Raw genomic sequence first — 1,021,040 nt, 5'->3', positions numbered from 1 at the left:
GGGGGCAGAGGGAGAAGCCAGAGGGGCAGGAGAGGGAGTGGGAGAGCAGCTGCGCAACTGCTCAGTGGCTACGATCAGGCAGTCGAGGGCGGCTGTGTATGCCGCACACACGCTGCAGGCAGTGTTCCCTCTACGCTGCTTGGCAGCACAGCTTCACAGGTGATTCATCATCCCTACCCAGTCAGTCAGCTCCCTGAACAGAGCCCTGAGCCTCTGACTGGGCAGGGCTGATGAATCACCTGTGAAGCTGCTGCCACCCCGCTTAGAGGGAACACTGGCCTTGGGTCTCTTGTGTCAGTTCCCGCCAGGTGGTGAGGTACAGCTCCTGGTCTACTTCCCACAGCCGGTCCTGCCGCCCCAGAGACCGCTGGAGGCCATGCAGGCAGGCAACATGCTCCTGCTCCAGGCCCTCATGGGCTTATCTGCAGCAGGGACTCCCATGAGGTCAGGAGGCTGGTGCAGGAGGTGTTGCGGGTACCTCAGTCATAGCTGGTCCAGCTGTGAAGAACAAACAGATGGGCAGTCATCCCAGGAGACAGGGTGCATGAAGCCTAGCCCTCATCTCTGAGGTGGCACTGAAAAGTCTCGGGTCAGACGAAGATGATGTGCTTGGAGCAAGGCCATTTGTGGTCTACACAGTAGGCCCCTTCCTGCAGGGGCACAGATATCCCCAAGGAGGGGGGTGTGCCTCGCTACTCCCATATCCAGGGGACAAGCAGGCATGGGAAGGTGCTAGTGGAGCCAGGATGATGGGGCAGATCTGCTTCCCTGCATGCTGTGCACACACTAGGTCTGGCAGTGGCGGCATCCCGCAAGGAAATAACTACTAGCCTGCCCCTTGGAAGGGGGAAGGGAGGGTGTTGAGGGAGGTGTGTGTGAGCAGCAGATGCTGCTTGCCAGATGGGGTGCTACTTGGGTCCCCTCCACTTCCTTCTCATCCCAGAAGGCTCCCCTAGCAGGGGCTCTTGGTGTCCTCTGCCTCGCCATGCCCGTCTGCAAATGCAGGCTGCACTGAGAGAGTGGGCATGGCCATGTGCTATGCGTAGCACTGCTGTGTGTGTGTCCATGAGCCCGTCCTCCTTAGTGGTGGCGTCTGGTGGGAGGGCGTCCCACCACAGAGTTGGGAGGCCTCTCCAGAAAACCTGTGAGCAGGAGCACAAGGGTCCTCTGAGGCAGCCTCATTGGGCCTGTCTGCTCTGGATGGGCGCTCCACGTGCATCCACACACACAGGCTGCTGTACAATCTGCAGGCCGAGAAGGCCGAAATAGGAGCTTCACCCCACCCCCATGTGTGTCTAGGAAAAATAATGGAACTCAGTCTGATCCATGGGCGACATCGTGGGAGGGTGGTACCAGCTCCAGAAACTGGCTGAGTTCCTGGCCATTGGGCATTGTGGATTCACTGGTCTCCTCCTCCTCCTCCTTCTCATCTTTGGCCTGCAGAGCTGGTCTTAGGGGTGGGCAAGCCAGGCGGTTGCCCCGGGTTGCCATTTTCAAGGGGCTGTCGACAGAGCCAGTCTTAGGGGCGGGCTGTGACTGCATTTTGGTCCCTCCCCAGGTGTCCTTTTTTTGCTGTTGTTGCTCGACAAATCTTTGCCCGGTATTTTTTTTAAACCATCTGGCAACCCTACTGGAGAGCCGGGGCTACCAGTTGGTTAGGACTGGATCTGACGATGGACATCTCCCATCCAAAGTCCAAAACAAGGAGGGGGGACTGATACCCAACCCAGGATGCAGTGGAGCTGGTCTGGGGTGCCACCCGTGAGCAGGAGCTGAGCTAACTCAGGCAGGAGTTAGGCCTGCCTGAGCTCCTTGACTTTCAGGCACACCTGCTCCTGGGTGCACATGTGCCCCCTCTGGTCCAGGCTGTCAACCATCTGGCCAAAGATCTCGGCATTCCTGTGCCTGGTGCAGAGATCTTGGAGGTTTCCCTTTTCTCCCCAAATCCAGGATCTCCGCAAGAATCCAGAATGGGGCCCGCTGCCTCCGCCCCTGGCAGGGGCTTGGAAGCTGCCTGCAGCTGTGCCAGCAGCTGTGGGAGGCTCAGGTGACATGCTGGGGTCTGCCATAGCAGCAGGGAAGGCAGAGGTAGGCGCTGCTGTGTGGCATGGTACTAGTAGGGCTCGCGTCATGCCCCAACTATTTCCCCTGTGCCTGTGGCTTTAAGGGCTGCAGGGGAAGGAGAACTATATAGTCCTGATGAGTATGGACAGAGTGGCCACCAGGGCACCCGTGGGAAGCCCTGGAGGCCACTTATTTCAAAATGGGTGCTATTCCTCAAAAAATGAGGGTTACAGAATTCAGAATAAGATGAAATAAGAAATTATTTCAAAACAATGGGCTTGCTGTGTAAACCCTCACTTTGTTATTTTGAAATCATGCAAGTTGTTCTGAAATAATGCTGCTGTGTTGATGTGCCCACAGAGCCTACTGTCGTGAATGTGTTGCTACCCTCACTATCTTGACTCTGGACCTTCTTTGTCCCAATCCTGAGAGCTATCCTTGCCATCTGGGACAAAAGAGAGCGATCCCAAACAGATGAATCCCAAGCATGCCTCTGGAAGAAATTGAACTTTAACAGCAGCAGCAGCAGCAATGGCAACAGCTCCAGCCCCTTTCAACCAGCTAACTTCTTCTCTTTTCCCCAAAAGGAGAGCTATACCATCTTGAATCCCGTCTAAGAAAGCCTGTTTGACCCCCTTCCCACTAGGCACCCATGCCCTTGAAGAGGCTTGGCACGCTTCCCCACCCCCGGGCCAATCAGGGTCTGGGGGCTAGGGAGCGTGGGAAGCCTCCTCCCACCCTGTGAAGAGCACGTGGCACACCCTCCTGATTGGCCTGGGGGCGGGAGAGCGCACGAAGCCTCCTCTGCTCTGTCCCCTGCCCTGCGAGCAGCGCCCGGCGCTTCAAAGTGCCACCTGCTCCTGACAGGTCTGGAGGAGGCTTTGTGCACTCCCCCGCCCCCCAGGCCAATTAAGGCCTGGGGGCAGGGGAGCGTGCAAAGCCTTCTCCATTCTGCCCCGCTGCCTGCTGCTGCCCTAATTGCCCACCCCTGATATAGCCCATGGTGCACAACATTGAGACATCATTTAGAGACAGATTTATGCTCACTGAGCATTCCTGTTTCTTTTGGAGGTGCTCTGTGAGGAGCAAAGTGCTATGAAATATAAAGGGATCCAATTCTGTCCCTTAATGACAACTTCTACTTACACATGCAGTGAAGTTGTAGCCATTCCAGAAGAAGCCATGCTGAAGAAGAGCTCGGTGTGGCTCAAAAGCTTGTCTCTCACCAACAGATGTTGGTCCAGTAAAAGATGTCACCTGCTCCACTGTTTCTCTCTAAGGCTATGTCTAGACTGCATTGCTTTTCTGGGGTACCGGAGGTATGCCGGAAAAGCAATGCTGCATCCAACGCATCTGCTTTTCTGAATTTTTTTTTCAAAAAACGGACGTGCTCCTTCACCATCCCTGTAAACCTCGTTCTATGAGGCATAAGGGCTATGTCGAAAGAGCATTTTTTTCCTCAAAATTTGGCGCCATAGAGATTTGCCAAATTTCAGAGAAGCCTCTTTCAAGAGTAAATCGGAAGATTTGTGGTACGCAAATTGCGTATCTTTTGCCAATTTCACTCTGCGGTCTAGACATAGCCTAACACTTCTGCTCAATGTATTCAATACTCAAATTCTAACAACACAAACCAACTTGCTTTATATGAATTCCTTGCTCAGCCCCCAATTCTACCTCATCTACCCACCCACTGCCCATAAGCCACCTCCCCCAAATGCGAGCTCTCAGGCAGACCTAGATAGCTCCAGATCCTTGTGGACCAAAGAGGAGGAGATTAACATATTCCAAAGCCCTTGACCCTGCCAGCTGCCATCTGTTGTCTGAGTAGAGGAGCTCCATCTCAAGTGCTTCTGTTTATCTGAGAGGTTTAAATCTGTAAACAAAGCCAAGAATTTCTCTGAAGAGCATATTTCCTTGGATGACTATGAATACTTCTGCCTCTCATCCTGGTCACACTTGACTTCAAGAACACACTTACAAAGGATGCATAAAAGATTAATTAATGACTATAGACTGCAATAGAATGCTTATAACCACTGGTGACACTTGCTACTGTGTTATAAACCTCTATAACACACCCTGCTCCTAGGCCCAACTTGCACTTTTATATTAAGGGTACATTTGGGGTAATGGAAAACACTAGAAAGCAGCCTTCCTGGATCTATTGGGCACTGCAAGCAGAATAAGAGGGGCATGAAACATTTAATCAAACAATACCAATGCCAAGAAGCTCCAAAAAGTCTGGTTCTGAAAACTTGCAAAGGGATAAGGAGGCAGTTATTTTGCTCAAGCCATCTTTTGTTCAGATTAATATGCCAAACCATTTACTCAGCACTTAAGTAAATGCTGTAGCTCAAAGGTGCAGGCTGTGATCATTTTACTCTACTGAAACAGAAGGAGACATAAACTTTAATATTTATTCATTATTTTTAAATGGAAAAATACAAATAATTGTATTGTTTAATTAATAGGGCAATACTGCCCTCTGGTGTCTAATGCTAGCATTGTACTATCAGTACTAATGCTAGCTTCTATTAGTATTAGTACTAATTCTTTACCTTTCCAAAATACTTTACAACATTGAACTAATGTCTATGTATTTATTTTATAATGTGATTAACACTGTCTTTCAGTCATAACAGATCTTACAGAAGAGCATGCCAACTCCAGTTCAAGTGAGTAATAATATTATTTCCATATAGATGAACCTGTGAGAACCTGGCTTATTGTTCTATTAAAATAGCACATTTTTGATAGAATCAGGAGTCATAACTCTGGGAAATTATTTTAACACAAGCAGGTTACAAACTCTAAACAGTTTCTATAGGAGCAGGAATAGCTGAATTAGTTGGATAGCTAGTAGCGGTTGACCCTCTCTAGTCTGGTACTCTCTGGACGAGCAACATCTGTGGGCTGGCATGATTTTAGTTAGACACTTGAGTGCTTTTTTTGTGATGGTATGCACCGGCACCTTTTTTTGTGAGTACTCTTGCCATGCTACTTTCCCCGGCATAGCCCTTGGCCCTGGGAGCACTCCCGCCGCGGTGCATGGCTTAGCTGGGCCAGCAGGGGGGGCTGAAATGTAGCATGTGGCTCCACTGTTGGAGCTGGCGGGTGGGGGGGCAGAAAAGTGGTGGGCGGCTCAGCTGGGTGGGGGGATGGAAAAGTGGCCGGCCACTTACCTTAGCTGGGTGGGGTGGAAAAGCGGCAGGTGGCTCTGCTGGGTTGGGGAGGTGGAAAAGCAGCAGGTGGCTCAGCTGGGTTGGGGGGGGTGGAAAAGCAGAAGCTGGGTTGGGGGGGGAGGCGAAAAGCTGCAGGCAGCTCAGCTGTGCTGGGGAGGACTCAGTGAACCGACACTAGCGGCATAGTGAGGAGGAGGTAGTTGCCCCCAGGACCAGTACTAGTTGGGGTGAGACCGGAACACACACAGCACAGGCCCACATGACGCATAGAACAGTGAGCAGAGAGATGGGCCACGTGCTGCCTCCCTGTACATACTGTGAGCTGAGGCAGCCGGGCTGGCGGCAAGAGCAGCCACTTTAAAGGTAGGGTTACCTTACCCATCCCATCCCTCCGGTGCCTGGCTCTGCGGGAGGGGAATTTGGTGGGGGAGGGGGACGCTGGGGTGCCAGGCTCTGGTCAAGGGGTGGTTGCATTGGAATAGGGCGGGGTGAGGATGCCTCCCTCTGAGGGAGGAGTTGGTTTTGGTCCTGGCAGTGCTTTTTTTGTGACGGTACACCCCTATTTTCCCAGCATACCTATTTTCCCAATATGACATTCCCCTCAGGTGTACTGGTGCAGCCGGCATTTGGAAGGGGCTGTGACTGCATTTCAGTCCCCTGGCACGGCTTTGTTTTTTTTTTGTTTTCTTGCTCAACACCTTTCCCCTTTTTTACACCTTTTTTTACAAAAAAAAAAAAAACCCTGGTTAGACAGATGTCCACTTATGTGTGTGTGTGTGTCCAAGTTTCCTGCAGTACCATAAAGTATGTTTACAGCCACCAGTCTCAGTGGTCTGTGCTGTTATTTAACTCCAATATACCCTTACATGTTTTCTAAGAGTGCAGTAAGCAGTAGATGTGTTGGTAATGCTGCTAGACACTATTGACCTCTGGTACTTCAGCAAATTCTCTGGTTTTGCACCAGTCCTGAGGGTGCCAGACTAGAGAGGTTCCACCTGTGGCCACTTACTGTGTATATTGTAAGAATATGTCAAATACTTTATCAACTGCCTGTATTCCACCAAGACATTAAAGCAGCAAAGCCCATAATTATGGTGGTGTTTTTTTCCAAATTTCCATGGTAGAAAGAGGACAATAGAAGAAGAAGAAATATTTATATGAATCTAGTAGAAATACATTTTTTCCTGCTGAGCCAGTCTTATATATGGCTCTGAGTCATTGGTAAAATGATTTATCCAGGCAACTAATTCTTGTTCTAAATACTTAGAACAGTATTAAATCAGAATTTTATAAAAATATGGATTGTTTTTGTTAAGGAATCTTTGTGGGTGTGCTCTGAATCTTTGATGAGTATCTGCTGATCTTCTCCATCTGGTTTGGCTAACTTGCTACATTGACCAAACACCTACAAGCCAGGATCCAAGGAGGATGCAAAGCACTCAATTACTTTAGTTGAATCTTACATCCATTTTCCTGCAGGCCCCCAGAACAAGATGCATGTCAGATTTGGTCACAGCATATTGCACTTTCAGTCTAATTATTGGGGGATTCTGATAGCGGGAGTACACCAAACCATCAAAATAACAGTAATTTACGAGGTGGAACCATAACTTCCAGGCAAGTTGTTATGTTTTCTCAGCTTATTACCACCCACCAGTGCTAGTGCCTACAGAGCTAAGACTTAACACATGGTGAAGAGAAAGGGTAACTTACTAGGCTGTCAGGAAAAGGGGAGGTTACCAATACCAATACCAATATAGGCTTAACAATTACAGTTCAAAATGAGCAACTTTCTAGCATAGAAGTGGAGTCCCATCCAGTTGGCAGTCTGGCTGGTGAGATCAAACATGTTTTGGAGATTCTCAGTATATTCTGTGATCAAGACTAGATTGCCTGCATAGGTCACAAGAGGGCTCCATCAAACAGTAGAATTGCAGATTACTTTGAGTATGTCTAAACTGCATCCCTCTGTCGGCAGAGGGATGCAGATTAGGCAGGTCAACATTGCAAGTTAGGCAGGGATTTAAATATCCCGTGCCTAATTTGCATAAAAATGGCTGCTGTGTTTTGCCGACTTAGCACTTTGTCAGCAAAAAGCAGCAGTCTTGAGGGGGATCTGTCGAGAAAGAAAGCCTTTTTTGACAGATCCTATAAGCCTCCTTACAGAAGGCATAAGGGATCTAGATTGCCTCTTTTTGCTGACAAAGTGCTGAGTTGGCAAAACATGGCAGCCATTTTTATGCAAATTAGGCATGGGATATTTAAATCCCTGCCTCATTTGCAATGTCAACCTGCCTAATCTGCATCCCTCTCTGCCAACAGAGGGATGCAGTCTAGACATACCCTTTGTGCCAGGAACCTACATTTCAGTTTTAGGCTACACTGTGATCCATAAAATTCCCACTTGGCTGCTACCAAATCCTTAGGGTTCACTCTATCCCAAGTTTTGGGGATAAAAGTTCCCTAGGTACCTAAGTTTCTGCTTCTAAGTATGTGGAGCTTAAATAATATTTCATATACCAAGCTTTTCATCCAAAAATATCTTTGCAATCCAATATGTGTCTCCATACATCTTGAGGAATATTATACCCATTTTACAGTTGTAACATCAGACAGAGCTCAATAAAGCCATTTGCCTAGTATAATACATGAAGTCAAAGATGGAGAATAGAACACCAGATTCTTGACTTCCATTTGTGGTCAGGATGGCCTATCCTGGAATGTGCATATTTTACTCAGGCTATCATAGAATCATAGAACCATAGAGCTGGAAGAGACCTCAGAAGGTCATCAAGTCCAGCCCCCTGCTCTAGGCAGGACCAAGCCCAACTAAATCAACCCGGCCAGGGCTTTGTCAAGCCAAGACTTAAACACCTCTAGGGATAGAGACTCTACTACTTCCCTAGGTAACCCATTTCAGTGCTTCACTACCCTCCTAGTAAAATAGTTTTTCCTAATATCCAACCTGGGCCTCTCCCACCTCAACTTGAGACCACTGCTCCTTGTTCTGCCATCTGTCACTACTGAGAACAGCCTTTCTCCATCCTCTTTGGAACCTCCCTTCAGGAAGTTGAAGGCTGCTATCAAATCCCCCCTCACTCTTTGCTTCTGCAGACTAAACAGACCTAACTCCCTCAGCCTCTCCTCATAAGTCATATGCTCCAGCCCCCTAATCATTTTGGCTGTCCTCCGCTGGACCCTCTCCAATGCGTCCACATCCATTTTGTAGTGGGGGGCCCTGAACTGGACACAATACTCAAGATGTGGCCTCACCAGAGCCGAATAAAGGGGAATGATGACATCTCTGGATCTGCTGGCAATGCTCCTCATAATGCAACCTAATATGCCATTAGCCTTCTTGGCTACAAGGGCACACTGTTGACTCATATCCAGCTTCTCATCCACTGTAACCCGCAGGTCCTTTTCTTCAGAACTACTACTTAGCTGGTTGGTCCCCAGCCTGTAACAATGTTTGGGATTCTTCTGTCCCAAGTGCAGGACTCCGCACTTGTCCTTGTTGAAGCTCATCAGATTTCTTGTGGCCCAATCCTGCAATTTGTCTGAGTCATTCTGGACCCTATCTCTGCCCCCTAGCATATCTACCTCTCCCCCTATCTTAGTGTCATCCGCAAATTTGCTGAGGGTACGATCCATCCCCTCATCCAGGTCATTAATAAAGATATTGAACAAAACCAGTCCTAGAACTGAACCTTGGGGCACTCCGCTAGAAACCGACTGCCATCCTGACATCGAGCCGTTGATCACTACCCGCTGGGCCCAGCCTTCTAGCCATCTTTCTATCCATCTTACCATCAATTTATCCAATCCACATTCCCTTAACTTGCTGGCAAGAATATTGTGGGAGACCGTATCAAAAGCCATGCTAAAGTCAAGGTATATAACATCCACTGACTTTCCCATGTCCACAGAGTCAGTTACCTCATCATAGAAGCTAATCAGATTGGTCAGGCACGACTTTCCCTTTGTGAATCTATGCTGACTATTCCTAATCACTTTCCTCTCTTCCACTTTCCTCTCTGCCTCAAAATGGATTCCTTAAGGATCCCTTCCATGATTTTTCCCAGACCGAGGTAAGACTGATGGGCCTATAGTTCCCTGGATCGTCCTTCTTCCCTTTTTTGAAGATGGGCACTACATTTGCCTTTTTCCAATCATCCGGGATTTCTCCCGACCTCCACGACATTTCAAAGATAATGGCCAAAGGCTCCTCAATGACATTTGCCAATTCCCTCAGTACTCTCAGATGCATTAAGTCCGGACCCATGGATTTGTGTACGTTTAGCTTTTCAAAATATTCCTAACCTGTTCTTTACCCACCAAGGGCTGTCCATCTTCATCCCATCTTGCGTCACTTAACGCATTAGTCCGGGAGCCCACCTTGTCCATGAATACAGAGGCGAAGAAAGCATTGAGTACTTCAGCTTTCCCCACATTACCTGTCATTAGGTTATCTCCTTCATCCAATAGGGGCCGCACACCCTCTCTGATCACCTTCTTCTTGTTAACATGCCTGTAGAAACCTTTCTTGTTATCCTTCACATCCTTAGCCAGTTGCAATTCCATTTGCACTTTCGCCTTCCTGATAACCCCCCAGCATTCTCGAGCTATACATTTAAACCCCTCCCTGGTCATTTGTCCAAGTTTCCACTTTTTGCAAGCTTCCTTTTTGTGCTTAAGTTCACCAAGGATTTCCCCTGTAAGCCAATCCAGTCTCCTACCATGTTTGCTTCTGTTGCTACGCATCAGGTTAATATGTTTCTAGTAATTAGTTTCTGTGCTTTAAAGCAACAGAGCACAAATAAGTATTTAACTCTGATCTATAGCTAAATAGATAGATAAATGAATGGCTTTAGTGTTGACTACTCATGTTGCATTATGTCCTTTATGATTATGGGAATCATTCAGAGATTAGTCCAATTACAAAGCAAAACTGAACTTTTAAACAATTTAGGAATGAGACCTTCTCTGCCTTGTTGCTAATTTGGAAGATAGATGAGCCATCACCCTTCTGTAGTCTTTGCTTCATAACACAGTTCTAAAAGACTCACAAAGTAATCTGTTGAATTCCTTGTGCGAGGCTGGCAAGAGCTGTGCTGGGGCCACATTGAGAATAATTTTTTTAGCAGAAAGTATTAACACAATCTGTTAGCCGGCAACAGAGTCTTATTAAGCAGTCATTAAGAAAAATCCTACTGCATTGTTTTGGTGTTTTCATCTATGACCTAGGGGGCATGGCCAGTGTGCCCTAGATATTTTGGACTGAGATGAGCACTGTTGCTGCTAATAAGTGTTATGTCTTCTCTCATTACAAAACTAATTCCTATATGATTGCAGAACAGTGACAACAGCCTTACATTGTAAGAATTAACCACTCAATAGCAGAAGTGGCACACTATAGGTTTTCAATTACTGATGACTCTCTCATTAAAGACCTCTTAGGGTACGTCTAGACTACACGCCTTTTTTGAAAGAAGCTTTTTTGAAAGAATCTTTCGAAAAAGCCTCTTTTGAAAGAGAATGTCTAGTTTGCACTAAGTGGATCGAATAAGCAATCTGCTTTTTCAAAAAAGAGCATCCAGACTGCCTGGAAGCTCTGTTGAAAAAACGCACCCGGAACCGCTTCCGACAATGCACGGGGGCAGCCTTTACTTCTGGGTGCTGCTGCCTGCCCTTTGCAGTGATGCGTGTTTAAAGGGATCCCCCTTGACAGCTGTTTCTCTACTGCTGCTTCTGGCTTGCCTACCACTGAGAGGGACAGCAAAGCTGCTGCAGTGCTTGCTCTGGTTGCCCTGCTTTCTGGGATACCACAGCAGTTTGGTTTTTGGTTGTTTTTTCTGCTTTTCATCCTTTTTTTATATATATAAAGCCAGAACTGCCCCTGGGCAGCAATGGCCCCACACAGACATGCTGCAAATTCTGCTGCACCTCCATGATACCGTCATGATACTCATAGGCCATCTGGACTCAGAACCCAGCCTTGAGCCCCTCGTCCAGGTTGCAGCACCACTAGCCTTGCCACCGAACTTATTCCTGGATAGGCAATGTTGGAGGCTGGACACCAGTTCAGACTCCACGTGGGATGACCAGGCTTGGCTCCGAAACTTCCATATGCAGAAGTCCACGTTCTAGGAGCTGTGTGTCTGGCTTGACCCTGCCCTACAACGTCAGGACACCCACTTGCAGCCCGCCATCCCCCTGGAGAAGTGGGTCGCTATTTCCTTGTGGAAGCTGGCCACCCGTGACAGCTACCGCTCGATGGGACACCAGTTTGGCATGGGCAGGTCTACTGTTGGGGCCGTCTTGATGGAGGTAAGTCACTCTCAGGGGACAGTCCATGGGCGGGGGAGGGGACCATCATGAAAGGGCAGAGAGAGCTGGGGATGGGGTGGAAGTAGCTGGCGTGTCCATGTAGATGTCTGGGTGGTGGGACAGGTGTGGATCACCCCTCCTGGATGGCTGTCCCAGCTGTGGAGGACAAGAGGGAAAAGTAGTCAGTCATGCATGTTCACACTGTCCCTGAGGGCATGCCCTCCTTCACAGCACTGAGTACCTGTTCTAGGGACAGGGGATGCTGATGTTCTCTCAGCAAGGCCTGGTGTGGCCTGGCCAGCAGCCACGGCCTCACTGGAGCCCAGAGGTGTACAAGCCACCATCCTGCACCCCTCCACACACACACACACACACACACACACACACACACACACACACACACACACCATGGCCAAGCAGCACCGAGAAGTGTCAGGCCACAGCTGAGTTCCCACAGGTTGCAGAGGGGCCTGGAGCTGCCTGGCCCTCCCAACCCATACCTCTACCTGGCAGCACTATCTGCAGGAGCAGGTAACACCTCGCACCCATGTGGGGGAAGGATGGTGCTCCCTGGGGTTGGACATGTGTGGGGCCTCCCCAGACTGTGATTGGCATGACGTGTCACAATAGCGCTTCATCCCCTGTGCTCCCACCTCCCCTCCCCTGTGTGTGTTGCGACCTCACAGCACTTACCTATTGTTCCCTCCCTGGTGTCCGAAGATGTCTAGGAGGTCTCCTGCATCTGGGAGACCGGCTCCTGGGTGAGGGTCACTGTGCTTCTGGAATCTTCCTCCTCCTCGTCTTGGAGCTGCTGGTCTTCAAGGATGTCATCCTGGAGCTGTGGCTGCTGCTGCACAGGTCTCTCCATCCCAGACTCCACTACCTTCTCTGGAGACAGGGGTTCCCCTCCCCCCAGGATCCGGCCCAGGTCCTCAGAATATGCACAGTACTGTGGTGCTTCCCCAGAGTGGGAGCTGTGCTCATGGGCCCTGACATACCCCTGCCACAGCGCCTTGACCTTTGCTCTCACTTGGTCTAATGTGCAGGGGTGGCGGCCTTTCTTAGCAAGGCTATCGGCCATTCGGGCATAGATGTCCGCATTTCTCCTTCTGGATGCAGGGCCTGCAGAGACTCCTCCTCGGACCTGAGCTCCAAGAGGGTTTTGATCTCAGGGTCAGACCATGATGATGCCAGGCATTTGGTGCCCCCGGCTTGGTCCTGGGAGTCTTGTACCTGTGACATGGCTCTGAGTGGGCCTGCCAGAAAGAGCCCAGCGGTCAGGGTCCTATTTGGAGCTGGCTTCTTGCCACAATGCTACTCCTGGGTGCCTGTGCCTTTAAAAGATGGCAACAGATAGGAACAATAGAGGTGAAAGGTCTGGCAAGGAATGTCCACCAGGGCTTTTTCCTGGCGGCCTCTTTTTTCAACAACAACAACAACAAAAAAGCGCTCCCCCGCACCCACACATGCTTTTTTTTGAAAGATCTCTTTCGAGTCCATGGGAAATGAGGTTTACCACTGTCGAAAAAAATCACCGTATTCTTTCGATTTAATTTAGAAAGAACACAGCAGCAGTCTAGACGCGGGTGACGTTTTTTCGAAAAAAGCCTGTAGTCTAGTCACACCCTCAGTCTCCAATTCATTAAACTCCTCAATCCACACTCCTTCCATATCAACAGCTGAGACCTTTTTTCTATTCCACCCAAATCTTATAACCTTACAAATCTTGTCACTGATTCCAGGTTTCACCTGAGTCTAAAGCATTATGGGCTAGGGTCTCAGTTGCTGTAAATCTGTATAGCTCAATTGGCTTCAGTAGATCTATGCTGATTTCACTGTCTGAGGATTGGCCTCCCACGTGACCTCCCTTTCCTATGATTTGTCAGTATGTCAGCAAGAATTGTAGCTGCTGGAAAAATTGGGAATATGTTAATTGCACTTTTTGGAACTTCATAAATTATTTGATTTTTGTAGTATTGACTTGAAGGGAATTTACAATCCTAAGTTGCTTTTCTATGTGACAAAGCTAGTGTGCTAGGTGGAGAACTGCTTAAACTAGCCTAAGGGAGCTGCCAAAGAGAGGAATGTGTCCTAAGCCCCACCCCTTTCTCATAGGGAGCCACCTATGCCTTCTAACGATCCATGAACTGGAACAATGGAGTCATTATCAGTCTCTCTCTGGCACAATGAATGTTTAATTAAAATTAGAATTTCAACAGGAGAGTTAGGGTATGCCTCCAGGTCTTCCCAGTTTCCCCTGGTGGCCACACTGGGCCAAACCAGGAAAACTCTTCTCCTCTCCCCCAGCCCCGGAGCCCTTAAAGGGGTAGACTCTGGTCACACTGCACATGCCAGATCCAGGCCTGCCAGCAGTCGCTGCCCCTGTGGCCCCAGGATGAGCTGGGCAGCCAGAGCCAGCCAGCGGTCCTCTGCCCAGTCCCCCAACACCTAGCCAGGGGCTGTAGATGGCGGGCGCCCTCCTGGACTAGTGTGGATATCATGGATTTCATTGAGGTTTGGGGGCAGGCCCCCAATGTCCATGATCTCCTCACTAGACGGAGGACATGGCCATCTATGGCTGCATAGCTGCCACCATGGGCAAGAAAGGCCACAGGTGCACCCAGGAGCAGGTGCGACTCAAGATAAAAGAGCTACCGCAGGCATATGCCAGGGCCACTCGGGGCAGCTCCGCAGCAGGGGCAGACACTTGCTGCTACTTTATCACCTTGGATCACATCCTGGGGTGTGGTGCAGTCTGTGCCATCTCGGGGGGCAGCGAGCCGGGAACGGAGGGCTCTGACCAGGGTGAGGAGGAGGAGCCGCCACTCGAGCAGGACCCTCAAGCAGTCCCAGAAGAGGAGTCAGCAGGGTTGTCCGAGGAGGCCACACGGTGTAAGTGCCGTCACTCTCCCCTTTCCCAGGGGTGGGGAGGACAGGGGAAGGAGACCAAGGACCACGCGTGTGGCCTTTGCTTACTACACATCACGTGGCAACCTTTGCATGTGCAAGCACGTGCTGAGCCACCCCTGGGCAGGTGGCTCCAGCTGCGTGACATCCAGGGGCCATGGCCTGATAGCCACATGCGTGTGTGACGAGACCTGACATGCTCCTGACCCCGGGACAGGACACAGCAGGATGCCCTCCCTTCATAAGCCTCCTCTAACATCTTCCCCCACCTTGGCCACACTATACACAGCACAGGAGCCTGGGTGCCATCTTGGGGCAGTTCCCACTCCCAGGGATAGCTGGACATTCCAACCATGGCCTCTGTGCAAGCACAGCACTTCTGACGGTGCAGGGCACGGTCATCCTCACCTCACAGAGGGGGGCTGGGCTTCACTGTGTCCCCAGGGAGAACGGACCACTTCTCTTGTTTCTCAACAGCCGCACCAGCTTCACGTGCAGGGCGCACCACCCCGCCCGGGACATCCTCCCGCACCCGAGGGCTCAGCAGGTCCACTGCAACACTGCAGGGGTACCGAAACCAGCAACTGGGGCCCTGCGAGCCCTGCACTGCACCTTGGAGCAATGGGTGCAAGATGAACAGGAGTTCCGGTGGGAGCTGCTTGCCCAGGGTCATGCCATCTGCGCCCATCTGCAGACCCTGGTACAGAGCATGCTGCCTTGTGCCGCTCCAGTGCCTGCTGCCCCCCCAGCTCATGCTCCTCCTCCCATTCCTTCTCCCCCTCCCGCCTCTCCCTCCTCAACCTCCACACCCTCCTCCTCAATCTCCACACCCCCTATCTCAAGCTCCACACCCTCCTCCAGGGAACCGCCCAGGGACACCGAGGCCCCCACACCATCTATGCTGGAAGACAGTTGGCCTGGCGAGACCCCCCACCCCTGAGCCCTGAGCTTCCCCTCCCCCTTGTTCCCCTTGCTTCTCCCTTCCAGCTTCCTCCTCCCAGTTTTCCCCCTCCCCTCTCCCCCCTCTCATCTCCCCTCTCCCACCTCCTTTTCCCAGTCTCCCCAGAATTTCATCTCCCCCCAGTTTTGTTAAATAAAGAGAGTTTATATTTTTGAAAATACATGTATTTTATTTGACATCTGGAAGGAGAGTTAGGAAGGGGTACGTGGAAGGCAGGCAAGGAAGCAGGGACACCTGAGAACTGGCTGCCCGGGGGGCGGGGAGGTGTCCCTTTAAGCATAGGTCTCAGATAGCCTCAGGCAACAGCCACACAAAGACACTCCTAACCTGACGCCCTAACCCTGAACTGGTTACCACCGGAAAAAGCAGAGTGGCAGCGGGGGATGCGGAAGAGAGATCTTGGGTTGATCGGGCAGAAGCGGGACAAGCAGCTGTTGCTGCTGCTAGGTCCCTTGGTAAAGGCAGCATGTGTGTGTGTGTGGGGGGGGGGGGGGGGAGTACTATCAGTGAGTGGAACACCGGAACTCCTACTCACTGTGAGGATCGGAACAAATCCCCAAACACACTGAGGACACGTGGCTCCTGTGTGTGACTTTAAGTTTAAGAATTCAATCTAATATCAAAATTCCCCATGGATCGTTGGTTAAAAGAAGGAACAACAAAAAAATCAATCTCTGTGTGGGAACATCACAAAAATAACTTCACAAATACATTTCCTTGTAAGAAAGTGAACGACATTTTAAAATCACCTGTTTATGAAAAAGAACATTTCAGAGTGCTAGGCATATAAAGAAAAAGTGGGAAAGAAAGACATGCAATAATCAAAACACAAAGCATAATACAATGCTTATTAATTGAATACATTAAAAACAGTAAGGCTACGTCTATACTGGCATGATTTTCCGGAAATGCTTTTAATGAAAAGCATTTTTGGAACAGAGCGTCTAGATTGGCACCGACGCTTTTCTGCAAAAACACTTTTTGCGGAAAAGCGTCCGTGGCCAATCTAGATGCGCTTTTCCACAAAAAAGCCCCAATCGCCATTTTCGCTATCAGGGCTTTTTTGAGGAAAACAAATCTCAGCTGTCTACACTGGCCCTTTTGCACAAAAGTTTTGCGCAAAAGGGACTTTTGCCTGAACGGGAGCAGCATAGTATTTCCACAAAAAGCACTGATTTCTTACAGTAGGAAGTCAGTGCTTTTGCGGAAATTCAAGCGGCCAGTGTAGACAGCTGGCAAGTTTTTCCGGAAAAGCGGCTGATTTTCCGGAAAAACTGGCCAGTCTAGACATAGAATAACTGTTGTGTACCTAACTTCATATTATAAGTCAGTTACTATTTTCGCATTGTAAGGTAGAAAATCACTTAATCCCAGAGCACTGTGCTTTTTTGCACCCAATATTTTAAATTCAGTATTTGAAAGCTACTCTACAGGCTGTTATCCTACGGTCAAGTTCAAATGAATAAATAGTAAAGAAATCATTTGGTAAGGGAATCATCTCACGTGGAAGTGTTTCTTTCATTTTAACATTTTACATGTTATCTCTGTTTCTGCAATGTAGGTATCCAAAGATGTCCAGTGGCTAGAAGCTGAAAGAGACAACTTTGAGATGAGAAATAAGATGTAAATTAACCATTGAAACAATTTACCAACGGTCATGGCAGTTTTTAAATCTAGTTTTTAAATAAGCTATACTCTAGTTCAAATGGAATTATTTTGGGGTGGTGCCATCTTGCAGTCTATGAATTTCACTTTTCTCTGCTTTCATGAACAGGCAAACCACCAAAATCCTGCACTGTACTGCTTTCATTTCTGCTGTAAGCAAAACCTTCCCTTTGCTCTGTAACAAAAGGAAACCATGCGCCTCAGCAAGAGAAAGAAAATGAGAAAACCAGAAGTTCAAAGGAGAAATTCTTTCTGCTGACGTGCCTAGCTGAATGTACCCAAATGATCATCTTGACTCAGACTCACAGGGTGCAATTCACTCCTGTGCAGAGTTCTAGCCCAAAGCCTGTGCAACTTTGAGTTCCATGTATCCCTCTTAACAAAAGACTATTGTGGCTTATTGAACATTATTCCAGGCCTCTGCAAAGAGTTTCACCCATAAGCTAGTCATTACCTGGATCATGTGTTTGAAGTTGATTATTTACAACTTTTTTTTAATGTAAGTTCATCTAGAATGAATGTTATTTCATGACAGTGAAGTTTAACACCATGGATATATGGGGTGTTTGTAATCAGTGCAAAAGAAAAAACAAAAGGAAAATTTGAAAAATACTTAAAAGTGCCAGTGCCATATTGTGATTTGTCATGCAATGCCTATTATACATTTGAATTTAGAGTCCCAGTTGCTGGTTCTAAATTTGTGTGTGCACATTCAAACCCCCGTTTCCTGGCACTAAAGCACTTATGGTGGAATGCACAGAGGGATTTACATGTTGCAATACTTGGCTGTCATAGTGTCTGACTTTTTGGCTCCTAGAAAATCACAGGAACAACACTGCAATCCACAAGTCTGACTTAGACACCTGGCATCTATACAATCTATATAAATAAGGAGACATAGTCAGCTGAGAATGCAATCCATAAAAACCAGTACGCTAGGTTGCACCCTCCCAAAGCTAACCAATGGGAGATGACAATGTGCTAAGTCCTGCCTCTTTATCAAAGACAGGCACCTAGAGCTGTGAGTGATCCATGAATTGAAACCTCTCTCCTGGTATGGATGCCTGTGTCATTTCTTTTAAGTGGGGGAACTAAATCTGGGTTGAAGCGCAGAAGTAGCTTTGTTAATTCTACCTGTAAGCTAGTTATAGAAATTATACATACATGGTTCTTAAATCTAAAATGTAAATTGATATCAGAACTATACTAAGAAGTAAATCAAATCACTTTTAAGGAACATGGACATACAATTTTTCTAGATCTGATGGAATCTTTTTATGAGCTATTATAGTGAATTATTATAATAAAAGCAATTGCGGTCATTAAGCTTGCATAAAAATTAATGGTGAGTAAAAATCAATAAACATTTTAAAATAATGAAAACATTACATGTTCAGTATTTAAAGTATATGTTATTGTTATGTAAATTATATTTTGTTTTTCTTTTGAAAAATAAACATGATTACAATGAAATTTGAGTTTAAGACAACCTAAATTAAGGCCTAAACTTATTATGTCTTAAAACATTTAAATAAACAAAAATATACTGAATACATTAATAGCTAGCAAAAATTTTGAGATAATGGCTGCTTTTCTAAACAAAGAATCAAGGGGGAAAAATCTAACTTTTGAAGTCAAATTCATAAAGATAGCACACGAGGTCAGCCTAAGTACCTTAGGAAACCGTCTCATTGTCAAGAGTCTTAGACAATAGGAATTTAAGTTCCAGCCACTTTCAATTATTCATATATGACATTTTTCCAAGGCTGATCGCAAATAATCAGTTTAACTCATGGACTAGAGTTAATAGCTCTTTTTAATAAATCATTTCATTGTAAATGTGAAATGTTTTGTTATGAGAAGATTATGCATCAAAACATTTAATTTAAAATTGTTTTTGTTTAATAAAATAATTTGTATATGTTGTTTTGTGTATTTAATTTAATTTCAATTATCACCATAATTATCTAGTAAATAAGATATATATCATTCACTATTTTTAACACAATAAACTTTTACAATATAAAAAAATCTGAAAATATAAGCCATATAATTGCTTAAATACATATCTATAGTTATAGTGTTGTCTCCTAGGTAACAAAGATTTTGTTGTAAGTCAACAAACTTTAATGGTTATATCAACCAGTGTTAATGCACCTTTCTTTAGAATATAACTGACATAGAAATGGAAACGTTTGTTTAAACTGAGGCCTTCCACTTGGTGATTTAAATCATTTTTTAAACTGGTGATTTAAATTGATTTGATTTAAATCAATTCACCCTGCTAATCCCTAATACCTTTAGGATTCTTTTCATGAGGCACCAGAGCTAGTCAAGGAGAACAAGGATTTAAAAAGTCAGATCCTAAGTGAAAAGGAGCAGCAAAGGGAAGTTTTGTGAGCAAGTTTAGAGAGGGAGAACTAGATACACCTTGCATTCTCTAAATTTAGGCCAATAAACACTCCCCCTACTCCCTCCTATGAATAATTTCTTTAGATAACATATATGCCATGGAAACCTGCTCTTTTAGGAGATTGTTATAAGGTAGCAAACTTTAAGACTTGTATAGGAATGAATGCTACTAAGTATCCCTAGGGTAAGGATTTGAAATCCTTGATTAAGGTCCAGCAGTAATTCTTCCTAAATTATGCCAAAAAGTAAGTCCAGTTTGGTCCAAAACAAGCTGTAAATCCTGATCCCATGTTCACTCATTTCCATTAACTTCAATGGGTTTGGGATTAGAGTGGAAAATACATTATCTCTTTATGCTAGAGGGAACATGGAATCGAGAGAGGACGTCTTGGAGAGAGACTTTAGGAACAAACAAACTCAAGGAAGAAGTATAGGCTGAGATTTACATTTTAGCCAGTAAAGCCAACTGCTAGTTAAAAGGAGCAGGTAAGTTTAGGTGAATAATTCTGAGACTTTTTAAACATTTTTTAAATTTTGTTAACTTTTTTTTGGCTTTGACTACTTAGTATTTATTATTCCTAGTGTATTACCGGATGCATAAGTCACATGGTTTTCTGTTCCTGCACTGGATAATTATAACATTTTAAACTGAAAAATAACAAAGAGTAAATAATGAAGAAAGTAGTTATGGTATAAATAATAATTTGTACTAATATTTGTAAAATGTTTGTGTTTTGCAGCCCAGCTTTTTCAAGATTCCTACCAGCTGTGCCAATATTAATGAATAACAAATAATATGCCTCTTGGAATCATAACGAACCATGCCTCACATTTATCCATACAAAAATGTTTGTGAACCAAGAGTGCTTTTGGAACTATTCATTCAGTGCTATAAAATATATTAGAATTCCCCCCCCTCCAAATAAGTGCGTACCTTCTGGTTGACTGCCTAAGTATGGCATGAGACAACAAAACTAGCTTCAGTTATGTGAGCATTCAAAATGTTCACACAAGTAAAGGGATGAATCTGGCTCACGCTGAGAAACATAGACACAACTCCCATCAAGTTAATTTTTTTTTAAAACAAGCCATGGTAGCCATAGTTTGTATATCATCAGTTATTGATAATTACATCCTATTAATCACATTGAGTGTAACTATTTGCTAATAAAAGAGCAGGTACCTAGAATGTGTCATGAACTTTTTTCTAACATGTCTGTGTTTCACTAGCTGTATCATTACAAAATATGACAGTACATATGTTTTCCCCTCCAACTTGCTAGCAGGGCTAACTTGAAGTGTTAACAGATTATCAGGAACTGCCTAGTGGAGATGAAGCTACTGTTATGTTTTCTGTTGTTTCTTATGTAACCCTCCTTCCCCCCCCCCCCCCCGGGTTACTGGGGAGCAGGTCACACTCACAGGTGTGCTTGGGCGCCTGATGTTTTAACCCAAAAGAGATCCTGAGCACACCAGTGGTGATGGTGTTTAGTTGGGGAAAGCCCTATCCACCCCCTTGCTGCAGTCCCTTGCTTGTAATGAATGTAAAATGGTGGTGCCTCCACCTGTCTGGCATTGTACACACTCACTGGTGTGCATTGAGAGCCTCCAGGAACATACTCATTCCAACATAAATCTGGATCTAATTCCAGAACAACTACAAATCATATACAGGCAGTCCCCGGGTTACGTACAAGATAGGGACTGTAGGTTTGTTCTTAAGTTGAATCTGTATGTAAGTCGGAACTGGCATCCAGATTCAGCCACTGCTGAAACTGATCAGTTTCAACAGCGGCTGAATCTGGACGCCAGTTCTGATTTACATACAGATTCAACTTAAGAACCCCAGGCATCCCCAAGTCAGCTGCTGCTGAAACTGATCAGCAGCTGATTCCAGGAAGCCCGGGGCAGGGGCTTCCTGTAGTCAGCCACTGGTCAGTTTCAGCAGCGGCTGACTTGGGGACGCCTGGGGCAGAGCAGCTGGGGTGCTGCTGGGTTGGTCCAGTAGCGCCGAGGAGCGGTGCTGCGGGACCAACCAGCAGCACCCCACCTGCTCTACCACAGGCCCGGGGCTTTGCTCCACATCTCCCTGGTCTGCTGGGGGGGGGGGGACACTAGCTATGCCCCCCCCCCAGCAGACCAGGGACACGGGGAGCAAAGCTGAAGCGGCGGCGGAGTCCCGCGCCTCTGAGGCTTTGCTCTGGCAAAGCCTCAGAGGCGCGGGACCCCTCCGCCTCCCAGCTTTGCTCCAGGTGTCCCTGGTCTGCTGGAGACAGTCCCCAGCAGACCAGAGGCACCAGGAGCAAAGCGGCGGCGGCTGCGGGGTGCAGCACCTCTGAGGCTTTGCTCTGGCAAAGCCTCAGAGGTGCGGGACTCGCCGCCGCTGCCGCTTTGCTCCCAGTGCCTCTGGTCTGCTGGGGACCGTCTCCAGCAGACCAGGGACACCGGGAGCAAAGCCGCAGCAGCAGCGGAGTCCCGCGCCTCCCCGGCTTTGCTCCAGGTTTCCCTGGTCTGCTGGAGACGGTCCCCAGCAGACCAGGGGCACCTGGAGCAGCTTTTCTCGCCCCGGAGGTCGAGGTGGCAGGACCGCTGTGCTTTGGGCGGTCCCGCTGCCTGTGAGCTCCGGGGCGAGAAAGCCCCGTTCGTAAGTGCGGATCCGACATAAGTCGGATCCGCGTAACTCGGGAACTGCCTGTACATCTAATAGAATACTTTAAAATAAACAATATTTACTTAACTTAAATAAACAGGGATGAACAGAATTAGCAATGAATAGCATTAACAAAACACATAACAATAATTGAAGCTTATATAGCTAACATTTGTACAAACAGTGACCCTACTCCAGAGGTGCACACACCTGGACTCACAGTCCCAGACACTTGCTTGCGTGGGCGCGCTGATGTTGCAGCTGTAGTGGAGATTTGGTCCAGGCTAGACAGCAGCTCTGTCCCAGACAGCACTTTTTCAACAAAGCCCAGAAACTTACCGTTTCATTCTGTGCCTATCGGAAGCAGCCTGCTAAATCCCAGTTCCAATAGGCATCTAGTCCCGGTCTGTAGCTGCACTCCAAGAGCCCCTGGACTGGATCAATCTCTTTGGCAGCAGCCTGGCTCCCCCTTCGGTTCCAAACTCCAAGGCAGAGTCCCAGACTGCTAGGCCTCTTTTCTTCAAGCACATGGAGAGAGCAGTCCTCTCCCACACAAGAGTCCTTCCTTCCTGTTTTTCCCAAGGGCTCATGGGAATTGTAGTCTGGATTGTAGCACACAGGGTCTTTTTTTAGAATGAAACAGAGGCCCCTTTAGTAAGGGAACTACACTTAGAAGAAAGCTCTCCTGGGATTCAACATCTTAGACATTGTACAAACACTCTTCAGAAATTAAGTATTTCCAGCACAAGTACTCTCAAGCCTGAACTCTGCAAATAGATTTTGTGGAATGATTTTTGCTGCTACTTATGTTCAAAGAAAAGGCTCCAGGACAAAGGGGGCTGAACAAACCACTTTGCTACAGATTGACGCAGCTGCTGCCTTTGCCAAACGAGTGACCTTAGATAATGTAGTATGGATGGATGACCCAGAATCTCTTCTGTTGAGTGTCGAAGCTCTAACCTGGAATCTCCATGCTGAGTTATATAAATAAATATTATCAGGATAGCCTCTGAATCAATTTAGTTACCTTTCATTTTAGGGCCTGGTTCAAAAAAACACAAGTCAATAAAAAGACTCAAAAGCCTTTTTAGGGACTAGGAATTACTTAATATGAATGCCACATAGCGGGAGGGAGGAGATTAAGGCTTTAACTTGTAAAGTGACTTTTGATAAAGAACTCTTTGGGTACATCTACATTAGCCCCCTAGTTCGATCTAGGGAGTCTAATGAGGATAACCGAAATTGCTAATGAAGCACAAGATTTAAATATCCCACGCTTCATTAGCATGTTCCCGGGCGGTCGCCATTTTAGAAATTGACTAGCCCAAAGTAACTGCTCGCATCTACACGCAGCAGTGAAACGAGATTCCAAATTAAAGCCCTAACTCAAATTAGCTGTTAAACCTCATTCCAGGAGGAATACCAGCTAATTTGAGTTAGGGCTTTAATTCCGAATCCCGTTTCACTGCCGCGTGTAGACACAGGCAGTTACTTCAGGCTAGTCAATTTCTAAAATGGTGACTGCCCATGAACATGCTAATGAATCGTGGGATATTTAAATCCCGCACTTCATTAGCAATTTCAGTCACCCCCATGAGCCTCCCTAGATCGAACTAGGGGGCTAGTGTAGATGTACCCTTCTAGTTGCATTCCAGGTTAGATTCAACAGAAACTAAAATAAACCCTGAGCAGGCTGAGGTAGAGAACTAGGGGAGCCTGAGAGCAGCTTGTGAGTCTCTGAATCCATGGTGCTGCATGACTCATTGTCTTGTGACAGATTCTGAAATACCCAGTCAAGGTTGTGCAGTACTTTTTCTTTCTGTCCAGTATTAAAAATATGCAGAATCTATGTGGACAGTGTGGGGTACCAAATAAACATATATACTAAATATAAACATATAAGCTTAGCCACATACATTTCTGCCCTCTGAGACTCAGGTGGATGTCTACTATAGAAGACAGGAAGGCAAAGAGTAAATATCTACAAACCGTTCAATATTATACAACCTGAAAACAACCATGTTTTGCTTCAGTAACCTACAAGGCATTCATCCTACGTAGAAGTAGCAAGGCCTGTTCCCAGGAGCTCAATAGCAGATACACTCACTTAAGGGCATGGAGAGATTGTAGCTATTTGTACAGAGACAAAAGATATCATGGTGACAGAAAGGCCATGCACCGCAAGAGTGCAACCCAGTAAATCCAAACATTTTCTTATTTAAAAAGAGAAGTTCAAGAAAATTACTTTCATGCAATAGAGAAATCAAACCTAGTGGGCTTGATTCTGTCCTCATACAAATCAGAAGTAAATCCATTTTACTAGTGTAAAATTAGTGTAAGAGCAGCACCATGACCAGTGCCTCTAAATACCTTCTGCTCTTTATACCAATAAAACTAGTTTTAGTCTTTGATCGATTCCATTACAAAAAATTGCTAGCAGTTTCGGGACATGTATTTGAGAAGCAGTCAGGCAGTAACAATGGCTTCTCTGAGCTGAAAGGGTTTAAAGGAAAACTATAGTTATGTATCATTAGCATCTATCCTGGATGAGAATTTTGCAGTGCATCATGGCTTGATCTGGCAATCTAAAGATCAGTATCAGACTGTGCCAAGAAAAAAACTCTAGGGTAAACTAGCACTTGGCCCCTGAACAGCTAATACTAAGATGCTCTGACCCAGCAAATAAAATCTAGACCAACTTTAGTCCAACAAGCTGTATGTTTCATTTACCTCATCTGTGCATCTCAAATTAATTAAAAGTGAGTTTTGAACTTCTGGGCTATGTGGCCCTCTAGTGACCATGATAAACATGCTTAATACTCAGTTTTATTAGGAGAATTAAAATTAACAGTGTTACATCTTCATGGAAGATACATCTAATAACAAATTAGAAATGCATCTAATAACAAATAAACAAATTAATAATCTAAATAGAACAAGGCCTATCCTAATTATACAGAAGCTAGCACAACCCTTTGTTAAATGATCTGCTTTCAAAACTAACATTTCAACAGTTAGTAATAGCAATGTATTTCAGTATCTCTCCTTATGCTACACTAAATAACTTGCTTTAAATTGTCTGTTCTCCTTTGATAATTGCCTCTTTCTATGCAAAGTGATGGGCAATTTCCGATTTAGTCACCACCCCTAATTTAACTTCCTCCCAGCTGCCAAACTTCATTGCTGTCAATGTCCAGAATGAACTATCCACTGCTATCACCCAGACACCTATCTTCCTCCTGTGGCACTCCATCAAACAAGCTCCTGACACAACTGACATACCTGGTAACCCCCAACCTAATTTCCTCCAGATCAATACTCTTAGCAGGGCCCAATCCTTCTCCCAGCTGTCAAACTATCCCATAAACACTTCCTGTCTTGATCAGCGGCTCGATACTACATCCTCTGTGCAATGCCAACGCATGCTCTAGCTCAAAGTAATATATACACCTCCTAAAACACACATCATTCTACTACTCCTACATTTTAAATCCCAAAACTTTCTAGATTTGATCCAGTTTGACAGTTTGTTTGGTCCACATAAATTCAACCTTCTTCATAACACAATGTGTTTTATTATTAATTAATTAATTTATTATTATTATTATTATTATTTATTTGTTTCATGGTAAGACCCAAATGCACCAGTCAGAATGAGGATATGTACCCACATTAACATAGTGGTCCTTGTCCTTAGTAGCTTACAATCTAGTTAAAGGTAAAATTTAGTGAGAATAACAAACTGTCTGCAAAAGATGGGGAAGGAGGTTTAGGACAATGAAGAAATTGGCACCTCAATCTGGAACTGTTCATCAAATTTGTCATCTAAAACGAATGGCTCCAATGTGTAAATCTTCCTCACATGCTCTGCAGTGAAGACTGATGTAAATAATTCTGAAGTGGGTTGTGCCCACAAAAGCTCATGATACCATGTTGGGTTTTATTAGTCTTTAAGGTGCTGCTAGACTATTTGTTGCAAATAATTCAGTTAGCGTCTCTGCAATGGCCTTGTCTTTCTTGACTACTTGGTTAGCACCTTGATTGTCCAATGCTCAACCTGATTGTTTGGCAGGCTTCCTGCTTTCTGATGTACTAAAAAAAAACCCCAAAAACCCTGTCATTTGCAGTTTCTGGCCTGCCAAATTATACTTTCACAATAGACTTTGAGAGTTTAAGTTATTTTTTGTTTTCATCGGCAGACTTTGACTTTAAGTCTGAAAAAAATAAGTTTAGATCAAGGGAAAAACAACAAGAAGGTAGCAAAAGTAATATCTCCATGAAAGAGAACAATATATGTATATTGGGTACAGGCTTTAAAAACTCTGAGAACAAAATGGCGTCTAAATTCTCAGAAATGTAAAGGTGCCAAACATAGAATCCCCATATCATCACTACAGCTTTTCCTGATTGCAGGCCCGAGCCTTGACTGTTTGCTGCTTAACAGACGAGTGAACACACCTTTCAGCCCAAAAGGTTCAATTTGGGCAACAATGTCATTTTCCATCTCGGTGGATTTTGGAGGTCCCTCCTGCTTTGTTGTCTCCTGAACTGCTGCTATTACAAGACAGTCTGATGTAAGATGACAATAGAAATATTCACATCCTTTAGTAGAGGTGTGATACCTCCTGTCTGCTCTTTTTGGCTATTCTGCATCTTTAAATCAGCCTGTTATTTCCACAGGAGTTTAGGGATGTTTCAGAATAGCACTTTATTTTTAAATGACCTCAAAATACACTACACAACTTGTGTAGTGCAAATTGAGTAGCTTATTTCGAGGACAGGGTGTGGTGTCGACACGCCTTTTGATGTGACGAAGATAGTAGCATGTGTATGCTGGATGGATCTAGTAGGCTCCAGGAGACTGACATTAGCTAGCATGGCTTGTCTTCCTGTTGTGGATGAATCTAAGATCTTCCAACGTTTGCATTGTTCTTCCTGGACAATTTCCAGGGGACTATCCTAGGTTTTTACTGTGTAGTCTATCAAGTCTTGGATGACTTTAAAAATTCACCCACTGAGTCTGGGGTAAAAGTACTGCATTGTCAAGCACATTGTATGATGCCAGGTGGGGTGTCCCCAAGAAGCACAGACTTTTTTGTACTCCTCCTCATAGACTCCCTTTTACCATTTATCTCTGACTCCCAGTGAGCTATATAGGCAGGTGCTGTAGGAGCAATTATTCTTACCAGAAGAGGAGAAAAAGAAGCATATCTTCTCTAAGAAAGGAGCAATCCTTTTGGTGCACCTTGTCCGTGAATGGGGGAAGTCGGTACAGGGGATGCTTAGCTAGCCTGGCATATCACTCATACCAAGGTTGGAGGTTTCAAGATGAGGTGACTCTGGTGGCCCACTCATAAGTCATTCTGTCCTGTTTAGGGGCTGTGTTCCAAATACGGAGGCATGTGGTGCCAAGGCCAGCATCAAGGGGCATGGGACATTGATTTAGTAGGTCCTGATTCTGCAGCCTAAAATTTGGGGATTGATCTTCTAAATCTTATGATCCTCAGAGATGTAAACCAAAGATAATTCATGCTGACTTGTCTCTCGCAAAGCCTTAGGCACCTGTGCTCATGTCATGGTTATGAGGGATGGCCAGCAGCCTGGGGACTAAGAGGTTAACTGTACCTAGTCAGGAAGCAGTCAACCAATAGAAATGCAATAGGGATTTCAAAACTGAGATAAAGGAATTTTGGGGTTTTCCCTCTTTTGTCTCTGAGCCAGTTGACTCTCCAGATACTGAAGGGGACAGACAACACGTCCCTCTTCAAGAAAAGACTCTTCACCATCTGTAAGTAGGGCAAAGTCTAGATAAATCCATTAGGTTTTATTGTTTAATGGTTTGGGAATGGGAATCTGATGTCTGTGTATTTAGAAATGGATTTTCCTCTCTTTTTTAACTAAGTTTGTTCCCATGGGAAAATTCCCCATGAGTTTATTAATTGGTGGCTCTTACCATCTAGCTAATCCAACTATGCTTGTAACAGGGGTATTGTTTTGATAATAAAAGTTATTTCTTTTTTATTAACATAGTATTGGTTCAGTTCTGTGTCCTAGAAAATCTGTCTGTGGATATCTGCGTGCCTTTGACTAAGGGACAGGAGCCACGGGCTGCAGTTTATATTTTCTCTTTTCTTTTTCTAGCTCTTTGGGGAAAAGAGCTTGGAGTGCCATGGGGCTGGTTTCACGTGTCCATCCCTTTTGGACACTTGAAACATGCATCTGACGAAGTGGGTCTTTGCCTACGAAAGCTTATGCTCCAAATCATCTATTAGTTTATAAGGTGCTACAAGACTCCTTGTCACTTTTGCAGCTCCAGACTAACACGGCTATCCCTCTGATACTTGACACTCCTGTTTGGGGGTTGTAGCCAGACAGGAACTCCCCCCTCCCGTAACAACCATTTTTGCTTGCCTGGAGCACACAGGACACGCAGAGCAGTAAAATGAACATAGTCTTTGAAGTCTTGGCAGAAGGCCCGGATATGCTGGCTGCTGTAACCCTGGATGACTGTAAACAGAGATACGCCAATTGTTGACCTCGAGGCTGCGAGAACTGCCTTGACTAAAACCCATATTGATATGAACACACACTCGTTCGGGGGGAGAAATCTCTTGCCCAGTAATTTAGTTCTCTCTCTTACAAATGTAAATTAAGTTGAAACTCCCTTGTAAGAACTGGCGTCACAAAGACGAACCAATACAATTTGGCATCTTAGATAAGAAAGAGGATACGGGCCCCTATGGGTATAAAGATGGGTCCAGCAGCACACTTACTCTGAGCGTCAATCTACCATCTATCTGCTGGTCGGGTTAGGTGATTGGCCTCCCGAGGTTCCACGGGGACGCCCACCTCGTATTCATCTTTCCTAGGAATTGAGGGATCGGCCCTGGCCTGATACGCTGGAGTCGAGAGGCACGGAAGGGGGTAAAAATTGTACCTGGATGTGGTCCTTTGTTTTAAGTGTACACATAGACTTAGAGCTCTTTAAAGATTAAGCTGTCACTTGGTACCATTATTTCTATTTTGTATCTTTATTTTCTTTGTAACCATTTTTAAAAACTATATTTGCTAGCAGTTAAGAAATAGAGCAATAGCCATTGTAACCATATGATTTATAAGCTTCTTTAATAAACCTGTAACTGTTTAAGCTTTAACCTGACTCCTTCAGTTGCTGTAACAGAACCAAGCACAATTTAAAAGAACTCCAGTCGGTCATAAGGGACAGGTATAGGGAGAGCTGGGGCGTTTGGTTCGTGTCGCTTCCAGAGGATAGATCCGTGGGGCATCTCTCAGCCTTCCCTAGGCTGCCTACTGCGAAGGGATCATGTATCCTAGCAGTCAAAATCTGAGGTGTAATAAGCTCTCCCTATAACCTCTGGGGCGTCTGTCAGCCTGTTGGCTGCCTGCCATGACGGGACCCCGGTCCTAGCGGTTAAAGACACGGACGTTAAACTTTGGGGCATCTGTCAGCCTGTTGGCTGCCCACTGCGAAGGGACCTGGTCCTAGCAGTCAAAGACACGGATGTTAAACTTCTCCGGGCGCCCGTCAGCCTTTCCTAGGCTGCTCGCTGCGACAGGACCTTGCATCCCAGCAGTTGAAGACTCGGGTGTAACACACACACACACACACACACACACACTGCCCTGACTATCGGCTGACAGGGGTTCAAAAGCACTTGATGGTGGCAGTGGATTTTTATCCCCAAAATCTAGGTTTTTAGGATTTTGGGGGGAAGTTTTATACCAAAGCATGGAAAGATAAAGTTTTGGGGTACTTTTGTGGGTCCCCACTTCTACATTCATCATTCCAGAGTGAAGAATCAGCCTTGACAGCTCATCTTTGGAACTAAGATATAATTAGCACTGATATGGATAGAAAATAATGGCAGGATTTTGCCACCTTTACACAAATTGCTTTTTAAATTACTCTTGCTCCCTGATATTCTGGTTTGGAGCCTCAAGTCTTAATTCTTCCTCTTGTTTACACACAGTCCCATAGTCTTTTTCTTAATAATCAGACTTTAAATTCAGGTTGTTGTCAGAGACAGCCAAGTAACAGCACCAATATTGATGGTAGTGCATTTTATGGCTGTTTTAGTTTGGGTTCTACAAAATGAATTTTGTCTCCCACCAACTCCAACCACAGTATGGAGCCATTTGAGAAATAGGAATGAAAGACAATTGGAAAAAGACACTCCATGCCATCAGAAACCAGTAATTCATACTTTAATTACCATTGGCTGTGCCAATAGTGGAAACACACTGCATGAGTGGCAAAGTGGGATTTAAATCTAACAACAGGCTTTTAGGGATATACAATTTCCATTTGTACCCTAGTGGGCTAAACACACATTTTTCTGATATTGATGAAAAACTCATGGCTCAGACGCTGCCTATTCACCTAAATTCACAGCAACAGCATATAAGTTATTTTAAAGAGTCATGCCATATTATGTGGGTATTTTTTAGTTAGAGCCATTCAGAAAACAGGAATTTTCACAGGAAATATTCCTATTTAATATTTTCCAATCAGGAAAGAACACTCTCCAGTGGAAAGAAGTGTGGAAGAACTGACTTTTCTCCTTTTTCTTAGAATTTTCTAACTTTTTCTGGTTGGAAAAGAGTAAAAAAGTATGAAAAGTGCTTTCCCCTCCAAAAACTCTCCGACACCTTCTCAGTTAAGGGAGAGTATCATAGTGTTGCTTGATATAACTATTTTACTCGAAAAGCAAATGAAAAGTGAGATACAATGGCTATGTCTATATTGGCAAGATTTTGCACAAATACTCTTTAACGCAAGAGTTTTTGCGTTAGAGTATTTGAGTTAGAGAGTGTCTACACTGGCATGTGCCTTTGCACAAAAGATGTGCCCGTGCCAGTGTAGACTCTCTCTTGTGCAAGAAAGCTCCAATGGCCATTTTAAACATCGGGCTTTCTTGCGTAAGAAATTGATGTTGCCTGTCTACATTGACCTCTTGCGCAAGAACCGTTGCGCAACAGGGCTTATCCCTGAGCAGGAGTGTCAGAGTATTTGTGCAAGAAGCACTGATTTTATACATTAGAACGTCAGTGTTCTTGCGCAAGTACTCGTGGCCAGTGTAGACAGGTGGCAAGATTTTGCGGCCACTTTTGTGCAAAATCTTGCCAATGTAGACGTAGACCATGTTATTATTAAAAGTGAAAGTAGTACTTACTACCTGAAGTCATTAGTAGTAAGTGTTGAATTTACATTTATAATTGAAAGTTTTAGTTTTAAAAGTAATACATTTCAGATGAAATTATTACTTTCATTCTCTTTTTTGTTTTTTTTGTTTGTTAATTATTATTATTTTCTTTCCAATTTTCTAGGGGAGAAAAGTGAAGTAAAAAAAAAACAGACAGAAGGTGGAATGTTCCCACAGTTCTGCAGCAAAGAAAGCAAAGCAAAGCAAACCAAACCAAACCTAAATAAATATAAAGATTTTAAAATACAAAAAACAATTTCATGAAAAACTTACCAAAAAATTGTTTTCAGTTTTTTTGAAACAAGGGAAAAAAGTCAGAAATGAGATTTTTTTTCCCCCAGAGAAATCCCATTTTTTATAAAAACATATTTTAGCAAAAAAATTTGTCAGATACATTGTCAATATATCCAGTTACAGACTAGTCTAAGATCCTAAAATTTACCTCATTTGTCAAATAAGCTGGCATTTGAACCCACGTATCAAAAATGAAAGGCCATCGCACTTGTGCATTGTGACACCCGGTGCCTCAGCTTTCCGGTTCAATGCAAATTGGAGTTGTAATCACAAACACTTCAGTAATTTTCTTTATTCCTGAAAGTGCTGACAACATTTTTTAAAGCAAAACCAGCTCTTTAAAAGTAGATGCACAAATGTAGTGAATTAGTTTTGCTATAAGGTACAAACACCTAACTTGGGCTGTGTCCAAATCGCAGAACATTTACAGTGGATTTTCCAAGACTACAATTCATTACTCAGTCAAACACAACTGTATGTATTAATTCTATTAGTTTGCCTGTTATCCATGCTAATGTAACCACAAAAAGTATATTTCATATACTTTTCTACAGAATTACTTTAGACTTATCACATAAAGTGGTCTAGAAATGTAACCATCTTCTTGAAGCCCTGCCTATAACATGCTATGACACATGAGCATGTTGAATATCAACTGCTATCTCATAAGTCGAAGTATAGATCTACAGAGAAGAAGAACTGGCATCAGTACACAGTATTTCTCTTCCGTTCCCATTTTTTTTCTCACAGTTGCTTGGGTCCTTCCAGGCAGGAAGCTGGAGGTTTGGATGGTGCAATTGTCAGGGGTGAGGTGGACTCAGAGCAGAGGACATGGGGGTGAAGGAATTAGGGTTCGGGGTGATACACACACTTACACAGCCATATACTAATGCCAAAGAGAGTGGTACATTAGGATTTAGGGTAGTGCCATTTCTTTAAAGTTATCAGGTATTTCATTCCATTGGCAAATTTATGTTTTGGTGAACAAGAGGGAAGTCTGTGGTGCATCATGGGAGTTGTGGTCCCACCAAGGAGCCTTGCTTATACAAAAGAACAGAGGTATAGGGTATCTGAACTATAACTCGACACAGCTAAGGTAGACACAGATTAATATCAGGCTGAATTTAAATGCTTTAATTTGGTTCAATGAACTAAAACGTTTAAGCTGACATACATTTTACTTTAATTTTCCTGACAGAAAATTGACATATTAATTTTCCACTGATAAAAAATATTAACAGAAAATACCTGAGCTGCTCTAATTATCATGCATTTTCTGCTCCAAATTCAGTGCTCGAAAGGGTTTCGTTGCGGTTTTGGATCTGAGTTGATTTTGCAATTGTATGGAACCACCAAAATCTAACACATGGAAGCTAAAGTTCCTAATCCTCCCAATTTCAAGATGAAATGGTGTTCTTGTGCATTCCTATCTACACAAAACAGAGATAAAGAGGGTTTATAGCAGTGGGGGACAGGGAAGGACAAGATGGAGAAAACCTTCAGCACCAGCTGGGAGAGGGGGAGCGGCAGTATGCCAAGCCGCTTCCTCCCCCCTCCAGGCAGAGCCAGTGGGTCAGATCCAGCTCTGGCTTGACTGACTCCAGCCCATGAGGGTAGGGGCTCCTCCTCCTATAGTGGGGAGCCAGTGCTGGCACTCCAGCCCCATGGGGGAAGCTGCAGGCGGGGGACATGGAGCTAGAGCAGCAACATGGGCTCCTCACTGCTTCGAGGGAGCCCCATGCCTCAGGGACCGGATCCACACAAGCCAGGGCCTGGAACTGGGGAACCCTGGGACCAGATCTGGCCCACAGGCCTTAGGTTCCCCACCCCTGCTCTAACCTTTCAGCATTTAAAAGGTTTAGGCACTGGGACTGAAACAACTGGCTTGTAAACTACGTGTGTTATTAACACGCTCAGGGAGGACAGAAGAAAGTTTAGGTGTATGGCTGAAAATTGCTGGTTTACAGGATAACACAAGATATCACTATATGTTAGATCATACACAATTTTAAAAACTCAAAGTATGGGGAGCACCTACCAAACTACTGATAGTTTCATCTGAAGAAGTGGGTTGTGCCCACAAAAGCTCACGATACTATCTTCATTTTTGATTAATCTTTAAGGGTATGTCTACACTTGCACCGTAGTTCGAACAAGGGATGCGAATGCAGGCATTAGAAATTGCTAATGAAACGGGGATTTAAATATCCCATGCTTCATTAGCATGATCTTGCCGGCATGGTAGTCCAAATCACAGCTGATTTGAACAGGAAGTGTGTTCTGGGACACGTTAGTTCGAACCAATCCCCTTGGTTCGAACTAACGTTACTCCTCAAAAAATGAAGAACTGTGATTCGAACTAGCGTGCCGGTGAGATCATGTTAATGAAGTGCGGGATATTTAAATTCCCGCTTCATTAGCAACTTCGAATGCCTGCATTTGCATCCCTCATTCAAACTAGGGTGTAAGTGTAGACATACCCTAAGGTGCTGCAAGACTATTCTTTTTTTTTTTAAAGTTTTTACTGGCAGAGCAGGATTTTAAAATTCATTTGATGGGTACTTTGACACTGATGTCAGCCAATGTGATAATTCCATCATCATGCCTACATGTCATTCCCCTTCCACTAGAAGATGGGCCCTCACCCTCTCAGGATTGACCATACGGAGTCTGGGGCTTTCAGTCTGGAGGAAGTAAGCTATTATGATATTGTCATTTCTTTTTATATAATGTCAACAGTGATAAACACATTCACCTGAAAGACAAATGTTATCAACTAATAATAGTTTTTAGATTGATGCTCAAAGTTCAGCTCTAGGCACACACTCCTCCATAGCTCACAGATGTTACATACATAGTAGGCACAAGGGCTAGTTGTGATGATCAGATCTACGTTAATATTTCCCCAAAACGTTAATTTGCTGTTTATCTTCAGACCCACCTCTACTTAGGAGCAATATTTTTATTTATTCATTTCTATAGAGCATATCACCATGCCAGCTAGTTGCTTTGCGTTTAAAAAAAATTACTGGCCTGTCACACACTGTGGGTGGCATGAATAAGTCTAGAACTATTGTAATTGTCACTTTCAAGCACTGGCAAACAATCACAGACAACTAAAGACTAGTTAAAATCACTAGGATGTGCCAGAAACACTTTCAGCTCCAATGAAAGGAGTAATTATGCCCCCTTTTGAGACAAGACAGCTACAAATAATGGAGGGCCTGCCTGGTGGAGATGGCAGGTCAGAATTAATGGGCTGAAAGGTTTCTGGCCCAATTGCCTAGTTCCTGATTGCAAATGCAGGGTCTTGGGAACTGGTTTTGCACCTTATATATGTTAAAGGCAATGTTAAAGCACATCTCTGAGAGACATCTACTTGGGGACAGAGATCACTTGACTTGTCTGTTTCCTCCCTTATACACTTGTGGCTTTTTTCCTGCTCCAGCACCACCTGGATGATGGCACTGGTATAGATCACCTGCCCTGTGTTTCGCCTCCCTCTGGTACTTTCAGTGCTCCCACCCTCTTCTTCTCTTAAGAAAATCCCTTCCCTTTCTCTAGAATGGTCAGAACAAGGCTTCAGTGCACTTTAATCTTAATCTATTGCCAAAAAAAGATTCAGGCAGTTTTGGCAATAGCAAAGTGAATGTTCCAATTCATTTTAACTTTTCTTTACTTCGGAAGTACCTGCATTGTTGCATGAAGCCATCAACATCTCTGTTTCAAAATTCATGTGGTGGAACCTATTGCAGGAAGGAAACTACATCAGTCAATTATTTATCTGAAGACCCTGCATTGATAATGAAACAAGGAGTTGGCTTCCGTGTGAGCAAGATCAGTACCCTGGCATTTTCCCTACAATACTTCCATCACTCAAGCTGGGAGTGTAATGACAAGCACAAACTAGGCTTCCTATTCTGAACTACCTAGTTTGAGCCCCGTGTAGCCGTGCTGCACGGGGTTCGAACCAGCGGGGTTTTAAAAATGGCGGCTCCCCGCTTATGCAAATGATGCCCGGGAAATTCAAATCCCGGGCTTCATTTGCAAGTGCGGTATGCCTACATTACCCCGCTAGTTCGAACTAGGAGGGTAGTGTAGACATACCCTCAGGGTCTACTGTGGGTTCTGGTGTGGGCTGGTAGCAGAGGCCGACCCCACCCACACTCACCACTGTGGAAGGAGCTGCGTCTGGAAGTGGAGTGTGTCAGCCCCAGTGTGGACTTGCTTGGGAGATGGCAGTGGAGCAGAGCAGGCTGCTGCATAGCTCTGCTTTCCAGCCCCCATTGGGGTTCCTTGTACTAAGAGATCCTGAGGAGCAGAACGTGCAAGTGCTGCAACTGTGACTCATCAGTGCAAAGAAGTAAAATAGGCTTCTTGTGCCCTCCCCCACACACAATTCTGGACCTTCACAAGGGCCAGCCATGATATGAATGTAGTCAGAGTTATTTTGCTGACTACAATCAGCTGGTACTATTATTAACACAGCAGAAAAAATACAGCAAAATGAGAGGGAGCTGGATTCTGGTCTGCCCATGCACCAACAACTGAACTGTTAGCTAAGTCTTGACTGTAGACAACAAAGATCCCAGTTTGACTTTCAGATTTCTAGGTGAGTTCACAGGGTTTGCAGTTGGGAAGGAAGGAAAGGAAGAAAGATTTGCACCAAACATCACTGAGGTACTGGAAATATGGGAACCCACAATGTCATTTTAAAATGAATAAGCACTTTACAAGTCTTTTAAAAATTAACTGAAGATGTTTCTCAGAAAAAAAATCCGCCAAGAATGAGACACTAGGAATTTGATTATACAAAGCATTGTCCATCCAAGGAAGTAAAAGTTATTTATGAACATTTATTATTTTAACCTCCTATCACACCTGTGAAGTAAACAAATATAGTTTTCATTTTACATATGAACAAATTAAGGCACAGGGAAGTTATGTGTGTTGGACACAGTCACACTGTGGTACTGCCAAAGCCAAGAATAGAATGCAGAAATTTATTAAGGCTTCCTTGATCTTTTCATCTCCCTCAATTACTTCATGCTTTAAGCTGATATCTCCCTTCCCCCCCCCCCCCCCACCACCACCATTTTTTGGATTTGGTTGGTTGGTTTCATGTTGTTGTTGTTGAAGTTGTAGTTGGATTTTGTATGTGAAGTAGAGTAAGCAGAGCTGCCTTCTCACTTCTTCTGGTACTACTCTGTATTCCTCTCATCCAAAAGGAAGAATGAAACCATGCTGTTTGTTCAGCACAGCTAAAGGTTAGAGATATTGTTACCTTTAAATTAATATTTCCAACTGTTCAGTTATTGTATGTCAACCTTCTAACCTCCTACCAAAGAGTTTGAGTAATGATTTTCTTAGCATCGCAGCCAAAAGTTACTGGAGTAATGAGAAAAAACTCTGATCTCCACAGATTAATGCAGCCTGAAGTAATATTTTACAAGCAATGCAAAATATCCCAGAAACAGGACTGATACAGATGGTGGGGAGAGAAGTAGAGTCTGTGTGTGGGGTGAACTGTACAGTTTGAAAGAAAGTTCTCAGCCCAGTAACAGTAGATAAAGTCAAATTCATGAAGGTCAATTTCTTGCCACCCGCTTTTGTAAAGTCAAAGGAGCATTTCCCTTATGCACAAAAATGTCATGCCATTTGAGGTCGTGCATCCCCAATAGAGTGGCTATTGTCAACTTTGAGAGTGATGCACTGTGGGTAGCTATCCCAAAGTTCTTATGCTCATTTCATATTGGGTTATGCTCCCAGGTCATGCTGAGAACAAAACTGTGTTTCTGGGTGCTTGTCATCAACATCCCATCATGTACTCATCTCATCCCTCTCCCACTCTGCTTGAAAGCAACAGCAAATAGTATTTTTTCCCTGCTCATCCACACAGATGCCATAGCAGCATAAGTACATAACCCATTGTGGGATCCCTTTGAGCATCAACCCATTACGGCAGTCATATGAACCATGGTGAGGCTTATGCTGGAGTTTAAGCAGAGCATATCCAGGGTCTGCCAGACAGAGGAAGAATCTCGGGAGGCCATGAACATACACTTTTGTGAAGCACTTGAGTTGAGTGACTGGCAAATGCCGCAGTGGAATGCCCATTGTGGAGCCATGAGACAAGCACCAACTGGTGGGACCACATAGTGGTGCATCTAGGGGATGATAAGCAGTAGCTGAAAAACTTTCACATGCTTAAGGCCATTTTCATGGAAGTTTACAAATTGCTTTTCCCTGGCCCGAAGAGCAAAATACCAGAGTGAGACCTGCTCTGACAGTGGAGAAGTGAATGGCAATTGCCCTGTCGAAGCTTATGGCTCCAGACAGCTACCCATCAGTTGGGAATCATTTCAGAGGGCAAATCTATGTTGTGATCCAAGTAGCCAAGGCAATCAATAACCATTTGCTACAGAGGGTAGTGATTCTGGAAAATGTGGAGGACATACTGGACGGCTTTGCCACAATGGGGTTCCCTAACTGTGGTGGGATGATAGATGGAAAGCACATCCCTATCTTGGCACCCAACCACCTTTCCAAGGAGTACATAAACAGTAAGAGGTCCTTCTCAATGGTATGGCAGGCACTGGTCAATCACAAGAACCGTTTCACTGACATCAACGTGGGATGGTCAGGAAAGGTGCATGACGCACGCATCTTTATGAATTCCTGTCTCGTCAGAAGGCTGCAAACTCTGGAATTTTCTTCCCAGACTGGAAAATTAATATTGGAAGCATTGAAATGCCAATAATGATCCTTGGTGACCCAGCCTACCTCTTGCTCCTATGGTTCATGAAGCTGTACGTGAGCAGCCTGTAACACAATAAGAAGCAATTCAACTACAGACTGAGCAAGTGCAGAATGGTGGTAAAATGTGCTTTTGTGCATTAAACCTCCTGACTAGGTTAGAACTCAGTGAAAGCAACATTCCCACTGTAGTGTTAGCCTGCTGTGTACTCCATAATATTTGTGAGAGCAGTAGGAAAGTTATATGGCACAGTGAAGGGTCAAGACACAGTTCCTAGCTAATAATTATGAGCAGTCAGACACCAGGGCAAGAAGGAGAACACAATGAGGGGCAAATCAGAGAGGCTTTGAAAGACAGTTATATGAATGGCCAGATTCCAGATTCATACATGTTGCTCTTAATGAGGTGCCCCTGCATTCAGCGTGCTTTCCTGCAAACCACCCCCACCCTCCACACTTCAACACAAGCAATAAAGAGACTGGTTTTTAGAAATCATGCATTTTTATGTAGGGAGCCCATCAGGAACAGAAAACAAGTTCATAGCGGGGCCTTTGAGGGGTGATCGCAATTGTGAGGACAGCCTTTTGCTTTGGGACACATCCCTGGAGCCTAAGTATTAGGGCTCATCTAGATGTCACTGAAGTTTCGAAAGAGGATATGCAAATTCCATGGGCTGTGCTTTTTTCGCCCTCCCCCCTTTTTGAACAGCCATGTAAACCTCATTTTTTTGAGGAAGACTGGCTTTTTGAAAAAAGGGGGGGTTGCCAAAAAAACCCACATCCTGACTACTTTCATTTTCGATCAGAAGAAGATTTGCAAATTCCCACAGAATTTGCATATCCTCTTTCAAAACTTCAAGACATAGCTTTAGATTGCCCTTGACTCTCCCCCTTCCCCCTGCATTCAGGACCCTTGGGAGAGGAAGCTATGGGACTCTGTGGGGAGGACATGTGGTTCTGCAAGGGCTAGAGTGGATGCCTCTATAGGTAGCTGTCCTGGAAGTCTGCCATGTTTTTAGATCACATCCACCATGGCCATCAAGATTCTCTCCTGATTCTTCTCTTCCAGCTCCCTGCATACTGTCCTGTACCCATACTCCACTCACATTCTTCCACTTGCGTAAGTGTGCCATGTCCAGATAGGTGGACTGTATTTGCTCCTGGAACATGTCCATTTTTGCCTACGGATTTGTGCCAGTCAGAGAGCTGGCAGACCTGGGGGAGTGTATAGTATGCTTGCTGCTGTTTCCACTGTAATGAAAAATGAAGGGCAGACTGCACAGGAGATACATTGTAGAGCGTAAACCCCTAATCAGTTAGCCTAAAAGGAAGGCCTGACTAGAGACAACAGGGATGTGTTATGTACAAGCCCACTGATATGCTTTAAGTGGTCATTTTGCAGCAGAATTGACAGAGTTCCTAGGGGAGCAGTTGTATTTGGTTTGGTGGCAGTATGGTAAGGGACAAGCGAGGACTTGAGACTGTAGAGCAGAAGGGGTCCAGGTGTGGTGTCAGGACTGGGGATCACGCAGTGCTTATGTGTTCGGCACTCTTCACTTGGCAGGTGAGTGTAACCTTCCCTTCCCACGGGAGCATACAGGCAGGCGGGGAGAGGAGTTCTAGGCAGGGCAGGCTCACATGATGCCCATGTGTTTGGCATCCCCCATTTTCTGGGAGAGTGTAACTTTCCCTTGCCACAGGAGCATGAGGGTGGGAGGGGGAGAGGGTTCGGGCATGGTGACAGTACAGGGCAAGTGCTCAAGCCATGCTTCATTGGGGGTGAGAAAACAGGCATACTGCAGGGGCATCAGCTAATAGCTTCCCCTGATTCATCCAGGTTGTCATGCAAGATACCAGTCTTCTCCAAATCACACACAGTTGTAGGGAGCAGATGCTGATGGATTGTCACCAGAAACCTGGACATTGCAATGCTTTGTGCTGCAAGGACACCAGACCACTTACTGCTGGCTTAGCATTGGAAGGTTCCTACCATAGGGGATGGAATAAGCCTCCCTGGAAACCTTGTGAGAAGGATTAAAGAGTTCCTCTATCAGCGCTTTATAGAGATGTGCAGAGAGGATTCCTGCTGCATCTCCAGACGTGTTAAGAAGCTGTTCTAAGGAGCCCTCACTCGGTGTAGGCAAAGAGGCCGCCACAGATCATATCAGATTGCCTTAACCCACTTGTAGCATATAAAAAATATGAACTCTCCAGAAGTGCCTGACTATGGGACATCCTGGCAAGAGGGGATTGTCTCCAAAGTTATAAAGAGGTCTTGACTTTTGGTGCTGACCACTCCTCTTCCCCATCCATGATGTCTTCCACATTGCTGCCTGAGGCTGCCAGAAAAGTGTCTTGAGAGGAACTGACATTATCTAGGGAAGCCGGTTGGGTCCCTCTGAGGATCACATTCAGGTGCTCATAGAAGTGTCACATTAGTGGCGATGATCCAGACCATTCATTTGCCTCCTTTGTCTTCTGATTCAACTGCCTCAGCTCCTTTATTTTCACGTGACACTGCTGGGAGTCCCTGGTGTATCCTTTCTCCTCCATGCCCTTAGCGATTTTGCTGGTTTGTAGTTCTACAAGAACAAATTCCTCTTCCTGCACAGCAATGAGGTCCTTTAACCTCACTATGCCTCATATTTCCTCTGTAAAATGGGAATAATAGTAATAGTACTTGCCTACTGCACTTCTGTTGTTGGGAGACTTTATTAAGTTTTGGGAGGCACTTTGCGAATTATAGATAGGAGGCCCAATGTGTGACTATTGCCAAGCAAGTCCTGACTTTAGGATGCTTCAGCTCTACTGCATGTTAAAAGCTGTAGCATGGATTGGTGGAGCTGGGCACTGTCCGCTGAAAGGATCCAACTCTCCGATTTGACAGATCACTGGGTTATTTTACCTACCTAAAATCCCTTTGCAGTTCAGCCAGAGAAATGATCATCCAGCATGTTCCCTACTTCCAATATTTTCAGAATCCCTGGATAGCCAGGTGGTGTGGTGATGAGTGTGTGTGTGTGTGTGTGGTGGGCGGGGGGCCAGAGTGGCTGAGCAGACATGGTTCAGCAGAGAGCAGTGAGATGAGTCCACCTAAGCTCCATGCTGATTTGAGGGAGATAATTTAGAGGGAGGGAATGGTTCTGTGGCATGTAGAGGGGCAGTTGATGGGGAAGTGGCCAGAGAGTCAGTGGGGAACTGGGAGAAGTGTGGTGATAGGAGCTAGTTTGCAGGTGTGATTTGCTAGAGCCTTAGATCCTAGTTGATGAAGTACCTACAGCACTTGCCTGACTGTATTACATGCAGCCCACTGAGGATATGTAACTAACATTATTCTGAAATAACATAGTCAACGTCTACACAGCAAGCAGTTATTTCAACTCCTGTAACCCTCATTTTACAAGAAGTAAAGGCAGTCTGAGGAAGTGTGCTCTAACTAGCACTTCATGCTGATTAGTCAGCGATAAAAGCCAAAATAAGCTATTTTGGCTTAAGCTACACAATTGATGTAGCTCAAGTTGCGTAGCTTATTTCAGCTTCAGCCCTGCTGTGTAAATGTGCCCTAAGACTGTTTGGGTACAAAGATGGTTGGACCAAAGAACACCCCTCCTAGGCCCCTCCAAAAACCCCTTACCAACTATAGGGAATAGGACACAGACTAGGACACAGCTAGAAACTATGTAGTCATGCTGTGCAGCATAATTGTGTTCCTTAGCCTGTGTAAAAAGAGAACCAAGGAGCAACCTTGTATAAGAATGCCTAGAATCCTGAACAAAGAAACCCCCTGTTCACTCCAGTTGGGCCCTATCTCTCCCCTGCCATGAAGCACATGTCTGTTAACCAAGAAGCAATAAGATGAAGGTGAAAAGGGGACAGGCAGACAATTCATCTAGCAAAGTGAGTCTGGAAATATTCCCAGCTGAGGTTAGGTAAGGTTATGGCAAGTATAATTCAAGGCCCTGCCAGCTTCACTTTCATTCAAGAGCTAATAAGAACAGCCACATCCATGCCACACACTAAACAGAATAATATAACTGACTTCATGGGCCAGATCCCTCAGCTTGTGTATATTGACATAGCTCTACTGAAGTCAGTGTGAACACTATGTCACACTGTATGGGAAGCTCCTTGCAATGAGACTAACCTGAGACACGCTATGTCTTCATACACTACATCCTTTTTTATTAGGATTCACTTTCCTGGAAACCTCCTGACTGCTCATTCTAATATTATGTCCTGCTATGCAAAGCCTACTACTCAAAGCACCAAATTCTGATCTAAACTACATCCTTGCAATCCCTGGTGCAACTCCATTATTTATTAGAGCTGTTCCCAGGCTTGGCCAAAGAGTTTATGGGCCCAAGGTGGCATGCCAACAACGGAGCCCCACTGGTTGCAAAAAACCCTTAACTCGAATTAACTGGTACTCTCCATACAATGAGGAGTACTAGTTAATTCGACTTAAGGGTTTTTTCTCGGAGTACCGCATCTATACACAGCAAGTTAAATCAGGCTAGTCAATTTACAAAATGGCGACCAGCCGCGACTATGCTAATCAAGCGCGGGCTATTTAAATCCCGTGCTTCATTGGCAACTTCGGTCACCTTCATTTGCCTCCCTAGTTCGAACTAGGGGGCAAGTATAGACCTACCCCTAGCTATTAGATTCCACCACTACCTATCATTTTGTTCCTGTACAATCATGCAAATCCTTGATTTTCTAACTGCATAGAAAAACCATCTGAGCAATAGCAAGTTCTAGCAACAATGCATCTGCACAATCCTACTCATTCCCTTCCATCTCCTCCCACCTTGTGTCTATCTAGTCACCATATTCATTGCTGCTATTTCCAGTATACAGTGGTGCTATTATAAATGGAATTGTGTCAAATTAAAAAGACTAATAATTTGGCCCTTTCCAAAGATGGGAGGATCTGGAATTTCTATGAGCCTATCTTCTAAAGTATTCCAATAATCAATGATTACGATGGAGAAGAAGTCAAAAGGTTAGAATGAGAAATCTCTATGAAGTTGGTCATCTCTTTACAAAGACCATTATTCTACAAGCCCTTAATTATGCTTACTATAATTTATTGGAGTTAAGGATTGCATAAAACATTCTGGTTTTGAGCCAAATTTATTAGCACCTATGTATTATTAATCTCTTTCTGTGCCAGCATTTATTTTAATTCATGTTTATGATCTGTTAATTATTATTGGTCTTCTGGACATGCCTTTATCATAAAAAGGTAGCTTCTGTCTTCTACAGAGTGAAATATTTTATACAAACGTATTTTGACAAATTCTGGCCCAAGGAAGTCCTGGCTGGCCTTTGAGATTGCTGAATGTTCTCAGCTGCTCATTTTCCATGTGGTTTAAAAGACTAAAGGGACTGAATTCTCCACTAATCCACATGCAGATAAAGTACTGTACACATCCTGGGTAGATTCAGATCTGGGAGTTTAAACAAAATTAAAGGCATTTTTTATATTCAAACATTATTCTATAGGAAAATTATTATTTTGATGATCAAGAATGAAGAGAGAAAGTCATAGATTTTTAAGGGAACCTATGAGCCTATAGTGAGTCTGATCTCGTGCATAACACTGGGCAGAGATTTTTGCCCAGTAATTCCTACATCAAGCCCACAACTTAATAACTCTGGTTAAGCAAGAATATGTATTAGAGAAAGCCATCCAACCTCATTTTAAAGTCTTCAAGTGATGGGGAATCTACATCACTTAATAACTGTGTCCATAGTTAATTACTATCAGTGTAAAAAAAAGGGCACCTTATTTCCATCATGTCCAACTTTAGCTTCCATGTTTTTTAGGTTTTTTATCCCCTTGCTTGCTAAATTAAAGAACCCCTTACTGACAAATCATGTAACCGCAGCAGGAATAGAAAATCCTTCAAAGGAACCCAGCAGTGATCAAGACAACAAAAAGTGCTGTTTAGTTACCAGAAAGGGATAGATTTTCAAGAGCTCAGCATGTTTGATTTGGGGTTTTTTTTAAAAGCATCAGACTGTGTCACACTTACTAATGCTCAGTGAGAAATCCTCTTGATTTTGATAGATTCCTTCAAATTAGCATTAAGATCTGTGTGTAGAGGAGCAGGACATGGATTTGGTTAGATCACATAGTCCTTCCCTTTTTTTTTGACACAGGAGATGAAGCTGAATGGATAGGAACCATGCGACAGCATGTTGCCCATATATTATTATCAGGAAACATAGCATGCAGATTCTAGAAGCTATCTTGTTGAAAATCAAAGGCACGTAGTCATCTTAATTTGAGAGCAAAACAGAGTCCCCGATTGTACCGGCAAATGAACGGCTTAACACTGCCTAAAGGTTTAATTATCCCTTATATAGAATGAAAAGTAAGACCATGCCTATGCTAGACACCTTACAGTGGCACAGCTGTACCAGTCCTGCTGCCCTTCTGTAAGAGTCCTAGTGTAGCCACTCTGCCAACAGCAGCAAGTTCTCCCATTAACATCATTAAACCACACCCAACAAGTGGCGGTAGCTATGTTGGTGGGAGAAGCTTTCCTGCTGTCAGAGGGTACGTCTAGACTACCGGGTTTTGTCGACAGAAGTTTTGCCGACAGTATCTGTCGACAAAACTTCTGTCAACATAGAGCGTCCAGACACATTGAGTTCTGTCGACAAAGCAAGTTGCTTTGTCGACAGAACCCTGTAGTCTAGACGCAACCCTACAGGCAATAACACCTTCTGCCAATAGAACTCTGTCGACAGAAGGTGTTATGCCTCGTAAAATGAGGTATACCAGCGTCGACAAAACTGCTGAGTTCTGTCGACGTTATGTCGACAGAACTCAGCGGTAGTGTAGACGCTGGTATAGTTTTGTTGACAAAAGTCCACTTTTGTCGACAAAACTCAGTAGTCTAGACACACCCAGAGGGTTGTGCACATTACCACTTATTTGGGTAAAACTTATGGCACTTAGGGATGTGTTTTTTCGCACCCGTAAATGACTTACATTTTGATGACATTAGTGGTAACATGGACATGGCCTAAGTCAGGCTGTGTGTAATTGTGTGGGCATCTTCAAATCTTTTAGTCTGCATGGTACCCCATGGTTTAAAATCAAAGAAATGGAAATATGGGCCTCCATGTTCTGGGGAGACCACTGATTTTGATTGTCTCAGTTTTAAAGTTGTCACAAGTTGAGGTACCAAAAAAAGGAGGGACACAGACCTAAAGACATTTTTGAAAATCATCCTTTAGTGTTTATAATCTATTTCACAGTGCTGTTGTAGCTATGTCAGTCCCAGATTATTAGAGACACAAGGCGGCTGAGGTCATATCTTTTATTGGACCAACTTCTGTTCATGAAAGAAACATGTTTTCCAGCTCACACTGAGCTCCTCTACAGGTCTAGTTAACACTTCTTCAGTCACCGGGTAGGAAAGGAAAGAAAAGATGGAGATGGAAGAATAGTGGATTATAAATTGTTACAATAAATATAATAAATATAATATAATAATATAATAAATATTATAAATCCAGCATCTCTATTCAGTCACTGTTTTTTTGTGTGGAGCAAAGATCTGAATTTAAGCTCGAAGGCACATCTTTAGAAAGTGTTATGCAGGTTTCCTTTGCGCATTAGGACTGAGAGATCAGCTATGGAGTTAGCTCTTTCTGAAGCATGTTCACCCAGGGCCTCTATAGTATTTTTGTCTTTGATCATTTTTCTAATGTGCGAGCTCATTAGGGAACCTAGTGACTGTCTGGTTTCACCCACATCATTGTGAATGCCACAATAATAACTATGTGGGTGAAGCAGAGCTGATGACAGATTTTACCCAGCCTTGGCCAATGTGGGATGGGCTTGACTCTAAGCCCCCTAGAAGGGGCAGGGTCTCAGGATCCCAGGGCAGAGATAGGGGCAGTCAGCCCTCAGCACTGTCTATCAGCACCACACAATGCTTCCTCCAGCCAGTGATTAGTGGCCCCTAGACCGTGCCCCATGGAGCTCTATTACCAATTTAAATGGCCCAAGGCTCCATACATTGCTGCCCTCTTTACCCCCCCCCCTCCCGCCCATCAACAGTTCTGGAGTGAAGTGTGCACTTACATAGTATAATACATTTGCAAAGCACTTTTTAAACACTAAGTAGCTGAGCCTGACAATGCCTATGTAAGATAGACAAGTATTATTGACATGTTATCCAGGGGGAAAGAGACAGACGTGCCCTGCCCAAAGGGATGGAGCAGAGCCAGAGGCAAGTACAGAGCTGGGAATATTCTGACATCAGGAGTCGTAAGCACATGATCCACTCAACTGATCACATAGGCAAAGAGGACATAATAAAGATGATCTCACACTACAGAATAATCAAATACCATCAATGTAACTATTGGTATTATGAGTTGTGTTACAGTTGTATTTAACTGGGATCGGTGTCTAAACTTTTGTGAGCTTATACAAAAGAAAATCAAATGGACCCTTTGGAGGTCCTGCCCATCACTTACTGTGGGGTATTTTGTTACCCACTTCATCTCCACTTCATCTCTTGATAGGAGAAGGTGGCCAGATATTTGCAGCAGACAGAACTTTTGCAAGACAAGTTAACCTGCCTGGCAAACATTTACTCTCAAACTAGACAGACCCAAACTATAGCACAGGGTTGGGGAACCTCAGGCCCGAGGGCCAGATATGGCCCCTGGCTTGCCTGGATCTGGCCCCTGAGGCTCTAAGCACCCCTGTGCTGGCGCTCCAGTCCTCCCGTTGCCCTACCATGGGGCTGAAACACACAAAATACAGTAGGCTGGCCCCCCTAGGCTTTGGTGCACTACAGGAATGTGGGAAGTGTCTTTCTCCTTCTCAGTTGGGCACCACATCAGTGAGGGGTTTTTGTGTGCAGCCCCCAACTGATTTTTCTGTGGCTCAGTGGCCCCCAACCCTAAAAAGGTTTTATGCCCCTCCTGTCGCATAAAACAAACAGAAATGTTCATATTGATACTGGAAACAAGGTGAAGAGTTACACCTCTGCATGAGGCAGATCCTCTTCCCTGTGCTCATGCTGAGTACAACAGGTTCATACAAGGGTGTTTTAAGGTGGATTGAGTGTCAGATCAGCAGCTGCCTCAGTAGCAGATGCTCATGCACCACACAGGTTGGCGGTGCAAATAATTTTTTGTATTAAAGCAGAATAAGTCCCTTGAAAATTATTTCAATATTTTTTGCCTGGTCACTCTGCTCTACCTGCTCCAAGACTGTAAGACAAAATTATTTGTTCTGCACATACTGTAAAAATGCACCATGCTTTACACTTGGAAGACGATGTTCCTGCTGGGTCTAACAGAGATATTGTGTGTGGCACAACAGGTAAGTTCAAATGAAAATACATGATAGATGGATAAACTGCTTTTGACAGCCTGAACAATATAGGGGTAAAGTACCAGGTGGTTTTCCCTCAGCCCAAAGTTTGTACATAGGACTATGGAATGCAAGTTTGGGCATATGGCTAATTTATTACTAAGCAGATTCCCAACATTAAGATGTATGAGAGATGGAGTGGATCAAAACAAGAAAGCAACCAGCTTTGGTTTGTATTTATTTGAAAAAATAATACTTATTATAAAACACATTGGCCATTACGTTACCACTAGATGGTGCTGCTGGGTCATTTTCAAGTTGGTCCTGTTACATTTGGAGACAAAGCCTGAGACTCTCATTCTGTTTTGCCAAAATGATCATTAGTGTTGCAATAGTATGTTTTCTTCTTTTCACTCTCTTATGGAATTTTCTGAGTCACTGACACATCTCTTCTTGCAGGGTCCCACTCCTCTACTGGACTTCTCATCCCCATGACATGTCACTTTGCCGACTGTTAAAATGCCATATGTTACTGGTAGAATAGATTCCAGGCACAGATCCTTTTCATCTAGAAGGAATAAGGATCCAGCATTCATGTTTCTCATTAACCTTCCTGTATAGGGTATTTATATTGAATATACAGAAAAATGTATTCTGCAAACCAGCAATATCAGATAATGTCCATAGTTTGACTGGTTATCTTGGAAGGAGGCAGAGGGAAGAGGGAAAGCTGATAGATCTTCCTCATGTTCAACATTGAAATCTTTGACAGTTGTTTCCCTGAGATCAGCATTGTCTACATAAGAATAAAGGGGAGATGTACAAAGAAATAGTGCATTTTTATCACTTTCCCCCCTAGATCAGGGGTGGGCTATAAGTGTTGATGGGGGTGCAAGATTTTCCATGGAGGGACTCCAGGGGCTGGGATGGAGGTTGGGTGTGAAAGGGAGCTTGGGGTAGGGAACTGGGGTTCAGGAGAGAGTTATGGGGTCTGAGAGAGTGTTTAGGTAAAAGAGAGGGTTGTGATCTGGGGCAAGGGCTTAGGGTGTAGAGTCCAGGAGGTGATATGAGTGCAGGAAAGGATTCTGGATAGGGGAAGGGTGTTAGAGGGGGTGCAGGGTCTGGGAGAGAGTTGTGACCTGGGGGAGAAGAGGAGGGTGGGTGCAGAGAGTTTGGATGGTGACCTGGGGCAGGGAATTGTGGGGTGGGAGGGGCTGGGGCATCAAAAGCAGGCTGTGACCAGGAGATGCTTACATAGGTGGTCCCAGCCAGCTGTCCAGAAGTTCCAAGCTGCCCAAAATGACTGGATGCTCCCTGTAGCTCTCATCACTGGGGACAGGAAGAGGCTTTGCACGGTGCCCCCACCCCCTGCAAATCTCTCCGCTTCCATTGGCCAATTTCTGAGAAGCCTTCCCCTCCCTGCAGATCCTGGAGCAGAGAGCCACTGGGAGCAGCCAACCACTTAAAATGGCATGGGCCCACTTTGAAGCAGCTGGCTGTTCTGTGCCTGAGGGTACCAGTTGGCTGCCCAGATCTGGCCTGTGAGCTGTATCTTGCTCACCCTGCCCTAAATTCTAGTGGCAAGTTCTGCAAATATATATACACACTTTCCTGCTCTGGGCTGAATATTATCCACTATGGTGTAAACAGTGTTGCAATGCTTGCAGTTTGATTGCTCATCTCATGATAGTTGGTGTTTTTCTTAAAGTCCTGCTCCTGGAGTCATGTGAACATGTGAGGATCTACACTTTCAGTTTGTTATAAAAATATAATCTACCAGCTCTTGTGCTATGGCAAGAAAGCACGCCTTGGCTTATTTGCCCATTTATTGCTTTTTTTTAAATGCTTTTGCAGGCCTATGCCTGTTCAGGTGTTATGTAGGCTTTTTATCAAAAACATATTCAGTACCTATGGCTAAGATTTCAGCTGGCAGATCCATTGTATTTATTTTGTGCTTCCTGTTCAGTAGTCTCCTCATGATGGCCTCAGATTGTCAGTTTTCCATGAAGCTCTTTTGATCTTTAAGGATGAGATATGATAGGCACTGCAGACATTCTTTCAAGTGCTTTACTATCCTGATGAAAAGCAGAATAAAACTGACAGGGACCTGATTTCCTCTAGAACCTGGCTGTTTGGTCCTGCTCTAGTGGTGCAAAGCAACCAAAAAGAGGGTTTAAGCCAGACCCCAGAAAAGGGTGCCTGCCTGGAAAACCACCTTAATGTCACTCTGAATTGTGCCAGATGTCAAAGTGATACAAGCATTTGGAGACTCAAAGCCCCACACATAACCCCCTCCCCATGCTGAGCACAGCTTGAACCGTGAGTTGACTGTGGGGTTCAGTATTTTCATCACTGATTTGTGTCCTGTTTCTAGTGAAGGGAAGCTAAAGCCAAGCGAGCTTGCAGAAAAACAAGTATCCAAGCAGGAAAGGTCAATATGATCTGTTTCTTTATGCTATTGAGGTACTCAGGCTGTCAGGGTCTGAGCCTCCCTTCTTAGTGGCGAGGCTGAGATCAGCATTTGGCATTTTCTCTCTGCACATGGATTGAGTGACACAATCTGACCGTAACCATGGGTAGGCTAGTACAATACCCAAGTCAGTGCTGAGGACATTCTTTCCATCTTCCTCTGGTGCAGTCTGGGGAGCCAGCCAGGGGCATTTGGGATTTAGGAGATCTGGGCTCTATCTCCAATGCTGGCACTTATCAGCTGTGTGACCTTGGCCAAGTCCTTTGTCTCCTGCTCGTTGGCTGGGGCAGTGATTGTCCTCTGCTATGTATTTGTACAATGCCTCACGTAAGAGTCTTTTTCTCAGTTAGGGTCTCCAGGAGCTATTGTAAGTCAAGTACTAATCATTCCATAATGCTATACTCTCTCAGAAAACACTCTATGTCATGTTCTAGTCCATGGGCAACATGCATTGTTTTTATTTGTTCTTTATATTAAGGTTGTACCTGGGAACCACAGCAAGGATCATGATGAGACAGTCCCTGGCATAACTTGCAGTCTAGATGTCAGACAGGATGCAAAATTGATGCCGGAGTGGGGAGGCTCAGACTGGAATAAACCAGAGCATAATGGCTCAGGTATTCCTAATACTAAAGTCCTGTGATATCCAGAATGTCTTATATTATGATGAGACTTCACTAAGATATAGCAGTTAGGTAGTCTCAGTCATTCTTCCACAAGCCAGCTGAACTGTATTATTTATCAAAATCAGTTCAGTAATGTTGCTCAATAATTCATGCAAAAACATGATACACACATAACACAGCACTATAATCACCACAAATCTCTGCACTTCCTTGTCCAGTAAGGGGGGTATTTCCTGTTTCCTCCATTCTTCTCCCCTCCCCCAAATAAAGAAATATATGTCAATTCACTGGTGCACTTTGTTCCAACTCTTTGCATTAGCATGCAAAGCACCATCAGCATCTATACATCATAGTGTTTATAACCTCCATTTAACTCCATCTTCATTTAACTAGGCACTTGAAATAATTTCAACATACTATTTGTCATTAATTTGAAGGACCCCAAAAGAACTGGTTCCTGGATAAGAGCCAAAAGGAGTTAGGATTTTTGTTACTGTTTTTGTGTGTATGCCTACCTGTGTGTGTCTATAGACAGATATTGCTATACATAGTAGTCAAAAAATATAAATGGAAAAGCAGGTTTATATTACCATGGGCATCTGCCATACTCAGTCTATTGTCTCCTCCAAGAATGCTGGCTGCTTTAGTTCCAGAAGCTACATGCAGTTTTAACTCTTTAATATTGTATGTATTTTGACATACTAAAAATACAAAGTTGTCTAGGCACAAATGCTAGGCACCCTGCCTTTTCTTCTATTCGTACACAATTTATTTGGACTGCTCAACAGAGCCACACCTCTAACAGGATACAGCTGTCATCCAATCAACTGGAAAAGCAAAACCTTATTATCTATCAGAACTTACCTTCTGTACCTTCATCTTCACAGCGTGCTCCAGAAGAACTTACATGAGCCTTGAACTGAGCCATGAAAGTCAGCAGATTTGGGCTCTCTCAGGCTGGGAGAGGTAATGCCAAAAATCAATGGTCTCTCCTAAGTAAGGCCCTGTCATCTGTCTTGTCCATCTTATATCAAGAGGATTCCAGGCTGACCACATCCACTGACAACAGCAGGGGCAGAATGGCTGTGGGAACGAGGCAATACCACAGGTAAGCAAGTCCCAAACCATTTCAGACTTTATAGATTAGAACCAAAACTTTAAATGCTATTGAGACGGTAAGGCTAATTAACACTCTTCTGGGTAATAGGACCAGCATGTATTTCTTGTCTTAAGTAGAATGACTATGTAATGTAACATTATTATTGAACATATTTTTCTTTGTAGAAATATGGGTAATTATTGATTATGATATTCCCATCTCTTTCTCTTCCTTCCCACATAGCTATGAAATTTTATTTCTTCAGTTCTTTTCACCCAGGCTCTTTTTATGGGTCTTGACCACTTTTCCTGATCACCAAGAGCCCATCCTGAGCCCGGATAACCATACTCTGCATCATGCAGGATGGAGTCTGATAAAAAGCTTTATCAAAAGCCCCAATAAATTGTTCACACCAAAATTATAGGAAACTGGTTACAATTCAGGAGCTAAGAAAAACCAAACCAGTGACCAAACCAGTCCATAGTGGGAATGATATCATGAGCTTTCATGGGCACAACCCACTTCTTTCATCTGAAGAAGTGGGTTGTGCCCACAAAAGCTCACGATACCCTCCTCATTTTTTGTTAGTCTCTGAGGGTATGTCTATACTTGCACCCTTGTTTGAACTAGGAATGCAAATGTAGGTATTCGAAATAGTCAATGAAGCTGGGATTTAAATATCCCGGGCTTCATTAGCATAATCTTGGCTGCGCGCTACTCCAAATGCCAGCTGATTTGAAAGTGAAAGTGTGCTCCGGGCCGTGTTAGTTCGAATCAAACACTTTGGTTCGAACTAACGTTACTCCTCATTTTTTGACTTTTCCTGACACAGGCCTTACCTCTCCAGTGGGTCCCAGAGCCCAGGGGCAGAGACCTGAAATGTCTCAGTCACCTCTTCCCATTGAACTGGACCATCATCCCCAGGCTTGGAGAGGCCACAGCCTTCCCCACAGGAGCAACTCCTAAAAAGTCTTAGCAACTCAGTCAGTCAAGTGAATATTTACCAGCTCTCTTCCAAGCATCTAGTTAGTCCCTCAGCAGAGAGAGAAGGGAAGGAAAAGGGGTCAGCTCCTGCCCTCTCAAATGGGTATGACCCACAGTCCAGGGCCTCTCCTGGAAGTCACTTTATCCCCACAACTTGCCAACTAGCTATACTGTTTGTGGAGAATCTGTGCTGTGATCTCTACTAGTCATTTAGACTACCGAGTATTGCAGCCTATTAGTCCATCTTAGTCCATTCCAGGTTTTGCTTTTGGCTCAAGTGCTTTTGGCTACACATAGAGAGCTATATTATGCTCTGTGAGCTGCAGAATTAAGCCAATGAGTCTGTACAATCTTACTTTAAAACTACATACAGTATGTGCATGATTCTTTCCGGAAGCTCCTCATTAGGTAGGACACATCACGGATGATGAAGACCAACAGGAACCAGAAACTGAAACAAATAAAAAAAGCTGACCAATTAAAAAGGTATAAACCCTTTCTAGATGCTGAATTTTTATACTGTACAATGTCACTCATAGGAACAATAGTCCCCCTACCTGCCGGTGCAGAAGCCGATCTCCTGCCATGCTTTTTTTCAGTACTTTGCAGCTATTGTGCCTAGCTTTGTCAGACCTGAAGCCTGGTTGGAGCCATTTAGAGGATGGCATGTCCTGTGGATTGCATCAGAAAGTCTGATCGTGCCAGTCTTAAGTAAAAAAAAACACTCATCAAGGTTATGTGACAATAGATCTATCAAAGCCTATCTCACCTCCCACAGCCACACAGTACACTTTGCTATAATGCAGTTTTAACTTTTTAAAAATGTTCCCAAAATTCCCTGAGTTTCCTGTTCATGATTCTTATTCCACTCTCTGGGCTCATCTAAACTATGCAGAACAGTTGAAAGAGGATATGCAAATTCCACGGGAATTTGCATATCCTCTTCTGATCACACTTTCAAAAGCAGAGCTTTCAAAAGTGAAAGTAGTTTAGACATTTTTTTTATCTGCAAACCTCCCCCTTTGTCGAAAAGCCACTCTTCCCCAAAGAATGAAGTTTACGCAGTTTTTTGACAAAGGGGGGGAGGTTTGCTGAAAAAGCCACGTCTAAACTACTTTCATTTTCGAAAGCTCTGCTTCGAAAGCGCAATCGGAAGAAGAATATGCACATCCACAGGAATTTTCATATCCTTTTTTGACTGTTCCACGTAGTGTAGATGAGCCCGGGACCCAGATGGGAACACTGGCTTGAAAGATTAGAAAACCTATTTCTTGCAATAAAGGAAGATGATTACCACAAAATGTGCAATCAAAACGTGCACAAAACTTTGCAGGAAGTGAGGTGCACCATTTTGTTAAAACATTGTCCAATACTGGGGGATGGTAAGAAAACTAAACCAGCACTCACGAAATACTTTAAACCATACAAAAACATTGCCCATAAACAATATACATTCCAGCAAGCATGCCCTTTAGAAGGGGAAAGCATGGATGAATATCGTGCCTGTGCACATTGCCTTGTGAACTCCTAGGAGTTCATAAATGTGGATCACAGCATAAAAAAGCAGATGATATAGAATCATAGAATACTAGAACTGGAAGGGAACCTCGATAGGTCATCACGTCCAGTCCCCTGCCTTCATGGCAGGACCAAGCACTGTCTTGCGCATCCCTGATAGATGTTTAACCAGCCTATATAAGAATGTCTGTTAGCTAAGCTGAGGAGAGAAATGCTCTGAGAACCTCAGATGGCTCTCATCAGAATGCTGGAAACTGTTCAACTGAACAAGATGTTGGAAACATACTCTCAACAATCAGGGCAAGTAAACCCAGTAACCAGTGCAGAGACAGTACATGCACTCCATACTAAGTACACAATCAGGAATCGAATATGCTGTTCTCAAGACAGTAACCAACCCCAGAAAACTCAGGCTTCACCCACAAAGATGACACATGTAAAATGCTACAACCGTGGAGGCTCACACCAACACGAAGTTGATTGCCCATTGAAAAGGGTTCTCTTTCATAGCCATGAAAAGGAAACCATTGTGCAACTGTCTGTAGATCTTTTATTCCCTCACAGGTCAAGACAAATTTCCAAAAAGACATCAAGATCAAGAAGTTGACAGCTCTTATGTCTTTGTAGTGTTCTCTGAAATAACAACGTCATCCAACCACAACGCTACCTCATCACACACGGATTAAAGATTGATGTTTTAATTGACACCTGCACATCAACAAATATATTAGATCAGTATTTTTATGATGCCAACCAAAGGAAGCAAAAGTTAACAATTAACAAAACTATCCAAAGCCCAAGATTTGGTGGTGATGGGGGACTTCAACTATCCAGACATTTGTTGGGAAACTAACACAGCGAGGCACAGGCTATCCAATAAGTTTCTGGACTGCATTGGAGACAACTTTCTGTTTCAGAAGGTTGAAAAATCTACCAGAGGAGAAGCTGTTCTAGATTTGGTTTTAACAAATAGGGAGGAACTAGTTGAGAACTTGAAAGTGGAAGACAGTATAGGGGACAGTGATCACGAAATAATAGAGTTCATGATCTTAAGGAAAGGTAGAAGGGAGACCAGCACAATTGAGGTAATGGATTTCAGGAAGGCAGATTTTGATAAGCTCAGAGAACTTGTAGGTAAGGTCCCATGGGAAGCAAGACTGAAGGGAAAAACAACTGAGGAGAGTTGGAAGTATTTCAAAGGGACGTTGTTAAGGGCCCAAAAGCAAACAATTCCGCTGTGTAGGAAAGATAGAAAATATGGCAAAAGACCAGCTTGGCTTAACAAGGAGATCTTGCACGATCTCAAAATAAAAAAGGAGTCATATAAAAAATGGAAACTAGGACAACTAACAAAGGATGAATATAGGCAAGCAACACGGGAATGCAGGGGCAAGATTAGAAAGGCAAAGGCACAAAATGAGATCAAACTAGCTACAGGCATAAAGGGAAACAAGAAGACTTTTTATAAATACATTAAAAGCAAGAGGAAGACCAAGGACAGGGTAGGCCCACTGCTTAGTGAGGAGGGAGAAGCAGTAACAGGAAACTTGCAAATGGCGGAGATGCTCAATGACTTCTTTGTTTCGGTCTTCACCGAGAAGTCTGGAGGTGTGCCTAACGTAGTGAATACAAGCAGAGAGAGGGTAGGTTTAGAAGATAGGATTCACAAAGAACAAGTTAAAAGTCACTTAGGAAAGTTAGATGTCAGCAAGTCACCAGGTCCTGATGAAATGCATCCCAGGATACTCAAGGAGCTGATAGAGGAGGTATCTGAGCCTTTATCTATGATCTTTGAAAAATCATGGCAGACAGGGGAGATTCCAGAAGACTGGAAAAGGGCAAATATTGTGCCCATCTATAAAAAGGGGAATAAGAACAACCCAGGAAACTATAGACCGGTCAATTTAACGTCTGTCCCAGGGAAGATAATGGAGCAGGTAATTAAGGAAATCCTATGCAAACACTTGGAAGGTAATAAAGTGATAGGGAATAGCCAGCATGGGTTTGTGAAGAACAAGTCATGCCAAACTAATCTGATAGCTTTCTTTGATAAGATAACGAGCCTTGTGGATAAGGGAGAAGCGGTGGATGTCTTATACCTAGACTTTAGTAAGGCATTTGATACGGTCTCGCATGATATTCTTATTGATAAACTAGGCAAATATAACTTAGATAGGGCCACGATAAGGTGGGTGCATAATTGGCTGGATAACCGTAGTCAGAGAGTTGTTGTTAACGGTTCTAAATCCTGCTGGAAAGGGATAACAAGTGGAGTTCCTCAAGGGTCTGTTTTGGGACCCGTACTGTTCAATATCTTCATCAATGATGTAGATATTGGGATAGAGAGTACGCTTATTAAGTTTGCGGATGATACCAAACTGGGTGGGGTTGCGACTTCTTTGGAGGATAGGGACATAATTCAAAATGACCTTAGCAAGTTAGAGAAATGGTCAGAGGTAAACAGGATGAGGTTTAATAAAGAGAAATGCAAAGTGCTCCACTTAGGAAGGAACAATCAGTTCCATACATACAAGATGGGAAGCGACTGTCTAGGAAGGAGCATGGCAGAAAGAGATCTAGGGGTCATAGTGGACCACAAGTTGAATATGAGTCAACAGTGTGATGCTGTTGCCAAAAAAGCAAATATGATTCTAGGTTGTATCAACAGGTGTGTTGTAAGCAAAACTCGTGAAGTCATTCTGCCGCTCTACTCTGCACTAGTTAGGCCTCAGCTGGAGTACTGTGTCCAGTTCTGGGCGCCACATTTCAAGAAAGATGTGGAGAAATTGGAAAGGGTACAGAGAAGAGCGACAAGAATGATTAAAGGGCTAGAGAACATGACCTATGAAGCCAGGCTTCATGAACTGGGCTTGTTTAGTTTGGAAAAAAGAAGATTAAGGGGGGACATGATAGCGGTTTTCAAATATCTAAAAGGGTGTCACAAGGAGGAAGGAGAAAATTTGTTCCTCTTGGTTTCTGAGGAGAGGACAAGGAGTAATGGGCTTAAAGTGCAGCAGGGGAGGTTTAGATTGGACATTAGGAAAAAATTCCTAACTGTCAGGGTGGTCAAATATTGGAATAAATTGCCAAGGGAGGTGGTGGAATCTCCCTCTCTGGAGATATTTAAGAACAGGTTAGATAGACATCTGTCAGGGATGGTGTAGGTGGAGCTTGGTCCTGCCTTGAGGGCGGGGGGCTGGACTCGATGACCTCTTGAGGTCCCTTCCAGTCCTATTATTCTATGATTCTATGATATGCCTGGGGAAATCCAGATGCACTGACAATGTGTTGGGTATTCTCAGGAAATGTTATATTTAAGGACAGTATTGTTATCAGTCATAAGTACATGGTGACTAGTAGCACAGACACACTGATTAGCTATTCCGCAGCAGGTGCACCATGACTGATAGACGGTCAAACTGATACAAGCCTAACAAGCTAACTCCATACTTCTAGTCTCATGAGGACTTGTTCAAAGGGACAGGAGTTGAAGGGACAGTAAATAAAATTGCACACTGATTTACATTCCTTTCTACATCAGAAAACCAGTGGAAAGTGAATCAGTACACCTATGAGAGGCCGACCTCGTCAAGTGAGTGGAAGCCCCACTCCCTGGGTCTCCCCAAAATAGTGGCCTAGAAACCAAAGCAACCAAATAAAATTAAAATCTGCATGATATTCCTTTACCCAATTAGACCATTAAGATGAGTGACTCATCACCCTCTCTGCAGATGATATGGCTGACTGAATGGAGCAAAGTTCTCCTGCAAACTTGACTTCACAGCAGGATTCCAACAACTTGAGCTCTACCCTAGGTGAATGTACACCACAACCTTCATGACACATGTGGTCTATGCCACTGTAAATGACTTAATTCTGGCATTTCTTCAGATGCAGAATATTTCAAAACATTATACATGAGGTAATAGCTGAAATCCCTGGTGTTTGTAATATGAATGATGCCATACTACTGTTTGGCACAACATCTAAAGAGCATTTCACTTGACTTGCAGCTATTTTTCACTGTTTGCAGAAGCAGACTCTCATGTTAAACCTAGACAAATGTGAATACAGTAAACCCACACTTGAACTTTTTGGTAACATATTCTGCAAAGATGGTGACTCACTGCAGTGTAAGAAAGTAAAGACAGTCACAATGCCACTGTGCCCATGAACCCCACTGAAGTTTGTAGCCTATTAGGGCTTGCAAATTACAGTGATAGATTCATTTGGGGTACGTCTAGACTACATGGCTCCTATAACGGAGCCATGTAAAATAGCTTATTTGGCATAGTCAAAGAAGCAGGGATTTAAATAATCCCCGCTTCATTAAAATAAAAATGGCCACCGTGCTGTGCCGATGATCAGCTGATCCGGCACAGCGTGGTAGTCTAGACGCGGTGTGGTTAACAAGGGAAGCCTTTGTTGACCACTCCGGTAAACCTCGTTTAACCCCTCTTGGCCCAGTGGAGCTCCTTCATTCTCTTCGGGTATGTCTATTCTACCCCGCTAGTTCGAACTAGCGGGGTAATGTATGCATACCGAACTTGCTAATGAAGCCCGGGATTTGAATTTCCTGGGCTTCATTAGCATAAAGCCGGCGCCGCCATTTTTAAAAGCCGGCTAGTGCGAACCCCGTGCCACGAGGAGTACAGAGAGTTCGGAATGGCTACGTAGTTCGAACTATCTAGCCCATGCCGCGTGTAGCCGCGCGGCACGGGGTTCGCACTAGCCGGCTTTTAAAAATGGCGGCACCGGCTTTATGCTAATGAAGCCCGGGAAATTCAAATCCCGGGCTTCATTAGCAAGTTCGGTATGCATACATTACCCCGCTAGTTCGAACTAGTGGGGTAGTGTAGACATACCCTTCGTCTCTCTGTATGGTCTATAAACTCCCATCACAGCATACCAAATATAATGGTATCTTATATAACTAACAGCATACAGCCAATTCAGAAGAGAACCCCATACATTTTAGTGCTCTTTAAAGATGTCACATAGACATGAAGTCAAGAAAGTGAAGTCCTCTGTTTAATTACAGAACACATGCACAATGGGAACTGGCAATGCAAACATCTCTTCAGTGCCTCACTCATATGACATGGCCTAGGCTTGGAGGGACTCCTCTGTGGGCATGAGAGGGTAATACAGCCTCCAGATCTGCTCAGTCCAGGTCCTCAGCTATTCATAAATCAGAGTAGTCCAATTGGTCTTCTAACAGGATGACCAGATGTCCAAATATTATCAGGACCATGCTGATATTAGGAACTTTGTCTTATATAGGCAACCTATTATAACCCAACCTGATTTTTCACACTACCTATCTGCTCATCCTATCTTCTAATGAGACTATCAATGATGTTTCTAATTAGTGCCATTTGTGAGGTACATATCTGCCCACAAGACTACACTTACTAACCATTTCACAGAAGCCTGTAAACAGATAGCACTTGGCAAAATATTACAGTACCTCCTGAGTTGGGCTGGTTTTGAACTGGCAAAATAAAGTGAAGGACCCATTACCAACCTGCCTGCTTCATCCTCACCCCAACTCATCCAGCTTGCAAAGCCATTCAGTGTGCGGAATTTAAAAAAATTCCAAGATAAGTTAACTCTGGATTACACTCCAGAATATTTTAAATCTTTATGTTTTCAGTAAATAAAAACGTGTGTGTATGCTTCCCTAAATAAATACAAATGTTTTCAATTTTAATTTGAATAATATTGTATAGCTCTTATCACCAACTGGAGGAAATTAAAATTCAGGTTTTGTTACTGACTCCTCAATTATTTGGGCTTTTGAAGTTGTCATCAGGCTTTTCATTATTTTTTAGTTTCTACCTAATTTTCCACACCGATTGCTTTACTGATGCTAAGATTTGCCACTGTAATAGAAAATGCCCCAAGTCTCTTATGATGCTGTGGATTGGAAGTGACAATGTGAATAAAATGTGCTAGTTTCTCATACCATTATCCACTATCAATATACTTCTTTTCTACAATTGACATGCTATTTAATCATTTACTTTTGGTTCCAATAAACACATCCATTTAAACTGAATAAATAGGATATTAAGCTCTTGTGTGTATGCATACACTGAAAGATTGGTCATTTTAATATCCTAAAGAAATGGGAAACCTCTCCAAGTGTGGACGACAAATTTGAGATATCAAAACTACATTAAGTTTATTTTGTTCATGTTGAAGCACTTTGAGCCCAACCTGTCATTCTATGTGCAACAAAGCTCCCATTAGTGCCCGGGGGATATATCTGTGTGGCGTGACTACGTAATTGGATAGAATGCAAGGTCCTATGTGTGATAAAGATTACCTATGGATACAGAGCCGCAAATGTATTTAGGCACCAAACTCCCATCAGTTATGACCCAATCTTTTAAGCTTGTCAAAACCAGAAAATTAAAGGATTATTCTATCACAGATTATAACTGCTTACATGGTGAACAAATACTTAATAATGGACCCGTTGTCTAACAGACAAAGGTATAACAAAATTCAGCAGCTGGACATTGAATCTAGACTAATTCAGATAGGAAATAAATTGTTTAGTAGCTGTCTGAAACAGCCTCTCTCATATTGACTGCCAGGTATCACTTAATTAGTTCCTGTTTTTCAGAAAGGCATTCTCTATGCAGACAAAACAAGCCAGCCATTCACTCCTTGCTCAGAATTCAGAGCAAGTGAAGACACATCTTAAGGGGCAATACACTCATCTTGAGACACACAAAATCTCATTGATGTTAGGTGAACTGAGTGTTCCAGATGGCACAAACTGGTTTTAGGTTTCCACGACTTGCTCTTTGCAAGTCATTTTTTAAACTTGGACTGGCAATGTCATAAGCCAGAAGCAATTAGTGAGCCCTGGCATTTCATTAGTACAGTTCTTCTATCAATTCACACTCCAAGCAAAGTTCAACATCAAGTGGTCACAGCCAGGGTCAAGAGTCAATTGCATGGAGATCAATGGCAGGATGTGGCATGTAATGTGGTCACTCTGCACTATGGACACTTGCCATACATGGTCTCTGGGTCTTCAGTGTAGGTGAATGACAAGGAGCCTTAGGCCAATGAACTGAGAGAGCTTTCTTTGATTACTAATGATGTAAACAAAAGGAGTGCAATCTGACTCCATTGAAAATCAATAGAAGTTCTTCCATTGGGTTTGAATGGAGCCAGGATTTCAGTCGGGGAGTATAGGAATGCAGCACTGTACATTTGTTACAATAAAAGTAAATGCCATTTCTTATAATGAAGCAAGTGACACCAGCAGAGATTGTGTCATGCCATTGAACGTCCCTCTCCCATCCTTCAACTAGTGAGCGCCAGCATCCCTGGCAGCAGCCCCTGCCCCATGCTGAAGAACGCTTTTGTTTGCTGTGTCAAAGATACAGAAGCCTGTCACTTCAGCTAAGGGAAGCTTGCTTGCCACAAGTGCTGAACGGTGGAGACGCAGGTGCACACACACATTAGGTAGAGTTGTTTGTCAACATCACATTATCTTTCTCATGGGGAGGTGCAGGGCTTGGCAGGAATATCAACCCTCTTCCCAGTGGGAAACTGACTCTGAAAGCCTGCCCCACTGGTAACAAAATCTTTCATTAGAGTAATTGGGGCTAAAAGATCATGCCTGCTGGTCTAGAGGGAAGGCAGCAGCAGAAGAGGAATCCTCTGGGAGCCAGAAGGGGGTAATATTGCTTAACTGCTGACAGAACTCTTTTTCTCTCCTAAATATTTTTAAATGACTAAACAATTCTCCTGGCATCTCAGTACTGCCTGAAGGTGAAAGGTAGCAGCATGGTAATAGTACTGCCATTTTACAGATGTGGAAAGTGAGGAAAGGAAACAGAGACTTATCCATGGCTACCAAGTGAGTGGTAAAACCAGGACGAGATCTCAGGGAAGCAGAGAGAGTTAGGTGCCACCAGGGCTCACAAGGGGAGGTCAAGGTAGGAACTGGAGGGACACAAAGTATAAAGCATTGGGAGCAAAAACAGTAGTGGGAATATACAGGAATGCTGGAAGGCTCCTATGCAATGGACCAATTGAGGGGTGGACAAAACTCCCCCTCCCCCAAGGTTTTTGCATTTACTCAAAGTTCTATTTTCCACAGGGCCAGGCATGCCATGGCCCAACCTGCACTGGCACTGAACCATTGGCTCACTATAGGGGTAAAGGAGTGAAATATGATGGCCTGCAATATACAGGAGGTCAGACCAGATACACTCTGTGATTTTAAGTTCTCTGGATACCTGGTGCACCATTCATGGATATTTTGCTGAGGCCACTCAAGTGGTGATATATAGTGAAGAGGACTTTGGCTGAGTCACCTCACTCTCTGCATATATGTGCTAGAAGAGCACTCCGAAGCAGAATACAGAGATGTTGTGAGACCCTTAAGAGACACAGCCATAATGTGAATAACCCTGGCTCTTGGTCTTATAGCCTTTAGTGGTCAGCACTAAAGAATCAGCAAGTGCCAAGAGAGGCGCCATAGTTACCATAAAAAATTCTTATTCCAAATGCTAGAAAAAACTGAGATAGCTCAGATCTGACTGTATGGCACTCCCCTTCGAATGTCTTGACACTTTTTTTGTGCATCTGCTGTTCTCCTGACAGAATGGCTTTACATTGTATACTCCTACTCCTCTTTTGGCAAAATTAAAGAAGAGCAAATTTTGGTAATGATATTGCCCCTTTAACTCCACTTGCATTTCTAACCTGCAATATGATTTACATATAGGCTGAGTCTAGACTGGCAAGTTTTTCCACAAAAACAGCTGCTTTTGCGGAAAAACTTGCCAGCTGTCTACACTAGCCGCTTGAATTCCCGCAAGAACACTGACTTCCTACTGTCTGAAATCAGTGCTTCTTGCGGAAATACTATGCTGCTCCCATTCGGGCAAAAGTCCCTTTTGCGCAAAGCTTTTGCGTAAAAGGGCCAGAGTAGACAGCTCAAATTTGTTTTGCGCAAAAAAGCCCCAATCACGAAAATGGCGATTGGGGCTTTTTTGCGCAAAAGCACGTCTAGATTGGCACGGACGCTTTTCCGCAAAAAGTGCTTTTGCGGAAAAGCGTCCATGCCAATCTAGACGCTCTTTTCCGCAAATGCTTTTAACGGAAAACTTTTCCGTTAAAAGCATTTGCGGAAAATCATGTCAGTATAGACATAGCCATATAGTCCAGATGTCTGACACCTGTATCCTTGCTGTTATTAATAGGAAGGACCAATGGCTAGGAAGTGAAGTTTTCCAATTAATTGCCTAAATATTTAAAGCCTATGTGTATTTTATACATTTTCCCTTCCTGCACATTGGTCTGCAGCCACTGTTTTAGTTGTAAGTCTCTCTCACACCAAAAGGGAATGTGGTGGTAGAAAGACTTTTACGTGCCAATGAAGATATGTCTGACAAGATGACTCAAGACCAACTTGTGGAGAGACAGTCATGCCATGCATATACAAATGATTACTGACTGAGCCAGAACTAACTGCAGAAAATTGAATTTATTGCTAGGCAAATTGAGTTCGCTATGGCAGAGGCTAAAATAATTGCTTAGTAGACTATAGGCTCTATCCAGCAGCTAATTCATTATTTTGTAATCTCTAACTCAGCAGAGACACCTCTGACAAGATGGTGGCAAATAGATTACAATCCATACACTTAGGAAGCTCTGAGTATTCAGGATTCATTGGATCAGAAGAGACCTCCTGCTGTTGCTCAGATAGCTAGACACAAAATAGCTCTGCAAATGATGACAATTGCTCTACTGTAGAAAAAAACAGCAAGGTATTTCACTTTAGCCCCCATTCCCAAAATCAGCCATGTGAATTCTTTGTTTCTGAGCTACAATCCTAAGAGCAGATAAAGATATTTCACTCCATCTTGTTCATAAACTGCTTTAGTACATTGAAATTTGTATCCTGTAGGTAGGTGTCTCCCACAGAGTAATCATGTCTCTAGATTTTGATGATGAAGGGGGAGAAGGGAAATCTTGTTTTGGTAGTGGAAATAATCTAACAGAGAGTTCCAAAGTCTCCTTCTTCATGCTGAAGTTCTTCAGACACTGATGCTCATATCAAATCTCCAGAAAACCTTCTTTCCAATAGTCTCTGTGTGTGGTCTTTACTCCATCACATGCCCTCCATCCACCCCTGCAGCACATATACATAGACTCAGGTGAGTACTTAACCATTGCCTGATGGGTTCTGTCAGCTGCTTGACTTGGGCACTGTCTTGCTGCAGATATTCTGAACATTCTTCATCCCCTGGGCATCCCCCCCCCCCCCATACCTCCCAATGGCTTTTCAAAGGTTCCAACAGAACCCTTTCTTCCTGAGCAGTACCATAAAATAGTTTGGAAATGGTACCTATTGGACTTATGGTGTTCCCCAAGGGAATGATGGAAGCTTTCCAGTGGATTATGACACACTGACTTTTCCCACTATTTCTCTGGGCTCCGTTATGTATCCTGTAAGATGGTGCAAATTACCCCAGAAAGAACTGCTTCTGCTGACTTTGCAATTCATACCCAAAGAGCAATGCAATGTGATGGTGTAGATCAGTGCAAGGATGGAGGTGAGGCAAAACTGTACCCATTCTTAATCTCAGACAGTTATGGTATGTCTAGACTGCATCCGTCTGTCAGCAGAGGGATGCAGATTAGGCAGGTCGATTTAAATATCCTGCGCCTAATTTCCATAAAAATGGCTGCCGTGTTTTGCTGACTCAGCACTTTGTCGACAAAAAGTGGCAGTCTAGAGGGGTATCTGTGGAGAAAGAAAGCCTTTTTCGACAGATCTTGTACAGGCTTTCTTTTTTGCCAGAACCCTCTCTGACTTCTGAGCTTAAAAAAAAAGCAACAAAAATAAAGGCAGAATCTCAGCCTCAGCAACCTCAGCTCTCTCAGATGATACCTGGAGACACTTATGTACTTGCAGATTATATACGGTGACTCTGAACACACCTGGTTTTGGAATGAACCTTCTTGCTGCTTTCAACATGTGGATTTTTCACATATGTGGGGGAAGATTTTCTACACCTACACAGGCTGACCTTACTTCAACCTCAGTCTTCATTGTGACATAGCGTACTGAGTCTGACATAGAGCTGTGCAATTGCATTTGTGCATACAATTCTAATGGGATGCTCTTTTCCCACAATACTTGAATCAGCTGTTTGCATCTGCGAAGTTGGGTTCTAGGAGCCATAAAAACCTAAGTGTGATAAAAAGGCAAAACACAGCTCACCACATGGAATGTACAAACTGTAATTTGATGAAGACAAGCAGCAGCAAATAATGTAGAGATACGCCTTTATATCAGGAATCCAGAATTCCATGAGATCTTCTACTGGGATTTGTAGACCCCGATTTTTAAATATAAACAAAGACAATTTAGACTTCAGACATCTACATCCCACGTAGAAAAATACGGCATAGTATACACCTTGTACCTTTTCATAACACCTGCTAGAAGGTGACATTCTCGCCCATTGCAAGCAAAAGCAAAAAGCCTTTAAATTTGAATGGCGATAGAATAGTTGTCTTGATAAATTATCATATGATACTTTCTTACTGAGTATGGGAGTGCCCCTGGCACTTTAGCACTGGCATATCTGCATAACGCACACATTTTATGAGTTGACATATTACAATGGCATATGAATGGCTGCTTTGTTCAGCTATATCCATGTTGCTTTGCTGCGTCATTCTATTTTCATACTAGAAAGTGTTATTTTGGATACCATTTATAGCTTTCATTCTTTACCATCGTCAAAATTATAGCATTTGCTCTATGCTAAATGAAATACATATGGGCTGTGACTAGACTGGCCACTTTTTCCGGAAAAGAAGCTGCTTTTCCGGAAAAACTTACCAGCTGTCTACACTGGCCGCTTGAATTTCCACAAAAGCACTGACGATCTCATGTAAGCTTGTCAGTGCTTTTGCAGAAATACTATGCTGCTCCCGTTCGGGCAAAAGTCTTTTTCCGAAAAACTTTTGCGCAAAAGGGCCAGTGTAGACAGCAGATATTTGTTTTCTGCAAAAAAGCCCCGATCGCGTCTAGATTGGCCACGGACGCTTTGCCACAAAAAGTGCTTTCGCGGAAAAAAGTCCTGCCAATCTAGACGCACTTTTCTGAAAATGCTTTTAACGGAAAACTTTTCCGTTAAAAGCATTTCCGGAAAATCATGCCAGTGTAGACGTAGCCATGTGGTAGTGGGAGTGATACCATTAATAGGGAAGTGAGCCATCGTGGATGCCAAAACACATTTAAGTATAGCTGCTAGAGATTGTCTGAAGCTGTAACGCTATGCTTTGCATCCACACTCAGAGCTGTTTACATATGAAGGTCTGGCTGCAGAGACAGGGCTGAGTCAAAAAATTCGGCATAGGCTACTGAGCTGACCTCCAACTTCCCCAAAATTTGAGAACAAGGAATCAGTTCAGGTTCAGACTTTGCTCTTGTAGTAAGTTGAGGGTCAGTAACATGGAGTCAGCAGGCCAGAATAGAGGCCTGTAACATGAAAATAGCAACAGGCCCACAATCTAGTGAGCAAGACTTTGGTTCAGTAACAGAAGAGCCAAGAAAGAGGCCCTATTGATAACTATGTAATTCTGTAAGTTAGGTGAAGCATGGAAGGACACAAGGAAGCACCAAGTACAAACTGTAAGCTAAAGGGGAGTAATGGAACATCTTAATAAGAAATGTCTTGGTACAAAGGCTCCCCAAAAACTAATGTACATACCAACCTAGGTTCAGGACTGGGTCGGACTTGGCAGCACTAAGGATAGTAAGTAAGCCCCCCTTCCATAAGATGAGGGGTGGTAACTAGGCAACAGAGGGTGGCAACCTGGTATGTAAAGAAATGATGTAAGTTGTTTGTACCTGTCTATACCGCAAAAGGTGCTCTCTGGCCAACCTTGGGACGCGCATAGTAGGTGCCTGAATGGCAGGTGTCATTGCCTAAACTTACAGAGTGCACAGTCGCTTAACTCTGACTAACTGCTGTTAATATCTGATATATGGCCTGCCCGGTGTTGGTACTTTGTCAACGCAGGCCATAGTGCCCAGTGGTGTAACATTGTACTGATCTCTTTTACCAACTGGTAGAGCTTCGCATTTGACAATAAACCTGCTTGATTGATTTCAAACCTTGCCTGCATCTGTCGTTTCCGGGGCCTCTCAGAGATCTCGTGTTGACCCAAGTGCACGGGGTCTAAGATTCTAGATAAAGGGAGTACCGATTGTTACGCACGCAGCTGAAAGTTTATCATCACCGATGGAGTAAAGGTCCTGTCAGGAACGCGCCAGGACGATCCAGACCAGACGACGCTGACACTGACAGTTCAGATCACTGAAGGTACCTAGGTACGAGGACACCAAGATACGACAGCTCCAGGCTCATCTTTACCTCCCATTATTAATATGATTGGCATATTTTCCTTGGCAAGTGCAATTTGTTTTTTTTTTATTTGATTTATTTCAGTTTATAAAATTCAATAACCAAAATAATCTCTAGTCGATTGATGCTGTTCACTCCATGTTAATTATGTTGTGCAAGTAATTTATCTTTTACATTAAACTAACAGGTGACAATTCTGCTGCCTGTTGGGTCTAAACACCTTTATAGTCATGTATATTCCAGACATGACTATCCTTCTATTCACAAACAATAAATATGCCAACACAAAATAGCAATCATCCATAAAGCTGGTATGTTTGACCAAATAAAGGTTACAGTGGTTTGCCTTATGTCATATTAATAGAAAAGTTTTACCTTCAGTTGTTTTTATGCTGTCAGATGCTAATACAAACAAATGGAACTTGAATTCATGGGATAACCCCGTCAACCTCAAAAGATAAAATGCACAAGAGGCATCAATACAATCTGCTTGAAACTTTAAAAGAAAAAACATGAACATTTCTTTCATTACAGATTTCAGCACAAAAAGGCCATGCCTGACATTGGCTGTTCATAAGATTACTCTCTTAAAAGAATAGAAGCATCTTTAATCATTCTACTACCATTGTGCTTACAAGGTTATGACAGGGAGCTCAAACTAAAAGATAAAAGTGTGTCCATGAGTGGGGTGATTGGGTCAATAGAGATAGACATAGATTTCATAGATTCCAAGGCCTGAAGGGACTAGAACTTATCTTTTAGGAAAAAGAATCCAATCTCGATTTAAAAATTGTCAATGATGGAGAATCCATGGCGACCATCAGCAAGTTTTTCCAAAGGTTAATTTATCCCTTTTTCCAACTCTGACTTTATCTACTTTCAAGTTCCAGCCAGCTTATACCTTTCTCTCCTAGATTAAAGATCCCATGATTAAATATTTGTTCCCCATGTAGGAACTTACAAACTGTGGCCCAGTCACTCCTTAGGCTTCTTCTCATTAAACTAAATGGATTGAACTGGTTGAATGTGTCTTTATAAGGCAGGCTGTCCAATGCAGTAATCCGTCCTTTAATCAGTCACATGGTGCTCTTCTGAATCCTCTCCAATTGATCAATATGAATTCTGAGCACCAGAAGTGGATGCAGGATGCCAGCAGAGGCACACCAGTGCTGTTCAAAGGATATTCTGGCCTGCTTTGCATTCTATATAGGCCCGCCTACAGGGGAGAGGAAAGGGGCAGTTGCCCCAGGACCCAGTGATTCTAAAGGACCCAGGGCTCCCGTCTGCTGCTGCTGCTACTGCAGAAGTGGTGGCAGGCCAAGCCCTGGGCCCTTTAAATCACCACTGGAGCACCACATTGCATGCTCTCAGGGTTGGCTGCAAGGTGAAGGGGCCAGCACAGCATGCTCCCTGCAGTGCTGAAGGGTGGCTGCCACCCAGACCCACTCGTTCACCTGAGATCCCACCTCTTCCGGGAGCACTGCATTGTGCCCCACACCTTGCCCCGGGGCCAGAAAATCTGTTGGCCCCTCTGATTCCGTAGCAGAAAGGAAAACTTTTTGAACTGCATGGTGCCATTTCAGATTCTTAACTGATCAAACACATCCATATAAAGTTGCTACTGCACATGTTCAAAAGGCTGGGCTGGTGGATGCCAATCCATTACAGGATTTATGCTCACACTAAACATTACACATTAGTAGGTGCATTAATGTCAAGGGGACTATTCCTATGCATGAAGCACAGGTGTAAGTTTTGGCAGCATCAGTGCCTTAGACTGTGATTTTAAAACACTGAAATGGATTTGTCTCTATTTTATATGCTATCACAGTTTTGACAGTTAACCTATGAAGTTCAAGAGGGGAGGGGAAGAAAAACAAGGAGAACTTTTCAATGGAAAAGCTTTATCTACCATAGAACAATACAGGCAGAACCTCAGCTGTCCCTAAAAAAATTGATTATACACAGCTCAATAGGTGGTACTGTGAATCAGGAGTGCTAATACAAAATGCATTAGTGCTAAAATAGACAGCTGCCAACTTGCCCATTGAAACGGGATTAAATACCTACATCCAACTTTTAAAATGTGTGTGAATAAGTAATGAGAGTGCCTGTTATTTCCCGTTGGGGATGATTCTTTAGTATTTATGGGTCAGGTTGCACAAATTCAAAATTGCAGCATGATGCAGTAAGAGGCATATTTTTGATGTTGGAGGAAAAATATCGTCTGAAAAAGCAAATATAGAATATAGTGGAAAAAGCAGCTTTTAAAGACCTTTACCTCTTATGCAATTAGCAAATGTGAATTCCAGTGCTTTGGATTCTTCATAATATTAAGTGTGGCTTTCTGACAGTGTATGATGTCTCTTTCTCGGTTGGATGAAGTGCTGCTAAGAGAAGTAAGATTTGCCCAGAGGGATTATGGAAGTCTGCAGTGACAGCTCTAAGTGAGAAGAATGACTGACCATATTAAAGATTAGGGAAGGTAACACTTCCAGGATTGTCCTTCTGTGTGAGACTGAGAAAGGAATCATTTTCACTACTTCCTAAGATTCCTTTAAAAGTAAGGTGGCAGAAAAAAATTGTCTTCTTTTTAGTGATTTTAAAAATCACATCAACTGATTATTTTCTTGCTTGCTTTTTTTTCTTTCTTTTCTTTTCTATAAAGTGGGAGCCAACAATATCTACTATATATTTGAAAGAGTTTGTCTGTCTGTGTGTCTATCTGGATATGTCTACACTACAGCAATAAATCGAACTAACTTAATTTGAATTAGTTAATTCGAAATAAGCTAATTTGAATTAGTGCATCTAGACCCAAAAACTAATTCGAATTAGCATTTTGCTAATTCGAAATAGCGCATCCACACTGATTGGACGCTGAGTCGCATTTAAGGGCAGCTGAAACCGGTTCTGGCAGGGCATCAGATCAGTAGTTGCTTTGTGTGGCTGCTGTCTGAAGCTATCTGAGGCTCGTGCTTAAAGGGACCCCCTTGGAAAGTCGGTGCTCAGCTTTTCCGCTTGCTTGCCTACCTCGCGGAGGGACAGCAAAGCGTTTTCCTCTCCACCTGCCTGTGTCGGTGGTTCCCATTGGGGACACCACCACAGTTGGTACCATAGAGCCAGAGCTCGCCCTGGGCATGCTGCTTCTGTTTTTGGACTTGCTGCTGCAAGCCTGCCAGCAATGGGTGGAGGCTGCCTTGCATCATCTGGTGCACATCAGCTCCCCCTGCCCTCCCTGGGGGTCATGGAAGAGCAGCAGCAAAGCCCAGACACTAGCATGCCCTGCCACATCTGGCGTCTGGACACCAGCAGCGACTGGTGGGACCGCATCATCCTGGAGCGCTGGAGAGACCAACAGTGGACCCAGAACTTCAGGATGAAGAAGGTCACCTTCCTGTAGGTCTGTGAGTGGCTTGCCCCTGCTCTGCAGTGACGGGACACTCGCATGAGGCCCGCCATCCCCCTCCAGAAGTGTGTGGCCATCGCCCTGTGGAAGCTCACCAGGGCCCACATTGTGGTCGAGGGGGCCTTCAGTCGACTGAAAAGACACTTTGGGTGCCTCCTCACCTGCCTCGCCCTCGCCGAGCACAACATCCCTCCCGTGGTGGCAGCATGTTGTGTGTTGCACAATTTATGCGAATGGAAGGGGAAGGCTTTCCTGCCAGCCTGGATAGTTGAGGCTGACTGCATGGCTGGCCAGTACGCACAGCCCCATACTGCCGCTGTCCAGGAGGCCCAGCGGGGGGCCGTCCGGATCTGGGAAGCCCTGAGGGAGAGTTTCCATGTGGAGGAGGACTGAACTCTCCCTGCATGCCCCACTGGGGCCTTCTTCCACCCTCCCCTCCTTCCCCTTTCCCCTCTCTACCCCCCTTCCTAATGTCAAATAAAGAAACCTGTTTTGCCAAAAAAAATCTCTTTTTATTTTACATAACTAGGGTGGAGGGAGGGAGGATTGAGGGTGGGAGAAAGGAGGGGGAAACCTGGGAGGAGGGAGCTGGAAGGGGGAGAAAGGGGAGGAAGGGAAGGGAAAGCTCAGGGTTGAGGGTCCTGCTGGCTCTCCCATCTCGCAGCACTGCAGGTGCGGGGGCATCGGTGGGGAGTGGGTGTTGAGGGTGGAGCAGGAGGGATGGGGGTACGGAGGAAGCAGATGGGGGAGCAGGGGTGGGAGGAGGAGTGGGAGCTGGGGTGGCCGCAGGGGCTGAAGCAGGAGAAGGCAGGAACCTGTCCACCAAGGTCTGGAGGTGACCTCTGAGGGCATGGGTCTGCTCCTCCAGCACCTCCAAGCTCTACTGCCGCAGCCCCTCCCAGACCCAGTGGTCCTGGGTGCGGAGCTGGTGCTCCAGTAGCCGCAGGTGCCACCGGTGGTAGTCCTCCAGATTGCGGGTGTGCCTGCTGGCTTGGGTGCAGGTGGCTGTTGCAGGCGGGCTGTTGCAGGTGTGCCCTGAAGTTCCAGGTGCTGCGGCTGTGGTGAAACAAGAGCAGTGGTCAGTTCTCCCTGAGGACACAGTGGGTGAAACCCAGACTCTCTGCAAGGCGAGGTCAGCGTGTGCGGAACGGGCCAGGGCCCCTGCATGACACCCAGCTGCTGCTCCACGGTGGGCAATGCCCAGGCACATGGTCCCTGGGCTCCCTCTCCCCCCACACACATAAGGGGAGCATGATGGCACTCACATGTGGAACGCTCCCCGGCCTTGGATGACATAGCCGATGTGCTCTGTGGGATGCCTTGGGAGTCCTGGGCAGGCCCCCTGCAGGCTCCTGGCTCTCGGCATCCTCCTCCTCCTCCTCGGTGTCAGGGACGGGGCCCTCTGCCGCGGGGTCGATCACCACCCACAGGGCATGGACTGCTTGAGACTTCAGGATGCGGTCCAGGGCCTCGTAAGGAGGGCATGCCTCCGGGTCAGCCCCTGACTGGAAGGCCCTGAAGTAGACTTGCCAGAGGTCCTTGATCTTGCAGCGGACCTGCTCCTGGGTCCGCATGTGGCCTCTGGTGGCCAAGCTGTCAGCCATGCGGCTGTAGACGGCCGCGTTCCTGTGGGTAGTGCGGAGATCGTGGACGTTGGAGGCCTCATCCCAAACCTCGATGAGGTCCACGATCTCTGCAATAGACCAGGCAGGCACCCGCCTCTTGCGGCCCCGGACAGGCTCCTGGGAGCCGCCAGGCTGATCATGGGAAGAGGTAGAGGGCTGGGTGGCAGCGGGTGGCTGGCTCATGCTGTGCCAAGTGCATGGTCTGCTGGCTGGGTGCTGGCATGCTTGCAACTGGCACAAGCACTGTAGCCAGACCATGCCTCTTGATGGGTTCCGGTGCCGGGAGGGGGGCAGAAGAGTTTCCCTGATTTGGCCCAGAGTGGCCACCAGGGCAATCTGGGAAGGGCTAGCCTCCAACTAGTTCGAATTAAGTGGCTACACAGCCCTTAATTCGAACTACTTAATTTGAACTAGGCTTTACTCCTCGTAGAATGAGGTTTACCTAGTTCGAATTAAGCGCTCCGCTAGTTCGATTTAAATTCGAACTAGCGGTTTGTATGTGTAGCCGCTATTAAAGTTAATTCCAACTAATGGCTGTTAGTTCGAATGAACTTTGTAGTGTAGACATACCCTCCGTGTGTTTGTCTGTTTGATCAAGAACTCCCTCTAAATGGTAAGAGCTAGGACTACCAAATTTGACATGCAGCTTTCTCTTATCATAACTTAAAGCTAGGTAAGGGGCTTGGTTGTGCCAGGAAAATGGGGTATGTCCGGAATGTGATTGCTTCTCATAAAACCATATAGAAAAGAGGCAGGTGAAAGGGGTTGGTTGGGGGCACAATTTAAAAAGTCAAAATGAAAACAAAATGTTTGTATCACCCCAAAATTATTTTTTTTCAAATATATTATCATGGGAAAGTTCATATTTTATTTGGAACAAAATACAGGACTATGTAGCACTTTAAAGACTAACAAGATGGTTTATTAGATGATGAGCTTTCATGGGCCAGACCCACTTCCTCAGATCTGAGGAAGTGGGTCTGGCCCATGAAAGCTCATCATCTAATAAACCATCTTGTTAGTCTTTAAAGTGCTACATAGTCCTGTATTTTGTTTCAGCTACACCAGACTAACACGGCTACATTTCTATCAATATTTTATTTGGGATTTTTTGTTCTGTTTCTGAATGGAAAAAGAAATTAAACTCACAGGATCCTCCAGGCCATGGATAATGGAGATTCTACACAGGTCTCTTTAGAGAAGCCTCATTGTTGCTCAGACTCTGCAGTGAGTAATGGGGCCTTGAAACTATTTTGCTAATTGAGGATAAGGAGAGGACAAAGTCATCCCTAGCTATGTCTCCTGTTGTTCCCTATGCCAGGAGGCCAAGAGCAGGTAGCATAGAACTGTCTGCAGGAGCTTTCTGCCTCTTTGGAGTTCCTCTATACCAGGCAAATCTCTGGCTGTCCTACTATGGCAGCTTGATGGATGTTGTATAGTGCAAAATAGCCAAAGGGGGTGGGAGGAATGATCCGGCCCTATATTTCCACACAAGCACTTTGAGACTTGATATTCCAATCATCAGACACTATATTTCAAAAAGCAACTAAGTCATTCAGCAACAGGTATCCCATCCGCACGCTACTCACCAGGTTCCCTTCCATCATTCACAAGCAAGAGTCCCCACCTGCATCTTGAACAATGAGCAGGCACTAACAGTGACAGACTTTGTGCCATCTTCCATCCACATTGAAACTTCCCTTCTGCCCTCCTGCAGATCAGCTCTTAGGGTATGTCTACGCTACAGTGTTATTTTGAAATATCTTCACTCCTCTGTTCTTTCCTCTCATGTGAACATTTGTGTCTATGTATCTCAGGAGAGCTCCTTCCTGCTTAGATAGAAAAGCTTCCTTTGCTTTCTTTCTTTTTCTGAGCGTTTTCTTCTTTCACTCATGACTGCAGTTCTGTGCCAGCTGTAGTGGCTCTCAACACTCAATTGAAGGGGACAAATAAGCCGGCTGGTAGCAGAGCCTGAGTGAGGGAAGATATCAGCATCTTAAGGGCCTAACTGGCTCCTCCTACTTCAGTTGACTGGCTGTTCTCCTCGAGTGGGTTCAGGGAAGTGGCAAGAAACAGGAAGCTCCCTGAGAAACTGGTGTTAATCAGTCCAGGCTCCTGGGGTGCTAGAGAAGTACATAAGAGGTTCCTCCTCCTCTCTCTCCCTGCAGCTCCTGCTGCTTTCTGTTATTCCCTCTCACCTTTTCTCCTGCCTGCCAGTTATGTCTCGTGCCCTCCTTCCTCCAGCACAGCACTCCACCCTCTCCGTGCATCTAGAGCAGAGAGAATACATATGCACCAGCAGCAGACACAATTTTCTACACCCTGGGTCCTAGTGGAGCCTCCCCCCTTCCTCAGTTTGCCTCATGGTAAAGCCAGCCCTGGAGAAACAAAATCAAATTTCAACATTATAGAATGTTTACTTTTAAAAAAAAAGAGAGAGAGAGACACGTAGCAAATGCACAGTTGTCCACCGAAACATTATTGGGTAAAATTTGAACATCACATTCATCCATTGAATTGTGAATCAGATGAATTTTTGGCTCTGTTTTAAGTGAAAATTTCAACACAACCTTAACTTGGAATTTTCTGCTGATGCCTCCATACCAATCTTTCTTTTTTCTTGTGATACCTAATGCAGAGTACCTGGGGATCTGATTCCTGCTCTCACTGGCACCAATGCCAAGGACAAAGTATTAGCTCTGGCTCTTTTACAAATGAGCTTTTGTCCCCTCTTTTATCATAGTAACAAACCTCATACTTGGCCAGATTCTGCCATGTTTACTCAGACTTGTCCTTTGCATTCAAGCTATCCATGGGAGTAAGTGAGTAACTAAATTTAGTTCCTTATTTTCACACAAGCTTTGTTTCAAGGTGAGAGGGGCAGGGACTCCTGAAGATTGCAGGAAACACTGTTTGATAAGATGCGCTTTTCTGTAGGTCTATATTGTGAGGTTGGTGATTTGATAAGTTAATGCAATAACATGGTCCTGCCTACACTCACAGTTTAACACATCCCTGACATTTCAGTTTTCTTCTCTATGTGTTGTATAAAATGGAGTTGTCAGAGCATCTCATTTCATTCTCACTCAAGCACCTACTTAATATTCATCATGTTGTTGGGTGACATTTTTATGCCTGGAGCAACACAAGTCTCCATAAAATGACTATGGGGCAATAAAGCATAAATTGTCTTTAAAACTATACAAAGGATTTTGAAGTCACAAACAAGTCATAAAACAACATGTAGTTAGAAAATGCTCTCTCCTCTCTGGGTTTATCAAAGTAAAACTGATCTGTCAAGCTTGTTTTATTAAGCAAACACATGTGGAAAAAGCCACTGGCAATTGTGTTATGTATTAATTTAGCATCAGAATTGGAACTCAGCAAGAGAGGGGAAAAAAGGCCGGATGAAGAGGATCACTTTAGTATTTTTTTGTTTTGAAAAGCTGATTGCAAGCTTATGGAGAACAAAGACACAAAAAATATATGAATATGACAGGAGCAAAGAAAATAGGACAAATGATAAGACAACTTCTAAAAAGAAAGGACAGAACATACTTGATTCTATTGTGCACTGTGCGAAGGCTTCAGGCATTAAAGTCAATGGACCTACGCTGTTTTACATCAGTCAGATAACTTTTCTTTCCCCTTTAAAATCAGCATTAAAGGTTAAAAGTTGCATTAAAGATGGATCCTTCACTCTGTTGCTAATAGAACTTCAGGTTATACAAGTAAAAGCATTTGAGGGTGGCATTTTCCAAAGCTCTCAACAACGGCGTAACTGCTGCTATCAAAGCCAATGGCTAATTTAAATCAACAATAAGACTCCCATTGATTTCAATGGCAACACATTTAAGCCAAAACTGACAGCTTTTGAAAACACCAAGCTACAACTCTTTCATCACTCACTTTTCATCATTTTATGCCTTTTCCAAATATCTGAGCCTTTCTCTGTCCAGCGTTGGTACTTACATGTCTCCCATTGATGTACTTTCTGAATGGCTCTCATTCCTTAACAACATGCCTGTGAGGTAGGGCAGGGTTATTACCACCATTTCATAGTGGGTGAAATGAGGCACTGGGTGATTAAAGTCCCAAGGTCACACAGGATGTCTGAGGCACAACAGTGAATTGACCAGGTTTTCAGTGTCTGAAACTAATGGCCTAACCCCAGACCACCCTTCCTTCTCCTGTCCTTCTCCTGCCCTTTCAGCGTGCTTTCCATTGCACAAAGCTGAACTTTGTTTAAAATTGTTTAATGTTGGCTAGTTTCAGGTTCATGTTAACACCCTTGATTTTTGGGCCACTTATGCCATTGGAATTCATATGACAAAAGTGTAACTTGGTGCTGACAATCCCTTTTGTAAGGACCCACCCAACCCATCAGAAGCTCTTCTAGTCCTGCAGTGGTCACCTTCTTCTTGAGACTCAGCCATACAGCTGGGTCAAGTCCAGTCCCGTCCCTTCTAGGATGCACCTGGCTCAGCACAACAGTGGAGGGAGCACAACCCCTGGAGGACTTTGCACGGTGGTGCAAATAGAATGCATTTCTTACCAGGGTGGGAGTGTAGGGAAGGAAGGGCAAGGTTCTCTCTAAGCAGCATGGCCCTGCAACTGCTTAATGAGCCCTGCCCAGAGGCTCAGGGCTCTGTGCATGGAATTGCCTGGCTGGGGGAGGGGCACTTCTCCAGCTACAGTGGCAGCTCCCTGCTGAGGACAGAACAGTGAGACTATCCAAGCCCATAGGGACAACCTGTGCGTTTACACTGGAGGGAGGCGTTGGCATCCTTCAATCTTAAGATAGCCTCTGGCTCTAACCCAGCCTTTATACAAGAAGTCACTAGCTTTTCTTTTACCCCCTGCAAGAAACTAATGTGAAAACACGGCTCCTTCTTCCCTGGGCTTTTTCTTTATAACTTCTCCCTTCCAGTTTGGCATCTCTCACAAGAGTAGCAGGATGGGCCTGATTTTGTGCACAGGTTCTTGTTAACCCCTTCCTCACCACTGTGGGCTCTATACCCCCACCACATTCCTAAAGACTTGGTTTGTGTATATATGAATCTCAACTTGCCTTTTATTTTAAAGCTAGTTAGTTTTTAGCCCTCAGATTTTTGCAGAACAAGCACTCCAAAAGCACCAACCCAAAAGGCAAATTAGGATGTTTTTAAAATCACATAATTTTTGCAACCGGTCTCATGATTTTGGGAGCCTCAGTCATACTTTTGGAATGCTTGGGGCTGGAAGTTGTGGGAATCCTCCAATGGTAGTAAGTTTGCAATGTGGTGCTAGAACTGAGACCTCTCCCGAACTAATAGCACATAGAGGTCACCATTCATATTTGCATGATATTATCTTAGCACTTTAAAATACTATGCAGCATAGTAAAGACAGAGATCAGGGATTATCTTGTTACAAGCACATAGTCATGCATTTTGTGCATATGATTAAAGAATAAATCAGAGAAATTCTACTTCATGGCCTGATCTGAAGCTGGTTAAAGTCAATGAATAGACTCCCAATAATCACACTGGACCTCAGTTCTGGTCACTAGAGCACACCATGCTAGTTATTGAAAGCAAAATTTGACAAAGGTTGTGAACAGTTGCATGACCAAATTCCTGTGGAAAAGTGTAATTTATGGTGACACTATGTAAACATAGTCTGTTCTCTCAAAAGCGGGTAATAGTTTTCTTTCGTGAGAACTCTGATTAAAAATCATTCAGCATGAAACAAATACATTAGTAGATATTTTAATGCACAGCTCTATGCTACTCTATATTACGGTGAGAAATAAGTGTTGCGAATCAGCATTGCTTCAAAATGAGATAAATAGACAAAGCAAATTGCGTGTGACACTTACTACTAATGTCTTCATTAGAGCCTTTTATCTCAATTCTACCTGTCATTGGCTTCATCAGCTGATTGCGTTAACTACCAGAGCCTGACATTTTCTGTCATGCAATATAGTAGCTTTACTATACAGGAAATAATTTGCAAACATGCAACACTCTTTATTTTACCATTGGAAAAGAAATGACAATACCCCATAGTACTTCAAAACAAGGATAAACAAGACATAACTTCATTCTTATAGCCAAAGATAGAAAAGTCAGTCAAGAGATAATCAGTCTAGAGAGGCTCACGACTGTGAGTGCCTACCTCAGGGCAAACTGACAAAAACAGGGCAGGCACCTGAAATTGGTGGAATGTTCCATAATTGGATTTCACCAAACCAGTAACAAATGTGAGTATCTAGATCAATGTAATAGTCTTAGGAAGGGAGTCACAGTCTCCTTAGACTCCCCCATCTATCTTGCCATGCAGGCAAGCTGGATTTAGTCATAAATGGTCCCTTATATCAAAAAGCACAACAAAGATTGCTTCCAATCCCAAGAGACCAGTCACATGCCCCCAGATCAGCTGGTATGTTTGATCAATGTTTCAAAGACAATGCCTGTAGCCAATTCTGTAAAAAAGTATCAAAAGGTTTACTAACTAAGAAAAAGAAATAGGAAAAAAAGTTTAAGCAAGCAAACATATACATACACAAGTTGCAATGAAACCCGGAAAGTGACAGGAGTGTGGTGACCTGTCAATTCAAAATGTCTTTCATGGCAGATGCAGGGCTAATCCCTGGGGATCTCTGCCTTAGTTTAATATCTCTGGTTCTGGGCAAGTTTAAACAGCAAAGAGATGAAAAATTCTTCATGTCAATAACTATTTTTATTTTACTTTTCCAGCATTTAATCCAATGACTATCTTTGGGCACTTGTTGCATGCTCTTTAAGTTCTTAAGTCCCATATGTTTTCTTTCTCTGACTCTGACTAGTGATCAATGGAAGGTTTCTTTCAGTTAGCCCTGTGAGTTTGATCCTCCAACTGCACAATTGCATGAGTACCAGGCTTTATTCTTAACCAATAAGAATTGGCTTGCCAATAGTGATTCTGGGCCTTGTGGTCTGACAGTCAACGGGCCTTGATGGACACAGTCCACCTGACATTTAGGTGGTGTTGCGCCTGTGTTGGCTGGTGCCCAGCAAACTACCGCTGTACTACCGAGCATGCTCTTCCGGCATGGCCAGGGCTTCCGCGTGTCCACATTCCCAGTACTACATGGTAAGTTTCCTGTTTAATCATGCAAATCCAAAGACCTTTGCCCTGTGTCTTCCCAGAGGCCACACCCCTGTCACCCTTCTCCAAGGTTCTGACCCCAATCACTTCATCCCCCCTTTTTTCATTCATTTTCACCAGGCTAGAGAATGGGTTGGGATGCAGGGTGCATGCAGGCTTTGAGAGGGAGTTTGGATGCACCAACCAACAATACCTGCAATTTACTAGAGGAATAGCCACACTAGGGAACCAATTAACGGGAGTGTTGTGAGCAAGACATGGGAAGTCATTCTTCTGCTCTACTCTGCACTGATTAGGCCTCAACTGAAGTATTGTGTCCAGTTCTGGGTACCACATTTCAAGAAAGATGTGGAGAAATTGGAGAGGGTCCAGAGAAAAGCAACAAGAATGATTAAAGATCTAGAGAACATGACCTATGAAGGAAGACTAAAGAATTGGGTGTGTTTAGTTTAGAAAGGAAAAGACTGAGAGGGGACATGATAGCTGTTTTCAAGTATCTAAAAGGGTGTCATAAGGAGGAGGGACAAGAAGCAGTGAGCTTAAACTGCAGAAAGGGAGAGTTAGGTTGGACATTAGGAAAAACTTCCCAACTGTTAGGGTGGTTAAACACTGGAATAAATTGCATAGGAAGGTTGTGGAATCTCTATCTCTGGAGATATTTAAGAGCAGGTTAGATAGACATCTATCAGGGTATGGTCTAGATGGTGCTTGGTCCTGCCATGAGGGCAGGGGACTGGACTCAATGACCTCTTAAGGTCCCTTCTAGTTCTAGTATTCTATGATTCTTATGCTAGAGTGTATCCATTGCTTGTAGGAAAGCCAGTTGAAATCTAATTTCTTAGGCTTTCTGCAATGATTGAATTGCAGTAGCTTTTCAATTCCTACTTTCCTCCACCTGAACAATTAATACTTTGTGTTTCAATTAATTTGCTTGCTGCTGAAAGAGTTGTTTTTGCAGATTTTTTTCAACATATGAGCTTTCATGAAGTAAAAAACAATGTTAACATTTCTTTAGAGAAGGAAATTGAATCTTGATTTCTATTTTTGTTCTGTCACAGCATTGCTTCAAAATCAAGCAAAGTTAAATTGCTTTAACTCACATCTGCCGACAGTCCAGTTTGCATTCTATTTTGACCAACCATGGTAATCAAAGCAAATGAGTGCAATTACTGAGGGCCAGAGGTTGGAATCAAATACCTTTGTAATTTTTTCCTGAGACAATTATTACATGACAAATAAGGGTTACATACACTTTAAAATAAGTATAAACTATATTAGATTGTAAGAAAAAATGGTACGCATTAAAATCTACATAGCAGACACAAAGTAATTGTAATTTTCATTACAATTATTAATTTTTTTCTGAAGTATAAATAAAACTTGTATCCAGAATTCAAAATACAAGAGACTATAGATTATCCCCAAAGTAATACTATAGCACATACATATAAAATATAGTTTAAATCTCTCTAGTACAGCATCTTCGGGACCTGACTGGTGCTGAACCACAGAATTTGCTGAACCACAGAAGGTCAATATTGTCTAACAATATTACCAACACATCCACTGCTTAGTGGGCTTTTAGAAGATATTTAGGGCTAAATTAGAGCTAAGTAACAGCACAGAACACTGAGAGCCAGGACTGGTGGCTCTAAACAAACTGTATAGCCACACCTAAGATAACTAGATAACTAGACAAACTAAAATCAGACCACAGATGTTGCGAGACCAAAGAGTGCTGGACTAGAGAGGTTCAACCTATATGACTTTTTTTTTTGACTTACTTAATACAAGAAAAGGAAATTAGACAATTTAAAAGGAAATTAGACAATTTTTCCTTTATAAAAACTAATCAAATCCTTCTATGCCTGACTTATAAGTGTAGTCCAGGCAACAAATTCATACACATGATACTGTAAGGCCTTTTTAAAGTGTTACCATTTTATCTATAGTTAAAGCACCCCAGCATGGATGCAGTTATACCAGTTTGACTCTGCTGATACTCATATAGCTGCTTCTGTATAGGAAGAAGCATTAGCTGTATTGGTAAAAGACACCTTCATATTAGTATAAGTGCATCTACTAGGGGCCATTCTGGAATAACTATATCAGCAAAATATCACAACCCCAACCAAAAATAACTGTACTGGTGCAAAAACGGAGTGTAAACCAGGCATTCATTTTGGGCTCATATATGGGACAAGAGATGAATAGCAGCCACTTAGCACAGTTCATAGTCTGAGAGTGGGTGAGGGAGAGTGACTACTTTGAGCCACCGAAGGGGAGAATGCACTTTAGCTCAGGATGAGTTAGTAGTCAAAAAGAGCAGTGCATATTGTGAGGCTTACTTTAGGTTTCATGATTGACTATAGTCCGGGCTACACTAGACTATTGCTCACACACCCCTATTAATCAGGGGTATGAAGAGGTGTGATCGATGTCCAACACACCTGCGCCAGAGGAAGGCCCTAGAGTTTGTTCTGGGGAGTGGTTTTACTAGCCTTAGCTGCAGCCACACCAGGAGCATGTTGCTGGCATAGTTTACTAGTATTTTTAGATCTGTAAAGTATTCCTATGATAGGCACAACCTGAGTCTGGTGACACAACCTACTAAAGTATTTCAAATTACATTATCTTTATTGGCATTGCTAGCTGTACAAGCAATGCCAACATGTAAATGGAAATAACTAAGTATCTGTTATCAGGTAGCTCAGTGCATCAAATAATATCAAGCACATTGTTGGCACTTAAATAAATTATGTTATCCAGAAGACAGCTTTGTAAAACTAGATATAAATCAAGTATCTGCCCAGGATAGGCTCTTGCAGCTATGGATGGGATTTTGTCACTTGCGCCATTATAGTATATGATTGTTAATTGCTGATTTTATGATAGCTGCATAGCACGATGCTACTTCTGCTGTCTTTGCCCTCTAGAAGCACCTACACTGCCCCCATAGTTCAAAATAAGCTACACAATTTGAGCTATGCAAATTGCTAAGCTTATTTCGAGTGTACTTCAAAATAGCTTATTTCATAATTTGGCGCTTTGTACACAGTGCCAAATTTAGAAATTAACCACTATTCCAAAACGTCCCTTAATCCTCATGGAATGAAGTTTACAGGGATGTCGGAATAGCATGCCCATTATTTCAAAACATATTCCGAAATAACGGGTATGCTGTCAAATACGGCAGAGTTATTTCGGGATACCTGAAGTATCCTGAAATTGCACCGCTGTGTAGCTGTACCCATTGGAATGACTGAGTGTAACTTAGAAAGAAAAGTCATTAACTCTGCAACTTTGAGGAAGGATCTTGTCTGTGCGCCTTGGAGTTTCGAGTAGGAAACGTCTCTCAATTTCAGTTTGAGGTTAAAGAACAAGCATCATCTGATTTAGAATCAGGCCAGCTGTGCTAAACATAACTCTGCTTTAAACTGGACAATTCCACTGAAATCACTGATCAGGCTCCTACTTATACCAAGGCTGTGTTTGCTCTACTGTTGTATAGCTGCTCTGATTTTCAAAAAAATTTCACCACGTTTAGCTGCTATTGAATTCTATGGGTATGAGGTTCATTATGAAACTCTGGAATATAGACCCTGAATGTTTAATTTAAAAGTACAATGTAAAATATTTTATTTATATCATTACACCAGGTTTATATTTAGAAGACTTACACTGGAATGGCCTAGAGCTTTGTTTTCTCATAATTGAAAATCCTCTAAGCCAACATCCAATTTAAACATAGCAAATTAACAAAAAGCAGACATTTATAAGGATTGGGTGAAATCCTATTCAGATTGAAATAAATGAAAGTTTTCACTCATACCACTTACATGTAGCTTCAGGGGGTAGCTGAGTTAGTCTGTACAGGATAAACTTAAAAAACAAAGACTGGTCTGGTAGCACTTTATAGACTAACAAAACATATAGATGGTATCATGAGCTTTCATGGCTCATGATACCATCTATATGTTTTGTTAGTCTATAAAGTGCTACCACTTACATGTAAACAGCCATAACTGGACTTCACAATTAACAGCCTATTGAGATGAAAGATGGCCTCTCATCTGTGTTTCAGATCTATGTTTATTGTATTGCACTGAGTTACATGTGAAATGTAATTTTTATAGTCAGAAGGCTAGAAATGTTATTGTTTTAAATGAAGTCTACCCAGGTGGAAGAAGTGGATGAGGCTTCTTTTAAACAACTAACAATATCATCCAAAGCCCAAGATTTGGTGGTGATGGGGGACTTCAACTATCCAGATATATGTTGGGAAAATAACACAGTGGGGCATAGACTATCCAATAAGTTCTTGTACTGCATTAGAGACAACTTTTTATTTCAGAGAGTTGAAAAAGCTACCAGGGAAGAAGCTCTTTTAGATTTGATTTGATCCTAACAAATAGGGAGGAACTGGTTGAGAATTTGAAAGTGGAAGGCAGCTTGGGTGAAAGTGATCATGAAATCATAGAGTTCACAATTCTAAGGAAGGGTAGAAGGGAGAACAGAAAAATAGAGACAATGGATTTCAGGAAGGTGGATTTTGGTAAGCTCAGAGAGCTGACAGGTAAGGTTCCATGGGAATCAAGACTGAGGGGAAAAACAGCTGAGGAGAGTTGGCAGTTTTTCAAAGGGACATTGTTAAGGGCCCAAAAGCAAGCTATTCCGCTGTGTCGGAAAGATAGAAAATATGGCAAAAGACCGCCTTGGCTTAACCACGAGATCTTGCATGATCTAAAAATAAAAAAGGAGTCCTATAAAAAATGGAAAGTGGGACAAATTACAAAGGATGAATATAGGCAAACAACACAGGAATGCAGGGGCAAGATTAGAAAGGCAATGGCACAAAATGAGCTCAAACTAGATACAGGAATAAAGGGAAACAAGAATACTTTTTATGAATACATTAGAAGCAATAGGAAGACCAAGGACAGGGTAGGCCCACTGCTCAGTGAGGAGGGAGAAAGAGTAATAGGAAACTTGGAAATGGCAGAGATGCTTAATGACTTCTTTGTTTCGGTCTTCACCAAGAATTCTGAAGGAATGCCTAACAGGGAATGGTAGTGGGAAGGTGGTAGGTTTAAAAGATAAAATAAAAAAAGAACAAGTTAAAAATCACCTAGAAAAGTTAGATGCCTGCAAGTCACCAGGGCCTCCCAAAATGCATCCTAGAATACTCAAGGAGCTGATAGAGGAGGTATATGAACCTCTAGCTATCATCATTGGAAAATCATGGGAGACAGGAGAGATTCCAGAAGACTGGAAAAGGGCAAATATAGTGCCCATTTATAAAAAGGGAAATAAGAACAACCCAGGAAACTACAGACCAGTTAGTTTAACTTCTGTGCCAAGGAAGATAATGGAGCAGATAATTAAGGAAATCATCTGTAAACACTTGGAAGGTGGCAATGTGATAGGGAACAGCCAGCATGGATTTGTAAAGAACAAATCATGTCAAACCAATCTGATAGCTTTCTTTGATAGGATACGAGTCTTGTGGATAAGGGAGAAGTGCTGGATGTGTTATACCTAGACTTAGTAAGGCATTTGATATGGTCTCAAATGATATTCTTATCAATAAACTAGGCCAGGGGTCTCCAAACTTTTCAGCCCAAGGGCCGCATTAACTATCAAACAGCAGTTCGGGGGCCGACTACACACTTGAGGTCCAAATAAAAAACAATCAAAACATGGATGTTGTTTTTAATTATTTATTTAATATTATTTTATTCAGTTATTATTTAATAACACATTGATACACTACACATGAACACCTGTATTAGTGTGAATGGTGAAATTGTTTCCTGGATGCCAAAATAGCAGACATTTCTGGCTTTAGATTTGTTGTCCCTAACATCAACAGTGACCTGAGACAAAAAGGTCTCCACGGGCCGGATGAGAGGGCCTCGCGGGCCGCATCCGGCCCGCGGGCCGTAGTTTGGAGACCCCTGAACTAGGCAAATACAACTTAGATGGGGCTATTATAAGGTGGGTGCATAACTGGCTGGATTACCGTACTCAGAGAGTAGTTCTTATAATGGTTCACAATCCTGCTGGAAAGGTATAACAAGTGGGGTTCTGCAGGCGTCTGTTTTGGGAACAGCTCTCTTCAATATCTTCATCAACTATTTAGATATTGGCATAGAAAGTACGCTTATTAAGTTTGCTGGGAAGGGTTGCAACTAATCTGGAGGATAGGGTCATAATTCAAAATGATCTGGACAAACTGGAGAAATGGTCTGAGGTAAACAGGATGAAGTTTAATAAAGACTAATGCAAAGTGCTCCACTTAGGAAGGAACCATAAGTTTCACACATACACAATGGAAAGCAACTGTCTAGGAATGAGTATGGCAGAAAGGGATCTAGGGGTTATAGTGGACCACAAGCTGAATATGAGTGAGCAGTGTGATGCTGTTGCAAAAAAAGCAATCATGATTCTGGGATGCACTAACAGGTGTGTTGTGAGCAAGACATGAGAAGTCATTCTTCTGCTCTACTCTGCGCTAGTTAGGCCTCAGCTGGAGTATTGCGTCCAGTTCTGGGCACCACATTTCAAGAAAGATGTGGAGAAATTGGAGAGGGTCCAGAGAAGAGCAACGAGAATGATTAAAGGTTTAGAGAACATGACCTATGAAGGAAGACTGAAAGAACTGGGTTTGTTTAGTTTAGAAAAGAGAAGATTGAGGGGGGACACGATAGCAGTTTTCAGGTATCTAAAAGGGTGTCATAAGGAGGAGGGAGAAAACTTGTTCATCTTGGCCTCTGAGGATAGAACAAGAAGCAATGGGCTTAAACTGCAGCAAGGGAGGTTTAGGTTGGACATTAGGAAAAAGTTCCTAGCTGTCAGGGTAGTCAAACACTGGAATAAATTGCCCATGGAGGCTGTGAAATCTCCATTTGTGGAGATATTTAAGAGTAGGTTAGATAAATGTCTATCAGGGATGGTCTAGATAGTATTTGGTCCTGCCATGAGGGTAGGGGACTGGACTCGATGACCTCTCGAGGTCCCTTCCAGTCCTAGTATTCTATGATTCTATGAAGTCTTAATCTGTATATAACCATAATTTTTATAGGGGTCAGATTAATACATGAAGCAGTCAGGAATCAGACAATATTCAAAAGGATCTGAATTACATTACTTCCTTCCTGAATTGTTGCTTCAAAATTGAGAAGTAGTTAAACTTAGATGAAAAATATCTCTCTCCTTTACTTCCATTCATATATGTACCTAAAGTATACACTAAGCACCGTTAAATGCACAAACGGAGGCACTTGTGCATTCAAACACCCTATTAATGAGCACAACTAAAGTAATTCTGTGTGTACATATGACCCACAGTTCTTGGCAATCTGAGTTCTGATTCTTGGCCAGGTTCTTGACAATCTGTTTTTTGTATTCTATTGCATGTTGTGGGATTCACTTTGCCTCTTTTGTCTTCTTTGAAAGGAATATGGATATAGCTGAGAAAATGTGACTCTAAAACACTTTTAGCATGAGGTCTACAGCATGTATAACAGCTATAAAATGGACGGAGATGCATCAACCCAAATGATCCAGTGTTGGAAGCTGAAGTCAACAATGTTTAAACTGGAAATATGACACAGTAAAGTCAAAATCAATTTCTAACCATCAGTGCAACTAACTGCTGGAGTAAATTAACAAGGGATACAATAAAGTCTCTCTCATTTGGAATCTTTAAGTCAAAATTAGATACATTTCCTAGAGATTTGGTCTAGTCATGAATATGGGAACTGCCAGACTGCAATTAGAGCTTAGATTCATCTAGTTCAATATCCTGTCTCTGACAGTGGAGAGCAACCAGGTGTTTCAGAGAAAGGAACAATGTGTGGTAATTTGCCACACCAGTAAGCTGATGTAAACCCTAAAGCATGAGGTTTAGTATCCATTTCAAAATCCTTTTTGAATCTTAAATCCTTGGCCACAGTGACTTCATGCAATGAGTTCTGCAATCTAATGCCACAGTCTAGGTCAGCCACAAACTGTTAGATTAGCTTTAATTTTCCCTTAAAATTGTTGTGCAGGAGATCAGACTAGATCATTGATAGGCAGCTAGGCTAGTGAGTAGGCTGCATGAGTGGTGCTCCTTCATCTCAGTGGCCCGCAAGCATGTCTTAAGATGGTCTCCTGGGAGAGGGGCATTTTGCAGATGCGTTCCTAGAATTTGAGAGGTGTGTTTCTGACGGAACCCTAGCAGCACTTAGACTGAATGCAGAGGGAGCGCATAGCTCTCAGTCCATGCTGTGTGCAATCAGCACACACCTCACTTCACCTGCCCTTGCTTTAAGTGTGTACTAGTACAGATTGAACCTCTCTCAACCGGGACTCATTGATCCGGCAACATCTGTGGTCTGGCAGGTGTTCCGGATGTTGCTGGACCAGAGAGACCCGGTGGAGGACCAAAGGCAGGAGCCTCGGGGGGACCGGGAACCCAGCCAGGCTGGCTGCAGAGAGGCCAGTGGCTGGGAGTCATGCCACAGGAGTCCGGCTGAGCCTGTGGCAGGGCAGCTGGAATGCCAGTGGGCTTTGGCAGGGCAGCGGTCTGCTGTGGTGAGGCCAGGAGCCCCGGTAGTGGGACCACAGGGCTGCCACAGCATGGCTGGCAGATCCAGGAGCCCCAGCAGTGCTGCCCTGATAGGCTGGCTGGGTTGGGAACCTCAGCTGAGCAGCAGTCTGACATGAGGTGGGAGGACAGGAATCCCGGTGGCGGGACTGTTGGCAGTTGAGGCTGGTGCTGCTGTGGCGGGGCTGGCAGCACTGGGGGAGGAGCAGTGGTTTGCTGTGTCGAGGATGAGCACCCCAGAGGTGGGACTGTGGGCTCCCATGGCAGGGCAGCAGGGCTGGTTGCATGAGGGGAGCCTGCCGGGAGGTCAGGCAAGGAGAGTAGCCGGGCTGGGGGCCAGTGGGAGAGAGGCAGAAATGACCTCCTCTGGTCTGGCAAAATCCCTCCCTCAGGACCACTCAGGTCCTGAGGGTGCCAGATCAAGGAGGTCTAAACTGTAGGGAAAAAACTATGTGGATGAAAACCAAAGGAATCTTGCAATCCTGCATGTGGGCAACAGTAAACAAAATGTGTCCCAGGCCACACACAGACCCCCCTTGGGCCAAAGGTTGCTCACCGTTGAACTAGATTATCATAATGGTCTTTCTGGTCTTAACATTTCAGAATCTAGGAAATATGAGCAATAATTGCTGGTTAAAGTGGAAATGATTTGTTTCATTATTACGTGCCTTTGAAAGCTATGACCTTAACTGCAGTGGTGCAGCACAGAAGCTCAAGGACTTAATTGGTTATAAACCTCCTGACTATATATTGTGACATTGTAAATAAGGAAAGCTCATTCTAAAAAGCAGTTCTCTCTACTGATCTGTTTATTATACCGCAGAATAATAATCTTCCAAGCCACAGGTTGCCTATGAATTGATATAACACCAGCTCTCAGAGTATTTGTGAACTCAAGACAAACCAACAATGACAAGCAACTGATTTCTTATTTAGACCTTTCCTTTTGGGTGTAAAAGCTCATAGTTGAACAATATACATAGTAGAACAATAAAATACACTGATCGTTTACAGCAGATGCTACCTATTGTGATTGAAAAACCAGGGCTTGTAATTGAAAAATATCTATATTCATTGGAGAGTAATGACCATGGAGAGAATGAATCATGAGATTGGCTTGTAATTCAAAGTGTGCTACAGCATTCATACTGAGAGCAGCAATCATGATCTGCTGTTGTTTTTTACTTACATTGACTTTCCCTCTCCATTGTTTTTTCTCATCAGTTTGTTTAATTAGGTTTGTTCCTTCACCCTCCTGTATAAACCATTCTGCCCACACCTTTTCTCACAGAAAATTATAACATCTTGGCATTTTACTTCCTTCACTTGTATCATATTACTCTATATATCCAATTCAAAGTTTTATATAAGGTCATATTGTCACAAAAGTCTTAGACCACCCACCATTACCAAGGAAGCGGGTCTGTTTTCAACACCATGAATAGCCATAGACTAGATAATTTATTCTTCAACAGGAACTGACTTTTCACCTAAATACATTATTTTGCTTAAATTATCTGCTTTCTGCTGAGAATTAGATTTGTTTTTCCCCCATCAACAACACAATACATTTCTATCAGGAAATGTCACTGCAGTATCTCTTTGGGAACTCTGGTTTGCAGCTCTTCTTCCATAATTCTCCTCTGTGGGTCAGGCTGCCCAGCCAAATGACACATCCAACGAAGCACCATGACACTTGACTCCCTTGAATCACTGTGACCTTTCAGTGAGATAGAAGCCTGGGCTGCATCATGGGAAATGTACTCAGAGTGTCTGAGGGGACATGAGATTCCTGAAGGACAACTGCCAAGAGGCTTCACAGCATCATTTCTGAATCGAATTTCTAAATCTGAATCATTTCTAACCTTTGGTTTCTGTCTGAAAATTTTTGGTTTCCAATTTTCACTGAAAATTTACATCAATTTTTTTCTTGTTGTTTCTATCACCATTTTCCACAGGAGAAAAACTCTATTTTCGGACCTGCCCTAATAGATAGGATGGGACGACATTCAGATATTCAGATGAAAACTCTGCACTATCCAGGGTTTTCATCTGGTAAAGAGTGCAATTTGAGGCAAAATGAAAGTATTTAATATACATTTAATTCAATATACTGGGAACAAAATGATCACTTCTTTAACATTTTATTTGCTTATAAATACACATCAATACCACAAGATGGCACTTTCTTACTTGCAACACATACTATTACAAACACTTTTCTTCAAATGTTCCCAGGATGTTTACAATAACTTTTCAGTAATTTTCAAACATTTAAAAAAGCAAGACTTTCTACAAACAGTAGTTGTGCTAGATGTATATTAAATGTGGTCAGATAATTAAATTCAAAAAAGAATTTATAAATATTTCAGATACGAAAATTTAAATTACAAAAGCAGAGTTTGTAGTAATTAAACTGAATTATAATTTAAAATGGCCAAAATGTAGCTACATGGTTTGATCTAATTTAAAATACATTTTCAAACAATCAGATTCCCTACCCATTCATCAAAACGTCTATTTACTCATTTCTTTAAAAACATATTCAGTAAGAAACCACCTATGTCACTTCTTGTGCTGTAAATTGAAACAATCCTTATTCTGCTCTATTGATGGAAATGCAGCAAAATCATATTCCAGGCTAGAAAACAGCATAAGAAAGTGCTAACTTTAAAAAACCCAGAGAATTCCAGTTATTTAAACACATTCATTTTTGCATTTCTCAAAATACTCAATCCAGCTTTAAAGTCTTTCAAACTAAATGTAAACACCAGAAAAATCATTGCTGAAATATGTGCAGAATAAAGAAATCTGCACTAATATAGTGCATAATGATGAAGTGTCAAACTTGTCATTTACATTGAATGTCACATCTTCCGTTGGATTGTCATGCTTTCTTTAAAGTAAATCTTATTTTTTAAAAAAAATCTTAATTTTGTATTCCTATTGTCAAACAGGAAGAGATGCATTTTCACAAGAAAAAAATGGAAAGATTTTCACAAGAGCTAAAGGTCTTTGACTCCATTTTTAAATAAATCAGAGACAAAATGATACATTTGTAATATTTATCTTCTGTCCGGTGTATTACTTGTCAAGAGATTCCTCAAAAAAACTGAGGAGTCTAAAAGTTATAAAAGAGTAAGCAGTTAAGGCAGTTGAAGTATACATTTGGATTTCTTTTATGTTACATGTCCATGTCTCCATCATATGCTAAGGTCAGAGGTTTCTGTTGTGGAGGAGTACTTTGATGTGGTTTTGGTTTTTTGCTGAAAAAAAAGTCCAGATTTTAAGAAATAAAAAATGTGAATTAAGATACCATTTTTAACCTAAAATATGTAAAACTTTATGCTTTAGCTATTTCCATAGGGAAATTTTATGACACATAAAATACAATGAAACAAAACAAGTTATAAGGCTTTTTCTGAACTTATTCAAAGATAAGATTCCCACAAAGTCCAATGGAATTATCACCTGAATAAAGAATGCAGCCTAAAGTAGTATTTGAAATATATAAAATCTTTATTCTTTATCTGTACATAAGGTAAAAACAATAAAGAGCATAAAGCTGAAACATGTCAATTTAAGAAACAGTACTGCCTTTATCTCAGATGTCTTCATTTTGCTTTTCCCTTTATACTGCATAAACAGATAAATATTTACTTTTACAAAAATATTTACTTTTTCATAAATTCCTCTTTATTTCTCAAGGAATGTCATCAAATTATATTTGTGATGTCATGCTCTTAAGCATTTCTATAAACTCAACCTGTGAGGTCACAAAAAATGGGTAGCTCTGACTTTGATAAAAAAACTGGCTAGAACAGAAATTCCTACCAAACACACAGATCCTTTATTAATAGATACAGAGTTTTTAAAAAAGATAAAACAAGAAAAATATATATGGGCCAGGTATCTGACCACAGCTAAATGGTCTAGCTGTCAAGGAGAAGACAGTTATGCTGCCTGATTCTCTACCCCATTGTGACACAGCTTAGATCAGCTTTTTGAAAAATTTGTATGGTGGATAGTTCTAAATTACTCTAATACCTGGGCCAAAGTATTTTAATACAATGGACCAAGTAAGTATCCACTTTATTTCAGGTACATCATCTTGACTCTGATACATTTGACTGTCATGCATTTCAAATGACTCAAATAAAAGCAAACAGGGTACTTACCAAACAAGATATGATGTACAAATCAGGAAAAGTATGATGAGAAAACCACCAGCTGATACTCCATACACCCAAATCTTAAGTCTACCATCTATTTTAAATTACATAGGGGTGAGGGGAGAGGATGAGAGACAGAATACAAATCACATTTATTAATCTTTATTTTATTTATACCTCTAATTCTTACTAGTCTACATATAAAGCGATGACTGCATCACGTCTTAACACATAAGCATAATATTGATCAGGAAACTGGTGTTAGATGCTAATTAGAATTGGCTGGAACATTTCTGGGAAACTGTTTTTTGGTTTAAAAATGTGGTTTTGGGAAGATCTAAATTTTTTGAAAGAAAAAATAATTGTGCTGATTTCTTTTCAAGTTTTTTTAATAGAAAAGTAAAAATTATATTTTTTATTTCAGGTCGTCTCATGTAGAAACATTGTCTCTCATCTTCCTTGCCTGCTGGGCTGTACAACAAGGCTACATCTACACTGCAGCCTTTGTCAGCAGAGACAATGCAAATGAAGCGCTCATTAGCATTTCTTGCACTCTCATTTGAATAGTCTCTTCTGATCTGTTTTGTGGAAGAGATTTTTGCAAAAAAAAAAACCCACAATGTAGATGGGGAAAAAATCCTTTTTCACAAGATCCTGTATACCTGCTTTTTTGAGGAACAAGAGTTCTTGCGCAAAAGGGTTTTTTGTGCAAAATGGCCCCATCTACACTGTGGTTTTTTGCGCAAAAACCTCTTCCGAAAAATGGATCAGAAGAGACTATGCAAATGAGAATGTGAGAAATGCTAATGAGTGCTTCATTTGCATTGTCTCTGCCGACAAAGGCTGCAGTGTAGACATAGCCCAGAAGTCTGATGATCCTAGTCATAGTACACCCTGGAAAAATTAGTCAATATGGGGAATCCAAGGCCATAGAAGATTATGGGGCGAACAGGCAATCTAACTACAGCTTTTATAAGGTACAATAGCAATTCAGCAGGTCACAGTTTGAAACTGAGCTGATCTAAAGAGGCACATTTTAAATTGAAAATTCTGAAACATCTCCTTTTGATTGAAATTGTCAAAATAAAAAACTGACAATTCTGAGCTGAAATATTTTGTTCTGGAAAAACATTTCAAGATTTTGCTGTTTGATGCAAATTCCAGATGATTTCAATGAACGTCAATGTTTTGAATTTTCTCATTACAATAGTCATTCTGATTTACATTAAACTCTAGCTAGGCTGCGTCTAGACTGGCAAGTTTTTCCACAAAATCATCTGCTTTGCGAAAAAACTTGCCAGCTGTCTACACTGGCCGCTTGAATTTCCGGGAAAGCACTGACGATCTCATGTAAGATCGTCAGTGCTTTTCCGGAAATACTATGCTGCTCCCATTTGGGCAAAAGTCTTTTTGCACAAAAGGGCCAGTGTAAACAGCACAGTACTGTTTTCCACAAAAAAGCCCCGATCGTGAAAATGGCGATTGGGGCTTTTTTTGCGGAAAACTGCGTCTAGATTGGCTACGGACGCTTTTCCGCAAAAAGTGCTTTTGCGGAAAAGCATCCTGCCAATCTAGACTTGCTTTTCCGAAAATGCTTTTAACGGAAAACTTTTCCGTTAAAAGCATTTTCAGAAAATCATGCCAGCGTAGATGTAGCCTAGAGGCAATGTATAGCTTGCAAGATGTCCAGAGACTATGACAACAGCTGATTCATGACACCCGCTCAACCTCCTTGCCCCCCTTTCCAGCTTTTTTATTCTATTTTTGAAACCCAGTCTATGCAACAGGCATACTTTCCTTGTCGTAGGTTCTGCACTGATTCTCATGAACTGAATTGCAAACACACATGAGGCTAATGCACATGACACAGTGGGAACAACAGAAAAGAGACTGTACAGACTCAATCTAATGTAAGAGGTGAACCCTTGCACAGGTTGTCACGGAGTGAGGGGGTATCCGGGCTGTTCCCCACTCTGACACTTCAAGTGCAGAAGGTGGGGGCCCACAAGAGAGTTTCAAGCCTTGCCTCTACAGGCACTGGTTATAAACATTTCCCCCAGAATCATAATACACAGATTTTGGGGAACTGCTGCCACATCAAGTGCTTTTTCCCTGAAACCTGGGGTGAACCCTTGAAACCACGCCCAGAGCTACCCCAAACTCTTTTGCCCCAAAAGAGCTTGCAAAAAAGAAAAGAGAAAAACAAGCTGGAGTCTCTGGTAGTTGACCCCTCAGTCTGAGGCATGCAGATACACACAGACAGACCTTTCAGGACACAAGAATCAAATCATCACCTTAAAAGAAGTGATTTTTATTACAAAACAAAAGATAAACTTGATAAAGCATACTCGGTTGCTGTATGTTACAGAGCAACTGAGGAACTGAGGGGGGAAAAAAACCCTCTGGCACAATGCTTAGATGGTAAAGAGGGAAGGGAGGCATAGAATCACACAGAGCAGTTCAAATCAAACCACAAAATAAAGAAAAATTACCCTGAATGCAACTGGATTCACATTTCCCTGGTACTCACTTCTAATTTTCTCTTTGTTCAGTCCTCTCCCATGCCCTGAATTCCGTGGGGGGCATGGTAGTCCTGCCTGGGTTTAAATCATACTATGTGTCTCAACTCCTGGTTTAACTCCCCACACAAAGAAAGCAGGCAGGAAACCTGTATCCAATTCAAATTTCAACCCTCTATCTGGATTGGTTCTCCCAGCTGCCTGGCCAACACCTTTGCTAGGTACCTGAGTTTACCCCTTAGTCACCGGGTGCTGGTCAGCCCTCCTCCTGTTCATGACAAGGGGAGTCACCTGGCCCTGCACTCCCATCCACAGCCAGATGTGACTCTCAGCCAGCAAGTAAAACAGAAGATTTGTTGGTTTACAAGAACACAGCGTAGCACAGACTTGTTACAGGAACCAGGAGCCTTCAGTACAATCCATCTTGGAGATAGGGGGGCCCAGAGCCCAGAGCCCTGCCGAGCCCCCCAAGCTAGCTAGACTCACTTCTCCCTAAGCCAGGTGAAAAACTAACACACACACACCCAGCAACTGGTCCCAGCCCTCTAGGTTGGCCCACCCCCCTCCTTTGTTCAGATTCCCAGGCAAGGTGTTATCTGTAGTCACCTGGTGATAGACTGAATATACTTCCGCAGTGAGTCATGCCCAGCCTTCCCCTCCTCATCCAGATAGCGTTACAGTGCCTGGGGAAACTGAGGTGCGCGCGCGCACACACACACACACACACACACACACACACACACACACACAGAGTTACTACAGAACAAGACAGGACGATATAATCACATACAACACAACAAAGCAAACAGAATGAATATAAAAACAGAGTGAATATAGTGACAACAAGTGTGAAAACAATCCCCACTACATCACACAGGTACACATAATCATTGCCTTTTATATACAAATGACAAGGTTTTTCAACAATTTTTAAAATTAGTTTCTTCAGGGAAGTCAGTTTGCCTGGTAATTTACTTTCCAATACTATCAACACCTGGTTGGCTTGAGTTTTCAGTGGCGGTACAGATTCAGCTTGGGGGCTCCTGACTGTGAGATTTCGGTACACCCTTGGTATCAGAGATGTTCTCAGAGGGAGCTTTGGGGAGTTACAAGAGGGAAAGGTGTGCAGCATCCAAAATCCATAAAACACCAAGAAAAGAGGCTGTGATCTAGTAGGAAAACTGACCCTCTGTGCTACACTTGGGGGTATCTCTTCCCTGCATCAGTATTCCTTAGTCAGTTCTATCTCCTTTTATGGAAGTGATCTTCATGGAGTGTCTGCTGGCTTTGTTGCTGATACTTCTAATGAGGCAGGAGAGAAGTTTGCTGCACTTCTCAGCTGAGCACTGATAGCTAAAAAACACTCAGGTGGTCACACAAAAAGTTGTCCTGGCCTGATTTGTTTCTTTCTGCTCTCCTTTGCCAGTATAAGTGCAGGGGAACATCCAGTCTGACATTTTAAACAATGTTGACTTGAGGAATGTCTCTACCTGCACGCTAGCTTCACATCATATAGTTTAATAGTAATTAGATAGATAATGATTGTTTGGTCCAAAACTAGTTCTGCATCTTAGGGGACAAAATGACAGACTCACCAAGGTATCATATAATCACATTTAATATGTACTTATAGAGGTAAGAAGCGCGTAAACGAAAAATCAATTATCAAACTTTAGAGAAAGGCATACACGCAACTTTCATTGGCTCTCAGTGTTCTGTTCTGTTATTTAGATTTAATTTACCCCTAAATGTCCTCTAACAGCCTAGGAAAGCAGAGGAAGTAATGTTGGTAGACAATATTGACCTCCCCTGATTTGGCAAATTCTCTGGTTCAGCAACAGCACCAGTCTTTCTGGACCATGCTCAGTTCTAAAAACACTGACTGTACTATTAACTCAGACAAAGTGAATACAGATAGCAATTACTGTATGCAAATTAAATAAGTTAATGTAACATTAAAGATGATCTGAAATAATACAGTTTGAGACACTCAGTCTTGACTCTGTCTCATGTAATATAATAGGATCTTTATTATGTTTCCCAGTATCGTGTGATCATCCCAGACTAATTAGCAAACACAAGAAATACAATACAATCATTTTGTGTATTATAGAGTTAATCTGCTTGTGGGAAACTTAACTTGTAAGCCTGAGATTTCAGTCTATGATAACGTCCATCTTGATGTTTCCTCACTATTTCTGTTTTTGTTTATTTGGGGGAGGGGAGGTTGCATATAGTTACCCTTGTGAATATTATTTCAAAATGAGGAAAAAGTAAAATAAAAGTAAAAAAAATTAAAAATTTTGGCCGGGAGAAGAGAAGATGAAGCAAAACTAGAAGAGCAACCCAGTCAGATGTTGGTTGAACCTCTCTAGTCCGACTCTCTCTGGTCTGGCAATATTCATGATTTTAGTTAGATGGATGTCCACTTACCATGGGTGTTGCCAAGTTTCCCATAAAGTTTATTTACAGCCCCCAGTCCTCTGTGATGTTATTTAATTCTAATTTACTTCTACACGTAACCGCCCAATAAGCAGTGGAAGTGTTGGTAATTCTGCTAGACAATATTGACCTCCCGTGATTTGGCAAATTCTCTGGTTCAGCACCAGTCAGGTCCCGAGGGTGCCAGACTATAGAGGTTCAATCCGTACTATAACCATGGGCCTAATCCAACTCCTATTGAAGTAAACAGTAAGTCTGTCATTAATTTAAACAGGTAAGGGCTAACTCAAGACATCATGTCAGTGCTCAACTGCTAACTTTTGGGCAGACTGTGATACTCTAATTCACAACTGTGTAACACCTTAATTTCACAATGGGATTACTCTGGGAGCAATCTGCTACTCACTCTAAAGGTATCACAACCCAATGCATAATCTCCCATGGTTAAAGCCTTTTTAACTAAATCCAGTTTGGCTGTGTATTCATTAGCCTTTTTTTTTACATCCTTTCAAAACATGACAACACATGATTAATCAAACCTGTCTCCAGTCATGAAACCTGTAAGAAATCTTCTGCTTAAAGAGCCTTTGAAATGCTAATGATGCAAAGTTTCTTTCCCTGCACCAGAACAACATTTGTAGAACACCGCTATTGAGTAGCTAGATGGGATTCTAAGAAACTCCAAGAATTCCCTTTAGTGGTGCTCTTGCCAAATATTAGTGCTTCATTCAGCCTCTATTGTCTCTCAGCATAATAAATTATGATTATACAAGATATGACAGTGACAGAATAAAAGAACAGATAGTAACTAGCATCCCAGTTTCACAAATAAACTTTCCTGAAAATAAACTTTTTGATTTTTAAGGTTTACAAGGTTTTTTTTTTTTACCTGGATTAAACGGCTGAATAGACCATCCTTTGAAAATGTCATGCATTTTTGAGTTGACAGGTTTATTTTTTCCAGTTTTAACATCAGCTTTCTTATCGTCCAAACCTGGTACCTTCATGCAGTAATCCAGGAAACCATTTGATCTCATTATTTCTGTATATCCTCTCTCACAACTGCAGACTCCACTCTAAGCAATAAATATTTATTTAGTGTTAAACCAAATAGTACATTCTACTAAGGATGTCAAGAAAATGTGTGATATTTCTCTTGTTCCCACCTGCGCCTCCCCAAAAAAACTATTCTGTGACTTGCTTATATTTATAGTCTCAGAAACATTTAACACTATGCACACAGACAGCAACAGGCCCAAGTACACAGTATATTTTCCAAATCACATTAAGTAAAATATTTTAATATTAATTTCAACAGCAGCCAAACTGGACTATCAGAACTTGATAAAAGGAAATCCTATAGTGACAGGGCTTACAAAATACAACTGATGAGACCAGAGATGACAGGTGAAATCCTGGTCCCCCTGAAATCAATGGAAGGTTTGCTATAGACTTCACTAAGCCCAGGATGTCACCCATCGTCTTGCTAACAGGACTGCTGAAACAACACTAACTACACACTCTGAAACAAAGAGAGAAATTGTACATATGTGGTTAAGGCTGAAAACCAATCACCAACTTAAAGAAAAACAACAAGATGGGACATTTTCAAAGTGTGGTCTTTAAAGCTAGGCACCTAGGACCTGTTTCAGAGTCCACTGCCGTAGGCTTTGGATCAGCTCCCCACAAAGTGGTGTGATTTCAGAGATGCTCAATACCTACTGCTGCCATTGACACTGGTAGGTGTTACAGAGACCCAGCATCTTTGTAAATCGCACCACTAGTCTGATTAAGACACTCAAGTTTTGCTGCTTTTTGTTGATTAGAGACAAGGTGGATGAGTTAGTCTGTTACAGAAAAAAACAACAAATGGTCTGGTAGCACTTTATAGTATAAGTTGTTGGTCAGAGAAAAATATTACCTCACTCACCTTATCTCACTAACATCCTGGGACACAGCTCTTGGTTTATGTGAGACTAGGTCCCCGCCACTAGGCATATCCCAGAGTGAGAGATGGCATGGAGTCAGAGCTCCCCAAACATCCAACCTCAGGATGCCTTGTGGAGCTGCCAGTGGGTAAGAGGATGTACCTATTATACCACCTCTCTAGTGTTATATGCTTCCCTGTGACCTTTAAAGCTTAGGGGGTGCCTTCTCCTGACTCTCTCTGTCACCACTCAAGGAGTAGAAAGGGAGCAGTCTCTGGGCTCCCATTTTAAAGAAGTTCTAGTCCTCCCACATCCATAGTTTGCCTATGTCTGCAAGTCAGAGAGCAAAGACAGCTCATAAAAACTAAAATCTACAAAGGCAATTTCTAAGAGTTCTTAATTAAAAAGCAAACAAAAATGTGACACGATCAATCCAGTTCAGATTTGCGTATCCTTTTCCTCTTGTGATCTAAATATTAAACATAAATTCCCAGAACCATCTCTAGGTGTTGTCATGTACACACCAACTATTGTTATAGGGACTAGAAAGCTTCTAAAATGTTGATGATAATACCCTTGAACCTCTCATCTGGCAACCCTGGGCAATAGAGTATGCCAAATTAAAGATTTTACCCTGACAGGGAGGGCACTGTAGGGTCTGAGCATGAGAGGACTTGGGGTGGGGCACTTACCTGATTCCCTGCTTCTAAGGCCACATGTGACTCCTCACCCATGTGGCTCCTGGGCACTGCCCTCTGCTGCTATGGGAATGGCAGGGAAAAGCAGCAGAGGAAGCGCGTTGTTGCGCTGCCATTCCCCCAGCTGAGGACAGAGGGAGCAGCAGTGCACAGAGCCACTTCCTCCTGCGTATCACTGGTGTTCCCAGATTTGGGACACCTGGAGTATGGAGGGTCAAGTATATTTAATAGACTCATAGTTTTTAATTCCTAAAATGTCTCTTCCAGCAACCGTTTACCTGGGTGCAGTAGGAAAATGGTTTTTTGCATTCCGGATTGCAGTGTCGGATTTCAGCCGGCTGGGTCTGAACAGGACAACCTCCTGCAAAAGACACTCTCATCACCAAGTACTTCCAAAAATACATTTTATGATGTGCTGACAAAGATTAATGCTTAACTTGCTGTGGTTGAAAAGCATTTTTCTGCTTAACTTTTACTTTATTTATATGCTTTTCTACGGAGCTTCATCATCAGCGTAGCTCTGTAGCACTCATTATTTAAGTTAGCTTCACAAGACAGGGAATTTGTACCCATTTTACTGGTGGAGAAAAGAGGCAGAGAGAGATTAAATGCCTTTCCAAAGGCCACAGGGGAAGTCTGGCCAAGCCAGAAATTGAACCCAGATTTCCTGCATCCCACATTGTGGCCAGGTCATTTCTCCTTGTGCTGCTGTAAGCATTCATGCTCCTTTCACTACCAGCTTTTCACTACCAGCTCCTTTCACTACTTTACTCCCCTTACAGCTAATGTTTGTTATAACACTTTAAAAAAAAGCATCATATGCAGGAGTGAGGTAGGAAGGGTTCTATTTTTATACATACTTATTTCTCATTTATATAATCAGAAAGAGATTTTAGGGATTTGCAAACTATGTGGACCCATTGGTGGCCAAGGCCCTGGAAGTGCTGACCATATAGTATGTTTTTCTTTGGACAGAGGTAGAACTTCCTGGTACACAGCAGGGAAGAATGGCAGAATCTGCCATCACCCATGTGATTTTTTCCTCCGTACTCTAAAATTATATAACCCTCACATGGGTTATAATTGATATGAAAAATGGCCCACTCATGCCTTTTTAGTGAGTTCATACTTGTGTTTGACTCACCAAGAAAAGACAGGCATAAACTGGCCAATCATCCTATTTACATCTTCAATGAGAAAAAGTTTTGATACAAAGTTGGTGCATTCATATCTGTGTGCCCTAGTTAAATGCAAACACACATATGCCATGACCTAGTCAGGCAATCCAAACTGAATTTGGGGCAAGCTATATGCAAAATTGTATAACAATGGTTCTTATGTCTTACAAACTTTCATATATTTTTACAATTTCTTTACATTTCTCTCCTATGCTAAACCTAATAATGCTCAGCTAAGCTTTCACATTGTATCCCTGCCTTTGTGGACGTACCTGTGACATTTACCCCATCTGAACGCTGACACCACACTGTGCGTTCATTCTCTCTCCAAAGGCTGGTTTTCCATGCATAGTTATAACATTTCCCTCCTACAATTAAAACAGGACAAAGCAATTAATCTTCACATTGCTACAAAAAACACCCACCCTGGAGTGGAATAAAGCCGAAGCTTGTGACTTCAATACCTGAGCAAGGTCGTGTCTCCAGAACTTGCTCAGGACAGCTGTCTTGGTTTTCAAAAGACTGAATGATAAATGTTCTTGATCGAGACTGGCGACCAGTGGTCTCAAAGCTCCTGCCATCAATACATGTTAGCTCACACGAGCTCCATTCTGACCATCCTGTCAAATGGCAATCCCCTACATGTCAAAAGAATAAAACACTGTTAGCTGAAGGAAACAGCCTCAAAAGACAGTTTAATCGTACAGCAAGTCTTTTGGAAATATTGCCAATTATAACCCACGAGCCTGGCTTCTTCTGTTACTTTTGTATTATGTTGGATCAGTATCTGCAAAAACAAAGGAAAACCTCTTTCAAAATATCTAAAACCATCAGGCTGAACACAGAGCCAAACTGCAGAGCCACATATTCTTATTACTGTCAGCTTCATTTCCTTGCTTCCCATATCCTTCCAACTGCTTAGCAGAAGTTTGCTGTGTCTTAAATTAGAAGGCAGCTGTGGGCTGTAGCTGCTTGTGTACTTGTATTAGAAAAAGAGAGTCCTAATCCTGACTGAAGACATCTGCATGTTATCACAATGCAAATAACAAATAGCAATTTGATTTATTATACTTACAGGTTGAACCTCTCTTGTCCGGGACTCTCTGATCCGGCAACATCTGTGGTCCACAAGTACCACAGATGTTGCTGGACCAGAGAGCCCCTAAACCAGAGAACTGGGTGGCCATGGGGTTGGCCTCAGCAGTCCTGGGACAGCGGTGCCACAGTGGAGTAAGAGAGCACCAACACCCCAGAGCAACAGAGCTGCATCAGCCTTGGCAGCCCTGGGGAGTGGAGACCTGGTGGCTCCAGGGCAGTGGAGCTATGGCAGCCCCTGCTGCCCTGGAACTGCAGAGCCCTGGTGGCCCTGGGGAGCAAAGCCCCAGCTTTCATAGCAGCCCAGATGCTCTGAGCCCTGGACGTCCTGGAGCCAGGAAGATCTGTGAGGCCCTAAGACAATGGAGCCCAGCAGCCCTGGCAGGCTTGGGGAGCAGAGCCCTGGCAGCTCCAGAGCTGCAGCAACTCTGACACGCTGGAGCTGTGACAGTCCTCGTGCCGAGTAGTCCCAGGGCACTGGAGCTCTGGCAGCCCTGGCACCCTGGGAAGTGGAGCCCTATTGCCCCGGAGCAGCAGAGCTGTGGTAGTGGGGACTGGCCAGTAGAGTTGGGAGCCAGTGGCCTTGGAGCAAGGGAGCACAGCTAGGTCTGCTGAGGGAACCCCGGAGAGCCCAGAGTTCCATCAGCAGAGGGATGGAATTGACCTCTCCTGGTCCAGAAAACTCCTTCATTTGGGACCAGTCAGGTCCTGAGGGTGCCAGAGCAGAGAGGTCCAACCTGTAGTGATTGTTCAAATTAGAGAGGGATGCTGCTCCCAAGAGCTCACCACACAATCTCAGAAGAATTCACCTGGGCAAGGCACAGAACATGGTAGTTGCAGTGCATTGTCTTTCGATGGCAGCTCTCCACACAACGCATTTTCAACTTGCTTGGTTGGAACAGACATAGAGGCATCATGAACCACACATGTGAGGTTACGGATTTGGACTCCTTCACCGCACTGTCCACCCTACGACAGATCACAGAGATATATGTTGCTAACAAACAATAATCAAATAAGAAGTGAATTTATATAAAACCTGCACCTGGAAGGATATCAAAGTGCTTTTCAGACTCTTGTCCCAATCCACAAAGGTTTGTAGGTGCCTAAATCTCAGACATAAGCACCCAAGCCTGGGGTTTAGGCACATAAATCTCAGTTTTGTCTTCATTGTGATCCATAAAACTCTCACCAACCCCTATAGATCCCTAAACTCACTTAGCACCCAAGTTTTCAAGGTAAAAGGTCCCTCAGTGATTAAGTTTCTGTGCATTGCTGCCTCACTCTAGACCATCTCCCAGATCAGCTCCCTTTCCAAACCTAAACAGTGGTGGTGGTGGTACCCCTGCCTACCTGATACTTTTCAGCTGAGCAGTTACCTGAAATGTTGGAGACCTAGGTTCAATTCCCACCTCAGGCAAAGGGAGGGGAAGGATTTAAAACAGGCATCTCCTACCTCTCAGAAGAGTGAGCGCTATGGAATATTCTGATATAGGGATCCTTCAGGTTCTCCTGTTGATGTTGTTACACAGTAAATGCATAATGATTTGAGCTGGGGTACTGGATCCCGGATTGTCCTCTCTTTAAATATGTTGGTTTGTAATGATGTTACATTTATTGTATTACATATGCACAACTGGAGCTTTATGGAAATGATCATTGTATAAAACTGTGCTTTTGCTGCAATGTGGGTAGTGCTATTTGTATCACTTGGCAGTAGTTTCTTTGAAAATTCTGGACTTCATTCACAGCCCTAAAGGGCTACCTGGTATTATTTACTCAGAGCTGGATTAAGAATGTCAAGACCTGCTCTCCCATAATTCTCTGCTCCTCCTCGCTGACAGGCAATGCAATATAAGTGGGAGTATAACTAGTTGGATTTAAGGCAGTGGATAATCAAGTGTCTAAGTGAAGCATTAGTGCAGATTTACTGTATTCAGCTAGACATTAAGTTTTCAACACTGTTTCAATCTAGTCTGTATGTAACTTATTATTCTAAATTACTATTTCACCGCAGAAGCCTCTGTTGCAGACTTGGATTAATGGTGCATGAATAGCTCATCCAGGTGCCAAACAGGGCTGGATTTCTTGGAAATTACTGGTGGAGACAGATTATGATATGGAAGGAGCTCTCTGGGAAGACAGTGTCTAATCAAACTACAGTATATTTCAAACTTAAAGGAATAGCTAAGGAAATGACTAATCTCTATTGTAGAGGACTAAAATGATATAAAAAGACACTTATTCTAGTTGACAATAATACCTACCTCTAATACAATGCTGTCCACTATAAAGTCAACATTTATCAACACATGATATCTTTGGATTTCCCTACACATGGAATAGGAATAGTTACTGTAGCTCAGATATGATGCTGAGGTAAATGTTTATCCTTTAATGGTTACTTCTGTTTATTATTTAAGACTGGCCATTAGTTTTACAAGCACCCAAACCTAACATCATCCTTGTAAGGCAGGGATCTTCATCCTTTTTTTGAAAATAGAGTCATAATGCCATTTACAGTGGAAAGTGGAAACCTGCTTTTTACTATATATGGTGCATAAATAATGCAGGAGAAATATACTGGTCTCTATTCGCATCCTAAAATTATATAGGACCCATGCCTGAAGTTCCAACCATCCCGCAGAACTCAGTAGAAATTTGCTAGAGCAATGGTTTTCAAACAATGGTTCGTAATGCAGCACTAGCTTGCAGAATATCAGTCACTGGGTTACCTTGCTATAGGGCAATCAGGTGACCAGTGGGGATGCTAAGGCAGGCTCCTTGTCCTGGCATCACAGACTGAGCTGAGCCCCAAAAGAGACCAGCAGCAAGTCTGACTCCTATGCAGGGTGGCCACAGAGCTTCATGCACTGTTCCTGCACTGAGCACCAGCTCTGCATTTCCACTAGCCAGTTTCTGGCCAATGGAAGAAGGCGAGGATGCTTCCTACAAGCAAGAACAGTGAACAGAGCAGCTTCAACCTAGGAGCCAGACCTTCTGAGGTACAGCACAGTCCATGCTTCCAGGACAGGCAGGGAGTCTACCTTAGCAAACCCACTGTGTCACTGACCAGGAGCTGCCAGAGGTAAACCCAGGTCCAAACCTGAAGCACCAATCCCCTGCCCCAGACCTGATTCCCGCAAGCCCCTCATCACAATCCCCACTCCAAAGCCTGCACTCTACACAGAAGATATAATTATGTTGGGTTGTGGGCATCAACAACTTTTCAACTGAGAGAAAAAAAAGTTTGAAAACCATTCTGCTGGAGTAAGGATATCAGTAATGGGCCAACAAGGAATAACAGGTGATAAATCAAAGGAAACTTCTTGAAGAGGGTATTGGACATACAAAACTCCCAAGATTAAGGTCTGCAGGATAAACGTTCTTTCATTGGGCAACACTTTCCTTCATTAAAGAGAATTTATTGAAGTATGATTTTTTTATGAGAAAGGGCTGCATGGTCAGACTCTGAGGGCCATATTTTGGATGGCATTAGGCACCAGATGATGCAAATAGGTTCTTAGTTGGATTTTCAAAAATGTCTAGGCACCCAACTCCTAATTCATGGAATTTAGGATACATTTATGCAGCAACAGTATTTCAAAATAACTAGCACTATTCCGAAATAGCTTAGGGTATGTCTACACTAGCCCCCTACTTCGAACTAGGGAGACTACTGTAGGCATTTGAAGTTGCAAATCAAGCCCGGGATTTAAATAGCCCACGTTTGATTTGCATCTTCCTGGCTGGTCGCCATTTTTTGAAATGTACAAGTCCAGACTAACTGCCCGTGTCTACATGTGGCAGGGACCCGGTAGTTTGAATTAAAGCCCTAGTTCGAAGTACCTATTATTCCTCCAGGAATGAGGCTTAACAGGTAGTTTGAACTAGGGCTTTATTTTGAACTACCAGGTCCCTGACGTGTGTAGACGCGGGCAGTTAGTCCGGACTTGTAAATTTCAAAAATAGCAACCATCTGGGAAGATGCAAATCAAGCGCGGGATATTTAAATCCCAGGCTTGATTTGCAAGTTTGAATGCCTACATTAGCCTCCCTAGTTTAAAGTAGGGGGCTAGTGTAGACATACCCTTAGTCCGCATCTAGACAGTAGGCAGTTATTTAGAAATAGTGTCAAAATACTGTCAACCTGGAGGACTACTTACTCTGACTCCTGCAATCCTCATTGTATGAGGAGTTAGGGAAGCTGGAGGAAGAGTGCTCTATTTCGAATTAAGTGCTGTGTAGATGCTCCCTATTTAAAAATAAGCTATTTTGAAATAAGCCATGCAATGGACGTAGCTCAATTTGTGTTGCTTATTTCAAGTTAAGCCCTACTGTGTAGACGCACCTTAGGCATTTGGGATTTTGAAAAACCTGTTAAGAACCCACCTTTAGGCCCACTTTTAGGAGCCTAAAGACGTTTGGAAATTTGGAGTTAAATGCATACAATTTGAAATGATATTGAAAGTCTGGATACATGTTTTGTTATCATCTGACTATGTGGCTCATGTTCCTTTAGTAACCAAATAACACAAACGAGCACTACTTCATGTTGTTTATGCTTTTTATCCATGTTATGATAGGCTGCCATGGAAGGGAACATTCAGACTCAGTTTAATTTCCTTCCATTTATGTCCCTTATGGCTTTAGGACTGGAAACATTCACTGCTTCTACAAGGTTTTCCATTTCTTGGAGGACTGCCGGTTTGCTCCTTGCACAACTGGAAATGGCCCTTGATGCATGAAGGGTCATGGACAATGGTATCAAGGTTTTGGTTGCACTGCAACACTCTGCACTGCCATTCCAGACTTATCTTTGGGAGTTGGAAGGGCATTCTGGTACGATCACTACGAGAAACACCTATCAGCATCTCTTTTTTAGGATGCAAGGGCTGACAGTAATACCACTTTCTGACTTAAATAATGTGAAAATCTGTTATGCAGCAGGTCTCCTACTTCTAAGAATGCAAACATCTCTAATCCTTCCCACCAAAGCAATGAATTTAGGATAACGGTTACTATTCTATTCCAGCTATCCTATAATACAGAAAAGATACATATTGCAGTCTACTCATAATTCAGAATTCTGTGTATTTAACTAGGTCAAGCTACTTTCACAATAGATTTTGCTAATGTCATGTTAGTCAACATCAATTCAATAGGACAACTGTGAAAAACAAGATTGTTTTAGATACTTTTGGAAAAAGTGAATTTAGGATTTATTCCATGAAAAAACTTGGAAGTCACTTGCATTTAAATAGCATGGTTCATCCTTAAGAGCTTTTCTAAAATACAATGTAACAGAACAACTCCTCCTTCCCTCCCACTGAAATGCAGCCACCTCTGACAGCCTCTTAATAGAGCATAAAAAGACTACACAATAGTTTAGGAAGAAATAAGAATACTGTATCCTACCAAAAGTGCAGGGTGAAGCCTGGGGTAGACAAGATGTAATTATTTTATCTAAGCTGAATTTAACTAGGCTCCAGATTTAACATGCTTCTATTCTTCAAAAAGTGCAGTCAGCTCAATAATCTTAGCAATATGTCAGGGTGAAGATTCAGTGAATAGGTCAGAGAGAAGTGTCCACTATTAGCATCATCAATATTTCCTGCAATTAAAGGTCTTTCATTTAGTACTCATGAGAGCTAATCCTGTTTACTGGGACAAGATCAGAGCCCACAGTGTTAGGGCTACATAAATATTACATTTATATGAATGTGTCACATTCTCAGTTGCACCTAGTTTGCACTTAGCAGAACTGAAAGGAATAGGAGGAAAATCCTATTTCTGCCTCCCTGGTTGTGGCCTGGCCAATGGTCAAAACAGTTTCAGTTACAATTTATAGGAGCTAGGGGCTGCTCTACATTATACCAGCTGCTGCAATCATTGCACACACACTCTCTGGAGAAGTATCCGAGCAGAAGGTGGCACAAAGCCTGCTACATCATGAAAAGGGTAGAGGAGAGGAGAGATCGGCTCTGCACATATGCACATATATACTGCCCCAACACTTTGCCACATATTGTGGAATAGCAGCCAGGGTGAGATCTTCAGAGGTCATGAGCCCTTGGTGAAGGGAGTAGATTTCCTCTCTGCATTTCACTCATACCTCTCCCTCAGAGAGGGCAGTTAGTATGGGTTAATGGAGGTGAATCACATTTCACCGTGTAGGAGTAACTTTTCTGTAAAAAATTCATACCACTCAGTGTAAGTTAACTTGAGTTTGTGACTAACAAGAATGCTTTAACATATGAAGCAGGATTGGCCAGGTTTCTAAGGGGGTGAAGAAGGGTTGTAAGATAAATCAATGCAAGCACAAAGCAACATGATGATAGTGAGAAAATCACAGACACCCATTACTAACCAAGCAGAGGGTATATGTGTGCTACCCATTGCAATTTAAGAGTCTATTACATTTTCAGGCCACTTTGATAACTCCACTAAGAAGACTATGGTAATCAACACTCCATGTAATATCTTCAAATTATAGTGTTTAAGACATTCCAAGATGTCTAGGGACATCAGTTATTCTCAGGGTAAGCGTTCTTACTGCTTCCAAAATAAATACTTCCAAAACTCACTAGATACATTTTCTTGGTAGCACTGCTGTAAATAATTAAATAATGGTTCACTAGAGTGGCACTCCAGTAAGAGTTGGCAGAACTCACTACAGTACTGCACAATATTATGAATTGCACTGTTACATTCAGGGCCTAAGGATGTGACTTTATTGCAGCCTGTAAGTACCCTTGTGGGGAACACTTGGCTCTTCAATCCAGCAGAGAAAGGTATAATTAGTCCAATGGCGGAAAGATGAAGCTGGATAAATTTAGCAAGGAAATCAGGTGCAAGTTGGTAACAGTGAGGGTAATTAACCATTGGAACAATTTACCAAGAGTCCTCATGGATTCTCCATCACTGGCGATTTTTCATACAGATTGGATATTTTTCTAAAATACATGGTTAAGGAGATATTTTGGGGGAGTTCTCTGGCCTGTGCTTTGCAGGAGGCCAGCCTGGATGATCCCAGTGGTCCCGACAGGACATGGAATCAATTAATCAAATGACAGGATCATATCACAACAGTTGTACACACGATGAACTTACTTTGTTTTAAAGTGGATTTTAGGTTGATATTAATAGCAACGAAATTACTGTAGATCTTGGAAGAGCTGCATAAATTACTTCTGTCGCATAATTGTGCCATTTGTTGTTGATGAAATGCATTTCTACAAGTTTTCCCTGAGAAATCCCTGAAAAGCGTAACAACAAGACATACCTCAAGTCTGCACAGTGACCATTCCCCAAGAATCCAAGTGTAGCAGGGCTTTACAGGACAGTTTCTATACTGGGTGAGCTGTGTGGGGCACAGCCTTCCTTCTCCTTGCACCTGCATAATTATGGACCGAGAACGTATCATCTGACCTACACAAATAGAAAATATATCAGTTCATAGTATTTGCACTAGGAGCTTTGAATTTCCTGTCAATGGAAAGGTTTCCAGTATTATAGCAATGTTCTAGTGGGTGGCGAATAACGAAGCAGACCACAATGCCTGGTCGGAGAGATACGTTGAGTAATGTAATAAAAAGAGAAAATGTCAGTAAACTCTGCTGTTCAAGTCACGTGTAGCTTCTTTCATGTGATTCCTGCAGCGTACTTGTGTTTGACTGCTGTTCCACTCATTCTGCTAGGCTACCAGGCCACTACCTTAGAAGAGAACCATTTTACAGCATTATGAGTGGACTAGAGAAGATCGGGAATAAACTCACTGCATGATAATTGCTGCATCTATAGGTAAGAACACTGCACCAAAATACAATATCATCACATGCCAATGCATTAGTGCGTTCTACAGGAAGCAGTACAGCCTAGTGAAAGAAGACCTGAACTGGGTTCTATTCCTGGCTCTGCTATTGATCTTGCATTAATCTCTGAGGGTATGTCTACACTGTAGGGTTTTTTTCAAAAAAGGTATGCAAATTGTGCTCACATTTACATATCTTCTTCCGATATTTTTTCTGGAAGAGGATTTTCTGATATTTGGCCCATCTACATGGGGCCAAATGTCGGAAACCCTCCCTCTTTTGGAAGCCCCTTGTACACCTCATTTTACAAGGAATGGGGGGGCTTCTGAAAGAGGGTTTTTTTCTGATATTTGGCCCTGTGTAGATGGGCCAAATATCAGAAAATCCTCCCCTGGGAAAAAAAGTCAGAAGATGATATGGAAATGCAAGCGCAATTTGCATACCTTGTTCGAAAAAAAACACCACAGTGTACCCTGATTCACTTTCCTCATTGTGAAACAAAAATATTGATGTTGACCTCAGGGCTGGATTATGACAATCTGAGGCCCTAAGGTAGGTCAAGTGTAAGAAAGCCCATATAATTAAAAGAAAATGTATTATTTTGACAGAAAGTTCATTGAATATGCATACAAGTAAACTAGAAGTAAACAATAAAATATAAAAAATACAGTGTCCCCACCCCATACAATGAGTAATACAATTCACTAGAAAATTTCTCATAACATTTTTCTTCCCCGTTGAAGCATCTGAATTATAGAATTCCTTCTTTGAATATGTAATGAGACTATTGGAGAATGTAAGATGGCAATAGGAATTACCAGAAGCAATAAAGCAGGGGTGGGGGAAAATAATTTTATATTATAAATATTGAGATTTTATATATTAACAAATTATATTTTTATTAAAATATATATGCAAAAACCTGTGATATTTTAGCAGATTTCTGTGAAAGTTAATGTTATTGTATCTATGTCTATCAACAGGAAAACAAAAGGGGTTATATCATTTTTTTTTACACCATGAATAAGGAAAATTATCCTTCTCATATGATAAATGAAAATACAAAATGTATCCAGATTTTACAAAATATATTCACAAATGTTTATTTCAATTTAATTTTCACTGAGAAACAATGAATTGTTGGGATTTTTCTTTTGTCATTCTATAAAATAAAGTGAAGTTACCCAAAACTGATGCAGGGAAGCAAACATAAACTTATCTTTCTCAAGATCCACTTGACTCATGCCCCTAAGATGATCACCTGCGAACTCAATCATGTGAGGCATGGATAGTGCATAAAGCAGAAAGTGGCTCGCACACTAAAAATACACAATTGTACTTCTGTACAGATGAAAAGAAAGAAAGAGCATGCTGACACTTATGACAACGGGAATGAAGGCACTATATGACTGATCATGCTAGACCTTAAAGAAAAGATAGCAGCCTTCTGCGCTACTTCCAGCCAAAGAGAGATGCTATTCATGGGAGTGCTCGGATGAGTCCCATATCCATATAAGGTTGGAAGGATTGATTCATGACATTGCTGACTCTGACCTCAGATATCTTCCAATTTTATTAGCAGTGAGATTATTTAATTAAATACATTACGAAAGCAGAGTCAGAAGTTTACCAGTAGTGCCAGTCCAACAAAATGCTCCCTCTGGAGACTGGTAGCAGACTTACTTGTGGGCAATACTAATTTTTCCAAGGGCAATTATGTTTTTCTCAGCCCTGGCCTCCCACCTGCCAATAATAAACATATTAGTGAAGAGTAAGGGTCGTATAAAAGTGTTTATGTAGCCAGACAGGCATATCTTGTCATATTTCAACAAAAATGTCTATTGTATAGAGAAAAAAACTTAAACTAGTGGCCCTGTAGCACCTTAGAGATGAATGAAAAATACAGATCATATCATGAGCTTTTGTGGGTACAACCCAGTTCATTCGTCCCATGTCTGTTTTATTTATCAATCAATTTTGATAAAATTTGAAATGGAGTCTTTTTTTCTTTTGTAGAGGCGTCTCTCATATTGCAAGGCCCAAAGATATAGGTTAGCATATGCCTTAATCAGGCACTGGCCAACCTCCTTTGTAAAGCACTATGAATCTTTTGATGTAATATGCTATAAGAGAGGTAGGCATTATTATATAATTATTACTATACCTCATGATTTCTTTGCGGTTCTCAGGGAACTGACAGAGCAGCTTATTGGTTAGTATTTCTTATCTTTTGCATCTCTTTATCCTCTCAATGTAATCTCTCTCCTCTCCAGTGTCGTTCCCTCTCTCTTACCCAGCACTTGTCTCTCTCTCTCCTGTAAGTCTCTCCCTGTACTCCTTTCTCCTTCACCCCTTTCTCCTCATCTAAGTCACAGTAATTTCCTCTTTTCCACATCGTCCCTTCCTTAGAATTGTTCTTTTTTCTGTGCCTGTGAAGGCCAAGGAAGCTGAAAAATCTATATAGCTTAAGGTCCTGATCCAGCATCAGGCTCAGCTTGTCCTCTGAAGGCAATGGGCTCTGTACAGGTGCAGGGATTCTGTTGTACCCTAGAACCTCAGAGTCACAAATGCCAGAGTTACAAACTGACCAGTTGACCAACTGCATACATCATTTGGAATCAGAACACCACAATCAGGTAAAATATAATAAAAAAATAGCAAGCAAATAAAGTACAATCATAAGTATTGTGTTATATTAAAGCATTTTCCTTCTGCATAGTAAAGTTTAAAAGCTGTATTTAATTAAATGGTCATTTGTGAACTTTTGAAGGAACAGCTATAAAGTTATGTTCTGAGTTAGAACATTGCAGACTTACAAACATACTTCATTCCTGAGGTGTTTGTATCTCTGAGATTCTTCTGTACTTGAATAAGAAATTTAATTCTTCATCACCGTATAGCTAAGGGTCATTCCCTTCTGTGTTTGTTTTGAATGCTGTTTTACACAGAGATATTTTATGGACAAAAGCCCATCATCTACTCCGTGTGACCTAACAACTGCTTATAGACATGTAGGGTAGTGGAAATTATTTTGTGTTTTCTTTAATTAAACCCATCCAGAGGTGAAAGTAAGCTGGTGTGCTGCTCAGGCAAGAAGTTGCTGGCTGGCTGCAGTGGCTTGGCTGCAGAAGGAGGCGGTGTGCTCCAATAGCTTCTTGCAGGCGGCCATGCTAAGCAGCAGACAGGTTAAAGGGGCTGTCTGAGGGCACACTCTCCCATCAGTCTGGGGCTGCCCTAGCCCCCTCCCCTCCAGTGTGCCAATAAAGGATGCAGCTTGCTGTTCCCCTTCCCATCAGGGAGTGAGAGGAAAGCACACAGTGTGCCTACATTCCTTTGCCTCCTGCTAGGAGGGGAGAGGGCAGTGGAGTGAGTGACCCATGCTGTGAGCTTTCCTTTCAGTCCCTAAGAGTGATGAAGGGGAACAGCAAGCAGTGTCTGAAACAAATGGGGGGGGCTTCAGCCCCTCCCCCCACCCCCGTCCTGTCTAAATAGCTCCCTTGCCCCCTCCATTTCTCCTATCCACACATACCTCAGCCCCCAGCCCTGAGCCCCTCCTTCCCCCCTCCCTCCACCCTGAGCCCCTGCCAAATTAATTTAAAAACTTAATTTTCAGGTTTTCCAATTATATTCCCTGTGCATGTGAAACATATAATGAAACACATGACTAAATCCTGAAGTATTAAATATTACCAGCTACATAACTCTTATGGCAGCATCATTTTAAATATTAAATATTCCAGTATGTTTTCACTGCTTTTTTTAACAAAGGAGATTCTATTTTTATGATGGAATTACATGCATCTTGCTAAAAAACTGCAAGCACTCTAATAGCCATTACTGTCCATAACCACTTTTACAATGTCCATTAAGATTCTATTTATTTTCAGTGAAAACTCCCTAATCCACTGAATGAAAAAAAAGAAAAATTAGGTTACCGTGTCAGAAATAATAGAATTGAATACTACTCATTAAATTAACAGCAATTCCATTTCTTATTCCTTTACTTTCCACACAAAAGTCATAGACTCGGAGAAAACTGTTCTCTCACAAAATGTTCCATTAGAACTCTGGTTGCCCTGTGGAAAACTACTTGCCATGTGACTAAGTGATATTTAAAAACATATTACAGAAGAATTTCTGCCTTAGCTTTGAAGGAACTGTGAGAATCAGTAAAGAAGGGTTTTCTTAAATGATGGTTATGAACACCTGAAATGGACATAAACAAGGCTTGTTCAATACTAACAGGGCCAGTGAAAGAAACACTTATGGTAAGATTCTCCCATTAATATTACAGTACTTTAGATGTGATATTAAACAGAGATGGACCAGCCCAAATGCATGACTCAAATGCTCCTGACATCTGTGGAAGCTGGGGAAATGCAGCTGGCTCTTTGTTATAGTTACTGCCTACGTCTAGACTGGCATGATTTTCCGCAAATGCTTTTAACGGAAAAGTTTTCCGTTAAAAGCATTTGTGGAAAAGAGCATTTAGATTGGCACGGACGCTTTCCCGCAAAAGCACTTTTTGTGGAAAAGCATCCATGCCAATCTAGATGCGCTTTTGCGCAAAAAAGCCCCGATCGCCATTTTCGCAATCGGGGCTTTTTTTGCTCAAAACAAATCTGAGCTATCTACACTGGCACTTTAGTGCAATAGCTTTGCGCAAAAGGACTTTTGCCCGAACGGGAGCAGCATAGTATTTCCGCAAGAAGCACTGATTTCAGACAGTAGGAAGTCAGTGTTCTTGCGGAAATTCAAGTGGCCAGTGTAGACAGCTGGCAAGTTTTTCCGCAAAAGCAGCTGCTTTTACTGAAAAACTTGCCAGTCTAGACGCAGCTACTATGTATACAGAGTGTTCAATTCTTAACTATTTTTCTTACAGCCATGATTCAAAATACAAAAAGAAGTCAACCATTGCTAAGAACTGAAGTAATAAATGTATAATAAGTGTGATTTCCAAAAAGATTAATTTGTTTTAATTTGCTGGTAAAAAACAAATATTTTTAAGAGCTGCCAGTGGACAACTTTACATAGTTATGGTCTATATGTTCACAATGCATATCCTTATGTGTCATTTTTAGACCCATTTTAAAAGACTATTTTTGACTGAATTGTTTTTCCTGGAACTAGAGGTTTGTAACAGAATTCCTGGAAAAGCTTTCACCAACATGACAGTGTATTCCAATATCAAAGACTCAGATTTCATGGAGTAAGCCAACCCCACAAGTCCTTGTGGTTGAAAAGTAACTGAATTTTAGAGGGTTGCAGCAAGGAGGCTTGAAAATAATGACCATAATATAATTCAAGATCCCTGTGATAGACTCAACTTAAATTATATTCCAAATTTAAAAAGATAAAAGATAAAAAGGCATTGCTTAAAAATCCTAGTGAGGAAAATAGAAAGGATCATAAACTCTGTCGTATGAAGTGTAAAAAAATTAGGAAGTCTGTGATGGGGTGTTTGCCCTGCACTAGTCCTTTAAGGGTTAAAACCCAGGCCTGGGAGAGGGCTAGGAGGGTTGAGCGCACAGCTGAGGCAGAGACAACCAATCAGGGCCCAGTTGGGGCTATATAAATAAAGTCTCCTGGAGGGAAGGAGGATAGACACACTCTTGCTGTAGCTGGGGAGCAGAAGGGACCAGGCTGTCAGGGAAGCTGGAGGCTTCCTGAGACAGAGCTGTGCTGGGAAAAGGCAGGCAGAGCTGGGGAGCTCCAGCCTGACTTCACTCCCAGGCTATAGGGTCTGAGGCAAGGCCAGAGTGTATGAAGGCTGCAGGGAAACAGCCAGGATAGGCAAAGGGCATCAAGCCCACACCCCCTTGGCAATGATGAGTGGCCATGTCAGACTGCAGTTTGCCCCTGAGGTAAGGGGCTAGATGACGACTGGAAGCGGGTCACTGAGGCAAGGGGGTTTAGGGACATTGGGGATTCTCTGGGAGGGGAGGACCCTAAAGTGCAGGGGCACTGACCTATGATGGTACCAGAAGGTCTGACACCAGATGAAAAAAGGCGCTCCAGGGCTGAAGAGCTAATTTCCGAAGTGACTAGCAGGAGGTGCCTTGGGGGCGAGTGTTCACACCGTGACACAGGCCAAAAAAAGAATCTGAGGAACAGCTCGCCAAAAATTCACAATTTTTTTGTTTTTAAAGTGTATCAGAAGCAGGACACCAGCTAAATAACCAGTGGGGCAATTGGACAATCAAGATGACAAAGGACACTCGAAGATGACAAGGTAATTGTAGAGAAACTAAATACATTTTTTGCGTCGGACTTCACAGTTGAGGATGTGAGAGGGATTCCCAAACCTGAGACATTCTTTTTAGGTTACAAGATTGAGGAGTCATTAGAGGAGGTTCTGGAACAAATCGATAAACTAACCAGTAACAAGTCTCCAGGACCAAATGGTATTCACCCAAGAGTTCTGAAAGAACTCCAATGTGAAAGTGAGGAACTGTTAACTGTAGTTTGTAACCTATCCTTTAAATCATCTTCTATACCAATGGCTGGAGAATAAATCACGTGACACCAATTTTCAGAAAGGGCTCTAGAGTGACCCTGGCAATTACAGACTGATAAGTCTATTTTCTGTACCAGGCAAATTGGTTGAAACTACAGAAAAGGACAAAATTGTCAGACACATAGATGAACATAATTTGTTGGGAAAAAATCAACATAGCTTCTGTAAAGGGAAATCAAGCCTCACTAGTCTACTAGTATTCTTTGAGAGGGTTAACAAGCAGGTGGGCAAGGGGGATTCAGTGAATATAGTATGCTTAGTTTTCCAGAAGCTCCCTCACAAAAGGTTCTGAAACATAGTAAGCTTTTATGGGATAAGAGGGAAGATCCTCTCATGGACTGATAACTGGTAAAAGATAGGAAACAAAAGGTAAAAATAAACTGTCAGTTTTCAGAATGGAGAGGGATAACTAGTGGTGTCCAACAGTGGTCCGTACTGGGATTAATCCTATTCAACATATTCATAAATGATCTGGAAAAGGGGTAAACAATGAGATGGCAAAATTTGCAGTTGATATAAAACTCCTCAAGACAGTTAAGTCCAAAGCAAACTGTGAAGAGCTTCAAAAGGATTGCGCAAAACTAGTAACAAATTGACTGAGTAACAAAATAGCAAATGAATTTTAATGTTGATAAATGCAAAGTACAGGCAGTCCCCGGGTTACGTACAAGATAGGGACTGTAGGTTTGTTCTTAAGTTGAATTTGTATGTAAGTCGGAACTGGTACATATTGTAGGGGAAACTCTAGCCAAACATTTCTCCAGAGCTCAGTTTTATTATCCCACACCTCACTTCCCTCAGTCCTTTATTCTCAAGCTGAGGTGTCTGCTGAGAAAAGCCGCTCCGCGTCTCCCTAGTCTGCTGGGGGGAAGCAGCTAGTGCGGGGTTGCCTCACCCTGTTTGTAAGTAAGGATCCAATGTAAGTCGGATCCATGTAACCCGGGGACTGCCTGTAGTGCATATTGGAGAACATAATCCCAACTATACATACAAAATGATGGGGACTAAATTAGCTATTACCATGAGAGAGACAGAGAGAGAGAGTGTGAGAGAGATCTTGGAGTCACTGTGCATAATTGTCTGAAAATATCCACTCAATATGCAGCAGCAGTTTAAAAAGCAAACAGAATGTTAGTCATTTTAAAAAAGGAGAGAGAATAAGACAGAATATATCTTATTGCAGCTATATAAATCAATAGCATGCCCATATCTTAAATACCTCATGCAGATGTGGTCACCTCATCTTGGCATTGGAAAAAGTTCAGAAAAGGGCAACAAAAATAATTAGAAGTTTGGAATAGCCACCATATGGAGAGTGATTAACAAGACTGGGACAAGAGGAGACTCAAGGTGGGATACGATAGAGGTCTATAAAGTCATGATAGGTATGGAGAAAGTGAATAAGGAAAGGTTATTTACTTGTTCTCATAAGAACTAAATTCATTAATACATAGCAGGTTTGAAAAAAACAAAAGGAAGTATTTTTTCACACAATACCCAATCAACCTGTGAAATTATTTCCCTGAGTATATTGCAAAGTCTAGGATTTAACAGGGTTAAAGAAAGAACTAGACAGATTCATGAAGAAGAGCTCCATCAATGGCTATTAGGCAGGATAGGCAGGAATGGTGTCCCTAGCCTCTATTTGTCAGAAGCTGGAATGGGTGACAGGAGAGGGATCTCTTGATGATTCCCTGTTCTGTTCACTCTCTCTGGGACAGCTGGCATTGGCCACTGTTGGCAAACAGGATACTGAGCTAGATGGACATTTGGTCTGACCCAGTATAGCCACCCTTATGTTCTTAATAAACTGCATGAAGTTTTGGAGTCCTGACTGGAAAATGGCTGAGAATAACTGACCAACTCTATCCACACACCACTGCAGGATTATTCCCACCAGTACGTCCTCTGTCCTCTCTAGTTTTGAAAGTATCAGGAAAGAGAGTTGCCCCTTGCCACCACTTCTCTTGTAACTGAACATGAATTCAGGTGTGTAAAGACAAAGTGTTTTTTAGCTTAAGCATTTTTCATCAAAAATTTGTAAATCCCTGAAAAGTACTTGTAAAGCTACTGAAATTAATGAAGTAATTTATTTTATCAGTGCTGAGATTGTCATATTTTTGGCAAAGTTAAAATTGATTGGTAATTGAAAATGTTAATTTTTGAGAACAAAAATGTCAGATATCCTAGTCATCTCATGACATGAAATATTTTCCTGATAATTGCTTATACGAGATATTTTGCTCACCAATAAACTACAAAAATCACAGGATTCATGCGAGCTTGACTCATCTTTGCTATCTCCTCTCTCATGATGCTGTAAATAAATCATTACAAAATGTAAGGAGTAGTTCAGTACTGAAAGGGCATTTTCCCCTGGGACTATGCACTGAAGTAGATTCCTTAAAACTCTGATTTTCTGTCAATCTCTTTCTCCATACACAACTCAGGTGGTCAGTCGGAACTCAAGTGGAAGAAACACTCAAAAAAACCCTTCTTTACTTTGTAGATATCTCATTGATAGAGGCTGCTATCTTCATAGGTTTGAAATTAACTTTCTCCCTCCACAATCTGAGGCCAGACGTCGCAGTATTAAATCTAAGTTGGTTCTTGTATCTCTCAGGGAACAAACTGAATTTCTCTTTTAGTTTGCAACGCACTATTAAACAATCTCAAAATGCAGAGAGAAAAGCTGCTGAAAACTGAAAGCATGAAGGGCTTTCCCCCTAATCTGTCAGAAGTTCTGCTGGGTTTACTGCTGCTTATCTCTCTATATATTACAAAAGGTTTTCCCTGCAGGATGACCGAGTGATGTCATCACATTGCTCTGCGTCCCACTTGCCTCCCTCCCTCTCTCTCTCCCCTCTTCCCTCCCAGCTCGAACCTGACCTCTCTGCTTCCCCTCGCCACTTGGAATTGCTATTTTAAACCAAGTCCTTACTCCCCTTCCACCACCCCTGGCCCATAGGGCTTTCAACACCAAGAAACATGACACAGTAGCTGGCAGCCCCCACATCATAGCTGTGACAGTCCGGGGGGGGGGGGGGGGGGGAGGAGGGAAAAGAGTACAGTGCTCAGCTCAGCAGCCCAGGGATAGGTGCTAGGAGTGACGCTCCCAGACAAGCTTATATGCCAGCAGTGGGCTCTTGGGGGCTCCCTTACTGCCAAGCTTGTGGGGGCAGTAAGAGCATGGTGCCCGACTGCCTGGAGTCCAGCTACCTCCGTGGAGACTTACCCACCCCTCAGCAGCTGCACTTACTGTGGCTGCCAGAGCACCACTGAGCTGCTCAGGGTAGGGTTTCCAGATGGTCTCCCAAAAAATACCGACTACACGGGCTAATAATTTGTTGAGCAAAAGACAAAACAAAAACCCAAAAAACCCACCCACACTGAACACACATCCTGTATGGCTACTACCCTAGAGCCACCAAACTGGGAACACAGGGGGAAGCAGCAGAGCCTGCTCTGCAAAGCAGCCGCCTGCTACCCAAAGCAGAGAGAGGCAGACCTGGGGGCAACACAATGGCAGGGCAGGGAGGGGGCGACTATGGGTAGGAAGGTGACTCCCCATAGCCAGGTCTTTGGGTGTCCCACTGAGAAGAAGAAAAAATTCCACCCCAGTAAGTTTTGGCTGAGAGCCCATGGAAGGCACCTAAACACAACTACAAAGCACCTGTGGGCTTGTCTCCTGGACTACGGCGCCACAATGCACTTGACCAGCGCTCAGGAGCAGGGACAGGGCTTCTCCTCCTCCCCAAGGCATCACTCCTCCTCCGACGCAATCAGCTGAGGGATCCCAGCGTCGATTGCACCCTGCCTCCCAGCCACTCCCCCCACCCGACTTCCACACACAACTAGAGGCTCCCAGCACCGATCGTGGCCCCACCTCCCAGCCTGTGACTCCCTCTGGTTGTGTGCAGAAGCCTGGCGGAGGCGGGGGGAGTGGCTGGGACTCCAAGCCACTCCTCCCACCACCGCCAGGCTTTTGCATGCTACCACAGGCTCCCAGCGCTGACTGTGGCCCCGCCTCCCAGCCACTCCCCCCACTCCCGCCAGGTTTCCATCCGTTGCACATGTCCAGTATTTTCTGAATTTTTTTACCGGACAGAGGCGCAAAAACCAGACTGTCCAGTAGAATACCGGACACCTGGCAACCCAAGTCCAGGAGAGCTACTGCGCTGAACTGTCTGCTCCTTCCCTTTAGCTCCTGGTGGGCAGACAGGTGACCCTGGCTCTGCAGGGAGGGCTGGGGCAGTGAGCAGCACAGGTGGGACTGCACTGGGGAGAGGTCAGGACAGTGGCTCCCCACGCTGCTGCTTTCCCCACCTCAGCAGGTTGCAGTGCTCCAGAGTGCCATGTGCACATGGCACTATCTGCACCTCATATGGGGTGGGCAGGCACCCCTGCTCTCCCCGGCTGCTGGGATTAGAGCCAGGCCTGGTGTGTACCATGGCTGGGAAAGGGGGCAGTTAGGATTGCGGGGGGAGAAATGGCCTGGGCTAGTGGGTGTGGGACGGAAGGGAGAAGGGACCCTGGCTGGCACGACAGGGGAGGGGAGGGTGAGAGAGAAGGGGATCGGGTTGGCGAGGCAAGGGGAGAAGGAGAATGGATCCGGGCTGGCGCGGTTGCAGCCCAGCCCTTCATGGTGGCTGTGGGGGAGAGCTGGGGTTGCCTAGCCCCCACAAGCGGGGGGCGGGGTGGGGAGTGCAATGAGCAGAGGGCACAGCCCTCTAGTTATTGCAAATACTCTTTTGGAATGGTGACTATGTTTTCACCACAGGGGAGCACTTTGACAATCCAAATGCCTCCTCCCTTTCCTTGTCTTGTAACCCTACAGGGTAACATGTGACAGCAGTGGAAAACAAGAGGTCTAAAATAATTCCAGACAACTTTGCCAGAAATGCTGATGTCAGTTTACTGAAGTCCCGTGCTGTTGCAGACTTCTGCACTTCCTATTAAGCAAGTAAAGCAGAGCAGCATCTCATCAGTTAAGATGCAGGTGAAACAGGATTGTGGGGACCAGGCTAAGCATGATTGAAGAGAAGCAGGAGAATAAACCCACAAAGCCTTTGGGCCACTTGGCAGTTGCAATACCTATGAGCCAACAGTTTAAATAGCGTTGCTTAGACAAATGGCAAGGTCCCCACAGCCCCATCTCAGAAAAGGTTGTTTTTAGTGTGTTCTTTTTCAGCACTGATCTGTCAAGCCAGGCCCTGGAAGGTTTTCTGCCCAGGTGAGAAAACAGTCCTTTTTGTAACCTTATGAAAGGTTTGAGGCAAAAATCACAAAGGGTTTATCACATATTCATTTCCTTACCAAAGAGAATTGTATTTGCTGGAGTTTCCCCTCAATAAGAGACTTTCCAATGCCTTCTTCAGGCTTTGGGTCAGGACACTTAGAGCACTATCCATTACAGTTCTGCAATAAGTAGGAGGACTTTCAGCATATAAAAGAAAGTCAGCCTACAGCACAGAATGGCATCCATAACTGAAACAGTTAAAAGCTATAGCTGTAACAGGCAAATATAATTTATTTCCATGTCTCTCTAGGCTTGGCCAAGGCAGGAAAGAGAGATATACTGTATTGATCATCAGTTATAAAAATCAATATGCTCTCCTTTTGCTTCTATACACCACAGCCTCACTAGAAGTGACACACGTCTTATACATTAAAAATATGATTTGGTGCCACTGTGTATCGTTTCATAACATCAAACCTGAACAGAATACACTAGGGCACTCCTATAGCCCATTAAAATATATCACCACAGAATAATTTACTGCAAGAGATGGGCAGAATACAAGTGTTATCATTATTGCGGAGTTCAGGGAACATTAAACCATAAATGCATCAGCAGTAAACTTGGATCTCATCAACAGTATTTCTGTTTTTCCCTTTTACAGTATCTGTTTCCTGAGCAGGCACTTCAAAACTCTGAGAAAAGTTAGTGAAACAGGCTCTTGTTTTGACCCTCAATAAATAGGATTGAGAGAGCAGTTGTAGCAGTAATATATGCACTTTATTTGCCACTGGTTATTTTTGAGAAGCATGCCACTTATTAAATGAGACTCAAGACAATGGTAACAATAGTTTCCTTTGTGTATTGTTATCCTTCACTGTTTCAAGTCTCATTTATGGCTCAGTCCTGGTCCCACTAAATTCAGTATAAAAATTCCATTATTTTTGAAGAAACAAGATCAGATTTCTCTATTGTAAGTCTCTTGGATACTCACTTGTCATTTTATTTGTCTGAGAAATGTAATAAACAACTATGAAGCTATATATTGATCATTATTCTAATTAATTATATCAGATAAAGTAACTAAAATTGAAAAGCCTCAAATGATGCTGCAGAATTATACAGGGAGAATTGGATAAGTGCAGGATCAGTTGACCTTCAACAATATACCAAGTTACCTAAGATGATGATTGCCTTAGTTTTTAATCAAGATCTCAGACTGAATTTCATTTTGATAAATCTTTGCCATCCCAAAGTCTAACTGTCCCTGCATCACTAAAATGCAAGTGGGAAAGGGAAACCAACAAAGAGCACAACCCTTTGAAAATGTGCTCCACTTCTCAGGGTGTAAAACAAACTGATGTGTACCTGCCCTACTTTTCTGTACCTGCAGTGGACGTTCTACTACAATGGGCCTGCTCTAGTGGAATCTTGTGCAGGATTGGGACTTAAAAGTTTAATTACTATACTATACTTCTACCCTGAATCTTTGCAAGCCTCCTCCTCCTACTCACAGGACAGTTGCTATAAACAAGACGACCATACAGACCAGGTTGATAAACTCCACCCAGAAACCATATTTATCAGTGTAATTTGGCCCACTTTGCAGAGTGGATTTGAGACTCCTGCTGTAAGCTGAGCAGTTATACCAATGCATAAGGCATTCCTATTTTTAGGATCAGATTTAGCTCTTGCACAGAGCCCTGTTCCAACACTGAAGGTTAAATCGTTTATATGATCCTAAATCCATGATAGATACAAATGTAATGATAGCTATCATGCATTCTTATTGGGCATTGCATCAAGGATCTCCAGTAAAACGCATGAATTGCTACAGCTTGAGCTAAAGATGTTAAAACAAATTACTTGCTGTGCAGTAACTGTTGTTTTTTGAGAGGTGTTGTACCCAGATATATTTCACTACAGATGTGTGTACACCCATTACACCCATGGCAGAGACTTTTGCCAGCAGCACATGTGTACCATCTCTCCTTTTTCTTTCAGGCTAACACATAAAAGGGGTGTATCTACTATCTCTTTCTCTGATCCTTTGTAGTACTGTAATGCAGTCGGAGCTATCCAGGGAGGTGGAAGGGTAATGTGTTGTGCATATATACATTCCATCTCAAAAAAGAACAGTCCTTACAAGGTAAGCAGCCATTTTTCTGCAAGTGATATGTGAATATTTACATTACACCATAGAGGACTTTCCTATAATCCTTTTACTGGTGGAGTGAGTTCAAATCATCTAGAGAGAGCCTGGAACATCAGCTAGGCCAAAGTTAGCATTATCACCAGAGTGATGCCATAATGAGTACAGAAAGTACCATTTTGCTACCTTGAATGTACTGATGTTTGGCACTTTACTCAGGAATTCCAAGATAGAAGATTGAGCCCTGGTGGAAGAAGCAATTATGCTGGAAGGAGGAGAGACTTTAGCAAGGTCATAACAGACCTTGATACAGTCAGAGATTCACTGTGAGATTTGCTGAGATGACATTGATTGACCCTCAAATCTACAAAAAGCCATGTAGTATGCAAGGATCTACAGTAAAACTCCAATAGTCCGGCATCCAATAGTCTGACACTCCTGATAGTCCGGCATCAAAATGGCAAGAGCCTAGTGAGTGAGCTTCGGCAAAAAATGAGTCACAAGGTAACAGCGGCAGAAGCTGAACTGAGCAAAAAGGGTAAAAAAGGCTTAAAAAAACTAAAACATTACAGTATACTGTATACAGTATGTACAATAAAAAGGGTTTAGAACACTTTATATACAGTATATAATGTATACAGTATATATATAACCATCTTATAGTATCTCCTGATAGTCCGGCATATCTGATAATCCGGCACCACCTAGGTCCCATAGGTTCCGGATTATCGGAAGTCTACTGTACTGCAGTTCAAGAAGAGCTATCCTTGAACAAGAATAGAAGTATGAAGAACTTCAACCTTAGATGAACTGGGTTTCAGGAAAGACAAGTAAAGATTGTCTGATTTAAGTGGAAAGCTGACAAGACATTCTGCATTAACTGAGGATGTGGCCTAATAAAAAGGTGCTAAAAGAAGGGTCAGCTAAAGAAGCTTCAAGCTCCAAAACCCTCCTACCAGAAGAACTTTCCAGCAAAAACAATATTTACACCATTAATAAAGATAACCAAATTGTGCTCAGAGGTTCACAGGAAGTTCCTGTCAGTTTGTAGAGAACTAAATTCAAATCCCATGCAAGCACTGAATCAGACTTAGAGGGTAAACATTGACCATTCCCATTAAAAACAGAAACAGGAAGATAAGAAAACATGGCAAAAGTATATATTGGCAGAAACTTTAATAAGACTTGGAATGAACAATATCTTATGTATATAAGATATACCAGGTGTATATACATTATTGGCTCATATCAATGGCTCAATTTCTAGTCTTTAGATTACACTAGGTACTTCAGAGGGAGTGAGCAGAACAGGGCAATTTATTAAGTGATTTAGTAATATTAAGGAATTAACAATATTCATCGCCCAATGCCAGCTTCTGGCAGACAGATGTTTAGAGATACCCAGAGAATGGGTTGAATTCTTGAGCATCTTGTCTAATAGCCAGAGATGGACAAATCTGCCATGAACGTGTCTAATTCATCCTTCACAACAACCACAGCAACAAGTTCCACAGGATGACAGTGCATTCTCTGAAGTACCTCTTTCTGTTTGTTTTAAACATACTGCTTGCCTATTCATTTCATTGGGTGACCTCTTCCAGTTTAGGGTGAAAAGGTAAATAACACAACATTCAGAATTTTATATCTCTCTTTAGTCACTTCTTTTCCAACTTGAAAAGTCCTATCCTATTTAATCTCTCCTCTTTCAATAGCTGTTCCATATCTCTAATTATTTCTGCTGCTTTTCTTTAGTCTCAAAGAGGTTTTTTTTTAAATAGAGCTTGGAATTTAATAATATTCATAGCATGTTGGCTGTTAAATAATATTTATGAATTATTCATTTATGTTAAGGGATACTATTTTACTGAACTGATGAAAACTCAAAAGACAAAGAATGTGATTAATCTAAATATTAATCTCTTTGATAATTTCTGTTACATGCTTTGATTTTTGAAATGCATCTAAAAAGATCCCTCCACTGAAGCTATCAATCTATTTTTTCCTTTCCCCTCAAATAAATACGATTCAGACAAACAATGGACAATTAGAAACTAATTGCCAGTAGCATGGAAAATTATGAGGAGTTCTGTGGCACTTTAAAGTTGAATAAATGTATCTAAGCATAATATTTCAAGGGCTGGAACCCACTTTATCTGATACATCTCATGAAATGGGCACAACCAGGAAAACTTACTTCTCCTCTCCCCCAGCCCTGGAGCCATTATAGGAGTAGACCCTGGCCACAGCGCCTGTGCCAGCTCCAAGCCTGCCAACCCAGAGCCAGCAGTGACCACTAGGGCCCCTGACCCAGGGCCTAAAAACATGAGCCAGCAAGCCACTGGCAGCCAGTCCTCCACCGCTCCCCAGGCGCAGTCTGCCAGCTCCCAGGAGCCTGCCAGGGGCTGGAGAAGGCGGGCGTCTTCCTGGTCCAGGGTGGAGATCATGGACCTTATTCAGGTTTGGGGGAGATGCCCCCAACGTCCATGATCTCCACACTAGACAGAGGAATGTGGCTGTATATGGAAGGATAGCTGCCAGCCTGGCCACTAAAGGCCACATGCAAACCCAGGAGCAGGTTTGCATGAAAGTCAAGTTGGTCCGGCGAGACCCCCAACCCTGGGCCCTGAGCTTCCCCTCCCCTTCTTCCCCTTGCTTCCCCCTTCCAGCTCCCTTCTCACAGGTTTCCCCTTCCCCTCTCCGCTCTATCTTCCCTTCTCCCACTTCCTTTTCCCAGTCTCCCCAGAGGTTCAACCCCCCCAGTTTTGTTCAATAAACCCAGTTTCTATTTTTGAAAATACGTGTATTTTATTTGACATCAGGAAGGGCGGCTAGGGAGAGGTAAGTGAAAGGACATGAGGGAGGAATGGGGCACAGGCCCCCCGGTGGGGAGGACCGGGGTGACTCTGAGGCCTCCTTGAGGTGGATGCTCTCCCTCAGGGCCTTCTAGACCCTGACAGCCCCCAAATGGACCCCCTGGATGGCAGCTTGCAGCAAGTGCATCTGGGCTGATGGCAACGACCCCACAAGAAGCACCGGTGTGCCCAGGGGAAGCTCTGGCTCCATGTGGCCGAGTGCTGTGGTGTCCCGCGTTCGGGCACTCAGGGCACTCCAAGACAGGACTGCTTTGCTTTCCCTCATTGAGGTAGACAAGAAACCGGGGACCCCTGAGAACTGTCTGTCCGGGGTGGGGGTAGGGTCTCTTTAAGCATGAAGCTCAGTTAGCCTCAGGCAGAAGCCCCACACACTAAGTCCTAATATGATGCCCTGCTGGCACTGGTTCCGGCCAGCCTTAACTTCGGTTCAGGGTCCACTCAGTGTGGATGTGCTATTTTGAAATAGCAAAATGCTATTTCAAAATAGTTTTTGTGTATAGATGTGTTATTTTGAATTAGCTTAATTTGAATTAACTATTTTGAATTAAGTTAATTCAAAATAGCGCTGTAGGGTAGACATACCCTTAGGCTATGTCTAGACTGGCATGATTTTCTGCAAATGCTTTTAACGGAAAAGTTTTTCCGTTAAAAGCATTTGCGGAAAAGAGCATCTAGATTGGCACGGACGCTTTTCCGCAAAAGCACTTTTTGCGGAAAAGCGTCCATGCCAATCTAGATGTGGTTTTGCGCAAGAAAGCCCTGATAGCCATTTTCGCCATCGGGGCTTTTTTGCGCAAAACAGTTTTTAGCTGTCTAAACTGGCCCTCTTGCGCAAAAACATTTCTGGAAAAGGGCTTTTGCCCGAACGGGAACATCAAAGCATTTGCGCAAGAAGCACTGATTTCGGACTGTAGAACGTTAGTGCTTTTGTGCAAAATCAAGCGGCCAGTGTAGACAGCTGGCAAGTTTTTGTGCAAAAGCGACTGCTTTTGTGGAAAAACTTACCAGTCTAGACGCAGCCTTAGACTTTAAGGTGTCTAGACTCCTCATTGGTTTTGCTGGAACAGACTAACATAGCTACCCTTCGGAAACTTGGAAACGATATTGCAGATTTATTTTAAATATAACCTACAGTACTTCTCTTCAAATGACATTTGCCAGAAATTGAAGAACTATACAAGAAGAGATAAGCCCTAATCTTGTCACTTGTTATATGTGGGTCAATATCTGTACCTGAAGTCATTGGCGCTCTACACAAATACAGAGACCTGTGCTCACATACCAAGTTACAGAACTAGGCCCCCAAAATTTGCTATTTCAAGTTTTTAGTTCTGAAGAAGATAAATAATTATAAATAATTATTTTAATCATACTAAGGTTATCTGTGCTGAAATTTTGAATCCCAAAATACACGAGAGGTACTAAAATAAAATAAAAAATCCTGAAAGCTCACTAGCTTCCCTTTTGCAAATCACTCTATGCAAAAGAGTTTATTTTCAACTCTGACTGAATTTTCAGAGTTTTGAATTAATTAGTATAACATCCTTTGTACAAAAGTCTGCGTTATACATTACATTTTTCATGGATGGGTAATTCAAATACCGTTCGATGGATTTTTACCAAAATGTAACAAAACAAAGAAAATTCTCTTACATCTATTAAGAAACTTGCATAAAATATTAGCAGATCATGTTATAATGTTTTACTAGCTGTTAAAGTAATTATCATGGTTTTATAATTTACACAGAAATATGTTGTTTTTCCTTATTTATATTATTGTCTTTATATGTTTTATAGTATTACATAAACTTCTGCGGAATGGGGTATGTGTTTGAGTTCTTAAGTGTATTTTACCATTCCAAGAAATGAGGACAAAAAGCGATGATAGTCTCAGAAACAGACTTACCTCCAATACCACAAGTATTTGAACATTCTGACCAGGCTGACCACTTGGATAGCTGACAGTTCACAGCACATTCCACAAGACAATGAAGACTCAATTGTTCTAGCTTTTCCAAATTTAACTGTATAGACAGAGAAATGTCATTTTGTCATTGCTGGTCATAAAATTAGAAAACTGAAACTTCATAGTGACTAAAGTGATTCTCTCAATGTCATTTACAGGGAGATATTCAGCAGTAATTCCAGCTTGCATTTTTATGGCATTTTACATCTGAAAGACTGACAGACCCTGAAAACTTTTGGCCCCATTCTGCATATTCTTATTCAGATGACTTCAGTAGGACATAATCTCTTACCCATTGACTTGATTGGGCCTGACTATGTATAGCGGCTGTAAGACTGAGTCCTATAAACATACAGACATTACTCCATCATTGAAATCCTCCTTTAGGGTACAAAGAAGAAGACAGATAACCAATCAATAGACATTATTATTCTGATAGTCTTATATTTTGGTTCCAGAATACCTCTGACACTGGTTAAATCCATGATTAATGATAGCAACTTATCTATGACACATAAATGGTAACAGCAAAGCACCAGGGGTACAGCACGAGCATTCTGTAATTTCAAAAACAGCTGAGGTGTGTCTTAGACTTTAAGACATTTTTCTAGTGTATATCTAAACTTCACCTGCTCGCAGTAGTTCATATTCACTGATTTTCCATCACTGCGAATACAGTTCAAAAGGCGTCTCTGAATCCCTTGTCCACAGGTTGCATTTTCACTTAGCTGACATGTACTCCAATCTAAATACACAATATAACTGCATTTAGTACAGCAAACCATCATTATACTTCATTTTTATCTCGAATTACAAGTTAGTTAGTTATCTTCATTTAACTACTGTATAGGATTTTGAAATGTGAGCACATATCATGCTAAGAACAAAGCAGATTAAAAGGAAGTTATTCTTAAAGAAAATAAGCAAGTCTGAATTGGAAAATTCACTGTCATATCTCCAATGTGCCTTAAAAAACCATACATCAGAGTATGTGAAAAACCATTTAATGCTGATATAGTGTATCGTTTGAAAACAGATGGCACATGCAGAAAGCTACATTATTTGTCTGAAATAAAATTTCAATTTAACAGAGTAGCTATGAAAGTTTCTGAAGTACTACTATATTTTAATCTGTTGTCTCAAAGCAAAGCCCATCATCAAATGCATCTTTGTCTTCAAAAAGTCATTCTAGAAAAAAAAAACCTCTTCCTTTTTTTAGCTGTCATATATCCCTGTGTTAAGCTCTTACAATGAGTCTTGATTATCACTTCACCCTTCCAAGATTTTATTAAAGAGGAAGTCAAAGAAAAGTGAGCCTTAAAAAAAAATCAGGATGAAAAAAAAAATAATGTCCTATGCCTTACACCAATGAAAATAATGAACAAAGAAAAGCATGATTCTGCTCTGAAAAGTGACCCTCAGAAAAAGGGTATTATGATTTTCCATCTTTGTCTCTCAAAGACTTTCAGTTCAAACGTTGGGATTATATATACAAATGTGACTTTTTCTAACTGCTAACCCTACAAACTTAATCTAGAATCTGAAAGTTAAGATGTGTTCTATCCTTGTGTATCAGAACTAACTTAACAGGCACAAAAGAAGAAAACAGTCATCTGTAATTTTGTTTTCCAAACAGTTATAATCAATGGTAATTAAGCTTCTGAACAACAAATTTTACTCTTAAGTACCCCTGTATTGCCTATATTGCCTTCAAAGGTGTCATCAGCGTATAACTGACTTCAATAATATTGATCATGTATAACAAATAGACTCCGTCTCATTCTTGCTTATTTAGGATGTTTTTTTCAGTCATAATACAAGTAATAAATGCTGATCCTATCCAAATATGCAAAGATTTATACACGTGTCTAGCTTTAATGAATTCAGTGGAACTGGTACCACATTTAAAGTTGAGATCCTGTAGGACTGGGATGTTAAATTGTTACAGTAAAGAGATATAATTAAATATAAACAAAGAGCAGATCTGCTAAATAATAAGGCGCTTTGTACATAACTATTTTTTAAAAGCAGCTCTATCCTTTATTATGAGGCTTTACATTGTTGTGTCATTTTCCTAACTTAGTAGCAAAGAATGTATTGAGAAACATAACACCCTCTATTTCTCTTGTGAATTATAGTTTGGCTTACCTGTTAGATTGTACTGATATTGAAAGCAATTTTGATTGAGAACACAGGGTTGCATTTGTGTCTCTTTAGGACAGGTATTTATATTTAAAGGAGATCTTAACATATTTCGTGTCCGTGTTTGCATAATATTGGGATCACATACCTAGATAAAACATTGGATAGTAAAAAAGATCTTAGTATATTACACATATGCATCAGCTATAGTTGTTGCATTTATATTGTTATTCTGGCATCAGACCATAATTTATGTTACTTTTTCCTTTGTGTTTAAAACATTTTAAAGGTTTTCAATGATGGACCTGTTTTGAAGGCAGGATCAATAGTTAACAAATCCTTAACCCCGTCCTCCTAAGCCCTGGCATCTACTGTGCTCCTTTATGAGATTAATGAAACATTTATCCAAATATCAATTGTATCTTTACATAGGAGTCCATTCATGGTAAGGGGTTAAGGTAGGTGGCCAAGAAATAATTTTACAAGTTTTCTGCTTCACCCCCATGAGATCCCCACACAAAATTCTGTCACAAGAAATATAGAGAAATATGAGTTAGTACAAGAATTTTTGTTTCCCTAGTTGTTAGATCTGAGCTAAAATGTGCTTTGCATCTGAGAGAGATGGAAGAGGTGCCTACTCGAGACACAAGACTTCACTGGAGTGACACGTCAGATGATTAATGTTTAAGCACTCCTTTCTCATGACACTCACAAAAATCATTAACAATCTGCCAGTCATGTTATTTGTAACTTAAAGATACAACTTACAAAGAGAGCATCATCTGGTAGTAATCTTTAATACTAGGATTGCATGAAACATTATCAAGGAATAATAAGACGACTGTTACCAAGTTGCAAGATTTAAAGCATATATTTTCTGCTAGAATGCAACAGTAGAAATTACAGTAGAGCATTCATTTATTGTATATTACTTTTTGCACAAGCTGTGATTGACATTGTAGAGAAAATGAGTCACATTTTCAAACATATGTGCTGCATTATGTAAGCATTTGTGTGCACATGCAGACTTAAATGCAAAAGAGCAAATCCTCCTCTTCTGTGGATACAAATCAGACCTGGCATCTGTAAATTTCAGTTTCCCAGTGCACCCAAAACAGTATGTACAATTTAGCAGCCATGTTTTTGAAAAAATGCTATGTTAATATTTTCAGCCTTGAAACGTATGAGGGGGAGGGGTTACCATGGAGCTGAATGTAGCCACGCCTGCTGGTTATGTTTCAGACAGATCAAGTCAAGGTGAGGTCCCTCTCATTTCCTCTATCTCCTTTTCCAAAGGCCAAAATTCCTGTTTTACCAAAGCATCATGGAGAGTATAAGAGAGCATACTCCTAACAACTCACTTGGGGCATCAGCCCCTGCTGACTACATGGTTCCAAGAAAAGGAGGGGAATGTATGGCCTATGGCAAAGTATGTGCCCTGTTTTGTGTGGCTGTGACTACACTGGGCCACTTATTCCAGAAAAGCAGCTGCTTTTCCGGAATAACTTGCCAGCTGTCTACACTGGCTGCTTGCTTTTCCGGAAAAGCAATGACGATCTACTGTAAAATTGTCAGTGTTTTTCTGGAAAAACTATGCTGCTCCCGTTCGGGCAAAAGTCCTTTTCTGGAAAAACTGTTCCGGAAAAGGGCCAGTGTAGACAGCACAGTAGTCTTTTCCGCAAAAAAGCCCCGATCGCGAAAATGACGATCGGGGCTTTTCTCCGGAAAAGCACATCTACATTGGCCATGGACGCTTTTCCGGAAAAAGTGCTTTTCCAGAAAAGCATCCTGCCTATGTAGACGCACTTTTTCCGCAAATACTTATAACGGAAAACTGTTCCATTTTAAGCATTTCCAGAAAAGGGTGCCAGTGTAGACGTAGCCCGTGTGTGTGTACTCAATACTCAAAGCCAGAGTAATACTTTCTTTTGCTTATGCACCTGCTAACTTTTTTTTAATGGGACAACTGAGTATCAATTAGGCCAGGAAAAGTCTGGCCCCTCTTAGGACAACAGTGTAAACATACTGAGCATACTTAGAGTTTCCCCTACTATTAGCCAAATTGTCACAAACTCCCTCATTCCTGTTCAGCTGCTTGGGCTCTTGTGTGTTGCTACCAAGAGGAAATGATCTTAGTGGTCTAATTTCAATGACTAGAGAGCCTGAGAGATTTGCGGAAGCTAATTAGGGGTTCACAGAGCTTGAGTTGTAAGAGTCCTCTACTACAGTTCAGACTCATAAACTAATGGGATTATTTAAATGAATACGAATTATGCACAGGAAAAATGACTACAGGATTGGGCCATAAAATATACCCCCTATGACCAGAAGTTTTGCCATTGTCAATTACAGCAAGACTGGACATACAGATAAGAGGGGCCAGTAGAGCATGCTATTAAATGTTGGGATAGCACTGAAAGCACTAAACATCAAGGCCCCAAAACAGAAGTACCTCAAAATTCATAAGAGAAAACAAACACTGACAACATTTGGCAATATACAAATGTAAGGCTTTGGACTCTGATTAATAAAAATTCCCAGCCAAACCTATATTTGCAAAAAAGATAATGAAACATTGAAGGATTTCAGCATGCTCTGTCACAATGATCACAGAGCATTCTGCAGCCTCCCATCTAACAGATGATGGGGTAGCATATACTGACTTATAACACTGAAATATAACATGAAGGATTGATAAATGGTGACATTAAAAGCTTAGTTAGTTATATTTTAATGAATAATAATTATGGACAGGGAATAAGTATAAGGGAGAAGGTAACACTAAGGCCAACTTTTTTCTTGCATAAATGTGGTTTTGCTAGTTCTTGACAGAATCACTAACTGGCCTGCTTAAAATTAGGCTATTGCTGACAGAACTACAGGACTAGGTTTTGCTGGAAGTTTTGAGATGAAATTATATATATATTTGTAAAAACCAAAAAACCTTTTATTGGAAAAACCCATGACATAAAAGCTACATAAATGGCAAAAAACCAACCAACCAACCAACCAAATAAAACAAACAACAACAACAACAACAACAACCCTGCAGAAATTGTGTAAAGCAAATTTTTATATATAAATGTACATAATACCCAAAGAGGTGATGTACTAAAAATCAATTGGATAAAGATTAAGTAACCTGAAATGTATAAAAACCCAAGTAAACAAGGCCCAAAGTGGAGAACAGTCGACCAGAAACTGAAAGGTTAGACTGAAGAGCCAGATCCACAGAACAGAAGAGGCAATCACCATAGAAGTTGGAAAGACTTCCCACTGCACAGAATGTGGTAACTTGGGCTCTTACCAATTCAATCTTGTCTGTTCTTATTGTTAGATAAATGTGAAAGCAGATGTTATGAGTGATAATTCTATTTTAAATGGATTAAGCCTAAATTAGGTGGATCTATCACTCCATTTCCCCACTTTAAACACCAACATAAATACTTGACAAAAGCTTATATTAAAAGTATATAGTGGAAGAAGTTGAAAAAAATGGTTCACAAATAATACTTAATTCATGACAATATGTCATATGTTCTAAAAACTGCTCAAAAGAACAATAAAGATACCAAGACAGCACTGATAGCAAAAGGTAAAGAACCTCTATTTTCACAAAAACAGGAGTTTCAAATACCATTCTTCAATAAATCAGACTGAATTCTATTTTCAAATTTAAAAACTCTTTCTAGTTTTAAGTTCGAACTAGCGGAGCGCTTGTGTAGCGCCTATCAAAGTTAATTCAAACTAACGTCCGTTAGTTCGAATTAACTTTGTAGTGTAGACATACCCTTAGAAACTTTTGAAGGAAAGGTTTGAAGAAAAAAATATTTACAATCTGGTTAATCAGCTAGGCTGGGTGCAAGTAATTAAGGATTATAAATATAGGTTGGACCTCTATGGTCTGGACTTCCCTAATCCAGAAATATCTGTGCTCTGGCATCCCTGTGGGTGCTCCCAGGCTGAAGTACTCATGCATTCACGCCCCCTCCCTCAGCAATTCCTCTCCTACCCCGAGCTTCTGGAACACTACAAATAGCTCATTTGTGGTACTCAAGATCAGGTAGGGAGGGAGTAGAGCAGGGATGGTTCGGGGGGCACAGGAGGTCAGGGGGAAGAGGCAGGATGGCTGTGGAGCTCTGCTGGGCTGTACTCCTGGCTCCAGCCACAAGGCTCCACAGCTACCCTGCCAATTCCTCCGATCACAAGGACTCTTGCTTGGTCAATGACGTCCCCCCGGCTCCATAGATAGTGGCAGCAGAGGGGCTGACATTGATCTGGCCCAACAGATTTCTTGATTTGGGACTGGTCAAATCCAAAAGGTGCCAGATGAGAGAGGTGCACAGGAACAGGGATCCTGAAGGTAATATTATTAATATCATAATCACTGTTTTGATCACTATGTTCTGCATTGGGATATGCTAGTGCAGAGTCCTGTACCTGTTAGTAGAGTCACAGTGATGTCTCTCAGACTTCGCACATGGGTGCAGAGAGCACATGAGTTAAACGTCAAGGCTATGTCTACACTACAGGCTTCTTGCGCAAGAAATGTTTTGCGCACGAGTTCTTGTGCAAAGGGTCTTGCGTAAGAGCACATCCACACTGCCATGTGCTTTTGCACAAGAGATGTGCTTTTGCACAAGGATGGCGGCGTGGATGCTGTCTTGTGCAAGAAAGATCTGATGGCCATTTTAGCCATAGGGCTTTGTTGTGCAAGAAATCCCCGTTGCCCATCCACACTGCCTTCTTGAGCAAGAGGACTTATTCCTCGTAGGGAGAGGAATAGCTCTTGTGCAAGAAGCCCTCTGTTCTGAGACTTTACTGCCATGGTCCCCAATCCGGTGCCCGCGGGCGCCATGGCGCCCGCCGGGCTCTTTACACGCGCCCGCGGAGCAATCTGGGCTGGCCCTGCCCTTGGGCGTGCGGCAGGTGCCAGCCCTGGGCGCATGGCCGGTCCCGGCCCCGGGTGTGCCGCGCTTGCCGGTGCCGACCCTGACCCCCGCCCCCGGGTGCGCCGCGCCACGCGTGCCCTTGCCGGCTCCGGCCCCGGCCCCGCCCCCGGGTGCGCGGCGCTTACGGGGGGGGGCGCCAGCCCCGGGCGCGCAGCGCTTACCGGGGGGCGCCGGCCCCGGGCGCGTGGCTATGGGGAGGGGCCCGGCCCCGTGGCTATGGGAGGGGCCCTGCCCCCGGGCATGCGGCTGGGGGGGGCCACCCCCAGGCGGGCAAGTGTCCCCGCCCCCTGGCGCCCGGCGGGCGAACGGCCACGCCCCCTGGTGCCCGACAACCTGAAAAGGTTGGGGACCACTGCTTTACTGTAAATTTACTTGCGCAAGAATGTGTGTGCAGTGTAGAAATCCCGGGCTTCATTTGCAACTTTGGTTGCCTGATTTGCCTACCTAGCTCAAATTGATGAGCTAGTGTAGCCATACCCTGAGAGACAAAGGAGGGGAAAAGCAAACATTCCTTTGTCCTAGTTTGAAATTCATACCTACATTCCTATTGGCAGAATGTACCTGGTTAGGTAAGGTTAACCCCTTAGTCCCCAGACTGCTGGCTAATCCTCATGATCATGACAAAGAGTTTGAGTTTGTTCTCATAAAATAAATCAAGGAAATCATTCAGTGTTGATTGGAGGTGACACGGTTGAAAGGGTTGAGCCAGAAGATGAGTTCAGTAGCTTTTCAGTTTGACTAGAGATAAGAGGGGAGGATCAGGCAGGAGTTGGTTACTATGATTAAAGTGAGTGATGCCTACGGCATGGGAAGAGATTTGGATAGTGTAGGAAGAGGGGAAGAAATAAGATATGATATAATGAGAGCTTTGCTATGAAATACTGCTCTGTGAGAAATATTAGAGTCCTCATACTCTGAAACATCTGCAGCTAGAATGGAGAAAACAAGAGGAAATATACCAAGAGGAAAACTGTTTTAGAAGGGGAAGGATGAGACCTAACAACTCTTTCATTGCTAACATATATGAATCTATATTTTTCATACAAAATAATTAATGAGATGCATCAGTAACTTATAAAGTTTCTTCACTTCTGACCAATTGTAAGCCATTAAATAGATGTCATACCTGAATGTGTTTTCAAAGAGCATTTTTTCTCTCCTAGAGTTCTACTATAATAACTATTCTGCTGTTTTAAAATAATAATTATTTTCTTTGATTAAAGATTAAGTTCCTTTTTTTAAATTAGTCAAGTGATTGTCTCTTGATAAGCTAGTCCTAGTTGGTTCATGCTCATGTTTCTTGTAGAGGAATAGAATTGTCACTTGCATCTACACTGTAATTTGTATTATATTGGTAGTGACAAACATTGGTTTCTCTCCACATAATTGGCAACTGTTGGCTATAATGCTGAAAAGCGAGGAGGGAAGAAAAGGGATGCAACCAAAAGACTTCAGATTCAGCATCTGAAAACAAGATATGGGTTAGTAAAGGACTTATGAGAGTTGAATGCCTAACTCTAGTACATGCTTTTAAAAACCCTGTAGTTACATATCCCATGTAGCTGAAACATTTAGCCAACAATAATGGAGGCAGAGCTGGTTTAATTGAAAACTTGACAAGGTCTCTGCCTATGCTACTTATTCCCAGCTGTCCAATCCTGCTTTCAGTAAAACCCATCATAATTTTTGTCGTAACTTTAATGGTAATAGGCTCAGGCTCTAAATTAACATCAGAGGTTAAAGTCAGTAACACTTTCACTTGCAGAAGAATGTCAGACTCAGCTGCAAGGAGTTTCTGTAGCTACATAACTTTTCTATACCAATTTAACTTTACTGGTAGGAGTGCCTTCCAGTTCCTATCTCCATAGGACATGCATGGTGTGGAACTGAAGTCAGAATTTACTCTATACAAACTACCAAAATATAAAAATATAAGAGAAACAACCCATTTCAAAACCATACAGTATGAGCATATGCTCCAAAAGCACAGTCACTTCATAAGACATCATCTTAATTACAATAGAGCAAGTTGTGATAAATATAACTACAGTAAAACTCCAGTTGTCCAGCATCTAATGGTCCGGCACTCCTGATGGTCCAGCACCATCTGGAACCCGGAAGTGCTCCGGGCAGCCGGACAATTGAAGCTGCTTTGCCCCCGGCTTCCCTGATTCAGATGCTGCTGAAACTGACCAGCGGCTGACTTGGGGAAGTCTGGGGTAGAGCAGCTGGGGTGCTGTTGGGTTGGTCCTGCAGTGCCCAGGGGCGCATCCCACCCCACCCCATCCCAGACCCCTCATAGCCCCCCTTCCGATAGTCCAGCATATTTGATAATCCGGCACCCCCTGGGTCCTAAAGGTGCTGTATTATCGGAAGTTTGCTGTACTGTATTTCCTGTAGGCTGCTCTGACTACTTGGCCTCACTATACACTAACACGAAAGGAAGCACAGGTTATAGTCAAGCACAGAGAATCCACCTTTGTTAACACAAAGAGGCTGCATTTGTATAACACAAGAAAAGTTTGCTGTGAAAGAGGACAGTAAAAGACAAGGAATACAATTATAAGGCTATAGAATGTTGGGTTGCCATGTATGAGTTTTACAGTGTTCCTAACATATATCCAACAGTTCCTAGACATTATAAGCCAGTTGTAAATTGTGGCATGATTCACAAATGAGTTTTCTACCCATATACCTAGGTTTCCATGTGGTTCTTACTACCTTTGTACTACATGGCTATTACACATTAGCCAATGCATGTAATTTATTGAAATGCTTATGGATTGCACTATCCATGGCTAGCAACATTATGTTTAGCTAAGACATGCAACTCTTAAACTACAGCACATGCCAATGTAATAAGTGGTTTTGACAAGTTTTAACTTTTTATGAACCATTCATCATAATCTTCATGAAGTTATAAATGTCCTGTACAATAACAGAACCAGTCCTTCATAAAGTAAATTTATTCACCTATGCTGTTCATATGGAGCTTTCTGAATTCTGTAATTATCTAGAAGATACTGATAGGTTCATTCATCCTATACAGATTTAAATAGATATTTCTTCCTCACTGATTTCCAGGCAAAAATTAAAATAAAGCAAGAAATTTGGACTGCATTGCACAGTTATAGAATCATAGAATACTGGAACGAAAAGGGAAGCAGCCTTAGGAAATATATTTTGGAATAATAATTTTATGTGGTGCTTTATACAAACATTAATTATTTAAATACCCATAGCATCACTTTAGGGATTATTTTCCTCCTTTAACAGGTGGGAAAACAGTGAGAGCAAAACTTCTAAATTATTTATATATTTCATTGATTGCAATAGGGTGGCATGTGTGTAAACAAGGTCAGAGTTTGGCACAGACAGGTTAAGTGATTTGCTCCAAGCATAGATATTTAGTGGCAGACCTAAGATCAGAAATCCAGTGTTTCTAATTCTATTACTTAAACTGCAGAAGTTTGCACTCATTTCTCTATTGGTACAGCACCAACAGAAGTAGTGTAAATTTTCCTCATAGTGCCCCCTGTCTAGAATATTTCCCCTCCTGGACTAGCTCAATTCCTAGTTTTGGAAATATACTTCCAAGTCTGTTTAGTTTTTTACTCTAGTTGCTGTGCTGAGTATTGAAGCCTCTAAAAGGACTACTGATAATGGAATCAGTTGTGATGAAAACTGTAGTAATGTGTGCAGTTGTCTCTCAGCGCCTCTGTAGGGAAAGCATTTCCAGTCACCACCAATTCACACCTGTCATCTAAAATTAAAGCTCCTGCCAAGTCTTCAAACCAAGCATATTGCTTGGTCCCACTTTTAAAATTAGTTAGCTTATATACTGACTGATACAGTATTTAAGCACTATAGAGTAAAGGGACTAATACCTTAGGCTACGTCTAGACTGCAAGTCTCTTTCGAAAAAGAGCGTCTAGACTGCAAGCAGTACTTTCAAAAAAGCAAGCCGCTTTTTCGAAAGAGAGCACCCAGGCACTCTGGATGCTCTCCTTCGAAAAAGCCCTGTTTGCATTCAAGAACGCCTTTTTTCGAAAGAGCACTTTTGAAAAAAGGCGTTCTTCCTCGTGAAATGAGGTTTCCCGCTATCGAAAGAAAAGCTGCATTCTTTCGATTTAATTTTGAAAGAACACGGCTGTAGTCTAGACGCAGGTGAAGTTTTTTCGAAAAAAGGCTACTTTTTTCGAAAAAACCCTCGAGTCTGGACACAGCCTTAGGGTACGTCTACATTACAGCACTATTTCCAATTAATTTAATCCGAATTAGTTAATTTGAACTAAGCTAATTTGAACTAGTGCATCTAGACCTAAAAACTAATTTGAATGAGCGTTTTGCTAATTCGAAATAGCATGTCCACACTGAGTGGACCCTGAACTGAAGTTAAGGCTGGCCGGAAGCAGTGCCAGCAGGGCATCAGGTTAGGACTTAGAGTGTGGAGCTGCTGTCTCAGGCTAGCCGAGGGCTGTTCTTAAAGGGACCCGACCCCCAGCCTGGACAGACAGTTCTCAGGGTTCCCTGCTTGCTTGTCTAACTCGATGAGGTACAGCAAAGCAGTCCTGTCTTGGAGTGCCCTGAGTGCCCACACTCGGCACATCACAGCACTCGGTCATCAGCCCGGCTGCACTTGCCGCAGGCTGCCATCCAGGAGGGTCAATCGGGGGGCTGTCAGGATCCAGAAGACCCTACAGGAGAGCTTCCACCCCAAGGAGCCTGCAGAGCCACCCCAGTCCTCCCCATCGGGGGCTTGTGCCCCATTCCTCCCTCACCTCCTTCCACTTACCCCTCCCTAACCCCCCTTCCTGATGTAAAAAATAAAGGACACGTGTTCAAAAATAGAAACTCTCTTTATTTAACAAAACTGGGGATGGTGGAGGGGATTAACCTCTGGGGAGACTGGGAAAAGGAGGTTGGAGAGGGGAAGAGAGAGGGTGGGAGAGGGGAGGGGGAAACCTGGGAGGAGGGAGCTGGCAGGGGGAAGCCAGGGGAAGAAGGAGGAGGGGAAGTATAAAACTATTGTACGCTCACATCTTCAGTACTGTGTACAGATGTGGTCTCCTCTCCCCAGAAAAGATATTTCGGCCATGGAAAGGGTTCCGAAAAGGGCAACTAAAATGATCAGGGGTTTGGAACAGGTCCCATATGAGGAGAGGCTAAAGTAACTGGTACTTTTCAGTTTGGAAAAGAGGACACTGAGGGGGGATATGATAGAGGATATAAAATCATGACTAGTGTGGAGAGGGTGCATAAAGAAAAGTTCTTCATTAGTTCCCATAATAGAAGGACTAGAGGACACCAAATGAAATGAATGGGTAGCAGGCTTCAAACTAATAACAGAAAGTTCTTCTTCACAAAGCAAATAGTCAACCTGTGGAACTCCTTGCCACAGGAAGCTGTGAAGGCTAGAACTATAACAGAGTTTAAAGAGAAGTTAGATAAAGTCATGGATGTTGGGTCCATGGAGTGCTATTAGCCAGGGGGTAGGAGTGGTGTCCCTGGCCTCTGTTTGTGGAAGGCTGGAGATGGATGTCACGAGACAAATGGCTTGGTCATTGTTTTTGGTCCATCCCCTCCAGGGTAGCTGGTGTTGGCCGCTGTCGGCAGACAGGCTACTGGGCTAGATGGACCTTTGGTCTGACCCAGTATGGCATTCTTATGTTCTAAGCTCAGGGCTCAGGGTTGGGGGTCTCACTGGACCACCTTGATTTTCATGCAAACCTGCTCCTGGGTTCGCATATGGCCTTTGGTAGCTAGGCTGGCAGCTATCCTGCCCTAGACAGCCACTTTCCTATGCCTAGTGTGGAGGTCGTGGACGTTGGAGGCCTCCCTCCAAACCTGGATGAGGTCCACAATCTCCGCACTAGACAAGGTGGGCGCCCGCCTCTTGCGGCCCCAGGCAGGCTCCTGGGAGCCGCCAGACTGATTCCGGGAAGAGGCGGAGGGCTGGGTAGCAGCGGGTGGCTGGCTCATGCCGTGCCAGGTGCAGGGTCTGCTGACTGGGTGCTGGCAGGCTTGCACCCAGCACGGGCAGCGTAGCCAGACTGTGCCCCTTTAAGGGCTCCAGGGCTGGGAGGAGAGCAGAAGAGTTTCCCTGGTTGTGCCCAGAGTGGCCACCAGGGAAAGCTGGGGAGGTCTAGCCTCCCACTAGTTCGAATTAAGTGGCTACACAGCCCTTAATTCGAACTACTTAATTTGAACTAGGCGTTAGTCCTCGTAGAATGAGGTTTACCTAGTTCGAATTAAGTGCTCCGCTAGTTCGAATTAAGTTCGAACTAGCGGTTTGCATGTGTAGTGCCTATTAAAGTTAATTCGAACTAACCTCTGTTAGTTCGAATTAACTTTGTAGTGTAGACATACCCTTACTTGTTACATATATAGTGTCATACATTGCTATTGATCCATATGGCAAGTAACCCTCCCTCATTCCCCCCCAGCCTAAACATCTGCTCTCACTAAATAGATATGTAACCTTGTATAATTCACTAATTCCAGACTCTTTACTGCAAATGCCAACAGCTGAGAAACAAGGAGGCCACTCAGATCTGATATGGGAGCTTTGACTGTTATCAATTCGATAGCAGAAAGCTAACAAAACAAAGTTGAGATAATTATTCCATGGAATTGCAGCACAACTTGCATATTAACTCATTTTAAGAATGCTTTGATAAATTCCATTGAAGTCAATTAATTACATTTCCAAGTCAGATGAATACACAGTCAGGTACTGCTTATTATTTGATCACTGAATATTTAACAGAGATGGCAGAGTTTCAGTTTCTGGATTGTTTAGCTGGTTCTTTGAGCAATCAAATGATGTCTGAACACATTATTATAACTGGAACTAATATGAAATCTCTAAAGCCAAATGTAAGTCAATCTAATTTCCTAATGATTTTTCAAAACATGGAAGCTTCAGCCTGTTTATAATTTGAACTGAATTAAAGCCTCTGTGTTGAAGCTACATGGATGTTACTTAGTTACAAAGAAGAAAATTTTGAGCCAAGTCTCCAACCATTGAAAGAACCATGTTGGATTTACTCTTTATTGCTACAGAATGTTGGGAAAATAGGGAAGCTTAGAATAAGTAACCTTCAGCTTACCAAGTCAGCAAAGAAAGGAATGGAATCACAGAAAGAAACATTCAGGTATTAGATTTCAGAAAGGCATATTTTGGGTCATTTAAAATGGTAGCGTACAATGGAAGGAAGTCTTAAAATCCATCACTGAGCAGAATGTGGGAAATCCTAAGAGGCACTATAATCAACGTACAAGAAGCTGCAGTTCAACTGGGAAGGAAAAAAAAGAATGCAAGATGCAGCCGCAGAAAAAACAGAAATAAATCATAATAAATGTGCAGTCCTCTAATTTAAATGTGTTGTAGTAGCAGGAAAGTACCTGAAGCATGGGCCTGATGTAAGGCCTGAGACCTGAACCAGAGTTTTACCATGAGGCCCTGCCAAAAGCAGATGTTTGCTTGTAAGTCAGGGTCCAGGACACGGACTTGGTATCTGCTTCCCTAGCACTGGCAAAACACATAGAACATGTGATGGACCGCCCCATGGGGGCCCCCGCACCGCCCGCACCCATGGTTTATGAAATGGACTCATAGACATGAATATACATGACTCAAAGCTGGTTTGAGCAAATTATTTCATGTAACCCATCGATCTTCATGTCACGATCTACTGGTTCTGTTTATCTAACTCTGTTGTATGTATCATTTGTATGTGTAAAATTAGACACAGGGAGTGGGGAATAATTTCTGAGTTTCCAGTGTGTGAATGGGAGACATGGAGGGTGTTACCTGCAACTTCTAGATGAGCCATTGTTAATCTTTTGTCCTGAAGTCTGAGCAGTGGTTGGTAGGGAGTGACCTCAACTCCTTAACAAAAGGAATAGGAAAGCAGATGCCTAGGTCTTTTTGGCTGGGCTGCACCTGAAGGAAGGAGCCAGGGACCCTCGAAGGGAGAGAGGGGTCTGGGGTTTCACAAATTATTCCCCACTCCCTGTGTCTAATTTTACACATACAAATGATACATACAACAGAGTAAGTTAAACAGAACCAGCACATCATGACATGAAGATCGATGGGTTACATGAAATAATTCGCTCAAGCCACCTTTGAGTTATGTCCATGAATGCAGTTCATAAACCATGGGGGGGGGGGGGAGTTCCATTACAGAACATATAAACACATTTCAGCAGGACTGTACAAGGACACCCCAGTCTAGTACATGATGAAATGGTTTGATAAAAAACATCAGGAATAAAAGAACAATGACAGGTGTTGAGGAGGAATATTTCATCTGGAATATCAGGGGGAAAGTACAAGAGGAGGTAACAAATATGTACAATAATACATAGTGGCTACATCTAGACTGGCCCCTTCTTCAGAAGAGGCATGCTAATTTCGAACTTTGGAATAGGGAAATCCGCGGGGGATTTAAATATCCCCTGCGGGATTTAAATAAACATGGCCGCCGCTTTTTTTCCGGCTTGGGGAAAAGCTGGAAAAGAGCATCCAGACTGGCGCGATCCTCTGGAATAAAGCCCTTTTCCGGAGGATCTCTTATTCCTACTTGCAAGGAATGTTTGAGTGTTTGTAGGGTTGCTCCGCGTCTCCCTGGTCTGCTGAAGGGGGGGGGGGGGCGGCGCAGTTGCTCTGCCCCCGGCTTCCTGGAATCAGCCGCTGATCAGTTTCAGCAGCAGCTGACTTGGGGACGCCTGGGGTTCTTAAGTTGAATCTGTATGTAAGTCAGAACTGGCATCCAGATTCAGCCGCTGTTGAAACTGATCAGTTTCAACAGCGGCTGAATCTGGATGCCAGTTCCGACTTACATACAGATTCAACTTAAGAACAAACCTACAGTCCCTATCTTGTACGTAACCCGGGGACTGCCTGTATTCCAGAAATGTGTAAAAAGCATAGTGATTTGCTATTCACTCTTGATAGAGACCTGTTCACTCATTATTGTCCAAACATTTTGGACTGCTGCTATACAAAATGGTGCTGCTATAAAAAAACGTTAGATCCTAAATTTGTATGTCAGCTAGTGCTGTTAATAATTTGCATCCCATATAGCCACTTTCTTTAAAGGAGACCAGTGCATTTTACAATCACCATTTAATTAAACTCCAAGCAACTTGCGAAGGTATTTATTATTATACCCATTTTAGAAATGATTAAATTGAAATACAAAGAGGTTAACTGATTTTCCCAAGATCAAAGTACATCAATGCACAGAAATGAGAATTGAGGCATCCAGATTCCCAGTTCTCTACTCAAATCATCACAATCCTTATCTTCCTATAGAATGTGCCTTCGCTGAAGCATAGGGTTCATCCGGGAGACAGACCAAGATATTCCATTTCCACTCAGGAGCTTGATCTCCTCAAAGTCTCCAAAGTGGTCTTATAGCTCTGTCTTGACTGGTGAGACCTGGAGTACTTTCTGCATGGCACAAAGGGTTTTGAACTCCCACTGGGACAATTTCATTTGACTCTGGGGCAAGTGACAAATTCTGAACTCTCATTTCAGCTCTCTCTCAGTGTGAAACTTTGGAAGATGAGGACATTTAGCATCTCATAAGTTGATCCTGCATCACCTAAAATGCCTGTCATTTTGCTAAATGACATGTAATGGTCGGATATGCAAATGCGCCCAGTTGGCCTACCTCTGTTCTCCCTCAGGTTCTCACGGACTTGTGCGGCAGCTGCGTTAGTTCAATAGTGAACAATTCTGAAAATTTTTACACAAGGAGACTAATATCCTCTTTGCTGTTAAGAAAGAGGGCTGTTTAATTATCTGTGTTACTCAAAACAGCACAGGACTTTAATGTCCTGGTGGCTCGCAAAACTCTTGATGAAAATGGTTACCTTCATTTCACAATTTACTTCAAGTATTCAGAGTCCTCTATACACAGATTTCAGTCTGAGTGAAGTCCTCAGAATATACGTCCTACTTGAATAAGAGATCCTCTGGAAAAGGGCTTTATTCCGGAGGATCGCGCCAGTCTAGACGCTTTTTTTCCGGCTTTTCCCCAAGCCGGAAAAAAAGCGGCGGACATGTTTATTTAAATCCGCGGGGGATATTTAAATCCCCCGCGGATTTCCCTATGCTGACTTACCTGATTTGCATCCCTTTTCCGGAATTTGTGGCCAGTCTAGACGTAGCCCAGTAGTATATAAAGAGAGCATAAAGTGACTCAATAAGAGGAAACTGAAAAGCAAGCATGAAAACATTCCCTTAAGAGATACTGTAAAACCCATTTACCTGCGGACACTGGCTCCACTGTCCCCAGTCAGACATCACACACTCATTAGGACAGTAAAGATTACATGTTTGGGTTTCCTTGGGGATTTCAGACTGATCACACAGTGTAATGGGTACAGACTCATCTTCACCACCTTCAGAAGTATTTACACATCTACAGGGAGAAAATTAGTAATCTATTACATCTAGTAGATAATATCTTATTGAATAGAAGAATAAAGATGCTTATTAACAGATCTGTATGATTCCAAATGAGCCATTATATAAACATCATACGTCAGTACACTAAAGCTGATCAAACTATTTGTTACAAATAATATTAATGGTGAATTTAGAGAATTGTTTTCAAACCTGTGCTAACTCAATGCATACTTCCTGTATGCATCTATTATTTGTAAATATTTAATAACTGAATACATTTAAACTAGGAGGAGAGAGAAAAATTGTCCTTGGCTTCTGAGGATAGGACAAGAAGCCATGGGCTTAAAATGCAGCAAGGGAGGTTTAGGCTGGACATTAGGAAAAACTTCCTAACCATGAGGATGGTTCAACACCGGAATAAGTTGCCTAGGGAGGTTGTGGAATCTCCATCTCTGGAGATATTTAAGAGCAGGTTAGATAGACATCTATCAGGGATGGTCTAGACTAGTGGTCCCCAACGCGATGCCTGCAGGCGCCATGGTGCCCGCCGGGGCATTTATGTGCGCCCGCCTAGCACCACCCCTGGGACCATGGCGCATGTGCGGCCCCCCCCTTGGGTACGCGGTGCATGCACAGCCCCGCCCCCAGGCGGCCCGGCAGCCCCGCACGGCGCCCACCACCCAAAAAGGTTGGGGACCACTGGTCTAGACAGTACTGGGTCCTGCCATGAGGGCAGAGGACTAGACTCGATGACTTCTCGAGGTCCCTTCCAGTAGTGTTCTATGATATGCAAGCTTTTACATTTTGATTTCTTCTTGTGTGGTTATAATGTGAATATGAATACATATTTGGTCACCTATATCACCTGATATTGTTTCTGCTCACTTACTGTAAGACAGTGTTTTAAAGAAGAGACTACCAAAAATAAACACAGTTCCAGAAAAAATTTTTAGAGGAATAATCACTAATAATCTATACTATTATAAAAGGAGAGGTGTCCATCATGCTGTCTGTCGCAAAGAACATTTGAGAATACACTGGAAGACTTGAGGAATCTGGATCTTCTGGTAGCCTAATGGATAAGGAGTCATCTGGGTAGCTGCCTCCAGCTTCCCCAGGGATAGAGCTGACACCATCTGAGGGTAGGGAGGTGGGTTACCAGGACTGGATCTGGCAGTGGTGAGCAGCTGGGTCTGTGTGAGCAAAGGGAGCTACCCCAGCTCAGGCATGTGCAGAGCATCCCTGGGCCTGCCCTACTGGAGGAGGGTGGGAGGATGCTGATGCGCGCGCGCATGTGTGTGCGTGCGTGTGTGTGTGTGAGAGAGAGAGAGAATGCTGGTACAGGGGGGGCTCACAATCCCATTGGCAGAGTGGAAGCATGGTGTGCCTCACCTGCAGGACAACACCTGGTTCCCTGCCCTCCCAGCCAGGCAAGCTCCTCCTAGCACCCCTCTCCCTAGTTCCTGTTGCCTCCCAGAACCCTCCTTTCCCCCCGCCCCAGGGCAGTTCCCTGTCCCCCAGCCACACTTTCCCCTGCAGCTGGCTCAAGTTTGCACAAGCCATGAGGGACAGAAGAGCATCCCCCCCGCAGGCTGATCCCACTGGGGCAGGGCTCTGAACGCCAACCCCAGTGTTTGTAACAGGGTTTATTTATTGTAACAGTCGCTCCCAGACACTGCTCCAAAGAGGGAATGAGTTAGCAGCCCAAAGGCCGAGTATAGAATGGAGGCCACTCCTCACCAGGAGCGCAAGGAGTCTGGCCAGCTGGCAGGTCTGGGTAGGCAGGCCAGGATCCAGCCTGCCAGCACCTGGATGATGGACACCAGCGGCCCCATGGTGCTCTCTGGCGGGCACAAGTGCATGGCAGGCGCGGATAGCGTGATGTGGGGGTGGAGCACCAGGGACACAGTGAAGGCAGCAGCAGGTCCTTCAGAGGCAAGATGGAGTCCAGGTCTGTTTTTGTCCCCCATGGTAGGCCAACCTGAGTTTTTGTCTACCATCACAGGACGGCTAATGCTAGTCTTCATAGAAAATGGGAGATAAGGAAGTATTTTCCTGAAAAACTAGTGATTATGTAAATACTTGCAAGTTAATATTACTCCATAAATCACAGTGAATTTAATGTGATGGTTTTATCTAAAAAAAAATTAGTGAATCTATTTTTTCCTTATTGTTTTGTTGTTTAGCCAGTTCCACTAAGGAAGCGTTTCAATTTAGACATTGTATGACTCCAAAGCAGTCATGATCATAACATTGGTTGGGTGCTTGACTGGCTGATTCTTGTTCACATGCTCATGATCTAACTAATATGTGGGAACAGAAAGGATTTTTCCCCAAAACAATTTGGCAGTGACTTTGATGAATTTTGATTTCCTCTGCAGCATGTGGATTCGTGACACTTGCCGGGATTACCTGGGTATCTCTCACCTCATCATTTTTCAGCCATTGCAAAGGACTCAGGTACTGATGAACCTTGGTCCTTCTTATTCTGTCCATGGCTCATAAAAGCCCAGTCTCCTGTGGGTTGTAATACTTTGGTCTCCTTTCAATTGGGTTAGTGAGCAGATTCTAGGTGGCATTCTAGGTGCAGATTCTAGTGAGATTCTAGTGAGCAGATTCTAGTGAGCAGATTCTAGGTGCAGATTCTAGTGAGCAGATTCTAGGTGACCCATGTTGTGCAGGTGATCAGACTAGATCTAGTATTCTCTTCTGATTTTACTCTAGGACAATGAATAAAACTGCATCCCAGAGTGATTTTTGTCAATGCTCATTTCTTTTCTATCTGAGAGATGTTCGATGTTCACTTTTGTAAGTCCAGTTATTTTTGCCTTATGGAGGAAAAAAGTTTTAGCTTCTTTATATTTAAAATAATTATGCCTTTCCTTTCACGCACCTGATTTTTCTAGTTTGTATTCCTTCTCCACAGTGCAGGGAATTTTGTTCGCTGTTGATTTTGCATGGAGACCATGGTTCAACTACCCAGGAATACTGATTGCATTCAGTGTAACATGGGACTGCCTCATACACCTGCCAGGAAAAAGAATCAAAATTATTCATTTGAACCACTGAGTATCGCCATAGAAATGCCTTAGGAAAACAACAATAAAAAGGACACTACTGAAAAATACCCTGGATTATGTTTGTTATGCTAAAAAGTAGTGAATTGTTTAAATTCATTGATTCATTATTGACTTGCTGAATGATGTGCAAAATATGTAATGAATTATAGGGCTGTAGCATCTGTAGAAAAAAGAATAAAGAGCTATTTTCTAAAGCCTGAACAAGAGTTCCATTATAATATCATTTGCTCAGACTCCTCACAAAACATCTGTCAGGTGTCCCTTCCCACAATTATATAGTGTATCATATCATTAGAAGTCCTTTAAGACTAACTGAAATATAGGAAGCATTTAGTGTGTCCTTATAAATAGTTCACTGAATAGAAATGGCATTTTATGCATTCTAAGCATTCTTTAAACATAAAACTTGTAAATAAGTTTTTCCCCAAGAACCACTTAACTTCCATACATCTTTTAGGCAAACACTATTGTGTATTCATGTGAACTCTGTTTTCTTCACGTAAAGAATACATCTGAAAGCATGAAAAATGTTTAACACAGCCATTCAAGCAACCAGTAATACTGTACTGAGAAACACTATGTAAAAAAGTACTTTATTTTTAGATTAATAAATGTATTAACACAGTTTTCATGAAATACCTTAATGGGCAGCTCCCTGTACATTTATTTTGTATGTATTTTGCTGAACTTGGCTAATAAATCCAGCCTGCCTGCATAATTAAAGTTGAATTTAAGACATAATGCTCTCCATTGCTCATTATGAAACATAATTCACCATATTGGAAAAAAATGACTGCATGTAAGATATTGCTCTCCAGCCCACCAAAATCTTTGCCTTTGCTGCTGGAGAACAGCTCTTTTCTGACAATTATAATGACTGTAACTCCTATCTTCTCTTACAAAAGGAGAAACTTTTACCACACTATTGTTATAGTTCACAGTTTCATTAAAAATGACAGATGATGTCCATGCATGTTCTGGACTTAACAATAAGGAATATCTTTTTTGGGGGGTGGGAGACTAGAGATAAAGTACTGTGTAATAGAAAACAATATTGCTGCAGTGTCTGCATGTTGGTTGCAAATCAAATGAAAAGAAGAATTATTTCTTGTTCCTAAGGTGCTCTTTAACAATGTCAGAAACTAATTTTAACAGTAGGCCCGTCTCCAGCTCTGTGTATACAATGTACAGGTTTAGCTGAAAGGGGGAAAATGGGGAGATAAACTGAAAAGTAAAAAAAATGTGAGGACAAAATGAAAGAAGACTGAGGAATGGAAGCAAGAATTGGTGAAGGAAAGGCATTAAGGAGTAAAAGAATCATATTTCATTCTGTGAAAGCTGAAGTAAAGGAGAATGGGGGGTCAGAAGCCAATTGCTGTTAGAACAACGAGGTGATAACTGCAACAAAGAAGTCAGCTTAGAAGGCAATGATAAGAGGGGAGAGATAAGAAGCATATCTATTTAAAAAAATAATGGAAATAAATAAAAATAGAAGGAAAAGCAACAAATCTCAGATTATTGAGCCTGTGGATCAACGATGACAGAATGTAACAAAAGCCCTATTTCAGGGACAATAAAAGTTTGTTCCTGTGTGGGGTGTATTCTTCCTGCAAATTTTTACAGCAGAGTCATATTTCAAGGTCTGTGTGCACAGAACAATGGGCCAAATTCAGTCATGCTAATATCCAGGGCTGAAAAATACACTTCTATGTAATAACTTACATACCAATACAGAGCCACCATCCCCCATAAATAATGACAAGTGGCATTACCTGGTACCCTCATCACAGTGTTTCTGGGGATGGGGGGAGAAAATTGTATGTTTCCAGCTTCCCCACCAGAGTGACTGAGGCTTGCACCAAGTTCAATAGCAGCTCACATTGCGCAGCAACCAGTGACTTAGGGCTCATCAGGTCTTCACTATGAGCCACGGCATTGATACATAAATCTGAGACTATGGATATATTTTAGAGAGTTTGTAAGTCTGTCTGTGAATCCATCCATCTGTGAGTCTGTTTGTTCAAATGCTCCTCCTAAATGGTAAGGACAAGGTTTGGTCATGCAAGAAAAGTGCTTGGAATGGGATTGTTTTCCATAACATGGAAGGGGAGGGGGCTGATTGGAGGGAGAGCCACATGCAGAATGACTACTGGGGGCAGCAAGCTCCAGGGACAGCTGTACTGCAGAATGAACACTGGGAGTCAACAGCACCAGCAGGAGAGTGTCCATGCCCCCTCCCAAAGAAGCTGGTGCCCAGGAACTACAGCTGTCCCCCTCCACCAAGAAACACCAGGAATCCAAGGTGAGCTACCACCTCCCACAAGGAAGCTACGTCTACACTACAAGTTTTCTCAGCAAAATATGCTAATGAGGGACTCATCTGAATGAGTCGCAATCTCATTTACATATTTTCTGCCAATCCATTTTTGCCCTGGGGTTTTGGCACAGAAGCAAGCAGTGTAGATGTTTTCTTTTTGCACAAAAAACCCTTTTTCTGCAAGATCCTTATGCCCAAATAAAAGGAGGTTTACCGATCTTGTGGAAAAAGGGGAGTTTGTGCAAAAAGAAAATGCCCACACTGCTTGTTTTTGTGCAAAAACCCCAGTGCAAAAATGGATCATCAGAAAATATTCAAATGAGATCACGACTCATGCAGATGAGTCCCTCATTAGCACATTTTTGCTGAGAAAACTCGTAGTATAGACATAGCAGAAGAGATCAGGACCAGGAACTGCTAGCCCTGAACCAGCTGCAGACCCCTCCTTTGAGCAACTGCGGGGTGAAGGGGAAGGGGCAGGCCAGGGTTGGCCCTCAGAACCCCACTGCCCTAGACCAATTGCACACCAAGAGGGGGCAGTTGGAGGCTGAGGTTAGCCCCCCCAAAACCAGCCCCTGGATGGAGCCACCAGCCAGGAAGTGCAGCCTACAAGTATACATCAATATTTCTTTACATGTCTAGAAAGGAGAATGGATCTGGATTCTAGATTCTAAATTGTGTTCTGTACCTCTGGAAAAAGAACAGCCAGTAGTGGGGCAAGTGAGAAGAGGAACAATGGAGTCTTGATGTTCCCTTTGTGCCCTCTGAATTTTGGGCTGATATTCAGCCCATGACTCATGTTAATGGCAGCCTTCCCAAGTCAGTATACAGGCAGTGCAGCAGCTCAGTATCCCCACAGTGTAATACAAGGGCTTATGGAGAAAAGGAACATATGGCCACTTAAGTAGGCCTTAGTTTTCTCTTGAGGAGAATTCTTCCCTGGAGCCTTGCAGATCCCACAAGGCCCTTATGCACTGCTACCAGAGTGGGGGTTTGGAATAAGTCCCGGAAGTTGTACTTAGGGAATGGGCAAAGAGAAAGAATGGTTTTCCTATTCTAATAAAGTTTCTTGTTCAGTATTAGAGAAAAGTGGGTGTGTATCATTACTTGTGTCATTTGGCATCCACTTAATGTCTGCTGGGATGCCACCAATGGGGTCATCACCTTTTAGCTCTGTAAGGATTTCTGCTGTGAACAAACCAAAGCACGTCCCATTTCCCCTGCAGACCTTAGCTAGCATCCAAACTTCTTCACACAACACTCCAGAGATTTAGCTCACTGGTAACGCTATCCTCAAGAGCGCTTTTTGCTGCAACCTTGGGTCATCAGTCCTCTTACTAGTCTCCACAATGGCTTCTTTGCCTAACTGACTATCCCTCAGAGGTAGGATGCAGCCACAGCCTTGTTTCTCTCTCTGATATCTCTGTTTCTAAGTGTTCCTCCACCTGCTGCCTAGCCTTCATCAGCATCAAAGGCTGATGTTGGCACACCCAAATCTGCACTTCTAGTGTTTAGAACTTTAGACATTAGGCTAAAGGCCATGGTTAGCCCAATCCGTCAAGAATCAGGCAAAAGTACACAGCCATATCATCAGGGGAAAGGATTCCCTTCTAAACGTGTTCCATCTCCCTTGTATGTTGTGCACCTGTCACAACAATGAGTTAGGAGAACTTCTGTGGATTTATGCACACTCCTAGTGTCTGCTATATGGGGCCCTGTAAATAGATGCAACATTGACCTCTGTGTGATTCTGAATAGGTCTACATTCATACATTTTTAATAGGATGGCAATTGCTGTTGGTAACTTTGATTCTAGGCCCACAAATGATGAAATGCACATTAGTAACAAGCCGTACTCCATGTCACAATGGAATAGCATCCTTTTCTAATTCCTCTCTCCTTGCTAGCAATGCTATATTTTAATCAATGCTGATTTTTTTCTTCTTTGCATCAGCAGGAAGGTCTCCAGTTCACATCTTCTGTTCATGGCTATATTGTTTAAGAAGAATGAAATCCTGATTCTGGGTTGCCCCGAGACCATGACTCAGCTTTATTACTCTGTTAATCTACTGGTCTTCACAGAGTTTGTTTAATTACATGTTCTCTGAACACTATAAAGCAGGTAATAGTCACTCTTTGACAACACCAGCCACACTCACTATAAGAAGTACAACTAAAACATTAGAAGAGTTTACTTACATTATTTTTCTAATTTCCCAGAGTTCCCTGAATTTATGCAACCAAAGCACAAAGATAATATATTCACAAAACCCAGAGGTATAGAAATACATTATACTGTGTTAGCAGCACAACCCAACTACTCAGGGAAAGGATAAAAAAATAAAAGACTTAATGAATAGTTGCATGTCTCCTATCACCTAGGGTGTGTCTAGACTACATGCCTCCGTCGACGGAGGCATGTAGATTAGCCAGATCTGCAGAGGGAAATGAAGCCGCAATTAAAATAATCGCGGCTTCATTTAAATTTAAATGGCTGCCACGCTCTGCCGATCAGCTGTTTGTCGGCAGATTGGGGCAGTCTGGACGCGCCGCGCCGACAAAGAAGCCTTTCTTGATCAGCACAGGTAAACCTGGTTTCACGAGGCATACCTGTGCCGATCAAGAAAGGCTTCTTTGTTGGCGCGGCGCGTCCAGACTGCCCCGATCTGCCGACAAACAGCTGATCGGCAGAGCGGGGCAGCCATTTAAATTTAAATGAAGCCGCAATTATTTTAATCACGGCTTCATTTCCCGCTGCCGATCTGGCTAATCTACATGCCTCTGTCGACGGAGGCATGTAGTTTAGACGTACCCCTAGTGTAGAAAGGGAGTAGAAGCCCTACTAGGGCTTAGGTTTTGTTTTGTTTTTTGTAACTTCCAATTTTTTTCTTTACTTTTAGCTCATAGACCTGATTCACGGGTCTGTTGTGGGACTTTTGCCCCATGCTCTTTATAGAGAAGTGATAAATCATTCATAGCTGAACTAAGGAATTCCAGATGGAGTAAAACTACAAGAATGACCATATGCTGTTCCCTCTTGTAGGAATTTGCACGCCCATATTTGTTGGCATGTGTAATGGTTAAATGAGGAGTCTGGGTAACTGCGACTATGGTAGGGGCATGGTATGGGCAGACATTGTTTCTACTGATTTATAACCTTGCTTTGAGTCCTCTTTTCCTGCTTGCTTGGGATAGATAGAATGCAACTGTACCCAAGACTTTACTGTAACTTTTTAATGAATGGCCTGAATGTTAGAAATGCTATCTTCCTTGCTCCTTATCAATTGTGAATTATACATTCAGGATCACAAATCCAGTACCTCTTGTAAGTTGCTGATGCCAGGAGTTTTGTGATGGAGGAATAATTATATTCACCACATGCTTATGATTATGCATTATATGAGTGTTCGCACTACTAAATTAGGGTCTAAAGAGTGATGTAATTGATAAGCATATTTACATACTAGCTAAGATAAAAAGGAGTACCTGGGTAAATTCATTGCTCACTTGCATCCCAGGTAGATGGGATCTAAGACAAGACAAGTATCATCAATAAAGGTGCCCTATTACCCCATCCACCTCTGGGTGAGCGTGTTCTTTTCTAACAATATTTGCTCCCTTCTAGAAATGAATCCAATCTAAACTTCTTGAAGTTTCTAAAATATTTGCTTAACTAGTTGTCTTAATTATTATTCATGTGTTTTGAACTGAATTGCAAAGATACACAAAAAAATGTGTTTTCATGGGATGAGGAGTCAAAATTTGATTTATGATCTTTATGGAAGAATTAGAAGCAGGAAGCACCATAAATCTTGTGAAAAGTCATACACATTTGAGATCCTAATCACATTTTGCAGGCTGTAGAGAATACTACAGATTGATTAAGGACAAAGAAGAAGAATATATGGTGACTTTATGATCAAACTTAAACTTTCCGAGGCTCGCCTATAATAACTAAAATAAATTTTGACTCTTTACCCTCATGTAGGTAAATGATACCTGAAGAGGACATCCATGAGTGAATAAAAGGATATAAAGACAAAAGCTGCCTTGATTTGTACAGAATGAGACTACTACACTAGAGGCACTCTTTTGCCTAAGAAAAGGGATCCCAAATCCCATGGATCCAGTTTTTAAAGTGTTAACTATTAAGCATTTTATTAGAAAGCACAGAAGCATTATTGATCATTTTATTTCCTCTTGAATAAATAGTGCTGGTAATACCCTAGTCCATGAATGTCTGAAAATAATATGTGATGAGTTGGTCAGATTCTCTTGTCTAACTTCCGCAGAAGATGGGACAGAGCAATGTTAACGTACCTTCCAGAGCATGTATAGAGACAGGTGTGCTTGCAGAGGTGATCTGAATGATTAAAAGGAATAATGTCTATAATTGAGAGACCAAGAGCCTGGAGCTTCAGAGGTTCAGTACTTCTGGAAATCATAGCGACTTCATATTTCAGTGAACATCAAGATTTAGTATCTGTCAAGATAAATACTAGGGCTCTGCCTTAGTCAATATTTTAGCTCTCCAGTCAGTAAATCATGACATTCACCTCACCAGAAGTCAATATCTGCTTATTATATTAGAACAACCAAACTGATCTTGTAGCAGACGACTGGAACCCTCAGGGCATCCTGTGTGCTATTCATTAGATCAAAATGAGACAAATTCATCCCTGGTGTAAACTCACATCATGTCAGAGATCTTGCACCGGGGATACACTGTACCAAATATGTTTAAATAGCCAGAACCTAAGAAATAAAAATGTAACTTTAAACTGTGGGGACCACCAAGAATAAAACAAAAAAGCTGTATGTGCTACATAACCTAGTTCTACCAGAGAGTGAGATGATTTGCTCTTATTTCCAAAGGCACTGGTGGCAAGGAAGTTTGATCTTAGATATTAAATGCCCCCTACTGAGACTTTCCAGGCAAGGTTTTCACATTTTTTTACCCACTTTACTCCTTTTTCCCCAGTGCCCCGAGTTCAAGAAGAGGCAGCGGTTAGACTGAATTGTGCTGTAATGACTCTTCTTTTGATACAGAAAAAGTCCATGTAGAGCCCAAATGACTTTAAGATCTGAACAGTGGTCAATATGGCTTTCAGAGACAACTTGACATGACGTGGACTACAGTAAATTGGGAGCTACAATTGCTGTAATTTTTTGTAACCCGAGCAAGCACAGTCTGCTTGTCACAGAAGCAGGGGCATCACAAAGAACAATGTGAACACAACCACACCGTGGTTACTTGAAGATCTGATTTAGGTGCTAACCTTGAACAACCTCAGTTCATCCAAATTTAATGAGATTTTCTTTTTTTTTTTTTAGCTGCTGTTTCTATCACTATGAGAAATATTTTTTGTCTTGGTTAATAACTGGAACTAAATTTTTATCTTTATTCAACTTCAGACACATCTATTTAAATTTCTAAGGCTAAGTTTATTACAAACCCAAATTAGCAAAACACCTTTAGGTGCTACAGTAATATTAATTATTAATAAACAACATTCAGTTACTGAGATAAATTGTTTTCCTAAATCAGGGTATATTTAAGCATGTCCCAAAGTGCTTGTCTAAATTAGGGCTTAACTAAGCTATATATTTGAAGGGAGAATATTACCTTTTAAACAAATATATATCCTATAAACCTGAATGACATCACTCAAAGCAGCAAACTTAAAATACATTTAAAACCTACATGTTTTGTTAGTCTAAAGTGCTACCAGACTATTTATTGTTTTTTCAGTTTACCTGTACAGACTAACTCGGCTATGCCCTGAAGCTTAAAATTCATTAACATCTAAAAATAGCGATGTGATGTGTGTATGGATTCTCTTGGGGTACGTCTACACTACAACGTTAATTCGAACTAACTTAGTTCGAATTAGTTAATTCGAACTAAGCTAATTCGAACTAACGCGTCTAGAACTAAAAACTAGTTCGAATTAGCGTTTTGCTAATTCGAACTAGCAAGTCCACATTGAGTGGACCCTGAACAGGGCTTAAGGATGGCGGGAAGCAGTGCCGGCAGGGCATCAGAGGAGGACTTAGAGCGTGGAGATGCTGTCTCAGGCTAGCCGAGGGCTGTGCTTAGAGGGTCCCGACCCCCACCCCGGACAGACAGTTCTCAGGGGTACCCCGCTTGAAAACCAGTCCTGGCTTGGAGTGCCCGGAGTGCCCACACTGGGCACATCACACTACTCGGCCATCAGCCCGGCTGCACTTGCCGCAGGCTGCCATCTGGGGAGAGGGGGCAATCGGGGGGCTGCAGGAGAGCTTCCACCCCCAGAAGCCCGCAGAGCCAGCCCAGTCCTCCCCATCGGGGGCTCGTACCCCATTCCTCCCTCACCTCCTTCCACTTACCCTTCCCTAGCCCCACTTCTTATTGATGTACAAAATAAAGATAACGTTTCTTCCAACATTGACTCTGTCTTTATTGAACAAAACTGGGGGAGACTGGGAAAAGGAGGTGGGAGAGGGGAAGAGAAAGGCTGGGAGAAGGGAGGGCAACTAACATGATCAGGGGTTGGGAACAGGTCCCAGATGAAGAAAGGCTACAGAGACTGGGACTGTTCAGCTTAGAAAAGAGGAGATGGAGCGGGGACAGGATAGAAGTCTCTAAAAGCAGGGGTTGGGTGGAGAGGGTGCATCCAGAAAAGTTCTTCCTGAGTTCCCCTAAAGAAGGACTAGAGGACACCAAAGGAAAGGAATGGGTAGCAGGCTTGAAACTAGTAAGAGAAAGTTGTTCTTCTTCTTCACAAAGCAAATAGTTAACCTGTGGAACTCCTTGCTGCAGGAGGCTGTGAAGGCTAGAACTAGAACAGAGTTTAAAGGGAAGTGAGATCAAGTCATGGAGGTTGGGTCCATGGAGTAGTCTTAGCCAGGGGGTAGGAGTGGTGTCCCTGCCCAAAGTTTGTGGAAGGCTGGAGAGGGATGGCACGAGACAAATGGCTTGGTCACTGTCTTCGGTCCATCCCCTCCAGGGTCCCTAGGGTTGGCCACTGTCGGCAGACAGGCTACTGGGCTAGATGGACCTTTGGTCTGACCCGGGACGGCCATTGTAAGCTCAGGGCTCAGGGTTGGGGGTCTCAGTGGACCCCCTTGATTTTCATGCACACCTGCTCCTGGGTGGCCAGGCTGGCAGCTCTCCTGCCCTAGACGGCCACTTTCCTGAGCCTAGTGCGTAGATCGTGGACGAGGTCCACGATGTCCGCACTAGCCCAGGAAGGTGCCCGCCTCTTGCGGTCCAGGGCAAGCTCCCGGGAGCCACCAGCCTGGTCCCAGGAAGAGGGGGTGGGCTGGGGGACATCGGGTGGGTGGCTCTGTGCCGTGCCAGGTGCAGGGTCTGCTGGCTGGGTGCTGGCAGGCTTGCACCTAGCACGGGCACCGTAGCCAGCCCGTGCCCCTTTAAGGGGTCCGGGGCCGGGAGGGGGGCATAGAGTTTCCCTGGTGTTGGCCAGAGTGGCCACCAGGGAAACCTGGGGAGGGCTAGCCTCCCACTAGTTCGAATTAAGGGGCTACACACCCCTTAATTCGAACTAGTAAGTTCGAACTAGGCTTAATCCTCGTAAAATGAGGTTTTCCTAGTTTGAACTAAGCGCTCCGCTAGTTCGATTCAAATTCGAACTAGCGGAGCGCTAGTGTAGCGCCTATGAATGTTAGTTCGAACTAACGTCCGTTAGTTCGAACTAACATTGTAGTGTAGACATACCCTTGTTTACTTACTCAGAAGTTAGTGCAGAGCAATGTTAACTTTGAACTAGTAAGGATAGTTTACATACTGACCAGGACTTCTGCAAATACATTATCTGTTCATATGTTTTCAAACTCTTTGAACAAAGCCTTTTTAGGCTATGGGTTATATGCAAACTACTACTTCAACTATTTGCTCTTTGTAAGTCAATATCTGGTTGTATAGTGGGTCACCTCAATCAAATGGTATTGTTTCTGCTCCCTATTGGAATCAGAATAAGAATAAACTAAAAATAACAAACAACTCACGGGATAGGATTTTGGGCAAATAAAATTTGTAATTACTAAGATTCATGACCTTTTTCCTATAAATGCTAGTGATTTGTCCCAATAATCCTTCATAACAGGTAATATTATGGCACATCAGAGCCAAAAAAAAAAAGCCTATTTATTCATTACTATACACTTGAAGCATTACCTGACCAGGCACTCAAACTTGATGAAGGATGCTAAAACCTCAGCTAGTGCCCAGCTAAGTTTTCTCTAAACTCACAAAAGCACTGAAATGATCTGACAGGTTTCAAAAATGTTAGGGTGGATGATAAGGAAATTGATGATACCCTAATGTCTATGTACCATCATACAAAAAACCAAGACCAAAGGCCGGTCTGATGCCTGTTTTTAGTGTATATATAACTACAGTGTGAGTGATCAGGTTAATTCCCAGTTCCATTCTCTGGTTCCCCTTGCTGACAGGGAGCTCAACAGTACATTGCTCAGCCTTGCCAAAGGAGGGGCATTTCAGGTTGGTCTGAGGCAACTTTTGCTGTCAAGTGCATAGCATGGTCTTCAAAGGGATTCCCAGAGCAAGGAATGTCATGGGACAGGAGAAGGAAGCTCCTAGAATAATTCCCAGTTCACAGATGAAGAAACTGAGGCTAATCATTTTTGTTGCCCTTTTCTGAACTTTTTCCAATGCCGATATATCTTTTTTGAGATGAGGCGACTACATCTGTATGCAGTATTCAAGATGTGGGCATAGCATGGTTTTACGTTAAGATATTTTCTGTCTTATTCTCTATCCCTTTTTTAATGATTCCTAACATTCTGTTTGCTTTTTTGACTGCTGCTGCACACTCATTGGATGTTTTCAGAGAACTATCCACAATGACTCCAAGATGAAGAGACAATCTCTGCCTGAAGAGCTTCCAACTTAGATACATAAGACAAGATCATTTGACACATGGAAAACTGAGATGCTGAAAAAGTCCATGACTTGCTCAAAGTCACACTGCTGATTCATATTCAATTTGTGATCCACTATAAGCCCTAGATCCCTTTCTGCTGTACTCCTTCCTAGACAGTCGCTTCCCACTCTGTATGTGTGAAACTGATTGTTCCTTCCTAAGTGGAGCACTTTGCATTTGTCTTTATTAAACTTCATCCTATTTACCTCAGACCATTTCTCCAATTTGTCCAGGTCATTTTGAATTATGACCCTATCCTCCAGATTAGTCGCAACCCTTATGAGGAGTAGAAATTAAGAAAGAGACAGTAGAGAATGCTGTTAAAAAGGACATTTGAATCCCCAGTATTCCTTTAGCTTATTCTTTAGGTGTTCCCCCTCCCTCCCCCCCCATTCAATCCTTTTGCCTAACTTTAAAAGCCCTGGTCTGTTAGTCAGTCTCTCATTTTCTTTTAATAGATCATTAAATATGCCAAGACAGTAGCCTTGTAATTAGAATAGAAAGTGTCTTGTTTAAAGAGTTAATTGAAGTGAGAGCCTCTAAACCACAATTATTATGGACGGTACTTACAGAAGAAATATCTCACTGACCAAGGTTTATTAATTCATGCTTAGCAATGCTAAATGTTTTTATTTTCTGTAAAGCTGGTGCACACACTAAAAATGTCAAGCTGTATTATGCTAGCATGTAAGCATTCTTTACTGGAAATTAAAATAAGAAATTGGTGTAATTAAATGTGAAAATATGGGACAAAATATTCTCTAAGTGATTGTTCATTTCAGTAAATTCCATCTCTCTAATTAGCAGCAGCAGGAGTTATGAGACCCTAAAGCTCTGTCAGCGCTCCTATGAACAGGCTCCCAGCCAATATTCCACACTGCCTCCCACAGTAGATGTAGCTGCAGAATTACAGCAGTTGGCACCTTTCCTGCTGTGCTTGAAGCAGAGTGCATGACCTTCTCAACACACCCACACTCTGCTTTCCAAAGACCTGATATGTTAAAAAGTAGAATTCCCTTGGGGCAGTGCAACACGCTTTAACTACACTTATTGGCTAATCCCCAAGAGCGAATATGAATTGCTTATTAGAGTACTGATAGGTCTGAAAACACTAATGATTTTTGTATTTAGCATATGACCAATAATGCTTCAAGAAGACAAGACAGGAATAGCATTAGAGGTTTGTTATAACTATGAGCCTTATCCTACCAGCTGCTGAGCAGAGTGCTCAACACCTGGCTTTTCTGAGAGTAGGTACAGCAGTTACTGCTCATTGCAACCCCAACAGGGTGCTATTTAACCTTAAAATATTCTGAAGAAATTGAGATGACAATATGTTACACATACTTTCACATACACACAATTCACCTATCTGGAAACTATTTCCTAGAAAGTGGTGGTTCTGGACTTCAGAAATGCATCATGCAATGGGATACCCAATTTTCACCAGCATGTTCAGTGCTCTAATGCAATTTTACTGTGTCACTATATACAAGGGCCAAAATTAAGGTACAAATGCATTCATGAGAATTTGTTGAACGTTGTATATTTGTTGATTCTAGAGTCACCAAACACAGTAGCTTTTGCTTTTTCCTTATCACAAAACAAGGCAAGCATAGCAAATTTCAGGAGATGTGAATAAATTAACGCTCTGTGCTTTGAAACAAATTTTGCTGAAGCAGAAGAATACATTCAGCAATAACAAATCAATGTGGCACCTTCCTGGATCATTCTTAGTTATGCAATAATAATGCCTGATTTGACCTTAAAGAGAGGAGGTGGAAAAGTTGACTAATGGAGAACATCAGTCCTTTTTTTACTAAATGAGAACAATAAAGATCAAGACAGATTGCAACACCAACCTGAGCCTTTGTAGATGTCCATGTTAGCAGGGCATGACAAGCAGAAAGGAGAGAAAATTGTATATTAATTAGTTCAGCTATTGAAAAAAAGCAGAAACCCTGCTTATAAATAAAATCGCTCTAATGTAAGATTGTATCAAAATTCCTAGCTTTTCCCATCTTTAGGGGGAAAATAACCCACTATGTTAGAATCAAACATATATTTGTGGGTGAATGAAAAGCATAGCTGTGCTGAAGAATGAAACAGATTTCACTCAAGTATCTTCTAGTTAGCACAGTAGATACTCAAGCTTAAGACTTTAGGGGAAAAAAACCTATGAAACTTAACTGAAAACGTGCTAAGAAACCCCACAACTGCAGCATACCAGTCACAATTAAAGACTTGTGGACATGTAAATCTTAATTAGGTGGTGTGTTTTTGAAGTATATAAATTAAGATAGAGTATATATCAGGCAGAACACAGCCAGCTGTGCTTTATCAGATGGGGCTGCATCCCTATGAATATTAATCAATGACTACAAAATGGATGCCATTCTGGAAAAAAAACTGAACAATAAAAATTCAGCAACATGGACGTAGTGTAGATCAACACTCAAAAGGCATACAATCATGTAGGGAGAGTTAACACCGCCACTTGCAAGGAACACATTGGCAATGAAGTTGCAGAACTACTTCAGTGTCCATGAAAGTTATTTTGTAGCCTGGAGAAAAATCTCACTGTAACAATATGCCACAGTGAACAGCACATAATCAACTCCTGTTAATACAATCTGGACAGCACAAAGTCCCCACTGCAATTACTTTAATGAAGCTTCAACAGGAATTCACATGTTGAAGTGCCCCAGAAGCCCAAAGCGCCTTGGAAATTTCTCAACAACACTGCAGCAGTTCAGAGAGCACCCATGCGAGCACAGTGTTGTTCCACATAGCAAATCATTTCTTTAAAACCAAATAAGTGCCTTTACATTGGGGGCCAATCCTGCCCATGCTGGGATAGGAGCCAAAGATCACTAGATCTGATAACCAAATCCTCTCTTCCATGAACTAAAATTAAAAGACAGTGAGCAGCAGTAGCGCCAGAAGAGCATCTTCTTTGTGCCTCACAATGCACTAGGGGATAAGATTATCACAGGGAACCACAGGACTGAAATTCATATCCCTGTGGTACACTTTTAGCTTCTCTTCTGTTTGAGAAATATTTTGAACTAGAGGTTTTACCCGGCATTGCTTGGGTCCTTGTGGGGGCTTAGGGCATGGGGTGGAGAGTGCAGGAGTCAGGGCAAGAGGCTGGGAGGCCTAGAAGAGCAAACAGCAGAGGGGTGCAGTAGTCAGGATGGGGGTGGGGGAACTCAGAGCAGGAGGTGGGGGTGCAGGAGTCAGAGCAGGAAGCTAGTGGACAGAAAGCAGAGGGTGTGGAACACAACTCAAGATGGGGATGTGGGAGATGTGTGTGGGGGTGGGACAGCCAGGGGGCATAGGATTAAGAGCAGGAGGTGGAGAGCTCAGGCCAGGGGCTGGGAAGTCTGGAGGAGAAGTCCCTCACCAGGGCTGCCAGCAATGGCAGGGGGTTTGAGATGGGGGGGCCACTTACCTTGGCCAGTAGCCAGCAAAATGGAAAGCTCTAGACTGGCTGCTCTCTTCCTGATGTAGATGCCCCCCTCTCTGCCCCTCATGGTCACGCTGCAGTATAGCTGTCTCCCACGCTCACTTCCACTAGCGGTCACTTCGCAGTATAACTGTCCCTCCAATCACCTCTCTCTCTTTCCATGTGATGGAAAACAATCAGAGTATGTCTACACTGCAGAGCTATTTCAGGATACCAGAAGTATCCTGAAATAGCTATTCTGTGTTTATTGAAGCAGCCCATTATTTCAAAATTGATTTTGAAATAACAGGACGCTTATTCTGATGTCCCGGTTACCCTCGTTCCACAAGGTTAAAGGGCAATTCAGAATAGCGAGTTATTTCTAAATTTGGTGATGTCTAATCACGAAATAAGCTATTTTGAAATAACATCTAAATAAGCTACGCATTTGCATAGTGCAAAATGCATAGCTTATTTAGAGCTAAGGGTGCTGTGTAGATTCACCCTCAGATTCCAGGCCAATCCCATTGCCAAAGGAAACCCAAACCCTGACCTTGCTTTAAGTTAGTATAAGAGGAAGCTACATATCAAATTTGGTGGCCCTAACTCTTACTGTTTAGGAGGAGTTCTTGAACAAGTGGACTCACAGACAAGGATGGACTCACAGACAGAAAGACAAACTCTCTAAAATAAATTAAGTTTCCATAGCAATCTAGAAGTCTTGGCACTGGGAGATGCAGTACTTCGCTGCCATATACTATTCACAACATAATCGCAGCAGTACCAAAGAAAACTCACAACTGTGCTACAGCATTAAGAAAGCATTGGTTTGGGGATGCAATTGCAGTCTTTTGGTCACATAGTAATTTGCTTCATTTTGACTCTCCCACTGCGCTCTGCCCCCCCCCCCCCTTTTAGCTGAGGTCTGGGAGATAAAGCTGGGGTTTGTTGGACTGATAATATTCCAGCCAAGTGTTTAGTCATAGGCTCATTTCATTTCTCAAATACATACCCAGGTGACTGTCAGAACAAACACCTGACTGGCCATAAGCAGAAACAGCACAAATGAGGTCTCATGCACGCTAGCCAACAAAAAGTCTGATTCCTCCTCTCCAGCAGCGGGAGCAGAAATGGGGTCAAACTCAGCATTATTCCATCTTCAGTCAGAGATCAGGAAAGGGTGGCTCTCAGGGCCTCATTCTCTCCCATTATTCACTTAGCAATAGGGGCCAAGAATGGAGGCAACATAACATCTGAGCCCTGCTCACTAGCATTGAAATGCAGATGGCAGACAACTTGCAACAACTTCACTAGCATTGGCACCAAATCAAGTGGGCCTACTATCCCCAGTTCCTTCTGGCCTGAAAGTCTATGAGTCTAATGCACCCACTCTAGCCACAGGGCTAGAAAGGGAATATAGCATACTGCCTTATTCTTGCTTGCAATCAGGAAATCTGAGAAAAGCACATATCTCTAGATACTTGGGTATTTGATAGTCTGTAAGGCATTATAGCAAACATACCCGACTTACTTCCAAATTTGGCAGATGTCAGCACTGCCTCTAGAGATGCTATTAACAGAAGCAGTTTCTTCTATGTAATTATAAGTAATCCAGACCTTTTTGTGTTAGTCATTTGAGGGCACATTCATGGTATACTAGCTGAATGAAGGTTTTTGCATAGATTTGAAAGTACCATTGCAAAGTCAGACTGTTTAAAAATTTTTACAGTCTGACAAATAATAGTGATCCTTGGATAGGTCTATTATTATATAAGTGACTGCAGCTGAATAGATGGTAAGCATGAAAGAGCTTAATTTTATTCACCAAAATCATGAGCTATAGAAGGCTGATGTGCTACAAAGAGAAACACTATTCGTATTTGAACCTGCTCTCCAGCAAATAAATGCAATTAGTAAAATGAGCCAAGAAATAAAACTTCTTGTCTGACAGGGCAAAGCCCATATTTATTTCTCCTGATACATTGGATAATAGTAAACTGTCTCTGTTACCCAACATTCTGTTGAGGGACACTTACAGATGGGGAAGTATGAATCATTTGGATCTTTGCTCAGAACTTCCTCCTCTTCCTATTGGATCATGGAACATTTTGTTGTTGTTAGAAGTCAACCTGCTTTACAAGGGTTGACGTTGAGTAGGTAAAAACTCTGACTCCCTAAGTGCCCTACCATGCTCTGACTGTCAAGGTTGGTAGACATCCTCCTGGATGTCCTTCTTTAGAAGCCTGATCCACATCCACTGGAGTCAATGGAAAGACTCCAATTAACTTCAACAAGCTCTGGGACTGAGTGCAATGAGGCTAAGTAGTGAAACTGTAGCCCTCTTTGCCCAAGAGAACCACTCTTGTGTTCAAGGCATTTCACTGAGGAAGACTAAAGGCCAAATGTTTATTTAATCAGCAAAGACAGAGTTGCAATTAGCAGGAAGTCATTAGAGTCTTAAAAGATATGGGCAGCTGAGGATCATCAGTTTTAAAGTGATAGTTAAAGTTAATGAGTAAAGCTAAGAGATTAAAGAGACTTGAGGATCAGAATCTGTTGGTTCATTTATTCTCCCTGAAAGCCAATAGATGGCCCATATTCAAAGATAGCTGCAATTTTATTGCTGTCCAAAACAAAAAGGAGGAAAGGCTGATATGTATGCAACTATTGAAGAATTAAAAGTACAGCAGCATAATTAATAGCAATCAACATTATTTTATGGGAAATTGGTCTTGTCAAAGAAAGCTTGATATCATTGTACCATGAGATTACAGTTTAATAAAGGTAACTACTTCGACATAATACACTGAGATTTCTGTGATGCATTTGTCTTAGTACTGCGATCCTGTACATTTTTAATTGATTAAAACTGGGTAACTGGCAAATGAACAAAAATAATTGTAAATGTGAAATCATCGCCAACAGGGAGGTTTCGAGGGAGATGCCACAAGGATCTGTTTGGGACCCAGTGCTTTCCGATATTTTTACCAATGATCAGGAAGAAAATCTGAAAGTATCATTATTATTGCATATAAAACAAAAATTGGTGCAGTGATAAATAGTTATATGGACAGGTCATGTCTATAGAGTGATCTGGATTGCTTGGAAAACAGGGATCTCTTGTACCGCTTGTATTTTTTAATATAGCGAAGATCATACATCAAGGAACAAAGAGAGAGGAATTTATTTTGGAAACCAATGATTGTGAAAGGGGTTTCCGGGTCATGATGCATTACTACCTGAAAAGGAGCACAGTGCATAATGCAGTGGCTAAGAGAGATAACACACAACCCTGGATTTATAAGCAGGGGAATAATAACTAAAAGTAGGGAAGTGTAACCATCACCATATAAGGAATGAATAACACAATTACACAATTACTATGCACATCTCTGGTACCTGTACCTTTAAAAATTATGTTGATTTTTTAAAGGATTCAGAACAATGCAACAAGATTGATTCAAGATCTGGAAAACAAGTCTCACAGTAAAAGAGTAAAGAAGCTCTATCTTTCTAGTTTATCCAAGAGAAGGTTAACAAATGACTTGGGGATGATCTGTACATGTCTACATGGGGAGAAGATGTCTGCAAGTAGAGTGGAGGGCACTTTAATCTAGCAGATGAAGACATAAGATCGTATGACTGGAAGCTGAAGCCAGACAAATTCAGCTTAGAAATAAGGAAAACATTTTCACAGAAAGGATAAGTAACCATTAGCCTAAGTTTCCTTCATCTACATCAAAATGGGGTGTCTTACTAAAAGATATGTTGTACTTGAGCCAAAAATTATTGGCTTGGTGCAGAAATTACTGAGTACAATTTTATGGCCACTGTCATCCAAATCAAAAGAGATTATTATAATGGTCCCTTCTGTGACACCATAAATCAATTTTTCTATTGCAGAATTTAAAAATTATCTACTAAACACTAATTGGGAAACAAATGTATTGAGCCACACTAAAGTTACTGAAAATGTGAATGTTGTGATAAACAGTGTCATTGATGGAATTATTTTACATGCAAGGATTGTATGAGGTCATCAGTGAAATATCTGGACAACCTAGACTTGTGATTTAGAAACTCATCAAGATTCCACAGAAAAAGACAACACTCTCTTCTTCTATGTTAACTGAATAGGTACTACATAACTATAGCCCTGAAGCAGTGGCAGAGAAAGCATTTGAAACAAGCAGTGATGACCATATCTTATTACCTTGCCAGTACAGACCTGAAGAGGACAACATAAAAAAATCATTTAAGGCTTCCCAACAATTTCTATCCCACTTCAAGGATGAATAGAATGGAATGGACTGTCATGTTTTAATCTGCATCACATCTGTCAGCACCAACAACTCCTGCTTCTCTTCTGTTTTGTGATATTGATTCTACCCCTGGCTCAAGACCACACCCCATTTGTCCTGACTCTCTCCTTGGTGTGCCTCTGATATGTCTATACTGCAAATAAAACCGTGCAGCCAGCTCAGCCTAGCTGTCTTTGGTCTCAGGAGTTCAAGTTGACGGGATGTTTCATTACAGCGTAGACTTCTAGGCTACAGTCTGAGCTCTGGGACCCTCGCACCTCACAATGTTCTACAGACACATCTCCAACCCAAGTCTGAACATCTACACTGCAATGAAACAGTCCCTTAGCCCAAGACCTGCGAGCCCAAATCAAGTGGAACAGGCCAACTGTGGTTGTCTAATTGCAGCATAGGCATACCGGGAGCTACCAAGTCCTCCTTCTGCACCTGTGCAGAGAAAGAGAAGAGAGTCTTTGTACTACCATTGTAAGCACACAAGTGTGTGTGTGTCTGTCCATCCGTCCACAGGGAAAAAGGAAACCGGGAGAGATAATAAGTGAGATGAGAGAACACAGGAGACATGAGGTCCCACAGGTCTAGTTTAGGGAAAATGAACACATCCCTGAAGGTGGGGAAAGGCTGAGGGAATGGCTATGCATAGAGGCAATGACAAAGTTTTGAGGGCATCTGGAGTGGCAAAAAAAAGACAGAGGTGGGCGGGGAAGAGAAAAACTAAAAACAATGTGCAGGGGAAAGAGTGTGACTGAGAGTGAGAGGAAAGATGGGGAAATATTTACCAGACCGAAATGAGCTTGAAGAAAAAAAACAAGGAAGAAAAAAATTTAAACCAAAAAAAACCATCAGTGGGCAAGGAAAAAGGAAAAGGGGAAGAGAAGGAAAAACAGTCACAAAGACGACACAGTCAGATATAAAACAATGATTTAATAGAAAGTATAACACCTAAATGTTAAACAATGCAAAGCCAAACATGGGCTAAGATTGGACAGGTTCTGAGGGCACCAATAGTGAAGTTAGCCTAGAGCAGCAAGGTGCCTGGGGCTGCATCTAGCACCAGCCAGTGCTCTGTTTTGAGCCCAGTTTATCAGTGACTCTCTAGGGAGGTCATATAACCTCTCTGGTTTCTAATTTCCCTGACTGTAAAATAGGGAAAACTACCTTCCTCATCTGAGTGTGGGAAGGATTAATTCTACTTTCAGAGAACACTGGAAATGAAAACAACTGAGTAATTTAATTATTAATAATAATTATATTGAGCTTCAGTCAGATGGCTATTCAGATTATGGTTTCTTTGGCTTTTTTAAATTGTTAAGAAAACTAACAATATTCCTAGTTACACTGCACCTGCTTCACTAATTATTTTTGGACAGTCAGGCTTTGCAAGGGCACCAATTAGGAGCACTAGGGGGGCAGTAGCCCTCTCTCCAGAGTTTGAACCCCTGGATTTTGTGCTTGAAGTCTACTAAAAGTCATGCCCTGACTCCAGAGGCAGTTCTTAATTGAAACAATTAAGCTTGCAGCTTTGCCTTTGGGGCAGGGAGTTTGTTATAAAAAGAGGGAGGGGCAGGGTGATTAAGAACAACAAAAGGCTAGTTAAAACTTAATAAAAACATTCGGGTATTGAAGGATTGTTAGATCATCATGAAAATAGTGCTGGGTACTCCAATTAAAAGATAGATGGGGAAAGTGTTGTGCTGCAGGGATCTACATTTGGATCACTGCTGTTAAACTTCTCATAAATGTTCTTGAAAAAGAGGTAAACAGTGAGTAATCCAGAGCTGACTGCAAAGAGTTACAAAGAGGTCTAAAAAACTAGGTGACTGGGCAACACAAAGGCAGATAGAATTCAGTGTTGATAAGTGCAAAGTGATGCACATGGAAACATATAATACTAACTATAGACACAAAAATGATGGGGTCTAAAGTAGTTTTTACCACTCAAAAAAGATATCCTTGTGGATAGTTCCTTGAAAACATCTGTTCAATGTGCAGTGGCAGTCTAAAAACTAACAAACTCACCGAATACTGGGAATCATTATGAAAAGGAATAGATAATAAGACAAAATACCATAATGCCTCTATATAAAATCATTGTATCCCCACATCTTGAATACTGTATGCAGACCTGGTAACCCCATCTAAAAAGAGATATATTGGATTTGGGAAAGGTACTGGAAGGGCAACGGAAATGATTAGGGGTAAGGAACATTTTCCATATAAGGAGAGATTAACAAGACTGGGATTTTTCAGCTTGGAAATAAAATGATTAAAGGCTGGGGGAAATGTTAACATGATTCTAAAAATATCATGAAAGGTGTGGAAAAATAGAATACAGAAATATTATTCATTCCTTCACTAACATAACACAAGAAGATGACCCAATTCAGTTTATAGGCAGCAGATTTAAAATAAACAAAATAGGTGACAAGGGATGGATCATAATGATTGCCTCTTCTGTTTATTCTTTCTGAAGCCCCTGGCATTGGCCATTGTGCAGAAGACAGGATACAGGGCTAAAAGGATCATTAGGGATATGTTAGAAGCCTAGAAAATCGTGAATGGAATGGAAAAATAAAATAAGGAAATGTTATTCATTTGTTCACTAACATATCACAAGAAGATGACCCAATTAAATTTATAGGCAGCAGATATAAAACAAACAAAATCAATTATTTTTTTCCACAGTCAACTTGTGGAACTCTTTGCCAGGGGATGGTGGAAAGGCCCAAACTATAACAGGGTTCCAATAAGAACAAAATAAGTTCAAGGAGGATAGGTCCATCAATAGCTACTAGCCAGAATGGGCAAGGATGGTGTTATAGATTCTGTTTGCTAGAAGCTGGAAATAAGAGACAGGGGATGGATCATTTGATGATTGATTCTTCTGTTTATTCCTTCTGACATACCTGGCGTTGGCCACTGTCAGAAGACAGGATACTGGGCCAGAAAGACCTTTGGTCTGACACAGTAGGGCCATTCTGATTTTCTCATATAGAGCTGAAATGTATCTTTCCCCTGCTGTAACCCATTAGACCCCACTTCCCTTCCAGAGCTGAGAGAGAACCCAGGAGTCTTGACAGGGTGTCTCTCTCTTTCCCCAGAGTTAGTAACAAAGTAAGACTACACATTAACATTTTAAGGCTAACTAGTGTCCCTTAAGTGATTTGCCACAAGACATCAGAATATATTAAATTTAGAACTGAGTGGGGCTAACATGTATTTAATTTTCCTTATTTTATATAGGAATTAGATGCAGTGCTCCTGCTACCTGCTAAATTGTCTTCCAAAAAAAGAGCAGAGTTTTCCAGTGCCTTAGTAGATCTGGGATAGAGACGATGTGGAGATGGGATGGGGGGAGAGAGAAGGAATTGGGTTCCCCCCGCCATTTGGTGCTTGGCTTGTACTGAGCCTGCCCAATAACACTGCTGAAGCTGCTGTTCTCAGTCTGCCTCCCCATGCTCCTCCTCTCTCTCCCCCACATCACGACAGGCCCAGGTCAGCCCCCCCCCCCCACCAAAATCTGAAATGGCACTCCTGAGGCTTTGATAAACCAGGCAGGAGGTAGAGTTAAGTTTCATCAGTTTTACATCAAAGAATCTTACCCTGAAGCTGAACAGCACTGTGTTTTTTCCAGAAACATGCACAGTTCTAGTTACTTTTAGACTGAAAGTGTAATTCATTGCAAATAAGCCTTTTGCTTTAATATTCACTGAAACAGGGAATGATCAACCGCGTTTCATTCTCTTTTCATTTAGACTTGGTAAGTAACCAACACTAAACATTGGCAAGAAATGTGATAGGTTACTTAGGGCTTCGTTCTTAAAAAAAAAAAAACCCACATTATTTAAATGGTGGCACGGAATTCTTTTCAACATTTCTCCTACAGGCATCAAACACATTCTGTAAATATAATTTTTCCAACCGTACACATTGATTTGGAGAGGATGTAAATAGTGACAGGTTTTTACAACAAAATGTAAACTACATATGGAAAAATATCCCTGTTAGATCCCAGACAGATTGAGCACATTTAGTAACAGCTATTGTACATTTTTTTTTACTTATTTTCAGTTAGGAAAATAGAATAAATCAGGCTACCTTCTGTTGACTTTCACTATACCAACAAACATTGTCAGAGAGGAAAAATGCCAAGTGCTACCAACTGGGGGAGAAAAAAAGAACCAACAATCATAGGAGGAAAAATGATATTTGCAGCTATGTTCAAATATTGAAGTATAACTCCTAATATAAATACAAAATATTACAACTAGAAAGAAAATGCTAGTGTGTTGTAATGTGATTTCTTTAAATACAGTAAATTAGTCAAGGATAAGGCCTGATTCAAATTTCCCTGCAGATATTTGATCCTGTTGAAACTCCATTGGCTGCAATGAAATTTCTTCTGATCTACACCAGTGCAAGCACAATCAGAATCAGACCCTGAGCTACATGCTCAGGCAAAGTCACAGTGGGTGCCCATAGTAATCCAAATGCATGGTTATCTATGTGAGACAAAGATTTCTTTTCCAAAACCTTGTCATTTCGGGAATTTGCTCTGATTTCTGCAGTCAAAGAAAACATTTCTTCTTACCTCCTTAAGAAACCCATGCACAGCACAGAGACTTTTCTACAGAATTTATAAAAAAATAAATATAAGTCCTGATTCTGATCTCTCTTTTCAACATGAATCTGAAATAGGTCCATGGAAGTCACCCCAGAGCATAACTGGGTTCAAAATCTCAGAACCAGGCCCAATATGTTTATAATAGCATAATTATTGCAAAATATTAGATTTAGCCGTTTCTCTTTGTTCATAATTCCTCTGTGCAACTGGATGGAGGTTCTGAATATAGCATAAATTATTAAACCAAAAGAGCATCAAAAGTATGTTGCCATCTCGAAAGGCCTCAGTGAAAGCATCAACATATAAATTTTCCTTCTCTGAACCACACACAGAGTACACCTGAACTCTGCAGAGCAGAACCAAAGCAATCAAACATACCCCTTTATCACACAGTGCAATGTGCAGAAACAACAACAGATGTATCACTAAGGTGGGCAGCTGACTCCTGAAAAAAACTGGAACACATACTCAGAAATGTTTGCTATCATCACCTCAATAGTGTATTGATGCTAACCTCTTTAACATGGTTCCCTGATGCCTCCATTGCTTCTGCTAGGCTGAAATCTGCTGCTGGAGAAATCCTTGATCAGTTCCTGCCACTCTAGCCTAATCACGGAGAATGGAGCAGGATGGGGTGAACAGTGCTATGTTTTCTTGGTGACTGCACCTGCCAGCCTCAATAGCAGGGGCTATATGGGAGTGAAGATGGGGCGGGTGGCAGAGACCAAGGCCGTGTCCAGACTCAGGGGTTTTTTCGGGAAAAGTAGCCTTTTCCCGAAAAAACTTCCCCTGCATCCAGACTCAAGCCGCGTTCTTTTGAAATTATTTTGAAAGAACGCGGCTTTTCTTTCGATGGCGGTAAACCTCGTTTCACGAGGAAGAACGCCTTCCTTCGAAAGTTCCTCTTTCGAAGGAAGGCATTCTTCAATGTAAAGAGGCCGTCTTCGAAAGAGAGCATCCAGACTCGCCGGGTGCTCTCTTTCGAAAAAGCGGATTTTTCTTTCGAAAGATCTGCCTGCAGTCTAGACGCGATCTTTCGAAAGATGCTCTTTCGAAAGATGCTTTCGAAAGAGCATCTTTCGAAAGAAGCCTGCAGTCTAGACATAGCCCAAGAGAGGAAGCTCAGGTAGAGCTAGGAACCTCCTATGTTGTTTCTGGCAAAGCCTGTGGTAGGCCAAGAAGTTGTAAAGCTTGTTTTTAGTTGGAAACTGGTGATGGGAAAGTGATGATGAATAAGGAGCATAGGTGTTGCACAAGATTGAATTGGCCCTGATTCACTGTGGAGAGGGGCCAAGAGGCTGAATCTGGAGAGGCATGAGCCCTATCACAATCCCAAATAGGGAAGTGTCAGGAAAGAAGAGGCTAGAGTAGATACTGAGAGGAGGCCACTATACTATGGCAATAGCGTATTTAATGGGAATCTAAACAGATACTTGGGAACAAATCTGTACTCCAGACCCTAAAAGACAATCAGACATGTACAGTATGGAATTAAATGTACAGATGGCCATTACTTGCATGGCAACAATATAGTAACTGAAAAAAGGACAGACATTTGCTGGATATTGAAGGAAATAATGGGACTGATCTTGCAGATTTCTCCCATTGTGTGCATTTTCCACCATGTCATCACATTAAATTCAACTGAACTATATACAGGCAGTCCCCTGGTTACGTACAAGATAGGGGCTGTAGGTTTGTTCTTAAGTTGAATCTGTATGTAAGTCGGAACTGGCGTCCAGATTCAGCCGCTGCTGAAACTGACCACCAGTTCTGACTTACATACAGAATCAACTTAAGAACCCCAAGCGTCCCCAAGTCAGCTGCTGCTGAAACTGATCAGCAGCTGATTCCAGGAAGCCCGGGGCAGAGCAACTCTGCCTCAGGCTTCCTGTAGTCAGCGCTGGTCAGTTTCAGCAGTGGCTAAATCAGGACACCTGGGGCAGAGCAGCTGGGGTGCTGCTGGGTTGCTCCAGTAGCGCCGCTCCTCGGCACTACTGGACCAACCCAGCAGCACCCCATCTGCTCTGCCCCAGGTGTCCTGATTCAGCCGCTGCTGAAACTGACCAGCAGCGGCTGAATCAGGACCAGAGCAGCTGGGGTGCTGCTGGGTTGGACCAGTAGCGCCCAGAGCGGCGCTGCGGGACCAACCGGCAGCACCCCAGATGCTCTGCCACAGGCGTCCGGAGAAAAGCCTAGTCTGCTGGGGGGGAGGGGCATACTAGCTGCGCCCCCCCCCCCCCCCCCCCCAGCAGACCAGGAAGACACAGGCGGCGGACCGAGATGCACCGCGGTCCCGCCGCCTGGGTCCTCCGTGGCTTTGCTCCCCGTCTCCCTGGTCTGCTGGAGACCAGCAGACCAGGGAGACGGGGAGCAAAGCCTCTGAGGACGCCGGCAGCGGGACAGCCGCGGGGCGTCTGGGCTGTCCCGCTGCCGGCTTCCCCCGCGGCTTTGCAAAGCCTCGGGGAAGCCGGCAGCGGAGCAGTCCAGGCGCGCCTGGGCTGCCTCGCTGCCCGAGCCCCCCCGGAGCTTTGCAAAGCCTCGGGGAAGCCGGCAGCGGAGCAGTCCAGGCGCGCCTGGGCTGCCTCGCTGCCCGAGCCCCCCCGCGGCTTTGCAAAGCCGCGGGGGGGAGCGGGTGGGGGGGCTCGGGCAGCCCAGGCGCCCCTGGGCTGCCCGAGCTCCTCCGCAGCTTTGCTCTGCGTCTTCCTGGTCTGCAGACCAGGGAGACGCAGAGAAAGCCCCAGAGTACACGGGCAGCAGGACCGCGAGGTCCCACAGTCCATGTACTCTGGGGCAGCCCCGTTCGTAATTGCGGATCCGACGTAAGTCTGATCCACGTAAGTCAGGGACTGCCTGTGCAGCAATGATTTAAGGATCAGGATCCAAGATGCTACCTAATGAAGTTGAGAAGTCACTTCAGGAATAGCTCATCCTTGTTTAATTACTAGCCCTTTTAGTTTACACTAAACTAAATATTTTTGTATTTTTGTGTGAGCCTACTGGCTAGGAAGGATTTTTCTCCCATATACTCTGCGGCTGTGTTTAGACTTGCCAGTTTTTCCGGAAAATAAGCTGCTTATCTGGAAAAACTTGTCACCTGTCTACACTGGCCGCTTGAATTTCCGCAAAAGCACTGACGATCTCATGTAAGATTGTCAGCGTTCTTGCAGAAATACTATGCTGCTCCCGTTTGGGCAAAAGTTCTTTTGCGCAAAACTTTTGCACAAAAGGGCCAGTGTAGACTGATCAGATTTGTTTTCCGCAAAAATGCCCCGATTGCAGAAAAGCATCCGTGCCAATCTAGACACTCTGTTCCAGAAATGCTTTTAACAGAAAACTTTTCCGTTAAAAGCATTTCCAGAAAATCATGCCAGTCTAGACGTAGCCTGCCTGTATTTCTCATTTTAATTCCACACCATTAGTCCTAGTTATGCCCCCATCCTAAGTTATCTTAGTGCCTTACACATTTTTACCCTTGTCTTCTTACATTTCTGTCTCAGGGAAGTCAATTAGCTGTTGGGTATTTTATACTTGTTCCAGGTTTGTGACTTTGTAGGTGCAAGGAAGTTCAAATGAGAGGTCTTGTGGGGGCAAATGTATGAATGAGTTGTCTTTTACTTCAGTGGCAGGTGGTTTCTGAATGATGATATATTAATGGGAGCTGGGGGGGTTATGGATGACAAGTAAAATCCAATTATACAGATTTCTGGGTTCAACCTGGGGCAATGCCAACCCTTTTCACAAGGGTACAATTCTTGTCAGCTATGGATTCAAGACCTGGGAAAGTTGAATGACCAAGTTAGTTCAAGATACACACGGATATAAGGGCCTCCTGATTATTTATTTGCTCCAAGTAGTCTACAATCATTACTCAGGCAGTTGCTACCCCTTGCCTCAACAACTATTTTTCTTGTTAGGATTGTGTTCTCTTTGATCTCGTCTTTACAGTCAGAGTGTGGGTGCTTTCCATTCTTTGTGTCTGTGCAAATGGTCACATTGTGAACCTTGCAGGGTATGCGCATTGTCAATGGGTGATACACATTTCTATTAGTCCCAACATTAGAAACTCAATACAATCAAGGAAGAAATAAATATGTCTGGTTTAGAATTATAGCTATTAGAGATGAACAATCTCCAGGAACTTATCTTGTCCAATCTTTTCCCACTCCAATGTGCAATACCATATAATTTCAGAGGCTTTGTACAGTTTTCAAAACTAGGGTACTATTCCAGCGTGCAATGGATCTCACTACTGGGTGTGTTTGCTCCTATATTGAATCTAAAATGTCTTTGAAATCCTGCAGAACTATTGGCTTAATTGCTACTGTAGCTGCCACCACAAGTACCAAACAAAGCAAAATAAACACAGACTGAAAGAACCATTCCACTCTATACCAGAACTTTCACTACCTCATAGGTTTCTTCAAATGTTCCTTTGAGGATGACATTTTCCAGGCTTTGTCTCAGCCCAAAAGTGAATTGTTTTCACTTTTATTTTCTATAGTAAATTTAAGTTGGTTGGGAGTTATATGGGAGATAGGGAAAAGCAGGAGGAACCTTTTAAAATTAACATACTTTGCTCAAATAAATGACTTAGGAAGCTTCAAGCATACTATAGAGTTATCAATCAGTTTAATTAAGGACCTTTGTTATGTTTAAAGAACTTTGGCTCAAAAATCAAAATCTTATGAGCAACTGGAAACTTTAAAAGTGACTGATATGGTGGGTTGTGAACAGTACCTCATTATTGTGCTGCAGGCTATGCCACTTCAGAGAGAGAGAAGGAAAACAAGTGTTTTTTGTTTGTTTGTTTATTTGTTTGCTTGCTTGCTTCTTTTTTTAAAAAAGTCTGGCTAAAAGAACAAAATCCGTTTCCTCTAAATGGTCACTGTATGAATGTGAAATTAGGGAGTAATCTATATTGAGCAATCTGAGACTGTGGTTTGTAATTGTAAACAAACCATCTTAAGCAGAATGGACTTCCTATGCAATGCTAAAGGAGCCAGTCTTTTCACTGGCATCCTGTGTAAGCTCTGCCAAATTGACCAAACATAAATAATGCTGTCAAAAATTGCTTAGTGAGCATCTTTACCTAGCATCTATCAAGAACGCCAGCTTCCGTTACAGCCTGCAGAGATTTTTAAAATGTGAAAGCAGTTAATGTTTCTGACAGGTTTTTACTGTAAAAGTTAAGAATATATATCATGATCTGAGAAAGATGCCTGAACAGCTGATTATTGCAAAATCCACACAATTATGTTTGGGCTAGAAGGGGAGGAAGGACCCATCAGTGACTCTCACTAACATTTTGTAGAGAACAATGGTAAGTCACTGATTTCATAGCCACAACACTGAATATTTTTTTTAACCTGGTGAAAGATTTTTTTTTTTTTGGTGAAAGATTTATAAGAATTCTTTCTAAATTCGGGGTTTTCCTATAGAATTTAGATTGCGAGATCTTCAGAAATGGACTGAATTTACTGGCACAAGTGTTTAGTTATATGTTCTGAGAACTATATCTATATGTACAAATCTTTTCCCCACACTCATCCATTTTTGCCCTATCCTACTCCCCATTAAAGTCAATAGTTATGTGGCCATGGAACACAAAGGAAGCAGTATCAGGTACACAGGAGCGGCCCGTGATTACATCACGGCCATTGACGGCCGTGCAGGCAGGGGCGCCGATCGTGCCTTCTGTCTGGGGCGCCCGCTGCCACAGCCAGCCTTGGGCCGCTCCTGCAGGTACAACGTTTGCATATGGGTGTCAACAGTGGCTCAGTGAAAATGTGTTTTGCCACCACCATGATGCAACCCTTCATCTAGCAAACGCTTCATCTTATCAGTAAGGGTGCATCTACACAGACGGGCTTAACTCAAAATAAGCTATGCAAATTGAGCTACGCAAATTGAGCTACACAAAATAGCTTATTTCGAAAATGGGAGCATCTACACAGCACTTATTTAGAAATAGAGCACTCTTCCTCTGACTTCCCTTACTCCTCATACAATAAGGGTTAGAGGAGTTGGAGTAAGAAGTCCTCCAGCTTGACAATATTTCGACTTTCAAAATGACTGCATGCTGTGTAGATGTGGACAAAGCTATTTCAAAATAATGTTGCTGTGTAGATGTATTCTTACTGTCCTTTTGTGAATTACCATTCATTTACCTATTTCTTAATTTCTTAATCAAGGATCTTCTTCCTGAGCAAACAATCTTTACTTCACAAAACCTTCCTTCTATCAGAAGTTTGTTTATTGTCCAGGCAATCAAATACCATGTTGAGGAGTATGATATAGGAACCTAAACTGATGCAGTGAGCTAGATTCCCAGTCACTATTACAATGATCATACCAATCTGTGACAAATTCTTAATTTCTAGATTTTTCTATTGCCAATGCATCTCCGTTGAACAAAATCTTACATAACTCTTTACACATCAAACATCCTGCTTGTTGGAAGAGCACACAATTTGAGACATGTCCATTATGCCCTTGGATTACCAAGGTACTCTGAGTCTGTATGTTGTAAACTCGTGAAAATGACCAACACTGGCACATCACCAAATATTAGCTGTTTATTGTGAAGTCTGGAACGGCCACTAGTCCCCTTGAAAGCCTTATTCTGAACCACAAAGGTTTTATTTTATTGTTTTGCCATCTTCAGGGTAAATATTGTATAATCCTCTCTGAGGGTACGTCTACACTACAGCGCTAGTTCGAACTAACTTAGTTCGAATTAGTTAATTCGAACTAAGCTAGTTCGAACTAACGCATCTAGAACTAAAAACTAGTTCGAACTAGCGTTTTGCTAGTTCGAACTAGTAAGTCCACATTGAGTGGACTCTGAACAGGGCTTAATGATGGCCGGAAGCAGTGCCGGCAGGGCATAAAAGGAGGACTTAGAGCATGGAGATACTGTCTCAGGCTAGCCGAGGGCTGCGCTTAAAGGGTCCCGACCCCCACCCCGGACACACAGTTCTAAGGGGTGCCCCGCTTGCAAAGAAGTTCTGGCTTGGAGTGCCCTGAGTGCCCACACTGGGCACATCACACCACTCGGCCATCAGCCCGGCTGCACTTGCCGCAGGCTGCCATCTGGGGAGAGGGAGTAATTGGGGGGCTGCAGGAGAGCTTCCACCCCCAGAAGCCCGCAGAGCCAGCCCAGTCCTCCCCATCGGGGGCTCGTACCCCATTCCTCCCTCACCTCCTTCCACTTGCCCTTCCCTAGCCCCCCTTCTTATTGATGTACAAAATAAAGATAACGTTTCTTCCAAAATTGACTCTGTCTTTATTGAAAAAAACTGGGGGAGACTGGGAAAAGGAGGTGGGAGAGGGGAAGAGAAAGGCTGGGAGAGGGGAGGGCAACTAACATGATCAGGGGTTGGGAACAGGTCCCAGATGAAGAGAGGCTACAGAGACTGGGACTGTTCAGCTTAGAAAAGAGGAGACGGAGGGGGGACAGGATAGAGGTCTCTAAAAGCAGGGGTTGGGTGGAGAGGGTGCATTCAGAAAAGTTCTTCCTGAGTTCCCATAAAGAAGGACTAGAGGACACCAAAGGAAAGGAATGGGTAGCAGGCTTGAAACTAGTAAGAGAAAGTTGTTCTTGACAAAGCAAATAGTTAACCTGTGGAACTCCTTGCTGCAGGAGGCTGTGAAGGCTACAACTAGAACAGAGTTTAAAGGGAAGTGAGATCAAGTCATGGAGGTTGGGTCCATGGAGTGGTATTAGCCAGGGGGTAGGAGTGGTGTCCCTGCCCAAGGTTTGTGGAAGGCTGGAGAGGGATGGCACGAGACAAATGGCTTGGTCACTGTCTTCGGTCCATCCCCTCCAGGGTCCCTAGTGTTGGCTGCTGTCGGCAGACAGGCTACTGGGATAGATGGACCTTTGGTCTGACCCAGGACGGCCATTGTAAGCTCAGGGCTCAGGGTCGAGGGTCTCAGTGGACCCCCTTGATTTTCATGCACACCTGCTCCTGGGTGGCCAGGCTGGCATCTCTCCTGCCCTAGACGGCCACTTTCCTGTGCCTAGTGCGGAGATTGTGGACGAGGTCCACGATGTCCGCACTAGCCCAGGTGGGTGCCCGCTTCTTGCGGTCCCGGGCAAGCTCCCGGGAGCCGCCAGCCTGGTCCCGGGAAGCGGGGGAGGGCTGGGGGGGCATCGGGTGGCTGGCTCGATCTGTGCCAGGTGCAGGGTCTGTTGGCTGGGTGCTGGCAGGCTTGCACCTGGCACGGGCACCGTAGCCAGCCCGTGCCCCTTTAAGGGGTCCGGGGCCGGGAGGGGGGCATAGAGTTTCCCTGGTGTTGGCCAGAGTGGCCACCAGGGATACCTGGGGAGGGCTAGCCTCCCACTAGTTCGAACTAAAGGGCTACACAGCCCTTAGTTCGAACTAGCTAGTTCGAACTAGGCGTTAGTCCTCGTAAAATGAGGTTTACCTAGTTCGAACTAAGCGCTCCGCTAGTTCGATTCAAATTCGAACTAGCGGAGCGCTAGTGTAGCGCATAGGAAAGTTAGTTCGAACTAACGTCCGTTAGTTCGAACTAACTTTCTAGTGTAGACATACCCTGACTCTTTGGCATTGTCAGTTCAGTCTTTTCAGAATCTGGGACACTGCATGTGGCACATTGTCTTTTTTACTAATATGTTCATTAAATTTCAAATGACTAACAAACAAAGATTCATGCAAAAGATTGCAGTGAAGAGATCACTCCACCTCTGAAAGAAAAGGCGGATGCAGCTAAAGTGTTTTCAAAAGTCACTTTTCTATTCAATTATAATTTAATCTGCAGTGGGGAAAAATGAAAGAGAAGAGAAAAATAGAAGAAAATTACAATTAGGAACAGCAAGGGACAGCATATGCCTGAAGTGGTGTACTCCTACACCTATTTAGGTGATGTCTACCACTTCTTTCCATTGTAAAACTGCATTCAAGCATGATAACAGCAATACATCTGCCTTTATACTTACACTCCTGTAACTTCCATTGATCTTTCCCCCCTCTCAATGTACAACATGACTTATCACAAATGGATCAGTCCTTACCTATGTAGAAAGGATAGGATGTCAAATGCCTCGTCAGCACCTGTCCCCATATTTGGACCCGATAGATGTCCTTCCATGTTGTTAGAGATTTATGTGGGTAAGGAGGAGACTCAAAAAGATGGGGAAGTGGGAACAGAAGGGCAAAATGTTTATTATCCCTCCAACTAGCCCTGTGTAGAGTTCACATTACAACAATGAACCACATGGAACCCGGGATCAGCTGGGGACTCCCCCGCTGACCCCTTGAAACGCTGTGGGGAGCCCAGCATCAGGCTCCATGCGATATTTCAAAGCAGCAGCATTGCACGGTGCCCAGGGTTAATGGGGGAGTCCCCAGCTGATCCCAGGCTCCACTCAGCAGTGCCACTTTGAAATGCCATGTGCAGCCTAGGGACACTCCAGCTGGCCCCAGGCTCCACATGGTGCTGTTGCTTTTTCTCTTCCCTCCCCTTGCTGCCTCTATCAGAAATAGGGGTGAGTGACTGGTCAACAATCTTGTTGACTATTCAATAAGCATTTGCTTATTGGTTAGTCGACTAGTCCTTCACATCCCTTCTCCACACCGCCAGCCAGGAATCCTCAAAAAATCTAATTCAGCATGAGTCTTCATTGCCCTTTCCAGATTACCCCTTCTGTGCTGTGGAACCTCCTGCAAGAATTTGTCTATGAAAGGAGCTGTCTTGTAGTAGCCGTGGCCCCTAGTATTGAGGCACAGGGAATGCTCACATGCTTTCTTTGAGCCTAGAAGCACATTCCCAAGGAGAGGGCCTGTACCCATTGCTGCTGCTTCATGGAGAAGACACCCAGTCCCCCAACAGAACAACCTGTGGGAAATGAGAAGGGAACCTCAAGGAACCTCTATCCTTAACCTGTCTCTATCATGCTCTGCTCTTATAGGAACAAAAAATCTAGCCCTATATTACTATTATTACAGTAAGTACTTGGTTTCTGCTTAATTGATAAAACAAAAATTCACTGAAATAAGAAAGCAACTGACATGCAAGGAAGTTGATGAAGGCTCTCTCCTCAGACCCTATGCTCCCAGAACTCTTTGCTGCTTTTGAGACACCACTGACTTCTTGAGGAAACTACAGAACATAAGTGATCTTCCTGCAAACACTGTCCTGGCCACCATGGATGTAGAAGCTCTTTACACCAACATGCCACATAATGATGATGGATTATTATCTGTCAGGAACACTATTCCTGATACTGCCACAGCACACCAGGTGGCTAAGCTATGTGACTTTGTCCTCAAGCACAAGAGTTTCCAATCTGGGGACAATTTATATCCTCAAGTCAACAGCAAAACTTTGGGCATCCGCTTGGCCTCACAATATGCCATCTTCACAGCTGACCTCGAACATTTCCTCAGCTCTTGTCCCCTAGCATCCTTACTCTACTAACACTACATTGACATCATCTTAATCATATGGACACATGGGAGACCCTTGAAGAATTCCACAGGGATTTCAACAACTTCCACCCCACCATCAACCTTAGCTTGGACCAGTCCACACAAGAGATCTACTGCCTTGACACTACAGTACAACTAAATAATGGCCACATTTCCACCACCTTATACCGAAAACCTTCTGACTGTTATACTTATCTATCTGCCACTAGCTTCCATCCAGGACACATCACACGATTAATTGTTTACAATCAGGCCCTAAGATACAACTGGATTTGCTCTAATCCTACAGACAAATACTGACAGGATATCTGTCTGGCATTCTTAATACTTAAATACCCATTTTAGGAAGTAAAAACAAAACAAAACCAAAAAAAACAGCTTCCACAATACAGAGCCAACAAACAAAGTAACAAAACACTGCTAGTCATCACTTGTAGCCCCCAACTTAAACCCCATCCAGCGCATCATTAACAATCTGTAACCTATCCTGGAAAATGATCCCTGACTCTCACAGGCCTTGGAGGACAGGCCAATCCTTGCCTACAGACAACCCCCTAACTTGAAGCAAATTCTTTCCAGCAACCACGCAGCACACTTCAAACATACTTGCCCAGGAACCTATCCCTGCAATAAATTCTGGTGCCAACTCTGTCAACACATCTATATAAGCGACACCATCACAGGACCTAGCCACATGAGCCATCACATCAGAAGCTCACACAACTGCACATCCACTAATGTGATATCTGTGATCAAGTGCCAACAATGTGTCTCTGCCATGTATATTGGCCAAACTGGACAGTCTCTACAACAAAGGATTGATGGACACAAGTCAAATATTCAAAATGGTAACACACAGAAATATGTTGGGCAACATTTTAACCTGCCTGGGCACTCACTAAGGGATTTAAAAGTAGCCATCTTTTTGCAAAGTAATTTCAGGAACAAACTAGAGAGAAAAACTGCAGAACTGGCTTTCATATGCACATTTGACACCTTCACCCAGGGACTGAACAAAGACATGAAATGGATGGGACATTATATTTAACTCCCAAATGACATCAAAAGCTAAGTATTGGATACTTCCAGCCCACTCCATTAGCCTCATTTAGCACAGACGCTCTAATTGCCAAGATTTTTTCCCCTTCTCTTTCCCTCCCCATTCCCTTTTTCTGCTACTTATTTATACCTCCCGATTCCTTGCTCCATTCAGCTGAAGAAGTGGGTTGTGCCCATGAAAGCTCATGATACTATCTATATTTTTTCTTAGTCTCTAAGGTACTGGAGGACCACTTATTGTTAATTTTTTTTTAATTACTAACACGGCTACCCCCCTCTGAGACTTTTATTTGGGTTTATTTAAAGTAAAAGATGGTTGTCAGAGAACCCAGCTAATGGAACTGTAAGGAAGAATACTGTTCAGTTCAGTGATTTCTGTGGGATATCAGAGAATAGCGTGAAGCAGCAAACCCCAAAAAAAGGTGATACTGGAAGGAAAAGACAATAGTTAACTGCTTCTGAAACAGCTACAGGCTGACAGACAAGAAGAGATCCAAAAGGATCATCACTGGAATCCTTTCCAGTGGCATATTTGTTATATGAGAGAGCTTGTCTGTCTGTCTGCTCAAGAACGCCTCCTAAATGGTAAGAGCTAAGACCACCAAATTCAGTGGACAACCTCCTTTTATCATAAGGGTATGATTGTGCCAGGAATATGGAATATGCTTGGAATGAGATTGCTTCTCATAAAACCATGCAGAAAAGAGGCAGAATCGCCAGGCCAGTGAAAGGGACTGGCTGGGGACACCCTCCTCATCTGGGGAATGCCACAACTCCAGCCCACTTCCCTGGTGACCTTTAGGGATGGGGGAGATGAAGTTCACCCTGCTCCCCCTACAATTCATACAGGGACATTGTTGGCTCTTCCCTTTTGTCAGGGAGTGAGAAGAAAGGGTATAGTTTCCTGCTTTCCTGGCTGGGGAGTGCAGGGGGCAGACAAACCTGGACCTGCCCCAGCTGAGGGACATGAACCCCTCCTCCGCCTGTTCCTGTTGGTGCTGCAGTGGCCACGGGGAGGCACTTCTCACTTGGTTCCAAGATGCTGCGGTGAGAGTGAGCTGATCTAGTCCTTTTCTCCTTGGGACAGCATGCATACTGAACTCCTCATTCTCAGCTCCGCCCCAGAGCAATGATTTAAATGAAGCAGACACATTTAGATTTCATTTTTTTTAAAGTGAAATCTTCTAGTTTTTTATATCATAGTTGTACCTAAGACACTCAATGAAAAATCAGGGCCCCTCATACTACTAACTGTAACACATGCAACAAAATTGACAGTCTGTCCCAGAGTGCTTACAATTCGAGGTGTCACACAAGACACTTGAAGGGGCAAGCCTGCCAGTGAAGGATGGGTGAGGAAGTTGGAATAAAAAGACAAAAATAAAATGGTCAGTTTAGCATAAAACCAGGCATCTCCATACGTGACTTGTCTCAAAAATGTCAGTGGCAGCAAACATAGCAATGGTATGGTTTCAGAAAGGGTAAGACGATCCTTTTAGGAATTTTGCTGGGAAGTTCCTTTCACTGGCCCCTGCATGCATGGGAGAAGTAACACCATGCTTGACTGTCCATGGGATCTTGGCTTACAAGGCCCTTCTGAAAACAGGACAAGCTCCTAAATTTGTTAGGGCTGCAACACAGAGCACAGCAATGCTTTCATATTTTAAAAAACTTGGCCCTCAAGCTTAGGTTTGGCGTGGGAGGAAGAGGGGCTGCCATCAGTGGAGAGATACAAAGAGGAAGTGACCCTGCAGTAACATTTAAAAAGAAAAAAAACATGAAAAATTCTCTTGGATGAACTGCAAGGTTGCTTACACAGGGAATCTCACCATTCAAATGGCACAGATGTTTTTCTATGCCTTACAAAAAAGAGCCGGTTAGTATCTAGGGGATTTCTCCTTTTCAAAACAAGGATTTAGTGCAAAATCTTTTGACACGTTAACAGTTTACAAAATCTCAGTGGACTATTATTTTCCCTGATACAATGAATGCATCACTGACAGTGCTACAGCTTAAAACAAACTGAGCTGAATGAAAATTACACACTGAATATTAGGCTGTCTAAACTTAAAGCACTTCAGTGTAGACACTCATTACAGCAACATGAGTGGTTCTCCCATTGCTGTAGGTAATCCACCTCTCTGCGAGGTGGAGGCTAGGCTGATGGAAATATTCGGTTATCAGCCTAGCATTGCCTATATTGGGAGTTAGGTTGGTTAAAATACATTGCTCGGGGGAGGGGAATTTTTCACACCTTTGAGCAACATAGCTAGGTTGACCTAACATTTCAGCATAGACCAGACTTAGCTACTCTGTGATAGTTCATTTGCTCATCCATTTATTATTGTGCTCTTCAGTGTTGTGGTCAAGTCATATGCTACTTCATTATATAACTGATGTATACTAAATAGATTTAAGTAGTAGTATTATAGAAGATGAACATGGGTCCACAGATGGGGGGGAGGGAGAAGGAGAAGGGCAGTTGCCCCAAGGCCTGGTGATTCAAATGGGCCTGGTACTCCAGGTTTCTGCCTCTGCTATGGTGGTAGCAGTCACAGCCGAAACCCTGGTCCTTTAAATCTCTGCCAGAGCACCTCTTCCACCCAAGGCTCTGGCCTTCTGGGAGCATGAATCCAGACTCCCCCACATCTTGCACAGGGGCCTGCAGAGGCTGCTGGCTCCCTTGGATGGATAAGTATTTATGAATGATGAGTGTATATTAGTATGTACGGACAGAGTTGTCGATTGATGTATCTCATCTTCAATGAAGCTCTTGGCAAGTGGCTAACCTAATTCTCAATTAGCAAATCCAATTATAGATGTCACATACAAATCTGCTCTCTGTGGGTGTTGTACACTCTTTTGGATTCTACATTTTTCTTGTAATGTCTGGATACATTGACTATCAAAGTGTTTGAAAGACCGTACAATAGTTTGCCACTGGAACAATCTGTCCTGAACTATGATTTCCAGGTCACAGGAGATATGCCACATTACTTCACATTGACTTTTGAGATACTTTTATAATGCTTATACTGACCACCTCTTGCATACTTTCCACAAACAAGCTGGCCATAAAAGACCATCTTTGGTATGCGTGTATCATCCATCTTCATAACACAACCAATCGAGTGAAATTGTTTGTTCTTAAGCATGGTTTCTATGCCCATCATATCACAAAGGTTCACATGAGCAATTCACATGGGCAAGCCTCCTGAGGCAGTGCAACTGGAATTGATAGAGTTTCAAAACATTACATTGATATATGGTCCATGACTGAGGTATTCAACAGGATATTCAGGACAACTGCCTGATAAACTGTTACCTTTGTATGAAGTTTAACAGCATTCTCATTCCATGAGTGCTTGGTCAATCTTCCAAAGGCAGTGCTGGCTTTGGTTAGTCGAGCAGATACATTGTCATCCGTGTTTATGCTGGAGAACAATATGCTTCCAAGAGAGCGAAACTTATCAATGACTTATCAACTTAAGAACAGTATCAGCAATAGTGATCACTGGAGTGGTAAGCTCTTTCTGAACAGACTGGGACATAGCCTATTTTCTTGAGGCTCACAGTAAGTCTAATATGGTGAGCAGAAGTAGCAACATGATCAAAAAAACTCCTGCGCATCCTTGACTGAATGAGCCAACAGGAGGTTTTGCATAGTGGTAGTGAACACTTTGGTGCAAGCCTGAAGTCTTCAAAGATTGAAAATGTTACCGTCAGTTCAGAGCTGAATAGGTATGCCCAATTTGCAGCCCTTGGAAGCAACTAAAAGCATCATCAAATATTAGATACTGAACAGGAGAGGAGAAAGGATACATCCTTGCTGTGTACCATTTGATATTTCAGAAGGTCCTGATGTCTCTCCATTGTTAAAGATACAACCTAGAATACCATCATGAAAGGACCAAAATATACATTTTTCAGGACAGTCAATTCGTTCAAGTACCTTGCAAAGCCCATTCTGTTTTCCGTGTCAAACGCCGTGGTCAGATCAATGAAAATCACGTAAAGAACCTGTATCAGAGGGGTAGCCACTTTAGTCTGAATCTGAATAAACAACGAGAAGTTGTGTGGCACCTTATAGACTAACAGATTTATTGGAGAATAAGCTTTCATGGGCAAAGACCGCATCTGATGAAGTGGGTCTTTGCCCATGAAAGCTTATGCTTCAATAAATCTGTTAGTCTATAAGGTGCCACATGAATTCTCGTTGTTTGTACAGAACCTTGGATATACCTGGCTGTGCATATCATATCATGTCGGCGGTGCCTCAACAAGCACAAAATCCACACTAACTTTCAGGAATGATGCCATTTGCAAACACATGTAATGTCAGCCAGTTGTAGAGGATTCAAGTCAGGATCTTACCAGCAATAAACAGCAGTGAGATGCCCTGGTGGTTATGACAGCATGCTCGGTCACCTTTTCTTGTGTATGTGTGTACCATCAGGGCACCTTTGAAGTCCTGGAGGACTTGCTCTTTCTCCCAAATGGTGATAAACAAACAGGTGAGACAGCACATCAGCTGGCCACCACCAGCTTTCTAAATCTCTGATGGGATCATGTCACTGCCAGGTACCTTTCCACATTTCATCTGCTTGACAGCTTTTTGTATCTCATCAAGAGTTGGTGGGACAACCAACTGTGAATTATTAGCCCACTGAGGAATCTCTTCAAGAACGCTGCTGTCAAAAGTTGATGTTTGGTTTAATACATTGCAAAAATGTTCAGCCCAATGGTCAAGGTTTACAGCACTATCTGTCATCAGAGACCTGCCATCAGCAGAGTGCACTCGTGTAGAACCTGCAACTGGGCTGTCCTAGATTGCTTTCAGCCCATCAGAGAATGCTTTAAAATCATGTCTATTGGCGGTGACTTAAGTTTGACCTTTTTACATTTCCACCAGTGCTCTTTTATTTGCAGTAATTTGAATTGTACCTTCTGCTTAGCTTCAATGAATGCTAATTTCCTGGAGGTATTCTCTTTATTGTCGATCCAGGCCAGCTGAGTCATATATATCTTATCAAGGGGAGCTCGGGCATCTTTGTCTTTGTCATCAAACCAGAACTTGTGTTTGCATTTTTGGAAACCTAGTATTTTGACAGCAGTTTTGTAGGTTGCTTCCTGGATATTAATCCACTCCTCCTCAATAGTGGATAGCTGCTCTGGACCTTCATTGTTGATGACTAAGGAAGCTCTAAGTTTAAGTTGAAACCATGCTTGTGTCTCAGGCATTTCAAGTTTACCCCATGCCGTATCAATTGTTTTATGAATACAAATATGCCTAATTCAAAGATGCAGTGGACAAAATACCTCATCTAACCTACCAATTTTAACATCACAATCTGTTGGATCTGAATATCTTATTTTGGTGTATGTAACATTCTTGTATGTAAAATTAGAAATATCGGATATGGAATGGTTTATGTTTTTAAATGTGTAAATGAAAGCCATCAAGGGTGTTTCCAATGCTTGGCCACCTTCATAACTGGATGATCAACTTAACAACTTAAGAACAGCCTTCTTTGTCCTTTAAATCTAAGCAGTGGTTGGTCTTAGTAAGACATGTAACCACCCCATGGTAGGTTCTGACTAGGTAATTTTCTATGGAAGGGGAGAGAGAGAACTCAAAGTGGAATCTATAAAACAATGGGAAGCTATCTGTTCCTTTGTATTTGGCTGGCATGGCACACCCAAAAGAATTCATCAGACCCTAGAATATCTTTGAGGACATTAGTGTAATAACAGAAGTAGTCATATATGGCTTTATAGGGTCTCAATGCCTGGGAATTTAAATTGTATTTATTGCTTTAAATAAAGCTTGTAGCACAGCTAAGACTTTGTTCTTGTGCCAGTGGTCACTATCCATGTGTTCCTGGAGCCTCCAAACTTGAGAAAAGCACCATAAGCAATTTTTGCTCCATTGAGCTTGAAACTGTAGTGCCAGGAGTTGAACCCATGGTAGTTTAATACAGAAAATCACTACATTCATTTCCAATAAAAAAGGCTCCAGTAAGGCAGAAAAAAATGCTAAAATATGCAACTATATTTAGATGGTGCTATTTGTCTGCCAAATATTTGCCTACTCCTGCTCTCACTTATATTGTTTTCCTACCACTGTAACACCATTAGTTTGCATGGAAACACTATATTCACTGGTGCCAGGCAGTAAAGAACCAGATCTTTAAGTTTAACCCTTAAAACAAATATCCAGAGGGTGCCATACATGCCACTGTTGTGCTCCTCTGATTATGAATTGCTGATTATTCATTTTATTTTCTGATAGATAAGATTTTTATTTGTTTCCTGGTACATATTTTTATTATATTTTTACTGCATTTGTTGATGTGCTACTTTAATGCTGAACTCTAAATTATTTACAGGAAACTTTTTTTAAAATTAAAGTTCCTGAAGCTTACTTACTAAAAACTTTAAAATGTCCAAGGGCTAATAAGTCAGTTACCCACAGGAAGTTTAAAACACTATTTAATTCAATGAACATGTCAGAGGTCCGGGTTTCTTCTTTTCAAACAGAAATGTGTAGTTATATATGCAATATATCCATAGCAATAATACTATTTATTTAACAGAAACTACTTTTATGGGACATTAAGTATCAGAACATTAGACACCCAAAGACACTAATAATTAATTTGGCATATGAAAATATCACAAATAGTTCTGCAGTAGTTAGATTACAATGATTTAATATTATTTACTGTATTGAATGTTAGAGAGATTTGAACATAAGTAAGTATGTTTAGGGTTCAATTCTTGTTAATTGATATTAAAAATAACTTTTGCCCAAAATATCTCTTTGGTTCATGTCTTTGAATAGTTCCATTTCATCGAAAGAGGCAGACAGCTGCTGAAGTATGACTTGATATATCATTTTTCTTGAAGCAAATAGTCTAACAGTAGTGGCTGCTTGTCTACAACAAACAACTGGTTTATATGACAGTACTAGAATTTCTAGCTAAGAATCGCTGTGTATACCCTCAGGGTCGAGCTGGAGCTTGAGCTCTGTGACTCTCTACTATCACACAGCTACACACTTTTTAGCCTCAGGGAGTAACCCCGTGAACCCAAGCCAGCTGACCAGGGCCAGCTATGTGTTTTTCACCTCGCAGATATATCCAGCTGATATATCCAGCTAGGCAAAGAACAATGCTACCTGAGAACTTCTAAGTGTTTGATTTAAGGCTATGTACTTTGAGTATTTTGACATATGATGTTGACAATTTGTGTTTAAAGTTATAACTCTCTGATTTTTTTTTTTTTTTTTTTACTTTCCGTGTCTACTGCTATTAAATAATTACTGTCTGACACCCTCCCAGAATTTCAAGGAGCAGTGAAAATTTAAATTGACCTTGTTTAAAAATATTTAAAATAAACATTAATATTATCCATCAATAATTATAAAAAGGAACAAAAACAAATTCAGCCATGCCTATTTATAGGAGAGAATTTTAAAGGCACTTTTTGTGATTATGCACCTTCCTATATGAGATTGATGAGCCTCTGTACTAGATTCTAGCACCATGCAGCTGTCCACTCTTCAATTATTTGCATATGAACTAATCCATGCAAATCACTCAGCCTGTTTGGTCTAGAACTGTCGCTGATTCAGCAAATGATGCTTAGAAACTTTATTAAATGGCACAAATATTAAATCTATACAACAGTCTGGAATGGTGTTATTTTTTTAGTACTTATGAAATTTAGTAGCAAGAGATATTTAAAGACACCAGGTGGGTGTGAGTAAATCATGTGTGTCTGTATGTGTACCTTCCCAGTATAATCATATTAATGTATTCTTTCCATAACACAAGAAGTAGCGTGAAATGAAATTAAACCAAATTAAATTAATAGGCAGCAGGTTTAAAAAAAAACAAAAGGAAGCTTTTCTTCATATAATGCACAGTCAAACTATTGAATTCCCTGCCACAGGATGTCATGAAGGCTAAGATTTAAACAGGATTCAAAAAAGAACTAAATCAATTAATGGAGGATAGATCTATCAATGTTTATTAGCCAGAATGGGCCGGGATGGTGTCTCTAGACTCTGTCAAGGCTGAAATGGGGTGGCAGGGGATGGATCGATCACTTGATGATTACCTGTTCTCTTCATTCCCTCTGGGACATCTGACATTGGCCTCTATTGGAAAACAAGATACTGGGCTACATAAAGCTTTGGTCTGACCCAATATCACTGTTCTTATCTGTATTAGCATAGCATCAAAAGTCCTAGTTAGGATCAGGACAGCATTGTATTAGGCATTCTACAGAACAAAAAGATGATTCCTGCACCAAAGAACATGCATTCCATACTTGTACTGCACCAATGAAACATATAAAAGCACATCCTTAGTTTGTTAGCCAGTCCCTTAGCATCTCTTTCAAGGGGTCCCCTTCCTTTCTTATCATTTCTCCATGAAGTTTCCATGGGGCCTATCATGGATTCTCTTTCCTGATTTGCCCCTTTCTCTGGTTCAATTGCAGCTTGCATATAGCTTCAATTAACAGCTTTATGCCGATGACTAGCAAATCTCTCATTCTGGAACTGATTATTTCAGCCACTTTATTTCTAACATCTCCTCTGTCCTCTTCATTCTGCCAATGATGACTACCTTGAACACTCATTTCTCCACTTCTCTCCAAATACCACAAGAACTAGGAATCACCAAATGAAATTAATAGGTAGCAGGTTTAAAGCAAACAATAGGAAGTATTTCTTCACACAACACACAGTCAATCTGTGGAACTCTTTGCCATAGGATGTTGTGAAGACCAAGACTTTAACAGGGTTCAAAAAAGAACTAGATAAATTCATGGCAGACAGGTCCATGAATGGCTATTAGTCAGAATAGGCAGGAATGGTGTCCAAAGCGTATGTTTGTCAGAAGCTGGGAATGGGCAACAGGGGATAGATCACTTCGTGATTACCTATTCTTTCATTCCTTCTGGAGCACCTGGCATTGGCCACAGGATACTGGGCTAGATGGACTTTGGTCTGACCCAGTATGGCCATTCTTATATTATGTCCCAACTTTTTTTTCATACACATTGAACATCTTTCCGGAAATAATATGTAAGGCTACTGCCTTGTCCAGCTTTTGATGCTTTCTCAAGATTCATTTCAGCTGTAATACCACTCAAAAAAAATAGTTGGTATTTTTTTTTATTCAATAAAGCAAATGCTGAATGATTTGTAACCATCATGTCATGCACATTGTAAGCCTACATGACTATGTGATCTTATTACTGTTGCCATTGTTTGCTCTTCTCAACTTGTTCCTATTATGTGTTACATTCCTTCTTTTTTTAGTATAGGCAGGAAATCTTTTTGGGGTAGAAAATGTGTCTCATCTATTTCCATGGAGCATCTAGCATAATGTAAGTTTTGGGGTATTACTGTAGTGCCAGTAAGAATAATTTAAAAAGCTACTCTGCTTTTCTTCAAAAGCTATTTATCCTACTTCGCATTCCAGTGCTCAGATTGATGATGTGTTTGTGGGGCAATCAAAAACAATCAAAAATTAAATTTTCAAATCAAAATAAAGCATAAAATAACTGCATATGCAATTGTTTAAAGATAGGTTAGCCTATTATCTTGTTCTGTATTATTCTGTCATTGAGTGGCAAGTAAAACATGACTAGATAATCTACTGAATATCTGGTAGCAGTGCCTGTGAAAAAGAAAATGTGTTCAGAAAACAGTCATAAAGAAAAAAAAACCAGGAGTCCTGTGGCATAATAAAAACGGATTTATTTGGGCATAAGCTTTCATTGGTAAAGACTACTTCATCAGATGCATGGGCTATGTCTACACTGCACATTTATTTTGAAATAACAGCGTGCATCTACACAGCAAGCCTGTAATTTCAAAATAATGGTCTTCTTACTCTGACTTCTATAACCCTCATTTCACGAGGAGTAAGGGAAGTCGAAGGAAGAGTGTTCTTCCTTCGACTTTTTGCTGTCTAGACAGCACCAAAAGCCGAGTTAAGTTGCTTTGACTTCAGCTACACAATTAATGAAGCTGAAGTTGCATATCTTAACTTGACTTTAGCCCACAATGTAGATGTACCCCATGGAGTGGAAATCACAGAGGTAGGAATATCTGTATATTTATTTTACCCACAAAAGCTTATGCCCAAATAAGTCTTTAAGGTGTCACAGGACTCCTCATTGTTTCTGCAGATACCTACTGACACGGCTACCCCTCTGAGACATGAAGAATTTAAGTAACCACAAATTAAAAAGAAAAACAGAACACAGCTGTTCAAGGGATTTGGACATTTAAAATCTTTATACTGAGCCGAAGAATTGTCTCTTTTAGTAACAACTAGCTGGACTTACCCAGCGTTGCCCAGGAAACCGGAGGAACAAAATTTAGAAAAACAGAAGCTGGTCCTGACAGCCTCCAGCCACATCACAACTGCCAGTGCCTGACATCTGGCCATTATGGCAGACCCCCATGTTTTTCTACTGCTGCATAGAGTAAAATCTCTGACTCAAATAAGAGGCATTTCAACGTTGAGAATCAGAGCTATGTGATTGGCAAACTTAGATACAAAAGTCACAATGGAAAGTATGTCTCTGTTTTCTTCCCATGTCATGACACTTGGAGCCATTAAAAGCTCCAGTGGAAGGGAGAGCCCCCAAATCACGATGGCTTGTTCACCACCATTGCTGGAAGCATATGGGGCCCCCTGTTCAATAGTGCAATGTTTTGCTTCCTATCAGATGGTATTTTTGCTAACTATCCTTGTAGAAGCTAATGGTTTTTGGTAGGGAAGTAGGGGTATTTTCATCCAAGAGCTGAGCATGTGTCAATCAATGGGGCTGGCCCTACTGAATCTGAGAGATTTCAAGGTGACACCTTAAACTCTTCTCCCATCTTTTTTGATGAAACTATGAGTCAACTACCTGAGCCTGCTGGCACCTCTATAGTCCCTCCTCCAGCACCACCCCCTTGACCAGCTGCCCCTCACATGGACTGCATCTCTTCCTCCCAGGATCATCCAGTATCAAACCCAGGACCAGTGCCCAGAGTTGAGGGATCCCCACCTCCACCTTGGATTAATTTCTCACCCACCCAGCATCATCCAGTGCTTCCCGTTGAGCCAGTGCCCCTCAAAGGAGACCCTCCCCCCGCCATGGGCTTCATTTCTCACTCTCTCCCTGAAGGATTGTCGAACCCCACTTCCTTCATCCCTCGACAATCCTGCCCTCCCCCCACTCACCTCCAATGGTCCAGCCCCACCACCATACAATCCTGCCCTATCCCCCACTCATCCCCAACGGTCCAAAAAATGAGAAGTAACGTTAGTTCGAACCAAGGGGTTTGATTCAAACTAACGCATCCCAGAGCGCACTTCCTGGTTCGAATCAGCTCTTGAGCGGAATAACATGCAGGTGAGATTATGCTAATGAAGCATGGGATATTTAAATCCCCACTTCATTAGCAATTTAGGTCCACTACATTTGCATCCCTACTTCGAACTAGGGAGCACGTGTAGATGTACCCCGTAGATAGGTTATGTGAAATAAGCTAAGGGTGGGAATCTGTGTGTCAGTTCTATTCTTAGAAAGGACTTCAGCAAACTAATCTTTTTGTTGGGAATCTTAGCAAGGAGGCCAAGCACTGACTGTGAGCATGATGTAGACTTACTACAGTACCAAATGTGGTAGCATCGGAACATTGGGGAGGCAGTGCAGAGAAGCTTGTGCTAATGCTGTCCACACTCAGCGAGGCCAACCACCACCATGGGCCCCGGAGCAAAGATTAGGGGGTGGCTCTGCAGCCATGGAAGGGATGGGGCCTCAGGTGAAAGGGGTGGGGCAGGAGCAGACAGACCTCAGCATTGCCTGGACTGTGGCTCTCCAGCAGCAATTCAAAAGGGCTCAGATATCCGGCTGCCACTGCTGCTACTGTAACTGCAGTAATGGCCAGGGACCTGGGCCTCTTTGAACCACTGGGCCCCAGGGCAAGTGCTCCCTTTGTCCTCCCTATCCTGCCCATGCTGTACTTATTCTGTAGACAGAGACAGTCACAGTTTTCCTAACCTTTGAGTAGGGATCATTTCATGGACAGGGAGAAGGTCAAAGGGACAGCACTTCCCTCCTCCTAAAGCATCTAAGCAAATGTCTGGCAACTATCCTTCAATTCTATTTTTCACTTCCATTAACTATTATATATATATTTTTTCCCCCAGGCTAGCTGAAGCTATCTTCCACAATGAGCTCTATTTACACATCAAGCTTCTGAGTTCAGCTCCTTTGGAGTTGTTTGAAAAATGTGTGGCAATAATATTTTCAGTGTTTCCAGACTTGCCAGAGTCATGAATGAGTAACTAGATTTTTGTATAAAGATTTTTAATTACTTTTGAACTGACTTCTAGCAGCCTCAATGGAGAAAGATATTAGTGAATAGTTTCTATAACTGCAACTGTTTCGTAATCTGATCTGTAGCATCAGCTTTCATTAAATACAGCCATTGCTCAATAACAATATCAAGGGTATTCTCTTGTAAACTTCATTTTCTGAACATTTTGTATAATAAAGCTGTTTTCTTTTCACCTTGCTCATGACCTTACAACAAGAACGACAAGTTCTTATGTACTTTTTCAACTGGATTCATCTTCAATTGCTTTATCTAATTACAAAGTGTGAAAAATCACTCCCCAAATATCAGTTGTTAATAGCTTTCCATCTACAGACCACGATAAATGCAATTGGATTCTGAAGCGTATAGTATATTTAAGGTTCAAGAATAATAAGACTTTATGCAATGACCATATTCTGTGTGAGTGCATGGGTAACATTTGGTATGTAATCTCCTGGCTTTTATTAAACTGGGAATTTGATACCTTGGTTTTTAAAAATACACACTAAAAAGAAAGACATACTTTACTTACCATGCCTCCACCCTGAAAAGCCTGAGAGGGAATACCAGGTTATATTACTCATGTTTGTGTTTGTCTCCCTCGGTCTCTCTTGTTGGAGATGTTTGTTGTTTGTATAAATAACTAAATATTTATCTAGCAATAGAGAGTACAAGATTGACTATATAACTAAGTTGTCAGGGCATTCACAGGGGATTGGGAGACTCAGGTTCCTGACCCTGCTCTAACAAATATTTAGTTATTTATACAAGCAAAGCAGTTTCAGCAGAAGAGATTGATGTAGACACCCATCCCAGAGTAGTCAATACTTTGCAATAGGAAACTGAGGTTCCTCCTGGGTCTCCCATATCCCAGGTGAGTGCCCTCAGTACCCGACAACTGTTTAGTTGGGGTGGGGGTTTCTCTTTTCTTTTAACCAGAAATTCTATTCTGGACCTGAGGAAATGCCCTTGATGAAAGTTGTGTTAAAAGGGCATTTTCACAGGAAATGTTGGTAGCATTTTCTCATGAAAAACCGATGAGCTGAAAATCACCCCAAAAACATCTTATTTCTGTCACACTGGAATAACTTTACTGAAGTTGTAGCAGTTCAGTGATGTGAAAAGAGAACCAGACTCCAGGTTTTGAAAATATCATAAATACCTTTCAGAAGAAAACCTAAGGTTACTTTAAGTAGAGCACAACATAATGCACACTTCTGTCCGGTGGGTGCTGAGATCTTCATTTTCTTGGAAACCCATAATTAAATGAGTGAATCACAGACAATTCTCTTGATGAAATCTTGAACTAAATGCAAATTAAATGAGCAACTACTGAAGGTGCAATCTTTGACTGAAAGGAAATAATGAACTATTTTTTTGCCTTTAGAAACTGCAATATGATTTGTGCTACTTCAGTTTTCTTGGTGAAAAGATAAGTAGATTTAAAACAATCTGAATAATGCAAAATGATTAAGATAATCTATAAAAAAACAAGTTATCATAAAATGGGAACAAAATGAGAAAAAAATGTAGGAATTGGTTTTTTGATCAAAAATGCCTTTTTCTTCATACAGAACACTGTTTATAAAGCTGCATGTGGATTACAGAGAACTGATACTGCAATAATTTTGATATGAAGAAGGAAAGGAACTGGTTACCTAGTGGAGAAGAAATATTAACATATTAGGCCATTCTGGCTCTCATAGAAGTTAGTGAAGAGGAGTTTTAATTAAATGAATTTATTTGGAGCAGCAGGAGGCCCATTAGTTAATCAGTTTTCCTTCACCTTCATTGCACATATTTAAATTTTTAAAAAGAAAAAAGCAGTAGGCAGGTAGTATATCAAAGAACTGTACTTTCAGAATCCTCATGTATTTGAAAAGTTACAGTAAAAATGAATATATCTTAAACTTATTATACTATTAAATGGAGCCCTTTCAGAAGTGAAATCTAGGTACTACATACTGTGTTCAAATACTGCAGTCATGGACGAGCTCAAAGATCTAAACAATCATTTCATATATCGAACTTAATGGAGGGAGATCACAATAACAGCAGTGATAATTTCCACAAGGCAGTGCAACACAATAAAAATTTGTAACTTTCTTCCTGGTTCACTCTTAATGGAATGCTATCTCAGAATTTTATTGTGGGCTGAGTTTGTTCCTCTGTAATTTCTTTCCTTACTTTCGTTTTAAATTTCTAAGATTCAAAAGGAATCTATCAAGCATGAAAATATACACTAAGCAACCAGCTGTGTTATCAGTGTATGTGTGTAACACCTGTAAATGATAATTCTGCTAAGTAAACTGATTTACTGATATGAGGTCTCAATTACAAAACACAGCATATACAATAATGTATGCCAGTTAAAACGACACAATTTTAGGCCCATGCATTTCTATGATGTGTAAATATACAAATTACATGTATTTCAACATTTTAAATGTATAATATTTGCAAAATATTATTAAGCAAGTTTTAGAACAGCCTGTGGAGATTTAGCTGTCTCTGACATTAAAATGAATGGGTGTTTATAAATTAAATTCCCACGTGTAATAGAGCCATCGCAGATCATATTAAATTATAATGTTCAAAACATATTTTATGCCAAAAATTATCTTCCAATTTCTAGACATAACTATTGAGAAATCTGTCATGTTATCTGAAAACAAGAACAACACTTATGAATATATGATACTTCTTTAACATATGGAAATAAATGACTAGTATAAGCACTAAAGTCCTCTTCTTGTATATAGTGTAAATTGTATAAAAAAAAAATCTCATGCTGCTCACAGTATAGACCAAAAAAAAGTACAGTATTAGTGTCAACCTACAAGCTTTCTACAAAGAAATGCCAGATCCTGATCTCTTCAAAGTCAGTTGGAATTTTCCTAATAACCATAAGGAAAGTTTGGACAGGCCAGATAATAATGATAATTTCAGTAGCCGCTCCTAGTTAAAACGATGTCTTTACAGAATACGTGTGCATCTTTGATTATCATATCATACATACTGATATACGCTAGGGCTTCAGATGGGCCATAGAAATCAATTTAACCAGTTAATTAAACTGGATTTATGACATCCAGAACAGTAAAAAACAACTGGAACATGGATATGAATCTTGTCTTATAACTGTATTTTAGAAGTCTGTTATTGTAGTTATCTATAAACAATTGTTTGCTCAAAGAGCTAATCTTAGTTTCAGATCTAAATGGCTTGTTGTTAGAGATAAAAAAGGAAATAGCTATGTAGTGCCCTGGCTACATACATGACATTTCCATGAATGAATTTTAACTACAGATCAAAGTTAGCATTTAGCCCTTTATCATAGACTGTTGTAAGAAGAAATATATATAAATCATACAAGTCCTGATTCCAATATCACTTGTCCTAGTGTAAATCAGAAGTAATTCCTTTAATATCAGTAAAACTACACCAGTATGAAAGACATTCAGGACTCCTGTTTTAAATGTTGCCTGATGATGATAAAAATAAAAGTGTATTCTATTGCCAGACACTGATTAGAGTTCTAGTTTTTATTTTATAGTCAAGGATATATTTTCAGAAAAATATGTACAAAACTCTTTATTAAAATTCCCAAAGCAGCAGGATGAAAATGTGCTCATTTGTGCCATCAGGTTTACAATAGCAACAAACAATTAGGCTGACTTATGCAGGGATTTAGGAGTCTATGTAACACAAAAACAGAGAGCTCTGTACATGTTCCAGCTTATGCTTATTAAGAACATAACCTATTAGGAAGCTGCTTTATTTACATATCTTGTAGAGAATCTACAATATATGGGAAATCATAGTCTTTCTGTCAAAAATTAGCATTTTAACTTTCCATAAAAGTAAAGTTCTTCATAACCCCTTAAAGACCTGCACAATTTGCCAAACTACTTGTACTTGCTAAAACCACTAATGAATTTGGTAACAGCAAAACATATGGAAGGAGGCAAAGACAGGCAGCAAAACTGGTCAAAACTGGTTCACTGTTTCCATATTTTGCTTTCTGTTACATGAGAAATCTGTGACTACGTCACAGCCATTTTGTACACTTAGCCACCATTAACTGGAACTAAGAACACCTAGTTAGAAATAATTTGAGCTTTGTATTAGCATACAAGATAGCTGCAGGTTTGCTGGTTAGAATGGAAAGTAAAAGTGGCAGAATCATGAGAATGAGCAGAAGTGTGGATGGTGAGCTTGGATGTAGGTGTTCCTGATTATGAGGTTTTGCTGATATAATGACTAGAAATGCTTGCTGGTGTTATGAAAATTGTTAGATTGCATGATGTTACTATTACTCAGTGACCTAAAAAAAGATAAGTCAGAATTTGGGGAAGTTCAAAGAGGCTTTCCTATGAAGTAGGAAGCACAGATCCAGCTCCGCAGTGGCCAGGAGGAAGGCTGGCCACCAGAAACCTGCTACTGGCCACTCACCACCTCTTCAGATTTTGGGTCATTATATCAGGGTTGCTTTAGACTATTGCTGTTTTAGGTACGTGCTTTAGACTTAATAAATAAGGATTTTAAAGTAACAGCACTCTCATTTGTACCAATCATTTATCTGACAGATACTGTATCCCCCATCACTTTATTTCCTGAAACCTCCTTGGGTATAGAGCATACCAATGATTTATACATTTTTGAAAGTGAAAATGTTACAGATTTCTTATGGACATTGTGGGAATACAAATTATGTAAAAACGAAGATACGAATTTTGATGAAAATCTTTGATAGGTAGAGGGTCCCAGAGTCAGGCTCCATTCCAAGCCTGAACAACTACACTATAATTAAATAGCCTATAGCCCGAGCCCCACGCATCTATTCAGCTGATATGAGCCAGTTACGGTTGTTTAATCGCAGTGCAGACATATCTGAATTGAACATGATAAATATATGCTATATGTAAGTATTTAGCTTCATTGTGTTTCATCATCATCTTCGTTAACTTGATGAGCAATGCATGAACTTTATACTACAGGGCACAATTTTCAGACTGCAGTGTAGGGAAATGCATTACTTCAAATGGATGCTATGGGAATATAATGACTATTTATTTTATTTTGCTCACCTGCAAGATTATCCATAAATTCTATGTTTTCTTTCCACTATGCTACTAATACCTAGTTTATACAGATAAGATATTTACATTCTCTCTCCACTAGACAAACTCAAATTATTGATTTTTCTGATAGATTTTCTAATTCATATCTATTGCTTCTCTAGCTAAAATACCTATTTACTGATGTTTGTTTTATCTATGAACAAATTCCCACAAATACAAATCCTTTTCATTTATTGTCTGGCACCAGCTCTTAGCTAAAGGAAAATGAGATACAGGAGACTCTCCCCCACCGGAGAATCATGTTTTTAGGAACTTTATATTCAAAACAAGAGCCTCATCGTACGAACACTGCAAGGTATATGGCTTACTTCTGACTTCAGTACAACTACTGAAGGCATCTGGCTGGCATGTGTTTGCAGGATCTAGTCCTTAATAAAAATAGCACAGCTAGATAGCCCTTTTACAGGATATTATATATGTACAACACTTTCTAAACATTATCTAATGAATTCTAGAATACTAAAGTAAGGAACTGTAAGTGCTATATTTAGCAGTTATTGTGGTGTTTTTAGATACAGGCAGTCCCCGGGTTACGTACAAGATAGGGACTGTAGGTTTGTTCTTAAGTTGAATTTGTATGTAAGTCGGAACTGGTACATATTGTAGGGGAAACTCTAGCCAAACATTTCTCCAGAGCTCAGTTTTATTCTCCCACACCTCACTTCCCTCAGTCCTTTATTCTCAAGCTGAGGTGTCTGCTGAGAAAAGCCGCTCTGCGTCTCCCTTGTCTGCTGGGGGGGGGGGGGAGGGCACTAGCTTCGCGTCTCCCTGGTCTGCTGGGGGGAAGCAGCTAGTGCGGGGTTGCCTCACCCTGTTTGTAAGTAGGGATCCGATGTAAGTCGGATCCATGTAACCCGGGGACTGCCTGTATGTACATTGTATTGATGAGAATTAAAACTCATTGGAAATATATCAGTAAATGTGGATCCAGCTCTGGATCAGGACTTAGTATTCCTGAGATTTGGAATTGGCTCATTTTAAAAGTGACAGACGAGAATTTAGCGTAAAAATGTGAATTCAAATCTTGATTTCATCAGTTGTATTTTGTTTGATGTCCATCTCTAATTCATTGAAAATTAACTGCAAATTTCCAAATTTTAGAAGTATTTTTGAAACTACCCTATAATGTTATTTTATACAAAGTTCTTTTAAAATGAGAAGTAACTATGTCTATGTCTAGACTACATAGAAGTTTCAAAGAGGATCTCACTTTGAAAAGCGGCTTTTCGAAAAAGGGGGGGGGTGCTGAAAAAACTGCTTCCCAACTACTTTCACTTTAAAAAGCTCCGGTTTCAAAAGTGAGATCGGAAGAAGATATGCAAATTCCCATGGAATTTGCATATCCTCTTTCAAAACTTCGAGAAGTCTAGATGAGCCCTAAGTGGTGTAAAATTAAAAATATTTTTGTCTGATATTTTACATGATTTGGTGCAGAGTTGTCAAAGTGTAGTTATCTGTGAAAGTGCTTGTTGTCTTCAGTCTCCTGTCTTTCTGCAATTATAGTTACAAAACCTTCTGGTCACATATCAATAGTATCACACTCTCTTTCTAACAGTCACAGAATTTGTTAGGGATATTGCTTATTTCAATATTCTATCATGGATTGATAAAAGGATCTGGTCCTCCACTACTGAATAGTTTTCCTCTGCCATGAATAGTAATAGACTCCATCTCCTGATAACACATTTGGCACCAGGTGGCCTTTTGCAAAGAGAAAGATAATAAGAGAACTGGATAATAATTGGACCAGTGGTAGCAAATATGTTTCTTAGATAGTGAAGGAATCATTTGCAGAGATATTCCCAGGCAGTTGCAGATGACTTTTTATGAGACTACTGATTGTACAGTAAAAAAGATATTGGATGTATTCCGCGACATTCTGAAATCTTCTATGGATTAAGGACCTGATTTTCAAAAGTTCTCAACATCCAACAGAGTCCACAGAAAACAGCAGGAGCTGCTGGACACTGAGCACTTATAGACATCTAGACACTTTATGTAGGTGCCTACACTATATACTGAGAATCCCTTGTTAGGTGCTGAGAACTGTAAACTCCCGTTCAAATCAAAAGAACTGAAGTAGGTTTGGGTCTCCATGATCATAAAAGTGATGATGTTCCTTAGAAATCTTTCAACAGCAATGTCCACTATAAATTAGGTAAGCATTCAGTATAGGGAATTAGAGAGTCTTTAAGGATATGTCTACACTACAGAGTTTTGTCAGAAAAACAACTGTGTTTCCAACAAAACTTGAGGAACGTCCACACTGCAATTTCATTCTTTCACAAGTAAATTGAAAGAACACAGGGGTTTTTGCAGTATTGGTAATCCTCATTCTACGAGGAAGAAGGCCTTTTTGTGAAAGAGTTCTTTCGCAAAAAGGTGAGTGTGGACGGGGAAGAGGGAGTTTTTTTGGAAGAGGGAAGAGGAAAAAGCACAGGTGGCCATTCTGTCCATAGCAATCAGCGGCGGATTTAGGGCAGGGCGAGCTAGGCGGCTGCTCCGGGCCCTAAACTTCCTGAGGCCCCGCGCATGCGCTGTATTAAAGGAGGGGCCCTGTGAAATTTCGCTGCCCAGGGCCCCGCGGCACTCTCATCCGCCCCTGATAGCAATCATAGCTTACATGCAAGATAGTGTCCAGGCAGTCTGGACACTATATTTTGAAAAAGCGCATTGTTTTTTTGATGAGCTTTTGCAGTCTGTATGCTCTCTTTCACAAGAAGTTTTTTCGGAAGATCTCTTCTGAAAAAAGCTTCTAGTGCAAGAAACCTGTAGTCTAGAAGTAGACTAAGATATACAGAACAAAAACAAATATGTGTTCATTAACTACTTCTCCACCAAATGCACAAATCAGAAACAGGGCAAATTTTTAAAAATAGCATATTGATTATGTTTTTATGTTTCTGAAAATCCATCTTCAAAAATATTCAGTGGCTAAATCTATATACAGTTGAATGTTATTATTTTTAATTAATTAACAAAACTCCATTTTAGCCTCTTAAAAAATTCATGAAAACATCAATTTGCACAATAATTGGCAATTTCTGGAAACACAATTTTATTTGAACAAAAATGAAAATTCAGTGATCCATAACAAACATAACTAATGAAAGTTTAGAATACATCTAAATTTAATAAAGTAATGTATTACTATGAGAAGACACATTTTTTGTTGAGAGAATTATTGAGATCCATGTAGGTGCCACAATAATTGATTTGCTCTTTGTCAATAGTTAGAAATGCATATAGTAAATCCTATTTATTAGATTCTATTTCCTGGGCTGATATTCAAATCCCTATAGGATATTAATTTTTTTTTCAGGAGTATCTGACAGATATCCATAATTGTTAAATAAAATAATGCTTGGGATATTTTATTCATGGTATGACAGAAATATATGTATTTTCATAGTTAATGGAAATACTTGTGTGCATTTTGGTAGCAAAACTCAAATGGTGGATTATAGGATCTTTAATGATGATTTTTAAGCCTTGTACTCAAATCGCAATGTTATAAACTCCAGAAACCAAACTCCCCCCCCCCCCGAAACCAGTTAAGGTTGCTTACCTATTACATGACTTACCTATTACATGATTTTAAAATTAAAAAACAAGTTCTTAAGGACATCAGAAACCTTATACTGCCTATATTCTAAATAAGTATATGTTGGTATCACTCCTCTGATTTAATTGAAACTACACTGGTCTAAAATGGGAGTTTTACAATGATAAAATAATGAGAAAAGTAATGCGTACTTCATCACAAAACAACAATTCTAGCCATCCAAGACAGGGCATCTTTTTCACACATACATGTTCATAAACGTCATTATTGTTCTTATTGAAGTCAATGTCAAAAAACCAAAACAAAAGAAACAAAGACCACTCTCAATGCTAGTGACATCAATGGAATCAGAATTGGTACCATAAATGCCTTTGAAAATAAGGAGAGCAGGACTAGGCCCCAAATAAATCCACAGCAAAGAAAAACACTACAAAGTTTGTTAAGCACAACCTATATTCTTCAGATAAAGCAGACATGTGAGTTTTCAATTATATTATCTCCTCAGAATTTCCATAAATATATTAAACTCCTTTGTGAGTTGCATGTCATTGACTATTACTCTGATATGAAAATGTTTGAACTAGATGGAGACAAATGTTATGCCACTGTCAATTCTCACATCAGTGTTTTAGTCAATGAGTGCAAATCACAAAGGAGTTTGATAAATTTTCTTCCACATGCTGAAATGTTCCATTTTGATATCAAAATAAAAACGGCAATTTTCATGCCGTACCAGTTCTCCCAACTTAAATTATATGTAGAAAAATAATTTTATAGTATGAAGAGGATACTTCCAATATGTACAGGTCAATATTAAGCATTAACCTCATTGCAGGAGGAGTAATGGTAGTTCGAATTAGGAGCTTTAATTTGAACTACCTAGCCCGTGCCGCGTGTAGCCGCTGGCAGGTAGTTTGAACTACGTGGCATTTTAAAATGGCGGTGCCCAGGAACATGCAAATAAATCCCAGGATATTTAAATCCCGGGCTTCATTTACAAGTTCGAATGACTATGGGTACGTCTAGACTACCGCGTTTTGACGACAGAAGTTTTGTCGACAAATACTGTCGACAAAACTTCCGTCGACAAAGAACGACCAGACACACTGAGTTCTGTCGACAAAGCAAGCTGCTTTGTCGACAGAACTCCGTAGTCTGGACGCAATGTTACAGGCAATAACACCTTCTGTCGACAGAGTTCTGTTGACAGAAGGTGTTATGCCTCGTAAAATGAGGTATACCAGCGTCGACAAAACTGCTGAGTTCTGTCGACGTTATGTCGACAGAACTCAGCGGTAGTGTAGACGCTGGTATAGTTTTGTCGACAAAAGTCTACTTTTGTCGACAAAACTAGGTAGTGTAGACGCACCCTATATTAGCCACTCTAGTTCGAACTAGGGTGGCAGTGTAGACATACTCTAAGACTCTCCGGACGATGATGAAATAAATCTCTGAATGACTTTCATCTGAAGAATGGTCACAATTCATTAGACTCAACTAGTCCTACTTGTGCGAGAAACTTCACAGATTTCTGGAGTTAAGGACCTGAAATGCAGAAAATAAATCATGTTCTTGTCATGTTCCATACAGCAATTTCCAACCTGTCTTATGTGAAAGGATTCAAGAAAGTACTGCCTAAATACAATGTGGTTAAGAAACAAACACTGGAAACAGCTGACTCAAATAACATGAATCACAGAATGATTAAAAGCCCTCATAACTTACTTTTAATTGAGCAATAAATCACAACAGACTATGCGAGAGTGCTGATTTATGTACACAGTGCATAAAATAAGACAAGGCAGAATACACTTCTCGTTATACAAAAAGATCTCTATTCATTCACATTTCATTAATGCATAAAAACCCACTTTAGTTTCTTGCCCTGTGATTACATCCTACAACATATTTATTTATAAGACAAACCAATATCCAGATGTCTGACAGTAAATTAGTGTGGATTAACCCAACCTGTCCTTTTCAAGCATGTGAATCCTTAAACTGTAACCTTTTATACTAATGACTCTTAGCCATGTAGGGATTGAACTCTGTTTGGCAGAACAGTAGCTGCCTATTACCAAGAAGTAAAAGCCAGAACAGGTTAATTTCACAACACATTTAAGCACTAAGATACAACAGGTAGTTTATGTTGGATGATGATGATTACCCAGCAGAATAGCCCAAATGAGGTTACAAGCCTACAGAATCACTGAGTCAAATTTTACCCTTGACTTCAGCCAAACTGCCTGGGAAGAAATGAGTGCAACTGATGCAGAGATGCTGTAACTGTTTTTTTAGCATAAATGCTGAAATGTTAACTGTGGGAGGGCTGCAATGTTCTTCATTCCACTACAGCTTACAGGTGGATTTTGTTTCCCTGCCTTCTCCAACTCCTACCCTCATAGAAGAAACCTACCCAGAATCTTCACAACCGGAGTGAATTTCATCTATAAAGAAGAATCTATGTATTTAAAGAACATCTTTAACGTTTTTCTGTCCCTCAAAAAAGTTGCAATTGGGCTTGCAGCTCCAATGCTGTACTCTGTCTAGCAGCCTCCTACGGCTGACGAACCTGATCCTGTCAGCTAAAAAGATGTCAGAGTTGAATATTCAGATGCTTACTTAAAAATGTGTGCTTAGTTGATGGCAAGTGAGGAATAGTCCATATAGTTACATGATGAAATACCAAGAGATGGAAAGAGTTCAGTTTCTCAATTTCACTTTATTTTATGCTGCAGTCGTGGGAAAGGAAACCAAAAAACAACACAGGAAGAGAATAATACTGTACCAAAATGATATGAGAAACCAAACTAAGCAAAGGATTAATGTTTGGATAAATCCATGTAAAAGAAAAGTATTAATTGGTACTTACTGAAGTACAGGGAATACTACGGCAACATTATCAACTTAAAATGGTAAAACTGTCCTTATTTTAATGTTGACAATGGAACTAATACAGGTGCTTTTTGTGGGTTTGCACTTGACTTTTAAATAAAAGTTCTAAGTTTTGAATTAACATAATTTACTTCTTCACAGGCACTATCATGATTTTGAATGTGCATAGCTCAAATTCCTATATATTTACAGATTGTTAACAAGCTGAGTATCAGAAAGTATTGTATCAGAGGGGTAGCCGTGTTAGTCTGAATCTGCAAAAGCGACGAGGAGTCCTGTGGCACCTTATAGACTAACTGAAGTGTAGGAGCATAAGCTTTCGTGGGCAAAGACCCACTTCGTCAGATGCATGTAGTGGAAATTTCCAGAGGCAGGAATAAATATGCAGGCCAGGATCAGGCTGGAGATGACCAGGTGGATCCAATCAAGGAGGATGAGGCCCACATCTAGCAGCTGATCTGGAGGTGTGAATTCCAAGAGAGCAGAAGCTGCTTTTGTAGTTAGCAAGCCATTCACAGTCTTTGTTTAATCCAGAGTTGATTGTGTCAAACTTAAAGATGAACTGTAGCTCAGCAGTTTCTCTTTGAAGTCTGGTCCTGAAGTTTTTTTGCTGCAGGATGGCTACTTTTAGATCTGCAATTGTGTGTCCAGGAAGATTGAAATGTTCCCCTACAGGTTTTTGTATGTTGCCATTCCTAATATCAGATTTGTGTCCATTGATTCTTTTACGTAGGGACTTTTACGTATGGCCAAACAGGACAGTCCCTACGTAAAAGAATCAATGGACACAAATCTGATATTAGGAATGGCAACATACAAAAACCTGTAGGGGAACATTTCAATCTTCCTGGACACACAATTGCAGATCTAAAAGTAGCCATCCTGCAGCAAAAAAACTTCAGGACCAGACTTCAAAGAGAAACTGCTGAGCTACAGTTCATCTTTAAGTTTGACACAATCAACTCTGGATTAAACAAAGACTGTGAATGGCTTGCTAACTACAAAAGCAGCTTCTGCTCTCTTGGAATTCACACCTCCAGATCAGCTGCTAGAAGTGGGCCTCATCCTCCTTGATTGGATCCACCTGGTCATCTCCAGCCTGATACTGGCCTGCATATTTATTCCTGCCTCTGGAAATTTCCACTACATGCATCTGACGAAGTGGGTCTTTGCCCACGAAAGCTTATGCTCCTACACTTCAGTTAGTCTATAAGGTGCCACAGGACTCCTCGTCGCTTTTGCAGAAAGTACTGAGTCACACTGTCAGGACACAGACAGGATGTCTCTGCTCTAAATGCTAAAGAAACTATCTCTGTTCACTGGGAGTAGAGATAATTTATAACAAACTCTCCAAACAAAAACCAACCAAAGGTAACTCTTTGGTCCTAAATGAAGACAGAAAAAAAATCTGTCAAGTGTTTAAGGTACATTTTTAAAAGAACTTCTGGCTTTTTTAATTGGTTTTCCTAACTTAATTTAAGTGCCTATAACAACAGAATTACCTACATTTCTATTTGCTCCCCCTTCCAGCTCCGAAATGCCTTTGTACAATTAACTACTGGTATGCTTGAATGGGTTCACCCTTTACCACCTGTTTTCCACTTCCATCTCTTGTTAATCCACCCCCTTCAACATTCTGATTACAGGTGAAACTTAACTTGCTTAAATCAGAGTCTAAACTCTGTTGATTCATGTTTAGCCCCTTAATTTGGAGGACTCGCCAATGTATACTATTTGGGAGAAATTCTGAAGAGAAAACATTTGAGTGTGTTTATGTGGATTAATACAGAAAATGGTAAAACAGTTTAGCTTTAAAACGGTTTTATCCATATATATAGACATGTGTGTGGGGGTGGGGGTGGGTGTATATGGAATATTTCATTGTTTTTGCTGCTATCAGTAAAGATAGCAAGAAGTACCACAGGACAGAACTTAAATTGGATATTTCAAAGCAATAAAAGGATCTTAGTCACATGTCTCCCATTAAAATCAGCTGTAAGGATGTAATTAAGTCCCTTGCACTGCTATAGAAAATCTCAGCCTGAGTAATAACATACATATCTACAATATAAGGATTGCAAACGTTAGTTTTATTTGCACGGAAAAAAGAAAATTTGGGCAGATCTTAATTGAGGTTTTCAATACAATAAAAGGTTGAATGAACACTTACCAGTTTCTCCTTGGATAAGAAGGGAACAGTTAGCAAATTGGGGATAAGTAAAAGGAAATACTAATATTACCATACACATGAGCCATTTTTAAAAGTCAGTCTTTTTCTACAATTTCCACATAGTGGCATGTGCTATCCCATAGTCTTCCTCTGTGCATAAGGTAAGTCTGGTAGCCTAGATACCTTTGTGTGTATATTGGGAATTTTCATTTGTGTTTCATGTTTAATAGTTCCCGCTATACAATTATTTAGAAGCAATCAATGCTACAGGACACAGTCGAAAACCTAGACTTTTTATAAAAAGGGTTAGATAGTTTCCTGACTTCTAGCAATAGTAGTAAGATTACTGCAACCACAAAAATTCTTCATGATATTACCTAATCACCTGCTGGGATCTACCTCCTAACACTTGTCTCTCTCTTGCTTACACACACACACACACACACACACAGAGCGCGCGCGCGCACACACACACACACATACACACACACACACACACACACACACAGAGAGAGAGCATTGTATTATCAGGAGCAGCACTAGACGAGCTGCCGGCAACTGGCTCCCTAGGCGAAAGGCGTGATCGGAGCGCAACTGGCGCCCCCGCCTCCAAAGTCCTCAATGGCCATTTATCTTGGCACCCTAGGCAACCGCCTAGTTCACCTGTATTGATAGGCTGCCACTGTGTATTATTAGCTATGTTCATCATGGGACAGATCCTTAGCTGGTGTAAATTATCATCCTCCACTGAAGTCCACAGAACTCTAAAAACTGATATCAGCTCACCGTTTGAGGATTTATCACATGGTAGTTTGTTATGTCTCTAAAGCACCTAGATATCAGCAGGGCCCAAGCATAATATTTGCAGGTCCAGTACAGCCTTGTAAGATGGGCCCCATCCCACACACATAGCACAATTTGCAGCCTGGAGTAGGCTCCCCCAGGGCCTCCAGGTCCCGGTAAATTATACCCTTCCCCTGACCCAGGTGGGATATCTGCATCTGGATATCAAAATATATTGTATAATAATTGAACCGGACAAGGTAAATTACACTCCATGTTCATATTCTATATATATTATATATACACATCATTCCTTAAGGGAGGTCATGTATTATATTTCAGTCTAACAGACTTCCCAAAAAATAAGATTCACGACAGGGTATTATAGACTACTAGACCTTTTAATTATACTAAGACTTCTTACACAGTAAAATCTCAAGTCACAGTAGGAGGATTATTCAGGCATCCTGTAATGTGGAAAAGTTTGTTGAGATCATTTTGTCCAAATTGTTTTATCCTTCCTGACATTATAAATGGCATTAGGTTTGAAAAGGTATATTGTTTAAGGTCAGTTGCCATTTCTGTTAAATGCCTGGCTTGTCAGAACTTTATGCATTAGACATTTTAATTTAAATTTCAGAGGAGTCAGTTATCTTGCTATACAGATGATCAGTTCTGATGTTTATTTCTCCTTTAAAATATTGCTCAGATTACCTTGTTGTGTAGCTATCAACTGGATAATAAAATAGATGTTTGTGGAGGGTTGATTAATATTTGATACTTTCTTGATCAACCATGTCATTTAAAAAAATAGAAAAAAAAATCTGCCCTAGCTACAATGGTCTTTCTGATACAGGCATGAGACAATCAGACAGTGGCCTATACATAAAATCAATATGTTATGGTATTATAGAGGAATTGAAACTACTTGTGTGAGCAGGGCTCAACAACTAATGTAATCTACTTGCCTGTGGTGAGTAGATTACAACCCGGAAGAGCCGGCGCAGAGTGATCTGTGCATGCACAGAGTGCAGAACCATGTGGCTGGCGAGCAGAGCTCACCACCGCTTGGCGAGCCCTGTGTGTGAGTAAGGACCAATTCTAATGTAGAAATTAGCATAGCCATGTTTTTTCAGTATTGAATAAGTGTCATTAATAGCTTTGTAATACAGAGGAATATTTACTTTAAATATAATTATGTTGTGGGTATTTATTTCTCACTGTAGATGGGTGCCTGTAAACGTGCTCCCCTCGGGGCGTGTTTGCTCTTGTCGTCTTTCCCCTGTTCCCCCGTGACCCTATCACTCCAAACTCACCTCCCGGCGTCTCAGTTAACTATTTCACCAGTTTCCCAGTTCTCCTCCGGGTTGGAGGTTGGTATGCCTCCCACGATCGGGAGGTTGGCACGCCCCCTCTCACGGACCCCAGCCCAGGGCCCTAAGGACATGGATGTCGCGGTTGTCCGGTCTGGCTGGCGGGCGTTTGCCGTAACGCGCCAGCCCGCAGGCTCCCTTTGCCCACCCTGGGCTGCTTCCTCTCCCCACCTGGGTCTGGCCCCCTGAGTCGGGGCTTACCTCCTCGGCTTTGGGCCCATCCGGCGTCTTCTCATGGGGGAGGATGCTCTCGGTGCTCCCCCCTTTCCTCTCCTCCAGCTGGGGTCTAAATCCCCATGCTGCAGCTCGTTGGCGGGGCCCCGCCCATTCCGGGATGGGTTCACTTCCAGCCTGGTGCCACGGCTGCGGGGTGACATCATGCGCCGCGTGACATCAGCGGGATTCCCTGGCTCGCCCGGGCACCTAACGGCCGCCGCGGCCCAGGAACAACCAGCTCGCCACCGCGCAGTTTGCGCTGGGGCCGCTCGGGCGTCTTGCTGGGGGCTGCCCGGCTCCGCGGCTCCCCGTTCCGTCCCGAGAGCCGCCAGGCATACGGCTCCCAGGCGGGTCGGAGTGCGGGGCGCTTCTGCCCTGTCACAGTGCCCTTAAGCGTTGTTCCAGGTCAGCCATAAAAATGTTGGCATATTGTGGGGCCATGTGGGTGCCCATAATGGTGCCACTGGTTTGGAGGTATAAATTGTCACTGAATATGAAATAGTTGTGTGTGAGGATAAAGTCCCAGAGCTCGGCCACCAGTTGTGCCATGAAATCGTCAGGCATACTGATCCTGACAGCTTGTATTCCATCTGGCTACGTCTACACTGGCCCCTTTTCCGGAAGGGGCATGTAAATTTCACTAGTCGTCGTAGGGAAATCCGCGGGGGATTTAAATATCCCCCGCGGCATTTAAATAAAAATGTCCGCCGCTTTTTTCCGGCTTTTAAAAAAGCCGGAAAAGAGCGTCTAGACTGGCCCCGATCCTCCGGAAAAAGTGCCCTTTTCCGGAGGCTCTTATTCTTACTTCAAAGTATAAGAATAAGAGCCTCCGGAAAAGGGCACTTTTTCCGGAGGATCGGGGCCAGTCTAGACGCTCTTTTCCGGCTTTTTTAAAAGCCGGAAAAAAGCGGCGGACATTTTTATTTAAATGCCGCGGGGGATATTTAAATCCCCCGCGGATTTCCCTACGACGACTAGTGAAATTTACATGCCCCTCCCGGAAAAGGGGCCAGTGTAGACGTAGCCTATATGTGTGGGACATTGGTGTAGAGAGCCTCTATATCCATGGTGGCTATGGGCAGCCACATAGCCCCACAATATGCCAACATTTTTATGGCCGACCTGAAACAATGCTTCCTCAGCTCTCGTCCACTAGCACTCCTCCTTTACTTATGATACATTGATGACATCTTCATTATCTGGACCCATGGGAAGGAGGCTCTGGAAAAATTTAACCATGATTTCAACAATTTCCACCCCACCATCAACCTCAGCCTGGACCAGTCTACACAAGAGATCCACTTCCTGGACACTACAGTGTGAATACGTGATGATCACCTAAATGCCATCCTATACCAAAAACCTACAGACTGCTATGCCTACCTACTTGCCTCCACCTTCCATCCCGGACACACCACATGATCCATCATTTACAGTCAAGCACTAAAGCACAATCGCATTTGCTCCAACCCTTCAGACAGAGACAAACACCTACAAGATCTACTCCAAGTATTCTTGAAACTACAATACCCACCTGAGGAAGTGAGGAAACACATCAACTGAGCCAGACGTATACCCAGAAGCCTCCTGCTACAAGACAGGCCCAACAAAGAAAATAACAGAACACCACTGGCCATCACGTACAGTCCCCAGCTAAAAACTCTCCAATGCATCATCAGCAATCTACAATCCATCCTGGACAATGATCCCCCACTCTCACAGACCTTGGGAGGTAGGCCAGTCCTCACCCACAGACAACCCACCAACCTGAAGCCAATTTTCACCAGCAACTATATACCACACCATAGTAACTCCCACTCTGTAACCAATCCCTGCAATAAACCTTGATGCCAACTCTGCCCACATATGTACACCAACGACACCATCACAGGACCTAACCACATCAGCCACACCATTAAGGGCTCATTCACCTGTATATCTACCAATGTAATATATGCAATCATGTGCCAGCAATGCCCCTCTGCCATATACATCGGCCAAACTGGACAGTCCCTACCTAAAAGAATAAATGGACACAAATCAGCTATCAGGAATAGTAACATACAAAAACCTGTAGGAGAACACGTCAATCTCCCTGGACACACAGTAGCAGATTTAAAAGTAGCCATCCAGCAACAAAAAAAGTCAAGAACAGACTTCAAAGAGAAACTGCAGAGCTAAAATTCATCTGCAAATTTGTTACTATCAGTTTAGGATTAAACAAAGCCTATGAATGGCTAGCCAACTACAAAAGCAGTTTCTCCGTCGATGGAGCCATGTAGATTAGGCAGGATGGCAAAGGGAAATAAAGCAGCAATTTAAATAATCGCCGCTTCATTTAAATCATTATGGCTGCCACGCTGTGCCGATCAGCTGTTTGTCGGCACAGTGAGGCAGTCTAGACAGGGATCTGCTGACCCCAGAACCCTTCGTCAGCAGATCCTTTCTCCATTTCCCTTTTTCGAGTAAACTAATCTACATGGCTCCGTACCCTTGGTGTTCACACATCCGCATCAGCTGCTAGAAGTGGGACTCATCCTCCCTGACTGAATTGACCTCGTTATCTCTAGCCTTACTCTTTTCTTATGCCTGTATATTTATACCTGCCTCTGGAATTTCCACTACATGCATTTGACAAAGTGGGCCATTGCCCATGAAACCTTTTGCTCCAATAAATCTGTTAGTGTATAAGGTGCCATAGGACTTATTGTTCTTAACCAAAATGGCACTATCCTCCTCACAGCTTGCATTCCTTCCTAGTAAAAAAAATCCTTTTGCATTTTGAATTCTGCAATACTTTTAAATGAGCAACATTCAGCTCTACATTGATATCTTATTGCCTCATTTGAATTGGTGCAGTTTGCACAGAAGCAAAGGAATAGAATGTGGATATGAATGTTAAATACCCTCTATGCTGTACTTTGTCTAAAGAAACAAAGAGAATGTGTCAAACTCTTACCTATGAACCAATGGTGAAATGTGTCCATGGGCAAAGATGACATAAATGTCCTGAATACAGCAGCACTCCAGCAGTTCTGCTGAATGAAAGGACAGCGTCATATTGTTATCACCAAGGGTATGTCTAGACTGCATCCCTCTGTTGGCAGAGAGATGCAGATTAGGTAGGTCGACATTACAAATGAGGCAGAGATTGAAATATCCCATGCCTAATTTGCATAAAAATGGCAGCCACGTTTTGCCGACTCAGTACTTGCAGGAGGCATAAGGGATCTGTTGAAAAAGGCTTTCTTTCTCAACAGATCCCCCTCTAGACTGCCACTTTTTGCTGACAAAGTCATGAGTTGGCAAAACGTGGCAGCCATTTTTATGCAAATTAGGCACAGGATATTTAAATCCCTGCCTCATTTGCAATTTCGACCTGCCTAATCTGCATCCCTCTGCCAACAGAGGGATGTAGTCTAGACATACTCCCAGAGAACATTCGTATCAGAGCTCCTGGTTTCCTCAACTGGATCAGTAATGGCAGTGACACATGTGGCTTCCACATGCCCTGATAACCCTCATGCTAATTTCTTGCTTCAGCAAGAATGTAGTCCTCCTGCTGGTTTCTGAAGTCAGCTTATGAGGAGCTGCTGGCTAGTGGGTAAAACTGCTCCACTGTTTCTGAACAGTAAGCATTTCACCCATGCTAGTTTATCTGCCAATGTGAATGGGAGCTCATGTCATACGCCCAATCATGGGTATCGAGATGTTTTCTTTCTGACATAACTTGCTCTCTTTGTTATGCATTCTCATGAGCAAAAGTCCAGTGAGAATACGTCTTGAAGTCAGAGAAACTTTCCCTACCAATCATACCCTCCCCAATATAATTTAGTGATAAAAAACCACTGAGGCCCTGATAAATATTAAAGCACAGATTTTTACCTAAATAAAAGAATGTAACAATATTTTTAAAAATGACAACGGAAAGGAAAGATGGTATAGTCAAAAAAGCAAAGAAATCAGGAGCCCTTGAGAATATTGCAGGCCATAGTTTCTTCACATATAAAATGGGGTTATATGTATCAGCCTTTTGTGAAGCTTATTTCATATATATGTGTAAAAAACGTGAATTCTTAGATGGAACGGGTAACAGGACTGCAAGACTTAATTTCTATTAGGCACTGGCTGACTTAGAATATCCTCCAAAGGAACTGTAGTCATTACAGCACAAGCAGAGTTCTATGGTAAGAGAATCTTCAGAATTTTTTTGCTCTTTTATGTATAACTACATGAGAAAGTAAGGGCAAAGATACAAACTCTGACAATAGTTATTTAAATTTACCAAAGCAAAGGCTTTCATACATTTTCTCTTCCTTCGGCTCACTTTTAAAGTTACAGAGACTATGTCTAAACTGCAGGCTTCTTTTGGAGAAGCTTTTCCAGAAGAGATCTTCCGAAAAATCTTCTGAAAGAGAGCATCCACACTGCCAAAGCACATTGAAAAAGCCATCTGCTTTTTTGAAAGATAGCATCCACACTGAATGGACACTATCTCGCATTTAAGCTGTGATTACTATGGACAGAGTGGCCACCAGGATACCTGTGCTTTTTCCTCTTTCCTCTTCTTTCGAAAGAACCCCCTCTTTCTGCTCCACACACGCCTTTTTCCAAAACAGCTCTTTCGGAAAAAGGCTTCTTCATAGAAAGAGGTTTACCAATATCAGAAAAAACCCTCATTTCCTTTTGATTTTTTTTCTAAAGAACGCAATTGCAGTGTGGTCGTAAGTGTAGGTTGGTTTCATTTTTTTTTCCAAAAAAACTCCGTAGTGTAAACAGAGCCTCAGGGCATGTCTAAACAGCAGGGCTAAAGCCAAAATAAGCTACGCCACCTGAGCTATGTCAATTGTGTAACACCAACCTAGAGTACAACAGGGTAAGTTCAGGACAAATTGGCATCTCTATGCATATCCTTGCTTTTGTCAAATTATAGCTGGATGAGCATGATTTCAACTATGCGCCATGATATTTACTTTTTAGAATAAGTGTGGCTGGCTGATCTTCAGAGAAAAGGGGTATTGAATATTATACTGTAAGGACTTTTCAAAAAGCACTAGGTAATTAGAAAGAACAGGAAAAAAACCAAACCCAAAACTAAATCTGTTGCCAAGAAATAACTGAGGTTTTAATCCTATTGTGTGCCTTTGCTCCTAATACAAAGACAAGCAAAAGTTCAAACTCAGTCTTAATCATTGTCACGCTGATTTATGGCACACAGTCTATGCTAGTCTTTCAACATGACATACTGTCCATTAGAGATTTGGCACATACCAAATGTCTTTCCTTAAGTATACTGCCCAAACTAATTTAGCTTCAGGGCCAGGGGTAAAATGATAAAACTTTGCCTATTAGGCAACTTGTACTTTTTTGGTTGCCTTTCCACGTAGTGGAATTACAGAATTAAACAGTCTCAGTATACTTCCTAGTCTATTACTGTATTTTCTAGTGCACTGCCACGAAATAGATGGGGTTTTTATTTCAAACCCCCTAAAACAGAATTTCAATCAGAAGATGCCATTACTGGCACATTTTCAGTCTAATATACATAAAATTAAATATGCAACTATTTTTACGATAACAAAAATTGTGGAATGCATACTTTAATTAAAACCTTTATAATGATTTTAATAGCTAGAAGAATGTGATCTTGGTAAGAGGGCAAGAGGTCATCAGTTAGTACCTTTAGGTTATATTTCCGGCACTTCTACTGGTTCCTTATGTAACACAGGCCAAACTATGTCTTCATCTAGCCCTTTGTAAGGTGTAGATCAGGGCTACTCAACTTTGGAAGCCCTGGGGGCCACAATGATACTCACAGCACATGCGGAGGGCCACAACTTAAGTGTGGTTGCATATACATGCAAATATATATGCAAATAGTGTCTTTCACACTGACTGGCATGAATACAAAGATAAAGGCAAGATTACACAATATGTAGGCCCCATTTAAAACAGTTCTGCTGACTTAATAAAATGCAATATTTATCCGATTTTCACCCGTACATCAGCACTTTTAATAAGCAATGACAATCCAGGAATTTAACTACTAAAATACATATCAACAGAAGACCATTATACTGACTCGCCATTGTGGAACGTATTCCCAGTGGAGGCCATGTTCAAAAGATCCCACCTGCAGGCTGCATGTTGACTAGCCCTGAGGTAGATAATAATTATTGTGAGGTTGATGAGTGTTATAAGTGACATAACAAAGCTTTGGTAAAGCCCCTTCAAGCTGCTTAGATAAAAGGCACTACACAGCATTAAAGTGTAATAGGTATTATTATAAAGAAGTGTGAGAAGTGTGAATATAGTATAGAGTGAAACAAGCATCCTTTCCAAGAAATTGCTAAGTTGAGCAATTTTTTCATGAAAATAAGTTCTCCTGAGTGAAAATGGTCAGATGCAATACACATATTGAAAAGAAAACTGTTAGACTCCCTGATTTGAGAAAATGAGAGCACAGACGTACACCAAAAACATGGCACCACCCTTTCAGACCCATTAGTTTCTAAGCAGTACTGCAGATATAGGAAAATGAAATCACAGGTAAAATGGAAACATCTTTGTTGGGAACTTTGACCTCCCTCAGAAGAATCTTTATGTTTTTGAATCCTTCCATTTGAAAATAACGTATTGAAGTTGAATGCAGGATTTGTGGCTGCTGGGAGTTATAGAGCCTTACACAGATCACTGTCCAGACTTATCCAATAGAGGATACATCTACAATCTTCTTGGACACTGGTGTGTCTGATGGGGTGGTACCAGGTTCTTGATGTAGGTTTGCTTTCATATTTTTTCAAGGCAGGGGGTCTAACAGGCAGCCTACGAAGGGCAGGCTTTCCTTTCTCTCTGCACTCAGGGAGTGTATGGTTACCCTGACTGAAAATATATTGTACTCACTTCAAAAACTTGTTTTAGTGTTAACAAAAAAGTCTGTATAGAACACGGGATTTTTCAGGGGCAGAGGGGTTGCTATCAAGATTTTTTCCCACAGAACTGAAGGAAAAAAACAAATAATTTTTCTATATTATCAAATTTGACTGAAGTTGGAAAAACATTATCTGTAATGTTCTCTCATTTTACTTTGGAAATAAGGAAAACAACTTTTTTTTTGTAGGAAAAGCTGAAGTTACAGGAAGGATTTAGGTGTCTGAAATGGAGTTTGGCATCAAGAAAATCAAGGAAAGTATAACAGCAGAGCCAGTGGGGTGGGATTGGGATGGGACCATAAGGTTTCTTCCCCTAGTTAAGTGAAGCCAGAATGTTCAGTTTTTATTTTTCCCATCTCAACAACATTCTCTTGGTAGCAATCATACAGTATCAAGGATGGCTCTATTACTTACTGGTAAGTAGTATACTACATCTAATGTATACTACATATAGTAGATGCATTTGCCAAAGTGGTTTTTACCTATGAAAGCTTATGCCCAAATAAACTGGTTAGTCTTTAAACTGCCACAGGTCTAGTCCCTAATTCCCCTCCCCCTTCCCCCCCGAGGAAAACAATAAGCCTGAAAATTGACCCTGATTTCATGGGCAGTCAAAATTAAGAGCATAAAAATGAAATCTATCCACCAGTCACAAACCACCTGTGGATAGGTAGATATATACAGGATGTTTTGACCCAGGTCCTGCAAATAAGGATTTGAATACAGGATGATGTCAAAAAAGAAAAAACAAATCCTTCATTGTGCATGAATGTCATTGTTCTCTGAGAATGCCTGATTATACTTAAGTATGCACCTTGTTCCATATGTTGACCTGAGATAAGATATAACATCTTGCTCCATTATAGTTATAGTTCTTACAACACCAGTTATATATTTTAGGGTATGTCTACACTAGCCCCTAGTTCGATCTAGGGAGGCTAATGAGGGTGACCGAAATTGCAAATGAAGCGTGGGATTTAAATATCCTGTGCTTCATTAGCATGTTCCCAGCCGGTCGCCATTTTAGAAATTAACTAGCCCGAAGTAACTGCCCGCGTCTACACGTGGCAGTGAAACAGGATTCCGAATTAAAGCCCTAGCTCCAATTAGCTGGTAAACCGCATTCCAGGAGGAATACCAGCTAATTTGAGTTAGGGCTTTAATTCGGAATCCGGTTTCACTGCCGCGTGTAGACGTGGGCAGTTACTTCGGGCTAGTCAATTTCTAAAATGGCGACTGGCCGGGAACATGATAATGAAGTGCGGGATATTTAAATCCCGCACTTCATTTGCAATTTCGGTCACCCTCATGAGTCTCCCTAGATCGAACTAGGGGGCTAGTGTAGATATACCCAAAGGGACTATTGCAGTGACTGCAGGATTGCAAACAATAGTACCTGGTAATGTCTATTATTTAGGATAATAGATTCATATAATTATAGGGTTGGAAGAAACCTTCAGGAGATCATTGAGTACAACGACCTGATATTTGTTGTTAGACCAAAACCATTTTTGAAGTCTGAGTAAAAACAGTTCTATCATTTTCTAGAATGACAAAATGATATAAAAATTCAAGCAGCCTTAACTTTGGCATATTCAAACTTCAGAGAGATCCACTTCAAAACTACAATACGTTCTTAATTTAGAGGTTTTCCAGGGGTGTGGAAAGGGTTTCATAGAACATATTTCAGAAGAAGCATTTCTGTCGTAAAGTAACTATACTTTTCATATTCTAATATAACTATTGTCCTTTCTGGAATTAACCTTTAAAAATGACAGCGAGGATAACATATTCATTTAAAATAAAAGGGAAAGCAGTAAATCTAAATTTCAACTACCACAATTTTCTCCAGCTATCTTTGGATCTAGTAGGACTACCAATCTTTGTAAAGACAATATAGTTAAATATACACAAGAAATATTAAGTAATGCAGGAAATAAAATATTTGCTATGTAGTTTATTCTCAACAAGAAAAATTAACCTGCCAACAATATATTTCAGAGCAAAGAGATAATTCTCATTTTTGTCGTTATCCTAAACATATATAAAATATTCAAGTTCAATACCCCTTCTAACTCATATTTAACTTTACATCATGTAATTCTACATACCTATGTACAGAATGGCTAGAACTACATATTAAACAGCTTAGCAACTGCACAGTGTTTATTTGCATTTAAATAAGGGCCAAAATTTGAAAAATATAAATGTTACACAACTTCTAACATATACAACATAGCAGAGAACATCTGCGAACTGACACCGTTTTCCAACTAGAGGTTTAGAAATAATGGATATTGAACTTTTAGATGCTGTGCCTAGTTAATACTGAAGGTATACATAGAAATTAGGGTTGTAAAACTAAAGTGATATAGTATGGGTTTACATGATTTTGTGTAAAAACACTGGCCACATACTTTTTTAAATGCCACAATTAATATACCGATTTTACAGGGAAATACGTAAAGCAATATAAGCGATAAGATGCATATATCAAGTGATTAGATTAGAGTACCTCACACATCCAGTCCAGGAGGATTTTGTTTTTTAATCTAATACGTATTAGAAAGTAACACAAAATTATTGCAGAAATCCAGGAGGATCTGATTCTTTCCAATGAATCTGTAATTCTCAGCTGGTTCCACGAATGAAAGGCAGAAATTTATCATAGCAGAATTAATTCTAGTAATTCTGACTTAGTTAATTATATGCACTGGAAAATTAGTTTATTATGAGAAAGAGCTCCACACAAACATATAAACAATTATGGAGAAGACAGATGGTTAGAAGTTATAGCAAAGACTAACGGCCAAAATCATGAATTGCTGAGTGCTTCTTGTAAGGTGCAGTGTCTCCTCAGGTCCTACAAGATTTAGTGGTAACAAATCAAAACATGTCACAGGATCAGGGTTTAAACTCCCTCCTTCTCCCCCAACTGGAAATCTTGAGCCTAGAGGCCTAGTCAAAATACTTTGAAATAAAATCAGGGGAATACCAAGAAGGAGTAAGAAGGTGATATCACCTCTGCAGAAAGTTCTGGTGACACTATAATTGGACTATTACATCAGTTCTGGTGTTTACACTTTAAAAATGAAGAAAAATTGGAAGACATCCAAGAAAGAGATACACGAACTTTGAATCTGGTATGGCATGAAAAACATTCCCTGTAATAAAAAAGAGTCAACCTATTTAGTTTATTGAAGAAAAAGTTAAGAGGGAACTTGATCAAAGTCTATCAGTAACCGAGAGATGTTATTAGATACTAGACTGCTCTTTAAACTAGAAGACAAAGTCATAACAGGATCTCAGGGCTGGAAGTAGAAGCTAGAATAACAGGTCTCTAAAAATAATTGTAAATGAGGAATTGTGAAGCAGTGGGAGTGTTGCCAGCGGGACTGATTAGGAAACTGTTCTCGGCACAATGCTATTCAATATCTTTATTAGTGTTCAGAAAAATCATATAAAATCAGTGCAGATAAAGTTCGATTTTGACAAAAAACTGACAGACTGGTAAATAATCATGTCAGGTTAATTCTATGTAGATTGGTTGGTTAACAGATCTCACTTGAGCAACATACATTTTAAAACCGTTAAAATCTAGGTACAAGAAAATGTAGATCTGAAGATTGTGTAGAGCAGACGGGGTAAGAGGGGGGATTATTGGTCAACATTTTCTGATGTCAATTTCAGTGAAATTATGATGGAAATCAAACAGGTTCCCTGACAATTTTCAGACCTAACTTCTTAACAACCTGTAGAATTATAGAACTGGAAGGAAACTCACGAGATCATCAAGTCCAGTCCTCTGCACCATATAGATTGTCCCTGATAGGTATCTGTCTAACCTCTCTAAAATCTCCATTGATAGAGATTCCATAGCCTTCCTAGGCAATTTATTCTAATGCTTAACCTCCCTCACAAGTTAGGAAGATTTTCTTAATGTCCAACCTAAACCTCCCTTGCTTCAATTTAAGCCCATTACTTCTTGTCCTATCCTTAGGTATTAAGGAGAACAATTTTTCTCCCTCTTCCTTGTAACAACTTTTTAGTGTCAGGTTGTTAGGAATCCTGCATTTCTAGGTGAGAGACTGTTTGGTAGCCTGCGCTCCCATTCCTGCCCACTACTGTTCCAGGCAGTACTGAGAACTGGGAAGGTGTTGCAATCTGGCAGGTGCTGAGGGCTTGCTGCTCCAGCCCCAGTCCTTTCTGCCTGAAGCCCCACCCCTTCCACAAGCATGGAACTGTCCCTTCCCCACCTTGCCAAGGGACCCAGCAAATCCGTTGGTCACCTTGCTCACAGCAAACTCTTTGACTTCATGCAGGAATTACTGGAATTACTGGGTAAAAGATCTACAGTGGGCATTATACAGTCAGACTAAATGATCCCAATGGTCCCTTCCATCCTTAAAATCTGTGAATGTATGAACTTCAAATGGCCCCCCATAATGCTCAGTTGGAAAACACAAATCCTATTTTGGGGCTCATTGTAGTTCTTACAGATAGAAACCAGACCTCAGGCCACCATGCAGGTGAACCTATTATCAAGTGAAAAGTAGAGGATTTGATTGTGCTTCTACTAACATCAGGACCTCCCATTTGTAGGCCTAATCCAAAGCACAAACAAGTCAGTGGGAGTCTTTCCAGTGAATCCAATAGGATTTAGATCATGTCTCATGTGCCTAGATAAAGATGCAAAAAACTCCACTCCATTTAAATCACTAGCAGTCATGATTTTTGACAAAGATTATACATCAGTGGATCCCCAAAAGTCAACAATTCTGAACTTTTAACCATTTATTTCTTTTAATATCTTCTAAAAGAGGTTTGAAATTAAATAATCTAGTGAGTAAAGGATAGGGAAAACTTTATAAAATTACATTTATTTTAATAATTATCATCTACTGAATCTGTGGGTGACAAGAGTTTGTATCCTTTCATTATAAAAGGAGCTTATTGTCACTCTGTGAATTACTGTAAGATACATTTTGCTTCTTTGGTGATCTGCTTGTTCTGTAAGAGTATGTCTACACTTGCTCCCTAGTTTGAGCTAGGGAGCAAGTGTAGACATACCCTAAGAGAAAGCACTGAGGTATGAATACAATGAACCTTTGCAGCATTCTCTTATTATATTTTCTGGGTCCCTACAGCTTCTGTTAGATTGCTGCTTTTGCAATTTAGTAAATAAAAAGTAATACAAATATTTAAAAGGTTGTCTATATGCAGATGATAAATTGTGAACAACATTAAGCCACTTCTGAATCCAGGTTTTCAAAACTGCCATATAGAATGCAGTTCCTGTATCCATAGTTGCAATTTAAATGACTGCTTCTGCTAGCTGTGGGTCCTGCAGGGTATTAGATATAGAACTAAACAAATAACATTATTGCAAAGTTCCATACAATATATATGTTTTTGTTCCTGTGCCAATTAATTTTGATAGACTGAACCTACCAAGATATGAAAGTAGGAAAAACTTTAAATAATGCTTAATCAATTTGATTTAGGGTACTAGTGTGTAAAATCAGTCAAAAAAGATAAGAAAACACTATTAGTCTTGTTTCTACATATAACAATATTTAAGTAGCTGTTTATAAAACATTGGACTTTTTAAGGTAATTATTCAGTGGTGGCATTTTTCCTATAATATCATTCTTGGACATTAAACATATGCAGATTAGTAGAAAGGGCATTTTCATACATTACAGCTTCAATCAATACTGTATTTATTTTAATAGCCCTCATACGACAGAATGAACTGAAGATCTCTGTGTCTCTTCCATTAACTTAGCTGGAGCTACTGAATGTAAATTTGGCCCAAAGGGAAGTTTATAGAGATAAATTTCAGAGGAAAAAATGAAGACAATAAAATTATATAAACCTCATTTACAAGTAAAATGAATTTAAACTCTAATATTTAAAAAGTAAATCTTGGTCTTACAACAAATGAGTAAACAGCAATTTGTTGGTGTATCCTATCCAGGCAGTCCCCGGGTTACATGGATCCGACTTACATCGGATCCCTACTTACAAACGGGGTGAGGCAACCCTGCACTAGCTGCTTCCCCCCAGCAGACCAGGGAGACGTGAAGCTAGCCCCCCCCCCCCCCCAGCAGACCAGGGAGACGTGAAGCTAGTGCCCTCTCCACCCCCCCAGCAGACCAGGGAGATGCGGAGCGGCTTTTCTCAGCAGACACCTCAGCTTGAGAATAAAGGACTGAGGAAAGTGAGGTGTGGGAGAATAAAACTGAGCTCTGGAGAAATGTTTGGCTAGAATTTCCCCTACAATATGTACCAGTTCCGACTTACATACAAATTCAACTTAAGAACAAACCTACAGTCCCTATCTTGTACGTAACCCGGGGACTGCCTGTATAGTGAGACTGACTATAAGCTGTTTGGGACAGGGACAGTCATTTTGTTCCATGTTTGTGTTTGTACAGCAGCCAGCACAATGGGATCCTGGGCACCAGCTTGGGTTCCTAGGAGTCCCAAGTACTGCTGTGATAGAAATAATAGACAACAGTGGCAGGTGAGGTAGAATTCTCAGTAACATGCAAATTGGGATACTTCAGACAGAGGGCCTGGAGATTCTAGGGCATGGATATGGACAGGAGTAATGAATGTGGTTTGTTGTTGTTCTCACCCATACAGGCTTATGATTCAGTACATGCACTCTATAGATCGGCCATACCTCTGCCAGTCACAGATTTAACCTCTATTCTAGGGCAGAGATGTGCCAGGATGCTCTATTTCCTGGAGGTTAGAGTTCAAATAATAGGATCTGAATTCATGGATCCTAATCGATCATTGACTAAACAGTGTAAAATTCCAGGGAATTATGTCAGGTATAGTATTTAACACTATAAATTATATTAAATTAAAGGACAGCAAAGGCATCTCTTGCAAGATATCTGTGTTAATTAAGCCTTCCTATTTAGATTGTGTCCTTCAGGAGTGAAACAGAATAAGAATGAAAATTTACAAATACCCTGACATGAAAATTAAGGGAGAATTATAGTGATGCCTAATGCTTTTGTTGTTGTTTTCTTTCAAAACAAAAAACAAACAAACCCAAGAGCTGTATTATTTATATAGTTGATGTCAGCTTTAACTGACAGTCTCTTTTTATTGTATTATATTATCATATTATCCAAATACATTCTTTCCACCTCATTTTTCCATCTGAAATAATTTAATGTTATATTCACATGCATTAGTGCTCATTTCTGAAAATTATTTTGTAATTATCTCAAAATATCTGTATAATACCTTTAAAAATAAATAGCAAAAGTTTGCACAACTCTAACAAGTAAGATTTAATAGCAAAAATGTTATATTTTGAATTACTTAAAAGGAATTAAAGAAAACCAATATTTAAAATCAGGAGTGGGAATCTTTTTTGGGCCAGGGGCTGCTGAGGCCCAGGCTAGTGGATTTTGTGCACTCCAGTCCCACAGGGGAAATGGGCGGGGAGGTTGGAGCTTCAGAATGGGTTTCCCAATTCTTTAGGGGAGCCCGAGCCTCAGGGGCTGCATTCATGTAAACTTTAGGTCCCGCACTCCTGTAATTTAAATTATCAATATTAAAAAATATTAAATTAAGATCAGTACTTACGGCATTGAAGATTTTTTTTATCATACTTTGGAGATTATCTTAGAAACATGTCAAAATGAAATCTGAGAAGTTACCTCAATAACTCCTTTATGGAAACCATAAGCTCTATTCATAAGCAGAGAACTTATGCAGAGAACAGTACTTATTTAATAGCTTCTTTGAGTACACTCATCAAAGCAAACATATGTGATAATATTTTATTGGCTACTAGATACACCTCACCTGATTCTTCAGATCCAGTGTTGGGCAAGGGCGACCTCCATCATAAGGCTTTTCTTTAAGCCACTTGGATCGAATTTTCATCCCTGTTCCACAAGAAGAACTGCAAGCAGTCCAACTAGACCAGTCACTTAATTTGCAATCAAATGGACAAGGAATTACACAACGTTCTTCAATGTATCCTAAAACAAAAATTCAGGAAAGACATCTTAATCAAATATATATGATATAAACTGTTAACTTTTCTTCACAAACTTCTCAGAGAAATGTAAGTAACAGTTGCAGAATAATCTAACTAGAAATACTCTGTTGGATTAAATAGAATTGTTCTATAGTACAGAAGAAAGTGAGAAGATATTATAAATGTGTTACAAATATTGAAGGGAGAATTACAAATAACTCCAGTTAACAATAATACTTGCTACAGTAGTATGAAGAGACAATGAAGAGCGTATGCTGAAAATACTTTTCTTGACACTTAATTGTGGAAGTGTCAACTAGTGCTAACAGTTGCTAGGAGTTATTTTTTAAATTAACAGTATGATAGAAGACATGATAAACTACAGTAGACTTCCGATAATCCGGAACCTATGGGACCTTGGGGGTGCCGGATTATCAAATATGCCGGACTATCAGGAGGTACTATAAACTGGTTATATATATACTGTATACATTATATACTGTATATAAAGTGTTCTTAACCCTTTTTTATTGTACATACTGTATCCAGTATACTGTAATGTTTTAGTTTTTTTAAGCCTTATTTCTCTTTTTACTCAGTTCAGCTGCTGCCCTTGTTACCTTGTGACTCGTTTTTTGCCGAAGCTCACTCACTAGGCTCTTGCCATTTTGATACCGGACTATCAGGAGTGCCAGACTATTGGATGCCGGACTATTGGAATTTTACTGTAAATAATACTAAAGAGAATGCAAGAGTCACACTGCACATAAGAACAGCCATACTGGGTAAGATCAAAAATCCATCTAGCACAGTATCCTGTCTTCCATCTGTGGCCAATGCCAGGAAGGAACAGAACAGGTAATCATCAAATGATCCATCCCATTCCCAGCTTGTGATAGAGAGGGAGTACCATTCCTACCCATCCTGGCTAATAGCCGTAGATGGACCTAACCTCCATGAATTTATCTAGCTCTTTTTTGAACCCTGTTAAATTTATCTAGCTCTTTTTTGAATCCTAGCTCTTTTTTGAACCTGAGGCAAGGAGTTCCTCAGGTTATATATTGTGCAAAGAAATGCTTCCTTTTGTTTGTTTTAAACTTGCTACCTATTAATTTTATTTGGTGACCCCTAGTTCTTGTGTTATGGGAACAAGTAAATAACTATTTCCTTATTTACTTTTGCCACACCAGTTATTATTTCATAAATCTCTATCATACACCCCCTTGGTCTCCTCTTTTTAAAGGTGAAAAATCCCAGTCTTATTAATCTCTCCTCATATGGAAACTGTTCTAAAGTCCTAATAATTTTTGTTGCCCCTTTCTGAACTTTTTGCAATGCCAAACTATCTTTTAGCATAAGACATTCTCTGTCTTATTTTTTATACCTTTTAAAATGTTTCCTAACATTTTGTTTACTTTTTTTACTGCTGCTGCATATTGAGTGGATGTTTTCTGAGAGCTACCTACAATGACTCCAAGATCTTTCTCTTGAATGGGAAGAGCTAATTTAGACCCCCATCATTTTTTATGTATACATGCAATTAAGTTTTCTGATATTCCTTACTTTGCATTTATCAACATTAAAATTGATCTGCCATTTTTTTGCCCAGTCACCTTTTGAAGCTCTTCATAGTACCAGAGCTTCAGGAGGTAGCCAAGTTAGTCTGTTACAGAAAAAAAAAAGGTCTGGTAGCACTTTATAGACTAACAAAACATGTAGATGGTATCATGAGCTTTCGTGGGCACAGACCACTTCTCCAGCAACAGATAATTAACTTTTTGAAGTAACCACTAGGTGGCAGTTGTGTGCCCTATAAGAACCTGTGCAAAAATGATCTGACTCTAGCGACTATGTACTCACCTTAGATCTAAACTTACAGGATGTTCTCTATCTTTGGTTACTGACATGGATCTAGCTGCCCCTGTGTCATCTTGCTTACTTTACTACAAATTCCTCTACTTTTATTGCCCTGTTTTCACGTCTGTGGATGCTATTTGGGGTTAGACATGAGATTTTTTGTGGTCCTTTTGGCAGGCATTCCTGGCCAACAAGAGAGACTAAGACAACCAAACAGCCATGGAAACAGCTAATTCAGGGACAAGTCCCTGTGCTCCAGTGAGGAATCATGACCTATAGTTGCAGAGGGATACAAGAAAGTCAGTTCCTTGCACCCTCCTTGTCTTTCCTATATCTGGAATAGCCAAGCACAGTCTGGAAATATTCATCTCCCCAAATAACTTTATTATTATGTACCAGAAAACAATCCTCTTTGCCAAATCTGAATCCGATGGAGCTAGCATGACACCAGTTGAAACACTCTCTACAGTGTGAGCCAAAAGGTACATGCCAGAATAAAAATCTGCCATTCCATAAATCTGGAGAAGATGGAAAAAAACACATGGGTCATCCTCAAGAGGTGCCTTTTAACCACTATCAGTAGCAAATGACAGCCAGTAACACACAACTGCACAAACTTTTGCACAGATGTAGGAAAACACAATTCCATATGGATATGTCTACACTACAGTGTTATTTTGAAATAGCTTATTTCAAAATAACGCGTCTACACACAAAATGCAGTTCGAAAGAGCATTTTGCTATTTCAAAATAGCGCGTCCACACTGAGTGGACTCTGAATTGCATTTAAGGCTGGCTGGAACCAGTTCCAGCAGGGCACCAGGTCAGGACTTCCTGTGTGGGGCTGCTGCCTGAGGCTGAGGTCTGTGCTTAAAGGCCCCCCCTTCCCCCCTCCAGACAGCCACTTCTCAGGTTTCCCTCCTCTCTCATCTACCTCGATGAGAGACAGCAAAGCATTTTTGTCTTGGTGTGCTCTGTTTGCCCTCAGTCGGGACATCACAACTCTGCAACATGGAGCCAGAGCTGCCGTTGGACACTCTGGTGCTTCTCTTGGACGCGTTGCTGTGAGCCTGGCTGCACTTGCTGCAGGCTGCCATCCATCGGGGGGCTGTCAGTATCCAGGAGGCCCTGGAGAAGAGCTTCCACCCTGAGGAGCACTAACAGTCTCCCTGTTGTGCCCCGCTGGGGGCTTGTGCTTCATTCCACCCTCCCGTCCTTCCACTTACCCCTCCCTAACCCCCTTCCTGGTGTAAAATAAAATACACGCATTTTCATGAACACAAATTCTCTTTATTTAACAAAACTGGGGGGGGGGGGGATGAAACTCTGGTGAGACTGGGGAAAAGAGATGGGAGAAGGAGGGGGGGAGGGGAGAGGGAAACCTGGGAGGAAGAAGCTGGAAGGGGGAAGTAAGGGGAAGAAGGGGGAGGGGAAGCTCAGGGCTCAGTGTTCGGGGTCTCGCCAGGCTAGCTGTCTCCCAGCACCACGTGCTGGAGGGTGCGGTGCAGGGCTTGTAGTGCCCCAAGTACTGCTGCTGGTACCCCTCCACTGAACAGGTAGTTCTGCGGAGCCCTCGGGTGCAGGAGCATGTCCCAGGTGGGGTGGTGCGCCCTGCACGCACAGCTGGTGCAGCTGTGGAGAAACAAGAGAAGTGGTCAGTTATCCCTGGAGACACAGTGGGTGAAGCCCAGCCTCCCTCTGCAAGGCGAGGATGTCCATGCCCCTGCACCATTAGAGCCGATGTGCTTGCACAGAGGCCATGTTCGGAATGTCCTGCTATCCCTGGGAATGGGAGCTACTCGAGACTGCAGCCATGCCCCTGTGCTATATATATAGTGTGTGTGGAGGCAGATGTCCCCTGCCTCTGTTCAGAGTGGCCTTGTGGCGGGAGGGCATCCTGCTGTGTCCCACCTCAGAGTCAGGAGAATGTCATGTCTCTTCACACATGCGTGTGGCTAACAGGGTAAGGCCCCTGTGTGGCAGCCAGCTGGAGCCACATGACCAGGGGTGGCGTGGCATATGCTCGCACATGTACGGGTTGCTGCATGATCCGTGGACAGCAAGGCCCACATGCGCAGTCCCTGGTTTCCATTCCCCACCCTCCCCCCCATAATGGGACAGTGATGGCACTCACCTGTTGTTGCCTCCCTGGCCTCAGATCACACCAGCGACAGGCCTGCTGGAGTGGCTCCGGGGACCTGGTTGCTCAGCCCCCTCCATCTGGTCTGCTGCGGCTCCTGGCTTTCCTCCTCCTCCTTGATGCCCTGGTCAGGGCTCTCCACTGCAGGGTTGACAATCACCTGGGGGGCACGGCCCGTCCCGCCCCCAAGGATGCGGTCCAGGGCATCAAAATAGGGGCAGGTGTCTGGGTGAGCCCCTGGTTGGGAGCTGCCCCTGTGGCCCTGGCATAGATCTGCTGCAGCACCTTGATTTTCATCCGTACCTGCTCCTGGGTGTGGATGTAGCCCTTGGTGGCCAGGCTGGCGGCCATCCAGCTGTAGATGGTCGTGTTCCTCCATCTAGTGAGGAGATCATGGACATTGGAGGATTCCCCCCAAACCTCAAAGAGATCCATGATCTCCGCACTAGACCACGTAGGTGCCTGCCTTTTGTGACCCCTGGCAGGCTCCTGGAAGCTGGGGAACTGCTCCTGGGGAGCGGTGGAGGGCTGGCTCCCAGTGACTTGCTGTCTCTTGTTTTGGGGCCACTGGGTCAGGACAGGAAAGACTGTTTCCTGGGCTGGCAGGCTTGGAGCTGGCACAGGCACCGTGGCCAGAGTCTACCCCTTTAAGGGCTCCGGGGAGGTGGGGGGAGGAGAGGAGTGCTTATGGTTGCAGCAAGAGTGGCCAGCAGGGCACCCTGGGAAGGGCTGGAGGCCCCCTATTTTGAAATAAGTGTCTACACAGCTCTTATTTCGAAAGAGTAATTTTGAAATTGGCATTATTCCTCGTGGAATGAGGTTTACCAATTTCGAAATATGCGCTCCACTATTTCAATTTAATTTTGAAATAGCAGTTTGGCCGTGTAGATGCTATTATTTCAAAATAACGTTGATGTGTAGACATACCCTATGAGAACACAACAGTGTCAACTTTAACTTTCTTGGCTTTTAATAGCATTCATTTTGAAGATGAAAAGCAAATTTTTTGTTTTGGAATGGAAAAAAAAGTTGTGGATGCTCAGATAGTAAAGGCCAAGGGCACCTCTTCCCAGTTCACCAGTCTCTTAGTTCTTGTTTCTGAAGGAACTAGGCTGACGGCTTTTCTGAGATCTATTTGAATGTATTTTGAAAACTAGAGAAAGGACTTGTGTGAGAACAGTGGGTGAATGATTTATTAGGTAATTAATTATTTTTATGGACTGTTGAAGCCAGCAGCAGCTGCTGAAGCGATTTGATAAAAGTTGGCTATTAATTCCAGAGGTGTAGATAGGACACCTGTTTAATGTTTGTGATGCCCATATCACCTGTGGTTACAGCACTAGACACTTAAAGGAAAGTACTGGTTAAAGAGTAATTTTCCAAGATAAATACAGGTCAGAATTTCATGAGTTTGAGGAGACTGGATCAGGTTGCCAGGGTCAGAGATGTGTTTTCTGCCTAATTTGTTCAGGGATGTCTCATGGGAGGTCAAAATGAATGGAGAAGGCTGTATGCTCTCTCTTTGGAGTTTGCTAGCTTCTGAGCACAGAACTGAGCCTGTGGGGGTCCTCCCCCAGAACTATAGCAACCCTGGCTCCAGAAGATCCAGATATAATTTCAGCAAGCTTAGGGTTTGTGCTGGGGACAGAATAGACTGGAAACTCCTAGAAAAGCCAATAAGGAGCTTTGAATGAAGTGATTTACATAGAACCTTTGTAGGCCAATGAAGAGCCAAGACTGCTCAGTCTCGGGATGAGGCAGGCTTCCTCAAAAACAAGCGGAATTGTTTTGGTTTCATTTTTGGATTGAGTTTGGAGCTGGGAGAGGAGCCGCACAGCCCAGGCTCTGACAGTGTTACATCTCTAGTGTGAGTAGTAGCTATTTAAATGGTTAACCAATAAGCATGAGCTTTTTGGTTACCTGAAGAATTACACACTGGCTCCTGGCCCCAGTCCAGAGGAGCCGGCTGCCACCCTATGCTTCTGCCTCTGTATCAGAGCCTGCAAGGAGGGATGGCAGCCAGCTCTTTGAAAGTGAGGCCAGCAGCTGGTAGCAGGGCTGGGGGCCAGCTTAAAAGCCAGCTCCTGGGGAGCCAGCTATTGCCCCGCACTGCTGCCTCTATCAAGAATGGCAGGCAGGAGCCAACTACCATCCCATGCTGCTGCCTCTGATACTAAGGCAATAGCACAGGGTAGCAGATGGTTCCCCAGGAGTGGGATGACAGGTGTGAGCCAATGTGAACCTATTTCCAGCCCCATTCCCAGGAGCTGGCTGCGCTGCGGGCTCTGCAATATAAGCTTTATACTGCTGAGCCCTCAGCATTAACCATGTAACTGCTAAGATTTTAATGGTTACACAACTACCTAATTAACTACTTGTTATTATCCCTAACCCACACAATGGAGGATTCTGGACTATTTGGGGATCTAGCATGTGATTGGAAAGTGCCAGACCTGCACAGTCCAGTGATCAAGAGTGGCAGAGAATCAATCCAGTTCCAGCTACCTACAGCTGCTTCAGACCTTCAAATGGCATAGTTTGTGATTATCTAGTTCTTCCTGAGAGGTTTTTCACAATTCTATAGAGCTGCTTGAAGTCTCCAAATTATGCTGCTGCCAAAGCAGCTATCTCCTTGAACTTGAGGATTTCTATCTTGCCTGCATCTCTTCTGCATTTCTTTGTGCTATTCTCTGTATCTTATATCTGCCTCTGAAAGTGTTGCCTGTGTCTTGACTGTTCCTTTTTGTTTTCTGCCTTAAAATCTTTCCTTTCATCACTTGCTGCCCCTGGTCCACATGTAATCCATATGTCTTTCTTCTGCTCTCTTTGGTGGCCCACTACTTCCTCTGCTAAAGCAAACAGACTCTTCTTCCAGGTTTTCACCAGCCTGGTCCTTTTCTTTGTCCCTGGACTGCTCCACTGTTACAGCACTCCTTTTGTTTGTTTTCAGGACATTTTAAAATCTGAGTTGTAAACTAAAGGATGATGATCTGAGCCACCATCCAGTTCATTACTGACTCTGGGATCTCTCACAGGAGATGCCACATTAGATATGCTCACTTAGGGTATGTCTACACTACCCCGCTAGTTCGAACTAGGAGGGTAATGTAGGCATACCGCACTTGCAAATGAAGCCCGGGATTTGAATTTCCCGGGCTTCATTTGCATAAGCAGGGAGCCGCCATTTTTAAAACCCCGCTGGTTCGAACCCCGTGCAGCGTGGCTACATGGGGCTCGAAACTAGGTACTTCGGACTAGGCTTCCTAGGTGGAACGAGGTGTACCGGTAGTTCGGAATAGGAAGCCTAGTCCGAACTACCTAGTTCGAGCCCCGTGTAGCCGCGCTGCACGGGGTTCGAACCAGCGAGGTTTTAAAAATGGTGGCTCCCCGCTTATGCAAATGAAGCCCGGGAAATTCAAGTCCCGGGCTTCATTTGCAAGTGCGGTATGCCTACATTACCCTCCTAGTTCGAACTAGCGGGGTAGTGTAGACATACTCTTAATCTTTCTGGTTGATCGTTATACCAGATGAGCTTGAGAATCCTCTTGGGCTGAAAGATTTAGCAACCTTCATAGGTTCCCTTTATTTCTCATACTGACCATGCCTCCTCAGCCATTCTCTTCATATCCTGTGAGTTACCAACAACATTTTCCCTGACTTCTAAGTTTTCACCTACTCTTACATAATGAGTTTTCATTCATCTCAGATTCTGCTTTCCTTAGAAGGAAGCCTTTCAGAATTAGAATTCTTGATTCTGATTTTTGCTTGGTATAAAGCAATTATGTCATTAACATCAGAAAGAGAGATGGTATCTCTATGGTAATTATACAGCCTTCATGGAGCCCATCTTTAATGTAGTCATCTTCACAGCAATCCTGTCAGGCAACGCACTGCTGTAATTCCCATTGTACAGATGAGAAACTGAGGCACAGAGAAACTGAGTTGCTTGAAGTGACATGACAAATCTTTTGTGGGTCTCCCATGTCCTAGGCTAGGATTCTAACCGCTGGTGCATCCTCTCTTTCCTGGTCAGAAAATGGAAAACAGTTCCAAAAACAGTTTTGTGGATTTTCTTCTTTTTTTTAATAAATCTTTTCTTTCCACCGATAATATTCCACTCAAATCTAGGAGTACAAAGCCAATACATGCAGAAAATATCGTATTCAAAGGATCTCACCCTAGATTTGATTATGTCTGAGTGTTTAACAAGAAGGATGTTCCCATTCAACATGAGGGTGACAGTCAACAGTTGAAGACTTAAAGGTAGCCTTTCTCCAAAAGTTCTGTATCACACCTTAGTTGGACCCTGTGAATAGATCAAGCCCCAACCAGAACAGGTGAGCTTAACCTGGCAACTGGAGGGAGAGACTAAAACAAGCTGAGCTCTGGAAAGGGAAAATCAGACTGGAATGGAGTGAACCCCTCGGGTGGGTCCATGGCACAACGGGCCAGAGGCTCAGGGAAGTAGCGCCAGGGCTACTGCTCTAGGAAGCAAGCAGAGCTGATTTCCAGAGACCTCTGAGAGGGGTGGCCATAAAGCCTTGGGCCAAGGATAAAATTCAGACTATCTCCTGCATATTTGTTTGCCTCTGGTAGGAGAATATTATCCCTTGCTTGACACTGGGGGTATGTTTAGACTAAATGGCCCTTGTCGACCTCCCTGTTATGCCTCGTGGAATGAGGTCGGTGCTTCCCTTGTCGACTGCGGAGCGTCCAGACTACCACGCTGTGCCACCAAACAGCTGATCAGCACAGCGCGGCAGACATTTTGATGTAAATGAAGAGGCGATTATTTAAATCACCGCTTCATTTTCCTATGTCTAGAAACCTAATCTACATGACTCCGTTGACGGAGCCATGTAGTCTAGACATACCCTGGGTGTGGCAGCACATGCTTTGGAGCCAGCATAGCCCTATGATACCAAACACAACTTCTGAAATACTCCTGATGTTCGGTTGTTCAACTATGCAGGGTGCCTCTCCCCAAAGGCTGAACCTACTTTTTCTGCAGTGTGGCACTCCCCCTGCTGACTTAGAACAAGGGACAGGGTTGAGTCTTAACCTTTGATCCCAACACAGCTCTATGGGAGCTGCTTCACAGGAATTAGCACCAAAGTCATTTCTCAAGAAAGACCAGTTTTTAACACTGGGTCTATTTTGCATTCAGGGAAATGTCCTTCCTGTGCACAAATCACCAACACTGAAGTTAGTTTCATAAATAGTCTAAAAAATACTGGAAATAATAGTACCACCACTTCCTTCAATTGAAGTATCCCTCTTTATTTTCGTCTCCTCTGCGGGCAGACAATAAGAGTGACAGCTGCAGTATTTTTTCTGCAGTATCTCCTACTGTAAGTCTTTCCTAAACTTGCATGATTGTTCCACTTTAAGCTTAAACTATTTTAGTATGCTACACTCTGATATATAGTTTTATATTTGGGATTTTTTCATTTATTATTCCAAAGCCATTTGAATTAAATGTCGTTTTTCATCATTTGTTATGTGCTACACTTTCCTTTTAGGTGTTGTTAGCAGATTTTGAGATCTTTGGATTGCGCATGCCCCTTTTTATTATATTATACAAACAAGAACAAAGAGAGGCCAAAAATAGACCCCTGGGATATCTATTTACTATTATTGTACTAACTAAAGAAACTGCCATTCAAATCAATTTACAATATATTGTGAAAAGAAACTTTGCCAGTGATAGATTTTTGTAAATTACATTTTAGACAAAACTGCAGTTTTGTTAAAATGATGTAAAAATATCAATTTTATTGGCTGTGTGACAGCCAAGGTAATTAATTATCAATAGAAACAAAGAAAGTGCTTTGTTTCAAAGTAGGATTAACCAAAAAGGTTATCAACTGATCTGTGGAGGCAAAATGGGTTAAGACTTTAAACAATATTTACAAGTGTGAGGTTTAGAGAAAGACAAATATTTATAACAGAATGTGCTATCATGCCATTAACGAGGAACAGGGAATATGAATAATATTTTTAAAAAATCCTTCACCAGATCACAGAACTGGAAAAAGTTCCTAGTGTTGAAAGTCTTAATTTATTTTAGTATTTGCTTTCAGTGATAAATTGATAATCCCTCCCCACTGATACTATATAAAAATACTGATGGAAGTACTAGAAGAATAATGCTGAAATAGAGCTAGTTTTCAAGACTGAACAATATTTAACCATCAAATGAAACAGAATGACAATTTTGTTTTCCTGCTGTTGTCCTTGGAGACAGTCACTATTTGGTAAAATAACCACTTGGGATTATATATGCTGAGGTCCCTATGTTGAGAGATTCCAGTGGATATATATTTCTCTGCTAAAATCTATACAATAAGCAGTTGCAGCAAACATAAAAGTATAAAAGACTTATTTATGGATGTCCCTTTATTGGAACTCAGTGAATAAACTGTTACAAGCCAGAAGGCTTCCCAAATGTCTCCAGTCCCAAATGAACAAACCAGTTTTTGCTGGCCTGATTGGTCACTACACCAGTTTCACTGTGGTGGGAGAATTGTGGAAGCGAGTCATTTTGGCTATCTGTACACAGCAGCATTATTTCAGGATAAAGTCAGTCAAGTGTCTACACAGAACGCCTGTTATTTCAAAATAAATTTGAAATAACTGACTTCTTACTCTGACTCCTATAACCTTAATTGTATAAGGAGTAAGGGAAGTCAGGGAAAAGTGCTCTATTTTGAAATAACTGCTGTGTAGACAGTGCCAAAATGTGAAATAAGCTATTTTGACTTAAACTACGCTATTAGCATATCTCAGGTTGAGTAGTTTATTTAGAGTTTAACCCTGCTGTGTAGATTGCCCTTTGTCTCCCCGGTGGGAAATTTCAGGGGAGGTGTTTGATATTTTTCCCTTTCAGGAGCCAGGAATCCTTCTCTGGTTGAAGACTTGAGTAGCTGGCCTCTGCATCGGCCAGCGGGTTGAAGGGGAAATCTGCTCAGACATGCATGATAATGTCAGGCACTGACTTCCAGCGATGGCAATTTAGGAAGTAACATATATACTAACTATACCAAAACAAATTTGCATTCCCCCTACCAAAACAACAAACAAAATTTTAATATTGAATTTTATATTTCACATAGGAGATTTTCCAAACATCAAAAGTTGCATTATTGCCCATAACAAACTGCGAGTGAAGAAAATAGTCTAATTTCATCCCGGGAGTCATACAGGTCTCTTACTAATATTACCATTCTTCCTTTGCTTTGGGATTATTTGTTGTTGAGATTTTAATATTGCCTTTATATTAAATTATTACCAACTATTACAAGACATAGATATTACGAACATAAAAACATTAGTCAGACCAAAGCTTCATCTAGCCCAGTATAATGTCTTCCAACAGTGACCAAAGCCAGATTCCCCAAGGGACTGAATAGAACAGGTAATCATCACATGATCCCTGTCCTATTATTCATTTCTAGCCTCTTACACACAGAGGCTAGGAACACCATTCCAACCCATCCTGGCTAATAGCCATTGGTGGACCTAACCTCTATAAATTTATCTAGCTCTTTTTTGAACCCTGTTAAAATCCTAGTCTTCACAAAATACTCTGGCAAGGAATTCCACAGGTTGACCGTGTGCTGCGTGAAGAAAAACTTCCTTGTGTTGGTTTTAAATCTGCTACCTATTAATTTCATTTGGTGACCCCTACTTCTTATTCTATGGGAACAAGTAAATAACTTTTCCTTAGTCACTTTTTCCATACCAGTCTTGATTTATAGACCTTTATCATATCCCTCTCCCTCAGTCTCCTCTATTCTAAACTGAAAAGTCCCAAATCTTTTTAATCTCTCTCATACACGACCCATTCCAAATCCCCAATCATTTTTGTTACCTTTTTCTGAACCTTTTACAATGCCAATATATATTTCTGAGATGAGGCAACCACATCTGTACTCAGTATTCAAGATGTGGGCATGGTTTTATATAGAGGCAATAAAATATTCCCTGTCTTATTCTTTATCCCCTTTTTAATGATTCATAACATTATATTTGCTTTTTTGACTGCCACTGCACACTGAGTGGATGTTTTAAAAGAACTATACACATGACTCCAACATCTCTCTTTCTTGAGTTATTATAACTAAATTAGTCCCCGCAATCTTGAATGTATACTTGGAATTATTTTTTTCCCAATGTGCATTACTTTACATTTATCAACATTACATTTCGTTTGCCGTTTTCTTCCCCAATCACTTAATTTGGTGAGATCTTTTTGAAGCTCTTCATAGTCTGTTTTGGTCTTAGCTATCTTGAGCAGTTTAGTACCATCTGCAAATTTTAGTAAGGCATGATTTCCCTTTACAGAAACCATGTTGACTTTTCCCCCAACAAATTATGTTCATCTATGTGTCTGACAATTTTATACAGAAACTGATTTAAAAAATAGGTTGCAAACCACAGTTGTTAGTTACTCAACTTCACACTGGAGTTCTTTCAGAGCTCTTGGGTGAATGTCATCTGATCCCAGTGACTCGTTACTGTTAAGCTTATCAATTTGTTCCAAAACCTCATCTAATTACACCTCAGTCAGGGACAGTTCCTCAGATTTGTCACCTAAAAAGAATGGCTCAAGTTTGAGAAACTTCCTAACATCCTCAGCCATGAAGACTGAAGAAAAGAATTAATTTATTTTCTCCGCAACTACTTCATTATCTTGGAGTGCTCATCTAACATCTTGATCAAGGGCCCCAAGCCTCTGATGTACTTAAACATTTTGCTATTACTTTTTGAGTTTGTGGCTAGCTACTCTTCAAACTCCCTTTTGGCTTTTCTTATTATAGTTTTACACTGAATTTGACAGAGTTTATGTTCCTTTCTATTTTCCTCACTAGGATTTAACTTCCACTTTTTAAATTATGCCTTTTAATCTCTCGCTGCTTCTTTTACTTGGTTGTTAAGCCATAGTGGCGTGTTTTTTTTAATTCTCCTACTGAGTTTTTTTTAAATTTGGGGTATATATTTAAGTTGGGCCTCTATTTTGGTGTCTTTGAAAAGTTTCCATGCAGCTTGCAGAGATTTTACTTTTGTCACTATACTTTTAAATTTCTGTTTAACTAACCTCCTCATTTTTGTGTAGTTCCCTTTGTGAAATTAAATGCCACAATGTTGGGCTTTTTCCTAACACAGAGATGTTAAATTTTATTACATTTTGGTCACTATTTCCAAGGGGTCCAATTATATTTATCTCTTGGATTAGATTCTGTTCTCGAGTTAGGACTAAATCAAGAATTGCCTCTTCCTTTGTGGATTCCAGAACTAGCTGCTCCAAAAAGCAGTCATTTAAGGTATCAAGAAATTTTATCTCTAAATCTCACACTGAAGTGATGTGTACCAAGTCAATTTGTTGAAATTCCCCACTATTATTGAGGGTTTTTTTTATTTTTATAGCATCGCTAACATTTTTCTCTCTAATATTTTTTGAAACAACAGGCACGCTATTTCAGCATCCCTGTAACCCTTGTTCCATGAGGGTTCATGGATATCTTGAAATAGTGCATTCATTCAAAATTTGGCACTGTGTAGACATGCCAAATTTCAAAATAAGCTATTTTGAAATAGATTTGAAGTAAGATACTCAATTTGTATAGTGCAAATTGCATATCTTATTTCAAGTTTACGGTGCTGTGTAGATGCACCCTAACCTCCCTTAGCATTTCATAGTCACTATCACTATCCTGGTCAGATTGTTGACAATATATCCCTACTACTATATACTTATTATTAGAGCATGGAATTACTACCAATAGATATTATATGGAACCTTTTGGTTACGATTTTTACTTCATTTGATTCTACTTTTTCTTTAATGTATAGTGCCATTCCCCCACCAGAATGACCTGTTCTGTCCTTCTGATATATTTTGTACCCTGATATGACTGTGTTCCATTGACAGTCCTCATTCCACCAAGTTTCTGCGATGCCTACTTTATCAACATCCTCCTTTAATATGAGGAATCCTAGTTCACCCATCTTATTGTTTAGACTTCTAGTTTTTGGGTGCATCTAGACTGGAAAGATTTTGGGCAAAATCTTGCCACCTGTCTACACTGGCCGCAAGTATTTGCGCAAGAATACTGACTTTGTACTGTACAAAATCAGTGGTTCTTGCGCAAATACTCTAATGCTCCTCCTCAGGGATAAGCCCTCTTACACAAGTATTCTTGCGCAAGAGGGCCAGTGTAGACATCCAAGTTAATTTCTTGCACAAGAAAGCCCGATGCCTAAAATGGCCATCGGAGCTTTTTTGCGCAAGAAAGCATCTACACTGGCATTGATGCTTTTGAACAAAAGATGTCTTGCGCAAAAGCATCCATGCCAGTGTAGATGCTCTCTTGCGCAAATACTTTTAACGGGAAAACTTTTCTGTTAAAAGTATTTGCGCAAAATCTTGCCAGTCTAGACGCAGCCTTTTGTATGAGCACTTTAAAAAAATTGTCACTATTTATTTGTCTGCCATTTCCTGATGTGTTAGACTCTTTTTCATTTGATTGTAACGTAATCTAATCTGACCCGTACGTAATCTAATCTGACATCATCTTCCATCCTCTTCTCCTGACTAGAACATAGAGAAGCTGTATTAATAGACCATTTCCTAAGAGATGTCTCTGTCATCAGCATCCATCCACCTCAGTACCCATCGGCTTTCATCCAGGCCTTAGTTGAAAAACTACTCTACAACCTTTTTAATGTTAAGTGCCAAAAATCTGGTTCAATTTGGTTTAGGCAGAGCCCACCCAAACCTAGTTGCTTGCTTCACCCAAGAAACCTGGTTGTACTTACCTTGTTGTTCTTCCACCGGTGTTAATTTTTTAACACTATGTTAAACAGCTGCTTTTGGTACTTTTGATGAGGCTGATTGTAAAGTGATTAGAAAACCCTTTCTTAAGCAGCTTTAGAAAAGGATCCACTTTTTTAATTGGCTTTCAACTTATTTGTATCCACACTAGTTTATTTCATTGTTTAAATTAACAAACTTATAACAGTTCTGCCCTTGTTAGGAAACCTCAAAGTGTAGCAGCTGGGTATAGATGAGAAAAGGCAGGCTGTGGCCACCAGAGGGAAGAAAACCAGGAGGAATTCTCAGAACTAAAAGTTTCCAATCAATACTAGGTCTTCAGTATGGAAACTTCTCAAGATCCAACTCATCAAAGGGAATAGAAACAGATCCGGGACATGATATTATGGCAACCTGACTCAATTCATAAATAAATCAAACCTGTCCACAATGAGTTCTTCAACCATCCTAGAATGATATATGATTTTTCTTGGGGTATGTCTACACTACCCCGCTAGTTCGAACTAGCGGGGTAATGTAGGCATACCGCACTTGCAAATGAAGCCCGGGATTTGAATTTCCCGGGCTTCATTTGCATAAGCCGTCCGGTGCCATTTTTAAATGCCGGCTTGTTCAAACCCTGTGCCGCGCGGCTACATGCGGCACGGGCTAGATAGTTCGAACTAGCAAGCCATTCCGAACTATCTGTACACCTCGTTCCACAGATAGTTCGGAATGGCTTGGTAGTTCGAACTATCTAGCCCGTGCCGCGTGGCTACACGCGGCACGGGGTTCGAACAAGCCGGCATTTAAAAATGGCGCCGGCCGGCTTATGCAAATGAAGCCCGGGAAATTCAAATCCATTTGCAAGTGCAGTATGCCTACATTACCACCCTAGTTCGAACTAGGGTGGTAGTGTAGACATACCCTTGGAGATCCAATATTCAGAAGAATTGAAATAGCATTCTGCCAGGGATAGTCAAACAACAGAATAACGTTCTGTCTTTCTGGAGCCAAAAAAGGAGACATGACTAAGGCTGGATTTTTTTGTCAGCAGGAAACAATCCATTAGCGATGGTTCATATAATCACTAATGACATTGCATCATAGAATATATCACAAGTAATAGATCATTTCAAAGAAGACTGTCCAAGCAGTCTTCTCTGAGATCCTTCTTATCCTGCAACAAAAGGATAACAGAAGGCAAAAGTTCCTGGAAGTGAACTGCTAGCAAGGTATGTGGTATAGACTAGAAGGTGTAGGTTTTATGGAGCACTAACCCATTTTCTATGGAGCAAGAGAGAAGGAGGTATACTTTGTATACATTATTTTTAACATCTGCAGCAGAGGAACTAATCTCCTCAGGATGATATAAAACTAATAACTGAAGAGGAAGTTAAAGAAGAAGGAAGATAACAGCACTCAACACAAAATTAGGAAAATGAGCACAAAATTAATCAAGAAACCAAAGGACGTGAAGAGGAGGTATTCTTTAATTGCCTCTCTACCAATGTTTAGAGCTTGGATAACAAACAAGAGCAACTGGAATTGTTCACTTATGTGCATAAATTTGATTTAGTTAGTATTACTGAAACCTGTGGGAGATGTTTCATACAACTGGAATTTTAAAAAATGGTTATGACCTAATTAGGAAGGATCAAGTGGGCAAAAGAGGAGGGGGAGTTGCAAGTCTAGGTAAAAATGGCATTACCTATTTCTGAGTCACTGATAACTTACAAGGAAATGATCTTGAATGCTTATTTATGCTAAAACACAAAATGGGATATTAGTTGATATCCGCTACAAACCACCAAATTGCCCAAGGGAACAGGATGCCTGGCTCCTTACTTTGTAGGGAGGAAAAGCTGTATAATAAAAGCAGAGTTCATTCTGAGTGCATATGATGGAAGTTAGGGAGTCCAGATAAAAGATCATTGGAATTCTTAAATATTATAACTTAAAAATCCTTACCTCAAACAGTATTGCATCCAACATGGAGAAATTATATATTAGCCCTAGTCTTGACAGATAAAGACAAACTGACTAAAACACACTAACAAATAATAGTAGTTTGAGTACACATGATTATCACTTGACCATATTTATAATATGAAAGCAAAATAAAGTCTAGACCAGTGGCATAAAGTTGATGCTTTAAAAGGACAAATGTCACAAAGCTAAAAATAATTGTGACACAAATGAACTGGGATGAATAATTTCTTTTGAAAATTGTGAATGATAATTGGGAATGATTTAAGAATACTTTGTTCCATGCCCCAAAAGTTACAATTCTAGAATGGAGTAAGAAGATTGTATTGGTTAGTAAACTGACCTGGTTTGGAGGAGAAGGGAGCTTTAAGAAATAAAACAACATATTACAAATAGAAAAAAGGAGAGTAGATGATAATGATTATAAATAAAAAGTTTGGAAGTATAGAAAATTGATAAGGAAAGCAAAGAAACAAAGGATATCTCTATAACCAGCAGATTTAAGGACAGTAAGAAGTTGTCTTTTAAATATAATAGAACGAAAACATAGATATTGGGAGAGTGATAAATATAAAACGGCCACTGCCACAAATTGATCTGAATTGTTTGGCACAAGCAAGCCATATACATTTAAATACAGCTTAATGAAAATATATCCATTTAAGAACAACAAACGTAGGACAAACAGGATGGGGGACTCTATGCTGAGAAGTAATGACTTTGAAAAAGATTTGTAGATTATGGTGGATATTCAATGGTTTATAACCTTCCAGTGGCTAAACAGGCAATGCAATCCTTAAATTTATAAAAACTTGAAAAACAACAAATAGTCAAGAAGCTGCTTAAAGACTAACAAAACATGCAGATTATATCATGAGCTTTCATGGGTACAACCCCTTCTTCAGGTAATTGGAATATTAAAAGTCCAGATCCAAGAATAAATAAGGAAAGGCGGGAGAGGAGGTAAGGAGGAGGGGGAAAAGAAAAAAAATAGTGAATTGGATTGTTCAAGTTACGAGAAGCTGATAAGAACAAATTGCACTTAAATTTATAAACAGAGTAATCTTTACCAGTAGCGGGAAAGTTATTTTATTTCTGTATTTTGCACTAATGTAACCCCTGCTGGACTACTCTGTTAGTTCTGGTGTCCACAATTCAAGAAAGATGTTGATAAATTGGAGGGTCTTTAAAGAAGAGCCATGAGAATGATTAATAGTGACACAAGAAGCTCAAAAAGAGAAGAGGTGATTCAATTATAGACTACAGGTAAAATCCTGTACATCACTACAAGAAACACTGCTAACTCCACCACTAAATTTCCTTTGAACTATATGGAACAAAATAACTCAGGTTAAATAAGCAAGCAGCTCAGGGGACACCCAAATGGAGGAATTGTTTCTTATTACACAGACTGAATTTAGAAAAAACAAAGGTTAGGCTTATTTATGTAATTAATATGTATGGTAGTTGGCAGTTGAATGCAAACATATTTGAAATAAATCTATATGATTCCACAAATATAACAGCAATAATTTTAGTGACAAGTCCTGAGGGAACACTCAATGCAAATCAACAGGCCACTTACTCCATTAGACTAGTTAAACTCCATTGAATCTATTTGGGTAGTGTAACAACCCTTAGCAGAAGGGTTTTGCTCAGGGCCTTCAGCATCAAGCACAAACTTCTACCACTTCTTGAGCTAAGAGATTAGCTCTATACTCTGACAGTAACAGCAGGCTTCATCCTTGATGAAAAGTAATCATTAGGGGAAACTGAGAGCCACAGTTTTTACTACTGCACGAGTGTATTTTATACTGCTGAACAAATAGAGCAAACTGTAATAGCTTAGTGTCGTTAAACTCATAACAATGTAGGTTAACGCAAAGGAATCTGTTATGGATATGACATTACAATCAAATAAATGTTGATATCCTTTGCAGCATGTAATGATTTTAGGTATGCTCTGCATCATTACTTTGCTAGTAAGGAGATTTAAGAGATATTATAATACCCAAACTTTCGGGGAAAAATCTTTTACAATGAATATTTCACTCTGCTCAATTATTGAATCATCTTGGCTAATTTACTTTCAAGGTGTATTCCTTCATTATCAGTAGCTCACAGATTATAGATTCAAACAGACAAGAGTATATTTAATTTGTCTATAGTAAGTTAAACTCATCATTATAGTTATTGAAATTTATCCAATATTTGTTTTGATTGTTCAATTTTAGAGCCTTTAAAAGCCCTGAAGCAGCAATTTTCTTCATGTTGATTTTGCATTATGTTTTTTTCTTCTTAAATAAAAAAAAAAAACCAAGCTGACATCCATTATTGGCTGAAATGTTAATATTAATAGGTTCTACCTGAATTTTCTCCTTTAATACTGATCTTCCTCATTTACTAAATCAAAGCATATATTTTAAAGTAAAACTTTACAAAACATGCATGAAACCTGAAGTCTGGACATTCTGAACTCTTGCTGTGTTGGTCTGATAATGCAGCATAAATGGAACAGGATGGTCTATCAAACAATGATCTAAAATCCTGACATGTTCCAAGAACAACACAATGCATTCAGAGAGCAGTGTCAAGTTTTATATATTTTGTATCTTTTGCAGATATGACTAATGAGGCACATCCTTAAAGTCAAACTATATTGGTGTGTACACAAATACTTGTATTTGTATGAAATTCAGATAAGTCAAGATCCCCACTCAAAAACCAGTTCCCTAAGATTCTTTCTTGTCACAATCAGTGGTGCAAATAAACAGGCCCTTGCACTGCAAGTCCTCCATGTATGGAACTTCCAAGGACACATGTACACATGATTTAAAAAACATTGGCACCAAGTCTCTGAGCCCAGGTCAACTGACTCAGACTTGCAGGACTCAGGCTTCAAGGGCTAAAAATTGCAGTATAGATGTTCAGGCTTGGGAAGGTGTCTGAGAATTTTTCATGGGATTTCAAAGTCCAGGCTCCAGCCCAAGCCTGAACATCTGCACTGAAATTTTTAGCCCTGTACCCCAAGTTCTGCCAGCCCAAGTGAGCTGATTTGGGCCAGCTGTGGACATGCTGTGGGTTGTTTATTGCAGTGTGGGCATACCCCAGGAGTTCAGTGGGAGATTCAGGTCTGGCAGCATTGCAGCACTGGATCCCTGCTTTGTATAAATTAGAAATCTGCTTTTTCATGCCAACACAGTAAATATTCTTTCAGGCATTTATTGTGTACTATGTTCAAGCAGTTTTTATATCTTCATACAAAAGGCTCAACCGTGCACGTTGCTGTGTAGTTGCATAAAGGAATGAGGTGGGGATTCATAAGAAGTCCTTTTACACCAAGGCACAGGCTACTCCATCTCTAGAGCCTGTCCCTCCATCCAGGTGGGAAACTCCCATAACCATAATGGCCAATGCTGGGAGAAGCACAAGTGCTTGTTCAAAGGTATTGTGGTTTCTAAACAAGTGTGCTCCCATTCTCACCCCTTAGTAACCTTAGAGGAATTCTGCTTCTGGCCTCAGCTTCTCTGATATTACACATCTGGTCCTTTGCCACCACAATACAAATCTTGCTCTCAGAATCATAATGCAAGGACACATATTGAATGAATGTTCTCAGTTTTACTCCTCTCTCTCTAATTATGGAATCCGCCCTCCCCCATCCCCGTAGTATCCTAAGATGGAGCTGGTCCATACACCAAAGCTGCTGCCAAAGGAAGAGAGATATGTCCAAGGAATAGGCTGACACATGTGACTTCTGCCTTTGAGCAAGAGGAAAGAGGGAACCAGATTCTGACTCCAAGTTACAACCCGGTTCCTTCTGCCCCTTAATTCAGATTATATTGTAGAGTCACAATCGCACCCATAGGCTTTAATTAGTCATTATAGGAAAACATACTTCCTTTGCTTACTATACCCTTTCATCTGCTCATAGAAGATAAAAATAAGGTGATGTTACGGCAGTCCAGCAGCCATAGTGCCAACCAAAAAATTCAACCAGCAAGTGTCAAAAAATCAGTTAGGGCGAGGGATCAATCTATTTTGTTCAGTGTTCTATAACTCAGGAAATCAATCTATTGTGACTGCACACACCTCAAAACTAAGGTACAGGTTGTACCTCCCTACACTGGGACTCTCTGGTCCAGCAACATCGGTGGTCCGGCAGGACCATAGATATTCTTGCACTCCGGAGCCCACGAGCAGGGAGGTCTGGCAGATGATCAGGAATGTGATGGGAGGTGGAGGGAGGAAGCGGCAACTTAGCTGGGAGAGCCCTGTGTTTGCACTTCCACAAAACAGAAAAACAAAATTGGGTCATCCACTAAAAAGCAAATTCCCCCTCCATCCAGCTGTATATTGTATGTCTGTCAAAGGCCCCCAAATCTGCTGTAGCTTTGTAAATAGATGCACCTTGCAGCCTATTCCAAAGATCAATAGACTTGGCATGTTTGGATGTTACAGAGTCAAAGGCCTCTCCCTAAGAGGCCTCTACCACTAAATGGCAATACAAAAAAAATCACATTCAGGAGATTCTGGCTATATTGGCATAAGCAGGGGAAGTACATTCCAGAGTTCAGGACTCTCCACTGAGAATATGTTGCTGCCAGCTTCCAAATGCACTATGCTAGGCATTGTGAACCAATACACCAGCTAATTTCAGCTGCCAATTTATGACCAGAAGACACAGGCAACTCTTATTCAAAGTGCTCAACCCGGACAATAATTCCATGATTTCTATTTTATGGAAACATGAGAGTGAATGTATATTTTGTTATGTTCTCAAAGTCAATGAGGATATTAACAATTCAGGATTTGGTACCTAGTCACTGTTTGGCATTTCAGGAAAAATATGTGAACTGCTGCAAGATGGGCAATAGAACATTAATTTATGAAATCAGATCAATACTCAGTAGATCTAATCAAGGGAGGACATGATAGCATGAAGTTAGATGTTTGTTTCAATTTCCATCCAGTGTGTTTAAACTCTTTGAAACAGTTGTAAAATTAATAATTTGTTACACAGCATCAAAGAACTTCATATTTGTTGGATAAGTATTTATGCAGAATTTCTACTTTTTCATTACCTCATTCTGTAAATCAGTATACATGAACAGCTAAACAGAGACTGTCATTTTATACTCTGGTTAAACCTAAACACAAACCATTCCACTCTTCATTGGAATGACTAGAAAAGCAAAAACATTTCAATTGTAGAAGGTAAATTTGTTTTTTTTTTAAATTACCTGGGCGAAATGGCTTTTAGATTGATTGGCTGTGGAGCCATACAATGGTCTCTGAGCAAACATTACAATATTCATTAAATAAAGAGCTAGGAGAAATTATTCACTAACAAAAAGGAACAATAAATAGATAAGGATCTGGCCCTTTGTTTTTGAACAAATAATACAAGACAAAGATGTTAGCAGAGCTAAAACAGTTTCCGAAATGAAAGGGAATGTTGCAGTTGTGTGTGTTATCATGAGCAAGATATCATTAGCTTATAAAAGATCTCGGCTTTGCAATAACTTATTGTCAAATAGGTTATGTGACTCTTACATAAAGCACAGATTTTAAACCAACCAGTTATTTCTGAAAATTTAGTTTTCTTCCAATATGAAAGATTTGTCACTGTTTCCTGGTTGGAAAATTCTGGATACATGGGTCAGAATTAATCTAATTATACACATTTTCAATTTGAAAAAGGGATAAAACCTGACAGATTGGAATTCCTAAACTGCTTCCTCAAACACACTTAGCAGACGGATTTAAATAGAAACTGACTTTACTCGCCTATGTTAAAAAGGATCAATTACTTTTTAAAAAATAAAAAAAATCACACTTCAGTGTTTCACAGAAAACAAACACTGAGCTAAGAACCAGATTCCACCCCTGCCCCCATGTGTGAGAAAATAAACTTCTGAATAACTATCTTCTTGGTCAGATGCAGCAATCAGATTGCAAAGTTCGTGAGGACTGGGAGTGGGAGCTGAGCGTCTTGGGCTATGTCTACACTACGAGTTTTCTCGGCAAAAAATATGCTAATGAAGGACTCATTTGCATGAGTCATGATCTCATTTGCATATTTTCTGCCAGTCTGTTTTGCGCTGGGTTTTTTGCACAAAAACAAGCAATGTGGATGTTTTCTTTTTGAGCAAAAAACTTTTTTCTGCAGGATCCTTATGCCCCCAAAAAGGAGGTGTACTGATCTTGCAGGAAAAGGTTTTTTTGCGCAAAAAGAATACATCCAAACTGCTTGTTTTTGCGCAAAAAACCCAGTGCAAAATTGGATTGGCAGAAAATATGCAAATGAGATCACGACTCATGCAAATGAGTCCCCTATTAGCATATTTTTTGCCAAGAAAACTCATAGTATAGACGTAGCCTGGTTGTCTACATGGACACTTAGGGAATGCCTGCACTGCAATTAAAATCCTGCCACTGACTTTTGCCAGCTGACTCAGATTTACTGGGCAGTCAGTCTACAAAGCTGTATAACTGCCTCTGCTCTAAGACCCCAAGAGGTGGAAAGGTCCCAAAGCTTAAGCTGTAGCCCATACTCAAACCTCTGCACAACAATTAAACAACTCCTTAGCCCAAGTATCTGAGTCAGCTGACATAAACCAGCCTAATTGAAGAGCACAAGCAAGCTCAGGTGTAAATGCATGGAGGGCACACTAAATGGCCATGTAGAACTACCTACTGTGTTTTGTTGTACTATGGAAATGTTTCAAATGGCAGTAGGATAAAACACACTATGGAACTTTTAGTGCAAAGTGTCAAGAGTCCACCTGCTCATTTAATGCACAACAGGCTAGAGGGTTATTAATCCAAACCCTGAGCCACACGCAAGTCTTCATGCACAGAAGCTCTATGATACACATTAGTCTTTTATTTTACTACTTTACCTCATTGCCAAAGAAAAACACTCCAGTCTTTATTGTATCTTTTTATTTTGTTACAGTTAAAAAAATCATTTTGTTACAGAAGCGGCGGCAGGGTTGGAAGGGGGGAATATGTCAGAATTCAGCTGAAAGAATCTCTCTCAATACATTTCTCTCTCCATACTAGTCCTGTAGGTCATCTCCAGATTTCTAGAGACTTTTATTTGAATGCTTTGGGGATGTTTTTACTAACTTCAACTGCCCACCTTTCAGAAATATCATCATAACTACTGACAACAGATACTCAAACTTCTGAGCTAGGACATACCTTTGAGACAAGCATTTCCTGCATTCAGGGGAAAAAGTACCTTCAAAATCTAGATCCTGTGACAAGGTAACCGCTAATAGCAGCAATTAAAATCAATGCTTTTAAATCAATATGCTGCCTAAATTCCTCTGCGTCCCATCATCAGTACTGAATGAATAACCAACAAACATTTTAATTACCCTCAAACTAATCTCATATGCCACCAAGGGCACATCAATATAGGAAAATATGTAGTTTTCAGAACTACCACACTGGCTACCAACCATTAAAGCTACTTTGTAGACTGGATGGAGGTGTTTTTACTATCATGTCCTCTAACTAGCTGAGTTAACTACTGTTACTAGAGGTTACCTTGTCACAACACTGTGAATATAAAGACGTAACCACCTGCATTCTGCTACAAAGACCTTTTACATCTGCACTTGAAAGGGAATCCTCTGAGCTTGAGATCCTGCTGCTTGGGCAAATTCCTGACAATTTGCTGATAAAGCAGGAGAGTCCTTAGTCACTCTGGCAGCCATCCTTTTTGGTAACCTCTTATCTCAACTATTGCTGGTCAACTTATTTACCTCAGCTGGGGAGGTAGCTACTCTCTCTGTTGACCACATAGTGGCTGTGGCAGGGTGGGGTTTATATAGCTCATCACAACTGCATGGGTATGTCTAGACTACATGGCTCTGTCAACAGAGACATGTAAACTAGTTTACCTGGCATAGGCAAAGAAGTGGGGATTTAAATAATCCCTACTTCATTAAAATAAACATGGCCGCTGCTCTGTTCCGACGATCAGCTGATCCGGCACAGCGCGGTAGTCTAGATGCAGATCGGTCGGCTGGGGAAGCTTTTGCTGACGGATCCTGTAAGCCTCGTTTCACAAGGCATAAGGAATCGGTTGGCAAAGGCTTCCCCAGCCAACCGATCCTCGTCTAGACTGCCGCGCTGTGCTGGATCAGCTGATCATTGGCACAGCGCGGCGGCCATTTTTATTTTAATGAAGCGGGGATTATTTAAATCCCCGCTTCTTTGCCTATGCCGGGTAAACTAGTTTACATGGCTCCATCGACGGAGCCATGTAGTCTAGACATACCCCATATGGCTAAGCACACTGATAATAGGGTTGCCAGATGGTTTAACCAAACTACCGAACACCCGACTCCTCCCCAAAAAAACCCACCGGAAAAAAAAATATGTTGGGGGGGAGGGAAGTGGGAAAGTTGTTGAGGAAAAAAAAAGGACACACAGAGTTATTAAGCAAAATAATAATAATAATAATAATAATAAAACAGCATTAAAACAGCATGGCCCCTTTCAGAGTGCCTGCAGAGTCAGAATAGGGATAGGAATAGGGAAGAGGTTGAGCACTAAGACCCAGGGATGGCATTGCTTCCCCTTGATCTTTAGGCTTTTTGCCGATGGCCATTTTGTTTTATTGATCAAGCCAAAACGCAGCTTCCCTGCGGAACCAGGTAAGCAGAAGATCCGGGGGTGGGGCTCTGGGGCTGCCGGAGGCCGGGGGCTGGGCCCAGTTGCCAAGTATGTTGTAGGGTTGTCAGGTGTCTGGTATTTTCACCTCCTGTCCAGGAAAAAAAATCAGAAAATACTGGACATTTTAGGTGTCCAGTATTTTCTGATTTTTTTTACTGGACAGGAGATGAAAATACCAGATTGTCCGGGTCAATACCAGACACCTGGCAACCCTGACTGATAAGGGTGGAAAGTCAGCGAATCATAGAACCATAGAATATGAGAACTTGAAGGAACCTTGAGAGGTCATCAAGTCCATCCCTCTCTTCTGTTCAAGCACAGAAAACAAAATTATCAAGCAAGCAAAACAGCATCCATTTTCACAGCTGCCAATGTATTCTTAGGAATGTAGCAAAAAGTATATAACAACAACAAAGGAGATAACCCTGAAATGGTTTACATTAAGAGAAAGAAACAACAACCTGCAGAACTGAGGCTGAATGTAGCACGAAGCAGCTCTTGCTGCTTCTTCACATATTTTTCATAAGATGATTTATAAGATACAGTTCAAGAAGAACACGCATACATGTGTATTAATACATCTCAGAGGGTGACTTACCTTGTTTTAAATAAGTTTCATAAAATCACAGACTACTAGAAACTGGAAGGGACCCTGAGAGGTCATCAAGTCCAGGACAAAACACTGTCTGAATCATCCCTTATAGACAACTATCTAACCTGCACTTAAATATCTCCAGTTTCTTTGAAGCTACTGTGACCCATTTAGAGAATTTTGAACCTTTTTTATTCTCTTGACAAAACAACCATACAGAACAGCAGAGCATCTAAAGAATGTTTGTGTTCTGATCAAATGACATTTGATTATCCTTGTAACAGGAAGGGAACAGAGTATTAGTATTAGATTCTCTTACAGACAGATTTTAAACAAAAAGGAAGGTAAATATTTATATTAAAAACAAACTCAGCACAATTTCAAAGGCTAGGAAGGAGGAAAAGTTCTTTAACTAACATGGTTCCAATTACACAAATTCAATGGCAGACATAACTGTAATTAAGAATGTCACTTTGCACTCAAAGAAACGCACAGAAATATCTTAGAGAGGATGAAAAAGAAGAGGGTCCAGTTGGGATTTCAGAGCTAAATTTAGAGTCCATTTAGCTACAAGATCATCCGTGACAACAGCACTGAAGGATCTGCATCATGCAAGGATGTTAGATTAGAACAGATTGTTCTTGTACCCGAATATGGCATTTCAGTATACATCATCCAAATTTAATCAGGCAAATCAACTGCAGAAAATGGCCCCAAAGGTACATAAGGTGAATCCATAATTACATCCTTTCCCCTAGAAAGTTTTTATTTGAAAGGCTTCTTTTCCCTGGCAAATACATGTATATTGAATATGCAAGTTAATTCTGTATATTCAGGGTAAACTGATAGCGATAGTATTTTTAAACACACACATACCCCTGCTATTACTACACACAATAAAATAAAAAAATACTTGCAGGAACACTGCAATATGTAAGCAAACAGAAAGACAGCATATTCAAGACAAGAGAAAGTTCAACTTGAACATGATGGGAAATTGGTCTGAAATAGCACGACCGAGTTTGACCTTTAAGAAACACTGCAAAGACCATCTATTTTTATGTTCTTTCAGGGAAGGAGAGATGTGTTGAGGGCTAGTACATGCAGGTAGACATTTGGGGCAAAGTACTTTGGGGGGCTCATGGCTGGTTGGTTATTTCCTGATTTACCAGGGGAGGAGGAAGAGCAGAAACTGAAAGTTTCATTTCTGTTGGTATGATTCCATTTGTAATACATTTGAAGATCAATTAGATCCTTGAATACACATTTCTTTCTTTTCCTGTCATTATACATTAGGAGAAAAACAGATAGTTTTCTCCAATTGTGAATGCTGGTGTGTTCTGGGGAGCATGGGAAATAATGCTCCTTCCGTGTAACCACACCAGAGAGCAAAGGGGACTCCAAATTAGGTGGAGAGGTAATGGACATCAGTTATCTGTAGATGACCAACCTCACAAGCTCCAGAGGACACATGGCTTTTCTGAGGCAAAATGCCTCCCTGTGGTCCCTCTACACTGTTCCTTTTTATGGCAAGACCTTTTTGATCATCCATTTTGAATCTGGTTCTTTGGTTTGTTAAGGCCTCTTGATACCACATAAGTAGCACAGAGTGGTCTGGCCAGAGAACGTTGGTAGAGAACTGTCCTTGCACAGGTGACATCTCATTTGCTCAAAGCTAAAGCAATCAACTTCATTGCCTCCTTTGCCAGCTGCCCTCCCACCATCAAAGGAGGGATTAAGGTGGATTACAGGCATTCTGGAGATAGGACGTGGGAAGGGGCATGGTGGAATGGAGTTCTAGACTCTCCACTACTATACGGAGCTTGATCCTGCCACGGAGCTTGATCCTGCCTTGAGGGCGGGGGGCTGGACTCGATGACCTCTCGAGGTCCCTTCCAGTCCTATTATTCTATGATTCTATGATTCTATGATAATGCGTGTGATTGATCTTAAGCCAGCGCCAGAAGTGAGAGCCGATCCCCTGCTGCTCTAATTTCTGCTGATGCCAGAGGCTGAGGATCAAGAAACTACAAACAGTTCCCTAGATACACAGTAGCAGATTTGAAGGTAGCTATCCTGCAGCAAAAAAACTTCAAGACCAGACTTCAAAGAGAAACTGCTGAGCTACAGTTCATCTGCAAATTTGACACCATCAGTTTAGGATTAAACAAAGACTGTGAATGGCTAGCCAAGTACAAAAGCAGTTTCCCCTCTCTTGGACTGTGTCTGGACTGGCAAGTTTTTCTGCAAAAGCAGGTGCTTTTGCGGAAAAACTTACCAGATGTCTACACTGGCCACTTGAATTTGTGCAAGAACACTGACGATCTAATGTACAATTGTCAGTGTTCTTCCGCAAATACTATGCTGCTCCTGCTCGGGAAAAAGCCCTCTTGCGCAAATGCTTTTGCACAAGAGGGCCAGTGTAGACAGCTAAAAATTGTTTTGTGCAATAAAAGCCCCGATAGTGAAAATGGCGATTGGGGCTTTCTTGCGCAAAACCGTGTCTAGATTGGCACGGACGCTTTTCTGCAAAAAGTGCTTTTGCGCAAAAGTGTCCGTGCCAATCTAGACATTCTTTTCTGCAAATATCCTTGTCTTTATCCCGCAGGGCCCTCCACAGTGTAGTCCCAGGTACCTCTTTGGTCATATTTCCTCTGTATCATTCAATGGTTTATTGATTGACTCAATTACCACCCCATTTGCACTTCTCAGCTTCAGTCGCTGTTTCATACTAAGTGGTGCTTTTTTTCTTGTCTTCCCTTTCCTTGTGTCCCCTCACCAAGAATCACTCTACACTTTCCTTTATTTAAATTGTGCTGTCTCCCGTCTCCAACCCTGTAAACCATTCCATTCTGCACAAGCAATGTTATTGATTTCAATGGGGCTCAATGCAGGTGCAAGAGTTGCCTACGTAGAGCTCATTGTGAGATCAAGGCCTTAGACTGGGAACCTCTTCAGAAAAGTGATTATTGTTCATTCTACATCTGTGAAGATCAGTTTAAACAACAGTACTATAAAATACATGGTTATACCACATCAAAATAAAGGTAGGAGAAAGAAAAGCTTCTTTAATGTCAACTCTGTAGTTCCTGGCTTACTACATGCTTTTATAAGATTTCTAAACAAGTGGGAAAGAAATCTATCCCTAGACTGTGACTCTGAGCTTAACTTCAATTGCAACATGTTTCCATTTAATTTCAATTACAAATTCCTGTAGAGAAGGTCCCTTGTACAAAATAGTAACACAAGACACTGGACTAAGGGCATGAGATATTAAGACAGTAGAATCACATTCAGAGGGATTATAAGAGAGTTGCTCACCCCCATGAGTAAAAAGCTACATATGCCCTGGAAGACACAGAGGGTACGTCTAGACTACAGGCTTTTGTCGACAGAAGTTTTATCGACAGATACTGTCGACAAAGCTTCTGTCGACAAAGAGCGTCTACACTACATTCAGTTCTGTCGACAAAGCAAGTTGCTTTGTCGACATGGTAGTGTAGACGCAAAGGACAGTTTACATGCAATAACACCTTCTGTCGACAGAACTCTGTTGACAGAAGGCGTTATGCCTCGTAAAATGAGGTTTACCAGCGTCGACAAAACTGCTGAGTTCTGTCGACATTATGTCGACAGAACTCAGCGGTAGTGTAGACGCAGGTATAGTTTTGTCGACAAAAGTGGACTTTTGTCAACAAAACCCTGTAGTCTAGACACACCCAGAATGACCAGCCTTCTAAATAAGCACTCAATGTCTGGGTTGTTTACTTTAATTGAACACTATTTTTTCTCCTTACCAGAACTGCTACAGTAGGATGGGTCCACAAGTTTGCCAGTCTTATCATAACAGGCAATAGCTCGGAGTCGCACACCTTCTCCACAGTGTTTGGTTTCTCCTTGGACTCTTGATCCTAATTTCAGCTCTGTTTTTCCTTCTGCAATAATGCAATCTGACCAATTTCCATGGTGCTGTGTGATGAATGTTTCACAGGGACACTCTTCTGTTTCAACTTGAGGATACACTACTGTATTCTGGCATTTGTCTCGTTTCCTGCTTCTCCCTGTTCCAACCAAAGAAATCTGCTTGTTAGCTTAACATCTGCTCTCTTTGATAACAATGTGTCATTATTTATACTTGCAGGAGTTTAATACATTAAAACGAAGACAATCTGAAATGTTAATATAAAGAAATACTTCAAAAACATCTATTACTTATTGCCAGTGCTTTAAAGTGCCAAGGCAAGGTAGTTATCTCTCGAGGCAACCAGGGAATTTAGAAGAACTTAGACATATTTTGTTCTGTTGGTTAGGGCATTGAGTACTAAGAAAAAAACTTACCATAGTAATTGTATGACTAGAAATTTCTTTGTAATTTTAGGTAATATCATTTTCCCTAATTATCAGATGAAAACAAATTGATTATTTTGTCTCTATTCTCCCTGCAATCAATGGTTGCTAGGGAAACCTGCACAGGAGTCTAAGTAAGCTGCAACTCTTTCTTTGAGGCTACTTTACAAATTAGTTAAACATGCACCCTGCACACTGACTGTACTTTGAAGAAAATAGAAAAGATAATCCTAGGTAAATTACTGAGTCTGGAACACATTTCAGCAGTATACATTTTTCCCCTCTCTCTCCATGCTTCTGATATATTTTAAGAGAAGATTACTTAAGCATCTTTTCTCCTCAGTATCATAAGGAATACAGCCCTTCTTTTTATCTTAAACTACAGCCCCACCTTGAAGAATGGTGTGGCATTTCCCTACCTGGTCCTCCCAGAGATACTTTGTTTGAAGGATATGCCTCACTCCACCCTGGCTGGCTATGAGCTGGTCCCCACATAGGGAAAGCAGATCTGATTCACCTTTTCCAGGGCACAACAGAATCTCTGCTCCTCAGAATTTTGGGATTGCCTGCTCAACATCTAGAGAGCAAGGGGTTGTTAATACCCTCGGAAAGAGCAAACTATCTGCTTCTCTTACAACAGGCTGACTCTGGTGGACTGTGTGGAATGGAGCAGTCTTTGTGCTGCCTTGGACATGGGACTGAGATTGTGTCTGGCCTCTTTGAAGTGAGAAGAACTGGAAAAAAGAATGATTGGATTCTCTCTCATAATGTGTGTATATATTTATCATTTATCACAGGCATTAATGGCTGTCTACTGGATTGCTGAGCAGGGAATCCATAACCTCTGCTGCTCTTGATCTCTGACTGTCAGGCCCCGGGAGGTAGAACAGCATCAAGCCACTACCCACATCTCAGGGTCCCTGGCACATTTTAAGGGTACAAACCCCTCTATCTGGCACCCCACTCTGAATGTTGGCATTCGCTGCCCAGCCCCTCCCCAACTCTTCTGCATGTAGTACTGAACTTTCAGACTCCCCAGTACTTAAATACATCCCCAAAGTGTGAAACTTCTGGTTACAATTTAATTCTGTCAGAGGCCCACTGTACCTGTCAAGCAATCAACACTGTTGGCACAGACTTACGTCTTCATGCTCTTTTATGCACATTCATGTAAAGCATAGCGAGTACAAATCCTGCAGAAAAACATCTGAAAGCACAATGTGTCTCACTAGCTCACCCTTCTCTTGGGAGTCCTGGGGAAACCATCTGGATGCAGGCAGGAAGGGTGTTCCTGCTGCATGGTGAGTGGTCTCTCCGTTGTGGATTTGAGAAAATGGCCCCTGAGCAGGCCAGCTTCTGCCATTTAAAATCATCAGCATTTTGTGTCAAGTGACCAGTCGGTCACCTTCTTCCCATCAACACAGACTCCTTCTAGGTGACTCCACTGCCAAGGCATCCTACTTCCTATTCAGACTGTTTTAGGCAAGACCAGCTATGCCCAAATTAGGGAGCATCTTGGGAACTGAAAGGAGTTGGGCCCCTCACTACTTTCAGGAGCTTCCTCATTTGAGACTTATTCAAAGACCCTTAGCCCTCTCACCCTTAGCCCTTTCACTTCTCCCTGCAGGGCCATAAGCAGGGCTGGAAGCTGCAGGCATAGCAGCAGTGAGGGCAGCAAGGGCATAGCAAGAGAACAGGCCCTGAAGATGGTGGAGGCAGGATCCTTGATGCTGCTGCTCTAAGTGGCACCCTACTCCAGGATTATAGCATATCACTATCACTGATGACTCCCAGGCTCCAAAAGATGATGAGCATCTGAAGATGCTCCTCCATCCCAGCAGGAAGTGAGAGGCACTGCCTGGAACCTCGGTCAACTGCTCTGCAGAGAACAACTCAAGCCTGCCACATCCCATTCCACCAGTCCTCCTCTAGCAACAAGCTAGAGAGACACAGACAGACCGGAAAAGGGACAAACTGAGGCAGGTGGATAGGGGAGACTGAGTCAAGGACTGGGGAACTGGGAGGGAAGGGGTCTCAGAGATATGCGAGTAGGGGTGAGGTTGGAGGATCTAAAAGGGGGAAACAGGGTGGAGAAGAGGGGCTTTTACCATAAAGGACCTGGGAGATGAGTGGGGCAAAGCATGGGGGACAGAAATCAAGGCAGAACTAATGGAGGCAGAAGGAGTATTAGCAGCAGTGGGAGGCAAGCGTGGAGAAGGACAGCATTGGGTAAGAACAGAATGCCGACAGGGAGGTGGCAGGTAAGGGCAGGTGGCAGGTTAGAGGTGAGGTAGGGGCAAAAGGCAGATGGAATGGAAGGTGTAGTGGTGGGTAGGACAGATGCTATGTAGGGTACAGAAGGTGGAGTGATGAATGGGGGAAGAGATAGGCAGGAAGGGGCAAATGGAGTAGAGGAGAATATGCAGAATGAGAGGAAAGCTGGGGAGGGTCAAAGGTTAGGAAGGAGAGGACAGTTAGGAATAAGGAAGGAAGCAGGGCAAGGCAGGAGGTCACAGGTAAGGAAGGAAGACATAGTTAATGGTAGGGGAGGAAACTTGGAAGAAGGCAGAGATAAGGAGTCGGGGAGGAGGGTGCAATTAGAAGTTGGGCAGGGCAGTGGGGGGGGGGGGGAAGTAAGGGCAGACTATTGCTGCAGATGGGCTTGGCAGCACAGAAAATGCCAGCACAGGAGTGTGCTAAGACATGCCCTGGCACCTCACTGCACAATGTTTTCAACACCATTTGCATTTGTAAGGATGCTCCAACCCCCCAATTTGAAGTCTAGGAGCTAGTCTTTTCCCTAGAGTGAATAGATTTCCAATTATCAGAGTCAGATCTCTTTTGCCACCAGCCTGTGGAATTTTCAATCCCATTTGGAGGCAAACAGTGTAGAAGAAAAAAGGCTGCACATTCAGAATTGGGTTCCAGCCTGACAGGGGAGCAGAGAGTCACAATGGGCCCCTGGGCAAGATGTGTATGTGGGGGCGGGGGAGCAGGGCTGACCTAGATCTGTCCCCCCAGAAGGGGTGGGCCCTCAGGTGGAAAGTGCTGGGCCAGGAGCAGCCATCACTCAACACTGCTTGGAGCATGGTATACCGCCTCCCTCAAGCATTAGAGCTGCCTGGAGTGTGCTGTTCAGTGAGCTCCAGCAGTGATTTAAAGGGCCCAGGACTCTAAGTGCTGCTGCTGCAACAGTAATGCCAGCTGGGAACCCCAAACCCTTTAGAATTGCTGGACCCCGGGGCACTTACTCCCTCATGGTGTTCATACTCTCATGTAGCATTAATTAAGTGTACAGACATATTCAACATTTTTCTTAATAGTGTGCCCCAAAGATGCCAATTCAAGACCTCTGCAGCACTCTTCAACAAAATGGGGTTTGGTAAGTAATTATGTAACTACAAAGCCAATAGATGTGTTTTCTCTCCTGATATTGAACACACAGAAAGAAAATAGAGAACAGATGCAGACAGTCTACTTGCCAAAATGTCTAGCTTTCTAGTCCTTCACCCATGAAACCCATGGGAACTTTGCCACCAGTTTCAGTGGGAACAAGACTAGGACTGAAGAGAGTGCATCTACACAGCAGGGCTTAACTTGAAATAAGCTGTGCAAATTCAGCTACATCTATTGCGTAGCTTATTTCGAAATTGGGAACATCTACACAGAACTTATTTCAAAATAGAAATAAGTAGCACTCTTCCTCCGACTTCCATTACTCCTCGTACAACTTCTGTAACCCTCACTGGAGTAAGAAATCCTCTAGCTTGATAGTATTTTGATATTATTTCGAAATAACTGCCAGCTGTGTAGATGCAGATTAAATCATTTTGAAATAATGTTGCTGTGTAGATGTACTCTGGGTGTCCTCTTTATGCACTTAATTCCTCAGTTATATATTTCCAAAGAGAAATGTAGAGGTAGCAAGGTCTTAATTTTATTAGTCTCTAAAAGCTAATTCTTTCAAAATTATATGTTTTAGAGTTCTAAGAATAATTTTACTCACAAAGAGGAAACTTTGCAAACAAAGGGAAAAAAAGAAAAACGGAATTCTTTTCCACATTTTTAGACACAAATTCAATGATGTACAAACTATATTTTTACATTTAGATCAGATTCAGATGACAAACCAATTATTAAAGTACACTGCCCTTTGAGACAGAGAAGTCTGAGTGTTTGTGAAAATAAGCGACCTTGAAATATTCAAAGGGGGAAGGGGAAATCAAATTATTAATTGTCAACAATTCATGGTATAAACAAATATCCAAAGACAAATTCAGATCTGGGGTAAGAAGGCACAACTCAGCTAACTTCAGAGAAGTTCTGCAGTATACAGGAATATGCTTATATGCTTTTGAATAGTTTTAGAGAGTGGTATTATGGTCTGTGCTTTGCTAGCCAATTCATAGCTCAAGAAGCTAATGCCTGTCATCCAAAGGCAGCCAGGATGGACAAGTTGACTCATTAGTGAATCAAGAGGCAGAACACTATCAGATAGTAGAGCAGGTATTCTTCATGAACACCCACTCACATGGAACTGAATGACACTCTGGACAAAGAATAACTCCAGGTACTTAGATGCTATTGTGATAGACACTATGCTTTTGTGCCGAGATAGATGCGTTTATAGAAATCAGAGATGGTGCACTGACAATCTAGGAACGTACAGACAGTAAAATGTTTTGTGTAAGCCATCACTGAGTATAAATGTGCTTATATTTCAAGAGTAGTAAACTTAAAAGAACAGGAAAATTGATGTTTGTATTTCATTTAAATAAAGGTATCTAAACTTAATTCTCTACACACACACTGTTGTGACAATTGAAAAATCTGTCCAACATATTAATTGTATGTAAGATTATGAACTCTCTGCATGTATCTTAATCATTGTACGACGTCCATTTTGAATATGCAGCTTTTCTGTGGTCTCGTTATCTGCATGGCAAACTGAAATTCCTGCTGGAGTAGTGGCAAAGTCCTAACAAAAAGAATGTGGTTAAACTTTGACGACTGGCTACCTAAATAAATAGAGGACTATTGCCCAGGGAAAGCCCGTTTTTCAAATATAAACTCCGGTAGAAGGTCAAACTGACAACGAAGTCACCTGGTAGGAGTCTGATCACCTGAGGAAGCACAGAAGGACTTCACCTTACAAAAATGGATGAAAGTTATGAGACGGCAGAAGCTGATCTATAGAGGGGGCATTTTTCTGTAGCTCACAATGAGAGAGAAGCAGTACTGCTTGCAGGGGCCTAATAAGGCAAAGAACCTGTCTGCTGTCCAGAGCATAGATAGCCCTTCAAGGACTCCCATAGGAAAGATGAGGGAGTGAGGAGCATTGCTTTTAGGATGTTTATTATTTTTTCCAAATGTACTTTCTTATGCCTTTTCTGTTGGGTGAAAGAGCAATAATGTGTTAGACTTTGTGCAACGTGCCCGTGTGTTACGTCTTTCGCAACTACCATATAGCAGCTGAGAACCCAGAAGACTCACACCTTTCCTGGGAGTCTGGAAGAGGCAGTCTCTACTAGACATGAGGACATAGGCAAATGGTTGAGGAGCATCACTTTCATAAAGGGATAATAGACAGAGTTAGTGCCCATGAAATGTGCCAGAAAAGCCAAGGGAGGCACAGGGAAGCGTAAAACACTGGGGAATCCAGAGCCTTGGATGACTGGCAGGGAGATGCTGACCAGATCTGTGATGGTTCAGTAAGGCAGCTTAAATAAATATGCCATGCTTCAGTACCCTTAGCAGAGCCAATTCATTGCAATAAAAATTCCTGTCACATATGTCACTGTTATGGGATCAAAGCAACTGTGTTAAGCAACTTTAGGAGAATATGAGTTTTATACCTACTTAGGACAATTTTCTTGGATTTACCTACTCCTGATCTTTACTGAGAAAGAAGTAAGAGAAAATTTTAGGCCTATGGTACAGTATAGCATAACAAACAGATGTCAACATAAAATACAGGTCTAAACATGCCACACAATGGCCATTCACTTAATTCCTTCTAATAATTTCTTACCTATATTTTTAGGCATAGTAGTCAGAGATGGATAGAGAATTTTATTTCTCTATAAGTGCAGACATCACTGTGGAGGGCATTATACTATAATCTTTTGCCAGAAACAACTGAAAATCCTTTAATTTATTTAAAAGGGTTCCTTTATTCTTTAACGAGCTGTACTCATGAATAAAACACTTTGATTCCATTACATCTGTATAAAGAATTATGTTAATGAAAACCTCAATCATTCCAAACAATAATAAAATGATCTTGTCATTGATTACAAGTTATTCCAGAAGAAAAGCAAAGTGATAGCCACCATACTTACACTACTATTCCATTCCTAAACATTATTATGCTGGATATGTTTACTAAAGCTGTCATGTCTAATTTTTCACTTTGCTGTAAAAGCCTTTGATGTATCACCCTCTACTAATGGAATAACAAAAAGTAACTAAACTATGGAGCTTTTAAATGCAAAATAGAAAATATGAAATGCTTTAAATGCAAAACATTACAGTAAGCAGTATACCTATTGTAAGTCTTAACACTCCCCTCTTCCCCATTTTGTTCAATTTGGTTTAACAAAATGCAGCAGAAGAAAAGACTTATTAAAACAAATGTTGGAACTATTAGTGTTCTGCAATTTTAGAGCTTCTCAGTTTGTTCTTGTTGAAATAACACATAATATTTTTTCGGTAGTTACTGTAGAATGGGCTGAACCAGGATGTTTTACTAATATTTGGAAATGATCAACTAAAACTGGTATAAAGCTGCTAATGGCAATTCCATAAGCCCAACATGAACTGTATTATAAAAATAATATGACCTCCCGCAACTTAGATTTCCAAACAGATTTGAGCCCAACAGTTACTGGTAAATAACCTTCTTTTCTTCTTCATGTGCTGGCCTCTATGGGCACGCTTACACAGCAAGGCTAAACTCAAAATTAGCTACGTAACTTGAGCTACACTAATTGTGTAGCTTTAGCCAAAATAGCTTATTTTGACTTTGGCACGATCTGCCCAGCAGTTATTTCAAGATAAAGCACTTTTCCCCCCAACTTCCCTTACTCCTCGTACAATGATGGTTACAGGAGTCAGAGTAAGCCGTTCTCCAGCTCAACATTATTTGGACATTATGTCAAAATAATTGCTTGTATGTAGATGCAGACTATGTTATTTTGGAATAATGTCAGTTATTCCGAAATAATGCTGCTGTGTAGACATAGCTTAAGTGTATACCACACATGGGTGACATATTGGGACCAGAAAGGGGTGCACAGATGCCTGCAAAAAAAGATGCCTAAAGAACTGTAGTTGCCACCACTGTATTCTCCATGGAGACCTGAAGTATCACATACTGTTGTGTAATTGCGTGAATCAAACTTCAGGCCACTCTTCATATTTCCACTATTGATACTTCCTTGAAAAGTAACTTGAGCTCAAAGTCTATCTGGGGGAGGGATATACGCCAATTAGTAGCATGTGATGATTCAGCCAGAAATCCATTTTGGAGATTTTACAAGAATATACTGCTCGACCTTGCAACCTTTCTGCTATAACAAGGAATAGTCTTGGTGAGAAGAGAAAAGGTACATGGACAGATTGGTTGACATGGAATTCAGAAATAACTTTAGGGAAGATTTTGGGATAAAAGGAATAGGAAAATGGTATATGGTGGATTGATCAAGAGAGCTTCTATTTTATTGACCATTCAAGCCAAAATAATGGCAACTAAAAATGCAAATTTCATGGAAATGTGGGATATAAGACATGTTGCCAGGGGTTCAAGTAGCAGGCTGATGAAAAGTTCCTGACCAAGTTTTTCAGGAATTTAACTGGTTTAAGTGAATGCTACAAGATGGACAAACAGCGGCTGTGTCTAGACTGGCCACTTTTTCCGGAAAAGCAGTCGCTTTTCCGGAAAAACTTGCCAGCTGTCTACACTGGCCGCTTGAATTTCCGCAAAAGCACTGACGATCTCATGTAAGATTGTCAGTGCTTTTGCGGAAATACTATGCTGCTCCCGTTCGGGCAAAAGTCTTTTTCCGAAAAACTTTTGCGCAAAAGGGCCAGTGTAGACAGCAGAGATTTGTTTTCCGCAAAAAAGCCCCGATCGCGAAAAGGGTGATTGGGGCTTTTTTGAGGAAAAGCGCGTCTAGATTGGCCACGGATGCTTTTCCGCAAAATTGCTCTTGCGGAAAAGCGTCCTGCAAATTTAGACGCGCTTTTCCGAAAATGCTTTTAACGGAAAACTTTTCCGTTAAAAGCATTTCCGGAAAATCATGCCAGTGTAGATGTAGCCGCTAAGTATAGACTATGGGGCTTTATTGGAAAAAGCTATGGAAATTACGCTCCACAATTTGTGTAGCTTTTTCCAATCGCGTTTGCGGAAGAGGCTTTTCTGCCATTTGGCCCAGTCTAGATGGGGCCAAATGGTGGAAAAGCCTCCTCTTTCAGTGGTGGCCTTATGTCTCCCCAAAAGAACGCAAAAAAAGCAGAAGAACAAACACGTTCCTTGGATGCGGCAGGTTAACCCTGTAGTCTAGACGTAGCCACAGTGAGCTAATGGAAAGATCCAAGTTATTGAACAACAGAAAATGATCAAAAATTACTAGGAAATCTACAGTATATCTGAAGAAGACTCATTGGCCATGCCCTGAAATATCTCCATCTAGCTAAGAAACAAATCCTAGTTGAATCTTTCCTATTTTGAATAAAAATGCCTTAGACAGCAAACAAACACGAGCATTCTAGATCTGATGCCCATCCAAACACCTGGTCATGAAGTGAAGTAGGTCTGGACCAAGGTGTCTGAGTTGGCCATCCTCCTCAATTGGAAAATCTGGAAATGCACATATCCTAATAGGCCAAGTTGACATTCTCAAAAGTTCTAGGAACCACAACTTTCTCGGCTAGGTGAATGCTATGAGAATGTGCTGGATCTTTCTCAAGACACTGAGTAGCAGGGGAATGGGTGAAAGTGATATCTGACTTAGTCTGTGCATGATAGCAGAAAAGTATCACTCAGGGTATGTCTAGACAGAAGCGCTATTTCAGGATACTTCCGGTATCCTGAAATAGCTATTCTGTGTCTTTTAAGCAAACCCATTATTTCAAAATATAATATGCTCGCTATTCTGATGTCCCTGTAAACCTTGTTCCACGAGGATTAAGAGACATTTCAGAACAGCGGTTTATTTCGAGCTAAGGGTGCACTGTAGATGCACCCTCAGTGAGCTGCATTCCATAGATGCTCTGGAGTAGCATAGGGGAAGTTTATTGCTTATTTGGAGTGTTATCAGATCCCACTGAGGTGCTCTCCACTGAGTGAATATTCTGTTCAGGACACAGCTGTGTATTTCCACTAGTGGTCTGCAGAGAAGTGCCTGCTCAGGTTGTCCACTAAAAATTATGAATATTTGGGAAGTATGTGGCTTGGATTGTAATGTGGTTTTCAATGCACCAGTTCCAAAACTGTCTGCTTCCTGGAAGTGGAGAAAGGATCTTGCTCCAACCTGCTTGTTTATATAAAATACCGTGGCAATATTGTATTTACAGTGCATGTATGATCTGGAGGCAATTAATTGACCTTTCACTATAAGTGGTAAATAGGCAAATGGTGGGAAGATAGGAGTTGCTATAGAGAACTTTTTTCTGTGTGTCCAGCTCATGAGTCTTGCCCACATGCTCAGGGTTCAGCTGATCAACATATTTGGGGTCGGGAAGGAATTTTCCTCCAGGGTAGATTGGCAGAGGCCCTGGAGGTTTTCCGCCTTCCTCTGTAGCATGGGGCTACAGAGGAAGGACTTCAAAATCTAAGTATCCAGCACTTACAGTCCACTCTATTAGCCCCATTCCAGCATGGACACTCTAATTGATATGATTTCCCCCCCTTCTCATTCCTTCTTCATCCCCTCTTTTTCTGCTATTTATTTGTACCTCTGGACTCCTTGCTCCAGTCATCTGAAAAAGTGGGTTGTGCCCACGAAAGCTGACGATGCTATCTACATTTTTGTTAGTCTCTAAGGTGCTGCAGGACCATTCAATGGCTTTTAAAGTTTTTACTAGGAATCATTCATCCAAATGCGGGAAAATTGTTACAGTGCTGTCTCTTTTAGCCGGCCACCACAGAGGAAAGCTTTGTGAATACCCTGGGACCAGTTGCTAGTCCAAAGGGAAGAACTCTGAAAAGTAGTGTTCCTAACCTTCTTGGAACCAAAATTTCTGTGGAATAGGTAAATATGTCCATGAAAATGGGCACACTTCACAAAGATCCATAAAGATCAACAATGTGTCTCTATCCTCTGTCTTCTTTGTGGACTAAGAATTATAGGCAAAAGAACCCTCTACCTTGATACTGAAGTGTTACTCATTCTATTGCCACTCATTGGAGAAGAGAATCCGCCTTCTGGCAAAAAATATCTCCCTGGAGAATGTTCTATGAAGAGGAACCAGGAAAGGGATTTATGGAGAGGAAAGGAAAGAAATTAGTGGATCATTTCAAGAACCCAAATGCCAAATTGTAGGCCAAAAGTGAGAGATGATCCCCAAAGATGAGGGGGTAAGTAGGTAGAAGTGATTCGCCTCAATAACGATGGCCAGCTCTTGATTGAGGCATCAGAAGCAGTCCTGAATGGGAATGGATAGAGATCGTGATAATAAAGGATTCTGAAAATTGAAGTATATGAACTCCCTGCCACTTGCATAGAGGTATGACTGGACACTGATGATAGAATCTTTGTGGAGTAGGTGGTCTTGGCCTATATATTGCCTGCTGTGTTTTCTCTTCAGAGTCAGAGTGTAGGAAGTGGAAGATCAATCCAAAATCTTTCAAAGAAAGTAGACTTATACCAGTGTTCTCATTTAAAAAATCTGACTCATTAAATAGTAAAGCCTTTACGATGTTCTGGACTTTCTTGTGGAACCCTGATGAGCCAAGAATCACACCTCACACTATATTAGGAGTTAACCCTCTAAATGCCATGTCCACAGCAATCACTGCAGTGATGTTTTTGCCACCACTCTGCCTTCCTCAATCAAGGGCTGAAATCGGGCTCTGTCCTCAAGGTGCAGCTTGAAATACAGAACTTCAGGCTCATAGAGGACAACACCTCCAACCTCTTGGAACCTGTAACAGCTGAGGTGGTCTGAGGGTGTTATGCTCTTGCTCCCTCTATGACTACATGCACCATTAGCAAGCTGGGCACTGGGTGGGTGGATGAGTTGGTGGGTGAAAAGACACTTAGCTCCTTTAGTTGGGACAATATAGAATCTCTCAATTCTTTTAGGTGTGGGGGTGCAATGGGCTAAGTATGCCAGATCATTGTGGCTGGTTCCATGATGGCCTCTTTGACTAGGAGTGTCTCTTTGCTTGGACCTGTTGGCTGCAGAATATCCTTGGACCCGTACATTTCATAATGTCAAAGAGCCAGTGTTGGGAATTATGGGCCTTCTCCAGCGCTATGAAGATCACTTGCTTTCCTCTGAAGTAGCTTTTGAGGCTGCCTCTGGTCACCGGATGGAAAAAGTGAGGACATACTCATGGCTTCATATGGAAATTAGCATGAGATCCCTGTCAGTACCTGTGGATCCAGGTAAATTTCCTTCTCGTAATGATGGATCTGGTAGATACAAAGTGGGAGAAGTGTGCTAGGACTCATGGGCGGATCTAGGATATCTGTCAGCTGGTCCCACAGGCCCCAGTATGAGGATCCCATAACTTCAAGTACAAGGAGACCCTGGCAAATTCTTATCTCGGAGGAGGGCATTTGGCTCTCCTTCAGTGCCTATCGGGATTTATCTCCCTTTGAGGAGATTCAGAACTGGCTTGAGCATCTGACTCATTTGAGTTCAACAACTGCTCTCATCTACCGGTGGGGAAGATGGTACTGGAGTGAGAACACTCCTACCCAAGCACTGGAGTAGAGATGGTTCCAGTATTACTGAAGTGATTTCATCTTCTAGTGCGGCAATGTGCCTCAGGAGAACTGGGCCCAAGAGGAGAGGGGACTGAAGGTGAAGGAGGGAGATACTCTCTGGCAAGATGTAAGAATCCATACATCCTAGTGTTTGGGGCATTCCTGCGGTTAGGACTCACAGTTCCTATATAGCCCAAGATATTGTAGGTAGCCAGACCTTTAATGCAGTCATGTCAGTGCTCTTAGATGGAGCTGGTAGATGACATTCTGTATGTTTAGGATCAAAGTCACCAACAGAAGTGACTGACTCTTTCTTTAGCACTTTAACCTACTGGGGGGGGGGGGGGGAGGGAGGAAGGGTGATCTTAAGCAATTCTAAGCCCTTAGGATGTGCCTACAAAGGCTGACCTGACCTTGATAGGGTGAGGAAGGATCTCTTCTCTTCCAAACAGACTTGGACAGGATTCTGTCCTTGTAACTTGGGGAGTGTGAAGACCTTGACCAGCTTTAGGTTCCTTTCCCAAGCTCATTCTCAAAGGGGTGCTGCTTGTGAGTTGGTATCAATGCCTGACCCAGATCTGAGTGAGCATTCATAGCCTCCAAAAACTGTTTCTTCACCTGAAGCTCCTGACTGTTGCATGCTCACTGAGGGTTTACAAGCATCAAATGGTGCAGTATCTTACCCAAACAGCAGAGTTAGCATTGGGGGTCATCATTCACAGAGAAAGAGGAAGAGAAACAATTCTTAAACAAACCAGGGAGGTGACCAGGTAACAATCATACCAGAGGATAGAATACATACCCCAGTAAGCCTTCCTGGTTTTTGAAGCAGAGACAGTGGATTTTGAGCATTATAAGGGATACAATAAAATCTTATAATTATCCATCACTATGGAAACATAGGATATAACACTATTTTAGCCTGTGCAAGTAAGACACCCTAGTGCAGGGGGCAAGGGATGCTGCTAACTTGAGGCAAGAAAGAAAAACACGTCTGTAAAAATTGTAATTTGCTATCATTAAATGTTAGTCAATAGGAAACATGTTTTGTTTTGTGTTTGTATAAAAATACCAGTCTCACTCTTGCTTAATATCATTTAAAGCTCTGATTTTTGTTAGTTATTTTGTTCTTGTTTTATTACAAAACTACCTCAGTGCTGCGTACTGAAATTAACTATGAAGCATCAACTAACCTAAAAGACTGATTTATGTTCTGTCTCTTTAGAGGCAACACATTGCATGATTTCTGAGACTGCCCAGTGATGGGGACTGGGCACTGCAGGGAGATATGTATGGGGAACTCAGGAACTGGGATTCCACTGCTTCTTATTTGCAGGGCATGGTTTAGACTGTCACTCTTGAAGAGTCTGCAAGCAAGGTAGACAGGCTGGGAACTGATACACAGCTTAGCAGCTGCAAAGCTCTCACTCTTGCTAACACCGAATAGTAACACAACAGGGCTCGGAGTACTGGGTGTCCTAGCATGTCATAGAGAAAGTATCACTTTGCATCCATCTGCTGCTCATGTTGAACTAGTTTAGGCAAACTCCTGCTGCTTTCCCCCCACGTGAGACATACATACATATATATATAGGGCTCAAAAAATAATGGCGAGTAGATTACAACCCGGAAGAGCCGGCGCATACTCAGAATGCAGAACCGCGCAAAACCGTGTGGCTGGTGAGTGGGGCTCGCTGCTGCTTGGCGAGCCCTATATATATATATATATATACACAGAGAGAGAGAGAGAGAGATTCTATCTGTAATCACACAGAAGTTCAAAGTCAATACAGCAACATCTGAAAAACTGTTCGCAACTCTTGTCCATAAACCATAACACATAAAAGATTGATGGTACCTGTGAGTGATCGTCTTCTACTCTTTGTTGATTCACAATCTGAAGAGCAAGCTGTAAATTTAGACCAAAGGGTGAATGTGCAATCCTCTTTGCAGGGAATTACACACTCCTGTACCAGGGAAGGCATAGGTTCTGTCCATTTCATGCATTCAGTGACATCTGCAGCATGGTTATTGTTGGAAAGGCACACAACAGCTAAAGAGAAAAAGAAAACACTTTGTTAATGTTGTATATACCTACATAAGAACATAAGAATGGCCGTACTGGGTCAGACCAAAGGTCCATCTAGCCCAGTAGCCCGTCTGCTGACAGTGGCCAATGACAGGTGCCCCACAGGGGGTGGACCGAAGACAATGATCAAGCGATTTGTCTCGTGCCATTCGTCTCCAGCCTCTGACAAACAGAGGGCAGAGATACCATTCCTATCCCATGGCTAATAGCCTTTTATGGACCTAACCTCCATGAATTTATCTAGCATCTCTTTAAACTGTTATAGTTCTAGCCTTCACAGCTGCCTCTGGCAAGGAGTTCCACAGGTTGACTATGCGCTGTGTGAAGAAGAATTTTCTTTTATTAGTTTTAAACTTGTTACCCATTAATTTCATTTGGTGTCCTCTAGTCCTTATATTATGCGAACTAATTAATAACTTTTCTTTATTCACCCTCTCCACACCACTCATGATTTTATATACCCCTATCATATCCCCCCCTCAGTCTCCTCTTTTCCAAACTGAAAAGTCCCAGTCGCTTTAGCCTCTCCTCATATGGGACCTGTTCGAAACCCTTGATCATTTTAGTTGCCCTTTTCTGAACCTTTTCCAAGGCCAAAATATCTTTTTGAGGTGAGGAGACCACATCTGTACACAGTATTCAAGACGTGGGCGTATCATAGTTTTATACAGGGGCAGTAAGATATTCTGTGTCTTATTTTCTATCCCTTTCTTAATAATTCCTAACATTCTATTTGCTTTCTGACCGCCGCAGCACACTGTGTGGACATTTTCAGAGAACTATCCATGATAACTCCAAGATCTCTTTCCTGATTTGTCGTAGCCAAATTAACCCCCATCATATTATATGTATAGTTGGGGTTATTTTTTCCAACATGTATTATTTTACACCTATCCACATTAAACTTCATTTGCCATTTTCTTGCCCAATCACTCAGTTTTGTGAGATCTTTGTGAAGTTCTTCACAGTCTGCTTCTGTCTTGACTATCTTAAACAGTTTAGTATCATCTGCAAACTTTACTACCTCACTGCTTGCCCCTTTTTCTAGATCATTTATGAATAAGTTGAATAGGATTGGTCCCAGGACTGATCCTTGGGGGACACCACTAGTTACCCCTCTCCATTCTGAAAATTTACCATTTATTCCTACCCTTTGTTTCCTGTCTTTTAACCAGTTCTCAATCCATGAAAGGACCTTCCCTCTTATTCCATGACAATGTAATTTACACAAGAGCCTTTGGTGAGGGACTTTGTCAAAGGCTTTCTGAAAATCTAAGTATACTATCTACTGGATTCCCCTTGTCCACATGGTTGTTAACCCCTTCAAAGAACTCTAATAGATTATTAAGACATGATTTCCCTTCACAGAAACCATGTTGACTTTTGCCCAACAAATTATGTTCTTCTATGTGCCCAACAATTTTATTCTGAACTATTGTTTTGACTAATTTGCCCGGTACCGACATTAGACTTACCAGTCTGTAATTGCCGGGATCACCTCTACCTGGTTTCTACTACCTATATACAGATGATTTCCTGTTCTACGCCAATAGCAAAGAAAATCTATATTTAGTTATGTTTGTACTGCATTTAAAGTTGTGCTCAGTGCTTCACGGACATGGAAAAAATATATCTTTGCTTCAAAAAGCTTATGACCTAAATCAGATTCTAAAATATTCTCAAAGAGTCTAGTGTTTTACATTTTGCGGGCAACGTTTTAACCAATTGTATAGCATAGAACAGGGGTAGGTAAACAATAATGTCAGCCTTCAGGATTAGTCCTTAGCAGGCCACCGCTGCTATGTTTACCTGCACCTCTGCATGTATCAGAGGATCATGGCCAGTGCAAGTAGTGGGAGTATCGCAGACTGGAACACTGCTTCCTGCCACTCGCATTGGCCGCAAATGGTGATTAGCAGCCAACAAGAACTGTGATCCTCTGATACCTGTGGCAGTGCAGGTAAACATGGAGCTGGAGTCCCACCAGGGGCTAAACCTATGGACTGGATTTGGCCCACGGGCCAGAATTTCCTGTCCCCTGGCATAGAACCATCCACAAACTGTTTACTGCTACAACTGGACAACCCACAAAAAAAAATTTGATGTAGGCCATGATGTCTATCTTGCTTCAGAAATTAGAATATAACCCTTTGGTCATAGTGACAGTATTTGAAAAGAAAAAGTATACAATCTTTGGATGTACTCATAAAGAATGACTACTTATCTTACAGTTAATTTCTGTTTCATATCATTTAAATCATCCAGTGTGATTTTCTACATACAACAGGCCATTAAATGTCTCCCTAATTCTCCTTTAACAAACTCAAAGACTTTATTTGTACTTAAGCATTTCAGTCCTCAGGAGACCCAATCGTACGCCACAGTCCAAATGGGAGTGACTGAAGTGTCACCAGTGTCCAAATCCCTGACAATGGCAGGGAATGGATTAGGTTTTGTAAGCAAGATCTGAATCAATGCTTCCATTACAGCCAGCTGGAATGGGAAAGAAATCCTGGGTGTGTTTATGTAAATACAGTTTGCCCCTGCTTCACTTAGATGTGTTAGATATTCAGCTGTTACAATGGTGTTTTGCTCATTGTAATCAGCTTGGCTGGTGTTGGGTCACAAATTGCATTAATACTAATTCTGATGGCTATAATTATTGGGGAAATACAAAAGAAGAAAGTATGTACTTAACCTGGCACAACCTCTCAATTTAAAGAATGAGATTCTGGGCATGTGCATGTAAGTACAGTTCACTCAGTTTGCTTAGACATGCTGATATTCAACTGCTCAAATGGTGTTTTGTCCATTGTAACCAATTTGGCTGCTGTGGGGGTCACAAATTGTGTTAACACTTAATGCAGGGATTGTGAGATATGATTGCCAATGCTTGCAGTTATTGTGGGAATGGAGAAAAGTCAGACTGTGTTTAACTCAGTTGAAAAGAGAGAGAGACCCTGTCAGTGTAAATACTCTTGGATGGGTGTGTCCGAGACAGAACATCAGAAATGACTGCCCGTCGCAGGGAGCCATAGCCTGTAATACCTCTGAGGCTGGTATAGGGGGCTCTGTCTGTGAGGTGGAGTGTTTTCCATATAAGGGCATGTAAATTAATAATCTTCCCCTGCTCGCTCCACCCATTGCAGTAACAGATCAGCCAGTGGGCTGACTGGTGCTCAGGCCTGCTACTCCACCCACTGCAGCAAAAACCAACCTATGGGGTGATAAGTTCACAGGCAATAAAACAGGCAGGCAGCCCCTCTCTCACTGGGGATTCGCATTGAGTGAACGCCTGGCCTGATCACCCAGACGCCTTGCACCCCCCGCTCTTGAGTCTTACTGAGCGTACTCCGAGTTGGTCGACCCGAGTGGAGACAGTTTATGAGCGTGTGACCGGTACTTGTGTTCCTGCTGTCTCCAGAACTGGTATAACACCCCCCCCTCCCCACCATCATCCCTATCCTAATTGATTTTTTAGTTGTCCTTATTGCTTGCCAAGTGACAGTGGCTAAAAAGTTACTAAGTTAGTTTATAAATAGTTGTGGTTTAGGTTTTTACTGTTTCCTTGTATAAAGTTGTGTAAATAGTCAGCCCTATGGATAATACCAGTGTTAATTCAACTGTTCCTAACCCCTGGGCAGTTATTGGGAATTATTGTGATTTAGAAAAGCCTCAGGGAATTGTTTTGTGTTGTCTGGCAATCTGTTTAATTTTTGTTCTGATGATTGTCTGGCGCCATCAAAATAAAATCAGTTTGTTCTTTTTGAAACCCCCAGTTGTGGTCTCATCCTTTCCGGCATCCCTTCGAACCTCGTGTATTACGGGGACTGACATGGCGTCACGAACAGGATGCCGGAACCCCGGAGACCATGACAACTCTGATAGTTGCCCCTGGGCTAAAACTGAGACCCCAGGTTCTGAGGAGGATCAGTTTAATCATTTGCAATACCACCTCCTCTGTACTCGACAGCGCGAAGGGGCCCCTAACACTTTTGACTGGGTCTGTGTCATAGGACACGGCCATGATTGTGGGACCTACACCATTCCTTTGGGGTTGAGTGATGTGGGCTGCTTGCTAACTTGCCATCCCACCTTCAGGGCCACCCCGGCCGATAATAGCCTTCAACCGCGTCTCACTCAAGTGGGTGAGACAGCCCCTAATTCAAACCCTCTTAGCCTCTGGAAAGAGGTGAACAGAGTAATTAAACTCTGTGGGGTAGCCCCCTCCATCTTGGCCCCCGAGCCAAGAGCCCCACATGGATCACCTGCACACCACCTGTTAATAGGATTGGTCCAAAGGTTAGATGGGATAAAAAAGGTTAAAAAACTACGCCCCGATTCTTATAAATCAGAGGATGTTCTGGCTGCCATCTGCAATACCCTAGCAGCAGCCCTTGATAAAGTTACTGTCTACCATGGGGCCGTTACAAATTGTGCACGTGGGGTGGCGCACTCACAGTCAGAGGGAGAACCGGAGTTTTCCCCTCAGGCGCCAAAGACGCCTCCTTTAGAGACACAACTTCCTCCCCCATACCAAGGCTCTCATGACCCACCAAACATTTACCCTGGCTTGACTACCCTGAGTTCAACCATACCCACAGCTCCCGACCTGATTGTACCGGAGGCCCTCCCTGTGACTGTAACCCGATTAAAAATGGATGGTCAGGGGAATACCTCTCAGGTAACTGAGACCCGCCCCCGAACCAAGGCGGAAATGAAGGAGTTCATCACAGATACTGCCCGACGTCCAGATGAGCCTCCTATAATCTGGGTAGGGAGATTAGCCTTGGAACAGGGGAGTGACTGGGTTGACCGGGAGGAAGCCTTAACGTTAACCCGTACCGGGAGTTGGTCGCGGGGCCTTATGGGGGGAGTATTGGCAACGAATAATCATTGGCCTGTAACGGCCGCAGCTGCCGCGCACCTCCAAATACAAGGGGGATTTCGCGCAGTACAGATGCCACCTGATTGTGTGAATAACTCCACTACCCTTATGTACGCAATCGCTGGGAGTTCTATTCTGCTCTGGGATCCCACTGCACACCCCCTCAACTTAACTAACGTTCAGACGGTAGCACAAAACCCATTTCGTTTTGTTGATGATCCCACTCAGATTCCCATAGAAGATGCGGCTGTTACCCTAGCCGTGGACAACAGCCCTAATCTCGACACAGGGGCTCTTCTGTGGCTAAGGGGATACACAGGACAACCTATTGGCCGACTATACGACGCTGTAGAGAGGGTGAAGTGGGCAACACTAAAGGCCGCCCTACTTGCAACCCCCTCTACTCTGGTGAAAGGGTCCAAAATGGCGCCCAAACCCAAATACCCCGAGCGTTCGTTCATCGAGCGTAAGATTTTTGGATTTTTATTGGGTAAGGGACTCACCAAGGAAGCTATTAGGAAAATGAATAGTGATCAACAGAAAGACTTGGCTGTGAAATTGGGGTGGGAAGATCGCCCTATTCCCCCGCAGCCAAAAAACGGGGAGAGGCCGAGTGCCTAGCGGTCACTCGGCCCGATTTAAATGACCCTCGACCCTATCAAAACCTGACTACCGAAAACGAGACAATTATCCCCTTTTTGTTAGACACGGGGGCACAGGTATCCATCATCCCCCCCGATATGCCCCACACCCCCACTGGAAAGATAGTCTTTGTACAGGGATTAAATAGCATTGAAGCAACCTACGTTAGTCCATCACAATTGGCTTTCTCTTCGATCTTAATTAGCCCCCCTTGAGGGCGTTGTTTGTCCCCTTTTTGTTTTTCAGGTACCAACCCATTCGAGCCCCCCACCGGCTGTTTGACTTCCGGAGCCGACGAGAACCATCAAGATGGAAAAAATTTAAGTCTGCCACTGAATCTTTCGTTTGGGGATATGTTACCAAATGTCCCGCAATCTCGAAGCCCTCACTAATTTGACCGCTGAAGGGTTTCGACAAGTCGATTTGGCTCTCACTGTACTAGCTCATTATGCCGAAAAGAATCGTCTAATGATACAGGTTATATTGCAGAGGGACTTTTGTATGGCACTCGAGGACCTTGACCCCAGGTTTAAGGACCAATACCGTTTGTGTTTCAAGCCCAGGTGGAACAACGTTTCAGCCATCACCCAACAGCTGACCTCACTTGCAGTTCGGATTCACGAACAGCGGGAAGAATGGGACTGGTGGCAAACAAAACTTTCCTCTTGAGGACTGAGTACTTGGGCATCCACCATTAAGCAGTGGTTGATTGTATGTGCTCTTGTGTTACTAGCCTTTTTAGTGGGCACTGCTGTTGCAAAAGCTCTTATCCACAGAGTTGTTTCCGCTTTCCCTGTTACTGTTGCTTACTTTTCCCTTTCTCCCCTTTCTGAAGACAGCAGCTCACCAGAACCTCAATTTACCCAATTGGCTTCTTGCTGATTACCCTTACGTGCGCTCTCACCTTAGGCAACCCCCTTACCGCTTGCTCCGGACAGCCACGGGGGCATGTCCGAGACAGAACATCAGAAATGACTGCCCGTCGCAGGGAGCCATAGCCTGTAATACCTCTGAGGCTGGTATAGGGGGCTCTGTCTGTGAGGTGGAGTGTTTTCCATATAAGGGCATGTAAATTAATAATCTTCCCCTGCTCGCTCCACCCATTGCAGTAACAGATCAGCCAGTGGGCTGACTGGTGCTCAGGCCTGCTACTCCACCCACTGCAGCAAAAACCAACCTATGGGGTGATAAGTTCACAGGCAATAAAACAGGCAGGCAGCCCCTCTCTCACTGGGGATTCGCATTGAGTGAACGCCTGGCCTGATCACCCAGACGCCTTGCACCCCCCGCTCTTGAGTCTTACTGAGCGTACTCCGAGTTGGTCGACCCGAGTGGAGACAGTTTATGAGCGTGTGACCGGTACTTGTGTTCCTGCTGTCTCCAGAACTGGTATAACACCCCCCCCTCCCCACCATCATCCCTATCCTAATTGATTTTTTAGTTGTCCTTATTGCTTGCCAAGTGACAGTGGCTAAAAAGTTACTAAGTTAGTTTATAAATAGTTGTGGTTTAGGTTTTTACTGTTTCCTTGTATAAAGTTGTGTAAATAGTCAGCCCTATGGATAATACCAGTGTTAATTCAACTGTTCCTAACCCCTGGGCAGTTATTGGGAATTATTGTGATTTAGAAAAGCCTCAGGGAATTGTTTTGTGTTGTCTGGCAATCTGTTTAATTTTTGTTCTGATGATTGTCTGGCGCCATCAAAATAAAATCAGTTTGTTCTTTTTGAAACCCCCAGTTGTGGTCTCATCCTTTCCGGCATCCCTTCGAACCTCGTGTATTACGGGGACTGACAGGGTGGAGGCTCAGCTTCCAGAGCCCTATGAGATTATGCTGGGGAGGGAAGACTCTGAGACAGCAGGCTGCATGTCCTCCAAGTGTGAGCAAGAGGCTGGTCCAACCTGTTTCTCTGCACTGTTTCAATGATAGAGCTAAAGAAAAGCTTCATAAGGAGTTTCTGAGTATTTAAATTTACTCCAGCGGATGCTGGAATCCCTTGTGGCAAGATTGTGCTTTGGGCTAAAAGATGAAATCACTAGATTTGGGCCAGAGCCAAATCCACCACAAGCCAGCAGAAAATGTGACGAGCATCATGATGAGCAGTCAGCAGCGGCAGCAAATGGCCAGCAAAGCGGCGCCAGAGAGCAGTGAGCAGGTGGATGGCAAGTGACCAGCAGAGTGAGTAAGATGTCACCTACCTCCCTCCTCATTCAGGATAGGAGGTGAACTCTGTGGATAGACCTCTGAACTCTGGGACTGCCCTGACCAAAGACAGCATCTGTGGGTGTGGTGCAGAGAAGGGTTGGGCATGTGAAGGGGACATTTACACTGCTGGACTTAAGAACCTGAGCAGAAAAGGACATTGCCTAACCTACTTGGGCTGGTATATTTACTCATGAGTTTAGTTATGAAGTTTGTTTGTAGTGTTTTCCCAAATTAATGGCATGTTACTTCCCTTCCCTTTTATGAAAGGTTTCTTTTCTACACTCTGACTCTGTGCTTGTGAGTGGGAAAGCATTGCTTCTCAGAGACAGTCATACGGTTGCCAGATACTTTCACAAAAAATACCTAACATGGTGGGGAAAAAATTGGTTGAGCAAAAAAAAAAAAAAAAACCAACAGCACAGGGACCAAAGTTGTTGAGGAAAAAAAACCGCACAAAAAAAGAATCATGGCCCCTTTAAAAACCTGCCCCACCAGACGCAGCAGGGGGAAAATGTCCAAAGTGGCCTTCCATATGAAAAAAACAGAAAATACCAGACAATTTACATGTCCGGTTTTTCTGGTTTTTTTTTTTACTGGACAGAAGCCACAAATAGACTGTCCAAACCACTAGCAGACACCTGGCAACCCTACGCACTCAGGGGTGTTGTGTGAATTTCCCAGGTTACTGGGTTACTGGGTGGGGACTCGAGGTAGTTCAGTGTTGGATGGATGGAGAGGACCCCTAGATATTGAACCTGGCCCTGGCTGCTTCCAGTGTTATCTGGCAGAAGGGTTACAGTTAGATATAACCAGGGCTTGCCAAGTGGCAGCGAGCCCCAGTCGCAAGCTGCGCGGTTTTGTGCCGTTCTGCGTTCTGCGCATGCGCAGATCATTCTGCGCCGGCTCCTCCAGGTCATAATCTACTTCCCACAGGCAATTAGATTACATTATTTGTCGAGCCCTGGATATAACGTAAATGACCCTATCTAGTGACTCACACCCCATGCTCCAGATGAAACTGAAAATCCCCAAAGGTCCTGTAGTGAGACTAAGCCAGTAGCATGGTTCCTCTGACCCAGAAGGGGAAGGGCTCGCTAAGGCCCCTTGATGTGTGGGGCCAGACTCACCCAGCCCCACCCACAGGAAGCAGGAAGGTGGGGCTGGAAGTATAAGAACCAGAGCTCAGAGCTCAGCTGTAGCCTGGCCATTGAGCAGGCCAGAGGCTCAGCCCAAGCTCCCAAGGAAGAAGGCCCAACCATACTGCCCTCGAAGGGAAGACTGGAATGGGCTGCCAGGCCCACTGCCAGGCTCAGAATACTGGCCAAGGCCTCCGAGACTGCTGTTGGGCCCTGAAGATTGGCTGGGACCCACAGGACCCCACTGGGCCCTGAAAACTGGGCCAGGACACCTGGATCCCTGCCTGATCCTGACCCAGAGCCCATGGACACACTGCCAGCACCTTCATCCCTGGCAGACCCTGTTGAACAGAAGTGGAGCCAGGTAGGCTCCTGGGGGAAGCAGGAAGCAGCCCAGGGGTAGCTGATCTAAGGCTGCTTGAGCAGATGGAGGTCAACTGGGCAGTGTGTTATGGCCCAGATCCCTGCTAACCCCTTGACCTGGTTGGCATATTGCAGCAGGGATCTCCGCTGACCCAGAGGCAGCCTGCGCTGCTATTGTTAGGGCCCTGGGTTTGGACACACTGAAGTGGATGGGCCTGCATCCCAACTCCCCAGCCACTCCTCTCCTTGGGTGGCAGGTTCCTTCTGGGTACGGCTACACTACGGCGCTAATTCGAACTAACTTAGTTCAAATTAGTTAATTAGAACTAAGCTAATTCGAACTAACGCGTCTAGAACTAAAAACTAGTTCGAATTAGCGTTTTGCTAATTCGAACTAGCATGTCCACATTAAGTGGACCCTGAACCGGGGTTAAGGATGGCCGGAAGCAGTGCCGGCAGGGCATCACAGGAGGACTTAGAGCGTGGAGATGCTGTCTCAGGCTAGCCGAGGGCTGTGCTTAAAGGGACCCGACTCCCACCCCGGACAGACAGTTCTCAGGGGTGCCCCGCTTGCAAAGCAGTCCTGGCTTGGAGTGCCCGGAGTGCCCACACTGGGCACATCACAGCACTCGGCCATCAGACCGGCTGCACTTGCCGCAGGCTACCATCTGGGGAGAGGGAGCAATTTGGGGGCTGCAGGAGAGCTTCCACCCCCAGAAGCCCGCAGAGCCAGCCCAGTCCTCCCCATCGGGGGCTCGTACCCCATTCCTCCCTCACCTCCTTCCACTTACCCTTCCCTAGCCCCTTTTCTTGATGTACAAAATAAAGGACAATTGTGTTCAAAAATGGAATCTGTTTTTATTGAACAAAACTGGGGGAGACTGGGAAAAGGAGGTGGGAGAGGGGAAGAGAGAGGGTGGGGCAACTAAAATGATCAGGGGTTGGGAACAGGTCCCATATGAAGAGAGGCTAAAGAGACCGGGACTTTTCAGTTTAGAAAAGAGGAGACGGAGGGGGGGACAGGATAGAGGTCTCTAAAAGCAGGAGTTGGGTGGACAGGGTGCATGCAGAAAAGTTCTTCATTAGTTCCCATAAAGAAGGACTAGAGGACACCAAAGGAAAGGAATGGGTAGCAGGCTTCAAACTAGTAACAGAAAGTTATTCTTCACAAAGCAAAGAGTCAACCTGTGGAACTCCTTGCTGCAGGAGGCTGTGAAGGCTACAACTAGAACAGAGTTTAAAGGGACGTGAGATCAAGTGATGGAGGTTGGGTCCATGGAGTCCTATTAGCCAGAGGGTAGGAGTGGTGTCCCTGGCCAAAGTTTGTGGAAGGCTGGAGAGGGATGGCACGAGACAAATGGCTTGGTCACTGTCTTCGGTCCATCCCCTCCAGGGTCCCTAGGGTTGGCTGCTGTCGGCAGACAGGCTACTGGGTTAGATGGACCTTTGGTCTGACCCAGGACGGCCATTGTAAGCTCAGGGCTCAGGGTCGGGGGTCTCAGTGGACCCCCTTGATTTTCATGCACACCTGCTCCTGGGTGGCCAGGCGGGCAGCTCTCCTGCCCTAGACGGCCACTTTCCTGTGCCTAGTGCGGAGATCGTGGACGAGGTCCACGATGTCCGCACTAGCCCAGGCGGGTGCCCGCCTCTTGCGGTCCCGGGCAAGCTCCCGGGAGCCGCCAGCCTGGTCCCGGGAAGAGGGGGAGGGCTGGGGGGCATCGGGTGGCTGGCTCGAGCCGTGCCAGGTGCAGGGTCTGCTGGCTGGGTGCTGGCAGGCTTGCACCTGGCACGGGCACCGTAGCCAGCCCGTGCCCCTGTAAGGGGTCCAGGGCCGGGAGGGGGGCAATAGAGTTTCCCTGGTGTTGGCCAGAGTGGCCACCAGGGAAACCTGGGGAGGGCTAGACTCCCACTAGTTCGAATTAAGGGGCTACACACCCCTTAATTCGAACTAGCTAGTTCGATCTAGGCTTAATTCTCGTAAAATGAGGTTTTCCTAGTTCGAACTAAGCGCTCCGCTAGTTCGAATTAAGTTCGAACTAGCGGAGAGCTAGTGTAGCGCCTATGAAAGTTAGTTCGAACTAACTCTGTAGTGTAGACATACCCTCTGATAGGGGTAAAAACCTCTACGCTTGTCAACTCTCTGCCGGCGAGGAGATCCGACCCCTGCTTAGCCTGTAGACAGGCCTGAGTTTTAAACTGTGTAAGTATTTGTACTGTTTGTTTGCTGGTCCTGTCCTGACTGTTGCTGAGCCCTTACATGGCTGTTCATGTGTGTGTGCCCTGCCCTGGGCCAGGGCTTGGGCTGGTATAAAGACTGCTGAATTGCTTTTGGGTACCTGCTCAGCCCTGTACTCTGGGCCCAGGCTTAAAGGAGACCTTTCACTGTTTATTTTTGGAGCTGAATACAGGTCTGAGGCCCAGGACTAAGCCAGCTGGGCCGACAGGCCCCCATCGATGTGAGAAGGGGAGGTAATTTTTTACCCCAAATCAGTGTGACCCTGAGCATGAAAGCAAGATGCACCAGACTGACATCTTAAGACGATTTTTTCTACTGCCTCTGAGACTGGGACTACTATGCCCAGTGTCTAGTCTTCAGCTATGATCAATCTGATGCTTCAGAGGAAGGCAGGAAAAGAAAACAGAATACATCTTGCCAATGATGCATGATGCGGAAAATGTTCATTCCTGACATTCTGGGATCCACTCAGACCATTAAGGGATTCTGTCACTGCCTATCCTGTAAGCTTGGATCCCTTTGTGATATGAAGTTTGGGTTCAGAATGATCCCTGACACTACTAGACAGCCACACACATAAATGTCCACTCTGGCTTCCTCCAGCTCATTTACTCCTTGCAGGGTAATACCAACAGCCCTTCCAGTCCTGAGTCTTCCCAACACTTCCTCCCTGAGTTCTTAATTACCAGTCCCTTGGAGACCATTTCCTTCTGGTTACTCACTCACTCCCTCTCCCAGCGGTTTGAAACCAGTCTCCTACCTATCAGCTCACTGTGGCATACACACAGTTTGCACACCATGAAAATAAACAGAAAGCTGATGAAGTAGGAAAACCACAGATTCTAAAATGAAATAGTAAGAGAAAAGCAAACATACACAGGTTTTGCAGAAAAGAAACAAGCACCCTCATCCTTTGTACTTTCATATAAAGGAATTTTTATATAATAAGAGATACCTACTGCCTTCAAAGAGATTTCCAGCTACCATGGACAGCCTCTCACCTCAAAGACTATCCCCCAGGTTTGAATGCTCTTCACTTCAAACCCCTTCCATTTGAAAAAGGATTTGCACTTTTGTTCTCCTTCAGCCGGGATAGTTATTCAAAGCAGGGAAAACTCACTCCTCCCTTTGTTTCCAAAGACTGGAATTTTCTTTTCAGTTTCAAGCTTTTTCCCTTTGCTTTGATGGTTCGTCCTTGTTCTTTTCTGAGATGGACAATGGCAATGTGCTTGTAAACAGTCTCCTCTGGTGGAGGAAGTAGCTCCTCCTCTCCTGGTTGCTACACTGCCCTGTTGTGAAGGGAAGCTGAAGCCTCAGGACAATTACAGGATTTGTTTGGTGCATTGCAAGCTTCCACAGAAGCCCTTAGAGGCAAATAACATCGTGCACAAACAGTTAACTGCTTATTCTGGGGTGTGGAAAACAGTTTGACAACCTCCCTAAGGAGAAAACAGTCTCCTCCAGGCTGAAGTCCTGAAGCATGGGATTTATTATAATCAGTCTTAATTCAGAGCTCTCAAGTGTTATGAACATACTGAGGACGATGAAGGTAATCCTGTTCTTCCTGTGGCCAGGAAGAAAAGATAAAGAAGGAAAATGAGATTCCAAAGCAGAAAAAGCCTGTATGACCATCCAGCCCAACTTGCCATGTACACAGGCTGGATTAAAATGGATTTTTTAAAGATGCCAAGCAATGGTGTATTTGCCACATGCCTTCATAAACTGGTCCAAGCTTTAATTACCCTCACAGGTAAAAAAATGCATCTTATGTCAAGGCTAACTATAATTTGAACAGTTTGCAGCTCTTAAACCTGCCAAAAGATAAAGGGCTGCTGGCCTCAAATTGTCTATTAATTCAGCAGACAGTCTGCTGTCCAACAGGATCATTTTTCAGCCCAATCTTTGGGGACCATGTATAGAGCATCAGAGAGCTGAAGATTTCAATATAATGCTACTTCTTCCCCTTCTGTTTCCCAGTGCACCACTAATGCTGATTTACTGCTGTAGATTAAAATTTACACTACACTGCTATGGCAGAAATGTTACATTTTATTTTATTTCAATCTTAAACCCAGTTCTGAGCTTTCTCGGACTTTTAACTAGTGTGATGCTTAGAGCAATGACAAAAGAGTGTCTCTGCACATAGCTGCTTTGGCATGAGCTCCCATTCTCCTACAATGCCTTCACTATGCTGGTCATAGATGAGTGTAAGAATGTAGATGGAAGATTATCTTGGGGCAGACTCTCTCTCTAGGACTAGGTTCAGAGGACCTCATCCATCTGACCTGCTTCTGTGGATATGGAGCATTTCACCTCCATTGGACTAATCCACAATCCTTATGAAGAAGTCTTCACCAGTTCAGGTGGAATGAAGAACCTTAGGGACATAGGAAATGGCTTGCATAAAGCATCACACACACCCACACCTCTTAAACCTAAAAACGAATGAAAAATCTATTGCATGCTTAATTCAGACTGTATTTTGTATTTATTTTTGCATTAATTCTTCTATGCCTTGGATCCACCCTCCTTAGGTTGTATTGCAGGTGGGAAGGGGTATTTGGGGGCACATTGTGAGTTGCATGGACAGATCAGAGAGATCTGTAAGCTCCAGGGGCTGGATCCGTGCCCTGTTCTGCAAGGGATGCCCAGCATCATTCCTCAGACCCCCTGGAACAATCGGGGGGCAGTTTCCATAAGGAGAACCTCACAGAAATTTCAGTCCCTTGTTTGGGTGGGGTTCTTCATATACAGGAATAATCTGCGCCCCTTGTTCTCAAAGTCTGGCAATACTCTTAATGATAATGCTTAACACGGAACCTGGAAATGCCTCTTAGATGAATCCTGCCTGCCAGTATCTGAAGACACAATTCTGTTCCAAGGCCTTTAGCTATGTGAGTACCAGTCAGCTCCAAATAGTGCCATCTGGGGATAATGCTAGCGTCGGTTGGCATATAAAAGTTTCCGTCATTAGTGAATCGCAGATGTGGGTCACCTCATCTAAGCCTGCACAGGAGTGAGACACATCTTCATGTAATGATGTTGTTTGGGAATGAGGACCAAGGGTAGCTAAAGGCTAAGTATGAACTCTGCAGAATAAAAGATAAAAAGCTCAATAGCAGCCAAACTCCATAAACTCATGGAGGCTCTGCTGCCAGAACTGTGGATATCACAGACGGATGATCTAAGCCCTTAGCTATCAACTTAGAGTCACGGAGGATGCTTCGCACAAAAGAAAAGGTAAAGTGAATTGTTCCTTGTGGAAATATTGTGCTTAATAGTTCAAAGCAAGCACACTATTTCAAGTCTCCAATCAGAAGCAAATGGACCAAATTCATTTGTAATGTAACTTCAGTGACAGCAATCGAGTTGGATCAGGGGGAATGTGGCTCAATATGCCTTGTCATTTGATTCCAAGGGTAGCAGTTTTAAGAGTGTATTGTATGTAGACTGTGACCTTTTTCCTGGAAAATGATTTTTTTTTAAGTAAGAAAACTTATAGCTGTTTTAAAAAATGTTTTTCTCAACTGCTCTGTCTAGAAGATGAATGTTAATATTATTCTGATTCTGAAAGGCTAATAATTTCTGGACTGCTGACATGAATGGCTGATATATCAAAATATGGAAATATCCAGTGACAGAAAGGACAGTTTTGTGGTTTTGATGCAGCAGCCAGATTTGGAAGAACTAGATACAAATTCTGTGTGACCTTGGGAAAGTAACAATCAATAATGCCGCCATGAGGAGACGACGGTGGCCTACTTCACAGTGATTTTGGGAAGATGCATTTATAAGGAGCAGTATAAGAGGCCTGGACAGAGATTCAGCCTATTGATGACAAATAATCACAACAAACAATAACATCTTTCGCTACTATAGCGTCTTTCATTTTAGAATCTAAAAGCTTCCATAATAATACTCATAATACCTCCAAAATTACTAAATATACACTACATACAAGTTTAGTCAAGTCACAACCATTTTAGTTAAGCAATCAATTGGGGCAGAATCAGGAGTAAAACCCTTGCCAAAACACTAGATTAACTTCTTTTAAGACCAGCTGTGCTCTCAGTTATACTACAATTTCGCCCCAAGAAACCAGGTAAGACAAGTGCTCTGACTTCATGTAAATCTATATACTATTCTAGAAAGCTGCAAAGCATAAAATTATTGAATTCAGATTTTATGTCTTAATTTTAAAAATTTGCTTTATTATTTTATGGAGGTTCTAAATGAATCAGTACTTTAATGGCTATGCACAATTCTTTTCTTCTATCACCTAAAGTAGCTGTGCACCAGAGGAAAGGAAAGGAAATTATTTTTCTTATATCAATTGTTCATTAAAGATGCATAGCAAAGCTATGCCAAAATAAAATCACAGGATTGTTTTTTAATTTTTTTAAAATAAGATGAGATTTTTTTTACGTAATTAGATTTATCAGAAAAAATCAGTATTTTTTTAAAAAATGTAAAAATTGAGTGAAAGTTTCTTTAGACTAAAGTGATAACAAATCAGCACATTAATAATTATCTCCAAATTGTGGATTCCTTCCTTTCACTTTCAATCACTTTGACCCTTACCATCTCTCAACACTGGCAGTCAAAAATGATGCTGAGAGATTAGAAAAGCAAAGGGGCAAAAGTTGTTTTCCTCTCTGATAAGGCATGATAATTGTCTTCTCCTGGGAAGATTAAGCAAGAAATAGATGCTGATGTCTGAGTTTTATAAAGCATCTTCATCAAGGACACCAAAAATTACTTGCATAAAATTGCCAAACTGTCCCATCTTAAGTAAAATTGAAACAAAGTAAATACTTAAAACTTCTCTATCAGAATATTAAGACTGCTGGCATCCCCAGGAGATGAACAACATTCTATGCTACAGGAACTATGGTCCAGCATTTACAATTGTGTGATGAAAGTCACTATTAATATTAATTAACACTGACATATGATTTTCAAATAGAGACAGCCATGTTAATATTCTAGGTCCCAATATCATTAGGCTATGTCTACACTGTAGGCTTTTTGCACAAGAAAGGCTGTTCTTGCGCAAAAACTTGCAGAGTGTTTACTCTGCATGTGTGTTCTTGCGCAAATAAATTTACAGTAAAGCTTCGGAACAGAGGGCTTCTTGAACAAGAGTTATTCCTCTCCCCATGAGGAACAGGCCCTCTTGCACAAGAGCTCTTCCACAAGGAGGCAGTGTGGACAGGCAACAGAGGTTTCTTGTACAAGAAACCCCTATGGCTAAAATGGCCATCAGAGCTTTCTTACGCAAGAGAGCATCCACACTGCCATGGACGCTCTTACGCAAAAGCACATCTCTTCCACAAAAGCACATGGCAGTGTGGACATGCTCTTGTGCAAGAATTTTTGCACAAGAACTCTTGCACAAAACAGTTCTTGTGCAAGAAGCCTGCAGTGTAGACACAGACTTACAGTCTAACTCCCTCATCCTACAGACACTCAATTTTAAGTACACAATTAGTCCACTGAACTAAATGTCACTATTTATATGCTTAACTTTATCTAAGGGTATGTCTACACTACAGGACAAAGTCAAATTAAGATCTGAATCTTCAGCTACCTTAATTGCGTAGCTGAAGTCGAAGGAGCTTAACTTGGCTTTTGGTGCTGTCTAAACTGCAGGAAGTCAAAGGAAGAATATACTTCCTTTGACTTCCCTTACTCCTCATGAAAACAGAGTTACCATCATCTATCAGAGTACCCCCCTCACTTCGAATCAGCTGTCTTAACTATATCACTAATTCGTGGAAAATTGACAGCAGCAGCTTCGATCTTCCTCTGTAGTGTAGATGAACCCTAAGTATCCGCAGGATAAGGCCTATATTAGACATAGAACACAGAGCTCAGAGAACTTGATGATAAAGGTGAAGGGTGGCAAAGAAAAGTAAGGTAGTAAAATAAATAAAATGAAAATCAAACTACATATCTAATGCTAATGCTCTCTAATAAATTATATTTTAAAGAGAGCCAAATGGCACAGGAGATGAGAAGTACAAAGCACAAGAGAAAGCTGGGTGAAAAAAGTGGGTTTTATTAGACCTGAAGGAGATAGTTGTAAGGGGACTGTTACCCCTTACTAAAACTCTGTGGGAGTTTTTTGGTTTACCAGCTTCAGAAGGGGAAGGGTTCATGAGACTGACAGACCCCAGAGACAATGGAAAGCAGTCAACACTCCAGCTCAGCCTGACTGACAGGTTGTAAGTGGGGATTGTTCTGGCTCTGTCTCTGAACAAACAAGCTGTGTGCAGAAGAGGTCCTGCAAAGACAGAGAGCTGAAAGAGGAGTACAAGAAGAAGCCCTGCAGTGACAGAACCAGACACAGACAGGCCAAGCAGTGCAGACCCTGTGTTGAGCAGCAGACTGGCAGTGCTCAGAAAGCCAAAAGGAACAGAGAAACAACACAAGGAGCTGGAACTGGCCAAGCAGCACAGCCTGCAGCTGGATGTGGTGAGCTACTGGGACCTGCAAAGTGTGGGGAAAGGCTCTGGACTGGGAGAGGGGTCTGGCCACTTAGAGACTGAGGCTGTGTGGTCACTGCCAGTGCAAGCGTGTCCAGCCTGCAGCCCCTTGCAGCACATCCAGGGCTTCTAAGGAAGAGACTGTGAACTGTCCTTACACTCTGCAGACTGCTGTGTTGATGTCCCTGTGCTACAGAGCAGGGCTGTGTGTTCTCATTTAACCATTCTCATTGTTTCTTATTCTATTCTCTTTAATCAGTTGATGTTTAATAAATTGTATTTGCTTTGAACCTTATGAAGTGATCACTGGGCCAAGAAGGCCTGCAGTGTAAAGAGAGCACCTCGGAGTGGGGACACCCTAACTCCTGCCCCTAGTGACTACAAGGTCAGGGATTAAGCCCCAGGAAACCTGGGCCCAGCCTTGTTGGGGTTTCAAGGGCTCTGCTACTCAGGAGAGTGGAGGGGGAGCCCTCAGGATCAGGGAGCCGTGGGGTAAAGGAAGTGGGAGCGGGGACTCAGATCCTTTCGCTGGTTCATTTCACCGGGGTGTATAGAAGCCAGGAAAGTTCCCCACAATAGCGGGACCATACCCCCGCTTACATAGTGAACACTTGAGCACAAGAAGAGTAATGTCAGGCCATGTATAAGGAGCAGAATGGGGAAAAATACCTTGGCAAGAGTGAAAGAAATGAAAGGGAACAAATGAGGTGGCCCATCTATAAGAGATAACTTAGAAATGGGCCATGGAATGAGAGGCAAAATAAAAGGAAGAGAATGTCAAGGCTGTTATTTGAAGAGCAGAGAAAACAATAGGAGACTAAGACAGCATGGCTGCAGGAATCCAATCAAAGTAACTTATGGAAGTATCCAACTCATTTTTGCACATTGCAAACATATTCTCTAGTTAAATTACCGATACCTTATAAAGTTAAAAAATACTTCCACATGCAGATCAAGCATGATGAATATAGAGCCTTAAAAGCTAGATCAAGGCATTTTAAATTGATATACAGGCCAATGGGGAACAAGTAAAAAATTAAAAGAACAACGGGGTGTTATGGTCTGTATAGTAGATGTGAGAGATTTTATAACAGTAATTATGGCTAGACTAATATGGGATCATATGGATCTCATGACCACCACAGAGAAACAGGATGTGTGAGATTATTAGTGCAAAAACAAACAATTTATAGACTCAGCTCCCTTTCTGAGCTTTATTTATCATGGGAAGATAACTGGTCAGGAGGGTTCTATGGTGGAAAGATAAACACTGTCTGGAAATCTATAAGAGGGGGAGGGCAGAGAGCTGAAGAAGGGTAGAGAAGTGTAAATTCAAGTATAATGTTTTGATAGCATTATTTAGAACCCACCCCCAGACATTTCATTTGGATGAACAATTCCCTACCCTTCTGCAACTTCCTGTCGCTTTTATAGATTCCCAGACACTCTGTTTTTCTAACAGAGTTTAAATAATATTTAAATACTTCCCTTAAAGACCAAATCTTCAGCTAACTTAAAGCTGTTCCTGAAATTTGTACATATCAATCCTGAGTAAGATGCAGAGACTGCAGCCTCACAGTTACCTGTGGGAAGAGGTGAGTGATGTAATGGGGACATTCAAAAGGCATCCTCACTAATTTGAGAATGCATAATGAAAGGACACTTCTGAAAAACTGGCCCCCAAAAATTCCATTTGTATCTAGAAATCAAATTTTGTCCAAATGTTTGATTTAAGCAGAGTCTACCGGAATTCAAACAATCTCAGGAGATAACTCATTTTCACTCAATGTTTTTTATTTTCAAAAGCCACTATGGCTATGTCTACACTGGCCCCTTTTCCGGAAGGGGCATGTTAATTTCAGCGATCGCAATAGGGAAATCCGCGGGGGATTTAAATATCCCCCGCGGCATTTAAATAAAAATGTCCGCCGCTTTTTTCCGGCTTTTAGAAAAGCCGGAAAAGAGCGTCTACACTGGCCCCGATCCTCCGGAAAAAGCGCCCTTTTCCGGAGGATCTTATTCCTACTTTGAAGTAGGAATAAGATCCTCCGCCCTTTTCTTATTCCTTCAAAGTAGGAATAAGATCCTCCGGAAAAGGGCGCTTTTTCCGGAGGATCGGGGCCAGCGTAGACGCTCTTTTCCGGCTTTTCTAAAAGCCGGAAAAAAGCGGCGGACATTTTTATTTAAATGCCGCGGGGGATATTTAAATCTCCCGCGGATTTCCCTATTGCGATCGCTGAAATTAACATGCCCCTTCCGGAAAAGGGGCCAGTGTAGACGTAGCCTATCAGTTTGTGTCATGCCATAAATACACATGACTTTTTCTTAAATTTTATTTGAATTCTCTTCAAAAACATGAATTGGGTTATCTGATATTCCAAAGGCCTGTTTTCAGCTCTTCTGTCACAGGCAACAATATGATTTGTGCTACACGCTGACATATATATATGCAACTTTCAAGCAGAACAGCATGAACTGCTAAAATAAATTAAACAATAAACCAGTAATTGCTTGTTAGGGCACTTTAATTGACTCATAAGTACCATATGTGAAGCAGAAAGACTGCAGGAACCCAATTATATGTTAGCTTATGGAAATAAGCAAGTCATTTTGGCACATTGCAAACATACTCCCTAGTTAAGTTATTGGTGTCCTTTAAAGGAAAAGGATTTTCAAATTCAAACACATCTTAGACATCTTTAATAAACACAATGGATCAAATTTATCCCTAGTACAATTCCAGTGAGATTGCTTAATAAAAGCATGTTTCTTCAATAGTTCTAAATTAGGATATATTTGGCCCAAGTGTGCTTTCCATTCGGTAAGAGAAATACTTTTCCACATAATCCTCAATTCTGTCATTAAACTTCTAAACAAAATGTTGAGACAAAGCTATTTCTGCGATGTCAACATTCTACTTTTTATATGTGGCAACTGTAGTCTGTTAGTAACTTCATGAATTGAGAAAATACAAACAAAATATATATTTCACCCAACAGTAATATATAATTCTGTACTACATAGGATTTATAAATTGATATGAAAATGTGAACATGTGAACATAACACTGCTAATATTAAGCCACTTCCAAACAAAGTGTGATAAACTATCATCTTGATTTCTATCTCTAGCTACGTTGATGGCTCGTATGCCCTGATTGAACTACCATGCAGGAGTCAAGTAAATCCTTCACATGAATTATAAATCAACCTGCTTTCTTTCAGAATCACTATCAGATCTCATAGTGCAGTCCTACACACAGTAAAAACTGTTATCCAGCCCTGTACAAACCAGAAATCTCTATAAATTGGAATGTCTAATCTTCATAGAAAGTCCGGTTTATAGTCTGGTTGGCTGAAAGGCTTCTTACCTGGCTCTGCATGGCTTCCTATAAGCGGTGACATGTCTCCTGCTACTCCTACACAGAGGAATGACCATGAGGAGTTGAGAGTGTAAGAAGACATGCATGTCTGGGAACTGGGACATGAGCTCTGGGGACGAGGGCATGAGCTCTGAGTATGGGAGTGGTTCAGGATGCCAGATCCAGCTGGCACTCACCTCAGGTGGATCCCCACAAGCGGCAACCTGTCCCTAGTTGTTCCTAGCTGGAGGCATGGCTGACAATATTTTGCACTGCCTCACCTGGAGGGGCCATGCCTCAGCGTCCATTGGCTGTATTTCCCAGCCAATGGGAGATGTAGCACTCTCTCCCGAACCCAAACTCCTACGCCGAGCCCACATCCTGCCTCCCTCCCCCAATGCTCTCCAGCTCTGCACTGCCTCTATACCCTAACTCCCTCCTTCTTAATTAACCAGAAATTTTCGCTTACCAGCATCCTCAATGCTGGATAAAAAAGTTTTTACTGGATATGAATATTATCTGTTACCAAAGCATAAATTGTACCAACATGCTCACTGTGTGGTTATCGAAGGGTAGGTCTGACCTAGGAGAGAAGGACTTAAAAGCCAGAGACTAAGAAACCAGGAGGAGCTAGCAAATAGGGGTATGTCTACACTACAGCGCTAATTCGAACTAACTTAGTTCGAATTAGTTAATTCGAACTAAGCTAATTCGAACTAACGGATCCAGACTAAAAAACTAGTTCGAATTAGCGTTTTGCTAATTCGAACTAGCATGTCCACACAGAGTGGACCCTGAACCGGGGTTAAGGATGGCTGGAAGCAGTGCCGGCAGGGCATCAGAGGAGGACTTAGAGCGTGGAGCTGCTGCCTCAGGCTAGCCGAGGGCTGTGCTTAAAGGGACCCGACCCCCACCCCGGACAGACAGTTCTCAGGGGTTCCCCGCTTGCAAAGCAGTCCTGGCTTGGAGTGCCCTGAGTGCCCACACTGGGCACATCACAGCACTCGGCCATCAGACCGGCTGCACTTGCCGCAGGCTGCCATCTGGGGAGAGGGGGCAATTGGGGGGCTACAGGAGAGGTTCCACCCCCAGAAGCCCACAGAGTCAGCCCAGTCCTCCCCATCGGGGGCTCGTACCCCATTCCTCCCTCACCTCCTTCCACTTACCCCTCCCTAGCCCCTCTTCCTGATGTAAAAAATAAAGGACAATTGTGTTCAAAAATAGAATCTCTCTTTATTGAACAAAACTGGGGGAGACTGGGAAAAGGAGGTGGGAGAGGGGAGGGCAACTAAAATGATCAGGGGTTTGGAACAGGTCCCATATGAAGAGAGGCTAAAGAGACTGGGACTTTTCAGCTCAGAAAAGAGGAGACGGGGGGGGGGGGATATGATAGAGGTCTATAAAAGCATGAGTGGGGTGGAGAGGATGCATAAAGAAAAGTTCTTCATTAGTTCCCATAATAGAAGGACTAGAGGACACCAAAGGAAAGGAATGGGTAGCAGGCTTCAAACTAATAACAGAAAGTTCTTCTTCACAAAGCAAAGAGTCAACCTGTGGAACTCCTTGCTGCAGGAGGCTGTGAAGGCTACAACTAGAACAGAGTTTAAAGAGAAGTGAGATCAAGTCATGGAGGTTGGGTCCATGGAGTGGCATTAGCCAGGGAGTAGGAGTGGTGTCCCTGCCCGAAGTTTGTGGAAGGCTGGAAAGGGATGGCACGAGACAAATGGCTTGGTCACTGTCTTTGTTCCATCCCCTCCAGGGTTCCTAGGGTTGGCCACTGTCGGCAGACAGGCTACTGGGCTAGATGGACCTTTGGTCTGACCCAGTACGGCCATTCTAAGCTCAGGGCTCAGGGTCGGGGGTCTCAGTGGACCACCTTGATTTTCATGCAAACCTGCTCCTCGGTGGCCAGGCCGCTTTCCTGTGCCTAGTGCGGAGGTCGTGGACGAGGTCCACGATGTCTGCACTGGACCAGGCGGGTGCCCGCCTCTTGCGGTCCTGGGCAAGCTCCCGGGAGCCACCAGCCTGGTCCCGGGAAGAGGGGGAGAGCTGCGGGGCATCGGGTGTCTGGCTCGAGCCATGCCAGGTGCAGGGTCTGCTGGCTGGGTGCTGGCAGGCTTGCACCTGGCACGGGCACCATAGCCAGCCCGTGCTCCTTTAAGGGCTCCGGGGCCGGGAGGGGGGCAGACGAGTTTCCCTGGTGTGGCCACCAGGGAAAGCTGGGGAGGGCTAGCCTCCCACTAGTTCGAATTAAGGGGCTACACACTTCGAATTAAGGGGCTAAGTGAATAGGGCTTTTGCGGCGGGGGCTTTAGTGCGGGGTTGCGGGGCCCCGTCACAGGGAGGTTTAGGTTGGACATTAGGAAAAAGTTCCTAACTGTCAGGATAGTCAAATACTGGAATAAATTGCCCATGGAGGTTGTGGAATCTCCATCTCTGGTGATATTTAAGAGTAGGTTAGATAAATGTCTATCAGGGATGGTCTAGACAGTACTTGGTCCTGCCATGAGGGCAGGGGACTGGACTCGATGACCTCTCAAGGTCCCTTCCAGTCTTAGTATTCTATGATTTTATGATTCTTTTTCTTTGAGGTTATTTCAGCTATTTCAATTGGGATAATGTGTCTGGGAAGTGTTTGAATTTTGTTCCTTTGAGCACCCTCGATCATTTTTGATCAGCCTTCTGATCACCCTCCTTCCATGTGGTTAATGAGGGGGTAGGGAATGACCTAGGCCAGAAGGCTTTAAAAGCTAGAGGCTAAGTGACCAGAGGAAGGTAGCAAACAGAAGCTAGCAAACAGGGGACAACAAACAGGGGAATCTAAACAGGAGTTTGTAGGAGGGAGTCATAATATTGTTAGGAAGGACTGCATCACCTGTGCCAACACTTCTCCTATCTCCTCCACTTGCACCTGTATTAAGACAGACAATCTGACTATGGGTATCTGTATCCAGATCCAAGTGTAGTTTTGTAAAGATTGTGGCCTGCATTTCCCACTTACAGAAAACTAGGTGTGGGGAGGGGAGAGGGGAGTATCATCCCACATGAAAGATGCCTGCTTGTGAAAAATTTCCAGAAACAGGTGGGAGAACTACACGAGGCAGTGACTAGGCCCAAGGAGCATCCGGGCCCATGAGGAATTCCTTTTGAGTACTCATCTGAAGGCATCCCAGGCTGAGGAAGGTATCCAGCTACATAGGACTGCTGGCACACCACTCGTGCAGCAGAAGATGGCTCTCTCACAGGGAGGACACTGGCAACTGGTTCCTCTTGGCAGTTGCAGTGCTTCATCCCTGCTCCCTGCTCCCAGCGCAAGAGGGCCAATGTAGACAATGCGGTATTGTTTTGCGCAAAAAAGCCCCAATCGCAAAAATGGCAATCGGGGCTTTCTTGCGCAAAACCATGTCTAGATTGGCACGGACGCTTTTCCGCAAAAAGTGCTTTTGCGGAAAAGCATCCAGGCCAATCTAGACGCGCTTTTCCGCAAATGCTTTTAATGGAAAAACTTTTCCGTTAAAAGCATTTGCGGAAAATCATGCCAGTCTAGACGTAGCCACTGTCTTTTTTTCTTCCTCTCCTTCAATTTTCTTTCCTTCTCCCCCCTTCCCTTATTTATCCTTGGATCCGGACTTCCAACACCCCAAACATCTGACGAAGTGGGTTGTACCCACAAAAACTCATGAAACCATTTACATGTTAGTCCTTAAAGTGCTAACAGACTATTTGTTGTTTTTTAAGTTTTTCCTGTTACAGACTAACTCAGCTTCCCCTCAGAAGAACAGACTGTTCACTATACAGGAAAGATAGAAGTATAGCAAGAGATCATCCTGGTTTAACCAGAAGATCTTGAATGATCTATAAATTAAAAGGAGTCCTACAGAAAGAGGAAACAAGGTCAAGTTACAAAGAATGAATACAAACAAATAAAAATGTAGGGTCAAAATTAGAAAAGCCAAGCACAAAACAAGCTCAGATTAGCTGGAGACATCAAGGATATCAAGAAAATATTTTACAGATCTCTTAGAAGAAACAGGAAGACCAAATACAGGGTAGGCCCATTACTCAATGAAGAGAAGAAAATATTAACAGAAAATGTCGAAATTGCAGAGGTGATTAATGACTTTGTTTAAATAATGGCATAGAAGTACTCTTATAAAGTTTGCTGCTGACACCAAGGTGAGAGGGGTCATAATTCAAAATAATCTGGACAAACTGGAGAAATCGTCTGAGGTAAGTAGGATGTAGTTTAATAAAAACAAATACAAGGTACTCCACTTATGAAAGAACAATCAGTTTCTCACATACAAAATGGGAAATGACTGTCTAGGAAGGAGTACTGCAGAAAGAGATTTGGGGTCATAGTGAACCATCAGCTAATACAAGTCAACAGTGTGACACTGTTGCAAAAAAAGCAAACATCATTCTAGGATGTATTCACAGGAGTGCTGTTGGCAAGACACGAGAAGTCATTCTTCCACTTTACTCTGTACTGATCAGGCCTCATCTGGAGTACTGTGTCCAGTTCTAGGTGCTACATTTCAGGACACAATGGAAAAGGTCCAAGGAAGAATAGAAATGATTAAATGTCTAGAAAAATGTGAGGGAAGATTGAAATAATTAGGCTTATTTAGTCTGGAAAAAAAAAAAGACTGAGAGCTTTCAGATACTTAAAAGGTTGTTAGAAGGAAGAGGCAGAAAAATTATTCTTCTGAACCTATGATGAAGGATAAGAAGCAATGGGCTTAACTTGCAGCAAATTAAGAGTTTAGGTTGGACATCAGGAAAAACTTCGTAAATGTGAGGGTGATTAAGCATGGGAATAAATTCATCAGGCAAGCTGTGGAATCCCCATTATTGGAGATTTTTAAGAGGAGGTTAGGGATAGCCTAGATGGTGTCTGGTCCTTCCACTAATGCAGGGGACCAGATTTAATGACCTCTTGAGTCTACCATTCTATATCCATCTCTCATATTTTTAAAGTAAATACCACAGCAAAAGACAGGTACCTTTATATTTAAACTTCTACTTAAAACTAAATTTGCAGGCTGTTTAGATGCTCCCAATTTACATTTTGAAGTAAAGTTCAAAGCAGCCAAGATGCTTTTAAATTATTGTTTAATGAAGAGCTATTGCTAGCCGAGAAGGAAAGCATTTCCTTTTGTATTCTGGCTAGTCATTCTCATTACTGACATTAATCAAGACTGAATTGGAAAAAGGATGAGTTCAACATTGTGGAACAACTTCTATGCTGTCATAATTTAATGTAACTCTATCAACTTCAGTATAAAACACAGTGACTAGTACAGAAAAGGTAAACCAGGAACTCATATATTTCTCCTCTCAACTTAAAAACAAGTTGATGCTCAAATAAACTAACAGGAAATGAAGCTAAAATTGATACAAAAATACTTTTCATAAAAGAAATAACTGTCCATGGAATTTATTGTTATATATTATAGAATCATAGAACACTACTGGAAGGGCCCTCAAGAGGTTATACAGTCCAGTCCCCTATCCCCACAGAAGGACTGGCAGTGGTCAAGAAAATATTAAGATTCCAAGAAATTCCAAAATTATACATTTACAGGTGTAATAAGAGTATCCACATTACAATTACCTGAAACAGAATATTAGACATTTGCTTCAGCATATACATCAACCACTAGCTAACTAATATTAGAGAAAAAAATCCCTTATGCACAGATTATTCCATGATAGAGGGCCTTGCGCCTTCCAAACAGGAAAAGGCCAGTGTCAAGATACCAAGCCACAACAACTAATGGTTTGATTTAGTATGATAGTTCCCATGTTCCTGTGTTTTATTTACACATATAACTAAAATGCATGCAATATTTTAGACTTGTAGCATCTGGAAGCAATGTTCTTTAAATCGCAATGATCTCTAGTTAAATGAGAGTTTCAGAAATTCCTTCTATAAACTTTTATATAATGGAATCAAGGGTTTATGTATTCAATATACAGAGATGCTAAACACATTTTTACAGGAACATCACTGTTTTATATGGCTACCGAAAAAACAGATATTTTTCATAATTCATATGTTGGGCTCAATCCGGGGCTCAAAAACAATCTGCACACTGAAGCTCCATTAATGTCACAGTTACAGATTTAAGTCCATTGGCCCCAATTGAGGAAAGGAGCAATTCAATTTTTTTTAAAGCAATATATAACCGAACAGAAGAGAAGGGAAATGGCTATCAATTTAAATTAGAAGTTATAAAGTATAGAAAATTGATCAGGGAATTTACTTAAAGACAGCAGAGAAAAATCCATTCCTGGTAGGGCAAAGGACAACAAGGAACTTGTTTTTTTTGTTTTTTTTTTTTTTTTTTAAAGCAAAAATGTAATCCTAGCAGTAATATAGACGCTTATTAGATGGAGAGAGTTAATGATGCAGAAAAAAAAGACATGTTGAGTAAATATTTCTGTTCTGTATTTGGAAATAAGGATGATGTATTTACAACACACAAGGATGAAGAAGTACTTTCCAGTCCATGAGAAGCTAAAGAGAATGTTAAACGTTATCTACTAGGGATATGTTTTTTAAAGTCTCCAAACCTAAATAACTCATACCTAAGAATCCTAAGAGAATTGACTGAAGAGAGCTCTGGCCCACTTTTTTTTTAATAAATCTTGAAATAGTGACGAAATTCCAGAAAGCATTAAGAGTAATATATTCAAAAAGGGCAAATGGGAAGACACGGAACTAAACCAGTTATTTATATCGATCCCAGACAAAAAAATAGAAAACCTGATATGAGATTTAATTGATAAAGAATTAAAGGATAGGAACAGAAATAATGTCAGCCAATAGGGTTTTATTGAAAGATAGGTCTTGTCAAATAAACCTGATTTTATTCTTTGATGAAATTACAAGTTTGATTGATAGAGGTAACTGCATAGATGTTATATTGCTAAATTTGTATAAGGGTTTTGAGTTAGTACCAAATAACATTCTGATTTAAAAATTAGCACTATACAATATCAAGAAAGCAGATATTAAATAGATTAAGAACTGGCTAACTGACAGATCTTAAAACATAGTTGTCCACAGGGAATCATCATTCAGGGGGCTGTCAATTCCAAATGGACTAGTATTAGACCTTAATCTACTCAACATTTTCATCATTCCTTGCTCATAAAATTTGCATGTAACAAGGATTGGTAAAGTAGTACTTTTTGATGAGGTCATGGCAGTCATGCTGAAAGATCTGGCTAACTTGGTAACTTGGATCTGTTGAACCAAACACCATTTTAATTCAGTCAAATGCAGAGCTGTTTATCTAGGAACCAGAAATGTAGGCCTTATCTACAGAAGGGGCACCTTACTCTGGAAAGCAGTAACTGTGAAAAGGATTTAGAGGTCATCATCGAGAAACAACTCAAGAGAGATGCTGTGGCAATAAGGGCTAACGCAAGCCTTGAATCTATTTACGGGAGAGCAGTCAATAAGAGTATGAGGGGATTTTACTATCCACGAAACTAATATGGCATCCCACATTCAGTTCTACAGTTGAAAAAGCATTTTGAAAAATATGAGAGAGTGCAGAAAAGACCCATAGATACAAGTCGAGGGCTGGGGAAAATGTTTTTTCAGTGAGAGATTTAAAGAGCTCAGACTGTTAAATGTATCAAAAAAGGCAGATTGAGATGTGACTTGATTATAGTGGACAAATACTTCCATGGGGAGAAAATACTAAAAGGCTCTTTAATATAGAGAAGAAAAGCTTAACAAGAAGCAATGGCTGGCAGCTGAAGCAAGACAAATTCAAATTAGAAATAAGACACATTTTTTTTTAAAACAGGGTGATTAAGCATTAGAACAAACTATCAAGGGAAGTGGTAAGTTCTCCATCTTTTGATGTGTTCAGCTCAAGACAGGAAGCTTTTCTGGAAGATGTGCATTAGTCAACATATGTGATGATTTAGAAAAATACAAGTTATGGGACTCGACACAGGGATAAAAGGGGGATTTTAATAGCCTGTGATATACAAATCAGATTAGATGATCTAATATCCCTTCTGGCCTTAATTTCTATTAATCTGTGAAAAATTAGAGCCAGCACATAAAGAGAATTGAACTATTTTTAACATGACTGCTTACTTTATTATTGTTCGGAAAAAATCTATACCCCATGTTACATAATTATTCTCATTATCTCTCAATGGAGCAGTAACTAGGTAACAAATGAGATGTGAAACCAGGATTTAGTGATAATTTGGCTTTTTAAAATTGAAAATAACTTTAAAGATTCACAATATTGACCTTCTCTAAGAATAGGCTCATAAATCATCATGATGATCTCATTTATTTTCCATTCTGAATTGCTTCATATTCTAGGTGTATTTCTTCCAGATTATCAAGGTGGTAACATTTATTCTACTCCATTAGCTTAATATCAAGGTACACAGTATTCTCAGGGTGCCATGCAACCTAAAATCATGGAAAGCTTATTTATAGTCCATCGCTACAGGCAGACAAGGTGTCTAAATTTCCCACTGAATCTGTTGCATTCTAACCTTATCGGCATCTAAAGTTCCCATAGCATCTACATTTCATCTAGCAAAACCCCATGGTGCATAAATTTCTGTCATGGGGCATGCACACAGCTGCCAACCTCCCAATGCCCAAATGTCCAGTTCTCCCCTTAGCCCTAGTGAAAATTCTCAAACTATCTTGCCTGCAGGACCCAAGCCAATTGTTCTGATGACCTAATTGGGTCTCTCACGAAATGTCACAAAGTGGTATTAGCTCCCTTATTTTTAGAAGACCTCGGTTCAAATCCCTCCTCTGTGTGGTCTGGACAAATAATTGGAACTCTACTCTCCCTCTTCTCAACTGAGGACCCAAGATAGGAGGTATTTTGGGAGGGGTTGTTCTCAGTCTCACCCATTGGAGAGAGAAATATATAAATAACTTTATAATCTTTCAGATAGGGCTATGAATTTGGGTAGGTGCTGGAGCCACTGTGGGAGAGCCATTTTCATCCTCTCTCGATCAATAACTGTTTTATACAAAGTGGAACAGCAAAAAGGTGAGCTTGAGAGACCCACCCCAGAATATCCTTCTGGGTAACTCAATCTGTGGATGCTGTCTGATTCACCCACCTTTCATTTCCCACCCTTATTTGCACTCTATATTAAAAGTAAAAATCAATACAATATGTAAGATGCTTAATACCAGAAATCATAGTACAGTCCTATTATAAAATGAATCAACACACAAAAGTGTGTTTCTTGTTTTCTCTTTCTCTCATCTACATTTGGCTAAGAACATTAGGGTTCAAATGACTACTAGAAACAACCATAACATTAAATATATATTTGGGATAGATAATTTATTGTGATACTTGAACATAAACAAAGACATCCTCTTACACACACTGATTGCATATGAGATTAAGATGATTCAGTATATCAAGTAACATGAGAGAAATTAAGCACTCATTCAGCCAATTCAGAAAATCAGTTTGGACTTTTGAAGAAATTGTTCTGACTGAGGAAAGTGGGTGTTTTGCTACGTAGGTGAAGAAAGAACTTGGCCTAAAAATATTACAGGCCTAATCCAGGTTCAGTTAAAATCAGTGAGAGAAGTCCCATTAATTTCCGTGTGAATGGAATTGGGGGTTGATGAATGGCACCCTTCCTCATAAATAGACCTAATTAAATAACTGAGGAGGGATATTTGGCAGCAAGTGAGAAGTGCACAGCACAACAAAGGAAAGATTGGGGTTACCACCCCGTCATTGCATTTACACTAATCTGGAGCCTCTATGCACTTGTCTGAGCTCCTGTCTGGATAGATTGTTTAAATCCTAAGGATCCTTTACAACAGCTACATATAGCCAGGGTACAGAGGAGGTTTGGACACAGCCCCCCAGACTGGCCACAGAAAATAAGGTAAAAAAACATATGAGCTGATGCACCAGCTCTACAACCTCCTAAGGATTCTCGTGTACTACAGAGAACCTTGTGTTTTGACAAGTTAAGTACCATGATACTTGTATCAATCACTTTTACAGCTGTTTGAAATATTCACAACAAATCCCCAAACCACATGAAAAATTTATTTATACCCTAAACTAGGGTTACCAACTTTCTGCTTGCAGAAAACCAAGCTCCCTTACCCCACCTCTCCTCCCAGGCCCTGGCCAGGCCCTCTGGAAGTAAAGTGGACATACACCAGAATATTCTGCCAGAGCAGCATAAATGGTCCCAAGCATAATAAGAACCACCAAATTTCTGGCATTTTGACCTGAATCTCTGTCTGTGGCATCATTAGAGTACAGACAAGATTGCAGATGCTGGCTAAATAAATTAACTTCTCTAAGCCAAAATGTTCAAAAATACCCTGGAAAAGAGCATGTTCTTCCTGAAGTATGAATTCCAAAACAATTATGAAAAATATTAGGTTATGATCAAGGCCTGTAACTTGCAATCCCGAGCAGAAGACAGAGATGTTTCATCTAAGCACAGATGTAAACAGACCTGTTTGATAATCTTCCATGAAGATATAAAGGCACTGAAAAGCTTATTAGTGCAGAAGAAATGGCAACTCCAAGTTTTAGGGAAGTCTCAGGGGATATCCAAAACCTTGGTAAAATTGTAATTTTCAAAAAAAAAATGTTTTAATACAAATTTTGGCTATATGACCAGATAAACATTTCTGATAACATCAAATTTCATACTTCAGAAAATAGCAAGGTTTATAGGTATCACTGTGACATATAGCCAGTGGACTGAAATCTTCCATTAGAAAGAGACTGCTAGCCCTCTTAGCTGTGCAATATCTACACAACCCATCACTCTGGCTATTTAAATACAGCTATTAAAAAAAAAGAGGACCACAATACTCATCTATATATTTAACCCCTGAAGCCCTGGTATGGAACAAGCTTAGCACAGATGCAATCTTTGGATAATTTAGCTGTCAAACTCATGAGAACTGAGATATTTCACACAGATATAACTTGGACCAGTTTTCACAGGAACAGCAAAAGACACATCCCTGACACAAAAGCAACAATTCCGCCAGGCAAATTTCAAGCCCTTACTCCAAGGTGGAGCACTGTGGGAAACATACAGAATGGGAAGAGATTGTCTAGGAAGGAGTACTCCTGAAAGGGATTTAGGAGGTTATACTGGACCATAAGCTAAATATGAGTCAACAGTGTGACACTGCTACAAAAAAAGTAAACATGATTCTGGGATGCATTAACACACTGTTGTGAGAAAGACGTGAGAGAGAAGTCATTCTTCTGCTCTACTCTGTGCTAATTAGGCCTCAACTGGAGTTTTGTGTCCAGTTCTGGACACCACATTTCAAGAAAGATGTGAAGAAATTGGAGAAGGTCCAGAGAAGAGGAACAAAAATGATTACAGGACTAGAAAACATGACCTATGAGGGAAGACTGAAAGTATTGTCCATGTTTAGTTTAGAAAAGAGAAGACTGAGAGGGGACGAGATAGCAGTTTTCAAGTATCTAATAAGGTGTTATAAGGAGGAGGAAGAAAAATTGTTCTTCTTGGCCTCTGATGATAGGACAAGAAGCAATGGACTTAAATTACAGCAAGGGAGGTTTAGGTGGACATTAGAAAATACTTCCTAAATGTCAGGATGGTTAAATACTGGAATAAATTGCCTAGTGAGGTTGTGGAATCTCCATCACTGGTGATACTTAAGAGCAGGTTGGATAGACATCTCTCAGGGATGATCTAAATTGTGCTTGGTCCTGCTGTGAGGGCAGAGAACTGGACTCAATGACCACTTGAGGTTCCCTTCCAGTTCTAGAATTCTATGGGTATGTCTACACTGCACCCTAGTTTGAACTTGGGTTGCAAATGTAGGCGACCGAAATTGCTAATGAAGAAGGGATTTAAATATCCCGCGCTTCATTAGCATGATCTCGCCAGCGCATTACTCCACTCAACAGCTGCTCCGAAAGTGAAAGTGCATGCCAGGACACGTTAGTTCGAACCAAACCCCTTGGTTCAAACTAAAGTTACTCCTCATTTTTTGAGGATTAACGTTAGTTCAAACCAAGGGATTTGGTTCAAACTAACGCATCCCAGTGCACACTTTCACTTTTGAAACAGCTGTTGAGTGGAGTAATGCACTGGCGAGATCATGCTAATGAAGCGCGGGATAGTTAAATCCCCGCTTCATTAGCGATTTCGGTCACCTACATTTGCATCCCTAGTTGAACTAGAGCGCAGTGTAGACGTACCCTATGACTCTATGATACAATATAAAACAGCTGAAATAAAACATTGCAAAAACTTGGAAAATAAAAATGTGACCCAAAAAGGTCAACATAATAAGTTTTGACATTCTTGGAATTCACTATGCAGTTTGTTTTCCTTAAATAAAATCTCATTGACATATTGCCAGGAAATGTTTTACCTTTGATATATTAGCATTTTCTTACAAAAATAATTCAATAAAAAAAAGTCTGACCAATTCTACTTGACTGTTTTCATTGGGAGGGGAAAATAGGCACAAGAACTACTTAACAACATGCCTGTACATCATATTTTAAGGACTAAAGAAAGGATTATAAGCAAATAAGAATAAGAAGGGAACTCTTAGGGTCACAGGCAGTTCTAATGATTTGTCTGAAATCTCAAGGAAATTTTTATATATTTATTTGCTACCTATAGGGATGGATTCATTCCATTTACTCCAACCTCCACATTTACTTGTCTTCTGGCCTGGAAACTAGGGATGTTAAATATTGAGTAATCAACTAATCAAATAGTCAATACATTTTGCATTAACTATTCAATTAGTTGATTGGGCGCCTCCACCTTTGAAGTGTAGCCACAGCCTTATGGCTGTGGCTACACTTCAACGGCAAAAGCACCACATGGAGCCTGGGATCAGTGGCTGATCTTGGGCTCCATGCAGTGCTGCTGCTGTGAAACACAACAGGGAACCCAGCCTCAAGCTCCTTGCAGCATTTCAAAGCGGCAGCACCTCGTGGAGCCAAGGACCAGCTGGGGACTCCCCTGCTGACCCTGGGTTCCCTGCGGCACTGCTGCTTTTAAATGCCACAAGGAGCCTGACACCGGGCTCCCCGCGGCATTTCAAAGAGGCAACAACACAGCAGGTGAACTCCCAGATGATACCAGGCTCTACACAGTACTGCTGCTTTGAAGTACCACCCCTTCCCACTTGCTGCCTTTTTCTGACACAGACATCAAGGGGGGGAAGCAACTAGTTGACGAGCCTGTTGACTATCTGATATACATTTGCTTATTGGATAGTCAACTAATTGTTCACATCCCTACTGGAAACTTGATATTGGGGGATGATATGGGGAATTGGTCTGAAATTGATTAAATTCATCCTGCATTACTGAGGGTGAATTCTCCTATAAGTTCTATTCTTTCCACCAGCTGGCTTCAAAGGACTTACTCTGGATTTGGGTTGCTCTAACTAAGAGCAGAATTCTTCCCTTTTTTTTTAATCAGACAAGTTTCTCCCAAATTATGACAACTTTTTCCAGCAATGGGGCTTGTCATATTTACCTTTGATAATAAAGAATGTTTGAATGCTTTACCATCTGAAAATTCCAGTGCAAAACTTATAAACAAGTAAATCTATTCTGACTACCTGTAATAAAAATGCACTTTCAAATAATCTATAACATCTAAATTAAATGCCTTTCGCAGTCATTCCAGAATATTGTCCACTTTATATAAGCTGAAACAGAGATATTGCTATTTGAGACTGGAAGGTCATGGTGTACTTTGAAACAGATTTAAAAAATGAGAGAGATTGTGAAAAGGTTCTCAGGCAGAACTTGAGAAATAAAGAGTGTTGTGCCTTTTAGCCAATGGGAAACTTAACTACGCAGCTTTGAATTCCATTAAGAACAAAGTCTGACAGATCCAAAAATAAAATAAAAAATGTTTACACATCTTCTTGAACATTCTTGGGTATTGTAGGGGGGAAATGTTTTACAGAAGCTGCACCTCAGGGCACAATCGCTCTGTTAAATCCAAAAACAATACATAACATAAAGAATGGACTAACAGTCAAAGATGCCAAAGGATGAATGTATAAATATTTTCTTGGTGATCTTCTCTAAGAATAGGAACCAGTATATTTCCTGGGTCATGTAAAATATTCAGTTAATACCAACAAAGAATTTGAAATACGTTTCTCATCTAAAGAGAAATGAGCACACAATTATTTTATTGTTCTTACAGTGATGTTTGTTTCTAAGGTCATTATCACTAACACCACATTTATTTTTATTAGATGATTAAATTAACTATTTTCCTATCCTTTTAGTTTAGTTAAGGTGGGAATGATGGAGTAAAGAAAAAACAATGAAAAAATGTAAAGGGCAGTATGCCTCCTGTAACGTGCTGCTCTCCTTCCCACTGCCTGTGCTTCTCTCCTTTCTCTTAACAGTAAGAAAGAACATCTTAATTAGTAACTGTAACTGAAGTGATCTTGCTACTGTATTATATTGAATAGAGATTATGGGATTAATTGGCAACTTCCATGATTGCAGTGGGAAAAAGAAGAGGCCTTGGCAGACCTTACTTTAATGTAAATTTATAGGGAGCCTAATCCCGCAACTCTTGAATATACCAAACCCCAATTGATTTCAATGGGACTTATGAATGCATAAAAGCAACAGTATTGGATCATAAAAGTCCTCCATTAATGATTGCTCTCCTAACAGTTTTAACCAGATTATCATAATTATTTTCATCAGTGGGAACTTCACAGTGATAAATAGATCCACAACTTGCTGGTTTATGTAAAAAATTAAATGCAGCAAAAAACAATTAGTCAACAAAAATAAGTTATATTAGAAAGTGCCTTATTGAACCTACTGTTGGAAGATCATTAATACTTTTAGGTCTTCTCTATAGCTATGTCTAGACTGCAAGCCTCTTTCGAAAAAAGCCTCTTTTGGAAAAGAGAGTCTAGACTACAACCAGTACTTTCGAAAAAGCAAGCTGGTTTTTTGAAAGAGAGCTCCCAGGCAGTCTGGATGCTCTCTTTCGAAAAAGTACTGTTTGCATTACTTAGTGCCTTTTTTCAAAAGAGCACTTTTGAAAAAAGGCGTTCTTCCTCGTAAAAAAAGGTTTTCTATGGTCAAAAAAACTGCTGTGTCCTTTCAGTTTACTATCGAAAGAACATGGCAGCTGTCTAGATGCAGGGGAAGGTTTTCTTTGAAAAAAAGCCACTATTTTCGAAGAAATGCTGTAGTCTAGACACACCCTATGTGTTCCATTCCATCTATTGCGAGGGTCTGACTGTGTTACCACTATAAGTTTTCTTATATGATAGTCCTTCCAGTACAAACCATTAATCTTTACAATAATAAATTGTCAGTCTGATTCTTATCTTCTTTCCTCTTTTTACCTGTGTAATTTTGTTCATCTTTGCTAAAAACTTTCATCAGTTTTTGCTATGAAATTGCTAACTGCATGCTTCCAACTTGATGCTAAATGTTATTGCCAGCTGTCTCTTATAGCACTATTGGGGCATTTCAGACCTGTAACGAGGAGAGTATGAAGCAGGGGGAAGTTGTGTGGATGAGTAAAGTGGAATAAGAATAAGTTCTCTTTTTTTGGTTCATGGTGTGAACTATTTTTTAAACAAAAAAAGTGTCTGCATTCTGAAATGCATCTTAGGTCTGAAAAATATGACTCATCAAAACTAAAGTAAAATATGTAGGCACCAGAACAGGTCAACAGTAAGACAAGTGCCATCTAGCAATGGCAGCTCAGTCACAGGCTACCAGTAGTGTTGGTAGTGACATAGCAGTCAACCCCAATGTCCATTTCAGTATCATTCCACATGCCTTCACTGGAACTGGCCCAATTCTGCATGGTGTTGTGAGTGAAAGATGCTGAGCATTCTCAACTTCTACTCACTTTAAAGAATATTTGTGATGGGGATCTATATACCCCCCCCCCCCCCCCCCCACAAACACACAAAATAGGAAGGGGCTAAAAATCCTCCCTACCTATAGATAGAAATATCAGTGATGGAGAAAAATACCCTTAGTTTCTTCAGAGAAAGTATAAGAGGTAGAAACAGGAAAAGTTTGGGATATCAAGAGAAGAGTGAGAGAGGAGCTAGCATCAGGTTGTCTTTGAGAGCCTGGGAACCCTCTGAGATACATCTACACTGCATCTGAGAGCAAGCCTCCCAGCCCAGGTCCACAGATTTGTGGTAGCAGGCTTGCGCTAGCACTCGAAGAACAGCCATGTAGACTTTATAGCTCCGACAAGTTCTCTCAAGGCCAATAACTTTCCCCAATGTAATGTGGCTTCAGAGCCCCAAGCTCCAGCCTATCAAGCTACTTTCAGAGAGCTAGTGCAAGTCTCATTCCCAGATGCAGTGTAGTGCTGCCCCTGGCATTCAGGAAAGGGAACTGAAAACAGAAACCCAGAACTTTTTTAATCGTTTTTATTTCTGGACTTTAATTTCTGTTGATTTGATTTAAGCAGCCATTTCCCAGGTCAAGGGCTGATCTACACTACTCAAACTAAGACAATCCACAAAGTGGTATCAATTTCCACTGATGGGATTAAAGAGCTGAGTACCTCTGATAAGTGCTCGACACCACCTTGCAGAATTGGCCATATCAGCCAAGTAGAAGTCATCATGGGACACATTCTTAACTGACTTACATCCAATCCAACCACAGTGAAGTCAGTCTAGAGCAGTGGTGCACAACCTGTGGGCCACGACGGGGGTCACGGATGTCTTCCTGGGGGTCTCAGCACTTAGATTCCGCCGGCCGATGACTGGGTGCAGCCGCATGGCACAGAGGTTAGATCTAGCTGGCCGGGGACTGGGCCAGGCAGTTTGGCGGTCCCTGTGGCGCAGCGCCTAGATCTAGCCAGCTGGGGGCAGTGGCTAGCAGTTGCTGGTCCCTGCAGCATGGGGGTCGCAGATCAAAAAAGGTTGAGCACCACTGGTCAAGAGCAAGATTCGGCCCTACAAACAGTGCTGGTAATTTTTGTTCAGAAAAAAAAATGTATGCAGCTAAGTGGTGGGGAAAGGGAACAAAGATTAAGAACAATTATGTTGATACTGCTGTTATGCTTAAAACCAAGCAAACATAAAAAGGGAGAATCCAACATTTCCTGCGGTGATAATTATCTCTTCCATTTTAAGATAAGTTATTTAGAAAATAAAATTTAATGAGAAAACAATTCAGTGCTTGGAACACCCATTAAGATTCTGCTCACATATCACTTTTCTGAGAGAGCACTGATGTTTGGGAAAAAAACCATAGAACTTTCTAAGGCTTTCTTTCTCTTTTTTTTCTTAATAAGACTAAATCAGCTGTTATTTACTTTATGCCAGAAAGACAGAAAGACAGAAAAAAATATAGACTGACATAAAGGTTATGTCTAGACTACATCCGTCTTTCTAAAGAGGGATGAAAATTAGACAGATCGAAATTGCAAATGAAGCCGGGATTTTAATTTCCCCCACTTCCTTTAAATAATGACATCTGCGTGTTATTTCGAAAATGGGTATTTCAAAAGTGAAACCTCTGTCTAGATGCAGTTCTTTAAAAAAAACCCTCCTTTTTCAAAAGATCCTGCAAACCTCATTTTTGAGGAGTACAGGAGCTTTCAAAAAATGTTTTTTTCCAAAATAACCATGTCTAGACAGCAGTTTCACTTTCGAAATAACCCATTTTTGAAAGAACGCATGGCTGCCATTATGCAAACGAAGCATGGGAAATTCAAATCCTGGCTTCATTTGCAATTTTGATCTGTCTAATTTACATCCCTCTTTTGAAAGAGGGATGTAGTTTAGACATGCCCAAAGACTTAGGAAGTTCTAAATATTGTCGGTACTAATTTCCTTCAAAATGAAAACATACCATAAAGTATACTATGAAGCTTCTCTCATGTGTATGGTATTCACTGCTGAGCAATGCAGCTCTTGATCAGAATGTGTTTCAAAAAGCCTCTCATTCAGACTGGCAAAATGCACACTCAACACAACAGTATCAGACTATCTAGTCTAACAGTAACTTGTAAAGTATCTCATGAAAATTGGTGACACGCTGGTCACAATTATTGTGTGTCATGCAAGCAGGGCCTGAATGAATGTTTCCCTGACAGGGGGAGAGATTTGGATGGAATATGGAAGTACAGTTTGCTTACATGTTCAACAAATGCCATGGTGTCAAAGTGTGGCTTTGGCTGGTGTTGGGTACAAAATCACCTCAGTACTCAATGCAGTTGTAGTGAAATGTGATCATCAGTGTTGTAATTATTGTGGGATAACAGAGAAGCAGGACTATGCTTAAGTTGTCCCAAATGAGTGGGGCCATCCTCAGTTGAAAGAACCTCATTAAGTCAGGGGCTCAAATGTCATTGCCCTAAGAAAGTAAGAGTGGAAATAGGTATCTTAGCCAGGAGGCTGAAGAAAGAAAGAAAGAAAGAAAGAAAGAAAGAAAGAAAGAAAGAAAGAAAGAAAGAAAGAAAGAAAGAAAGAAAGAAAGAAAGAAAGAAAGAAAGAAAGAAAGAAAGAAAGAAAGAAAGAAAGAAAGAAAGAAAGAAAGAAAGAAAGACGTAGGAAGTTCTTTTTACTCTTGATTTGTCTTTATGAACCCTGTTTGAAGTGTTTTCCAAAATTACCTCCCTCCTTTTATTAAGCTTTTTTTCCCCCTACACTCAGAGTCTGTGCTTGTGAGAGGGGAAGTGTTGTTTCAATGGAAAGGAACCCCTGGATATTGAACCTGGCCAAGGTTGCTACTGGCTTCACATGGCAGAAGGTTATATTTTAGTTATATTAGGCTTACAGGAATGTTATTTTACCTGTTTCTTTGTGTCTCCAATGCAAACTGAACAAGGTGAAGCTGAAAACAACAGAGGTACCTTTAAAGCTCATGTAAACAAAGTGATCCAGAGAAGCAAATTAATCAGAGTGAGAGGGCATGGCACCTACACAAGCAACAGTAGAGAAAATATCCAAGGATACACTTCAAAGGCATACATTTCAAAGGGTCACTAGACTATAAAAGAAGGGAAGCAAACCCATCAGTTATCCATTGCTTAGATAACACAGGTTACAAACCCCTCTGAGCCTGTGATTGGTGGATCTTCTTGTCTTGAGGAGCAAAGTGCTGCCAATTGTTTGAGAAAAGTGAAAAATTGTTTTAGGTAAAGATATTGCTTGTTAGAATTAAGTTTTAGGAACTGGAAAGCAAGTCATCATAGTCTGGTTTCCATTGCTTTTCTCTCTCATACTTGCTTGGTATCACTAAAATCTATATTCTTTATTAAGAAACGTTCTTATTTTATTACAAAATGATCTCAGTGCTGTTATTATATAAGTGAGTCCTCGGTTAAGCCAGTTGACTGGTGTGTGCTGTGCTCTTTGGAGGTAAAGCAATGGAGTTTGCTGAGTGTCTGGGGACTCACACTGCAGAGAGATCTCTCTAGGGAACTCAGGGTTCACTGGCTGTTACATGCACAGCAAGGTTCAGACTGACAGAGCCTTGAAGAGTCTGGTGGCAAGGCAGACAGAATGCAGTGTCAGGCAGTGGGCATACAGTTCAGCTGCAGCAAAGCTCACACTGCTGAGACAGACGGGTAACAGAGTGGCTTACAGTTCTGGGTTCCCAGAGGAGAGCAACATGCCTAGTCTGAGAGGTATGGATTTTAGCTTTTGTTTGAAATAAAGTTTCATGCTGGGGTTGTAATTTCAGGGTGCAGATAGAGAGAGGATCCAGCAACAGCACACTTGTTTAAACATGAGAAATCCTGGTTTCACTGAAATCAATGATAATTTTGGCATTGATTTCAATGGAGCCAGGATTTCATCCATTATTTTTACTGCATTAATGTTACCCTGTGTAATTCAATGCTTATGTCAACATAGCTATAATAACCAGGAGTAAACTCCTTTCCAATGAGACAAAGCAGGAACTGATAAGGAGAGGATTACATCCTTAGCTAATAGCCCACCACTGTACAACTACATATCAAAGATCAAAGAAAATCAACTTTTTCACCTAAGCTCTGCCTGGCTAATGAAAACAGAGAAGGAAGAAGAAAGAAGAACTAAAAAAACCTTGTAAACCAATTAAACCTTTGATTTAAGAAATGTGTTAATTCTGTGCCAGAACCTGGAGATTGAGGGGATCACAGAAGAAATGCAGGTGGAGATCAACTGCAAAGCAGTTTATAATTTGCTTCACCTGAACAGAAATTACATCTAAGGTTCACAATGGCAATGAAATGTCCGAGAGAGAGAAAGAAGAGAAAATGGCAAAGCATAATGGAAGGAGCAAGGGAAAATTATACAAATCCTTCTTCAGAAATTGTCCTGGGGAGATTAGATTGGTGGGGTTCAAACAGAAAAAAACATCTTGGATTCACTGCTCAAGAATCTGTTCTAAGAAACACCAGTGTGAATCTAGAATAACTACTGCTCTTTGAGATCAGGATCTGCTCCCCTCATTTCTTGCTCCTATTGCAAGGTTTGAATCTGTTTAAATCTACACTGAGATCAATAGGATAAGAGAGAGGGATGTGTGATCAGAGGCAAGGTGGGGTTACTAACTACCCAGGGAAGGGCAGCAGCAGCGAGGCCAATAGTATTGCTGCTTCCTGGGCAAGGGGGAGGGGCTACTCCGTGCCTCCAGAAGGGGCAGGGCTGGGGCTCAGCACCCCTCAGTGCTGCCTCCCAGAGAGCATCACAGTGCCTACCCCCGGCAGCCCTCAGTGCTGCCTAGAGCATGCAGCGTGACTCTCCAGCAGTGATTTAAAGGGCTTGGGGTTCTGGCTACTGCTGCTGCCATAGCAGTGGTAGCCATGAGCTCCAGGCCTTTTTGTATCGCTGGGCCCCAGGACAGTTACCCCCATTGCCATCGGTGGGCCTGTAGGGCAGTGTTGGTACTATGTAAGCAAAGCAGTGATGGTTTGGCTGGGATCAGTGCTCAGAGACCTAGGAGAAGAGCATTTCTCTAAAAGCTTGCTGAGGAACTGAGTTTGAAACTGATGGCAGTAAGGGAGTGCAGGTCAAGTGAGGTTTTTATTTTACATCCCCCCCCCCTTTTTTTTTCCCAGACAGGAGCAATTTTGAGAATAAGGCAGGGAAAAATCTGTATGTGTCATCTAAATACCACACCACTTGTTCTTTTTACAGGGCTCAATAAAGGATAATGTGTCCTACGGGCAAAATATTTTACAAAGGCTTTTTCCAGGCTAAATTTATGAACCATGCTAATTAGCAGGGAGACGTTAGAAGCATATAGACAACAGAGGCAGAAGATACAGACCCAAACATGGCTCTTTCTGAACAAAGCCACTGGAGACTCAAATGTGATCAGAAAAAAATTCATGACCCTACCGCTAGAGTTCTTAGAGCATCCTGGGTTCAGTGAGGAGGAAGAAGTTTGGGCAATGGCAAACGTAACAGAGTCTACCTAATCCTCAGATATCCTGAGATCTGTGCATAAATCCTGTGAATGTAAAAGTTTCCTTGGAAGCCCATGGCTAATGCACGTAAATCCAGTCTCCATCTGGCTAGCATTTCTGAAACCTCTCTATCCTTGCATGGCAGCACACCTCCCTGAAGAGACTTGAGATACTTCTATATGACAATTCAAGGTGCGACTGCCACTTCGACCTACCTACATGAAACAAGAATAGCAGTGAAACCACAGTACCAGGGGGACTGGCTCAGGTATGTCTCTATTTGCTGTAGTCACAATTCTGATTGCAGTGTAAACATACCCTTGGGCTCCCCACTCCAAACCCTGTCCTCAGAGGGACTTGATCACAGGTAGTGGGGGTATGTCTACACTACCCCGCTAGTTCGAACTAGCGGGGTAATGTATGCATACCGCACTTGCTAATGAAGCCCGGGATTTGAATTTCCCGGGCTTCATTAGCATAAGCGGGGAGCCGCCATTTTTAAATCCCCGCTGCTTCGAACCCCGTGTAGCGCGGCTACACGGGGCTCGAACTAGGTAGTTCGGACTAGGGTGCCTATTCCGAACTACCGTTACTCCTCGTTTCACGAGGAGTAACGGTAGTTCGGAATAGGCACCCTAGTCCGAACTACCTAGTTCGAGCCCCGTGTAGCCGCGCTACACGGGGTTCGAAGCAGCGGGGATTTAAAAATGGCGGCTCCCCGCTTATGCTAATGAAGCCCGGGAAATTCAAATCCCGGGCTTCATTAGCAAGTGCGGTATGCATACATTACCCTCCTAGTTCGAACTAGGAGGGTAGTGTAGACATACCCTGGGCTTTCAGGTAAGTTAATCAATTTATATGTTACTTGCACTCAATGCCTGCCACCTAAGGCTCTCAAAACATTGTACTGAGGTGTATGCACCCCATTTTACAGAAACAGAGAGGAATAAAATTAATTGGACTAAGTTAAACAGGGAGTCAACGAGAGCACGTGTGACAGAACTCGGTGTTCTGACTCCTAGCCTGAAGCATATACAAGCTTGGATGATTACTAGAGGAGGTGGGAGAGACTTTGCCATTTGGCTTCTTTTATTGCCTGTGGGATATATGGGAGTAGATGATTCAGTTCATGGAGATGAAAATGTAAATATGCTATTAGAAAGCAAAAGCACGTTTGTCAGATTTTTGCACTTTAAATCAAAAGCTTTTCAAGGATCAAGAACAAAGAGTGTGTTACCATGCTGAACATTTGCTCCCTCTGTAGCTAAGAGAAACTGTTCATCAACATGCTATAAAGCAAACATTCTTTTTCAGGGCTGGATTTCCTACACAAATACTGTAACTATATAATTCATGAAATTGGATTTCCTCTAAGTGTATGTCTACATAGCAGGGCTAACAGTCGAATTAAGCTACACAACTTCAGCTACGTCAATTGCACAACTTAAGTTGCAATAGCTTAATCCGGACTTCCTGCTGTGTACACAGCGCCAAAAGCAGAGAAAGAGCAGTCTGAGGGTATGTCTACACTACCCTCCTAATTCGAACTAGGAGGGTAATGTAGGCATACCGCACTTGCAAATGAAGCCCGGGATTTGAATTTCCCGGGCTTCATTTGCATGAAGCCGGCCGGTGCCATTTTTAAATGCCGGCAGTTCGAACCCCGTGCCGCGCGGCTACACGCTGCACGGAGTAGCTAGTTCGGATTATGGTTCCTAATCCGAACTAGCTGTACTCCTTGTGGAATGAGAAGTACAGCTAGTTCGGATTAGGAAGCCTAATCCAAACTAGCTACTCCGTGCCGCGTGTAGCCGCGCGGAACGGGGTTCGAACTGCCGGCATTTAAAAATGGCGCCTGCCGGCTTCATTTGCAAGTGCGGTATGCCTACATTACCCTCCTAGTTTGAATTAGGAGGGTAGTGTAGACATACCCTCACTTCCCTTACTCCTCGTACAATGAGGATTACAGGAGTCAAAGTAAGAAGCCCTCCAGTTCAACAGTATTTCAACATTATGTCAAAATAAATGCTTGTACTGTAGACACAGACTATGTTATTTCAGAATAATGTTAGTTATTGCAAAATAATGCTGATACGTAGACATAGCCTAAATGCTTATGGTACAGTATGTGGATGTGTAACAAACGTGTAAATAATCATACTACCTGTTAGAAATAATCTTTGAAATTGGAAATAAAAAGCAAAGAAAGCGTCCAGCAACTCCCTTCAGTCCCCAAACAGATATTAATCACTTTAGGACAAAACTCTTTCTTTAAAGCACCTAAAAATTCATAGGGTGGTTAGTGACAACATTAGAATAGAGGCATATTGAAAATGGAAATATAGAATTTACAGAAAACATTAACAGGTCATATAGTTGCCAGAAGGCAAAACCTCTTTACAAAGCAATTAAAAAACTCATTAATTTAATATTTATTTTCATTACCTATTAGAAAAGTATCTAGACATAGCAAACCAAATTATTACATAAACTGAAATGGATTTTTAGAAAATGTAGTTTTGGGCACATTCACATCAGTTCTTATAAACAGCAGAGCAGATCTGTTTTCCAGACTCTTTTGTTCTGATGAAACAAAATTTAATCAGTTTCATAAATAAAGATATTTCCTTTCATGAATATTTTGTTCGATGAGAAAATTATAAATTGGTGGGGAAAGAGGAGCCTTGCTGATTAAAAGCCCCCCAAAGACTGGTGCCCTAGGAAATGCATTCCAGTTTGATTTGAAGAGGTCTGGAATTGGTTGTACATAAATATTTTCACTCCAGCAACAAAAAGAATGCTAAAGCGTGGAGTCATTCTTTTGACAATCACAATTTTTCTTAAAACTATGGAATTAAAGCTATAAAACAGGCTTAACCCAATCAGTTGAAAACTGTCTGACGAAAGTCTCACTAAGGGGGACGGAGTTTTAAAAAGCCAGTAAAACTTATTATACCTTAGTTCAAATAACTTGCAAGCCAACATACTATAGATTTAGATTCCATCTCAGTACATTTGATTTACTTATGTTTTCAACAGGAAGACAAGTAATACCAGCATAAAACTTTATTCCAAAGCTGTGACCTTGACTTTTACCAAAAGTTCAACTGCAGGAATATTGTGTTGGAGAAGAAATGAAGAAAGAAGGGAGTTCTCAAAGATAATGAACTGCCAAATATAGCTTGTGAAATACTGCTGCTGTTTCAAATAGACAGTCTGATCTAATATGCGACAGGCAATTCAAAAACTATGATGAGGTCCATATGTGGCATACAGAGACTACAAAGCTTGAATTACTCATTTATTTATCTCATAAAGCAGAAGGCTTATGTAACAAAGACATCCCTAGTGCATTCCATGCAGAAATCATCTGTAGCAGGTAAAATGATAAAAGGCCAGGACTATAAATTAAATACCATATGTTGAAGGTACATGAGTATTCATGTATTTAAAACTGAAATTTAGATAAAGGTGAGGAAAAGAAAGTGCAAAAAGCAGAGCATCCATTTGGATAATGTTATCAAGTGCTCATGGGTGGCTACATTATTTTAAAATAATACACTGTGCTAAATATGCACATCAATATAAATATCTACAGGTGTTTTTTTTTTCTTTCAAACACAGCCAAGGCAAATTGCACATCATTTAGTACTTCTCTTCTCTGGACATATGTTGACATTTCAACTTAAAGCTATTTCTTGCCTGGCCAGATGAGAACATTGCCCATGAACAGATGGCCTTAAAACTATTACTACAATCTTCACAATTTCTGGACATTTTTGAAAGATTCAGAGCACATTTGGGATGACTTAGAAGAAAAGAAAAAATCCGGGGTCTGATTTTGCTCTTACTTGCACTTGTGTCATCACTTACACAGTGGGTATAAAATGCCATCGTTCTGACCTGTTATCATTTTATATCCACTTGTATGGGCGCAAGTGATGACTCAAGGTTCAAGTCAGTTGAGAACCAAGCCATCAGTTTTCATCCTTAAAAGACCTGTGGCTGTGAGATTAGGTGCTGGCAGGGGATGCTTTATGGAACTAGAATCTGACAAAGGAATTTAAAAACACAATGGGTGCATCTAAACTGGCAAGATTTTGCACAAAAGCCCCTGATTTTGTGCAAAAACTTGCCAGCTGTCTACACTGGCCACTGGCTGTCTACACTGGTCACTCTACACTGGCCACTTGTAATGTACAAAATCAGTGTTTCTTGCGCAAATACTTTCACGCTCCTGCTTGGGAAAAAGCCCTCTTACGCAAGAAGTGTAGACAGGGAAGAACTGTTTTGCGCAAAAAAGCCCCAATGGCTAAAATGGCGATCGGGGCTTTCTTGCGCAAAATCACATCTAGTCTGGCCACGGATGCTTTTGCGCAAAAGCAAATCTTTTGCACAAAGGCACTTGCCAATCTAGATGTGCTTTTGTGGAAATACTTTTAATGGAAAAACTTTTCCGTTAAAAGTATTTCCGCAAAATCATGCCAGTCTAGACGCAGCCAATAAGTATGTGCTTAGGGAAGAATCATGGAAAGCATCACTTAAAACCCTGAGATACACTAAAATAAACATACAAGAACACTACTAAGAAGAATGTTTTTCTTCATTTATTTATCTTATGAGTAGAGCAAGAGGAAGATGGCCTAACTGAATTTGCACTATCTTCTAATAAATCAGCATTCATGACTGGATCATCCAAGAGCCACTGTAATGCAGTAAACAAAACTACAGGCATACATATGATGGATTAGGCAGAGGCTGACACTATAAATTGTCCAATGTAACAAAAATCCAGCTCAATTTACTATATAAAGCTGTTTATAAAATGAGAAAAATTAGATACAGAAACACTGGTTGTATTTAAGTCAAACAAAAAACATAATAAAGGTTCTTCAATACTCTTAAAAAAGTCAAGTTGGCATAATAACAAGCTGAAAGTTTATCGAGTAATTTATATACTGAAAATACTGAAATCTGTCTGGTTTCAATCATTTCAGGTGGCTGCCCCATTCCTTTTTGTGGGATGTATGTGTGTGTGTGTGTGTGTGTGTGTGTGTGTGTGTGTGTGTGTGTGTGTGTGTGTGTGTGTGTGTTTAAACTTTTTTCTTTGTAGGAGGAAGAGATGACTGAAAAAAAAGCTCAAGAGAAACAGATGGCAGAGTAGCAGAGTAGACTAGAAGGAACAAACTTCACCATTCTGTTTGTAGCTGCTCTCACCATCTTTTGAGACTTCAGGATCATTATGATGCAACAGGGTGGTCAACATCTACATCTGGAAGATTTTCAGGGCAAACCAAAGCACAGAAAGATAACTAGATGCCATCTTCACTAATTTTGGCTAGATCTTGAAAAGATAAAACACAAACCTGAGGTTCCTACCATCGTCCTCTATTTCATATATACGCTTTCCTCACTATATTATTTCTCCTTTTCTGCCTTTCTGTTTTTCTTTTTGCCTAAAGAGAGTCTGGTTAATTTAGCCACAACAACAATACTTTTTGCAACACTGCTTTGAGCCTGTAACCAGCGAGGCAAGGTAAAGACCACAACCTAACGCTGTTAAAAGTTTCCTAAGTCTTAGAGTAGCTGAAAAAAAAATGCATGTCTGTAGTTTCCCAGCAGTTTTGCTTTAGGTGATCAGCATCAGAGACAGAAATTTCTATTTTTTGCTACCATCATGACTCCCTATGTGTGATTTTGCTTGTTTTCTCTACAAGGAAAGAGGATCTGACTTCTTCAACATAAACAGCAGCTCAAATCCATAGAAAGTAACTTCTTCTCATGTCCAGCCACCCCAACCAAAAGGTGAGATAATAACATATTTCACCACTTGCTAAAACAGATTGTCAAACAAGGATTTCATCCATAAAATAATTTGTATAGCTAAAGGGAAATGGAATAATTATTCCCTTGGAAATTGTTAAAATGAAAGCCTTACTAAACTCTTTTCATTTCAAATGCTATTTCCCTTCTTTTTATATGTGCTTAATAAAGAGTTGTAATTATGTTATGACTCTGAAGCAATTATTAGACAGAGACTTCAAACCCCACATAACTGTTTAGTGTTGTAACAAAAAGAAGTTACTCAACATGTTCAGGGTTTTGAACACTGGGTTCCCCAATAAGAAGCAACAAGACAATAAGGCCATGTCTACACTAGGAAACTTTCAAAATAATGAATTTGACTTAACTCCTGATTTTACAATATTGAAATAGTGTGTCCCCAATATGGGGAAGCCTTGAAATTTGCCCCAGGCAGGCTCCATTTATGAGAATGTGCTATCTCAACTTAGAATCCTAGGAAGCACTGGGGAGTAATTACTTCAAATTACTCCGGGGAGTCATTATTTTGAAAGAGAGGCACCAGAGCATCCATACTACTGCTATTTGGAAATAACTATTTCAAAATTAGCATTATTCTCCAAGAAAAGTGGGAGTACAGATTTTGAAATAAGCAGCCCATCATTTTGTATCCCTTTTAGGAGTCTGATTTGTCTCACATATCCTCAAGTTATACTTTACTTACTTGCTTACAAAATCAGACATAAAAATACAAACATGTCACAGGTTACAGCACGTAATTTCTGAGAAATGGCTTATTCTCTCTTTTTACCATATTACAAAACAAATCAATTGGAATATAAATATTGTACTTACCCTTCAGTATGTAGGACAGAGAAGTATAAACAACTCACTGTAAGAAATTTTAGTTTGTACTGAGTTCACTAGTGCTTTTAATGTAGCCTTTTATAAAACTAGGCTAATATCTAGCTGTGTTTATGTAACCTCTGGAATATCCTTGCACACTCCTCTGGGTACTTGTAGTAGTAGTTGAGAACTACTGGTCTAATCTGTCTCTGATAACTGAATAGATCTTTTCAAGCCAGTCTTGGAAGCACCAAAAGTGTAATCTTGCATGAACAACAAAGGTAAAAGCAGACATTTGATCCAGGATTGTTAGACAATTTCTTCCTGAGGTACAAGAGCTATCTTGAATGGTCCTGACCAGATTTCAATCTGTTATGAATCTGTCTGAGGTGAAGTAGGCCCTGGCTATCAACAAATCTAAGGATACTCTGACGAACGGTATTTTCTCTTCAAGACATTAATTGATATGCTGCATAGCGTTACACTGATCTGAAGAACCAATTTCAGGAAAAGAGAAAGGATTATCTGAGAGGTTCAAGCACCTTTGGTCCTTATCATTTTGGATAATCTTGGAGTAGTGTTGCTTACCCTGTTTGTTCATTGAATCCATCCTAGAAAATTATGTACGGGTGGGGCAAAGAGAAAAACAATTTGGAGTCTGGAAGAGACATATTTTTATCCACCTATTTGCAAGTTGGAAGAACTGTGGTAAGTGTTTGCTGAACAGTCCTTGCTGAGTCCAGAAGCACTTCATTAATAGAGAACACAACATTATATAGTGCTGCTGATTGTAAAATGTCAAGCAGCTTGTGTTGCAAATCTCTGACCTTTTGAAGAAACCTGCCACCCATTTTGTGAGATCCTGAAATAGTCAGAAATTGTGGGACATGATGATACAGACAGTGTCTGAGGGGGCAGCTTCCTTATCACCCCAAAATTTGTGGTCCTGAAACATCTCCTTATGGTGGGATCTCAGCTGAGGAGGGGATTGAATGTCTCTATCTTCCCACTATGTCGTAGTAAATAGTCTGGCAAATTATTGTCTGTACATAGCCCAGGGATCCCAATATGGCCATTGGCAGAGAGGGTAGAGTTCATACAGCAGGGAAGGTGGTGTCCAGGGTAAGTTGCAATACCCATGATGCAGATCACAAGAGTTTTCTTTGTAGGAATTGAAGTGTTCCTGTAAATATGAGTAGGAACACCCTGCCTGGAGATTGGTGGCCGGGGGGAGAGGGGCAGGGGAAAGGCAAGGAGAGCATTAGCAGAAAATGACAATAATAGTACCCAACAGATTGGCTATCCATTTCCAAGAAGTTCAGCACTCACAAATAAAGGAGATTCCATTCCATCTGAAACTAGGCTCCTGTGGCACCATATCAATGACTGGTACTCATGTACCAGTGTGCTTTGTTCTCAACACAAATGGTACCATAAATTTAAAGTTTACCAAAGTAGGTGCTGATGTTGTCTGATGCTTTGGTTTGCATGGTGACAAGACTCACTAGGGAGGTACCAATAATAGAGCTGTGCTTGACGGAAACAATCTGGAGGAGTTTTTATCCATACCCTACTTGTTGTGTGTAAATGGTACGAGGGTTGGCCAGAGCTGTGTTTGTCTTTAGAGCTCCAGAACATTCCAGCCCTGCCAGTACTGGAGCAGTCTTTTGCCTCTATGGAACTGAGCTCAGAGGTTCAGCCTTCTGAGACTGTCATTCAAGTGGCGAAATGAGGCCTTTTGGAAATAGGCTCCTTATGACTAGAGTTTATTGATAATGAAAAAATCTCAAATTCAGGATTCAAGATGCACAAGCACCTGAAGTGGAGCATCCCCAGAGGTACTACTTAAAGAAGAATTAAAATTTTTATTGACATCTTGTCCTTTACTGAGCTCTCAATACCACACATGTTTTGCAGGGTCTAAGTTCTGCACAACCATTAACCAATTAATAAACTATGCTGAAAAATGATTATTGTTATAGTTATGTTTCCATGCAACTTACATGACATTTTTAATTCTGCAAAGTATAAATCATTTAGAATTTAGATATAGAACCTGAACTTTCTGTTGCCTGAAGAGATGCCTAATGTACCTTATCCTAGTGTTGCCACAGACATTTTTCTATATGGCACTGACATTCCTGTCTGTATTCATGGCTGACTGCTGATTTATATATTTAGTTCTTTCACATACTCTGCTAGACTTCTTTCCAGAAACCCAGCAAGATGGAAGAGAAAAGGGCATTACTACTCAGTTTCCTGTTCGCATTACATGAGACTGCTCTTGATGTGCAAACCAACTAAACATTTATTATCTTAAATTAGTTCAGCATGACTGTGCCCTCTATAACACATAATATTGCTACAGGACACACTCTGGTAAAAAGTTAGAATAAGAAATAAGGTCTTCTAGATTGCCTTTAAACACATTTATTCACCCAAGAATCATTTTGTTGCAGTTCGGATTCCCCTCCCCCTCAATCAATTTAAAATCCATTGGAGATGGTAATATGAATTATCTCATATTTCACCAAAGTTAGTTTGCTATCATTTCAGAATAAAGTGTACTTGCACAGTCAGGCAAAAAATAGAATAACTGTGGTGGTATTGTATATGGTATAAAGTAAATGAAGACATGTCAAACTGCCACAAAAGAGCCCTTAAAAATAATTTGGAGATGTTTACACAACTATCACATAGCAATCACACCTATTTTTTGAATGAAACTTCCCATTTTCCTGCTCACTATCAATTAACAGTAGCAAATTTAAAGAAATTTAGCAAAGTCATTTTAACATCATAGCATACTCCTATCAATAATGAATGAATGTTGTAATGAGTAAGTATCAGTTTATACCAATATAACTCTATTGACAAGAGTGTGGTTAAAGTGGTAGAGAGAGTTTGCGGAGTAAAGAATCAGACCTTCTATTCCCAGTTCAATCCAAAACTTCACTCTTATTCATAAAAAGAATTTTGAAAAGTCAGGAATTTTAAAAATGCCCCCGATGTGTAGCTAATCTAAGGGTTTGCATCAACATACTGACATTTATCTTTGTATTTGAATGCAATTTTATTCCATGAGATCTTAAATATTGTCTCTACAAATATTTCATACAATGTTAGCTTTTATCTAAAATATACATATTTCTGTATTATATATCTGTTCATTTATACCGTTTGCAATAGTTTAAATTGAAATTAAATTCTTTGTTGATTTTAGTTTTTCTACTGAGAAAATCCCCACACTTTGAATTTTTAATAAGAAGCATTGCTACGAAACAAAGCAAAAATATCTGATTATGTAAGTAGAAAAGAGGTTTCTCCACATAGTGTTGCTGTGAGAAGTGATTTCAGACTAGGAATGTCAAACCATCTCAAAATTATAGTGATATCTTATGGGGAGTATTTTGTTATGATTAACTTGCCATTTTTTAGCAACAGTTGGCAGCACATATTTAGGTTCCAATAAAACATATGCTGGTTCCTGGAATTTCTAATTTCTAATCCCAAATTCTGTGGAAACTAAATTTACAGCCAGTACTCGTCTATGAGATAGCAAAAAGTTATGCAGCAAGGATATTCTCTTGAGGTAAAATGTTTAAAATAAACCCAGAATAAATAAATCAATGCATCACTTTCTTCACCTGTTCTGTACTTAGTGGGCTAAATTCTGCTCAGTCACAACACAACCTTACTACCTACATTACCCAACCCTTGACTCATGGAGAGTTAACACTTCCATCATCATATGAGAAGTTTATTGCTTGAGTTCACCAGCAATGAAGACTTCCAGTTGATCAGCCTTTATTGTCCTCTTCATATGGAGAGGAGGATGAAGGACCTATTTTAGAGCTCCTTCGAATTTGTGACCCTGTGCACTATGGAAATTGACCCCATCTTCATTCAAATATAGCCTGCCTGCCCACCCACCATGACAAAGGCTTGGCTGATTCAAATTTGGGTGATGCTGCAACCCAGCTTTGGGTTTCCTCCAGATGACAGTTCTGTGCCTCATGAAAAGGGTCTGTTCTGCAAAGCATCCCCATCTCATGCGTACCTTACTCAGACTCCCTGAATGGCCCTTCCACCCCACAAATATCTGACCAGCCCATCACTTATCCTGACAGCTGACACCAGTGTTCCAGCACCACTGATATATATTCCACACACTTGAGTTTCCAACATCCCCCCACTGCCCATCCCACTGCCTCTTTCAGTCCCTCCCCACTCCCAGAACTTACATAGCATGGGTCAAATCTGAGTAAGAGCTAGAGCCAGACTTCATTGCCACTCATTCAAATTTGACCTAAAAACTCCTCCACCAACATAGTAGAGAGGGGAGCAGCTGAACCAACTTTGAGTGACTGGCACTATTGAATGGCTGGCAACATCATTCAGGTTTGCTTTGTTGCAACATCATCCATCCAGATCCATTGGTCACAGGACCCCTTGATATGGGGACCTTGTGCAAGTGCAAATCGGTTACTCAGGGCCCGACCAAAGTTATTGTAAGGCAATGCCATTTTTTTAAACTTCTGAGTGAAAAGAAACTAGGGAAAAGAAAATGCTTGAATGGCTGATTTGGCAGATCCAATAAAGAAATGGAAGGAAGCAGGGCTCAAAATGCATAATGGAGGATCCAAAACAGGGATATTCTAAATACTAAACTATCTACTGGTTTTCCTAACTGGGCTTAGAAGATTACTGAACTGGCAGGAAGGAAAATAGGGTCATTTGACTTCAATAATGACAATAGTCTAAACTCTACTTAATGGACATTATAGTACAACCTGACACCTTTTCTACCACCGCAAGTTGGAAAGAAATTCCACAAGCTATGCTCAAATTTTACTAAACTAAAGCCTGAGAAATCAAGTACATTTAATTGCTGGAATAATATCAGGTTATTACCAGTTTTATATTAAACCTTTAATGCTTGCAGCAACTCAAATCCAACCATAAACTGATAATGTGTTTCATTACTATTATTATAGTTGTTGTCAGAAATATTGACTCCCAGGGTCAAACAGAATTTCACACATCCTCCTAATTTTTGTCTATAGCTACTTTAATGCTTATGTTCATCTGTGAAGTTCAGAAAAGAAGAAAAGAGTAGACATCTTTCAAAGTCTTATGATAATACCTTGTTGGCAAGGTGTGCTTATAGAAATTCTTTGTTAGGTTTCTCATCAAATAATTTAAACTTGGTAAATTTATTCTTTCATTCTGAATTTGCAAAGCATTTAGATTTGAATAAGTTAATGAATAAGACAAAAGCAGGCATGACACATAATCTAAAAACAAAAGTGATTTAAAGGCTCTTTCACATAAAGGCTACAATTAATCATTATGATGAGCAAATATGAAACAATATATCTATTTGTACCACAGATCAGACAGAAGTTAATTATTATGAACAGATGTGCTTAGATTGTATTAAAATTTATATTCCATGAAACTAAGTACAGAATAAAGTCATATATTTTAATGAACAACTACATTTCCTAGCTGTCTGGGTTTTTGTTGATGAGTAAAGTTCATCAGCAATCTAGACTGTTCAACACCAACCCATTCATTTCCAATTCTGCTGCCTTCATCTTCCTACAGACAGTGATTTTTATGCTGCTCTATTAACTAATTGTTTCAAAGGTATATTGACAACGCATCTATTCATCAGGAAAAACTTTCCTCCTCTACTCCCCACCCCAATTTATGGCATGCCTGATTTTCAAGATCCAGGGAAACAAATGCCTCAAGGATGCTCTTGCATATCTGAGTTCTCTCTATGGCTGATAGCTAGCAAGAGCAGCCTGTCAGAGGACAAAGAATTAAAATATCCCTTAGGTGTCTGTCTTCCTGAAAATGCAGGATTGTTCTCAACAGATTTTTTTTCTAAGCATTTCTTACATCCTTTTGAAATTAAAAAAAAAATGTATACAGGAAAGGAGTGGCTATAGACCCTACCCAGAGAAAGACATATCTGTCCAGGTCCAATATTCCATTTGATTTTCCACAACCATTTATAACCTAACAATAATACACTTTCACTAATAGTAGAAAAGAGAAAAAAATAAATGAAATCTGAAGATTTATCCAAATGATGAGCAGCAAGCGCAGCAACTAAAAAGATCTTACTATACAACAATGGCTTGAAATTCTGCCCTCACCAATTTTCCTTGAGTTTCCATCAGTTTGCTCCACCCTACATTAAACAAGTGGCAAAATAGATGCCCTTTAAAAAACCATTGGGCTGAAAGGATTCCTTTATATTGCTTATCTTTAATAAAGAAGTTTGCTTTGCTAGCAAAGGCTAGATAGCCAGAAAAGAAAACAAATTGAGTATCCAAGAAACACAGCTAGGAAGAAGATTCAGCAGCTTACCGCTAGAGTACTATCAAATCAAATAAATACTGGTCTGTAGAACTTAGACCCTTGGGCAAGAACGTACAGATAGTGGGATTTCCCAAAGAAGTGGAGGCTAAGAAGTATCCAAGACTCAAAACAGAGAAAACCCTATGTATTTTGGGAAGTTCCTGTATTATTACCAGAAATATTTTTTCCAAAAACTTTTCAACATGCCCTGAAGCTAATAGTTAGAAGAGTAATCATTTGACAAGTAGTGCCTGACAAAGAGGCAGAGGTAGTGGCAGTCAGCTATCAAGAATCTTTTCTGTAAAATGGACAAATAAAGTTCTTCCTATCACTGCCTTTTGCCATTGAAAATTCTGGGCAAGATTCTCCTCTCAGATCAGCTTCACCATGGGGTAACTCTATTTTCTTGGAGGGTGTTTACCCTGCTTTACAATAGCAGAATCAGAATAATAATCTTTTGGGGGAAGTAACTGAAACCAAGCAGTGTTAGTGAACCTGGAAAGGGTGCCACACTCACACAAAGAGAGTCAAAATATTACTGAATAATAATTAGGTAGTGCAGGTTGAACCTCTGAAATCCAGCACTCTCTGGTCTGGCAACATCCATGGTCCACAGATATTGCTGGATCAGAAAGCCCAGATCAGAACAGAGGCTGGCCAGAGTCAGAAGTGAAACCCCAGCTGGCAGGAACCCATGCATGGCTGGTGGCTAGGAGCACAGCCCAGGCCAGCTCAGTTGGGAGTGCAGGCATGGCTATGGCTGATGGTAGCAAGGGACAGTGCAGCATGGAGTGGAGCCCCAGCCAGGGCTGGCACAGCAGAGAGCTGATCCCAGTAGCCCATTGGGATCTGCTCAGTGGTTGGGGCTGGTACTCTGGAGAAAGCCTGACTCCTGGGAGGGAAGCCTTGAGTTCCCCTGGTCCAGCAAACTCTCTGGTGAGTGATCCCAAAGGTGCTAGACCAGGGAGATTCTACCTGTTTGAAAACAGTCCTTGATGATCAAACACCTTTAAATATTTCTGAACATAGAGGATAACTTACCTGCCATTGCAAAGTAAAATATTTTAATTATACAACTTTCAAGTCTTATGTGTCTTGAACTTTAATCCAGTTCTCCACCCAGCAACTGAGAGACTGCAGGTGGACTGGAGTCCATGTAGTCCAACTTTGGCACAAGCCCTGCCATGACCCTGATCAGAAGAGCTCCAAGTCTGCTGACTAGGCTGAAGCTCTTATTTAAGCCAAAGAAGTAAACAGGAAGTTGTCTGTACAATTGGACTTCACCTGCCATAGGCATAATCTATTCCAGACTCCTGATACTGATTTCCTGTTGATTTGATGCTAGGTAACTGGAACCAGAGGGCATCCTGGAACCAGAAGGCATTGCCCAAATCTTGCCTTCTGGTTCCAGCCCTCTGATTCCATTGCCTAAACCTGACCTTTTGGTATCCTCATTTGGCCTGACTCTTGATCCATACCTTCTCTTTTGATTCTTATCTATTGGTATTCCACCCCATCCTGAATCCTGACAATTAGCCCTAAACACTCGCCCCAGGTCTGACACTGACCTATAGTCCAGGCCACCCATACCCTATCCTTCATAACAACCTACCTCTCAGATACTACAGTGGTACTATTTCTTCATCTCTCTCAAATACAACATGCTAAAAAAGGTATTTTTAATTACTTGTATTGTGAGGCCAGACATGACAATCCTCTCTCATTGTACAAGTGGCACTTCCAAAAGTGGGATAACTAAAAAGAGTATCCTTGGATGCATACAGCAATTTCTGGTGTTGCTGCCTGCTTTGGTGGCATCACTGAGTGTCTTGTAAGATAAGGTCCCCATAACCATTCCAGTCATCTCTTGTCATGGTACAGTAGCTCTAAAATGCCCATTTTACAATAAACTCTCAGCATTTCCAAATGGCAGATTGGATTGTGGGTTGTTCATTTATTCTGAAATTGAAAACAATCTTCTAAAACCTTAGCTTCAAACATACTGCTGATGGAAACACGAAAAATGCTATTTCAAGAACATAAACATACAATTTCATACTTTATGAAGATGGCATCTAGATACATTTAGTGACTTTGTGAGGGATTACATGAAATAAATATTGTGGCTGAAGAAACCCTGTTAATATCACTAGAGTGATGCAGCCTATTATATATGTAATGTAATGTAATGTAAGAATAGCAGTATGTGTAAGAGTAATGTAAGAGTAGCAGTATGTGCTTATCTGAAGAAAGCAAATTCAATAATTTGCTACCAAAAAACTGATTTGGCATTTAATGAACCGATTAACAGCTTAAAAATATGTCTATGCATTAAATTTAGTTTAGTAATATCAGCTTATGTTATCACTAAAACACTATTATACAAAAATAGAAAAGCCATATAAATAAGTATATTACTTGCAAAGAAAGCATCCATGTAATTTCCACCTTAGTCACCTTTATAAGGGAATTAGAAATGCAGCACAAAGAATACAATTTAAGAAGATAAAGGCAGTAATGGCTAAGTACCCTCTCTCAAGAAATTGATCTTAACAGATGTCCTCTGATAAATATTGCAAAAGCAGAAGAAATATATAAACAACCCCAAATCTTTGCAGAGCTCCCTGATGGAAAATCTCTCCTGAAACCTTAGGTATGGCAGTGTACAGTGAAAAAAATGTTGTGTAGTGTTAAGAATCTAATCCCGTATATCAATAACAGTTTCTGTTTATTTACTCGGTAAGTTAAAAGAATTCTAGGGTCGGATTTCACCCTAGGTTTCTACCCTAATTTTGGTACTTCCACACTGCCAGGATAAACCACCTGTGGCTTTTTGCTCTGCAGGTGAATAAATGCTCGTTCTTCAATCTTTTCAGATAGCTAAAATCTTCCATATTTACTATTAGCATCTCTGGAATCCTGTATATCCTGTTTAAGTAAGATCATTACGAAAAGCGAAAGGAAAATTATTCTGGAACCTTATTGGAACAAAAATCTCTAGATTCTCTATACAGGCAGTCCCCGGGTTACGTACAAGATAGGGACTGTAGGTTTGTTCTTAAGTTGAATCTGTATGTAAGTTGGAAATGGCATCCAGATTCAGCCGCTGCTGAAACTGACCAGCGGCTGACTACAGGAAGCCCGAGGCAGAGTTGCTCTGCCCTGGGCTTCCTAGAATCAGCCGCTGATCAGTTTCAACAAGCTGAATCTGGACGCCAGTTCTTACATACAGATTCAACTTAAGAACCCCAGGTGTCCCCAAGTCAGCTGCTGCTGAAACTGATCAGCGGCTGATTCCAGGAAGCTGGGGCAGAGCAACTCTGCCTGGGGCTTTCTGTAGACAGCGCTGGTCAGTTTCAGCAGCGGCTGACTTGGGGACGCCTGGGGCAGAGCAGCTTGGGTGCTGCTGGGTTGCTCCAGTAACGCCGCTCCTCAGCGCTACTGGACCAACCCAGCAGCACCCAAGCTGCTCTGCCCCAGGCGTCCTGATTCAGCCGCTGCTGAAACTGACCAGAAGTGGCTGAATCAGGACACCTGGGGCAGAGCAGCTGGGGTGCTGCCGGGTTGGTCCAGTAGCACCCAGAGCGGCGCTACGGGACCAACCGGCAGCACCCCAGCTGCTGTACCACAGGCGTCCGGAGCAAAGCCGTGGAGCACGGGGGCAGCGGGACAGCCCAAATGCGCCGCGGCTGTCCTGCTGCCCGCGTGCTCTGCGGCTTTGCTCCCCGTCTCCCTGGTCTGCTGGTCTCCAGCAGACCAGGGAGATGGGGAGCAAAGCAGAGCAAAGCCGCGGGGCACGCCGGCAGCGGGACAGCCGCGGCACGTCTGGGCTGTCCGCTGCCCACGTGCTCCGCGGCTTTGCTCCACTTTGCTCCCCGTCTCCCTGGTCTGCTGGTCTCCAGCAGACCAGGGAGACAGGGAGCAAAGCCGCGGAACACACCAGCAGCGGGACAGTCGGATCCGCGTAACTCGGGGACTGCCTGTAGTCTGGACTTCTATCATCCGGCAACATCTGTGGTCTGGTATCCCCATGGGAGCACTCATTTTGGCCAAGTTTACAACCTCCTGTTCTTAGACACCATTTTGAGGCACAGTTTTGATTAAAGCCATGTTTCTAAGAAATTTGTTAATGTACATTGAAAACTAAAACATAAATGTATGACAAATTCTGTGATCAGTTTGAATTATTATGACATCAATGACTTCTGCTTTGAAAATATTAAAGTTCTAAAAAAGCAAAATAAATGAATGACCGCAGTACACTACAATGGTTGGAACAGTTTAGAGAAGAGATGAATAAGACAAGATAAGACAATGACATATGAAACACTGAATAGTGGAGAAAGCAATTTGGACTCAATTTCTCACGGCAAAGGAATATTCAATTAAATTGAAATTCAGCAAAAATTTAAAACAGACACAAAATACTTGTTTACACAATGCATAATTAACCTATGGAACTAACTCCTACCAAATGTAATAGAGGCCAAGCACTTGGTTAAAAAAAAAAGGACCAGACAACATTCTTACAGATAATATCTCATGTACCTGTCAGACGTTCTAGTTAGGATTTATACACTTTCACAATTCAATTCATACGCCAACCAAAAACAGAAGAAAACAGAAGAAACATCTTGTTTGTATAGGTTATTGCACCACTGTCCCTAATAAGGTGTCTTCCACCCTCTGAAGCATTTCATATTAAGCCATTGTCAGAGACAAGATATTGTCCTACAGGTTGTATTTCCATTAACCATGACTCTTTGGTCCGGCAACATCCATAGTCTGACAGGACCATGGATGTTCCTGGACCACAGAATCCAGGTATAAGGAGGTAGGGTCGCAGAGCAGGAACAGGGGTAGGGGGGTGAAACTCAGCCAGGAGCCCTGTGTTGAGGGGCTGGGGCACAGGAGGGAGTTCTGGCCTCTGCTGCCAAGTGGTAGCGGGGGGCTGGCAGTGGTCCCAGAATCCCATTATCTGCAGAGCCTCAGTTCTGACAGCCACTGCAGCCCCCAAAGTCTCAGCAGTCACAGGGCTCCGGCAGTCCCAGAAGCTGTGGCAGCTGCAGAAGCCACAGCAACCACAGAGTCCCAGCAGCTGCGGAGCCCCAGCAGCCCCAGAAGCCATGGCAGCTGCAGAGCCACAGAGCTCCCGACAGCCACAGGGCTCTGGCATGGGGAGCCACATCCAGGCAGGCAGCAGTGGGGCTCAGCTGGAGTCTTAGCCCAGGGCAGCACAGGCCATGTTAGGGTGGACCTTCCCTCATTCGGCAATTCCTCTTGTTCGGGATCAGTCAGGTCCTGAGGGTGCTCGTCAAGGGAAGGCCAACCTGTAGTAGAATCATTGTTCTGACTTAGCACAGCAATTCCTCTTACCTTATACCAATACGGTCTACAGAATTTAGAGGTGAGACCTGAAGCGTCCACAGAGTGGAAAACAGCCCAAGTAATATTCCTTTAAAGTGTCTAAATATGTAAAACCCACATTATAAACATAAAATTCTGCATTAAAATGGAACCAATTCTCTAAGTTTTCTATGTGACAGACTGGAACATGCCTGTGTCAAATTATGGACAGGACTTTTAATGATGTATTGAACATGTCTAAACTTGCCTGTCTCACCACATTCCAAACAAGTGCCTTGAGCAGCAAGGATGTGTGATGCCTCTTTCAAGGGTTATTAGGGAAGCCCTCCAGACTAACTTCTGGAGCCATCAGCTTGGATTGCATCTCAGCTGTTGACTCAGCCTATGGAACCATGGGTTCTGTACACAGCAGCCTGGAGGGGTCAGCACAGCTGGTGAGGCAGGAGCATCTCAGTCTGAGTAAATGGCACAGAGGCAGCAATTCTATTTAAGAGCATGATTCTGCTGTGTGCCAAGCATCAGCATATCTGTGAAGGACATGCAAGAGTCAGGAGGGACTTAGCCCAGCCTGAAGGGTGGATCACCTTCAGACTCCACAGGGATAAGCTCAGTCTAGGGTAGAATGTGTCTTGGGACTTATGTTGTTTTCAAAGATTGTAACTCTCCAGTATTTTTAAGAGTAAAATTTCTGTAGGTATGACATTCCTTTTCTGAATTTATGTTCCTTTGCCTCATTGGGGTTAAACTGCAAGTCCAAAGGGCCCCAGTCTACATGGAGCTCTGCAAGAGCATGATTAAGTGGCTGTGGGTGGTCAGGAGTCACAGACCCTAAGTTTGGAATCTAGGGCAGCTGAATGGAGGCCTTCCAGTCCCAAGGAAGAATTTAAACAAGAAAACTGAACATGGCAGTGTATCCTAGAAATCCAGCACTAAAAATTGGTTAATAGACTCTACTTACACCCCAATGGTTTGGCAGGACATAGGTCCCAGGGACTGGATCCACTCATAACTGACTGGCATCCATACAGTAAGGCATTTGACCCACTTATAAAACTCTGCTCACAGAATTCAAACATCAACTGCCAGAGAAGCTCCAGTGTGGAGAGTGCTCATAGAACTGGTCCCAGACATTGCTTTATGTAAGATTTTAACTCTCTATGGTATGTCTACATGTGCAGCCTAATTCGAAATAGGGCTGTACATGTAGGCATTCGAAATTGCAAATCAGGCCTGGGATTTAAATATCCTGCGCTTGATTTGCATCTTCCTGGCTGGGTGCCATTTTTTGAAATTGACAAGACTCGACTAATTGCCCGCGTCTACACACGGCTGTGAAACGGCCGTTCTAAATAAAGCCCTATTTCGAACTACCTGTTAAACCTCATTACAGGAGGAATAACAGGTAATTCAAAATAGGGCTTTATTTTGAACGGCCATTTCACTTCTGCGTGAAGATGCGGGCAGTTAGTCCGGTCTTGTCAATTTCAAAAATGGCTCCCGGCCGGGAAGATGCAAATCAAGCGTGGGATATTTAAATCCCGGGCTTGATTTGCAATTTTGAATGCCTACATTTACAGCCCTACTTCGAATTAGGCTGCAAGTGTAGACATACCCTAAGATCCAAAAGTATATGACTCTGATCTTTTAATCTCTGGCAGACAATGTGTCTCAAAACTGTAAAGAAAGTCAGACCTAGAAGGACCAGCCTGCAGACTGGTGGGGAGACATTACTCTTTGTCACATTTCACATTCTCCCGAGTTTGGTCCCCACCTCAGACTTCTTTTATTGTTCTCTTACATACCATTTAATGACACTCCATCATTTTAAAAAGGACAAAAAACTGCATTCACTATGGATAGTTGCTTAGTACACATGCACTACCAGTCACATTAAAGAAAAACAGGGAGCCCTAAAGAGAGCTGGATTTAATCAGGAGGATGAAAGACAAAATGAAAATCTATCTCCCTTTACATTTAAAGAGGAGCTTCCTTAAGCTAAGATGATCTTTACTCTTTCTTCATCCTTGTTAAATACAAACTGTGCACTGTCAGACCATATTGGGTTTTTATGATTGAGATGCGGTAGTGGGTTTTGTAAATTGTGCATATATGGATAGCAAAGCTCTATTTACTGAAATGATTGGGCCATTTTCTACTGATCTAGCACCTTCCTCTCTTTTCCTCTTCCTAATCAAGGCAGAATGACATAGCCTGAAAAGCTTTGATCTTCCATTGCTCTGCTCTTCATTTTTTTGATCTTTTATCAATCCCTATACTAGTACATATCTGGAAAATATATTTTCTGTGTTTATGCCTTCTGGTTTCCGAAGGCATAAACTTGATCAAGACTTTTCGCATAGAAAATAAATGCTGTATATAGTACTAAGTTTAGTACTTTTGTTTTGTTTTCCAGATACAAGTAGTACATTGAAAAACATTATGTCGGGAAACCAGCTTGTTTGCTTGTCTGAGAGGAATAAATTGCCTGTTACTGCAGGAAATCAAATATGTATAATTTTATCTGACATGGCCTTTATCATCTTTATTTTACAGAAAACCCCTTCAGATTGCCAAATTGCCTTTGGATAAAATGTAGCACTGCACAGATTACTGTCAGGATAAATTCTTATAAAAAGAGTCTACTCGGTTGATGTGGACTCAGAAGTGAAAGCAGAAGAGGACAATGATTGAAAAGAGCTGGATTCTCTCTTAATATTGTTTAGTACCTGTAAAAGAGGGATACACCAGTTCTTTGACTGCCTCTGAATTACTGACACCATCATAATTACTTGAAATGGAAGCTGGACTAAACATGGAAAAGGAAGGGAATTGTGATTGCACTACTAAATATCTTGCTTCTAAGAAAGAGCTCTTTTCTCAACAATGTGTCATGAGACATCACAATCAAGTTTTCTTCACTTTGACCCATCAACTAAAATCAAAGTGGAGAAAAAAAATGTTCTGCAAGAACACGTCACTAGGGGTATGTCTACACTACAGCGCTATTTCGAATTAACTTATTTCAAATTAGTTAATTCAAATTAAGCTAATTCAAAATAATGCATTTAGACACAAAACTAAATCGAAATAGCATTTTTCTAATTTGAAATAGCACATCCACATTGAGTGGACCCTGAATCAAAGGTAAGGCTAGCCAGAACCAGTGCCAGCAGGACATCAGGGTCGGACTTAGTGTGGGGGGCTGCTGCCTCAGGCTTATCCGAGGTCTGTGCTTAAAGGGACCCGACCCCCCATCCCGGACAGACAGTTCTCAGGTTTCTCTCCTTGCTGATCTACCTCGATGAGAGACAGCAAATCATTTGTGTCTCGGAGTGCTCTGCTTGCCCTCACTCAGGACACCACGGCACTCTACAACAAGGAACCAGATCTGCCCCTGGGGACTGTGCTGCATCTCGTGGACACATTGTCAGCAGCCTGGCTGCACTGTCTTCAGGCTGCCATCCGGGAGGACCATCGAGGGGCAATCAGGATCCAGGGGGACCTGCGGGAGAGCTTCCACCCTGAGGAGCACTAACAGTCTCCCCGGTCTGCCCCTCTGGGGGCTTGTGCCCCATTCCTCTCTCTCATCCTTCCACTTATCCTTCCCTAGACCCCCCCGTCCTTATGTCAAATAAAATACACATATTTTCAAAAATAGAAACTGTCTTTATTTAACACAACTGGGGGGGGGGGAATGAATCTCTGGGGAGACTAGGGAAAGGAGGCGGGAGAGGGCAGGAGAGAGGGTGGGAGAAGGGAGGGGGAAAACTTGGAGGAGGGAGTTGGAAAGGGGAAGCAAGGGGAAGAAGGGGGAGGGGAAGCTCAGCACTCAGGGGTGGGGGGTCTCACCAGGCCAACTGACTCCCAGCACGATGAGGGAGGGGGCCTCAGCATCCCCAGAGGGATGGGGAGGAGGATGTGGAGGTTGAGAAGAAAGAGGTGGGGGGGCAGGAGTGGGAGGAGGAACAGTAGCTGGGGGGGGGGCAGCAGGAGCAGGACTGGCACGGGGCAGCACACTCTGCACCAGGGCCTGCAGATGGTGACAGATGGCACGAGCCTGGGCAAGCAGCTCCCACTGGAACTCCTGGTCGTACTGCACCTGCTGCTCCATGATCCGGGTCTGGGGTCACAGGGCCTGCAGGTGATGTTCTCTGTACCCCTGCCACGTGGTGGTGTTCCTGCTGAGGCCGCGGGTGCAGGAGCATGTCCCGGGCGGGGTGGTGTGCACTGCATGTGCAGGTGGTGCAGCCGTGGAGAAAGAAGAGAAGTGGTCAGTTCTCCCTGGGGACGCAGTGGATGATGCCCAGCCCCCCCTGTGAGGCGAGGGCGACAGTGCCCTGCCCCTCCAGAGCTGATGTGTTTGCACAGAGGCCATGGTCGGCATATCTGGCTCTGCCCAGGAGTGGGAGTTGCCCCGAGACTGCACCTGTGCCCCTGTGCCCCTGTGCTGTGTATAGTGCAGCCGGGGTGGGAGGGAGATGTTCCCTGCCCCTGTGCAGCGAGGGCGTGTGAAGGGAGGGTGTCCTGCTGTGTCCCTCCCCGAGGTCGGGAGTGTGTCGGGTCTCTTCACACACATGTGTGGCTATTGGGCCACAGCCTCTGTGTGGCAGGCAGCTGGAGCCACCTGCCCAAGAGTGGCACGGCATGTGCCCGCACGTGCACAGGTGACTGCGTGATCCATGGGAGGCATGGCCCATGTGCTCAGTCCTGGTCTCCCTCCCCGCCTCCCCCCGGGTAGGGAACAGTGCTGGCACTTACCTGGTATGGCCTCCCCGGATGACCCTGACGACTCCAGTGCCAGGACAGCTGGTGGTGGCCCCTCTGCTACATCTGGGTCAGGGCCCTCAGCTCCTGGCTTGCTGCCCCCCTGGGCTGGCACGGACCGCCCCGCCCCTCAGGATTCGGTCGAGGGCATGGAAGTAGGGGCAGGTGGCAGCCCCTGCTATGGCGCCGCCCCTGGTGGCCTTGGCGTATGCCTCCCACAGCTCCCTAACTTTCAGGTGCACCTGATCCTGGGTGCGCCTGTGTTCCTTGAGGGCCATGGTGGCCATTATGTGGCCATAGATGGCGGCATTCCTCTGATTGGTGCAGAGAGCATGAACATTGGGGGCCTCCCCCCACACCTCAATGAGGTCCATGATCTCCACCCCAGTCCAGGTGGGCACGCTTCGCCTACGCCCCCTGACTGGCCCCTGGTTGCTGGAGGACTGGGTGGGGGACGGCTGGCTGCCACTGTCTGCCATTGTGCGGCCACTGGGTGAGGGTCTGTGGCTGCTGGCAGGCCTGGCTCTGGCACGTACCCAGTGGCCAGACTCTACCCCTTTAAGGGCCCTGGGGCTGGGAGAGAGGAGAGTTTTCCTGGTTGTGCCCAGAGCGGCCGCCAGAGGAAACTGGGAATGGCTGGAGGCCCCCTATTTCGAATTAAGTGTCTACACAGCACTTAATTTGAAATAGCTATTTCGAATTTGGCATTATTCCTCATAGAATGAGGTTTATCAAACTCGAAATAAGTGCTCCACCATTTCTAATTAAATTTGAAATAGCGGTTTGCAAGTGTAGACTCTATTGAAGTTATTGACTATATTGAAATACAGTAATCTTCTGATAATCCAGCACCCCAGCCCCTCATAGCCCCCCCTTCCGATAGTCCTGCTCTGCCCCAAGCATCCCTGATTCAGCTGCTGCTGAAACTGCTGAAACCCTTGGTGCGGCGAGACCAACCCGGCAGCACGCTAGCTGCTCTGCCCCAAGTGTCCCCAAGTCAGCTGCTGCTGATACTGATCAGCAGCTGACTCCAGGACGCCTGGGGCAGAGCAGCTGGGGGGCTACTGGGCTGGTCCCACATTGCTGAGGTGCGGCACTACTGGACCAACCCAGCAGCACCCCAGCTGCTCTCCCCCAGGTGTTCACAAGTCAGCCGCTGCTGAAACTGATCAGCAGCTGACTCCAGGAAGCCCGAGGCAGAGCTGCTCTGCCCCAGGCTTCCTGGAGTCAGCCGCTGGTCAGTTTCAACAGCAGCTGAATCGGGAACCTGGGACAGAGAAGCTGGAGCACCGCTGGGTTGGTCCCACAGCCCCGAAGGACAGTGCTATGGGACCTACCCAGCAGCACTCCAGCTGCTCTGCTCCCGGCTTTCCCGATTCAGCCGCTTGTCAGTTTTAACAGCGGCTGAATAGGGGAAGCTGGGGGCAGAGAAGCTCCAATGGTCCGGCTGCCCAGAGCACTTCTGGGTTCCTGATGGTGCCGGACCATCAGGAGTGCCGGACCATCAGATGCCGGACCATCGGAGTTTTACTGTAACTACTGTTATTTCAAATTAACTTTGTAATGTAGACATACCCTAGGACTACATCTACATTGGCAAGATCTTTTACCGCAAGACTTTTTGCGTTAAAGTATTTGCGCAAGAGAGCGTCTACACTGGCATGTGCTTTTGCGCAAGAACATCTGTGCCAGTGTAGACGCTCTCTTGCGCAAGAAAGCTCCGATAGCCGTTTTAGCCATCGGACTTTCTAGCGCAAGAAATTCATGTTGCCTGTCTACACTGGCCTCTTGCTCAAGAACCCTTGTACAAGAGGGCTTATTCCTGAGTGGGAACGTCATAGTTCTTGCACAAGAAGCACTGATTTCACACATTAGAACGTCAGTGTTCTTGCATAAGAACTCGTAGCCAGTGTAGACAGGCGGCAAGTTTTTGCATAAAAGTGGCTGCTTTTGCGCAAAATCTTGCCAATGTAGACGTAGCCTAGGAGATCAATAGGGAGCACCATAATGATGATTAATTTCCATATACAACTCCATAACTTAACCCCAAACTGCAAAATGTATAGACACACACATTCACATGCATGCACACACACATTACTGTGCTTTCTAGTATAGGGAAAGCAGGAGAGAAAAGTAAGCTAGGACTGGAGGAAAGCTGCATTTTTTGTGAAGGAATTGGAGGAGAACTGCATTATTTATGAAACATAAGCGAGTTATGCAAGTAATTTGCAACTAGAACTGATAAAACCCCTTTGCACCACAATAAGCTATTATGTATGCTACATGTAGCACGTGTGTTGCAGAAATGCTACGTCAAATATTTGGGTGAGTTTTGAGAAATTGCATTTGGACTGATTTTGTGTAGCCCTTCCCCTGCATAGCTCAGCATTTTAGCTGCCAAGAAACTTAAAGGCAGCTATAAAACTCTCAAAACTATTTCATCCATTGCACCATATATTAACTCATTTGCTTTCTACATGTTAATCTATATTCCCAGGATTGATTCTAACATTATAAAACCCCAAGGAGTTTTTAATAGACGTATTTACAGTATAATCTGTCTCAAAAATCTCTTTTCATCCCCCCTCAAATGTGGAATTCCTACAATTGAGGTTTCATATGAACAAAAGTATCAGACTTTCGAGCAAGACCTCCAGACTTCCAATACCCTCTCCTCTTGCTTCCTTGCTTTTTTTCTCCTTGTGAGATTTTATCTCAAGATTGTCAAAACTCAAGAGATTTTGGCTGATTGAATCCAAATGTAAAATTGATATCCTATAGTAAACTGTTCTAGATCTAAACACTGCCTCTTAACCCCATATAATAAAACAGAAAGAATTCTGTATCTGTAATCATGTCATTTTCAAATGTAAGATGTGTACACGCAAGTTGATATTTTGAAAGGACTTGACTATAAATACAGCATTATTTTCTATTTGAAAAATTTCCAAAGTATTTTCCATAAACAGATAATATAGACACTTACAGAAAGAGAAGATCGGCTTAGGGTAAAATTGTCAGTTGCATCTACGTGACTTGGGGGCCTAACTGATACAGGCAGTCCCCGGGTTACGCGGATCCGACTTATGTCGGATCCATACTCATGAACGGGGCTTTTCTCGTCCTGAAGGATGCGGGCGGTGGGACCGCCCAGACGGGCCGCGGTCCCACCGCCCACGTCCTCCGGGGCGAGAAAAGCTGCTCCGCGTCTCCCTGGTCTGCTGGAGGGAGGCCTCCCCCAGCAGACCAGGGAGATGTGAAGCAAAGCCGCGGAGGAGCAGGGCGGCGGGACCGCAGTGTGTCTGGAGGGTCCCGCCGCCCGGGTCCTCCGCGGCTTTGCTCCGCATCTCCATGGTCTGCTGGGCCCACCCCCCCACACTAGCAGACCAGGGAGACGTGGAGCAAAGCCGCAGAGGACCCGGGCAGGGGGCCCGTGGCGCATCTGGGTGGTCCCCCTGCCCAGGTCCTCCGCGGCTTTGCTCCGCATCTCCCTAGTCTGCTGGGGGGCGCAGCTAGTGCGCCCCCCAGCAGACCAGGCTTTTCTCGGAACGCCCGTGGTAGAGCAGCTGGGGCGCTGCCGGTTGGTCCCGCAGCGCCGCTCTCGGCACTACTGGACCAACCCAGCAGCACCCCAGCTGCTCTGCCCCAGGCGTCCCCAAGTCAGCCACTGCTGAAACTGACCAGCGGCTGACTACAGCACCCCAGCTGCTCTGTCCCAGGCGTCCAGATTCAGCTGCTGTTGAAACTGATCAGCGGCTGATTCCAGGAAGCCCGGGGCAGAGCAACTCTGCCTCGGGCTTCCTGTAGTCAGCCGCTGGTCAGTTTCAGCAGCGGCTGAATCTGGACGCCAGTTCCGACTTACATACAGATTCAACTTAAGAACAAACCTACAGTCCCTATCTTGTACATAACCCGGGGACTGCGTGTATTGAAAACTAAATATGATTAAGACTCTATAAGCAAATGTCACTTTTAAACTGAGATGTAGGTACTTTGAAAATTCTATCCCCACTATGTACAAAGAAATTTCACACTCTATGGGTGAAGAACAATGGGAAAAAAACTTTTATGGAAAGCATTTAAGGCTTCAGTTTGGTGTTTTTCATTGTTTAGAAGTAGTATTAAGTAGCTAGATAAAAATGTAGAGCATCATTGGATGGCAAGCAGGTTAATTACATACAATTAAACAATTAACTGATCTTCAGGAAATGAGAGCCAAAAAGGAAGAAGTAATGAAGAAGACGGCTTCCTTTTCTTTCTGTCACTCAATAGCTATCTATATACCTCCATTATGCTTTCACTGTAGTACTTGAATGACACTCAAATTGTCAACTTTATCCTCCCTGCATGATAAGAAGTAGTCAGAAAAATGAGAAAATAGAATGAATTGTAGAAATACCACTACTTGCACTTCGCTGGTAAGAATACATTAATATTTCTAGTCTCTCTCAACTGTAGAACTATATCTCAATTTCAAACTTGTTATAACAGAGCAATGCCATTTCAACTTTCTAATAATAGATGGAATTTATTTTAAGCATATTTTAAAGTAGTACTTCCGTAATTCAAACAGATGACTGTTTTGGGCTTTTCTGAATATGTATTAATGTCCTACAATACTATACAACATTAGTCCACTACTCTATCCTCCTATCAATGCTTCATCAAAACCAACTCTGCTCATCAGTCAGAGGTAGCTGATTTTTTGTAACTTACTAAATTGGAACCATCAGGAAACCTGTATAAACTACATGAGCTTATTGCACCACACTCCCTTCCCTGGTGTTTGTTATGCTCATTTGTTTCATATTGCATTGTCTTAAAGAGAATTTGGTTGCAGTCCTAGATTGGTGATTATTAATCATTTTGGATCAAAACATATGTACATAAATAAAAAAAATTCTTTATTTAACTATACTGTGGGAAAAGAAAGGTGAAATAAGAGAAACTAGAAGGAAGGGGAGGTCAATAAACTGTTCAAGCTGGGATAGCAGAGTTACTTGAGGCCTCATCTGGAAGAGCAAGTGAAAGGTACAGAATCACAAGACATTTCTACAAATAACAATGAAAGGCAGTTACCGTCTGCAAATGATAGGAGAGGAGCAATTAAGCGTGATATTATTAACAACAATCCTGCAAGAATACAGACTATCCAAGTCTCAGGAATGTACAACACATTTACAAGTGTAACTGTTTTAAAGTTCATTCAAATTTAATGTTAATGAACAATTTGATCATGACATAAAATATAATAATCCTTAACTTTCATGTGTGAGAGAATTCAGACAAATCAAGAAACTCAGGCTGAAAATTTCAGGGCTGCCCCCCAAAGTGAAGATGCAGATCCTGTATGGACTTTGTCTAATACCCTCATACTCTCCTCCTGGCCTCACCCTACAAACTTTTTTTTCTCCAGTTTGTTTTTCGGATCCTCATCACTGTGACGTCACACACCAGATCAGTGTTTATGCACTAGTTATCCTCTTCTGAAGGCAATATGTATAGCAGAATGCTACAACTTGATAATGCACTAGATAAACTTTAAATTGTATATGGAACGTGAGCACATTTCTGAATGCTACATTCATAGACCTAAACACAAATGCACACACATCTCCTTGAGAACCTTGACAGTCCTCTTTTCCTCCATTTTCCCATGGTTTGGAGGAATTTTGACTGCACCTTCCTATATTTCTCTTACCAGTGATTAGAGATGTTTCCGTGGCTCCAAAATATCACTGATTCATTGTGCTGAGTCCACAGATTTCTGCACTGCATCTCTCTCTCTCTCTCTCTTTCACACACACACACACACACACACACACACACACACACACACACACACACACAGAATTGCTGACAAGTTCAGATATTCAAGTTCACCATGCTGCGTACCCCAAATTTAGTGGTTCATAGAGTCTGATGCCTGAGACATGCTTGGAGACCTTAACCCTCACTAAAGATTATAGGCATTGTCTTAATGGCAAAACTCCTGCCAGAAACATGGTCAGACACAATGACGGTTGTGACACGCAAAGCACAGCTCAATATAAGATCCTTATTTAAACAGTAACAGAAGGAGCTAATAATTACAGGGAAGCCACTGACAACAGGAAAGAATTATGCACAGGATTGTATTACCAAATACCTATACTACCACTGTTGAATTTAATCATGAATCTGTACTTTTGCCAAATGTTATGTCAGAAACTCATTCAATATAAACTTAAAACGATCACATTGTCAACTGAAAGTATTCCAATGTTTGTATCTTGAAATCAATGGTTCTGTGAGAAAACAGTCTGCAGTATTTCACAGTGGAAGTATATAATTAATAAATCTTTCCATTCAGCTGAACAGCAATTACAATAACCACATACCTAACAGATAATAAGCAGTGTCTGATAATTGTTTTACAAGCAAAACAAAAATGACAACATTGAGGCATTGTGATGACATTTCATTATAACTGGGTTTCCACAAAATAATTATAATACAAACAATAGTAAATTATATTGCCTTTACTATGCTACAACTTGATAATGCACTAGATAAACTTTAAATTGTATATGGAATGTGAGCATATTTCTGAATGCTACATTCATAGACAACACAGTACATCTTTTTGTCTTATTTGGTTGCAGAATACTAATTTACCTCACTTTTTTGTTCCACAAACTGTATCTCTAGAGACAATTCTGTGAATATTTTTGATTATCAGATTTTCCTGAAAAAATCACCACATTTAAACACACAATCACTAGAACTGCAGATGAGATTGTTGGGGATTTTCCCACATAACGATCAGTTTTTAATCTGTGCATCATTCTAAAACTGCTATTTGTACAACATACTTGCACTGCCACAAAAGTTACAAGGCAGACCCCGAAACCTGCACTGAATGGCTATGTCTAGACAATAGAATTTTGTCGGAAAAATGGCCATTTTTCCAACAAAACTTGGGTTACATCTACATTGCAAGCGTGTTCTTTCAACAGAAAATCGAAAGAACAGAGGGCTTTTTGCGCAATTGGTAATCCTCATTCTAAGAGGAAGAAGCCTTTTTGCAAAAGAATTCTTTCGCAAAAAGGTATGTGTGGACTGGGAAGAGGGAGTTTTTCCAGAAGAAGAGAGAAGAGGAAAAACCACAGTTGCCCTGGTGGCCAATCTGTCCATAGCAATCACTGCTTACATACAAGATAGTACCCAGGCAGTCTGGACACTATCTTTCGAAAAAGCACATCACTTTTTCAATGCACTTTTGCAGTGTGGATGCTCTCTTGCCCAAGAGGATTTTTTTGGAAGATCTCTTCTGAAAAATGCTTCTTGTGCAAGAAGCCTGCAGTCTACACGTAGTCAAAGAGACAAAATATTCTTATATTCTCTGTAATGAGTCTGATATTTTTTTATTCAGATTTCTATATTACCCATTTAAACATTATCATTTTATTAAATGGCCTATATCTCACACTTAACATGCAAGGCATCTAAAGTACTGCCAAAGTAATTTGATTTGAAGAAAGCAAGAGGAGAGGTTCTAACTGAATTGTCATGGTCAAATAGTCTGCTGTAGTGTGTGGATAAGCAAACCATTGTCAACCACATACAAGATCACATTTTCTCTCTTGATCCATGAATGAAAAAGACTAGGAATGATGCAAGACTGACTGCTCAGCCCTTGAAGGAGAGGCACTAATTTGAATGTGTCTCAAACAACATCTTCTGCCTGGTGGCTACAGCAGAACCTATAACATATGGGCCCCCTACACTGGCCCCTTCTCCGGAAGAGGCATGCTAATTTACAACTTTGGAATAGGGAAATCCACGGGGGATTTAAATATCCCCCGCGGGATTTAAATAAACATGGCCGGAGGATCTCTTATTCCTACTTGCAAGGGCTTTATTACGGAGGATCGCGCCAGTCTGGACGCTCTTTTCCGGCTTTTCCCCAAGCCAGAAAAAAAGCAGCGGCCATGTTTATTTAAATCCCGTGGGGGATATTTAAATCCCCCGCGGATTTCCCTATTCCAAAGTTGTAAATTAGCATGCCTCTTCCGGAGAAGGGGCCAGTGTAGACGTAGCCATGCAGACTTGTTTGGCTTAGGGGGAGTGGGGATGGGTAGGACAGACCATTCAGAAACCCAACAGATGCCTTTCATGCCCCTCCCCCCACCCTTATTATCCTTAATAAAGAGAAGCAGCAGCAATTTAACCAATCAGGTAGGAGAGCTTCATATGCAGGGAAGCAAGTAATTCAGTTGAGTTGAGAGGTTACAAATGGGTCCCATTACAGCATGCTCCACTAATGACTGCAGGACTTCATTAATATTCAGGTCCAGCAGAGTCAGGGATATAAAAAAAGACAGTTTCTACTCTTTATTCGGCACTGGTGAAGCCACATCTGGAGTATTGCATCCCGTTCAGAGCCCCCCACTACAGAAAGGATACGGACACATTGGAGAGGGTCCAGTGGAGGGCAACCAAAATGATTAGTGGGCTGAAGAACATGACCTATGAGAAAAGGCTGAGAGATTTCAGCTTATTTAGTCTGCGGAAGAGAAGAGTGAGGGGGGATTTGATAGCAGCCTTCAATTTCCTGAAAGGAGGTTCCAAAGAGGATGGAGAGAGGCTGTTCTCAGTAGTGATGGATGGCAGAACAAGGTACAATGGCCTCAAGTTACAGTGGAGAAGGTCTAGGTTGGATATTAGGAAAAATTATTTCACTAGGAGGGTGGTAAAGTACTGTAATGGGTTACCTAGAGAGGGGGTGAAATCTCCATTCCTAAGTCCGGGCTTGACAAAGCCCTGGCTGGGAGGAATTAGTTTGGGTTGTTCCTTCTTTGGGCATGGGCTGGACTCAATTACCTCCTACTGTCTCTTCCAGTCCTAGGATTCTATGAACTGTTTCCACGAGATGTAACAGTTAACTCAAACTAATGACTTCGTTCGAGTTACCGTTTGACTGCCGCATGTAGCCGCGGGCAGTTAGTTTGGACTAAGGGGATTTAAAAATGGCGCCCGGATGGGAAGATGCAAATAAAGCCTGGGATATTTAAATCCCAGGCTTTATTTACAACTTCGAATGCCTACATTAGCCTCCCTAGTTCAAACTAGGGGGCTAGTGTAGACATACCCTAAGTCATTAAATGAGGCTTCTCTAGGGGGATGTTTTTGCTTTGCTTTAGAAGAACCTCTGGTAATTGGTGATGGAGGATCAGAATATATGGTCTTATCTCCAGAGGCTTTGCCAAGGTATGCTGAACAGAAGTAAGATTGGTAAACAAGGGAGAAAAGTAAGATGTTCCTAGAATATGACAGAGTATGAGGTACAATAATAAGGTATTAATTCCATGGAAGGAAAAATGTTTCTTTATTATTAAATTTGTTACCACTATATTTTCATGATTGTTTTAAAGTGAAGCCTCATTACAGTCTGTCATACATGAACATTTACTTTATCCAACGGCTTTTGAAAAAGACTTCAAATAAGCTTTCATAATATATGCTATGCAACCACTAATTAAACACTACCAATCCTTTATAATGAGCAATACTCCTCTGCCTGTCCCAATCTAAATTTCTAAGGATAGCTGATTATGTCAGAGTTAAGATAAGAGGTCATTTCTTGAGGATCTTCCATCACAGACATCAGAGAGCAGTAAAGTCATTGAAGGGCAGCGAAAGCAGCAGCAATTTTCTCAGTCTTGACACTTTCTAGTAAATTAGTCACTTGTCGAGCAAAGTGACAGTTATGCAGCCACACAAACTCTGGTAGAGCTCTTCATTTATTCTTGGAAATGTTATCAATGTCACTGACAAGTAACAGTAAAGTCCCTAACCTGTTTCCTTCTGAAATGCCCTATCTGAAGGGGCTTCTTGCAAATCATTTCTTAATGAGGTTTAAATGACAGGTATTATTTTTAACTTCAGGAATAGCAAACAGGAAAGTAGGGAAAACATTTTCTATTTTAACTAAATCACCCTATGGAGGTCGATGTATGGGATATGAATAAAAGATATATGTTATTTAACAAAACAATATCATATTATGGGTAGTTTAATGATACCTTATTATAATTGTTATAATTACTAAATAAGCAATCATTAAAAAGTGCAAATACATAGGACAATAAGAGATTGACAAATGTCTGCATATACTGTAAATTAATCAGAGTCAGATTCTGATATTTTTACTCGTGTGTAAGTGGCATCTGACTCCACCAGTGATTTCAGTGAGACCATTCATAAAGTAAGGTGCTATTCAACTTAGGTAAAATTATCAGAATCTGGTCCAGAAATGGGAATGGAAGTCTGAGTGCTGTAAAATACTGGTGGTAGGAGGAGTTAAGTATAAATATCTTTTTTAATGATTTTGCTTATTTTATTACACATAATTGATATGAATTTCATGTTCCTGTAATTTGCTAGGTGTGGCAGCCCCAAAGACTGAAATCCTCTTATCTAGACAGGAATGGAGAGCAGGGCAAATTCACATAAGCATTGTTTGGTGCATAAGTACATCTTGGAAATGTCATGCAAACTGCTTCAGCTTAAAAAAATATGGCCCCTCTGCTGCATCTGCTGTAAGGAAACTAATCAGTAGGAAGTGTGGTGCTGCTATTCTGTATGTGGACTTATGCCTGGGGAATCTGAGTGTAGCAGGTCAAGATGCACCTGTGCTCTGCAATCCCTTGATGATACGCCAGAGTTCAATATCCTCCATGATGAGGCTCTTGTTGACTGAAGTGAGACTGGGATCAGACATCTAAATATTTATTGTTCAAGTTCAACTGCAGGAGCTCCAAAACTCTTAACTACCTTGTTGTTCTAAGCAGTAAAGCAGGTGCAGTTACCACTGTCCCAGCTGCTGTGGAAGGCACCAGTCACAGGAAATGAAAGCAGCAGGACAGCAAGAGGAGGTTTCTCTTTAGTAGCTGAACTACAGGAGCAGTGACAAGCTGGTTCCTTCCCTTTTAGCAGCAGTGGGAGCAGAAGCCCAGAGAGGGGACTGGTGTGACAGAGCCTTGGATTGGATTCTGATATTTTAACAGCATCACAAATTATGCTTCACCCCATGTTATCAGGGTCCTTCCCTGTGATAAAGATTTTCCCCTCCTGACATGCATACCAAAAAGCTCATGTACCTATTAGAACAATAAAGATTATGTTCAGTTCCCACAAAGAATGGGAAATAAATATGGGGGTGACATTTCAATGTACTGAGCCCTCTTCAGAACCCTGCTGTGGAAGGTGATGTGGCAAAACCTTTCAGTCCATTATATGTTCAGTTTTCAACATCAGTTTAGAAAACACCAATTCTTCCTCCATTTCCAGCCCACACGCTAACAAGGATTCTCTTTCCTTTCCTTTGTTTCCAGATTATGCAACAAAAGGTGTTAATCTTTCAATAAGAGAATTCTAATCCTATTAAGGAGTAAATGGTTACATCAAGTTCATTGTAGTTTAAGATTCCCAAAGAATAAGGTTTTTCCCAATAAAAACAACATTTAGTTAAAAACCGTATTGAACTTCTTAGCAGACTGAGAACAGTCAAACCTCTTAGCGACTATGCAGGAATAACAACAGTTTTTTGCACTCTTACACTCAATAATGCAAGTTTTCTCAGCTTAATTGCCTATGTAATAGGATCTTCATACAGACGAAGCCTAGGCAGTGGATAATGGATGCTGAGGACAGCTAAGTTGGGGGAGATACTGGGGAGTAGATTGGGGGCAGGGAGAAGGCAGAATGTTGAAGGAGTTCTGGGCTCAGAGCTCCAACCAGAGTCGAGAGAGCTCTGCCATGGTCAATGCAGAGGTTGGCTAGGGTCATGGGGAGGAGGGAGGCTGAAAGCAGCAAGTGGGGGTGGGCCTTGACCAGAAGAAGAGAGGCAGAGACTAGCTTTCCCAAGGGCAAGCTTCACCCACTGCCCATGTTTCCAAGTGCTTAATTATTAAGGGCCAAAGTCTCATTTCTTCTCTCCCACACTGACCAGTACTTTACATCTCAAATAGACTCATTGAGAATCCAGCCCCATGTAAATTATTGATGATATAAATATAGCAAACATATAGAAGGATGAGATTTTTATCAATAAATGTCAGTAAAAGTTGATTTCACTATTCATGCACTAGGGACAAAAAGAATTTCTATGTATACTAATTAAAGCTAAGTATGTGTCATGGATATTTTTAGTAAAAGTCACAGAAATGTCGCAACTTTGATTAATTTTTCTGTGACTTCTATTAAAAATATTCAAGACAAAACGAGGATCCATGGGTCCCCACACAATGGGAAATGAGGCAGCTCCACAACTGCTAAGAGCTGCTGGGATCCCCACCAGAGATATTGGAGCTCCAGGATCCCCTCTCATCCACAGCTGGGAGCTACCATGGGTGAAAGGGAACCTGCAGCACCCAGGAACCACAGGGCTACCCCATTACCCACAGTTCTGGGGGGCCAAAATTGCAGGGTTTTCGCACCTGCCATTGTGCCTGGGACCTGTGGGGTTCCACCCACTGCCTGCTGCTCTAAGGGTCTCCACCACCTGGCAGCCAGAAGCTGGGGTTTCCCACCCCCATCCACAGCAGCTGGGAGCTAGAGGACATCCCCACCACTTACGGTGGGTTTTAGTTCTAGGGGGCTGCCAGAAGCAGCAAGGGTATCCTGCAGCCCCTGGCCCATGCAGAGAAGTCAAGGAGGGAGTTTTTATAGCTTCCCGCGTTCCATGTGGTCCAGATATTATTGCTATTGCAATGGAAGTGGCAGGGTGAGGTGCTGAAGATGAAGCAAATTGCACCATTTACCCAAAAGGTTACAGAGGAGCAACAATAAGCTGAAACGTCAATTCCCCTTTGAATCACATAGTATTGACTGGGAAGCAACACCGTGTCCATGTAGCCCAGGTAGGATTCCATTCATCTGTCCCAGGTCCTCTGAGCATAGAGCAAAGCTCTTTTCTGCAGACATTTTTCTTGCCTAAGATTTCATCCAACTGTATTTTAAATTCATCATCCCCCTAGTCTTAAATTAGTATTCCATGTGCAGCCTGTTTCTGCAAAGGCTCTCATGCCTGGAAAATGTTTTCTTGAAAAGCTGTTGTTCCTATAACCCATGTATATATTTTCTGAATGGTGTTTCACACCTGTTTCCTTTGTTGACTCCAGAGACCTGTACTGTTTCAAAATTTGTTTCAGGGTTATCTGGCCAAGAGACATTATTGTTGTATCAGTTTGCAATGTTCTTCATAATCTTTAAGCAAAAACTGGTGATTAGACAGCTGGCAATTTACACTCCTCATCAGCATCAGTAAAACAAAGTATTTTCTATGAAAATAAAGTGAATTGTCTGCATTACAATACACTTAGTTTTCAATCTATGAAAAGCACATACAATATACTACAGTCTAGAAATGGGAGAGAATTAATGTAAATTTTAGCTTAACCTTCATGGAGAGAAAAGAGGCTTACCTCTCGACTGCAAACCACGGCCACATGCTTCATTGATGCCCAATATGCCCTGTCTCACAGAATCTGGCACCAATACACAGTGACTCCATTTATGGGTCTTCCATCTATGAGAATAAACAAAGAGTTAAGGGGTGTGTACTGTTACAGTTATTTGGAGAAGACAAAAAATCATTTAGCTGGAGTGAAGGCAGAGGCTACATATCAGTAATTTATAGGTTATAAATAACCCTACAATAATGTTGTAATTTTCCCTCAAACAAGCTTTACCAACTTAAATTCAGATTTAAGATTTAAAACGTATAAGAAATCTACATCAGCCCCCAAAATTGTTCTTTTCTTGTTTACAGTCCTGGGCCTGATTCAAAATCTACTAAAATCAAAGGGACTTTAGTAACTTCTAGATTTGACTCCAATCTTACAAACCCTTATTCTTGAGGTTAATAAGTGTGCAAAAGCTGCCTTTTACATTATAATGGTGATATTTAAGAATGCAGGTGAGCATCTGCCCATATATTTTTGCAGTTGCTTACAGGCATGTATGCATGAATGTCTACTGTAATGGGTGGCTTTGTCTCTATATGCATTTTTAATCTTTTTCAGGTCCATGTTGTAATGTCATGATCTGGGATTCAGAAATGTTAACACAAAGATATAGATCTCTATTTACTAATACTTGTATAACAGATGGTCACAATATTTTACTGAAGAGTGGCAAATAGTTTCCATCATTGGGCTATTTTTCTACTCAGATACTAAAAAGTACATATTATCCCGCGTGCACCTGCAGAGAAGGTGGAGTTATCTGCAATAACCATGCAATTATCATTAAGGCAGTTTAGTGACTACCATTAGATTAAAATGATATTTAAAATACATTCAGGGTTTGTTTGTTTGTTTTCTCCTGGCATCGTCACACATTTTGAAAACCAAAGGTTGTCTTTTTAGGATTGTGTTTACATTGAGGCTCATTTTTGTGAAACTAGATACTACTTCTAGTAAAATGCATGGGTTTTTTTTATACAGAACTAATAATTATATATTATTTTATAATGTTTTATGAAAAATATCAAATGTATTTCTGGAGAACTAGAAACCCAATGTCAGAAATTCCTAGCTAATTTTTTTACACAACCTGTAAACTGGACAGACTGGAATATCTTCACATTCTCTTTCTTCATACAAGGTGTCTGGGCAGTCCTGCCCCCCATTGGCAGCATTCTGAATGATAATCCTATATCGGGACTGTTTAATTGCTGTAGCATTATCTGTAAGAAAGAAAAATGCAGCAAACATTTGTTTACCAGGTAAAGTTGGTATCATCAGCACATTACCTATCTGGGTTAAAATCCTGCCTGAGGTTACAACAAATAATACATTGAAAGCTTGTTCCTGCAAAGCAGGGAGGGGTGTTACTCAAAGATTATCTTTATCTGCTTTAAAGTATCAACACGTCAAGGACAACACTCAGAATGCATAGGGCTCAATGTTCTAAGGGATACATCACAAGCTAGGACACGGGATGAGTCTGTTACAAGTTGCCAAATCAGGAGAATAGATAGGTACTTCCCTAACCATCTAACTATAATGAGAGGGGGGAAATTGTGTTGTCATGGGGGTTTCAGGACATATACCAAAGGTTTTATGCCAGTAAAACACACTCAGACTTTCTAAAAACTATACCCAATAATCTTCTCACACGATAATTACTGCAACCAACCTTTGGTGATTCTACATCGGAACCTCATTCTAATACAAGATCATACCATCTATAAACAAAGAACATGTTTCAAACTTGCAAGATTGGAGGCAACATCCTGGAATGCACTGATACTGAAAAAGACTTAAAGAAATGGTAGTTTCTCCTGAAGCAAGAGCTCCAGTGCATTGCTGTAGCTAAGAGGACAAATGGGATCCTTAAATGTCATATCCTAAGGGGGATATGAAGTAGCAGTAGGGTGGTGGAAACTCTTTCTGGAAAACCAATTCCTGTTCTAGAATCCACACTAAAAAAGGAGGTTGAAAAACTGGAAAGGAATTTTTAAAAAAGAGCTGCGAGAATGATTTAAGGCCTGGAAAACATGTGTTATAATGAAAGAATGTAGGAAGTGCTATATAGTTAGTTTGTACAAAGAAAGGTTGACAGGTAACTTGATTATGGTCTACAAGTCCCTATATGTAAATAGGATTTCTGAGAGCTGAGGGCTCTTTAATCCAACAGAAAGAGGCATAACAGATTCAGTGGACAAATAGGCTGCGTCTAGACTGGCATGATTTTGCGCAAATACTTTTAACGGAAAAGTTTCTCCATTTAAAGTATTTGCTCAAGAGAGCATCTATACTGGCATGTGCCTTTGCGCAAAAGATTTGCTTTTGTGCAAAAGCATCCGTGCCAGTGTAGACGCTCTCTTGCGCAAGAAAGCTCCGATGGCCATTTTAGCCATTAGGCTTTCTTGCGCAATAAATTAACGTTGCTGTTTACACCGGCCCTCTTGCGCAAGAATACTTGTGCAAGAGGGCTTATCCCTGAGGGGGAGCGTCAGAGTATTTGCGCAAGAACCACTGATTTTGTACATTACAAAGTCAGTGTTCTTGCGCAAATACTCGCGGCCAGTATAGACATGCATCAAGATTTTGCGCAAAAGCAATTGCTTTTGCACAAAATCATGCCAGTCTGGATGCAGCCATAGAGAGGAGAAAAGGCATAACTTTTGTTAACAAGGGTAATTAACCATTGAACCAACTTGCCTGGGATGTGGTGGATTTTTCCATAACTTGAAGTCCTTAGATCAAGAGCATGGATGTCTTTCAAAAAGACATACTATAGCTTAAACAAAAGTTAAGCACTTGATGAACAAATCTATGGATGACATTTACACAAGTGATCACATGGGAACCTTATAGCCTTAAAATCTATCAGTCTCTGAGTAAGCATTTAACATATGTACTTCAATTCAAGATCACAAGTACTTCACATTGAAGTCAATAGGATTATTGACACATTTAGAGGAGTGTTTAATTGGATCACCCGGTAGGCTCATGACCTTGCTCATCTTTAATGCATAAACTTCAGAAAAAAAATTAGCATGCAGATGAGCCCAATTACAAATGGAGAGACTTTTTCCATGAAACACAACCAAACTGAAACTCAGCAGGAGTTTTCCTGGTCAGGACTGAGGTAAGTTACATTGGAAGGAATCTTCATATAGAATCTGGCTTTTAGGAGTCATGAGTATCCTCAGCAATGATTAAAGATCGCTTACATCCTTACTGGATCAGATCCACAAGACTTGATTCAGACCAGTGACACAGAACCATCTTACCCAAGAACACCACATTCATTCAGCTTTAATATATAACAGTTTATCTGTTTGTGTGTTTGTCTGTGAGTCTGTTTGTTCAAAAACTCCTCTTAAACAGTAAGAGTTTCAGCCACCAAATTTGATATGCAGCTTCCTCTTCTCCTAACATAAAGCAAGGTCAGGGTTTGGTTGAGCCGGGATAATTGGAAGCCCCAGGAAAAGGACAGTTTTCCATAAAATGCAGAGGAAGGGGTTGTTGTTCAGACAGATGCAATATGAGATTGACCACTGGGGGCAGTGAGCCTGCATGGAAGAGCTAGCCTACAGAGTGTCTACTGGAGACAGTTGCACCACCAACCAAGTGGTCAGCAGGGCTGGGGATCTACCATCTTACCTACCAGCTCACTGGTAAAACAGCCCCTGTGCCCCAAACTCTTCCCCCCTCCCCACCAGCCCTTGGCTGTAGCACTGGGGAGTATGTCTCTGGTAGCTGGGGAGGTCTGGTGGGTAAAGAACAGGCCCCTGGAAGACTGGAGGGGCCTCTAGGGGGCCATGGAGCTTCCTGTCTGAGTGGGGATGATTAAGCAGCTGCAGGGCTGTGCTGTTACACAGCTGAGAGGGAACCTTGCCTGGCGGACATGGGAGGAACCTGCAAGGGGGAGAAAGGGGGAGGCACAGGCCCCTGGTAGTGAAGGGGTGGGCCGGGGGGGAGAGGAGGAAAGAGATCAAGTCCCTCCCCCCCCACATCTGCAAGTCCCTGCCCTGAAGGACCTGGACAACCCTGGGTAAGTCCTCAAAAATATGTGTGTGAGAGCATGAGTGTGTATTTAATATTAAAAACTCTCTATAAAATATGTCTGCTTCATTAAAGATAATGACATCCTTAATGCTCTGATAATAAATATGTTTGACTCCAGAAGCCTATTTGATTTAATGATTTGCAAAAATCTTTCTTTAAATAGTGTGTAACTTGGAAAAGGCAGAGTTGCTCTGCCCCGGGCTTCCTGGAGTCAGCCTCTGGTAAGTTTCAACAGCAGCTGAATCCAGATGCCTGGGACAGAGCAGCTGGGGTGCTGCCGGGTTGGTCTGGTAGCGCCAACCCTTGGCGCTGCGAGACCAACCCGGCAGCACCCCAGCTGCTCTGTCCCAGGTGTACCCAAGTCAGCCGCTGCTGAAACTGATCAGGGGCTGATTCCAGGAAGCCTGGAGCAGAGCAGCTCTGTCAGACGCTGGTCAGTTTCAGCAGCGGCTGAATCGGGGACAGCTAGGGCGCTGCCGGGTTGGGTCCTGCAGCCCCGAGGGGCAGCACTATGGGACCAACACGGCAGCACCCCAGCTGCTCTGCCCTAGGCATCCCCGATTCAGCCGCTGGTCAGTTTTAGCAGCGGCTGAATCGGGGAAGCTGGGGACAGAGTAGCTCCAATGGTCCGGCTGCCGGGAGCACTTCTGGGTTCCTGATGGTGCCGGACTACCAGGAGTGCTGGACCATCAGACGCTGGACCACTGGAATTTTACTGTACAATGTTTTCTGGAAAAAAAGCATAAAATGTATCCTATCAGTAAACCCTTTGCCCAGAAGGGTAGCCAGATAACTTTGTGAAGGTGTTGAGAAAAAAAAAACCACACCCGCACACCACAAAAAAAAAAAGAGTAACTGTGCTTTTAAATTCCCACGCCTCCCACTTTCCCACCCCTGTCAGATGCAGCAGGGGAGGTGTATCCCAAGTGGCCTTCCATCCAAGAGAAACAGAAAATAAGCCATATTTTCAGGGGGGGTTTATTGGACAAAGGCCGCAAATACCGGACTGTCCGGTCCAATACAGGATACCTGGCAATCCTATTCCCCAGTATAATGAATGCCACCCTTAACAGAGCACAGAGTCAGCTGAAGGGGCAGGCCCCAATAAACTAAACATTCCTTTAAAGCCAAAGCCTGAAATCTTTACTCAAACTCCTACTGAAGCAGACAAGAGATTCTTCCCTGAAACAGTTGAGGAAGGATGTGGGCCTGCTATCATTTACATTAAAAACTAGGAGAAAACAAGAATACATATGATCAAAATGGATTTAACTTCAGAAATTACTTTGTTATTCAAATCTGCATATCATCATGCAGCTGCATCTCCACTATCATAGTGCTTTGCACATAATCTACATTACAAAAATATTATGGTTGCTAGATGTTAGGAAATGCCACAATTAAAGTTACTTGTGATGGTTAACTCAGTCTTCTTGTTCATATAGGGCATATTTACACTTGCACCCTTGTTCGAACAAGGGATGCAAATGTAGTTATTCGAAACAGTCAATGAAGCGGGGATTTAAATATCCCACGCTTCATTAGCATGATCTTGCCCGCACGTTACTCCGATCAACAGCTGTTTCGAAAGTAAAAGTGCGCGCCGGGACGCGTTAGTTCGAGCCAAACCCCTTGGTTCAAACTAACGTTACTCCTCAAAAAATGAACAAGAAGACTGAGTTAACAGTCACAAGTAACTTTAAATGCAGTATTTCCTAACATCTAGCAACCATAATATTTTTGTAATGTAGATTATGTGCAAAGCACTATGATAGTGGAGATGCTGCTGCATGATGATATGCATTCAAAAAATGAGGAGTAATGTTAGTTTGAACCAAGGGGTTTGGTTTGAACTAACGCATCCCGGTGCACACTTTTACTTTCGAAACAGCTGTTGATCAGAGTAACGCGCCGGCGAGATCATGCTAATGAAGCGTGGGATATTTAAATCCCCGCTTCATTGACTATTTCAAATGCCTATATTTGCATCCCTTGTTCAAACTAGGGTGCAAGTGTAAACATTATGTTGCAGACTTTCAGTTTATAATCACAAGCTATTTTTCCTACAGGAGACCTGCCTTGCTCAATTCACAGGTGGATCAGCACTAGAGATAATTCAGGATTGTGAGGTACAGCTTTGTGTGTGAGTTCCTACTTTTTTTTAAAGCAAACTGAGAAAACAGATATTCTATAGTTTGGCATCCTACTGACTCCCACTTGGTTCATCAACACAATAGAAATCTTCAGGCCCTTCAACCAGACCCCTGCATTGGAGGTAATGGAGAAACTTATAGTAGTATGTTGTCATCCTCCGTAAGGAAAAGCAGAGAAGGGGATTAGGCGTACATTTTACCAGTGAGTTTCAAAGATATTTGCTGACAGAAAAGAATGGTGAGACTGAGGAAATTTGGGTTCTGTTCCATCTCTGGTCAGGAGTTTTCTCTAGTGGGCCCAGAGAGTTCTGCCCATTCCCCCTGAACTGTCCACATCTCTTCCAACCTATCCTAGTCTTGTATCTTCCCCACCTCCTTGACTCTTTGCTCCAGTCCTATTCTTCTTGCCCTAGTCTTCCCCTAGGTGTCCAAGTCTCAATCTTCATCTACACTCCATTCTACTCCCCACCTCTCCCCATCCTCTCGTGTAATCCCAGTCTCCTTGCCTAGCCAGTCCCAGCTCCTCCCCGCCACTGATTACCAGTCTTAGTCTCTCTTTCTGAGACTGTCATCCAGTCTGAGACTACTCCTCCCTCCACCTCATTGCCCCAGTCTGCCCTTTCCATGGCTACTTGACCAGTTTCTTTGCCTCACCAGTCCCAGCTCTTCCCTCATACCTTTGCTTCTAGAAAGTTGTTTTCCCTCCATCTGTTCCTAAGTCTCCCCCCACAGCTCCTCATATAAATGCATTGATCACTTTCCAAGCCACCCAACCTGTTCTCCCCACGCATTTCCTACACCAGCTCTCAATCCTACTCTCCTTGCCCAAGTACTTCCAGGCTCCTCTCCCTCTGCTAACCCCACCTATAAGAAAATAAAACCTAGACATAGCATCTAAGAAGAAAAATGTTCTGACATTATCCAAGCTTTGTTCCAATTGGTTTTAAATCTGGTGTAAATTACTGTTGAAATAAATGTGATCAGCTACAGACTGAATCTCCCTGGTCTGACAGCTTCTGTGATCTGGCATGATTTCATTTTAGTTAACTGGATGTCCACTTATCATGGGTGTAGTTCCCGTGATCCCATAAAGTTTGTTTACAGCCACCAGTCCTGACTCTCAGTGTTCTGTGCTGTTATTTAGCTCTAATATACCCTTAAATATCTTCTAATAGCCCAGTAAGCAGTGAAAGTGTTGGCAATGCTGCTAGAAAATAATGACCTCCAGCGGTTCAGCAAATTCTCTGGTTCGGCACCAGTCAAGTCCCAAGGGTGCTGGGCTAGAAAAGTTCAACCTGTATTACCTAATCTTTTATGAACAATTGACTAAGTGATTGAACTACTGTGAAATTGCTCATCTTTACTTCTCACAGCCACAGATTGAAACAATGGGGGCATTGCAGACTTAAATTTAGTGACAAAACAACAAAGGGTAGTATGTATGCCCTGAACACACAAAGCCAGGCTGTACTGTGTGATAGCAGTCTTTACACAAGTAATAAAAATCACTAATGCAAAAACTCATGAAATAATCTTACTGTGTTTTCTTATTAATATTACTATTACAGGAGTGAAAATCTTCTTCAGTAAATTAGCCACCTGTAATATAATTTAGGATGTATATCATCATCTTTCATTATTAAAAGACAACTGACAAATATACTTGGTCATTCCTAGCTTTACATCATATCGATTAACACACATATTGTCAGAGTATTCTATATACTCAGGGATGATATCTTCTCAAGAGACAAAAAATGGAAGTCCACTACGAGGTTCAAGAAATGGTAAATAGATCCTGCACTACCAACAGCAACTTTTTTTTTAGGGATGTGACCTTCTCTTTCTAATACCCTCTCCCTTTTTAGGTTCCTGTTGACAGATCACTGAAGCACATCATCTGTGATAAAAGTAGCCATTTCCCAAGTACGAACACCATCCATGTTGAAGATTATGGAATAACTACGGAGGCTGTACATTTTGCAACCTACATTTTATCCCTTCTTGGTTATAATTTTCACTGTCATCATCAAAGACCAATTGCACCAATTATAGAGACAAAGGTGAACAGAAGTCACCTTGGAGTATTTGAAATGGCAGAGAATCAATACATTTACTTGTAACAAATTGCCTTCTTGACTCATCACAGGCATGAGATTCAATTACAATTTTTAAAATTATGTTGTCCATGTGTCTGTGGTTGCCCTAAGACTTATGGGCTGCATCTAGACTAGCAAGTTTTTCCACAAAAGCAGCCACTTTTGCGGAAAAACTTGCCAGCTGTCTACACTGGCCGCTTGAATTTGCGCAAGAACACTGACGACCTAATGTAAGATTGTCAGTGTTCTTGTGCAAATACTATGCTGCTCCTGCTCGGGAAAAAGCCCTCTTGCGCAAATGCGAAAATGCAAATTGCGAAAATGGCGATCGGGGCTTTTTTGCGCAAAACCGCGTCTAGATTGGCACGGACACTTTTCCGCAAAAAGTGCTTTTGCACAAAAGCGTCTGTGCCACTCTACACGCTTTTTTCTGTAAATGCTTTTAACGGAAAAACTTTTCCATTAAAAGCATTTGTGGAAAATCATGCCAGTCTAGATGCAGCCATGGTGTCTAACCAATTCTGAAGCAGTAGCCACTACAATGGCTAGTGCTATACCAAGCAAGCCACACTCAACTGGCCAAATAGCCCTATTGTTCAAGCCAATTAGACCACTCAAAGGGCCAAATAGCCACATGTGGCTAGTGGCTAGCATGTTGGACACCATGGCCTAAGTGCTGTCCATGTTTCTATCATGTCTGATAATCCTTTGCCAAGAGGCTACCTGATGTGTGATAATATTACAAATAGTGAAAATACCAGTTTTTAATATTAGATAGAAAAGCTGGATGCAATTTTACAAGATAAATCACAAACAGCTTAATAGGTAAAACTGAATTTTGCAAGTACAGATTCTCCTAATCTCTGCTACATGTTTCATTTTAAATCTGCAATGCAATACCTTGTCTTGCTTGATCTGTAGTTTAGTTGCTTGCTATCCGCATATTGTTTTCATTAAATAAAACTCTTCTAGGGAAAAAAAGCAAAAAATAAAAACCCTAAAAACTCATGTATGTATAATGGCTTCCAAACTTCAAATCATGTTTGTTTTAACTGCACACTGCAAAGGGGAAAAAATTACAATGCAGCCATATCAATAACAAATCTGCAGGCAACAAACTCCCACAACTGAGAAGTTTTAATTTAGAATTATATTAAAATAATACCAGCACCTAGTAAATTAAATAATTAATGTATTCTCTTTTAATTTTAAAGTATTATTTAATTGGCAATGTAATTTCTCAGGTAATAAACAAAACTAAAATAAACTGCTAATTAAAACAGGATTCTCTGTTATAAAAGCAACTCGTTTACCTATAAAATCTAGACTGGGTCTGGGATGTGGCATCCACTGACAATCTCTGAAGGGCAAGGAGGCTGACAGCAAACACTTCAATCCAAACTGATTCTAAAATACTGCATTGGTCTTAAAAACCACCAATGGATCTCTGAAAATATAGGAAACTGAAGACGCACAGTAACAAAGCTCATTCGCTAAATGAAACTGATAAATGGGGGCTTTATGAACAGTAAAGCCGAGCAGCTGTTTATGCAGGCCTCTGAAAGTTTGAGCCGCAGTCAAATAAATGTTTTCCAATGTACGGATTTAATAGATACCAGGATAGTAGCAATAAAGACTTTCGAAATTACAGACATAGAAATGCCACAGGTTTCAATTTGCAATTTCTCTACTAGGGCATCAGTGATCTATAGGCCTCTCTTAATCACACTGCTCCCTCCCCTCACTTCTCTGCAGGCCTCCCTTAATGCCACTGTCCCCTCTCCACTCTGCAAACCTTCCTCAACTACCTCAGCCCTTCCCCCCCACTAAAAAGCCTCTCTTAAACCACTCTGACCCTTCCCACCAAGCAAGCCTGCCTTGATCCCCATTGTTCTTGCCCCCTCGCCAAGCCGTCCTTAACCCCTACAGTCTTCTCCTCCCTTAACCCCACTACCCCAACAGGAAACAAACAAACCCCATAGTGGTCACTGCTGGCAACAGGCAGTAGTGCAGTTCAATGCCCACACCTCAGATTACCAACAGCAGCAGTCACCGACTGAAGCCAGAACTACTGGATCTGTTGTAGCTCAGCCAAAAACCATGAATAACCAGCATCTCCTCGTGAGATCACAAGCACCCTTGCTTCATCCATCACCTGGCTTCCTCTTACCACTCTGCCACTCTGCCCAATCCTTGTGGGAGCAAGAATTCATGATCTGCACTTGTGGTGGGGATATGCACTTGTGGGGGGATCTTGCTTCTTTCAGAGAGGTCATTCTGTCCCCCCGCACACACTCTGTTTAGTGCTGTCACCTGACCAGACACAGTAGCTATATTCCAGATCCCAAAGCACGTGCTAATTAGGAGTTGTGGTGCTGCACAGCACAACTTCCTGTGTACAAATCAGCCAGTGAAGTCCACTGCATATCACAGAGCCCAATGAGTATAGACAGTGAGAGTTTTAATTGGATACAAAATGTGGGATTGGGCTCATAACAGATAGACATGGAGGTAATTACTCAAATATCAATACAGAGGTAGATTCTCTGAAGTGCCTTCCCTTGGACTGGAGCCCCTAGACTCTTAGACACTTTTGAAAATCTCCCTCTGAAATAGACACATGCTATTTATTGGAAGATGTGAGGGATTATCTAAAACTTTCACATAAGCCTGATGGCAGGTGAAGAGGGGGTGCCTAAGAAAAAATCAAAGTCTACACTTCAGATCTCAGTTGTAATGTTATGAAGCAGTGCTGTCCAGCCAGGTTTGAAAAACTGGGGAATGTAACAGAGCTTTGTTTTAATTAGGGCTTTGATTAAATAGAGCTGACCTGGTTAGAATAAAATATAGGCTTCACTAAATGATTTTGTAATAATGAAGCCTTTTAAAAACATCAACAGGCTCCTTAAACAACAACTTGATTATTACAGAAAGGTTGCTGATCCCTGACCATTCTGCAATTTAATTTTAACCTTAATCCTAAAGTGGTATTGTTTATCTGATCATGTACAAAAGATGAAGACAAGACTTACCCATTTGCTTTTTCATGGATTCATCTAGTCAAGGTAACACATACTATAAATTACACAAATGCCTGTGAAATTTTTTTAGTCTTGAAAATCCATTGCCTGAGGAGGCTGAAGTGAACAGGTTATAGTTAAAATCTTATTCATTCTCATTTTCAGAAGCTTACCGTGTTGGCATGTCATAGGACAGCGTGTCCATTCACTGAAAGGGGTAACAACACAATCTTTTTTACACGGGAGAAGACATGGACGCACTGTTTCAGGTCGGAGGGAATCTGGACACCTATCAATACAATTGTAAATACAAGACATGAGAGTCTCTACAATGTATGTTATTCTCAATAATATGATCATTTTAGCAATCTGAATAATTAGTAGGCTTCACACGGTTGTGGCTGAACTCTACAATGCATATCCAAGAAGCACAGCTAATCAGGTTTACCATCTAGCTTGTTTCTAAACTGAGTTCTGTTCATACTAGGCTATTGTTAGATCCCAGAACACTCCTGGAGGTCTGTGCACAGTTAGTGCAACTGACAACTGGCCTTCAGGTTACTCTAAATTATACGTAGAATTTGGCCCAGCAACGTTCAGCAACCCCAGCTTTAGGAAAATACAGAAGTGACCTAAATCTTATTTGCAAAACCCCCTCCTGACCCACAGTGAGCACACTTCAGGGGGATCCCGGCCAATAGGTCTATGGGAATTTGTGTCTATAATTTTCTAAGCACAGCACTGTATAGTAAATAGATCCCTTTGATTTTGCTTTCAATTTCAGACTCCTAATTTAAAATGAAATCTATTTTCTAATGAAAAAAAAATGGAAACGAGAAGCTCCCTGTTTAACTCAGGAGCAGAAAGGGAAAAGGGCAGTTCTCTTTCTAAGTGAGCAAGTAAAAACAATTAGCCTTTCACAATCTTCATTATTCCCCAGGTAAAAAAATTGCTTGAGAAATAACCATCATCTACCTGAGCACATCCAACCAATAACTACAGGTATATTATTGTACAACTAAAGAAGAAACAAATATCAATCTTAAAATTAGAATTCAGCTAACTGAACTATTCATATATTTTTGTAATTCTTTTATGTTTCAAACAAGGTTTTTAAAAAATAATTACAATGAAAAGCATCAATTCAATAATCATGAATAGTCAAGAAGGGAGAAAGAATTCTCGGCATGCAATGCTTTTTTTCCTTTCATTACATATGTAAGTCACTGCAATCTTATTTTTTTTATACCCTGTTTTCAGTGGCTTTCAGTTTCTTAAAGATTGTGTGCAATGTTTCAGTCCCATTTCTTCAAATAACTGGAGGAGGGAGGAGAGGGATAAAAAATGCAGTTTGCTAACACATAAAGATTATTTATTTAGATAAATTAATCCTGTTCCTGAAGCTAGTTTACTACTGTTATAGCAGCTTTAAGTTAGGATTTTTCTTGTTAGGTTAATTTTAATAAACAACTATATTCTGAAAAATAAATTAAAAACTAGACATTATTCTGCCATATTGCTATCATTATGGTCTCAAAATTCACTGTATTAGTGCCATGAGCCCTAATTGTGTCAAGAACTTCCACATAGGTGAAGCAACCCAAACATGTGGCATTCACTACTGGATCAGGGCTCAAAATCACTATGTTTTACAGAATACTGTCCCTTTCCTTTCTAGAAACATCAGGCTAATATAATCTCCTATCACCTCTATTATACTACTATCATTTTTGGAGTGCCACTAGTTACTTCTTTACTTCTGACACAGTGACCATTCTTTCTTGAATTAAGAAATTGCTTTTTATGGTTCTCAGAGAGGTTTGGTTTTGCTTCTTTAATTTAATTTGGTTGAGACAGGGGCTTGCCATTGTAAATCACACTGAAGACCACAATAAAGAGGAACAGAATCATCCTAGTGGGATCCTCCTTCTTGGCTCAATGACTTCCAGATCCGTTCCATTACACTTCACAAATAGAATGTTAATGTAACAATAAAATTACATTTGAAAATGCAGGGGAGTGCTGAATTCTGACGATCCCAGGGCATGCAATAAATTTATAATTCTGTCATACTACAATCCAAGACATTTCTATATTAAAACTCCCTCTTTCCTCATCCGCTAGTTTCATCCTCCCATTGTAGCCAAGATTATGTTTTCTCATTTGTGCTCTATTTCCGCTTAGCTAGTATGCTCAGGATGGGGGAAAATAACTATTTTACACGTTGTACGGCACCACAAATGGTCCGACTTAATGGTGATAAACTTACAGTGGCTTAATAGGCATTAGACATTCTCTTCTTTGCTCAATTAATCTCAATAACCTCAAGAATTTTAATTAACTTTACTGAAGTGACCACAGTCTTCCCATATTTAGTAGGATTGCTTTGAGATATACAATAAGATTTAAAATGAGGCTGTAAGTAATAAACTATCACTTGATCTTTTTATACTGTAGAAAATACTTGTGTGTCTCATATCCAGATTAGTAAAACAAAGTAGAAGCTCAGGATATAAACAGTGCTAAATAAATGGCTCGAGTGTGTTTATTGAAATAGGAACACAAATCAACTGAATAATATATATTAAACATGCAGCCCCACCTATTCAAAATGCAAACATATGAACTGTTTTTTATTAACAAGAGTTTGTTAAAATTAGGTCAGTAACTTATGTTCAGTTCCAGATTGTATTTTCATCACAACTTCCTTGCAGCAAAGACATTTGCAAAAATTCAGAACAAAAAACATAGATGAGCCATTGTAAATTTTTTCAGCCACTGGGGGAAAAAAACCTGAATTGTGACCCACACACTATTATATTTACAAATAAAACTGGCTTATCCAGTTATCTAAAAGGATCCTCTCTCAGCATCTGGAAAATAAAGCCAGCAATAAAAACACTTTCATAGCTTTGGTTTTCCCAAAACACAAATTAATGTTTGCATTTTTAATATATTGTAACCACAAATAATGATTCCAGAAATGCAATCAAAGCTGCATCTTCAAGAACCTTTCTTGTAATACCTTTTATTTGTAACTTGGCCAAAATTATTCTTCATACAAAAGACTTTCCTTGTTTGTATGCCAACGCCACAAGTAGCTTCTCCGTTCCATGTAATGGTAGCATTGAGGGCAGTTACTAAAGTGTCTTCCGAACAAGAACCCCATGGGGATGTTTCCCAGTAGAGCTGTGTGCAAATATTCTCATTACATAAACGATATTCCTGTAGCGCCTGATGAGGAGGACAGGGTTTCCCTCCTGAAAGTAGTGAAAAGAATAATATATTTATACCTGTAAATTAATTAACTGGGAGAATATTGTGGAAATGATAAGTGAAAGAATGACAGACAGACAGAAAGATTTTTATGGCTATAGTAACAGCTATAATTCAGAAATGCTGCTTCCCCACTAAATTAGCCCTGCACAACATTGAATTCAGACAAACACACAATGGAAACAGAAATGTGTGAAGTAGATTTCCAATTTACTATGCCGCTGCTACCATTTGTAGGCTAATTGATACCATTTAAATGCCAGTATCACCTGGCTTTCAAACAACTTTATTTAAATAATTACCTTTTATAGAATGTTCATTCTGTAACAGATACAGCAATTTCCTGCCATATCGTTGGGAGACTGATAAAATACACCCTGGTGTTCACACCACCACACAATAGTATAACAGTATTTGAAGAAGGTTATGCCTTCTGAGATATAATTTAAAAACTCATAACTTTCTAATCCATAATATTACAGGGAAAATGAACATAGCAACTTTGCATCTAAAGCTATGAACATAAACTAAAATCATGACTGAAGTACGTTTCCCATATGAGGCTGGAGAATGGCTAAACCTATTCCTCAGAGACAAAGGGAAAGCTGATGCCACAGCCATATGTCAATAAGGCTGATGGTCCATTACCGGCTAAATGGCCATTTTTTAAAACAAGACACAGGCATCTACTTTTTAGCAAAGAAACAATATGTAGTTCTTCAAGAAAGTGTCTGTCATCTTCTCCCACTGGAAAAGCTTCTCCAAGGGGGAACAGGAGTATAAAATGAAGTGACAGACACCCCAAAACACCACCAAGGCTGGCTTTACCATAAGGCGAACTAAGGCGGCTGCCTCAGCTACCAGGACCCACTAGGCGCCACTAGAATCCAGGGTGTAGAAAATTGTGTTTGCATCTGGTGCATATGTATTCTCTCTGCTGCAGATGCACAGAGATGGTGGAGTGATGTGCTGGAGGAAGGAGGGCACGAGACATAACAGGCAGGCAGGAGAAAAGGTGAGAGGGAATAACAGAAAGCAACACGAGCTGCAGAGAGAGAGAGGAGGAGGAGCCTCTTATGTACTTCTCTAGCACCCCCAGGAGCCTGGACTGATTAACGCCAGCTTCTCAGGGAGCTTCCTTTTTCCTGCCGCTTCCCACTTGAGGAGAACAAGCAGTCAACTGAAGTAGTAGTAGCCAGTTAGGCCCTTAAGATGCTGATATCTTCCCTCACTCAGGCCCTGCTACCAGCCTGCTTATTTGTCCCCTTCAACTGAGCGTTGAGAGCCACTGCAGCTGGCACAGAACAGCAGTCATGAGTGAAAGAAGAAAACACCCCTCTGGGGCAGCATTCAGAAAAAGAAAGAAAGCAAAGGAAGCTTTTCTATCTAAGCAGGAAGGAGCTCTCCTGAGATACATAGACACAAATGTTCATGGTGAGCCTTCCGGCCCCAGTGAGGATGTGAGTGGTGAGGAGATGCCTGATCTTCCAGTTAGTCAGAGTGCAGGTGACCTGGCAGCTACTGCAGCATCTATATCTCCATCTCAAATAGATGTAACCATGCACATTCCCAAAGAAAAATGTAGATCAGAGAAAAGCATGGTGGAGAAGTAAAAAACAGCTGCTGCTGAGTTTAGTTCCTTAAGTCTAGGTGGTCCAGGACTGTGGACTCACTTGAGCAGTAGCCTGAGGGACTTACTTGCTGAGGGCCATACAGTACAAAGGGAAAACTTCGTGTTCCCCAAAGACAATGAAAATAGAATTTTCCATCCAATACATTACTGGCATGAAATCCCCAATGGTGTCAAAGTGGAGAGGCCACTGCTTATGTACTCATAAACCCAGAATGTTGCACTGTTTTTGTTGCAAACTCTTCCAATCTAATGTTCCAGCCACACTGGGTTCTACAGGAACAATGGACTGCAAAAATCTGTTGAGAAATCTGGCATGCCACGAGAAGGCAGCAGATCACCAAAGAGCATTCCATAGGTGGAAAGAACTTGAGATGAGACTGAGGTTAAAGGCCGCCATAGATGATCAACATCAAGAGAAGATTGCATCAGAGTCTCTTTACTGGCAAAATGTTCTGAAAAGGCTCATTGCCATTTTGAGAATGCTTGCTATCCAAAACCTAGCACTGCGTGGCACGTCAGATCTACTGTATGTGCCAAACAATGGAAACTTCCTTAAAATTGTGGAGCTGATGGCTGAGTTTTGTGCTGTACTCAAAGAGCATCTAAGAAGAGTCACCACCCAAGAAATGTAAATACCCCACTACCTTGGAAAAACAATTCAAAATGAGATCATACAGTTACTGGCAACAAAAGTCAAACAGAAGATTGTGGCAGATCTGAAGTCAGCAAGATATTACTCTGTTATTCTGGACTGCACACCTGACATCAGCCGTACAGAACAAATGACTTTAATGGTGCATTTTGTAACAAGAACAGAATCTAGTGAAAATGTCCCTGCAATGGTGACTGTCAGAGAGCATTTTCTAGAATTTATTGACACTGATGATACTACAAGAGCTGGTATGACAAACATGCTTCTTAAAAAGCTAGAAGATACAGGAATTGCTATAGCTGACATGAGAGGTCAGGGCTACGATAATGGTGCCAACATGAGAGGAAAGAACAGAGGAGTGCGGACATGGATCCGAGAGTTAAACCCTCAAGCTTTTTTTGTCCCATGCAGTTCTCATTCAATGAACTTGGTGATCAGTGATGCAGCATCAGCTTCTAGTGAGGCTGCTGAATTCTTTAATGTAATTCAAAGCATTTTTCTCTGCATCAACTCATCGATGGCAAATTTTGAAGCAACATGAGGGAACATCCTCTCTGACACTGAAACCACCGAGTGCCACACAATGGGAAAGTCGAGTGGCGGTGATAAAGCCTAACACGCACCAAACTGGGAAGATAGATGATGCCACAGTTGCCATTATGGAGGATAATGCTATGACAGGAACTGTTCTTGGGAGAACAGTGGCAGAGGGAAATGGAATCACCAGAAACATACATAACTTCAAATTTCTGTGTGGCTTAGTGTTGTGGCATGTCATACTGTTTGAAATAAATGTTGTAAGCAAGAGACTCCAAGGTGTTGACCATGATATATCTGGAGCAATGGAACAACTGGACTAAGCAAAGTCATACCTACAGTCTTACCGGCCAGATGAGGGATTTCAAAACATTCTGAAGAGTGTATAGAAGTTGGCAGAGGAACTTCACACTGAAGCTATTTTCCCACCCATTCAAGAATACAAGAGTCACCAAAGAAGAAGACATTTTGATTACAAGGCATGGCATAATCCCATAAGAGATTCCAAACAACAATTCAAAGTTGAATTCTTTAACCAGGTGCTAGATTGTGCAATACAGTCAGTTGAAGAATGTTTCATGCAGCTCAAGGAACACAGCAGTATATTTGGGATGTTTTATGATATTCCAAAACTCCTCACTATACCTAAAGAAGACCTACACCAGCAATGCAGGGCACTAGAGACAGTGTTGACACATGATGACATGCTGATATTGATGTGAATGATTTAACAACCTACACCCCATCATCAATCACAGCCTGGACCATTCTACATGACAGATCCATTTCCTGGATACCACAGTAGAAATCACCAATGGTAAATTAGACACCAGTCTCTACAGAAAACCCACCGACTCATACAGTTACCTTCATGCCTCCAGCTCCCATCCAGAACACACCATACGATCCATCATCTATAGCCACGCCCTTCGATACAATCGCATCTGCTCTAATCCCACTGACAGAGATCAGAAACTTCCGGATCTCTACCAAGCATTTATAAACCTCAACTACCCACCCGGAAAAATAAAAAAACAAATTGAAAGAGCCAGATGAATACCCAGAAACCATCTACTTCAAGATAGACCCAAGAAAACCAACAATAGAGCACCATTTGTCATTCCCTACAGCCCCCAACTTAAATCCGTCCAACACATTATCAATAAACTACAACCTATACTGGAACAAGATACTAAACTCCAAGAGGCTCTGGGAGACAGACCCAGAGTCTCCTATAGACAGCCACCTAACCTCAAGATGATTCTTACTAACAACCACAGGACATACCCCACTAACACCAACCCTGGAACTTTCCCTTGCAACAAACCCTGTTGCCAGCTTTGTCCACATGTTCACTCTGCTGATACCATTATTGGACCTAACCAATTGAGTTATAAGATCAAGAACACATATGCCTGCTCATCCAGAAATATAATTTATGCTATCGTGTGCCGACAATGTCCGTCTGCTATGTACATTGGACACACATCTCAGACACTTCGCCAAAGAATCAATTCACGCAAAATAGATATTAGACAGAATCACAAAGAAAAAAGTTTCTTGCCATTTCAACCAGAAAGAGCACTGTCTCAACAACCTGATTACCTGCATCCTGCTTCAAAGACCTTTTACACCAGACTTGAAAGAGAATCCTCTGAACTGTCATTCATGCTTAAATATGACACTTTACAGGTAGGTCTTAACAAAGACACTAATTACCTTACTCATTACAAAAATAGCTTCTCCAATTATCACCTCTAATATCATTAGCTCACAGACATTTATCTCCCCCCGACATTCCCCTTCTGTTCTGAAATTTGATTTGTCCTTTTCATATGTGTTCATTTTTTTGATTGTATCCTTTGGTATATATGGTTGTGCCAATTTTCTTCCACAATTTGATATGAGGAAGTAGGTCTGACCCACGAAAGCTCATCACCTAATAAACCATCTTGTTAGTCTTTAAAGGGATACATAGTCCTGTTTTTGTTTCAGTTACACCAGACTACAGCACTAATTCGAACTAACTTAATTTGAACTAGGCGTTAGTCCTCATAGAATGAGGTTTACCTAGTTCGAATTAAGCACTCTGCTAGTTCAAATTAAGTTCGAACTAGTGGTTTGCATGTATAGACGCTATGAAAGTTAATTCGAACTAACGGCTGTTAGTTTGAATTAACTTTGTAGTGCAGACATACTCTAACATGGCTACATATCTATTACTGGACCAAACCATGTAAGTTATATGATCAAGAACACATATTCCTGTTCATCGAGAAATATAATTTATGTCATCATGTGTTAACAGTGTCCTTCTGCCATGTATATTGGACAGACTTCTCAGACACTTCGTCATAGAATTAATGCCCACAAGTCAGACATCAGACATCTTCACAAGGAAAAACCAGTTGCTTTTCATTTCAGCCTACCTGGACATAGTCTTAATGACTTTACTACATGCATCTTACTTCAAAGAGACTTTAACACCAGATTACAGAGGAAAACTTCAGAATTTTCTTTCATCCTTAAATTTGACACTTTATGAACGGGCGTTAACAAAGATGCTAATTACCTTAACCATTACAAAGATAGCTTCCCACTTATCACCCCTGATTAGCCATTCATTGACTCAAATAGCTATTTCCTCCCTCGCTCCTCCTCACCCTACCTTCTGTACTATATCTGATTTGTCAGTTTAATAATGTTTTCACTTTTTTCATTGTGTTCCTTTGGTATATATGGTCATGCCAATTCTCTTCCAGAATATTATCTGAGGAAATGGGTCTGGCCCACAAAAGCTCATCACCTATTAAACCATCTTGTTAGTCTTTAAAGTTCTACATAGTTTTTCCTTTTGTTTTAGCAAGATCAGACTAACACGGGTACCTCTCTATTACTAAATAACAGACAATACATTCATCAAGATATTAAGCACCAGAATGTCCTATTGTATTCAAAGGTAATTGGGGGCAAGCAACATATCTCAAGAGATGCTGTCATGTTACTGGATTTTAATGTGAGCAGGCAGATTACTGTTGCACCCACTATTGTGTATTTACCCAAATTTGGTGCAAAGTGGGCCATGTAAGGTATCAAATGAAAGCTTATGCTATGCTTATTCTATCTATGCAACTCATATATGTGTATGATTTTAATATGTAAATTTATTAATATGGGCTCTGTACGTATATTTTAAATGTTCTGCGTCTAGGAGACAGCAATAGGCCTTGATAACCTATTGTGAGGAATGGTTATTTAGTAAATAGCATAGACAAAGGCTATCAAGATTGCCAATAATCACTTGAGGAATGCGTCTGGGAACTTGCAGACCAGCAAGTATATCATGGCTACTCGCATGAAGGACACGGATAGGTCATTTGATCATGTGATTAGCTCCTGTTTGGGAGGTACTCATGAGAACAATGAAATTCCCTCCACACGGGCAAGATTATAAAAGTATCTTGAGGGTGCCTCCATTTTGTCTTCACTTTTGCCTTTTGCTCCAGAAGCACCACTGGTTAGGACAGAGGCCCCAGAACGTTTTGTTGACCCATCCTGACACCAAATGCACTCCAGAGACTTTTAAGCTAGCAATTTGTTTGTACATCTCTGCTTAATGCCTGCATCAAGAACTTGGGGATTGATGTATGTAATATATTCTCTTTAACATCTTACTCTCAACCCTCTTCTTACTTTTAGTAATAAGCCATTAGATTTTAGACTCTAAAGGATTGGCACAGCATGCTCTTTTGGATAAGTTTTGAGGTATAAATTGTCCTGGGACTGTGGCTGGTCTTTTGGGACTGGGAGAACGTGTTCAGAATTGGTGAGATTTGTTTTTATAACCTCTTGCTTGTGTAATGTGTGGTGCGGGTTGTGCAGGGAACGCTGGTGCGTCTAAGGGGTTTTGCTTCTGAGACTTCCTGCTGGCAAGAGTGGCAGCTGAAGTGCTCTGTGTGACTCGTTTGGTGTTTTATATAGGAGAACTCCAGGCTTGGGCTGTAAGTAGCACTGGTTCTGAGCAATGCACCCTGATTTGACCCTTTCAGTAGTGCCCAGATCAACCTGGTATATTACAATGCTCAACATTTTGCAGATCTGAGCCTTTTCAGAATTGTGGTCCCAATCAATACCATAGAAAAAAGATCATTTGGAGTTCACTGACACATGCACCACTGCAGCTGAGCCACTGTAGCTCTTCAGTGAAGATGCTACCTACACTGATAAGAGCGATTCTCCCTTCACCATAGGTATTCAGCTATACCATGGAATCTCTATGGATAAAAATTTCATTCTTGATGAAAATTATAGTAGTAGAAATATATTGCAGAGAAAGCAAATGAAATGATAAATTAAACAGGAATAAGTCACCAGGACCGTATAGTAGTCACAAAAACCTTCTGGGGGAACTTAAATATGAAATTGAAGAACTTCTAATTATAATATGTAATCTATTGTTTAAAACACCTTCAGTAACAGATGACTAGAGAACAGCTAACTTGGTGCTAATGTTTTTAAATGGTTTCAGAGGCAGTCCTAGCAATTTCAGATTGGTAAGAATAACTTCAATACCAGGCAAACTGTTGTGAAGAACAGAATTATCAGACACATAGATCAACTTATAGGGAGAAGAACTTTTTGTAAATAGAAATCAGGTCTCACCAATCTATTAGTATTCTTTGAGGGAGCCATCAAGCATGTAGATGAGGGTGATCGAACGGCCATACTGGGTCAGAACAAAGATCTATCTAGCCCAGTATTCTGTCTTCTGACAGTAGCCAATGCCAAATGTCCAAGAGGGAGTGAACAGAACAGGGAATCTTCACATGATCCCTCTCATGTCATCTATTTCCAGCCCCTGACAAACAGAAGCTAGGGACACCATTCCTACCCATTCTTGCTAATAAGTATTGATGGACCTAACCTCCATGAACTTATCTAGTTCTTTTTTTGAATCCTGTTTAAGTCCTAGCCCTCATAATATCCTCTGGCAAGGATTTCCACAAGCTGACTTGTGTGCTGCATGAAGAAAAACTTTGTTGTAGTTTTAAACCTGCTACCTATTTCATTTGGTGACCTCTAGTTCTTATGTTATGGGAACAAGTAAATACTTTTTCCTTATTCACTTTCTCCATACCAGTCACAATTTTATAGACCTCTATCATACCCCCGTCCCTTGTCTCCTCTTTTCAAAGTTGAAAAGTCCCAGTCTTTTTAGTCTCTCTTCATATGGGACCCATTTCAAACCCTAATAATTTTTGTTGCTCTTTTGTGAATCTTTTTCAATGCCAATATATATATATTTGGAGATGAGACTACTGCATCTTTATGCAGTATTCAAGATGTGGACGTACCATTGATGTATATAGAGGCAATAAGATATTCTCTGTCTTATTCTCTATCCCTTTTTTTTCTAATGATTCCTAATATTCTGTTTGCTTTTTTAACCGCTGCTGCAAATACATGAAATACATGCTATCCCTGAAAGTACATGGCCAATTTTTGGAGAGAGATAAATAGCGAGGATCCAACAACACTCTGTACTGGGACAAGGGCAGTTTAGCATACTTATAAATGATCTGGAACAAAGGGTAGAAAAAGTGAGATAACAAAGTTTGTCACAGGACAGTTAATTCCAAAGCAGACCAGAGTGACTAGGCAACAAAATGGCAGATTAAATATAGTGAAACATCCTCACAGCCTGAGCTCCAGTATCCAAAGTCAGCTGGCATTCACCAGCCTTGGGTTTTTCTTTGCTGTGCAGACATATCCTCTGAGTAAATTTCTCAGACACGAAGGAAAAGCTCTGTGTAAGATTGAAAGCTTGTCTTTCTCATGTTGGTCCAATACAAAAATATTGCCTCACCCACTTTGTCTCTCTAAAATCACATTCTTGTCCTTCCCCCAAGTATTTATTTTTTCCAGTATTTTGATATTGTACAGTTTATTGTTTTAATAATTTTTGAGAATGTTCAGGAAGATGTGGCTTTTGATTGTTATTCATGTTTTATTTCTGTTTAAGAAATTCTGACTCTTCGGTTCTAAGCATTTCATTTCTATTTTGGGCTTTCAAACTATATATTCTTGAGATTATAAAGCTGGAGGAATGGCATGTGCATTTTCTTTCAAATTAACAATTCTGGTTTTTATTTTGCTTTTGAAATTTCACATCTATCTTGTTTACATTTCAGAACACATTGTAACCTTAATGAAAAATATGCAACTTTATTTTTTGTTATTGTAATGGCTGAGAAACAATAAAGGTAATTTTTAGAACATGGACGAGGCCTTACGGAGCTGAGTCAAAATGCTGAGCCAGCACTTTTTAAATCTGTGATATCTGATGGGATACTGACCATTTTTTTAAATGATTCTGGTATTTTCCAGATTTTCATTGTATAGAGAACAGCAGTGGCCTGATCCTCATCACTGATCTGCACATGCTAAAGCCAAGAAATTTGAATGAACTATGTGCTTGAGAAGAAGCCTTTGTACAAAACTGTAGCCAAACAGGAGTGTTACTGTGTCTAATGTATTTGTCAATATAGATCCAGAGGAAGGGCTGGAAAGCTATTTACATACTCTTGTCTAAAATTCAAGAACCTGGAGTACATTTCATAAGTCTAATGTATTACATGTTTTTGTTTTTATACTATGTGATTTTACACATCTTTCTGTTCTCTCCTGGACTGGAACTAATATACTTCTATATAATTAGCCAGGTATTGAGAGTTTGTGCCATATATTTATTTTGTATCTATCTCTACTCCTCTTTCAGTGAATCCCCAGATGGTGAATCCCCAGATGGTGCCCTTTTTAAATCAATAGAGTTATGACAATTTTCACTAGCTAAAAAATTGTCCTTTAAAAATCAGATAATCCACAGAATAAAATGTAATAAATAACTTCCATTAAAACATAGCTATATTGACAGTGGGTATGATCTATCAGCATAGAGGTTAATCTTTGCACAGAGCTTTGTAGGAACAAAGATTCATCTGAGTGCAAATTATTGGTTAGGACTATAATATTGGTGTTTGGGCCTTATCCAAATATGGTTCTACTCACCCTCCCCTGGAAGTGCCAAGGTAGATCTAGTTCTGCTTTGCTTCCCCTCTGCATTTTTACTGGAACATGAGTGGGAACAAGATGACCATTCTGACCAGTCACTAATGACACAGTCCATTGCACACGGTAGTTCACAAACCATTGTTTCAGGATGGGGAAACTCTGAGCAAAGGGTAGGTGACACCTCTTCACCTATAACAAAAAAAGACAAAATTAAGCATAGAAAAGTGGGGTGAGTTTGGGATCATTTTCAATATGTTCTAATTGCATATACAATGATAAACATCCACACAAGGAAATTAGGTCGGTATAATTACGTTCCTCAGGCATGTGAAATATCAACACCTCTCAGCAACATAGTTAAACCAACCTAAGCCTGGGTGCAGACAGCATTAGGTCAACAGGAGAATTGTCCCATTGACCTAGGTATTGCATCCAGAGGAAGAGTAGAGTACCTACATTGATAAAAGAACCCCTCCCTCAGTGTATGTAGCAACTCCACTGAAATGCTATAGCTGCACTGCTGCAGTGTTTGAAGTACAGACATGCCTAAAACAGTCTTAAAACATGTATACACTTATGGAACTGTATGCAAAAAACTGCTGAACAGGATTTCAGGCTTGATAAGAAAGCACTAAAAGCATTTGACATTATATAAAGCAAAACAAAAATGTATTTTAAGCCTGATATTTGATCTACAAACTTAGGCCAACTTCAGGGGAATTGAGAATACTACTAATAATGAAGCCTTTCAGATTTATAAAAATCGAGATGATAGCAATCATGAGGGAATGAAATGCACAACCTTTTGATAGAACAATACCAAATCAGTTATTACCAGAGCCCCATATTTACCAAATTTTTTTAGGTATAGAATCTGAATCCAGCAATGTAAATTAAACATGCTCCAATGATTATTTTCTTGCTCACACAAACTAGGGAGCTGATGTTTTGCAACCTCTGCAGGAGCCTAGGCATAATGAGTGTCATGCCAGTTCCTGGAGTACTTCTCACTCAGATCTTAGGAGAGATAGGCTATGCCTACACTATTAACCTTACAGCAGCACAGCTGCACTAATGCAGTAGTGGTCTCCCATACAGTCACTCGATGTCAATGGGAGAGAGCTCTGCCATTGGCATAATTAAACCACCTCCAAGTAATGGCAAGAGAATGTCTCCCAGGCCTGCACTTCTGTTGTTTCAGGAATGTGTTTTTTCACAACCCTGAATGACATGAGTTTTACCAACAAAAGTGCAAGTGCAGACATAGCTTAAACAAACAGAGCAGCTGGATTTCACACAGTCAAGGAGAAAGACTGTGCTAGGGACTCCAAGGGTGTGTCTAGACTACATGCCTCCTTCGACGGAGGCATGTAGATTAGCCAGATCGGAAGAGGGAAATGAAGCCGCGATTAAAATAATCGCGGCTTCATTTAAATTTAAATGGCTGCCCCGATCTGCCGATCAGCTGTTTGTCGGCAGATCGGGGCAGTCTGGACGCGACGCGCCGACAAAGAAGCCTTTCTTCATCGGCACAGGTAAGCCTCGTGAAACCAGGTTTACCTGTGTCGATCAAGAAAGGCTTCTTTGTCGGCGCGTCGCGTCCAGACTGCCCCGATCTGCCGACAAACAGCTGATCGGCAGATCGGGGCAGCCATTTAAATTTAAATGAAGCCGCGATTATTTTAATCGCGGCTTCATTTCCCTCTTCCGATCTGGCTAATCTACATGCCTCCGTCGAAGGAGGAATGTAGTCTAGACACACCCCAAGAGAACATGAACAAATGTGGGACCCTTTACAGTAATGCCAAGATTGTAATCCCTGTGACAGGAAATTGACAGAGCAATGTAAAGAAAACATGGGAGAAATGAGAGTGAAAAAGCATGGTTGAAAAAGCAGAAGTTTAAGACCAGAAATAGTAGGCAAGGGAAGTCTATGGAGATGTGTGAAAAACAGGAAGAAGAGGGCTGACAGAACTGAATTGTTAAAGCATAGAGTCAAATTGTGACCTCACTAAAGTCAGCAATAGTTTTGCCATTTTCTTCAGTGGGGCTAGGATTTCATTCAAAACGTAGAACGCTGGCTATGACAGTATGTGATGAAAACCCCAACAAAGCACACAAAGAAAAAATAATCAAGAAGGAAACATGTTTTATGTTCAGTTAATTTATTTCTTTTACAAAGATTTTCATAACCTCAGTGTCAAGCAACAGCATTTCATGATATAAAAAGTTACAACTTAGAACAAAATGAGATCATAACAAATCTCTAAGACAGAAGCAAATTTAGGGCAATGATGAGAGATTTTGCTGCAGGTAACAGAGAGGAGAGATAGATTATATGGTCCATTTAGGCTCAACGCAAATCAAGAGGGTGTATTTTTGCCTCCCACCCCAATCCTGGGGCTTTCCAGGGTCACTGATGCCCAGCTGCTCTTGGCATGACAGCTGAGGATAGCAGAAACATTGTGATACTCTTCTAGGCACACCTCATTTGTTTCCAGAACTTCCAGAATTTCTCATTTCCAGAATGCCTCTTACTTGAGAGAAATTGAGGGTGGAATGCAGCTGCTACATCAGTACTGTAAGGGGTAAATTGAGGCAGTCCGTGGTATTTTGCTAAGAACCCCTATTCAATCCTAAATTTGAGGCAGGCTTGGGAGCAACACAGCACAGGCCGCTAACATGACCCTGATTACCCTGGCAACCACATCCCAAGGGGCTGCATTCAGATAAGCCACTGGCTGGTAATAAACTTTGTTTAAATTAACGAGTGTAAGTTGTACTTACTGTCTTCCTTTAATCCTAGATAATGAACCTGGGACTACTCAAGGACCATGGTGATATCATCTCATAGTAGACACATCATAATTTTAATTTTCAAAGCTACCATTAAATGTCTTATGTTTATGTTAGCTTATTTAGCTTGTTAGGGATAACTACCTGTATTACTGATAAACTGTTAATTGGCGATGAGCGGAGATGCTATGTAATCTCTCGTAGTTTATTGGCTTACGTGCTCATTCCATTTTGCTGCCAGACCTAGCAAATCACTTCCCCTCCATCCACTGCTGCCTATATGATCTTTTGTAATGTTTTGATTAAGCAGTGTTCACCAGGCTAACCCCTGGGTGTCACTCCACCAGCGCTGAGTGTGTAATAAATCCTCTGACTTGTTTTCACCTGCACCCAGACTGTCCAAAATTATTCCCTACAGTTCTACCACAATGAGGGAATGACACAAAGGGGAGGATCCCCAGATAGCTAGTTAAGCTAGCTTTCCAGCCACTTTACACTTCTGGTATGATGCAAAGCAGCTGGATCATAAAAATCTATATTGAGACTACCACAAATCCCCTTTTCAATATGCATCTCCTTACCAATTGTTGCTTTTTTCCTAAAGCAAGGTAAAACAAATGAATAGCTTCAGCTGAAAAATAGTTGAGCAGAATTTCCTAACACATTTATTTATAAAACATTGCTATACAAAGCTTATAGGAATTGCCAACAGTCCATATGACACTGAAATATGCCTTCCTGCAGACATGATTTGTTGTTGATGGAACTTTTCTCACAAAATATAATCATAAGTGGATTTAAAATTAGTGTGGTTAGCTTTGCTGAATCATTCCCGTCAAATTTTTCCAGACCCTCCTGTATAATGGTATGAATGGATATGGGTGTGTATATAAAATACATAGGTAGGCAGGCATACAGACAAAATTTGAAAGCTTCAGGGAGGTAGCCGAGTTAGTCTGTACAGAATAAACTTAAAAAACAACAAAAAGTCTGGTAGCAGATGATATCATGATCTTTGGAGAGCACAGCCTACTTCTTCAGATGACCAAAGTGTTGGATATGCAGAATCAAAAATAAATAGGAATGGGGGGGGGGAGAGAATAATGGAAGGGGGGAGAGGAGGCAATGGGTATATAAATATCAAAGGAAAAGCTGAACAGTAACTGTTAAATCACTCCCATATCTGAATTTCTTAAAGCTCAACTCCAGCTCTTTATCAGTAACAATCTTACGCTGACTGTTACATCTTTCACCTTTAGGATAACTGCAAAGCTTTTCTTTTAGGTTTCCTCACCTCAAATGTATCTAGGAAAAACACAAAGGACTATCTATGCCTAATTAGAAGTAGGGAAAACATTAAAGTTTAGAATGCCCACTGCAGAAGAAAGCTGGCTTCTCCCCACTTCACATTGTATGGGAGTTGTGTCTATCACAAGGCAGCTGAGGATGCAATTATAACTAAGAGGGTAGAAATCTCTGTTGCTTTTGAAAGACAACATAAATATACCAGGGAGTAAATAAGTCTGGCAAGGCTACTAGTGAGGCTGCTTAAAGCTGTCAATAGCATCACTGTAGTATCTGCATTCATATCCCTCAATAAGGACAGACTCATTGCCCTTGAGGTAAAAATAAAATATTTCCAAGCATATTATGAGAAGTAATACAGAATTTAGCAGGCCATGAGACTGCAAGAGATGTATAAAAATATTTTATTTTTGTCCTCTCCCTCAGACTTGACATCTCTGATCACTCTATTATTATTCTAGCCTGCTAAATAATAAAATCAAATAAAAAAAAGCTCTCTAAAAGAAAGCCTCTGGGCCTGTTGAATATAGGACTATTTCTACATAGCATTTGGCAAGTTCCTTTTTCTCCACCTATAGGCAATGTTTAATCATTCCTTCAGGAGCATTTATTTTATCACCCTTGGTCTGGATGCCAATACCTATGGTGGAAAAAACAAACCTCAAATCACATTTCAAATATATATTATCTCCTTAAGTCATTTGGAGATCCACATAGTTGCTAACTCTTTGACAGCTTGCCTCTGCAGCAGTGAGTAACACACATCTATATCCAGGTCAGGCTGGATTTCAAGAGTTATTGGTGCTATAATGTGAGGGGGTTACTGCTCACCTCACCTAAATGTTGTACACATCTATCTTCTCTTAGGGTATGTCTACACAGCAACATTATTTCAAAATAACTAGCGTTATTTCAAAATAACTTAGTCTGCGTCTACACAGCAGGCAGTTATTTCAAAATAATGTCAAAATACTGTCACGCTAGAGGACTTCTCACTCCAACTCCTTTAACCCTTATTGTAGGAGGAGTACGAGAAGTTGGAAGAAGAGTGCTCCATTTCAAAATATATGCTGTGTAGATGCTCCCAATTTTGAAAGAAGCTATTTTGAAATAAGTTACACAATTGATGTAGGTCAATTTGCGTAGCTTATTTTGAATTAAGCCCTGATATGTAGATGCACCCTTAGTTATATTCCAAAGAAGAAAGCATTCCAATAGTCAACAGTAGGTTTATGAGCTGTAATGGATCGACTGGGTTTCAAGCAAGGTTCCCTCTCCCTTTTCTCCTCTCACAGGGCAGGAAGTTATCTGCATTACATAGCAGACTTGAGGCTTGTGAATGGACAGAGATGCTGGGCTTCATAAGAGCATAAGAATGGCCATACTGGGACAGATCAAAGATCTGTCCAGTCCAGTATCCTGTCATTGGACAGTGACTAATGCCAGGGGCCCTGTGGAAATGAAAAGAGCCAGGAATTATCAAGTGATCCCTCCCCTGTCACCCATTCCCAGCCTCTGACAAACAGAGACTAAAGACACCATTACTACCCATCCTGGCTAACAGACATTGATGGACCTAGTCTCCATGAATTTGTCTAGTTCTTTTTTGAACCCTGTGAAAGTCTTTGCAACATGTGTTCCATGGTTGACTGTGCATTGCATATTGACTGTGTTGAATGTTTGTTGACCAACTAAAACTTTTTGAACACACATTAATCCTCTTGATACAGAATGTAGTAGCAAAGGAGTGGCAAGGAGCAGATTGTGGCACAAGAGTTCAGGTGTCTTGCACAAGGGAGTATACAGCCTGATCCTAAGCCACAATGGTGGAGTAGCCACTGGACCAATGGCCCTGGCCAATAGGAGGCATGGAAAAATGGGCACCCTGCATCCTGCCCCATGCTCCTGCCGGGGGATAGAGTCAGTGTGCTGGGTCTTCTCCCACCCTAACCCTACCCCCCTCTGGCAGGAGTACCTGGTGGGTGGGGACAGACTCTGCACCCTGATCTCACTCTCAGACAGGAATGCTAGAGAGGGCTGCAGGTAGAAGAGGTGGAGAGGGGGCCCCACTAACTCTGGCCCATCGCCTCACAAAATGGTAATTCGCTCTGCTAAACCCATTGAAATCCATGGTGTTCTTTCTATTGACTTCAAGCCTGTTGTGAGCATGTGCAGCTCTCCTTAGATAATAGCATTGCTCTCATCAGGGATGAGTTATGGCAGGGTTCTGCTCCCAGGTAGGAGGCAGGCACTTTTACTCATTAATTTTGAATTCATGAGGGAGACAGCTATGATTTGCCACAGCTATCAAATGAGTCACAGAGCAAGGAAGACAACCACCTCTCCAGTTCTTTACCTTGACTACTGCTTCTGACTCTAGCCAAATGACAAAGACAGCAGCAGCAATTTGAGTGCAAATTCATGGCTCCCCTGCTTCAGCAGAAAGAGGCAGATTTGAATGGTTTGATAGAGGACTTTGCCACAAAATGCATATCTTTATATTTTAAAACATGTCCTTAATTGATTAGCTTTGAAGTCAGAGTCACTGAGTGCACTTTAAACTACTAAGAAATTCTGGGAAATATACCATATAAAAGAAAAAAAGATCTAATGGTAATTTTTAAAAATTTTCCATGAAAAACTACAATACGGTGCATCTGAAAAGGTGAATCCAAATTTCATGTTTTCCCTCTGATGCAGTAATTTCCCTGAGTTTACAGACTGCACCTATGTTTACTGTATGGAAGCTGCTGTGATGGTTGTATAAAGTTAGCGGTTATTAATAAACAGAGTCACAAAAACAAATATTGTTTTAAAAAATGGATGCTTATTCATCAGAATCAGATGGGGAAAAGAGTAAGGGACACATTCATGGGGGGAAACCGTTTGGTTAATTGGGGCCGATTAGTTGTGCTGGATTGGATCGAGGTGCCATTTAATCTAATAGTCTTATCATTCCTTTCATTTCCTCTCCTGAGAACTCAAATACTTGATCAATTCAACAAAAGGTCTCTCACATTTATTATACCTGGCAGACAGCCCAGAATTAGTCCCAAGAAATGATGTTTAAAATCTTTGATAAGGATTTTCTCTGCAATTTACAGCTATATAGTATATAGTTGGTAACATTTCGATTGGGCAATAATTTTTTCTTCCCAATTCTGAGGGCTTACATGTGATTTAAATGGTGTATAGGCCTCAGGCTGACCCACTGCAGAATGGTAAAATACTGCCTTACTCCATCTGTGGTTTAGATGTAGCTAGAAATCACAGAAAACAACGGCTAAAAAATTATGTTCAAAAGACAATAGCTGGCATATGAAGTGGGGGAAAAATTACCCATTCTAATAATTTTAAACAAGCTATTCATTAACCAAGCTCTGTGAATTAAAGGGCTTATACATACAAGTTACACTGGTAATGGTTACATTAGATCCAAAACCCAAACAATAACTTTAACACACTACTTTTCCGATTTATTTCATGTTGGCAAATATTAGCAATCCTGAAAAAGAGGATCATGTTTTGCATGTTATTACAGAAGGACAACACCAATATACTGTAATGCTTTGAACTACATAAACATGTTAATATCTTGATAGATTATATATCCTATATATCTAAAGACACACAAAGCAATTAGTCACAGTTTCTTAAATTCACAGTCCAATAATCTGAAATCAAATTTAAGAATCACCTAATGTCAAACCTAAATATGGTAACTGCATATTACAAAAGCATCTAGCCACTGCTTTCAGAGCTGAATGTCATTATAGAATTGAACACAAACACCTGAACTCTAGGCAAATCCAATTCTGGCTGTAAATTTTGCAGCTAGACCCATTTTCATTAACTGTAGGTGAAATTATTCCCATCATGGAAGTGAAGCACAGGAATAATGCATAGTCTTGGAGAGATATGATTTTTATTGTTAAATGTTGCTGATTTTACTGTATACACTCAAATCAGCAAAAAAGTATTTTCAATTATAATAATAAAAATATACAGATGGACAAAGATGATGCTGTTTTACAGCTATATGATTTAAGGACATTTACTTTGTAAATATTGATATGTGATCTGACAGTTTGTGCTTTAATCGTTATAAACTTTTTAAGTCTCAATGTCTAACTGTCATTAAATAATTATATGACCCTTCCCACATTGTCTGATTCTCCAATAATTTTCTGCAACTATGAAACAATGTTTTAAAATGCTTAAAATAAATATTGATATTATTATTAGTTAAAATTATTAAAAAATCAAATTCTGCCATGCTTAGCTCAGCACTTCTTGTGTACAGGTTGGACCTCCCTGGTCTGGTACCCTTGAAATTCATATTCTGCAGAAACTGCATTTTCCATAAAAAAAGTAATTATAATAGAAAATTTCTGACTATATCTTCTTAAAATAGGGTTCCAGTTGGACATAAATGGTGTAAACACTATAGTTGTCAAATATACAGGCAGTCCCCGAGTTACGCGGATCCGACTTATGTCGGATCCGCAGTTACGAACGGGGTTTTTCTCGCCCCCAAGGACGGAGCGGCAGGACGCCCAGATGCGGCGCGGTCCCACCGCCCGCATCCTCCGGGGCGAGAAAAGCTGCTCCGCGTCTCCCTGGTCTGCTGGGAGATGCTGAGCAAAGCCGCGGAGCACGCGGGCAGCGGGACAGCCCAGACCGAGGAGCGGCGCTACTGGAGCAACCCAGCAGCACCCCAGCTGCTCTGCCCCAGACGTCCCCAAGTCAGCCGCTGCTGAAACTGACCAGCACTGACTACAGGAAGCCCGAGGCAGAGTTGCTCTGCCCCTGGCTTCCTGGAATCAGCCGCTGATCAGTTTCAGCAGCAGCTGACCTGGGGACACCTGAGGTTCTTAAGTTGAATCTGTATGTAAGAACTGGTGTCCAGATTCAGCCTGTTGAAACTGATCAGCGGCTGATTCCAGGAAGCCCGGGGCAGAGCAACTCTGCCTCGGGCTTCCTGTAGTCAGCTGCTGGTCAGTTTCAGCAGCGGCTGAATCTGGATGCCATTTCCGACTTACATACTGATTCAACTGAAGAACAAACCTACAGTCCATATCTTGTACGTAAGCCGGGGACTGCCTGTACCTTGGAAATATATTAATAACAACTACAGTTTTTTTCCTGCCCCTTTAATCATCTGTAGAAACTACGACCATCCCCAGTTACCCCTATATGTAGTCTAAAACTTTAGCTTCCTCTCAGAACAAAAGAAAATGAGAATCAAAATGTACATTCCATCACTACAGATGTGACATCTTGTCTGGGCAGCATCAATTAAACTAAAGTTGAATTGCACAATTTTGATTGATAAGAAGTCTTCTTCAGCTATTGTTAGTCCATCAAACCAAAGACTCCCATAATTTACATGCATACAAAACTTCCATCTCTCAATCTAGCTAGAGAGACCCCCTACTGGGCAACCGACAAAAATAACTGCCTGTGCTAAGTGCTCTTTTGTCCCCTAGAAATTACCAAAGAGTCGAAAATGACTGTAAAACATTTAAGTTTAAACCATCTAGGAATAGTTTGCTGGTGACCCAGAAAACTCAGAGTTCCAGAGGTCAAAGTGCCTAATACCCAAGACAACCAATATAGATTTTTCATCCCAATTAGAAACTGTATATTTGTCTGCCTTATGAATCAGAAATACAATTCTCTATGTATGAATAATCTACTTTGTTCCTCCAAAGTAATGTCTCATATGCCAGAACAAGCCATGAAATATGTGAAGAAAAGGTACTGGATAGCTAATACCCCTAGTAAGATGAAAGAATGTGCAGACTAGGAACTATCACATGACATTTGGTTTTTCACGCTAGAAATGACATGACACCAAAAGTAGAAAGAATATTGAAACAAATAGATCCAACAAGTTTTGAGGAACAGCTCTCCCCTTCCCCAAGGTTAACATGACTAAGTAGCAGTACTTAGATAGTGTGTCAAATATGTTATTTTTCCTTATATTCTTTAAGACAAATAAATGAATGTTTTCTTATTGAGTTTATACCCTTTTTAATGAGTCCTCAACTAAGTACATTCTGGATTTTAGCTAACGCTCTAAGTACACTTATTTGCAAACTCAAGAAAATTTGCCTATGAGATCTAAATGATTTTAAGCAATTGCTTTTTATACCAAACCATTCAAACAGCAGGGACCAGGCTCCTCAAAATACCTTTAAGAACAAATCATGTCAAACCAACCTGATAGCTTTCTTTGATAGGATAACAAGCCCTGTGGACAAGGGGGAAGCAGTAGATGTGTTAAAGCTAGACTTTACTAGGGCATTTGAAACAGTCTTTTATGACCTTCTTGTTAATTAACTAGAAAAATACAACTAAAATGGAGCTACTATAAAGTGGGTGAATAATTGGTTGGATTACCATTCCCAGAAAGCAGTTATCAATACTTTACAGTCTCACTGGAAGGGCATAATGAGTAGGGTTCTACAGGGATCATTTTTGGGATAAGTTCAATATGATCATCAGTGATTTAGATGATGATATAGACAGTACACTTACAAAGTTTGTGGATGATACCAAGTGGAGAAGGGTAGCAAAAGCTTTGGAGGATAGAATTACAATTTCAAATGATCTAGATTAGCTGAGCAAATGGTCAGAGGTAAATAGGATGAAATTAAAGAAGGATAAATGCTAGAGGTTATAGGGGACCACAAGCTAAATATGCATGGTCTCCAACCTTTTTAACCACAAGATCACTTCTTCAATTTAAGTGCAATGTTAAGATCTACCTAAAACCCAAATACCCTTGCCCCACTTCCTTCCCTCTCCTTCGAGGCCCCACACCTGCTCCACCCCTTCTCCGAGGCCTCACTATACTTACTCCATCCTCATTCCTCCCCCATCTTCATTTACTTTCACCAGGCAGGGATACAAGCTCTGGGAAGGAGTTTGGGTGCAGGGGAACTCACATCTGGGGCAGGAGGTTGGGTGGAGGTGGAGGTTCAGGGCTGGCAAGGGATTCAGGAAGCAGGTTCTGGCTGGCCACCTTTTAACTGAGACACCTTCTGGGTGGTGGAGCAGTGGGAGTTAAGGCAGGCTCACTCCTGCTCAGGCCCTGCACCTCTCCTGAAAGCAGCTGGCACATACAGCAGTAGTTCCATGGCACCATGTGCTGCCCCCTCCCCCACCCCATCTACAGGCACTGAGCCCACAGCTTCTACTGACTACGGTTCCCCATTCCTGATCAATAGGAGCTGCTGGAGTGGTGTCTTCAGGCAAAGACAGCATGTGGAGACCCCTCTGCTCTGTTTTTCTCAGGGGCTGCAGGGACATGGCAGCCACTTCCAGGAATAGCAGTTACCACAGGGATAATGACTCCAGCCATGCTAGGCATTTTAGAACTCACTACTCAAAGGATTAAATTTAAGTGTAAGAGAAAAATGAAAATTGTGAAATGCATAGACCAGGCAAAAACCAAAAACAACACACTTCACAAGCAGTAAAAAAAGTAACAACCACCTCCTACGTATGTGTTGGGTCGGGAGATGAGTCTGAAGGACACTGTGTGTTTGTGAGAATAACAGACACACACTCAGGGTACGTCTAGACCTCATCCTTCTGTTTACAGAGGGATGCAGATTAGGCAGGTCGACATTGCAAATGAGGCAGAGATTTAAATATCCCATGCCTAATTTGTATAAAAATGGCCACCGTGTTTTGCCAAGTCAGCACTTTGTTGGTAAAAAGCAGCAGTCTAGAGGGGGATCTGTCGAGAAAGAAAGCCTTTTTCGACAGATCCTGTAAACCTCCTTGCAGGAGGCATAAGGGATCTGTCGAAAAAGGCTTTCTTTCTCAACAGATCCACTTCTAGACTGCCGATTTTTGCCAAAAAAGTGCTGAGTTCTCAAAATTCAGCAGCCATTTTTATGCAAATTAGGTACGGGATATTTAAATCCCTGCCTCATTTGCAGTGTCGACCTACCTAATCTGCATCCCTCTGCCGAGAGAAGGATGCAGTCTAGACATACCCTCAGTGAGTGAATGACAGAGATTTGCATTGCCAAGCTCTCTCCACCCTCTTCTCTGTGTGGAGATAGGGTACAGAAGTGTAGGGAAGAGGGATACCTTCACATACGTTCTTCTTCCTACACCTTACACAGCAATCAAGAGGTCCCCGGGGGGCAGCTCCAAGGAAAAGGGCAGGAGCAGCAAGTAGCATAAGAGTGGGCAGAAGAGCAAGTGAAGTGCCAGAATTTGATAGCTTTCTGGCCAAACCAGTCAGGATCACAGGCTCCAAGATCTACTGGTAGATATGCAAAAAAAAAAAAAGCACAAACGTAATTATGGATGTATAAACGGGGGTATCGTAAGCAAGATACAATAAGTAATTATTCTACCCAATTCTGAGCTGATTAAGCCTCAGACCAGGCAAACTATTGTGTCCAGTTCTGGGCACCACATTCCAGGAAAGATGTGAAGAAATTGGAAAAGAGAAGAGCTACAAAAATGATTAAAGTTCTAGAAACCATAACCTATGTGGGAAGATTGAAATAATTAGGTTTGTTTAGTCTGGAAAAGAGAAGACTGAGAGGGGACATGATAATAGCTTTCAAGTATCTAAAAGGCTGTTACAAGCAGGAGAGAGAAAATTGTTCTTAACTCCCTCTAGCAGGGTTGATTCACTGGCATGGCACCTCCTGCTGGTCTCCTCCTGAATTAGCTCTTCCAGCCCCAGAGTGTCCCCTGTTGACCAGTGTCTCCTCCTCAGTTATTGGTCTTCTGTGCAACTTCAGGCCCCAATGTACCTTCTTACCCATGATGCCCTTTTCTCACAGTACTGCCCCACAGCATTGCCCCTGCACTCTCGAGTCTTCCCCTCCCTGAGAATCCCAGGTCCTTATAGCCACCTTGCCTAAGTGGCCCACTGCCAATGGTCATCTAGCCCCTTATCTCATGTCCACTCATCATTGGCAAGAGGGTGAGGACCTGCTATCTTCTCCTGCTCTGACTGCAGTCCGAGCATCCCTCAGCCTTCTGTATCAGGTCTGCAATCTGGGAAATGGGTCAGGCCAGAGTTCCCCGGCACTGTTCTGTTTCAGGAATCTTCTGTAGTTTCCAAGGCAGCCAGATGCTGGGAAGAGTGAGCTCCTGTCAGCCCTTGCATCCTTTTATAGGGCCCATCCTGGTCCTAATTGGCCAGGGTTGGACAAGCCTCCTCTGGCTTGTCTGTAACCCTGTCCCTGCAGAAGTGGATTATAGCACCACTACACTCCTAATGATAGGGTAAAAAGCAATGGGCTTAAATTGCAGCAAGGAATGTTCAGGTTGGACATTAAGAAAAAAAATCCTATCAAGGCAGTTAAGCACTGGAATAAATTGCCTAGGGAAGCTGTGGAATCTTCTTCGTTGGAGATTTTTAAGAACAGGTTAGACAAACACCTGTTGGGGATGGTTTAGATGAGCTTGGTTCTGCTGTGAGGGCAGGAGACTGGACTTGACTTCTCGAGGTTCCTTCCAGTTCTAGTATTCTATGCTTCTATGAAATATGTCCTTACTCCTTGGAGAAGTACTGGAAATGTGCTAAATATATTGGAAGCGCTAAAGAATTGATAATTGGTGATGATACTGAAATGTAACAAGGAATGTTGCTGATTTGCATTTTTCCTTGGTATGTTTGCTGGGCCCCATCATCGGTTTTTGATAATTGCATGTGAATGTGTGTGGTTTTGTGTTCAGTAGATGCCTACAATGTTTGTTAGAACTACACTTGATTGAAGAACTGTTGTATGACCAGGTGGTTCTAGGTGAATTAAGAAACATTTTGACGAAGTAGGAGCACTAAGTGTCCTGGTTTGACACATACTGTCCAAGATAAAAGTTACACTAAGAAGATTCTAGCATTAAAAATAGTAAGCTGTACTCCCTGGATTCTATAAAAAGTGGTTATTTCCTAACTAAGTTCCATTCCAATCTTGGGTATAACCAGGGCTCGCCAGCCGCGCTGTCCGGTGATCTGCGTACGCGCAGATCGTCCGAACCCAGCTCTTCCGGGTTGCAATCTACTTGCCACGGGCAAGCAGACTGTATTATTTGTCGAGCCGTGGGTATAACACTTATCAATTTGGCAAATCTAATTTGTTTGATTTTGGCTTCAACATTTAACTGGCACCCTGGCAAAATCATAACATTGAAATCTATTCCTGCTGATAATGGTGTCCAACAGCATGCTGGCCCTCTTCATGAGAGGCAATGTCACCCTTTACAGTTTTTCAGTTGTGCCTGGAAAAAAAGAAACAATGTCTACAAAAACTGTTGCATATTTTAATAACAATTACTAGTTCTCCCTCAATAGTAATTCTTGTATCACTTCAAATTTTCCACTGAAAATAATGAAATCGTCTTCTAAAATACTCTACATATCATAAAATTTTATGTCCCATTTAATTCTCAGAAAAGAATGCCAATAAACTTTGATTAAATGCTTGCCTATTATAGAGGAAAATGTCAGCCGACAGTAGTAAATTCTGAAAAATTCATAGTGACTGTATGCCAGTTCACTAACAGCAATGGCCTATCTCCTTCAGGGAAAAGCAGTTTGCTGGCAAAATCTTGGCCTAGCCATTTATCAGCTAATAGAACTATTACATTTCAAAGCAATAACAATAAAAGTATAGCAATAAAAGATTGGACACAAGCAATTTTGGTAGACTTCAGCTCGTAATAATAATGCATTAATTTTTTCATGTAGCAACACCAAATTCAGACAAACACACTAGCTGATTTCTGAGCTAAGTTTCATTGCATACACTGCCTCTCAAACTGGAAGGTCAACACAGCATTTCACAGATATTCTTGCCTATTGGTTCACTTTTGCGAATGCCAGTCAACAGATAAGAACCTGTCTGAAAACTGTTGTCAGTTTGTCAGTGAAGGCAGCAATGTGTGGAATAAGGCTAATTCTAATGCTCCCTTACTATTATCAGAGACCAGTAATAGAAAAGAACAAAAAATCAAATAAGCAGATTAGGGGCAAAAATCTACACATAAAAACTAAATGAAAAATAAAAAAAATATTCTACAAAGAAGAGAGAAAAAGAAGGAAATCTACATAGATATGTTTAAGAAGACGCACAGAAAAAAATGTAATTAAGCAGGTGACATCACAATCACAGGTTTTTAAGAACAAAAGAAAAAAATAGTTAAAATGTGATTATTGAAAGAAAAAAGTGTGAATAAAAGTCCACATAAAAGACAGGAAAAGAACAGAAGGAGAGAATGTGATGGGCTAAAAGAATAGGGTGAAGAAATAGTGAAAGAAAAAAATATACTGGAATTGTACAGTTTGTACTGTAGAAAGAAGATGCCTAATAATGAAATAAAAAAGATGCCCAAGGAGCAAATTTATAAGGTTCCAAGTGTAGTCCTTTTCAATAGGATTAAGTTAGCTATAACTAGGTACATTTCTGTTTGCACTTGGAGGAGTTAGAGCACAGTACTTTGGTGTGCACTGCTATTCGCACCCCCATTGTTCAAAAGCCTAAGAGCAAGAAAGGGGGCGGGGAGTGTATCTAGAAACATATTAAAGATAATTACTGTAAAATAAGAAAAGCAGTCTCCTTAATACCTACCCCACTCTCCAGGGCCATGCCCCCTTTAACTATGCACAAGTGGGCTCCAATACAATGAGCTGCACTAGTGGCTATGTCCAAAAGTGCTTTGCAATGTAGGGCAATCTATTGAGGAAGCTGTTTTTCTTCTCAACTTAGGCCATTCATCCTTGACAACTGTGCTGGGTAATCAAAGAGAAGATTACAACCTGTAGTATTTAATTTAGGGCATCAGCTCAAGGTGACAGTAAATGAATCACTAAAATAAGTTTACAAGGCACCAGCTATGACCGAGAATGTTTATTCAGGGCAAACTGCAAGGAATAGGGCAGAAAATCCCCCAATCTGTTGATTTATTCAATAATTAAATTTACCAAATAATTATATTTACCACACTGTTTACCAAAAAGATAAAAGACCCTTTTAAACAATTCAGCCATTTACTCCCCGGATCTTCCACACAGCCAAGTCTAATATAGCGACGGGTTACTAAAAAACCTTATTCACTATATATAAAATTCTACCAATCCCAACTGGAGACATTACCCACCAGGTCAATGAATATTCCAAATACACACTTACAGCCAATCATTATGAAATACAGCTAAGATTTATCATATAAAATAAAGAATTGCTACGATTAGAGGATCAATATAATATTGTTTATTGTCCTCCACTCCCTATATATGGAATGTCCTTCCCAAACCATTTTGCTCCACATTTAAATCCCTAAATCCCATCTTTATAGTGCTGCCCAGAAGACATTAGTCAACAGGACATTTTCTCATAAATTCTTATTAAAATGAAGAGAGTAAAATAAATCTTGTTCCACCATGGTGTGCATGTGCCTTTGCTGAATCGTGATGTGATCTTCTTGATATAAACCCTCCTCTTCTCCCCTATTATATTACAAAATGACTACAAGTCTCAAGGTAAAAAAAAAAAAAGATTGAACATGATGAAACCACATTAGCTATGTTACCTGCAAAATGCTTATTTATTCATAGTTGGCCCTTATATATTTATTGTTAGACTCAAATGCAGCCAGGTGCTTAAAGAATTTGGTATTCATGTACATGCTGCTCTTGGGAGTGAAAACAAAGGAACTAATTCTGGCCTGCAGTATGCATATTCAACTCCTCTGGTGCATCTGAAAATAAAATTGAGCTCATTGTATTCTTGGAGAAAAGTATGTAAGCTTTGGTAATTGTCCCTAATAATTAGTCAACATTGCGTATCAATTTGAAAATATAAAGCACCCTGTAAGTACTAATATTATCCTTATTAGGTTCTATTTCTTTTTTCCTCTCTCTCTCTTTAGAGCTTTTCTTATTCTACAACTGCCTCCTGTTTGATATAAATTGTGGAATTTATGCAGGTGGGTTGATCAAATCTGATTATGATTAAGTTTTGTTGCTAAGAGTGGCACAGTAGTCGAACTGAAACAGGTGCAGCTCTATTTTCTTCTCTATATTGCTTTGTTAAAAATGTAAATCAACATGAAATAATGTAGGAACCTTTTATGTGGACAAGCTGGTTCCATTAACGTATTGTGTGCAGTGAAGAGGTATATTCCTGAATATCTGACAGAAAATAATTGTTGTGAGTGGGCTGCTTTATCCAACTAAAGGCATGATGCAGGCAAACTAAGTTTCCCAGGCACAGACCGAAGGAGACCCACTTTGGGCTGTGGCCTTTGAGCATTATTGCCGATAATAAATAATGATATTAGGCATTATCATCAGTGGACTGTATCTAAGTACTCCCCCTGTGTGCAGAGTTCAGATAACATCTGGGTCCTCACAGCTACAAAGTGTCAGAAAGGATCCTCATGCAGCACAAGATCTCTCACAGATCCTTTAATTTTGTTCGTTCGTCTTTAGTTGTTCTCAATAAAAAAGAATGAAAATCAGTAACTGAAAGCTCACAGATACTCTTTGTATGTAGAAAAGTATGACCATGCCACTCATAACCATCACCTGGCCCTGATTATCAGAATGGTTATTACATTACTTCAAGATGCTGTGCAATGACACAGGCTTAATGCAGTCATCTGAAGTAGTGGGTTGCACAGGAAAGCTCATGATACCATCTACATGTTTTGTTAGTCTTTAAGGTGCTGCAAGACTATTCATTGTTTTTCAAGTTTTTACAGACTTGATGGATAGCTTTGCACAGGGCCATTCTTCCCCCATATTTGCCAAAAAGAAGGTTTAGCAGTTTGGCATTTCTTTGCTGAAACATGAGCACCATAACCAACTGGGATTCCTCCTGTCTCTACCAAGGAAACTTAACATTTGCATGTACTATGCCTTTAGTTGGATACATCAGACCATACAAAACAACACGATAATAATAATGCTTTGAGTACAGATGACTGCTCTAGAAGATTTCTCAAGGTCCCTTCCAGTCCTATGATTCTACCGTTTTTACCTATAAATGAATGCCCCAAAGAGGAAGCTGTAATTAGTATCAGAAAATGACCCACACGTAAAGAACATTTTTGCACAGCTTTAATACATGTTGACAAAACTCTTTTTTTCAGTTATAGTGAATGCTAATGATGATAAATAATTATAAGTATCTGGACTCTTTGAAGTACATCCCACTCAAATCCTGCAATTGAGGGGTTTTGTTGTTGTTTTGTACAAAAAAATCAACTTCCAAGGAAATGAAAAAGGTAAATTAAAATGAGATTTATGCCACCTGCTCAAACCTGAGGGCTGATTTAGAAGCAACTAACACAAAATACATTATATTTTGTTGTCACCTTGGGGGCATAATCCTGCAACAAGATTCTGAGAGTTTCTTTCTAGGCATACAGCACCTGCCAGGAAATGTTCTGCACTTGAAGTATTGAATTCTGAGGCAGTTTATGTATTTGTTTTCTTCTTCCATCTTCTCTCTGTTCTACTGTGCAAAACTGATAAAATTGAAGGTGACATAAAGAATTAAGTAATAGTAAGGCAATGTAATTCATTGGCATTGCATTTATTTAGCTTCAGAACTGACTCAAAGAAAAAAGAAATGTAAGCATTAAGCCACAATGGCCACCAGTTCGGAGTCCAAACGAATTAATAAAATTCACTCCTGGAAAAAAGTGATACAAATATAAGTGTAATCTTGGGTTAATGAGTAAAATGTATGGGTAAGTTCAAGTTTTGCCAAGTATTAAAATATCAGTCCAGATGACTAGGCAGTTTTAAGTTGGTCTAAGTTACAGTTAGCTAACACACATTCACCTAACCTGAACTCATTTTTCTAACGAAGACATATCCACAATTTTAGAAGGATGAAATTGTTTAATTTCAATTATATTTGGTATAGATTACATATTAAACAAAGGGAGGGAATCAAACAAGTCATACAGTACCATATAAATATTATATTTTCAGTTTGCTTCCATTTTGCCTTTGAGGCTAGAAATTTAATTACATCATTAATAATTATGTCTACATGAATAGCCTGTAGTAACTGATTTCTTTGGAGGCATTTAAAGGCATTTAAATATCTAAGCTGCTCCATCTTCTATAATTTTCCCACTGGTCATTCTGTAACAGCAACCTAATCCTATTCACAACCCAGATACGATGGACTCTATAAAAAAAAAGTACAATTGAAAGGAATCATTTAGGTTAGTCTACAATGAAGAGTGTTCATTTAGAAAAGTTTCAAGTTATTTTTAGAATTTAAAGAGTTTAGAGTTTAAAAGGTTTAAGGTTTTTTTTTTCTTGCAGAAAATCTATCATTCTATCCTTCCTCTATTTAGAGACCAAGGGGTTCACAGACATAGAAATATAACACTTAGCCCCCAACTCCTATACTCCATACTCAAGCAAAATGCTCATTGGTTTCAACAGAAAACGTTACTGAAAAAGTGATGGAGGAGCAAGAACTAGTATGGATGGTGTAATCGTTAGATAAAGAATATCAGATGTACCAGAGAAAATGATAAGGATCATATCGTGCTCTTCATCCATGTATATAACTCTCATTATGCCCCACTTGTATCATAGATATCAATGGTAGGTGCAAACACCTCTCAGTTTATCTTATCAGCAGCAGCCATGAGATAAATCAAGAGATTGTGAGGTGACTATGTACAGTATTCCTCTTAAGTTCCTTCCTGGGCCAAGGAGGGGAGTATGCTGCTCTGTGTGCACACCTGACACAGTGTAGTTATGTTGATTTATCAGGGAGCATAAACTGCTGGGTTCTATGGAATGGATAAAATCAAGGCTCTGCCCAATCCCAACCACCTGCATGTGTCTGTGAAATCTATTTATCCTTGTCCCTTACTCCATCATGTACAAAGAGCCAGGATTTGGCCCTTTATAACCAAATCTATCACGGATCCATTCACATAACAGAAAGTCCATATAGGCTTGTCAATCACTGACAAATTTCCTGTCAACCAACAGGACTAAATCATGCAATCTAAATTGTGAAGGGAAGGGAGGCTCATCTCTTTCCAGTGCCACCCTACAAGATGAAGCTGTGCTCATACAGCAGCAACAGAGGGAGAAGCTGACAAAGTGTGCAGGAGTAAACAAGAAAGTGGGAGTTATCTATAATATCATAATTGCACCAACCTGCAATTATCTATCTTAGGCACAAGCTAAAGTAAGCAGTACACACTGATGTGTAAGTTGCTGAGTCTGAATGTCACACACCAGTAGATAACCTTCTTAAGTGAGACTTCTTGCCACAGTGGCCTTAAACTATATTTGTGTAGATTCCAAGTAAAAATTAAAAAATGTCTGAATTTCAAATGTTCAATTTACTAACTAGTCAGACTCTGTCCAGGGTTGTTGGGTTTTTTACATTCTTTTTGTGCTGTTGGTAAACTACCGCTCTAACTTTGCTACTAGATTAAAGGAAAACACAGAATTGGCCAACAGAATCAGATGAAAACCTCTTCTCTTCAAACTCTTAAAGTGTCAAACTTGTCAGGCAGTATTTGGATACACTTTTCAAAAATAAGAAGTAAAACAGTATAACTGGAAGATGTCTGATAAAATTTGGTTTCCTGCTACTAAAAATTTCACACAGGGAAAAAAGCAATAATCTCTCTGTAATTTAGAAAAAATTCCATTGTGATTATTCAGTTATTAAAATGGGGAAGTGTCATTTTATGACAACTGCTTTCGGCAGGAGATATTTCACACTTACACACTCAAGCAATAAGGAAGGAACAATATTAAAACCTTCAGTGTTAATCTATATTTTCAAAGCTAAGCATATTCTGACAAACTTTCTAATAGACAGTGTTCAAAATTCATACCATATATATGAGCATGATTACATTACTCTAATTTATTTTTTCTCCCTTCGTGCACAGCAATAAAATTTTACCTTCGAACTTTCATTTATTACAACTTTTACTCATTTAAGTGCATGCAGGCACAAAAATGTAATAAACCTTTACTAATCCAATAAATTAGTGAAATCCGGACACTGAAAACAGAATCTCTCTAGCTACATACATATTTAAAAATTGAATTGAAAAATCATTTTGTTTAAAGTTCTAGTTAAACAACAGGATTTGTTTGGGGTTTTTTAATATTAATGTTACAGAGTTACATTTTAGAGGTTTGTGAAAACTAGATAATATTTGAAGAGTCTAACTATATTGCTGGTTTACAAGCTGTAATAACTGAGACACAACACACACCACATAATTAAGGGCTGCTTAGCAGTGTCAAAGAACTGCACAGAATCAAAGTGTCAGAAGTGGATGCTCAGTGTTTGCGTAACACTTGTTCACAGACACTATCATAAAACTAGATCCATTCCTATGGTGATTAATGTCAGCTCTAAGTAGAACATGGCTGAGCACTGGTGAATGGTGGGTATAATGGAGGAGAGGGAGAGAGAGAAAATTTAGCCAGGTCATGGCTGTTGAAGTGAAGGGCCAAGTAAGCAGCTGAGGTAGGTAGAGGCCAGCATTAGGATTTTCAGGTATTCTTAGTGTCAGCTCGGAGTTGCAGCTAAGCATGTTTAAAAGTTGGCCTTAGATGAACCAAACTGCAAGGGCAATCATGAGGGTCAGAAACCAACCCCTGTAAGACCAAGCCCTAACACGGATAATACAGTATCTACTGATGATATTTGACCATTCAAAGTATCATAAGCAAGCATGAACATGTACCACAATCTGCAGGAATCACTAACTCAGCAGGTAGAATGGAAATAATGCAGCCAAATATATGATATACTGAAAGTGTTGCACCAAAGTGTAGGCATAATATTGGCACAACCTCGCTTTTCTAAAAGGTCACTTAGCACATTAGCTTCAGTTTCATTGATTAGATAACTGCAACTTTGATGGTTCTCAGAATAATTTAAATAAAAGAGATAATGGCATGACTTTCTGCATGCAAAGTTTTAATCAAACTTCGCTCAATAACTGTCTGAATAAAGGTAGCAGGGAAATAGGAGGAAAACCATTAGACCAGACTATGCTAATACTGTGACAACTAAGCACTATATACTTGGATTAATGGAGGAATAGATAGACTCTTGGAATTGCTGCACAAAGGAAGGATGGTTATGTCAATACAGCACAGGACAGGGATTCATAAGAATTGGGTTTAATTCCTCATCTTCACAAAAATTTCCTGTGATGAATGACCTTAGGAAAATCACTTATGGACAGTTTTTAAAAACTGAAAATGTGCACACCAAAAGTGCATAGGTAATATTGTAACTAGCACCTACATGGATGCATAGGAGGGGAGGAGTAGAGGAAAGCATGTGGGAAGTCTGTCTCAGTTGTAGTACCTCTCCAAAGTTCACATTGGTCCATAGGGGAAAATTTATGCAGTATGTCCAAAGCACAGTGAGGTCTCCCAGAGCTTCGTATCTTCACTGCAGAAATTAACTCAAGTTATAACTCTAGAGGTGCCTTCATATTAGAGTATTGCTCATGAACATAAGAACAGACATACTTGGTCAAACCAAAGGTCCATTTGGCCAGTATCCTGTCTTCCAACAGTGGCCAATGCTCAATGCCTCAGAGGGGGAGTGAACAGAACAGGTAATCATCATCTGTCACTCTCCTGTCATCCATTTCCAGCCTCTGGCAAACAGAGGCTAGGGACACCATTCCTACCCAACTTGGCTAGTAGCCATTGGTGGACTTAACCTCCATGAATTTATCTGGTTCTCTTTTGAACCCGATTAAATATCTGGTTTTCACAGCATCCTCTGGCAAGGAGTTCCACAGGTTGACTATGTGCTGTGTGAAGAAAAACTTCCTTTTGTTTGTTTTAAACTTGCTACCTATTAATTTCATTCCATGACCCCTAGTTCTTATGTTATAGGAACAAGTAAATAACTTTTCCTTATTCGCTTTTTCTACACCAGTCTTGATTTTATAGACCTCTATCATATCCCCCCTTAGTCTCCTCTTTTCTAAACTGCAAAGTCCCAGTCTTTTTAATCTCTCTTCATATGGGACCCGTTCCAAACCTCTAATAATTTTTGTTGCTCTTTTCTTAACTTTTTCCAATGCCAGTATATCTTTTTTCATATGAAGCAACCATATCTGCACGCAGTATTCAAGATATGGACATATCCTGGTATTATAGAGAAGCAATAACATATTCTCTGTCTTAGTCTCTATCCCTTTTTTAATGATTGCTAACATTCTGTTGGCTTTTTTGACTGCCGCTGTACATGAAGTGGATGTTTTCAGAGAACTATCCACAATGACTCCAAGATCTCTCTCGAGTAGTTAAAGCTAAATTAGTCCCCATCATATTGTATGTATAGGGATTAATTTTTCCAATGTGCATTACTTTACATTTATCAACATTAAATTTTATTTGCCGTTTTGTTGCCCAATCAGTTTTCTGAGATCTCTTTGAAATTTGTTTTGGTCTTAACTATCTTGAGCAGTTTAGTATTGTCTGAAAATTTTGCCACCTCATTGTTTACCCCTTTCTCCAGATCATTTATAAATAGGTTGAATAGGAATAGTCACAGTATGGGCTCCGGTGGGACACCACTAGCTACCTCCCTCCATTCTAAACATTGACCATTTATTCCTACCCTTTATTTCCTGTCTTTTAACTAGTTATCAGTCTATGAGAGGACCTTCCCTCTTATTCTATGACAGCTTACTTTAATTAAGAGCCTTTGGTGAGGGACCTTGCCAAAAGCTTTCTAGAATTCTAAGTACGCTACATCCACTGGATTCCCCCTTGTCCACATGTTTGTTGATTTCCTCAAAGAACTCTAGTAGGCATGATTTCCCTTTACAGAAACCATGTTGACTTTTCCCCCAACAAATTATGTTCATCTATGTGACTGATAATTTTATTCTTTACTATACAAGCAGTCCCCGGGTTATGTACAAGATAGGGACTGTAGGTTTGTTCTTAAGTTGAATCTGTATGTAAGTCGGAACTGGCGTCAGCCGCTGCTGAAACTGATCAGTTTCAACCGCGGCTGAATCTGGACGCCAGTTCTGACTTACATACAGATTCAACTTAAGAAACCCAGGCGTCCCCAAGTCAGCTGCTGCTGAAACTGATCAGCGGCTGATTCCAGGAAGCCTGGGGCAGAGCAACTCTGCCTCGGGCTTCCTGTAGTCAGCTGCTGGTCAGTTTCAGCAGCAGCTGACTTGGGGACGCCTGGGACAGAGCAGCTGGGGTACTGCTGGGTTGCTCCAGTAGCGCGGCTCCTCGGTGCTACTGGAGCAACCCAGCAGCACCCCAGCTGCTCTGTCCCAGGCGTCCTGATTCAGCCGCTGCTGAAACTGACCAGCAGCGGCTGAATCAGGACGCCTGGGGCAGAGCAGCTGGGGTGCTGCCGGGTTGGTCCGGAGCGGCGCTGCAGGACCAACCCAGCAGCCCCCAGGTGCTCTACCCCAGGGGTAGGCAAGAAAAGCCTGGTCTGCTGGGGGAGGCACTAGCTGCACCCTCCCCTCAGCAGACCAGGGAGACAGGGGTGGCAGGACCGCCCAAGTCCTCCACGGCTTTGCTCTGTCTCCCTGGTCTGCAGGGAGACGGGGAGCAAAGCCTTGGAGCACGCCCGCAGGGGGACAGCCCAAGCGCACCTGGGCTGTCCCACTGCGGGCGTGCTCTGCAGCTTTGCTCCCAGTCTCCCTGGTCTGCAGGGAGATGGGGAGCAAAGCCTTGGAGCACGCCCGCAGTGGGACAGCCCAGGCGCGCCGCGGCTGTCCCCCTGCGGGCATGCTTCGAGGCTTTGCTCCCCGTCTCCCTGCAGACCAGGGAGATGGGGAGCAGCTTTTCTCGCCCCGGAGGATGGGGGCGGCGGACCACGGCGCATCTGGGCGTCCCGCCGCTCCCGTCCTCCGGGGCGAGAAAAGCCCCCTTCGTAACTGCGGATCCGAAGGGGACTGCCTGTAGTTGCCTGATTCTGACGTTAGACTTACCGATCTGTAATTGCCAGGATAACCTCTAAAGCCCTTTTAAAATATTGGCGTCACATTAGCAATCTTCCAATCATTAGGTACAGAAGCTACTAACCCAGCTGCTTTGTGCACAACTCCAATCTCTGTACTGCTCTAATACTTCAGGACTGGAGAGGTGTTAAATAGATCATTTTATCATAAATATCCCTAGTGATAGATATTAACTACATGTGCTAAACAACCTTTTCCACCATGTATTTAGTTGTGACACTCTGAGGCCTAGTCTACACTAGGAAATTAGGACAGTTTTATTATGTTGGTCAGGAGCAGGATAGTTAAAGGCACCCAAATACCCATATAGGCAATACTACATCAATGGAAGATTATTTATATTGACCACCTCTCAGGGAGGTGGAATACCTATGACGATTGGAGAATCCCTCCCACTGGTATAGGCAATGTCTACATTGAAGTGCTATCGTGGTACAGCTATAATAGTGCAGTTGTGCTGGTGTAGCACCAACAAACCTGAGTATCTCCCAGGCCTGACAAAGAGCTCTTAGAAAGCTTGAAAGTTTGTGCCTCTCACCCAACAGAAGTTGATCCAATGAAAGCAATTACCACACTCATCTTGACTCTCTACCATGATCTCACACAACTGTAAACACTGCATTCATCAGGTGGACTAATGAACATGCAACCAGAACTTATTTAGACAATGTTACCAAACTTTCATCTGCGGGGGTCTCTGATTCCTGGAGACTCCCCAGAGACAAGCTGATATGCTAGCAGTATTGTAATACATTAGTAAGATACAAACATCAAGACAATTGTCATCCATGGAATTCCTTTGTTTTATAAAATAAATGTATATTCATTCACATATAAAGAGAAAGTTTATCAATGGAACTTTCAGCAAGAGACCTTGTTCTGTACACTTGAACTAAAGATAAACTCTTCTGCCAGAGGAAACTGAATAGGGCCTCAGACCAGCCACCAAAAGGAAACATGATCAAACGCAATATGCCGTGTATTAGACAGTGGTTACTGTTAATGCTCCTGTGGCAAATGGTATTAGAATGTCTAGAGTAAATGAGAAAGTGTTTCATACCAAGCCAGTTATGCGGGTATAGTGTGGCTGAAAATCCAACATAAGGCAGTTCTGGGGAATTTTCTCACTGAAAAAGTTGTCCCAGGCAGGCAATGAGCTGGCATATCATTTAAGGTAATTCAAGTTAGGCTGATGAATGGCATATGCCAAATAGGACAGGGCCAAATAGGGCAGGGCCAATGCCACTTTTGCACACACTCTTCGAAAGTGTAGTTACGTGCCAATCCCATCCCCTACACCAGGATGACTTTCCTGGAGCCAGTCACATCACCTGTTATTCCAAAAACTTCTACTGGCATTGTGCAAGAGAGCCAAGATCTAGATCTGTTTATTATAATTGTCAAGTGGCCACATGAGAGTATTTTCAGGCAGATATGGAAGGTTGAAGAGAGTTTTATGCTGATTCTGAATGTACACACTAAACTGAAGCTGTAAAAGAAAAGCCTTCTGTGAAGCAAGGGTAAGCCTTTGCTCAGCAAAGATTTAACCCTACCCTCAAATACTTTGTTCAAATGCTCCTCAGAAGGAAGACACTTCTAATCATCTCATGTGAAATTTGACAAGAGGTGTTAAATTAGTCAGAAAACTATAATGAGCACTCCTACCGCCACGAATGTTTAATTTCATTTAATACACATGGAGATTGTAGCCAATGCTATAGCACATTGTATGAACTTTGAGATATGGGAAGAACTAGTGTAAGTCTATGATGAAGCTGGAAACCGCAGATTAGCTTTGCAGAGGAAAGATACTCTGGAGCAAACAACCCATTACCAGATTGTAGTCACTATGTGGTCAGAGCAACAGGCAAGAAAGATGATCTCAACAGCTGTTTTGTAACCTAGTGAGCATGTTCAGGAAACAACATGAGTGTTAGTGAGGTCTACCTGTATGTTCAATGATCATGGGGTTACAATCAGATCATGGATAGCATATGCAGGTCCCAGTAATACCTTACATTTTGCCCTGTGTTATTGCTTACTTACTATATACATAGGGATGCAAACAAAATGAGATTTCAGAGAGCATATGATCCCTGTCTGACTGCACAAGATAAATTATTATATATCAACAGACTGCTGGGAAAAGGGACTTTTACTTACCTTCTGTGGTCTTGCCCATAAATCTCAATGTTCCAGACCATGACAAATGGTTGGATAACAACTTTCACTCCCTCTGTCATCATCCATCTTCTTACTATGCTTATTTCTGCAAATCCCAGTGAGGAGCCTCTGTAGTCACTTATCTGAACAGTCAAAAATGTATTGCCTCTAACAGGAAATGAAATTCTCCTCGAAGTGTAATGAAATGGACGCAAAGGGAAAAATTCAACAGTGGAGTAGGTGAATGTCTTCCATGGGAGTTGTTTACACTTACACCAGGTCTGAATTTGAACTAAGAAGTACAATGCATGTTTACCCAGACTTAAAATAACCACTAATTTCTACTAAGAATGGTATCTAGATTTTGGAGATCCCCCTCAGACAACTAAATTCACAGCCCCCAGAGTAATCCTGCTTTATCTTCACTGAACCAATTGGACTGACTTCCTTTGTATGTATCTTGTGTGTCCCAGTGGGAAATATGGAACATGAACTGGCTCTGGCTTTGGTAGATTCACAGGAAAGCTTGCTGGGAAATCAGCCAATCAGGGGCACCTAGTGGTCACAGGAGCTTCATAGCAGCACTATGGACACTGAATTGGGACTCAAGAAATTTGGTTCTATTCCTGGTTCAGCAACTGATCTGCTGTGTCACCCTGTGCAAGTTGTTTCTCCTTCCTCTAATCTGTAACTTCTTCTGGATGGGGACTGTCTCTTACAATATATTACATGTGCAGATCCTAGCGCAATGGTGAATGAGCTGACCTTGGCTGGGGCCTCAAGGCATTACTCTAATAAAATGAAATAAAATAAAATGATAATGTGGGGCCTTGTCAGTTTCTCCACATACTTCCTGGTTGCCCATAAGTGTGCTTAATAATCACTGCCCTTTCTGGGTCAGGGGTTGAAAGTTTTCATCTTGAAACCAAACTGTAAACAGGATTAGGCTGTTTCTGATTAGCCTCAGTCTATTCACGCCCATGCTGACCTTTGATGTATGCAAATACTTAAAAAAGTGACAGTGTAAATATTGGATGCTTATTTGCACCTGCATGTCTAATGCAGATGACTGTTACACCTAGTTAAGTGACACTTCCTGTATGGTTAGAGAACCATCACTCACACAGTACAAACTGAAATTTTAAATCAACAATAGTAAGATGTCTGAGTGTCTTCCTTATTACAATGAGCACACAGATGTAGTACATGGCTGCATCTTTTTTTTTTTCATTTCTGTGTCACGTATCTCTAGACAACAAGGTTTTTTCGGGGAAAAAAAACCTTCCCCTGTGTCTAGACTGCAGCCGTGTTCCTTTTAAAGTAAATCTAAAGAATGCGGCAGTTTTTTCTATCGCAGTAAACCTTATTATACGAGGAATAATGCTTTTTTTGAAAGTACTCTTTCAAAAAAAGGCACTATTGAATGCAAACTATGCTTTTTCGAAAGAGAGCATCTAGACTCTCTTTCAAAAAAGCGGCTCGCTTTTTCGAAAAATCTGCTGGTAGTCTAGACACTCTCTTTTGAAAGAGGCTTGTAGTCTAGATGTAGCCTTAATGTGCAAGTAGTTAATTAGCTCAAAACTCACATCCCAAACATGCCTTCTACAGAAAAAAACAATAAATGGTCTGGTAGCACTTGTTTTTTTCTGTAACAGACGAACTCGGCTGTCCCCTGAAGCTCTTGAACATGCCTTCTACAGAGTTTTTAATTTTCCCACTTGGCTGGGTTTTTTTCCTAATATCTCCCTGGTACTTTCTTGTACCTTCAATGTTGGTTTCAGATCAGACTGTGTGTTTAAAAGCACAAATTTCAGCAGTGCCAGGCCCACCATGCAGGGCACAGAGGACAGGATGACTCCTTAGACCCACCTGTCTGGGGTTTTAGATCATGCCTTTGGGCATATGATCAATGAGTGTCTTCCCAGCCCTCTTTCACACCTGAACACAGCACGATTCAGTCTAGCCCTCTGAGTTTTGAGGAGCTGAAGCCCATGTACTTTGTCACCACTGTGGCTGGAATGCAAATGAGGGGCACTTGGAGTTGCTTTGGATTTAATGATCAGCTATATCAGAGAGTTACCTAGCTTGGCTGGTATCCATTCTGAACGTGCTAAGAGACAGGAGTCTAGAGAGGCACAAAACATGATGGCATTTTCCACTGGCTTTACCGTAACCTTTCTATTTGTGCTGTCAAAGAAATGCCACGGATCCCTGGAACTGGAGTGGGTGTCTCTTCACCTTTACAGGTCTAAATAATTCAATAGACTAGCTGTACAAAAGCACTCTACAGTCACCAACTGACAATAATTCAAATGTCATTTCTTTGTATACTTTATGGCGAGAAATGGTAGAAGGGGAGTGATTGCCATGAATGAAGCTGGAGGCAGAGTTAACACTAAAGCTGTCCGGAAAGAATGGCAGTACTTGTGGAACCACAGCCATGTCAGCTAAAGGACCAAACTGGCTTCCTTTGCCAGATCCACTGATGTGCATGTGCTCTCATATATTTTCATTACAACCAAGTCCCAAGAGGGAGATTTCTCACCGTACCATTAAGACATTACTTAAAAAACTGTATCAGGTTGGACAGTTGGGCAACAAATAGGTTTTCATTGAACCCTCCACCATAAGTCAACTGAGATAAATGCATGTTTCTAGAGTGGCATCATGAATATTGATCCCAGTGCAGGCTCTAATTCATCGGTAATGAAGTGAACAATATTCCTCAGGGGGAGGAGAAGGAGGGGAAAACAGCTGAACCAATTATAATCAGATTGCTGCACTGAAATATAACCCCATCAGAATATCATCTTGAAAAAAGTTATACTTCTTTGTAGCCATGCCTATTTCAGCTCTTAAAAATGAATAGGTGATTCTAGACAGAAAGTCAAAACCTTAATCTGCCAATAAACGTCTTAACCTTCAGAACACATGACTGGCAATGCCATAGGTGAGAACATAATTGAAGAGGAATATTTAATGTTTTTTCAATCAACGTGACAGAAAATGAAGATATGAATCTCAAATGAAACTCTGTGTAGGGATGATTATTTTTCAAATAAGTCCAGCAGCTTCCCCAAATAGCAAAAGTTGAAGAACTAGTTCAAGATGACATAGGGAAGGCTCTTGTGTTTCAATAGCTAAATGTTATCTACTGAAATAAAACATTTTACTTAGTCCCCCCATTTACTTTAAACATAACCTCATTAAATGGCATTGTGTGAAAAAAACATCAAAAGCAGTAAGAGAAAAAAATAAAGACTTTCAGAAGAAATTAATGTTTATTGCTTCAGACTTTGATACTAGGCTCTTTTCTACTTAAATGCAGTTTAAATGTATTACTTGCCATGGCCTTTACATTAAACCCAATAAGTCTGGTAACAACTGATAAAATAACTTATCTCTTTCTTTCTGAACTTTCACGGCAATCCAAGGTTAATTTGCAGATATTATCTTATGAAATAAGTACCTTAGTCTCCAGTATTTTGAATACTTAAATTTGAAAAGGGATAATATAATAAAATTAAAGAGGATGCTGTCACTGTTACCGGGCTAGCTGCACCTCTGTCCCTGGTCTCTGAGTGCCTCCCATTTTGCCTTTACCAGTGTCAGTGTCGAACTTCTCAATTTCCTATTTTGTTTTAGTCCAGAGGTTTTCCAATTGTGGGACATGCCATTTTAGGTGGTCTGGAGGAACATCTGTGGGGGGGCAAGAAGCAATGCAAGGTTGCTCAGGGCAACCCCACATGGCAGGTCTTGGAGAGAGATTACCACCACAAGCCCCATCTCATGCCAATGGGCCTTGGTCCCTGTCTATGAGTCAGCATCAACATCTACCACCACTGTGCTGATTTCTGCTCCTGGCAGCCTCCATGCCTAAAACTGACTCTGCCATTCCTGGCCGTGAAAACCTGAAGGGGCAAGGACAATTATTGTATCTATTGGGGAGGTGTTTTATTTTGGAGGGGGAAGTACAACCAACAATTTTAATACAAAGCGGGAGAGGAGGAGATCAGTTCAATAAGTTTGAAAACTGCTGTATTAGGCCTGTGTATCAACTGCTCTTCCCCTGCAGGTCAAACTGGATTCTGGTGCCCTGCCTTTGGGAGTCTGATTAATGGTATACAGGGAGTAGAGCAGCCTCCTTAGCATCCAAAGTAATATTTATTGTAACAGCAGGAAAAAAAGCATTCCCGAACAAATGTTCATGTGCATGTCTACTTCATCTAAATGCTTATCCAACCTTGATGTTAACATAAGAATGCCTAACTTCTTCAGACACTCTCCCCGGAGGGGTGTCGCATCTTAGACTGGCTCCCCTGAATAATGACACCCCTCTCCTGAAACAGTGTTATTTTTTAAACCTAACAGAGTTCTTTCGTTCTTCTGTATTCCTGGACCTTTTTCATTCTTGTCATTGTCTCTTAGCTCTCAACTGTCTGCTGGAAAGCGGCTTAACCTGAGACAGTCTTTCCTTTACAGCTTGTTTTTGCCCCCACAGCCCTTTATTGAACTAAACCAATATATTCGTAGACTAAACACCCCAATAACCAGGTCAAGATACAGGATTCATAAATTATTACAGAGCAGTTCCCAATCCATCACATAAACAATTACAAATTGTAAAGCAGACAGTTGATTTAATCTTAATACTTGGCTCAAGGGCTGTGTCTAGACTGGCAAGCTTTTCCGCAAAATCATCTGCTTTTGCGGAAAAACTTGCCAGCTGTCTACACTGGCCACTTGAATTTCCGCAAAAGCACTGATGATCTCATGTAAGATTGTCAGTGCTTTTGCGGAAATACTATGCTGCTCCCATTTGGGCAAAAGTCTTTTTCCAAAAAACTTTTGCACAAAAGGGCCAGTGTAGACAGCAGAGAATTGTTTTCCTCAAAAAAGCTCCGATCGTGAACATGGCGATAGGGGCTTTTTTTACAGAAAAGCGCATCTAGATTGGCCACAGACGCTTTTCCGCAAAAAGTGCTTTTGCAGAAAAATGTCCTGCCAATCTAGATGCGCTTTTCCGAAAATGCTTTTAACAGAAAACTTTTCTGTTAAAAGCATTTCCGAAAAATCGCGCCAGTGTACACATAGCCAAGATGTTCAGCCATAGGATTTATTCATTTCCAAGTTTTGTATCTTTTGTTTCTCCCTTATTTGCATTGTAGTCTCACATGGTTTGATCTAGAAGCTTTTGGAAAATGTGAGTTCAGTTGTTTCTCCCTTTTCATTGAACTCAAAGGACATTACAAAATTGTTGCTCCAGCATTCTTTACCCAGGGAAAAAAAACTACCTGGGCTAGATATTCAAGATCGGACTCAAAATTAATTTCTGCCTCAGGAAAAGAAGATTAATAGATGAATATCCTGAACAATTAAAAAAATAGAAGGCTACGTGTAGAGAGGTGAAAGTAAAAGATTATGGGGATTTTGCAATGTTTTCTATGGAAAATGAGTTATTTTTAATCAGATTTATTTCAGTGCATTCAAGCATTTAACAGGGTCACATTTACTCTTGATTTACAAAATTATGCTTGGTCAACCATATGCAGTGCCACAAACACATTTTTAATGCAACAATAAATAATGTATTAAGAGACCATGTACATTGTGAATTAATGCAAACTAATATTTGCAGAGTTATATTCCCGGGAGTTAAGTTGCATATAACATTAAAGCAAAAACCATAAGATATTTATTAATTGATAGCCTAGAAATTTATCAACTTTACCTATGCATGACTAGAGATCTCTCTGCTAATGCTGCAGCTCAGTGAGTTTTCAAGATAATCACCAAATCAGTCAGCCTGCTCTATTTAGATTAATAAACCAAAAGGGAAAGAGACCCCAAGACTCCCCCCACTTTCAGGATCTAATTGCCTTTGATGTAATGCTAAATATATTACACAACAGTGTTAACTTCATAACATAACTTCAAGGTTGAAATCCTTGCTACATTAAAAACAATGGAGTTGTACCGTTGAGTTAGGCTGAAGTGCTGGTCCAATCTAAGCTTTCATTCTGGTTTGTACCATGCACTGTAGGTAGAAAATAATCCCATCTTCCATCTACTTCAACACTCATCTAGTGGCTTAAAAAGCATGGCAAGAAATGTTTCCCCACCACTGCATGAATTCTTTAACTAGTCTGCTTTGAACCTCAAGCTTTTTATTACGAAATGAAAATTTTATAACACATAAATTTATCCTCAAAATATGGAAATGACCATTCACTCTGAGCTAGACTGAGCTTTTAGACTTAGCTCTGATCAAGGGAAAGTACATAGCCACACATTCCCAGAAGAAGTTCTGGAAAAAAGAAAATGTACTAAAAAATCCTACTTCTCTCTTAGTCTTGAGGATGGTATAAGTTATTTCACCTTGATAGCGAAACAACTTACTTTCTGACCAGTTCTACTAGCCAGGATATTGGGAAACAGATCCATGACTCCACCCAATCCCTGCACCTCCCTCCTCTGCCTGCTTGTTGGGAACTAATATTATTCTCATTTCTGGATGCACGTATAGCAGCTTTTCCTATCCTCGTTCACTTAGCCCTTGCTCCATTTGAACTCAATAGAGAATTCCCACTAAATTCAGAGGAGCAGGATCAAGCCATGTCACTGACAATATGTGATTATTTTCCCCATCCTGGTGGTGTGAGAAGAGATGGGCCTGGTTTACGTTTAGTTGTTATTGGCCATGCACCGAAAGCTCCTTTAACTCATCTTCACATTTCTCATTTGTTATGGCTGTGGACTTGCAGCTACGGGGTCAATATGACAGAAATTTGAAGGTGCATGCAACAATTGAACTTTCACATAACTGGGTGGGAAAATACACATCACATCACAGTTTACAGAAAAGAACTGAGCAAATCAATGAGTACAGTCCAATTCCCACACTCAGTAAAAGCTTGATAAAAGAGTACCAGAACTAAAGAGTGTTGAAAAAAATTCATTAAAGCTGTACAATATAGGAGGACTTTGTTCAAACACTATTTCAACAAGTGGAAAAAACATCTCAGCAGTACAGGGATGAGTCAATTTATAATGAGACTTCTTCTGATATGTATGTTCTGTTACAAAAGTTTTGTATAGACATTTGACAGCTATCTAAAGATAGAAATTGAACTGGCTGCCTTTTTGAGAAAGAGCTGTGAAAAATCTTTTCTTTTTTTGCTTGTTTAACTCCTTTAAACATTGGGAATACCTAGTTTTAAACAATTACAGATTTGCTTTACACCAACAGAATGAAAGAAAAAAGCAGAACAACACATTTTAAAATTGTCTATAATCTTATCAAAAGGCTAAATGTTTCTCAGTTCACTCTGGCTACGTCTACACTGGCCCCTTTTCCGAAAGGGGCATGCTAATTTTAAACTTCGTAATAGGGAAATCCACGGGGGATTTAAATATCCCCCGCGGGATTTAAATAAAGATGTCTGCCGCTTTTTTCCAGCTTGTAGAAAAGCTGGAAAAGAGCGTCTAGACTGGCCCGATCCTCCAGAATAAAGCCCTATTCCGGAGGATCTCTTATTCCTTGAAAGTAGGAATAAGAGATCCTCCGGAAAAGGGCTTTATTCCGGAGGATCGCGCCAGTCTAGACGCTTTTTTTCCGGCTTTTCCCCAAGCCGGAAAAAAAGCGGCGGACATGTTTATTTAAATCCGCGGGGGATATTTAAATCCCCTGCGGATTTCCCTATGCTGACTTACCTGCTTTGCATCCCTTTTCCGGAATTTGGGGCCAGTCTAGACGTAGCCTAGGGGTATATCTACACTACCCCCCTTGTTCGAACTAGGGGGGGTAAAGTAGTCATACAGAGTTGCAAATGAAGCCCGGGATTTGAATTTCCCGGGCTTCATTTGCAATTCCATATGACTACATTACCCCCCCTAGTTCGAACTAGGGGGGTAGTGTAGACTTACCCTAGCTTCTCTATGGCAAAGTATGGACCCTATCAGTTCAGTGATGTTTTCATTAGCAATAGTCAATAGAGGGTGCATAATTCACCTGTATCTGCAGAACTCCAATGGAGATGGCTACAACCAATTATGAAGATGTGATGCCAGAGGATGATGAATGGATGATGAAAGCAGCTAATAGACGTCTCAGACTGTCAGTGGTATTCATGGAGCAAGTCTAAAGGGTGGACTTCTGAGTCCAAGAAACAAACACTGAGGAATGGCATCCCATCATAATGCATGTTTGGGATGAGGAGTAGTAGCTGCACTGCAAAACTTTCAGATGTGAAAGGCCATGTTCTTGGATCTTTGTGATGAGCTCACCCCAGCCCTCCAGCTCAGGGAAGTGGAAAATCATAGAAGGAGGGCAGCATTACAGTGGAAAAGCAAGTCTATATCAGTCTATAATGCTCAATTAATGTTAGGTGAGCGTGCAGTCAAATTGAAGCTGGGAAATCCACAACAGAGGCTGTTGCCACTGAGAGTACCTTGCTGCACAGAAGCAGGACTTCTCACAATGTAGATGGATGGAAATAGTAAATGGATTTGAAGCGCTGCACAGGACACATACCCCAGATGTTGCACCCCCTCTTCATGGCAATGCATACACATGCAGAAAAGGATACCTTTTCATGGTTACACAAGTGCTGGCAACACTTCACTGATATCCAGGTGAACTAGACAGGAAAGGTGCATAACAGTTGCCTCTTTAGGAGTCCATGACTTTTCCAAAAGCTGCGATCAAGACCATTCTTCCCTAACCAGTCCACTCATACTGATGATGTTGAAATGCCAATAGTGATTCCTGGGACTCAGCCTGCCCCTTCCTCATGAAACCATATATGGAACTGCTTGACAGCACCAAAGAAAGATTCAGCTACTGGCTAAACAGGTGAAGAATGACTGCTGAGTGTGCATTTGGTGGATTGAAAGCTTGTTGCTGATGTTTAATGACGATTGGACCTCAGTGATGCAAATGTTACAGTCATTATTGATTCATATTAAATGATATTGGTGAATTAAAGGGGAAATCCTACAGGTTGGACCTTGCTGTTCCCAAACAAGGGGATTTGCCAGACCAAGAAAGGTCCCTGCCCTCGTGGCTGTGCTGCCACCAAACGAGGGCTCCAGCCTGCCCCCACTGCTGCCTCCATGCCCCAGGGCTCTCCCTAGTCCTGCTACTACTGGGGCCTGGGCCCCCACCGAGCTCCTGGGCTGGGATTTTATGCTCCCAGCCCCACCCCATGGCCTCCAGGCAGTTAAAGGGGCAGGATCTGGCTCGGTCCATCCGGGCTCGGAGAGGGGTTCTTTCCTCAGGGTCAGTGAGCGGCCACCCCTGCTCACTACACCCAGTAAAAGTCAAAATTACATTGGTCCAACTAGAATTAATTTCCTGGCATACTTTGTGGAATCCCCTTCCCATGCCCAACAGGGCATAGTGTACAAGTGAAACCTGGCAGCAGTACTTTTGTAATGTTGACTGAGGATTGAAAGGAATAGAAGAGGATGCAGAGCTAAGCTGTGTGGCTATGCAGCTGCCTTAGAAGCCCTACACAAGGGCTCAGACTGCTATGCACAGAACAGATGCAACTGGGGGAGAGGTGCCTTTTCCTCACCCACAGCAGTTCCTTGCTAGAGGAGTGTGTCTCTTCCTTGGCCACAGCAGCCCCCTACTGAGGCCAGAAGAGAGGTATGCTTCTCCAACCCCAGCAGGGAGCTGCTATAGCCAGACAAGAGACATTTTTTCAAAGTTCTTCCACCATCATCCCTGCCTGGGCCTGCCAAAGATGTCAGAGAGGCACCTTTCACTTGGCCAAAAACTGCTACAGAGAGGACTGGAGGGAATTCTCTCTTCCCGGGAAGCTTGAAGCCCAAATCTATCATCCCAGACCCATCCCAGATGCTGCACTCCAAGCCAGAACCCTCATCGAACCCCTCAACACTAAACCGTCTGCCACACTCTAAATCCCTTATCTCCAGACCCGCTGCAGGTCATCCACGTGCAGAATTAATTTTTGGAGGTGACATGTCTGATGCAGAGAGTTTGTCTGTGTGGATAGACCAGTGCACTTGGATCCCAAACTCTTCCCTACCCTCTCCATGTCCCATATGACTTCCTTAACCTCTCCATATCCATGCCACTTCTGCATGGGTAGAGGGTGAGAGGAACACATCAACTCTGTATTCTCTTCCTGCAGAGCTTTCATATTTAACCCTGACCCTGTAAACATTTATGCTCAAAGTCAATGGGACTATTCCAGTGCTGAAAGATAAGCGCATGCAGAAACATTTATCCAGGATCAGGGCCTCAGTTTACTCTCTTCAATATCTTCTAGTGTAGGAAGCAGACTGCATGGGCCCTAAGCAATGCTATCACATGTAGAACTGAATTAACTCCCTCTGAAACTACTTGTATTTCTGAGAGCCATATTTCATCCTTAATATTCACATACACTCCCAATGCCATCAATAAGAGGCCATGCTTGGATCAAGGTCACGATACCACAGTTCATTTAGCTGCATGCACGTTCATTTAATTTGAATCCTTTTAAAACTGTTAAAAGACCAGTTCTATGGTGTGAAAAGCTCTCAGAAGCTTACTGTTTTCATTACTGATTCCATTCTGACATCAATATTAAACTAGTAATTTAACAATTTCCTAACACTGGTAACAGTAAAATTGCCTCATGCTACAGACTGACTTTTGATATTTTATTTTTCCATTACACTGTAAATAATACACTTCAAAAGATAAATAAATGCTCATTTATCTCCGAATCATCTCCGTACTACTATCACCAACCCCCTCATCTGAACAAATTAGAAAACCTTCCTAAAATGAAGATTATCCCAACGTGCTGTGTGTTCAACTTTCCATTCATGATGGGGTCCTCCAAAAAGGGAATACATAGTGGCACATTTGATATGCTATAATACCTACTTACAATGAGATGAGTTAAGAATGGAGGTGATTCTTAGCACTTATATAATATTATCTACATATATATCTGAAAGGACTTTATAAAAGTGGATGAGCATTGCCCTTTCCATTCCACAGATGGGAAAATGAAAGAGGGAAGCTGTGTAATTTCTTCCAGGTCACAACAGTATATACAGGCAATAAAAGACCCATATTTAGCCAAAGGAGGATTTTCCTTATACAGACAATATGAATGACAACCATAAGGGAAGTCTCAGAGGAGCCCCTTTCCAGTTCTGGTGAGTGTGGGGAGGAGGTGGTCTTGGGACACAAGGAGTGTGAGGGGGAGGGCTTGCACAATCTGGGGGCACAATCTGGAGATTGTGAACAGTGCTGCTGTCCATAGGGCAGTCAGCTGTAACTTAGCACCAAAGTAGCCTAGGATCTGGAGGGAGCCAAAGTGGTTTAATGCCACCATATCCCACCATCCTCTTGGGCTCGGAGTTCCATGCTGCAACACCAGGACACATCTACACTGTGTTTTAAATACCACATCAGTGAGTCTCAGCGCTTGGGCTGACAGGCTCAAACTCACAAGATTAGGACTACAGTACTAAAAATGGCAGTGAAGACCTTGCGCCTTCGGCTAGAGCTCAGGTTCAAACCCTCTCTAGGTTTCGGAGTCTGAGCTCAAATGTCTACACAGCTATTTTTAACCCTGCAGCCCAAGCTCCACAAGCCCAAATCTGCTGACCCAGATTCTAAGACTTTCTGCTGCAGGTTTTGCACAGCAGCACAGATATACTTTAAGAGACTCAGAAGGAAATCTCACCCTCAATGATCTACTGGACTACAAATGGAAAATACAATCCAGTCCTAATTGAATATTTTCTTAATTTTGAAGACCAGAAGATGAATTTCTTAACTAACCCTGAAACTTTAGTGCTGTCTAAATTGTATAAATAGCTCTGTGATGAGGTTCACTCAAGTTTCAATCCCTGGAGGGGGTTTTTCCTCTTGGTAACCTTTCCTTTCACCACCACCTCCCACACCTTAGTAATTAGATCTAGAGTTGCAGCTCCAGAAAAAATTTGCTCCTATAGCTTTTTTCCATATTAATCCATTCACTCTCCCATGAATTTTTTTTCCAAAAATCATTTTGGAACTTGTCATCTGGGCACAAAAAAGTATAAAGCATCCAGTTTTGCTAACTTACATAGCCTTCCTGTTTAATCAGTGTTTGTTGAGGAATAAAATCACTGAGAAAAAAATAAAAGCCTACTTTTATAAAATAAAAATGTGAAGTTGTATTTAGTTTAAAAACATCTGAAAGGGTATTTTATGTTGTATTCTTTGTTTCACAGAGTAAAACTCTATGATTGTCTGTCTTTGTAAAAGATATGCTCTAGTTCATCCAGAAACTATTTGAGTAAAATGGGTATTGCTATTGGCATTTGTACGTATTGTTTTTTAAGCTATGCATTAAAAGAATACATATAACAATGTATCTAGAATCCACTTAAAGGAGAGAACAAAAACTATTCTCAGCCTTTTCAAATGGAAAAATTAACTGCCCTGCTATCAGATACTTTAAGTGAAGATTTTTCTTTGTCTGGTAATTGAAAGAATAAAAATGTGGCTGACTTGAACAAAAATTCTTCTAACCAGCTGTAGGCACCTCTTGAACGAATAGCTAAAAATTATATATTTTGTACTAGACAGATATATGCATTTTAATCCTTCTCCTCAGTGGACTCTAACCTACAGCTCCAATTTAAAATACTTGCAGGTCACTCAGACTCATCATGCTCTTTAGATAACCTTTATCACAAACATAGATCAACATGTGTCTAACTCATTTCATAACATTTAAAATAAAAGGGCAGTACTGCACCTTGTCGTAACGTGCTGATGTTTGTGTTTAAAAAATTGCAGCAATTGACATATATTCAAAGGTGCATCACCAACTGTTTTAATTCTCCAAGTCCTAGTAGCTTTTATTTTTTTTAAGATGGACTGAAAAAAAGTGGCTACTGCCACTACCTTTCAACTGGAGTTGCTGGTGCTCAGTAGCTCCAAACATCTCTGTGGTTTGGAAAATGGCTGCAGAATAGACTGCCTTTCTCCATATGCACCACTGGAACATTTGAGATCATCTGAGGATCTAGAAACTGTCCTTGAGGGAGTAATTAACTACAGTAGACTAGCAGAAGATCCAAATTGTAACCTTGCTCTCTCTGAAGAGCTAAGGAAAGGAGGAACTATCACTCTCATATGACCGTGCTCTGAGACATTTTGCCTATGCAAAGTAGCACTAGGCAGAATACTTCAAGAGGCACTTGTCAGGAGCACCTCACGAGAGGCCCCGTGCCTACTGAGATAGGGCAAAGGGGACATGGGCCTTGGTCTTTTCCATAATCACCCTGCCTGTCCCTTTGGAATCAAAAGGACAACTACAACATCTGTCAGCCACATAGCCAAGTCCTAAAAATAAAGTTGGGTCTATATCCTGCCTGTCTTCTGTGTGGTTGCCATAAAGATGGGGGAAAGAGCCCCACCGTCCCACACTGAAAAAGCCACAACTACAGCCATGATTTAGCCTGAATCATGTCTGGCTTCCAGGTGCATATCTACCACCTGATTTGTATGTATGGAAGCATAATCAATGCATACATTATTTAGACTTTCTGAAAAGCTGTGTTCCCAAGCAAGTGACCCATGTTAGCCAGTCCTCTGATATGAGCAACGATTAGTAAAATGCTCATAAAGCAGAAGAGTTTGTGTTAAGATGTCACATCACTGCTTTTACTTTACAGCATCATGATTGTCCCTAAAAAGTTCTAAAATGGATTTGAGCTCTGTACAGAAGCATCAGTTTTAGTAATTATACTGTGCATTGTCAGGGCTATGAATTTATCCATTCATTGAATTAATGGTGGTTCTGTGCCCCCATCGAAAGTAGTACACAATCAGTAATCCTGCAAACCTGTAGTAAGAAGAGGGCCTGAAACATAAGCCCATGTATCACAGGCCTGGTGTGAGGCCTGAGACCTGGGCAAAAGTAGTCAAGGCTTTGCTAATATAAAGCAAAGTTGAGTTGTGAGCAAAAGGCATGTGCTGCTCACAGAATCTGGCAGGAACAGGGCTGGTATTGCAGAAATATACCCACCTGAGAGGTACTAGGTCTAAGTCATAGAAACTCATTCCAGAAAAGTGGTACCAGAACACCCCCTTAGGAAACATCTTGGTACCAACACACTCCCATAGATAACAAGAACATGCTGACCCATGCTCAGGATCAGGTCATAATGAAAGCATGAGGAATAGTGGAGTTTTGATGAAATCATCATGTGTGAGATAATGGGTGACACCGTGATGCATCCGGAATGATGCATAACTTGTTTATATAAGTGTCTAAAGATGGATCTCAAAGGGGCTGTCCTTTTTGACTTATACGGCCACGGCAAGTACCGCTACTGACTTAGCTGGTCCACTGTCAGGGGGCACGTATTCGCAGTGGTCCAGAGGAGTCTTCTGGCAACTTCTGGCAACTATTCTGGCAACTGTGCTTCATTTGGCAATAAACCTGGCTGGATGCCTTCATCCCTTATCTGGTTCTGTGGTTATAAGGGGGTTCTCTTTGAGTCTGCTGTGCTGGCTATCTGTGCACAGCTGGGGCAGCACATTGGGCTGTAATGTCCAATATGCTAGCTACTAGTCACATGTGGCTATTCATCTGGTTGAGTGTGGCTAATTCCCTATAATAGTAGCCACTATAGTTGGCTTCAGAATTGGTTGTACATTACAGACATGGAGGGAGCGCACACATGTAGCCTGACCACTGATAACAGCTAGCAGAACACTTCTCCAGTGGTGATGATTGATGACAACTATCAACAGCTATCAACAAGACCAATAATACCCACTAACTCAGAGCATTGCTATATCTAACAGGACAGCATGGTCAAAGGCAGGTCAGTCTGCCATGAATTCAAAAACAGCTCACCTGTCATGTACTCCAACTCCTTATTCTAGAAACATTCCGAGCCCTTGTTGCCACACTGCAATAGGTTACTCTGGTTATAATCTAGTATCCTACAAGGCCACAAATTAAAGAGGAGATTTCTCAGAGTTAGGACATGAGAAATGTATCAGAGAGTGGAGCAGGAACAAAGAGTTGTGTTTCCATACATTATTTTTTTGTTCGGTATTTAGTGCTTTGATGTTTACAGTTAGCTGTGATTTTATAATGAATATAGCAAAGTAAGCAGTTGTAATATAAATATTTAGAGTCCTAGTACCAGTTCATGGTTAACTGAAATTATTCAAAGTAATTCAGAAACATGTTCAGGGTGTGTTAACTGGGCTAACAGCATGAAGAATTTGTTAACTAAGTGGTTATATGCTATTTGCTATGTTTATTTGGGGGAAACTTGGTTCTCTCTACAAATTATTTGGAGAGTCCAACTGTACATACTTTTGGTAGGTAAAGAAACTTGATCAATCAGAATTAGGGATTCCATTTATTTACTGACAGACTCTAAAGTCTCTTTTTGGGGTTCTTTGTTTCCAGTGGTTTATAACAATAGTGAGTTCCAGGGAATGCACAGCTGCTACAATAGGTGGAGAAAATACATACTAACTGTGCAGGAACCTGTGCTCCTGAGAGGGCACAGGGATGCAGGGGGAGCTAATTTCAATGTGGATGCACCACTGTTCAGTGTAGAAGGCCTGTGTCTCTAGAGATGCTGAAGCAGAGAGGTCTGAAGATTTAGAATAATTTGTTCCTGCTTTCATTTACGGTGGAGTGCATGGAGAGAAAAAAGAAAACCTTTCCCCTCTCCCCAGGGAATAATCCAAATAATCTCCCATAGTTTAAATTTACAAGGTCTCTACTGCTCTACACTTGAATAGCCCACGAGACTCTCAGGATAGGTCTACTCTTTGACTTGGGGGTGTAATTCTCAGCTTGAAGGAACATACTCACACTAGCTCTAAATGAGAGAGTGCAAGATAAAGCATGGTGGTGGCGGCATAAGTGGTGGAAAGGGCTAGCCGCTTCAGTCCACATACCCTCGATTTCTCATCCATCTTCACTCAGACAATGAGTAGCTGCTGTTAATGCTTGTGTCATGCAAACAAGATCAATAAAGCATAGAGGGAGTCTCAAGGATTTATGGAGTTACTTTAGCCAGAAGACAACAGTTACTCATCTTTAGTCATATAATTTTTCATCTCTTAATTTTTCTCCCATTTATCCCTTATCATTAGTGGTACAGCTCTTTATCTTTCCTCATTAGTAAATCTGGTCCCCTCCCCCAGCTGCTTAATACATAGGTACACCTGGAAATCTGATTTGCCCCATTCCCAGTTTTAAGGTTAAATCCGTGTTCATTTCCATGTTGCACCAAAAAGAGGAACACATTCTATTAATTTTACAACAAAAATAATTTATTTTATGATTCATTTTCTAAGAAGAAGGCTGATCAAAATGTAAGATACTGTTGCTCTTATTTATATAACCAGCTGGAATGTGGGCATACCACTCTTTCATAGAATTACGAATTTACTTTGCCAGGAAGGCAACAAATTTAAAACTCATATGTAATGTGCTGAATGGAATAAATCAACTTCTCTGAGAAATTAAACAGAAACTGCAACTTAGTACACTATCAATAATCCTTTAGTGAAGAGAGAATTCAAATGAATTCTTCACATCATTAATAAGGCCTTGTGCTATGAAAAGACTCATCTTAAATCAGAACCCCTAGTAAAATTGTTACCTACCTGTACCAAAGAAGGAATAAATAAAATACTTTGTGCAAACAGCATCTTTTACCTGAGTATCTCAAAATAATTTTGAAAGGTTAAGTCTTAATTTCATATTTTTCCATTCACTGAAACACTTTTTGACTAAATTAATTATTTTAGATTAATCAGAGAGAAGGAGAAAGTATAAAATCTCCATGAGGTTGTACATTTTTCCGTGGAAATCTGTACTGAACTGAACACACATAGCTGGCTGCCTCTATGGGCAATCTTTCTAAGAGGCTGAAAGTTGCGGCATACAGGAAATAAACGTATATTATTATATAGCTAAGAACACGACAATTGCTATGCCACCTTAAAGAGTCCCTGGTTTAGATTACAGTAGGGTGACATTTTTTCAGACATTTTTCTGGAACCCAAACTACTTATGAATTCACATCAAATGCAACAAATACTATCAGCTAAAAAAAAAAAAACCCTACCTTTCCTCCTCCCCAAAACACCAGCATCAAACTAAAAATTATTTATTTACTAATTTGTAGTGAAGTGTATTTCTTTAAAGCCCTGGCAGATTACAATATTGGATCTTAAAATTACATCCTTTTAACTACCATGATTTCTTTAAGTGCACACATGTATTCAAACAAAATTTCAGTGGTTGAATTCTCAAGAACTGGTAGAGCTATTAGCAATTTGGAATCTCAGGTTTCAAATGGTATAGGCCTCAATTACCAGCAGTGACAGTGTATGAGTTTATCGGCTGCTAAAATCACCTCACAGTTAAAGTGAGAATGTACATGTGTGAGAAAGAGAACAAGAACAATAATTCAAGGCTGCAGTAGGGTGCAAGTTCTATTGGTCCAAACCTAGGGCCCATATCTCAAATTTACACCTTTTAAATTTAATCTTTCATTCTAAAAATAAAGTGTTTTTTAACCGTCATGATTGCAAGTAAAAGTGCTAACCCTAACCTGAGTGTAACTGATACAGTGATTGGCCTAAGTCAGTAGACAGACTGGGGAGCAAGGGGAAGCTCTAAGGGGAGCAAATTATCCCGATGCATGTCAACGAAGCGCTGACTTCCCAGCCCCACTGCACTGAGGGAGGGTGCACCAGCTTTACACCAGCTCTATCTAGAAGGAGAGGAAGAGTGCAGTAGGCCTGGGCCACCTTTTCTCAGAGCTACAGTAGTAAAGCCATGGGGCCTGTCACATGGTGTGCCTAGAACTTTGCATTGCTTTAAACCTGTGCTGGCGACAATAAAGTGGGGGAATGGTACAGAAATATCAAGACAGTAATCAGGATGGTGTGATCTTAGGTCTGAGAGCTCAAGACTCCAGGGGGAGCTGGAGTGATACAAATGCTTTCCTCTTCCAGGCATTGATTGTGTAAAGCCCCAAAGCTTTGTTTCAAAATGTACACATGGACAAATAAAAAGAAATGATCAGTTTTAACCTATGCGTGACTGGAGCCTTTAGAAGTACTAAATAGATTCCTTCTAAAAAGCAAACCTAACAATAGGATTAATACATTTTTAAATGGTCATTATGAAAAGCAGCATGGAATTTTTATCATGTAAACAAACTCTAAAGAATATTCCTGTTTGTATGCTTCCTGCATTCACCAGCCCCTGTAGACTCTAGAGTCTGCCTTTAAAATGCTAGTGATAGAAGCACAAAACACTTTAAATCAGCGCAAAGTAACACGGTTAAAATGATGATAATGATTCATTTTTCACACACCAAGAATTGATTTTCATAAATGCTCTTTCCTGTTGCTTGTGCAGGCCCATATCTATCACTGCTAAGGTTCCTTGTGTTGACATGAGGTATAATTACAGCTAGATCTACATCTGCTATCTCCCCTTGCTTAAGTTATTATTGTAACTTGCAGCCAATCAGTTTTCCTTTCCATTATCAGCCTCAATGAGAATACTTTAGTAAAGTGTTCTGCCACCAAGACAGCTCCACAATAAGGACAATAGAATATTCTATTTCTAGACTATATTTACAGAGTCCCACACAGTTTAAAGAACTCCCGTACCAGCAAGGGCTTCAACCTGCAATGTGAACCTGCAACCTGTTTCTGAGAGTGCTCAATACCGCATGTGAGCCCATCCTACATTTCTCATGTCCTCCATTCTCTTGTTTTACCACTAACTGGAAATAATACTTATTTGATTATTGCTTTGTATCTAGAAACATGGCATTACAAATATCAAACAGTGAAATCACAGAAAGATAGTATTTGCTTTCTAAAGAACTACTTCAGATTTGCCGATTTTTGCTAATTTATTTCAAAAGCTTTTTTTTCTGTTTGACCATGTAGACATTTTTCTGGGGTTCAGTATCCCAAAATAAGCTTGTGTTCTTAATCTGGTCTATGGCTAGGTATTGGAACAGCAAAAAGCAAATTAACAAATGACTATATGGGTATTACCATAAAGCAGATTGTTGATTAATAGAATATTCACTGATTGGCTTTAAAATAAAAAATATATAATCAATTTACAGACATGGTCAATAGCCAAGATTCAGTCCATAGGACTGTAAAAAACTAGAAGGAAGGGTAAATAAAAATATTTTAATTTACCCTTCTTTCTAAAATTCTATCATTTCTTAAATACTTGCAAATATTGACAGTTTTTGTTACATTCATGAGTCACACTTGTGATACTATGAATGCTTTCTTAAAATTTTATTTCATTACTTAAAATATGTAGGAGAAACCAGAATGCACGACCAACCACATCCCTTGTTTGTTCAACAGCCTATGTGCCACACAACATACATTCCTTAAAATCACATTCCAGCTCTCCTCTTTAGCATTTATATTGCTTCAATCTGTTTACAACTGCTTAAAAAACATCTTAATATGGATGGGGAATATACTAATAATTAAGACAGTTCCCACATCTTTCCATCTGAACTTTAGATAATAGTCTTTCAACATTGGTTCTTTTTCTTGGCATGTAAATTTTTAAAAAATTGGGAAATTGCCTACACAGACACGCAAATTTAATCTCTTGTTTGTACTGACCTTTACACATACAGATCTTGTTCTCAACTCTATTACACTCTTGAATTTCCTTCTAGATATTATATGGAATATTCATTCTTCCTATACAACCTTCAAGTTGTGCTACTACAGGACAATACCTGGAAAACCACTAAGAGCTATACGAATTCTGCAAAAATTATTGCTCCAATATTTATTTGTAGTTCTATTAAGAGTTGTTCATGTCTTTATATCCACTTTCCAAGAATGTTTAGGAAAGGCGGGAACAGGAACTGTTCATGAAAACAACTGGATTTTAGGCAAAGGGATCATATTTGGGCAAAGAAAAAATGAATGTGAACATGTCAAGAGATTCTCCCATCCAATCAGAGAACAGTGATTTACTCTGTAACCTTTGTGTCCAGTCAAAAGAGTTCAAATTTCAAATCTCAAAGACTGGCAACAAACTCCTCAGGCAATGACTGAGAATTAGTCACAAAATTATTTGCCAATAAATTTCAAACAACAAATGAGAGAAAACCATAATCACAGATAATTTGTGAACAGAGAAAAACTGGAGTTGTCAAAGAAACTATTTGTTTCAAATTATACACCCAGATCTGCTAAGGATACAATTAAATAATCTAATTTGTAATACTTTCACATGCATCTTTCCTCAGTTGGCTTTCCTCTGCCTATCATCTTGCACACTGATCTTTAAGTAATGTGTCGTACTAATTAAGTAACTGCTAAGTAATTAAATAAAAACCCACTATGGACACATTTTAGTTGGGTGAGGCATCTTATATAAATCCTTCTCCATTGCACAAATTATTTCTTTTCATCTTTTATATTATATTATTTGTATTGTGATATTGCTTCAGGGCATCAGTCAAGGTCCTCCCTATTATGCGAGGCACTGTTTACTCACACAGCAAAAAATGGTCTATCCCAAATAATTTATAAACTAATAATAAAATGAAAGTACTGTATGCAATAAATCGACAGGCAGAGCGCAAGGTAATTAAATGGTTATGAACAGAAATTATGAACTCTGTAATCCTCGTGCACTCTCCACAATTCTAACTATAACTGAGCCATGAAAATCTACAGAGCAAATTATAAAGATATGGGCTCTGGCTGCCAGTTGCAAAATCACCTTGGACATCCTGAGCTACAGGGCACTAACCTAGTATTACACTGCTGTCTGAAATAGCAGATTTAAGAAAGACACCCTAGAAGTCTGGTCTAATTACATAGAAGGTATAATTAAATGAAATGTGATCGAAATTGGTATATATCCCTTAAGAAAAGATACTGCTTTGGCAAAGAAGTCTTCTAATAAACACTGGGGGTATGTCTACACTACCCCGCTAGTTCGAACTAGCGAGGGTAATGTAGTCATCCACACTTGCAAATGAAGCCCGGGATTTGAATTTCCCAGGCTTCATTTGCATGAAGCCGGCCGGCGCCATTTTTAAATGCCGGCTAGTTCGGACTCCGTGCCGCGCGGCTACACGCGGCTCGGACTAGCTAGTTCGGATTAGGCTTCTAATCAGAACTAGCTGTACGCCCCTAGGAAAGGCATGGGAGAGGGGGGCTGGCTCCGTGCCCTAAAAGGGGTGGGGCCTCATGCAGAAGAGGGCGGGCTGGAGCTAGCCTCCCCCAGGCAGCCCTCTGGGCCATGTGCCCCCTTGCTCTCTCCATTTGTAGGCCTAATGGCCACTTAACACAGCCAATAAAATTCATGACTAAGCTTGATTATGCTACGCCCAAGTCCTTTGGAAGAGTCACAGAAAAAGATTTTTCTCTACCACTCCAAAAGAAAGAGCATTGCAAATTAATGTACATAATTTACAACTGTAGCTGAAATCAAAGTGAATTATTACTCTACTGTTTTGTCCATATTATAAAATTAAGAGATGCAAATGACCCATGGGGTTTAGTACGTAGACACATTTGGAACTCCAGAAAACATGAATGATCACTTTTGTGGATTCTTCAAAATTAGTCACCAACAGGGCAAGGACTGACAGAAAAGATTCCCTGGAATGTTACAAAAGATAAACGGGCATACAGTAATCAGAATAAAAAAGACTGTCATGGAGAAAAGGCTGGCCCCATTATCAAACAGAGGAAATCTGGTATGCAAGCACACGCAGAACCACCAAAGTATTCTAAATTCAGTGTACCTGTCACAATCTGAACTTTATTGTTAATAGGGTATTACATTCATCAAGGAAATGGGGGTTGCTTTTGTAACATTGCAGGGCCCAAATAATTTATTCTTAGTCCCTTTAGTAAGTCAGCAATCCTGAAGGTGTGTGCAGTGCTGAATACTGATGTGACTATTGGATCACTGGCATCAGCGGGCTAGACAAGTGACTGGATTTCAGAATGCAGTGGTAGACACCAAAAAGGCTGCTGAGCTTAATGAACATATCAGAATGTGAAGCAGCTACCCTAAGGGGTTATATCAAGGCAACAATTGATGCAGTGCTTTCAACATATATCAATTAAGTATTAGTACTGCTAGTACTGTTAGTTCTAAGTATTAGTACTGCTCTTATTCTAGTGTAGCCATACCTGGTGTGGCTAGTAATTTGTCACAACTTCCTCATAGAGGTCAATCCTAGCTCCATTTAGTCACCAACCCCACTGGTGACTCTGGATAGGTCTAGACTGCAACATTTTTGCAGAAAAAGCAATGCAAAATGCACCCCGCATTTTGCATAGCTTTTTCTGCTTTTTTTTTGGAAGAGGGTTTTCCACCATTTGGCCCCATCTAGACACCTCTTTCAGCAGAACTCTTATGCCTCATGAAATGAGATATACAGGGCTCCCCAAAAGAGTGCATTTGCTCTTCCGCGAAAAAAAGCAGAAGAGCAAATGCATTCCTTGGATGCGGCAGGGTTTTTGTGGGATACCTCTGGAATTCCACAAAAACCCTGTTGTCTAGATGTAGCCTCTGTGTAATTTTGATGCTAACTCCTGCAGTCCTTATTTAGATAAATATCCCCTTGATTTCAATGGCAATGTTGCCTAAGACAACACTATATAAGGACTGCAAAAACAATGAGGAGTCCTATGGCACCTTATAGACTAACAGATTTATTGGCGTATAAGCTTTCATGGGCAAAGACCCACTTCGTCACATGCATCTGACGAAGTGGGTCTTTGCTCACAAAAGCTTATGCTCCAATAAATCTGTTAGTCTATAAGGTGCCACAGGACTCCTCATCACTTTTGCAGATTCAGACTTAACACAGCTACCCCTCTGATATGTAAGAACTGAAAACAATAGTCAAAGCAATTAGTGGTATTAAACAGATCTGTAGAAGGATGAAAAATATAAACAACAGACCTTTTTTTCAACTTTGATTTCTATAACTCCATGGTTAGTAATGGAGATTGAGAAAGGTTTTAAAATAGCATCCATGAATGTTTCCAACCTGTCAAATGAGCTGCTATAGTATGATTTGTGAAATCTTCCCAGTTAGGATTGGACAACTGAAACAACCATTCAGTTATAGTAATAACAAAGAAAATGTCCAAAATCCCCAGCTGAAATTCAAAGGGACTTCTGTGTGACACTTGCAATGCTAAAAAAAAAAAGCTTCAGTTACTCTCTCACTTCTAGAAGGCATTTAGAATATCATCTGCTTTTCCAGTTAGTCTCCCGGAGACGAGAACTGCAAATCTGAAGGGAAAACTCACAGAACCATAAGCCTTCCTATATTGCTCATTATAAGCTGACTGGCTGAAAGTGAAAAAACTAATTGAAACTTTCAGTTTCATATTAGACAGACCAGCAGAGAGATGCACCAAAACTGGGATGTCTCAGTATAGATAGTTACTACGGAGCAACATGCAGCTATGATGAGAGGTCACCCAGAATTTGTGACTTTGCCATCTGGCATATTTTTTCTGAGTTGGAAACCAACACAAGTTTAAGACCTTAGTCTTGCCAAAAGATGCACAGAGATGAACCCTTACACTAGTGGGGAGCCTCAATGGCATTCCACACCAGTTCAAGGATCTACCTGAATCCCATGCTATAGCCTACATTATTGTCACTGATTCTGCCCAACCAGTTAATGTCTTTATTCAAGCCCAGGGTAACAGTATCAAATTTGTAGATGATGTCCAGTTCTGAAGACTCTTTCTGTAATTGGTTCATGAAATTCTCCTGCCTTTAACACCCATATTTCTACATCAAAAGCTATGAACAGGACACATCCAACCCATTTCATTAGCCTCATTAACGTGGGTCTGTGATGGGGCGGACAAGGCCTGGCTAGCAGCAGGAACAGTGGAGAGGTCCTCCGAGCAGGGTAGAGGGGCAGCCTTCACTGCAGCCAACCGGGATGTGGCAGGATGCTACATAAGGAGCTGCTAGCTACGGCCTGTCCATTCCAACCTGGAGCTCAACCCAGGCAGACTTCTGGGATAACTGGGAACACCAGCACCTTGGACAGCTCCGAGTGGGAGCTGGGCCAGTGTAGCTAGGCGGAGCTAGATCCTTTGGCAAAAGCCTAGCCAGCAGCAACTCTGAGGAACCCTGGACAAGGGGAATGCTGCAGCTAGGCCCTAGAGAAGGGTCAAATAAAACAGCATCCCAGAGAAGTATCAAAGGAGTAGCCGTGTTAGTCTGAATCTGCAAGAACAATGAGAAGTCCTGTGGCACTCTGAACGGGTGGTAGAGCCCCGCACTTGCAGCCCTTCCCTCCTTATGGGGGACAGTCAGCAGAGCAATGCGGGGCAGAATCCGTTGCCCCTCACAGCCGAGCCAGGGCAGCAGAATGGCTCAACACTGGTCCCACCAAACAGGGCTGGGGAGTCCCGGAAGGCCAGGCCCGGAGCATGCGCTGGCGGCGCCACACAAGGGGACAGCCTGCCTGGTGTTGCCGGGCAACCACATGCTGCCCCAGCTGACAGAGATGGCACACTTGGGGCCAACTGGGGAGGCGTGGCTGGGCGGTGTGGTACGGCCCCCACAGGCCTTGGGCGCTGTGACATCAGCTGGGATGCCAAAGGGCGAACCGGGGAAGAGGCCAGGGGAATAAAAGGGAGACTAGAGGAGACACGGGGGGACAAAGACGTGGGAGGAGGGGATGAGAATAGACAGAGAAAGGAAGGAGGAGTTGAAGAGGGACTAGGACAGGAAAGGTCCAGGGTGCGGGAAAAAGAGCGTGGTACATCCAGGACGCAAGGAGTGAACGCCCAGCAGACTCGGAGCCTGGTGAACCAAGAGGGGGAGGAAGAGGCCCAGGGCAGGAATAGAGAGGTAAGCCCGTGGACTGACAAGTTAAGGGGCAGCACCCCATCAGTCAGGTCGCAGGGGGAGGCATGGCTGTCCCTCGACCTTAGGGCCCTGGGTCAGGACTCAGAGAGAAGATGGGCCTGAGTCTCCCTACCCCTTCCCTACTGCCTACCACCCCAGCCAATTGGAGTAGCATCCACAGTAGCAGCCAGGGGAGTAGCCCTATGAGGCCCGACCGGGCCAGTAACTAGAGGACCAGACTAACGAGTCCTTTCACAGGCGCCTTATAGACTAACAGATTTATTAGAGCATAAGCTTTCGTGGGCAAAGACCCACTTGGTCAGATGCATTCTGGAATTCCACTACATGCATCTGACGAAGTGGGTCTTTGCCCATGAAAGCTTATGCTCCAGTAAATCTGTTAGGGTATGTCTACACTACCACCCTAGGTCAACCGGAGTTGCAAATTAAGCCCGGGATTTGAATTTCCCGGGCTTCATTTACATCTTGCCGGGCGCCGCCATTTTTAAATGTCCACTAGTTTGGACTCCGTGCCGCGCGGCTACACGCGGCATGAACAAGATAGTTCGGACTAGGCTTCCTATTCCGAACTACCGTTACTCCTCGTTCCACGTTCCACTCCTTGTTCTATCTAGTTCGTGCCGCGTGCAGCTGCGCGGCACGGAGTCCAAACTAGCAGACATTTAAAAATGGCGGTGCCCGGCAAGATGCAAATGAAGCCCGGGAAATTCAAATCCCGGGCTTCATTTGCAACTCCGGTTGACAACATTACCACCCTAGTTCGAACTAGGGTGGTAGTGTAGACATACCCTTAGTCTATAAGGTGCCACAGAACTTCTCATGGTTCATCCCGGGGAAGTGGCCCAGGGACACGACCAGAATTATGGACTCTGAAACCTGGCAGGTAACTGCTGCATATAGGGTCCCTGAGCTGGGACCCAGAGGAGTAGGTGGGCCTTGGTCCCTCCCACCCACCTACAAACTACACCTGAACGAGGGGATAAACGAGGCCTAAACCTCGGCTACGGATTGGATTGTGCCTCACCCACAAACAGGCAAGGTAATTATTGTGAGACCTCTTCAGCCACTAAGGGGTGCTCACAGACAGGACTGAACCTGTTACAGGGTCCTACAATTGACAGGTACTTTTTCTGCTGTTTACATGTGTGTGTGTGTATTGGCTTCTGTTATTGCCACTCCAATTCATCTGATGAAGTGGGGTTTACCCACAAAACCTCATGATTCTATATATTTTTGTTAGTCTCTCAGGCAGGGTTGGGGAACTCTTTCGGGTCAGGGTCCCATAGAAAAATCAGTCAGAGTCTGCACAAAAGTGAGGAGCAACCTCCCCTCCACCTCCCGCCCCACGCACAGACACACATGCTTCCCTTGCATGCCAGACACTGAGGGGCCTTGGCCAGTAGATTTGTGGGCCTCCCTACGCTCTAGGATGGAGCCAAAAATAAGGAGTTTGGTGTATGGGAGGGGGCTGCCAGGAAGTGGGTTTGGGGTGTGGGGCCTGGGTGGGAGGAAGGGTTCAGTAGTGGGTTGGTAGGTCTGGGAGGGTGGTAGGATGCAGGAGTGGGCTGGGGTGGGAGGCTGGGTGGGAGGTAGGATGCAGGACTGGAGTGGGGGTGCAGTGTTTGGGCAAGAGGGGGACTGCAGGCCTGGAGCACCAACTCCCCAGTGCTGGAGGGGATAGCCCTGAGGGCCCTCAGGCTACAGGTTTCCCACCCCTGCTCTAAGGTGCCATATGACTACTCGTTGCCTGTAATCAAGAATCATCAGATATTGTATTAAACTGGAAAGTTCCAAACTTTGCGTTTTGAAACAGCAGCACAACTCACTGTGATTAAGGGCTGCAAAATCATGCTTTACGTAATAACCTAGAGATCTGACAACATTGACCTTATCAAGAATGATGAAAGTTTTGGCTGCATTTCCAGTTGCATATGACAAATAAGGCCTAATTGCTTCTTTGTAAACTAGTATAAAAGAGGCAGTTGATGCATTAACAAGATGTAAAATGAACATAGGGTCGATCTCAAACTCCTGACAAATAAATACAGTATTACTCAGCACAAATCTTTTCATTTACATATCATCAAATTCTTGTAGCATAATTAATCTGGGCAGTACAACTAAGCTTTTCTCAGTATGTACTCTTAAATGTACTGGAAAAAGGACTCAAAATTTTGCTGTGGAAGAATTTAGTACTACATTATTAGAAATGCAAATAGCCTGATTTTGTTGCCCTTATTCTTATGCAAATATCCCAATAACCTCAATGAGAGTACAGGTTGGAACTCCCTGGTCTGGCACTTTTAGGACCCTGACTGATCCCAGATGAAGGATTTTTCTGGACCAGGGGAGGTCATTTCAAGCCCCCTGCTACTGTTCCCTCCTGTCCCTCCTTACTGGGCCTCATGGTTCCCCCTGCAGCCCTGCTGAGCTGGGTACAACTCCTGGGACCCATTCCTCCTCCCTGTCCCCGATCCCCTCTCTTCCCCTCCCCCACTCCGCAGCTAAGCTGAAATATGTGATGACTTCTGGTCCCCCACTACCCTGCAATGTGCCAGGACTCTCTGATTCTGGAACATCTGTGGTCATGTCGGACCACGGATTTTGCTGGATCAGAGAATCCTAGATTTTAGAGGTGCAATCTGTACTGCTATATGTATTATAACAAACGCAGTGAGTAAATTGTCAGAATCAGGCCATTCATATTATACTATTAATATATTAGGGAGTTTAGAGAGAAGTGAAGTATAAATCATCATTGCAATAAATGACTTGCAGCAGTGAATCATTTTGATTTAATCATATATCGACTCAAACCACAATCCCAGAAAATAGTTCTAGACTTTGAGGAAACTCAGATCCCATTCCAAAATCTGGTGTTTCAAGTTAAATTAAATATACTGTTTTTGTAAGTCTTTTTAAAAGGAACACACAAAACAATATGCACATTTAAAGGTGGACAATTTAAAAATTAGTTGCACCTACCTTTATTGTTCTTGCATATGGCTGTCAGTATGCGATTTCCATGCCCACACTTTCCTTGATCAGGTACACAGACTCCTTCAGAAATGACCCACTGATAACATAACTGGTCTTCACAAGGAATAGATTCTACTAAGTGTGGACAACTCTGAGAAGTACCAACAAGTTCCATGACAACATGCCTTTGTCTCATTCTAAAACCTAGAAAGAGAGAACAGAGAAACCATCAGCAAGATATGTTGCTTGCAAAAGTATATATATATAAGCAATGTTGAATTCCACAGCATTTCAAACTATATTCTTCATAAAACACTCTAGATTAATGTTCATATGGCCTTCCAAATATTTGCAATTTCTCTAGCCTTGAACAGGCAATCCTGTTGTCTCCAAAAAAGGACAGAATTTATCTCTATATATTTTTAGAGATTTGTTCCTGCAAACATAATGTTGGTTGCAGAATTCCAGAAGCCCTACTTCCCTACCCCCATTCCATAGCCATTTGATCCAACACTTTTCATTGAACTTGGATACAAAATGTATGTCCAAATACATAGACATAAAATAAAAGGTATGTATTGTAAATAAAAAATATGTATTGTAATCATTCCATATAATTAAGATAAAGACAAATAAACAACTCATTCAAAATCTAATCCACATTTTATCTCCTGGGAATGTGAGATTAAAAAGACATGTTCTAAGATGAAAAAAAAAGTTTACTGAGAAATAATTAATCTACCATAAGAAGATATTCAATTCAGATTGGACTCCCACAAAATAGCATCTTTTTAAAGTGGGAGATTCAAACTGAAGGTTGAACAAAAAAATGTAATAAACATAATTAAAGAATTGGGTATTTAATGGCATTTCAATAAAAACAAAGATCCATGACGCTATATTCAATAGTGGAGACAGTATGCAAGTGTCAAGTGTCTTTCAATATGGGTTTGTTTTGGATACGGTAGATGAGCTCTATCCATGGCTTGAGTTCATAGATTTAACATGGTGTTCAGCCATTCTGTATCGAGTGATGATCTCACTGGGTGTCACTGACTCAGCAGATTTAGATGAAGCAAGTTGGAAGGTAAATGAAAATCATCTAGAGAAAACATTAGGGGCTCGTCTACATTGGCCCCTTTTCCGGCAGGGGCATGGTAATTTTTGAGATTGTAATAGGGAAATCCGGGGGGGATTTAAATATCCCCCGCGGCATTTAAATAAAAATGTCCGCCGCTTTTTTCCGGCTTTTAGAAAAGCCGGAAAAGAGCGTCTACACTGGCCCCGATCCTCCGGAAAAAGCGCCCTTTTCCGGAGGATCTTATTCCTACTTTGAAGTGTAGACGTAGCCTAGGTGCTGCAGAAAGTGGGGCTGGTGATTCAGAAGAAAAGCATACTTCTCTGAGTCTCTATTACACAACATCCCAGACAGAGGCTATGGGACAGACCATGGCAAGTGGCCACACAACTCCATGGTCAAGAAACAAAATATGAGGAAAAAAAACACGGCAAAGAACTCAATTTGCTTCAATTGCAGCTTTCAACATTTTCCAGCAAGCAAAAAGAAATAGTTTTAAATGAAATGATTTTACCAATATTTCCATTTTTGAGAAAAGGCCATTTTGACCGGTTTTACTTTACTAGTTTGGACCAACTCTAACCATTTTCGAAAACTAACAATTGTAAAAATTCAACTTTCTGAAAAGACTGGGCAACCCTACAACATTTTCAAGTGAGGAGACTTGCCCGTTGGCATGTGCCCTGATTATGGCCATTTCATTAAATATTTGTCACAGAGAACACTTTTAGAAACTAGAAGGATGATTCTGTGCTGCACAGTGACACAGCACAGAGCTGTGGGAGCAAGTGGGGCTGAGGTGACTTTTAATCAGCTTACATGCTGCAACTCTGAGACTGATGCTCTTCTCCCGCCTTCCAGCTCCACGTGCTGCCCACCCCCCACACCAGGACTCTTGAGACAGCTCAGAAGACTTTTAAAGCCCCTTATGCCTCTCTAGCCATTTTGCCCAACGAAGAGGGGCTGGAGCAGGGTTGAAGAGCTCACCCGTATCATATATATAGTAGCCCAATATCTGTGACTCTGTAATGCTGAAATGCTGGCTGTTCCCTCTGGGCGGCGCTGTTGCCTCCCGCCATGGCGCTCGGCTGACTTCTGCACTGCTCATCTAGGCGCGGCATGGGAGCAAGCGGCGCAAGTGGCCATTTGGGGTCTGCGTTCCCCATGCAGCATGGGAATGCTGCATGGGGAGCACAGGGCCCAAATGGCTGCTTGCGCTGCTTGCTCCCACACAGCAGCCCCGCTGAGCAGTGCAGAAGTCAGCCGAGCACCACAGCGGGAGGCAACAGTGCCACCCAGAGTGAACAGCCAGGGGACAGGGCATAGACGAGCGTGCATCTCTGATGTCAGGAAAGGGCGCCAAATTCAAAAGGAGAAAAGCGGAGCGGACGCAGAGGAGACAGAGAGGAGAATGGAGGAAGGGGAGGACAGTGAGAGAGAGAGTGAGAGAGACACAGCAGGAGGAGGAGAAAAGAATCACAGACTGAGAGGCGGGAGGAGGAGAAGAGAAAGAGAGAGAGATGGAGAGAGAGGCAGGAGGTGGACGAGAGCTGAGTGAGAGAGAGGGCAAGGCAGTGAGAAGAGAGAGAGAGAGAGAGGCCGTTTGCGCCGCTTGCTCCCGCGCAGCAGCCCGGCTGAGTGGCACAGAAGTCAGCCGAGCACCATGGCAGGAGGTGAAGGGGGGTGAGGCGGTGACGTACAAGCCCCGGGGGTGGGGCCTGGATGAGCATGCATCCCCGTCGGAGGCAGAGGAGAGCGGAGAGAGAGCGATAGGCAGGAGGGGGAGAAGAGACAGAGAGAGAGGCAGAAGGTGGAGGAGAGCTGAGAGAGAGAGGGGGAGGCAGTAGGAGGAGAGAGAGAGAAAGAAAGAAACACAGAGTGGGAGACCGGAGGCTCAGGAGACAAGACCGACGTGGAGGAGAGACCAATCCCATCTTATGATGGGCTAATTGGCTAGTTTTTCAAGAATTGCCTACAACACCAAAGGCCACCTTTCACCCTGGGATCCACCAGTAAGTGCCAACATATTTCAAATAAATTCAACAGGATACCACATTTGGATCCAACTGCTTTTACATTCCTATCCCAATATGCTGAGGTTTAGTTTAATTGAGAACTAATTACAAACTGTAGCATGTGACAGAAACAGTGAGATGCACCTTTTTTCCCCTGGTGATCGTGGCAATTTTCATGAACACAGGGTCCCCATGCAGACCAGGAGGAAACCAGACAGTCAGAAGGACATGGAACATTGCACAGCTGGGAGGCAGAAGGAGCAGGACCAACACAAAACTTCTTGTCAATAGGCCTAGTGACTAAACAGAAAAAATGTTATGGATTGTTGTTTCATTCATACAAAATACACAGCACTTCTGAATTAGCATTTATTTCCTGAAACAAATCCAATCTGCTAGGTCCTAATTAAATAAAAAGAATCTACCCAAAGCATTTCCTGTTCCAAGGTAAAGTATAGATGCATTGCTTAAGTCCATCCCTATCCAGCAAAGCACTGAAAAGCAGGGTTAATGTTAAGCACATGCTTAATGGCTTTCCTGCTAGGACTGGACTGCTGAATCAGGGTACAAGCTGCATTTTCTCTCTGAAAAGTGATTGTGAAAATGAAACACCTTACTCAGCAGATCCACAACCTGTGAGCATTCAGGTAAGAACTGCTTGGTACAGAGAGGGGAGAAAAGTGTTTACTATTTTTTACTGAGATGAATATTGCAGAGCCCAGAGGTGATGATGCACTTTAATTAAATTCCTTCTGGCTCACCACACAACACTGGTTTAACTGAATTCCAACAGTAGAGCCAAACCATGCCCTCATTCACACCATCAATGATGTAAATGGCTGTGCATGATGAATAGACCACACCATTCCAGCAGCCACTCCATCATGGAAGCCAATATGGCCCGGCTCTGTCTATTTATATACAATACATTCAATGAGAGGGATAATGAGACAGACTGGAAAAGTGCTTTCAAAAACTACATGCTATCATTCCTTTGTTTCTTCCTGATCTTCTACCATTTTATGATAACCGCATGTCTTAAATTGCTTTCATGGAAGGCTTCGATACACAGTCCCGACAAACATGATTTTGTAGTGCAGACCTTGTGCACCAGGCAGTAGCTTAGATTCTAACTCATAGACTCATAAGTCATACACCTTTTGCTCCTCAGGTATTCTACAGTATAATTGCTATTAAAGGGCAATAGCTGAAACTTAATTCCAATCTATAGAAAGATAGTAAGTATGTAAAGAGACTGCTTTCTGAATAATATTTGAAAAACAATATTGCCTTTGACATATTCATTTAGGAACTACACCCAGCTGGCAGGAATCCAATTCACCTTATTGCTAAAGTAAATAGGTCTTTTCTACAGATTTCAAAAGTCAAATGATAGAGTAAGATAAATATTAGAATTTTAGCCATAAGGCTATAGTTTTTTATCAAGAGGCTTCCCACATTTGTCAATATCCCCTCAGCACTAGGTTTAGCAAAATAATTTATAATTTTTGTAACGCATTGGCAAAAATGAAAGCAAATCAGTTTTTAGGACACAAGATCAACTTTAAGAATTAAGTCACATCCCATTCTGTTATAACTATTCCATTTCAGCCATGTTGTGAATCCCTTGAAATTATTTTGAAATAAAAATGGTAGTAATTACGCACCTATTCAGAGTATGCATACATAATTTCTAAAAATAACTTGATGAATCAGAAAACCTGGGTATGTTCAATATCAAAAAGTCCTTCAAATTTCTGTCAGTAGTTACCATATATTGCAGGGACAAAGACTTTTAACCAAATGTTTCAGAAATAACAAAAAGAAATAGGCTGAATTAATAAACACATCTTACAATATTAAAGGAATTAACTCATTTCAACTTCAAGACATTCAGATGTAAAAATCACTGCTTCTGTTGCCACATATAGACAAAGTGAACTCTATGGCTATGTCTAGACTACAAGCCTCTTTTGAAAGAGGCTTTTTTGAAAGAGTCTTTTAAAAAAGCCTCTTTCGAAAAATAGCGTCTAGACTGCAACCACTTCTTTCGAAAAAGCGAGCTGCTTTTTCGAAAGAGAGCACCCAGGCAGTCTGGATGCTCTCTTTCGAAAAAGCCCTGTCTGCAGTCAAGAACACCTTTTTTCGAAAGAGCACTTTCTAAAAAAGTCATTCTTCCTTGTAAAATGAGGTTTACCACAGTTGAAAAAAATGTCGCGTTCTTTCATTTTAATTTCAAAAGAACATGGCGGCAGTCTAGACACGGGAATTTTTTTGAAAAAGGGGCACTTTTTTCAAAAAAATCCTGTAGTCTAGACACATCCTAATAGAGAAGTGACCATCTGCAAAAGAGTTCCATCATTTGTCTAGTCATCTAATTAATAGACAACCCAAACTCAGAGGTTGTTCCCATTAGATCTAGGATGAAGCCCATTCATTGGCCTTGCTCTGAATTCCAGCAGAATTTTATTTGCTATTATTCTTTTAATTATATACACAGTATATATTTTAAATTGTAGCAGGCTATCAGGTAGGATGGAGATGGGTAAAAGTTCTGCAGTAAAGCCGAGAGAAAAAGGCTTAATGCATTAATGGATAATGCTGTTTTCCTTATTCTAATAAAATTCTTTCTTTGGTGTTATAACAAGTGTCTCTTTTTGTGACTCTTTTTATTGCCAGATGGCAGAACTCAAACATCCAGCCTTCTAAAAGGCAGAAATAGTTGGTTCCAGATCAAAGATGCTCTGTCACACAAGGTCAATGGGGCAGATTTCAGTGTATTGCTGTTATATATGGACAGAGCTGCTAAACCTCCAAGTACAGGGTTTCTTTTGCCCTCTAACTTGTTTGATAATTGCACTCATATTGTAAATAAAGCATTTACTTTCGAGGTAAAATGTCATATTTTCAGCTTAATAACACCTGAGTTCCCTTTCAAATTTTTGGGTGTGGGAGGGTAATGCCCTTGAATCTATTAGATTAGATTAGATTAGATTAGATTAGATTAGATTAGATTAGATTCGATTCCTACATTCCCCCGAATACGTGGAATATGCCTGAAAAACTTAAGTAATTGCAAATCTCGTAGCTCTTTGAAACATTGCACAGTTCTATAGCAGTGACTTACGTAAATTAATTCTGGGTCAATAAATACAGTCACACTGAAACAGTGAGTTTCAACTATTTAATATATTTATTTATATATTTAATTATATATTCTGGGCTAATAAATACATGCTGAAGCAGTGAGTTTTAGCTATTTAAATATAACACCTATTATGCGTAAATCTAAAAAAAAGTGTAAAAATTAATAAAGTCATCCAACATCTTTCTCTTCAAACTGAATCATCAGCACAGGTTTATCACCAGGCTGTGAATGACTTTACCATATTTCAATGGCAAAAATGGTCCTAAAATATGAATAGGCACACTTGATTTTTTTTTAATTTCAAAGATAAGAAACTAAAATCTACAGTGCCATGCAAATTGCCTAGTGCAGAGACTAATTACTTAACATATAACAAACAGTCCTATAAACAAAAGCACCTCTAATAATGGAGTATATATTACGTCATGTCAAATACTTTCATGAGAAAAAAGTGACATTTAAATAAATAGGTATTTTACCTTCAAAAAGTTTTCTCTATAATCTGTTCTTTTCACTTTAGCTAATTCCCAGATATCTAAAAACTAAAAATATTATACCTCTATAATAAAGTCTGCTTTCCCCCATGAATGTAAACCCTTAAGCTCCTGAATTACAAATTTAAAGCATGCCAGCTTTACACCCAAAAGATTTGAGTAAAATCGTTTTAAATCTTGCTTCCAAAGGGTTTCTATTGAAGAAGCCAGCTGTTACATATTTATTATTATGTGACTTTAATCTTATAAATTCTGCTCACAGAATGTTAGATCAATAGCTCAACATCCCAACAATGCAAATCTGACACAGTCATGCTTGAATATATTTCACACGGTGGAAATACATTCTTCATCATTTTCTCAAGCCAGGCCATTTTGATAAGAAAGGGCTGGTTTCTAACCAGAGAAAAGGGTTACTCTGAACTGAATCCACTAATACAGGTGCTGGATTATCCAGCTTCAGCAGCACTATTCAGTCAGCAAACAAAGATCATTTAATGACACTACTGACCATCAGTTATCTTGTCCCCAGATGCCAGTCAAATTTTCCTATAGCCAATATATTCAGCCTATTCTTGCCAAATGCTTTCACAAACAAGAGAAGAAAATCAGGACTCAAAGATCTGAGTCTCCAAAATCTAATTTTATTTTAGTAGTTATAATCCATATTTTTCTTCCTGCAGCTTTACCGACATAGGTATGAATTTGAAGAGAAGTGAACATTAAATATAGGGCAGAGTTGCTGTTGCTAGAAATATAGTATAAGTCTTTTAAATGGGTTCCAGCTGGCTACAGAGTCCAACATGGTGGCTAATACCCTTCCTTGTTTACACAAATATGTATTTAACCTTTGGCACGACAACACTCTGGGTAACATTTTCTGTTTTTAAAGAGAGCTAGAACTATCTAAAAAGGAATATGATTAGGGTTGCCAGGTGTCTGGTTTTGAACTGGAGAGTCCAGTATTTGACACGGACTGTTCTTTCTGTTCGGGAAACAAATTGAGAAAATATAAATGAGAAAATATAAATGTCTGGTATTTTCTAAATAAGATGTAATATAGATTGTGATGTAATGTCAAGTGTGCCCAGTATTTTTGTTGAAACCATCTTCTAACCCTAGATGTGATCTCCCTAAAGGTTATGATGCTGCTCTGGAAAAATGTAAAGGCCCATATGATTTGTAGGATATATTCTGTTTTGAGTAAAGAAAAACTAAAAGGAAGCCAGAAACTGAAAATAAAAGCCTAACTCTTCTCTAACTAAGTTTGTGTAAATCAGGGATGGGGAACCTCAAGCCTAGGGGCCAGATGCGGCCCCCAGCTTCCTTGGATCCTGCACCCAAGGCTCAGGCCCCCTCCCCTGCATTGGGGAGCTTGCGCGGGCACTCCAGCTACCCCACTGCCCTCCCGTGGGACTGGAGCACTCAATATCCACTAGGCTGGACCCCTCTACACTCTTGTGTGGAAGGGGAATGTGAGGAGTATCTTTCTCCTCAGTCGGGGGCCAATCAGTGAGGGGCTTTTTGTTGTTGTTTTTGCTTCTCAATTGTGTGCAGTGCTTGGCTGATTTTTCTGTGGGTGCTGGCCCAACAAAGGTTCCCCATCACTGGTGTAAATTCAGAAAAACTCCACTGAACTCAATGTAATTAGTCTGGATTTATACTTATGTAACTTCAAACATAATATGGCACCAAAATTCCTATACTATGTATCATAACAGAAAATGAAGAACTTAAGCGAAATTTTTAAATATTATATTTCATATGCATTTGCATGACAGTTGTTTAAGAAGTACTGTAGATTCCAAAAAAATCTCAGGGGGTAGCCGTGTTGGGTTTTACCCACAAAAGTTCATGATCCTATATTTTTTTTGTTAGACTCTCAAGTGCCACAGGACCACTCATTGTTTTTATAGATGCCAAAGTCTAAAGGAACAAGAACTCGCAGTATTTTGGCAATGTAGTGCCGTAGCATTCCTCTCAAGAGGGCCTGGGGCAGGTGGGAGGAAGCGAGAGAGAATGGTCAGAAATAGAACTAGTCAAAATATCTTTGACAAAAGACTACTCAGTTGAAACAAATGTTTTTCAGAAACATATTGGTTTTGAACACATTTTTGTCAGGAAAGTTTCTCTGATCCAGGATGGTATTTCTGAGAGAACAGGGAATCACTCCTAGAAGAGACAACAGCTCGGTGATTAAGGCATTCAGCTGAGACGTGGAAGACCCCAGCAAGTACTTGAACCTGGCTCTCCCACATCCCAATTGTATGCCCTAAGCTATAAGCTATTGTGTAAGATAGTGTGCTCTGAATGTTTCCACTAACAGTTTCGAAAGGTCTCTGTTTTGTTCAACTTGGAAATAAAAACAAGTTTCAAAACCTGATTTTTTTTGGTTTGGTCAAATGCAATAGTCATTTTCCAGCCAACCCTTGAAATGAAATTTCATTCTGGTTAGAAGCTGAATAGAGATGTAGTGTTTAAACAAATATATTCACCTTTACATTTTCACTTTTTAAAAAACATGTTATATGATGGACACAAAGGTGAAAATAAGCTGGTGGTTCCAGTTCAGGCTGGCTGGGAGTATGGCTCTGGATGCTGCTGACACCCTAGGCCCTAGGCCTTTTGGGGCTGTCCGGTGCTTGGGGGCACACGCCACGTGGCCAGGGGCGGGGCCGCACATGCTCCGTGTGTCCAGGGTGGGGCTGCGCAAGCCCTGTGTGCAGGGCCAGATTAAAGGGGGGGCTAGCCAGGCAGCTGCCCGGGGCGCCAACCTATGGGGGGGGCGCCTGATGGCAGCTGTAAGAGGCGCTGCACACTCGACATCCCTTAGAGCTGCCATCCGGCACCATGCGCCTGGGGCCGGGGACCGCATGGCACCCTTTAGAGCTGCCATCAGGTGCTGCCTGCCCGGTGCCCGTGCGGCACCCCTTAGAGCTGCAATCAGCTGTAAGGTGCACAGTGCACCAGGGAGTGGAGCCATGCATGCATCGCACGCCCGCTGCCCAGTGTGCAGGAATGGCTCAAGTCGACCCTGGCCGCAAGCCCAGGGCTCAGGGTGCAAGAATGGCTTGGGCCAGTCCTGGTCACTTGGCGGGTGCACATAAATGCCCCGGCAGGCGCCATGGCACCCACAGGCACCACGTTGGGGACCACTGCCCTAGGCAGTGTAGCCACAGCATAACTAGGCTCCCCCAGTGCTCAGGCACCTGGGCAGCACAGTCCCCATCGCCCGGGCCAGTTCCAGAGATCTGGCAGCCAGGCAGTGAGGTTCCCACCACCCTGGGCTCCCTATACACCCCTCCCAATACTCTGCCCAGAGCCCTCCACACCTGCCAGCCCCTTACCCTGAATCCCCCCACACTCCACACTTAAATTTCTTATAGGTATTGTCCTATTGCAACCCCCCAGTCCTCTTCCCTGAGCCCCCTCCACACCCCCGTCTCCTGTCCTGAGCCCCCCCCACAATTCACATCCCTAATTCCTGCGCCCCCACCCACTGCCCTAAGCCCCCCGCCATGTACCTGTAAGAAATGTAAGTTACTTTCACCCCTGCCACACACAAAAAGCCACAATACATTTGACATAGTGTTTAATTAGGTCTTTCCTCAAAATCTGCATCAGTTGGTTATGGTGCCTGAGATAATGTTTTTCTCAGATAGATCTGAAAAGCTTCAGCCAACATTGGCTTCTTTCCACTACAGACACATAGCCACAAATGTAGCCACAGTCTCACAGAGCAGTTCATCACATCTGTCTGGACATTATGCAGTAAACATTGCTTTTAGTAACAAGGCTGAGCACTTTTGGGTAAAGGCCTTAGCATATCCCAATAGCAAGCTCCTAGAAGCAGGGATCAACCTTCCATTCTGTGTTTGTATAGCATCTATCACAATGCAGCCTAGGACTGGAGTGGAACTTTCAGGTGCTGCCACAATACAAATCAAAAAGTTCAAGCACAATCACAGTTTTGAGGCCCAAATGGTGGTCATATCAATGCAGGAAACAGTTGTGACAGCAAGAAAGAGAGCCCAAACATGTATTCACAAAAACAGTTTCCTCACTTGATGTGAAATATGCACTGCAAGATACTAAAGAACAAAGGAATCTTTGTGTGTTGGGAGAGCAAGGAAAACCCGGCTTCTTGGAACAGAAGAAAAAATAATTGTATAGACTGTTTTTCTGTAGTCTCAGGGTTTTTTTTTTCCAGGTAGCAAGGACATGTAATCTGCCATAAATAAAGATTTGTTTTGGCTTTGTAAGTAAATAAGTCTAAAATGCAAAGTTGTGTTCTTACTATCTCACCATCTCTGCTCAAAGCCATATTCTACAGGAGCAGTACACACCGCAGAGAAAATAAACGAGGATAAATTATTGATAAAACATCTGCATTCACTCATTACTCTTCCAAAAGGAAAATAACTCACTAACTCTAATACCCGTCTGCCCACTCAGAAGTTATGACATTATTATTTCGGCTTTCCTGTTCAAATCATAAGAAAGGGTGTATATTGGTCTTGAGTATAGGAATATGTCACATCAGGAATGGGCAGAAGCTCAAGAGTTTGTATGTCTACTCTTCCACCCTCTTTCAAGAGACGAATGCAAATGAAGACATTTGAAATTGCAGATGAAGCTGGGATTTAAATATCCCATGCTTCATTTGCATATTCACATTATGGCGCTATGTCAAAATAGCGCTATTTTGAAATAACAGACGCTGTTAAGATGCGGTTATTTCAAGAGAAAACCCTTGAAACAATTGGTAAACTTCATTGTATGAGGAATAAGGGTTATTTCGAGAGAAGGGTTTTCTCTCGAAATAACCGCGTCTTAACAGTGTCTGTTATTTCGAAATAGCGCTATTTCGACATAGCGCCATAACGTGAATATGCAAATGAAGCATGGGATATTTAAATCCCAGCTTCATTTGCAATTTCAAATGTCTTCATTTGCATCCCTCTCTCGAAAAAGGGTTAAAATGTAGACATACCCTTACAGACATATAGTGCCACAGGACTACTTGTTCTTTAAAAAGTGGTAAGGTGAGAAAATTATTTCTGTGTCTCATCCATTTTATTTTAAATGACAAAGCAGTATTTTTCTTCTGCATAGTAAAGTTTCAAATCTGTATTGCATCAATGTTCAGTTGTAAACATTTGAACGAACAACCCTAACATTTTGTTCAGAGTTATGAACCACCTCCATTCCCAAAGGCTACGTCTACACTGCACATTATTGCACAAGAAGATATGCACATTTTGCATACCTAATGAGCTGCCGTTTTGTGGAAGGGGCTTTTGTGCAAGAACGAGTTGTCTACACTGCTCCTTGTTGCGCAAAAAACCCCTCTTGCACAGGAGCCATTCTACCGCTTATTTCAGGAATAGGCATTTTAGGATGACCTTTAACAACATACCTTCCTTTAATTTGTGTGTCCCCGATTCTATCACACTTTGGACACAGTACACTTCCCGTACTTGTATCCCACCTCCGCAAAGGGCTGTGTGCTCATATTGCCGAGGGTCTTGTTGGTCAAGGAGGAGAGTAACGTGGCATGCTTTCCATTCAGAAGTCCTCCAGGAAAACCTATGAAAGAAAAATAGTGCACGTAAAACAAGGTTTATAGAAGACCATGAGGCAGTGCATGGCACTGCAACAGAAATGTGCTATTCTTGAATATGCAAACACTTTAATCTTTATCATATATCTTCCAGAGTCAAGCCCAATATACCAGTGCCAGGAAATATATAAATACTTATCTAGAATTTTTTACATCTCTCTATCAACAGAGATAAAGTGATTTGCTCCATATAGGAAGTAAGTTTGAAAGCTGGCTCTTAATCCTGACCTCAGACCACAAGGCCATAACTCTCTGTCAATAACTAAGGACTTAATTGTGAAATGTACTGAACACTTGTGCAATCAACACAGTACCAAGTGTTCAAGGACATCCTGAGATTTGGTCTATGAGTGATAGCTTCATAAAGTTGTAGGGTTTATTGGATACTACCAATTGCTTAGAGGTAGACTCCAAATAGATGAAGTTGTGATTTAGATAAAAGGTGTTTTCTCTGTACTGTTAATTCATAGATAACAAAGGCTATAAATACTTTGGAATTTTCTGCTCAGGAAAGGTTTAAATTCTTGGCACAAATATGTAAGGGTGTGTCTACACTGGGCCACTTATTCCGGAAAAGCAGTCGCTTTTCCGGAATAAGCTGCGAGCTGTCTACACTGGCCGCTTGAATTTCCGGAAAAGCATCGACGCTGTACTGTACAAAATCAGCCGCTTTTCCGGAAATGCTACGCTGCTCCCGCTCAGGCAAAAGTCCTTTTTCCGGAAAAGCTTTTCCGGAAAAGGACCAGTGTAGACAGCTTTTCCGGAAAAGCAGAAGAAACGGAAAAAAGCGGTTTGGACGGCGGGAGACCCCGTAGAAGCCGCGGACTTCCGGGTAAGCCGAGGTCTTAAAGAGCGTGGACGCTACTGGCCGCACGTCGCAGGAGCCCCCCGGAGACCACCCTTCCCAGCTCTGCCATGTGCCAATTGTGCTGCCCAGCCACCTCAGCGCAGGCATGACAGCTCCAGGTGGTCGTCAGCCACCGTAACCCGGGGCAGAGGAGGAAGCCCCCATGGGCCACAAATGCAGGGCCCCATCCTGGACCCCCAGAGAGCTGGAGACCCTCCTGGACTTGTGGGAGGAGGAGGAGGGTCTCCATGACCTGCAGTCCCGCCGCCGGAACGCTGACGTCTACACCTGTCTGGCACGGAACCTGGTCCAGCAAGGACACCCCAGCCGCAACAGCGAGCAGCTGCGGTCCAAGGTGAAGGAGCTGCGGCTGGGGTACGTGCGGGCCACGGAGGGGAGGGGAGCAGGACCCGATGCCTGCCCCTATTTCAAGAGGCTGCACTCTTTTCTGGGCGAGTCAGCCCCGCAAGCCCCAACTGTCCCTGTGGACACCTGCCAGCACCCCCCCATCAACCGTCCCACCGAGCCGGAGGGAGACGACAGTGGCGGCGCGTCAGGAGAGGAGGGCAGCATTGCAACCCAGCAGGCCCCCTCCAGCAGCTCCTCTGAGGCCGGGGAGGAACCCACTGGTGAGTCTTTGCAGGTTACACTCCCAAAGGGCGGGGGGTAGAGGGCAGGGAGAGCCAGGTGCCCGGAGGGGAGAGGGGAAGAGCATGTCACTCAGGCCACATGAGCTGCATGCTGCATAGCATGAGGCAGTTAGCAGCACGTGCAACCACGTGCAGCCTGGTGACCGAGCGGCAGGTGGTCGTGGCAGGCAACTGCAGGGCACGCCTGGGACTGTGCTCCTTGCACACATTCGGCGGGACCAGGGGGAAGGATGGATGCAGGCTGGAACTGGCCAGGACCCCAGGGACTCAGCCCAAAGCCCACAGCTCCACCAAGGGTGCAGTACAGGGAACGGCACACTGTCCCATGCCTGGCTGTGAGGCACAGCCAGCTGCTCCTGGGATAAGAGCAGCATCACAGTCCTGTGACCGTGGACCCCCACCGAGCCCCTCACCTTCTCCCAGTGCCTTGGCAGGTTCCCCGAGGGAAGTCCCCACTGTGGCCACACCTGTCCCTGGGCTACCAGGCTTGTGGGAGGGATAGTGGGAGGGAGACGGGCCCCTGAGTTTTGCTGAAAGGATGGGACATCCCCCCACCCAGTCACCCTTCTGGTTCTGTCCAGAAGATATCCCACGCGAGGGGATCTGAGAGCCCAGACCGCCACTGACAGGTGTGCTCCCAGGCACTGCATGGGGATGCATCTCACTCCCTGTCAAACACCAGTGATTAGCCCAAAGCTTTTCACAGGCTCCACCGGCAGGGAGTTCCACAGGTGAACGCAGCACAAGCACCCTCCCGCCCTGCACGGGGCCAGGATACAGACCGGTGCTTACAATACTGGAGGGAGGACCCTACTCCAGGGGAGGTCCTCCTTGCCAACATACAACACGGGAGCAGGAGGAGAACCGAGTGGGCCCAAGCCACACAACTGTGCAGTCACCTTGGCTCCAGGGTGGAGGGCATGCGGTGTGGGGACAGTGGAGGCCTGCCTGACTGACCCATCCTTTCTTCTCTTCCCTGCAGCGGGACCCAGCACCAGACCTGCGACTCCAGCAGCAGCGGGACCCCCAGCTGCCCAAGCCCGGAGGCCGAGGCTCCGAAACCGGGACCAGCTGCTCCGCCGTCATGTCACCGCGGTGGAGGGGATTCAGACGTCAATTGCGGAGTGTGTGCAGGGGGACCAGGACTGGCGGCAGGAGGGCTGGGCTGCATTCTTGGAGGAATGCCGAGAGATGCGCGCCACAATGGGCACGCTGACGGCACATTTAATACATGCCATCCACTACGGCATGGCCGGACCGCATGCCCCCGCCATCCCTTCCGGAGCACAGCCCATGCCCCCTCCTATCCCTGCTCCTCTCCCAGCTCCTGCTCCTCTCCCTGCCCCTGCCCCTGCTCCTGACAGTGCCCCTACTCATGCTCCTACTCATGCTCCTACTCGTGCTCCTACTCGTGGCCACTTCACCGTGCAGCCTGCCCCGACGCGGTCTGCCCAGTGTGGGCAGGTCCGCCCCCGGAGGGGCGCTCACAGGGGCCACCCATCGCAGTAACTGCCCCCCCTCCTTCTCCCAGTTAAAGGTCCCCCCCCCCCCTTTGTAAATAAAAAGTTCTGTTTTCACTTGAATCTTGTGTGGTTATTGTGTTCCTCTAGTAACTGTTCCTCTAGTAACTGTAAAGAAATTATGTGAGATGCCAATTAGCCACTTCAATTTAACAGGGTTACAAACTGTGGACAACAAATTCATGACTCTATCACCGGGGGGGGGAGGGGGGGGGCTTTTTCAGTGGTCATTGGTTTGCGGCGCATAAAGAAATACTGAGACTTTTCAGTAAAGATGTAAACTACAAACTATATTTACATAGCAACAAAAAAGCACAAATGGTTAAAAGATGCACAGTACAGATTCTAAAACATAGTCTAGGCGCAGGGAGGACGATTGTGGTGTTGCTGGCCACCTCAATCCTTTGGTCCTTCCGGGCCTCAGGAGAGGAAGAGCCAGGAGATCTCTCGACGGACGATGACAGCGAAGCTGGCCATGTCAATCCTTTGGGCCTTCCAGGTCTCAGGAGAGGAAGAGCCAGGAGATCCGTCGAAGATGGCACTGACGTGAGCCTTCCGCACAAGTCCCAAATCCTGTTGGCTGTTCTTCAGGACAGGCGATGGTGGCCTAAACCCTAGCCTAACTTAAAAGAAAAACCCTAACTACGCCCGACGCACCCGACGAACAGACACGATGACGGCCGATGTGCTGTGACCCGATGCTTTACTATTGGGGGGGGGGAGGTAAGGGGAGGAGGTGGGGAAGGGTAGGAGCTGGGACGGAGTAGTCTGGGGTGACCCATGCGACCCTGCTACGGGGCTTAGGCAAACATGTCCACCAGGGCCTCTCTAATGCGCACCGCCTCCTGGCGCACCTGGCGGATGGCAGCTGTGGCGGGCTGGTCCACGGTCTGTGCCTCAGCTGCCACCCATGCAGGGAGGAAGGCCTCCTCACTGCGCTCCACAATATTGTGGAGCACGCAGCACGCGGCCAGCACCTCTGTTGCATTCTGCTCACCCATGTCGAGACGGGTGAGCAAACAACGGAAGCAGGCTTTTAAGCGTCCAAAGGCCAGCTCCACTGGGTTTTGGGCCTGGTTGAGGCGGTCGTTGAAACGGGCCTGGTTCTGGTCCGGCTGCCCCGTGTAGGGCTGCATGAGCCAGGGCACCAGGGGGTAGGCTGCGTCCCCGACAATGCAGATGGGCATCGGCATATCCCCGACAGTCAAGTCCCGCCGGGGGAAGTAGGTGCCCGCCTCCAACCTGCGATACAGTCCAGAGTTCCAGAGGATGCGGGCGTCGTGTGCCCGGCCGGACCAGCCACCATAGATGTCCAGGAAGCGGCCCCGGTGATCCACGAGGGCCTGCAGGACGATGGAGCAGTACCCCTTTCGGTTCATAAAGTGGGCTGCTCGATGCTCCGGGGCCCTGATGGCGATGTGGATGGCGTCCAGGGCTCCCCCGGAGTTGGGGAACCCGAGGGCAGCGAAGCCGGCCATGGTGTCATCCACGTTGCGCAGGCGGATGATTCTCGGGAGCAGGGCATCATTGATGGCGTGGACAACCTGCAGAAGGGTGCAGAGAAACACAAGGGAACACATTACATACAGCCAGGGGTGAGTGTGCGCTCCCTTGGGTCCCCCCCCTTGATTCCCTCTGTCCTCACTCACACACACACACACCCAGGGCCCCCCTCGCCCCCCCCCACCAGCGGGCCTGCGCAAGGAAGGGACGGCTGAAACCCCTGGGCGACCCAGCCTGGAGTCTTGGGTGTCCCTGGGCCTGGAATGGAGCACCCTCCCCCCATCCCACTCCCCCTGGGACTTACCTGGATGACGATCACTCCAACGGTGGATCTTCCCACCCCGAACTGGTGTGCCACCGAGCAGTAGCTGTCCGGTGTGGCCAGCTTCCACAGCGCGATGGCAACCCTCTTGTTCACGGGGATGGGTGCCCGCAGCCGGGTGGTGGTTCTCTGCAGCGCGGGGGTGAGCCAGGTGCACAGCGTCATGAAGGTCCGTTTCCTCATCCGAAAATTCCGGATCCACTGGTGGTAGTCCCATTGTCCGAGGACCACACGGTCCCACCAGTCGGTGCTAGTCTCCAAAGTCCAGATGGGCCGGTCTATGGTCGGGTGCTGATGCCACGCGGTTGCCAGGACCTCCCTGGTGAGGGAGTCCAAGGCGATCTCTGCCTCCTGGTACATGAATGCCAGGGCACCAGCCTGCAGCACGAGCTCCAGGCACCTGTACAGCTCCAACAGGGGCCCGAGCAGGTACATGGCCACCCACGGCTCCATGGCAGATAGAGCAGGGCAGACAAAAGAAAACGCCAGGAAAAGCAGTTGGGGGCCAAAGGGTGGTGTCCCCAAAACTCACAGGGCAACCATCGACCCTGCGAAGGATGCCAGTCCCTAGCAGAGGCCCCAAGGCACGGGAGCACGAGACCAACGGCTGCCCGGCGAGACCCCTTTAACCACGCATCTGGACGGAGCTCCGGCCCCGCCCCCGGAAAGGTCTGGTGGCCTTTGCCCTCTTCAAAATGGTTCCAGGCTTTTGCTTTTCCGGAAAAGAGCACCGCCAACGTAGACGCGTTTTTCCGGAAAAGCGCATCGTTATCACAGAAATTCCGCGGCCAATGTAGACGCTCCTTTTCCGGAAAAGCTGAAAACGGAATAGTATTCCGTTTTAAGCATTTCCGGAAATTCATGCCAGCGTAGACATAACTTAAGTGTCATATAGACAAACACATAATTTTGAATTGGCTCTCTCAGAGAGTTTGTGCATTAGAATATGTGGTGCAATTGGAAGTTAAAAAATAGCTCATCTGCCAAAAAAAAACCTGATTAAAACTATGAAAGGAAAGAAATAAAAATCATGTGTTCCCATCTCATGTACAAATATAGGGAATCTTTCACAAGCACTGGCAATATAATCCAATGAAGAGGACACCAGACTGAGAAACAACAATATAATAGAAACAATACTTCCTCTCCTGCATGAAGAACTATAAGATCTACAGCTAAAAAGTACTATATAAATAACACGTATAGGTTTCTATTTACACATCTTGTGTTCTCTACTATTCTCCCTAGAGTCTGCTGAAATCTTTTCTATTACCTATCTTTCTCCTTATTCGCCCAATCCCCAAATAGTCTTAATTTCTTAAAATATGTCCAAAATAAGTTTCATTCCTTTCTTTGCCCCAGTCCTGCAAACAAATAGTCCTTTTATTTTAATTTCACTGATTGTTAAACCAGCATGGTGTGTTGGACTTGTCACATTAAACATACATGCACATGTCTTTGGATGTCTTTTGTGGAGAAAGATTTCCAACTTGAAATTCCATGTGTCGTCTTTTAGAAAATATTTGAAGGTATAGCACAGACATTAAAAGGAAAATTAAAATGCAAATTATTTGTTCAAAAAATAGTATCTGAATGCATTCTCTGACGATTATATCTGGTGAATATCAGAGTCATTTTTTACCTCAAAACACTTATGAATTCTGTGATGCATTCATGGAAGATGTTTGTGAATATTGCCAATTATTTCTAATTTACAGGTAGTTTTCAGATTAGCTGTCTTGCTCTCTCTTAAATAATATGCAGTAAATCTTGTGCACATTTGGATACATTCACAAGGTTTATTACCAGCAAAGATGAATACAGACTGTACATGACATGCATGAAATAACTGTACTACAACAATACATAAATTATAATGGAGAATTATTTTTTACGGAAGTTCCTTTTGAAAGTTACCATAGCTTTTCGAACATTCAGTATTAATGCATGTCTCCAGTTTTCACAACACATGAAAACAGAAAATCACACTTAACTGAACAAAGTAATCTACCGCATTTCTCCTGACAGCAGATTAAAATATCTTATCTTTAGAATATATTACACAGGACCAAATTTTCAAAACTGGATGCCTAAAGATAAATACACACACACATATATATATATATATATAAAACTCCTTATTTCATCATATAAGTACTTGTTTTAGGCACCTATGAGCTGATTAAAATCAGCCTTTAGGTGAAGAAAAGAGTTATTTTATAAGTATAATTTTAGGCACCAAGTGTGAAGATTGGACCCCCTTTTCCCAGGGACTGGCCTTCCGAAGTGAGAGTACCCACACTCCCAGTCAGTATGAGCTGTGGATATTTGGCACTTCTGAAAATCAGGCCATCCACATTTAAAATTACACAACATAACTAAATGTATCTTAGCCCAAACATAATTAAACCTCATTAGTTTATGAATTGAAAAATCCCTGTAGAACTGCAAGTAGATGGAATAAGGGGATATTTTACCGCTGAGCAATATTTAATTAACCGCAACCATATGCTGCAGTCAGTACGTATTTACCAAGGGGCCAAGAGAATTGCTGGACCCCTGGTCCAGGGGGAAGGGGTTACACAATCCTGGAAAGGATGGGGCCATAGATGGAAGGAGTGGAGCTCAGGGCAGCTAGCCTTCAAAGCTGCCCAGATCGCACTGCCCGAGGCTCTGGAGCAAGCCATGCAGGGCTTCAGCAGCAATTTAAAGGGCTCAGGGTCACTGCTGGACTAGCCCCTTTTGAAATGCCAGGACCCAGGCCCACTGTTACCTTTCCTCCCTATTGGCAGGCCTGCCTGCTAATCAACAGATAAACTTTAAAATAGCAAGTAAAATTTTATCAAGTTAGTGGTTTTGCTTTTTGTCAGTCAGACAGGCCCCATGAAGCAAGCACATTCTACTCATGTAGTAGCTGCTTTAAATATGCACATTGGCTGACACTTAAAAAAAACAGCTATACCAAAAAGATAATCATACATACTACAGTTATCATTTACCTTATCACAAACCTATTGCACAGCAGAAGTTCCCTGCACTTAGTGTAAGGAAGAGTCTTAATGAGCTTTTGCCTAACATTTAGCAATGAATGGTGGGATTTGAGGAGCAAACACATCTACTCTGCCTAAGTGTACAGCAGATAGAGCTCTTTTGTGAAAATAATGACATCACAGAAGAACCAGGAGTCACTCAATGAAACAAAAAAAAAAAAGGAAATACGTCACATGCACACACTCATTTTCACAGTCAACCTGTGGAACTCATTGCTGGGGTGTTATGAAGGTCAATTGTATATCAGAGTTCCAAAAAGTATTTGATAAGTTTGTGGAAGATTGGTCTATCAATAACTATTAGACAAGATGAACGAGGATGCAACCCTGAACTCTTCCTGTCCCCAGGGCCGGATTAAGGGGGGGGGGCTAGTTAGGCAGCTGCCCGGGGTGCCAACCTATGGGGGGGGTGCCTGATTGAAGTGCTAAGGGGTGCCGCATCATGCGCCCCCCAATAGGTTGCTGCCCAGAGCTGGAGCCATGCATGCACTGAGCGCCCGGGGCTGGGGCTGCACATGCGCGGCACTCCTGGAGGCGGGGCCACACATGCATCGTGCACCTGGGGGCATGGCGCCCCATACACGTCAACCAGGTGCCGTGTGCCCGTGCGCAAGAATGGCTTGGGCCGGTCCTGCCTCTCCCTAGCCTCTGACTGCCAGAAGTGGAAGTGGTGGCATGGGTAGATCATTCAAAGATTGCCCATCAGTGATTTCTAACAGTGTCCAGTGCTATGTGCTTGAGAGGGAATGTTCTGTTCATTCCCTCTGAAGCACACAGCATTGGCCACTATTAGTAAATACTGGATCAGAAGGACTAGTGATATGACCCAGTATGGCCATTCTGACATGGATTTCCACAGAAATAAAATACAAATAATGCAAATATTACATTTGAATATTTTGTGCAGTTCTATTAACACTTAGCATCTTGACTTTGGACATTTTTTAATTCTGAAAGAAAGGCTGAACTCTCTATCTCTGCAGAGTACCTTTTATCTAAGAGCTACACATATGGATGATTCTGGTTTTTAAGCTTATACAAGTTCTCTGTGTGATCTTCCATTGCAGCAGGTATTGTACGTACAAGATTTTGTGTTCTGAAAAATTTCAACTCAGGAGTACGGTTACCAGATGATTTCAAAAAAATACCGAACACACTTGATCTCAGATTGTGGGGGGAGCTGGTCGGGAGGAGAGTGGGGGTGGCCGGGAGGATGTTGGGGGGAGCAGGGCTGGCCAGGAGAGATTGGGGGGAAAGGACAGCTGGTGGGAAGCAGGGCTGGCCAGGAGGGGGTCAGGGGAAGGAACTGGCCGGCAGGAAGCAGGGCTGGTTGAGAGGGGGTTGGGAGAAGAAGAGCTGGCCGGGGGACATCGGGAGGTGGGGGGGACCAGCTGGCAGGAAGCAGGGCTGACTGGTAGGGAGTCGGAGGGATCCAGGCTGACTGGGAGAGATCAGAGGAAGGAAAGGGCTGGTGGGAAGCAGGTCTGGCTGGGAGGAGTTTGGGGGGAGCGGGCCTGGCCAGGGAGGAACTGGCCGGCAGGCAGTGGGGTTGGCCGGGAGGGGATCGGGAGGAGCGGGGCCTGCCGAGGGGAGAACGTGGGGGGAACCGGCCAGTGGGGCTGACCTGGGCGCTCGCAGATCCCGGGGTGCTGCCCATCCCATGCACACGGGCGAGTCCGGCCCCAGGGATTCCATTCCGCCCCGGCCTCACCCCCACCCCCTCCTCTCTTCTGTGTAGTTGCATATTGCCTGGCTGGTAGACATGCTCACACAGCCAGGCAGTACTCAACTACATACTGATACTCATGATAATAATGAAACTTACTTAATTAGAAAATACCAGACATTTATTTCTCAATTTGTTTCCCGGACATAAAGCTCAAATACCGGACTGTCTGATTCAAAACTGGACACCTGGCAACCCTATCCAAGAGAAGGTTTCCATAAAAAATGTGTATTTTGACATTACAGTAGATTGCGCCGAGTCAGATTTCTTCTGACAAGAAGTATCGCAACCAAAGTACCGGTACGGCTTCTCAGAACCTTGTGTTCCCAGTTCTTAATATCAGTCTTCGTTGTCCCTGTTGAGCAGATCAGTAGAAATAGAGAGATTTTTTGACTTCTAAATGTGTTACTGGTGTGAGCCCTGCTGGAATCCTGTGCACAGTTCTGGTGTTCCCAATGATGTTTTTAAATTGCAGAGGGTTCAGAGAAGAGCCACATGAATGATTAAAGGATTAGAAAAACCTTCTTTATATAGCAATAAGCTATACAGACTGAACTTTTTTAGTCTAACAGAAGGCCATGGGATATCTTGATTACAATCTGTAAAGATCTACATGGGAAACAAATATTTAATAATGTGCTCTTCAATCTATCACAGAAAAGCATTCTCTATACTTACAGTATGATCTAATTTATCCTTATAGGATCCACGAGCCAATGACTAGAAGTTGAAGCTAGACAAATTCCTAGTGGAAATAAAGCATACATTTTTAAAGGGGAGAACTGTTGGAATAACTTCCCAAGGAGTCCAAGACACAAAACTAGGAATTTTCCCAAGTTTTATGGCTTGTGTTAAATAAGGTCAACACAATGATCCCTTCTGACTTTGGACTTTATGCATTCTATGCATGCTGGGTAAAGTAATTCCAGAGGTAGATTGGTCTCCGTGCATTAAAAGTCTTATAGATTATGACCGGGAACTCTGCTCATGAGTCAATGAAGAGACAGTAGCTTTCAAGAAGCACAAGCATGTGTCAGCACTGGTCTTTGTTACTAATGAAGTGGATTGCTTTGTGCTCCATCTTCTTGACTTTCAAGCTGTTACACTGAAACCTAGTTAGAACAATGGTCCAATCTGGAGCTGAAAAATGGATGTTTCACCAAGTCTCAATCCTCATATGAGAGAAACTAATGAACCATTCATATCCAAAGTTTTTCTGTGCCCAAGGATATTGAGGACTTTGCCCTCTAGAGCTCTCTCGTAGGGTTGCCAGGTGACCCGTTTTGAACTGGATAGTCCAGTATTTGAGCTTTCTGTTCGGGAAACAAATTGTGAAAATATAAATGAGAAAATATAAATGTCCGGTATTTCCTAAATAAGATGCAAAGTAGATTGTGATGTAATGTCAAGTGTGTCCGGTATTTTTGTTGAAACCATCTGGCAACCCTACTCTCTTGACACTACCAATTCAAAGAACTGTTCAGTGATTATTACACTATTTTCACTTCATCAGAATAAAAGAGAACAGTTCTCTTTTACAAATGTTCACAAATGGTACACTTCCATGAAAGTAGTAACAACTCTAAAATGGGTTTTCTACCTTTAAATAAGACATGCTATGAGCCTAATTCATAATACCTTCACATTCAGATCTCAGCATTAACCTCTACCCTCTAAAACAAAAGCAGCTCTTAAATGTTCCTCATTATTTCCAAATACCTTTAAATTTTATAAAGCATTGACTTGCTGATAAGGCAAAGTATTTTCTCTCTTTATTAAGTTCTCATCTTCTTACACAGCAGCCATAAAAACTCTAGAGAATTCAAGATATAATTACAATTCTGGCAAAACAGTATATTCCCAATGAACATGAAAACATATTTGGGGTTCAAACAGTATTATAAAATAGTTAATAAAAAACAGCTGACTTTATAATGGCTATATTGCAAATAACTTATCTGATTCATAGCATTACAGAAATGTAGGACTATAAGGGACACCAAGAAGTTTTCTAGACTATTCCTGATAGCTATTTGTCCAAACTGTTCTTAAAAACCTCCAGTGACAGGGATTCCACAACCTCCCTAGGTACCCATGTTCCTGTAAGCTGAGTGCATGGGTGGCCACCAAGGAGAGATTCATATGCCATCTAGGAGAGAGTCAAATGCTGTAGCAGAGTACCCACAGTGCCCACAGCCAGCAGCATGTGTTTCTACTGGTGGTGCACATCCACATGTCTTGATGCACACAATAGAGGGAGTATTGCTAGATCCTGTGCTCCAGTGCTCAGCTATCCTTAAAAATCTCACATGCTGCAATCTTGTCCTACTATCAGTGAACCTGGAAAACAATTGTCACCATATGTTTTGTACAACTTTTTACATATTTGAAGATTTTTCTCTCCTTTAGTGTGGTCCTCTGTATACTAAACTTGCCCCCAATTCCTTCAATTTTTCTTCATAGGTCATATTTTCTAAATATCCTATAATTATTGTTGCTGTCCTCTGACTTCTCTTCAATTTGTCCACATCTTAAAGTGTGATGCCTAGAACTGGACACTCTATTCCAGCTGAGGCATCACCACTGCCAAGTATAGTGGACCAATAATTTCCCAATTCTTATGTATGATGCTGCTATTAATACACCCAGAAAGATATTAACCTTTTTGTAACAGCATCATATTGTTCAGTCATATTCAACTCATGATGTAATGTAACCCACAGAACCTTTTCAGAAGCTCTGCTGCCAAGTCCTGTTGTTCTCCCATTTAATATTTCTGCATTCGATTTTTTTCCCCAAAAAAGAACATTTACCTTTACTAAATTTCATCTTACTGATTTCAGACCAGGTCTCCAATTTGCCAAGATTATTTTTAATTCTAAGCCTATCCTCTAAAGTGCTATCAACTCTTCCCAGCTTGGTGTCATCTGTTAATTCTATAAAATGTACTTTCTAAATCATTATCTGACTTGTTAATGAAAATATTGAATAGCTTTGGACCTAGCACAGACCCCACTTGAAACAGTCTGACAGCAAACTATTGATAACTATGCTGGTTATGTCTTTTCCACATAGCTGTGCATGCATTTTATAATAATTTCATCTAGACCATGTTACCTTAGATAACTTAAGTGAATATAATACAATAACATATAAAAGCCTTATTAAAATCCAGATATATCATGCTTACTGCTTGCCCCCATCTACCAACAGGTTATCCGATCAAAAGAGGAAAATAGGTTGGTTTGCCATAATTTGTTTTTAACAAATCCATGTTGGCTAATACTTGTCACCTTATATTCCTCTTGGTCCTTAAAAACTGATAGTTAATCATTTGTTCCAGTAGTTCTCCAGTTATTGAAGTTAGGCTGACTGATCTATAATTCCCTCGATACTCTTTGTAACCTTTTTTAGAAATAGAAACTCTGTTTGCCCTTCTCTAGTCCTTTATTTCTAAAGATTTAGAAATTGCTTCAGCTAGCTCTTTAAGTACTTGAGGGTAATTTCATCAGGCTCTGCCAACCTCTTCATCTCCTTAGCCTATTAGATTGATTCTCTTTGTATGTACAACAGTTTTACGTTGCTGTATTCACTTTAATTTATTTATTCCTGATTTACACAAGATAAATGAAAGCAGAATCAGCTTACGTGATTAAGTTTACCAAGCATTTGAGAAAAACCTATGGTATGAATAACAGCTAAACAGAAAAGTACACACCAAGGCTACATCTGTACTGCAGCCTTCTTCTGCAAAAGCTTATGCAAATGAAGCATGGAGTAGAATATCGCTATGCTTCATTGGCATAATTAATTAGCCAGCCGTTTTTGCCCAAGAGGCTTTTGCGCAAAAAAACCCCTCTTGCACAAGAGCCATTCTTCTTCATTTTTTCGGGAAAAATGGCTCTTGTGCAACAGGGGGTTATTGTGCAAAAAGGAGCCATCTACACCGCTCCTCTTTGCGCAAAAGCCTCTTGCGCACAACGGCTACTAATTAATTATGCCAATGAAGTGCAGCAATATTCTACTCCATGTTTCATTTGCATAAGCTTTTGTGGAAGAAGGCTGCAGTATATACATAGCCCAAGGGTCATAGTGCTTATGCTGCATTAACATTTTCCTTTTTGTATTTAAACTATTGGTTTTAGGGAGTTATTTAAAATTTTAATTGCAAAGTGAAAAGCTCTTCATACTTCTGCATCCATAGACATATGTGAGAATTGGGACCTACACCTTATGATCATCTGACCAAAAAGTCTTCTTTAAAGGAAATAGTTTTCTGGAGCTGATAGCAGCTCCTTCCTCCAAGCTTTGCCATAATTAGTGATGGGATGTACTTAATATTACCACTGCCCTCTGCTGGATGGAATTCAATCAATTTAAGGCAGGTGTTTGCCTTATCCAATTGCTACAGGCTGCAGTTCATGTTTATCGTGCACACTCTTCTTTTGTTCCTTCCTCTTTAGGCACTGAGAGTTTCATAAGGAAATGGTTCCCCCGAGAAGCTTCCTGGGTCAATGGGCAGAGATTATGGGAAGACCTATATCTTAAACCAAACAAAACTGAAAGCAGTCAGATGGTATGTTTCCTAGGATTTATGGAAATAGAGGAAGAAATCACTGTACAGATAGTAAGACCAAAAAGTCCATGATCAAATTAAATTTATATTAGAAGGAATGCAATTAGACCTTTCAAATACAGGAGGGAGGCCTTAAGCTTACAATCCTGGACCTGCATGTCTCAGGCAATATCATTATTCTGCAACTGCAAGTGCCTGTTTCTATGAAGGACTCATATCCTGCCAAATTGGCCTTGTCCTTATCTGAGAATTTCCAGTAGTATCTATAAGAAGACAGCATCCAGATTAACAGGAGATACAGCATCCCTTACTGACTGCAAATGATGTACTTAGGCTTAATATTTAGACATTTCTGATCTTGAATTTCTCATATAGGATTTAATTTTAGCCTCAATAGTATTGAGCTAACCCGTCTGCAAAGTATACAGTATCACTGGATAGTTCTTTGCTTTCCAACTGTGTAGAGTTGCTTGCATCCAATATATGCCTCTGTCAAAGAGAGAGGCCAATGGAAAGAATTCTAGAAATGAATCCTCCTACAAGTTTTACCAAAACACAGACCAGCTGGTTTTCAGTCATTTCCTAGCCTAATTCCAGTCGTGGGGGACATCTAGTACCTGTAAATCATGGCTAACTAAACACTGTGGATTTTTTGCAGAACTTTTGCCCTGCTGGCTAAAACAACCTGAAATCCTATATTCATCACACTGGACCAGATCATGTGAGAACACTGTGCTAACAGAAAAGGTACCATGCACAACTGCTAGAGGGGGTGCTGCCAATAGCAATCCCTGTGTTCCAAAGTTCATAAGGACTATAGGAACTGAATGCCAAAAAGCAAGTGGGACTGGATAGGAAGAGACTTAGGATGTCCGGGGACATGAAAATTCCCCCATCCCTCCCCCCCACACACACCACACAATGACCCAGTACAGATCTGTCATACTGAAAGAAGAAACTGTTACATCTGAATAGGCAGAGCAGAGCACCTACTATCCTCTCCTTGTGCATAAAAGATAGCACAAGGAGAGTTGTATGAAGCACCAGCAAAGGCAGTCTCCAGTGAAGGGGTGGGCAATAATTTTAGAAAGGGGGACGATTCACAAACTTTTGAAGTGGCCCAAAGGCCGCCCCAGAAGGAGTGTGGCCTCAGGAGGAAGAGGCAGGGCCAGACCCTGATTGACCTGGGAGTGGGGGGGGGGAGCACGTGAAGTCTTTGCCCCAACACCCTAGAGCGAACCACAAGATCTAGGCTCCATGCACCCCTGGCAGTGGGAGGAGACTTTGCACACTTCCCCCACCCATGCCAATAAAGGCTGAGGGTAGGGGAGCACGTGAAGTCTCTCACTTCCCTGCCCATACCATGCCAGGGGCGTGCGACGCTTAGTGTGTTCAGGATATCTGGTGGTTCACATTAAGCACTGCATTCCCCCTGCAGGACAGGAGAAGACTTCATCCATTCCCCCACCCCCAGCCAATCAGGGCTTTGGGGCAAAGTTTCTCACCTCCTGTCCCCGCCCTGCAAGGGGCATGCAGTAGGGATGTGGGGGTATGTCTACACTATCACCCTAGTTCGAACTAGGGTGGTTAATGTAGGCAACCGAAGTTGCAAATGAAGCCCAGGATTTAAATATCCCGGGCTACACTTGCATCTTGCCGGGCGCCGCCATTTTTAAAGCCCCGGTAGTTCGGACTCCGTGCCAGCGGCTACACGCGGCACGGAGTAGGTAGTTCGGATTAGGCTATCTAATCCGAACTACCAGTACTCCTCGTGAAACTAGAGAGCCTAATCCGAACTACCTACTCCGTGCCGCGTGTAGCCGCGGGCACGGAGTCCGAACTACCGGGGCTTTAAAAATGGCGGCGCCCGGCAAGATGCAAATGAAGACCGGGATATTTAAATCCCGGGCTTCATTTGCAACTTTGGTTGCCTACATTAACCACCCTAGTTCGAACTAGGGTGGTAGTGTAGACATACCCTAATAGTGTAGTCGATTATCCAATAAACTGATAAGCAAAAACTTGCAGGTCAATGCTATAGACTACACACATTCTGCACGCACCCCATGCCAGTACGTTTTTTAGCAGCTGCCCAGCAACCTGGCTCAGTCCTGGCTTGCGCTGGGTTCAGGACCTACCCACGGTGGCTCAGCATTTAAAGTGTATTAGGAGCCAGTCAGGCAGGTAGCCCAGCTCGGTTCCAGCTTGCACCAGATCCAGGAGCTCAGATCCCTCCCAGACAGGGGCTACTGCCACCCTGTGCTGTTGCCTCTGTATCACAAGCAGCAGCACAGGGCGACAGGCAGCCAGTCTGTGAGAGTAGCTGGTTTTAAACAGGATGCCCTGGTAAACCAGCTCCTGCCTGGCACCCCACACTGATGCCTCTGGTACCAACAAGCTCTTGTTTACTGATTTTCACTCTTCCATCTAAATGCACGTCAATTTCAAAGATGAAAGAATGAGAAATTGTCCTGCTGATTTCATGCTCTGTATACAATTGTTTCAGTTGATACCTGATTGAAATGCACTAGCTTCTGGTTAATGAGAGAATGAAGAGAAGGGTGCATCAGAGGCAGCAGCGCGGAGTGGTAGAGGCCACCTCGGCAGTGGGGCCAGATCGCACTGGCTGCCAGCCCCACTCACAGGGACTATAGAATCATTGAGTAACTGACTAGAATTCATGAGGTTAATTGACTATTCAGTTAACCAATATTTAACATCCCTAGCAAGTGGCACCTAGAGTATACTGCCACACCCCAATGGCCCTCTCTCTCAAGTTGCTAAATATCCCAGGACATTTTGGGGAAGGGTCAAAGGTCTGAGTGTGGAGTGAATGAAGGATTCCTTTGCAGGTTGCGAGAGGCCAAAAAGGGGGAGAACGAAGAGCGCAGCAAACAGGTTAACTCCACACTTCTGCTAGGCCCAAAGATAAGACGCTGGCTCCAGCAAGCTTAAGGCCACAGCACACACTTGTCTCTCGGCTGCCGGCCAAGAAAGAGGGGGGCCTGGAATCCATCGATCAGCCGTAAGAAAGACATTCAAATGAATATATCTGCAAAGCCAGCCCATAACAAGCAAAACAAGTGAAGGCCAGCACAGAGAGAAGCAAAGGGAACAATAGAGTCTAGCTGGTGTGTTTTGGGCAAGTCAGGGAGACCACAGAAAGCCGGTTTAAACTGTAATAAAGAGTACCTGGAACAGAGGTCGCGGAATGGAACACCTCCAAAGGAGCCCAGGACTTAAAACTCTCCTGAGAGCTGGAGCAATTCGGAGAGATCACAGTGGACCCTGGATGACCTGTGCACACAGGACCGAACTTCCGTCCACCCTTCCCCCTCTTCTTCTTTCATTACACTCAGGCCTGGCCAGCCTCGAGTAGTGAGTGTGAAAGTGGGTTAGTGTTCGGGATGCTAACGCTTTCTTCCTTCCTCTGAGTGATGTGGGAAGCACCCATCACTCTCTGCTGTTATTTTATTATTTTAATACTAAAGCTTTAAAATTTAGACACTTGGTGTGTTCCGTCATCTCTTCCCCTAACGATCCTGAGGCCTCAGGCAGATTGGTAACAAAAATCTGCCATAATACCACCAGCTGTTCAAAACAGCTGGCTGGTCACTCTAGGCACCACACGCCCCTGGCGGGGGAAGGAGATTTTGCGCACTCCCCATCCCCAGGTCTCGACTGGCCTGGGGGCAGGGGAACAGCAGGGCGGACACAGGCCAGATCAACCTGCTTGGTGCACTGGATCTGGTCCTTGGAGGCTCTCTTGCCCATCCCTGCTCTAGTGCTCTTCCTGGTGCTCCATACCCCCATCTCACAGTGATGTGGTTTAACTTTCACAATCTCTCACTCTGATTCATCAGTGCTAAAAAAAAAATGGCAGGGAAGGGAAACCAGGCTACAGACACCCTTCTCTTCAGTCCCTCATTAACCAGAAGCTAGAGTATTTCAATCAGATATCAACTGAAACAATTGTATACAGAGCATAAAATCAGCAGGACAATCTCTTGTTCTTTCATCTTTGAAATTGACGTGCATTTAAGTAGAAGAGTGAAAATTAGTACACAAGAGCTTGTTTGTTGGATCCGATCAAGCAAGCAACTTTTTAAAAAAAATTGTCCTACCTCCTGCTACTGGAGGAAGTGGGAGGATGAGCAATTGGCTGACTTTGAAGAAACTCATTTGCAATCCCAGTAATGACACTTGGACAGGTTTCACCTTTCCAAGAGGATGTGCAGAGAGATTTTTCCCTCCTTCAAAGGCTTTTTGGCAATGAACAGTGAGGTTCCAGAAACTCATTACTTGGTACCATGAGTAACTCTGCTGTTAAATGCATTCCCTGACCCTGTCACACACAGAGAAGTAAGGAGTGTATTAGCTTCTTTCTGGAGCACACCAGGGCTGTGTCCAGACTCAGGGTTTTTTTCGGGAAAAGTAGCCTTTTTCCGAAAAAACTTCCCCTGCGTCCAGACTCAAGCCGCGTTCTTTCGAAATTAAATCTAAAGAACGTGGCTTTTCTTTCGATGGCGGTAAACCTCATTTCACGAGGAAGAACGCCTTCTTTCGAAAGTTCCTCTTTCGAAAGAAGGCATTCTTCAATGTAAATAGGGCTTCTTCAAAAGAGAGCATCCAGACTCACCGGATGCTTTCTTTCGAAAAAGCAAGCCGCTTTTTCGAAAGTTCAACGTGCAGTCTAGACGCTCTCTTTCGAAAGAGGCTCTTTCGAAAGTATCTTTCAAAAGCGCCTCTTTCGAAAGAGGCTTGCAGTCTAGACACAGCCCAGGAGCCCTCCCCTGTAGCCTGACCACAGATGGTGCAGAGGAGCACCATGAATAGGACCTTCAGAATGAGCTGGGAGTAAGCTCCATAATTAACCCTTCACAGAACCCAGAGCAACAATAAACCCATCAATATGGAGCCAGGAATAGTGGGAACAAAGTATCTCCGTGTGGGAGGGTTTTGGAAGTAGTTAAAGTCAAAGCCATGCTATTTGCTCCTATTGACCTTGAGGATGTTCTTTGTTATAGAGAGAGAAGAATAGTCATCCAAGATGAGCTTTCCATGCTTTACTGCTCTCTGTCTGATGTGGAACTTTTCAGATTTTCCAGAGACAATTAACAGAGAGCCATGGCCACCTGTCGACCCCCTCCTTCCCCCCCAGAAAGTCAGAGAGGTTCTGTGTGTGAACCTTTCCTCACCTGCAGACCCATGGTTTCTGCTCCGACCTCTGGCCCCCGTGCAGCTTTAACCCACACGCACTTCTGGGTGTGGTATACGGTCCCATTTAGCAGCACAGAGGCCATTTGAGTCAGGCCTCATAAGCGGCTCATGTTCTAAGCTCCCAGAGGTGTCAGGTTCGATTCCACCTGCAGACAACCAGGTTCTGCCGGCGTTACACAGTATCTAAGCAACAGTCCCTGAAAGAGGGCCATACTGTTGAACTTTCCATAGTCTAGCTGACATGGAGCATAGCAGTGTGAGGATTCTCTTCAGGAATCTATAGAAAAAGATTCCAGGATTTCCTTAATCTCTGTCACTCTGAAGCCTAAAATGACCAAGTCAGTGTGAAGCGATGGAAGTGGCTATAGGCATAGTTGAGTGCACTGTGTGTTCACAGTATCACCAGGGTGCAATCATCACTAGGATTCAGAATTTAGTACCATCATTTTTAAAAAAATTCTCCACCATTTTGACTTTATTTATTATAGCCACACAGCAGTAAGACACATATCCATGCCATTCCAAGAATCCTAGACTACTGTGATGTCAGAGGTAACTCAACCAATCACCACTCTGGCTCTCCAGCTAAGTTTCATGTAACAGTTTCAGATAGTGGATTACTTGGTCCAGCTGCTGCACCCATGTGCCCAGTGCCACCCACAAAAATCACACAGAACAACCCCCTTAGACATAAATCAACTGATCCACCAACGCAACATAACAGACAAAAATTATTCCAAAAAGTCTAGTCCCGCAACACATCATGTCTCCTTCTTTCACCAGCCACACAAAACCACACATTCCCACCACAACTCAACCTACACAACAACCCCAAATAAACTTAACTCTTCACTGCAGTGCACACCCCTTATTCACCACCTACACAAGTCCATACAACTCTCCAATCATACCACACCACACCCACAAATCAACATCATCGGCACACGCATAATAACTCTGACCATCACTCTGAAGCCTAGAATGTCCAAGTCAATGTGAAGCAATAGAAGCAACTACAAGCATGATTGAGATCTTTGTGTATGTGTGTGTGTGTGTGTTAACAGTATCATTGAGATTCAGTGTGTTACCTTTCTGTTTTTAAGCCATTTATGAATTAAACCCATGTTACAGCATGGATTTACATCTACTAATACAGGAAGAAAATTCACATTTATAATTTTTTAATAAAGAAACAGACTTCACATCACTAACCCTTTCGTTAAAATCAGGGGAAGGGGCACAGAGACACGTGAATAAATTTGACCTTCATTACCAAATGACATGCCTTGTTCACAATATATGTGCAAACAGGGCTTTGCACTCCATCTGAAAAGGTGCTGGCAAAACTCCGTAATATACCTGGGGCATGGATGCAGAAACTCTTTTCCTCCGATGTTGCAGGCCTCCTTCTCTTCTAGCTCAGGGCACTCCTTCCCGATGCCTACTGCAATGTATTTTATGCTCCTGTGTCTGCTTCGGAATCCTGGAGAAAGATCCCCTGAGTGACAAGTCTTTGAGCAGGTGCTCCACGCAGACCAAACCGATGTTTCACAGTCTTTAGGCATGACGCATGACTGAAAGGTCAGTGGGATGGTTTCTTGCATACAAAGGCTGTGACAAGAAAATGGTAAAAAAGCTGAGGAGTTCTTGTTTGTTGCTGGATTTTAATTTTTCTATCGTCCCCTCCGTCCTCAGTGCCCGGCCACCCACCTAAAAATTACATACTATAAACCAGGTTCTGATCTCACTCCTACCTGTGCAAATCCAGAGCAATTTCAGTTATGTTAATGGAGTTATATCAGGGCTCACATGGCAAAAGAGACAGGTGAATCAAGTGTGATAAAACAACTAATCTGGCAGGTTTTTAAAAGATTTTACATCATTCATACTAAAATATCTTGCACAATATACGTCCAGTTCATCCCCTGAGTTAGAATAGATTAAAAAAGCAGGACTGTGATGATATATTCTGCAAACTTCCTTCTATGAGCTGGATCAAGTCAGTATTTCAGTGTCTATCCAGAACAAACAAACACACACGCATACACACACACACACACACACACACACAGAAAACATTGCAGAACTGCTGTCACTATCAACAGTTCACATCACAACATTCTTTCTGTTGGATACACAAGAGCCCAGTTGAGTCAGATATTGAAATATTTCCTACTGAATGACTTCTTTGAGAGACTGGAGATATCTCAACATCTTTAGAATGAAGCAATAAAATGATATTTTGAATGATTCTGGGATCACACCAAAAATAGGACAGACATGGCAATCAAAAACATATTAGTTCTAACAGACTTTGCTTTTTCTTGGCTAGATTTAACACTAAATTAAATATTTCTCTATCCAAGTGTTTCCAAAGCCAGATTAAAGCAAATAGTGACTGGAATTAGAGCACTACTTGGATACATATGTCTGTCTATCCGCAGAAGGAATATCCACAGATAGACATTGGGATGCCCAGAGTTGTATTCCCAGAGTTGTTAACTCGAGTCCGACTTAAGTCGCTTGGGTGACTCTACTTGAGACTCGACTCGGGTTCATTGTTTGTGACTTGAGACTCGACTTGAGACTTGCTAATTATGTTAAATCGACTAGATGAAAAATTGTCAGAAAATGCCGATATTGATGGCTTGTACAAAAATGACTTGACATTTTTTAAATTAAGACTTGAGACTTGACTTGGGACTTGACTCGAAAGTGACTTTAGGGACTCAAGACTCGACTTGAGACTTGAACTATAGTGACTTGAGACCCAACTTGGACTTGACAATGATGACGTGAAGACAACACAGCGAACTCCCAAGACCCACCATGGCCAAGAGAGAGTAGCGTGGTCCTGTTGTACCTGGGAGCCTGCATCCTGCATTGGCAGCTTCTTCCAGCAGCACAGCTGCACTGCCTCCAGCCCTGCTGCCAGAAGAACTGTATGACCCCAAACAGGAGATGCAGTGGCTGGGGGCAGTATAGAGTGAAGTATAGCTGAACTACAGGTGCAAGGAACTGGCTCCCTGGAGTGACAGAACCACACTCCACTCTTTTGGCCACAGTGACTCTTGGGAGTAGAGCCTTGCAGATCTGCAGATCCCAATATCTATCCGTGAATATCCACATCCACAGATATACATTTCTGTCCACGCAGGGCTCTACCTGGAATTCTGCAGCTGGTTTCCGTAGATCTTGTTCTCCACTATTGGCTGGTTTTATCATTTATACATTTGTAAAATCATTGTAAAGTGTTTGCTCACTTTACACAAGTAAGCATCACTATCCCAGGTGAAAGTAGAGAAGCAGGCCTTAAGAGTTCATATCTATGAACATATTTATATTAGCATTACACAATCTAACGCAAATAATCACAGAAGTACGCCATTAAAACAGCTTTTCAATACAGAGCGTCTCCACTATAAAAGTCACCCTGGTATATATCCATTCCACACTAAAGTCATTGACGCTTGAGAACTGATGTGTTATAAGTCCTCCCATTCCCTGCTTCTAAGTCACGTAAAAAACCCCTCCAATATGAGCAAATGGAATACAGCCATGGGAAAAAAAAATCTGTGCTTTAAGTTGTTTTGCTATAAGTCCAAGTTTTTTGGAACATATCTTGGACTTACAGTGAGGATGGCCTGTACATAAGCTTGATTACTTTGGGTAAGACAAGCTCAAGCCAAGTGTCCATTTTTTCTCTGATTAAATATCCCAATGCTAACTACAGGGCCATACATATGCAGGCAAGCTTTTTTATTCAGCTTCTTAGTAGAGCTGCAAGAGAGAACTTGCAGAAAACCCCTCATTCTCTCCTCCTCCCCAGCCATCTGCAGTTCAGCCATAGAGACATCAATGGCTCTCCAGAGTAGAAGAAATGCCCCCCTTCTCCACCCTACAGTCCCAGAGCAATGGGCACAAAAGAAAGTTGGGAGGGGTAAAATTAAAGAGAATATAGTGACTTAGGTGTAGAGCATTCATCAGGGAGACACCAAAAAAGCAGAGAGGGAGGTGGAGAAAATGGATCGAACAGGGAAAGAACAAAAATTGTCCAGGATGGGGAATCCCAAGGAAAGAGAAAGGAAAGAGTTATATGCCCATACTTGCAAATGTCCGTACCAGGGTTGATATGAAACTACTCAAAAGTGGAGCTCAGTTAAGCACATACTTCTCTTTCCTTTGTAGTTTTATTTTTTTCCAGCTCCCAATTGCTCACAGTCGGGGTTTTACCAAATGCAAAGAGCAAAGCATGTAGGTCTTAAAGGTGGGAAACCCAGAGTCCTGGTGCCAAGGGATCTGTTATTAAATCTCTTAGGGTATGTCTACACTACAGAGTTATTTCGAAATAGTTAATTCAAAATAAATTATTTCAAAATAACGCGGATAGACACAAAATTCATTTCAAAATAGCATTTTGCTATTTAGAAAAAGCGCGTCCACACTGAGTGGACAATGAATCTCATTTAAGGCTGGACAGAATCAGGTCCAGCAGGGCATCAGCTCAGGAGTTACTTTGTGTGGCTACTGCCTGAGGCTATCTGAGGCCTGTGCTTAAAGGGACCCTCCCTGGACAGCCGGTTCTCAGCTTTCCCTGCTTGCTTGTCTACCTCGATGAGGGACAGCAAAGTATTTTGTCTCTGCATGCTCTGGTTGCCCTCACTCGGGCCACAACAGCACTCTTCAACATGCAGCCAGAACTGCCCCTGGGCACTCTGGTGCTTCTCATGGTTGCTGTGAGCCTGGCTGCACTTTCTTCAGGCTGCTGAGAGGTCCATCAGGGGGCTGTCAGTATCCAGGAGGCCCTGTGGGAGAGCTTCCAACCTGAGGAGCACTAAGAGCTCTGCCCCACTGGGGGCTTGTGCCTCATTCCTCCCACTGCCCCCTCCCTAACCCCCCTTCCTGATGTCAAATAAAATACACGTATTTTCATGAACACAAATTGTCTTTATTTAACAAAACTGGGATCGGGGAATGAAACTCTGGTCAGACTGGGGAAAGGAGGCAGGAGAGGGAAGAAGAGAGGGGGGGAAACCTGGGAGGAGGGAGCTGGAATGGGGAAGCAAGGGGAAGAAGGGGGAGGGGAAGCTCAGAGCTCAGAGTTAGGGATCTCACCAGACCAACTTGATTTTCATGCAAACCTGCTCCTGGGTTCGCATGTGGCCTTTGATGGCCAGGCTGGCAGCTATCCCGCCATAGACGGCCGCGTTCCTCCATCTAGTGTGAAGATCATGGACGTTGGGGGCAGAGTCAACCCCTTTAAGGCTTCAGAGAGGGGGGAGGGAGAGGAGTGGTCTTGGTTGAGGCTGGAGTGGCCACCAGGACACCCTGGGAAGGCTGGAGGCCCCTATTTCGATATAAGTGTCTACACAGCACTTATTTCAAAATAGCTATTTTAAATTTGGCATTTTTTCTCTTGGAATGAGGTTTACCAAATTTGAAATAAGTATTCCGCTACTTCGAATTAATTTCAAAATAGCAGTTTGGCTGTGTAGATGCTAATAAAGTTATTTCAAAATAACTTTGCTGTGTAGACATACCGTTTTAGACTGCACGGTGAAACGAACCAGGGCCTGGTGTACTGAAAATGCATCAGGACACATGCTTTCATTCAGAGTTCTTTGTTAGAAACTGCATTTATAAAACTAGTATAGAATTAATTCTATATGACCGAGGAGCCTGACAGTGCACAAGAAATATGACCTCTGTCCTGGAAACTTATAGGCCAATATCAGACATGTGACAACTAAGGGGAAATAAATCTAAAGGAAGGGCTTGTGAGAGAGAAAGAACAAGAGTTATATCAATAGCTACAGGTTATTTAGACTAAGGAACTTCTCATTGTTACATGTTTGTACAATGAGGTGGTAGCTTTTGGGTAGTATTATGCATGGTGGACAATTTTATTTAAAAAAATAAATCTCATAACTTGTGTGAGTCCCAGCAGAAGTAAGTTTTGAGGAGGAACTGAATAACAAAGTGTTGGTGGTTTGGTGGAACAGTTCAGGCCACAAAATAGAAGTAAAGTGGAAAAGAAAAAAGAAAAGATAGTTGTGGAAGAAATGGGCAAACCAGAAGGACAAGGGAAGTGTAGAGTCTGTGCTCTTTGGGGAGTGGTGCAGTGCTGAAGTTGGGGGTTAAGAGCTGTCTCTTTTTTAACGTACTTTGTGTCAACATGCCCAGTAAAAAGTAATGTGACCTGTGGAACATGGGACTGGTTAAAAAAGTGCCACTGTGGAGAACTAAGAGATCAGGAAATATTTTTGTTGTCTCCAAGATGCATCACACTGCTTTCTACTTTCTTACAAAATCTTTTTTCCTTTTAATTTAAACCCATATTCTGTCCCTCGTTAGCCCCAAAGAATGACTCGGTAGAATAAAATACATGAAAAAATACCTCTCTAGCCACAGGTAAACCTGTGCTACATACTAAGGACAGACAAACCCCTTTCTGCAAAGCTGGCACACACAGGAGCACTATTGTTATTAAAGGAAGAATCTATAATTCACAGTGTAACTATGATGGTCAAGTGATTGAAGCAGGGACTGGAAGCCACAGATTTATGAATTCTAATCCCAGGTCTGATCCTTATTCCCACAATCACAGAGGACAGGTCACTAACCATCTGGATCTCAGCCTTCCTATTTATAAAACAGGGATACTACTCTCTTCAATGAAGTGTTGGGGAGAGTAAACATATGGGCTACGTCTACACTGGCACCTTTTTCAGGAAAGGCTTAAAACGGAATACTATTCAGTTTTCAGTTTTTCCGGAAAAGGAGCGTCTACATTGGCCCCGGAGTTATCGTCGTAACGAAGCGCTTTTCCGGAAAAGCGCGTCTACATTGGCGGCACGCTTTTCCAGAAAAGCAGAAGCCAGGAGCCATTTTGAAGAGGGCAAAGGCCACCAGACCTTTCCGGGGGCGGGGCCAGAGCGCCGTTCAGACACGCGGTTAAAGGGGTCTCGCCGGGCAGCCGTTGGTCTCCTACTCCCATGCCTTGGGGCCTCTGCCAGGGACTGACACCCTTTGCAGGGTCTGTGGGTGCCCTCTGACTTTTGGGGACACCACCCTTTGGCCCCCAACTGCTTTTGCCTGCGGGGTTTTTTTTCTGCCCTGCTCTGTCTGCTATGGAGCCATGGGTGGCCATGTGCCTGGTCAGGCCCCTGTTGGGGCTGTACAGGTGGCTGCGGCTCGTGCTGCAGGCAGGTGCCATACTGTTCATGGACCATGAGGCAGAGACCGCCTTGGACTCCCTCACCAGGGAGGCCCTGGCAACTGTGTGGCATCAGCACCCGACTGTAGACCGGCCCGTCTGGAGTTTGGACATCAGCACCGAAGGGTGGGACCGGGTGGTCCTCGGACGATGGGACGACTACCAGTGGATCCAGAATTTCCGGATGAGAAAGCGGACCTTCTTGACGCTGTGCACCTGGCTCACCCCCGCGCTGCAGAGAACCGCCACCCGGCTGCAGCCACCCATCCCCGTGAAGAAGAAGGTCACCATCGTACTCTGGAAGCTGACCACACCGGACAGCTACCGCTCGGTGGCCCATCAGTTCGGGGTGGGAAGATCCACTGTTGGAGTGATCGTCATCGAGGTAAGTCCCAGGGAGAGTAGAATGGGGGGAGGGTGCTGCACTCCAGGCCCAGGGACAGCCAAGACTCCCGGCTGGGTCGCCCAGGGGTTTGTGCCGCCCCTCCCTTGCACAGGCCCGGTGGGGAGGGGCGTGCGGCGAGGGGGATCCTGGGGAGTGAGTGAGTGTGTGTGTGTGTGTGTGTGTGTGTGTGTGTGTGTGTGTGTGTGTGTGTGTGTGAGGACAGAGGGAATCAAGGGGGAGGCCTAAGGGAGTGCACACTCACCCCTGCCATATGTGATATGTTCCCTTCTGTTTCTCTGCACCCTTCTGCAGGTCGTCCACGCCATCAACGACGTCCTGCTCCCGTGAATCATCCGCCTGCGCGACGTGCATGACACCATGGCTGGCTTCGCTGCCCTCGGGTTCCCCAACTGCGGGGGAGCCCTGGACGCCACCCACATCCCCATCCGGGCCCCAGAGCATCAAGCGGCCCATTTCATGAACCGAAAGGGGTACTGCTCCATCGTCCTGCAGGCCCTCGTGGACTACCGGGGCTGCTTCCTGGACATTTACGGGGGCTGGTCCGGCCGGGCACACGACGCCCGCATCCTCCGGAACTCTGGACTGTATCGCAGGTTGGAGGCGGGCACCTACTTCCCCTGGTGGGACTTGACTGTCGGGGATGTGCCTATGCCCATCTGCGTCGTCGGGGATGCGGCCTACCCCCTGATGCCCTGGCTCATGCGGCCCTACACGGGGCAGCTGGACCAGAACCGGGCCTGGTTCAACGACCGCCTCAACCAGGCCCGAAACCCAGTGGAGCTGGCCTTCGGACGTTTAAAGGCCCGCTTCCGTTGCTTGCTCACCCATCTCGAGATGGGTGAGCAGAATGCAACAGAGGTCCTGGCCGCGTGCTGTGTGCTCCACAACATTGTGGAGCGCAGTGGGGAGGCCTTCCTCCCTGCATGGGTGGCAGCCAAGGCACAGACCTGGGAACAGCCCGACACAGCTGCCGTCCGCCAGGCGCGCCAGGATGCGGTGTGCATCAGAGAGGCCCTGGTGGACATGTTTGCCCAAGCCCCGTAGTAGGGTCACCTGGGTGTCCCCAGACTACTCCCGCCCGTCCCCTACCCTTCCCCACCCCCTCCCCTTAGCTCCCCCCCAAATTGTAAAGCGTCGGGTGAAAGCATGTCGGCCGTCATCGAGTCTGTTCGTCGGGTGCGTTGGGCTTAGTTAGGGTTTTTCTTTTTAGCTTAGGCTAGGGTTTAGGCCACCATCGCCTGTCCGAAGAACAGCCACGAGGATGCGGGGTTCATGTGGAAGGCTGAAGTCAGCGTACCTGATTCCAGTCATCTTCCGTCGAGGGATCTCCTGGCTGTTCCTCTCCTGAGGCCCAGAAGGACCAAAGGATTGAGGTGGCCAGCTTCACCGTCATCTTCCGTCGAGGGATCTCCTGGCTGTTCCTCTCCGGAGGCCCGGAAGGACGAAAGGATTGAGGTGGCCAGCAACACCACAATCGTCCTCCCTGCACCTAGACTATGTTTAATTATCTGTTGTGTGCATCGTGTAACCGTTCTTGCTAGTTTGTTATCTATGTAAATATAGTTTGTGGTTTACATTTTACTGAAAAGTGTCAGCATTTATTTCTGCGCCACAAACCACTGACCACTTACTAAGGACCCCCCCCCAGAGATAGAGTACAGATTTCGTTCTCCACAGTTTGCCACCATGTTAACTTTAAGTGGCTACTTGGCATCTCACATCATTTCGTACACTACCTAGAGTTACACAATACCCAACACAGGAATGAACAGCAAAATAGAGAACTGTTTACTTACAAGGGGGGGGGAAGAGACCTTCAACTGGGACAGGAAGGGGGGGGGAGACCTTCAACTGCGACAGAACGGGGGGGCAGTTACTGGGACGGGCGGCCCCTGCGAGCGCTCCTCCGGGGGCCAGCCTGCCCACGCTGGGCAGACCGCGTCGGGGCAGGCTGCATGTGGAGGTGGCTAGGGGCAGGAACAGGGGCAGGAACTGGGATAGGAGGAGGGGCAGGAACAGGGGCAGGAGCTGGGATGGGAGGGGGCATGAGCTGTGCTACGGGAGGGATGGCGAGGGCCTGGGCTCTGCCCATGCCATAGTGAATGGCATGCACAATATGTGCCGTCAGCGTGTCCATTGTGGTGCGCATCCCTCGGCATTCGTCCAGGAAGGCAGCCCAGCCGTCCTGCCGCCACTGCAGGTCCCCCTGCACCCGCTCCGTGATGGAGGCCTGGATTGCCTCCACGGCGTTGACATGCCGGCGAAGCAGTTGGTCCCTCTGTTGGAGCCTGTGCCTCCGGGGTTGGCCTGCTGGGAGTGCCGCTGCTGCCGCAGTGGAGGATCTGGTGCTGGGTCCCGCTGCAGGGAAGAGAAGAAAGGACGGGTCAGTCAGGCAGGCCTCCACTGTCCCCATACCACATGCCCTCCACCCCTGAGCCCAGGTGACCCCACAGTTGTGGGCTTGGGCCCACTCGGTTCCCCTCCTGTCCCCGGTGTTGTACGTTTGCATGGGGGACCGCCCCTGGAGTAGGGTCCCCCCTCCAGTACTGTAAGCACCGGTCTGTATCCTGGTCCCGTGGAGGGCGGGAGGGTGCTTGTGCTGCATTCACTTGCGGAACTCCCTGCCAGTGGAGACTGTGAAAAGCTTTGGGCTAATCACTGGTGTTAGACAGGGAGCGAGATGCATCCCCACGCAGTGCCTGGGAGCACATCTGGCAGAGGCGGTCTGGGCTCTCAGATCACCTCACGTGGGATATCTCCTGGACAGAACCAGAAGAGTGACTGGGTGGGGGGATGTTCCATCCTTGCAGCAACACTCAGGGGCCCTTCCCCCTCCCACTATCCCTCCCGCAAGCCCGGTAGCCCAGGGACATGTGTGGCCACAGTGGGGACTTCCCTCAGGGAGGCAGTCAAGGCACCGGGAGCAGGCGAGGGGCTCGGTGGGGGTCCAGGGTCACAGGACTGTGATGCTGCAGTGTACCCAATAGCAGTTGGCTGTGCCTCACAGCGAGGCATGGGACAGTGTTGCCGTTCTCCGTGCTGCACCCTTGGCGGAGCTGCGGGCTCTGAGCTGAGTCCCTGGGGCCCTGGCTGGTTCCAGCCGGCATCCACCCTTCCCCCTGGTCCTGCCGAATGTGCGTGAGCAGCACAGTCCCAGGCGTGCCCTGCAGCTGCCTGCCGCGGCCACGTGCCGCTCGGTCACCAGGCTGCACGTGGTTGCACGTGCTGCTTGCTGCCTCATGCCACGCAGCATGCAGCTCACGTGGCCTGAGTAACATGCTCTCCCCCTCCTCCCTCCGGGCACCTGGCCCTTCCCCCGCCCTCCGCCCCCCCGCCTGTTGGGAGTGCAAACTGCACAAACTCACCAGTGGGTTCCTCCCAGGCGTCGGCCTCGGAGGAGCTTCCGGAGGGAGCCTGCTGGGCGGTGGCTATGCTGGCCTCCTCACCGCCAGATGCGCTGGCGCTGTCTTCTCCCTCCCCAGGCTCGGTGGGACGGTTGATGGGGGGCACTGGCAGGTGTCCACAGGGACAGCTGGGGCTTCCGGGGCTGGCGGGCCCAGAAAAGCGTGGAGCTGGTCGTAATAGGGGCAGGCATCGGGTCCTGCCCCCCTTCCGTCGGTGGCCCGCACATATCCCAGCCGCAGCTCTTTTACTTTGCACCGGTACCTGCTCGCAGTTGCGTCCGGGGTGTCCCTGCTGTGCCAGGTTCTGCGCCAGCCGCGTGTACAAGTCTGCATTGCGGCGGCGGGACTGCAGGTCGTGGAGACCCTCCTCCTCCTGCCACAAGTCCAGGAGGGTCTCCAGCTCCCTGGGGGTCCAGGATGGGGCCCAGCATTTCCGGCCCCTGGGGGCTTCCTCCCCTGTGGGTGTAGGGAGCTCGGGTTACCAGGAGGTCCTACGGGGTCTCGCGGCGTCCAAAGCGCTTTTTCCCGTTTCTTCTGCTTTTCCGGAAAAGCTGTCTACACTGGCCCTTTTCCGGAAAAGCTTTTCCGGAATAAGGACTAATGCCCGAGTGGGAACAGCGTACGGTTTCCGGAATAGCGGCTGATTTTGTACAGTACAGCGTCGTTGCTTTTCCGGAAATTCAAGGGGCCAGTGTAGACAGCTCGCAGCTTATTCCGGAAAAGCGGCTGATTTTCCGGAATAAGTGGCCCAGTGCAGACACAGCCATTCAGAATGCCAATTAAAGAGATAGAACTCATCTTTATGAAGCCACGGGGCAACTGACAGACTTGCCAAGCCTATGGGCAAGATGGCAGGGGCCAGCTCTGTGCTCTGTGGAGCCTTGGAGGAAGGAACAGAGCTGAGGATGCCTGCCCTTAGCACCTCCCGGATTGTGCCACACCATCTCCCACCCCCGGCCAGCCCTCAGAACCACCCGAGTGCACCCCTCAGGGCTCTGGAGTGTGCTGCACATGTTTCCAGGGTTGATTTAAAAAGCCTGGTAGTGGCAGTGGCCAGGAGCTCTGCACCTTTTTAACTTGCCTGGCCTGGGGGCAGTTGTCCTCTTTGCCCCATCCACCTACCCCCTGCAGCTGGGAACACTATATTTCTGAGAACACTCTGAAAGTTGTATTAGTAATATTGCAACATTTTAAATAACTATAGCACTGGTTTATTCAGAGGTTTGTACATTCTTGTCTGCAACTTTTGCCTGCACCAAAAAACATATCTATTTCTAGCCATAGGGCACAGGTTGCCAGGTGTCCAGTATTGACCTGGACAGTCTATTCTTTTCGCCTCCTGTCCGGTAAAAAAAATTCTGAAAATACCAGACACCTAAAAATGTCCTGTATTTTCTGATTTCTTTCCCCTGCCAGGAGGCGAAAATACCGGACCCCTGGCAACCCTACACACACTCAGCAACCGGGCCCAGACCCCAGCCTCCCCTCCGGCCCCCCGAGTCTCCATACCTACTGCTTATCTGGTTCTGCAGGGAAGCTGCCTTCTGGCTCCAATCAAGAAAACAAGATGGCCACCAACAAAAAGCCTAAAAACTTTTCTTAAAGGGGCCATACTGTCTTAATGCTGGGGTTTTTTTTCTTAATAATAACTCTCGGGGTTTTTTTTGCTCAACAACTTTAGTCTCCCCCTTTTTTTTCCTCAACAGAATTTTTCCCCTGGTGTTTTTTTTGCGGGGGGTGGAGGAGTGGGAGGGTGTTTGGAATTTTTGGTTAAACCATTTGGCAACCCTATATAGTTATGCAGTTCTTGCACTACTACTGAGATCTAAACTAGTCACCAGGAGACAGTTTGATGGTATTTGACAGGAAACAGGCACAGGGGGAAAGATGGATATGTAGGCTGTCCATGAGAACTACCACTTATTTTACAGAGTACTGAATAATTTAAAAACATTGAAGAGCAGCTGGTTACTTTTACCCATAGTTGCCATCCTGAGGAGATGAAGTTTGGAAGTGTCCTGGCCACAACCCTGAAGTCAATTTGAGCAGTGTCATTGGGAGTGTACTGCATATTTAAAAATTAGGCCATTCTGAAGTGGACCCAACTGCCATACAGGCCATGAGGAAAATTTCCTATTGATTTCATTGAATTAGAGTGGATCTTTTTAGACTGCCCAAATACAGCTTATGGGACCTAATTTAAGCACCCACATTTTAAATTGTTTAACAGCAACCCTTCTGTGTCTCAGATTCCTCACCTAAAAATTTAGGAAACTACTTTCTTGTCTCCAGAGTGTTGCAAGGATGAATTAGTTAGTGCTTAGAAACACTACCAGTGCTTCATACTGTTATCCTAAGCACAGACAGTAAATGAGCTAACCATGCTCATATCAGGATGGTTGAAACATGAATGAAAAGCATCAACAACACTATGGGGTAGTTATTGGCTGTCCAATGGAGCCTAGAATGAGAACTCCGTAACAATGTTTAATTTTGTATGGAATAGGTACTGGGGTCAAAGTTATGTGCTTAGCCACTAATCCCTTCCATCATGACCTTTAATCATTACACAGGTATAAAGTGTTAATACATTTTAACAATGGATTGGAAAATCATATCTAAACAACTCTGGGTCTTATGCCCGCCCTAACCATCTTTAATCTTTCTCATTGTAATATTAGACTAGGCAAACTGCCTTATTTCCTTATTATTGTTTCATTTTTTTATTCCTCAGTACAAAAGTAAGACACTTCTTAATTTCTAATAGATAAGGAGCTAATGAAAATGAATTACTGACTACTCTGATTACAGTATACTAGAAATTTTAGTGGATCTCAACATTGCTAGGAGGCAACTCATATTAATATTTTAAAGAGAGAGTCAGCTGAAACTAGCCTTTAAAAACATCTGTGTATCTTGTGGGGGGCTGCATAAGTGCAACTGAAATTAGAATCTGTGGCAAATCCGAGATCTAATGAGGTATGCAAAGCAAGTAAACTGAATGTGTCAAAGATCTGGATTCTCTTTTCATTTATATATTGCTAGTGCGTAAAGGTATTGAAAAACAGATACATACATGTACACATACTCTGGCCAGTGTCACCTCATGACATCTGCTGCCCAGCAGGTTCCCACGTGCAACAACTCACATCAGTTTAGAGAGCTAAACTTAAAATGATGTGGCAGTGCCACCAAAAACCCAATGTAAAAGCATGTTTTTTCCACCTGGACAAATTTCAGACACAGTCTTTTATGTATTACAGATGTATCTGGGATGAGCTCACAGAAGGCATCAGTATCACCATTAAGTTTGCTGAGCCTGTGAGCCTAAGATGCAATTTCACTGCCCAAATGAAAAATGTGTTTGCTAGATCTAGGATCAAAATTCCAATCACTCAGGGATCCAAAATGGGAATGAGAAAATGGACTGGTAAAAGACTGAACATAAGGCTTTGTCTACGTTACGATTACCTCCTAAAATGTTCATTTATATTATTACAGCACAGGCATTAATCTGTTGGAATTTAAAATGTACCCACGATTCTATTTAATCTATACAGACAGTCATTTAGTGCATTAACTCACAAACATCCCACTCTCCCTACCTTTAATATCAGCAATTCACAGACACTTACCTTCCTTCCTCCCCCTTCCCACCCCCCCGCATCCCCCTTCTGTTCTGCAATGTGATTTGTCCTTTTCATATTTGTTCATTTTTTTTAATTGTATCCTTTGGTATATATGGTTGTGACTACTTTCTTCCACTATTTGATCTGAGGAAGTGGGTCTGGCCCACGAAAGCTCATCATCTAATAAATCGTCTTGTTAGTCTTTAAAGTGCTACATTATCCTGCATTTTGCTTCAACTACCCCAGACTAACACGGCTACATTTCTATCACTATGACTACTGTGGTAATTGTGATCAAGCTTTTCTAAGACAAGTGCCCAAAGCTGGGTTCTGAAATCCAGGTTTAGCCAAAAATTGTTTGGCCTGATTTTCAAAAGTGTTGATTACATTCAGTGGTAAATGAACATGTCCAGTCCTTCTGAAAATTAGACCAGATCTGTTCAACAACCTAAATATGGACATAGGAGCCTAACTTTAGGCATTCTTTAAAAAAAAAATCTTGACAAGATTCTAACGCAACAGAATGAGTAAATCTTTGCCCTCTCTCCTATAGGTTTGCCTAGATGTGGCAATGCTGAAACCACCAATATAACAAATGTCAACATACAAATTCCAGTGGATTATGCCGAGGCTTCTAAACACATAGCAAATTATGCAGACTCCTTGATAAGAAACAAAATGGAACTGCTCTTGAAATCAAAGAATGCATTATGTTTGATTTCCCAGTGATCCTTTTCAGGCCTTATGATAATTACTAGAATTGGTTCCATGAAATGTTGAGATCTGGCAACTGTTCCAACACCTTCAACTCTCCATGAAGTATTTCTAGTTTAAAGGTTTTCTTTTTTGCAAGGCTGGTGCATTTTGCTCATATAGTTGTGGATGGAACAGTCAAATGGATCCTTATAAGATGATTTTAACTAGGAGATTCACGCAGGATTTTAAATTAATTTTAATCACATAGAAGATTCTTCTCATACATAGTACTTCATGTTGGACAGAGGAAGTTCTTTTGGCCAGTTTCTGGCCAAAAACCATTAACTAAATGGTTAACAAAAATCAGTGGAAAAAATAAAAGCAGGTATGAGACAAGTAAGTTTCATACCATTGCTAGCCATCTCCAAAGGGCAGGCAGTTTCTAGTAACATGAACCTTAATGTAAGGGGACTGTTCGCCCCTTACTAAAACTCTGTGGGAGTTTTTGGTTCGCCAGCTCCCAATCTCAAAAGAGGAAGGGTCCATGAGAAATCAGGGCCCTGAAACTGACAGGCCCCATGGTCAATGGAAAGCAGCCAACACTCCAGCTTGGCATGATTGACAGGTTGGACAGGCCAGTGAGGAAAGTAAGAGGCCAGGCCCCGTCTTCTGTGTGACCTGGGATTTTCTGGGTCTCTCTGAGCAAGGAGAGAGCGATAAGAAGAGCAAGCTGTGTGGAGAGGCAGTCTTGCAGCAACAGAGCCAGGTACACACAGCCCTAGGAGTGCAAGCTGTGCTAAGGGGCAGTCCTGCAGCAACAGTGCCAGGCGCACACAGCCTAAGGAGCGCAGACCCCGTGTAGAGCAGCAGACTTGCAGTGATCAGAGAGCCAAAGGGGTCAGAGAAGCAACACAAGGAGCTGGAGATTGGCAAAGCAGCCTGCAGCTGGATGTGGTGAGCAGCTGGGACCAGCAAAGTGGGGGGAGAAGCTCTGGGCAGGGAGACACCACCAGCCAAGAGGCCCTGCAGGCCAGACTGGGAGGCGGGTCCTGCGATGTAGAGCATGAGGCAGTGTGGTCACTGCCAGAGCAAACGTATCCAGCCTGCTGCCCCCTGCAGCACACCCAGGGCTCTGAGAGAAAGCCCTGGGACCTATAAGGAAGAGACTGTGAACTGTCCTTACACTCTGCAGACTGCTATTTTGATGTCCCCATGCTACAGAGCAGCACTGCGTGTTCTCATTTAACCTTTCTCATTTTTTCTTATTCTTTTCTCTTTAATCAGTTGATGTTTAATAAATTGTATTTGCTTTGAACTATATGAAATGATCACTGGGCCAAGAAAGCATCCAGTGTGAGGAGAGCACCCCAGAGTGGGGACACTCTAGCCCCTGCCCCAAGTGACTACAAGGTCAGGGATGAAGCCCCAGGAAACCTGGGCCCAGCCTTGTTGGGGTTTCGAGGACTCTGCTATTCAGGAGAGTGGAAGGGGAGCCCTCAAGGTCAGGGAGGCCGTGGGGTAAAGGAAGTGGGAGTGGGGACTCAGATCCTTTCTTTGGTCCATTTCACCAGGGTGGTATAGAAGCCAGGAAAGTTCCCACAATAGCGGGACCATTCCCCCGCTTACATAACGTTTATTAGTTAAGAAGCCAAAATGAATTCCCCTCAGTAATCCTGCAGCTGCAAATGATGAATGCTATCTTCAACCTCATAACACATGAAAGCAGTTTGTGGCCTTATCAATTAAATACAATTTTTGGCCAGAAAAGAAGAGTTCTTTTCTAGTTACAGATACAGGAGAGGGATCCTGTGATGATTACCTGTTGTGTTCTGTTCCTCTGGGGCATCTGGCATTGGCCACTATCGGCATACAGGATACTGGGCTAGATGGACCATTATTATGTTCTTATGTTCATCTGAGGCATCTTTGCAAACATAGGACTGGATTGTGCAATCTCCACTCACATAAATATTTCCAATGAGTACTGCTCACAGGCATAAGTAATGGTTCCATTACTTCAGGAATAAGGAAGGAATCATGGCTAACACTATACAGTCATATGTATTGTAACGTTTTAAAAGTTGAGATCAGACTCTATTTTGATTATCTGGAATTTTTTTTATGCTTATGCAGCCATGAGTCTAATGAAAATGGTGGAATTCTTAGGAAATTCAGGAGCTTTAGGGGGTAGCCGTATTAGTCTGTTACAAAAAAAAAAAAAAAAAAAAAAAAACAGCAAGCAAATGGTCTGATAGCACTTTATAGACTAACAAAACATGTAAATGGTATCATGAGCTTTCGTGGGCACAGCCCATTTCTTCAGATGACCAGAGTTATGATTAGAGGATAAGGAAACTCGAAATAATCAGAAGGGAAGGGGGGAGAAAGATGTTCTGTCGCCCACCCCCCTACCTCTATGCATAAAGTATAAGGAGAAAGGGTGTTAAACCTGAATAGATAAAGATCAAAGGCAGTGGATGGATAAGGCAGGAAGGATATCATTCAGAAAGTAGTATCCCAGAAAGCTCATGATACCATATACATGTTTTGTTAGTCTATAAAGTGCTACCAGACCATTTGCTTGCTGTTTTTTTAGGAAATTCAGCACAGGAAATTCTTAAGAAATTCATGTGGTACTTTCCATTTGCTTCAGTTTTTCTCACCTATAAGATTAAATACACCAGTACCTATTCAATATCCCAAAGAAGAAATCTGGGCCAGGAAAAAGAAAAGGCGAATTTGCTCTTTCCCGTTGTACAACATCAGCTCTGCTTGGGGTAATGCAAATTTGTTTGCTCTTTTTTGTTCGTAAACAAAATCATCATTATTATTGTAAAGAAATGATTCACAGAACCTGTAAGATCTAGTCCATTCCTCAAAGGAAGCTAGAAAATGTCACACAATGAAATGGCATTACTGAATGACGGCTTGGGATATGCTGTAGGGGTGATGTTTTAGCTCTAGTATTATTTGCGCAATATGCTTTGGATTTATGGTTTCTAGTATCAATTTTCATAATTACCAGTAGCAACTGGGTTTAAAAAATACCCTTACTGTGAAATATGCAATAATTGGAGTACTATATTTTGATCTTAATCCCCCACCAAATCAATAAAGGTCTCTTTTTTGTGCAATAATTTTAAATTATGAGTTAGATTCAGGTTCTGATGTCATAAGAAAGTTTGCCAGAAGGAGGTTCCAGTGGTTATACCTGCCCTATAAGAAGGCACCAGGGAAAAATATGGCATGGCATCCCCCAAGCAACTAATATCTCCATTGGCCAGTGATGGGTCAGTAGGTGGGGAGTGCTCCAAGATTCTTTCCCAGGTGTCTGGTTGGCAGGTCTTGTCCACATGCCTAGGATCTAATTCAACACCATATTTGGGGTTGGAAAGGAATTTTCCCCTAGGTCAGATTGGCAAAGACCCTGGGGTAGGGGAGGCTGCCTATCTCTGCAGCATGGAGCCTGGGTTACTTGCAGATTTAAGCTAATGTAAACAACAGTGGATTTTCTGTAACTTGAAATCTTAAAATCATGACGTGAGGATTTCAGTAACTCAACAAAAGTTTAAGGGCCTATTTCAGGAGTGGGTGGGTCAAGTTCTATGACCTGCAGTACACAGGGGGTCAGACTAGATGACCAGGATCTTCTCTTCTGACCTCAAAGTGTATGAGTCTCTGACCATGAGGTTCTATGGCAACCCAGCTATAAACTAAACCTGCTCCCTCCCCCCACAACATGGAAGCCTGAATGGGGAATATAGTGTAAAAACTCTTTCTTCCTTTTCTTGCAGTGAATCTGCCAATGGATACTTAGTGGTATGCAGTGGTGTCATTTAACTCAGATGTTGTATGCATTGATCATAAAGCGTGGAAGTTAAACATCAAGTAGTCAGTTAACAGGGTCTGCGGGGTCTACACTTCACACTAAGCCCAAACTCTGATTCTGGTTTGAGTCCAACCCCTGTGATTTTGCACTGTGCATCTCAAGCTGCAGACCTGAGTCAGAAGCTCTGAGTACTAAAATACAGACATGTTAACTTGTCTCTCAGACTAGTGTCCTATAGCTATCAGCCCACATTTACAATATACCATGGATGCTGAAAAACAGTCCACAAGCTCACATCACACAGACCTGGGTTTACAATGAAGTGTAGACATACCCTGGAAGTCCACGAGCCAAGTTCTGATCTCACAGGGACACAAAAATCACAAGTAGCACCAATAAAGTTTATTAGGGTAAAATTGGTGTAAGCAAGATTAGACTCAGGCTACACAGAGTCACGCAAAGATGTTAGAAACTGCTGGAATAGTTTGCGCTGACTCTTATTCTAACCAATAAAAACATCTGTACTTTGCTCCAGGTATAATAAAAGCAGGTATGAAAAAGGCTACAGGTTATATTTCATCTCAGTATGTGTGCAAAACTGCTAGTGACATTAATAGAAGCAAAGCACTGAACAAAAAAGAACCCCTTATCTCTCCAATTTGAATGTGAGCGGGTGCCAGGACCTACAGATTACTGAGAAATATACAGAGAGCTAAAAAATTCAGGAGCAAGATTTTTGAAGAACATCTAACGTTACTGAAAAAAAGTATTTTTCAAACTTAAATTAAATGATAGTGTGAAGATATTTTAAATATAAATCTGAGGAGATATTGGAAAAATAAAGGTTTTCACTGCTTTCTGTTCTGTCAGCAGGGCCAACAGCCACCACAGGACCAGGGGCAACGTGGGGGAGGCTGGCTCCACAAGCCTGAGGCACAAGGGGTGGAGCTTCAGGCAGAAGTGGCGGAACCAAGAGCAGACAGCCCTTAGCACCACCCAGAATGTGGTGCCAAGCCTTCCTCCACAGCCCTCACATATTCACAAAGCAGTGCTTCCATGGCAATTCAAAGGGGTCTCGGGCTCCAGCTGCTGCTGCCACAGTAGCTCCAGGCCCCTTTGAAATTCCGGACCTCTGTGTAATGGCTCACTCCTCCCCGCCCCCAATCTGTAGGCCTGTGTACAGTATTACAACATTGACATTAAAATTATAGAAATCCATACCACATAGTCTAAAAACAGTTTAGATAACAAAAAAGCTAACAGAAGTCAACAACTGTGATCACAGAAATATAAGATTTCATTCTCTCCGATATACTCCCATATCATTGGTATCAATAAGAGTTGCCTATTCATATGGAGGCCCATAATTATGCTTAGATGAAAATGGAAGTATTGTATCACTGAACTTTCATTAGCGAAAGTTGCTGGAAATATCAATATCTCAATTGTTACTCTGCCAAAATTCTACACTGAGTTACACCGATGAAATTACCGAGAATACCAGACGTTTTGGTAGGAATGGATTTCGCACATTTGGTCTAACAAAAGTAATAAAAATTGTTCTTGTAGAATATGACATCTGTAGCAAAAAAATTAAATTGGAATTGTTATTACTGGAAAGAAAGCAATACACTTTTACATTTCATTTAACTTAAACAAAAATCAGTTGAGACTTAGCACACACAAAAACAATTAAAAATAAAATGCATGGAAACAAGCACAAAGCATAAAAAGTATGCAAAAAACAGTCCTCTTATGTTGGCTTTGCAAGGAGGGTAAATAAATCACAAAAACAAAGAAAATCCTTAAAATGTGGTTTTAAAACTCAAAATCCAAGTGCCTTTGTATCATGTTACTGGGTGGAACCTGCTTGTTTTCCAGCTTTATAAAAAACTAACCTATTTTGGTAAAATGAAAAGATGAATGTCAAGATATCCTTACCTGAGCATAGCATTTTTCCCATCACTCCTTGTACATCTAATCTGCCTTGTCTGATAACCTATCTCTACATCCCATGGCTTGGAATGATGGTGAGGTTTATAACTATGCAGTTTGAATGTGCTTCGCTCAGCAGAATCTGAACTGAAATCCAGCATAGTTCTTCCAATAACACTGACTTCCTTAAGGTGAGGCAACCTGCATTTACTCCAAGGTCCAACCTGAAGACTATAAGTGTATTCTTCTTCCCCAAAAGTGCAAGTGATAGGAACATCACAGGTTCTTGATTCAGTAAGGTTTGGGCAATTGGAACCACCATAGAGTGGAGGAGAGATAATAAAACGAGTTCTGTGTTGTAGTCTCTTCACACAGTCCTTGCTGCACTCCGACCATTTAGAGAATTCTGATACAACACAATCCCGTGGACATGGTATTAGACAAGCTTGTTCTACAGGTGGGTGAGGAGTGAAATACTCACATATTTCATTGGCAACTACAGTTCTATTCAGTTTCTGAATACAATGCACGCTTCTGTGTTGCAGCCCGTGCTGTGCAGTCACACAATCTGTAGTCCTTGGTTTGACTTCACCATGAGCAAAAGGAACAAGCACACATAGCTGCCATTCTGAAACTTCCCACTCAAAGAGTTCAAGGTGCCAGTCACATACTTTAAAGCAGCTCCTTTGGTTTTCAGGTTTGTCCCTCAGTTCACAATTTGAATGGTGGGTTGTCCAACCTTCTACATGGACACACCACACTGCTCGACTCCGAATACCACCTGACCCGCAGTCACCTATACATCGCCCCCAATGACCTAAGAAAGAAAGAAAATATTGAGCAGAAGGTTAAAATGCCCTTCTAAAGGAAAAGTAAGATATTTCATTTCAGAAAGACTAATTAGAATCAATTGCTGCCACTAATCCATACTAAGAATTCCCATTGACGTTGGTGAGAGTTCTGCAGTGGAATAATAGCAAGATTAAGCCCTACAATGGTATATATCAGTCAGTGTTCCCTATAAGCTGAGTGCTTGGGCGGCCATGTGGAAGAAATTCAAATGCCTCTCAGCTGATTAGCAGAATGCAGACAGTCACCCACAGCCAGCAGCATGTGTTTCTATTGGTGGTGCCTATTTACACATGTTTGGATTCACATAACAAAATTTATTCCACAAACAGATGGAAAATATTAGAGGCAACATGGATTACAGTCTCAGCATACCAATAAATAATTATCATCTTGAACCCACAGTATGCTGAATGCATTCTAAAAGTCAGATATTATTCTATGCCCATTGATATCACTGGGAGCTAAGATAGCCCTTTTCAGAGCTGTGAGGAAAGAAAATGATTAGACCTCCTTTTTCTAATTCTGATCAGTATGGGACACTTTCAATTTCTCATATCCATACAAATTCTCCTTACCATCCACAATTATAGGAAGACAATATCATTTCTGTAATAAAATACATTCTAAAGACTAAAGAAATACAGTAAACTTCCCATAATCTGGCACCTTTAGGACCCAGGGGGTGCCGGATTATCAAATATGCCAGACTATCGGAAGGGGGGGCTATTAGGGGTCTGCGGTGAGGTGGGGGAGGGGATGCCATCCAGACCCCTCATAGCCCCCCTTCCGATAGTCCGGCTCTGCCCCAGGCGTCCCTGATTCACCCGCTGCTGGTCAGTTTCAGCAGCGGCTGAATCGGGGACGCCTGGGGCACAGCAGCTGGGGTGCTGCCAGGTTGGTCCCGTAGCGCCACTCCTCGGGCTGACTCCAGGAAGCCCGGGGCAGAGCAGCTGGTCAGTTTCAGCAACAACTGAATCGGGGATGCCTGGGGCAGAGCAGCTGCGGTGCTGCCATGTTGGTCCCGTAGCGCCGCCCCTCGGTGCTGCGGGACCAACCCGGCACCACTCCAGCTGCTCTGCCCCAGGCGTCCCCAAGAGCAGCTGGGGTGCTTCCGGGTTGGTCCTGCAGCCCCGAGGGACAGCGCTACGGGACCAACACAGCAGCACCCCAGCTGCTCTGCCCCCTGCTTCCCCGATTCAGCTGCTGGTCAGTTTCAGCAGCAGCTGAATCAGGGAAGCCGGGTACAGTGCAGCTCCAATTGTCCAACTGCCCGGAGCACTTCCGGGTTCCCGATGGTGCCGGACCATCAGGAGTGCCGGAGCATTGGATGCTGGACCAATGGAGTTTTACTGTACAAGCATTTCATTTCAATTTTACGCAGAAAAAAATTAATCTATTAAACTGGTTAAAGAGACAGCTGCCTAAAAAGAAAAAAAATATCAGGCTAGACAAAGAAATAAACATTCTTAAAAGGGGCAATTAGTCAGTGGAATGAGCTACATGGTAAGGGAGCTGTATCATCAGTGCTGTCAAAAAGCAGGCTAGATTTTTGTAAAAAAAATCTATAAAAAAAAGATCCTGCTCTTTGCCAGAAGCTGAACTGGAGGATCTGACTTTTCTGACTTTATCTACTATTGAATGTATTATAGGCCAGGTTCTATGAGATGCTTCCTTTGGGAGAAGAGAATGTTCAGCATCTAACAGAAAATGATCCGCACCTCACAAGCATTGAACTTTAAATTACACTGAAGAGAATACACTTAATATGTACTGCATGCAACTGAAAACTACATTTACCATAGCTGGCAGACCAAGCACTGAGTCTATAAGTATATATGCAACTGCATATGCAAACATATCAGAATTGTTAAGTGCAGTTATATGCATCTTATTTAATGAGTTGCCAGTAATGGTGGTTGGTTTTCTAGAAAAAAAGACAAAATCTGCTGTTTCAGTTTTGTTTCATCAAACTTTTTTTTCCCACAGAATAATTGAAATCAAATTTATGCTGTATGAAATTGCTGTCAGCCGGCGGGGGAAAGAAACATGGACTGAATTTGCTATGTTAAAAAAAAAGAATATACCCAACCTGGCATGAGGACTTAGTTATTATTATCTTTCCCTACCTTAGAAAGTTTCCAATACCCAGCTAGTCACTACACTATTTAACTGGTTAGGATATTATGAATACAATATGTATTTGAAAATGCATTGCAACTGCCCTTCAGCTTTAACAGCCCTGGTTGGTAAGATCACTGGATTCATAATGTTAATTTTTAATAAAACTTGGTGCACTTTTTAAAGGGTAAATGGGATGAACCAGACAATTATAGGCCTTTGAGAATGATATCAATCCAGAGCAAGATGTTGAAGAGGCGGATACAGGTATAGCTAAATAGAGAATGAAAGCAGAATAATGTACTTAGTGCAAATTAGCAGGAGAGTATAGGAAAAGAGATCCTTCAAATGAGTGAAGATATTTCGATGTGATTACATTGATAATGTTTACATAGTATACTTAAGAGTTCTGGAAAGTATTTTGACTTGGTATTGCATGACATTTTGAAAGATATAAAAATAACGTGTCATGCCTGACTTTCTGGAGTGGCTCTCAACCATGAGTACTTACTTCATGGAAAGTTGTCAAAAGCACCCTAAACTGGTGATATATAACTAGATTTAACCAAGCCAGCAACCAGAATGAACACCAAGATCACTATAATGATAATCTTACTCACGTGATAGTCTTATCAATAAACTAGGCAAATACAACTTAGATGGGGCTACTATAAGGTGGGTGCATAACTGGCTGGATAACTGTACTCAGAGAGTAGTTATTAATGGTTCACAATCCTGCTGGAAAGGCATAACAAGTGGGGTTCCACAGGGGTCTGTTTAGGGACCGGCTCTGTTCAATATCTTCATCAACGATTTAGATATTGGCATAGAAAGTACGCTTATTAAGTTTGCAGATGATACCAAGCTGGCAGGGGTTGCGACTAATCTGGAGGATAGGGTCATAATTCAAAATGACCTGGACAAATTGGAGAAAAGGTCTGATGTAAATAGGATGATGTTTAATAAAGATAAATGCAAAGTGCTCCACTTAGGAAGGAACAATCATTTTCATATATACAGAATGAGAAGCGACTGTCTGGGAAGGAGTACGGCAGAAAGGGATCTAGGGGTTATAGTGGACCACAAGTTGAATATGAGTCAGCAGTGTGATGCTGTTGCAAAGAAAGCAAATATGATTCTGGGATGCATTAACAGGTGTGTTGTGAGCAAGACACGAGAAGTCATTCTTCCGCTCTACCCTGCCCTGGTTAGGCCTCAATTGGAGTACTGTGTCCAGTTCTGGGCACCGCATTTCAAGAAAGATGTGGAGAAATTGGAGAGGGTCCAGAGAAAAGCAACGAGAATGATTAAAGGTCTAGAGAACATAACCTATGAGGGAAGACTGAAGGAATTGGGTTCATAGAATCATAGAACTGGAAGAGACCTCAGAAGGTCATCAAGTCCATCCTCCTGCTCTAGGCAGGACTAATTCCAACTAAATCAACCCGGCCAGGGCTTTGTCAAGCTGAGACTTAAACACCTCTAGGGAATCCACTACTTCCCTAGGTAACCCATTCCATTGCTTTACCACCCTCCCAGTGAAATAGTTTTTCCTAATATCCAACCTGGACCTCTCCCACCACAACTTGAGACCATTGCTCCTTGTTCTACCATCTGTCACTACTGAGAACAGTCTCTCTCCATCCTCTTTGGAACCTCCCTTCAGGAAGTTGAAGGCTGCTATCAAATCCCTCCTCACTCTTCGCTTCTGCAGACTAAACAGACCCAAGTCCCTCAGTCTCTCCTCATAAGTCATATGCTCCAGCCCCCTAATCATTTTGGTTGCCCTCCGCTGGACCCTCTCCAATTCGTCCACATCCTTTTTGTAGTGGGAGGCCCAGAACTGGACACAATACTCCAGATGCGGCCTCACCAAAGCCGAATAAAGGGGAATAATGACATCTCTGGATCTGCTGGCAATGCTCCTCTTAATGCAACCTAATATGCCATTAGCCTTCTTGGCTACAAGGGCACACTGTTGACTCATATCCAGCTTCTTATCCACTGTAACCCCCAGGTCCCTTTCTGAAGAACTACTACTTAGTTTGTTTAGTTTAGAAAAGAAAAGATTGAGTGGGGACATGATAGCAGTTTTCAGATATCTAAAAGGGTGTCATAAGGAGGAGGGAGAAAACTTGTTCATCTTGGCCTCTGGGGATAGAACAAGAAGCAATGGGCTTAAACTGCAGCAAGGGAGGTTTAGGTTGGACATTAGGAAAAAGTTCCTAACTGTCATGGTAGTCAAACACTGGAATAAATTGCCCAGGGAGGTTGTGGAATCTCCATCTCTGGAGATATTTAAGTGTAGGTTAGATAAATGTCTATCGGGGATGATCTAGACAGAATCTGGTCCTGCCATGAAAGCAGGGGACTGAATTCGATGACCTCTTGAGGTCCCTTCCAGTTCAAGTATTCTATGATTCTATAATAGTCTTACCATAGAATAATAGATAGTCCACTTGGACTTTCCAGTCTATCTTGCGACCCAATGATGACAAAGGGTCAGTTACGACAAAAATTAAAACATAGGTTGCTTCCAGTCCCAAGAAACTATTCACTTACTTCAGATTAATTGGTGCCCTAGATCCTACACAAAAGACAATGTCTGTAGACAATCCTGTAATAAAACTATCTAAAGGTTTATTAACTTTCCTATTGCTTTTTCCTAGTTATTTACAGGTTAAAGCAAGCAAACATACAAATGAATGAAATGCAGTCTTAAAAGTGATAGAAATCTAGCCGTGTTAGTCTGGTGTAGCTGAAACAAAAAACAGGATTATGTAGCACTTTAAAGACTAACAAGATGGTTTATTAGGTGATGAGCTTTCGTGGGCCAGACCCACTTCCTCTGATCAAATAGTGGAAAAAATTGTCACAACCATATATACCAAAGGATACAATTTAAAAAAATGAACACACATGAAAAGGACAAATCAAATTTCAGAACAGAATGGGGATGGGGGGGAGGTAAATGTCTGTGAGCTAATGATATTAGAGGTGATAATTGGAAAGCTATCTTTGTAATGGGTAAGATAATTAGAGTCTTTATTCAAACTTAGGTGTAAAGTGTCGAATTTAATCATGAATGACATGTAGTCTTAAAAGTCTTTTGAAGCAGGATGCACGTAATCAAGTCGTTGAGAAAATGCCCTTTCTGGTTGAAATGGCAAGAAACTGTTTTTTCTTTGTGATCCTGTCTAATATCTGTTTTGTGGGCATTGATCCTTTGGCGAAGTATCTGAGACGTTTGTCCAATGTACATAGCAGACGGACACTTTCGGCACATGATAGTATAAATTATATTTCTGGATGCGCAGGAATATGTGTTCTTGATCTTATAACTCAATTGGTTAGGTCCAATAATGGTATCAGCAGAGTGAATATGTGGACAAAGCTGGCAATGGGGTTTGTACCAGGGTTGGTGTTAGTGGGGTATGTCCTGTGGTTGTTAGTAAGAATCATCTTGAGGTTAGGTGGCTGTCTATAGGAGACTCTGGGTCTGTCTCCCAGAGCCTCTTGGAGTTTAGTATCGTGTTCCAGTATAGGCTGTAGTTTATTGATAATGTGTTGGACAGATTTAAGTTGGGGGCTGTAGGTGATGACAAGTAGTGTTCTATTGTTGGTTTTCTTGGGTCTGTCTTGAAATAGATGGTTTCTGGGTATTCGTCTGGCTCTTTCAATTTGCTTTTTTATTTCTCCGGGTGGGTAGTTGAGGTTTATAAATGCTTGATAGAGATCCTGAAGTTTCTGGTCTCTGTCAGTGGGATTAGAGCAGATGCGGTTGTATCGAAGGGCTTGGCTATAGATGATGGATCGTATGGTGTGTTCTGGATGGGAGCTGGAAGCATGTAGGTAACTGTATGAGTCAGTGGGTTTTCTGTAGAGAGTGGTGTCTAATTTTCCATTGCTGATTTGTACTGTGGTGTCCAGGAAATGGATATCTCGTGTAGAATGGTCCAGGCTGAGATTGATGGTGGGGTGTAGGTTGTTAAAATCTCTGTGGAATGTTTCCAGTGTTTCTTGGCCATGCGTCCAGATCATAAAGATGTCATCGATGTAGCGTAAGTAGAGAAGGGATAAAAGGGGACGGGAGTTGAGAAAACGTTGTTCTAGGTCAGCCATAAAGATATTAGCATACTGTGGGGCCATGCGTGTACCCATGGCTGTGCCGCTGATCTAGAGATATAAGTTGTTCTCAAACTGGAAATAATTGTGGGTGAGAACAAAGTTACATAGGTCTGCTATCAGGTTGGCAGTGGTGTCCTCTGGGATAGTGTTTCTAATTGCTTGTAATCCGTCTTCATGTGTGATGTTGGTGTATAGCGCTTCTACATCCATGGTGGCAAGAATGGTGTTATCCGGGAGGTTATCGATGTTTTGTAGTTTCCTTAGGAAGTCAGTAGTATCTCGGAGATAGCTGGGGGTGTTGGTTGCGTAGGGTTTGAGAAGAGAGTCTACACAGCTGGATAAACCAGTAGTGAGCGTGCCGATACCAGAGATGATGGGACGTCCGGGGTGTCCAGGTTTATGGATTTTGGGAAGCAGATAGAACAATCCTAGTCAGGGGTCCGAAGGTGTTTCTGTGTGGATTTGTTCCCGAGTAGCTGTAGGGAGGCTGTTAAGGAGACAGTGTAGTTTCTTTTGGTATTCCGAGGTGGGATCAGAGGAGAGAGGTTTGTAAAATGTGGTGTTGGAGAATTGTCTGGTTGCCTCCTGGTTATAGTCGGCCTTATTCATAATGAGCACAGCACCCCTTGTCAGCTGGTTTGATTATAATGTCCAGGTTGTTTTTGAGACTCTGGATGGCATGGTGTTACCCATTACAAAGATAGCTTCCCCAATTATCACCTGTAATCATTAGCTCACAGACATTTACCTCTCCCCCCCAATCCCCTTCTGTTCTGAAATTTGATTTGTCCTTTTCATATGTGTTCATTTTTTTTAATTGTATCTTTTGGTATATATGGTTGTGACAATTTTCTTCCACTATTTGATCTGAGGAAGTGGGTCTGGCCCATGAAAGCTCATAACCTAATAAACCATCTTGTTAGTCTTTAAAGTGCTACATAGTCCTGTTTTTTGTTTCAGTAAAAGTGACAGACATGTAGTGAATCAAGTTAAAGTGCCTTTCAGGGTGGACACAGGAAGTAGCTTCAATCTCTGATTTCAGTTGGGCATCTCTGGCCCTCAGAGTTCAAATTGCAAAGAGATCGAATAATATCCCGTGTCTTTGTTTTATTTCCTGCATTAGATTTCCATGCCCATAGGATGAGCTTCCTTGCACACAGCAATTGTTAACAGACCAACTGCATCTTGGTAATACTTTGTATTGTGATATTCCTTGATAGACTATTTGATTTTGATAGTGTTTCTGGATGAAGTGGTGGGAGGGCATACTTTTCATCTGGATTCACAACTTTTGAGCAAATATTTCCAAAGTTATAAAACAAAACTTTAATATTTCCTTATAGCATGGAATTCAGAGAAAGATTAACGCATGCAGCAATTTACAAAAATTCTAAAGCCTAAACATAAAATACATTCTTATAAGATTAATACACTAATATCATTGAGTGGTCTGGTTTCCAGCTATGAATTTACCAGTTTTTGGCTAATGCCGCAGCCTTGGTAAGAGCTGACACCCGGCCTGCTGGCATCATAGCCCACATTAAACAGATTAAACATTTGCTAATTGATAGGTCTCAAAATGTAATTGTCAAGGGGGGAAACAGTCGTCTAGCAGGTGTGATTTCAGGAGGGATTAAATGTTTTATCTCCACACTATTTAGCATTATCTAAATTTCATTATCTGGAAAAAAACATAAAAACACTAGAAACTAGCAGATGAGGCCTGTCGTTGACTGGGCAAAGTAAAGAAATTAAATATATGTAATAGAATTTTTAATTTAAAAGGGAAGTAAAGGAACAGTTTTAAATTTGTATGAGATCAACTTCAAATATTATTTATTTTACTGAATAATTACCATACATAGTAAATTGGAATCAGAAACTCATAAAGTTTCCATTACTCTGTCTGTAAAGAATTTGAATGATTTTGTGATTTGTAACAGTAAAAATTTTCTTTGCACTAAAATGACAGTTGAAGAGGCAACTCAATTTTAATTTTGTTAGCAAATATTTTTATCAATTCTAATCACAATAGTCAGGGCTTGACGATCATGGTGAAAACCACTCATCAGCCCCGCACTGCGCATGCGCGAGACCCACACCGAGCATGCGTGAACCACTGGTGAATGGGGCGACCGGCTGAAATCTACTCGCCATCAGCGAGTAGGTAAGCGGATTTGTCGAGCCCTGATAATAGTCATGACTTTTTTCTGATGAAAAACAAAGATAATTATGTTAACCTTTCACCCAGCATTTTTCAGTGTAAAAAGTAGTGCATTCAGCTAATTTAAGTGGCAGGACCGTTTATGCAAAATTTGGTATCTGTAGCTAATCACAAAGTATTATTTTATTGTGCACAAACAAATCCACAATCAAACTCTTGGAAATGCCGTTGATTCCAGAAAATCTGGATACTTTGATAAACTATAAGTAAGCAAACAACATACATTTTGATACACCTAAATATAATTATAAACCTCTGGGAATAAATAATGTATGGATCATAATTACAGAATGAGAAACTCTACCCTGGGATGCAAAGACTTTGAAAAAGATTTGCATATTGCGGTGGATAACCTGGCAAACATCAACTCCCAATGTAACACTGTCCATAAAAGCTAACACAATCCTAGAAGGCTTAAAAAGGGGACTCTTAAGTAGGGGAGAGGCCATACTACCTCTGTTAGGCTGTGGTTTGCCTACTAATGGAATTCTTTATCAATTTTCATGGCCCACTATTTAAAAGAAAGGTAATGCTAAACTGGAAAGGGCCATGAAAGTGACTAAAGGATTAGAAAACATATATTAGAATGAAAGAATCAAGGAGCTCATTCTATTTAGCTTAAAGAAAACATTAAGGGGTAACTTAATTACAGTTTATTAAATATTTTTATCCATGTAAATATTTATAAAGGACTTTTCACTCTAATAATCTAATCTTTTCACACCCATCAGAAAAAAAGGTATGACTGGAAGCTAAAACTAGACAAATTCAGACTACAAATAAGACAAAGTTTTAAACAGTGATCGTAATTAACCTTAGGAACAATTTAGTAAGGTTTGTTATGGATTTTCCATCATTGGCAACTTTTAAATCAAGACTAGATATCTTTCTAAAAATATACTCTAGAAATTCTTTTGGTAGAAGTTCTATGGTCTGTGTATACAGGAAGTCAGACTAGACAACAGAATTGTCCCTTTTGGCCTTAGAATCTAGAAATCTATTCTAGGCTTTTTTAGAGCCAAAAGACAATTTACAATAATAGGTGGATTTATATTAAATGGAACTTCAGAATACTAGATTAATTTCTGTCTTATCAATTTTAAAATCTGTCATATGGTTACAAGTCTAAAAACATAACTTAATTGCAATTATATTATAATGTAGTTCAATCAAAAAAATCAAATGCACACTCAGGATAGCCTTGCAAAGTAGATTTTTTGTCAATGATTTTAATAGAGAGGATTAACAAATTGCAAAAGAGGAAGCATAATAAAATAGATTCAGGTGAAGGCAGTATTCCCTGAGCTAAGACCTGTCTTGTGATTAACCTTGTATTTCTGTTAATATCTTGAATATGCTTAACTCTGGCGACATAGTCCAGGTTCAGCTAGACATTCCTGACAAGTAGCCTAACACTGCAATTTATACTGAGAGCAAAATGCCCAATAAATTAATAATCATTTTGTATGAGCAAGGAGTGGAGAATTATATCTGATCTGGACAGAGTAGGATTAGGGGACAACACTATTCATTCCACATTCTGTTCCTAAACATTATTGCTACCTCTTCTCCTCCCGGAAGCATATTGCTTTCCTGAAAATCCTGCCAAGATTATCTTTGTTTCCTCTAATAGGTAAGCATTTTGGAGGGAAGGGAGAGATGGAACAATATGTTAATTTGCATATTTGCTATATTAAACTTGGTAGTGTTATCATTCAAACTACAGTACTTGTAGATATGAAAGTTAGAATGTTTCATAAACATAGTATTTAGCTTCTGTTTGTGCACTGGCTTTTGCATACAATTATTACAATACTAGTCTTAGCAAACCTCACAAGATATTTCTATTGCATTGTGAAAATACAGAGAACAAAGTATAATAATACATATAAGCATGTAATTTGTCACATCCTAGACCAAAAAGAAGGTTTTAGGGTTTGGAGTTCTTTGGATTCCCTGCAACCTCAGAATCCCCAGTGAGTCATCCTCTGAGCAAAGACTTCAATCCTTCTCCTTGCACCATGCATAACCTCTAAAAGTAGTTCACCCAACGTTTATCTCTGGCAAGAAAATTCAGATAATGATCTCTTAGAAAGCATGATATAGTACTTGTCCTCTGTAGTACTAAAAGCAGCCTTTGCCCACTACCAAGCTTTTAAAAGCCAGTTAGGGTGTGTCTAGATTACAGGGGTTTGGGTTTTTGTTTGGTTGGTTGGTTGGTTGTATTTCCGAAAAAGTGGCCTTTTTTCAATAAAAGACTTCCACTGCATCTAGACTGCTGCCTCATTCTTTCGAAAGTAAATCGAAAGAATGTGGCAGTTTTTTTGATCGTGGAAAACCTCATTTTATGAGGAAGAACACCTTTTTTCAAAAGTGCTCTTAGAAAAAAGGTGCTATATAATGCAAATTGTGCTTTTTCGAAAGAGAGCATCCAGACTGCCGGGGTGCTCTCTTTCGAAAAAGCAGCTTGCTTTTTTGAAAATACTGGTTGCAGTCTAGATGCTCTTTTTCAAAAGAGGCTTGCAGTCTAGACATAGCCTTAGACTTTTAAAAATGAGGCTACGTCTACACAATGGCAATTTTTCAGAAGAGGACATGCAAACTAAGTGCTCATTTGCAAATCTTGCACTCTCATTTGCATATTCTTTTTCGATCCTTTTGGCAGAAGAGGTTTTTGTGAAAAAAAACGTGATGTAGATGGCGCCATTTTTTGGAAAAAAAAAAAACCTTTTGCACAAGATACCTTCTTCCTCAAAAAATGAGGTTTACAGGATCTTGTGCAAAAGGGTTTTTTTCCAAAAAAATGGCCTCATCTATGCTGCGGGTTTTTTTCACAAAAATCTCTTATGCAAAAAGGATCGGAAGAGAATATGCAAATGAGAGCATGAGATTTGCAAATGAGCACTTCTTTTGCATTTCCTCTTCCGAAAAACTGTCATAATGTAGACATAGCCTGAATGAAATCCATGAGCTGAAGGTGCCTCCCAAGTATGTTGCTACATGCATATATATATGTCTGTAGAAAAGACCAGAGCAGCCAAGTTCATGAAGAAGTGCTATCATGTTTTCCAGCTAACCACAACAATTTTTTAAAATTTTCTTCAGGAAAAATTGTGTTTGAAACCATTTTAGTTGAAACATAGTGCAAACAGTGAACAATTTCAGCAAAGAAGGAAAAGAAGAATCAGACACAGGGACTCAACTACGTAGCCCCAGGGAAATGGGGACTTATTTAGTCTGCACAAGACAAGAAGGTATGTGTGTGGGGGAGTTGGGGAGGTGTTTGATAGCAGCCTTTAACTACCTGAAGTAGGGTTCCAAAGAGGATGGAGGCTACTCTCAGTGGTGGAATATGACAGCACAAGGAGCAATGATCTCAAGTTGCAGTGTGTGAGGTTTAGGTTGTATATTAGGAAAAATTACTTTACTACAACCATGGTGAAGCAATGGAATGGGTTGCCTAGGGAAGGAGGAGGGAGAGGAGTGTTCTTGGTTGAGGCTGGAGTGGCCACCAGGGCACCCTGGGGAGGCTGAAGACCCCTTATTTCGATATAAGTGTCTACACAGCACTTATTTTGAAATAGCTATTTTGAATTTGGCATTATTCCTCATGGAATGAGGTTTACCAAATTAGAAAAAAGTGCTCCGCTATTTAGAATTAATTCCAAAATAGTGGTTTGGCTGTGTAGATGCTCGTAAAGTTATTTCAAAATAACTTTACTATATAGACACACCCATATTGCTTGAGAATGAACACAAAAGAATAGTGCAAGCAACTCGGGACAAAATCAGAAATGTAGAGGTACAAAACGAGTTACACCTAGCAAGGAACCTAAAAGGCAATAAGGAAAGATTCTGCAAATGCTTTAGAAGCAAGAGAAAGACAAAGGAAAATGTTAAGTTCTCTACTCAGAGGGGAAGGACAGCTAATAACAGACAACATTAAGACGACTGAAGTTTTTTGCTTTTTTTGCTCCAGTCTTCACAAAAAAGGTAAATTGTGACCTGATTAGTATTGACCACACAGAGGAAAGAATGCAACCAGAATATGAAACGAACACATTAAAAATATTTAGATAATGTTCAGATGTATTCAAGTTGGCAGGGCCTCATGACATTCCCTATGGGGGCTTAAGGAGCTAGTTGACAATCTTAGAACTGATTGCTATTATCTCTGAACATTTATGTTGGATTGGTGAAGGGCAAACATTGTTCCTCCCTTTAAACAGGGAACAAGGAGGACCTTAAGAATTATAGGCAAGATATTCTCAAGATTATTATATATCTTTCCAGGTATCCAGCATAATTTAGATACCTGGAAAGATACTGGAACAAATGATTAAACAATCAATTTGTAACCACCTAGAGGATAATAGGGTAGTAAGTAATAGCCAACAAGGGTTTGTAAAGAAAAAAATCTTGCCAAACAAAATCTAATTTCCTTATATGACAGGATTATTGGCCTACTGATGGGGAGGAGGAGGACTGTAGACAAAGTTTTTATTTCAGTAAGGTTTCTGACATAGCACCATATGACATTCTCATAAACAAAACAGGGATTAAATTATTGTATGTTGGATGCATATTGGCTGAAAGACAGTACTTAAAGAATAGTTATCAATAACCTGCTGTCTAACTTGGGGGATGGGTCTAGTGGGATACTATAGGGACTGTCCTGGAGCCAGTACTACTCAATAATTTCATTAAAGGCTTGGGTAATGGAGTGAAGAGTATGCCTATAAAATGTGCAGATGACACCAAGTTGTAAAGGGATTTGTTTTTCAAGAGTGACAAATACTTCAGAGCCTAAGTCTCATTGACTTTCAGTGGCACGTAGGAGCCTAAATCTCTTTTGGAAAAGGGACTTGTCTTTTCTAAAAATTGTACCTCTGGGGCTTGTGTTTTCTGCAATCAGATTCAGTTGTAAAACAGAAGTACACAAATATTTTGAATGGAAAAAAGCTGCATTAAGCTACATGATAAAATTAATATATGACACATATTTCCAAAAGTACTATATACGCATTTATTTAAAGAGGGGTTTTAAATAAAATCACATATAATGATCCAGTGGCACTTTAATTATACATTCTTGACTTAACGAAACAAACAAATGAAATAGGGAACCATATAATTTAAGTATTAATGTACTGAATGGATTTATGACATATTGATCATTGGGTCTAATTACTATACAGAAGAAGAAGAATGAAGCTTTTCCATTAGTTTATTATTTGATCATATATTCATCCTAAGCATTTTTAATAGATTCTATAAGATGTGGTTTCTTTGATTCAGAAAAAGATGCATTTTTACTGTTTTATTTCTTAAACAGATGGTATTTTATTAGCTCAAGTATAATATTCAGGCTTCAACTTAGTTCATGCAAATACATTTTAATTAAATTATTCATTTCACTGGATTAGTTTAAATGATACTCTGCAGCATATCGCACCATCTCTGTAATATTTTTCTTCGGGATGAAAGATTTTCAGAGTTTAATTAGTGTGATATATACAGAAACGTTTACTGTTTTTAGAATTATACATCAAAGTAACCTATGTAAAACAGAAAGGAATGCACTTAGAGTGTAAAGGAGGTATGGCTAAGGTGCACTTGCCAAAACTCATTATTTTAATGAGTTTACACAATACTGCAGTAGAATTATTCTTCTCTCTAGTTTTTTGCTTAGCAGCTAATCCATAAAATAGTTGTAATATTAACAGTAAGCATCCTGAATGGGTAAAACAAGATGCAAAAGATGCCTGAATGCAAAGTTGAGATAGTACACTTTTATGTCAAATGTGACTTTATGATAAACAATTACTCCCACCCACTCAAAAAGAGAGTCAAGCAAGACAGCAGTAATGAGGCTGTCATTGACTGAAGCCTCCATTTGTAATGGTTCTGTGGCACACATGCCAGGAAATTTGTGGTCTGCCAAAGATGGGAGTTGGGAAGCTAAGTAAGTATAAGAAAATCAGATGCAGGACTCATTAATATGGATTTGTTGCACTTCTTGATAATCTCTTTTGGACACAAGAGTAAACTAATCCACAATGCTTCATTGCTCAGCCAAATTTCCTGCTGTATAACTTAACTGAGTGGAAGGATGTAGATATTTGCACTCAACAGTGTGCTCTCTAATTAGTAGTTAATTATTTTTAGGAGCTATCTTAAATTTACACTTCCCCATAAATAAATCTGAGATCAAATAGAAGTATCCGGCAGAATGTGAACAATAATATATCAGAATTCATTAGAATCCCCCTAAAATGCTGATATCAAAAGAGAAGCATTCTGGAATACTGGGCTAGTTGTCCTAGCCTTAGAGAGAAGGCCACTCATAATTAAAGCTAAAGAACAAATGAAGTGAACTTTAGGGGAGAGAATTCAGCCAACGAAAAGCAGGTGATCTCCATCCAGTGCTACATAATGAAAAAATATTTACTGCCAAAAATATAAGCAGAGAAATTATTATTTTCTTACAAAGCAATTTATACTAGCAATAAAGGATATTACAGTGGTCCTTTATACCAAAATTGAACATCCATGGATTATATTGGAAGGGCAGAATGGTGGGGAGAGAAGCTCAACTCAGATAATTAACCTTACTTATTAAGTTTTAGTTTGACTGTGGTTTTTTTTCAGATAAATAATTCAATATATTATCATAGTTGCAAAAGTAGTATAAGTCTCATCAACAACATAGAGATGCTATACTGGGATGGTGCATGTATATAAGATAATTTCCTAACAAGGATCAGCTTTAATATATAAATTGCTGAGTAAACAATATTACATATCCGGCCAGAAAGTGAATGGGCAGTAAAGCAATAAAGAAAGCAGCTGAGAACCAGAGAAAAAGAGATAACAAAAAATCCCCAAAGAGACATTTGAGAGTCAACAAATGATTTCTTTATATAAGGGAAATTCACAGAAATGAAACTAAGCAACAACAAGAAATGGTAAATGCTCCAGGGAAATATGTGATTGGTGTGAGTGTTACATTAGCTTAAATATATTCAGAAAGGCTATAGAAAGCCTCAGGGTCCAGAGACTTCAGTACTACCGGGCAGCTGACATCTCCAGACTGCCACACAGCAACAACTCTAACCAGAATCATAGAATCCTAGGGCTGGAAGAGACCTCAGGAGATCATTGAGTCCAGCCTCCCTGCCCAAAGTAGGAACAACCCAACTAAATCATCCCAGTCGGGACTTTGTTAAGCTGGGACTTAAAAACCTCTAGGGATGGAGATTCCATCACCTTCCTAGGTAACCCATTCCAGTGCTTCAACACCCTCCTAGTGAAATAGTTTTTCCTGATATCCAACCTAGACCTCCCCCACTGTAACTTGAGACCACTGATCCCTGTTCTGCCATCCATCACTTCTGAGAATGACACTCTCTCCATCCTCTTTGGAACCTTCCTTCAGGTAATTAAAGGCTACTATCAAATCCCCCCTCACTCTTCTGTAGACAAAACAAGCACAAATACCTCAGCCTCTCATCATAAGTCATGTGCTCGAGCTCCCAATCATTTTTGTTGCCCTCTAGTGGACCCTCTCCAATGCGTCCACATCCTTTCTATAATGAAGAGCCCAGAATTGGACCCAATGTGGCCAGATGTGGCCTCACCAGTGATGAATAAAAGGGAATAATCACTTATCTAGTTGTGCTGGCAATGCTCCTCCTAATGCACCACAACATGCCATTAGCCTTCTTGGCTACAAGGGCACACTATTGACTCATATTCAGTTTCTCATCCACTGTAATCCCTAGGTCCTTTTCTGCCAAACTACTGCTTAGCCAGTTGCTCCCCAGCCTGTAACAATGCTTGGGATTCTTCTGAAGCAAAATGCAGGACAATGTAGCACTTTAAAGACTAACAAGATGGTTTATTAGATGATGAGCTTTCGTGGGCCAGACCCACTTCCTTAGATCAAATAGTGGAAGAAAGTAGTCACAACCATATATACCAAAGGATACAATTAAAAAAATGAACAAATATGAAAAGGACAAATCACATTGCAGAACAGGAGGAGGATGCGGGGGGGAGGGGGAGGAAGGAAGATAAGTGTCTGTGAATTGATGATATTAGAGGTAGGGAGAGTGGGATGTTTGTGAGTTAATGGTATTAGAGGTGATAATTGGGGAAACTATCTTGGTAATGGGTGAGATAGTTCAAGTGTTTGTTGAGTCCTTTTTGGAAAGTGTCGAATTTTAACATGAATGACAGTTCAGAGGATTCCCTTTCAAGTGCAGATGTAAAAGGTCTTTGTAGCAGAATGCAGGTGGTTAAGTCATTGAGAGAGTGTCCTTTCTGGTTAAAATGGCAAGAAACTGTTTTTTCTTTGTGATCTTGTCTGATATCTGTTTTGTGGGCATTAATCCTTTGGCGAAGTGTCTGAGATGTTTGTCCAATGTACATAGCAGACGGACACTTTCGGCACATGATAGCATAGATTATATTTCTGGATGCGCAGGAATATGTGTTCTTGATCTTATAACTCACTTGGTTAGGTCCAATAATGGTATCAGCAGAATGAATATGTGGACAAAGCTGGCAACGGGGTTTGTTGCAAGGGAAGGTACCAGGGTTGGTATTAGTGTGGTATGTCCTGTGGTTGTTGGTAAGAATCATCTTGAGGTTAGGTGGTTGTCTATAGGAGACTATGGGTCTGTCTCCCAGAGCCTCTTTGAGTATGGTATCCTGTTCCAGTATAGGCTGTAGTTTATTGATAACGTGTTGGACAGGTTTAAGTTGGGGGTTGTAGGTGATGACAAGTGGTGTTCTATTGTTGGTTTTCTTGGGTCTGTCTTGAAGTAGATGGTTTCTAGGTATTCGTCTGGCTCTTTCAATTTGCTTTTTTATTTCTCTGGGTGGGATTCTTCTGTTTTCTAGGCCTTTAATCATTTTTGTTCCTCGTCTCTGGACATTCTCCAGTTTTTCAATATCTTTATTGAAATATGATGCTCAAAACTGGACACAATAGTCCAGTTGAGTCCTAATCAGTGAAGAGTAGAGCAGAAGAATGACTTCTCATGTCTTATTCACAACACTCCCATTAACGTACCCCAGAATCATGTTTGCTTTTTTTGCAAGTGTCACACTATTGACTCATATTTAGTTTGTCATCCAGTATGACCCCTAAATCCCATTCTGCAGTACTCCTTCCTAGACAATCACTTACCATTCTGTATGTGCAAAACTGATTGTTTCTTCCTAAGTGGAGTACTTTGCATTTGTCTTTATTAAAACTTCAACCTATTTACTTCTGACCATTTCTCTGGTTAGTCCAGATCATTTTTACCCTATCTTTCAAAGCACTTGCCACCCCTCCCAGATTGGTATCATCTGCAAACTTAATAATCATACAATCTATGCCATCATCTAAATCATTGATGAAGATATTGAACAGAACAGGTTCCAAAACAGACCTCTATGGAACTCCACTTATTATGACCTTTCAGCAGGATTGTGAATAATTAATAACTACTCTCTGAGAATGGTTATCAAGCAAGGTAGGCACCCACCTTATATTAACCCCAATTAGGTTGTTTTTCCCTAATTTATTGATAAGTAGGTCATGCAAGAATGTATCAAATGCTTTACTAAAGTCTAGGTATACCATACCCACTGCTTCTCTCTTAACCACAAGACTTGTTATCCTATCAAAGAAAGCTATCAGATTGGTTTGACATGATTTGTTCTTTACAAATGCATGCTGGCTGTTACCTATCACCTTATTATCTTATAGTTGTTTGCAGATGAATTCCTTAATTACTTGCTCCATTATCTTCCCTGACACAGAAGTTAAACTGATTGATCCGTTGCTTCCTGGGTTGTTCTTATTTCCCTTTTTATAGATGGGCACTATATTTGCCCTTTTCCAGTCTTTTGGAATCTCTCCTGACTTCCATAACTTTTCTAAGATGAAAACTAAAAGCTCAGATACCTCCTCTATCAGCTCCTTGAGTATTCTAGGATGCATTTCATCAGGCCTTGGTGACTTGAAGGCATCTGACTTTTCTAAGTAATTTTCACTTGTTATTTTTTTCATTTTATCTTTTAAACCGACCCGATTTCCACTAGCATTCACTATGTTAGGCATCCTGTCACTATCAATCTTCTTGACAAAAACCGAAACGAAGTCACTAAAGCACCTCTTCCATTTCCAAGTTTCCAATTACTGTTTCTCTCTCTTTACTAAGCAATGGGCCTACCCTGTCCTTGGTCTTCCTCTTGCTTCTAATAGATTTGTAGAATGTTTTCTTGTTACCCTTTATGTCTCTAGCTAGACTGAGCTTTTTCTGTGCCTTCATCTTTCTAATCTTGCCCCTGTGTGCCTGTATTGTTTGCTTATATTCATCCTTTGTAATTTGACCTAGTTTCCACTTTTTAAATGGCTCCTTTTTTATTTTTAGATCATGCCTTTTTCCAGAACATTTATATGTTTAACAGCACTGGTCTAAATTCAGATCGCAGCAGCACAACACTCATTTGCTACTCTTTTCCCCCCTATCTTTAAGTAACCAACAAGTACCTTTGCATGATGATCTAAAAATCCTTCAGTTATAACTGGCCTACTATTTTTTAGAAGTCATCTGCTTCAGAGATAAAATGTGCTATTTATTATGTATTCTGATGTGCTGAATTCAAATATGACAGTTAAAACAACTGATTGGCTACTGTTTCCAAGATATTTAAGTTTTTACATTTTACGTCTATGTATATTGTGTAGATAGTAGAGTTTTAATCATAAATTGTAAACCTAGGTCTTTTCATGTGTTTATGGTTGCTTTACATGATAATATTTCACCTGTCCTGTTTATGTAACCCTTTAAAAATCAGCAAAAGGGTTATATAAATAAAATTTATTATGAAACAAAAGGCAAAAAACTATTATGTACATAGTTTAGTCCTATTCAGTGTCTATTCGGCGCTTCTTGTCTTGTCTCTTGTATTCATTAAATGGAGCATCTCTTGTCACTGTCCAGCAATAGTCTGCAAGCACTAATGGGCTCCATTTGCCCTGATAGCATTTCTCCATTGTTGCAATGTCCTGGTGAAATCGCTCGCCGTGCTCATCGCTTACTGCTCTGCAGTTTGGTGGAAAAAAATCTAGATGAGAGTGCAAAAAATGTATCTTTAGTGACATGTTGCAACCAAGGCTTTTGAATGCCTTGAGGAGGTTTTCCACCAACAACCTGTAGTTGTCTGCCTTGTTGTTTCTGAGAAAATTTATTGCCACTAACTGGAAGGCTTTCCATGCTGTCTTTTCCTTGCCACACAGTGCATGGTCAAATGCATCATCTCGAAGAAGTTCACGAATCTGAGGACCAACAAAGACACCTTCCTTTATCTTAGCTTCACTTAACCTTGGAAATTTTCCACGGAGGTACTTGAAAGCTGCTTGTGTTTTGTCCATGGCCTTGACAAAGTTCTTCATCAGACCCAGCTTGATGTGTAACGGTGGTAACAAAATCTTCCTTGATTCAACAAGTGGTGGATGCTGAACACTTTTCCTCCCAGGCTCCAATGACTGTCGGAGTGGCCAATCTATCTTGATGTAGTAGGAATCTCTTGCACGACTATCCCATTCGCAGAGAAAACAGCAGTACTTTGTGTATCCAGTCTGCAGACCAAGCAAGAGAGCAACAACCTTCAAATCGCCACAAAGCTGCCACTGATGTTGGTCATAGTTTATGCACCTCAAAAGTTGTTTCATGTTGTCATAGGTTTCCTTCATATGGACTGCATGACCACCTGGAATTGATGGCAAAACATTGCCATTATGCAGCAAAACATCCATGACTTCTAGGAATAACATGATGCAATTCATATCATGTATGATGCAATACCAGCTTCAGATTGCATCATTCATTGTTTTGCCTAAAAAGCAAGTACTGTCCAAACCCAGTCATAGATTTATTCATAGATCCAGTCAAAGATGTATTTTAGTCATTTCTGGTTTAAATTGAGATTCCTTCCCTTTATAACTCACTTATCCTCTGCCATTCGCAAGTCAAGGGTCGTATATACTGACCCAATAGCATATCTTGAAAACTAGAACCAATCAACAATTTTAAGCATCATTTTCATTCTCAGTGACCCAGAATTAGTAAAGTTTGACTACATTTATTTCAGAAGCATTTTGGCTGTAGAGCAGTGTTACTTGAATGACCAGTCTTCTATTATTCTTAATCACCTGTCTCCCTCTTTTTATAACAAACTCTCTGCCCCTAGGCAAAGCTGCAAGCAGCTCAAACTCTATTGTAGTTAAGAGCTGCCTTTGGAGCCAGGGTATGCAGCTTCAAGGAGACCTCAAAATCCAGGGGTTCAAACTTTCAAGGAAAGGGCTACTGCTTCCTCCCCCCCACCCCCATAAATGGTGCCCATGATGAATGTCCAGTGCTAACTCCAGTTGCACCTTGGTGATGGCTTGTCTCACCACTGGCTGCTCCAAGCAATGCACCCAGGCTGCTGTGGAGGGGCGCTTGACTGCTCTCGAGGCTTCCCTTTGCTTCCCCATCAGAAGTTATTTTTTGCTACGGGAAAGCAAAGAAATCTGTGGAGACATGAATTCTGTGCACACTCAATGGCACAGAATTCCTCCAGGAGTACAATATGTATATTATATTTACATGTGCAGTTTCTATTCAGTAAATTAGGATATGTCTTCATTGCTGTTAACCTGGTTTTACAGCTCCACTACCATCCACACAGAAAAACCTCTGATCTAGGCTTGGAGGTGCTTTAAAGCCTTGCTAACTAACATGGCTGAATGTAGAGTTAGAACCTGGGCTCTAGCTTACTTCAGGCTGTCACTGTTATTAAAGGAATTAGCTTTAAACACTATCACTATTCCTTGGTCCTCTCAGGAATGCCCACCTCTAGCCTTTACTGTGTCCAAGGAGAGACCCATGTCCCACTGCCTCCTCAATGGGAGCTTTCTGGCTGCAGTTACCTTGCACTTCACAATGATAATCCCAAGGAAGTCTAGCAAATGCCCAGCACTCCAGAAATGCACCTTCATTTCTGTCCAAGACAATGCCAGGATTTTTACCAGTGACCACTCAGCTTTTACAAAGCAGGGTACTTTTATTTAGGAACAAAACCATACAAAGAAAAAAGTTTAAATTAATAAGAAGATCTCAAGGTGTGCTAAGAGGACCCTCATATGTTCCAGATCTTCCCAACTCTTCACCAAGGAGAAGTCTTCCATTGGACAAAAGTTCATGTCCATTTGTTAGATCAAAAGGAAGACCTGTGAGCCTATTTCCCAAAAGCTTTCGTTTTCCAGCCTCCTAAAAATAGATATAGACAATTACTGTTCCAATCCACAGGGTGTCGAAGCCTCAAAGGACAGGGTACCTGCATAACCAGCTTTGGACTTTTGTATTAATTGCCCCCAAGTGATTTTAATTCCAGAAGACGTTAACAACCCTCCCCAACCAGACAAAATGCCATTTGTGACTCACAGCGATCAGGGCCGGACTAAGGGGTGGGCGAGCTGGGCAGCTGCCTGGGGCGCCAACTGATAGGGGGTGCCTGATGGCAGCTATAAGGGGGCACGTGGAGCCCCTTATAGCTGCCATCAGGCACCATGCGCCTAGCTCCCGGTGGGCTGCAGTGGCTGCCCGGGGCAGGGTCCACATTAACCCCCACAGTGCCCTTCCCCCCGCGGCCACGGGGCCCTGCATGGCCAGGTGCAGCATGCCCGAGTGGCCCTGGGCTGCATGTCAGCGGCAATGGCTGGGTAGCGCATGCACCATGCACGCACCCCGGGGGCGGGCTCACGCATGCGCCATGTGCCCGGAGGCGGGCCCGCATGCCCTGAGGGCAGACTCACAGATGCCCCATGCGCCTGGCGGTGGGCCCATGCATCCCAGGGGGGCAGGCTCGCACGTGCGCCACACACTCAGGGGCGAGCCCACATGCCCTGGGGGTGGGCCTGCGCATGTGCCAGGCACCCGGGGCAGCACCGCCCGCCCTGGGCCCGAGGTGCCAAAATGGCCCAGGCCAGCCCTGACAGCGATAGGTAACTTTTATAAAGTTGAATATAATCATGTCAAGATACACCTGTATTCATCATATCAGTCTCAGAACCCACCCATTTTGTACAGAGAATACAAGCAAAATCATTCCCATTCTAAGAAACCTCCGTTACCCATCCTACATTTATCCCTAAAAAAGACAGACAAGTTTTCCCACAACTGACCAGAAAAGTATCTTAGGGTATGTCTACACTACCCCGCTAGTTCGAACTAGCGGGGTAATGTATGCATACCACACTTGCTTATGAAGCCTGGGATTTGAATTTCCCGGGCTTCATTAGCATAAGCGGGGAGCCGCCATTTTTAAATCCCCGCTGCTTCGAACCCCGTGCAGCGCGGCTACACGGGGCTCGAACTAGGTAGTTCGGACTAGGTTCCTATTCCGAACTACCGTTACTCCTCGTGAAACGAGGTGTACCGGTAGTTCGGAATAGGCACCTAGTCCGAACTACCTAGTTCGAGCCCCGTGTAGCCGCGCTGCACGGGGTTCGAAGCAGCGGGGATTTAAAAATGGCGGCTCCCCGCTTATGCTAATGAAGCCCGGGAAATTCAAATCCCGGGCTTCATTAGCAAGTGCGGTATGCATACATTACCCTCCTAGTTCGAACTAGGAGGGTAGTGTAGACATACCCATAGAGTGTCTCAGCACAAAGAACCATGGGAATATGGTTCTGGACACACATGGGCAAGTGCTAAAAAAGAGTGAGGGCACAATATTGTGGGTGGGACTTTGCTGTAAACATGTTCGTACCAGGGCTATTCGGGATACTCAGACACAATGCCAGCCATGCTGGTTACTGTTGCAGTGAAGACATATCCTTAAACTAGTTAGCAAATCATTAGATAGGCGTGAGTGTTCTAGGATTTATACATGTTGAAAAGGCTGAAAGAAGTTGGAGTGCAGACTTGTTAGATCTGCCAAGGGCGGGTGTTCCAAAAATCTATAACCAGGGCTCGACAAATAATACAATCTACTCGCCTGTGGCGAGTAGATTGTAACCCAGAAGAGCCAGGTTCGGGCGATCTGCACATGAGCAGAACGATCTGCGCATGCACAGATCGCCGGACAGCATGGCTGGCGAGCGAGGCTCGCCGTGGTTCGGTGAGCCCTGTCTATAACAATATGAAAAAAGTACTTCTTAGTTCTGTCAAATAGCCACAGAAGAGAAGGAACTCAACCAGTATCTCATTATAATTCACTAATAAGAAAATTAAAAGAACACTCTGGAGAATTGTAATATTACATAAACAAATAGATTTCACAGAATGTCTCAAACATACACCATACAGTAATAATGATAAGAGCAATTACTAAATTAAATCAATCCAATAAAAGCAATCTATAGATCATTTTATTTACCAGCATTTATCTGACAGCCCCCAAAGTCCATATTGCTTATCTAATTCAGTTACCACCAAGCAATATAACATATTAATTTTTAGTTTGTAATCTGAATTGCTTTTCATGCCTGCAGACTAAAAATTATGCAATACACTGTAATTATGCTTGCAAGGACACAATGACATTTGCTCTTACACTCTGACATGCAGGTCACATGAACATCAAGAAAAACAACCTATTTAGGTAATGAGTTTATATTAGGAATAAACTGTTTCAGTACTAAAATATCAACCCTGAAATGTGCACTTTAATAAGGGCAGCTTAATAAGCATGTTATTGCTTAATAAGGATGGTTATTATAATTATGATTTGTTTAGTGTGACATTTAGCTGAGTTGCTATCAGTTCACCATCTGAAAAATCATTCAATAGGAAATATCTCTCAATTTTTCTGTCCTCCTGGCTATGTACTCATTTATGATCTGAGGGACAAAATTAGTCATTAATTAAATATCTGTGTTAGTAATTTCAAACAGATATTATCCCAGTCACATTTGATAGATAAAATAGTAATAGAACCCCTAATAACATGAATGGGCCATTACTCTAGTGGTATTATTTTTGTTGTTTGTTTTAGATGTCTGTTGGCTTAGATTACAAAACCAGAGTTATATTTAGAAACCAAAAATATACTGAGGAGCGTTTGTACATGGCTGAAACTATGTTTCTTTAAAAATAATGCATTAATAATCACAATAGACAAAAGCCACCAAATACAGCAGAGGCAAATCATGATTGTATTGCTGCCAGGCTGAAGAATTACTTCAGACAGCTCCTATCATAACTCGTCAAGATCATCACAGTGCACTTGGACTGAATATTTGCAGCTGGCATAAATCCAGCATCTTTCCATGTGATCGTATTTGAGTCTGACAATAGAAGGCTACAAGTTATTTTTATTTGTCTTTGTGGACAGGTGCTGCTAACAAACAAAATGTCAGATTTGTTTACAATATTTTTTAAACAAATTATGAATTATTGGTCATTAGTCACAAGGAAAAGCAGTTAAAACTGGTTTCCTGGCAAACTCTAATAGAAATGTTCTCATAAAATCTTCTTTATGGAGTAGAAACCATGAGAGAAAGAGTGTGTAAATGAAACTCATATAAATTTCAATGGGAATTCAATATATGTTTTAAAATTGGCATTTTGGAACTGAGCCGAAGCCTCTGTGAGCTTTTGGAGTTGAGATAAAAAGAAAACGGAGCCACTGTGGGTTTATAGGACGCCAGTAATTATGTTTTGTAAAATTAAAATCCTCTTGCTTGTCCATTTCAAAGATGGGAGAAAGCAAAAGCCCTGTGTTCAAACACCCTGGATTTCAGTGCTCTTTACTTTTAATATGTATGGACTGTCATAAGTTTCCATGGACACTGAAAAAATAAGATGATACAGATCCTGCCTCTGAGAATACAGAACTAGATTCCCCTCCCTTGCCTCCTTCCCACACACAACTGCTTTGTGAAACTCCACCAAATTCTGGTAAACTCTGGAAAATTCTGTAGATCCAGGTATGCTAGCACAGAGGTTGTGTTCAGGGTATGTCTGAGGAAAAAGTGTGGGTGGAGAGTTATCAAAGAAGTATAAGGAGAAGGGGAAAATTTAAAAAGAGAAATTAAGTTTTAGATTAACTAAATGTGAAAAGTTAGCAGTAAATCCAGCACATGACATTCAAAAGACAAATCTCAGCAGAAATATTGCTTTTTCATCTTGGTTATACTTAATTGTTTAAATTCTTTTGCTATTTATTATTAAACAACAATTCACCAAAAGATCTTCAACTATAAAACTATAGTTTTATGAAAGATGCTATGAAAGATGCTATCAAATAAAAGTATATTGCATTTGTAGTGTCATACAGAGCAAATAACATTCCTCTGATTTTTCTAATGAATTTTAAATATGCACAGTGCTGTTTAAAATTTTCATGACATAGTAAAATAAGTAATTCAGAGTCTTAGTTATTCATCTTACTCTGAATAAGGATGAAGTTTAGTGATTTACAGCAGTGCAGTAGTTCCCCACACCCAATTTTACAGTTAAAGTCTTCATGTTATTATCCACATGGGGAAAGACCATAGACACACTCCGCCAAATAAGAGGCCCTGAAGTAATGGATTAAGAACAGTGCTCCTTATGAAGATCCAATGATTTATTAACCTCTTGGAATTGGAAGGCAGAATTTCTCAAAACTAAGTATTAATGTAAACTGCATTAGCTTAGCTGTTAGTTCACGTGCCCATGTCAAGGAGACAGCCTAGGAAAATATGCTCCCTCTCTACAATTCCTAGTTTTGAAAGCAGTAAAATGCCTCCCACACAATGCTGTTTCTATAACACTTGTACAGTGCTTTTGATAGAGAATTAAAAGAAGCTTTCAATCTTAATAACTCTGACAATTAGAAAGACAGGGCACACTATATAGTAAGGTTCAATTCCTAAATTTTTAAAATGGTTAATAAGTGATTAATAGATGTCAGACAAGAGTTGTGAGTGTTATAATTGATTAACACATCATTAGAAGGTGTTCTAGGTGGTTATAAGCAAACCTCTTACTTTCACTAATATCTATAAGAATTCATTAAAACATCTATTATTTCTTATAAGCTATTTACAAATGCAATGTTTATATGAAGTATGACTTAAAAAAACATTTGAGGACTTCACACTCTTGGAATCATCAAGTCCTCAGTGAAAAAGTCAAGGAGAACCCCAAAAGCCCTTTGGAGTACTGTATACAAATCCATGATTGTGACTGAGGCATTCTTACACTGGCTTGTCTATACTTACCCAGAGATTGACGCCTTGGAGATCAATCTTCTGGGGTTCAATTTAGCAGGTCTAGTAAGAATCTGCCAAATCAAACACTGATGGTGATACCAGTACTCCACGGGGTCATGAGAAGTAAGGGAAGTTGACAGGAGAGTTTTTCTCATCAACCTCCCACAGTGGGGCTGTTGAAGAAATTTGATTTAAGGTATGTCAATTCCAATCATGCTGTTCTTATAGCTGGAGTTGTGCATCTTAAATCAAATTTCTCCACCAGTGTATACCTGGCTTGACAAAGCTAAGTCCCTCCTCACATGATCTCAGGTGCATAACTGGACATATAGTCTGATGTTGCTACATTAGCACAAGCCTTCTACCTCCACCTCCTTTTTTTTTCCTTTCACAGACCTTATACCATCTTGAAGTTATGCCCATAAGAGAATTGTTCCAGTTTATTCTTCAGACGTGCATAAGGTTCAGATTTGATTTCTGGACCTGCCTTCTATCTAATCAGGACAGCAAAGGGTAAAATTGATGCACAGGCATTACACTTAACGAGAAAGAGAGCGACCCACACATCTCTCAGCAGTGAACTATGCCAAATGATTTATGGAGCAGCACTAATGGATTCCAAAGGGAGCCATAACAAGGCCATCTCCACCACAGGTTGATTGCCCCAATACAGGGCCACAGTAGGAAAGTTAAAGGGGAAGCCCTGGCAGGTAGAGCAACATCTATAGGGAATTCAAGCTGCAAAGCCTAATGAGAATTCTTACATTGATTCAGAAGCAATGAAATATGCTTGGCTTATTTCACAAAGAATGGCCACATGTTGTTTTAGGCCTCTGACTGAAACCTCAGGAATGAGGCTGATGTGTTTATAAAATGTAAATGCTTAGTGTTAAAGTCAAATCTTTGCAGCTCATTATGCAATCCTTTTCTTATGCAAAATCCTCATTAATTTCAGTGGGTGTTTCACAAGAGCAAGGGGTGCAGGACAAGACCTTATACCTGGCCATTGATAAGCAAGCACATCTCCTCACCCTATTTTAGAGACCCATCATTTGGATTTCCTTATCCTTTTGTGAAGCTAGAGTTAGAATATTTGCCCATCTTTATGTTTTCAATTGTCCGAGTTTTTTCAAAGCAATTTTGACAGGTAATAAATTGAGTTTGTCTGGCATTAAAAGAAAATGTGAAAATTGTACTCCTCTTCCTGACAGATGAGCTATGTGCCTGAGATAGAAAGCCCTTGGCACCTGGAGTAATAAGTCATTACTGACTGAGGGTATGTCTACACTGGTAGATGTAAAATACTGGTACTTACAGCACTGCCCACACAGTGCTGCAGGGAAACCACTGTTGTGTGTCCACACTTTGCTCCTTGTGACGGTGGAGCATGTCTCCATTAGCAGCTCTTGCAACACTACAGACATCAGTACATCGTAGTAGCTATCCCACTGAGGAACTGGCTGCAGGGTGCTTTGGAAAGTGTTGCATAAAAGCCTCTGCCCAAGCTATTACAGGCAGTCCCCGGGTTACGTACAAGATAGGGACTGTAGGTTTGTTCTTAAGTTGAATCTGTATGTAAGTCGGAACTGGTGTCCAGATTCAGCCGCTGCTGAAACTGATCAGTTTCAATAGCGGCTGAATCTGGATGCCAATTCTGACTTACATACAGATTCAACTTAAGAACCCCAGGTATCCCCAAGTCAGCTGCTGCTGAAACTGATCAGCGGCTGATTCCAGGAAGCCGGGGGCAGGGGCTTCCTGTAGTCAGCCACTGGTCAGTTTCAGCAGCGGCTGACTTGGGGACGCCTGGGGCAGAGCAGCTGAGGTGCTGCTGGGTTGGTCCAGTAGCGCCAAGGAGCAGTGCTGCGGGACCAACCGGCAGCGCCCCACCTGCTCTACCACAGGCCCGGGGCTTTGCTCCACATCTCCCTGGTCTGCTGGGGGGGGGGGGCGGGGCCACTAGCTGCGCCCTCCCCCCCAGCAGACCAGGGACACGGGGAGCAAAGCCACAGCGGCGGCGGGGTGCCGCGCCTCCCTGACTTTGCCAGAGCAAAGCCTCAGAGGCGTGGGACCCCTCCGCCTCCCTGGCTTTGCTCCGGGTGTCCCTGGTCTGCTGGAGACGGTCCCCAGCAGACCAGAGGCACCAGGAGCAAAGCGGCAGCGGTGGCATAAGTCAGATCCGCGTAACTCGGGGACTGCCTGTACTTTATTTTACACATTGATTTTCTGGAAATACACTAAACTGTAAGGTCCTGCCAACACGACTTTAGAGACCGATAAAAATCTCCTTCCTACTTGCTGCATTGTTGTGAGGGGGGCAGTTGTCTTCCAAATCACTTCACTACTGATGATTTGTAAATGATTCTCTGAAGCTTTGTACCATTAATTAGCGAATATAGCGCGCAGGTTGTCCAAGTTTTGTGCTACCACGCAACCCCCCATGGGGTATATAGGTGTGCGTGTTATGCAATTTGATTTTTACTCATATTACCAGTATCACATTGTAGTAATATTTTAAAAGACTCATTTCCACATGTTGACTATCTCTCTATGCACGAACCCACTTCACCAGGTTTTCTTCTAGATTTGGCCACTTAACGGGCTGCGTGATGTCGTAATTTTCAATATTTATAGCTGGCAAGTGGCAACCATATCAAAGACCACCAGGTTCTTTAATGAAGGCAGCAGAAGTCTTTTCAATACGATAGTGTTGACGACTTAGTTCTGTGATATGTTAATTGACTGGCAAAATTAAATTGGTTTTGCCTTTCATGCAAGCAATAACTGTACTGATGAATGCCGACAACTTCAAAGTTGGGACAATTATGGTACCGCAGACAGTTTAGGGTTTCAATGGTACTTTAAACAGAAAGAATGATTCACCATACCCTACTATTCTATACTATGTTTATACCTAATGAAAAGAAGCCAACACAGATTTTGGTCGTTTATTGTCCTTTACGAAAACCTGAGGGTTATGTATGTCCACGGGTATTCTAATATATTTTTTACATACAATAGAAAAACTGTGGGTAATACATGAGTGTGTGTTATACTTGGATGTGTGCTATATTCGCTAATTTAGAGTAAATGTTTCAGCTGCATTGCCTTTTAAACTCTGCAGCTCATAATTTTAAACCTTGCAACTCTGCATCTTTGTAAAACCTTGCACCTTTGTAACTCTCAGCAACTTTGCTTTATAAGTTCAGAAACTTATTGTCAGCTTGGTGATTGTTGACTCTTGCAACGATGTAAACTTTGTAACTCTCAGCCACCTTGCTTGTAACTTGCTCCCCTGAGATATGAATGTGTGTGTGTGAGTAAAAACTATTGTGTGCCCGGGATTAGAGATTGCAAGGCTGAGCACATGGAGCAAGGTGATGAGTCATCAGACCAATTAAAGAGATACTGTTGCTCTGCTGGATCAAGGGAAGTCTGGACATGCTCCCTGGTGATGAATGTGGATGAGTCACAGGACTTGTATAGAGGCAATGAAAGGAGAGAGCACGTGGCAGAAACCCACCTTCTGAGAAGCTCCTCTTTCTGCAGAGAGTTTCTTTTCTGACCAGCTCCCCAGCCATGATCAGCAGACAGATCCTCCACGGGCAACATACCTTGGCTCCTTCTACAACCCATATGCCTGTGTAAGTGTGTGAGTGCCTGAGAGCAGGAATGAATGTGTGTGAATGAATGAAGGTGTGTGTGTGTGTGTGTGTGTGTGTGTGTGTATTTGTGTGTTGGTGTGTATGAGTGTTAATTCCTCAATCAATAAATCCATAACAGTGTAACCTGGGTGGTCTCCAGTGGGAATTTTATGGGTAACATTAACAGTTTGCAATGCCACAGGGGACAGTCAGCATCACATGATGCAGATTTCCCAATCCCATTGCTCCATGGTCATCCTACTACATTGGCAGCTGCTTTCCAACAGAAGTCAGGGGAGGGGGAAAAATGTGACAGGAAGTGTGTGTGTGTGTGTGTGTGTGTGTGTGTGTGTGTGTGTGTGTGTGTGTGTGTGTGTGATGTGATGTGATGTGATGTGAAGTGAAGATGTGAGGGACAGGAGGAAGACAATTTGTGTTTCTGGGGATATCAGCATGCTGACTTTTAAGTTCAGACAGTGGCAGGAAACAACTCCTGAGGTGGGAGAGAGGGAAATCCCAACACCTCTGTGTTCAACAGCAGGAGCCGTCTACCATAATGGTTTGCTCTATGTCCTAGAGCAAATCAGCACAGCACAAAGGCTGTCTGAGGCTATGTCTACACTAGGAAGATTTGGTGACAAAAGTGTTGTTGACATGCAAACATCACTAAATGTGAAAAACAGTCAAACCAGTTTTTCTGCCTCCCATTGTCCACATTTCATATCCACATTGCTAGACCCTGCTGACAGATAGAGCAAAGCAATGTGGGTAAACATCTCAGAGTGCAGTGCTGTGGGAAGGCAGAGCTGGTCCCTGTGCTTCTTGGGATTCCCTCACAGCTCTATGAGCTCTCCGTGCTAAGGAATACCAAAGCAGCATAGCAGTGTCTCCAACCCTCCTGCTGCAGCAGCAGAACAGAAGCATTGCAATGATTTGTTTTTGTTTGTTCCCCAAACAGAGCAGCTCACTCAGCTGTCAGATACTTCCCAGAGCTTTGAAAGGGAAGGGGTACATGCCTGAAGGACAGCAGAGATCACAAAAACACTGGGCACAGCCATCAGGGCAGACATTGTGGGATACTGGTGGAAGCCAGTTCCTTTGATAAAACAATCAGCACAGTCCATATAGGTTCTTTGTTGACAATAAAGGGAGGGGAACAGACAAAAGTCTCTTGCAGGAGTGGAAGTTTTTTTCTGCCAAAACTGGGTGTTTTTCCCAAAAAAAGTGCCATTGTAATATAATGTTCTCACTGTTTTGTCAAACAAAATGCAGGATTTGGTGACAAAACATGCCAGTGTGGACAAGGCCTTTGAAACAGAACTCTGAAAAGGGATGTGCACATGCCTGCAGGGCAGACAGATGCGTTCCAAACAAAGAGCAGAGGGGACATGAGCGATTATGGGCCATTTCCAGAGGCCAGTCAGAAGACAGCAAACAATTTAAGTGCCCACTCCTATATTCAGAGTACAGCAAGATCTATGCTTCTCATTGAGGATGTTTACCTAGAGAGCTACATCTGCAGAGCTATTGCGCACTAAGTGCTTTGCCAGTGTGAACATCTCAGGAGTTACAGTGCTGGGAGCTGATTTACTGAACAGTAACTTGCTAGTGTAGATTTGGCCTGAGACTCTGAAGTTCAGTATTCCCAGAATTGAGATTTCTTCCCACACAATCATCCCAATACTCTGCGCTGTTTCTTAGCACTAGGGTTCTTCTGCCCGCCCATTGCTGTCACTTTCAGGGGAGACTATTAATGATTTTCAGTAACTAATCATTTAAAGTAGTTGATAGCATGTGGGCCAAAGTGTCAAATCCAGGATGCTTCAGAGCAAGTGCCACTCCAAAAAACATAAAAAAGATTCACTGAAAGATTCTGCTGGTTTCACCAAGCATTGAAAACAATGGGCTAGCCCAGGGGTTCTCAAACTTCATTGCACTGTGACCCACTTCTGATAAGAGAAATTACTAAACAATACCAGGAAGAGGGACCAACACCTAAGCCCGTAAGAGCCTCGCTGCCCTGGGGTGGAAGTGTGGGACAAACCTCCATGATGCCCTATCACCTCCCCCACATGTCACCAGCCCCTGAGAGTCCCTCCAGCAGCCCCCACATGGGTGGGTCGCTGCCAGAATTTAAACTGAACTGTGCAGCTCCTCTGCTGTTTGGGGCAGGGGAGGAGAGGTGAGTAGGAACCAGGGGTGTATGTGGAAGTTGTGGGAGTTCAAGTGCGGGAAGGGGGACACACAGCAGATATGTGACCTTTCGGGGGCTTGGGTGGGTGGAGATAGGCGTGCTGGAGCTGCAGAGGCTCTTGGGGAGGAGACACAGAGTCCACAGGGGTGGGGGGGCATGTGGGAGCCACACAACCTCTTGGTGGATCAGGTGAGGGGATGGAGAGGACATGGGAGCTGCGAGACCTCTCGAAGGCTTGAGAGGGGGTATGCGGAAGCCACACAGTCTTGCAGGGCTCGGGTGGGTGGAGGGCACACAGGAGCCACAGGGGCTCAGGTGAGAAAAAGTGGGAAGGCGGAGGAGCTGCGCAGTTTCGCATGGACTTGGGTGGGGGGAGGAAGGGGTGTGCAGGAGCCATGTGGGCTCAGGTGCAGGGAAGGAGGGGACGGAATCACAGGAGCCGAGTGGTCTTGCAGGGGCTAGGGCATGGGGTAAGCAGGAACTGCAGAGCCTCATGGGGGTTTGAGTGGGTGGAGGGGGAATGCAGGACATCTGCGGTGTCAACGGTGGTCCAGGAGGAGGGGTCACACTGGAGCAGGAGCCATATGGCCTCCCCCCTCATGGACAGAGGGAGTGGGCCAGGTGCTACAACCCTTTCCCCCTACTCCCTACCCTTCCCTGCCAGAGGCAAGAGAGCTAGCCAAGCCTCTGTCCAGCAGTCCAGCCCAACCCCTTGCCCCCTCCCAGCAGCAGGAGGAGGAGAGCCAGGCCAGCCGCAGCCTCGGTCTGACCCAACGTTCCCTCCCTCCCCACCCCCGGAAGCTGGAGTGGGGAGACCTAGTGCAGGCCTGCGCTGCTATGACTCAACCTGGCCCTCCCTGGTGGCCAGGAAGAGAGCTGGCGCTGCCTACCTCCAGAGAGGAGTGTTGGTGAGCATGGTGAGTGGAGGGCACCGCCCCTTAGGAGACAGAATTATTATTTTCCCCATGGCAAGACATCAGAGCGATACTTAAATACCTCCTGTATACATTAACAAACAACATCATGAACATGGTGGGAAAATTAGAGTCCACCCCTGGGGAAAACAGGTTTTAAAACCCAAAAATAAGCAACTGAGCCAAGTGATTGCAGTGTATTATTGTACTAGAAAAGAATATCAATTAAGGTCTTTTAGGGAAGCCTGTAGTGTTCTGAACTTGATGGTCATTATGAAATACATACATAGACTGTGGTTATGAATCGATGTATTTATGCAAATAAAAACTCTGCTCATAACCTGTACTACAACTTCAATAACACTTCAACAATAGAGAAGGGCACCTCTCCAGTGAGCTGTTCACAGGAAGCCAATTTCAGGTACTCATCCATTGTCCAAACTAGGAAAAGACAGTCATGGAGGGTTAATAGGAAGACAGTGAGATATCCTGGCTAGAATTTTTCCACCCTGAAGAACCATGAAAGAAAAAGAAAAGAAAAAAAAGTAAAAGATGCCTTTGAAACAAGCATGGAACTGATATTTATCATCCAGAAACTGAGGCAGCAGCAGATTAAGATTTTTTTTAGTTCCTTGGGCACCAAAAATAATTTTGGGCTCCTCTCACACTAGTGGCTCAGGGCACCAGAACCGGAGAGGCAGGGAGCTACTTCTACCCACTTGTTAACATGGGTGAAGAAGTCTCAGGCAGATGCAGCATGGCAAGGAGCGCCACACTCTGTCTGGGCTTGCTCAATGCCTTATGCTCAGCTCCTGCTCCCAGCCTGCTTCCACCAAGCCTCACTGCTGCTAATCTGCTTCCCTGGATTCTTCCTGCTCCCAGTAATAAGCTGTTCTTCCCGCTTGGCTTCTTCCTGAGGCAGCAAACCTTCCATGGCACCACTCTTGTGCCACTACATGGGTCTGCCCAAACACAAATCTATTCTTCTCTCAGTGTATGCGTACAATTGTCATTAACATTAACAGGAGGTATACAAGAACACTGAGTGGAGGAGATATACCATGATGTCAAAAAGGCTACTAATTAGTATTCGAGGCACTCACAAAGTGCATGAGAGCTAGCAAGTCTTTTTATTGTGCAAGTGTAAGAAATTAAGGTGGCAAGTAGACACTTTGAATATGTACACAATACATTAAAAATATGCTCACAAAGCATTTTAGATGAGACACTTCTTTAGATCTATATTGGGCAGATTTTCATTTTTCAGTTTGCAGTCCATGTCTATAAAGTAAGGTTAGATTTTCATGGTTCCAAGTTCCAGAAAAGGAAAACTCAGCTAAACAGATCTAGAGGAAAGTATACTGAACTACAGAACTTGGAAGCAGGCATGTACTGTAGAAGTAAACATTATAAATTGCTGTGCTATGGTTTTCTGAATGGAGAGTCTTAAGAATGAGGAGTCTTGAATGTTCTTCAGCAGTAAATCAACCTGCTAGTCTAAAAGATTCTTAGATGAAAGGCATACAAAATATAGATGAATTTTGGGTAGAGTCAAAATTATTAAACCAACATCCTAAACAATGTAATACTGGAATTGGGCTTTATGATCCTATTCAGGCCTGAATTACCCAATAGGCAGACTAAGCACATGCTTAGGGCACCAGCAAAGCAGGGGCACAAAAAAAAAAAAAAAAGATTGTACGGTATAGTACTGTTTTTATTTTGAATTACATATGGGAGGCACTGTAATCTTTTCAGTGCTTACGGCCTAAAGGTCTTAATCCAGCCCTACTCGTATCTGATCTTTTTATCAATATAAATGGGAGTGGAGTGAGACCAGCACATTGCTGGAACTAGTCTTGGCAGCAGGACACTTCAAGCCATTGGAAGTTAATATGGGTGCCTAATTGCACCCATCTCCTCCTACACTAGTACTTTATGCTTGTTCATTTTGGGTGAGCCTGGACATCATGTCACTGTAGCCAGATGCAGCCAATTCACAGAGGAAGAAATTCTGCCGTAGAAAGTATTTGCAAACACAGTTCCTCTATTAGAATAGAAAAGAAGGGGGAAAAACCCAGAAAGACTCAACTATGCTGGGATGTGGATAATTTCTGCATAATGAGCATTTTCTTCCTCTGGGTGTTTTCTTCTTTTCAGTTTGTTCCTGCAAGCAAAGCCCAGGAAAAATCTAAAGAAAAATGGAGAATACAGTCGTCTGACTGTCATAAATTCATTGTCAGTAAATCAGCAAGAGCACAGGTACCGTGACTGTTGCAGTGGGCAGAATATCAAATGACAGTTCTGAGCAATGGAAGAGAACAAATTTCTGTTTTTTATTTGCTGCATCATAGCATCTGAATGAAGAAAAAAGAAAATAAGATTTTCCTTTAGTTCCAATTTACAGATCAACTGTTTAAAGTGAATGGTGAAAGGAATCAACACTTCATGTAATTTCTTGATCCTAAGCCATCTCTTAAAAATAAACGGCAATACCATTTTATAGAATGTTTAATTTAAATTTCACAGGCTTTTTTTTCTGGTAATGCACATAGATGAACCCTAATATTAGCTATCCTAATATTGTAGCAGCCACACATTTCTGAATAAATAGTATTTGTTAGTTACTACTAAAGAACTGAACAATGGCTAAATTTTACACGTACATCCACAAACCACTTTTTCGCAACAGTTTTAAAAGCTTTATATTTATAGGCCCTAAAAATTCTGGTGGATGGCATTGTGACGGCGCATTGGGGGTCCCCCGTCTCCTGCACCCCGAAATGGCACAAACAGACTGCACCAGCCGGTGGAATAGAGGAAGTTTATTGCCTCTCCAGGATACAGCACAGCACAGATGTAATCTGGTCACAGAGCTGGGCTAGGATGCCTCAGGCCCCCTTGAGATGGGGGAGACTGGGCCCCTAAACTCCAGCCCCTTTCCCTAGGCTGTCTCCTCCATGCTCCCAGACAGCCAGCAACTAACTAACTCTCTTCCAGCCCTGCCCCCCAGCCAGGGCAGCATTCCACCTTCCTTTGTTCCTCTCCATGGGGGGTGTCTGGCCACTGGTTTGCATAGTGACTCATCCTGTTTTGCTGGGTCGTGGTACCCACGGCAGCCAGTGGGGGTTACCCCAGAGCCAGCAGCATAGAAACCAGCCAGGTACCCCCACTACGTCACAGGCATACTTTCATTTTACTTGATTTTCTATTATTTAGCACAGATCCATTTTTCCCAAGGCCATCACAGATAAAGCAGAATAAAGAAACATACCGTGTTAGTGTTTGTTGAACATATACACGGGCAAAATTTTCAAATGTTGGCGTTTAAACTGCATTTTGAAAAATGTGTGTGTGCACAAAAATCAGTTGTGTAAACAAGGGATACCATGTCTACCATTTTTTTAAAAACAGGAAAAACACAATTCCATGCACAAATGCAGAACCTGCATGCAGATATATCATGTGCATGTTGCACAGTGGAACTATAGTGGCATCTATAGTTGAAATTTTAGTGCACACTTCACACCTGAAGATTTGGGGAGTGAAATTTTCATTGGCATCAGTAATCATTTAATGAGATTCACTCTTCACACAGGCCTCTGAAATTGTAGCTCTTAATTGGTTAAATTGACAAGTTAACCATGTGTAATGCCTGCATGCAGCAGCGGATATAGGGCAGGGCGAGCGGGGCAGCTGCCCCAGACCCCGCGCTTCAATAGGCCCCGCGCCAGTGCCAGGGGCAGACTGCCCCAGCAGGATACCGGGAATTTCCCGATGGGCTGTCCGCCGAAGGGCCAGCTGGCAGCTGCAGGAGGAGGCGGGGGATTGTGGTGGGGCGCCGCAGCCCCACACTTTTGAAATTCCCCGGTGCCGGCCAGTACGGGCCACGTGGGGCCAAGGGAGCGCATGCGCGGCGTGCTGAAATGCCGCGCAACAGCTGAGAGGGGAGACACGCGGGCGTGGCGTGGCGTGACATCACTACCCGGGACGTCAAAACCGTGCAGCCTAGAGTTGCACCACATGGTTCGGCACGTGGCCTGGAGCCTAGGCCGGGGTCACAGCCACCCTGCACAATGGAAGGCATAAGGTGGATGGCAGAGGACGGGGCTTATGCTGAGGGGAGGAGGGGGCAGGTCAGGAGAAGAAAGGGGAGGAGAGACAAATGCCTGGGGGCCAAGTGGAGACAATGAGGAAAAGGGCAGGAGGGGAGGTATCAGTGGGAGGGGGGGACAGGGTGATGCTGGGAGGAGAGGGTAAGGGCACTGAGGGCTAAATGGGGAAGGGCGAGGTACTGGGAGAAGACTTGAAAGGAGGGGTGGGCATGAGGAAGGCGGGGATGGAGCAAGGCATGTGTGAAAGCATGGGGACAGACGGTGGTGAGGGGGTGGGCATCAGGGAAAAACAGGGCAAAGGGCGCAGGGGCAGTGAGGGAAGGGGGAGGCACCAGGAAGGTGCAGGTACCAGGGGATTCTGGGGGTGAAGCAGAAGGGCAGACACCTGCAGGGGAGGGACCATCACCAGAGGAGAGAGAGAGGGCAGGCGTGTAGAGGGAGGTGCTAGGAGAGGGGATGAGGAGGGGGTAGCTCACATGATCAGTGTGGGGCTACTGGAGGAGTGGGCATGGGGGGGACCCCTTTTTCTGTTTTTTCTCCAAAAGGGGGGCCCCGCGATATTGTGCTGCCCTGGGCCCCGCAAAACTCTCATCCGCCCCTGCCTGCATGTTCCCAAAAGCAGACTTTCACATTAACTCATTTCTAGTTCCTAGACGTACCTTCTTGAAACATATCTGTACTAATGCAATTAGAGGCCCACTACCTTTGTTGCCTCCAAATTGCAAAGATATTCACACACAGTATCATCAATTTACACAAAAGACTGAAAAACTGTTCTCGTATTTCACATTACAAATAGATATGTGCATGAAAATTTAATTTTAAAGAGCTTTTCTGTGTAACCTCATGTGGATTAAACTAAGCATGCATTGATTTCTAAACTACACTTTTTATAAAAGGGTCAAGTATAAATTATTAGATGGTTTTGAATTAAATGTCAGCACTGGTAATACTTCTGTAGCATCTTTGTTCCACTATGTCACCGACACAGCAAATCAAATGTTTTCAAATATCATTTGAGAAAGATATTCATTTATCATGTTCATTTTAACTGGGAAAATAACTAGATCTGAAAAATAGAAATCTCATTATCTTTACCAGTATTGTCAAGAAAATGTAGTGGTTATTAATTTAAATATGCTTCAAAGAACTATTACAACATTTAAAATATGATTTTTAAAACGTAAAAAGGCATACTTGTCACAAGCTGGCTTCAGCTCAAATAGGGTCATTTTTAGATTCATCATGATTGGACATGAAGTCCATCAACTTGCTAAATACTGACAGCAGAACAGTGTTACTGCAAATGTAATCAGACCACGGTAGGAATTCATATATACTGAAAGTATATAGCTTTCACAAAGTAACCTTTACGCACTTAATGATCAATCTTGAAATGGACTGCATACAAAGGTAAACCTAAATACACGTTCTTTTGATTAGCATTTTTAATGTATGCTTAGTCTACTAAAATAAATAAAAGCAGATTTACCAATTGTTAACACCACAGCTTTGTCTAGATTTCATTTATACAGCTGCTAAACATTAATCCGTTAAATTATCAGATTCCTAAGAGAGATCTGGTTCAATTATTTACTGTTACTCCTTTGGTACTGGCAGGGAATTGCGTGCAACTGTAAATACAATATTCTAATCCATACGCATATTCTGATTCACATTTAGAATGGGAAGTAAATGCATTAAAATTATATACAAAGTGCATCATTTAAAAATTACACTACTGTCATTCCACTGCTTTGGACATATTGTGTTTCCGTTTCTTTTCTACTTTTAGTGTAAGAATGATTGCAGTATTGCCAAGGCTATGCTATGGTAGCTGGGAATATATGCGAACTTTTGATGATGACCATCAGCAGATAGCAAGTTCCTTCCAATCTACGTATTTACTTCAATGCCAAGAATGTATAAAAAGGAAGAATCAATGTTGTGCTGATAATAATACTTAACACTTAGATCACACTTTTCATCCACAGACTTCTCAGCACTTTGATGTCACTAACCCTACATTAGTGGCCAACTAATTGACACATCTCTACTGGTTCATCAAACAGCACAAAAAATCAGTAGCACCATAATTAACAGTACACTGTATTCAGGAGAACATTTCAATTAGCCAACCAGATGGGCTATGTGAACTTGGGAAAACTTGCAGAAACCAAATTACTTCAATCTTTTTTTAAAGCTCCACTTGCAAGTCCAAACTGCACCAAACAGATGAATGTAGGGTATTGGAAGAACTACCCTGAAATAAGGCAACTTCAGTTGGCCCATGCAGGCTAACCCAGGCTCATAGGGCTTTAATTAGGGGGCTAGTTAATCGCGGTATAGACATTCCATCTGGTACTGAAGCCCAAAATCTGGGACTTTCCCATAGCACAAGGTCCAGCGCAATTAGAAACATCTAAACTGCAATTCACTAGCCCCGCAGCCCGAGCTCCATGAGACCAAATTAGCTGGCATGGTTAACTGTAGATTTTTAATTACAATTTTTGCTAGTTGCTAACTGTACATCTTCAAGGTAAGACAAAACTTTTGTGTCACCAAAACCATGCATACTTGGGTCAACCAAAGCATTTCGATGAATTTGCATCAAATTCACCAAATTCTGTTTTCCAGGCAAAATCTCGAATCTTTTCTTATTTTGATGTTTTCAAAAGTAAACATTTAGAATGAAAACAACTGATTTCATACTTTTACTTCCATTTGATGCAAAACACTTTTTCAGCCTTAATTTCACTGAAAATTTAATTTCGGAGTGATACAATGCTAGTTATTTTTAGTTCAACTAGGAAGCCAAAATAGTCAGTTATTTATTTATGCAGCTCTACAACCAAATGTGCAGCCACATCCAAACTGAAAAAGAAATTCTACTGCAGAGAAATTTGTTTTCTCTATCCAAGAGGCTGAAATAACTTTACCAACTGAGTTTTCATTCAATCAGGCACTCTTACACAGTTCATTGATCCCCTGGGAAACAATATTCTTGGAGACTCACTCCTTACTTTTGAACCCCAAAATAAACAAAAGTCTTTGTGCTTAGTAAAGTTTTAAATAAATAGAAATATCTCCTAATATAATAACAGCCCTCTTATTCTTTAATTAAACTACCAAGCAACAAATCATGATACAGGTGAGTTGTGCCAAAGGCTCTGAAGATAATACTACAGATTGAACCTTGAAAATACAGGACTCTCTGGTCCAACAACATCCATGGATGTTGCTGAACCAGAAAGCCCAGTCTAGCCAGGTTCAGAGGCTGGGCTGTGCTGGCAGTGGGGAACGCAGCCTCAGTGGCAGTTCACACATAATTCCTGTATGTTGTCATCACATAATGTGTGAATTAAAAGTTAAAGATTTCTCTAACATCACTTCCTCTGTGACTTCCCAAAATGAATTGCTGCTGCTTTGTATAAATTCCTCTTCCCAACCATTACAGACTATCTATCGTTTGTCTAACATTCTGATTTAAATCCATAAAATAATTTTGGCAACTAAAATTTGCAACTCAATGCTTTACAAGTACAAAAAAATAATAATTACTTAGGTGATCTTTTCATATGTCTAAATTTGTCTTGGTATAATAGTGGCTACCCAAAGAATCTCCCGCTGATGACAAATATGTTATTACAATACATTTTTATATGTCCTACACATGCACATTTCCAGCAGAATAAGACAGTATCACTCCCACTAAGACAAAGACTGAAGGGGGTCATATTTACCAATAAAGTTAAATCCCAGAAAAGGGGGAATCCAACCATAATTTCATAGAATATCAGTTCCCAGCTTTGCTTTCCCTCTCAACCTGGCTGTCCTCAGGATTTCCCTCTTCTACCACCAGATCTCTATGATCAGAATAACACCCACAAGCAATATGACCTGTGGAATTAAGTCAGACCTGTGACAATGAGTCATCAGAATTTACTTAGTTACTATATGCAGATGTTTAACTCCTGCTTACAGAGTGAGTCAAAAGAAGTCTCAAGCTGTTACAACCAGTTTTGTAATGAAACTGCAGATCCCAATGGCTTACCTGAAGAAAATTTGGTAGAATCTGCATTTCCATGAAGCATTTTCCAAAACAATCTGTATTTCCTATGGTGGGGGGGAGGGGAAAGTTGTTCACAAACACTGCAGTGAATTAGAAACTGAATTTATTTGTGCCATGTTTTCATTTGCTTTTTGCAAGTACTCAAATATAAGCTTTGTTCCTGGAAAATGAGTTTTTAAGCTCCTGGTTACATCCACATCATATCCAAAGGAAATTCATTTTGGATGGAGTATCATAGCAAACAAATTTTTGTTGATTAGATTGGTAGAGATGGAAGATAGGTAGCCATGCAGAAAATTAAGGGGAGGCAGAATGGGGTGCAAGAATAGGAGAGGTAGGGCTGGAAGGACCCACTCATCACCTGTATGGACCCTGAGGAAAGCAGGCAAACCAATAAGATAGACATTTTGATTCAGAGAGGAGTTGAAGTTCCTGACAGGTAAAGTAATATCACTTCAATGCACATGGAACCCGTGCTTAAGAGAGACAGCAACAACAAAAGGTAGAGCACCCAGTAGAACTCTACCGGAAAGATGCTATATCTACACAAGATCAGTTGGCTCTCCTTCCTTGAAGGACTTTCTCTGATGTGTGGTCCTCCACCTCCAGGCAGACTGTAGAGGAGAGAGCTGGGTCCTGGAGTAAGGAAAGGGAATTTGCATTGAGTCATTTCACTTTTGTGAAAGAGGTGAAAGCTCTCTTCTCTCAGACTGCCCCACCCCGCCTCAGTCAATATGCCTCCATGAGTTCAGTGTTGGCAAAACTCCAGGCAAAATCCAGCCACTAGCACAATTAAAAGACAGATAAATTTGGGACCACACCTCTAATAAAATGAATTGTGCAAAATTCCCTAGTGCAGAGCCAATTAATAAAACCAGCCAAGGGTCTGATGCTCTATTGCATGTAGGCGTCACACGCAAATACTTTATGAAACATAAAATTAATTCTAAATATGACCTCACCCAAAAATGTTATGTAATGTAAAGATAATAATTTAATCTTTATAATAGTGATTCTGGCCAGGGTGCACTCAAGCACCAAGGGAAAAGTTTAAGATATCCTAAAAAGAAAGTCAGTATGGACCAAGAGACAGGGCCAAGACTGGAATTTCGGAGATCTGGTTTCTATTCCCAGCCACTTCTACAAAACTGGTGCATGACCTCATGCAAAGTGCTTCCCCTCTTTGTTTCCTCCTATTATGTCTACGTAGGCTGTAGGATCTTCAAAGCAGAGACTGTATTTTACTATGCATCTGTACAGTTCCTAGCACAATAAGGTCCCAATCTGTGTGAGAACTAGAGTTGCCAACCATTCAAGATTGTCCTGGAATCTCCAGGATTTAAAGATTAAGTTTTTAATCTTTAATCGTTAATCTCTAAATATCATGTCATGTGATGAACCCACAGTATTATGTCCAATTGGCAACTTTAGTGGGAACCCCTCACATTTGCCTGAGTTTAAAAAAAAAGCACTCTTCCCATACCAATGACAAGAAAGAAAGATGATACCATGTGATTAATCACAAAGCATTAATAATGAATGTGTGTACAGTGAAAATAGTTTTCAGGCAATCCACAGGCTGATTTTTTTTTTCAGATAGTATGCAAAAAAAAATGCAAAAGGCAAATTTATAAAAATCGAAGTATGTTTGAAACAGATAAAGAGGCAGAATTCATTAATTAATCCATTTAATTCTACAGACATTGCCATTAACAATGTCTCTTCTAAATGTGCAAGAAGATGATGAGGTATTCCTAATGGCATTTTAACTTGGAAGTGAAGCAGTATCATAGGACCAGAATTTCAAAGTTAGGCACAAGCATACATAGCTAATTTGCATGCATAGATTAGGTGCTCTCAAACATAAGTGTGTTATTGTGTCCACCTAGCTATGAAAATCTGCCTATAAAATGTTGCCAAAAAAACTCCACTTTAATATTCTCACAACTATGATCTTATATAAGAAGCTATAACCTATTTTTCCCTTAGGAAACAAAAAAAAGACTATGCCTAGCCTAGCTTTTAAAGCTCAGAATCAGTGTACATCATAAAATATAACTATTGCAACATGGCTGATGTTAAGGACAAAATTGTTTCAAAGGATTTAATTTCAAATACAAGCACTATTTGATGTATGTTGCTTTACACTATGAAGATGATTACAGCAGTGTTTTCAAATTTTTTCAAAATACCAAAATTGATTAGACAGTTTTTGAAATGGTTGTTAAATTACATTTACATCAAAGCTCTCCGAGTTTTACAAGTACATGAAACCATTCAAACCAATGAACCCCTACATTTTTATTCATAACTTAAATATGAGCAAATGGGTTTTTTGTTTTGTTTTTTTCTGAAAAGTGTTTTTGAAAACTTTAGATAGCCAGGAAGTAAAATTTTATAGCCACCTTAAAACTCTCAAATCTTGTAATTATAATGCTGATAGAAGCTACTGTAAATTCTGCATTCAATACCAGGTATGTTTAAATGGTTGAGCGCAGAAACACCAACATATATAGTCTGACTCTTCAGGATTACAATGTTTAACAGCTGGGCAGTTGATACTAGAAGTCATCGGGTATCAGTCAAACAAGGTAAAAGATAAGTGCTTTCACTGATCAGTGCACATGTCTCATGCCCTAGGGAAGAACAACAGATGCCACTTCCTGTAGAGTCTGTGTATTTCCTTTCTTTAGGGAATTCAAGATCCAGTCAACTGAACTGCTTTGGCTGGCAAGTGACCCTTTTAATTTCTCCAGTACACTTTGTCCATAAACACTTGCTGATTCCAAAAGGAAAATATCTGAGCAGGGAGACCTAAATGTTTTATATATAAAATCCAAATGCTCAAATCAAGGGGTTAGTCATGTACCAAAACAATCTAGATCTACTACTCTCATATCCTAATGCTAACAGCTGAATTTCCAAAGCCAGAACAAAGATGCAGGGCCAGATTCTGTTCTCAGTGATACCAGTGTAGTTTCATTAATGTAAATAGAGTTAATCCAAAATTATATTTACAACACAGAGGGCAGAATTTAACTCAATATATCATGCATCTGGGTGCATTTCATTTCCAGTTGTACCAAGGCTATTCCTTTCCACATCAGTAGATATATTTAAATAAGACAAAACTCTCTTTCTAAAACAGTTTAAAAGGAAACAAAATTAGAACGTGAAAAAAATACCCTTTTTCATATAAAGCAATAGATTATTAGAATTTCCCTGCACAGGGATTGGCAGACTAGTTAAAGAAAGACAGAGAATAGTGTTGATGGAGAAGACTGAAGCATTCCAGATGACCATTCACACACAGCCTCATAAACAGACAAACATGCTGCTGTAGTATACAGGCAGTCTCCGGGTTACGTACAAGATAGGGACTGTAGGTTTGTTCTTACGTTGAATTTGTATGTAAGTCGGAACTGGTACATATTGTAGGGGAAACTCTAGCCAAACATTTCTCCAGAGCTCAATTTTATTCTCCCACACCTCACTTCCCTCAGTCCTTTATTCTCAAGCTGAGGTGTCTGCTGAGAAAAGCCGCTCCGCGTCTCCCTGGTCTGCTGGGGGGAAGCAGCTAGTGCGGGATTGCCTCACCCCATTTGTAAGTAGGGATCCGATGTAAGTCGGATCCATGTAACCCAGGGACTGCCTGTATTTAAAGTGCCATATGGTACCCTGAAATCCACCCTAGCTTGTTTACTTTCTCCCAATTTGCCCCTATTGTAGCTGTCTACATGACCAGTTCATGAGCATGGGACAGCAGCTCACACAGTTCCATACCAGCCAACCTTCTGAGCTCCATGACATTCAGTTCAGCCTGGGACGACAGCAAAGGGCACTCACAGCTCTAGCAGCGGTTAGCCATTTGATGAGTGGCGAAATGGAGGAAACGCCAGAGTTACTAGAGAGGAGAGAGAAGGCAGGGTGGGAGAATAATATGCATGAAATACACTTTTAAAAAATAAAATTGAAATGGAGAAAAGAGAATTGACAACCAAAAAAAGAGTGGGGGATGGGGAGGGAGAGGGTAGAAATAAAGCAACAGGCTATGCCAATTCATCTTGAGGAGGAGGACACTCCAACAAAAAAAACTTGGGAACTACTTATTTAGACAAACCAGGCCAAATTCATCCTTTATGTAAGCTTAATTGAGTTGAGTTGCATTGCCTCCGCCCTATAACAGGCTTCCTGCTGCAGTGGGGGAGGGGAGGAGCCCCGAGCCTCATGGGCCAGAGTCAGGAAAGCCAGGCCTGGATTTTACCCACAGGAAGGGACAGGAAGCCGCTCCCCACCCTTACTTCACTCCTGCACCTTACCTCTCACCTAAGCCTCCCACTCCCAGCCCGCTCCTACACTCTACAACCCTCCCAAAGCCACCAACCCCCAAACCACACCTGCACCTCCCTTCTTGCCCAAACCCCACATTGTAAGCCTGATTCCTGGCTCCTCCCCCTCTCGTATACTGAACTCTCCATTTTTGGCCCCACCTCAGAGCATAGGGAGCCCAAAAAATCTACTAGCCCAGGGCCTCCCAGGCTCTGTTGTATGAAGAAAATGTGGGTTGTGTCTTTCTGCTTCTCAGTCAGGGTTCACTTTTATGTGGCCCCTGACTGATTTTTCTATGGATCAACAGCCCCCAACCCAAAAGAGGTTCCCTACCCTTGGCCTACCACAGTGAGGTCCAGGGCTGCAACTGGAACTCCTACCCACAATACAGATAAAAGTTCCAAACTCGTGATGTCAAAACTCATGATTTATATAGCAGAAATCTGACACAAAATTATATAAAGTGTATGCCAAAATACCACACAATCACAAGTTGATTTTACAACATATGCAGTAATGTACATTGACATAATCGATACATTGCTGCAGCACCCGTATTACCTGTTCTGTTTCTCTCCCTCCCTGCTTCTCTGTGCCCCACTTAAGCATGTCCCAGTTGGTCCTTTTCTCCCTGAACACACTGCTGACCTACCACATTTCATCTCTCTGTCTTCTGATCCTCTCCCACTCATGGCTGGCAACTCCAGCTCCACTAGTACATTTAACTCCCGGGCATCCCTTTTCCTCCTCAGATGTAGCAGGAGCCCCTACATCACCTTCCTTATTTTCAGACACTTACCAGCCTCTTGACAAGAAGAGACTGCAGCATGTGGCCAGCCAGACTTCTATTCACCAGCAGTGGTCACTGGACCAGTTAGGGGCTCAATGGAATATGAAGGTCTTTGGAACTTCTAAAGGAAGTTAAGGTAATAAAGCATTATAAGGGAATGTTAGTATCCAGTAAGTCTTTTTAGCAGCTACTATTTATCCTGCATTGCACTACTAATGTAAATTACTCAAGGGAAAGAGGAACTGATTGCAGCAAGTTCACACTAAAGAACGTAGGATGGCAAAACTGATAAGCAAATTGAGAAGCAGAATGGTGAGTTTCCTGATTATGGAAATGTAGTGGTCTGAAGTTGAAAGTGTGGGTCTGTATTTCACAGATAAAGATGAATAAAATGGGAAGAGAAAATGTATAACCTAAGCAATTAAATTTAACTTTTTAACCAAGAAACTGAAAATGGGACCTAAATCCACTATACAATATTTGGGGATTAAACTTTTCTTGGCCTGTGAAGCCCAGTTAGCTAGACAGAGAACCGAGTGTGATGAAAATGTCAAATTCTATATCAGTCTACATTCCAGAGAAGCATTTAGCATTATAGGAAGATTATTTAGTGGTGATATCTCTGATCTTTAGATGACATTCATTCTTCGTAATTAAAGCTTTATTTGCAAGAACTATGATGGTTACAGCTGAGAAGAATGTAAGTAATGGTGAAGCTTTGGAGTGTACCTGGGGATGAATAATTTCTCTCTACAGATTGGACCATTCTGCATCGACTATTCTAAGTCCACAATTTGTTCCAGGGATTCCAGAAATGGGAATGCCTTTTTCCTCCATTTCAACTTAACAACATCTTGGGTTAGCAGGAGCTGGAATGGCATGAAGAAATATGCTAGATACAAGGACTCTGCTAAATATAGTGACATCAAGTCCACCAGATAATTTATAGTGTCTTGAAGGAGGAGGCAACCTAAGTTTGTTAGAAACAGATTGGTCCAACACGGAGCAAAAGATTTTTGCCTCCTCCGCCAAAATCCCCAAAGAATGGTTGAAATAGTATTCCACTGTAGACAATGTAGTAGGAGAAACTATTCTTAGACACAGTCAGATAGCCAGGCAAGCTGTAGTAGGAAGGAGACACTAAGCACACAGGATCAACAATAGGCATGGACTCTGGCCTCGCTCACCACAGGATTTGGGAAGCGAGAATCGTTTGAGAACCAGGGACCCATACATATTACCAGGAGAAAACAAAGGCTTCCTCATTCAAAAGAGAAAATAGAATATCTTACAGATCTTGTTGGGTTCCTGCACTCAGAGAGGCGACAGGAGAACAAGACAAGGCCATATGCCATATACACTGTACGTTATTGTACATGCAGCTACAATACCAAATTAGATTTCATCTAAACTCTTAGTGGGAAAGAGATTTCAATATGATATAAACACCTCTCTTAAAACTCTCATGCAAGCTTCATCTTCCAAAAATTGGGAACTGGGCTTTTAAGTGAAATTCCAGTGTCAGAAAAAAAAGCTAGCTAATGACAGGAGTTGCATACCACAACCAGAAAAGACAGGATTTTAGAAGTTTCCTCAGGCAGCTACTAATGCACAATCCGTTCTTTTTTCAGGAAACTCTTTAATGTAGGATAGAACATATATCTGTGCACCTGGTCAACATATCTGAGGGTATGTCTACACTAGCCCCCTAGTTCGAACTAGGGAGGCTAATGTAGGCATTCGAAGTTGCAAATGAAGCCTGGGATTTAAATATCCCAGGCTTCATTTGCATCGTCCCGGGTGCCGTCATTTTTAAATCCCCCTTAGTCCGAACTCCGTGCCCGCGGCTACATGCGGCATGGAGTAGGTAGTTTGCTTTAGAGATCCTAATTTGAACTACCTAATCCATGCCACATATAGCCGTGGGCAAGGAGTTCGGACTAAGGGGGATTTAAAAATGGCAGCACCCAGGAAGATGCAAATGAAGCCCGGAATATTTAAATCCCGGGCTTCATTTGCAACTTCGAATGCCTACATTAGCTTTCCAAGTTCGAACTAGGGGGCTAGTGTAGACATACCCTTAAAGCCTGGCTAAACCTGGTAACATGAAGACGTTACCAAATTAATCAAACCAGACAGTCCCTAAAGACAGAGCTCACTCAAATTCAGCTAATGGGAAATTCTAACATTTTGAAATTTGGGTGTGTGCCCATTTAGAATGCAGCCAAAGTGTTCAAACTTTCAGTCTAACCAGAAATTCTGTAATTTTAATTTATCTTTTTAAACCCTGACACATGATGCTTCCAAAAGAAAATAGGCTCCCTAAGATTCCAGCAGCTCCTGACAGAAATTAATTCTTGTTTCACTCTTGAACTGCCCAGGTTTCCTGGATCTGTGGCTCTGGGTCAGCCCCATTACTGCAGAGCAGTATAAGGGTATGTCTACACTACATATAAGGGTATGTCTACACTACAAAGTTAATTCAAACTAACGGATGTCAGTTCAAATTAACTTTGATAGGCGCTACACAAGCGCTCCGCTAGTTCGAACTTAATTCGAACTAGCGGAGCGCTTAGTTCGAACTAGGTAAACCTCATTCCACGAGGACTAAGCCTAGTTCGAACTTACTAGTTCGAATTAAGGGCTGTGTAGCCCCTTAATTCAAACTAGTGGGAGGCTAGCCCTCCCCAGCTTTCCCTGGTTGCCACTCTGGCCAACACCAGGGAAACTCTATTGCCCCCCTCCCGGCCCCAAACCCCTTAAAGGGGCACAGGCTGGCTACGGTGCCCGTGCCAGGTGCAAGCCTGCCAGCACCCAGCTAGCAGACCCTGCACCTGGCATGGCTCGAGCCAGCCACCCGATGCCCCCCAGCGCTCCCCCTCTTCCCGGGACCAGGCTGGCGGCTCCCGGGAACTTGCCCAGGACCGCAAGAGGGGGGCACCCGCCTGGTCTAGTGCAGACATCGGGGACCTTGTCCATGACCTCCGCACTAGGCACAGGAAAGTGGCCATCTAGGGCAGGAGGGCTGCCAGCCTGGCCACCGAGGAGCAGGTGTGCATGAAAATCAAGGTGATCCACTGAGACCCCCGACCCTGAGCTTAGAATGGCCGTACTGGGTCAGACCAAAGGTCCATCTAGCCCAGTAGCCTGTCTGCCGACAGCGGCCAACCCTAGGGACTCTGGAGGGGATGGTCCGAAGACAGTGACCAAGCCATTTGTCTCGTGCCATCCCTCTCCAGCCTGCCACAAACTTTGGACAGGGACACCACTCCTACCCCCTGGCTAATAGCACTCCATGGACCCAACCTCCATCACTATCTCACTTCTCTTTAAACTCTGTTCTAGTTCTAGCCTTCACAGCCTCCTGCAGCAAGGAGTTCCACAGGTTGACTCTTTGCTTTGTGAAGAACGAATTTCTGTTACTAGTTTGAAGCCTGCTACCCATTCCTTTCCTTTGGTGTCCTCTAGTCCTTCTATTATGGGAACTAATGAAGAACTTTTCTGTATGCACCCTCTCCACCCCACTCATGCTTTTATAGACCTCTATCATATCCCCCCCCCCCCCGTCTCCTCTTTTCTAAGCTGAAAAGTCCCAGTCTCTTTAGCCTCTCTTCATATGGGACCTGTTCCCAACCCCTGATCATTGTAGTTGCCCTCCCCTCTCCCACCCTCTCTCTTCCCCTCTCCCACCTCCTTTTCCCAGTCTCCCCCAGTTTTGTTCAATACAGAGAGATTCTATTTTTGAACACAATTGTCCTTTATTTAGTACATAAGGAAGGGGGGCTAGGGAAGGGTAAGTGGAAGGAGGTGAGGGAGGAATGGGGTACGAGCCCCCATGGGGAGGACTGGGCTGGCTCTGCGGGCTTCTGGGGGTGGAAGCTCTCCTGCAGCCCCCCAATTGCCCCCTCTCCCCAGATGGCAGCCTGTGGCAAGTGTAGCCGGTCTGATGGCCGAGTGCTGTGATGTGCCCAGTGTGGGTACTCCGGGCAATCCAAGCCAGGACTGCTTTGCAAGCGGGGCACTCCTGAGAACTGTCTGTCCTGGGTGGGGGTCGGGTCCCTTTAAGCACAGCCCTCGGCTAGCCTGAGACAGCAGCTCCACGCTAAGTCCTCAGCTGATGCCCTGCCGGCACTGCTTCCGGCCATCCTTAACCCCGGTTCAGGGTCCACTTAATGTGGACATACTAGTTCGAATTAGAAAAACGCTAATTCAAACTAGTTTTTTAGTCTGGATGCGTTAGTTCGAATTAGCTTAGTTCGAATTAACTAATTTGAACTAAGTTAGTTCGAATTAGCGCTGTAGTGTAGACATACCCTAAGGGTTGCCAACTTTCTAATCACACAAAACCAAACATCCCTGCTCCAAGAGCACTCACCCCCTCCCATTCCATGCCCTTTCCCTTTTCTGCTTGCTCTCTCCCATTCTCACTCTTTCACTGGGCTCAGGCAAGAGCTCTGGGCTGGGGGTGCAGGCTCTGGGGTGGGACCAAGTATAAGAGGTTTAGGGTACAGGACAGTGCTCATGGCTATGAGTTGGGAGTTTCCAGGCTTTAGGAGGTAGTTTGGGTGTGGGAGGAGACACTGGGGTGGAGCAAGAAGTTGGAGTGTGGGAGGAAGGTGTGGGGTCCTATGAGACTTACTGCGGCTCCCAGAAAGCAACCGCCAGCTCCCCAAGTCTCCTAAGCGCATTTGCGGCCAGGGAGGCTCCATGCATTGCCTAATTACTGCAGGTGCTACTCCCCAAACTCTCATTGTTTGCAGTTCCTGGCTGATAGGAGCTGTGCAGCCAAACCTCAGGGTGGGGGCATCGCGCAGAGCCTCCCTGTATCTAGGGATCACAGAGGCCTCGTGGCTACTTCCAAAGGCTGTGTGGAGCCTGGATAGATATGGAGCCTGCCTGACTTAGCCCTGAACCCCCGTGCACCACAGACTGGACTTTTAACGGACAGATTGGCAGTGCCAACCAGAGCCTCCAGGGTCCCTTTTCGACCCTGAGTTCTGGACACCTCATACTCAACTCCTGGGCCAACTGGCTCCCTAGGATGCCTGACTTCAGGGGCAAGCCAGAGGCTTTGAAGTGTGAAGACCCTGGGATCTCCAGCCCTGGGGCAGTCCATGAAGTGGGACCATGGGCTGTGATCCATTGGAGGACTTCCAGGTTCCTGGTATCATGGCAGGATGCTCTGATAGGCCATCGCATTCCCAGGCACCTTGCAGTAGAGTCAAGAGATAGAACAATAGTTAGAACCATAGGGGAAGCAACCAAGCTTACAGACACTTTGGGGAAGGACTGGCAGCCCAGAGCCTGTCTAACGAAGGAAAGCCCTAGAGAAGGAATAGGGAAAGGTATTCTCTTTCTGTGTTAGTAATTTTTTTCCCTTTGGTCTGGCTGAAGAGTGTTTCTTGGGCCTACACTGAGGCCACTCCTTGTAAAATATTACATAACATAAGAACATAAGAACAGCCGTACTGGGTCAGACTAAAGGTCCTTCTAGCCCAGTATCCTGTTTGCCGACAGTGGCTAGCACCAGGTGCCCCAGAGAGGGTGGACCAAAGACAATGATCAAGCAATTTGTCTCCTGCCATCCTTCTCCAGCCTTTGACAAACAGAGGCTGGGAGCACCATTCCTTACCCCCTGGCTAATAGCCTTTTATGGACCTAACCTCCATGAAATTATCTAGCTTCTCTTTAAACTCTATTATAGTCCTAGCCTTCACAGCCTCCTCTGGCAAGGAGTTCCACAGGTTGACTACACGCTGTGTGAAGAAGAACTTTCTTTTATTAGTTTTAAACCTACTACCCATTAACTTCATTTGGTGTCCTCTAGTTCTTATATTATGGAAACTAATAAATAACTTTTCTTTATCCACCCTCTCCACACCACTCATGATTTTTATATACCTCTGTCATATCCCCCCTCAGTCTCCTCTTTTCTAAACTGAAAAGTCCCAGTCGTTTTAACCTCTCCTTATATGGGATCCATTCCAAACCCCTAATCATTTTAGTTGCCCTTTTCTGAACCCTTTCCAAGGCCAAAATATCTTTGAGGTGAGGAGACCACATCTGTACACAGTATTCAAGATGTGGGCATACCATAGTTTTATACAGGGGCAGTAAGATATTCTGGGTCTTATTTTCTATCCCTTTCCTAATAATTCCTAGCATCCTATTTGCCTTTTTGACCGCCACTGCACACTGCGTGGAAGTTTTCAGAGAACTGTCCACGATAACTCCAAGATCTCTTTGCTGATTTGTCGTAGCCAAATTAGCCCCCATCATACTGTACGTATAGTTGGGGTTATATTTCCCGATGTGCATTACTTTACACTTATCCACATTAAATTTCATTTGCCATTTTGTTGCCCAATCACTCAGTTTGGTGAGATCTTCTTGGAGTCCCTCAGTCTGCTTCTGTCTTGACTATCCTAAACAGTTTGGTATCATCCGCAAACTTTACCACCTCACTGCTTACCCTTTTCTCCAGATCATTTATGAATAAGTTTAACAGGATTGGTCCCAGGACTGACCCTTGGGGGATACCACTAGTTACCCCTCTCCATTCTGAAAATTTACCATTTATTCCTACCCTGTGTTTCCTGTCTTTTAATCAGTTCTCAATCCAAGAAAGGACCTTCGCTCTTATCCCATGGCCATGTAATTTACACAAGAGCCTTTGGTGAGGGACCCTGTCAAAGGCTTTCTGAAAATCCAAGTATACTATATCTACTGGATTCCCCTTATCCGCATGTTTGTTAACCCCTTCAAAGAACTCGAATAGATTAGTAAGTCAGGATTTCCCTTTACAGAAACCATGTTGACTTTTGTCCAACAAATTATGTTCTTCTACATGCTTCACAATTTTATTCTTTACTATTGTTTCGACTAATTTGCCCGGTACTGAAGTCAAGACTTACCGGTCTGTAGTTGCCAGGATTGCCTCTAGAGCCCTTTTTAAATATTGGTGTCACGTTGGCTACCTTCCAGTCAGTAGGTACGGAAGCCGATTTAAAGGATAGGTTACAAACCACAGATAATAGCTCAGCAATTTCCCATTTGAGTTCTTTTAGAACCCTTGGATGTTTTATGTTTATATTGTTTTATGTTTATATTTTATGTTTATATTAAAACATAAAATCCACATAAGGAATAAAAACACTATGGAATGGGCTGATTTACGCCAGCTGCCACCTACGGCTAGAGGGGAAGGTGCTGAGCTCAGCAAGGTGAGGGAGTTGCCTTAGTATAAACCCCATCTTCCTATTTGTTTTGGAAATTACTATGTACAGTTAGAACCATATGAAAATAATCAGCATCATTTTCACAGCAGGTATTTTCATACTCAGAGGAAACAAACTCAGAATGTAAGTATCTGCAGCAGACAAGACACAGAATATAAATAGTCACAAGTGACAATTACTGCCAAAGCTCACATTTAAATATACCATAGCTGCTGTGATCAGATTTAATTCTGTCACGCTAAAATGACTAGAGTCTACATTGATGATAGTTCACTAATTAATGATCAGAAAAGTATTTGCTTCAAAATAATTGTATACTTGTATATGGAGATCTTATTTGATTATAATTATCACAGACTTCAGAAGTTAATTAGGGCTAATTATTTCTTAATGTGATTAAAATGCTAAGAGAACAATATAAACTATTTTATGTGTACTAGTGACTGAATAACGGCAAATATTCCTAACTAGAAGATAAAAATCACCGATATTTTACAGAAACTTCAGGGGGGTAGTCGAGTTAGTCTGTACAGGATAAACTTTAAAAACAACAAATAGTCTAGTAGCACTTTATAGACTAACAAAACATGTAGATGGTATAATGAACTTTTCGTGGGCACAGCCCACTTCTTCAGAGGACCAGAGTTTTGAGTTTAGACTGTCCAGACCCAAAATAAATAGGGGAGAAAGAAGAGAAGGAAAGGAATTGGGATTAGTTGGGATTGGTCCTGCCTAGGGCTGTGGGCTGGACTTGATGACCTTCTGAGGTCTCTTCCAGCTCTATGGTTCTATGATGCTATGAAAAAAATGGAAGGGGGTAGGAAACAAGAAGGAAACAAGAAGCAGAGGGTATGTAAATGTCAAAGGGTATGTCTACACTACAACGTTATTTCGAAATATCTTATTTCAAAATAGCTTATTTCAAAGTAACTCATCTAGACACAAAATGCATTTTGAAATAGCGTTTTGCTATTTCGAAATAGCACGTTCACACTGATAGGACGCTGAATCGCATTTAAGGCTGGCTGGAACCGGTTCTGGCAGGGCATCAGGTCAGGAATTACCTTGTGTGGCTGCTGCCTGAGGCTATCTGAGACCTCAGTTTAAAGGGACCCCCCAGGACAGCTGGTTCTAAGGTTTCCCTGCTTGCTTGCCTACCCCGCTGTGGGACAGAGTTAGACTCAGTACCTTACATGCCAGACAAAACTCTAGATGTAAATTAAAGAACAACTGGGCCCTCTGCCCAGAGAAATCAGCCATCCCTTCAAATAAAACTGAACCGATGAAAACAATTTATTTCTAAAGAACTAGTGAGGTATGGTGAAAAGACCAAAATTACCACAGTTAAACTGATCTACATTAAAAGGTGTCTCTACCTAGATAGACATTTATCCAAATTTGTCACTATGGTACCCAAATGTATAAAAATCAAAGGCCAAATAAAATTGTATTTCAACTAAAGATGCCCCTGCTCCAACCCCTGAAAGCAGCTAGATAGCTACATTTAGCCCTGATCCACACTAGGGAGTTATTTCAAAATAGCTCCCCTCACCCACACTACCAAGCCCATTATTTTGAAATAAGGGTCTGGTTATTTTGAAATAACTCCTGTTTTCCACGAGGAATAGCACTTATTTTGAAACAGTTATTTCAAAATAGTGATAGTGTGGACACTCCACTGCTGCTATTTCAAAATAACTACTCCTCAGAGTCAGTCAAAGTAATTACTCTCCAGTACTTCTTGGGGCTCTAAGTCAAGGTAGCGTGTCCACATTAAGGCTACATCTAGACAGCCGGGCTATTTCAGGATACCAGAAGTATCCCAAAATAGCAATTTCATGTCTTTAAATCCACCCGTTATTTCAAAATATATTTCAAAATAATGGGTGCACTACTTCGGTGTCCCTGTAATCCTTATTCCACGATTGTTAAGGGATTTGTCGGAATAGCACTTTATTTTGAAATTACCTTGAAATAAGTTACACAATTTGCATAGTGCAAATTGCGTAGCCTATTTCAAGGTAAGGGTGTTTTGTATATGTACCCTAAGGGAGCCTGCCTTTCAAGGCTTCCCTGTAGTATGAACACGCTATTTCGAAATTGTTATCTTGGGAGTTATTATTTTGAAATAAATAATTTCTTAGTGTAGGCATGCCCTTAGAGTCAAGATGACTCTGCCCTGGACACATTCAGATGGACAGAAAGCAACTTCCATTGCCAAAAAGGGACATCAATACAGGCAGGGCAAAGGAATCAATACAGGCAGCATTGCAGAAAGAGAAAAGAAAGAGGTTATGATTATTTCACATTCTGAGAGTTTAAGCGGAGGATCTTTCTCCCTAGTAAATGTGCTATTGCTAGTAAAATGTTCTGCTCTCTGTGCTTCAAACCACAGATGGCACCATTTGTTTTTGTGCGGATGTGCTACTATAGAGTCTTGCCTCCTGAGGCCTGTAAGATTCTTCCTCCTCTAATCCTGTGCCCTAGAGACATCTCAGCTGCTAATGTGGGCAATAAATAGATTTCTTGTCCCATTCTTGAAATGGGAAGAAGATTAATTTCTGTTATTCACCATTTTATTTGTCTAGCTAAATGGCACCCAGCACAGGCCCTGGAACAAAGGTCACTTCATGTTATCTTTGCAGTGCCCTGATACTGGGAATAGTAGGAACTAAATCAGCTGCTGATGCAACTTACACATCTTTAAGACTATTTTAAATTGTACCTGGCTACTCGCACCCCCAATGGGCCTGAGGTAGCTCTAGCCATGCTCCTTTTTCCTCAATTACATCCCTGTTCTGGGTTCAAACAGTGAAGGAGGAATAGAGACAGCCATGGCTCAAGGCAACCCAGAGTATCAGTCTGATATTGGGGGAATGCTTAGGAAGACATTTAAGATGGCTTCATAATCCCTTTCAGCTGATGAAAGATTTGCCCCCTGTCTTAAAACCTTATTAGTTCCTTTCCTGATGCACTCCTGCCTTTTTCTCAGAGTACACAATCATTTTGCAAAGGTTTTGAAAGAATCATGGGATTAAAAAGCACTGAGATCACCTAGATGCAGAAATTGTGTCTGAACTATTTTGGCAGATGGCTATCCAGCCTCCTTTTGAAGAACTCCAGTGAAGGAGCTTCCACAATCTCCCTAGGCAGTCTGTCCATTGTCCTACTGTTCTTGCCGTTAAGAAGTTGTTCCTGAGATTTAATTTAAATGCACTACATTGTAGTTTGAACCCTCGCCTCTAGTACTGTTCTCTTGGTCAAGAAAGAACAAACTTGACCATCATTTTATCACAGTGAAATGGATAGTAGGAGTGCTGGCTAGCACCCAGGGACTAAGGGGTTAAACTCAAGTAGCTAACAAGGGGGTTGGCAGGAAGCCAAGAGAACCAATAGGAATAAAGTGCTGAAATTTGAATTTTATAAAGGTATGTCTACACTGCAGAGTTTTTTTGGAAAAACAACCACTTTCAGAAAAAACTTCACTTATGTCCACACTGCAATCACATTCTTTTGAAACAAAATTGAAAGAAAAGACCGTTTTTTTCTGACATTAGTAAATCTTCAACGAGGAAGAAGCCTTAAAAAGGTGTGTGTGGACGGGAAAGAGGGAGATATTTCAAAAGAAGAGGAAACTGTACAGGTGCCCTGGTGGCCACTCCTTCCATAGCAATCACAGCTTAAATGCTATCTTTCGATAGTGTGGATGCTATCTTTCGAAAAAACAGATAGCACTTTTGCTGTGTAGACACTCTTTTGGAAAAAGTTTTTCTGGAAGATCTCTTCTAGAAAAGCTTCTTCCAAAATAAGCCTGCAATCTAGATAAGCCCAAGGTACCTTGTCTACTTTTTTAGGCTGTGCCTACACTATGGGGCTTTTTCGGGAAAAGGTACGCAAATTGTGCTCTGCAATTTGCGTACCTTTTTCCAATAGTTTTTCCGGAAAAGGCTTTTCCACAATTTGACCTGTCTACACGGGGCCAAATTTCAGAAGAAAACCTTCACTTGGAAAAGCCCTTCTTTCTTGTGGAAGGAGGAAGACAGGGCTTCCGAAAGAGCATGTCTGCTATTCCACAAAAAAAAGTGGAAGAGCAGACACGTTCCCTGGATATGGTGGAGTTTTTCCAGGATACCAGAGGTATCCTGGGAAAAAAACCTAGTCTAGACATAGCCCCAGTGTGGGAGAATTAAACCAGGAGTTGAGAGACACAGAATGATTTAAACCCAGGCAAGACTACCATGCCTCCAAGGAAGTTGGGGACAGAACAAAGAGAAGATCATGAGTAAGTACTGTAAAGGGAAAAAAGTTAATCTAGTCACAATCAGGATATTTTTCTTTATTTTGTGGTTTGGTTTGAACTGCTCTGTGTGAATCTATGCCTCTCCTCTCCAGTTACCATCTAAGCATTGTTCCCAGAGATTTTCTCTATGTTTTCATTTGTTTTCCTTAGTTGCTCTGTAACATCTACCAACCAAGTATTCATTATCAAGTGTATCTTTTGTTTTGTAATAAAAATCATTTTTAAGGTGATGATTTGATTATTGTGTCCTGGAAAGTACAGGAGGTCAGTCGGTCTGTCTGTGTGTCTGCATACCTCAGCCTGAGAGATCAGCTACCAGAGACTGCAGCTTGTTTTTTCTCTTTTCTTTTTTTAAAGATCCCTTGTGGCAGAGAAGCTTGGTGTCTCCTGAAGGAAAAAGTCCAAATGCTTTCTTCCAGGGTTCAAAAAGAATGGTGCTCGTTTCACTTGGTGGTGGCAGCTTTTTACTTTTATTTCTCAAAGTCAGTGTATCTGACTCAGAGTCAAGGGGGAGGGCGCGTTGTAACAGACCCTGAAGAGGCAAGGTTTTTAAAGTCTTTACAGGCCTACCTCTGGCCCCGCGCTCCCTGTGGCATGTGAGCCTTTGAAATGTGCTTTTTAGTTTATTTCTCAGAGCCAGTTTAACTGTGACGGTGTGTGTGGGGGACGGGTGTAAGTAGAGCCTGAAGAGGCAAGGTTGGTAAGCTCATTGCGAGCCCCCCGCTGGTCCCGCACTCCCTGCGGCACCTGAGATATACAGGAGCCCTGCTCCCTGCCCTTGCTGCCTCTGAGAGAGGCAGCAAGGGGGGGGGGGAAGCGACTAGTTACATCCCTAGTCTACTATCTGATAAGCTTATGCAAGGGGCTCTGGTACATTTCTAAAGCAGAATTGCAGCAGAAGTTGCGTGAGCAGAGATTGCTTCAGTTCCCACTCGTGCCATTTCCTGGTGTGCCTCTACCTTTGCACCCTCCCCCCCCCCCAGAGATGGTGCAGTGTGAACTGTCTTTAAGATAGAAGCAGCAAGGGGGGGGAAGCGACTAGTTACATCACTAGTCTACTATCCAATAAGCTTATGCTTAGTGATAGTCTGGTGAACATTTGGGGGTACTTCTTGAAGATTAAAAGAATAGGGAGAATAATTGGCATAGAAGTATGCAGCTGGCATGAAATTAAGTTTATAATTGTAGGCATTTTTCTAGCTGGCTCTGTATTCGATTTCACAAATGTTAAGTTCAAAGAAAATGGCTCCCTTAAGCATACATCTTGGCAAAGAATTTGATCCATATAAAATGGAAATCATCACTATTTCACTTCCAGTGGCTAGACTAGTGTCTAAGTGAACTAATATTTTCAAATACATAAGAAATCTTGGGTCTAAATTTACTGAAGTAATGAACAGAGTTTATGTCCAACTAATGACTTATAATTATACAATATTTCTTCCAGTGATGCTTTAACTACTTCTATGGGATCCTCAATCCAGGGCAGATAAATGGGGTGGGGAAAAACTACAAGGGGCCCTGAAGGCAGTACATAAGAACAGCCATCCTGGCATAGACCAAAGGTCCATATAGCCCAATATATCTTCTAACAGTGACCAATGCCAGGTGCCCCAGGGGGAGGGAACTAAACAGGTAATCATCAAGTGATTCCCCACCCCCGTACTCCATTCCCAACTTCTGACAAACAAGCTAGAGACACCATCCCTACCCAACCTGGATAATAGCCATTGATGGACTTACCCTCCATTAATTTATCTAGTTCTTTTTTGATCCCTGTTAAAGTCCTAGTCTTCAAAACATTCTCTGGCAAGAACTTCCACAGGTTGACCATGGAACATGCCCAGCCCTGAAGGCAGAGGTGCTGTGAGCAGAAGCACAGAAGTAAGAAGGGCATGATATAGTATTTCCACCCTTACTTTCTCTGGTGTGTTGACTGTGTATTCTAGGAAGTAATACTTCCTGTTTGTTTTAAACTTGTTTCCTTTCATTTGATGATCCCGTACTTCTTGTGTTATGGGGAGAAGTAAATAATTCTTCTGTAGTCACTTTTTCTACACCAGTCATGATTTTATAGCATATCCCTCCTTAGTTGTCTCTTTTCCAAGCTGAAAAGTTACAGTGTAATTAATCTCTTCTCATATGGCACCCATTCCATGTCCCTAATCATTTTATTGCCCTTTTTTGAATTTTTTCCAATTCCAATCTATCTTTTTTGAGATGAGGCGACTACTTCTGCACTCAGTATTCCAGATATGGCCTTTCCATAGATTTATATAGAGGCAATAAGAGATTCTCTGTCTTATCTTTCCTTTTCTTAATGATTCCTAACATTGTTTGCTTTTTTGATTGCTGCTGAACACTGAGTAGATGTTTTCAAAAGACTGTCCACAATGAGTCCAAGATTTCTCTTTTTATCCAATTTTGTCCCCATCATTTTAAATGTCTAGCTGGGATTATGTTTTCCAGTGTGCAGTACTTTGCATTTATCAGCATTGAATTTCAACTGCCATGTCGTTGCCTAGTCACCTCGTTTATGAAATCCCTCTGAAGTCCTTCACAGTCTGCTTTGGACTTAACTATTTTATGTAATTTTGTATCTGCAAATTTTGCCACCTCGCTTATCTTATTACTTTATAGCAATACATGATTTCTGCCTTTCTAATCAAAGGGGTGTAGTAATCTAAGGCCAATCTTATGCTAGAAACTTGTTAGTATAGCAGCTTCAGTTAGAGATGTAATTTGTATGACATTTCCATGCCAACAAAAGCCCTAATGCAGATGCACTCCTGCTTCTGCCAGTGTAACTATTTTGCTTGCCAAACCAGTACAAGGTTAAACATTTTACACAAAATTAAAGTAATTTTAGGAGGACTGCTTATTTACAAAGATATTTTTCTGGGCCCAATCACCTCTTTCAGCAGATAGCCACTAAAACTCTATCCGAAACTTTCTCTCAAGTTGCTAGTGTAAGGACAAACGAGCACACAGGTACATAAGGCAGAGGTGGGCAATCATTTCTGAATGGGAACCACTTCCACAAATTTTGAAGTGGTGGCGGGCCACCCCGGAAGGGAAGGGCCTTGGACAGAAGGGGTGGAGCCTCAGGTAGAAGGGGTGCAGCCTTTAAATAGTACGAGTTGAAAGGGCTCATGCCTCCCAGGCTTCACATTTGCAAGGGACGGGAACTGCGAGCCCTTTAAACAGCAGGAATTTAAAGGGCTCGCTGCTCCCAGCCTTGCTGCTAGCGCATTGCTTGAAAGCCAGGGATGCTAGAGCCCTTTCAACTGCTTCTATTTAAAGGGCTCATGCCTTCACTGGGGCTGTTGTCTGACAGCTACGGGGAAGGTACGAGTCCTTTAAATAGAAGCAGTTGAAAGTAGGGTTGCCAAATGGTTGAACCAAAAATGCCGAACACCCCTCCCCCGCAAAAAAAAATGGGGAAAAAATTCTGTTGAGGAAAATAAAAGAGCAAAGGGGAGACCAAAGTTGTTGAGCAAAAAAAAAGGGGGGGGGGACACTCCAAGAATTATTAAGCAATAAATAAATAAATAAATCAAACGTCATTAAAACAGCATGGCCCCTTTCAGAGTGTTTGTAGAGTTAGAACAGGGATAGGAACAAGGGAGTAGTTGAGCACTAAGACCCAGGGAAGGCAGTGCTTCCCCTTTGTCTTTAGGCTTTTTGCCGGTGGCCATTTGTGTTCTTGTTCAAGCCAGAACTTAGCTTCCCTGCAGAACCAGGTAAGCATAGGTTCCCAGAGTGGGGTGCTATGGGTGTCGGGGCCCGGGGGGGAAGCTGGAGGCTAGAGTTGCCAGGTATTTTTGCCTCCTGGCAGGGGGAAAAAAAACAGACGATACCAGACATTTTAGGTGTCCGGTATTTTCTGAATTTTTTTTTACTGGACAGGAGGCGAAAATACTGGACTGTCCAGGTCAATACCGGACACCTGGCAACCCTGGGCTCGCAAGTCCCTGGCTCCCAGGCAACAGGCTATTGTGGGGCCAGGATCTGTGAGCTGGTTCAATTGCTTCTATTCAAAGGGCTTGAGCCTGCTGGATGGCGCAAACCCTTTAAATAGAAGCATGTTAAAAGGGACATGTCTCAGGCTCCCAGGCAATGCGCTGGGGGGGCAGGGCCTGGAACTGCCATGCGGGCCGGATCCAAGCCATAGGCAGGCCAGATCTGGCCCACTGAGAGGCTTTTGTTCACCCCTGGCATAAGGTGAGAGACTTGGCTTAACAGCTGCAGAGAAGTTAAAAGAAATAGAGTTTGTACACTACTTTATTCATCCTTCCCCTATGAACTACTATCGAGGCTGGGCGTAATCCTGCTGGGTTGGATTTTACTTTTGCAGCCCCTGTACCAACTAGAACCTTAGTATTGTGGCTTTATGTGGAAGGAGTGCACTTCACACAGAGTCCTCTCCTTGTGATGATCTCAATTGCTCTTTGCCCACAATACAAAATTATCCTAGAAATTTACTTTTTTGATATGTTTAAAGCCTCTCTCCTCTTTCACAATAGAAATCAATAGAGTGGCACCAGATAACTAGGTGGGATTTGCTCCAAATGTATGAAGGCTCATGCTGATTCATTCCACGTAATGTGATCTTTAAAGCTGTACTAACCTTTCTGTATGCAGTTCCACATACATGCCACACTTAAACTATAGTACATAACTTATGTCTTCTTTGCCAAGAGGCACGCTGTAGTATGCATGATTTTCAGATATATTAAGGACCACAACTCCTAAGTGGAGTGCAAAGTGCTCAGCACTCTGGGTTACAGGGGAAGTAATCACGTGAGGATTACCTGTTGTGTTCCCCCCCTCTGGGGCATCTGGTATTGACCACTGTCAGTAGACAGGATACTGGGCTAGATGGACCATTGATCTGACCTAGTATGGCCATTCTTATGTTCTTGTGTTCATTTCTGAAACTATTGCCCAAGCAATCAAGATATCTTTCCACATTTTATGGCCAATTTTCTTTGGGGAAAAAAGGTACAACCCCATGCCTTCTGAATTCAATGTCTTTATTTCCTTCCTTCATGTAAACAAGTGAGTGTTCCCAGTTACTCCAAGAGATCAGCTATATTATAGAACCACAGGAGAGTTTGAAGTGAAACCTCAAACAAAAGACAGAACTATGTAGCACTTTAAAGACTAACAAGATGGTTTATTAGGTGATGAGTTTTCGTGGGCCAAGCCCACTTCCTCAGATCAATTTGTGGAAGAAAATTGGCACAACCATATATACCAAAGTGATACAATCAAAACAATGAGCTCATGTGAAATTGACAAATCAAATTTTAGAACAGAGTGGGGGTGAGGGGGGAAGGTTAGTATCTGTGAGATAATTATATGGTTAGACCCACACACATAGTTCTGTCTTTTGTTTCAGCTAGACCAGACTAACACTGCTGCATCTCTATCACTATTCTCAATCCTGAAGAGCTTTATTAATTTCAATAGGGTTTAGCATAAGCACAGAGCTACACACATGTGGATCTGACTGAAGACTTGGGGCACCATGTACCAGATTTCAGTATAAATGAAACATTAATGGGGCAAACATTTTCCCATGAACACAACTCCCATAGGACTGCAGGCAGTCCCCGGGTTACGTACAAGATAGGGACTGTAGGTTTGTTCTTAAGTTGAATCTGTATGTAAGTCGGAACTGGAGTCCAGATTCAGCCGCTGCTGAAACTGACCAGCGGCTGACTACAGGAAGCCCGAGGCGGAGTTGCACCTCTGCCTTGGGCTTCCTGTAGTCAGCCGCTGGTCAGTTTCAGCAGCGGCTGACTTGGGGACGCCTGGGGCAGAGCAGCTCGGGTGCTGCTGGGTTGCTGCATTAGCGCCGCTCCTCGGCACTACTGGAGCAACCCGGCAGCACCCAAGATGCTCTGCCCCAGGCGCCCTGATTCAGCCGCTGCTGAAACTGATCAGCAGCAGCTGAATCAGGACTCCTGGGCCAGAGCAGCTGGGGTGCTGCAGGGTTGGTCCAGTAGCGCCGAGAGCGGCGCTGCGGGACCAACCGGCAGCACCCCAGCTGCTCTACCACAGGTGTCCTGAGAAAAGCCTGGTCTGCTGAGGGGGGAGGGGGCGCACTGGCTGCGCCCCCTCCCCCAGCAGACCAGGGAGACGCAGGCAGCGGGACCAAGACGCGCCGCGGTCCCGCCGCCCGGGTCCTCTGCATCTCCCTGGTCTGCTGGGGGGACCCCCCAGCAGACCAGGGAGACGCGGAGCAAAGCCGCGGAGGACCCAGGCGGAGGACCGCCCAGACGCGCCGCGGTCCCACCGCCTGGGTCCTCCGCGGCTTTGCTCCGCATCTCCCTGGTCTGCTGGAGGGGGGGCCCCCAGCAGACCAGGGAGACACGGAGCAAAGCCGTGGAGGACCCGGACGGGGGATCGCCCAGACGCGCCGCGGTCCTGCCGCCCAGATCCTCCGTAGCTTTGCTCCGTTCCCTGGTCTGCTGGGCTCCCCCTCCCCCAGCAGACCAGGGAGACGCGGAGAAGCTTTTCTCGCCCCGGAGGACGCGGGCGGCGGGACCGCGGCGTGTCTGGGTGGTCCCGCCGCCCGCGTGCTCTGGGGCGAGAAAAGACCCATTTGTAACTATGGATCCGCGTAACCCGGGGACTGCCTGTAATAGAATTTGGTAAATTTTCTGTAACATGCATCAGATCCTAGCTTAAATTAAACAGTAATATCTTAGAAATATCCCTCTTGCAATTATGACAGAAATAACCACGTCAATTACCGAATTTACAATTGCAATGAATCAAGAGAATGGATGATAGTTAGTTTTTCTACTTTGCTAAATACCTTCTCAACCTATCACAAAAGTAAAAGCTGATGACTAAGGCAACCTTTAAAATTAAAATTGCAAAACAGTAACAAAATTAACATTACAAGCCAGTAAATGCATGTATCCAAAAGGAGATAATAAGCCTTTATGTTCAGAGTCTCTTGCCTTCACTTGATTCCAAATCTTTCACAATGAGTTGTGCTGCAGTATGAAATGGAATTTTTTTTTTAGTTGGCTGGTTCTGATACTGGAAATTATTTTAAATCTGTTGTGCATTTTGCCTGATAGCATATCTTATACTTTTGTCATTTAAGTCTTGTGAAGAAATATTATAGTCTTACAAAGACTGTTCACCAAAACTTTTATTTTGTTTGCTGTTAAAAGTCATTTTATTGCTATATCAAGTAAATGATTTTCAATGTCCGCAAAACTGTATATTGGTAGAGAGGGTAAGGGAAACCGTATATAAAGTTGTAATTTGTTTACATCTTAGGGCTTGAAAACTTATATTAAGGCATTTTTTTAAACTTTCATTATTGTAGTGATTGGAAGGCAGAGTAAAAATTTTAAAAAAAGAGAATCTAATAAGAAAATGAGATCCTGAATGTTTGGAAGACAAAATTTATATAGTGTGGGAAGAAGCTGATAAACCATGAGTCCCAGAGAACTGTTGGCATCTTTAGACATGGCAAAAAGATGGTTCAGAAAAAAAGTAAGAAAAGAGAAAGAAGTAAATGGGGAAAAATGAATGTGAGGTTAGGGGAAGTAAGATAAAGGAAGGATACAGGTAATGTGGATTTGATTTATTATATCAACCGCATGCTCTTGGTTTCGCTAAAATAGCAATGGGCAACATAGGCTAATGAGTGGCCCTGTATCCAAGATGGTCTCCCAAGATAGGGGAGTTTTGCTAGTTGCACTTGCATACTGAGAATCTGTGGAATGTGCTGATTGGACCTCAGCAGCATTTTGATTGGAAACAGAGAGAGCACAGGACTTTTACAAAAATGTTGTGTGCACTTCACTTCATGTGCCCTTGCTTCACATGTGTATCACTTTTGCAATATCAGTAGAGGGAAAAATCCTACGCAGATGGAAATCAGTGGAATCTTGCAACCCTTCATCAGCAGTGGTAAACAAAATGTCTTGTGGGTCTCACACAAAACCCCAAAGGGCTACAGGTTGCCCAACACTGCCTTAAACCACTGACTGCCACAAGCTGGGACTGAAGCATGGGAAGACAGTATACTGGGCTAGATGAAACATGGATCTGATCCAGTATGACCGTTCCTATACCATTGAATTACTGGATTTGCAGTTGCGTGACTGTGTACATTATTGTTCAGTCATATTGATTTGGATTCCCCCTACACGTCTACTAAATTAACTGAGGAGAATTGATAATTTTAAGCTATTCAACCCTGGTATATATCGTGTCCAAATTGTCCCAAGTCTGTACTTCTGAAGTCATTGAAGTCAATAGCAAAAGTTCCAAATAAGAACATGATGAGTCGCCCCCCCCCACACACACACACCGTAGCCCTCATGTTTTGACATGGTCGCTTTCTTTCCCAAAAGCCATATTACCAGCAAAAAGAATAAGGAGCTATTTGTCAAACACCATTTAACAATACTCACTCAATGAAACATTACAATTCAGAGAAATATTTTAAACACAGGAACTCAGGTGTATTTTAAAATGAACTTAATTATGCAAAACATTGATTTTACGAATGTGCTAAGAAAACAGCAATTTGAAACAGATGGGTCATAATGTATAACAGTTTGCTACAGATGGGCTGATAGTACAAACTATTTCCTGCATTAGGTTTTGATCAAAACATTGCATAAGAGGAGAAAGTACATTTTCCCTGGGGTGTACTGATTTTTGCAGCATATATTGGGAAAACTCTTGAATTTTACACCTGGGGGGGGGGGGATTCTTATATCAGTATAACCCTAAACTCCCACCAAATGTTTCTCTTTCCTTAAAGCTTCATGTTTCTTGGGCCTTTTTGCCAATGAAGGTTATCAAAATTTTCCCCTAGTATAGCAATTTTCTAACTGTTAATCAGGATCCTTAAGCAAGTCACAACCCTGTTTAATGGGGTCACCAGTGCTGGTGTTAAGTTGATAGGGATAGGCCCCAACTCCCACCACCCACAATCACGTTTTGACAATATTTTCTCTAAGTTTTAGCAAGCCTAAGATACAGCTGTAGCTTTGATTTAGATTTAGATTATGCAACTACAAGAGATTTTAGATTAGATTTTATGTGAAAAATGCTATAAAATTAATACATAAATTGCAGTTTTTATATATATAGAAGTTTTAATACTTAGCACTTTAATTATGGGAAAAATGAAAATACATAATTAGGGCAAGGTTACAGAAGAAATAAATCAATGTTTGAATTAGAATTGCAACTCTGAGCACCACACTCCTCTATCATTATGGCTTTGCTACTTTTCTTTAAATGACTCCATCTCAGACTCAGGCCTCTAAAATACTTTACCAGCAAGAGTGTGAATACAATATACACAAAATACAAAGGACAATCAGAATACAGAGGGTATTAAAAGTAACTTGAAACATTACACATTTAAATATTACACACACATTGCATTTAGCATATCAAATGGAAAAGATTTTCTATATTGCCATAATGGCAGATTTGTATTAGTCAATATTTAAAAAGTACAGTTACTTCATCTTTTCATCTATGACAGTTCACTTAAGGCATAATCTTTTTCTCAGTATTTTCAATGGGATATCCTTATTTCATATACCCTGTAGCAATATTAACAAGATTTAGACCTTTATAAATCAGAGTGAACAAAACATTACAAAGTGATTGACACCAACATCCATTATTAAACTATTTATTTTGGGCAGAAACCTAACCATGAAAGAGATAAAAAACCAAAAAGTCTCTGTCAAAGAGTTTAAAATTTAAGAAAAGACAAAACAAATAGATGAAGGAGGAAAGTGGTATAAGAAAAGTTGTCATTGTAGAGATTATTAAACATTGGAGTAACAAAAAGTTGGTTAACATAAAGTAGGATTTTGCACTTTTTACGTTATGTATATAATATAGAAGATATTCATAACTATAAGAACATCCTGGATCAGACCAAAGGTCCATCTAGTCCAGCATCCTTTCCAACAGTGGCCAATTCCAGATGCCCCAAAGGGAGTGAACAGAACAGGTAATCACCACATGATCCCTCCCCTGTCACCCATTTCCAGACAAACAGAGGCTAGGGACACCATTCCTACTCATCCTGGTTAATAGACATTGATGGACCTAATCCCCAACAGTTTCTTGTCTTTCAATCAGACTAGGCATTGTTTCAACAACCTCACTATATGTATCTTACTTCAAAGAGACTTTTACACCAGACTACAAAGAGAAACCTCAGAATTGTCATTCATGCTTAAATTTGACACTTTACAAATGGGCCTTAACAAAGATGCTAACTACCTCACACATTACAAAGATAGCTTCCCCAATTATCACCCCTAATATCATTATCTCATAGACACTAACCTCCCCCCCTGCATAGTCCTGTCTTTTGTTTCAGCTAATCCCCATGAGTTTATCTAGTTCTTTTTTGAACCTTGATAAATTCCTGGTCTTCACAACATATTCTGGCAAGGAGTTCCAAAAGCTAACTGTGCACTGTGTAAAAAAAAAGTCTTTGTTTGTTTTAAATCTGCTACTTATTAATTTCATTTTGGTGACCCCTATTTATGGTATGGGAACACATACATAAGTTTTCCTTAATCTCTTTTTCTACACCAGACCTCTATCATATCTCCCATTTAGTTTCCTCTTTTCTAAGCTGAAAAGTCCCAGTCTTTACAATCTCTCTTCATATGGGACCCTTTCCAAACCCCTAATGATTTTTACTGCCCTTCTCTGAACCTTTTCCAAGGCCAATACATCTTTTTTGAGATGAGGTGACCACATCTTCACACAGTATTCAAGATGTGGGCATACCATGGTTTTATATAAAGGCAATAAAATATTATCTGTCTTATTTTCTATCCCTTTTTTAATTATTCCTAATATTCTGTTTGCTTTTTTAACTACTACTGCACACTGAGGGGATGTTTTCAGAGAATTATCCACAGTGACTTCAAGATCTCTTTCTTGAGCAGTTATAGCTCAATCCCCATCATATTGTATGTATAGTTGGGATTATTTTTTCCAATATGCATTACTTTACGTTTATGAACATTAAATTTCATTTGCCATTTTGTTGCCCAATCACTTAGTTTGGTGAGATCTTTTTGAAGCTCTTCACAGTCTGCTTTGGTCTTAACTGTCTTGAGCAGTATAATATCATCTGCAAATTTTGCCACCTCACTGTTTACTTCACTGATATCAATCGGGTAGCCTCAGCTTTGCCAGTTTCAGTCAGTTTGTCCTGGGTACTATAGTAGAAATGGGCCTTCAAAATCCATTTGTATGTGAATAGGGCAGCAGCCTCACAGACAGCTTTGCATGTCTTAGAGGCAGGGAAGAAAACACAGATTTAGTCATGGGAGACGTGATAAGTTTGTCAAGGCTGACATGACTGGTGAAGCAAAGGACCACACAGAAAGACACGGGTAGACAAGCAGGATAGGGCAAGAATTATGCAGGAACTTGAAGACAAGGACAAACTGCTTGAAAGTGATGCAGTGGAGGAGGGAAGACAGTGAAAGAACTCAAACAGGTGCTAGAAATATAAAAGACATCAATCTGGTAGAATTATGGCATCAGAAAACCAGTGAATTCAGCCTTCTGAGGCTAGCTTCAGGTAGCTTTCAGTTCAGGGGACATGTCTGAAGTTAAGATTGGGCATCTTCAGGTGCTGAAGCAAATGAGTGCTAAAATAGGAAGTGAGGCAAGTCAGAGCGTCCCTACAACTGCTCTGAACTTATGTCCTGTGCTGCAGTAGTCCCGTGGACAGCTCAAAAACTGTATCAAAGTACTGTGACTTCATCTTTTGCCACTGCCACGCCCCTCTCTCCAAGATTCTAATGCTGGGTATGGCTTGCAGGATTCTAGACCTAATTTTCTAAACTAAGACTGTTTAGTTATTTTTCCTTGAGGATGAAATATATCCTGGTCATAGAAGAAAAGCAGCTTGTTAAATTATGCTCAGAAAAATAACTATTTTGTATGTCTCCAAATACATTTGGAAATAATTTGTTTATGAAGTGATAAAGCAGTAAAGATATTCATGTTTAAGTGTAAAACAATGGGAGACACAAATTTATCTTCACTGGAAATGAGAGTATGTTCCACTTTTCTGCACAACCCATTAGCAAACTATATCTAAACCAAGTCTTTATAATGTTATGTTTCTCATTTCATGAATTTTTATAGCTAATGTGTTTTCAGCCAAGAATAATGTGGTGATTAGGAAAAAAAGTCCAATAAGAATGTGACAATGTAATAAGTATAGGAGTTAATGAATTTCTCTGTGACTAAAAAACAATTATTGATCACCAAATTTTTCAAAGCTTTAGATCAACTATTATGTCATTTAATACAAAAGTTTCTAAAACGAATTAATGATAAGTTATAGATAAAAGGCTTTGAAAGTAACAACTTATTGATTTTTTGCAAACTTTCTGTGTAATTTAAGAATTTGATAGCACCTAATTTAATTAGACTAACACTTTTCTTTTTAAATGCTCTGAAATGACTTGAAAATTCCCTTTCATAATAGAGTCTGAATTCCTCATAGTTCCCAGAAAAAGGTAGTTAGGACAACTTATATTTTGACTGACCTGACTTACATAGCCTTGTTTAGTTACCAGATTATTATTTGAGCTATTCTAAAAGCCTCTTCTTTTAATCAGCTTGCAAAAAAATCAGCATTTTAAGTATTAATGTAGACACCCTACAAATAATAAAACAGTTGGTTTTGCTTTATTATTTTATTCTTTCTTGTTCCAGTAGTTACTTCAACTATTAATAAGTTTTGTGCAAAAGAAACATGCTATTTAAAAAAATTAAATATTCTAACCAATGACTTTTCAGATTGTCAATGAGCATGGTTTGGCAGTATTAACGTATTTACAGAAGAAGCTACAGAGATGGACTCCACACTTGCATAGGGATTTGAAAAAAAGAACACTTCCTGATGGAGGGCAGAGAGTGTTCTGCATCTAAATTAAATAAACTATAGAAACCATCTGTTTTACACACTTAAATGATTAATTTTTGGTAGACATTATAAAAATGGGTTATTTTTTGGCATAACATTTATTTGTAAGACACTATAACTGGCAATCCAGCATTCTTCATAGCAGGGTTATAACTACATTTTCCAGTTATCCATCTGGGCCTTTTTCAATTCAGTAGTTTAATTAAAACTCAATGGTATTATCAATCTGTTGCATTTTTCATTTTGATGGTTATTACATTTACAGTACAGCAGGAGAACAAATTAAAGTAGGATGATGAATCTCATCTTAAAATTTCATTTCTGGTTCTTTAGTAACTTACATTGTTGTAATATTTTCTATCTCATTCATGTTTATAAAACAGTTTTCATGATCTATTTCTTTATGATTACAATAAAAGAAAAGAAAAAAATACTTATAGAATAGCTTTTCACATCTCAAAAGGCTCATCATTTATTCCATCAATCTGGTCAATGGATCTGAGCTAGAATGTAAGGTTTTGTTCAAGATTTAGAATACTACTATTGATGGCATTTGCTTTTTCCTTCTTCAGCCTAAGATTTTCCACAATGAAGTTTACATCTAAGAAATAGACACATACAAAGAAAATACTAATAGACTCCTTGGCAAAGATTATTGTAAATTTCATTGATGTTTAAAGTTACATACTGGTAAGACATATGACAATTAGAAGTGAAGCAGAATTGTAAATGTTCCATTAATCCGGGGGGGGGGCAATACAACGGTAGCAGTTCATCAGAATTAGCCCCTGGTGGGCTGCTGCCACTATATTTACCCACGCCACCGCAGGCATGGGCGATTGCAGATCCCGTTGGCCACGGATCACCGTTGATGGCCAACGGGAGCTTTGGGAAGCGGTGCAGATCAAGACACCACTTAATACAGCTTCCATTGGCCAGGAATGATGATCCACAGCCAACAAAAGCTGCAATCGCCCATACCTGCAGAGGCACAGGTAAATATAGTTGTGGCAGCTCGTTCAGGGCTGATCTTGGGAACTGGATCTGGCCCATGTGCCAATATTTGCTCACCCTACATTAATCTATACTGGGGTGGCCAAAGTGCAAGTCACGAACTGTACACATCTCTTTTACTGTTAAAGTGCAACTTGCAGAGCCCCTCAACCCTCCTTCCTTCCATTCTCCACCTGCCAGACTGCGGGGACAGAGCTACAATTTCTGCCCTGTGTAGGAGTGTTGGGGTTAAGGGCTTCTGATGACTAGTGCCTGCTGAGAGTGTGTGTTGGGGGGAGGAGGCGTACAATTTGAAGTTTTAGCCCGAGCCCAAGTTCTTGAGGCATGCTCGCTAGGCACACATCCCCTTAATTCATTGGTTCCTCCCTGCAACACCCTGCAACTTAGCTCTGCATAGAGAGGCATCCGCAAACAGCTGAAAGCTGCAGGGAGGGGCTGCTGCTTTAGCTCTGCAAGAAGAGGCAGCAGGAAAAGCTGCCTCTGCAGCTCCCAGTTGTTTGCTGCTACTGCTGCCTCACTCCATGGCCACAGTTCCTGGCTTGCTGGCTCCCACAGCTGCCCTGCTGGCAGGAGGCCCTGCAGTGCCATGTGACCCAGTGAAGCCAACACTGGCAAAAATCAGAGGTGGAAGACACATGATTCCATGTTCCCCCTCACACACACACACCTGTTGCTTCAGCCCTGCAAAGCCTGTCTGCTAGGGTTGCCAGATGGTTTAACCAAAAATATCAAACACCCCCTTCCCCCCAAAAAAAACACTGGGGAAAAAAATTCTGTTGAGGAAAAAAAAGGGGGGGCAGACCAAGGTTGTTGAGCAAAAAAATAAAAAATAAAAAGGACCCCCGACAGCAATTATTAAGCAAAAATACCGGACATTTTAGGTGTCCGGTATTTTCTGAATATTTTTACCAGACAGGAGGCGAAAATACCAGACTGTCCGGGTCAATACAGGACACCTGGTAACCCTACTGTCTGCCATGGTTCAGAATTTCAGCAGGAGTGGGCCTTCAGCCCTGAGTCCTGCCAGGCACCTCCCACAAGACTGAAGCCCTCAAAACAGTTGAAGATCCAAGCCCTGGCAGACAGCTCTCAAACTTCTGAAGTTTGTCATATGCACCTTGCAGGGTCAGTAAGTTTGACCATTCAGGGCTAGCTACACAGTCTAATCTGTGCAGTGACACTGCTATGTTGGTGATCCCAGTTGGGGTCACAGGCTTATTCCTGACTTGTGAGTAGTCGATGGAATTTCCATCGATTACTCGATTAGTCGATAAGGGAGTTTGCTGCATCTCTACTTTTAAAATGTAGTAAGAGCCTCTGTGACCCAGCTCAAGCCAGGACAGCTTGAGCCATTTCCCCCACTGTACCTCTGCCTCCCCGTCCCACGTGGAAATGGTGGCGGAGGGAGTTGGCTTTTAAGTTGGCTCCCCTCAGCACCGGCTCCCTGCTCCCCCCCTTGCTGCGAGGCAGCAAGTAGGGGAATTGACTAGTCGAGTAATGACTTGACTATCCGATAAACCTAGGCTTATCATGTAGTTTACTAGTCATTTATATTCCTAGGCTGTGCATACTTACCTCTCTTACATGGCAGAGGTAAAAAACAAAAATCACCCAACCTTTCGTAACCCCCGTTAACAAGGACAAGCAATTACATTCAGCCTGTTTCCAGTGCCTCTGGCACTAGCTTTCCTTCCAAAATTGGACATTTTAAATATATTTGAGCAAATAACCATTTTGATATTTTATGCTATTTTATTGAAAAGACATTTAATTTTTTGCAACATGAATGAAATTTAAACTAGATGCTTTCCCTTTAATGATTGTTAATGCCAGATCACTACAAATGTTCAGCTAAATAAACGGAAATATCTTTTCAGATTTTTTTCTATATCTTTAGAAAATGAGTACTCTAGAGTTTATTATAAATTAGGAACTAATACTGTGCTATCTCATAAGCGCTTACCAGCACAGCATATTGTAAAATGGTGGTCTCCCAAAGAAGGAATCAAACAAAAATCAATAATGGTTATAAAATTGTTATTTCATGTTATAAAATGAGGACTCTAGGACTTGGGCTGGATGAAATGTAATAAACTCTTTTGGAAAGTACTAGTTTGGCTGCGATGGGAGTTGGTTTTAGTTTTGGGGAGGGAGGGTTCTGTTTTGGGTTTTTTTGGTTGGTTGGTTGGTTGGTTGGTTGGTTGGTGTTCTTTATTATTATTATTAGTGGGTATGAAGACAGAGGACAAGTCTACACTGAACCCGAAAGGTCAAATTATGGCACACAGCTCCAGCTACATAAATAATATAACTGAAGTTGGCATACCTTAAACAGAGCCTGGCCCCATCTTTCACAGTGGGAGTTTAATGGGAGCAAATGCTTGCATTGGCTTCCCTTATTCCTCGTGACAGCTAGGAGTACTGGCGTCGACCAGGGCTTAGTGTTCAATTTTCTGGGACTGGACCAGAAATAACAGGATATGATATATATTTCACTTACAACTTGAAAGTTAAGTAAGCTAGAGTAAACTTTGTGTAGACAACAGGAAAACAAAAATGTAAAAAACTAGCATTTCCCATGCATCATCAGTAAGACGGGAAACAAGAGCTTCTGTCATGCATTCAAATATTCTCCATTTTCTTATTACAAAGTAAATACATAACATATAGTTTCTCAGAATCCATAGATAGGATTCTCATTCTGATAACGAAATAGCTATGTTATATCACCATATCACACTGACATTTTATTGCCCTGCTCTAGGGAGTCCCATATAGAAAGCTCAAAAATGATCTGCAAAGCATAACATTGTTTAGAGTATTCCAAAAAAATGTTCACGACATTTTCTGTTTGTTCATTGCTTTGGCTTACCAGCCGTACTTTACCAGCAGAAAATGACCAGAGGGTAAAACTCTATGAAATTCTAAACCACATCAAAAAAAGATAAACTTGTAGAAGTTAGAAATGGAAAAGACCTATTAGGTCATCTAGTTATCCCCAGACAGTGCAGGGTTATTTCCTATAGCATATTGTACTTCTAGTGCTTTGTCCATTATCAGTCTAGTTTGAAAAGTCTCAAGCCTCCCTGAGGCACTCTGAGTTTCCTTTAAGAAATTATTCCAGAGTCAAACAGATCTGGCTATTATTCATCCTTTAATGCTGCCTCTCATAGTCTGGTTAGCTTTGAAGTTGGCAGGGCATTTGGGACAGAATCATTTAAGAACAGTAGATTTGGCTAAATTAGCCTTCCTTAAATGGTGCTACCCCAAATGAGTTTGTTTCCTGCTTGGTTTGCAACCTCAGTTAAACACAAGGCTAAAAAACTCCTTTTGGCCACAAAAAAAAGCATGGTAAAAGTGTCAGGATTTCAGGAACAAACACTTTTCAAATATTCCCTGTAGAAACCACAAAACAAGGTTATCTCCAGCAGATATTAACACAAGTCCAGAGAAACTTTATTTACTTTCATTTATTAAAGCAGGGGAGGGTAATAATCTTTGATGGGGAGCCACTCCAAGATTTTGGAAAGTGGTCAAGGGCCGCAGCTCTCTATGGAGTGGGAGTGGGGTTTGTGATGGAGGTTGGGTGCACAAGGGAGCTCGGGGTAGAGGGCTCAGGTATAGCAGAGGGTGTGGGAGTTTGGGTCAGAGAGAGTTTGGGTGAAGCAGGGGGTTGTAACCTGGGGCAAGAGCTTGAGGTGCAGCACTGGGAAGAGAGGAGGGGAGCAGGAGTGAATTTTCAGCTGGGTTTGGTAGAGGGTGCAGGGCCTGGGAAGGATGCTTGAGCAGAAAGATTTGAATGGTGACCTAGGGCAGGAGGGGGTGGTGACCTGTGGCAAGGAGTTGGGAGTGGGAGAGGCTGGGGTGCAAGAGGCAGGAGCTGGGATGCTGGCAGCAGGCTCTGGCCAAAAGTCACTTTAGGTGGCTCCCAGCCAGCAGCCCAACAGTGTCCCTGAGGCAGCCTCCCTCCTGCAACAGCCCCAGGTTGCTCAAGAAGTTCACTCCACATGCCACTCAGGGCCACGTGTCCCTAAGGGGCAAGAGACTTTGTGCGCTCTCCGGTCCCTAGGCCAATCGTCACAGCTGGGAGCAGAACCTGGAGGCGGGGAAGCACATGAACTATCTCACGGCCTCCCCCCATCTCTGACAGGGTCGCACAGCGCCTAAAGCTGGACAGCTGGCGGCTCCCTTTGTGTGCTTCATGCCCCTGGTGCAGAGGAGACTTCATGCCCTCCCCTGCCGTCAGGCCAATCATCGCAGCTGGGAGAGGGGCTGGGGAGAAGGGAGCATGTGAACTCTTGGGGGTAAGGAGAAACTTTCTGCACTCCCCTGCCCCCAGGCCAATCTCTCTTTTCTGAACGACAAATGCAAAGCCCATTAGTGTTAGTGGACTCTTCCATTGACTCCAGGGGCTTTGAATCAGTCTGTGGCTCCACAGAAGTGCAGGTAGTTGTCCTACTGAAGGAACAGAGAACTGTTCACCTACTCAGCCTAGCGATAGCCCACCAACTAACCAATTACAGCTTGTGGTCCTACAGCAGCAAGTATGAGCAGGAAAAGGTGCCTGGAGTGGGGAGGCACAAGGACAAATAAGTTAAGTTAGAAAAACCCTATTACCTTGTTGCCTTCCTAGTCCTTTTACTATTAGAAAAGGGTTCTTTGGGGTAAATAATAATTAGAATAGACCTGGATAAGAATATTTCTTTCTAGAGGACAGTTGAGCAATGCACAAGACTATGTATGTCAGTAGTATGAACAGCACACAGTCATGCTACATAAATCACTGCTATATAAACAATGTTTTTTAGGATTGTTCCATGCAGAAATTATGATAAGCTTAAGGCAACAAGAGGGTATATAAACAGTATTGTGTGTATCTAGGATCACTGTAAGACACCGGAAAAAATACTATATAATTATTTTTTTTCCAAAAATCTTCTATTAGGGTATGTCTACCCTTGCCCCTACTTCAAAGAAGGGAGGCAAATGAAGCATACCAAAGTTGCAAATCAACTTAAATATCCCACATTAAGTACACGATTTAAATATCCCACGCTTGATTTGCATGTTCCCGGCCGGTCACCATTTTAGAAATTCACTAGCCCGGAGTAACTGCCCGCGTCTACATGCAGCAGTGAAACCGGAGTCCGATTTAAAGCCCTAACTCGAATTAGCTGGTATTCCTCCTGCAATGAGGTTTACTAGCTAATTCGAATTAGGGGCTTTAAACTGGACTCCGGTTTCACTGCTGCGTGTAGACGCGGGCAGTTACTCCGGGCCAGTGAATTTCTAAAATGGCGACCTGCCGGGAACATGCAAATCAAGCATGGGATATTTAAATCCTGGACTTGATTTGCAATTTTGGTAATCTTCATTTGCCTCCCTACTTCTAAGTAGGAGGCAAGTGTAGACATACCCTTAGAAAGTATCTTCTTATCCCACAAAAACAAAACAAAAACAGGTCATACATTTGAGCTTGGGTTTTGTTTCCACAATTCATTCACGTTAGTGAATAAATAAAAGGAATGGAAATATAAAAGTGTAACTGGCTCTTGCACAGGGAAGAAAATAATTCTTATTTGCAAAAATATTATTAAGTATCAAAATAAAATACCACCTTCAAAGTATTAGAAATCTGGTCATAAGTACTTGTATATAATTCTTAACTGAATGCACCAATGCTTTGTTCCAATTTTGTTGGATTTTTAAAAATTGTTATTTAAAGCCCAATCTTCAACATTATTTTAATCAGAGTTCTTATTTTCTAAAGCTAATTACTTTGTTAGGATATTGATTTATTCAGTGTGTCATGATTTAGTAATTAATTAAGATTTTTTGAATGTTTATGTGGAGAACTTCAGGTACTTGCATCCTCACCAAAGAGAATGAAAGCAAGAGCACATCAATATTTGGACAGGCCCACGGGCAAGAATTAAAAATGGCCAATTTTTCAGTAACCAACTGCTTTTGGCATGAGTGACTTATTTCGCACTAAAAAATGGTACAAGAAAAAACAAAAATAAAGTTTTGCATAAAACAATAGTCTCTCTCTTGTCCTAAAAGGCTGCTTTAACTCTGCCTCATAAAATAGATGACAGAAACACTCCACAAAAATATAAAAAGGAGCCATACAAACAAAATTACAGTCATGTAGCTAACTACACAAAGTTCAAAGTGCTATTTGACTCAGGGTATATCTACACTGCAGAGATTTTCCAGAAAAATGGCCATTTTCCCAGAAAAACTAAACTTAGGTCCACACTGCAATTGTGTTCTTTCAACAGAAAGTCAAAAGAACGCAGGGATTTTTCCAACAGTGATAAAACCTCTTTCTATGAGGAGGAAGCCTTTTTCTAAAAGAGGTTTTTTGGAAAAAGGCGTGTATAGATGGGGAAAAGGGTTTTTTTTTCCCCGAAAGAAGAGGCCTCCAGGAAAAAGCACAGGTGCCCTGATGGCCACTCCAATCGCTTTTTCGATGTGCTTTTGCTGTGTGGACACTCTCTTTCAAAAGAAGGTTTTCTGGAAGATCACTTCCAGAAAAGCTTCTTCCAAAAGAAGCCTGCAGGCTACACACAGCCTCACATCCACCAAAACACCTTATGCACCAAAGTTATGTTGCTCCCATCATCCACTGATATGAGAAGGGAGGGAAGTAAAAATTTTCAAAAGCACCTAGGTGACTTTAGAAGCTTAAGTCCCGTTGACTTAAATTGAATTACCAAATTTTTCAGGTAATTCAACTGTCTGAACTACAAGGCCATCCCTTCTCTTCCTGTAATTACCTGCCTTATTTTCTACATGCCTTCCAACTTTTGCAATAAACAAAAGATGGAACCTACGACCTGATGTTCCATGTCTAGGCCAACTTGCTTTCTCTGATTGTTTGACATCTCTCAGTATGTCTCCATTTTTCTTGGGACAACTGGTGTCCCACCAACTCCTAGAATGTTTTGGCATCCTTGTGGCGGGGTATTTCTGTGTGCCAGAAATACTAACAGGAGGTCTGTACCCTAAGTAAAAGTCTAGTGTAGCAGTTGAATCCACCTTACAATTATTCAGGAGGTCCGATAGGGTGGAGAGAGTGGTAGTCAAACTCTCATTTGCATGCAAATTCCTTGAATGCTTCTGATGCAAGCTGAGGCCTGTTGTCAGTGAATAGTGTCCAGGATGCTTCATTTTCCAAAGTGTGTCTTCAGTCTGCCAATCACTGACTTGCTTCTTGTGTCAGGCAGGGCTCTGGCCTTCCAAAGATCTGAACAGTAATCTATGTTCAATTATTTCAAATTAACTTTACTAGGCTATGTCTAGACTGCAAGCCTCTTTCAAAAGAGGCTCTTTCGAAAGATACTTTCGAAAGAGCCTCTTTCGAAAGAGAGCGTCTAGACTGCATGCAGAATTTCGAAAAAGCAAGCCGCTTTTTCGAAAGAAAGCACCCAGTGAGTCTGGATGCTCTCTTTCTAAAAAGCCTGTTTGCTTTCAAGAACGCCTTCTTTCGAAAGAGCACTTTCGAAAGAAGGCGTTCTTCCTCGTGGAATTAGGTTTACCACCGTCGAAAGAAAAGCCGCGTTCTTTCGATTTAATTTCGAAAGAACGCGGCTGCAGTCTAGACGCAGGTGAAGTTTTTTCGGAAAAAGGCTACTTTTCCCGAAAAACCCCCTGAGTCTGGACACAGCCCTAGTGTCTACACAGCCAAACTGCTATTTCGAAATAAATTCAAAATAGTAGAGCACTTATTTTGAATTTGGTAAACCTCATTCTATGAGGAATAACGTCAAATTCAAAACAGCTAATTCAAAATAAGTGCTGTGTAGACACTTATTTCAAAATGGGGGGGCAGCCTTCCCAGAGTGCCCTGGTGACCACTCCAGCCTCAAACAAAAACTCTCCTCTCCCTCCCCAGCGTCCTTAAAGGGGTTGACTCTGGCCACAGTGCCTGTGCCATCTCGAAGCCTGCCGGCCCAGAGCCAGCAGTCACTGCCCTTGACCTAGTGGCCCCAAAACATGAGCCAGCAAGCCACTGGTAGCCAGCCCTCCACCACTCCCCAGGAGCAATCTGCCAGCTCCCAGGAGCCTGCCAGGGCCTGGAGAAGGCGGGCGCCTTCCTAGTCCAGGGTGAAGATCATGGACCTTATTCAGGTTTGGGGGGGATGCCCCCAAAGTCCATGATCTCCACACTAGACAGAGGAGTGCGGCCATCTATGGCAGGATAACTGCCAGCCTGGCCACCAAAGGTCACATGCGAACCCAGGAACAGGTTCCCATGAAAATCAAGTTGGTCCAGCAAGACCCCCAACCCTGAGCTTCCCCTCTCCATTCTTCCCCTTGCTTCCCCCTTCCAGCTGCCTCCTCCCAGGTTTCCCACTCCCCTCTCCCACCCTCTTTCTTCCCCTCTCCCACCTCCTTTCTCCAGTCTCACCAGTTTCATACTCCCCCCCCCCCCGCAGTTTTGTTAAATAAAGACAGTTCGTGTTCATGAAAATACGTGTATTTTATTTGACATCAGGAAGGGAGGTTGGGAGGGTAAGTGGAAGGATGTGGGGGAGGAATGAAGCACAAGCCCCCAGTGGGGCAGACCAGGGAGGCTCTTAGTGCTCCTCAGAGTGGAAGCTCTCCCGCAGGGCCTCCTGGATACTGACAGCCCCCCAATGAACCTCCTGGATGGCAGCCTGCAGAAAGTGCAACCAGGCTCACATCACCGCGTTCACGAGTGACCAGGGGCAGCTCCAGCTTCATGTAGCAGAGTGCTGTGGTGTCCCGAGTGAGGGCAATCAGAGCACACAGAGACACAATGCTTTGCTGTCCCTCGTTAAGGTAGGCAAGCAAGCAGGAAAAGCTGAGAACCAGCTGCCCAGAGTGGGGGTCCCTTTAAGCACAAGCCTCAGATAGCCTCAGGCAGCAGTCACACAAATAAACTCCTGACCTGATGCCCTGCTGTACCTGGTTCCGGCCGGCCTTCAATGCAATTCAGTGTCCACTCAGTGTGGACGCGCTATTTCGAAATAGCAAAACGCTATTTCAAAATGCATTTTGTGTGTAGATGTATTATTTTGAAATAAGCTATTTCGAATTAACTATTTCAAAATAACATTGTAGTGTACACATACCCTTACTGCTTTCATTTAAGGTAACTAAGGCAGCTCCCACCTTTTCCCATGGTCCAATGGGCAATACATGAGGTAAGAGTCTTTTTCTTTGCTGGCAAATACCATGTGATGAGCAAGTGTCACACCCAACCCTTCTATCCAGGAATGGAGTTGCATATTCAAGCTCAGCCAGTAGCCCATTTAAGGTAGCTGTTAATGCCCAGATGTGAGGCATGTCTCTTTTGCATAATGGAGTGGGAGAACAGCTCTCTCTCCTCTTGAAATGGGATTTTATCCTGCACACACAGCTTAACTTCATTTTGAAAAATATGGTTATGCTTCTACCTATCAGGGCTGGTCCAACCATACAGGTGAACTAAGCGGTTGCCTAGGGTGCCATCTTTAAGGGGCACTAAATTTGATAGAAGTGATTTTTCTCTATTTAAAAAAATATTAATATGAGATCTTTTATAAATAAAAGTATCCATATTGTACTTGTAAAACAGTGCATAATTGCTGAGTTATCTTATTTAGTTCATGATGTGAAACACGACTATATGTTAATACAGTTAAAATGTCTCATGGCATAGCTTCAGAAAGAGTGCTGCCTGGGTTTGCTGCCATGGGGGGAGGGCCTGGGGGTTCAGTCATTTTCAATAGCCCCATGTTGGCCAGTCATACAGCTGAGTCAGTATTGCTCCTTGCCTAGTGACGGCTGGTCAGTGACCTGCAACAGCTGTTCTGTTACAAGCCATGAACCCAAAGTCGCTGTGCCCACAAAGAATTTGTATTGTGTTGGACTTGAAAAATTTGATAAGAGGTTTTAACATGATTGTAAAAGGAGAATCAAAGGTATTTGTAAGATTAAGAGTGTGTATTAATGTAAACTATTACTATTAAAAGTAATAGTAAAGCCCTGATTTTCGAACACCAGACTGCTAGTGTTAACAAACAACACTTAACATATACATTCCTTTCTATTCTAATTAAAATGATGTTTGATAGTAATAGGAATTCTGGCCTGTTTAATTTTTCAAATAGTTCAAAGTGAATGTTGAAATAACATAAATGACAATTTACTAGAAAAAGCGAAGTTCTAAATGTTTACATAAATTGATGGCCCAGTGCAAAAGTATAATAATTCAAAAACAAACTTAATTCAGTATCATGAAATAAAGATTTTTTCATAGATCTCAAACATCAATTTCTTTGGAAGAAAGACATTTGCAACTTGAATTGCAACTGTTTATAGCACTCACCAGAAACACTGTGTAAAACTCAAAACATCTAAAACTTTATAAAGTGTCAGCTACTGGATGGGCAGTATCGACATGGAGTCCTGTGGCACCTTATAGACGAAGATGTATTGGAGCATAAGTTTTCGTGGGCAAAGACCCATTTCGTCAGATCTGATTAAGTGGGTCTTTGCCCACGAAAGTTTATGCTCCAATACATCTGTTAGTCTATAAGGTGCCACTGGACTCCTTGTCGCTTTCGCGGATCCAGCCTAACACGGCTACCCCTGTGATACTTATGCAGTATAATTGTGTTAGGATTAATGAAAGGTAGAAATTTGTTCATTCTGAATGCCATGTAAATAAAGGTAAAATTTCATTCTAAACTTCTCATTTTTCTCTATACTGAATATGGGCGAAGCTGCTAAATCATAGAAAAACTTAAAAAACAACAAATAGTCTAGTAGCACCTTAAAGACTAATAAAACACGAGATGGTATCGTGAGCTTTTGTGGGCACAACCCACTTCTTCAGATGACTGGAGTATTAAAAGTCTAGATCCAAGAATAAATAAGGGAAGGGGAGGAGGGGGGAAAAGGAGAAAAAAGGCAACAAATAGATGGTTCAAGTTACAATAGTCTGATAAGAACCACTAGCATCTCCATTGTTTGGTTGGTTGGTTAAGTCGTTAGGATTTGGAAGGTACTGTGTGAGCCAGCTGATATCCCTGTTCATACCATTCTGATAAGAATTAAACTTGTAAATGAAGTTAAGTTCCAACCATTCCCTTTGTATTTGGCTTGTGGAATTGGCCTGAAACAACACGGTGACTTAGAGATCCATTAATGGGTGCTCAGGCAGGTTAAAGTGTTCTCCAACAGGTTTCTGTGTTTTGCCTTTTCGGATATCTAATTTATGTCCATTAATTCTTTCCTGTAGAGACTGTCCAGTTTGGCCAATATACATGGTATTGGTGCACTGCTGGCATAGATCACATTAGTGGATGTGCAGTTAAATGATAGTTCGCCTAGGGCACCAAAACCCTTGGGCAGGCTCTGCTACCTATACTTGGCTTTTGTCTTCTGGAAACCCTGCCAGTATCACTTTCTTAACCAATTGTATTTGGATGTCCTTTCCTATAGCATCTTTGATTTCAATCTCCCAGTTTCAACAATGAAACTTTTAGAAATCGGTGCAGAGTGGTAATATGTCCTGATCCTCTTTACCCAACTCTCTGATGCTAGGTACATATTCTCTCGTAAGGATGTCACCTAACACGAGTAGTCATCCTAAACAACAACTGCTCTTCTCCTGATAGTACTGGAGTTCCAGGCAACAGGTGTTACAATCTCTTCAGAACACTAAGGATTTCTCAGGGGCAGGGAGAGAAGGGTTTTGGTCTGATTGCTCTACTTCTACTCAAAAGTTCTTTTTCTTATTAGCTGTACCTCTGTTCAGTCTGACAGGTTTCTGTTAGCATAAGTGACTGTCTGCTCCTGACATCCAGTCATTTTTCTGATGCATTATATTGGAGTGTAAGTGGCTCTTCTAGCTGGTGGTACTTCACGACAGAGGCATAACTTAATATTTGTTCTGCTGATAGTTGTTGGAAATCTACCCAGACCCACTCGACAAACTGCCTTGTGATTGGATATACGAGTTTCTCTCCTACAGCCAAGAGTGGACAGAATTTGGACAGTTTTCTATCTGATCCCTAAACCCACCTGCTATACATTGGGCATACCAATGTTTCATGACGCATACCAGAGCGGTTGACAAAGGCTTCCTTTGTCGACCGCACTGTGTCTAGACTGCCGTGCTGTGCCGGATCAGCTGATCGTCGGCACATCACGGTGGCCATTTTTATTTTAATGAAGTGGGGATTATTTAAATCTCTGCTTCTTTGACTATGGCAAATAAACTATTTTACATGGCTCCGTCGACTGAGCCATGTAGTCTAGACGTAGCCTGGGAGCAGAGATCAGTAGGTCATTGCAATCTCTGTTCTGTAGCAGAAATATACATAAAAAAGACCATAGTGAGTCAGACCAAGGTCCATCCAGTCCAGAATCCTATCTTCCAGGAGTGGCTAATACCAAAGGCCCCAGAGGGGGTGAACAGAAGAGGTAATAATCACATGGTTCCTGTCCTGTCATCCATTTCCAGCCTCTGACAATCAGAAGCTAGGGGCACCATTCCAACCAATCCTGGATAATAAATGTTGATGTACCCAAGCTCCATGAATTTATCTAGTTCTTTTTTGAACCCTGTTAAAGTCCTGGTCTTCACAACATCCTCTGGCAAGGAGTTCCACAGGTTGACTGTGCATTGTGTGAGGAAATACTTCCTTTAGTTTGTTTTTAACCTGCTACTTATTAATTTCATTTGGTGACCCCTAGTTCTTATGTTATGGGAACAAGTAAATAGCTTTTCCTTATTCACTTTCTCCATACTGTTATGATTTTATAGACCTCTATCATATCCCCTCTTAGTCTCCTCTTTTAAAAGCTGAAAAGTTCTAGACTTTTTAAATCTCTCTTCATAAGGCACCTGTTCCAAACCCCTAATCCAGTGGTCACCAACCACGTGATCTTGAAGCCTCTGACAGGTGATCCTGACTGGTTTGGCTAAGAGGCTAGCAAGTACCTGCACTTCAGCTGCCCTTCCCCCTATTGCTGTGCATTTCCTGCCCTTTGACTTGGAGCTGCCTTCCCACACCCCCGGGAGCCTCTTGCTTGCTGTGCAGCGCAGGGGAGGGAGAAAAGGAGCACTGATGTCAAGGTGCCCCCTCTCCCACTCTGTATCCTATCTCCACAGAGCAGGATGGTGGGCACAACAGGACTTGGGAGGGAGTATACTGGCTGCTTTTGGGAGTGGTGCAGGGCCATGGCAGGGTGAGCCTGCCACTGCACCACCACCCAGGAGCCACCTGAGGTAAGCAGTGCCCAGTCAGAGTCCATGTCCTGAACCCCCTCCTGTACCCCAAGTCTCTGTCCTTGCCCTGAGCTCCCTGGTGAAAGTTAAAGAAAAGGAGTGAGCAGGGGTGAGGCCTCAGAGAAGGAGCACAAAGGAGGCAAGGCAAGGGTATTTGGGTTTGAGGTAGATCTTGGGTTATACTTAAATTCAAAAAGTGATCTCATGCTTAAAAGAGGTAGGAGACCCCTGCCCTAATCATTTTTGTTGCCCTTTTCTGAACCTTTTCCGATGCTAATATCTCTTTTTTGAGAAGAGGCGACCACATCTGTACGTAGTATTTAAAATGTGGCTGTACCATGGATTTAGAGAGGCAATAATGTATTCTCTGTCTTATTCTCTCTCCCACTAGCTAGAGTTCCATTGGATCAGACCCCTAAATGGCTGCAGAGGGAAAGGTAAAACTAAGCCCTAAAAGACTGAATTACCTTATGTGCTCAGATATGGTGGTCAGACTTATTCCACTCTTGAGCAATTACACAAAAATAAAATAAAGCTGTTTGGTGAACACGGGAAATGTGTGTAGATTCACAGAAAAGTACCATGTTCTTGACTTTGCCCTTTCTCTCATTCACTTCAAAAGCTCTAAATTATATACCCTTCAAAACACAGCGTTAATATGATCACTAACAACTTTAGCTTTAGTGGTGCTGTCAGCTGACACTACATTAGTTATTAAAGTCTTTATTGTATTCTTCCAGAAAAAGAAGTGCTGGAATGCAGTATGTTGTTTTTAAATCTCTTCTTTTGTAACAGAAGAAGGTAAGAATAGAACCTATTAACTATACTTGACACAGTGATACAAGACATTTCAGTAGCTATTTAATTTTTTCACCCTGTCTACCATATTGTCAGATTTCCAACATAAGTGAAATCAGTCAAGCCTAAAAAGACATATACAAGGGTTTATACATTGAAGGATTGCAAGCGTACAAATAAGAGCAGAATTAAGATCTAAAACTTATTTTATTTTAGGGAATTAAACTGCAATTTTGCCAACATTATTTATCACAAGTGCTAAGAAACTGTGTTTTTTTCTTAACACCTCAGCTCCTCGAGTCATGTTCTTTTGTGTGCATCTCAGTTTCCATTTAAAACAAGTTTCTAGCCCTCATGATTGTGGAGAAAAACCTGTAAACGTGACAGAACAGCACACAAAAGGGTCTGGTGCAGGAAGAACAAAAAAACCAAACAACTTACTCAGGACTTTTGATTGCCTACGTTGGACAATGGTGAAATTAGTAATAAAAGTAAATACATCCTTATGGAATAAACAGGTAAAGTTTCAGGGGCCGATTCTTATTTCTCTTACATTACTACAGGATGAACCTCTATAGTCTGGGACTCTCTGGTCCATCAAGACAGCCCCAGAACAGAGGCTGCGGCAGCTGAGAACAGAACTAGCCGGTGGGGAGAGTGGGACAGTGGAGAGCACAGGGCACCAGATCCCACAGCCAGCGGGGCCAGGAAGCCGGCAGGGCTGCCACAGCCTGCAGCTGACAGGGCTCGCAGGGCTGGAAGGAATACCAGGGCCGCTGGAGCTCGCGGGGCTGCCAGAGCCAGGAAACTGGGGGCAGTGGTGCCAGGTGGCTGGGGAGAGGAGCCCATCAGGGAGCTTCCCCCACCCTCCCGACTTCTCCTGGTCCAGCAAATTCCCTTGTCTGTAACCAGTCAGGTTCTGAAGGTACCAGACCAGGGAGATCCAACCTTTATAGATCTGGAATAACTCCACTACCTTCAAGATTTACACCAATGTTCTCAGTAAAATTAGCCCTGATACCTGACTCTACAATGCTTCACACAGTAATAATACTACACAAATTAATAATAAGGCTTTTAGGCAAAATACTGACTTTAGCTACAGAAACAGGATAAAGTATGCACAGTACTTAGAAACAAAAGTTGCTTGTGATAGGGTTGCCAGATGGTTTCAACAAAAATACCGAACACACTTGACATTACATCACAATTTACATTAGATCTTATTTAGAAAATACCAGACATTTACATTTTCTCATTTATATTTTCTCAATTTGTTTCTTGAACAGAAAGCTCAAATACTGGACTGTCCTGTTCAAAACTGGACACCTGGCAAGCCTAGTCTTGCACCCAAAATTATTATATAGATATAAACATCAAAGAAGTCCAAATCTCTTAATGCAGGATTTCTCTGTAGAACAGGTACAGTCTAGTTTTAGTTGGTAACAAATCAATTGGTAGTACTGTATAACTCAACTGAAGTCAGTGTGGATCCACAAGGGATACACTTGGCCTATGATGTGGTTACAGTTAGGCCTTTCCACTAGAGTGAGGCAACAGTGTCAGGCCTATTTGAATTTTCTTGACTCTAATGATGTCAGCTAGCAAGACAATTTCCTTTGAAAATAAAGAGTCCTTAGGGGCAACAGAACAGATGGAGCTTTAACCTTTACTTTTGGCTCTGGTAACAGATACTGCACCTTAAATAATTTATAGGATGTGATCATATGGTAGCTTCAGCTGCAAGAACAAACCATTCTGAAACAAGATCTGTCCCAATCTGTGCAATAACCACTTTTCAAAGACGGGAAAAGTGCACAGGCTATTAGGCAGGCCAAGGCCTTCAGGAACTTGGAACCTTAAACACTGAACTAATGTTTATTACTGTTTAAAACATCTTCTACCATAGAGGTTTGGTTTATGATGAACTATATAGACTTCTTCAACTTTATTACTATTTTGCTATAAAACAAAGCAGTAAACTCCTCCAAATTACCAACAGATTCTTTGTGGATGTAAATAAGTTATACAATTGCTGTACGTGGTACAATACAAATATCAGATCAGCACAGGAATAGTTTACTTTTAAAATAAGATGCAGGAAAAATTCTTAAAGGCCAGTAACAGTATATCAGTATGACCAGAAATGGGTTAATTGGAAGATAAATTCAGAAACAGTACGTTCCAATCCTCTCCAGAGAACTGTTAAGACTCCTAGTCACTTGTTTGGTTAAGATAAAAAAATCCAAATAAAATACAGTATTGAACAAGATATGTGCTTACATTCACCATTCATTCATACTGCTATTCTCTGCATCCCAACATCTCATCTTCATTGTATGCTCTGTTTAGACTAATATCTTCAGACTAGGGAGCTTCATACTTGTCTATAAAGCACAGGTCATGTCATTGCTACTATGCAAATAATATGCATCTCAAAGGCATCACTTCATGACTGAAACAGAAGGGCACTTTACAGAATGCAGGCAGTAATAATTTCAACCCCAAACACCATGACACCCACAGAAAGGATCTAGGATTTAAATCTGTGATTATGTCCTGTCCTTGTAGGATACACAAACACAAACAGCAACAGCATTTTAAGCAGACTATGAGAAATATATTTGCTCTTGGCTGAGACTCTGCCAAGCTTCAGCTCGGAGTACATTTTACTTGGTCATTAAACTTTTCAAAAGAGGAGATTATAATGAAAACACTGACAGATCTGTCATCGCAAGCTACAGCTATAACAGTGCTAACAATGGGTAATAATTTTTAAAGAGATACAGAAATGAAAAGAGAAAGGCATATGGAAAGTAGATTCACAGTTACTAAAGATTTTTCTTTATCATACAGAAAAGAGACAGAATCACAAGGCAATTGAAAGGGGCAGGTTGGGGACATGTCCATCCCTCCCATTTGGAACTGCCCAAGTCCCGAGTCTCACACCCCCCAAGTGCCATTTAGGTCAGGTATGGAGGGACCCTGAAGCTTCCCTCACCACCTCCAATTAACATGAGGATGTTGCTAACTGTTCCCCTTCACTAAGCAGACAGGGGAAAGTGCACAGTTTGTTGCATTGCTCACTCTGGCTAGGGAGCACACACAAGATATGAGATCCACTGTCCACACAAGATTGTGAAAGGTTAGTGTGTGCCTAGCCAAGTTGAAAATTAGATTTGTATTGTGTGACGTTAAGGTCTGGATGGATACACAGACTTTGAGTGGATGCACAACAGGAATGTTGGGAAATGGATTCTAGTAGATACCACTGCCCACCAGAGCTGCAACTCTGGTATCATTACAGTAAAGTAGAGAAAATGGGATCTGGACAGTCCATTGCTGACAGACAATGAAAAAAAGCGAGGATATTAGTTCAGAAACTTTTCCCAGTTCTTGAACATCTGGATGATCAACTGTAATGAAAGTAGATTTACTTGAAAAAAATGGACTGTTTGGATCTTTTTCCTGAACACTAAAAATTCCAGCAAGTATTACATTTCTGTTTCCCAGACTAGATAGTAAGTCAATACATTCAAAACACTGGGAAGCATGTGCAAATATAGTAACTCCGCTTTCTGTTCATTATAAGATCTTCTATAGGCACTGAAAAGCAACTGAGTAAATCATGCTCAGAAAAGGCTTTAAACAGACTGGAGAAACAATACCTGGCAATACTGCAAGACACCATGCAGTGTTCAACATCTATCCTCTGCTCACATTCTGCGGTTCAATCCAGATCTGTGAAGAGCTGTGTTGTCACCTGCTCTGCAACCCTGGGTACTTCACAGTGCTTCACTGTTGTAGATCCTGAGCTGGCAGGTCACAAACAGCATATAGTCATACCAAAAGTGTCTTTGTGTAGCCACAGTCCTGGTCTAGCAACTCTGACCTCAGCAGCCTGTCAGCACACACAGTCAAACGCTTGCTTCCAGAAGCATTTTTTGCCACTTGCAAGGTGATTCCAGCACACTCAAACCTGAATTTTTCACGAAGTATGTGTTCTATATTATCAAGCGCACTCCTGGACAGTTCAGATATTATAGGTCCATTGCCCCATAAGCCTCATGTAGCAATCAATAACCTTCTACTTTAAATGGCATTACCAAACAGCTCATCTTAAACATTACAGTCAGAATTGGTTACAAGAGAAACAAAGATGAAAACATTCTAATACCTAGAGGCTTGGTTCAAGGTAAAATCCTTACCACACATTCCCAACAACAGGGCTGACTAAATTCTTAAGTCAGAAGGCCCCAAGCCTCCAGAATCAAAAGGCTGGTTCTTTTGTCTTCTTACTTGAAATAGGGGAGGGGGAAGAGATGCTGGGTTGTTTCTGGCCCTCACTTTTATAGTCCAGTCACCCTTTGAAATGCATTTTCCTGGGGCGCATCACTAGATAAAGTTCCTTTCTGCTGTGAACACAGAGAAATAGAGTCTTGTGATGACAGAAATCCCATGTTGTTGTAAGCTACACTGTAAGCTGTATTATTTCCAAAACATGACCATTTGACAATCAACTGCCAATCAACTTTGACAACTTGCTAATAGCATTGGCTTGTCCTCTATCTTTGCCCCTTTCACAGACTTGTCTCAAACATATTTCAGCCAAAATTTCAGCTTATGTTCATAACATCTAGCCTCACCACACACTTTTCGTGAAGATATTATTGACCAGTGAGTTATTAGTTTTCAAATGATATCTCACACGGCATATTTTGCACAAAGATTATTACAATGGCATATGGAATGTAAACACTAGGGGTGTGTCTAGACTACATGCCTCCTTCGACGGAGGCATGTAGATTAGCCAGATCGGAAGAGGGAAATGAAGCCGCGATTAAAATAATCGCGGCTTCATTTAAATTTAAATGGCTGCCCCGATCTGCCGATCAGCTGTTTGTCGGCAGATCGGGGGAGTCTGGACGCGATGCCCCGACAAAGAAGCCTTTCTTCATCGACACAGGTAAGCCTGGTTTCACGAGGCTTACCTGTGTCGATGAAGAAAGGCTTCTTTGTCGGGGCATCGCGTCCAGACTCCCCCGATCTGCCGACAAACAGCTGATCGGCAGATCGGGGCAGCCATTTAAATTTAAATTAAGCCGCGATTATTTTAATCGCGGCTTCATTTCCCTCTTCCGATCTGGCTAATCTACATGCCTCCGTCGAAGGAGGCATGTAGTCTAGACACACCCTAAGGGGCATTCAATCAGACCTCTGCAAATACCCTTTTTATTCATGCTTTTCTTGGTGTTTAGTAGTGTGTGTGTGTGTTCGTCTTCTTGAGGTGTTTTAGCAGGTTTTATATCCCCCCCTAAAATATTTCAAATAAATAAAATATAACTCATGGCCCTGGTCTGCCTGGATACATTTGCCCTGCAGCTTTTCATATGCTACAGACACCTTCAGCAGTGGCTGCAATAAAATTGGTATGCCAGGAATCTTATGACTAAACTAGAGGAGTGACCTATTGAACTTTTCACACTCTCAGTTAGGGAAAGTGCCAGTCTTCTACAAGATGGGGGAAATTTAACAATAAATTCCAAGATTGTGTTTACAGATGCTACTTGGCCTGACAAGACTCCAGTACATTAACGGAGCAATATTTAATACAGGATAGGCCCCAGCACCTGAATAACAATTGCTACACACAAAGGTCTGTTCATTGCTACCATCTTAAAATCTATGTCAGGATAAAATTGTATTTTGTCTCTTACATCTTTGAAATTGACTTTCTGGGAACATTCATACCAGTAAAACCAAACTGCTCCAACGTTTGTAGGAAGTGAAGCTGAAAGAAGTGCACATGACAGATCTGAACAAACACGTGTCATTATCCACCCTGACATCTTAACCTCCATCTCATACCTTTGCTCCATTTCAAACACTGCAGACCAGTACACGTTCAGCCCAATGAAGCAGTATTTTTCAAAGACAGCTCATATGCATAGATAATTCTGCTTCTTGCAAAAATGAGATATATGGAAGAAGGAGAGGAGAGGAGATAGAAAAGTGTATGCATGAATCCCAAAGAGTTGGTAAGGAAAGTGGGTGGGAATACTGCTGGTAAGATAGAGTAAAAGGCTGCCACGCTGCATGTAGGATTATGTTCATGCTTCAGAACAGCCGTATCAGTACTTCTCATTCCTAAGAAGACAGCAGAATAAAATGCTCAATGTCGGTTCGCTTTCCTTTCCATATGAAAAGAGTATGTCTAAACTCTCCTTCCTTCTTTAATGAAACTATTATTGATTTTTAATCCTTGTGAATCATTGCCTTGGAGCAATTTCTTTTAGCTGCAGATTCTCACATTTGATTTGTACACATGCTTAAGGAACAGTTTATCAGGGTCTCCACGGATTCATAACTTTCTAAAAAGCCCTTTCAATGTAACAGTACATATAGCATCTACCTTCTTGGTTAACCAAGAGACAAAAACAGAGAAATATTCATGAAGTCAATTACGTGTGATTATTTCCATGTAATATCTTGTGTCACATCAGGATTGCTGTCTGAGCAAAGCCAAAATAATCCACATGCAGAGGAAATCAGATCAAAAGAAATAAAACTAGAATCAGCAAATTGAAAGCCTTCATTTCACCACTCAACCAGTACTGTAGAGCCCATTAATATATGTGGACATTTCACATGCTGATAGACTATATTTAATAGGAACAGAATGCAGCACGTACGGGTGTCCACAGAGTTTGAGGATAGAGGCTCTGGAACACATCAACCACATCCACATAAATCGAGCGGGCTATCAGAAGTGACATAATTCAACGACATTGCTTTCACTGAGTACTATAACAATTACTATTAAAACAGTATTAATCAGTAATGCTTAATAAACAAAGCCACTATTTCATATGGTAGAAGTAATTCAAATTTACTGAGTAATTTCTTTTGAAAATTAAGCAATTCTAAGGATGACAGCAGAAATTTAGAAGCAATTTTATTTGCTTATAGTCTTTTTAGTTTTCTGAACAACTTTTGTTCATGAATTAGAATCTGGATGCAAACACTAACATAAGCAAACAAATGAATTATACATGCAAAAATGAAAAACATGTTTTTCTTAATGATTATTTACTTTGAGACTATAATTCATTCCTCTAGTCTAAGCTTGTATTTGGGGTTTTTTAATTACCCTTTGAACAAGAAAAGGGAGGTTACTCACCTAGTGCAGTAACTGGTGTTCTTCAAGAGAGGTGTCCCTGTTGCCCTCCACTGTAGATGTTTTGGCATTCCTGTGTTTGAAATTGGAAATTTTTAGCAGTAGTATCCCCCCAGGTGCTGGCATACACACGTGGCACCACCCACACCATAGTGAGTGTGCCGACATGCATACGCTGTCAATCATCCCTCAGTTCCTTCTCCACCGTGGAGAGATGTCACAGCTTCGAAGCAGAGGAGGAGGATGGAGTGTCATGGAGTGCTCACAGAGACTCCCATCTCGAAGAACACCAGTTACTGCGCAAGGTGAGTAACCTCCATTTTCTTCTTCAAAGAGTGTCCCTGTGGACATTCCACTGTAGATGACTACAGAGCAGTAACCTAGGCCTGTGGAAGGCAGGGTTTCAGACCTAACTGATGGACAGCATCAAGGACCACTGTCCCAAATGGGGTATACCATGAAGCGTAAGTGTCTATAGCATAATGCTTTGTAAATGTGTGTGCAGAGGCCCATGTTGTTGCTCTGCAAATGTCCCTGATGGGCACGTTATGTAGGAAAGCCACAGAGGTGGTCATTGCCATGGTTGAGTGTGCCTGCAAATGGCATCTTATTGATAATATAGCAGTCTTTAATACATGTGTTTCTTAATGATTATTTACTTTATAGCTATAATGCATTCTTCTAGTTCAGGGCTACTCAATACGTGGCCCATGCATTTGTTTTGTGGCCCACGGTGCGGTTTGGCTTTATGCAGGGCTCAACGTGTAGCCTACGGGTGGGATCTTTTAAACATGGCCTCCACTGGGAACACGCTTGATAATGGTGAGTCAATATAATGGTCTTCTGTTGATATGTGTTTTAGTAGTTAAATTCATGGACTGTCATCGCTCATTAAAAGTGCTGTCATATGGATGGAAATTGGTAAATATTGCATTTTTATTAATATCAGCAGAACTGACTTAAATGGGGCCTGCATGTTGTATAGTCTCGTCTTAATCTTTGTATTCATGCCCATCAATGTGAAAGAAGTTATTTGCATATATATTTGTGTATACACACACACACACACACACACACACACACACACACACACACACAACTGCACTTAAGTTGCAGCCCTCGACATGTGCCATAAGTATCATTATGGCCACCAGGGCTTCCAAAGTTGAATAGCTCTGCTTTAGTCTAAGCTTGTGTCTATGGTTTTTAAATTACCCTTTGAATGAGAAAAGGGAAGTTACTCACCGGCTGTGTCTACACTGGCATGAATTTCCGGAACTGCTTAAAACGGAATGCTATTCCGTTTTCAGTTTTTCCGGAAAAGGAGCATCTACATTGGCAGGCTGCTCTTCCAGAAAAGAGCCCCGATCGCCATTTTCGCAATCGGGGCTTTTTTCCGGAAAAGACTACTGGGCTGTCTACACTGGCCCTTTTCCGGAACAGTGTTCCGGAATAAGGACTTATGCCCGAGCGGGAGCAGAATAGTTTTTCCGGAATTGCGGCTGATTTTGTACAGTAGAGCGTCGTTGCTTTTCAGGAAATTCAAGGGCCAGTGTAGACAGCTCGCAGCTTATTCCGTAAAAGCGGCTGATTTTCCGGAATAAGTGGCCCAGTGTAGACACAGCCATCTTGTGCAGTAAACTGGTGTTCTTCAAGATGGGTGTCCCTGTGGGTACACCACTGTAGACGGGTGTTTCATTTTGCTATCCCTTTTGAAATCTGTTTTGAGATTGTGATCTTTGTAGCAATCTGCTACAGAAACGAATAATCTGGGAGAATGCCTGAACTGCTTTGTCCTCTCTAGGTAGAAAGCAATCGCCTGGCAAACATCGAAGGAGTGGAGAAGAGCCATATTGGCATCCGGATGAAGTTTTTGGTGAAAAACAGGTAAATATACAGGTTTGTTAAGGTGGAAGTGCGAGACTATCTTTGGGTGAAATTTTGGATGTGGCCTTAACACTACTTTGTCTTTGTAGATGATTGTGAAATGGCAGATCTGCCATGAGTGCTGATAATTTGCTGACCCTCCTTGCTGTTGTGATTGCTAGTAAAAAGCAACTTTTCTGGAAAGGTGGGTCAGGGAGCATGTTCCCATTGGCTCAAAAGGAGGGCAGGTCAAGGTGTTGAGGATAAGGTTGAGATTCCATGGTGGCACTGTCAGTTTTATTGGGGGAAAGATATTATTGAGACCTTTTAAAAATTTCTTTGTGGTTGGATGTGAGAGTACAGCATGGCCATCATGCTCACTCAAAATGGCTGCTAAGTGGACCTTTATTGATGAATTGGTGAGATTCTCTTTCTTTAATGAGATTAGATAGTCAAGGATGATCATCAGGTATGTAGAACGAGGTTGCAGTGTTCTGTGGTTTGCCCACTCAGAGAAGTGATTCCATTTTTGTAGGTAAGCTCTTCTTGTACTCTGTTTGTTACAGTTCAGGATTAAATTGCGAACTTCCCCCAAACAGACCTGGTCTTGCGTGTTCATCCCTGGAGGAACCATGCCTTGAGGTGAAGCGTGCGTATGTCAGGGATGGAGAAATCAGTCCTGGTCCTGAGATAGAATGTCCGACCATGGTGAAGGAAGAATCAGAGGAGTCACTGAAAGTTGCAACAGATCGAGGAACCAGGTCTGTCTGGGCCAGGAGGGAGCTATGATGATGACCCTGGCCCTGTCCTGTTTTATCTTTTGTATGACTTTGCCTATAATGGGAAGAGGTGGAAAGGCATATAGAATGTTGCAGGACAGGCTGATCATCATGGTGCCCCCCCATAGATTCTTTGCCCAACTCCATCCTTGAACAGTATTTGGGACATTTGTCATTGTGTGATGTGGTGAATAAGTCTATTTCCACAAAGCCCCACCTGAGGAATATGGTATGCAGGGCTTGGGGGTGTAGCTCCCATTCACACATGTGATGAAATATTCGGCTTGGAGGGTCTGAGGTGACACTTTGCGTCCCTGGAAGGTATACTGCTAATACAGTGATCTGGCGGTGAATACACCACTTCCACAGTTCTGTTGCATCTTTGCAGAGGAGGTATGACCTCCTACCTCTTCCTTGGTAATTTATGCAATACATTCAGATTGTGTTATCTGTGAGTATCCTCATAGACTTGCTCTGGATAAGGGGGAGAAGGTACTAGCATACCCCTAATTTTTTAGGGGGGGCACTCCAAGAATTGGGAAAGTGGTCAAGGGCCACACTCTTTCATGATATTAATGAAGGAGGTGCTAGGTCTGAAATGGAGGTTAGGTGCAAAAAGGAGCTAGGGGTAAGAGAGGAAATTTGGGTGAAGGAGGCAGTTGTGACTTGGGACACTGGACTGGGGCACAGAGGGTTGAATTGTGACCTAGGGGCTGTGGTCTGGGGCAAGGGGTTGGGGTGTCAGATCTAGGAGGAGGTATGGGTGTAGGAGGGGGCAGAGGATTTGGCTATGTGGAGTAGAGGGGCAGGAGTGTAGGATAGAGGGATGGGGAAGGGAAGGACTGGGATACCAGAAACAGGATCTGGCCAGGAGACTTACCAGACAGCAGCTGTCCTGAATCAGCCTCCCTGCCTACCCCACCCATGCACAGGCTACAGCCATATGCTCTGGAGCCCCTTGTGCTTTGTGGCTGCCTCTTATTGAAACAGGAAGGTCCTATTGGCCAGTTTCTGGCCAGAAGCCGGTCAATGGGATTGTGCTGGGAGTAGGATCAGCTCCTAAAGTTTCCCTAATCCCCTCCTGTATCAGTTTTAAAAGTGAAACCACATCGCAGCCGCATTTCTAGGCGGTGTGCAGGTGGAGCGAGGCAAGCAGGAGCCTATCTGGGATTCCCCACAGCATCTACGGGCCAGTTCCAGAGGCTCGGTAGGCCAGATTCAGCTCACAGGCCATATTTTGCCGAGTTCTGGCTTACACTGATGGGATAGTCTCTTCAATGGTCTTTCTGCCAAGGGTGAGGTATGCTTTCTCTTGGTCATTTTTCTGGCTAGAGCCACCCTCAGTGAAGATGGCCCTTGGTCGGAAGCTGCTACTGGTGAGGTCCAGGCTGTCTGTGGTGTTGGTTCTGAAGCTGGTCTCTTTTTTTTTTTACCACAGTAAGGAGCTTTAATTGTAGCTCCCTTGCCTTCAAGGATCTTGACAAGAGCTTCTTGCAATGGTGGCAAGTCTTCGGTAAGTGGTCCTGGCCCGGGCAGCGAATACACTGGGAAGCCCATTGGAGATGGGGATGGACAATCTGCATGTCAGGCACCATTTGAACCCTCATGAGCCTGGCATGCCTACTCTATGCTAACAACTATAAACAGAGACATTTTTTAACTAATTAAAAAACAATTAACTGCCAATTAATGAAGGGGAACCATGAAGGAAATAAGATTTAAACTATGAACACTAATACTGCTCTAAATATACTATTTAAGATCACAAAGTGCTATTGTGTTCTGACCAAACCAGAAGCGGTTGAGAAGGAACTGAGGGATGGTTGACGGCACATGCACGTTGGCACGTTCGCTACAGCACGGGCAGTGCTGCACATACATGCTGGCACCCCAAGGGATACTGCTGCTAAAAAAGTTCTGATTTCTGAGTTCTGATTTCAAGCGCAGGAGCACCAAGACACCTACAGCGGAATGCTCATAGGGACACTCCTTGAAGAAGAACCAAGTTTTCTGACCAGCTCTAAAAATAAAAAATGAAATTTGCAGTATTTTCATGAAGGATTTCAATTATTCATCAAAATTTCTGTTTAGACTAAACTTTCCTACTAGCTCTATCCTAAACATATTGCACTGGATACAATTTTATTTGGTGAAAATTAATAAATCAGTGATTCAGAACTCATCCTCTTCACCCACTTGGATATTGTAGTTGCTTAGTTTCCATCTAAGCTTTTCCCAGCCTTATCTTACCGCCTTGACTTTATGTAGTAAAACTTTCAACTTTAATAAAAATCTTACCCCTATGTTTCTCTTACACTAACACAGCTCATGAAGCACACTACAAAGCATCTGAGAGAACAAGATAAGGCATTCTCAATTAAGGTGATTAGACTGTGGAATATACTTCCAGAAGAAATTAAACTAAATAAACCAGCACAAGGAAAGACTACGTTCTAAAGTGTTCGAAAGAAAAGAACCTTAACCTGAACAGGAACAATCCCAAATCAAGCTGAATGAGATTAGTTATGGAGGGTACCTTCAGTGACAAAGAAAAGTGGAGATGATTGTACATATGGAAAGGAGACCATAGAGATTTGTTGGCAAATTCCCCCCAAGTTTGTCACAATTAAAACCTTCACTCCGACTGCTTCTTCATAAAGGATGACACTGGGAATATAGGCAAAAAAAGGAGCAACAATATTTGAATTTAAAAGAACCAGTGCTGAAATATTTTTAGATTAACAAAATCAAAAATCTGATGAGATACAAACTCACCAAACCTGGGGATTGGGCACCACTAGATTATGCTAAAAATATGTGCTTAACTTCCAAAGCAGTAACTAAAACATAACTGATTCCCAGACTGAAAGAGAAATCATTACAGCTAGTTTTTCTAGGACTGGGGAGCATACAAAGTTTCTCTCATGTCTGCCCCACCCAGCCAGAGGTGCAAGGTGCCTAGAGGGAACAGCCAGCGGTTTTGGCCAGATGACTGTTTCCTCTGGTGTGGTGCGAGAGAATGACACTGGGAATATTGGCCAAAAAAGGAGCAATTTGGTGGGGCGAGGAGTTAAAAAATGAGGTTTTGATAGTAGTGAAGACTGTACATGCATTTTAAATGCCTTGGGAAGGCGCTTATTCAGTTCACTTGGGGCTTGTAGTTTTAAGCATTATGCATGGATACATTTTACATTGGATACATTAGTAAATCAGAAAGAATTACTTCTTAGTGTTTTCTCACTATTTTATGACATTGTTGGGGTTGATTTATTTCATTTTAATCCAAAAATTTGGCCATAACTCTCTGGCTGACTGGGGCTAGTGATCAATGCTGTGAATATTGGAATAGCATTTGAATTTAAAACTCACTCTGTTGATCTAATTTTCTTGTGTAATATATTTAGTAAATTGTGAAATACCACAAGAGAGAAACTGAATCTGTTTTACAAGGCACAAATGTATTTATCCCAAAAGATAGCTAGTAAAGTGGGACAATTAAAGTCAAATCTCACCTATAAGGTTATAAGCCAAAATGGTGGTAGCCAGTATCAGCAACTTTTGCATCTGTTCACTGGTTTGTTCTGCACACTATCAATATACTGCAAATCTGATTTGATGCCTTGTGTATTGTAATTAAATCATTTTCAGGGCTTTGAAAGTCGGTTCATCTATTTCAAAACCCATCAAGGGCAAAAAAAAAAAAAAAAAGCAGAGTAATGAAGGTGAAGAAGCTATGGCAAAGTTTTACTTTTCTTTGTGCATTATACTTTTGCATCAGTTGATGAGATTAATTTATTTAAACCAGCAAAAATGATCCAACTTCAAATATGCTTTTAGCTATTTAGGTTTCCATACTTCATGTGCTAATGTACTAATATTTCAAGCACTTTTTTATATTCTTAAGAGTGCAAAGTCTTAAAGAAATCCACATATTTCTTCAAAATCAATGTTTAAAATTTAGCTATTATTATGAGGGGTTCTGAAAGCCCTGAAATTCCTTCCTTACCCAGTTTATTCCAATGACTTAGCTTTGTTATCCTCAACTGTCATTCATCCACACAGTTTGCCTTTTTGGAGGGTATTTTAGAAAAGGTCAGCAGTCAAATTGCCATCAATAAATACCAAATGTGAAAGTGCTCAGTACTAGAGCTGCCCAACTTGAAGTCCTATTTCTAAACCAAAACAGCATATTGAGGTTTTTTTTTTTTTTTTTTTTAAACCTACCTAAGGTGCACCTTCACAAACATGTTACAGCAATGTGTGTGAAACAATTAAAGGAGTAAGGCTATTTCTGCCATCTACTGTACACAGACATTTACTTTACTGAGAGATACAAATTCAAGTAAAAACAAAAATTGGTTCTGAGTAGTATATTCAGAAGATCAGTCAGACACAAAAATGTTACTGTAATCATTTCCTCCTCTTTCTCTGACTCTCATTCTCCCCACTTCAATCTAGCCAAAAGGTCATAGCTCAATACATTTCCTTTCCTGCAACTATGCCTATATCTTTCCCTGTTTGTGACCTAAAAGGCATGATTTAGTGCACTGGAAGTTAAGACAGGAATCATCACTTTTAATTTTGGTAAGGCATCATTTGAAGTCAACCCCATATAATAAATATATTTTTCTACTGCATTCAGATTCATAAAATTTAATTTAATTTAAAACAAAGTATTTTTGTTTGGGTTGGTTTATTTTTGGGAAAATTCTGGAGGCAATTGATTTTTATAATCTTTTCTTTTGGTCAGAACTGTAATGGTCATATTTGTTTAAGAGAAAAGTGTGATCTCTCCTGATTAAATGTTTTCACAGGGTACAACGTCACAGGGTGCATCACTCACAGCTGGGCTCATGCCTCCTCCTGCTCACTTTGGGGATTAGTTCAAGGCTAACACTCTCATCTGTGTTTTACACACCACAACTCTGATTCTTTATCTGGTCTGTGGTGCCTCTCTCAGCTTCAGGCTAGGTTGCTCTATGTTTCCCCGTTCTGGGAGGATGGAATAGTGGAGGTGTGACAGGGTGCCGAGACCCCGCACCCAACACCCGGGACTCTGCGCCCTTGCAGAAGGGCAGCAGAGCGGATACCGGCGGTAAGCCGGTTGTTCCCGCGCCACAGCTCAGCTGAACGGCGCCACAGCTAGGCAGAGTGGCACTGCGGCTCAGCTGATTAGCACCGCGGCTCAGCTGGAGGAACGCCGTGGCACAGCTGAGTCAGCCCCAGCCTCGCTAGTCAGACGAGGCAAAATGACGCGCCGTGGCAGATGTCAGGGGGCGGGGCGCATAAACCCCTCCCGGGTCGGCAGGAACTTTAAAAAGCCCGCCAGCCACCCGAGAAGGGGGGGGACACAGAGAGGACCAGAATTCCCCGGGGAGTGGAGAGACCTGGACGCACTCGGGATAATCTCCCGGGGAGAGGGGGGGGGGGGAAGCCGACCCTGTGAGTAAAAGACATCCCGAAGACAAAGTGGGGGAGGAAGGAAACAGCCCAGGGCAGGGTGGTGAAGTAGCCTGTGGGCTGGTGCGTTTAGGGGCACGACCCCGCCAGCCGGACCGAGACTGGAACGCAGTCTCTGTCCTTAAGGCCCTGGGCTGGAGCCCGTGAGTGAGGGCGGGCCCGGGCCCCCCCTTTGTTCCCCCAATCAAGGAAAAGGGAAACGTAGTCGGATTCGACACACAAAGATAAAATTAACTGGATTGGAGACGGCTGACCGCACCCCGGACCAGACCGAGGGAGGGGACATGGTCACAGGAGGGTATCATTGTCCAATAGTCCTGCGACTTCCCCAGTGGCTAATGAAGTGGAGAGGACCCAAGATCACACTATTCTCTCACCTCAGCTCTTGTTCACTTGCGTCCCTCCTCTACTTACGCTACACTGATGACATTGTCATCATCTGGACCCACAGGAAGGAGGCTCTAGAAGAATTCCACCATGATTTCAAGTTTCCACCCCACCATCAACCTCAGCCTGGACCAGTCTACACAAGAGATCCACTTCCTGGACACTACAGTGTGAATAAGTGATGGTCACATAAACACCACCCAATACCGAAAACCTAGTGACCTCTATGCCTACCTACATGTCTCCAGATTCCATCCCGGTCACACAACACGATCCATTGTCTACAGCCAAGCACTAAGGTACAACCGCATTTGTTCCATCCCCTCAGACATAAACAAACACCTACAAGATCTTCACCAAACATTCCTAAAACTACAATACCCCCGCAAGGAAGTGAGGATTGATGGCCAGATGTGTACCCAGAAGCCTCCTGCTACAAGACAGGACCAACAATGAAAATAATAGAACACCACTGGCCATCATATAGTCCCCAGCTAAAACCTCTCTAACACATCATCAGTGATCTACAACCCATCCTGGACAATGATTCCTCACTCTCACAGAGCTTGGGAGGCAGACCAGTCCTCGCCCACAGACAGCCCACCAACCTGAAGCAAATTCTCACCAACAACTATACATCACACCACAATAACTCTAACTCAGGAACCAATCCCTGCTACAAACCTCGGTGCCAATTCTGCCCACGTATCTACACCAATGACACCATCACAGGACCTATCTACATAAGCCACACCATCATGGGCTCATTCACCTGCACATCTACCAATGTAATATACGCCATCATGTGCCAGCAATGCCCCTCTGCCATATACATCAGGAATGATAACATACAAAAACCTGTAGGAGAACACTTCAATCTCCCTGGACACACAGGAGCAGATTTAAAAGTAGCCATCCTGCAACAAAAAAACTTCAAAAACAGACCTCAAAGAGAAACTACAAAGTTACAATTCATTTGCAAATTTGACACTAGTTTTAGGATTAAACAACTACTGTGAATGGCTAGCCAATTACAAAAGCAGTTTCTCCTCTCGTGGTGTTTACACCTCCGCATCAGCTGCTAGAAGTGGGCCTCATCCTCCCTGACTGAATTGACCTTGTTATCTCTAGCCTTACTCTTGATTGGTACCTTTTTCATATGGCTGTATATTTATACACGCCTCTAGAATTTCCACTGCATGCACCTGACGAAGCAGGTCTTTGCCCACGAAAGCTTATGCTCCAATAAATTTGTTAGTCTAGAAGGATATGTCTACACTGCCACCTTAGTTCAAACTAGGGTGGCTAATGTAGTCATTCGATCTGGCAAATGAAGCCCGGGCTTTAAATATCCCAGGCTTTATTTGCATGTTCCCGGGTGCCGCCATTTTTAAATCCCCCCATAGTTAGAACTACCTGCCCGCGGCTACACGCGGCACGGGATAGGTAGTTCGAATTAAAGCTTCTAATTCGAACTACCGTTACTCCTCATTGCCAGCCAGGAGTTCCCTCTTGCTCCCTGTCAGCAATTGCTCTGTCCAAGGTGCCATAGGTCTTAGCCTGCTAAAACTCAGTCCTCACATCTTGAGCTCCCAGCAACTAATTCTTCTCTCTACTGCAGCTCATCTTATATGGGCCTGCTGGACCTGGATTGGGTGCTCTCTGCAGCTCTTTTCAAATTGGCTGAGGTCTATGCAGCCTCTCTATGATGCTTGGAGCACTTGCCTCCAATGTTCCTTCCTGTGGATAGGCTATTGTAGAATACTGGCCTGCATTAGCCCTTAGCACTTTTGTGGGGGGGGAAGTACATCCCCTCTTAATAGCCAAGATCTGATTTTTAAGAAGATTTAACATTCATAGCTTTGAAAATAAGTACAGTTCCTTTACATTATGCACAATGTTCAGGCCCTAATCCCACGCTGTCGGGGAGTATGCCCCTAGCGTGGAGTACGCTCCCCCCTCCTAAGGTTTCTTTGCCCCCATTCAGGCCCCTCAACCCGGGCAGCTACGGTACCCGCAGTTCCAATACAAAGTCCAGGCCCCTCTATCGGGGTAAATATGGCTCTATCAGCCTGGTTCAGGAGTCAGAGCCCCTCTGTCAGGATAAATACGGCTCTTGAGGCCTAGCCACCCAGCAAAGCCTCTCCTGGACCAAGGGTTGATTGTCTAGGGTAGGGAAATAGGTGGTAGGGGGACCCGGGCCATCCCTCTCCACCAGGTCCCAGCCCAGGGCCCTTTAGGCAGGGACTATGGCTCTTGCCCGCTCGGCGGGGAATCCAGCTGATATACACCGAGCCGCACTTTTAGTCCTTTGCCCTGGGCTGCTTCCTACCATGCCCTGGCTCCCCTGCAGTCCATCTGCCTCAGAGTCAGTACCTGCTGGGGCTGCTGTTGGGGTTGCGGGTGCGGCCCTGCCTCCTCCGGGTTGGCGGCTGCTGGCTCTGCCTCCGGGTTGGGCATGGGCGACCACTCCAGTCTCAGCTGCTGCAGAAACACCAACATGGCCTGGGCTGCTCTTTCCCCCTGTGGCCTCTCCAGCTTCAGGGCTCTCTCTGCTTTTATACTCAGGCTCTGCTGGGAGCATGCCCAGCAGAGCTGGAGAGGCAGGGCCTTCTCAGCCAGCTGGGCCTGGGCTACCCCCTGCCCTCCAGTGTGGGGCCTGTCCGCCCCGTCACATGCACGTTCTTAAATTTACGCACTGAGTAATCCAACTCAGACTTTTCACGCACAACATGTCTGTGTCTACACTGGCCGCCTATTACGGAATAGGCATGCAAATATAGCACTTTGGAATAGGCAAATCCGCAGGGGATTTAAATATCCCCCACGGCATTTGCATTTTCATGGCCGCCACTTTTTTCCGGCTTGGAGATAAGCCGGAGAAAAGCATCCAGACTGGCGCGATCCTCCGGAATAAAGCCCTATTCCGGAGGATCTCTTAGTCCTACTTGCATCTGACGAAGTGGGTCTTTGCCCACGAAAGCTTATGCTCCTACACTTCAGTTAGTCTATAAGGTGCCACAGGACTCCTCGTAACTATTTTTAGAAACATTAAGTTATTTTTAAGAACACTGTGCCTGCAATGTAATTTGAACTTTCTATCATGAGCTCGCCTAGAAAATGTAAGCAACAGAAGAAATGTAATATTTAATATCCTCTGCTTTTCTATACATAAATGTGTAGACTGACAGGGATTAGAAGCAAGTACTCTGTAACATTACAAAGCATTTAAGAGGTATATATCACAATATCTAATGGTTCAAATGAGATCAAACCCTAAATCTGTTATGGATTAGTGAACAGAGGTCAAGTGGCATGTCATGCGGCTCTCCATTTTATCACTTGCCTATTACTTATTGCCACCATGAGTATTATACATTTTTGAATTGTATTTACACTACAGTCTCATGAGTCAAGAATTTTCTACAAAAGAATTAGTTCAAAATGTGAGCAAACTATTCAAATACAGGAATGTACATTATAGACGGAACTATGATTTACAGATGTAATACTTTCATATATGAAGCTTTTGTTCATAAATAATACATTAAGGGGAATCATTGCAAATTTAATTGGAGTACATTTCTTGAGTTGTTCGCCACTAATTTGTATTGTTTTATCTTTTCATTATTACCGTAGTATGTAAGTCCAAACTCAAAATATATTTACTATTAAAAAATTAAAAAGGAAACTTGTGCCGGTGTTGAAAGTCTCCAGTAGAGTGAAATGATGGTGTCTTACACAGCTTCTGAAAAGTAGCCAATGTGGAAGAAAATAGTCAAAAAATTCTGCAATGGATGGGCAGAACCAAATGTTTAATGTACTGACTAGATAAATTACATTGGTTTGTCAGTACTTTTCTCAGGAACAGTTGGGTACCAAGTCATGTAAGCCTTACTGCTGCAAGGATGTCAGATCCTCGTTCATGGTGTTCCGATTGGATTCTCTTTGAACATATGCCCTTTCAAGTGAAATTAATCAATCTCTTTATCACACGCGCAGCATCTGGAGCCATAATCATTACCCAACTGCTGAGAAAGAAATGAAACCACTAATCGCACAGGGAGTAGGGCTTAGTGTTCTGAGCAGGAAAGTTTTTATTAAGTTCTAATTTGAAAAGTGATTTTTCATGGCTAGCCTTCCAGGACACACCACACAAAAGGAAGCTGTACTTGTTCAACAGTCTACTACTTACACCCCACAGCACATAGAAACCAATATATTTGGAATGACAGTAATTAGTATTTGATCATGCTTTTCTAAATTTAATTCTAAATCACTGGAATGCTAAAATATGATACTTCCTTGGTGATTTCACTATTAACTTCACAGGCCTCTGAATGAAGGAATAGCCCCCACCACTCCAAAAAAATCTGCATCAGGAAAAATTGACAGACGTGGATTAAATATCATGTCATGAACATTAAGGACCATACAGTGCCTTAAGATAAAAGTACATCACTCCCTCTGATATCCATGGGAACGCTATGCAAACTGAGGACAAATTATTTAGCCCTAAAACATTAAGAAATTTTGAATATCAATAAGCTACTGGAATAATTTAAAATATGCAGTACAACCACTACAACCAAAAGGATAGACTGACACACCTTACGCTTTACAAATCCCACTTTCACATTCCAATTTTCAGCCTAGACCTGCTCAACGTGACACCAATAGCAACGTTTCAATGGATTTCAGAAGGAGTGAGACTGGGCCACAGATGTATTAGAAATCTAGAGAAATTCTAAAAATCAATGGAGGGTCTATTTAACAACTGCTGTCCCCTGGAAACCATCAGGAGCTGTGTCATGCCACTACTGAAAATATTCTTGCATATTTTTAGTATTTTGCAATTAGCGAGAGTGTCCTCACATTCATTTTCTGTTCTAAATTTCTACTAGTTGTATGAATATGCCATTGCCCCAATATACTGAATTAGTTTAGTGAAACTGTTGAGAGAAACCCTTACTGAAGCTAACCTTAGATATAAATTATTACAAAAATACTATGTAGTTCTGAAGTGCAGCAGAGTAATTAAGCCTCACATTCCATTGAAATGTGACCATCCATTTTTAATGTTGTGCTCTTACCTAGCAACAGAAATCTTTTCAACAGCTGCATTCAATTAAAAAAATATTAACCCTAAGGAAAAAAGTATAAAAACATTCTCATCTGTTTTTCTTACCACTCATTGTGCTTCTTTTGTGGGCGAAATATGCACAACAATGAAATCCAACAAAGTTGAATGAAAAGTACTACAATTCCAATAATAAGCTACCTTTTAAAAAAAATGAACAATTTAAAAGAAACCACATTTGCAGATTTTCTGGTGTGACCCACAGTTCTGTTCCCATAGTAACTATAAAGAAAAGAAAAAGGATACAATGGCTAGCTCATACTTTTCCCTGCACTAACAAAAAAGCAGTCCTATTTTCCAAACCTACTATTGAAAGAGAGGGAAGTGGGACATTAAAAGATTAGTGCAAGAATCTCCAATGTAATCTAGTTTAAAACACCACTTATTGTGCACTTAAAGTTTTCTAGAGAAACATACTGAAAGGTATATAGACTTTGGGGTAAAAGAACTACTGAAATATATTCCTGAACTCGTGAAACTATCAAAATTAAAGATATAACAAAACAACATTTTCATTCTGCAGCTAGTCTAGCAAGCTCTAGTCCAGAAGCTGTAGCAAAAGACTTAGAATTCGATTTCCTGGATTCTGCTCCATTCTCTGTATTTTGTACATTATCTTCAGATATAAAAGAAAATATTTTATAAGATTTCTACTCCCGCTCCCATAGTGGATATATTTTCTGTTCACAGTACCCATACACTTCCATGACTGATTGCTTGGCAACTTCTTTTTGAAGTTTTGGTTTTATTTGTTATCAGTAATGCCACCTCCATAATCACACATGGTAGGACAACCAATAAAGATCTGCTGCATGAGGGGAAGCATGCAGCAGGTGTATGCTTCCTATGCAGCATGGGATCCAGCTGGGCTGTTACTAGAAGGGCAGCATTTAGAGTACATCTAGACTACAGGCTTTTGTCAACAGAGGTTTTGTCAACAGATACTGTCAACAAAGTCTCTGTTGACAAAGACCGTCTACACTACAGCCAGTTCTGTCAACAAAGCAAGTTGCTTTGTCGACAGAAAGTCTAGACACTTTCTTTTGAAAAAGCAGTGTGGATGCAATAGTGCCTTTTGTTGACAGAACTCTGTCAACAAAAGGTGTTATTCCTCATAGAATGAGGTGTACCACCGTCGACAAAACTGCCGCATTATGTCGACTTATTGTTGACAGAACTCGGCGGTAGTGTAGACGCAGGTATAGTTTTGTCAACAAAAGTCCGCTTTTGTCAACAAAACCCTATAGTCTAGATACACCCTTACAGGGTAAATGGAAGCAGAGCTAGAATAGAACAAGGGCAGGCTAAAGCAGTGATTTTCAAAATATAGGTCACGACCGGCTTGTGGAATGTCAAACCCTGAGTTTCATTGCTGCAGGGCAATCAGATCAGTGGGGGTGCTAAGTCAGGCTCCCTGGCTGTCCTGGCAACTCAGACTGTGTTGTGCCCCAGAAGTGGCTGGCAACAGGCCTGGCTTCTAGGTGTGGGGAAGAGTGCACTGGGTCCACCCACTGCCCCTGCCCTGAGCACTAGCTCCACACTCCCGTTGGCTGGGAACCTGCTGCTGGCTGTTTCTGGGGTACAGCATAGTTTGCAGTGCTAAGAGAGGCAGGAAGCCTGCCTTAGCACTCCCATTGCCCCTATTGCACCAGCCCTGAATTCCTCCACGAAGCCAACCCCCACCCAACACCCCAAAGCTCTCATCCTCAGCCCACTCTGGAACCTACACTCTAGTCAAATTATGTTGGATCGCAGGCATCAACAATTTTCTTCAACTGGGTCATGAGAAAAGGAGATTTGAAAACCACTGAGCCACACTTTTGGTCCTCTTCCCTACAAGCAGGAGAGATACTGCACATCCACTCATTTTCAGAATGCCTTGATAACATAAAAATAAATCTCTGTACAAACTTTCTCTTTTTCATAGCACCCACAATCACACTAGATACTTCACATGTACTATAATATCATATGGTCTCTGTCACAAAGAACTTCCAGACTAAGCTTATACAAGAAGCAACAAAAAATAATAACAGATGATATGAAGAGAGGTATTAGGCATGGAGTCCAAGGGTCACAAAAGTAATGGAAGTTCCTTGATAATCCAAGATTTTTTAAAAATATTTGTTAATAAACTAGCATATTTGTGGGTCGAGAGAGTGTTAGATGAGCTGAATTTATAAGGATGAGATGACAGGAGGACTGGAGGTTAGCATCCCAGGGAGGTAGAATAGCGAAATAGAGAGAGGATGCAAAAAAGGGCCAGAAGCCACAGGGATGCAAACCAATTAGCAGCATGAGAGAAGGTACAATCCTGTAATTATGAAAATGTCTGCTATATTACCTTGAAATCTCCTTGCAGATAGGTGACTGATGTGGGAAGGGGGGGGAGGAGAAGAAAGATAAAATTAAGAAGTGAAGGGAATAGAGAAGGGACGTAAACAATGTGAGAAAGAGATAGGGAAAATAATAGATATGCCATCTGGAGATGGGGGATGGGAAAAGACAAGAAGATACAGAAAAGGATAAAAGTGATAGAAAGATGAAAGTGAGGACAGAAGAGAAATAAAAGTCAAAGAAAGAAAGAGAGTAAGAAACCTTGCACAACTCTGAGATCAGTAACAATTTTGTTTATCTATGTCCAACGTCAGAAATTCAACAACCAGCACCACAATCAAGCACTTTATTTCCCTATTGGAGCCTTAAATTCACCCTTGACTCGACTAACTCACCTTATATGGTGACTCTATGCATTCTCTCTGCCAATACATTCTAGTGTTCAACCCAGTGCACGCTTCAGAAAAAAATTAAGGGAACCTTTTTTTAAAAAAATCCTTTTTCTGATCAGTGTGCTGGATGATTGCTCCATTCAGTGCCTTATTCCCAGATCGATTTTTTTCTGTTTGCTTATTTGACACAACAGCATCAGTCATTAGCTGGCCCAAACATATCAACAGATTTTATCTACTGAAGGTGTATTTAAATTATATTAAATTCAGATTATTATGTTATTTCTATTTTTAATCAGTTTTTCAATTGGCTTTTTAAACTGGTTGTAAAAATAGAGATTGGAGGAAAATCAAATTTTCATTTGTTTAATCAACATTTTATTTTTATTGAAATTTTTCAGACAACTCTCTATCAGTGAGGCCTCATTCCTGAAAAAACATATAAATGAACAAGTCTTTAAATTGCAAAGATTCTTACAAAAAACATCGGTAATTTGTAGTTCCTTGTGTGTTCTCATTCCCAATTAGTTAATACAAATATAGAAACACAGCTATAAGGCAGCTGAACTACTTTTGGTCAAACCTTCAACTGGTTTTCTGTCACCTCTAGGATGACAGAAAAGCACAGAAACTTTCAGTCAAAAAAAATTTTTGGTGAAGATTATGAATGACCAAAAACAGGATTAAAAAGTCAAGGCTTAATTTCAACCTTAAATAGCAATAACATATAACATAATTTACTTCACACATCAAATAAGAAACATAGCTCTATTTTATTCCAATATGTGTTTGGATTATAGCATTAAAGTGGTGCCTACATTTTAAAAAAAGATACGGGTTAGATACATAGGAGAGGAGCAAGAATTTAGCAACTGCTTCAAATAATCCAGTGGTCAAAGTAGAAGTTGCTAAATAGAACACTGATTTAGTTGATTTTCAAGTGTTATGAAACTCGCATATAGCCTAAAGTAAGATTTTTGATCACCTTTGGCAATCAAATTTATGTCATACAAAAGGAGAGGTATAGAATCATAGAATACCAGGACTGGAAGGGACCTCGAGATGTCATCGAGTCCAGGCCCCTGCCCTCAAGGCAGGACCAAATACTGTCTAGATTGTCCCTGATGGACATTTATCTAACCTACTCTTAACACACCTGTTAATGCATCCCAGAATCATGTTTGCTTTTTTTTGCAACAGCATCACCCTGTTGACTCATTTAGCTTGTAGTCCACTATAACCCCTAGATCCCTTTTCTGCGGTACTCCTTCCTAGACAGTCATTTCCCATTCTGTAGGTGTGAAACTGATTGTTCCTTCCTAAGTGGAGCACTTTGCATTTATCTGTATTAAACTTCAGCCTGTTTACCTCAGACCATTTTTCCAATTTGTCCAGATCATTTTGAATTATGACCTTATCCTCCAAAGCAGTCACAACCCCTCCCAGCTTGATATCATCTGCAAACTTAATAAGTGTACTTTCTATGCCAATATCTAAATTGTTGATGAAGATATTGAACAAAGCCGGTCCCAAAACAGACACCTGTGGAACCCTACTTGTTATACCTTTCCAGCAGGATTAAGAACCATTAATAACTACTCTCTGAGTACCGTTATCCAGCCAGTTATGCACCCACCTTAAAGTATCCCCATCTAAGTTGTATTTGCCTAGTTTATTGATAAGGATATCATGCGAGACCGTATCAAATGCCTTACTAAAGTCTAGGTATAACACATCCACCACTTCTCCCTTATCCACAAGACTCGTTATTCTATCAAAGAAAGCTATCAGATTGGTTTGACATGATTTGTTCTTTATAAATCCATGCTGGCTGTTCCCTATCACCTTGCCGCCTTCCAAGGTTTACAGATTTCCTGAATTACTTTCTCTATTATCTTCCCTGGCACAGAAGTTAAACTAACTGGTCTGTAGTTTCCTGGGTTGTTCTTATTTCCCTTTTTATAAATGGGCACTATATTTGCCCTTTTCCAGTCTTCTGGAATCTCTCCTGTCTCCCATGATTTTCCAATGATGATAGCTAGAGGCTCAGATACCTCCTCTATCAGCTCCTTGAGTATTCTATGATGCATTTCATCAGGCCCTGGTGACTTGCAGGCATCTAACTTTTCTAGGTGATCTTTAACTTGTTCTTTTTTTATTTTTATCTTCTAAACCTACCCCCTTCCCACCAGCATTCACTATGTTAGGCATTCCTTCATACTTCTCGGTGAAGACTGAAACAAAGAAGTCATTAAGCATCTCTGCCATTTCCAAGTTTCCTGTTACTGTTTCTCCCTCACCACTGATCAGTGGGCCTACCCTTGCTTGTCTTCCTCTTGCTTCTAATGTATTTATAAAAAGTCTTCTTGTTTCCCTTTATTCCGTAGCTGGTTTGAGTTCATGCTGTGCCTTTGCCTTTCTAATCTTGCCCCTGCATTCCTAAGTAGTTTGCCTATATTCATCCTTTGTAATTTGTCTTGGTTTCCCTTTTTTTTATTTGACTCCTTTTTTATTTTTAGATCATGCAAGAACTCATGGTTAAGCCAAGATGGTCTTTTGCCGTATCTATCTTTCTGACTCAGCAGAATAGCTTCCTTTTGGGCCCTTAAGAAGTTGAAAAACTGCCAACTCTCCTCAGTCGTTACTCACCTCTGCAGTAACTGGAGTTCTTCGAGATGTTTGTCCCCGTGATTGCTTCACCTTAGGTGCTTCAGTGCCATTGAACCGAGGAAGGAGATCTTTTACAGCAGTACCACTGGCTGGCCATGCACGCAAGGAGCCAGTGTGTGTTGTATACAGGACACTGTGCATCTGTGACTGTGCCCCTCCTCAGCCCAGCTCCTCAGTTCCCTCTCTGCCCTGGAGATGCTGTATCTCGAAGCAGAGGGGAGGAAGGAGGGTAGTGGAGCACCCAAAGAGACAACTATTTCGAAGAACTCCTGTTACTGCTGAGGTGAATAACCTTCCCTTCTTCTTTGAGGACTGCCCCGTGGGTGCTCCACCTTAACTGATTATGAAGCATTGTTTGTATGAGGGAGTGGGAACTTCAGATGCTGAGATTGAGAGGCCATGAGGATTGTGTGGCCAAAGTTTGTGTCTGCAACTGCGAAAGTTTGCGGTGCATAATGTTGAGTGAAGGTATGTATTGACGCCCATGTTGCAGCTCTGCAAAGGTTTTCAATTGATACTCCTCGTAGGAATGCCATGGGGGCTGCCATTGCACGTGTCGAGTGTGTCCGTAAAGTTGGTGGTAACTCCAAAAGGAGTTATGGTAGAGCTATGGTAGAGGCTAGCTTGATGCAACCAGATATCCACTTTGATAGTCTCTGATTTGATATTGGCAGCCCCTGTGACCTCTCAGTCGAAGAGACAAAGAGCCACGGAGTTTTCCTAAAAGGCTTAATGCATTGTAAGTAAAAGGTTAGTGCCCTGCAGACATCCAAGGTATGGAAAGCTGCTTCCTTGTTGTCGCTGTGTGGTTCGGGGAAGAAGACAGGCAAGTGTATCAGTTCATTGCAGTGAAACTCAGTAAGTATTTTGGGGAGGAATATGGGGTGAGTTTCAAGCACAACCTTATCTTTGTGAAATATAGTGTAAGGTGGGTCTGCCATCAAAGCTGCTATTTCGCCTACCCATCTGGCAGAGGTGATTGCTACCAGGAATGCCACTTTCATAGAAAGATATAGGAGTGAGCAGGTGGCAAGTGGCTTGAAAGGTTTTCCTATGAGCACTTTCAGAACCAAATTCAGGACCCACACTGGGGTTGGGTTCTTGTGGGGGGAAATAGGTTATTTAGGCCCCCCATAAATCGTTTGATTGATGGATACGTGAAAACTGAATGTGCTTGGATTGGGGCATGCAAGGCAGAGATAGATGCCAAGTGCACTTTGATGGTACTGAGAGAGAGGCCCATGGTATGTAGTTCTAACAGGTATTGTAAAATGTGAGCTACATCAGTGTGAGGAGGTTCACATCCGTGAGCTGTCTGTATGAGTTGTTTGAGAGACAACCATCTGCTATGAGGTAGGAATGCCCTGGCTTTTGTACAGTCCAGGCACACCCCTATAAACGCCAAAGTCTGTGAGGGGGCAAATATGCACTTTGCTGCATTGAGCATCAGGCCCAGTTTGTCAAAGAGGGCTGTGGCAGTGGAGATAGCCTGCTGTGTTTCTTGTTGAGTGGACCCTGTTATGAAGCAGTCATTGAGGTAAGGAAATATTGTCACGTTGTTCTTGTGTAAGTGGGCAGCCACGACTGCTAGGACTTTTGAGAAGACTCTTGGAGCCATGGAAAGTCCAAAGGATAGTACTCTGTATTGGAAATGTCTGCATGCTATTGTGAAGCGAAGAAATCTTCTGTGTGATGTGTGAATTGCGATATGGAAATATGCATCATGGAGTTTGAGGGTAAACATCCATGCTCCTTTTTCTAGGGTAGGTATAATTGTAGCCAGGGTAACCATCTTGAAGCATTGGTATTGGATATATCGATTGAGTTTTCATAGGTCTAGTATCAGTCTCCATCCCCCTGATTTTTTGATCGTGAGAAAATAACGGGAGTAAGCCCCTTCCCTGGTGCTGTTTGGGGACCTCTTCTATGGCTCCTATTGCTGTGAGGCGTTCCGCCTCTTGTAAGAGTAAGATCTTGTGAAAGGGGTCCCTGAATACAACCTGAATACACCCTTCTCATGAATACAGCGGAAGCAAGGGATCTAGATGCGGTGTCCGAGGAGTCCAGCATGGCTTGTGGTGATGTGCGAGCTAAAAACATACCCTCTTTCATGTTTGCTTTAAATTGCTCTAATTGTATCTGGAATGTCCTCAATAAAAGCTTACATCTGATCAAAAATGTGATGAGTATATTTTGCTAATAGGGCTGTTTAGTTAGCGACTCTCATGTGCAGGCTTGCGGAGGAATAAGCCTTTTCCCCCATCACATCCAGTCTTTTCCAGTCTTGGTCACTGGGGGCTAGGCACAGGTTATGTTGTCTTTGAGTGACTGCCTCTACCAACAGCGAGCTTGGCACTGGATGGGAGAAAAGGAATTCTGCCCCTTTGGGAGCTACATGGTATTTTTTGTCTGTTCTCTTATACACCGGTGCGATTGTGGCTGAAGTGGTCCATATCACTTTTCCTGGGTCTATTAGTGCCTCATTCATTGGGATGGCAAGCTTTGAATATGGAGACGCTTGTAGGATATTCGTGAGCTTGTGCTGGGATTGAGGAGCATCTGAGAGAGTGATGTCTAATGGCTCGACCACCCTCTTGAATAGTTCCTGAAATGCTCTAGCATCATCACCACCTGTGGGTTTTGAGCCCATTAGTGTGTCCTCAGGACCCCTACCATTGGCTTGCTCTGGTGGAGAGGAGGGAAAATTTCCTTCCTCGTCCATGGCGAATCCTTCCTGATCGTCCGAATCCAAGATGTAATGTGAGGGATTTATAGGACGAGTCTGTGCTTGGGTTGTCACTAATTGAGGCTGTGGCTGCATGCCTTGTTGCGGTCTATAGAGAGCCCAGGGGTCCCAGTATGGCCAGTTAGGCATGGCTGGTTGTGGGATGCAGTAAAGAGGGTGCCCTTGTGGGATATCTGGTTGAGGTCTGCATTGTGAGTGAGTAGGTGTTGTAGTATATGCTCCCTGCTGCCCCTCACTAAAGGCACTGGTGGCTAAACTGATCGGGGTAGCCATAAATGTGCTCCATAGGCTGTGTGTGGTCCTGTCTGTGCCAAAGAGAGGCATACCCAGGACAGAGTGCACAGTCAGGTCTGCTGCCCTAGTGAATTGCGGTAGCGGGGGAGGGAAGGCAAACACTGGCATGTGTGAGGCTTGAGGCATTTGCATGTCAAAATGCCTCCTTTGCTCGGCTTTAAGTAACATCTGGCATGGAGCCAGCTGCAGGAGATTGCCACCGAGGGCTGAGGCCAGGGCCAGATTAAGACCTTTAGAGGCCCTAAGCACTGAAAAGATTATGGTGCCCCCCATATGTAATTCAAAATAAAAACAATACTATACCATAAACCTCCCCCCCCACCTTTTTTTTTTTTTTTTTTTTGGTTCCCCTGCTTTGCTGGTGCCCTAAGCATGAGGCAGCTTATTTCGCACCTCCCCTGTGAAGTCTGAGCGGGTGTTCAGTATGGACATGGAGGCTCTCTCGAGCCTCTGCTAAGGTAACTATTTACAGAGTAGATAAGTTAAGGCTGTGAGAGAGACTGCTGGAGCTGCGACTGAAGCCGGCGGCGGTAGAGAAGAAACTGAGGAGCAGGGGGGCCTGTATACAACACACACTGACTCCCTGCGTGCACGGCCAGCCAGGGGTACTGCTGTGAAAGTTCTCCGTCCTGGGCTCAGCAGCGCTGAAGCACCCAAGGTGGAGCACCCACGGGGACAGTACTCAAAGAAGAACATAGCTTCCTGCAGTCTACAAAGACTTGAAAGTGAATAGTATATTTTTCAGGTTTAAATCTGTTTTCTGAGATTATCTACGATGCAAATTATTCTTCCAGCATTGTGGCTCACTCTTAAAGGTCCTTCATTCAGAAAAGCAAGTGACTCTCTCTCTCTCTCTCTCTATCTGAATTTCCATTGGTTCCTAATGAAGGTTGCAATGTGACTAATTGCGTAAGGACTAAATGTATTAGAATTGCACTGCCTTGCACATCCCTCAAGTTTCCATCAGACCACTCTGACTCCCAGAATAGTTTGTTTTCAACTTTGGTCAATATTTCTGGTTTTAGTCACTGAAATGGGTTTCCCATCCAAAGAGCTTTGGCTCATTCATGATACTCTCACTTAAATTGTTAAAGAATTCTCCGGCTATATTAATTAGTCTCTTTCAGAGGCTATATTAATGTCAGTGCACTATTTTTAGCTGCCAAATATTTTTGTCCTGATCTTCCAGCAATAAGACTCCATGGGTGATATTCAGGTCTGTTGAACTCAATAGCAAAACTCCCATTGACTTTACCTCTTGATTCTGGAGAAGTAATTGTAACTGAGCAAATTGTCACTAGGCCAATAAGAAGGTCTTTACAAAAGAGGTTTAGGACTAGTGGGGTGTAATCTGTTCATACAAAAGACTTTAAATTCTGGATTAAATCTTACATAAAACCCTTCTTTGATTTTTAGTTGCTCTCTTTCCTTTTAAGCTAAACAGAAAATCATTCCAAAGTGCACTGAACATTTAACCAAAAAAGAGAGAACTCACTCCTGAAATTACTATTGATTCTACAATTCATTGTCAGAAGACATAACTTCTTCCAATGAGCCAGGCATCTTATTTCCATAAACACTTTTTGGCAGACAGATTACATGTTAGAAATACGTGGACTACACAGGGAACCAAAGACTTATTTCACGCCTCCCCTGTGAGGTCTGAACGGGTGTTCAGTATGGACATGGAGGCTCTCTCTCGAGCCTCTGCTAAGGTAACTATTTACAGAGTAGATAAGTTAAGGCTGTGAGAGAGACTGCTGGAGCTGCGACTGAAGCCGGCGGTGGTAGAGAAGAAACTGAGGAGCGGGGGGGGAGGCCTGTATACAACACACACTGACTCCCTGCAAGCACGGCCGGCCAGGGGTACTTCTGTAAAAGATCTCCATCCTGGGCTCAGCGGCGCTGAAGCACCTAAGGTGGAGCACCCACTAGAACAGTCCTCAAAGAAGAACCTTTAGTGATACCACTAGTGATATTTCTTGGAATGCATCCTGAATGGCTAGCAACACACAGTGATCCCCAGGAAATACAGAGGAGCATTCTGAACTAACACTGATCCCTGAATTTTGCCAGTCATTTTAAACGCATAATTGGCTATTCTCATTGGTTGAAAAATCACTAAAAAAATCTGCTTATTTTAACACTTTTAGACCAAGATCTTTCTACCACAGTCTCAAAAAACAAAAACTACACTGTAGATTCTTATTTAAACTTAATGTTTCATTTGTGACAGTTAAAACAACAGCCATATTTCCAATAAAGACATGCTATATACTTTAGGACTGTTCAAGAGATTAAGAAAGTTAACATGATAAAATATGGAAATGACTAATTAGATATAAAAGTGAACACTATTAATTTATAAGCATTTAAAGGCAATTAGATTTTCTCCAGATTGTATCACTAACTGTACTTTGTTAGTACTTGATAAAGCTTTTGGAAGTTATTCAACCTTTTAAAATTACAGAGTAGTTTAACTGGTATAATTATTGCTTTTGTGTGTAGGTGTGTGGTCAAAGTATGCTGACAAATAGCACCCAGAAACCAACAGATATCCATAGTGAAATGCTATTCTCTAGAAACTCTTATGGAAGTCATACTTTCAGGTTCCTAGATTTTAGAAATATGGGCCCAAATTTAATTGCAATTGTATTAATCTGAATCATACTAAGACTCAGTGTGGCCCACAGAGCCCAATTTTATAATGTGGGGTTATAATGGGTTTATTTCATGTAGGTTTTTGATGGTCTATAAGGAGCTCCTGTATACCTCCTCGACTTTTATATGGCACAAAAAATTCTCATTAGAGAAACAATTTTGCACTAAATAGTTGATATTTGAAAGAAAATAGCCAAAGTGATCAATATGCTTTACTTAAATTACAAACCATTACAGTTGGAAACAAGTTAAGATCTCTTTTAGTAAAACAATATTACATTTTTTATCAAGTAGACTACAGTTGGCATGCATGTAACACGCACATGAATGCATAATATTATTCAAGCGTATAAATAACTTGGTCTGAAGGTTGCATATGGGTGTCCACACTCCACAATGTCAAATAAGTTGAAGCAATATTGTAGTTGAAATTTTGGATTTACAACAGCAAAGAAAAACTCAAAGTTATGAGTCCACAAATACTTAAACTAAACAATACCACCTATATATAATGGGATCCTAATAACAGTTTGGGAACGAGAGATGAACGATGTAACTCCAGTAAAATTATTCCAGTCCCCCCGTCTTACAATTTCCTTATTTTTTGGCATTTGCAATTTCAGCAACATTGCATTAAGACAGGTTTTCTCCCTTCCCTACTCTTGCCAAATACTTCATTAAAGTTCCTTAAATTAGAAAATAAGAAAAAAATAAATGTGATTAATTTTATCTGTAAATAAATTCATGTAAATTAAATATACCTTTTAGAGATGCACACCAAGGACAGCCTTATGCACTTCTGTGAGGGCAGAATTTGGTTGTATTTATTCCAATTCCCTTTTTCCTATTTCTTTTTCAACCTCATTTTCATTTAATTTTAATGTTCAATGTTTTAAAACAATATCTTCTCAGCACAAAAATAGTCACCTTAAAATGTAATCAACGAACACAATAGTGATAGAAATGTTAGTCTTGTTAGTCTTTAAAGTGCTACATGGTCCTGTCTTTTGATTGAACACAATAGAGTATTTGTACATACTCTATTTTGTTTTTTTAATTTAACACCAGTTGGATTACTACTACAAAACATTTGAGCTAATAGGGCCAGATTCCCCCAGACCATGAATAATGAGTGAAGGTAGGCTGGGAAGAAAAGTCACCAACTCGGACTCCAAATCTGCCCCTTCTGATCAGGCACCACGCCTACCAGGGGCTTAAAATAGAGGCTTATAAACGTAAGTGCCTCTTTCTTAGTCATAAACACCACAGCGCATCACATCTTAAAGCAGGGGTGGACAATCATTGTTTGCCGGGGGCAACTTCAGAAATATTTGAATTTCACCAGAAGGGGTGGGACCTCAAGCTGAAGGGGTGGAGCTAGGATATTTCCTGCTTCCCCACTCCCAGATTGATCTGAGGGGTGGGGGAGCACTTCTTCCCTCCCCTCCCCCCCCACCTCCCGAGGTTCCCCCTAGGCACCCATGTCCCTGGCAGTAAGAGGAGACTTGGCATCCTCCCCTTCTACCCCCAGGCCAATCAGGGCTTTGGGGTGGGGGAGCATGCAAAGCCTCCTCCCTCCCTACCAGGAGCATGTGGCACTTCTAAGTGCCATGCAGTCCTCGCAGGGTGGGGGTAGGGAGGAGGAAACTTCACACGCTCCCCCCGCCCTAGGCTAATCAGGGCTTGGGGGTGGGGGGAGCACACGAAGTTTCCTCCCGCACTGCCAGGAGCAGTATGCTCCTGGCAGGGCAGAGGAAACTTCATGTGCTTCCCACCCACCCCCAAGCCCTAATCAGCCTGGGAGGAGAGAAGCAGGGCCTCCGCGTGCTGGATCAACCCACTTGGTGGACCGGATCCTGCCTGTGTAGGCTCTTTTGCCCATCCTTGTCTTAAAGAATAAATCTTATAGGAATGTTATTTCAACACTAAAGCTAAGAATTGACTGTATCAAACTTAACCTTAAGGTTTCAAATATTTGACTGCTTACAAAAATTACTTCTGCTTGGAAAGGGATATATTTATTATTAGTCACTAGAGCACACACACCTTGACAAAAACAGTTCTATTGTTTTTATTGGAGTTTAATCACAGAAGTTCGTGAAACCCACAGAACCATCCTTTTGCTGGTTCTATTACATATTTTCTAAGGTCCTTGAGGGTTTAATAATTCTTTGTCAATAAGAATAAAAGTTGGCATTTTATGTACACCTCTAAATACATACTATAGAATGCATTTTTTACCTGGACAGAAATACAATACAAATGTGGACTTCTTTTGTTCTTATGCAGCTTCTGAAGCATAATGGAGTGTTCTGTTCAGTCAACAGGCTTAGCTGTCAGGGCCAGTCTCTCTTTTGGACCACCAAAATGGAGTTTAGCTGGGTCAGTTACCTTATTGATAACCTCTTCATCCTATACATCTTAAGAGTAGGTGTAGGGGAATGTGGGACAGGTAGGGTACCTGAAGCCTTTTATTCTACTAACTCCCAGCCAAGAGCCCTGAAAATGTGTCATCATGGGATGATCTATGCCCATTCCACATCCTGCTCACTTTCCACAGGCCACTTCAAACTATACCCAATACCTCAGACTAACAGACTTGAAGGCCAGAAAGGACCACTGTGATCACCTACTCTGTTATCCTGCACATCGCAAACTATAGAACCTCACCCACCCACACCTCTATAACCAATTGCTGAATTACTGAGTGCCTCAAACAATAATTTAAAGACTTCTAGTTACAGCCAAACCATCATTTACTGGGGTTCATACCAGAAAATATTCCACACTACAAAACTTGAGACAGGATCTCTGCCAGTCTGACCTGGGGAAATACATTAACCTGACCAAATACGTTAATCAGTTAGACACTGAGCATGTCAACATGACCCACCAACCAGACATTTGGGAGAGAATTCACTGTAGTAAGAGCATTCCTCACCTAGCTGTTTCATCTCTGGCCACTTCATACCATACCTAATGACTCAGACTAACAAACTTGAAGGCCAGAGACATTTAGGGTATGTCTACACTACCACCCTAGTTCGAACTAGGGTAGTAATGTAGGCAACCGGAGTTGCAAATGAAGCCGGGGATTTGAATTTCCCGGGCTTCATTTGCATATTGCCGGGCGCCGCCATTTTTAAATGTCCGCTAGCGCGGACTCCGTGCCCCGCGGCTACACGCGGCACGGACTAGGTAGTTCGGATTAGGGTTCCTATTCCGAACTACCGTTACTCTTCGTGGAACTACCGAACTACCTAGTCTGTGCCGCATGTAGCCACGGGGCACGGAGTCCGCACTAGAGGACATTTAAAAATGGCGGCGCCCGGCAATATGCAAATTAAGCCCGGGAAATTCAAATCCCGGGCTTCATTTGCAACTCCGGTTGCCTACATTACCACCAGTTAGATGTTTTGCTCCCACTTCTCATCTTGGAAGACTGTTCCAGAATGAAATTAGATGAAGGTTTCTAACCATCAGAGGAGTGACAAGCTTAAACTTCTTGATGGCCAGTTTATGCCCATTTATTCTTGGGCCAAGGTTGGCCCTTCACTTAAATAATTCTTCCCCTCTTTTGTGTTTATTCCTCTGATGTATTCAGCGAGAGAAATCATATCTTCCCTCAGCCTTCATTTGCATAGTGAAAACAAGTGCTCCTTGAGTCCCCTCTTATTGGGTAGGCTCTCCATTTTTCTGATCATCCTTGTACACCTTCTCTGCATCAGTTTCAATCAGAATTCATCTTTCTTAAATATGAGAGACCAGAATTCTACAGTATATCACGGATGAGGTCTTACCAGTTCCTTGTTTAATAGTAGTAACACTTCTCCGTCTCTACTGGAAATATCTCACCTGATTGCATTAGCCTTTTTTGGGTTGCATCACACTGACAGCTCAGTCTTCCAGTGATTGTCATTTGACCCTAAGTGTATGATCTTGCACTTTGTGTTATTAAATTTCATCCAATTTCCATTACTTCAGTTTTCAAGGTCATTCAAACCTTTTTGTATGATATTATGATCCTTCTCTGTGTAACCCTTCTGCTGGGTAGGGCTGGCAGCAACCAGGGCCAGGTTCAATATCTAGGGGTCCATCTCACACAGAACTGGCTCGAGCCCCCACCCAGTAGCCTGAAAAATTCACACACCCCTGGGCGCCTCTAAGAGGCAATGCTTCCCCACTAGCAATCACAGAGTCTGAGTGTAGAAAATAAACTTTTAATGAAAGAGAGAGAGAGAGAGAGGGAGAAGTGACATGGCATTAACTTTGGAAAATACCATGAACAGAGTTCATAACTCCCCACGAGTAACCGTTCCAGCTCAAATGGATTGAGCAATGTATTTCGCCTCTCAGGCTCACTAGTCCAACAAGGTAAGGGTTCCATTCACTTACCCAAACTTTCCCCGTACCCCACTTCAAAAGCCCCACTTTCAGCTCTGTCCAGTCAGTGCAGACCCAGACACACCACCCTGATGACTTCCTTCATAAAGCCTGATGTGATACCACCTGTGTGCTGCCCCTGCTGCCCACCAGTTGTTCCCACCAGATGCTCCGCTGGCTGCCTGCCACTGCTCCTACTAGCCACCCGCCAGTTGTTTCCGCCGGTCGTTCCACTGGCCACCTGCGGCCACTCCTACTGGCTGCCCACTGGTTGTTCCCACCAGCTGAAATGGGTCAGCTGGTGGGAAATGGGAAACCAGTCACTTCAGCTTAGTGATTTCAACTCTTTAGCCATCACCTAGGCTGGCGAAATATTCCAGCTTCCACTGGAATAATAAAAGGAGTCCTGATGGAGTCTGCTTAAGTCTATCCTTAAAACAGGGTGAGGGGGGAAGGCAGATTGAACCAGTGTTACAGCTCACACCTGGCAGGCATGAGCTCAAGCCCTTCCCCTCAAGCTCAGTACACCCAACTCTGGAAGGGGGAGGCTTGTTCATCTGAGACCTCTTACAATGATGATGTCTCTCTGGCAAGCAGTGGTGTCATATTTTACAGTTCCCACATTTAGGGGCTGCATGATTTGTGACCCCCACAACAGCTTAAATTAGTTACAATACACTACATTCCATTCCAACACTGATCCTCCATCAGCCCTGGTTGAATTGGATTTACATAACTACACCTCAGATTCCTTTCCCACCCTGGCATGAGCTGTATTAACATATCAACAGTTAACAGTTAAGTATCTTTGCAGAGCTAAACAATTTGAGTGAGCACACCCACCTCCAGGGCAGCTCTCTCCTTTTAGCAGGCTGATAGCAAGCAGTAGTTTAGCCCCTGGTTACATCTGTATTGGCAATACCTCCCAAAAACAATCCCTAAGGAACTCCACTAGTAATCTCCCTGATTGTGAAATGTGATGGATCAGCTTCTTTCATATTCTTTGACTCAGATTATAAAGGGGCCGCTAATTTGGTCCCATTAAATTGCTTGAATTTGACTTCCATATTTGATGTGGAAATTTCTGCTTCCATATCCTCATTCCCATGAGCAATCTTGTCATAATCCTGAACCCCTTGTTACCCTTATTCAAAACTGGAGCAAAGTATTTATTTAGGTGTTGGGCCATGCCTAGGTCATCTTTAATATCTACCCTATCCTCAGTGCTTAATGGTTCAACTTTTTTCCTTTAATAAAATGTATGGCTAAACCCAAAGTAATTTTTTTTAATTTCCTTTTAATTATAGTCCCATTCTTCAACCCCCAGAGTCTCAGGGTTCAAGAGGACCTTCTGCTGCTCACAGTCAAGATCTCCCTACCTGTTGGTGGCAGAGCACTGCTCCTCCAGGAAAGTGGCTTCTCATCTCCCATTTTTTTCCTTTCCTCAAGGCCATGATCAGCTGTGCCTAAGGTGTGAAGTTTAGCAACCTTGCCTGGAATTTGCAAAGTCCATCTCACAAAGCGAATTCAAAAACCATTTGTACAACATTACATGGGAGCCAGAGGATTTTTGTTTTGTTTTTCAAATGTAGCACTTTTCAGATATTGTGAATCTCTCAGATTTTGAGAATCATTATTAAGGAACATAGGGTACTGGATTAGACCTGTCTGCAACCTAGTTCAATATCCTGCTTCTAGCAACGGCTAGAACCAGAATCTTCCAGGAAAAATGCAAGAAACCTTGCAACAGGTTCATGAAGGATATTCACCACCACCTCCATCCTGTCCCTCCAAAGAAGCGTGTCTCGTCCTAATCCTTAGTAGTTACAGATTGGTTTGAACCCTGAAGCATGAATTATTTTTCTCTATACCAAACATTGTTCACATTAGCCATAACAATGCTTGATATTATTATCCATAAATGTTCAATGTTTATGAACTGTCAATTTGTTGGCCTGAAAACCATACCACCTTACAGGAATGAATTCCCCAGTCCAATCAAATGTTTCATAATTTCCTTTTAGTAGTCTTTCAATTTGATTAAACATCCTTTTGTTCTTGTTCAAATGAAGAACACAAGCTTCTGATATATTTCTGATATCATTTGCTATTTTTATACTTTCATTATGTCACCTCTTAGTCAGCTCCTTACTAAGGGAAACAACTCCACTCTTTTCAGGCTCTCTTCATATTAGAATTCTTCCATTCCCTGACCTACAATTTCTTGTTCCTAAAATGTGAGGTAAATACTATTTTCCCAAAAGTAACCAACTCTTATCATTTTAGGATTCTGTCAAAATGGATTTTTAAGGCTCAGATACCTAGAGAATAGTGTCACTGATCAAGTCTTTACATCTTCTCATACTCCCATCAGAATGGGTTATGGAGATCTGCCTAGGAAACAGCTAAATATTGGCATATTTTGATTCACTAAAATTAGGTAGAATTGTGAATTATATGGAAAAACATTTGGTGAGTCATAAGTCAGCTGAAACATGTCAATAATATCTTCTATAGACCACCAAAACTAGCAAATGTGTTAAATATTCCATAGGAAGCAGCAAAGATGACAGTGATTTGTATCCAGTGAAATTAGAACCCTTCAACGATTTCAAGACCAGAATAAATTGTTGCGAATATCTAGTCTGTGTTCTTACATAAAGCAAGCCAAAGAACTCACCCTACAGAATTCCTAGAGCAAACATTTTAGAAAAATATACTGTCTTGATATAAAAATTCAAAGGGGTGACAATTGTTCAAACCTTGGTCAATTATTCCAGTGGTTAGCTACTCTCACTGTTAAAAATGTACATTTTATTTCGAGGATAATTTTTTTTAGCATCAATGTTAAACCATTAGATGATGATATATGTGATGAAGCATGGGAATGGGCTACTTAGGGAAGTGGTGGAATCTCCATCCTTTGAGGTTTTTAAAGTATAGCTTGACAAAGTCCTGGCTAGAATGATTTATTTGGGGTTGGTCTTTCTTCAAGCAGGAGATTGGACAAAATGACCTTTTGAGGTCTGTTCGAAACCTGATCTTCTACAATACTTTTCTCTACTCAACTGAAAAGCCCACTATAGACTAATCTTTAATTAATTTTAATTTAAGTAGCTCAATCTATTGCTGTAAGTCAGGTTTTTTTAATCTTTTAATTATTATACATGGCTCTCCCCTGAACCTTCTCAAACTTAACATCCTCATGAATTGTGGACACCAGAACTAGTCATACAGTATTCCAGCAGCAGTAGCACCAATGCCAAATATAGACATAACATAACTTCTCTGCTTCTCTTCCAGATTCCTGTACATGCCTATGAGGATCACATTAGCTGTTCCACCTTTTCTGCACAGCTGATTATCAACTGTAACCCCCAAATCTCTTTCAGAGGCTACCTTCCCAGACAGACTTCCCCAAGCACATAAGTATGGATGATATTTTTTCCTAGATTTATAAATGTACATTCAGTTATTTTAAAGTGTATATTGATCACTTGTACTCAGCTTACTAAACGTTACACTTCTGTCTGAATCAGTGACCTGTCCCCTCTTCTTTATTTCCCTTGCCACATTTTTTTTGTCATCTGCAAAAAGATTTGTGATTATTTCAGGTTTTTTCCAAGTCATTAAGCAACATAGGGCCCAGAACAGATTTCTGTAGGACCCCACTACAAACACGTATCTTAATTTCCAGTTTACAGTTACACTGACACCTATCAGTTAGCCAACCATATGCATTTAATGCACACAATGTTAATTTCATATTATTATAATTTTTCAAAGTGGCATGCAGTACCAAATCAAATGCCTTACAGAAATATAAGTATGTTATATCAACACTATTATTTTTTATCAACCACATTTGTTTAATCTCATAGCAAATTAGTTTGACAGAATCTATTTTCCATACACCCATGTTGATTAATACAAAATATAAAGGAAAGTAATCCAGTGCCAATCAAAAGTGACAATGACAATTTCCAGAACAAACCTTGTTGAATTAAGCTAAACTCAATTCAATAAACTGTACATATCTTTGTTGGACAGGGATTGTATCCAATTCCATGGGGGTTAGGGACAGCAGCCATCCAGGAACTAAGAACAGCGTAGTTGGCAGATTCCCTCATATGGTAACACCTCCAAAGCCAAACAACCATTTGCATATGCTGGTTCAAACTGGATTCTCTAGAGCCCAGCAGACACAGACAGGACTTTTGGATAAAGCAGGCTCTGAATCAGTTTAAACTCAGGGTATGAAACATAACATGAATAGGACCTTCTGTCCAAGGCAGGGCTCTAGTGTTGCCTGGGAAGGAATGGCTCTATTCATTGGGGTGCTTATTCTGAGCAAAGGTGTTATGAATGTGTAACCACAGAAAAACCTGTGTGGGGTCTGAAGAATTGTTCACTTGCCAGAGACCTCACTGGAGCGGAAGTGATCTCTGGAAATCTACTTTTGTTGATTTGAATATGTTTTCCCTGTAATGTTGTTAGCTCTATCTAAAAAAGCATGGGCATTCTTAAGGTAAGGGTAACTCAACTGTGGGCAATTACGCTATTTATAGCCACTGAGAAGAAGACAAAGCAGGCCTGTGTAGGCAGTCTGACTTGCTGGTCATCTGAAGAAGTGGGCTGTGCCCACAAAAGTTCATGATACCTTCTACACGTTTTGTTAGTCTTAAAGTGCTACAAGACTATTTGTTCTTTTTTAAGTTTATCCTGTACAAACTAACTCCGCTATCCCCTGAAGCTGGGAAATTCAGTCTGGGCAGGAAATCTGCAGCCTGAAAATACATTGGCCAGAAGGGAGGGAGACCTCTCTGCCCAAGAAACGTGACTGCTGGGAAGCTGAAAACCTAAGAGTGGGTGCCCTCACCAGACCACAAAGGAGAAATATAGATGAAGTTGAACAGAACTGTGACATTATTAATTATATTACCCTTCTTTAATTCCTTGTTAATCCAGTCATGTATCAGCTGCTCCATTATCTTGTCCAGATTTGATGTCAGGCTGACAGGACTATAATTACCCAGGTCATCCGATATACCCATTTTAAATATTGGTAATTAGCTTTCTTCCAGTCTTCTGGAAATTCCCAAGCATCACACAATTTACACACAATCAGTAGGTGTGATTAACATCTTTCTAAATTACCATTGGAATGGAAAGAGTGTTAAATATCCTATTATAAGACTATACCTATTTTTCTGCCAAATATACAACAGAGATAATATTTGTTGAATACTTCTACCATTTCTTCATTAGTACTGATAAGTCTACATCATTTCCATCTGGTAATGGACCAATATTGTTGTCAGGATTCTTTTTTGCTCCTAACATACTTAAACACTCCTCCTTATCTTTAATTATGCTGGCCAAAGATTTCTTCTTGTGTCTCTCTGCTTTCCTTATCAATTTTCTACAATGCCTAGCTTCAGATTAATATTCATTACTATCAACTGCCCTATTCCTCCACTTGTTATTTACAGTCCATGTTTGTAGCTGCCTTCATTTCCCTTCTAAACCAGGTCTTTAAAAAATAGAGCCTCCTTTCTCAATTGCTAAATTGTGCCTTTTCAGCATCTTTTAATGTGTCCTTAACAATTCCCAATTATTCACATTCTTCTGATTAAATTCTTCTCCCAGCTGACTTGATTCAATTGTTTTCAGCTTTGTGAAATAAGCCCTGTTTAAGCACCAAGTATATATATCATTGGTCTGGACTTTATTCTGTTTACACAATAGTGATTAGTCATGATCACTTACACCTAAGCTATCACTAATTTTTTGTTCTCTAATCAGTTCCTCTTGTAGCTAGCTAAGCTGCTATTGATATACAGGCTTATGCTAAAGATGGTATAGGTATGGATTAAAACAGTAATGCAAAAGCTTACAGGCCCCAAGACTTGACATAAGCAACTACCCAGTAAAATGATCCTATATCACAAGATAAAGTGCTGTTATAGGCAAGGATTGCTGAACTGCTAACCGGTAATCACAATATGCCAATTTATGCCACCTTGAGCCAGATTAAGTTAACATCAGCATTTGTCCAACTGTGAGAATGCCAAGGCAACTAACTAATTAATACTAATAAGTCTGAAGTAAAAGCCCTATTAACTGATGGGAGAATGCCTCCCCCCCCCAAAAAAATTAGTAGGATGAGGAAAACAGATAAGGAAAAGGGGCTAATACCTATAAAGAATATGCATTAGGCTTAGTTAGCACTAGCATAACTTCCTGGAGCACCAAAGTTCCACAAAACCAAATCCTATCCAGCTTACCTAACCAATGGTTCACTTCTGCCTCTCTTCACTCTCAAGAGAGGAAGATACCAGGGAAGATCAGCTAGACATTTATCTTCAGCATGCTTCTGAGTTCCCTGAAGTCATATTTATCTGTGATCTGTCTCATAATATAATGTCATTAGTGCCCAATTGATCGATCACCAATAGACCCTTTCCCATTAACTTCAGAAATCCATCCAGTCTAATGTGAGTGATATCTGATGTCTTGATCCTGGGAAGACAGTACACCATCCAGTTATCTGCTTATCCATTGCAAAATGTTCTTTCAATTCTTCTGAGTGTTCAACCTCCAACAAGAATTGGCAGATTACTTTGAAGAACCTCTTTGTGGGCAAAACTGATTTTCTTAGAGGTTGAGCTGAGTTATCATCAACAGGTATGTCTCATATATCTTTCTTGTCCCTGAGACTCCCTGGTTCTTGAGAGGTATATTTCACATTTTCCACATTGTGGGCCTGGTAGCAACTTGAAACTTTTAGCTGCATTGAATTCCTCCTGGTCCTCTACTCTCTAATAGCTACACTCTACCCATCCTTGTCTTCTCCAGCTATGAAAAATGCAGAGGTGACCTCTTGCCTGATAGTTATGAATGGCCAGGCCTCCTTTCTGACTCCTTATCTCCCCAAAAGCTTAGTTGCCAGCTTTCTTGAACTTGGTGTACTGTTTCCTGAACTGGCCTGTCTAGGAACTTCTCAGCTTCTCAGTAGTGTCTTCATTTGCCTGTCCAGTCCAAGAAGCTTCTCCAGCACCAGCTTTCAATACATGCATATTAAGAACCTTTTTCCTACAGGCAGGAAAGGAAACAAGGCATACCCATTGCAGGACAACCCCAGTTCTTCTACAAGCCATCTTGAAACCGCACATAAGCTTTGCTTCCAGACTCAGCTTTTTCATGCTTCCACTTTCAACAACCTCCAAAACTCGCCTATTAGCTGCTGTTTTGTGTCTCTCAAATGGACTCAGTGAGATGCTTTTTATACCGAGCCTCCCTTGTTAGCTCAGCTTCATCTCTCACCACTAGGAAACAATGGACCACTCACAGAGTTCAAATAGCGATCCAAATGTCAGTGCCTCCTGGCCTTTATCACAGCATCAAGAGATAAAGGTTTCAATTGCTTACCCAAGGCTTCGTGGTCCAGCTACAAAGTCTGTCCACAGAGAACCCACAGATGGGAACAAAAGCACCAAATCACCAAGGACAGAGTCCATAGCAATGCCCTCCCATTAGCTGCCTCTATTCAAATAACAGCATTATGAAAACTCAGACTATACCAAGTGTCAATACAGGTTACAGCATTTCAGTGAACAAGAAGATGGATTAAACTGACATAAGGGGGGAATATGTGTGTATATGCAAACATAAATAAATAAAACTACATGAAAACATTATTAGGACATTTTTCTTTGGGAATCTTACAGTGCTAAGTCAGAGTAGACATAGGAAACATCATAAGACCTCAAAAATGAATAAATAAGAATATGTTGGTTCCTACCTGTTTTCCAGACAAATTGAAGATCTTTCCTGGCTTCCAAATCAGTTGTTTGTAACATTGAGAGCGCAAGTACAAACAGGATATTCCTCATGCCCTGCCATGCCCAATGAGCAGAAACCCAGAGATCCCTCAGAAACATAATTCAGTCTCTTGTCTTCTCTAGTCCTAGATTTGAAAGAAAAAGCAAATTAGTTTGCTAAAAATATATGGGGACAAGGCAAAGCAATCAGTATCGGGGCAATGCTAGTCAGCATACACTGCACATCCCCTTCTGTGGTGCAGACTCTAAGGATATGTCTAGACTACAGAGTTTTGTCAACAAAAGTGGACTTTTGTCGACAAAACTATACCTGCGCCTACACTACCGTTGAGTTCTGTCGACATAACGTCGACAGAACTCAGCAGTTTTGTCGACGTTGGTAAACCTCATTTTACGAGGCATAACACCTTCTGTCGACAGAGTTTCTGTCGACAGAACATGTTATTGCATGTAAACTGTCCTTTGCATCTACACTACCATGTCGACAAAGCAGCTTGCTTTGTCGACAGAACTCAATGTAGTCTAGACGCTCTTTGTCAACAGACGTTTTGTCGACAGTATCTGTCGACAAAACTTCTGTCAACAGAAGCCTGTAGTCTAGACATACCCTAATAGAGGTACTTTAGCTCAACATGAACAGAGCTGTATTTTTAACTCTGAAGGTCCCTGTTCCAATTCTAGGTGTCAGCCAAAATGGTGACCATACCCAAGCCCTTAGTGAGTTCTCAAAGCAGCTTGCTGGTATCACAGCTTTAAAATTCAAGGCTTTCACAATAAAATGTCAGGTGACAGCCTCATGCAACGATTTTCTCTCTCTTCAATCTATTTATGTTTAGCAGGCCCATCAACATATCTGGTATTTTACAGTTCAATAAACCATGGATGGAGATAGATTGAAGCTGAAAAGTGGCCATTTTTATTTTAATGAAGCGGGGATTATTTAAATCCCCGCTTCATTGACTGTGCCAGGTAAACTAGTTTACATGGCTCTGTCAACAGAGCCATGTAGTCTGGACATACCCTTTGTGTCTACAGGTATGGCCCCCTGCAGCTCTCAATGGCCAAAGTTCACTGTTCCTGGCGAATGGGAGCTGTGGGAAGTGGTGCAAGCCATAGGGACTTGCTAGCTGCTGCTTCCTGCAGCTCCCACTGGGTGGAAATGATGACCTGCAGCCAATGGGAGCTGTGGACAGTCATATCTGCAGATGCAAGATCAAGATGCTGTCTGGCTTCCCTCCAGCAACTTACCCTGACATGACATGTGCAGCCCATGGGCTGAAGGTGGCCCACCACAGGTTTACACTCCATGCATTTCTCTTAGAAGCCTGTCTTTTGCATTGCTTTTTCCTGAATTTCTACATTTGTAACTGGTCATTAGTCTCACATTTCATACTCCAAGTTTCCCCTCTGGGATAGGGCTAGCTGAGTGATAGGATTCTTCTGCAATGTTATTGTCATCATTTATGTCACTGGTATCATTTGGTGCCTTTCATTAAAATTTATCAGATATTAGAAGTTTAGTTGTGAAATTCCATTACATTTCCAGCCTTATATAAAAGCAGCATTATTACTATACATAATACACAGTATAGTTCTTGACAATAAGGCAAAGATAAACCTGAAAATGGTGGATATACACTAAAACTTTTAATTTGGAGTTTTATTGAAATTACTCAAACAGCTTCTATCATGATAAACTCATGTAATTATAGTTAATCAGATACTGACTAACTGCTGTGGAGAATACAGTGTTATATCTATTTAGCTTAATTCATTATTATATTTTAGCAGCATTGCAAAACCTGAAGAGATATCAAATTGAACTTTTACACTAGCAAAGTAATGCCCACAAGAGGCTTATTGTAATTGTGAGCTTCTCCCCAATGTTTTGGGGTTAACTGTAGGGCCTAGATTTTTAAGTTCAAGAACAAACACTGTACCCTGAATTGAAGGAGGAAAAAAAGGGATTCCCAATCCCTTGGTGAGAGCTTACAGGGTCAAACAACGGACCATAAGTGACCTTGTGAGCAGTTTGCACTGTACTAATCAACCCAAGAATGTGGTCAGGCCTGGTACTCTTTGGAAGAAGGGTGTGGATCCAGTCAATGTAAAGGGATGGCTTAAAGAGAGTTAGTGACAGGTAGAGCTAGTAAAAATACATGTATACATACACACACAGCTCAATATCCATGCCAGTGGAAGCACCAAAAAGGTTGTTGTGATGAATGGTAGGTGTACTATTCTTTTCTGGACATTTCAGCCTTTCAGTTAATTAAATTGCCAATAAGGGTTAAAACCATAGAAAAAAAGTCCTAGAGAGTCTCTAGGAATGCTAGAGAAGCAGGAAGTGGGTTTTTTTTCTGGTCCCACACTAAAGGACCTCCCCTCAGCCTAATGATGCCAAGTGATTACAGGGGATAAATAAAGAGAAAACAGGGACGAGTGTGAAGGTCAACGGGCTAAAATGAGGGAGCCGCATAGGGACACCGAGCAGAGAATTCCAGACAGCACCCACTGCTCCTCAAAGGCCTTGAAAGAACCAGCGGACTCCACCCAGTGGAACTCTGCCCTGGTGCATGAACAGCTACAAGAGCGGAGATAGGCCCCACAGTTGCAGGTCCCTCCCTCAGTCAGCCTCTGCTCCCTGGTCTTGTAAATTGTCGTCTTGGCTGTAGTCAGGAGGAAGTTGACTAGGAGGTCTTGTGACTTTGTGATGCCATGGATGGGGTGCGCATAAATTAATAGGTGAGGGGAGAAATGCAGCCAGAACCTCAACAAGAGGTTCTAGAGAAGCTGAAAGAGGGGCTCTTACCTGACACAGTTGAGATAAATGTGGAGGAAGTGTTGGCAGGAAGCCTAGAGAGCCAATGAGCAGAGTGTGGGTTTTTGGATTGGAAGCAGTGACCTTCCTATTGCAGTCTGTGTGTGACCAGAGCAGAGCTGGGAAACATGAATTGAGCCAGGCATGAAAAATTCAACAACATCCTTGCCTAGGTGTGACAGGGTGCCTGCCCTGCACTGGCCTTTTAAGGCCAAGACTCAGGCCCTGGGCCGGGGCTGAGCCCAGAGAGGTCAGCTGAGGCCGTTAGGGTTAGTGAGAGCCCAGCTGGCAGCTATCTAGTGCAGCACAGTTTGCTTGAAGAGCCAGCTGAAGCCGTTAGGGCGAGTGAGGGCCCAGCCGGCAGCTATATAGAGAAGCGCACTTTGCTTAGAGAGGGAGGGCCTGTGAAGGGCTGACTGCAGAGAAAGCAGGGGCTCCCAGGAGGGAGAACAGCTGGGGACAGCCAGCTAGAGCTGGGAGAGGGCCAGCCAAGACTCTCCCTGGCTAGGGGCCGGAGGCAAGGCCCAGGGTTCGGAGGCAGATTACAATGCAGCCTAGGTAAGCGGGGAAGTAGAGATAACCCCAGTGCCAATGATGAGCAACCTGTTCAGACTGTAACTTGCCCTGAGAGGGGCTAGATGAGGACAGTCAGGGGGCACTGAGGCACGGTGGGGGGTGTGCACCCTGACACTAGGGAAGAACTAGACATTGGAACAATAGCTATGTCAACAGAACAGGGAATGTTTAGTCCGATGTGATCAGGTTATTTTCTTTTATTTTTGGATCTGTTGGACTTCTCTGTGCTGAACACATATACCAGACTGAATCCCAAGGGAGCAATTTTCTATAAGTTTTAATCATTTTTCAGTTACTCTGTAACACCTAGCTATGAAGTAATGTTTTACCAAGTATGTCGTCTTTGTTTCATTGATAAAAATTAGCTTTTTTAAGACCATGATCTGATTTCTGTGAACAGGAAGGCAAGGCAGTAGGTTCTGTGTGCACATGGGTAAGACTGAATGGTCAGCTATTAACAGAAGTACAAGGGGGAGGAGGAGTTAAGTTCAGCTCTTCCCAGAGGAAGGCTATATCTAGACTGCAGGCTTCTTTCGGAAGAAGCTTTTCCAGAAGAGATCTTCCAGAAAAAACTTCTTCCGAAAGAGAGCATCCATACCACCAAAGTGCATCGAAAAAGCCATCTGCTTTTTTGAAAGATAGTGTCCACAGTGAATGGACACTATCTCGCATTTCAGCTCTGATTACTATGGATGGAATGGTCACCATTTGTGCTTTTTCCTCTTTCCTCTTCTTTTGAAAGAATTCCTTCTTCCCCATCCACAGATAGGGTACCTGAAGCCTTTTATTCCCCATCCACACACGCCTTTTTCCGAAAGAGCTCTTTTGGAAAAAGGCTTCTTGATTGTAGAATGAGGATTACCCGATGTTGGAAAAACCCCTCAGTTCTTTCAATTTTCTTTCAAAAGCGAGCAATTGCGGTGTGGATGTAACTCAAGTTTTTTCGGAAAAATGGCTAATTTTCAAAAAAAAAAAAAAACACTCTGTAGTGTAGACATACCCAAAAGGATAAAGAGCTTGAGGGTACACCCACAAAAAAGAAATTCTCCAATGCATCTTCCTGGATTCTCAAAGGGATTTTTGCATTTGGGTAGTGGCAGGGGTTCCATCCAAGGTCAGGTAATCTATAACCTTGGGGAATTGTTAAACCAAAACGTTAGTGGCGGGATATTTTAAAGTCTCTTGAGGGCCCCCACCTTCTGCTCTTGAAGTGCCAGAGTGAGGAACATCCTTGACATTTGTATTTAATTTCAGAATGAAAACTGCAAGTTTCATTCAAAAGCAAACTTGAAGGGAAAAAAATAACAAACTAAGGGTGTGTCTAGACTACCTAGTTTTGTCGACAAAAGTGGACTTTTGTCGACAAAACAATACCAGCGTCTACACTACCGCGGAGTTCTGTCGACATAACGTCGACAGAACTCCGCGGTTTTGTCGACGCTGGTATACCTCATTTTACGAGGCAAAACACCTTCTGTCGACAGAGGTCTGTCGACAGAAGGTGTTATTGCCTGTAACATTGCGTCCAGACTACAGAGTTCTGTCGACAAAGCGGCTTGCTTTGTCGACAGAACTCCATGTGTCTGGACGCAAATTGTCGACAGAAGTCCGTCGACAAAACGCGGTAGTCTAGACGTACCCTAAGTGTGAGAAGTGGGTTTTTCAAGGTTTCCAGATTCCCTGCTGCCAAGTTGTGGGCCAAGCCTTGGTTCCCTAGGCTTTCAGGCTCCCAGCTCTGAGGCAGGGAGCCTAGAATTCCTGGCACAACTGAGTTGTCTCAGAGTTCTGAATGTTGGATCCCTGGTCCTGGAGCACTGCACACTAGGGCTGCCCCACAAACTTGGACCCTGGAAGTGTAGGGTCTCCTGCAGCTCACCATGCAGGTTTACAACATTAATTAAATGTAATTTATGTTGAACTAGAGTTCATCTGATCCAAGCTGTTCTTGTGAAACATTTCAGGTTTGGCAAATGAGCATTCTCTGGTGAAGTTGTGTTCCACTGGAACACTTTTGGTTTGGTCTAATGGCAGGCCATATTGTAATTAACTGTAAACTCATCAGGACTAACCCTCCTCATCCCACAATGAGTATTGAGGAGCACCACCTTCCTAACATCATTCCCACAATCACAACCACAATGTATGAGACTATGTATAACATATGCTGGGAGGTGGGGGGAGTTGGTAGGTGTGATGGGGTGGACTAGGGCCAATGCCACCTGCTGAAGACTGGAGGCCTTGCCACACCCTCCATCCCTTTGAAGGATGGGGAAAGGGAATCTCCATGAATTGCCCCCACCACAAGCAACAACTCTACTGCTCCCATTGGTTAGAACTGTGGGCAATGGGAGCTGCAGGGGCAGTTCCTGCAGGCAGGGACTACGCAACCTGGACCCATGCCTATGAGCTGCATGTTGGCTCCTTCCAGGGTTGGCATGGGGCCAATGCAGGCAGGGAGATGGTGGTGCAGCAGGGCTGAAACAAACAGGGACTTAGAGCTACGCAAGTTAAGCATCACCCAGACTCAATCTGCACCTGGACCCCCCTCCCATATCCCAACCCCCTGAGCCTCACACACATACACTCCCTCCCAGAGTGTGCATGCCTCACCTCCCCCTATATATACACACCAATCTCCTGCCCCAGGCCTGAACTCCCCCACAGAACCCATACCCCAACCCTCCGGCCACGTCCAATCTTTCCTTCAGAGCCTGCACCCCATCCACACCCTAACTCTTGCCTCAAGCTCAGCTAAGAGCTCCCTCCCACACACCATCCCAGGGACAGCAAGAGAGGATGGGAAAGAGTAATCAACAGAGAGGGCGGATGGAGTGAGCAGGAGCAGGACCTCAGAAAAGAGATGGGGCCTCAGGGAATGGTGTTTGGGTTTGAGTGATTAGACAATTAGTAACCTAGCTTCAGCTCAAGAATGCAAGACATCTCACTGAATGCAAAGGGACTGCTCACGAGCTTAAACTTAAGTTAATGCTAAGGTGCTTTACTGCATCAAGACCAGAGTGCTCAGCATTTTGCATGATCATGCCATGCGCAAGCAACAATGCTACTGACCTCATGAGATCTCTGTAGGTCCAAGTAGGGCTCCAAATACCTGGGACCCAACCAGCTTGCCACAACGTGGAGCTGAATAAGGACAGGCTAGGGACTTCGCTTTTATCCTAGAAGATATTTCACTAAAAAAAAAACTAATGAGCAGGTCAAAGGAAACCTCACACAACACTCACTGCCTTTTCTTAAACTGAAGCTCAGATAGCACTCATCAGCTGCTGTCTGAACATACTTTCTCCAGCTCAGAATAGGAAGGGTTAGTGAGAAACAGTAATTCCCCAGGGTAGGAAACTCCTGCCCTAGTCAGGAGGCTTGGCATCTGTTAGTTCCTTGAGAAAGACTACAAAAATAACAGCCTGCTGTCGTCTGAGGAGTACAGAGATTACACTGAGTCTGCAAAAAAAGGAATAAATTAAACACACTCTGAGCCTGATTCCCATCTTGCTTACACCAGTATAACTGACTGAGTTCACTGATTTACACCGCGGCAAGCAAAATCAGAATTTGTCCCCATATCTCAGTTTGTATAACACAATTTTAAAAACTAGCAGTTCTGTGCGGATATGATAAAAAGTTACCACATAGGCAACATATGCCATCCACAGCAGCATGAATAAATTACATTATGAAGGCCACCAAGATTTCACATCAAATTTAGTTACTGAATATCTCAAGCTTCCAAATGTGAAGGTATAGTTAACTGTGAATTGGAAAATACAGAGGGAAAATAATCTGTAGTTCATATTTTAGAAAAATAAATTTACAGATTATACAAACTATCCACTCTGATCTGCACTTCAGGCTCATACTATATTTTCCTCTTTCTTTATTGTTTCCCTTCCCAGCCCTCCCATGAGGAATTTAAACTTCAAATCACAACTGAAAATTTAAAACAGATTTTATGACATCCCTGTGACTGAGTAACCTATCCATACTGTATTTTCACACCAACATGACAACAATGGCATAGTCCCAGTTCTGCAAATACCCACATCAGTGTATTTCTCATGACATTAAAATCAGAACTTGTCCCAGTGCTACACTTGTATGTTTGAAGATTGAGACCCATAGTGTTTACATTGTATTTTGACCTGACGTGAAAGAAGATCAGAGGTGAATAAAAATGTTTGCATACACATGTGTGAAAGTAAAGGTTCAAAATTCCATTTCATTTGAAATACATTTGTTCTTATAATATTTCCATTTGTGGGAAGGTATCATAAAAATCAATTCCACCTTATTAGTGAGCTTGCATTTAAAAACATCACAGTAAAGATGGCTAACTCACCAAACTGATAGAAATGTAGCCGTGTTAGTCTGGTGTAGCTGAAACAAAAAACAGGACTACTGAGTGATTGGGCAACCAAATGGCAAATGAAATCTAATGTGGATAAGTGTAAAGTAATGCACATTGGAATAAATAATCCCAACTATACATACCATATGATTGGGGCTAATTTGGCTACAACTAATCAGGAAAGAGATCTTGGAGTTATCGTGCATAGCTCTCTGAAAACATCCACGCAGTGTGCAGCGGCAGTCAAAAAAGCAAACAGGATGCTAGGAATTATTTAAAAAGAGATAGAAAATAAGACAAAGAATATCTTGCTGCCCCTGTATAAAACTATGGTACATCCACATCTTGAATACAGTGTACAGATGTGGTCTCCTCACCTCAAAAAAGATATTTTGGCATTAGAAAAGAGCAAATAAAATGATGAAGGGTTTGGAACGGGTCCCATATGAGGACAGGCTACAGAGACTGGGACTTTTCAGCTTCGAAAAGAGGAGACTGAGGGGGGATATGATAGAGGTATATAAAATCATGAATGGTATGGAGAGGGTGAATAAAGAAAAGTTATTTACTTGTTCCCATAATACAAGAACTAGAGGACACCAAATGAAATTAATGGGTAGCAGGTTTAAAACTAATAAAAGAAAGTTCTTCTTCACACAGCGCACAGTCAACCTGTGGAACTCCTTGCCAGAGGAGGCTGTGAAGGCGAGGAGTATAACAGAGTTTAAAGAGAAGCTAGATAATTTCATGGAGGTTAGGTCCATAAAAGGCTATTAGCCGGGGGTAAGGAATGGTGCTCCCGGCCTCTGTTTGTCAAAGGCTGGAGAAGGATGGCAGGAGACAAATTGCTTGATCATTGTCTTTGTCCACCCCCTCTGGGGCACCTGGTTACTGCCCACTGTCAGCAGACGGGATACTGGGCTAGATGGACCTTTGGTCTCACCCAGTATAGCCGTTCTTATGTAGTTGGAAATGTATTTCTTTGGGTTTTAATTCTCTCCCGTCCCTATCCCCCTAGATGAAAAGACGAACTTTATCCAACAGAATGCAGGCTGCAGATGCCACCAACTACTACAAAATTACCACAGTCCCTTTAGAGATGAGTGGCTACAAAAGCACATCAGGGAAGAGACTGTCCTCTTTGTATGTTAAAAATCATCATTTGGTCATTAGACTTCTAGATTTTCTAGTACAGGTTGAATCTCTCTAGTTTGGTACCCTCAGGAGCTGACCAGGGCCAAACCAGAGAATTTGCTGCATCACGGGTGGTAAATATTGTCTAGCAACATTACCAACACTTCTACTGCTTAGTGGGCTCTTAGAAAACATTAGGTGAAATTAGAGCTAAATAAGAGCACAGAATACTGGCTGACTATAAGCAAATTTTATGGGACCGTGGGAAACTCGGCCACACCCATGATAAGCGGACATCTGGCTAACTAAAATCATGCCATACCATGGACACTGCTGGACCAGAGAGTGCTGGACTACAGAGGTTCAACTTGTTTTTCCTTGGATATGTGGATAGAGAGATGGAGAGGCTGTAATGAAATTTGCTTCCCACTCCCACTCAGAAGACCAGAATGCTAGTGCTTGCATACCCAAAGTACAAGAACAGGGTCCCAGCAATTTTTGCTAGACATTGAAAAAGCAGCAAGACTGTCAAGTCCAGGACTACTCAAGATGTGGCCTGTGGGCCGCATGTGGCCCATAGCCTGTTTGTTTGCAGCCCACGGTGCAGTTTGGGTTTACATGGGGCTCAACACGCAGCCTGCGGGTGGGAGCCAAAACAAAAAGGTAGTCAATATAATGGTCTTCTGTTGATACGCATTTTAGTAGTTAAATTCCTGGACTGTCATCACTCATTAAAAGTGCTGTCATATGGGTGGAAATGAGGTAAATACTGCATTTTATTAATATCAACAGAACTGACTAAAATGGGACTTGTGTGTTGTGTAGTCTTGCCTTAATCTTTGTATTCATGGCGGCCTGTGTGAAAGAAGCGTATATATTTGCATGTATACGTAACCATACTTAAGTTGCATCCCTCAGCAGGTGCTGAGAGAATCATTGAGGCACCCGGGGCTTCCAAAGTTGAGTAGTGCTGGTTAAGGCTATGCTTCTTCTGACTCCCTCAGGCAGCCAGCCATTACTAATCAACACTGGAGGAAATACACAATGTTCCCTATTATAATAGTGTAGTAATTGATGCTTCTGAATCACCCCAAAGAGAAAATAGCTGAGACTACTACCATTAGTGAAGTATCCTTTCACACTTCTTGCAGTGTCTTCTGAAGTCATAATCTAGTCCTGTTCTATATGAATTTGTGCAATACAGGCAGTCCCCGAGTTACGCGGATCCGACTTATGTCGGATCCGCAGTTACGAACGGGGCCGTTCCTCTCCCTGGTCTCCAGCAGACCAGGAAGAGGAAGCAAAGCGGCGGAACACGTGGGCAGCGGACAGGGCTGTCCGCTGCCCACGCGCTCCGAGGCTTGGCTCTCCTTTGCTCTGCTTTGCCCCCCGTCCCCCTGGTCTGCAGACCAGGGGGACGGGGGGGGGGGGCAAAGCAGAGCCAAGCCGCGGAGCGCCCGGCCAGCTAACAGCCCAGACGCGTCAGCTGGCCGCGTCCTCCGCGGCTTGGCTCTGCTTTGCCCCCCCCCCCATCCCCCTGGTCTGCAGACCAGGGGGGCAAAGCAGAGCAAAGCCACGGAGCACGCGGGCAGCGGACAGCCCAGACGCGTCTGGGCTGTCCGCTGCACGCGTGTTCTGCCGCTTTGCTCCCCGTCCCCCTGGTCTGCAGACCAGGGGGACGGGGAGCAAAGCAGAGCAAAGCCACAGAGCCCGAGGGCAGCAGGACAGCGACGGTGCGTCTGGGCTTTCCCGCTGCCCCCGTGCTCCGTGGCTTTGCTCCGGACACCTGTGGTACAGCAGCTGGGGCACTGCCAGTTGGTCCCGTAGCGCCGCTCTGGGCGCTACTGGACCAACCGGGCAGCACCCCAGCTGTTCTGCCCCAGGCGTCCTGATTCAGCCACTGCTGGTCAGATTCAGCAGCGGCTGAATCAGGACACCTGGGGCAGAGCAGCTTGGGTGCTGCTGGGTTGGTCCAGTAGCGCCGAGGAGCGGCGGCGCTACTGGACCAACCCAGCAGCACCCCAGCTGCTCTGCCCCAGGCATCCCCAAGTTAGCCGCTGCTGAAACTGACCAGTGGCTGACTACAGGAAGCCCCTGCCCCGGGCTTCCTGGAATCAGCCGCTGATCAGTTTCAGCAGCAGCTGACTTGGGGATGCCTGGGGTTCTTAAGTTGAATCTGTATGTAAGTCAGAACTGGCGTCCAGATTCAGCCACTGTTGAAACTGATCAGTTTCAGCAGCGGCTGAATCTGGACGCCAGTTCCGACTTACATACAGATTCAGCTTAAGAACAAACCTACAGTCCCTATCTTGTACGTAACCCGGGGACTGCCTGTATTTGTTACTGAACCTGAAAATAAACTGGCTGAAATCTGAAAACCCCACTCCAAGAACATAATTCACCCTTGTCATAAGGAAGTAAAAGTCCTTGTAGTATCCACTTAAGCCAAGGTTGAATTTGCCCTAGTATTTTTCTTTTACAATGAGAATACTTATGAAGCAAGTTGGTGAAACTATTAAATTTAAAACATTATGTAACTAAAAAAAAGCCAGCACAATTGTAATAAAAATAGAAAAAGCACTTGTAGGTTTTAGTGACCTGAAAATCATTTGGTAGTTGTCTAGCATACAACATTTTAAATGATTATTCAGTTCTCTTAATGGAAAAAAACTAAATTAAAACAATAACAACAGAGCAGAAACTCATCACTTACTTACCCCTAAGGTTTAATGATTCTCACTTGGCCTCTCTGATAAGTTAACACTAAACTCTGTCCTGCCATCTGTAAAAGGTATTATCTAAAGACTAATCCTATTTGATTCCTCATCAGCAGACCACAGCTTGAAATAGTACCTGTCAAACTACCTTTTATGTGTGCCACAGATAATTTGTGCTATTCAATGGTCCTCAGTTAAACTTTAAATTGTACATAGATTTACAAAGAATAAATGCTGAGCTAGAATTTACACCCATCCCTACGTAATCTCCATATAGCCATATCCACAAAGCCAGGAGTTAGTCGTTCAATGTTAGCTATTGTTTTGTATGCATGTTGCCCATGCACAATTTTTAATATAAAAAAATACCAAACTAAACCACAAACAGATTTTATTCACATATGATTTATAGACGCACTTCATCAATTCTAACACTGCTGACATATTTTAGATCCTGTGGTTGAAGTGCAGTGACCTAGATTCTATTTTCAACTTTGCCACACACTTCCTATGTGACCTAAGATAAGTCACTCCAGGCCAGATTCTGTCACTTGTGGAGAAAAAGTACAAGTAGTCCTACTGACTTCAATAGAACATCTCATCTAGAGTAAGAATGGTATTCTGGATCTTTGTGCCTCCCCCTTACCATTCGTACAATTCAGTTAAGCATATTTATCCTCCTTTGTGAAGCATTTAGAGATCCCTGGATTAAAAAGCACTGTGCAAAAGTGATAGATTTATAGATCTACAATATTAGTTGGCAATTACCTATAAATAACCAATTAAATAGGAACATTACATTGAAGAATACTTAATGCAGTTTGCTACAATAATTGTGAGGGTGGAATATTCTTAAAAGAATTCATAATACTTCAGGTTGAACCTCTCTAGTCTGACACCCTTGGGACCTGACTGGTTCCAACCAGAGAATTTTCTGGACCACGGGAAGTCAACATTGTCTAGTAACATTACCAACACTTCCATTGCTTACTGGGATGTTAGAGGGCAGTTAGGGATAAATTAGAGCTAAAAGCAGTACAGGACACTGAGAGCTAGGACTGGTGGCTGTAAACGAACGTGAGGAAACCACAGCTATGAAAAGTAGACATCCAGCTAACTAAAATAATTCTGGGTGACAGATGTTTCCGGACCAGAGAGTTCTGGACTGGAATGGTCAACCTGTAATAATATATCTGCATCTGGAAGAGAACTTTTGCAAACAGGAGACATACAGTCTGAGTCAGTCATCCCCAGGCTGTTTCCCAGAATAAGACATACCAGTGCAATGTGCCTATCCTAGAGTTTGCATCCATGCAATTACGGTGAAACGGCTATACCAGTAACTGGTAGCCCAATGTAGACAAATCCCAATATACACTAATACTTCTTTTTCCATTTTAAACATCAGTGATTCTCTTTTAAAAATAAAGTTAAGCTCTTGAAAAAAGCCACTATAGCATTTTTAACTCTCATTATTATTTCTAAATTAGATTTGTAAATTCAACGGTACATGCTTCTTGTTCCACAACTATGGAGGAGAGGGAGGATTACATAAAGTAATGCGGATGTATGGACAGTAAAGGCCATTGTAATACTTCTAAAATTATTTTGACCTAATTGGGAGAAACAAACACAAAGTCTTCGTGTTTTCTGTCATGAATTTTGCTTTCAGAGTGCATCCTGGAAACTTAATGAAGGTAGACTTTATAATTAAAATTAGATAAGTGGGTTATAATGAAAGATATCTGTAGCAAGGGAGCCCAAACAGATGCATTAGGAATACATTAAGCATCAGAGAATGAGCTTTCAATCAGCAGAATGGTTTTAATTAAAACAGTTATAGGATACAACTCTTCTGCAAAATGATATTGCTGTTACATCCACTTCATTGTAAGTACTGACAATGCATGCGATGAAAAAAAAATACTTGACTTTCAATAACAGAAAGCATGTGATTCTAAAAGTCTCTAAGACATCCAGATCAACAGGTCAGTTAGAGAAATGCAATGTAATTCAGCTATGTGCAAAATTATATTATAACAACAACAAAAAACCCTACTTTAAAAGAATATTACAGTTGCAAAGTCAAGAATTCAGAAGTGTTATTAAAATGTTGGCATTCTTTTCCACGGGAACCTTGCCATATTCAGTACACAGAATATTTAGTGCTCTCTGAATGGTTCACTATTAAGTATTTTTTATCCTCACCATTTAATGCATGACCACATTCATTATTTACTGCAAACCCTGCACTGAATACAGAATTCTTTATTTCCTCATGGACTTTTCCATGGTGTTATCATTGTTGTACATTTGTGCTTTACAAGTATTCATGTATTTATCTTTACAATAGCTTTGTGGTATTATCCTGTCACATTTTACATACAAGGGAAAAGAAATTAAGGCCAAAATTATTAAAAGTGTCAACATGTCCAGTTTGGAAAACATAGGGAATCATTTTTTTGACTAAAATTGAAAACAGTGTCTTTACAATGGAAAGTGCAAGGGAATACTACTTGCACTGCCTGTCCTTTGGACACATATACTTAAATTACTTAACAGTTTATTTAGTACAGCAGAAATGAAATCTTCCCTGAAATTTCCCTAAATTATAGCAAAATTAATAGACATAACATGTGTAGAAAAAAATTCAGATGTCAAGACGAGCAAAGTTTTGCATCTCAATAAGATATTTTGGAATTCTTCACAAAGTGATACTTTCACCTATTTAAAAAACCCGCAAGTGGTTAGTGTCCAGACTATGTCTGTCCGTTGAATATCCAGTCACCTTTCAGCAATGACAGTGCCAAGGACTGGATGGTCCGATAGGCCCTTTCCATCTCTGACCTATTGATTTATAATAAAAATAGCATCTATAATTGTGCTGTATATGGAATATTGTTAAAATTGGATTAACAGAACAAAGGGAAACATATCTAGTTAATACTATTCCTTCATCTCTATTTAACTAATAGGCTATAACTTGCAAAGCTTTTTCTGAAACAATGTTGGGTCTCATTAACAGATCCCTGCATATAACATAAATTTAGCAATTACAAATTACAAATGTATTTTAACACTAATATTTGAATAAGTTTTGCCTTTCAAGCAAACCCGGAATTTGGAATTCAGTACAACCAGTTCCCTTAACACAGGGTCATAATTCGACATGTGAAACAGACTGGAACTGTCAAAATTATCCATTACAAGGCAGCTAATCTTCTTGCCTAAATTTTGCTTCTAGAGCAGCAATCCCATGAAATGGTTTTCAGATCATAAAAGTTCAGCTGTTTTATTGCAATGATTTGTACTTGCTTTCTGACATTGTATTAGATATTAATATAGGAAATACAGATTATATGAGGCTTTTTCCCTTTTCACTGTAGCATGCCTACCACTAAGTTTGTCAGTCTAATGCAATAAGTAGCAAGCTCAGCCATTGACTTCAACCTTGTTTAAAAAGGGTAGACCCATCCAGCTTCCCTCTATTGTTTAAGACCTTTATGGGATATAGCTGAATCAGAAGTTCTAAAGAAGGAAGGTTTGAACCACCCATTTCAGAAGTATTTCGGAGATAGTTAATGTCAGTTGCAATGACTAGTCCTGCAGTCCACTTGCAAGAAAGACTTCGCTTTTTCTGCTATACTGTCCATAGGACAGATAAATGCAACACATTTCAGTAATTTAATATGCAAGGTCATACATGGGTGTACAACAGCCAGAGCAAATAATTGCACATACATATCCAGCTACTTGAGTCAGAAAATCAGAAACAGAGATCCAGGAAAATGGTTAGGAGCTTTGGAACAACTTTTGTTGTTGTTTGTGCTGGTGCTGAAAGCTACTGAACAAACTCAGAAACCACATCAAGCCCAAGGGCTGCCATGCTGCCAGCACTGCTTGTTCTGACACCCCTGAAAATGCTCCCCTTTTTACTTGCAGTTAAATTCCAGTGAAAACGTTTGTGGGTGCAGAATTGGATCTCTGAAATTGGAAATAACTGGGGGGAAAAAATCACATCCACAACATGCTACCGCAGATATAAAAATGACATAGGCCATCTACAATTCTTTTTTAAGCTATAAAAAAAAATACAATTCTGCTGCAATGCCCACATTTTAAAGAATAATATGGTCTCCACAGCATTGGTACCTATGAATTTTGCCCTTATTATTCTTGCTTTTTCCCACTACCTAGTTTTAGGCCATACACAAATGAGCTAATAGAAACAGACTCAAACACATCCACATGATAAATTCTGTTATTTCAACAACTCATTTCCAAAGTGCTGAAATAAACATTTGTTCCAATGCATGCCCTGTCGTCAGATGTTTCCATCAATATATTGAAGTATCCACCTTAAAAAAGGGCAAGGTTGGAAAACCTGAGTCCAGCTCTGTAGGACTCAAGAAATTGACAGGCTGTAAAACAGATCCATGCTAACCCACACACTAAAACAGGAGTCCCAGCAAACAGCAAAATGTTGTAACAAGCTCTCATGTAATTAAGGCTTCACTGTTTCTACAAAATATACTCTACCATAATACAGTACATTTACTACTACATTCTGGCATTTTCTAAATAATTAAAGCTAAAGCTGTCAAAATAAATGAGCAAAAAGTGTGACTTACTGTTGGTTCAATTTTTTTTCAATTCCCCACTTCTAAAAAATCATCAATTAGCCATAGGCCTTCCAATATACAAGTGGTATTGTATACTGCATTAAGACAAATGTATAAAAATAACTGTGCTAGTAACAGAAGTCCACAAAGGATATTGATACACACACACACACACACACACACACACACACACACACACACACACACACTCAGAGGTTAACAGCCAGGGGTGTGAGCATATGAGTGTGTTAGGAGCCTAAAGCTTAGCCAGCACTCCAGTCATGTCTAGACTTACTTTCACTTTTGAAAAAAGATATGCAAATTCGGTGGTAATTTGCATATCTTCTTCCCATCACTTTTTCAAAAGAGCTTGGGTTTTTTTTCCGAAAAAGCAAGCAGTTTAGATGCAATTCTTTCAGAACCCCCCCCCCTTTTTCTTTAAAGAACCTTCTTCCTCAAAGACTATGTCTAAACTATGGGGAATTTTCGAAAGAGGATGCAGGTTTTTTTGGGGGAAAAAAGCCTTTCAAAAAAACAGCTCTTCCTAAAAAAAGGGGGTTTACCCGGTTTTTCGAAAAAGGGTTTTTTCCTGAAAAAAAGTGTCCAGACTTCTTTCACTTTCGAAAGACCTGCTTTTGAAAAAGTGACCAGAAGATATGCAAATTCCCACAGAATTTGCATATCTTCTTTCGAAAAAAAACCCATAGTTTATACAAGTGGTTCTCAACGTGGGCCATATTGCTCCCCAAGGGGCCATGCCTTACTTCTAGGGGACCACATGGAAAAAAACTGAACATTAGGGATCCACAATAAGTTTCTGAGGGGGCTACCCAAACTTAACTGGCAGGTGTATGATGAATGAGGCTCAGAAGGGGGCTATGTGCAAAAAAAAGGTTGAGAAACACTGGTTTAGACGTACCCAAAAATTGAGGTTTACAGGTTCTTTCGAAAAAAGGGGGTTTTTTTCCCCTAAAGAACCAGGTCTAAACTTCTTGCTTTTTCAAAAGAAAACTCTTTTGGAAAAACGGTCGGAAGAAGATATGCAAAGTCGGTGGTAATTCGCATATCTTTTCAAATGTGAAAGTAGGTTTAGATATACTCTGAGTAGGTATGGCTACACTACAATTAAATACCTGCTGACAGCCCAGCCACCAGACTAGGCTCTTAGGGCTCAGGCTGCAGGGCTATAAAATTGCAGTGAAGATGTTCAGGCTCATACTAGAGCTTGGATTCCAGACCCTTCCCCTTTGTAGCTTATATCGTTCTGGGGTGTATTATCAGGAATGTTAGGTGTCAGATAGGGGCAGAAATTTTCTTGTTCTACTTTACACTGGTGAGGCCTCAGCTGGAACACTGGGAGCCACACTTAAAAAGATGTGGACAATTGGAGAGAGATAAGGAGACCCACAAGCACTCAAAGAGATTATGAAGGGAGATCATGGAATCTCACTCAGTGGGACTTTTAAAACAGATTAAACAAATACCTGTCAGGAATGGTCTAGATCAGCATTTCTCAAATGCAGCCACTATGGCCAGTGTATTATTTTTTAGCAATCAGGACAGCCTCCAAAGCCAGGGCGGGAGATTAGGGGAGCAGTGCCCCCTTTCTGAAGTGCCCAGCTATTGCTCCTGAACAGTTGCTACCAAGGACAGCAATGTGCCACCTTGGTATTTTCATTGATGTGACTGGCAGGGATCAACAACTTGCATTATGCAGTCACTGAGGGAGCTCCAGGCAGCGCCTCTTGAGACATGTGGGCCAATGTGCATGGCGCGCCAGGGTGGATCTTGTCAATGAAGGTGGCTGCAGCATTCAGTTGCTGGGGCACTCCAGGGAAGCTTCCCCAACCTAGGCATGTACATCCTAGTACTCCACAGGCAGCTGGTGTGTCCCTTACCCACCTTCCCTGGGGCAAGCTCTCGATGACGGGATGCAGAAGGCAGGGACTGAGAGACAGATTTGTCACAGCACCCACCAGCAAGAGTCAGTGGCTTCACTCTGAGACCACCAAAAAAGTGTTGTCACAACCACCCCTGACTAGACATACTTAGTCCTGCCTCAGCTGAAAGGGATGGACTAGTAACCTCTCAAAGTTACCTGCCACCCTACATTTCTAGGAATATAACTCATTCAAATGATTTGGAATCACCCTAGTTGTGCCAAACCACAAACCTGCATACACTACCCAATTTCATCTTCCTTACCCTTGTCCTATTTCCCTTTACTTTTCTTGTGCATTTTGTTGAACTCACTTGTATGTTGTTTCATATTGAAGTGTAAACTCTTCGAGATAGGAAGCAGGTTCATATGGAGCTTTGCAACATAAAGCCCCATTTTTAGTGTGGCTTTGGGGCACTACCACAATGCAAGTAATAAAAAAAAAAAATCATACTAATGCCGTAGACTTATAAAAACTAATATAACATTATCTAAGGAAGGTCAATTATCAGTTCAGTTTGCAGAAGACCAGAGCTCCTGTTACATCATTGGTCCTATCATTTTGACCTTCCCTGCTGTTATCCCCATTATAGTTCAATTAACAGAGGAGTCCTGCAGTGTCCTGATGAGCATCTGCTGCATCTACCTGGAAATAATTCAATAAGGAAACACCACACGAAAAAATAATGAGAAGTCAACCCAGTAGTGCCATTTCCCCTTGGGAGCACAAAGCAGTTTGGTTTATGGGGAAGAGCATGACCTTTGGAAATTATCAGTTCATTTCTCATTTCAGAGTTTCAACATATTATTGCTAACTGAAAAACAAAACATACCGGTTTGCTTTTCAATTATGCAGTCAAACTTCTGAAATCATTTTTTTTACGTGTGCGCTATTAGTATCCCTTTCCATACTATAAATAAAAAACACTAATTGCAGCTATTTTCTGCATTTTGGTTCTACCAGATTAATGGCAGATTTCACTCACGCTACCATGAATGAAATATTACAGCCAGGTCAGGACAACAGGCAGGGCCGCATGGCAAGCAGGCGAATTCCACACATGGCTGCACCACAGCAGTGACAGGTGGGGAAAGGCAGGGTCCCAGGATCTGAACCCCACCCATGCCACAGTGCCCCCAGACCCCAACGGCTTAGGGAAAGGACAGACTGTACCCCAACCCCAGCCACAACACAGCAGTCCTGGCCCCTGCCCCAGTGGGCTGCAGCAGCCCCACCATGCCTGCCCACAGCCCCAGTGAGACCCCCACCCAGGCTACCCTGTGCTGGTCCACCAACAGTTAACAGGTTAAACAGTATAATCTTAATAATCTAACCTATTAACTGTTTTGATCAATATTTACATCCCTGATTAATAGGTATTTGTACTTAGCAATTGTCATGGTCTCTGCAGATTTTTGGATGTAACTTTCACGGACCCCCAACTTGAATCATTGGCAGAGTTTGGACCGTTAGATCCCGAGCACAGACTTCTACCCCTACCACTATTGGACCATCAACTATCAAAAGACGACTTATTTTTCAGTGATCCATCCATTAAAGAAGGATGAAACACATATGTTCCCAGAGGGTGTCAATGACATGGAGGCTCAATGGTGCCAGCTGGCACTTGGGTTCACTTTTCTGTAACAGCAACTCCTAACAGGCCTGACATACTCACTACACCTAGTACGCTGCTTCCATAATATTTATTCCTAAATATCATCATGTGAAGTCTTAAATGAAAGCCAGGAACATACTGGTCTTTAATATCATTGTGAAATGTGCACAGAGATGGTATGTAAGAAGTGTCTGTATATACTGAAAATATCTTCCCAGAAGTCTGAATCAAGGTAGAATTGTCAAACAGGTTTCTCAGACAAAGGAAATCTATTTACCTGTCTGCCTCAGTTCACATATAAATTAAGCATTGTAAGCCAACTCAATGGAAGCCTCACATCCATATAGTGTCAACATAAGGATGTGAAGGCACCACCAGGAAAGAAATGATGGCATCATCCTGCTGAGGACAAAACAATGAACTTTCAGGGGCATAAGGAGAAGGCAAAAGGGCGTTATTTTATCCAGCACTTGAGGAAGTAGTCAAGCAGAGCAACTGTATCTTACTATACCTATACAGGCAGTCCCCAACTTACGCGGATCCGACTTATGTCGGATCCGCACTTACGAACGGGGCTTTCTCGCCCCGGAGGTCGAGGTGGCGGATTGCTACCTGCGAGCTCCGGGGCAAGAAAGCCCCGTTCGTAAGCTGCTCCGGTGCCCCTGGTCTGCTGGAGACCGTCTCCAGCAGACCAGGGGCACCGGGCGGGTTCCCGCGCTTCTGAGGCTTTGCCAGAGCAAAGCCTCAGAAGCGCAGGAACCCGCCACGGCTGTGGCTTCAGTCCCGGTGCCTGTGGTCTGCTGGGGACCGTCCCCAGCAGACCACAGGCACCAGGACTGAAGCGGCAGCCGCGGCGGGTCCCATGCCTCTGAGACTTTGCCAGAGCAAAGCCTCAGAGGCGCGGCACCCCGCTGCTGCTGCGGCTCTGCTCCCCGTGTCCCTGGTCTGCTGGGGGGAAGGCGGGCGCAGCTAGTGTGCCCCCCCCCCAGCAGACCAGGCTTTTGTTTTGGACCCTGGGGCAGAGCAGCTGGGGCGCTGCCGATTGGTCCTGCAGCGCCGCTCTGGGCACTACTGGACCAACCCGGCAGCACCCCAGCTGCTCTGCCCCAGGTCCTGATTCAGCCGCTGCTGGTCAGTTTCAGCAGCGGCTGAATCAGGACTCCTGGGGCAGAGCAGATGGGGTGCTGCTGGGTTGATCCAGTAGCACCGAGGAGCGGCGCTACTGGAGCAACCCAGCAGCACCCCAGCTGCTCTGCCCCAGGCGTCCCCAAGTCAGCTTCTGTTGAAACTGACCAGCGCTGACTACTGGAAGCCCGAGGCAGAGTTGCTCTGCCCCGGGCTTCCTGGAATCAGCTGCTGATCAGTTTCAGCAGCAGCTGACTTGGGGAAGCTTGGGGTTCTTAAGATGATTCTGTATGTAAGTCAGAACTGGCGGTCAGTTTCAGCAGCCACTCAATCTGGACGCCAGTTCCGACTTACATACAGATTCAACTTAAGAACAAACCTACAGTCCCTATCTTGTATGTAACCCGGGGACTGCCTGTAAATAGTTTTTCTTATGGGATAATAGAGGGGTGTATCTAGACTACAGGGTTTTGTCAATAAAAGTGGGCTTTTGGAACAAATCTTTAACCCCATCCTGACCACTGCTCCTTCCACCTCCTGCTACTTATTGCCACCATCTCCCACTACCCAGCTCCTGCCCTCTTCCTCACCCCATCTCCAGATGCCACACATGCAGACACACACTAGTCAACCTTCTGCGTTAGAATCAAATAGATGCTTCCTTCCTTCTCCTTCTTCTCACTGCCAGGGTACCAATAGGGGAATCATTGAGAGAACTAAGGAATCTCCCTTTTCTCAGTTCTGGAGCCACAATAGCCCCGTAGAGCCAGGAGGAAAACAGGGAAAGTTATATTCAGCCCTGGATAATAACGGTCACCTTCTGTGGGGAAGGTCCATGCCCAGCGTGGTCAGCATGTACAAGCTGTAAGGGGATAGAAGATTCAATACGCTCTGAGCATGCTCTAAGATCAGCTGCCAAACTAAAAAGTTTCTACAGAGTACATGTAAATTCATTTTCCCAGAAAGGATAATAATTTCAACAAATTTGGCCAGATTTCCATTAGATTCACAAAAGGCACCTCCTACCTGTCATCAGGACAATACCACTGCTAGATTTCAAGTCCCAGTTCCAATGTGTGGATGCACTGGAACTTCAACAGAAGAGTTGGAAATTTTACAACATGGGCAAAACATGTTTCTTTTACATCATTCTCAGAAATAGAGGAAACAGTTTGGAAAGCTTGTGAGTTCCAAAAAAGAATTCAGCCTGAGGCAGACACAGAAAATGGAACATGATAACCTTAATGGTACGCAACTGAAAACTGGATTTTATATAGGAGAAACATTGGGTATTGTGACAGTCAGGCCAGGGAGCTGCTGCGGAGAAGGGAAAAGGCAGCCCAAAAGGGGAAAAACCCCTGTGAGAAGAAGCAAAGAACTGCAGCCCAATTAGATGGAGCTGGGAGGGAGCTGGCTCAGGCAAATTGAGGCCAGCTGACTCCTCTGCTGGCTGGCTGAGGGCCTTTAAAAGCCTCAGCAGTAGGAGGCTGGAGAAGAAGAGTGTCTCTTCACCTTCCTTTTGTCCTTTCAGAGAGGAAGAAATTGGAGAGAACAATTTTGACCAAGCACTCGGTAAAGGCAGCTAGGGAGGGAACCTGAGGGCATCTGGCTGGGCTCCCTACTATTGAGACCTGCTGCAAATCCCTAAACTCCAGGGCTGCATCTAGATTGGCATGATTTTCCGGAAATGCTTTTAATGGAAGAGTTTTCCGTTAAAAGCATTTTTGGAACAGAGCATCTAGATTGGCACGGACGCTATTCCGCAAAAGAGCCCCAATCGCCATTTTCGCGATTGGGGCTTTTTTGCGGAAAACAAATCTGAGCTGTCTACACTGGCCCTTTTGTGCAAAAGCTTTGCGCAAAAGGGACTTTTGCCAGAACAGGAGCAGCATAGTATTTCCACAAAAAGCACTGATTTCAGACAGTAGAAAAGTCAGTGCTTTTGCAGAAATTCAAGTGGCCAGTGTAGACAGCTGGCAAGTTTTTCCGGAAAAGTGGCTGATTTTCCCAAAAAACTGGCCAATCTAGACACAGCCCATGGGTGGCTAAGAGGAGGAGACCTAGCCAGTGGTGGCTTGGGGAAGAGGGGCCCTTGCCACAGTATCCTTAACTATAGGCAATGCTACTAAGTCCCCAGAAACACAGACTTCTCCTCCTGATTTTGACATGAATCGGTCTTACAGTTTCTCTCAGAATCCCTGTATATTATCCTCATTTTTATTCTGCCTCCAGCCCCTGGCTAACTCCATTATCTCTTCGTCTCTTCTGCAAGGATGGCTTCCCTTCTTTTCTTCCTCCCCATCTTCTGCCTGTTTCTCTCCCCTCTAGTTCCCAATTACAGCAAACGTGTTACTCAACTCAGTTTCAACACAACTGGTCTTTTTGTCTCCATGGGCAAGTTCTTCCATGGATCATGTTACTCTTCTGGCAGTTTCTCCCTCATCCTCCGCTAACCCCTCTCTCACCCGGGTCCTTTTGTGCATCAGATCTCTGCATTTCTTTTCTCTGATGAATTGTATCCTCAAATCCCCATCTGAATTCTATCATCATCTCCAGCTGCATATATAAACCCTGAATCTTCTCTGCCATGAACTCTGTCAAACAACATTTCATAAATAAGTAACTTCCGTCTGATACCCACTAAAGGGTGATGTACATCCTGTAGCTTCTGTATCTGATCATCTTCCTTGGGTCACTTCTTGTGCTGCCTCAGTAGCCATCATTGTCTTCTCTTTCTAGACCCTATTGCTAGAAAAACCAAAGAGGGAGCAGAAAAAAATTCCCCTAAACTCGCAATTACAAACTTTCACAGAAATTTTGCTTTTAGTTTGCTGCTCCAATGTTCACTAGTGACTAGCTTTTGAAAGTAGCAAAAGTAAGTCAAAAGCAGCGAGGAGTCCTGTGGCACCTTATAGACTAACTGAAGTGTAGGAGCATAAGCTTTCGTGGGGAAAGACCCACTTCGTCAGATGCATCTCCCCTTCATTAAACATCATCAGCAAGAACTGAATCAACTCTCACACCTGGAACAAATTGTGTGTGCGCACGCACGCACACACTAAATCAAGACTGAACCACCAAAACACAAAATCCCCACTCTCCTCTTGGGCCAAACTCCCTCTCCTCCCTCTTCAGAAACTCCAAGGTTAAATGTTCACACAGTCTCAGTAAAATACCTTTTTATCCAAGATTTCAAAACAAAATAATTATAAATAATCTTTCACAAATTTCACTCTTTATGATCTAGATGCATTAATGAGAATTTGAGCTGACTAATCTAATGCTAATGTATAGAAAAAGGGCACATCCACTGAGCAGTGTTCTGCCAGACTTAAGTGTCCATTCTTGCATCTGTAACAATGCTGAAATATAAATTGAAACAGCATCCCTTAAAATGGAGGAATGGTATTGACAGACATTCTCTCTCATGTGAATTCATATATGGAGGAATTACCAGCTTCCCTCTGCAAAATAGCTTTACTTGAAATTACAGGCAGTCCCCGGGTTACATGGATCCGACTTACATCGGATCCCTACTTACAAATGGGGTCAGGCAACCCCACACTAGCTGCTTCCCCCAGGGAGACGCGGAGCTAGCGCTCCCCCCCCCCCCCCCGCCCAGTAGACCAGGGAGACATGGAGCGCCTTTTCTCAGCAGACACCTCAGCTTGAGAATAAAGGACTGAGGGAAGTGAGGTGTGGAAGAATAAAACTGAGCTCTGGAGAAATGTTTGGCTAGAGTTTCCCCTACAATATGTACCAGTTCCGACTTACATACAAATTCAACTTAAGAACAAACCTACAATCCCTATCTTGTACATAACCCAGGGACTGCCTGTATATGAAATCTCAATTGCTGATTGCCAACCAAGTTAACTGTATTGCTGCTTGCCTACCATCTCAGACAACTCCTAAAGCTCTTTCAAATATTAGAAACTTAAATTTTCCTTCCAGTTACTCTCCAAATTGTCTTCCATATTATTTTGCTATCTTATCCAACTCGTGCATTTCAGTCATACAGAGATGGGAATGGGAGTTAAATGCTTGCCTTGATGGTAACAACAGTGAAATATATGGACTATGCTACCATTTATGGAAGCAAGTGGAAAATAAAATTACATTTAGAATCACAGAATACTAGGACTGGAAGGGACCTCGAGAGGTCATCGAGTCCAGTCCCCTGCCCTCAGGGCAGGACCAAGTACTGACTAGACCACCCCGATAGACATTTATCTAACCTACTCTTAAATATCTCCAGAGATGGAGATTCCACAACTTCCCTGGGCAATTTATTCCAGTGTTTGACCACCCTGACAGTTACAAACTTTTTCCTAACGTCCAACCTAAACCTCCCTTGCTGCAGTTTAAGCCCATTGCTTCTTGTTCTATCCTCAGAGGCCAAGATGAACACGTTTTCTCCCTCTTCCTCATGACACCCTTTTAGATACCTGAAAACTGCTATCATGTCCCCCCTGAATCTTCTCTTTTCCAAACTAAACAAACCCATTTCTTTCAGCCTTCCTTCATAGGTCATGTTCTCTAGACCTTTAATCATTCTTGTTGCTCTTCTCTGGACCCTCTCCAATTTCTCCACATCTTTCTTGAAATGCGGTGCCAAGAACTGGACACAATACTCCAACTGAGGCCTAACCAGCACAGAGTAAAGTGGAAGAATGACTTCTTGTGTCTTGCTCACAACACACCTGTTAATGCATCCCAGAATCATGTTTGCTTTTTTTTGCAACAGCATCACCCTGTTGACTCATTTAGCTTGTAGTCCACTATAACCCCTAGATCCCTTTTCTGCGGTACTCCTTCCTAGACAGTCGTTTCCCATTCTGTATGTGTGAAACTGATTGTTCCTTCCTAAGTGGAGCACTTTGCATTTATCTGTATTAAACTTCATCCTGTTTACCTCAGACCATTTTTCCAATTTGTCCAGATAATTTTGAATTATGGCCTTATCCTCCAAAGCAGTCACAACCCCTCCCAGCTTGATATCATCTGCAAACTTAATAAGTGTACTTTCTATGCCAATATCTAAATTGTTGATGAAGATATTGAACAAAGCCGGTCCTAAAACAGACCTCTGTGGAACCGCACTTGTTATACCTTTCCAGCAGGATTGAGAACCACTAATAACTACTGTCTGAGTACCGTTATCCAGCCAGTTATGCACCCACCTTATAGTAGCCCCATCTAAGTTGTATTTGCCTAGTTTATTGATAAGAATGTCATGCGAGACCATATCAAATGCCTTACTAAAGTCTAGCTATACCACATCTGCATCTCTCCTGGAAAACATTAGAATCTTGCAAATAATTTATTGAAGTCCTGTATATTTCTTTAAAACTTGGTCCACTGGACAATATGAGCAGAAAGTTTGAGAATATGACTCACAGTAGTTTTCTTGAAATGGTAAAGATGGAATGAGTTACCAAGATTCAGAGGTATATTAGTTACATAATTTGTTTTCCCAATGTGGGAACTAAAGTCTTTTAATATCATGTCACAATTGCTCTGGTTTATACAGAGATTGATCCTTAGGAAGTGTAAATTTGTTCGTGTCTTACATTTAAAAGACTGGGATACTGATGTGCCAGAAATTACATCTTATTTTCAAAACCAGTGGCAAAACTCAGGATTGTTTTGTGTTGGGGGAAGACACGTGCAAGTAAGTAGTACATAAGATCACTAGGCAAGAGTTAATTTATCCCATTTGCCACTTTTCTTATTACCACAACACAAAGTAATTTGGGTTAGGAATTCCATTGCTAAGGATTTCAATTTGCTACATATACGCGTGTTTTTAACCACACACAAATTAAAAATAAAATAAAAACCCAGAACACTTCAACTGAAAAAGGTAACAAAAAAATCTTCATTTTAAAAATCACTGTTGGGAGACAAGAGAGTTAAAATATAAAAAAATGCATCTTTTGTCTCTGGGTTCAGCTCAGTTTCTGGAAAACCAGAAGCACTGCACACGTAGCAGAATTTGTGACTCCTGGATTATGGCTGTATCTATACTGGAAAACATAAGAAGCCTACATTTTGAAAGAGTGCTCAATATGCAGGATTCTCTCCTAAACAATAAAATTGTAGGCACATCACAAAAGTTAGTCAGCTTCTGAGTACACTACTCACTTAGCTAACATTCCACAAAACAACTAGGGAACATCCACCAAATATGTGCTATTCTTTATAATATATCTCCTAATCTCTTCAAGTGCTATGTAATTTGACCAAGGTTAAGAATTGCATTTAGAACTAGCATGAACATTCATTAAAAGAAAAAAAAACTTTGTGCATCATTCTGTGCAGATACTGCCAATTGTAATAGTTATATGTGTGACTGTAAAAGCTGGGGAAAACTAACCCTTATCAATAAGACCAATAATTAATTTTCTAGAAAAATGAAAGGTTCTTCAAGAGGTGAGAGAGGAAAGAAGGCAGTACAAATTGTGATATTGGCCACATCTACACAGGACTATGGGGAGACTTGCTTGACCCCAGAGCAAGGTGGAATGAGCTGGTTCCATGCCCCGGGAAGGGAAAGAGCTTTAGATAGAAGGGGTGGGGCTGAGGCTAGCCTCTCCCCAACTGCCCTTCAGAGGCATCCAGAATATGCCCCTCCAAGCTCCGGCAGCATTTTAAAGAGAGGTAGTGGATGGGAACACCGGGACTTTGTAAATCACCACACCTTGTAGCAGTTGCTCCTTTTCCCCATACCATCCGCACCCCTGTGTCTACATGACAACCCCATACACAACACTAAGGCTACATCTAGACTGGCATGATTTTCCGGAAATGCTTTTAACGGAAAAGTTTTCCATTAAAAGCATTTTCAGAAAAGAGCATCTAGATTGGCAAGGACGCTTTTCCGCAAAAGCACTTTTTGCGGAAAAGCATTCGTGGCCAATCTAGAGGAGCTTTTGCGCAAAACAAATCTCAGTTGTCTACACTGGCCCTTTTGCGCAAAAGTTTTGCACAAAAGGGATTTTTGCCTGAATGGGAGCAGAATAGTATTTCTGCAAAAAGCACTGATTTCTTACAGTAAGAAGTCAGTGTTCTTGCGGAAATTCAAGCGGCCAGTGTAGACAGCTGGCAAGCTTTTCCGGAAAAGCGACTGCTTTTCCGAAAAAAATGGCCAGTCTAGACACAGCCTAAGAGTGCTTGTGTAGCAGAGTTATGCTAACATAATAAAACCAGCGGCAGTAGCTCTCTCAGCAGGAGAGCATCTCCCACCAACACCATGCTATGCACACAAGCACTTATGCTGACTAAACTTTTCTTGCTCAGGGATGTGAAAAAATTCCACCCCAAGCAATGTAAGTTTTGCCAGCATAAGTGTTAGTGTATACATCTTTAGATTCAGCTTGCTGAATATCATCCATGTATCTATATGTAGTCCCCTTACTAAAGGTGCCTCTCCTTATTCTGGGATTGGTCCTGCCATGGGCAGGGGGCTGGACTTGATGGCCTTCCAAAGTCTATTCCAGCTCTGTGGTTATATGATTATATATGATTATCTGATTGTCTGGGTAGATTTTGTGTGCTGCAATCTAGCCCCAGAAACTACAATTCCCACGAGCCCTGGAGAAAACCAGGAAAGAAGGACTCTGTTTGGGTGCTGGGTCTTTCCATGTGTATGGAGAGACTCTCAGCAGTCTGTGGACTCTTCCCTTTGTTTTTGGAGAAGAGGAGCCAGGCTGCTGTGGAGGAGTTTTAGCCAATCCAGGAGCTGTTAGGTTGCAGCTACAGACTTGGATTCAAAGCCTTTGGGACTGGAATCTAGCAAGCTGCTTCTGATTGCCCTTTGGCTGTACCTGTGGCTAGAAGTACTACCCTGCACCCAGCACACTGAAGGAGACTAGAATCATCCATTCCAGCTGCAAAATCTTCAGGCGCGCCCACGCAAGCAAGAGTATGGTACAGTGAGTCCTGAGGAGTGCACACTCTGAGGTGTGAAAAACAGGGGCAGTGAAAATGCCGGATAGAAACGTTCCTATTATTTCTGTGTACCTGTTAATGTTATTCACTGTTAATCTGTTAAACTCTGTTTCTTTAAGTTAAGTAAAGGTTGTTCTTTCTACTGTAATCTATCAGATGTGTACTATTTATGATTTGTAATTGTTGTTCTAGAACTAGATCCAGATTATTGCTGGAATAATTTTATTCCTGGAGGCTCTCACGGCACACCATTAAGTGTGTACAGGGCCAGCCAGCCCGTGAAGGCACCGCCATTGTATGTTCTTTATGAGCAAGGGAGAGCAGCAAGGGGATGGACAGGGTTTCCGCAACTAAACACCATCACCACTGGGGTACTCAGGATCTCCTTTTATGTTAAAACCATCAGGCACCCAGGCACACCTGTGAGTGTGACCTTCTCCCAAGTAACCCAGGGAGGAAAAAGGGTTACATATATATGGGTTTTCTTAATATGGAAGAGCTCAGAATCAATTGTGAATTCAAAAACAAATTAGTCTGAAAAAGCAAGAGGGGAAACTTATGCCCAGTTGCTTCAGGTATTAACTTAAAAATAAATAAAAAGCCATGCGTTTCATATTATATAATTGTGCACAGTCTCATGTTGATCTCATTAGAATACATTTTTGATATTATCAATTCTATTTGTCTTGTAAACATCATCTATTAGTATAACATCAAGATTTTTTTAAACCCCCCCCCCCCCCACACACACACACTATAACTTAAGTACACCTGTTTCATTTAGCCCCTTTTCCCTCCTCTATGCATATGCACACAGTCACCCACTCACACATAGAAGCAGGATTCATCCAAGGCTTAGAATGGGTTCTGATGATGTACACTGTACCATAGAGCTGTGGCAGTCTACCAGAGAGGCCACAGCACAACAAAGCAGCGATAACCACCCCACTGCAGAAGGGAATAGAAGTGATTGGGTCCATGAGGAATTAACAGTTAATTCGAACTCAGGACTTAATTTGAATTACCGTTTCACTGCTGTGTGTAGCCGCGGGTGTAGTGGAATTTTAAAATGGCAACTGGACAGGAACATGCAAATAAAGCCCAGGATACTTAAATCCTGGGCTTCATTTGCAACTTCGAATGCCTACATTAGCCTCCCTAGTTCGAACTAGGGGGCTAATATAGACATACCCTTAGAGACACAGACGCAGGAAACGGACATAGAAAAAGTATGTATTGGTAAGCTACATGCATTCACATGGCTTGACATTTTTAAATAAAAAATGAGTGGGTTTCCCATGAGAAATAATGAACTACATGATTGATAATCCCCAGAAACGCTGCCGCAGCTACTTCAAACACACACACACACACACACACACACACACACACACACACACACACACAAAAGTGAAAAAAAAAACAAGTTTGCCTAACCCCTTTCAAGAAACAAATTATAGTAATTAGAGGGCCACTGACTGTACTTGATAGGCAGGTAAATTGTACATTCCTTCAAGAGTAGCAGCTACATGACTGAAAATCTGAACTACTGTGATCTTTGGGACCAATCCTGCTTTTGCTGAAGTAGGTAGGCATTTGCCATTGATTTTTTTCATCTCCAGGAACATGCTCAAGTCACATTCTGACTGTGACCGTGGTGCGGGGGAAGGAAGGAGGGAAACAGGAGATTTGTCAGAGTGACGTCCCAGGACATACAAACAGAGGGAGGAGTGTCACTGTGCAGTTGTACATACAAAAAAAGCTGCAGTAATTTTTAAAAATATATCTTATCCAACCTCTTAGAAATAATAATTTTTTTAAAATAATTCACAAATTAGAGGGGATTCATCACGAGGGAGAATGGATATAGTAAATGTAAATACTATCTGAGAGAACAGGAAATATTTAGCCATCTTCTTTTATCTAAATGTAATTATTTTCAATAATACTGCTATCATAACTTATAATGTAAACACTTATTTTGAATCTGCAACCCTTTAAGACTGTCTTTTGTGTGATAAAATTTTTTGATGACAATTGTGGCTACATAGAGAAAGAAATGTTGACTTAGTTTGTCTACTTCCTAAAACCATAGCATAACAAAATTGTGTTATGTAAAGTAGTTAAGGAAAAATACCAAGAAATGTTCTATAGGGGTTTGATCCGTAAATCTTCCAGGCTCTACCCTGAATCACAATAAATTCATGCTCACACATAAAATCAAGCCCATTGTATAGAAAAAGTGGCAATAAAGGAAGCACCTTGCTCTCACATATGTTACATTCTTAAACCAAGCCACCTGGTAGTTTCATATGTGACTCCACTAATTTATTGCTTTTCACAATTTCTAATGTAAAACAAATTCAACATTATAGAATCAAAACAATATCTTACTGTAAAGTCTTATAATCAATATCTAGTCTTGTTCAAAAAAGCAAGATTTTTATTCAAAATGTATGAGGAAAAATATTTGCATATTTTCATTTTTATCATTTTCCCTTATTAAACAAACAGATTATACTGTAAAATAATATCACATGCCCAGATTATTTGATATGAATTTGACTATGTATAGCTGGCATACTAAAAGAACTTTGACTAAAGATAAACATTAAAAGGCTAGCCAGAAAAAATCAGCATTTGCTTTAAAAAAAAAAAAAATCTGTGACCCATGTTGTAATTGTTTTTTTAATTCAAGCATCAGATCCTGAAGTCAGGTTATGCAAGAATCTCAGAGGGGGAGCAAAAGTACTGTAACATGATCCCACTCCCACCCGACCTCCCCCAACCTTATGCTCCCTCTGGTTACAGCCTGCACATGTGCTAAGCGGCAGGCTTTTTAATCAGCTGGTCAGAAGCGTTTGGCATTTTGATGCCGGAGTATCAGGAGTGCCAAATAGTTGGATGCCGAACTATCGGAGTTTTACTGTACAATGTATAAAAATAGAGTCCGGGGGCTGCAGTGATCAGGCAAGTGGAAACCATTCCTGTTGATCTATATCAGCCCTGTGTCCATGTAACATTTTCCATACGCTAGTGGCTTTCAATATGGAAGTATTCATAATTTATAGAAATGGAAATAAGACAAGTCTCCATGAGAGAGACTGTAAGTGGCTTGCTTTGTAATAATAGCCACATTAAATTACCTCACAACACTGCCCCCTCTCTTCCCTCATGACAGACAAGCAACATGAAGGGCAGGTCTACACTGCCACTCACTTTCACACAACTTCCACTCCCCAGGGAACAAACCACCCCTTCTGAGGGCCAGAGTAGACAGTACTACGTCGGTGTAACAGCTTCTCCTGCCGACACAGCTATCACGTCACACAAGTGTATTTATTATGCAGCTACCCCAATGTAGCAGTCCTAGGCTACGTCTAGACTGCCATGATTTTGCAGAAATACTTTTAACGGAAAAGTTTTTCCGTTAAAAGTATTTCCGCAAAAGCGCATTTAGATTGGTCCTGGAGTTATTGTTACAACAATATGCTTTTGCGCAAAAGCACGTCTACATTGGCGGGACGCTTTTGCGCAAAAGCAGAAGCCTGGAACCATTTTGAAGAGGGCAAAAGGGCACTAGCCCTTTCTGGGGGCAGAGGGCTGGAGCTCCTTTGAGACGTGTGCTTAAAGGGATCTCCCTGGACAGCCGTTTCTCTCCTGCTGCGTGCTATAGGACCTCCTGCAGAGACTGTCAGCCATAGTAGTTTTGATGGTTGCTCTCTGCCTTTTGGACACCACTGCCTTTTGCCACCTAGTGCTTTTGCCTGGTTTTTTTCCCATCTGCCTTGTTTTTTCTGCCATGGAACCAGGGGTGGTCTTGTGCCTGCTCTAGCCCCTGGTGCTCCAGGCTGTTGCCCTCTTGTTCCAGGACCTGGAGGTGCAGATCACTTTGGACTCCCTCACCAGGGAAGCCATGGCGTCCCTGTGGCATCCCCACCCCAGCGTGGAGAAGCCACTGTGGAGACTGGACACCAGTACAGACTGGTGGGACCAGCTGGTCCTGGAGTAATGGGATGACCAGCAATGGCTCCGGAACTTTCGCATGCGAAAACGGCTGTTCCTGGAGCTGTGTGCCTGGCTCGCCCTTGCGCTCCAGAGAACCACCACCCAGCTGCGGGCACCCATCCCTGTCGACAAGAGGGTCGCCATCGCACTTTGGAAGCTGGCCACCCAGAACAGCTACCGATCGGTGGCACACCAGTTTGGGGTGGGCAGATTCATCATCGGTGTCATCGTGATGGAGGTAAGTCCCAGGGGGAGAGTGCTGCACTCCATGCCCAGGGGCAGCCAAGACTCCAGGATGGGTCACCCAGGGGTTTAGGCCATCCCTCCCTTGCACAGGCCTCAACCGGGCCTGCAATCACGTGGAATGCGCCTTCGGCCGCTTGAAAGCCCGCTTCCGGTGTTTGCTCACCCGTCTCGAGATGGGTGAGCGGAATGCCACGGAGGTAGTGGTTGCATGCTCCACAATCTTGTGGAGCGGAGTGGGGAGGCCTTCCTGCCCGCATGGATGGCAGCCGAGGGCCAGGCCTATGAACAACCCCACACAGCTGCCATCCGCCGGGCCCACCATAATGGATGGCATGGCCAATGTGGGCAGTAAGTGTGGCGATCAAATCCGCCATGCGGACGCACTGGGCCTGGAAGGCGGCCCAGACCTCCTGGCGCCACTGCAGGTCTGCCTCCATGCGCCGAATGATGGCAGCCTCGACGCGCTTGACGGCCTGCACGTGGCACCAAAGGAGTTGCTCCCGGTGGCGGAGCCGCTGCCTTGGTTGTTGGGCGGCTGGGGGTGCTGCTGCTACTGCTGCTGCAGGACTAGAGGGTCCCTGGCTTGTGCTTGGTCCCGCTGCAGGGAAGAGAAGAAAGGATGGGTCAGTCAAGCAGCCCGGCCACTATCCCCACACCTCACGCCCTCCACCCCTGAGCCCAGGTGACACCACAGTAGTGTGGCTTGGGCCCACTCAGTTACGCCCCTCCCCTCCCCCCCGTGTTGTATGTTTGCATACAGGACCGCCCTTGGAGTAGGGTCCTCCTCCATGTATTGTTACCACCGGTCTGTGTCCTGGCCCTATGGAGGGTGCTTGTGTTGTGTTAACCTTTGGAACTCCCTGCTGGTGGAGGCTGTGAGGCTTTGGGCTAATCACTGGTGTTTGACAGGGAGCGAGATGAATCCCCACACAGTGCCTGGGAGCACATCTGGCAGACATGGTCTGGGCTCTCAGATCCCCATTGTGTGGGATGTCTCCTGGATGGAACCAGGGATGACCGGGGAGTTTACCATCCTTGCAGCAAAACTCAGGTGGCTCATGGGCTGGCCTGAGCACTTCCCCCCATTCCCCTCCCATCAGCCCTCACACACGTAGCCCAGGGACACGTGTGGCCGCAGTGGGTACTTACCTCGGGGAGCCAGCCAAGGCACCAGGAGCAGGCAAGGGGCTCAGTGGGGGCCACGCTCACAGGGCTGTGACACTGTGGTTTTCCCAGAAGCAGCTGGCTGTGCCTCACAGCCAGGCATGGAACAGTGTGCCGTTCTGCATGCTGCACCCTTGCGGAGGTGCGGGCTCCGGCCTGAGTCCCTGGGACCCTGGCTGTTTCCAGCCAGCATCCACCCTTCCCCCCTGGTCCTGCCAGATGCGTGTGAGCAGCACGGTCCCAGGCATGCCCTGCAGCTGCCTGCCACGACCACATCCCACTCGGTCACCAGGCTACACATGGTTGCACGTGCTGCTTACTACCTAATTCTACACAGCGTGCAGTTCATGTGGCCTGAGTGACGTACTCTCCCCCTCCAGGTGCCTGGCTCCCTCCTTCCCCCGCCCTTGTGAGTGCAAAGTGCAACACTCACCGGCAGATCCTTCCCCGGCCTCTGAGGATCACGGGAGACATCGGGGCTGCAGGAGAGGATGCACTGCTGATGTCTCCTTCCCCCGCCTCAGTTGTCCTGGTGATGGGGGGGGGTGCATACTGCTGTCCAGGGGGACGTCCGGTGCCTGCGGTGCTGGCTGGCCCAGGATGGCATGGAGCCATTGGTAATGGGGGCAGGTGTCGGATCCTGACCCCTGGTCCTCGCTGGCCCGGACGTAGCCCAGGCGCAGCTCCTTTACTTTAGCCTGGACTTACTCCAGGGTCCGGGCTGGATGCCCTGCTGGGCGAGTGCCTGGGCCATGCGGGCAAAGATCTCTGTGTTCCTGCGCCAGGAGCGGGTCTCGTGCAGGGCTTCTTCCTGCTACCAGAGGTCCAGGAGGGCTTCCAGCTCCCCCGAGGACCAGGATGGGGCCCTTCTTTTTCTGGCCTTGGGGGCCTCCTGTGCTAGGGATGTGGGTGGCTGATCCCCACTTGGAGCTGCCATCATGCTTGCGGGTGTCTGCTGGATGGCAGGGGCCATGTGGCAGACCTCTGGCCAGAGGTTGGAGAATGGCTCCTGCCTTGTGACCTCAGCAGCCTGCGTCTGCTTTAAGGGGGCTCGGGTTACCAAGAAGTCCGGGAGCTGATTGCGGCTACGGAGCCTCCAAGTGTCCACTAGGGCTTTTTTCCGTTTAGCCTGCTTGTGCGCAAAAAGTCTTAGCTGCCTGTCTACACTGGCCCTTTTGTGCAAAAACATTTCCACAAGAGGGCTTTTTCCCCCGAACGGGAGAGTCAAAGCATTTGCGCAGGAAGCACTGATTTCAGACAGTAGAACATCAGTGCTTTTGCGCAAAAATCAAGCGGCCAGTGTAGACAGTGTAGACAGCTGGCAAGTTTTTGCGCAAAATCTTGCCAGTCTAGACGCACCCCTAGTGTAAACTAGACCATAGAAAATTGCATGGTAACCACACATAGTTATATGTAACCTTGGCCCCAGCAAACTGGGGAAATATGCTGTCACTTGAAATGACTCACAGCAGGTCTACACAAATCCTAGAGACTAACAAATATATTATATCATGAGCTTTCATGGGTAACATCCACTTCATCAGATGGAGTAGAAGTTATAGAATCTAGAGTATATATAACCGCAAAAACAATTACCTGTAAATTGTAAGACCAGTGTTAATGGTGCTAATTGAGTCAAGCTGGATGCACCCCATTCATAACTTTTGATATGTAAATGTTAATATAAAAAAGGCAGGGGAAATTGTCGTTGTAGTGACTTCATATCTTTCTTCAAGTCCGAGTTGATTGCTGAATTTGGATTAATTTACTAATTTGATGCTGTCTCCCTCTGAATTTTATCACCCAAATACCTTTGCAGAAGAATGGCTACTTTTAAATCTATTATTGAATGTACAGGGAGGTTACAATTTTCCTTTACGGGTGTATGTAGCCATTCCTGAGGTCTGATTTGTGTCCATTAACCCTTTTGTTGCAGAGACTGTCAGGTTTGTCCAGTATACATAGCATTACTGGCACTTAGTGGCATATATCACTTTAGCGGGTGTGCAGTTGTATGAGTGCCTGATGATCTGGCTTACGTGGTTAGGTCCTCTGATGGTGTCATTTGTTTAGATATGTGGACAGAGTTGGCAAAAGGGTTTGTTGGAGGGGTAGGATCCTGTTGAGTGTTTCTGTGGTGTGATGTGTAGCCGCTGGAAAGGTTGGGGGGGCTGTCTGTAGGCAAGGATTGGGCAGTCCCCCAAGGTCTACAAGAGTGAGGAATGCACAGGCTGAACCCCTTCAGCTCAAAGGACTAGTTTCAAGGGCTCAGCACCTAGGAAGCCAGCCTCCAAAAGGTATCAAACCCACAAATAAATCCGTCTTACCGTGTGTACAACTTTTACATAGGGAAAGCTCATAAGGATGTCTGCCATCTTTATCAATGAAAGAGAGCGATGTACTGTGGCTACTCCTCCCATGTAACAATTATTTACACTGGGCCTGATAATAAAAACACCGTTGTTTACTAAGTAAAAATGGTAGGATTTAAGTGAAAACAGACAGATAAAAAACAAGGAATTCTGTGGCATCCTGGAAACTAACAGATTTAAAGCTTTCAGGGGTTACTTGTTACATGCAAATTCCTACCCTAAATGGTTGTTTTTTATTTTAGGTAAAAGCTTCAAATCAGAGTCAAAATCTTTTGCTGTAAATTGGGTCTCCAGCTCTTCAAAGTTCTTTTGTATCCTCTTTTGGTATGCCAGGCAGTTTCAAAAGTCAGGTGAAGACCAATGGCAGACTGCTCAAATAGACTTTCCCCCAGTCAGGAATCCTTTGTTTTGCCTTTCCCCTTCCATGGAAAAAATACCAGGCTCAAAATGGATTCCAGTACCAGTTGTCATGGTCACATGTCTTTCTAAACCAACTACCTTCTGGGACAACCAAGCAGGGTTGCCAGATAGTTTCAACAAAAATACTGGACACACTTGACATTACATCACAATCTACATTACATCTTATTTAGAAAATACTGGACATTTATATTTTCTCAATTTGTTTCCCCAACAGAAAGCTTAAATACTAGACTGTCCAGTTCAAAACTGGACACCTGGCAACCCTACAACCAAGGCTGTTTAAAGACTGTTGAGATGATCACCAAGCTATCAGATTTCCAGGGCACCAGTAATGGCTCTCAGCAGTACATTTAGAACTATAAACAGATTCATACTTCATATTTCTAACTTCACATACAAGAATATTATATGCACAAAACTAGGATGCACAGATCCAGCAAATTATAACTTTAACATAGATAGGTTAGAAGACCTGTTTTACATGAAGCACCTTCCAAGTGACACACATTCATATTTACAAGACAATTCTATAAGGCATGGGAGGGGACTCTGCAGTCCAAGGGTGTGTCTAGACTACATGCCTCCGTCGATGGATGTAGATTAGACAGATAGGCAAAGGGAAATGAAGCCGCGATTTAAATAATCGCGGCTTCATTTAAATTTACATGGCTGCCGTGCTGAGCCAACAAACAGCTGATCAGCTGTTTGTTGACTCAGCGCCCTAGTCTGGATGCTCCGCGCTGACCTGAAAGCCTTTTATTGACATCCCCCTTATGCCTCGTAGGATGAGGTTTACGGGGGATGTCGATAAAAGGCTTTCATGTCGACAGGGGAGCGTCCAGACTGGTGCGCTGAGCCGACAAACAGCTGATCAGCTGTTTATCGGCTCAGCGCGGCAGCCATGTAAATTTAAATGAAACCGCGATTATTTAAATCGCGGCTTCATTTCCCTTTGCCAAATAAACAAATCTACATGGCTCCATCGACGGAGCCATGTAGTTTAGACGTACCCCAACTGCCCTAATATCAACGCTAAGAGTTCCACCCCTGTGGATTTTTAGTTTTTCCTTTTAACCTTGGGCTTTTAGCCCTGGCTAATGAGCCTGACAGGTGTGGCCAGGCCAGTCTCCACTAACTACCCAGCCCAAACCCATTTTCCATTATTGGGGCTGGAGTGGCAGAAGCTGATTAGGCCTTCCCCTAAAGCATCCTGCTACATACCACCACCACTGCAAGCAATTGCCATGGCAGCAGGCTGGCCCAGCCTCTCCTTCCCCTATCCGGAGATAATTTGGGGGCATAGAATCATCGAACACTAGAACTGGAAAGGACCTTGAGAAGTCATCAAGCCCTCACAACAGGACCAGGAAGCATCTAGATCAGTGGTCACCAACCAGAAGATGGGATCTACCTGTAGATCTTGGAGCCTCTGACAAGTGATCTTGACTGGTTTGGCTGAGAGGTTATCAAGTAGCAGCACTTCAGCTGCCCCTCCCCACACTGCCCTGCTGCTTTTGCCCAGAGCCGCCCTGGGGGAGCCTCCAGCTTGTTGTGCAGTGTGGGGGAGAGAGAGGCAGGGGGTGCTCATGTCACTGTCTTTACAAATCCATGCTGGCTGTTACCTATCACCTATTATCTTCCAGTTGTTTGCAGATGAATTCCTTAATTACTTGCTCCATTATCTCTCCTGGCACAGAACAGGTCTGGTATGAAGTTTCCTGGGTTGTTCTTATTTCTCTTTTTATAGATGGGCACTATATTCGCCTTTTTCCAATCTTCTGGAATCTCTCTTGACCTCCATGATTTTTCAAAGATGATAGCTAAAGGCTCAGATACCACCTCTATCAGCTTCTTAAATATTCTAGGATGTATTTAATCAGGCCTTGGTGATTGTAGACATCTAACTTTTCTAAGTAATTTTTGACTTGTCCTTTTTTTATTTTAACTTCTAAACTTACCCCATTTCCAATAGCATTCACTGTGTTAGGCATCCTGTCACCATCAATCTTCTTGACAAAATAGGGAAAAAAAAGTCATTAAGCATTTCTGCCATTTCCAAGTTTCCCTGTTCTATTTCTCCCTCTAAACTGAATAATGGACCTACTCTATCCTTGATCTTCCTCTTGCTTCTAATATATTTGTAGAATGTCTTGTTATCCTTTATGTTTCTAGCTACACTGAGCTTGTTATGTGCCTTTTCCTTTTTAATCTTGCCTCTGCATACTTGTAATATTTGCCTATATTCATCATTTGTAATTTGACCTAGTTATCACTTTTTTTAATGGCTCCTTTTTATTTTTAGATCATATAAGATCTCCTGGTTAAATCAAAGTGGTCAATCTTTCCTATGAAGTGGAATAGTTTGCTTTTGGACCCTTAATAATGTCCCTTTGAAAGTCTGCCAGCCCTGTTCATTTGTTTTCCCTCTTAGTCTTGCTTCTCTTGGGACCATCCCTAACATCTGAGTTTACTAAAATCTGCCTTCCTGAAATCCAGTGTTTCTATTTTGCTGTTCTCCCTTCTATCATTCCTTAGAATCATGAACTGTGATTTCATGATCACTTTCACCCATGCTCCCTTCCACTGTCAAAATTTTAACCAGTTCCTTCCTATTTGTTAAAAATCAAATCTAGAACAGCTCCCACCCCCGTAGCTTTAACCATCTTCTAAAATAAAGTCTCCAGTGCAATCCAAGAATTGATTGGATAATCTATGCTTTGCTGTGTTAGTTTCCCAACAGATGTCTGAGCACGGGGTCTGACCTAGCCGGCATTTAAAAATGGCGCCGGCCGGCTTTATGCAAATGAAGCCCGGGAAATTCAAATCCCAGGCTTCATTTGCAACTCCGTATGACTACATTACCCTCCCTAGTTCGAACTAGGGGAGTAGTGTAGACATACCCCTGGATAGCAAAGTAAATGTTACATGAAGCAAGAATATGATATGATCCACAGATTCATCATGCATGCAAAAAACAACACACATACACCAACCTGCTGTAATAGTTCTAAATAAGAACATAAGAATTGCCATATTGGGTCAGGCCAAAGGTCCAGTATTCTGTCTGCCGATAAAGGCCAATATCAGATGCCTCAGAGGGAGGGATCACAACAGGTAATCCTCATGTGATCCCTTCCCTGTCACCCACCTCCAGAGAAACAGAGACCAGGAATACCATTCCTACCTATGCTGGCTAATAAGCATTGATGGACTTAACCTCCATGAATCTATCTAGCTCTTTTTTGAACCCTGTTAAAGTACTAGCCCCTACCGCATCCTCTGACAATGAGTTCCACAGACTGTCTATACACTGAGTGAAGAAAAACTCTTTGTTTTAAACCTGCTGCCTATTAATTTCATTTGGTGACCCCTAGTTCTTATATTGTGGGAACAAGGCTTTTCTTATTATATTTTTACACTTCATTTGACAAAGATTATGGTTCTTTCTATTTTCCTCACTAGGATTTGACTTCCACTTTTTAGAAAAAGATATCATTTCATCTTTTACTGCTTCTTTTACCTGGTTGTTAAGCCACGGTGGCACTTTTTTGGTTCTCTTACTGTGTTTTTTAATCTGGGGGTATACATTTAAGTTGGGCCTCTATTATGGTGTCTTTGAAAAGTTAGTTAGTTGTTTCTCAACAACCAATTCATGGACCAGCCCTGGTGCCCAAGAGCTCCCTTGACACAGAGTAGGAAGGCAGCAAGTCAGTCCCTGGAATCAAAAATGTTGAGGAACACTGTTTTGTGTCACTAATCTTAGCAAGCTTCGTAACACTTCATTAGTGCCAGACCTGAGGCCACATGTACACTAGAGATCTTACAGCAGCACTCTGTACCACTGCAGCCATGCAGTGGTAAGACCTTTTATGCTGCTGCTCAATGCAGTCAGTAGAGCGCTCTCCCATCAACACAAAGCTGTGCACACCACCACTTAGGCCAGTGAAACTCACATCACTCAAGTGAGTGGGGGTTTTTACATCTGAGTGATACAGTTTTGCCACCATAAGTGGTAGTGTAAGCATGGCATTAGGCTCTGCCAGGCCATACAACACACACACACACACACACACACACACACACACACACACACACACACCCCAACCACAACAAGAGCCCATGTCACAGTCTATATTAGCCTGCCAGATTATGCACTTTCTAGTTGGTCATTTCAAAAGTGCTGGTGTTGCCTAACTCTGCTACTACTGACATCAACAGAAGCAGAGCAGGAAAATGTGGAGTACTTTTGAGACCTCTGCTGTTAAAAATTTAATACAAGGTTCTTTAATGTGTGCAAGGGCCTAGCTGAATAATACTAAAAGAATACTTCAATTTTCGGTGGATTTTTTGCATTATCCATCTATTATTTTCTCAGCTCTAAGCGCCTTTGAAAACAGCTGTACAAGGTAAACTCTAGCAAGTGCCGTGATATGCTTAGAATCCCATACAGCATCATCATGATAACCAAACTTCAGAATGAATACAGTAGCAGGGTCTAATTCCAGCCTTGGCCTTGCTTTCAAAGATCAGAATCTACTTTGGAGGGGGAGGAAGAGAGTATTAAGCTTCTTTTTAGGGAGGAAGTAGGTCTCCAAATGTGTGGATAAATAACTGACCCCAAAAGAATGCATTCCTAAAAATGCACTTCAACTGTGCACAGGCCATTGCAAAACCACACAGCCAAGTAAAATGAAAGCATGAGGGGGCTGAGGGAAGACAAAGGGATCTTCATTCTTTTTTCTCCCTCATTTGACCTCTGGATTTTGCTCTTCACTTACTGGTGCCCAAAACCTTGCCACATCAGGGCCTTCATTTTGGGGCACAATATGTTTTTCATCTCAGTTCATATCCTTTTCTATCTCACTCTTCTTTCCTTCATAATTTTTTTGTAGAAGTATTACTAAGTTTTCATGGGATGGAAACTGTCAGATGTGAGGTGTAAACTGACACATATCTATCTATTAGACTCAACCTACATTCGACCCTCATAATGTGACCAGGTTGATGTGGCTAAGATTAATGAATCAATTATTTCTGGACAAGGTACAAGGCACACAAACTGCTTCACTGTTTTAATACCAACTAGTATGCTCCTTCAACAGCTTTTCATAGCCATAAAATAATCCTCAGCAATTTTTCATTAAGACATCATGTGTACAAGGCTTATTCTGAAGATACAGAAATCACGGAGATGAAAAGGAAGGGGGACTAATGGTATAGTTCAAGCAATTCCTTAAAAACTACTGCCCTTAATGCTTTGTTTGACAAATTCAAGCTCCCACGAGATTCAGTGTAATGCAGCACAATAAAATGATCACTGTTCCATTGACCTTTCATAAGAGGTGAAGGCTAGTCCCTAACACCAGCATATTGGGCATTGAATGCCCACACATTTGAATAACTCAAGAAGGCACTGAGTAAGAAATTAAATATATTTTATTAACTAGGATTGAGAGATCTATCACCATTTCTAGCTAAAGACTGAACCATATAATCCAAATAAATGTTATTTTACAATGGAGTAACATTGAAATATTTAACTAGTTGCTTGAAATAGTCTTTAAAACAAACAGAACTATTACCCCACGGCCAGTTCTGTACAGGATGGAAGATGAGCCAGAGTTGTTGTCTGGTTTTCAGTGATCATTTTACTTCATCCTCACCATTTGACATAATCTAGCCATTACAGGCTGTGGTACAGATGCAACCAGAGCAGCAACACTGCAGTGACCCATCTTGAATCCACTATGTTAGATCCATGGCTTCCCCACCCAGGGCCAAGGAAGAAGTCTGGGATTCCCTGTCTAACCATAGGCCCTAATTATGGGAATCCCTTATTTTCCTCAGGGTTGGACTTTAAGACATGGCTCCAAATGAAATATGACGTGGGCCACTCTGAGGGAAACTCTACACTTTGCAGAGTCCCTGCTAGATCTTCCTACATGTTGCACCTTGGAAAACTGACTCGGGTCCAGCAACATCCACGGTCCAGCAGGACTACAGATGCTCCTAGACCAGAGAGTCTGGGAGCCTAAGGGCAGGAGGGCTGGCCAGGGCCAAGGCAACAGGGTCAGTAGTCCTGGCCCCATGTTGTCCCCAGGCTAGAGCGACCAGTGGGGCCAGGGCCGGAGCTCCATGCAGAATGAGCCAGAGCCTGAGCCACTCAGAGAGCTGGTGGCAGCTAGGTGAGCAGCCCAATCAAGTTGCTGGGGGACAAGGCTGGTGCCTCCTGGGGCAGTCTGCCAGCAGCAGGCAATAGGTTTGGTGGGCTGGAACCTCCCCTGTCCGGCAAATTCTCTTGTTTAGGATTGGTAAGGTCCTAATGGTGCCAGAGCAGGGAGGTCTAACGTGTAATATTGAAAGAGTAGGACCTGTATGTGGCACCATCTTGCATCCTTTGATGTGATGTACATCCCTAGGACGCACACAACGGAGCAGTTCTCAGTCTCCAGAGCACTAACAACTGCAGTTGGCCTCAGGCCATGCATACACGAGAAGGTAGATGGAGATGGCTCTCCATGCCCCTCACAAAGTCAGTCACAATCAGGCCTTTACCCTCGGCCTAGGATTTAACTTGACAGTTCTTGAGGTTCAGTGAAATTAATTCAACTGTTATCATCACATGCATGCAGCCCAAAGAGTTAAATATCATGCATTTGAACAGAAATATTGCAAACCACAGAACTCCTGACTCCAAGGACAACAGTGAAGGCTTAGTCATAGCAAGCACAGCTTTACTGAAGTAAATGCTGCAAAAATGTGTCTTTTCTGTATTTATTCAATGTGTGTGTGTGTGTGTACATACACACTCAAAAACACAAAACACATACTGCTTTGTTCCACTTCCACAACCATTCCCCAAGAGAGAAGATACTTTTTCATAACAGAATAGCTGACATTAGCTCCATTACCTTGCTTGGGTTATTCTCACTATGAAAATGGTTTCTTAAATAAAAGGAAAAATAGGTATTAAGTGGTCTGCTTGGCCTTCTGCACTTTCTCAGAGCACAAGAGATGCTGAATCTTCTTTATAGACTGGAGCTTAAATCAGAAGTTTTTAAAATGTGTTTGAATCCAAAGAAAAGTAGCAAGGGAAGATATGTCTAACAAATTTCTTTACAATCCTCTTTAAACTACTTCACTGACACTTGAACTTCCATAGCTCATATGGCAGAGGCTTGCTTCAATTATTCTCATAATCCAAAGAAAGAAAAGTACAAACCAAACAGTTAACTGAAAAAAATCAAGTATCTAAAAAACAAATAGCACCTTGTTAGCTTTGCTAGCTCCTAACTAGGATTTTGATCATTGATCTTCATTCATGTCACATACAGTAAGAGTGAGGGAGAGATAGCATGCACAGCAACATGTATACACAAGTCTTCAGAAAATCTTATATAATGATGTATAGGTCTTAGGGTATGATCTTCCTAAAAGCATTTTAATTTTAATAGTATTTTATATGTTGTGGGAGTAGGATTTGCATAGGTGGTCTACCTCTTCCCATCTACCTCATGATAGCAGCCTCAGTTATGAGAGAAATATTTTGTGTCCATTACAACAGTGCCTCTAGGGCTATGTCTAGACTGCAAGCCTCTTTCGAAAGATACTTTCGAAAGAGCCTCTTTCGAAAGAGAGCGTCTAGACTGCACGCGGAATTTCGAAAAAGCAAGCCGCTTTTTCGAAAGAAAGCACCCAGTGAGTCTGGATGCTCTCTTTCTAAAAAGCCTGTTTGCTTTCAAGAACGCCTTCTTTTGAAAGAGCACTTTCAAAAGAAGGCGTTCTTCCTCATGGAATTAGGTTTACCACCGTCGAAAGAAAAGCCGCATTCTTTCGATTTAATTTTGAAAGAACACGGCTGCAGTCTAGACGCAGGTGAAGTTTTTTCGAAAAAAGGCTACTTTTTTCAAAAAAAAACCTGAGTCTGGACACAGCCTAGGTGTGTTCTTTTCCAATGTTAGGCATAAGCTGATCACATAGAATCATACAGAAACTAGAAATGATGGTGCCTTTGTGTGTCATCTAATTCATCCTCTTGTCAGTATGGGATTATTCCCTACTCTGTCTTCTCCAGTGCCCTGTCTAAACTAACTTTAAAGAATCCCAAAGACCTTTTCAATTCATCATCTAATGGCTCTCACTATTGGGAAGTTTTTCCTGATTGCCTACATTTTCCTATTCTGACTTGCATCCCACTACTCCTAGTTTTGCACTACTGGGCACTCTGAAATTTCTTGATGCCTGGTATTTACACCGAAAATTGGCAAGATGCACTCATGGGATTAAAGAGGCACAAAGCTATCTTAACATTTGCTTATTTTGCAGTGCCCTCTTTTGATCCATTTCCATGAGGGAAAGCAGGGTACAGATCACTTACTATGAAGCTTCAACAATTTTCCATCATTTCACTGAATACACTAAAACTGTTTTACATACTAAATCTAATTTATCAAATATCAACACCTGCACTCATCACAAGCCTTATAGTCAATCCCAGTTTTCTAAAGTACCAGATGTTGTTCTTTATTAACTTGCTATATAAAGAATAAATTGGCTGTACCATTTCACCTTCTTTGCCAATTAAAGTTCTTGAAAACTTCAGAGTTACTCGAAAAGGCATAGTTGAAAATAGTTAGGAATAATAACTATAAACCTAACACTTCCCAATAGGGTCCATTTTCTTCATTTCAAGTGTTTATGAGCACACATGAGAAGACAAGAAAATGTACTCTCTAAATTCATTTTCTCTCTTTCATTTTATGAATTTTATGTAAATGTAATTTGCTTGCAAAAGTTTCTGGAATAAAAACCTTAGCGCTAGGTCCTGAATAACAGTACCACAAACAATAGCAGAAGCTTGCTTGTGGCGCATGTAGGCTTTACCTCTCTGGAGAAAGCAAATCCAGGAAGAAAAGGATAATTCAGTTTCCATACCCATATCAACCTTGACACCTATGCTGAAATTATAATACAAGTGACTTGTAACATAGTCGTGTTTGTGGCATGAGATGGGGATTAATGATGTTTGAAACAGCATGTTAACTAATTGGCAACTTTTGCTCCATCTGCAGATTGCAGAGATGTAATAAAATTACACAGTGGTAAAATTCCACTGTTAGGAGGGTCAGGATGTAGGGAGTTTATGCAGGGTTCCAGAGGTGCAGGGAACCAGCTCTGATGTTACTGTATATTGGGATTTCAATGAATAGCTGGAACAGGGAAAGTAAACACATCCGTAGCACACTGCCCTCCAATGCGGATAAAGAAGATATAGTAACATCTGGGCTTGTGCATGACTGATGCTACTACAGCTCCACTGCCAGGGTGGGAGCAGGGGAAGGATTCTCCCATAGAGATAACACTAGCAGACAGCTTCTCATGCTGCCTGTGACACGGGTGCCATATTGCACCTGTTAGATTCAGGGAGTCTAGCTATTGAGTCACACTGTACTTATCTTAGTCATTTGAATTGTACCACCTGGGTTCCATGCAAGCTTTGCCATTTACTTCAACAGAAATGGGATCAACCACTAGATTCTAACACTCCTCAGAATACTTGTGATTGATCACAAGGGCGTTTTACCATATGAAATGTAGAACACATTTAGGATTTCCAGGGATCTTAAAATACATTAGGAGTAAAAGAAAAAAAAATGCAACCACCCTTAAAATATTCATATAAGAAAGAGCAAGGGGACTTTAAAAAAAAAAATCAACCACTAAAAATACTGTGAATTTTGTAACAAATGCAAAGCCAAATACACCTATTACAAAAATAAACTAGCTTGTTCTTGGTACAACTTTTCCTTGCTAAAAAGAGCGCGCGCGCGCACACACACACACACACACACACACACACACACCCCCACACACACACACCCCAGTGTAATATTGGGAACAAATCAGAAAATAAACTGCAAAATCACTATACCTATTACATTCCTGAAAGCATTGGTTACATGGAAGCAATCTTAACTGCTTATAAGAACATAAAATGAGCTAAGCTATACAGACACATATCTTGTCAGATATTTCATTACTGTATTTTCCTAAGTCTGTTTGCCTATCACTAAGCGCATAGCAGTTAATGAGATGCCTTGTGAAGGATTTAGCGTGCATCTGCCGCACAGGTTCTGCATATGAAACATAGCCAATTCTGATCTCATCACCTTATCCATTTGTACAGAAACGACTATCGGGAAAACAGAAGGAATAATGTATTAAAACTTTCCTCCTTAAGCTACCAGAAGGTAGATAAGAGACAGTATGTTAGAAGTTTGCAAATCTAATAAAATATTTTACAGGTACCATTACTTAAATCAGAAAATTATTGTATTTGGTGAAGCCAAGAGACTGAGCTCTAGCTACACAATATGTTTTGGCAATAATTCAAATAGGGTATGTCTACACTTGAACCCTAGTTCGAACTAGGGATGCAAATGTAGGCATTCAAAATAGTCAATGAAGCGGGGATTTAAATATCCCACACTTCATTAGTGTGATCTCGCCAGCGCGTTACGTCGATCAACAGCTGTTTCAAAAGTGAAAGTGCGCGCCAGGACGCATTAGTTCAAACCAAACCCCTTGGTTCGAACTAACGTTACTCCTCATTTTCGAATGCCTACATTTGCATCCCTAGTTCGAACTGGGGTACAAGTGTAGACATACCCACAGAGTCTTTAGAAAAAAATATTTGTTTAAATCCTGCTTCTTTCCTGAGAATAACGAAATAGATTATTTTTATACATTTCATGTAAACAAGTACAACTCCTATGTAAGTATCTTGGAAAAATACAAAGGGCAACAAATGATTGCACAGTTGGGTCAGAAAATAAGCTGTGTGTAGCACAACTCACAGTGATCTAGTGTTATAGCTGATGTGCAAAACAAGTAACTTATGCAGCAGTGAGGGGCAAGAACAGCCGGATAAGCAATCAAAGAATGTAAGACCATTTAACCTTCTAGTATTTGTTTATTCTGCTACAAACACCTCTCAGCCCCCTTTACTGCTACAGTCCTTTTGGCCCTGTTAACATGTTTAACATTGCATGTAGGTTTACACTACCATTATTTATAGCACTGCTGAGTTCATCCCAAGGTGGTATGACGGGGAGTCTGCCCCGCAAACCCAGTCCTGGGAGAAGGCTGGGAGAGTGGAGCAGCAGCTGAGGCAGAGAGCCAATTAGGGCTCAGCTGGGGCTGTATAAATAATGGCTCCTGGACAGAAGGACAAACACACTCTTGCTGTAGTTGGGGAGCAGAAAGGACCAGGCTGCCAGGAAAGCTGGAGGCTTCCTGAGACAGAGCAGTGCTGGAAAAAAAGCAGGCAGAGCTGGGGAGCTCCAGCCTGACTTCACTCCCAAGCTGCAGGCCGTGAGGCAGGCCTGAGTGTACTACGGCTGCAGGGCCACAGCCAGGGCAGGAAAAGGCAGCAGATCCACACCCCTTGCCAATGAGTGGCCCTTTCAGACTGCAGTTTGCCCCTGAGGTAAGAGGCTAGGTGACAAATGGCAGTGGGTCACTGAGGCAATTGGAGCATTGGAGGTTCCCTGTGGGGGAAGGACCCTAGAGGGCAGGGGCACTGACCAAGGACAATACTAGGAGGAAAGGACACCGTAGGCAGGAAGCAGGTGTTCCAGGGCTGCAGAGCTAACTCCCAGAGTGAACCAACAGGAGGCGTTATGGAGGTGAATGCTCACCCTGTGACACGGGCCACATTCTATGTGCAAATCAGAGTAGCATCACCCAAATCTATGGAGTTGCTCCAAATTTACTCAAGCATAACGGGTGCGTCTAGACTGGCAAGATTTTGTGCAAAAGCAATTGCTTTTGCGCAAAAACTTGCCAGCTGTCTACACTGGCCACTTGAATTTGCGCAAGAGCACTGACTTTGTAATGTACAAAATCAGTGCTTCTTGCGCAAATACTTTCCCGCTCCCACTCGGGAAAAAGCTCTCTTGCGCAAGAATACCTGCGCAAGAGGGCCAGTGTAGACAGGGAAGAACTGTTTTATGCAAAAAAGCCCCAATAGCTAAAATGGCGATCGGGGCTTTCTTGCGCAAAGTCGCGTCTACACTGGCCACGGATGCTTTTGCGCAAAAGTATCCATGCCAATCTAGACGCGCTTTTGTGGAAATACTTTTAATGGAAACATTTTTCCGTTAAAAGTATTTCTGCAAAATCATGCCAGTCTAGACGCAGCCAACCAGAATGAGAAATTGGCACTAAATATCTACATTATCACTACAATATTTATGCCTCTTGTATTTCTAGCTGCCAAAACACTTTCTAGGATTCTCTCTCTTAAAAAGAAAAGGGAGGGGGGACTCTTGAACCAACACTTTGGAATTGTAATTTTACCTGTTGATTTAAATGTAGAAAGAGAAAGAAATCTTGACATGTTGACCAACCATTTGCTTATTTAATATTGAAAGGGAATGAAATCCTCCCCAGAAAAAGTAGCAATTTAGGGCCTGCTGCTCAGTTCCTTTATACAAAGTTTACACTTCATTCAAGTTACTCCACATTTACAGTAATGTAAATTAAATCAGAATCAGGGTTTAATTTTTTTTAAGTAGAAAAATATTGTAGTGGGAGAAAACCATCAACATTCCTCTCATTCCTTAAGTTACCTTATAACCTGCTCCTGAAACATATAGTTCCTTCAGTACTGGTGCTACTGGCATACTATCAATCAATAGACAGAAGCAATAGAGAACAGTTGACATATTCCTTTCTTTTGCCTGAGAGAAGCATATTGTCTGTCCAACCTGCTTGATATCTATTGATCAGACAAGCTGGAGTCCCATGGTTCCCTCAAAAATCAGGCCTTTTTAGTGCAAGGTCCTACTGATTGGTATCATATTGTACTATACAACAAAATCATATTGTACAAGAGCCCACAGTTTATTTTTTTCTTCAAAATAATCTTCTATAGTAGATAAATGGAAAAGCAGATTAAAACCCTGCTGTTCACAGCATCTTTTGTTCCCAACAAAACTGGTTCCAACAATAATGTGGGACAAAAATTAGATATAGTAGGCCTTCAGGCATAAGTTATGAATACACATGATATGTAATTGGGTTACTCCTTACTGTTTTCTACAGGTCATCTGGAAAGTTAAATTGAATTTGTCTCCTGTTGCTTATCTCCTCTCAGACGAGACCTAACAGCACCACTTCATGAGAGATATATTTTATCAGTGTATCTGCACTGAAGTCAATCACGGCAAACTTTCCCAAAAAAACCTTCTTGTTCTTCCTAAATCTATCAGTCACTTTGAAAGCCTTGGCCATTCAAAAAAAAAAAATCAAAATACTGACATAATTTACAACAATATTCTACTTGCTCTTTTGCTTTTTAAACAGGTATTCTGTCTAAAACCATAGAGGAGCACCATTTCTAGAAATTTTCCATTACCGTTTTTCAAAGCTTGACTCTGGTTTTGGTCATTTGACTTCAATCTCTATATGGAAAAGTTGAGAGGTCTCAAAGAATAAGCACACAAAAGATATTGATGCAGTTTTTTTTTTTTTTTTTTTTGCAGACTTAATTTGGAAAAAAGTGTAGAAAGGCAAAAATGAATAAAGATAGCAGTTTTCCCATTCATTAAGCCTCTCTTCATCCAGTCAAACATCTAATTCTCTACTGAGCTTCCTGGAGCATTACGTTTATTTGAGAAAAACCAAGACAACATCTAACTTGACAGTTTTCCATAGAAACAAAAATGTTATTTTGTAACAGGACAGTAGCAAAATAAGAGCCACCATTATACTACTCATAAACGAAGGTCATTTTCTGTAACCTGAGTCTGAACCTCCTCAGCCCTGATTTCTTTTGACGTTGGAACCAACAACCTCCACCAGGACACTGAGAACCTTAGTCAGAAAACAATTAAAAAATACAGAAATAAAGAACAAACTAATTTGCTAAACCAAAAACATGGGGGCAATCTGCTTTGACAAACTGGGGCTGAAGTATCCAATGACAAACCTGGTCTGCCTTTGTGATAGCTGGAAGAAACACTGTGCCATTGGTGCATCCCAAGAATGGGAATGTGCAGAGGCCACTTGAAGAATCTAGACCATCAGGAACCAGTAGGCAGCACAAGAAATATCTGTTAAATATTTTTCCATCTCCATAATAAACCACCCCCAGTTTTGATTTATACAAAATTAGCTTTCAGATACGGTTGTTTCAGTCTGTGATATTTATCTTTGTCCTTCGTTAATCCACACATCCGTATGAATGTATTATTTTTGTTAATTATTTGCATTGCAGTAGAGTCTAACAGCCCCACTTCAGGATCAGGCCCCCATCATACTAGACACTGTACAAACACCATAAACAGATGATCCTAACTCCAAAGTGAAATCCACTGCTGGTTCATGATCAGCAACCTTAAAATTGGAGCCTCAGTTCTGTGTTTTCAGCTTCTTTAGCATCTTCCATCAGAGGATATTTAAATAATTTCTCACTTGAGTTGCTGTAAGGAAGTTTCTTCCTCCTTTTACTGATGGTGAGATTAAGGCATAGAGCTGTTATCAGTCTTGCTTCTGGTCACACAGAATGCATGTGGTACTCCAGGGAATGATGTCTACATCAGCTATGTTAATTACTGGACCTTGCTTGGTCTCTAATATTTGTAATTTTGTTCTGTAATGTCTTTCTGGGATCTGCGTACCTTAAAATTTGCCTCTCTATGTACCATTGAAAAAGCTATGGACAGTTTAAATGTGTTTATAAACCCTTCTCCCATTGGGTTAACACATACACAGGTAATTCTGATTTCAAATATTAAAGTAGACAGCTAGTATTACAATTTTATTTGGAAAACATTACAACTTACATAACACTCACTGACTCAAATCTACTTAACTCAGTATTAAGATTCATATGGGATCCAAGCATTGTACTGTATAATCAAATATTTAAAAAAAAAAACGTGGGTTGAAAGACAATTTGTATATATCATTTATTTTTCCTGTTTTATTGGTCTCTGGAGTCACGTATACAAATGAGCAAAATTAATATTTTCATTAGAAAAATGTTAATTTGGGGTAATTTTTAAAGAGTATGTGAGAGAGAAAGAGAAAGACAGAGACAGACATTGATTCTTAGTAGGCAATACACACAAATGAAGCAGTCTCTCTTGTTCAAACTGGTACAGGGAGAAGCAAACAGTTATATGTCGCTGTCAAAAGAAGAGTTGGAAAAAGTGTCAAATATATCCCATTCATTATTATTGTTTGTTTTCGGAACAGAGTTTACAGGATTCCCAAACATCTACATCAAGCAAGTTTAGCTACTTACTGCAAATGCTGGTGATCCACTAACCATTAACTGTCCTATAAAAACCTCTCGTTGCACATTATGAAAACCAATATAACACTAAATGCAAAGATTTTGCCACCATTCTGAATGTGAACAACTACCCCTCTCCAAAAGATATGTATATTGAAAGAAATTTAAAAAAAAATCTTCCAGCAAACATCAAGAAATTGGTGTGAGTGATTCAATTAATTGACACCTTTGCAAAGCTATGATCAAAATTTACCAGCCCAGACCAAGATTTACTTATCTTTTTTTACAATATTTATGAATAACAAAGATTAGGGTGAGAATAATTTTGAAAGAACATGCATGTTATAAACATATTTAGGTTGCAGCTTTAGCTTTTTTGTTATAGAAGATCATTTGCATAACAATATTTTGAATAGAAAGTCAGTTGATTTACCCAGAGATTCTGAACCTGGATCATTAACTTTGCCACTACTGAAATTCAATTATTTGCATAGTTAAATAAACTGCACTTAGTATAATGATGCATCTAGCTAAAACCAGGAATTTCACTGTGTTTTGCATCTGATGTAGAATACATAATAGAAATATTTATCATTTCTAGATGAAAGAAAAAGGTCTTTAGTCTGGTAACAGTTCACAGTTTTCATGCTTTAAGATGTTTAAAAAATATCTGTGACACTAAATCCACACAAAATATTCCAATTCATGGGTGCGAGCTAACCACTGGTTACACAATTCAACCAATAATTTGCCACTATTTATTCCTTCCCTTTAAGCAACAGACCTAGCAAGAATTTAGAACTGCTCCACAGCAGTGTAGGTCAGGCCAGTGAGCAGGGAGTAGAGCAAGAGCTCCATGCATGATCAAGTCAAAACTAATTTCAACTGTTATAGGTTTTCTATGTAGCAACCAACTCCATAGTATCTAAACCAGTGGTCTCCAACCTTTTTTACACCCAACATCATTTTTTAAATGTCAGGGGAAGTCAGAATCCACCCCACCCCTTCCCTAAGGCCCCACCCTCACCAAACCTTTCCACAGAATACCACTTGCTAATGGAAACTCACCGTTAATTACATAATTACTCCCAAGCCATTTTGCTAGTGCTGCATCTAGGGAGAACGGTTTAATTTAAATTATTAAACAGATTAATCATTTTAACTCTCTCATTTTAGTTTGAAGTAAAACATTATATCAAACACAAAGGGTTGGAATGTTTTCTTTATTTATGGCAGGGGTGAAGAACCCTTTTTGGGTCAGGGGTCACTGACCCACAGAAAAATCAGTTGGGGGCCACACAAGTGAGAAGCTAAAAACCTCTTCCCAAAACTTCCAGCCCTCACTGATGTGGCTCCCAAGTAACACACCTCACTCTTCTGGCACTCCAGCCCCCTCATAGCATGGGGTAGGGACAGGGAGGACTGAGGTTCATGGCTTCCCGAAGGCCAAATTTATTTTCTGGGGTTCCAGAGTTAGTGGATTTTGTGCACTTCCTTAGGCTCTGGAGAGGGAAGAAAAATGAAGAGGATAGAGATGCAGGATCTGGGTGGAAGGTGGGGTGCAGGACAAGGTGAGGAGGGCAAGGTCTGGAAGGAAGTTTGGTGGCAGGAGACAGTGTGGGGTGGGGGGGTACGAGAGGGAGTTTGGGGGCAGGAGGGTCTGGGGGAGTAATGCAGAAAAGGTGAGGGTGAGAATGCAGCCAAATAGATAGTTGGGGAGGGAGGCAAAGAAGTGGGGAGTAAAGGAAAGTGCAGCTTCTGCAAAGGAAAATTGTATCCCCCCCATCTCACATTTTCCCTCTGCTCCAGCCTCACTCCATTCAGTCCCATGATTCCCCCCAGACTGTTCCCCTGCATCGCCCCATGCTCCTTAGTACAACCCCTGCCTCTCCAATCATGCCCCCGCATCCTCCTTCAACCCCCTCCTGCCCCTACCTCCTTGTGCCCCCAGTGTGCTCACCAGCAAGGCAGCAGCACTAGAATTTACAACCCCCCCCCAGGAGCAGCACTGTAGCAAAGAGAAGCAGGGGGGCAGAGTCTCTTCCTTGCCTGGCACAGCCCTTTGCCTGCAGCTGCAGGGCTAGGGCTGTGGCAGGTAGAGACCACGGCTGCCCAAGGCTGGCTTCAGCCCGGCCAGGCACAGCAGGGCACTGGGGAAGGGGGTTCTCTACCCCTGCACACAGCCTGCAGCAAGCAACACAGCACAGCCTGGGCCCTGGTGCACCAGGTGTGCTGACCACCCAGCCCCAGCTCTGTGGAGCAGGCCCAGCCCCGCCCCCTCCTGGAACAGAAGGCAAGAGCCAGGGATGTGGGTGCACCTCTTCTGCCCCCACCTGGCCAGCAAGTTAAGGCAGCAGCCACCTGGCTAGATGGCAGCAGCATTCTGCCTGATGAGGGTGCATCGTGCTCCATCTGGGCTGGAAGAAAGAGGGGCAGCCACCCTGCCAGCTGGATCAGCTCTTAGAGATGCAGTGATTGACCGGTCGATCATGATTGATGGGTTGGTGACCACTAAGCTAAACACTTCCCAGGTAATTTTGATCTGCAGGACAACGTCCCTAGTTTCTCATTTATTGGAGACTGGAGAAAAGATATGGGAAGGTGCAGGGCTGCCTAAGACAAAAGAGGAAGGGACCAATAGCCCACACAGGTTATGGTGTCTGATCTATGCGGTATATAAAATAGACAGTGCAGATTGAGTTGGGGACTATAATTTCCATCTCAGGATTCTGGTAACTTCCTAAACCACTTGAGCTTTGCTCTTGTGGTTTAGGATACCTGTGGAGCTCCTAGAGTGAATTATAGCCTTAAGTCAGAATTGCTGGTCATATAACCTTAATATAGTTTTGGTGTAGATTCTGTAATCTAAATTCTATTTTAGACCAAATGTTAACAGCAGGGAAATTCTAGCAGTCTCAGAGCTTACCTGCACTTAAAAATGAGAGATCAAGGTTTCCTCTCTTGATGATCAGTCATTAACCTTCCCACCATTAGTTCAGTGTTCATTTTGCACAGCTAACATGTAAGATGTCACATGTAAGATGTCATAGTAGTTTTGTGTTCTCATGTTAAAGGTTAATCACTCTGATTTTTTAAAAATAAAGAACAAAGTTCTATAAGACTGCTCATTGTATTAGTCAATCTAATACAGCAGTGAAGCACTGGGGGGGGGGGGGGAAATCTTTGGGGAATCACCAGAACAAAGGAAAACATGGGTGTTTGAGATATAAATAAGAATCTAGATAATTTGACAAGTAATCACTGGCTTCCATCCCATAATACAGTTAGGCTACGTCTACATTGGCCCCTTTTCCGGAAGGGGCATGTTAATTTCAGAGGTCGTAATAGGGAAATCCACGGGGGATTTAAATATCCCCCGCGGCATTTAAATAAAAATGTCCGCCGCTTTTTTCCGGCTTTTAGAAAAGCCGGAAAAGAGCGTCTACACTGGCCCCGATCCTCCGGAAAAAAAGCCCTTTTCCGGAGGATCTTATTCCTACTTTGAAGGGCTTTTTTTCCGGAGGATCGGGGCCAGTGTAGACGCTCTTTTCCGGCTTTTCTAAAAGCCGGAAAAAAGCGGCGGACATTTTTATTTAAATGCCGCGGGGATATTTAAATCCCCCGCGGATTTCCCTATTACGACCTCTGAAATTAACATGCCCCTTCCGGAAAAGGGGCCAATGTAGACGAGCCCTTAAAGTTGCTTCAGTCAAGATTGTCTGGTGGGCCACATTCCTAGACAGTTTAAGCAACTTTTCCAATTTTAACAACATCTTTTATTCTTGCAACACAGGAAGTATGCTTCACCAAATGAAATTAATAGGCTTAATTTAATTGTGTTTAAACCAAAAGAAAGTATCCACTCAACCTGTGGAGTTTTTTGTCAAAGGATGTTGTGATGGCTAAGACTATAAAAGGGTTAAAAAAAGAACTAGATAAATTAATGGATGATAGGTTCATCAATGGCTATTAAACAGGATGGCAGGGATGATGTCCCTAGCCTCTGTTTGTCAGAAGCTAGGAATGGGTAACAGAGGATAAATCATTGGGTGATTCCCTGTTCTGTTCATTCCCTCTGGAGCACCTAGCATTGGCCACTCACTGTCAGAAGACAGGACACTGGGCTAGATGGACCTTTGGTCTGACCCGGTATGGCCGTTCTTATGCTCTTATTCTCTGTAATTAGGAATTGAGGGTGCCTATTCCTGTCTGGCATGGTACTACAGGAACTTGTGGGTCTCTGGAAAGGTTCTAAATTCAGGAGAGAGAGACAGTTCAGAAGCTCTAAAAAGAACAATCAGGATATTTTATTGAAATTCAAAGAGAAAAGCTGCAGCTTGTATTCCAATAAAGTGACATTAAAACCCTCAATAAATGATAGCTTTCTCTGCTGAATATTATGGAAATCAGCTTGGTTCCTTGAGACTCTTCCCCTATTTTTAAAACACTCTCAGTGTGTTTCTATAACACGGCTCACTCAAGCAATGTTCCCACGGAAGTAGGTCCAGAGAATACTGTGCAATTTGGGTTTTTTGTCTTATCCTTTTTTCCCCCCATTTCATGCATTTTGGAGAAGTCTCCACTTTACCTTTTATTATCCATCCTCTTCAAAAATTCAATCGATATCTAGATATTGATTCAAATGGCACCATTTCCATCTGTGATGTTTTAATGCCAGTATGGGTGAAGGTTTTTGGAACTGTGCATGCTATTACAGCAGCAGTCTGCCTGCTATGGTGCCACAGTGCACTGGTGGACTTTTCAGGTCTCTCCGACTCCATTGCTTACAGAAGCTGAGGCAGGAACTGTGAAGTAGGTACCAGAAGGCATTACAAATGAAATGTACAACAAGGGTAGTCAGTAGGAAGGCAAGGGGCTAAACCCTAATCACCACATACTTTGGAACAGACACTGAAGTAGTTTAATTTACTTGTGATAATCATTGTTGGAGGAGGATATGGTTTTCTCTGGAGTATGAATGTTGACTAGACCAGTGTTTCTCAATTTTTTTTAATAGAGTACCCCTTTTTTTAAAATATATAAGTACCCCCAGTACCTACAATTTTCAGACAATTTGTTTTTCTACCATTGCAACACATTTGTCTAAACAACTTAATCATAACTGATTGGTTGGAAGAAATTGCCTATAGGCAATAAACTTGCCATCATACTTATGACTGTGCACCAAAGGATAAATTTAAAAAAATTAGATTAACGGCCAATTTTTTTAATTCATACATATACATACACACATGTATATATTTTTATACAAACATGAATGAATAGGGATCAATACAATTACAAGAAAATTAATTAAGTGCAAATTTGAGCTTGTTTGGATGAAATCAAATTTTCAAACCTACTTTTCAAACTGCTGAGGGCCACAAATCATTTTCTGGAGACAATTTCTTAATTTAGTTTTTAATTCAGTCATAGCTGAAAAATTTGCCTCATATATAGGTTGATGTGAATGGGAGGAGTTCTGTGAGAGCCATGTTACTCAGTTGCTTATATTCACCTTTCATTTTCTGCCAGAACACAGCAACATCGCCAATCCCATGCCTTGTATCTTTAGAACACTATCACTAGAAAGCTCAAAAAGTTGCTCCTTCATTTCTTCTGAAATCTCTGCTCTCTCAATAGCATTGCCATCAGAAAGATTCAAGATCCAAAGCTTCTGCCAGTGTTCAGCTTCATCAAAGCTCAGAAAATATAGTTCAGCATTTAATTCCAAATTTATCAAATGTTCCTTAATTGATGTTTTGACATGTTCATCCAAAGTAATTTCATTTTCCACACAAAATTCCGAAAGATATTGAAAGGGACACAAAATTTCCAGATAAAGCATTATTTTTCCAGAATGCTAATTTTTTCTTGAATGCTTATACTTTATCATGCAAGATTAAGATATTTGTATTAAAACCTTGTAACTGTAGGTTCAAGTTACTGATTTTATCAAATATGTCACAAAAGTAGGCTAATCTGCAAATCCATAATTCATCTTAAAAATATTGTGCTAACTTGGATTTGATTTGTGAGAAAAACTAACTTCAGCCTTTAGCTCAAATAGATGGTTAAACAATCTTCCACGTGACAACCATCAACTATTGGAATTAAGTAAAACAGTAATATGTTCAGATCCCATATTACAGCATAATGATCAAAAAAATGTGAATTTAGAGCCCACGACTTTATGAGATTAATTGTCTTCACTGCAATCTCTAGCACAGAGTTTAAATCTTCATTCAGCTGTTTTAAAGCCAATGCTTCTCTGTGAATGATATGAGTCCAGTTTATTGAAGAGTTTATAGTTTTTAATTGAGCAATAAGACCATTTTGTTGACCTACCATTGATGCTGCTTCATCTGTACACATTTCAAAATCTGTTCATTTAACAAGTTAAAAATTTATTCCCCCATTGTTTTAGTGTCAAATTCTTTACAGCAGTATATTTGCTCATTTATTCCTTTTTCATCTTGGTCAATGTATCTGACAAACACCATTAATTGTGCGCAAATGGAAATATCTGTTGATTCATCGAGTTGCAAAGTGAACCGTTTCTTCTGAATAATATTTTTAGTCATTTGTTATTATGTCTGCCATCTCATCAATTCTTATTGTATCATTCGAATGGGGGATATTTTTAATTTTGACTTCTAGTTCACTAAACATAAATTTTTCATAGGTATCACTAGATATATTGATACCTTCACATTTTCTTTAAAACATAAATCAATTGAATATTTTACATGTAGGATGCTTTGTATTAAGGTGTAATTTCAACAGAGACTGTTTATCTAACCACTGTATGAAAGACTCACAGCAAATCATGCAAAGTGGCAAAGGGGGTACACTTCCATTTGTAGTAAACTCAAATTTAAGACATTCGGAATTTTAACTGCATGTTTTTCTTATGTCAGAAGAATTTCCACTTCCACCACTGGTGCATGGTTTTTTCACTACAGGTTTTCCCCACCTCAAATGTTTCTGACACTGTTTCCTGTATACTACCTTCTTCCAAATCTGCAGTTTTATTCTTTGTTTTCACAAGAAATTGGTCCACTTTAAACCCTTCAGTTGTAATTATAAAAAACTAAACTAAAATTGTACTAATAGCAATTTTATCACTTACCTCAGATTTCAACAAGCGTAACATTCAACTGTTTACATCCGTCTGCTATTAATGCTGGCAGTTACTGACACTATTGAGTAGTGAGGCATGCCAAAGATCAACGAAGTTTGCCAACAACACACCACTCGAGCGATTCCTTACTGCCATCTAACCTCGTCCGTATTACATACGAATCCATTATTGGAACTACTTGACCTACTTGAAACCTGTCTTCATTAGAAGCAAAATGGCTGTGCCTATGTACATTTTGTGTAACATGTAACATCTCAACATTATCCAAGGTGACGGCCACGTAGGGAGCCACTGTTAAATATCGCAAAATTCACTCATCAAATGTCCCCATCTAGTAAACAAACGGACCTGATTGTGTTGCCCTAAATGCAATGGTAAAATGGTCTTCTGACAAAGAATTGTAAGGTGGAGGCGCATATCGTTCTATGTAATACAGCTGAGGGACTGAAGGATTTCACAGATTTGACCAAGGTTTGCTGATTGATAACATACAAGTAGACGGGCGGGCGATAATTTTGGTGTAAAAAGTACAAAAACAATGAAATGCTGTAAAACTTATAACAAAAATTTAGTTTTCTCCAAATTTCAGTTGTGTTGACGTACCCCCCAGACTTCTCTTGAGTACCCCTAAGAATTGAGAATCACTGGACTAGACCACCTCCAAGAAATGTGGACCTTGACAGAAATAATTGACTACCCCTGGTTTAGAACAACATGAGTGTGACCACAGGACAAAGTTGTAGCAACTCAGATCATGATTCAGCAATGCAGGCAGCCATTGCTGAATCATGATCTGCCAGCCTCGCTAGGGCCCTAGACAAGGCTGGAGGGATCCTGCTCCATTCCCTGTGTAAGGGACATGGTCTTGGGTGGAAGGAGGGCTAGAGCTAGTAGCCCCCAACACTACCCAGAGTATTGTACCTCCCTCAGGCAGCCCTCGGCACTGCCTGGAGTGCACCACATGGTGCTCCAACAGTGATTTAAAGGGCTCAGGGTTCCATCTGCCACTGCTACGGCAGTAGCAGCAGCAGCAGCTGGGAGCTCTGGACCCTTCTGTATCAACTGGCCCTGGGGCAGTTGCCCCCTTTGCCCACCCTGCCAGCAGGCGTGCTGGCAGTAATATACTCACTTGTTTGTACTTGAATCTCTCCTATCCCACTGGTTGAATTAGGAACAGTTCTCCAGCATACACACAGTCTGAATGTGAAAATGTCATTTTTATTTCTTCAATATTCAGTTGCAGTACAGCTGGCCAATTAAATATTTAGTGCTGAATAGCTTAAAATTTAGATACAAATAGTCTACTTCTGTGCTTTTCCAAGATTTGAAAAAACAAGTTCTGCCATGCAACTGCACATGAACATTTAAGAGTATATTATAATTTACTCACCTGACAAACTATGAGAAACATTTATGTTGTCTCAGTCAACTGGTAAAAAGAATCATCTCAATGTTAATGCCTCATGACTGGTGCCCAGCACATGATAAGTTCATATTTGCATCCAGAGAATAGATAAAAATCAATGCTACTTGTTGATAAATAAAGAGACATTAAATACACATAAGTTTCAAGTATCAGAGGGGTAGCCGTGTTAGTCTGAATCTGCAAAAGCGACGAGGAGTCCTGTGGCATCTTATAGACTAACTGAAGTGTAGGAGCATAAGCTTTCGTGGGCAAAGCATCTGATGAAGTGGGTCTTTGCCCACGAAAGCTTATGCTCCTACACTTCAGTTAGTCTATAAGGTGCCACAGGACTCCTCGCCGCTTTTACATAAGTTTCAAGAATTTATGGACAGTGGTTTCCACAGACAAACCTTGAAGATATCATTTAATGTGTAAAAATGCAGAGCAAGATAACATTTTATATGTTTGGTAAAATCTAAAAAGCCTGAACCTTTAAAATAATTTGGGTAATTTTATGGCTAATAGCTATCTCCATCCTGAAACTTCAAATCCCATTGACATTAATGGTGGTTGCAGGCATTCGATAACCTTACAAAATTGGATCCACCAATTCTAGGTCTGCACGTTCAAGTAAAACTAATTCAATGTCATGTTTCAGGGCTTAAAATAGTCATTTGTATGAGTCAGGACAGACTATTTTTTTCCACCATACAGACACCACTGGACAAGGTATTGAGTTCCTGCAAATATCATTGTTGAGACTATCACAATAGCTAAAAAGTGAACAAACCACTTAGTATCTTACGGGGGAGGGTTGACTCGATTAGAGGGAAAGCCTCTGTAATTTTACTATTGAATGTGATAGTATGAAAGTGAATACATAAGCATTAAGTGAAGTTCACACAACGACACCCAGAATATACCACACAACTCTAAACATTATATCAGCAAAGCTGGCAACTTCAGGAAATTCCAGATATAGTTTGGTAGTGAAAAAGGGGCATTGCCCCTTCCCTGGGTACGTCTAGACTGCAAGCCTCTTTTGAAAGAGAGTGTCTAGACTGCAACCTCTTCTTTCGAAAAAGTGAGGCAGTCTGGATGCTCTCTTTCGAAAAAGCCCTGTTTGCATTCAAGAACGCCTTTTTTCGAAAGAGCACTTTCGAAAAAAGGCATTATTCCTCGTGAAATGAGTACTGCCGTCGAAAGAAAAAACCGTGTTCTTTTGATTTAATTTCGAAAGAACGCAGCTGTAGTCTAGACGCAGGTGAAGTTTTTTCGAAAAAAGTAGCCTTTTTTTCGAAAAAACCCTGCAGTCTAGACACAGCCCCCGTGAAAAAACTGCAAACTTTTGGCAGAAAGTGAATTTGAAACACATACACACAATACATATGCCCTTGCCCATTGGCCTGACTGGAACTGCCACCCAAGCACAGATGCCAAACTACACCAGTGCTTTTAGATGTAAAAAAGAGAAACACACTCAGGTGTTTACCATTTCTAAGTACAGAACTGGAATGATATTTTGATTCTGTAATTGTTTATCTGCCTTGCTGGGAAATCCCTTTGTAACTGAGGATAACTGAGCTAGATCTGTAATCTGAATTGTAAATTAGGCTGGTTGTTCTAGATTGAGGGTCAAGTTATCACCCACCTCCCACCCCCGTATTCAACCTTCACATCCACAAAGCATATATCAATTTCACACAAAAGACATGGACACAAACCAAAAAAACATAACCATTCAGCATTAACATATTCCTTGGAACAGGTGTTCCTCTCATGCTGAACTCTACCACTGTACCTAGATATGGTCACTGATATATTCAATCACCTAATCTTTTCTTTTGTTTGTACTTAGCATTAAGTTATCTCTATCACAGCAATGATTTAACATTTGTGGGGAAAATTTTTGCTATAGAACACTCAACAAAACTTAGCTTTCATTATTTCACAGGAGAAAAGGAAGACATGCTAAAGGAAGCACAGATCAGGGTGGTACACAGTGGCTGGGAGCAAATAGAAAAATGTGAAGGTGCAAATTCTTTTCCTTGCATTCCATGCCACCCTCTCTCCCTCCCCCTAGCATATACTACACAGCATTGCATATGTGCTCTGGGCCAGGCATCTCAGCTCTTCAAGATGCCAGACCACATCTCTTGTGGCTATGATGTTCCAGCAGATACAGTAGCCAGTCCCCCAACTTAGCCGTCTTGGGGTCTAAGTTTTGACCTGAGGTGGCTCATCCCTCATAACTGCACTTCTGCTGTAGTCGAAGGCAATATTTCTGGGCTGGAGTGATGGAAAGGAGCACAGCAGCCAAGTTTTTATGTTCTCACAATAAGGAGCAAGTCGCTTTTCTCATTCCCCCCTTCCAGAGTCACTGGATGTGAAGTTCATGCCCATCTCTCCTTTCCCCTATCCAGAATCTCTGAGGAAGCGTGGTGAGAAGAGAAGACCTTTTCCCCCCCACACACCTGCCAGAAGCACATTAAGGGTATGTCTAGACTACATGGCTCTGTCGCCAGAGCCATGTAGATTAGTTTACTAGACATACCCAAATGAAGCGGCGATTTAAAGAATCACCACTTCATTTAAATTAAACTGGCTGCCGCGCTGAGCCAATCAGCTATTTGTCGGCTCAGTGCGCTAATCTCAACGCTCCATGGTCAACATCAAAGACATGTGTCAACTGCCCCAGTAAACCTCATCCCACGAGGCATAACGGGGAGGTTGACAAATACCTTTGATGTCAACCGTGGAGCATCCAGACTAGCGCACTGAGCCGACAAACAGCTGATCAGCTCAGCGCAGCAGCCAGTTTAATTTAAATGAAGTGGTGATTCTTTAAATCGCCGCTTCATTTGGGTATGTCTAATAAACTAATCTACATGGCTCTGGCAACAGAGCCATGTAGTCTAGACATACCCCTAGAGATGGATAATGCACTTCATATGGCTGACATCTAGGTGGCAACTATTGCTGGAGCTTAGCTTCACCAGCTCCTAATGACAAACTGTCCCATGAGAAGTACCATAAATTAGCGAATATAACCCACTCGTGTTTACCTGTGGTTTTTCTATCATGGGTAAAAAAAAAATATTAGATTACCCGCAGAGACATCTGCCACCTTCATAAAAGGTGGTCTTTGATGCCTAGGTGGGAGATGTGGCGGCCAGTGCAGCAGCCCTGGGCACTTGAGCAGCAGCACCGAGGTGAGGAGGTAGCCGCCTAGCATAGAGAGCAGACACAAGGCGACAGCCATTCTGCTGCCAGCGAGCCGGTCAGCCTGCGGGAGGGGAGCCGCGCTTGCACCTAGGCACGCCCTGTGCAGCTGCGGTGAGGTGCCACCCACCCTCCTCCAGGCGGTGGCAACGGAGAGTGCAGCTGCTTAGGGGAACTGATGCTCCCAGGGGGACTCAAAGGAGTAAAAATCAAAATGTATAAGACGCAGACATGTATACCCCGTAAGGGGAAGGGTTGTAAAAACATGTATAACCCGCGGGTTATATTCGCTAATTTATGGTATATTAGTTTGCTGGAGTGACTGTGGAAAGCGACCACAAACAACATGCATAATTTCAGTACTAGTGCATAGTAGTTCAGTACTAGTGGCAAGTTCCCTTTAAAGTAAGATTTCTCCATTTTAAATCCTATAAAAACAGAATGTAAAAGTGTGGAGGGGGGTCAATTTATACTGGATTCACACCAACATAAATGCAATCACTTAAATGCAGTTACTCTGGATTGCCACTGATGCCAGATAAGATTCAGGACTCAAAGCATGTGGGTGTGAAGAGTTCATTGTACCTTTGTTCATGTTTAACAACGTTTGTGCTGTTCCTGAACTAGAAAACAGATCGAGAAATATAACCTAATCGTTTTGAAAGAAATCAAACACATGTAATTGAGCATGTTGTTTACATGAGTATTCGTGATTAAACTTTCCCCTACCTAGTCTGTATTTTGCATGTTAATCAATGTTTTTCCTTCTAGAACTTGTCATTTTAATAAACTGTAGCATTTACACAGGGATATCTGGCTTGTGTCTATTACTACCTGCTGTCTAATTAACTGATCTGATGCCCAGTTTTACAAGGTGCTGCTGAATATCCCATTGCATAATTAGGCCCAAAACTCCATTGGACTTTCAGATGCTTCTTTCTACTTCTAAGGTCCCTGCCACCCCACATTTGACACCTGTCTTAATTGAATCTCTTAAGAAATATAAATGGAAATTAAGTTTGCTAACTTGGTTGGATCTGACGCCATTACCACAAATGGTGAAAATTGTATTTTATTTCTTCAAGTTCCATTTGGAAATTTCATAAACAATTTTTCTTCCCCTTGGTTAATCCTAATACAGTAAACTTCTGATAACCCGGCACCTTTAGGACCCAGGGGGTGCCAGATTATCAGATATGCCGGACTATCAGAAGGGGGGGCTATGAGGAGTCTGGAGTGGGGTGGGAGGGGATGCCACCCCAGACCTCTCATAGCTCCCCCTTACGATAGTCCCGCTCTGCCCCAGGCGTCCCTGATTCAGCCGCTGCTGGTCAGTTTCAGCAGCAGCTGAATCGGGGATGCCTGCAATAGAGCAGCTGGGGTGCTGCCGGGTTGGTCCCGCAGCGCTGAGGGGCAGCGCTACGGCACCAACCCAGCAGCACTCCAGCTGCTCTTGGGGACGCCTGGGACAGAGCAGCTGGGGTACTGCGGGACCAACCCGGCAGCACCCCAGCTGCTCTTGGGGATGCCTGGGGCAGAGCAGATGGAGTGCTGCCGGGTTGGTCCCGCAGCGCCAAAGGACAGCGCTGCAGGACCAACCCGGCAGGACCCCAGCTTCTCTGCCCCAGGGGTCCCCGATTCAGCCGCTGCTGAAACAGATCAGTGGCTGATTCCAGGAAGCCCCGGGCAGAACTGCTCTGCCTCTGCTTCCTGAAATCAGCAGCTGATCTGTTTCAGCAGCGGCTGACTTGGGGACCCCTGGGGCAGAGAAGCTGGGGTCCTGCCTGGTTGGTCCCGCAGCGCCGAGGGGCGGTGCTACGAGACCAACCCCGGATTCAGCCTGCTGGTGAAGCTGACGCTGCTGGTCAGTTTCAACAGCGGCTGAATCCTGTGGCCTGGGGCAAAGCAGCTGGGGTGCTGCCGGGTTGGTCCCGCAGCGCCAAAGGACAGCGCTGCAGGACCAACCCGGCAGCACCCCAGCTGCTCTGCCCCAGGGGTCCCCAAGTCAGCCGCTGCTGAAACAGATCAGCGGCTGACTCCAGGAAGCCCCGGGCAGAGCAGCTCAACTGCTCTGCTCCCAGCTTCCCCGATTCAGCTGCTGGTCAGCACTTCCGGGTTCCTGATAGTCCCGGACCATCAGGAGTCCGGGAGCATTGGATGCTGGACTAATGGAGTTTTACTGTATTACCCTTTTTTACAATTAAGTTTTCAATGCCTACTTGCAAAGTAATACAGGTTGGGCCTCCCTGGTCTGGCACCCTCAGGACCTGAGCCATACTGAACCAGGGAGTTTGCTGGACCAGGGGAGGTCAAGGCTCCCCTACTGGCTGTCCCACTCCCAGGCTCCCAAGGCAGGGGCTCCCACCCTGCTGCCAGCCCCACTGCCACCAGGGTTTCCCCAGGACCACCCAACCACCGCCAGCCCCTCTCAAAAGCCCCACTGCTGCTGGAGGAATCCCCAGGTCTCCCTGGCCATAGTTCCCTGTTGTCATCTGGTCCTGCTGCCGCTGGGGGTTCTCTGGCTGGAACTACCTGGCCAACCCAGCCCCACTGCCACCAGGGATTGGGTTCTCCAGCTGGAGCTCCCAGACTCTGCCTGGCACTGATGTTGCTGAGAAGTTTCCCAGCTGGGGTCATCTGGCTGGCTGCTGCTGGGGGCTCTCTGGCTGCCTGGCCATACCATCCCCACTGCCACCAGGGATTCCCCGGGTTCCCTGGCCCAAGTAACACCAGGGAGTTCCCTGGCCGCAGCCACCTGCAGGACCAGTCCTGCTCCCACTGTGGGTTCCGCAGGGTTCTCCAGCCCAGGGCCACCTGGCCCCACTGCTGTAATGAATTCCCCAGCCAGGGCAGGAGCTCCTCATTTGCCGCCTGGCCAACACCAGGGGTTCCCTGGCTGGGGTGAGGGCTCCCCATTCACCACCTCATCCCATAATACCAGGGGTTCTTCAGCCAGCACAGGGCTCCTCACTGACGCCTCGCCCTGCTGATGCTGGGTGTTCCCCAGCCACGGCTCCCCAGCCCTGTGTTCGCCAGCTGAGTCTGCTTCCACCTCTGGGGCTCTTTGGTCTGGCAGGGCCACTGAAGTTGCTGGACCACAGACGTTGCTGCACCAGAAGGTCCTGAATTTGGGAGGTTCAACCTGTAGTATATGTAGGTATCCTCCAATGTTAACATTTCTTTTCCATAAGTATATTTAATAGGTACTCGGATATCAATCTATACACATCAAGACTATTCTTATAAATACATCATTAATTTACTGTTCTGCAGGTACTGGCTTGAGCTCATTCTAATTTCTAAGGCTGTTACTTATCTAATGTTATAAATTTTATAATTTAAAAATAAATCATTTCACCGTATGACAGGAAGTGGAAGGGGTAAACTTGAGTGACACATATGGCGGTAACTAAAGGCCTCATCCTGTGCTTCATGTCTCTGTGCAGAAAGGGCAGGTCCATTTGAACGATTGGGCTTTTGTCTTGTAAACTACTGCTTTTATGATCTACATCCTAGCTATCCTTTGTTGAAGCTTGGTCAAATCCTACCATGAACTATTCAGATGCAAGTCAAGAGCGAAGCTGGATGAGTTGTGGGGGGAAATAGTCCCTGTTTATTTGTTTCAATGAATGTATTTGTGCTATACTTGCATCCTTTTGTGTGCACTGGTTTTTAATTATTCATGTGACTGAGTTTTGCTGGAATGATTGCTCAGCAAATTTCAAAGACACTCAGAACCGAATGTGAATGGGTGAGCATTTGAATATTTACCCTAGCCATGCCTTTCCATTTTACCATTGAAACCACCAACACCATTACGCAGATCCTCATGTAATATAAACACCCATAGCTCCATTGATGGACTCAGATCTTTATCTTCAACTCCAGTTGGCTTATTTGACCAGTCCCAAAGAGTGAGCAAAGATTAGCAGAGGTTGATAATCAATCCGTAATTCCAAAAATTACAGAAAATTTACTGTAATCATTGTGAATAATATCTGCAATCAGATCAGATAAAAACAGCTAAATTGATCAGAGAGACTCAGCTCTAACTCAGGGTAACTCCAGTGGGCCATATTCTTATCTGCTGTGTACCCAAAGTGATTCTACCAATTTCCTTGGAATTATTCCAGATTGACAGTAGAGTAACTGAGATCAGAACCTGCCCCATTTACATGAAATAGAAAAAAGTGTAAGATTTCAGTACTGTTACACTGATTCAGCTAAGTGAAATGTATTGAGTAAAGGAGGAAATATATTTCTTTGATCCCCTAACTAGCCTGATCTCAACCCACGCGTGGTGATGTTTTCCTCATGTGTCTAATAGTAACTCCCATTTCAAAACAGGTTTCAAGCTTAGCAAATAAAACATTTTTTCTAATGAAAATACTTTTTTCCTCATAGCAACAATAACTTCAGAACAGCGTAACTGGGGCAATTTCAAAGTGAGCAGGAGAATGCCACAGCTACAGGAAGGGGGAAAAAAAGGAAGGATAAAAGTACCTTTGCTTCCTTTGGCTTGCTATCAGTTATCTTTGTAGTACAATCTGCCTCAGGAAAATACTGATACTAATTTATCATTTAAAAGCATATTTAATTCGCAGCTAAGTCTAAACATTATTCTATAAAAAAAAAAGCTGGGATCTAACTTTTTTTTTAATTAAAGCAATATGTTGAAAGGCTTAGGATCCGCAGGCCAATGGTGATTTAAGTTATTTTAAATTAACTGGAGATGTATAATTAATTACAGACACACATAATTTACCACATTGTTACCTAAACACATGGATACTGGTCCTTTCACAGGGATATGCAAGGATGATGTCAATAAGCACTCTTAATTGTCTCTAAGATTTATGCACAACGCTCCCAACTTCAATAAGATTGCCTCTCCATTCTTGCCTAGTTTATAATGTTATCAAAGGGCTTCAGTAGTGTGTGTACAGAGCATTAACACTCCCACCTAATACCCATAAGAGTCAGAGGCACTTGTTACCTTGCAGGATCCAACACTTACTCAGTGATGTTCTAACAAGATCCAAAGCAGTAGATTTGGAAGAGTCCAATGGGGGAAGTTACATAGTAGAAATGCAGAGCTAGAAGGGGTCATCTAGTCCAGTGGTTCCCAACCTTTTTCAAACTGCAGACTGGCAAACCCGTTCACAAACTTTTGGCAGAGCGGTAACATTTAATTTGTGTATTTATTATGCTACCGGACCACAAAAAGCCACAGCTCCCAGAGCCATCACGAAAAGCTAGCTTCAACTCTGGCTGTAGCCACATAGTGCATGGCTGCCGCGGCTGAAGCTAGCTGTTCACGGTGGCTCTGGGGGATACCCCAACTCCCTAAGCCCCCCAGCTCCATCCCTAACCCCTAGAGCACTCCCAACCAACCACTGACCCCACAATCCCCTGTACCCAACCCCCCCAGTGCCAGTCCCCCATCCCAAATGCCTTAGTGCCAGCCCCTGCTCCTTAGACCCCACCACCACCCAGCGCTAGTCTCCTGTTTCTAGAGCCCCACTGCACCTACGCAGCTGCAGAAGCCCTACAATGTCAGCCCCCAATATTAGCCCCATCCCCAGAGTCCCCTAATGCCAGCCTTGCCCCCATAGACCCACTACTAGCCCTGCACCCAGTGTCCCCCAGTGCCATCTCCCTGCCTCTTAGAGCCCCCCACCCCCATACCTCCAGCATCACCCCCAGAGTCCCCAGTGCCTGCCTCATCCTCCTCACCTAGCTCCATGCTACCTCCCAGCTGAGCGGTGCTGCCCAGGTCGTAGTTGCTTTAAGGCTGCCATGCCAGGCTCCACGTGGCCCTCCCACCATATAGTGAAATGCTCTTCCATGTGTGGGGCAGGACATACCTCACCCAACAGCCACGGTGGGAGAGGAGGCACTGTGTGGTGTACCCTAGCCCTGTCCCGAGCCGCAGTGGCCCAGCAACCAGCCATTTGTGGCCTGGCACCGGGCCACAGCCCAGAGGTTGGGAACCACTGATCTAGTCCACCCTTGCTGATCACACAAGATTAATCTAAAAAAACCCCAAGAATCTGAGATGGCTGCCTTAGGTCCTCTGTACAGGGAAAACGTATTCACAGAATGATCCTAAACAGTGCAGAGTACCTCCTGCTATATGCGGGGTGCCTCAAATCCTACTTGGGCCAGTGGAAGTTTTGCAAACTTGGTACAGAATGAACTTTAAATGAACGGTTTGATTTTCTGTAGAAAATGAAGTGTTCATCTATGCCTTCAATAACCTTCTGAATGACCTTTCTAGGCAGTTTGCAGCCACCATTTTGGTTATAATAAAATCCTATCGCACCATTACTTCCATGATTTAAGATTTGGCTAAAAATATATACTTTCCATACTGTAAGTGACAGCATTATTTTATTATATTTGAATGTTAGATCTTTTCAAAAGGTTTCACAAACATTTCTCAATCAACACCCTTTTCAGAAAAACAGATACACTAAGCCCGTGGTCCCCAACACGGTGCCCGTGGGCGCCATGGCGCCCGCGGGGGCATTTCAATGCACCCGGCCAGGTGCTCGGGGCTGGTCTGGCCCCGGGCACATGGTGCACGGGCACTTGCGGGGGGAGCGCGCTTGGCGGGGGGAGCATCAGGCGCGCGGCACTTGGCGGAAGGGGGAGGGGGGAGCGCCAGCCCCGGGCACGCGGCAGGGGGGAGCGCCGGCCCCGGGCACTCGGCCGGGGGGGGGGGGGGGGAGCGCCGGCCCCGGGCGTGCGGCACTCGGCGGGGGGGGGGGGGGGAGCGCCGGCCCTTGGAGGGGGCCCCGCCCCCGGGCGCGCAGCTATGGGGGGCCCCGCCCCCGGGCGCGCAAGTGTCCCCGCCTCCTGGTGCCCGGCGGGCAAACGGCCACGCCCCCGGCGCCCGGCAACCTCAAAAGGTTGGGGACCACTGCACTAAGCGCTAGTATCCACAATTTTCAAATGGAGAAAACAAACAATTAGTCTACTTGTTTTTAAAGAGTCAGTTTTATTTATCTCTATTGCTGAATGCCCAATTTGAAATGCCTCTCATGAGGCCCGATTTTTAGAGGCTGTGAGAACATGCAAGTTCCTCAGAAGTGCCATGTGGGTATGACTTCTGAAAATTTGGCCCTCTAGTGGATCTCAGGTTGGTACATAAAATGAAGATGTCCAAAATTACTGATTTCTTCACATGTTAAACTCAAGGTCACTCAGCAAGTTACTAGCAGACCTAGGTCTAGAACTGATGAATGTCTAGCCCTGTGCTCAAGCCACTTCAACCACATTAACTTAGTTTTAACAAGGAAAGAGTGCCTTAGAACACCAAGCAATTGCAACAATCGCTGACTGACTGGAGAGAAGGGTAATGAATGATGTATAAAGTGCTAAAGTTGGCCAGAAGTAAGTGACACCCCAGATAGGAAAACTGAAGCAAAAAAAAAAAAAAAAAAAAAGCACAGAATCTGAAGATTGAGCTGTGTTTCAGTAGAAACAGTCTACAGATATTGTCCATAAACAAGCAGATATTTTGAAGCTAAGGCTGTGATTTTATGAACTACTCAAAAAGAACTACTATTGAAATCAGCAGCATAGCTGGAAATACCAAGTCTGCATGGATTATTTTTTCATTTCAGTTCTTGCAAAATGAATCCAGCTCTGAGAACTTGTATTACTGTACTGTTAAAAGGGCAGGAAGAGCTCTGCAATATAAATTAATTTCCCTGATGTCTCTCTTTAGGGTGAGAGCTTTTTACTCAAGCCAAAAAGAGTGACAAAGTGAGTGCCAGACTGGTAACATTAGGGGGCCAGATCTTGCATATTTCTATCACTTACAATTAAAATTGACAATCTAGGAATACAGCCTCCTGCTGAAAACTGACATCAATAACAATTTTCCAGTCAGAGTAGATGTGCCATTTCCCCTCTGTATCATCTCTCTCTAGCTTTTTTCCAAGACTCTCTATACATAGAATGCCTACTTTAAGTGGTACAAAAAGCCATTACCTTTTCCTCAGATCATCCTGAAGTCTCACTTCTACTGTAACACCTTCCAATATCTGTAATGATATGGGGAAGCAGTACTGGGATGGCCTATACTTAAAAAAAAAAAAAAAAAAAAAAAAAAGTAAAGGATGGATGGGGGAAATAGTGTGTCTTTGAAACTTTATCATCAGGCAATAGCCAAACACCACCCACACACTTTAGCTAGACATTCAATACCCCACTCCCTTCCTCTGTCTTCTAGGTTTTTAGGTGAGGGCTATACTATGAGCTGCAGGTGTAAATTCTATCCTAGGGACATATACACATGCTAGCTAGCATGCTAAAAATAGAATCATAGCCACAATAGCAGGGACAACAGAAGAGCCGACTAGCATGCATGGTTCCAAACAGGATTGTACTTGAGGCAACTAGCTTATCCAATTGTTCATATGATCGTGGCAATTCTATCAAAGCTAGTGCACATACATCTACCCGAGCTAAATTTCCAGTTTCAAGTGTAGCTGTATCCTAAGTGGGATTTAACCCTTCTGTGATAGGAAGAACACCTCAGCAGCCCAACACTGTGGCATTTAATTTCAAAAAGGGGAACTATGCAAAACTGAGGAAGTTAGTTAAACAGAAATTAGAGGGTACAGTGACTAAAGTAAAATCCCGGCAAGCTGCATGGACCCTTTTCAAAGACACCATAATAGAGGCACGACTTAAATGTATACCCCAAATAAAGACATAGTAGAAGACCTAAAAAAGAGCCACGGTGGCTTAACCATGTAAAGAAGCAGTAAGAGATAAAAAGACATCTTTTAAAAAGTGAAAGTCAAATCCTTGTGAAGTAAATAGAAAGGAGCATAAACACTGCCAAATTAAGTGTAAAAATGTAATAAGTCAAAAAGGAGCTTGAAGAACAGCTAGCCAAAAACTCAAAAAATAATAAAATGTTTTTTTAAGTACATCAGAAGCAGGAAGCCGGCTAAATAACCAGTGGGGCCCCTGGATGATCGAGATACAAAAGGAGCACTTAAAGACAATAAAGTCATTGCAGAGAAACTAAATCAATTCTTTGCTTCAGTCTTCAAGCCCAAATCTGACCCGTCCTTTGTAGGTGATAAATCTGAGGACTTGTCACAGATTGAAGTGTCAGTAGAGGAGGTTTTGGAATTAATTGATAAACGTAACAATAACAAGTCACCGGGACTAGATGGCATTCACCCAAGAGTTCTGAAAACTCAAATGTGAAACTGTGGAATTATTAACTCTGGTTTGTAACCGATCCTTTAAATCTGCTTCTGTACCCAATGACTGCAAGATAGCTAATATAACACCAATATTTAAAAAGGGCTCTAGAGGAAATCCCAGCAATTACAGATCGGTAAGTCTAACGTCAGTACCGGGCAAATTAGTTGAAACAATAGTAAAGAATAAAATTGTCAGACACAGAAGAACATAATTTGTTGGGCAAAAGTCAACATGGTTTCTGTAAAGGGAAATCATATCTTACTAATCTATTCGAGTTCTTTAGATCAACAAATACGTGAACAAGGGGGATACGGTAGATATAGTGTACTTAGATTTCCAGAAAGCCTTTGACAAGTTCCTTCACCAAAGGCTCTTACATAAATTAAGTTGTCATGGGATACGAGGGAAGATCCTTTCATGGATTCAGAACTGGTTAAAAAGACATGAAAAAAAGGGTAGGAATAAACAGTAAATTTTCAGCATGGAGAGGGGTAACTAGTGGTGTTTCCCAAGAGTCAGTCCTAGGACCAATCCTATTCAACATATTCATAAATCATCTGGAGAAAGGGGTAAACAGTGAGGTGGAAGAGTTTGGAGGAGGATACTAAACTGCCCGAGGTAGTTAAGACCAAAGCAGACTGAAGAGCTTCAAAAAGATCTCACCAAACTAAGTGACGGGGTAACAAAATGGCAAATGAAATTTAATGTGGATAAATGTAAAGTAACGCACATTGGAAAAAATAATCCCAACTATATGTACAATTTGATGGGGACTAATTTGGCTACAACTACTCAAGAGAAAGACCTTGGAGTCATCGTGGATAGTTCTCTAAACATCCATTCAGTGTGCAGCAGCAGTCAAAAAAGAAAATGGAATAGGAGTCATTAAAAAAGGATAGAGAATAAGACAGAAAATATCTTATTGCCTCTATATAAAACCATGGTACACCCACATCTTGAATACTGCATATAGATGTGGTCACCTCATCTCAAAAAACATATATCGGCATTGGAAAAGGTTTAGAAAAAAAACAACAAAAAAGATTGGGGTTTCGAACTGGTCCCATATGAAGAGAGATTAAAAAGACTTGGACTTTAGGAAAGAGGAGACTAAGGGGGAATATGATAGAGGTATATAAAATCATGGCTGGCGTGGAGAAAGTAAATAAGGAAGAGTTATTTATTTGTTCCCATAATATAAGAACTAGAGGCCACCAAAAGAAACTAATGGGCAGCAGGTTTAAAACAAATAAAAGGAAGTTCTTCTTCAAACAGCACATAGTCAATCTGTGGAACTCCTTGCTTGAGGAGGTTCTGAAGGCTAGGACCATAACTAGATAAATTCATGGAGGTTAAGTCCATAAATGGCTATTAGCCAGTATGGGTAAGGAATGGTGTCCCTAGTCTCTGTTTGTCAGAGGGTGGAGATGGATGGCAGGAGAGAGAACACTTGATTGTTACCTGTTTGATTCACTCCCACTGGGACACCTGACATTGGTCACTGTTGGCAGACAGGGTATTGGGCTGGATGGACTTTTGGTCTGACCCAGTATGGCCATTCTTATGTTATGTCTTTTATACTTCATGCTCTTCCTGATAGCATTTCTGCCTTCATTATGCTCATGCAGCATGTGGCACAGCGTGGACATTATTGGAAACAATAATACATATTCAACATTTTTCCTTCCAGAAATAGTTGGTTAGAAACTAGATTCCATTCTGTGTCACTGGACCTGCATACTTCCATGAGTAAAAAGACTTAACTTTTTCAGCAAGGTGGTTGCTACTGATGGGAGGCTCACCACTGTTCTTTTAAAACTTTCACCAAAACTATAGCACTCCACCTTATTTTTCTTGGGGTAAGTAAGTTGTCAGAAGTGAGAAGGTTCTTGGGCTGCATTCCTCTCATGCATGACTAACAGCACTCTCCCATATAAGCAGGTTAATGAAGTGAGCCCTGTGGGCATCAGAATTCTTCTTAAGGTTATTTTTTGAAATTAAGATTTTTTTCACTTTTTGAAGTTATTCAAGTTGATGTTAGTTCAATGGCCACTACAGTTCTACATGTGAAATAAGAGATGGAACATAACAGTCAATGCTTGCTCACTGATTAAGCTCTAACCTTCTACTGTAATTTATTTTCAATAAGTGTAAACATTTTAGTCACTATTGTAATAAACACACCACTTGGAAGAAAAACTGAAATATATTTCCTAACTAATTCTCCTTCTCCCTTTGCAACTCATTCATACACTCTCGTATAGATTGATAAGTAGATGTGGAAGGAATTTCGTGGGGGGCGGTTTAGTCTGTTTTATTAAATCCTTCTTTATTTTAAAGTCAAAGATATGCATCTATTTGACAAATAGAAGGACAAAAGGCTGGTCAAAATTCTGGGGGCTTCCTAATTGTGACCTAGTTTAGCACTCATTGTTCAAACCCATGAGTATTTTCATTTATTAAACACCCCTTTCTTACTGAGTTCTAATGAAGTTAATCTAAAAGCTAGATCTCGATTATGAGTCACAGAACTGCAATGCTCCCTGAGAGCTCAGATAATCTGATTTACGTATCCTTTCAATGTAGAAGAGAAAAGTTGGCTAAGCAGAAGTGCTTCTGGATGATCAAAAACATTCAATCCAAGTGAGGTAAGATATGACAAACACCTGTTTTTTGCATCTATAAAACCTAACTCTTAGGTAATAATTTATAACAACTTGACAGGCTGCTTGCTAATTCAAAATATGCTACACAGCTTTGAACAATAAAAGAAACAGCAAATGTTTAAATCTCTCAAGCTTTCAGCCAAGACAAACTCTTCCGTTACATTTGCTAAAATAATTTCAGAAAGAATGTCTTTATTTTGTGCACATACATCCCTCCTGAGGAGGGTGTGGAATGCAGAGGGAGCCAAACCAAACTTTTTACAGGTTGTGGAGTCTCAATATATCACATAGCAAATAATAAGCAAGACCATAGAATAAGATATATTCCTCGAGGTGACTCCACAACTCAAATAATCAGTTTGAGCAGCACTGCTGAAAAGAACAGGAAGTCTATGTAAAAACAAAAACCTAGATCATTTGGACTGAATTTTTTCCATACACAGAAAGACAATGGTCACACAAAACCAACATACGTTGCTATGACATTAAAGAGCACTTGTGATATCTTAAACAAGAAAAAAAAAAAGAAAAGGAAAGTCTAACAATATTTAATTCTAGTGGAAAGAGCAAGGACTCAAGGTATTTGAGATCACTCCTGAACAGAAAATAAGGGCCAAATCTTCCCCTCCATGGGCAAAAAGAAAACTAGAAGACTGGACCATGAATTTCAGCTGATCATATTGGCACTAGACAGGGTCAGAGTCATGGGACAACCGATTCCAAACACCCAGTGTGAGGGCTTCTGGGAAACAGAATGCTGACAGGCTCAATTCGTATATGTTTCAGAGGGAAAGAAGTCCAGACAGACACATCTCCACATCTAATTACTGGAGAATTTTCAGAGCTGAAGTCAGACTTGGGGAGAGGGGCTTCCTCTAGTTTCAAGGGCAAGGATATGAAACCACTGTCACACATCTCTCCTCTTTCATACATCTTTACCTGTGAAAGCGGGTAATCAAGGTTGGACCTGCCCATAGATATAGAGGATACTCATCCAGGAGGCCCTTATACCCCCAAGCCTGACCCACTGGTTTGAAAGATAGTCCCAGAACACTTTACTGCTTCTCCACTGAGTACATTTTAAAGACTTTTACATTTAATGTTAAGAACAAAGATATGCAGCCCCACTTAACATTACATCAACCATCTAGTTTTTCCATAGTTTAGTTCCGAATGATCAGAAATTCTTTAGCTCCAGCCACAAATCAGAGTTTAGGAAATCAAAGTTCATTGCGGGTAGGGTCCTCTAACTAGCTTTTGCTTGGAAGCCCTTCTCATCGACTTGAAGCTGGTTGTGGCTATATGGTTTCAAGCCCCTTCTACCTGCCTGCAGATACTGGGTAACTCAGATTTAAATCTGTAATACAACTGTTGGTCTCATTTTCAGAACAGAGAATCTTCAAAGAATCTACGAAGTCTAGCAGAGATACAAATACAAGTTACAGCATCTAGCACAATGGGGCCCCAGTCAGTTTGGCCCTTCTCCTAGAAGACAAGTGTTAAATTATAAAGCCACAAATGAATTATCACCTAGAAGATTTCCTGGATTTTTCATACCAGAGTATTACTAACAGTAGTGCAGAAAATGCCAAGGTCTTCATGGCAGCATTAGGAACTCTACCAGGACACGAAAGAGACCAAAAATACCTGTGCAGACACAGCTACAGTTAGCACAAATTTGGGGAAAAATTTTCCTCTCAGAGCCATATGGCAGATCTCAACTCCGTTCACCCTTCAAATGCCAGCCTCCCAAAATTGTATTTGAATTCAATCAATTTGCAAAATCCTTCCACTGTCCTCCTGGGTATCCACGCTGCTAAATATAGTGCCTGGCTTTGGTACACAGGATGCTGAGTTCCGATCCTGTTCCCATACATTAAACCAGGAGTGGGCAATAATTTTTGACCGGGAGCCACTTCAAAAGTTTTTGAAGTAGCCCGGGCTATCCTGGAAGGGGTGGGGCCTTAAGCAGAAGGGGCAGGGGCAGGGCCAGGTCACGTCCATGCTTCCCCACCCACAGACCCTAACTGGTGGGGAAGTGCATGAAATCTTCACCCCATCTCCCCCCAGAGAGAACCACTAGCTCTTCTGAACAGCTGGTGGTTCCCTCTAGGTCCTCATGCCCCTGGAGGTGTAAGGAGACTTCACATGTTCCCCCACCACACACACACACACCCCCTCTTCCCAGTCAGAGCTTGGGGGTGGGGAGAGGGAGTACAAGAAGTCTCCTCCCCTTGACCCCATCCTGCAAGGAGTGTGCTGCACTTCTAAGCAAAGCGTGCTCCCTACAGGACGGGAACAGGGCAGGAGGAGACTTCATGCACTGCCCTCCCTCTCCCCTCCCCCAAGCCCTGAATGGTCTGGGGTTGGGGGCGGGTGCACTAAGTCTCTCACTCCCTTTCCTTGTGTGCACAGCACTTAGAGTCAACCCTGGCACTTGACTGTAAGTGCTGCACACTCCCCAGTTGCTAGGCCGCAACTGGTTTGAGAGCAGGGGCATGGCAGGGCCTCTGCGGGCTGAATCAACCCACTTGGTGGGCCATATCCGGCCCACTGAGGCCCTTTTGCCGACCCCTGCATTAAGCTATAACAACTTATCCTTTATCGGTAGGTCTAGATTTATTTGGATGGGAAAGCTGTTTTAGGAAAACTGCACAACTAAGTTCTCCAAAACCTACATAGAATCTGCACTGCTCTCCTAGAGTGCATCTAAACTGCAACGCTATTTCGGGTTACTTCCGGAATCTTGAAATAGTGTTTTCCACATGTTGACAGCATGCCCGCTATTTTGAAATAACAGGCACGCTCTTTGGAGGTCCCTGTAAACCTTATTCCACGAGGATTAAGAGACATTTTGGAATAGCGCTCCATTTCAAAATACACTCAAAATAAGATACGCGATTTGTGTAGCTCAAATTGCATAGCTACGGGTGCAGTATGGACACGCCCCTAGTGATACTGCAATGGAAGAAGAGCAAATAACCAAGTCAATGATAACGATACACCAAGTAGAAAGAATGTGCTCAAGACTGGGTAGACTGCTAAATGCTAAAACCTGTCATCCATAAAAGCACCTTTTTGATTACTTTTGTTTTCCCCTGGAGAATGCCTTCATGTTTTATGGGCAGTATAATTTCTGGATGGCAATATTATCTTGTCTATAAGATGACAAAAAAGAAAGGAAATAATGGGAAAGATTAGAAAAACAGTATTGTTATTAAGCCTTTAAAATACCGGCTTATTTTCAACTAAACATTTGCTGTCTTTTGCAATGTTTATTTTTTTTTTTCTAAAAAGAAAATCTGATTACTGCAACACAGTGTCAGACACCTATCTGCTTAACTACATCTGTGATCACTACACTTCAGTTACAAGTAAGCTGTTAAACTACACATCCCCAGCTGGGGACCCTAATTAGGGTGTAAACTGCCATACAATCCCCTTGACAGATTGATGAAGGAGACCTCTCACAAGGTGATCCAGAAGGCAGTGTAGATACCATTAATCATTTATCTGTTGATTAGAATACAAAAAAAAAACCCACCTGCCATTTAGAGTTTTACTGGAAGGTACCTTGAGAAAATTAATGCCTAGAACACCCATCAAGTATAATTAGAAAACAGACTTTAGTTAGATTTTAAGTTGAATTTTGAGATTTAGCAAGACATGCATAGACTTTAAAGAAATTTGACATGTATGCTACTGCTTTGGTACAAAGGTAATAAAGATAGGTGCCTAAGCCCTGACTCAGCCACCTACATTTCTGGTGTAGTGCATGAATCACAATTTTAGGCTCTACTGAGACCCACAAAATTCTGTTCAAGCCTCTGTGGATGCCTCAACTCACTTGTCACCTAAGTTTGCAAAACAGAAAATACCTCAGCACCTCCAGGTATGCAGACTGCTGCTGCTTTACTCCAGCTGTCTGGAAGCCTCTCTCCCACATAAATCCCAGAGTGATTCATGGATCAAGGGAAGGCAGGCAGACAAATATCTATTTCATATGCAGGCCCAATTTAGGAGGTGTACTCACAGATTACCTATGAGATCAGGTCCCATTCAAACTCTGACGCTATGTCTACACTACATGTTTTGTCATAAGAGGAAATGCAAATGAAGCACTGATTAGCATTTTCTGCTTCATTTGCATAATCTATTCCAATCTGTTTTTGCGCAAGAAGTTTTTGCACAAAAACATGCAGTATGAACGCGTCCATTTTGCTCAAACACCCACCCCTCAAAAAAACCACCTTTTTGTGAAAAATCCTTATGCTTCTCCACTTCTGTCATTAGAAGTGTCTTTGGAACAAATTGATAAAAATTCAACAGTAACAAGTCACCAGGAGAAGATGGAATTTATCCAAGATTTCTTAAAGAACTCTGATTGGAAACTGCAGAACAATTAACTGTGGTATATAACCTATTATTTAAATCAGATTCTGTACTAGTTAACCAGAGGATAGCTAATGTGATACCAATATTTAAAAAAGGTTCCAGAGGTGATCCTGACAATTTATAGGCCAGTACACCAGACTTCAGTACCAGGTGTATTGGTTAAAACTATAGTAAAGAACAGAATTAACAGAAACATAGATGGACATGATTTGTTGGGAAAGAATCAACATGTGTTTTTGTAAAGGGTAATCATTCCTCACTGATCTAACTAGAATTCTTTGAGGACTTCAACAAGCATGTGGCCAAGGGTGATCTAGTACTTAAATTTTCAGAAAGCCTTTGACGAGGTCCTCACCTTAAGCAGTGGTTTTCAAATTGTTTGTGACCCCTTTCACTCAGCAAGCCTCTGACTGTAATCCTCACATTGGAGCTGACAGCTAATAACCCCTTTGTAAACAACCTTATGACCCCCGTTTCAGAACCCCTGGTCATAAACAAAGTAAGCTATCATGGCATAAGAGAGAAGGTTCTCTCGGATCAGTAACTGACTGAAATGTAGGAAACAAGGAATAGAAATAAATGGTCAGTTTTCAGAATGGATAGAGGTAACTTATGATTTCCCCCAGGTCTTTACTGGGACCAGTATGCTTAACATATTCATAAGTGATCTAGAAAAAAAAAGAGATAACCAGTGAGGTAGCAAATCTGCAGAAAATACAAAACTACTCAAAATAGTTAAGTGAAACCAGACTGCAAAGAGTTACAAACGGATGACACAAAACTCAGTGATTGGGCAACAAAATGGCAATATTAATACATGCAAAATAATGCACATTGGAAAACATAATCCTAACTATACATATAAAATTCTGAGGCCTAAATTAGCTGTTACCATTCAAGAAAGAGACCATGGAGTCATCGTAGATAGTTCTCTGAAAACATCCACTCTGGGTAGCAATGGTCAGAAAAGCTAACAGATCGTTGGGAATCATTAAGGTTACATCTAGACTACAGCTTCTTTCAGAAGAAGCTTTTTTCAGAAGAGAGCTTTTAAAAAAAAAAAAAAAAAAAAAAAGCATCCACACTGCAAAAGTGCATAGAAAAAGCAAACTGCTTTTCCAAAAGAGCGTCCAGATTGAATGGATGCTCTCTCACATGCAAGCTGTGATTGCTATGGATGAAATGGCTACCAGGGCCACCTGTGCTTTTTCCTCCTCTCCCGAAAACTCCTTCCCTGTCCACACATGCCTTTTTGCGAAAGAACTCTTTCACAAAAAGGCTTCTTCCTCATAGAATGAGGATTCACAATGCCAGAAAAACCCCTATGTTCTTTTGATTTTCTTGTGGAAGAATGCAATTGCAGTGTGGACGTTCCTCAAGTTGTCGTCATAAAAACAGCCATTTTCCACACAAAACTCTATAGTGTAGACATCCCTAAGAAAGGGATAGATAAATAGATAAGAAAACAGAAATTATAAATCTCTATATGAATCCATGGCTCTAGAGAAATCCATGGATTGCCCACATCTTGAATACTGCATGCAGATGTGGTTTTAACATCTCAAAAAAGATATTTTGTAATTACAAAAATGTGCAACAGAAATTAGAGGTATGGAGCAGCTTCCCTATGAAGATTGAGATTTTTCAGCTTGTAAGAGATTACTATGAGGGAAGATATGATAGAGGTCTATAAAATCATGACTGGTATGGTAAGTAAGGGGCCCAGTCTACACTAGACCAGGAAGGTCAGCTTAAGGTATGCAGCTAGAGTCAGCTTACTTTAAGCCATTCCTTGCTGGTGTGCACACTGCGGGAGGCCAATGGGAGCAAATGCTCCTGTTGGCTTCTGTTACACCCACCTACACCACTTCCCATAGCTCCCAATGGCTGGGTATAGTGATCTGCAGTCTGCAGGAGCTACAAGCACCCATATCTACAGAGGTGCAGGTAAATAAATTGGTGGCAACCCTGCAAGGGCTAACAGTGGCGAACCGCCTCCAGCTTGTAACCCACCCTTTTATAGACCTTGCCTTTATTATCAATCCCCACCCATTTTAACTGACTAGGCAGCTGGGCCCATTGAAAATATGATTTAAAATGTAAATGTCCTCTTTTCTACAATATGTAACCATAGTTATTTTAAAATACAAATATCCATATAAAGTCTTATATATTGAATAACCACATTACATAAAGTCTTGTCTGTCCTAAACACGGAGGCCTTGATCTAACTTAAGGCATGTGCTTAACTTCAAAAATGAAACAAATAGTTCCATTCAATGACATTATTCCCATGCTTAAAGTTGTGTGCGTACTTAAGAGGTTTGCTGAACTGCGGCCTGAATGCAGAAAGGACTGCAGAAGAGCAGAATTTGATTATAAAATTAAAGACACTGCTGTGATGCATAGGCTCAGAGGGACAGAATTAAGATTGCATGTGCTGCCTAAATTTTGGCATTTCCTGGCTTTACCGTGCTTTTCTTTGCATATACATTTTCATCTTCATCATTTAGTGCACGGCCCCCGTCCGACATCATACCAAGATGCTCCAGAACTCTGCTGTATTTGCCCCACATACCTGTCTCACTCATATCTAACCTTCAGAGGGGTAGCTGTGTTAGTCTATAATGGAAAATAATTAAACAACCAATAGTCTTGCAGCGCTTAGGGTGCATCTACCCAACAGGGCTTAACGTGAAATAAGCTACACAAATTGCGCTACATCAATTGCTTATTGCGAAATTGGGAGCATCTACACAGCACTTACTTTGAAATAGAGCACTCTTCCTCCCCTTGCTCCTCGTACAATGAGGATTACAAGAGTCAAAGTAAGAAATCCTCCAGCTTGACAGTATTTCAACATTATTTCGAAATAATTGCCTGCTGTTTAGACACGGACTACATTTTTTCAAAATAATGCTAGTTATTTCAAAATAATGTTACATAAGAACAGCCATACTGGGTCAGACCAAAGGTCCATCCAGCCCAGTAGGCTGTCTGCCGACGGTGGCCAATACCAGGTGCCCCAGAGAGGGAGGACCGAAGACAATGATCAAGCGATTTGTCTCCTGCCATCCTTCTCCAGCCTCTGACAATCAGAGGCCAGGAACACCATTTCTATCCCCTGGCCAATAGCCTTTTATGGACCTAACCTCCATGAAATTATCTAGCTTCTCTTTAAACTCTGTTATAGTCCTAGCCTTCACAGCCTCCTCTGGCAAGGAGTTCCACAGGTTGACTGTGCGCTGTGTGAAGAAGAACTTTCTTTTATTAGTTTTAAACCTGCTACCCATTAACTTCATTTGGTGTCCTCTAGTTCTTATATTATGGAAACTAATAAATAACTTTTCTTTATCCACCCTCTCCACACCACTCATGATTTTATAGACCTCTATCATATCCCCCCTCAGTCTCCTCTTTTCTAAACTGAAAAGTCCCAGTCGCTTTAACCTCTCTTCATATGGGACCTGTTCCAAACCCCTAATCATTTTAGTTGCCCTTTTCTGAACCCTTTCCAAGGCCAAAATATCTTTGAGGTGAGGAGACCACATCTGTACACAGTATTCAAGATGTGGGCATACCATAGTTTTATACAGCAGCAGCAAGATAGTCTGTGTCTTATTTTCTATCCCTTTCTTAATAATTCCTAACATCCGATTTGCCTTTTTGACTGGCGCTGCACACTGCGTGGAAGTTTTCAGAGAACTATCCACGATAACTCCAAGATCTTTCCCGATTTGTCATAGCCAAATTAGCCCCCCATCATACTGTACATATAGTTGGAGTTATTTTTCCCGATGTGCATTACTTTACACTTATCCACATTAAATTTCATTTGCCATTTTGTTGCCCAATCACTCAGTTTGGTGAGATCTTCTTCGAGTCCCTCAGTCTGCTTCTGTCTTGACTATCCTAAACAGTTTGGTATCATCCGCAAACTTTACCACCTCACTGCTTACCCTTTTCTCCAGATCATTTATGAATAAGTTGAACAGGATTGGTCCCAGGACTGACCCTTGGGGGACACCACTAGTTACCCCTCTCCATTCTGAAAATTTACCATTTATTCCTACCCTGTGTTTCCTGTCTTTTAATCAGTTCTCAATCCAAGAAAGGACCTTCGCTCTTATCCCATGGCCATGTAATTTACACAAGAGCCTTTGGTGAGGGACCTTGTCAAAGGCTTTCTGAAAAATCTAAGTATATTATATCTACTGGATTTTTCTTCTCTGCATGCTTGTTAATCCCTTCAAAGAACTCTAATAGATTAGTAAAACATGATTTCCCTTTACAGAAACCATGTTGACTTTTGTTCTTCTATGTGCCTCACAATTTTATTCTTTACTATTGTTTTGACTAATTTGCCCAGTACTGAAGTTAGACTTACCAGTCTGAAATTGCCAGGATCACCTCTAGAGCCCTTTTTAAATATTGGTATCACGTTGGCTACCCTCCAGTCATTAGGTACGGAAGCCAATTTAAAGGCTAGGTTACAAACCACAGATAGTAGTTCAGCAATTTCCCATTTGAATTCTTTTAGAACCCTTGGATGAATGCCATCTGCTCTGTCCTTCCGATATATTTTATATCCCGGTATGATTGTGTCCCACAGATTTTCCTCATTCCACCAGGTTTCAGTGATGCCTATTATGTCAATCTCCTCCTTTAATATGAGGTACTCTAGTTCACCCATCTTATTAGTCAGACTCTTAGCATTTGTGTAGAAGCACTTTAAAAATTTGCCACTGCTTATTTGTCTGCCCTTCCCTGATGCATTAGATTCCTTTATATGCGATTGTTTATCTGCTCTGGCCCATGGTTTGTCCTCTCCCCTCCTCTCTTTCTGACTATAGCTTAGAGATTCTCTATCAATGGATTCTCCTCTAAGAGAAGTCTCTATCCGATTTACGTGCATCTCCGCACCAATCAGCTTCTCCTCCCTCCTCCCCCCCCCCCCATCTCAGTTTAAAAACTGCTCTATGGCCTTTTTAAATGTTTAGTGCCAGCAGTCTGGTTCCACCCTGGTTTAGGTGGACCCCATCCTTCCTGCATAGGCTCCCCCTCTCCCAAAAGTGTCCCCAGTTCCTAATAAATCCAAACCCCTCTTCCCTACACCATCGTCTCATCCATGCATTGACACTCTGAAGCTCTGCCTGCCTACCCAGCCCTGAACATGTAACTGGAAGCATTTCTGAGAATGCCACCATAGAGGTACTGGATTTCAGTCTCTTTCCTAGCAACCTAAATTTGGCCTCCAGGACATCTCTCCTACCCTTCCCTACATCATTGGTACCTGCATATATCACGACCACCAGCTCCTCCCCAGCACTACACATAAGTCTATCTAGCTGCCTCGAGAGATCTGCAACCTTCGCACCAGGCAGGCAAGTGACCATATGGTTCTCCCGGTCATCACAAACCCAACTATCTATAAACAGGACTATGTAGCACTTTAAAGACTAACAAGCTGGTTTATTAGGTGATGATCTTTCATGGGCCAGACCCACTTCCTCAGATCAAATAGTGGAAGAAAATTGGCATTACCATATATACCAAAGGATACAATCAGAAAAATGAACACATATGAAAAGGACAAATCAAATTTCAGAACAGAAAGGGGATGGGGAGGGGGGAGGAAAATGTCTGTGAGCTAATGATATTAGAGGTGATAATTGGGAAAGCTATTTTTGTAATGGGTAAGGTAATTAGTGTCTTTGTTAAGACCTAGGCGTAAAGTGTCAAATTTAAGCATGAATGACAGTTCAGAGAATTCTCTTTCAAGTCCGTTGTTAAAATGTCTCTGAAGCAGGATGCAGGTAGTTAAGTCATTGAGACAATGCCCTTTCTGGTTGAAATGGCAAAAAACTGTTTCTTCTTTGTGATTCTGTCTAATATCTATTTTGTGTGCATTGATTCTTTGGCGAAGTGTCTGAGACGTTTGTCCAATGTACATAGCAGACGGACACTTTCGGCACATGATGGCATAAATTATATTTCTGGATGAGCAGGAATATGTGTTCTTGATCTTATAACTGAATTGGTTAGGTCCAATAATGGTATCAGCAGAGTGAATATGTGGACAAAGCTGGCAACAGGGTTTATTGCAAGGGAAAGTTCCAGGGTTGGTATTAGTGTGGTATGTCCTATGGTTGTTGGTAAGAATCATCTTGAGGTTAGGTGGTTGTCTGTAGGAGACTATGGGTTGGTCTCCCAGAGCATGCCAATTTTCTTCCACTATTTGATCTGAGGAAGTGAGTCTGGCCCACGAAAGCTCCTCACATAATAAGCCATCTTGTTAGTCTTTAAAGTGCTACATAGTCCTGTTTTTTGTTTCAGCTAGACCAGACTAACACGGCTACATTTCTATCACTATCCAACTATCTATGTTTCTAACGATCTAATCACCCACTACTTACACCTGCCTCTTCCTAACAACTGGTGTTCCCTCCCCCTCAGAGGTATCTTCAGTGCAAGAGGATACCACAACATCCTCTGGAAGAAGGGTCCCAACTACGGGATAGTTTCCCTCTGTTCCCATTGAATGCTCTGTTCTCTTGAGACTTTCATCCTCTTTAAGAGCACTGGGGCTGGAGGTGGGACAGTACTACAGTGTCCCAGAAAGTCTCATCAGCATATCTCTCTACCTCCCTTAGCTCCTCCAGTTCAGCCACCCTGGCCTCCAAAGCCCAAACTCGGTCTCTGAGGGTCAGGAGCTCCTTGCAACGGGTGCACACATATGCAACTCGCCCATAGGGCAGGTAATCATACATGTTACACTCAACGCAATAAACAGGATAGCCCCCACTCTGCTGCTGGGCTTCTGTCTCCATTTTTCTTAGGAATAAGTTTAAGAATAAACTGGGCTTATTAAATGTCTGGAATATAGATTATTATAAAAAAGTTATGTTTAAAGAAGGTCAGAAGTCACTAGTGCCCTCTGAACTCCCTCTCTAAACTCCCTGTTACCTGCTCCTGTTTGCAAACTCTACACATGTTGCAGTGTAGATGTGCCCTTAGAGACTAATGAAACATGTAGATAGCATCATGAGCTTTCGTGTGCCCACCCCACTTCTTCAGATGAATGGAGTTATTAAATAAATAAGGGAAAAGGATGGGGGGGTGGAGAGGGAAGGGAAGAGAATAGTACCTTCTCTATCAGCTTCATATAGAATGGACACACTCATTGACTATTTCTTCCCCCCTCAATTTCCCCCCCCTTCTTTTTCCTTCTTTCCCCCGCTAATCCCCCATTTATTTAGAAACTGGACCTTTAATAACTTCATGCATCTGAAGTAGTGAGTTGTGCCCATGAATGCTCAGGATACCATCTACATGTTTTGCCTGAGGTGCTGCAAGACTTTTTTTTTTAATTTTTTTCATATCTAACCATCACACTGATTAAGCAGGGGACTTTGACAGGGGGAACAGCATGCCATGCAATTAATTAAGACATATGTACAAAGGCCAAGATTACCTGGGCAACCTCAACTAAGGCATTTTCTAATCTGAGTGCTTTGCACACTTAGCTTTTTTTTTTTTTTTTTTGTATTTTTTGGGGGTGTGTGGAGGGTGGGGAGGAGAGAGAGTGTTTGTATTTTACAAAATAAAAAAAACAAAGAAATTCTATCAGATGCAAGAATTTGCTAAGTAAAAATAGAAGATGTTGACCTGCCCATGTAATCAGATAGGACCCTATTCAATACACAGCATTATATATCGTACAAAATAAGAAAGAACTCTTTCACAAACCTGTCTTGCTCCATTCATAACCTCCCAAAAATCATATTTCACAATCACCTATGCATTACAAATAAAACTGTCCATTTAAGTGGATTACCTATAGGATGTTCAGAGATATTTCCGTCAGCTTACACAGACATTGCCAGTGACACAATTGTAAATCATTAATTTAAACAAAAAATAGCACATATTGGTGAAATCATTGTTCTGAACAGTTGTAACTCAGACACATCAAAAATTATTTTCACCAGACCATTGAAAGGACAATCTCAGACCTGAAACACACATTTCAGCCATATACTATTAAAGCAACTAAAGCAATTTTAAATGAGTTTCAGTAAATACTCATGATTGCAGAAAGGCACATTTTCTCCATTTACCACAGCCAAATCATTTTTTATTTGCTCAAGTGAACAAGAAAAAAAAAATCACTCCAGGAATGAGAAATGGTAAACATTTGGCAGTGTTATAAATATTCACAAATGACCTTTAGATTGAAAACTCTTAAGCAATCTTGACAATAGAGTTCATACCAACTTAGCCTGTTAAGTTTTTTCTGCAACATGAGGAAACTCAGGGCATTAAAGCAAAGTATCCTCACTTTACAGAGCCTTAGGACTTGTCTCCACTACATGGGGAATTGATGATGCAGTTGCTTGGATGTGATAAATTAATTTCTGAGCATTCTCTCGTCAACTCTGGTACTCCACTGGGATGAGAAGAGTAGCCAGAGTCAACGGGAGAGCAGCCCACACTGACCTTATTGCACAGAAGACACTGCGGTAAGTACGTTGACTTCAGCTACGCTATTTGCGTAGCTGAAGTCATGTGGATTAGATCAACAGAGTGGGTTAGTATAGACGAGGCTTGACTGTCTGCTAAACATACCAGATCAGTTCTGCAACCCTGGTTCATTCACTTACACAAAGTAATCAAAGGACTGTTTGCATGAGTAAGGAAGGATCACAGAGTCAGATTTACAGTAATTATGTGGAATTGCAGTTTTATATATGTAGGCCTGAAAAAAAAAATTCTGACAGTATTAGCCCCATTTATGTCACTGTCCACTTAATTAACATGTTCCACTAGAGACAGCTTATGTATCATTCGCTCAGTAAGCATGTGTATTTTCTCATCATCTAAAGCAATAGTTCACAAACTGTCGGTAGGGTCCCCAAAGTGAGCAAGGACCCTCTCTGAATGAGGTCACCAGGGCTGGCTTAGACCTGGGCGGCAGGGCTCAGGTTGGAGGCCTCCTGCCTGGGGTTGAAGCCCTTGAGATTCTACTTTGTCTCCCCTATCCAGAATGATGGGACTTGGGCAGGCTCCGGCTTTGGTCCCCACTCTGTGAGTCAAAGTATTCTTTGTTGTCTGAAGGCAGACGTATAGCAATGACGTTTGAGAACCCCTGATCTAAAGTAGGGAGCTCAACAACAAAGCAGAAACTAGTAACTCCCTGCAAGGTGACACCAACAGTCCTTCCAGTCTTGAGTCTCCGCAACTCCATTCTCCCCAAATTCTTGAGGACTAGACATTCAAACTGTTCTCCTCCGGTTTAAGCCACCTAGGCCCCCCAAAAACCATGTGAAACCAGCCCTCCAATTATCAGCTCACTTGGGCACAAACACTCCGCACAATCTGCCCACCAGAGGCCTACTTGGGATAAAAATAAGCCATATGTTTAGTTAATAGGGGGGAAAAAAAAAATCACAGATTCAAAGATGAAATAGTAATGGAAGGCAAACATATACAAGTTAGACAGAAAGCAAACAGAGACACCACCTCAGGCTTTACACTTCCGTATTAGATAAAATCCCTTGTCTAATACAATTTACCTTTTGCCTTGCAACAGTTTTCCTGCATGCACAAACAGATTTCTGACGAGAGGCTGTCCTTCAGCTTCTGGATGAAAACCTCAGTTTCAAGCCTCCTCTTTAAAACTACTTTTTTTCCTTTCTGCCTGCCCTTTCCTGGCATGTCATTCATAGTTATTTAGAGTAGGAAAAATCCGTCTTGATTTAATAGCCAGGGGTGTCTCAATCTTCCCATTAATTTAATGATCTGTCATTGCCTCTTACTGGACTGGATGGTTACGTGGAGTTGGTTTCCTGCAAATACCTGGCTAGGCTGGTGACCCTTTTTGCTGTGAAGTTCTAGCAGAAGTTGTATTACAATTTTCTATATGAATAAATAGACACATTCATAACCATAGTCTGTATACATATAGAATAATGACCATCAAGTTCAGACTATTACAAGCGGCCACAAGAGACATCTTACCCAATATACTTTATAGTACAGGTTGTACCTTCCTTAACCAGGACTCCCTGTCTGGCAGCAGCCATGGTCTGGCATGGACCATGGATGTTCCTGGAACACAGAGCCCAGGAACAGGGAGGTCTCTGGCAGCAGGGCAAGAACACATAGGGGGCACCAGTGACTCAGCCAGGAATCTAGTGTCGGTGGGGAGGGCGTGAACAGGTAGCACGGAGGGGACTTCTGGCCCCAGCAGAACTCCCTGGCCCATGCAGCTGAGGAGCACCAGCCCAGCAGTGGCTGTGGAGCTCCAGCTGCGGAGAGGGAGCTCTGGCCCTGGCCCCAGTCATGGAGCTCTGGCTGCAGCCCGGGAACACCAGCCCCAGTGTCAGCTAGGATGCTCCAGCTCTAGCCGCAGAGCTCCAGCCCGGGCCACGGAGCCAGGCAGCTACAGAGCTCTGTCCCAGTTGCGGATCTCTGGCCATGGCTCTCCAGCCCCAGCTGGGACAGTGGCATTTAGAGAGCATTGCCATGAAGGGAGGGACCTTCCCAGGTCCAGCAAATCCCCTCCTTTGGGACCAGTCAGATCCCAAGGGTGCCAGACCAGTGAGGTCCAACCTGTACAATAACACAGTATTTAACTGCTCATTTTGGGGAGTTAAACCTTCTGTTCTCCCCTTGAGGTGTCTAGACTCTAATGGTCACAGCTGAGTTCTAGATTAGGGTGACATGTTTAAAACTGAACGATTCTGTGTGTGAGGGGACTAAATGTGCTTTTTAGATACTATTTAAAATGCTGAAAGATGGCCAAAGTCAGTGGCTGGTATGTGACCATGCAAGATCCAAACTCTAGAAAATATCACAGCAAAAGCATCATCCACCAATCCAAGGTTTGATGTGATAAACAGATGTTGTTAGAAGACAGAACAAGGCTAAAGGAAGTCTTCTTGGGCATAGCCGATTGTACCTGATTCACAGTACAAAGCAAGTTATTAACATGCCCACCTTTAGGATAAAAAGTAATGGACAGTTTGGCAAGTGAAGCATTTCCAATATGACCATGAGGTCAATGGTTCTGTCATTGTTTACTGGTCATTCATATTACTTTCTGTTACTAAAGGACTCCACTTAGGCTGTGTCTAGACTGCAGGCTTCTTTCGAAAGAGCCTCTTTCGAAAGATCGCGTCTAGACTGCAGGCGGATCTTTCGATAGAGGAAATCCGCTTTTTCGAAAGAGAGCACCCAGCGAGTCTGGATGCTCTCTTTCGAAGACAGCCTCTTTACATTGAAGAACGCCTTCCTTCGAAAGAAGAACTTTCGAAAGAAGGCGTTCTTCCTCGTGAAACGAGGTTTACCGCCATCGAAAGAAAAGCCGCGTTCTTTCGAAATAATTTCGAAAGAACGCGGCTTGAGTCTGGATGCAGGGGAAGTTCTTTCGAAAAAAGGGTACTTTTTTCGAAAGAACCCCTGAGTGTGGACACGGCCTAAGTGTATTTTTATTCTTTCTTCCTTTAAGGGAAGAAGAAAGTCATTACTGAAAGTTTCTGATCTTAAGCTATAGTCCCAGCAGGCTAATTCTGATTTTACTTTGCAAATGTAACAGAGAACAGCAGGTATGCAAATCTCCATAAAGACAGCTCTATATTAATTCTAACCATAAATATGCAGTCTTCTCTTTGGATGGAAAAAATAGTTGCATCTTCATTTTGAAATCTTGCTTTCCACAACACCCTCTAAAATTCATCTCTACAGGGCTTGACTCCATATCCATACCTTTTGAAGCAGCTGACCTTACTAACAATTCCATCTAGCTTCACCAGCATCTAAAGCTGTTCTGGAAAATACCTTCCAAAGCACTTTTAGCTGTTTATGATTAGGGTCATACGTCCCTTATTGAACACCTTTAACCTCCTTTGCAGAGGAAGCTGAGTATTATCTTTATTAATGAGGCAATTAGGGATAAGAAGTTCAGACGCAGGATGCCCACGAGAGTTTTGGATGCATAACCACAGCTTACCTAACCCTCCCCAGTTCTCCTATATTTGTACAACCTGCCTTCACTCTCCCAAAACCCCGTCTTCCTGCATCTCAGAATTGACACTGTCTAATTACTGGCCTATTAAATTGTAAAAATGTCTATTTTGGTATTTTGAGGCCGTTTTAATGAAACAAAATGCACTCATCACCTTCAGACAAACTCCCATATACAAGCATCTGCCTTTGGATTTTTAAATAAAAAATTAAAGTAATTAATACACTGACTTCCAGAGGTGCCAGATGCCCCCAAATCAGATAAACTCATTTGGTTTAACCATCTCTTTCCTAAGCAATTACAAAATCCTATCACTTCGGCCCATTAATTTTCTTTCACCCTCAACATCTGTGACCTTTGCAGTATGCCTGGAAGCTTAACAAAAATCTGGATAGTTTGGATTTGGGGGGGGGGGAACTTCTTCAAAGAGTCTTAATTTTGGAACACCCTGATGGTGGAAAGCTATTCCTATCCCTGCTGGAGTAGTGTAATTTGTGGGAGATGCCATCAGGTTGGTTATGGATGTATTAAAGGGATCCTCTTTAGTTTATTTTTTCTTTCTGTTTTCTTTTTCCACATTTCTTGACAAAATTAAACATGGTGTAAGGAGATGAGTCAGACACATTTGGCCTCAGGTATTTAGGACATGACATAGTGCATAAAACTGGGTGGATTTTTGTTTGTTTCTTGTACTTTCTTTTGGGCCATTTCTCTCCCCAACTTTGTTTAAGGTTTCTCTTCCCCCTCCTTTCTAGCTTTGACTGCAGTCATGATCATCTGAGTGGCATAAACTGCTCTCACTCTCCCGTCTCTTTCTCTCTGTTGCAGATCACTAAAACCAAAGCTGTATATTATGCTTTTTTTTTTTTTGTCATGCCTTTTCTTCCATCTTTGTCATTCCATGGTTTTAATCCAGTGGTTTTTCTGAGCACAATTACAGTTTTTTGCTGTCAGCTTCCTTGTTTGCCTTTTATCTTTCCTGTTTTCATTCACCAGAATCCTTTCTTGTCACAGCTCATCTTTGTTCTGAGTTGCCACCATCTTTCCACTTCTCACTCGTGCATCTTTCCCCCTCACTTAGCAAATTTTCATCGTCTTTTAGCATAAGCAATTTTCTGCTATTTTAAACACATAGCCTGTTTTCTTGTGTGTGAACCTGGCATTTATCTTACTGCTGCCTGTATACACTTTAAAGACTCTCTACATTTGTCCATTCTCCAGTCATATTAGCTCATGGTCCAATCATTGTCTCCTTACACTTTGCTTGATCATTTCAGTAAACTGTATAAACACTTAGGGCACATCAACACACAGGTCTAATGCTGAAATAAGCTATGCAACTTGAGCTACGTCAATTGTGTAGCTTAAGTCAAAATAGCTTATTTCAGCTTTTGGTGCAGTCTACACAGCAGGAAGAGCACTCTTCCTCCGATCTCCCTTACTCCTTGTAAAAGAAGGATTACAGGAGTTGGAGTAAGAAGTTCTTCAGCTCGACATTATATCAAAATAACTGCTTGCTGTGTGGATGTGGACTATGTTACTCTGAAATAACATATGCTGCTGTGTAGACATAGCCTTAATGTTCAAGTTGGATCTGAAAGTCCGAACTGTTTAGTCCAAATAATTCAAGTATTTGAGGAGCCAGCATTAAACCTTTTCTCCAAGAGGATACAATTAATATTTAGGATAGTGAAGTCAGGACATAGTTTCACCAAAAACTGAGAAGTTTTAATGCAAGCTTTATATAATTCTATTTGAAAACAACATATCAGGAGTGTAAACGCAATATGCTTAGAAAAGTATGGCAGACAAGTATAAGAAAACAGAGAAAAATATCAAACAACAAGACACTTTCACAGAAACACACACAAAACATGTATAGTGTTTGCAAACTCCCCCACTCAGAATCCTAGGACCATGTGACTGAAAGTTGTGTACCATGTCTGAACTTGGCTAATAAAATACTTTCGGCTGGCCTAGTGTCAAGGGCACGGCCCCCTCAAGTGGGGTCTCCCCACTAAAATACCCCCACAGATCCCCTTATCAGGGTCTGCGCAGCACAATGGCCGGCATCTGGTCTCAGACACACACACACACCCTTGTCCAGATCAATACTGCCCGGGGGCTCGGTCTCTGAGGTGCTCCCCTATTGGGGTAACTACAGCCCTGCAGCTTAGTCCTGGCAGTGCTCCCCTACTGGGGCAACTACGGGCCTGCAGTCTAGTCAATGGCAGGCTCCCCTCTTGGGGAAAATACAGCCCTGCAGCCTAGTCCATAGGCTTCTGGGCCTTCCTCTGCTCCGAGGCACTGCAGAGGGGAAGGGTAGGGGGACTTGGGCCCTCCCACTCCACCGGGTCCCAGCCCAGGGCCCTACTAACAGTGGCTCAGTCCACTGCTTGCTTATGCAGGGGTTTCTCCCCTCAACCTGCCAAGCACTCGGGGGCTGCAAATCCCCGCCCTGGGCTGCTTCCTACCTCCTTGCAGCTCTCTGCTGCCGTATCTCTCCCCTGTCGCCGGGGCCAGGGCTATCGCTGCGGCTGCAGCGGTTGCTGTTGGGGTTGTAGTGACTCCAGTGTCAGTTCAGTCTATGTGGGCTACTCTGGCGCTGGCTCTACAGGTCCTTGCCTTTCAGTGGTTAGCCCAGAGTGAGCTGTCTCAGGGCCTTTTATAGTGCTGCTCACTAGGGAGCATGCCCTGCAAGGGGGGGGGGTGCTCTCAGCCAGCTGGGCCCCGCCCACATAGGATTGCCAGGTGTCCAGTATTCACCCAGATAGTCCCGTATTTTCTACTCCTGTCCGGTAAAAAAAAATTCAGAGAATACCAGACACCTAAAATGTCCAGTATTTTCTGAATTTTTCCCTGGCGAGGAGGCGAAAATGCCACCACCTGGCAACCCTACAAACACTCAGTGCCTGGCCTCCTCCCACCCGGACCCTAACATCCCCAGCCCCACGACCCCAGCCCCCATGCTTACCTGGTTCCCCAAGGCTGCTAGCACTAAATGGCTAAGGGCCAAAAGACCTCGGGGAAGCAATGCTTTCCCCTGGGTCTTAGTGCTCAGCCACTCCCCAGTTCCTATCCCTGTACTCACTCTTAGGCTGTGTCCACACTCAGCGGTTCTTTCGAAAAAAGTACCCTTTTTTCGAAAGAACTTCCCCTGCATCCAGACTCAAGCCGCGTTCTTTCGAAATTATTTCGAAAGAACGCGGCTTTTCTTTCGATGGCGGTAAACCTCGTTTCACGAGGAAGAACGCCTTCCTTCGAAAGTTCCTCTTTCGAAGGAAGGCGTTCTTCAATGTAAAGAGGCCGTCTTCGAAAGAGAGCATCCAGACTCGCTGGGTGCTCTCTTTCGAAAAAGCGGATTTCCTCTATCGAAAGATCCGCCTGCAGTCTAGACGCGATCTTTCGAAAGAGGCTCTTTCGAAAGATGCTTTCGAAAGAGCCTCTTTCGAAAGAAGCCTGCAGTCTAGACACAGCCTTAAAGGGGACATGCTGTTTTAATTCTGTTTTATTTTAATTTTTGGATTTTGGGGCAGGGTAGAATTTTGAGGGGGGTTTTTTGTTGGGTTTTTTTTTTTTTTGTGCTCAACAACTTTGGTCTCCCCCTCTTTTTTCCCCCCTTCAACAGAATTTTTTTCTGTTTTTTTTTTCCAGGGGTGGAAATTTTTATTTCAACCATCTGACAACCCTACGCCCACAGGCTGATCTACAGTGCAGGCCACAGAGCCCCATCATACCTGGTAATGAAGTTTAAGCTAAATTCAAATATATATCACTCTGAAAAATTGTATTTATTCCTCTCCCCAATCCCCAAAGGTTCCCCACTGTTTCTTGTATGCCTCTGAGTAGGCTTGTCTGTGTTATCCCAGAAAATGTAGAGCAGTAGAGCATTTATCTGGTGTTGTTTGGATCCTTAACTGAAATATTTTTTCTTCATTTAAATCAGGAGTGGGGAACATTTTTTGGGTCAAGGGCAACTGACCCACTGAAAAATCAGTTGGATGGGGGCTACTGGGGGTTGGTGTTCCAGCACGAGCTCCCCAGTGCTAGGGGAGGGAGCCCTGAGCTGGATCCAGGCAAGCCAGGGGACCTCATCTGGCCTTTGACCCATATGTTCCCCACCCATGATTTAAATCATTGCTCTGGGGTGAGGCTGGGGATGAGAGTTCAGGTTGCCATGGGGAGAGAGGACTACCCCAGCCCTCTCTCACTGCAACAACTGGAGCCAGATGAGAACTGCCTCTCCATGGCTGCTCCAGCTGCAGCAGGTAGTGCTGAAAGAGGGATGCATGTCCGGGGGACTGACAGACACACAGACAAAGTCTCTAAAATATACAGTAGATGGCTGTCCCTTTCTCCACCCTAACCCCTACTTCCCCAGTCACCATCTCTAGCACCTTTCTGCTACTGCAGTCACTACACAGTATAACTGTCCCTGCTACCAGAGCCCTCTCCTACCTTTTGATGAAAAACAATCACATTCCAGGCACATCCCATTGTCCTAGCACAACCAAATCCTTACCTTGCTTTATGTTAGAATAACAGGAGGTTGTATACCAAATTTAGTGGTCCTAGCTCTTACCATTTAGTAGGAGTTCGTGTACAGACAGACTCAGACAGACAGACACACAAACCCTCTCATTTATATACTAGATATTGCACTTAGACTCCTGGATAAATTTATTCTCCAAGAGAATATAAATCAGACTGAAATACGGAAGTGCTTAAATTGGGTTTTGATTCCATAAGAACGTAAGAATGGACATACTGAGCCCTAGCATATGTCAATCAGAAGCATATGGACATCCATATGTCCCTGACCATATTGTCTAATAACCATTGATGGACCTTTCTCCATACATGTATCTAATTCTTTTTTAATACAGTAATAGTTTTGGCCTTCACAGCATCCCCTGGCAATGAGGTCCACTGTGAATTGTGTGCAGTACTTCCTTGTTTTAAACCTACTACCTCGTGGGTTTAAAACTCTACTTTTTTAAACCTGCTACCTAGTAACATCATTGGGTGACCCCTGCTTTCACCCCATGAGAGAGAGAAAGAGGTGGAGCTTTAATCCCATAAATTAATGATTATTCATCCACATTTGACAGACAGACAGCCCATGTTGTGAGTAACAGTCATTATAAATAATTATAGTGTAGCAATATAAATTGAATAGATAAACAGGTTGTAAATATTCTCTTTTTGTCTGCCTTTGTTTCAGGATATTTTATGACATAGCACACAACTGAATGGCAATTACTAATTCTCCCTCCCTTCCCCACCAAAAGAAACCCACAAGCTATCAAGGAATCTAGGCTCTGTTTTTTGTTGTTTTGTTTTTCAGAATGAAGCATGCAGCAGCCTACGTAAGATGTCAGGCAAACTGTCCCCTACCCCTGAAAAATACATAGGGTTTTTTTTTCACTGCAAGTATGCCATGCACTATAAATTGCTGCCACGTAAACTACAAATTGTTGCAGTATATATCACTTTAGCATCGGTAGATGCACTGGAATTTGTTGTAAAAGAGACACAAGATACAAGCAGGCATGTGTTATGTTTACTATATATACCAGTACTGAACTGCTGTAGCTGTTTGGAACCTACAATTGTCAGAATATTTCAAAGATCATGTTATAGGTGCTAAGAACAGGGATACTGAGGCTGCTGATGAGGTTTTCATCATTACAGGCTTTACAGCTTGGTTCAATGGCTCTCAGCACCCCTACTCTACAAATTGTACGTGTGCCCAGGAATAATTTCTCTCACATAATTCAGTTCCTATTCTGGTCTCTGCTGGTAAAAAGAAAGTGACTAGGAAGCCAGTTCTGACTTCCACAGCAAAAACAAAGAACACTAAAGTTATGAGATGCCTAAGCCGTGACTTGGAAGTATTCCTAGACATAGATTAACCTCTGACCATATTTTATGGGACTACATTGTGGCTTCTTCTGCCCACCAAGATCTGACAAAACAGAAACATAGAGAAGACACTGTTCTTCCATTATACTGTACAGAAATACAACTGTTTGAGTCATTGCCTGTTGCTGAAGAAACACAGATGAGAAATTACCAAAATTCATGTTAATGTTTCCAGCTATTATGTGATTTGATGTTTCTTTATTTTGAAAGACTGAACTGGTTAGAAAAATCTACCTACTCACCATTACCATTATGCTGCTGCAACTGACAATGAAAATTGATATTTGACTTGCCCATTAACAGAAAAAAATGTAATTCATTCCAAGCAAGAGTGGAAGTAGAATCTTGCTAAACTGCTTTAGAAACTAAACGCTCTCATTTGCTTTAGTATTAAACAATATTCACTGTTTTCAGATTATTTCTTTTTTGGAAGTCCTTTTCACGTTTTCTGTTTAAGCTGCTTCTTACCTATCCATCCTCCCCCCCCCCCCCCCCACCCCTTACTTCATTCAAATAATTTAATTATTTGGGAATATGTGCTTGATTTTAATAGCTTTCATGTTCTTTTACTATAATTATGTATTGATATTTGCTTACAGCCTCACACTATCATGTGTGTTTCCATCTCCAGTTTAAGGGCATTTAACTTATATATCTATACCCAGGAACAAAGGAATTGCCACAATGGATCGGGCCAATGACCCACCTTGTGCAGTATTCTGTCTCTGACACTGCAATATACTAAATGTTTCACAGGATGGGGAAAGAAACCCTGAAACAGGAAATTGTGAAATAACTTGCCTGAATAGCAGTTTCTTGCACCATTTTCCCCCTCCCCATTACTTCATGCCCTATGCATGAGGGGTCCCAGACCCTTGAATTTTTTTATATATATAAAAAAATCCACTGACTTATGCCCCTCTTTTCTCTCACTATGTCTTTCGCACTAAGGACTTGTTTAGGTGGGGTCTCCACTAGGGCTGTCAATTTATCTGCATTAATGCCTGCGATTAACGCAGGACAGAGTTAACACATTAAAAACATTAACATTAATCACAGGTGTTAATGCTGCACTGCTCATTTGAAGTACTGCTTTGGTGCTTCAAAAGGGCAGCGCATTAGGAGCCTGGGATCGGCTGGAGTCCCCAGCTGACCCCAGGTTCCGTGCAGCGCTGCCCCTTTGAAGTGCCAAAGCGTTACTTCAAAGGGGCAGCGGAACGCGGAGCCGGGGATCAGCTGGGGCACTCCAGCTGATCCCCAGCTCCGCATTCCACTGCTCCTTTGAAGCATCAGAGTGGCACTTCAAAGGAGCAGCAACATGGAGCTGGGGATCAGCTGGAGTGCCTAGCTGATCCCCAGCTCTGGGTTGCTGCCCCTGTGAAGTGCCACATTGATGCTTCAAAGAGGCAGTGCTGCATGGAGCCTGGGGTCAGCTGGGAACTCCAGCTGATTCCAGGCACCGTGCAGCACTGCCCTTTTGAAGCATCTGAGTGGCACTTCAAAAGGGCAGCAACACGGAGCCGGGAATCAGCTGGGAACTCCAGCTAATCCCCAGCTCCATGTTGTGCTACCCCTTTGAAATACTGCTGAAGTGTTTCAAAGGGACAGCACACGTGATTAATTGTGATTACATTTTTTAATCACTTGACAGCCCTAGTCTTCACCTAAAACATAGATGAATCTAGGTACAACAACTCAAGTCAACATAATTCCCACTGTATACACAGCTAGCTGGACAGAAGAATTCTCCCATTAACCTAGCTACTGCCTCTCAGCTATGAATTTACTACAGCAATGATTAAAAACCCCTTTTCTCACTTTAGTATGTATCTGCATTACACTAGTACGGGGAGGGTGGGCACCTAAGGCCCAGAGGCTGGATACAACCCTCTTCCCCCCAGCTTACCTGGATCCCCCCCCAGCATTGGGGAGCCCGCACTGCTCCAGCCCCTCCGCTGCTATGGTAATCCTCCCTTTGGGGCTGGAACACACAAAATCTACTCGTCTGGACCCTCCTTGACTCTGGTGTGTGAGGCAAATGTGGGGAGTGTCTTTCTCCTTCTCAGTTGGAGGTCACAACAGTGAGGGTTTGGGTTTTCTTTTTGCTTCTCCCTTGTGTGCAGCCCCAGAAACTGATTTTTCTGTGGGTCAGTGGCCCCCTAACCCAAAAAAGGTTCCCTGCCCCTGCACTTCTAGCATAGACATACCTTTAAACTAGAAAATATTGCTGCTCTAATTATTCTGGATAGTTAAAGCAGTCACCCACCATGCCCACTTCCATCCCATCCCCAAATTCAGATGCAGGTATTCCAGGATAAAAGCATTGACTCTAGTATAGCTTTATTTTGCTTCTTGAACCAAGGTAAGCTATACCAGTATAACTGCATCCACACTGGGGCCCACTCTATAGTAAGAGGTGATAGCTGTGTCAGTGAAAAAAACTCCCTGGCTGACATGTTGGAGTTAAGGTTGGAGTTGGAGTTAAGTATGACTACGTTGCTCAGCGTGATGTAGTTATAGCAAAATAAGTGTGTAATATAGACCTTGACCACTGGTGTAATGATACCAGTAAAAAGTTACCTCCCCTGTAAAACTTTTCTAGTATAAAATAGGCCTAAGTAACTACTGAAATCATTAAAAAACCCTCACACTTTGAGACAAGTTTGCTGATTTCAAGCAATATGCTACTACTAAAAGTCCTCTTTCTTGAGCATTTATCAAAAATACATGTGTACGCAAAGTTAAGAAAGCTTAAAGAAGAAACATCAAACCTTAAATTCCCACAACTTAAAAAGCAGCCCTCTACATGCAGAGAGCTTTCCTGAACGTTGTTACTGATCCAGAAGTAATGAAGTAGGAGGTAACATGACCCAGAGCACAAGTCACCTCTCTCCCCTAGTGCATACATTTGGAGCTCAGCAACTACCATCTGTCTGGTCTTCTGTTTACAATCTACTGAAACAGGATCTCTGAAAGATGATCATGTTAAAGCAAAATATACAAGTTTAACCCTTAAATATGGAGGTTTATTGTATTTTAGGTTTTTTTCAGAGTAATAAAAAAAGCTTTTTTAAAAAATACTGCGTAATAAAAATCAACATTACAATAAAACACTATAAAAATCATTCTAAATTATGAATGATATATATACATGTACACACACCTTATAGAAACACAATACAAAGCAAATCTCTGGTCAGCTTTTGAGGGAAGACTTTTTAGGTAAACTTTAATGGGAAGAGCCACTTACCTGTAAACAATAATCAGACATCATATACACTTTCCTCAACTCCACAGAAGTAACATCAAAACTGCCACTGATTTAGAAAAGGATCAGGCTCCTGTATTAATATTCATATAAATTAAAATAATAAACACTAAGCTAACTGAAAGCCCAAACTAGCACTTGTGAAAAGGTAGCATATGGGTATATGCTCTGCTTTTGAGTTTTAGGAACTTAAAATTGACACACAGTTACTAAGCAAAGACGTGTGCACATGTTTAACTAATGCTCTTGGATGGGTCCCATTGAAATGAATGATGCTACTCACAGCATGTAGGACTGAACTCACCTATAAACATACCAAAGACATTTTTGCAAAACCCAATTTTTTTAAGAGGCCCAAACTAAAAGATACCTTTTTATTTAGACTGGTACTGCAACATAAGGAACTAGAAAATTCCATTCTTTAGCCATATGCCCCAAAGTAAAATATTTATTTCAGAATATGTTGCAGGATCTGAAATGTGTATGCTGTATATCACTGCATGGACCAATGGAGACCTGATGATAACTAGGGTTTTTGAGTGACAATGAAATGCAAATAAGTAGTATTATAACATAGCTAACAATGTAATTCTTTACGTATAATTAGTACTGTAAATGAGCATTAATTAGTATTGTACATTGTTATCTCATTGTGAGAAGTTTCTTTCAAGCATCAAAATACCTCTGATGTTTACATATTTGTTTAAGAGTAAACATCAGAAAGCTCTAATTTTTAAAAATTCATTGTATTGTATCTGTTCACCTGAGAAGAATTATAATTTCAGATGTTCTTAGTAAATATTCTTATGAGGTTACCTTTTTCATTTTTGACAAGGAATTACTTAGCATTGTAGTTCTTTCAAATATTAAAAAGTTTATCCATTATGTTCAAACTTTTGAAAAGATTTTATTCCATCAGAGCTTAGCTTGTGGAGAAGCATAAGACACCTTTAAAGTTTGGCCAGTGCAAACTGCAAAAAATATTATTCATGAAGATTACCAAGTCCCTCTCAAATACTCTGATTAAAATCCATGTCTACCAGAAACACTCTACTGATGGTTTATAAGTTCCCCTCCACACCCACTCCCATCCCTCACAACCCTCACACTTCTTTATCCCTCATAGCAGCTATAAAAATATGAATAGTTGTCTTCCATTTTCTGCACAGCTTCTTTCATAAACTTCAAAGACAATTTCCTTCCACAAAATTGAAAATGTTGTTGTTTAAGTTGAATAGTGTTTTTCTGTTTATTAGAAAATGCTGGTGTCACGTCAACAAAGGTTTAAATTATGTGAGACAACTGGAGATGATGGGCAACAACTATTCTTTACGGGCAAACAGCCTTTTGAAACACCCTCCACAAATGGTTAGATCACTACAGCATCCGGAGGGGATAGAGGAAAGAAAACCAGTCATCACAGGTTTATTACTGGTCATCATTCTCTATTGTCTCCAACACCAATAAACAAAAGGGTTCTACATGGGTAGTAAAATATGGAATAAATTGAAATATGAAGATGGCCAAGTCAAAACCTGAGAACCCAATGGTTAACATAATAAGGAGCATTTGAAAGACCGTTCTTTCAAATCACTACTGAAAGTATTAATGTAGAAAAAAGGCAAAGCGAATGTACTGCATTATTAATATTCAGTGTACAACTTCAGAAGTTATGTAAACCAAAAATGACAGCTCTGAATACAAGCTATGCTACTTTTAAAAGCCCTTAAACAAGTACTGAGTTTACAGTGTTTCTCCCCCCAAACCCATTTTTCCCCATACAGGTAAAAATGTAATTATGTTCTGCTCTAATTCGTGTCATATTTAATAGCAATTTATTATCTTTTTATGGGGATCACCATGGTCTAAGACATTTTTAAAATAAGTATCACAGCCATACACACAGAACACAAAGGGGTATCCCAGAAGATTAGCTGCCTTCTAGTTACCCAACAAACCTGTACTCTTCTCTACAATGTGCCTGAAAGATAAATTTATCATTTTGACATTCAGCTATTGTTTGAACAAAGAAAACCACAAAAAATGGGTAAAGGTTTTATCATATATTGCATTGTGATTGTTTAATACAACATATTCAAGCTATTTAAACCCAACCTGTATCACTTTGAATAATACTATTTGAGCTCCTCCAGAGAGAGTTTATCGTCTGCAGACCACAGATGCTAGATGCATTCATGAACTGCCTGATAGTAGCCCTCTCTTTTCCAATCAAAAGACGCTTTTAGCTCTGGTGATGCGAGAATGTACAGTTGAACAGTGACCAAGACATCAGTAAAGAAGTATTTATAACCATTTTTACAGAGAGTGTATTTCAAAAGAAATCAAAGTCGGTACTACCCCAAAGCACTTTGAAGGAAGAAGAACAAAAAGTACTGAAGACAGAGCAGAAACTAGACAGTAAAAAAAAAATCGGCTGTTTTTATTTCACACGTGCAGTTAAATCCCAATTGCACACAAGGTCGCAAGTTGTTTGAAATCAAGATATTCACAGCACAAAGTTCTGCTAGGAGACGTAAACCTTTCAAACAAAGTGTGTGCATTTTAACTGCCGATTTCATCTGCTTCCTTCAAACTCTTTTGCAGCGTTTGTTTCATGCCACAGAAGCGGCACTTCATGCTTTCGCAGCAAGCGTTTCAACTAGGCTTGCCAGTGGGTTATGTTCCCAAAACAGGAGTGTAAATGAGACCTCACGGCAAAGGATCTTAGCCAGCAAGTGCCCGGGCCGGGGAAGCAGCTGGGAGAGGCTCGCAGCGGACAGAAGCCCGCGAATGTCTTCCTTGGCCGGCTGCATGCGCCGGCTTGGGGGGAACCGCGCTGCAGACTAGCAGCCCCCGCGCGTGCTGGACTCGCGCATCTCTGAACAGGTAGAAGTGCTCTCGGCGCTAGCAGTCCGGAGCGGGCTTTGGGGACTTCCCAGGTGTCGGTACCAACCCGAGCCCGGCTGGGGGCCGCGGCGCGGTCAGAGTTTGTTGAGTGTTTTTAATAAAATAACCAGCTGGGGGGGGGGGGAGGTGCCAGTCACCCCAGCGCCGCGAGCTCCTGCCGCCCAGGTCCCTGCACGGCCGGAGCCCCGCGCCCCACGCCTGGGCACTGCACGCAGCCCGCGGCTCACGTGACGGCTCCCACTGGCCTCCCCCATCTGCCTGCTCCCCCAATTCGCGTCCGCTTTGGGGCGGCCAAGTCAGCCCGGGGGCTGCGGCTCCCGGCTCAGAGACGCGCACTTACCAGCCCGGCCTCAGTCTGCCAAGGGGGCGGCGAGCCGCGGCGCGCTTGCCCGGGCGGAGGGAAGATGGTGCTGCGGCAGCAGACCACCCATCCCAGCGCGTATGCAACAGCCGAGAGGGGTTAAGCTCTGGAGGTGGAACAAGCGCCGTCTAACGCCACCTGCTGTACAGCGCGGCGGCGTCATTGGCTGCCAGGTGGCTCCCCGAGGCAAGCGGGCGAGCCAGCCCCAGCCTCCCGCTCCCCGCCCTTTCCGGCACTAATGAGTAGGAGAGCAGCGCCCCACGGCAGCCTGGGCTGGGTCGGGGGGGGGGTCTTCCCCCTCTTCTCTCCCCTCAGGTGCCTGGTGGAAGCTCTACACCTGCCCTGCTTAGTGCAGCACCAGGGGCAACAAAGTCATTCATGATCCCCCCCCCCACCCTTCACCAGACAGCTCAGATCCTTTCCCTGGGCAGGAGCGGGGAGGACAGGGCTCAGGCCTAATCTCTCTCCCCCCACCCCAAGCACAAGTGGGGGACATAGAGGGAGATGGAAGACAGAAAGTTCAGGCCTCACAAAGTTAGGCAAGTAGGTCCCATTTCCACTGGCTGGTTTCCCATTCCCTCTGCTCCTCCACAGTAGCAGCTAGTCTGCCTGTCACCCACCCCAGAAGCAGAGGATGCCTAGTGGGGAATGCACAGAGGAAAGAGCAAGCAGTGCCTTATCTCTTGGTGTGGTGGGGAAAAACCCCTAAGGAAGTGGATCCCCACTACACTGGAAGTGAGACTAGATAAATTCATGGAGCTTAGGTCCATAAAAGGCCCAGGGGGTAGAAATGGTGTCCCTGGCCTCTGTTTTTCAGAGGCTGGAGACAAATGGCACGAGACACATCACTTGATCATTGTCTTCTGTCCACCCCCTCCGGGGCACCTGGCACTGGCCACTGTCAGCAGACAGGCTACTGTGCTAGATGGACCTTTGGTTTGACCCAGTACGGCCATTCTTATGTTCTTATGACTAGCATATAGAAAAGATTTTGGCCAAAGCCAGTCATTTGCACTGAAATGTCACAATTTTTTTAAAAAATGCATGGAAAAAATAAAAGCAGTTTTCCACACTCTTCTTATACCTGCGAAAGAGTCATGTGCGTCCAAAGCAAGAGTGGGTAAATGTCCCAAAGAATATCTTGTCTCACTAGGGGAAGAGATAGAGGCTCAATAACATGAACTTTTATCTGGTCCACCAGTACTGGCTTTACACTGGGGGTGTGTCTAGACTACAGAGTTTTGTCAACAAAAGTGGACTTTTGTCGACAAAACTATACCTGCGTCTACACTACCGCTGAGTTCTGTCGACATAACATCGACAGAACTCAGCAGTTTTGTCGACGCTGGTAAACCTCATTTTAAGAGGCATAACGCCTTCTGTCGACAGAGTTTCTGTCGACAGAAGGTGTTATTGCATGTAAACTGTCCTTTGCGTCTACACTACCATGTCGACAAAGCAGCTTGCTTTGTCGACAGAACTGAATGTAGTGTAGACGCTCTTTGTCGATAGAAGTTTTGTCGACAGTATCTGTCGACAAAAGCCTGTAGTCTAGACGTACCCTGGCAGCCCCATTCCTTCACCTGAGGTAGATCAGTACAGCTAGTGTCCTACGTTTTCACCACCTCCATTAAGCAATGTTTTCAGAGTTCTTGTTTGACTTGTCCTCCTCACATAATGCCAAAGTGATATTTTGGACAAGCCTTTATCACTGATGGCATCGCTCCAACAAGTAATCTCCTACTTTACCTGTTACATCACTCTACCAGGCTGAGATCCAGGTTCGATTTGGGGGAGGGAGGTCAACATCATGTCAGCACAACAACCAAGTTCAGGATCTATTTGACCTTAACCCCTCTGTACTGTTGTACAGCTGCAAAACATAGACACTATTCCACTCAGACTGGGCAAAGCTGGAGCCTTTCCACACAAAATACAAACTTCATTCACTGGGCACAAAGTGAAATGACTTCATTAGTAATGCAAATATTTACTGTTGCTCTGGTCAACATGGGAGCCATTGTCCACAGACCATGCTTTTCGAACATATCGTGAGAATGCCACAAGACTTTCCAACGAACACTGTTCTCTGGCTGGCTAGTAACATTCGGGATAAAATTCCACCCACTGAGAGGTGGAGGCAGCCCAGAGGGAGACCCCTGATTAAATGGGTTCATCACTTCTGTGCCAATGTCAAGCCCTTGCAGCCACACAGAAATGGACCAAATGTGAATGATGGCTATGGAGCCAACTATTTGGCTATGCACTGAAAAAGAAAATACCCATCACAGTACTCATTGTTTAATCTCAAAATTAAAACTCAAGTGTGCAAGTCAGTTATAGGGAAGTGAGCAGGACTGAATTGCAAACGGCCAAGTGATCTGAAATTCCATGGGATGTAGGAGCCTGCAGCTTCCAGTTGCTATTTGTAATTGTGGGAGCAGCCTAGACAACACAATGGCAGTTCAACATAGTGAGCAGGTATGGTTATTCCTGTGTTGGAGTGATGGCAAAAAGGTCAGGAAAATGGCACGGTGGTCTGTCAGAACAGAATATGGCTCTTATTTAAGTAGTCCTGTAGTGAGGGTCCCCCCTTTTCTCTTCACTCTGATCATCTGAGGAAGTGGATTTTGCCCACAAACGCTCACGATACTATATATATGTATCTTTGTAAGTCTCTAAGGTGCTACAGGACTACTCATTTTTAAAGTTAAAGACTAACACAGCTATTTATGTAGATATTTTATAGTGACACTTGGGGAAACAAAGAGATAGTTTTGCTAGAGTAAGAAACAACTCAGTAGCAAACAACCTGCTTTTTGACCAAGAAATAGATGCACTGTCTTTGCATGCTTTGCTATAGCTGAGGTAATAGTACCCCTGAAGAGGTCTGATTATATCTTCACTCCAACAGAGAGCAGCTGTGGTAAATCCATCAGGAGCAGCTGCAGCAAGAGAAGAAACCTCCTAAGCTCCTTCCTATGAGACATCTTCTCCTCAACTCACTTTATCTCTTCAGCCAAGTGCAAGAAGAGGAAGTAGGTGATAATCCCTATGGAACACAGCACTTAACACTTATCTGGTGGGTGATAAATGCTGCATTCTACAGGGATTAGCATGGAAACTTCGCTATAAACAGAATAGAAATCCACTGAAATGCACTTAATCAGTTGAACACTTTTACTTCTCTATATGGCATGCCTATAATAGACTCAAGGGCTGTGTCTACATTGGCGCGATCTTGCGCCAAAGCGACCACTTTTGCGGAAAAACATGCTGCCTGTCTACACTGGCGGGGAGTTCTTGCGCAAGAACACCGATGTTCTAATGTGTGAAATCAGTGCTTCTTGCACAAGAACTATGATGCTCCCACTCAGGAATAAGCCCTCTTGCACAACTGTTCTTGCGCAAGAGGCCAGTGTAGACAGGCAACATGAATTTCTTGCAAAAGAAAGCCTGGTGGTTAAAATGGCCACCAGAACTTTCTTGAGCAAGAGAGCATCTACACTGGCACGGATGGTCTTGCACAAAAGCACATCTCTTGCGCAAAGGCACATGCCAGTGTAGATGCTCTCTTGCACAAATACTTTAACGCGAGAACTCTTGCGTTAAAGAGTATTTGCGCAAGATCATGCCAATGTAGACGTAGCCGTAGTGTTTACAACCAGAAGGAACTATTATGATCATCTAGGCTGACCTGCATAACAGAGTCCATAGATCCACAAACAATTACAGTGATCTGAAGAAACTTCAAAAACAACAAATAGTCTTGTGCACCTTAGAGACTAACAAAAAAATGTAGATGGTATCATGAGCTTTCATGGGTACAACCTACTTCTTCAGATGAAGAGCTCTGTGTAAACATAAAAGCTTGGCTCTCTCACCAACATAAGTTGGTCTAATAAATACTACCTCACCTACATTGTTTCACTGAGCTACAACATATCTTTCAAAAAGAAACTCAGTCTTGATCTGAAGAGTTTAGATGCTGGATAATCCATCATACCAGGAGGTAATTTGTTGCAATTTTAATTATAATGACTGCTAACAATTTGTTCCTTGTTTGTAGTCTGAATTTGTCTACCTTCATCTAGATCCTGTTATATCTATCTGCTAAACCCAACAGCCATCTATTGTCAGAATCTCTCATAGGTAGGTACTCATAGACCATAATAAATGTAAAGTCTTACCTTTCTCTTAGACAAATTAACTGGCTTATTGAACTTCATAAATCTCTTATATATTTAATAAACCCAATCAATAATTCAACATTGAGTGAACTTTTTATATTGAGCACAATAAAATCACAATATGGTATTTTCTTCAGCATTATCATTGTATTCGTCATGCAATATTTAAGGCACTTCCATGATGACTCATATGGGTGAGATTTTCAAAAGCACTTAAATGGCTCAAGAGCACAAATTATATTGACTTTCAAAATTACGTAAATGCTTTTGAAAATCCAACCTTGTATTTTCAGGGGTTTAATTATAGTACAAGAAAACTTCAAAGTGGCCAAAGTTCTCAAATGAAGGAGAAATATTGATTTTTGGGTAAAGTCTGTCACTTTTTCAGAAAGAAATAAAATATTCTTCTCATTCATCACTGATGTTTTTGGATGTTCCAGAAAAGCTACCTTAAGTGAAGTCAACCAATTTTTTATACTCAGTAATCCTTTTCCTTATATTTTAATGTTCACACTCAGTTAACCAAGCATCAAATGACCGTACTAGGGTTGTCAAGGAATTTAAAAAAATGTACTGTGAGTAGGCACTGTACAACCACATAATAAGAGAGTCTTGGCCCTGAAGAGCCTATTATTTAAATAGACAAGACAGCCGAAGGGTAGGAGGGGAAATAGAGGTACAGAGAATTGCTCTATATAAATCAGTAGCAGAGTCAGGAATAAAACCCAGGCCTCTTGACTTCTAACCACATGGCCTATCCACTTGGGAATACACATTTCCTTCTCTTTGTCAGACATCTTCCTGAGAAGTTCCCTGGAGAGAAAAGCCCACTTAAGTAGATAGGCAGTTAATGTACCTAGGAACAGTTCTGGAGATCTCATCAGTCCAGTTGCTAAATTAGTTGCCAACCTCCATTGTAGCAGCACTGATGGGGTGTGTAGTGAGGCAAAGGAACTGTTTGTGCAAGAACAAGTTTATCCTGAGTTGAAGCAGGGGTACAACCTGGTGCTTGTATCAGCTTTGTCAATCTACATTAGGCATTTACACTAATGCATCTATGCTGGTGCTTGGTCTACCAAAGCTAAAATCCCCAGTAATCTAATCCCATAGATGTAAAGCAAGCCCCTTCAAAATACAGAGGTGCATACAGGAGGCTGGGAGGTGGTAATAAAGCAAAAAAAAGTGTCACTTTCCTCTGACTGCCAATTCCTTTCCCAGAATATATTCTGGCTCAGCTCCTAACCCCTTAAGAGTTTGTATTTCCTCAAAGCCTTTTGGAGAAAGAGATCTTCCAAAAGAAGTGTATGAAGTAAACAAGAAGGAATAACTGCACTGGTCAGTTTGAATCACAGAGACTCAATGCAGAGAGAGAGTATGAGAAAACAAAAACCAGACTGTACTGTGAGAGGATCTTAGAAATCTAATCAACTTCCTGCCTTTCAACCCAGTTCATTGTTTTCTCATTTAGGAATTGGATGATTGTCCTGTCATTCCTGCTCATCTTGTTAGATGGGTCTGCTTGTAGATCTGCTTGTCTCGAGTAAAGGAGAATGGAACCTAGAAGAGAGTACTGGAAGTACTGAAATAATTCCCTTTTATGGATTATTAAATCAGATTAAAATGGCAATAAAAAGCCACTTAAATGACATAATGGATCAAGCAAATCATGACCTGTTTTTTGTAGACAATGTAGACTGGAGTTTGTTACCATAACTTTGGCAACTCTACAGTTTAAAGCCCAGTTCCAAGGGAATTGGGCAGGAAGTCCCAGGTCTATCTTCAGCAAGATAGGCAGAGGAGCCTTCCTGCTCTGGTACCCTCTCCTCTGGTCTGCTATATCCTGGACTGCTTTACAAGTTAATTAAAGGATGGGGTTTCAAGGACAAGAGAGAGAAGGAAAGGAAGCTTTAATATAATAGTTTGTATTTAAGAGTCACATCTCTGAGTATGCTTCTTCCATACTATAAATAGTAAAAAAAAAACTGTGTGTGAAGTTATCAAAGAAACAAAACCTTCCCTTATTTGTCTTAAATATGGCCAAACAATTCACTACGAATTGTATTAATCACATTATATTGTTTGTTAGAAAGTCTTTCAGAAACTGATCCAGTTGTTCATTGAATGTTTACAGGTAAGTTGGAACCAATAATTCTCAAGGCTAGTGCTTATGTATGATCTGTTTATTTCAACTTTCCTTTTTTTTCCCTCTCTTCTTTATTCATATTGCAGGAGTGTTTATATAATAACCCAGGGTACTGTTTCTGCCTCCTCTATGAATGAGTAAAACATTTTAATTCAATATGACAGAATTCAATTGTATTTAATTTCAACAGATATTATAAGTGTTTATTATTAAGCATTTTTCCACTTTTATCAATTTAAATATTCATACTTGTGGGAAACATGGGGTGGTTCAGGCAATATTATTATATGATAGTAACTATTCAAACAGTTAAAGCTTTATAACCATTAAAACACAAATTGTCAAAACCACATGTTAAAATATACAAAGTAAATAACCTTAAATCAAACTCTAAGTTCTCAAGCAGCCTTTTTCTTATTTTGTCTACCTCTAAATTCTGATCATCACTTATAGATTTTTTTTCTGTTCATTTGCCAATATTGACCAATAAAAATGTAATCTTTCAGGCCTAATTTTAACACAAGGAAACAATGAAGGGTTAAAAGAAGAAATTGAGTATTTTTAGTGTTCATTTCTGTGAGAATAATTATTCATTCTGAAGTCTGATGGACTTTCTGGATATATAAACACTTTGACAAATACCCAGCAGTTATTCATACATTCACAAATAAGTAAAAATGGCTCCACAAATCAGAACAAACCAAGTTAGTTACTGTTATTCATGAATCAGATTTATATTTGTTGTTTTAAGTGGTAGAAGATTTTGGTGGTGGTGGTGTATTTACAGTGTTCTACCAAAGCTGGTCTTAGTCCCCCTCCTAGAAAGAAAGAAAGAAAGAAAGAAAGAAAGAAAGAAAGAAAGAAAGAAAGAAAGAAAGAAAGAAAGAAAGAAAGAAAGAAAGAAAGAAAGAAAGAAAGAAAGAAAGAAAGAAAACAGAGAACTTTGTACCATATATGTATCCAGAATACTGAAACTGCAAACACATGGCAGATTTTTCAAGTACTAAATGCCATACATTTTCTGTTGCAATAATATTAAATTAAATAGTACAGTCAACATACATGACACTGTAAACTGTAAGAAAAAAGACAAGCAGAACATGGATCCCAACCCAAAAGACTTTATGGGAAGTGTTTCAAACAGGGCAAGAGGCAAATGTTTCAAACAGGGCAAGCAGCAGGTAGCTGTAATTATTGGGGCTTTAATACTTCATGGGAAAGTTGGTTTTGAAAACTGTCTTGAATCTGTTTGTTCCAGAAGTTCTGTGAATGATCAGAAGCTACTTTAACAGTCTATTTTGTGCTTGGATTACAAGAATGTGAAAAAACCTGCCCTATTACCCCTAGAGATGGCCCTTCAGAAATCAATGCTAATGAACAAAGTGCAGCACTGGGAGCTTGCATCTCCTTTGCTGTACCAGTTCTGTGCATTCACAGGGGATTCTTTGAGTGCCATTATTTAAAATTAGAGGGTGGATAAAAGAAAGAGATGAAGTCATTCATCCATGTTTCAAATAGGGTCATATCTCCCTGTCAGATTTAACAGGGATTAACAAATATTCAGTTTAATAATGTTCCTATTTGGAGGGCAGAAATCAATTATCTCACATAATGGAGGGATTTATCAAGACACCAACCATAATTTGGTAGCAGTGCTGACTTCAATATACACTTGGGTAGTGAGCTCTGTAAGAGGTGGGAAAGCTCTGTAAGAGGTGGGAAAGAGGCATGATATATAGGTAGAATATTAACAGTGGTTCTGGATCAGATAGTGGCTTGCTGGTCACCCTGTAGAGAAGCAGCCCATTACATCTGGTCCCTTCATTATCTCTACATACCATATTGGGTAACACATATTGCCCATTGCATATCAGGTACTGGGGAAAAAAAGAAGTTTAGTTTAAAAAAAGAGATTTTTTTATAGCAAACATGCAAATAAATAAACTGTTTTGTTTGAAATTTACTGATCTCAGCTAACTTCTCTATTTGACGTTCTAAGAATTAAAATGTTTGAGGCTGGGGGGAAGGTCTGCTTTTTCTTCCTAATGGGAAACTTGCAAAAAGGCAAGATCCTATAGCAGGGAGAGCCCCTCTTAGAACTTCATATGTTATAAGGTTAACTTTTTCACTCTGGAGCAAGAAAAAAATACATTTAATTTTACATACATAGTTACCATTCTGGATGCTGGATATAAGCCAACATATAGCTATTTAATGCAGTGGATCGTAAATATGATGTTTGCATGATTTATACAATAGTATGTGTAATGTAGAACTAGAATATATAATGTAGAATGTTTCAGATAATGTGATCTGTTTAGATGGACCCTGCCAGCCACCCTTTCCAATTAGCAGAAAGGAATCACCTAGAGATATTGGTAGATACACATCATGTAAGCTGTCCATGCCTGACTCTTTATGATCACCCTTTTACCGTAAGGTTAATCTCTTTTATTATAAGAAAATCTCCGTATGACAAGAAGTAAGTGTGAAGGCCATTGTTGGATCCAGTTGGTCAAGGGAAGAGGGAGAGACTTAGAGGTGCCCCTTATACCTGACAAATAACAAGCAATGGATTGATGACCCTGAAGATGAGTCAAGCGCCTCTTAGAACAGGATGAGATTTAACCAAAAACAGAATGTGGCCAAATCCAGGGTATGTCTACACTACAGCGTTAATTCGAACTAACAGATCCAGACTAAAAAATTAGTTCGAATTAGCGTTTTGCTAATTTGAACTAGCATGTCCACATTAAGTGGACCCTGAACCGGGCTTAAGGATGGCCGGAAGCAGTGCTGGCAGGGCATCAGAGGAGGACTTAGAGCGTGGAGATGCTGTCTCAGGCTAGCCGAGGGCTGTGCTTAAAGGGTCCCGACCCCCACCCCAGACAGACAGTTCTCAGGGATGCTCCGCTTGCAAAGCAGTCCTGGCTTGGATTGCCTGGACTACCCACACTGGGCACATCACACCACTCGGCCATCAGACCGGCTGTACTTGCCGCAGGCTGCCATCTGGGGAGAGGGGGCAATTGGGGGGCTGCAGGAGAGTTTCCACCCCCAGAAGACTGCAGAGCCAGCCCAGTCCTCCCCATCAGGGGCTCATGCCCCATTCTTCCCTCACCTCCTTCCACTTACCCTTCCCTAGCCCCTCTTCTTGATGTACAAAATAAAGATAACATGTCTTCCAAAATGGAATCTGTCTTTATTGAACAAAACTGGGGGAGACTGGGAAAAGGAGGTGGGAGAGGGGAAGAGAGAGGCTGGGAGAGGGGAGGGCAACTAAAATGATGAGGGGTTGGGAACAGGTCCCATATGAAGAGAGGCTAAAGAGACTGGGACTTTTCAGCTAAGAAAAGAGGAGACAGAGGGGGGACAGGATAGAGGTCTCTAAAAGCAGGAGTGGGGTGGAGAAGGTGCATACAGAAATGTTCTTCATTACTTCCCACAAAGAAGGACTAGAGGACACCAAAGGAAAGGAATGGGTAGCAGGCTTCAAACTAGTAAGAGAAAGTTGTTCTTCACAAAGCAAATAGTTAACCTGTGGAACTCCTTGCTGCAGGAGGCTGTGAAGGCTACAACTAGAACAGAGTTTAAAGGGAAGTGAGATCAAGCCATGGAGGCTGGGTCCATGGAGTGGTATTAGCCAGGGAGTAGGAGTGGTGTCCCTGCCCAAGGTTTGTGGAAGGCTGGAGAGGGATGGCACGAGACAAATGGCTTGGTCACTGTCTTCGGTCCATCCACTCCAGGGTCCCTAGGGTTGGCCCCTGTCGGCATACAGGCTACTGGGCTAGATGGACCTTTGGTCTGACCCAGTATGGCCATTGTAAGCTCAGGGCTCGGGGTCGGGGGTCTCAGTGGACCCCCTTGATTCTCTTGCACACCTGCTCCTCGGTGGCCAGGCTGGGAGCTCTCCTGCCCTAGATGGCCACTTTCCTGTGCCTAGTGCGGAGATCGTGGACAAGGTCCACGATGTCTGCACTAGCCCAGGCGGGTGCCCGCCTCTTGTGGTCCTGGGCAAGCTCCCGGAAGCCGCCAGCCTGGTCCCGGGAAGAGGGGGAGGGCTGGGGGGCATCGGGTGGGTGGCTCGATCCATGCCAGGTGCAGGGTCTGCTGGCTGGGTGCTGGCAGGCTTGCACCTGGCACGGGCACCGTAGCCAACCCGTGCCCCTTTAAGGGGTCCAGGGCCGGGAGGGGGGCATACGAGTTTCCCTGGTGTTGGCCAGTGTGGCCACCAGGGAAACCTGGGGAGGGCTAGCCTCCCACTAGTTCGACTTAAGGGGCTGCACACCCCTTAATTCGAACTAGCTAGTTCGAACTAGGCTTAATCCCCGTAAAATGAGGTTTTCCTAGTTTGAACTAAGCGCTCCGCTAGTTCGATTTAAATTCAAACTAGCGGAGCGCTAGTGTAGCGCCTATTAAAGTTAATTCGAACTAACGTCTGTTAGTTCGAATTAACTTTGTAGTGTAGACATACCCCCAGAGACTGTTGTCTGAAATGTTGAGGGAGAATGACAATGAAAGAAATCTTGAGATAAACACTCATTTAGGAATAACTGACTGCAACATGATGAAGCAAAATCCATAGACTTGCTGGGGAAGAACCACTATAAAGATGGGGTGTTTTGCCATGAAACTTTGGGTTCATTCTTCAAAGCCTCAGTGCATCAGATTGTAACTGACAGAAACCAGCTTCCCCATTTGTGCCCAATCTAACTGGCCATTAGATTGGCTCGAGCCAAAGACTGGTAACTACAACATCATTAGCGTGTGTGTGTGTGCGTGAAGACATATGATGATTCTTATGCTATATTCTCAGTGAACATGGCATATTGCCTTTTCCCCTGAAAAAGATCTTCCCAATTTTTATTTCTGTACAAAGTATTCTCAGTGAAGGATCTCTGTTTCTGGAATTAATTTCCCCACCATTTGACAAACTTGGGTTCTGTTGACCTTCAAAAAATGTTGCAAGGCATGTCTATTCTCACTTCAAACCAGGAGAAACCTGAATTGTGTGGGGAGTTCTAGATTATTTGAACTGATTATTTTATTTGAACTCGTTAATTTGGCTCATTGATAAATTCATTTTTTTCCATTTAATTATTTTTGAGCAAACATCTAGAGGCTGCAGTAAGTATCTTAACAGACAAAACTAATACATCAACAATGGGTATCCAGAGGCTACTACACCAGAAATGCAAAAATGGAAGGGTTTGATAAGGAAGCATTTATATTTAAGTTTTTGTCTTAGTCATCTCACACACCATGCACCTTACTATTCTGCTGTTATTTGAAATACTCTTGTTTATATATGTGTATAGGAACAAATGCATGGGACCAGAGGGAGAAAAGCTTGAAAGCACTGTAAGTAGGAAACTAATAGAGATATTTTAATTATACTTACAACTAGTCTTTTTTTAAAATCTGAATGGCTGGGAGGAAAAAATTGACACAATGACAGTTAATTATAACTGATCCTGCAACACTTCAACACAAACTAATAAGTTCAGAGAGCTCTGCCACCACTTGGCTATCTCCCCAGGAAGCATTGAGCTTTCACCTAAAATAGGTTCAGTTGTTTCTTGATGCAAAAACAAGTATAATGATTTGGTTAGTGAATTCATCTTACAAGGTGCTGTAGTCTTTAAGAATATGAAGAATGTAGTGAGAGGAACTATGTGCTCCAGCACTTGCATGCTGTTTAGGATTACAAAGTCTCTTTTAAAAATAGGTTTGACAATGTGTACAGAAAGGCCATTAAGACATTAAATCTATGAATCAGTGAAACCACTGTTTGTGTAAGTTGTTTGTCTTCATTGTGTGTGTATTCAGAGACTGAGCATAAATTACTGTGCAGCTGTAGGAAATAAAAAGGTGAGGATTACAGAATGATAAGTATGGTGTTAGTTTGTGAACTGCTGCCTTGATCACTTAGTAATAGTACTGCATACTACAGCACAAGATGGCTATCTTTAGGAAAGGCTTTGGGTCTGTCACTCTCCAGCCTGCTGATGCTCCTGCATTTCATGGTTGTGACAAGCTTGTGATCTAGGAAAGTGGGAGACTGTGGCAGTTTGCTTCACAGATAGCATGTCTTATCTGATTCATGGAATGGCATTGATTGTGACCTCAGCAAAGACAAATACATTATAGGGAACAGGGGATGGACAAACTGCCCTGATCTCTGAATAGTATGAGGAGGCTGCCAGTTTTCTTCAAGAATTTGTGAAGAAGGCGTTTGCATTTTAAATGTAAAACTGTCTGTAATGTATTTATTAGGATATACTGGTTGTACCTCTGAAAAATGACACTCTAAGGGTATGTCTACACTACAGCGCTAATTCGAACTAACTTAGTTCGAATTAGTTAATTCGAACTAAGCTAATTCGAACTAACACATCTAGAACTAAAAACTAGTTCGAATTAGCGTTTTCCTAATTCGAACTAGCGCGTCCACATTAAGTGGACCCTGAAGCGGGGTTAAGGATGGCCGGAAGCAGTGCTGGTAGGGCATCAGAGGAGGACTTAGAGCGTGGAGATGCTGTCTCAGGCTAGCCGAGGGCTGTGCTTAAAGGGTCCCAACCCCCACCCCGGACAGACAGTTCTCAGGGGTGCCCCACTTGCAAAGCAGTCCTGGCTTGGAGTGCCCTGAGTGCCCACACTGGGCACATCACAGCACTCAGCCATCAGACCGGCTGCACTTGCCGCAGGCTGCCATCTGGGGAGAGGGAGCAATTGGGGGGCTACAGGAGAGCTTCCACCCCCAGAAGCCCGCAGAGCCAGCCCAGTCCTCCCCATCGGGGGCTCGTACCCCATTCCTCCCTCACCTCCTTCCACTTACCCTTCCCTAGCCCCTCTTCCTGATGTACAAAATAAAGATAACATGTCTTCCAAAATGGAATCTGTCTTTATTGAACAAAACTGGGGGAGACTGGGAAAAGGAGGTGGGAGTAGGGAAGAGAGAAGGTGGGAGAGGGGAGGGCAACTAAAATGATCAGGGGTTGGGAACAGGTCCCATATGAAGAGAGGCTAAAGAGACTGGGACTTTTCAGCTTAGAAAAGAGGAGACGGAGGAGGGACAGGATAGAGGTCTCTAAAAGCAGGAGTTGGGTGGAGAGGGTGCATACAGAAATGTTCTTCATTAGTTCCCATAAAGAAGGACTAGAGGACACCAAAGGAAAGGAATGGGTAGCAGGCTTCAAAGTAGTAACAGAAAGTTGTTCTTCACAAAGCAAAGAGTCAACCTGTGGAACTCCTTGCTGCAGGAGGCTGTGAAGGCTAGAACTGGAACAGAGTTTAAAGGGAAGTGAGATCAAGTCATGGAGGTTGGGTCCATGGAGTGCTATTAGCCAGGGGGTAGGAGTGGTGTCCCTGCCCAAGGTTTGTGGAAGGCTGGAGAGGGATGGCACGAGACAAATGGCTTGATCACTGTCTTCGGTCCATCCCCTCCAGGGTCCCTAGGGTTGGCCGCTGTCGGCATACAGGTTACTGGGCTAGATGGACCTTTGGTCTGACCCAGGACGGCCATTGTAAGCTCAGGGCTCAGGGTCGGGGGTCTCAGTGGACCCCCTTGATTCTCTTGCACACCTGCTCCTCGGTGGCCAGGCTGGCAGCTATCCTGCCAAAGCCGGCCACTTTCCTGTGCCTAGTGCGGAGATCGTGGACAAGGTCCACGATGTCTGCACTAGCCCAGGCGGGTGCCTGCCTCTTGCGGTCCCGGGCAAGCTCCCAGGAGCCGCCAGCCTGGTCCTGGGAAGAGGGGGAGGGCTGGGGGGCATCGGGTGGGTGGCTTGATCCTTGCCAGGTGCAGGGTCTGCTGGCTGGGTGCTGGCAGGCTTGCACCTGGCACGGGCACCGTAGCCAGCCCGTGCCCCTTTAAGGGGTCTGGGGCCAGGAGGGGGGCAGTAGAGTTTCCCTGGTGTTGGCCAGAGTGGCCACCAGGGAAACCTGGGGAGGGCTAGCCTCCCACTAGTTCGAATTAAGGGGCTACACACCCCTTAATTCGAACTAGCTAGTTCAAACTAGGCTTAATCCTCGTGGAATGAGGATTACCTAGTTCGAACTAAGCGCTCCGTTAGTTCGAATTAAGTTCTAATTAACGGAGCGCTAGTGTAGCGCCTATGAAAGTTAGTTCGAACTAACGTCCGTTAGTTCGAACTAACTTTGTAGTGTAGACGTACCCTATTCTGGTAACATCCGTGCTCTAGAGTGCCCAGGAACCTAATGGCAAGAGGGCCAGCCGGGGCTAGGGAAAACAAGGTGGGCATCTCAGCTGGAGATATTGCAGGACTGTAGCTGGAGAAGCCTCTCCAACCGCCACCCTCCCTGGCTGTGACAGCCTGCAGCACCACATGATGGGTCAAAGTCCCTGGCAGCCCATATTGGTACAGGGCTAGAGGTCCACAGCAGCCCCTGGAAAGGCAGGGCTGGGGATAGAGACCTGTTGCAGCCCCGCAACAGCGTGGGGTCAGAATCCCGCATCTGCGCAGCATCCCCAGGAGTCCATGGCAGCCCCAGGAGCATGGGGCCAGAGCTTTGCAGCAGCCCCCTAGGAGCATGGGACTGGGGCCAGAACCCGAGGACAGCCCCCTGTCCCTGGAGTGCAGGGCTGGAGCCTTGTGGCAGGAGCCAGGTTGGGGGAGGGCAATACAGCAGCAAGCTATAGGCTTCAGGGTTGGTGGCAGGAGACCTCCCCTGGTCCAGCAAATTCTCTCCTTCAGGGCTGGACAAGGGAGGTCCAATCTGTATATCATGTATATACTCAAGACACAATCACTTGTGTTTAGGAAGACACTGATAGATGTCTACAAAGCATCAGAAGTTATATAATGTTTATATACCAAAACAAAAGGCCCCTTTATAAATATAAGACATAACTGAGACAAAATAAGTTTGCAAATTCTTCAGCAACACATATTCTGTGCATTGTCACAGCATTCAGTAGGGTTCCATGAGTCATAGGTTACACCTTAGCAAAATTTAATGCAACACTTTCTAGTCACAAATAAATAGTGCATCCAGTGATTAAACCTATCTGATACAACTAGCCAAATCATCCCTATGAGATTAAGTTATTTGGGCACAACATGTTACCTAGTTTATGTATCTAAATGCCACATACAAATGAAACAGTCTGTAACTTTATTTTCACACTTTTACATAATTAGGATACATTTGGTACAAAGTCTGCCTTGTGAGGTCTCATTTGAAAGTTCATAATCTGCTGAACATTATTGCCCTAGTACAATATGAATGGCAACATTGTATGTGAAGTTATGAATTCTGTTGTATAAGATATTTTCCAAGTCTAAGGAAATAGCTTCAAACTAGTTCCCCAGAGACAAAAGGCTACCCATTACCTCAGCCAAGTGTCAGCATAATCAGATGGTCTATCCTTTGCTTAAGCGGCTATTCTTTGGAAGGAAAAAGGGTGTGGGTGAGAAATGTGCACGTTGACAAAGAAACAGCAGGAAGTTCGCATCCCATAGGCTTATCACCTGAGCCTTGGCTGGAAATGATTTTCAAAGGGGAAAATAATTTGTGTCCTTACTTCTTATAGTCATCTCTTCCTTCTAATAACTTCCCTTGTCGATTCACAGCATCAAAAATACTTGAAAGTCAAAGGAAGCATTGTTGAACTACATTGGCAAGATTTAGTGCAAAAGTGGTCGCTTTTGTGCAAAATCTTGCCACCTGTCTACACTGGCCGCGAGTATTTGCACAAAAACACTGATGTTCTACTGTATGAAATCAGTGCTTCTTGAGCAAATACTCTGATGCTCCCGCTCAGAGATAAGTCCTCTTGCACAAATGTTCTTGCGCAAGAGACCAGTGTAGACAGGTAACATCAATTTCTTGCGCAAGAAAGCTCGATGGCTAAAATGACCATCTGAGCTTTCTTGTGCAAGAAAGCGTCTACACTGGCACGGATGCTTTTGCACAAAAGCAAATCTTTTGCACAAAGGCACATGCCAGTATAGACGCTCTCTTACTCAAATACTCTAACGCAAAAACTCTTGCGTTTAGAGTATTTGCGCTAAAACTTGCCAGTCTAGACATAGCCGTAGATAGTATCATGAGCTTTCGTGGGTGTAACCCACTTCTTCAGATGACACCTGAAGAAGTGGGTTGTGCCCACGAAAGCTCATGATACCATCTACATGTTTTATTCGTCTTTAAGGTGCTACTAGTCTATTTGTTGTTGTTTTTTTTTAGTTTTTCCTGTTACAGACTAACTCAGCTACCCCCTCTGAAGCTTTAGCTTATTAAGTTAGCTATTAGTTGTGTTTTACCTTGCATTTTCTTGTAAAGGAATTCTGATTTTTATGCCTCATTACTTGCAATTATTTATCATCTATCTTCCTATAGTTAATAAACTCGTTTTACCTAAGCCAGTGTGTTTGACTTGAAGTGATTGGGGAATTCCATTTCAGATAACAAGATTTGTGCATATCATTTTCTATTAATAAAATGACAGTGTAAGGAGGTCCACCCTTTATGCGAGCACCTCTTGGTGGCTGAAGGGAATCTTACAGTCTCTACTTGCCTGTCTGTGGGTGAAACAGCATCCAGAAAGTGGCCAGAGAGCAGCCCTCTTTTTACACCCCCCCCCCGGGTGCAGTTTGCAGGGAGGTTGGGGGGGCCCCTGCTCGCCCTCTCCTCTGGGTCCCAGCCCAGGGACCCTACAAGTAGTTGTTACCTGCTGAGTTTCAAGTAATTAGTTGCTGTCACATCTCTGGACTACTTCCCCATGATGCTGTTCCATCCAGCCCTTTTCTAGGGCCTTGTGGTTGAGTTCCCTGTGTCCGGGATTCTGCAGGGATGTCTTTGGCTTCTTGGCTAGACTTCAGCCACAGGACCTGACTCTGACCAGATACAATGCCCAGCTCTCATTCGGAGCTGTCCAGAGTGCTGGCATTCCCCAGAGAGCTGTGAGGTCTGCCTGGGTCAAGCTCCAGGAAGAAACTGACAGGCCCTGGCTATGTCAGGAAGGATACTATCAATTGACTTTGATTCTTATCTGCTTCATTTTAACTACCCAAACTGCAGATACTTACTGATTCCCTCTACCTTCCTGAATTTTCTATACCCTCTACTCCCTGTCTCCCCCTTCTCCCCCACACCTTCTCTCCTATTTATTTTGGGTCTGCACATCCTAAACTCGAAACTCTGGTCATCTGAAGAAGTGGGCTGGGCCCACGAAACCTCATGATACCATATACATGGTTTATTAGTCTACCAAACCATTTATTGTTTTTTTTTGTACAGACTAAATCGGCTACCCCCTGAATCTCCTTTTATATCAGCCTGCTGCACGCTGATTAGCTGCAGCGGAGGTAGCCACTCTGTTCGGCTAGAAGGACCTTTTTACTGCTCCTGTTGCTGGCCAGGGTGCTGAAAGGCCTCCAGCAGGGATGTCAGACTTTGTCCACCCCATCACAGACAGACTTTATATAAGTTTGTATTGTCCAGGATGGTACTGAGCAGTACAAGATGCAAGTTTCTGGGGAAAAGTCCAGAAGTGGGAATTTGCAGGTATTTCCTCTGTGTTATTCAAGAGTAGCAGGCTGAAGTATCCTTGCAGTATACAAGGATCCTTGTAGGGGTTATTTACATGCTGAAGGCTGTGTGTGAGCAGGCCAGGGGTGGTTGCTGTCTTACCAAAGCAGTACAAGCAGTCCCCGAGTTACGCGGATCCGACTTATGCCGGATCCGCAGTTACGAACGGGGTTTGCTGCCCGTCTCCCTGGTCTACCAGCAGACCAGGGAGATGGGAAGCAAAGCCTCTGAGGATGCCGGCAGCGGGACAGCCGCAGCACGTCTGGGCTGTCCGCTGCCCACATGCTCCGTGGCTTTGCTCCACGTCTCCCCAGACCAGGAAGATGGGGAGCAAAGCCAGGGAGCACGTGGGCAGCGGACAGCCCAGACGCGCCACGGCTGTCCCGCTGCCGGCATCCTCAGAGGCTTTGCTCCCCATCTCTCTGGTCTGCTGGTCTCCATTAGACCAGGGAGACGGGGAGCAAAGCCGCGGAGCACGTGGGCAGCGGACAGCCCAGACGCGCCACGGCTGTCCCACTGCCGGCGTGTTCCGCGGCTTTGCTCCCCGTCTCCCTGGTCTGCTGGAGACCAACAGACTAGGGAGACGGGGAGCAAAGCGGAGCAAAGCCTCAGAGCATGTGGGCAGCAGGACCGCCGAGGCGTGTCTGGGCTGTCCCACTGCCCCCGTGCTCCGCGGCTTTGCTCCGGACGCCTGTGCTACAGCAGCTGGGGCACTGCCGGTTGGTCCCGTAGCGCCGCTCTGGGCGCTACGGGACCAACCCGGCAGCACCCCATCTGCTCTGCCCCAGGCGTCCGGATTCAGCCACTGCTGGTCAGTTTCAGCAGCGGCTGAATCAGGACACCTGGGGCAGAGCAACTTGGGTGCTGCTGGTTTGGTCCAGTAGCGCCGAGAAGCGGCGCTACTGGAGCAACCCAGCAGCACCCAAGCTGCTCTGCCCCAGGCGTCCCCAAGTCAGCCACTGCTGAAACTGACCAGCGGCTGACTACAGGAAGCCGGAGGCAGAGTTGCTCTGCCCCGGGCTTCCTGGAATCAGCCGCTGATCAGTTTCAACAGGCTGAATCTGGACGCCAGTTCTTACATACAGATTCAACTTAAGAACCCCAGGCGTCCCCAAGTCAGCCGCTGCTGAAACTGACCAGCGCTGACTACAGGAAGTCCGAGGTAGAGTTGTTCTGCCCCAGGCTTCCTGGAATCAGCCGCTGATCAGTTTCAGCAGCAGCTGACTTGGGGACGCCTGGGGTTCTTAAGTTGAATCTGTATGTAAGAACTGGCGTCCAGATTCAGCCTGTTGAAACTGATCAGCGGCTGATTCCAGGAAGCCCGGGGCAGAGCAACTCTGCCTCGGACTTCCTGTAGTCAGCCGCTGGTCAGTTTCAGCAGCGGCTGAATCTGGATGCCAGTTACAACTTACATACAGATTCAACTTAAGAACAAACCTACAGTCCCTATCTTGTACATAACCCGGGGACTGCCTGTATAGAAGGTAACCCAGCTTGAGAGGACACCTTGGGTACAATCATAATCTGGAAGATATTGTAGAATATTATGCTACTGATTGAATTCTCAATCAGTCTGCAATAGAATGCAAGTGGGTGGAAACCTAAATCCTATATGTTTTGTCTTAAAATTGCAGCAGTCATAACACAGTCTCATGAGGAGAAGAATCACCTCAGATAAAATATTGTTTAAAAAAACCCTGCAAACAATAACTTTTTAAAGTCTGGTGGCTGGGTACTGGGTTCTATAAAAAGGAGTTTCATCAAACTAGACTCCTGCCTGCATGAAAAATGCATCAATATCCTCATTGGGAGCCTCATTGAACAGGCCAGGGGTTGACTAGACATTGATGGTGTCACACTGTCTGGAGTGGGTCACAATCATGAGTGCCAGCCTTAGCGCAGGCTGTCTAAAAGCAGGCCAGATACTCCAAACTGTTGAAATGTTCTATAATTAAATGTCACCAACCCAGTAACAAATGTGAACTCCTTAATCACAGTAATAGTCTTACCCTTCAGTGTCAGACAGTCTCTTGGGCACTCCAGTCTATCTTGTCTCCCAGGCAAGCTGAACTTAGTGATAAATGGTCACTTATACCAAAAAAACTAACAAAATATTCAGGTTGTTTCCAGTCCCAAGATACCAGTCAGTTACCCCAGATCAATTTGTACCTTAGATCTCACATCAAAGACCACAGTGATAGCCAATCCTATAGTAAACTAAAGATTTATTAACTAGGAAAAAGAAATGAGAGATAATTACAGGTTAAAGCAGGTAACACATAAACACAGATGATTTACAGTCTATGGTTCCAAAAGGTGACAGTGATATAATTATCTGTCTGCTAAATGTCCTTTAAAGCCAACTCAGGTTGACTTTGGGGTCTCTGCTATTGTTTCCTAGCTCCATAAGAGTTCAAACAACAAAAAAAGATAAAGGTGCTCACATGAAGAAATGGTTACATGCCTTTACCTCAGAGTTCAAGCCCATGTGACAAGGGCTCCTGCAAGGTAACTTCTTCTTGATGGGTGGACAAGGCAATGGTCCATTTTGTCTTGATTGTCATTCTTGATGAGCAGGGGAGCCACTATTTCTGCCTCGTTTGCACAAGTTCAAACTTTTTCCAGTTATGAAGCAAAAGTTGCATATCACCTGACAGCATGGGATACAGATGTTACAAACAAGATTAGTGAATTCAGCTACTTACAAACATTTGATAGAGACTAAACACATATTTTCAGGCCTAACACCTATTTTGAACAATATGAACATGTAGGTGGGCTGGGCTGGTTTCCACCTGCGAATGTCAGTGTGCAGCCTTGGCAAGAGTTGGCACCTAGTTTTCCAGCATGGCAGATGCTGACTGGCATTGTCTTTAGAGCTAGTTCCCTTCTCTTGCCCCCTTCCCCTCAGACAGGGTTAAAGCACATGAGAGAGGCAGGGCACAACTTCCTGTATTGTACCTATAATGTGACCAGTCAGTAGAATTTGGTTTCCAGGGCAGCCAGGTTACACTGAGTACCATTTATTCCCTAGAGTCACAATGATCTAAAGTCACACACAACTTCTAAGGGAGGGAGGGGGGAAATCTGTGAATGTATTGACTTTATGACAAACTAGTATCATTTGGAGAGGCCCAGACACTTTTGCAGATGCCCAGACAAGTGGGAGGCAGGATGGAAGGAGCCTGGACCTGCTGCAGTCTCCAGGGTCTGCAATGATTTCTCCCTTTAAGCATTCTCAGAGCTTTGCATCATCATATTCTACCTCCTACTGTTCTGACTAGAGAGTTCAGGATTCACTGAAGAGCTACAGAGTGTACTGTACCAAAAGATGCTGTAGCTTGAGCATCCTCTTGAATACTCGAGAGCATATGGAAGGCTTGGGCCTCCTTGAGCCACCTTTCAAACATCGTCAGATCCCAAATCAAATAGCTAGTCTACAGCCATGCCTGAGCTTTATTATCTTGTCATCACCTTCCTAAGTATTCTCAGACCACAAAAAAATATCACTACAGGTTGCATCTCTATAAATTGGAACTCTGATAGGTCCAGCAGAACCACAGTTGTTCCAGGATCAGAGAATCCTGGCATACTGCAGGAGCTTGACATGTGGCCCAACTGGGTTTGTGAAACGTGTCCACGAATCCCTTTTATTTTGCACTGCAAGTGGAATTCCTGCCTTGTGATGGCTGTTGAACAGGTGGCAGATGAGATACGTTATGTTTTGCTGCATTTCAGTCATGTTTTCCTTTCACCAGCATTCTCTAATACTTCCACTGCATGTAGACAACATTGTCTTCAATACAGGAGCATGACTATTATGTAAGCCAGACAGACCAATAAGAGCATTGCATTTTAATAGTACAACTTTAAGAACAGCTGGCACCATGACAAGACAATACGCATTCTATTCTTGAGGAGACCGTTCAAGGGTTGAGACAGATCCTGGTCCGACCCTGGCATCCCAACGAAAAACTTCAGTGGTTCTACCTGAGACCAGATGTGTTACAGACCTTGATAGTTCTCATGCATATGAAAGCTTTTCTCTGCTTTACCACATCTTAAATTCCTCCTCCTCATAATTTTGGGATTCTCTTATTTTGTAGGTTAGTAAATTAATTAAGCAAAATTCATTAACAGATACATCAATTGAATTACAATGATTACTTGTGGTTAAGAATCTAATAATGTTCCCTCTAAAACTACTCTAAAACTGGTATAAATTACCTTCTTTGGAACTAAAACAATAAACAGAGTTGTGTGCCATCTTGTGACTTTTGTCACTGTTAGTTAATTTACTTATTGAGCAATTATGTCTAGCCAGACTATCAGGCCCTCTACTTATGTTAACTGCTTAAGTTAGTCTTATAGGTCTACGATCTATAAGATCTATAAGGTCTGGGACTACTTCAGATACTCTCCTGTAGATCCTTTCTGTTTCTGCTACCAGCTCCTTAAACCTTTATCTTATGATTACTGCTATAATTAATACATGGCTACACCCTTAGTGTACATAAGAACATAAGAACGGCCGTACTGGGTCATACCAAAGGTCCATCTAGCCAAGTATCCTGTCTACTGACAGTGGCTAGCACCAGGTGCCCCAGAGAGGGTGGACCGAAGACAATGATCAAGCGATTTGTCTCCTGCTATCCCCCTCCAGCCTCTGACAGACAGAGGCCAAGGACACCATTTTATCCCCTGGCTAATAGCCTTTTATGGACCTAACCTCCATGAAATTATCTAGCTTCTCTTTAAACTCTATTATAGTCCTAGCCTTCACAGCCTCCTCTGGCAAGGAGTTCCACAGGTTGACTACACGCTGTGTGAAGAAGAACTTTCTTTTATTAGTTTTAAACCTGCTCCCCATTAATTTCATTTGGTGTCCTCTAGTTCTTCTATTTAGGGAACTAATAAATAACTTTTCTTTATCGGCCCTCTCCACACCACTCATGATTTTATAAACCTCTATCATATCCCCCCTCAGTCTCCTGAGCTGGCCTTCTAAGTTTATCAGCATGGGTTATATGACTCCACTTAGTCAAATCCAAACACTGAATAATAGAAATGGTCATATAGATTTTCTGAAAGGAAAATTAAGGCCTTGTAATATGACATAAATTTGAGCATACATAAAAACACCATTTAAAGCGCCATCTCTTTAACAAAAGAATACTAAGATCTACAAAATCTTTCTTCCCTCCACAAGTGATTGATTAGATATGAAATAACCAGGAAATCAGAATTTGCAAATCCCAGCCTTCTATTCATGTAAAGTTACTGTCTTAACTTGCCAAAAGAAATCAAGTGTAAAAAGGTAATAAGAGGAATGGCATCTCCCCCCTGGACTTACTGTTTGACTGTTTGACTTTAAGAAGTCCTTAAGAAATAAGCATGGTGGTTCATTAATCTTGTTACATGCATTTCAGAATGGCAAATATCCATTTGATAGATCTATTCCCTATTATCTGTTTGACAGAGAATAAATCTATTATCCAGTGGAAACAGAAATTTAAGATGAGTCAGGTACTCTTTATAAACAGATGAAAGTAAAAGATATCTGGCAGCTGAGTGACATGCTCAATCTGTAAACTGTTAAGCTGAACCTTTACTCACAAAGCCCCGAGATGGCACATGCCAGACAGCTGCACATTACTGAGGTGTAACAACTCTTAACAGCAAATCAGGAAACCATGGAACACTCATAGGTAATGGGTGATTCTAACTACTATAACCCGAAGAGGTGATGTAATAAGTGTTCTAATTACTCATGGCAGGGTGTGTAAGCCTTCCGTTGAGTGGCACTTATTCACTAGAGTTACACTGATTTCAATTAGACTACTCACTGACGTGTTATTCTGTGTGTAAGGTTTGTACTACTGGGCTCTTTCTAGCAGCAATCTATCTGGAGGTAAAGTGCTTCCATCCACTCAAATGATAAATAGTAAACATTTATTGGTACAGACATAAATAATTCTAAAAATCCTCACTGGCTTGAATTGCATTCAACAGCAGTTAAAGACTTCTCTGCAATAAATAATAGCTGCTACAGATTCAACACAGTCATGATATTCAGGAATCCACAAAAAGAAAAAGAAAAGTGTTCACTGCATGCATTTCTAAAATCAGACTAAGCAGCATTTAGGCCAAATCATCAAAGATTAAATCATCATTTAACTCCCACTGAAATCAGAGACATTAGGAACCTGAATACTTTTGATGATCTGGGCTTTAGATACCCAATGCTGGGTAGCTTATATAAAATCCTGGTTTAGTTATATATTTGCAAGATTTGTTGACCATAGGAAATAAAAAATTGGCCAGTCCCTCCCCTGAAAACTATTCTAGTGGTGGTAGAGGAGGACTAGACCAGACCAGACCCACCTCTGGGTGCCTCCCTCCACTGCAGGACACTGTCTGAGATTGGGAAGCAGCCAGAGGTTTCTGCAGCTAGAGGAAACTCGTGGAGTTGGATCCTATCTTCCTTGTGCTGCTGCGAGCATCCCAACAAAGGGGGCTTCCTACTCGTGACTCTGCAGGGGAAGGACAGGATTTAGGACCTGTCCATCCCCTGCAAATTGCTCTGGCAGTGGGACATGGAGACCAGATCAGACCTTCCTCTACCTCTTGGAACCTCCTGCAGCTACAGGAAGCTCTCAGCTTCTGCCTTCAGAATCCAGCTCTGAAAGCAGTACAGGGAGTGAGGGTGGCAAACACATGACCCGCCCTACAATAAGTTCGTGACCCCCCCCCCCATCTCCTTTTGAGTCTGGACCCAACAGATACCACACCGTGAAATTTCAGCTGAAAACATGAAATTGATCAAATTTCAAATCCTGTCGCCATGAAATTGGCCATAATGGATGTGAATTAGGAAAGTCCCTAGCTATCATCAGTGTATTGCCAGAAGTTGTGACTTACCACACAGTTTTGTTAAGCAAGTATGTTTATTCTTCGGGTGAAAATATTGCAAATCATATCTAAAAACAACTCCAAAAAACCTCCTATATGCATGCTAAAAATTCCCCAGAAGTTACCCATAAGCCTTATGAGCCTCTATCAGGATAATGTTGTTCTAAAAGTCCTTCTGCAAAGTTGGGTTATTCCTCTACCCCAAAGCCCATCTGCTGGATCTGGCAGAAGAGCCCTGAGTCAGTTTAAATTCAAGCTATTTATCCTCAAGTCTTTTCTTAGGTCTCTGAGGAATCAAATCTGAACTAGTGATAAGTGAGCCTTCTTAAGAGGCAGTACCTCTGGGGGAGTACTACAATCTGAGTGAGTATCCTTAATCTATACTCACAATTCTGAGTACCTAGAGGAGCTGTGGCAGCCCTCCTCCATAGAGCAGAACACAATTATACATAAACCATTCATTGAAACAATGGACCCCCAAGTTTCATAATTCAATAAGGTCTCCCAAGAACTGGGCGGGAAGTTGCTCTCTACATCATACATTTGGCTACCCTAAGGTTTCCAGCATTGTGTTACCACAACTGAAACTACCTGGCATTGAACAATAGAGAGAAATTTCTGCAAAGACTTAAACCATATGCAAAAGATTAATGCACTAACCTTTCAACCCAAAGGCTGAGAGCAAATCCTCTTCAAATCACACAGTGAAAATAAATCACTTGGTCTTCCTCGAAGGGCTTGATTCTGTGAATCACTAAGTGCCCACAACTCCCACTGAAACTGTTGGTAGAACCATGGGGTTGCACAGGTGAAACCAAAAGGAACAATATAGTTATTCCCTCTCAGTTACACACATTGAAGAACTGATTGTTTCAGTCATTTCCTCTTTAAACTCCCCCACTGGTTTTCATCCTACTTAGGAACACATTGCCCATCTCTGAACCTTTCAGGTTTTTACCTGACATTTATCCTGGGCCTGAACAGAGTCCAGCCACTGCCCCAGTCTTGGAGCCCCAAGGCATATTCTTGGGGTGCAGATCTTCTCTCGGTCCCTGTTCCTTCCCCCAGAATGTTGGAACACTTTATCCAGCCATCAAGTGTCTCTGAGCACAGCACTTATCCTCCAGCCTCCTTGGAACATAATTACTGTCTCACCCAGGACTCCAACCCCATAGGAGCAAGGCTTCTGCTTACAAGCACCCTTCACTTTGACACCATTTGAATTTTCAGAGCTTCACTTTGCAGCCTAAATGTTTTTAATATTATTTTTGTATGGGATTTTTTAATGGTGACCAATTACTATCTATGTAACATAAAACATTTGCACTGCTGCTACATTTGCTATTCTGCTTTAAAACAAAAATTTTAAATATTTTATGCCAAGTATATGATCTCAAATATAGCAGTCAAAACAAAGGCAAAGGTACAAATAAAGAGGCTATAGTTAGGCAGGCGAATTGCTCGTATGATTTAAACAATTTTACAAATCTTCAGTACATATAAACAAGTATAAGAAAATGTATGAATTATAACACCACCAAATTTCTCCTCTTTTTCTTAACAGTAATGAAGAGGTGCTAGTGGATATGTAGCAACAAGTGAATGTCATTTGGGAAGTGGCATTTGCAAAATACTGATGTGTGTTTGCAGATAGACTTTTTAAAATGTTAGTTTCTCAATGGATTTGTTTACGCAAGCTATGCAACATGTTATAACCAGAAAACTGCTAAACTAGCACAGCCAATAAAATCAATATGATCAAGAGGTACAAAAACACAGTAAAAAGAAAAAGAAAAGATGCAAGGAAACTGCCTCCAGCTTCCATACATTGTTACTTATCTGTGTTAGACTCATAGAACACAGAACACCAGAACTGGAAGGGATCTCAAGAGGTCATCGACTCCAGTCCCCTGCCCTCACAGAAGGACCAAGTACTGTGCAGACTATCCCTGATGAATGTCTACCTAACCTGCTCTTAAATATCTCCAGTGATGGAGATTCCACAACCTCCCTTGGCAATTTATTCCAGTGTTTAACCACCCTTAAAATTTTAAAGTTAGTGGGCATTTGCTCATTGTTTATATAAGAAAAGGCAAGATAAGATGAAAAAAACCATACTGGATCAGATCAATGGTCTGTATAGCTCAGTATCCTGTCTTCCAAGAGTAGCCAATGCCAGGTGCTTCAAAAGGAATGAACAGAACAGAGCAATTCAGTGAGTTATCCATCCCATCATCCACTCCCAGCTTCTGGTAATCAGATGTTGAAGAACACCAAGAGAATGGAACATCAGAGGAGTCGTGTTCCTGATCATCTGGGCTAATAGCCATTGATGGACTGATCTTCCACGAATTTACCTTATCCTTTATTTAAATACAGTTATACTTTGGCCTTCACAATGTCTCCTGGCAACAAATTCTACAGGTTGACTGTGTGAAGTATTTCCTTATGTTTGTTTTAAACCTGCTGCCTATTAATTTCATTGGGTGACCCTGGATTCTTGTGTTATATGAAGGAACGAATAACACTTCCCCACTGTGCCCCCTCATGCTTTATGAACATGAATGTGTGTAACTTGAAGATTCTTTATGCAAAAAAGGTCATGAGACATATCAATTCTATAGTTACAATCTGCTAAACCTGTTTATCTTATTTTTGTGCATGTATCATTCTTGTATGTGAAATTAGAAATATTAAGTTTGAATCCCATTTATAATTCTAAATATGTTAACGAGGATCATTACTGATGCCCCAGAAACTTAATGTCTCTGGGTATGTCTACACTACAAAGTTAGTTCGAACAAATGGACGTTAGTTCGAACTAACTTTCATAGGCGCTACACTAGCGCTCTGTTAGTTCGAATTTAATTCGAACTAACGGAGCGCTTAGTTCGAACTAGGTAATCCTCATTCCACGAGGATTAAGCCTAGTTTGAACTAGCTAGTTCGAATTAAGGGGTGTGTAGCCCCTTAATTCGAACTAGTGGGAGGCTAGCCCTCCCCAGGTTTCCCTGGTGGCCACTCTGGCCAACACCAGGGAAACTCTATTGCCCCCCTCCCGGCCCCGGAGCCCTTAAAGGGGCACGAGCTGGCTACAGTGCCCGTGCCAGGTGCAAGCCTGCCAGCACCCAGCCAGCAGACCCTGCACCTGGCACGGATCGAGCCAGCCACCCGATGCCCCCCAGCCCTCCCCCGCTTCCCGGGACCAGGCTGGTGGCTCCCGGGAGCTTGCCCGGGACCGCAAGAGGCGGGCACCCACCTGGGCTAGTGCGGACATCGTGGACCTCGTCCACGATCTCCGCACTAGGCACAGGAAAGTGGCCGTCTAGGGCAGGAGAGCTGCCAGCCTGGACACCCAGGAGCAGGAGTGCATGAAAATCAGAGTGGTCCAGTGAGACTCCTGAGCCCTGAGCTTAGAATATCCGTACTGGGTCAGACCAAAGGTCCATCTAGCCCAGTAGCCTGTCTGCTGACAGTGGCCAACCCTAGGGACCCTGGAGGGGATGGACCGAAACAATGACCAAGCCATTTGTCTCATGCCATCCCTCTCCAGCCTTCCACAAACCTTGGGCCGTGACACCACTCCTACCCCCTGGCTAATACCAGTCCATGGACCCAACCTCCATGACTTGATCTCACTTCCCTTTAAACTCTGTTCTAGTTCTAGCCTTCACAGCCTCCTGCAGTAAGGAGTTCCACAGGTTGACTCTTTGCTTTGTGAAGAACAACTTTCTGTTACTAGTTTGAAGCCTGCTACCCATTCTTTTCCTTTGGGCCGTGTCCAGACTCAGGGGTTTTTTCGGGAAAAGTAGCCTTTTCCCGAAAAAACTTCCCCTGCGTCCAGACTCAAGCCGCGTTCTTTCAAAATTATTTCGAAAGAACGCGGCTTTTCTTTCGATGGCGGTAAACCTCATTTCACGAGGAAGAACGCCTTCTTTCGAAAGTTCCTCTTTCGAAAGAAGGCGTTCTTCAATGTAAAGAGGCCATCTTCGAAAGAGAGCATCCAGACTCGCTGGGTGCTCTCTTTCGAAAAAGCGGATTTCTCTTTCGAAAGATCCGCCTGCAGTCTAGACGCGATCTTTCGAAAGAGGCTCTTTCGAAAGAAGCCTGCAGTCTAGACATAGCCTTGGTGTCCTCTAGTCCTTCTTTATGGGAACTAATGAAGAACTTTTCTGTATGCACCCTCTCCACCCAACTCCTGCTTTTAGAGACCTCTATCCTGTCCCCCCTCCGTCTCCTCTTTTCTAAGCTGAAAAGTCCCAGTCTCTTTAGCCTCTCTTCATATGGGACCTGTTCCCAACCCCTCATCATTTTAGTTGCCCTCTCCTCTCCCAGCCTCTTTCTTCCCCTTCCCACCTGCTTTTCCCAGTCTCCCCCAGTTTTGTTCAATAAAGACAGATTCCATTTTTGAACACAATTGTCCTTTATTTTGTACATCAAGAAGAGGGGCTAGGGAAGGGTAAGTGGAAGGAGGTGAGGGAGGAATGGGGCACGAGCCCCCGATGGGGAGGACTGGGCTGGCTCTGTGGGCTTTTGGGGTGGAAGCTCTCTTGCAGCCCCCCCGATTGCCCCCTCTCCCCAGATGGCAGCCTGCGACAAGTGCAGTCGGGCTGATGGCCGAGTGCTGTGATGTGCCCAGTATGGGTACTCTGGGCACTCCAAGCCAGGACTGCTTTGCAAGCGGGGCACCCCTGAGAACTGACTGTCCGGGGTGGGGGTCGGGAGCCTTTAAGCGCTGCCCTCGGCTAGCCTGAGACAGCATCTCCACGCTCTAAGTCCTCCTCTGATGCCCTGCTGGCACTGCTTCCGGCCATCCTTCAGCCTGGTTCAGGGTCCACTTAATGTGGACATGCTAGTTCAAATTAGCAAAACGCTAATTCGAACTAGTTTTTTAGTCTGGATCCGTTACTTCAAATTAGCTTAGTTCGAATTAACTAATTCGAACTAAGTTAGTTCGAATTAACTAATTCGAACTAAGTTAGTTTGAATTAACGTTGTAGTGTAGACGTACCCTCAGTGATCAATTGACAACCTGTAAGCACAAACTGTGGTTGGTCCTAGAAAGACATGAGCCTGGTGTTTTTCCATGGGGATGGGGAATGTGGAACAAAGGGTTCCCACCCTGGGGAAAAAGTCTATTTAAGCAGTGGGAAGCCATCAGTTTTGGGCTTCTGTTAGCTTTTGAAATTGCCTGACCCAGTTTACGGGGATACAAAGAACTTTAAAGAAGCTGTAGATCCAGGTAGAGTTAAGATCAACTGACTTGCTCTTTACCTGAGATAAGAACAACTGTTTAGGGTAAGAATTTGCATGTAATAAGTTTCTTAATGGATTAGAGTTACCATATATACTTGTTCATAAGCTGACTTTTTTTGGAAAAAAATTCCAATGTGAAGAGCAGGGATTGGCTTATGAACAGGTTCTTCCTGAACCATGGGAAGCAGCACAGACTGAGAACTGAACAGTGAATAGCAGCGAAAGGGAACTGAGAGGCTTTGTGCCTCTAGATTGTGCACCCCTCAGCCCATGCTCATATTGACGAGCTGGGATTGGAAGTCCATACTCTGGAGCTGGCTTATAAACGGGTCAGTAACTTTTTACCATTTTTAATCTGTAAATTTAGAGGGGTCAGCTAATAAATGAACAGGCTTATGTTCGAGTATATGCGGTAAGCATTTTTATTCATTTTAATTTAGTAATGTACTTTAATCTGACATTTTAAAACTTGCCATAATTTAAATCCTACTTTTTGTACTTAATAAAACACTTCTGTTTATTATTACCAGGGGAAGGGGAGGGAACCACTGTGCATCTCTTTCTTTCATTGATAAAGGGGATGCACATTCTAATAAGCTTTCTCTTTAAAAGTTTTACACAGAGATAGATTTATCTGGGATTTTGGTCCCATTTGAGGGTTGGTTTCCTGGGTGCTGAGCCCCTATATCTGAACCCTTCCAGAACTGAACTGTTCAGTGTCTGTGTTGCTCACAGGAAGCAGTAACCCCAACTTTGCGTCTTTTCTGGGGGAGACCAGAGGATCTGGCCTAGCAGGACAGGTTAGTGGGAAATACCAGAGAACAAGAAGGCGGGTGTCAGTGGTATGATCAGCACACCAGGGGACAGCCCTAAGGGGATTTCTGTGATTCACCCCATCACATTCCTTATTAACTTATTCATGATTTTATAATCTCAACATAATCCCTCATTAGTCATCTCTGTTCCAAGCTCCAAAGGCCCAGTCTTTTCAATTTCTCCTCATATGGAAACTGTTCCTCAACCTTAATAATTTTGTTTGCCCTTTATGTACCTTTTCCAATTCTAATACTTTTTTTTTTTTTTTTTTTTTTGAGATGAGGACATTTTGTTGTCAAGTCATCCAGTTTTCTGAGATTTCTTTGTAACTCTTCTCAGTCTGAATTGGACATGACTATTTTCAGAAGTTTTGTATCATCTACAAATGACGCCATCTCACGGTTTATTTATGAGACACAGAGGAGATGGCACAAGTGGTCTTTGGTCAGATAAGATTTTTATTTATCCCTCTGTGACAAGGTCTCTGCCCATTGGGTTTCTACACTGGAAGTCAATGTTTTAAATTTTTTGTTTCTTGTCAGCAACTTGCTGATGGGGAGAAGGGGAAGAACCTCTTTAATCCGACACTCTCTGGTCTGGCAACATTCATGATCAAGTATGATTTTAGTTACCTGGATGTCCACTTATCTTGGGTGTGGCCAAGTTTTCTGCAGTCACATACAGTTTGTTTACAGCCACCAGTCCTGTTCTGTGCTGTTATTTAGCTTTAATTTACTACTAAATGTCTTCTAAGAGCCCAGTAAGCAGAGGAAGTGTTGCAAATGCTGCTGGACAATATTGACCTTCCTTGGTCTGGCAAATTCTCTGGTTCAGCACCCATCAGGTCCTGAGGGTGTCAGAGTAGAGAGGTTCAACATGTAGAGGAAGAATTTTGAGTATACAGCTCACTTTTTGCTTTTAACTTTGCATTTTAAAAGTCACTTGGATTTGTGTATTTCAGTTAGAATGTAGTTTTAATATTTGTATTTCTAATTTAAACAAAAACAAAAACAAACAAACAAACAAACAAACAAACTGAAAACATCAGCAAATTTCCCCATACCTCCTAGACAAAGAGAATGTAACAAAGGTAGAGTTTTGTTTTTTCTTTCTATTGTTCTTTCCAATAGCCACTACACAGCATCTGGGAGGAAAGCTAATGTGTTTCTACGGATAGAAGCACTTGTCTCTCACACCTTAAAACTAATTGCTAACTCTACTTTCCACCTCTCCAGGAAATAAAAGCCCAGGATGTGGTTAAAGATAGGCTCTGTGAAAAGATCAGTAAGCAATTTAATTTCGATGAAAATATTGTAACAAATCTATGGTCACCTATGATTCCATGATAGTCATTATTGAACACCGTAAATGCTATAATCTTATGTAACGGCATGGGTAAATTTGAGATGCTTTTTCTCCAACAGCACAAGCCCCTATAGGTAAGAGAAACCCCACTATTAGTAGAATTAGGAGTCTGACACACATTTGTAACACATATGTAATTCCATATGATAGAGCTCAATGACCCACAAATATTCTAATTTAGAGATGGGGAAGCTAAGGCCTGGATGCAGTCCCTGGCTAGTCTGGATCCAGTTCCCCCCAACCTGGGCGCTCCCCTCCAGCATTGGGGAGCCTGCACTGGTGTTCCAGCCCCTCTGCTCCCCACTGTCCTCCCATTGAGCTGGAACACACAAAATCTACTAGCCTGGGCCCTCCAAGTCTCTGCTGTGTGACGGAATGTGGGAAATGTCTTTCTCCTCAGTAAGAGGTCAGTTAGTGAGGGATTTTTTTGGTTTCTTACTTGCATGCGGCCTCTAACTGATTTTTCTGTGGGTCAGCTGACCCCAAACTCCAAAAAGATTCCCAACCCTATTCTTTAACAGTTTCAAGATATGTATTTTGATGGTCCTTGAATTTTTATTCATACTTACTGAAGAAAGTTAGCAAAACACAAGCCTGAGAGAAAGATCTGCTTTATAAATAAGCTCGAAATCAACTTGAAATTTTTAAATTCTGTTTAAGTAGAATTATGTTAATTTCTCTATATTGAGATCTTTTGTGAACCAAGCACCCTTAACTGCAGCAATGAAAGCCAGAGAAGTTGTGTATTTATTCAGGGCAAGAGTCCACTAAATAAGAATTCACAGCACTGCACTAAAATTGTAAGCAATATTTATGGGACAATTTTTACCTTTATAAGAAAGGAGTTGGAGAGTATTTGATGTCCATACATTGATGCTGACTTTCACAACTTGAGTGCGACATGTGCAGCTTGATTGGTTGTGATTAGCACAATTATTTGCTAGACCCTTTTTCCAAAAAGAGCTAATCCATTAATAAAAGCATCACACACTGCCTTGATCAGTCAACAGTGATGACATCTGTTATCAGGATTGCTAGGTGATGAGATGCCCTAGTTGCTGGAGCCGAGAGGGTTCACTGGGGCACCTTCTACAAGCCCCATCCATCAACAAAGGAAGCTTCACTAGGCCTACTAATACCCAATGGCAGCAATTGATTTATGAGAGAAGGTTGGTCAGATTGCACCTAGGAGCAATCAAGTCTTCAAAGCTCCAAAGAAACAAAAGAAAATTTCAGTTGAGCTAAGAACAAAGGTTTTAAACTCTCTCTGAAGACAATTTATTATATTAACTGTTTGCAATTTTGTGTTTCACTACATTATTAGGACATTATCATGACGTTACAGTAAGACCAATGTTACATGTATATAATCACACATCTCAAAGCACTTTACAAATTTAACAACCTAATTTACGAACTATGCACAGTGATTACTTTACTCTGCAGCTGAAATGCAGCAGAGGACAGCAATCCATATATAGTTTAGGACAGAAAGCGAAGAATACATTTTCCAGATCAAAATGCAGGAAGAATTGAAGAAGGCAGAATGTAATTATCTTCATTGAGTTGTCAGGCCACAAAAATTAGGATCGTCTTTCATACAAGTATGCCATAGGGCCTTTAACGTGCATAGGCAGGCTCACATGAAAATGCTTTGAGCAACATTTTGGCCTTTTGTGCCCTTTTGGGATATCAATTAAATGCTAACTCGGTAAAAAAGAGTGCTGGTCATTCCCACAAGCTGTACTCCAGATACAGGAATGGGAAAGCGTTGAGCACTTTTTTCCAACTCAGTGATAATTGTGAGGTGTTGAAAACCTCACAGGACAGAGGAGATACTACACAGAACACATTCTAGCAGAGAACTAATCATGCCAGCAGCCATTACATTTGAAAATTAAATCATCCCCGTAATGCTCTGATGAAGCCACGCAAGCTGTTTTTCTAACTGCAGGGTAACAAGTTGGACAAGATACCATCGTTATGGACTATGCCATAGTGCTTTGGATCTTGGTCCTATTTTATAGCGAAGAAGTGTGCCAGATGAAGAACCCTACAGCTGCAGCTTCTCACTTAAAGCAGATACGAATTTTGAGCTAGTAAACTTTTTTGTTTGTTGGTCTACTTCTCCGTCAGCACACAGTAGTGAGAAGTTAAAGCCTACTACCATTTTTTAGGATAACACTTTTGGAAATGAGGTTTGGTTCTGCCTCTCACTCCAACCTGCAAATAAAACTGCACATAACTTGTACTTCCCCCCCCTGATTATTGACACCTCTAGGAACATAAAACCTGGTGAGCAATGACAGCTGCCAGGGTCAATAAGAGTTTTAGTGAACTGAAGAGTAAGTGTTGGCTGAAAAAATCAAAGCTGCATAAGGGCAGCCTTAATATACACAAATATGCAACTTATTCAAAGTGGGTTTTGAACGGAGAATGTTTGTGATTATTTATCCCTTCTTTAAAATACGGTATATAATCAAGTGTGATTAAGTCAAAAGGTGATTGCCAAACCCTGGGCTCATATTTCATGTCAGTTTACTAGAGACAATCTGTCCCTGTTGAAAATAAATTTTAAATGCTTTAAAAAAAACCACTCTCCCCCAGCCCCGCTCCCCCTGCCCCAAGTAGTTTTATGAGAGCAACAGTAATGAAGGAGAAGGTGGAAAGATCCTAACAGGAAACATTAAAATCTCGACCCTTTACTCTAATGCAAGCTCTGATTTGCACCTGCATGAGCTATAAATACAGGGTTCTGGAATAAGCACAGACAGAAACATTTTTAGCCTGTCTTTGCTGTATTCAAAACTGTTCCTACACAAAATCAGCTAGCTCATACTATTAATTAATTGCTTGCCAAATGTTAACTTTTAATGTACAACTTGGGAAAAAACATAAAATCATCACATAGAAAGTTAACAGATGACCCAAAAACTGGGGGATTGATAAATAATGAAGGAAACTGGTAATTTAGTCAGAGCAATCTGGATTGCCCAATTAACCGGCACAAGCAAACAATATACATTTTAATGTTGTGTAATGGGAATTTATGTATCTGTGAAAAAAGATTGAAGGCCATACTTGAAGGATGGGGATGTTCTTTCAAAGCAGCAATTTTGAAAGATTTGGGAGTTGTTATGGGTAATCATCTAAACATGCACTCCCAGTGTGACACAATGGCCACAAGAGCATTCATGGGATACATAAATAGCAGCCTCTTGAGTAGCAGTAGAGATATTATTTTACCTGTATATTTCGTGCTAGTGCAACCACTGCTGGAATACTGTGTCCACTTCTTTTGCCCGCAATTCAAGAGGGATGTTGACAAATTGGAGAGGGTTCCAAGAAGAGTTAAGAGCCAATTAAAGGATCAGACAACCTGTCTGATAGTGATAAATAGACTAAAAGAGCTCAATCTATCTTAACAAAGAAAAGGACATGGGTGGGGGGGGGGGCTTAATTATAGTCTATGAGAATATACATTGGGAATAAATCAATATCTCTATGTTTTAAAGTGTGTCTGTCTGTGAGTCCATTTGTTCAAGAACTCCTCCTACACCGTAAGAGCTAGAACAACCATAGTTGGTATGCAGCTTCCTTTTACCCTAACTTAAACAAAAGTCAGGATTTGGTTGTGCCTGGAAAATGGGAAGTGCTGGGAATGGGACTGTTTTCAATAACATGGAAAGGGAGGGGGCAGAGAGTAGAGAGATGTGAAAGGAAAGAACACAGACAAGAGGGATGCAATACTGAGAGTGGCCACTGGGGACAGCTGCAGCACAAAGAGAGTGGCCAGCAGAGCTGGGGCTCTGCCATCTTGCCTGCTTTCAGACAAGGTAAGGATCGCCCTGCCCCAAACCCAGAGTCTGCCACCCCTCCAGTGAGAGCCTGCAGGCTGCAAGGGGGGGGACACTAGAGGGGGCAGCCCTCCATCCCCAAGACAGCCTGCAGGCCATGGAGGGGCCGCTGGAATCTGGGCAGCCCACTGGAGCATCCCCACCAAACAGGCTGCAGAACGGAAGGGGCTACTGGAAGCCACAGTAGCCCATGATGCCCCGCTCCTGCTAGACCAGCTGCAGGGTAGAGAGGGGCAGCTGGATCACCCCATCCCAGAGGAGACAGTTTCAAAGCTGGCTTCCCACATAGAATCATAGAATCATAGAACTGGAAGAGACCTCAGAAGGTCATCAAGTCCAGCCCCCTGCTCTAGGCAGGACCAATTCCAACTAAATCAACCCAGCCTGGGCTTTGTCAAGCCGAGACTTAAACACCTCTAGGGATGGAGACTCCACTACTTCCCTAGGTAACCCATTCCAGTGCTTCACTACCCTCCTAGTGAAATAGTTTTTCCTAATATCCAACCTGGACCTCTCCCACCACAACTTGAGACCATTGCTCCTTGTTCTGCCATCTGTCACCACTGAGAACAGCCTCTCTCCATCCTCTTTGGAACCTCCCTTCAGGAAGTTGAAGGCTGCTATCAAATCCCCCCTCACTCTTTGCTTCTGCAGACTAAACAGACCCAAGTCCCTCAGCCTCTCCTCATAAGTCATATGCTCCAGCCCCCTAATCATTTTGGTTGCCCTCCGCTGGACCCTCTCCAATGCGTCCACATCCTTTTTGTAGTGGGGGGCCCACACTGGACACAATACTCCAGATGCGGCCTCACCAAAGCCGAATAAAGGGGAATGATGACATCTCTGGATCTGCTGGCAATGCTCCTCTTAATGCAACCTAATATGCCATTAGCCTTATTGGCTACAAGGGCACACTGGTGACTCATATCTAGCTTCTCATCCACTGTAACCCTCAGGTCCTTTTCTGCAGAACTGCTACTTAACCGGTTGGTCCCCAGCTTGTAACTATGCTTGGGATTCTTCCGTCCCAAGTGCAGGACTCTACACTTGTCCTTGTTGAACCTCATCAGATTTCTTGTGGCCCAATCCTCCAATTTGTCTAAGTCATTCTGTACCCTATCTCTGCCCTTAAGCGTATCTACCTCTCCCCCCTGCTTAGTGTCATCCGCTAACTTGCTGAGGGTACAATCCATCCCCTCATCCAGATCATTAATAAAGTTATTGAACAAAACTGGTCCTAGAACCAAACCTTGGGGCACTCCGCTAGAAACCGACCGCCATCCTGACATCGAGCCATTGATCACTACCCGCTGGGCCCGGCCTTCTAGCCAGCTTTCTATCCATCTTACCGTCCATTTATCCAATCCACAATCCCTTAACTTGCTGGCAAGAATATTGTGGGAGACCGTATCAAAAGCCTTGCTAAAGTCAAGGTATATCACATCCACTGACTTTTCCATGTCCACCAAGCCAGTTACCTCATCATAGAAGCTCATCAGATTGGTCAGGCACGACTTGCCCTTTGTCCAGTTCCTGCCTGCCCCCCTAACATGTACCAGTTCCTGCCTGCCCCCCTCACCCTCTGCGCTGCTGCTTCTCCATCAGAGGCAGCAGCATGGAGGTGGAAGGTTCGGTGACTCTGTGGGATTCGGTGCTCATTGGGGACTAGCTTTTAAGCTGCCTCCCCCAAGCACTGGCTCCCACCTACCGCACACTGCTGCTTCTGTGGGGGTGAGGGATAGGCGACTCTGCAGAACCTGATACCGAGGCAGCAAGGGTATGTGAGTAATCATATAGATTAACCAATAAGCCTAGGCTTATTGGTTAATCATTTAAATGATGATACACTATCATCCCTACTCCCACCTGCCTTCTGTACCCCCACCTTCTTCCCCCCTGCCTTGAGGCTCCCCACCTCTCAATCCTCTGCCCTAAACCATCCATCCCTGCCTCTCCTTAGCCTCAAACCCCTCACTTCAGCCTTCATTTTCCTTCATTTAAAAAAAATACAATAATTGAAATAAAGCATGTACGTTTTTCATTTATTTAAAAAAAAATCACTTCAGTTAAAGACATGAGCAATTCCAAGTACATTTAATAATAGGCTCTTCAATATAGCCCAGAAAGGTATAACTTAATCCAGTGGCAAAAAGCTCAAATTGGACAAATTCAGACAAATAAAAACGTACATTTTTGATAATGAACCCTAAGAACAACTTATCAATGGTCTCCATCAGACCATTTTAAAATCAACACTGGATGTTTTTCCAAAAGATCTGTTCTAGGAATTATTTTGGAGAAGATCTATGCCCTGTGTTGTACAAGAGATCAGACTAGAGTTCATGATCCCAGTGGTTCTTTCTAGCTTTGGAACCTATGACTCTATGAACCCTCAAAATGCTGGCATGTATCAAAATCAGAAATCAGCATATTAAACTGGAAAAGTTGTATTTTGTTATGCTTTCATGAAATTTAAAAACAAACTATTAAAAAGGGAGCTTGATTTCAGACCTAGACCTTGGGTGCCAAATTTTATCTGTGAACAAGAGTTTACAGCCAACTTATAAAGCCTTGAAAATAGAAGCACACAGCAGAAGTGCTGACACAACTTTAAGTGGAGTGCTGTGAAAAATAACACTACAGTAATTACAGTGGAATACATGTTAAAAAGAGGGATGAGCTCTTTGTCCTCCTTCAGGTATTTGCGTGTTCTTAGATTTTGCTTTGTGCAGGAGAGCTGCTAGCAGAAGTGCTGAAAGAGCTTCTGCCTTCTTTTATTCTATTTTAAGATTGTTTATTGACACTTTGAAAGGATTTAACCCTCCCTCAATGCAGAATCACCAATAATAAAATCGGAATATGTGTAACGTTGGTGGAGGGTGAGTGATTGTGGCAGCTAGGCAAGCTTTGATGCCAACCCTGTTCATAGTGACTCACAAGCCATGGAAATTAGAACATCTTTTCTCATACAATATGAAACACTGTTCTTGCCTGCCTCCTAGTGGGCAGGATCACAGGGGCATTCACCCATTGCCAAGAGTGTTCTTGAAACTCATTGACTCGCGCTCAGCTTGTTTTGCCTGACTTTAACCTTGCTGAGCAGAGTTCCAAATATAGGTGTGCTGTCCGGTCAAGCAAAGAGGAGAAATGCTAAGCAAGGGGACCAGACTGTATGGCACAGGCACTACTGTGTCTGATAAAAAGAATATATTAATCCATTTTGCAATAGTAGAATTTGACACAGTGGTTGCTTTACCCAGTGTTAGCATATTTTGTTTCAAATAAATGTGAATGCTTTCCCTGGCCTAGTGTTTGTCTCGCTTATCAGAGGCCTTCGCTTTGTATCATTGCAAAATGGATTCATAATATCCATCTTCCCTTTATGATATAAGATAGTATCAAGACAAAAAGCATTTAAAAACTAATACAGTTTACAGTTAATGCAAGCCAGAAAATTACAAAGCATTCTGGCAGCGTATACCTCCCTAAGTAATGTGTTAGTTTATGGACACACCACCAAAACCAGGCAAATGCTAATTTTAACAAGGGTTTGCCATTTCAAAGCAAATCAACTTTCCAAACAAAGAGGCACCGAATAAGAGACAAATGTTTCAATTTATTCTTCTCTGCAGTTGGGAATAGTTTAAGTTAGATCTAAGACATTATCTCGGGTAATTTTGCACTGTTTTTAATAGGCTATACAGTTAGCTGTATATAGAAGCACCACTGTGAAATGGAAGGCAAATTTAATAAACTATAAACTATCCAGCCATGAGATCTTTGTTTATCCATTTTCTTTAATACTGCTCAAAAAGGATCACATAAGTTTGCTCTTGGGCATGATCCAACTCTCACTGAACTCAAAGAAACGTCTCCCATTGACTTCAGATCAAGCACCAGGCTAGAAATCCATAGACTCTAATCAGAGATGGTTTGGGGCCCTGGATATGGATCTGATCATGCTACTGTCTCACTATATTCAGTATCTGGGTGCCTAAGCACACTGTCTTCATTCTGCTAACCATCTGTACTTCAGTATAGGTTGTTATACTATGTTCATCACTACATCTGAGCAGTACTGTGGAACCTGATTCAAAGAACATTGAAGTGGATGGAAAGATTCTCATTGAACCCAGTGGGTTTTGAAATTGGGGTCTATAAATCTCCTTTTGAACACTTGAAATAATTGGCTTCCAATGATTATTTTAGGAGTATACTCTTGGAGATTTTAGTTTTATTTGGGTTTTTTTCCTTTTCAGATAAAAGAATGAATTTAAAAATTGCACTGTTTGAAAAAGTTGGCCTTTTTCCCAGAGCATTCTCTTGCTGTTTCATATTTCCTTACAAATATGCATCTCTTAGAAAGCAAAGTCTTAAATCATCAAGAGTTACATTAGATTTAGGAAAATCTATTTTATTTCATGCATATTTCAGTGTTTAATCTAGCAATATTTTAGTATAAGAGTATGCAAAATTGATGAAAAGTGCTCTGCAGTTTTGCTGGAAAATTACACTTGTTTCATGCCCAGCCTCTCAACTTTCATTTTACCACATGGGGAGAAAATGACAACATACCCATTTTCACATTAAGTACATTTAAAATGATAACACAAACTGTGAAGCTACATTTCACTTCAAACATGCTTAACTTTCACTTAGAACAAGAGGCTATTTTTGAGTGGAATTTTCATGAAGTTGTCTAAGAAATAGACATATGCCAGAGTTGGACACAAAATGTTAAAACATTCAGATTTTGAGTTTCTTTATGCATTCATTTCAAATATTATATATGATCTAGTACTGATATGCTAATATGTCTGTGCACAAATACAAGGAACAAGGGACCCAAACAAAATCGAAGAGAAGAAGAAATGATTTCCACCCTCCCAAGAAACATGGACAACAAGGACACATCTCACACCAAGGCTATGTCTAGACTGCAGGCTTCTTTCAAAAGATGCTCTTTCAAAAGCATCTTTCGAAAGAGCATCTTTCGAAAGATCGCGTCTAGACTGCAGGCGGATCTTTCGAAAGAAAAATCCGCTTTTTCGAAAGAGAGCACCCAGCGAGTCTGGATGCTCTCTTTCGAAGACGGCCTCTTTACATTGAAGAACGCCTTCCTTCGAAAGAAGAACTTTCGAAGGAAGGCGTTCTTCCTCGTGAAACGAGGTTTACCGCCATCGAAAGAAAAGCCGCGTTCTTTCGAAATAATTTTGAAAGAATGCGGCTTGAGTCTGGACGCAGGGGAAGTTTTTTCGGGAAAAGGCTACTTTTCCCGAAAAAACCCCTGAGTCTGGACACGGCCCAAGTGGTTAAATGGGAATTTGAGCTCACCCATATGCTGACATTTTAGGATCATTCCTGCCTCTCTCAGGAGTCCAATTTCCAGCTGTCTGAAGTAGCTACAACTCACCACAGTCAGCCCTGGCCTTCTTAACAATGTCAGCTGTCCAGTTATTAACACGACTTTTGCAAGGGTGAAACAATACTTTTCTAAATCCATAATTGGCAATGGAATACATCCTTATCATATCAGTGTAAATTTATAAATCCCGCACCCATCACCATGCTGTCTTGGGTGCTGTACCTGGACAGAGTTCTACACCATGTCTGCTGAGCCCCACTCAAGCCTTGAGATGGAGAGGGACACCGAAACACTTGCCACAGAGCAGTTGACCAATCCCTTAATATTCTCTGGAGGTAATATCAGTGATTGCCCAACCAAAGGTAATGCAGACACAGGGAAGTGACTCCCTCAAGGTCTGGGTGGGATCCAGGCATTTTTCCAGTTCTAAGAGTGAGAGTTAAAGGGCCTCAAAGTCAGCTCTGAAGTGAATTATCATAGGGTTTGTCCAAATACAAGGGCTGTAAGTCAAATTTCGTGGTACTGTTATTTGGCTGCTGTTAATTGGCTTGAATCCCACTCAAGTCAGTGGGACTGTGCTTTCTACTGCACATTAGGAAGGTTAATGTTTTTCTACAGATTCCTAGTAAGAGAACATTCATTTTTTTCTCCCTAAACCAATTTCTCTTCATTCTCCCCCTGTTCATTAGCACTGCTTAGTCTAAAATGAACTTTTCCTTTCTCTCACCTGTTTTTTCATTATTTGACTAACTTGAATGACTGAATGATGGCAACAGAAAGTCTAGTACTTCCTTTTAAAATAATACGACCCTTTATAAGGAAACTTCTCACATGAGACTCTCTTTAAACACATGAAATAATCAGACTCTTGACATTGGAACTTTTAAAGAAGATTATTTTTCCCATTTTACAATTATTTTAAATATAATGAAAATGTCAGCATTTCCATTGCTGAGTCCTTGAAAAAAAAGCAGATCAGATTTCTCTTCCACCATTTTCCTGGCATTTTATAGATTAAAATCCTTGCAAACAGAACACACAACACATTTAAAGCCTATAGTTTGACTTAGGAAAGAGTTATTGGCCAGGGACCTGGGGGTTGCCTGAGGCCGCATGAACTTACGTTTTCAGGCTTCAGCAGGTATATTCAGGAGCACACAGAAAAATGGACCTTTTTTATTTTAAAATCAATAAAATGAGCAATCTTATTAAGTTACAAAAGGGGTTTTGCTTTACCTTTACCACTGTTTGTCCTTTATTGTGTCATATTTTGTTCTTCTAGTCTTTACTGCCAGACAATCAGTCTCAACCCCTATTGAATTTTACCTTTCAGTAGCGCAGTATTGTCAGGCAATTTTTTTTCTTTGTTGTTAATGTCAGTGTGTTGGTTCCCTTCATATTCTGGCTATTTCATAGAAAGACAATTAAAGTGAAATTTAGGTTAATAAATAAAGCTAGATAAATACACTACAAATGGTTCGCTTTTTCTCTGGATCAGTCAATAGGGAACTAAATGAGGAATCAAGATACATTATTTCTAACCCTACTCTGCCATTAACTCACTGAGTCAACATCTGTTTCACTATCTATAAACATTATTTAAAGTGTTCTGAAATCTATGGATGAAAAATATTTTCCTTACCTGCAGAACAGGTACCATCAGTGCAAGTTTCCCTGACACTTCCCCATGACTGTCCTTCATCAATGATTTTGTGAATTCTAAAGAGGAGAAATTAGTGAGCTCTAGGGAAGATAAAATAGTTAATATCACTTAAATCCCTGACCATACTTTCAAAAACATTTTAGCATGTTGTGTCACTATACTGGATTCTAATATCTTGGTGTTACTATCAACAAGGTCAGTTCTTGTACAATACAGTTATTCTGGTATAATAGATGCAATGCAACCTCCACAAGGGTGACATTCAGCCTGATAAACAGTTGTACATATCTTCACACTTATTTCCTTATGTAAAGCTCCCAATAGAAACAAAAAATCAGGATATGGATATGGAACACTGGAGGATTTTAATTCTACAGCAAATATTGCTTTGCGTGGGATAAATTATTCTGCTATTTTAAGGTGTTTTCTAATGTGTATCTAAGATGCTTTCCTAAATGTTATGCAATTAAAAATATATTTAAAAAGTATATTCATCTTCTCAGAAGAACACACTAAAATTCCTGTTCTTAAAAAACCCTACATTTGTCCCAAAGGAATAAACATGAATATATGAGGAGATTCAACCTGCATTACATACTGACATTTCAGACACATGGATGAGTAGGTAGGCCAAATTATTTTCTCTCTTCTACTGATATTAATCCCTTCCTGAGTAATTCCACTGGCTCCAGTAGAATTCACCAGATGTTCAGCGGTATAACTGAGAGTGCCATATGGTCTGATGTGAGAAATTTTCTTCCAAAAGCTTTTAGAGACCACCTGCGTGAGAATACTTGGCAGAATCAACCCTGATTTCTCCTGCCCCGTTAGGCTGCACTGTTTGTGTGTCAGTGAAGTGACAGACACATCATACTCTTATCAGACATTGTGTCATACAACTCAAACTGGGCCACAATACCATTGCCCACAAAAGTTGAAAACAATTGTGGCGTCCCCTTCACTCTAGCATGAATACAACTAAATGTGAGCTCCTACTAGCAGGAATTTTCCTTATTATCAGAGCTTGATGGAAATTGCATTTTCTGCCTCATGGAAAATGCTGTGATTTTCAATTTTTTTTCCATTTGGAAAGAACAAAACCACAGAATAAAATTCCCCACATAATGAAATCCTGAAATGCATTTGGTTCAAGTCAATCAAGCCATTTCATTCGAATTGGGAGTTTTAAAACTTTTAATTTAATGTTTTCTTTTTCGTTGTTGTTGAAAAAACATTCTGACCTAAAATAGCTTCATATCAACTCTATTTATTATTTGTCTGTACAGTTCCTAGTAGAATGAGGCCTTGATCTCACTTAAAGCCTGTAGATGCTACTGGTGTACACATAAAAATAGCGCTTGGTCCCTGACACTGAAAGCCAGAACGCTCATAACAGAGCTTTCTCTTTCATTCATCTTTATGCCACGTAATGTTTCTTCAAAACATTGAAATAAAGCACCAAAAATTCTTTGAATTCTTTTTATGACACTGTTTTTTCAGCAAACATAAAATGCACTTGGAATTCTAGCCTGCTAGTTTCATGGTTAGAAGAGAGCCCTTTTGCATTTGGTACCTTAAAAAAGAGCGCTTACTTTAAAAAAAATTAATCACACAGAAAATGGTGGCTGTTCATCATGCATCCAACCAAGTTTTATCAGCACAGATCCAGAAACTTTTTCCAGAACCATATGCTCACAGTGAGAGCTGTACATGGCTGTGCTGGCTTTTGCAGTTTTTTTGCTTTAGAAGACAATTTTGTTCCAGTCATCCATTGTGAATAGGCTTAATTCCTCCCACTGGTTCCTGCAAGCAAGGTAGGGTCTTGGTCAGCATTCACACTGTGGTTCCTCTAAGGATACGTATTGGAGTTGTCTTCTTAGCATAGGTGGATTCAGACACGTAACCAGGATTCACTCCCAAATTTGGTCCAGCTGTTGGATCATTGGGCTTCCCTGGCCTGGGTCAGCTACTAACAGGGAACAGAAAATGAACACTGAACCATGTCTCTCCCCACCATCCCTGGTGCTGGAGTGCCAGTAAAGGAGTGGTTATGCAAATGAATGCTGATGTGGGAATGTCCAGACTAATATCTGAAGACTGAGCCAAGAGTTCATGCAGTTAAGTGCTTTGCCTTTCCTCCATAAGGAACAGTTTCCTACGGCCACTAAGCATTACAGTTCCACCAAATGTCCTTTACAGGTGGGTATTCTGCAAGGTCAAGCTCATCATAACAGCTGTATTGGAGACAATGATCCTTGCCTATTAGCCTAGCAATATTCTGCTTATTTTCTCACCCCCCAGAAATGCTCTAGTAGGTGTATAGAACAGTTACACACTTTCCTATGATCATGGTAAGAGTAAGAGAATAGATTTTTGCTTGAGCAGGTACATTTTCATGACAATTTCACAAGGTGGCCCTAAATAGATAGCATTGATTCCATCTGAATTCAAAGCCTATCCTAATCTCAGTCTCAATTTTGGAATCCAGCTACATGTTGCTCATTAATATGACTCTTCAGCCTCCCTTTTCTGGCTCCAGTGAGGGTACCAATAGATTCCTCTACCAATGCCTTCCACAGCAGTTTTTATGAGCTTCCTGGCTTCCCTCTACAGAGTGCTCATCTTGAATTCCTTTATGGACTTTCCCCTTCGTAGCTCTTTGCATTTCAACCCCGCCTGCACTCTGGACCAAATTTTGTCCAGTTATGTATAAATAAATCCAGCTTACCCCCATGGATGGCTGGTGTGGATGTACACCTGTGTCACTGAAAACAGAATAAGATCACATGTGGGTTAATGATGCACTCGTTAGTACCGTACCATATAAAATGAAAGATTGAGTCAAATTCACTGGAAATTAGCTAATCATTAATTTAGCATTCTGTTTCATTAATCTATATTTAATGTTTTCAACCAACAGAATTTCAGAGTTCACGATGAGAGTTTTATAATTAATGATGGCTCCTCTGGTATGTTTTTGTGGATCAATTAATGTCTAAAGGAGTTAAGGGCCCAAAGTAAACTTGTCATTAAATGCTTAGTTTAAAATTCCAGAAGATTCATTATTGCAACTATAAATTATATTAGGACTGACATGGTACTTTTGTCCTTGTTAGAAACTGAAAGGTTTATAAGTATATTATACACTGACATTCACTGTGAAAATAAAGTGAGCTGCATGGTATGAAACATTAATTGCATTAAGACAGGGGAGCATGGGGAAAGAAAAAGTTTGGTGGGCCAGATATATATATATAATTATTTGAACTGGTTTATAGTTTAAAGTTATGTTGCCTTTCTGTTTTTAACCTGTCAGATAAGACCCAGCTTTCCCATCTTCTTAATAAAAAAAACCTAACAGTAAATATTGATGGTAAATATACATTACAGATTACAGTTTATCTTATTGATAAACTACGCAAATATAACTTAGATAGGGCCACGATAAGGTGGGTGCATAATTGGCTGGATAACCGTAGTCAGAGAGTGGTTGTTAACGGTTCTAAATCCTGCTGGAAAGGGATAACAAGTGGAGTTCCTCAAGGGTCTGTTTTGGGACCCGTACTGTTCAATATCTTCATCAATGATGTAGATATTGGGATAGAGAGTACGCTTATTAAGTTTGCGGATGATACCAAACTGGGTGGGGTTGCGACTTCTTTGGAGGATAGGGACATAATTCAAAATGACCTTAGCAAGTTAGAGAAATGGTCAGAGGTAAACAGGATGAGGTTTAATAAAGAGAAATGCAAAGTGCTCCACTTAGGAAGGAACAATCAGTTCCATACATACAAGATGGGAAGCGACTGTCTAGGAAGGAGCATGGCAGAAAGGGATCTAGGGGTCATAGTGGACCACAAGTTGAATATGAGTCAACAGTGTGATGCTGTTGCCAAAAAAGCAAATATGATTCTAGGTTGTATCAACAGGTGTGTTGTAAGCAAAACTCGTGAAGTCATTCTGCCGCTCTACTCTGCACTAGTTAGGCCTCAGCTGGAGTACTGTGTCCAGTTCTGGGCGCCACATTTCAAGAAAGATGTGGAGAAATTGGAAAGGGTACAGAGAAGAGCAACAAGAATGATTAAAGGTCTAGAGAACATGACCTATGAAGCCAGGCTTCATGAACTGGGCTTGTTTAGTTTGGAAAAAAGAAGATTAAGGGGGGACATGATAGCGGTTTTCAAATATCTAAAAGGGTGTCACAAGGAGGAAGGAGAAAATTTGTTCCTCTTGGTTTCTGAGGACAGGACAAGGAGTAATGGGCTTAAAGTGCAGCAGGGGAGGTTTAGATTGGACATTAGGAAAAAATTCCTAACTGTCAGGGTGGTCAAATATTGGAATAAATTGCCAAGGGAGGTGGTGGAATCTCCCTCTCTGGAGATATTTAAGAACAGGTTAGATAGACATCTGTCAGGGATGGTGTAGGTGGAGCTTGGTCCTGCCTTGAGGGCGGGGGGCTGGACTCGATGACCTCTTGAGGTCCCTTCCAGTCCTATTATTCTATGATTCTATGATTACATTAAATTACATTCAATTAAATTAAATGTTCACTTTATCTTAAGGATATGGTGATTATATTTCCCTATCCTGAATACAGGACACCTGGTAAAATGTCTCAGATTCAAGTGAGTTCAAGAACAGCCAATCAGAACTATGTTATATAAAACCTGACTGAGACCCCACTAAAAAGAAATATTGTGTGGTTGGATTTCTTTTAGTTACCCCACAAAATGGGGTGACCCTGTCCTACCATTCCCATATACTCATGGTATACGGTGGCACATACACAGTCCTGTACATCTCTATCACACATGGTAGGAGGAGAGCTGACCATCCACCCTGCTCAATGCTCTCTGCCCTCCATTCCTGGCTGGGCTCCCAGCACTGGTACCTAGCACTGTATCTTCCTACTCCTCCCACCCACACACACACATACCCCACACACATACAAACACCTGATTCTGGAAGAGTTCACACTGGTCAGCAGTAGCCTTTTGACCTGTGCAGGCAGGAAGTGATGGGATGTTCTTTCAGTTGCAGTGGAGGAGTGGGGAGGAAGGGATGACTCAACCTGTGTTTTTATAGCTCATCTCCTCTTCTCCCCTGCTCCCCTCTCAAACCCATGGCTGGAAGCAGTTTGTTCTTTCCTGTCTGCACAGTGTCAAAAGGCAGCTAACACCTTCACGTTACTGCTGGTCATGAACAAAACACAGCTGCCTCCTTGGCTACGTTGCAGGCAGGAAGGGGTTATGCCCTAAGGCTGCATTGTGCACTAGGGGCTAATGGAGCCTGAGCACAGAGGCTGTGTCTAGACTACATGCCTCTGTCGGCAGAGGCATGTAGATTAGACAGATCAGCAAAGGCAAATGAAGCCGCGATTTAAATGATCGCGGCTTCATTTACATTTACATGGCTGCCACGCTGAGCCGACAAACAGCTGATCAGCTGTTTGTTGGCTCGCCGCTAGTCTGGACGTTCCCCCTGTCGACATCAAAGCCCTTTGTCGGCAGCCCTGTTGTTCCTCGTGCAATGAGGTTTACCGGGGCTGCCGACAAAGGGCTTTGATGTCGACAGGGGGAACGTCCAGACTAGCGGCGAACCGACAAACAGCTGATCAGCTGTTTGTCGGCTCAGTGCGGCAGCCATGTAAATGTAAATGAAGCCACGATCATTTAAATCGCGGCTTCATTTACCTTTGCTGAACAAACAAATCTACATGCCTCTGCCGACAGAGGCATGTAGTTTAGATGTACCCAGAGGCTTCTGTGAACTCAGACAAAGAAGTGGCTTAGCAGGGGAGGGCCAGTGCATTGGGGACAGAACAGCTCCAAATTCCTGGGGGCAGGACCCAGGGAAAAGGACTGGAAGGTGAAGAGGGTGCTAAGTCCCTACCCTGGGAGCTGCTGTACAGCATGCAAGTTTGGGGAGTGAACAGGCTGGAAATTGCATCACCCCCACCACTCTAGAATTAGCTGAAGAGCAGAGAGGTTTTCCTGTTGGCCAGGTTCCCACCAGGGGCTGGTTTTCGGCACAGTGCTGGGTGTGGGACACGCCCTGCCAAGGAACAATAGAGCTGGGGGTGAGGGAGACAAAGGGGCAATGCATTTTGAGAAAAGTAAGGGTACATCTAGACAGCAACATTATTTCAGAATTAACAAGATTTATTTCGAAATAAGTTAGTTTGCGTCTACACAGCAGGCAGTTACTTCGAAATAATGTTGAAATACTGTCAAGCTGGAGGACTGCTTACTCCAGCTCCTGTAACCCTCATTCTATAAGGAGTAAGGGAAGTTGGAGGAAGAGTGCTCCATTTCGAAATAAGTGCGTTGTAGACGCTCCCAATTTAGAAATAGGCTATTTCAAAATAAGCTATGCAATTGCTGTGCAGATGCATCCTAAGGTGGGCAACAGAGACAACATGTAACTGGCCTTTGCTTGCACTCCTCAGCCACCACAGCATTCAGCACACAGCCAATGCCATCCAGAAATAGGACAGAGGGCAGGGCCCTGCTGACTGAGAGCCGGCACGCAGTGGGGGTTGTGCTGATGGACCAGCAAGGGGAGTGGCCAGCCCCATGGTCCATCTTCACCCCATCCCCAGCCTTACACACCCACACCCATTGTCAGCCACTGGACACTGCCCCCCCCCCCAAACTCACTGCTAATGAGCTTATTTCAAAATAGCGTGTCTACACTGAAGGGAAGCCTCAAAATTAGTCCCCCAATTTAGAGCCCCAGGAGGCACTGGGGAGAAACAATTTAGAATGTCCCTGGTGAGGAGCTATTTCAAAATAGCAACAGTGGAGCGTCAACACACGCCTTATTTTGAAATAGCTATTTTGGAATAGGCGTTATTCCTCGAAGAATGAGGTTTACAGATTTCAGAATAAGTAATTTATTTTGAAATTATTTCGAAATAACGGAATGGCTTGCAGATGCTCACATTGCTATTTTGAAATAATGCTAGACACACCCACGAGCTTTCATTGGTCTCAGCAGAATTGAAGTCCCCTCAATGTAAAGCGTCTGGAAGCACTGGCAATCTCAAAGGTTCAAAAAAAATCACAAGTCAGGCTCCCCCCAAAATAAGATTTTTTTAGAAGTGATAGATGGTTTTTATTTGCCATCTTCTTTTTGAAGCATTAAGGATTCACATTTTCAAGTTTTCCTATGCACGTGAGAGAGCTAGAAACTTTAAAAAGCAACGCCAGCATGTTTACTTAATCACATGATTCCAGGAGCTGGTAAGAAAAGCATTGGATTCCATCGCTCTTGAAAGAATAGGCAACATTGTATAATATCTCACATAGTACTTACATTACTTTTAAATTGATTTCTTTCCTCTCCAAGAAACTAATTATTGTTAACCTTGCCCAAAATCTGTTTTTCCATCACCAACCAATTAACACTGCCCTCTCCTTGTTTGCATGCCCTGTTGATGTTATCTCATCTCACTTTCCCTTCTGGGCAGCCACAGCAAACTCTGCTCCCCAGTTGCTCTTCCTCTTGCACATGGGCCATTTATTTCCTTTTCTGTTTGGTGGGTGGAGGAAATGTTGACTGACAATGAAACCAATATAAATGCCTTTGTTTCACTAGAAACAAGCAAGATGGGCTTTCCAGATCCAAACTGGAACAATCCTGTTAAGCCAGAATATCCCAACTTTCACACAGTGTTGGAAAATGTGACTGCAATAGCATTATGCTAGTGCATCAGGACTGTGTAAACAATTTTTGATGTCAGAACTGGACTTCTGGCCTTGAAGTTCAAAAAAGCTTCAAAGAGCTACTTCCCTTGAGCTACTCTCTGAAAAGTAGCCACCAGAATCCATGAACAGGGCCCACTGCTGTGTGACTGTAACCCTGATATACGTCAAATGTGTATTCTGGAATTAGGAAACAGAAGTCAGTTTTCCCATGGCTGAAAACCAATATGAACCTATAAGCTCAAGTCTGATGGTGTCACACATGAAACTGCCAATTTGCTACAGATAAATCTGGGTTGGGAGGCCATGTTGGAAAATTAGCCTGTTTGACCTCCACATTCACTACTTTCTATCACAATTTTGGGGCCTGTGTATTACAATTTTATATTCCACAGAACTTTACGTAAAAGATTTTTTTCCCCTTATTGTTATATTCTAATGGTTTTTTTTAATCTTTGGTGGACTGTATTACTAAATCTCATTTGCAGGAAGAGATCTGGAATATTCTCAGCTCCCATTAAAGTCAGCAAGAAATCACCGTTGAGATTTTCATGGAACTAACTTTTTAATTCCTTTAAGTCCTTTGCACTTACATGTGTCTCTTTTTGTATAAACGTCTCACAGGGGTAGCTGTGTTAGTCTGTAACTAAAAACACTTAAAAACAATAGTCCTGTAGCACCTTAGAGTAGGCTGTAAGTGCCTGATACGCTGACCATCCATCCTGATTATCCCAGGACAGTCCCAATTTTTAATGTCTTTTACCGGTGCCCCGCCCAGCACTGAAATGTCCTGGAAAGCCCCGAGACTCTAAACACATCTAGAAGCTGCTGTGTGGTGCTAATTCCCCTTCCCTCTCCCTCAGATGGGGGAACAGGAGCCTGGCAGGACAGTACCTGAAGCCTTTCCCTGCTGCTGGGAATCCAACCAATTGGAGCAGGGGAAGGTGTTTCCTGTTGGAGCCTGGGAAAGCAAGTAAGCAGCTGGGGGGAGAGGAAGGCAGGGAACCATCTAGCCATTCAGCTAAGTTGTGTGGCGGAGGGGGGAAATACGGGTGATGCAAGATTCAGCTAGGTTGCGGGGAGAGGGGGAAGTGTGGGCAGCGCGTGGTTCAGCTGAGTTGTGGGGGCGGGGGAGGGAAACCTGCCTGTGGCTCGCAGAGCTGGGAATGGGACACACAGAACTGACTGGCTTGGGGGAGGAGGAGTGCAGGGAACCAATGTGCTGCTCAGCTGGGCTGCAGGGTTGAGCATGAGTCAAGATACCTGGGTGGGGGGCATGGCAGCAGGGGACCTGAAATTACCTCCACTTGTCTGGAAAAGTCTCTCATCTGGGACCAGTCAGGTACCAAGAGTGCCAGACCAAGGAAGTCCAACCCTTACCCCAAGTCACCTCCTGTACCCTCCAGACACTATCCCTCCTAGCTAGATAACCTTCGCCCATCTGCTCCTGCACCCACCCTGCTGTCCAGACACTCTACCTCCTGCACTCTCTATGTTGGCCAGACACTCTACCCCACATCCTGCTACTGAATCCTCATTTTTCTCCCCTGATTTCCCTTATGCCTCATATAATGAGGGTTACAGGAGTCGGAGTAAGCAGTCCTCCAGCTCAACATTATTTCAAAATTATGTCAAAAAAACTGCTTGTTTGTAGACATGGATCGTGTTATTTCAGAATAACGTCTGTTATTCCAAAATAACACTGCTGTGTAGACATAGCCCAAGGTACTACAGGATTATAGGACTATGTTTAGATACCAGAGTTATCCTGGAAAAGCTCTGCTGCATCCAAGGAACGTGTCTGCTTCCGAAACAGTTTCTCAGTGAGAGGCATAAAGGATGTTCTGAAAGAGGACTTTTTTCTGAAATTTGGCCCCATGTAGATGGGCCAAATTTTGGAAAGGCCTCTTTCGGGGGAAAAAAGCAGAAAAAGATACGCAGTCTAGACATAGCTTTTTTTAGATCTTTTTGTATAGTAATTGGCAAGGTTTCACTCAAGAACAATTAATGAGAAGAGATGTTCACCCTGTTTCCCCCACATGCATAGACATTCTTGAAAACACACACACACACACACACACACACACACACACACACACACACTATGTGCTTTGAACTATAAGCACGATGCCATTTTGCATCTGTGTATTTATATTCAGATGTGTGCCTATATTTTAATTTTAATACACTGATTGAGACTAACCTCTCTATTTTACCCTACCTCTATTTTACCTCTGTTTTTATACCATAGCATCATATTTGAGTCACTTTTAAATGAGCCAAAGAATTAATCCAAATGACATTGCATATACAGCAAAATATAGAGATTTAGGACCAAAGGAAAACAGATGAACCCATGTAGAAGAGAATGCACACAGTATAAGTGTACCATGGGAGATCCAGTCTTACTAGTTAATGTAGCCAAAGACAATATTGGGTACTTAGTTTAAAAAATTAGTGGAACAGCTTGAAACATTTATGGATTCCCATGTAACTGATCCAAATTTGAACTCTTGCTATCCTAAGACATGGATTGTGAACTTCAAAGTGATACGTAGGAAATGTAGCAAAAAACCAAACAATTAAGAGAAAAAATTGCCTATTTCCACAGACCTAAAATGACCCAGAGAGAAGGGAGATTGTGATTTGGAAAGCAGAGTCATGTTTAATAATTACATCCAAGTTGTGAAGTTAAGCTTTCTGCGAATATATCCAAATAAGAAACATTATGCAGGAACTCCCAAGTCTTAGGCCCCATACTCATTTAGATTTATAACATCTCTGAAAGGAGAGAATGCCAAACCACACAGCATGTCTCCATTTTTCAGGCCAACTTTTAAAAACAGGCATCTTATAGGAGCACACCCATTTAATATGTTTATTTACATTGTGGTAATGACCAAGAGTCCCAATCAGAATCAGGTCCTCATTGCATTAGATGCACTATAAACACCCAGGCAGACATTACCCTAACCTGAAGACCCTACTGTCTAATTTAAGACAGGATAAAACAATCAAGTGTGTTATAAACAATAGGTGGGAATGAAGAAGGTAGATATGAGTACTACAAAAGAAATAATTGGTTACATAGGCTAACAGCTTTCTCTATTTTTTTTTTAAGAAAAAACAAACATTCTTTCTTCACTAATGTTGTTGCAGAGGAAAGAGTAATTTCTTCTCTTTCTCTGCCATTTCCATTTTGCTGTCTGGTGTTGAGATAGACTATTCTATCCTTCCTGCTAAGTGTTTTTCTTAAGATATCTACTGTCCATGCTGGTTGGTCCAATGCTTCCAAAAAGGTCCAGTGCTTCCTTCTGATTCTGGTGGTAATGAGCTGCTTGTTGGTAATTTCTTTGGTCTCATTTTGGTGGAGTCTTTCCAACTAACGCCTGGAATCTGTTGTAGGCATTTATTTTTGAAGGCATCTAGTTTTCGGTTTAATATTTTAGTAGATCTCCAGCTCTTGCAGCAGTAAATTACCAACCAGCAAGCTTATGCTTGAATTGAAAATTCTGTTTTGTTCTGGTGCTGTGTCTCTTTGATTTCCATACATTGTTGCATTTAAGAAATGTCTTTCCTATCTTTGATGGCACTTCCTTCTTTAAGTCTTGGTAAGTTAATATGGTGGTGCCTCGGTAAATAAACTGTTCTAGATTCTTGATATTTTTGCCTTCCATATGCAAAGTGACTGCTTGATGTCGATGTTTCAATTATGTTTATTTTAGCATAACTAATTTTGAGTCTGTCTTTGTAACTTTTCAGAGGCATCACCCATTAGTGCAATATCCATCATCACCAACATCAAGGTCTCCTAAGAATTTGCTATTTATCCAAGTTTACCAATGCTTGTGGAACTAATATGGTTCTTCTTCTGCAATTTCCGAGAATGTCAAACAACAGTGGAGATAAAACACAGCTTTATTTTGCACCAGTGTCAACTCTGTTGTTTGATTGCTCTCCCTTACAGAGCAGTTTTCACCAAAGTACATGGTCTTGATGATGTTGACAACTTTAGCTGGGATTCCACAGGACTGAAGAATATTCCACAATCTCTCTCTGTACAGGCTTCCAAATGCCTTTTTTTTAAAAAAGAGTGAAATTGATGAAAAAAGGGAATTTGCCATTTCATACATTCTTTATGGTGGTCCTTAGTCCGAATATCTGATCTATACAGAATCTCTTGGGCCTGTTCTTAACTAAACTTTGTATCCATTGCTTTTTTCATTCTGTACAGTATCACACTTCAGAAGGCTTTCCCAACAACAGAAAATAATGCAAACCTATGTTCTGAAGAGTCCCCACCATGTGTTTACAGGAATTTTCAACTTAGAAAAGAGACTACTAAGGGGTGGGGGGGGAAGGTATAACATACGCCTATAAAGTAAAGTGAATAAGGAAATGTTATTTAATCCTTCACAATACCAGAGGAGCCATTTCCAATATTGATGAGGGAGGAAAGCAGCTTTAACTATGATTTCATTCCAAAGACTACTTAGGGTATGTCTACACTACAGCGCTAGTTCGAACTAACGCATCCAGACTAAAAAACTAGTTCGAATTAGCGTTTTGCTCATTCGAACTAGCATGTCCACATTAAGTGGACCCTGAACCGGGCTTAAGGATGGCCGGAAGCAGTGCCGGCAGGGCATCAGATGAGGACTTAGAGCGTGGAGCTGCTGTCTCAAGCTAGCCGAGGGCTGTGCTTAAACGGACCCGACCCCCACCCCGGACAGACAGTTCTCAGGGGTGACCCGCTTGCAAAGCAGTCCTGGCTTGGAGTGCCCTGAGTGCCCACACTGGGCACATCACAGCACTCGGCCATCAGACCGGCTGCACTTGCCGCAGGCTGCCATCTGAGGAGAGGGGGCAATTGGGGGGCTGCAGGAGAGCTTCCACCCCCAGAAGCCCGCAGAGCCAGCCCAGTCCTCACCATCGGGGGCTCGTACCCCATTCCTCCCTCACCTCCTTCCACTTACCCTTCCCTAGCCCCTCTTCCTGATGTACAAAATAAAGGACAATTGTGTTCAAAAATAGAATCTCTCTTTATTGAACAAAACTGGGGGAGACTGGGAAAAGGAGGTGGGAGAGGGGAAGAGAGAGGGTGGGAGACGGGAAGGGCAACTACAATGATGAGGGGTTTGGAACAGGTCCCATATGCAGAGAGGCTAAAGAGACAGGGACTTCTCAGCATAGAAAAGAGGAGACGGAGGGGGGATATGATAGAGGTCTATAAAAGCATGAGTGGTGTGGAGAGGGTGCATACAGAAAAGTTCTTCATTAATTCCCATAATAGAAGGACTAGAGGACACCAAAGGAAAGGAATGGGTAGCAGGCTTCAAACTAGTAACAGAAAGTTCTTCTTCACAAAGCAAAGAGTCAACCTGTGGAACTCCTTGCTGCAGGAGGCTGTGAAGGCGAGAACTGGAACAGAGTTTAAAGAGAAGTGAGATAAAGTCATGGAGGTTGGGTCCATGGAGTGGTATTAGCCAGGGGGTAGGAGTGGTGTCCCTGCCCAAGGTTTGTGAAAGGCTGGAGAGGGATGGCACGAGACAAATGGCTTGGTCACTGTCTTCGGTCCATCCCCTCCAGGGTCCCTAGGGTTGGCCACTGTCGGCAGACAGGATACTGGGCTAGATGGACCTTTGGTCTGACCCAGGACGGCCATTGTAAGCTCAGGGTCGGGAGTCTCAGTGGACCACCTTGATTTTCATGCACACCTGCTCCTGGGTGTCCAGGCTGGCAGCTCTCCTGCCCTAGACAGCCACTTTCCTGTGCCTAGTGCGGAGGTCGTGGACGAGGTCTCTTTCGAAATTCGCACTATTCCTCATGGAATGAGGTTTACCAATTTCAAAATAAGCCCTCCGCTACTTTGATTTAATTTTGAAATAGCAGTTTGGCTGTGTAGACACTGGGGGTATGTCTACACTACAAAGTTAGTTCGAACTAACAGACGTTAGTTCGAACTAACTTTCATAGGCGCTACACTAGCGCTCCGTTAGTTCGAATTTAATTCGAACTAGCGGAGCACTTAGTTCGAACTAGGTAATCCTCATTCCACGAGGATTAAGCTTAGTTCGAACTACCTAGTTCGAATTAAGGGGGGTGTAGCCCCTTAATTCGAACTAGTGGGAGGCTAGCCCTCCCCAGGTTTCCCTGGTGGCCACTCTGGCCAACACCAGGGAAACTCGTCTGCCCCCCTCCTGGCCCCGGACCCCTTAAAGGGGCACAGGCTGGCTACGGTGCCCGTGCCAGGTGCAAGCCTGCCAGCACCCAGCCAGCAGACTCTGCACCCGGCACGGATCGAGCCACCCACCCGATGCCCCCCCAGCCCTCCCCCTCTTCCCGGGACCAGGCTGGCGGCTCCCGGGAGCTTGCCTGGGACCGCAAGAGGCGGGCACCCGCCTGAGCTAGTGCGGACATCGTGGACCTCGTCCACGATCTCCGCACTAGGCACAGGAAAGTGGCCGGCTTGGGCAGGATAGCTATATGAGGTAGCCTTGCAGACAACCACACCACTTTTTCCTGGCTTGGGACTGAGAATCATATCAAGGGGCAGTAGGTGCGGTGAGCTGTTCCTAACAATTTTTAAAAAATGGATTTTAAATTTAAATATAGGGATAGTGGAGGCGTTATGGGGAGTGATGAGTGAATAAGTTCATAGAAGCATGGGATGAGAAAGAAACAGACATGGTGGGGAAAGGAAAAAGAAAGGAAAGAGATACAGGCAGTCCCCAAGTTACGCGGATCCGACTTATGTCGGATCCGCAGTTAGAGACGGGGCTTTTCTTGCCCCGGAGGACTGGAGCGGCGGGACGCCCAGATGCGCTGCAGTCCCGCCGCCCCCATCCTCCGGGGTGAGAAAAGCTGCTCCACGTCTCCCTGGTCTGCTGGGGGGGGAGCCCCCCTAGCAGACCAGGGAGACGCGGAGAAAAGCAGCGGAGCACGCCCGCAGTGGGGCGCGCCTGGGCTGTCCCGCTGCGGGCGTGCTTCAAGGCTTTGCTCCCCGTCTCCCTGCAGACCAGGGAGACCGGGAGCAAAGCCGCGGAGCACGCCTGCAGCAGGACAGCCCGGGCGCGCCTGGGCTGTCCCGCTGTGGGCGTCCTCCATGGCTTTGCTCCGTCTCCCTGGTCTGCTGCCCAGGGCGACGGAGCAAAGCCGTGGAGGACGCGGGCAGTCCCGCCACCCGCGTCTCCCTGGTCTGCTGGGGGCGGGGGTGTAGCTAGTGCCCGCCCCTCCCCAGCAGACCAGGCTTTTCTTGCCTACGCCTGGGGTAGAGCAGCTGGGGCGCTGCCGGGTTGCTCCAGTGAGAAGGAATGAACAAACACTCAAACTATCTTACCCATTACCAAGATAGCTTCCCCAATTATCACCTCTAATACCATTAGCTCACAAACATCCCACTCTCCCCACCTCTAATATCATCAATTCACAGACACTTACCTTCCTTCCTTCCCCCCCCCCCCCCCTCCTGCATCCTCCTCCTGTTCTGAAATGTGATTTGTCCTTTTCATGTGTGTTCATTTTTTTAAATTATATCCTTTGGTATATATGGTTGTGACTATTTTCTTCCACTATTTGATCTGAGGAAGTGGGTCTGGCCCACGAAAGTTCATCATCTAATAAACCATCTTGTTAGTCTTTAAAGTGCTACATTGTCCTGCATTTTGCTTCAGCTACCCGAGACTAACACAGCTACATTTCTATCACTATCCTATCTTGTACGTAACCCGGGGACTGCCTGTACATGGAGCAGAGGAACATTTAGCTCAGTGATGGAGGGACAATGTTTTCTCACGGGCAAGTTCCATTCCAGAAGCTTCCCCTTTCCCACATATTAGGGGTCCTGACATTCTTGGAGAAAGAGGGATACCCTCAGATGTGGCTTTCCTCACTCTTATGCTACTGCATGCAAAATCAGGTAACTATAGGTCCAGAGACCTGTTTGCATGCGTAGTCTCCCACGGTGTGTGCAGACTTCTCTTTGGAGCACTTGAGAAGTGAACATTTTTCCCCCCTCAGACACAATTTAAGAATCACACTGAAAAATTAAATTGAATACATTTCATTTAAGCCCAAATTCTCCTCCATCAGTTCAACTAAAAACTTACTGGAAAACAAACAGTAGGGATAAGGGAGAAACCAACAATATCACACACCATTCACAAGAAAAAAGCAGGAATTCTGCATTAAATGGTTCCAATTAGAGACTGCAACAAACTGTAAAGAAAAACACACATCCACATGGATTATGGAGTATTTAGCTACTAGGGAACATTTCTAAAATGAGAGAAGAGATTTTAGACATGGGAATACAGGCTACCCCTGTCATGGGCATACTTAATGTCATTTTAGAGCTGCAAGGTGCTGTACATATTTTATTCACATTTTGCATAACATTAATATCAGAAATTAATAAAATTGCAGCAGTAAATGAAACATTTAGCAATGCAAAGTAATATTAGTAGCTAATTCAGCAGTATACAAAACATGATGTACAGACAACAAAAAGTTATTCTTTTGTTGACACATTAAGGATGGCCACTATATCAGCTGCTAAATGTATATATTCAATTATTGTTCCCCTAATTGATAATGACAGACTTTACTACTGCAAGACCTGAAAGTTTTTCAAGGCAGACCTGTGAGGTTTGATACTCAAACAGCTCCGGATTTGCCAAAAGGCAAACTCAGTAGAGCAGCAAATGGAATAAGTCTAGAATGTCTTTAGAGATTAGCCACGTCTTCACAAATGGCACCACTTGCAAAGACAGGCAAGTGAAGCATCAATAAACCAGTTAACATTGAAATCTTTATCTCAGCTGTATTCATTATATATTCACAGCTCTTTTCTAAACTTAGATCAAGAACCAATCATAATCCATTTGATACCCTGAATCTGAAGCCTGGCAGTGGAAAAGAAAAAAAATCATACAAGCAGAACTTTTCCTCCTTCGTTGCATACATTTTTCCTTTATTGTGATTTGCAAATTGCCACATTTTTGCATCTTTTTAAGCAGTTTGGCTTTTTCCTAAGCTTAAATATTATGGCTTAGAGCTTCAGCTTAGCTCTGCACCTTGTATATAGTGGCTATGACTACACAGCACTGTACACTCGAAATAAGATATGCAATTTGTGCTATGCAAATTGCATAGCTTATTTCTAAATAAGCTATTTCGAAATTTGGTGCTGTCTACCCTTGGGTTACCGGGAAATGAGGGTTACCGGGATGCTGAAATAGCACGCCTGTTATTTCGAAAAATATTTTGAAGTAACGGGTAGCTTGTGAAAATGTGGGGTAGCTATTTCGGGATACCTCTAGTATCCCGAAATAACTTTGATGTGTAGACATACCCATAGGGAGTGAAATTCTGGTTCCCCAAGGAGCAGCCCAGTGCAGCAGGCAAGTGGGGCTGGGAGAGCCAAAGTCAGCCCCAGCCTATGTGTTGGGGCTAGGAGTTGGCAGAACCAGACCCAGATCCCATTTGGGGCTGGAAGTGGCAAGCCATCGGCAGACACAATGTGGGACTGGGCGTGGGAACCAGCAGCTACCTCCTGCACTAGCCGGAGCAGGGCCCACAAACTGGGGGGCTAGAGCCATGAGATCTTGCTAGTCGGTCAACTGGTTAAATGTTAAGTTTAATTAACTAACTGGCGGCATGAGCTTTTGTGGGCACAACCCACTTCTTCAGATGAGTGGAGCAAAAGGCACAGAAACCCCAAAATTCAAAGCAGAAAAAGAGGGGAAACAGGAAAGAGAAAAAAAACTTGTCAATTATAGTGTATATTAGTGTCACAAATCTTGTGATATTTGGTGTTTATCTAAAGCCCTAGTTGCTGCAAACAAACAATTTTTGTGGCTTTCAGTTTTTTAAAGTAAGTTCCTAGTCCTTGTGGTTGCTGGGGGAAAAAAGCTTAAAAACAAGACCAAAGTGCAGCTGGAAGGCTCAGAAATCAGGTATGAAATTAAAATATTGATTTCCCCCCTTAAATTTCATTGCTTTTAAGCCAATCTCATGAATGGGGGTGGGGGCTGCCTCATGATTTTTGAGTGGTTGGTGCTAGCAATTCTACTGTGCACAAGGTCCCTTGTTGAATTGGAGATGTAAGTGAGAGCTGATTGTATGACTAAGAAACCAGCTCAGATAACTCTGGGACTCCCACAGGAAAAGGTAGCCGGGTTTTGATTTGTCAGCTTCTGTACACAAAATTTCTGTGTGGATGGAAGCAAAACATGTTGCTTAACTGTGCAAAAACCAGGCCTGTGGCACAGTTTGGTACAAGCTGAACGGATGGCACCCAATGCACATTAGACTTTGGTCCACGCACTACAACACGATCCCTGGCACAGCAAAGTTAGAAGCATAAGTGAATCTTTTGTGTTCAACATCAGATTTTCACCTCAAATTTTTTGGGATTTCTCAAACTGAAAGACACACCAGTGTCTTAAATGAGAAATGTTTGGTGTTATTTTAGCCTGGCTATTCGTTTTCAGTAATAATTTCTATGATCATGTTTTAAAATATTTTAAAACATACATTGTCGGGTACTAAAACAATGCTAGTTTGTTCCTTTTACTTCTTTACTTGATTTACATTTATATTGTACACACAGAATGCCCAATCTAAACTCCACTAACCCTCAGTGCTCATTTAAACAATCTACAACATAACATTGTACAATCAGAACCTCAATTATCCTAGCACCGCACTCATAATAAACTCTCAAGCCCTTCAACAGAAAAAAACTCGCATTGGTCCCATTACACAATTTCACAAATCTCTTTTTAATTTCAGCAGCATGAGAGATCACCTCAGAGTTGAAATTGCCAATCAGTATTTCAATGAATAATAGCTATCAAAAGCCAGATATATTTCTGCGACAGAAAATCTTGCCAAGAAAGATATTTATGCCCTTTATGGCCACATTTACTACTGTTTCAACAGTTGAATAGGCTGTACAAATAATATGTCTAGATAAGGATAAGCCATGTTTACAAAATTCTCTCCAATTAGCCCAACTTCTTTAATTTTAAAGATATCTCAAACAAAATTCCTTCCAATCTTTCCTATCCATGTGTGGATTTTTTCCTATCCATATGCAGAATGAATTTTTATATGCACCACAACAGGGGTTCCCAAACTTTTTGACATGGGGACCAGTAAATCTATTCACAAGCTTTTGGAGGACTGGTAACATTCATTTGCATATTTCCATATTCATTAAGCAAATTATGAATATTCAAATAAGTTGTTTCTGGTCCTCCCAAAGCCCCCAGTGCCCGCTTTAGCACAGCTTTTGATACGGTCACCCACAATATTCTTGCCAGCAAGTTAAGGGAATATGGATTGGATAAATGGACTGTAAGATAGATAGAAAGCTGGCTAGACTAGCGTGTCCCAAACTTTTTACTTCAGTTGGAACCTGGGTGGGGTTTTTTTCAGTACTGTTTTTTGCAGCCCAAAAATATAAATGTATATAAAAAAAGAATTAAAAATGAATAAATTTTCAGAGTTTCACCCGGCTGCATCCTCCGCCCAGCCTAGGCCAGGGCTTGGGGGACCCAGCACCACATGGGCACTCCAGGAGGCGGGAGCAGATTGGGGGTAGGGTATCTGGCTAGGAGAGAGGGTACAAGGAGGGGTAGGGTTGCCAGGTGTCCAGTTTTGTACCGGACAGTCCGGTATTTGAGGGTTCTGTCCAGGAAACAAATTGAGAAAATACCGGACATAGAAAATGTCCAGTATTTTCTAATTAGGTAAGTTTTATTATTATTATTAGGTGCATCAATCCGTAGCTGCAAACTGCCTGGCTGGTAGATGTGCTCATGCTGTGTGAGTGTGTCTACCAGCCAGGCATTTCGCGACTACTTGAGGGAGGGTTTGGGGGGGAGGGCCGGACTCACTCGTGTGCCCGATTCTGCATGTGCCCAGATCAATCCCACTTCCCGCCGGCAGATTCACACCTCCCCCTCCCCGCTTCTCCTCCCACTCTCCGCTGGCCAGCCCCGCTGCCCCCATCCAGTCCTGCTTCCAGCAGCTGGTTCTCCAGTCCTCCTCCTCTGGATCTCCCCTGGCCAGCCCATCCCTCCCCCCGGCCAGCCCTGCTTCTGCTGCCCGCTCGCCCCCATCTCCACCAGACAGCCCCGCTACCTCCAACCCTGCTTCCCGATGGCTGGTTTCCCCCATGCACATCCCTCCTCCCAGCCCATCTCACCCCGCTCCCCTCCCGGCAGCCACGCTGAGGCCCAGTATTTTTTTCCCGTGGCCCGGTATCGGGCCACAGCCCATAATTTAGGAAACACTGCACCACAGGAGTGTAAAAAGCATGTGCGAATGTGCACCGCCAGTAGAAACAAAACACATAGCTGCAGACACTCTGCCTCTACTGCTTGAGCTATAAAGGAAGCTGGCTCTCAGCTTAGGCTGTGGCGCTCCCTTGTTCTTACCTCTCGCTGTAAGTGTTTTAAGTGCCACTACATGGGACAGTGAACCACATGGTGTATAGGTTACGGCTGCACAAGCACAGAGCTTACAGGGAACTCTGACCTCAAGGCTTTGTCCAATTCTTACATTCTATCACACTACAAGCCTGATCCAAAGCTCATACAAGACTGTTTCACTATAAACCTAATCCAAAGCCTGTTGAAATCAAGGGAGTATTTCCATTTACTATATGGTCAATTCTGTATGTTTGGACAACACCTATGTTTCCAAATTGCAAACATTTCAATAATTTATAATATGATTATATGAGTCTTCACATTTTTTATTATGTTCTGATGTCCCTCTGGGCCACATGAATAATAGGAGGAAAATTAACATGTTTACTGGATCTTTTTAGCCTGTTGAACAGATGTGATGGCTATTGATGATGGCAGGCTTTTCTTTGAGTCGCAGCAAATGCCAGACTAACAGGTTAAGAAACTAATGCAGATTTAAAGATTGTCATTCAAATCTCCTTTTCAGATTTTCTTCCTTGGGAAGCCGACACACTAACTCTTTTGGATGTGTTAATTATTTCCTTGCATTTAAGTCAGACAGCTCTATTATTTTGCTTTACAAAAATAACTTGCATTAAAATGTTAATAAAAAATAGAAACATTTCTGAATACGTTTAAAATTGAATTTGCAGCCATTCCCTAGCAATCAAAATATGGACATTCTTTCATGTTTGATAGTGTCCAGAGATCTATGTTGTTTAGCCCTAATCATATAGGCATTTAAGTACACGAGAAACTTTTTGTACATGAATATGCCCACTGACTTCAATGGAATCAGTGATCAAACGTGTAAAGTTCCATTTAGATCTTAATTATTTGCAAGGCTTGGAATTGAGTATAGCTAAGTAAAACAGTAAGCATTTGTATGAACATAGTATGAGAAATTATGCTCAAACCATCTAATTCGGTATTATACTGGAAGCATTAAAATCTGTTCTCCTGTGTATTTAAATTTTATTTCAGAATGCTCAACTTCTCCATGGTACATTGCTATTAAAAGACCCCTGTTATATTTCTCTACATTTATTATAAAAGATTACTTCTGTTTTGCTCTGTTTTAGAATTCTGGGAACTGTAATATAAATTTAAAAATGGTATTTCAGAATGCATTGAAATTTAGTTTTTTAAAAGAGTAGAAATTACTATTTCCAGTTGCTGAAGCGTTCTTTTAAAGTACCCTAGAAAAATATATCTGCACTTAAGACTACTCCAGAAGCCTATTGAGTCAGCCTGTAGCATTCAGTGATATAAAATTAACATACTGCAACCATTCAGTTAAGCCACACTGATGAATAACCAAAATAACAATTATACTGCAAGATTAAAAAAACCAAAATAACATAAGTATGTGACAAAGCATATGGACAGGGAGATTCAGAGTTATTGGCTTAGTTTTGCTATTTTTTAATCTTTCCCATCACTCTGTTCAATATACTTTGTTAAAGATAGAAGTGAGAAAACCCATCATGGACAAATTATAGGAACAATGAAAAACAGACACTGTCTTAAGGTAACACTGTTCATTTAACAGCTTCTTAGTACCATCTATTTTTTAATATATTTTCCCCTTTATTTCAATTATCATGAACAGTGATATGATGGAAGCATGCTCATAGCTTCATAATTAAATTGTAATAACCTCTTTTTTTAGCACCATATAATTTTTTGTTGGAAAAAACTGAACTAGCCTGAAAATTGTCAGGTTTATTAGGAAGACAAGAGTGTTTTGTCTGTAAAACCAAAAGAAACTTGATTTTTTTTAAAGTTACAGGTTACTGAAATTACCTTAATTTGAAATATTGGCTTTATGGCTCAAAATGTCATGACTCTGCACATTTGATCATCCCCTCTCCTTGCAAGCTAGTATGAAAGTTGTATTTGAAGAAAAATAAGTTGCAATTAAATCCATCTATTTTTCTAGTGAGTAAGCTGCTTATATGTATAGACAAGTTTTGCCCTATAATGGCTGATTGCAAGTTAAGAAGACAATGAGTTCTCACACGCTTCACAGCTAAAGAGTACCCTTTAGCTCACGAGGCAGAAACGTTGATTTTGGTGTTGAAGCACCGAGGATCTTGTCCTAGCATTGCAGACATACGTGATTTGTCTAGGTATGTGTGTGTTTATTTGCAGGAACAGGCTGATTGCAGATTTCATACTCTGTCCCTGTACTGCAGTGTATGCACACCAATCTGTTGTAAGCAGCCCCATCACTGCTTCTCACACATGGGCAGTCAGTGCAGCTGAGGCTGGAATAGGCCCCAACCCCACCTACAGCCCCACCCCATCTGCTGAGACCCTGCCCACACCACGGGGAGGAGCAGCATGCCGAGTGCATCCCATCCCCGACCCCGCCCTCCATGAGGAGGGGGAAGAGCACGCATGCCCAAGCTTCCCCGACTCTGAGAGCAGCAGGAGGGAGGTGGTTGTGGCCCAAGCTGGCCTGAGCCTCCCCAACCCCTGTAGCAGCAGAAGGGAGGCAGCCCCGGCCCCGAGCCTCCTCAGCCCCAGTAGCAGCAGGAGGATGGCAGCCCCGGCCCAACCTTTCCAGCCTGGGTAGCAGTGGGAGGGAGGCAGCCCGGGCCCAAACCATATACACTGCTAAGGAGGTTCCTGCTACTTTGCCTTCCCAGCCGCCCTGGAACCTGCCTGAGCCACACTAATCATTCCACAGCAACCACATGTGGCAGCTGGAGGCAGGGAGGCCAGCAAAGCTCAGCTTTGGGTAGGCTGTGCCTTGTTTTGCACATGCTATTTATTTGTTAGTCTCTAAGGTGCCACAGGACTACTTGCTGTTTTTAAAGTTACAGATTAACAGGTTACCCTTCTATGGCTCAAGATAGACTTTAGTCACTGTTTGTAGCTCTGAATCTTTTGGGCACACTTCTAGGCTCAGATCTTTCATATGAGCTTTTGCTGAAGTTGTAGAACTCCTCAGTCCAGACTCCCTAGATCCTGAAATCAGTGAATGAAACCTCCCAAATGTAACCTGCCAGGTAGAGCCAGCTAGGGCCGGGTTCAATATCTAGGGGTTTCTCTCCATCCATCCAACCCAGAACTCGCTTGAGCTCCCACCCAATAATCCATGAAATTCACGCACTATCCCTGGGCACCTCCAAGAGGCAACGCTTCCCCACTCACAAGCACAGAATCTGAGTGTAGAAAAAGAAACTTTTAAAAGGGGAGGGAAGCAACGTGTCATTAAGATGGGAAAATATCACAAAATGGAGTTCAGAATCAGTCCCACCCCAAGTAGGTTGGGCAGTGTCCTTTTCCTCTCAGGGTACATCTAGACTACAAGCCTCTTTTGAAAGAGATCATCTAGACAGCAACAAGACTTTTGAAAAAGCGATTCGCTTTTTCAAAAGAGAGCACCCAGGCAATCTGGATGCTCTCTTTCGAAAAAGCCCTGTTTGTGTTCAAGAACACCTTTTTTTAAAAGAACTCTTTTGAAAAAAGGCATTCTTCCTCATAAAAGTAGGTTTGCCAATATCGAAAAAAAAGCCACGTTCTTTTGATTTAATTTCAAAAGAACACGACAGCAGTCTAGATGCAGGTGAAGTTTTTTTTTTTTTTTTTTTTTTTTTTTACAAAAAAGGCCATTTTTTCTTAAAAAAAAAAAAACTCTGTAGTCTAGACACCCCCTCAGGTTCTTAGGTCTAGCAATGTAAATGTCCCCTTCATGTGCTCAATCCTTCTGTGCACCCCACTCACAGTTGCTGCCCTTGGTCAAGGAAGACCCAGAATTCAGAGGTACATCCGCACACTTCACCTCCCAGCCTGAGGGTATGTCTAGACTACATGCCTCTGTCACCAGAGGCATGTAAATTAGACATACCGACATAGTCAATGAAGTGGGGATTTAAATATCCCCCACTTCACTAGAATAAAAATGGCCGCCACGTTGTGCCAGCTCAGCTGTTTGTCAGCACAAACCAGCAGTCAAGACGAGGATCGGACAGCAAGGAAAACCTTTGCCGACTGATCCCTTATGCCTCGTGCAACAAGGTTTACAGGATCGGTCGGCAAAGACTTTCCTTGCCAACCTGATCCTCGTCTTGACTGCTGGTTCGTGCCGACAAACAGTTGAGCTGGCATAACACGGTGGCCATTTTTATTCTAATGAAATGGGGGATATTTAAGTCCCTGCTTCATTGACTATGTCGCTATGTCTAATTTACATGCCTCTAGCGACAGAGGCATGTAGTCTAGTCATATCCTGAGTGTGTGTGGTGGGAGGTAAAGAGGCATCTTACTCACTCCACTGGTCACTCACCATCCGCCTGCTCAATGTTCTCTGGCACCACCCTTGTTGGCCATTCGTCTCACCTCTCAACAACCACTTTTCTGGCCACTCAATGCACCTTTCCATCACCGCCCTGCTGGCTGCTCATTGTGGTGCCACTACTCTGCTGGCCACTCACTGCATCCATCCGCCACCGAGCTCTTAGTCATTATCCACTCGTTGCTTCTGCTGGCTTGTGGTGGATTTGTCTCTAGGTCAAACCTAGTGATTTCAGCTCCTGGCAATTTCAGCACTGGATGATTTCAGCTCTTGGTACAAACCAGCAACAAGAAATTCCAGTATCCACTGGAATAAATGTAAATAATAAAAGAGACTCCTTATGTAGCCTATCTTTAGCTCTATCATTGAAACAGGACAGAGAAACAGGTTGAACCAGTCCTAAGCAAAACTCGTGAAGTCATTCTGCCGCTCTACTCTGCACTAGTTAGGCCTCAGCTGGAGTACTGTGTCCAGTTCTGGGCGCCACATTTCAAGAAAGATGTGGAGAAATTGGAAAGGGTACAGAGAAGAGCGACAAGAATGATTAAAGGTTTAGAGAACATGACCTATGAAGCCAGGCTTCATGAACTGGGCTTGTTTAGTTTGGAAAAAAGAAGATTAAGGGGGGACATGATAGCGGCTTTCAAATATCTAAAAGGGTGTCACAAGGAGGAAGGAGAAAATTTGTTCCTCTTGGTTTCTGAGGACAGGACAAGGAGTAATGGGCTTAAAGTGCAGCAGGGGAGGTTTAGATTGGACATTAGGAAAAAATTCCTAACTGTCAGGGTGGTCAAATATTGGAATAAATTGCCAAGGGAGGTGGTGGAATCTCCCTCTCTGGAGATATTTAAGAACAGGTTAGATAGACATCTGTCAGGGATGGTGTAGACGGAGCTTGATCCTGCCTTGAGGGCAGGGGGCTGGACTCGATGACCTCTCGAGGTCCCTTCCAGTCCTATGATTCTATGATTCTATGATTCTACAGCTCGCATCTGGAGGGCATGCAGCCTGCTGACTCAGAGTCCTGCACTCCCCAGCTTAAGCTCACAGAGCTCTGGAAGTGGAGCCTCTGGCATCCAAGTTTATTTACACTGACAGTATCTCTCTCCTTTGTACTAAGTTAAGCACAGACTTTCTTTTATATTCTTACAATAATTACAATTAATTGTAATTAATGTTAATACAATTTGTGACCCAACACCACCCAAGCAGATGACAAGAAGCAAAACACTATTCAATCATCTAAATATCTAATGCATCTAAGCAAAGCTGGGACAAACTGTATTTACTTAGAAACCCAGGATTTCTCTCCAGTTGGCTGTAATGGAAGCATTGATTCAGACCCTGCTTACACAAATGTACCCTTACCCCAGTCACCAGCACACACTCCCTCAGGGTTCCACTCTGGGCTCTAATTTAGCCTCTTTGGACAAAGAACACAGCAACACAAGCTTTAGCAAAGGAATTTCCTTGCCACAGTCACTTTACTATTAAAAGCAATCTAGAGAAATAGATCTTTAGTCTGATCTTACCTCTTCTGTGGATCCAGAGTTCGTCAGTGTTTCAGGCAGAGTTCCTTCTGCCTTCTCTCTCTCTCTCTCTCCCCAAACAGACCAGTTTACATGGCCTGCCCCAATGCTCAGAGACGCTCATCTCCCATTAATTACAATTTATTTTCCTTTGCCATGTACCTGTGGTGAGAAACTGCATATCCATCAGCAGTGCTAGATTTATGAGCCAACTAAGCAAACTACATTTTAGGGCCTCAGATTATGGGGGGCCTCTAAATACAAACAAATTACTAGTTTTTAGTTGCATCTTCACTTATGTACCAATATGTATGCAAATATAAAACTTTATTATTTATTATTTCTATTTTCATTGTCCTTTCTGTTAGAATAATACACATTTTTAGTAATGCAATGGGGCCTCTTAAACTTGGCATAGTGTAGGGCACAGTATGTCTTAATCCAGTTCTGTCCGCCAGCCATTCTAGTATCCCTGTGTAGAAAAAACATTGTTTTGGTAAGCATGGATATCCCTGATGGCTCCAGATTGCTGTGATGTTTTCTCAGTGATGGTCCTTCAACCATGTGTTAAGCATCTTTCCTGGGCAGGTAGAATATCTGGAAAGCCACTTAATAACTTTGTTCAAGGCAATGTTATTCAAGTGTTCAGTACAGAATACAAAATGGAGGTGCTAATACAAAATGCAGCTCACAGTTTGATACAGACATATTCTACTCTGACACAACAGAATCACAACCCAAAACATTTTTTGGCAAAAATTAGAGCTATAGGTCAAGGTGTGATAGATGTACTTTAAAAAATATGACAATCTGAAATTTTTCTTAGCACCTAATAACCCTGTGACAGATCAAAGACAATTAACAATCCAAATGTTTCCATTCATGGATTAGGTGATCTATGGCCAGATATATTTATAGAACCAATCCTACAAGGTGCTGAACACTTTCAAGAGAAGCAGTGTGCTATTAAAGTGTTTGGGGAATTTTAGACACTCAGCGCCTCTCTAAAGCATTCTACTCCCTGGAAGGATTAGCACTAAAAGCCTTGTGGTATTTTTTATACAGGAAAAGTAAAGCAGTATTAGTAATTGCGTTCAGATTTTAATTACTATTAAAGTCCAACGCACGCTCTTTTTGAAAGAAACATAAAGCCAGTGTAACATTGTTTGGGAAAGCAAAACACCCATTTGCATGGGCCTGATGCTCACTTTTTAGGAAGTGTCCATAGACCAAAGAGGCACACAGCATAGATTAGGTGCAAGGGGATATGTGCTATGTATCTGGGAAATAGCTTGCATCAGGAGGCTGAATATGGAAGGTATGGTAGGATTTTGCTGTCTGTGTAGGAGTGAAAGTTGCTGGTTAAGTAGATTGTGCTTGCCTCATCAAGGAATAAGTAGAAACAGTTATATCATTTCTGAATTGTACATGAGAAAAATGAAATATTATTCTCTTTTAACTATATATAGAGGGACATTGGGGCACAGTAAGGAGTAATTAGAATCTCTCTCAGGGGTTCTCAAACCTTTTGTTGGAATGACTCCATTTTAATGGATTATTTCCTTCTGGGATTCCAGACTATATGGAAGACACCATTTTGAAAAGCAAAATAGTATCTTCTGTGCAGCATGGCCTTCTATGGGTGATGCATGCTAGGTCACACGACATGGAACAAAATGGTGTCCCTCCATACATCATGAGGTCACACTGTGGGGAGCAAAATGGCATTGGCATGCTAGGAATCAGAGTGACCACAGCTCCTGATGGCAGGACCCCAAATTGGAGTTTCAACCAAAACAGTGGGAACTGTTGCACTAGGTGGAGGAAAGAAAGCAAGGTGGTATCATTAGCCCACAACATGTTATAAATTGGATGGTAGACTATGGGCAGATGTGCAGCTTCTATCGGAAGCACACCTGATATGCAGTGGGTGATATTTTGCACTTTCAATGTGATGAATTTTGAATCTTTGAATATTTATCTTCCTTCCCTTAAGTGTTCATCTCCATGTATTCAGATATGAATGTTTCTTTTAATTGTAACATTTTTTGGTGTGTGTACACATACAGACACACACGTTTTAACTTTACAGTAAGATTTATATTTAACATTAATGTTCAAGTTTTAGGTCAATTATTACAGAGTGCATCTTTCCTATGATCCAGATACTTTCACATTCATATTACCGTTTTGCAGCATCAGCTCCAATATCAATGTTAATAGAATCTGACATGAAAAAAATTATTGATGTGAGTTGTTTCTGACATCAGGGATATTAGTGCTTAAAAAAGGCTGCAACATAGGCACCATCACTTTGTAACGAAACCTGGAGATCACTTTATCACATTCTGCATTGTTCCAAAGTGGTGTTTCTGTGTAATTTATAGGACATCTAGAGGCTGACAGTTAAACAATGGAGCACCAGTACAAATGGATGCATCAATAAAATCCCCACTTATTTGCTCTAAGCTTCCTTGGAACAGATAGCAAGCCAATTTACCCCTAACAACAGCCTGGGAGCAGGCAAAAGAGTAAAGGAGAAGTTGAACCTCTCTAGTTTAGCACCCTGGAGACCTGACCAGTGCTGAACCAGAGAATTTGCCTAACCGTGGGAAGTCAGTATAGTCTAGCAACATTACCAACACTTCCACTGCTTACTGGGCTCTTAGACATTTAGGGGTAAATTAGAGCTAAATAAAAGCACAGAACACTGAAAGCCAAGACTAGTGGCTGTAAAGAAATGTTATGGGACTATGGGAAAGTTGATCACACCTATGATAAGTGGACAGCCAGCTAACTAAAATCATGCCAGATCCTGGATGTTTCCAGACCAGAGACTAGATGGGTTCAAACTGTAGTTTGGTTTCCACAGAATGGAAAAAATTCAACAGATGAGATACAAAAAAGTGGTATTTCAACCCAAACTGTGGGAATCTTGTGAGTAATCCACTTGAGCATTATATAGATGGATTTTGATCTCACTAGGACACCTCAGTAGAATCACACACTTATAATGCACAATTGGGACTGTGTTACTGTGTCATTATAGGACATCTAGAGGCTCACAGTTAAACAATGGAGTGCCAGCTACACGTGCTTATATATGTATGTCTGTAAATTAAGCTATTGCTACTCAGCTGTGTTCATTAACAGCTTTACAAAAAAAACAAGTTTTTTAAAAGGTATTCAATGCACTTCAAAATAACATGTCAGCGAATTAAGTGGACTGTCCTTCAGAGCTCTACCTATGTAAGGATTATTTGTGTGGGCACTACATCACTGTATACTCTTGATTTTTATGTAAATCTGGGCAAAGTGTGGGAATTAATTTATAAGGATGGAAATTACTGACCAGTTCCTGTATTCAGAGAGGCCCTGAGCTATTTAAGTGATATTGACAACCGGACAAAAAACAGGTTATGCTCACAATGCATCAGAGAAGGGGAAAGAATTATGCATGATCCTGATGTATAGCAAAGCCCAGTTAAATTGTTAACCAGCTTCTCCATCCGGAAAGATGCTGTGAGTGACACAGCATTTTATTGCTTAGTATTTCTTAAACAACGACTGGGTACTTGGTTCTGTACAAGAGCGTGAAGTACACTGAAGCACTGAAAAAATGCATATAGCAGAAGCAATTTTAATTCAGAGTACTATAAAACAGTGCTTTGTCATTACTTCAGAGGATAAATTTAGTGTTGGAGTAAACTATAAGGCTACGTCTACACTGGCCCCTTCTCCGGAAGAGGCATGCTAATTTAGAACTTTGAAATAGGGAAATCCGCGGGGGATTTAAATATCCCCCGCGGGATTTAAATAAACATGGCCGCCGCTTTTTTTCCAGTTTGGGGAAAAGCCGGAAAAAAGCGTCTAGACTGGCGCGATCCTCCGGAATAAAGCCCTTTTCCGGAGGATCTCTTATTGCAAGAAGGAATAAGAGATCCTCCAGAAAAGGGCTTTATTCCGGAGGATCGCGCCAGTCTAGACGCTTTTTTCCGGCTTTTCCCCAAGCCGGAAAAAAGCGGTGGCCATGTTTATTTAAATCCCGCGGGGGATATTTAAATCCCCCACGGATTTCCCTATTCCAAAGTGAGAAATTTGCATGCCTCTTCTGGAGAAGGGGCCAGTCTAGACGTAGCCTAAGAGTTTTGCAAGGCTGATCTTGGGCTAGATCCTAGTTTATGCTGTTGCCTCCTAATCAACAGTCATCTGACATATGGACATGTGCCTTACAGGACCTAGTGGATAGTTCCTGGCCTTTCTCTATGGTCGAATTTATTTCTAGTTGCATAAGAAGAATTCTAGTGACACAACCAAGTAGACCTGTAAAGTGGTTTGAAACACTAAAACAAATACGTTCAAGAACAGGATTGCAAGAATAGCTTTATCAAAAATTATAGTCATGATCCCAAGGAAATGCACTTTTACCACAGGCACTATGAGTGATTGGGATAATTACTTAAGATTCTGGTGTATCTCCATTTTACTCAAAAGACAATGATATACTATTGTGCCTTTATGGCCAATCTCTAAATATCACCGCACAGTTCCTGCTCATGTTCTGTTACAGGTATATTATTAGTGCCACAAGTGTGACATAATTCAAAATTAGCGCAGAGAAAGTGCTTAAATTGGTGACACACACAGAGGCAGGAATATAGGATATGCCATACCAGATCAAACCAATGAGCCATTAGCTCTGGTATCCTGCTGCTCGCTTTTCAAAAAAGGGAAAGCAACAAAAGTCACATGTATGTTGTTGGAATAAGTTTCTTCCTTGCTGAATCTGCAGGTTTGCTAGACCACTTAGGGAGGGTGGGTAGCGTGAGTATGTGAGAGAGTATGTGTGGGGAGGGGGGCAGAAAAGTTTTCCTGGTTTGGCCCAGAGTGGCCACCAGGGCAAGCTGGGGAGGGCTAGCCTCCAACTAGTTCGATTTAAGTGGCTACACAGCCCTTAATTCAAACTACTTAATTCGAACTAGACGTTAGTCCTCGTAGAATGAGGTTTACCTAGTTTGAATGAAGTGCTCCGCTAGTTCAAATTAAGTTCGAACTAGCGGTTTGCCTGTGTAGCGCCTATTAAAGTTAATTCGAACTAACGTCTGTTAGTTCGAATTAACTTTGTAGTGTAGACATACCCTTTGGGATTCCCTCTCTTTTCAAAGATGAGTGCAGGACAGCCTCTTAGACTCCTTCCTCCCTCCATAAAACAAGATTATAAGCAGAGCACTGGTAAGCACATACACAAGCTACCAGGAAAAAGAGTCTGTTTAAAGTTTGTCTCTGGTTTAAAGTCTTCCTTGGCGGGTGTCATGGTTATTGGGTAAGCTGCAATTTAGGCCTCTTCTATTCCATCTTGAGTATACCCTTCAGGTGGCAGGCCTGACTTCCTGCATCTCACTCTGTGAAATCCAATCACTCTTAGATGAGATTTCTGGGCCTCAGCTCTCCATTTCACAACTGTGTTAACCAGGCAGGCCCAACTGAGTTTGGCATATACAGTATATGCTTTTCCTCTGGGAGCCTATAAAAGTGGCTGATCAGTGACTCAAAAACAGTGTCTTCTAAACAAAGTCTTGTTGATTCTTTCACGCTATGGTATATAGCACACAGAGCAAAGAGTTACAACAAAGTTGTATATGCATATTTCTCCTGGCCTACACAATCATTCCCAAGAACGTTCCCCTCCAACCAGCTATCCCCATGTCTGGCTCAGGGAAGTTGAATGATTTGCTTGCAGCATGCACTTACTGTGTATCAACAACTTAGTCCAGCTGTCACACACACTTCTGCCAACCCTCTCCTCTGCTTTCTCACAAGGCTGACAGCTTCAAGGATTAGGATCCCCTTTGATTGTAGGCTTTTTGGTCTGGGAAGAATGAAATTCATCAGACTACGTGGATCCAGGCAAGAGTTTTCCAGTTATTAATAATTTTCCCATTGTTTCCTCGAGGACTCTAGGTACACCATGGCTACGTCTAGACTGGCATGATTTTGCGCAAATACTTAAGTATTTGTGCAAAAGCAAGTCTAGATTAGCATGGAGTTACCGTTATAACGATGCACTTTTGCTTGTCTACATTGGCGGGGCACTTTTGCGCAAAAGCAGAAGCCTGGAACCATTTTGCAGAGGGCAAAAGGGCACCAGCACTTTCCGGGGGCGGGGGCTGGAGCTCCTTTGAGACACGTGCTTAAAGGGATCTCCCTGGACAGCTGTTTCTCTCCTGCTCCCTGCTTTAGGACCTCTTGTAGGGACTGACAGCTGTAGCAGTTTTGGTGGTTGCCCTCTGCCTTTTGGACACCACTGCCTTTTGCCACCTAGTGCTTTTGCCTGGTTTTTTTTTCTTTTGCCTTGTTTTGTCTGCCTTGGAGCCAGGGGTGGCCATGTGCCTGCTCTGGCCCCTGCTGGCCATTTTGGAGTGTCTGCAGCTGGTGCTCCAGGCTGGTGCCCTCCTGTTCCAAGACCAGGAGGCACAGACCGCTTTGGACTCCCTCACCAGGGAGGCCATGGCGTCCCTGTGGCATCCCCACCCCGGGGTGGAGAGGCCACTGTGGAGACTGGACACCAGCACCGACTGGTGGGACCGGCTGGTCCTGGGGCAATGGGGCGACCAGCAATGGCTCCGGAACTTCTGCATGCGAAAGCGGACGTTCCTGGAGCTGTGTGCCTGGATCGACCCTGCGCTCTAGAGAGCCACCACCCAGCTGCGGGCACCCATCTCCGTCGACAAGAGGGTCACCAGTGCACTTTGGAAGTTGGCCACCTCGGACAGCTACCGATCGGTGGCACACCAGTTCGGGGTGGGCAGATCCACCGTTGGTGTCATCGTCATGGAGGTAAGTCCAAGGGGAAGTGCTGCTCGGTCACCAGGCTGCACGTGCTGCTTACTGCCTAATACTACACACACATGTGGCCTGAGTGACATGCTCTCCCCCTCCCCCTTCCAGGTGCCTGGCTCCCCTTTTCCCCCACCCTTGTGAGTGCAAAGTGCAACACTCACCGGTGGAGCCTTCCCCGGCCTCCAAGGATGCGCGGGAGACGTCAGGGCTGCCGGAGGGGGCCTGTAGGGTGGCAGTGCCGGCCTCATCCTCCAATGCACTGCTGCTGTCTCCTTCCCCCATCTCGGTGGTCCTGGTGACGGGGAGGCGCATGCTGCTGTCGACGGGGACCTCCGGGGCTGGCTGGCCCAGGATGGCGTGGAGTCGTTCGTAGTGTGGGCAGGTGTCTGCTCCTGACCCCTGGCCCTCGCTGGCCTTCACATAGCCCAGGCGCAGCTCCTTGACTTTAGCCCAGACTTGCTCGAGGGTCTGGGCTGGATGTCCCTGCTGGGCAAGCGCCTGGGCCATGCAGGTGATGATGTCTGCATTCCGGCGCCGGGAGCAGGTGTTATGGAGGGCCTCCTCCTCCTGCCAGAGGTTGAGCAGGTTGTACAGCTCCCCCGACGACCAGGATGGGGCCCTTCTTTTTCTGGCCCTGGGGCCTCCTGCATTGGGGGTATGGGTGGCTGATCCCCACCTGGAGCTGCCATCCTGCTGTGGGGTGGCTGCTGAGGATGGCAGGGGCCACGTGGCAGACCTCAGCCCAGAGGTCTCATAGACTCAGACTTTAAGGTCAGAAGGGACCATTATGATCATCTAGTCTGACCACCTGCACAGTGCAGGCCACAGAATCTCACCCACCCCTCCCAGAATAATCCTCTCACCTATATCTCAGATATTGAAGCCTTCAAATACTTTGAAGACCCCAAGATGCAGAGAATCCTCTAGCTGTGATCTGTACCCCATGCTACAGAGGAAGGCGAAAAACCTCCAGGGCCTTTGCCAATCTACCCTGGAGGAAAATTCCTTCCCGACCCCAAATATGGCGATCAGCTAAACCCTGAGCATGTGGGCAAGATTCATCAGCCAGACACCCTCTCTAGTAATTCCTATCATCCCTCCATTGACCTATTTCCCACTGATAATGAATGGTCGGTTAGTTACCAAGATCATGTTATCTCATCAAACCATCCCCTTCATAAACCCATCTAGTTTAATCTTGAAGCCAGATAGATCTTTTGCCCCCCCTACTTCCCTTGGAAGGCCGTTCCAGAACCTCACTCCTCTAATGGTTAGAAACCTTCGTCTAATCTCAAGTGTAAACTTCCTACTAGCCAGCTTATATCCATTTGTTCTTGTGTCCACATTGGTATTAAGCTTAAATAATTCCTCTCCCTCCCTGGTTTTTATCCCTCTAATATATTTAAAAAGTACAATCATGTCCCCCCTCAGCCTTCTTTTGGTTAAGGTAAACAAGCCAAGCTCCTTAAGTCTCCTTTCATAAGACAGGTTTTCCATTCCTCGGATCATCCTAGTGGCCCTTCTTTGTACCTGTTCCAGTTTGAATTCATCCTACTTAAACATGGGAGACCAGAACTGCACACAGTATTCCAAATGGGGTCTCACCAATGCCTTGTATAATGGCACTAACACTTCCTTATCCCTACTGGAAATACCTTGCCTAATGCATCCCAAGATCGTATTAGCCTTTTTCACGGCCATGTCACAATGGCGGCTCATAGTCATTCTATAATCAACCAGGACTCCGAGGTCCTTCTCCTCCTCCGTTACTTCCAACTGATGTGTCCCCAGCTTATAACTAAAATTCTTGTTATTAATCCCTAAATGCATAACCTTACACTTCTCACTATTAAATTTCATCCTATTGCTATCACTCCAATTTACAAGATCATCCAGATCTTCCTGTATGATATCCCGATCCTTTTCTGAATTGGCAATAGCTCCCAACTTTGTGTCATCCGCAAATTTTATTAGGACACTTCCACTTTTGGTGCCAAGATCAGCAATAAAAAGATTAAATAAAATTGGCCCCAAAACTGATCCCTGAGGAACTCCGCTAGTAACCTTCCTCCAACCTGACAGTTCACCTTTCAATATGACCCGCTGTAGTCTCCCCTTTAACCAGTTGCTTATCCACCTCTCAACTTTCATATTAATCCCTATCATTTCCAATTTAACCAATAATTCCCCATGTGGTACTGTATCAAATGCCTTACTAAAGTCGAGGTAGATTAGATCCACTGCATTTCCTTTATCTAAAAAATCTGTTACTTTCTCAAAAAAGGAGATCAGGTTGGTTTGGCACGATCTACCTTTTGTAAAACCATGTTGTAATTTGTCCCAATTGCCATTAGCCTCAATGTCTCTAACTACTTTCTCCTTCAAAAATTTTTCCAGGATCTTACATACTACAGATGTCAAACTAACAGGCCTATAGTTACCCGGGTCGCTTTTTTTCCCTTTCTTAAAAATTGGAACTATATTAGCAATTCTCCAGTCAAATGGTACAACCCCTGAGTTTAGAGTTTTATTAAAAATTTTTGCTAATGGACTTGCAAGTTCATGTGCCAGTTCCTTTAATATTCTTGGATGAAGTTTATCTGGGCCCCCCGATTTACTCCCAGTAAGCTGTTCAAGTTTGGCTTTTACCTCGGATATGGTAATATCTACCTCCATATCTTTAGTCCCATTTGTTAAGTTACCATTATCCCTGTATACTTGAAAGTAGGAATAAGAAATCCTCCGGAAAAGGGCTTATTTTCCGGAGAATCGCGTCTAGACTGGCGCTTTTCTCTGGCTTATCCCCAAGCCGGAAAAAAGCGGCAGCCATGTAAATGCAAATGCCGCGGGGGATATTTAAATCCCCCACGGATTTGCAATTCCGAAGTGTCTAATCTGCATCCTTTTTCTGGAAAAGGGGTGCAGTGTAGACACAGCCGAAGTGTTTAGGCCGGTTACTATTACACACATAATTATAGTATTTATAAAGGCACATTATATTTATTTAAAAAATTCAAGTAACTCCCTCATTCTCTACCCCAGTTTATAATCAAATTCCCAGACAGAGAGAGCATCCCACCTCCCAGAAATATCCTTACACATACTCTATAATCTCTTAGAAGGATTTTTGACAATTAATCCACCTCCTAGTCTGACATGCTTACACTCACATCACCTGAATAAAGTCATGTAAGGTAGCAGAAGGGAATGTTAAATAGAGGCTTAAGTATCACATGTCTAACAATTAAACCTTGCTGTGGTGGTGAAATATAGAGCCACAAGATGCAGTATACAACATAAAAATGGCTACTCAACTCCTGAAGAGCAACAGAATAATTTAGCGTTTTATGACTAAATACATCATGCAAGTTTCCTGTCCCAGTTACTTTTTTGGGATTGTTTACCTACTAGTAGACACAGCAGTGCAGGATTCCCATATAATGATGTGCACTTTACACGTGAGTATGGAGGACACCTAAAATTAGGAGAATGATTTCATTTCCCTTTCATTCAGTCTCTGACTTCTTAGCAGATTTGCAACAAAAATGCCAAATATGTTGGTTATTTTTGTGGACATTGTTCAGTAGGAACTGGTTCAAAAAACACACAGAACAGCCTTCAGAAGGTAGTCAAGATATCTGAACTAATGTCCTAGAGGTGTTCTATACCTGGTTCTCGTTACATGATACAGAACATGAAAATGCTAAGTGTTAATTTTCATGCATATGGTTATGATGTCCAAGTTTTTATTTGCTGAGCTGGAAAAAGAAAGAATTTACATCCATTATCTACAGCATGAATGATTTTTCCCACTTCGCTCATTTTTCTGCATTCTTTAGACCATGTTTTTCAATTTCTCACAAGAGTTTGTGCACTTAAATGCTTGAACTATTCTTTGTAGTCCTGTAGAATAATGAGCGTTCTCCGTTAAATATATTCTGAGAGCAGATGTAGTACTCTACTATAAGTGGGTCCAAATCCACACCAGAGAAGTGTCATTATTACACTATAATAGATGCAGTATTATTTAGAGGGAACAAGTGATGCACTGAGATTTTCTTTGGATAAAAAAAAGTTATTGTTTTTCAGCACTCACTGTTCCATCACTACATAGTCACCTCTGGGTCAGCTTACTGGATTTCCTTAGCATCAAAAAAGTAAGCCATTACATGGTGGATGTTTGTGACACTGTACCTCAAAGTAGCACCCTGGAACATATACCTCTGTCACATGATTCCATTTTATAGAAAGCTATGCACTGTGAGGTATTAAAAAAAGTCTTGCTCAGTTGAATCTTATTATGCTGTTGGACTGTATGCATGTATTATTATTGTAGGTGAAGTTACAAAGTATTGCTTTATGTGCTACTGAAATATATTGTAAGGTTGGGCAATGCTCACAGCTAGCTTTTCATTGCAACAAAGGAAGACCTATCAAGTGTTAATGGCTTATCAAGAAGCATCCATTGTCCCAGAAACTTCTCAGTGAAGGCAACTACACAATGAGGGCAGCCTAACCCATGTCCCAGAATGGATCTTTCTAGCAGCTGGAAAACCATATAAAATAAGCACAGTGACATCTCTCCTGGCCCATCTCAACATCTGGGAGATCTTCTGGAAGACAAAGACTTTGAACTATGGACATTGATCCCAGCCTGGAAGAGGATCCATCTGCATACTGAGGAACTAGCAAGATGTTTGTACCATCTGCTAGGGTGAGGGACTGTTGATTAGTCTGTTTGTTAGAATTTAGACTGCAAAATTATGTTTATTTCTTAGGTAACCAACTTTGATCTCTATTCCTGCTACTTATAATCACTTAAAAATCTATCTGTACTTAACAAATCTGTTTTATATTTTACCAAACACTGTGTGTTTTGATCAAAGCGCTTGGAGAATCTCAGCTCAGATTACAAAGACTGGTTCATGTTCACTTTCCCATGAAAATGCAGCAAATTAATTACTGAGTTTGCATAACCTAAGGGCGTTCAGCAGTTGCTGAAAGATCATTTATATAATTTAATTGGGTGTGTCCCTGTCTGTGGATGGCTGTTTAAATGCAATTCCAATCAAAGGTTGTAACTTAATATTAACATCAGTGATTGGGGTGTAGTAGCCCCACACTGGGAAAGCAAGGCCAAACCAGGCTAAGCTGGCTGAAGAAATCCTGCCTCTGCAGCCCTGCTGGGCATGCTTGAAGGCCTGGAGAGAAGGTCAGTCTGGGCTGGCTGCTGAGGAGGAAGGAGATACTACCAGAGCTCCTGGATGCAATCTGCCAGTGGGAATGGGCCCGGAGACCCACCAGCCAGTGAGATGCTGGAGATACTGCCAAGGATCTGGAGAAAGGACCCTGGAAGGTGTCCAGCAGAGACTGGTAGGAAGCAGAATGAAGTGGGAGATTGTATCCTGAGGAGCTCAGTGTGTTGCGGTGAGATTCCCCTTTCTGGACTGTGCCTCTGCTAATAGGGTCCTGGGCTGGGTCCCATTGGGGTAGGGAGGGCCTTGGTCCTCAATCCTGAACTTGTGGGGCCTGCACCCTGTGCTACAGACTCCAGGTGCTAGGCCTCATTGCCCCCAGCAAAAGGGGCATGGGTTTAGAACTGCAGTTGAGTTTCAGTACATGTGGGGTTGGGGCATGGTTCCAAGAACCCCAGGGATGTTACAGATCCCCCTGAGGGAGGGGCGAGTGCATCACCCAGCAACAGCATCAGTGTAAAGGGTAGCCCAGGCTGGTGTGTTGTGAGGGCACAGAGGTCCCACAGTCCAGGTTGTACCTGGGGACCCTCTCACTCAGTTTAAAGAAACAGTACAATTTTCCAGGATGCAGGATAAAGAATTGTATTGAGTTTAGATACTTCTTAGGGAAGTAGCCTGTAGTTCATTTAGAATTGAACCTGTAGTTCTTTTTTTTTTTTTTTTTTTTTTTTTCTTATACCACTTTTCATAATAGGAAGAGTTCTTTCTACAGCTTATATGGTAACTTTTTCTATTATGGAAACAATCTTGTGTTTAGAAATTTTCAGAATTGCAAAGCTGACTTTTTTGCTTTGTATTCAGCAGTGATCTTTGAAGGTGATTTACTCATATGCATTACAAGAAGCTGTACCAAAAGAACAATTAAAGCTATAAATTGTGTTGAGTAAAGTATAGTAACCACTGTGAATTGAGAAGGGACTGTGCCAGGTTTATATCTTAAAATGGGTATTAACTGGGACCTCTTTGGCTGTTATGTTAGCATTACTTTCAGATATACCTTATTGAATCTATTTTATGTAGTTGGCTGACTTGAGTCACTGAAATACTTTTATTATTTACTTACCTAATGGCTAAATGTGTACTATGCACTTCAGAGCAGATAGGCATAGTTCTTAACTAAAGAGCTCATACTCTCATTTTAAATAAGATGTAGTCAGGGCCAGGGAAACAAATGTTACACTAGTAAGATATTGTGGTTACTAGTGCTTTTCATGCATAGAAATGGACAATTACATTACTTTTAGAATTAAGAGGATAATTGCCATTTTTTAAGCTTTGTAATAAAATGAGATTTTTTTTAAAAAAAGGAATCCCTTCCTATACAAAATAAATCCATATCAGTATCTTTCTATATATAGTTTCCATATATCCCAGCATAGTTTCAAGAGTCTCCTACAAGCATCTGCAAATGACTTGCAATCTTCTGAGATTTCTTCAGTCCAGAATGGGACCCAAGTGTTCCAAAAACACCTTGCTTGAAAGTCCTTTTGAGTCTTCTTCCTGGTTCCCTAAATTTTTCCATTTCACTGTTCACTTTACCATTCATTTCAGGATGCACTAAGACGTCCATATTCTTCTCCCAAAATCTAAGAAGATATTGACTCATTGTAACAGCTACACATTTAATGCATTATTACAACCTGTTCTATTCAGCAGGTACTCCCCAAATCCCAAGCCTTTATTTGCCAACTTTGCTCTGAGCCCTGATCTACACTAGGGAATTATTTCGAAATAATGCTCCTTATTTCAAAACAACAAGTGGAACTTCCACACTACCAAGCCTGTTATTTTGAAGTACGAGGCTGGTTATTTCAAAATAACTCCTTTCCATGAGGAATAATGCTTATTTCGAGATAGCGGTATTGTGGATGCTCCACTGCTGCTATTTCAAAATAATGACTCCCCAGAGTCTTTCAAAGTAATTATTCCCCCATGCTTCCCAGGGTTCTAAGTTGAGATAGCATGTCCATATTAGCCTACCTCAAACTAATTTTGAGATTTTCCTGTAGTATGGACATGCTATTTCAAAACAGTTATTTCAAGAGTCATTTTGAAATAAGTTATTTTGAAATAATTTGCTAGTATAGACATACCTTTACTGTTCTCCTGAGGAACATCAAGCACAATAGTCTCAATTTTCTCTCTTGCCTCCTGCAAACTACAAAACAGAGAACTAATAAAAATATTTAGGCCATCCAGTGTTTTAGTTCCTTATTTTGTTGTTTTTCTGTTTCTAAAGTACACTTTAATTCTCTTATCTGCCCCTTCATTAACTAGTTTGATTACTTAAAGCCAAGCAGGTCTCATAAAACCCTTGCATTGCATGTGTTTCAGCTCCTGATCTTTCCTGTCTTTGTTTTTTCCCCTCTGTCTATAGTTCAAACAGTTTCCAAGGACATTGTCATCAGTTGCTCCCAGAGCAAATAAAATGGTTCTGTAACCAATAACATACCTCATTATAGCATACTGAAGCATTTTCCATTTGTTGGCTGACATTATTTCCTCTTCCTTATTTCACTAGCACTTCGTTTATTATTACACTATTTCAAGGTCTTTCTTTCTCTGTCACCTATTTTCCCTTAAGGTATCCAGCTGAAAATATGTCGGGATACGCGATACACCCAAACTTTGAGTATCACAAAGTCAAAAACCTCTGTACTGATCTCAGTTTATTCTGTAATAATTACAAGTCTTACTAGCCAAAGGATTAGAGGCGCTCTGAGACAGAAATTTCTGTCTAGTTGCTGGTTAAGAAAGAAGGCTCAAATACTTCCCAGGAAGAGCTGGATGGACTGACACCAGCCAGACACATGACTGGAGTTGGAGATGATTTCTGGTACTCTTTAGCATGCATATTCCTTTATTGTTTTAATGTGTTTTCTCTGTGATGCTATCACCGTAAGAATACATCTATTTACTTATAAAGAGTTGTGTGATAATGTATAGATGGGTATTTACCTGTCACAGCCTCTTAGGAGAAACGAGAGTGCAATGCAGGCTTCTCTTGGACATCTAACTTGCAGGGAATAAAACTGTGTAGGCAGGAAACTATGCAGCCTGGAAAAACTCCGGTCAGGGGAGGAAAAGCGACTTGGGTCTCTGCCAAAGAGAAGTGACATATGAGGAACTAGGAAACTAAAACTAGGTGCCCTTGTGTAATGCTGTCAGTCATAATCCTACCTGGGACCTCCAGAGCTTAGTGCATGAGCCTCTACTGTATGCGCTAAAAGACAGCTGGCTCCCAGCTAAGGCTATAGAGCAGACTCATTACTCTCTCTGAGGCATAAGGATCTTGCGCAAAAGGGGGGTTTTGCGCAAAAAGGACCTGTCTACACTGCTTGTTTTTACGCAAAAACCTGTAGTGCAAAAAGCATCGGCAGAGAATATGCAAATGACAGTGCGACAAATGCTAATGAGTGCTTCATTAGCATACTCTCCGCCGCAATGTAGACGTAGCCTCTGTAAGTGGTGTCAGAGCCACTAGGTGGGACAGTACACCACTCCCAGAAGGTGTGTGCCTTACACTTGCTCAACCAAAGGGAAAATACAGGTGTTCCCATTTCTATAAAGACAGGAAACCATTTTGTGGCTTTAGCCACTATGCCCTTTTTCTGTCACACTTCCCCTTTTTCTTGTACACCTCGCTCAGTCCCATATGCTGAACTCACTGCTGTGGTGTGTGCACTGGAACACTTTTTTACTTCTAATCTACAATTGCTCTTTCTCTCTGATGTTCTGTAGGTCTGCAGCATTCTTACAAAATTCATTCCCTTCTGGCACTTTCACAAGTTTATATGCTCTGATGATTTTTCCTGGCTCATGCATCAATTCTTTCCTCTATTGCTTCCTTTGCTTCTCCTCTACCTTTGTTGTTCTAAAGATTCAAATCCATAGTAAAACCAGTTCCATTTCATTTTGAAAACTCTGTTGCCTACTCTTGCAAAATAGGCTGTTCAAAGGGGTCAAGAAACAGATCTTGATACAGAACAGATTCTACATGTCTGTTACTGTAGCTAATACTACAGGGGCTGTACCTGTGTTAGCAGTCAGCATCACAAAGAAGGCAAACACAACAGAACCAGGACATAGTGTTATTAGAAGCAGTTAAACAGGTGCAGGAGGGAAAAGAATGGTCATAAGATTCTCCATCAAAACCTCATGAATCAAAATTGGCTTGAGCAACAGAAAGCTGTTTGCTCAGGCACATGAGCTCTGAGACACAAGAATGGGTGGTGCCAGAAAACATTCAGAGGGATTTAATTTCCTCAGTCCATCTTGTACTTTCAAGAGGACACCCAGAGATAGACAGACAATGTAGACTTTGGCAACATTAGGCTGGTGTTCAGAGATGACCAGGAGATACCTTTCTTGGGGACAGGACCCATCTTATTAGAAACAGAAAAGAAATAATGTGGGATTTGATTATTAGAAATACAGATAGTTGGGTTTCTGATGAGGAGAACCACCCAGTGAATTGCCTGCTTAGTGAGAAGGTTGCAGGCCTCTCAAGACATCTAGTCAGATGTGTGCGCCATGCTGGGGAGTAGCCAATGCTCATGGTACATTTAGGTATCAATAACATATGAAAAAGTTCAGAGAGAGGTACTAGAGACCAAATGTAGGCTGCTAAGTAAGAAATTAAAGTCCAGGACTTCCATGTTAGTATTTTTAGAAATGTATCCAGTTAAGAGCAGGGCCGGTTAGAACTCCAGGGCCTCACTGTGTAGATGAAATGGTGTCTGGAGGAAAGACTTGGGTTTATTAGGAACCTTTTAGGAAAGGGGGAGCCTATACAGGAAGGATGGACTCCACCTACACCAAAATGCAACCAGATTGGTGACATTAAAAATTCTCCCACAAACTTTTTAATTTTACAACTAAAGGTTGAAGGAAACCGACAGGGATGGAGAAAACCATGGCTTGAGCCTATGATTTGGACAGATTTCCCTAATGAGATAATTTATTAAAGATGATAGTCTATATCCTAGTAAAGAGGAAAGGATAGAAGTTGAAAAAGCACAGGTAGGAGCTTAAAAGAAATAGCCAAATGAAAAGAGACCCATTACATTTCATCACATGAAGACAGACAGTTAAATGTTGACAAATTTTATAAGTGTTTCTATGTAAATTCAAGAAATTTCAATACTAAAGTGGGTCAGCTTGAGTGCCTGGTATTAAATGAAGATATTGATATAATAGGCATCACAGAAACATAGTGGAATGATGGTAATCGATAGAACATTGATTACCAGGGTACAAAACATAGGAATGACAAAAGGTTGCACTGGAGGTATAATGGAATTATATGGGAAAGAAAATAGACTTAAATATAGTACAAATCTTCAGTAAATTAAACAGTACCATAGAAGAGGATAGACAGTCCATGCTTGAATAAAAGGACAGCAGTAGGAATACACTACCAATCACCTGATCGGTGGAATGACAGTGATTGGGAAATGTGCAAGGACATTAAAGAGGCTACAAAAACAGAAAACCCAATGATAATGGAGGATTCCAACTATCCCCATAGTGGCTGGTAACATGTCACCGCCAGATGGGGTGTGGGCAAAGTTTCTAGACACCGTAAGAGATTGTTTGATGGAGCAGCTAGTTGTGGAGCCTACAAAGGAGGAGGCAATTCTTCATTTAGCAGTAACTGGTGCACAGGCTCTAATTCAAGAGGTGACTATAGCTGAATTGCTTGGTAATAATGACCATCCTGAAATTAAATTTATCCTACTCCTGGGAGAAGGGGGAGGATACCAAAGAACCCCACCACCATGACATTTAACATCAAAAAAGGAGAGAAACAGAAATGAGGAGACTACCTAAACAAATTCAAAGTGAGATGCCCATAACATTTTAACACACCATAGTAGAGGCTCAAACTAAATGTACAGGCAGTCCCCGGGTTACATGGATCCGACTTACATCGGATCCCTACTTACAAACGGGGTGAGGCAACCCCGCACTAGCTGCTTCCCCTCAGCAGACCAGGGAGATGCGAAGCTAGTGCCCCGCCCCTCCCCAGCAGACCAGGGAGACCATCTTTTTAGGTGACTTAGGAACTGTCCCAGATTGATGCGTTAGTAGAGAAGGTTTTGGAACAAATTCATAAATTAAACAGTAATAATTCACCAGGACCAGATGGCATTCACTCAAGAGAAGGTCTTCTCATGGATCAAAGTAACTGGTGAAAAGATAGGAACCAAAGGGTGGGAATAAATAGCTTATTCAGTAGAGACAGGTAAATAGTGGGATGCCCTCAGGGTTTATACTGGGACCAGTGCTATTCAACATTCATAAGGTGATGAGAAAAAGAGGATGAACAGTGAAGTGGCAGAGTGTGTAGATGAAACAAAATTACTTATGATGGTTAAAACCAAAGCAGACTGTAAAGAGTTCAAAGGAATTCTGTAAAATTGGGTGAGTAGACAACAAAATGGCAGATTAAAGTCCATGCTGAGCAATAAAAAAAATGCACATTGAAAAATATTATATCAACTATACATGCAAATGATGCAGTCCAAAGTAACTGTTAACACTGAAGAAAGATCTTGACATTATCTTGGATAGGGCTCTGAAAACATCACTTTCTAGCCAATGTCCAAGGAAAATCAAAACAATTAACTGTTAGGATTAATTAGCAAAATGATAGATAAGACTGAAAATATCATAATGCCTCTATACAAGTCCATAGCATGCCCACACCTTGAAAACTATGTGCTGTTCTAGTTGTCACACATCAAAAAATATATTAGAACTAGAAAAGGTACAGAGAAGGGCAACACAAATGATGATTAGGAGCATAGAACAGTTTCCATACGAGGGAAAATTAAAAGACTGGGACTGACCAGATTAGAAAAGAAATGACCAAAAGGGGATGTGTGAGAAATCTATAAAATTGTGAAAAGTGAATAAGGAAGTTTTATTTACTCCTTCCCATAACACAAGAACCAATGAAATAAATAAGCAGCAGGTTTAAAACAAACATAGGGAAGTACAATAGTCGCCTTTGCAATATTTTTCCGTATGTGTGTATATGGTGAATCAGTGTTTACTAATGACAAATCTAATTCTTCCAAACCTAACTATAATTATACCTGTGTTAGTCTTTCAATATGAAACTATTTTTCAAGTGCACCTGACCACCAAAAAGTTGGTTGAAATATGTAAGCAGTCTTTATTGTAGTAATGTAATCATACCATTATATTTAAAAGCATTGCTAGATTGAAAGGATGCCATATTGTTCAGCTTAGTAATGATCTGCACAAAAGAAAAGGCACTTTAGAAAATGTAATACAGGCAGTCCCCGAGTTACGTACAAGATAAGAACAAACCTACAGTCCCTAAGTTGAATCTGTATGTAAGTCGGAACTGGCGTCAGCCGCTGCTGAAACTGATCAGTTTCAACAGCGGCTGAATCTGGACGCCAGTTCTGACTTACATACGGATTCAACTTAAGAAACCCAGGCGTCCCCAAGTCAGCTGCTGCTGATACTGATCAGCAGCTGATTCTAGGAAGCCCGGGGCAGAGCAACTCTGCCTCGGGCTTCCTGTAGTCAGCCCCTGGTCAGTTTCAGCAGCGGCTGACTTAGGGACGCCTGGGGCAGAGCAGCTGGGGTGCTGCTGGGTTGCTCCAGTAGTGCGGCTCCTCGGCGTTACTGGAGCAACCCAGCAGCAGCCCAGCTGCTCTGCCCCAGGCATCCTGATTCAGCCACTGCTGAAACTGACCAGCAGCGGCTGAATCAGGACGCCTGGGGCAGAGCAGCTGGGGTGCTGCCGGGTTGGTACAGTAGCACCGAGGAGCGGCGCTGCGGGACCAACCTGGCAGCGCCCCAGCTGCTCTACCCCAGGCGTAGGCAAGAAAAGCCTGGTCTGCTGGGGGGGTAGGGGGGCACTAGCTGCACCCCCCCCCCCACCCGCAGACCAGGGAGACGCAGGTGGCAGGACCGCCCGCGTCCTCCACGGCTTTGCTCCGTCTCCCTGGTCTGCTGACCAGGGAGACGCACAGCAAAGGCGTGGAGCACGCCCACAGTGGGACAGCCCGGGCGCGCCTGGGCTGTCCCGCTGCGGGCATGCTCCGTGGCTTTGCTCTGCGTCTCCCTGGTCTGCTGGGGGGGACTCCCCCCCCAGCAGACCAGGGAGAAGTGGAGCAGCTTTTCTCGCCCCGGAGGACGGGGGCGGCGGGACTGCAGCGCATCTGGGCGTCCCGCCGCTCCCGTCCTCCGGGGCGAGAAAAGTCGGATCCGCGTAACTCGGGGACTGCCTGTACATTATTGTGATTTGGATTTACTTATTTCCAACACACGGATTAAAGTTTCATTTAATATTTTAATTATTTTACAAATAAGATTACATTTGTATTAATTTTGTATTGCAATTTGTATATTTTGTTAAACACTATATCTCATATCAATGCATCAACAATAACCTCATGAATGCCTCGCTAAGTAGTTTAGTGCTCTCTGACTGGAAACATAGGTGGCAAATCTCTTAGTAAATATTAAAACCCCTACAATTCCTTAGTTTCTATTGTCATGCTGCCTGGAATAGGTCCAAAATCACAACAAATTGTCAGAAAACACGACACCCCAAATTGGCAATATATTCTATCATTAGATTTTACCATACAATAAAAATGTAATGTATTATAAATTAAAAAACACCACACATGTTCTTCCATGCCCAGGAGGCCAGTCACTTACCCAGATCAATGGATACTTTTGATTACACACCAAAAACCATGCTGAAAGCCAGTCCTTGAATAAACTATGTCTAAAGGATTATTAGCTAAGAAAAAGAAATGAGTTAAATGGTCAAAGCAGATAAAATGTATTACAGTTGGATTAGAACATATAGTCCAAATTAACAATACAAATGTTAATCAGCTAATTTTCTGTAAACCTCTCTGGATTGCCCATTTAATTTTGGGGATATCAGTCATTTGGTTCAAAGTTCCTTGCTTTGAATTCACAGAGAAGAGGTAAGAAAGAGCTGGCCAAGGTGCTTTGTTCTCTCCTTTTATATCATGATCCTTTTGCTGAAAAATTTTGACTGTCATAAGTCTGGCAGTTTCATGGTGTACATTGGCCATCAGTGTTTCATATGAATTGCAAATTCTAGCCTGTACCTTTTTGTCTTTAGGCTGTCTGAGGTGTCTTCAGGGACAACATGCTAATACACTTATTTACAGCTCCTTTGTTATTTCAAAGAGCTAACCTGTGGGCAGTTCTCAGACCCACAACATGTAGCCAAATTTCATAACACCACACTCAATGTCGATATACACATTATAACACGATAACTCAATATAATTCCATTTCTCCAATGATTCTTCACAAGGTTTATTTTGACCAAGATTCGTCACAATGTTGTAATAGTGGTGATTATATTAGCATATATAGTCCTTCCACTTTAGACTGTATCACACCCGTATCAACCAAAATCTACAATAAACTTTGTATCTAGAAATCTAACACTATCATACATAACACAAGAATGGCCATGCAGGGTCAAACAAAAGGTACATCTAGCCCAATATCCTGTCTTCCAAAGGTGACCAATGCCATGTATTGCAGGGGCAATGAACAGAGGAAGATAATCAAGTAATCCATTCTGTCACCCGTTCCTAATTGAAATTTTTTTTTATGTAGGTTGATCAAATGAAGGAATGTATGTAATCAATAATTGAATAAGTGTAATCTTTTACTCTGACACCATTAAAGTGTGGGAAACTGTGTCCAGATGCCTAAAGATGGATCACTGGTAACTGACAAGAGATGTTTGTTACCACACATGTTCTGTGATTGATGAGAAGCTGGTGATTGACAACAGTGTTTGTTATCAGATGTGTTCTGACTGAACTAATGAACCATTCATTGATGCTGAGGAAAATAAGAATCACTTATTGTCACAGATGTTTGGGGGGCGTTAATGGATCAGTTACAGATATCTTTAGCTAATAAGTGAGGTAAATTGAGATATATGGAATAAAACTCAGATCAGTCATGGGAAAAAATTTCTTTGTTCTGAACAGAATACAAAAGGAAGAGTTCTGGGAATGAGTCAGGAATGGGTCAAGCTGAAAGGTCATTTCTCCAGTCTGGTATGTATAGCTTTTCTATATTGTGTTGTATTAAATTCTGACTAATAGAATTTGATTAAATTCTTCTTGAGCCTGCTACCTGACATCTTATGATGGTGTTATTATTGAATTCAAACAACCACCACCTTACATATGAAAAATCAGGCCATTATTTCTATTCATGGATTTTATTCTGTAAACACCTGGTTCCAAAGGTCTGCTTTGTGCTGGCTCATGGGAATAGACTATAAATCTCTTCCAGAACAAAAACACAAGGACCATAGTGCCTCAAGAAATCTTTATCATTGTAAATATACCAGGTAAGGCTTTGGAGATGTGACAAGTACTTAGATATTTAAAATATCTGACAGACTGAAATACTGCTGTATTTCATCTTGATAACTGAGTTACGCTCAATTTGGCTTCAAGTACTTAGGCAAAGTTTTTATTACCAGAAAGCTGCTTTGCTGCTGGGTAATAGTGACAGCAGCGTGCTCAGGTTTGTTGCCTGCTCTAGGATACTCATTTGTAGGAAAAAAATAAAAAATTATAACATTGACTTAAACAATGTTTGATATATTGCTATGAAGTGTATCAAAAACCCATTTCGTCATGTTACTATAAAGAGAGGAGACAGTCATTACTGGGAAAGTTAGGTATCTATCTGGCACTGTGCCTTTGAAAATCTCCTCTGCTGTTAAATTAAATGAGTTAACATGAAAGGGAAGGGGTTTTCTTTGCAAAGCTACCGAAAAAGGTGTTTTGTTTGTGACTGTAATGCAGTTTTCAGTTACAGAACCAAAGCACTGGTTAACCAGTTAAGCAGTCTTCGTAAATCTAGAGCTACAATGCTTGCTCACATGCACAGAAAAAGTATATTAACCTTCTCCCTTCAATAGGCCTGTCATGGGTAGGAAGGGAGGAGGGGCAAAGAGAGCAACTGCCCCAGTGTCCAGTGATTCCGAGTTCAAAGACACTCGGGGCTCTCAGCTACTGCTGTTGCTAATGGGACAGCAGCTGGAGCCTGGACTATTTATATTGCTGCAGGAGCTCAGTGTGGTTCTGAGGGCTGGCTGCCCAGCCCTGAGGCCCTGCCTCTTCTGATATGAGCAAGGAAATACGCTGTCAAATGAGCGCCTTAACCACCAATTGTTCTCCCTGGAGCCCAGTGACTTCCTCCTTCCGGATGAGTTTTCTGACCATTAGAGTTACAAGGGGTAACACCCTTTCCACCTCCTGAGTCATGCCAGGAAACAAACACATTCAGGTCAAACATGTTCCATTTGACCTGAAATGGCCTTCTTCAGCCTGCTGAATGTTTTTTGAAGTTTCCAGGTTTGATGCTACAAAATTGTGCACAATTTTTCAGAACTATCAACAAAACAAACACAATGGTATTTGTCCAGCTCTAACTTCAAAAACTAATTAAAAATATGGGAGCCCTCTCATTAGGGCTGGCCTTACCATGAGGCAAACTGAGGGGGGCACCTCTAGGATCCAGAATATAGAAAATTGTGTCTGCTGATGGTGCAGCAAGGGGGTATGGGGGTGTCATTTGAGCACCCCGCCTCAGATGCCAAAATACCCACGTATTTGTGGGCTGGACCTGCCTCTCATAGCCAAAATACCCACGTTTCCAACAGATGCTGACTAAAGACTCACTAAAGGCAGTGAGATCATGCAGCTACTTCATATTCCAAGAGGTATTGTATTTAGTTTAAATTTATTTATTTATCACTTCTCAGGCAATACCTGTATATCTTTCACCAAGGGTTCAAAAATGTACTGTATTTCAGTAATTATGGTCTGAGGACTCAAAGAACTAAGTCCAGATTCTCAGCTAGTCTAAATGGGCACAGCTCCACTGAATTCATACCTTGGTTCCAGTTCCCAGATGTAATTGTCAGATTTCGAGCTATGAACCAGGAGGGAGAGTCTTTCTCAACATAACAAATCAGGGGCATCTGGGTTAACCACAACCCCAGTGCCACTTCATACCATCACTTTCTAAAGAACTTCATATACATGGTTATTGTATAACTTTTGCACCTATCTTTTATAACAAGTAAATACCAGTTGTAAGTTTACTTTGCCTCATCTGCATTTGTTCTTTTTCCCTTTTTTAAATTCCTTTAATCTACTAAGCATCTTTTCCTCTGTCTTTGAGTGTTTTCCCTTCAATGTCATGTTTTCTAACAGGCAAGAACTGTTCCCTTCTCCCTTTCCTTACCCAGCTTGTGTTCCCTGTCAGCTTTTCAGAATCTCAACCCTTTTCATCTATTGTGGGCCCTGTCCCCAGCCTCTCTGGACTTTCCCCACCTTTCTGTCATAATTTAGTCTAAAGAGAAGACAGTGTGCAAAGTAGAAACTGTCATAATCACCATCATACAGTCATCACCACATTGGCCAATTCACTAAATATGCATCAAAAGACCGGAGAAAAGGGTAAATTATACATTTGTCTATTTGTTCAGCTGTTTTGCACTACTTGTTTATTAAACCTCTTTTACAAAGGGCAACCTGCTTTCAAATCAACAGCTCCAGTGCTCACAGTGCTGCCAGGATATTTCCCTCTCTCACACCTACCTTCAAATTGCTGCAACCTACCAAACCATACACTGCCCTAGTTATCTATAGCAAGAGGCAGTTTCCTGCAGCTTGTGTTTTGATCAGAACAAGAATTAAATTATGGCAATTTGTGACAGGGTGGTTGCCCTGCACTGGACCATAAAGGGTTAAAACAACTCTAGGAGAGGGCAGTGGTTAGGAGCTAATTGACAGAAGGCTCCTGGCAGCTAATCAGAGCCCAGCAAAGCTGTATGAAAAGGAATGGCTGGCCAGGAAGAGCATAATCTTGCTCCAGCTATGGATGGAAAAGGACCTGACTATTTGCTAGCATGGGGTACCTTGGACAGAGCAATGCCTTGGGGAGGCAGGGTAAACCAGGGGAGCTCAGGCCTGAATAAGCCCCAAGCTGAGGCCCAGCAACAAGGATCCAGGGAGGTACTAGTCCCAGAAAGGAGCAGCCAGGGCAGGAGAAGACAACAGGTCCATACCCATTTGCCAATGATGAGTGGCCATTTCAGACTGCCGTTTGCACCTGAGGTAAGGAGCTAGATGACAACTGGCAGCGGGTCACTGAGGCAAGGTGAGTATAGGGGATTGGGATTCCCTAGTACAGGAGGAGCCCAGAGTGTGGGCGCATTGCCTTGGGGAAGTACCCTGAGGAAAGAATGCTGTGGTCTGTGAGACACTGCACTCTGAGGCTGGACTGGGCTAATTTCTGGAATGACCAGCAGGAGGCACTTCAGTGGTGAGTCGCACACTGTGGTACAGTTAGAACCTGGGACCGTGCTCATATAAAAACGCAGATGTGTTAAGAAATCAGGCAAATTACATCCAAAGATTTTTGCTGATTCAGTTTCACTTACTCCTGGGGACAACATTTTTTCACCATAATAGGAGATTTGGGTAGGACAGGGTTTGAACCAATGTTGTTAAAATTGAAAACAAGATTTTTTTTGCACCCTCTTCTTCTTGGCTCATTGATGCATATGTGGCCAAAGAAGTTAAGAAGCGGGTAATTGGTAAACGCGTAGTCAATACAATTTGTATGGACTACACGATTAGTTGATAAGGGGAGGTGCTCTGTCCTGGCTTGTGCCGCGTCCAGGAGCTATCCCCACTGCTACTCTGCAGTTTAAAAATGTAGCAGAGCTGGGCGTGCAGGCAGTCTGGCTCCTACTACATTTAAACTGCAGAGTTGCAGCGAGGACAGTTCCCGGAGCCAGCACAAGCCGGGACTGAGCAGTCCCAGCTCATGTTGCCTCCAAGCTTGTTGAGGCTCTGCCTCTCCCTCATGCACCACCCAGCACTAGCTCCTGCTCCTCCTCTCCCCCAGCACTAGCTCCTGCTCCCCCCCTTCCCCCCCCCCATGCTGCCTGTGATACAGGGAGAGAAGCAAGTCAGGTAGTCAACTACTCGCTTACATCCCTATATGTGGCAATGGGGATGTAAGTGAGTAGTTGACTACCTGACTTGTTCAGGAATCAAGTGAGGCGTTGCATCCCTATTTTTACATAAAACATATACACTCATTTCTACACTGTCCATCAAAAAAGATGCCATGAGGGACTTTGAAAAGGTCCCTCTTTTTTCTTCCCAAGTATCTTTATTTACAGCATTAAGTGATGGCGGGCACTCAGCCCACATCTACACTATGAAGAAGATGGATGCTCCCAAGGTTGATCTTCTGGCATTGGATTTAACAGATCTAGTATAGACCCATAAATTATATTCCAAGGGCAGTGCCAGCTGGCGTCCAGTATTTCTCCTTTTGTGAGGAGTAAGGGAGGCAGCTGGCCTCCCACTGTATGGGCAACATAGAAATGCAATTTAAGATATGTCGACTCCAGCTACATAAGTAACATAGCCGGCATTGCGTGTCTTAATTCAACCTTCCACTGTAGTGTAGACCAGGCCTCAGTGACAGATGCGAAAAAAAAAAGGAGTGGTGTTGGAAATCAAGGAAATGACATTTTTTTGAGTAATTGGCATAAATGTTATTAGATTTAATTTTTAGGGCAGCGGTTTTCAACAGAAGGTTCACAGACTAAGTCTAGGGCTCTGCAAAAGGTTAGCATTACCATAGAAAAATGGTTTTCAGCCTATACTCCAGGGACTCTTGGTCTACCAACTACATCTAAGCTTTCCAAAGAGGTCTGGAACCTCCATTCAAAAATTGAGGGGTCTGCAAATGAAAATGGGTGTGAATATCAAGGACATTTATAATCAAGGACACACTAAAATATTCAGAATTTGGCTTATGATTATTTCAGGAATTTATAGCACTCAGTATAGTAGTAGATGTGTGCTCAGAATCTATGTCCTATAAATTATTCATGAGTAACTGGTTGTCAAGTAATGTAAGAGAAGGGCTCTCAATCTGGTCAGGGAATGTCAAACAGGAGTCAGAGGTCCTTGGGTGGAAGAGAATGAAATCTTGGATTGAAGACAAATACATGAGTCCAAAAAACTGGAATCTAGGTATGTTTGAGAAATGATTAGACCTGCTTTCAGGACACTAGTTACTGTTTTGTAATTTCCTCTCTCTCAGTAAACAATGCAACTTGTATGAACACCCTTCTAGACCTTAAAACCAGGCGGAATCTCTTTACCAATACAGCACTCAAGTTAAATACGTTTAAATATATTGTAAAACTAGAAAATTGTCAGAGTTAGCATTAACGAGAAGGAGCGGAAAGGAAAGGGTGATTGATAACTGTTTTCCTTATAAATGACTAGTCCCAGGAAGATTTCATCTTTCCAAAGCTAGTTTCAACTTTACATTTTTTCTGAATAAAATCATGTGTAGTGCTTTATGTCACAAGCCTCAGCTGTCATATGTCAGATCTATTCCCCCTATACATCAGAATGCTTAGCCTACTGTGGAATCAGACACTGAAAACTTCAGAGCTGCCTAGAAACTGGAAAACAAATTTCAAGCCTCCTAAACCAAGAGCTGAATTTGTAACAGTTACAATGGCTTGGGTAGTTCAATCTCTGATGGATTAAATGCACCTTGGAAATCTCTCCCTTTCCCTAAATGGATAAGCACAGTAATTCTGGTGTCAGAATTTGATAAGATAGAGCTCATATTCTAGAATAGGGACTCTAAGTTCCTCCTAAACTGAACTGAGAGAGATGGGAAAGAGGCAGTCTCTACAATAAAGGGGAGGGCAAGGCTCCTCTTATTCAAGAGTCCTCAACATCAATATGAATAAATCAGTCTATCTAGATAAATTTCACCCCCCTCAGAAAAAGAAAAGGCTGAGCAATACTGAAATTGTCCACCAATCAGAAAAGGAACTTTTTCCCCAAAGAACTGCAGTTTGACATCATGGCTGCAGAGTGCAGACGCTATGGTAGATTAATAGTCATTGACAAGCTTTTCACCTGCTGACTCAAACCCATTATTAGGTAGTGCTTTTCTCCTGACTGTCATTAGCAAATTGCAGACTAACACAGGAGCCCTATAAACTCTTGCCCCTAACATGGATTCTGTCAACATCCTGCTATAATGTGACATTATACTAATGCAATCCTGAAAGCAGTCCTTAATCAGAAAAAAACAAGTTCAATAGCATAAGCAACTTCACATTATTTTACAAAGGATACAACTATTCAGGGTGCAACCCTCCATTTCTTGTATAACCCACATGTTTTATAGTAAAGCATTTTTCCCCACTTTTTCTCCAAGGGAGGTGTGACATGAATTGTAATTGAACACTCTGTGCTCTGCACACAGCTAGAAAGACACAGAAATGACCAGAACGGGTGGTGGCAGTTATCTATATGTTCAGTAGCTGTTCTGAGGTTGTATTTGAAGCATCCATCCAGCCTCCCCACCCCCTCCCCCAGTACATAATATCTTAGCCACTCTCAGAGCTCAACCCATCAAAGTAGTGAGGGAAGGTTATTAATACAGGCATTAAAGACTAGACGTGGTGGTTTATCAATGTAGGTCCAAGAGGTATAACCACGGGAAGGGCTGTGTCCTCCTTCCTGTATAACTTTGAATTCTAGTCAGTGCTATTCCAGCTTTATTTACTAAGAAAACACTCTGTTAGGATAGTGTTTGATCCACCCTGGTGTGATTTATGAGCATAGAGGCAGAGCTGAGGGGAAAATGTTGGTTACACCCAGAGGCTACAGGGTAGAACCTACATTGAGCTATAAACTCTGAATTGGGATTGTGTCTCAGTTAAAAAGAATGTGCTGAGTGTGCTGAGGTTTTGTGAATTCCTGCCTAACTTAGCTGGATTTACAGAGAGAAGATGGTGCCCTATAAAACAAAAGCCTTATAGAGATCACGGAAATGGATTGTTATATGCTTACTCTAGCCCTGAAACCATTTTGGATATAAACTACAGACTTCTTTGTTTCACCAGCCACTGAGAGGACCAATCCACTATTAACTCAGGGGCTAGAAACTATGGAGCAAGCTATGGAGCTCCCCAGACTGTGGAATGCTAACAGGGTTCTTAAGTGCCTGAAAGGACTGAGATATTGCTACATCTCAAGCTTTAAAGAACTGACACACCTCACTATGTACTGGTACTATCAATGCAAAGGCTGAGAAATTATCTCAGAGAGATGGGGGTGAGAGAGTGGTATGCTGAAGTATGGAAGAGGCCATATTAAACATTTGAATGTGTATGTTTGCAACAGAAACAAGAGGGACAGTTGACTAATAACTTTTTAAACAAAGTCACTCATATTATTCCAAATGCTATTTATAAGAGTATATATATTATTTATAGTGAGTTGTGTGTACATTTAATATTTTACTAACAAACTATATGAATAGTCCTCCAGCACCTTAGAGACTAACAAAAAAAGTTTAAATATATTTGAAGTTTCAATACGTTTTTAAAAATGTAGATAGTATCATGAGCTTTTGTGGGCACAACCCATTTCTTCAGATGAATGGAGTAAGGAGTCCAAGTTCCAAATAAATAGCAGAGAAAGAGAAGGGATGGGGAGGGGAAGGAAAGGAAAGGTGAAAAAAAATGGGAAAAGATTAGTCAGAGTTTCTATGCTAAATGAAGCTGATAGAGAGGGTTCTAAGTACCTGATGTTTGGCCTTTAATGTCATTAGGATGTGGAGTGTAGCAGTAATCCAGTTAAGGTCTCTGTTTAAACCTCTCTTGTAGCTATCAAGCTTGTAAATGAAATTAAGCTCTGCAGCTTCCCTTTCAAGCTGGTTTTTGAAATTGGCTTGTAATAATATGGAAGCTTTGAGAGCCATTAATTGAATGCCTGGGAAAGTTAAAATGTCCCCCAACAGGTTTGTGTGTATTACCATTTCAAATATCTGGTTTGTATCCATTAATCCTTTGTCGTAGAGACCGTCCAGTTTGGCTAATATATGTGGCAGAGGGGCATCGCTGGCATAGATCACATTGGTGGATGTGCAGTTATGAGTCTCTGATATAGAGGTTTATGTGGTTAGGTCCTGTGATGATGTCGCTTATATAAATGTGTGGACAGAGTTGGCCCAAGAGTTGACTGAAGGGGTGGTGTCCTGGATGAGTATGATGGAGGTGTGCTGCGTGGGTGCTGGAAAGAATTTGTTTGAGGTTAGAGGATTGGCCTGTCTCTAAAGGCCTGTCATTTTCCTAGGATAGGTTGAAGATGGTTGATAATGTGTTGGAGGGGTTTAAGTTGGGGGTTGTTGGTGATGACATGGGGAGTTCTGTTTTCTTTGTAGGGTCTATCTTTAAGAAGCTAATCCCATCTGGGTACTCATCTAGCTCTGTCAATCTGTTTTTTCACTTCTCTGGGTGGGTATTTTAGTTTTAAGAATATTTTTATAGATCATGTAGGTGTTTGTCTTTGTCTGTGGGATTGGAGTAAATCTGGTTGTATCTTATAGCTTGGCTGTAAATAATTGATTGGGAAATGTGCCTTGGATAGAAGCTGAGGCATGTAGGCAAGTGTAATGGTTGGCAGGTTTCCAGTATAAGGTGGTAGAAATGTGGCTATCATGTAATTGTACTGTAGAATCAAGGAAGTGGATCTCTTGTATGGACTGATCCATGCTAAGGTTGATGGTGGGGTGGAAGTTGTTGAAATCCCTGCAGGACTATTCATTGTTTTTTAAGTTTTTTCTATTACAGACTAATATGGCTACCCCTCTGAAACTTTTTAACAAACTGTACAGTACTCTTAAAAATGGACTGGGAATTAATCTCCCTTTATCATGGTTTTACATACAATAGACCAGGAATTTAACTCTATAATGCTTTATGAAGAGACAAGTCCAGCCTGTGCTTCAGCCAAGAGTTATAGCAAGGTGCTGGGAGACAGGGAGTGTACAGTCACGCACAATATTGCCTGAGGCACCATCCCCCTATTCCCATTACACTTCAGCTGAAGTGGAAAACCAAAACATCATTGGTGTGCATAGTACTGACCCAGAGGCTCCATTGGGTGGAAGAAGCATGCAGAATTCCCTACATACTAATAATCAAGTGCCAGGTTGTGACCAAGGCTATACAGCCATGTAAGAAGTTTGAGGGAATATGTATCCTCTCCTGCCCAGGCCTTTTAGGAGAAAAGTAATTGTATGGTAGCTGCTGCAACTCCCCTGGGCAGGAGTAGCTCCAACCCTTTCCCAGCAATGCACTAGCCAGCATGGAATCATAGAATCATAGAACTGGAAGAGACCTCAGAAGGTCATCAAGTCCAGCCCCCTGCTCTAGGCAGGACCAATTCCAACTAAATCAACCCGGCCAGGGCTTTGTCAACACCTCTAGGGATGGAGACTCCACTACTTCCCTAGGTAACCCATTTCAGTGCTTCACCACCCTCCTAGTGAAATAGTTTTTCCTAATATCCAACCTGGACCTCTCCCACCACAACTTGAGACCATTGCTCCTTGTTCTGCCATCTGTCACTACTGAGAACAGCCTCTCTCCATCCTCTTTGGAACCTCCCTTCAGGAAGTTGAAGGCTGCTATCAAATCCCCCTCACTCTTTGCTTCTGCAGACTAAACAGACCCAAGTCCCTCATCCTCTCCTCATAAGTCATATGCTCCAGCCCCCTAATCATTTTCGTTGCCCTCCGCTGGACCCTCTCCAATGCGTCCACATCCTTTTTGTAGTGGGGGGCCCAGAACTGGACACAATACTCCAGATGCGGCCTCACCAAAGCCGAATAAAGGGGAATGATGACATCTCTGGATCTGCTAGCAATGCTCCTCTTAATGCAACCTAATATGCCATTAGCCTTCTTGGCTACAAGGGCACACTGTTGACTCATATTTAGCTTCTCATCCACTGTAACCCCCAGGTCCTTTTCTGCAGAACTACTACTTAACCGGTTGGTCCCCAGCTTGTAACTATGCTTGGGATTCTTCCGTCCCAAGTGCAGGACTCTACACTTGTCCTTGTTGAACCTCATCAGATTTCTTGTGGCCCAATCCTCCAATTTGTCTAAGTCATTCTGTACCCTATCTCTGCCCTTAAGCGTATCTACCTCTCCCCCCAGCTTAGTGTCATCCGCAAACTTGCTGAGGGTGCAATCCATCCCCTCATCCAGATCATTAATAAAGATATTGAACAAAACCGGTCCTAGAACCGAACCTTGGGGCACTCCGCTAGAAACCGACCGCCATCCTGACATCGAGCCATTGATCACTACCCGCTGGGCCCAGCCTTCTAGCCATCTTTCTATCCATCTTACCGTCCATTTATCCAATCCACAATCCCTTAACTTGCTGGCAAGAATATTGTGGGAGACCGTATCAAAAGCCTTGCTAAAGTCAAGGTATATAACAGCCACTGACTTCCCCATGTCCACCGAGCCAGTTACCTCATCATAGAAGCTAATCAGATTGGTCAGGCACGACTTGCCCTTTGTGAATCCATGCTGACTATTCCTAATCACTTTCCTCTCCTCCAAGTGCCTCAATATGGATTCCTTAAGGATCGCTTCCATGATTTTTCCAGGAACCGAGGTAAGACTGACCGGCCTATAGTTCCCTGGATCATCCTTCTTCCCTTTTTTAAAGATGGGCACTACATTTGCCTTTTTCCAGTCATCTGGGATTTCTCCCGATCTCCACGACTTTTCAAAGATAATAGCCAAAGGCTCCACAATGACATTTGCCAACTCCCTCAGTACCCTCGGATGCACTAAGTCCGGACCCATGGATTTATGTACGTTTAGCTTTTCTAAATAGTTCCTAAATGTTCTTTACCCACCACAGGCTGTCCATCTTCATCCCATCTTGCGTCACTTGGCGCAGAAGTCCAGGAGCCGACCTTGTCCATGAATACAGAGGCAAAGAAAGCATTGAGTACTTCAGCTTTCCCCACATCATCTGTCACTAGGTTACCTCCTTCATCCATTAGGGGCCGCACACCCTCTCTGATCACCTTCTTGTTAACATGCCTGTAGAAACCTTTCTTGTTATCCTTCACATCCTTAGCCAGTCGCAATTCCATTTGCACTTTCGCCTTCCTGATAACCCCCCGGCATTCTCGAGCTATACCTTTAAACTCCTCTCTGATCATTTGTCCAAGTCTCCACTCTTTGTAAGCTTCCTTTTTGTGCTTAAGTTCACCAAGGATTTCCCCTGTAAGCCAGTCCGGTCTCCTACCATGTTTGCCTCTCTTGCTACGCGTCGGGATGGTTTCTTTCTGTGCCTTCAATAAGGCTTCTTTAAAATACTGCTAGCTGTCCTGGACTCCTTTCCCCTTCATGTTAACATCCCAGGGGATTCTGCCCATCAGATCTGCTTTTTTGAAGTCCAAGATGTGTATTTTACTACTCTCTTTTCTTCCTTTGGTCAGGATCCTGAAATCTACCATCTCATGATCACTGCTTCCCAGGTTGTCACTCACTGGAAAAGGTGAGTAATTTCTTACTGGCTTGGACCACCCAAGAGAGAAAAGACTAGCCAACTAAAAAAAGTCATAATTCCTTTCCTGGTTTGGTACCAGCACTTCGTACAATACAAAGGGCAGATGCACAAAACAATATATGAATGACTAACTCAACAGTTGGAAGACTATTAAGATTATGACTTGTGACCACATGGGCAAAAGTTAGATGTAGAGCAGCAATGGGAAACCTAGGCCAGTAAGTGGGCCGCATGAGTGGCCCTCTTATCTCAGTGGGTTGTAAGATTGTCATAACCAAGACCATCTTCCAGGATAGGGAAGTTTTACTAGCCATGCTTGCACACCTAGAATGTGCAGGGTGTGCCGTTCGATCCATAGCAGCACTTTGATTGGATCCAGAGGGAATGTATGGTTCTCACAGCTAGTGTTATGTGCAATCAGCCCTCATTCAATGTCCCCTTGCTTTATGGGCATATCACTTTAGTAATACCTATCAGAAAAAAAACTATGCAGACAGAAATCAATGGAATCTGGAAACTCTGCACATGGGCAATGGTAAACAAAATGTCTTGTGGACCATACACTGAACCCAGATGGGCTGCTTGAAGCTCACTCACATGCTGCAAATTGCCCACCACTGATCTGGAGTCTATAGAGCAGAGCAGGTAGTGATTTTTATCTGTGCATTTGTTATTTCCTCCTTTACTGACAACGGTCTTTATTGGGTTAGTGTTTTACATTTAATTCTTTTAGTATATCTTGAATTCTGTGAATGTCTTTTAAAAAGGAATTTGATTACCATGATATGTTCTAATTATCATAAATCAAACACTGGATTTCTCTATTTAAAGTCATCTATTTCATGTAAATACATCTAGCAAAATTGCTGGCATGTATAATGTTGCTATGTGATGCTATAATTGCATGTAATGATGCTGTAACACTGCAATGAAGTTATAATGCATCTATTGAAAGTGGGCTTCTTATCTGAAAAATTACTCTAAAAGTGCCAACTTGAAGTTGTTTACTGGGACTCAGTTTCCTAGTTAGACGTGGCTGAAGACACTTTTGAAATAACTAACTTCGACTTAACTCCTGATTTTAGAAAATCAAAATACTGTGTCCCCAGTATAGGGAAGCCTCAAAACTAGTCCAAGGCAGGCTCCATTAATGAGGATGTGCTACCTCAACTAGAGCCCCAGGAAGCACTGGGGAGTAATTAGTTCAAAGTACTCTGAGGAGTAGTTATTTCAAAATAGCAGCACTGGAGCATCCACACTAATACTATTTTGAAATAACTTTCAAAATTATCATTATTCTCCAAGAAAAGCAGGAGTACAGATTTCAAAATAAGCGGGTTGGTAGTGTGGACGCTCTGCTTATAAATTCAGCCTAGGGAGAGTTATTTCAAAATAGAGCCCTAGTGTAGACCAGGCCCTCCCTTGTCCCACTAAAATCCCCAGAGTCTATCCCTGCAAAGTCAAATTAAAATAAAGGGGTTGAGTGTGTTGACTTTTGGCCACCAGATGAATGGATATTTTCCTCTGGTCCCTGCATCTTCTATTCAGAGTCTCTGCTTTCATTAAGAAGAAGTTTCTAGCTCTTATGCTCACAAAAATCCCCATTGAATGAATTTAAAACCAACCTGTTTGTCAGTCTGCAGAAATAACAGACCCAACAGATGTGATTTGCCCTATTGTCTTCTGTAGAGCATTAACTCTGAAGCCAATAATGATCATATCTGAAGAAGGATGGCCCACTGAGTCAGTCACTGGTACTGGGGAGGCTAAGGGTCAATTCTCTATTCTACCACAGACTTCCTAGACAAATCCCTTAACAGGCATTTTAAACTGCTGCTGAGACACAGATTCTGGATTCTGCCAGCCTGGAGAAAACCTGAATTACCTAGCCTATGTAAACAATGGCTCCTGTCTCCAACCGCAAACAGCCACAGTTTAAACTGCATATTAGATGCATCCACCAGTGTGGACAGGATTGCAATGTGGCATATTTTAGTCAGAACAATATCAGAGCTAAACTTCAAAGGGCTAAATTCTGGTCCCCTCCCACACACAAGCTCTATGTTGAGTAGTATCATATACTATTGTTTTTTTAAAAAGAGACTCGGTCTTCCGGTGTCAGGTACAAGTAAGCCTGAAGATGACAGAATCTGGCCCAAGGGAGCAGCTCTGTGGAAAAGGTAGTGATGATTTCCTAAATTGTGAGTCCCTTATTTCCAACCGTGGGTAATTCTACTCTGAAATAGTCCCATGGACTCCAGTGAGGCTACACAGGTGTGTAACAGCCAAGTGCGAAGAAAAGGTTCACAGTCTAAGCAACAGTCACATTTCTCACTGCAAACAACACTTTAAATATAAGAGGGATGCTGCTCAAAGTGGAAAGATACAGCAAACCCATAGTACTGCCACTTTGGAAGATGGAATATTGGGGATTTCTAACTTTTTTCTTGAAGTGGCTAAAGTAATAAGGATACTTTATGGGATAGCTGTCTTCCAAGTCCAGTAGTAAAAGATGACATCCTTTCAAAAATAAAGGAGCTCAATATAATTTTAAAACAATGTATCTTTAAGTTGCAAATGAATGTAGACCCCAACCGAAAACAGAAGCAAATTTGTGGTTTTTGTTCAACACTAACTCAAAGACTACATTTGTTTTATAGGCAGAGGGTGGGATGGGATGGAGGAAATCACTCCTCCTTACAATTGTAGCTCCCTTGGAATCAATGTATGTATCTAACTAATACTAGAGAATGGCTGCATTGATTCCAAGGGAATTATGCAAGTGAATACAAGTGAATAGTTATATGCATGTACAGGTCTGGTTTAGGACCAGATCCTGCGCATTATTTTGGCCAAGTGTAAATTATTATTCATTCTTATGGAACACCCATAATTTTAAAATGTGCAATGCTATCATGAAGCAACATCAGTAAAAAGAGCCAGAGCAGAGAAGAGAATTGTGTGCAAAAATCAAATTTTTCCTTCCCTACCTCAGCCCACTGAAGCAAACCCAGGGGAATTGGTCCCTTCAAGATGGCCTTTCATAGGCACTGAGGTCATTGTATTTCCTGCCAAGCTTCAGGTAGCTTACAAGGATAAGGTCATATCTTTTAAGATGTGCCACTGGATTCCTCACTGCTAGAGAAAATTAAAAAGGAAAATTGCCTGTCACACCCAAAGAGCTAAGATGATGAAGGCTGAAGGCTGCTCAGATGCTCATTCTTGGGCTCAGCCTTTAAGGCTGTTTTTTTTATTTATTTAATGCATCTCATGTGCTGTTTAAAATACATAATCTTGGTTTTCACAAGAGTGATAAATTGGCTAGAGTTTCAATGTGTTGTACATATCCAATCCCTCTTTTTAAATGGTCCAGATGAATCCTGAGGAATCTTATCACTTTGATGGCAAGTAATCTTCAGTGCTAAAATGAGACATTTCCTTTCTCTTTTCATTCACCATCTAGCATGTGGCAGGACTGATGTTGCCAGGATTGACATACCTAAGAAATGCTATTTTACCTTTGCTTTTCTGTTATCTTTCACTTCCACTATTATTTTGTCCCATACTCTTTGGAGACTAGTAGACATATTACACTACATCTCTTTGTAAGTGTCAGATTACTCAATCAGGCAGTGACCTTGCTGTACTTTGGCAATCCTAAATATGCATTTGTTAAAATAGGCAATGGGGACTTGTTAAGAAAGCCTATTGAGCTTTGGTACATTGTTCATATGAAAGAGTCTATACAACCGGATAATCCATCCTTTTGCCTAGATATTCTGGAGCTCAATCTTGCATTATAGATCATGTTTTAACAATATCTGACATGGCTTCAAAATCCAAACAAGAGAAGTTTGTAATAAAGTAACCAGAAGGTCCTAATTTAAACTGACATAAGCAAAGGAGTGGAGTGCTTCATTTCCATCTGTAATACACCAGATAATGCCTAACCATTGTAGAATTTGCATGGACAGTTCTGCCACAGGGGCACCTATTCATAGTCTTATTGAGAAAGACGCTGAACATAAAATCAAAGCACAATAAAACTGATCTCCCATCTCAGTTGTGAGTCACATGCAGCTGTTAGTTTAACAGAGGAGCTCTTCCCTCTTGCAGATGAAGGGTTTATATGGGGGCAGCTATTTTGGTACCACACACTGTGCAATACACATTCCTGAGCAAGCATTCAGGACAGGTAACTGCATTTCAGCAACTCAGGTGCACTATGTACGTTCCCTTGGGTAGCCAGGTTTGGCTGGCTCTAAGCTTGGAAAAAGCTCCGCTCCTAGGCCTTGCCTGTCCACACTATGCTCCTTATTTCAGCAGAGTGCACCCACACTAGCAACTTTTGCATGTGACACTGTGGTAACTATCCCACTATGCAAATGGTTGCAGGGTGCTTTGAGAAAGGCTTGTGTAACCACCAACAGGCAGAATCAAACCTGAGACCTCTGGAATATAGTGCATGAGCCTCTTCAGCTTTTGCTATAAAGCCAGCTGACTCTCACATTCTTATCTCTCACTGTAAGTGGTCTAAGTGCCACCACATGAGACTGTGAAACATGCTTGTAGGCATGTGGGTTACATTTGCAACACCACATAGAGGAGGTACAGTGTCATAAAATGGAGGTTTTTCAATCCCACCATGGATATCCTACTAGATTAGCAGCTGCTTCTCCAATGGAAGTGTGGGTAGGGCTGCCAATCCTCCAGGATTGGCCTGGAGTTTCCTGGAATCAGCATTATGTCCTGGTAACTATTGATAACAACCCCGAAGATTAAGGAAATGTTTAAAGAAAATGATAATATGGTATGTTGGGGGGGTGGGAGGAAATCTCCTGGAATAGCTTCCATCAGAATTGGCAACCCTAAGTGTGGGGGGAGGAGAGAATGCGAGGGTAAAAAGACAGAAACAAACAGTATGGCTACATCTACATGAGGAGTTTTCTTAGAAAAAATATGCAAACGAGGGACTCATTTGCATGAGTTGCAATCATTTGCATATTTTCTGCTGATCTGTTTTTGTACTAGTGTTTTTGCGCAAAAACAAACAGTGTGAATGTTTTCCTTTTGCACAAAACCCACTTTTTCTGCAAGGTCCTTATGCCCCCAAAAAGGAGGTACAGGAAGTCCCCGACTTACACGGATCTGACTTATGTCGGATCCGCAGTTATGAATGTGGCTTTTCTCGCCCCGGAGGACACGGACTGCGGGACCTCGCGGTCCCGCCGCCCGTGTACTCCGGGGCGAGAAAAGCTGCTCTGTGTCTCCCTGGTCTGCAGACCAGGAAGACGCGGAGCAAAGCCGCGGAGGGGCTCGGGCAGCCGGGCAGCCCAGGCGTGCCTGGGATGTCCTGCCGCCGGCTTCCCCCGCGGCTTTGCAAAGCCACGGAGTGGCTGGGGCTGCGGGGCAGCCCAGACGCACCTGGGCTGTCCCGCCGCCGGCTTCCGCGGAGGGGCTGGGGCTGCAGGGCAGCCCAGGCGTGCCTGGGCTGCCCCGCAGCCCCAGCCCCTCCGCGGCTTTGCAAAGCCACGGGGGAAGCCAGCGGCGGGACAGCCCAGGCACGCCTGGGCTGTCCCGCTGCAGGCGTGCTCCAAGGCTTTGCTCCCCGTCTCCCTGCAGACCAGGGAGACGGGGAGCAAAGCCGCGGAGCACGCCCGCAGGGGGACAGCTCAAGCACACCCGGGCTGTCCCGCTGCGGGCATGCTCCAAGGCTTTGCTCCCCGTCTCCCTGGTCTGATCAGTTTCAGCAGCGGCTGACGCCAGTTCCGACTTACATACAGATTCAACTTAAGAACAAACCTTCAGTTCCTATCTTGTACATAACCCGGGGACTGCCTGTATACAGATCTTGGGGGAAAAGGGTTTTCTGCACAAAAAGAAAATGTCTACACTGCTTGTTTTTGCTCAAAAATGGATCGGCAGAAAATATGAAAATGAGATTACGAGTTGCAATGTAGACGTAGTGTTGGAGAAGTGAGAGATCATGGGGCAGGGAGGGATGTGGAAATGAAAGAGGCAATGTATGTGGTGGGGAAGTGTTTGTGTGTGTTGGAAGAGAGTACATCAGCATGCTCTAAGTTCAGACAGACACCTGAACATCCATTCCTGAGGCAGGGGGAGTGGAGACACTACACAACTGCCCCAGACTCCGCACAGCACAGAAGTCTCTCCCTCCTCCCCTTCTTACAGCAACAGCCCACTCTACCCAGCTGCTGATACCACATTAATGGTCTTGTGATTCCCTCCCAGACACCTCAGCTTCCGGGAACAGCATCCTCAGCAGCTCTGTGATCTCTCCAGGCTGAGGAATGGGCAAAGCTTTCCAGAGCTTTGAAAGGGAAGAGGAGCCTGCCTGTGTAACTAAATGCAGGGCAGATGAGTTCAAAACAGTGAGCAGAGCAAGTCATGGCAAGCATTGAGGGGTTGGGTCCATTTGTGGCAACATAATGAACAGAAGTATCTACACTGATGCTTTTTCACTGAACTTTTTGCAGCAAAGTTCTAAGTCTCTCATCAAGGTGGTTTTATTTTGCTGCCAAAAGTAGCTTTGTAGTGTGTATACCTCCATTATTTTGTTAGCAAAAACTGCCTTTTGCCAACTAAACTGTGTAGTGTAGACAAGGCCTTAGACAAGAGGTCTTAGCTCCTCTTAAGGCCCCTATCCCATCAGGTTATACATCTCTAGAAATCAAAATGCTATCCTGTGCTGCAGCCACCAAGTCCTAGATACAGACTCATCCCTAGCTAAGAGCTATACCCGCTCCTTGTAGGCTAACCCTCTTAAAGCCCAAACGTCTCCCTTATCAGGGACCAGATATCTCTCCTCTCCGCTGATTGATAAGTTGCACAGAGTGCGTGGGGGGGTGGCAGGACTTTTCCCTCCCTTTTGAAGAGCTGGTTATCAGTTTCTTTCCCATGTAACCATGCAGGACATCGACCCCCATCAGTGGCTTTTTAAAAAAAATTATTAAAATGCCCCATCTATCATTTTGGCCTAGAGCCACTACATAACAAAAATCAAACACTGTGTGATCCAAAGGAGCCCTTCTGCTACAACAGATAAAAGGGAGAGTGGAGCAAGAAGAGATGAATAACAGCCCCTTTAGAGAAGAACATTTCCCTGTCTGAAATGGGTTTCCCTCATCCCTGTTGCCACCTCCTTCATTTTCTCCCGTTTTACCACACAAATCCAGATTCCCTGTATGGAATCACTTGCCCTTGCTTTGGAGTCAGTCTCTACCAAACCTTCATGAGCTAGAGGGGTTACTATGGGACAATATGAGGACACTCTGCCCAGAAGCTGAGCACGTTGCCTCCATAACTCAGGCAGCAAGGGATTGGCATGACTTTCAGAATCTAGTTCTGCCACAGGCTGGTGGTAGTCATGACCACGCCAGCCTTCATTACTGTATTTTAAGGCACACCCTCCCGCAGTGGAGCGAGCAAGCACAAGGACAACATTGAGCAAATGCCTCTAAGCGACTGCCTTATTGGATCAAGAAGAGAATCAAGTAGCATGGTCTCTGTCCTGTTGTAAAGTTCTGATTAACTTATGCATACAGGATGGCATTCTGGTGCTTTTCAGGGCACCCAGAGATGAGACTCATCTCATCGTCACCTGCATCCAGCATAAGGGAGTCTTACTTGGATTAATTGGGTGTTGGCTTTCTAACACAACTAGCCTGTGAGCCACACATGCACTCTTCTCCAGGCTGCCCCTTTGCTTTGAAGGCTGACTTTGATGCACCCCAGCTCAAGCCCTTTCAAAGTGTACTCCTGGGACATCCCGCCCTGATACCAAAGGAACAGCATGCCACCATTTGCTAGCTTTATCTTAGACCTCTGCTCCCGTAACAGAGGGTATGTTTACACTGCAGGACAAAGCAGAATTAAGATACGCAACTTCGGCTATGTTAATTGCGTAGTTGAAGTCGAAGTAGCTTAACTCGGCTTTTGGTGCTGTCTAACTGTAGGAAGTCAAAGCTAGAACACTTTTCCTTTGACTACCCTTAGTCCTCGTGAAAGTAGGGTTATTGGTATCGGCCAGAGTGCCCCTCTCACTTTGAATTAGCTGTCTTCACTAGACCGCTAATTTGAACCCTGGAAGATCGACATCAGCAGCTTCAATCTTCCTCTGTAACGTAGACATACCCACACACAGCACTTAAGTTTAATTATGAAGTAAAAGGAGATTTATTTCAGAAAGAATAGAAATTCAAATTGAAACCTGTATGAGACACAGAAACAAATGGTTACATAAGGAAAGTATTCTATAGCCTAAACTTAACTTACAGGTTATCCACCTCACTAATAACGTTTCTCACACAGAGTTCTCACCAGTGTTTTCAACCAAGCCTCTCAGATTCCTTTTTCATGAAGCCAACTCAGTGTCAGTGTGCTTCCTAGATGAAGATTACTGCTTTAATCTATGTCCCTCTAGTTGTAACTGACAAGCTCATTGTGTACTCTTGCAAATGGGACTTCCCTCTGATAGTTCATTTCTTCATGTAAATTCCTCTCTTCAGAGATTTCACAATTCTTCCTTAGCATTCATCTCAGACTGCAAATGGTTACCCATTGGTAAACAGATAGATGAATAAACATTTCTTGCCTGGGAAAAACCTGCTTTTCAACTTTCTGGTGACCAGCCCCCAAGCTGCATAACATACGTGTATATACTGAAAAGTATGTTCATAACTCCTTACATAGAATCTGTACATATAGGTCACAATTATGATGACCAGTGTGACACAGGCTTTCATTACAGACATTATATATCACATTTCAGTGAACTATTGTGAATACATCATACCCTCTCTGTAATCCCTATTTATCTCTTAAATGCCCTTAGTGGGTATTAAGAGATTCTTGGGTCATTGTGACATAACAATGCTCAAGCAGAAAGCAATATGCTTTAACCTAAAACCACTCTGCAAAATACATGGATGCATGATGAATTATTTAATAAAGCAAGACCACAAGTTTCAGAAGAACGTTAGAACTCTTAAGGTTTAGTCTACACCTAAAACCTAGTTCAATCTAGTTACACGCATCTGACACACATAGGGTACATAAAAGCATTATTCCAAAATAACAAAGAGCTCATCTACTCTATAAGCCTTTATTTTGAAATAATGTCGAGCTGGACTTCTTACTCCAACTCACAGTAACCCTAATTTCATGAGAAGTAAGGGAGTTGAAGGAAGAGTTTTCTTCCTTTGACTTCCTGCTGTTAGACAGCACCAAAAGCAGAGTTAAGATGCTTCGATTTAAGCTATGCAATTGACTTAGCTGAAATTGCATACTTAATTCAACTTTAGCCCTGCTGTATAGACATACCCATAGTGAAGCCAACTAGGCCTCAGAATAGATGCCACTTTTTCAACAGAAGACTTTTTCCCTTGACCTAGCTACCCCCTTTCCAGGGAGTGGATTAACTACAGCAACAAAAATATCCCTTTAGCAAGTGGTTACATTACAGTGCAACAACAACAACTTAGTTACAATGTTGTTGCTATGCCAATCTAGCAAAGATTTACCCTAAAGTATCTTGATAACCCTTTCAGTAAATGCAGCACTTGGATACACTTGGAACCCAATAGAATGCAAGCCTCAAAATCTTTTGCACCTTTTAATCCACCCACCTCTTTCCTTTGGAAAGGTGTTGACTTGCAATATTCCCACTTTGTGCAAAAGGCAAAAAAGATATTTTGGGATATACAGTTCTGTTTTTGTTTCTGCTAAAGTTTAATTAACAGACCCAAACAATAGACAATATGCAAAAAATATTTAACAAATTCAGATTTTATTTACACAGCTAACTAAAACCCCTTATATGAATAAAACATGATTCAAAACATAACTGGGTGTATCTTTACTAGGCAAACTTAAGCCTTGATTTACTTCTATTTCACTAAAACTTTATTGCTTCCTCGTCAGATAGGACACAGACTCCTTTCTGTATCTCAGACAGTAAATATAGTTAATGTGCTGAGGCTGCAATGCATCAGCAGTGAAGCTGTTTAATAGTGACATAAGTTATTTCAGTGACTTTTCCCGCAAGTGAGAGATGAATCCATGTGCTATAAACTAATACCATGGGAATGATGCTATTTCATCCTAGCAAAGTGCCTGAACTATATTGTTTTTGTATCTTGGTGGAATGCTACAAATGTAGCATGTATTACAATTATACGCACTTAGGCCATTTTTCTGTGTTTTGTTTTAATTTTTTTTTAAAGTATTTTCCTACAAAAACTCAGTTCTTAATGTAGCTAAATGATGGCAGAGTCAATTACTTTCAAATGAACCTGGTAAAATCTGCAAACCCCAACAAAAAAAAGCTAACCATTTTCTATATATCTTAAAATTACAGAATTTGAACAATGGACTGCCCCACTCCCATCACACACACACACACACACACACACACACACACACACACACCACAAATAGTGCCCAGCAAGAGCCGCATCTCCATTAAGTCACCACTATCTCAAGAGATCATTTCCAGAACAATCCCATTCAACCTGCAGTTCAAGTGCATTTCTGCTAGACTACCAAGTTTTGCTGGTCACTTATAAAAATAGATTTCACTGTGTATTGTGATGCTTTGAAAAACGTCTCACATGCAGGGAAACAGAACACTTGGTAACACACTTATCAGAAATTACAGGGGAAAAAAAACTGTGGTTGATGGATGGCAAAGTTCAGTCTGATGATACTATTCATGTATTTAACACTGATAAACTGTATATTCACACTAGTCCTTAACCTCCAACCATGCACCTTTCTCCCTTGTTCTTGCCGATTTCTTCTAATATTGACTAGCCCTGATGGTTTCGCCATGATAAATGGGTCTCCTATTGGTCTACCTCTAATTAAGGATGCTCCCAGACATTTTTACATCATATATATAACTAAACATGATGGAGGAACAGGACATGGGATAGCAGTAGTAGATGATTGCCTCCCTCCACCCTCGCATCCCGCACTCACCGTGGCAGCAGCAGCCAGAGCGACCCAGCAACCTACTCTGCTCCATCCTTCTGTCCTCTCCCAAGCCTACTGTACTCCAACGCCATGGCAGTATATAAGGTCCATAGTCTGAGCTGGGAAAACAATGGATTTTTGGTTTCCGGGTAAACAAAAAATATTTAAAACCATATTTTATTTTGGTTGATATATAGAGTGTAACTCAACTCATTCTCAGGCAGCTGAGCTACAAGTTCATGTTACCACTATGACAGTGCCAGGCATGTCATTCTCACTGCCTTGGAATAAGTTACTTACTGGTATAGGTGATATTCAGAGCTAGTTTTCACAGGATTTAATTCAGCTGGATATCATGCTAGGAGGGTGTCTGAACCCTAGCCCTCTTTTGCTTTCAGAGCCTAGGCTGGAACCCAGGAGCTCGTGACCTGCTTAGCCCATGTTACCTCTTGTGTCAGACATTAATCAGATTTTGTTAGAATTAGTCATGAGGAACATTGAGTGTCAATACACAAATGTAACAATTATATTTTCTTTTCCCTCCAAGTAGCTACAAACACACCAGCACTGAACAAAAAGTTCAGCATCACTATTATAAACAAAATGTGTCTGAATTCTAGAGCCTTTATAATTGCAGTTTCCTAATGTCAACGCTAAGCCTCCCTGGTTGGAATTTAAGCCTATTTCTTCTTGTCCTAGCCTCAATTACTGAAAACAATTTTTCACTTTCTACCTTATAACAACCTTTTAAGTATAATAGTTTTCAAGTGTGTCTGCCTGTCTTCTCTTCTCCACACTAAAAACACACAGTTGTTTTCAGTTTTTCCCAATAGGTCATGTTTTCTAGACCCTGAGTCGTTTTTTTTTTTTTTTTTTTTTAAATTCTCCTCTGGCCTTTCTCCAATTTGTCCACATCTTTTGTGCGATGTGACACCCAGAACTAGACACAGTCCTTCAGCTGAGGCCTTATCAGCACAGAACAGAGTGGAATAATTACTTCTCATATCTTGCTTACATATGAACTAAGTTGCTTCCCAGATTTTGAGCCATCTGCCAGCACACCACATGGACTCTAGGAGTGAGGAGGATCTGCCTTCCCCTATTGCCAGGCCAACACTGGAAGTTTATGAGTCCCAGGCCCCAGACTCCCAGAAAAGTCTGACTACTTATGCCTTTACCTCTAGCATAGCAAGGACTGGAGGGCTATGCCTACAATTTCTAAATAACTCTCATCACTTGAATTAGGGCATCTTTGGTTTCTTATTTAATTATAATAACTTAATAATAATAATTTAATTGTTTTATACTACTCCCCCTTTCCATCTGGATGTGTCCCTCTTCCTGAGCTGCTCAGACTCTGTCTCTACAATCGTTTGCCTTTTTGCTCCTTCAGAGCCGATAACTGCCTATTGTTCTCAGGGATACAGGCATAACCAAAGCAGTTGCCATAGAATCCACCCCTTTGTGTAGATCTGTGTTTGTTAAATCTCTCTCATGTGATTCCATTCTTACTTGCACCGGTACAAGTCAGACTAACTCCACTGAAATCAATGGAATTACACTTGTTTAGAACTGGTATAGGAGGAAAATCCATATCCTTTGATTCTTGCTTTCATGGCAACTTAACCTTGAAGACTTAAATTAAGTATAAACAGATGCAGGATGGTCTACCCTGGCCTACAGACAGCCAGAAGCAATAGCGCAGAGGATTATTTTAGCCAGAGGTGACAACAGGGTGGGGCAGAAAGGGTCACGTACCCCACCCCAAATGCCGCTGGGTAAGAGGAGCAAGGCGCCAGAGCCAGAAGGGAAGAGGCAAGGCCAGAGCCTCTCCTCTTTTGGCCACAATGGGATGTTCAGAGCAGTGGGTGCAGCTGCTGTGCCGTACTGGGCAGTGTCCCAAGCAGGCAGCGTGGCTAGAGGCTGCCTGGGAGAGTGCAATAGCGGATCGACAAGAGCACCCCCCTCTCTGCAAGGGAATGTGGGATGGGAGAAGGAGATAGAGCGTGGGGGGCTCTGGGCTGAAGGTGGGGATGCTTACTTCCCCTCCACTTTAGTTGGTGTCCCCTTAGTGTCTCTCCCTACTACTGGTCTATGATTAGCTAAAACATCATCAACTATTCCACAAACCTAAGCCATTTCCCAGGCCTCCCAGGGTGCCAAAAACACACAGTGAAAGTGAAATGGTAGAAAAAGGTAATACGGCTAATGCACCACTCGCTATTTTGTACGTCAGTCCCTCATTTATCCTGATGGAAGCAAAGTGGGAATTACGCCCCAGGTGTGCTGAGGGACATGTACAGCAATGGCCCATGAATACTCATCCTGTTGGGGCTAATTGCTTCCATTATTAGCCATGATGTTGTATAATAAGGTGACACATTATTCAACATCCAGAGGACATTTAAAAAAAAATCCCTCTACTTACACTGGATTTGGTTGGCCTGCATTAGACAGAGCTCTGTGTCTTTCTGGGCATCTAATAATGTTAGGTGTGTGCGCCCCTCTGAGTTACTCAGCAGGAGTCCAGTCAAGCTGCAGAATGCTTTGGCTCATGCTTGCAGAAGTACTGCACCAACCGGAGAAAACCAACCCAGCCTGGAAACCAGTGTTCCCAGTAAGCTGAGTGGTTGGGCAGCCACTCAGGAGAGATTCAAATGCCTCCCAGCCGATTAGCAGAGTGCCCAGCATGCCCACAGCCTGCAGAATTGTTTCTATTGGTGGTGCACCACCATTCCATTCACACCCCAAACCTGCAGGCCCTACAGCAGCCTCCTTGGCAGGGCCTTAGAACCCACTTCACCCCTCTGACTCCTGCCCTAGATCTCCCCCAAGGAGCAGGACTGCTTTACACCCTGTGCACCCTTCCCCGCTGGGCCACCTCTCTGGCTGTGTTCACTGAAGCCTCTGCAGTCAGTTTCTGTGTGCCCTGGTGCACAATGCAATCTGAGGGTTTAACCTCCTCCTGCCCTTCCCAGAGCCCGGAGCAGGGGGTGACTGGGTTATGTCTGTGGCCAGCAACAGCCTGGAGGTGTTTGCGGCCTTTTGACACTGTGTAGGCAGGAAGGGACAAACTGCTTCCAGCCATTGTTAGGGGGCAGGAGAGAAGAGATGAGGTCCGCAAAGACACAGGCCAGGTCATCCCTTCCCCCACCTCCTCCACTGTGACAGGAAGCAGCTTCCATCATTCTGCATGATGCCAAAAGGCTACTTCTGTCCACATCCTGGTATGAAACTGAGCAAAAATTGGGGGAGAGGGAGAGTGACCCTGCCTTCCACCTATGTGTTGCCTCAGGAAGATGTGGCACCAGATATCAGGAGCGTGGGCCCATCCTTGGGATCCAGCTGGGATTGGAGGGTAGAGAGCGATGAGCAAGGCAGGGGGGCAGTTGGTGGGAGAGGATGAACAGGAGAGAGAGAGAGAGAGACCTCATAAGCGTGAGAAGGAAATGTGGGGGCCTATGTGTGTGTATCAATGCTCTTTGTATAAACCCTAAAGCCTTAAAGAAAGTAAATAAAAAATCCAGTTATGCTCCCAAGATCTAGCATACATGTTGATAGATACATGATTAACATTTCCTCTATTACTAGTTTAGAAGATCCTTGCTTTCAAGCACACTTTAAAAACTAAGGATTATCTTCAGACCTCTTTCCTCATAAGAAGGACCCATTTTTTTATTTAGGGTAGGTTACAAACCTTTCATCAGTAGAATTATATATTGTACTCCTTTCTCAAGCAAAACTCATGAAAACAGAGTATAATGTGTCACTCTACCTTGTGACCTACCTAAATAAAAATGGTTTCTTTGTGTGTTTCTTTGTAGATAATCAGGACACAACAGGTTGAACAGACCAGAACAAAATATTGACAGTCTGTGTAGGAAACTGCAATTATCTGTCAACTCTCACAAAATAACCCACATTATAGGAGATAGCCCTATGTAGGTTACCTAATTATTTCAACCTTGTAAGTAAAATGTGAAAAATCATTTCTAATGGCAACTCAATATATTTTCCAGCAACTATTCTTTCAGTCCAATCATTCCACCTTTAATCCAGAGCTGCAGCATACTTTTCAAGTAAGACACTTTACATACATCAAACTTTCAGTGTTCCTCCCCCCGACCCCAGTGTCATACACTCAATAGATCTTTTCTCTTGCAATACTTTCTCAGTAATTCACCTGTTAGGCTTAGCATTTTCAACTCAAAATAATGTCACTGAAGTTTTTTCTTTGACGCATTTTCAGAAGTTTCTGCATCTCAACATTTGAATCATGCACTTTTTATAATGCCGGTTAGAAACAAACCAGGGTCACATATACAAGCTAGAAACAGGGAGTCCAATTCTCCTCTTACTCTGAGTAGTCATTTATACTACTGCATGGTGGATAAAAACTGCTCAGGTTTTCATTAGACAACACTTGCATCCTGTTGTCAGAGATATAAATAATTATACCAGGTGCAAGGCAGTGGAGAACCAGCCACAAATGTTACGACACATGACATGAGGAGGTAGAGAAATATGGAAATTCTGGGTGCAAACTGCCATGTAAATAGGATGTGCAAGAAATACTAAACTATATTTCATGCATTTATGTGCACAATGTTTCAGTATCTATAGCCCCAAAGGTTCCTTGATACATGATCGCTCTGAAACAGGATCTAGTAAATAGCTGACTAAATTGATGGTTGCTGCACTATCAATCTCTAGAAGATGTGTAGGATAGCATGGGTCAAAATACATGATATAAAGAGTAAAGATTGAAGAAAGGCATGGATGCTTGCATTCTGATGGAAAAACTGACTTCAAGCCAGAGGCAGACAAGAAATATTTTGAAAATACAAATTATGTATTATCACTATTCCCCAATGGAGGGAATAAATAGCACAGATGCATACTTTAGCATGATTCCCACAATGCAAATGACACCACCACCACTCCTTGGATTTGAGCATATACCTTCTTCTCTGGTTCATGGACCTGCACTGCACTAACACAAGTGATGCTTGTTTTATTGTCCTTCATTTAAAATATTTTTACCCCACCTCTCTATTTAACATATTCGAGGCGGCTGATGCAAGGTTCTACTGAACACAGCTTCAACTCCATAGAGGCCCAATAAGGTTCTGATTAAAAAGCTTACTCTTTGTGGTCCTTCGTTGGGCGCTGATTGTCCAAACTGACCAAGTGGACATTTTTGGTGATGCCACAGCCCTGATCCAATGTTTAGAACTTTCTTTTACAAAAATAGGAAGCCCATATGCCAGTCTTGTTGAAGGGAGTATAGATAACATGGATGTAGAGAAAAAGAGAGGCTGCTTGTTAGTAGGATGAAGGAGAGGAGATGGAGAAGGAGAGATCTTGTCCCTTCCCTTCCATAATGCCAAGCAGCACTCTCTTCAGCTTTTTGGGGATCTCAGGCACTCAATTGTAAAAAGTGAAGGGTAACTGTTGAAAAGTTCCTGTTTTATTTTTAAATTTAAAAAGGGGAGTTAAGACCATGTTCTGAGGTCACAAACTGCTGTTGAAATAGCAACTGGGCTTCCAGGATGGTGGAAGAGGTCCTTAGTCTTGTAAGTGTGAGTTATAGAATTGTATTCAACCATACAAGGTGCACTATTGTAAGCTCTCTTTTACTTTGAGGAATCTCAGCTTTTACCACCTTTATTACTTGTAGAGTAGCACTAATTGTTTCCAGCACTAAGACAGAGTGTCTCACCTTTGAGGTAGAGGTACTTCCTCTACCTCAGTGTACTGTTGAGCATAAATTTTATTAATTACTGTGGGGTGTTCTCGTGCATGATTCTGAGGGCCATATAAATATGCAAGCCAAGTCTATGGGGCAATTACAAGAAGCAATAGGAATCTAATCATGATTTAGCTGCTATCCTAGAGAAGCAATTGGTACAGGTGCTAAGAGTATGCTGGGTTAGCACAGCCGATACAACTAGATGGAAATTAAAGGGGAGAACACACACAGTCTAAGTCTTGTGTGTATTTACTGGCTTGATCTGTCCTTGCATCTGCCCAATCCCTAAATAAAGGGATGCTAGAAGTAACAGTTTACAATGTGAGTTGTGAATTGCACATATTCTACCAAAAAAAATGCTGCAATTAAAGGGGAGAAGGGGAAAATATCCCAGGAAATCTAAATTAAACCCTCTAGCAAAAAGAGCATGAAGCCTTTGCAGTACTGAATACTGGTATCTGTCCTTAGTCTGTAAAGATGAGACAAGTTAATAATGCCAATAAAAGTGAGGAGTGAATGAGAATGGTGTCAGGTTCAGAGGGAAAAGTGTAGGTGATCATTTATCTATCTTAGGTAATCACTGTAGCATCTAGACTCTGACCACAGTTTAAAATACTGAACACTTTTCAATAAGAGCCATTATGGTCTACAAAATAACGGAGAAATATCATGTCAGATTTGCCACTGTTATTGATTTAGTCTGGTCAGAAAACAGCATATTAAATCCTTAGACACTTGCCGTTTAATAGTCTACTGGGCAAATGCATATGCAAGAAGCTTCCATCCATCACCATTTTGACATGCAAGCTCAGTCACTTTTAATCTCTATATAATACAAAGGATTATGTATTCATTTAATATAATCTTGGAACACCAGCTCACAAGAGGAGACTAATATGCAAAGCTCTCCTGAATAACTGTTTATTTGCCCATTCTTCCTGCATGAGGTACTATCTGAATGCCTTTTCATTATACAACTGACTTATGCATTTGACAGACAATAGTCAATACCATGGAGTTTTGTCTGACAAGTCTCCCAGAATACCATTGATGAGCGATCCTTCAGCATTAGAGAACTTAGGAAAGGACAAAACCACTGACATGATGGGGAGAAAAATTGAAGGAAAACTGAAAGATGCAGTCAGAAAGCAACGGGAGAGCCAGACAAAGGTGAGAAGGTTAATCTAGTAATAGGATTAGGGCACGGTATGAAGATTCAAGAGCCCCCTGGGTTCAATTCCTGCCTTAACTGCATACTTCCTGCATCACCTTGAGCAAGCTACTCAATCTACTTCATGCCTGTGCTCCTGATCTATAAAATGTGGCTGGTATTTCCACTGCCTCAGTATAGCATTGAGAATAAATTCTATTAATTATTGTGGGGTGTCCTCGCGCATGGTTCTGAGAGCCATATAACTATACAGGCCAAGTCTGTGGGGCAAGTACCAGAAGCAATAGGAGTCCAATCATGATTTAGCTGCCATCCCAAGGGAGCAGTTGCTACAGGTGCTAAGTGTATACTGGGTTAGCACAGCAGATGCAACTAGATGGAAATTAAAATAAAGGGGAGAACACACACACATTAAGCCTTGTGTGTATTTGCTTGCTTCATCTGTCCTTGCATCTGCCCAATCACTAAGTAAAGGGATACCAGACCAGTTTCCAGAAGCCCATTTCCAAAGCAGCATCCCTTCATTCCCCTAAACCTCAGAAACTCTAGAAAAGCCATTAGTGCAGCAGACTATAGTAATCTTTCACTGTCTTCCCTGTGGGCTGCACTTCTAAGTGTTTTTGTTTTTTCTGGCTGTAGGAGTCTTGGCAGCATAGCCTTACAGAAGGTGACTCAGGGTGTAGCAGATCAGTATCCATAGAGCAGTCATTCCTATTGGTCAGAGCAGAGGCAGTGAGATCAGGAATACAGCACAAAGTCAGTGCCAAGGGACAGATCCAAGCAGGGCTGGAGTTGACAGAGTGGGACAGAAGCAGGGCTGGGAACAAAACAGAAGCGCGACTTAAGCAAAGCTTGGAGCACACAAGACACGAGAGATCACAGCTGCAGTCATGTGCACAGTCAAAGCTCACTTTTTGCTTTTTAGCTGAGGACATTGGGCAACCTGCTCTTAGGTCCAGCAGATAGCCTTACTACGCTCATAGTCTTAGCTATGCTCATAGATTGCCCCAAAACTGGCAAATCTTCATTCCAGACAGCCACACCCATTCCTCTTTAGCAACGGCTGTCTGCTCTGTGCGGCATTGGCCAGCTGCAGATCTCCCTAGGAGGAGAAATGATAGAATCCTTGTGCTACTATATAGAGCTCCCTCTAGGTAACGATTAGAGGTATTTGATACTTACATCCTTTTCCTGAAAGGGCTTGAAATGCTGAATCAAAAAAACTCACATATGAAAAAAAGCTCTGATGAAATGACACAAGTGCTGTTCTGAATAGCCTTAAATGGCAAAAAAATGCCATTGTATATTTTGCCCCAGATTAGGATGACCATATTTCCCTATGCTAAATACGGGACATTCTGGGAAATCACTCAAATTTAAGCAAGTTCAGTGGCAATCAGAACTATGCAATACAAATGTTCAGACAACGTTAAATTGACTGAGCACCCATTAAAAAGACATATGCATTATTATAAATAATAGGTAAAAATTAAAATATATACTTACAATTAATGGTCACTGCTCTTTAGAAGTGCCTCGTCTTGTCTCATCTTGCTGTCCACCACAGGCTGCTTGGGAATGGGGCTGAGCCCGCAGTGGCCAAAAGGGCTTCATTCCTGCAGCGGGGCAAGGGGTGTTGCCCAGGAATGGGGTGAAAGGGCTTCAGCTCCACAGCAGGGCCCAGCTGGGAATGGGACTGCAGCCAGCAGTGGGGGCACCAGAGAAAGGGGTTCCAGGCCTGGGAGAGGGCACTGGCAATCGGGACTTCTGCCCATGTTCTGGAAAGGCTAGCAGACTCCCCCCCTTCTTTAGGGTGCACAGGGAGGGAAGACACTACTACCTGATTTCTCCGTCAGCACCCTGCCTGACTCCAGACACCTCTTGATGGTGCCCCCTTTTTTAAAAGAGTTGGGATGTCTAGAAGACAGCTTAAATACAGGGCAACCCCAGTAAAAATGGGACAGATGTTCACCCTATCTCAGATCATTGTGACTATTCCCTTTAAGTGTGTGCTTTACTACAATGAAATCCTCCTATCCAGAAAAAAAAAAAAAAAAAAAAAAAAAAAAAAACCCTCTTCCTTGAGATGTTTCCCAGGGAAAATCCCCAGAATGATTTACTATGTAGAAGGAGGACTTCACTGAATTCAGAGCAACTGTGCTATAGACCAAGAGCATCAAAGGGCCTCTCAAAGGTTTCCACAAACCTATGTTGCGCTTTGACTCTGGGCAGATGCATCTGCAGGTGGATAACATTTCTCTCTACTAAAATAGATCAGCAGCAAGGAAGCTCATGGAAGGACAGACAAAAAGACTGGCAGGGCTCTGAGCAATTTAGTAAAACACAACTGAGCTGCAGATGCTTTAATCTCCATTCACCGTGGATATCTGCAAGGGACAGCTAAAAATGGAAGATTGGCATAAGAGGGCCAAATTCTGCTCTCACTATACAGCTGGAGTCACTCCATTGATTTTTCAGTGTAACACAGCCAAAAAAAATGGCTTTGAACTTTTACTCTAATGAGTTTCTCTGTTCCCATGCAGTACTCTTCTTTATTCAGTGTGGCTTGCTACAGCAGGCTTAGTATTACAGGAAATAGAACTCCCTGAGACCTCTCCAGGTCTCACAATATTCTCTGGTTTTCCAGACTGTAGAAAGGAAAGCTGCTAGATGAGAAGATGGCAAGCCCATGAATGCAAGATTGTGATATTAATTTGATCTTTCCTTACTTAATAAATGATCATGAGGTTACACATTTAGAGCACTGCATGGAGGGTTAAAATACATATAGCCCATTGATAACAGAGTCTAACTACAACCCTTTGTTCTGTTTTGAAGTGACATCTCCCATCAGACTGAGAGGTTCATTCTTTCTCTGAGTGGCAGAGTCACAGAAGACCCCCCCCACCCCCACACACTCCCATCAACTACCCTTTCCCAGCCCAATGCCAGCCTTTCCGCCTCTCAGATTAAAGGACTCAGCAGTGTTATGCCCACTGTCAGAAATGACCAGATTGTATCTGCAAGGCTCCTAAAGAGGCTCTATAAATGAGGGATGAAATATTAATGTAGGGTGTTTACAAAATAACTAAATTAGAGGTACAACATGGGGTGCGGTGTCTGTCTCCCTAACTCTGGAGCTGACACAGCTAAACCTGACTAAGATAAAATCACTACATGCACATGTATTCCAATTTCTTTTTCACAATTGTATTTATCTTCCCTGTACTGGCTTTGTAGACTTGAGTAATGGGGGGAAACCACACATGCACCGCATTAAATATATCCTTGGTGTAACTTCAATCTCTTTAATGGAGTTACATTGGCATGAATTTGGCCTACTCTCTTCCATAAGCAGGCAGTAAATACAAGTGCTAAGACCTGATATGCCAAATGTATTAAACTTATTAGGCATAACTCATCAGGATGGTACTTTACACCATTATGTACCACTGAATGGAAATGACATAAAATGGGTAGATGCATGTGTGTGTGGGGAGGGGGTGCAAAATCTCTTTGGAAAAAGTGTGATATAATGGTTACATTTGGGTATGAGTGATGGCTCCAGAAATCTGTTCTTCATTCTGCCACTAACTCTGATCTTGGGTAAATCAGTTAAACAGAATCTTTGTAACATTGCTATAATAATTATGTACTGTATCTTACAGGTGTACTGTGAGACTCAGTGAACTGTTATAAAATGCTTCAAGTTGCTACAGAAATGCAATTATTAAGCAGAGAAATTCTCCATGTATACAAGGCATAAAATGCTATAAACTAGTCATTAGGACATAAAGGTATGTGAATAATTGTGCTGTAATTACAACAGGTGAAGTGGAGGGTTTGATTGGAGCTTTATGTGTTTGTGAGAGCTCACTGTTGATACATCCTAGTTGCTCCCAGCACCTTGACAATTTTCCTAAATACCATGAAAGGAAAATGGTTATGACTTGCTCATTTGAGTATGTGCAAAGCAAGAGTGACTATCTCCTTCCCCTTTATTGAATGTCTTTATGTTCTGTCATCACTTGAAAGTGACCTGAAGTGTATTTAAGTGGCTTGATAGCCATTACATATGTTAATCCTATACATCTCATTTACATTAGACCAAAAATAGAAGTGTGCAGTATGCCACGGACAGACAGTAATCTGGGGTCTTTGCTGTTTTTGCATTTTAGTTGAAAGGAAAGAATCTCTTCAGACAGAGGCATTGTGGAAAATGTAATTGTTTTTCAGTAATAATGGGCCAACTTTGTCGTAATTTAAGTTTACTTATTTCATTGGGAGTTAGCCCAAAAATGATTTTGGCTCACTGTGTTCAAGGATTTATGTGCATGAAGTACTAGTCAGTAAGAACTTAGGTCTCACACGGCTAATACATTCAATTCAAGTAAGTAATAAGAGGAAAAAAAGAATTTGGGAGCCAGTCATGAAAGACTGAATGGTAAGAAAAGGAGGGGAATGGTGGTATATTTACATTTTGGCAAATGCTGCAGTGATTTACATTTCATTGCAAATGCTGCAATGATTTACATTCTGCCCTGAGGGTTTCTTTTAAATTGATATTGATCATCTTGAATCATATTTTCTTATATTTCCTAGAGAATAATATGAATATTGGGGTAAAAGTAAGACTATACACTTTTTTCCAAAGTTTGCTAGGGATGCGATGGACAGAGAGATTAAACCACCACCAAGACTCTTTAGTGCTTTTCATCCATTAACATTAACCACAGGATGTAAGCATTACCCCAAATTTACAAATGGGGAAACTGAGACACTACCAGTTCAAGCTCTCACACTAAGCCACTGGCAGAGCTGGCAAGAGAACCCAGCCCTTTTGACTGAACAGAGATGTCAAACTGAGCTGGAGTCAGTGTTCCTTGTGAAGCCAATCAGAAGAAATTCAAATGCCACCGTGCTAATTAGCAGAGCACTCTGAGTTACGTTTTGTGTTTTTTGGTGGTGCACATTACACATGTCGTGGTGCGAGGGGCTGCCAGGAAGCGGCCTTGGAGTGAGGGATCTGGGCAAGAGGGATGATGCAGGAGTGGGCTGGAAGCTGAGTGGGCGTCTGGGTAGGAGGGGGTGCAGGAGTAAGATTGGGGTGTGGGGTATGGGCAATGGAGGAGTGTTTATCTTGCACAGCTCCCTGGGGACACATATGGCTTCCTGTCCCTTCCTCCCCACCCCGCCCCCCACTCCCAGGCACCGCTATCCACTGTTCCTATTTGCCCCAATTGCAGCCACTCAGAGCAGTGAGGGAAAAGCCTCCAAGCAACATTTTGCTGAACTGCCATTTCCCCAGCCAGGCAGAGCCTGCGTGTTGTATCTGGATCCAGCTTGTCTGACTCCTGGCCATGAAGCTTGAAGCAGAGAGCTGGCGCTCCAGCCCCGCTGGGGGTCCCATCAGCTATAATGCCAGCATGGGCTCTCTGATGCTGGGGGTACAGATCCAGGCAAGTTGGGGGCTGGATCTAACCTTTGGCCATAGGTTCCCCACCCCCACTTTAGATAAATGAATTGGGCTTGTCCCCATCATTAAAAAGTAGGAAGATAGGAAAAAGTGTTAGAGAATGGGTAATCTGATAGAAGAGTTGAGAATTCTGACCATGATAAATCTTCCCTCTGAACTCAGCAAAAACTGGAGAAACTGAAAAGAATGGAAAGGCTTGTGCACTGGAGATTAACATCCCTGAAATTTAGCTGAAGCAAAATAAACGTGTTACATGACTGCAAGAAACCAAAGAATGGAAAGCAGAAGGTTGGTGCTTCAGGGAGTTAAAACACATTTATCATGAAGGCAATAATCCCTGGCTAGGAGTGTTTACTACCCATGAGCCTCTGAATTCTCACTCCAAGTACTTAAACTTTTTAAAGGTGTTTCACTCATTTTTAATGCTTTTGTTTTTACTGTTCATCATTTTCTCCACAGCTTTCCCCTTTATTAATTCAGTTCCTTTCTTTTCTCTGTGCTCTCCTGGAAAGGACAAAAAGGACAACATTTTTATATTTTTTAGTTAGTCATTCCCAAGTAATGCTAGGCAGGTTCCACACAGAGAAAGACAAGTTCATTTTATGATCCTTTAGGCAGTCTATTGGCTAGTGCAGCCAGTTTCCCAACTCACAGCTTTCAGGGCTGTTGAGATGCTTGTCCCATAGCCCTAAGATGGAGGCATCAGTCTTGGTCCATGTTGAGGTCTTGCTCAGAATTAAGCAGGGTGAACCATATGGGCCATCAAGTCCCATCAGGTCCTGGCTTTAGAGGCACAGCACAAGCAAAGTCCTACACACAGTGGTTCCTAATCTGCCTTACCACTTCTACTCTCATTCAGTTTGGACGTGGCACCCTATTGTCCAGACAATTAAAAACTGAATGGTCCCAGAGTTCAATAATGGAACTCAAAATGAATTGAGTACAACCCGCTGTTGATTCTTGACAGAGGTTGAAGAAAGTGCACCCTGTTGTCCTCTCTCAGGATCAACCTTCTGTCTGGCTTCCGGGAGAAGGGTTTGTTCTTCTTTCAGATGCTTTGAATTTTCATCTCAACCTGTGCTTCTAAGCTCTTTTAAGCCTGCTTCTCCTGCGGGAGTATCCTCTGCAAGTCTGAATATTAGGTGCAGGTAGCTGCACCCCATAAAGTCCTTTACCTCCTTTTTGCCTACTATGGGGTTTGTATACCCCATCAGACCTTCATTTGCCTTTCCTGATCAAGGGAAGAGCAAAGAATAAAAACAGACATGAGCATACAAAGTGCTGAGCATGCTGGCACTCTAGGAAAGCACAGAAGCCCAGGGTTACCTTTAGCATGTAAGCAGGCTTGTTGATTCCAATGGAACTAAACATGTGCATGAGTTAAGCACTTGTATAAATGCTTTGCTGGACCAGTTCCACAGTGCTCCAAATCTTGCAGGACAAGTCTACAAGTGGCCAGGCAAGGCATGACTTATTGGTTTTGTGTTGTAGGTTACACTTCTGTTTAATACAATCTATTTCTGTCTTCCACTCTCCTTTAAACTGCAGTTTGCACCTCCAAAATCCAGGACTCTCTAGTCCAGCAACATCTGTGGTTCAGCATGATGTTGCCGGTCAGAGAGTCCCAGCAGCTGGGAATGGGGTCCACTGGGAACCCAGCAGCAGGAAGGGCTGGCAGATTGGCTGCAGTGGGACTAGTAGCAGCTGGGAAGCTCCCGCCCAAGCTGGCTGCAGAGGGACTGGGGCAACCCCAGACTGGACCAACTGCAGAGGGGGGTAGTGATGGCTGGGAAGCCCCAGGCCACATCAGATGCAGAGAGGAGTCCCAATCAGGATGGCAGCTGGGACGCTGGGAAGCTGCAGCCAGGGGCCTCAACCAGGCGGGAAGGTGCACCCCAGTGGTGGGATGGGGAGAGGCAGCGGCCATGAGCAGTGCCAGACAAGGATGGAGCCAACAACAGGGCTGATGGCCAGTAGGGGAAATTTGACCCCCCCCCTGTTCTGGCAAACTCTCTGGTTCGATACCACTCAGGTCCCAAAGGTGCCAGACCTGGGAGGTACAACCTGTACTTCTTACCCCCAGCAGTTAAGTACATTGAAACTGAGTGGGGGGGGGGGAGAGAAGGGAGAGAAAGAGCTCTCATGGCCTCAGCCAAAGAAAAGAAAGGGAGTGTTGCTTACCCAAAGCAGGGAGAGAAAGCTTTTAACCCATGCCAAAATTTATTTCACTCCTTGTGAATGTTCACCCCTCTCCATCCACACAAGTGAGCAGCTATCTCCTAAGATAAATTAAAGGGGTTGACAGGTGACTTAATCTTCCAGCTGCTTGTAAGCTTTGCCGAGTGGGTCTTCTGGTGGGATCCATATAGTTTATGCACATACTAGATGACCAACCCTCATCAGGGGCATGAAAATGCCAAGCATCAAAAGAAATACAGAATTGCAGTCAGATATGCCAGGGCTATCTTTCCATTTCTGTTAATGGACAATGATGCTCCTTTCTCTGCCTGGCAGAATCATGCCATGGGTCAGAGAGGAGCAGTGCCCTCCCTTGCTCTGATCCTAGTGACGGGAACCCTCAGTTGCCCTACCGAAAGGCATCTCTGTCCAGCTAGGCTACACCTCCTCTGCTCAGTGATGTAAGGTGTCATGGCTGAAACTCCCTCATCAATGGAACCTGGAGTCATACACTTGGGTGAGGGTCTTGCTGTAAATGCCAGTGAAAAAGAGCCAAGCTTAGAGGGGTGAAGTATGGTGCATCCACTGTCCTTCCAAATAGTTGGCTAGTTTCCACACAAGCAAGCTGTAGCGCCTGGAAGTCACAACTGCCATTTCTATGCCTCCCTTCCTATTTCACTGTCATATGGCAAAACATTTGACTATGTAGAGGGAAAAAATACAATGTTGCAGTAAAGAGCTGAGTACACATTTCTCATGAGACATAAGTCATGGCTTTAGTTCAGAGATCATTGGCAGTTACACACAATACTGAAAGCCAACAGTATAGCAATAAATGGATTTAGCTTTGTTGAAGCCCAAACACGCTGAATTTCAGTTTGAGTGAAGAGCAGAGGGCTAGAATTCGAAGCAGGATTTACAACTGTCTGACATTTGATAGGAGCCAAACCAAAACCACAGAACTGAACCATTTTAAAACCTCTGAATTCTGCAGCTCATTCCCTCTCAATATTGTGCTGAAAATTTCAGATCTGGTATGGAACAAGAACAGTGTTGTAAGTCAGCAGTGAGCTGCATTGGCAGAGTTGTTTAGGATAGTGTCCACAAAGCTAAGATGTATTCGACTTTTCTTAGTTCTGTCTTGTGCTGTCAAGAACAGACAAATTAAAGCACTTCCAAGTTAGGAAAAAATTATGAAGAGTCAACTAAAATAACTCCCAGAGTATTGTACTTGCAATCTCCTGAGCAATCACAAGGCATGAAGGTATCTACATCACCTTCAAAGTATGACCACAGTGACTGGAATTATAGAAGGTTAAAATAATTAGCAAAAGAGACTGAAGGTATAAATCAAAAATGTGGAACTGACCTTTTGAAATTTTTGCTGGTTTAACAGTGAAGATATTGAAATCCAGAACACTCACTGGTATTACAGAAGCTGTATTTATGTAAAGCATAGTATAGGAGACAAATGTGAATGTGGTACAGCTCTCACAGGCAGGCCAAATTCTGCTCTCATTTATCATTATGTAAGGCCATTAAAGTTTAAGTGATTGCATACGTCTAAATGAGAGAAGAATTTGGTCTCACCATATCTAATTTAAAGGCAGTAACTAGAAATAATTCAGGATTTAAACACCACAGCAATGGTGAAGTTAAAAAAAAGCATGGAGCCAGCTCTATGTAGAACTAAGGGAACAGTATTTTAACCATTCTGATTACTGTGTGGCCTGCCATTTGGACATTCACTGTTGTGACTAAAGTTAGCAATTTTCTGTTCTTACATATAGTTGGGAGCCATATTCTGCTCCTTCACTCTGGTGTCAGAATAACTGCCACTGAGTGGATTTGAACCTGGAACCTCAGTTATAGGAACCTCTACATCTTAAGCTATAAAGCTTAAGCTGTAGAGCTCCCTTGTTCTTATCGCTCTCTGTAAGTGGTTTAAGTATCACTACATGGGACAGTGAACCACACTAGAGGTATGTCTAGACTACATGCCTCTGTCGCCAGAAGCATGTAAATTAGACATATTGACATAATCAATGAAGCGGGGGATTTAAATATCCCCCGCTTCATTAGAATAAAAATGGTCACCACGTTGTGCAGGCTCAGCTGTTTGTCGGCACAAAGCAGCAGTCAAGACAGGGATTGGTCGGCAAGGAAAGCCTTTGCCGACAGATCTTGTAAACCTCATTTAACTAGCACCTATTGTAGAGGCAGCAGGACAGGGGCTGATCAAGCCCCTTGAAGTTGGTTACCCCTTTCCTGACCAATCTGCAGTTTGTATATCCAGTCACAAGTACCAGAGGGTATGTCTACACTACAGAGTTAGTTCGAACTAACTAACTTTCATAGGCGCTACACTAGCGCTCCGCTAGTTCGAACTTAATTCGAACTAGCGGAGCGCTTAGTTCGAACTAGGAAAACCTCATTTTACGAGGATTAAGCCTAGTTTGAATTAGCTAGTTCGAATTAAGGGGTGTGTAGCACCTTAATTCGAACTAGTGGGAGGCTAGCCCTCCCCAGCTTTCCCTGGTGGCCACTCTGGCCAACACCAGAGAAACTCTATTCCCCCCTTCCGGCCCCGGACCCCTTAAAGGGGCACAGGCTGGCTATAGTGCCCGTGCCAGGTGCAAGCCTGCCAGCACCCAGCCAGCAGACCCTGCACCTGGCACGGCTCGAGCCACCCACCCGATGCCCCCCAGCCCTCCCCCTCTTCCCGGGACCAGGCTGGCGGCTCCCGGGAGCTTGCCCGGGACCGCAAGAGGCGGGCACCCGCCTGGGCTAGTGCGGACATCGTGGACCTCGTCCACGATCTCTACACTAGGCACAGGAAAGTGGCCATCTAGGGCAGGAGAGCTGCCAGCCTGGCCACCCAGGAGCAGGTGTGCATGAAAATCAAGGGGGTCCACTGAGACCCCCGACCCTGAGCCCTGAGCTTACAATGGCCGTACTGGGTCAGACCAAAGGTCCATCTAGTCCAGTAGCCTGTCTGCCGACAGCGGCCAACCCTAGGGACCCTGGAGGGGATGGACCGAAGACAGTGACTAAGCCATTTGTCTCATGCCATCCCTCTCCAGCCTTCCACAAACCGTGGGCAGGGACACCACTCCTACCCCCTGGCTAATACCACTCCATGGACCCAACCTCCATGACTGGATCTCACTTCCCTTTAAACTCTGTTCTAGTTCTAGCCTTCACAGCCTCCTGCAGCAAGGAGTTCCACAGGTTGACTCTTTGCTTTGTGAAGAACAACTTTCTGTTACTAGTTTGAAGCCTGCTACCCATTCCTTTCCTTTGGTGTCCTCTAGTCCTTCTATTATGGGAACTAATGAAGAACTTTTCTGTATGCACCCTCTCCACCCAACTCCTGCTTTTAGAGACCTCTATCCTGTCCCCCCTCCGTCTCCTCTTTTCTAAGCTGAAAAGTCTCAGTCTCTTTAGCCTCTCTTCATATGGGACCTGTTCCCAACCCCTGATCATTTTAGTTGCCCTTCCCTCTCCCAGCCTCTCTCTTCCCCTCTCCCACCTCCTTTTCCCAGTCTCCCCCAGTTTTGTTCAATTCTATTCTATTGTACAGGTTCCATTTTTGAACACAATTGTCCTTTATTTTGTACATCAAGAAGAGGGGCTAGGGAAGGGTAAGTGGAAGGAGGTGAGGGAGGAATGGGGTACGAGCCCCCGATGGGGAGGACTGGGCTGGCTCTGTGGGCTTCTGGGGGTGGAAGCTCTCCTGCAGCCCCCCAATTGCTCCCTCTCCCCAGATGGCAGCCTGCGGCAAGTGCAGCCGGTCTGATGGCTGAGTGCTGTGATGTGCCCAGTGTGGGCACTCAGGGCACTCCAAGCCAGGACTGGTTTGCAAGCATGGCACCCCTGAGAACTGTCTGTCTGGGGTGGGGGTCGGGTCCCTTTAAGCGCAGTCCTCGGCTAGCCTGAGACAGCATCTCCACGCTCTAAGTCCTCATCTGATGCCCTGCCGGCACTGCTTCCGGCCATCCTTAAGCCCGGTTCAGGGTCCACTTCATGTGGACATGCTGGTTCGAATTAGCAAAACGCTAATTCGAACTAGTTTTTAGTTCTAGACGCGTTAACTAATTCGAACTAAGTTAGTTCGAATTAGCACTGTAGTGTAGACGTACCCTAAGACAGCAGAATTTAGCCCAAAGATTTTAGAAGCAGAGCTAATCCAAAATGTCCCATCTTAACTATTTTTTATGAAAAACTGGGTTTCTCCACAAACAGCGGTGGAGGGTTTTTCTTTGTTTGTTTTTTTGCAATAATTTTAAAAACATACATAAATATTTAAATTCAAATTCAGAATGGCAAAGCGGGGCCTCATGGGAGCTGTAGCTTGAGGGCCTGATGTTTGCATTCCCTTCCATCGAAGAGACACACTCTGGGCATAATACACCCCGTGAGGCAACACGGTCAGTCATTCATATGCCTCAAGTGCAGAGAACATGGTACATTGTGGGATATATGCTCCAGTCAGAGAGCCCAGCACACACAGGAAAAAATAGTGTAAAGCATCTGACAATTCTATGAGACACCAAAACACCCATTTGAGGAAAAATAGTTTGACTGAAATATTTTGCAGTCCTAGTGAGAAGTCATAGGTCAATATTTTTCTGTTGGAATGAAATATAGGTCTGCAGAATCACAGCCTCAATTTTGACTTGTATTTTGCCCTACAGAGCAACCATAGGAGGAAGAACATAGAATGGCCCCGGTGAGGGATTATTTCAAAATAGCAGTAGTGGAGCATCTACACACACCTTATTTTGAAATAGGCATTATTGCTTGTAGAATGAAGTTTACAGATTTTGAAATAAACAGCTTATTTTGAAATAACAGAATGGCTGTAAAGACGCTCACATTGTTATTTCTAAATAACTCTAGTTATCTTGAAATAACAATGGAGTGTAGATGCACCCACAGAGAGAATATCTAAGGCTATGTCTACACTACAAAGTTAATTCGAACTAACGGACGTTAGTTTGAATTAACTTTGATAGGCGTTACACAAGTGCTCCACTAGTTCGAACTTAATTTGAACTAGCGGAGCGCTTAATTAGAACTAGGTAAACCTCATTCTACGAGGACTAAGCCTAGTTCGAACTTACTAGTTCGAATTAAGGGGTGTGTAGCCCCTTAATTCGAACTAGTGGGAGGCTAGCCCTCCCCAGCTTTCCCTGGTGGCCACTCTGGCCAACACCAGGGAAACTCTACTGCCCCCCTCCCGGCCCCGGATCCCTTAAAGGGGCATGGGCTGGCTACAATGCCCGTGTCAGGTGCAAGCCTGCCAGCACCCAGCCAGCAGACCCTGCACCTGGCACGGCTCGAGCCAGCCACCCGATGCCCCCCAGCCCTCCCCCTCTTCCCGGGACCAGGCTGGCGGCTCCCGGGAGCTTGCCCGGGACTGCAAGAGGCGGGCACCCGCCTGGTCTAGTGCGGAGATCGTGGACCTTGTCCACAACCTCTGCACTAGGCACAGGAAAGGGCCCATCTAGGGCAGGAGAGCTGCCAGCCTGGCCACCCAGGAGCAGGTGTGCATGAAAATCAAGGTGATCCACTGAGACCCCCAACCCTGAGCCCTGAGCTTACAATGGCCGTACTGAGTCAGACCAAAGGTCCATCTAGTCCAGTAGCCTGTCTGCCGACAGCGGCCAACCCTAGGGACCCTGGAGGGGATGGACTGAAGACAGTGACCAAGCCATTTGTCTCGTGCCATCCCTCTCCAGCCTTTCACAAACTTTGGGCAAGGACACCACGCCTACCCCCTGGCTAATAGCACTCCATGGACCCAACCTCCATGGCTTGATCTCACGTCTCTTTAAACTCTGTTCTAGTTCTAGCCTTCACAGCCTCCTGCAGCAAGGAGTTCCACAGGTTGACTCTTTGCTTTGTGAAGAACAACTTTCTGTTACTAGTTTGAAGCCTGCTACCCATTCCTTTCCTTTGGTGTCCTCTAGTCCTCAATTGTCCCCTCTCCCCAGATGGCAGCCTGCGGCAAGTGCAGCCGGTCTGAAGGCCAAGTGCTGTGATGTGCCCAGTGTGGATACTCCGGGCAATCAAGCCAGGACTGCTTTGCAAGTGGGGCACGCCTGAGAATTGTCTGTCCGGGGTGGTGGTCGGGTCCCTTTAAGCGCAGCCCTCGGCTAGCCTGAGACAGCAGCTCCACGCTCTAAGTCCTCATCTGATGCCCTGCCGGCACTGCTTCCGGCCAGCCTTAACCCCGGTTCAGGGTCCACTCTTTGTGGACATGCTAGTTCGAATTAGCAAAATGCTAATTCGAACTAGTTTTTTAGTCCGGATGCGTTAGTTCGAATTAGCGCTGTAGTGTAGACATACCCTTACTTACCTAAAAATTTTTACCTAAATTTTTGAATATCTAATTGTAAGCTATTTAGACAGTGCTGTTGCATCAGCCAGACAATTTCCAGCTTTTTTGGACATTAAACATTCTTTTTATTCAACCAACATGTCTATATCTTGGCAATACTTCTGCTGTTCCTCAGATCTACACTTTCCGAAGTTGCCAACAAAACACACAGCCCAAGGATAGCCACGTATTTCCTTGTTTTAACTATCCACCGACCCTCTATGGTAGCTAGTTTATTATACTCAAATACAAAAGAGGGAATGTTTTGTACACAACAACAACCAGCCATGCATGTCACATTGAAAATAAGATAGGTACTAGTGACTTAGTACCTATTTAAAAGATTAGATAATGTAGGTTGTGTTTTGCCCATCTACACAACCTCAGTTCAATTTTTGCAAGAGGCAATTCTTCATGGATCATCACCTTGTAGTGGTGGTAAGGCTTTCATGTTCCAAGGACCCCCGAGAGCGACGCTGCCTGGAGTCATGTACTCCCTTAGGGTCACCTCTGGTTACAGATGTAGTTCTTGAGCAAATCCCCCAGCAACCTTCTTGAGATGAGCTCAGAGACCCTCCCAATTTGCAGGAGGCATACAATGCCATCAAGCAGATGAACAACAAGGCAGCAGGTCCAGATGGGAACCCCCCTGAAATCTTTAAAGACGGTGGCTCAGAGAAAATTCAGCAGCTTAGCCTGCTTATCCTTAAAATATGGATAAAAGAGAAGATACCCATTGAAAAGAGGGATGCCTTGATTGTTACCCTCTTTTAAAAAAAATGATAAAGTGGACTGTGGAAACTATCATGGTATCTCTCTAGGCAAAGTTCTAGTATGGTTCCTTGCAGCCTGTCTTTTGCCCCTGTCAGAAGAAATATGGCTTTTATTGATCTAACTAACCCTTTGATCTGTACTTTCAAAGATTGGGTGTCCTGATAAATACCTCAGTGTCCTAAAGTTGCTTCATGACCACAGGAAAGCAACTGTTCTGAGCAGCTCTGGCTCCCAGGATGAGCCTTTCAAAGTAAAACAGGAGTCAAACATAGCTATATCATTGCCCCAACCATGTTTGCAGTTATTTTCAACCTAATTGCTGAGAAGCTCCCAGCTGGCATTGAAATCATCTACAGAAGGGATGGAAAGCTCTTTAGGCTTAACATCCTCAACATCAAGAAAGCCAGAGTGCTCCATCAGACCTCTCTAAATGAGGTACCATGCAACAGAGAGGCACTGGAGAATGTCAGTCATTTTCTCTACCTTGGAAGTTATCCTTCATTCAAGGCAGATATTGATATGGAAATCCAGCATTGTCTGAGCTGTTCCGATGCAGCCTTTGCTCATTTACAGAACAGGGGTTTTGAAGATCATGACATTCAGACAGACACCAAACTTCTTGTCTATCAAGCCATCATTCTCCCAACACTATTGTATGGGTCTGAAACCCAGGCAACCAACAGACATCACTTGAAAGTCCTTGAGAGGTATCACTAATGCTGCCTCCGCAAGATCTTGAAGATCAAGTGGGAAGACAGGTGCACTAACATTAGTGTTCTGGAAGAGGCAAATACCACCAGTATTGAGACAATGATTAACAGCAACTTCGCTGGACTGGTCACGTTGTTCTGATACTAGACCATCACCTCCAAAAACAGGCCCTGTTTTCTCAGCTGAAAGAAGGATACTGCAACATGGGAGGACAATAGAAGTGTTACAAGGATTTGCTAAAGGATAACTTAAAGAAGTGCATTGTGGTAACCAGAACAGTCTATGGGGTCTGTCTGTCTGTAACAGTTGATGATATGTCCAGCAGCTGCTCCTCCAGAAAAGGTTGCTGATACTAAAATCTGCTAAGTTAACCATAATCTTTTTGTAGTGGAACCACATGTCGGTGTATAACCCTGCCTTCCCCCAGAATTACAGCGTATAAGACTCGCCCTGCAAGATCTTGAATGGTAGCTGGCATACTGAAGACTACAGCAGTTTAGAATCTTGGAAAGTTTGTCCCTGAGCTGATCTCCAATACTATTTAACCCTCTGACGGGGTGTATCAGCTAGACTTAAACAGGCTCATCTGGCTAAAGAAGCCTTGCTCCCATGGCCCTGCTAAGTGTAAGGGGACTGTTACCCCTTACTAAAACTCTGTGGGAGTTTTTTGGTTTACCAGCTTCAGAAGGGGAAGGGTTCATGAGACTGACAGACCCCAGAGACAATGGAAAGCAGTCAACACTCCAGCTCAGCCTGACTGACAGGTTGTAAGTGGGGATTGTTCTGTCTCTGTCTCTGAACAAACAAGCTGAGTGCAGAAGAGGTCCTGCAAAGACAGAGAGCTGAAAGAGGAGTACAAGAAGAAGCCCTGCAGCGACAGAACCAGACACAGACAGGCCAAGCAGTGCAGACCCTGTGTTGAGCAGCAGACTGGCAGTGCTCAGAAAGCCAAAAGGAACAGAGAAACAACACAAGGAGCTGGAACTGGCCAAGCAGCACAGCCTGCAGCTGGATGTGGTGAGCTACTGGGACCTGCAAAGTGTGGGGAAAGGCTCTGGACTGGGAGAGGGGTCTGGCCACTTAGAGACTGAGGCTGTGTGGTCACTGCCAGTGCAAGCGTGTCCAGCCTGCAGCCCCTTGCAGCACATCCAGGGCTTCTAAGGAAGAGACTGTGAACTGTCCTTACACTCTGCAGGGCTGTGTGTTCTCATTTAACCATTCTCATGGTTTCTTATTCTATTCTCTTTAATCAGTTGATGTTTAATAAATTGTATTTGCTTTGAACCTTATGAAGTGATCACTGGGTCAAGAAGGCCTGCAGTGTGAAGAGAGCACCTCGGAGCGGGGACACCCTAACTCCTGCCCCTAGTGACTACAAGGTCAGGGATTAAGCCCCAGGAAACCTGGGCCCAGCCTTGTTGGGGTTTCAAGGGCTCTGCTACTCAGGAGAGTGGAGGGGGAGCCCTCAGGATCAGGGAGCCGTGGGGTAAAGGAAGTGGGAGCGGGGACTCAGATCCTTTCGCTGGTTCATTTCACCGGGGTGTATAGAAGCCAGGAAAGTTCCCCACAAGAGCGGGACCATTCCCCCGCTTACATAAGCATGCTCAGACTGCAGTCCAGGTATAAAAGCCTGGAGAGAGACTCAGTCAGGGCCAGCTGCTGAGGAGGCAGGAGGCACTACCTGAACTCCTGCAGGCAAACTGCCAGAGAGACTGGAGCTGGGAACCAGCCAGTGAGACACCCATGCTCCAGGCAAGAACTGGGAAGAAAGAGGCACTGCTGGAACTCCTGCAGGCAAACCATCAGAGGAACCGGCCCCGGACACCTGCCTGCAGCACACCAGCGCTACAGAGGAGCTGGAGGAAGGACCCTGGAGGGAGTTCAGCAGAGTACAGTAGGAAGTAGACCAGGGTAGGAGACTGAGTACTAAGAAGCTTAGCATGTTGCGGTGGGATTCCCCGCTAAGCAAGCAGTGGCCTGCAGCTCTGGTATCAGAGCCCTGGGCAGGGACTCGGTGGAGTAGGGAGGGCCTGGGACACCCTACCCTCTTTTGCCTCACCCCCAGGGGGGCCTGCACCTGCTGTATACGGACTCCGGCTACCAGGTCGCACTGCCCCAGCAAGCAGGGTATTGAATTCTAACTTCTGTAGTTAAGCCCTACAAGTTACAACAGGAGGGCTGGGGATTTATGACTGAAGAGAAGCTGCTGGACATGCAGGATTGGGGCATTACTTTTAGGGCCCTAGAGACTTGACTACTCCCTGTGGGGGAAGGGTGAGTATGACCCCACTTGTGATGTAGTCATACAAGTATTGATCAGGTTGTCAAAAAACTTAACAATGAAAGCATTAGAAGGAACCACAAGGGTCATCTAATCTAATCCTCTGCCAAGATACAGGCTTTGTTGTGTGTAACCCATTCAAGACAGATAGCTATGCGGTCTCTTCTTAAAGGCCTCCCATGAAGGAGATTCTATTACTGCCCTAATCAGTCTTTTCCATTATCCTACTGTTCCTGAGATTTCATCTAAATCTGCTATACTGTAGTTTGAGCCCATTGTCTCTTGCCTTGCTCTCTGTGGCAAGAGGGAACAATTTTTCTTCATCTTTTATATAGCAGCCTTTCAAGTATTTGAAATACACTCATGCCCCCGCTTAATCTCCTCTTTTCCAAACTGAGCATATCCCGTTCCCTCAGCCTTTGCTCATATGGCTTGCATTCCATCCTTCTGATCATTGGTCACTTGCCTCTGTATCCTCTCTGGTTTTTCTGCACCCTTCCTGTGCAGCAGGATCAAAGTTGGGAACACTACTCCAGCTGAGACCTAACCGACTCTATTTACAATAGCACCATGTTGTTGACATGTCTTTGTAATACACCCCATCTTCCAGATCCTTTTGAGCAGTGCTGCTGCCAAACGAGTTATCTCCCATTCGGTATTTGTGCATTTGGTTTCTTCATTCAAGACCAGCATATAGGTTTGTCTTTGTTGAACTTCATTTTATTGCCTATAGCTCAGTTCTTCAATTTACCAAAATCCCTTTGAATTTCACTTCTATCCTCCAAAGCATTTGCAAACACACACCAGCTTTGTATTGTCTTCAATTTAATCACTATGCTCTCTATTCCTAAATCCAGGTCATTAATAAAGTTGTTAAATAACACCAGGCCTAGAACAAATCCCTGTGGAATCCCACTGGATACCTTCTATAACAGAATGATGTCAGATTGAATAGATACTGTGTTTGCATTTAACCAATCATGTATCCACTTAATGGTAGTTCTACTGTGCCTGTATTCCTTCCATGTATTTAGAAAAATGTCATGAGGGACTGTTTCTTCATATCTTCACCTATAATGCTAAGCAATGAACAAATACATTACAGTATACTTCCTGAACTGGGTGGTGTTGATTAAATGGTGAAATAGTCCCATATGTTGCACCCATTTTCCCCGTGTTTCTACACGTGTAGGCCTTGCGTACAGATGACTTCCCAGATTTATGTTTTCTCTTGGGAGTTCAGATTCACCTTATTGCCATATGTTGTAATGTAAACAAGACAGAGTCCAACTCCTTTGAGTATTAAGTCTTCTCAGTTTAGGCAACTTGTCTATCTCCTTTCAATAGCTCCATAGACCCAAGTTGACAGCAATGCACAACACAACCCTGGAACAGCCACATACTTCACAATTTAAAAAACAATCTGCCCGCGCCCCCTAGTGGCTGGTTTATTATACACAATATAACAGACTGGCTCTCTGACTGGTCATTTTGTTTCCCAAAAGTAACTGGGGATAGAGCAGGAGTAGGAAGAGGCATATGCACTTTAGTTACATACGACTTGTGGAATAATTTAGAGGATGGTTAACATGACATGATTAGCATCTCTTAGTAGTTTTAAGAGATTTCAAACGGTGAATCTAACTTTGGGTATTGCATGACAAGCAACCAGATCCCTAGACAGATTTGATTTCTTCATGCAAAAATCAATGCAGTTATTTAGTAGCTGATCCCTTCTTCACATATAAAGTGGTGTTTTCTCCTAGTGGTTAAAGGTGTTTTATCCCTGCACTTGTGAGTGGAGGGAGGGGAGAGAATAACTACCCAGTATATTTTTTATAAAAATGTTTTTGTCTATAGTCTGCTTGAAATATCAATGACAGATAATAGACCACATTTCATATCTGAGATTTTTTTTTAAAGGCTGAAAACAGTGACAATTAGATTTGCTTTTTTGCTTCCCCTGACATGGCAGAGTAATTTTCTTTATACTTGCTCCTTTGTTTTCTTCCATTTCCTTCCCATTCATCTTTATTCTCTTTTTACTTAAAAACTCATTTAGTTGTCTCCTGAGTTCATTAATGTTCCCTGCTTCAAAGGCCCTTATAATAACCTATTGGCATACATGTATTACTCTTTATGTGAAGTAATTTTGTTTAAACTCTGTCTCCCAGTTTTCAAGTAATCTCCAGTCTGCACTCTCATATTACTATCCCTAAAAGAGTAGCGTATTGAACATTATATACTCTTGTTATGAGTAAGGTGATTATAATGAGAATTCATGGAATCCAAAAGCAAAGTACAATGACTTCACATCTGAGAGAGAATCTTTGTGCTAAAGAGTAATGTGAAGGTGATCTGTGTATTTATAAAAATAATGTTCTTTTCTTTCTTGTTCCTTGCCAGTCTAAAGTATTTGTTTAGACTACAGCTGGGCAAATAATTCACTCTGAATGGTTTTCAAGCTGCTTACAGGTTTGTTTGTTTTTTAATAGTCCAATAATTTAAAATTTGGCAAATAACTCTTTTGGTCTATAGATTATCGGCAAAACTGTTTGTGAACAGTCAAAATTTTAATTGGACACACATCATAATATGCTTTGTTCCCTCATTGGATGAGCATAACTGTGTAGCCAGACAGGAACCCCCATTGTAACATCCATTTTTGCTTGCCTGGAGCATACAGGGCACACAGAACAGTAAAAGCCTTGCACAGAAGACCCAGGCTGCTGTGACCGTGAATGGCTGTAAACAGAGATATGCCAATTGCTGACCAAGAGGCTGCCAAGGAGTGACCTTGACTTAACCCATATTGATACAAACACACGGCTGTCCGCGGGGGGAGGAATCTCCTGCCCAGCAAAAAATGTCTAGTACTCACAATTTAGTTCTCTCTCTTGCAAGTGTAAATTAACTTGAAACTTGCTTGCAAGAACTGGCGCCACAAAACGGACCAGTACAATTTGGCATCTTAAGATAAGAAAGAGGATACGGGCCCCCAGGGGTATAAAGATGGGTCCAGCAGCACATTTACTCTGAGCGTCAATCTACCATCTATCTGCTGGTCGAGTTAGGTGTTTGATCTCCCGAGGTTCCAAGGGGACGCCCACCTCGTATTCGTCTTTCCTAGGAATTGAGAGACCGGCCCTGGCTTGACCCGCTGGAGTCGAGAGGCACAGAAGGGGGTAAAAATTGTACCTGGATGTGGTCCTTTGTCTTAAGTGTACACATAGACTTAGAGCTCTTTAAAGATTAAGCTGTCACTTGGTACCATTATTTCTATTTTCTATCTTTATTTTCTTTGTAACTTTTTTTTAAATCTATATTTGCTAGCAGTTAAGAAATAGAGCAATAGCCATTGTAACCATATGCTTTTATAAGTCTGTTTAATAAACCTGTAACTGTTTAAGTTTTAACCTGACTCCTTCAGTTGCTGTAACAGAACCAAGCACAATTTAAAAGAACTTCAGCCAGTCATAAGGGACAGGTATAGGAAGAGCTTGGGCGTTTGGATTTGTATTACTCCCAGGTGACAGATCCGTTGGGGCATCTCTCAGTCTTTCCTAGACTGCCCGCTGTGAAGGAATCTTGTATTCTAGCAGCTAAAATCTGAGATGTAATAGGCTCTTCCTATAGGCCCAGGGCATCTGTCAGCCTGTTGGCTGCCTTCTGCGATGGGACCCCGGTCCTAGCAGTACAGTCACAGATGTTAAACCTCTTCTCAGCACACACACTGCCCTGACCGTCAGCTGACAAACTGTTAGAATCAGATTTCTAGAAAGAGTGCTTATTTTAGGTCTATGATTTGATAGTCACATTAATAAAAATAAGGTCGTGTCATTAGAATGCTAATATAGGTTACCCAATTCCTGTCCCTTACTAAATAGCCCAAATACACTGGGCTGTAAGGTGGCATCAGCTCTTTAGTACAACTCAGGGCACTGATGTCCCACTTAAAAGAACATTAGTGCAAGGATATTTTTATGGGCTACCACAATCAATAGCTAACATATTGCATCCAAATTTCATCCTGTTGAAACAATTCTATTTCATTATCAGTAGGACTTCTGTGGAAGTAAAATAGCATGTGTGAGGTTTCAGGAATATCTTGTGGTAACATTAAGTTTTTGATTTACTACAACTGCTGTCTGCAGCAGCGCTGTAATAAAAGCGTGGTCTGTGTTTCCAGTTGGAACTGTTTTCAGAACTTTATATACAGAGGACGTAAAGCATACTCTGATATTTAACATAGAAAGTCTCACTCAGAGGAAAATATGCTTAAAGGAGATGTCAGTATACTTAGGCCCTAAAACACAGTTATTCTAAAAGAGCAATCAGTCCCAAATCCTCATGTTCTCTCTGCTGTTTTACTATGGCTGTGTCTACACAACATGTTTTTGCGGCAGAAAATATGCTAATGAGGGACTCATTAGCATGAGTCACAATGTCGTTAGCATATTTTCTTCTGATTTTTTGCACAAGGGGTTTTTGCACAAAAAGAAGCAGTGTAGGCACTTCCATTTTGCACAAAAACCTCAGAAGAGGCATAAGGATCTTGCGCAAAAGAGGGTTTTGGCACAAAATGGAAGCACCAACACTGTTTTTTTGTGCAAAAACTCCTTGCACAAAAAGAATCAGCAAATAATATGCTAATGATGTTGCAACTCATGCTAATGAGTCCCTCATTAGCATATTTTCTGCCACAAAAACGTGTAGTATAGATATAGCCTATGCATTTTGCTTTAAAGAAACTACACCAGTTTCTTCCTAAGGAAACAGTTTTAGCACAGGACATGAAAACCTGTCTCCTTTGAAGTCAATGGGAAAACAGATCAATGGGGCCAGAATTTCAGTCAAGATCTCCTGATTGTCTTGACCTTTTTGTGGATGTTGCACATTCACTCCAGGGACAATTTGAGCAATGGTGTTTACTGGAAGAAACCATGGCCCTTGTTTTCTGGGTACTGCACCTTTAAATCTATGAATTTTTCTTTTGTTTTTTTAGAAACAAATTTTGAGGTAGCTTGGAATCACGTACTGTGTTCTCTCCTCCAGCCTACTTTTGCTTTCCTTATTCAGACTGAGGACATCTACTTGCCTTCAGATCCTAGTGTAACTCCAATAGGTGGAACAGAACCTAGAACCTCTAGATCTTAGGGTATGTCTAGACTACATCCCTCTGTTGCTGGAAGAATGCAAATGAAGCAGGGATTTAAATCTCCCATGCTTTATTTGAATAAAAATGGCCGCAGCATTTTGCAGAGTCAGCAGTTAGTTGGCAAAAAGCGGCTGTCAAGACGGGGATTGGGCAACAAAGAGCCTTTGTTGGCTGATCCTGTAAACCTTGTTTTACGAGGCATAAGGGATCGGCTGACATAGGCTTTCTTTGTCACCCGATCCCCATCTTGACAGCTGCTTTTTGCCAACAAACTGCGGACTCGGCAAAATGCTGCGGCCATTTTTATTCAAATGAAGTGCATGAGATTTAAATCCCCACTTCATTTACAATGTCGCTATGTCTAATTTACATCTCTCTGTCGCCAGCGGGATGTAGTCTAGACATACCCTTAGTTCACTAAGGCATGTGCTAAAAGCCAGCTGGTTCTCAGCTAAGGCTGTAGAGCAGACTCATTATTCAATCTGTAAGTGATGCAAGTGCCAATAGGTGGAACAGTACACTACATCCAGCAGATGTGTGGATTACACTTGCACCTGTCCATTTTCCTATTGGAAGAGAGGTTTTGCCAACTTCAAGTGTCCAAGAGCATAGAAAAAAAAATCATGGGGGTTTCTTTAAAAAAAAGATCTGTTGGGTTCTTTTGTTTGTTGTCTGGTTTCTGAGCATGGAGAGTACACAGAATTTTTTTTCTGCAACTATGAGAACTAGATCATTTTATTTTGCTTTTTGTTAATGAAAGTTGAGATTTCCTTACAAATTTCTTGATTTTTAGAAGCTGGTGGTTTAAAAAGAATATCAAATATTACAGGAGCTGGCAACACTGGAAGGGAATGCTGCCACACTGATGCCTGAAGGGAGTCCTCGGTGACTATCTTATCTATGCCAGGAGAGCATTATTTCTAGAAAATACACTGGTGCTCTCTCAAAAAAATCCACACTCAGGCTATGTCTAGACTGCAGGCTTCTTTCGAAAGAGCAATCCGCTTTTTTGAAAGAGAGCACCCAGCGAGTCTGGATGCTCTCTTTCGAGGAAGCCCTATTTACATTGAAGAACGCCTTCTTTCGAAAGAGGAACTTTCGAAAGAAGGCGTTCTTCCTCGTGAAACGAGGTTTACCGCCATCGAAAGAAAAGCCGCGTTCTTTCGAAATAATTTCGAAAGAACGCGGCTTGAGTCTGGACGCAGGGGAAGTTTTTTCAGGAAAAGGCTACTTTTCCCGAAAAAAACCCTGAGTCTGGACACAGCCTCAGAGACAGGAGGCAAGAAGATTCATTTCAAACTGTTTCACTGAAGTTTTCTAAGATGCTTATTACAAAATTGAGCACATTTTTTTTGTGAAGAGGGGCAGCATATTTTGAGAGAGCTTAAGCTAGTTTTCTATTACAGAGCAGTTTCAGAGAGAAGGTGTTTGGTGCTCCCCTAACACAGTTTTAGTTTTCATGCATATAAAGGTTAGTCCATTGGTCATCATACATAGCAGACCATAAATCCTTTGGGTACTTAGGATGGAGGGAATTAAGGCCAATTACTTCAAGTGGAGTGGTCACACATTTCACTTTTGAACACTTTTATAAATCAACTAAAAGACTTACCTGTCATTTCTCAGATCCCCAATTCAATTTGTTTTTTTGGAAAATGAAGTGAAAATGCTTCCATTAACTCATTGCTCTGGGGCTGGACTGAGGTTGAGGGTTTCAGTATGCAGGCTACCCCAGAAGAAAGGCCTATCCCAGCCCTCTCACTGCAGCAGCTTAAGGCTAGGTGAGAAGCGCCTCTCCATGGTTGCGGTAGCTCCAGCAGGCACAACCGGGGGATGGGTCAGGTCCAGGTTCACTTACCACCCATACTCTCCAGTCAGAATAAGGACTACAATGAACTGTGCACTTTCCCCTCACTCCCTGACAAAAGGGAATAGCCATCTATGTTCCTGTACAAACTGCGGGAGAAGTTTCAGCTCCCTCCACCTTCCCTAAAGGGTGCCTGTGGGAAGGAGACTCAGGACTGGGGCAGTACCAGACGGGGAGGGGAGAATTCCAGTCAGTCCCTTTCACCTGCCTGGTAATTCTGTCTTTTCTGAATTGTTTTATAAGAAACAATCCAATTCCAAGTACATCTCATTTTTCCTGGCAGAAACAAACCCTTAGCTTGCCTTATGTTAAGATGAAGCTATACCCCGAATTTGATGGTCCTAGCTCTTCCTGTTTGAGGACAAACAGACTCTCAAATATATAGTAGATAAATAATGGTTTTAACTTCTATAGCATGTTCTACAGACAAAATTCTAAGTGTCTCTGACAACTGCCTGAGCCTGCAAAATGTTTGAGAATTATAAATGAAAATATATTTCCATGCACAACCTTTGCATCTGCAATGATTTGATGAAGCTATTGAATTGTAATTGAGTTAATATTATGTTGTAGGCAGCATCTGAAACTAAATTACCACCACCATCAAGGAACAGTTGGTCTATAGGTCCAACAATTCAGCACCTTTGAAAGCTCCCTGAAGGAACATTTTCATAATACACAGTGGAACTCCTTGCTCATGGACTGTGCGTACTGAGCAGCAAGCACATTCCTAAGGCTAAAAGCCAGACTCTTGGCTCTGCCCAAGTTAGCCTTCTCTACTCTCATTATACCAATTTAGATGCTAGTTCTGTGCCTGCCCAGTCTCCCGTGTAGATTAAAATTGTAACAAATTGCTTCACATGCGTCATTTTGGCAGCCAGGAATTCCCATGGAATTTAGTGGCTACAGCCAAACCCACTCCTGTGCCAGAGCCAGGGAGAGGCAATGATACAGGACTGCTACAGTGTGTGTCACCAGAGGGTTCCCCTTTGCCGGAGGAGCACTGCACCAGCCACTTATGCTGCCTTTATGGCAATTTTGCACTAGGAGTCCTAACAATTGTCCCCACAGACTCAAGGATAAACGGCAACAATGAATGGACCAGAATTTCATTCCTTGTGCCCCCAAAATTCCCATTAGCCCACACAAAAGTTCTACATGGACAGCTGCCCTGGTTTACAGCCAGTTAATCAATGGGAGTGTGGATTACTATTGATGTCAATGACTTCTGGATCAAGGCTTAAATTAAGAGAGCTGTTCTACAGCACCAAAATTTCAGAGTATTATCACAGTTTTAATTTTAAAAAACTAAAATGAGTAACTGAGTTTCAGCTATAACTTCTGTTTCCTTCCTTCCTTGCTTGCCCAATATGGGGTTTGGCCTCTATAAGCTGAGATTTCCCAACATCCTCAAGTCTCAACTGCCACTGCACAGCAACCATAGCTCCTTATGGGTTTGTTTTCTGTAGCACCTTACATTTGAAAACAGAGTTCTTTGCGTACAGTAATGTAGCAGCACTATATCCCTGGTAGAAGACAGGTATTTTCCACCACTGTAAAATAAGGTTCTGAAGCAGAGTATGCTTGCCATAGGCCACTCAGTGAAGAATAAACTCCAGATTTTTGAAACCCACTCCAGTGTTCTAGCTGCAAGACATCCTTCCTCTCCTGTTCTATACAACCAGTGACTGGACTCAATAGAATGCAAATAAAATGAGGTTTCTACTTCAATATTGGCTTCAACACTTCCAAACCCCAAAAAAGCAGAAAAACACCCTGCAAGACATACCAAAGATCCACAGAGAAAGAGTAGGCAGGTACATTTAAAGAGTCCTTATATTTTCTTTTAAATTATTGTGCCCAAGTTATCAAACACCCACATACGCGCCATGGCAACAACATACATTTCATCTGATAGCTGTATGCAAGATCTACATATTTTAAATCATTTTATGGCTTTTCACAGGGTCCACTCAACACAAATGGCACCTCCCACTAGGAGCTCTGGGGATTAGCTCTTGCCAGGCACCGCCTTCCTCTGGCAATGTCTCTGTCTCTTTCTTTCTTCCTGGAGTCCCTCTCATTGCTGCAGCTTTTGATTCATGGCTTGCCCCTCCAGCCATCTCACCAAGATCCTCCCCTTCCAGGAAAAGCAAAGACCTTCCAGATAAGTTGGCATCTTCAACACCATGCGTCACTTCTCAGTGACTGGTAGGTGAATCCAGGCCTGCCATCTACATTGGGTTCCAGGCCAGGGACTATATAACAAGAGCCAAGGTGAGTATGGTCTTACCCCTTGCTACTGTTTCCTTGGACATCTTCCTACTTATCTGGCTTCCCCCTCTTCCTGGGTTTGCCAGGCTCCGATACCATCATCCCAGACAGTGACTATAGACTGTTTCCTTGAAGTCTCCTTTATATTTCATAGCTTCTGGACTTTATTCAGGATTCTCCTGTTCCTGCCCAGCTGCACCCTATTCCAAATAGTGGCCTCCTTCCTGTCTCCTTCCCCAGATGCAGCCTGGGCAGTTAATTGGCCTCCCTAGCCACTTTAACCCCTTCCAAGCCTTGTGTGGGCTGAGTAAAGTATCACAGGTGCATTTAATACCGTGGGAATAAAACATACAGGCAGCACCATTCCCAGGGAGAGGGGGGCCTAGGACTATCCCTCCTTGTCTGTTCCAGGCCCCACTTCTTCCCACCCCTGCCCCCCCACTTCACCCCTTTACACATGCCCTGCCCCACCTCTTCCTGCCCCTGTTCATTCACTCTACTGCTTCTCATAACTCCCCCCCTCCCCTCGCCCCTCCAAGAGCAACGCAAACCAGGGAATTACTGGAAAGCCTGGCACTGGTAGCAGGGTCAGGCATCTACCTGCACATAGCATGAAGTAGAGCAGTCCGGCCCCAGCTCCCTGTCCTCCCCCAAGCCTGGCTCCCAGCCCCTTCACTCAGGGTGCAGAGCAAGCAGGGGCCAAGGCACTCCACTTCTTGCTACTGTGGTGAACTGGAGCAGCCTGGCTAGGGAGATGGTAAAAAGGAGCAGGCAGGGGCTACACTGCTCCTTGTCCTGCAGCTCCCAGCACCAATGGTGAGTGCAGGGATGGACTTGGACCCTGCTGCCAGTGCCAGGCCGCCATAGTAATCCCCCAGACCACCCTGGGCAGCTGCCCGGAACTGTCCAATGGATGGGGCAGCTCTACATACAGTTACACTGTCTGCATAAACAACGAAGAATACACTTAACAGAATTAAAAATAGAAGGAAAAGAATGCCTTTTCCATTACTCCTCCTAAGCAATCAGTGGGCAGATCAGCGTAGGCACAATCTTGCGAAGTGTTGAGCTCTCTGGCCCCCATCCAGCAAGACACTTTAAAACATTCTTGCCTTTAAGCATCTGAGTAGACTTAGTGATTTCACCACACACGTTTAAAGATAGGGTGCAAGTTGCCAGAAACTAGCACCGCTTGAATGGTGGCCATTGTTACAAACTTTTCATAACTGCATGTGCTCAAAGAAGAAATGGAGAAGCTAATTGAAGATGCTTTCTAGTCTGCTATTAACATAATTTCTTATCACTGAACTGGAGCAAGGGAGGAAAGGAATGTGAAACTTCAAGCTACCGCAGATAAACTTATCACTTCCTAAATTTCATAAATGCTATGGTGAGGCCAACACAGAGTTGCTCCAAAATATAAAAGATTGAATTGTGAACATTTTCATTTTTAAAACTAAATGATTAGCTTTAATGGTACTTTTTCATATGCATTTAGATATTTGCCTGCAATAGTAACAATTTCTGGTAGTAAAGGGGCTGTCTGGCATTCAAATAGTGGACAGTGGCTCTGGGTCTATCATTTCTTCAGTGTTCACCTCACTTGTCCTCCATGTCTTCTTATGATTTACATTTCCTAGTCTCCTCATATCAGTCACTCTGTTTTCCTCACCTCCTCATCACTAATTCATCCAGCTTTTGAATTAACATTCAGATCAGCAGGTTGACTCTTGTTCCTACACTTACAATCAGCTCAACACCAGAGAGCAATCATCACCTTTAAATCCACACATTAGCACAACTAAAGGAATTTGTATAAGGTGACTTAGGTTTATTAGAAAGAATATTGCATTATGTTACATTTTATGCTTCTGTATTTCGCTCTGTATTTTAGCTGAACACACACATTCTTGTCTTATGAAGGCATTGTTTTTTAAGTGCAATAAATAGATTTTTTTAGTTTACAGGCTCTTTCCAACTCCATTATTCTCCCTGCCACACAAAATAAAGTTTTTCTACATCATTGTTGCTGCTGTAGAGAAATGCATTTTCTGTCTTGCCTTAAAAATAAAGATACAGCAAAACACTGACGGCACAAGAAGCAATTTGAATCCCGTGATAGAAAATATAGCCCTAGCAGACAATGCACAGTAATAAGTAATAGTATAAGAACACTTTCGCATTAGAAGAAAAGTGCCTAGTAAACCATTTAAAAAAAAAACAAATAAATAAGGTTGGGGTTTTTGGAAGCAAAAAAGGGGGTGGAGAAAGTAGGAAAAAATGTATAACTTCGCATCACTCAATAGCTACAGATTTGTTTTTAATAATGTATGCTATTTCTGCTTTTGGGCAGGCAACATACAGAGGCCATGCACTGTTACAAGTCACTTTCCTCAAGGTGCTTTTATACACTCCGCTGTTATTTTCAGAGTCATTATCCTTTGTGTGGAATAATAAAGACAAGGCTATGTCATAATACTTTGATTGTCTTGTTCTGTATGTTATATTTGCAACAAGAGTTCACCAACTATGTACTAATTAAAAGGAGTGTAATATTGATGTCTAAGTCCAGGGGATTTCAGCGTGACAAACCACACTTTAAATGCCATCCAGAGGGATGCTCTGTATCTTATTTGAATACAGGAGCTTATTGACTAATTTATATTGCTTCTGAAGTAACAAGATGAATTTTGAACTTTAATAAATGCTACTTTGTGACTAGCTTTTATGATTTCATCTTAATGAGCCTCGTCTTAAATGTTAAATGTCTGACAACATTGAGAGTTCCCATTATTCAATATCTCTTCAATGATCTAGGGGATGACAGTTATGGCCTCAGTCAAACTGTAATAGACATACATATAATCCAAATCACCAACTGATGATTTCAGCAGAATAGAATTTAAAAAAGAACAACCTGAGAATTTTCTATTTGTGGAATGTCCACAATTGGATCCTAATGTTCAGAGATCCATGCATTATTCAACATTCAGCCACTTTTTTACTCTTTTCACATTCAAAATTTGAGCTGTGATGCTTCATGATCTGCATAAATCACATGGCATTCTTACTGTTATCCACTGGTTTCTGGTGCAAATGATCATGTGCAAGTATGCCTATACCAGCAAGCAGGATTCATATAGAGCCCTTGCAAATGCAAGCTCAGAAATTATTTGATACTCCATATCTACCGCAGGACCATTATTAGTTTCATGATCTCCATATCCCCAGCTAAGGAATACATTAAACAATGACAAGCAATTAAACTTTGAACTACAGTGTGAAACAATTGTATATTCTTTTGGGTGAATCCTTAAATCAGGTTTTTGTTTATTTAAAATTCCCATGTCACTTCTCGTAGAAACGTTCCCCAGACATGTTCATTGATTGCCACTCTACCCTCCACCCCACTGGTGATTACATTTCAATGGTGATGAATGCATGGAGTTACAAACAGTGGGGACGACAGACTCTATGGGCCCCTAGGTAAGGAGGGGGTCTGGCTCCATGCCTCTGGAAGGGGCAGGACCTCAGGCAAAAGAGAAGGGAATGGGGCTAGTTTCCCCAGGCAGCATCGGTACCGCCTAGAGCCTGCTGCACCTACTCCAGGCAGCCCTCAGTACCACCTGGAGCATGCCATGTGGGGCTCTGGCAGCAATTTAAAGAGCCTGAGGCTCTTGCCACTGTCACTGTAGCAACAGCAACTGCTGCTGGCAGGCCTTTTTGCATCAGCAGGACCAAGGATATTTGCCCACTTTATGACAACCCTCATCTTAATAGTCCTGAACTTCAGACACTTGTGAGCATACCCTATTGAAAAATAAAGAAAAATACTGCAGATCCTTTTAAGGTACTGGGCACCTAAAAATCACTCATCAGTTTTGAAAATCTTGCCCAAAATCTTTGCCTCAATAAAACATTGAGCAGCAAGTTCCATAAATTAGTTGTACATTGAGTAAACCAAGTGTCCTTTTACCAATTTTAAGCTTGCTACCTTTTAATTTCATTTCAATCTCCCTTTCTCCTCATATTGCAGGAGAGCAAACAGGAAGACCCACCTCTCTATTCATTTTCATACACCTTCTATCATGTCATGTCTTATTAGTCTTCTCTCCAACCTATACAATCCCAATTTCTCTTCATACGAAAATAGTTCCATGTTTCTAATCAGTTTAGTTGCCCTCCACTGGACCTTTTCTATTTCTGCATTATGTCATTTGAGATGGAGGAGAGTTGAACACAGTAATGCAGGTGAGGTTGTGCCATCAGTTTCTATATTATGGATATTGCCTTAATACAGCACATTGATGTAATCTAGCATCTCAATTGCTTTTTGGACTGCTTGTGTGCATTGAGAAGTTGTTTCCACTGAGCTGTTAACAGTGATGACCATGCCTTTTCCCCAGAATTGTTACAGCTAATTTCCAGCCCATCAATAAGTATGATTAGTTCAAATTGTTCTTTCAATGTGAATTACTTTCACTTGTCTACATTGAATTTTGTCTGCCACTGAATTACTAAATTGCCTAGTTTGGTCCCTGTACATTCCATACAATCATCCCCTTACTAATCTACTCCAAGTAATTTTGCCTAACCTGAACATTGCAGCATCTTGTTGTTGACATACTTTTCCACATCATTACACAATTCCTCGTGCAAGTCCTTGGGGCACTGAGTTATTAATTTATTTCCTATGCTGATAATAGTTCATATTTATTTCTCTTAATTTGTTCTTAATCCATGCTGGAAATTTGTGCCCATTTAGTTGTCAATTGGCTTCATCCAGATAAGTCAAATTTACTACTACTTCAATACCCACTACTTTCATGGATCTAGAAAGTCAATTCTAACTGGCATGAAAGACATTTTCTTTTAAGCAGGCTGTGGTGAATATCAGATCTATCTGGGTGTTTTATAAACCTTATTTGAACAAATGTAGATGGCACTGTAGCAAAGCTCTCCGGTCTGTAATGTCTAGAGGCACTCAAAATGGGTTATCCTCTTCCATTCTGATTACTAATCCCTCTACTCTCTATAACCTTGTGCTTACGTTGTAAATTCTTTGGGGGCAGGGACCATCTTTATGTCATGCCATTATACAGTGTCTAGCACAATAAGATGGGGGCCTATTGCAATACAAATACAGGCAACTATTATCTTTTTAAAAAGTGTAGTGGTGACTTCAGTATGGAAAATATTTCAGCTTTAAAAAAAAAAAAGTATTACTTGACAAGTGCAGATAAAAGTTGCTGCCTTCCAATCTTCCACATCCTGTCCCCCATAAAACCATTCCTCCTCTGCCCAGTAGCAACTTCTCTCCAACGCAAACATTATAACAATCTAAATAAATGTACTTCTCAGACGAGATTGTCTATCTACTGGTTCTCTGCATAGTAACATAGCACGTCCAGATTTGCATATGTGTGTGTACTGGCCAGTCTAAAGTTTCCACTTCATACATCTTATGAAGTGGTTTCTAGCCCATGGAAGATTATGCCCCAATAAATGTGTTAGTCTTTAAGGTGCCACAGGACTCTTCCTTGTTTTTGTCTATCTTAGGTACTATTCCAGAAGCAGGCAGCTGGTGCAGATAGTATCCTTATCCTTAAGGTGATGCCCGTCTTGCTCACACATTTGCTTCATCATCACCCCAAAGCAAATTCTCTCCCTCTCCTAAAAAGCAGAATACTCAGATGTTAGATTTGCAGGCACATGCACCTTCAGTGGTTGACAAAGCAAGTTGTTCATCCGCTGAAGATAAACTTCAGTGCATGGTTGTTGATGGGTGCCTTGCATGTCTGCTGGTAAGGACAGCCATAGGCTCTCTGCAGCCCTTCAAACTCCCTCTCAGGGTAGTGTGGCCTAACAACCACAGGGTGTATGGACCTAACCTCTGCATTCTGGACATAACCACAAAGTCTATATACCTCCCCCCATATTCAGGGTAGCAGTCTTCTGACCACAGAGGCAACATATGGTATAGTCCAGTGGCCAGAGAGTCAATATACAATTCTGCTATGGTCCACGTAGTACAGACCAGCAGCCACAGAGTCAATATCCGATTCCTCTGTGGTCAGTGTAGTTCAGCCTAGTAGCCAGCAAGCCAATGCAATAGGCAAAGCTCCCCATGTGGGGTAAGTGACAGTGGGAGGGGAAGGGAACCTGGGCTCTCCCTCTCCACGTGGTTCCAGCCCAGGGCCCTGTCCACTGCTAATTCAGCAGGGAATTCCCATTGCAACACGCCAAGCTCTCAGAACAATTCCCTACCCTGGGCTACTGCCTACCCGTACCTTCTAGGTAATCTTCTCCATCTCTCCCTTCTGGTCTGGGGGGCTTCCCCCACCATCCCACCAGCAGCTGCTACTGCTAGGTACAGCTGTGCATCCTCCCCTGGAGCATCTGTGGCAATCAGCTATGACTGACTGAGCCTCCACAGGCCTTTATAACCAGCCTCCAGCTAGAGCATGCCCAGCAGGGCTGTGGGGGTGGGGCCTTCTCAGCCAGGTGAGCTGGTTAAGCTCCTCAGCCTCACTGCATGGTTGATACAACCCATCACAATGATGCTTGCATAATGTTACAACGGAGAAGTATTTGCATTCAGTTATGCCTGCTATGTTTGGTCTGAGCCATTTGCTCAGAGAGCTATTTGGATGTCTATTAATGGCTTTAATAGTATTAGGGTTTGCTTCTGGCCATGCAGTTAATCTTAAATATATACAAATGGAGTTATTTTGAAACCTGTTTTCCTGCCTCTTTCAACAGGCATTTTGTTCCAAGTGCTGACTTTCAGAATCTTCATGAGAAGGGTTTGTGGAGCAGTCTGCTATTATTTAGTCACAGGCAGATAGGGAAATGAGTTAAGCAATCAGAGTTCTGAAATCTACTGTTCAAGCTATGCAATGGATCAGGGTAAGATGAATCACTGTTTCTTTGCTCCTAGTGCCTGAAGAGCTTTAGAGTCTTAATACATTGTACCTTGGGCTATTGTGGAAAAAATGCCTTGCAAGTGGATATAAAATAAAGTCTAGTAATGTTAAATGATTCTAGGACAGTGGGGAGGGGATGAGAGTCTAGTAAGCAGACTATTTAGCATAATTTAGGATTCTAAATATTGTCCCTGCTTGAAGATAAAATACACTTTTGTAATTCAGTGTAAGAAATAAAGGGTATTAATTTTTAAAAGGGAGCCAACTGGGTTCTTAGGCAAACTAGCTGTCTTGCTCAGATTCTCAATGGTTCTGACCAATGGTCCCTCTAATTTTCCCCACAAATCTGCAAAGTGAATTTTGTTATGTGCAACAATAAGGAAACGATCTGTGGCAGAGGTGGAGTAAGGGATTTGGAGTGTTGGAAGAGGCTCAGAGATGAGGCAGGGAATTAGGGTGCAGGGAAGTGAGATCTCTGGCTAGGGGCGCAGGCTCTGGGATGGGGTTGGGAATGAGGGGGGGTTCAGGGTGTGGGAAAAGGCTTAGGGCTGGGGGCAGAGTTGCGATATGGGGGAAGTGAGGGCTCTGGCTGGGATGCAGGCTCTGGGGTGGGGCTGGGGTAAAGGGTTTGGAGTGCAAGCTGTCCCAGGTCTGTGGCAGAGAGCAGTGTTCCCTGTGAGCTGTACATTCAGGAGAGATTCAAATGCCACTCAGCTAATTAGCAAAGCACCCACAGCTAGGTTTTTTGTTTCTATTGGTGGTACACATTCACACTTGCCTCAGTGCAGATAAAAATTATTCTGCACATGGATAGAAAAGATTAGAAGGAACACTGGTGGAGAGAGAGAGATAGAGGATTCTCCCCAGCTCTCTCTCTCTTTACAGGAGCTCCTGGGCTGGGAGGGAGAGGCCTTTCTTCCCATCATAGAAGTTTCATGGCCAGGCCCAGGGCCAGGGAGAGGCATTTCATTGGGTAAAGTTCACAGCTTCTAACTCATCTAAGAGGAACAGTCATTTAATATGACTTCAATACAATTCAGAATAATTTATATCAACTGTCATGTACATTAGTTATCTCAAACACAGAGCGTTAAAGCGGAATTGTATACTCTTTGATTTGATGCTATGATTACAGTTTCATTTTCAGCCCCCATTTTCAGTTCTAGCAACTTCTAACTTTACCTTCTGGGTTTAAATTTCTCATGTTCATTCTCAGCATTGAGATAAATGTTTCTTGAAGAAAAAAAAATCTAAAGAAAATCCATTTATACATGTTGAGTTACTCAAGGGTGGAAGATCTTTTGAACATTAAAAGAATTATTTATGAATTGTCAGGTGCCAGTAGTGGTTCAAAACCTGGCCTATATTTGGGCAGTTTTGTGAAAGCAAAAGAAAGACCATTGCTACTTTGTGATTAAAGTTGCTGGGTTCTAGATAACATGATTGATTTCTTTTGACACACTTTAAATAAGCTTGCTGCTTCTTCTGCTAACAGTCCATTGATGCTTTACAAGCTGAATTAATGTTGTTGTCTGCTTTTAGGCCATGTCTACACTACACAGGTTTGCTGACATAAGGCAGCTTACACTGACCTAACTATGTAGAAGTACACAATGCAGTGCTCCTCCCACTGCTTTAACTCACTGGCAATGCCAACATAATAAAACTATCTTGACAAGAGGCATAGTGCTTAAGGCAACATCCTTAGAAAATGAAGTTTCGGTGTAAACACTTCATTGCTTACATCAACCTAAGTAGCCTCCAGGAGATATCCCATAATGCCCACTGACCATGATGCCTCTAGTCACAATTTTGAACTCCACTGCCCTGCAGCCAGGTATATACCCCTCCCCTGTGAAAGCCCTAGGGAAGATTTGAAATTGCTCAGTGTGAAAAGCTCACATAGCAACTGACCAGGTCAGCTCCATGCATCAAGTGCACACCTGCCTGCAGTCTATGTGGGGCGGGGGAGGGCAGATCTTCTAGGTGTGGGGAGAGGAAGCTGTGCAGTCACAGCTCCTCAGCTGCAGGAACATGCTCAGGACATGAAGGAAGAGGTCTACTATAGAGACACGAAGAAGTACCATGTAAGAATCAAAGAGCTGCAGCAGGCATAGCAGATTGCAAGGAAGGCAAACAATCACCTTGGGTATGGAGCTGCTGACATGCTGCTTCTACAAGGCTGAGGTCTGGGTGATTCTGGAGAATAGCTCTCCACTGATTCTCTCAAAGCCTAATGTTCATAATGCACAGCAGAAAACTGAAGAGCAGTGCAGGATCGAGGCTCTCACAGAGGACTGGCTTCAAGTTACCAGAGCATTTGAAAAACTGCTGGAAACCTCATAAGGTACCCATGGAATGATGGGATTGATCATCATATCATGCTAAATATGGCCCCATGAGGCATTTCAAATCTTTCCCAGTTACACAGCAGGATAACTACACCTGGTGCACTATTCTCTATGCCAGTGCAAGAACCGCTATGCCTGATGCACAGGGAGCATAGTATGGGCATGTAACAGCAGCTTAATTAAGTCCGTGACTATACATTGACATAATTCAAGTCATCTTAACTTTGTACGGTAGACAATACCTTAGCCTGCATATATCCTTTCCTCATCTTGTTCTTTTGTAAGAACCAAGATACCTGTTTGATGTCACAGAAGATTATTCTGCTGTGTTACCACATGCACTTCGAACTGTTTATTAAGGCTATTGTAAATTGGTCCTCATAGACTTTGGCATTGCAATTTGACCAGGAGTCTTTCTTTAGAAATATCCTATAAAAGAAGGGTCTTTGTCTTAGACCATTCTCTGGCTGAGCTTTAGGATGAAAGTCATTGCTAACTTATACATTTTTATTGTCAGATAAAGAGATGGCTGAGGAACATACCAAGTGCTAAAGAGACTTTTGTAGATTATGAAGCATCAAAGTAAGGTTGAAATATATGATAGAGAGAAGCCATTCATCAAGGTCATGTACCAAAAGAGATGAAGGATGAGTATGACATTTCCTGACTGACTCACTCGGCTGTGTCTACACTGGGCCACTTATTCCGGAAAAGCAGCCGCTTTTCCGGAATAAGCTGTGAGCTGTCTACACTGGCCCCTTGAATTTTCGGAAAAGCACTGACGATATACTGACGATATACTGTAAGAAATCAGCTGCTTTTCCAGAAAAACTATGCTGTTCCCGCTCGGGCAAAAGTCCTTTTTCCAGAAAACTGTTCTGGAAAAGGGCCAGTGTAGACAGCACAGTAGTTTTTCCGCAAAAAAGCCCCGATCATGAAAATGACGATCGGGGCTTTTTTCCGGAAAAGCGCGTCTACATTGGCCACGGATGCTTTTCTGGAAAAAGTGCTTTTCCGGAAAAGCATCCTGCCAATGTAGACGCGCTTTTTCCAGAAATACTTATAACGGAAAACTGTTCCGTTTTAAGCATTTCCGGAAAAGGGTACCAGTGTAGACGTAGCCACATTGTTTCCAACTATCTCTAAAGCAGTGTTTCTCAAAGTGGCCCACAGATCCACTCTGAGAAACATGCTAACTGGCTGCTCCTGGTTGTTTATTTACCGGCTCTGCAGCCACCGATCCTCCGGAGCCATTGCTGGTCGCCCCATTGCCCCAGGACCAGCCGGTCCCACCAGTCCGTACTGGTGTCCAGTCTCCACAGTGGCCTCTCCACCCTGGTGAGGGAGTCCAAAGCGGTCTGCACCTCCTGGTCCTGGAACAGGAGGGCACCAGCCTGGAGCACCAGCTGCAGACACTCCAAAATGGCCAGCAGGGGCCAGAGCAGGCACATGGCCACCCCTGGCTCCATGGCAGACAAAACAAGGCAAAAGAAAAAAAAAACAGGCAAAAGCACTAGGTGGCAAAAGGCAGTGGTGTCCAAAAGGCAGAGGGCAACCACCAAAACTGCTACAGCTGTCAGTCCCTACAAGAGGTCCTAAAGCAGGGAACAGGAGAGAAACAGCTGTCCAGGGAGATCCCTTTAAGCACGTGTCTCAAAGGAGCTCCAGCCCCCGCCCCCGGAAAGGGCTGGTGCCCTTTTGCCCTCTGCAAAATGGTTCCGGGCTTCTGCTTTTGCTCAAAAGCGCGCCGCCAATGTAGACGCACTTTTGCGCAAAAGCGCACTGTTATAACGATAACTCCGTGCCAGTCTAGATGCGCTTTTGCGCAAATACTTTTAATGGAAAAACTTTTCCGTTAAAACTATTTGCGCAAAATCATGCCAGTCTAGACGTAGCCCTGATGTATGGCATACAATACACAAAACATCCAGCCAAGAAATAATATCTTTCATGCCTTGCCTGGAGGAGTTTGTTTCAAGGGACACTTCCTTTGAGTGACCCGTTTTTCACTACAGGCCCATAGAACATAATGTTAAGCATATGCATAGATAACTCCTTACATAGGCTTTGTATATACATCTCTCAATGTTTATGATGACCAGTGAGAGACAGACTTTCATTAAAGACCTTTTGTGATGCTCTTTGGTGAGCCAAGAGGATCCAGGTACTTCTGTATGCCCCAGTGCTCTCTGCCAGTTGGCAATCAGAAGTTTTGGGTCACAGTGGGTCTTGTGGTTAAGGCTCATGAATTGGAGTAATGAAATCCATGGTCTGTTCCCAGCTCTGTCACTGAGTCATTTTGTGACAATTGGTAAGTCACAGGCAAACACATTTTCAGAAATGCACTAATTACCTACCTCCATTTTTGAGATAGACTAATTTTCACAGTGAGAATTGTGCGTCCTCCGTAATGACTTCCATGGGAGCTGCCCCTCTGAACATCACAAAGTGTCTCCATTTGGATACAGACTTAGGGTATGTCTACACTGCCCCCCTAATTCGAACTAGGGTGGCTAATGTAGTCATTCGAACTTGCAAATGAAGCCCAGGATTAAAATATCCCGGGCTTTATTTGCATGTTCCCGGGTGCCGCCATTTTTAAATGCCTGGTAGTTCGGACTCCCTGCCCGCGGCTACACGCGGCACCAGCTAGGTAGTTCGAACTAAAGCCCCTAATTCGGACTACCATTACTCATTGCAGGAGGAGTAACGGTAGTCTGAATTAGGGGCTTTAGTTCGAACTACCTAGCCCGTGCCACGTGTAGCCGTGGGCAGTGAGTCCGAACTACCGGGCATTTAAAAATGGCGGCGCCCGGGAACATGCAAATAAAGCCCGGGATATTTTAATCCCGGGCTTCAATTGCAAGTTCGAATGACTACATTAGCCACCCTAGTTCCAACTAGGGTGGCTAGTATAGACATACTCTTAGGGTACATCTAAACTACATGGCTCCGTCGACGGAACCATGTAGATTTGTTGTTTTGGCAAAGGCAAATGAAGCCGCGATTTAAATGATCGCGGCTTCATTTACATTTACATGGCTGCCGCGCTGAGCCGACAAACAGCTGATCAGCTGTTTGTCCGCTCAGCACGCTAGTCTGGACGCTCCCCTGCCGACATCAAAGCCCTTTGTCGGCAGCCCTGGTAAACCTCATCCCACGAGGAATAACGGGGCTGCCGACAAAGGGCTTTGATGTCGGCAGGGGAGCATCCAGACTAGCGCGCTGAGCAGACAAACAGCTGATCAGCTGTTTGTCGGCTCAGCGCGGCAGCCATGTAAATGTAAATAAAGCCGCGATCATTTAAATCGCGGCTTCATTTGCCTTTGCCTATGTGTCTAATCTACATGCCTCTGACGACAGAGGCATGTAGTCTAGACACAGCCTTAGAGAACACTTCTGAAAAATGTGTCCTTCAAGCTTGCTATCTCCCTTTCCTTACCTCTCTCTAGCAATGAGGAAAGGATTCATTCTGTAATGGTTGGGAACAACAGCCGCCTTTGGATAGAAAGCACTAGAGAAGTGGAGAGTATTATTTCAATACCACAAGACTTGTCAATCCTGTTACAGTATGGGAAAAGTTTGAAAAAACCAAATAGCACAAAAAAAGATGCTGATCAGGTAATTCACAGGCCGAATGAATACGAGTACACATGAGGTCTGGGTGTTTGATTTCACTGCAGCACTGGGACTATTCTATTGATTGTCAGCCGTTTTCTTGCGAAAGTCTGGCTGTTAGTTGGAGGACTAATTGTCAACAATACCCTTCTCTTTTTTTAGAGATTTGTTTTTCAGCTCCACTTTGAGATTATGACAGATCTGTTGGAGTAGTCCTTAGTTTTGAACCCTGCTGGGTTTGATATCTTAGTAAAGATTTTAGCTGCTGGGACTGAATACTGCTTTATAAGCTATTATGGCTTCAGACTCTCCTGGAGCTCACTTGATTAAGCTGCAACAAGACAACAAACATTAGAAAGGAGCATTGGTAGCCAATTGCTTACAACCCGGAGAGCTCCAAAGAATGTATCCTGCCCATCACACTGCAACCTTTTCTCCTCACAGAATCAGTTCTCCTTAGCCAGCTCTGCAATCTCTTCTCCTCCAGCACGTCCCTCGAGCTGCTGCCTAATCTCTCATCAAACAGGTATCTGTGCCCATCTGGGATGAAGAGATGTGCGTGAATCACACAGAGAGCAACAGAGAATTCCACACCCATCACAATGTTCTGTTCACCCTAGTACCCCAATGGAGCACAGAACAGACCAACTGATGAACAAACAAGCTGAGCCCTAGTAGGGGGAAGTCCACTCATTGAAAATACAGACTCCATGCAAACTATAATATTTCCTGCCTCCCTTATAGTCCCCTACAGGCATTGCTCTACAGCAATACAGGAATTCTGGGAGAGTACCTGGCATAACCAAGAGCAGCACCCTTTTGGAGGAAATTATCTGCAAGGTGTATGTGTAGTAATGAAAGACCAATCAAACCCATGTTAGCAACTTCCCTAGTTATTTCCTTTGCGATTCTTCATTAATAAATATTTATATCATTGCAGCACGCAGAGACCAACCATGATAGGGTCCCACTGTGCTACACACGAAACAGACATATAGATAGGGAATACACAATTCCTGCTTTAAGCATCTTCTGCATTCTTTGAAAAGCTCAGCCAGTAGTCATATCTGTAAATCCGCACACGATATGTTCACACTGTGCAAAAAACAAACAAAAAAGCGGCAGTGAGTCTCAGAGCCTGTCTCAATGGACTTTGTTACATACCCCCCTTAAATACAGGCTAACAATTTGAGCTCACAGGGCTCATGCAATGGGGCTAAAAAGAAGCAGGATCCATTCAGGATGGATCCTGGGTTCTAAAATTCAGTGATGAGATAGGTTATGGGTCAGGGCTGACTGCTATTTTTAGTCCGGTTACATAAGTCTGACTTATCTGCTCCAGGCTCTTGACACTCGTTTCTATGGGGGTTCTGTTGGGGTTTTTCTGCAGTGTAGCTATACCCCCTAACCCTAACTAGATACTGTCCATAGTACATTACAGAGTTCATATCACAGAAAGGTTGTATTTGTATTTCTATTAACTTGTGTCCAGCTCTGTGACTGGAGTCTCATGAGAAATCATGACCCAAAACACTGCAAATATAAAGAAATCCAGGTTCAACAACTAGTTCAGTCACAGGAAAAAAAAAAGCAAGATGAAAGCAACTGTCACATTAGAAAATATTTAAATCAGAATGAGTGTGGATTTCAGACACCTTCACATAGGAGCTCTGAATTAGGAATAAATGAGAGATTCATCAGATCTTGTTTTACTTGGCCATTAAAATGCCCAACTTTAGTCTATTGTTTTTCTTATAAGTCCTTTGGTTCTGTTTTTTATGTGAAATGCTTGAAATCAAATGAAAAGATTAAACGAGGTTAGACAAATCTTTTCACAGTACGTAAATGGTCTGAGCTCACCAGGCATACAAAGAGCTTAAAACAACAGCATAATCTGGACTTGAATAGTAAAATTCAGTGATGTGCGGAACATTGAGGAAAGGCAAATGCTCTCAGCAAGCACCTCTTCATTTATATAAAACAAAGGTGAGACCATTTCCAAAATTACAGAGGGAAAATAATACCAAGGTACTGTAAGTGTAGTATCGCTTGCAATTTCTTAGGGTATGTCTTCAATGCAATTAGACACCCACGGCTGAGCTGTGCCAACTGATTCAGACTTGAGCTGAGAGGCTGTTTAATTGCAGCATAGACATTTAGGCTCTGTCTGCAGCTCATGCTCTGGGATTTCCCCCCCACTTCCCCCATTGGGGGTCCTATAGCCCAGACTACAGCCTAAACCTAAAAGTCTACACCACAATTAACCAGTCCCTCAGCCCAAGCCTGAGCCAAGTCAGTTGGCACAAGACAGCTGCTGGTTTTTAATTGCAGTGTAGCCATAACCTCAGAGACAAGTCATAAACATTGGATGGGATCACCTAAGTGATCTCCAATGTATAATCGTACACAAGTAAGAATATTTGGAAAGACCAATGTGTTTTTAGAATTGCTAGTACAAACCTGATCATAAGAGCAAGTATTAAAGGATACAAATCTAATATACCATGCAGCAAGAATTGTTTTCTTCAGGGCACATTGCACCTGCAGCCTCTCCTGAAGGCAGATAAGAAAATAAGCTATAATTATATATAGTGATATAATTTAAGAGCAAGTTATATAAGATTGCCATGCTAAGCCTGCTCATTAATTAGCTGAAATGCCCACTCTGGGATGCCTTTTTCCCTTTTAAGAAATCCCAGGAGTCAATTCTTAGCATGTTTGTTATTTTACTTCATTTCTAAGTCTCCCAGCTACACAAAAAACATTGTTCATATGCCAAGATGGATCTCAATATGTTTGCTCTAAATTATTACTAGATTGCCAGACCCTGTTTTCAAAACCAGTGGCTTGCTAAAGTAATTAGCAAGCTTCAAAATGTAGTAAAAACTGTGCCTATTCAACTGTGTAGTTCTGCAGCACCTAATTAGGAAGAGTTAGGCTGCATAAAATACCCTTGTCAATGAAGGGTTATCTGCCTAGTTCTTTGTTAATGACTGTTAGTATAAAATTAATAATGAAAACTATATATTTAATGAAAGACTTTAAATCAAGTGTACTAATGGTAATACTGAATCATAATATATATAAAATACTGAGATGTTTTCAAATGAGTAATTGTCTCACTTGAAGCATCCAGATTCAATTTCTCACTGAAATGCACGGCAAGATATAAGGAGAATGATGTGGATCGTAATGATCTGTCATACCTAAGGCACTCAAAGCAGGCCATTATTCAGTCAATTTATCTTCTTTGCATCTGTTTTCTACTTTTTAAATTAAGGTTTTTTTTCTTTCACTTATGTTTATACTTAGGATCACGCTATAGCTAAAAACAGCAGTACATGCAAAAAATTGGGCGTACTTACATACAGAATGTCTTATAAGGGCTAGACGATATACTTAGAATTATCTCGGTTCTTTCTTTGTAGGAAATCCCAGACACATGCTGCCCTCAAAAGAATGAGTGAAAAGCCTTTTATTTTACATTTAAGGAACAGCAGTAGAAAAGAAGGTAAGATGGTCATCAGGAAAAGAGATTGATTTAATTTAGTTCTCTAAAGAACAAGATAATAATCATTCTGCTTTATTAGTAGTACTTAAATCCAATCCTAAAAGCACGCACATTAAACCTATCAATACCATAAAACATAACCAATCTTTCACAGCTAAACTCACTGCAAACTGTTTGAATAAGGCTATTATAGAACAAGGCTATTAGAGAGAGAAGATTTCAGTTCAAAGCTCAGAACGCTATTGATGTCTGAAGCATTTACATTTCCTCCAGCTACATAAAGAACTGAAGCATAGGAACTGTGGCCTAGAGAGTCACAGCTGGACACTAATTCCTGCTATCACTTGGGCACTGCCCAGTTACAGCTCTCCTGCACCTTCTGCAGTATCCATCCTAATTCCCTGTGGGGAAAGGATATCCCCTCCTCCCCCACAACATTCTGTGGCAGGTTGGTCACAGGCAGTGTTCCCTGGAAGCTGAGTGCTTTGGCAGCCACCCAGGAGAAATTCAGATGCCACTCAGCTGATTAGCAGAGTGCTCACAATACCCACAGCTGGCAGCCTGTGTTTCCAACAGTGATGCACATCTGCATGTACCTTCGTGCATATAACAACATGTATTCTGAACATGGATGGGAACATTAGAGTGAACATGGGTTAAAGGTACATTTTTCCCATTTCAGATAAAGGCTGTGCTTCCTCAGTCTTTCCAGGATGGAACCAGTGGTAAAAATGCCATTCTAGGGTCTCTGAGTTGGGAGAAAAAATTGGCAGACTGTACATGATCTAGACACTCCAAAATGAGGAGCAGGGCATAGTGGTTTCAGACTGTTAGCTTGCTTAAGCCTCAGATAGTCTATGCAGCAGTGTAGCATCCCATGATTCTTAACATAAAGGATCAGCTCAGACAGATTCTTTGGCAATATTTAAAGTGAAAGTTGATTCTTTTCTCTCTCCAGAAGATGCAAGCCAGGTGACCCTGACTATCAGAGGGAAGCATGGGGAATGAATCATGCTGAATGTTCCAGTGTTCCTAGAGGACAACTTCTGGGGTACTGTTTCCTATGTGACTGGCCCTGAGGACAGGAGAGACCCATCTCTCATCTCCACAAGAACTGACAAACTTTAACCAGAAAGAGATATGTAGGATTTGGGCAGCTTCAGTATATGTGAAGTTATCAGTAGCCCCAGAACTGATCATGGTCCACAGAGTGAGGAATCAACCAGTTCCCTCTTCCTATATAACTGTATCTGTACTTGAAGTGTGGAGAGGACCTGTGTGTCCCAGGTCAGGTTTCTCTTGAATTCTGAAGACTAGTCCCCTGGGGGTACTCAGCCTGGCCTTCCGTTCAGCCTGGGTTTACTTGTTTCCCAATCCCTCACTGGCTGTGGTCCACAATGGGTAAAAAGTGAAGTCAGGTCCTGGTACTCTGTAATAAAGGCATCAATTATTGCACTGTCACTATTTATTCTCTTCCAGGGTGTTGCATGTCACAAAACATGCACAGGTTTGTGGCTGGGCCTGGAGGTTTCTGTCATGGTGTGCGGGTGAGACAGCAGCACGGTCACCCTCTTCTCCTTTCACACAGCCAGTAGGTGGGGAGGGGAAAAAGAGGGGGGGGGGAAGAGAGAGAGAGAGAGAGATCAGTCAAACCTTCAAGCTGGTCAGAGTCCCAGTACAGGATAGCTCCTTTTTGTCCTCACTAAATCCACACCAAAACTGGTACAGTTGAGCTGCCTTGTTCCAATCAATGTTGACCATGAATCACCAGAACTGAACAGCATATGAGGCCCTTGCTGGAGCCACTATAGTGCAGATTCCACAAACTGAGGGACCAGGGAGCAGTCAATCTTGCCTATGGTCACTGCTGGGCTGGGGTCACCAAATGAAGGATGGTCACAGGGTGGTAGTCAGCACAGCCACTAGAGCCAAGATCAACAGGCAAGAGTCAGGGATCAGCATTTGTTATCAGGATGGAAACAGGTGGCAAGAGTCAGAGACCAGAGAGCAGCAAGCAAGATGTGATCTGGAATCACAGCAAACTAAAAGCCTATACGGTTGCTTAAACATCTTCCTGAGTTGGAGAGAGCATAGGCCAGTCAGAAGGCCAGAGGGTACTGTCTCTGAACCCTTTTAGGCTCTGCTTCCTGTGGTGCCTAATCTCCCTAATATTTTTTGGCCACAGCTCTTCATAATTTTCTGGTGGTGATATGGAAACATCAGCTGTCCCAAGAGCTGCAGACACAGGTTTCATTCCCAAGAATACTTACAAGGCGAGATCTTACCAAACTTTATTGCTCTCACTATTTCTGTTGTGCTTCTGTGCTTTCAGCACACCCACCACTACACCTGGAACACGCTGCTCCAGCTCACCCCATTCCCAGGACTCAGTTTATAGCTCCAGAAGGTATCACTCAGGCCTGCCTTTCCCATAGCATCTAGTACAGTGTTTCTCAACCTTTTTCTATAAAGTACCCCTTTTTCAAAAAAAAATTATAAGTACCCCCTTTTAAAATATATACATATAAGTACCCCTAGTACCTACAGTTTTCAGACACACCAATTTTTTTTCTACCATTGCAACACATTTGTTTAAACAACTTAATCGTAGCCAAGTGGGTGATTAAATTTTTGGGTGAAATTCTCCAAATTTCAGTTGTGTTGACGTACCCCCCAGACTTCTCTCGAGTACCTCTAAGGGTACTTGTACCACTGGTTGAGAAACACTGATCTAGTGATCCAGCCAGCCATTCTGCTGCTGCACCATCCCGTCTTCATCCACTTCACTTAGCACAGTTCAAATTGGCAAGAACTACCCAGGAAAGCAGAATTTAAAAGCTCTGATTCTAGGCATCTAATAGCTAGCCACTGCTCAGGACCACTACCAAAAAGCGGGGTCAATGCAGGTTGCCAACTTATCCAACTGGACAAGCCAAGCACTGTTCATGGCAATGGGATATGGGGGAGGGGGGGAGGGCTGCTGGCACTCAGGGCGTCAGCCCCACAGTGGAGGGCGAGAGGAAATGGGATGGAGTGGGGGCCGAGCCTCATGGTGGGGACGGAGCTGAGCTATGTGGTGGGGGCTGCCCAGAAACAGGGCTTACGCTTCACGGACACCTGGGAATGGGACATGAGCTCCACGGTTGGGGTCACCCTGGAATGGGGCTTGAACTCTATGGCACGGGTTGCCTGGGAACAGGGCTTGAGCTCCTCAACGGGGGCCATCCAGGAATGAGGCTGAGCCCCATGGTGGTGAAAGCACTTGAGCCCTGCAGCAAGCACCATGTAGGAATGGGCTGCAGCCAGAGGTGGGGGCAAGAGATAATGGGATTTCAGCCCTGTGCGGGAGGGGCACCAGCAGTCGGGGTTTCAGCCCCATGTACTGGAAATGCTGATAGACTTCCCTCCTCCTTTAGGGTGCATAGGGAGGGAAGACACATTCTACCACTTGGTTTCTTTCTATGTTTCTCCCTCAGCTCCCTGCCTGACTCCAGACCCCACTTGCTGGTGCCTGCTTTACTGCTAGCCACAGACAGAATGCTGCTGCAGCAGGGACATGCAAATATGGGACATGTTGTCCCCTTTTTTAAAGAAAAGCCAGGACACCTAGAAGACAACTTAAATACAGGGCAGTCCTGAGATAAACACAGAGCGGATGGTCGCCCTAACACAAAGGGATATGAAGGAAAGTTGATCAATGCAAGATCTGCCACTTACAAACATATAAAATACAACCTTATCAGCAATGAAGCACCTGATTTAGCCTCTGTCCCTGAGACTTGGCTGTCTAACATCACACTTTGAACACTAGCACACCTCATCCCTACAGAACAAACCTGCAGCCACACCAGGGTGGCTTACTCAGCTACACTGATGCATCTCTCAAGCAGAGTCTTTAGTGACTCATCCCTCAGACATGCAGCAGCAGCCTATCCTCGCCGGAGCTCAGATCAGACGACCCCCCTCCCCCCCCAGACAGGTATTTTCACTCTTACTGGCAGAGCCATAAGTTAGTCTATAGAACAGCACCACTCAGCTAGGAACTTTCCTGCTGCCTTGCTGGCTCCCTAGGCTTCCAGCCTGCCATCAAGTCTGTCCCTGGCTCTTGCCTGAGCCTTGTTCCAGCCCACTTCAGCCTAGTCTGTGCCCTATTCCAACCTGCTCCAGTCCTGCCCCTACCTCCTCCAGAGGCCCATGGACTGACTTCAACCTAGCTTTAAGCTATGGCTTCCTTCTGAACTCTGACTTCGATCCTAATTTGGCTTGTGTATTGACTCTGACCTTAGTCTGAACCCATGGCCTTTCAGTGGTGCATATAGCCCAGTCCTGTCTGTCAGACTTCAACTCCTGTCCTCAACCACCACTCTAACCATGATCCCTGACTTCCTAAAATCCCATAGCCTGACAATCCTGTGGGATACTCAGCGCATCACAGACAAGAAGGAAAGCAGCTCAGTATTCATCTTCTCTGCAAACTTCAAATGCAAGAGAGGTGCCTCAGATAAGTCAACTTGATCTGAATGTACTCATCTCAAAGTAGAAACCAGACCCAAAGCTAACAAGTAGTATGCTTATTTACAGAATGCCACAGACAAAAGGATTCCCAGAGAAACTCAGTGATATATCATTAGTGATGGCACTACATCTCCCAGGCTGACAAGTCTGGAGTAGTTCAACAAGGATACTAGCAACTCCATAGATGCAAAAGTCCCAAAACTCTGCTCACTTGCCTCTCCCCTAGGAGAGGTCATAGGTCATCTCTGGGCCAAAAGCTACAGCGGGGTAGCCAGTACATCTCTGGGCCAGAACATGCAGTTAGTCCTACCCTGGGCTTGGTCTTCAACTTAGTTGTCAAGACTGAGGATATTATAACCTAGTTACTTTCTTGGACAGATCATTTAAGGTAGTGACCCCAGACCTTCCAGCTCCTAGGCAACAAGAAAAACCCATGATCCTGATTTGTTGGAGACCACAAAGATTCAGATTCCAACAAATGTCAAAGCTTGCTAAAGGACTACAGCACTACAGCCACAGGATGCACAAGCAGGGGCTTGTAAACACCAAATTTGCAGTCACAGTCTTCCCCAGATCTAGGTTCACTATGCAGTAGAGACGCAGGCTGTCTTCCATCCTCCTAGCCCATTCCTAGCATATTTTAACCAGGGCAAGCATCTATCTCATTCCTGAGACTAGACATGCTAAGCAGCCAGTAGCAGCAACACACATGCAGATAAATGTTCACCACTTCTCTTCTGCAACTGAAAAACTGCAGAGACAAAGAGACACTTGCGTACCTTCCTGCTAGTCTCTACAATCTAATCAAGATGAGTCCTGGCTCCTTGCCAGGCCCTAGTTCAGCACAATGTTCTACATCAACTGAGAACAAATAGGAACACAAACCTCACTGTTGTAGAACTGCTTCAAAGGGATCTTTGTAAACTCCTAACAGCTAGTTAAAAATAATGCACACTGAGGAGACAGTGATGGCAGAGAGAAGATGGAATGGAATAGGAGCGGGGGGCTGATTTTAGACTAGGAAACATAGGTCTACTTTTACATTTTGCCCCCGGCCCTCTGAATCCCAAGAGCAGGCCTGTAACGTGATCAACTGAAAGCATGACTGAGCAGAGAGAAAGAAATCCTCTCCCTTCATTCCAGGGTAAGGCACTGAGTGCAACCTGATGTCAGCTGACAAGCTCATTAGCAACAGTCAGCCAGGCTGACAGACCAAAGCCATCTGCCCAAACGGTTTCCTGCTCAGCTGATGTCATCATGCTGGCTCATCCTTGTGCACCTTATTTTTTAATCTAAATTAATTCGTCCATATTTAAATATTCAGGTATGTTTTCCAGAGTGGGTGGCTGGAGACTGAGCATCTGGAGCTTGTATGGAGAAGTTTGTACATCCCAGGAATGGAACGAGAGGGGAGATTGTGGGCAGCAATGCTAGAAAATGATCATTCAAAAAGCAAATTCCTTTTAATGGCATGCTCAAAAAAGTAATTATTTATTACTTACTTAGCAACACCATTGTAATTAATTTGCAGCACTTTAGCTACCCAGCGCCTTGGTTGCTGTAACTGTAATTTAAATTTAATTGCAGCCTAATTTAATTTACAATAGGTGACCTACTTAGAGATTCTCTGAGACAGAGAAAGAGACTATCTGCATGTACAAAATTTACAATCCCTGAAGCAGAAAGATGGCTCTCTGAGCAGCCCTGATTCTACAGCCAAATGTCTGAAAAGCAAATAGACAGGAGACTACACTGTTCATAGGCAGACTGAGTTCATTCAGTATTTGTAAGACACATTTCAAAAAAACAGTTGTAATAAAGTGCTAAGTAAACTATATCTTCATTTAAGCAGAGTGATATGCAGTAAAGACCACTCACATGTATAGCTGTTCCCATCTCTCAGATTGAATCTATGGAAACTCCCCATCCAGAATAGTGATGTGTTTCCAGGGCTTCCATGTCACTGAAGATTCCTCCTGTCCTGAATAAATATTTATCTTTTTTTTTAATCTACCATTGCATCAACTAGTTGACAGCCTGGTAAATCCTGACCTGCCTAGAAAAAGTACATTCCTTCATGATAGTTGGAAAAATTCTTCATACATACCGTATTTTCCGGCGTATAAGGAGACTGGGCGTATAAGACGACCCCCTAATTTTTTAGTTAAAAGATAGGGTTTTGTCTTATACCCCAGCGCCCCTCCGCCTCCTTTGCTCCCGGTGTCTCTGGTCTGCTGGAGACGGTCCCCAGCAGACCAGAGGCACCGGGAGCAAAGCCGCAGCGGCGGCAAGGTCCCGCGCAAAGCCTCAGAAGCGCGGCACCCCGCCACCGCTTCGGCTTTGCTCCCGGTGCCTCTGGTCTGCTGGGGACCGTCTCCAGCAGACCAGGGACACCGGGAGCAAAGCCTCTGAGGACGCCCCGGCAGCAGGACAGCCCCGGCGCGCCTGGGCTGCCCCACTGCTGGAGCCCCTCCGCGGCTTTGCAAAGCCTCGGGGGAAGCCGGCTGCCCCCCCGCCAGAGCCCCTCCGCAGCTTTGCAAAGCCTTGGGGGAAGCCGGCGGCGGGGCATCCCAGGCGCACCTAGGCTGCCCCGCCGCCTGTATAACCGGCGTATAAGACGACCCCCGATTTTTGGGGGATGTTTTTTAACATCAAAAGTCGTCTTGTACACCGGTATATACAGTATGTAAGCGAGAAAATGGTCCCACTATTGTGGGGAACTTTCCTGGCTTTTACACTACCCCGGTGAAATGGACCAGCGAAAGGATCTGAGTCCCCGCTCCCACTTCTTTTACCAAAAGGCCTCCCTGATCCTGAAGGCTCCCCTTCCACTCTGAGTAGCAGAGTCCTCGAAATTCCAACAAGGCTGGGCCCAGATTTTCTGGGGCTTAATCCCTGACCTTGTAGTCACTTGGGGTAGGAGCTAGGGTTTCCCCACTCCGGAGTGCTCTCTTCACACTGGATGCTTTCTTGACCCCAGTGATCATTACATACAGTTCAAAGCAAATACAATTTATTAAACAGCAACTGATTAAAAAGAAAAGAATAAGGAAAAAATGAGAAAAATTAAATGACTTATGACCACTTTTTAGAAGTGCCCGCATCTCATCACCTCTACGCCACCCTTTCTTTGCTCCTGCCTCGTCTCTTCCCCACACCGAGGCCTCATTGCTCTGCTCCCCTGCTGCTCGTGAGAGCTGGGGGACGGCCAAACCCTTGCTGATGGTGTCAGCCCTCCAGCCCCGCTATTCCCATGGGCTGCCTCAGTTGGAGGAAGAGCTGGGGCATGAGTGGAGCAAAGGAAGGAAAGAGGTGAGGAGAGGGTGGAGCAAGAGCAGGGGCAAGGAAAGATGGGGCCTGATATGGGGGGAGGGGTTGTCCTAGCCCTTTCCCAGGTCTTCCCTCACCAGCCACCCCTGCTAGCTATTAAGATGAGTTGGCCTATCACTGCACAACACCGTATTGTTGCATATTGTATAGGATTTCAATTTTAATCTTCCCATTATAGACATCCCTGTGCACCCCCAGTAGCATGCAAGTTTGGTAACTACTTTTGAATGCTACGCTATCCACAAAGCCATATTGTATACAGCAGAGATCAGAGAGAATGCACATAAAACATATGAGGGTGCTTTTGCATGGAAAGTCAGATAGTTTCCTGAATCATAATGACACCTACAGCTCTTTTTCTGTTTCATTGGTCATGTCATGGGTTCAGCTTTCTACAGCCATTTTCTGGAGGATTTTTAGAACAGTCAATTATTTCCAGGCATCACAGAAAGATTTCCCTGATCGCCTTAGTTCCCCTCTGTTTGAGGGTGAACTGAACCTGGAAGAGGGGGTTAGGGTTCCATCTCTGACTTTTACCTGATTTCCACCAGATCAAAGGAATTCTGGGCCAGCACAGTTAGAAATGTAGCCTCAGAGCAAGGCCTGCTGGGAAGGAAAAGCTACTTTCTCACTTGAAAGTGACCTGATCAAAGCAGTGAGTTCATAGGATACCAAAACCTAAATCAGAGCCATAAATTAGCCATAAGTTGTCAAGTATTTTTTCTCTCTTACAACAAATATTTTCCTCTGTTAAAAATAACTATTTGCTCATCTCTAGTTACTTTGTGAGGTTTCCTCTTTGAAATGAAAAGGTAAATTAACCATGGGAATGTGGAGTAAAAGTGCAAATAATCAAAAGCAGCACTACAGAAATTTAACCACTCTTAGGCCATGTCTACAATAGCAAACTGTTTCAAAATAACTAAATTCGACTTAACTCCCGATTTTACAAAATCAAAATAGCATGTCCCCACTACGGGGAAGCCTCGACATTAGTCTGAGGCAGGCTCCAATAATGTGGATGCGCTATCTCGACTTAAGAGTCCCAGGAAGCCCTGGGGAGTAATTAGTTTGAATTACTCTGGGGAGCACTCATTTTGAAATAGCAGCACTGGAACATCCACACCAATGCTATTTTGAAATTAGCTTTATTCCCTGAGAAAAGCAGGAGTACAGATTTTGAAATAAGCAGCCCCTTATTTCGCAATAATAGGCTTAGTAGTGTGGACTCTCCGCTTATAAATTTGACCTAAGGGGGATTATTTCAAAATACAGCTTTAGTGTAGGCCAGGGCTTAGCGCATTTCACGCTTTGTTCCATGTACCTTTCAATGTAATCTGGTGGTACTAACTATTACAACAGAAAATAATGTCAAATCCTAGAGAGTAGCTAGTCGTCTTTTTACTCTTATGTTTCTTTTCTTTAAGAACATACTTGTTTTCCACCAGATTTTTTTTCAATGGCAAGATTCATCTTTTCAGCTGTGCGCACTGTAGGGAGATGATTGTTCATTCAAACGAGCGCTGTTATTACAGAATGGCAAGATAATAGAATCCCAGCCATAATTCTCTATCATTTGGAGTGAACTGGTGATTTTAGAAATTTACATTTTGTTTCCTAAAGTGAGATCAGCGCAGCATAAAATCAGCCCACTGAAAATAAATGACATCTCTGTTTTTCACGCCTCATTGTCAGCTGACTGAGAATTAACTGCAATTTTGTTCTTACAGTACATTACTCAGGTTTTAAAGAAGAAAGGAAATCAAGTGGTCATTTTAATGGATGAAACACTGGCCTCTCATCTGTGGGATGCCTGAAGATTAACTGGCCCTCCAACTGAAAGGCTGTTTGGTCATCTCACAGATGCAGCGAGTGTTCTCTTACCTGTAGAATAAAGTGATTCTATCTAGTCCTCGCTGCATTCAGGCAGGCCATGGTTTCACATAAGATACAAAGTTGGGATTCTGGCGTAGGATAGTGGTGACAATAAATGTAGTGGTTTTCTTCTTTCCGCCCTAATTTGTGCACATCTCAGAATCACTGTTACAAGCTGGCATGATTAACAATCTCTGCTCTCAAGGGCAGGCCCAGCCTGGAAGAGCAGGAATGTCACAGGTCAGGATGAAGTTAGAAATTAAAATTGCTTTAAAAAAATCAATAGGGTGTTAAAACAAGTACACTGTTCCCAGAATAGCAATTCGAGAAAGCAATCATGGTGTGCACTGGTGGGAGGGGGGAAAAGTGGGGGACTATTTACCCTTCCACAAGAAAAAACAAAACAAGTAAAAAAAACAAAAATAAAGCATATTCTTTACACTCGGTATTAACGCAATTTGTTTTGTTTTTGTAATAGGAAATTTTACCAACAACTCTTTGGTTGTTATCTCTGTTTGGTTTAATTATTGCTAGTGCACTAGATACATCCCAGATGTCTCACCATGATTACACTCACATACCAGTCAGAAGGTGAAGAGCCACTTCCAGCTATCTTCAATACATTCATATTAGACTGTTTTATTTCACTAAATGCCAGTGCATTGTCTGCCACCTGGTGGAGGCTACCAGCAAAACTCACCTTGATTAATGCTAGACAGTATTTAAATCTCAAGCTACTGTATAATAAATTACTTCTCCCACACTAAAAAGATGAAGACGACTAAAGAAGTCAAGTCAACTATATGAAAGCAAGTCGCTCACATGAGAATAGTCTGCTCATTTTTCCTTCCAAGTTACAACAGTTTATAGAAGTGGGAGGGTTAAGGAAGCTTCCCCCAGTTTCATTATGGCCAGAGTGCACCCATGCCTGATAATAAGAATCATTGGAGAGTATAAAAATCAAAATGAATGCACTAAAAGCCTATCTGCTATTATAGTCGATCTGTCTAATCAAGCCACTAGATGTTGAACATCTGGCCAGCAACTAAGAGAAGAATGTGGCTGATAAAATTAGATTGAGGTGCCTACCCATATCACATACAGTGTGTCGCAGGGAGCTCCATCCTTCAGCCATTGTGAGTATTGTATATGTACAGCGCAGTGGTGCCTAAGAGTCACAAAGTGTCAGCTCCTGTTTTCTAACTCTAGGACAAACACACACGGTGTCTCCACTTGCCACCTATATGAAACTACCTTCCACCTCATTCCTGGTCAGCTACAATGTGAACTGTTCCCACATAGCTGCAACAGTCTCTGCTGTCACACTAGAAAGCAAAGCTAGTCCATTATGGGAAGCTCTCCAGTTGGTTCCAGGTTGAGAAAAAGAACACAACAGTCCTTAATCATTAGTATAAATTAACCTTGACGACTTGCTGCCAGGGAACAGTAAAACAAATAATCAAATGGATAAAACTCAAGGCCCTTATTCCAGCAGGGAGGGAAATATCTTGCCATTCCATAGCACTTGGACCATCCTTCCCATGGTAGGACCAGTTAGGCTCCCTGAAGGATTTAGCAACCCAAAACTCCAAGGCTCAGATAGCCTCTATTCCTCCCAACCTGGAAGAACCCTTATACATAGTTGCCTCCACCTTTTATGTAATGCTTTGTCCATAATTCGAGGGGTAAGACCATTTCTGCTAGGCAGGACTTGTCCCAAGGCTGGATTTTCATATTACATGTCCCTAAGCACAGCATCATCAGCAAACACACACTCCGTGTACTGCTGACCTTCGTGTAAACTCATGATACCGTCTACATTTTTTGTTAATCTCTAAGGTGCTAGAGGATGACTCACTGTTTAAGTTTTTTTCAATTTTAGAGAGGTGAGGTGCCCCTAAGCACATGCCTACCTTGGCTAACTAGAAATCTAGCCCTGGCTAATCCCATTACAGTCTGCTTCCCCATTCTGGACAAGAAGGAGTCAAGCGTGGGTCCATCTAAATGTCTAGCACCAACCCAAAGTGCATATTGGGACCAAGATCCTGTGCACACAAAATGTTTGGTCACATACAGGTAATCTGCAAAGGGGAAATAGCCTGAAATAGTGTTTTCTGCATCTTCACAGCATGCCCATTATTTCTAAATGCAATCAAAATAATTGGCTTGTTATTCTGACCTCCCGGCAAAGCTCATTCCCTGAGAATTAAAGGATTTGTCGGAATAGCGGTTTATTTAAAAATTTGGTGCTGTGTAGAAAGTCTACATCAATGTTTGCTGCTATCTCGAAATAAGATATGCAATTTGCGTAACTCAAATCACATAGCTTATTTTGAGCTAACGCTGCTGTGTAGATGCACCCATGGAGAGCTTGGAAACTCTGCTCCTGCACAGATGAATCTGGTTTTAATCTTTTCCAAATTTCACTTAACCTCCAGGGAGGACATTATAAAAAAAGAAATGACCCAGAATCAGCATGGCATTCCTGTGGGTTGTAGGCTAGATAGCCAGAGGGGCATCTGCTGTTGCAGTTTACAGAAGGGGGTAGTTGGCTAGAGAGTCAGTTATCTGTTAAGTCTAGATTTTATTGGCCTCAGCCTTACACTGAGTTAGACTCATAGACTCATAGACTCTAAGGTCAGAAGGGACCATTATGATCATCTAGTCCAACCCCCTGCACAGTGCAGGCCACAAAACCTCACCCACCTCTCCTAGAATAATCCTCTTACCTATATCTCAGATATTGAAGCCTTCAAATACTTTGAAGACCCCAAGATGCAGAGAATCCTCTAGCTGTGATCTATACCCCATGCTACAGAGGAAGGCGAAAAACCTCCAGGGCCTCTGCCAATCTACCCTGGAGGAAAATTCCTTCCCGACCCCAAATATGGCAATCAGCTAAACCCTGAGTATGTGGGCAAGACTCACCAGCCAGACACCCAGAAAGTTCTCTATAGTAATTCCTATCATCCCTCCATTGACCACATATGAACCCTCCATATGATCCATATGAACCCTCTAAGCATGGAAGGGTCCATCCACCGCACCTGACTGCAGAATCAGTGGTTTCTGTTCCCCTGCTTTGGGAACAATTAAAAGTCTAAGCGCTAAAGTATTCAGGAAAACTGACTAAATAAAAAGCAGACTTCTAAATCCTACATTCAGCTTTTGTAACTCACTTGGCTAGTCAGTGCTCAAATAAAAACAAAATTCATCCCTGTCTAATAAAAACTTAACCAAAAAAATCTGAGAAGGTACAATATGTTCTCTGTCATCCGTTCTGAATGCAACTGAAATCAAAGACTAAACTGTAACAAGAAAACTTGCAGCCCTCCTGTGTGTGTATCATTTGTCTCAGCCCAATGTGTGCCCAGAGTCTCTGGGAAGATTCTACAGGTTAAGCTAAGGTTCTAGCTTTTGCAGTCCTCTTATCTTTATACTTCTGTATGTTTCCCAGGGGATCTTTTCTAAATTGTATCGTCCGTTTTTGGAAGGAAGCGATAGCTGTGTTCAGCTTCCGTGTATGGTGAAAAATTGCTTCCTTTAGTTATTATGCCAAGATAGGCAGGAAAATATTTATGCTTCTCTTCCAAGGATATGGTCATTATCTGCCTTGAGTAAAAATGGCACAGAAAATGCCTGGAATATTTTAAAGGGGAAGCCTACACGTTGCCATCACATGTTGCTGAAACAGTCTCCTCTCTCCCTGTTTATTTTTGAATGCCCTTCCTGCAAATGCTGAAAAGAGTGAAGTGGATTGCTATTAATTGGCTACTCTCCTCAGAGCTCAACCAAAAAACTCAACAGCTCTCTCACCTTGGGGTAGGATTGGTGTGGTGGAATGACTGGCCTAGTTGGGAATGCTACAGAGGCTTTAGTACAAAGCAGGCTGAAGAGCAAGTTTCTTCACCCTTTAGCAGGATGCAGCTTGCATCTTTCCTTACATTCTCCTATTTAAGCCCTGCTGCCTGGGGCAGAAAAAGGCAAATTGATGGAAGTGTGGCATCTGTTCCAAAATCTGACTGTGGATAGCCCCTGTGCTGAGGACCAAAGCATGTGAGGAGACATCTGTTACCCACCATCTTGTACATTCACATAAAGCCAACCATAACCAGGCCAAATGTGATTTACTGGAGAGCCAGGTCAGGCATATGCAGATAGAATCAGATGTATCAAGTCCTTGCTAAAGAGATTGCGGGGAGCTTAGTAATGGCATACGGAGCTCATTAGTTTAAATCTGTCTCAGGACAGCTGTGCTTGAAAGTTATATCTAGTTTACCAGCAGTATAAGGTGCAAACCAGAGAATCTCCTGGAAAGCCATTTCTACAATTACACCTACAAGAAATGAGCTAGCAATTATACTTATTTCCTATACTGTAGACTAGCCTTTGCAGAACATGTGTATCCTCTTATTGATGGTTCTCTTCTACTTCATCCCTCTACACTAGCCTATTGTTCTAGTACCTTGCTCCGGATCCTCCTTTATTTTGTCATGTCTGAAATTACATTTTCAGCACTCTGAAGCAGAGACCAAGTTTTCTTATATCTATTGTGAAGTGGCCAGTATATTTCCAGAATAAATAACAATGGAAAGAAGACTGATTAATTCAGAGCACATTGCAGAATGTATAAAAGTTAGCAAGTATAATGCCTGAGTGCCTACATGTTCAAAGACTTTACTTATGGCAAGGTTTCTTGAGAACCTTTAAGTACCATAAGATAAATGAGATTGGAGTTCTGATCACCTAAGCAAATAGAATTTAGGCTCCAGCTGCCTAAGCGTAAGAGACAGTTTGTCAATGGAGTATGTGGCCATTTTTAAGAGGCTTTACATTATTTGGCTTTCAAACTTAGAAAGAAACCGTAAATCCAGTGAAGCATCAACTATGTACCCTACTGTACCTAGGGGCTCTTTATATAGGGTTTAATTTAAATAAAGGGGGAGAACTGATAGTCTCTCTCCTTCTGCGGTGATATAGTCTCTACCAGCTATGAGATAGCTCTTGTGACCAGAAAAGGACCTGAACTGTAAGATGGCTCCATCCTTGATTAATTGCCATGAGACAGGAACTGGATGGAGCAGCAAAAGATGTCAGAAGAGAAAGATGGGGCAGAATGTGTAGAAACTACATCATCATACCGCTACTTCAGAAGTACTCCCTCACCATGGCCAGTTCTCTTTATACTCTCTTGAAATCATTAGACCAGATTTATCACAAGTAGACTCTGGCCTTCCATTGAGACACAAGAGTACATGCCAATACTTTACCATCTATATATCGCATTCATAATTTATAGACTGGACTCATAAAATAACATGAAGATATACAAAACTGTATACAATTGCCAGGTACTTCCAGGTACAGAATAAGGCTGATGGCAAGTCACAGTACAAACACCACCACAAGGCTGTGAAGAGTCATCAATGTTATCATAAACAAACTCTACAAAGTTTTTATCATGACTTGTGAGCATGCTTAACCATTAAATTATTGGATTAGATTCAGACTAACTGACTGGCTAAAGATTTAGAATGGGGAGTCTTTTTAAAAAAAAAATCACACTTTTCTTATCAGACCAAATCCTTTTTTTAAAGAGATGAGCATTAGACCAGTTAGAAGTTTACATTTCTATGCAGTTCCTAAACCCATACTTAAAGCAACCAATAGCTCCCCAGATCTGGTGGCGTGAATCTTCCTAACACTCTTTCTTCATTACTCTTTCTTCACAGTGACAGAAAGGAAATTGTGTGATTCAAGCCTCCAGATTACAGTATTCCACAAACATGATAGAGAAGGCTCAATCTTAAAATGAAACGATATCTGGTTATGTTAGATAGAAATGGTACAATGTTCTGAGTCACAAAGGAGAAAAACTATTAATGGAGTGTTACTGCAATCTATTATGAAAATGTTTTATAAGATGAAGCAGGTCAAAAATTTGTTCAAAAGCATTTTTCAGTGGGGAAAAAGGGCATTTTTAAACAAAAATGTTCTGAAAATGTCAGTTTCATTGGAAACTTTCCATTTGTTTTTTAAAGAGTGAGAAACTGAAACTGATTTTTTTCTTCAGTTTTTCATTTCTCCCTTTTATTTTCCTTTTCCTGTTTTGTCAATGGAGAAAGAAAAAGAGGGATAAAAGAAGCAAAAATCTCAAAAAAGATTTTTGGGTTGTTTTTTTTCCAAACACCAATCATGCTTCACATTCTGGATCCAGCTTTTCATTAAAAATTGTCTGCAGAAGTTTTCTTCCCAAAAAATTCGGAACAGTTTTAATTTCTCAACAATTCTATTGTACATTAATGGTTTAGACTTAGAGGAAGGAACTATTTACCTGGCAATACAATCTATCATCAATATCAAACTGTGCACCAGAAATACCGAGAAAAAAGATCATTGCAAAATGGTCTCAACGTGTTTAGATCAGGAGATTTAATTTGTACTCCGCTTCTTTTGGGGGTGATACAATGATTTTTCAGCAAACATGTATTCAGCCTTTATATGGTACATTAGAACAAAATTTTGTATCAACATTAATTAAAAAGACTGCTACAATGATTTCTTCTGTTTCTTACCCCACATGTTGAATTGTAACCCTAATGATTTTATCCCCACATATACATACAGCTTTCTGATGGGAAACAGCATCCTAGACATAGGCAGCTAGAGATTCATTGTTACATTACCAATCTGTAGCACAACAAATGATTCATTATTGGTAAAATTTCATCCTTTTAATGCTTATTCACAATATTTATGAACTTCACAATTATTTGCAATTGTCCAGTGCATATGTAACCCAGAACCACTGAGGCCACTGATGTGTGGGAGTGAAGTATGCTCTGAAGCAGTGTTTCTCAAAGTGGTCCACAAATCCACTCTGAGAAACCTGTTAACCGGCAACTCCAGTTTGTTTATTTACTGGCTCTGCAGCCAGGGAGCCTCGTGGCTCCAGATGATTCCAGCATTCACTATTTGCAGCCAAGGAGAGCCATGGGAATCAGGAGACCTTCATTTAATTCCCATGGTTACTGGCATCATTCTAATGATGATTTTAGTTTTCAAGTGGGCTTTAAATTGAAGCTATGACTTGTGTATCACTTTTGGCTGATCAATTAATCAGCCACTAGGAGGTTTACATGTTTTTCAAGAGATACACAAGATTGCAATCCTCATTGTAGAGCATCTTGTCCTGTACTTTTTTGGGGGGGGGGTACATTGTATATACATATAATAAAAACAATAAAAAGTGAGCACTGTCCACTTTACATTGTGTATTGTAATAAAATAAATATATTTGAAAACGTAAAAAAACATCCAAAATAAATTTGTTGGGTTTCTGTTGTTTAACAATGCAATTAAACTATGATTAATTTTGAAATTTCACATTTTTTTAAACTGTGAACATTCAACTTACAAATGTAGATTCTTAATTTTTTGGTATATAACTTCACTCAGTCAAAACAATTTAAAAATTTAGAGCCTACAAGACCACTCATTCCTACTTCTTGTTCAGACAATCGCTAATACAAACAAGTTTGTTTACACTCATGGGATATAGTGCTTCCTGCTTCTTATTTACATTGTCACCTGAAAGTGAGAACAGGTGTTCTCGTGGTACTTTTGTAGCCAGGGTAGGTTGACAGAATTGCTGGACCCCTGGGAAAGGTTGGGCTTCCCCCTGGGCTCCCTGTCAGTGGGCCTATTTGTAGCTTACATTGCAAGATATTTATATACCAGATATGCTAAATGTTCCTTCGTGCATTGGCCATGATTCCAGAGCACATTTTTCTATGCTGATGACACTTGCTAAAAAAAAAAAAAACAATAATTAAATTTGTGACTGAACTTCTTAGGAGAGAATCATACATCTACATCTCTGTTTTACCTGCATTCTGCCTTATATTTCAAGTTATAACTGTTTAAGAGGATGATGCACCACATGTTCAGAACACTTACACTGCAAATTTGACAAATCACAAGACACCCCAATCTAAGAGTTCAAAACTATTTGACCCAATGATTAAGAATCTGAAGTACCCTCCAAAATCTGAGAGGGACAAGGCATGGAGTGTGCTTTCAGATGCCTTAAAAGAGCAAGACTCTGATGCAGAAATTACTGAACCTGCACCACCAAAAAAGAAAATCAATCTTCTGCTGTGGAATCTGGCTCAAGTGATTAAAAATGAACAAGCATTAATCTTCATTGTTTTGGATTGTTATCAAGCAGAAACCATCATCAACACAGATTTGTGTACTCCGGAATAGTGGTTGAAACATAAATGAGCATATGAATTTTTAGCACATGTGGCATGTACATATCTTGTGATACAGGCTTATAACAGTGCCATGCAAATACCTGTTCATGCTTCTAGGTACCATTTAAGCAAGAAGCAGGCAGCATTATCTCCTGCAAATGTAAACAAACTTGTTTTTCTTGACAGATTGCCTGAACAAGAAGTAGGACTGAGTAGACTTGTAGGTTCTAAAGTTTTACAATGCTTTATTTTTAATGGAGTTATTTTTTTACATAATTCTACATTTGTAAGTTCAACTTTCATGATAAAGAGCTTTCACTACAGTACAGAAAAATATAACTGAGTTTTTTTTATAATGAAAGTATTTGCAATCAAAAATAAATATAAAGTGAGCACTGTACATTTTGTATATTGTAATGTAATAGAAAATTATATATTGTAAAATGTAGGACACTTCCACATGGTATTTTATTATTGTTTTCTTGCAAAATTAATCATGGTTAATTTTTTATCATGTAATTAATCATGATTAATTATTCTGATCATTTGACAGCCTTGCTCTTTAATAATAGACTCTTCAATCTAGCAGACAAAAACACAACGTGATCCAGTGACTGGAAGTTGAAGCTAGACAAATTCAGTCTGGAAATAAATCACTTTTTTAAATAGGAGGAGCAATTAACCACTGGAACGATTTACAAGAGGTTGTAGAAGATTCTCCATCACTGACAATTTTTAAATAAAGATTGAATGCTTTTCTAAATGATATGTTCTACAAATTATTTTCAAAGTCAGAAAAATCATATGTGCCTAATACTGGAGTCTCCATATTTACAACATTTTTCTAAAATACACTTATTTTCTTTTATTCAATAAATAAAAAATACCACTGTGTATGAATTTTTCAAATCAATACTAAACTTTTTTATAAGACATGAAAAAAGTAATATATTTCTCTTTGGGTATTATTACCAAGCAAGTTGATGCTCTGCTGGATACTAGTAAAGCTTTCCAATGCAATAAATATTGTTGATATAATTTCATTGACATGGGGATCAGGATAAAATAGCTAAATCATAGCCCAGTTGCTTGAAATACATTCAAGTCTGAGTAGCTACAAGAAGTGGGAAATGAAACAAGGGCTTACAAAACTTCCTGCCAGCATATCTAGTTCAATAAAAATAGAGTTTATTGAAAACATACAATGAAATTTTATAGTAGAGGAAATGCTATCTTATACAAGATCCAACATGTAAAAGGAGAAAACAACCATTTTTAATAAAGGTATAATATTGATTAGACTCAACATAATAACCTGGAAATAAAATCATTTTCTAAAATAACAAGCATTTATTGTTTACTAAATATGCCACCCAAGCAAGAGAATATTAAGGCATCTACAAGGTAATCTAGTATATAATGTGGTACAAACAGAGCACTGCAAGAAGCATCTTTGCAGTTGTACTTGAAGTCCTGGGCACGGATTACCATTGTTGGTGTCCTCCTAGCACATGTGAGGGCCGAAGTGGCAGTTTCCCCACAAGGCCTGAGGAAAATCTCCATGAATGATAACCCATGTCAGTTTCTAATGTCCACCTTTTTGTAAGAGACTTCTCTTACACTTTATAGCACCTCAAAAGGTTCCGAGACTAGAGCTATTACAACATAAAGCCACTGACGAGCCTCTGAATTTGCTTACAGTTGCTACCACATCCAACGAGAAATTATTTTAGTCTGCTTTCTCTTCAAAATAATGATAAGTGCTCTTTGAAAACACTGACCTGCCAAAGACTTGGGCACAAAGAGAGAAGGCTCAGATACCAAGTATGTAATATCAGTGGAGACAAATCAAGCAGACTATTATTAGTACTGAACTTACTGAGAGGTAAGGGGCCTTATTAGGGACCTCATCCAATACCCATAGCAATCATTGGAAAGACTGATTTCAATGGGCATTTATCATGTTCTAAGCAACGATGAAGGCTGTCTCCCCAATTCCCAAAAGCACACCTTGCTCATCCTCAGCAACCTGCTTGGACTTTCATCATTGTCATTTTTTTCTTTCAAAAAAGGAATCTAATTTTTTAATTTCCTACAACGGGCATCTTGAAATACTAACCATAAATGAGAAACCTTTGTGTTGAACATAGCAATGCCTCAAAGGAAACATACATCATAGAAAATGTTGGGCTACATTCTCCTCAATTCTTTGCAGCACATGGCAGAATGCAGGACATTCATTCTGAAGGGGAAATACAGAACGAACAAACTGTAACTGGACAGCAGCTCAGGGATATCCTCTTGGTAAGGGACCATGATCAGACTTATTTTCCAGCAGTGCCCCCTTATGCCTGATAAATGACTACTTACTTAGCTGTGTGAAAAAGTTCCTCCTCTGAAGAAGGAAAAGCTGAATCCTTACATCTATGGAAGATCATTTCCATCCTTTCAGTTTTTTGGAGCTGATGAAGCTTTGTTTTCACTGACAGCAGTGTAAGAAACAGGTGGGGGCAGGAACTCTGAAAAGGAAAAGATATGCTACTCGCTGTATTTCGTGCTAGTTCATCTACACCCTTAATGTGTGTGTTACAATGGTGGTAAGAAGGGCCTACTTTCCAAGGGGCATACAACATGAAACCTTGAGCAGTAGGTTGCAAAAAAACTGTGTGTCACGTTTGAGCTGAGTTAGCAGTAGAGGTTATGCAGCTTTGTGCCAAGATCTGACTATACTGCAACAGGCTCTTTATCAAGTTCTCCTGGAGAAAGAATAAAAGGGGAGAGGTAAGAGAATTGGAAGGCAATAGCTGACTACGCTAGCTCACAGAACTTTGTGTAGATGGAATGCCTCCAACCACCAAAGATGAGAAATATGATTTTAAATAAAATCACATGGAATTGCTCTGCCTTTGGCTACACTGAAATGTCTAGAAAAACTAAACTAAGATACAAATAAGAAGCAAATCTTTATTCTAGTGAGTAGATCCAACAAGTCTAGTCTGCTCAGCAGCCATGTCCCTCAATTAGGCTACATCTACACAGCTTCCCTCTTCCACAAAAGCCTATGCAAATGAAGCACAGATTAGCATATTGCCATGCTTCATTTGCATAATTAATTTGCATCCGTTTTTGTGCAAAAACCCCCTCTTGCGTAAGAGCTGTTCTTCCTGAAAAAATGAAGAACAGCTCTTGCGTAAGATTGTTTTTTTGCACAAAAAGGCGCTGTGTAGACAGCATCTTCTTGTGCAAAACCTCTTGCACAAAAATGGACCCAAATTAATTATGCAAATGAAGCATGGCAATGTGCTAATCTGCGGTTCATTTTCATAGGCTTTTGTGGAAGAGGGAAGCTGTGTAGACATAGTCTGTGTTATTTAGAGACATCACATTCCCCACACACTCCACAGCAGCACTTTTGCCTAAACTTACTCTTTTTTCATCATCTACTGAGGGATTTAGTCTGGATCTTAATTTCCTAAGCAGACATTGCTTTCCAAGGAACTGGCACCCAAGAGTACCAAGATGTCGTCTTTTGGATTCCCCTGGTTGCACACTCATCTATGCTATTATTATGGCAGACCTCACCAGGCAGCTGTGTTAGTCAGTCTTTCAAATTCTTTTTTTCCAGTGTACAAGTTCAAACTCTTGATAAAATAAGCTATGTTGTTGTTAGTTTGGAAATGTACAACATTATTTATGAAGGCAGCTTCAGGAGAGACAGATGGTATGAGCAGCAGAGGAGTTTGTTCACATTTAGATTATGACTTGAGACAACTTTTGAGGCACAGTCATTGGGAACTAAGCATCAGTGTTGAGCTAAGAATTCCTTTTCACCTGGATAGTTAGATACTTTCATATCCCATGGTGACATAGCATCCACCAGAGTTGCACTGTTCTGTAATTTCCACGTACAACTGTTCCAAACTCCTTGTCACCTCTTCTTTGAGGGTTATAAAACATGCAGAGCAGGAATTTGTATAAATTTCTGCTTCCAGTGTTAGGTTAATTTATTCTGGGAAACCACCACATGTTGCATTAGACTGGCTCCACTCTCTCCTTGCCCAGCCAAAATAAAAATGTGTGGTTAAAGAATGGAGAGGTACTACCTGGAGGATGGGAAGAATATGAGGCCATGTTGTCCTACCATATCTTATCTCATCTATTGGAAACAGCAGAAGGGATGTCCAGAATTAGCAAGGGAATTAAGACAGAGAAGAATGGAAATGAAAAATTTGTCAGATTTCTTCAGCATATCCTGGTTATGTATTGAGAGGGTTAAAATATGTTTGTATTTACTTCTCAGATCATTCCTTAAAACAGTTCAAAGCAGAGGTCTTTAAATTTTGGGGAGCACAATAAGTGGGACTGGGGTAGCTGACCTTGCTGAGGCTCAGACCAGGTTCCATAGGAGGCAGGAAGGGAACACTGACCAGGTCCACTCCTGATCCTGACTGCCAGTCTTGTACCCAGAGTCCCAGCACCAACTGTGGGGGTCCACTCTTGCCTCTATCTCCAGCCGTAGCCCCCAGCTTTGGTCCCAACTTACCTCCTAGCCATAGGTAACTGGTGGTAAAACTTGGGATGTGCACTACCCGCCTATGCCTCTGCCAAAATTGTAATTACTTAAGTCCATCCCTATTCAGGGAAGCTCCTAAGCACATGTATGTGCCCTTCCTAAATATGTCTAGTTCCTGAATAGGGGCTAAAGTCTATACATTGCTATTTGCAATCAAAAAGTATAAAATCTGTATTAAGATTGTACATAAAATAAACGGTCCCCTCAAACATTTATGTGTTTTCATGAAAAAATGGCAGAGCCATTGGTTTTGAGGAGTCTTGCTTGATCTCCTACCGAGCGGACCCAACAGTTTTTCAATAAGCGGAACCTAAATCCCAGGAAGTGATATACATAAATTAATCCTGTCTGGATTTTTTTTTTTAAAGAAAGAGTCTTTCCAGAGGGTAGGCAGTTGTAGAAGAGATGTTCAGGGAAATTAGATTGATACCAGCCCTTTCTGGAGTGTCTGAAGAAGCGAGGTATGACTGTCACTATTACTGGACGATGGGACATGCCTGTAGACCAGTGTTTCCAAATTTTATTTGGCCACAGAACCCTTTTGAACTCGAAAGAATGTTGTGGAACCCCTAAAAACAGTCTTATATATGGAGCTGAAAAAGTAGACCACAAATAAGTATTATTGTTATGTATTGTAGATATGTAGATTAATCTATCAGAGTCAATTTACATTTGTCACAGTTACATTTTTAAATACAAGGAATCACGCGACTATACTGAAGTAAAGTATTCTCAAGAGCACTGCCTGTGCACTCCCCTACAAGCAACTGGTTTGCGCACTCCCATACAAGCTGAAGCTTCGAGTTTGTCTGACACGACGTTAGCATATTTGTATTCAGTCACCCACGTGATCCACACTCCCAGAGAATGAATACAGGGATTTACAGTGATATATAACAGGCGATCGCACCAGTGACTGACTGCGCGTGCAGCGCTGAGTAGTGACATCATCAGCCCCACTCTAGCTAAGCTGGCATTACACAGGGACACTTATTGTGGCAAACACAAATGAAAATTGTTTTCAATAAAATTCATAAATGTTTAAATATTAATTATTATTTTTTTAAATCATAAAATGTTATTGTAATGGAATTTTCTTGCGGAACTCTTATTTTCACTTTGCGGAACCCCAGAGTTCCATGGAACACCATTTAGGAAACACTGCTGTAGACTGTTGTTTTAAAGTCTCTTTCTCTCCAAATATTTTGTTCCTGCTGGTATAATTAACAATGTTTGGTTTTAAGAAGGCCAGATAAACAGAACAGCAAATCAGTACAAGTACAAAACTACATCTCAGTGCTTTGAGCAAAGTAATATTCCAGGTTAGAATATCAGTATTTGTGTATATAATGGTTTTACTACAGTTAACAATGAATAGGAACAAGAATGGCAGGTGTTTCCAGTCAGCAATTATGAGTAACCGGCTTGATTTTTTATTGCTTGACTCCTTTTACACTATCCATATTTAGGAAAGGCACTTTGCACTTTGCCTGACAGGAGGACAAACACTGGAAGATCAATTTTTACCAGCTGGGGAGGAAGCAGAGAGGAACAAGCGGAAACGGGGCTTATGGAGCAAGGGATAGTGCAAGGGCAGGGAAAAGAGAAGAAAGGACAGTGGGGGCAGGGCAGGACCTTGGGGGTAGCATGGCATGAGGATGGAACCACAGTTTAGATGTCTCCCCTTTCTCTCCCCCCCCCCCCACACTTTTAGAGCATTTCTTCCACTTTGGATCATATACACCTGCACAAAGTGAATGCTTTACTTCAGAACTTATGAGCCTGATCCAGGAATCACTACCTAAAATGCTATGGCCCATGTTATGCAGGAGTCTGACTAGATGATCATAATGTTCCCTTTTGACTTTGAAAACAAATCTATACAAACTTTACTAAAAAAGAATTTTAGCATTTTTACATCAACTTCTCATAGGATGAAGAATCAGGTAAATTGGTGTTATTGTTTTTGTTGGCTGTTGTTGCTGTGAGTGGTTGATTTGCTTTTCCCCCTTTTCATAATAAAGGCCTGTCTGGAAGACTAGATTTACACTTGTGTCAGCAGAATTCCACCTAAAAATAGCCACGTATGGTACCGTATGGTACCTTGTTCTATAAAAATTCAATTCCGTTCTTCTAACTGTTGGGGTCAAATTGGCTCTTGAATACTTGCACATTGACTTCAGTGACTGCTGAGTGGAGAATTTGACCCTTTATAGTTAGCTGTCCAAATTGAACTTTTAAAGTTTGAGTGGCTGCCAAGGTTCCAATAGCAGCAATGCTTTCACTCTGTAATAGAAAGTACAAAAGTCAACGTACATGAAATAAGCTTGTTCTGTGCATTAAATAGAAAGTGTCTGCAAACATGGTGAATATTAATGTTAAACAGTATTGGCCTGCACAAAAGAAGCAGAATTAAGCTTTTTCAGGCCAGGTATTTCCAACTAAGAAAATTGCACAAAACACTCTTCTGCAAGATATATAATTTGCATAACCAAGAGATGGCAGCACTCTATCAACCATTTACTTGCTGCATTCATTTGAAGTGTAATTATGTGCCTGTAGGCACTGTACTTCAAGTATGAACAATACTATAAGGAATGAAAACAAGTTATTCACATAACAAATGGAACTAAGCCAAACTTTTTAAAAGCATTGTTTCCAAACTTTTTAAAAGCATTGTTTTCTCTTATATTCACCAGCACATTACTTAGTATCTTAGTCTCACTAAAAATAAGACTATATGGAGATGTCAAATAACCTTCATAATACCAGAATATAAAATAGACCTTCTCAAAACACATTTCCAATATTATGTATGATTTAATTACACTTTCCTGGTACTCAGAATGCTAGAGCAGTCCACAGCTATTTCTCAGTAACAGGAGAGTTTGATCTCTGGAAATAAGCTAGAAGATTTGGACACAGTTATTTAAGACACAATTCTGTAAGGTGCTGAGTACCTGTTGAGTGTCTTCTGCCAGGCTGATTTTGAAAGGAGTTAAGAGTGCTTAGCCTCTTGAAGAAGCATTCAGCACCTCACACCGGATCAGGCATATACCAGGTGACTTTGCAAATAGTGACATGAAAAGATTTTGCCATTTTGCAGCCCTTTATCTTACTATAAAAGGCTAGAGAATGTACAGAAAAGACCATAAAATCTGTTTAAAAGAAAAAGAATCATCCTCCCTAACAGCATGGGCAGGGATATGAGGTAAGAATGGAATATAATGTAGCCAATAAGAAGAGGGAAAGTAAAAGTCAGAAGTTAAGAGGGAGAGAAGTGTTTTAAGAAATTAAATGTTCTTTTTGTTGATCTATTAATTTGTTATTGTGCACTGTATGTCTCTAGTAAGAGAGAGATGGAAACAAGAACCAGAACCAGTGCAGAACATAAAACACAGTTACAATAACTATTTGCATCCATTTTCTCCCTCAGATTTATTTTCTAGTTGTAAGCACTCCGAGAATATAAATTCTGTTCATAATCTAAAAAAAATCTCAGAGAAGAAAGACACAAACACTGACCACAGTTGCATGGTAAAACATAGCTACTATCTTTATTAGTGTAGGTTGCATTTCTTATTGTAAAAAAATAATCCAACCTGTTTAGCCCTTGTTTCCATTTTGGAATCTGTTGTAACCTGATCCTGGTTTCTGCCTGGTTATTTGTCATTAGCTACAGAATAGAATACGCAAACAAATGTCAGCCAATAAGCAAAGGGTAGAGAACCTTTCTCGGTTGGGGGCCACTGACCCACAGAAAAATCAGTCTGGGCCTCACACAAGTGAGAAGTGGAAAAAGCCTCTCACTGTGGCTTCCAACTGAGGAGGAAAAAGACACTCATCACATTCCCCTCTCACACCAGAGACTAGGGCAGGGGTAGAAATCGGGTAAATATTGCATTTCATTAATATCAGCAGAACTGACTTAAATGGAGCCTGTGTGTTGTGTAGTCTTGCCTTAATCTTTGTATTCATGCCTGTCAGTGTGAGAGAAGTTATTTATATATATTTGCTTGCCTATGCAACTACACTTAAGTTGAGGCCCTCAGCATGTTCTGTAAGTATCAGTGTGGCCCCTCGGGCTTTCAAAGTTGAGTTGCCCTAGCTCATCTCTGACAAGTGTCTGTCTAACCTGGTCTTAAATATCTCCAGTGATGGAGATTCCACAATCTCACTAGACAATTTATTCCAGTGTTTAACCACCCTGACAGGCAGGAAGTTTTTTCCTAATGTCCAACCTAAACCTCCCTTGCTGCAATTTAAGCCCATTACTTCTCATCCTAACCTCAGAGGCCAAGCAAAACAATTTTTCTTCCTCTTCCTTATGATACTCTATTAGATACTCGAAAGCTGCTCTTATGTCCCTTTTTGGTCTTCTCTTTTCCAAGGTAAACAAGGCCAATTTCTTCAGCCTTGCCTCATATCTCATGTTCTCTAGACCTTTCATCATTTGTGTTGATCTTCTCTGGACTTTCTCCAGTTTCTCCAGTTTCCTGAAATGTGGTGCACAGAACGGGACATGATACTCCAGCTGGGGCCTAATGTAGTTGGCTCATTCCCTGCCTAGGGGATGTGAGACTGGGCGGGTTAATTTTCAATCCTCCTGTTTATTCTTTTCCTAAGCCAGGAGGGCACAGTAGTTCTGATGGGGGCTCTGCAGGAAGGCAGCCTGCACTGCCCCCTGCCTGAAACCTTGTGCAGGTGTTAAACAGCTGTCCACCCACCCTAGAGGTGACTGCATTTTAGCGTGCCTGAAGCAACACTGCACCAGCAATGGACAGGAGAATGGCTCCTGGGCATGGCTTGCTCATGACTGCTTCAGTCCTGTTGATGGGCCTCAGCCTCTTTTCTTCCACTCCCCCACTTTGCAATGGGGCTGTAGACTCTGCGGGAGAGGGGTGAAGACAGGCAGAGGTGTCTCCCTGCAGCAGATGTAGACATGTCTCTGTATTAATCATTCTCTCATTGAAGTTTTTAGCTTTGTAGTGAGTCCTTTTACATGGAAACTTTGTATTACGTCTTGGTAGAATAGTACCTACGACAAGTGAGGCAGAGACTGTCCCTGTGGGGTGAATGAGGTGGGAATGGATAAGGCGGAAGGTGAGCACCTCTGAGCAGTTGCAAAGGTTGGAGAGGGGATGGAAGTCAGATCCAAGATCAATGAGCCCTGGGAAGTGGGCCCATTGAAAGGAGACTGGACCTGTGGATGCCTTGGGGGTCAGCAGCCAGGGCCTGCTTTGGGAAGCCCCCTCTTTGGAGGTGAATGTGGCAGCATTGAGGCGCCACAGACACTAACTGCAGATTCATGGAACGGCTCTCACAGATCTTGCACATGCATAAGATGATAGATCTGCAGTAGGGGAGGCAGTGGCGTAGTGAAGGGACCCGAGCCGTCGGTTGCCCCTGGGAGAAAAACAATATAAAATGTAGTTAAAAATAGATGTCACACGTTTTTAAAAGGAATACCATATCTCCTGCCTTTTGTCTATTTTTGTGTCTTTAGGGCCCCAGTTAAAATTTTCAAAAGCACTTGAGTGACTAAAGTCATTTTTGAAAATTGGACTTTGAAAATCTGAGCTTAGAGTTCCAAGGTAATTAAGCTCCTAAAGAGACAGTTGCCAACTCAGATCTTCAAAGATCTATCTGATCTTTACACACCCTTGAAAATCTGGTCATAAGTGTCCTAGTCAGTTCTGAACGTGAGATGTAGGAGCCCAGTCCTAATTCCTTCAGGCTTTTTTTTTTATTTGAACATTTATCTACACTAATTCCCCTCCTTTCTCTTTCACTATCCAATAAATGCATGGATCAAAATTATAGGTGCTTTGTGAATATGCCGACTTGACAGTGGAAATATTTCATATTGTGATGTATGATTCCTGGTAACCCATTTCAAATATGAAAAACTAGGTTGATACCTGTTCATATCACGAGCTGTTGAATACAGTTCACCATTTGCAGTATTTCATTAGGATGTTTATTGGAGAAGATATTGGGGGTTTTTTCTTTATACTGTGGGCAAAGCATGGGCTCACAAGAATTCCTCCATTGTTTTACCATGAGTCTCAAAACATTTGGGCTATGCCTACACTGGCATGATTTTGCGCAAGAACTCTTTTGCAGAAGAGTTCTTGTGCAAAAACTCTTCCAGAAGAGAGCATCTACACTGGAATGTACCTTTGCGCAAGAGATGTGGTTGCACAAGAAAGCTCTGATGGCCATTTTAATCATAGGGCTTTCTTGCGCAAGAAATTCATGTTGCCTGTCTACACTGGCCTCTTGCGCAAGAACAGTTGTGCAATAGGGCTTTTTCCTGAGCATAGTTCTTGTGCAAGGAGCATTGATTTCATACATTAGAACATCAGTGTTCTTGCTCAAGAACTCGCAGCCAATGTAGACAGGCAGCAAGTTTTGGCGCAAAAGTGGCTGCTTTTGTGCAAGATCGTGCCAATGTAGACACAGCCAACGTGTTTTTCTAAAGGCCTGGAGTCAATTGATTATGTAGGAATCTCAGCTTTAATTTAAAAAAAGTTCTCTATACTTCTGGGCCTTACAGCTAAGGAGGAAACCTTTAAAACGTGAACCCTAAATACTCAACAAACAAAAGGCCAATAAAAATCCAACGTTTTATTTTTTAAAAAATCTTATGATTTGTAGACCATTCTCATAACTTTGTGTAGGCATTCCTTGTGGTTTGGGGATTGGCAATACTGCTCTTTGATTGGTGAATTTAGAGAGGTCTCTCCCTTCAGTTTCCCTTTTCACCCTCCTTTTTTGTCACAGGTCATCAGAGAATCATAGAGACAATGGAGAGTAGGGTGAGTCCATGACTATGGTTAATGACTGGTCAGGGTGACTATTATCAGCCAGTGGTCTGAATGAGCTATCTACTGCCATCTGTTAATCAACTGTAGGAAAAGGCTTCACGAGCAGACCTTATTTATATAGCCAACCTACTTTGCCACAGAGATCAGTAGACACACTTGCTGTGTCAAGGTGATCAATTTTGGCTCTTTTGGGTTGAAATTCACTTAAGACTTGGAGCTGGGAGAATGAAATGTGTTATCCATATTGTATGATTAAAAGGTAAAAGACCTGAACTTAATATGATCTGACTTAAGGTCTGCCATAACTTGAACACTAAGCAGAGGCTAGTGAGTCACATCTAACTGAAAGTCACAGAAGATGGAAACAGGTTTTATTTCTGGTGGTGTAGAGTCTATTTGGGAGTCCTCAATTATATCTGACACTTTACATCCGGGCTGTGTCTACACTGGCAAGTTACTCTGGAAAATCAGCCGCTTTTCCGGAAAAACTTGCCAGCTGTCTACACTGGCTGCTTGAATTTCCGGAAAAGCACTGACGATCTAATGTAAAATCATCAGTGCTTTTCCAGAAAAACTATGCTGCTCCCGTTCAGGCAAAAGTCTTTTTCCAGAAAACTGTTCCAGAAAAGGGCCAGTGTAGACAGCACAGTATTGTTTTCCACAAAAAAGCCCCGATTGCGAAAATGACGATCGGGGCTTTTTTGCGGAAAAGCGCGTCTAGATTGGCCATGGACGCTTTTCCGGAAAAAGTGCTTTTCCGGAAAAGCGTCCTGCCAATCTAGACGCGCTTTTCCGAAAACGCTTTTAACGGAAAACTTTTCCGTTAAAAGCATTTCCGGAAAATCATGCCAGTGTAGACGTAGCCCCAGTGTTTAAAGGCAGAGCTGACTAGAATCAGTTGAGTGTCCTTGTCTTGTCTCAGTGATGGCTTGAGCAAAAATCATTGATAAAATCTTGTGTAGACTGACCTTGGACTCAACATGCAGGCAATGTGTTGAAGGGCAGTGCAAAGGAGGCAATGGTGGTGAGGTACCATAGTACTGTACCTAGTGAAATCACTGGTGCTGAAATCAATAAGGACTGGGATTTGACCACAGAACTGACACTTTCTTAACAAAGACTCCATTTTTGCTATTTAAAAAGTAAATCAATGTAACAGAAAACGGCAACGCTCTCTGGTAACTTTTTAAAAATCAAACTTTAAACTTTATTGAAAAAATTGGATAGTTTGCAATTGAAAATATTTGACCTACACTTAAGGCAACTGATTTAATTTTGTGTAAAATTTTGCATAATAAAAGATGGAATTTTTTTTGAAAATGTTCAACTACTTCAGATCTACTTCTGATGTGATATTTGTGTGTGGTTGTGGTTTGTTGTGTGGGTGGGTTTTTTTTTTTTTTTTTGTTCAACAAAAATCCTGGGTGGGGGGACCTGTCAGCCGACGGTCAGGGCAGTGAGTCCCTTATGACCGGCTGAAGTTCTTTTAAATTGTGCTTGGTTCTGTTACAGCAACTGAAGGAGTCAGGTTAAAGCTTAAACAGTTACTATTTTATCGTTACAGGGTAAACTTAGTTGTTAAATGCTACTACTGTGTTACAGATAACACAGCCACTACAAAGGACAGGATAGAAATTACACTAATAAGTCACTTACAGGTACCATGAAACCCTTTTGGTTCTCTGAGCTCTTATTAAATGCATGCAAAATACACATAGCAGGTATATATTCTCACCCCTATGTTCCAGACTTGGCATGGCCAGCGTCTTTCTCTCAATCCCTCGGGAAGAAGTAGGGCGAAGTTGGGCGTCCCACAGACCTCGGGAGACAATCAATACCTGCCAGCAGGTATAGATGATTGGAGCTCAAATGGGGTGGGCTGCTGAACCTCTTTTATACCCCTTGGGTCATGTAGGCTTCTTCCTGGTCTCAAGTGGCCAATTAGGAAAAATGGCTTTGAATGCCAAGTTTCCCACGAAGGGTGCAAAGCATAATTTACACCTGGGAAAAATGCAGACAATGGGCACCTCTGGTATGTGATGGGCGAAGATTCCTCTCCTGAGACAGTGCAGGCGTGTCAATTACTGGTATTAGCCATCAGGGTGACGGGAGGTCCCGGGTCGTCAGCTAGCCCATTTACTGTCTGGTTTCTGTTTATGGTAGAGTCAGGGACAGGCAGCACACCTGTGTTCCCAGGGCATCAAAGGCTGACTGCCTTTCTCTTGCTCTCGGGGGGGGGGGGAACAAGATGGGGTTTGTGGAAAAACAAGATGGGGTTTGTGTCTGGCTACAGGACCCCACCAAAACGGTTTGAATTGGGCCCCGCACTTCTTAAAGCCGGCCCTGCCCATAAGGCTCTCGAGTGTGGAGCACTTGCAGCATTCGAATTCAGGGTATCACTGTGATTAGAGGTTCCAATTCAAAATCTGAACACAGTGCAGTTAGATTATGGGCTTTGAACTTTTCCCAGATTCAACTCTGTGTGGTTGACTCCAAACCTTTGTCAGGCTAGCAAGTCCACAACCCAGAGAACTCAGGGTATGTCTACACTACCCCGCTAGTTCGAACTAGTGGGGTAATGTATGCATACCGAACGTGCAAATGAAGCCTGGGATTTGAATTTTTAAATGCCGGCTTGTTCGAACCCCGTGCCGCGCGGCTACACGCGGCACGGGCTAGATAGTTCGAACTAGCAAGCCATTCCGAACTATCTGTACGCCTCATGGAACGAGGTGTACAGATAGTTCGGAATGGCTTGCTAGTTCGAACTATCTAGCCCGTGCCGCGTGTAGCCGCGCGGCACGGGGTTCGAACAAGCCAGCATTTAAAAATGGTGCCGGCCGGCTTATGCAAATAAAGCCCGGGAAATTCAAATCCCGGGCTTCATTTGCACGTTCGGTATGCATACATTACCCCGCTAGTTCGAACTAGCGAACAGATATGTACACATCTTTGCACTGCTTGTAATCCCTCTACTAAATAGCACTTATTCTGTTCAAAGCGCTTCATAACCATTATCTGATTGCTCACAATAGACTTGCAAAAAGGCTAGCTGAAGACCACAGAGGAAGTCAGAAGTGATATTGGAAGTTAAGGATTACTGAGTCTCAGGCCTGTGCTTTAATATTACAGCACATTCTCTCATAAGAAAAATAACATGCCCCATACAACACATTACATTTAAGGAGGCACGATCAGAAAGAAAGTCTACATCTCTTCCAATAAATTCATTATTTTTGCCTATTTACTTTATTCTCACTTTTAAAATAAAAAAATCTGATCTTGATTCTCTTCTTGCTTGAATCAGTTTGACTCCAGTGTATCTCTATTGACTTCACTGATGTTACTTCTGACCTCACTGGTTTACACCAGCATGAGAGGAAAATCAGACCATGTGTTGGCACAAGTCTGGATTTAGACTTTATTTTTGGAAGTATGACCTTGTTCCTCAGGCTATTTTTTCAGAATTTGCTCAGTAATAACTGTTTTTCTGTTAATGATGTATGTACACTATCCACTTTCTCATTTACCCCTGATATTATTTTGCTGCCATTCTCTATTAAACAAGGAAGAAAGAAAAGTCATCACAAGCAGATAGTCGTGTATGTCGAGGACTAATATAAAATGTTGGCATAGCTACTAGAATAATGAGTTATTTTATACTACCTTATAGAAAAAATAATAATAAAACATCTGTATTTTATATATCTATATTATAAAAGAGAGAGAGAGAGAATAAATCTCATTCTTTTCATGAGAAATAAGTGATGGCAATACAGGTTTCAGCATACAGGATTTATGAATATGCAAGCGTGCACCACTACTCTGTGTAAGCAACACACAAAATCATTCACACTAAAAACTGAGAGGTGGTCAAAAAAGTTAGACATACAATTGCACAGGAAAAGTATGCACGTAGTTGTGCACCTAATTTGCTCAGTCATTTTACACATTTTTGCAGACAAAAGTGATAATTGTGCCCACTAGATAAGAACATTTGTATTCTGTTGCTCAGTTCCATCAAGCATGCAAGTCAGGCATGTAATTACATACCTGTATTTGTGCATCTATTTTTTAATTTTGTCCTAAACATACAGCATGGTTTTCAAACAGAAAAAAGACATTTATTATCTGTAGATTACTTTCCCATTTAATTTGTGTTCTCACCCGATCTCCTAAATTAGGTGGAATCAGGCCTGATTAATAAATAAGAAATCTCCAAGGAAAACCCACATGCTAGTGATTCAGTTTAAGTCACCCAGTCTTTTGAGCCATAAAATAGAGTCCAGGTTCAAGCTGAGAACACTGTATTTGCCTTTGTACTGTACTAGCTTTTTCTTTACTGAATTATAAACTGTATTGTTGTTGCCCACCATTTCTGCGGGCAAAAAATGGTTCTGAGATTTTTGTTCAAAAGGAAAAAAAAGAAAAAATATTCAGTACAGGATATTTAAAAATGCTAGTGCAATAAGACTACGGTAATGTTTGTTTTGTTCCCTTATGTGCATGCTCCCATTTCAGGCAAGTGAAAATTCCAATTAATCAAGCTTTTTGACAAAGAAATCAAAAGGAATTGTAGGTGACCATTTCATAGAACCCACTTTATCAAAAGAAAAATATCATGTCAAGTCAAATGCTTCGAAGTCACTTAACATTCATGCTGGAAAGCACAGGGCTAATATTGCCAGAAATAAACATTGGCCTGAACTTTACCTCATGTCTAAAATTACAGCAAGAAGGAACATTTACCACAGTGAGAACCACTCTGACAGTGAGAACTGCTCACCTACTTTTGCTTTTTCCTGGCATGGAAGGCTCTAATAGCCCCTCTCTCCTACTGGGTGCACAAATTAATTCTGAAGCATGTAATAAGCTACAGTATTACCTGATGGGATACTGATGACACTGTATACATTTGCGAAGATGAAATACTCCAAGCAACAGAACAATTTCTCCTACATGCAGATTGCTAGGAACATTACTCTGTATCTAACTCTTTCCATCTACAGAATCAGAATCTCCATTTATTAGTTGTTCAGTGTCTTCACTGGATGACAAATTAATTGGAAGACTTAAGAGTGCATACAGAGCACTGACAAATGTATGCTTCTTTAATTATGATAAATTGATCAGACATGTTTGGGCTATTTTTAAAAGCCCAAATTTGTTGCTCAAATATCAGACAAAATTAAAGATCATTCCAAAGAGGGGGAGGTATGGGCATGCGCATTCTTTTAATGCAATTTCTCCACAGTTTTGCTCTGCCCAGCATGCATCAGTGATGTTGGCAGCCCCAGGGACCATATATCTGGCCCAAGGAATCAGTGCGTGAGGAAAGCCAATTCTATTTTTATTCAACAGTCTGAAGTTGTCATTATTCATGTTATACATTTGCGGTTTTTTTACCCTATAGAAAAGTGTAAACAGCAGGGGTGAAAGTAAACTGATTATACGCTAGGCACCTCTCCAGCAAGAAGGAGCTGGCTGGCTGGGGCACTCCATACTGTGGCATGCTCCCTCCCCAACTCCTGAAGTTCTCCTGCAGACTGCTGTGCAAAGCAGCAGGCAGCAAGGTTAAAGGTGCTGGCTGGGGATGTGCTCTCCCACAAATACAGGACACTGCAGCATCAAGCTCTCCCCCAGAGGGCCATTTAGAGAGGGCTGGGGGGACTGAAGCACCCTGCTTCCCAAGATTCATACCGGGATACTGCTTGCCTCTTGTTCCCTGACAGGAAGGGAACAGCAAGCACACAGTATCCCTGCCATCCTCTCTCTCCTAGCTGGGGAGCAGACGAGGCAGAGGAGTTGAGTGACCCATGTGGTGAGCTTTCCTTTTGCTCTCTGACAGTGACAAAAGGAAACAGCAAGCAGCGTCCTGGTGCAAATCTTGGAGGGGCTTCAACCACCCTAAAATAGAGTCCTTGCCTCCCTGCAATCCCCCCTACACACACATCCCCAACCCCTGCCCTGAGCCCCTCCTCACACACCCCCAACCCTGACTCCTGCATTCCCCCCCACATAAACATTCCAATCCTCTGCCCTGAACTCTCTCCCACGCCCCAACTCTTTGCCCTGACTCCTGCACCCCTCACATCCTCACCTCATGCTCTAAGCCCCCCATATTCACCACAACTCCCTGCTTTGAGTCCCCTGCACTCCATCGAGATTTCTTAAAGGTACTGCCCTGTTGCAAACCCTACAACCCCTTTGCCCTCGGCTCCTTGTGGCCGGGGGGCGGGGATTCAATACAACAGTAACTGTAAGAAATATAAGCTACTTTCACCTTTGGTAGACAGCCATTAAATAATCAATGTAATTCTCAAGCCATGCTGAAAGTCAGATGGTAACTATGGGACAAAAGTTTCAGAGGGGTAGCCGTGTTAGTCTGTAACTGAAAAAACTTAAACAATGAATAGTCCTGCAGCGCTTTAGAGACTAACAAAAAATGTAGATAGTATTATGAGCTTTCATGGCTTAGCTTCTCCAATTCTGTCTTGAAAAAAAGCATACCAGACAACTCCTCTCTCTTTCTGAGATGATAGTTTTAGAACAATCTTTAAACAATTCCTATTTCTAGCTAATTTTCTTCCTCTAGTCTAATTCTTTAGTTTCCCACTGCATTTCTGCTTTGGATTTCATTCCCACCCTAACCCCATAAGTGGTTAGTCTGTTCATCAGCTGTTCATTGTGTTCATCCCTACCATGTCTGTGTTTATAACACTTCCATGATGGAGATGAGGATGTTTTAAACATTTTGTCATACAAATTCCATAGGGGTTGACTTCACTGATAAGTAAAACAAGGAAGAAAGAAGAGAAGTTCAATTTGAAAACAAGTTAATGTCTCCCCCTCAACTAGGGTTTTGTAAGCATATAGATTGTGCCATTTAGCCCTGATTCAGTGAAGAGCTGATTCATGGATTGAAAAACAGCGGTATTTTAGAACTAGACAGTTTAACAATAGGCCAAATTCCTTATCCAGGGTTTAAATGATAGTGACGTTTAAAGGAAGGCTGAAGTTCCAAAAGAGTTCACTGGTTTGGAACACTTGCATGTGTACCATTGTGACGGGGCGTGGCAGCCCCGCACTGAATCTACAGGGCCCAGCCAGGATTACCTGGCTGCAGAGGCCCCTCCCCCATAGCCCTACCGAGCATGCCTGGGCTGCAGCAGGGCTATAAAGGCCTGGGCCAGGACTCAGTCAGGGGAGACAGCTGAAGGAGAAGGGAGCTCCCCCTCAGCTGTGGCCAGGGACTCCAGGAGAGGCTGGATGGGATGCAGAGGCGAGGTGGTGCGACATGGAGACTGCCTGCCGAGGGGATGCCAGTCTGGAGATCGCAGCCAGCTGGGCAAGTCCAGGGGAAGGAAGCCTGGGGATCCAGGTAGGAAGCGGCCCAGGGCAGGAGCGGGAGCCGCCTCTCCCGGCCCGAGAACCTCGGTGCATTTTGGCTGGATGGCCCCGCCGAGGGAGTGACCTGGTCGCTCACAGGGCCCTGGGCTGGGACCCGGTGGAGTAGGGTGGGCCCTGGTCCCCCTACCTGGGGTGCGTCCCCGCTACAACGATAAGCTGCTTCGTGGACTCGGCCTTGCTTAAAGGGCCAGTTATAAACTACTGTGTGGACTCAGGCCAGAGGGCCTTAGCCCTGCCTAAAGGGCCAGTTATAAACTGCAGTGTGGACTCAGGCCGGAGGGCCTTAGCCCTGCTTAAAGGGCCAGTTATAAACTGTCTTACAAAGGTGTTGGGGACTCAGGCGGGCGGGGCCCGCCACAACCATACATACTGTCCTCTTCTAGCATACTACTGAGATGTGTGGCATTGACCTCAGTTATCTTTTCTCAGCATGGACTGGAAGTCTCACAGGCTGTTCTCCAAAAATTTTAGACCAAACAGAAATTGTGGGAGTCCAGCTGAATTTTTCATCTATTGTTATGATATTTGTGCCATCTTGGTTATATCCAAATGAGTTCTGGAAAACAGGCCTCTCTAGGGATAGATCCAAAGACCATAATAAAATTTGGAGGGACATATTTGAAACTGGAATTTTGAAGTTGGCCCCTAAGATTCAAGAGAGGATTGCATCAATCAATGTATTTTTTTGGAATACTGTACAGAGTTTGAGAAAATGTATATAATGTAGGCTTAATTTAAGAAAAGAAATAGAATTTATTAAGGTTTCTTCAAGCATTAAAACTCAAAGTGAAACTCCAGGAGATGGTGGGCCAAAACTAGATTTGTCAAAACCATCTTTGAACAGAAAACAAACTCACACTGCTCTTTTTATACTTAGCACCTGTAATGCTATTCTGTAGGTACAGCTCCTAAACTGAGCCATTCCAAGACAAAAGAAAACTTGAGAGGGGACTGCATAACGTTATTATTTCAGAATTTTAAAGACTCCCCATGGTCACTTAGGGCTCGTCGAGACTACATTCCTCTGTCGAAAGAGGAATGTAAATGAGCCTGATTGAAAGTGCAAATGAAGCGTGGATTTAAATATCTCGCTCTTCATTTGCATATTCGCATCCGATCACTGTTTCGAAAAAGGGTTTTTCAAAAGTGAAACCCCAGTCTAGATGTGGTTCTTTTGAATAAAAACCCTTTTTCAAAAGAACCCGAAAAGATGAGTATGGGTTCTTTAGAAAAAGGGAGTTTTAAGAACCGTGTCTAAACTGCAGTTTCACTTTCGAAAAACCCTTTTTTGAAACAGCGATTGGACATGAATATGCAAAGGAAGTGCAGGATATTTAAATCCGCGCTTCATTTGCGCTTTCGATCGGGCTCATTTACATTCCTCTTTCGACAAAGGAATGTAGTCTCGACGAGCCCTTGGAGACTAAATTCAAAGTTCCTGGAAGACGGCTCCAGGATTATACTTCTCAATGTAGGTTGAGGCTCTCCAGTCCAGACCCTTGGGACCTGATCGGTGCCAAAACAAAGAATATGCCAGATCATGGAAGGTCAATTATTATCTAGCAGCATTCCCAATACTTCCACCGCTAACTGGGATGCTAACTTGGATGTTAGAAGACATTTCAGGGTAAACTAAAGCTAAACAACAGCACAGATCACTGAAAGCCAAGACTGGTGGCTGTCAACAAACTTTATGGGGCCACAGAAAACTTAGCCACATCCATGATAAGTAGACATTTGGATCACAGATGTTGCCAGACCAGAGAGTGCCGGATTAGAGATGTTCAGACTGTGTTCCCATCCTGTTCCTCTCTCTCGTCTCTAACTTGGTTATCTAGAAAATGTAAACTTGTGTTAGACTGGTGCACTTGACTGCTGCATTATGCTCATCAGTTGCATCTGTCTTTGTGCCTCAGCTTTTCAATATTATAGCATCTGTGTAGCCAGTGCCATCTAAAACGAATATCCATAATGGTCCTCTGAAGAAACACCCCACCAGAGGGAGAAGGAGGTGGGGGTGAGGGGAGACTAGCGATCCTTGATTGATTCCTTTAAATACGTGTCCATACTTATACTAAGCAATCAGTTCCACTTTTTATTTCATTGTGACTGTGGGTGCATGGCCCAAACCCCAAAAAAGCTGTAAATCTTATTTCTTACCATGCAAAGTTAATACAATAAAAGACATTACCTCACCCATCTACCTTTTTTTTTTCAAAAGAGCATATACTGTTGTCTCTTTAAGACATGACGGTTTTAGTAGAACCATACAGGAAACCACTGCCCACAAGCATTTACAGTACATGCTTGAATTGCTCTCTGGTGCTAGAGTCAGTAGAAACCTCTGTGCTGCTACTGAATGTTGAGCGAGACATGGGGGAAATGTCTCTCTGCGCCAGGTCACACATCAGTTACTGCTGATCATAATAAACAATTCTACCCTGCTTCCCCAAACACACACAGAACCATGTGGCTCATTCTGCGTCATTTAACACTTCACAGACAAACTTAACATCCTGCTTTACCCTGTGTGGTGACTCAGTTCTTCCTAAATACTTAACTGAAGTTTGTTTACTTCACAGCATTGTAATCCAGGGGGGAGGGAGCCAGGGAGGAAGAGTTGTCTGACTTTTTTGTCTGCTCAACCTCCCTGCCCCCAAACTTGGTCATCTTTTTCTTGTGTGTGGTTTTTTTTTTTTTTTTACTTATATAAATAAAATTAAGCTGTGGGGAGTCTGTTAATAAAAGGTCGGCACAACACAACCAATGGCAATCTGCAAGGCATGATTTAATCTCCATGGAAAATCAATTTTACTTAGAATAAACTAGCAAAGAATGGGGTTTACTCAGGAGAATTAATCTGGGAAGCATGATAGAAAAATATAGATTTTTTTTTTCCACTATTGGAGTATGATGCACTAGTGCATCATACTCCATGTGTTAAAATGATACAGAGTTCTTAAAGCAATTACAGGTTTGTTTCCCCTTGAGTCTACTTAGATGTGTTTTTACTAAAGAAAAATCAAAAAACAAAGTGAGACAAAAACACCTGTTACATTAAAAAAAACTTCTTGAATAAGTGTTTATGGAATCAAAAAGCAACCAAAACCCCACTTAGAAATCACAAACATAGGACTGGACAGACATCAATAGATCATCTAGTCCAGTCCTTAATTTTTTGTCAAGGTCCAAATTTCTTGGTCAAGGTCCAAACTCCAGCAAACACAACAATAATGATCATAATGAATTAAATTAAAGGAGATTACCCATCTCCTAGAACTGGAAGGGACCAAAGGTCATCAAGTCCAGTCCCCTGCCTTCACAGCAAGACCAAGTACCATCCCTGACAAATATTTGCCCCAAATGGCTTCCACAAGGATTGAACTCACAACCCTGGGTTTAGCAGGCCAATGCTCAAACCACTGAGCAATCTCTGTGAAGATTCCATTACATCACTGTGCACTATGTTCCAGGTATAAACTATGTAAGAATACACCTCTTGCTGTGGTAAGAGAGAGTATGACCTTATGCTCTTCTTTTCCATACCTGTCCATTTGTGATAATTTGGAGGGTGGAAGAGTGAAACTATGCTAAAACAAGAGATGCTAATGAATGCCTTGAGTACAGCTGCAAACAACTGTATTCACAGATGGTGGGGCTTTGTTTCAGAAAGTGAGCCATTGTAAAGAAACAAAAAAACAAAGCAAATTCTGCTCTCAGGTTCGCCTATGCAATTTTTTAAAATGTGTAACAGATTAGAATTTGAAGAGACAAGTTGGGTAAAATAATATTTATTGGCCCAACAGATATATTACCTCACCCACCTTGTCCCTCTAGTATCCTGGATCAACACAGCTATAGCAATATTACAGAAAGCAGAATTTGGTGCATTTTGAGAGGGGGTGGAGAAATTATATCCCCTTGGAGTTTGGAGGAAGCAGAATGGTTCCATACTGCACACCTGGCCCACGCAGCATACAGGTTCAGAGATTCACTTTTTACCTCTGCATTATGTTTCTGATAGGCCATACTCAGATGGGAACTGAAATCAATGAGTTTTACCCCCCAATGTAAGCATATGGAGCTCTCTTTGCTCTAACACTGGTTGCTAGCAGAAGGACTCAGAATAAAACTGCACAAAGCTAGCAGTTCTTGGAATTCACTTGCAATTCAGCTTCTTAGCAGAATTTATACAGATCTTTTAATCATAAGAACATAAGAATGGCCGTACTGGGTCAGACCAAAGGTCCATCTAGCCCAGTAGCCTGTCTGCCAACAGTGGCCAGCACCAGGTGCCCCAGAGGGGGTGAACTGAAGACAATGATCAAGCGATTTGTCTCCTGCCATCCTTCTCTAGCCTCTGACAAAGAGGACAGTGACACCATTTCTGTCCCCTGGCTAATAGCCTTTAATAGACCTAACCGCCATGAAATTATCTAGCTTCTCTTAAAACTCTGTTATAGTTCTAGCCTTCACAGCCTCCTCTGGCAAGGAGTTCCACAGGTTGATTATGCGCTGTGTGAAGAAGAACTTTCTTTTATTAGTTTTAAACCTGCTACCCATTAATTTCATTTGGTGTCCTCTAGTTCTTCTATTATGGGAACTAATAAATAACTTTTCTTTATTCGCCCTCTCCACACCACTTGTAATTTTATATACCTCTATCATCTCCCCCCTTAGTCTCCTCTTTTCTAAACTGAAAAGTCCCAGTCGCTTTAACCTCTCTTCATATGGGACCCGTTCCAAACCTCTAATCATTTTAGATGCCCTTTTCTGAACCCTTTCTAAGGCCAATACATCTTTTTTGAGGTGAGGAGACCACATCTGTACACAGTATTCAAGATGTGGGCGTACCACAGTTTTATACTAAGATATTCTGTGCCTTATTTTCTATCCCTTTCTTAATAATTCCTAACACCCTATTTGCCTTTTTGACTGCTGCTGCACACTGTGTGGAAGTTTTCAGAAAACTATCCACAATAACTCCAAGATCTCTTTCCTGATTTGTTGTAGCCAGATTAGCCTCCATTATACTGTACGTATAGTTGGGGTTATTTTTTCCAACGTGCATTACTTTATACTTATCCACATTAAATTTCATTTGCCATTGTGTGGCCCACTCACTCAGTTTGCTGTGTGGCCCAATCACTCAGTTTGGTGCGATCTTTTTGAAGTTCTTCACAGTCTTCTTCTGTCTTGACTATCTTAAACAGTTTAGTATCATTCACAAACTTTACCACCTCGCTGCTTACCCCTTTCTCCAGATCATTTATGAATAAGTTGAAAAGGATTGGTCCCAGGACTGACCCTTGGGGGACACTACTAGTTACCCCTCTCCAATATGAAAATGTATCATTTATTCCTACCCTTTATTACCTGTCCTTTAACCAGTTCTTAATCCATGAAAGGACCTTCCCTCTTATCCCATTAAAATGTAATTTACACAAGAGCCTTTGGTGAGAGACCTTGTCAAAGGCTTTCTGAACATCTAAGTACAGGCAGTCCCCGAGTTACGTACAAGATAAGGCCTGTAGGTTTGTTCTTAAGTTGAATCTGTATGTAAGTCGGAACTGGCATCCAGATTCAGCTGCTGCTGAAACTGACCAGCGGCTGATTCCAGGAAGCCCGGGGCAGAGCAACTCTTCCTCGGGCTTCCTGTAGTCAGCGCTGGTCAGTTTCAGCAGCGGCTGAATCAGGACGCCTGGGGCAGAGCAGCTTGGTTGCTGCTGGGTTGCTCCAGTAGCGCCGCTCCTCGGCGCTACTGGACCAACCCAGCAGCACCCAAGCTGCTCTGCCCCAGGCGTCCTGATTCAGCCGCTGCTGAAACTGACCAGCAGTGGCTGAATCACGACGCCTGGGGCAGAGCAGCTGGGGTGCTGCCGGGTTGGTCCAGTAGCGCCCAGAGTGGCACTACGGGACCAACCGGAAGCGCCCCAGCTGCTGTACCACAGGCGTCTGGAGCAAAGCCGCAGAGCACGGGGGCAGCGGGACGGCCCAGACGCGGCGCAGCTCTCCCGCTGCCGGCGTGCTCCGCAGCTTTGCTCTGCTTTGCTCCCCGTCTCCCTGGTCTGTTGGTCTCCAGCAGACCAGGGAGACGGGCAGCAAACCCCGTTCGTAACTGCGGATCCGACATAAGTCGGATCCGCGTAACTCGGGGACTGCCTGTATACTATATCTACTGGATCCACCTAATCTGCATGTTTGTTAATCCTTTCAAAGAACTCTAATAGATTAGTAAGACATGATTTCCCTTTACAGAAACCATGTTGACTTTTGTCCAACAAATTACGTTCTTCTACGTACCTAACAATTTTATTCTTTACTATTGTTTCGACTAACTGGAGTTAGACTTACCGATCTGTAATTGCCAGAATCACCTCTAGAGTCCTTTTTAAATATTGGTGTCACGTTAGCTACCTTCCAGTCGTTAGGTACGGAAGCTGATTTAAAGGATAGGTTACAAACCACAGATAATAGTTCAGCAATTTCCCATTTGAGTTCTTTTAGAACCCTTGGATGAATGCTATCGGGTCCCGGTGATTTGTTAACATTAAGTTTTTCTTCAAGGAACTTTACCAGAATTAACTAATATAACCCTCACAACAGATCACTATTGAGGTAATTATTATCCCTATTTTGCAGATGGTAAAATTAAGGCACAGAAAAGTGAAGTGACACACTGGCCTCTGCAAAGCGAGTTAGTATCTGAGCAGGAACTGCTGTTCTGAGATTCTTGGTGCTGATTCCTACTTCAGACCACACTTCCCTTGTATTTCTAGAGGTGAACCCAAACCAAAACCCCACATCTGAACACTTCCTTAAGTTTGGATCTGGCTTCAAACTTCTTGGCTGACCCACTGTAAAGAATGGAAGCAAACCCTCCTATCTGAACATGGGGACAAATTTAGATCCAGATCCAGAGCTGAATTTTGCAACTCAACACATCTCTAATATTTTCAGAAGTATTTGTGAATTTGATCCTGTGTGAAATGTTTCTCTTCTTGGAGAGAATTCAGCTTTTCCTAAATAAGAACCCTTGTATTCCCTATCTTTGCTAAAACACTGCATTTGTAGTTTTTTCACCCAGGCAAACAATCTTTTTTTTTTTTTTTTTGTAGAGAATCACAATTTTCCAACAAAATATATTTTGGCCTTGTCCATACAAAGGTGTTTTGTATCTGTATAGCTACACCGGTATAAGTTAACTGTGCCAGTGTAAAATAAGCAGTACAGATATGGCTTGCCCTGCTTTGACGATCTCTTACACTTATGCACCATATATACATTGGGGCTTTTCACTAGCTCAGCTGCAGTGATGTAGCTAAACCAGTAGAAAAGAAACACCTTGCAAGATCTCAACAAAAGATATACTAAAACATTGAGAGGAGACTACAGATCTTTTCAGGTGATGGTATGTGGGGGTATTGAGGCATACATATTCATTTGGCTGGAAATTTTAACATTTGTTGCATATACCTACAGCTCTGAACAGAGTTGGCCAGCTGGGTGACTGCTATACTCTCAGACCCAGTGCCAGACCCATCACTTAAATTGTCCAAAGTTGCATTTCAACACATTTCTCCTTTCCCCATACCCTTGTTCTTTGCTTTAGGAAATAACAGCTCAGACAACAGCAATGTCTCTTTTCCTTATTGGTAAATAAGCACAGCTGCTATGATGATGATGATGATAAAACAGAGGTCTGTTCTCAAATGGAAAAAACAGAATGGCAGTTTACATATTGGCTAGAAAACAATCAAAAGAACCCACAATCTAGAACTGCAATCCTATTTCTAGCTCGCTTCATTGTTTTAACAGGATTCTTATTCTATATTTAGAGACATGGGAAACTGTGCTAACCACACTACCCATTGTTTCTTAACCTCAAACAGCTCATATCAACTGCTGTCCTTTAAGGACACTGAATGTATAGTCTAATCGAGCTAGCTATACAAAATTTGGGAAAATATAAATTAATATTTTCTCTGGAAAGGGTGGGGGCAAGATGACTCCTTCTTCCCACCTCACTACAGAAAAGGGGAAGAAGGATGAGCTAAAGTAACCTTTACTATTTTTTATACGTTTCTAGACTTGTGTAAAAAACCCACAGTAGATTTTAGCTCATGGCTATGCAATTACCCTTCCCAACGGTTGGGTGGAAATGAGGCAGACAAGAGTACCACACAAAGAGCTGGGGATTTTCCTCATTTACCACACTGATATTATATCTAATTAGACAAGCAATAATAAGGGATAAACATAGCAAAGAAGGTCTGTTCTGTTGGGGGTTGTTTTTGTTGTGTTAAAGGACAATTGTGAAGAGTCAAGCAATCTGAAGCCATGTTTACCATGAGTGATTGATCATTGTGAGCGGGGGGGGGGGGGGGGGGGGATAACTAACAGCTGTATTCAGCTTCATCTCAGATAATTTTGCTTTAACCTTAACTAGTCAACATTAGCTGACTCAACTTTGCACACTGGTTTTAAACAGGATACTTTTTTAAAATGAAGACAATCCCTATCAGTTGCATGAGTCATAGACAAAAGTGTTCCTCACCTCCAAAGCCCATAGTAGGCAACATTTCTCAGCAGAAAAAGGTTGAAGTTCTGTGAACAAATATGAACTCAATATTACCACTGGATAAAAAATTGGTCCATTTGTTTTTAATGTGTATCCTGAAATTATCTCCATAATAAAGCATGTCTTTTGCCTGCATTATAATGGACTTTCAACACAAGTCTCAAAATCCTAAATTCTCTAAAAATGTAAACACAATTTGCATCGCCAGTCTTTGCCTCTTTCCCTGGTAATTGATTCTTAAACCACGTAATCCTGACTATATGATGTCTGCAACAATTATCCATTTTCTCATGGTGTTCATAATTTTTTAGAGCCCTCAACATTTTGTTCCTGACAGTGTCATGAGGACCAAATCTCCATTTCACCTGGGCAGTGGAGGAGATGCCATCAGTTTTGGCTTCCTGTTATTGAGCCATGTGGACCTGGTGCTTAATAAGATCTACACCAGTCACCCTGTGACAACTCCTGCCACAGGCAACAGGATAGGGGTTGTTGGTGGGGGCTGCTCTTCCAGTGGAAAATGTCTTTTATAGATGGAGAAACTGAGACAAAGACAGGGCTAGCCATAGCCTCTAAGTCTTCTAATACCCGGTCATCTGACTGTTAAATATATATATTACACATCTATAAATACACACACAAGCAGATGTACCCAGCATTGCTTGGATCTTTAACTGAAGGGTTTGGGGGGTTTTTTGGAAAATAAATAAAATGTACATGATTTATTTCAATTACTGTATTTTTTTTTTTAGAAACAAAGGAAAATGAAGACTGGAGTGAGAGTTCAGAGGCAAGGAGGGGCTTAGGGCAGGGTGGTGTGCAGGGGGGCCTCAAAGCATGAGATAGTGGCTTCAGGGCGGGGGGAAGGAGATGGAGCGCTCGTGGAGAAGGAGGTGGAGATGCAGAAACTAAGGCAGGTAGGAGGTGCAGAGCTCAGGGCAGGGGACTGGGAGGCGGGGGAAGGGGACGTACCGGCACTACTCATGGCAGCAAGTGTGGTACTGCTCTAGCGGTGGTTCCGCCAGGGGGACTGTGGCAGTCCTCCCCAGCCAGCATCTCCTGAAGGTCTGGGGCTGCATTCCCCAAGGGTGGCTCCCCCCAGGCGGGGGCATCCAGGTCTGTGTATTTGTCAGGTGCGAGTTGGGGCTCTGTGGGCTGGACCTGACCTCCAAGCTGCCCCTCCCCATCTTACAGCCTATGGGAAAGCTGCCCCTCCCCGGCCTACAGCTGCTCCAGGGGGTCTTGCTTGGGACAATGGCCACATGCTTCTGTGGCATGTTGTGAGGGACGGCACTCTGTGGGCTGGCCCCACCCTCCAATGGCCACTCCTCAGACTGCGGGCTGTGGGGGCAAGGCTCCGTGAGCTCCCCTTCCTCTAGCCCCTCCTGCCTCATGCTCTCTACAGAAGAACCATACCGCAGGGGCTGTCCCCCATGTCCCCAGCTGTCAACCTCTGTGGCCTACAGACTGCCTTGGAGCAACCCCCTAGCCTCGAGCAACCCCCTCCGCAGCAGCCTGCAGGCTGTCTGGGGTGAGGTCAAGGCTCCTGGGGGGCCCTTTCACACCACTCCACTCTCTACTCCCTACCTTTGCATGTGATAGAAAACGGTCCCATTCCTGGCACTTCCCATTTTCCAGGCACAATGAAATCCTGACTTTGATTTAAGGTAAGAGGAAGTTGCATGCCAAATTTGGTGGTCCTGGCTCTTATGGTTTAGGCGAATTTCTTGAACAAATGGACAAAGGATGCACCATGCACTCAAATATATATACAGATTTTAGACTGGGCCTATCTGTGTGTCTGTCTACAAGTCTGTTTGTTCAAGAACTCCTCCTACGTGGTAAGAGCTACAACCACCAAATTTGGCATTCAGCTGCTTCTTCTCTTAACTTAAAGCAAGGCAAGGGTTTGGTTGTGCCAGGACAACTAGAAGCCTTGGGGAAAGGATTGTTTTCCATAACATGCAAAGGGAGGGGTGGCTGTTCTGAGAGAGATGTACAGTAAAACTCCATTAGTCCAGCATCCAATGCTCCGGGACTCCTGATGGTCTGGCACCATCAGGAACCAGGAAGTGCTGGGGCAGCCGGACAGGCTTCCCCCATTCAGCTGCTGCTGAAACTGACCAGCAGCTGAATCGGGGAAGCCGGGAGCAGAGCAGCTGGGGTGCTGCTGGGTTGGTCCGGTAGCGCTGCCCCTCGGGGCTCCGGGACCAACCCGGCAGCACCCCGGCTGCTCTTGGGGACGCCTGGGGCAGAGCAGCTGGAGTGCTGCCGGGTTGGTCCCGCAGCGCCAAAGGACGGCGCTGCGGGACCAACCCGGCAGCAACCCAGCTGCTCTGCCCCAGGGGTCCCCGATTCAGCCGCTGCTGAAACAGATCAGCGGCTGATTCCAGGAAGCCCGGGGCAGAGCTGCTCTGCCCGGGGCTTCCTGGAATCAGCCGCTGATCTGTTTCAGCAGCGGCTGACTTGGGGACCCCTGGGGCAGAGCAGCTGGGGTGCTGCCGGGTTGGTCCCGCAGCGCCATCCTTTGGCGCTGCAGGACCAACCCGGCAGCACTCCAGCTGCTCTATTGCAGGCATCCCCGATTCAGCTGCTGCTGAAACTGACCAGCAGCAGCTGAATCAGGGACTCCTGGGGCAGAGCCTGACTATCGTAAGGGGGGGCTATGAGGAGTCTGGGGTGGCATCCCCTCCCACACCACTCCAGACCCCTCATAGCCCCCCCTTCTGATAGTCTGGCATATCTGGTAATCCAGCACCCCCTGGGTCCTAAAGGTGCCGTATTATCGGAAGTTTACTGTAGTATGATAGTGGTCACTGGGGGCAGCAAGCCTGCAGGGGAGAGCTATCCTACAGTGTCTACTGGGGATAGCCATACCATCAGGGGAGTGACCAGCAGGGCTGGGGCTCCACCATTTGGCTTGCCACCAGGCCAGGTAAGTGGGGTCTCATGCCCAGGAGACAGCCCCTGCCACACTTCTCCAAAGGGGGAGAGAGCCCCCACCAGTCCAGGAGGGGCTGGGAGAGGGAGTGAACCCCCCATTGGCATCTGGGGACAAGCTAGCAGGTGGGGTTCACAGTCCCTGCTGCCATGGGCCACCTCCAGAGAGAAGCCAGCAGCCATTCTCACCCTTTGCCCTGAGGCCCTCTTTGCCCCCTACCCCTCGCTCTCACACCTTTGCCTGCACACCCACACACACATCCTCAAGACACTGTCCTGAGTCCTGCACCCTACTGCCAACCCCCTGCCCTGAAGGACCTGGCAAAACTAGGGAAATCTGCTAGTGCATCCAGTACAATACCCAGTAGAGCAAGGAGAAATTCTGGGGTAAAATTCCTGCTGGACTGTTGGTGCGGGGAAGGGGGTGCAGGGAGGAAGGGAATTAAAGCAACAGGGCGTGGTACTGTAGAAGCATTACTCCACAAGCAGAGAGGAACTCTCCTTTCCCTGACTTGGGTAAACAGTGCTCCCATCCCCCATCGACTGGTGCAGTGAGAGCCTTCCCCATCCTGTTTCAATCTACTTACCATTGCTCATGTCTCATATGCATCTCATGATTTACAAGTCTCAACTTAGTCAGTGGTAGAGACGAAAACAGATTGCTGTCTGGGAGAAATACCAGAGGCTGGCCTCCCTCCTCAACAGCTGTGGCATCTTGACAGAGCACTAGGAGTTCAATCACCCTCAAAATCAGGACCCCAGTAGGATTTTATACTCTCAAATAATCCCCATTTCCTCACAGACACACACAACCTCCAAGACTGTCTTTCTCTCAAGTGGTGGCACTTCTGCTCCTTTTGTGCCTGTCTCTCCAGATCCCTTTGCCTGTGTTTCTTAAATTATTAGAAGTTTTCACCCACTACAGTTCTTCTCCTCCTAGCTGATCCAACTGGTTCTCAGGGGCTGTGGTACTGTGGTTGTTTTGTTATTGTTTGTTCCAGACAAGAGAGTTTCCAAAGGGTAGGGAGGTATTAGTCATTTCTTATGTGAAGTCGGTCTCTGATTTCCCTATTCTTAGTCTGAGAATATTTGCTTACTCTTCATTTCTTCCAATCAGAAGAGCCAGAAGAATGTGCCTTGAGATATCATTTACCAGGTTCAAATGCAACGAGAGGATAAAATGTTTGAAAATTTAAAAAATAATAATAATCAAGAAATGAATGTTGTAGTTTAGTGGGAACACCTCCTAGTTTGGTGTAATAGCTGGACTAGTACCTATTGGATTCATTCTTCAACAAAAATCGCAGTTAGCCTTTAGGCGTGTCAAGCCCCTAAATCCAAATAAAGCTTGAATGTTCGTGTATTGTGTGCCCCTCCCCCGTGCAACATAAATGAAATCCACAATACTTCCTGCCCCCTTAGAACTTTGTCAATAGTGTTAAACTAATTTTAAATTAATTAATATAAAGCTATATCCCTCACTAAAATAATTTTTAAAACATTTATGAAAATTATTAGTATCCATCCCTTAAAGAGAAGATTTAGTGATCTACTGGAAGCTAGATACAGAGGATAAATATAATACTGATTTACTTCACTTGCAATCCCATCAATTTCAGTCAGACTCACATTTTTAAGGATGGTATGTGAAGAAGTAATTATATGATCTTTTGCTAGAACTATAACTTTATCTTTTCTTCCAGCACGGCTTGTAAAAAGCAGCACTCTCTTTAAAGCTAACAAAAACCACAAATGGAAAAAAGCAACTGAGAGTCTAAAAAACCCCCAAAACACCATACAACTTCTTTGCCATGAAGGTTGAAAGCAGTCTGACACTGTTAAATATGTTTTTAAAATAGGGGTATGTACCTGGTAGATCAACTATCCTAGTAATTAATAAAGAGTACTCTTCATTTGCATAGTATTTTACATCTTCAAAGTGCTATTCAAATATTAAATTGATCTGGCCTGAAAAAACAAGTCCTGCCAGTCTAATATAAGCATGCATTTACAGGATAACAAATTATTAGCTATAAGGAACCATTTCTTTGGGATTCTATCATCATAAATTATACACTTTTTTAAAGATATTCTTTCAACCACCTGATTAATGATTGAATTGGAGCAGATTAATTTACTTATGGCTTGTAGAAACTTAATAGGTGGAAATTTAATAGAAGCCTGATAGAATTGTCAGAGGTAATTGATGCTTTAAAGGGCATGAAATCTGGAAAAGCACCCAGTCAGGATAGATTCACAGTGGCCTTTTTCAAAGCACAAAGGGACAGGCTCTTTGTATTCTTTAGATGAGTTTAATGAATTGTATAGTTTAGGAAGCAGACAGTATTCCTATTCTATGAGAGGCAAAAGTTGAGATAATATACCATACCCAATAAGGAGCTTCTTCATTAAATGTGTATGTTGTATAAACAAGTTTTCCTTCTTTCAAGCAGATTTCCTATGATTCTAAAACATTTTTAAATTGACATTTTAATTGTAATTTTTGCACAGAACAGTAAAAAATATATTAGGGAAAGATAGAAATTTGACAGCTCTTCAATCTCGTCACCCCAATAAATAAGGACATGGAACTTGTGGTTGTATTTCTAGTTCAGTCCTTTTTCTCTATTTGAACTCTGAAATTATTTTTTTAAAAGTCTGCAATAAACAAAACAAAAATTTAGTTTCACCATGCAAAGAGCACATTACAAAATCTTTGCACAAGGAGCCAGTCTTATTAGTTTAATGTTACACAGGAACTAGGAGTATATATTGAGGGAGAGAATTCAGAGTAGAAAGAATTGAGTCCCTCAGTTTACCACAACAGACTGTAAGAGTTTCATCTGTAAAATGCCTGACTAAATCTGAGAGAAAGAACATCCTTTTTTTTTAGTCAACTTTCCTACTCCTGATCCCTCTCTCTGTGACTACCATAAAGTCCCAACTGCTACATTCACACTATCGGTCTTCACATTAGCTCTTGTACTAGCCAGTAAGTAAAATCTATTGTAATGCTGTCTGGCTTGTAAATGAGAGGAACAATAGTTGAAAGTTTGAGCCTGACATCCAGCAATCCATGGTGATTACACAGAAAAGGAGATGGATTTTTTTCTGTGTTTTGTTATTGATATTAAGGTCAATGTCATCCATCAAGCCCTAGAGTTATTTCTGACATGGTTTCAAAGGTCAATTGGTCATGTGCAGTGACAATAGAAATCCATGGAAAAATGTACCCAAAAAACTAGGGAATGCTCCTTTTCACTCTCTATTGTCCTGACCTTACTCATATTTCAATGCCAGAAAACAACAAAGAGAGGTATTTTAAAATACTGCTTAAACATCAAGAAGAAAGTTCAAGCATCTAATTTACTTAAAGACTGGGAGCCAGCTAAGCTGTCCGTTTCTTTATTCCAAACAGTCAGTTTTAACCAGCAAATGCATTTCACCAATCTTTGTGTTAATCAGTGGTTCAGTTGCAAAACATAAACCTAATACAGTCACAAGTGAAGCTGATGACAGAATTCCCAATGAGTTCAACTGGAGCAGGCCCTATACCCTATGCTATGATTCACTTGGCCTGCAGCTTCAAGGGTTTTGTCCACCTTCTTTGACTCTAGGTATTTCACAAATAAAACACTGCCAGTCAGCCCGAATTCTGGGGATTCAACCCACACACCAAGCAAAAAGTGCTGAAATCCATAAAATGTGACAGGGCAGCTGTAGCACCCCCTCTAGACATTGAGGAAACACACAAGGGGAATGAAATTTCATCTGTTAGCAACCCCTGATGCATAACAGCTGAATAGATTTGAGGCAGCAGTAGCCACTTCACCTCTAGTGCATGTTCTCCTCTGGAGCAAAGTTCTGTAGTGCACCAATAGGGAGGCTGCCCCTGTGAACATAAGTTCTGTACCATAAAGAGCATGTGAACTTTCTACAAAGTGCTCCTAAATCCTTCTCCCCATCCATTTGGGCACAAGAACCATGCTGGCTGAGTTTGTTTCTAATACCATGCACTTTTAACAAAACAATTACTTCACTATGAATTGTGTGGGTATGTTTACGGAGAACTATAAACAAAGTAACACCTCAGATAGTTAAGAACTATATTTTGACATCTACTGAGTGGGTGTAATGGGTGCCATATATCTGGGGTTTCCACACATGGGGCTATGCAGTACTTCTGATATATGAAGTAACAACATACACCTCACCTCAATTTATGACAGGAAACAAACATTGAGTCTAGCTGTACTACCTGCCTAATATTAATCACATTGATCGTGATAGCATGTAAAGGCCAGCCAGCAACTGAGCCCTACTGGGTTAGGCACAGGACAAAAAGTAGTGATGATCCCTGCCCTGAAGATCTTACATAGTATAAAGAGGCACATCAGACATGGGCTGTGGGAAGGCACATAACACACAAGCAATGTGCAATAAACAGCATGTTAGTTCCATAAATTAGTTTGTGGGCTTTGCTTTGTTTTTGAGAGTGAGGGTGAGTTCAGGAGGGACAAGTTAAATGGAAAGAAAAGGGAAAGGTAAGGAGCTACTGAAAGAAAGGGGGATCAGGAAAGATAAGGGTAAGAAAGGCTGGTGCAGAGTGAAGCTGAAGTAAAGGGAGACAGAGAGGGGGAAGGACTGGAGCAAACAGCCAGTCTGCACTGAGCAAAGAAAGCCCATTCAAAAGTAGAAAGTTTTCCACCTACCCAAAGTCCTGAAGGTGTGGATTAGACAGATTCAATCATTTCTAGTCAATTTAGCCCACCTAATTTGGTAACAGTTTACTTTACAGGCCACAGATTTCATGTGATAGTTCCCTGCTTTCACTATAATTGTTCCTCATTTAATTACAATGCAAGTACCACAGAGAGCAATGGAAATTAGATGGTAAATAATTACCAAGTAAACAGACAGTCACTTTTATTTTCTCTAATGATGTAGCTCATAATATTTGTCAGTTAATGAACAGAGTCTACGAATGAAATTGCATATTTAATATTTGCCCAATAATACAATAATAAAATACTACCTCTAATTTGTAATAATGTTTGTCAAGTAAAAAGGAAAAGCACACACTGAAAGATGAATTCTGATGACAAGTTTAGAGCAGTAGTTTTCAACCAGGAGTCTGCAGTCTATGTCTAAGATTTGCAAAGGGGTCTGCTCCTCCATTTGAAATTTTTTAGGGGCCCACAAATAAAAAAATGTTGAAAGCCACTGATTTAGAGTATAATGATCAAGGGCATAAAATTGTTATATAGAGATTAACAGAAAATAGATTTGTTCAACATACAACAAGGAGTTCACATTCAATTAATCAAATGGAATAAGGAGTGTTTTAACTTAATGAAATCAGAAATAAAATTAAAAGTGAGAACTGCACCTCTGATGCCCTCGGTGACCACAGAGGCATGTCTAAACTGAAGTAAAACACCCTTGACTGGTCCATGTCAGCTGACTCAGATTGTGTGACTATAAAATTGCAATGTACTGTAGATACTTAAACACAAGTTCAAACACCTATATTGCCATTTTATAGCACCACAGCGCAAGCTAGCTATTGACATGAGCCAGCATGGGAACAGAGTAGCATCTGTATAACTAAGGGATAGAATCAAAGTTATTTTTGGTTGGGCTGCTTTAATATATGATATATATGAAGACCCTTATAACAAGGTATAATATACAGAAAATATAGGTATTATTTCCAGATCTGTCATTTTTCAATGAAACTAGGTTAGACAAACACCTGTCAGGGATGGTCTAGAGATGGTTCTTAGTCCTGCAGTGAATACAAGAGACTGGACTTGATGACCTCTCAAGGTTCCTTCCAGTTCTATGATTCTAGGCATTTATGCTGCACATGTCACAACTGTATCTGAAAATCTTCACTGTAATATAAGACCTATGGGGAAATTATTTTTAATCTTTTCAAATGAATGTTGAAGTGTGGCTGAAACATCACAAGCTGTTGAGTCTCCAAAACATCAACATTATACTAACAACAATTATTCATACCCTTACTCTGAATATGCTGAGAAGGGAACAATTTGAGGGAAAAAACATTTAAAAAATTAATTTGGAGTACCATGCTGAGGTCACACAGGTCAGAATTTGGCCCTGTGTGACCTCAGCATGCTACTTCCATATTGAAAGAGCTACATTGCTCATCTCTCCACAAATTGATTTTAAAATTGCCTTAAAGACAAGACTGTGCATCAATGTGTGACTTGTCATTATTAATCTGAGTTGCTAACTCTTCACTCCCTGAGATCATCTGACTCTGATCTATGAAAAGACTGGGTAGGTGAGGTAATCTCTTTTATTAGTCCGGCATCTGTTAGTGAGGAAGACAAAGGTCTGATGTATTGATCATTCCAAAATGTAGGTTAAATAGTATAAGTGCACTGCTGGCCAAGGTTAAAAATGCTGAGTTAACAGACTCATTTCAATTTCGTGATCTATTATTTCACACAAGTATATCCTCTCTGGCAAAGAATGCCTCTGCAACATTGGAACACAGCTGTACTGTGTTTTACTGGAAAGCATCTTGGAATGCATTTGCATAATTAAGCCTTTTCCACCCGACTAGGGTGAAATGTTTCACATTGATAACATAAGCTATATTACCTTTGCAAATGATAGACAGTTTGATAATAAAAACTATTTAATAATAATTTAATAATAATAAAAACTATTCCATACCTATTCCATCCCAAAATAGAGGTTTTTAAAAATAACCACAGAGAACACTGTAAGGGATGCTGCCTCCATTTAGTATCAAAAGGGGGAGCTGTGTTAATCCATAACTTTAAAAACAATAAATAGTCCTGTGACACCATGGAGACTAACAAAAATATACATAGTATGAACTTTGGTGGGCAAAACCCACTTCTTCAGATGATGAGCCATTTAGTATGAGGTTTTGGCAGAAATGGTCAATCAGAAATAGGACTGACGTATCACCAAGACAGTGGCAAGTTTGATAATGACTCAGTAATAATCCAGAATTCCCATGGGTTTATGTATTAGTAGTTTACAACTATTATAAACAGTTGTAGCGTCCCCTCTCCACCCAGTTACCTTCTTTAATGCCAATCTGCTTACAGGTTTTGATGGACAGATCTGAGTTCTTCTGGATCCCACCACCCACTTAGCAGGGTGTATCCTCTATATTTTTCCCTATGAATTTACTTGGTGGTGCCTCCACCCCCCTCACTCCTTCCTGGCAGAGTCACTAGGGCAGCTTGGGAGGAAAATTCTAACCACAGGGTAACCCCACTTACTTGCCAGATAGTTGGAGACTTCCAAGAAATAACACAAACACATACAATATATTCAACACAATAATTATATTAAACAGGAGACAAATATAACATAACAGGGTAAACCACTATTTTTAGGTACACCAGTGCCCACGCTGCTAATACGTGTGACTTGCCCCAGTCACGTGACTTGATGTAGCAAATGTCAGATTAGTGTCCCATTGGTACACGTACAGTACTTTGTTGGGGCCCTTGATGACCTATGACCACAAAATTCTTCTCTGCAATGGTTTAGCAGTGTGGCTGACTGGGTTCAGTACAGCCCAAAGGACTCACAAGCAGAATAAGGTGGTAAATCACTCCACAGGTTTAATATGCAGCAGGTTATAAAATCCCTAAATCCTTACTCCCTGGCTTGAGGACACAGTTCAGGAAATAGGAAGTCCCCAAAACGAATTCCCTGACTAACTAAAAGATCGTGCACTCATACACTCCATGAATGATCCTCAGGTTCAGAGATGACTCCTCAGTCACTGCAGAGGGCTGATCTCTGCTAGCAAGGAGCCTCTTCAGGCAGGGTTCAAGCTGCTTCAGTCCCAGGATTTCCCCTCACCACAAAGGGGTGCAGGGCTCAAGATTACACAACGGTACTAAAATCCAAACTGTAGTCTCCTAGCCCAGTGTCCAGACATACACACAGTAGGCAGCAACCCTGAACTAGCAGACAGAGCAGAGCTGACCATGTGGTGACCGGCCTCACCTAGGGAACTAGAGGGCTAACTCAGTCTGGCTGGGGGAAGTTTCCCAGCAAACTCTACAAACTGGGAATCAGGAGTGGAGAAAGGAAAAACCCAGTTGAGGGATCTTGCTTTCGGGTCCCTAGAGGCCAGTTCTCAGGAGGAACCCTGCATGCAGGCCTGGGGTTTACCAGCTCCCCACACAACCAGCCCTACTTTTGCCTTGGCTAGCTCCAGACCCCACCAAAAAATGGCTTCTCCCCTCTCCTGAACTCCCCGGAAGGGGCCATCTCAGTCCCTGTTGATTGCCAGGCAGACTCTGAGTTTGCCTTGGCTCCCCCTCCCTACCAGGGACAATGTGCTTCTCCTGAACTGCCAGCAGACAGAGCCCTAGGAATCTAGGTAATCTCCTTGGGGGTTACACAGTCTCGTCCTGAAAACCATAATCACAGAGTATTTATTAGCATTCTAGGCAAAAGGGTAATTTACAGAAAGTGGCAACAGAAATTTTTAAAAGCATGAGCAGATTTCTGTATTGAAAACATTTAGACTGTAATTTAGAGAGGAAACAGGGACATTCAAAATAGAAAAGAAGATGATAAATGCAATGGTCCTATTTACCATCTTTTCTATTTATATAAAAAAAAATTTCCTGTGGGATGAGAGTGAGGTCATCATGTCACAGCGTCCACAGTTTGGGGGGTAGGCATAGACAAATAAAACCCAGCCCCAACCCCACCCCTTTGTCCTTGGAGCCAAGCCCCATCCCTGCCAGCCTGGCCCTCTCCAGTGGCCACGTTGTGATCCAGGGCTGGGGCGCTATGGCCGTGGCCTGGCCCTCCCCAGACACTGGGCCAGTGCTGATCCTGGTGCGCTGCGTCCTCAGCCCAGCCTTCCTGGCCACTGGGGGCAGAGCTGGGCCTGGCACAGCCTCAGCCAGGCGGTAGGGGGAGTTTCAGGATAGACCGAGGGGGAAGGAAGGGGCTGGAACAGTCGGGGATGGAGGGGACAAGGGAGAAAGGGACAGGGCTAGCAGGGCTGGGGTGGGAGAGAAAGAGCCGGGGCTGCTGCAGCCCAGCCTTTCCTGGTGGCCGGGGGTGGGGGGAAAGCCAGGGTTGCCTACCCCTCCACCCCCACGAAAGAGAGAGGCTGGTGAGCATAGCAAGCAGGGGGTGCAGCCTCCTAATCTCTCTATACATAAAACAATTTTCCTCTGGGGTGACAGAATGATGGGGTGACAGGGCTGGAGTGGGGGGCTGGGAAAGAGACTGGGGCTGGCCTGGCCTCAGCCTTGGCCAGCCCCAGCCCTAGCCCTAGCCCCTTGTGGCAGCAGGGGAAAGAGTTGGGCCTGGTGCAGCTTCAGCCCACCCCCCTGCAGCAGCCCGGGATACCTCCAAGAGCAAGGGCCAGCTGGCCAGCCCTCCCCCGCGCTCCAAGACCCAGGGCAAACTCAGACCCTCCCCAAAGGCCGGCAGTGGGGGGAGGAAGAGCCAGGGCAGCCTTGCTCCTGGGCTGTCCCCCGCTAAGACCGGGGGGTGGGGGTTGGCAAGCATAGCGAGCAGAGGGCAAAGCCCCCTAGTCATTCTTTAAAAAATAAGGGAACATTCAATGAAACTGAAATGCAGTTAAAACAGCTCAATATTTTTATACAATAAATAATTATTCTTTGGAATTCATTACCACAAGAGGTCACTGAGTGCAAGACCATAGCAAAATCCAGAAAAGGATTAGGCACTTATAGCATCAGCAACATCTGCAGTTATATTAGGACAAAAATAGAAGAGCTATCAACCCTTGTGTTAGGGATAAATTTGCTTCTCCCTAACTGCCAAAGACTGGGAAGATGGTTCAACTATGGAAATGTTCTATAATTGTTCCCTACTGGGATTTCTTCAGAATAATCTGGTACCAATCATTATTGGAGACAGAATAGTGAGGTAGATGGATTGCTGGTCTGATCTGTTATGACATTTCTATGAACAGCCTTTAAAAAAAAAAAAACCCCAGATCATAAGACAATGGAGAAAACGCTCCCTTAAGAATATTTTAAAACTATTTACAGCGAAATGTTATTCTAAGGTGCTAAACCAAATTACTATACCACTTTCTTTGTCTTTTTACTTGTAAACAAGACCAACACTTTGACAATAAGAACAAATGTAGACCGAGCTTGCAATTTAAAAAAAACCTGTCAATAGCACTCCACAATTGCTGCTTTTATTACCCAACTCCCCCTCCTAAAACACTATTACATTTGTAGCTGTGGTAAGTCGCCAAATTGCTTTATTTCCAAGGAGTACAGCTACATTTAAAAAAAAGCCTTTTGTGCAATATATTCCACTGGCTTAGCCTCATTAGTATTGCTCTAGCATGCCTGTGTTCTTGACCAGCATCTTTACTTAGTACAGAGATATCCTTTAAGGAAATTGAATGCTACAAGGTCTATATATCAATTTTATGAAGCTATATTTTCATGAAATCTGTAAATAAGGTCAACATGATAGGGATATTCCAGAAGACAGATCCCTTTACAGTTTTTAAGAAAAAGCCTGTTTTCCTGTAAGAAGTCAATTTACTTTTGACCCATGCCTATTAAGAAGAATACTTTGTATAAGCTGAGGGAAAGTATAATTCCAGCACTTTGGCTTTTGATAAATGTTGTTAGATAGGTGTATGTAAACGTAGCTACCAATAGTTAAAGTAGTAAGGCAATGAGGACTTGGGATGAAAATGAAACGTAGCTCAGTATTTCCTTCCAGACTGTGGGCCCAAGCTTGCTCCCCCTGGTATCACTGACTTCAATGGGGGTAAGATTGGGTTTTGTTTCACGGTGGAAAGATTTACAGTTTTTCTGCCTGTTCCCCATCACCAGCTAATCACAGCCTATTATTACAAAAATGATTGAACTTAGGTTAAAAGGTCCAGATGCTCTCCAGGTCAGTAGTCACTGAAAATCATTATACCTTGATGACTGTTCAGTGGCATGTTAGAAATAAATTAGTGGGCTGAATCCAGTTCCCGAGGAATAGCTGCTCACCATGCAAAAAACACTACCATGGGGTGACAGACAAGGAGAAAAGGTGAACGAGGAAAGACAAATGGAATGAGACAAAAAAATAGAAGTGTAGAAATAAGAGAACCACGGGAGCTGGACAAAATAACAGTTAAAGAGAATGGATCATAATAGTTAATCTAATAAGAATATTTTTTTTAATCTTTAATCACATCACATTGCCAGGACAAGCTCTTATTCTCCAACAGAGAGATCAGATCAGATATTATACTTGAATTTAGCTAAAGAAAGAGAAGGACAAATAAAAAAAGTCACATGAGCAAAAGTGAGCAGAATTGAACAAATGGAAGAATATTGGAGAAAGGAGATCAGAAGCAAGAGATGGGCAACAATAAAGACACAATCCTGTAGTCCAGTACACACACTCACATTCTTCTCTGTGGGAATTACATGCACACAATGACTACTTAGTCAAACTGGGGAGAGCCAGAAAGACAAGGGTTGACAAAAATAGGTTAGCGTTAATAAAAAGAAAAGGTTGTATTTCATTCATTGAATTGTCATGGTTCGGGGCAGTTAGTGCACATCAACTTAAGAAGTGGAGAGAAATGAGTAGCCAACAGAAATTGGATCCATAAAGTTATTCTAATCCACCTTCATTTACGAGTATGCAGTTCCTGAAGACAGGCTTTGAGCAGAGGTGATTTCAGCAATGTGAATACTGCACAGTTGTTACCAACTCCTATTTGGTGACTCTCAGATTTCCTTTCAGCCTGTGCAGTCCAGAATCTTTACCCCTCTGTTCTTTAAAATTCCACATATATTTCTTTCTTTCAAGGTTTTAATTCATGCCTCAGACTCTTGTAACCCCAAATTAAAAAAACATTTTCCTTTTGTTCTGTACTCAGCCACATGTTCTCAAGGATCATTCAGGTGGGGAGCCCACCTGCTGGGATTTGGAGCCAGCTTGACTAAGATTTACTTACAACAGCAAAGGAGCTAAATAATCACTTTGTCACTTGGATGGCACCTATTTTATTACAAAGGGACCCTCTTAGAGTCAGTTCCTAATTTCTATACAGCAACGACCACTTACTTTTCAGTTCTGACTAGCTTTGCAATGGAGACAAACCTCCTATTTGCAGAAGATGTATATACAAGTTGGAGATAACTTGTTTTGTAAAATACATCTGATTCTTACAACTCTGGCGGGAATATTTTATATCTGGTTATACTGCTGGCTAGCTCTGTTGCACCAGCAGCAGCCAGCACTAATCAGGACCATAGCTTGGGCTCAATGTCCAAATCTTTGTGTAGGAGGAAGCCAGATGCAGAAAAATTAACATTTTTGTTCCATAACTAATAGTCCTCCAGAAGTGGAAACCAAGTGTAGGAGAAAGAGCCTGATGCATGGACCTGGTGTAAGACCCAAACCAAAGTAAGCAAGACTTCTACTGTGTATAAAAGACAGTGTCATGGAGCAGACTCACCACCATGGCGCCTCCAGCTGGTTGCTCTGGGAATTAGTTTATTGACTCGCTGGATGCCTCCCTCTAGCTGGTGTCTCCCTGTGTTCCTTTTTGATCACGGCTCTCCAGCAGTGCCCACGCCAGTCTGAGCCCCCTTCCAGGGGGAGTGGGGTTTACCCAACTGCACACTTCAGGGTTCTCCCCTCCCAAGGGGCACCCAGTTCTTCTCCCAGGAAACACCCAGTTCCCCTGTATCCACCTTGCCTCGGTGACCCACTGTCAGTCTCCATCTAGCCCCGGTCTCAGACTGCAGTCTGTAATGGCCACTCATCACTGGCAAAGGGGTGTGGACCTGTTGTCTTTGACTAACCTGGCTGCTTCAGGCCCTGCAGCCTGGGAGTTTGCTTGGCCAGAGCTTCCCCAGCCCTGCTTTCCTTCCCTAGCACTGCTCTACCTCCAGGAAGCCTCCTGCTTCCCTGGCAATCAGGTCCCTCCTGATCTCTCTCTAGAGCAGCAGTAAGTTCCTCTCTCCCTCCAGGAGTCCTTCTTTATATAGTCCCCATGTGGGCCCTCATTAGCAAGATGTAGGGATTGGGGTTTTGCCCTTAAAGGGCCAGTGCAGGGTAAACACGCTGTCACAGGCAGGCTCTGTCAAAAGCAAATGTTTGCCTGCAAGTCAGCATCCTGGACATGAACTCAGCACTAGTACTGCTAAAACACATGAAACATGGGAATACATTCCACCAGGATAGTACAAGAACCCTTCAACTTAGCACACAATAAAATAATTTGACAAAAGTAATAAATAGTGATATTTTGTCTGAAACATTAGGAGTGAAAGCACAATAACAGTTGGTGAATAGGAATAGTTTGGCAGAAAGTACAAGAGGTGGTAACAAATATGTCATTGAGATGTAAGATGATAGATAAGGTGTGTATCACTGATTGTCTCAGTCTATAAATGTTGGGGTATCTCAATTTAAACTCTGTCTGGTGAAGGGGACGGTGGCAAATCCCATGCTACTGACTGAGCTGAGTCCATTGTCACAGGCACACATTCTTAGTCTCTTTGTAGGGTCTACTAGGTGCTATTATTGTGCTGCATTTACAATAAACCTGACTCAAGTTGCCTTTATCTTATCTGATTCTCTGTTCCTTGAGAGCTCTTGGAGTCTGCTATGCTGGTAGACTCCAAGAGCACATAAACATGCACACAGACGAATAGTTATCATTGACAGAGAAAGAGAGCTATTAGGACACCACATTGATGCCGTCTGAACAACTACACCAACACACTAAATAGTGATGTGTGATACCATCTGTGCACTTCACAAGATCCATACAGGATGTTCATTTAGAATTAATTGTTCATCCATCTCTTGTCCTTCACAATGCTACTCCACTGTTTAGCTTTTCATCCATATGTAGCTATGCATCTAACCTACCACACACGTATTTAGTTTTACATATTTGTCTAACAGAGTCACTCACTTGCACAGAGAACACTGATCTGGCAAGGGACTGAAGGTGCTGTCACTATTTACATTAATAAGGGTCACTGATACTTGAGGCATATGTGGATTTTTCAGCCTATGGTTTTTGCTTTTCTCTTGGCTGGACCAATGCAGCCATCATTTCTTGCTCCACAATTGAAGAGGGCCATGCAAGTGCCATTGCAAGTGTGACACTTGAACTCTCTCTCCTTAACACTTTCTGCTTTTTATCATTCTTGCATTTGTTTGCACACATTCTCACTCACATCACTCCAATATATGCTCATTAGGGGCATATTGAAATCTGTGGCCAATCAGAACACCTCTGTCTAGAAAACAAACTTCAGTACATAGCCTCGAGTGGCATTGATGGGCAGTTTCTCCAGCTTCTATCACCACTGGAAGATATCATGCACAGTATTAAGGCCATGAAGAAGAAGAGAATGGTAATTTACTAATGTTATTCCTGCTTATTGGCTGGCTACCAATATCAGAGACATGTCACCAAAAACTAGTTCATGTACAAGTAAATAGTATGCCCATGAAATCCAAACAACAATGGAAGTAACACGTACCATTCAATATGATTCATTGGTATGATTCCCAGCTCTGCCATTCATTCTTTGTGAGAGTTCTGTCCAAGCATTTCACTGCTGCATCTGGAAAACCTGTGATGTAAAATTGGGATTAACCCTTTGTAAAGCACAGAGAGAGCTGCACATGAGAATTACAACAAGCTGTTTCTCATAAACATGCCATGTTATTTCAGAAGAGCCAAGCTCCTTAACCATGTTAAAATGTTAAAATGTTCTAAAACAAAGTTATAATGGAGCAATGGTTGCCCAAAGGAAATCTCAAACAAAGCTTAATTAATAATTGAATGTAATGGCATTTTAGCATTTTATGTGCTATCCAATGTAATAAAATAAATCTCTAAAACGTGCACATTTTTGCTAACGAAGTTTTATCCTGATGGAGTTCCGTCTGTTGGTAGCCTGCACTAAGTTTACTAATGTATCTGCTGGAGTTCTTCCAGTTTGAAAAAAAAAAGAATTGGGTTTATATTACTAGTTTTGTTTTGATCACCTCTCACACACAATGGGCTAAATCGGTTTCAGTGGTAAATGCTGAAATATTATAAGGAGTCCAAATGGCTGTGGATTCTTCCCATCTGTCATGGTCTGCAACTAGAATACTATACTAGCAAAATGATACCACTTTCAAACTAAAAATAAATCATCAGGCTAAGTCTGTATCTCTAATCCTGTGTGTGTTGTCCTACCAATGACCTTCCCTGGCCAGTACAAATTATACTCTTTAGGGAATTCATAGAATCTTGGTATTCTTGCTAGCTTATTTCTATTCTGCTTGTGAGCCAAAGCTGACAACTGCATCATAATGAACCAGCCATGTTAATGGTACAGCATTATGGGATGATGTGCTGTTATCCATTATGGAGTGATCCAGCTACTGTTGTACTCATATCTATTAACTTGTTTACTAGTTATTTGTAAAGATTGAGACATTGATGTGGAGTGTGTTTAAAAAAAAGTGGGTAAACTAACGTGAACTATACTCCATACTGCTGAAGAGAGAAGTGTAAGTGCCAGCTGTGTTTATTTTCCCCAGACCCTACTGCTAGGTGCATACATAATGGTCCATTTGAGATGAGTGGCAAAATCCACTCAGTGGAAGATTTCCTCGCCATTCCATCAAATTCTCCCATGCACACGGCAGGCAGGATCAGAGCTGATTCTCTGATCACAGTTCTTGTGCTACTCAAAACAAGATTCAGGACAACCCATTATAAGCATGATTTACAATGGAGGTGTTGGTACACCCTTAGGTATGCTTTGATTAGTATAAGGTAACACATACACAAAGAAAACCATAATGGCTCATAAATTGAAATGGTCTGTTTAGCACATAGAAAATACATTTGCAGAAGACTGCAACAAACAAACCAACCCATAAGAGAAAGCCAATTCATTTGTATTTTAGAGAAATCTAATCAGCGAATCAAAATTAGGAGAGTGCAGGAAAAATAGTCAATCAAGTGGTTTGTCATAGCAAAAAGTTATTCAAGACAAATGTGTTCCATATCACATTACAAAATATATGTACACATTTTATTTACTTATGGTCTCATCTTCAAAAACTGTAAACACCCATGATTCCTACACACTTAACTGGAGTCAAATACCAAGATGTGGGCTCAAATTTTAACATCTCCAGATTGCAAGTGGCTGAGTTCAGACTCACATCTGTCAGGGACATTGCAGATTTTCAGAGACAGGTGTAAGCCTGTGAGGGGACATTTGAAAATTGTGTGTTATAACTTCTTAACAAGTAAACATTTTCCCATCTTAAACACTCACACACACACAAAGTATTTTTAAATAAATGTTCAGTTTGATTTGTACCAGTAGGAAATAAAAATAGATACTCATACATTTTCAACATCAGCTGAACTATAAGATTTGAGAAAGATGAGGATTTTAATAAAGGCACTCATGGAAGTGTAAAAATGGTATTCATGTGGCAGACCCCAAAATGTCTGCAGACATTAAAAGGATTACCTTTGAAGTGTAAAGATCAAAAAACATTTTTCAGGTAATAAGATCTCCCTCAGATGGATTTCAGTATTTCAGTAATAGGAACTGACTTCTCTATAGTGAAGTAATAAAAAAAAAAAAAAGAGCAGAGCACAATAAAACTACAACTCAGTCATTCACCCTTAGATACTCACCATAGGGTCTCCCAGGCTACATCTATACTGCAGAGCTATTCTGCATCTTAAGAACAAGCCCATTATATCAAAATATAAAGGGTGCGCTATTCTGACATCCCTGTAAACCTCATTGAAAGAGGGTTAAGGGATGTTTCAGAATAGGGCTTTATTTCAAAATCTGATGCTGTGCAAACACCAAATTACCAAATAAGCCATTGCGAAATTACCTCAAAATAAGCTACACAATTTGTGTAGAACAAATTATATAGCTTATTTCGAGGTAAGGATGCTGTGTAGATGTACCCCCAAAGTCACAAATGACGTTTACAGTGGTTAATGTAGCATTTGCACATAAGAACAGCCATACTGAGTTAAACCAAAGGTCCATCTAGCCCAGTATACTGTCTGCCGACAGTGGCCAATACCAGATGCCCCAGAGGAAGGGATCACAACAGGTAATCCTCATGTGATCCCTCCCGTCCCCCACCTCCAGAAAAACAGAGACTAGGGACACCATTCCTACCCATCCTGGCTAAAAGCCATTAATGGACCTAACCTCCATGAATCTATCTAGCACTTTTTGTACCCTGCTAAAGTTCTAGCCTTCACCACATCCTCTGGAAAGGAGTTCCACAGGTTGACTGTGCGCTGAGTGAAGAAAAACTTCATTTTGTTTGTTTTAAACCTGCTGCCTATTAATTTCATTTGGTTATCCCTAATTCTTTTACTGTGGGAGTAAGAAAATAACTTTTCCTTATTCACTTTTTCCATACCAGTCATGATTTTATAGACCTCTATTATAGCCCCCCCTTAGTCTCCTCTTTTCTAAGCTGAAAAGTCCACGTCTTTTTAATCTCTCTTCATATGAAACCCGTTCCAAACCCCTAATCATTTTTGTTGCCCTTTTCTGAACCTTTTCCAATGCCAATATATTTTTTGAGATGAGGCAACCACAACTGTTCTCAGTATTCAAGATGTGGGTGTACCATGGTATTATATAGAGTCAATAAGATATTTTCTGTCTTATTTTCTATCCTTTTTATGATTCCTAACATTCTATTTGCTCTTTTGACTGCCTCTGCACACTGAGTGGATGTTATCAGAGAACTATCCACAATGACTCCAAGATCTCTCTTGAGTAGTTGTAGCCAAATTAGTCCCCATGGGTATGTCTACACTACCACCTTAGTTCGAACTAGGGTGGTTAATGTAGTCGACCGAAGTTGCTAATGAAGCCCGAGATTTAAATATCCCGGGCTTCATTTGCATCTTGCCGGGCGCCACCATTTTTAAAGCCCTGGTAGTTCAGACCCCGTGCCTGCGGCTACACGCGGCACGGAGTAGGTAGTTCGAATTAGGCTTTCTAATTCAAACTACTGTTACACCACGTTCTACGAGGAGTAACAGCAGTTCGAATTAGAAAGCCTAATTCGAACTACCTACTCCGTGCCGTGTGTAGCCGCGGGCACGGAGTCCGAACTACCGGGGCTTTAAAAATGGCGGCGCCCAGCAAGATGCAAATGAAGCCCGGGATATTTAAATCCCGGGCTTCATTTGCAACTTCGGTTGACTACATTAACCACCCTAGTTCGAACTAGGGTGGTAGTGTAGACATACCCCATTATATTGTATATAGAATTGGGATTATTTTTTCCAATGTGCATTACTTTACATTTATCAACATTCAATTTCATTTGCCATTTTGTTGCCCAATCACTTAGTTTGGTGAGATCTTTTTGATGCTCTTCACAGTCTAGTTTGATATTAACTATCTTGAGCAGTTTGGTATCATCTGCAAATTTTGCCACCTCACTGTTTACCCCTTTCTCTAGATCATTTATAAATAAATTGAATAGAATGGGTCCCAGGACAGTCCCTTGTGGGACCCCAATAGTTACCTCTCTCCACTGGGAAAACTCACCATTTATTCCTACCCTTTGTTTCCTGCCTTTAAACCAGCTATCAATCCACGAAAGGACATTCCCTCTTATCCCATGACAGCTTACTTTACTTAAGAGCCTTTGGTGAGGGACCTTGTCAAGGGTTTTCTGGAAAACTAAGTACACATAATGGAATAATGTGCTTTTTTGTGCAAATAATGGAGTTTGAAATTACTTGGGGATTGTGGTGACACCATAACAAACCCCAAAAGCAAGGCTCAAGTTGTGACATCACAGAACTCAGAGATAAACAGACATTCTGGAAAAATGTGTTTGCTAGTATAAGGAGTCTCAGAGGGCTGTGGGTGGAGGAGAGAGAAAATACAGGTGATGGGTGCGTGGGAGGGGATGGGGGGCAGGCCACACAGAGGAGCAGAGAGGGGGCATGAGGGAGCACCCCATTTGGCAAGCCCACTGGAAGTGCACCTCCTGGGTAAGTTTCCACTTGCATAAAAAAGCACTGAAAAGAGAGACTGAGTCCTGAGGCTTTTCTCCCTTCACCTATTCTTTTTAATGGCTCCATAGATTTCTTAAGCTCTTTCTTCATTCCAGTGACATCAGTAAACCAAATATTAGCATAGTGTTTGTTTCCAGTACAGATTCACATTAGTCATTCCATTTTATCTTTTGTTTTTAATAGTACCTTTGATCACAGCACCTGAAAGCACTTTACAACAACAAGGGAGCCTCACACCATGCCTGTCAGGTACAGTAAGTGTCAGTATAGATAAACACTTGATAAAAGCACAGAGGCAAGTTCACTCAGTGGCAAAACTGGGACTACAGGCTCTCAGAATCTGACTGGTGCCGAATCAGAGAACTTGCTGAACCACGGAGGTTAATATTGTCTATCAGCATTACCAACACTTTCACTGCATACTGAGCTCTTAGAAGACATTTAGGGGTAAATTAGAGCTAAACAACAGCACAGAGTACTGAGAGCCAGTTCAGCTGAACAGTTTACCCAGTTCAGCTGAAAACAAACTTTATGGGACTGCAGGAAACTTGGCCTCACCTATGGTATATACACATTCGGCTAACTAAAATCATGCCAGACCACAGATGTTGCTGGACCAGAGAGGTTCAACCTGTAAAAACCTATGCCTCAGACAATCAGTCCCCTGCTCTGAACAATATACTTTCACATTGTTAGGGCTCTCCAGCATTCCCAATTTACACTTTTTATTGACAAGACTAAATTCAAAGTGATGCAGCACTGGGTGAAATACCATAAAACTGGGAGAATTGTAAGAGCATAGTGAAAAACAAACTGATTCCTGTAATGTCACATCTACAAATTACAAGCTTTTGGTGACCTCAACCCCATGAAACATTTTTGTTTACCATATTAGCAATGGGCAGATTCTATTAAAATAAATCCACACCTCACAGTGTCTATACACAGCCAGGATGTTTCCTGCAGCTCAAGTCCCTTATTCTGCTCCCATTGAAGTCAGTGGCAGAAACTCTTATTTACCCAGTTCAGCTGCAGAATCAGATTTCCAGTGAGATTTTTGCTTTTTACCCAATTTTCTAGCTAAGCTGAGCTGACAGAAGCACTGGGAGATCAAGTGATTTACTCGTGGTTACACAATGAGTCAGTAGCACAAGACCAGATTAAAACCCAGCATATGCCCTGGCTCCAACAGGTCTCTCCTTCCCAGTAGCTCACACAAGCTCCAGCTGTTTGCCCTATTCACATGGGCTGAATTTAGGGAAGTCTGTAGAAAGTTTCTTTTAAGTACAAGTTCAGCTGGCAGCAGGCTTTCTGCTGTCAAACATTAGACTGGATTTTCAAGGACTTCACATCAATTTCCAGAATGGGGCCCTCTTGTGTTCCCCCTTTTAACCAACAGCTGCCTCTTTCTGTTTCGGTTATCTAAGAAGCAAAAAAGGTTTTTGGAATTTCTGATTTAACATGTGAGGAGGGAAACAAGTTTTCCCATAGAGCATTTGCTTCCTTTCTGACTAGAGCTCTGGGAGGCTTCATTTGCAACCATTCTAAGCATTCAATCTCACTAGGAAAGCATGACATGGCAGAGAGCGGATCAAGCCAGTTGCTATTTCAAATAATTATCTCAGATATACACAAAACTTCATAAAGGAGTTGTAGAGCTTGGCTAGGCTCCTGAGAAATTCCCCAACATAAGGGGAATCCCAAATACCACAAGTGGACACCCCCGTTCCAACACAAAAGGCCTGCGTAGGAAAAAGAGGATGTAATCAGTTTTGCCACTGTTCTCAGGAGATCTCAGCTGCTTGTACAGCTCTTTCAGGCTGTTGGCAGCTTGGATCACTTTAATGCAGCTCTGAGGCTGCTCTAACTTTTATCCTTGGATCAACGTGGCCCACAGTACAAGGAACTTAAGGAAATGTAAATCCACCTTTGCCTTCCAACCCCAGTTTTGTACCAGATCTGGAAATGGAGACATTCTAGTCTCAATGTAAAATATAAACTATATATGTATAAATAAATATAGATATATAGAAACATATATACATATTACAAGATTACACCATTTCCAGGAATCATGGGAAGAATTGTGGCCAAAATATTGGACTTCCTGTTTTCATGGAGGATACGTGGAGAAAAATTAAAACTTAAAAAGCACAAGTCATCTACATGATCTTTTTTAGGAATAAGGAAATTCATGAGTGTTTATGTAATGCTGAATTCAATTCCATACTAATATTTGGAACATCTGAAAAATAAAAAATAGCATTTAATTGTAACAAAAAAGAGAACATATACATGCCTAATGAAAAAGAGTGATAGATATAACACAATGTGACAAGTTACATCACAGATGTAATACATTTATGCTAATGCAACTTGCCTGGGTGACTGAAAGGAATGTTTTATATTCACAGTTCAGTTCTGAAAATATTTGCATAGCCTAAACTCAGCATTCCAAGCAGGGAAAGAAGTTCCCATCTAAAGAAAAGCAAATCAATGACACTTGCCTAGCACAAGATCTGCCAGAATTTTAGGCACCAAGTCTTAACAGTGTACAACTCTAAGGCAAAATGGAACTGAAAAAAATGTTAGTTTTGTTGTTTGTTTTTTTACTTGTTAACAGAACAAATCTGTTCTGATATTCATTTCATCTACTGTACATGCATATTATATATAGCAATTTATATATACACATACACACACACACACACACACACACACACACAGAGGCAGTCCCTGAGTAATGCGGATCCGACTTATGTCGGATCCACAGTTACGAATGGGACTTTTCTCGCCCCGGAGGACGGGAGCGGCGGAACGCCCAGATGCGCCGTGGTCCCGCTGCTCACGTTCTCCGGGGCGAGAAAAGCTGCTCCACATCGACCTGGTCTGCTGGGGGGGAGTCCCCCCCAGCAGACCAGGGAGACGCGGAGCAAAGCCACGGAGCACGCGGGCAGCGGGACAGCCCAGATGCGCCGCGGCTGACCCGCTGTCAGCGTCCTCCGAGGCTTTGCTCCCCATCAGGTCGACGCAGAGCAGCTTTTCTCGCCCCGGAGAATGTGGGCGGCGGGACCACGGTGCATGTGGGCGTCCCGCCGCTCCCGTCCTCCGGGGCGAGAAAGCCCCATTTGTAACTGCGGATCCGACTTAAGTTGCTCTGCCCTGGCTTCCTGGAATCAGCCGCTGATCAGTTTCAGCAGCGGCTGACTTGGGGACACCTGGGGTAGAGCATCTGGGGTGCTGCCGGGTTGGTCCCCGCAGCGTTGAGGTGCGGCGCTGCGGGTACCTACCCGGCAGCGCCCCAGCTGCTCTGTCCCAGGCGTTCAAATTCAGCTGCTGTTGAAACTGAACAGCGGCTGATTCCAGGAAGCCCAGGGCAGAGCAACTCTGCCTCGGGCTTCCTGTAGTCAGCCGCTGGTCAGTTTCAGCAGCGGCTGAATCTGGACGCCAGTTCCAACTTACATACAAATTCAACTTAAGAACAAACCTACAGTCCCTATCTTGTACGTAACCTGGGGACTGCCTGTATATAATTACATAGCTTACCAGGGTGTTGTGAGGTATAATATAAGTAAGTATTATTGTTCACATTTCATAAGTAGAACCACAGAACCAAAGGGCTGGAAAAGAGCTCAGAAGGTCATCAAGTCCAGCCCCCTGCCCTAGGCAGGACCCAAGTCCAGCCCCCTGCTCTAGGCAGGACCAATCCCAACTAAAACAACCCAGCCAGCGCTTTGTAAACCCGAGACTTAAACATCACTAGGGATGGAGACTCCACTACTTCCCTAGGTAACCCATTCCATTGCTTCACCACTTTCCTAGTGAAATAGTTTTTCCTAATATCCAACCTGGACCTCTCCCACCACAACTTCAGACCATTGCTCCTTGTTCTGCCACTACTGAGAACAGCCTTTTTCCATCCTCTTTGGAACCTCCCTTCAGGAAGTTGAAGGCTGCTATCAAATCCCCCCTCACTCTTCACTTCTGCAGACTAAACAGACCCAACTCCCTCATCCTTTCCTCATAGGTCATATGCTCCAGCCCCCTAATCATTTTGGTTGCCCTCTGCTGGACCTCTCCAATGTGTCTACATCCTTTTTGTAGTGGGGGGCCCAGAACTGGACACAATACTCTAGATGCGGCCTCACCAGAGCCAAATAAAGGGGAATGATGACATCTTTGGATCTGCTGGCAATACTCCTCTTAATGCAACCTAAGAGTATGTCCTCACTTGCCCCCTACTTCGAAGTAGGAAGGCAAATAAAGCATACCAAAGTTGCAAATCAAGCCTGGGATTTAAATATGTGGGAGACCATATCAAAAGCCTTGCTAAAGTCAAGGTATATAACATCCACTGACTTTCCCATGTCCACAGAGCCAGTTACCTCATCATAGAAGCTAATCAGATTGGTTAGGCACGACTTGCCCTTTGTGAATCCATGCTGACTATTCCTAATCACTTCCTCTGCTTCCCCTATTAGGGTATGTCTACACTACCACCCTTGTTCCACAAGGAATAACAGTAGTTCGGAATCGGAAGCCTAATCCGAACTACCTAGTTCAAGCCGCGTGTAGCCGCGGGCACGGAGTCCGAACTAGCGGACATTTAAAAATGGTGGCACCCGGCAATATGCAAATGAAGCCCAGGAAATTCAAATCCCGGGCTTCATTTGCAAGTGCGGTATGCCTACATTACGCCGCTAGTTCGGACTAGCGGGGTAGTGTAGACATACCCTGATGCAAGAAGAGTGGCTGTCGGAGATCAGCATGAGGTCCTGACAAGTGTCACACTTCTCAAAACTGGGGGATCCTGGCAGGGTGCCTCCATAGGCAGCTTCTATTATTTCTTCTGTTTTCTTCTCCCTCTCTCTTTTTTCTTCTTTTGGTAGTAATGAAGTACAAAAGGAAGTTAACTAAGCAAAAAAAGAAACAAGGGGAGAGTAGTCCAAAGGGTATGGCTGCATCCTCGACCTTTTTCCCACAATTTTTGTCTTTTTTTTTTTAAGATCAGAACAAAAATTACTGACGAGAACCACTAACAAGAAAACCTAAACTAACTATTTTTTCTACTCTGACTAGAAACACTGAGGAGAAAAACTGAGTTCCATCGGAGATTGAGGGTGGTAGGAAAGGAACTGAGGAGGGTCAAGCCACATGTGAAAGGCGCAAACACCACAAAGTACCTACTGTGCATGCATGGTCCAACTGGCTACTGCTATGCAAAACTCCAATTTGCAGTGCCAGGACAACCCGACACCAACAGTGGAGCACCTACAGGGAAATCACTTGAAGAACACAAGCTTACTAAAAATGTGTCACTAAGAGTAAGAAATCTCATACCACTTACACATAAAGATTACAGAGTTTGATCCAAATTCTAGCTGCCCAGTGCACATAGTGAGATGTCAAGAAAACTCACCAGTGTGAAGAGGATACTCATGCACCCTCCAGGCCTAGAGTTGTGATGTATAGTGATGCACATAAATCTGTGAACTTTGCACGAATCCTGACCCAGCAATGAAAAGTATGCAACCTCCATCCTTGTAGATTATTCGTGGAAGAGTGATGTCAGTCAGTCTGTCCCCCATAAACTCTGGGTGACCAGCAAATTTTACAAAACATTTCCTCGCCCCAACAACAAACTTTCCCAAATCACTGAGAATATTAAACAAACAACAACTTTTACATATTTTTCTAATTGACTGTTAAACACACACTTCTCTGCTTCCTGTATTTATGTTTCACACCCTCCAACTTCAAGAAGGATCCCAGGAGGGTCATGACCTGGAGGGGTTATGGTTTAAGAGAAGGGGCAGGGTTTGCCTGGGAACGCTAGAGGCGTGGGGAAAGATAGTGCAGCCAGGTTACCAGGGCTTGCCCCACCACAAGCTATCAGAACTTCCTGCTAGATAGTTCTTTCCTCTAAGTATCTCTTCCCCTCAAGAGCCCTTATTCTTCATCTCCTGAGCTAAGTTTACCCACTCATCCTATCAATGCCTCATCTCTCTCTGCAGGGCCCAGTTATAGGCAGAGGAGTGGTCCTTGAGATGTTGAAGGAAAGAAAGCAGCCAGCCCTGTTCAGGGGAGCCAACAGCCATGTCAGGGACCTTGGCAAGGGGGGAGGGAAGGAGGTGACTCTGTGCTCCCAGAAGGGGTGGGGCCTTGAGCAGAAGGGGCAGCCATGCCATGCCAGCCCCAACCCCACCCCTTAGAGCCACCCAGAGCATGCCGTGCAGCACTCCAGCAGCGATTTAAAGGGCCCAGGTCAGTTGTCCCTGTTGCTTCCTTTCTCCCCCTTCCCATTGAGCACCTGGTCCTGTTCATCAGCAGTGTTCCCTGTAAGCTGTGCACTTGTGCAGCCTCTCGGGAGAGATTCAAATGCCCTGCTGATTACCAAAGTGCCCACAGCTAGGCTTACGCTGCTCCACATGGTGCACGTTCACACATGCCTCGGTGCACATGGACAGAAAATATCTGCACATGAATGGAAAAGATTAGGAGGGCCATTGTTCATCAGGCAAGTAATCTGACTGGTGTCCCTTCCTGCTACTGTGCTTCTGGACTACCTTTTCTCCTGGGGTCTTTGCTTCAACCCCAGCTCCCTGGCTGGATGCTGATCTGATGCTGCTGTTGTTGCAAAAGGCATGAGGCCAGGTCATTGTCTATCATATTTGATTGTCCATCAGCATTAAGCAGAATATTACACATGAAAACTTGTTATATGACAGTTCAGCACTAGTAAGGAGTCCAGGAGCACTCCTAAACAGCAGACTGAATGTGGGTGTGCACCTTCAAGTGAAGGAGAATTATGTCGAGTAAAGGATCATCATCAGTAGATGAATACACAGCGATGGATGAGGTTTGGGGTGGGAGGAACGGAGAAGGAAGAGAACTTAAGGAAGGATATGCAAGGACTAAGTCCTCCCCACTGCGGGACAACTTCAGAGTTTGTACAGACAAGACCTCTGTTAGCTGGCTGCTCAGTACGTTTGGGGGGAGGGGAGGGAATTGAGGTGGGGACAAAGGAAGCAACTGCCCAGGGACCCTGCAATTTAAAAGCAGCCAGAATCTGGGCCCTTTAAATCACCAACAGAACTCCATGCAGCATGATCCTGGCAGTGCTGAGGGTGGGATGGAGGAGGAGCAGCATGGGCTGAACAATGTTGAGGGCTGGCTGTGCTTAGCCCCATCCCTTCCAGTAGGCCAAGAACTGAGTCCCTCTCCCACATATTGCTCAGGACCTGGCAGTGTCTATCACCAGGCCTGGCTGCAATTACTGCGAGAAAAAGGTGAACTTAAGGAGTCTTGGTAAACACAGATTCCTGGTCACTGAGGGTATGTCTACACTACAAAGTTAATTCGAACTAACAGCTGCTAGCCCTTCCCAGCTTGCCCTGCTGGCCACTCTGGGCACAACCAGGGAAACTCGTCTGTCCCCCTCCCGGCCCTGGAGCCCTTAAAGGGGCACTGTCTGGCTACGGTGCTTGTGCCAGGTGCAAGCCTGCCAGCACTCAGCCAGCAGACCCCGCACCTGACACGGCATGAACCAGCCACCCGGTGCTACCCAGCCCTCCGCCTCTTCCCGGGGCCAGGCTGGCGTCTCCCAGGAGCCTGCCCGGGGCTGCAAGAGGCAGGCGCCCACTTGGTCTAGTGCGGAGATCGTGGACCTCATCAAGGTTTGGGGGGAGACCTCCAATGTCCACGACCTCCGCACTAAACACAGGAAAGTGGCCGTCTAGGGCAGGATAGTTGCCAGCCTGGCCACCAAAGTCCACATGCAAACCCAGGAGCAGGTTTGCATGAAAAACAAGGTGGTCCAGTGAGACCCCCGACCCTGAGCTTAGAACATAAGAACGGCCGTACTGGGTCAGACCAAAGGTCCATCTAGCCCAGTAGCCTGTCTGCCAACAGCGGCCAACACCAGCTACCCCAGATGGGATGGACCGAAGACAATGACCAAGCCATTTGTCTCGTGCCATCCATCTCCAGCCTTCCACAAACAGAGGCCAGGGACACCATTCCTACCCCCAGGCTAATACCACTCCAGGGACCCAATCTCCATGACTTTATCTAACTTCTCTTTAAACTCTGTTATAGTTCACAGCTTCCTGTGGCAAGGAGTTCCACAGGTTGACTATTTGCTTTGTGAAGAAGAACTTTCTTTTATTAGTTTGAAGCCTGCTGCCCATTCATTTCATTTGGTGTCCTCTAGTCCTTATATTATGGGACTAATGAAGAACTTTTCTTTATGCTCCCTCTCCACACCACTCATGATTTCATATACCTCTATCATATCCCCCCTTAGTCTCCTCTTTTCTAAGCTGAAAAGTCCCAGTCTCTTTAGCCTCTCCTCATATGGGACCTGTTCCAAACCCCTGATCATTTTAGTTACCCTTTTCTGAACCCTTTCCAAGGCCAAAATATCTTTTTTGAGGTGATGAGACCACATCTGTACACTGTACTGAAGATATGGTGCATCATAGTTTTATACTTCCTCTCCTCCTTCTTCCCCTGGCTTCCCCTTCCATCTACCTCCTCCCAGGTTTCCCCCTCCGCTCTCCCACCCTCTCTCTTCCCCTCTCCAACCTCCTTTTCCCAGTCTCCCCAGAGGTTATTCCCCCCCTCCCAGTTTTGTTTAATAAAGAGAGTTTCTATTTTTGAACATGTGTCCTTTATTTTTTACATCAGGAAGGGGGGCTAGGGAGGAGTAAATGGAAGGAGGTGAAGGTGGAATGGGGCACGAGCCCCCGATGGGGAGGACTGGGGTGTCTCTGCGGACTCCTCAGGGTGGAAGCTCTCCTGCAGGGCCTCCTGGATCCTGACAGCCCCGCAGTTGACACACACCCCCCAGATGGCAGCCTGCAGCAAGTGCAGCCGGGCAGATGGCCGAGTGCTGTGATGTGCCGAGTTCGGGCACTCAGGGCACTGCAAGACTGGACTGCTTTGCTGTCCCTCATCGAGGTAGACAAGCAAGCGGGGAACCCTGAGAACTGTCTGTCCGGGGTGGGGGTTGGGTCCCTTTAAGCCCAGCCCTCGACTAGCCTGAGGCAGCAGCTCCACACTCTAAGTCCTAACCTGATGCCCTGCCGGCACTGGTTCCGGCCAGCCTTAACTTCGGTTCAGGGTCCACTCAATGTGGACATGCTATTTCAAATTAGCAAAACGCTAATTCGAATTAGTTTTTAGGTCTAGATGCACTAGTTTGAATTAGCTTAGTTCGAATTAACTAATTCGAATTAAGTTAGTTTGAATTAGTGCTGTAGTGTAGACATACCCTGTGGGATCATCAACAGGCCCACCATAAGGTCCACCTCTACTCTCTAGGGGTATGTCTACACTACAGAGTTAGTTCGAACTAACGGAAGTTAGTTCGAACTAACTTTCATAGGCGCTACACTAGCGCTTTGCTAGTTTGAACTTAATTCGAACTAGCGGAGCGCTTAGTTCGAACTAGGAAAACCTCATTTTACGAGGATTAAGCCTAGTTCGAACTAGCTAGTTCGAATTAAGGGGTGTGTAGCCCCTTAATTCGAACTAGTGGGAGGCTAGCCCTCCCCAGGTTTCCCTGGTGGCCACTCTGGCCAACACCAGGGAAACTCGTCTGCCCCCCTCCTGGCCCCGGACCTCTTAAAGGGGCACGGGCTGGCTACGGTGCCCGTGCCAGGTGCAAGCCTGCCAGCACCCAGCTAGCAGACCCTGCACCTGGCACGGCTCGAGCCAGCCACCCGATGCCCCCCAACCCTCCCCCTCTTCCCGGGACCAGGCTGGTGGCTCCCGGGAGCTTGCCCGGGACCGCAAGAGGCGGGCACCCGCCTGGTCTAGAGCGGACATCGTGGACCTTGTCCACGATCTCTGCACTAGGCACAGGAAAGTGGCCGTCTAGGGCAGGAGAGCTGCCAGCCTGGCCACCCAGGAGCAGGTGTGCATGAAAATCAAGGGGGTCCACTGAGACCCCCAACCCTGAGCCCTGAGCTTACAATGGCCGTACTGGGTCAGACCAAAGGTCCATCTAGTCCAGTAGCCTGTCTGCCAACAGCGGTCAACCCTAGGGACCCTGGAGGGGATGGACCAAAGACAGTGACCAAGCCATTTGTCTCATGCCATCCCTCTCCAGCCTTCCACAAACCTTGGGCAGGGACACCACTCCTACCCCCTTGCTAATAGCACTCCATGGACCCAACCTCCATGACTTGATCTCACTTCCCTTTAAACTCTGTTCTAGTTCTAGCCTTCACAGCCTCCTGCAGTAAGGAGTTCCACATGTTGACTCTTTGCTTTGTGAAGAAGAACTTTCTGTTACTAGTTTGAAGCCTGCTACCCATTCCTTTCCTTTGGTGTCCTCTAGTCCTTCTTTATGGGAACTAATGAAGAACTTTTCTGTATGCACCCTCTCCACCCAACTCCTGCTTTTAGAGACCTCTATCCTGTCCCCCCTCCGTCTCCTCTTTTCTAAGCTGAAAAGTCCCAGTCTCTTTAGCCTCTCTTTATATGGGACCTGTTCCCAACCTCTGATCATTGTAGTTGCCCTCCCCTCTCCCAGCCACTCTCTTCCCCTCTCCCACCTCCTTTTCCCAGTCTCCCCCAGTTTTGTTCAATAAAGACAGATTCCATTTTTGAACACCATTGTCCTTTATTTTGTACATCAAGAAAAGGGGCTAGGGAAGGGTAAGTGGAAGGAGGTGAGGGAGGAATGGGGTACGAGCCCCCGATGGGGAGGACTGGGCTGGCTCTGCGGGCTTCTGGCGGTGGAAGCTCTCCTGCAGCCCCCCAATTGTCCCCTCTCCCCAGATGGCAGCCTGCGGCAAGTGCAGCCGGGCTGATGGCCGAGTGCTGTGATGTGCCAAACGCTAATTCGAACTAGTTTTTAGTTCTAGACGCGTTAGTTCGAATTAGCTTAGTTCGAATTAACTAATTCGAACTAAGTTAGTTCGAATTAGTGCTGTAGTGTAGACGTACCCTAGCTGAGGAAACTCCCAGATGGACTGCTGTAATGCAGTATGTCTGGGCCTGAAGCCATCAACACTTAGGAAACTCCAACAAATTCAGCATGCAGCAACATACCTCCTCTGAAAATAGACTTCCATAAGTGCATCAAACCTATCCTCCATTCGATACATTGGCTTTCCATAGCCTATTCTGCCAAGTTAAAGGTCTTGGCACCCACGGCACTTCATGGTCCAGGATAAAGACTATGGTTGTCAACTCTGTCCCTCAGACACAATGCAGGCCGATATGCAGGAATTTCTGTGTGTGTGGGGGGGGGGGGGAACCACAAGGGTGAAAATGCCCCACCCATGACTCCCCAAGTAAATGGGGATATCAGCCCCAGCTTTTCCCTGACTGGCCAGAAAACAGAGGTGGGAGGCTCAGGCAGACGCTGCGCCTGCCTTCCCCTGGCCAACTGGAGCATGCTTACCTGAGGGACCATGGGGGTTCATACTTTGCATCCCCTCTGCGTACGGGCCTGCCACGGAACCTTCTACCATAAGGATAAGGTTTGTATAGTAGAGAGAGCTCTCTTCAGGGCTGATAGACTATGGAACAAACTCCCAACAGTAACTAAAAACTACACACCTCACTACCTTTCACTGCTACTGCAGACGGGTGATGGAACTAGCATTGAAAGAGCATACATACCCTGGTTTGAATTGGTTTCCATCATTTACAGGCTTTACAGTTTTGTTTAATGACTTTATTGTACCCTCACTATAAAAACTGGTTTCATTGCAAAAGGCATTTCTTTGGCTTTAGCTACTTTGACCTAAACCCACTGTGTTGTGTAGATATTTATTTTAATAAACTCTGCTAAAAATATTGTACTGCCCCGCTATTCCCTCCACTGGAGGATAGCATGAGACAAAGTGAGCCACACCTGACATACATAAGTCGCATACCTTAATACACTACTGGAAAGTGCTCAGATATTACAGCCATGAGGACAACACTAGAACATACAGAAAGGGATAGAAAGGCGCCTCCTTCTCTTACACAAACAGAATTCTAAGATGACTGCCAAACTATATCTGCCTTAAAATGAACTTTGTTCACAAGTCACTAAATACAGCTACTGACCCAAAATTCATTTTCTTTTAACACGCATACAAATAAACCTGAATTCATGGGAACATTTGTTAAAGTGACTATAAATATGGAAGCTAGAAATTCAGTTTCCATTTCAACTAAAGGCTTTATAATATTCCCATATACATCATTTGGCCCAGCTAGACACACTTCAAATTCAAAAGTAAATGAAATTAAATGTTATTAATAAGGGCTAACATTGCTCTGTGTAGGCCTTAAAGGGAGCACACATGGTTTCAATAGCATTTTTCTGGGCTCTTAGGAAGCCCTGTCTTTGTCTTCCAGTGCAGGTTGATAAGCAATTCGGCTGGCACATTACTACATTTAAGCTACTTTTTTGCTTGTTTCCCTTAGCTTGATAACTCCATTTTAAACTGATTCTCCTCAAGGTCATCTGTCGCCCAGTAATTTCCTTTATCAGTCAGACTCTGAGGACAACATTTTCTTTGACAACTTAAATTTGTCAAGATCTGTGCTGAAAGCTGAGCTGTATTATTAAGTATCAGATGAATGCACTTTTAAAAAAAACACACTAGTGGAGAAAATCATTGATGTATGGAAGCTACTTAAGTATTGCTGCTGAATATTTGAAGGATGTGCATACATATAAACACACGTCCTTTATATGACTATAATAGTTGAATATTCATTGTTTGCCAGGTTCAGTCAGCTTCTCATGTGTGTTAGAAACCCTGGGAACACTATTCACATTCACTCCAAGGGTCCTTTAAACTGCCTTAGCTTAAATGTTGAGTACATCCATATTCAGCATTCCTTTACTACAATAATACTCAAAAGTTCCAATTGTTTTTTCTTCTTTCTGAATTAAGAATTAATAAACTCTTCAGTGGAGATAATTAATCAAGGAACTTAAAATAGATTAATGGGCATTTCCTTCAGAAGGAGAGTGAACACTGTCCAGTTTAATTATTTGTTCAGCATACAACTCACTGAACTAGAATAAAGAAAAAAAAAGATGAGAAGATTTGATTTTCAGTATTTGCTTAACATTGTTGCTAATTCTCATGTTTTCCTGCCATATCTGGAGTTTTTTCTTAAAGTCTGAACTGATAGAATCAGGAAGTTATGTGAATGTCAACTTTCATTTAAAAAAAAACTTGATAGGTTCTAGTCATTATATATTTCAGATAAAAACTTGAAAGTGTGACTCAAATACATCCTGAAAACTCAAACCAGAAGCAAAGAACTCTAAATGTGTTCTTATTGTTTAAGGTTCCCTGATTCCGGAGTCATAGTTTTGGAGCACTTGGTGGGGGGAGAATGACTACTGGTCCATGTGAAAACAAGTCAAAATTACTCTACATTCTAATACTATTCCTACCTACATGAGCAAGAGCAGGATCTTCTCTTCCAAAAAAATGGTGGGAGCTGGTTAAGAGGGCAGAAATCACCACAAAGATCCCTTCATAACGTTTATTCCTCATTGTTCCATCAGGACTTGCAGCCCCACTCTAGAGAATAAATCTGGTGATTCCCCAGTAATACATGGATCCTGAGCAATCTGCTAGATATAAGAACTATCCATGCAGAGGCCATATACCTCATGCTAACTCCATGTTCTGGCAACCCCCTGTTTCGTAACAAAGATGCCTCTGTTGCCTCACAAGGATTCCTAGCCCCTTCCACTCCCCACCTCTTGGACATCCTGAAGGGTACCCTATGAAGGCAATTGCCCCTCCTCCTTGTACACTGGAGAGGAGATACATGTCAGGAGGGATCTCTTCAACTGTTGATCTTAAGAAAGGAACCAAGCCTCAGATCATAGAATAGTAGGACTGGAAGGGACCTCGAGAGGTCATCGAGTCCAGTCCCCTGCCCTCATGGCAGGACATTCCAGTTCTTGCTCTGGATTTTGCTCAAACAACATCCATTGCCTTCAATGGGAGTTTGTCTAAATGTGGGGGGGGTCCTCAAAATCCGAGCTCTTGAAATCAGTAGGAGTTTTCCCTGAGAAGGGGTTTCATGAGTTGTGCCACAGCAAGTTAATTCAGTTTGTATTTTTTCAGGCAGCTGAGAAAGTTGCAAGCCAAGAAACAAGAACTGTAAATAGGGAAGTACATAAGATATAACACCTGACTGTTTCCATTTACGTAAGTGTAAGTTATTCAGACAAATAACTAGAATCGTGCATCATTTCTGTAGAAGCTACCCCTCAGGTTAACACAGTGGGCTCGTATCTTGGGTTTAAAAACAGGAAGCTCCAGCTGTAACACCAAGTAACCCAGACAGTGAAAAGCTAGACAGAAAACTAAATTGGAAGACAGGAAGTTAAAGTTCATGATCATACCACAAACAATACAGTAATAAGGAGGTTTGTCTGAGATATGTTTGGCAATATCACATGCCAGCATGAGTTATAAAACATAAGGGAAAATTGCTGATGTAAATATTTATGAAAAAACAGAAAGATGCTAAGAATGGATTAATACACTAGTAATATTACAGTGAGCGAATGAAAGTTTTACACCTCGTTCAAATTTCTGTTTTATTAATACTTTATTTAAACACTAAACTGAACGTCATTTAGAGTTGGATGCTGTCACAGGGCAGCTCCTCCTGACATACCCTCTGGTAGCAAGCTATGGCAGAACCAGTTTCCCCTTTCAGAGATACCAGTAACTCCATGAAGCTCTTTTGCATTTATAATACCCCTTCATAGAAATGTAGGGCTGGAAGGGACCTCAAGAATTGATCAAGTGTTGTCCCTGCACTGAGGTAGGACCAAGTTAACCATCCTAGACTGTTACCAGATTTGCCCAATACTCTGGGGTATGCTCATTTATCAGGGTTACCCTTATTGGACTGGGGGAAGGTTAACAGTTCTATCAGTGTGCTGTTGGTGCTTACTTGGGCTCTCATATGGAGCTGAATTCTCCCTGCTGCCAATTCCCCCTCCCACTGGAGCTCTCCTGCAGGAACTAGGTTCCTCAGGATGGGGTTTTTACCACCTTGGCAACACACACAGACACTCACACCCACTAACAGAGCACGTCTGAGAGGACTGGGTACTCAGCACTCACAAGCTGACCCCCTCATATGTCCCTGGACTCAGCTGGCTGGGTTTCACAGCAATGCCACACTGTACCCTCATGTGCCTTTGGACTCTGTGGGCTGGATTAAACAGCACTTTAAGCTGCCATCCTCATAAGCCCCTAGGTTCAGCACCCCCTATCCCCACTTTCACACCACAGTCATTCACTGGTAAACCACACGATGAGTAAACCCCACAGGATTTTGGGCACTACAGGGATCTTTTGCTTGGGTACAAGAAGCGTTGTTGCAGAGCGAATGGGGAAGCCAAAACAACACCCCTTAAGGAAGAGTGAGCAAAAGAGAAAGAAAGAGAGAGAAGCAACCAGTTTAACAATGAAAGTGATTTATTTCTGAGTAGTGAATAGATATCAAACAGTTACAATATTAAATCTAACATTTACAATATTAAATAACCATATAACAGTTTACATAGGGCAGGGTCAGGAGGCTATGCTTAGAGAGATAGTTGATGAGAGAGAGAGAGAGAGAGAGAGAGAGAGAGAGACCTCACCACTCCACGGAGCTTGCACTGATCGGGGTTCCCAGATGATGATGGTAGCCGGGGGTCCAGAGGGCAGGAGAAAAGCAGAACAGAGCCCCCAGCACGATCAGACAGGAGATGAAGTCTCAATGGAACTGATGCAGTTTAAGTCCAGGTATCAGAACAGTTTTCTTGGGGCAAGGATAGGAGTTTTTATAGGGATAGTTTAAAGAGAAAGAGGAGAGACAATAGAGACTGATCACCCCTGGTTATGGGTGATGTTCCTTGAACGAGCTCACAATGCAACTAGGCAGTTTCAGTATTTTAGATGTCAATGGGATCGTTACTAGAATTGGTCTGATAATGACTAATTTGGGTGTGAGCAGGCCTAGGTTCATTAGCATCTGGAGCAGGGATTTCCCATCAGGCAGTGCTTCTCTGCTTTCGGTGTCCCATAGTTCACTGCGGTTCCTGCCTTGGAAGAGCTGCTCTCCATTCTGTATGCTAATGAGAAGTCCCTCTGTTCCATCTTTAATGTAAATGAAGCTGGGGTGTTTCCTTAATTGTATCACCCTTGTCTGAAGCAGCTAGGCGTGTCTTCCCCGGCCTTTTCTTTGCTTTGTCTTTGATTCTAGCAGAGGCCTGAGGGAGGGGGATGGTTTTCCATGAATGTCACTCCCTGACTCCCCAAGAGCACAAAGCTGACAGGTGACCATGTTCTGGTTCCCCAAGAATCACAGAGCTGGTGGGTAACAAGACCATCCCTGACAGGTATTTTTCCAACCTGGTCTTAAAAACCCCCAACAATAGGGATCTCGCGACTTCCTTTAGAAGAAGTCTATTCCAGAGCTTGATTATCCTTCGAATTAGAAAGTTTTTCCTACTATCTGACCTACATCTATTTCACCTGCAGATTAAACCATTACTTCTTGTCTTAATTTCAGAGGACATGGAGAAATATTGATCGTTATCCTACTCAAACCAAATATATGAATTCCTCCCTCAGTCTTCTATTCTCAAGGCTATACATGCCCAGTTTTGATTTGTTTTTTAACCCTTCCACTTAGGACAGGTGTTCTCAACCTTTTAATCATTTTGTTACTCTCCTCAGGACTCTCTTGTGTGTTCACATCATTCCTAAAGAGTGGTGCCCAGAAGTGGACATATTACTCCAGCTGAGGCCTCATCAGTGGCAAGCCTAGTAGGACAATTGACTCCCATGTCTTATATATGACACTCATGAATGAATTCTAGAATAATATTAGCCTTTTTTTCTACTACAGCACCTTGTTGGTTCATTCAATTCATGATCCACTATAACCCCCAGACCCTTTTCCACTGGACCATCATGAGCCAGTTATTCCCCACTTGGTAGCTGTGCATTCGATTTTTCCTCCTTAAAAAAAACAAAAAACATTGCACATGTCTATATTGACTTTCAACCTGTTTATTTCAGACCAATTCTGTAATTTTTCAATGTTGTTTGAATTCTAATCCTGTCCTCCAAAGTGTTTACAACCCCTCTCACTTCAGGGTCATCCACACATTTTATACCTATTCTCTCTACTCCATTACGCAAGTGAAAATAGTGACTAGTACTGGACCTGAGACTGTCCCCAAACACCTTACTAGACACATCCTCCCAGTTTCACAGTGAACCATTGTCAACTATTCTATTATGGTCTTTCCAAAACTTGTGAGCCCGCTGCATAGTAATTTAACCTAGACCACATTTCTCTATTTCGTTTATGAGAATGTCTTAAACATTGAGGCTGTCTCAAAAACCTTAATAAAAAGCAAAATATGACATGTACAGCTTCCCCATTCATTAGGCCAATAATCTTGTCAAAGAAGGAAATTAAGATGGTTTGGCATGATTTCTTCTTGACTTATCTAAGATGGCAATTCCTTATAACCCTGTTATCCTTGAGATGCTTATAATGTATTGTTTAATACATTGTTCCACTGTCTTTCCACGTATCAAAGCTACACTGAGGGTCTATAATTTCCTAGATCCTCTTTGATTCCCCTTGTAAATGTTGGTATTATGTTCTTGGACTTCATGTGTCTTCAGCTGTCAGCCTACTCTAGCCCTCTGTTTTGGGGGAAGTCAGTCTACAAACCCCTTTTCCTGCTTTTAGCCTTATCTAGAGGTGAAAGTAAGGAGATGCGCCCCAGTGCTCAGCTCTGGGGAGAAATGGCTGAGCTGTAGCAAAAGGCAGCAAGGGGATTTTAAAGAATCAGCAAGGACCTATTTAAAGAGCTAGGAGGGCCTTAGGAGCTATTAAAGAGCAATTTAATGAGCTATTTATAGGAGTGTCTCACACTGCTGCTGTTTTTCCTGAAGCAATGTCTCCAGCTCTTTTGTGGGCAGGTAAGATTAGCTGGACCCAGCCACCTTCCCCCTATGCTCTCACCCCCCAGGAAATGCCAGATCAAGGGAGGATGTAAGACTCTTAAGTGCACCTGACCCAATTTTGTCCTTGTTTGGCCTCCATGTTTCCCTTCCCCAACCTAAGCCCACAGCTGTTCTTCCTTCCCTCATCTCTCATTCCCATTTATCCTCCTCACTGCAGCCCCAATCCCTCCCCACACATTCTTCTGCTCCCTAACTTGCCCTCCCAGCAAGTGTTTGCATGTGTAATTTCTTTTAAAAATTGTTTTAGGGCTTTCTGAATATTCTGCTGTATTTAGATTACATTTCTGAATGGTACTTGGTCCTGCTGTGAGGGTAGGGGACTGGACTCAATGATCTCTCAAGATCCCTTCCAGTTCTATTATATATATATATATATATATATATATATATATATATATATATATATATATATATATATATATATATATTATTTTCCCCAATACACAAAGCCCCTTTAGGCGGACTGCAAGAACATGTCTTTTTAATTCAGATTTCTACTAACAGTACGACTTGAATTTGTAGTACATGAGTGATGATCTGGTTAAATAGACACAACATTGCCGCAGAGCAGTGGTTCTCAACCTATTTACCATTGTGAGCCACATATGCAGCTATGTGTGTTATGTGGGCCACCTACACACAACACATATTTACATACACTACCCATATAAGGATGTTACATGTGCTGCAGCTGTGTACTGACTGGGCCGCAAGCAAACTGCAATCTGCAGGTTGAGAACCACTTCCCCAAAGCCACACACTTGCTAGGAGTAAAGCTGGCTTTTAACCCTCTTTGACTCTTTCTTTGCACACACTTTCTCTGCATGTGCTCACTGTAAACCTAACCCTTTAATGCATATATTTTACATTCACAATATTTTACATTACAAATCCTCATCAAGTTTTTACTTTTTGTCAAGTGGAATAGATTCATGTCTGGTCTGATGTACCGTATGGCCTGAACCTTACTCAAATAGAGGATAAAGGTGGATCCTCTTGCAGAAGTAAAGCAGTTTTATATTCAGTGTATAAACAGAGATTGGAACCACCTCCTTACCCTTATAAGATTAGTCTGTCATGTCAGATGCACAATATATAGCAGAAAGTAATTGTTAAAAATGCCTCTTAAAGATATATACACATGCCCTGGTGGGGAGGAGGGTTACGATAGGACAGTATTTGTAAGAAATTTAAGTTTTTAGGTTAGTTCCTTCCTGGAAGAATGCCAGAGGTGAAAGTAACTGCAGCTTCCTCCTGGTACCTGCCATAGTTACCCTGCTTTCAAGCAGCTCTCACTTGCCCTTTTCCTGATTGATTCGATCTGTATTCTAAAATAACCCACACACATCAGGTCTCCTCTCTCTGGGTCCCAGCTGCCATCCTTTAAAAGCCAAATTTAAAAGGCACGAATAAATTACAGGGCAGAGGCCCTGTTCCCTCTGAAAAGGCCAGTGTCACTCTGTGACAGATACCCAATCCCCCTAAATTAGGGCCCTTTAAACGTACCAGCCAAAAGTTCTGTGCTTCTGTGATCTCCTTTCAGACCACTTCAGACCATGCTTATTGGAACTCACCATTCCTTCTCTTCCTATAACTGTCTCATGGCTGCTTTAGAGCTCCACTCTGAATCAAGTGCTCTTCATCTATTGCTACTGTCACAGCAACAACCCTCTCTACAAATAACTTATGCATGAGTGTATTTGTCTACATCACAATTAAGTATTCTTCATAAAGCACACAGGCAGGAGGCGGAGAAGAGTCAAAACCAAAATATCAGCTCCAGAGCTAGATCTAGACTAAATTTATACATCAGGAGTAACTCTGCTGAAATCAATGGAGTCCTTCCAGATTTATTCTTCACTAACTGAGCAAAACATGTTCCTTAATCTATTACTATTAGGTGGGTGCATAACTGGCTGAATAACCGTACTCAAAGAGTAGTTATTAATGGTTCACAATCCTGCTGGAAAGGTATAACAATAAGTAGAGTTCCTCAGGGGTCTGTTTTGGGACCGACTCTGTTCAATATCTTCATCAACGATTTAGATATTGGCATAGAAAGTAGGCTTATTAAGTTTGCAGATGATACCCAGCTGGGGGGTGGGGGTTGCGACTGCTCTGGAGGATAGGGTCATAGTTCAAAATGATCTGGACAAATTGGAGAAATGGTCTGAGGTAAACAGGATGAAGTTTAATAAAGACAAATGTAAAGTGCTCCACTTAGGAAGGAACAATCAGTTTCACACATACAGAATGGGAAGCGACTGTCTAAGAAGGAGTACGGCAGAAAGGGATCTAGGGGTTATAGTGGACCACAAGCTGAATATGAGTCAGCAGTGTGATGCTGTTGCAAAAAAAGCAAATATGATTCTGGGATGCATTAACAGGTGTATTGTGAGCAAGACACGAGAAGTCATTCTTCCGCTCTACTCTGCGCTGGTGAGGCCTCAGTTGGAATATTGTGTCCAGTTCTGGGCACTGCATTTCAAGAAAGATGTGGAGAAATTGGAGAAGGTCCAGAGAAGAGCAACGAGAATGATTAAAGGTCTAAAGAACATGACCTATGAGGGAAGGCTGAAAGAATTGGGTTTGTTTAGTTTAGAAAAGAGAAGACTGAGGGGGGACATTATAGCTGTTTTCAGGTATTTAAAAGGGTGTCATAAGGAGGAGGGAGAAAACTTGTTCATCTTGGCCTCTGAGGATAGAACAAGAAGCAATGGGCTTAAACTGCAGCAAGGGAGGTTTAGGTTGGACATTAGGAAAAAGTTCCTAACCGTCAGGGTAGTTAAACACTGGAATAAATTGCCCAGGGAGGTTGTGGAATCTTCATCTCTAGAGATATTTAAGAGTAGGTTAGATAAATGTCTATCAGGGATGGTCTAGACAGCATTTGGTCCTGTCATGGGGGCAGGGGACCGGACTCGATGACCTCTTGAGGTCCCTTCAAGTCCTAGTATTCTATGATTCTATGATCTCTCTGACAGAACCAAGTGTCCTAATATATACACTTTCAAACTCAAGCTTCTCCAAGTCCAGGATGTTCAAACTCAGTCCATTATACTGACAGGTTTTAGCTGCAAACTCACATCCAGATCCACAATTTAGGTTCCAGCTCATCTCTACACAATAGGGGCCTGGCCCTGCACTTCTGAAGGCAAAGTGAGTTTTACATTTGACATCAAGGAGAGCAGAACTTGACCCTGGATTCCAAGTAGTGCTACCACCAATACTATCTTCCCACCATTGATCATGATAGGGGAATTTCAGTCCTGAAAATTAAGTAGCCCAACTAGCTTCACAAACACTTCACAAGTAATCCGGCCAATTGCAGATTATGTTGCAAGATCCAGCTATTTGTCAAACCCTTTCATCATAAGAGAAGTGAAGAGGCCTAATTCTTTACTGCCTTGTTCCATGTGCTAGGTGGGTATAAAACACAAGGTGAAAGGTTCTGGCTGAACCAGGCCCAAGCAAATACTAACAGAGTCGGGGGGGAGACTTGGCACTAGAAAAGCTCCTGAAGCTTGGGAGAAAGAAGGAGCAGAATTTATAAAGTTCACTATTAGCATATTTTGCTAATCCAAAGTTACATATTCTATTCATAAATATCACAGGCATACACATTGTAAAATACCTTGCAAATCTTAGGTTGAAGCAACGTCACTTGAAACTCATTAATTGTCATTAATTGGCTTAATTTCAGGAGAAAAAAAACCACATTGGATTAATGCCTTTGAACCAGCAATTGAATTGGACTTGAAAGACAAAATGAAACTTACCAACTTAGTTTTACTGTCCCTGCTGAGTGAGGGACAAAAAGTAAATAAACACAATAAGTGGTGGTGAGTAAATGAGATTTTTCATGTTCTTTCAGGTTTTATAGTGTCAGTGTCACGTGATAAGTATAATTTTTTTATCATAATATGTCCCTTTAGCCAACTAAGGCACTCATTTCTATTTATTTTTTTCTTTGTGAAGAGCACCCTGATATTTTCAATAAATGGAAAAAAGCATTAACATTTTAAAATAGTAACTGGCATAACCACTACCCTGCCCTTTCAGCATGTTGTAAAGAACAATGCCCCTGAGCTATTGCCTCATTGCACTATGACACAGCATGCATTTAAAAATACATTCTCTGATTCACCAGGGTATTTTCTGGACTATGTAAAATGAAAGTTATGTAGCAAACTTAGAGGAAAACAGTACACACATTGCAATGAAAAAAATGTTATTTTCCTAGTGACAATAGGAACATATCACGTCTGCCTAAAACATCAGAAAAACAAAACTAGAAAAAAAAATACAGATGACCAGATTCATTGGTACATTCTGTCTGCCTGGTATTTCCAGAGCACCACAAAGCAGCTGGAATGTACTACTGATTAATTTTTCATTAGTACTCAACTTTTCATTAGTACTCAACACATTTCACACTGAAGACACAGGGGCTGATCAAACTTGTTACACAAGTGTAAATCACCAATAAATGCACTGAGGTGTAAAACTAAGGTAGCAATAAAAGGAGAATTCAGTCCTTTGAATAATTCTTGAAGATCCAATACTCATCATTTAGGAGTAGAGAGATACCAATCATGCTATTATTTTAAAAATCACTAATATAAAGATAATTTGTTTAGCTTTTCCCTAAACATTGGTATTGACTCTATTATATAGTCCTGCAGTACAAATTTTAGATGACAGGACTTCCTAGGGCACATCAAAAAAATCATTGAAGTGCAGAACTAAGGGCACTGAGACATTTGGTAGATTTTCACAATCGTATGCTGACAATACATTGTAGCTGATCTAATGCTTTACTTAATTGCAGGTAATGCTGTTATTTTCCAGTTTTGTCTGCAGGGTTTCCTCATTGAGGCCTCCTTTTCATCACCTCTGCTCACCATCTCTTTTAATTGTCTTGTTTACACTCTTTTCTTTTTTACTATATATGAATCTGATTGGGCAGACCACCCATCACAGTTACATGGCTGAACATTTTAAAAGTCTTGACTCAGTATAGTACTTGAATACGTGCTTAGCTTTAAGCATATACTTGGGCCCCATTGACATAAACAATTGCTTAAATCCATCACTGTTCAATGAAGCATTTCAATCTGTGTGTCTGTCCCTTTGAAGTCCCACACAGATTGAAGTGCTTCATTGAACAGTGATGGATTTAAGCAACTGTTTATCTGGTTTACTGAATCACAGCCTAAGAAGCAAGAATCTTTTATTGGACCAACTTCTGCTGGCGGACAGGACAAGCTTTTGAGCTCCATGAGATCTTAGGAGTTCTCTTTCACTAACCAGGATAATCAGGGGTATGTCTAGACTACATGGCTCTGTCGCCAGAGCCATGTAGATTGGTTTACTAGACATACCCAAATGAAGCAGCGATTTAAATAATTGCCGTTTCATTTAAATTAAAATGGCTGCCGCGCTGAACCGATCAGCTGTTTGTCGGCTCAGCGCGCTAGTCTGGGTGCTCCGCGGTCGACATCAAAGGCATTTGTCGACCGCCCCGGTAAACCTCATCCCACGAGGCAAATGTCTTACATCCCAAAATGTCTTACACAAATTCTTCCCCCTCTCTGGGGATCTCCCTCAACCAGTCATCAGCTCAGCCTGTAGTCACTGTGCTGAACCTGAAAAACCCTTGTGGTGACCTTATATGCTCCCTTCCTTGGGGATGGTAGGCAAATCCTGTCGCTACTCCAGGAACAATCACCCACCTGTGCCCCAGACCTCTCTCCGTCCCTGCTCCACCCCCTCCTGCCTCCACTGCACCTCTTCCCCAAAAGGGATTACTGGGGAAGTTTCCCCTCTCCACACTTACCATGGCAATGAGAACAGAGCAACCCATCTCATCCCACTGCACTCCCCTGAGCCTGGTTTCAGCCATGTCGCTTGGGGGAGTGGAAGGGGCTGGGACTGCTGCATTCCACGTCCTGCCACTGCAGGCAAGCAGAGAGACCTGGATGGGAGATGATGGAGCTGAGCAAGCTAGTAAGTGCAGGGGCGGTCCCAGCTAGTATCAGGCCCTCTTGGTAATCCCCTAGGCTATCCTGGGCCCTACAGGGCCTCCCAGGGCAGCTGCCCCAACCCATATAATGGACAGGATGGTTTGAAATGGAAACTGACCAGAGTAAGCCTTTTGCAAAGCATGCTGCTTCATAGTCATAGGAGCACAGCCAGATTGTGGTGAATCACTGGTGCAAAGCCAGCAAAACAGCAGACTTCAGTAGAAGTACCAGGAATGATCATGCATGCCAGCAGATACCAAACAAGCTGGCAGCTTTGCAGAGTCACCAGACCAGTGACCATTGTAGTGAGTGGACTAAGTAGCTCAATAAAAGGTACTGGATGAAGAGGGACCAGAACTGTTCATTGAGCAACTCACAGACATGGTGCATGATGACCTGATCAGCTGGTATGGCACACTGTTGGCTCCACATCCAGGCATGGAGACTGTGGGAGACAGGAGCAGGTGCTGAGTGAGGAGCATAGACTCACTGTTGATGAAACCAGTCCCAGAGCAGGCTTTGGAACAGAGAAGAGCAACAAAAGTGATTAAAGGTCTAGAAAACATGAGAAAAGATTGGAAAAAATGGATTTGTTTAGGCTGGAAAAAAGAGAAGAATGATAATTCTAAGGCTATGACAAGGGGCCTAAATTGCAGCAAGGAAGGTTTAGGCTGGACATCAAGAAAAACTTTCTAACTGTCAAGGTGATTAAGCACTAGAATAAATTGCCTAGGGAGCTTGTGGAATCTCCATCACTGGAGATATTTAAGAGCAGGTTAGACCAATACCTATAAAATATGGTTTCAATAATACTTAGTCTTGCCATGAGTGCAGGAGCCTGGACTAGATAATCTCTCCAGGTCCCTTCCAGTTCTATGAGTCTATAAGCAGCAAATTCTGGGTCCATACTCAAAGAAACTGTTTGATTCCCTTTCCAGCTACCTGCAAGGAATGTCCTGCTGCTGAAGAGGCGAGGCCAGAGGAAGAAGGAACAGCTCAGGCTGATGACGCAGAATGTGGATAGGGTTTTAGCACACGAGCAAGCACTTGCTATGCAGTTCCTAAAACACGAATGGCAGATAATGGAGGAGGATAGAGCTCAGCTGAGAGCTATGTAAGCAGGAGCGAGGCAGGGAGGCAAGAGAAGACACATGCCCCCTCCCCACCGCCAGTGGTGGGAGGGACAAGGGACCAGCCAGCAGCTGGTAGGAGTCCCTGGGCATCTGTGGAGACTAGTGGAGGAAACTGGTGCCTGCAGCTGAAGTGCAGCCTCCCCTACCCCTACTCCCCCCCGCCCCCACCTCCGCCCAGCAGCAGCAGAAGCAGAGCAACATAGCCACAGATGACTGCTCTCCCGGTGCACTGCTCAGAGGAGGGAGGCTGCAACACTTCAAAGGAAGAGGCAGAGTGGGAGTGGAACAAGGCCAGAGAAGAGGTGGGGAGGGGGCAGAGCAAGGGCAGGGAGAGCAGGGCCTGGCATGGAGAAAGGTTGTCTCGGCTCTTCCCTGGGCTGGGGTGGGAGTGACACAGCCGGTGTCACTTTATTGCCCCTTTATTTAAGTGGTTCATCTCAACAATGGCTGCAAGTGTACTGGCTCCTGCTGCTTCTCCCACATGACAGCTATTTGTCCTGTTCTAACACATTTGTAAATACAACTTGTTATGTCCTGTTGCTTTCACTGCATCTCCTCATACAATCAAGACTTGAAATAAAGCTAAACACATGATCGAGAACCATTAAAAATGAGTCAACACTATTGTTCTATAAAGTTAAGTACAGCTACCCACCCTTCAGTTTTTTCCCGTTACCCCCATGACAATCCACCCCCATTTCAAGTCCTCATGTCATTCATGACTACACTGCACAGCAATCAAGTTTCCATCCCACCCCATGCATTGAACCCCTTCTACAATCAAGTAGCTCCCTCCCACAAGCACATTCATAGAGGTACCATACCCTTTCTTCCGCTGGCCCATATAAGTCATAGCATAGGAGCTCAAACCATCTCTGACTTATATTGCCTGGATGCATCCAGCTCCAACTGCGGGAGGTGTACATTCTGGCTGAGGGTAGGGATTCAGCAGCCCCTTGCTCTCATAGGTCCATTCAAAGGAAAATTGTCATGAGCCAGTATCCACTTATCTGTTCCACATAGCTATTTTATTTGCACACGCCACCCATGCCGCTTCCCAGTGCTCGCCCCGCCCTCTGCACATACGCCATAGAGGCCAAAAGGTGCGGAAAATTTGCCTCCGACTGCAGTCTCTATATCGCCTGCCGGCAGCAGGGAGGGGGGTCCGGGCCCACCCATACTCCCGGACCCCGACCCAGGGCCCTAACACAGGGAACCGTGCTCCCTGTGGTAGCAAGCAGGGGCTTCCCCCTAAACTCGCCTACTTGCGGGCTTCGCGACCCTGCCCTGGGTCAGTATTCAACCCCGCCTCCGGAGACCCTCTCCGCAATCCCTCAGGTGGGTTCCCCCACATCATCCTCTCCCTCTGCCCCATTACCTGCTATCCCCACCTTCTCTCCTCCCTTCCCCATGTCCTTCCCCAAGCTTTTATCCTCCTCCCCTCCCTTTCACCCGGTGGGTGACGTCATACTACCTGGTTGCCCCGCCGACCTTTCCGCCCCGCCCCCCCCCCCGTCACGCCGGTGACATCACTCGTTGCAACTGGCGGGGTGCTTGGCCCACACGCTCCCCCTGCCTCTGCCTGCTGAGTTCCTGTGCTGCGCGTGCCGGCCCCCTCCCCGTGAGTGTTTGCCAGTGCTTGCATCGCTGCTTTCGGAGTGGCACAAGCGCGCGCAACTCCGGAGTCCTGACCCCCCCGTTGGTTGTAGTGACGGGGGTGCCTCACCCCATCACAGAAATGATGCACCTTTGGCTTCACAAAGATTGTGAAGAACACAGCAAGCCATGGTATTGCAGACAGCACTGATGACGTCAGTATCCAAACAGGTCTGCAGGCATCTCCAACAGGATTTCAATCTGCCAAATGCATTCCACAGACTCAGCAGTTGGAGAATATAGCTAAACTGTCTGTTGCCAGAGTCTGGTTTCTTAAGTCAGGGCAAAAGGGGATACACATGATCCTCCCCCAAATAACAACAGGGACAGTAACTCCATTTGTGACAATGTCTCTTAGTGGGATTTGTGTCACAAACTGTCTATGAATATAGACTCCCATTTAGTGAAAAGCAACCAACAAAAACAAAATACAGGACTATGTAGCACTTTAAAGACTAACAAGATGGTTTATTAGATGATGAGCTTTCGTGGGACAGACCTACTTCCTCATATCAAATAGTGGAAGAAAATAGTCACAACCATATATACCAAAGGATACTATTTAAAAAATGAACACATATGAAAAGGACAAATCAAATTTCAGAACAGAAGGGAGATGCGGGGAGGGGAGGGAAGGTAAATGTCTGTGAGCTAATGATATTAGAGGTGATAATTGGGAAGCTCATCATCTAATAAACCATCTTCTAATAAACCATCTACACCAGACTAACACGGCTACATTTCTATCACTATTCTACAACAAAAACAGGCATCATGAACTTTTCCAATGCAGCCCATGTTAAAATTCACAAATAACTGTCTGTGGTCAACAAGTGTTATGCTTATAAGAAGCACACAGGATCTTTTCCAGGGGAAAAGGCAATACTCCGTGTTTGTTGAGAATACATTAGAGAAGCAGTAAGCATAAGCTTTATATAGACAAACACATATACACACAGGTCCTGCAGATGGTGCAGAGTTACCAGTCCATGGTGGTTCAAGACAGTCTTACTGGCCAGGCAAGGCTGATTGAGTGAGGAGTCGGGGTTCCTCTGAGATTCCTCTGAGGCTTGGCTTGCAGGACTGAACCCAGAGTCCCATAGCAAGAGCTTCCCTTCTTATGCATGCATGTTCCCATTGGAGTCTATGGATCTTGAAGTGTCATGCTGCAAACATCCATCTTTAGGAGGTGTTAATCTGTGTTTTCCAGAGTTATTCTTTGATGCCCATCCTTGTACCTCACTCTTGGGGGTCTCTGCCTGTCTCCAGCATTCTGTTAATGCTGCTAATTCAGTTCAGCCTCAGACACAATGGCTGTTTCCTTGTTATCTTCAAGATTCCCACTTATTGATCACCTGGATATCTGTGATTGCTGTCACGCTTACACACATCCTCCACTCACACCACACAATTGTATAGAGTTTCAGACAAAATCAATAGTTACTAGAAGACACAACTTAGTTTGTGATGCAGACAAGGGGTACAACTTAATTTGTAATGCTAACAGGAAGCAAGGCCTTACAGTAAACATTATCTAATCGTAAGAGAGAGAGAGAGAGAAACAGAAGCATACAAAACTGATAAGCAAGTCATTATACAGCAAATCATTACACATCATACTTGTAGTCTTAAAACCAATACTAAAATATACATTTTTGCCACGCAAGGACTTGTGTAACAATTTGCCATTTGTGTACTCATTTCCTCCTTGAAGAGACCAAATTGTGGACACATGAGTTTCATCTATTGCCATGCTGCAGCCTGGAAATCCCATTCTCTCCTAGCCAGCAATTACCTCAGAAATATTTTGTATACAAGCCACCTTGGCTGTGTCTACACTGGCATGTACTTGCACGAAAACGGCCACTCTCGCGCAAAAACATGCTGCCTGTCTACACTGGCCGTGCAAACTTGTGCAAGTAAACTGATATTGTACTGTAGAAAATCGAGGCTTCTTGCACAAGAACTCTGACACTCCCTCTCAGGAAGAAGCCCTCTTGTGCAAGAGCTCTTCCAGAAGAGGCCAATGTAGACAGGCAACATGAATTTCTTGTGCAAGAAGCTCCCATGGTTAAAATGGCCATCAGAGCTTTCTTGTGCAACAAAGCGTCTACACTGGAATGGATGCTCTTGCGCAAAAGCACATGACAGTGTAGACGCACTCTTGTGGAAGACTTTTTACGCAAGAACTCTTCTACAAAAGAGTTCTTGCGCAAGAAGCTGCCAGTGTAGACGTATCTCTTATGATAAACCACACACGTGGTTAGCTTAGAAACTCCCATCACTAATTTATCCACAATCAACTTTCCACGCCAAACCAGATGTCAACAGCCTAGGGTAGCCAACTTCCAGATGACTATATCAACTTGATTCTTGGCCAACAAAGGTGCCCTCATATGTGTTTATTTACATAGTAAAGCTGTTCACAAAGCTCCAGAAATAATAGCTTTCTTTGTGAAAGTATTATGGACCCACGCTTATCATCCCAGGTCTGCATGATTATTTGATATCACCCGTCTGTGCTTGTGGGCCTGCATCAGAAGCACTGGTCCATGTAGGGGCATCAACAGCTATACCAAGTGTCAGGAGCAGTGTCAGCCAGTTCAAGCCTGCCTTGCCTGGGCCACTCCTCCTCCTCCTCTGCCATCTCCTCCTCTTCCTGCTCCACCATAAGTTCTGTTAGTGGATCAGAAAACTCCCCTGCCATGTTCATCATGGCCTCATGGAAGCACTGACCATTTCTTGACACAGGAGTGAAAGAACAAGCAAGAGAACTTCTGCAAAAGAAGGCTCCTCCATGTTTCTCAGCAGGCTGTTCAAAATTCCCCTAACACACAGGTCAGGCAATAAGGGTTCAATAGTGTATCACAGTCAAAGTGTAGAGTAGGGGTACACAAACTTCATTGTGCCTTCTGACAACAAAAACTACTTTGTGACACCAGGAACAGAGGCCGAAGCCTGAGTCCACCCAATCCCCACTACCCCAGGTGAGAAGAGGAGGGGAAAATCTGAGCTCCACTGCTCTGGCAAGGAGGGCAGGGCAAATCTGAAGCTCAAGATCTTTCAGCATTGGGTAGGTGGGCTGCAACCTGAGTTGTGTGCCCCAGGACTGAACAGTCAGGCTTTGGCCCTGGGAAGTGGGGCTCAGGACCCAGCAAGTCTAAGCCAGCCCTAGCAACCCCATTCACAGGGAATTGCAGCCCACTTTGGGGTCCACAATTTAAGAATTGCTGGTGTAGAGAAATCACATTTCAGGAGTCTAGGATATGATAAGTTTGACTCAGCGCTGCAACAAGAAGTGTGGACACCAGAGCCTCAGATTTGAGCCTAGCTTAGAAAATTCTTAACGTAGGACTAAGAATCAATGCAGACCCCTCAAACCCCAAATTTTCTAACACTGGTCATCTGACTCAAGTCCCTGTAGCCCTGAGTTGACACTGTAGCATAGTCATACCCTCTTGCTTCTTCCCTGATTAATAGGGATCGCTCCTGGGCCACACAGCCTTCCTTACTCCTGGAGCTTTCTGCCTGGCTCTCTTTGGCCCTCTACCCATAACTTCAGCCAACTTCTGCTCACTGTGGGGAATTTGCCTGATACCTCTCAGGTGGGGCTCATTCTATAATTGGGTGATCAAAGCCCCAGGCTCTGCAGCCCACTGACAAGACTCCCTGCTGCACTTCAACAGAATTACAAAGATGTTTATTTGCAATACATGTCTGTACAAATTGCTGGTCTCGTTTCCTGGCTTTAGGACTTGCTGTCATTCCATTTTACTAAAGCTAAAATATGAACATAAATGAAAGGTTTTCACAAAATGGATAAATCAGCTCTGATCATTATTAATTTATTTATTGCTGGGTTTACTTTTATTAGCATTTATTGTATTGTGTAGCCTGTATGGTGACAAAGCACCTATTTCTTTCCACACTCAAGTAATTTAAGCTGCAATACTGTTTCCTGAAGCTGCAATTTCAAGTTGCTCATTCTTCCCCCTAACTCATCTTTTTCCTCTTTTTCATACAAAGATGCCATTATGAAATCCTTCAAATATGCTTTTAAAGTTATTGAGATTATATCAGTGAAAAATGACACAGAGTGCTCTCTCCATCTGAACAAGCTTGGCAGGAATAGATTAGAAATATTTGGTAAGGCATAGAGGATCCCTTCCTCCAAATATGACTCTGTTCTGTAGCATCTTACATCAAATAAAACTCTCTTTGTTGTTGTTTTCCCCAAGGAGAGCATAAACTGTATCTCTAGCTTTCAGTATTTCTCAGTATTTTCATGACATTCATTTGTATTTCTAAGAGGTCAGCACCCAAGTAAAGGCACAGTACATAAAGCTCTACAGCTAAATGTTTCTTACACAGATCACTACAGAGATTGTTGGTGCACTATTGCTACGGTTGTGTATAGAGCAAGGAGAAAAACATTGATTTGGCATAAATTGTTCTATGAAGTATAGCTGCAGATACCTTGTAGCATTTGTCAGAGAGACGACCAGGTGCCACAACTAGTGGCTAACCAGATGGCTCTGAGGAGTCCCAACCACAGGATCTCTGGGTTGTTTAAGCCCCAAAGTCTGAACAAAGTCCAGTCACTTTCTCTGTCTTATGTTCCCTGAGCACACTTTGAGGGTGCAGATCCTCTATCAAGCAACCCATCCAAAAAGCTGCAAACACACCCTTTTCCTCTGTGCCAGGGGTGGGCAAAATGGCCTCCACAGGCCAAATCCAAAGTTTCCTCCGCCCTTCTCCCCTCCCCTGCCCTGAGAGGAGCTCATGGCACTTCAAAGTGCCATATGCTCATGCAGGGCAGGGGCAGGGCAAGGGAAGCTTCGCACAGCTCCCCTGCCCCCAGGCTAATCAGGGCTTGGGAGCGCAGGAGGGCTGGGGTAGGGCAAAAGGAGGCTTCATGTTCCCCCAGGCCACTCAGGGTCTGGGGGCAGAGAAGTGCGTGAAGCCTCTTCCCACCCTGACAGTGTCATGGGCACCTAGTGGGATGGGGGGGCAAAGGGGCTCCCCCACCCCAGACCAATTATAGTCTGGGGGTGGGAAAGCTCAGAAACATTGTGGCCCCGCCCCTTCCAGATTAGGCCCCACCCTTTCCTGGGCGGCCCAGGGCCACTTCAAAAATTTTTTGAAGTGGCCAAAAATTATTGACCACCCCTGATCTGTGTACTCTCTAGGACCAGTGCTGACTCAGGCTTTGCCATAGCTTAAATATTCCCTTTGCTCAGAACTCCATCCAAAGGTGGGAGCCTTTTGCTTTCCCCTTTCAAAGTCCACATGGTAAGAACCCATTGAACACAGAGACACTTTGCACAGAAATCTAAACACACAACGGTTCATTACCTAATCCCATGAGACATACATAAATCTATACAAAGATAATCAACGCTACACATATTTCCCTGCTTCCATTTTCTCACCATTCCTGGGCATTCTTTGGGTTGGGATCAGAGCCCTTTAGGGCCATCCACAGTCTTCTGTTCCCGAGTAGGACTTGTTTTCTGAAACATGGAACCTTCGCCCTCCGTCAGCTTGCTTCCTCCAATCTTGGTCATGCTGTGTCCTTCTTTCCTCCAGCCCAGACATCCTGTGTCTCTCCAATGAATCCTTTTTGAAAAATCCTGTTTGATCCACCTTATTTTTTTATCTTATGGCTGGGAATATTCCACTCTTCTACTTTTCCTAGGGTATGTGTACACTACAGAGTTTTGTCAGAAACTTTTGACCTTTTTTCCGACAAAACCTAAGTTACGTCCACGCTGCAATCATATTCTTCCGAAAGTAAATCGAAAGAACAGAGAAGGTTTTCTGGTGTTAGTAATCCTCTTTCTACAAGGAAGAAGCCTTTTTCCGAAAGAGCTCTTTTTCCGAAAGACAGGAAACAAAGAGTAGGAATAAATGGTAAATTTTCAGATTGGAGAGGGGTAACTAGTGGTGTACCCCAAGGGTCAGTCCTGGGACCAATCCTTTTCAACTTATTCATAAATGATCTGGAGAAAGGGGTAAGCAGTGAGGTAGTAAAGTTTGCAGATGATACCAAACTGTTTAGGATAGTCAAGACAGAAGCAGACTGTGAGGGACTCCAAGAAGATCTCACCAAACTGAGTGATTGGTCAACAAAATGGCAAATTAAATTTAATGTGGATAAGTGTAAAGTAATGCACATCGGGAAAAATAACCCCAACTATACGTACAGTATGATGGGGGCTAATTTGGCTACGACAAATCAGGAAAGAGATCTTGGAGTTATCGTGGACAGTTCTCTGAAAACTTCCACACAGAGTGCAGCGGCGGTCAAAACGGCAAATAGGATGCTAGGAATTATTAGGAAAGGGATAGAAAATAAGATCCAAAATATCCTACTGCCCCTGTATAAAACTATGGTACGCCCACATCTTGAATACTGTGTACAGATGTGGTCTCCTCACCTCAAAAAAGATATTTTGGCCTTGGAAAGGGTTCAGAAAAGGGCAACTAAAATGATCAGGGGTTTGGAACGGCTCCCATATGAGGAGAGGCTAAAGAGACTGGGACTTTTCAGTTTAGAAAAGAGGAGACTGAGGGGGGATATGATAGAGGTCTATAAAATCATGAGTGGTGTGGAGAGGGCTGATAAAGAAAAGTTATTTATTAGTTCCCATAATAGAAGAACTAGAGGACACCAAATGAAATTAATGGGTAGCAGGTTTAAAACTAATAAAAGAAAGTTCTTCTTCACACAGCGTGTTGTCAACCTGTGGAACTCCTTGCCAGAGGAGGCTGTGAAGGCTAGGACTATAATAGAGTTTAAAGAGAAGCTGGATAAATTCATGGAGGTTAGGTCCATAAAAGGCTATTAGCCAGGGGATAAAATGGTGTCCTTGGCCTCTGTTTGTCAGAGGCTGGAGAGGGATGGCAGGAGACAAATCACTTGATCATTGTCTTCGGTCCACCCTCTCTGGGGCACCTGGTGCTGGCCACTGTCGGTAGACAGGATACTGGGCTAGATGGACCTTTGGTCTGACCCAGTACGGCCGTTCTTATGTTCTTATGTTATGTAAGATGTTTCAAGTGGCCTCATTACATATGCCGATGAAAGACTGTATGGGGTCAGCACATCATAGTATATATATTACATAGGCAGCATTATTATATATACAGGAGACCCCTGACTTATGACCGCTTGATTTATGACCCCCCGCATTTACGACCATTGTTTTCATGTGAGATAGCTCCTAACCCCCCCAAATTTACATCCACAGCTCATATTTACAATGGTGTATGACACAGACTTCACCTGTCATCCCAAAACAGGAAACGCACAAGGTCAGTAAGACTCACCACACCGGTCTTCACTTTTTAGTTATTTTTGTACATAATTTGAACTATTTAGTTTAGTTTTCCTCCATTTCCATAGTCAATTTTGGTATTTTTAGGGTATGAAATGGGTTTCCAGGAATGGAACCACCATTTATAACATTGTGCCTATGGGAAATAAGGGCTTGACTTATGACAGTTCTCCAGTGTGGGGGTCGCCTGTACTCATGGTATTTCGTACTGCACCCATCTATGTGGATGTCCCTTGGTGACTGTCACAGTTTGTAGCATTTTAATTAGGCACTTATTAATACTACCTGGGGTTAGAATTATTACACATGGGTCTCTGAGATTAGAGGTTTAATCCATACTCAGAAATGATAAGCACCCACAAATCTTACCAGAGTGAGTGAAAACTGCAGGTACTAAGCAACTCTAACAGATCAGATGTGCTTAGATACTAAATATCTATGTAGGAGCCTAAATTTAAACCACGAAACGCTCTGTGCAGAGTTGACCTGCAATCATTATTCCAGTCTCAAGGCGCAGACCCTACCTCTTGTCTGCCCCAACTGGAATCATAAAAGGAAGAGGCCCTGGAAATCTGCATTACACACTATGCAGATGTAACCAGCAGCATTTGAGCCCTGGACCATCAGCACAAACCTCCACTCCCTAAGCTAAAGGAGTAACTCCATTAGCTTGGCCATTATCCTTGTAAATCAACCATTCTCCATAGGATATATGACACACACTAGCAGGTTACCCTATCCCTCAAAATCCTGCCTGTCTTCCCCCACATAACAAGACCATGACAGTTTCATAGCACATGGGACTGAAAAAATGGACAGGCTTTGTGGCAAAGTACAGGTCTGTAGATCTGAGCAGTGACAGTAAAGTGACCTGAAAAGGCAAGTTAAGTATTTGTCTAGTTATAAACATAGGAATGGTTCCATTTCAATGCCGTGATCAATAAAAAAAGAAGCCATAAGCTTATATCTGTGCACACCATGATGAAAATAAAGTCTGCTGACTTTTTTTTTTTAAAATGAACTGTATAAAACCATTGTTCAGCATTTTCCCCCACATGAAAGGAATGGACATCAAAGTACAAGTTCACTGAATTTAAATATCTGAAATGTCATATAGCTTTCTGGTTTTATTTCTCTCTGCATCCTTACTGTTATGAAATGCTGTGTACACTTACAACCTACCATTCTTGTTTCTGCTGCTGTTTCAAACAAGCAGACAGTGTAATGTCCCTGGGCATCTTTATGGCACAAAGCACACTTCACAGCTGGTTTCAAATGTCCATGTAAAACAACTGTGAAAGCAGACAAAATGAGCAGGAATGCAAAGTGCTAAACATCTAAAGAACAAGAGAATTGTGGGAGTGTGTGACTTCAGAAAAAGCTTTTTGAAAAGAGTTTTATGTACAATCAAAAACTTTTCTTTCACCAACAGAAGTCGTTCTACTGGAAGATACTCCTTTACCCACCTTGTGTCTCTGATCAATTTCTTTTGGAAGGCTACTAAATCAGAATTAGCAAGTTTCTAAGAAGTGTAGGATGGGGTCAGGTATGCCAGACTACTCCTCGCATGTATCCATCACAGGAAGAGGATGCCAAACTTGCCAAACAAATGTTTTCTATTGAGCTGGAGGATCCTAAACATCTCACAAAGGTGCCAGATAAACAACAGGAGAAAGAGGAGATGGTAACACTCTTAATGATGTGTTGTTGCTTCTGTATGAAAGACAAGACTGATGGATACAGAATCTTTCCCCAATTAACAAAATGTATGCAAAAATACAAGTTTGTATGAAATTATATTTCTAAAGGCTTACTAAATGTTTAATTTTAGCAAAGAGAAAACCCAATTGAAACAAGAGATGTGCTTCAAACAGCAAAGTTTTAACATGAAAACCAACAAAATGTCAGTACTTTAATTAACTACACAACTTTACTGAGGAACAGGATTATCAACATACCAATTTAATTCTCCCCTTCCCCTGAACTAGTTATACTAGGCAGATCCCAGAGAGGGAGCTGGGGGTAGGGGAAGCAGCTGGTATGCCAGAGCAGCCTCTGTTCATGGGGAGCTTGGGCCCCCCCATACACAGGGGCTGCTGCTGCCGCCCCTAATACAAAGGACTGATTTTTATACCGGCTCCCCTTGCAGAGGCTCCGCCTGTCACCCCACACTGCTGCCTCTGACATAAAGGCAGCAGCATGGGGTGGCAAGGGGCTTCCCAGGAGTGGAGCTGGGAGGCATTGGCTGCAGGCCCCACCCCCAGAAAGTATTTTAGTAATTCTGTAACCACTAAAAAATTGCTACAGCTCATGCAGTGCAATGGATGAGCCTCACCCAGGGAAACCCACCTTTGTGATCATGGTATCTCCCTTAAGTTGGATTTTTAGTGCTTAGAGAAATGTGGGCTTGCAGGAAGACAGACACCAGATGCAGCTTTAATTTCCATAGCTGGGTGTAGTCCCACACCAGAGAAGAACTGGCCAGAGTGGAACCTTACTTTGACACTACCCTCCGTTTCTTCCTCCCCCAGCACATTTCCTTTATTCCTCTTATACTAAAAGTCAGCCTTGTAGTACAAAAGGTGGCAGAATCTAGCAGCAGAGCTTAGGCAGGAGTTCCCCAGTACAAATCTCCAACCTTTTAAAGTTTACTCAAAATGAACCTGCCATACAAGAGAAGCTAACCCATAGCGTCCAGTTGTGTTTGTTTATTTTAGTTAACTGAGAAATGTAGGGTTGCCAGGTGTCTGATTTTCACCTGGACAGTCCAGTATCTGCTGCCCCTGTCCAGTAGAAAAAACAGAAAATACCAGACATGAAGATATCACCGGGGGGGGGGGGGGGGGGGGGGGCGGGGAGGGGGAACGGAGGGAGCGAAGAGTGTGGAGTGTTGGGATTTAAAGGCACAGTGACCCTTTTTTGGTGCTTTTTTTCTCAACAACTTTTATCCTCCCTTTTTTTTTTTTTTGTTGGGTTGGCTTTTTTTTTTTTTTTCCTCAACCAATTTTTCCCCCTCCATGCTCGGTATTTTTGGGGAAAATATCTGGCAACCCTAGAAATGTCCATTTCCCAAAATGCCAGTTTGTGTTGGATTCTAGTCTTAAAATAAGGGAGAAGTATGGTCCAAGGACCAGGATGTTAGTGCTTCTAGGTAGGGTGACTAGATGTTCCATTTTTAATGGAACAGTCCTGTATTTAAGCCCTCCAGCAGGTGTCCCCACTTTTTAAAAAAAGGGCCAATTATCCCATATTTTCTGTCTCCCAGTTGTGAGTATGTGTGGGGCGGGGGCTCCAGTGGCTGATGGGGGGATGGGACTGCAAGGCTGGGCAAAGCTGCAGCATGCAGGGCAGGCCTCTCCCACTGCTAGTTCATGAGTACAGTTCCTGCTGTATGCCACCTCTTGGCCAGTAAGCACTTGCCCTACCCCACCCGCTTTTCCACCCAGCACCGGCTGCTTCCTGTGGTGGCTGGTGAATGTGGGCTGGCAGTAGCTGGTTACGTTACCTCTGCTGTCCACCCATCGGAAAACTCAAGACCCTCTGTTCCGGGGCACTGGCTAGGAGGAGCCAAGCCCTGCATGTGCCAAAGCGCTGCACTGTGCTGGCATGGGAAAGCTTCTCTGACCCTCAGCTACGCTCTGAAGTGGCAGGAAGGAAACTATTTCCAGCATGTTTATGCCCCAACCCCACAGGCTCTGCAACAGTCCCCCACCAGCAAGGACACATGGCTTCTTCACACTCTGCTGCTGCCCTAAGTCCTACCCCCTGAGTATGTGGGGGCTGTTGTGTTTCCTATGCAACCTCCCCAGCTGAGCCACCTCTCTGGCTGGGTTTGCTGAAGCCCCTGCAGACAGAATGTCTGAACCCTGGAGTAAAATGCATTCTTAGGGCTGAATTCCTTCCTGCCTGTGCTTTAGCCAGGGGACAGGAGGTGGCTGGGTTATGTTGGTGGCCAGCAGCAGCTTTGAAGTATTAGCAGCCTTTTGACAATGTGTGGGCAGGAAGGGACAAGCTGCTTCCAGGGGAGCAGAGGAGAGGTGGGAGGAGAAAGAAGAGTTAACCTCTGCAAAAACAGAGGGAAGGCCATCCTTATTCCCACCCTCACTCCCTGCAGCTGGAAGCAGCTCCCATCCCTTCCTTCCTGCACAATGCTGAAAGGCTGCTGCTGGTTATGAACCCAGACAAAAATCTGGGGTGGGGACACTGCAGCCCTGCATGCCCCCCACATATTGCCTTGAAAAGATATGGGGGCAGGTACCAGGAGAGGTGGGTCCATTCCAGGAGCCCAGCCAGGCATGGAGGGTGGAGAGCAGTAGGTAGGGAGTGTTGGGTCATGCTGGCCAGTCACTCCCTTCCACACACTATGGCTGTGTCTAGACTACATCCCTTTTACATAAACGGGATGCAAATTAGACACATCGCAATTGCAAATGAAGCGGGGATTTAAATCCTCCCCGCTTCATTTGCATAAACATGGCTGCTGCTTTTTTCTGGCTCAGAGCTTTGCCGGAAAAAAGCACCAGTCTAGACGTGGATCTTTTGGAAAATAAAGCCTTTTCCGAAAGATCCCTTATTCCTCTTAAAATAAGGAATAAGGGATCTTTCGGAAAAGGCTATATTTTCCGAAAGTTCCCCGTCTAGACTGGCACTTTTTTCCGGCAAAGCTCCGAGCTGGAAAAAAGCGGCAGCCATGTTTATGCAAATGAATCAAGGGGGATTTAAATCCCGGCTTCATTTGCAATTGCGATGTGTCTAATTTGCATCCCTTTTACGGAAAAGGGATGCAGTCTAGACACAGCCTATAGGTTTATGTGAATGCATGTGTGTCACCACTCACCATGCAGATTTTAAAGATAAGAAGGTAAATTAAAAGATTCCAGCTTGCTTTCTTTTCAACAGCGGCTCAGAGAACTTCATGTTAATTTGAACTTTTGTACTACGTAGTTCTGATTGACTGCTATTGAACTCACTTCAATATGAATAATTTTATTCAGTGTCATTTAGTCAGCGTAGGGAAATACGATCACCCTACTACTAGGCATGACTGTAATACAAATGTTGAAAAGCGAGGTACCACACAAGCACAATATGGGTGTTGGCTCCAATTTCCTCTATCTGGAAGAACGACAGGAGCCTGTAGCAGGGCAATGTGCCCATTTCAGGGCCTGAGGAGTGAGAGAGCAGGAAACACTGGCCTAAGGAGAGTGCAGCAGGCAGGTGGTGGGAACCAGATAATCAAGCTGATAAGCAGCTCATGACTGGATCTTGTTCATAGCTGGAAAATATAAGGCGGCCCCACCACTGGGGGAGGGGGAAGTGGAGGGAAGGAACATGAGACACAAATACTTTTTTTGAACAATGGTGCAGGAAGGCCACATGGTCCCCTTGAGGCTAAGGAAGGGATCCTTATACTACTGTGGGGCAGAAGACCCTTTTATTTTTCTTATGTGGGGAGCAGTGACAATACACCGTGGGCTGGATCTAGTCTGCCAAGCCACTGGATAGAGCCTGCGGGAACCTCAGCTAGGCTCCCTCCCTGCCACGGCATGCTGCTCAGAGCAGCTCTTTGAATGCTGTAAGCCTGTGAGGAGAGGAGGAGAGGCTTTCTGTGCTGCCCCCACCACCAGCACAATCTCACAGCTCCCATTGGCTGGAAACCAGCCAATGTGAGCTGCCTTCACCAGACATTCAGAGCTGCACATGGCTCCTGCAGCCAGTGCAGGAACCCAGGTAAATGCCTCCTGCTCCCAATCCTCTTCTCCCACTCCTGCATGACTCCTTCCAGGCCTTGCACCCTCTCCTGCACCCCTGCTCCAAGTCAGAACCCCCTTTGAGACCCGAACTCCCTCTTGAGCCCCTCCTCCAGGTCAGAATCCTCTCTTGCACTTGTACCCTACACCCCAGTCTCCTGCCCCAAGTCACAACCCCGTCCTTCACCAAAACTCCCTCCCAAATCTCACACACCCTCTTATACTCCAATTCCTCACCCCAGCCTTGAGCAAGTTCAGAGGATAAGCAAATGATAGCCAGAGGAGCTTGGGAGTAATATTCGATAGAACCAAAAATACAACACGATTCTTGTGGTCAACGGTGTAATCACTTTAGCAGAGTAACTATCTGAACCACAATGCAACAACATTAACAGGCTTGCTCAATCCTAGATCAATGGTAGTGATAGTGAGCTCTTGGGCAGTACTATTCATCTTCAGAATTCTTTGCAAACATTGAGCTGCATCCTCAGAATTGTTCTTTTCAAGTCGGTGGAGGAGTGACCCAATTTATATGGGCATTGAGGATCTGGCCTGTTAGCAGAAAACTCTGAAAGGCGATACAGAAGGTTAAGAATGGTCACAATATTACAAATGAGGTCACTAAGGCAGAAAGGTTATGTGGTTTTCCTAAAGCCATAAAGAGTCAATGTCAGAGCCAGGATTAGGACTTGGATATTCCTCCTGATCAGGCCTTGCTCAGGGCATATATCACTGTTCTGTACCTCATTACTCAATGAAATGTCAAATATTATAAAGTGGGCCTGATCATCCTCAACCAAAGCGGCACATTTTGCTTTTGTCCATGTTAATTCCATCAATTGACACAGAAAGGGGAGAAAGTAACCCAAGAAGGGGTCTACACTATAGTTTTAAAACATGTTAGCTAAAATATATTAGGTAATTAAAAAAACCCACCTTTTGTCCTACTCTACACAAGGCTTTCCTTAAACTTACAGGACAAGACATTTTAGACAGCATTCCTGAGCCCCCTTCCAGTAGTAAATATCTGGAGTTAAATCTGTTAATGTCAGTGGATTTATATCAGTATGAAAAAAGTTATAACTAAGAGGTGAGCCAAATTTTTAAAATATTGGTCCTTGCTTGGTGCTCAACTACAGCCTGTGTTTGTCACTTTTCTTTTAAAATCTCAACATAAAGGATGTAAAAGGCTGGTAACAGGTTCTTTTCAGTCTGTGCGAGGGTGTTTTCCACACACACTTCCATCCAGTTTTACGTTACCCCAAATTTACCCATCTATGTCCGAAATTAAAAACTATAAGCTCATTCTGAATCCACACCACTGAAATGTTAATTATAACATTTTAGCTGGAAGAAGCAGACCCTACAATTATTTGATCACATTTTAATAGCACACCCTTTATCCTAGTCTAGAAAAGCCTATAGTCTACACAGATATACCTTAAAATATCAGAGGAAATGAATTGGTAGGTTAAAATGAAATCATAAATAGATAAATGATCATTTTTAGGACTCTGAGAGCCTTTTATTTAGTTATGTTAAACTGAAAAAAACTAAGTAAAAAAACAAATGCAACCTACCATCCATTGCTCAAATACAAGAAATTGTTTTATTATTTTCACTTTTTAGTGCATATTAACTTTGCATTAGAATTGTGCATTTTTAAACTTCCCTTATCAGAAATTTTTAGTTGAGTCAGAGCATAAACTCATTAGGAAAATTTTCTTTCCCCTTTTTCGGTCCTTGTGGTTTATTGTTAGATTTAATCTACTCAGTACAGACATACTGAACACACTGTTCCTATGTAATGTTTACGTTTGAGATATCTATCTGTTCTGTCTCTTTAAGTAAAGTGGTGTTGTAACTACAAAAGATGTGCTTAATGGCAGCTAAAGATACCACAGTGGAATAATACTGACAATCAGGTGATAATTGGAATCTGATGACAATGGATTTTACCTGAACACTCATGATACAATATATTTGTTAGTCTCTAAGGTGCCACAATGCTTGTTGTTTCGGAAAACAATAGGTCAGTCTGATTAACTTTTACCATAATTAAAAGTGTTAATTACATGTGAGACCTCCCAGGTAAAAGGATTTGAAACAACTGTATTCAAAACTGAAATTTAAAAAAAAATTCAGATAGTGGGCCATACCTACAAGACATACCTCTATGATCGGCCATACCTCTAATTTTGATAGCCTCAAGGGAGAACAGAACTTCACAGTGTGTAAATTTAACCTTCAGAGAATTAATAGAATACTAGAAGTGGAAGGAACCTTGAGTGGTCAGCAAGTCCAGTCCCCTGCCCTCATGACAGGACCAAGCACCCTAAGCCATCCCTGACAGGTACAGTATTATCAAACTTGCTCTTAAAATCTCTAATGTTGGAGATTCCACAACATCCCTAAGCAATTTATTGGGAGTACTTAACCACCGTGACAATTAGGAAGGGTTTTTTTTATGTTCAAGCTAAACCTCTCTTGCTGCAATTTAAGCCCATTGCTTCTTGTCCTATGATCAGAGCTTAAGGAGAATAATTTTTCTCCCTCTTCTTTGTAACAATCTTTAAAGGTTCTTGAAAGTTGTTGTCTTTCATACCTCACAGAAGTTGTAGCTTTCACTGTTTGAATAAGCAATACACATCCCAGATTCACTCCTTTCTGGTATTTGTGATTATTCTCCTAACATTACCAATCTGAATTAGGCAGAAGCAGGCAGACCTATTTCAACCGCTTTCCTGCAAGCTGCCTCTGGAAAGCAGTAGGGTGGAAGTAACAACACACCGTGTTACATATGATTCCTAGAAGAACAACTCAAAACTATGTAATCATTCACTATAAGTTCCGTGGTTTGTGTTAATATAGCCTAGATTCAAACAGAACTGTGCTGACATATGCTAAGGAACTTTTAGTACATACCGAGAAGGTCCACACATGCTGGTCCAAACTCACATCACTTGCAGACAAGCCCTAAAGTACTTATACAAATATGTTACTGACCTTCGTACTTCCAAACAGGTTCATGTTCAGATGTACAGGAGTTACATTTAGCCAGCCCAGTTCAGCTCAGGAGCTAGCAATTCCATTTATAAATGCATGCAAAAGTTTTTGGGTGATTGTTTTAATATTTTGTGCAAATGTATTAGTTGTGAAAGATACTGGCCTATTGAATTCCTGCTTTGGCAGGTGACACCCACATTAAAGGGGATCCATCTACAAAACAGCAATGGACTCTCAGATAAGAGAGGGAGCATTAAGACACAGGAATCCACTGATTACAGGGTATTAAAAAACTTTAAAAAATCAGAAATGAGAATGAAGAAGAAAACACCTGGATAATGTTGTTCCCAGAGAGCACTCTCTGCTCCAGTAAGTGAGAATATCTGGTCTTCGATGCCTGGAAAGGTGAGCAGAATTGAAAGAAGCATAGAACCAGAAGGGACCTCAAGAAGTCATAAGTTCGGTCTCCTGCATTCATGGCACAACTAAGTATTGTCTAGATCTAACAGGTTTTTGTCTAACATGCTCCTGAAAATCTCCATGATGGAGATTTCATAACCTCCTAGGCAATTTATTCCAACACTTAACTACCCTAACGGGAAGATTTTCCTAATGTCCAACCTAAGCTTTCCTTGCTGTAGTTTAAACTATTGCTATCATCAAAAGTTAAAGTTCATTCTTATAACAATCTTTTATGTACTTAAACTATTATGAGCCCCCTCACTCTTTTTTTCAGACAAAACTAAACCAAATTTTTTCAATCTTCCTTCATCAGTCAGGTTTTCTAGACTTTTTAATTATTTTTATTGCTCTTCTCTGATCCTTCTTCAGTATGTGCCCATCTTTCCTGAAAAGTGGCAACCAGAACTGGATGCCTAATCAGCATGGATAGAACAGAAGAATGATTTTGTATCTTGTTTACAACATTCCTGCTAATAAATACCAAAATGATATTCCACTTTTTTGCCCCATTGTTACACTGTTCACTCATCTTTTGTTTGTGATCTACTAACAGATCCCTTTCTGTAGTACTCTTTGCTAGGTAGTCATTTCCCATTATGCATGTGTGCAGCTGATTGTTCCTTGCTAAGTGGAGTATTTTGCATTTATCCTTACTGAATTTCATCCTCATTACCTCAGACCATTTCTACAGTTTTTCCTGATCATTCTGAATTCTATCCTTAAGCACTTTCGATCCCCTCCCAACTCAGTATCACCCACAAGCTTTATAAGTGTGCTCTCTATGCCATTATCTAAATCATCAGTGAAGATACTGAACAGAACTTGAGTCAGAATCAGTCCCTGCAGAACCCCATTTGATACGCCCTTCCAACTTCAGTGTGAGCCACTGATAATTACTCCCTGGAAATGGTTTTCCAACCAGTTACGCTCCCACCTTATAGTAGCTCCATCTAGGTCACTGGTCTCCAGCCTTGTTATGTTCAAGATCACTCTCTGAATTTAAGGGCAACCCATAACCTATTCTAGCCATTACCTGAAGCCCCCCCCCCCCCCCCCGCGCACACACACACACTATTCATTCATACCCTATCCCTCACTGTCAATGGGCTGGGGCAGGGCGCTGGGTTTCAGGCGTAGGTTTAGGATGCAATAGGGAGTAAGGAGTGCTGTTCTGAGGCAGGTTCAGGATGCCAGGAGGGGTTCAGATGCTGGCTCTAGGAGGGGATATGGGGTGCTTCCAACAAGATGGGGGCCTAGGATTGGGGTACCACCTCCTGCTAGGAGGCACTTACTGCCAGTGGCACCAGTTTAGTGACACTATGAGGCTAAGGCAAGCTCCCTACCTGCCCAGCTTCACGCCAGTCCCAGAAGGGGCCAATGTGCCTCTATAGCCCTGAGAACGGGGGTGGGGAGGCACGTAGCTCTGCGCACTGCCCCTGTCTGCTGCACCAACCCCTTGGTTCCCATTTGTCACAGTTTGCTGTTCCTGGGCAATGGAAGCTTCAGGGGGCAGTGCTTATAGGCAAGAGCAGCATGCTGAAACTTCTAGCCCCCATATCCTGTTCAACACACAAGAGGCCATGGGCTGGTAGCATGGGGCTGAGGCAAACAAGGAGCCTGCCTTAACAGCAGCCCGGCTCCACAACCAGGGATCACAATGGACTAGAAGACTCCGCAGAGTCAGTCAGTTAATTGTAATCAACTGGTTTGGTGACCACTGATCTAGGTTGTATTTCCCTAGTTTGTTAATGAGATGGTCATGCGAGAGAGTATCAAAAGCCTTTCTAAACTCAAGATATATCACTTCTACTGCAATTTGTTCTTGACAGACCCATGCTGACTGTTATTTATGGGTCAAGGTGTAGGTCACAGGATCAAAAGGAGGGAATGAGAAAGGAACCTGGACCAGAGAACCCTGAACAACACCTGCTATTCCAAGAAATGATACGTGCTGGACTGACAGTTCTGGAGACTGAATTACCCTGCTTTATCCACTGACAAGGCACATAATGGACAGTGGCAGTGCAAGATCCTGCATGCAGGGACAATCTCAAGGAATAGTTGGATCAGCAAATCCTCACACCCAGTCCTTTCTTGACCGACATGGAGGCTGCAAACAAGACTACTAATTGTGGTAATGGTGTCTGAGGCAGCCTTAACTAGATAAAACCAAAAACAACAAGGATTCTAGTGGCACTCTAAAGACTAACAAAGTTATTAGGGGCTGTGATGGAGTGGGCCGGATCTGGGCACATCTGAGGGCATCAATTCAGGGCAAATTGCTCAAATTCGGGGGTCCTTACAGCCCCTCGACTGGAGACCTTTCCAAACAGGCCACAAACCAGTCACACAGGTGCTTCAGCTGCCTGCCTAAAGCCTCACGAGCAAAACCCCTCCGACACCCCAGCAATATTCGTGCCCCAGAAGGCCCCAGGCTTCATACACAGGAGAGGGATCTTAAAACCCAATCTCACCTACCCCGAACAAGTTCTGTCCGGTTCCAAGAAACCAGCCACAGATCCCAGGCCAATTTACTCTCTGGATCTGACCCACAAACCACGCTGAGCCAGTCCTTTAGAATCTACAATCTAAAGGATTATTACTACAAGAAAGAAAAGCTTGAGAGTGAGGTTATTAAAGAATCATACATTACATGCATCGAATCTCCCAGTTCTCAATGCAGGCTCTAGCAGAGATGTTATAGCTGCTGGCTTAAAAGTCCCTGTTGCACATCCTATAGCAGGATGGGTCCACAGTTCTTCCTGGCTTGTGATTCCCTGCGAGGCTGCATCTGCGGTCAGAAGCAGATCTGAAGACCACATGGAGTTGACCACATGGCATATTTATACCTCCTTCCTGGTTTCTTCCAGGCTGGCTAGAGTCACATGGCCAGTGGCCAGGTGTGTCTTTGGCCTTCAGAGACCCGTTGTTCCCTGGAGCTTCACTCATTAGCATGTCCATGGGCAAACATTCCTAGCCTATTACTCAAGCACATTCAGAGAGACTCCCAGTCTCCATACAGAGTACAGATCCCTAACTCCACACACAGACATTATACAGATATATAAAGAGCAGATACCGAATCAGAAGAAAATAAGCTTTTGTTTGACCCCTCACATGACCCCCTTTGTACCACTTTTGGAGCAACCTCCCCACCCCCACCCCCCCATGGGTGCAGCAGTGACCTAGCTGCTCCCCTTACAATCCAATAACGGCATAAGCTTTTTTGAGATGGTGAAGAGAAAAGAAAAGAAAAAAGGGAGGGATACAGAGACTGGAGTGTGACACATAAAAAATAAAAAAGAAGGGAAACAGCAGGGATGGGCAATACAAAAATGGCAGCCCTCAGGGTCCACCCCTGGTGGGTCGCCGATGCTATGTTTACCTACGCCTCTGCAGGTATCAGCCAACAAGAGTTGTGATCCCCGATACCTGCGGAAGCACAGGTAAACATGGAGGTAGAAGCTCGCCAGGGACTAACTCTGTAGACTGGATCCAGCCGATGAACTGGAATTTGCCCTCCCCAGGGATACAGAAATAGGAGTGCGACATGTCACACTCCCAGTCCCATCTCTGCATCTCTCTCTTTTCCCTCTCTCTCTCTTTTCAGCATCTGAAGAAGTGAATTGCAGCTCACAAAATAACCTGTACTGTTCCTACCTTTTATAATCATGTGGAGCCTGGGCTTGCCCTGCTCCCAGCTGGTACTCCCAGGGTGAGCAGGATTGGGGCTTGCCCAGCATGGAGCATGGATCAGCGGCGTACTCTGCTCTACCCGCCCCCCTGTTCCTGGCCCTGATCTGATCGTCCCCTGCACACCAGGGCTTGCCATGCTCTGGCCACCCCTTGCTCCCAGGGAGGACCACAATCAGGGCACCAGGGGCTGGGATTTGCCGTGCTCCAGATGTCCTATGCTCCCAGTGGGAAGCATGGTCCATGCACCAGGCCTTGCCCTGCTTTGGCCACCTGCTGCTCCCAGAGGGGCTGGGGCTCAGGCTCCTCCCTAGGAGCAAGGGTTGGCCAGAGCATGGCAAGCCCTGGTATATTGACTGCCTCCCTTCTGTTCCTAGCAGGGGGCATCTGGGTTTGCCTTGGCCCAGGTATGCCAACTAAATAGCAGGATTGGGAACTTACAAGCCCCCAACTCTGTACCCTGGCAGGAACGCCGAGTGGAGTAGGGCAAGCCCCCGACTCCATTTTCTAGGCTTGGCAGAGAGTCAAGCCCCCATGTCTGGACGGGACTGGAGCCAGGACTGAGGGTGGGTGGACCTGGATCATAAGTGGGTGGGTCTGAGACCACCCAGACCCACCTGTGGCTCTGCTCTTGCTTTAATATAACAATTTTTCAAGTATTGCCAATGACTATCTTCACCACTTCGCTTATATGCTCTATTGGTTTCTCCTATCCTCTGTCTTTTGCCTTTTAAGATCTTTGGGAAGGTTCTTTCTTTTAAGTTGGGAAATCACTTAGCACATTGTGGTCACTGCTCAAACAAAGAACACTAATAATCATAGCAATGTCTTGTTTGATCCAGTGCCAGAAGTTACACAAAGAATACCATTAAACCCTTAGTGCAGCAGCACACACGGATATATAATGCCTAGTTTATATTTTTCAGGATTAATGGTACTAATGGGCATGAACATTTTCAGCAGAGCATTCAAGACCTACAATGGGAAAGGATGACACTTTTGCAGTGCTTACGGTATTTTTAAGCCTTTTTGAGAGAGAGAATACAAACATTTTCCCCATGATATTGTAAAAGGTAACAAAAGTGGAAGGAGAAACTATCATTCAATTTTTGGTCTCTTACACTGGAAGGAGAATTAGGAGGCCTACGTCCTCTTCCCTGTTCTGTCATATAGCTGCCATAGGTAAGTTATGTCACTGTTCTGTACCTCAGTTTCCCAATATGTAAAATGGAGTGGTCTTTTTTGCAAAGCATTTTCAAATTTATGTATGAAAATGCGTTGTATGAGTTTATTACTATTATTATAACTTTCTCCACTGGAGTACGGTCTCAGTCATAATCTTTAATCTTGTTTACTACAGTATGCCTTCTACCAGAGACTTTTAGCAACACATTTTAATGTAGCTTAAGAGAAAAGATCAGTACAATGAAAAAAATAAACTCTGTAAAACTCATTTTGCCTATATTTAACTGATAAAACAGTATCAAAGTCAATGAGATTAAACATCTCATTTTACAAAATGTTTGCACCAGATTATTGTAATCTCTCCTGTTTCATGCTGTGTAGTTCCATTGTCTCCACACCATGTAGCACACAGCCAGTATGACACTTTAAATTCTAACCACTTGCACCTTTACACTGCATCCAGCCTGCCCAAATCATAAATACCAGCATTATCATATAGCCCCATGTCTAAGTCATTCAGCTATGTCATTTTCTTGCTGTAATAAAGCAATTTTATTCCCTGCTTCACTATTTTAAGTGGGTTTTATTGTAAAAATTAAAATATATTTTCTGAAAAATGGTAAGACATCAGTTGTCTTTAAAACTCTTAATTCTGCTGCAGTCTTGTTATGTCAATATCCAAAAAAAAAAAAACCTGGGGAAATGTCATTCCAATAACCAATTAAATTTATTTTGTGGACAAAGCAGTTATTCTCCTCCTGATAAAGTGCATAATCCTTAGTGACTATCACGGGACTTCTATGCACATTCTAGGTGAAGAAACACCTAGAAGACCATGCAAAAGCCAGATAAACAGACAATAGAATTTGCTTGATGGTGGCAATTGGTTTGCTATTAGGACAATCAGGAATTTTTATATATCTACATAGAAAATAAGTAAGCAGCAATTATTGACTGCACTTGCATAATCTTCAGAATTAAACATGTTTTTCATTTCCAATAAAGCAGGAACAATATTTTCTATATGTCTATTATTATTAGCGAGTACCAACAGGGATATCCTTAGACAAAATTACTCTGTTCTCCCAGTCCTTGTAGTGACCTGTGATATTAAGGTCAATTTCATCTGTCTTGATAGCTGCTGAATCTCCTTTTGCTCAACACTATCTTAATATATTGGCTCTACTGGTGCAAATGTTAGTGCTTGTCTTTTTACTAAGCAAGCACCAGACTCCAGCCTACTCAATATATTTCTTAGGGTTCTCCTTTGGACACTCTCTTGTTCTTTACTGTGTATTGCATATACTTCCTTTGGCACTGGGATAGTACATGGCTACTAAAAATACCATTCCATTTCTCCAGATACCTGGTTTTAGCATTATACAATCCATCGTCATGGTTCTCTTTTGTTAAAATAAATTCTAACTCTCAAACTTATCAATAATCTAGGGAAATACAACCTAGATGGGGCTACTATACGGGGGGGGGGGGGCATAACTGGCTGGATAACCATTTTCAGAGTAATTATTAATAGTTCACAGTCATGCTGGAAGGACATAACAAGTGGGGTTCCGCAGGGGTCTGCTTTTGGGATTTAGATGGTGTAAAGAGTATGTTTATTAAGTTTGCAGATGATATCAAGCTGGGAGGGGTTGCAAGTGCTTTGGAGTGCTTCAAAATGATCTGGACAAACTGGAGAACTGGTCTGAGGTAAATAGGATGAAGTTTAATACAGACAAATGCAAAGTACTCCAATTAGGAAGGAACAGTCAGTTTCACACATACAGAATGAGAAGAGATTCTCTAGGAAGGAATACTGCAGAAACGGATCTAGGGGTTATAGTGGACCACAAGCTAAATATGAGTCAGAGTAACACTGTTGCAAAAAAAAAAAAAAAAGGGCAAACATAACTCTGGGATGCATTAACAGAAGTGTTGTGAGCAAGATACAAGAAGTCATTCTTCTGCTCTACTCTGCTCTGATTAGGCTTCAGTTGGAGTACTGTGTCCAATTCTGTGCACCTCGTTTCAAGAAAGATGTGGAGAAATTGGAGAAGGTCCAGACAAGAGCAACAAAAATTATTAAAGGTCTAGAAAACATGATCCATGAAGGAAGACTGAAAGAATTGGGCTTGTTTAATTTAGAAAAGAGAAGACTGAAAGGAGACGTGATAGCGGTTTTCAAGCATCTAAAAGGGTGTTACAAGAAGCAGGGAGAAAAATTGTTCTCCTTGGCCTCTAATGATAAGACAAGAAGCAATGGGCTTAAATTGCAGTAAGGGGGGTTTAGGCTGGACATTAGAAAAAAAATCCTAACTGTCAGGATGGTTAAACACTGGAATAAATTGCCTAAGGAGGTTGTGGAATCTCCATCTCTGGAGATATTTAAGAGCAGGTTGGGTAGACATCTATCAGGGTGCTCTAGACCATGCTTGGTCCTGCTCTGAGGGCAGGGAACTGGACTTGATGATCTCTCAAGGCCCCTTTCAATTCTAGTATTCTATGATTCCATGATTTTGTTCATATATCTTGATCTTCCTGAGCTATTGCCTCAATTATTGTTGTCTCTTGTGGGCCAACTCCTGTGGCTCATACTCAAGGAAAACTATCAGCCTTTGGCCAGATCCAGCTGGCCTGGGGAGAATTGCCTGGATGGGCACTTTGGGGACTGGAGTATTTAATCCATGAGAAACTGGAGTTAAAAAGCATTAGCTTAATGTCCCTGCAAGATTAAGCCATCTAAAAAATATCAAAAAAGAAAGTCTAATGAATGGGGGAAACCCAGTGATGAAAGGCTAGATGAGATCACTACAAAGACCTTGCATAGTGCAAAAACCATGGTGGAGTGATTGCAGAAGGGAGGTAGTTAGACATGGACACTGAAATGACAATGCCATGATTCAGCAGGAAAGATGACAACTTGACCAATTTTTATAAGTGTGACAGAACATGCCAGAGGAGGATTATGATCAATACAGTAGCATTCTAGGCTTTTTGTTTATAAACTTCTCAGCAGAAAAACAGCCCAAGCGCTGGTAGAGGCAAAAGCTTTGGCTTTTATAGGTCGCTAGAAGATAGCTTAGAAAAAGAAGGGCAGAAACAAGTATGGAATGTTCCCTTGGACAGTATTAGAGAAGGAGCTGCCTTTCCGCCAGTTCAGGAGAGACAGTGCACCTGATTTTACATTGCCCACACATACATATCATTTTTCACCCATGTAACTATAATCCAAGTTCCTTCCTGAACAACATGGCTACGTCAAGACTGCATCCCTCTGTCGACAGAGGGATGCAAATCAGGCACATCGAAATTGCTAATGAAGCAGGGATTTAAATATCCCATGCCTCTTTAGCATAAACATGGCTGCCTTTTTTTTCCCTAAAAAATGGCAGTCTAGACGCGGATCTGTCAAAAATAAACCCTTTTTCGACAGATCCTGTATTCCTCAAAAAATGAGGTTTACAGGATCTGTTGAAAAAGGCTTTATTTTTGACAGATTCACGTCTAGACTGCTGTTTTTTTCCAAAAAAACTCTGTTTAGAAAAAAAAGCGGTGGCCATGTTTATGCTAATGAGGCACGGGATATTTAAATCCCTGCTTCATTAGCCATTTCGATGTGCCTAATCTACATTTCTCTGTCGACAGAGAGGTGTAGTCTAGACATACCCCATATGTGGAGGAGCAGACCCTCAGTGAGAAGAAGGAAAGAATTTCTTAGGCTCTAGTAACCCGACTCCATGCAAAGGAATGTAGAATCCTGGTGTAAATACAAACCAGGGCCAAGAGAAGCCTGGGTAACACCACTCATATGTTCAGGATATTAGTTGCTCTATGGGTGTCCTTTGTTTTCCAGTAAACTATCTCATATTACAGACTCGTTTAAACCAGGATCCATCACAGAAAGAGAGATGCCTATGTGACACCCAGCTCATCGATTCAAAAGTCTAGAAGGAACTTAGCAAAGTCCTCAAGCCCTTCCTTCTGTACTGAGGCAGCACCAGGTAAACATAGAGCAGACCTTTCGTAAACAGGTGTTTGTACAACCTGTTTACAAAAGCCTTCAGTGATGGAGATTCCACATAATAGAGTCCAGGGTCTAGCCCCTTTGGATGGAAGGGCCCTGGAGCCAAGGCTCCAGCCCAAGCACAGAAGTCTACACAGCAATGAAACAATCCCAAGCCCCACAACTCAAAGTCAGTTGGCATAGGCCAGCTGTGGGTTTTTTTTTCTTTTGTGTAGATATACCCTCTGAATACTTTTCTCAGACATGAAAAAAAAAAGCTCTTGTAGCTTGAAAGCTAGTCTCACTCACCAACAAAAGTCAGTCCAATAAAATGTATTATCTCACTATCTTGTACTAATATCTTGGGATCAAGATAGTTACTCAACTCAACTCAGTGAGCAATATGACTTGTATAAGTCTCCCACCAAGCATCATTTGAGAATTGGCTCATTCAGACTTTCACAACCTGAGCAACAAAATGGCATATGAATGTTAATGTTGATAAATGTAAAGTAATGCATTTTGGAAAACATCATCCTAACTATATGTACAGAATGATGGGGGCTAAATTAGCTATTACCACTCAAGACAGAGATCTTGGAGTCACTGTGGATAGTTCTCTGAAAACATCCACGCAGTGTGCAGCAGCAGTCAAAAAAAGCAAACAGAATGTTTGGAATTATTTAAAAAGGGATAGAGAGTAAGACAGAATATCTTATTGAGTCTGTGTAAATCCATGGTATGCCCATATCTTGAATACTGTGTAGAGATGTGGTCACCTCATCTCAAACAAGATAGCATTGGAAAAAGTTCAGAGAAGGGCAACAAAAATGATTAGGGGTTTGGAATGACAGCCATATAAAGAGATTAAAAAGACTGAGACCTTCATCTTAGAAAAGAGGAGACTAAAGGGGGATATGATAGAGGTCTATAAAATCATGACTGGTGTGGAAAAAATGAAGAAAGAAAAGATATTTATTTATTTTCATAACATAAGAATTGCGGGTCCTATTTTCTCAGCTGAAAGAAGGATACCATAACATGGGAGGATAATGGAAGTGTTATAAGGACTTGCTAAAGAATAATTTAAAGAAGTGCAATATTGATGTGGATACTTGGGAGATACTCAGGATCACTCAAAATGGAGAGAAGTCCCATGTGATAGCCCCCTGCTTTTTGAATTTCCATGCAAACAGGCTGAGGGGGAGAAGAGGTGGAGGAGAATGGGGAGACTGGCTTCTAGTCATAGTCAACATCTGTCCTCATTGTAATAAAACTTGTGGTTCAAGGATCGGCCTTATCAGCCACTTGAGGGTTCACAACTCCCATTGAAGATGATCGTACTCAGCAACGAGTGATCACCCATCAACCTAAGAAATAGGGTCATCAAATTAAATGAATAGGTAGCAGGTTTAAAACAAACAAAAGAAAGTATTTCTTCAGCCAACACTCAATCAACCTGTGGAACTCCTTGCCAGAGGATGTTGTGAAGACCAGGACTTTAAGAGGGTTCAAAAAAGAACTAGATAAATTCATGGAGCACAGGCCCATGAATGCTTATTAAACATGATTAGTAGGAATGGTGTCCTTAGCCTCTATTTGTCAGAAACTGGGAATGACAGGGGAAGGATCACTTTATTACCTAATCTATTCAGTCCCTCTGGGGCACCTGGCATTGTCTACTGTTGAAAGATAGGACACTAGTCTAGATGGACCTTTGGTCTGACCCAGTATGGCCATTCTTATGTTCTAATATTAATTCTTATTTTACCAAGAATTTGGGTTGTGGAAAAGCAGAGGAAACCTTTGCGTCTTCAGATTAACAGGAATAAAGTTGTGTTGTTTTGTTCTTTTTACCACCTGAGAACTTCTGCTTTGTTGTGAAACTTTATAGTGCAACACAATGTCAAGATGATGGAATGTGCTTTTGTAATGAATTATTTGTTTCTACCAAGATTCTGCACCATTTGCAAACAAATCACAAGGCTTCCTCCCTTCCTCCCTTCCTCTAGCTCTGCTGAAAACTTGTGGTTCCTACTGAAGATAATCAGAAAAAGTGTTTTTCAGAAGTACTTAGTATCTGTCTCAGTGTTTAAATAGGATGCATACCTGCTCTAGGTTATTTTACTATATCATTCTCATAGGGCCCTAATTTCTGTGGTTTCCTATTTAGTAATATTTTCAATATAGTTTCTTTCTCTTGCTGATGGCCCAATCCTGCAAACCATTTCTGCACCACAGAGACTGTCTCATTGCAGTTAGTAGAAATATTTGCAGGCAAGTATTACTTCTATTATTAAGGGTCCTACCACAAATCTTTAAGGGCATGTCTACACTTGCCCCTCTAGTTCGAACTAGGGAGGCAAATGAAGCATACCGAAGTTGCTAATGAAGCGTGGGATTTAAATATCCCGCGCTTGATTAGCATATTCGCGGACGGTCGCCATTTTAAAAAGCCAGAAGCCCGAATTAACTCGCTGTGTGTAGACGCGGTAGTCCAATCCAAAACCCTTCCCTTGAATTAACTGTTACTCCTCATTGCATGAGTAACAGTTAATTCGAGGGAAGGGTTTTGGATCGGACTACTGCATATACACGCGGCGAGTTAATTTGGGCTACTGGCTTTTTAAAATAGCGACCGGCGCAAATATGGTAATCAAGCGTGGGATATTTAAATCCCGTACTTCAATAGCAACTTCGGTGTGCTTCATTTGCCTCCCTAGTTCGAACTAGGGGGCAAGTGTAGACATGCCCTAACAGGCTAAATTCATTCCTGCTATTCCTCCACTGAAGTCTATGGTTCCTCCAAGAATTAATGTGGCCCATTATATGTAACTCATTTAACAGCATTTTACTGTCTTATTCAATGGATTTCCTGTCTCCATACATTTCTGATCTCTGTGAAAGCACCAACATTTGACTTCTTACCTTTAAGGTATCACTTGGAGTCACTTTGTTCCCCAAAACTGGAAATGCCTGTGGCAATCAGAAGGCCTGACACTGTTGGGACTCTTAAATCCACTTTTAAATGTTATTGCAGGATTCTGAGGGTTTTTTTTATTTAAGTGACTTTATAATGATTTATGAAAGCCACCTCATTTTTATTAGCCTCTAAGGTGCTGCAGAACTATCCATTGTTTTTTCAGGTACAGACTAACACGGCTACCCCTCTGAGACTTTTATAATGATTTGTTTTCTCACCAGAGAAATAAGAGCTTTGCCGGAGTTCTGAGATATCCCCTGAAATGCTACTTCTTGGCCACCCTTCTTCCTTGCTGAGGAAGAGGAATGGATATATTAACTGACTGCAATTCATTTCTAATGTGGAGACTAGAAACTGTATCCAGATGTCCCACAAGGCGGTCAATATTATTTTTAACCCATATTGCTTATAAAGTGACCAGTAATACTTCAGCAATGGACATCTGTCATTTCAATTGATTGTGGGAGCATACCAGTTAAGTAAGCACAAATGAATGCATTTGGAGGCTCTCCTTGTCAAATATTATACATCTGTCTTTATTTGAACTGCAGCGTGGTTCTAGCCCTGTGGGTTGCAGGACACTAGAGAGAAAAGGTGGGTGAGATAATATCTTTTATTGGACCAACTGCTGTTGGTGAGCAAAAAACTTTCAAGTCACACTGAGCTGACCTGAAGAAGAGCCCTACATGGCTCCATAGATTCTCTCCCTCCCCAGCTGAAGTTGGTCCAATAAAAGATACTACCTCTCCCCACCTTTTTTCTTTGAGGTGAGTATTCACAGCAGCAATCCTTCAGTCTGTTTTTATTATATCATATTTCAAGGGATTTAAAAGACAGAGACGGTCTGGCTGTTGAAGCAATGCAGTATTTAGGAGAATCTTGAGAGGCTCTGTTTGACCATAGCGGACAAACACCTGGTCATGCATTTTTCTGTTTTCCAATATAAATTAGAACAACATGAGTGTTGGAATAAAAAAATCCTCATTCTTCTCACATGGTGGATTGATGTAGTTTTATTTTTTGGCTGTGGGAGGGAAGCTAACATTATAATCTTAATTATGCTTGGTGCTTGCTAGGCATGGAGGTCCTGATTCAGCAATATATCCTTATTCAGGATGGCACTTAAACAAGCACTTTAAGCAGGTGCTTACCTGCCTTTCTGAAGTGGGGAATTTTTTTCCCTCTGCAATTGGCTTCACACAACTCCTTACCCTACAAACAACCTTTTATTTCCCCACCTGTTTCCTAAAGGCAGCACAATGTTTGGCCCATTACAGATAATTAAAATGAAATTTGAAAGTTGAGTGACAAGAACAGAGGGACATTTTCATAATTAACTGGTTTCTTCATAATAAATAGTGAACTTTATGAATTATTCTCAAAATAATAATGTACAATAGAACTTTAGAGTTATGAATGCCAGAGTTAGGAAATGCTTGGTCAAACACACACCTCATTTGAAACTTCAAGTACTCAATAAGATAGCAGCAGAGTCCCCCCAAACAATATAATAAAGGCAAACACAGTACAGTACTGTGCTAAACATAAACTACTAAAAAAAAAGAAAAGTTAAAAAAATTGTCAAGGATGAGTAAAAACAGACTTTTTCTTCTGCATAGTAATGTTTCAAAGCTGCATTAGTCAATGTTCAGTTGTAAACTTCTGAAAGAACAACCATTATATTTTCAGAGTTACGAACATTTCAGAGTCCTAAACAACCTCCTTTCTCAAGCTGTTCATAACTCTGGGCATCTATTGTATTGTACCACATATTACAAAAAATATCTTAGCAACATATATAGAACTACATACTTAGGACCTCATCCAAAGCTTTTTGAAATCAGCAGGAGTCTTACTATTGACTTCAATAGGCTTTTGATCTGGCCCGTTACACGCATGTTTCAGCTTTTAACATCAGCTTTTGCTAACAACTGTGTTTTGATAGTACCGGACTGTTAGCATTTAACAGTCCATACACTTTTAATAAGCACAATGCTTACACTCTAGTAAAACTGTACCAAACTGAATGGTCCTTACTCTTTACTGAGACTGTTCAGCAGGAATTTTACTTGAGTAAAGAGAATAGGATAGGCTTAAAAAAAAGCTGATGTTGTTTTCAAAAAATGCAATTGTCAAGAGGCCAGCAGAGTTCTTCCACCACCAACATTATTTAAACAAGGAGCCTGATTAAGTGAGAGCCAGCCAGGGAGATTGCAGAAAATATCTTTGAGGAAAATGCTGTGACCATAGTGAAAGAGCCCGGCATGACCCTGGGAAAATTAACTTGTGGAAAGCTTTAAACAAAGAACTGTGGGCAGATCAAGAGCCCTCAATCAGTCTAGCAACACAAAAACCAGAAGCTAAGCTGGTAGGGAAGGAAACATTTGAAAGGAGTTTAGGAGGGTTATGTTTATTCTTTTTCATTAAACTAGAGGATTATTGTTTTGCCCGGGAAACAATTCAAAACATTTGTATTTAAATTCATCCATGAGTTGTCTAATATGAGAGTAAGAAATAAATGAGTAAAAATTACAGTCCATTTGATCAGTTAGAAAGCCTTGAAACTTTATTTGATTAAAAATATTTAATACATTTAAAAATTAAGAGATTTATAATGATAGATTCATGAATTGGTCAATGGGAATTGTGCCTGCAAATGGACTGCAGGATGTAGCCCATAAAGGGGATTTTGACATATAGACTGAAAGCAGTATATAGCTAGAAATTTGTATCTCCAACCTAAAACTCAAATTCTGCTATCCCAGTCACACTTCATCTCTCTTTTTTTAGCTGTAAACTTCTAGCACAGAGAAAACGGTGTTAAAGGTTACATTTATTAAGAGGCCACTTGCCCTCTGTGACCATCCCTAGATACCTCCCAGTTAATGAACCTTTATTAAGCAAGAGCCATTCAAACCTACCCAGAAGAGAACATCAGACTCAAAAGCACCATCTTCTAAGAAACCAGATGAACACTTTGGTCTTTTTGGAGCCTCCCCCTCAAAAAGCATAGTCTATCTGAGCATCAAGTTTGTGCATAAGAAAATTCACTTTGCATAGTGCTTTGCTTTGCTTTAACATTTTAGACTGATACACCAGGTATCCATTAAGTACAATTACAAGAAAAAAGAACATTAAGGTTGCAAAGTTAAGTTGTAATGCTCTAAGGGGGTCAATCCTCATTTTGGTGGGTCTAGAATGCGGGACCCTGACACTCCTTTGTCATGACCAACAACCAAAGCAGCTCCTCACCTGTCCTGGGAAGGCCCATGAGAATGTGCAACGGATGCAATTTCCTGATTGATTCACACCCATTATGTCAGCCTAAAATTGAACCAGGGGCTTGTCCAAGTAACTAGGGCCAGACAGACTCTCCGTTGCTGTTACCTAGGGCTCCACTCTGCTGTCCCAGCTCATTTTTTTGGCTACTGACCCTAATTTGATACCTCATTATTTTTCCCAAATCCTCCTATTAGGCAGACTTCCCATTCCCCAATTCTTAACACAAGCACTCTCAAGTTAGGAAATGCCAAAATGAAGGCTGTCTCTTGATACACTCCTCTTGTGTGTATTCATCATGCTACAGTCTTCAGTTACAGGATCACACGCTGCTTTGTCCCCCTACAGGATCCCTCCCTCATTCATGAGCAGTGCGCACTGCTGTTCAATATGCATCCTTTTTCCCTCATCATTCAGTGCATTATTTACTCACACCATCCAAAATATTAATTGCTTTCTGGGCTTTACTGTGTGGCTCTCATCAATGTATCTTAGTAATTTACAAATGTTTATGAACATATCTTCAAAGCACCCCTTTTCACTGAGGTGGTATTATCTTTCTTTTACACATGGCAAATGGATACAAACTGAACACAAAATTATCAGAACTGCTCACTAATTTTAGGTACCCAATGTGAGAAGCCTAGGGCCTGATTATTCAGAGTACTTTGCATTCTATAGCCCCTTTTCAGTTAAGAGTAGAACTCTCTATTGACTTCAGTTGCATCTGCAAGTGCTGAATACTTCTGCAAATCAAGTCAAAAGAAGGGGTGGAGAGGACACACATCACCAGTGGCTTTCGCAGGTGTTTGTAGATGACCACAGAGTGTTGAGACTCTGAAATAGTGGATTCCAAATTCTGCAGGAAAGTGCGCTCTAGTGGTTACAGGGTTCTATTCCTGTCCACCACCAACTGACTCCTGTCTACTCCGTGCTATTGTGGCTGATCTTCTCAGAGACTGGGTGCTGTGAACCAGATACTGAACACAGCAAATCCGTAGCCGCTCCGGAGTGACCTCTGAACACCTTCTGTTCCTATCCTCAGTGCCTCCACTGCTATATCCCCAGCTCCTACCTACCCCCCGCCTACCCAGTATTCCAACTTTACTCCCATCCCTCCACCATGGTTCCTGCCCCTCCCCTTCCCCCTTTTCCTGCCCCTCTTTTCACCTCTTGATCTTATTCCATGCCATCTTCCATGCTCCCTGTCTCTTGCCCCTCTGCCCTGCTTCTGTTTCTAACCCTGTCCCTCCCTAGGCTCCTATCTCCTCTCTTCCCTGCCTTGCCCTGCCCTCCCTCTCTTCTGCATTCCTCTGCTTTCAAATCAGGCTATTTCTTTCCACCTTCTCCTCCTCCTCACAGCCTGAAGTGGCACCATCAGTAGCATGGAGAGCACAACAGACGCAATCTCTCTGCTCTCAGTTCCTGTATTCAGTGCCACAATTGTTCTGGGTAATCCCAGGGAAAGTCCTGCTCAGCCTCAGCAGCCCTGGGATGGAGCATGTACAGTCACTTTATGAGGATGATACCGGCAGTCTTTAGGAGCAGGATGGAGTATGCTTAGTGCAAACAGTTTTCAGAAAAATCAGCTGCCAAATCTTAGCACATTTCTGCTGTCCATGTGCAAACTGGCTTTTTACAGCTTGTAACTTGGTTAAATTTGGGATGTCAAAAGACCATCCTGACACAAAAGTGTGACCTACCCTCAGTGAAATTTCAGGTCTCAACTCAAAAGCATAAAGGCAGTAGAGCTTTGCAATCAGGTGATTTTTTTTAACAAGGGCTAAACAATTTTGTTCTTGGGCATAGCCTTGTGTTGAAACTTTCCAAAAAATGTAAGTCATGGACAGATACCCAACATGGAAAATTTCAGCCCAAATGGTTAAAGTTTGGCAAAGTGAAAAGCAATTGAAAACAGGGTCTTACAATTAAGAGTCATAATTCACATTATAAACCAGATCTCAGCTGGTGTAAACTGATATAAATCCAACTACACAGCTGGAAACTTTGGTTCTATGATATTATTTCAATTATGTCTAAAGTAACCAGTATATGGAACAAATGTTGGTTACCAATGGCCTAGTACACATTTACATTCTGATGAATTTCAAACAATTCATAAAAATAAAAATATCTAAATTCAAATGTATACACGAGGAAATTGGTTTTGTATCAAATTAAGATGAAATAAACTTTTATACAGATTCTATTAATCTCTTCAAGTAAACGCATCAATCATGTTTATTGAAAGACCAACTTTCCTGAATGCAAATTTACCTTATCTTTGGCGTTTAAACTCCTCTGTGCAATTCATTGCCTTTGGGAATTATACTAGGAGGAGTTGGGAGCGTAAGTGATTCTAAAGTTGGTTTGAAAACAAGCAAATCTCCTACTATAAGAGGTGTGTGATCCCTTTGCAACCAATCAAAGCACTGCTACACAACCCGCAAATTCGAGGTACACAAGCGCAGTTAACAAAATCACCCTATGCAGGAGACCATCTGGTTATGACAATCTTGCTGCCCACTGAGATGAAAGAAGGCTGCTCATGCAGCCCACTCAATAGTCTAGATTGCCCATCACTGCAGTATATGCTGGAATAGAAAACTTTGGGAGTGGGCCTCTTCTATGTAGACCACCAGCAAAGCTGGTTTGTACTCCTGAAAGCTGCTAGTTACTTAGACTACAAATAAGTTTTAGTCTATCAAGGGGACACAACAAAACAGGTATTTACAAAGTGAATAGGATTATATAATGCCTCTAATTGCTAAGAAAGAATTTACAGTTGTATTACTGCAAAATAATTTACCCCCTGACCAGCTAAAATTTGCATGGGCCCTACATCTTGACAAGAACTTACTCATTTGCTGAACTCTCCAACCAGCATTTCCCTTGCAGAACTACTGTGCGACACTGAAAATGCAAGCATCCCACCCAGTCACAGGGAGAATCCATTTTTCTCATGGTTTCTGTGGCCTACTGGTCTTTTACAAAAAGGACTCACTTCTCAGTTTCTCAACTGCTGTGCCTCTCCCCACATGTGGAAGTTAGAAGCCAGATTCTCATTTACACTATGGTCCTTGTATGCCATTCTCACAGTGTAGGAAAGTTAGCAGTCAATGTAAATATAATTTATGTCCACTGTTAGGTCTTTTGTCACTGTCATGTAAAGAGGACACAGTGCAAATGAGAATCTGGATGATGGATTTTAAGATGTGATATAGTAGATGTAATTAGAACACAAGGAACTAGACTGAAACCTGTGCACACTTTTTGCATGTGGGTCACTTAGGACTTGCAGGGTAAAATCCTGGCCTCTTTGAAGTGAATGGGAGTTTTATCATTCATTTCAATGGAGCCAGATGTAGATGAAATCCTGCAGTATTTACACATGCTTCTTCCAGCCTTAACAAGAGCCAAAAGGACTATTATCCATCCCAATTTCCTGAGTCATCCAAACCCCCTATTTAGGAGATTGGTAAAAATAAAAATAAAAATAAAAATATATATATTTTTTCCCACTACAGGCTCCTTGGCCTAAGGCAGAACCACAAGTTAAAATATATTTTTTTATAAAACATCTTCTTTCAGGGAGAGGAAAGAACTCTGCTTTCTGTTCTTCACTGTCAAGGAGGCAGGCTGCTTTTTCATGCTTCTCAAGAAGTTCACAATATGATTGGCAAAATATCAGGAATAATAGGATAAAATGGTGACGTAAGCCCAGGAGGAAACAGTGCAGCTTTTGTGCAGAACTCTCATCAGAAATCTTGGAAACCTTACAATGGGAAGGGATGCTGGAATTTGGGTTCTTATTCAGAGCTCTTACATGTTAAACTTACAGCATTTGAAATGTCTGAATGGCTTGAACTGCAAATAAGTCTATGAAATTAGTATCTACAATGATCAACACCCATCCACACCACACTGTTCAAGATCCTTGGATACCATACATGCCTGTCCCAACATGTGTTATACCTGATCCAGTACATTAAATGCTCCAACAAAACTTTGTGGGTGAAACTATACAATCACTTTGCCTTTGATCAACTCACACAGGAATGTTATAAAAGATGAACACTCTATCACCTGTGAGTGAACACTTTTCACAAAGCAATCACTCTATAGCTGACCTATCAGTCCTCATCCTGAAAGGAAACCTGCACAACCTTTTCAAAAGTGTGAGCTTAAATTCATTAAGCTACACACTAAAATTGTGGACTAAAGAGAAATACTGAATTAATGACTTATTACAACAATCTGTATCGCACTAACTCTTTTTTTTTTTGGCCCAATGACTGCAGAGGGTAGACAGGCCACTGTAAGTTGAATGCTACCTTTACAGTCCATGCTAATGACTAAGTACTTACGTTATACAATCTGTTTCAGCTTAGTTTGTGTGTGAGATCGGGAATTCCTTTCTCCAATCTGAAGAGCTCTGTATAAGCTCAGAAGTTTGTCTCTCTCATGAACAGAAGCTGTCCAAATAAAAGATCATCATCCACCTTGACTCTCTCATATCATATCATCACATTTATGTTTAAGGGTATGTCTTCATTGCAGTTAACTCAAGTTTTCTACACTCCAGTTTTCTATATCTCTGAAGCAGGATGCAGCGTGAGAGACACGAGGGGTCACATGCCCCACAAACTCTGGGTGAAAGATGCTGGCCATACACATGCTGGGGACGAGCTAGTACCTGCAAAAGGGGTCTGTGCCCCCTCCACTCACCATCAGTGGCAGGAAAAGAGGAACAAGGTGGCCCCATTTGTTTTGCTCTCCCAGCCACACAGCTCTGGGGAAGGGTGTGGGACTGCCCCACACTCCCTGACAGACAGCAGAGTGACACAGCTGGGAGAGTAAAGCAGCTGGGGTCACCTTGCTCTTATCACCCCACCACTGCCAGTGAGTGGGGGGTGGGAGAGACAGTGGATTCCTGCTGCCAGTACAAGCCCACTGATCCCCCAGGCCACCTCAGGTGAGGGAAGAGGCAAGGTGGAGGTGGAACAAGGGCAGGGAGAGGCATCGCCTGGGGCAGAGGTGGAAGTTGTCCTGGCCCTTCCCCAAGCTGGAGGAGGTCATGTGGCTCCCCAGATCTCCCCATGCCAGTTGCCTCTGCTCTCAAGGTGGCCTTGTTTGAGCGAAAGCAGATGCCTTGAAAAAAAAAAAAGATTCTCTCGAGCTGCTGTGCCCCCACTGGTGTTGTATGCACTCACTTGTGTGTGGCACTAAGAATTCTGGAAATCTGGGAGGCACATCCTATATTCATTTGCACTTCAGGCAGCTGAGTTGCTCTATTAATTCTCTCTCTGTAATCTGTGGGAAAACTTGCCAGTCCTTACTGGGCCTTGAGCGGGGGGAGGTAGAGATTGTGACAAGGCACTAGAAGGACTGGTGACATTTGAGGACAGCTAGCCTGGCTCTGTCCATGCTACAGAGTGGTTGCTTTAGCACCGGACAAGTTGTGCTAGCTTGAGCTGTAGCCTATGCATCTTGACAGGCCAGCCAACTCCAGTCAAAAGCCCTACCACATTAAAGATAACGGGGTCTGTATGTGGACAGGACTCAAGTGAGGGGCAACATGCCCATTACAAATTGTGAAAGCCAGGATTTTAACAGGGTTCAAACAAGGACTAGATAAATTCATGGAGGATAGGTCCATCAATGGCTTTTAGCCAGGATGGACAGGAATAGTGTCCCTAGCCTGTGTTTGTCAGAAGCTGGGAGTGGAGGACAGAGGATCACTTGATGATTTCCTGTTCTGTTCATTCCCCTTGGGGCACCTTGCATTGGCCAATGTTGGAAGACAAGATACTACACTAAATAGAACTTTGGTCTGACCCACTATGATCATTCTTATGTTCTTAAATCAACTTAACTTGGCCATGAAGTCAAGCCACAAGTGTATATGGGCAGGAATGTTTACTATGATTGCTCAGTTTGCAATATTTAATTAATCATGATAAACTTTACTCCAACCCACACATGTTTTCAAATCAAGCCAAGGCTCTAGCTCTCAATGAGAAGTATAGCCCCTGTTAGGGGCTCCTGTTAGAAGTCATTGATGCATAGTATTTAGGACTAAGTAAAAAGGTGGATTAAATCACTTCCCTGAGGTTCTTTTATATTGAAGAAAACCTGAACACAAAAGAGGGTGCCAGTACCAAGCCATCTGGCACATCTGTGCAGTCAGAAGGACAGGGTGGCACTAATGTGGTTTTCTAGGTTTAAGATTCTTTGAAATTTCTGCTATTTTGGCCTAAGCCATGTTCAAACAAGTTTCATTAAAAGAGTAAATAGGATGCAACATCTAGTAGGCAGGGAACTGGCTGAGTACAAGAAACCTGGGTTCAGTTCCTAAGTCAGCCAAGAAATTCCTGCCTGATATTGGGCAATCTTTCGTTAGTAGAATGGGATCCAAATTAGGCAAATATTGTCTGTGAGGCACAGAAATAGGTCCATTAGGTCTATGGCATCACCCTCCCCGCCAGTATCATGTTAAAAAATCACCAAAGGGTGGGACTCTCTGCCATCATTGGGGATGGGGTGAGAAGAGAAGCGGTCCTTGGGGCATTATCCCTCCTACATATCTTCTGATGTGTGTGTGGAGATATCTGAACTTGGGAATTATTAGTTGCAAGCATTTAAAGAACTCAGAACTATGATTAGTTTGGGAGAAGTTTGAACAAACATAATAATATGTTTCTCTTGTTTTAAAAAAATCCCCACTACATGGTCTTACTATTTACTACTTAACTAGTTGCCATACAATTCTATTTTTGGACTACTACCTAATAATTGGATCTCTCCCCTCCACCCCCATTCAGAAATATAGCACTTGGTATATATCCTACATTTCAAAACCTTGCACTGCATTCGGTTTAGCACCTCATGTGCACAGCCCGCCCCCCTTCAATTCCTCTAAGTCCGAGTAACTAAGACTCTGAGTAGAGGGGAGGAAGAGAGGGTCATGGAGCACCCACAGGGACACACACCTCGAAGAACAATTGTTACTGCACAGAGTGCGTAACATCCTTTTCTTCTTCGAGTGATGTCCCCATGGGTGCTCCATGTAAGGTGACTACAAAGCAGTATCCGATATGGATGGTGGGAATTGGAATCACTGTTTAGCGGCTGCAGATAATACCGCAGTAGCCACTGCCGAGTCTGCTGCCAGTTGCAGCATTATGGCGTAGTGCCAAGCGAAGTTGTGGTCTGAGGACCAGGTGGCTGCTCAGTAAGTGTCTTTAAGGGATACGTTGCTTAGGAAAGCTGTGAAAGCTTCAGTGGCACAAGTGGAATGAGCTTTAGGTGGAACTGGCAAAGGTCTGTTATGGAGGGCATGGCACTCCAGTATGCATGATGAAACCCATTTGGAAATACGCGGCACTGAAATAGGTGTGCTCTTTGAACATGGTGTGATGGATATGAACAGAGGCAGAGACTTTCGGAATGGACACGTTTTATCTATATAAAAGGCCAGACCTCATCAGATGTCGAGTATGTGGAGCATAGCATCCCTATGGGATGTGCGAGGCATAAAAAAAAATTGCTGGTAGTACTATTGGCTCATTGATATGGAAGGCTGTACTAACTTTGGGTAGAAATGTTGGATGTGGTCTTAAGGGCACTTTGTCCTTGTGAAGATTGTATATGGTGTGCCCACCATAAGGGCTCCTATCTCACTAACCCTCCTCATGGAGGTGATGACTAACAAAAATAACACCTCAATTAGCAGGAATGGAAGTGGACAAGTGGACAAAGGTTCAAAGAGAGACCTCATAAGATAGTCCAAGATCAAGTTCAGATCCCAAGTTGGGGCCAGCACCCTAATTGGAGGGTAGAAGTTGTGGAGGCCCTTCAGAAATCTTCCTGTTATGGGGTTTGTGAAGACAGATGAGCCATCGATCTGTTTGTGAAGAGCTGCAATTGCTGCAAGGTGTACCTTCACGGAAGAGATTGATAGGCCACCAGTTTTAAGATGATACAGATAATCAAGGGTCTGATAGAGCAGTGAGCTGTGAGGGCCAGTATGAGTCTGCTAACACCAGGCAGAGAATCTTTTTCATTTTTGCACCTAGGTAGTCCTAGCTGATTGCCTACTTTGTAGAAAGATTGATCTCACTTGCTCTGAGCATAGGAATTCTGCCCTGTGGAACGAGACAGGAGCCATGCATGCAGGTTGAGGGTGTGAGACTAGGGGTGGAGCATTTTGCCCCCGTCCTGGGATAGGATGTTGTGATGAGATGGAAGACAATATGGCGCATGACTATGGACATTGTGTGTAGGCTTAGGAACCAGATTTATCTGGCCCAGGGTGGGGCTATCAGTATGACCAGAGCTCTGTCCATTTGAATCTTCCATAGAATTCTGGGGATGAGTGGGATGGGCAGGAAGGTGTAATGCAGCAGCTTGTTCCAGCAGATGAGGAATGCATCGTCCTGAGATCCCCTGCCCAGCCCGGCTCTTGAACAGAATCGGAGGCACCTGGTGTTGCTGGGAGTCTCAAAAAGGTCTATGGCTGGGACTCCCCAGTGCTGAAAGATGGAGGAGAGCACTGCAGGATGTAGTTCCCACTCATGGTCGGTAGTAAAACTATGACTCAGAGCCTCCGCCTGGACGTTGTTCACCTCAGGTAAGTATGAGGCTTTGCGGGTGATTCTATGGTGGATGCACCAGTTCCAGAGGTGGATCGCCTCAGCACAGAGTGATGGGGAGCAGGCCATTCCGTACGTGTTTATATAAAACATGGTTGTCATGTTGTCAGTAAGTATATGAATGGTCTGGTTGGTGATAATGATAAGAAAGTGGTTGCACGTGTTCCTCACAGCCTGAGTTCAAGGAGCCTGATGTGTAGCGAGGACTCATGTGGCAACCATCTGCCCTGGAGAGATTAATTGGTGGTAATCTGCATGGATGGTTCAGGCTGGTGGAAAGGTGCACTTGCTAGAAGGTTGTTGGGTACTTTCCACCATGTAAGTGAGTCTAGCACCTTCTTGGGGACCCTCTCTATTGCTCCCAAGTGCAGGAGGCAATCGATTTCTTCTCTAAAAAGAGTCTTGTGAGAGGGGTCCCTGAAAAAGGATGGGGAAGGAGGGTGGGTAGGGAAAGCGATGTGAAGGGGATGACATATCCCATGCGGATGATTTCTAAGACCCACTGATCTGATGTTATAACGTCCCCCCATCGGATCAAGGGACAAAGTCTGTTGGTAAAGAAATGGTACTGGCTCGCTGGCTAAAGATGAACTAGGTCAGGCAGATCCTCGACCAAATCTTCAAATTTGCTGCTTTGCTGCATGAGAACTGAAGGAGCGAACTTGAGGTGGATACTTCCTCTGGGGTCATTGTCTAGCAAAACTGTAGTTATATGGCTTTTGTTGAGCATGGTTATAGTAGCTGTCTTTGTTTTTGTTGCACGGGGTATAATGCTTTTGGCGGCATGGAGGGGGTATACATGCTGAGTGTAAAAAGGGTAGTGCAGGAATCCTTGCTATGCAGGACTTCATCAGTACTAGCTGCAAAAAGTTTGCGCTTATCAATTGTAAGGTCCTCCACCTTCGACTGGAGTTCTTT

General features: G+C 42.6%; 1 protein-coding gene and 1 long non-coding RNA gene across 3 annotated transcripts; one reads left to right on the top strand and one right to left on the bottom strand.

The window, feature by feature from the left end:
* Positions 1-90,791: 90,791 nt before the first annotated feature.
* Positions 90,792-721,436, bottom strand: THSD7B (thrombospondin type 1 domain containing 7B). 2 transcript variants are annotated; one of them, XM_075933305.1, is made up of 28 exons: positions 721,288-721,436; positions 616,328-616,492; positions 485,033-485,843; positions 465,271-465,522; positions 444,294-444,463; positions 435,377-435,532; positions 432,146-432,343; positions 376,917-377,108; positions 366,776-367,010; positions 363,924-364,039; positions 353,513-353,645; positions 352,381-352,484; positions 272,757-272,951; positions 258,413-258,676; positions 228,350-228,528; positions 149,683-149,816; positions 146,649-146,802; positions 131,418-131,559; positions 129,899-130,014; positions 129,210-129,327; positions 109,994-110,139; positions 103,518-103,677; positions 102,078-102,251; positions 101,886-101,981; positions 100,714-100,796; positions 98,699-98,885; positions 92,855-92,942; positions 90,792-91,942 (listed from the first exon to the last, which is right to left on the bottom strand). In XM_075933305.1, exons 2-28 carry the CDS (start codon positions 616,464-616,466, stop codon positions 91,861-91,863), a joined length of 4,824 nt encoding a protein of 1,607 aa, XP_075789420.1. In that variant the 5' UTR covers positions 616,467-616,492; positions 721,288-721,436; the 3' UTR covers positions 90,792-91,860. The 2 variants fall into 2 exon arrangements, with proteins under 2 accessions (XP_075789420.1, XP_075789421.1); XM_075933306.1 differs by lacking the exon at positions 721,288-721,436 and adding an exon at positions 622,834-622,952.
* A 154,417-nt stretch (positions 721,437-875,853) lies between these two features.
* LOC112544789 (uncharacterized) lies at positions 875,854-886,590 on the top strand. Its single transcript, XR_012905438.1, has 3 exons — positions 875,854-875,997; positions 885,412-885,494; positions 886,453-886,590. It is a non-coding gene; the product is annotated as an uncharacterized LOC112544789 (long non-coding RNA).
* The last annotated feature ends 134,450 nt before the right edge of the window (positions 886,591-1,021,040 follow it).

This window comes from Pelodiscus sinensis, chromosome 7, assembly GCF_049634645.1.
Source record: "Pelodiscus sinensis isolate JC-2024 chromosome 7, ASM4963464v1, whole genome shotgun sequence".
Taxonomy (NCBI): domain Eukaryota; kingdom Metazoa; phylum Chordata; order Testudines; family Trionychidae; genus Pelodiscus; species Pelodiscus sinensis.
Note: the sequence above shows the minus strand (reverse complement) of the source record. Positions and strands in the feature narration are given on the sequence as shown.

What these genes read in the sequence shown, in the direction of transcription:
- THSD7B (XM_075933305.1), bottom strand. Translation starts at nt 616,466, where the DNA reads ATGTTTCTGAGGGATCTCTGGGTTTCTGCTCATTGGGCATGGCAGGGC. An exon ending in GGAGACACGACCTTGCTCAG is followed by an intron (nt 101,982 to 102,077) that starts GTATTGAAGTCA and finishes TTTTAATTGTAG; the next exon opens with GAGGGAAATGTTATAACTAT. An exon ending in AGATGGGGTAAATGTCACAG is followed by an intron (nt 100,797 to 101,885) that starts GTACGTCCACAA and finishes TGTCTTTTGCAG; the next exon opens with GAGGTTGTCCTGTTCAGACC.